Here is a 1,153,433-nt window from a genome sequence, read left to right as displayed (position 1 = left end):
ATGCTTGAGAGTGAAGCATAGAAGTCAGAGTACAGGCAGTCATCCCTGGAGACTTTGGGGCTGTTCCAGTGCTCCCTGAAGCACTGGACCTTGCTGTACCTTGGTCAAACTGGGCTGAACCTTTACCAAACCCATGGCTAACTGTCTAAACCCAGCTCAAAGAGAAAGCAATGTTGGGACTCCCAGTGTGACAATATACTACAGAATTCTTGGAAACAGTTGAAGTTCCTTTTCCTTCCATACTTTCTAGCCCTCCTTTCTTCCAGGAATTTTGCTTTCAGCTGAATAAAACCTAATGTGTAGAACCATGCCTTCACCTAGGTCAGCATATGCTCATTTTAACAGGAAGCCCAAGAAGCCTTCAAAGCTGTCAGGATTCATAAGAATTTTTTTACTCATTCAAATGTGCAGAGACACAGGCCAATCAGGGTTTGGGCCCCAACAAGTCAGGTTTTGGTGGGCTTCCTAAGGGGTATGGGTGTCCAAGAAGGAAGTAATGTTTTCTCCATTGAAGTGCTTAGGGGAACTCAAGTAAGTATAATGTTCTTGTAAAACCTAAGAATCTCTGATGGTAAAATGGGAGGCTTGTGATAGGAAAAACAGCATGAACAAGGAAGATTTTGTTAGTAATCCAAAGTGGGATGAGTTAACCTTCTTTTAATGTTATGGATTCCTTTGGCAGATGGGTGCAGCCTATAGACCCCTTCTCCAAATCATGCTTTTAAAGGCATAAATAAAGTACATAAGATTATAAAATAAACCAATTGTGTTGAAATACATATTATTAAAATAGATTTTAAAACCAAGTTCAAAGACCCCAGGTTAAGAATACCTACAGTGAAACAAAATCCCCTGGAGGTAGTGCTGTATAGTATGGAGAATACTGGGTTTTGAGTCAAAGAATATGAGTTCAAATCCTTTCTCTGCTCCTCAGTCCCCTGAGCAAGTCATTTCACTTTAAGAGTGTCAATGTCTTTTGTGTGTGGGGTGTGTGTGTGTGTGTGTGTGTGTGTGTGTGTGTGTGTGTGTGTGTGTGTGCAACTAGGTGGCACAGTAGATAGAAAGTTGGACCTGGAGTCAGAAAGACCTGAGTTCAAATCTAGCCTATATGATGTTGGGCAAATCACAACCTCTGATTGCCTCAGTTTCCCCATTTGAAAAGAGAGGATAATTATAACACCTACCTCCCAGGACTGTCATGAAGATCAATTGAAATAATATTTGTAAAGCATTTCAAATAGTGTCTGACACATAGTAGGTACCATACAAATGCTATAATTATTGCTCTCATTATTGTCATTATCTACAAAAGGAGGACATTTCACTGAATGATTTCTAAAGCCCTGTGCAACTCTAAATCTTAAGTTCCTAAGAAAGACCACCATCCTGTGTTGAAATCTTCATACTGTGATGCTTTCCCTTGGCCACTCCTAGAGACCAGGCAGCAGCTGTCAGGACCAGGTCAGAGGGAAAAGAAAAGTTTGAAAACATTACAGTCAATCCAAGACCAAGATGGAGACATTGGTAGTTGTGATTAGTGGCAAATTATGCATCTTTGTCATGTACAAAAATACTTCCAAATTCTTTTTGAAGCCATTTGAGGAGAAATGGGATTCAAATGGCTTGGCCATTCCAAACTTAAGAGTCAGGAATTCAGTCCAAGCCAAATCATCTAGCTCTAAATCTATGATCCTGTGATTGGAACTGATTAAATGAGATTGGGTGCCATTACAGGTTCAACCTTAAAGAACTGTCACAAATCTTCACCTATTTGGAACCCCTTAAGATCCTAATAAGAATGTGACACTCAAAATCAAAATTATTCAAATCCTGCCTCCAGGATTTACTAACTAAATTATTATTTGCAAATCCCTATGCCTTAGTTTCCTCATGTGCAAAGTTAGAGAGAATAATTCTGTTATGAAAGGAACACATCTCTCAATGTGTTGTGAAAATCAAATAAGATGGAGTGGGCAAAGTGTTTTGTAAATTTTAAAGTGCTACAAAAAACAACTATTATAATTAGGTTGTATGTCAAGGCAATGTTTATGGGGATCTGACAGGGTGCTTCCTGTGCCCTTCTTTAAATGAACTGGCCAAGACTTTGTCAATGAACCTCCCAAATTTGTCTCTGGGGCTCTTCAACCCCTGAGCATTCCAGGGATTACTTGAGGTGCTACAGTATTCTGGATAACTAGGGACTGTCATGAACTTTTGTGGTTGTTGTTCATTTATTGAATGAACTAAAAGTTTTATAAAGATAGAATATCAAAATTCCTGGCTCTTCTTTCGAATAGGAAAATATCTGAAAAACTCTACTGCCTGTGTTTAGTGGGATAATCCCACATGACTTTTAGCAAAGCTCATTCTCATATTATGTTTTCTTTTTTCCAAAATAAATTTTGATATCCTTTATTTTTATAGCCCTATATATTCCCCTATATCCTATACCTTTCCCCATTAATAGGGTCATCCCTGATAACAGAGTAAAAAAGATGACAAAAACCAGGGGCTTTTGTCTACTGTCACAAGGCAAAGAGTGACTTGGCCTCCAGTTGAAAAGTGCCAGTTACATGTACAGAGTATCCCCACTCTACTAATGCACAAACAATCTTGTTTTTAATGGACAGATTCGATGGAATGACATAGGGCAGGTGACCATAATAATTTATTATTAGTGTTAGATTGCTCAGGATTTATCCTTGGGAAACATGTAAGGAAAGATAAGTTTCTCACATGGTTCAGTAAGCTCTTGCTTGGCTCATATTCCCTTTCTGGAGATGATCTAATCCAACTTCTTTATTTAACTGATGGAAAAACTGAGACCAAAGAAGTAGGCTTGAGAGGGGTGAAGTGTTTGACCCAAGGTCCTGGAGTTAGGAAGTGTCCTAAACAGAAGCAGACACAGATCTTTCTCATGAATCCAAGCAATCTTTCTTCTACAGCGTCGGAGAAAAGGCAGTGTATCGGGGGCTACACTTGAAATCAGGAAAACTTCTTTCGCACTCAGCTTACTAACTTTGTGAGCATGGACTAGTCTCTGAACTTCTATTTTCCCACATGTAAAATGGGGGTAATAATACTGGTAGTACTTACCCTACAGGCCTATTGTGAGATTCACATACTATATATGTGTGTGTGTGTATGTATATATATATGTATGTATATTGCCATAAATATATGTAATAAATTTATATTTTATTATTTATCATTTAATTATATTATATATAATTTATTATACCATGTATGTGAAGTATTATGTTATTTATACCTGGCACCAACTCCTCTGAATGTCATGAGTTATTGCTGCTTCTTGTTTGGTATTTCACTGACTGCTTTGTCTCATGTGTCCTTTCAGAGTCCGCTACACAGACTAGCATACATTTGTACTATTCTTATATGAATCAGTATTCATTACATGGTGGACTCCTTGGAGATGAAGAAGTATCTATTTCCTCTTTTTGTATCCCCCAAATTTTGTACAGTGCTAAGCTCATAGTAGATGCTTAATATGTATTTATTCAATTGATTGTCTGGTAATCTGGTTTTTCCTTAAACAACAAGATCAAGTCAAGTTTTTCATTTAGATGTAGCCCATGACCTCAGAATTCTGTTCACTTCAACTAACCTTTATTTGGCACTTCTGATATACAAAGCACATACACAATAGGCGATGAAGATGCAACAAAACCAAAATAGCCCCTGCTCTCAAAGATTGTATATTTTACAGAAAAATTAATCCAGTCTCACAGTGAAATAAGGGTAAAATATATTAAAAGTTAGAAGAAATATTTTCAAGAAGGACAGAGAATTATTAACTGGAGGATTCAGGTTAAAGACTCCTGTAAAAAGTGGCCCCTGAGTATGCTTTCAAAGAAGTTATGGAACCTAAAATTTGGAGACAAAGAAGGCATGCATTTAAACCATTGGGGAGAATATTGGCTAATGCAAAGAAGCTTGAAGGAGATGGGATGCCTTTTTGTAAGGTAAACAGCTAACAGCATACCTATGGATTATGGCTATACAACTTGAACTCTGTCTCAAAAGCTCAACAGTCTCTAACCTATTAAACTGGGTGTGGGAGGAAGACATCTTAAGAAATCCCTGGCTAAAGACCAACCTAAAAGATGACAAGAATATTATTTTAGATGAGCCAATTGAAGACCTAATAAAAACGTCCTTGCAACATTACCAGAAATGGAACCATTCAAATGGAAATGTAGTTGGAAAATTGAGTAAAAAACAAGACAATGTATCTGGTGTGTGTGTGTATGTGCGTGCTTTTTCCAAAACTCTACTGGTGCTAGGCAGCACCAAGGATACTAAATTCTCACCTCGGTTAGCAAGCTAAGCAGATAGAACTTGGAAGGCATCTGGGAAATTACTCTCCAATGCTCCCGCCTGAATTGTCAGATCAGTTTTGCTGCTCATAAACACACTTCATTGTCCACAGTGGTTTCTTTGTACCAATTTGTCTATAAAGCAGTTCCATTCATAATCTGATTTTTGAAACCTCAATTTGATTTCTGTCCCCAGGTGGTTGTGTGTTAGTCACCAACACTACACAAAGAAATAACAGGCAGAAAGTAAAGGATGGAGAGATTCAATAAAGATCTGCAATAATTGCCATGGCTGAATTGAAAAATGGGCTCCAACTCTGGTACTCTTTTCTCTGGATTTTCTAAATCAATCTCTAAGGGATAGTGAATCTCCAGGTACCATATGACCTCCTGTTAGCAACTTTGCCCTTCCTACTACTGCTCTCTTCCCAGGGATCAAGATTGATTGCTCAATACAAAAGAAAGGTCACTGAAGCACTTTGGATTGCTACCTGTCAGGACCAGGTCAGGAGGGAAAAAAGTTTGAAAACATTACAATCAATCAGAGGTCCAGGTGGAGACATTGTCAGTTGTGATTAATGGCAAATTATGCATCTCTGTCACATACCTCCAAATTCTTTTTGGATCTACTTGAGCCGAAATTGGATTTAGATGGCTTGGCCATTCTGACTTTAGGAGTCAGTTCAGCCTAAGCCAAATCATTTTTTTTTCTCCCAAACACTAGAAAGTCCACAGACCTGAAGTTGTTTAAATCATTTGTTATTTGTGTTTTCCCGTAATTTCTACTTTTCCCCTGTACCCTTTAAATTTCTCTGTTACTAATGACCAGTATCCTTACAATTAGTATTCATTTCTCAGAAAGGATTAATAGGTATTCCCAGAAATTTAGAGTCAAGAAGGGACCCTAGAGACCATCCAGTCCAATTCCTTCATTTTTATAAATGAAGAAACTGAAGCCCATTAGGGAAGTATTTTGCCTTCATATTCAAAGGCACCTTAACATGGATTTCCCAGTCCTCTACTACCTGGTTCGTCCACTTTTTCAATCTCATTTCCCATCACTGCTTTTTGAATGTGCTACATTCCAATCCAAATGAACCATTAGCTTTTCTCAAATCTCATTTTGTCCCATCCTACCTCCCTGAATTCTTTATTTTTGGTAATTTTCTTTTATATTTTTAAAAATTCATTTATTTTCACAAATATCGATTTTCTCTTTCTTCTACTGCCATTTTGATTGGAAAATAAAACAGAAAAAGATAATCCACATAAAGAATATGTATAATCCAACAAAACATGCATTCTCAAATTTCATTTCCATAATAAAGGAATAAACTAGTTCATCCACTTGTTGAAATTGTTCTCTTCCTTTGAGGGTGAACTCAGATGCTGCCTATTCCAAGAACTTTTCCCTGAGCTATCCAGATGAAAATTACCTTCTTCCTCACATTCTCTTAGGCCACTGGATCAGGACGTTCTCTTTGCTTCTTTCTACCTTATATCTTACTCATGTGTGTACATACCACATTTCCCAATTAAACTGCAATCTCTTTGGATTTATATGGTAGGTAAGAGTTTCCCTCCTGAACCATCAGCAAATGAAATAATAATTTGTAAATTGTTAAGCAGGACACTGAGCACATAATTTTGACTTATATGCAAAGCCAATTGTTCAGTTGTTTAAGTTGTGTCCAATTCTTCATGACCCCATTTGAGGTTCTCTTGGCAAAGATATTGAAGTGTTTGCCATTTCTTTCTCCTCCTCATTTTACAGATCACGAAACTGAGGCATAAATATTTATTCCTTTTCCTTCCCCCACCTTTGGAGGCAAAGACTTTCATGTTTCACCCTGGAAGTTCACATATCTTACATTTGAGTAGAAAAAAATTAGTAAACACCTACTATATTTAAAGCACAATTAGGTACTAGAAATAAAAAGACAAAACGGAAATAATACCTGCTCTCAAAGGGTTTACATTCTATCAACAGATACAAGAAATATGCTGATCTCAATAATCCATGGAATTAACAAGAAATTGTAGTAAAAGGAGTATCAGATTTGGAATCAGAGGATCTAGGTTTGAATTGTAGTAGCTCTGTTATTTCCTGTCTTACGCAAGTTAGTTTATTTATCTTCAGCCTCAGTTTAATTTCTTGTAAAATTAGGCAACTCAACAAGAAGGCCTATAAGATCCTTTCCACCTTTAAACTGCTCAACGAAACAGCAGATTAGTGGAAGAATCACAATTGGAAGCCAGATCCCCTGACTCCAAGTCTATTGGTATTTCCATTGTAACAATATTTCTTCCCTAAAAAGGCTAATTATATTGGCTGGAAGGTAGCTAGGTGGCTCAGTGGATAGGGTGGATAGAGTGGATAGAGAAAGACTCATCATCCTGAGATCAAACTTAGCTGTAGACACTTAAGAGCTGTGTGACCCTGGGCAAGTCATTTAACCTTGTTTGCCTCAGTTACTCATCTGTAAAATAAGCTGGAGAAGGAAATGGCAAACCACTCCAATATATTCGCCAAGAAAACCTCAAATAGGGTCATGAAGAGTCAGACACAACTGAAACAACTAAACAACAACACAGAAACAATAATTATCTTCTCATATGATAAGTCAGAACTTTCCTCCTGAACCACCTAGAAAAGACCAGAAAGAATTAAAATCTCCCCAGAAAGAAATTGAATCTCTCTCTCTCTCTGTCTCTCTCTCTCTCTCTCTGTCTCTCTCTCTCTGTCTCTCTCTCTCTGACTCTCTCTCTCTGTCTTTCCCCCTTCCTCTCTTACTCTGTCCCTCCTTCCCTCTCTCCTTCCCTCTGTCTCTCTCTCCAAAAGCAAAGACATCAATAAGAACTTGGATTTCTTAGCTCCTGCATTTCACTGTCCTTAAACAGTAATAATAATATCTCAGCCACCAAGGGTGATGGTGAGGAAAGTACATTGTAAATTAAAAAGTGCTATATAAATATAGGTCCCTGTTGTTATTACTATTACTATTATTATCATCACCCAACATTATAATCAACAGATGATGCTGGTCCAAAACTAAGTCAGACCTGTATGTGGGATAGACAGAATCAAAGCTGAGTTAGAATAAGAGTGAGGGACAAGGACTCAACAATTCATCCATCTTTTCTTCTCTTCCTTCCCCTAATCTTTTTCCCTTTCTCCTCCTTATCCTTCTCTATCCCTCTCCCTTTCCCTTTTCACTTCCTTTTCCTCTTTTTTCTTAAATATCTTAATTATATATTCGTATTTAATAATATAATTGTAAATAATAATATCTCCCCTTGGAGGCTATAGCTTATTGAAATCCCAAAGTGGAATCAAAAGGCTCTCCATAGAGCAATTTGGAACTATGCCCAAAGGGCTACAAAAATGTGCATACCCTTTGACCCAGCAATACTGCTTCTAGGACAATATCCACAAGAGATCATAAAAATGGGAAAGGGTCCCACATGTAAAAAAATATTTATAGCAGCTCTCTTTGTGGTGGCCCAAAACTGGAAATCAAGGGGATGCCCATCAGTTGGGGAATGACTGAATAAATAGTGGTATATGAATGTAATAGAATATTATTGTGCTATAAGAAATGATGAACAGGAAGACTTCAGAGAGGCCTGGAAAGACTTATATGAACTGATACTGAGTGAGAGGAGCAGAACCAGGAGAATTTTGTACACAGCAACAACCACAGTTTGGGAGGAATTTTTCTGGTAGACATAGTACTTCACTGTATGCCTTCCACATCCAGGGAAAGAACTGTGGAATTCAATTGCAGAATGAAGTAGATCAATTTCTTTTGTATTATGTTTTGGTTTGTTTTATGATTTCTCCCATTCATTTTAATTCTTCTATGCAACAGGACTAAGGTGAAAATGTATTTAATAGGAATGTATGTGTAGAACCTATATACACTTGTATACAGTCTCAAGGAAGATAGCCAAGAAGGGGGAGGAAGGAGAGGAAAATCTAATATATATGGAAGTGATATGTGAAAACAAATAAAATAATAAAAAAAATTTTTTAAAGGCTCTCCATAGGTGACATCCATTTTAATACAGGAGATGATATATTGTCAAAGAAGCATCAAACAAATGACTTAATCTTGAGGATTTGTCTATGGAAAGTTTATGATGGCAATACAGAACCTGCTCATTACCATAAAAAGTTACAGAAGCACTTCCTTAAGCACCTGGGAGTTAGTTATTTTTGTAGATGATGGAAGAAAACAATGGAGATAATGTAGCACATTACTGAAATCTGAAAAAAAAAAAAGAACATTTACCAAGTAACTAGTAAGGCATACAAGGTGGCTGGAAGCATACGTTAGAAATGAACTATCTTTTATGGAGTGCATACCACAAAGGCAGACCTCAAAATATCCTCAAAATCTCAACCAATAAACTTCTGGAACCAGATCATTATCACAGACTGAATTATTCTCCACAATAATCAGGAGTTAACACTGTTTCATAAAAACTTAAGAACATCATTTTAAATAGATGTCAACATTCCAAATACTCATGATCTCCAAGCTAAATGGTAAGAAAAGCTTTTAAAACGTAGCTAACAAACTGCAGAGATCAAAATTTCAAGGGAAGAGAATGAGGTCCATATATTGTTTCTGCAGTTCTGCTAGAGTTGTACTGATGATGCCTCCCCTGAGTCTGCCAAGGATAAGCTTCCGTCCTAACACTTTCAGTCAACTTGAAAAGAAAGTTATTTTATCCCTTTGTCCAATGCTCCATAGGACAGTGAATATACAGGAATCAGAACACGATGGTGACTTGTCTCAGCACCATTTCTATCTGAACCACATTTAAAAAGAGAACAAAGTAATGATTTTGATAATAATAGTGAATGTAGTAGCTCTTTAAGGTTTGCAAACACTTCAGATACACTATGCTATATATTATATCTTCTTGTTTCTTCAGAAGAAGGGACTGGATAAGCCATAGGGCAGAAGCTACAATGAAAAGAAAGTCACTTGACTTCTCAGGGTCTCTCTTTCCTTATCTGTAAAATATGGGATTTGAACTAGGTGATGTCTAAGTTCCCTTCCCTCTCTAATAACCAGTAAGTCTATGAGCAAAGTCCCTAGAGTCTTTTAGAGAGATACAGATAATGTGTATGTTTCATTTCCCAGTTTCCAATGCTAGAATCTCTCCATGGAGAATGAAATTATGCAGGGAGGGTATGTGAAGGCTCTGATACCAAGGAGTTGAATGAGTTGACTGAAGCTTTACACAGCAAATATTTCTATGAGATTTTTTTTGGCAGGGAGGCCAGGGGCAGACAGGAATATGTACCATGATGAGTTTCTCAGTGTCACGGATTTATCCTAGGATCATGGATTTAGAATTGGGAGAAAAATTAAAGGCTCTTTTAACATTAAATCTAACCCCTCATGCTAAAGACTAGAAAACTGAAGTAAAAAGACTTTATTATAAAAGATTATCATAATTATATATACAATACATTATTATATGATAAATGATACATTTTATATATTTTATAATAAATTTATATTTTATAATAATATATTTTATTATTATTATAATACATTTATAATAATAATAATATATTTTATAATAATAACACATTATTATAAAAGATTAAATTATTTTGAGTCACATAGCTACTAGATATCAAAAGGGGGATCTGAATCCAGGTCTTAATGACCTTATTATACCATGTTGCTTCTCAAGACAAAGATAGTCTTCTACACTCTACATTTTCTCTCCCTCCTACTCTAGTTCTGGCTTTCATTTGTTACCCCTTCCTTTATCATTGTGACTCCCATCTCCTTCTTCTCCTTTCTACTTTTTTGTTCCCTTTGCGATATTCTGGTCATTAAAGTAGGGCTGAATGTCTGATGTTCATAAGTCAAAATGACTGAAAATGGAAGTGAAATCTAGGAAAATCAATTGGACAGAGATTTCCTACTTGAGCTCCAGTCAGTCAGGCAGTCAGTTAACAAGCATTTATTAAGTGATTACAACATGTAATAAACACTGAGGATACAAAGAAAAGAAATCATATGCCCTGTCCTCAAAGAATTTACAGTCTAATGGGGAAAACAAATATGATAATAACTGTATATGCATGATATGTGTATATATGTGTGTAGTGTGTACATTTACACATAAGTATGTGTACATGCATTGTGTGCTTGTATGTGTATATCAGAGAGGATTACCTCTCAGTAGGTGGGGTCTCCGAGGAAGGCCTCCTGTAGAAGTTGGGACTTGAGCTGAACATTGAAGGAAGCCAGGGAAACTGAGGGGTGAAGGTGAGGGGGGAAGGTATTCCAGGTAGAGGGGACAGTCTGGGCAAAAGCTCGGAGATGGGAGATGGAGAGTTGCATACAAAGAATAGCAAGTGGCTGGATTTTAAAGCACAGGAAGGGAACAAAGTGTCAGAACTAGAAAAATAAGAAGCAGCGAGACTATGAAGAGTTTGAAATACCAAAGAGAGGATTTTATATTTGATCTCGTAAGTAATGAGGAACCCCCAAAATTTATTAATATGTCAGTGTCTTGGTTAGTCCCACTTTTTAGGAAATTCATTTTGGTAGTTTAGTGGAGGATAGATTGGAGCATGGAGAGACTTGAAACCAAGACACCACTCAAATGCTATTTGAATATTCCAGGCTTGAGGTGACAAGGATCCAAACCAGGGTGGTGGATATGAGAGGAGAAAAGGGAACACATCCCTCTTTATGAATCTAAGGAATTGCCTTGAGCATCTATTTTGATGGCTATCATTTTATGATATGCTTGGAGTCATCAGAGTAATGTGTTCAAATCCTGCCCACACCTTACTGTTCTCGTCCTTCATTGCCGAAGAAGACCATGCCATCAGGGAAATGATGACATGACTTGCATTTGACTTTGTTTTGAGTGAGGGAAGGCTGTGCAGGTCACCAGCCTCATTTCTCCTCCAGAGCCATCTGAATCCAGTGACCAGATATTCATCAGGATGACTGGAGATGACCCAGGATGAGGCAGTTGGGTTTAAGTGACTTGTCCAAGGTCACATAGCTAGTGAGTGTCAAGTTTCTGAGGTGAGATTTGAACTCAGGTCCTTCTGACTCCTGCACTGATGCTCTATCCACTACACCACCTAGCTATATGACCAAGAGGAAACTAAATAAACTTTTTAGATTTCAGCCTCTTTCTTTGTAAAATGGAAATAGGAATTCCTACATCTCAAAGAATTCTTGTGAGAATCTTTTAAAATTATATATATATGTTTTGTCAGTGAGTTTCTTGAAGCACACAAGTGATCATGTTGACCCTCTACTCAGTAAACTACAGTGGTTCCCTATCATCCCTAGGATCAAATGTAAAATTCTCTATTTGGAATTCAAATCCTTATAATCTAATCCCACACATGTACCTCTCCAGACATCTTACACCTTACAACCCATCCCCCACCACCTCCAACTCTTCCATTCAGGGAAACTAGACTCTTTTCTAACCCTCCTGACTCTGGGCATTTTCGCTGGTTGTCTCCATGCCCAGAATGCTCTCCCTCTTCATCTCTACCTCCTGGCTTTCTTTAAGTCCCAGTTAAAATCTCACTTTCTACAGAAAATCTTTTTCAATTCCTCTCAATTGTAACTCCTTCCCTTTTTGATTTCCTATGTATCCCTTACATAGCCTAATTGTCATTTTGTATGCTATTTCTCCCATTAGATTTTGAGTTCCTTGAGGGGAAGGACTTTCTTTTTCCTTTCTTTGTACCTCCAGCTCTTAGCTCAATGCCTGACACATAGTAAGCATATAATAATAACTTACTGATTGACTGATATTCAATGGATGTTTCATTATTTTGAATGAAACTCGACCTGAACACAAATAGTAATTCTGGTCCCATATGCTTATCTATTACTTTAGAGATATCCAGTCCCCTAACACCAGTTCCATGGCCCAGGGAACATTATATGAAGCATTTAACTTCTCTTCAGAAAATTCCATAGTTGTTGCCTGAGCTAATATAGGGAGGAAATTACAATAACTCACCAATAGAAGAGGCTCTGGGATGCCTGGGATGAGGAAAAGTCTTCTGTGACAGTTATAGGTCCTCTTCCAAATGTGTGCATGTGTACGTGTGTGTGTGTGTGCATGATTTATATTTATGGAACAATTCTACATCTATATACATATATATATGTATTTTGAAGGTATATGTATATGCACTACATAAAATTATTGCATAGAAACTTATGTAGCATATATACAAATGTAAGTTTCAAATAACTTTAAACTGCACTAAGACTTTTGGAACACCTTGTATCTATCTCTCTGTTTCTGTCTCTATCTTTCTATCTATCTATGTATCTCTCTATTATATTCCTTAAAATATATGTCAAACATGGGGTCTGAGTGCAGCCTGAACTGGATTAAAATGTAATTGAAATATTTAACAAAATAAATCAAAATATAATAAAACATAGATAATATTACATTTTAAAACTAAGTTAATTTGTGGCCCTCAGAGATCATTATGAATGGTTTAGTAGCTTCCATTTCTATTTCAGTTTGATACCACTCTCTTTAAGCCAAACTCACAGAGCTGATACATTTTTTTTAACAAGTACATTATAGGGACAGATGGCATAATATAGTGAATAGAGAGTCAGTCTTGGAACTAGAATGATGTTGGTTCCTGTTTCACCTCTGATAGATACTGCATGTATGACCCTGGATTAGTCTCTTAACCTTGCTGACAATTCTTCAAGTTGCTAACCTATTTTTTAAAAAAAAAAGAGGTTCCTCATCAAGGATTTCCCTATATTAGGGACATTCCAGGGACATGACCTTATTCTATAAGTGATATTACATAATAAGGTTTAAAAAAAATCCATCATCTTATCTGATGCAAAGTAAAGCAAGCAGAACCCAAAAAAATAATGTATACAACAACAATGGTAAAGAAAAACATTCTTGAAAAAGACATCAGAAACCTGATGGATGCAATAACAAGCCACGACCATCCTAGAGGAGCAGCAATGAATGAATACTCGATGAATGAAAGGTGCAGAAGGAGATATACATTTTTCAGAAATATCTAACCAGTAAACTTGTTTTGCTCTGCTATTCATAGGAATACTTACTGTGTTACTATGGCCAAGTGATTAACCTCTCTGCCCCAGGCAAAGCTTTAAGATTGTAAATTATAGACAAGTTTGCAATTTGCATAAACAGAGGGGATTTTCACACCTGGCATTCTCTACATCAGTGGAATCATAGATCTGGACCATTAATTAATGTGCCAAGCACTGTCAGGATTTTTTTTTTCCTTTTTTTTTTTTCAGTTGCAAGGAGAAGTAGTAATAAGGAGTAGTGAGAAGTCACTCCCCCTCCTTCTAACACCCACATTAAAAGAAAAGAGGGTCATTAAAGAATTCTTTGAAAGGTACTGATGAGAACAAAAGGAAATAGCTTTGAAAGTTATGTGCTAAAGTTATTATATACTTTAAAAGAAAAAGCAGAGGCACAGTTTCATGGGTAATCTTTTTGCATCTTTACATATGGAAAAGTATTCATACTTTTGCTGTTAAGTTCTGAATAAATTTTTTTTTAAAAAATCCCATATTGCATGATGAATTAACATTTATTCACTATTTTCTGCTGCCATCTTCATCATCATCATCATCATCATCATCATCATCATCACAACCATCATACCATCAGGAATCATCAGAAATTGGTCAAGGAGACAAAGTAGGTAATTGTCTAGAGTTCTGCATTCAGGGCTACAGAATGGCAGACACTTTTCAATACAGGTTTTTACAAGTGCGTATATTTTAATGCCAGAAAAACCTGTTCCCTGTGGAATATAAGTACTTACTTTGTGAGAAGTCAAGCTGCACATCATTATGGGCTAATTCTAAATTTGGCTTTGTCCAAGAGGTTCAAGGTTTTTTGTTTTGGGGCTTTTTTAACAAAATAAGAATTCATAAATAACATTGAATTAAAATGAGTTAGTTAAATATAAAAACATAATTCAAAAATAAAAAGGATAAAAAATACAATACCTTCTGTAGTCACCAGATCAAGAACTAAAGAAAACAACTCATGGACAATTAAAACTCAAGAAAGGATGCTTGAAAACTATCCTGATCTCATGTTAATCCTTTTACAATTCAAGCCACAGAAGAATAAAATAAGAGGCAAGAATGATATAAAGAGTTAGGTAGAATCCACTTTGTGCCACAACATTTGCAGCATCTCCAGAAGCCTGCGTAAGTTCCTACTATATCCCATTCCCTTTTGACAATATCCCAAAATTTTCTGAGAAAACTTTCAACACCAAAGTAATCTCAAAAGAAACCTAAAACTCATGGAAGGAGCTTAAGATACATTTTTTAATAAACAAATAATCACAAAAAACAATGTACATAAACATTTTAAAACTGTGGGTAAGTGATGCCAGGTTCAATTCATAAAAATCTTCTCAGAGATACAATCATGGTGTCTGGTAGTAGCACAATTGTTGCTCATCTCCATCATAGGATCCTTTGAGTTAAAATATCTAAAAGGTCAGAGACTTATTATGTGCAAACTGCCCTTGGGCAACTCCTGCAAATCATTCCATATTCCCACCCATTCAGTGTTCCAGGTCCACCAGTCAAATCCTCCACCTCCCTAGGCTCCTCATCTAGAAATAAAGACAAATTTTGGCCCCTTTAAAGGACCTGACTGAAGGACTACTGATTTTTTTTTCAGGTATTAGATGGAGATTCCCTTTCACTTTCAGGCAGTGACAAAATCATAACAAACTGTCCAGGAATGTTATCTTCTTTTCTCCAAGTAAACTCCCAATCACCATGATTATAAAAATATAATTTTACCTCATTCATATCATTAAAAAACTAAGTCATTCCCAATAATTCTACCTCTTGGTCCAGTAAACCCTTTATGGGAAGGAACTGTCCCAACCATTCCAGAAAGAAGAAACCTGCCAATTAATAACAACAAATAATAATAACTAGTTTTACACATTTTACATAGTACCTACTATGTGCCAGGCACTGCGCTAAGCACCTTATAGCTATTATCTCATTTGATGGTCATAACAATGGTATTTTACAATTTTACAACTGATAAGACCAAGACCGAGTTTAAGTGCTCTATACTAGGTCACACAGCTAGTAAGTGTCCAGGGATAAATGTGAACTAAATGAAGGGGACTGTGCTGTGAAGCTAACATTTGTCATCCTGGCCACCTAGGTTATGGACACCCAGGGGTCAAGGGGTAAACTGCTTACCCAGGAAGCTAGTAGAGTAGAGACGACTTGAGTTAAGCCCTTCACCCCCAAACCACCAACAAGGGCTGTTGTAAGCTCAAACTAATCAATGGAACAGTCCCAAGGAAATATGAGTTAATTTTTTCTCCAGATAACTTGACCCATCTGGGGGCCCTTTGGTCAAGGAGTTTATAAGAAATACTCTCAGGCTTGAGCAAAGAGATTACTCCTACAGAACCTCTTTTCAGACTACTACTTTACTGTTGTTTTTACCTGAGGGTGATATTGAGTGCGTTTTTAGTAAAGTAATTGTTTTTCTAAACCCTCAGGCTTTGAGTGGTCCATTGTACCAGATATGGAAATCCCTCCAGGGACACATGTATTATAGTGAAGGCACAATACTGTGGGTGGACAACATACACTGGGAGCATGATTTTCAAAGACATTTCCTAACCTTGCCTGGGGCACACAATGTCTTTTCCTGACCCTGATTATTGTTGCTGCCTCTGCAATTGGGAAGCTAGCTGGCCAGAATACAAGCAGGCTGGTATGGAACTCGCCTAGGAAGCATTACTTGAGACTTTTTGCAGGGGTTCTTAAGTTAGGGAAAGTGAATTTGTAGCTGGGTAGATGATAGATAGATAGATAGATAGATAGATAGATAGATAGATAGATAGATAGATAGATAGATAGATAGATAGATGATAGATAGATAGATAGATAGATAGATAGATAGATAGATAGATAGACAGACAGACAGACAGATAGATAGATAGATAGATAGATTAATGATAGATAGACAGACAGATAACTGTATTTCAACATAATTGATTTCCTTTCCAATTCTATGTATTTTATTTTATATGTCTAAAACCCTTATTCTAAGTAGGGGTCTGTAAGCTTTACCAGATTGCCAAAGGGGAGCATAAGGCAAAAAAAGGTGAATAATTCCTTCCTTATGGTATTGTAGGTGGGGAAAAAATTCATTCCCTACTCAGGGCATCTCAGTAATAGCTGTGCATTACATTTCTCTAGCAATTTACAAAAACAAATTTACCACATATACATACGCCTTTCTTTTTTTTCCATTGTGTGAAACTCATTTTTAATTCATATGAGACAACTGAAATTCCATGGTAGGCTCCTACATGACTCCACTGATAGCATATTGGTATTAAAAAGATGGAACTTTGTTTTTGGAAGAAGTTTGGGATCGTTCGAAGACTTTTGCAGATCCTTGAAGGCAATCGGGCATGTTCTCTTCCTATTATTAAATTCTCAGCCCAACTTATTTTCTGTTTATACTTTATCAGAGATCTCTCTGTATTTCTCTCTGTCTCTGTCTCATTCGATGAATACACACACACACACACACACACATACACACACACACACACATATACACACACACATGCTTGTGACTCTGGAAAGGGTATAGTGAGAACTCTCTGACCTCACTCCCAGATCCAGGATGGCTTCATCTGCCTCTTAGGGTTACAGGACTTCCTGAGGGGTTTGGGGGTGTCTTTTCTTTTTTTGGAGGGGAAAGTGTCTTGAGCTATTGCCTTGAGCTCACAATAACTATGTCCCCACTCACTGTTAGGTTCAAGTGGTTAGTATCCATTTCCATTTACCACCATTGAGCTTCTACCAAGGGATATTTCTTCAGAGAGAACAAGAACGAGAGTGCAAATGTTTCCCCTGACGATTCGTGGATGCACATTACCCAATACCACTTTAGTCTTTAGATAGTACGCCCACTCTGCTCAGCACCTCAGGGATATATCTTTAGCTCAGTTCCTATCTAACATTGGTCCCACCAAGTTCACATCCAGATATAGTATGACTGCTAGAAGAGACCACATCTCAGCTACCCTGAATTTAATCCCAAAGGTGATTTTTTGAAGTTCAGTTCTTGCTCCTTAAGGTATTAATACTGAACTAATTGCAAAGTCTTGACTATCGAAGGCCAGGACATCTGGACATCCTCCTGATCTTTTGAAACTCATGAGAACAGATCCTCTAGCTCCTTTACCTAGAATGAAAAACAACAAATGCAGAGGCCAAGGACCATGGTATCTCCCCTAACAATATGGTCTCTAAGCTAAGGAGGTGAAGTCAAAGTGCAAAGAGAATGTGACCAAAGAGAGTGAGCAGAGGCCAACTAGGGCCTTTTTTTGAAGATGACCCTAATGCTAACTATGCAACCCATCAGAAAAGGCTTCTCCTAAGCACATGGTTAACAAACCAGCACCAGCTATAGAATGTCTATACATGCTCAACATTCTCTGTAAGGAATATCTATGCCATTTCATTGAGACTTTCCTAGAAGGAGGGTCCCTTCCTTCTCCATGTGAAGAGGTTGAATCAGCCAGGCATGTTGATGCAGTCTTTGTGTATTCCAGGCCCCAAACACACACATGCACACTCTCTCTCTCTCTCTCTCTCTCTCTCTCTCTCTCTCTCTCTCTCTCTCTCTCTCTCATGTACATTCATGTGTGTATAAATTAATACTACAAGTATGCATATGACATATACATGTATGTATCTATATTTTACTGATAGAAAAAAGGAGAATATCATTGCACTGTAGACAAAACTATGAAAACTATACTGTCTTGTCTTTCTTTTCCATTCCTGTCCTCTCGTTTACCCTAGCCTCTGTGTCCTCATCCTGCTTGCTAGCTGGTAAAAGCCTCTGCTGCACTGCCTAATATGCAATGCAACACCCTAGCAATGCCCCATCACAATCTTAAACCTTTTCTTTCTCTCTTTTTTAAACTTGACTACCCTCTCCTATATCCCATTCCTAAAAGAAATGCTCTTGATCCCAATATGAAACTCAATAATTTCTTCCCTGTCATACCTTTGTAATACTGACTACTTTGCTTCTACAATTGCATCCATCCTCTCCTCTCTATTCCTACTGTCTCCATCCTGGTGAAGGTCTCATTACGATACAAATGCCTTACAACTTAGTAACTGGTCTTCCTGCATCTACTTTCTCTTTTCCTCCACCCATCTTTCATACTCATTGCTAAAGTACCCTTCCTTATACTGTGTGTCCCTGTAATGCAGTTTTTAAAATACATTTTACTTTTAACTTATGAAATAAAATAAGCATGCCCACAACATGGTATAATAAAAAAAAGATTGCACATGAAGCTGCAAATCTATTATGTACAACTTGATGTTCCTTTTAAATATACAACAAAGTTAGCATGTAAATTTATTTTTTCTTCCCTCCCCCCCTCAGAGATGACTCCTATTAAACACAAATAAGCATACATATACAAAATTATTCTATACATACTTCTATAAGTCAGTTCTTTCTCTGGATGAAGATAGCATCTTTCTTCATATGTTCTTTGTAGTTAATTTGGGTATTTATAATAACCAAAATAACTAATTCATTCAAAACTGTTCTTACAACAATATTGTTGTTACTGTATACAATGTTCTCTTGGTTCTGCTCATTTCACTTTTCATTATTTCATGCAAACCTTTCCATGGTTTCCTAAGATCATTGAGCTCACCATTTCTTATAGCACAGTAGTATTTCAGCACAATCATATACCACAACGTTTTCAGGAATTCTTCAACTGATGGATATCCCTGCAATGTCTAGTTTTTGCCACCACAAAGAGAGCTGATATATACACTTTAGGACATATAAGTTCTTTTCCATTTTTCCTAATCATCTTTGGAAATAGACCTAGAAGTGGTATTGCTGGGTGAAAGGGAATAAAATTCAACCAAAATGGTTGTGATAGGGTGCTTGGGTACATGTGCCTGGGCTCCAATTCTAAAATCACATTTTTCTTTAAAAGTTACATTTCTCCCTAGCCTCAAAACACTATCCCAGGCAATTTCTCCCCAGCCCTAGGACACAGCCTACCCCAGCAACAACCATTATCTCCCTTCCTGATACAGCTGCCAGCTGCACCTATAGAACTTATTAATATGAACCAGCTGTATACTGGTTGAACAGGCTGTGCACTGGGTCATGACAACATTTACTACTCACTGACCAATTATATGTTTCCTAGACTTAGACATATGTATACTCCCTTACATTTATCTTGCCTAACAAGACATTGATGTGATCAACCTGGTATTTCTGGGCCAGCCCTGACCGTTGGTTGACTTAGTGACATTTCAGGCCTAAAACCACACCTCCTGGTAGCCCCTCTCTTGGGCTATTTCCCGATGAACTCTGAGTAAAATACCTGTGCAGTACATACCAAAAGTGCATGTTCCTTTAAGAACTGACCACTCCTTAACCACTCCCTAATCCCATCCCAAAACACTTAACTAGCATATTTGGTACACATCTTACTACAGAATAATCTACATAAACTTTATCTATAACTCCTTTAAATTGCAGGTTCCCTAAGAACTCTTGCCCACTGAAAAGTGTAATAAATCTTTACTTTGACCTCAGCAATGTCTGTGAATTCTTCTCCAGGCAACCTGTCCCTGGTACCCCCATCTTTGTGAGGGTCTCACCATCACCCCTTCCTGCCCTCATCAGTTGGATCAATTCACAACTCCACCAACAATGAATTAGTGTCTCAATTTATTCATATCCCTTCCAAAAATTTTTGCTTTCCCCTTCAATCATTTTAACTGATGTGACAGGTGCAAAATGATATCTCAAAGCTGTTTTAATTTGCTTTTCTCTAACCAATAATGATTTAGAGCACTGTTTCATGTGATTATAAATTGTTTTTATTTCTTCATTGGAAGAGTGCCTGTTCATATCCTTTAACCATTTTTCAATTGGGAAATGACTTGTATTCCCATAGATTTAACAAAATTTTTTATATATTTTAGATGAAAACCTTCATCTGAGAGACTGTCTATAAATTTTTCACCAATGTCTTTGCTTTCTTTCTGATCTTGACTATGTTTGTTTTATTTGTACAAAATCTTTTTTAATTTAATACAATCAAAATTATCCATTTTATACCTAAACTTGCTCTCCAGCTCTTGTTTGTTCATAAATTGTTCACATTTCCTTATAGCCAATAAACAGAGAGGTAAATCAAAGGAACAGAGTAGACACTTATTTTATAGTAGTAAATAAGCATAATAACCTTATATTTGACAAGTGTAAAGACTTAAGATTTTGGGAAAAGAATTCATTATTTGGTAAAAATACATTGGGAAAACTGGAAATCAATATGACAGAGACCAATATCTTACAGCATTTACCAGGATAAGGTCAAAAATGAATATATGATTGCCAGGCCCAGAGGCCTTAGGGCTACCCGAGTCTTCCCTTACCTCTATCAGAGGTCTTCGGTTGGCCAAACCAGTTGCTCGTATGAGAGAAAGGACGTTCCAGAGTCGAACAAGGGTTGAGCTTTATTTCAGGGTCTAGGTTACAAGCGCAGGGGAATTCTTCCTTAGGAGGGAGAGAGAAAGATCTCCCAAGGAGGCAAAGATCTTACAATAAGAGATTGGAAGTAGAAGTATAAGCGGGGAGAGAGGGGGAGGGGAGAGAGGAGAGAGGAAAAGCGGAGCCTTGTTGTCCTCACCGCTCCGCGCCCCTCCGCCCAAGAGAACTTTCAGGCTTTCCTGATCCTACCTAAACTCTCCAGCAGCATAGTTTGCATCTGAATACCGTGCTGTTAGATAACAATAGTGTGCCCAGATCCGGGACAATCTCGAGGGCGGGGAGAGCTCTCTCCCATCACGTTTCTCACGGGGAGAGGCAGAAATACACGAGATAGCTCGGTTCACCTCGATTCCCAGTCGTTTCCTGGGGGGTCTCGTGAGAACTCTAAGATTTAGAAGTTCCCACCTTTACCGGCCCGAGACTGTCCACCTGGAATTGAGCTTCCATCCCCAGCATATGATATAGATATAAAGAGAAACATTACAAGAAAATTAGAACAACATGCATGCAGTTTTAAACTTTAATAACTTAATGCGTAAAAATACAAGTTACAAAAAACATTTAAAAGCTTAATTGTTTAAATTTTTGAAAACGTTGTTTCTTATAAAATTAAAATTAACCACTGTCTTATGCCGTAGTTGATTGTTGAACTTCACAAAAACTTCCATCAGCTGCTGCCAAGTATCTGAAAGGATTGCATTTATAATCCTAGCCTTAAGATCATCCAAAGAATGAGGTTTTGATGCATATATAAGTTTAGATGTGACGCCACAAGAAAAAAATCTACTGGAGGTAGATCAGATGACATAGGGAGACTTATGTCTGAGAATATATCATCCAGAAATTGTCACCAATGTAATACAGGATTGTTAACACTATTGTTAATATTTTCTTGTTAACATTAAAATTAAATATACATTATTGAAAGTTCACAAAGCAAAATAAATGTGAAAGTAATTTAAATAATTAAGTTTTCAAATATCTTTTTGGTAAGTTTGTTGAATTTATACTTCTGAAGTAGCTAAAACTTAAAAACCCCCTAAGATTCTCATTTCTGCAGAGTAGTAGGAAGAATATGGCTGGATTTTTGGTTGGTCTGAACTCTCATATTTTATAGATGAATGAACTTGGGGAAGTTGTTTAACCTTACTAAGCTATACTTACCTCATTTAAAAGGCATTGTACAAATGTTAGCGTGATTTATTTTACTCTAGCCTACATGGACTGTTGTGCGGTGTATTAATTCTATATTTGTTTTAAAGTTCACCTATGTTTAGATTGTGCAATGAAGCACCATGAAGATAAGTTCATTTTAACTTCCCAATATTCATATTTGAGGTTTTGCTATTATTCTTTCAATAGGCAGTTATGTCATCATTAGACATATTCTCTTCCTTTTTCTGTATCACTTTAAATAAATCTTACCATATTTTGACATTTTGTCAAATTAATCATTTCTCATAGGGATTCATTTAGCCTTTCAACAATCAATATACATCTACAGACAATCCATACTATTTTTATATACTTGTAATTATTAGGACAGTTTTTCTTATACACACTTTAAATTTTCCTCTAGATTGGTATGTGGTCTAATCAGATCATAACTATCACCTTCTTTCTTAAGTATACAAGAACATTTTTTATAATGCATCCTGAGATCAAGTCTAGTTTGAGGGGAACAAATATAACAAAGGAGGAGGAGGAGGAAGGGAAGAGAAGAAAAGAAGAAGAAGAAGAAGAAGAAGAAGAAGAAGAAGAAAAGCTAGCATTTATATAGTACCTACTATGTGCCAGGTGCTAAATACTTTACAAATATCTCATTTGAGCCTCACAACAATTTTGGAAGGTAGGTGCTATCATTATCCCCATTTATAGTTGAGAAAACTGAGGCAAATAAATTTCTCCAATGTCACAGCTAGTAAGTGCCTGTGGCAGAATTTGAACTCCAGTCTCCCAGTTTTCAAGTTCTGCTCTATGCCAACTATCTTTTAGTAAAGAGAAATACATTACCAGGCCATTCCATATTTACATAACTCTAGTGTTAGGAAGTATTCTGTACAACATTCTTAAATTTGCTCTTAATTCTGCCAACTGGGAAAAATCTGAGCAAGTTTAATACTTCTTTCTCAAGATCATACTATGAATATTTGAAGAGAATTACTGTGATTTCCCAACCATTAACTTGCCTTCATCTCTTCTATTAAATTATCTCTTCTTCAGACTGAGCATAAAATCTTAGATTTAGAATCAAAATAGTGTCAAGAAGCCATCTAATTCCCAAACATTATTTTACAAATGACTTATATGAGATGACACATCGAGTTAATGGTAGAGCCAAGAGATGAAATCAAAAGCTCTGACTCCATAATACAGCACCATTTTCACCCAAGCCTCATATGGCATGATTTGGGGGTCATTTGCCATCCTGGTCACTCTCTTCCTGATGTTTCCTGCTTCTCAGTATAACCAGTGAATCCAAAATTGAATAATACTGCAGATATAGTCTGACTAGTGCATTGCATAGCAGCACCATCACCTCTCAAATTCTAAACACAATCAGTCATCCAACAAATAGTTATTAAACACATATAAGGTGGAAAACACTATGTTAAGCACTGGAGATGCAAAGGAAAAAGCAAGATCATTCTTTATGTTTGTAATAACTTTTTTTGTTTTGGTTGGTACAATACATATTAACTCAGAATTAGCTTTCAAATCACTGAAATCCTCAGATGTTTTTGTAACTGAATCCCTGTGTAGCTACATAGCTCCAGCCCTCTCTTGTCCTTGTGCAACTAATGGTTTTGAAACCAAATTGAAGACTTTAGTTTTATCCTTATTAAGTTTTACCCACTTGATTAGCTCCAAAGTTCCAGCCTCCCAAAATAGTTTTGGATCTGGATTCAATCATCCAGTGTCAGCCATTCCCACAGCTGTGTGTCATCACAGATTTCATCATCATGCTGAACTTTCATCCAAGGAACTGATAAGAAAAAAAAAGTCAAACTTTACAGGACAAAAGACAGACCTTTGGGAAACTCCACTAGAGATTTCCTTCCAAAGTGCCACAAAACCAGGAATGACTACTTATTGGATCTGCCTTTTCATATGATTCTAATTCCACTGTTCTGATCATCTAAACTAAATTCCTCCATTTTGTCCATAAGACCATGCATGATAGACTTTTTTCAGATTCTTTGTTAAAATTTAGGTAAGCTACATCTACAGCATTCCCCGATAACTCTCTGTTACTCCTTTCACAAAAGAAAATAAGGTTAGTGTGGTATGACCAATTCCTGATGTAAACAAAAAGTAAACTTTTCAAATCATCACTTCTTTTACTAGATATTAACTAATCTTTCATTTATATAAGATGATCTAGAATTTTTTTTCTACAAATTGCAAAACAAACCTCCAGAATTCTGTGACACCCTCCCCCACATATACATAAAATCCAGGTAATAGTAGGGTGACATTTAGAGAACATGTATGGCAAAGTGATAAGTAGTGGTTCCAGATGTTCCCTTTAGGCATGGTGTAGTTTCTTGGGAGAGCTCAATTTGAAGCCCTGAATATATTATCCAGTCTTTCCTTGGTTCCTAATGCAAGCATTGCTGTTAACTGATCTGGAGAATGAAGTCAGGATTGGTAAGAATATAGGAAGTCCACACTTGGAGATTTATAAAGTCTTCTACTGGTTTAAGTGGTAGAGAGAAGAGACCTACATCAAGGTTAAAGCTAAAACCTTTCCTTCCTACTCATCCTCTCCAGAATTCATCCTAAGGGGTTTTATTGTAATATTATATTTGCTTCAGATTGTCTAGTGAATGAACTATTCCTAACTCACTTGAGAATTTAGAAATGTCCCTTAGAATAAAATCAGATTTCCTCAACCTACCCTGGGCAACTTTTCTCCAGTTTCAAGGACTTTTCATATTTCATGTAAATCATATGATTGAATAACTATTTGAAACTGGAGTCTATGATTGATAGACTGATTGCTTTTACTTTGTTTAGGTACTAGAGCATCTTAATATTTGCTTTCAGTGGGATGGGATGACCTGATTAAGTCAACCTTATCCAAATAGTAAAATTTGTCTTTCTCTAAATCTTGCATAGTAGATCTTTAGTCATCAGAGTTTCAAGATATTTGAAAGATCACTTGACAATGGTTCAGCAACCACATCTACCAAATTAATTCTTTCAGTGTCGTGGATATAATTATTCTGAGCTTGATGACTTGAGCTCATCAACAGTAGCCATGCACTTTCCTTGAATTTTTACTCATCATTTGTCATGTTTTTCCTCTGTCTTTCTAGTCCAAACATCATTTTCCTTGGTAGAGAAAAACAGAAGCTCAGTAAGTTTTTAATAGCTCTCTTTCTTCTGTCATACCCTACGATCATCCCATCCAAACCAATAAGCTATTCTATCTCTCTTCTGATTCTCCTTTTTCCCCCCAATATAGATTTTTTTAAAAGTCTTCTCTGTTGTCCTTAGCTTTCCTGATCAGCCTGAGTTCATTCTAAGCTTAGCTCTCCTGACATTATTCTTCTGGGTCTGTTCTACATTTTTCTATTCATCTTGTTACTTGTTCTTGCTTCCCCTTTTTGTATACATCTTTTAAAAATCTAAGTTGATCTATGAGTTTCCTGTGTTCACATATTGAACTTAGACAATTCTTCCTTTTTCTTCACATCAGATCTATATTTCTTTGGATCTTCAGAACTTCTTTCTTCAGACTTCCCATTTCTCTTGGCTAAATTCCACTATAGAATTGTAGTTCATACAAGCCTACCTACTCTTTCTCTACACCCTTTGGAATCTGGTCTCCCCAAATCAAGATTGCTTGCCAGACTTTATTCTGCTTTGCAGTACTTCTCTATCACATTTTCTAAGGTAGAGTGGTCAGTTTCATGCATTTCCCATAACTTTTATTTCAGCAATTATTTCCTGGTCAAAGGTTCAAAATCATCTAAAATAGTCATTTCCCACTACCTTTTAAAGAATGAAGTCATCATCAATTATTTAGTTGGAAAACAGAATATGTGGCTTGAATTTTAAAGAATCCTTTTTAAAATACAGATTCCTCAAATCACTGAAACTCAGAGCTAGAAAGTGTATGAGACTATGTAAGCCAAGCCATAGTTGAAAAAGAATTCCCCATATAAAATTCCTGAAAAGTGGTCTTTTGACTTCTGCCAGAAAATCTGGGGATAGAAAATTTGTTAATGAAGAAAAAATAAGTTTATATTATGTGCCAGTCACTGCACTAAGCATCATATAGATATTATTTCATTTGATTATCCTGGGGGAATGATACTATTATTATCTCCAATTTACAGTTGAGAAAATTGAAGCCAACAGGTTAGGTGATTTAGTCAGGTTCATACAGGTAGTGTCTAAAAATATATTTTAACTCAGGTCTTTCTGACTCCAGGTTCAGTGCTTTAGCCACTGTGCCACTTACCTGCTTCTAGACAGTGATGGTCACTATATCCCGAGATAGCTTTTCTACTTTTGGACTATTCTAAACATTAGGAAGTTTAGCTAGCTGCACTAATAACCCCAAAGGCAGAGGAATGGGCACTCTGGATCCCAGACTGTTAAGGTTGAATTATCTCATCCATGTCACCAAGACAGAGTAGATCAGATGCAGATCAGATGCAATATCAGATTGTATGTATTTATGCCATCCATAAATTGCATTTATTTATATCTTTAAATAATCCCACAACCACATATCTAATATTTATATTGAGCTGAAATCTACTTCTATGCAACTTTCACTCGTTCTTTGTTCTTCTCTTTGAGGCCAAGAACAAATCTAATCCCTTTACTATATATATATGACTGTGCTTTAGATACCTGCAGAGAGCTTTCATGCCTCCCAACCCCCAATACTTCTTTTTGTCAGGTTGAACAGTTTCTTCAACTATCCTTTATAGGACTAAGTTAGTTTGCCTACCATCCTGGTTGGCTTCTTCTGGGAGCAAATGCGTCATTTTGACATTATTTGTGCCACCCTGAACTCACTAAAAGATGGAAGTGTAATAGAAAAAAAAACATTAGGAGACCTGTAAACGCAGGTGGAATGTACTATATTTTCTAGCCCATGGTTCACCCTAATTATCTAATTTCTGAACTTCCTTTGTAAGGTCTACACAGAGAAGGGAAAAGAAGAGAGAAGACAAAAGTGGAAGTAAAAGAAATGGAGGAGAAATAAAAAAAAGACGATAGAAAGAGAAAAGTAAGATAGAGAAAACAAATAAAAAAGTAAGAAAGAAAAGAAGATAAAAGAGAGGAAGAGATGCTCATGGTTTATGATAAGGAGATTAAATAATTGTCTCAAAGAGTAATCTGAGAAATTACCTGTATCTGTAATATGCAACACATAGGAGTTATGAGTCATTTTGAAAGCTAACAATATAAGACAAATGTAAAGAACTATTATCAGTAACAATAAGAATTGTTACTGGTACTATTGCCATGGCATTTTATCTACTTCCGTGTACAAACCCTATATTCCAGATCTCAGCATCACCTATACATTTGAGTTATTTTTCCCCTTGAGTTTCATTTTAATTAGTAACTTTGTAATGCTGAGTTATGATAAGAGGTAGAATGGAACTGAGACCTCATTTCTCCCGCCCAAAATCTCACTGTGCCCCATCTGGAAATGCTAAACTGCAAGCAAATTCAAGAGAGCACTAGGTCTCAGGACCTAGGCACTCTGGTACTATTGCTAACTTTCATGTGATGGTGGGCAAGTCACTCAGCTCCTACTGAGTTCTGTACTTGTGAAAAGAGGATGCCAAAAATAAGGAAGGAATGTTCATAGATGCTAGGATCTAGAGCTGACTGGAACCAAGAACAGTTAACAATTTCCTGACTTGTCTTAATAATAATTTCCTCTTTCAAAAGGTGTAGGGCAACTGTCATTCTGGACCTGATTCTGACTGATGACAAGGAAATAGTTGCTGAAATGTAAATGGAGGGAAATTTGGAAGAAACTGGACACTGGGCAGTTAATAAATGTTTGTTGAATGAAACTGAAAGAAAGGAAGGTTGTCTGTGTATAAAAGGCTACAATTTCATGTATCATTAGCAGATTTTTCTCTAGTGGGTAGGGGCTGCTGTGACAAGTGCCCGACTCTCTTCAATAAAAATGACCAGATGATATCAACTGAGTATTCATTAACACCTGTCATGTGCACCACCAAACCTCAGAGGAATTTTTGGAGGAACAACAAAGCTTTCTCTGGCTGTCAGAGACCTAACTACTCTCTCTCTTTACTTCTACCCCTTAATTGGTAGTATCACTTTTCTTGTTGGCCAGGGGAAGCAGTTTTCAAAGTGTGGTCTATGAACCCTTTCATGGGGTTTTCAAAACTAAAATGATTTTCATAATAATATTAAGATGTTATTTGCCTATTAAAATATTTCTCCCTTTTCAGTCAGTCAATCAATAAGCATTTATGAAGTATCCAGACACTGTGCTAAATGCTAGGGAGACAAAAAGCAACAAAAGGCAACCTCTGCCCTCAAGGAGTTCACAATCTAATAAGGAAGACAAGGAGTAAACAAATATGTGCAGACAAGCTATCTACAGGATAAATAAGGAATAACTAAAGGAGGGAAGGCACTAGAATGAAGAGTTATTGAGAAAGGCTTTCTCTAGAAGCTGAGATTGAAGCTAGTAGTGAAAAGAAGTCAAAGAGGACAAGTAGGAGGAGACGAAGAGGAAGAACATTCCAGGAATGGGAGACAGCCACAGAAAACACTGCAATCAAAGGATGCACTTTGGAGAGTAGATATAAGAAAAGTAGAAAGGGATGGAGGAAGAATAGATTATGAAGGACCTTGACCGCCAGAGAATTTTGCCTTTGATCTTGGAGGTGATAGGGAATCACTTCACCTTACTGAGTAGAGGATGACTTAGTAGGAAAATCTTTAGGAAAATCTCTTTAGTGACTGAATGGAGTGGAGAGAGACTTAGAGCAGACAGACGCAGACCAAATTATTGCAATAGTCCAAGTGTGAGGGGAGGAAGGCCTGCACTGAAGTGATGGAAATGTCAGAGGAGTGAAGGTGTATCAGAGAGATGTTGCAAAGGTGAAATAGATAGGCCTTGGCAATATATAAGGGGTGAGAGATGGTGAAAAGCCAAGGATGATACTTAGGTTTCAAGTCTGGGGGAGTAGGAGGATGGTACTGCCCTTCATAACAATATGTTTGGAAGTGGGAAGGATTTAGTGGAAAAGATAACAAGTTGCATTTTGGACATGTTGACTTTAAGGTATCTACTAGACATCCAATTGGAAATGTTTGAAAGGCCCTTGAAGATGGAAGATTGGATATCAGCAGAAAGTTTAGGCCATGAAAGATAGATTTAAGAATCATCCACATAGAGGTGGCTGGGAGCTGATGAAATCACTAAGTGAAGTAGTATATAGGGGAAAGGTAAGAGGGCCCAGAACAGAACCCTGTGAGATATTTACAGTTAGAGGGTCTGATCTGGATTAGGATAAAACCAAGAAGACTGAGAAGGAGGGTTCTGCTAGGTAGGAAGAGAATGAGAGAGCAGTATCCAAAAAACCTAGAGAGAAGAGAATATCCAGGAGGAGAGGCTGATCTGCAATGTCAAAGACAATGGAGAGGTCAAGGAGAATGAGAATTAAGAAAAGGTCATTGGATTTGGTAATTAAGAGATTATTGGTATCTTTAGAGATCCACAATTTTGGGGAATGAGGATGCTAAAGCTGGATTGTAGTCAAAAGAACTGAGAAGAAAAGAAAAGGATATCCCTATTATAGATGGTCTTGTCAAGGAGTTTAGTCACAAAGGGTAAAAGAGGTAGGAGGGTAGAGGGGATGAAAGTATCAAGACATCACTGTGTTTGAAGACATCAGAGAAGGAGCCAGTAAACAGAGAAAAATGGAAGATAAGTGAGACAGTGGGGATGACAAGAGGGGTCAATCTGTTCGAGGAGATGGGATGGAATAGAATGCCCTGTACAGGGAGAAGGGCAAGGAGAAGGGCCACCTCTCCAGGTGTGACAGGAGTGAAGGAAGAGATAGTAGCACAAGGCACATGACTGATATGAATTGAGGAAGAGGGGAGAAGAGAAAGCTCCTGGTAAATGGCCTCAATTTCACCAGTAAAATATGAGGCAAGATTGTCACCTGAGAGGTGTGTATTCATCCTTCATTACCAAAGAAGATCATGCCATCAGAGAAATAATGACATGACTTGCGCTTGACTTTGTTTTGGATGAGGGAGGGCTGTGCAGGTCACCAGCCTCACTCTTCCTCCAGAGCCATCTGAATCCAGAGATATTCCTCAGGATGACTGGAGATGACCCAGGATGAGTCAACTGGAGTTAAGTGACTTGCCCAAGGTCACACAGCTAGTGAGTGTCAAGTGTCTGAGATGAGATTTGAACTCAGGTCCTCCTGACTCCTGCACTGATGCTCTATCCACTGTACCACCTAGCTGCCCCTACCGGAGAAGGTGGAGAAAGGAGGAATAATGGAATGTTTGAACATTGGATAGACATCCAAGCACTGGTCCTTAAGTCAGAAAGACCTTCAAATCCAGCCTCACATACTTATCAGCTAACTTCATTACCCTAGACATGTCATTTAACCTCTATTTGCCTGTAAAATGAGGATAATAATAGCAACTACCTCCCTGAGTTATTGTGAAGATTAAATATTTGCAAAATACTTGCAGTGCTTGGCACATAGCAGGTAAGTGATAGATATTTATTTTCTTCCCCTCCCCTTATACTCTTGCCTTTTGTCATAGGAACTCTAATGCCAGTCGTCCCTGATCTACTTCTACTTCTAGCCTACCTTTTAACTCAGCTCTGTTTTGGGGGCCTGCACCTGGATTTGATTCATACCTAGTTTATCTTCATTACCCTGTCACTCTTTTATAGCTACCTCTTTACAGCCCCCCCAGCCCCTTTTTATTTTCTGAACTTTGAATGTTATCCATTTTTAATCATGTTTGATGTGATAAACTGTTCATGATATTAAAAATCTTAGCAAAAGTAAGCAGCTTGAAGGCATGAGCAGCTGACTTTTTTCACCACTTTCACTTCTCTTTCCAATTCACCTTCAGGAGTGTCTGCTTTGCTAAGTCTTGCCTTTCTCTTTCCTGCCTCCTCCTAAACCCTCAAAACAGGCAAATGAATTTGCTACATCAAGGGCACTGCTAGTGATTTTGCTCTATGAAGTCTTGTATGTACATGTTCTTGTGTGTGTGTATGTGTGTGTGTGTGTGTGTGTGTGTGTATGCGTGTGTGTGAATCCTAAACACCTCAAGCCAGGACATGCAGACAACAGTGTACCATGCTTACAAGTATGCCCCCTCCACCACTCCAGTTCTATGTCTCTTCTGTGGTTTCTGATATTGATGAAACTGTCACATGGGGATCATTTTGGAGAGAAAGATGATGAATAGTTGTCTTCTTCTGATTTCATTTGCTGCCAGGAGACCTCTGACCTTTAAATGTTTAGTAAAGATCACATCACGTCAAACATGATTAGAAATGGACAGTGCAAGAGGCCTTATACAAAGTCAGAGAAACCAGTTACCTAAGTTTTGAGATTTAATAGAAATGTGGCTGACAGCTTCCTCATTCCAACCTCTGTGACCCAAAATATTTTGGTTATAGGGCTTGCTACCCTACACTTAGCTCTCTTGGATCAGTGTAATGCATTGGTTCCTGACAGGATGAGGACAGCATTCAAAGTCCAGAAAATAAAAAGGGGCTGGGGGGCTGGAAAAAGGGAACTATTAAAGGGTGACATGGTCATGAAGATAAACTGGGACTATTTTACAGTTTTTAATAGAATTTATGTTGGTATCTTGGGTGTATCCAACCTACATTCACTAAGCACCTACCATATTCAAGACACAGGTCTTGTTCTTAGCAAGGAAAAGAAACAAAACAGGGTGGTGGCTGAAAGAAAAATGTGGGAATTGTAATCCTAGAATTTAAAGAGAAAGAAATCTGATTAAGTCATGCAGTCCATACCCTGGGGCCCTAGGAGAGAATTACTTATTTCAGACTGGATTTTGGTTCAGCTGGCATTATTTCAAACATCTTTCCACTGGGTGTGTTCTGAGAGCTTGGAAAAATGCAGGCTTATAGTAATACAATTTACAGACTGATAGGCCTTAGAACTTTAGATTTCCTTTATTCTACCCACTTCATTTTATAGACGAAAAACTGAGGGCTGGTGAATTTTCCAAGCTTACACAGTATTTTTTAATTATGTAATTTTCATTATGAAATTAATAATCAGTGATTGACAAATAGAAACATTTCAATACATAAAGAACAAGAAGAAAGAGGAATGTATATCAGAGAACCAATATATATGTATATGTATATTGATACATTATATGTGTGTGTGTATGTGTACACAGATATAGACAGAGACAGACAGAGAGTTGGTTTTTTAGGGTAAAAGTAAATTTAACAAGCTAGTAACAAACCTCTGTTTGCTTGTGTTCCTCTTTAGCACCTTTTGTTGTTCTTCTGTGCATTAAAAAAAATGTTGATGATTCTTTTTTTCCCTTTCATAAAAACTCTCATGCATAGGCAGGGTCACTTCTGACAGACCCACTTTCTTTTGAATCACAGGCCTGGAATTTGTGCTCATTTTGTATAACTACAATAAATGTTCCTTGGGCCTCACTCTTCACATACACACACATACACACACACACACACACACACACACACACACACTCAAAATTCAAGGTTATTCAAAGAGAGGTCCCTCACATCCCTTCTTCTCATGTCACTCAGACATATTTATTTCTGTCTTAGATGAAGAGGTGGCCCTTTTCCTTTCCAAGGCAAAACCTTCCATATGCACGATTGATCCCATCTCCTCCCATCCTCCCCAGCACATTGCCCCCTCATATTCTCTTTCACTGGGGAGGAGCCAAGATGGTGGAGTAGAAAGACACACATATGCTAGCTCCAAACACACAGCCCATAAATTACCTGTAAAGAAGAACTCCCAATAAATTCTGGAGCATCAGAAGTCACAGAACAACGGAGTGGAGGAGATTGCTGTTCCAGAGAGACCTGAAAGGTCCATTGCGCCCCGCACCAGGAGCAGAGCCCAGCCCTGCCTTGGCCATGCGGCACTGAGAGGAGCAGATCCAAGCAGGCTCCAGGGATGGAATCTCTACTGGCAGCTCAGGTCCCTCCATCCACAGGTGACAAAGGTCTGTGAGAGAGTCTTTTTGGGTGACCGAGAGGGGAGTGGGGTGTCCCCATGGCTCAGGCCCCCTGGGGGGAGCAGCAGCCAGAGGCCGCAGCAGACAGGGGCTCCCAAAGCAGGCAGGACCTCAGATCCATTGTTGAAGGTCTCCACACAAACCCCCTGAGGGAAATGAGCCCCAAGTGGCCATCCTGCCCCCACCTGAGCACCTAAACTTAATCTCACACTGAATAGCAGCCCCACCCCTGTAGAAAGCCCTGAGGCTGGGAAGCAGCATTTGAATCTCAGACCCTAAGCACTGGCTGGGCAGATCTGGAGGCGAGGTGGGTGTGAAGAGGAAGCTCAGAAGTCAAGTCACTGGCTGGGAAAATGCCCAGAAAAGGGAAAAAAAAATAAGACCATAGAAGGTTACTTTCTTGGTGAACAGATATCTCCTCCCTTCCTTACTGATGCGGAAGAACAAAGCTTACCAACTGGGAAAGACATAAACGTCAAAGCTTCTGTATCCCAAACAGACAAAATAAATATTCAATGGGCTCAGACCATGGAAGAGTTCAAAAAGGATTTTGAAAATCAAGTTAGAGTGGTGGAGGAAAAACTGGGAAGAGAAATGAGAGACATGCAAGAAAAGCATACTCTCTTTCACTGTCTGCCTCTCTATTTCTGTCTCTCTGTTGCTGTTTCTTTCTCTGTCTCTTCCTTTCTCTCTCTGTTTCTGTCTTTATCTCTCTCTCTTTCTCTGACTTTCTCTCTCTATCACTCTCCTGTATCTCTTTTTGCTTATCTCTCCATGTCTCTCTCTCTCATCTGTCTCTCATCTTTCATATCTCCCTATCCATTTATCCCTTTGATATTTCCCTGATGCCTACAAATATGCCCATGTCTCCCCTATTCTTAAAAAAATGTTCATTTGATCTGACCAATTCCCCTAGTTATTATCCAATGTTATAGGTTTAACTCCTTGTAGGTTTAACTCCTAGAGAAAGACATTACACTAGGTGCCTCCACTTCTTCTCCTCTCCCTTGCCTCTAAACATTCTGCAAGGTGTTCCAACCTCAACATTCAAGTGGAAATGCTCTCTGCAAAGTTTCCAATGATCTCTTAGTCTCAAATCTAACAACTTTTCAGTCTGCTGCTTTCTGGACCTTTCACATCCACTGAAACAATAACTCACCCTATTGTAGAAATTCTCTTTTCTTGGGGTTTTTATGGTTCTCTTTCTACCTGTACAATTGGTCCTTCTTGGTCTCCTTAGCTAGATCTGCCTCCAGGTTCTTCCCAAAAATTGTGGGTATCCCCCAAAATTCTGTAGCGGCTCTCTTCTCCACATATGTGTGTGTCCACGTATATGTCATCTCTACTCAGGTGATCCCCAGATCTACATACCCAAGCCTAATCTCTCTTCTGTTCTCCATTCCTGAATCACTCCTTACCTTCTTAATATCTAGAGTTAGATGTTCTATAGATATTTCTAAATCAATCCATCTAAAACAGAACTAATTATCCTCCCCCAAAACCTCATTTCTTCCCAGAATTCCTATTCTGTTGAGGTCACCACCATCTTCAATCATGCAGGCTCACAATCTCAGTGATATTCTCAGCTACTCATCTTCAACCTACATATCTAATCTGTTGTCAGGTCTTATCATTTCTAACTTCATATCTCCTGGCTGTACCTCCTTTACTACCCACACAGCCACCATCCTGCTACAGGTCCTCACCACCTCATATCTGGACTCAATAGACTTCCAGATGGTGCCCCCCCCCCCTCAAATTCATCCTCCACTCAGTTGCCAAGGTGATTTTCCTAAAGCACAAGTCTGACCATGTCACCCATCCTACTCAATATATTCTGGTAGCTGCTGATAGAAGTAATAGGATTAAATATAAAATGTTTTGTTTAGCAATTAAAGCCCTTCACAATGTGGCCCCTTCCTACTATCTCTCATTTAGATTCATTGATCTACTTGCTCTTGTTCCTTGAATATTACACTCCATCAACTAAAACCCAGAAAGCTTTTCCCACTCCTTACATTCCCATTGTCCTACCCTATGCCTTTCCTCTGAAATTACGTACCACTGTCACTATCACTGTTTATCTCTTTTTTTGTATGTAGTCATTTTGTATATAATTATATTGTATATAGTCTCTCATTAGAATAAGAGCTTCTTGAAAGTAAGGACTGTATTTTATTTTCCTTTCTTTGTAACCTCAGTACTTAGCATAGGGTCTAGCATATGGTAAGTATGTAATTAAATACTTTTCAACTGTGATTCATTTCTAGAATTTAGAACTGTAATAAATCCTTAAGATCATCCATCCCAATTCATTCATTTACACATTAGGGAAACAGTACCTCCACAGATTAAATAAATTGATGAAGGTCAACCAGTAAATAAAAGAGACTTCATTTAGCTTGTATTGAGTTACAAAGAGAAGGTCAGAAATGAAAAGTAAATTGCTCTTAGAATGGGATTCCAGTTCAGTCATTGTGGATATTTGCAACCACGCCATATGAAAATCAATGGAAGACACCTGTCTAGACTGAGAAAAGACTTACTGGAACTGCTGTCCAAAAGTGGAATGGGCTGCCTTCCTTGGGGAGTTCATTGAAATTAACTAAGATAAACATTTAAAGACTGCGAGAATACTTGCTATGGATCTTGCAGAGGGGACTCATGCTTCACTTGTGTGTGGGATCCAATAACCTCTAAGATGTCTTCCAACTCGGAATTCCATGCTTCTATAATTCTATGTGTAATTTATTTATTTATGTGTAACTCGACACAACAAATCCTTATAAAACCTAGGCTCTGGGCATACAAAGGAAACCAGCCTTATCCCGATTTCAAGGAACATGGTGACATGTTAATAGTGCTGGGCTTGGAATCAAGCCTCAGTTCAAATCCTACCTCAGACACTAAATACAGGCCATTGCTCTGTAGGTCATTAGTCTCATTTGCGAAATTTGGAGGGGAGGCTTCAGGATGAATTTCATGGTCTCTAAGGTCCCTTATGGCTATAATTCTACCAACCTATTCCTTGTGATCCTATGAGCTTACATTCTACTGAAGGTGCAAGGAGGAGTACAACATATTCGAAGCAAGTAAATACAAAATAGATACAATAAAATTCTAGTGAGAGAGAACTATCAAGTGATAAGATTAGGGAAGACTTTATTAGTCCACAGACAATTCCCTCCAAGGGTTTGCTGGCCAAGTAAACTTTTCTCCACTTCCTTTTTGGGCTCTCCCTTTGTATGTCCTCTCACTCAATAAATGATTTCATTCCACTATTTAGCTCCTCTATAAGAATGAGACCTCCTCTAGAAGACTATACTCTGGAAGATTCCAAGTTTTTTCTTGACCCCTTTCTTCTCATGAATACTTACCTGTCCTTTGTTCTGGAATAGTACAGTAGAGTAAAGAGAGCTGGATTTGGGGTCAGAGGCCCTGGTCTTCAAACTTGGCTCTGTCATTTTCTATCCATATGACTATTGGCAAGTCACATGACTTCTCTGGCTCTGTTTCTTCATTTTAAAATTTGGGAAGGCAGAGGCTGGCCTAGACTGCAGGACATAGATTAAGACCTGGAAGGAACTCAGAAGCCATCCAAAGCTCCCTTTCAACAGTTGAGAAAATGAATGTCTAGTTTAAATGAGTAACCCAAGAACTCAGAGCTAGTGTCTGAACTAGGATTTGAACCCAAATTATCTGAAGGTGACCTCCAAGGTGCCTTCTATCTATAAATCAAGAGTTATTAATCTTTCTTATGCCATAGACCCCATTGGTAATCTGGTGAAGCCTATGCCCCTTTCTCCAAATCATTTTTAAAAGCATAAAATAAAATACATAAGATTACAGGAAACCAATTATATTGAAATACAGTTATCCAAATTAAAAAAAAATACAGACCCCCAAATTAAGAAACCTTGGAAATACATAAGTTTATGGCATAGTTTACTTGATAAACTCATCTGCTTAAGTACTAATAAATTATAATGACTTATGACTTATAATGACTTAATAAATGATAATGTTCTTAGGTAACAATGCCAACAGCAAACTTCTCTTTGTAGAAACTTTTACAGGGTAGATATTATTATCCTCATTTTAAAGATGTAGAATTTGAACAGCAAGGCAATTTGCCAAAGGTCACACAACCAGTTAAGTATACAAATAGGACTGCAAAGTAGGTCTTCAATCTTGACCAGTGCTTTCTGCTACTTTAGTAAAAAGTGACTCCACACAACATATTGATATTTTTTCAGAAGTTCTCTCTAGGACTTAACCGAAAGGCATAGTTGTAACGCAGGAATTTCAGGCATCAAGGCAGTTCCTGGAAGAGCCAACTTCTTGAATGCCTCTCTAGGTATATGGATGATGACCTACTCACAAGGCCAACCTTTGAGAACACCTACTGGAATCAGGAGAGCTCTAAAGAAGTCAAATGAATGTGGAATTTGTAGTCAGGAGAATCTATTTTCAGCCCTGGTCTTATCACTCTATGACCCTGAGCAATCACTTCATCTCTTTTTGTTCCCCCAAAGCTGTCATCTAGCAAATGGGGATAATAACAATTGTATAATTAACTTCATAGGGTTGTTGTGAGGATCAAATAAGATAATATCTGTAAAGTATCTGGTAAACCATATAAACTATAAGTTGAGGGGTACCTTGGCATAATAAATAGAGAGCCAGTCTTGTAATCAGAAAAAGTTATTTTCAAGGCTTGTCTGTAACACATACAAGCTCTAGAGAAGTTATTTAATCTCACCATTTCCCAAGAAACTCAACATGACTATAAGGTGCACAAAAATTATTACCACAAGGTGCAGAAGAGCTGTTAATGAACTTTACTGGAAGATGTTTCCACATCTGAAATTCTTTACATTGAGAAAATGACAAGTCTGCCCCTCCCCATCAAAAAAAATAGAGATCTAGGCCCTAATTTATCAAAGTGATTGGCACAATTTGTTCCTTCTAATCAATAGGAAAGAATGGAGAAAGCAGTATAGTATACAGAAAGGACACTAACCTAGGATATAAGAGTTCTGGGTTCTATTCCTGGCTTTGCCATTATCAAGCTGTGTCATAATTTAGAATTCTCTTCAACTTTTGGAACCAGAATATCCTAATCTGTAAAATGAGGTATTTAGATTCCCAGACCTCTAAGGTCCTTTCTAAAATTCTTAGATTCTAATATTCCATCTTATTCTGTTTCCATCATTTTATAATTCTCATTTAATTTCAATCAGATAATCATAAAGCCTTTAGCAAAGTGCCTGCCATATAGTAGCTAGTAAATAAACACTTATTCCTTTCCCCTTCCTCATTAAGTATGGAATTTTTTTTCATGGAAGGAAAGTTGGAGGTAATTTTTTTCTCAAATCACTATGCAGTATAATTCTCCTATAGTAATAATACAATGGATCAACGTATTAAAAAAAAGTCAGTGTGATATGATAATTAATTATATCAATAAAACCTCAAAATCCAAGTAACATATCTAGATCCTAGTCTCTCTCCTGAGTTCCTGTCTTGTTACACATTTCAAACTACATGATCCATAGGCACCTCAAATTCAAAAGATTCAACAGTGCAAATTCCAAATCAGAACTGACAAACTTTCTATCCCACTCCTCTACAAGAGCTCCCAGTTTCTAAGGAACTACCATGCTTCCAACTACTCCAGTTCATAACCTCAAAGTCGTCAACTCCTCACTGGCCCTCACCCCACATATGCCATCAGTTGCAAGTACACACTTGTTGATTCTCCTTCTACATTATCCCTTACATCCACCACCTCCTCTCTATTCACAGGCTGTCACCCTAGTTGGAACCCTCCTTACTTTTTCCTTATATTATTTAGACAACCTCCTATTTGGTTTCCTTGCCTGAAATTTCTTCTTTTTGTAATCCATATACAGGTATAATTCCTGCTTAATGGTAAAGAGAAAGGGAATAAATATTTATTAAGTATCTACTATATGTCATATTCTTGGTTAAGGGCTTTGTGACTATGATCTCATTTAAACTCCATTGAACATACTGAACTCCAAAGGCTCCCCATTTCCTCTAGAATTAAATACCAGTTCTTTCCTGCTCAGTTTTTAAAAGACCTTCCTTGATAACCTGGCTCTAACCTAACTTTTTAACTTAATTATACATACGTATCATACAATATTTATTATATATACACTTCACACACTCTAGAGTCCATCCTTCTAGACTTCACTCTTGGTGTTGGCTATTCCTTGGCATGGACTCTTCACCTCCACTTTGTAGAATTCCTTGTTTCCTTGAAAGCTCAGATAAAATGACCTCCAAAAAGCCTGTGACTCTTCCCCAGCTACAAATTACATTGTATTTATTTTGCAAATATTTGGCATGAATTTATCTATAACTTCCCCCACCCCCAAGGGAATGTAATCTCCTTAAGGATGGAGACTATTTCATGTTTGTCTTTGTATTCCTATGCACTTTGAGGATTTGAGGAGGGATGAAAAGATCTGAAAGAGTTTGTGGTGAGTGAGTCAATCGTTAAGGTGTAAAAGGAATACCTTGCTGAAGGCCTAGTTGAGATTATGTTTACATAAATTTGAATTTGTACTAGATTCACTCCACCTCATTTCCTGATTTTCTCAAGCTTCATTCAGCAGCCTGTGGGTAAGGGTGAAGTCACCAGATGGGGGTAGTAATCCAGGGTTGAGCCCTGTCAGGGCAAGATCAGCAAGAGGATAAAAGGACATAGGGTTGAAGAGAAGAAAACAGTGAAGACCTGAAATGCTTTATCAAGAGGTCACAGTGGCAAAGAGGAGAGTGTAGCCAGTGCAAGAGAGATGATCTAGGAAACAGGGGCTACAAGGCAGAAGGGAAGGAAGAATAATAACAAATTGGGGTCACATAAGCTATTGTCAGGGTTAAAGATGGAAATAGATCTTTTGGTGGGTGATAGCAAGATTAAGAATGTTTGAAGAATCTTTGCGTCTAGCTGAAGTGAGTTGGAGGACTAGATTTGGGAAAGGAGCAAAATAAGGAACTAGAATGTAAGAGGTTAGGATAGTACCAATATGTATGTTGATATCCCAAGAATAAGGGAAGGAATTAAAGAGGAGAGAAAGACTGAGGCAGAGGCTGAATTCATTGAGGAAAGAAGAGTAATTTACTGATGAGTGGACAACAGCTACTAGAATTTTGACTGGGTGACAGATATGGATTGAGTGAACCTCAAAGGAGAAGAGGTGGTACCTACCTCTACCATTAGGTGGTAGGGGGAGAACCTAGAAGTATCAGTGGGGAACAAGGAGTATTCTGATTCCTCAGTCTCAATCAATCAGCGGCAATGAGTGGAAAATACAGCCAGTGCTGGAAATGGAGGTTTAGGGAGACTGCATCATTAGTAGATCTCAATGACAGCCAGAAGATGGAAAGGTGGGGAAAGAAAATTAAGCATGAAAGCATGTTTGTTACCTGTGGAGCAAACATTCCAGAGGGCACTGTGGAAGTGTGGATAGATTTAGAGAAGACATTATGTGGAGAAGGAAACGATTGGATGGGGTGGGGGGGGAAGATAATAACAATGAAACAAGCAGTGGGAGATGGAGAATAGGGTTAGTATAATGACAGCTGGTCAGGTTCAGGATCACTGGGATGCAGAAGTTTCAGGAAGTTTGTTAATCATTGCTAAATGAGTTCAGGAAGGTTATTAATATCACTATGGATTTGACCTCAAGGTCTATCCTTTCTGGGTGCTAGGCTATTCTGGAGAGGTGACCAGTAGGGAAAGCTAATGAAATAGCTTTTCTGACAGAGAGCAGTAAGGAATGACATTTCTATGTATCCTATAGGTAGGAAGAGTCTCTTGAAAGCTGTAATAGGCTAGTCCAGGGAATCAGCAGATGATATAACGGTAGTGAACAGATATGTTACTTAACACAAAGCAATAAAATATAACCTCAGCATCCCAGTCCTAAAGGGTTGTGAAAGATCATGACAGCTGTCCTGGACTATAGTCAGATGGGGCATTTATTTCATAGGCATTATCAGAAGGAAGTTTACACACTTTCCCTAATATTACATATCTGCCCTTGCCCTACCACAGTACTTAAAAATTCTACCAATAGAATCTTTCCTCTTAGGGAAGTGATTCAATCTCCAATCTTCCTTTTTTAGAATGTAAGTGTAGTTCCTTCCCCATGAAAGAAAACTATATTAAAAATATTAACCCTTTAACATGAATTACTTTTTGAGAGAATATACTCTGACAATGCTTGCTTCCTGAACATCTTCCTTTTAAGTGGAAGATCTTAAGATCTTAAGATCTTCCAACTTTCTGCCTCCAAACCAGTACTTTAGCTCTTGTCCAGCAACCTTGCATTCCTGACTGTTGCAATTTCTTTTTTCCTTCCTTTCTTCTTTCCTCCCTCCTTGTTTACTTTCTTTTTTCTTTCCTTTCTTTTTCTTTCTTTTCTTACTTTATTTTTCTTTTTTCTATTTCTCTTTTTTCTTCCTTCCTTCTTTTATTTCTTTCCCACAACTATCTTCTGCAAGGCTAGATCAGAATAAGATAATACATTTTGAAAGGAAGTAGAAGGTGGGAACTCTCTCAATCTTTACAGAGAGCAGGCTCAAATTAGCTCAGTTCTTATATAGCATTAGCCCCATCAAATTCAGGTCCTCATATCCAAAGAATGAGTCCTTGCCTCACCTACCACTAGGCTAGGATCCTCAAAGTAATCTTCAATGTTACTGGTTATTTCTTGGGGAAGATTATGCCATTCTAGCTTCAAAACTATGCTCTGGAATGCCTGAGGTGCTCACCATTCCTTTCAAACTCTCAAAGTCATAGACTCCACTCTCTTCATGGATCACTATGAGTAAAGGAGTCACCAAGCTCTACAAGAGTATTGAAACCATGAAGCAAGAGCTGAAACCCATAGACATTTCTGAATGCCTGTACAGCCAATCCAAAAGTCTCCTCTTCACCACATGACTGACCCAGTTGCAGAGTATTCTCACATGCTACAAATTCTCCTCAAGGCACTTCAATTGCATATCTTCCCAAGTATTCCAGAAACACAAAGTAGGCTCAAAAGTATGTCTCTGTGGAAAGATATTAAAGGAAGTCTGCACATGTACTGGGTTCTCATTATACAGGGAACAGCAAAGGGCACTGGGAGTCTTGCAACTGAAAACAGTAAACAAGGAAAAGAATACATAAAAGGAAAATGGAGATCATCAAAGGTCATATACAGTGTGACAAAGTTGTACTATAAATTCATTTGAAGTAAAAAGAACTGACTTCAATTGCTTCACAGTTACTACCCTTATGACTTTGGATGAGGTACTACTAATATAGCCCCACAAGTGAAGTTGTTAGACTAAGAAGGGTTCTTCAAAGTCTCAACTCTAGATCTTAAAATAAAGTAAAATGCCATTTAATATTTTATAAATGCCACTTTTATTTAAATGTAGTTTTAAAAATGCAATATAATTTTAAAATGCACTAAGTAGTAATATATCAGAAACACTAAACTTTCAGAAATCTATTACAGGGAGGTAGAACCAAGATGGCAGAAGAGAGGCAGCAATTCAGACAAACTCTCCCTATATTCCTCTCCAAACTACATTAAAATAACGTCTCAAATTGAATTCCGGAGTGGAAGAGCCAACAAAAGGCCAAGGTGAGACATTTTTTTCAGATCAAGACAAATTAGAAGGTCACAAGAGAGGTCTGTAATACCAGGGTGGGGAACAACCTAAAACACATGTGGTAGAACCATCAGCAGTAGGCCTTGAAGGCAGCTAGGTTAGTACCAACACCAATTTTAAGAATTTTCATCCCAGAGACAATAAAGAGTCATAAACTGATCAGAAAGAGGTTACAATGCCTTCTCTGGCACTGGGTACAGGATCCTGTTTCATTGCCCAGACGCAGGTCTGGCCAAGGGCCTTGAACACAATTCCAGAGCTGGAGGGAGAACTAGCACCTTCTGCTGCAGGAGAGAAAAGGCCTAGGGCCAAGATGAGAGTTAGCATTTGTGGCCATAGGGGAACAAGGTCCCTTTCTGGGTAAAGACCAGACCATAATCCAGAGGAGCAAACTACCTTGGAAGCCCCACAAATTTACAGACCCCCAGAACAACCTCTGTAAACAGTAGCACAAAAAACCCTAAGGCTTAAGTAACTGCCTCATCACATATAGAGAGAACTGAATCAAATTTATAAAAATAAAAGTCATTCCCCAACTGATAAAAGGTCATGGATAGGCAGTTTTGAGAACAAGAAATCAAAGCTAACCACAGTTACATGAAAAGGTGATCTAAATCATTATATATTTTTATTGATTACTGATTATAGCAATGCAAATGTTAAAACCTCACTCCTTTCATATTGGTTAACATAACAGAAAAAAGAAATGACAAATTTGGACATGTGAAAACACTGGGACATTAATGCACTGTTGGTAGAGTTTTGAACTGATCCAATCATTCTGGAGAATAATTTGGAACTATGCCCAAAGACTATGCATACCCTTTGATGCAGCAATACTACTACTAAGTCTGTATTCCAAAGAGATAAAAGGGAAGGGAGGAAGGACCTATATGTACAAAAATATTTATAGGCCCTTTTTTTGTTGTGGCAAAGAATTACAAATTAAGGGGATGCACCTCAGTTAGGGAATGACTGAACAAGTTGTGGTATGTGATTGTGATGAAATATTATTGTAGTATAAGAAATGACTAGCAAGATAATTTCAGAAAAACCTTGGAAGACTTATATAAACTGAAGCAAAATGAAGTGAGCAGAAGCAGGAAAACCTTTTACACAGTAACAGCAGTATTGTAACTATGATCAACTGTGAAAGACTTAGCTATTCTGATCAATACAATCATCGAAGACAATTCCAAATGACTTCTGATGAAAAATACTATCCACTTCCAGAGTGAGAACTAATGGAGTTGGAATGGAGATTTTGTAACATAATGTATTTTTGCTTTATTTTTCTTGCCATTTTTTGAAGTATGGATAATATGAAAATGTTTTGCATTATTTCACATGTGTAATTGATATCACATTTCTTGACTTCTCAATGGGAGGGAGGGAGAAAAATCTGGAACTCAATGTTGTTGGTTTTTAAATGAATGTTAAAAATAAATATTTATTAAATAAAGCCACATAAAAGAGAAAGAAAGAAAAAGGAAGGAAAGAAGGAAGGAAGGAAAGAAGGAAAGAAGAAAGGAAGGAAGGAAGGAAGGAAGGAAGGAAGGAAGGAAGGAAGGAAGGAAGGAAGGAAGGAAGGAAGGAAGGAAGGAAGGAAGACAAAGAATATGTTGTATCACTAGAAAGTTCATATGCTTAAGTTTGTGGTAGAATTATTAAGGCACCTTCTAGTACAGAAGAGAAGAAAAGGAAGGTTAAAGTGTATTGCACTGTTCTAGGGGGCTGAAGGTGAAAGAGAGAGAAGAGGGAAATACATAGGATAGTAAAATCAATTCTCTTCCCAAAAAGATAAATTGCCAGGAAAAGGTCTGATTGGAAAAAGATAGTCACAGATATTTGTGCTGCTAATGTAGAGATGCATGAGCTGACTGTTATCTCTCCTTTCTAGTCTTTTGCTTACTGAAGAAGAAAGAAAAAAAATGAGCAGACCTTCTGAGCTGATAGAAACAGTAGATGAATGAAATAAAGGGGTTATTTTAATTTACTCTATCAGTATTCTATGTCCACCTAAGACACAGTAGAATATGCATGCCCTCCTTGTGGACAAGAACTGTTTTAGCTTCTTTTTGTATCCTCAGTGTTAAACACAGTACTGGCACAAAGTGCGTGCTAAATAAATAGTGACTGACCACAGAAGAAATAATCCTACCATGGAAGAAATGAGCATTACTTTGAATTCTGGCCTTAAAAATGTGACCATGGGAATGACAACAGAAATGTCACAACAACCTACTTTTCAGTGAGCTATCCTCAAAGGCCCATTGCATTAGACAACTGTGAAATGATGGATTGATGGGCAAGTTGTCATCATGTTGCTTTAGCTATTTGCCAAATTCCCAGATGCTCCCAAGCTAAGCTCATGGAACTCTATAGACCTGGTCCAAAATGAACTTCTTGACAGGTAACAGAGAAGAACCGAAATAGATGCATTGCTGAAACTTTTAATGTCTTTTCCTGGAAGCACCAGGATTTTTGCACATGCAAAATTTAGTGCATGCTGAATGGCGTGTACCAATGAAATAATCTAGAAAGAAGCTACACCAGTCCTATATTATCCAGATTTAGAGAGCTTCTTTCCTGACATTTCTTTCGGCTGCTTCACAAATGCCATCATCTTTATGGCTGTAGCCTTTTTACTTCTCCTCACTGCTATTGCTTTCCTGCAGACTTTATAGCAGCTTTGACAGTTCCCCTCTTGATTCATTCAATTCCCTCCTTCTTCCCTTGGCTGTCTTTTTCCTCTGTCTATTTTAAGTTACAGGAGAGAGACAAGAAAATCACAGCCTAAAGGCTTTCAGAATTTAACGTTTTTACTCTATGGAATATATGAATCACCCATTTGCACATTCTGGGACTTTATTTATTTATTTACTGGGGGAGAAGAAGGGAGAAGGGAATATTTTTTTAATGGGTTTGAAAACCATGGAGCTTGGAGGCAACTCTGTGATTTCAATATTTCCTCTTTCTAAACCTCGTGTACCTTAAAATTATGTGCAATACCTAACCAATAAAGCACAGTATGGTATGGTCAACTATGGCGTGGCACTGGGTATAATTCAGTCAAGCTTTTCTCATCACTGGGCCAGAGCACACCTTGCCATTGATTGTGTAAGCACTCTATATCAGATGAGATTACAAGAAGGAAATCTCGGCAGACAAACCAAGGAGGATATCATAGATCAAGCAGTGGTAAAAACCAATTGCCCAAGGTCAAGAGGGTCAGTGATCACAGCAAGGAATGAAACTGAGTCATGTTGGGCCTTCCCAAGGCAGCAGAGTTCAAGAAAAGTCAAACAAAAGGCCAAATAAATCATATAATTCAGAGTCAACCCAATCAAAGCATCAAAAGGAACCCTAAAAAATGGCCATTGAACATAAACGATTAGTTGTGTCAATGATAATCTCCAGCTTTCAGAGTTCTTTTCTTCCTAAGCAGCCTGAACTATATTGTAAATGATTATACTCACAGAAAGTTAGAACTGGTGTCAATTTAACAATCACCTATTTCTACTCCCTCATTTTTCAGAGGGAACTGAGATCCAAGGTGAAAAGGATGTATACAAGGGGACAGTCAGGGGCATAGTGGAGTCAGGTAAAAATTACTCTAGAGGACCAATTATTAAATTTTCAATGTGAGTTTTGAATATGATTTCTGGATTTAAGAAGATGATAAAGAAAATATTATCAATTAAGATTAAACTTAAAATTATATTATGTATACTTCTCCTCCCCCTAGAAAACTGATTATTAAATATTTACCAAGACATCACTGGTCACAGATCTGCAGCTAGGTAGAGCAATGATTGGAATACCACACCTAGAATCAAGAAGACCTAAGTTCAAAATGAAATCCCAAACCCTTATTAGGGGACAAATTATTTTCAGAAACTCACTTAACTTCTATTTGCCTCAATTTTTTCAACTGTAAAATGGGGATAATAACAGCATCTACCTCACAGGGTTGTTATAAGGATGAAATAAGATAATATTTGTAAAGTGCTTCACACAGTGCCTAATATATAATGGGAGCTATATTGATGCTTACTTCCTTCCCCCTTTTCCCTTCCTCCCTCCCTGAGATCACTAAACTTAGAACCAAGGTCTGTTGATTCCTATACTCTTTCTATTCTTCCTGTTGGACCTAGGGCTATGTGGAGAAGTGAACCTCTCAAGTAGGAAGACCTGGGTTCTCATCATGCCTTTCACTTTTATTAGCTGTCTAATCAGGGGTAAATCAATTAGTTTCTCCATCTGTAAAATGTGGTCAGTATCTATGGTGTCTACCTCCCAGGGCTGTTGTGAATTTCAAATGACATCGTGTATATAAAGCCCTTTGTAAACTTCAAAGCACAAAACAAATTTCAGCTGCTATTATAAAGGGACCTTAATTCTTAATTTCATTCTTATTCTTAATGGCAAGAAATTATTTGTGTCATCCTCAAAGCAGGGACACATCCTCCAATGGACTTAAGTGAGGTCTGTGCCCTCAGAGAAATCAAATGTATCAGGTTCTAAGAGAAGGGGCTGCAGGATAGACTGAGCTACAGCAGGCATTCTTCAGCTTTTGGACATCATGGACCCCTGGGGAAGTCTTCTCAAAATAATGTTTTTAAATGCATAGAACATTTTTTAAGCACATAAAATAAAATCTATATATTACCAAAAAAATCAATTATGCTGTAATACAGTTATCAAAAACATTTTTTTTTCTATCATAGACCCTAGGTTAAGAACCTCTTATAGGCACTAAACTCCTTTTTGTCTAATTTGTTTCTTTCTGTGTTTTCCCCACTGTGGACATTTCTTAGTTGGGATCCATTAGTCTCTTGCATATGGACATCAGTATATTTCCCAGAGCTTTAGATTTTCTACCTTCCAGAGGGCATTTCTTTAACCACCAGAGAGCAGACCACTACTCACACTTAGATTTCTCATAATATGACTGAGAAACTGACATTTCTTTATATGTTTTTTCTTCTTTTTTAATCTTTTTAATTTAATTTCTTTAATATTTCATTTTTTCCAATTACATGTATTTACTTTTTATTTACCTATTTGTCTTCATGCAGTCTCCCCTAATAGACAACTGCCATGGTCTTAAACATAATATCATATGTATATAAGAAAAAGCTCCAACTAGCCTAGGGCTCGGAAGACTTACTAGCCATATACCTAAGACAAGTCATTTGAGTCTCAGTGTCCTTATCCTAAAAAGGAGATGATAAAAAATTGAGAAACCACGGGCTTAAGTATGTAAAAAAGCATCGTTATAAAGTGCCACACACAAACCTAGGGTTTTAAAGACAAATGAAACACACAGAAAACTAAGTTGGAATATTATCCCCCAAACTCATTACTCTTGATTTCTTTATTTCTTCTCATGACCAAACCAACCTCTCATTACCCAAACTGCCATCTTGGCCTCCTTCCTCTCTATAGAACATCCAGTGCTGTCATTTATTCCTCTATAATTCTTCTATGTCTATATATTTTTCAGGCTGCAGAATGACTAATAGTTAGAGGGCCAGCCTTGGAAGTAAGAAGACCTTGGTCCAAATACAACTTCTGGAACATCCTGACTGTGATGGTGGCCTAGCTCTCTGTCCCTCAGGCAATTTTCTAGGACTGTAATTTGCTAGGGAGGTACTGATCTGCACTGGTAAAGGGAGTTTCCTCAATAAGAGTTTCCAATAACACTGAAATCATGTCTGGTCCAAAAGTAAAATGTCTCTTCAAACTGTCCTTTCCTTGCCATTCTCACTGGCCCCCATCCTGTTTCTCAACTGTATTTACTATACCCTAAATCTTGGGATTTGAGAGTAGATTGAACAAGATAAGAGAGATATGATGTGGTGAATAGAATATTACACTTCAGAGTCTGGAAGACCTGTCTTTAAATACTTCCTCAGATATGCAACCATGAGAAAGCACCCAACTTCTCTGGGCCTCAGTTTCCTAATTTATAAAATGAAGGCACTGGATTAGATGGTCTCTGCAGTCCCTTTCACTTCTAAATCTCCGAATGATGGCAAGTCAGCATAGCGTAGTAGATAAGATGTTGACTATGCAGTCAAGAGGGCCTGAGTTGAAATTTTGTTCCAAATATTTATTAATTAGATGTAGAACTCTAATTAAGTGACTTAATCTTTCTTTATCTCAGTTTCCTCATCTGTAAAATGAAAACTGGGAACAATGGACTCATTGCCTCAAAGTTCCCTCCTACTTCTAAATTCATGATCCATTTCTGGAATAGTTAATTGCCTTGTAACCTGTTGGTTCAATAAAAATGTCTAGTCCAGAGCTCTATACTAAGTGGCATTTGCTTTCCCTTCTAAGTAGAAGGGAAGTAAGTAGATCATATTCCATTTTAGAACAAGTCTCTGCAAACAGAAGTTCATACAAAAGGGATAGACCCTATCTACCTAGTCAATATCTCCCAGAAATATTGTGCATTAAATAAAATACTATTTTAAAGCTAGATTTGTGAGGGCACACTGTGGTGTGATAAATCTCTTCTTCTGTGCTACATATGTATAAGAATATTTGCGTGTATGTGTAATGTAAAAACTTTGCAATCACAAAAGGTCTCTGGTTTTATCGGGTTGATTGTTCATATATCGTCTGTTTAATATAGAAGAAGTATCTGTATTCAACAATATTCTGAACTTAGCAAATAATACATCAAGCCATAATTGGTTTGTGGAAAGCAAACTATCCATCCCAAGTCTGGAGCCAATAAACTTCATTCAGTATCTCACAAGGTAAGAATTTCAGAAGGGACCTTAGAAATTATCTCAGTCTAGAAACCAGTCTAAAGAGGAGTGTCATCTGCCAGCAGCAGGTAATTTTTGAAATTGACCGCATTTTCCCATGCTTTTCTTCACTTGTTTTATTGTCATTTATGAAGATAATGATGAACTATTGTTATTGAAATAGCACATCCTCTTCCTTTCTAACCTGTTTTGGTAAAAAGAACATTGATTCTAGAATCAGAAGACTTGGGCTTAAATACTACATTTGGTGCTTATGATCTACATGATCTTGGAAAAGTCATTTTACCCTCCTTTGGCCTCAGTTTTATCTATAAAATGAGGAGTTTGACTACATGGCTGCTGACGTCCATTTCCAGGTCTATGAGCCTATGACCCCTCCACACCACTTCCTATGTCCTTTTTCTTCTCTTATTTTCTGGTAGATTCACTTAACAATAATTCTTCTGTGAGAAAGGGCTCAGCTGGTGTTTCCCCACCACCACCACTCACACACTCTTTTCCTTTCCATTGTCCATTGCTATCCATCCTATATTCTGCTTGTTACTATTAGGGTTATTTTCCTCATTTCCACTCCTGTGGGATCATGACTTTGAGAGCAAGGAACTATGTACATGTGTTTGTAAGCTTGTGCATATATGTCTATGAAGTAATGTGTTGTCATAAAAAGACTGCTGAATTAGGGGTCAGAAAATCTGAGTGAATCTTAGCTTTACCTATGTGGCCATAGGCAAAACTTTCTCTCCTCTTGCTATCATTTCCCTTATCTATAAAATTAAGGCAGTGGACAAGACATACTCTTAGATCTCTTCCAACTCAAAATCCTATGATCCTATGAGAATGTCTGTGCCTATATGTACATGCATGTGTGTCTTTCACGTGCTGGTATGCATTATGACCTAATTACCCTTGGGTCTCACCAGGTGCAATCCCAGGTTCACTACTCTAGCTGCTCTGGTTCTGTTATGTCCCTCCAATGTGCCAGATGTTTCTTACATTGCTCTCACTCAGTGGATTTAAATCAGAAGGGTTTGGGGTTTTTTGGTTGTTTTAATTTTTCCTCTTTCTTTGCAGTCTCCTACCACAACTGTTCACCGATATAACTGCCTTGGCCCCTTTGTGGTAAGTTTAGTCTCAGGTTCTAAAGTTTCACTAGCCCATACAATCGATCCTGGGAATTATTTTGTATTACATGAACCCAGACAGACCCTAACACTATATTTTTGTTAATTTTGCTTCTTTCTTATCAGGTATGTGTGTGTTTAAATATCTCTGGCTTGCTATTGCAAGTGTCTTTCTGACAAGGTTGAGTTCCAAGAGGACTTCCACTATGTCTTTATCATATTCATCTTTGTTTTCAGTAGTTTCTCTCAGGGCAGTCTACTTGTGGACCATTAACTGGAAAGTCTCAGTTGTTTCTAGAAGCCCAAGGAGTATGGCGATGTCCTATGCATTATTTCACTAGTGTCATCAATGAAGGCTTTTTTCCAGTGAGTCTAAGTGTGATGGAATGGAAAAAGTACTAGGTTAGAAGTCAGAAGACACATCCTCAAATTCTCAGCTAAGTTGGGTGACCTTGGGAAAATCAGTTACTCTGCCCTTCCAATTCCTTTTTACTAAAATTAAGAAGTTAGACTACTAAGCACTCTCTCAAGTTCATTTTAACTAAAAATTCTGATTCTACGTTCCATGTCATCCATAGCTTTTACCAGCTTCTACATGGTAAATGTTAAGAAGGCAAACATTATACCTTATATATCTTTGTATCTCCTACAATATAAAACATAGCATAGTACTGAGTGCCTTAAAATCAATCAATCAAGAGGTAGTTATTAAGGCCCTACTCTGTTCCAGGTACTGTGCTGGGCTCTGGGTATACAAACACAACACATGAAACAATTCTTAGTCTCAAGGAGTTTACTTTCTAATAAGTTAATGTGATTATTAAAAAAAATACTATAGAACAATAAAACCTTAGAAATAATCTATTCTAATCCTATGCACAAGGGACCATCTATACTTTGCTTGAAGATCTCTAGGGATGGGGCACACTCCCTATCTCCCAAAGCACCTCCTCATATGACTGAAGAGTTTTCATCGTTAGAATGTCCTCCCTTCTACAGACTTTATCTATAATTCCCTCCCACTGATCCTTCTTCTGCCCTCTAGAGCCAAACAAAACAAATCTAATCCCTCTTCCCCATGACAGCCTTTCAAACATTTGAAGACAGTAATCATGTCTATCCTCATTCTTCTCTTCTTAAGGCTAAAGATCCTCAGTTATTTCAACTGATCCTCTTATAGAACAGCTTTGTGTCCTCCTAGTCACTTCCCCTGGACACACTCTAGCTTGTCAATGTAGTTCCTAAAATGTGCCAGTAGATATTCCAAATGTGGTCTGATCAGGACAAACACAGGGGTGACGCCCTGCCTTATTCTCATTCTATCTCTTATGCAGCCTAAATTATATCAGCCTGGTGGAGATGGGGGGAGGTAGGGTATGGGGTTCACCGAAACTCAACTCTGGTGACTGTAGAGCATAAGCAAGGGGAGAATGATAGGGATCACAGAATCATAGAATGTTCCAGGGATAAAGGTATCTTGGAGATCATTTAGTCCATCCCTCTGATTTTGAACATGGGGAAATAAGCTGAGGATGGGAGTTTGTCTTCCATAAGGTCACAAAGCAAATTTGTTAGAGATCTGGATTTGGTACCCAATGTTCCTAACAAGAGGTGCTTTCTCCACTTCTGCGTCATAATTAAGAGTGATCTTTGCCTGTCCTGCCATGTATAGGACACAGGTGCCTGAACCAACTGGTACTGTCTTCTGAGGGCTAGATGCTTCCTTTTCTCCAAACCACTTGATCTGTCTGAGGTTATTATTATAGGCACTGACCTTGGGCATTGTGGTTTCAATTCACAACATTCTCACCACCAGCACTTACTCTTCTTGGGAAAAGAAAGGACTCTTGTACTAAAATATTGGCCTCAGCTCTCTCTTTCTGGCCTGCAGATAGGAAGATGCTTTTTTAGAAGGATCCAAACATGTTCAGAAGCTGAGCCTGGGAGATTCAAATGTTCAAGACACACATGGGGTTAGATTAGAAATTGGGGACTGTCCAAGTTACTTGACATCTGGCAGCCTTCAGGGAGACTCAGGCTGCTGTGGTCAAGTAATTGCTCCTTGATTTACTCAGAAGCCGTATTCAAATGTATTCGGTGCATTTTTCTCACAATTTACAGAAATGGGAGAGTTCTAGAGGAAAAGAAATCAAGGTCTTCAGAAGTCCATGAAAGGAAAAATTCCAAGAAATCCACATTACATGGTCATACTAAAAAGAAATCAAACTCAGTCCAATGGAAACTGTGTGATGTCAAACAAGTCACTTCCCACCTCTGGACCTCAATTTTGTAAAATATAGAATAAGGGGACAGAGTATTTGTTCTCCAAGCTTCCTTCTAGCTCTAACATTCTAGGAATCTAGGGAAATTAGAAATGAGTCTAAAAGACTAAGCAGGAGATGCCAGTGAGGCAAGAGGGAGAACCTTCCCTCTTGGGCTTTACCTCGCACTTTGTTTTGAAGCTCTTTAATGTATCTCTCTGCCTATTATTTATCTTTGTTTGTATACAGCACTCAATGATCTGTAAACTCCAAGAGGGCAAGGATTATTTATTGTCAGAACCAACAATGAGATTACCAGGCAGAATGTTGAGTTACACAACGTTACAACTGGACTCCTCATGGAAGTCATGCCACCTAAGCTGGAACATGAAGAAAAGAAAGAATTTTAATCATGTGAGATGAGAAAGATTCCAGTTAAAGCTAAGGGACAGAGAAAGGAGAATAATAGATCCAGCACTGGAAGAGACTTCAAAGGCCTTTAATTCCAAGCTCCTCATTTTATAGATAAAGACTGAGGTTCAGGGAGGATAACTAACTTGCCCAAGTTCACACCACCACACAAGGCAGAAGGACATGAAGACAGGTGATCTGACTTCTGAGCCAGTGTTCTTCTCACCGTACCACACTGCAGAGCAAGAAATAATGAGTCAAAGTAAATAGATCATTAAACCTAGAGGAGCCCTCAGTGACATTCAGGTAAGGAGATTGTAGGCTAGAGAAAATGCCAGCACATGTCTTCGACCCTGCAAGTTGGTTAAAAAAGATCACTGTCCCATGCATTCTACTGCACAGAATTGCAAAGGATTGTCCCCTGAAGCATTATACTCAGTTTTGCTGGGTAAGTGATTCTTGGTTTGAATCCTAGTTCCTTTGACTTCTGGAATATCCTATTCTAAACCCTTTGATCCCTTAATGTAGAAGTTGCTAGATCTTGTGTTATTCTGATTGTATTTCAACAATACTCAAATTGGTTCTTTCTAGCAGCTTGCAATATTTTCTTCTTGACCTGGGAACTCTGGAATTTGGCTACAATATTCCTAGGAGTTTCTCCTTTTGGATCTCTTTCAGAAGGTGATCGGTGAATTCCTTCAATATTTATTTTGCCCTCTGGTTCTAGAATATCAGGGCAGTTTTCCTTGATAATTTCATGAAAGATGATGTCTAGGCTCTTTTTTGGATCATGGCTTTCAGGCAGTCCTATAACTTTTAAATTATCTCTCTTGGATCTATTTTCCAGGTCAGTTGTTTTTCCAGTGAGATATTTCCCATTATCTTCCATTCTTTTGGTTTTGTTTTCTAATTTCTTGGTTTCTCATAAAGTCATTAGCTTCCATCGGTTCCACTCTAACTTTTAAAGAACCATTTTCTTCAGTGAGCTTTTGAACCTCCTTTTCCATTTGGGTAATTCTTCTTTTTAAAGCATTCTTCTCCTCATTGACTTTTTGGACCTCTTTTGCTAATTTAGTTATCCTATTTTTAAAAGTGTTATTTTCTCCAGAAGCTTTTTGGGTCTCCTTTAGCAAGCTGTTGACTCACTTTACATGATTTTCTTGCATCACTCTCATTTGTCTTCCCAATTTTTCCACCTCCTCTCTTACTTGATTTTCTAAGTCTTTTTTGAGCTCTTCCATGGCCTGGGACCATTGCATATTTATGTTGGAGGTTTTAGATGCAGAGGCCTTGACTTTTATGACTTCCCCTGAAGGTAAACATTGTTCTTTCTCATCTGAAAGGATGGGAGAGAATACCTGTTCACCAAGAAAGTAACCTTCTATAGTCTTTTTTTTCCCCTTTTATGGGCATTTTCCCAACCACTTACTTGACTTTTGGGTCCTTTGTCAAGAGTAGGGTGTACTCTGGGGACTTGTAAGTTCTCAGTTCCTCCAACGTGGCATAATCAAGGTAGAGGAGTTTACTCCCTGGCCTGGCTCATGGCTGAGATTTTGATCAGCCACTCAATTCCCCCAGGGTTTTAAGCTGAGCGCTCCAACAATGGAACAATGGATGCTGGCTGCTGCCTACCTGTTGTGGCCACCAGAAGTCACAGCTGCCTGCTTCTGCTGCCACTGCCCACTGCTGCTGCCACCATCCACTGTCACCACTGCCTGGGGTCCAGGCTAGGGAGGACCCTGCTCCCTTGTCACAGAGGTGCAAAAGCCCTCTCACAGACTTTTGGTGCCTGTGGGTTAAGGGATCTGTGAACCTCTGTTGCTGCTGCTGGCAGGGATTCTGCCCCCAAGGCCTGCTCCTGCCCTGCTCCTGAAAGGCTGGGCTGGGCTCCACTCCCATTTGGTGTCACAGACCTTTGCTATTGGCTTTCCAGGTCACCCTGGGCTGGAAATCTCCACTCTGTCATTCTGTGGCTTCTGTTGCTCTAGAATTTGTTGAGAGTCTTTATTTATAGGTATTTTATGGGATATGGGAGAAGAACTAGAGTATGTGCATCTTTCCACTCTGCCATCTTGTCTTCACTCCCCCATAAAAACAGCTTCTAACATTTATTTTTAAAAGTTTTAAAAACTTCTCTCCCTTCCTCCCTCCCCATCCACCCCCATTAAAAAGGCAAACAATTTGATGTAGGCTATACATGTTTTGTCATGCAAAACACTTATACAACAGTCATGAAACTAATTATATTTCCCTCCATCCTATCTTGCCCTTCATTTATTCTGTTCTCTCTTTTGACACTGTCCCTCCTCAAAAAGTGTTTACTCCTAATTAGTCTCTCCTCCTATTTGTGCTCCCTTCTATCATCTCCCCCACCCTCTGCTTATCCCTTTCCCCCTTATTCTCTTGTAGTGTAAGATAGGTTTTCATACCAAGTTGAGTGTTCATGTTGTTATCCCATCCTTAAGCCAAATCTGATGAGAATAAGGTTCACTTTTTCCCACTCATCTCCCCTGTCTTCCTTTCCATTGAAAAAGATTTTTCTTGCCTCTTTTGTGTGAGAATTTACCTCATTCTATTTTTCTTTTTCTCCTTCTCCTAATACATTCTTCTCTCACCCCTTAATTTTTTTAGGTATCATCCCTTCATATTCAACTCACCTGGTACCCATATCTTTATCTATATCTATATATAGATATAGATATAGATATATAGATAGATACATATATACATATACATATATATAGACATAGATATAGATATAAAATCCCTTCAACTACCCTAATATCAAGAAAAATCTCAAGAGTTACAAATATTAACTTTCCGTGTAGGAATGTAAATGCTTCAACTTTAGTAAGTCCTTTATGATTTTTCCTTCCTGTTTACCTTTTCAGGTTTCTCTTGATTCTTGTATTTGAAAGTCATTTTCTAATCAACTCTGGTCTTTTCATCAAGAATGCTTGGAAGTCCTCTATTTAACTGAATGACCAATTTTCCCCTGAAGTATAACACTCAGTTTTGCTGGGTAGGTGATTCTTGGTTTTAATTCTAGCTCCTTCAACCTCTGGAATATCATATTCCAAGCCCTTTGATCCCTTAAGTAGTAGAAGCTGTTAGATCTTGTATTATCCTAATTGTGTTTCCACAATACTCTCCTTGTTTATTTCTGGCTGCTTGCAATATTTTCTCCTTGACCTGGGAGTCTTGGAATTTGGCTACAACAATCCTAGTTTTCTTTTTGGGATCTCTCTCAGGAAGCAATCAATTGATTCTTTCAATATCAAGTTTGCACTCTGGTTCTAGAATATCAGGGCAGTTGAACTTGATAATTTCTTGAAAGATAATGTCTAAACTCTTTTTTTTAGCCTGGTTTTCAGGTAGTCCAGTAATTTTTAAATTTTCTCTCCTGGATCTGTTTTTCAGGTCAGTTGTTTTTCCAATGAGACATTTCACATTCTCTGCTATTTTTTCATTCTTATGGTTTTGCTTTATAATTTCTTGATTTTTCATTAAGTCATTAGCTTACACCATTTCCCATTCTAATTTTTAAGGAATTATTTTCTTCAGTGATCCTTTGGACCTGTTTTTCCATTTGGATAAGTCTGCTTTTCTAAGGCATTCATTGACTTGTTGGATCTCTTTTACCATTTGAGTTAGTCTATTTTCTAAGGTGTTATTTTGTTTAGCATCTTTGGGTCTTCTTTGGCAAGCAGTTGACTGGTTTTTCATGATTTTCTTGCATCACTCTCTCTTCCCAATTTTTTTTCTTCTTCTCTTACTTGATTTTCCTTCATGGCCTAAGACCAATTCATATTTTTCTTGGAGGTTTTGAATGTAAGAGCTTTGACTTAGTTTTCTCCTTCTGGTTGAATATTTTGATCTTCCATATCAGCAAAGTAAGATTCTATAGTCTGATTATTTTTTCCTGATTTTGCTCATTTCCCTAGCTGTTTGTCAAGGTAGTTCTGTGCTTCTGGTGAGGTTGAGGCATATATTGTCAGCTGCTGAATCCTCCCACAATTTGTGAGCCTAGAGCTCCAGAAACAGCTGCTGTCACTGCCTTTGCTGCTGCTGTGGCTTCCGCAGGCTCCTCCATCCCCTCTGCCACAATGGGGCTGGGACCAGACCACTCTACTCTCTCACACAGGTCCAACAGGTTTTCTCCATTGACCTTCCAATTTGTGCTTGGCATTCTGGGGTCATGAAGTCTGGAAACTAGCACAGGCACCAGAGATTCAGTCCCCCCCAAAGCCTGTTCATGTTCCATCTGTACCAGCATGGCCCGCACTGGATGGCCCTGTACTCCCAATAGATGCTTCTGGTCAATGTTATGGGCTGTCTTGGGCTAGAAATTTACTTCACTCAGTCATTATATGTATTCTGAAGCTCCAGAATTTCTTTAGAGTCATTTTTTACAGGCACTTGGCTGGACTTGGGGGGAGAACTCTAGCAAGTCCTTGCTTTTACTCTACCATCTTGGCTCTGACCCCCATGGAAATATATATATTTTTAAAATTGTTGATATCTTTTTGCTTTTCCATCATGATCATTTCAAAATATATCCCTCTTTCCCCTTCTATTCAATAAGCCATCCCATATCACAAAGAATATAAAGGTAAGAGGAAAAAATCATTTCAACATAACCAACTAACATATCTATTGAGTCTGAAAGCATATACAATATTTTACACTCATAGTTCTCCAACTCTGTGAAGAAGGAAAAGAGACACACCTATTTTCTTGGGTCAAACAGTATAATTAAGCAGTGCTCAGATTTTACTGTTATTGTAATTCTTTCTATTTATCAGAGTCATCATATATATTATTATATATATTATTTCCTAGCTTTTTTTCATATCATTCTTCCCATTATTCTATGAAATTATATTCATCCATTTGTACTGTGCAATGATATTCCATTAAATTCATGTCCCATAATTTAGGATCATAAATCTGGAGTTGAAAAGACTGTAGAGATCATTTAGTATAAGTCCTTCATTTTCCTCATTACTTAGATGAAAATTAAGATCCACAAGGTTAGGTTACTTATCTAAGGTCACACAGGTAGTAAATGGCATAGAAGGAATTTAATTCTACACTCTTTTCACTGCACCAAACTGCCTCCAATCTTTATCCATTCCCCAAATGATGGAAATTTACTTTGTTTCTAGTACTTTGTTACTAAAAACAACATGTTGCTATGAATATTTTCATGTATACGAAACATCCTTGTAGTATATGCCTAGTGGTGAGGTCTCTTGCTTAAAAGAGCCAAGGAATATACAGCCATACATTGTGCTAAATGATCATATTGAGGGATGTTTGAGGGGGAAACATACTCAGAAATATTTGCATCTGGCATATAGTAACCCCTGACTCTTAGGACTCCAAAGTCTGGGAATCACAATGGCATGGTTTTTATCAGAGCTTTTAAATTCTGTGATTTAGCTCTAAACTAGGAATACCAAGGTGCTATTTTGGACTGGTAGCTTTTGGTTTGGTAATCCAAAACATAAATAAGAGCATAGGCTGTTGAAGATTAAATCCCATGAGTCAACATACATGTATCAATCCATTCATGACATCCAGGAAAAATCCAAAAAAGATCAAGCATTATAGCCTGAACAGTCATGACAGTTGCAACATAACTAAGCACAGGAAGAGACAAACTATGATGAGGCACATAAAAGATTCAAAGTCATAAAGCAATGGAAGACTATCACAAACAGATCCTAGGGGTTCCACAACCTATACCAGGACCTCTGGACCGATACAAAAGCCCTGGAAATAATTATTAGACATATGTTAATGAAAATAACTAGAGTTGAAAGGAACATCCCCCTGGAGCCCACATATATCTAAGTAGAGCAATGGCCTCAAATGTCCCCATGTAGTCATGGCCCTACCTACTCTTAAAAAGCAGAGTTAACAATTGACAAGGTTATAGCCAATTAAAACCTAACCTAAATTAACCAGATTTATTGAATCAGGGTGGTGGAGTCAAGATGGGAGAGAGAAGCCAGGAAGTTCCCGATTTCCTCCAGTTTTACCTGAAAACAATGTTAAATCAAGCCTCTAAATGTATTTTGGAGCAACAGAACCCACAAAAAGATGGAATGAAACATTTTTTCAAGCTTAAGACAACTTAGAAAGACTTTAGGAAATGTTTGTCTCACTGGGGTAAAAGTGTAGTGTAGCCCAGTATAGACAGTGTTGGGGCAAGTCAGCAAGAGGCTCTTAACCACAGCACAGATCAGCAATTGAGACCTGGCTCTGCAAGCTAGTGGCACAGCAAGCCAGCTGTGAGGCCTGTAGCCCCAGCACAGAAGGCAAATGACCAGCCCTAGGACACAATAGATACAACTAGACTGAGCCATCCCAAAGCAATGGGCAAAACACCAGAACCTAAGGCCCTACACAGAAAGCCAGTGGCCAGGTCCCTGGACCCCAGGACAAGAATCTTGGGACAGTGCCCTGTGCCTCAGGAGCAGAGCTCATTTTTTTTTAAGTGAGCAGGAAAATAAAAGAAAGTCTTGACTATAGAAAGTTACTTTTGGGACAGAGAAGATCAAATTACAAACTAAGAACAGGACAATAATGTCAAAATGCATACATATGAAGCCTCAAAGGGGAATATGAATTGGTCTCAAAACCTAAAAGTTCTCTTGAAAGAGCTCAAAAAGGATTTTAAAAAATCAAATAAAAGTGGTGGAAGAAAAATTGGGAAAAGAAACCAGAATTACATAGGAGATATATGGGGAAAAAAGAGTCAACACATTAGAAAAGGAAGCATAAAAACTGAATGAAAAAAATAGAATTGGTCAACTGGCAAAAGAAGTACAAAAGTTCACTAAAGAAAATAATTTCTTAAAAATTAGAATAGGGCAGTGGAACCTAATGACTCTATAAAACAATGGGAATCAGTCAAACAAAATCAAAAGAATAAAAAAATAGAAGAAAATATAAAATATTTTTGGAAATTGGAAATTTCCAAATTGTAAATACAAATGATCTGGAAAGAACTTAAGAATTATTAGAGTATCTGAAAGCCATGATCAGAAAAAGAATCCGTAAAGCATCTTTCAAGAAACTGTAAAGGAAAACTGCCCTGATATTCTAGACCCAAAGGGTAAAATAGAAATTGAAAGAATCCACTGATCACCTCCTGAAAGAGATGCCAAAATGAAAATTCCAGGGAATATTATAGCCCAATTCCAGAATTTTCAGGTCAAGGAGAAAATACTACCAGCAGCCAAAAAAAAATCATATATGAAGGATCTATAGTCAGGATTACACAGGATTTAGCAGCTTCTATATTAAATGATCAGAAGGCTTGGAATACGATATTCCAGGAAACAAAGGAGCTTGGATTACAACCAAGAATCAACTACCCAGCAAAACTGAGCATAATATTTTAGGGGGAAATGAGCATTCAATGAAACAGAGGACTTTCACACTTTCTTGATGAAAAGACTAGAGCTGAACAGGAAAATTAGTCTTCAAATACAAGACCCAAGAGAAGCATGAAAAGATAAACAAGAAAGAAAAAAAAACATACTATTAAATAGAATTAAACGGTTTACATCCCTACACAGGGACATGATACTTGTAACTCCTGAGAATGTGAATGTGAATGTGAGTATATGTTGACTTTGATGTGATAATATAAAAAAATTTAAAGTGATTGTACTAGGAGAAGAGGAAAGAGGGGCAGAATAGGGTAAATTACATCCCATGAGGAGGCACAGCAGATCCATTACAATAGAGGTAAAGAAGGGGGGAGTGAACATTATTTTAATGTTGTTGTCATCAGATTTGGCTCAAAAAGAGAATGATGTACACACTACAGTGGGTATGGAAACTTATCTTACCATATGGGAATGCAGGAGGGGAAAGGAGAAGAAAAGGGAAAGGGGGAACTGACAGAAGGTAGAGCAGAAATAGGAGTGGAAAGGGGAAAGAGAGAGACTGATAGAAAGGAGAGCAGATTGTGGGAGGTGGTGGTCAGAAGCAAAAACAATGTTGAGAAGGAACAGGCTGAAAGGAGAAATAAGAGTAATAACGGGGGGAGCAGAATAGAATGGAGAGAAATGCACAGTTAGTAATCATAACTTTGAATGAGAATGAGATGAATGCTCCCATAAGATGTAAGAGGTGAGGAAAGTGGATTAAAAAACAGAATCCTACAATATATTGTTTACAAGAAACACATTTGAAACAGAGAGATACAAGCAGAGTAAAGGTAGAAGGCTGGAACAGAATATATTATTCTCAAGCTGTAGTTTTTTGTTTTTTGTTTTAGAAGCAAGAGTAGCAATCTTGATCTCAAAGCAAAAGAAAAAATCAATCCAAATCAAGGAAACTACATCTTGCTAAAAGGTACCATAGACAATGAAGTCATATCAATATTAAAACATACATGAAACAAATGATGTAGCATCTAGATTCTTAGGGAAGTTAAGTGAATTACAGGAAGAAATCAACAGCAAACTGTACTAACCTTAATCTGCCCCTCTCAGAACTAGATTAGATCTAACCACAAAATGAACAAGAAAGATGCTTAAGGAGGTGAATAGAATTTTAGAAAAGTTAGACATGATAGACCTCTGGAGAAAATTGAATGAGGATAGAAGGAACATACCTTTTTCTCAGTGATAAATGGAACCTACACAAAAATTGACTATTAAAGCATAACCTGTCACAATCCAATATAGAAAGGCAGAAATAATAAATATTATTAAGGAGCGAATAATAAAGGCAGACGTAGTTCAATATTAGGAAAAATATCAGCATAATTGATCAATGGCAAAACTAACAGAAATTATATTATTATCTCAATAGATGTAGAAAAAGATTTGGCAAAATGCACCACTCATTCTTATTAAAAACATGAGAGAGCATAGGAATCAATGGGATTTTTCTTAAAATGACAAGCAGTATCTATCAAAAACTGTCATCAAACATTATATATAGTGAAGATAAATTAAAATCATTCCCAATAAGATCAGGGGTCAACAAGGATGCCCATTATCACCACTGTAACTCAATATTGTACTAGAAATGTTAGTTTTAGCAATAAGAGAAGAAAAATAAATTGAAGGAATTAAAATAGGCAATGAAGAAATAAAACTATCACTCTTTACAGAGTATATGATGGTATACTTAGCGAATCCCAGAGAATCAACTAAAAACTATTTGAAATTATTAACAACTCTAGCAGGATACAAAGTAAACCCATATGAATCATCACCATTTCTATATATTACCAACAAAAGCCCAACAGCAAGATATAGAAAGAAACATTCCATTTAAAATAACTGTAGACAGTATAAAATATTTGGGAGTCCACCTGCAAATGCAAACAAAGGAAGTATTTGAACAGAATTACAAAATACTTTTCACACAAAGTTAGATCTAAAAAACTAAGAAAATGTCAATTCTTCATGGGCAGGCTGAGTTAATATTTTAGAAAATGATAATTCGACTTAAATTATTTTACTTATCTAAAACCACACTAACCAAACTTTTAAAAATTATTTTACAGAGCTAGAAAAAAATAACAAAATTCATCTGCAAGAACAAAAGGTCAAAATGCCAAGGGAATTAACAAAAAAAAAAAACGCAAAGGAAGGTGGCCTAGCCATACCAGATTGAAAACTATATTATAAAGCACCAATTATCAGAACTATTTGGTACTGGCTAAGAAATAGAGTGGTGGATCAGTGGGATACGTTAGGTGCAGAAGACATAGTGATAAATAACTATGGGAATTACTTTTTGATAAACCCAAAGACTCCAGCTTCCGGGATAAGAACGCACTAGTTGACAAAAACTGCTGGGAAAACTAGAAAATAGAGTGGCAGAAACTAGGCATAGACCAACATCTCACACCCTATACCTATATAAGGTCAAAATGGGTATATGATTTAAACATAAAAGATGATGCCATAAGCAAATTAGGGGAACAAGGTAGAGTTTACCTGTCAGATTTATGGAAATGGAAGAATTTATGACCAAAGGAGAGATAGAGAACATTAGGAAATGCAAAATGGATAGTTTTGATTTCATTCAATTAAAAAGATTTTGCACAAACAAAACCAATGCAGTCAAGATAAGAAGAAAAGCACAAAGCTAGAAACATTTTTACTATCAGTATTTCTGATAAAGGCCTCATCTCTAAAATATATAGACAACTGAGTCAAATCTATAAGAATACAAGTCATTCCCCAACTGATAAACAAAGGATATGGACAGATGATTTTTAGAGGAAGAAATTAAAGCTATCTATAATAATATGAAAAATGCTCTAAATCACTATTGACTAAAGAAATGCAAATTATAACAACTCTGAGATATCACCTCATACCTATCACATTGGCTAATATGACAAAAAATGAAAATAATAAATGCTGCAGAAGATGTGGAAAAATTGCATTGTTAGTTAGAATTGAGTCAACCATTCTGGAGAACAATTTGGAATTATGCTCAGAGGCTATAAAATTGTATGTCCCCTTTGTTCTAGCAATAACACTATTAGGTCTGTATCCCAAAGAGATTGTAAAAATGGGAAAAGGACCCACATGTACAAAAATATTTATAACAGCTCTTTTTTGTAGGGGCAAAGAACTGGAAATTGAGAGAATGCCCATTAATTGGGGAATGACTGAACAAGTTGTAAGTATATGAAAGTAATGGAGTACTACTGGGCTATAAGAAATATTGAGCAGGAAGATTTCAGAAAAAACCAGGAAAGACTTACCTGAACAGATGCTGAGTGAAGTGAGCAGAACCAGGAGAACATTGTACACAGCAACATTGTACACAGTAACAGCAACGTTATGCGATGATCAACTTTGATAGGCTTAACTCTTATCAGAATGCAATGATCTAAGACAATTCCAAAAGACTAATGATGGAAAATGTTATCCACATCCACAGAAAGTACTACTAAGTCTGAATGCAGATGAAAGTATACCATTTTCACTTTGTTTTTTGTTTTTGTTTTTCCTTCTTGTGGTTTTTGTTATGAGTCTTCTTCCACAACATGACTAATATGGACATATGTTTAACATGATTTTACATTATAACATACATCAGATTGCTTCTTTTCATGGAGAAGGGGGAAGGAAGGGAGAGAAACAAAAAATTTTGGAATTCAAAATTTTAACAAAAATGAATGTTGAAAACTATCTTTACATGTCATTGAGAAAAAATCAGCTATTACTGAGTTCAAGAATAATAAATTAATCTGACTTACCTTGTTCTGGATGTCTACTTTTAGGAGAAAGAAAATTAAAAGCAAACAAAGTTTGATCACTGATTTACTAAAGAAAAAGAAGGCAAACAAGATTCCAATGTGTCTCTCCACTACATCCACATGCAACCCAATCTGCATTTTTTTTAATTCTTGTACTTCTATATCAAACTCAATTAGAAATGAGGAACATTAATCCATACATAAAGGTCCTTGCAGGCCATAAACTGACTTAGGTTAAACTGATATTATCTGTTTATTTGTTTTTTAATTTATTTTGTTAAATCTTTTCCAACTACATTTTTATATTTAATTTTTTATCACATACTAACAAAAATTTTTAACATTTTTGAGTTCCATATTCTTTCTCTTTTCCTAACACTCCCCCCCCAACTTGAGAAGGAACATAATTTGATATAGATTATACATGTGTAGTCATTCAAACATTTCTATATTACCTATGTTGAAAAAGAAAATGCAGACCAAAAAAAGCTCAACCAAGAATAATAAACAAAGAAAATTATGCTTCAATATGTGTTCAGATTCTATCAGTTCTTTCTCTGGAGGTAGATAGCATTCTTCATCATAAGTGTTTAAGAATTGTCTTGGATCTTTGTATTGCTAAGAATAACTAAGACATTCACAATTGATCATCATACAATATTGTTGTTACTTTGTACAATGTTCTTCTAGTCCTGCTCATTGCACTTTGTATCAGTTCATATAAATCTCAATTTTTTTTCTGAAACCATCCACTTCATCATTTCTTCTAGTACAATAATATTCTATCACAATCATATACCACAACTTATTCAGTCACTTCCCAATAGATGGGCATCCCCTCAATTTCTAACTCTTTGTCACCACAAAAAGAGCTGCTATAAATATTTTGTACACATAGACACTTTTCCTTTTTCTTTGATTTCTTTGGGGTGCAAACCTGGTAGTGATATTGCTGGGTCAAATGTATGCACAGTTGTCTTTAGGCATAGTAACAAATTGTTCTTCAGAATGATTGGATTATTTCACAACTTCACAGTGCATTAGTATTTTTATTTTTCCACATGCCCTCCAACATTTGTCATTTTCCTTTTCTACCATATTATTCAATATGATAGGCGTGAGGTGATATCTCAGAGTTGTTTTATTTTGCATTTCTCTAATCATAGTGATTTAGAGCATTTTTTTCATATAACTATAGATAGCTTTGTTTTCTTCTTCTGAAAATTCTCTGTTCATATCCTTTACCCATTTATAGATTCTGAATTACATTTTAATCTGCTTTTGACTGCACTGCAGAGTATTGTCAGCAACGTGCACCTGTGGGCCACATGTTTGACATCGCTGATGTACATAGCCAGAATAACAAGACAGACCAGACAAAATGTGCCATTAGCAAAGATTCTGTTCCTTTCAGTAGACTAGAACTGAAGGCAGGAAAATAGATTCATAGGAATATCAACCAACAGATTATGTCATGAAAAAAGATATCCACTGACAACATAGCATGCTTTTGTTATAGGAAAATACCCCATCCTCTCTCAGATGAAGAAGATACAGCTATGGGCTTAGACACAAGCATGAGAATAATGCAACATAAAAGTTAGCATATTGCAAAAGGTAGAATACCTTTTATTTATAGAGTATTGGACTTTGTATCAGGAAGATGAGGGTTCAAATCCTACCTTAGGAACTTACTAGGTGTGTGACTCTGGGGAAGTTACTTTATACCACTGTACCTGTTTCTTCATCCACAAAATAAAATGATTGAACTCATTGATATCTAATGCTATTTCAAACTCTAATCTATGACTGATGATCAGTGTATCTTGAAGTTAAAAGAAACATCAGATGGCATCAACTTCAATGTTTAATATTGCATATACTTCAACTGATGAGTAGAGACGTATCATCCTCTTGAAGGCTTCAAGTAATGGAACATTCACTACTTCTGAAGACAGCCCTTTTCACTTTTGGACAGCCCTTGTGGTTAGAAAGTTTTTCCTTACATTCAGCAAGCTATTTACAACTTTTATCCACTGTTCTTAGATTTATGAGCCAAGAAGAATAAACCCAATTCCTTTTCCACATAATAGTCCTTCAAATACTTGAAGACAGCTGTCATGTCCCTGTTTAGCTTTCTTTGCTTCAACCTAAATATCTTTAGTTCCTTTTATTTATCCTCGTATGGCAGGATTCCAGTCCTATCATTTTTTTAGTGATACTCTTTTTGATGTCCTCCAATTTATCAATGCCCTTTCTAAAATGCTCCCTAAGAATTCAACTTAATATTCCTGCTATTGTCTGACTAGAGTAGAGTACAACAGAAAATTTTTCCTTTATTAATGTTGCTAAAATCCTGTATTACACTGCTAACTGACCACCTGACTTCAACTGCATCAGATCTTTCAATTTACTAAAACCCTAGGTTTTTTGTTTTGTTTTTTTCCATGTGATCTATTATCAGGTCATATTTTTCTTATGTAGCTGATTTTTGGAACTCAGTCGTAGAACAACTAAATGTGTGTGTGTGTACATACATACATACATACATATGTACATATATATACATATATATGTGTGTATATATATATATATATATATATATATATATATATATATATATACCTTCAACTTATTAGGTACAGTACAGTGCTGAGGCTTTACTATGTTCCTTTTGGATCATGACTCTCTTATCAAATGCATTAGCTAACCATCCTAACCTTGTGTGATCTACAAGCCTGAAAAGAATATATTTTCCTTTCATTTCCTTGTTGTTGCCTTGGTGTACTTGTCATATTGGTATCCAACTTTATGTTGATGGGAAACAAGTGGAAGGTCAAGTGCAATGACTGATTAATTTCCTCATTGAAGTCATTGATAAAAATGTGAAACAGATCAATGCCAATGATGAAACCCTAAGACATTTCCCATTAAGTTAAATTACTGATTATTCTTTGAGTCCATTTACTTTTTGAGTTATTCACTAATCATTCTTTCACTAATATGTTCTAGAATTTCTCCAGGAATTAAAGTCAAGCTCCTTAGCCTACAGTTTCAAGTCACCATCCTCTTCCTTCTTTTGGAAAGTGAGATATTTGCCTTTTGCCAGTACTGTGGCAATCTGCTGTTGTCTATGAATTTTCAAAGACCACTGATAGCAGCTCAACATTAACATCTATCTGACATAAGATTGTGTATATGAACCATTTGCATATCTTAAAGCACAATATAAATGCCTGTTGTTATTATCATTATTAGCATTTCAGGGGCCCAGGATAGCATGTACTAATTCTCTGCCTGGTGTTTTAAACAAACTGAGGGAAACTAGATATATATATACTCTGACATCTCTTCATTTATCTTGGCTCTCAATTCTCTGATAACTTTTTGTCCTATAATTTCCACTTTGGAGAATATTCGCCTTGATAGAAAATGGAGAAGCAAAATAAGAGTTGAACAGTTTTCCTTTTTCTCCTTCTGAGGACTGAGCAGCCGTCTTTTATGTTCTTTGATCATTGTCTCTAATAAATGGATGAGCGGAAGGATGGTTGGGTGGGTGGGTAGATTAATGGATGAATGGATGGATGGACAGATGAATAGACATGTGGGTGGATTGATGGATGGCTGGAGGGGGATGGATGAAAAAGCATTTGTTAAGGACTTGTTATGTGTAGACACTATGTTGAGCACTGGGTATACAAATAAAGTAAGCAATATATTTCTTGCCCTTAAGGAGTTTACATCCTAATACAGGAAGGCTTATCAGGAAGTGGGAGACCAAGGAAGGAGTATTTCTGGCAGAAAAGTTAGAGGAAATGGATATTGGAGTAACAGGGAAGTTAACCGATACATCTTTTCCAAGAATAGTAATGCTGATTTAGTTACTGGTCTCAGAACTAGATTTAGAAAACATGGTGGGGGTGGAGCCAAGATGATGGAGTAGAAGCAGGGACCTGCTAGGGCTCTGCCCACAAACCCCTCAAAAAAACCTGTAAAAAATGACTGAACAAATTTTAGAGCAGCAGAAGCCACAAAAATGACAGACTGAACTAAATTTCCAGCCCAACGCAGTTAGGAAGATTGACAGTTAGAGTCTACTGCACCAGGATGGGAGTAGAGCACAGTTCAGCATCGTCCATGCTGGCATAAACAAAGTTGGAGCAGACCCTGGGGAACTGAATCACTGGAGGCTGCTGTGGTTGTCAGACTTCTCAACCCACAAACACCAAAGACAGTTTCAAAAGACAGTGGGAATTGTCTCTTACCTGCCTGAGAAGGGAATATGGTCCAGCCACAGTCCTAGCCCCAGGGCAGTGGCAGCCACTGCTGAAGACGAGGCTGCTTCTGGAACCCTCCACTTACCAAAGAGCTCAAAAGTCAAGTAATTGCCTGGGTAAATGAGCAAATAGGGGGGCAGAGAAGAAACAGACTATAGATTCTTACTTTCTCAGTGAAGATGTATTTTCTTATGTCGTTTGTCACAAGGAATATCAAAACATAAAACCAGGGGAAGACAGCAAAGCCAAAGCTCCTGCATCCAAAGCCTCTAAGAAAAATATGAATGGTTTCAGGTCATGGAAGAGCTCAAAAAAGATTCTGAAAATCAAGTAAGAGAGTAGAGGAAAATTGGGAAGAGAAATGAGAGTAATGCAAGAAAATCATGAAAAATGAATCAACAGCTTGCTAAAGGAAACTCAAAAAAATGCTGAATAAAATGACACCTTTAAAATTAGACTAACCCAAATGGCAAAAGAAGTCCAAAACGTCAATGAGGAGAAGAATACGTCAAAAAGCAGATTGGGACAAATGGTAAAAGAGGTCCAAAAGCTCACTGAAGAAAATAAATAAGAAAATAAAAATTAGAATGGAGCAAATGAAACCTAATGATGAGAATTCAAGAAATTACAAAACAAAACCAAAAGAATGAAAAAAATAGAAGACAATGTGAAGCATCTCACTGGAAAAATAACTGACCTAGAAAATGGATCCAGGAGAGATTATTTTAAAATTCTTGGACTACCTGAAAGTCATGATAAAAAAAAGAGCCTAGACATTATCTTTCAAGAAATTTTCAGGAAAAATTCCCTGATATTCTAGAACCAGAGGGTAAAACGAAATCCACTGATCACCTCCTGAAAGAGATACCTAAAAGAAAACTTCTAGAAATATTTTAGCCAAATTCCAGAGTCCCCAGATCAAGGAGAAAATATTGTAAAAAGCCAGAAAGAAACAATTCAGGTATTGAGGAAACACAATCAGGATAACACAAGATTTAGCAGCTTCTACACTAAGGGAACAGAGGATTTGGTATATAATATTCCAGAGGACAAAGGAGCTAGAATTAAAACCAAGAATCACCTACCCAGCAAAATTGAGTATAACACTTTAGGGGGAAAAAAATGGAACTTCAATGAAATAAAAAACTTCAAGTATTCTTTCTTAAAAGAGCAGGGCTGAATAAAAATTTTGACTTTCAAACACAAGAATCAAGAGAAACATGCACACAGCAGCTGGGCTCCTCCCCCCTGAGCTGGGGAGTGGGGTGGAGGGAGGGAAGTGAGCTCACAGATGCTATTGTCAATGTTTCTGTGAATTTTCAATCTAATTCACTTAAGTGTCTTGAATGCGTTTCCCTTGAGCTCCTGATTTGAATGTACAATGGTAACCCCCCCCCCCCCCCCCAAAAAAAAGAGGCAGTCAAGACAGATCCAGTCCTATGGATGTAGTCCACAGATGGGAAACATTCTTGTTTCCATTATTTTCCCATCCTTTCTGTGACTATCATCTCTTCTGCCTTGGAGCTATTGGGGATGCTATAGTGCACAGAGCCGTGGGTCTAGAGACAGGAAAACCTGAGTTCAAATGTAGCCTCAGATATTTACTAGCCTTGTCACCCTGGCCAAATCATTTCACCTCACTCTCACTTTCCTCATCTGTAAAATGGGGAAAATAGTAGCACCTCCCTCCTGGGGCTGTTGTGAGCAAATAGTTGTAAATTATAATTGTAGAAAGGGGTGTATGGGGTATCAAGGGAAGACTAGCACCTCTGGTATGAGGGCTGCTCATCCACCTTTGGTGTCCACCTTTCACCCAGCTCTTACCTGTGGCTCCAAGAAGCTGGAGCATGGGCAGTGGCCACACTCCAGTAAACATTCTCGGTAGATGATATTTGTAACTTATGAAACCTTCTTCAGTATTAGGATAGATGGAAAGAATAGATATAGATATATGTCTATATACATCTATATGTATATATACACATACATACATACACACAATGTGTGTGTATGTATGTGTTTGTATGTGTGTATATATATATGTGTGTGTGTATATATATATATATATACATATATATATAAAGAAGAATGTACTAGAAAAAAGAGAAAGGGAGAGGTAGAATGTAGCAAATTATCTCACATAAAAGAGGCAAGAAAGAGCTTTTACAATGGAGGGAAAGAAGAAGAGGAATATGAGAGGGAATAAATGAGCCTTACTTTCATTAGATTTGACTTCATGAGGGAATAACATTTGATACTCAATTGAGTATAGAAGTTTATCTTACCCTACAGTAAAGCAGGGAGGAAGGGGATACGATAGGGGGAATAATAGAAGGGATGGCAGATTGGGAGAAGGGGTAATTGGAAGCTAACACTTTGGTAGAGGGATAGGTCAAAGAAGAGAATAGAATAAGTGGAAGACAGGACAGGATAGAGGAAAATATAGTTGGTCTTTCACAACATGACTGTTATGGAAGTGTTTTGCATGACTACACATATATAACCTTTATCAAATTGCTTGCCTTCTCAATGAGGGTAGATGGGGAGGGGGGAAGGGAGAGAATGTGGAACTCAAAGCTTTAAAGATGAATGTTAAATATTGTTTTCACATGCAACTAGGAAATAAGACTTATAGGCAATGGGGTATAGAAATCTACCTTGCCCTACAGGAAAATAGAAGGGAAGGGGATGTGGAGAGGGGATTGGTGATAGAAGAGAGGGCAATTTGGAGGAAAGAATAATCAGAATATATGCTGTCCTGGGGTGGGGGTAAGAGGGAGATGGAGAAAATTTGAAATTCAAAATTCTGTGAAGATAAATGTTGAAAACTGAAAATTAATTAATCAATTTAAAAGATAGGGTGGGATTTGAAGCAGGTACACACCTTCTTCACTCCTCTGCTTTACTTCTACCCACTACCTTGCCCTTTTATTCCTTAACTTACTCCTCTCCAAGAATCCCTCCCTTATCTTCTCCCACCTATCCTCTTGCCCTCTTATTTCTGAAATTAGAAGAGGTTTATTCATACATACATACATACACACATACATGTACATATATGTGTGTATACACATATATATAGTTCCCTCTTTTACCAATTCTCATTTATCTACACACTCTTCTTTAATTTCTCCCCTCATCCTGTTCCCTCACCCGCTAATATTTTTTGTAAATGTAGAAGACTTTTATGCCCTTCTAAATATATTTTTTGCTCTCTCTTTAACTCAGATCTGATGTAACTAGGTATCTAGCACTACCAGCCCTCTTCCCCCATCTGATTTCTCTATATCAGTCCTTCCTCTCATGCCTTATTTATATGAGATAATTACTCTTTTTACCTTTTCCTATATCTTTTTGCTTCTTAGAATCATACCATACTCAGCTCTACCCCAATCTTATTTTTGAACTACCCAATTACTAATGACAATTTTAGGCATCTGGATTACATTTCCATATATGAAAAGTAAACAAGTTGTCCTTATTGAATCCCTTGTAACTGGTCTTTGATGTGTACCTTGTATTTCTTCTCAATTTTGTATGCAAAATTTTTTATTAAGTTCTGATCTTTTTGTGACAAAATCCTGAAAGCCTGTCAATTCTTTGAATATAGATTTTTTAACTTTGGTGGGTATGATATTTTCAGCTCTAACCCCAGTTCTTTTGTTCTTTGATATACAGTGTTCCAAGACCTGCAGTCATTTACTGTACCTGCTGGTAGGTCTTGTGTGATTATAATTATGACTCCACACAACATAAATTTTGCTTTTCTTTTTTTAAATTTTAAATTTTATAAATTTTTAAAAGCAATGGCTTATAATATTTTCTCCCTAACCTGGAATTTTTGGAATATGATATTACTGTTGGTTTTCATTCTGGGATCTCTTTCAGGTTGCAATCAGTGAATTTTTTTCTATGTCTACTTTATCTTCTTATTCTAAAAATTCAGGTCAATTTTCTTTAATTATTTCTTGTATTATTGTATCAAGATTTTTTTTGATCATAGCTTTCAAGTGGTCAAGTTGTCCAATTATTCTTATGTTTTCTTTTAAGTGTTCTCCAAATCTGTTGTGGTTTTTTATTTTCATGAGATGTTTCATATTCTCTTCTTTTTAAAAAAAATTCTTTTTTATTTTGTTTCGTTATACTTTGATCTCTTACAATGTTGTTGGTGTTCCCTTGCCCAATTTTAGTTTTCCAGAAGTTATTTTCTTCCTTAAGATTCTGGATCTCCTTTCCTACTCGGTTGACTTTCTTTTCACAGTCTTCTTGGTTTTCTTAGATTATTCTTATTTTTAAAATTTTTTCCCTCATTCTCTCATTTGATTTTTAAAGGTTTTTTTTTGAGTTCTAAGAATTCTCTTTGGACAGGTGGCCATTTGACATTACTTTTTGGAGTAAGAAAGGATTTTTTTTGTTTGCTTCAGTATCCTTCTCTGAAGAAGAACCCCAGTCTTTATTATTCCTATAGTAATTGTCTATAGTTGGGTTCTTTCTCCTTTGCTTGCTACTTTTTATTCTGGTTTTTAAAAACATTTTTTAAGTTTTAGCAGCTTGTTATTATAATCATCTCTAGTCTTGGGATATGGGGGATAGTGCCTCTGACCCCAGGCCCTTCTTACTGTTATTTTCTGGACTCAACTTCTGAACTCCTTTTCTTCTCTAAGCTGCAGCTAGGGACCCCTGGCACATTATGCTGGAAATGTTCTTACTTCCTGAGAACTCTCCAGTGGCTATGACCTTCAGTTCTCACCTCTGGCCTAGAACTGAAACAAGAGCTCAACTCTCCTGTGAGTGCCCAAAAGCAAGCAGCTTCCCTGCCCCACTGCTTCTGTACTTACTGGTTGCTCCTTCTTGCCTGTCTGGAATAGTATCTTGGAAATACAGCTGGGCCTATTGTCCTTTGGCAGCAGAGGTTCAGTCAATCTTCTCCTGCTCAGATGTCTGTCCCCCAGCACTACCAGTGAGATGAGAATTCCTGTGACTGAGACTGAGGCTACCTCCCAACTGAGCTGCCCCCAGGGCTTGTTGTTTGCTGTTTCAGCAAAGATAGCCTGGAGATGTTTATACTTCACTCAGGCTGAACCTCTGTCCTGGTGTCTTTCTTTGGATCTTCTCTAGTTGTCCCAGGAGGACTACTGTTCTGCTTCAGATCTTTATTTCTGTCATTCTCACTTCACCCCGAGGCACTGTTTTGTCTTATTTGTGGAGGAAATCTGGAGAGCTTGGAATTTTCTGACCTATTCTATCATTTTCTGAGAATAGTGTTTTGCTTTATTGGAAGGCCTCACTAGGCTATGCCATGAGCTTCCTCTATCCTTCACCTCTGATTGTAACTTAAGATTCCACCTTCTAGACCATGGCCTCTGGAGCTGCTAATTGATGAGTATTCACCTTATCTTTTCCAGATCTCAAACCACCACTTCTCAGTTACTTCCATGCCAGGTTGCCACATGTGTACCTGCTTCAAATCCCACCCTGCCTCTTTAATTAATTAATTGATTTTCAGTTTTCAACACTTACTTCCACATAATTTTGAATTTCAAATTTTCTCCCCATCTTCCCCCCTTTACCCACCCCAGGATAGCATGTATTCTTCTTACTCCTCCCTCCAATCTGCCCTCTCTTCTATCACATACCCCCTTATCCTCTTCCCTTCTATTTTTATATAGGGCAAAATAGATTTCTGTACCCCAGTGCCTATATATCTTATTTCTTAATTGCATGTAAAAACAATTTTTAACATATGTTTTTAAACCTTTAAATTTCACATTCTTCTATAAACACAAAGCACCTTTCATGCAAATAAAGTTAAATCTAAATATGTGAAGCAATATTTACTGTTTATTGGTAGGTAAAGCCAAAATAATATAAAATGACAATTTTACCTAATTAATCTATTTGTGTAATGCCATAACAACTATATTACTAAAAATTATTCTACTGAATTAGAAAAAAATAAGTGTTCATTTGGAAAAGTAGGAGGTCAGGAACTTCAAGAAAACCAGAGGGAAAAGATGCGAACAAACCAGATTCAGTAGTATCAGACTTTAAGCCTGATAAGTGAGCCTATAAAGTGAGAGCATTGTAGAAGTGCAAAGTAGATAATTTTTTGTTATTTTAAATTAAATTTTTCTTGTATAACTAAAACATATGCAGCCAAGAATAGAAGGAACGCATAACATTGGGGGGAAACTTTCATAGACAAGCACTCAGGGGTGAGGAGAAGCACTGGTGGTGGAGTTGGGGGCAGTTGTGGTGAGGGAATTCCAATGCCAATTCCAATTGGACAGAAAAGTTTTTGGTTGCTCCCATACCAATGTGTAGGCCAAGAGAGGAGTAATTCCTCTCCCTTGATTGTGCCACTTGGGAGGAACTGAGAACTTACAGGTCCCCACAGTATACCCTCCTCTTAACAAAGGACTCAAAAGTCAAGTAACTGACTGAGAACATGTCAAGAAAAAGGGAGAAAAAATTAGACTTTAGAAAGTTACTTTACTGCTGAACAGGTATTTTCTTCCATCCTTTCGGATTAGAAAGAACAAAGGATAACATCAAAGGAAGTCAAGGCTTCTGCATCCAAAACCTCCAAAATAAATATGCAATTGTCTCAGGCTATGGAAGAGCTCAAAAAGGATTTTGAAAATCAAGTAAAAGAGGTGGAGGAAAAATTGGGAAGAGAAATGAGAGCAATGCAAGAAAATCATGAGAAGCAAGTCAACAGCTTGCTAAAGGAGACCCAAAACAAATGCTGAAGAAAATAACACCTTTAAAAATAGGTTAACTCAATTGGCAAAAGAGGTCCAAAAGGCCAATGAGAGAGGAATATTTTAAAAAGCAGAATTAGCCAAATGGAAAAGGAGGTTCAAAACCTCTCTGAAGAATATAGTTCTTTAAAAATTAGAATGGAACAGATGTAAGTTCATGACTATGAGAAACCAATAAATTACAAAACAAAGCCAAAAGAATGAAAAAATAGAACATAAAGTGAAATGTCTCATTGGAAAACAACTGACCTGGAAAATAAATCCAGGAGAGACAATTTAAAAATTATGGGCCTACCTGAAAGCCATGATCAAAAAAAGAGCCTAGACATCATCTTTCATGAAATTATCAAGGAAAACTGCCCTGAGATTCTAGAACCAGAGAGCAAAATAAATATTGAAAGAATTCACCAGTCACCTCCTGAAGATATCCTAGGAATATTGTAGACAAATTCCAGAGTTCCCAGATCAAGGAGAAAATATTACAAGCAGCTAGAATGAAACAATTTGAGTATTGTGGAAATACAATCAGGATAACACAGGATCTGGCAACTTCTTCATTAAGGGATTGAAGGGCTTAGAATATGATATTCCAAAAGTCAAAGAAACTAGGATTAAAACCAAGAATCACCTACCCAGCTAAACTGAGTATAATACTTTAGGGGAAAAAATGGTCATTCAATGAAACAGAGGATTTTCAAGCATTCTTGACTGGAGATGGTGCAGTGGATAGAGCACCAGCAATGGAGTCAGGAGGACCTCAGTTCAAATCTCACCTCAGACATTTGACACTCACTAGCTGTGTGACCTTGGGCAAGTCACTTAACTCCAATTGCCCCATGCTGGGTCATCTCCAGTCATCCTGATGAATATCTGGTCATTGGATTCAGATGACTTTGGAGGAGAAGTGAGGCTGGTGACCTGCACAACCTTCCCTCACTCAAAACAAAGTCAAGTGCAAATCACGTCATTATTTCTCTGATGGCATGGTCTTCTTCGACAAGGAAGGATGAACACATATGAGTACACTATTCTACTAGACCCTCAAGTTCCAACCTCAGGAATTCTTGACTCATCACTCCTCTTCACCCCTCATATTTAAAAAGTTGTCAGACTTTTCAATTCTACATCCATAAAATGTCTTCTGTTCCCCTCTTTTTCTCCACTCATTTGGCCACTACAATAGCTAAAATTCTCATTACTTATTACCTGGCCTACCACAGTAACCTCCTAATTGGTTTCTCTGTCTCAAATCTCTCCCTTTTCCAAGCCATCCACCATAAAACTTCCAAAGCAATATTGTTTGTCATTGTTTTGTTTTGTTCTTGGCTGAGAAAGCAAAAATATGATATTGCTTAACTTTTTTCATCATCTTTTTATTTTACAAGTATTTTTTCTCTCTTCCACTGCCCCAATATAATTATTTTTAAAATCCTCATAATAAATGTGCATAGCCCCCCCCCAAAATAAAACAAATTATTACATTAAACATATCCAAATATGCTTGTCTTATTCTGAATTTTGAATCCATCACCTATGGCAGGAAGCCATTTCTTAACATTAACTTTAGTCCTTTGGAATTAAGTTTTATCATTTTGTTAATGAAAATTACAAAATCTTTCAAAATTATTTTTTCTATATATCATTGTCATTGCATAAATTATCCTATTCCTATGTATTTCATACTACATCAGATCATAGCAGTCTTCTCTTTTTTATTATTTCTTATGATACAATAGCATTCCATTACATACACAGATTTTCTTTAGCCATAGATGCCTTAAGTAGGCACTCCTCTAAGTTTCCATTTTGGAGTCACTACAAAAACAGCTGCTCTTAATATTTTTGTATATACAGTTCGCCAAATGATATTCTTAAAGTATTGATCTGACCATGTCACTGACTTACTCCCTGTTATTCACATATGAAATTCTATTTCCCATTTCTGTGCCTTTGTACAGGTTCTCTGCCAGGTCTTGAATACACTCCCTCCTCACTTTCATCTGATAGAAACCCTGCTTTCTTTCAAAGCTCAGTTAGCTGTCTGCTATGAGTCCTTTCCTGATTACTCCAGCTTATAGGGCAGAAGTGCCAAATTCACTGCAACATGGTTAAAATGCAATTAGGAAATGCTTGACAACATAAATAAAAATACAAAAGAACATAAGATTAATTTGTGGTTTCTCAAACAACATGCTCTCTGCAGGATCCATTTCTATTTGTGTTTGACATCACTTTTCTAAGACCTCCCATAAATTATCTATATTCATTTGGCACATATTTTAAGTGAATATATATATGTTTTCTCCTATTTGCCCCAATACAATATAAGATCCTTAAGAACAAGAGAATAATGCATTTTGTTAGTGTTTCTCCAGCAACTGAGAATGTCTGACACATAGTAGGTTCGAATGAATACTTAATAACTAAAAAAAGTGTTGGACACAGTAATTATCAAAGAAGATAAAGGATTATTTTATTCTAAACAGCAACAAATAATTATTGATGTAAGAATACTTTTTTGATTCATTTGTACATGTACAATCAACTTGCCAGATTAAAGATGAAACCATGAGTTGACTCCAAATTATAAGAACAAAAATAAGAAGATATGACCCACCATTTAAGTATCTCAGCCTGTCCTATCAAAATAAACTATTGATGAAAAAGGGAATTTTTAAAATATTTATCATTAGAGACTATGACCATTTCTTAAAGAAATTTAACCAATGTAAATCAAACAAGAATAAAAGACTCTTAAAACTGACTTAGCCATTCAATATTTAATCTACTTGCCAACTAGAGAGATATGGTAGGCAAGAGCAATGGTGGTTTAGAATAAAAACTTATTTGTAAAATCATACAGATGAGGATAGTGGAAAATTATGAGCTGTAATAATACAGTGATAATCAGTGAAGGAAAGAAGCATAAAAAAAGTTTGACAAGATAGCTAATTAATATACTTCATTCTGTAAGCATTCGAGGATAAAAGGTGATAATAGAAAGGCCAAAAAATGAAAAAGATCTGTCAAGATTTCACCTAACAATATAAAGAAAAACAACTTTAAAAGGCTTTAGAACTCTGATCAATATAATGACCAACCACACTTCCAGAGGACCGATTATGAAAGGTATTAGTGATAGACTAACAGACAGGTCATGGATTCAAAATGGAAAATGAAATACCTTTTGGATATGGTCAATGTGGGGATTTATTTTGCTTCACTATTCATATTTTAGGGCACTTATTTTTTTTCCCTTCAAGTTAGAGGATATTGACTGAGAGAGAATGTGCCAGGGAGAGACTGTCTTGAAACCAGTCAGTTTTCTTCTTTACATGCTCTTTAAAACTTTCTGACTTCTCTGTTTCTGATTTGACACCATTCTGGATACTAGTTCCGCTATGTGAATAGTTCCACCTCAAAATGCCATGGACAGTGAATGGGAAGTGGAGAGAAAAATCATTTTCTTCCCTCCACTGAGGTAGAAGCACAGTGATCATCCTCCACAAAACTGCTTTCTATCTCAAATGTCTCTAGGGCCTGCATTAACATTTTAGGGCTCACCAAGGACATGACTAATGTTCGGCTAGCCAATGGTAAATTGCCCCACCAACTCCATCAGGGAGTCTCTTTCCTACTTCCTAAAGGGTTAATAGGGCATACATACATGTTAGCATTTCATTTAACACATTAGTGTGTTTCTAGTCTCATCTTAATTTTTTTAAATTAAATTAACTGGGCTTGGGGAAGTGTGGCAGAGAAGCACCTGACATTACCATAACTATTTACCCTTATGCCTATTTTCTCCTTTCTACAAAATCTTCTTGAGAATAATTGATGTGTGTATTGAAGCCATTCTTCACTAAGGTATGAGAAGCATAGGTATACTTTTGCTTAAAATATTCTAAATCCTCATAGTCACACAGTTGACAAAGGTAGAAAGAGTCCAAGATCCTACCATGCTTGTTGTCTAAGCATATTCTACAATCATACAATAACTAAAATTGCCACTATGGAGATAACTTTGACAACTATCATTATTATTGTTGAGTGGAAGAGGAGTGACAATCCTTTGGTTATTATTATTATTATTGAGTGAAAGAGGAGGAAGAAGAAGTTGTATTCCCATCAAAGTTATTTGCACTGTCATGGAGGATATCCTGTAAAGACACCAAATTGATGTGAGATTCTTGGTAGCTGATAACATCCTCTAGATACTCCTGATTGTGGATGACATTGGGCTGTTTACATCAAGCACTGGAACAAGCCAGTCTCCTAATGAACATCTATAACCACTCAAAAGCATTAGATCTTATTTTATACACAAGAAAAACCAAGTAGATGATGAAGATTGCCCATTTTCCCAACTACAATATGCAGTTGGATGGACAACACATAGATGTGGTCCATCAATAATATATAGACACTGGATATACAGAAAACAAAAAACAAAACAAAACAAAAAACAACTCTATTCATTACTGAAAAGGAGGATAAGAACATGTGGGAATCTTTACAAAATTGTACAGTGTTTTAATGACCCTAAGTTTTACTCTGGAACAAAGAATTTCTTTATCAATATTCCTCTAATGAGACCAGAATTCAACAAACTAATTAATTATTGATTACTTAAATTAATTATTAATTATTTGATTAATTATTAATTAATGAATTCTAGTCACCTGTATGATTGTTAGTTACATAAAACCATAGTCTTCAATAATTAAAGTTACAGATTGAAAAGTTATGGTGAGATGCATAGTGTACCTAAACAGGCTGCAGTGTATTACCAAAGAAGAATTTTGCCAGTATGATCTAAAAATAAAAGGTAACATAAAAAATAAATGTTGCCCCTATTCACACAACTGGGCAATTGCTAGAGGTAGGATTCAGATCCAGTTCTTTCATGGCTCTTGACTCCAAATCTAGAAATCTTTCCATAATATTAAAATGCTTCCAAAATTCTTTGATCCAGGAAGACAAGGATAGTTTCAGGTAAGCAGGGCTGAAATCAAGGAGTGAGGCCAGAGTTTAAGGATTCCAACAGTGGAATAGGAGAGAGGAATGGTGAAAGGGACAAAGAATCAGGACTGGATCCAGAAAGAAACATCATTCAGGAACCATTTTTAGGACCCCTATCCATCATGTCTCAGAAAATCTAAAATTATAACAGGAAGTGAGATAATAGTATGGTTATACTTTAGATTTCTCTGTGATCAAGTCACATTCTTCTTACCCTAAGTCACAAGCCAGCCACCCAATCCATCATTCAATTAACTAAAATTCTTTATGCATCTAAATAGAATCAGCACTGTTCAGAATGCTCTGAGGAGAGAAGAAATGTCTAAGAAAGCTAAAGATGGCCCTAATCAAGCAAGCTTATAAGACTTGAGATCTTCTACCTTAACTCCCTCATTTTACAGATGAGCAAATGGAGACCAAGAAAGAGGAAGCAATTTGCCTAAGGTCACACACGGAGTAGACCCTGGTTTGAAACCAAGGTACATGGCCTAGTAGTAAAAGTCAGCTCATAGCTAGATGCCACATGAGAGCTGGCTTAACTTTACTAGAGAGTATAACATCAAACCTAAGCTTATCCACCCTTGCTCTTCTCACTCTCTCATGTTTGAACAGGGAAGCTTTCCTCCCAGCACTCTAGCCTATGTCTGCTTGACAAGCCTGGCAGAGAAGGAGCAGAAAACAGGAAAGTGCCTATTACATTTTGCCCTGCATTTATCAGCCCACCCTTCAAAAAGCGGAAATAACAAAAGGCAAATGGTGGGAAGTCATTTTATCTGCTAGAAAAATATGCCCTGTGCCCCAGTCACAAAACAAGTGGTTGTGGAGTAACCACATTCTTTAGAGTTACAAGGCAAACAGGAAGAGGCAGACCAAACAAGTAAGCCCTGAGAATTTCCCACAAGTGCACCCCATCGGCTCATTTGCAGTAAGGACAGCTGTGTTGACAGGTCCCAAGGTTGCCATGAAACCAGAGAGTTCTTGGTAAGAAATTAAAGAAAAGGAAAGTGCCAATTCCTCTTTAGAAGTCTATTTTGGATGTGGTTATATATTCAAAATAATCATTATAATATATTTTTTAAATTAAACACACAAAGCTACCAAAATGAAAAATGAAAAACTACCAGCCTCATGGTCTTCACAATAAAAGAGAATGAGACTAATGTAGAGATAAAAATTTGGAAGATGTGGAAATTAGCTCCAGTATGGTACAATGGCAAAGGTACTGACTCTGGAATTAGAGGATTTGCATCCCAATCCTACCTCTGACATTTACTATATATGCAACTTTAAGTAAGTTTCTTGATGTCTCCAGGACTCAGTTCTCTCAACTGTAAAATTAAGGAGGTTAGAGTTAGATGGGCTTTGAGGTCTCTTTTAGCCCTTTATTATATCCTGTGATCTTGAGCCATTTTGATTTCCTGGGCCTCAGTTTTCTAATCTGTAATTTAAGGATATTGGACTAGGTGACCTTTGAAATACATTCCACCTGTAGATCTGTGATCCAAGGAAACAAGTCTGCCCAGAAATGGGAGCAGGCTGATCCCACCCAAATGGACTCGAATATGGGAGGATCCATGTCAATAAATTTGAGGCCAGATAGACAGTCATAAAGCCTGTGCATGAGAACTATGTTAGTTAGAAGATTTCCATTTTTGACCTTTAGTAGTCACAAATTTTTGAGGTGCTCTTCTGAAGGCATATGTGTCTAGGAAATGTTTCTGCATGCCAGCTTTCCCCGTAGAACAATTATGATGGGTGATGAAATACGCCATCAATGACAAAATCTAAGTTAGTATTTCACAAGGTATTTCACAAAGCCAGTACCAATTCATCAACAAACTGAAACTGCAGATCCCTTGTATGGAACACAGAGTGGAAAATGAACTATTTAGCTCTAGGGAACTTGCTATTTCATGAGGTAGAACGTGCTCATAAATGGAGCTATCCAACAGTAGAATTAGCTCCCCCAGGAGATAATGAGCTCCCATACTTAGAGATTTCACACACAGTCTGACCACTTTTCTGGGTGCTGTCGTTAGGAATTGTGCATCAAGCAAGAGGCTGGACTGGAGGATTAACCTTTGACATCCAAGTAAGTTCTAAGGTTCTCTCATTTAAAAAATAAAAATAAGCCTATATCCCCAGAGACAAAATGAGTTTTCAAGGCAAATGGTGTGTATAATTCAAGCCAAGGAACAGTTTTTCCTCAGAAAACAAATTTTTGTGGCCATAAGAAAAATTGCCTAACTAAGCAAAAGACTGAGATTGTATTTGTTACATTTTGTTTAATATTGCATATATGTGTATGTATATATGTGTGTGTACATATATATATATACATACATAATCTGATATTTTGTTTGATATTTTAAAACAATATTTTAGTATCTGTAAGAGATTATTTAGAAATTGTCTCAATAGTATGCTTATTTTTATTTATGTGTATGTATGTATATGTATGTGTGTATATATATGTATATATATATGTTGGGGTTGGAAGCTCAATTCCGTGTGGACAGTCTCGGGCGGGTAAAGGTGGGAACTTCTAAATCTTAGAGCTCTCACGAGACCCCCCCAGGAAACAGCTGGGAATCGAGGTGAACCGAGCTATCTCGTGTATTTCTGCCTCTTCCCGTGAGAAACGTGATGGGAGAGAGATCTCCCCGCCCTCGAGATTGTCCCGGATCTGGGCACACTATTGTTATCTAACAGCATGGTATTTAGATGCAAACTATGCGACTGGAGAGTTAAGTAGGATCAGGGAAGCCTGAAAGCTCTCTTAGCACGTGAGGAGCCAAAGAGGACACAAGGCTCTGCTTTTCCTCTTCTCCTTCTCTCCCCTCCCCCTCTCTCCCCGCTTGTACTTCTACTTCCAATCTCTTATTGTAAGATCTTTGCCTCCTTGGGAGATTCTTCTATCCCTCCTAAGGAAGAATCCCCTGCACTTGTAACTAGACCCTGAAATAAAGCTCAACCCTTGTTCGACTCTGGAACGTCCTTTCTCTCATACGAGCATCCGGTTTGGCCAACCGAAGACCTCGGGAGGTAAGGTAAGAAGACTCGGGTAGCCCACAGGCCTTTAGGCCTGGCATATATATATATATATATATATATATATATATATATATATATATATACATATATATATATATACACACACACACACATATGGATGCTGTGGAGAGCTATCAGAGTGTTCGAGCTCTGGATGTCCTACCAATTCATTTTGTGACCTTTGGTAAAGTTACTTCAATTCTTCAGACATCCATGTTCTCATCTGTAAAATAAGGGAATTAGAACTGAGAAACTTAAAGTATCTTTGAGATGGTCCATGATCATATGATTTTAAATGTAAAATAGAGAGATTGGAACAGATTTTTTTCAGGACCCTTGTAGCTGAGAGTCTGTATAGAAGACTGTGGACCTGGAGACACAGGAAAACCCCAACTCAAGTCTTATCTTAACATTTAGTAACTGGATCCTTGTAAATCTTTCTGGTCTTCCTTTTGTACTTCCTTGTTTCCCTCTTCCTCCCCTTTCTACTGTTGCTAATGACTTCCCTTTGAGATTACCTTCCAGTTTCACTGTATATATCCAGTCTGTACATAGCTATTTGCATGTTACACACACACACACACACACACACACACACACACACACACACATTAGCATGTCCTTGAGGACATGAAGTCTGTTTTTGCCTTTCTTTGTATCCCCAGCTCTTAGCAGAGAGGATTTTTTATTTCACCCTGCTGTTGTTAGACTATCAGTTGCAAAGTAGATGCCAATCTACATTTGCTAGACTTCTTCTCGTGTAATTTTCTTCACCAAAAAAATCATGACTTCTGACCCAACAGCAGCAACAAAAATGACACTATCTCAAAAGGTTATAGAGAATGAGCCTGAGAGCCCTATACAAATTATTAGTTACAAGGGGTTACAGGAGAGGTAGTATGGCACAGTAGATAGAGAGTTGGCCTTGCTATCAATGAATGGTTCAAATCTTGGCCCTGACAAATTGGCTGCACAAATGATCCTAGGCAAACATCTCAGTGTTCACATCTCAGTGTTCTAGACTAGAGCTCTCTAAGACTTTAAGTTAGAGAAGTTGCTTGCAAGCATTGACAGAAAGTGCTTTCTCACCCAGAAATCCTCCACATCAATGAAATCAGGGGCCCAGGTCCTATCCCTGCAAAGCTACATATGAGTATAGTTCATCAACCTTGACTGATGGTAATCAGTGGCACCAGGACAGAAACATAATTTTTCCTTGCAGGATACAGGAAGCTCTTTATTCTCATAGAATCTGAGGGTAACCACAGCAAGGACCTTTCCCAGCCTAGAGGAAGAAGGTTTACTCCACAGCATTTTCAGGCTCCAAGGAGCTCTCTACAAGGTAAAGAGCCAAAGATCCTCACTCTCTAGAAGCAGATTACTCAGAAAAATGTTCAATTTTGCCGACAGCAATATTAACGTATGTTTTCCCATTTCTCTGGCTCCTCTGACAAGACGTAGTGTCAGGCAGAACAAAATTAACACACTGGGAGGCTTTGTCATTAAAGAAATACAAACTCACTTTGGTTATTACTGGCAAGAGAGCGAAGTTTGAGGTACAAACAGCAATCCTATTCTCAGGACTAATATTCTTCCAGACAGCACAGCTCTGTCTCCAAGTATCCTGAATTGGTAGACAGGGGTGTAATTTGTCAAATCCAGAGAGACAAAGTGATTTCCAAGCTAGGTACTTAAAGGTATAGCCAACCATAGATTGCAATGAACATAGCTGTCAATGTTGCCATAATCATAAAAAAGAAAGGAAAAAGTGAGCAAAAAGAAGGGTGGGAGGATCACAAGAAGTGTTTTTAACATCATTGTATGAACAGGATGAATTTCCTCAAGAGGAAAAAATCAGTACGTGTTAGTAAGGAGCTTTTAACAATTGGAGTTGGGGGACCTGACTCAGAATTTTTGCCTGAAACAAATCACCAAATGGAATTGAAACATTTTATCAACAGAACCTTTAAAAATCAACTCTGTTGGTGTTTTTCCTCCTTTTGATGGGAGGATTGAGTTAAAACTGTACTTTTTCTTTTTTCTTCTGAGTATCAGTATGTGTTTTAGAAAGGACCCTGAACTAGAAGTTAGTGTCTAACCTCAGCTCTTTCATTAATTCACTATGTAACCTTGACCACATTACTTCATCCTTCTAGGCATCATTCTGTTCATCTGTAACAAGGAGGTGAAATGCTCAGAGCTTCACCTACATTCTTCCCACATATCCAGGGGCCTCATGTACCCCCACACATGAACTGTGGCTCCAGAGAGACTTTCCAGCGTGATTGAAGGAGAGGCAATGACAATGAATGAGGAGATAGATGGGGTTCAACCCTCCACTCATCCACCATCAGGTTGCTTTGGAAGGGCCTCTAACACCTTTTAGTGGCCTTTATTCCATTAGGAGAAGCCCAACAGATGTTGTTCTAAAACCAAAGGGAAAGAGAAAAATATGAGATAATAGTATATCTCTACAGAGCAGATGTCATGACACAAGAAATTTAAATGACCAAACATTTCACCTTCCAGATGGCAGGCAGCTAGGTAGCAAATGCCTAATATATCTAAGCCCTGGCCTCAGGCTTCTCACTTGGACTATTGCAGTAACTTTTTTATTGGTCTCTTTGCCTCTAGCCTCTCCCTTCTCTAATCCTTTCTTCAAACAGATGTCAAATTTATAAGTCTAAGGTTTGATCATGTTTCTTCCCTGCTGCAGAAGTTCTAGTAGCTTCCAGTTGCTTCTAGGATAAAATATTAGCCTTCCCTCACTTAAATCCAATTCACTTGCATGTCATGGCATCACCTCCCTGATGTCATGGTCCTCTTCAAGAACGAATAACCAACAACAATAAGGACAGGATAAAATATAAAAATATTCTGTTGGTATTTAAAGCCCATATCTCTAGACTTATTGGGGCAGCTAGGTGGTGCAGTGGATAGAGCACCAGTGCAGGAGTCAGGAGGACCTGAGTTCAAATCTCACCTCAGACACTTGACACTCACTAGCTGTATGACCTTGGGCAAGTCACTTAACCCCAATTGCCTCATCCTGGGTTATCTCCAATCATCCTGATGAATATCTGGTCACTGGATTCAGATGGCTCTGGAGGAGAAGTGAAGCTGGTGACCTGCACAGCCCTCTCTCCCTCAAAACAAAGTCAAGTGCAAGTCATGTCATCATTTCTCTGATGGCATGGTCTTCTTCAGGAATGAAGGACGAACATACGCTCTAGGCTTATTATACATTACCCTTTTTGTAATGTACTCTGTTCCTATTGTTCAGTCAATTCAGCAGCATCCAACTCTTTATGACTCCATTTGGTGTTTTCTTGGCAGAGACGCTGGAGTGGTTTGCCATTTTCTTCTCCATCTCATTTTATAGATGAGGGAATTCAGGCAAACAGGGTTAAATGACTTGCCTAGGTTCACACAGCTGGTAAGTGTCAGAGGCTGGATTTGAACTCAGGTCCTCCTGATTCCGGAGCACTCTATCCATGGTACCACCTAGCTGCCTTTTATGTACTCTACATTCTAGTCAAAATGGCCTACTTGCTGTCTCTTGAATACAACATTCCATCTCCCACCTCTGGGCCTTTGCATATTTCCACATGCCTGGAATTTCCTATTTCCTTCCCTCAATATCATAGAATCAAAACCTTCATTTAAAGTTTGGCTCACCTTCTATGAGAAAACTTTCCTGATGCATTCAGTTGCTAGAGATCCTTCTGTATATACTTTATATTTATTTTTCTTTGTATGTGTTCTTTTCCCTAACAGCATATAAGTTCCTTAAAGGCGGAGAATGTTTCACTTTTTATATTTGTACCTGTTGCCTCTTGTATACTAGATATTTACTAAGTACTTATTGAATGAATGAGAAATGAATGGATGTTTGGTAGGCAGTACTTAGAAGACAGGCAGCTGCTGAGAGTTATACATCATTAAATATACAGCTGAGTCTGAAAGGGGGAATTTGGGTTCACACAGATCACCAAAGGAACACATAGATGTTTGTACAAACTGCTCACACTTTCATATCACTGGGCAGGAAATCTAGGAGGGAAAACTGCCAAGAAGAATGAGTTTCTCCAGAGATGGCTGGCATTTCCAAGTCTATTAAAAATATAGCTATAGCCTTTATATTTCTCATAATTGTCATTCCTCAGGTTTTGGCCACAAACGTCGAAAACCTGAAGATTCAGGGAAGAAAACCTAGCAGGATGCAGATGTGTTGAATCTACCTCAAAAGGGTCAATTCTGATAATGCACCAAGATGAGAAGGTCATAAGGATTCATGATTGGTGAAAATGGGAAACAAACAACCAATCAACAAGCGCTTATTCTGTGCTTACTGAGTGCCAAGTATTTTGCTAAGTTCTGGGGATGCAAATTAAAAAACAAAACAAAACTTGGTTCTGACTTCAAAAAGCATGCATTCTAATGAAGGAGATAATATTTGTAAATCAGAATATATAAATTGTTATGACCATACTTACATAGCCTCTGAGATAAGCTTACCCTAGAAATGGCTTTTATCCTGGCAGGAAGAATATACATATAGGAAAAGTGGTAGAATAGAAAAACATCTGGACTTAAAAGTCAAAGAACTTCAATTGAAATTGCAATTCTACAATTTTCTCTCTGCGTGATCTTAAGCAAAACATTTAACCTTTCTGGGGCATAAGTTCCTCAACTTTAGAATAAGGAAGTTAGCCTAGTTGATTGCTTTATTTTCTCCTTCCCTAAGTCTGAGTTTATGACTTGAAAATCACTTCATTGACATCATCTGTACTACCACAAGACAAATCACTAAAGCTTGTGGAGTCTCAGTTCCACAGTATATAAATTGGGTATGATATATTATCTACCTCACAGAATTTTTTGAGGGAAACATGACATAAATGATTATTTCTATTATTCCTGCTTGAGTTGAGTTGCCTTAGTGTCCAGGTGTCTTTGTCTTTGTCTCTTGTGTTGCCTTAGTGTCCAGGTGTCTTTGTCTTTGTCTCTTGTGATTTCTGTCCTAACTGGTTTACTTAATTTCTAACATTGTGCCTTCCTTTTGTATCAGGTACATGAACATTTTCTGTCTTCTGACTCTTTATCTGGTTGTTGATAACTTTTTTGCCTTGGCAACTATTATCCATGTCCTTCCTGACTGCTGCCTGATTCTGTCTTTTGATCCCCAGGTCTATACTAACCTCTAACTTCTCTACCCTCCCTGCATCCATCTCATTTATATGCCTGGCCTCTAATTTTACATTTCACTTTCAACCTTCACTTGGTTTTGCATGTCCTAGATTTTTGTCCCATCTCCATGAGACTACCAAACCTACAGATGCAGTGTGAGTTATAAAGACAATTTTCCTTGACCACTAATCCTGGAGTCTTATAAGTGGGAATTCATTTATTTCAAAAAGCCACTCTCTCTAAAGCAGAGGACACAATCTCATTTTCTTAACTTCACGGGATTGAGAGCATACCAAGATCTTCAGCAAAATCTGGAAAGAAAATTGTTTCCTTCCCCTATGAAAAGCAATAGGGTTGAAGTGTTCTAGAACCAACATCTGGCCAAACAGAACATCTGGTTCCAAGCATGACAAGGTAAGTGTGAATGTACAGATTGATAGCCATGACTACACTCTGGTCAGTGAAAGAGATACTTCAGATGATTCAGATTATGAAGTCAATTCTTCATTAAGGTAAACTTGGGAGGGCAAGCAAGGGAATTCTTCTAGGTAGACTTTTCTGACTGAGGGACAAATGAGGAAGCCTTTTTAGGTTTCAACCATTAATGTTGAAAATCTTTTTTAAAGGATCAATCATAGAATTTTAGAATTGAAAAGGACCTAGTATAGTTTCCTATTCTGTCAATTTTTCCTCCTGTAGAATTTCTAATGCGAATTAAGTAGCTTCTGCTCAAATAGTTATGACAGAGGGCTCAATACCTTACTAGATAACCTGCACCACTAATAGATAGATCTAATGGTTAGGTAATTTTTTCTGTTGCTCACCTGAAATCTGTCTCTCTCTTCGATTCGTTAGTCTTGTTGGGACTTCTAGAGATGCATAGAAGACTTTATTTTTCAACTTGGCAGATCCTCTAATATTTCAAGTCAGATATCATGCCCCCAAACATTCCCTGTTCCTTCAATCATTCTTCATGATACCTTCACAGGCCTGGTCATTCTTCTCTGAAAAGTCTCTAGTTAGTCAATGTCCCCCTTAAAAAAATGACACCCATCCTGATGTGGCCAATACAAAATAAAATGAAATTATTAAAGGAGATTCTTATTTCCTGCAATCCAGACACAAAGCTTCTATCAATTCAGGAAAAACAAACAGGATAAAACCCACCTGTTTATTAGATGACTTGGACTGGGTTGCCAGTCTGAAGAGTTAATACAATAAAATGTATGACAAGGATAGGATCAGCAAATGAAACAATGAATTGGGCCCAAAAGGAAGAAGGAAGCGGGTTAGATTGATTTTAAGAAACTGGAGAGTGCTTCAAAAGATCTTCAACTGCCTCCAAGAACAAAGGCCCATCTATTTTTAAATATATTTACCCACCAGTGGGCACAAATAAAAAGAGAGATGGGCCTATGATTTCACAGGTATTGGAAACTCTGGGATGATCAAAAACCCTCTACCAAAGCAATTTTGTGCCTTCTCTATAATTTATCCTCTTATAGCTCTTTTCTAGAGTACTTAAGAGATTAAATGGCTTGCTGAGAGTTGCATAGTGAGGTAGGCAATAGGAGTCAGAAGGGAACATGTAATTCAGTTCATCTAATTTCAAGACGAGCTTTTTATTATAGTACTTTCAGGTCTGCAAAGCACTTTAAAAATACTACCTCATTTGATTCTTTTTTTTTTCATTTTAAATTTATTTATTTAACTTTTAACATTCATTTTCACAAAATTTGGGGTTCCAAATTTTCTCCCCATTTGTCCCTTCCCCCCACCCCAAAACACCGAGCATTCTAATTGCCCCTATCACCAATCTGCCCTCTCTTCTATCATCCCTCCCTTCCCTTGTCCCCATCTTCTCTTTTGTCCTGTAGGGCCAGATAACTTTCTATACCCCTTTACCTGTATTTCTTATTTCCTAGTAGCAAGAACAGAACTCGACAGTTGTTGCTAAAACTTTGAGTTCCAACTTCTCTTCGTCCCTCCCTCCCCACCCATTCCCTTCGGGAAGGCAAGCAATTCAGTATAGGCCATATCTGTGTAGTTATGCAAATGACTTCCATAATAGTCATGTTGTGTAAGACTAACTATATTTCCCTCCATCCTATCCTGCCTCCCATTGCTTCTATTCTCTCTTTTGATCCTGTCCCTCCCCAAGAGTGTTGACTTCAAATTGCTCCCTCCTCCCATTGCCCTCCCTTCCATCATCCCCCCCACCCTGCTTATCCCCTTCTCCCCCACGTTCCTGTATTGTAAGATAGGTTTTCATACCAAAATGAGTGCGCAATTTATTCTTTCCTTTAGTCAGATGTGATGAGAGTGAACTTCATTTTTTTCTCTCACCTCGCCTCTTTTTACCTCCATTAAAAAGTCTTTTGCTTGCCTCTTTTATGAAAGATAATTTGCCCCATCCCATTTCTCCCTTTCTCCTCCCAATATATTTCTCTCTCACTGCTTAATTTCATTTTTTAAAGATATGATCCCATCCTATTCCTTTCACTCTGTGCTCTCTGTCTGTGTGTGTGTGTGTGTGTGTGTGTAATCCCACCCACTACCCAGATACTGAAAAGTTTCAAGAGTTATAAATATTGTCTTTCCATGTAGGAATGTAAACAGTTCAACTTTAGTAAGTCCCTTAAGACTTCTCTTTGCTGTTTACCTTTTCATGCTTCTCTTCATTCTTGTGTTTGAAAGTCAAATTTTCTTTTCAGTTCTGGTCTTTTCATCAAAAATACTTGAAAGTCCTCTATTTCATTGAAAGACCATTTTTTCCCCTAAAGTATTATACTCAGTTTTGCTGGGTAGGTGATTCTTGGTTTTAGTCCTAGTTCCTTTGATTTCTGGAGTATCATATTCCATGCCCTTCAATCTCTTAATGTAGAAGCTGCTAGATCTTGTGTTATCCTGATTGTATTTCCACAGTACTTGAATTGTTTCTTTCTAGCTGCTTGCAATACTTTCTCCTTGACCAGGGAACTCTGAAATTTGGCCACAATGTTCCTAGGAGTTTCTCTTTTTGGATCTCTTTCAGGCAGTGATTGGTGGATTCTTTCAGTATTTATTTTGCCCTCTGGTTCTAGAATCTCAGGGCAGTTTTCCTTGATAATTTCATGAAAGATGATGTCTAGGCTCTTTTTTTGATCATGGCTTTCAGGTAGGCCCATAATTTTTAAATTGTCTCTCCTGAATCTATTCTCCAGGTCAGTTGTTTTTCCAGTGAGATATTTCATATTATCTTCCATTTTTTCATTCTTTTGATTTTGTTTTGTGATTTCTTGGTTTCTCATAAAGTCGTTAACCTCCATCTGTTCCATTCTAATTTTGAAAGAACTATTTTCTTCAGTGAGCTTTTGATTCCTTTTCCATTTGGCTAATTCTGCTTTTAAAAGCATTCTTCTCATTGGCTTTTTGAAGCTCTTTTGTCAGTTGAGTTAGCCTATTTTTCAAGGTGTTATTTTCTTCAGCATTTTTTTGGGTCTCCTTTAGCAAGGTGTTGACCTGCTTTTCATGCTTTTCTTGCATCTCTCTCATTTCTCTTCCCAGTTTTTCCTCCATCTCTCTAACTTGATTTTCAAAATCCTCCATGTCCTGAGCCCACTGAATATTTATTTTGGATGTTTGGGATACAGAAGCCTTGATTTCTATGTCTTTCCCTGATGGTAAGCCTTGTTCTTCCTCATCAGAAAGGAAAGGAGGAGATATCTGTTCACCAAGAAAGTAACCTTCTATGGTCTTATTTTTTTTCCCCCTTTTCTGGGCAATTTCCCAGCTGTTACTTGACTTCTGAGTGTTCTCTCCACACCCACCACGTCTCAAGATCTGCCCAGCTAGTGCTTCGGGTCTGAGATTCAAATGCTGCTCCCTAGCCTGAGGGCTTAGGTGGGGCAGGGCTGCTATTCAGTGTGAGATTAAGTTCAGCTGATCAGGTGGGGGCAAGGCAGCCACTTGGGGCTCACTTCCCTCAGGGGGTTTATGCAGAGACCTTCAACAATGGATCCAAGCTCCTGCCTGCTTTGGGAGCCCCAGTCTGCTGCTGCCTCCTGAGGGGGCCTGAGTCATGGGAACCCCACTCCTCTCTCGATGAGCTGAAAAGACCCTCCCACCCACCTTTGGCACCTGTGGGTGGAGGGACCCACCCAGTCACTGGAGATTCTATCCCTGAAGCCTGCTCAGATCTGCTCCTCTTGGTGCAGTGCAGCCAAGGCAGGGCTGGGCTCTGTTCTGAGTCCAGAGTGTGACAGACCTTTCATGTTGGTTTTTCAGGGCTCTCTGGAACAGAAATCTCCTCCACTCCATTGTTCTGTGGCTTCTGCTGCTCCAAATTTTGTTGGGAGTTCTTCTTTACAGATATTTTATGGGCTGTGGGTTCAGAGCTAATATATGTGTATCTTTCTACTCTGCCATCTTGGCTTCTCCCCTCATCTGATTCTTACAACAACCCTGGAATGTAAATTCTATTATTGTTGTCATTTTACTTATGGGGAAACTCAAGCAGACAACTATAAAGTGACTTATGAATATCTAAAACTGGATTTTAATTCAAGTCTCAAGATCTAACCACTGTACCATTTAGGTGCCTAAACTAACCAAATCTACTGTAATTGATAGGTTAAGTGACTTGCTCATGTCACAAAGTGTAGCACAAACATAATATTCACCATGCCTACAATGGCTATGAATATGCTAGCATAATTCTGAATCACAAAATTTAACAGACTCTTCTCATGGAACAGAGTCTTCTCATAGAACCAAAACATTTATTCAAATACCAGTAAACCAAATCCATTACAGCAACAAAGAAATCTATATACAATAACAGTGCAGGAGGCACTACCATCTCCAAGACTTCCTCCTGTTAGGCTTCCCACAAACCAGCTCCCTTAAATAAATCATAAACCGGTTCTCCCACTTGTGCTAGTTGCCTGCTTCCTCTGTCCCTCTCAGCTCTGACTAGTCTGACCAACTTCCTCTCAGCTCTGTTCTAGCTCCACCTCTTCCTGCTCCACCTGTTCAGCAAATTCCTCCCACCACAGGCTTCATGTGACTTAGGCTTCCAATGTAATTTAAGCAGGTCACATAAGCCTATTAGTGGAAGGGAAAGATCTCATTCCATTAAAAATACGTTAACAATACACAAAGCTATTAAGTGGTAGAATAAGGATTCTGAACTAAAATCCACTATCCTTCTCACTACACATCAAAGAGATCAAACTAACCGTTGACCTTTGCTAGGTTAAGTCAATGATTATCAGGAATTTATAAAATTCAATGGGGAAAATGGGCAGTAAGAAAAGGAATATGCCACTGTATCTAAAACTGGAAAAGTTAGCAGAAAATTCAAAAGAAGACACAACCATTTGTCTGATTCCACTTCCTTACCAAGACCTTTCTTTTGTGATGGTCAGATTGATGGTTATGCTCCTCTTCACTCTGCTCCTGCTTAGAGAGCAACTCTCACCCAAGAATATCTTACACTATGGCTATAGAGGATAATGTTGGTAGAAAGCACAGACCCATTCTGTGCTGCCTCTTATCTCATAAGCATAGAATGGGATATGGATTGGGATTGTGTTTATGATTTCATTGATAAAGGGAACTCTCAGGAGATAGGGATCCTTCCACCAATATAGGTGAGCACCTTCTCTACAATTGCTAATCTCAGAGTACTTACTGGAGCATTGTGAGGGTCAGTGACTCGACCTGGTTCCCATAGCCAGTATGTCTCAGAGGCAGGACTTCAAGCTAGTTTTTACTGACTTCAAGGATAGCCCTCTATCCACTAAACTACACTGACTCTTGCTATATATTTAATAAAATACTTGTTAAATTAAAGAGAGGATCAATAGATGTGGCTTTGGTTAAGATAGTGAATGGTCTGAAAATATTGTAGGTTTCTCTAGTTAGTGCCTACCATCATATGGGGCTGTGTTCCCTCAAGGTGGTGCCTCAGTTACTAAAATGTGGTTTTGACTAGAAATTTCTTCTCTTGTATCACATGTTCCTTCACAATATTTAACTGCTACTCCCAAGTAACAGAGAAGCCCATCTGCCACTTTAAGTATGAGAAGCAGAAAAGTATCCATAGGTCAGAGAGGAGTATATATAGCCTATGACAGGATACCTTCCACAGTGAGGTATTTTGCTTTGGTCTACACAAGAAAGTGTTTCCGTGGGTGAAGGAAGCCAATTGTAACCTAGGTCTTTGTGTTGTTACAAAGACTTTCCACTTCTAGTATCTCTGGAAAGCTTTGGGGTGTTACAGCCAGTGGGTGACAGTCAGTATTCGGTAGAAAATAGTTCTCCCAAGACATTAAGCAACCACTATAGATCTTCTGTCAATTCAGGTGTCCCCCACTACAGTCAAGCCCTGACCTCATGAGGATCCATGTGAACCTCTCCTTTGCCTGTGATATGTCCCAAAATTTCATCTCCTCATAATGGTACTTTCCCAACTTGGCAAATAAATGGCTCACATCAATCCTCATGTTGGGTGGAGCTCCAGGAGAAGGTGATAAATATAATAATTATATAGACTGTATAGAGTGGTTTAATGCTTGCAATGATGACGATGATGATGATGATGGTGATGATTATGCTGATAATGATAGCTGGCATTTATATAGCCCTTTAAGATTTACCACGAGTTATATATCTATATTATCTTATTTGATCCAGTCAATGGAAATATTATTATTTCCATTTTACTGATAAGGAGATTGAGAATCAGAGGAGGTACATAACTTACCCATGGCTCTATAGCTAGATAATACCGTCATTAAGGTAGAACACCAACTACCACCCTTAGTTCTGTAGGTTTTGAAATACTGAATTCATGAGTTTTTGAAAGCTTCAGAGCAGTGTACATTGTGTAGGGTATACCACAGAACTCATAAAAGGCCATACTTAAACTGGAAGACTATCCCACATTCTTGTCTTTCCATCTTTAAATCAGATTGTATCTCACCAATTCAGAACACAATGACTGAACATCATCACCCTTGCCAAGAGATTCTAAACAATGAGTGTTATAGACAGAAGATCCTGAACACAAATATTGATGGTGTTCAAGGTTTCAGAGTCATATTAAAGTCATAGTTCATTGCTCTTCTTAACAAATAACACTAGGGCTCTGGTAGGAACTGGACAAATACTATGTGCCATTTCTTCTTCAGAAGCTCCTTTGTAGAACCTGTCAATGACCTAATCAACCATCAGAACTGGTCAAGTGGAACTAATGTTCTTGGGACTAGGTTAATCACACAATCCTACATGGGACTCATTTCTTTTCCTCAACACCACTCAAAATATACCAACATTTCTATTATTGGAAGTGACAGGAGGTCTCTAATTTTGGCTCTGTGAAAGATCCTAGTTAGATCTGGCATGGAACTTCTCCCACCAATCCTTCCAGATGTACTAGGACCTGGATTGATCTTCTTTCTGGGATTGCAGGCTCACTCAGCACCAACCAACAGATCCCCTACAGTATTGGAAATAGTTATACTTAGGCTTAATATGATGTTTCTTCACTGGGACCATTAGAGTATTGATCTCCTGAATCATAAATATAAAATATCTATTGATGCATATGTATGATTTCAACTATCATTAGGGAGGTGTCAGATTGCAGGGGTGCACACTCATATTGGGCTAGCACTAAAATGCTCACAGATGCTCCTGAGAACAACAAAATTAGATTAAATGAAGTAATGTAAGTAAAGTGCTCTGCAAACCTTAAACCATCATTAGATGTTAGCAATACCATCATCATTATCATTATCATCATCCTCATCCTCAGTAGCACTAGTGGATGGTTTTGAATATGAAATCTAAGGAAAATCAATCAGTAAGCATTTTTAAAGCTCCACTATGGTATAGGGACTGTGTTAAGCACTATGGATTCAAAGGCAAAGTGAAATAGTCCCTGCCTTCAAGGAATTTATGTCTACTCAGATCAGGATCACATTCTATCTATAGAGCAGGATGGGAGAACCAGTCAGGCTCAGGGAAGATTGGAAGGAGAAAGTAGATGGGGGAATGTGAAAACCATACCTGCAATGGCGGGAGGTCTGATATCTGAAAAACTCCATTATTGAGAGGTGCACAGGACTTGACTGTTAAAAGTAGACCTGGTATCCTAGGAGTTGTACAAACTTCCTCCCATGATACATCCGGCAATTTGTAAGATACCTTTAGCTTGTTGAGCAGACTGCCAGGGTTGAAGATAAGTTTCAATAATGATGGTTCCATCTTTCAAAAGGGGCAATAATTAATGAAGGAAACAGCATTATGCACCCAATTCTGATGAAGAAGGAGGAACTGAATGCTGCAGTAGAAACTAGACCCAGGTCTTATTCAACTAAGGTTTTTCCTTACTCCTGATTCCAAGTCCAGCACTCTTTTCATTATAAAAAACACTTCAACTTTTTAAGGCACTCATTATAGAGGAAATAGTCTGCAATGGACCCTAAGTTCGAAGAGAATAGAACAAAGCATTGAGAGAAACATTAGGCAAGACTCAATGGCTTAAAATTCTGCAGGGGAAGTCAGTCTAAATAGGATGGGAAAGTTCTCAAGAATCAGTTCCTCATTGACATCATCTCCATTCGCTGCTTCAGAGAGGAAGAAAAGAAAGAATTATGCACAGAGATGATGTGGATGATCTGCAGATGCACATTGAAAAGACATGTACAGAGGATGAAATAAGGATGAGTAACAGAGAAAGAATGCACAGAGTAATAGGACAGTAGCAAGAAGAGTAAGGCAGAATGATCAGAAGGAAGACTAAGAAAAGGATTTTTCTTTTTTAGGGATATTAGGACAAAAAAGATTATCAAAGAAAGTACTACTTAGGGTGGGTGGGATGATGATAACTAACACAGAAAAGAAAGCCATTTTATTTAATCCCTATTTTCGTCCTGTTTTCTTCTTAAAGAAGAATGATTCTTAGAACTGAATGAGCAAAACAAGAGTTGTTAGTAGAGATGTGAAGCTCATTCTAAATAAGGAAAAGTAAATGAGCACCTAGTTATTCTTGCATTCAAGTCACAAGGTCCCAATGTACAGTAATCCAACATCATAGAAGAGATGGTGGAAGTGATTTGTATTCTTTGTGGAGGAGAATATTCAGCCAGATAATTAATATTGTTAGGTGAATTCAGAAGTGATTGAATTGCTAGATTCAAATTAGTCACTAGTGCCCATATCTTCAGCTTCTTTTCTCTACTTCAGAAGTCCTCCTTTAATCCTTTGCTGTTTAACATGTGTTTATGACTTGGCTGAAACATAAATGGCATGGCTATTAAATTTTCAGATGACTCAAAGTTAGGAAGAGTAGTTAAAAGATCTCTGGCCTATGCACAATCAGATGGTTAAATGGGGATGAATATAAAATCTGATGCTTGAGTTAAAAAAAAAATCATCTTCAAGAATACAAGATGAGTAAGATATGGCTAGATAACATTTGAACAAGATTTTGGAATTTTAATGGACTAAACACCTGATGTTGTTCAACAGTGGGAAATGTCCATGTCTCCTTCATTCTTAAAATATTTCTGTCTTACTTTATCCCCTTAAGTTACTATTTGTCTTGGAGAGGCTCCATGAGAATGACATTTACAATTGATTCCTCCTAAATGTTCTCCTCATCTTCCTCTCCTAAATGTTTTGTAATCTGCCTTCCAGCCTTATCATTCAACTGAAAATGCTCTCTCCAAAGTTATCTATAATTGCCAAAACTAATGACCTTTGTTCAGTCTTCATCTTTTGACATCTCTTCTGTTCATCATCTTCTCCCAGGTATTCCTCTCTCTAGGTTTTGCTAACATTGCCCTCTCCTAGATCTTATCCAATCTGTCTAATCTGTTTCCTTTTCTGGTACTCTATCTATACAATGCCCATTAATTATTGCTTCTTTGCAAGGCTCTCTATCAGCTCCCTTCTCTTTTTTTCTCTCTTCTCTCACTTGGGAAGCTCATCAGTTTCCATGGGTCCGATTAACATCTCTATACAGATGATTCCCACATATACATGCATACATACATACATACATACATACGTACATACATACATACACACACACATCCAGTTGTAGTCTCTCTCCTGAACTACAGTCATCCTTCACCAAATACATTTGGGGCATCTCAAACTGGCTATCCCATAGGAATATCAAACATCCTCATGACAGAATACATTGTATTTCCCAAAAAACCTCCTGTCTTCCCAAATTCCCTATTAATTTTGAAGGCAGCATTATTGTCACAGTCATCCAACCTCATAATCCCAGTGTTAGCCTCACCTCTTTATTCTCATTCAATCTCACATAACCAATCCATTGCCATATCTTCTTGTAGCCACCTTAACAATAGTTCTCATATAAGACTTTCTCTCCACTCATATGGTCACCCAATAGTACAGACCCTTAACACCTCTCAAATAGCTTTTGCATTAGCTTTCCAATTGGTCACCCTGCATCAAACTTCTCCTTACACCAGTACATCCTCCATTCAGCTGTCAAAGTGATTTTCCTAAACTACGTTTCTCCACTCACTGTAGTAGTTCCTTATTGTCATTAAGAATAAATAAATACTTCTCTATTTGACATTTAAGGATAATCACAACATGGTATTTCATTAGCTTTCTAAGTGTCTCCACTTTATTCCCTTTGACAAATTTTTTCTCTGTACCTTTGCTTTGACTGTCCCCTCTGTCTAAAATGCCCTCTTTCTTCACCTTCACCTCTCAGTTTCCCTGGCTTCTTTCAATATCCAGCACAAATTCTATCTTCTCTAGGCCCTTTCCCAATCCCTGAAACTGCTAGTGCCTTCCCTTCTTGTGACATTTTGCTGTTTAGTCATTTTTCAGTTGTATCCAACTCTTCATGATCCCATTTGGGATTTTCTTGGCAAAGATATTGCAATTTTCTTCTTCAGTTCATTTTACAAATGAGTAAACTGAGACAAATGGAATTATGTGACTTGCCCACTGTCACACAGTAAGTATCTAAGACCAGATTTGAACTCACAAAGAGAAGTCTCCCTGACTCCAGGCCCAGTACTCTCTCCACTGTACCATCTAGTTGCTTGTTACTACCTTCTAGTTAGTCTGTTTGTATCTTGTATGCACCTAATTATTTACTTGTTTTTTCCTCCATTGGAATGTGAGTTCCTTAAGGACAAAGGTGGATTTTTGCTGTTTTTTTATATTACTATCACTCAGCACATGACATAGTAAACACTTAATAAATGCTTATTGAATGATTGATTCATTAATTCTGTAAGAACAAAGATTCATTGCCCCATCAAATTTTGTTCCATAGCGATTCCTTCTAGTTAAATTCTGAAAATATGAAGAGGATCCAGAAGGTCGAGGGACTGGAGACCATGTTGCATGAGGAATGGTTGAAGACCTGTGTGATTTAGCCCAGAGAAGTAAAGATTTAAGGAGATCATTATAGCTGTCTTATCATATTTGTAGAGTGGTAAGATAGCCCCCCAGGCACTCTAGTTTTGGAGGTCCAGTGTTTCTTTGCAGTTGACTATCTGCTTTAGATATTCTGCTTTTGATATACTCCATCCACCTGCATTTTGACCAATACCCTGCCCCTTTTCTAGAACCTTCTATATCTGGATATTTCTATGCTAGAAACTTCCATGTCCCATGTATCCTCACTAATTGGCACTTATCTTATCTATGATGTTAGAGGTAGGAAGCTAATCAGATGTACCAGAATGAAACCCATTCCTCTTCATAAATTCTATTGTCCTTGTCTATATCCCCAAGATTCCCTGTTGTGTGAGATAATCTTTATGCACTTATCCTTTACTTGGAAAAATAAGGAGAGCCTGGAATACCTCAGGAGACTACCTCTTAAGGAATCATTGATCTTTGTCCTTCCCATATATTCTGAAGATCATCCACCTGGAGGTACTGATGTTTCCTATCCTGTCCCTTCTAAAAGCCTACTTGTACTATTGTCTTTCAGAAACTTATCAGGCCACATTCTTGCTTACTGCTTACTTTGCTCTTGAGTTAGGCTCATAGCTTCCCTGGTATGAAATGAGTCTTTCTTTTGAAGCTCCCCAATCTCTATAGAGATGTGAGGGTCAGGGAAGAGGAATAGGATATTGCCTATTTTCTGGGGCACTTTTCCTCCTAGGATTCATCCCCAGGTTTCAGTGGCCTTGAACAGACATGAGACAGACTGTCTAGAGTGTCCCCACCATGGCCTTGAAGGAACTTGTGAGAAGTCCTGGGAACTACCATAGAGGAGCCATCCCAAGCTGCAGGGAAGCAAAATGTTGTTGTTGTTGTTATTTGTCCTTCATTCTCGAAGAGGACTATGATATCAGGAAGGTAGTGCCATGACTTGCAAGTGAATTATATTTTAGGTGAAAGAGGGCTGTACAAAGTCAGCCTCACTTTCTTCTCTGGAGCCATCTGGATCTAGTGGCAAGATATAGATCAGGATTACTAGAGGTGGCCCCAGATACAGTAAGAGAACATGGCCTTTTTAAACTAAGGTATTTTTCAGGTCTCAGTTTAACTGAGGCAACACTCATTCAGTGATTAAGGCTAGGTAAGAAATGAGGCAAAGAATGGCCTCTTTTACCTAGTCAAAAAAACAAAACAAAACAATTTGGAAGGGGAAGACCCAAAGGGTTTCTAATTAAAACAGAAACAATTGTTCTTTAAAATCACCCTGAGTCATCAGGGCCCAAACAATAACCAAGTGAGCCTTGGGCTGAGACCTATTCTTGGCCAATCAATGAGAGCCAGAGTGATTTGTGTTTAAGGCATGGTCCTTAAGAAAGAAATCTAGCCCAAAAACCCCAAGATAGCTTGCCTTCCTGATGTCATGGTGCTCTTTGAGAATGAAAAACAAATAAAAACCTGTGAGTAGTAGAGTAGTAGCTGCCCCAATGGGGACCCAACTGGTCAGTTCCAGTTGGGCAATGCAGCTCCCTCCTTCCTAAATTCCTTCCTTCCTTCTATCCTTCCTTCTTTCCTTCCTTTTTTCCTTTTCTTCCTTCCTTCCCTCCTCCCTTCTTTCTCTCCCTCCATTCTGTCCCTCTTTTCTCTCCCTCTGTCCACATAAGGAAGCAGAATACTAGTCCAGAGAAGGAAGAGGTGTCCAAATTAGCAGGTTTTAGGACTCAGTTAACTTCTCGCTATATTTTCAAAAACAAGCCTTCCCCAGAGAGAAGTAAGAGAATTGAGAATGAGGTCTGAGGTGCTGGGTAGGGAGCAGGAAGGCTCCAAATAAGCATGTGCACCTGGTCTAGCAGTCTCTCCGTAGAAACCCAATAATGCTACTTTCACTCACAGACTCCCCCTGGTGCTTGGATCAAGATGAATGGAATAAAGGCCTATTGCTTGCTGGATTCATTGGCTAATCCACTTTCCCTAATGTCTGATCCTCTTTGGCAGAAATTCAATTGCCTCCACCCCCATCAGACAACTTCCATGATCTGGGACAGATTGTAAGGTAGAAGGGAAGTTAGACTTGTTTTTTTTGATCCCAGACTGCAGAATTCTAGTTGTAAAAGGAAATTTCAACAACGTAGAATAATGTTCAAGGTAAGGAAATATTTAATAATAATTTAAGCTACCCCAAAGTGAAATGGTTTTCCTCATTGTCAGTAGCTTCTCCCTTACTAGAATTTTCAAGAAAAGGTCAGATTGTTATAGAGAAAATTATTTTTTGTTCAGGTACATATAGATGAAATGACTTCTGAGATCCTTTCCAGCTTTGAAATGTTGTGATTCTATTTTGCACACACATTGTAAAACAAAATAAGCCAGTAGATACTTAAAATCAGGCTAATTTGTCACAGATAGGTTCTGATAACCCTTCTAAATACTTATCCATCAAGACAAAGATGCTCCATGAGAAATCCTGACTTGGGTCCTGAGGAAATGGGATTGTATTCTACTATGAACTTTTAGCTGTACTTAGATTTGTAAAACTTGAATTTAACAGTTTTAAATATGAAGGTGAAATGGAGTGCTTAAAAACCATCCCTGAACTCCTGAAAGAGCCTCTCCGCTGTTCAAAAATCTGTGGTCCTTTTCACATCCCTTAGCTTTCATATTTCTTTTCTATGAAATAGAAGATGGGTAAAAGAAAACCTATCCTGGTAGGTGGGTAAAAAACAAAGACTGCCATTGTTTTATCTGTGAGAAAACCTTGATGTTGGAGGTCCATGAACAATTTGGCTAATGCAAGGAACTTGGAACTCTCTTCTCTGTCTAGTGAAACAATTGAGATGACTCATTAAGGTTCCTGATCAACTGTTCCTACCTGCTTCTGAAGCTACATTTACATCCTGCAGAGCTATGACTGGTCCTCTAAGAGAATTGTCTTGTATAAATGTCCCACTCCAACTTACAATGTAATATTTTGTCCTTAAAAGCTATGCCAGCTAGGAGATTTTCAGTTTGGTATGACATATTAAGGGAAAAAAGTTTAAGTCAAGGGCATCAGAAAATCCTGCCACATTCCAACACTATAGAGAGCCAAGGTGATAACTGGTGTGAAAATTAGCTATGAGGGGCTAATGTTGGACATCATTCTGATTCTATTCAGGAGGCAGGATCAAAAGTTGAGTGTTAACACACTTACCCTGGCAGTAAGACCAACATTTTCCTCTAAGCAGAAACACTGAGGATCTCCAAAGTTTACTATTATTTTCAAAGAATGGACAACCTGATACTGCTCATATTCTTCCTCTCTCTGCAGGTACAAACTGACCCAACTGGAAATCAGCTCCTGAGTCCAGTCCCTGAGTAAAACACACTTCTTCCTTAATGTCAATATATTTAAGTAAGTTCTCATTACATGGCCTTAGCAAAATGGAGTCACTCTCCCAAAGAAATGGAAGCTAGGTTGGATAGTGAATAGAGTCCTAGACCAGGAAGACCTGATTTCAAATCCTGGCTCAAAAATTTACTACCTATGTGACCCCAAGCAAGGCACAATTTTTATTTGCTTCAGTTTTCTCATCTGTAAAATAACACCTACCTGCCAGGGTTTTTTGTGGGGATAAAATGATATATTTGTAAAACAATTTGCAAATTTTAAAATGCTATATAAATGCTAGCTGCTATTATTATTAATATTATTATTAGAGGTAAAAAAATATACTTAATCTCTTATATGATTTACCATTGATATAGAATCAGATAAATTAATAACAATAACAATATGTATCATCATAAAATAAGGCATAATAAAACATCTATACTTTAACTGTTACTCCTACCAGTGGTTCTCCAAGTCCATTGTAGTTCTTAAATTCCACGTAAGCTGATAGAACACTGGGGAGATCTAGGAAATGCAATTTGCATTTGTCATTTTCCTTATTCCCACTTGCCCAGTCAAACATCAAAGGAGGTGGAAAGGTTCAAAATGATCCTACTTTATATTTGACTCAAACATCCAACATAAGAGTTATCGGATGAAAATCAGAAATTCTACAAAAATTCTCAACCCAGAAATCATTCAGGAGATTGGGTTTGGGAATCCAGTGAAACCAGCTTTTAACTCTTCCTCTAGGACAGGGACACAGACTCAGGGAAAGAGAGAAACTCCCATAGTCAGCACTTTTTTAAGCCTCTCCTGGACTTCTCACATCTTCTCATGAGCTAGCATAATACCCACCGAAGAGATTGAGAGGGCCCAATGGACAGCCCTGAGAAGCAGAAATTTGACAACATCATGTCATGATAGTAGTATCCTGACCTTCACCACCACAGCTCCCTTCTTCTGACACTGTAGGAAGTCAATAGCTCTGATAAGCTTTCTCCCTGGCTTCCTCTTCCTTCAGGCCAGCTGCTTGAAGGCAGGACTGGAAGTCCTATGAAGTGATTAACGCCAATCATGAAAGCCCAAGGAAAGGTAGTGTTGTCCAGTGGGTAATGGGAGAAAGATCATACCTTTCTGATCAAGTTGAGGCAAAGTTCACCAGGAATGACAGATCCAACAAAGTAGGAGGCAAATGTAATGACATAGGGCTCTGGGAGTTAGCTGGAAGACCAGTACACTAGGAGAAAATACTACAAAACCAAGCAGTGAGGCAGTTTTTCTTATACAACTGTCCAAGGCAGAATTTAAATAACAATAATTATAATACACCCCTCTCCACTCCACTGTGTCTGCCAGACCCTGGGCTAGTGTCCTCACTATTCCCCCTGCTCCACTGTATCAACACTGTTGTGATTTCTGAAAGACACAAAGAGGAAGCATTAAGAGGATTATTCTGGCTGCTGTGGATTAGAAGGGAGACACTAGATACAGGGAACTCAACTAATGAGTCTATTGCATTAATCCAATTGGAAATTAATTTAAACTGAAGCTAAAGTGGTGATGGCCAGAATGCAAAGGAAGTTATCACTATGAAAAACAAGATAAAGGAAGAATCAACAAGATTAAATAATGATAGGAATAAGGAGATGCAAGTAAGGAAGACAGAGGAATCAAAGATGACTCCAGTACAAAGCCTGTTCACTAGGAAAATGCTTCATGGGATCAGAGATAGAGAGCTGGAAAGGGACCGTATAGACCAGAAAAAGAAGTGAGATGGTTTTATGATCAAGAGCAACAGCTAACAAATGGACAAACTAAAAACTATCTGTACAATCGCATGATAACCACTTAGTTCTTATAGACCGAAGAAGACCTCCAATGCATGAGGTGGCTCTTCTAAGTAGACCTAGAAGGTTTCCAGTGCATGAAGTAGATATACTTTGAAGGGAGGATGTGATGCAGAAGAGGAAAATGTATTTTTTGCAGGGTTCCCAGTATAGGGAAATGTTTCATCCTCCAGTTCACAAATTCACTAAGGTAGCAAAATTAGAAAGAAGAAGAATTTCAGCTTGATCCTGGAGGGCAAGACAAAGAGCAATGTCTCAGAGAGGTAGATTTAAATTAAATGTAGGGAAGAATTATCTAACAGTTAGAGATGATCAAAAGGAAAATGGGCTAAGTCACAGACAGTCGACTCCTCCAAGTTAAATGTCTTTAAACAGAGATTGCTTTACATTATGTTGTCCATCATGTTGTAGAGAAATGTCTGTTCAGGTATGGATATGGGTCTTCCATGTCTGAGATTTTGTGAATTTATGGTTATAATAACATCTTATTTTAATCAATTCAATCAATCAAAGAGATTTTATTAAGAAACTGGAGTGTATGGGAGGATTAGCATTTCTGGTGTGAGGGCTTTCTGAGCCCTTTTCAGAGCTATTCATCTACCTGTCACCCAACTCTCACCTATGGCTCCAAGAAACTGTAGCTTTCATAGCTGTCACACCCTGGTAAAGCTATCTTGGCAGATAGGTTGAACTAGGCTGAGAGTAACCAAAAGACCTCAAAACCATTTAGAAATTAGGAGATGGTTCCCTCAAGCATGCAAAGACTTCCCCTGGTAGAACAGGAAAATGAAAACAATTTGTTCCAATGGCCATGAAGGCAACTGAAGCAAGCCCTGGGGAGTGCTTTGCATTTAGTCAAACATCAAAGACATCAAGATCATCCATTTTATCCTGGACCACCACCAGTTGCTTGACTTTTGTCTTGCCACTGGACTCCAATGACTCTGAAAGAGAATGAGGCTGATGACTTTGCACAACTCTGTCTCACTTAAATTCAGTTTATGTTTGAATAAAGACATCACCCATATTATTTTACTATTTTGTCATTTTACTATTAAACTATTTTTACTATGTTATTATTTTATTATGTAATAGTTTTATTTTAAGTACCTTGACAAGTTACTTGTGATAACTAGTGAGCAATAAAGCATCAGGTACATATGCAATGGAGCTATAATCACAGCTCTGCTCTCAGGTATCCCAGAGCTTAGGGTTATCTTCTCACTGGAATACTAGAAGAGGGTGCTGTGGGGCTGAATGAAGCAGCATTGGAATCTGGCAAATCTGTGCCAGATCTGGAATCTGTGTGTTTGAGCAGCTTTTTTTGAAGGACCACCCTGTTCACCTTCTGATGTGAGGAAAGGGATAGAAAAGGTGCCCTAAAAATTGTGTGCTTCACTCAACTCTGGTTTACTTATCACCAGGCAGGGAATCACATCCTGTGGTCAAAACGCAAAAAAGGACAAAACTTTTTGTAAAGATGATTCCTCTCATTTTTGGTACATGGAATGCACACATACTTACGAACAACATGAAATGTTGAACAGCTCTTGTTATGAAAGAACTCCACAAGTACTACATCCAAATAGCAGCCCTGAGTGAAACAAAGCTGACAAATGAAGGCCAATTTTTCAAAGTCAAAGCTAGATACACATTTTTTTTTTCTGGAATAGTTGCTGTGATGAGGAACACCATGAAGTGGGTGTAGGTTCCTCAATCCGATCTAATCTAGTCAATAAGTTTGTATGCCTCCCCAAAAGAAGATGATTTGTGGGAAAATGTTATGGCACTATCATCAGCCCAAATGCTCCCACAATAACAAACCCTGATAAAGTCAAAGAAAAATTTTATGAAAACTTGGATACCCTTATCATCAATGTGCCAAAAGAAGACAAGCTTGTTATTTTTGGTGTCTTTAATGCAAGAGTAGGCACAGATATTAGACCAGACAGAAAGTCCTTGGGAGGAACGAAGCTGGAAAGAGTAATAGAAATGGTCGTTAAATACTATGGATTTGTGTGTCTCATGACTTTCTCATCACCAGCACGACCATCCATTTATCTAAATGCAACAAAACATTATAGATGCTCCCTTGAAGCAAGAACTGGAATTTAATAGGCTACATGACTACATGATTGTAAGGAGAAAAGACAAAGAGGATATGTGAGAGATGAAGGTGGGTCAACAGACTGGAGTAATCCTACTTGGGTGAAGTTTATTACTAACCTGGAGGGAAAGCTGAGTCAACACATAGTCAGCAACAGTGGATCAGAAAAGGAATGGACAGCTGAAAGAGATTTGATGTACAGCACTACATCTGGTCATCTAGACCAGAACATGGAAATACCAGGTTTTGTCTGATGAAAATTGTGGGGGAAATTCAGAAGCTACTAAATGAAAAATGAGAATTTTACATGATTTACCATCAGGAGAGTTCATCCATCTCTAAGAAAGCAGTATTTAATTCCCTCAAAAGTAAAGTGCAAGTGAAGCTTAGAGAGATGCAAAATTCTTGGTTCAGTAAGAAGGCAGATAAGATTCAGCTTTAAGCCAAAAACAACAATCCAAAGAAATTCTACATTGCTCTGAAAGCTATTTATGGCCCAAACACCTCTGGTACCTCTCAACTACTCAGTGCTGATGGAGCCACACTGATTAGTAATAAGGACATGACCCTAGAGAGATGGACTGAACACTTCCAGAGTGTTCTCAATAGATTATCATCAACCAATGCTGAAGCCACTGACCATGACCTTCAGATTGAAACTAATCCCACTCTAGCCAAACTTACAAATGAAGAAGTATTGATTGTCATTAGGATCCTCTCCCGTGACAAAATGCCTGCTTCTGATTCTATTCCAGCAGAGATGTATAAAGCACTGAGTCCACTGTTTATACAAGAACTGACTGAAATCTTCCAGGTTATATGGCAAAAGGAGCTTATACCCCAGGATTTCAAGGATGCCTCTATTGTCCATCTCTATAAAGAAAAACGAAGGAGATTTTCTATGACAATAGCATTGATCTGATTTTTTTTTTTTAGTCATTGCTGCCAAGATTCTTGCCAAAGTCCTCTTTAATAGGCTGATCTTTCATCTGCAAGATGGTTATCTACCTAAGAGCCAGTGTGGTTGAAGAAAGGCTAAAGAATGGTCAACATAGCGCTTGCTGCTCAGCAACTCCAGAAAAAATACCAGAAGCAGAATAGAGGTCTGTACACAATATTCATCAACCTGACCAAAGATTTTGATACTGTCAATCATGAGGGCATACAGAAGATCATGACAAAATTTGGTTGCATTAAGAAGTGCATCAGTATTGTATGCTAACTTCAAGATGGCATGCTTACACTGTTTCTGGATAAAGAATGATGCTTTCATGGTTTTTTAATCACCAATAAAGTGGGGCAGGGCTGTTTGTTTGCTCCTATGATTTTCATGATGTTGTCAGATGCCTTCAGTGAGGACAAAAATGGCATCAAGGTCAGCTGCCACATTGATAGTAAACTATTTAACTTGAAAAGACTACAACCCAAAACTAAAGTGGATAGAGAATCAGTGCAAGCCTTTGTGTTCACAGAGGACTGCATTCATCGCAGCCTCTGAGGTTGAGATACAACAGAGTATGGATCAGTTTTCTGCTGTCTGTGCTAATTTTGGTCTGACAATTCAGACCAAGAAAACACAACTTCTCCACCAGCCAGCACCACACTAGCCCTATTTGGAACCATTGATTGCTGCAAAATGTAAAACTTTGAATGATATGGATAAGTATAGTTACCTTGGCAGTATACTTTCCAGGGAATTCCCACATAGATGATGAAGTTCATACGCACATTGTCAGAGCTAGCTCAGTATTTGGGAGTCTCTGAAAGAAAGTGTGGGAGAGAAGAAGTATTAAGCTGTCTACCAAACCGAAGGTCTATGAAGCCATTGTGGTGACTTCGTGGTCATATACCTGTGAAATCTGAACAGTCTACCAGTGCCAGATCAGACAATTGAACAGCTTCCATTTGATTTGCCTTATGAAGATTCTGAAGATCACCTGGCACAATAAAGTAGCAGATACTGAGGTCCTTTCTCAAGCTAAACTGCCAAGCATTCAAACTCTATTGCAGAAAGTACAGCTTCAATAGGCTGGCTATATTGCTGGAACGCTATTTCATGGAGACCTCACACAAGGCAAGTGCTCACACAGAGGTCAGAAGACGGTGGTGTGCTCTATGAACAAAGCAGAATCACAATAGCATAAAGAAAATATTAGGTGCGCAAATCTAGAGACAACTCCATCCCAAATGTTCAAACAGGTTATTTGTGCCCAACCTTTGGTAAAGACTTTTGAGCTCATATGGGTCTGATCTCATTGTACTGATGTCATTTTGGTCCTCTTTGAGTATGAAGGATAGACAACAAAACAATTAAGAAACCAATTAAGTGCCAACACAAATATAAAGAATGAAACAATTTCTGCAGTCCTAGGTGCAATAATCTCGTAAGTCTGAATGTCTTGTCTTTCAAGATATACATGTGCCCCCTAAGCAAGTCACTTGGCCACCCATATGCCTCGGTTTTCTCATCTATAAAATGTAAATGATGGACTACTTGACCAGTAGCAAAATAGTATGATGCCATGTCAGTAAAGAAGAAGAATTTGAAGGTGCATGACAAAATTGAGGTTACTAGTGCAGCAAGATGTCTAAGGAAAAGGGAAAGGATATGTGCAGCCATGCAAGTGGAACAGTTATATTTGGAAAAGAAGAGGGAGGATCATTTCATTCTGAGATAAGTGAAGATACAGAAAAATATTTAGATAAATGAGAAGGAATGACCACAGAGACATTATACTTGCCTTATTGGGTGGAGAAGTGGAGAAATACAAAAAAAACAGCAGGAATCAGGCTCTGAGAGGCTTTCCAGAGACCTGTTCTGGTGTGCAACCAAAGGAAAAACAAGCCACCAAAACTACCTATCTGCTGACCCTCTGGGCCTTCCTTATTTCAGTGTACTTCTTTGCCATCACTTATATCTGCTTGGAGTCAAATTGCAAAGCTTGACAAAGGAGTAAACATTTGCCAAGCCCAGAAAATCAGTGGTCATGGTTTAACATTTGCCCCTATAGTCCAAAACCCAGGATACCTGATTTCAAAAGGGAGAGAGAGTAATCATGGACTCTGGACAGTCTTATACATCTTTACCTTCTGGGGAAAACCCCAACATATAAACTCTGTTTAAGTCCCATGTGCTTTTCCAATGTGGTTTGGAAACATTTACGCATCCCAGATAGGTATGTAAATTGGGGAATTACATCACATTACACACAGATGTAAACTTCATCAGCTCTGGGGCCGCCCTCAATTTTCCCCTTTCCACAAAGGAAATGTTGCCAAGGAACTTCTGACAAGCAGAGAGGGCCATAGGCCTTAAAGGGGGAAATGCAGCTCCCTCTCCTGCTTCCCTTTGCCAACAAATTAGACAAGAGCCATATGTAGGCACTATGTTCAGTTCCAGCCCATTTCAAATGTGAGCCTCTCAGATGCCAATGAGGTTAGCTAGCCCATTTCCCAATAGCCAGAGGCTTCTAAAATGTAAGATTCTATCAGTCAGGTACCCAACCAAATTTAAAAAGGAAGAAATTAAGGTAGCAATTATAAACATAAATAGTGATAATAGTAGAACAAATGACAGATTTGCAGATAAAGAACCTGGGTTTGAATCCTAACTTCCATTCACTAACTGTGTGATCTTGAAAAAGTCACTCATCCCCTGTGTTTCATATTTCTCACCAGAAAAAAAGGGAGTTTTACTATTTACTAGACACCTTAAAGGTCCTTTCTAAATCAAAATCTATGGTCTTATGATTTTTTTTTAATCAGTCTGTGATTTCATCAGTTTAGGAACTCTCCAGATGAAACTTCCTCTCTCAATGTAGATCAGCACCTTCTTTGCCCCTTATAATCTTACAAGGTTCCTGGAGCACTAAGAGGTTAAGTAATTTAGGGTCATACAACCAATAAATATCAGTAGCAGGGCTGGAACCTCCCATACGCTTCACTCCAACCCTAGCTGTCTACCCACCATAAACACTGCTTCACTGGAAACAATTCATCAAAGCTTTCACATCTGCTATCTCATTTGATTCTCACGATAGGCCCTCAGGCATATAGGACATTATTGTTACTCTTTGCTTACAGAGGGAGAAACTGGATCTCAAGAAAATGAATAACTAAACATTTGCCCAAAATTATACAGCAAGGTAAGGGCAGCAAGGTGGTATAGCTGCAGACCTGAAAGGGAGGCATGCAATAGGAAATTATGTGATACAACAGCAGAGATAAATGATTCAAGGTCACGAGATCAGAGAGCTTGAAGGGCAACAGGCTGTCTTTGCCAGGACATTTTTCTAAGTTCACTTCTGTGCTGAGTGATTGGTTAGTCAGAGGTCCGCGTCGAGTGACAACGAATGAACAGAAAAGCACCGACCTCAAGTAATTCTTATCATGACTGCAAGTGGTCCCAAGTCACAAGTACTTCAGTTTTCTTTGAAACACTGGCCTCACTGAATGTGTGAGTTGAACTTCAGTTGCAAATCAGGTTATGTAGTTCACACTTATTTGCTTACTTGCAGAAGAACATTTGTACAGGGCAAATTTCCAACTATCTAACACAACCAACATTTTTGCCATCTGCCCTTCTTCTGTATGCCCACTCTTACCACTTCAACTCTGGACCCCTTGATCTGGAAATTGTAATAAAAAAATACTACCGTAGCTTCTGGAAAAGATATTTTATTGACTCCCTTAATAAACCATTCCTGGGACTTTCTCGACCCAAACATCCTTTCTTTGCCACCATTAACCTATGCATGGTGAGTGCCCTCATTAGAAGGTAATCTCTCTGAGGGTAAAGACTGTCACTTTTCTATTTGTATCCCCAGTATTTAGCTGTTTCTCTTTCATACGCAAACCGATCATGCATGTCCTAGAAAGTCTATATATCATCAAGGATCTACTTTGGTCTGAGGAAAGCTATAAGAACAAAGACATGATATTTCTGTTAGATTGCATATTGCTTTACTATCTTTATTGATTCTACCTGAGAATAAAATGCTGTACATAATATCTAAGCATACTTTCCCTCTTCTTGTGGAAAGATGATTCTATTATGCCAGGATCCCATGATTAAGGTTCAATGAAATAAGTTCAGGAAAGAGGTAAAGGTTCAAGAGATGATTCTGATCAGGTAAATCCACAATAATCTATAAGGCCTGTATACTTAGTCAGTGTGGTAGTGGCAGAAAGAAGCAGAGACTGCATATCGCTTACTTTCTGGGAACCACTGACATCTTAGGATTTCTCTAGCACTTCTATCAGTGGGATAGAGATTCAGAATCCTCAGGTTAAGCATGGAAACACCCAATACCTTATCCCTCCTATGCAACAGGACTAGGAAAGTGCCTATGAATGCCTCCTTGTGGTTGGAAATTATTTGGGCTCACAACCACAGACTCAGACCACTTACAACATGAGGACTTACAGATTCTGCCAAATGGGGCTCATATCCCACATTCTATATGTCCTAAGTTATTGCATCTAAGCTAATCCCCAACAATAACCTTTTTTTAATAAGGTACCCTCTTCCTTGAACTATCTGCATAAGAAGTAAATACACTGTGGGTGTTTTTGTCATATTCCAGGTTTCCTTTTTGGCTTTTCTTCTCATTATACTTTGTGCCTTTTCCCCATCAATCTATGCACTCAAGGAATGAAATTTCCACACTTGGATATCAAAGGAATCAAAGCACAAGGAAGGAAAACATGCCTTACTTTAGGGTAAAGGGGTGGATTAAATGGGAAAAAAAATGAGAGATTCCAAAGTCAAAATTTATTTTGTATTATCTGCTTTTTTTGGCATTATATATGCCATTACTGACCTTATTCAGTGAAGATTACTGAGATTTGACTGCACTCTAGAAACTCAAGGGTCACCTCTCAGTAGTATGTGTACCTAATGATCAGTACACTTTATTTCCAGGATAAACATTAGTCAAAGACTAATATTAAATCTACTAGAGATCTTTAGTTGAAAGTGGAATGACCACTCATTAGAGACATTTTAGGATGGATTCTTGGTCAGAAAGGAAAATGGCTAGATGACCTCTTAAGTGTTTCACTGCATTGAGATTTTGTGATTCAATGAATGTTCTCTAAATAGATTAATAGCTATGGGTCAAATAAAGATCTTTACATATTAATACTCTTTTAATGAATGATATTCCCCTGTTAAAGTTTCCCTAAGTTCAGGAATATCATACACTTAATTATATCATCTGACAGTGCTCAAGATGACTTTATTTAAATTTAAATGTTCATTCCTGCTCATGGAATAATCTCATAATTTTTCAATCAATAAGTATTTATTGAGCCTCTTTGCTAAGTGATAGAGGATGGACAAGAAGGTTTACAAGAAGTATAGGCTATAGTCCCTACCTTTAAGAAGCTTACAATTCATCTGGGGATGTTGTCAACAGTAGCACTATAAATAATGAGTGTAATTAAATGCTAAGATGTATAGAGTTAATTATAAATTCAGAAAAGGAGGGATTAATGTGATTTTAATTAATTAAGGAAGGCTTCCTGGAAGAGTTGAGAATTTAGCTGCTACTTACAGCATACCAATTCACACACCCAATATTTTGTCACAATCTAATCAAGGCCTCTACTATTTTTAAAAAATGTATTTTAAAAATTCATTTTGTTAGATATTTCCCAATTACATTTGTAATTTTTAAAAAATAATTTTGTTCCAAATTCTCTCCTTCCCTCCCACACCCCTTGAGGAGGCAAGCAATATATCAATTATACATTAAGTCATGCAAAACATGGTGCAAAAGAAAATACACCAAAAAAAAGAAAAATAAAGGAAATTTTAAAAGTATTTTTCAAATTGCACTCAGATTTCATCAACTCTCTCTTGGGAGGTAGATAGCATTTTTCATCATGGATCCTTTGAAATTGTCTTGGATCATTTTCTTGATCAAAGTAGCTAAATCTTTCAGAGTTAATCATCATTACAATATTGTTGTTACTGTGCACAATGTTCCCCGGGTTCTGTTTTCCATCAATTTATGTTAGACTGCCTAGGTTTTTCTGAAATCTTGCGGGCCTTTAGTGTTAACACACACCTGCTATATATACTGTGGCTCTATGTCTAAGATTCTCTTCTTACTCTCTTATGGACATTGTCCATTTAAAGGTCAGAGGGAGCCAGTGCCCAGAGTGAATTTATTCCCTAGTGAGCATCAAGTACTGGCAAGCATAGTAGCTTTTAAAAGTAGACAGTGTGGAACTAGACTAGAACATCCAAAACTCGACTTTCCCAGTTCCCTTTCCAGCAGCAGATGTTGGATGGAAACCAACTGTGATCACATTTAGCCTAACCCAGCAGTCCAAAATGCGAGGAATAATCTTTGAGTCTTTCTATCACTCCCCTTCACATCCACAGCTATTAATATGAGAAGGGACAGAGATAAAATCATCAGAAGTCAATTCATTAGAGGACTAATGAGTCCCCATCAACGAATTTAAGTACATATATACAAACATACTCATACCTCCAAAATCTATACACTTTCATTGACAGGATCATGGATTTTAGAGTTTAAAGAGGCCTGAGAGGCTGCCTAAAACAACTTCATCATTTTAAAATGGAGAAAATGAGACCCAAGGAGATTATAGCATCTCATATTTGAAAGGATACTCGAGGTCATTTAGTCCAATCTCCCACTGTTGCATAATATAAAATGTCACATATTTAGAGTTTCTTTTTTTCCACTGAATCTATCACTCTAGCTCTAACTCATTCAATTTGTATAAATATATGTATGCATACATCTTAAGTATGTATACATTTATTTATAGTATATTGTATACACACATATGTATATACATGTGCATATATAACAGATTATTTTGCAGCCTATGGGAATCTCTACTTACTGAGCCATTAGTGTACATGAAGACTTTATGAGAATCTTTGAGGCTCCTATTTTTTGCTGTTGTTGTTAAAAGCACTTTATACAGCGGAATGTCTAACATCACCACATCCTTACTTAAATTCTCCTTTTTCTAATTAATAGGATCACAAAGTGAAAGTTGGAAGGGTCCTTGGAGATCATCTAGTTTCTAGTCCAATCCCCTCATTTTACAGATAAGAAAACTGAGTAGCTAAGAGGTTAAAACACTTTCTTAAAGACACAAAAATGTTAAATAGCTGAGCCAATATGTAAACCCAGATCCTCTGACTCTAAATCTGTCTTTTTTTTAATGACACCATTTTGAGCCACACACACACAAGCCAGGGATTGGACTAAGTGACCTCTAGGATCCCTTTAAATCTGAGCTCCAATGTTTCTATGAAGCTGGGGATAGGATTCTAAGAAATTCTATGAGTGTCTTTCAACCTTATCCCACTCCCTCCACCCTTCCTGTTGGCAGTCAATTAAAATTGAGTCAGAAGGGATGAGTGAAGGTGCCCAAATTGGAAAGGTATATAATAAATGCAAATGTGTTCCTTCTAATGTTAGCATTTCAACTATAACTAAAAACACATTGAAATCGACATGGTTCTTGTGTTCTACAATGGCAATGAATAGGGACTTGCTCAATATGTATGCCCACAACACTCTTTAGCATGCCCAAGGTGCATCAGCACACATATACTGTATAAGTACATAACACAAAATCTCTTGAAATTAATTATGTTCATGTCTCCTGCCTCCTCTTCATTACTAATGCTGTAGAGTTTATCCTGAGCACCCCTACTTGCTCCTGGAGCAAAGGAAGCAAAAAAATTCTGCCATAAGGAGCTCTCCCTGACCCCTAAGTTGGCTTTCCAACGGCTAACACAAAAGGCATGTTTCAGATCTTCAGTGCCCCAGCCTGAAGGTACCTGACTGAAGCTGGGAGCTCATCCAGTCCAGACAGAAGGAAAATATTACCCTTCCACTTAGTGCTGAAGGATTAATCATTAAATAAATAGAAACAAGCCAGGAGTTTTACGGGAGGGGCCAAGGTCCCACCCCATGTTCTTAATGTTTGCTGAGATTCAAGATGGAAAATATTACAAGGATTGTTTGGAAGGGGCTTCAAAAACAACCACCTTCCAAGTCCAGACGGAACTGTGCATGAAACCTCAGGTCTGACCCTAGCCAAGAGAGAAGTTCATTTTCATATCCCTCTGGGGAGCATAGAACAGTTTGGTCTCACAGCCAGAGCCTGGGGATAAAATTCCTGAGACTTGGATTCTATTCCTAGCTTGAGAAAGGCACTTAATGTTTCTAAGCTTTGGTTTGCTCATCTTTAAAATGGACAAATAAATGTCCTTCCTCAACTGTGTTTTAACTACATTAAGTATACATAGAACTCCTCTGATTCTTTCTTGAAGATTGGATATAATATAAAATCCTTAAAACACTTTCTTCACCACTTTGCATACAAGAGCCAACAGCCCCACTCTTGGACCAAGCACAGCAATGGAGAATCATCAGGACAAAAAAAACTTCCTGGAAGAAGTAGGACTTTAAGAGGCCAAGCTTGGCAGGCTCAGGGAAGAAGGGTATACTAGGAAGCTGCTTTTCAGAAGGCTTGAAGGCAGGTGTTAGACAAGGAGCCAAATTAGGCTTTAAGTAGTATGTCTAAGAGAAACCAAGATAGTGAACTGGAGTATAAGGCCAAAGAGGGATATTAGGTGTGGAAATTCAAAATATCTTGGGCATTTTTGACATCTCTCTCCTTCTGCAACACCTAGGTACTATTAGTCATCAAGGACTGCTATTTCTTCCTTTAAATTTTCTGCTGGAGCACCTTAAAGGGAATGTAGTATAGTGGTTGTTATAAGTGTTGAATTGGAGACTGGAAACAGGGTTCAGGTCCTAGCTGTGACACTTCCTACCTCTGGGTCCCTGAATAAATCACTTAATTATCTGTATCTATGTTTCCTCATCTATAAAGTGGGATAATGAAACTTACATTATTTATCTCATGGTGCCATTGTGAAGAAAGTTGTATATAAACATTAAGGCTGTGCATGAAGGTGAGCTATTGGTTCATGCAAAGCCCTTTCAAAGGCCTATTTTCAGTGAGAATAGTTAAGCAGAGAAGAGGGAGATGGCAGTTCTTGGGTCATATCTTCCCTCCCAGCCTATCTTATAAGGGCCACTGCCTCATCTACAAGCTACATACTACATGCTTCCTTGGCAGAGCATTTCCAGGGTATACCAGCTGGCTACAGATATTGTCCAGGTCCCATTTTTGCCTTTTCATGTTTATTGCCTGTTTGCTGAACAGGAAGTCACCAACTGATTTCTCATTCTGCCAATCTCAGAGTGTCAATGGGATTAGCCATAATTGGAGAAATTTAGCTCCTGTTCATTTCTCCTTTCTTTGTTGCCTATTCTTATGAAAGATATTAACAAAATGAGAGGGAAGGCCAAAATGACTCCACCATAGTTGAACAATGGATACATCTTTAATCTGAGCCAGGAAAACTAGGACACTTGTCTGAGACAAATGGGACACGTGCTTTCTCTCAGATACACAAATCAGACATCTCATAAATGGTATCCCTTTGGGGTTGAAATATGCCCTGTCATCATGAATATTGAAGCATTATTTTGGGAAGCCAGATTGATGATTAGGAAATTTGTCTTTCCCAGGATGTTGTATTTGGGATAGATGCCTTAATAGAGAAGATTTGAGAAAAAGAGAGAATGAATGTATTCTCATCTGTGAATGAGTGTGAACACTCATGTAAATGACTCTCTGTATAAGTTTTACCCCTAATTTATTCAACAAACAAGAACATAGTGAGTTTCTATTGCATGCCTAACATAGTACTTGTGGAGGACACAAGAGAAGTATAAGCATGATTCCTACTTTAAACAACTTCATAATCTCATAAATAAATCTCCTAGGATTGGAACTGGATGAGATTTTTGAGGTTATCTATTCCAGTCCCTTCATTTTACAGATGAAGAAACTGAGGCTGTCATAGAACTAATAATAACTCTCATGCAGAGTAGGCTAGTTTTTCCTTAACAGTTTTTATTGGTCCAGAGTCAAATCAAGTTAAATTATTAACATAGCTTCTTGGTCACCTAAGTAAAAACCAGAACAGGAAGAGTAAGTGGCTCCTCCCTCTAGCCTGACACATGTATAACACATGTACTGGTTAGCACTGAGCTTGTGGAGGAAGGGAGCTGCCCCCCATTAAACCGATGTTTGCTAAATAACATACTATAATGAACTCTTAGATGGTCTACAAATGTTTCACTTTGTTCTAAAACTGAACCTAAAAGAACAGACTAGCCTAGAGAGAGGCCCAGAGAGGTGAAGTTATTTTTCCAAGATCACACTGCTAATGCGAAGCAGAAACAGAATTCACATCTATGTCATCTGACTCCAAATTCACTCTTTTCCCCTATAGTCCACAATTTAGTTGAAAAAACAAAACTAATAAACATGAAATGCAAATCAAAATGCAAGATGGTATATGATGAAATATTAGATAAATATTATAGAAAATATGTGCTATAGGAGAATATCAAAGTGAAAGATGAATATGGACTCAAGACTCCAGAGGAGACTTTTTGAAGTACATCAGTTTTAAATTGAACTTTAAAAGATGTATGGGATTTAGAAGTGGGGTAGTGGATGGAGTGGGGTGCATTCCAAGCCAAGAGAGTAATGTGAGCAACAGCAACATCATTATTAAAGTTACTATAACTGTCTTCTCATTCTCATCTTTTTTGATAGGGTTTAGATATAAATGGCCCAACACAAGTCACTGTCTGGTTATTATTTTATATTTAGGTTCTGAGAATGGTTGTACAAGTGGATATAGTGACAGATTTTTATTATTCTTGTTATTTTATAGGGATGTGTAAGCTCATCCTGTAAAGACATAAATTTGGGAAGACCAAGGTCAACCACTGCATCCTGAGCCATCACCAACTTCTGTCTTGCCACTGGACTTTGATGACTCTGGAGGAGACAGTGAGGCTGATGACTTTGCACAATTCTGCTTCACTTAAATCCAATTCAGGTGCAAGTCAAGATATCACCCCATGATGTCACTGGAACTCTTCAAGAATGAAGAACCAATAGCAGCAACAATTCTCTGAAAGGATCTTTACAACAACACAGTGGTAGGTGAGACTACAAGAATCACATCCTCTTCCCATGTGGTTTCATGTCCTTCTCCTAAGTCTTAACATTTCAAAAGCTTTTCTTTTTTTGCAGTTTGGAGAGTATGTTCCAATTCCAGCATATTTGTATTTGCTGAATTCTCAAGGATATTAAAGAGAGTGGACTCATAGAAAAGGGATTTACGTACTAATTTATAAAGGTCCTCTCTCTTAGATCATGCCTACTCATTTTCTCCCTGACAATTTTCTAACCTTCTGTCATATGCATACACCCCATTTCCACTTCTCTCCCTCTCTCTCTCTCAAATGCAATTAAATCATGACTGTCGCACCTAGAAAATATATGGCAGTGGACTACCCTATTGTTTTATTCATCTCTGTGACTTTCCATACCAAAATTCCTTTCACTGGCCACAACTTTCATAGAGAGAGGGTCAGGGGGGTGGACAGAAAGAGACAGAGAAAGAGAGCGACAGAGAGAGAAAGAGAGAGAGACAGAGAGAGAGAGAGATTCTTTCCTCATGGCTGTAATGAGCATGTTTTAGTAATACAGAAATATTTCCAGAAAGTGAATTATTCATTTTCTGATTTATTCAGATAGTTAATAGTAAGTAAACACTTATCAGGCACCTGCTGTGTCCCAATCACCATGCTAAACTCTGGGGATACAAATATGAAAAAGTCCTTGTCCTCAAGGAGCTTACAATCTAACAGGAAGATAGCACACAAAAGAAAGCTGGAAAGGGGGTGGGATGGAGGGGAGGAAGAAATGGTGGAGAATTGTGGACAGAAGTTCACAATGAAGGTAGCTGAGTGGGAAATGAGATATTATAATCACCTCTAGTGCCAGACGTAAATGAGCACTACTCATTTCACTGATCTTGTCAAACTGATCATCACTTCCAATCTGACCTAGCGACACTGGACTCCTGGTTGTTCCACAAACAAGACATTCCATCTCTCAAATCTAGACGTTTTCTCTGGCTGTCCCGCCCCCACCTCCCACGCCCCCAGACCTGAAATGTTCTCCCTCTGCATCTCTGCCTGCTGGCCTCCCTGGCCTCTTTTAAGTCCCAACTAAAATTCTACAGGAAACCATCCCCAACCCATCTTAATTGTAGTTCCTTCCCTGTGCTAATTATTTCCCATTTATCGTGATTATAGCTTGGTTTGTATATATTTATTCACATATTGTCTCTTTCCTCATTTGATTGTGAGCTCCTTGAGAGCAGATACTGCCTTCTGTATCCCCAACACTAGGCACATTGCTAGACTTTGAAAACTACCTTTGCAGTATGAGAGAAAACAGGGTCTCCACTAAATATCACCTAAGTTGGCATTCTCCTATTTTACCATTGTTTTTCACCTTCTTCTTATGAATGAAGGGTTGGTCATTGCCGGGCGGGGGGGCAGGGGGGAGGGAAGGAAGGGCAGGGGAGGACAGGAAATGATTAGTGATTAGTAATAGTAGTCATTATATAATTGAATACTTATTGTAATACAATTGAACCAATTACAACTGTTTAATTTGACCTCATCATATTATTACATAATTGAATTATTTTATGGTAGTTGAAAATAGTTACAATTGGCCCAATTTGACCTCATTTTAAAAATTACCTTCTTTTAATCATTTTCATGTTCAGGTAGTTCAAGGGTTCAGGTAGAAGTTACTATCCTGCTATTATTCTTTTAAATTTAATTTTCCACAAATCATTGTACAGGTTGAGGAAGTAATTATTTTTAACTGAATAAAATTTCTATTAGAAAAGACTAAGAGGTATGATATGTACCTTATTGTGTTTCTACATTATTTCTTCTTCCTCTGGTAAGTCTCTCTATTTTGAAACCTTTTCATGGCATCTAGCTTGGAAATTATGAGTATTTAATATGGTAACAACTTTTAAAAGCATTTTTTTCTTAAAATTTTATGACTTAGTCATAGGTCCAGACAGTTTGGGATATCAAGTCTATCTGTGACAATGCTTCAGTTCCAATAAAGTTTGTTGAATCTTCAAGTATGTATTGAGGGTTTTTTTGTAGATCAAATATTTGTTATATATTAATTTATAAAGGATACGAAATTTCCAAGGTATAATTCTAGCTACTTGATTGTGTCTTTCTAGGTATCTGTCATCTGCTTCATTATTAAATATACTTTCTGGAATTCACATTAAGTGAAGATTTTCAGTGACCTCAGTCTCTTCTATTTTTCTCTCTTCAAATTTTAGTAGCTCTCTGATTTCATCTACTATTTCATCTAAGTATAGTGACAACAGTAGTAATAGTATCTTTTAATACATTATTATTATCTTATATTTGTGGTATCATATAATGGATGTTCATATTTCTTAGAGTTTCATGGAGTTTCTCCACTCTTACTCTCTGTGACTTCATTTATTTTCGTGATGTCAATATCACCTTTATGCAGATGACAATGAGATCTCTATCTTTAGCCCTGACTACTTTTCTGAACTCCAGACATACATTTTCAACTGCCCACAAGACCTCTTGGGCTCCCTCTCTTTCTGATATTTCACATTTGGACTGCTCATCTGAGCTCTCTCTTTCTCCAAAGAACTGTTCCTCCTTCTGCCATTACCACCTTTATAAGGCATACCACCATGCCTGATGTCCCATATTCAAATCATTTGTGGTATATTTAACTTCCTCATATCCAACTAGTTACCAAGTCCTGTCAATTCTATACCTATATTGTCTCTTCCAAATGTCTCTTTTCTATTCCTTTTGCTGCCATTCTAGACCAGACCATCATTATTACTTGCTTAACCTATTACAACCCCACCTTCCTTAAGTAGCGCAGTAAGACCTGGATTCAAATCTGACTTCAAATCTGGCTTCAAACTCTGGGCAAGTCACTTCTTTTTTTTTTTTTCTCAATTATAAAATAAAGATAATAATAGCGTCTACCTCTCAGGGATGTTGAGAACATCAAATGAGGTAATGTGTGTAAAGTGGATCAAATCAAATAATACTTATAAAACATTTTGCAGTGTCTGGCACCTGGGTGGGGTGGGGTACTTTAATAATGGTTGTTTTCTTCCCCTCCTTCTAACAACTCTAGCTCTATGAGACTACAAGCTCTTTCCACCTTACCATCTTTCCATTTCAATAAATCCTCAGCAAAGCTGGGTTATTCTTCAATATTCATAGATCTAAGTATATTACTTATCTGTTCCCAGTTCTACTATGGGTCACACTTGTCTACAAAGTTCAAACTCCTTAGTTAAGCATTCAAGGTCCTCTGCAATATTGTATCTTGCTGCTTTTTCAGTATTAATTCATAACAAAATTCATGCTATTCACCATCCTCCATACCCACCAAACACTTTCTCACCCTTCCACCTTTATTCATTCTCTTTTGCATGAAATTTCTCCTTTCTGCTTACACCTGTTGAATTCTAGCCTCCTTTAAATTCTAACTTACATGACATGAAATCAGCCCTGATTCTTACAGTCATAAATGGCTTTTCAGCCACTTTGGACCTTACATTGAATTCCTTTGGAACCTCTTTTCTGCATTTAAATACTATTTTGTGGAGTAGCTACTTGTGTATACACCATATCATTCTATTAGGCTATTAGTTTCATAAACTATGGATCATTTCATTTCTAAACAATATCTCTATGCCTAATATAGTGCTCTACATTCAGCAGGTACTTAAATATTATAAAATTATTTGTTGAAAAGGCCAAATGTAAGATCTTATAAGTTCACAGATTTAAAGCTAAAAGAGACCTTAGCTATATCCAAAACCAACCTCTGCATTTTGTAAGAGACGAACTGAGACCCAGAAAGGTTATGTGAGTTGGCAAAGGTTACACAGTTAGGAGGAAAACAGAGTTCTCCTAACTCAAATCTAGTATTTTTCCTACCATTGTATGCTGCCTCACATTTGATTCTCAAGTATGGGTAGTGTTTTCAAGGAATGGTAATGATACATGAAATAAATAGTTTATATGATGGAATAATTAGGTATAAATTAGAGGATTATATGGGTCTAGATTGTACAAGTTCCTGAAAGTTAAACTTTTTTTCTTATTTTATATTTTATTTGTCTCATTTAGATATCATTTTATCCTCCTGGTAATTCAGAACCATTGAAGGTTTTTTTAAGAAGGAAGTGGCGTGATCAGTCAAATCTGATCCCAACTGCCAGATCTTCTACTTAATAAGGTTTGCTAGAGAGTGGCATTAACATGTGCATGGGGCCCTTCCTGTCTTCACTGCTTTCAAATGACTTTGAGGGAGACAAGAAGAAAGATTGCCTTCAAGAGGAAAAGGCCCTTCCAATTTCCGCCTTTCCTGCTCTCTCCTCTTTATTGGACCTCTTCATCCAGGTGCCTTCAAGAGGAAAAGGCCCTTCCAATTTCCCCCTTTCCTGCTCTCTCCTCCTTATTGGACCTCTTCATCCAGGTGCCAAGCACCCCCATGTACTGACCTGGGTATTAGGCAAGTTTTGCCTGAATGGAGCCTCTCACTCCAAAATTATGGTCTCTATCCTCTTTCAAAACTTCAAAGCCCTAAAGGCACTGTTCTCATCTCAGTGTCAAAGAAGAGAGAAGCCCAATAGGTAAATTCATAACTAAGGTGGGAACACACACTAGGCAATAGACAAGATGGCACTGAAAGTCTAATACATGCTATAACATAGGTACAACAAATTTGTGTGCAAGTAACATCTTCTGAGAGATCACACAAATTAAACAAACATGCATGCACACACACATAAACACACATACACACATGCTCACTTCCACACCATCTCCAGGCACTTGGAAAAGAGAGAAGAAATGCACTTAGAACAAACCAGTGAATATTCAGAACCCACAAATTCTTTCCCCTTTCCTCCTGCTAGAATGCAAGGATTGCATTAGATCCCTAGAATGGGAAGTCTCTCTATTTACTGTCTCTGCCCCACCTTAACAGTGGAAGAGTGACTGACATTCTGGACAAAGTAGGAATCCAAGGACATTAGGGAGACCACTGGTCCTCATTAGAGATGAGCTTGCCTTAAAAGGGGATGCATTAGCAAGGTCTCTACTTAAATGTCTTCAGCATTCTGTAAAAAGATAATGCTAGAATTCCATCCACTTTAGACTCACTCAGACATTCATCTCCCTCATCCTAAGTGGCCTCATTCCACCTCATTCCTGACCTTGTTTCTTGGTTTATTGTTTCACCTTCCTTCACAGTAAGGTTCTCCATGAAGACTAGTAGCCACAAAAATATTGTAAAAATACAAACACAGAAGACTTCTAGTGCATTTTTGCATCCCCTGTGAAAGATTTACAGAAAAGCATAATGAAGAATCACAGTACTTGGGTTACAATCTGTACCAGTAAAGGCAATGTCCATATTGATGAGATGATAAATTCATAGAGGTATTCAAATATATAACATTTTAGTTTGAGATTCATAACCAACACTTTCTCATATTCTAAATATATTTTTCATTGTTGTTCAGTTATGTCTAACTCTTTGTGCCCCCATTTGAGGTTTCCTTGGCAAAGATACTCAAATGGTTTGTCATTGTCTTCTCCAGTTCATTTTAAAAATGAGGAATGTGAGTCAAACAGGGTTAAGTGATTTGCCTAGTGTCACACACCTAATGTCTAAGGCCAAATGTGAACTCAGCTCCTCCTGATTCCAGTCTAAGTGCTCTATCCACTGGATCACCTAGCATATATTTTAACTTCAATTTCATTTTGTTGCTGATAACATTTGCTTTTAACAAAACATGTTTTCCAACAAAATCTGCATCTGAAACATACTGGATTTGTGTCTCTGGGAAGTTCACATCCTATCTGAACACAACACAGTACCTGGCACATAATAGGCATTTAATAAAGGTCTATTGACTAGCTAAGTAACATTCTGAGACTATAAATTTGCAAAGCAGGCGCAGATATACACAAGTAGAGGACGTTTCCTCCAAAGAGGTTTCTTTTAATAGTGAATTCACAGATCCTTTCCCTTTCAGCATCTCTAGACAGTTAGGGGGTTCATTACATAGAATTCTGGAGTTGGAGTCAGGAAAAGACAAGTTCAAATCTTCCTTCAGTTACTTATTAAGTTGTTTGATCTTGGACAAATTACATAATTTCTCTCTGCCCATGTACAAAATAATGATAATAGTAGTGCTCTTCTCCTAGAATTACAAGGAAGATAAAATAAACCAAAATTTGTAAAGTGCTTTGCAAATCTTAAAGCATTATAAAAATGCCAATTGTTAGTATTATCATTACTATTATTAATTACCAGGGAAGGGATACAAGAATGAACACATTTCATTCTTGAATGAAAGGAAGGAGGCTACAGTCTATTGTGGGGATACAACATGTAGACAAATAACTAAACTGTGGAGAGAAAGATTTTGTGCTGATAAGAATACAATTCAAAAGTCAGGGCTTTTTGTTTCTTTATTTGGTGTATATAATAAAGACAGGAATCTGAACCAGGAACAGAGAGTAATCATTTTATCTTCATTTTGATTTTATCCTTATTCAATTTTTTTAAATGTCAAAGAATTCCTCCACATCAAAAGATAAAGGTCTTTGAAGGTTTTTTTGGCAGCTGGACCTCACCATAATGGCTTTGGGAGCACAGAATCACCAACAGAGGTTAAAAAGAATTTACAAGAAGTGTGCTCACCCAAATCAGATAGTTGTCTGGGACAATGGACTACCAATCAGCACCAGACATAGGATAAAAAGAAGAGGTGAGCTTAGCCTGGGGTCAGGTCATCTTCATGACCTTGGTCTGGTTGCCATTAACTGACTATGGAAGCTCTTAGCCTTCTTTAGGAACTAGAAAACTGACAGCTTGCCCTTGTCACAAGAGGCTGTGTAGTCACACGCTTCAGCAAATGGGTTTTTAGCAGAGAGCAGCTCAGCAACTAGAAAGTCCCAGCAGAAACAGCTGGATGTCCACCGCAGAGATGACATGCCTAGAAGGCACAGTTTTCCCTATGGAAATCAGAGACACAATGCCCAGCAGAGAGAAATCTAGGCTTATCACTGCCAGAAGACAGCAGCAAAGGCTCTTAATAGGTCCACAAAATTAGAGACATGAGTTGTCAGAGCCATTATTATGCTCTATGCATATAATTCCTTCATAAGACTTCCATATATATTTCCTAACCACATGTTCCCTTCATGTGTACTTTCCATATGTATTTTCTAATCACCTGTGTTCTCTATATATGTTTTCCCTGAACGGTAACAGTAACCTTTGGAAGAATGTACCCAAAGTGTTCATAGAGGGATCTTTTCTTCTCAACTTTATTTGATATGCTATTTTGAAATGTAGAATAGTGGTTCCTAATCTTTAAAAAAATTATTTTTGAAGCTATCTAGCAAATGGATTGGAGAATGTAATTCTAGAGACTGGATAACTAGACTTTTATAAAAGTCCAGTTCAGGTAAGAGATAATCAGGTTCTGAACAAGGATTTTGTCTTTGTGAATACAGAGAAAGATCATAGAATGTAGATTTCAAGCTGCAAAGAACCTCAGAAGTCCCTTAATCCAACTCCTTAATTTTACAGACTAGGAAACTGAGGTACCATCAAGGTTATATGACTTATCCAAGGTCACACAGGTAGCAGGCATGAGAGATAGGATTTTAAGCCAACTCTTTTGATTTCAAAGCCAGTCCTCTTTCCACTGTACCACACCAAGAAACAGCTAAATCACATACAATTCTCTCCATCTCACAGATCAGGAAGCTAATTTTGAAAAGGGGTGGGGGGGTAATTGACTTTCCCAAATTAGTTGCAGAGTCAAGGTCAGAATCTGGGTGTCAAAGCATCATATTCTACTTTCTGTGTTCAAGATGCCTTATACCTAGGAAAAAACAAATCTCACAAGCTCTCCTAATAAACAGAGAAGAAAATCAAGACCCTTATACATGTCTAACATATGGGAGTCTCCAAAGGCAGATCAGGCCTGGAACTAGGAATTGCTTCAGCCTTCTATCATTTCATCTTTCCAAGAGTCTCTGTTAGGGCGTATTATCTTAAAGGGACATTAAATTTTCTTTAGAATAGAAGCTGCCAAAGGACAAGAACCCATCTTATATGAGCTCTCTCATGCTGGCTCTACACTGTTTGCTGCTACCATGGGCATTCAATAAATATTTAATAATAACAAGATGATTAATCGAGAATATTACTGTTCCCATGTGCATAGATAGAGCCCTCTCTTCTCTTTAATTACTGTTGCTTTAATCATCATTAAACACCATTTCTTAGACAGTAATTTGCTTTCTTGTTAAACACAGAAGCTTCCATAACTTCTCATCCTGAAGTAAATTGTGGATGCCAAGAAATAGGAAGGTTTATGGGAATAGCTTAGCCCTTTAGTCCCACATGTTCTCCCTTGGGTATGCCAAGAAAGGAGTTATCTGTGTAGATCTCATCCATATTCCCCAGCATAAATCAGTGTTTCCCAAAATTACTTTGTAGCCAGGTGTGTATATTGGGGGTGGGGGAGGAGTTGGATGTGTGGGTGCATTTCAACCTTAATTTTTTGGCATAGGAAACGCTCATTGAGGGAACCCCCTTACTATTGCAAATCAGCTCCTTCTCTACAATTTATTGTCTTAGAGAATAACATAGGTTAAATGATGACCAGTATGTCTCACTGACAGGATTTGAACACAAGTCCTCTAACTTCAAGACTGGCTGGCTCCCCAGTTGCTTTTACATTGCCTCTCTCTCACAGATCACTCCCCCTTTCTAAAGCTTCAGAGAGCTCTTGGCTGCTGAGAGCCAGAGAGAATGAAGAAATTAGGGAAAGAAAGGAATGGAAAAAGAAGAAAGATGGTTTTCTAAGTGTGTGGATCTTAAGACAAGATATTTGATATATATTTATAGTTTGAGAATTGATCTTTTTATTTAAATTTTGTCACTGCCTTTTCTCTTTGCATGACAGTTATTTCTCTCTTCTTGTCTGCCTGTCTCTCTCTCTCTCTCTCTCATTCACACACACACACACACACACACACACACACACACACACACACACACACACACATACTGAATTCTCATTTGTAATAAATAAAAACTATTCAGCCAGAGTATTGAATACAACAACTGCCTCTAAGATATGCAGTTTCTCTCCTAGTATTCCTCCTCCTCCTCTCTGGCATATTTCATTATTTGTCCTCCAAGACTTCCTTGAGTTTCTGTCAATGATCTTTTCATTTATAATGTTGTGATTATTGAACTCTTGACTGCTTTTACATTTGCATCAGTTCATGCAAATCTCTCCATATTTCTAATAACTTCCCATACTTGTCATTTCTTACTCTATAATATTCAGCCACATTCATAAATCATAGGTTTTTCTGTTATTTCCAAATTGAAGGACACTTAATTTCCAGGTCATCACAACCACAACAGTGTTGTTATCAACATTTTGTTATATATTCACCTGTCTTTAACTTTCTCAGGGGCCATATATCCCTAGGAAAGGGATTATCGGGACAAATTGTATTGACAGTTTAGTCACCTTTCTTGTTAAATAATAATGGAGAAAAAAATATCTTGCTCTATTCTTGTTTCTATCTGGGAATACTTTTAGTGATTCTCCATTGTGAGCAGTATTAGCTCTTGGTTTTAAAGACATCCTTTAGAGTATATTACAAGTGGTCCTTCCATGCCTGTGATTTTTAACATTTCTGACATAAATGAGTTTTATGTTTTGTCAATGATTTTTTGTGTCTATTGAAAGATTCATGTGAGTTTTGTTGTCATAGTTTCCCCTCTAGGTTACTCCCCCAGTTTGCACTTCAACAGAGATCAGTTGCTCCTTCAGACTTTTACAATCAATATTATTGGTATGTTCTCCTACTGCTAGACTTCATGAATTCTCAACAGTATGCTTTCTATTAACAATCAAGTAGGACATGCAATTAGTTCTTAGCAGTGGCCCTTTCTAAGATAGCAAAGTAAGAGTTGTGGCTACAAAGCACCACCTTCCAAAAACCTGTGCCAGATTCTCCCAGAGATAATCACAGTGCCCATGAAGAAAGTGGACTCAAAATCAGAGCACAGTGGTAATGAAGCACAGTGTAGGGTACAGTTGTGCCAAAGGCAACATCCTCTTTAAGCTCCCTTTGAGCAAAGCATCTCTGCTGGGCAGATCACTGAACTTAGTACCCAGATTGACTCCTCTCCACAGCTCTTTTCTCTGCTGCCAGGAATCCTACTCTTCTAAGCCATTTCCTTCCTGGAATGACTGACTGTCTTTCCCTATCTGCCTGGAATATGTGTCTCTGCTTATTCGATTATGCCTCAAGATCTTTGGAATTGATGAACTCTTGAACTGCTGGGTGGAGTGTCTCCATCTGGGCCAGTCATTGCTAAACTACTATTGGTAAATGGGAGCGGTGTAGTAAATTTCAGTGTTCCCAAGCCAGCACTCCTTGAAATTGAACTAATAACCCTAGAACTTAGCTATTTAAAACAATTCAAAGTCATGTATCATTTTGGTTCATCCAATGAGTTTGCTTTTTAAAACTATTTCAGAAGAAAAAATGTTTACACATCATAAAGGGATCAAAGTATAGACGTGCCCTTTCAATTGCTCACCTCTTTGACATCTTGTAATTACATTCTTAGATAGGGTTCAAAGATCAACTCTTCTTCAATATCTTTGTTATTTATATGATTATGTTTTCTTAATGTTAAACCATCATCACTTGAGGTCAATGAACTTACTTTTTTTAATATTTTGATATTTGTATTTCAATATAATGCCTCCATAATCCTGTGTATTTTATTTTATGCATTTAAAAATATACTTAGAAAAGGGGCCATAAGCTTCACCTGGCTATCCAAGACATAAAATAGGTTATGAATACCAGTTACTCTAAATAAAAGGAATACCCATTTGCTTGCTCAGTTCTGCTTTCCATGGCTAGTCTTTCTATATTTCAAGTTTGTCACTAGTCTTTAACCAGGTTATTCTCAAGGATGTGTATTCTCTGGCAATGTCACTTTTCTTGTTCAACATAGGAGCTCAGAGAGGGATCTGAGTATAGAAACTTGAAACACTAGCTCCCATCATCTTCTTAACTGTGGTTGGTATCCTCTGAGGGTCAAACAGAGTCCTGATTATAGGGTCCAGGAGAGTTGTATGTAAAGTACAAAAGTATATGCCCCAATCTTTACCCTCAAGGTCTCTTATTTTCTCATTAGAATGACAGGACAAATACATATGGAATAGAGAATACTACATAGCAACATGGGAGTCAATGCTAATGAAAGTTGTAATCATTTCTATAGTTCAGAGACTCAGAGAAAGAAGATATTAACCTGGACAGGAATGATCAGAGAAGAATTCATGGAAGAGCTGTGAACTGAGAAGAAGAATGAATAGAATATGGATCTATAAAAGGGATTGGGAGGTAATCAAGATAAGAAAATTAACATGAAGGTAGAAATATATATGGCATATTCTGGGGACAGTACAAAGACCAGTATGATAAAATGGACAGGATCTCATAGGCAAGTAATATAAAACAACATTTTAGAACAAGGGAGTAGCAAGAGAAAATATTCAATATCTTGAAAATATTTATGTAGTCCTACTATGTCAAAAATGTTTTAAAACCACTTTGATGGTGATACACTGAGTTCATTGGAGGGAAACCAGTTAGGAGGCAATGTGGGCATGTTAATCAGGATGGTCATACGTAGGGTAAGAACAGATTAAAAAGACCAGGCTGAAGAGTTTGAAGCTGAGAGGCAGTATAGTTTTAGGATTAGATAATTGATCTGGCTTCAAGGATCTATTCTGCTAGTATCCATACAGCCATGGATAAATTATTTAATCTATCTGAGCTTCAGTTTTCTCTTATGTAAATGAGTATATTGATACAAGGGTAATCGGGGGTGAGGTGAACTAAGGAGCCCCTTATTAATCTGATGAATTCCCACAGATCAACTTGAAGAGATCTTAGTATGAAGAGTATTTCCTATAATGACAGACTTACACCTTGAAATCTTATGGATTGGACTCATTGCTGGGGGATTCATCTTGAAGATTGGCTAGCTAAGGTGAAGGAGGACTGACTCTTATCAGAAGAGCCACCCCATCTATGTTCAGAAAAAGAAAACTATGAAATGGCTAGTTCATTTTATCCCTTTTCTCTTTTTTTTTCTCTCTTTTGGAATTCCAGTCAGGAATGCACTTGATCAATTCCCTTTATATTTGTACTCCCTAACACACAGATTGTGAATAGGAGAGTGCTTCATAAGGCTCAAAGTGTGCTATAAATGAGAAGTATTATTATTATTATCATTGATTCAATAACCAGTAGGGAACCCTTATAGGTTCTTGTGCAGAAGAGTATCTTGCTTAATAAATACTTTCTAGGCAGAGCCAAGATGGCAGAGTAGAAAGATGCACATACACATAGCTCCGAACCCACAACCAATAGAACAACTACAAAGAAGTAACTCACGGTGAATTCTGCACCCAGAGGCCACAGAACATTGGAGCGAGGGAGATTTCTGTTCCAGAGAGACCTGAAAACCTCTCACAAAAGGTCCTTCGCACTGCAGACTGGGCGCCGGGACTGGGAGCTGAGTACAGCCCTGCCGCGGCCGCGGCACCAAGAGAAACAGATCCGAGCGGGCTTCAGGGACGGGATCTCCAGTGGCCGCACAAGTCCCTCCACCCACAGGTGACAGGGGTCAGTGAGAGAGTCTCTTTGGCGGGTCAAGGGGGGAGTGGAGTGCCCCCATGGCTCGGGCCCCCTCGGGAGACAGAAGCTGAGGGGTGGCAGCAGACCGGGGCTCCCCAAGCAGGCAGGAGCCTGGATCCATTGTTGAAGGTCTGTGCATAAACTCCCTGAGGGAACTGAGCCTGAGAGGCGGCCCTGCCCTGACCTGAGCATCTGAACTTAATGTCACACTGAATAGCAGCCCTGCCCCCGCCCAAAGCCCTGAGGCTGGAAGCAACATTTGAATCTCAGAACCCAAACGCTGGCTGGGAGGATGAGGAGGCGAGGTGGGTGTGAGGAAAATATTCAGAGGTCAAGTCACTGGCTGGGAAAATGCCCAGAAAAGGGAAAAGAAATAAGACTATAGAAGGTTACATTCTTGGTGAACAGGCATTTCCTCCCTTCCTTTCTGATGAGGAAGAACAATGCTTACCATCAGGCAAAGACACAGAAATCAAGGCTTCTGTGTCCCAGCCCACCCAATGTGCTCAGGCCATGGAAGAGCTCAAAAAGAATTTTGAAAATCAAGTTAGACAGGTGGAGGAAAAGCTGGAAAGAGAAATGAGAGACATGAAGTCAAAGCATGAACAGCAAATCAGCTCCCTGCTAAAGGAGACCCAAAAAAATGTTGAAAAAAATAACACCTTGAAAACTAGCCTAACTCAATTGGCAAAAGAGGTTCAAAAAGCCAATGAGGAGAAGAATACTTTCAAAAGCAGAATTAGCCAAATGGAAAAGGAGATTCAAAAGCTCACTGAAGAAAATAGTTCTTTCAAAATTATAATGGCACAGATGGAGGCCAAGGACTTTATGAGAAAGCAAGAAATCACAGAACAAAGCCAGAAGAATGGAAAAATGGAAGATAATGTGAAATATCTCATTGGAAAAACAACTGACCTGGAAAATAGATCTGGGAGAGATAATTTAAAAATTATGGGACTACCTGAAAGCCATGATCAAAAGAAGAGCCTAGACATCATCTTTCATGAAATTATCAAGGAAAACTGCCCTGAGATTCTAGAACCAGAGGGGAAAATAAATATTCAAGGAATCCACAGAACACCGCCTGAAAGAGATCCAAAAAGAGAAACTCCTAGGAACATTGTGGCCAAATTCCAGAGTTCCCAGGTCAAGGAGAAAATATTGCAAGCAGCTAGAAAGAAACAATTCAAGTATTGTGGAAATACAATCAGGATAACACAAGATCTAGCAGCTCCTACATTAAGGGATCGAAGGGCATGGAATAGGATATTCCAGAAGTCAAAGGAACTAGGACTAAAACCAAGAATCACCTACCCAGCAAAACTGAGCATAATACTTCAGGGGAAAAAATGGTCTTTCAAAGAAACAGAGGATTTTCAAGCATTCTTGATGAAAAGACCAGAGCTGAAAAGAAAATTTGACTTCCAAACACAAGAATGAAGAGAACCATGAAAAGGTGAACAGCAAGGAGAAGTCATAAGGGACTTACTAAAGTTGAACTGTTTACATTCCTACATGGAAAGACAATATTTGTAACTCTTGAAACATTTCAGTATCTGGGTACTGGGTGGGATTACACACACACACATGCACACACGCACACACACATAGAGACAGAGTGCACAGAGTGAATTGAAGAGGATGGGATCATATCTTAAAAAAAAATGAAATCAAGCAGTGAGAGAGAAAGATACTGGGAGGAGAAAGGGAGAAACTGAATGGGGCAAATTATCTCTCATAAAAGAGGCAAGCAAAAGACTCATTAGTGGAGGGATAAAGAGAGGAGGTGAGAGAAAAACATGAAGTCTACTCTCATCACATTCCACTAAAGGAAAGAATAAAATGCACACTCATTTTGGTATGAAAACCTATCTTATAATACAGGAAAGTGGGGGGTGAGGGGATAAGCAGGGTGGGGGGGATGATAGAAGGGAGGGCATGGGGAGGAGGGAGCAATTTGAGGTCGACACTCATGGGGAGGGATAGGATCAAAAGAGAATAGAAGTAATGGGGGACAGGATAGGAGGGAGGGAAATATAGTTAGTCCTATACAACACAACTATTATGGAAGTCATTTGCAAAACTACACAGATTTGGCCTATATTGAATTGCTTGCCTTCCAAAGGGAAGGGGTGGAGAGGGAGGGAGGTAAAGAAGTTGGAACTCAAAGTGTTAGGATCAACTGTCGAGTAATGTTCTTGCCACTAGGAAATAAGAAATACAGGTAAAGGGGTATAGAAAGCTATCTGGCCCTACAGGACAAAAGAGAAGACGGAGACAAGGGCAGAGAGGGATGATAGAAGAGAGAGCAGATTGGTCATAGGGGCAATTAGAATGCTTGGTGTTTGGGGGGGGAGGGGATAAAAAGGGAGAAAATTTGTAACCCAAAATTTTGTGAAAATGAATGTTAAAAGTTAAATAAAATAAATAAATAAATAAATGCTTTCTGGATGTTGTACAGAATGGATTCGAGAAAGAAGAGATAATCTGCAGGCAGAAAGAGCAGCTATGAGGCTTCTCTAATACTGTAGGCATAAGGTAAGACCATGGACTTCACAATGGCAGTGAGACAAAGAGTCTAATAGATCTGATAGAACTATAGATCATCTAATAGGTCTATTTGATCTAACAGACATTCTCAAGGAATTTAAAAGCACCTGAAGACCAGCTAGTTATGAGAGATAAAAAGAACATGCAAGTAATACAAAATCTTGAGGTATATGAAACATGATTTTAAAAGACTAGAAAATATAATCAGTACAATACAATGTACTGTATAGGGTTAAATGTAAAGTTATACTTAGGTTCAAAAAATCAACTTCACAAATACAATATGAGAAAATAATCATTAGATAATAGTTCATACAAAAAAAGTGCTAGTGTTTTGTTGTTCTAGAAGTTCAATACGAGAGAACAATGTGACATGGCAGCCAAAAAAAAGCCAATGTAGCTTTAGGCTAACCGAGGAGAAGCAATATTTCTAGGGCAGCAATAATCCCCATTGTATTCCTCCTGGTCAGATTACATCTGATCCATCATGGTCAATTGCAGGCCACCACCTTTAGGAAAGAGAGTATACAAAGAGAAGCAACCAGGATGACAAAGGACTTCCAGTTCAAGCCACGTGATGATTAATTAAAGAAATAAGGGATCTTTAACATGTTGAAAAGCAAGGCTAAGCAACAAATGATAACTATCTTTAAGCTTGGAAAGGGTTGCCAAACAGAAGAGGAATTCCATTCATTTTGCTTTATCCTAGAAGGCAGAACAGTATGTGTGCATTGCAAAGAAGCATATTTTGGCATAATCTAAGGTGGGGAAAACCTACCAATTAGAGCTTTCCATAAATGTAATGGACTGCTTCTGGAGGTAGTGGGCTCTCACTCATTAGTTTTTAATCAAAGATTAGATGACCATTTGCCCAATAGACTATAATGTTCTTTTCAGGATATGAATTAGAATACTTGTTCCCCGCCCCTAGTCCCTTTCCAACTTGAAAATTCCATGCTTTTATAATTAAGTAAAACATGACTCCTGAATTCTGTATTGTGGAAACAAACAAACAAAAAAAACATCCCTTATCAGAAATGGAGAAATTGGAAAAAAGAAACTGGAGATTAAAAGAGAAAATGAGGATTGGAGAGCAGAATATCTGTTAGCCCAGGGAAGAAAAACTTTCTCTTATGGCCAAGTACAAATAAATAAATATCCTAAGGCTGAGTAGTTAACGGGGTGGGGAAGAGGAGGGGCTGAGTCAAAGAGAATTTTGCAGACAGCGGTCACCCTGCCACAAGGCTCAAGCTTCTGACACTCACTGAAGGCGAGAAGTAATTCAAATTAGTCAAGTCCTTGTTTCAAACAGCATTGGCTAGGGAGAGCCAGTCTGATGCTACTATGCAAGTGTCTTTCATATAAAAAGAAACATGATAAAGGTCCTCCCACTAAACATGAAATAAGCAAATGTATACACATGCCCCAGCTGAAACACCTGGGATCCTGGAAGGATCTCCCCTCCTCTCTTCCACACTGAATGTCAGGAAGGATTTGAGGACTTTCCAACTGGAACTTGAGGGCCCAGAACTTTATCAACTATACTCTCTCCAATTTGGCTAAAAAGCATTAGAACTGGAAGCAGTCTGAGAGATCATCAGCCCACCATCCTGCCTACAGTCTTTGTTGGATCCTGCCTCAGGCCTTCCTCCATTATAGAAGACCAGTAACAATAATAATTATAATAATCACATTTATGTAGCACCTACTTTATTCTAAGCACTGTGCTAAGAGCTTTGTGGATATTATCTCATTTGATCCTAAAAGCAACCCTGGGAGGGAGATACTATTATTATCCCCATTTTATAATCAAGGAAACTGAGGCAAGATTTCAACTCGGGTCTTCATTATTCCAATTCCACTCTCTATCCATTGTGTCACCAAAATACCTCTAATCTTTCCTACTCATAAGGGCCTCGTGCATGTTAGACAAGACACCTCTATCTATAGATTGAGATTCCCATACTTTCTCCTGCTCCTGCCTTCTGTGAGGTAGGCCTTCTGAGACCTTTCAGGACATAACATTACCACCTGCCACAAAGTTTAAAATCAAGGGAACACTTCAAACAGTCTAATCATGTCTCCTTCAACAGATTTAACAATTTATACTACTTGTGTACTCACTCTTGAATAGTTAGCATATTCCCATTTCTTTATATTTACTTTATCCATCTCAGTCATGCTGACCCCCATCCCCATTACCCATTCTAGACTAGACATTCCTTTACTCCTGTTTAACTAATCCTACCTTCTATGACTTACTCCAAATCTGCCCACCTGTTCCTTCTGAAATGCCTGTTTCACAATTAACAAATTTCTTCCTTTCTCAAAAGCGATTAATAGTAATCATTATAATAGCAAGCATTTATATAGTACCTGCTATGTGCCAGGCACTATTCTAAGCATTTTATAAATATACCATTTGATCTTCACAACAACCCTGGGGGGTAGGTGCTATTACTCCTTTTTTATAGTTGAGGAAACGGAGACAGACAGATGTTAAGTGACTTGCCTGCTAAGAATTAGGAAGTTTCTGAGGCTGAATTTAAACTCATTTCTTCCTGACTCTAAATCCAGTGCTCTATCCCGTGAGGAACCTGACACATTATTGTTACTTTTAGTAGTAGTACTCATAAAATGTACTATACTTTTTTTTTAATTGACAAAGGTTGAGATATCATTTTCTTATTTTTTATTTTTTTTAATTTTATTTTATTTTTGATTTATGGAATAAAAGAAGAATTTTTATTATTGTTATTATCATTTCCTCATTTTTCATAAGTGATACCTGCCTCCTAATCCTTCAGTGGTTTTATTCATGTACAGCAAGTGGCATAATCCAAGAAGTATATTATGGGTACAGAATTATGATAATCATTTTTTCTTTATTGATATAAGACTAGGAAAAGGGCAAGACTCTGCAGACACCATTACAGGAGTTCAACCTTTGTTAACACCACTTTATTAGGTTCAACATGGTGCTCCAAGGGCAGGTAAGCAGCACAGTGGGTAGAGTAATGGGCCTGGAGTCAGAAAGACTCTTCATGAGTTGAAATCCAGCCTCAGTCACTTATGAACTGTGTCACTCTGTTTGTCTCAGTTTCTTCATCTGTAAAATGAGCTGGAGAAAGAAATGGCAAACCACTTCAGTATCTGCCAATAAAACTCCAAATGGGGTCATGAAGAGTCAGACACAACTGAAAAACGACTGAACAACAAGGTGTTCTAAAGGAGAAGAATAATGCAAGCATGACATTAGAATAATAGTCCCTTCTTGTCATAGAGTCTGTTCTCTGTTACAAAGAGGACACAACCAGTGGGTGGGAAGGGGCAGAACTTAATTGTCTTATACTGCTTACTCCATATCCCTTCAGCAGAAGTGCCAAGGATACCCTGAGAAAGAGTTTTAAGAAAGCTGTGGAGTAAAAAATCAAACCCAGGTGAGAAAAGGCCAGGCCAACCTGAGATTTTTCTTCACTGGTTCTGTACTAGATCCCAGGGCTGGACTGGCAGTCCCTTCATTCTCTATTTACCACTGTCACCTGTCAGTCTATCCATGCCTGACTTCTGGGGAGCCTGATTCCTTTCTGCCCTACATTCTCCTTGCCTCAGCATTAATTCTCTCTTTTGTTTCCTTAATTTACCCACAACAATGACTAAACTTTTCATAGGAACAGATTCAAGGCCAGAAAGGACTGCAGAAACCAGTAAGCCGAATCTACTCATTTTACAGAGAGGAAGTCACTGAGGCACAAAAAGATCACAGGACCTGCCCAGATTCACACAGTTAATTAATAGGTAACTGGAGTGGATTTTGATCCCAAGTTTTCCTGGCACTTCACAAATTTGTTGCCAATAAATGAGAAAGAGGACTAGTTGAAGGGATGTAGGATACTTAACCTAGAAGAGAGATAATTAAGTTGGACATGATGACTGTCTTCAAGAATTGGAAGGACTTTCATGTGAAAGAGGGATGAACTTGTTCGTGGTGACCTATAAGGCAGAACTAGGAGCAGTGGCTGGAAGATTCAGAGCTATATGTTTGGGCTAGATGTTAAGATAGCCTTCCTAAATATTAAAATTTTCAGTAAGAGTGCCATAAAGTGGGTTTCAGGCTTTGGACTGACTATATCTACATGTGAACAGGCTAGGAATACAGTAAGGTAGCCAAGAGATATGGTGATTTTGGTGTTATCCCGGACTATTTATTGGCAGGAGAACTTAGGTTTTGAAAACTGGGAAACTCTAGACAACATAGTTGCTTTGTAATTATCAGACAAATAACCGTTATCTGGTTTATAGTCCAGCCTCCACAATTTATGATTAGGAGGTATAGGGAATATTCTCTATAAATTGGGGTGAGATCTCCAACTGAGTAACTCAAGCACCTAGATCCGGAAGAAAAACTAAATCTGAGAGCATCACAGGGACTATGACAAGTTTCAGTCGCCGAGACTCTAGGCTACAAGACAGGAACTGAAAGAAGTGGAGGTTTCTTTGTTTGAGGGGGTATTTGTTTTACTCAATTCAGATAAGGGTTTTTTTCTAAACAGAACTATAGCAAAAAAAACCTAAGGCTTTAAATTAAGAGCACTGCAGAGGTCACTCTTCCCTCGAGTCAGTTGCAAACACTGTGCTAAGTGCTAGGGATATGGAGATAGGTAAAATATAGCTTCATCCCTTGGGGACTCACAATCTAGGAAGATACAGTCAATGATTTCAACAGAGCCAATAGTTAGAAGGGTGGTGCTCCACGTGTTGATTAGTATCCAGCAGAGATAGCGGTAACTAGCAGAACAGAATCTATCAGAGGAACACGGAGAGCAACAATGCTTTACACATCTAGCTGAGCAATGTACAACCAAGAATTATCTTTAAGAGTGACTCTACTGCCTAACTGAGAGGCAGCTAGGAGGCACAGTGGATAGAATTCCAGTCCTGGAGTCAGGAAGACCTGGGTTCAGATCCAGCCTCAGACGCATACTAGCTGTGTGACCCTGGGCAAGTAACTTATCCCTGTTTGCCTCAGTTCCCTCATCTGTAAAATGAGCTGGAGAAGGAAATGGCAAACCACTCCAGTATCTTTGCCAAGAAAACCCCAAATGGGCACACAAAGTGCTGAGCACAACTGAACAACAAAATGTTGTCTAACTCAGTAAGCAGCATTCAGTGAAGACTATTCATCTGACGAAAGAGTATCTGGTGGACACTGTTCCTCCAAATGAGCTGTGTGTAGGAGACTACAAGGCTAGCAGGAAGCAGAGGAGTAGCACGGGAGGGAATATCATGATGGCACCACTAGAAGACAATGGCCCTGCCATGTCAGGTGTGAGAAATTCTTCCAAATGTGTAAAAATGGCCACATGTTCCTTGTATGTGTTATTCCATATGTGTTCCCTTGAATGCCACCCTTTCCAATGGGGATATCCGAATTCATGGTTTAACATGGCCCAGGAATATAGGGGAAATGTTATTTTATTTCTACTTTTCTTATTATGCCCTTTCATGAACTAATTATATCCTCCAGCTAATTATAAAAGGTAAACACATTGATGGGGCCTCATGAGATACTGTTTTAGGGGATGCAAGCTCACCCAATGGGGGCCATCTCTAAGGTCAGGTTGATACTACTGACCCCTATCTTTCTTAAAGTAGAATGAACTGCAGCCAGAAAGTACTAAGTCTCCTCTCACTAGAGATCTTTAACCAAAGACTGGTATTCTCTATAGGAGATGTTTGTTCCAGTGTGGATTATACTAGATGGTTTCTGAGGTCCTTTACAACACTGTGATTCCTGAGCCACTTACTATCTCTGATAGTTTGGAAAACTCATCAGACTTTTCCAGGCCTCAGTATCTTCCTCTATAAAATGGATATAAAAGTTATATTTAGAATATGGTAGATAATCACTACAATCTAGTTATTATCACCATGTTTCCCTTCAAACTTCAGAGACTGGCAAAATATTGTCTCAGATCCTCTGATTATGGACCATTTTTGCCTTGCCCTGGGCAATTTTGCTAGCCAAATGATGTCACAAACTGTCTAGATACAGAAAACTGGAAGTGGAAATGTTGAGGCATGTATACTAAGAAAAGAAAATCTGAAACAATCATAGCATGTTAGAGCTGGATGACGTCTTGAACACCATCTGATAGCTTCATGTTAGAAATGAGGAAATTGAGTCCCAGAGAAGTTTAGTGATCTGTCTTAAGTTATGCATTTAGCTGCTACTAAAGTGGATGTCAAAACTCTTGTATCCTGACTCCCAGTCCAATAATATGCACCTTTTATAAATTTTGACCAATTTTTTCCTACTACTGCTCATTCATATGTTTCACTTTAGTGGGTACAACAACAAAACAGCTGGATTAATTCAATTCATTGGAAGAAATCAATCAAATTGGAGGGAGAAGGTGGTGTCCTATGTACCAGAACAGTGAAGGCATGCCTAAAGCTGGTAATTGGGTGTCTTATCATGCTCATTTTTCTCTATATGCGCATGAATCATTTGATTATCTAGCAAGAGATATTGAGTGTCCTCTTCTCTGGTTTCAAGCTCTGGACTTTCAAATGCCTTCCATATTTCCACAGGCAAGAGATTAGCTCCATAATCCTTAGGAAAGTTTGTGAAAAATAATCAGTTCCATCTCTAACTCCAGTGATTGTTCTTATTTCCCAGCTCGTGGGTTTTGCCAGGAAACTAAGCAAACTCTCCCTCTTTAGAAGCAGGTGCAGCAGCCTGACAGTAATCCAATAAAAAACCTATTAGCTGTGTCTCCATGACACTCCTGGTATCCATGGGACCCACAATATCTTTAATGTAGACAATAAATCCAGACCATTTCCTTCCTCAATTGCTCCCAATATGGCTCCACTCCTAGGACTATTCCCCTAACCTTTTGTTACAGCATTTTCTCATGAATGCTGAATCACTCTCTAATCTTTCCAATGAAACAAATGCTGTCCCTCTCTGTGAAGCCCATCAGACTGCTTTCCTCACCCGACTGCGATTGCATCCTGGGTCATTGCCACATCAAAAACACCAGCCCCCAACATGATGAAGCTGTAAAATACCCCTTGTGTATTTCTTTCTCCCAAGGTGGGAAGAAGGTTTGTGGATATTATGCTGAAATCCAAACAGCTTGAGTTAACTCTGGGTATGCACATCTCCAATAGCAGCATGTTTCCTGTAGTACTAGAGGATAATAATAACAGTAACAACAAAAAACAACAACAAAGAACCATAACAATAAGAGTAAAAAGAAACTGAAGATTGACTGCAATTTCTGCTTCCAGAAGAAAACCAGGTAACTCAAATGATAATTAGCCTATGAAAGACAGTGAGTATCCCCTAATTAGAGATTATTTTTCATAGATATTATAAAGGGGATAAATATTCAGCAATGGTTTAGATTAGATGACTTCTTAAATCTCTTCCAACTCTGACAATCCATGATGTACATAAATATGACTATTATAATAAAAATGGTGATGTAATAAAATGTGATAACAATAAGAATAGCAATACTTAACATTTATATGGCACTTTAAGAATTATAAAGGACTTTTTGCATACTATCCAATTTGGCCATTCCCCTTTCATAGATGTTGAAACTGGGACCTATAGTCATACTATTAAGATAAGAATTTCACATGCTTTGATTCAATCACCATCCTACACACTGCTGCTGCACTGATAATCCTAAAATACTACTTTCATTATGTTACTCTGCAGTGCCAATGTGATATTCACAGCACCTACAGCACCATGAATTTGCTGGCAAAATTCTGAATCATGAAATACAACGGACTCTCCACATGGAAGACAGAACTAAAACATTTGTTCAGAAACCAGAAATCCAAATCCATCATAGTAACAAAGAAATCTATACATAATAACAATGTAGAAGGCAACACCATCCCAAGGCTTTCCTCTATTAGACTTCCCACAAACTAACTCCCCTAAATAAAACACAAACAAGCTCCCTCACTCACACTAGCTGGCTGCCTGCTTTCATCTCTGCCTCAGTTCTGACTGCTCTGACCAAATTTCCTCTTAGCTCTGGCTCTTCCTGTTCCACCCTTCCTGTTCCAGCCATTTAACAAACTCTTCCCACTACAGGCTCCATGTGACTCAGACTTCCATGTGACCCAGGCAGGTAGCATGGACCTATTAATGAATGAGAAAGATCTTCCCATTTAAATTACCATTACACACTCTCAGCTCAAACATCTACCATGACTCTCAAATACTTTCTAGCTCATGTCTCAGACCCTCTTTCTGTGTTTTAAAACACTCAACAACCTGGCTCTATACTACCAATCTAAGTTTATTTGTTTTTTCCCTCAACTTCTCCTAAATATAGATCATATGCTCCAAAAGGTCCCTTTCTTCACTGTCCTGCCCATATATTATCTGTGTCCCTGCTTCTGGATTTACTCTGTTTGCCTTTCCTGGAATATTCATTTTCTGTTCCAGGCTGTATTTATCCTTACAGCACTTGTTCTAGTTTCCACTATAATGATAGTATTTTAGACTTAAAGGAGGCTTGGAGATTAGAGGATTTAGAATTGAAGGACACCATAGAGATGTTTTAGTCCAGCCCCAACATTTTACAGAGGAGAAAGTTGAGGCCCACAAACAGAAAGTGACTTTCTGAAGTCATTGGAGAAGTACATAGTACAGTTCAACTCAAACCCAGGTCCATTAACTTTAAATCCAGGGTTCTTGCCACTACTCAGCATGAAGCATCCAGGGAGCTTTGCTTGATTTCTGACTCCCCTTCTTGATTGATCTCTGTGGTCTCTGATTTCCTTCTGTACTTGTAATCAGCAGCCCACAGTTCCTCTGTAACTCTCATATTTGTTAGGCTTGTCTCCTCACTAGATTATAAACTCCTTCAGGGCAGGGGCCATATTCTCCTCTTGTCAATATCAGAAGATCCCCATGATTGGCTAACTCAAGACTGAGCATATAATAGGGCTTCAGTAACTACTTATTGGTTGATGAAATAATAAATTTGGTAAGAACTAGTAAAATGACAACCAGAAACCCCAAAATTGGCAGAAGATATAGATAGAACCTCAAATGACTTAAAAGGCTGTTGAGCTTCTTCCTCCTCTTCTTTACAAAATAAAGCCCAAGGCCACTTCCATCTATCTAAAAACAACAAAAGCAGCTGGCTAGCTATTAAATGTCTTTCAAGCGGCAGCAAATTAGCAGCCATCAAAATCAATACTCCTCCTGGGAGAGCTTTTACAGTTACCTGCTGAAAGTCTCATTTGCAAAACATACCCAAAAGCAATGATGGGAACCCTGAAATAGTGGAGAAAGACAAATGGGAATGGGTGAGGAAGTCTTTCCTTAGATTGCATACTGAGATTAGGGAGAGTATGCTTGAAAGATTATCCCAAAGAAAGTAAGACAGGGAGACCCAATTGTCTTTCAAACTTTAATGCCATTCCAATAACTCTATGTATTTTGGCCTTTGATGCTGCTGCTTTATCTTTAAAAATCAGTTTTAGATTTTGTGTGCGCATGTATGACACATCCTTGACAAAGGCCAAGGCAGGTATGGAAGTTTACAAGCAGTAAGTTTAATGTAAAAAATCAAATTATGGGTTGAGATTTACCCTGCTCACAATAGGAACCCACTAAAACTTTTTTGTGCTGGGGGAGATTGTGTTAAAAATGATGTTTTCTGATAATAAATCTGAAAGTGGGGAACTAGACAAGTTGTAGGGAAAAAAAAAACAAGAAAATCCAGACCAGAGCAATACTGGTTGCAATCATTCAGACAGGGATCCTAGGACTATCTCTGCCAGTGACTAGACTTGTACATGCCATTCAGTTGCTCCCCATGTCTTAGTTTCTTTGAATGTAAAGTGGGTATAATATTGAACTCAAAGTTGTTGTGAGGAACAAATAAGATCATATATATGAAAGTGCAGTAGTAACCATGAAAGTGTAAAAGTGGAAGGGAGTAAATGCTCTTTTGGGGGGACCAAAAGGGCAAAAATATAACTCTACATAAACAGACCTTGCTTTTTTGAGTGCTTTGGTAGATTTGTGTTTGGGGGCTTATCATAGGAATCATAGACATAACTGCAATATACTTTAAAGGCCATCAAATCTAACTATCTCATTTTACAAATGAGGAAACTGAGCAGCAAGGAGATTGAGTAACTTGCCTAGAGTCACAGAGCTAGCAGATGTTTGAGGCAGGCTCCAACTTGAGGACTTCCTGAATACAAATCCAGCACCCTATCCACTAGAGCACATGGCTTCTCAATATGCACACTGAAGTTCCTTGGAGCAGCCCCACCTATCAGTTCATTCATCTCCTTGAATCCCATGAGCTGAATCTTTACGTTGGTCATTCCCCCAGCTATACCATCTTCTATTTCTGTCAGGGCCTTTGCACTGATATTCCCCATTCCTGGGCTGCACCCCACCCTTATCTCTACCTCTCAGAGTCCCTCTTTTCCTTTGCAATGCAGGTCAGCCTCCATCTTCTGATCTACCCAAGTACTAGTGCTCTCCTTCCCAAACTACCTTGTACTTAGCTACTCCATATATATTTATGTTTATTGACTTTATATTGACTATATATATTGACTTTATATTAGATATATTGACTATATCTAAATGTTTATGTTTAATTCTACATCTATGAAATATATGTATTTTTATCTGTCCTTGTTGTCTCCCCTATTAGAATACAACATTTAGGGACTCTTTTTCATTTTTATCTTTCTATTTCTAAAACCTAGCTCAATGTAATGAGTATAGTGGCATTTATAGTTGTTGGACTGGATTGGATGTGGTTCTGTTACAGAAAACTATTTATGAAAACCTTACCATTCTCTTCCAATATTTTCTTCTAGCAGATCTTAGAAGCATACGTAGTTAGTTTTCAGAAAGATTTTCTGAAAATAAGCATATTGATCCATGCATTAGCAGTTAGGATTTGGGGGCAGGGAATCAATGTAATTTCATCATCTTGATGAGGAATCCAGGATACTTTTCACAAAGTACTTTTTTTCATATTTTCCCTTTAGAAATATATTGTGTATATGAGATATATGATATGAAAAAAATGTAACCTTGGGCTACATTTAAAGGCAGAGCTTTCAGGAGGAGGTGGGCATATTCCCTCTGCACTCTTCTGGGCAAGTCATACTGTCATTTACATCTCAGTATCACAATTTGAGAGAAACATTGACAAGCTGAAGAGGAAGAGAGCAGCTATGAGGACTGAAAAGTTTTGTGTCCTAAAAGGAATTTGCAATATCCCTGATAAACAGTCATCTTGAAGCCTATACTTAAAGACCTCCAAGAAGGATGAACCCACCCCCTTTCTAAACAATTCATTCTATTTCTGAACAGATTTAATTATTCAAAAGTTTTTCCCTGACATCCATCCTAAATCTGGTCTTTTTGTAAGCCACTGCTCCTGATTCAGTCCTCTAGGGCCGAGTAAAACAAGTCCACTATGAAACAGCCTTTCAAATACTTGAAAATGGCAATCATGCCCCACCCCTTCATTCTCCTGGTCACATAACCCCAGTTTCTTTGGCTGATTCTCATAGGTCACTGACTCAAGGTCCTTCATTATCCTGGTTGCCCTCTTCTGACCACTCTCAGTCTTACTGATGTCCTTCTTAAACTGTGGTATCCAGAAGTAAACACAGTCCTACAGATGCATTCTGACAATGACACAGTATAATGGACCTATTATCTCTGTATTCCTGGAAACTATGCCTCATCTTAATACCACCCAAGATCACATCAGTTTTTTTTTTCTTTTTGGCTGCCACACTCCTGGTTCACGTGTAACTTGGAGTCCACTAAAACATAAACTAAAAGTGATTAGATTTTGTTCTATTTGGCCCCTGAGAAACTAGGAGCAATGCATGGTGCTTTGGGTGCAAAGGGATAAATTTAGACTTGATGACATGAAAAACTTCAGAACAATTACAGTGATCCAAAAGTGGAATTGGCTGCCTTGAAAACTGGAATATTCCCCTTCTTTGGAGACCTTCAAACAAATTCTAGGTGACCACATGTTGAGTATGTCAAAGTACAAACTCCTTCGGGATTGGATTAGATGGTCACTTAGGTCTCTTTTAGCTATAAAATTATGTGACTGTAAAAATCTATTTCTGAAGGCCATTAATATTGTGTCATCTCCAGCACAGATTAAAAAAAATTTGATTATGTTCTTCACTTCATCCCCTTTATTGCATTTCCATTTCCTCAAATAGCACGTGAGGTACTATGGTGGTGACATTCAAATACAATGGCTCTACAAGCATTACTTATGAGAAAAGAATTCTATAGAATTACTTTCAGATGGGTTTCATTCCACCTTTGTATGCAGTATGCCTAGGAAGGCTCTCTCCACTTTTCTTCTACACTGTATTTCACACAATGCTTGAAGCCCAGAGGACAATTTTTATAAGGACAGGTTCTGAACATCACCTTGCAGAGAAGGACACACAGAAATGCACAAAATGAGGATGTCTGAACTAAAAAGGGTTTGAAAGAGAGGTGGAAAAAAGAAACTAGAAGAGGAGGAATATTATGTTTATTATGTCTATTCCCACCCAGAATTGGCATAGTTGTCAGAAGCAGTAGTGGAACATTGAAATGTGGTGTGGTGTTTGCTTCCCTCTCTAGGAGACTTTTCCTGCAGCTGCAGAAACCCCATTCCAGAGCAATGAATCCCTGGGACAGGGAGCTGGTAAGTTGCTCCCCCCCCCTTATTCTTTGCTTAGATCTATGGCTTGTTTCCTGGTATTTTTGTTTCTGAAATTCCTGCTCAAAAAATCATGCTGCTGAATGCAATGCTTTGAATCTCCAGTGCTGAGTTTCTCAAAGCATTTCAAGATCTGCATCAAAGTTTTCTCATAACTGACTGAGTTATTCCCTTATGGGGAAATGTTTTTGCTGTGTGATTTTCTGGGACCGTCAGCACATGGTGGTCATTTTCTTTATCATCTATTTTGCTACGGTCTATCATTGTCTCTTGTTTGGAACTTATATGTCTTATGTGTTAGTCTGATAATGGAAACATTGGTGGGGGTTTATGAGCTATAGTATTGATTAAGTACTAACTCAAAGCATGTCTTGAACCTTGGAGTAGCTTTTAGAAGGGGACTTGTCTATACATCTATTTGTATAGACTTTTTATTGTTGTTGATTTTTGATGATTTTCATCTGCAAATGGCTCTGGACTGATCTGGCATAAGTGAGCTTCGTGTCAAATATATTCCAGTGTTTTTTCAATATTTTACGAGGCAATATTTTATGAGGCAATATCTTCTGTCATCCTCTTTTATAATGTTTTACATATGAACTTGTACTCAAAAGCATTGCTTTCCTTGGCTGCCATGTCTACCACTTGGCAGAAAGATGAAGTATATCCCACATGAATTAGTTTCTTAGATCTTTTAGGCTCCTCATTCTAGTGACTCTTTTTTTGTCAGTTAAACTTTCTAAGAAATAGTGAGTGATAGAGTCATTATCTTTATTTTTACCCTTTTCCAACTTGTTGGTGTCAACAGTTTCTAAAAACAAGTTGAGAGGACCAGATTTCTTTCCTCCCATCTTTTTGTTATCATCTACCTCTTCTCTTCACTCTTCTGTTTTTTCTCTCTTTTCCTTTCTTCTTTTGCTTCTGTCCCTTCCCCTCAATCTCTCCTTCTCCCCCTCTCCCTTTTTGCACATTCACTTCCCTCCTTCCATCACCTTTCTCCCATTTCATCTCCTCCATCCTGCCTCTGCCATCTATCTCTCTCCACTTTTTCCCTTCTTTTCTTTTTCTCACCCACTCCTCTCTTCCTCTCATTAGATGATGCTTTGGTAGAGATGATTAAAGAGACAACTGAATCTACTGAAACTGACATCATATACAGCTTTGCTGCCTCCATGGTCAGCTTTAAGCAAAGATACAAACTTCTGAAAAATATGAGTCAGCTAAACAAGTTGAACTATCAGAAAATTAAAGATATTCCAGTAAGCATTAGTTGAAATCAGAGGCTGACAGCATTTCCACCTTACCTGGATGAGGTCACTTTAATTGAGCTAGTAGCATTTCCTGAACAGGCAGCCTAAAAGATAGAAGCATAATCAAAGAACCTTGAAGAAAAAAGATAAGCTAGAAAATAAATGAATCTGTTATTTAGCACAAAGACATTTTCATATGTAAGAAACTTAAAGAAAACTGAAGTAAGAGTAAAATGGAATTTATCAAAATTTTATTCTTTAAATCCACAAAAATAAAGCAGCACAGTTGGTCCTAAGTCCCTCACAAGCACTGAGATTTGATTGCTTCTTGGTATATTCCAAAGATTGTCTCCCTCTGAACTTCACACGCCCCTCCCTGATTTCTATCAATCTGCTTCTGTATGTGCCATGGACAAAGGCTTGGAATTTGAAGTCACCCACCATCTTTGCAGCAGATACGGATGAGGGGACCTGGCTCCTTTGGTCACATTCTAAAGTGACTGCCACACTGGTTTCTTGTCTGCTGAAACAAAGTCAAATTTCTTTTTAATGATATTGCTGAGTGCTCACCATATTCAGTGCCTTTCTATTCTCTTTTTTAAAACAATCTTCCTTGCTTTATTTGGTCTTACAGCTTAGGTTAAAGCAAAAACATGGGTCTGGGAATTTACAGGAAATTGGTACTCAGGATGCTGACACAAACAAGAGTTCTATTGTTATTTGGCACAGCAAGCAGGCAAATAAAAACAGACAGATACACATATACATACACATTATATAGTAATTTAATCAGGCAAAGGTTTGTCCCCACAAATGCAAATTCACCCAGTATAAAGTGGAGGGAGATGTGTCAGGGAGGAAACTTAACTCAGAGTTAGGATTCACGTGATGGAATTTTATACTCTCAAAATGAGCGGTTGAGAACAGGCAATTGGTGCAAGATGTAGGAGGGGATGTTCCTAATCAGACCCAGATGGGGTGGGAAAGGTCTCAGGGTCGCTTATCAGTACCAGGTTTGGATAAGGTATGAGGATGAAGGAGAATCTAAATAAATTATTTTTCACCCACCCAAAGTAGCATGAGAAAGATGACTCCAGTTTAATCAAAATCATCTAATCAAAAGCTATGAGCATTATCTGCCAGACACAGAGTTAATACAGATCAGAACATGTAAAAATACAAACTTTGTCTGTCTTTGCCTATATGCTTTATGGAAATTTGAATCATTTAATCTAAGTAGCTCCATATTGGAGTCTTATCATAACTGCAATACCAAACATAAAGTTTACAATGATCACATTCCTGGTATGTGATACAGGCATGAGACTCCTGAGAACTAACTTTCTTCATTTGTTGATCTTTACCACTTGTTTTTTTTAGTTGTGATAGTGTAGCTAACTTCACATTGTTGCTAACAAGAATGAGAATATCTGCTCTTTTAGTTTGGATGCTGTCATATTCTTCATAAAACTTCTCTATTTTGTCATCCTCTGCTACAGATATTGATATATAAATTAAAGTTATCTTCACTTGTGGTGGCATGATTATTACAAGGATTACAAAGGGTAAGATGATCAAGTGTTTCCTGAAATGACATTTCTTATTGTGTTTGGATAGAAGATTGAACTACCTCTACCAACTCCTTAAATCACCTTTTTGAGGAGAATTTGTGAATGGTCATGACATTCAGCTATAACTTCTTCATATCTTCCTGTTTCACTTATAAGGAATAGTTAAGTTGCAGAGTGAACAGACCCTGGACAAGTCACTTAACCTTTGTGATTCCATTTGCATACATACAAAATGATGATTGTGATGTCTCTTCCAACAGATTGGTCCCTCTGTCATCCCTACTCTTTCATTTATTTTCAATTTCTATCTCTCTATTGGCTCCTTTCCTACTGCCTACAAATATGACCATGTTTCCCCTATTCTGGAAAGAAAAATGACCCTTCTGTCCTGCTAACTATGGTTTTATATCTCTTCTGCCCTATGAAGCTAAAGTCTTTGAAAAGGCTATATACAAGAAGTATTTCCACTTTCTCTCCTTTCACTCTCTTCTTGACCCTTACAATCTGCCTTCTAACTATCATTCCACCAAAACTGTTCTCTCTAAAGTTACCAGTGATCTTTTAATAGCCTAAACCAATAGTCTTTTCTCAATCCTTTCTCCCTGATATCTCTGTAGGCTTTGACACCATTTATCACTCTCTCCTCCTTGATATTCTGTTCTCTCTAGGATTTTTAGGACATCAGTCTCCCTTGGTTTTCCTACCTATTTGACCTCTCTTTCTCTGCCTCCTTTACAAGATCTTCTTCCAAATCATGACCACTAACTATAGATTTCCCGCAGAATTCCAACCTGAGTTCTTATCTTTTCTCCCTCTATACTACTTCACTTGGTGATCTCATCAGCTCCTATGGATTTATTATCTCTGTGTTGTTAATTCACAGACCTACATTTCCTGTCCCAGTCTCTGTTAACCTCCAGTCACACATCTCCCATGGCCTTTTAGACATCTCAAACTGCATGTCCAGTAGAGATCTAAAACTCAATATGTCCAAAAACAAACTACTATCGTTCCCCCTAAAACCATACTCCCTCCTATCTTAACAGCATCCTCCCAGGCCCTCAGGCTTTCAATCTAGGAGTAATTCTAGATTCCTCACTAACTCTCACGCCCCCCCAATATTCAAGTTCTTGCCAAGGCCTGTTGATTTCATCTTTGCAACATCTCTTGAAGTTGCATAATGAGCACCCCTTCTCTGCTCTAACACTTTCACCACTCTAATATAGGCCTTCACCACCTCACACTGGGATTAGTGCAATAGCCTGCTACTGGGTCTGCCTATCTCATCTCTCCCCACATTCAATTCATTCTCCATCCAGACACAAAAATTTTTCCTTAAACAGAGGTCCGATCATGCCACACACACACACACACACACACACACACACACACACACACACACACACACACACACACACCCCTACTCAATGAACTCCAGTGGTTTCTTATTGCCTCCAGACACAGATACAAAATGTTCTGTTTGACCTTTCCAGTCTTCCTATACCCCATTCTACAGCACATGCTCTTTGATCCAGCAACACTGGCCTCTTGGCTATTTCAGGAACAAGACACTCAATGCCTCTGCTTCTGGCATTTTCTCTGGTTATTATATTTCTTTGCATATTGTCTCCCCCACTAGATGGTAAGGTCCCTTGAGGACAGGGATCATCTTTTATTTCTTTTTGTATCCCTAGTGCTTAGCATAGTGCCTTGGCACATAGTAGGTATTTAATAAATATGTATTGAATTGAATATACATTATATATAATTTGTATTTAATGATATATTTATGTATACTATACTAGAATATGTTGAGCTTTCCTATTCTATACTATATTTTATGACAGAGTATAAGAAAACGATATATAGCATACAGTAATATTATGGAATTATATTGTGTGATTTATTATATACAATATACAATTTACATATTTTATAATTTATTACATGTTTTTATATCTTAAAGTACAACATAAATCTTAGCTTTCATATTAACATAATAATGTAATATGTTACATATGATATATAGAAAACACTTTTTATACCTTAAAATACAATATGAATGTTAGCTGTTATTACTAATAATGTAAATTGTCATACAATTCAATTTATTGTTTGTCAGAAAAGAACTTACATTTAGAATAGCAATATAGTGTTTGTTAATGATCTTAAAAAGAAAATAAAACTGTCTACTTCTTAGCACCCTCTACCTTTTTCTGAAATTCTGCATCTTACATTGCAGAAATATAAGAGGAAGAAGTATAGAAGACAACTACACACAAAATTCAGGGCGATTTTATATTTCAATTTTTTTGTGAGTCACCATTACTCAATGGCCAACCTTCTGTGGATGAAATTCTCCATTTTTAACTCAGCTGATTTTTAAATTATTGACATATTGACATTGACCCCGGATCTTTAATCAGAGCCTTTCCAGTTTGACAAGACTTGTCAAAGCTTATACCAGGCTGGCATAGCCTTTAGAAATTCAGGATGACCTCTACACAACAATGAGATGCCTAAGTAGAAGTTTAGTGGTATCTCATCCCTTTATTCTCTAGTCTACCTTGAGATTCACTGACTAATTTCTCCAAACTTCACTTCTAACATCCCACTCGTATGATTAAGACCAAGGAAAGTGATTTTACATGTCATAACAAAATCCTGAGCTCCACTAATAAATGAAAATTAAAAATAAGACTGTTTTCTAAGCAAATATCATAACACTTCAGCAAGATATCCTGGCTGCTTCTGGAAACAAGAAGCTTGGGAGCCCAAGTTATCAAGAGATGGTCTCAACTTCCACTTGGTTTTCCTGTGGTGACCCTGACCTACTTGTAAAATTGACCTTGCATGCCCAATTACTTGCTTCCAAGGAAGTCTCAGAGAACTGTGATAACTTCTTTACCTGGCTATCTTGACAACCAGAAGTGGCTCATCAGGATCTACTTTTGGATGAACAGAGTGTAATGCTGGCCTTAGCCCTCAGATTCAAGCTTTAACCAGAGGCATAGAAATGGGAAGGTCAGGATTGGGGATTGGGAATTCTGTATTATATTTCTGTCTTTTCTTGCCTCATTTCTGAGAAATAAGAACTTTATTAGAAATATATAGAAATAGAGACATGACTCCAGTATAAATGTGCCCAAAAAGTAATTCAAAAGGATTGACAATTGTTATAAAGTCATCATCCATGCCCTGGGAACTCGAGATAGCATTACTATTAAGAAAGCACAGTGGGGTTTATCTAGACAAGGTGCTGGAGTTGCAATGTGGAATTCAGTATCTCAATATGTCCTCCAGAGGGAAAGAGGTGAAAAGCCATCTGAAGAAGTGGTCAGAGACCTAACTGTATTGATAGCTGAGAAACCTAGCAATTGGGGGATGGAGCCAAGCTATGCAAGAAGTTAGAAGCCAATGCCAAGATGCAAGCTGGGTTGAATGATGCCAGAAAAATAAATGGAATAGCTAATGCAGATGGGACAATACAAAAGAATTAGGATGGAAGCCAGCAGTCCACTTACCAGAAATTAGTTGGGAGTACATAGAGCTTAGAAATGTAAAAGGAGACAGGTTTCCTGTGTTCAGTACATGTCCCTGCTTCTTCCTTTAAATACACAGAGAGTCTGTGCCAATCACCCTTCTATCCTTTTTTTTTCTTCTCAAAGAGAATGGTTTGCCAATATTTAGGAAACAGGAATCTTCATAGCATATGAAATGGCAAGAGCCTATTTCAGAGCACTTGCATTATAGGCAAGTAGTAGGTTAAGTTCAATCAATGTGAATAGAGTCTTCTGTTTCTCCTACCTTTTAAATCTGTACCACAGGGAGATGCTTCATTATCATTAGAATAGAAATAATACTATGTTCACAGTGATATGTCCTTGGATCAACTTTTATTGGTAATGTATTTTTATTTATTGTTTATTGTTTGTTTTATTTATTGTTATTCATCATTTGTTATGATTATTTATTTAAGGGTACATGTTCTATTACCACTACCACCACCACCACCCCCATCACCCCCATCTTAGGAAGGGAGAAATATGGTTACCCTTCCCAACATCCCCATATGACCAGTTCATTTCCCAGAGGCCATGTCTCCATGGCCATGTAGACATATGCCAGATTGAAGCTATGACTAAAAGAGGCACTGTCTGATGCTTCAGTCCTCTGCCCTTTTTTATACTCCCTTCTTAGAATTATCTGGATTGCAAATTTCCTTGCTTGTGAGATGATTACTGGTGCAAAGCATAGGCAATATACATAGATAAACACATGCTATATTTAATATACATACATATGTACATACATGTGTAAATACACATATGCATATAAATATGTGTGTGTGTGTGTGTACATTTTTAAGAAAACGTCAAGTGTATTGCTAGCAAAAATTTACAGAATCAAACACATTTCTGTTTGGGGAGGAGGGAAAAGTGGGGGCGAGAGGAATCTATCAAAGTGGATTTTTGTCTTTGCAGTTCCGCCAGAAAGAGCAAAACTTTCTTAAATTGTGGGCTGAAAAGGGAATATTTATAGAAGGAAGTGCTTATAGGAATACCACCAGGAGCGGGGTGTACAAGGGAGAGGTCCGAAACAGAGGTATTCACTTGTCATTACAGATGTGCTATTCAAACCTTCTAAGACTTGGGACTGATCTATCAGTCACCATTTGGACTTTATGCAGTCATACCAACACACTCAATCCCCAAACTTGAACTACTTTTAGGGCACTCCCACTGAAAGAGCATTGGATTGTTTTTACATTCAATTGGGGGAAGATAAAATATTTTTTAAAGAGCATTTATTTCCCAAATGACTATATGTAGTTTCATATGTAGTCATGAAAAAATGCTCTAAATCATTATTGATTAGAAAAATGCAAATTAAAACAATTTTGATATATTATCTTACACCTATCAGATTGGCTAAAATGATAGATGCCCTTCAATTGCAGAATGGCTAGACAAGTTGTGGTATATGAGTGTGATGGAATACCACTGTAACATAAGAAATGATGAATTGATTGATTTTAAATAAACAGGAAAACTTGGACATATGAAGGAAGATGCTATCCACCTTCAGAGGGAAAAAAGCAACAGAAAAACAGAAATATGTATAGTATGATCTGAGAGAGAGAGTGATGATAAGTAGATATGTATGTTGTGTATATGTATATATGTGTGCATATATATATATATACATATATATTTGTGTTTAATTCTTGCCTTCTCTAAGTTGGAATGAGAAGGGGGGAAGAAGCAACATAAAAAAGTACACAGGAGAACGAAAAACTTAGAAGGAAGCATAGAAAAGCTGGGAAACTTTGAAAACAATGTATAGTATTCATTACATAGTTGGGTTTTTTTAAGTAAACACTTTGAAATGGGAATTTGTTGTTTATATTGAATCCTCTGTGTTCTGCTTTGTACATGAAAGTGTTTTTTCTTGTTTTGTATTTAACTTTAAAATTAATTTTAAAAAGTTCTAAAAAGAATATAGGGAATTTACTATCTGAATACAACTAGTTATTCAATCATGGTTAAGTTACTAATGATGCAGCAAGGAAAACCATGATAAAGAAGCATGTTTTCTACCTCTTGACACAAAGGTGATGAACCAGAGGTATAGAATAAAACCTATAATTTCACACACAATCAATGCATAGATTTGTTTTGCTTAACTGTGGGGTTTTTTTTTTCAATTGAGGGGTTCTATTTCTGAAAAGGAGAGGGAATTTGTCTGGCAGAGTATTATTGCATGTTAAAAGAAAAGAATAAAAGCATATCAAAGAAGCATTTTAAAATACACAAAAAAGAACACATGGAAGTTCAGAAGAACATAAATTCCAGCAGAATATTTTGTTACCATTGTGGTAAATTTAATGTAACTTTTAAGTATTTTAAAAGTTAAAACATTGAGGTAATAAAAGTTTATACTTTCATATTTTCTGGTCTCTATATCGTGAAATGTTCATGTTTGTTGAAGTCATAACAAAAATAATTTTAAACGAAGGAATAAATAAATCAACAACCCTAAAACAAGTACAAGTAGAGCAATCTTGAAAAACAGAGGAGAAATAAAGACACTTGAAAATAAGAAGGTAATAAAATAATAAGTTGTTCCCATCCACCTACCTGATAATGATGACTAGCTACAAAATCCTTACATAAACAGGTGATAGAGTCTATTTCAAATGATAAAACAGATCATTTCAATTTTATGAAATTAATTCACGCTTTTTCATGAACAAAATTAATGCAACTAGGAAAAGAGATGGTTGATTGGGGGACATTTTTGTATTAAATATCTCTGATAAAGATATGATATTCAAGATATACAGGAGCTAAAGCATGTATGTAAGAGCAAATGCTAGATCTCAAGTGGTCAAGAGCTATAGACAAATATTTTTCAAAAGAAGAATTACAAACTCCTGACAACAATAAAGAAGAATGTTCCAAATGACTTACCATAAGACAAATGCAAACCTTGAGTTTTCACCTCATTTTCTGACACCTGGCAAAGATTACAAAAGGTGACAACAGCCTATACTAGAGGAATTGTAGAAAGGAAGACACATCAATACATTGCAGTTCAGTTGTGAATTGGAACATCTTATCTGAATAGAAATTTATAAACATATTCACAAAGTGAAGAAAGTGTCTAATAACTTTTGACACAGAAATTCCACTGTGAGGATGTCAATGATAAAAAAGAAAGATTTCATATACACCAAAATATTTACATCAGCATATCTTTTTAGTACCAAAAAAATGGAAACAAAGTAGATGTCTATTGATTACAAAACGGCTAACCAAACTTTGGTAGACGAGTGTAATGTACTGTGCTATAAAAATGATGATGTTATGAATACAGAGAATATGAAGACTTATATAAACAGAGCAAAGCCAAATAAACAAAAGCAGAAAAACAACATACAAAAGGACTACAGTACTGAAAATGTATAGAAGAAAATAAATGGTTTTATGAACAAAATGAATTTATAATGACTAAGCTTGGTTACAAAGAAGAGCTATTAAAATATACCTCACCATTTTCTTGGTGGAGATACAAGACTATAAGTGTGGAACACTAAAAATCATACTGGGATTTTCCATTCTATTAGGTAAGTTTTGCTGAATTGTAAGGTGGAGCTTCTCTCTATTTGTTGTTGTTATAAGGGAAGTGTCTCTGACAAGAATCAAGAAGAGAAATATTTTGGAAAATGTCAACAACATAAAAACAAAAGACATAGTTAAACTATTTCTAAATAAACCATATTTTAAAATAAACAGCAAAGAGGTAAAGAAAACTAAATGCTAAGAAAAAGACAGCAGATTTAGCAGTTGAGTTGTCAACTCAGTTTAAAATGTTTTAAATTTGATTCATCTTACTTCCCAAACCAGTAACATTCTTCTGCCAAATTCCCATTTCTGTCAATTGTAGCAACATCCATCCAAGTATCCAGGTCTGAAAATTCAGAGACCTTTTGTAATCCTTACCCTCCTTCTTCCCTGTTATGTAATCAATCTCAAAAATCATTTGTCTCTTACTTTACACTGTCTCTAAGATCTGTCCCTTCTTTTCCAATCTTCCTGCTACTATCTTAGTTAAGGCCTTCATTACCTATTGCTCACATCACTGTTGGCTCTAGTCCTGCCTTTCTTCAATCCATTTTGACAGATACTAACTACCACACTAATCTCCCTAAAGTACCACTTTCATCATATCATCTCCCTGACCAAGAAGGTACAATGGTTTCTCTTTGCCTATTGGATCACATCCAAACCTTGCAGCATGACATAGAAATCCCTCCATAATCTACCTATCTGTCCTGCTTCCCCTTCAGAGCACCTCACTTGAGTCAGACTGCCCCTGGCACTCACCCAACTCATATGTATAAGCAGTTCTCATTTTTTCATCCACACTTTGACTTCTACTAATTCCATGCGTAGAATGTTCCCTCTGTTTCTCTTTGTCTCTCCAAATCCCACCTGACCCTACTTGCCCTACAACAGTCATCCTTTAAGCTCCTCCCTGGAGCCTTCTCTCACTATTCAGGTTCAGGCTGATTTCTTCCTCTCATGGATTCTCATAACTTTCTAGTTCAATGTGTTCAGCTTATCTTGCTACTAGAATTATAGCCTGCTCTGGAATAAATCCATATCTTCAATCGATGTCAGTCAACAAATATTTATTAAGCACCTATGTCCCTGTGTCAAATATAGGGGAATATAAGGAAAAATAACCTTACATTCTAATGGGCAAGACAATATATCAATATGTCTCACAAAACAATATGTGGAGCATATGGAAAATACAAGAAGGGATCAAGCACCTTGGGACAATGAGGAAATTTCTTCTGCAGGAAGTAGTATTTAAGCTAAGACTTAAAGGAAACATGGAATCTAAGAGTCAGAGACTGGAACGGAGAAATAAGGAATGGGGGACAGTAGGTACAGAGTCACAGAGATGAGAAGAATGGAGCATTGTGTATGAGGAACATTTAAAAGGTGAGCATGGCTGGACTAAAGTATGCATGGAGAGGAGAAATGTGTTAAAATATTGTAAAGGTGGGAAAGGTAAGGCTATGGAAAGTTTTAAATGCCAAATATAAGAGTTTTTATTTGAACCAAGAGGTGAAAAGGAGTCATTGAATTTCATTGGGGGAGTCAGCAACATGGTTAGATATCCTCTTTAAGAAATTTGCTTTAGCAGCCACACAGAGGAAGTATTAAGACTTCAGGCATGTACTATATTCTTATTCAGTTCAGTTGAACAAATACTTACTAAGCACCTACTATGGACTCTAGTGGGGCGGCTAGAGGCACAGTGGATGGAATGCTAGGCCTGGGGTCAAGAAGCCTCATCTTTCTGAGTTCAAGTCCAACCTCAGACACTTACTGGCTGTGTGACTGTGGGCAAGAACCCTGTCTGCCTCAGTTTTCTCATCTATAAAAAGAACTGGAGAAGGAAATTGCAAACCAGTCCAGCATCTTTGTCAAAAAAAAACCCAGCAAGGATAACAGAGATTCAGACAGGACTAAAAAATGACAAAACAAAAACAAACGGGCCAGACTTCAAGGAGACAATGACAAAAATGAAACAGCTCATGTCCTCCGCGAGTTTATATTCAATTGGAGCAACGTAACATATATACAAGCAAGTAAATTTAAAACATATGCAAAGAAATTCAAATCCATCTCAGGAGAGTAAGAGCACCAATGCCTAGGATTGGAAAAGGTCTCATGTGGAAGGAAGCACTTGAGCTTTACTTTGAAAAAATATAGGAATTTTGTGAGGGGAGTTCAAGAGTGAGTGCATTCCAGGTTGGGGGTACCACTTGGGTAAATGTAAGGATGCAGGAGATAAAATTTCATGTATGATGAACAACTATAGTTGACTGGAAGAGAAAGTTTGTGAAGGAAAGTAGTAAAAATCATATAGAAAAACATAAGTGGAAGTCTATTGTGGAGGACATTAAATGCTAGGATGATGATTTTGTATTTTATCTAGAGATATTGAAAATGTTTAGCTGCAGGTGACATGTTTAATCTATTTTAAGAAATAATCTATTTTAAGAAATCTGTTTTAAGAAATATCAAATAGAGAGCTTGGGAAGGTTGAAGGAAAAGGAAATAAGCAATCAGCAAGTATTTATTAGGTGCTTAGTATATGCCAGGTATTGTGCTAAGTACTAAGAATACAAACAAAAGTGGGGAAGGTGAGTCAAGGATAGATCAAGTGCTAAAACCTTGGTAAGTAAGAGGCTGTTATGTTCATCCTTCGAAGAAGACCATACCATCAGAAAAATGATGACATGACTTGCACTTGACTTTGTTTTGAGTGATGGGGCGCTATACAAAGTCACCAGCTTCACTATTGATACCATCAACAGAAATGGGGGAGTTTGAACAGGGATGAGGAGGCAGAGGGAATGCAATGATTTAAAAACAAGAGACTGTGTTTGAGATGCTTGCAGGATATCCAGATGGAGATGTGTAGTGAGCATTTGGTAGAATGGGCTAGAACTCAAGAGAGATTAGAGCTGCATATCTAGATTTGAAAACCATTTTCTTGGAGATAACTGAACTCATGCAAACTAATGAGATTGCCAAAGGAGAGATTAAAGAGAAAGATAAAAGAAGGAGACCCAGCATAGAGCCTTGTAGCCCACCCATATAGAGTAGGTAAGCAAAAGAATGATGATCCAGCAAAAAGAGATTAAAGAGTAACCAGGAAAAACAAGAGAAGAATCAAGAGAAAGCTGTTTCTTGGAAACAAAGGGAGAAGAAAATATCCAGGAGGAAGTATCACCAACAGTGTCAAAATGTATGGAGAGGTCACAAAAGATAGGAAACAAGAGAAGACATCAAAATAAAGAGAGAACTTTGGAGATAGTTTCAGACAAGTAACAAGGTTGAGAGCCAGGTTACAGGAGCCAAGATGGCAGAGTAGAAAGATGCTGTTTCCTCACAGCCCATAAAATACCTGTAAAAATGACTCTAAACAAAGTCTAGAGCAGCAGAAGCCACAAAACAACAGTGTGAAGGAGATTTCCAGACCAAGGTAGCCTGGAAAGCTGACAGGAAAGGTCTATCACATGGGGTATGGAGCAGAGCACAGCCCATGGAGCCCAGCTCAGCCTTGGCTGTTCAGAACCAGCAGGAACAGGACTGGAACAGGGCTCAGGGGAGGAATCCCCAGCAGCAGTGGCAGTTCTCAGATCCTTCAACCCACAAGTGCCAAAGAAAACTTCAAAGGCCAGTGAGGAAGTTTTTTCATCTGGGAAAGGGAACATGGTCTGGCCCCACTCTGCAGCAGTCACTGAAGCAGCAGTGTCCAATGCTGGAGCCCTCAGTCTAAAAAGCCCCTGGGTAAACAGAGCAGCTAATCTGAATCTCAGCCCTGAGGCAGGCCCTGAGATGAGGAGGGGGAGAGTGGAGAGGAGTAAACTCCTCTCCCTTGATTGTTCCATCTTGGAGGAACTGAGAACTTTGGGGTCGCCAGAGTATACCCTCCTCTTGACAAAGGACTCAAAAGTCAAGTAACTGGCTGGGAAAATGCCCAAAAAAGGGGAAAAAAAATAAGACTATAGAAGGTTACTTTCTTGGTAAACAGGCATTTTCTTCCATCCTTTCAGATGAGGAAGAACAATGAATACTGCCAGAGAAAGTCAAGGCTTCTGCATCCAGTACCTCCAAAATAAATATACAATAGTCTCAGGCCATGAAAGAGCTTGAAAAGTGAGTCAACAGCTTCCTGAAGGAGACCCAAAAAAGTGCTGAAGAAAATAACTCCTTTCAAAATAGGCTAACTCAATTGGCAAAAGAAGTCCAAAAAGTCAATGAAGAGAAGAATGCTTTAAAAAGCAGAATTAGCCAAATGGAAAAGGAGGTTCAAAAGCTCACTGAAGAAAACAGTTCTTTAAAAATTAGAATAGAGCAGACAGAAACTAATGACTTTATAAGAAACCAAGAAATTATAAAACAAAACCAAAAGAATGAAAAAATAGAAGATAATTTGAAATATCTCACTGGAAAAATAACTGATCTGAAAAATAGATCCAGGAGAGAGAATTTAAAAATTATGGGAGTACCTGAAAACTATGATCAAAAAAAGAGTCTAGACATCATCTTTCATGAAATTATCAAGGAAAACTGCCCTGATATCCTAGAACCAGAGGGCAAAATAAATATTGAAAAAATCCACCGATCACCTCCTAAAAGAGATTCAAAAAGAGAAACTCCTAGGAATATTGTAGCCAAATTTCAGAGTTCCCAGGTCAAGGAGAAAATATTGCAAGCAGCTAGAAAGAAGCAATTCTGTGGAAATACAATCAGGATAACACAAGATCTAACACCTTTTATCTTAAGGGATCAAAGAGCTTGGAATAGGATATTTCAGAAGTCAAATGAACTAGCGTTAAAACCAAGATTCACCTACCCAGCCAAATTGAGTATAATATTTCAAGGGGGAAAATGGTCATTCAATAAAATAGAAGACTTTCAAGAATTCTTGATGAAAAGACCAGAACTGAATAGAAAATTTGACTTTCAAACACAAGAATCAAGAGAAGTATGAAAAGGTAAACAGAAAGGAGAAATCATAAGGGACTTTCCAAAGCTGAACTGTTTACATCCCTACATGGAAAGATCATATTTGTAACTCTTGAGACTTTTCTCATTATTTGGGTAGTTGGAGGGATTATACACACACACACACACACACACACACACACACACACACACAGGGAGCCCAGGGTGAACTGAATAAGAAGGGATGATATCTAAAAAATAAAATTAAGGGGTGAGAGAGGAATGTATTGGGAGAAGAAAGGGAGAAATGGAATGGGGCAAATTATCTCTCATAGAAGAGACAAGAAAAAGCTTTTCCAATGGAGGGGAAAAGGGAAGAGGTGAGAGGGAGAAAGGGAAGCTTACTCTCTTCACATTTGGCTTAGGAGGGAATAACATACTCACTCAATTTGGTATGAATATCTATCTTATACCACCGAAAGTAGGAGAGAAGGGGACAAGTGGGGTGGGGGGTATGATAGAAAGTAGGGCAAATGGGAGGAGTGAGTAATTAGAAGTAAATACTTTTGGGGAGGGAAAAGGTCAAAGGAGAGAATAGAATAGATGGGGGGCAATAGATGGGATAAGATGGAGGGAAATAAAGTTAGTCTTACACAATAAGACTATTATGGAAGTCTTTTGCAAAACTACACATATATGGCCTATATTGAGTTGCTTGCCTTCTCAGTAGGGATGGGTTGGGAGGGAGGAAGGGAGATAAGTTAGAACTCAAAGTTTTAGGAACAAATGTTGAAAATTGTTTTCGTATACAACTGGAAAATTTGAAATACAGGTAATGCAGTACAGAAATCAATCTTGCTCTACAAGAAAAAAGGTGAGGATTAGGGCAGGGAGAGGCGTGAGAGAAGGTTGGGCATATTGAGGGAAGGGACAATCAGAATGTAAGGCATTATGGGGTAGAGGGAAGGGAGAAAATTTCGAACTTAAAATTTCGTGGAAATGAATGTAAAAACTAAAAATAAATAAATGAACAGTAAAAAAAAAAAAAAAAAAAAAAACAGAGAAAAAAAAAGAAAGCCAGGTTACAAAGAACTGATAAGTGAAAGGGAAACAAGAAAATAGAGGCAATGATTGTAGCCAGTCTTTCTTGGAACTTGGTTATAGAGAGAAGAGATATAGAATGCTATCATGAGGCAATAACAGGGTCAAGCACAAGTTTGTCTTTTTTTTTACAAGATGGAGAAGAACTGGACGTGTCTGTGGAGGATGAGAAAGAAATTGGGGCCAAGGAGATTCCAGGCAGCTTTTAGTACAGTGTTTAACATCATCAAGATGTTTATATTGGAGTAGGATAGGTGATTAGTTGGACAGGAATTCAAAACCTGTACCTCCACAGTATCTCACATATCTGTCTCCCTCAATTCCAAATCTGTTTCTAACACTCTCATATAGACTTTCATTGTCATCTACTTTGATTTTTAAAATAGCCTTCAAATAGACCTTCCCACCTCTATTTCTCTGTTCCTGATTGTCTATACAATCTTTCTCATGTGTAAATCTGGGCACATCCCTCCTCTCTGGTTCCATACCACCTATCATCCAAACTTGTTTGCCTGGTATTGAAAGCACTCCACAATCAGGTTCAACAGTCCCTTTTCATGTTTATCTTATATCATTCCCTGTTATATTCCAGCCAAACTAGATTACTTGATACACTCTAGCACACTCCACACCCTGCCTCCACTCCCTTAGTCCCTTTCCTACCTTTCTCCTGTTTATTGATACCTATCCTGTCAATCTACTTCCCCAGAAAGCCTCCCCCACCCCCTCTTAGTACTTACCCTTTATGTCTCACATAGCATTTTGTTTTGTACCATTCTAATGCACTTATCATGTAATTGTAGTTTTTGTGGTTTTATTTATATGTCTGTGTGTGTGTGTGTATCTCAATACCCTCCTATACTAAAAATTCTAAAAATACAGGAAGAGAATTTTATCTAAATTGCATATCTCCTCTAGCAGTTAACATAGGGCTTTATACAGAGTAGAGGCTTGATAAAAATGTGTTAAAGTAATTGCCAGAGATGGGCTGGGTATCCCTAGCCAGGGACAAAGCCCTGCTTTCTTTGAGATTATATCTCCAAGAGGTCTATGGCTGTTCAGGAATTTCAGACTCTTCATGACCACATTTGGGGTTTTCTTGGCAAAGATACTAGAATGATTTGAGATTTCTTCTACCATTTCATTTTACAGATGAGGAAACTGAGGCAAACAGGGTTACGTGAATCACCGAGGGTTACACAACTAGTAAGTATCTGAGGCTAGATTTTAACTCTGGTCTTCCTGACTCCAGGCCTGGAACTCTATCCACTGTTCCACCTAGGTGGTTAAAGCTCCAACAACAGCACTTTAATATGCTTGTTTTTATGTGACATCTTCAATATACTATTGCCAACTTACTGGAAAGAAAGTAAAAATGTCACATATGTTTGCATTCACATTTTTTCTTATTGTTGGTGATTTGGAGCATTCTTTCATATGGTTAATAGTTTGCGATTCTTCTTTACAAGAATGCTTTCTCAAGTCCTGTGGCTACTTCTCTATTAGGAATGGCTTCTGGCCTAATACAGGATGTCCCAGAAGTCTTAGTGTAGTTTTAAGCTTTAATAACTTCAGAAATATTAACCAAACAGGTTTCAGATAGCAGTAGGCAACAAAGCAAGATGCTTTGAATGAATGAATGAATGAGTGTATTGGGTTCAAATTATGGAGGACCTTAACAGAAGCTTGGTAACTTTCCCCCCTAAGGGAAATGGGAAGGTACTAAAGGATTTTGTGAGTAAGATTGACATGATGAAAGCAGTGTTTTAGGAAGAAATCCAGCAGCAGCAGGCAAATTATGGGAGAACAAAAGGGATTAGAGGAGTTGAGGAGATCAGCCTGGAGGCTATTTAAGTCATTTAAACATTAGATAATAAAGACCCAGGGAATAAAGAGGAAGTGACAAATACCAAAGATTATTCAAAAGTAGAAATGTCAGGATTTGTAGACTGATTAGATCGAAGAGATAAATTCCAAAATGACACCAAGGCTTCAAGTCTATTCCTGATAAAGGGCTTGAATAAAGTGTCCAAAGGCCTGAAATTTAGTCCTGGCTCTGACACTTACTTTATGAACTCAGAAAAATCACATAATTGCAATGAACCTAAGGACCCTCGTTTATGAAACAGAGTTAATGAAAGTCATATTGCCTACTTTAGAGGACTGTTGTGAGACATTTTTTTAAATATTAAAATGATATATGAATGTGAGTTATTTGGGTGCCAATTACAAAAATAGAGCAATTGAGTGGGAAAAATTTTAGAATTGGGTTTGGTAAATATAGAATTTAATAGGATATTGAACTCAACATGTTCTATTGTATGCCCAAAGTAGAATATACACACCTTGGGAGTACACAAGATGATGACTGATTTAGGTAAGCTGAAAATGTTAGAGTGTTTACATGTATTTATTTTTATTGATAGCTTCTGCTTGGGTATGGAAAAATTACAGCGATGATGAGAAGAGTCATAGAGCAATCAACAGACACGTTCTTTTCAGGGGCATGTCCTTTCTCCTTGGCAGCCAGGCAGTGCTGTGGATAGAACATGAGGTCTGGAGTCAGGAATAATTGAGTTCAAATCTGAGCTCATATACTTATCATCTATGTAACCCTGGACAAGTCACTTAATCTCTATCTGCCTCAGTTTCTTTTATCTATAAAAATGAGGATAGTAATAGTACCTGCCACCCAAGGTTGTGGCAAAGATTCAAAAAAAGAGAGAAAATATTAGTAAACACTCTTCAAATACTATGAATGTTAGCTATTATATGAATGCTAACTATTATTTATCATTATTATTCCCAAAGTAAGAGATGGAAAAGGACCATGGAGCAGAATGTGCCAGTAGTGAAGCCTGGTGGGTTTGGAGGTACGTAGCTAAGGTGAATTCTCCAATAAGGAGTATGGGGCTCAAGGGTAGGACCTACAGTGTTGACTAGAGGAGGAAGACGGTGGACTATGGCTATATGGCTACACGGCAAGAAGATGGCCAGAGTGCAATGAGACTTATATATATAGAATAGGCAAATAAAAATTCAAAACAGAATATGCTGGCATACCCAAACATGTAGTATAAGCTCTAGATGCCAGTGTTCAAGGGAAAAATAAATGAGGCTCTAAGATGGCAGAGAAGGCTGCATAGAGAAGCTGAACTCTTGCCTTGGACTTCAAAGGTTGAAAGGAGTTTCAGTATGTAGAGGGATGGGGCAGCTTGGGGGGTAGGAAGGGAGAGTATCTAGACAATCCAAGCTCACTTAATTGTTCTTATGACCACAAACACATATTTGCAAGATAGTTGACCTGAGTATAGGGCATATGGTTTAGGAATGGTAATTCTTTTTGAGAAATTGAATAGTTATTATGGGGATCAAGGTCACAACCTTGACCTCATTATACCAACTCAATTAATCCCCCCAGTTATAAAGGGTAATGCAATTGAGAACCAAGTAAGTGGTAAGCCTCACAGGGATTGGTTGTTGACAGTCATCAAATCCTAAATTATTCAGCTCTCCTTCCACCTTTAGTTTGTCGATAAAGAAACAGGCTTAGCCTAAAGTGTTTAATTGCCAGAATTATGTTTTCTGTTGCAATTCGACTTCATTTGTCCTTTTGCTCCATTCTTAGGGCAGAAAGCAGCTGTTTGCCATCCTATCCCCTACACTTGAAAAAACATTGCAACTAATGTGGACAACTTTAATTAGGATACCAGTTAGTCCAGACCCAGAAGAAAAAAAAACATGGGCTGGAAGGAAAGAGAACTGGAATGTATGGGCTAGTGATGCACCTCTTCTGGCTTAGTGTTCTTATCCTAACTCTGCTACTGTCCAGCTATGTCACCTTAGACAAGCCTCTTAAACTTCATGCTTTCCCATCTGTAATATGGAGATTATAATACCTTCCTCTTGTGCTATTGAGGATAACTATGACTGCCATGATGGTAAAGTACTAGAAGGGATTTGAAAATGATCTAAAAATATGAAACCTTCTATAGGTGTAAGGAAAATATTTACCATGAAAAATCTGGGTGACTGAATGGGCAAAGCACAGGAAATCTGGAGTACTTTGCAGGCATGTTCATTGACTTGAGAGTGAAAGGTTGTAAGGGAATGGGACAATCTTGCTTCAGTCTGCATTTGTATTGCTTGCAAACTGTATTCTTTGCTTCCATTTCTGTTTGAAAAACACAATTGATGCTATTTGTCAGCTCCTGACCTTTAAAAAATGAGATATTTATAAAATGTCACAAGATCATTTAGAAGCACATGAATTTGACAGCAAGCATTTATTGAACACCTACTGTGTGCCAATTCTATACTACAAACTCTGAAAAATAGAGAAAATTACACAATACCTCCCCTCAAGGCACATACCTTCTAGTGAAGGAAACACTAAAGCAAATACAACAATTAGATTACTTTATAGCATCAGGCTATAATTCATATAATTCAGTTATGGAATTCATAATTGTAGCAGCCCAGAAAACCAGAGGATTTTGTTTTTGTGATCATTTGCCTCTGTTCTAATGATCTAGTAATAATGTTTACCCTGTTACCTTCCTTTGCCATAACTTGAGGTCTCTGGAATCTCCTTTATCTGGAATGTGCAGGCTTTCTAGCTAAATTACTCTTTGATGTCAGAGATGGGAAACAAATCAGATGGACCTGAGCAAGACCCCTCTCCTCCTCATAAAATGTCAGATGCTGCCACATTGTAAAGTAAACTTGTTGTGTAAAACTAACCCAGGAATAACTGGACCAAACTGGGAAGGAATGTTGAGGAAAGATGAAAATTTCTCATAACCTAGGTATTTTGGTGCAGACCAGAAGTAAGCTGCTAAATGTTTAACAACTGGTTCTTTGGCCACAACACACTTTAAAATTTTAAATTTTAAATTATACATAATATATAAAATATAAATTATAAATATTTTTTCTATTTTTTTAAGTCTAGACAATCAACTAAACTGTAAATCAAGCCCTGATTGGTAGTATTTGCTGATTTCATGGTGCAAATCAAAACTTTAAAAATAGACTCACAGATCTGATATGAGTTGGATCCAGCATGCCCTGATCCTGCAAGTACTTCTAACATTATTGTCACTTTTCTTTTTCCAGCTGTGGTCTCCAGATTATCTCAACTCATCGTCTAAAATTCCCTGAAAATGCAACCTACGCCACAAGAGATGCTTTTTTTCCAGGTGATAGCAATCATGTTGGATCCATTCCTACCTTTACTCTCCCTCCTCTGCCAAGTTCTAGAGTTTACTAAATTATAAATGACTTTCCTTGTGTAGAGTAAAAATGTCCTCATGATAAATAATATTGCTCCTAGTATTATAGATTGGCTTGCTTCTTCTGTGAAAATTTCTAAAATCCTCAAAAGCAGTTTCAACAGAATATGAGAGAAATTCATAAGAATAAGAGTTGAAAGGACCATGAGATATCATCTAATCTACCCCCATTCTCTTTACAGGTAGAGAAAAGGTACCACAAACAAATTTAAACTACTTGACTAACCTCAAACAGTGTACTAAGCATCAGAGATAGGATTTGAATCCAGATCTTCTGACTACAGTCACTCTTTTTTCATGACAGAGTGATGAGTCCTATACTTGTGTTAATATTGGCAATTTGCATGGCATAGTTAATTGTTGTTTATCTTAAGTTTTGAAGAGGACCAATGATATTTTGGTGTGATATCTTGACTTGTGGGTGAATTGAATATAAAAGTGAGGCAGAGTGGCACAAAATTGTCCACCTCTTCCAAAGATGACTCTTTTCCAGAATCATCAAAATCCATTGCCCAGACAAAAGTCAAGACAACTAGGACGCAGTAGATGACCTTGGCGTCTTCAACAGCTGATCAAGCTGTAAGTCTTCCACATCATCAATTCAGTTGCCTACATGGCCATTGGAGAAGTCTTCACATGATTGAGGTAGACATCTCCTAACTTTCTGATGGGTGTGAGGCCTATTGGTTGCCTTCAATTTGGTTTAGTCCATCTGCCAAGATGGTTTTACTGAAGTGAGACCAATAAACACATTACAGCTTCTTGGAGTCACACATCAGTGTTCAGTGAAGGTGGACACTGAAAGTGGATAAATAGCCCTTAAAGGCTCCCAGAAAGCTCTCACATCAGAGGTGCTGGTCCACCTGACTACCTCCATACACCCCAGTGTAGTTAATAAGTGCTTTAGGGAGCTTGAGAAGGAAGAGATCAAAAAACCCATAGGAGTCAGGAAAGAATTCATGAGAAATTTGAGCTTGTCATGGCACAATATGTACAAATTGAACAAGAACAAAGAACAGAAGAAGGAAATCTAGATGCAAAGAACATGGCTACATCAATGGATAATGCCCATTTTTAAATCTCTTGAATGACTTTACAAACACTATTACCCTAAAAATATCTAGAGTCAGTAAGGTGGTTTAGTGAAGATAGAGGGCTGAATTTGGAGTCAGGAAGGCCTGAGTTTGAATCCTTCCTCAATCACAAACTGTGGAAGCCAAAATAAACCCCTTAACTTCTCTTTGTCTCAATTTCCTCATGTGTAAAATGAGACTAATAATAGCAAATATTTAACAGGGTTATTGTGAAGATCAAATGAGATAATAAAATTAAAAAGCACTTTTCAAACCTTTAAGCACTATAAAGATATTAGTTTTATAATTATTATTTACCCTTTCAATTAAATTAGCCTGAATAGAAAACGTATTCAGAATTATTGCAACAAATAAGGTAAAAAAAGGAAAGGGGAAGAAAAAAATTTTCTAATGATTGTCTCCATTTGATAAAATTGTTGTCAATATATATGGGTATGACTAAATCTCATTTCAATTAAATTTATGTAGTATGGTAAAGGGTTCTAGCTAGTATAATAGAAAATGCATAGCATTGGGAATCAGGAGACCTAGGTTCACATAGAACACCAAAATTGCTAATTATGACTAAAACCAAGCAAGCTATCCCCATGGGTCAGACAACAAGATATGTGCCTCAGTTCAGCTTTGTAGTTCATGGTGCTAATAGAAGTAATTAAGACAAATTCAGTTAAGTGGGAAGAATAATGGTATTATAGTATCTTAGTAAATAGTGTCTCAGAGTGGAATGGACCAAGAGATTATCTATTAAAACTAACAATATTCAGGATGCCATATTCATTCTTCTCTGCCAGAGAAGCCTCAGAGAAATCATGTCCCACAATACTGAAGGACAGACACTAGATCAAAGCCTTCACTTTGGAAGAGTCAATTTGGGCAAGAGAATTAGTCTATCAGGAAACAGGGAAAGAAAAGAAGTTTTCACAGATATCTTCAAAGAATGGAGAGAAGGGGGTAGAAAGCACACAGGCTATTTCTAATCCACTGCCCTGATTCAATTAATCAAACATGTATTTGTTGTGTTCATTATATACCAGGTACTGTGGGATACAAAGACAAAGCATAACAGTCCCTGTCCTCAAGGAGCTTACCTTCTAATGGGGGAGGCAACATGCACATCTGTAGGTATATACAAGACACATACAAAGCAGAAACAAGATGTCCTTGAAGAGGAAGGTACTACTTGAAGGGGGGACCAGGAAAGTCCTAATGTAGAAGATGGCACATGGTCTTCTCCTTGGAGGAAAACAGCAATTCCAAAAGGTAGAGATGAAGAGGGAGGATGTTAAGGACAGTTTGTTCATTTAATTGTTCAAAAACATGGAGAGTGATTGATCAAGAGTCAGGTTCGAGAAATAGCAGGTAGGCCAGGCCAGTATATTAGGATTATAAAGTGGCCCCAGGAACACACATTTCTTCATCACTCAGTCCCACGTTTGAGCTCCTGCTTTTGTCAAGTCCTTCTATTGTGCTGAAGGAATGCATGTTACATTGTTTATCCCTTTTACATTTTCCAACCTGCCAGGTACATCTCTATGTTCAAGTGCCAGCTCTTACATTTATGACCTGTGGATGCATTACTCACTTAACTCTGAGTCTCTGCTTCATCATCTGTGAAATATGGATAATAATATACTGGTTATCCCTCAGGATCATTAAGCCAAGGTCCCATAAGCCTTAGAACACTAAATAAAAGGCAACTATTTCTGTTGTCACTTAAGCTTCTCTGGGTCTCAGTTTTCTCATGTGTAAAATGGGCATGACAATATCTGCTACTTCACAGAGACAGTAAATATAAATGAGTGCTTTGATCACTCTCTGAGCGATCAAAGGACATACCCAGAACACACTCTCCACATGGACAGCTCCCCAGAAACTTTCACAATGATTAATGGAAACGTAATTATATGTACTCCCTATGGCTCCTCAATACTTCTCACCCGATTGTAAGCATTGGCTTTCCTCTATAATCACCCCCACGTGTCAATAGAAAGGGAAGAAATGCTCCCTAAGAAAGCCCACCTGTGTATCCTTTCTTCCTCTCTCAGTCCCACAGTGTCTGTCCAAAGCTCCTGACACCAAAGGATTGTTGTTATTAAAAGCATTGGAAAGGGGAATAATTGCCTCCCAAGATTATTATCATTATTATTATTATATAAAATAATAATATTTACATGGCATCTACTGTGTGCCAGATGCTGTGTTCATACTTTTATAAATATTATCTCATTTGATCCTCACAACAGTCCTAGGAGGGACATGCTATTATTATCCCCATTTTATAGCTGAGGAAAACTGAGACTGAGTGACTTGCCCAGGGGTCACACAATTAGTAAGCAGTTGAGGTCAGATATGAAGTTAGGTTTTCCCAACACCAAAATGAGCATACTAACCAATGCACCACCCAGCTGCTTTGTTCGGTCACTTTTCAGTTGTGTCTGATTCCTCATGACCCCATTTGGGGTTTTCTTGGCAAAGATACTGTAGTGGTTTGCCATTTCCTTCCCCAGATGAGAAAAGTGACTTGTTCAGGGTCTCATAGCTTACATCTGAGGCCATTTTTGAGTTTAGGAAGATGGATCTTCCTGACTCCAAGCCTGGCATTCTATTCACTGCATCACCTAGCTGCCCATACCTAGCTGCACATCCTTTTAAGAAAGACATGCTCTTAGGGTACATCTATATTCAACTTTCTTTCACCCTCTCTATATTTTAAAACCAAGGAGTTCCCAAAAGGAACAATTTGGAAACTGTCCAGACCTGAAGATTGTAGCTACTTCAGACTACAGCTGCTCTTTCTATTCCAGTGTGGATGTCAGTTTTTGCCAGCAATGTATTGGCTTACAAACTGAAAAGGATTTGATCTTTATTTCTGTAAGCATGCATGTATTTATTTATTTAGACCAGGAATAGTCGTTCTTCCAACTAGTCCATATTACTTAAAAACTGAGTCCTCTTTCTTGTGATTTAGCTCCAGTGGTTAATTAGTTTCTCTGCCTGGCTGGTCAGCGGCTGAGAATCCTACCCTATTTATAACCAATATTTCCATACATGGGTCAGAGTTATAAAGTTTGCAATGCTTCACTTGGTGAGCAGACTAAGGGAATGGCTCTTCACGCAGGAGATTCCTTTAAGCACTTTGCAGTCTTGGATTACCCACTTGGGGAGAGCCAGGATATGTCTCTACAACATTCACACAACCAAGCTATTCAGGAAGTTCATTCGAACAACCCATTGATTCAGTGGCAAATTGCAGTTGCTTGACTGAATCACATGGTGGCATGAGGGAATTGCCCAATTAATGGAGGCAAATTTCTTTAATAATTGCATGAAAACAGACTTTTCATTATATGAGGTGAAATGCAATTCTTTGCTTGAGGAAACTAAGCCTGGGTCAGGTTTGGCTTCCTTTATATATACATACATACAGATTATATAGTTTATTTAGGATCTATATATATATGTTTATAGAGGACCATGAAATGAAGAGTTAAGAAGAGGACAGTTCTATAACATGTTATGATAAAATATAGGGATACGTACATATACACACACATGTATAGACATATATACATATGTGTATATTTGCATGCATACACATGAGTAAATATATTGTATGTGTATAAGTATAAATGTACGTGTAGATTTGCATATTATTTATACATACATACATACATATACAGTAGAATAAATACAGTGGGAAAGAACCCTGGATATGATTTGGATTCAAATCTCAGTCCTAACTCCAATGAATTTTGTGACCTTGAATGAATTACTTGAATTATCTTAGCCTCAGTTTTTCCATCTGTAAAAGGATTGGGGTAAGAGATGGAGGATGATAGGGTGGAGAAATGCTTTCTAAGGAACTTCCACCTCAAACATTCTATGATTTGATGGTTTGAGATGTTAGGAATTGTCTTGAAAGTTTTTTAAAATGTCACATCAAGGTCCAGTCTACAAGGCTATGTTTCCTTGGCACCTGGGGATTACTCTAAGCCAGTTTGGGTTAGAAATACACAAAAGGTAATAACTGGACATTTTATTCAGTGACTACCTCCGAAATAACCTGAATTTTACCAGTGGGAAGAAGAGAATGCTAAGGATAGACTATGTTATGATAATATTCTGGAACTGATTCTTTTCATGAAAAATATGCAAGAAATTCCAGGCTGGGTCTAAACTTTGTGGTCACTTCATGGTGTTCTGGTTATTGGTGCCTCACATTGACTTGTCAGTTTATCTGCCTGATAAGCTGACTCACTTCACTGCACTGTGACCTCAGGCAAATGGATACTCTTTAATTTCTTTTCTTCTCATCCCTTGATTGTACTTCATTCTGACCTCTTATAACCAAGTAATCTTTGCTTATTCACAAAGACCAGCACATATGCTAAAGGAAGAGAGGATCTATAGCCTGCACTGGTACAGTAATGGATCTTCAAACATAATTTGAATCCTATATTTAGGACAAATACTTAAAGTTGAGAAAAACATAGCAATTCTACTACATTGCCCAACTAACTTTATTTTTCAAATGTCTGGAGTTGGAAAAGGTGGTTGTTTGGGGTTTTTTTGGCAGGAGTTGGTTGGAGGGAGCACATAATCTGAGAATTTGAAGATTTATTGTTTTAGAATTGTCTTGCTTGGCTTTAGATCATAAGATTATAGATATTAAAGCTAAAATGGGCCTTAATGGTCAGGAAGTCTAACTCTTCCATTTTACAGATATAGAAACTGAAGCCTATAGAGGTTAAATGATTTGACCAAGGTGCCACATCACCTGGCAGAGCCAGGATTCATACTTAAATATTGTGACACAATTTTCAAACCTCTTCCCACCATACAAAGTAGGAGTAAAGGGTTTGGAAGGGGAAGAAAGATAATTTTTGTTGTTCAACATAAGAAAAACTTTATAACCATTAAAACTATACAAAAGTGCAATAACTTCTGATATGACAGATTTTCATGAAGATACAACATGACAGCTTTACAGTGATATTGTAGAAGGCATTCCTGCTCACAAATTGAATAGATTTCCTCTGGAATTCTTTCAAATTCTAAGATTCTGGAATTCTGAGATGTCTGATGACTGATCCAATGACTAATCCAGTAGGCTAGTCTCTCACTGTCTTTTTACCGTTATGTTATCAGAGCCCAGTCTGTATGTTTCCTTGGTTTCTGACCCATGCTTGGCCTTTTCAATTTGCGTAACTGTGTGCTTGGTTATCACTTCAAAATAGCATATTAGCTTACCCTTGTCTTCTATTGTGGCTGATAAGTCGATAGATAGCTGAACAATGATGGTGATGATGATGATGATAGCTAGCATTTAGATAGTACCTTAAGTTTTGAAAAGTGCTTTACATACGTTAAGACATTTGATTAATTGATCATAGGTGAAAGATGATAGAAAGAGAAGGAGAAATAGATGATATAGTTACAGAATAAGATGTAGATATAGTTCAAGACAAATGTTTACTTCCTGTGAACTATTTCTAGTAAGGGCTTCTGGAATTTCAATAACATCTTTTGACATAATTTGCACAATTCCATCACCCCACTCTTGCTCACTGACCACCCTTTCAGGGAATTGTCACTTAAATGAAATGTCCCTCTTCACTATCTTTGCATTACTAATCTCTGCTACAACTAATCTGGGTTGATATATGAATGCCATTTAGACAGAAATAAACTTCAGTGCTTTAACACAAAGGAGTGAGAGATATAGCAATCTTGGCATCTTGGCATGCGGGAAGCTAATTTTAATATGGCATTAATTCCAGTCCTCTCATTATCTTGGTCCTCTCTCTCTGGTTCAGCTGATTAATGCTTTTCCTAACATCCAATGTCCTCTACTGGATACAATATTCCCAATTTACTTTGCCCCTGTAAAGCCATATTTTATTTATCATCTCCTTTATCATGAATACTATGATTTATTCTCAAGTAGCTTTAGAGTTTTTGTTCATCTTGTCAAATTGTTGATTCATGCTGAGCTTGCATATTTAGTTCTACTGAAACAATCAGATCATTCTCATATAAATTATTATCTAGCCATGACTTTTCAAGCCTATACTAGTTGTTTTTTAATCTGAGTATAGGACTTCATATTTATCTTCATTAATATCAACAAATCATGAACATATTGTTTTAATACCATCCACCAATTCTGTAAAGGTTTTTTTCTTAAAATTTGTTTAGTGAATATCTGTCTTACCTGATATAGAGGGTATGAAGGAGGAGTAATTCCTGGAGAGAATATCCCAGATAGAGAAGATGGAAATTCAAAGTGGGGAGAAAGTGGTAGTATCAGGCATGATGCCAATGTAGCCCTAGTTTCCTGTTGGTAGACCTTCTCAATATACTTTCAAATTCTCTGATAAATTGAAGTGGTAATAGGTCTTAGGAGAAAAAGTGAAGATATAAGAGAAGGGGTCTTAGTGAAGAATGACTTCTCATCCTGCCTGCCTAGGGAAGAATTCATTCATCTATTTCAAGCATTCTATGCAGGAGGAAAGCAGCACAGGCAGGTGGCCTCTTCAAGGTTATGAACAGTTGTGCTGCTCCCTTCAATTCCAATATGTTCTTCAGCCATCCAAATGTAACATGCTGTACATCTGTTGTGATATGCAATCTACTTTGGAGATCACTGACCTAGAACATGTTTACTGCACAGTCAGTTGGTTGGTTGTTGACTTTTGTTCTCAAAGAGGACAAAATGATATCACTATGTTGAAATCAAGGTACCTTGTGCCCAACTGTGGCTAATCATATCAATACAAGCTTGGAAAGCTCTAATACAGGTCAGGCACAAATAGGCCATATGAATATTTAGAGTGGACATTTTTCTAAATTTGTGCATGTCATGTTTCTTTTGAGCTACTGCCATTCTGCTTTGCTCAAATACCCAAAAGTGGATGCTGCCACCCTGGGATTGGGACCAGACTGCTCCCTTCTCATCCCAGTGAAAGAGCTTTCTTACTAACCTTTGAAGCTGTCTTTGGCATTTGTGGGTTGAGAACACCATATATGTATATATATGTGTGTGTGTGTGTGTGTGTGTGTGTGTGTGTGTGTGTGTGTGTGTGTGTGTGTAGGAACTGCAGCTGCTACCTATGATTCCATACCCTGAAGCCTGCTCCAGTCCTGTCCATCCTATGCAGCCAAGTCTGGGCTGCACTCCACTCTGAACCCAGTGAGATAGACCTTTCCTGACTGCCTCCCAGGCTGTCTTGGGCTGGAAATCTTTCAATCTGTCATTTTGTGGTCTCTGCTGCTCTAGAATTTGTTTAGAGTCATTTTTACAGGTATTTTATGGACCATGGTGGAAGAGCTAGAGCAGGTCTGTCCTTTTACTCCACCATCTTGGCTCCCCCCCACCATATGCCTTCTTACTGAGCCAAGAACCTTTCATCTCTCTAAGTTTCACTTGCACTTTTAGAGATGAATGTACTATCCTCCTGGTAAACACTATGGAGTTCTCATTTTTCATTTAGCAGCTTCTGAATTTCCTCACCGTTTTTGTCAAACCAATTTTGATATTTGCAAGTATTCTGGCCCAGACGAATAAATCTGGTGCTATATACCAAATCTCTAAAAGCTGCCCACTCCTTTTCTGTTCCACTATGGTCAACCAAGTTTTGACTCAACTTTTCTTCCAAGTTAACAATGAACTGTTTTACACAGGACAAAGCACTGTAATCTGCTGACATTAAGTCTTCTGGTTCTCATCATGTATTAGGGCATGATGAAATTTTTTGTTGAATATGAAACTTTAATTGGGAAGTGATAGATCTATGATTGCTCCAGCAATTTGTGCCACATATCACCTTTGTCATTCTCACATTTTGTCTGTCTCTTCTCCTTACATTGATATAGTCTATTTAATGCCAGTGTTTGCCGCGAGAGTGCATCCCTGAAGGTGTATTGCTTTTGGGTAAATGGAAAACAATGTTGGTGATGAGAAAGTCATGAGATTCACAATTCTTCAGCAGTAAGTGACCATTGCTGTTGCTATTTCTGACTCTATTCCCCACTGCTACGTCTGATAGGCTATGCCTGCTCTGGTGTTAAAATCAACCAGAATTATGATTGTCTTCTTTCAGCACATTGAAGATGAGAGTCTCCAAGTTTCCATAAATTTTTTCTTTGACTTTATCAGATTTGTTATGGTGGGATCATATGCAATAATGATGGTGCCATGGCACTTTTCAGGCAAATGACAATTGCATTGTCATGAGCCTATCATTTACTAATTTTGGTAGCTTGGTTAGACATCAAAGACACCAAAGCTTGCATTCCAGGCCATCATCAATCATCTTGACTTTGGTCTTGCCACTGGACTATGATAACTCTGGAAGAGAGAGTGAAGGCAACAATTTCATAAAACTCTGGTTCACTTAAATCCAATTTATGCATGAATCAAAAGACATCACTCATATCATCTTTCCATTTTTATCTACATCAAAGTCCATGGTGAAAGACAAGATGAAGCAGAAAGTATAACTACACTGGACACTGTAGTCCCAGTACTGCACAGAGGTGGCCCAGGCTATAGAGTCATATTCCCACTTGACTAAAGCAGCAATGACATTCAGTAGCCCCCTGGGTATCTAAGCAGTCTTATTTAAGGATCACAGTGCTCACCTCCTGGCATGAAGAAGGGGCTACAAATCATCTGCTTCACTCACCTTGGCCTGTTTGCCATGACAGGTGGGGATCCCACCCTGAGGTTAAAACACAAAACAGTACAAAAACTTTTGCAAAGATGATTCCACTCAATATTGGTACATGAAATGTACGTATGCTCATAAACAATACAAAATGCAGTAGATCTCAAAGGGGAACAGCTCTTTTGAAAGGATTCGGCAGGTAACACATTCAAGTAGCAGCTCTGAGTGAAACAAAACTAGCGAATGAAAGCCAGCTTAATGCAGTGGGAACTAGAAACACACTTTTTTCTAGAGTGACCACAGTGATGGGAAGCACTGTGAAGCTAGTGTAGGTTTTGCATTTAAAACTAATCTAGTCAACAAGCTTGTATGCCTACCAAAAGGAGTGAATTAGTGGACACCAAATGAGGAAAGCAGTTCTGGAAGGGGCTCAGCAGCCCTCACATCAGAGGCACAGTCTTTCATGAACACCTTACACTCTTACTGCACAGCAAATACTATTTAATTAACTCTCTGTTTTTTAAAAAAACAACTGAGAGTGAGTGGCTCAGTAATTATGTTGCCAATTTCAGTTTCTTGAGAAGTATTAGATCTAGGCCTGTTGACTTGAACTCATCAAGACCACCATAGTTCCATCTTAGCATCTTGTCATTTATCTAGGTTTGTAATACTCTAGTAGCTATTTTAATTTGATTTTTTAATCTAGAAATCATTACCTCAGTAGACAGAATTTTAGGGAAATAAGATTTCAGTAACTCCTCTTCACTTCATTACCCCTTAACATTGGTCCATCAATCCTGTGCATCCTTTTCGTTAGCTTAGTCTCCATCATGAGTATGGGTTTATTCTGAACTTGAGAGATTCATATTTTATTTTTAGATATCTGTACTAATTTTATTTGGGAGGGAGTTTTCTTTTTTCTTTTTTTAAAAATTTAATCAATTTGTTTTCAGTTTTCAATAATATTTTCATAAGTTTTAAATTTTCTTCCCTCCCCCCCTCCCTGAGATGGCATGCAATCTTATATGTGTTCTACATATGGTGGTGGCTGTCCTTCATTCTTGAAGAGTACCAAAAAGACATCACCATGATAAAGTCAAGTTTGAATGTGTCTGACTGTGGTTGATCAAACCAATATGAGCTCAGAATGCTCTACCACAGATAGGGCACATTTAGTCCATGTGAACATTTGGGGTAGATACTACAAATCTGTACATCCTACATTTCCTTTGTGCTATCTCAATTCTCCTTTGCTTATACAGCACAGCACCCTTTCTGATGAGGGCATGCCATGCTGAGCAATCCTGTGCCAGTGTCTCCCATGTCACACAATCAAATCCAAATTTCTTGAGAGAGACCTTGAGAGTGTCCTTGTATCATTTCTTCTTATCACCATTTGATCACCTGTCCCATGAAAGTTCTTTTTGGCTATTTTGGCAAGTGTACATCTCGGCATTCAAACAATGTGGCCAGTCCATTGAAGTTGTGCTGTCTGAAACATAGTTTGAATGCATGGCAGTTTAGTTTGAGCAAGGACCTCAGTGTCTGCTACCTTATTCCACCATGTAATCTTCAGAATCTTCCTAAGACAGTTAAGATGGAAGCAATTCAGTTTCCTGCCATGGTGCTGGTACACTGTCCATGTTTCACAGGCATACCACAATGATGTCAGCACAATGGCTCTGTAATCAGTTTATTTTTTAAATTAATTTGTTTTCAATTTCAACAATCACTTCCATAAGTCTTAAATTTTCTTCCCTTCCCTTTCCCCTCCCCTAGATGGCATGCAGTCTTATATGAATTCTACACATACATTCTTATTAAACACATTTCACATTACTCATGTTGCATAGAAGAATTAAAACAAAGGGGAGAAACCACAAAAAAAAAATAACCACAAAAACAACACAGCACAAGAGAAAATAATCTACTTCATTCTGTGTTCTGATTCCACAGTTCTTTCTCTGGATGTGGATGGCATTTTGCCACAAGAGTCCTTTGGGAATGTTTTAGGTCCTTGCACTGATGTGAAGGGCTAAATTTATTAGAAACACTCCTCACACACTGTGGCTGTTACTGTGTATAATGTTCTCCAAGTTCTGCTCATTTCATTCAGTATCAGTTCACATAAATCTTTTGAGGTTTTTCTGAAGTCCACCTTTTCATCATTTCTTATAGCACAATAATATTCCATCACATTCATATACCACAACTTGTTCAGCCATTCCCCAATTGATAGACATTCCCTTGATTTCCAGTTCTTGGCCACCACAAAAAGAGCTGCTATAAATATTTTTGTACATGTAGGACCTTTTCCCATTTTTATGATGTCTTTGGGATAGAGCCCTAGAAGCAATACTGCTGGGTCAAAAAGTATGCACATTTTTGTAACCCTTTCGGCATAGTTCAAAATTGCTCTCCAGATTGGTTGGATCAGCTCACAGCTCAACCAACAATGAATAAGTGTTCCAACTCTTCCACATCTTTTCCAACATTTATTATCTTCCTGTTTTGTCATGTTAGCCAATCTAATAGGTGTGATGTGGTACTTCAGAGTTATTTTGATTTGCATCTCTCTAGTTAATAGTGATTTAGAGCATTTTTTCCTAAAACTAAGGATAGCTTTAATTTCTTCCTCTGAAAACTGCCTGTTCATATCCTTTGACCATTTATGAATTGGGGGAGGACTTGTATTCTTGTAAATTTGACTCAGTTGTTGATATAATTTAATTTGTTTATAGTATTAGCCTTTATACCTAGATCGTAAACCCATTTGGACTTTATTCTTGTGTATGGTCTCAGGCATTGATCTATGCCCAGTTTCCACTGCACAGTTATCCAGTTTTCCCAGCAGTTTGTCTTAAACAGTGAGTTCTTATCCCAGAAGCTGGGGTCCTTGAGTTTATCAAACAGTACACTGCCGTGTTCATTGACTGCTGTGTCTTGAGTACCTAACATATTCTACTAATCTACCCCTACATTTCTTAGCCAGCACCAAGTGGTTTTGATGATTGCTTCTTTTATGATACAATTTGAGATCTGTTATGGCTAAGCCACCTCCCCTAGCATTTCTTTTCATTAATTCCCTTGATATTCTGGAACTTTTGTTCTCCAGATGAATTTAGGTATTATTTTTCTAGCTCTAGAAAATAATTTTCTGTTAGTTTTATTAGTATGGCACTGAATACGTAAATTAATTTAGGTAGAATTGCTATTTTTATAATATTGGCTCAGCCCACTCATGAACAATTAATGTTTTTTTTTTCCCAATTGCTTAGATCTGACTTTATTTGTATGAAGAGTGTTTTGTGTTTGTCTTCATATAGTTCCTGGGTTTGTTTCTGTAGGTAGACTCCCAAATATTTTATAGCATCTACCAAAATTTTAAATGGGATTTCTCTTTCTATCTCTTGCTGTTTGGTTTTGTTAGTAATATATAAAAATGCAGATGATTTATGTGAATTTATTTTGTAACCTGCAACATTGCCAAAGTTGTTTATTATTTCAAGCAGTTTTTTACTTCATTCTCTAGGATTCTCTAAGTATATCATCATATCATCTGCAAAGAGTGATAACTTAGCTTCTTCTCTGCCTATTCTAATTCCTTCCATTTCTTTTTCTTCTCTTATTGATAAAGCTAATATTTCTAATACCATATTGAATAACAATGGTGATGATGTACATCCTTGTTTCACCCCTGATCTTCTTGGAAATGCATCTAGCTTGTCCCCATTACATATAATGCTTGTTGATGGTTTTAGGTAGATACTACTTATTATTTTGAAGAAGGCTCCATTTATTCCTATGCTCTCCAGTGTTTCCAATAGGAAGGGATGTTGTATTTTGTCAAAAACTTTGAGAAAATCACATGGTTTCTGTTAGTTATGTTGTTGATATGATCAATAATGATGATAGCTTTCCAAATATTTAACCAGCCCTATATGCCAGGTATAAATTCTACCTGATTATAATGTATTATTCTCATATTGTTGCTATAATTTTTTTGTTAATATCTTATTTAAAACTTTTGCATCTATACTAATTAGGGAAATTGATCTGTAGTTTTCTTTCTCTGTTTTGGTTCTTCTCAGTTTAGATATCAAAACTATATTTGTATCATAAAAAGAATTTGGCAGGACTCCTTCTTTGCCAATTTTCCTAAATAGTCTATATGGTATTGGGATTAACTGTTCTTTAAATGTTTGATAGAATTCACTTATAAATCTATCTGGCCCTGGAGATTTTTCCCTAGGGAGTTCATTGATGGCTTGTTCGATTTCTTTTTCTGAGATAGGGTTAAGTATTTAACTTCCTCTTCTGTTAATCTGGGAAATTTGTACTTTTATTTATACTTTTTAAAATATTTATCCATTTCACTTAGATTGTCAAACTTATGGTGGTACAGTTGGGCAAAATAATTTCTAATTATTGTTTTAATCTCCTCCTCATTGAGTTTACCCTTTTCATTTTTGATATTGGAAATTTGGTTTTCTTCTTTCTTTTTTTTTAATCAAATTGGCCAAAGGTTTATTAATTTTATTGTTTTTTTTTAAAAACTAACTCATAGTTTTATTTGTTATTTCAATAGTTTTCTTAATTTCAATTTTATTAATCTTTCCTTTTGTTTTCAATATTTCTAATTTGCTATTTACTTGGGAATTTTCAATTTGTTCTTTTTCTAGCTTTTACAGCTGCATGCTCAGTTCATTGATCTTCTTTTTCTCTATTTTATTCATGTAGATATTCAATGATATAAAACTTGTGCTAAGAACTGCTTTCATAGCATCCCATAAGTTTTAGTAGTTTGTCTCATTATTGTCATTCTCTTGAATGAAGTTATTGATTGTTTCTATGATTTGTTGTTTAACCCACTCATTCTTTAGGATTAGATTATTTAGTTTCCAATTAAATTTTGATGTATCGTTCCATGACCCTTTATTACATGTAATTTTTATTGCATTATGATCTGAAAAGAATGCATTGACTATCTCTGCCTTTCTGAACTATACTGTGAGGCTTGTATGCCCAAATACAAGGTCAATTTTTGTGTACATGCAATGTACCACTGAGAAAAAGTTATAATCCTTTCTATCCCCATTCAGTTTTCTCCAGAGATCTATCATATCTACCTTATCCCGAGTTCTATTCACCTCTTTAATTTCTTTCTTGTTTATTTTGAGGCAATATCAAATTCAAAGACGGGGAGGTTGAGGTCCCCCACTAGTATAGTTTTGCTATCTATTTCTTCCTGTAACTTCCTTAACTTCTCTGAGAATCTGCATGCTATACCACTTGATGCATATATTTAGTGCTTCCTTGTCTATGGTGCCTTTTAGTAGGATATAGTTTCCTTCCTTATCTCTTTTGATTAGATCTATTTCTGCTTTTGCTTTGTCTGAGGTTAGAATTGCTATCCCTGCTTTTTTTTTTTTTACATCAGCTGAAGCATAATATATTCTGCTCTAACCTTTTATCTTTACCCTGTGTGTGTTCCCCTTTTTCAAATGTGTTTCCTGTAAACAACATCTTGTAGGATTATGGTTTTTAATCCATTCTGCTATCCACCTCCATTCACATTCACAGGTATGATTACTATCTATGTCTTTCTCTCCATCATATTTCCCCCCATGTATGTTTTTATTTATCCCTTCTCCCTTCCCCTCCAAAATAGCTTCATTTTTGACCACTGCCTCCCTCAGTCTTCCCTCCGTTCTCTCAGCCCACCTCCCTTTATTCCCTTTTTCCCTTATTATTTCTTCCCTCCCTTTTCTTTTCAGAAATACCAGACAGTAGGGGGTTTTTTATATCCTACATTGTAGTATTTAAATTCTTTTAAAATTAACTTCTGGTAGATTTTGATGTTTACATTGTCTCTGAACATCATGTCTCCAAAACCATTCACTTAGACTTAGAAAGTTATTCTTTTAGTTTTGTTACCTTTTGCTTTTTATCTGCCACATTTTCTTTATTTTTCTATTGTTAAATTACATATCTGTTCATATTTACCTTCTTTAAAATTTTTATCCTAATCTATTTTTCTTTCATTTATACACCAGTACTCTAAATTCTGGTACACAGTATACATCATGCAATTGTGTGCACTGTGTAAATACCTATATTTATTCTTAATTTCTATTTATATTCTTGTGTTTGCCAAACATTTTGCTGTAAAGTATAATTACTTTATATATTGAAACAATGCAAATATGGGTACTGAACATCTTTTGAATTATTTTTCTTCTATTTCTTTTTAAAATTATTTTTCAAAATTTTCTTAATATATCTTTTTTGTCTCATCTCCATTTTTCAATTTACTTCCTTCTATCCAGTGAAACTTCTTTATAAGAAAGAATTTTTTCAAAGGAGATAGAAAAATGCAATTCATCCAAATTAACCAAGTCATCAGCTGAGTTTCACAGTTCATGCAACATTCTACACCCATCATCACACATTTCTGCAAAGAAGAGAAGAGAAATATATTTTCTTGTCTCTTTTTGTCTCTTAAGATAGCTAGATGGCACAGTGACAAGATACAGTGGATAGAGTACTGGGTGTAGAATCAGAAAGACTGCCCTCAGGCATTAGTTGTGTGACCCTGAATAAATCACTTAAGCTTTCTTTGCTTCAGTTTCCTAAATTATAAAATGGGGATGATAATATTGTTGTAAGGATGCAAGATAATATGTGTAAAGTGTTTATGTTGCTTTGCACATAAAAAAAAGTTTAATAAGTGTTTTAATAAGAGTAAGCTCTTTTCTAAGCCCAAGTTTGGTCATTATAATTAAATAGTCTTAAGGGGTTTCGATTTGAATTGTTATAATTATGTATGTTTTCTTGGTTTTGTTTGCTTGATTGCATCAGTTTACATACTTCTCAAGATTCTTCATTATTATTCTTTACTTATTGTGAAGCAATAGTCCACTGCATTCACATACCACAGTTTAGTTAGCTAATACCTAATCAATGGGCATGTATTTTGTTTCTAGTTCTTTATTATCACTTTCTGCTTAATTCTAAATTGCTTTACAGAATGATGACACCAATTCACAACTTATCCAATAGCATATAAATATATCTCTTTCCACAGCCTTTTCAATATGCATATTTTCAACTTTTATTATCTAAGCCAATTTTCTGGTTCTTATGTGAAACCACGTTTTTTTTTTTTAATTTACATTTCTCTTATTAATTATATAGAACATCTTTTACATAGTTCTGAATAACTTTCATTTCTTTTCAGCATAGTTATGCCTTTAACTTCTTTCTTTTTTCTCATCACTAATATAATGATGAGTATGTTCTAGTATATCCTGAATTATATCAAATAATAATGGGTATAGTGATCCTTGATCTACTTGTGTATTTATTGGGAAAGCTTTTGGTGTATACCCATTGTATATGATGTTTGGTTTTTATTGTTAGAGACTTTTCTTGATATAGAAAAGTCCCTCTATACCTATACTTTGTAGGTCTTTTAGTTTAAATGAGGATTTCCTGCATCTACTGACATGATCACATAATTTTAGATTTTTTGTTGTTAATTATTTTGAATGCTTTCCCAAAGTTGAAACATTTTAGAATCCCTGGCATTAAAGCACCTTCTTCATGGAAAGTGATTTCTTGACTGAATCACTAAAATTTGTATAAAATATTGTATTAAAAATTTTAATAGATATTGGCTTATAGTTTTCCTTTTGATTCCAAGGTTAAAATATTAACTAAATTTGCCTCATGACAGAATTCCAGTAGGTACTTGTGTCTTGGTTAAGAATAATATACATAGTATTTATTGGTACTCATATTTCTTTATAAGTTTGCAAGAATTATCCTCTGATTTCATTAAAACCAGAAGATTTTTTTCTCTCTTTTATATTTGCTTTATAGCTAATTATCTTTTTCTAAGAATGGTTTAAGCTTTTTATTTCATTTTCTATTATTCTATTTCTATTTTTCTATTTTATATATTCAAAGTCTTTCTTCCACATATTCATGGGTATTCACAGTTTTGGGAGATGGACATTCAACGAAATGAGGGATTTCCAGATATTCCTTGTGAAAAGGCCAGAGCTCATTACAAAATTTCATTTTCAAATATAAGACTCAAGAGAGGCATAAAAAGAGAAATAGGAAGAGAAAATAAAAAAGAAAACTTTTTATTTAATATGGGCAAACTACTTACATCCCTATATGGGCATTACCTCCCTCTAAATGAGTACGTGAAAGGTCAAGGTCTCCCATTGCATCCTGAGCCATCTCCAGCTATCCTGATGCATTAATGAATATCTGGTCATTGGACCCAGATGGCTCAGGAGGAGAAAATGAGGTTGGTGACCTTGCACAGCCCTCCCTCCTTCAAAACAAAGTCAAAGCAAGTCATATCATCACTTCTCTGATGTCATGGCCTTCTTTGAAAATGAAGGACGAACACAGACAGACAGCATTTAACTATGCACAGTGGGTTCTAAAAATTCTTTTTTATTTCCTCAGGTTGTTGTTGTTGTAGGTTATTCATTTGTTATTTCCTGATTTGATTTTCCCTCTTTTCCTTTTAATCAGTTGACTAAAAATTTGTACATTTTATTACTCTTTTCAAAGTACCAACTTTTAGTTTTATTTATCCTTTCCAAAGAAAAGGATAAATTTGTGAGATTTCCAGTTTACCTATTTGCCTCTAACATCTAAGATCGTTTCTTTTATGCTTTTTTTAGATTTGTTTATGTGTTTGCAACTTTCTATTTTTTAATTCATATTCAGTTATTAATCCTCTTTTTCTGTTTTATAAATGTATGCCTATAGAGACATATTTTCTAATCTAAGAACTGCTTTAATTTCATCTCAGAAATTTTGGAATGTTGTTAATTATTTCACAAATGATTAATTCTTTCTGTGACTTGATCTTTGATCCATGCATTTTTAAATATTTCATCTTTAGGTCTATGCTTTTTATTGTGTTTCCTGTGCTTATTTTCTCTAACATTATGGTTTTAAAGTATTCTTTGCTATTTCTACCTTTTTACATTTGTTTGTTGTTTATCTGTGCAAACAAATCCATGGTAAACTTGAGAAATATCTATATTCTTTAGCATGTAGAAGACACTACAAATATTTTACCACTAGAGTTTCTCTAGCCATTTATTCAATTTTTTATCTTTCCTTTTGTTTATCTTCCCATTAGATTTGTATTAAAATGAGAGAGAGAGACACTGAGATCTGCTACCACTCTTAACTATCTAAGTTCTTGGTAACTAAGGCACTTTTTCCCCTATATGAACTTAGAACTTAAGGCATTTTTGTAGCATATAAGTTAAACATTGATATTTGGTTTGTTGTTTGTGATTTCTTTCAACATAATTCAAATTCCTCATTTATCTCTTTTTTTCAGTAAATTTGTTTTGTTTTTTTGGTGAATAGTATGATTGCAACTCTTTTTTTTTTTTAATTCATCTGATTCATAGTAAATTGTGTTCTATTCCCCTACTTTTATTTTATTTTTTAATGTATTCTTTGTAAGCTCCAGAGTGTGGAGTTTTGTTTTCTTGTGCAATCTATCACTCTTATTCATTTTATTGATTTGTTTAATCCCTTCACACATAAAATTATGAGAATTAGCTTTATATTTTCCTACATTCATCTTTAGTAGTGGTCTTTTTCTTAATTGAGATTTTTTTCTCTCTCCCTCTGAAAAACATTATTTGCTTTCTTCAGTTATTTTAGCTTAATTTACTTTAAGAAACTCTTCTCACATGAATTCTTTTCCTATTATGCTAATATCACCCTCTTCCCCACTCTCCCCAAAATCAATTTGTTACTCTCAAGCTTTTGAGTTTTTCTTAATTTTTTAGTTCCTTTTCCTTTCTTTTTTTTGTCTGCTTATCTGATTCTTTCATTCTTTTTTCTTCTCTCAGTTAAGTAGTCAAGTAAAATTCTCTGTACTTTCCTTCTTTTCAACTTGTTTTTAGTTTTCTATTTCATTCTCTGTACTTTTTTGTTAAAAATCTTTTCCTCATTTTTACCTTCTTTACTGTCTTTTCTAGTATTTCATTCTTTGATTTACAAAATTTATGCTTATTTTTTCCTCCATTAATAGCTGTATTCCTCATGAAATTAAAGCTACTGAAGCACCTATTTTGGTTTCCCTAATCTAAATAGATTCTATTTCATAGCCTTGTAGATCTTGCTCCCTCCCCATTCCCCCTTCTTCTGTTATGCCTCACTCTTGAAATTCCAAGTCCTTCAGGTGATAGGGAGGATAATGTTATTATCCCATGATAGGAATTTTCCTCTGCTACTGGTTGTGCAGTTCATTGCTACCATTTACCTTTTCCATTCACATTTTTATATGATCTTTTTTTTTTTTACTATTTGCTATGAAATCATCCCTTTGTGTCCATGTTTTGTTGTTGTTGATGATGATGATGATGATAATGATGATTATGATAATGATGATGTCCTTAATTACTACAAGAAAAGTGGTTAGCCTTTCATGTATTCTTTTTTCTGGTGTGTTTCAAAGGCAAATAATTCGTTCAGGTTTTGTTTTCTTTGTTGAAATGCTTGAGAAACACCTTTTTTTTGAACCCTCATCTTTTCACATTAATGGTTAGACTCAGGTTTGCAAGATAGATCACTTGGGTTGCATCTTAAGCTTTGCTCACACATCCCATGCCCTCCTGAAGTTTCTAATGGGTGAAGAACAATGTTATGTTGTATGATTTTTGTTTCCTTTATATTTGAGGATCTTTCTCCTGGCCACTTGCAGAATTTGTTGTTTGTGTTTAGAATTTTTAAATTTTACCACTATATGTCTTGCAGTTTATATTATTGGTTTGTTTGTTTTCTGGAAGTGATCTGTGTATTTACACTGGCATTTTGTTTTCTGTGTTCAGAAATTCTTGACAATTACATTATTCAGGTGTTTTCACTTACTGTCTTCTAGAAGACTTATATTCCACAAATTATCTCTATATATCCTATTTTCAAGATCAATGTGTTTTGCTTGTATGAAGTTCATGTTTTCTTTTGAAGTGTTTGTGTTTTGCTTTTTCAATACTGTCCATCATTTTGGTGTATATACATTCCCAGTTGTTCTGTCTTTTGTTTCTTTGGTGAGGTTTGCCATTTTGTATTCAAGTTTTTCTATTCTGCCACTTATATGTGCTGAGCAAGTCATAAATTCTGTATTCACAATTCTTTTGTTCTCTTTTAAACCACATGATGCTCTGGTTTTACACTTTCTTGGAATTTCACAGGGTCCTCTGCTTTAACAGGTGTTGATTCATTTTCCTTTGTCTTAAAATATTGATTCATCACTGTCTGGACTGATTTAGCTAATCTGGAGGCCATATTCCTTTCTATTATTAATACCTTCCCATGTAGCTCATCTGCTTGTGCTCATAGTCTTTAAGTGAGTTTTCTTACTGTTTAGATCTTTGGTAATTTCAGTCTTTTTACCTTATAGCCTCCTATTGATGACTCTCTGATTCCTTCCCCTTTGTGTTTTCCCCAGAAGCTGAACATCAAAACAGTACGAGCCTCTTCTAACACTGGGTAATTCACTGGCCCCGGTCTTTTCCCCACATGACAGAACTAGTCACATCTGGATGCGCTAGTCCCCTTTTTCTCAGCCTCAGTAGAATGTGCCACATGCGCACTCTGCCACAGTTTCCTTTCTTCCTTAGTTCTGTAGTTGAACTTGGATATAACATAGCACACTTCCACATTGCAGTCCCAGTTAGTGCTTTGAAATATTTTCTCCCTCAGAGACTCATAGAAGATGGTTGGGACCCTTAGTGTACCATGTTCTTGTTCACCACATCTGCTTTCATTGCTAATGGTGATCCTTGATTTTAGGTTATATGTTGTTCCCTCAGGATGGAATTGACCACTCATCAGATGAATCTGCAGTTTGGCATCTTAACAGGATGATTTTGGGTAACTTTCATAAAAGCAACTGTATAGTTCCAACTCCCTTCATCTCTTCCTCATGTGAGGCAGATACATATCAGAAATTAGATAAAGGGTCACAGATAATTCAGCTCAGAAATTGTCCCACCAGAGCATGATCAGAAGGCAAATTTTGACAACTGCTCTTTAGAGTAGCTTCTGCCCTAGTCTTCTTGTCTCTCTTTTATGTCTACAATTCAGAAAATAAAAGGCTACTCAGATAAAAGATGAGTAGCTTTAGAAGAAGTGTATATTAAAAAAAAGAATAAAAGTCACCCACATGTTTCTGACAAAGCTATATCATGAGTATGGTGAAAGATGGGCAAAGAAATTTGTGTACTAGGGGCATGGATATGTATCTAAGACAAATCTGATGAGATCTTCGAATCCAACATTTTTATCAGTATGAATAAATATAAAATTACCTGTGCTTATGAAATCTTACTTATACTGGAGGGGTGGCCCTTAAATCTATATCATCATCACCCTAGAAATAATATCAAATAAATTCTCTCTGTGACTATCAGTGTTTTAATGAGCCAGATGAAATTTCTTTAAGAAGAGCAGATACCAACCAGACCATTATACTCTAGCCACTTCTGTGTCAGGCTTACTCTTTTTAGCCATACTGGAATCTGCTCGGACCAAACTTAAACCATCAGTTTGTTTTTATGCTTGCTCTATTATAGACCTTGAAACCAAGACATGGGCTTCCTGATTATCTAATAACTAAGGCAGAAAGGAGGAAAACAAGTGAAAAAGAAGGAAATAAAATTTGACAGTGTTGAAATGCATAATCCAGCTCTTTAAGAAGAATCCAAATTGTAGGGGGGAAATGGTTACATAGAACATCTCCAGTGACCAGAGAAGGACATATTTCTCTTTGGAATGGAAGAGTTTCTTAACTAATTAGAAGGGTAAGACACAACTATGGTCCAAACCAGGTCCAGGGAAAGTTATGGAGTGGGCCTAGTTAAGATTTGGGGCCTTGTCCCTTCCTCTTTCAGTGTTCCTCTCTGTCTTATATTCTATCTCTATTTGTTTTCTACTTCAAACTCATCTTGCCCCGAGTTACGCTGTTTATCTCAGCTAGTTGTCCTAGCTAGAGTGAAGTCTTCTAAAGTGATACTAGCTAACCTCTGAACAAGCTATCATTTAAATAATTAGCATTCCCAGGAGTATTTGCAAATTGATGAAACTTTGAAGATTTCAAGATCTAAAAGAAGAGATCTCTACCATTGGAATTATAAATTTTGTGGCAGACTATGTTGGAAGAGGGGGAGCTCTGAATGGTACTTTTCAAATCATAGACCCATCTCTTAGTCTTTGGTTACTCAGCTAGGTGCCGCAGTGGCTATAGCTTGGGACCTGGAGTCAGGAAGACTTGAGTTCAAATTTGGCTTCAGACATTTAGACCTCGAGCCAGTCTCCTAATTTTTGCCTGCCTCAGTTTCTTCATCTGTAAAATTTGGATAATAATAATTATTATTGTGTTGCCGTGAGGATTAAAGGAGAAAGTTCAAGAGTTATTGTGAGGATTAAAAGAGAAAGTTTTTTTGCAAATCCTACAGAGCTATATAACATCATTTTTCTCATCTAAAGAGTTCATGTGAGAAAAAATTTCCCACATATATTCACTTAACTAGATGCAATAGAGGGTAACAGACAAAATATAAGAAGAAGAATAGTCTTTGGTAGAAATATAATAATATAATATGATAATAATAGCAGCATTTATGCAGTGCTTTATGGTTTGGAAAGCACTTAATGTTTTACATCATTTCATCCTCACAAAAACTGTATAAGATAGGAAATGCTAATATAACTATTTTATGGATGATTGAGTCTGAGAGAGATTAAGTGACTTGCCCAAGGTCATGCAACTAGTGTCTGATGCCAGATCTAAACTCTGGTTTTCCTGACTTCAAGTCTATTAAAGTGTGGGTTTTGGCTCTATCTCTGATTTAGTGTGTGACCTTTGGCATATCATAAAATCATAATAAAAGCACTATAGAACAATAAGAGACATTAGAGATCATCTGGTTCCTTTTGCTTATCTTATGGATGAGTAAACTGAGGCCCAAAGGGAAAAAGTGATTTGTCTAAGGTCTCATAACTTTTACCACTATAATGAATCATACACTGCTTTTATATTTTTAGCTATCTTTTCATTGTATATGTGTCTCCCTTACCACAAGATAAGCTTTCATGGGGGCAGAGATAGAGTTATCTTAATCTTTCTAACCTCCTCTGCACCTAACACAGAGCCTTACCAGGTATATGTGACTAGTAAATACTGGTTGGTTAATTATAGAGAGACATCTAATATCAGTAATGTAAGACACTCATTTCCACTTCTCGCAGACACCTCAGTTACTCCTCACAGACCATGAAAGTCTGGATTCCCACATGAACTATATGGGAATGAATACAAGTGTAAAACTGTTTTACACAGAAAAAAATCCCTTTGGAATGAACTGTCTTTAGCTTCAGCCAGAATCATCAACGCATGCCACGGGTCACAGGCAGAATGAGGAAGTGAGACAAGCTAGAAATCACATAATACAACTATTGAAGATATGAAAACCTACGCCAATACTAACCAGAAGCTGGTACACCAGTGCTTTATTTGTATCTAGAGGATGATGATATCTTCAGAAAAAAATGATTAACATGTAGGACATCGGAGGAAGGTCCAAACCTCTGGTTTTTTCAATATGAAGGACTCCCAATATGGAAACTTCTACCAACTTCATTGTGACTTGTTGTCAGAAAGTTCCTTGGAGCACTAAGGGGTCAAATAACTTGCCCTTATTCACATAAGCCAATATGTATTAGAAGTAAGACTTCAATACACATCTTTCTGACTACCAAGGTCAAGAAGATGTCGTCTACTATGCTATAATGCCTCCCTAATAGGTCTTTTCATATCATGCATAGCTTTCCTTTCATTTGTCCTAAAATTCTCTCTTTTAGTCTTCACAAGAGGCCCACTTGTTCTAATGAATGATTTCAACAGCCAGATTCCTCCTTATGGGGAAGGAGGGAGGAAATCACATTCTCTTGGTAGTAGTTTCTGGCTCATTCTAATACATCCTGTGTTCTATGTGTCTGGCACGTTATCTTCCCTGTCTCCCTATCCTGTCCCATTTCTAATCTTATTTTAATCTGCAGACCTAGCATAGTCCCATTGTGTATATAATTAAAATGTTGTATATTTATGGTACTTTACACTTGAAGTTCAAAAAAATACTGAAGTGTCATTCTGTTAGTTCATCAGTGCGGCTGCCGGTAACAGCCAAAGTCATTTTGATATTTTCCTCTATTTATCTCACATTGATATGCCCTGTCTCCCTTTCTTAACTGGATTTCCCTCTCTCTCTCCTTCCCTTCCATTTTTTACTCCCTTATTTAATAGAGAAAAGGAATCTCCCTGCCAAGTTGTTTATTTACCCTTTTGCCAAATGTTCTTATTTTATGTATTAATTAGATTTAAGCATTTCCCCCCAGATCACAATAATCCCAAAATTCATGGTATTATGACCTACTGCTTCCTTGGCCGCCACATTTATTTCTCAGTGGCTGATGAAGCTTTAATGGTCTGCATTTGGAAATGCCAATAATTGTAATTTTTATCCCACAGATGAAATGGAAATATCATTTTCTTTAAAATAACTAATTCTTCATCCAGTAGCTTTATAAGACAACAAACTGGCTCCCATAATACCTACTCCAGGGTTTGTACAATGCTGTCTACACTAATACCATGTCTGCAAAGGGGATAAAACTTGTTCTGAATATGGTTCAAGTACTATTTCCACTCAATGAATAAGATGTCATTGTCGTTATTGATGATGATGATGACAGTTTTGCTACAAAATTTAAAGATGTTATTTCATGTGTGTGGGTCTTCAATCAATCTAGGTCATAACTCTCCATATAGGAACAACTTTATGAGTTGATAGAGATGGAAGAATTCCAAATTTGACAGGATGGGTCTATCGGAATTTCATCTAGTTGTCCAATAATAGACAAAATTTCCATAATCAGACCTTTCCAGGTTGGTAGAATATACTGGAGCTTGTTTCTTTGGTATATCCTTCAAGAATCCAAGGTCACCTCCATGATAGAATGATATGTTGGAGGAGGGTCTAGTCCAGGAATAATAATAACATGTTTATATCAAGATTTATTTTAGATACATCTCATTTGATTTTGGCATTGATATGCACACAATTTCAGCTCATTCTTCAATTTCTCAATCCCATCAAAAAAACAGAAACCAAATCATTCACTCTCTGAGTTTAATGTATAGTAATAACAGTGCTTTAGCAATTTAACATTTGCAAAAATGTCTAAACCATTAAGGATTTTAGCTTGAACCAAATAGAATAACCAGTCCACTGCCCAAGTTCTTATGTCTTTAAAAGTTATGGGAGCAAGTTCAAGTATCTAGTGCCTCCCCAGTACCTTATATGAGGAGTTTCACTATTTTGCTTAACTAATCAGAAAGAATCTGGCAATTTTACTACTGCAATTCCTACTTTAAAAAGTGTGATAACCCATTTATTGAGGTTAAATTGCATTTAAATACTTTTTTTTTTAATCCAAGCAGGACCATGTGACCAATAGTAAATAGACAAGGAAAAGATTTCCAGCAATGCAGCATGGGAAACATCTTGGGAAAGTTCCTATTTCCCTTGAACAAGACAAGGACTACATGTATCCCTTTGCCACTCAATTAGTAAACTCCTGCTTTCCAACAGAAAGACCATACTTGGACACAGAAGATGTTACTTCAAGTTCCAGGTCTGATGTCCAAGACCCCACAAGTAGAATAAATCATTCAATTCTCTTCTCTAGACCTGGGTTTCATCATCTATAAAACAAGTCTAGATTTGTTTTGAACTAGTTAAATTCTGAAGTCCATCCATGAAGTCCAGCATGAAATTCTGATTCTTACCATGGGACTGCATCTTAACAGGAGTAGGGAAGTAACATTTCTATAACTAATGAATCCATAAAGAAAATAAAAGTTATGTTTCCTCCTTTAATTGAAAATTTGAGTGATCTTTAAATACATGCAATATTTCTGTTGGTTTAGGTTCTTTTACAGAGTGGGGTTTTGTTTGGGCTTTTGCTGGTTTAGATCCATCAAATGCACTGTTGTAATTTACCTTGTTCATCAAAATCTTATGCTTTGTATATTAAAAAATGTAAAATGTTTGTGTTTAACAATGACTGTTAAATTCACAGTAAAAGAAAATTTTAAAATAAAACTTTATAGCAGTTATCAAAATAGCTAATTTAATCATAGACAATGCTATTAAGAATATAATGTCCAGAAAAAGAAAGATGATGTTTCTACAGTTCTACTCTCCAGGTACAAATGAATTAGTGTTCAGCTCAAGTTCCCACATTATATTCTCTTATTTTTTTCAGTTTACTTTTTTCGTTAATATCATTTATCTTCTCTCCCCAGGTCTCCAAATTTTATTAAGAAAATGATCATGACAGAACTAAAACTCATGCTCTACAAAGAATTTGTGATCTTTGACCTGGAGAAGGTATTTATAAAGAACATGATAGCTATCTTTAAGTACTGGAAGGACTATCACATGAGGAAGGAATTAGATATGTTCTTGGCCCCAGAAGGCAAAACTAGGAACAATGAGTTGATACCATACAGAAAAAAAAATAGGCTTAATATGAGGAAAATATTTCCTATCAATTACAGTCATCTAAAGGTGAATTGGCCACCTCGAGAGGTGATGGATTTCCATTTGGTAAAAATCTTGAGGTAGTTGTTGGTGATTTAGTATAAGAGATTCCAGATCAGGAACAGGTTGAATGAGATATTTTCAGAAGCTCCTTCCAACACTGGAATTCTGGGATTCTACTATCCACATTAGGACATACACAATTGGAAATAATTCCATTATTAACGGAGATGAATGTGCCTCTTAAACCTCCTGTCTATTAATCCTGAAACATGGCTAGCAGCCAGCACACATGATCTGAGGCTACAAGTGGCCCACAGAATTTGGCTAAGAGCAGTGTTCTCTCTTCTTGTTCCCTCTTCTCTCTCCTTCCAACAAGATTGTTGCTCCTCCCAATCTCCTCCATTTGCTCTCAGAACTAATGTTTAAATCTAATCTAGTTTAACTTCCCAAATATCAGAGGTTGCCCTGTCTCAGAAAATAGATTCCCAACTGTGAGTAACTGATAGAATTAGGCTTTATCAGCCTGCTTGGCTTTGTGGCTTACTGCTTTGCTTTTGATTGAAACATGGACTACCAGCTCAAACCTTTTCCTTATCTTCTTTGCTCATTTTTATACTGGCCCTTGTCAACTGCTTGGCAGCTCACAGGCTAAAAAGCAAGATTATATATCTTATATGCAAATCCTAGGTTAGGTTCTAGGAAGCTGTATGTGATGAAAACACAAACACAAATGTAGTATGATGGAAAGAATAAGGAACTAAGAATGGAGATTTTTGTCATGTGACACCTTTTTTATTTAAACTCAGCTCCCTTAACTCCTAAATGGAAGCAATAGCATTCATCTATGTCTTTAGAATGATAGGATCAGATTTGCATGGAATTACAGAGCCATCTAATCAATCCCCTAATTTATAAATGGAGAAACAGAGACATGGATAGATTAAGAGGCTTCTCTATAGTAAACTAAAGTGGTGACAGAGCAAGAATTCATATTGAAATTTTTTAATGCTAGAGTCATTCAGTATTCAATAAACATTTATTAGGTATCCACTATGTTCCAGGAACTATACTAAGAATCAAAATTCCTTCCACTGCACTGTGCCGTGGGGTTATACAAAGGATCAATTTGTCCTAGAAGAATATTTAGTAGTGACAAGAACCCTTACATGAAGGGTTGTCACATGGAACTCAGGTTAAATGTGTATATATGTAGCTCCAGAGGTCACCTCTAGGACCAAGGAGCAGCAGATCTTAGTTCAAGGGAAACTGATTGGCTCAGAAAAAAAACTTCTAATTAATATTATCCAACAATGGATAACATTATTGTCTCTAGCTCTGAGATTTATGTACGTATTAAACATCTCATATATATTCTGAATATAAAGACATATACATATATCTACTTCAGGGAAACATGTACATATATATGCATATATGTGTGTATATGTGTATATATACATGCACATATACATATGCATATACACACACATACCCCTCTTTGAAGACAAAGACTTTCATTTTTGCCTTTATATTTCCATCACTTAGCACAGTGGCAAATATACCCAACAAACATCAGTCATTTCTTTCCCACATAAACTTTCACCTATCTGAAGAGCATTATGCTCCTACATATTATCTATTTAATTACTTGATTGAGGCAAAGCATTCTTGAGTTCCTCAGGAGGAAGTAAGCTCCAAATTTGTGAAACGGTTATTGAATCCTGGCTCCTTCACCTAAAGTGTTACAGTCTACCTCACCTTCATGTTGGCTTTTCCCTTTCTATGTCCCTAGTGAAGACTATAGGCCTCCAGTGGCAACTTGATGACCACTTATCAGATATGTAACAGAGGAGATTCCTTTTCTGGTCCAATTTGGACTGGATGGCCCCTGAGCTTCCTTTCCATTCTAAAATGTTCTTTTTCTCATATTATTTATTAATCTATTTTATTTTTAATATATGGAATAAAACGAGCTTCCTCGTTTTATTAAATGAGATGAAGAAAGAAAGTATTTTGAGGGAAAAGTCTAGGCCATTTTCTTCATTTCTAAAGTGAGGGGGTTGGACTAGATCAGAGGCATCAAACAGGTGGCCCCTGTCTGTTTGCAGCCCAACACTCTCAAGTGTGGCACAGCAAAATTAAAACATAATTGGGAAATACCTAACAAAATAAATAAAAATAAGATAAAATTTAGATAGGTTTGTATTTTTAAATTGCATCAATATGCAGCCCACAAGCTTTATTGGCCCTCATCACAATTTGAATTTGGCACCACCAGCATAAATGATGTCTAAATGATAGTTTTCTAAATTATTAAAACTTTTATGTGAAAAAGGAATGGCAATTAGGGGAAGGAAGCAGAGAAGGGTCAGGGACTAGGTCAGATCACATGGAATTCAATTCAATAAATATTTATTTGCTCAGCACCTAGCACACAAGTCCCTGTCGTCCTCAAGTTTTCCTGGGTCATAGTTTCCATCAAGCTTCAGCTGAAGCACTATCCTCTACATGAGGCTTCACCCCACCACCCCCAGTTGCTAGTGCCTTCTCCCCAAAATTACTTAGTATCTATTTGTAATGTGTCAAATTAGGTTGTCTACATAAGTACCTGCCTCCTTCAGCTAGATTGTAAATTCCTTAAGCGCACAGAATTGCTCTACTTTTGTCTTTATATCCTCAATACATCACAGGACCTGGCACATGGTAGGTGTTTAAAAATGTGTTCATTGATTGTGTTAAGCAGATGTGCTTAAAGTCAGCTTGAAACAAATAGTTAAGGGAAGCTTTTTTGAACCCTATTTTCTCCCAACTTGAAATCCAGTACCTTTTTGAAGATATATTTACCCGGGGAAATGTTTGCTTGGAGTGACAAAAAAACAATCAATCAATCAATAAAGTATTTCCTAGAGCTTTGGGGGTTGGAGAGAAAATGGAACCATTGACCAAGTTCAATAAGATACTACCAAAGAAGGATAGCAAGGAAATAATAGCATTTGAAGACAGGCAATCATATCTGTACCACATTGGTAGAAAAATAGGTACTCCTAAAGATTAGAGCAAAAGAACAGTACTGTCCACAGTGCTCTACGCTTCAACTTAGGGACTCCCAAATCTATCTTCACTTTCCTTTTCCAACCTTACTTCTTTACTGTCCTGCCCTCCACCTGCTCCAATCAAACTAGACTGCTCATAATCCCCTACTTGTACTTTGAACTCTCCTATGTAAATGTCTTTGTTCATATTGTTCCCTGTATCTTGGATTACCCAGACCAACCTCTTCTATCTGTTGAAATCTAACCCCTCTTTTTATGACTGTCTTAAATGTTGTTTCCTTGATTCCCCTCACCAGTAATGATCTCTCAAACCCCTCAAATCTCTCCATATATACTTTGTTAGGATCTATTATTCACTATTTTCTATTACAGTTAATTCTGTGCATCATTTTTCCCTATTCCATTCACTTTAACAGTTTTATCATGTATCCACTATATGCAAAGTACTATACCATGCATTGGTGATACAAAGACAAAATTTAAAATGATCCCTACTATTACATTCCAAAAGAGAGTAAGTTCCATGAAGGGATGGCTGGTATCTTACCTAAACTTCCCCTCTCCTCCACCTTAGGAGGGAGATCTGCTTACAATAGATGTTTTATAAAAGCTTGTTTAATTTAATGAGCTCAGGATCACCTGATATGTGTAGGGAATTTTTTTAAAAACAAGCAAGTTTTTATTAAATACATGCTCTTGAGTCAGCTACTGTACTAGAATTGGGGAATACAAACACAGAAATCAGTGAGTCAATATCCTTCCACAAGTAGCTTAATAGGAAGAGATCATTTGTCCAGCTGGTTGGACAAAATGGAAATAACAGACTCAAAATTGTTTGATCTGGTGTTTCAGTGGTCATCTTGACAAGTGCCAATATATTCAGACAGAATAAAATAACAATTGATTAGTACTACAATCAGTTTCACTGCACGCATAAGTGCTTAATAAATGCATTTTTCTTTTGAAAGTAGATTGTCTTCACAATGACAAAAAGTCTGGCACTACTTATATACGGTTTGTTATTATTTGTACAGAAGAAAGGAAAAAATTACATAGAATCACACAATGTCAGAGATGGAAGGATGCTTAGAATAATTTATCTAAAACAAAATTTTCATTTTAGAGGTGATGAAACTGAAGTCCAGAGAGAAAAACTGATTTAAAGTCATTATTATAGGGCAGCAAGGGACTTGAAAAGTCAGACTTTGATAAAGAAACCAAAGCCCAAAGTGATGCAAGATTCAGGATCTGAATGCAAGTCCTATGACTCCAGGCATAACATTACTTCTACCATACCACAATGGCTAGGCAGCCAGAAAGTAGCAGAAATGAAATTCAAACTTGGGTCCTCTGATTCCAGCACTATCCTCACTACAATTATGCAGTTCTCTGTTCCCAGTACTAGAACCTGGGTCCCCTGACAGTGAGTTCCATGGCCTTTCCTCCACACCAGACTGTCAGGTCATTGACTTTTATGATAAGACAGAATTACGAATATTATGTGCCCAACTCATACTCAGCCTTATGGAATCTATTTTTTATAATTAAAAGGGATTTCAGAGATCATCTTGCTCACAGTACAATGGAAAGAACAGTGGCCCCAGAGTCCAATGACCCACTTTCAGATCCTTACCTCATTATATAGGAGCTATGTAAACTCTGGGAAATTGCTTGATTTCTCTGGATCTCAAAGGAGGAAGTTGGAATAAACAATCTGTAAAGTTTGCTCTGGTTATAAATTTATGATTCCATAATTCAAAACCTACAAGACTCATGAATTCCTTTCTATAATATCCCTGACAGATGGTCATTCAACTTCTACTTAAAGCCTCCTGTGATGAAACTTACTACTTTCAGAGGTAACTCATTACACAGTTGTTTAGTAGTTTTCAATCATTTCCAACTCTTTGTGATCCCATTTGGGGTTTTCTTGGCAGAGATACTGGAATGTTTTGTCATTCCCTTCTCCAATTCACTTTACAGATGAGGAAACTGAAGCAACTAGGGTTAAGTGACTTTCCCAGAGTCACACAGCTAATACATGTTTGAGACCAGATTTGAACTGAGGAAGATGAATATTCTTGACTTCAGGCCCAGCACTCTATGCACTGCTCCATCTAGCCCTACCATCAAACTGTTAGGCAGCTCTAAAAGTTAAGAAGTTTGAGTGAAGAGATATAGTTCAGTGTAGAGAACACTAGCTCTGGAGTCAGGGGACCCAGGATTAATCTCACCTATGTGACTTTCGCAAGTCCTTTAAACTCCATGGAACTCAGTTTTCTCATTTGTAAAAATCAGGGGTTTAGACTGGCCCCTGAGGACTGTTCTACTTATATGATAAGTTTTTTTTGTTTTAATTTACTCTGCAAAGGGGAATGGCCTTTACAATGAAAATGACAGTAGAAAAAAATTACTAACAAGGAGTTGATACTCAAGATAAGTAAAGTGAGACTAAAAAGGCACCTAGTTGTCCTTAATAAATTTTTGTCACATGGTTCAGATGAACTAAATCCTGAAACCCTGAAAGTACTGACAGAAGGATTTATTAAACTCTTCTCAATTATATTTGAAATATTATGAAAAACAAGAGGTACCACAAGACACAAGAAGGATAAATGTCCTGATTATTTTTTAAGAGAAAACAGACTGCCAAATGTGGGCTGGTGCAATGTATTTTGATAACTGGGAAAATTCTGGAATGAATCATTAAAGAGATCATTGGTGAACACATAGAAAGAGAAGCAGAAATTATAAAGAGAAATAAACATTGGCTACATAAGATAATTCATGCCAGACTAACCACTTTTTCTTTTTTGACAGGACTATTAAACTAATAGATAATAGGAATATCATGGATATGAATAATCACTATTATAGCAAAGTTTTTATTAGGGTATTTCATGATATTCTTTTGGAGATGATGAGGATAGAGAATAATATAATTACATGGATTCAGAAATCATCAAATCACTGAACTAGTCTGTTAATGGTTCAATATCAATGTAGCAGAAGGTCTCCAGTAAAGTACTCCAGGGATCTGTGTTTGGCTCTGTGATGTTAAACATGGTTATCAGTTAGATGAAGGTATAAATGGCATGTTCATCAACTTTGCAAATAGACACAAAACTGAGAGCAACAGCTATCAAAGTGAATTAAGAAGCAATATCCAAAAAGATATTGCCAGGCCACAGCATTAGGATGAATCTAATAAGATAATAATCATTAGACATAAATGTAAAGTTTTGTGCTGTGTATAAAAAAATCATTTTACAGGTATTACATAGAAGACACATAGATAGACAAATGTGGGAGTTTTAGGGGACTGCAAGTTCAAAGTAGGAGACCGCCAAAAAGCTAATGGGATCTCGGGCTAAATTAAGAGGGCATACCTTAAATAAATGGGAAGTTAATAGTCTCTCTGTCCTCTGCCCTTATCAGAACATCATGTTCAGTTCAGGGAAGCACATATTAAGGAGGACATTGATGAGTTGAAGAATGTCCACAAGAAGGCATCCAGGATTGTGAAGGACTGTGATCCTATGACCTATGAGGAAAGGCTGAAAGAACTGAATATTTTTAGCCTGGAAAAAAAGGTTATTCAGAGGATACATGATAACTGTCTTCAAATGCATCTGGAAGGCTGTTCTGTATATGAAGCATTAGACTTGTTCCATTTGGCCCTGGCACAAAGAATCAAAGGAAATGGGTAGAAGCTACAGAGAGGTATATTTAAGTTTGATGTTAGGATAAACTTCTTACCTGTTAGAACTGGTGAAGGTAGAATGAGCTACATCTGAGAGATGGACTCCCCCTCTTTGAAGGTTTTAAAGTAGAGATGTATAATTATTCATCCAGTATTTTTTAATGGAGTTTATTTGTGTGTAGGTTGGAACAGATGGCCACTGAGGTTCCTTACAACTCTGAAATCAGGTTACTGTACGATTCTAGGATCCTGAAAACTAAAATCTGCCTTCAAGTAACGTCACCCTAATTGCTCTTACTTCTGTCCCCTGGGACAAAGTAAGGGGGCAGGGGGAAGATAACTAATTCTACTAACAAATTACAGCCCTTCAAGTATTGGAAAGCAGCTTTCTTATTCTACCTATCCCAACCTCCACCCCTAAGTCTTCAATTCTTCAGGTTAATCATATCTAGGCCTTTGGAATGATTTTGACTTTCATCATGCTCTTGGTAAACATCTTATAAATACATTTGTGCAAAATCTAGACTAGAATGTGGTGACTAGAAGAGAATATGGAGCTCTGGATGTAGCCTGAAGAAAGCATAATACAACAAAACATTAACCTCTCCCTCTCTAGGTCACATGTGTCTAGTTATGAAACTTTATGAACAACTAGACCATACTATTAACTCATTAAACTTGCAGTCTTCTGAAACCTCCAGTATTTTGTTTTCATATTACCTTTTTCTAGGCACATTTTTCCACTGGGTGACTTTTTTGAAACTGAGCTGATTTATTCCTATTAAATTTCACCTTATTTGGGTCTATTGTTCCATCATCCCAACAAAATTTTTTTTAAAAGATCTTATGGTATCTTATAAAAAGCAAAGGACCTAGAGACATAAGTACCAGCTGAGTTTGAGCCTAAACTCAGATGCTAGCTGCAAGACTATGAGCATGCCTCAGTTTCCTTATCTATAAAATAAGGATATTAATAATCTCACAGGAGGGCTTGTTGTATTGTACAAGATAATGTATATGAATACCTTTTCAAATCTTAAAGAGATGTTTAATTGTCAGTTATAATGAGTGACACCTCTGTCTAGTCTTTCAAGAGCTGAGGATTTAGTTCATCTGGGTCAAGTCACTTAAACAGATAAATAAATGTAGGTGGTATGTTTCAGGAATGGGGGAAAACTGGCACAAGTACATGGAGGGAGGAAAGGGGAGGAGGAGAACAAGGGGCAGCTAATGCTTGGATGGAACATGGAGTGAAGATGAGTAGTTTGGGAAAAGACTAGGATGGATTATAACTTGTAGGACCATAGAATTTGAAACTAGAAGAGATTTGCCAGGTCACACATTCTAATTCCCTTATTTTACAGATGAAGAAACCAAGACTTATAGATGTGCCACACAGAGAGTAAGCAGCAGATGCTCAATTGGAATTCGGGTCCTTTGACTATTTGCACTGCTCTTTTCTGCAACATGAATGAATGCCAAGATGAAAAGTTTATATTTTTTCTTGTGATGAAGAGAAGTTCCTCTGGATTTCTGAGCATGGAACTGATATAATCTGCATGTTAGAAAGCTTTTTGATCGCAATATATGCTCAATGTGTTGGATCTCCTCCTTACACCACCCCTGAAGACTAAACTAGACAGAAAATACAATTTCGGTGAAGATGGCAATGGGACATAGAAAAGTCAGCCAGTCTTTAGGACAAGGTTATTCCTTGAAATGCTCAATCCAGCACATTAAGAGCAAGAGTTCCCAGAGCAATACAAGCACAAGATGATTGACCCCAGTCAGAGGGCCTATAGTATTATGTCAGGTGCTTGCCATTTGTGATCATTTAACATCCCTCTATCCCATTTTCCTCATCTGTAAGATGAAGGGATTTGAAGGGACAAGGAGATGGCCTCTGGGATCTTTCTCTGTCTAGATCTGTAATCCTTTAAGAACCTGGTCCATTTGGCATGACAGAAAGATCAGCTCAATAATTAAGAACTCAGGGTTCTAGTTCTGGATGAGTTTGTTCATTTTTCAATTGAAGGGTCAGGCTAGGTGGTTTCTAAGTTCTCTTCCAGCTGACCAAGCTCTGTGGCAAGAGCAGAGTGACCTCAGAGACAACTCATATTACGGAATCAGAAGCCAGCTCTCTCTGCTCAGGCTAATTGTGAAACTTCACTCAAGTGAACTAAATTGGCTGTAAATTCTTTTCCCAGGCATCCATGCCCCACAGGCTTCTGGGCACTTGAACAAAAATAACTAAGTGTATAACTGATCACTACAGGGACAACTTGCCCAAACAAATCTCTGCACCAAGGCTGCAGAGAGAGGAAAAGAAATAACTTCCTATCAACACCCATAATCACTATGAGAGCCTCACTTCATAACTACTTGCCAAATGGTAGGAACAGGGTGGTGGTGAGCAGTGAGGGTGGGAAGGGTGAGTAGGAGGGTGGATGGGAATATACAAGCAATGGGGCATATCAGAATAGCATGAATTTAGTGGTGAAAAGGCCCAGGTTAAGAGGACAGAAACCTGGATCTTAGATTTGTCCCTTCTGTGAGCTGTTTGACCTTAAACAAGCCATAAGTGCTATATAATACTTTGAGATCAGTCACCCATAAATCAGTCAGCAAGCATTTATACTCATCTACGTGCTAAGCACAGTTGTAGGCACAAAGGTGAAAATTTTAAAATGAAATTGTTCCTGCCCTAAGGGAGTTTAAATTCTGTGGGGGAAAATAACAGACACATGTAAGGAAATATAAAATATATGGCAAGTCTTAGTGCAGCTTTAAGCTTTCATTGCTTAAATTAATTACAAAACAATTAGTGAAGGGGATATTTACAGCTAGGTAGGGAGGGGGCAGAATCAGAAAAAGATTCATGTAGAATGCATGATTTTAGGTGAGCCCTAAAGGGAGAAGAAATTCTATGAGGCAGAATCCAATGCTCTTAGTTTTTAAATGTGGAAACTAATAAGACTTTGAGGGGTGAATTGATTTGCTCAGGGTTATATAATGAGTTAATGGATATGCTGTATCAAATGGAATCTCATTTCATTTAGGAACGCAAGTCTGATGCTGGGGTGATACTTAAATTCCCAAATGAAATCAATTTCCACTATATCATATATTCTTTTCAGATTATTTGTTTTCTGAGAACTAACATGGCTAACTATACAGAGTCATATCACCAGTAATCTAGCTCCTTGGGGATGAAACTTTTTTTAAGTGTGACAATACAACAAAAAAATTAAAAGTCCGTTATGCTCTTCTCCTTCTTCTTCAGTGACAGTTAGAAAGTGACAGGAAAAGGGTGGGCAGTGTTAAAAATCACAGTTTGTAGCCTGTCAATAAAAATTCATTTGATTATTGGTACACAAATGTGAGATCCCTGTCTGATAATCAACAATGCATGTATTTGCTGGAAGAAGTTGATTATACTATTCTTGCCATTTGTCCTACAAACAAAACCAAAAGGAAGATGCATCTAAACTAAACTAAACTCACTGGCCCTCCTTGAGAAGGAAGAGAAGAGTCGGCAGAGTGGGTTTTACCACACACCCAAATGCAAAAGAAATCTTATTTCATAGGAGAACTGAGAGAGTTGATCATCACATGTTTCAGTTTGATTGAGAAGTACTTCCAAAAGGCCACCATGAAAATAATTATACCTTGGGCACCAACATATGTTGATGAGAAGAAAGAAATTATACAAAGATTTGAAAATATGAATCTACAAATGCCACCAATCTATAGTTGGATATTTGGTGACTTCAGTTGAAAGATGGGAAAAGGTAGAGCTAGGGTTCAGGAAAAAGGGAGGAGAGGTCGCTGACCTAGAGATTATAAGAAAACTTGTTATAAATGAGTCTTAAGGTAGGATTCTACAAAATCAAACATTTCTATATCGTAAATACTTTCTTCAAGAAAAGAGTCATGATGAACTAGTCATGATGAACATGAAATAACACCATAAGGATTGAAAATATTATCTTTTAACAGACAGGAAAAGACCTCTTATTGATGTAGGGCCCTTCCAGACCTAATATTTTACCCTCAAAATTCATGTCTTCCAAATGCATATCCAGCAGGGTTTTCACTATACTAGCCTACCTTACAGGTTACTGCCTCTGAGGCTACAATTCCTGATCTGTAAAATGGAAATGTGAATAGCTGCCCAGCCTAATACAAGCTGACGTTTATATAGCACTTTTAGGTTTGCAAAGTATTTTCCATTCATGAGCTTGTCTGAGCCTCACAACAATCCTGTGAGGTAGATACTAAAAGTATCATCTCCAATTTAGAAAGAAAGAAGCCACAGATCCTTCCTAGGAGTTCATGGGATCCCAGACTTAAAGATAAAAGGGATAATGAAAATCTCCTAGTTTAACCCCTTAATTTTATAAATGAGGAGACTGAAACCCATAGAAATTAAATGAAGTGTCCATGGATACACAGAAAGTAAGAGGTCAAGCTGGGCATTTAATTCAAGCTGTCTGACTCCAAGTACAGTCCTCTTTTTTCTGTATCATCCTGATAAAATGACTTGTTCATGGGTACACAGCTAACAAATGTCAAAGGCTTGATTTGAACCAAGATTTTATTGGCACAAAGTATGGCATATTTTCCATTATATAACTCTGCCTCTCCTTGTTATGTTGATCAAGTGAAATAATAGAACCTTGAATTTCACCAGCAGGAGTATAGGAAAATACGCTCATCTTTCCTTTGGCTATTTGCAGTTTCCATAGGCTTCAGTAACAATGAGTCAAAAGATCCCAGAAACAGAAATAGACGCATAGAAAGAAATACAACTCTTAGGGTAAACTAAAATGACAAAACTAGGAGTAATGGGACAGAATTATGGGAAATTTATATGAAGATGGAAGGAAAAAATAAAAGGGACATCTGGTAGACTGCAGTGTAATCTCCCCTAGGAAGAACTGAGAGTTCCAGCACTTGAATCATTTAAAACCAGACTAGACAGAGCACTCAGGAATGCACCAGAGGGAATGGTCCACCATTATCAAGGGGAGCATGCAAGATGACCAGATAGTCCTTTTCCATCTTTAATTTCTGAGATTGTTTGCTCATGTATCTTGCCTGCCTCTTTGCCTGGGCATAATTGTTCCCAAGAGGACTGCACATCCTAGCTAGTCAGCTGAGTTTTAAATAACTTTTTTTTACTCAATTGTTCTCATTTGCCTCACCAGCCACTCTGTGCTATTTCTGAAATGCCTGTCCATAAAATAGACCTAAATCTAACATGCTTCCTAGGTCAATGGTGCTCAGATTCTATATCCCCAAATGGACTGGGATCTTACTCCTCAGTAGTTGGATTCCTTCTTCCTTACCTCCCCCTTTGGAGGACTCTTTCTCTTAAAAGAAATAATTTCTCTACCTTGACCAGTTGGAATGACCCTGCAAGAGAATAAGTGAAAAAAATGAAGTTTTAGCTACTTTTCAGATGGGAGTTCATAAATATTTTAATAACCAAAAAACTGTCATATGGAAGATGGAATTCACATGTACCTGGTACTATTTAGAGGGCAGAATTAGGATTAATGAATGGAAAATACCATGAAAAAGAGGCATAACCATATATTGGATAAAGTACTCAATTTAGAATCAAGAGACCTAGGATTAAAAATATGACTTCTTTGCTTGCTGTCTTGAATAAGTGACTTAGCTTCTCTAGGTCTGTGTTAGTTCTTTGACTTGAAGTATTCAAGCAAAGATTGAGTAACCATGAGGACTATTAGAGAAGGCAGTATCATAATAATAGGAATAAATGATCTGTAATTTCCTTTCTACTATAAGATTTTGTGACTTTTATCATCAGAATGCCTAGGAAAGTGACGAAAAGTAAAAATACTAAAAAAAAAAAAGGCCTAACCTTATCACCACCTTATCCTACACAACTAGAAATAAGTCCATATAATAATTCCACTCAAGCCATTCATGTTAATTAATCAACTTTCCAACAAAGATTTAATCTTTGCAAACCATGCTCATTATGAATTTTCTGTTTCTGCTAATAACATCCAAATGTTATCTTTAATAATAAAAAGCAGTTGCTATGTAATCATATTCAAGGTTTACAAAACACTTTAATAGGTGGGGGTGAGTTGGGGTGGAGACATAGTCTCTCTATCTCTGCTTTCCTTTTATACTTCATGAGATTCTTCAGGAATTGGCATGAAACTCTTGATTTAGTACCAACCAATTTTGACTGAGCCATTTAAAAAAACCCAAACCTCATATCATTGTTGTTTAAACAATAATTAATTTAAAATAGTGAGCATTATGATATGAAGGAACCACATCAACACACAAACTGTCAACAGCTCAGACAGAGCAATTTATATCTTCCTAACATTTCCATCATCCTCTGCCCAGGAATGGAAGGTCTATTCAAGGCATAGAAGCATTCAATTGAGCCAGGCATGTGGGCAAGTCATTTAAGATTATAATAGCTACTACTGCAATTACCTGTTTCACTAGAAGAAAAATAATAAGCCTCTCTATGTGAGCAGACTAGGGTGAGGAAGACTCTTCTATTCCAATGACCATTATCTTCTCTTCAATTCTTGGTCCCAGAAGTCATCCAGGTCTCTCTATAAATTCCCAGCTAGAACTTCACAGCACTGAGAGATGGCTGTGCTACTGTGTTGTCAGAGTAAGATTCTATCCAACATAGTAAGTACCAGACCCTGACAGGATAGAAAATGGTTTGAGCACTCTAGGCATAGAAGCCATTATCTCTTAATCTCTCTCTGTCTTTTTTTTTATTTTAAGTTTTCAACATTCATTTCCACAAAATTTTGAGTTCCAAATTTTCAACCCATCTCTCCCCTCCCCCACCCCAAAACACCTTGCATTCTTATTGACCCTTCCATCAATATGCTCTCCCTTCTAATACCCCTCCCTTTCCTTATTGACATCTTCTCTCTTCTCCTGTAGGACAAGATAAATTTCTATACCCCATTACCTGTATTTCTTATTTTCCAGTTGTATGCAAAAACAATTCTCGACATTTGTTCCTAAAACTTTGAGTTCCAACTTCTCCTCCTTCCTCCCCACCCATCCCCACTGAGAAGGCAAGCAATTCAACATAGGCTATATATGTGTAGTTTTGTAAATGACTTCCATAATAGTCATGTTGTGTAAGACTAACTATATTTTCCTCCATCCTATTCTTCCCCCCATTTCTTCTATTTTCACTTTTGACCTTGTCTTTCCCCAAGAGTGTTTACTTCTAATTGCTCCTTCCTCTCATTTACCCTCCTTTCCATCATTGCCCCCACCCTTCTTGTCCCATTCTCCCCTACTTTCCTGTAGTGTAAGATAGATTTTCATGCCGAACTGAGTGTGTATGTTATTCCTTCCTTGAGCCAAATGTGATGAGAGTAAGTTTCACTTTTTCCCCTTTTACCTCCTCTCTTTTACCCTCCATTGGAAAACTTTTTCTTGCCTCTTCTATGAGAGATAATTTGCCCCATTCCATTTCTCCCTTTCTCCTTCTCAATATATTCCTCTCTCACCCCTTAATTTTATTTTTTTAGATATGATCCCTTCCTATTCATCTCACTCTGTACTCTCTGTCTGTCTGTCTGTCTGTCTGTCACTCTCTCTCTCTCTCTCTCTCCCCCCATGTGGGTGTGTGTGTGTGTGGGTGTGGGTGTGTAATCCCTCCAGCTACCTAGATACTGAGAAAAGTTTCAAGAGTTACAAATATTATCTTTCCATGTAGGAAAGTAAACAGTTAATCTTTAGTAAGTCCCTTGTGATTTCTCTTTCTTGTCTACCTTTTCATGCTTCTGTTGATTCCTGTGTTTGAAAGCCAAATTTTCTTTTCAGCTCTGGTCTTTTTTCATCAAGAATGCTAGAAAGTCCTCTACATCATTGAATGACAATTTTTCCCCTGAAGTACTATACTTAGTTTTGCTGGGTAGGTGACTCTTGGTTTGAATCCTAGTTCCTTTGACTTTTGGAATATCTTATTCCAAGCCTTTTGATCTCTTAATGTAGAAGCTGCTAGATCTTGTGTTATCCTGATTTTATTTCCATAATACTCAAATTGTTTCTTTCTAGCTGCTTGCAATGTTTTCTCCTTGACCTGGGAACTCTGGAATTTGGCTACAATATTGCTAGGAGTTTCTCTTTTTGCATCTCTTTCAGGAGGTGATCAGTAGATTCTTTCAATATTTATTTTATTCTCTGGTTCTAGAATATCAGGGCAGTTTTCCCTGATAATTTTGCGAAAGATGATGTCTACACTCTTCTTTTGATCATAGCTTTCAGGTAGTCCCATAATTTTTAAATTGTCTCTCCTGGATTTATTTTCCAGGTCAGTTGTTTTTCCAATGAGATATTTCACATTATCTTACATTTTTTCATTCTTTTGGTTTTGTTTTCTAATTTCTTGGTTTTTCATAAAGTCATTAGCTTCCATCTGTTCCACTCTAACTTTTAAAGAACGATTTTCTTCAGTGAGCTTTTGAACCTCCTTTTCCATTTGACTAATTCTTCTTTTTAAATCATTCTTCTCCTCATTGATTTTTTTGGACCTCTTTTGACAATTGAGTAAGCCTATTTTTAAAGGCATTATTTTCTTCAGAATTTTTTGGGTCTCCTTTCGCAAGCTGTTGATTCCCTTTTCATGATTTTCTTGCACCACTCTAATTTCTCTTTCCAATTTTTCCTCCACCTCTCTTACTTGATTTTCAAAATCCTTTTCAAGCTCTTCCATGGCCTGGGGCCATTGCATATTTATTTTGGAGGTTTTGGATGCAGAAGTCTTAACTTTTATGTCTTCCCCTGATGGTAAACATTGTTCTTCCTCATCTGAAAGGATGGGAGAGAATACCTGTTGACCAAGAAAGTAACCTTCTATAATCTTATTTTTTTCCCTCTTTTGGGCATTTTCCCAACCAGTTACTTGACTTTGGGGTCCTTTGTCAAAAGTAGGGTATACTCAGAGGACCTGTAAGCTCTCAGCTCCTCCAAGGTGGTACAATCAAGGGAGAAGAGTTTACTCCCTGGCTGGGCTTGTGGCTGTGATTCAGATCAGCTGCTCAATTCCCCCAAGGAAACTATATTATATTACATACTACCCCCTTATATGTATATTATCTCCTTTGATCCTCAAAACAAATCTATCAGTTGATTTCTTCCTTTGCTTTTCCATCCCTGTGCTTTGAAATCTACCTCCATAATCTTTTCCAATCATCCCTCTTTAACATAATGAATCCCATACCTGAATTTAGACTCCCTTCTTTTCTTTCTTCAACTGTTGCAATACTTTCAATACCCTCCTAACTGATCCCTATTCCTCCACTATTTCTCCACTCCAATTCAATTCAATCTTTATATTGAAATAGAAATCTTCTTAAAGCTTAACTCATAAGTCATTTTCTTGATCACATATCCACAGGCATTGAGCAGTCCCATGCTACCTACACAAATACCTCTCTCTCCTCCTTTAAAATTCCCTAAGTGCCAGTCAGACTGAACATATTTTTCCTCAATGCATCTCAAGTCTTTGTTTAAACTATTCTCTCATTTGCTTAGTGAAATGGCAATAGATTGAGGAATGTCTTCTAATCCCACCTGCAAGGATTGCTAGCTATGAAACTTTGGAGAAATTTCTTAACTTTTCTGAGTTTTATCAACTTTAAGTGGAGTTAATAATTCCCCAAGTACTTGTTTTACAGGGTTGTTTGTAAAAATCTAATTATGTTGTGTATGTTCATATGACTTGACTGCAAGAAGCATATTCCTATAAAGGAAATTACAAGTAAAGCTATTTCTTACCCTTACTACTAGGCAGCATGGGGATTGGGACTGGACCTGTGACACCATTTGTATAGAAAACTCCCTTTAATCATTCAGGTTGGCACTTGCTTAGCAGTGTATAGCTTTAGAGAGTTGCCGGGAACAATGAAGAGATTTATGTGATTTGTGCACAGTCACTAAATATATGTCAGAGTTGAGACCTGAACTCGTCTTCCTAGTTTTCCAGTCAGATATCTACTACACTGTATTAGTTAGAAAGCATGTACACGCTCATATAAATTGATGTGGGAATATCTTTACTTAAAATGATAAAGATCAGAACATGATAAAATATGCTATTAAGACAACTGTTTTTTAGTTATTGGCACTAAGAACTGGAAAGAGATAAAGAAAAAGATGCTGATGCCTATAACCATTTTATATAGAATATAACAATCATGATATCTAGAAAGCCAAAAGATCCCAGCAATTGCTTCAACTGACAAACAGAAAAACATAGTAATCAATCAACTAATTAACAAGCATTTTTAAGGACCTGTTAAAAGCCAAGCACTTTACTGGGCACTGATGACCATATAAATAGACAGAGTGAGTACATATTTTTTCCTAAAAATATGGAGCTTCTGGAGCTTATTGGGCAAGAGAATAATATAGTCAGATCTGTGCTTAAGAAAAACCATTGCTTTGGGAAGCTTGTGCTAATATGTATCAAGAATACAAACTCAGTAGTAAGTCTTATAAAGGAGGCTGGTGATACACTGTGAAGGTGATAACTTGACAAAACAATAAAAATCAGAGGGAAACCACAAAAAAATAAGTCTATAGCTAATGTGGTATGAGATCCAGTTAAGTCCACTCAGTCCAAGGGCATTTAAAAATGAAAGTGAAAGTAGGAAAACAAACAGATGAAAAATAGAAAAATCTGTCATGATTTCTATAATTAATTATTTTCATCATCAATAACAGTAAACCACTACATTTAACTCATGCTTTAGTCTCATCTCCTTTGTAAGAAAAAGGAAAGTATAACAAAGGTCAAGTTGGGAAAAACAGTTGGACCAGATCCAGTAGACAGAAAAAACCCATGCAGGAAGGATTGAATTTTGAAAAAATTGGCAGATTGATATTCAAGATATCAGCAAGAAGGGAAGATGTAGATGGAGTAGATGGAGTGGGAATCATAGCTAATGATGCACTAATGTGCAAAAAGAGTGATCAAAAGGACATAGAGAAGCAATATGCTATTAGCCTTGAGTTAGAGTGTCATTCCATATACTTAGTAGCTATGTGATGCTGGGCAAGTCATTTCTTTTCTCCGATTCTACAAAGATTATACCTTATGACCAAACAGAATTTATACCAGGAATGCAGGGATGGTTTAACACAAATACAACTATTAACCAAACTCTATACTACTCTATTATGTTGTGGAAATCTTTGTTTTATTTCTGAAGTTTAGAATATAAAGGGGGGGTACAACAGGGGAATGTTGGAATCAGTGGCTTATAAGGTCTCTTCTAGGTCTAAAATTTGTCAACTTGTGATAGTATGACATTAATAACAATGGAGCCATATACCTATTAACTATATGACTATTAAGGTCTCTTTTAGCTCTCAAATTCTATAAATGCCTGCATGATTATTAAGGGTATCCTTGATTTATATATGAGAAAGTAACTGGCAGATAATTGAAATAATCTTATACAGAAGACTACAACTGCACAGACCTACAATTGACTGAAATCTACAACATCCCATTTTCTAGTCATCCTGATGAATATCAGGCCACTGGACCCAGATGGCTCAGAAAAAGAAAGTGAGGTTGGTGACCTTGCACAGTCCTCCCTCACTCAAATCAAAGTCAACTGCAAGTCTGCATCATCTTGCTGTCATGGTCCTCTTTGAGAACGAAGGACAAACACAACAAGAACAACTCATTATGTTGTTTGTTACTTTAAAAAAGTTATTTAGGAGAGCAAAATAGAGCCCAAAAGTCTCTTCTTCAACAAAATTTGTCTTCTAGATACCTTAAGATCATACCAATTGCCTTTCAAATGAAACAAAAATAGCTATATTGAGCAATCATCATTAACAAAGTCAACTAAAGCAGGGAAAAGGAAGACATGTTCACCAAAGGTGTTTACCCCTGCCATGGAAAATGTCCTGCTCCTGGTTGAAATCAAAGAAGCATTCCCTATAGATGGTGAGGTACTTCAGATGTTCTTGGTTGAGGATGACATTTATATTGGTTACATCAAGCCCCTTCAGAATATTGTAGAGCACAGGTAACAAATGTCCAGCAAACTCCACAGTACAGCCCTAAGCAGATTAAAATGTAATTGGGAAATATTTAATGAAATAAATGAAAATGCAACATAGCATTACTAATTTGTGCATTTCTAAGTCAATAAGTGGTGCACAAGGATCTGCTTTTATTTGAGTTTGACACCACTGTTGTAGAGTTTCTTTAATGAGATCCACAACAATTCAAGATTTCAAACTAACATGCAAAAATGAAGTAGATCAATCAATAAACATTTGTTAAACACTTACTATATGAGAGACACGATGCAAGTTTCTCAAATTTCAAAAACAAACAGGATAGACCCTATCTTCAAGTAGCTAATATTTTTATATTAGAGGTAGACAGTCTTTAAAATGTGCAGATATTTCCTACCTGGCTTCAGTCCAAGTGATTTTATATATATGTATATATTTGTATGTATGTATATATATATATATATATATGTATATATATATATATGTATATATATATATGTGTGTGTGTGTGTATATGTATATGTATATATGTATATATGTGTGTGTATATGTATATATGCTTACACACACACGCATATATACATATATATACACACACATGCATATACATACACACAATATATGTATATGCCTGAGGAAGTTCATTTTTAGCCATTCATTTCCGAGAGGCTGGTACTGTTTAATGATAAAAAATATACTATGTATATATGTAGGTAGATATATACAATACATATATGCATATATGTACAGATACACATATGTATATATACACACACCTATGTGTTTGTATGTAGAATGTGTGTATGCATGTACATAATAAATATAAGAGGTTTGGGTAAGAAGACACTAGATGGGAGATAGCAATCAGCAGAGGCTTTAGATAGGAGGTAAAATTTGATCTGTATCTTGAAGGAAAGGGTTCTATGAGGCCAAAAGAGAGGAAGAACTACATTCCAGACATGAGGAACAGCTCATACAAAGCTGAAGAGGAAAAAAAGATGGAGACTTGTATCGAAAACATCAGGAAAGCCAGTTTGACTGGCTCATAGAGCACAGGAATGGGAATTATGTATAATAGTCTATGACCAGAGCATTAAGAGTTTTAAAAGCCAAATTGAGGAGTTGTATTTTATCCTGAAGGCAAGTGGGATCCAATGATGTTCATACATGTGGGAGTGACATGGTCAAACCTATGTTTAAGGAAAAATCACTTTGGCAATAGTGTAGAGAATGATTGGAGTTAAACAAGAAGATCAATTAGGAGAATCTTATTGTCCAGACCATGAAGTGCAATTAGATTTACTGTCCACCGAGTAAGTTATGTATCTTGAGCAGATAGTTCAGATGGCCAGTACACTGGGCTAAGTACTGAATTGAATGAAGAGAGGAGACTAACTTGCATTTATGAAACTTTGAGGTGCATTCCATTATTCCAAGCTTCTCTCTGACACAAAAACCCATCTTTTAACTCCAATTTTCTTCCAGTAATTCAATTTAGTTATTAATAATTAATTTACAAAGAATTAAAGTTGCGGATGAACAAAAAGACAATGGAAATAAAAAAAGTAAGTTCAAAGAAGTTAGATTACTCAATAAATTACATTAAAAAAGATATAATCTAGAAAATGTATAATCATAAAAGGATGTGGGCTAATGATGTATGAAAAATAAGAGAGGGATAGTAGTGGTATTTCTCTTGTACTCCTTATATGAATTAACTAGTTAATTTTTCCCTCAGGGAAATATATGGAATGCTCAAGGTGGACACTGTCCAAGAAATCTCCCTTCTTTGACTAAGAGCCTGGCTTCCTACATTGTGCTACACGAGAAATCTCCCCTCCTCTCACTAGAAGGCAGGAATTCAGGAATGTCTTTGTCCATGAATTCTCTTAGGTCATGTGGGTGAGTACATTCTTCTGTCATGAATTTTCTTGCTGGAATTCTTGATTTCCCATGCTGGCCCAGCTGCTGCCATCTATTAAGATGAGGTCTCTGGTCTCTGATCACTCCTTGGAAAGTTATGAGTAAGCATATGCAATTCTTCTGCACTTCTAACTTAAGGCAGCCATTAATGGTTTTTAGTGAAGGAGACCATTAAGAAATCCACTTACACAACAAAATTCCAAAGAGCAATCTGTTGGCTCTCTTTTATAGGCCAGTAGTGAAACTCATCCCAAGTCCTGTCCTCCTATGAGTCCCTCCTCCTGAGAGTCCTATTTAACTAAACCACTCAGGGAGAGTGTTCGTCATGGAAATTTTAATTAGTTATCTTTTGTCCTCTTAACAATCCACAGGGGTATTAGTCAGTGTCTGTCTTGAGGTTTGTCTTGCATGTAGCCTCAAGTTTAAAATTTTGTATTTCTGAGAAAGGAAAGTTGCTGAACAGAATGGCTCCTGGAGAGAGAAGAGAATTGTCTCTATGGCACCCCTTGGAACTATAAGAGCAATGACAGATTAAGTCTATGACATGGGCCAGCAGAAGTTTCAAATTTTATGTTTGCTATTATTGAGAGTTATTAGGACAATGCAGATCTGAAAAGAAATGAGCTGTATCCAGAAGCTGAGAAGAATGTTTGCCTTGCAGGGAAGTACAAAGCAGAAGTTGGCACTAAGAGTACTAGAGAGATTGTGTACTAGAGAGATCTGGGAGGAAGAAAGGAAGTCAATAAGAGTGCTGCTCCATTGGCAACACTATGTTTACTTCCCCTTTTGGGTGGGAAGGATTACGGGTTGCTTGCAAATTTTGTTTTCTGTATCTGTTTATAGATTTCTGAGTCTTTTTATGCAATCTTCATTTTTGTCTTTGCTCACATAATTCTTTCCACTTGCAATGCCCTTCACTTGATATCCATTTACATGAATGTTCATCTCCTACAGTGTCCAATGTAAGTCTTACCTTTTCCATAAACCACTCCCCAGGTCACAATAATCTTTCTCCATTGAATTCCTTTAGTTTTTATTATCTTATATAAAGAATTCAAGAAACCAAGGATCCACACGGATTTGAACTAAAATGGGAGGTTGATTTTCTTATTTTTCTCCTTCATTGTAGTGAATGTGCTATTGTCCTTTTAAGCCCTAATATTTGGGGCTTACTCTACATGATGTGAATTTTTGAATGAACTTCCACAATGGACAGCTCCTGAAAGGTGCTAGTATTTCAATATGGGAAATGGCTGAGTTTGTGTGGGGATGGACACCAAAACCTGTGAACATATGTGTGAAACAAAAGTAATCAGCTCCAGTACGATGACTAGATGTATAGATGTTTGGTAAGAAATGAGGGGAGAGGCAGGGAGGAATTTTAACCTATGGAACTAAAGTCAGTTAGTTACACAATTATTTGGTTAAGCTACTAAGTTACTTAGTTACACAATCATATATTGACTATATTACTGAAAAGTGATATAGTTTTGATCACATCAATCAACAAGTGTTTATTAAACACCTACTACGTGCTAGGCACTGGAGATAAAAGTACAAAGAATGAAACAATCTCTACTTGCAAATAGTTTATATTCTAAAAGGGGAGAGAACAAGTACATATAAGAATATGTAGCATAAATATACTGATATATAAGAAATAGTTAAATACAATGTAGTTTGATACAAAAGTTTGTCCTTGCATGGAGACCACAAATAAAGACAAATATTTGTATATATTGTAAAATCTCTGCCTACCTATCACATTCCTGAACTTTGTAAATGCCTCATTATACAAAGTCCCATCCTATAGAACTATGAAGGAATATAAGAAAAGGAGTGACATGAAGGCTTATATCACAGAATCCAAAGTTGATAGGGAAGTTAGGGACAAACTAGTCCAATATCACCCTACATAAGAATCTTCTATAACCTACCTGGTCAGTATAACCTACCTGGTCAGTGGACATCTGGCCTCTGCTTAAAGGACTCCAGCAAAGGAAAACTCATTACTATCTGAGGCAATTCATTCTAGTTTTTGCATAGCTCTGTTCAGAAGCTTTCCCTAACCTCTGAAATATCCACCTATTTCTTCTACTTATGCCATTGACAGATAATAAAACAAAGTCAATCCTTCTTATACAGAGACAGTAAGCGAACCTGTGATTTCATTGTTATAGGAAACTCCTAGGCAAGCAGACTCCCTGCCCCAACACAGACTGGTACTCAAACCATCTTTTCATGGTTATTGTTGTTCAGTCATTTCTGTCATGTCTGACTCTTCTTGACCTCTTTGGGGTTTTCTTGCCAAAGATACTAGAGTGGTTTGTCATTTCCTTCCCCAACTAATTTTACAGATGAGAAAACCAAGGTGAATAGATAAAGTGACTTGCCCAGGATCAGACCACTAATAAGTATTTGAGGCTGGATATGAACTCAGGTCTTACTGATTCCAAGTCCAGTGCTCTAACTACTGTGTCACCTAGCTGCCCCACACAAAGTATAACCTTAGAGAATTTCCTACAGAATTGAGAGATTAAGTGACCTGCTCGGGGTCACATAGCCAGTAGGTATTAGAAATGGGACTTGAATCCAAGTCTTTCTGGCTTCAATCCAGGTCTTTCTGGCTTCAAGACCAGCTTTCTATCCACTACACTATGTTTCCTGTCAGTATGATAACTCTGGAAACACTTGAAGAAAACTAGCATCCCCGCCTCTATCCAGGTTTTTTTCTCCTCCAAGTTAAACATCCCCTTTCCTCCCCTAATCTTAATAGAATTCAACAGGCTTTAACTGGTTATCCTTCTCTGGAGATTTTCCACATAATCAATGCTCTTCTTAAACTGTCATGCTCAGAAGTAAATACTATACTCCCAATAGATTCTGACCAAGACAGGGTTGAGTCCCTTCTCTGGTCTTGAACATTGCTCTCATAATGAAACCCAGATTTACTTTCACCTTTCATGGGTTTCTATATCATACTATTGACTCCAACTGAGCTTTCAGTCCACTGAAACCCCTAGAGATGAAGATCTTGTGTGTTGTATAAGATAACCTGCAAAGTTAACTTTGGGGCAGACCAATTCTCCTTTTCATTCTTTCAACCAAATAGTGTGCCCCAAGCTCACAAAAGAAAATCTTCAGCAGAGAAATGAAGAGCCCCAACTCACAAGTGGACCTCCCTCAACCAGAAAGATATAGAGACTGAGCTGGTACACATACTGTTGTACCCATGGAAGCTTTGTGTTATACACTAGTGTGTTCCAGTCTATAGAAGCTTAGCATTTGGAAAAGGCTTTATCAGCTCTTGTTGATTGATTCATTGGACAATCGCCCTGGATTTCATATCTCGGGGGGAATATGAACAAGCAGTCAACAGAGGAATGGCATAGGGGAAGACAGACATATCTCCTGCTCACCATCATCAACCTATTCTAAGAAATGCTAAACAAAAGTGAAACCAAAAACCCACAAATATGTGTGTGATGTTATGCCCATGCTGAGAGGGGTACAGTGTTTCGTTATAGTGAAGACCTTGTTACTAACACAGATCACCCACACATATTTCACAAAACTGTGCATAGAATCTTCTTTCTGCCCAGATAATACAAATTAGGGTCTCATGAACCCAAAGCAATATGTATCACACTGCCAGCTGACTGGAACGTCTTTCCTACTCTCTGCCTGCCCTAGTCATTATAGTTACCAGACACCATGATATCATGGGGTTTATAGGGTACAGGAACAGCACTCTGATCTGCACTATCTTTGTCTTAAAGGAGTAGAGCGTATCCATTATTTCTTTTCTTCTCTGATTTACCTATAACACAAGTGGTGCTCAGTAAATATTTGCTGATAGTTTGGCCCCCAGTTTGCAGATGTACCTCTTTGAAATGGAGACTTGTCTGGTACAGACTGTCTTCAGTTCAAAGACTCATAACTCAGCAGCAGGAACATATAAGAAAAGTTAATGAAAATATTCTGTCTCTTACAACTAATTCCAGGGCACTCAAAGTAGTTCAAGTAAGATCCATCAGGACACTATTTTTGGCTTCCATTGGGTTGAAGAGACTGGTTTCTGTTAGCAGTTTCTGCTTAAGGGCTGTTACGCCTGCTGTTTTATATCAGAAAGTTTTGTCTCACTCAAGAGATAACCGTAATACACTTTCCACTTCATTGCCTTTTATGTCAAACATCTATTAGACATGATAGGGCTGTATAGCATTTGTTCCCCAAAAGGGCAGGCCACATTGTCACTAAATGGATTCTCCTGGGAATGTCTTAATGTGGTTAAGTGGAATGACAAATAGGTAGAATATGATGTTGCATAGAAGAAGAAAACAGAAGACAGTAATGAACTATGATCATCTTCAGAGCATAAGCAGGCACTGTGTTGAAAAAAGTAGTGAGCACAGCTGGCATGGGTTTGGAATACCCTCAAGGAGCACTCCTTATAAGGCAAAGCACCCATCACTGAGATATGTCATGTGCTGCTTGTTCACTTAGTAGAATGGAACCCAATGTCTAGATCCTCAGGCTACTGACTTGACTTATACAAACCAGTAAAGATGACAGCCCTCTAAAGGTCTTTATAGATGGTGTTGAAAAGAAGCAGTGCCACAGTCCTTCTGTTCTACATGTCCCATGCTAAAGATGTGTCTCTATGTCTTCAATGAGTTCTTCCAAAAACTGGACATCAGTCTTCATGCAGTGACTGCCACCAGGCCTATGCAAAATTTGAAATAAGCAGTCAATGTATCATTAAAGAAATAATTTGAAAATATTTAGAAAGGGAAGTAGTAACACAAAGAGTTAACATGACTTCATCAAGATCTAGTCATGAACATTAATTCCTTTCGATTTTTTGATAGGTTTATTGGGCTTACCAATCAAGGAAAGCAATAGGCTAAAAGTCGACCTGGATTTCAGCAAGGATACTGACAAAGTTGCTCATGGATTCATGTCAACATGGAACAAGATCTCAACAAACCCCTCCTGAAAACTGTATGCACAGATAGTTCCAGACTTTTTCCACAGTGCATTAGAAATCATTTTGAAAACAGCTAGGAAAAAAATCTATCGTTTATGCCTACATATGGTATAGCTACCCCATAACCTGTAGTTATCCTATTACATCAATATATGGTGTTCCTGTGCTAGCAAAGAGAAATGCTGACTGGATTTCAAGAGCAAAAAGACAAATCAACACCTCAAAAACTGACCAATGAGCAGGTTTGAATGAGCATATCCTTGGGTTCAGAGGCCAGTCTAGAAGCAGGTTTCTAACTTTGTGCCCCCAAAGTATTTACAAATGCCTAGGATAAAAGCACCAATGTGACACATTTAATTTGTAGATGACCCAAAGTTAAGGATAACTGATATGCCAGACAGCAGTCAGGATCCAGAAAAGTACACACAAGTTGAATCCAGTAAGAAGAAATTTAGTAAAGATAAATGTGAAGTCTTACCCTTGAATTTAAAAAACTAATTTTAGAAGTTCAATATGGAAGAGATGATGATGGTTTATGAGGAAATGATTTGACTGTTTTAATGGACTATAGCTTGATGTAAGCTAACACCATGACTTGGCAGATAATTAATAATGATGATATATCGTAGCCTGTATTAATAGAAATTAATGTCTCTCTAGAATGAAGCTATAGGCTTCTGGTACTTTGTGTTTCACAGATCAAATTTGAAGTATTGTGTTCAATTCTGTAACCAGCATTTTAGAAAAGACACTGAAGAAGCAGGATTGCTTCTAGAGGAAGGAAACTGAATTATGAGAAGTCTAGGAATCATATGCATTAAAGAATTGGGGACAGCCTAAAGGATAGACAAGTTGGAAGGACACCATAACTGTCTTCAAATATTTGAAGCACTGACATATGGAAGAGTTAACAAATTTATTTCACTTGGTCCAAAAAGGACAAATCTATCTAGGGTGTAATCATTACAGTGAAATAGCTGAATATGCACACACACATATATGCATATATGTATATAACATGTATGTATATGTATGCATATATGTGTGTGTATAAATACATATGTGTGTATAATAGATATATGTAGTATATGTGTGTGTATATATGTATGTATATAGACAGTTATATCAAAAGAGTATACATGTACATATGGTTATATAAAGAGAGAATATATACATATAGCGTATATATATGTATATATATATGTATGCTCTAATAATTAGATCAAAAAGTACAATGAGCTATCTCTGGAAGTAGTGAGTTCTCTATCACTAGAGGTCTTCTGGGAAAGGTTAGGGATGCATAGACTTTGGTAACATTGCAGCAGGCATTCTGCTTAAGGATGAGTAAGACAAGACAATCTTTGAAATCTCTTCCAAAGTAAGATGTTATGAAATCAATAAAATATAGCCATTATAGGAAAAGTAGATCAATAAAATTCCAGGTGACCTGTTGTAGTTGAACTTGATCTAGGAATGCATACCTTATAAAGTTATCATAAGGTTATAGATTTAGACGTAGTAAATACCTTAGAGAGGTCAAGCAATTTGTGTAGAAGTGACACAGGTACTAAGTAGCTAAACTAGATTTAGCTACCCAGGTTCTCTGACTTCAAATCCATCTCTGTTTATATGGCACTGCATATTTCTCCTAACATTTAAGTTTTACAAACTATTTTCCTCCCAACAGCCTTTGAAGGTAGATAGCGTGGGTATTATTATTTTTATTTTACATATGAGGAAATGAGCTCAGAGATGCAGTTCCCTAGCCATGATCTTATAGATCTGCTCCTTAAACCTGAGTTGCTTTACACAGGATCACAGAATTTCAAAGTTAGAAGAGACTCCATCAATCACCTATCCTAACTCTAGACCAGAAAGAACTACTGATGAGTAGTCATCTTCTATGTTTTGTTTAAAGACCTCCAATGAAGAGGAATCTACCACCTCCCAAAGCAATACATCCCACTTCTGGACACCTCTGGTAGGAAATTTTTCTTGACATAAAACATGAATTTGCTACTTTGTACTGTCCGCTTACTACTGTATGTGGGTTTTGCCCTCTGGGGCCAAGCAGAACAAGACTTTTCCATGTGAAAACCTTTAAAATACTTGAAGACAGCTATCATGTCCTTCTGAATCTTTTCTTCTCCAGGTTAAATATCCCAAATTCCTTCAACTTATCCTCATATAACATAGGTTCAAATTCCCTCACATCCTAGTTGCCGTTTCCTGTCTTAAGTTTCATTAGTAAAATAACAGTGCTGGACTAGATGATAAATCTACAAACCCATTTGAATTGTCAGTCAAAATTCAAACTCAAGTCCTTCCACTTCAAGTCTAGGGCTCTTTTCACTAAGCTTCAATGCCTTTAAATTGAGAAATGATATATGCAAATTTTTACAAATCAACCAAAATTATACATTGCAATTATTTCTAAATAAGGCTCCATAACTAATAATTGCAATAATGAATATAATTAATTAATTGTAATAATTAATTATTTTCCAGACAGCTGACATCCCAGTAATAACTCACAGGTCACAGTATCGTGTGAAGTTCATGTGAAGTGGGGGCATAGGTCTTTTGAGGATTTTACTCTAAGCTCAATTATCTCAAGCCACATTGTATTTGCACTTCCATCTTTAGAGAGACAGACTCCCAAAAAAGTATCATCTTCCTCAGTAAAGGGAAAGAGTGGATAAGAAGGAAGACACACATGATCTCATAGTAAGCTCTTAACGAATGTTTGATGCTTGACTGACCCAACCAAAACAAATGACCAACAATATAGCTAAAATAGCATAATTAACAGATACCACGAGAAATGTGGGTGTCTGTGTCCTTGTATGTACATGTTTTTGTGTATGTTAAGGATAAATGTGCAGACCATGAAGTCTGCACCATAGAAACAATTAACTTACTTCACAATTTTGTCACCAGCACTGGGAAAAGAGCTACTTTTTTCCCTTTATTTAAGTCAGAAACCACCAATTACTAAAAAGTCAATGGCGGATTAATTCTCTTTAGTTAGACAGTCACTCTTCCCCATTTCCCCAAGCCTCAGGGTGGGGCAAGTGTGGAAACAACCCTCATGACTAGACCTAGGAAAAAAAACTAAAAAAAACTAGGAATTGTGTCTGATTAAAAACAGGCTTCCTTGGACATGGACATTTAACGGCATATTTCACAGAAACAAACTCTTTCTAATGAATAAACTAAGTTTCTGATTCACCAGTCCATTTTGACAGAATGCTTGTACCTGCTGGATGTGACCTGTCATCAAATGAACTTTGAATATACAAAACCCTGCTGCTCCCCTCCCCCAAATTAGCTGAAACACATCTCTCTGTTTTGACTGCAGTGAGATGGCTTCTCCTGTACTTGAAAAGGTTGCAGCTCACTTCCTGGCACCGTTGGACAGGTTGCAAATCATAACTGTGCTAATTAGCAAATTGGGTTTCTGGATTTTAAAGCATGCCAGGCAAGAGGGAATGGAGGAGGTGGGAAAGGGTCACCAAGGGGAGAGGAAGGAAAAGGGAGGGAGGGACCCTTGTAGAAGGAGTTTCTGCAGCTTTATTCTGTGGAGCCCAAGCAGAATTAACATCAGGGAAATGGAGGTGTTTCAGCATTTCTTCTAGTTGTTTGCTGCATAGCAATAAACGTTCCTGGGGTCCCCCACCCCCTTTTCCTTTCTTATCCCCTTCGGACTGTGGGAAATTCAGCAGGTTTTCCTTCCAAGGGGCTGAAATGAACTATCTCAGACCTTGCTATCTACTGCAGTAGAGCCAATTGCAATCCCATCCCTTCCGTAAATGAACTGAAGAAAATAGGTCTTTGTTTCCTCTGTTTTCTCTGTGCAAAGGGTCTGCAAGCTGCTGATCAGAGACAGGCTTGGCTCCCTCAGCAAGGTCTAGAAAAATGCATCTTAAATACATATGCATGCATGTGTGTAATACCCATGGGAATATATTATCTACTTGCATATATATGCATGCACATTGTGTGTGTGTGTGTGTGTGTGTATTTAAGTGGGTAACATTTTGTTCGAGTAGCAAGAACTAACTCTCTGAGGTAATTGATGTGTTCTTACAATGCTTGTAACCCTCCACAGGATAAAAGGTCTTTGTTAGAGAAAAAAGTTCCATTTCTCCCACCTTCCCCCTAGTTCCCACCCCATGACTCTTGCTGGATACCAACTCCAAAGGAAGGGGGTTAAGTTCTTGCTATCAGTAATCTTTTCTACCTCCATTGGGCCTTTAAGAAGTCTTTGGCCCATCCCTTCAGCATTGTACATTCTGAGTATTCTCCAGTGGCATATGTTTGAGATCTAATGAGACTAAGAAGATTGGGTGTTTTAAAGGTCTCCTTCTTTTGCCTTTCCCCTTCTTTTCTCCCCTTCTTCTCTTCTGTCTCCTTTAGATCACCCTGTCCTAAAGAAACTATTTGGGGGCAGCTTAAAATTAAAAGAAAAATGTTTATTTTGGAGTACAAAGATAATTGACAATTAGAAAAGAAGATGCCTCGAGCTCCCAGTCAGGGTATGGTGATCCCAGACAAAGTACTCTTTCTTTGAAACCCTACCCAGTGCTGAGTGAGTCTGACAGGAATCTGTGTCTATTTACACTTGAGACCTGCCAGAGTCAATGGCTAGAGATTTCTGAGGCAAGCTGCCTTTCCAGCTGTTCCCAGATAACATCGGTAACTCATAAAACATGTAGGCAAACATTCTGGGGTCTCTCCTGGTGAAAATTTTTAACTCTTCTTCTGTGTTACAGAGGATCTGACATAATTAAGTTCTTCTAGCAAGGTATGTTACTGGCATCAACCTTCCTGGCGAACAAGACTCAGGAAGCCTAGCTGTCCTCAAAACAACAAAGAGCTGGAAGGGACCTTAGACACTTTTAAGTCTTAATGTGGAGTCTGTAAACTTTTTGGCATAAATTATTTCCTTGGTATTCCTATTTGTTTTATATTTTACATTTAAAAGCATTATTCTGAAAAGAGGTCCATAGACTTCACCAGCCTGCCAAAAGGGGCCATGAAACACGCACAGAAAAAAAGGTTAAGAACTCTTTGGCTAGTCCATTCTCTTCATTTCATAGGCAAAGAGAGTAAACCCCTGACAAGTTAAAGGGATTGCCCAAGGTTTCACCAAGCAGGACCAGGGCTCAAATGCAGATTTTTTTGACTCCTAATTCTATGCCTTCCACTAGAAAGAACTGTCCTCTTCCCTGACATCCACCTCAGAGTTAAGATATAGCCCACCTTCTCTTCATAGCTATTTGTTGCTCTGTCATTCATTAATTTATCCTATCCTTTTGAATCAATTTTTACTACTTATAATACCCCTTGGGGTCATAACTTCTCCCTTTTAGTCTGAAAGGACGGTCCCTCGTCATGATATCCAAGATTTAATGAGCATATCTGTGTTCATTTAATCTGTCCATAATGAATTTTATAGATTTCAGTCTCAGCCTTCACCTGTCCTGACTGAATAGGCTTCATCTTTTTAGGCTTTTCTCAACCAACAGCCCCTAAAAGGAAAATAATCTTAAGAGAACTCTTATGTTTACACAACAGCTAGAGCTCCTCCCAAAAGACCATTATGGTCATATTTCATATCATCATGCGTTAGGAGCATAGAAATCCCCTCTCTGGCTTAGCCCTTGTTGTAAGGCATACATGGCACTCCTGAGATAGTTCCACTGAGAAAGTTTGAAGCCTAAAGAAAAAAATAGAGATAGCAGGGATGCAAAGAGAGCAAAAAGCTGTGTCAAAAACCAGATTTCCAAAGGCCTCTTGGGATAAGGAGATATCACCAAAAGAAAAAACAACACAAGCGTTTTTTCCCCATGGAGATCAATTGGGTCTTTTCATTCAGCCTTGACAGCAATGATATAATCACGGAGAATCAGAGAGATACAGTCTCTTTAGAAGTGGAAGAAATCTTGGACATTTCATCCAACCAAACGACCTGCACTAGTTGCAGATGGTGAAACAAAGGCCTGATGAAACAAAGAGTTGTGTGAAAAAAATCTGAAAGTTGTTCTGAGCTGCAAGTTCAGTATGAGCTAACAGGCTGATATAGTTGGTCAACTTGCATTTATTTAACACCTTCTCTGTTCCAGGTACTGTGCCAAGTGCTGGGGATAAAAGGAAGGCAAAATTAATCTCTGCTCCCAAGGAGCTCACAGTCTAGTGGGGGAGATAACATGAAAATAACTGTCTATGTGTAACCTGGGATTCTTTGGACATCCCTAGTTCTAACATGGAGACACCCTCAAGGAGCCTTTGGAACATGCCCAGTTTGCCAAACATGGAGCCCATGGCATACCCTACCATCCAAGCAGGAGTAACTTCCTTTGATTGTCTACTGATGGCCAAACTAAGTCATTCATCTTTTTTCAGCTACTCTTTCTCCCGCACTCTTTTCAGCAGCTCTTACTTGCTGTGCCCAGGGTGGAGATCATAAACTGAACTAGTGAGAGAGGAAGGATCTGACTTCCCCTGCTTTACCTCTCTTTGGCCTGGCTCTGAGAAATGGGTCTATTGGTGGTGTTTCTTGTGCTGCTTCTCCTCAGTGTCAAATGCTGAAGGTCACAGACCCAGGAGTTTGAGCCATGATGACCTTGGAGCTAATTACAGGTGGGATAGCGCAACAAGTCAGCCTGGAGTGAAAAACCTGGGACTCAATCCTGGCCAGGGAAGAGGGAGGGCACTTAGAACTGGGACTGGGGAGGAGCCCAATCCTCTTTGCCTTCCCAGAGACTGAACTGGGACAAAAGGGAGAGATGGTTGTGCCTTTCATGCATTGGGTAAATTTGTAAATTGGTATGTTTGTGATTATGCTTTCTGAAGTAAATAATCTTTTGTAAATAGTCCAGTGTTTTATATAAACAAGATACATACATGATAAAATGGAGGTCATCTCAGAGGGAAAGCACTAAGATTAAGGAAGAATGAGAAAGGCTTCTTACAGATGGTGGGAACTTTAGCTGACTGAAAGGAAACCAGGGAAGCTACAAGGCAGAGATAAGGAGGGAGAGCATTCCAAGCATGGCACTTCTCCATGTACTAACGCTTACCCATGAATTTACCTGATCTCATAACGCTTGTTTTCAGAATTCATAACCATAAACAAGGACATCCAGACTCCAGTTCTCAGCCTCTTCTGATGTTCAGACAGCTGTTTTTAGGGTGAACATCCCTGGCTCCTCCAATGGATCTTCCAGTGACACTAACCCAGGACCCTTCACCAACACAGTTGCCCTCACAACACTTTCCAGCTTATAAATGCCCTGCCTAAATGAATAGTAACTTTTGTTAAATGAATAATCTATACCAACTCTCTATGCCAATCCTTCTACAGATCATAGGATCATAGATTACAAGCTAGAAAGGACTTCAGAAATCAACTAGTTGAACTCTTCCATTTTACAGACAAGGAAGTTGAGGACAGAGCTTTGAAAAGACTTGTCCAATGTTACACTAGTAGTGGTAGAGTAGGGATCTGAACCCAGGCCATCTAACAGCATGTCTAGCACTCTTCCAACTGCATCATGTCACATGGATGAGCAAAATGAGGTCAATAAAGTTTTACTCAAGCCCATGAAGTTAACCAGTACAACAGGAAGATTAAGACATAACTCTTTCCACTTCCAATCCAGTTCTCTTTCCAGGATACCACAGTGTTTACCCATATAATCAACTGCCCTTTAATTATGGTACTTTCTTCTGTCCCCAAATATATGTAGGGGATGGGGGAATAAGCACTTACATAGCACTTACTATGTGCCAGACATTATACAGAATACTTTACAAATATCTCATTTGATCCTCACACTAACCTTGGGAGGTAGGTGCTAATAGTATCCCCATTTTACAATTGAGGAAACTGAGGCAAATTATTTAAGTGACTTGCCCATGACATCACATGGAAAAGCTCAACTGCACAATAATTTGAGGAAGGCCTGCTTCTTGGATCAAACAATTGTTTTTAGTTACCTATATACCTCCATCAGCTGACCACAACAGCTGAGACCTGAACCAATTTCAATCATCTATAACCTGATTAAGATTTGGAACAAGAAAAAGTTGCAGTGAGCAGAAAAAAACTAGTAAGTTTTAGACTGAGTATCTAAGGCTGAATATGAACTCAGATTTTTTTGGCTTCAGGTCCAGCACTCTATCCATTGTCCCACCAACCTGTCTCATACTTCTGATACTACGTCATAGACAACAGGATAGTACAGTGAAAAGAACAACAGATTGGGGGCCAAGAGATATGGACTGAAGTATTAGCTCTGGCATTTGTCAACTAAGATCATTTAGTAAGGAAGGAAGGAAGCAAACCCTCATTAAATGCTTACTCTGCAGTGCTCGGGGCAGCTAGGTGCCATAGTGGCTAGAGTACTGGGCCTCAAGTCAGAAAGACTCATATTCCTAAGCTCCAACCCAGCTTCAGACACCTACTAGCTGTGTGACCCTGGGCAAATCATTTAACCCTGTTTCTCTCAGTTTTCTCATCTATAAAATGAGCTAGAAAAGGAAATGGTAAACAACTTGAGTATCTTTGCTAGGAAAACCCCAAATGAGGTCACAAAGAGTCAGACACAGCTGAAGAACATGTAATGTTTGCTATGTGCTAGGCACTCTGCTAAGCGCTTTACAAATATTATCTCATTTGATCTTCACAACAACCCTGGAAGGTAGATGCTGTTGTTTTCTGCACATAACATTTGAAGACTTGAGACAGATAGAGATTAAGTAACTTGCCCAGGGTCACACAGCTAATAAGTGTCTAGACTGACTCCAGGCCCAGGGCTCTGTCCACTGCACCACTTAGCTATCCCTAAACTTAGGCAAATCTTTCCCCTACTCTGGGCCTCAGTTGCCTGATTTTTCTTTATTCCTCATCCCAGTAGAATCTATAAAATTAGGTGGCTGGACTAAATGCTTTCTAAGTTTCCTTCAAGTTCTGACAATATATTCTTCTATTTTCAATCCTTTTACATATTCTTTACAGAGCTAATCTCCTTCATCATTTTTGGAAATTACTTCTTTCAGTTCCAACTTCTTTGCTTGGTCCCAACTCAAGTATAAATTAACATAATAGAGGAAGGGAGTTGAGCCACCAAGCTGGTTCTGCATGTTGGGAAAGTTGGAAGCCTGCAAAGGCATTGATAACTCAGAGTCCATTAAAACTTAAAACCCTATCAACTAGGCCTGAGGCAGAACCCCGCAAGAAGAAGGGCCTCTGCAGCAGAGCTAAAAGAGGAAAAACGCAGAGTTACAAATGATTGAGGAAGTGCTTTGAGGATGTTGAGTCAGTTTAAGTAGGACCTCTTACTGAGCTCAATGAATTTTCCCTCAGTTGCTTGGTACTGGCCAGATCAAGAACTGCTAGACAGACAATTTCTAGCTCATCGATGTGCTTGAGCTGGGCAGACTGCCCTAATACTTAGAGCACTGAGCCTTCAAAGTCTACAGGTACCAAAGGGACTAGGAATTTGGGAAAGGTCATGAGAGCTATGATTCTGGGCAAAAATAAAATAAAATAAAATGGTGAAAGGGACCTTTACACAAAGGAAAGAGAGTAAATGAGAAGTTTCTATAAAAGCCCTGTTCTGGTCCCTCATATGTGTGGTTGTTCCTGGCTTGCCATCCTGGCAGCATTCCTTAGAAGCCAGAAGTAAGGCCACCAAGCAGACAGTTTACTGGACTTTGCATTGACTTCAGCATTAAGGAATCTGAGAAGATAAGAAACATAGAGAATCCATCTTGACAAGCCACCCAAGGGGGAGTGAGGAAGTAGAAAGATATTGTTGCCATGCTGAGCCTGACAAGGGCTGGGATTGACTCTAGAATTATCTAGGCAGAGAAAGCCTGCTGACAGACTTGAGAGGAGGCACCAATAATTGCAGCTGGGTGATGCAGTAGAGAGCATACAGGACCTGAAGTCAGAAGATTCACCTTCATGAGTTCAAATCTGGCCTCTGACATTTACTAGCTGTGTGACCCTGGGCAAGCTACTTTACCCTGTTTGCCTCAGTTTCCTCATCTGTAAAATGAGCTAGAGAGGGAAATGACAAAGCACTCGAGTATCTTTGCCAAAATAAAAACCCAAAGGGTCACAGAGAGTCAGATAGGACTGAACAGTAACAGCAGCAGCTAATTTATATAGCACTTTGAATTTTACAAAGCATTTCATGTGTTCTCTTCTGAACCTCACTACAACCTGTGCTATTATTATCCCCATTTTACAGATGAGGAAACTGAAACTGGCTAGACTATGAGCACTTTGAGAGCAGGAGCTGTCTTTTCCCTTTCTTTATATCCCTAGCATGTAGCTCAGTACTAGGCACACAGTAGGCATTTAATAAATGTCTGTGGACTCACTGAAGTGATTTTCCCAATGTCACACAACTAGTAAAAGCCTAAGGCAACATTTGAACTGGAATCTTTAGGTTCAACAACACTTTAACCACTGCGCTAACCAAGCTTGGAACTGGGTATTGCACCAATAGAAGCAGCATGTCATGTAGAGGACTTGGGAGTCACATAAGCAGAATTCCTAACATCTTCTTTTCCTTCCATCCCTGGCAAACAAGTAAGCTTCCATTAACTGTCCTCTAATTAATTTCTTCCTGATTATCTTCCCGTCAAGAGAAGTGAGGATTTAAGAGAGAGATAATTGTTCTCTTCCCTATCACTGACTGGGCAAGTAACTGGTACTCCAAATGAACTGTTCCCCAATTGTTTACTGTCCTTTCATTGCTTAAAAAAAGTATTCTTACTGATATAAAAGAAAAACCAATGGCCTCAGATCCTGACTGGAGTGGTTAATACTAGCACCTGGGGTGAGAATGGGGAAAAGGGAGGTTATTTTGGCCTCAGACAGAAAGGGAGAGGAGGGGAGACAGAGAGAGACAGAGATTCATAGAGTGATAGATACTCTAGTTGGCATTGTTTAATTATCATGGTTATTTGCATGGGTTCTATTGTTATGAGTGGCATGTATTGCTGTGATGTGTATGTAATATGTCCCACATGTAATTTAGGCCCATTGTCTCTGAAGCAGGCTATGCCCTGCTTTGCTCTGTGCTCTATGTATTTCATTGCATGTTTAATATATATTTGAGATGAATAGCTGGGAGAATAAAAAAAAATCACAAGCTGGTAAGCACTCTGGATTGTGGGTGTGCAAAGGGTACAAATTGAAGGTACTTTTACTTTCCATTTTTCACTGGTGGGTGCTATTTTGTACCTTTGGGTTTGAAAAGGAAGCTATATCCCCAGAAAGGGCAATGGAAGGCACTGATTGGAAAGAAAATGCCGTGGCCTTGAAGAACTTTCTTCTCCCAAGGAAGTTCAATCCACACAAAGAAAAGCGGAGTGAATTGACTGAGCATGTTTAAAGGACTGCTAGTTCATAGGATAATTGATAGCTTAACCTGCCTTGTTCACAAGTACTGAATGCTGCTTACCGTATGATTTGCTTTCCTGGGTTTTCTTACTTTATTTTGCCTCAGTTCATATAAATTTTCCCATTTTCTGAATTCCTTATATTTGTCATTTTCTACAGTCAATAATATTTCGTTACATTCACTTACCACAGTTTATTTATTCATTTCCAAACTAATAAGCGTAAACTTTGTTTCCAAAACATTGTGATCACAAAAAGTGCTGCCATCAATATCTTTAGAACACAGGAGATTTTTTCCTTCTGATTTTGACTTGCTTGGAATATAAACCTGGAGATGGAATCTCTAGGGCAAAGATTTATGGACAATTGAGTAATTTTTTCATGTAATTCCAAATTGTTTTCCAGAATGGTTAAACCAATTCACAGTTCTACCAAGAGTAGAACAGCGTGTCTGTCTTCCCACAACCCCTTCAGTGTAGTTTATTTCCATCCATTGTCACCTTTGCCAATTTTGGAGATCTGAGTTGCTCTTTTTTTGTCATATCAGTGATCTGAAGAAACCTTAGCATGCTTATTAATAGTTTGCATTTCTATTGAGAATACATATACTTTGATCACTTATCAATTAGGGAATCATTCTTGGTCTTATATAGTTGTCTTACTTTCATATATATCTGCATCTATCTATACACATATATATGTATATGCACATATACATATATATGTGTATATACACATGTGTATATATGTGTTGGACATCAAACCTATATCAGAGGTATTTGATACAGTATTTCTTTGCCTTTATATAGAAACATTTTAAGCATGTTAAACTCCTACCTAGCAAAGTCTATGACTTTTATTTGTTGATATTCCCTACCAGACAAATAATGAAGATATTACCTTACAACTACTTTTATCAAAGCACTTTCATAGAATCTTACTTCAGAGAATCATGGAGTAGAAAGAAAACTCAGATTTGGTCACCAACACCAAACTCCAATATTTGCAACATTATCCCCCACTTCTGCTTAAAAACTTCCAGAAGCAAGATGCTCACTCATAGTCCATTGCTATGGTTTTGTCATTATTTTTCAGTCATTTCTGACTCTTTGTGACCCTTTGGGGGTATATCTTGGCAAGATACTGGAGTGGTTTGCCATTTCCTTCTCCAAATCATTTCTACAGATGAGGAAACTGAGGCAGTTAAGTGATTTGCCCAGGGTCACATAGCTAGTGAGTGTCTGAGATGGGATTTGAACTCAGAAAGATGAGTGTTTCTGACTTCAAGCCCATCACTCTATCCACCAAGTCACCCAGCTGCCATGCTGGTCACTAGTAATTGTTTTGAACTTGCTCTTTATATTGAGTCAAAGTGTACTCTGTAGCTTGCGTCTACTGGTCTTAGATCTATTTTCTGGAGCCACAGAGACTATACATCTTCCTTTTTTGCTTGACTTGTCAATTGATGTATATTTAATGCAAATGTGGATGCTAGTAAATGTAAATCTATATTGAGTAAGATTTGTTTGGAGAAGATCCAGCACTAAACATGATGATAAGGGATAAAATTGCTGTCCAAGGAGGATATGAAGAAGAGAAAAGCTTGGAGAAAAGAAGGTAGCCTGGGGCAAGGGGGAAGGTGGAAGGGTAAGAAAGAGCAAGGATGGAGTAAGTGAAAACCTTTACCTTGAGAAGTAAATCTCTCTTGGTTCATCTGAGTGAGATTAGCATTTTGTTAGAAAGAGTCAAGCCTGCAAGTCATAGACTTGGATATCCTTCCTCTTACAGAATAGTGATGAGGGTAGCTAGTACATTTTTTGTTTTTGAAGATTAAAAAAACAAAATCATACACTAGCATCAACAATATTTCTGAGATCAGATGGATATAATTCTAGTTTGTACCCCTCTCAGAGGAAAAGGGAGTAGTCAGCCACATGGCCTTTTTTTCCTCTTCCTTCCCAATAAGGAATCAAAGTCCCCCTCAGAGAATGGCAGAAAATATTCTAGAGGTATCTATCAATTACTCTTTGTGAGTCACCTTTGGATAACCCATGCAAACATATCTAACCTACATGGACAATATATGCCTAACATTTCAAATATCACTGATGGTGTCTCAGTAAACACATCTGCTAGCACTTTTAGTGCCCCCCAGAAGGTAGTTTGTCTATGCCAGGTGACATAAATTCAACAAGGAGAACTCTCTTACTACCTCCTTTCATATCTTGGTGGATCAACTCTCTTAATTATTTTTGTTTTGTCATTTACCATGTTTACATTTCTTCTTGGCAGATAAAGAAGAATCAAATTAAAAATGGAGTAGCTGTGCCTTCTCTCTGTTGTTAATTATTATCATTCCATTCACCCTCAAACAATGGACATATCTCTTCTTTGGTTCTCCTCTTTCTCATAATGTAGCTTGAAAATTTTAAAACAATTTTTGCCATCCTTACCTTTCCATTTGAGCCTAAGATCATTCTGAACTTTACCATTCCTGACTGTTTTCTCACAGGATTAGACTGTACTTTTGAAATGATACTCTATCATCTTGCCTTGTTCCTGTCTTTTATTTCTATACTTTTAAAATCTAAGTTGTCTGGAGAATTCTCTATACATCAACGTTCCTTTAAAAGGGGGATGCCCACCCAGAACTGAGTACTTCAAATCAGATTGTTGTTCTTTTTCATCCTTCATTTTTGAAGAGGACCGATGACAAGCTGGGGTGATATCTTGATTCATGAATTTTATTTAAGTGAGCCAGAGATGCACAAAGTCATCAGTCTCACTCTCTCTTCCCAAGTCATTGAAGTACAGTGTCAAGACAAAAGTCAAGACAACTGTAGATGGCCTGGGATGCAGTGGATGACCTTAGCAGTTTCAATGTCTGACCAATTTCTGAGCACTCCACAGAGCCTGCTTCAGCCACTTCCATGACCCTTGGAACAAATTGTTCTCATATGCCCATTCTACTAGAACAAGTCTTATGTGCTTAGGATAGAGATCCCCTTAATTCACCAATGGATATGAGTCCCACTGGTTACCCCTAACCTGATTTAGTTCATCCGCAGAGATGGTTTTACTGGCATTTGGCCACTGTGAAATCTAAAGCTTCTTAGAGCTACAGGTAAGAGTTGAGTGACAGACACCAAAGGTGGATGAGCAACCCTAAAAAGAGTTCAGCCCTCTCATCAGAGTTGCTAGACCTCCTTTTACATCCCATATACATATACAATCAAGTCAGATTATATAAAACATGGACATCACTTTTCTCACTCCATACACTGTATTACAATCAATATAGACTAAAAAGTTAGCCTAATTAGCCTAAATATGTTGCCCTTTAAGGTTTTAAATTATTTTTAGACATAAGGAAAATGAAGCACAGAAAATGCCCAGGGTCAGACAGCTTGTAGGTAGGTGAAACGAGACTTGAAATGGCATCTCCTGACTCCAAATGTCACCTAGCTGCCTTTGCCATCCTTTAATCTTTTCTCCTGCAGAACACTAGCATCCTACTCCCGGGTTCCATGCCTTGGATCACTCAAGGTATTGCTGTTGCTGCTTTACTCTCTAGAACTTGCCTATAGTTCTTTAATTCAGTTTGTGAGAATAATACAAGTAAATGAGAAGATTTTTTATTGCTGCTCAAGGCTTTCAATCTCACCTTTTAAATTGGAAATAGCAAGTTCTTATCCCTTAGTAACTCCCACTGGGAAGTTTCTCTGAGATCTGGAGTTAACATCTAAAGTTCAGAGAAACAGCTACCCTCCTTCTATCAGGAAATAGAGTTTTCTGCTTCATGACTGTGTACTATGTGGGCCCTAACACAAACTGAGGAACACAATTCTCAAAGGGGGAATGTTAGTTCATGGGAGATGGTTACAGGACAGGAAATCTTGGATCAGTATATAATATGAACATTTTTGTTTTTAATCATATGCCTTCTTCCCTCCCTTACTAACAAGGTAAATATCTGCCTCCTTTCCATACATATGGTTCCATAGATCTTGCAGAATATTTTTGTAGAATTATCTAGCTTTTATCTACATACTAAGTTTTATTGAAATCCATAAACTTTCTCATAAGATATTTGGTAGCCACTGTATGACACTAATCACAAACATATTTTAAGGCATTTTTGAAGTTTTAAATATATTTTTACTTGGAAGTTAAAGAAAAACAAATAAAACAAACATTTCCACATGGAGTGTAGAGTAGAAAAAGAAGATAATAAACTGTAGAGTTCTATGTTTATCCTTTCTTTTTTAAGTATGTAAGCTTATCCTATGGCTTTCAAAACTAATCTTTTATCCGTACTTTTCTCATCTTCCTTCTATTTCCCTTTCTGCATTCTTAAAAAAAAAAAAAAAGATGCACAGTTCATTCTTCCCCCCGCCCCCACCTGCCTCCATCCTCATTGGAAAAATAAATGAAAACAAAAATAAAATTAATAGTATAATCAAACAAGACAGACTCTCACACTGATTCAAAAAGTATATCGTATGCTGAATTTGAAGTCAATCATTCTCTGTCCAAAGGTGGGTTGCATACCTCAACATCAGTCTTCTGGTATCATAGCTGGTCATTTCATTGATCAGAGTTCACAGATCTTTCAAAGTTGATTTTTATTTATGTTGTTGGTACTGTAAAAATTATTCTCCTTGTTCTGTTCACTGAAGTATATTCTTATAGTAGTAATGGACCAAGCCTCAGAAAAATCAAGCTACTCCTGAAGTCCTTGTAGAAATACAACTCTTTAAAATGGCAAGCTGCCAAGGGGAAATGTTTTTTTTAATATAACCACAAGTTCTTAGATTTAGAACTGAAGGAGAGTACAAAAGTCATTTAGCCCAATTCTTTTATCTTACAGATGAGGAAACTGAAACTCAAAGAGAAGTGACCTACAGTCATTACCAGAGGGCTATTTAATTATCCCTTCTATGTATTACTAGTTGTTTCTCATCGTAGATTCCAAGGCAAAAGGAAGCCTTTTCCATCTCACTCAGGATGAAAACAACCCCTCCCAGAAAGTACCATTCCAAGAGTCAGTGAATCAAAGGCACAAGAGCCAAGGTTTTGAGTAGAGAAGCTTTCTGGTTGCTAGATGGTTCCATTTGTACCATTTGATCTGCATATAGTTACCCAATGAGGTATATAGGACAGTTATTACCATTCTCTTTGTTCAGATCAATACATTCACATGAAGTATGCTGTAAAAAGAGATATTGGACTAGATGGCCTCTAAGGTCCCTACTGATTGTAGGATTCTATTACTTTATAAGATGGGGAAACCAAATCACGAAGTGGTCAGGTGACAGAGGATCACAGCATGTTAAAGCTAGTAGGGGTCTTAGGCAGGGCTAAGATTTCTTCTCTTTGTCTCTGAGAATCACAGAAATTAAGCAATTTACCCAATGTCACCCAACTTGTAGATCTAGAATTCAAACCCAGGAATTCTAATTCCAAACAGGTGATTTTTCTACTCTACCACATTAACTCTAATCAATGGCTATGAAAGGTATAACAAAAAGTTGTAGCTTATGGATCTTAAAATAATGCTTTCCATAAAAACAAGCTACAAAAATAAGTGAACCCAATTTTGTTATTGCAGGATAGCCAAGCTCTCACTGTCATACTCCCTATTAATACATAGAGTTCAAGTTCCCTGAGAGCAAGAATTATTGCTATTTTTTCTTCTCTTTGTATCCCTAGCACCTAGAACACTGCTGATCCATAATAGAAACTTTATAAAATTTTATTTAATTGAATTATCAAATTGATAAGAATTAATTAGGGACCCAACTCTGACCTCTGTAAGTTCGAAAGGGAAATACAGGCAGTCTTTGCTTTACATAAATAAAGCAATTTTTGTGTAATAGGAATTTGCCCTCAGATGTGAGGAAGGGAGGGAGAAAGGAAGGGAGCCCACGCCAGGAAGACAGATACACAAGCAGGACATGTAAGTAGGTGGGCAGAGCAGGGAAAACACTTCCTCTCTAGGCAATGGAGATCTCAGGCCAATCCACCGCTGGGTATAAATGGTAGCAGTGTCTTCCACCATCCCTTTTTTTTTAATGGGTTTGTCTTTTGGTTGTCTTTTTTTTTGGTGGCTGTGGGAAGCTACAGAGTAGAGGGGCAGGAGTGGAGAGAGCATGATACTGTTCTGTAAAGCTAACATTGGTGTTTTTGGGAAAGGGGTGGAAATGAGGAGTTTTTCAGAACTCTTTACATAAAATTGAATTTGCACAAAATAATTTATGTAAAGCAAGAATTGTCTATAAAATCAAGAAATTTACCTGAACAATATTGCTAAAAGAGCCAGAAAGTAAGTCAGACAGTTTTAATACTTTTGTCTTCTTATAGATCTGCAAGCCCAGACTCTATGGCTGCAAGCCTTTTGAGAGCAGACTGTGTCCAAAGATCTATTGTTTTCCATAAACTTAGGTATTGTCTTGTCACCTAATCTTTGTTTTAATATTAAAAATATTCCAGCTCATAAACATGGGTATAGAATCATGTTTCTGGCATTTGTTGCATGTATTCTCCTACATAACAATCTTCTGACAGTCTTGCCCTTTTGTTTCAGAAGCCCCTCCAAAGTTTTCAGGTATCACATTGGCCAATGGCATAATGGAAACACTAAGCTGAGTTCTAGTCCTAAATTTAAGATGATTACTCTTGTAGTCTTTGGTAATAACATTTTTCTTCTCTTCTCTATGTATGCTCTTTGTTACTGACCTCCTCAGTTCCCTGTAAGTTGAAGAATCATTTCTATGCAGATGACTTCAAGATCTATATATCCAGCTCCAGTTTCTTACATGAGTTCTAATCCTGAATCATTATTTTCAAATGGGTATTCCAGAGGTGTCTCAAAATCAACTTGTCCAAAGCAGAACTGATTCCCCTAAAATCCACCATTCTTTTGAACTTCCCTATTTCTAGGAAGGAAAGTACAATCCTTCCAGTATTCCACATTGCAACTTTAGAATTATCCTCAATTCCTTATTCTCTCTCCTGCCTCAGATATATTTAATTGTCAAATCTTGCTATGCCTACCTTCAAAACATTTCTTTCCTATATCTTCTCTCTACTCACATATTCACTGCCATAATTCAGGCCCTTATCACTCTCACTTGGATTATTGAAAATAGCTTCCTAACTAGTCTCCTTGTTTCAAGACTCACTCTACTCCTATCCAGCTTTTGCACAACTGCTGAAGCAATTTTCCCAAAGCATAGGTATGACTATGTCGCTCTTCTACTCAATACATGCTAGTGCCTCCCTCTAGACTCTAGGATAGAGTATAAACATCTTTGACTGGCTTTTAAAACTTTTAACAACCAGTCCAATCCATAAACATTTAAGTGCCTGTGATATACCAGTCACTGTGCTAAGCACTAGGGATACAATTAACAACAACAAAAAAGACAGTCATTACCCTCAAGATGCTTACAATCCAATAGCTGGAGACAACCCACAAAAAGAGTCAGGAAAGGAGGCAGGCATAAGGGAGTATAGGGGCAGAGGCATCACATTGTGTGGACCAGGCAGAGCAGCAGATGAAGAGTGAAATAAGCCCCAAAGTCCACTTTCTGCCATCTATAAAGGAAGGCACTGGGTAGGGTACCCTATCCTCCAGTCCTCTCTCTAATCAGAGAAAAGAGAAGGCAGTCAAAGAGGAAGGTGGTATTGATCAAGGCTTGAGTCAGAAGCATGGTGATGAGATTAATGGTGATGAGCTTAACCTGAGAAGGGCATCTTGTTCCCTGGAGTTGAAAACAAGCTGAGCAGCAGATGCAGAACAGAGTGAATCTATCTTTTCATCTTCATTTATATGTTGTTTGCCTTCCCATACTCTGCAGTATAGCCAAATTGACCTGTATTCTTCATTTGCAACATTCTATCTTCTACCCCTGTGACCCAGCTCTGGTCATCTTCCATGCCTGGAATGCACTCCCTACTCATCTCTGATTCTTAAGATCCCTTCTTTCCATTAAGACATGCCTCAAACCCCACCCCTTACATTAAATCTTTCCTGATCCTCCATCAGCTAGTGTCCTCCCTGACTACATTACTTGTATTTATTTTGAACTTATTCTGAATATATTTTATATATTGATATTATATGACATATATGATATTATATAATATATAATATATTGATTATATATTGATATATTGATAAAATGCAATTTACTTAGGAGTGGGGGTTGTCATGCTTATATTTCTAGAACCTGCCATATGCCTGATGCCTATTAGGTACTTAATAAGTACTTGTTGATTGACTGATCGATTGATTAATGGATATGTCATAACCTAGCTCCTCAATTTGAAAGAATTGAATCTAGTTGGCCTAGTTCATTTTATAAATCATAGAATCCTTGATCTCCAACTGGAAACAATCAGAGAAGTTATTTAGTCCAATGCCCTCAACTGACTAGCTAAGGAAACTAATGCAGATGGAGATTAAGAGACAAGCCCAAGGTCACATAAGTGAGTAACAGAGCCAAGATTTGAGCTCCCACCAGAGTCTGTGATTCCAAGTTCATGATCCCCCCTAATATACTATGCTGCTAGGGGGCCATTCTAACTGTTATTCTAAGAAATCTTGAAGAATTTTTCCCCACATCTGGAAAGTAGATGATAGATCTGCTTACTAAGAAACACAGTAAATCAGTCTACCTGAGAAGTTAACAGAATCATAGAATCTTAAGTTGGAAAGGGCCTTAAAGGCCATTTGGTCACATAAATCTCTGAGCAGGCACCTCCTCCTCTGCACAACTGACAAGCAGTCATAGGTTTTACTATCAGAGATTTCTTAGGAGGGGGAGCCCATATCCTCCAGAGGTAAACCATTCTACTTGTACATAGCTCTAATTCTTAACATTTTTCTCTCACATTTAGCCAAAATTTGCCACTTTGTGCCTTCCATCTTTGGCATACAGTTATACAGTTAGACCTTCTGGAGTCAAGCAAAGCAAGTAGGATCCCTTGTCAATGTGATAGCTCTTCAAGCACTTGAGGACAACTATCATGTTTCCTTCTAGTTTTTATCTTCTCCATGTTAAATATGTTTAGTTTCTTCAACTGCTTCTTTTATGGATGAATTAGAGACTTTTTTAAAATCTTGGTTGTCTTCTGAATTAATGCTCTTCAGCTTATCAATACCTTTCCTAACAAGTGGTAGGCAATTAGGTAGTGTAGTGTATAGAGAGCCAAGTCTGCAGTCACAGAGACTTATCTTCCTGAGTTCAAATATGGCCTCATATATTTACTAGCTGTGTGACCCTGGGCAAGTCACTTAACCCTGTTTGCCTCAGTTCCTCATCTGTAAAGTGAGCTGTAGAAGGAAACGGCAAACCACTCTAATATCTCTGCCAAGAAAACCCCAAATGCAGGACAGCTAGGTAGTGCAATGATAGAGCACCAGCTGTGGAGTCAGGAAGACCTGAGCTCAAATTTGACCTCAGATACTTACTAACTGTGTGATGTTGAGCAAGTCACTTAACCTCAATTGCCTCCAAAAAGGAAAAGAAAACCCCAATGAGGTCACAAAGATTTGGATGTTTCAGTCAGTATAGGATTGTGATGAAATACTGCTGTTCTATAAGAAATGATGAGCTCAATAATCTCAGAAGAACATGGAAAGACTCACATGAAATAATGAAGATGAAATGAGCAGAACCAAGAAAACACTTTACAGTAACAACAACATTGCCTAAACAATGACTTGAGCAAATAAGTTATTTTGACTGTGGTAAATACCCAAACTCTCTACAAAGGACATATGAAGAAGAAATTATCTGTATCCAGAGAAAGAACTGATAAATAGAAGAATGTACAGAATAACTTTTCATATATATATGTGTGTGTATACACACACACATACATACACACACACACATTTGTGTCTAATAGTGGCCATCTCTAGGACAGGGAGAGGGGAAGGAAGAAAAAAAATAAAAAGAATTTACATGATAACTTGGTTGTATCTTTAAAGGGAATAGCAAGTCGTAGATTTGCAGTTTCATGTGCAATCATCTTTTTTTATTACACTATATTATAGAAATGCTTGTTTTATTCCATAAATTAAAAATAAAATATACTTTTTAAAATTTGCATGAGTATTTTTGGTTGATATCTCACAATGTTGACTCATATTGACCTTGAAATCCCCTGGGGTTACAAAATCATAAAGTTGTGGGAAGGTGAGTAGTCCTATCAACTATTGATTATGGAGCACATTAATGTGTGGTTTGTCCTTTGTTCTCAGAGAGGACCACAGCATCAGGAAGATTATGACAGGATTTGCAATTGACTTTGATTTGAGTGAAGACAATTGATGATCAAGAAATGGAAAGGTTAATAAAAAACACCTAGCTGTCCTGAAAGGGTTTAAAAAAACTGAAATAGGCAAATTACATCTTAAGGATTAGAAATATTTTAGGTGTGCTTTCTGAGAGAATAGTGGCATGGAGTTGCAGAAGGATTTGGCTAGTCAAACTACTGGATTTCTAACATGTTAGATTTGATTACTAACTCGTCCTATTCACTAGCTCTGTGACCTTGGGCAATATGCTCACCATAATGGACTTCAGTTTCCTTAAGTATAAAATGCAGAGATTGGGCTCTATGATCTCTATGATATCATCCAACTCTATGATTCCATGAATACTATCTGACCTTTGAAAGCATTTTGACAAAAAGAAGAGGTGTTTCAGGAAAGGATACAGACAAACACTATTCTTATTTTCACAAAGGAGAATGTATATGCTAGTAAGCTTGATGTTGATTCCTGATAAAATTTCGAATGGGTCACTAACGCGCAGTTTCATAAACACTTACAAAGGAAGGAAGTGGTTACTAAGAAAGACCATAAGAAAAACCTCATGCAAGACCCTTATCCTTTTGGAGCTAGTTATCAGGGGAATGCCTCAGACAGACAAGCATATTTGAATTTCAGCAAGACATTTGACAAAATCTCTAATGCTTTCCTGGTGGACAAAAATAAAGATAAGTTAATAGAATGAGAATACAGCTGCATAGATGAGAAACTAGTTGATTAGCCAGAATCCAAAAAATGATCAATTGCTTAATGTAAACCCAGGGACAAGTATTTGCTAGAGGTCCACAGAGCACCGTCTGAGTCCTTATTTGGGCCAATATATCTATTTAAAAATTTAATGAGGGCACATTTGGCAGTCTTTTCAAATTTTTAAGTGACTCTAAAATATAAGATCTAATTAATACACTGGATAACAGGATCAGAATCCTCCCCCAAAAAAATCATAGATAAGTTGGCATCAAAGACTGAAGTGCAATGTTTTAGTGATGACTGTGTATATCTGCCTCCACTTCAAAAAGTTGATTGCGTACTTTTAAGATAAGAAAAACAGAAGTGATCAGTGGCTAGATCAACAGTTCATGAAAAAACATCTGGATTGGAAGCCCAATATGTGTCAACAGTGGGATGTGGGAGCAAAAAGAACTAATATGATTTTGAGGCCATGTTAACAGAAGTATAGTGTCTAGAGGAAAGAAGGTGATAGCATTGCTATAAGATCAACAGAGGTTTCATGGAAAGAACACTGACTATGGAGTCAAAAAGTCAGGGTTCAAATCCTGTCTTTGCTACTTGTATGTACAGTCTTACAGGACAGATCCATTGACCTTTCCATACCCTGATTCCCTTGTCTGTAAAATGGAGATATCTGTACTACTTACAGAAATGTTATGAGGATTAAATGAGATAATGGATGTAAGTGCTATATAAATGTCAGCTGTTATCATTATTACTGTGCCCTCCTCAGACCACATTTGAAATATTATACAACATATGAGAAAGGATATTTGCAAACTGAAGGATGACCAGGACAGAAAAGGGATTTGACATTGTTCAATAAAAGTACTGGTTAGAGGAATTGGTGATATTCCTCCTAGACGAAACTTCCTGAATGAGGGAAGGATAAGGGAATGTGGAGAGGAAGCATAGTAGTAAACTTTGAATTATTTAGGGGATTGTAATATGAAAAAGGGATTAGAATCATTTGGGGTGTGGGGTGAATATTTGAAGGGCAGAAATGGAGCCAAAGGATTCAAGCTACAAGGAAGCATATTTCATCTGAACATAAGTAATAACTTCCTAGCGATCAGAGTTGTCAAAAAAAAATAGCATGAGCTGCCTTGAAGGTTAAAAATGTCTCTATTACTAAATGTCTGCAAGTGAAGGCAGAATAACCAAGTGTTGCGGATACTGATATTAACATTCAAGATCTGGATAAGCTTTGGACTAAATGACTTCTAAGATCCCTTTCAACTCTAAGATTATGTTTCCAACCTCCCCATGGCTATAAGTTCCATGAGGGCAAGGACCATGTCTATTTAAACTTTATATTAAAGTGCCTAGAATGGTACTGTATATGTATTTAATAAATATACTTATTTTTGTTTTACACTTAAAAATAATAATAATAATCACTAATATTTATATAGTATTTTAAGGTTTGCAAAACCTACATAGAATTTTCCAAATATTATCTCATTTTTTCCTCATAATGACCCTGGGAGGTAGACGCTCATTTTCTCCATCTTCCAGTTGAGAAAACTGAAGCAGACAGAGGTGAAGTGACTTGCCCAGGGTCACACAGCTACTAAGTGTCTGAGGCTGGCTTTGATTCCAGCTGTCCTGACTCCAGGTCTAGCCATTCACTGCACTGCCCAGTTATCATATTCTAATTAGATTCAGCTGCTAATACCCCAGGAGAAGCACACTTCAAAAAAGACTGGCTGCCCCACTGATGAAGAGAAAGGAAAAGTAGTATTTTTTTCCTGAATAAAAGTAACATTTGGTTATAAGGAAGAATTCAGAAAACATGGACTCCTAAGTAGTCTCCCTACATCTACTTACTGCTGTTTCTAAGTCATTCTGTAAATTACAGCCAGACTGATCTTCGTTATATCAGTCTCTTACTCAAAAAGGCACCAATGTTATCAAATCCAAAATTCTCAGCTAGCATTCACAGTCTTACCTAATCAGGTCAGAACTTCAACAGAATCTTCTTCATCATTCTCCCCCACCTGGGCCATCTTCTTCATTGCTCTCCCCTCCCCCCTATAATGTAGCGTTCTCATTCTGGTCCCCAAATCTATGCTCATGCTATTCCTCTTAATAATATTCCTTTCCTCCTTTTTTTCTATCCAAATCCTCTTTATCCATCCTTCAAGGCCTGATTGTGGACCCAGTTTCTACATAATAACATTGTTGACAGTCCAGTCCATAAAAGTCATTCATTTCTCTAAACTCCTACAGTCTTCCCCTCTGTTTCAATTGGTTATACACTGATTTTTTTCTCTCTACATTCTTGCATATATCTATATATTCATATGTAGATATAGAATTAGATATAAACAATACAGATATCTTGTGTCCCAAAGATCACAAATTCCTTGAGGACTAGTACCATGACTCTTTTATTATTGATTCTGGGCATGTTGTAGGTACTTGCTGGTTTTGTTTAGACTAAATACTATTTTCTTCAGCCCTGCTTATGAGGGAGGCAATTGACAGGCAAAAATTATGGATAACTATGAGGGATATAGTCCAGTCACACTAGTCTAATTACTATTCTTTTCATACAACACCCCATCTTTCACTTTCATATTTTGTATTGACTGTCCCATATTCCTAGATTACTCTCCCTTCTCACACTTGTACCTTAGAATCTGTGGCTTCCTATAGGATTCAAATCTTAAAATAACACCTTCAGCACAAGACTGTATTCAATCATTAATGCTGCTACTGCCTTCCATGCTAAGATTATATCCTATGATAGATAGATGGATGGACAGATGGACGGATGGACAGACAGACAGACAGATAGATGATATAGATAGACAGACAGACAGATAGATATACCCATTTATTTGCATATTGCCTTCTCTACTATCTCATTACAAAGTAAGCTCTCTGAGGACAGGAACTGTTTTGACCTTTCTATGTATCCTCAGCACTTAGCACAATGCCTGACTGAGTTTGTTGATCAGTTAAATATCCTTATTCCTAAAATGAGAATTAAACAGATTAGGCTTTGGAGGCAAACCACATTCCCATGTGATTCCTGAGTCTAATCATGTTAGGCACAGAGAAATATGTATTCATTCATTCATTCCCCATTTGCCCCCAAGAATTCTTCCCTCTTTGTTTTTCTCATCCTCCCCCAATATGGCCAAATATGCAGAGGACAATCCACCAATCTTTCTCCCAATATATACGAGTTTCTAGAAATATTGCCCTCTTCTAAAAAAGACAAACAACAAAAAAACCTCCACTTTCACTCATATCTAAACATAAAAAATTATGTTATAGTAACTTGCATTTATATAGCACTTTAAGGTCTACATAAGGTCTTTCATTTGATCCTCAAAATAGCGTTGCAATGTACATAACTACAGGCCATTCTACAAAAATTGGATATTCATTCCCAAAAAACATTTAGATCCTATTCAAAATCTCACAATAAAAACCACAGAGTTTATAAAGAAAATCAAGTTAGAGGAACAATACTCAAAGACTATGTCAGTAATGCATTAAAAAAGAAAAGATATCAAAACCAAGATGGTGGACTGAGGCAGCCGTACGCTGAACTCTTCCAATGTTCCCCTTGAAACAGCTTGAAAATAATGCCTCAAATCATTTTGGAGTGACAGAGCCAACAAAAGGTCATGATGAGAAAATTGTCCTGCCTAATAAAACTTCAGAGGTTGGCAGAAGTGTGTGCACTAGGATGTAAGCCTGTCCAGAGCCCCTGTACTATAGTGGCAGCAACAACAGGGACAGCAGAAGCAGCAACTTTAGAAGCTCTCAGACAAGATGGTAAGAAAGTTAGACAGCTGGTCAGAAATACATGGTAAGGGACCTGTTTCTTGCACTGGGTACAGCTGGCATTGATTGACAATTGCATTGTCCATATGTGGTTCTGGATCACAGTTTCAGGACAGAGAGGAATGCTAGTGGTCAGTCATAGTGGAGCAGGGGCCCTGATCACACTACCAAAGCAAAGAGGAGCACTAATGCTTACAGCTGCAAGGGCTAAGGGTCATTCCTGGGTAAAGACCAGGAGAGCAATGACCATATATCTCCCAGGATCATGCCAGCTTAGAAGCACAAAAACTTTTAGACCCCCAAAACTAGCTTTGAAAATAGAAGTATGAAAAAGCCAAAAACTTCAGACAGTGCCTCCCCAATCCCAGATAAGCAGAGCCCAACTTTAGCATAAAGTTTAAAGTTAAAAAATAGGCTGGAAAAATGATCAAACAACAACAACCAAAAAGAATTGATCACTATCATGGTGGCAGGGAAGACCAAGACATAAATTCAGAAAAAGACAACAATATAAAATCAACTGCCAAAAATCCTTAAAGAAAAATGCTAATTGAACCAAAACCCAACAAGAATTCTTGGAAAAGTTAAAAAATGAGTGACAGAAGAAAAAGGGGGGGGGGGCGAAGAGTGAGAGTGATGCAAGAAAACTATGAAAAAAGAATTAAGAGCTTGGTAAAGGAGGCACAAAAAATACTGAAAAAAACAATACCTTGAAAAACAGAATTGGTCAAATGGTAAAAGGGGCACAAAACTCTATTAAAGGAAGGAACTCCTTAAAAAGTGGAATTGGTCAAATGGGAAAGGAGGTAAAAAACTTCACTGAACAACAACAACAATAACTCCTTAAAAAGTATATTTGGCCAAATGCAACAAGAGATACAAAAGCTCACTGAAGAAAATAATTCCTTAAAAATTAGAATTGAGCAAGTGGAAGCTAATGACTCTGAAACATCAAGAAACAATAAAACAAAATCAAAAGAATGAAAAAATAAAAGAAAATGCTAAATTTGAATATCAAATTTCTTAATAAAGGCTTCATTTTTCAAATATATACTGATTATAAAACTGCGTCAAATTTATAAAAAAAAAAGTGACTTCCCAATTAATAAGTGGTCAAAGGACATAAACAGTTTTCAGAAAAAATCAAAGTTATCTATAGTCATGAAAAAAATGCTCTATGCCATTATTAATTAGAAAAATACAAATTAAAACAATTCCAAAGTACCACTTCCTACCTATCAAAAATGATGCATGTTGGAGAGGATGTGGGGAAAATATGTACACTAATAAACTGCTAGTGAAATAATGAAATGGTCTAAACATTCTGGACAGCAATTCAGAACTATGCCCAAAGGGCTATAAAACTGTGAATACCCTTTGAGCTGTATCCCAAAGAGATGAAAGGAATAGAAAAAAGAATTTATGTACAAAAATATTTATAGCAGTTCTTTTTGTGGTGGCAAATAATTGGATATTGAGGGGATGCTCATCAATTGGTGAATGACTGAACAAGTCATGGCATATAATTGTGACGGAGTACCATTGTGCTATGACAAATGATAAAGGTAGTGGTTTCAGAAAAACATGGAAAGACCTATATAAACTGATGCAAAGTGAAGGCAGAAGAACAAGATCAGTGTGCACAGTAACAGAAACATTATCAAGTGTGATCAACCATGAAAGACATGGCTACTCTGATAAATACAATGATCCAAGATAACTCCAAAAGACGATGAAAAATGTTATCCACCTCCAAATAGAACTGATGAACTTTGAATGCAAATTGAAGTATAGTTTTCTCCATTTATTTTCCTTATCTTTTCAATATGGAAATATATTTTGCAAGATTTCACATATATAATTGACATATTACTTGCCTTCTCAGTGTGTTGGGGAGGGGCAGGAAGGAGGGAGAGAATTTGTAATTCAAAATTTAAAAGGAACAAAAATGCCAAAAAAAATAATAAATTGAAATGCTAAAAAATGACGGTGATGATGAAGAAGAAGAAGCTAAGATTATTCTGAATAGATGTTGATCCTTATTGCTCCAAGTCCCAGGGCTCAGCACAAGTGGGAGTAGTTAGGGTTGAAGACATGGACATCAGCCTAGAAAGAGGACCTGTCTTTGGGAGGGGAGTAGGTCCAGAGATCCCATAGAATATATGATCTGTGTCAATATCACATGTGAGTAATGTCTCCATTTTATATATACATATATATATATATATATATATATATGTATATATAAAATGGCTAAGAAATATATAAAGACATAAACAGTGGTCACTTCCTTGGTCTCAGGCTTCATGAATGACTGAACCTCAGAACCTCAACTGTGGCAGGAGGAGTGAATGGGAGTAAGAGCAGCCCATCTCCCCTTGCACCTCCCACTGCACCAGGAGATATATAGTTCATATGATACTTGACCTTGACAAAGACCTGAAGTTTGCTTGTAGAAGCTAAAAAACTTATTATGAAGTGGTACAGTTTTCTGTATTCTCCCTTTTTCTCACAGAAAAACATGGTACAGAAACAAATTTGAAATTCATGTTATGCTCAAAATGTTCCTTAACACATCAATCCTATAGGAACAAATTTGATTTTTTGATATGTGTGCTATAGCAGAAAGACTGCACTCTCCAATTATGGAACTCTTGAAAGCTACCTAAGGTTCAAGACACATTTTTGATCAGCATCCATTCAAAACCACAGATCACAATCACTATTTCATTCAGATAGATCAACCAAAAGACACATTAGTTCAAAGCAAAAAGCATTTACTTGAAATAAAAGCAAAGGAAACAACAAAGAGCTACATCAAGCAGAAGTATTTTTAGTGTCCAATCTCCCCCCAAAAAATAGCTACCTCCTTCCATCTTTGTCCTCAGGTATTGGGAGGGGATGGAAACATTGGTCTCTACTGCTGTTGCCAAATCACAGCACACAGAATACAACACAGGCTACAAATCACCTTTTAATCCTAACCCTGTAATCTCATGGTCCATCAGCTTTGACTCTCCTTTTTCTATCTAGTTCCTCTTCACTCCTTCTCTCTTGGCATGAAAAACATTTATTAAGTGTTTTATATGCCAGCTTCTAAATTAAGCACTTACAGTACAATTGAAAAAGAGAAACAGTCCCTGTCTTTTATGAGCTTATACACTAATAGAGAGGAATAATACATAGAACGGAGTGTTGGCTAAGGAAAGGTGTTCTGGTCTGAAAAGTCGCAGAGATGAAAAATGGACCATAGGGCAATAGATTGTTATATCCTTTCTACAAATGGTAGTGATGATTTGAGTTGCAGAACAAAAAGTGGAAAATTAGAGGTGGCAGGGTTGGTACATGGTGGCAAGGTATAAAGACAGGAAGATGGCTGAGTAAAGAATGGTCAGGAGTCTCACCAATCATGAGAGCATAGCCCTTGATCTCCACTCAATTAATATTTTTCCCCTTACCCAATTAAATGTATGTGGTGGGAATATATTATAGTCTATCCATGCCTAGAGCCAATTTATTATGCTACTGATAAATTCATAAGGTCCTTAAAGATAGCAATCATGTATAGATCTTTGTCTCTACTACTACTAGGCCTGTACTCCAAAGATATCCAAGAAAAAGGAAAGAGACTCATACATACAAAATTATAGCAAATCTTTTTTGAGGTGGTAAAGAATCAGAAACTAAGAGGGGGTCCAAAAATTGGAGAGTGGCTGAATTGTTGATATATGAATAAAATAAATACTAGTGTGCTGTACAAAATAATAAAAGAGATAGTTTCAGAGAAACATGGGAGGACAGCTATAAACGGATGCAGAATGAAGTGAGAAGCAGCAGAACAATTTATACTATAACAGCAACATTGTAAAAATGAATCATTTTGGAAATTTAAGGATAATGATCAACCATGATTTTCAGAGTAACAATTATGAAGCATGGTAATGAACTTAGGATGTAGAATGAGATGCATATTTTTTGCACATGGATAAAAAGGAGATTTGTTTTTCTTGCCTGTACTTATTTGCTACAAGAGTTCCTCAGAGGAGGTGGGAAGGTGGGAAGGAGAGAGAATAAATGTTTAATTATCTTTACATTATTTTTATATTTATATTACGTAATATATTGTATATATTATGATACATAATGACAGAATAATATGACAAAAATAATATGAAGGTAATATATAACATATATGATAAAAATTACAATTCTTTATAATATAAAAATATAAAATTAAAATAACTTTTTTAAATGTCTTCATATCCTCTAGCACCCATCTAGGAGGTAAAAAAAAAAAGTTTATTGAATAACTGAATGAGACGTTTCTGTCTTTCTGTCCTATGTTCTTATGCTTAAGAATGTCTTGACCAGAGAGAACAAATATCCTGGGGGAGGTTATATATCCAGAATTTCCTATTCATAGTGCCTGCCTAACTGAAGAGATTAATATTGGTGAAGAGAAGGTAATCATCATGAAGGTTTTTAGCAAAATGCATTTTTATCTGTATAAAGTACCTTCACTTATAATAACTGAGTTTATTAATACCATGCTATCCACTGGAATATTTTCAAGGGGATAGTGTAGATGCCCCCATTTCTTGTATGAAAAGTACTTCAATATCTGTCCCATAGATTTTAAATATAAGGGCATAATGGAGGTATGATCTTGTCCACAGGCTAACAGCACAATGAAATTCAATCCAATAATCCAATCTAATCTAATAAATATTTATTAAGTGCCAGGCACTTTATCACAGTCATTGTGGATAAAAAAATTTTTTTTAAAGACAATCTCTACCTTCAAGCAATTTCCAATCTAAAGGAAGAGACAACATATAAAAGCAGGCATGGAAAGAGTGGGGAAAGCACCAGGGGGTAACTTGTTGCATGAAGTTGAAACCAAGTGGAATAGCAGATGAAAAGTGGAATGAACTGAGTTCAGTTTCTGCCCTCTATAAGGAAGGCATTGAGAGAAGTTTGGTGCTCCACTCTCGAGCCATCCAATCAGAGGGGAGCGGAGATTGAGAGAGGTGGTGGCAATCAAGGCTTGAGTTATCAATGTGGTGGTAAATTTAGAAATGATGAGCTTATCCTGGGAGGGACATCTTGTCATGTGGAACTAAAATCAGCACAGAGCAGCAGATGAAAAGTGGATGCACCAGTGCTTAGTGCTTCTCTAAAGCTAGTTCTTGATAGCTTAGTGGGGAACTGGCCCTTTAAATAGGTGAACTATAACCTATTAAGCCCTTGACAAGGAAGCTCCCATTTCCACTAGCACCAGTAGAAAGAGAAAGCAATGCATTTCCACTCTTGGTTCCTGAGCCCCTGCTTTCTTCCATGTTTATGTCTCCATGGACCATAACTCCACATCTACAACAAGATGTGCTCGTTGTAAGCTACGTTTTTTTCATGCCTTATACATGGAAATGTAAAGCTCAGGTGTAAAAAAAATAACAATAATAATAATTATGAGACCAGCTCTACATGACAGTGGCAATAACAGCTTTCAAAACCCTTTGAGTGTAAAAGTCTTATTTGTTTTATGAGCTGGCATATGGAGCTAGTCTTAAAAATAAAAAATAAGAAAGGTTTCTTGCAGCTTAGAATTCATAAGAAAAAAATTGCATCTTTAATTAAGATTTATGGGGCTCAGTAGGACCCAGCAAGAGGGGAGAAATGGTTCGAGATTGTAAAAACTAACACTTAAAAATGGGGAAATATGATTAAGGGCCTTTAATTCCTCTTGCCTCTTTTACAGGGTTTCCAATGGCCCCAGGCAGAAATAGGCACTTATTGTCTTTAAAATCACATTATTCTTGGCATAAAATGTTTATGGATCAAGATGAAACTTGTTTTGAGAAATAATAACACCAGCCACACTTGAAAGGCCTTTGCCTTTGAAAAGAGAATGAGAGAGAGAAAGAAAAGGAGGTAGAAAAAGAGAGAGAGAAAGAGAGAAGAAGAAGAAAGGAGGGAGGGAGAGACAATCTATGTATTTATGTGCATACATGTATACACATATATTTAGCTTTATTGATATTACTTTTAATAGAGAAACAGCTTCATATGTGTCATATACTGTGTATATATGATAATATATTCTATATAATATAAATGATGTATATGAATAGATGTACATATTTCATTTATTTTCATTTAAGTTTTGCAATTTAATGATTTTTCAAGGTCTTTGATCTAAAACAACATATATTTTATTGAACTAAAGATTCAATCTGGGGAAGAAAAACTATCCTGTCTTAGACCTTTGAAAAGTGAAGATACAATGGAAAATATCTAACTCAGCATAAATAATCGTTTAAATCTTCACTAGACTCAGACCTAACCCCTCCACTCAAACTGATGCACTCCCTCAAATACACACTACAATCATTTCTATCCCTAAGCTTTTATTCATATTATACTCCTAACCAGGATTTACCTCATCCATCCAACAAGCTATCCACCTGTATGAATCTGACCCATCCTCCAATGGCTGAGAATTTCCTCCTTTTCCATTCAAGGTTACATGTCTCTTTTTTCTATGAGATCTTACATCCTGATCTTTTACACATGACATATCTCTGATACCAAGTTCTAAGTTTTTTAAAGTCAGGGACCTTGTTTTATGACACAATGGAAAAATTCAAGGACTTGGGGTCAGAGGACCTTTCCCACTTACTACCTGTGTGCTCTCAGACAACTCACTAAAACTCTCTGAGCTTTGATTTCCCCATCTACAAAGTAAGGGAGTTGAGGCTCTAGTTCCTTAGAGGGGCCTCTTGGGCCCCTTCAAACCTAAGTCTATTATCCTATCATCTTTATATCTGCATGTTTAACAGATATTGTCAAACCACTGATTTTATACACTCATTTTAATGTTTGAACATAGATGATCCTGCTTGCTTATTTAACCATTTGAAAAAATGATTTGGTTTAGATTGACAACAATATAATAAACCCTTATCTTTCCCCCAGAACCTATGATAAGACTAGTTAAATAGTTTAAAATGTCTCTTTTTTTTTTTCAGCCCCTTAGCATTTCTTATAGCATGTTGTAAGTTCCTTGAGGGCTGAAGCCTTGCCTAACTGATCTTTGTATCTTCCTAAGTGCCTTGAATAATTCATTGCTCACAGAAGGAACTCAATAATATTAATTAAATGGAAGGAAGAAACATATATACAAGTGTATATGGATTATAAAGTATAACTACATTTTATTTGTGCTAAAACTACCTTCTTCAATCATTGAAGCATTCTCCTTCCCTCTGCATTCTAGGATATAATGAACAGTCACAGGTTCACAATAGCCTTTGTGGTTGTCTAGATCTGGATACTATGTGTCTCTTCTACCTGGAATCAAGAAATTCTTTCTTCATACCTGTTAATCCTCTAAAACTACCACTTTGATCAAGTAACTACTCCTGCTTAAACACCTCCAATGGTTCCCTATTGCTTACCAAAGCATTCAAGATCATCCACAACCTACTCACTCTTGTAGCCTTCTCTAGACCTATTCCCTTATATGAAATCCATTTTCCCCCTAGATCCTCAAACATGTCTTCTCATCCAGGTTTTTTCTCATGACTTTCCCTCCTTCTGGAATTTCCTCAAGCCCTCTGTAATTTTCTCTGACTATCAAAATCAGCTGTGGCATCATGGAACTAGCCTTGGATTTAGAGTGAAAAGTCTGGTTTCAAGTTCCATTTATTGGCTCTGCTACTTTAGACAAGTTACTCCTCTAAAACTCAGCTTTCTCATCTCATCTATTAAACGGGCTTAATTTTGTAAGCACCAGATAAGATAATGAATGTGATAGCACTTTGTAAATTGTAAAATACTGTGTAAATAACAGTCATTATTTTTTTCCCAAAGCCTAGCTCAAGTCTTGGTACCTCTATGCAGCTTTTCTTGGGCAGTTCAGCTGGAAATAAGCTCTCTATCTTCACAACTATGAATAGAATTTTTTTTGTACTACTCTTGGGACAGTTATCACATTCTTACTACCTCTTATCATAGCTATTTATGTATGTATATGTCCCATGAACTCTAATAAATTACAAACTCTTTAAGGGCAAAAAGCATGCCTGACATCATTTTCCTTTTCTATCTATGCCCCGCAGAGGTGCTCAAGAAATATTTTAGAACTGAATGAAAGATTTTTACCTTGTGTTGTACTTTGATTCATTTGTAGGTCTTCTGTCTTCAAATAAGATATACATTCTTCAATACCTTTGGTCTCTAATTGCCATATATCCTTCAACTATTAATAAATATGAATTGGCTTTTTAAAACTGAATAGAATCTTTTCAAAATAATCAAGACAAACTTTCTCCAGCCCCCATGATTTTGATGGTAGCAGGGATACTTGGAAGCCACCTGGTAAGGTCCTCCAGAATTCCTCCTTGTGTCTCCTTAATGAGGTATGAGATTCTGGTGGAAAGGTTAACTCCTTGTTCTGACATTGATGAAGTCTCCTTGCTAAGGTATGAAATCACCTTGCCCTGGGTACTCTTGGCTCATTGACACCACATTAAGAATGATTGATTGATTCATGGCCAGTTTCAGAACATGTGGGCTAGGTCCTTGGACTAGACCTTTAAAGGGGAAAGCTAAAGTGAACAAGAATTGGGATTGACAGAAAGAAGCCAAGTAAATGCATATGGAATCCAGTTCCCAAAAGGGATGCCTATAAAGCCATGTCACCTCACAACCTCCACAGGGAACCATGCGTATTGGGGCCCCAGAAGAAGAAGGAACCATACAGTCCCAAAGAGAGCAATGGACAGACACAACAGTGGAGCAAGCAAGAGTTCCTGAGACAAGCCAAGAGCTTCGTTAACATGAGCTAACAAAGGTAGAGTGCTAGGGAAACAGTGATCGAGGAATGTCTGAGCAAGAGGAGGCATTCTCTAACCAAGCTGGAGCTTGCATGGAGAAAGCAATGAGGAAGAGAATTTAACATAGAAGAGTAAATCCTTTCCTGGTGCTGTGAGTCACATAGACTGCTCAGGTATAGGGAAAAGGAAGCTATTCTTAAACAACTCTCCACTCCACTTCCCTCTTGCTGGGGACTCTCAACTGCAGAAAGGGCTGGATAATAGCTAGCATATATGTAGCACTTAAAGAGTTTTATATGTGCTAATTCATGTGGTCCTCACAACAACCCTGTGAGTTAGGTGCTTTTATTATCCCCCTTTTACAGATGAGGAAACTAAGTCAGAGAGAGGTTAAATGACTCACTGAATTTGTCTTCCAGATTCCAAGTCCAGGTCTCTATCCATCGTGCCGCCTAGCTACCTGCCGCCCAAACAAGGTTCACAGGAGAGACAGAGAAACAGAAAAAGAAAGACAGATACAGAGAAACAGAGAATTGTCTTAATAATTTATGGACTGTGTTGTGAGTTCTTTGAATTTTTTGTCAAGCAAAATAAAACGTGCTATATTAGATTTTTGATACGCTGAGCATTTTCATGGAAGCTGAGGATCCTTAAGCTTCTCTGTAGCAGACATCAAATTTGGATATTTCCATGGGAAATCCTGAGCATGAACTAAGAGAGTATCTGTGACAAAAACTCCCATGATGGAATCCAGAATATGTAAATCTAGACCTTTGCTCTTGGGTCACAGGTTTCCTGATGTTGACATCATGAAACTCATTAGAAACACCTGAAACTCATTAGAATTAATTTTTAATTCATGTTATAATTTTCCAGTCTTTACACTTATGTCAAATTATCAGAATCTGGAACTAAGATGAATATCTCTACTACTTTCCTTCTGGGATTTTCAGATCAGAGACCTTTATGCATTCTGCTTTCCCTCCCTAGGTCATACATCATCTTCCCAAACCATCCATATCCATATTTCCATCATTCTTTCATTGTTCCAAGGAACTTTAAGGAGGAAGACCCCAGAAAAAATCCTCAAGCTCCCCTTATGATTCCATACTACCTTGCACAAGAATCTGCATGCTGGGTTTCATTTATTTTCTGGCATTGTGTCTTGAACAAGATCCCAGAGTTCAGAAGAAAACTGATAGAGACATTTTAGTTCTGTGCCTGGATAACTTAGCATAAGTGAATAGATTTTGGAAGTGTATGAATGTTTAACATACCAAAGGAGAAAGGTTAACAGAGGATGTGACCAAGGTCCTCAATATCATAAAGTGCTGCCTCAAAATTGATTGGTCTTTCCCTGAGAACTTGCTCATTACAGGAGGTGTGGGATAGAGAGCAAAATTAAAGGCAGTAAATTTAGGATGGAGAAGGGGAAAATATGAAGTGCATAATCAACCTGTGGAATAACCTGCCCTGGGAGTTAATCAAGATGGATGTCTGGCTTGAATGTTTAAACAGGCCCAGATAATTATTTTATGACCACTAATAACATTTGTCTCTAAGACCATGATAAGGGAAATCAGATTTCCCAGGCTCCAGGGCATGCACTAATAACTGGGGAAGCTAAAGAGGGACTCTTGTCCCCTAGGTGCCTGTGGTCCAGCAACTACCTGGCATATACTGCAGAAAGAACCCTTTTTCTTCAGCTTTCAGAAATGGAGGGGTAGGGGTGGCAGTGCTGAGTGCCCCCCACCCTAAAGGGAATCATACAAAGAACCAGTTGTCAGCTCATCCTATAGTAGTACAAGAGTCTTTCTTACCCTCCTGGAGCAGTGTTGAAGCTTATAATCACAGATAGGATCAATCTGTCAATAAGCCAAAATTCACTTCATACTTACTATATTGAGAAGCGATTCAGAGCACATAGAGAGGGAGGATATAAAGAAGTGTATTACATGGGCGCTGTCATCAAGGCACTCATAATCATGAGAGGCAGAGTTGTATAACAGATCAAGCTTTGGTTGCAGAAGTGAGAAGACCTAAGTTCTATAGGTCTGTGTGATTCCAGGCAAGTTCCTTAGACTCTCTTAACCTCAAGTTCCTCCTCTACAAAATGGAAATGACAATAGATAGATAGATAGATAGATAGATAGATAGATAGATAGATAGATAGATAGATAGATAGATAGATATAGATAGACAGATAGATAGATAGATAGATATAGATATGTAGGTATCTATATATCTATCAACATCTGATAGATATATAGATATAGATATAGATATAGGAGCATTTTACCAAATCTTAAGGCTCCACATAATTGTTATTTTTGTTGTTGTTATGAAAAGTTAGACAAGCAAGAAGAGAGAACTAACAATACAAAATGTTATTTGATTAAAAACAAAGAACCCTGGTTTGGATTTGTAAGGCCTGTATTCTGACCTCAGCAAAACCAATTAGCTGTTTCACTTGGGTAAAATCACTGTACCTCACTAAGCCTCAGTTTCCTCATATGTAGGATGAGACAATTGGATCTGGTAATTTCCAAAGCCCCTGAGACTTCTGACGTTTTGTGCAGATGTGAATCAGTAAATGAGTGATAGAACAGCTAATAAGTAGTTCAGAAAGCAGAGATCACCATGACTGGGAAGTCACCCAAAGCAAACAGAGATGACATGAAGAGCATTAAACATAATTCATGAATTATTGAATTACTCCCACCACCTTCACCTTTTTCTGACCTTCTTTCTCATTATCACTATGCTTCTCTGAGGGGAAACAACTTATATTCACTAGCCTATGGTCTTCTGAAAAGTCAGTTGGAGCCTTGAGTAGAGAGGAGAATGCCAGAGGGCCTCTGGCCAGTGGTAAAGAATGCAATGGTCAATAAGCATTTGTTCTATATTTATGGAGCATCTACTATACTAGCAGTAAAAAGAGGCACTTTGGGGATATAGAACTATATAATACGTGGCCCCTGCCCTCGTGCATCCAGCTCCTCATCTACTTAAGAGGCAATTCTAACATATATAGAATGACCCATTAGAGAAGGAAAGAAGAAAAGATAGTATCAGATGTGAATTTATACAGGACAGACTAGGACCAAATGTCATCAGAATGGAAGGAAGATATACCTCCTTCCTTGAGAGCCTGAAGAAACCTTAGAAAGCATCTAATTCAAACTTCTTAATTTATACATGGAGACCAAGCCGCAGAGAAGTGATGTAGCTCCCCAAAGGTCACACAATGAATAACAGAAAAGACTAGATTTTAGACTGGGTCATACTAGACTACTTCAGCTTCAATCTTATTCAACATCTAATCTTCCCACTTTCCTGCAGACTCTGGGGGTACTGAGTCTTCAAGAAGGGAAAGGTAGTACTCAACTAATCCACAAAGAGAGAGGGCATTTTAGTCATGAAGAACAAAGAACATGAGCAAATTCCTTGAGGTGGAGTGGAAGGGGAATCAGAGTCTAGTTGAAGTAGGGGATGCTACACATCAGGATAGTTATGGGATCATACAATTGAAGCAGAAATAAGAAGGTGCTTGGTTAAAAAAATTAAAAGATGCTGTTAAGGAACAAAGATGCTTTGTTACAAGGCAAATAATTATTGTAGCTATTCAAACATTGATCTACTGGAACTTTTCTTCATAGTATCCTAACAGATTTATTTTTTTATTTTGTTTTACTTTTACTTTTTTTATTTTTTTATTTTTTTTAATTTATTTATTTAACTTTTAACATTCATTTTCACAAAATTTGGGGTTCCAAATTTTCTCCCCATTTGTCCCCTCCTCCACCCCAAAACACCATGCATTCAGATCACCAATCTGCCCTCTCTTCTATCATCTCTCCCTTCCCTTGTCCCCATCTTCTCTTTCGTCCTGTAGGGCCAGATAACTTTCTATACCCCATTACCTGTATTTCTTATTTTCTAATAGCAAGGACGGTACTCGACATTTGTTCCTAAAACTTTGAGTTCCAACTTCTCTTCATCCCTCCTTCCCCACCCATTCCCTTTGGGAAGGCAAGCAATTCAATATAGGCCATATCTGTGTAATTTTGCAAATGACTTCCATGATAGATGTGTTGTGTAAGACTAACTATATTTCCTTCCATCCTATCCTGCCCCCCATTGCTTCTATTCTCTCTTTTGATCCTGTCCCTCCCCAAGAGTGTTGACCTCAAATTGCTCCCTCCTCCCCATGCTCTCCCTTCCATCATCCCCCCCACCCTGCTTATCCCCTTATCCCCGACTTTCCTGTATTGTAAGATAGGTTTTCATACCAAAATGAGTGTGCATTTTATTCCTTCCTTTAGTCGAATGGGATGAGAATAAACTTCATGTTTTTCTCTCACCTCCCCTCTTTTTCTCTCCACTAAAAAGTCTATTGTCTGCCTCTTTTATGAGAGATAATTTGCCCCATTCCGTTTCTCCCTTTCTTCTCCCAATATATTTCTCTCTCACTGCTTAATTTCATTTTTTTAAGATATGATCCCATCCTATTCCATTCACTCTGTGCTCTCTGTCTCTGTGTGTGTGTATGTGTGTATGTATGTAATCCTACCAACTTCCCAGATACTGAAGTTTCAAGAGTTGTAAATATTGTCTTTCCATGTAGAAATGTAAACAGTTCAACTTTAGTAAAGTCCCTTATGACTTCTCTTTGCTGTTTAGCTTTTCATGCTCCTCTTCATTCTTGTGTTTGAAAGTCAAATTTTCTTTTCAGCTCTGGTCTTTTCATCAAGAATGCTTGAAAGTCCTCTATTTCATTGAAAGACCATTTTTTCCCCTGAAGTATTATACTCAGTTTTGCTGGGTAGGTGATTCTTAGTTTTAGTCCTAGTTCCTTTGAGTTCTGGAATATCATATTCCAAGCCCTTCCATCCTTAATGTAGAAGCTGCTAGATCTTGTGTTACCCTGATTGTATTTCCACAATACTTGCATTGTTTCTTTCTAGCTGCTTGCAATATTTTCTCCTTGACCAGGGAACTCTGAAATTTGGCCACAATGCTCCTAGGAGTTTTTCTTTTCGGATCTCTTTCAAGAGGCGATCGTTGGATTCTTTCAATATTTATTTTGCCCCCTGATTCTAGAATCTCAGGGCAGTTTTCCTTGATAATTTCATGAAAGATGATGTCTAGGCTCTTTTTTAGATCAAGGCTTTCAGGTAGTCCCATAATTTTTAAATTGTCTCTCCTGGATCAGTTTTCCAGGTCAGTTGTTTTTCCAATGAGATATTTCACATTATCTTCCATTCTTTCATTCTTTGGGTTTTGTTTTGTGATTTCTTGGTTTCTTATAAAGTCATTAGCCTCTATCTGCTCCATTCTAATTTTGAACGAACTATTTCCTTCAGTGAGCTTTTGAATCTCCTTTTCCATTTGGCTAATTCTGCTTTTTAAAGCATTCTTCTCCTTATTGGCTTTTTGAACCTCTTTTGCCAAATGGTTAGCCTATTTTTCTAGGTGTTATTTTCTTCAGCATTTTTTTGGGTCTCCTTTAGCAGGGTGTTGACCTGCTTTTCATGCTTTTCTTGCATCTCTCTCATTTCTCTTCCCAGTTTTTTCTCCACCTCTCTAACTTGATTTTCAAAATCCTTTTTGAGCTCTTCCATGGCCTGAGCCCATTGAATATTTATTTTGGATGTTTGGGATACATATGTTTGACTTTTATTTCTTTCCCTGTTGATAAGCATTGTTCTTCCTCATCTGAAAGGATGGGAGGAGATATCTGTTCACCAAGAAGGTAGCCTTCTGTGGTCTTATTTTTTTCCCTTTTCTGGGCATTTTCCCTGCCAGTGACTTGACTTCTGAGTGTCTTCTCCACACCCGCCTCACCTCCAGATCTGCCCAGCTAGTACTTGGGGTCTGAGATTCAAATGCTGCTTCCCAGCCTCAGGGCTTTTGGAGGGGCGGGGTTACTATTCAGTGTGAGATTCAGTTCAGGTACTCAGGTAGGGACAGGGCTGCCACAGGGCTCAGTTCCCTCAGGGGGGTTATGCAGAGACCTTCAACAATGTATCTGAGCTCCTGCCTGCTTTGGGAGCCCTTGCCCACTGCCGCCTCTGCTGCTGCCTCCCAAGGGGGCCTGAGTCATGGGGACACCTTGCTCCCCTCTAGGTGATCCAAAAAGACTCTCTCACTGACCTTTGCGCCTGTGGGTAGAGGGACCTGCACTGCTGCTGGAGATTCTGTTCCTGAAGCCTGCTCGGATCTGCTCCTCTCAGTGCCACGCAGCCAAGGCAGGGCTGGACTCTGTTCTGAGTCTGGTGCTCGACAGACCTTTCAGGTCAGTTTTTCAGGTCTGTCTGGAACAGAAATCTCCTCCACTCCATTGTTCTGTGGCTTCTGCTGCTCCAGAATTTGTTTGAAGTTCTTTACAGTTATTTTATGGGCTGTGGGTTTGGAGCTAGCATATGTGTATCTTTCTACCCTGCCATCTATCCTAACAGATTTAAACCCTGTTCTTGGAAAGGATAAACATTTTGTAATGCTGCTCAAGTAACGCATAAGGGACTTTGTTGAAATTGCCATTCTATAAAACCTAGATTATAATCAGCTTTCCTTCCCCAAATTTTGCTGCCATTTCTAATGTACTTAGCTTATTAAAAAATACATTTCAATCAATCTACAGAAGAAAATCTGGGCATGCTATATTGCAAGCAGCCAGCTTAGCGTGTTGTCCAGTCGTTTTCAGTTATGTGCAATTCTTTGTGACCTCATTTGGGGTTTTCTTAGCAAAGATACTGGAGTGGTCTGCCATTTCCTTCTCCAGCTCATTTAACAGATGAGGAAACTATGGCAAATAGGGTTAAGTGACTTGTCTAGAGTCACACAGCTAGTAAGTGTCTGAGGCCAGAGTTGAACTCACAAAGATGAGTCTTCCTTACCCAAGACTGAGCCCTCTACTCATTGTACCACCTCGCTGTCCCCTCCAGCTTGGCTAGGTCAGGGCTTTTGAGATAGAAGACAAATTTATTTGGGGACAGTGGATCCAGATTAAGAAAGGCCTTGAATGCTAGTGTGAAGTTTTCTCCTCCTTCTTCATTGTAGCCCAGAGGTAAACACAAGCTAATAAATGCAAAAATAAATAAATATGTAGATAGATAAACACATAAAGACAAAAAAAAGGATGGCACTATGTACTTTGAACATCAAGAAAGGAAATTCTGCATCTGGTGCATTTTGTATCTGAAGACCCTGAGTTTCAGAGAGTCACCATTTTTAACCAAGGTACACCATGCTATTCTTACTTCACATTGACAATACACATACCAAATAAAAATATGTTATGGGTTTATTTTGCAATGCCTATTGTAAGGTATCTTTGGAGTGTGTCATCTCCAACTTAGTAAACTCCTTGAGGGCAGGGACTAAGTCATTTTTTTGTCTCCCACTGAGCAACACAATACCTTGCACATAGTAGGTATTAATAAATGCTGTATCAAATTGCTAGGCTCTGCTCTGTGGATTTCTAGTAGCTCTATACACCACATCAGGATTAGAGACTGAGAGACTTGGGAATCACAAGAAAGTTTCCTCAGAGGGAGGGGAGAGAAATGGGCTAATCATGCCCTAGACTCTGTTTGAAGAGAGTGAAATGGGCAAGCTCCTTCTAGAATCTCCATTTTTAAAAGCTGGCCAGTTATCTCTTTGTTTCCTATCAGGCTGCCTCCCTCTGTCTCTTTTATCATGCCTCCTCCTGGGTACCTTCCCCCACCCCTTTCAGCTTCTCCCTATTAGACTATGAACTTCTTGAGGACAACAACTTACCAAATGTTTCTTGACTGACTTATGTCTTTAAAAATATTATTCTGAGAAGTAGTCCCTCAGCTCTGTCAGACTGCCAAAGGTATCTATGATTCCAAAAAAAAGGTGAAAAATATCTGCCCTGAATTTTTAATGTTTTCAAGTTGGTTTCCTCTTCTCCCTTGATCTAAAAACTGCCTAACATTTACAAAAGCACCTTAAGCTTTACTAAGCACTTTTTCTTAGCAATAGCCCAATGACCTAATTTATGATTTATTATTCCTCCTGTTTTACAGATGAAAAGGGAAAAAAAGAGGCAGTTAGGCTCTGACATCATCATCATCTTCATCATCATTGCCATCTTTATAAACTTTAAGTTTCATGAAGCACTTATCCTATAGTAGCTACTGTCAATCGGCTTTCAGTTTTGAGCATCCCTGAGGTCCTTGCACAAGCTTTGCTGCTTGTGACAAAAAGGAAAAGAGACAGTGGATTTCAATGGATTGCCCAGGAAAGGGTCAGGATAGGGGGGGAGAAGTTGATCTAAGTGAGTTCCACAGAGATCCACAAGTTTGAGGCTTTGAGTGATTGAAATGCTTCCAAAGGCATGCTTGTGAAAGCAGAGATCATCAGGAATCCTAAAGGTGTAGGCCCAGTTTATGGATAAAGACCTTTCTCACAACATTCCAGAAAAGCTGCTCACTAAAAAAGGGATAACACAATCCAGATAATATCTGAAAAGGGCTTTCATCCTTTGTTATATGGGAACAAGGTAAAATTATTCCTTTGTTACATTCTCAGACAATGAACTTCAAAGTGTCAGTAACTAGATTCAAGTGACTTGGCTTGGAGTATGCTCTGCCCACTACATCATCACACTTCTGTTTTTGTGTAGGAACCTGGATCAGCAAACCTTTGAAGGAGAAATGTATCCCTGTTCTCCTCCATGCTTTAGTATGCTATCCTGACTGTGAAGTTGAGGAAAGGGGAACTCCCTGCCATAGCTTATTGACAGAAAGTGTCCTAGAATGCTTTTATTATCTGTACCAGGGATGGGGAACCTGCAGCCTCAAGGCCACATGTTCTCTGAGTCCTCAAGGGCAGCCGTTTGACTGAATCCAAGTTTCACAGAACAAATTCCCTTAAAAGGATTTGTTCTGCAAAACTTGGAGTCAGTCAAAAGGCTGCTCCCACGGAACTAGAGGGCCACATGTGGCCTTGGGGCTGCAATTTTCCCACACCTGATCCATACCTTAAATACCTAGAAGGAAGGTAGGACTGAAAGGGACCTCAAATATCATTTAAATCCAACTTTTTCACCATGAGGAAATAACTGAGGAAATGGCAATCAGGAAATGACCTCTAAGAAATGATCTTCAAGTATCCTTCCAAATCTAGAGTTCTCTGAAAGTCTTTTGTCACCACACAAGCTACCAGTGGCTTACAAAAATCTTGTACTCACTTGTTGGGGAATTGGGCTGAAGCATTTTTGGAAGTTCATTCTTCTCATTCAATTGTCTATTCTGTGCTAAATGCTATGGGGGATTACAAAGAAAGAAGACACAGTCTCTGCCCTCTAATAGGTGGTGAGGGGGGTAAGGAAACAAACGTTTATTAAGTACCTACCAAGGACCATGGTCACACAGCTATTGCCCCTGATTTGGTATGGTTGCATAGGAAGAACAACATGTCTGCAGCTAGATTTGGTTTCAAATCCTGGTTATACTGCTCACTGCATAATTTTGGGCAAATTATTTAACCTTTCTGGATTCTAACTTGCTTATTTATAAAATGAGGGGACTAGGTGCATTTCAGTTTCTAAGTTATGATTCCTGTGATCCCTAAGTGTCAGAGGTGCAGTTTTTACACAATCATCATGATCATCATAATCACCATCATCATCATCTCCCAGAACAAAATGTCCCAGTCGTGCTTCGTTTGTTGTCATAATCTCCAGCCATTTCCTCCACAATCTTGACAACTAACCTTGCTGCCACAAGCTATTTGTTTCTGTTGCTGTAGTTCATCCTTCATTCACAGAGAGAATCAAAATCAGGAGGGTGATGTCTGGCCTTGCAAGGGAATTGGATTTAAGTGATGCTCAAAGGCATCCGACACAATCTCTTCTCCAGAGTCATGGGAGTCCTGTGGCAACATGTAGGTCAGGACCAGTGGCAATGGCCCCAGATGCAGTGGAAGACGTTGGCCTTTTTAAACTAAGATCTTTCCCAGATCCCAGTTTATCTGAGGCAACACCTATTCAGTAGTTAAAGGCTAGATAAGAAATGAGGCAAAAGATGGTCTAGTTTGTCTTCACAAAAGAATCATTCTGAGAGAGGAGGGCCCTCAGAGTTTTTGGCCATCAAAAGTCAAACATACTATTTGCTCCACTTCCAATCTCCAGTTCTTGGACCAAGAACCATGATTATAACAGTTCTGCCATCATTCCTTTATGGACTGTGTCAAATTATTTCTCTGTGACCCCCAGATTCTAAACCTATATGCACTATACTTGCATTCTAAACCAAAATGCTCCTCCCTAGCCACCATTCTCCCACTTGTGTTATATCCTCCATAGCAGTATAAGCTCCTTGAGGGTAAGGGACTGTTTTCATCTTTTTTAAAATTTCTATCCCCAGTGCTTACTTAGCATTATGCTTAGTACATGCTAAGCATAGTGTAAGCATTTAATAAATTACTTGCCATTCATTCATTATTATATATGATAACATTTGGTACTCTTAAAGGGTTGGATAAGCTTAACTGGTTTTTGACACTCAATGCTTACTATAAATATTTTGTTGTCACTATGTGTGTATTGTTCAAGTATTCATTTTATCTGATAGGGGAATCTCACCCAAGGTTTTTCCCCTTTGATTAACTGGGGCCCAGTGCCAGGTGTTCACTTAGATGAATGGCAAGCTAATAAGAATCTACCACAAACATGACAACAACTGCACTGCCAACTGGGTAAAGAGCATCATTTAAAAGGACCAATTAGATATTGCCATGGTCTCCAGGATGATTATAAGAAATTATCTCTACAATGGCCTAATGAAGCTTTTCTGGGCTTCCAGAACTAATTTCATGGTCTGGAAAAGTGATAACTCCATGCCCTTTTCCCAACATTTGTTTGCAAATGTTCTCTAAGTGGATAGCTTTGGATTGTATATTACCACCCTACCACTAAAACATTAGATTAGAGACTAGTATATAACTTAAAATATGGGATGGGGACACTGCAGGAGGTAGGGGGAATTGTATCATATGGTAAAGCCAGTTAGGTCCCAAGTTATTGGAGAAGGATGCTGGAATATTACTGTCTCTGATGTTCTTCTCGTGTGTCTTCATAATGCCAATGAACTTGCATATCAGTGGAGAGCAGGCAATGGTGATTTTTAACAGTGGCATGATATGACTGTAGGTTGCTCTTACATGTAAAGATGAAAAGCCTTGCTTTTATTATAACATCTTATATAAAGTCTTTTCAATTGACCTTGGAAGATTGAAGAGTGTTGGTTGAATAATTTCACAGCTGAAAAGTTATCTTTGATTCTCCCCTTTCCCTTTCTCCCTTTGGATCAATTAGTAGCAAAGTTTTGTCAAATCTATCTCCACAACATCCTTCACCTCTTCTCTCCACCTAGCCACCACCCTCATTCAGGCACTCATTACTATATCCTGGACAAATCAATAGCTTCCTCATTTCTACTCTCCACATTTTGTAATCCAATCCCTACTAGCTGATTCTCCAAAAGCACAAATCTGACCATGTCACTCCCCTGCTCAATAAGCTTCAGTGGTTCCCTACTGCCTTTACAATAAAATGTAAGCTCCTATGTTTGGCACTGAAAGCCTTTCATAATTGGTTCCTAACTTATCTTCCCAGGCTTATTGCACTTTACTATCCACGATGCACTCTAAATTCCAGTCAAATTGACTTGCTTGCTATTACTTTCTGGCAATGGCAATTTCCTGCTTCCTCACATTTGTACAGGCTAGGTTCTCCCTCCTCTGCCATACCCAAAATTCATTCCCTTCTCACCTCTGCTTTTTAGAATTATTTTTCTTGAAGCACTGGATGATTTTGAAATTTTCAGATTTGAACATTACCTTTTCCTGAAATTACCTTGTATGTATTTCTCATTGGCTTATCTATGTATTTTTTGTAACCTTCCCCTCCAGTAGAAAATAAATTCCCTAAAGACACAAACTGTTTATTGTTTCTCATTGTATTCCCAACATCTTGCACTTTGTAAATACTTATTGAATGAATGAAAACTGTACGAGTGATTTCCTTAAAACTCTGGTATTTCATTTGATTTGAACTAACTACATCTCCTGACTCACTACTAAAGTAACTACACTGAACTGTGGTTTGAAGAGGATTCTTATCCACAAAGTAACATGAATCTTGGGTATATTTCTGGAGGTGCTAAACAACTTATGATTACTAAAACTCTGAAAAACAAGAATCATAGTTCAAGGGGCACTAGGGTAGTATTTTTCAGCCACTTCATGTTTCTAACAACACCTGAGAGGTCAGTGGTTTTGCAAAATCATGTGATAGCTGGGTGTTTCTAGAGCCTTTCAAACTCCTAACAAATTTGCTTTGGGAGTTCTGATAGCTAGTCTGTTCATTACGTTCACTATCTGAAACCTAAATAAAATGTAATTGACCAAGACATAAAATTCACACTGCCTTTTCACATTTAAAGCGTGTAACTTGAAACATTCTCTAACTACTATAAGAACATCCCAGAAAGTCTAGCCTACTACCCGTTACTTAAACAGGAGCAAACCCCTATATGGAGCTCTCCGTCATTCCCTCCAGCTGTCAACCCACATATGGGAGCTCCTCCATCTTCACACACAGCAGGAAGTTTAGATTGAAGGAGGCAAATAATCTTTGACCTAGGGTCAGATCCCTCTTTGGTTCAACCTATTTACTAGTAGTACCATTATTAATTCTCTTAACTTCTTGGACCCTACTCCCAGACTGAAAAGACCTAGGGATACTTCCCATGAAACTTCCTATCTTTGCTAACTCAAAGTTTTTCATAGCTGGACCTGTTTGATTTTTCTAATGCTGTCTTAATCCATGCACATCTTCTCTCAAATACCATCTCTATTTGACCCTTGAACTATTGCTCCCCTCAATGAGAGGTTTAGTATCTAACTGTTTAGCACCTCCAGAAATATATGCCAGATTCCAGTTACTTTGTGGATGATACTCCACTCCAAACCAAAGTTCATGCCCTCCCTAATGATGTGGTGAGCCAGAAGAGATAGTTCAAAGCAAATACAAATAATAAAATATCGTTAGTAGTTAGATGCCAATAAGACATTCTCTCCATAACTCTGGAGATGTCTTTGCCACACACACACACACACACACACACACACACACACTCATAAAGGGAAGAGTGGACATTCACAAGCATCATATGTGTGGAAAGTAAATTTACACCTCCAAAGCTGCAGAATTGCCAGTGTCTTCTGTTCTCTGCTGGTCTTACACCTTCTTGGGTTTTCTAAGCATATTAATCCTACTCCAGTTGGTCTTCAGGTAATTATTTTCAGAAGTAACTTATTTCCCAAGCAACTCTACTCTCTGGAAGGGAGGACTATATCTTTTCAACCACCTTTACCGTTTGCTAGCAGGTATAATGACTATAAAACCTCTCTCCTGCAAGGGACTACTGCCCCACTTTCAGTGAGTTCTTTTAGCTTCTCACTGTGTTGTATCTATAATCCATCAGTGGTAATGGTGGTGACACTATGAGATATTTCCCCTCTACTCCATTCAAACCCTCTTCCTCTCAATGTAATATCATCAGAACATTAGAAAGAATCTTAGAGGTCCCCTAGTCCTTACTACCTTTCAGAAACAAAAATCTCAAGCACTGACCCTGCTTAAATTATATTAATAAGAGAGAACTCGAATGTATATTGTGTTGTATTCTTTCTACTTTTGTGTGTATTAATATCTCCCCAATATAGGAAAATACTTACTTCATTTATAAGTGAGGTTGACTCTACTGGCTTCAGGGTAACTTAAGGTTTCCCCAAGCAGAAAATCAAAATCTCCTCAATTATCTACTCTAGTTGTTCCCACTTAAGTGCAGCATTGCCCAGTAGAGTTTGTGTGAAATGAAGAAGCCGTCCTAAATGTTATCTGAGGCAACACCCTTCCAGTAGTTAAAGGCTAGATAGGTAAAATTTTCAACCAGCCTTTCAGTTCAGTTCATGAGAAGGCTAGAGATATCAAACTTATGCTTCAAAGGAGGTTGGATTAGATGACCAATGTGATTCAATGCAATTCAATTCAACCAACATTTATTGCATTATTGTGTAGCCAGCACCAGGCACAGGAGTAAAGAAATAAGATATTAATAAGAAACATAATTAGAACTTAATTTTTAATTTTCTCTTAAAAACATAACCAGAACTTATATTTGAAATTTATCTTACTAATTAAGAAGGATTTGAATTAGATGGATAACTGGTTTTCACAAGTAGCATATCATTCTAATTTAGTAGCAGGTAGGTATCACAGTACATAGACCACTGGATACTACCTAGTGACCCTGAGCAAGTCATTTATCCTCTCTGTGCTTTCATGTCTTCACCTAGAAAACACATACAATAATAGCACCTATCTCCCATGGTTATTGTGAAGATTAAATATAATACTATTTATAAAGTACTTCGCAAACTTAAAAGTGCTATATAAAAGTGCTACTTATTCTTAGTTTAGCCTCAAAATCCTCATTGTAAAGTAGGTAGGGCAGTTCACAGAAAGGTTAAGTGATGACAGTTCACAGAGATGATCCATCACATAACCAAGACTAGAAGCCACATCTCCTGATTCTTAGTACAGTTTTTCCAATAGACCACATCTTGTGAGAATGGATGTTTCATAACATTAGAAGTGAGATCAGGTTAGGGAGTTGCTTTCTGAAAACTACTGGCTGATGCTCCTACTAACGGTGATTCAATAAATTTTCCTGGAATCAAACTGAAAGATCACATCTGTATAGTCTGGACCTGTCAGTGGGGTTTCTAGTCTTTTTTTTTCAAGAAGACACCTAACTTAAGGATGTAAATTTGACTAGGTGACTAAGAGACCCTCCCCTCTAGGGAGGAGAAGGGATTAACAGTGTTAAAGGGAAATAACAAAGTTGACCTAATTCACAAGAATGTAATTAACTAATTAGCAACTGTAAAGAGCTTAGAAAACAAAGAACTATATTAGTGCTAAGTAATATTAATACTAAAACTAATGCACTATTACTGGCCATATCAAGTTTCCCAGAGCATTAACATAAACATGCCTCACTTTGCTTGCCAACTCCTAAGATAGTGCACTTAGATAACTCAGTCTCATTACTTTTTATTCATTCCTGCCACACCTCCTCCTGAATTGGTTTCTCTTCTCCATGTCCTATTTTTACTAGCTGGCAAAATCAAGCATCAAAGAGTGTGAGATTAATTACTCTGGTTTCACTCTGGTGAAACAGAAAACAGAAAGGTCAGTTCCATTATATTTTTTTATTAAATTCCTTTCTTGTAGGTGTCCTGCTGGAGTTTATATACCATACTCCCTGTTCCTATGGACACTGAAGAAGTAGTTATCTCTATATTTTGCAGCCAAATAGTACTTTCAGTTTTTCAGAACACTTTCATTTCTTTTGTCATTAGATCCTTAAGTAAGTTTGAGGATTGTGAAGTAGGTGGTGAGGGGATTATTGTTCAATTTTACCAATGAGGAACCTGAGACACAGAGATTGGGTAGTTTGCCTGGCTAGTAATGATCAATGACAAAACAATTTCTGCACCCCAAGTTTTCTGGCTTCCAGATTTCTACTTTCTCCACTAAACCATCATGATAATAATATTATTGCCCAGACAAATGTCTCTAGTGTCTTATGTATGTGTAGTCTTAGAGATGGAACACCTCCACCACCTCACTTCCACCAGAAAAGACTCATTTTACTTCTATGGCAATAATATACAACTTCTGATCTTGAAGTCATAGATAATAGCATTTAGAGTTGGAAAAGATTGTAAATTTCTTGAGAACAGAAACTATTTGAGGGTCTGATTTCCTAGCTCTTAGCACAGTGATTTGTACATTGTAGATGCCTAATAAATTCTGTGAGTTCAATTGAAACAAACCTTAGTTATCATCCAATATAAACTCACAGAAAGTAGCAGACTCAGTAGTAAACCCTTTTTTTCACTATGCTACATTGCTTCAAATACTAAAGCAAAGATTTTATATTTGTTCCTGGAGGTGATAGAGAACAAGTGCAGTTTAAGTGAACGAGAGGTATGGTCAACGCTATGTTTTAGGAATATCACTTTGACAGCTGAGTGAAAGATTGACTAGAGTAGGGAAAGACTTGTGACTAACTAAAAGGCTATTGCAATAATCCAGTTGTAAAGTGCTCAAGTCATGTACTGGGGTGATGGTGATGTCAGGTGAGAGGAGAGGGTTTATAAAAGAGATTATGAAAGTAAAATTCACTTGGTGAAAACTTAAATACATAGAAACTGAAGAGTCAAGGATAATACCTAGATTTTGAGCCTGGGATACTGGGAGATGATGGTAACTTCAACAATAATAAGGAAGTAAGGAAGGGTTTAGAGGAAAAGATAGATAATGAATTCAATTTGAGAGTCTACAATAGACATGATAATTAAATCCATGGTAGCTGATCAGATTACCAAATGAAGTACTATATAGGGAAAATAAAAGAGGATCCAGAACAGATCTCTGTAGGATAACCAGGGTTAATAGTTATTACCTGAATGAAGATCTAGCAAAGGAGACTAAGGAATGGTTATATAGGTAGGATGAGAACCAGAAGAGAATAACCCTGAAAACATGGAGAGAGTATCAAAGGAAAAAAGTGACTGACAATGTCAAAGGTTGCAGAGAGGTCAAGAAGGATGAGGACTGAGAAAAAGACCATTAGATTTGGCAATTAAGAGATCCTGAGTAACTTTGAAGAAAGCAATTTCAGCTGAATAATGAGGTTGGGAGCCAAACTGTACAGTTGAGTGAGAAGAAAGGAATGAAAGGCATCTATTATAACTAGCCTTCTCAAGATCTTTAGCCACAAAAGTGAGGAAAGATACAGAGCAATAGCTAACAGGAATGGAAGAATAAAGTGAATGGGTTTTTTTGATTTAGTTTGGTTTGGGTTTTTTTGAGGATGGGAGAGACATGAGCATATTGTAGGCACTAGGGAAGTTGCCAATAGATAGGAGGAGACTGAAGATAAGTCATACAGCAGGGATAAAAGATGGGACAATCTTGTGGAGAATATGGGATGGAATGGGATCATTTGTGCAATTAGAAGGGTCAGCCTTGGCAAGAAGAGCCGCCTCATTACATGAAACAGATAAAGGAGGAGATAGCAGCAGATGGCATCTAGGTAATACAAGATGAGGTAAAAAGGAGGAAGAAAGAGTTTTCAGTAAATGGCTTCAATCTTTTTTTCAATAAAATGAGGCAAGATTCTCAGCTAACAGTAGAGCCACGGGAAGTTTGAGGAGGGATGAAAAGTTTTGAAAAGCTGCTGTGGTGAATGGGACAGTGAGTTAATTATGGAAGTATAAAAGGATTGTCTTACAGCAATGAGAGCCCAGTTGAGGTTATGTGGCATAAATTTGCAACAGACCCAGTCAGAACAGTTTCATGATTTTTCTCCAGCTTCATTCATCAGCATATGTGGAAGCTAGTGAGAGTGATCCAAAGCTGAGCCTTGTCAGGGAGTGATTCATGATTGGTGATATATGAAAAGAGGGCAAGAGACTCAAGAGGACAATGTAGAGTTGAACTGGTTCATCAAGTCGTCAAGATGGGAAATGAAGGAGAGAGCAATATAACTAGTGCAGCTTGAGAAAGGACTAGGGGATCAAGGTATTAGAGGTCATAGACAAGAACAGGATTTGGGATGGCTAGGCAAAGTGAGAGGTAGACTATGGATTCTGATCTGAGGAGGTAATTTCAAAATTTATGATCAAAAAAGTAGTATATTTGTCGATGATGGAAAGATCCAAGGATATTACATCTATGTGTTTGGCAGAGGTGAGGTAAAGCAGTGGATTATGTAAAATGAGTAAGTCAAGGAATTGTGAAGTTAAGGTATTTCATAGAGTGTGAATATATGGTATGATATATGATATGATGTGATGTGATTTGATGTAATATGAATATATGAGCACAAGAATTGAAGAGGAAAGTTTATGAGTCATGCACTCACTGTGTAAAGAAGGGAAGTGTTCTGGAGGTTGGTACACAGTAGCAACTAGAATTTTTATTAGGTGAATTGAGTAAACCTCAAAGGAGGATAAGTTATTGAGTGAAGGGTAGTAGTAGGTAATTGCAGCAATAGAAATAGAGAACAAAAAGTAATCTAACTCTCCCACTTCAGCCCCTGAGTTGGGAGAACAAGTGAAAACAGCCATGACTAAGAAAGTAAGCTAGGGCACTATGTCATCAGAAGAGAGCCAGGTCTCATTGAGAGTCAAAAGTGGAAAAGGAAAAGATGGAAGATGGAAGAAAGTATGTTACCTATGGAGCAGGCATTCCAGAGAGCATAGTGGAAAGACTGAGTAAGTCTAGAGTGGAACGTGGAAGGGGATTGGGAAGAGTTAATTTGAGGGGAATTAGAATAAAGGATCAAGCAGAGGGAGACAAAGAATAGGGTTTGCAAGGTGATGGTTGGCCAGGGGTTTAGAATTACTAGGCTAAGGCGAGTATGAGCAGTGAAGAATTTGTAAATCATTGAAGAAGGAGTTCAGGTCAGTTTTCATTGTACGTAGGAGGTTCAAGGTGGAATTCTACTGGGGCCTTAGGAAGTTCAGTTCAGGGGATAAATAGTAGAGCTGAAGAAATGGTGTCTCCAAGGCAAGAGAATGACTGGAGCCTTAATGGAATAGTCTTTCCCCTTTTCCCTGGAAAGGAGTCTGATGCTTGAAAGAATGGTGCTTCTCAATTAAATAAAAAATTAAATGTAAAGAAAAGATTACTTTCCAGTTATGCTTTATATGTTTTTATATGTCTTAATTGCATGTTGTTTCCCCCATTAGGAAGTAAGTTTTCCTGAAGGCAAGAATCTCTCTCCCTTTTTTGCCCTCCCTTTTTTTGTATTCCTGGTATTTAGTACAGTGCCTGGCACTGTATTAAACAAGTGCTTAATAAATGCTCATTGACTGACTAATTGAAAAAAGAATGGTATTTCCGCTCTTTCCCAGGAGGCTGTAGAATAGGTGGTAGACCCAGATGATGAAATGGTCTTTTTTCTCTTTGTCTCACACTCAAGATAATGGTATGAGGGGGAAAGAGTTGAAAGGGGCAGCATGATAATTGTCTTCAAGTACCTTTCCAACCTGCTTATACACCATTCTCTTTTCTACACTTTACAGCCTAGCCTAGGTGACCTTTTAGTTGTTCTTTATACAACTCTGCAGCTCTTGTCTCCATATTTTTGCTCTGAATGTTCTTCTTGCCTGGAATTCACTCCCTCCTCTCCGTTACCCTTTAGAATTCCTTCAAAGCTCTACTCAAACTCCACTTTCTACAAGAAACCTTTTTCCCAATCCTTGCCCAAATACTAATGGAATGTTTTGTTCCACCACCACCCCATCAAAATTATCTTATTTGCATTTTGTAAATAGTTGTATACGTGCTGTCTCTCATGCTAGAACATACAATTCCTTGAAATCAGTGACTATTTCATTTTTTGTTTTTATATCCCCAGCACCTTGAACAGTGCCTGGCACACAGGGGGCACCGAGTAAATATTTGTTCATGGATTCATTAAGGTTTGAAGGACTTTTATGTGGAGGAAGGATTCAATTCCTTTTGATTGACCCCAGAGGACAAAACTAAGAGCCATGAGCAAAAGTTGAAAAGAAGCAAATTTAAAGTATATGGAGGGAAAACACCCTGATAATTAGAGTTGTCTGAAAGTGCAATGGGCTGTCTCAGAAATGAATGGATTCCCCCTCACTGGAGGTCTTCAAGCAAAGGCTTGATGACCAAGTGGTCAGGTTTGGGATAAAGGGAATTCTTATTTAAGTCTAGGTTGAACTATATGGCCTCTGGGTTCTCTTTCAACTTTGAGATTCTGGTATTCTGTTTCTCTAGGGTACTCCAAGGGCAACATACCTCAGGCAGCATCTTTTCCATCCCAATTAAATTTTCTCTGACCTACATCTCTCTCCTAAATCTCAGTCTCTCAGATATTCTGCTTTTTTGCAACGTGTTCATGGAGGGTTCACATGCCAATCTCCCCAGTAATATCTTATATTTTAAGAGGAGATTTCACAAGATGGTATAGCAATCCAAACAACTGAATTGTAAGAATTCCTAGTGCAGTGTACTATAGTCTGGGTCAGAGAGTCATTGAGGGGTAGACAAGCTTTAGATATCTTTTAAATTAAGAGGACAGCCACCAACTTCACAGGAGCCTTGGGCTGGTCCTGCCCTCCTTGATTGGCTCATTATCAAAGGAATAAAGTGCCTGTTAAGGTTGACCTTTCTCACTCTTTCCCCAATAGCCCTATTATAAACATTAGAGGGAGGTGAGGGAGTACAGAACTTGAGGGTAGAGAGCATATGGTTGCAAATTGCCCACAGGTTGAGTATCATACCTCCAAGTGTATTCAACAAGTAGCTTCTAGCCTTCAGATAACTTTCCTCCCTTCACAGTTCCTCTGTTACTTATACTAAGTCTTGGCTCTGTTTCTACCACTTTAAAGAAGTAGTTAAGATGTCTCAGAGCATTGACCTGTGGAACAGTGATGACGGGAGTGAATTTTAGCTCCACCAAAAAAGCCATTCTCCATTCTGTAGGGAAAAAGCTTCCTGAGACAGAGGGAGATTTCTACTCAGAAATTCTTACTCTAGATTGATTCTAACATCATACCACATTGGCCCAAAGGAAAAGGGAGTTTCCTATAGAACAAAAAATACAATTTGTAAAATTCAGACTGCCCTCAATTTTTAAATTATGTATAATCAGATTCTACACATCCCTCAAGACTGAAATTAAACAAGATTTTTCTTTCTTTATTCTTTCTTCATTTCTTTCTTGATTACCCCAATTGGAAATAATGTCTCTTTCCTTTGAACTCCTTTGTATCACTTTAATATGACTTTTGACTCATTGTCTTGTTTTATGGTTATTTCATTAGAGGTCTAAGTGTTCTTAAGTGCATATGATTTATCTATATTTCTCTCTAATAAGAACTCTTCATAGGCCTCATTTAGCTCTTAATGCCCCAGGATTATTTAGTAAAAAAAAAAACCAACTCACTTTGTGGTTGATGAAACTGAGGCTGTGATAGGTAAAGTAATTCATCCAAAGTTACTTCTTGAATAGCTGGTTCATCATGACCCTAGGACTAGAACCTTGATTCCTAATCTAGAACTCCTTCCAATACACCATGTTGTCTCCATGTTTTATATCTCTATTTAGTAGGATCGTACACTTTTAGAGCCAGAAAAGGCCAAAGAAATCATCTAGAACAACTCTCTCATTTTACAGTAGAAAACTAAAGCCCAGAATGTTAACTTGTCCCAAGTGACAATAGCAGTAAAGTATTCAAGTAGCTGTCTGCTGACTCCCAATCTTGCGTTCTTTCTTCTGGGCAGGGATTGTATTTTATTGTCCATTTTTTGGCCCAAAGTGCTTAATTCAGTGTGTTGCACTGAGTGGATATTCAGCACACGTGTGCTGAGTGAACATATGAATGGATAGACTTGGAAAAGCTTAATGGAGGGAAGTAGGCAGGATTCTACTGCAGTCAGCTCCTACCTCTGACTGTTAAATCTTCAGTATGAATGTTTGCTCCCTGGAAATCAGTAAGCTACAAATCAAGGTTTGATTTATTGTTTTGCTGATTGTCTGAACTTCAGAGAGTGATGGAGAAAATGTTAATAATGCGGGTGAAACTTTAAAATGTGTTGTACCTAAAAAGTCAATTGTTAAATTGTTGACATGTTTCCAGAACCTCCCAGATTCAGGCAATTAGACAATACCAGGAATAGACCTCAGAGGCCATGTTGTGTAACCCATACTTTACAAGAATTCCCTTTGCAGCATATTAGACAAATAGCCAGTCTTTACTTGAAGAATTCATTTGCAAGAGTTCAGACTATTTTCTGAGGCAGTCTAATTGTTAGGAAGTCTTTCCTTACATTGAGTCTAACTCTGCCTCTCTGTAATTTCCACTCATTGTTCCTAGTCCTGTCCTCTGAAGACAATCAGGACAATCAGAATCCTGTTTCCACTAGGAAATCCTTCAAATACTACAAGTCAGCTATAACATATCCTTAGGAGAAGTCTTCTAGTCATCAGGTTAAATATGCTAAATTTCTTCAATTAATTCTTGTATGACATAGTCTCAAGGCATCTAATCACCTCGGTTGTCATCTTCTAGACACTCTCCAGGTTACCCATGTCCTTCCACAATGGTGGTGCCCTGTTCACTGAGCACAATAATCCAGATATAGTCTTGCCAATGGAGATTAAAGTATGACTAAGAATAAGAAAATTAAAGTAAATCTCATTCTTGATGATAGCTGTGCCTTCTTTAAATGCAAAATAATTGTATTAGCTTTTTAAAAAATATTATATTGCTATGTTGATTCATATTGAACTTGCCAAATATCCATAAAACCTTTGGATCTTTATCATAAGATTTGCCATCCAGTCACATCTCTCTTAACTTGTGCTTGTGAAGTTTGTTTCTTGAACTCATGTTTGAGACTTGACATTTGTCTTATTAACCTTACCCCAATGTTATAACATATTTTTGGATCCTGGTAATGCAATTTGTTCCGAAACCATGTAACCATTACATCCACTCTCCTGCACCTCTTCATCTTGTCCAAGTGGATAATGCAAGGGATTTTGTCAAATGATTTAGAGAAGTGTGGGTGAACTACAAGATATACTCAGCATTCCATGATAGTCTGGCAAACTTTTCAAAAATGGAAAAGTTTTATGTGACACAACCTATTCTTGATGAAGCCTTACAAATGCTCTTCTTTATTACTGCTTCATTTTCTAGATATTCATGAGCCAATCTTCCAAAATATATGCCAGAATTTTGCCAAGAATCAAAATCAAACCTATTGGACTAAGTGGACTATTGCACTGTCTTCCTTTATTAAAAGTCAAGATAAATTTGCTCCTCTCTAATCCTGTGGCATTTCTTCTACTCTACAATATTTCATAGGTCATTGGCAGTAGCTCTGCAATCAAATCTGCCAGCTCTTTCCATATCCTGGAAAAGATATGTAACTCATCTGGGTCAGATGATGTGTACTGATTATGGGCAAATAGTGCTCTCTTACTAACTCCTTACTTATCTTGGATTCAATTACACAAGCATGTATTAAGCACCTATATTTTATCAGACACTGGGCTAAGCACTGAAGGTAAGCAATGACAAGCAATCCCTACCTTCAAGGAGCTTCTCTACTGGAAAGAAACAATGTGAACAAAGATAAATAAACATACATACAAATATACAAAATATGTACAATGTAATTTTGGAAGTGTAGAACATTAATACCTAGAAGAGTCAGGAATTTTAGGTTTCAAATCCCTATTAACTTTTTTTTCTGTCTTCTTTAGTCCAAGGATCAGTTTTTGTGGCAGAGAAATAAGAAACAAAATAAGATTTCATTCTATTTTCCCTGAAAAGTTTTGATTAATTTCCACAGTCAGTGGAGCAGATGACTGCTCCAAACTCCTTCCCTCTTCTTGTATTCTACTTTCCTCCTTAAGCAATTATTCCACACTCATTGAGCAAAACTGTGAAAACATGTTGTATCTGTTGGCCAATATACATTTGCAAAACAAACAGGGTAGTGCCTTAAGACACCTCATAACTAGCACTCTAGGAAGGAACATCAATTCTAGTGCATAGAAGAAAGGAGCAAGCACAAAGATTATAAGCATGAGTAAATGTCACATATCAAATGTCATAGACAAGGTCCATGGTGCCATTCATTATGTGGGAAAATCAAACAAAACAGATTCAGACAATAGTAAAAAGGTTTGCTATTATTTAGATGTATTCAACTCTTTATGACTCTATGGATCCTAACGTCCAGGGGATTTTCTTGACAAAGATCCTGAAGTGGTTAATCATTTCTTTCTCCAGCAGATTAAAGCAAACAGAGGCTAAGTGACTTGCCCTGGGTCACACAGTTAGGCCAGATCTGAATTCAGGTCTTCCTGACTCCAGGCCCAGTGCTCTATCCACTGAGCCACCTAGCTGTCCCAAGTAATAAAAAGGAGAGTGAGAATAGTAATGCAGATGACATTGTGAATAAGGATTAATTCAAGTTGCTTTTTGTTAGTGACAAAATTAGCATTAATTCTAAGCATTAATCATTAAAGACTATTTTATAATTATCAAACACTTTCCTTCCAAAGAAGCCATGTGGTAGGTAGTGCAAATATTTCTTCTTAATACCAAGTAGAAAATCAAGAACAAGAGAAGCTTAAGAGATTTACTTGAACTTGAAAACAGATCTGATTCTTTGGCCAGCAGTCTTTTCAATGCTGCTTCATATGATAGGACATCATTTTTTTTTTATAATTTTACATATTTTTATTCAAGAAAAGTAAATTTACTATAAATACTAGTCTATCCTAGATTCAGACTAATACTGCATATTTGCATGAGACATTTCAATCCATTGTTATTGACATCACTCTAATGTGATACTCAAAAGGTCACAATATTAGTTAGACTACATCCAAAGAAAATACCTAATTCATTTCTGCTTGGATGTGGGAGGTTGGTGGGAGAGGATAGGATTGGAAAGTAAAATATTAGCTCCTGTCTTGTTGCATTTGGTGAATGCCTCTTTTTTGTTTATTTTCCCTGTTATTATCATGTTGGTATTACTAACTAACAAGCATGGATAAAAAATGAACCAAAAAAAACTCATTGTTACTATCACTCCTATTTTAATACATTGACTCAAGGTAGAAAAAGTCAACACAATCACCTCATCGTTCTCTTTTGTACTCAAAAGAAAATTAAGTAGAGGCTCTTGGAAAGGGACTTCAGGAACCCCAGAACATCAGAGTTAGATGGAATTTCAATGGCCAAGTAGTTCAATCTTTACCCAAAAAGAATTCTCTTTATAATATGGGACATAAGTGATCATCCAGACAATGCCAGACTCTATCCTGGGGGCAGCTTATTTCACTTCTAGTTAATTGTTAGCATGTTTTTCCTTAGATCTGAGCCTAAATCTGCCTCTCTGCAATTTTGACATATTGCTCCTAATTCCACCCTCAGGGGTCAAATAAAAGACATCTAATCCATCTCATGCCTACAAACCTTCAAAGACTTAAAGACAGAAATAATTTCTCCCTTCCCCCAAAACTTCTCTTCTCCAGGCTAAAAGTTCTCAGTCTTTCTACAGATTTTTAGATGGAAATATCTTGAAGTTTACTGAAGGTAATTTTCCACCTTATCAATGCTCTTTCTAAAATGAAACAGAACTGAATACAGTTCTCCAGATGTGATCTATTCAACATGGAATATAGTGTCACTATCAATCCTTGATCCAAACACTCTGTGTTTCAATGAAACTGTATGTCACATTAGTCTTTTGAGTTGCCACAACATACTAAGTCTAATGTTATGCTGGAGGATTCTTAGAAATCCAATCTTGTGGTTAAAATCTTGGGGATAAAGCAAAAGGTACTGGGGTAAGAAAAACTAAACTCTTGTCTTTTTCTAAGTAAACACATCATTGGGCATGTGGGAAACCGTGAATAATTAATAATAGAAAAGAAGACCAGAATGACCTGGAGCAGAATGTATTGGAACTAAATGGAACTGAACAGAATAGGAAGAACTGAATGGATTGGAATTAAAATGAACCCTTGGCTATGCTATTGCTTGTCAGGGTATTGGTAGGAACTTGGAAGCTCTGTTAAATGACACTTAATTTCCTCTGCAGATTCATCAAGATCACAAAGTTCATAATAACCCTTGTCTTTCCCAGTAAGCAAGGAAAATGCTCATTAAAGGATACATCCAGGGAGTCCCTGCTCCTTTGAAAAAGGTACTCTCACTTGCTTTTCAGTGAAGAGCCTTATTATTGTGGTGAATCATGGGTGAGATGGGGTTGTGGGTGGACCTCAAAGTTTCATAAGCAGCCAGGGCTGTGATACAGGGTGGAGGGCAGGGCAGAGATCCAAGACCAGAAAGTCAATGAAAGGTGCTGATGGAAGAATGAATTGGCTTAACTTATGAGAGGGTGTGGTGCCAAGTGAGCCCAGGCCACAGGGCCAAGCACATACTGAGAGTTTTTACAGGGCCAGAAAGTTGGGCCTGACATGGAAGCAAATCATAAAATTCCATCCAAGAGCTTTTGGGAAGGACTTACTTTTGTGCCAGTCCCTGTCCCAAGATAATGACCCAGACAGAGGCTAAGTACTGTGGGAACTTCACATATAGGACAAGTTACTGTTGATTTTCCTTAAAGTCTATTGTCATGCTCAAGAATAGGTCAGTTTCGAGTCCAGTTGTGTAAGACTCTATCAGCAATGAAAGATTAAGCATGTAAATGAGTCAGTATTGTATTCTTCCACAGTGTTTTTCCCTGACAGTAGAAATGGGAGAATCTCAGAGTCACATTCTCAGTCAGGACTTTAATTAGCCTCGTCAGGGTCCAGTTTTCATCTCATAGTAGCCAATTCAACCATGAACCGCTAAAAGCCAGAGCCTCAACATCCCTTCTAGTTACCTAGAGATAGTAGAGATTTGCAAAGGCTACGATGTCTCTATAGCAGGACACAATATACCATACCATCTTAGCCTTGCAACTGTGACAAGTTGACTTCTTTGACAGACTGAAACAGTATAGAATATTAGAAAGGATACTGGATACAAAGAAGAGGAGCTGGATATCTCTAGCACTAAGTGTCTGCGTACCTATAAACAAGTCACTCCCACTCCAAGTCATAGCCTCCCAGAGTTTCCTCATCTATAAAATAAGAGGGTTAGATTAGTTGGCCTCTGAGATCTATTGAAAGTCTAAGTCAATCATCCCATGATCTCATGATCCCTGCTTAGGAAGAGTAGTTCATTAACCTGCTCCCAAAACCGTGTTAGAGTCCCTGAGCATTTCTTGGATCTTTCTTAAGCACAGGTCTTATGATATCGCCATTCAATAAACTACAATGGTTCCCTAATCTTCTGTTGGTCTTTTAGAGCGTTTCATAACCTGGACCCTGCCCAAGACCAGCAAAGAGAAAGTCTTCTCCTTTCCCCAGCACATGTGACTGAGCAAACATAAATACAAAGTCTAAAGCTCTTTCTAGGATTCGAATGAAGTCAAAGCAGTGAGTCTGAAACTGAGGAAGTGAGGGGGAAAGGAAACAGTTCACTTCTCTTTGTCCCCAGACCACAGATAGCACCTGTAACTTTAGTTAGTTAGAGGTGTGCTGAAACCAACTCTAACCAACTTTGCAAATTGCTACAAATCGCAGGTTGATTTATTGTTTTGTTGATAGTTCAGATTTAAGAGTGATGTGGAAAATGTTAATGTAGATCAAACTTAAGTGTTCGTGTCCATACTTCTGCCCCCATTCCCAGAGCTGTCATTAAATTTTTATTAACATACCATTATACTGCTGTGTAAACATTGCTTGAACTCAGCAGTTGTACATAGGTAAAGGAATGAAGCCATCATGAAATTGATGGTGGGATAATAAAAAAGATAATAATATAATAGCAACAATAATGGTAATTGACATTCTTATATTACATTGAGATTTTCAAGGTGCTTTATATGCATTATGTCATTTGGACCTCAGAATACTGATTAGCTGTTTCATTTGGTCTTCTTGGAGGGACTTGGTGTAGGGTAGGACCAAGGGAAGGAATGAGGATGGTTCAACTGGAAGCAACCACATGAAATAAACCCACTAAGCATTGGAAAGATCACTGAATTAGGAGACAGAAAACCTGGCCCTAATCTAGACTCTAATCCTAACAAGATGTGAGACCTTGAACAAGTCACCTAACTTATCTTGAGCTTCAGTTTTGCATTTTATAAAAAGAAATTAGACTAGGTCATTTACAAGTCCTAGCAACCTATGAAACATTAATGGCAGACCAGAAGCCTTATCTTTGTATTCAGAGAAAATCAATGAGTAGGCATTGTCAAAATAGTACTGATAGTAGCACGTCTTGATCTTTCTATTTACTATTATTGTGTACAGATAGTTTCATACTCTGTATATGCTAGGAACAGCTAAGCAGTATTGTGATTTACTGACAGGGCAGTGATACTGTCGGACCTTGTATTAAAATTTAATTCATGTTTAGAAACTACAGTGTTTGTGAGATTAAAGAATTATATATCCATAGATTTCATGAATTGTATCTATCCATGGCTAATGATGCAGAAGCTGGTGACAGAATTTAGAAAAACAATAAACTATCTATTAGGCGTCCTTTGGTTTATACTTCTGTTGTCAAGATCTAGATGGGTTGAGGTCAAGGAAAATAGAGTGATCAATACTTTTTTTATCTATTCCCATGACTTGGAAAGAAACAGAAGTGACTCAAACCAAGAATTCTGTCAAATGAGACTTTGGCTTGGGCTACTCTGTGAAGGGCATTTCAATCTTTCCCCAAGGTACAACTTGCTTTCTGGAAGGATCTGGCTGGGCACATGTCCTTTAGCTATGAATGTTGATTATTTCTATTTGTACATGGGTCTGTATTTATGGATAATCTATTGAGGAAGGAAATATGGCTCAGGTGAGTGGGAGTGACAGGGCTGTACTTAATGGTTATGGCAAATAACCCTCTAACGGCCAAAAGAGCATCATATCTCACAGTTATGATGTCTTCAAAAGGTGATATTTCTGGCTGTGTCATCATAGCTGTGAAAAGCATTTTCTCAGCAGCTGAGAAAAATGGAAAGAACATGGTGTGATGGAGGGTACTATAGAAAGGCTAGTATTAATCACCCCACCCTCAGCTCTTCAGGTGTCACCCATGTACAACCAGGGGCTGTTTTTCTTGGGTATACCCAACAAAACACACAGGGAGAGGAGGTTAGCTCCCTGACACTTTGAATGGAGGGCTTGTAGCTGCTATGGAGCTGACCCATGGAAAAATTAAAATTCAGGCAGTTTTTTTTCTCTAATGTCTCACCTCTTTTTTAACATCTGTCTTATACCTTCTGGCACCACCCCTCTACCACACCTAGGCATCAGTGCCCTCATGTTGTACCTGTCTCCCAGATTGTCCTGGTCTATGCCATCCTGCTTAGTGCTGGTGCTAAGATGCACCCTGGAAGGGTGCACCTGAAAGATGCTTAGTGCATCTTCCAAGCTCTTTTCATTGCCTGGAAGGATAGTATTTGCTTTTTTGCTTCTACTTAGTTGGACTCTCAGTCCCATCTTTCTCAACCAGCTCTGGTCTCTTTGCTCTTGGTTCATTTCCAAATATAATATCATTCCTTACCCATTTTTCCTTCCTATCCAATAATGTAAGAAGTATAGTTGAGGGAGAATCAGTACCATCATAGGGAGTCAGGCTTTGAGGAACCAGCCAGGAAGCTCAGCAGATAGAATGCTGAGCCTGGAGTCAAGAAGACCAGAATTCAAATCTGATCTCAGATGCTTAGTAGCTGTGTGACCCTGGGTAAGTCACTTTACTACCATTTACCTCAGTTTTCCCATCTATAAAATGGGAATAAATGGGAATAACAATAGCTCCTACCTTGCAGGATTGTTATGAAGATCAAATGAGATAATAGTAAATAAAACATTTAACGTAGGTGTTAGCACATAGTAAGTGCCTATATAAATGTTAGCTATTACTATTACTTTTATTCTTGTTTCAAGTGTTAATGGAAAAAAATTCTAAGACATGTGGAAACTATAGAATCATAAAAAGTGGTGTTCAGAACTGAATCTAGTCAGGTTGGTATGACCAGGATCTATTATTTCCTTTCTTAAACCCAATAAAGGTTTCTCCTAATTAGGTGTGGTATAATAGCATTTGCTCTTTTGGCTACCATCTCATCTCACTGATATATTATAATTATAGTAAAACAGCCAGATCTGTTCCAGAAGAACTTTTTTAAACAATAATTCCTTTCCTATGCTATACTTGTAAAATTGATTTTTGATACTAATTAAAATTTTTCATTGACCTTTATTCAATGCAATCATATTCCTCTTGGCCCATTATCCTAAGTTGTTATTTTGTGGCACCTTGATTTTTTCATACAGTTTAGTTACTATCATATCATAAATGGAATTAAAAACAGTTCTATTGATGCCTTCATCCAAATTGATAAAAGAAAAAAGTTTTCAAAGTGCAAGGTCAATGACAGGTTCCTGAGGCACTCCTTTGTACACTTTACTCCAAGCTAACCTTGACTCATTCAATCAACATCATATCCCTCTAAGGGGACTATGATCTAGCCCAGGGGTTGGGAACCTGCAGCCTTGAGGCCACATGTGGTCTTCTAGGTCCTTGGGTGCAGCCTTTTGACTGAGTCAAAATTTTACAGAACAAATCCCTTTATTAAGGGAATTTGTTCTGTGAAGTTTGGGTTCAGTCAAAGGGCCTCATTTGAAGACCTAGCCTGTAGTTCTATAGCTTACTGAAAAGCACAGCATGAGAAATTTGGTCAAATGTTTTTTTCTGAAATATTAGGATACTATATCTTCTTCATTCCCATAATCTACCAGTCTTGTTACCCTGTCAAAAAAGGAATGGAAATTAGTCTGGCCTGATCTCTTCTTGATGGCACCACACTGTATTTCAGGAATCCCTTCCCTTGCTAAGTAATCAGAAATTGTTTCCTTATTAGATTTTTGTTTTACAATTTTGGCAGAAATAGAAGTCAAGCATGCTGATTGATCATTTGAAGTCATCCTTTTCCCTTTAAAAAAAAAAGAGACATTTTCTCTTCTCCAATGTTATAGATCACTTCATGTTCTTCAGTTACTTTCAAAGATTACTGAGAGTGCACATTTAGGGTTAGAATTGAGTAGCTTAACAATTACAGCTTGCACTTCATTTGGAATTCTTATAGATAGTTTATTCAGGTATGGTAATTTAAACTTAAAACTGCCTATTTCCTTATTTATTTCAGATTTCCATTGTATAGTAACCATTTTAATTCTAACCTTTCCAAATGCACAATGATCCTTGGGGGTGAGTAGGGGGAACAAGCAAGCAAAAGAGAATTGAGTGGTTCAGCCTCCCAAACTTTATCATCCTACCCATCTACTCAGAGGAATAGTCTTATCTCTTCCTTGATCTTTCTCTCCTTCCCTTTCCTTAGCATGAAAATCCTTCTTTCTTGTCCTTAGCATATATCCCCAGTCTTAGCCTATTCTGGGTTTTAGTGCTTATGCCAAAATTCTTATAAAACCATGCTATTCTTTTGTATTCATGCTCAATTACTTGCCCCTGCTTCTATCTTCTATAGATATCTATTTCAAATCTGAGTTGCTCAAAGTGTTTCTGTGCATTCACATTTTTCTCTTCAGACAGTGTCCCCTTTTCTCAGAATTCTTTTTGGTTGCATCTCTCAAGTTTCATTTGGATCACTTCCCATTCCTCTTAAGCTAACTTGCCCTGAAAAACATTAGCCCATGAAATCCTATTTGAGCTTATTCTGAATCATTCAAAATCTGCTCTCCCCAAGTTTAAACTGCATTTCAAACTACACCTAGATTCTCTCCTTCTCTATCAGACTTTATGATGGAATAATCATTTGCCCATGAGATTCCTATGGTAAATTCAGAGCTGAAAGTGAACTCAGAAGTCATCTTGTCCAGCCCCTTCATTTTACGGATGAGGATAATGAGGCCCAGGAAGGTTAAGTGACTTACTTATGGTCATGTACATTGTGAGTCAAGATTCAAACTAGTTCTTCTCAAATCCTTTCTTCCTTTCCACTTTACTGCATTGCCTTTCCTTTTCCTTGTTCAAAATCAGGTCCAGTATAGCAATCCTCCATATTCTTTCCTTTATCTTTTTGAAGGATGAAATCATCATTAAGACAAGCCACAAACATATCAGCTGCTCTGCTTTTGGCAGAAAGAGAGGGAGAGAGAGAACCAGCAGATGTCTGCTTAGTTGAAATGTCCCAGGATGACAATGCCATGGAACTGTGACAGATTTGTGATTTGTTTCCCAAACTCCTCATCTAATTCCCCCACCTTTCCAGGTGGTGTGTAGAATGTCCTTAGAAAAATATTGTTTCTCTCTTTGTTGATGCTCACCCAAATGTTCTCCATCATGTCCCTATCTCCAGTTTCAGGTTTCCTCACATGGGGATGAATTCTTAATATACAATGATATTTGAGCTTTTCTTTATATTATGCCCCTTTAAAATAAGATATCCCCTTCCAGAACCAAGTTCTAGGCCCAAGTCCCCTCCTTCCTACTCTCAATGATGTTTATGATGTCAACTTTATCTCCTTACTTACATTTCCATTTATCTATCTATACCTCATGCATATCTATTAGACATCTGAAGGCACAGGTTTTATTACTATTTCTTTTTTTTAGATACTGTATCCTGTGAATAACTGGTCCTCTCTTCTTCAACCAAGGTATATATAATGCTTTAATATTTGCAGAACATGTTATGTAAATTATCTCATTTGATCTCCATATCGGACACACGAGGGTACTAGGTACCATAGTTATTATTAAACCCAGTCAAAAAATAATAAACTGAGGCTGAGAGAAGTGATTTGCTTGTGAACACATTGTTAGAATGAGTTCTAGACAAAATTACAACTTAGGTCTCTTCTGACTCTGAGCTTAGCTCCCTTTCCACCGCTCTATATTATACCTCTATTCTCTCTGGTACCAGACTTATCAAATCTATGTGAATAGTTTCCTGCCTCCTCCCCCTTCCTTTTCATTTTAAAGCTTTCTTTATTAGATCTCCACAACTGCAGTGCTCCAAAAGTCTTAATGTACTTCTAAGCATAGCACTCAAATACCTGTTGATTTGAATTGAATTGACTTTATACATGTGTCACTCATTTTCTTGGTAACTCCTTCAAATTTATACAGAGTAGAGCCCACAGAGGACAGCTAAATACCATTCTCAGAATTCTGCAGGTAACCTTGTAGGGCTATACTTCTACACTATAGCTGGTGAGCCCCCACCAATGTACTTCCCAGGAACAATCAGACAGTAGATTTAATTAGGTTTGATCAAAGACACTTATTAAAATGATAAGGCAAGAAACAATAGTTACAAAAACATTTCCCCAAAAAGTTTTGTGTAAATTCTCATACAAACAGCATCCAGAGGTGTACTCAAACTTGGAGTACAATGGTAGTGAAGAATATATGTAGAGGACACATGTGGCAAACTCACAATTGCTTCTACAGGTATCTTTTACTCTCTTTAGTGTACTTCTTATAAAGTTCCCCTTATGAAACTCTGCTGGACTCTTAGAATCTGTGCTTTCCTAGAGTCTACAAATGGAACTTCTTTCAGCCACAGGGAAGGGATCACATTTTCTGAAGCTGCCTGTCCTCACAACTCCTGGCACTAAAACTCCTTTATCCTTTTATAGTATCCTCACACAAATCCTTTTGTGTGACTATCTCTCTGCATCTTTTTGTCCTCAGCATGTCTCTCCTTATTGTCTCCTTCTGGTCTAGTCTTTCTGATCCCAACAGGATGCATTATTTGAATCCTCTTTTATTCATGGTTCAGTCTCTCTAATGACATGGTCAATGGGATAAGGGAAGGAAAGAAAGAGTGAGGGAGGAGAAAGGGAGGGGAGAAAGAGAGAGAGAGAGAGAGAGAGAGAGAGGGAGGGAGGGAAGGAAGGAGGGAGGGAAGGAGAGAGAGAAACTGTCTCCCCTTACCCCTGCTACAATAATAACACATCTCTATCAGGGATCTGACTCCACTTTTGAAGTGTAGTCCTCATTTCCTACACTTGGAGTTTTCAGCTGTAAACTGGTCTACCTTCTAGTCTGCCTATATATATACATATACATATATATATACATATATATATATGTATATATATATGCAGAGAGAGAGAGAGAGAGAGAGAGAGAGAGAGAGAGAGAGACCCAGGGCATGGCTGATTCTCTCAACCAACTACAAGATGTTTCCTGTGTGGTATTGTGGCTTGATCCAATGGCCAAAATGCTGTAATCCTCTAATAGTGAAGATGGCCTTATTTACAAATTGTAGTGAGATCAATGAAAAATTTCTAAATATCTACTTTACAGGGTTGATTGATGAATTGATTCAATTGTGGTTTCTGTGACTTCCGGGACTGCATTAATGGTGAATGAACAAACCCCTCCTCTTATTATATTATTTATAGAGTCTTTTTATAAAATGAAAATCCTCACTTCTCACAGATACTCTATGGTGTAGGTAGGGCAATTCTTATTACCGTTATATTTTACAGATGAGCAAACTTAACCTCAGAGAGATAAAGTGACCACCAGCAGATGGCAAAGCAGAGAGTAAAATCACAGTCGTTTGACTCCTTGTCAGTACTTTCTTTGTCCACTGATTGCAAGGGGCTGGGGGAGGAAATATGGATTTCTCATCTCCACTATTGGAAAAATAACTCCAGAAACAATGTACCAGTAATCTCCTTTATAGGAAGTGGCTAACAAATAACCAACAAGTATGTATTGGCATTACATAGTTATTATTCCTGTTGCTCTTTTTTTTTTTTTTTTTTTGCTGTTAGTTTTTCCTCATTGCACACACTGACATTAATTGACACCTTTAGTTGCTCTAGGTTTTAGCCACTGTAAGTGATGTTAATGTTTGCTGAGTCAATAGAACACCTCACTGCCACCTTCTCATAAAGCACAGCTCATATATCATCTTCTTTGGGGAACCTTTATTGACTTACCTAAGCTACCTTGTATTCAGCAACTTTGTATGTAATGGTATTCATTGCCTTACTATTTCTCCTGTACATATTTATATAGATACTTCTTGTCTATCTAAATGGAAGTTCCTTGGGAGCAGAAGGTGTTTCCTTCTTTGTAAATGTATCTCCAATGCGTATCACAATGCCCAGCATGTGGCAGGTGCTTGATAATACTTCGTGGTAGATTGATTGATTCAAAAAAAGAAAATACCAAGCAAATGTGGCCATCTGCCATAGTGACCAGTTGCTGGGGTTGGCATCTGAAAGTTCCAGGCTCCAATGTGATTTCTGACTCTTAATGGTGGGATGACTAAGGTATTTAACTACTATCTGCCTCAAGCATTCCCTAGGGCTTATCTGCTCTGCCAAAAAAAATGGTAGAAATAAGCACTATTGGGTAGAGTGCTCATAGCAAGAGTTTCTAACTGTGGATGAAATCACATCTCCTCTGGGTATTTGAGGACTGGACAAAAGAAAAAGGACACATGTCATACACAACCTACATAATAACAGAAGGTGCGGACCAGAGTTTAGATTGCTCTTTGTTCGGGAAATGGGGGCAAAGTTCATGTGTCCCTCTAGCACCCAACATCCTGAATGAATGACAAAAGTCTCTGGTGTAGTAACTTCTCTCACTTATTTGCTGCTATAAACAATTGCACAAGAGGAATTTCAAACTCTGTTCTCTTGCTCCAAAGGAGGGCATCACTTTCTTAATTCAATTTTGTTTTATTTTCAGTTACAAATTCTCTTTCTCTCTTCCCTCTCTATCTCCCCCACCATTGAAAAGGCAAGAAAAATAAAACCCATTCCAAACATGGGACATGCAAAAAGGACATCACTTTCCATGTGACACAGGCTTGTCTCTAGAGTGAATTCTTCTTGACAGAGACAAAGGCAATTTGCAGCTTATAAAGGTATTTGCTCAACTCTTGGATTTAGCTCCCTTGGACAGAGGGCCAAACAAATTGTACCGACTTGATGAGAGAAAGTCTAACTGATGATATATCATGCCACACTAAGACTTTGCCAATGCATGATATATATTTAAATCTTAAATCATAAGGCCCTTAGAAAAGGAAGGTATTTTAATTCTGTATATACATCTGTGCCACCATGTGCACACAGAGATGAAATCCTATATATGGTCTAGCTCTCGTTTATTTTTGCCTAGGATTTTTCTTTATGTTCTGTCTCTCTCCTCTGCTGCTCTTGTGAGCTAAATTTGGTGTAACTTCAGTTACCTGGAATTCTCAGTTCATGACTCATTCTGGAGCGCTTAGAATTTTTTTGATAGCTGTGGGTTTATCCCTTTTAAACAGCAAAAAAATTCTTCAAATGTTAATCATTTTGGATGCAAATATTTTAATTAAGTCTGACTTTTTAGGCAAACTATTCTGAACATAATTTAGCCTTTTCTTGATGACTTAGGATCATCAATATGAACATTGATTATTGTACTGCCTATGAATATGATGATGAACTATGGGTCCATTGATCATTTGACCCCTTTACTAAGTAGCCCTACTATCATTTTATTTGCTTGCTTTTGCAGTATTTATATTTCCTGCATTACTCTTATGCAATCAACTGTCACTTCTCACTGCTGTTATTACCGTTCCTCTAGCAATCGCTCTCCTCCCACCTAATTTTCCTCTTCTGATCTGTTTCTGTGATCAGATATCAGGTAACCATACTTGTTAGAAATTTAAGTAAAATAGGAATAAACAGTTCCTGAAAACTGGCCTGAAAGGCCATTTTTCTTTGAGTAAATTGCTCAAGTTTTAGTACATAGATTTTGTGGCACCTGTTTTGGAGGCTCAGAGATCTTTTTTGGCTTCCATCCTGGTTCTCAGCTGTGTTTTCTATAGGACAGAGATAAAGCTAAATTTGTATGGGGAGTTTTTACTCTCCTTTCACTGACTAAATGTGCATAGTCTTCATTCTGCAAACTTGTCTTAGCTGAGTAGAGCCATCAAGCTACATACTGGAAAGCAACCAACGGTAGAACCCATCTTACTTGACAGTACAGCCTCATGTTCTACTTCTTCCCTTCTAGGCCAAACTTGTTCTTACTGTTCTATTTACAGAATAGGTGGTAGCAGGTTCTTGATCTTTTAAAGAACACCCACAGGCAGAAAAGAAGCCTGGAGTGTAGCAGAATAGATTTAGAGAAAGGGAGCAGACATGGTGGATAACACCTTGACTCCCATTGGTAGGAAAAAGTTATTGAATTAGAGATTCCCCTCCTCCCACAAATAGTCTAAGAATTTTTTGATGATGATGAAGATATTGATGATGATACTGAAAACAAATATTTATAAACTGCTTCCAAAATATTTTATGTACAACAATCATGTGAGGCAGGCAGTGCAAAAAAGCATTATTGTCCCCATTCTGTAGATGAAAAAACAGAGGTTTAATGGGTCAAGTCATTTTCTCAGGGTCACATAGCTTAGTAAATATTGGATCCAGGACTCCAAACCAGGTTTACCTTACTCCAAATCCAGTTATTTCCCCATTAATCTTTAATGCCTACACCCTGAATATGGATGATGAAAAAGAGCCCTGACCTGGGAATCAGGAACTAAGGTTCAAATCCCAGTTTTGTCACTACAGTCAAACAATTCCCAAACTAACATTCCTAAAGCAAAGGTCTGATCACATTACTCCTCCCCTTCCCCCTCCCCCCAACCTTACCACACACAGAAAGCCCCAGTGATTCCAAGCTCAAATATAGACTTTTTTGGTTGTCATTTAAAACTCTTTGAAATCTAGATTGAATGTCTTTCCTTTCAGGCTTTTTATATGTGATTTACTTTCATGTACTCTGTGGTACAGAAGCACTGATCTATTTGCTGTTCCTCTTGCGTAATGTCCCAAATTCTGACTCTGCAACCCTTACAAGGGCTTGTTGTCCACATCTGAAATGGACTTTCTCATCACCTCCAACTCTCAAGATCCTTAACTTCCTTCAAAGGTCATTTCAAGTGTCATCTCTTATGTAAGTGCTTTCCTGATGCCCTCATCTACTATGAATTTCCATTGCACTTACTTAGTAAATATTTTAAATCTATATATTCATGCACACATTCTTTTCCCAGAGAAAATGTCAATTACTTGAGGGTGTTTTCTGTCTTTGTTTGCCCAGCACCTAGCATAATACCTGGCACATGGTACATACTTAATGAGTGCTCATTAATTGTTGAATGATTGACACCTGACTGAATAATCTTAATTACTTACCTCTCTATGTCTCATTTATAATATTACAAGTTTTGGTGGAATAGTCTCTGAAATCACTTCTAGGCCTATAATTTTATGAGTCTAGAATAGGAGTGGGGAACCTGCAGCCTTGAGGTCACATGTGGCCCCCTAGGTTCTCAAGTATGACTCTTTGACTGAATCCAGACTTCACAGAATAAAGTTCTGAATTCATTCTGGAAGTTTGGATTCAATCAATGGGCCACACTTGAGGACCTAGAGGGCCACATGTGGCCTTGAAGCCACAGGTTCCCCATACCTGGTTTAGAATATTAGATTTGTTTGGAAATCATTTCTAATGTGAACATGTTATTATTCAATTTCTTTTTTTTCAATTACTTGCCTTATTTCTTTTATTATTCAATGGATCCCAATGCTAAAGATATATAATTGCTTCCATTGATCATTTGTTAAACTCCAATTGTGTGCTCTCCAGGTTTTAGGGGTACCCTATATGGTATTATACTGCTAATACTATAGATCACAAGTCCCCATCAGTGTTTTCCCATTGACTGTCAGCCAGTACAATTAATTAGCCTTTAGTAAATGTATTTATGAAGAGAGTATGCCAAAAACAGTTGTTACAAAAACCTTTCTCTTAAAAGTGCAAGTCACTATTCAATAAGTAAGTAAATGAATTAATTAATTACAAATAACAGAAGTAAGCAAACAAGTAATGAACGGATAGTTAAACAAATCATTAAAATAGTAATAATAATTTTTTTTTAATTCCCATCAAGGACACTATATTCTAAGGTAGATAAAACCTTTATAGATTTGGCTGTTCTGGCTAAATGAAAGATACCATATGTTCTATAAAGCAACCAGCAGTTTTCATGACTCATTCTGGATAAAATAAAATACTAATTCTAAATAAATCCTTCTTTGATGATTAAAACATATATTTCATTATTCTACACAGTCTTCAAAATGATATTTCTAAACATGACAACCTCTTATGGAACATTATAGATGTAGGTATAGGAGGCTGGACTGAGATAGCACTGAATCTAAATTTGTTTCCAAGAAGTTGTTTATTAAAAGAAATTCTCAATATGGTTTACTCAATCAGAATTTCTCATTCACAGAAATACAATGTGAGATTTGGATTGGTCACCACATAGAGTGGGTAAAGGGCTTGTTGTTCAATATTTATGGCTGTTTCAGTTCAAGGTGAATGAAATTTTATGAAATGTTTTTTTAATTGTCAGTAGGTGTACCTTTTAATGTATTTCTTTCCATATTCCTACATTTCCCCCCTGAAAATAATCAGATGAAGTTGGCAGCTCAAGCATTCTCCTCCATTAACCATTTTTTTCCTCATAAACATTGGAACTTACCTCCTGTGGACCATTCAATTTCATCCTTATTCTCCAAGAAGTCATAAAATTCTAAAGCTAAGAGAGATACATTGGAAATCATTTAATCCAACTCCTTCACCTTACAAATTATATAGTGGAAACTCAGATAGAGGACATGAGTTACCTAAGATCATGTAAATAGTTAATTATAGAGCCAAATCTTATAATACCTTACCATCTGCTTGGTCACTGTCTTACCTGCTTAGAATCACTCCATCCAAACCAGAGGCCGTGTTTCCCTCCCTGAGTATGAATTTCAACTTGGAACTCCACTTTGGACGAACTTCAATTGTCCTGTGAGTGACTGCAATTGTACCTGAAGAGTTTTATTTAGCCAGGCCCAGATTATGCTTTACATTTGTTCACATCTTAGGACAGTTTGCCACCTGCACTAATACCATATCAATATCACTCCTCTCCCAAAAATGATAAAATCAATACCACTATTTTTTTTTTGAGACAATGGACTATCCAATGGCTTACCAGTCTTTTGTACACTTCAGTACAAAACTGGAATCCTTAGCCACCACTCCCATATATGTATTGTCTCCTGCTATTAGAATGTAAAGTCCTTGAGGGAAGAGACTGTCTTACTCTTTGACTTTGTATTATGATGGGTTGGAATAGTATCTGCCATATAGTAGATATTTAATAATGCATTTTACTCCTCTCTCTCTCTTCCTTCCTTTCTTGTTTTCTTCCTTTCTTCCCCTTCCTTCCTTGTCTTTCCTTTCTCCTTCTTTCCTTCCTTGACTCTACATCCAGTACTCTATCCTTATCACCAATCTTCTTCTCTCCTAAAACAAACATTGTCATTGTTAGAAGGACCTTTAATAAGCTAGATTAAGAGGAATATACTTTTCTGATCCCATAACTCTGTCCTTACAAAAACAAGCTAATATTTTAGCAGGAAATTGATCAGTGTATATGACAGTGAATATCAAAACCTATTGGAAATTTGATTAGAAATTGTTCAACTGGAGCTCAGACTTAGGATTAGTAGCATGGTGTCTATTATTCCACATGACAAATATACCAAATATCAAGATCACTGAGTCCCACACAGCAAAAACAAAGGTCTTTCACTTTCTCTGTTGTCAATGGAGTTTAATTCAATGGAAAGGTATTACACACCTACTATATGCAAAATATGAAACATAGCTTGTCACATGAAATGGTATTTAACTTTTTTTTAACAATATTAGAAATCTGTTTAACCAAAATTTTGACAGGATCACTGCAATTTAATTCCCTAAAATTATTTCTTGTAATGCTGAATATCAAATAAAACAAAACTCATTTACAAACAACAATCATAGGAAACTTCATGATTCCTTGAAGGACAATTTTAGAAACTTTGACGTAGTAGATAAAAAGACAGTGTCAGAGTCAGGAAGGTTTGAGTCTGGGATCTGACTTATATTGGCTATGTGGCCTTGGGCAAATCATTTAACCTTGTAGGCCTTCCAGATTATTCCTAAGACTACAAGTGATAGAGTAGTTGCAGATCTGCATTTGTAGATAGAATTAACTCACTAGGATATTCCTACAGCAATGAAATCACAGATCTAGACACTCTCCTTTTTTCCCCTTGGTCCAGAATGTACAAAATATTGTGCTAAGAGCAGAGGGAATGTAAAAATGAAAATGAATAAATAGTCTCTGCCTTCCAGGATGTTACATTCTCCTGGGAGATATAACATTTAAACAAAGAAGTGAAAACAAAAATAATTGAATGAGGAAGGAATACCAACAAGGATAATGAGGAAAGGTTCCATTTGGAAGCCACATCTATTCTTAGCCTTTGAAGAAGTTTCGGATTCTTAGAGGTGAGATGAGGAAGGAGGGGATTCCACAAATGTAGACAGTCAGGGTAGAAGCACAGAGACAAGAAATGAAGTATTGTCTGTTAAGAAGAGCAAGAACACTGGTCTGGCTGGACCAAAGACCAGAGGAAAAAGAGATGGGACTCTGAGCTCAATAAAACAGAGTCTAGTTTGTTTGGAATGGGGTATCCATGAATGAGGAATAATTGGAAAATGTTTCTAGGAAGGTAGACTAGCAATGGATTAAGGAAGGTTTTAGTGTAAAACTCAGGAATTCATACTTTACCCCTGGGGCAACAGAATGCTATTGTAGCTCCTTGAGCAGGGGAATGACATAGTCAGACCTATGCATTAAGAAAATTATTTTGACAGTCACAAGAAACATGGATTAGAAAGGAAGAGACACCAAGAGCAAGGAGAACAACAACTAGCTGTGGCAATAATCCATGTTAGAGGTGATACTAAGGTAATACTAGTGAAATAGAGAGGAGAAAGATGTGGAAGATCTTGTGGAGGTTGAATCTCTGACTCTTGGCAACTGATTGGCTATGGACAGGGAAGAAGAGAGAAGAGGACAAGGATGTTTTCAAGGTTATGAACTTGAGAGCCTAGGAGAGAAATAAAAGTAAAGGAAGGCAGGTTAAGGGAATAAAGATAAGCCCATCTGTTCAACCAACATTCTCAGCAATGCAGTAGTCATTTATTGATTAGGAACAAAACAGCATGGGTATTTATATTTAATCCTCACTACAATCATACATAGGTAGGCAGGAAAGGATTATTATCTTCATTTTACAGATGAGAAACCTGAAATTTTGGGTAGGGAAGAAGGATTTGCCTTACACTATGATTGTTTATTGATAGACTTAGGATTTGAACCCAGGACTTTCTGACTCACAATCCATTTCTTTATCTCCTATTCTGTGCTTCTTCTTACCACACAAAATATCAGCATATGGTCATGAGAGAAGCTACAAGAATTTTATCGGGGGGTGGAGCCAAGATGGTGGAGTAGAAAGACGCACATATGCTACCTCCGAACCCACTGCCCATAAAATACCTGTTACAAAAAGAACCACGGGCGAATTCTGGAGCAGCAGAAGCTACAGAATGGAGCAGACGAGATTTCTGCTCCAGAGAGCCTGAAAACCTCTCCCAAAAGGTCCCTCACACCCCAGACCTGGAGCAGAGCCCAACCCTGCCCCGGTGGCACAGTGCTGAAAGGAGCAGATCCAACCAGGCTTCAGGGATGGAATCTCCAGCAGCCGCGTGGGTCCCTCCACCCACAGGTGGCAAGGGTCGGTGAGAGGGTCTCTTTGACGGGTCGAGAAGGAAGTGGGGTGGCCGCATAACTCAGGCCCCCTTGGGAGGCAGCAGCGGAGGCGGGAGCAGACCAGGGCTCCCCAAGCAGGCAGGAGCCCAGATACATTGTTGAAGGTCTCTGCATAAACTCCCTGAGGGAACGGAGCCTGTGAGGCAGCCGTGCCCTGACTTGAGCACCTGAACTTAATCTCACACTGAACAGCAGCCCTGCCCCTGCCCAAAGCACTGAGGCTGGGGAGCAGCATTTGAATCTCAGACTCCAAGTGCTGGCTGGGTGGATCTGGAGGTGAGGTGGGGGTGGAGAGGACACTCAGAAGTCAAGTCACTGGCTGGGAAAATGCCCAGAAAAGGGAAAAAAAAATAAGACTATAAAAGGTTACTTTCTTGGTGAACAGGCATTTCCTCCCTTCCTTTCTGATGAGGAAGAACAATGCTTACCATCAGGGGAAAACATAGAAGTCAAGGCTTCTGTATCCCAGCCCACTCAATGGGCTCAGGCCATGGAAGAGCTCAAAAAGGATTTTGAAAATCAAGTTAGAGAGATGAAGGAAAAACTGGGAAGAGAATTGAGTGACATGCAAGCAAAGCATGAAGAACAAGTAAACACCCTGCTAAAGGAGACCCAAAAAAATGCTGAAGAAAATAACACCTTGAAAAATAAGCTAACTCAATTGGCAAAAGAGGTTCAAAAAGCCAATGAGGAGAAGAATGCTTTCAAAAGCAGAATTAGCCAAATGGAAAAGGAGATTCAAAAGCTCACTGAAGGAAATAGTTCTTTCAAGATTAGAATGGAACAGATGGAGGCTAATGACTTTATAGGAAACCAAGAGATCACAAAACAAAACCAAAAGAATGAAAAAATGGAAGATAATGTGAAATATCTCATTGGAAAAACAACTGACCTGGAGAATAGATCCAGGAGAGACAATTTAAAAATTATGGGCCTACCTGAAAGCCATGATCCAAAAAAGAGCCTAGACATCATCTTTCATGAAATTATCAAGGAAAACTGCCCTGAGATTCTAGAACCAGAGGGCAAAATAAGCATTCAGGGAATCCACAGATCACCGCCTGAAAGAGATCCAAAAAGAGAAACTCCTAGGAACACTGTGGCCAAATTCTAGAGTTCCCAGGTCAAGGAGAAAATATTGCAAGCAGCTAGAAAGAAACAATTCAAGTATTGTGGAAATACAATCAGGATAACACAAGATCTAGCAGCTTCCACATTAAGGGATCAAAGGGCTTGGAATAGGATATTCCAGAACTCAAAGGAACTAGGACTAAAACCAAGAATCACCTACCCAGCAAAACTGAGTATAATACTTCAGGGGAAAAATTGGTCTTTCAATGAAATAGAGGACTTTCAAGCATTCTTGATGAAAAGACCAGAGCTGAAAAGAAAATTTGACTTTCAAACACAAGAATGAAGAGAAGCATGAAAAAGTAAATACCAAAGAGAAGTCATAAGGGACTTTATTAAAGTTGAACTGTTTATATTCCTACATGGAAAGACAATATTTGTAACTCTTGAAACTATTCAGTATCTGGGTACTGGGTGGGATTACACACACACACATGCACACGCACATGCACACACACACACAGAGACAGAGCACAGAGTGAATTGAAGAGGATGGGATCATATCTTAAAAAAATGAAATCAAGCAGTGAGAGAAAAATATATTGGGAGGAGAAAGGGAGAAATGGAATGGGGCAAATTGTCTCTCATAAAAGAGGCAAGCAAAAGACTTATTAGTGGAGGGATAAAGAGGGGAGGTGAGAGAAAAACATGAAGTTTACTCTGATCACCTTCCACTAAAGGAAGGAATAAAATGCACACTCATTTTGGTATGAAAACCTATCTTACAATACAGGAAAGTGGGGGATAAGGGGATAAGCAGGGTGGGGGGGATGATGGAAGGGAGAGCATGGGGAGGAGGGGGCAATTTGAGGTCAACACTCATGGAGGGACAGGATCAAAAGAGAGAACAGAAGTAATGGGGGACAAGATAGGATGGAGGGAAATATAATTAGTTCTTACACAACACTACTATTATGGAAGTCATTTGCAAAACTACACAGATTTGGCCTATATTGAATTGCTTGCCCTCCAAAGGGAAGGGGTGGGGAGGGAGGGAGGAAGGGAAGTTGGAACTCAAAGTTTTAGGAACAACTGTGGAGTACTGTTCTTGCCACTAGGAAATAAGAAATAAAGGTAAAGGGGTATAGGATGGAGACAAGGGCAGAGAGGGATGATAGAAGAGAGGGCAGACTGGCAGACAGGGGCAATTAGAATGCTCGGAGTTTTGGGGTGGGGGGAGGGGACAAAAGGGGAGAAAATTTGGAACCCAAAATTTTGTGGAAATGAATGTTAAAAGTTAAATAAATAAAAAATAAATAAAAAAAAGAATTTTATCACTGAGTTCCTAATACCCTGAACAGACGGACATATCCTCAGGTTATGACTTCTGAGCATAAAGTGGACTAGAGGCTGGTGTTCAATTATTCGAAAATACAAAGAGAAAAGGAGTAGACTCTTGAGAGGTTGTCTTAATTAAAGCAAGTCTTTTTTCTGGAGCAGGTTTTAGAGGATGGGCTCTAATTCCTACATAAGGAAGAGTTCTTAAATGGACACAGGCATCCTTGCTGATCCCTATGTCACAACTCAAAATGGCCTGATTCCTCTACACAGTAAAGCAGGCTAAGCTACGAGCTACCTCTTCTCTTCCAGGAACTGGGAATACTTGCCAGCATCTATTCCTTCAAAGACTTTCAGTGTTTCTTCAGCTTGCGTAACAGGCCATTGAGTCAATTTGCCTACCTTCTACAAGTACAATAAAATATTATGAGATGCTACATCACATCCATTGGCAAAATGCAAATATAAAAAGCAATGAAAAGTCTTTATCCACTAATTTTATAATTCTTTTGAGACAAGCTATAAAGTTTTTCTTTTGCTCCCCTGGCATTATTTCGGCTTCTTTTTACATTTGCATGATGTTTCTTATTGTATTCTTTATGTTTATCGATATTTGCTTTGCTCTATTACTTTCCTAAATCCAAGGGAAATCCCTTGCAATGTTTTGCTATTTGTTTTAGGTTTTTAGGGCTTAAACAGTGTAAAAACTTGAATATGTAGCAAATCAGGCATGAAGGTGGTCTTTAAACAAATTTACTTCAATGTGGAAATCAAAGCTCCTATGTGCTACTCTATCATTGAGAGCTAGCCTACCTCTGATGTTAAGACAAGGTAATAATAGTAAATCATAGGATCATAGCTTTAAAATTTCATTTTACAGATGAAGAAACTGAGGTCCAGCTTGATTAAGAGACTTTCCAAGGTCAAACAGGCAGTAAGCATCACAAGTAGGATTTGAACTCAGGTCCTTTGACTTTAGAACCTGTTCTCATTCTGTTGTACCACTGATTTGTTGACAGGTTTAATTCTTTAAAGTGTTGTTGCATCCATTATTTCACACGTTTATTATAGCAGCTCTGAGATGTAAGCAAGGTGGGGGCAATAACCTCCATTCTACAGATGAGGAAATGAAAGCCAAATGACATTAAGTGGCTTGTCCAAGCCAATTGGTGGCACTTAAAGAGTTAGAATGTGGCTCTACTGGCTTCATCAGACAAGCTACAGGAGCACAGCTGTACCCATTAAAAATTGTGCAGACATGACTAATGTGAAAATATGTTTAACATGAATGCATATGTAGAGCCTATATCAGATAGCATGTCATCTTGCAGAGGGGAGGGAGGAGGAGAAAATTTAAAACTCAAAAGTTTGTAGAACTGAATGTTGTAAACTAAAAATAAAAAATGATTTTTTAAAAAGAAATGAAAAAAATATGCAGTAGGAAAATTATAGCAGAAGAAAGAATTATGTCCTTGAAATAACTTTGGTTTGACTCCTTAGTTCTCTCATTTGTAAAAGGAAGGGATCACATAAGAATGATCTCTAAGGTCCCTTCTAATGCTAACATCTGAGATTCTTTGTAAAGTATGTCTTTGATGTCTAGTCTTTTATGGTCTAATCAACAGGGATCTAGCTGTAAGCAAAGTGGTGGAATGGGAAGAATTCTAGGTTTGGAGTCAAGAACAACTTTGCCATTTACAGTCTAACAGACTTTAGGCAAGCCTCCTGTTCTCTCCCTGCATTCTCTTTCAATGATTGGACTAAATGAACTCCTAGTTCTCATGGGTGATTCCTAGATTTCTAAGTCCTCACATTGCAGTATCCTAGCTGGATTTCCCTTTTTGGGGCAACCCAACCTACATATATCCTAGATCTTTCTCTTCTCCTTTTTTTTTTTTTTACCTTCAAACTTTAGCTAGTTTATGTTCATCCTCTTTGGGTCCTGCTTTTAAAATGATTTGATAAGCAAATCTTGTTGAGTAATCTATGATAGGGACAGCTAGGTGGTACAATGCATAGAGTACCAGGCCGGGTGTCAGGAAGACTCATCTTCCTGAGTTCAGATCAAACACTTACTAGCTGTGTGACCCTGGGCAAATCACTCAACCCTCTTTGCTTCAGTTACCTCATCTGTAAAATGAGCTGGAGAAGGATATGGCAGACCACTCCAGTATCTTTGCCAAGAAAACCCCAAATGGGGTCACAGTTAGATATGACTGAAATGAGTGAGCAACAATAATAAATCCATGATAGCATAATGAGGATGAAATCTATAATTTTGTTAGTAGAAAGAACTCCTTCTACCAGTGAAGGTCAATAGCTTCTTTTTAATATAGTCCTAGATAGTTGCTTAGTAGGATAAGTAGAGGACAAGTAACTGAACAGTCATATAGTCAGTATATGTCAGAGGCAGGACCTGAAAACCCAGGTCTTCATGGCTTTGAGTGCTATTCTTCATCCACTACCCCATGATGTTTGATATTCTCAATCATATTAACAATTCATAATGACTAAGCCTTAAGATTTGCAAAGTTCTTTCCACACAGCAACTCTGGAAGTAAGGAAGCACAAGTATTACTATTCCCTATCTTACAAATGAGAAAACTGAAGCCCTAAGTAGTTAAGTGGTTACATAGCAATTACTTATCAAACTAAGGTCTCTTGACTCAAGGGACAATGGTTTTTTTTTTTCACTGTGCCATGCTATCTCATATATTAATAACCTATGTACCCTCTATCACTTCCTAGGTAGTATGCACATTTTTAACAGGGAGGAACCTTCAGCAGACAATGTCATCATTCAAATGTTGGTTTCTAATGGTGAGAATTTCAACCATTAGAGTAGGTCTACAGAGAAGATACCTGGTAAAGAAAAAAGGGCTCAGCCTTGCTACAATAAATGAGTAGGCAGACACAGAATTCACCTAAACTGATGATGAGACACAGAGACACAGGGATGAGACACACCCACTCTTCTCCTGAAGGTCTAACCCTTGGACCTTGACTGTAGCCTTTCCTGCTATAATTCCTTTAACTAAACATAACCTTAAAGACCTTGGAATAAGGTCAGACTGGGTCTCAGAGTAGAAGAGCAAGTTTGGTTTTCTCTCAGGCTAAATTTACTCAACAGGAAGTGGTGACAGCTAAAAAGCAGTGTCTTGGACACATGAAGAGAGCCGTACGTTTGCTGCCCAAAGAATTAAAGGGTACTTGGTTCCTCAAGAGACCATCTATCCACTCTACCCCCTTGCTTGCCAAGTTAAAGCTGACTTGTACCCAAAGAAACTTTTACTTTCAACATAATTTCAAGTCTTGAAGATGGAAAGCAAGTATATTCCAGCTTAAGTGCAATGCTGAAGTCCTGACCTCACAGGCAATATGTATGTATTTTCCTTTCTGATTGTCTAAAGATGCTGCTGCTTAAAGAATGATAGGCCCAGCATATACTTTAAATAGTTTTCACTTCTACCACAAGTCTAGCTTTGAACATTAAAACGGACTTTAAAATGAATGAAATCAGCTCTCTGCAATGCCAATGAACCTCTACAACTCACTTGTGTACAGAAGATTAAACTGTCAAAATTCACTTTAGGTCAATATGGTAGGAGTATTAAAACAATAAACCCAATATTTACTCAGATGCTATAAATCAAAATTATATCCCATGTAGATAAAGTGACACAGCATCATTATAATTAAATAGCATTTATTAATCACTTTCACATGAATAATCTTGAATTGAGGTCTCTACAACAGAGTCCTGAGCTGAAATGGAACATGAATTTGAAGTCGACTAGAAGAAAGTTCCCTTCTTTGCATAATAGGAGCTGTAGTCTGAATCAGTGATTGATTAGAAGGGAAATGAAAACCTTTTCCCAAAACCATTTGGAATTTTTTTGACAAGGCAAGTTATTCTATGGAATACTTCACATTTACAAAGGAATTCTGGCGGTTTCTAAAATCAGGTACCCAAGATGACAAGGCAACATATTAGAAGTCTCCTACCTCTCCCACCTGCCATCTTCAACATAGGCCATGGTTAAAAACATATGTACTACTCATATCATGACCAATGTCAAGGTCATATTTATATTCTCATTGTTAATTGCAATCTTTTGTTTGAAAGAATATCCCTTTAGTCCATTCCATTTACTGGTACCTGTCAAGAAAAGATAACGTAATGTGATTTCACAAGAATGTTATTTTGGGGACTTTTTACAGTTCTTTGAGTAAGTGATTTGCTAAATGCCTGAGAAGTAGAATCTGATGGGCACCAGAAGGATCTGATTTAACCAAAGTGTCTAACCTAAAAGTCTGCCATGGCACCTAAAATCCTCAACATTAGAGTCATTTAGAGAAGTTAAGTATAGTCTCTAGAGTACAAATATGAAAATGAAAAGGGAGAAGTGGACTGATATTCTCCATTTACACACCATTACCCATGAGCACAGAAGTATAGATTAATTTACAAGATAATTAGTTAGCCTCTGGAAATCAGAGAAGAGGGTAAAGGGCACAGAATACATGGTGAACAAATTTGGATATAGAGGTGATTCTGAAAAAGTCTATAAAGTATAATGTTTTGATGGAAGACATCTGAGAAGTCTTTTGGGAGAGACTTCAAAAAGAAGAGTTGAGAAGGGGAAATGTTTCTCTCCCCTTCTCTATGTGACCTAGGTTCCTTCATCATTTGTACACAGAAAACTGTGAGCAAGGTACAGTTTCTTAAGCTAACAAATATTTATCATTTAGCTCAATATTAATTCAGCAAACATTGATTAAATCTTTCACAATAGGACTATACATAAGATTCTCACTAATTAACAAATTAGTTTTTCTTCCCCTGCAGGGCATTTTTAAATCTCATGAGTTTGTGAATGTTATGCCAAGAGGCCTCAAGCTCCGGCAGGTCCTGCCAAGGTACGAAGACTCAGATGTGGACCCATGATGGACTAGATAGCTTTTGTCTAAAACTCAGCCAAAGTTGTTTCAGAGAGGCTCACCATGAGAGATTTTTGCTACCAGATGATGTTTTTGTTTTTGCTGTTATTTTTAAAGCCACAGCAGCTCATTAAACTATAGATTATGGAGTGGAAGGGTCAAAGTTCAATGAAAGGAGTGCTTAGTTGGATGCTTAAGGTATAAAGTACAGCCAACTCTTCCAAAGTTAGGTTTATGAACTGCTAACTATAATGACCAATCTGTCATTAGAGTAGCAGAAAGTTATTCCTATTGATCTTATTAAGGTATGTGTAACAACAAGAAAGAAAGAAAGAAAGAAAGAAAGAAAGAAAGAAAGAAAGAAAGAAAGAAAGAAAGAAAGAAAGAAAGAAAGAAAGAAAGAAAGAAAGAAAGGAAGGAAGGAAGAGAAGGAAGGAAGGAAGGAAGGAAGGAAGGAAGGAAGGAAGGAAGGAAGGAAGGAAGGAAGAAAGAAAGGAAGGAAGGAAGGAAGGAAGGAAGGAAGGAAGGAAGGAAGGAAGGAAGGAAGGAAGGAAGAAAGAAAGAAAGAAAGAAAGAAAGAAAGAAAGAAAGAAAGAAAGAAAGAAAGAAAGAAAGAAAGAAAGAAAGAAAGAAAGGAAGAAAGGAAGGAAGGAAGGAAGGAAGGAAGAAAGAAAGAAAGAAAGAAAGAAAGAAAGAAAGAAAGAAAGAAAGAAAGAAAGAAAGAAAGAAAGAAAGAAAGAAAACAAAACAAACCAATGTGGTCTTAGACTCTAGTGAGAGAGGTGACTGATGAGGGAGATGGTATTCTTACTGGATACTGTCTTTGTCAGACCATATGATCAGACTGTGCTCAGTTCTAGGCACTGCTTTTTGGTAAAGACATTAAAAAATTGGAGGGTATCCAGAGGAGGCTGACCTAAGAAGATGAGTAGTCCCTAGGTTTTGCCATGAGAGGACTAGTTGAAGGCATTTAGGATACTTAGCCTTGATAAACTTAGGGAAGTCAGTTATACCTGTTTTGAGTATTTAAAGGGCTGCCATGTGGAAGAGGTATTCTACATGTTTTTCTTGGACCTATGAGACATAATTAAGATCAATGGGTAGAAGTTATAGAGAGGCAGATTTAAATTTAATGTAAAGAAAATCTTCTTAGAACTAAAACAAAGGTCTTTACCTGTTTTATGTGACATGGACCCTTCTGGCTCTCCAGTGAAACCTTTGCATCCCTTCTCAGGATAATGTGTTGAAGTGCACAAAAATACATAGGATTACAAAGGAAATCAATTTTATTGAAATGTAGTTGTCAAACTATTCATTTTAAAAAGTGCTCAAATTCCAAGTTAAGAATCCCTGAATTCGAGAATTCAGAAAGAAATCTGTAGTCTTGGTAGTCCCAAAAAGGACAGCCTCCCCATTACTGGAGGTCTTTAAGTAGATAATTGATGTCAAAGGTATTGTAGGGAACTCTCATATCCCTCCTAGCACCAACATTTGGTGATTCTGTAAGGCAACTTTCTGTCCTTTGAACTTCTTGCTCTTTCAAAATTTTATTTTCATTGTGAACTTAAAATCATCAACAAATACAAACATTGCAATAAATGAGGAATAAAAAGAGAGTAATGTGAGAGATGGAACTTCTGTTATATATGGTTCATTTTTAAAAGACATTATATATGTTATTTAACAAGATAATAAAATTCCTATTTGTGTCCCCTTCTACTCTGCATTTTGTTTTCTTCTGAGCATTTAAAAAGCATTTTATTAGTGGTCATTTGTGCACCCACCCCTCCAAACAGAAGGTTTTCTTTGTAACATGGAATATGCAAATATATATACATAGATGCATATACTTATTCACATATAGCCAAACAAAGTAAATCAGCACATTAGCTATATCTGTGAGTGCACGTCTCATTTTGCACCTCTAGTCCATCACTTCTTTTCAAAGAGGTGGGAAGCATGCTTCATCATCAGCCTTTGAAGTTATTATTGCTCACTGCTTTGATCAGGTTCTGGAGGTTTTCAAAGCTGTTTTCCTTCACATTTATTTTTGGTCATCTTGAAAATTATTCATCTGCTTTTTTTCATTCTATATTAATTCTAATAATAGTACACTTCTCTGAATTCTTCACATTCATATTTCTAATAATGCAATGATATCCCATTCATATCCCACAATATAATCATTCTCATGCCATTTATTTCTTCAAGGCATCCTTGTTAGCTCTAGTATATTATATAGACCAATGTAAATATGATACCCCCAAAAACTTGGTTCCTAAAGCTTTGGTGATTAAATTAAACATATTCCAAATCTCACTGGGGATTTGAGGAACTGTAAATTTACTTAGAGAAAAACCTGCCAAAAGGCTGGAAAATTAAAACCCAGTGTCTACCTCCTTACTTTTTAAATAATTCAAGCCAATATCTTGGGACAATGATTGGGGATCCTCTCAAATGAACACGTGCCAAATAAGTTTATTAAATGCATTTCCTGGCATGCAGAAGGGATGGATTCCAGAGCCATAGTCCAGCCATTTGTACATAAGCTGAGAGTCCCTTCCTGGGTCATTACTTTCTCCATTTTTTTTAGTACTCTGATCCTTACGAGTCCCAATGGAAAGATAAGAACTCTTATGTAAAGAAGAATGCCTTACAAAGAAGGGCAAGAATGACCTTTCCTGATTTCTTGTAGTATAATCTAGAGCTAAGTTAGTGATAATAGTGATTCCTATTTTTATATGAAATGTAATGTGGGGCAGGGGAAAGTTATGTAGATCTAAATAAGACCTGGGTTCAAATCCTGTTTTTGGCTATTACTATTCTTGTGACCTGGAAAATCAGATGATGCCTTTTCTTGGGCTCATCTGTAAAATGATGAGATTGGACTAGATGCATTGCAATTGTAAATCTATATTCTGAGGATCTAGGAACTGAAGATTTGCAAATTATTTCCTTTTCAATGACTGAATATTTGTTGAATGAATAACCCTTTAAGGTAAGCAATATAACTATTATTTAACCATTTTATGGGGATGGAAACTATAAGTATGATTTTATTGGTTTGAGGAACTCAGATATAGTAACTCCCTCTGCTGATACAGATCAGCACTTTTTCTGCAATGCGAATCTTGGGGAGTTTCCTAGAATACCGGAAGTTTAAGTGACTTGTCCAGATTCATTCAACTAATGTCAGAATTTACTGGCTCCAAGGATAACTCTTGATCCACTCTACCAAGCTGTCTCTCATCCATTTTGTAGGTAAGGGAAACAAAACTCAAGAATATAAAATGACTTGTCTAGCATTACAAATCTAGAAAGTATCAGAAATGGGCCTCAATAAAATGGACATGTAAGGAGTGAAGGTAGGAATAAAAAAAAAACTGTATTTGTGGGGAGCCTGAACTTTTACAACTGATTTTAATACTAACTCCTAACATTTGCATGCAAATCTTCATTTCTCAAAGTACTTTCCTGTTTGTTTTCTTATTCAAACTCTCAAAGACTAGCATGGCAGAAATTTATTTTTCCATTTTAGAGATGAAGAAAATCACAGATGATCATCTTATAATATTGCTAATGCTGTGCACAGTGTTCTGCTGGTTCTACTGACTTCACTTTGCATTGGTTCACATTAAGTCTTTCCAGGTTTTTCTGAGAGTATTTAGTTCATTTCTTATAGTACAATAGTGTTCCATCACAAACATATACCACAGCTTGGTCAGCCATTCCTCAATTGATGGCATCCCCTCAATTTCTGATTCTTTGCTGACTATCAAAATTCTTCAAATTTAGTGCACAAAACTGTAGTAAATCCTCTTAATAGGGTCTGATCAGGGCATGAGACAAGGGAAAATGCCTCCCATATTCTAGACACTATGCTTGTATTAGTTTAGCTCAAGATCACATTAGCTGTTTACATGATATTAGCATAGATTGTGATCTTTTGATTACATCAAACTGCTTCCATAAGAGACAACTAGATGGTACAGAGAATAGAGTGCTGGGTCTAGAATCAGGGAGACCTGGGTTCAAATCCAGCCTCAGACACTTACTAGCTATGTGACCCTGGAAAGTCATTTAACCTGTTTGCCTCAGTTTCCTCAACTGTAGTAACAGCATTTATGTTGAAGGTCAAATGAGATATTTGTACAAAAAAAAATGCTTACCACAATGCCTGGCACATGGTAGATATTATATATTTATTCCCTTCCTTCATCCTTCCCATTTCCTAGAGATCCCTAAACATTTATTCTGGATCTGACACGGAAGCTATTATGAGACTTTGGGTAGAAAAGGAATAGATGATTTTCCCTCATTTTTCTTGCTTCTCCACTATAGAGTGTAGTGAAAATGAATGGACCCCTCATACTTTGAATCCTATCTTCAATTAATTTCATAGGAATATAGATTTAAAACTGACAGGAACCTTAGGCGCGATCCCTGATTTTACTGGGAGTGCTAAACTCCTCCCAATACCTTCCTTTGTAGAGGGCAGAAATTGGACTTCATCTGCTGCTCTGTTTGTTTTCAACTCCATAGAACAAGATGCCGCCTTCATTGAGTACTCCCTAGTGTCCACCCCTCCCCTTTTTCTGACTCCTTTTGTATGATATCTCTCCCTTTAGATAGGGCAGGGACTGTCTATTTATTGTATCCCAAGCTTTAGCACAGTGCCTGGCACATAGTAAGCAATTAATAAATGTTTATTGGGTTGTACTGTATTTTAGCTGAGGAAACTGAAATACAGAGATGTCATGTGCCTTGCCAAGGGTTACAGCTAGTAAGTGACTAATGCAAAAGTTCAATTCAAGGCTTCCTGTTCTAAGTACAGTGTATCATTCACAATGCTACCTACACCTACACCTTTCATGGAATTGTTCAAACCTCAGGGCATTGTTATATCACTCATATTTATATCATATTTGAGGTGGGGATGAGCAAATATATCATGTCTACTCTATAGAAAAGGCATACGTGAAGGTCACTGGATCATAGATTTAGAGTTGAAAGAAAATTTAGAGGTCATCTAGCTGAACCCTCTCATTTTACAAATGAGGAAACTGAGGACCAGAGAGGTTATATGACTTTCCTAAGACAAAATGGCTATTCAGAGAAAGTACTGGAATTTTAAGCCAAGTTATAGCACTCCAAATCTAGCTTTTTCCACTGTACCATGTTGTCTACCTTGTGTTGTCCAACAGATTATATTGAAGTCAAGTATATTTGTTCTAATCAGGAACAAACATTTATCTGGTACCTATTACTGTGTCAGGTTCTGGGAATGCAAAAGGATACATAACACACTCCTGGTCTTCATGACACTAAGTGTAGTGTGGCATACAATTCAGTTCAATTCAACAGATTTATTAGTACCTTCTACTTTGTACATGGTAGTTGCTAGGTAATGGAACACCAGAAGAAAAGTGTGTGTGTGTGTGTGTGTGTGTGTATGTGTGAATGCAAAGGGGCTCAAATGTGTAGTTTGTCTTAGTGGACAGAGAATTGGACTCTAGTTCTGATGGCTTTTGATACTGACTTTGACCCTGGGAATCACTCAGATTCTCAGTGTTTTTAGGCAACTCTTTAAGACTACAGAGAAGGTGCTGACTTGCATTGATAAAGTTTGCCCATCAGAAGGTCCCCCTATTAATGAAATTACGGGTCCAGTTCCTATCTCCCTAATACAGATACAGACTTTGCTTTCACGAAGTTCATACTCTAATAGGCAGCTAATAGGTAAAATGGGTAATGATGGGGATGAAATTTGCGCTGGACCTCTAAAAGGACTCCAGTGCCCCTCAATCAAGTCTCTGGCATTTGCCTGAGGCACTTGGCCCATCCCAGTCAATAATCTTTTCACCTGTCCTTGTTTTGTGGCTTTGATCCTGCCCCAATCTCCAGTTCTCTGTTATCTCTAACCTAGCCTAGCCCTGTCTTTTGCCTCCTGGATCTCCCAAGGCCACTTCCCATACTTAATTCCATCTAGATCCCTTCTCTGTTACCTCTCAGTCACCCTGGACAATTTGGCCACTCCTAGATCTCATCCAGATCTTCCCACCGTCTTACTGTATAAAAGATCCAGGCAATAAGTGCCTCAGGAGCATAGGAGTTCAGACAATTTGTTAGTGAAAGTTGCAAGGAAGAGTTTAAGCAGGACTTTAATCTGACTTTAACTTGAAAGATGGGTAAAACCCATACAAGCACTGTCTGCTCTTTTATCTAGCTGCTTCTGCCTCCCCTCTTCCACCCTGGAACTCCAGATGAAGGGGCTATAAGGTGCTGCTATTTTAAATGCTTGCTATGTCACTGATATAGTTAGACAAATGTCTGAATCTGAGACACTTTAGTAAGTGGCCCACTAGGGGGAGAAGGACTCCAAAGAAATTTCAGCAATCCCAGAAGCTAGAGTTTCACTGAGATTTGAATACAAGCCCTTGTTCTGCCAGTATTTGTACATTCCTGAACAAAATGAGATTTCATTTTCCAGTGATCCTCCAGGAAAAGTTTGAAAAAAAATCCAAGGAATATGAACATATATATATATTGGATGGAAACTAAGAAATTAGGAAAAAATTAAAGGAGTACCATGAAGTAGAAAGAACATCAGAATGAATCAGCAGATATTTCTAATTCACTGTGTGAACTGAAACTAGTCACTTTGCCTCTCTCTGAACTACAGTTTCCTCATTTTAGAAATGAGGGATTTGGACTAATTACTGGTCCTAAAGCAGAAGGGGCCTTAGAGATCATCTTATCTAATGCCTTCGTTTTGAAGAAACTGAGACCCACAGTGGATAAAAGACTTGCTCATAGTCACAGAGGCAGTAAGCCGCAGAGTGAAGACTTGAACTTGAGTTGTCTGATTTCAGAACCCTTGCTTTCTTTCCCTCTCCATCATGCTCTGGCCCACTTCTACAGTTCCTTCCAACTCTCCTTCTGTGTGGTGCAATATGAATTTCCAAGAATATGTAGTCCCTCACAGTCACAGAATCTGAATTTGGAGTCCAGAGATCTGAATGCAAATGTCTGCTCTGTTACTTTCTAAATTGTGATCTTGTGTAAGTCATAACTTCTCTGGACCTCTCTTTCCTCATTTATAAGGTGTTGGCCTCCATGACCTCAAAGTTGCCTTCTGCCTCTACATCTATGATCCAAAAAGGAAGCTTAGAGACCATCTGGTCCAACCCATAACTGAAAAAAATACCCAAAAAACTTTGCATTTTATCTGATAATTACCCAGTTTAAGATTTAAATTCTCATTTTAAAATGAGATCTATTTACATTGTTTGCAGTAAAATCCCTTGTAGACTAGGTCATCTTTGAGATCTCTCCTAGCTTTGACAGATTTGGGTGCCCATCAGAGAGCCTTTCTGAGTAGAAATGTGTTTTCATGGCACAAATGACTTAATAATAAATAGTATTTTGTGCTTGATCCTGTACAATATCCTCTTGGTTTACTAGAGAGGCAGCTTGTTTCAAATACAAAGAATTTTGGTTTTAGAATCAAGGGCCCCAGGTCTGCTCCTTACTGACTGTGGGCAAACTGTGAACTTCTCATGTTTCCTTATCTATAAAATGAATACACTAATATTTGCACACACAGATTCCAGATACTAATTTTAAAAAATAATTAAGTACTTGCTTAATATTACTAAGGATATATTAGTGTGAAGACAGCCTGAAGACTTGCTGAAACAGAGGTGAGTTTGGCTGTTGTAAAAGTAAAAGAAGAAAAACAGTTTGTATGCCCTTTATTAAGACCTGTGGTTTACAGTGAGGTGAGCTCTACTCTGGGGAAGCAAGTACTACCTAGTGCCACAGCAGGAAGTGAGGGGAGAAGCATCATATGATTCAGTTCCTCTTAGCCTTTCAGGTCACTAATGTGGAATGGTAGTTTGGGAATGAAGGAAGACAGCTGGATTTGACACTAAGTAACATCTTTCCTTCAGGTAATCAGTTCTATAACAGCTCTGGAAATTTTTAAGGTACCTTCCAAACTTCTATGGCCAACCTTCTAAGAGGCTACCTTAATATAAATTGTTGCCTTCATGCAAATATATTCACAAATAAAGTTCTTCATAAATAAAATTTTGATTAGATAAGTTCACAAATAAAGAGTTGTCTTAATATTTATTATATTGTCAAATAATATTTTGGGATATTAGGTCCCCTAGAAAGGTCATCATGTTCATGCCCTGCCCCCAACCAACATCCAAAGAAGTCTGTAAGTCATGACAAACCTAAAATAGTCTATTAAAGTATATGTTCTTTCTGAGGTCATCCAGAAAAAGGACTTCTGCAAAATACAAATATTCAAATCAATTTTTAAAAATTACACCACCTTTTGAATGAACTGAGGAGATTTCAGGCTATTCATTTCCACCACCACTGAATAAAAAATTACTCATGACCATACATTTCTAATTAATATTGCAGTAGTCTAACCCCCTCCCTTCCTCCACCAACTCTACCAACAGAAGGAATTAATCGAGATCATAAATAATAAGAAATTGCAAATGAGCATCTGAATGCATCCATGTATTTTTAAAATAAATCCCTGAAAGTGAAATTTAATTACCAGGTTAAAAAAAAAAGCAACCAGTTTTATAGCCTATCATATTTTGTCTCTCCCTTTTCCCTCTCTCTCCTCTCCCCCCTCCCAACAGTGCTTCTGTTGCGTCAGGTAGTGGCAGTGTTGAGCGCAGTAACCCAGCTCTGAGCACTGCCATCCCTGGGCCTGATCATTCCCATTTTGACTACTGCAGGACTCAGAGAAAAACAGACACAGAAGAAGGGGAGGAGGTGCGGGGGGTGGGGGAGTGGTGCAGGGTGAGAGACAAGGGGGGGGGGGAGCGGGGGACGGAGGAGAACGAGAAAGGAAGACAGAGCTTCCACATCTGATTTAACAAACTGTTCTTTCTCTCCCCCTTTGAACAACAACTCCTCTTCCATCCCCCCCGTTCATCATTTTGGAAGGGGGGGAAAACCCGGGGATTTTTTCCCCCACTTAGTCTCATTTATAAAAAGGAAGATAGCTAAAGGGGAGCGGTTTGCTAAGTAGTACGCTCCAACGTTTCACTCCAAGAGCAAACCCAGGGCTTGGAACAGCACGCTTGATTTTTCTGTAGCCTCCTCTCCAATTCTCTCCCCCGCTACCTTCCCCCCGCTTCGCTCACTCTCCCCCCTCCCCCTTTTCCCTAAAGCTTCAGGACTTAGAAGAGGCTAAGGAGCAAGAGAAGGAGAGGGCGACAGGCACACACGCGCACACACAAACACACACACAGGCTGAGAGAGGGAGAGAGGAGGAGGGAGGGAAGGAGAGAGAGAGAGAGAGAGAGAGAGAGAGAGAGAGAGAGAGAGAGAGAGAGATTGGGAGAGGGAAAGAGGGAGAGGGAGAGAGAGAGAGAGAGAGAGAGAGAGAGAGAGAGAGAGAGAGAGAGAGAGAGAGAGAGAGAGAGAGAGGGAGAGAGAGATTGGGAGAGGGAGAGAGAGAGAGAGAGAGAGAGGCAAAGGGAGGTGGGGTGGGGGGAGGTGGATCGGTGAGCAATGGAGCAACAGCGGCAGCGGCAGCAGCAGCACTAGCAATCGCCGGCGAGGGAGAGAGAGCAGAGGAGGGGAGAGGAGCAGAGAAAAGCTTCGGCGCTGATTAAACTGCAGAGATCAGCAAAACCTTTTTCGCTCTCCGTGCACCGTCTTCAGCAAGCCAAAAAAAAGGGAGAACATTTTTTTTTAAAGAAAATCAAATCAATTCTACCATTAAGGGGAAAAAAAATTGCATTGATCAGAAAGACTGGAATATTATTTTTAAATGGGCTTCTGCTAAAATTAGCCCAGACTGCTGTGTGTGTGATTGTGTGAGTGTGAGTGTGCGTGTGTGTGAATTTGATTACTCCAGGACTCCTCAAGCTCCGGAGACGCCATTTTCCCCCTTGATATCTCTCTCTATAAATCTATTGAGCGGAGCTGGGCAGCGTAGGGAAGCCGCCGCGGCACTGGGCTGCGGGGCTCGGGGGCTCCGGGGGCTCCGCGCTCGCCGCCGCCGCCGCCGCCGCCGCCTCTATGCGCTTTCTGCCCCCCTCCTCCTGCGCCCCCCGTGCGTGTGCAGCCCGCCCGCGGCTCCCTGTTTGACAGATGGTTATCGCGATGGAGTTGCCGCAACAGCACCTTTGGGGGCTCGGGCAAGCGATTGAAACCGGGATCTAAAAGCCGAGAGAGAGACACACAGAGAGGAGGAAGATCGAGCCGAGGCTACGGCCCCCCTCCCGCGACGCGCCGGCCTTTTGGGATATGGGTTAGTAAATACCATCGACCTTGAAAAACAAAAAACAAAACAAAACAAAAAGCAAAATCCTCGAAGCGGGAGAGAAATCCTGAAACCATCGCCCGGGCTTTCCAGGGGGGTTCGCCTGAGGAGTGAATTGCCTGAAAAGGATATGAATGAGCAGTAGGATTATTATTTTTTTTTCCAGCATGCAAAAGTTAATGTCGCCTGGGGGGGGGGGCAGTGTTGCCGTGCATTGGGGTAGGGGCGGCGGTGGACAGCGGGATGCTGGTCTTGGCCAGGAGGGTTGGGGTGGGGGGAGCGATTCTTGCGGGATCTTGGGGGTGGGGAGCGGTGCTCGGTGGCGGTGGAAGGGTCAGGCTTGGCGGGTTGGGAGCTTTTTGAGTTTTGCATAATCTGGTTTCTCTCCCGCCCCCCTCCCTCCCCCCTCCTTTTTTCCACCCAACCTCGGCCGTGCTGCCTGCTGATGGTGGCTGGCGGGTTTGGTGTGGGTTGGAGTGAACTCAGAAGGGGGGAGGGAGCTTAGAAGGGGGTGGGAAGGAGGTAGGATTTTTTTTTTCTTTTTATCCACCCCCCCCCCCCCCTCTTTTTAACTTGCAGGTTAAGTGGAGCTAGAGAGCTACATTGTAACCTAGTTGTTTTTTTTAAGGGGGGGCGTGTGTGTGGAATGTATCAGAATCTAACATGTCGTTAATAGAAAGAACCAGGGAAGATGTGGTCCAGTTCTCTAAGGTTGGTGTGTGGTTGTGTATATGTATTAGTGTCTTTTTCTTCAAATCCCATGGAGTGGATTTACATTTGTTTCTCCCTTTTTTTCATTTCCTTTGACACTGAAAGGACAGGCATTCCCTAAAAACAGCAATTTGCTATAATAAACTGTGTTTGTGTCTACGAGGAGATAGAGGGCAAGGGAGAATGCTCCGAAATTAATGGCAGAATTATCCCTTCCGTGATTTTCAGAAGGAAGCAACTGACCAAAAGAAACCTCCCTCCCATTTAAAACATTACTTATTTATTTAGATACCTCTACTATTTGTTCAGAGTAACCTTTTAGATGCTTCCGATAGACACGAGTTGATTAAACTGGTCATGCAGATATTTTAAAGAATGATAATAATGGTGATGATGGTTTTGGGGTTGTGTCTATGATGGGGAGAAGGGTTGCTTAGAAATCCCTGCTCCATGCAATGTTGATTCTTTAAATGAAGTTACTGCTGAAATGCTGCTTTCCAAAAAACAAATAAACCCACCAAAAAACCAAACCAAAAAATTGCAACCCTCCCTCCCTACCCCCAACCCCAACTCCATAATCTGATCCGAAGTGGAAATATTTTCATTGGAGATCTGAAAGTTTGCTTGATTGGTTGTAGTGTCTTGCTTACCGTACCTTAACGTATTGCCTCCGGGGTTTTTCCTATTGCCCCCTGATGTAGCGTTTATTCTTTACATGTGTCTCTGTGTGATTCCGAGTGTGCATGATATCTGTCTAAAAAGGCAGTTGAGAGAAAGATTTCCGATTCGTTTCCGCTTCAAATAAACTCTACTGATAATCTCATGGTTGACGTCTAATGCTAAAAGGGCAATTTGTGTCTTCTTATCCCTAGAGAAACTCTCCCCAAAAGGGCAATTTCTTCTGAGGTAGATAGTAATCCCTAGCTCTCCCCCCAGCTTTCATATCTTTTCCCCCCTAAAGTTCTGGGGTGGGAAATCCAGAGTCTGTAGGAAATGTCAAAATGTTCCCCTTGTCTTGCTTTCCCCTTCTTCCCTCTTTTCTCCCTCTCATTTTTTTGTGGGTTTATGCCAAGATAGTTCTGAAAAGGAAGTTTCTAGGAAACAACTTGTCAGTTTTAGGCTCACCCATCCACATTTTTCCTCTGGCTTTCTGTCACACAGTTAAATTTGATCTGAGGAGACCCTCCTCCTCCTCTTCATTTGAAATATACAAGGGTTGGATGTGATAGAAGGTTGATGAAAAGTTATATTTGAGAAACTGGTACTCCATTATGGATGGAGAGGGGTCCACTTTGTTTGTTGGAGTTAGAGCTTTGTCATCAGATGGAGTAGGGTAACTATAGGGTGGATGAAGGGTGAGGGTGTATGGCAGAGGGGAGGGGACCTGGGTCAGTAGTACTTTAGAAATGTAGCTGGTGCTTTTATAAGTCCCTGGTCAGTTTCTCCCTTTCTGCTCCTCCTTTCCTCCATTTCTCTGACCCTTAAACTCCCAGAGAGATGAAACACATCTTTCTTCTATAGACAGCTTGGGATGCTTTGGAGGGAGGGAGAGAGAGAGAGAGAGAGAGAGAGAGAGAGAGAGAGAGAGAGAGAGAGAGAGAGAGAGAGAGACTCAGAGGCACTGAGACAGAGACACAGAGAGATAAACTGAGAGATAACCGGTATCAGATTGAAGGTCTTGTGTTTTCTTTGGACTGGCTATTGAATACCAAGGTATAGGAAATTAGAGGGAGAACCCTGTTAGCAAATTTCCAGAGAGGATGAAGAGTTCTGGTCAAAAGAGTGTGTGTGGCTCTTGTCTGAAGTTATTTCTGATTCTCACTTGGGCTGGTGTCAAGCCTAGGCTGTGGAAGATGGTAGTAGCGATGTAACTTGAGCTGAGCTCATGGAGGAGGAGGTAAAGAGCAAATGTAATAGGGATTCAGAGAAGGGAAAAACAGTGTTTCTCTTTTACAGGGGAAAATAGATGTGTCATTGGAGCAAACAAGTGGGGATAGGGGTGGGGAGAAGAGGTAGTGAGGAGGTAGATAGGGAGAAAGTATTTCCTGAGCAGTGTACTTTCTTGGGAAGATGACTTGCTAGCTTGGGAAAAAAAATATCAACTGCTATATAAGTTCATTGGTGCAATTTCTAAGATGGTTAGGGAAGTGAAGGGTTGTAATCTGATCCTTTGTATGTTAACATCAGGAGCTTATGCAGTAAAAATTGCTGGGAGTTCCCATCTTGCACTTTACCCAGCAGACACCAGTAATGGTCCATTATTGACCCAACAGTCCATTCAGCTCACATCCCTTATAGGAACATAGGAATTGTTTCCCTTCTTAGTGCCTAGTATGGTGCTTAGCACACTGTCGATAGTAAATATTGTTGACTTGCTGTCTTAAAATGGGGTGGGGGAAGACAGGGACATCTGGGACAGAAATCTTTATGATAGGCAAGTGAAAAATTACCAACTGGGAGACATAGAATTTTGCTGAAGAAGAAATAAATAGGTATGCCCTTCCCTCCAGATTTTCTATTCAATTCCTCCTGTTATCTTGGCTTTCAGTTCCATTAGGGGCCCAATCGATAGTTCCCTGGCACTAAAGCTAGAGTCAAGGAAAAGAGAGTTCTGTCAAGAGTGTCCTTTCATCTCTACTCAGAAGCTACCAGCATGTATGCAAAAGGAAAAAGGTGAGAAAGTCAGAGGGATGGGACATCCTTTCTAGGTTTCTGTGGAGCCTTGACTCTTGGATCTCCTTCAGCCTCCCAGAATGCCAATTTTCCCCTTGGAGATGTGAAGTTTTAATTGAAACCAGAAAGCTATTGAGAAGGGACCCAGCCAATAAAACTCTTTTCCCCCTCTGTAACCCAGGGATGGGAAATAAATAATTTTTTGCTGATGGTATTTTAAGTTACTTCAGCTTTGGTTCCTGAGAAAAGGAGGAGGTAAATTATTATTAACACATTAGCATTTTTAAGGAAATGTATTGTCTAAAAAAAAAGATGAAATGACATTGATTTTGCTTTATAGACCGACAGTGTTGAAGATTTTGACAGTAGAAAAGGGAATTTCTTTGGTTTTAAATTATTATGGAATAGGTATGTTCCTACTTGTAGTTTATCTCACAAATGCAAATCAGATTCAAAAAAACCTTTAGGCTTTTGTTTCTATTACCTGTCACTGTTTCTCCCTGGGCCTCAGTTTCTTCTGAGGTGGGACTATTAGTCCACCTTCATTCTGTGGAATGATATGAGCACTAGCAATGGTTATAAATTATATTGTAGCCTATAGAGCAAGGTACTCTAGCCATATAAATATTGTTATGGGTATTTGGTTTCTTTGTGGTCCTATTTCTAAGCCCCTCCTTTGATTCATAGGAGCTCTCATGAGGTCACAAATACTCAGGCTGGTCTGAACAAAAGGTTGATATGCTTAGAAAAGAAAACACTAGACACCCACCGAGCAGACTTCATGCAAAAGGAAAGAAAAGCAGCCCTAGGATGTTGTTTTGGCTCTAAGTTTTCATTTCCTTTTTTCTTCTTTCTTTTCCTTGGGCCTCTGACTAGCATCTAAACACCTCCTTAGGCTGAACCAACCTCTGGAAAAGTAACACTTTGAGACAGTTCTGACCTTGGATGACAAGATCGTGGCGAAATCACTGACTCTTAACAGGCCTTCTCCACAGGGTTCAGTGGTTCAGACCATGGCTTTCCTCTGCTGCTTGTGTTTTCCTTTAGGTAATTTCCCTTTGCCAGCACTGAGAGAAGGGGCAAAAAAAAAAAAAAATCTTTGGCTTTTGGTTTGAAGATCAGCACTTGGTGACTCCTGACCCAGATGGAAGTGAATGATACTGGTGTCTAATGAACCACATAAGCAGCCCTGAAGTCCAAAGGGTTTCTCTGGCTGGAGGAAGCAGCCCTACTCTCCTCAGGAACTGATGACTGATTATGATCAGCAGGCACAGATTAATTCCCTCAGATCCTTGTAGAATAATTACTGGCAAACAGAGTTGAGCTGACCCCCAGGATACTAAAGGTGCCTGATTCTTGTAGTACTAGGGAAGGATGAGGGGATGTGGAACAGATGAATGTTCCAGAGTTCTGTCAAATTGGAGAGGGAAAAAAAGTTCTCCTTGCCCCAACATATTTTCATGTCAGTGATAATCTCTTATATTTGTATGACACTTTGTATTTCTCCAAAATTCAGTCTTATAACTCATCACACTTGAGCTCTGGAATGTCCATAGGAGGTAGGTGAGGCAAGCATTATTTTCATTATTTGACAGATGAGTGAACAGAAGCATAGGCCTGTCAGTGGAATTTCTCAAAGTAACACTAAGATTTAGGGTTAGATCCAGACTAGCACTCAGTCAGGGTCTAGAACTGAACTGCTCCTGTCAGGTAATCTTGTGTCCCACTCAAACTCCCAGATCTTAGGAGCTTACTCTTATTGGAGCCAGCCCACTCAGTTCTGAGATCCATTACGAAGGAATAAGAAACATCTAGAGTATCTTTGGACAGTTCTAAGACAGAGCCAGGATAGAAGTAGAGAAGGCAGAGACCTCTTTTTCCAGGTCTTTATTGACCTGTGTAGTCCTCGTACCCTTGACTAGAGTGCAGATAAAGAAATAGTCTGGTCATTTACTTCTCTTGTATTGTTCACAGGGCCTCTCAAGGGGCAAGAACATTCTAATGAATACGTGTTGACTTGTGGGAGAGGAGGTGGAAAAGTAGTAAACAGAGGTGCCCATGATGGAGTAAGTGAGAATAAGAGCCCCCAGGAGGAACCCCATATAGGCTGCTCAGTGACATTTGTGGCAGAGATAACCATTTCTTACATTAGCTATATTTTATAGGTCTGAATGGGTATGAAAGAAAGAGGAGGTTAGCATGGTTGGCCTATACTTCTGGATTTTGTTTGGAGCAAAACTGGGATGGTTATTGGAACTAAGAAAACATCTTATAGTACATTGGTTCCTGGACTCTTTACCATATATATATCTACTCTTTCTCTCTCCCTCACACATGAATCAGGTTATCAGGAAAGTTGCATTTTATAGCTTATACCAGCCTCTCTGCTACTGGTCTATTCACTGTTCCCTGAATACACTATGAGCACCCTCAAATCCTTGCTTTTTCTCCTTTAGTTTCTTCCTGGGATTCTTTTACTCTTTATCACCTGTCCACATTTTACTCATCCTTCAAGACTAAGTCAAATTTCAGTCTTCATGAACTATTTCCTGATCACTCTACTCCTCACTGATCTTTCCTTTTAGAATCATAGGACCATGAATTTAGAACTTGAAGGGGCTTTTGCTGCTAACTAACTGTGTGACCTTCTACAAGTTGCTTGACCTCTCTGGGACTATTTCCTCATGTGTAAAATAAGAGGGTTAGACTGCATGACCTCTAAGGTTCCTCTCAGCTCTAAATCTATTCAAGTGACTATTCAGTGACTTGACTGAAGTTGAATAGCTATCAATCCAGATTGTCTAATAGCAGTTATTGCTAGTATCACTCATTTGACAAATGGACTGCCTTGTGACATTTCTTTTACTATTGTCTGTTATTGAACTGTTATTAAACTTTTCCTTTGTTTATATATTGTCTCATTAACTAGACTCTAAACTTCTTGAGAGCAATAGTCATGTCTTATTTTTTGTGTCCTCCATAGTACCTATTGTAGTGCTATATCCTACTGTTAAGTTATATTTTAAGTGTATCTGGGTAGAGTGCTATTTTAAGAAATCCTTTAAGAAATATGATAAATCCATTTCAAAAATGAATTACTATTTCTTATTTATAGGTTTCATGTATGGGAAGATTTTAAAAATGAGAATTCTCAAGACAATATTCTCTCAAACTAATTTTTGCTGCTATCCAATTCTAGTTAACAAGCATTTAGCATAGTCCAGAGGTAGGGAATATGCGGCCTCCAGGTTGCATGTGGCCCTCTAGTTCCTCAAGTGCAGCTCTTTGACAAAAAGACTTCATAGAGTTTGGATTCAGTGAAAGGGCCGAACTTGAGGATCTAGAGGGTCACTAGTGGCCTCAAGGCTGCACATCTCCCCCCATCCCCCCTTGGCTTAGTCCATATCTATAACTGTTTTAGTGAGTTAGCAAGAGATCTGGCCTGTTTAAAAAAAAAACAAAACCTGGTGGCCTTTTGACTTGACCTGTAGTAGTTGAATTCTCAAATCTGTCTAATGGGATTGAACCAAGACCATCTATCCAATCAGCCACAATTATGTTGAAATATGCACATATATGCAAAGTATTCTGGGAGGTGGAAAAGGTTAGGAATGGGTATTTGATGGTTTGGTGTGATATAGCCAGGTTGAATTATTCTGAGAAGGCTTTATGGAGGATGGGAATCCTGGACAAAATTTAGGAGAGGAAGGGCATGTTTGATGTGTTAGAGTGATATGCTAGGTTTGGAAGATGTTATTTGAGTTAATATGATTTCTTTGGAGAGGAAAGACAAACTTTGATCTCACTACCCTCTCACTATCTCCTCTTTGGTATAACTGGACAAGGGAGACTAGAAAGAAAGTACATTGCTGGAATTTTGGGGGGAGTACTAATCTATTTCTGTGTTCACCTTTCATCCTAAAGTCTCTCCAGTGCTAACTGTATGGAAAAGCCAGTGTTTCAAACCTATGAGAAATTAACTGACTTCCTCAGTTGATTTCTAAGTAGCTCAAAATCAGGGGCTGTCTATTTGTTGAGTTTACTTCTTGCTGCCACAGCTTCTGTCCAAGGTTTACTTGCACTTTACTTACTGGATACTATTGTATCCAATAAGTATGTCTTGCTCTAGAGGGAAGAGGGCAGCTGGTGCTTCTGCAGGACAGAGGTCTGGGAAAGTAAGGACTTGAGGCCTCTTAAAAGTTCATAGAATATTCTGACCCATTTGAGAAGTCACAGCATACTTCAGGAATAGAAGCATTCTCCAACTTATCATTGGTCATGAGGATGTGCTGGGTAGTAGAACAGGATCATGGGACTTGGAATCAGAAAACCTGGGCTTTGGCATTTTAAAAGAATTTTTAAAACATTGTTATTTTAAGGGAGCTAAATGGCACTGTTCATTATACACTAGACTTAGAAGTGAAATCTTAAGTTCATATCCAGCCTCAACAACTTACTGTATGATTCTGGGCAACTCATTTAATATCTCTTTGCTTCAGTTTCCTCATATGAAAATGGGGGAACAATACACCTATTTCCTAGTGTTGTAAGAATAAAGTGAGGTAATATTTGTTAAGTGTTTTATAAGACTTAAAACACTATATAACTGCTAATTATCATAATTACAATTTATTGTCCTATATCAGAACTGAAAGGGATCTTAGAAGTCATCTAGCATTTTCCAATGAATTCTGGTCTTTTTGTTAGTATTGTTACCAACATGGGAGCTGTCATCACTTGCCCAGGGTCACAAAGCAGTTCAGTTATCATGGTCTAGCTTCCAAACCAGGATCTAGTATTTGCCATCTAAAGTGTTTGTTCTCTAGTGCTATAAGCTACTTCACAAATCTCCCTGAGCCTCAGTTTTTTCAATCTCTGAAATAAGGATTATAATACCTGCCTTGTCTGTCACAAAGTGTTGTAGTAAGTTTCAAATTAACGAATGTATTGGGAAGTGTTTTGTAAGCTGCAAAGTATTATACAAATATGTTAATATTATTAAATCATTGAGGGTGGAAGAGATAGGAGGGTGGGGAAAGGAAAAATAAAGCAATATTGTTACTTAAATTTAATAGACATAGAGGCTTGGCCTCATTCATTCTGCTTGCCAAGGATTTGTACAAGGGGAAAGGAGCCATATGGAGCCTGGGCATAGGACAGATTGATTTGGGTTGGGTTGGATAGAACTGTCTATCCATCATAGGAGCATAGGAATTTCTATCTGAAACACTTGGGTCATGGAAGTTGTGAGTCATACAGAGTAATTAAAAGTTGGAAACAAAAACCAATAGAATCATTAGTAACAGTGTCTTTTGAGTGATTTATTATTATTTCTGCTTTGAGACCTCTGAAATGTAAAAAAAAAATGATCATTAATCAAAAATATAAAGGTAATAAGATATAAAGGCATTGGACTTATATATGATTTTTCTTTTCTTCTTCCTTCCTTCCTTCCTTTCTGTTTTCTTCCCTCCCTTCTTCTTCTTCTTCTTCTTCTTCTTCTTCTTCTTCTTCTTCTTCTTCTTCTCCTTCTCCTTCTTCTCTCTCTCTCTCTCTCTCTCTCTCTCTCCTCTAGGCTGACAGTATAGGGGCTACTCATGGGCTCAGTCCCACTACTTGTTGGCACAGGAGTTCTGATCATTTCTGTTTCTGATCAGGGTCTTTTAGTTCCTCCTTACATAATACGTAGGTCTCTGCTCTCCTGAGGCTTACTTTATTGATCCTGGACTTAGTTTGGACCCCAGATCTGCTTTAGCTGTATTTCAGTTTACAATTCCCAAGCTCAAGAAGTTAGCCATCTTAGCTTCCCCAGTATTAGGGCTTAGAGGCATGCAGTATCATACCTGACAGTGTGGTTTCTACACAGCTATTGAGTACTAGTCACAATAATGTTTGCCCAGCACTGTGCTTTGTGTAGTGAGATGTGTAAAGAAAGTGTGTTAAACACTATTAACAAGGTTACAATATATTTGGAGATAAAAGACTAACACACATGAAACAGTTAAAGAAAAGCGTTGAATAGTAGGTGATAAAAGGGTGAATTGTGTAGGTTAAGACTATGAGGTCCATTCCAGCTATAGAAGAGACTATGGAAGTTCAGAGAAATATCTGGAGTGCTCAGAAAGGGCTTATGGACAAGCTGGGACTTGATTTAGGGGGAAATGGAAAAGAGAAGGCATTATAGCTAGAGCTAAGACAGGAAAGAGCATGGACCTGAGAATCAGAAGGCCTAGATATTAGTCACAACTTTGCCATATTCTCACTGTTTAACCATGGGTAGGGCATAACTACTCAGAGCCTTATTTTCCTCACATGTAAAAAGGGCATAATTATACTTGTACTACTTACTTGAAGGGTGGTTGTGAGGAAAATGCCCTATACTCCTTAAAATGCTATAGAAGCGTGAGTGGTTCTGAAAATGCTGGGCAGGGTTTGAGAACTGTGCCTCATATATATTACCATTCTCCATAGGCTTTGAGTCTGTAACTATAGCACATGCCAACATGCCATTTAACTGTGCACAAAATATGGACCTTGGAGAGTGGAATTTTCTGACACTAAAAATATATACATTGTTAAAAAAATAAAGAAATAGTTCTTTGTCCCTTCTCCCTGCATGGGGCAATAAGTGGCACAGTGGTAGAGTGCTGGGCCTAGAGTCAGGAAGACCTGAGTTCAAAGCTGATCTTAGACGCTAGCTGTGTGATCCTAAGCAAGTTGCTTAACCTTGTTTGTCTCAATTCCTCATCTGTAAAATGAGCTAGAGAAGGAAATGGCAAACCACTCCAGTAGCTTTGCCAAGAAAACACCAAAATGAGCTCATGAAGAGTTGGACATGACTGAAATGATGCGCCAGCAACACTACCACCTCCACCAACAATTTTCCTACATTTTGTGCCTGGGAGACTGCCCATTTTTCTTGCACTCAGGGTGAATAGCATAAGCATTAGAGTAGAGAAAGCCTAAATGGATTATTCTGGGCCATTGCGATGAAACGTGACTTATTCTGACCCAGTAGAAAACTGATTATACTCTGGAATCAAGAAGACTCTCCAACAGACAGCAGAGATGTCATCATCACATTTCATTGTGCATGAGTCAGTGTGGTGTAGTAGAGAAAGCTCTAGTCATGGAATCAAAAAACTTGTGCATAAACATGCTGTTTCTGGCATGAGCAAGAAAGTAGTCAGTGTGTGTGTGTGCGCGCGTGTGTGTATGTGTGTGTGCGTGTATGTGCATGTGTGTGCACATGTGTGTGTGTTCGTGCATGTGCGTGTGTATGTGCGTGCATGTGTGTGTGTGTGGTGGGAGTCTTTCTCCAAAAAAACCTATGGGGCAGGACTCCTGGAGCTGCTCTTTAATTTTCCTTCAATATATCAGGATCAGTGCCTTTATCTATAGAGAGAGGAGAAAGGACAATGTAATGTAAGCCTGACCTGTAAGTCTTATGGTATTCAATGAGGTTTAGGTGTTTGATTCAAGAGATATGTTAATAGCAAAGAATTACTAACCTTCTTTCAGAAGGAGAATGCCTTCCCAAGCTTACTATTTGTTAGCTCTTTGGGAGATTCCCTTGTGTCTGTCCTTTGCAACCCTTTCCTTTCTTTATTACAAAGAGTATGGCCAGAACTTTAGAGCACTATTCTGACTATTCAGCGTTCCTGTTGTGGTCATTCGTTAATTAGTCAATCAGCAAAGTTATTGAAAGCTATTCCTTGCCAGATCCTGTGTAATTTTGTGAAGGATACAAGTCATCGTCCCATATTCAGGAAGGCTAAAATCCCCTTGGGGAGCCGAACTTAGCACATGAGAAACAGAAAACAATATGAGACAGAATGTAACTGTTGAGTGACATTTTCCAGATTCTAAAGTGCAGTAGGAGGTCAGAGAGGAGAGAGATCATTGGGGTTGGGGGACCCGGGATCAAAGTAACCTTTGTGGAGGGGTGGGGCTTAAAGAATGGGTTGAAATTTGGTTAGGAGAAAAGGGAAGTAGTAGAGTGGTCATTCTAGATGGGGACAATAGTATGAGCAACATGCTTGAGTACAAGGATGAAAACAGTATTTCACAAGGACAGTGAGGAGATTGATCTAGTAGAAATAATATGAGCTCAGATTTATTTAGTTCTATTAGATTTTGCAAAGCATTGCTTTCTCTCATTTCACTGATATTCTGTGAAGTAGGAATTAATCTCCAATTTAGGATTATAGCTTTAGAGGTAGACTTTGGTCCAATTCCCTCAATTTACAGATGAGAAAACTGAGACCCAGAAAGAATAATGTCTTGCTCAAGGTCACAGAGGTACTATATAATAAAAGTCATAATTTGAATTCAGATCTTTTGATCTCCAATGCAGCAATCTTTCTATTGTGCCAGAGAAAACTGAAGCTGAAAAGTTGTGTTACTCAGGTCCTATAGCTAATAAGTATCAGAAGTCAGATTGAACTTTGGTGTCCTAGACCCTGAAAGTAGGTAAGAAAAGGGTGAATTGTGTAGTATTCTGAGGTCCATTCCAGCAGTTCAGTGAAACCTGTGGCCCATTTTCAGAAGACTTTTTCTTGAAAGAGGCTTCTCTGTATAGATGGAAGCCTTCCTATGAAAATCACATTGTATCTGCCATGTCCCTAGGGAGATGAAGGTGTCTCCTTTCTTTTCTCAGCTGTCAGGTTGCTAGGTAGAAGATGGTTTGGGAAATAGGGTTTTGCTGAGTGTGTGGTCAGTCATATGGTTTCCATCAGCCTGATGTACAAGACACTGCAGACATGAGAACACTGACCAGGCTTCCTTCCCTTCCAGTCACCAACTCTTATGATCTGAAAGGTTGTGAGGAAAGATTCATCTCAGTTTTAAAGTAAATCTTAGCATCAAAACTTAGAGCTGAAATAAATCTTAAGACATCAGATAGTCAACAGATAGATATTGAGTATCTTCTCTGCTTGTGGGATTTATCTACCTGAGTCAGTGTACAAAAACGGTACTCATATGCTAGTTGGTGAGGCAGGATGTAAAGATGTAAAAAGACAAACCATGTGTTCCTGGGGTTAAAGTCTGTGAACTTACTATTCAGCACCCATTTCTTATAGTAGATGTTCTAAGATTTTCTGACTCTGAGACAAAGGACACTGATGGAGCCATCGGTGAATCCCTCTTGGTCTGTCTCTTTGAAAATAGTAAGCTTTCAGAGTCACTGATGACAATCAGTGCTAGGTTCTGGAGATACTAAGACAAAAATGTGAGTCCTTGTCCTTAAGGAGCTTATGGGTTATCAGTAAAGATAAATGTACATAGATAGTATATATTGGTTATGTATGTATAAATATTATAGGATAGGTGGGGTTTTTGTTTTTGTTTTTAGTGAGAGAGCGCTAGCATTAGGGTAATTAGGAAAGGCTTCATCTATAAGGTGTTATTTGATCTGAGTTTTAATGGGGAATAACCAGTCAAAGACATAGAGATAGGAAATGGAAATGGTTAAGTATGAGAGACATCAAGAAAACTGGTGTGGCTGGACCATATAGTATATAATAAATATCTATAGGTGGGTTAATAATAAAAGTTAAGATATTGAGTTATGAAAGTTCATAGTTTTTGTTCAACAAGTGTTCTTGAATATTTGATCATTCTGCATGTCTTCTCTATGTCCATGATCTTCAGTTTGCCGCATATATATCTTGGTTGTACATAGTTGTTTGCAAGTTATAGTCTCCCATTAGGTTGTGAGAGCAGGGTCTTTTTTCCCCTGATTGTCTTTGTAGCTCTCATGCTTAGCACAATGCTTGGTATTGTGCTAATACCTAAGTATTCATTAATAATGAATACTTATTTAGCTGATTGAACACTTACAAGGTGCTCATCTCTACCGACAATAAAGAATTGATATGACATAAAATGGGATATTTGTAAGGCAGGAAGGGACCTTCTTGATCATCTGTTCTAATTTTCTTATGTTAACTGAGGAAGACAAGACCTAACTACTAAGGTCCTTTCTGTTTCTAAATGCTGAGGTCTTGAATAACTTGCCAAGAGTCACATGGTTGGTTGAAGGCAGAATGACTAGAAAGGACTAAAATCTGAGCTCTTTCTACTCTATCAGGGCCTTCTCTTTAATAATTTAATAGCTATTTAGTACTTGGGGTCAAGAGAAGAAATTCAAGAGAATGTTAGGCTAATAAGGACTGAGGATATTAAAAATGGATTAAAATTATATTGGATAAATATGCAAGGGAAAGGTGTAATTCTGTAAAGGGCAATTGTTTAGTTCTTGGAGCTAGAAGGGTCTTCAGTTTTGGTTTAGTTCAACTGAATAGTCATTGATGAAGTGCTTATTCTGTGCAGGGCCCTATGCTAGAAGTTGGGCATACTCAGACAGCAATGATTAAGTTTCTGCCTTCTAGGAACTTGGAGTCAACTAGACCTTCATTCCCTAGTTTAATGCCTTCATTTTCTTGTTAGAGCTGGGCTTCTTAACCTGGGGTCAGTGAAATCGTTTTTAAAATATTTGGAGAATGGTATTTCAATATAATTGCTTTTTTTGGAATTCTATATATTTTATTTTATACTTCATTTTATTTTATTTTTACTTTACTTATTTTATTTTATCTATTTATTTATTTACTTTATTTTATACTTTATACTTAAAAAAATATTATTCTAAGAAGAGCTCCATGGGTTTTACCAAATGCCCAAGAGGACACTGACACGAAAATGGTTAAGAATCACTGGAACAGAGAAACTAAAATATAGAGGAATTAAGTGACTAGCCCAAAGTCCAAAGGTATGTAAAGAACCAAAGTGGGCCTATCTTCAGGGCAGATGATTTTCAATACTGTACTCTTTCAGTTATTTAGTCAACAAACACTCATTAAGCACTCACTTGGTTCCAGGTTCAGTGTAAAGTGCAGGGTATACAAAGAAAGGCAAAAACCAGCACCTTTCCTCAGGGAACATGCATTCTAATTGAGAGACCATATGTAAATATGTTGGTATGTCCAAGATCCATAGGAGGTAGATGGAGTGCCATCTGAGAGGGGCTGATGCTGTTAGCAGCTGGGAGCATCAGGGAAGGTCTCTGTCAGAAGGTGGGGTTGAACTTGAGTCTTGAGGGAAGCCAGGGAAAGTCAGAGACAGAGGTGAAGGAGCAGGGCATTACAAGCACAGGAGACAGTTATTGCAAAGGCATAGCATCAAAACAGCTTAGATCATCATAAAAATTCATGAAGGCAAAGAGAGACTTGAACTAGGTCCAAAGGATACAGTAGTAATTGGGATATACTGATGGGAAACTGGCAGAAAATGGTACTTTAGGTAAATGATATAATTGAAAGAATGGAAATATTCATGTTTGGGACCTGTGATTTCTCTGGGACAATAGGTCTAGAGTTGGAAGGGACCATATCATTGATCTGGAGCTCTCCTGGTATGGAAAATCCCTCCACAGATTCAGGTTAGCTTTGTAGCTTAGAATTTTAGAGTTGCCAGAGCACCAACAAGTTAAATGACTTGTTCATAGTCACAAAGCCAGTTAAATGCCAGAGGCAGGACTTAAATCAAGGTTTTGTTGGCTCCCAAAGCTAACAGTTCAACTGTTATTCTGACTCTGGAATACAGAAATAAGGATAATATATTCATAAGACAGTGAGAAAACAGGCCTCAATAGAACGGAAGGCACACAATTGGGAACATGATTGGGAAAAATAAGGTTTTATCAGAACAATGGCAACAGGTGATGGTAGTGCCATGATAAATCCAGTCAGACATATTTGGGTCTGATGGAATTGAAAACATGAAGCTGTTGAAGGATTTGGAGGAGTGTAACATGATGAAGGTAGAATGTTGGGAAGATTATTCCAGTGCTTTTATTCTGGGTGATTTGTTACAGTGGATTGAAGAACTGGATCTGGAGTCAGGAAAAACCAAATTCTGTCTCAGACATTTGCAAGGTATGTGATCCTTGGAAAGTCACTTAACTGTTGTCTGCCTTTGTTTCCTTGTCTGTAAAAGTAGAGATAACAATAGACCCTATCTATCTCACAGGTTTGTTGTGAAGATAAAATGAGACCATATATGCAAAGTGCTTTGTAAATGCTGTTTGTAGTTGTTCTTGTAAGACAGATTTGTTTTTTACAATGTGTTCAAAGCAGCATTTGACCCAAATCAAAATTATCTTCTGCAACTTTGGATAATTTGCCATACATGCCTAACATGACTAAGCTAATAATGAAGGGTTTAAAAGAAGGGAAAAAAGAAAAAACAAAACAAAATGTACACCTTGCCTGAAAGCAATTTAAAGAGAACTTTTAATATATTGAAGAAAATTGTATTTGAACTCTTATTTTGGTTACTTTTAATTGCATTCGATCTGACTAAATTTCTATTTCCTGGATGATTCCCTGACCAGGGGCAGGACTTAAATCATGGTTTTTCTTGATTTAAGACAGTGTAGCCAAGAAGAATCCTAATTATAACTAAAAGCAGCCTCAGAAGCCATGTAGTTCAACCTCTTCATTTTTCAGTGAGTACACTGCAGCCTTTGGAGGTTATGTAACTGAGTCAAGCAAGTGGCAAGAGGCAGAATTTGAACTCAGGTCTTCTGATTCAGTTTCTTTCCATTGTACCATAGAGCTATGATCTTATAATCCTAAGAGCCAGTTGCAACAATAACAGTAATCATACATCAGGTTTATATATCATCTTCTGGTTTTTAAAATGCTTCATGCACATTTCCTCCTTTGATTCCCACGTGGACACTGAGAGGAAGGCACGATAGGGGTCCTGCCCTGGGTGCATTACTGTCCCTATTAGAGACGATGAAGTTTCAAGAAGGCAGGTGACTTATTCAGAGAAGTGGTAAGCTGGAACCTAGGTCTTCTGACTGTAGTTTAGCTTTTACTGTGATGCCATCCTGCTTTTTCTAACCAAGACATAAAATAAGGAAGCCTTGGGTAGAGTTGCAGTTTTAGGAATGGGAAAGAAAGGATTAGTATGAGTGGAGGTGAGGATGAAGAGCTAATATAGATACCATGGACTGCTGGAATGTTCTGTTTGTCACTTGTCCCACTCCTAATTCCTCAAACTCACCACTCAATTATTCTGAAAGTATGCCTTATGAAGCCATCACCCTAAACTTCCAGGTTCCACTGAATCCCCTCCCCCAAAATGGTTAAACTTTCTTTAAATATAGGCAGGAGAAAAGCACAGTGTGCTCATTGTGTTCTCTCTCTTAGAAGTAGTAACTGACTACTGGAATGTGACAAAGAAAAATATTTTCACCTTGTGTTGATATTCCTGCATATATGTGTGTGTGTTTGTCTATACATATGTGGATGTGTTCATTCATGGGGCCATGTGTCATCACATCTGGATTTGGCAGTTCCTTCCCATTACTTGATAGGACATTGGCTAAGTGGTTGGAGTTATGAACTTGGCCCATCAGGTAAACACTGGGGAAAAGGCCAGTGGAGGAGGTACCATGCACTATTGAAGTGAACAGACAGGTTAGGTTTCTTTGTTTGGGGATTCTTTCTTTTTTTTCTTACCCAGCTAGTAGTGTGTGTGTGTGTGTGTGTGTGTGTGTGTGTGTGTGTGTGTGTGTGTTATTCAAGGGACTGGAGCATAAGACAGACTAAGCAGAGGAATGCCAGATGATTGCTCTGTGGCCACTCATTGTAGTCTGGTTTGGAGTTTTCTCAGCAGCTGGCAAGAGATAAACTAATAGTGGGTGCCTACATGGGCCTAGCAGTGTGCTCAGAGCTGTGTGCTGCAGAAATGCAAACATAGGTAGAGGACATGTTCCCTGACTGAAGGAATTTCCTGGAAACCAGCTGGAAAGCCAAGATCTATGATCTTGAAACAGTAGAAAAAGCAATGAAGGGACTAGTAGTAATCAGCTGTCAAAATGTGTTCTTTGAGAATTCAGAAATGAGAGAGACAACTTCTCCAAGAATGGGAGGGACATGAATGGAAACTTCCTTAAAGGGTGAGCAGGATGTAGCTGGGGAGAGAGGCTAAGAAAGCTGCATGAGTTCGAGCTAAGAGTTGGCAGTGAATTTATGTACTAGGGATTGTGGAAACATTTAAAATGTTTTGTGAATTATGGCTTCCCTGGTCAATTAGTGAGCTGTGAATTTTGTGTTGTTTCATTTTGGTTGATATAGATTTGTGATTTTATTGGTGTGCAGAATTCCTTGCCTGTAACTTCTAGTCTTAAAATTTCTTGCCCAGGGTTCTTAGAGGTTGTGACTTGCTCATAGTTACAATTTGTATATGGCAAAGGCAGAATTTGACCCCAAGACCTTTTTGACTCTACTATTCCATTTCTAATATGGTTTTTCTTTGGACTGGACCTGTGATTTAATTCTTAAAAGAGACTGCCAGATGAGGAACTTCCACTACTAATGATATAGGTCTGTATCTGCTTCTGCAACTTATAGTCTTAGAGAGTTATCTAGGATACCAAAATTTTAAGTGACTTGCCCAAGGTCATACAGTCTTGTATGTATGTGTAAGAGGTGACACTTAAATCCAGGTTTTCCTGGATCAGGCCCCAGGTCTCTGTCCTGTTTACTAAGGCTGTCACCGATTTGTAAATAAATGAACACTTCAGTTTATGATTGTACCACCTTGATTAAAGGCTCTTTAAAGTAAAGAATACTTCTAGAATGAGGGCAACCTTATCTGTCATCTTGCTCAGGTAATTCCAACCAGTTCATCCAACTTGGGTCTTCAAATTTCTGTTCTTTTGAGCATACTTAAAGTGGGAACTACTTGCATATGGAAGCTTGCTATAACATAGTATAGTGTGGTACATAATATCTTGAACCCTAAACCAGTTTAGTTTCCAGGAATTATTCATAGTCCCCTCTCATACATCATCATCAAGTATGACATTACAGGAAGCACTAGGAATTTAGATGCAGCTTTGAGACTGTTGTTAGATTATAGAACTCTTGGAAAACTCTACAAATGAGAAATAGTGTCTTTCAAATGATCCTGTCCATGGAATCAAATAGGAATTATAGACAAGATAGGAAAATCTCTGAAATGTGTTGCCAAATTTTGTTTTTGCTCTTACTGTTTTTTGATAAAGTACTTAGCAGAAAGAAATGGACAAGTGGAAATGGACAATAACTCATGCTCTGAATGTGTTTGGAAATTATTGATTCATACAATCCAAGAATTAGAAGAGACCTGAGCCATCATCTAGTTCAGCCTTGTAACTGGGAAGAGTCCTCTATACCAGAGATGTCCCGCCATGCACAACATTCCAAAGTAGGCCTTAACCAGATTGTATTATAACTGGGAAGTATTTAACAAAATACATAAAAATACAGTAGAATATAGATAATGTTTTCTAGGTCAATATGCGGCCGTCAGGGGTATGATTTCCTGGACTTTGAGTTTTAACCCTTCCTCTACACCTGATTGCTGATGGATTCATTCTAGTTTCAGCTTGAATAATTCCAGTGATATGAAACTCCTACCCTCTCAGGGCAGCTGCATATTAAACTTATAGATAGTTCTATTCATAGTCTTGCCCATTCTTGGTGGTAATTGATACAAAGACAATTCCTTTTTGCCAAGATGAGATATTTCCAGGAGCCAGGAAATATTTCAATGTCTCTGGGGAATCTGGGCAATGCTGAAGCCAAGGAAACTTTCCCGTCTGACATCCCTAAAAACCCCCTCAAAAGGGTGTCTGCTGAGAGTTAACTGATACCAAACCCAGGGGAAATATGAAAATCTTTCCTCAGAATTTCAGTGAATTAATGCTTTCCAGGCATAATTATGCATTTCTCTAAGTGTGAAATGTTTGCTAGTAAAGTCTTTAAGTCTAAGCCTAAGAAAACCATGGGGTAACAATGAAAGCCAAGTCTTTGCCCCTGCCTGGTAAGATGGTTTAGGTGTGGTTAGGCCCTCAGTCAAGGAGATTAACAAAATGATCTTTTGAGGTCTGTTCTAGCCCTGGGGCTCAATAAAATTTCTACCAAGTGAAGGTTTGAGCTTTTGTGGGGGGACTTCAGAATTTTGGGTAGGGAAGAAAGGGAAGAACAAGACATTGGGCTAGGGGAATATATGATTTAGCTGAATCTTTTCTGGTCCAGATGATACCCAAATGTTTTTTGTCTCTACCAGGAACAAGTGAGAGAGGAGAAATCCTGGTAACTGTCCTTTGCTCTGTGGGCAGTTTATATGTTATATGTCTTTATTTAGGGAATAAAGAGAATTAAACACAACTGCAAAGAAATTTCTTTTAAAAAATGGAATATTTTAAATGTATTCCAGCTGTTTTTTTTTTTAAATTAATCCCTATGTTATATGGACAACAGTTTCATGCTGAAGTCTTTTTCTCTCCCTTTCCCAGCCTGAAATCTAAACTTTACATTGCTTTCAAGGAGTAAAGGGAAAAGGTCAGGTAGAATGTTCTTCTTCCAAATGGAATAGCTTTTCAGAAGGGGAGGCATTGAGGTAGAGTTAAGTTAACCACTCTCTGCACAATTTCTTGAAGGTCAGGGAGTAGTGGCGGAAAGCCCAAACAAAATAAACACATATTAACCTTGTTATACACCTGAATATCACCACCTCAAACTTTTCTTCTGTTGAGGTTGGGGTTTTAGCTGTGGCAATGACAACAGCTTCAGTATTGTAAAAGAATCCTAAAACTTGGAGTATCACCTCTCCCGCCTTTCAGCTCCATCTCCTGGAAGTCAGGAAATGAGTAAAAATCAAAATTTGTATTTTCCCTCCTTGACTTCTCTTCTCTTCCCTGGGGTTGTGGAGAATTCAGCATGGCTTTCCTAAATCTATTTTCTAAGGTCTTGGTTAGGTGGGATGGGGGTAGGATCATTGTTTCTGTAGAGGTGTTGGTTTGTCATGCTTTGACTGCTTACTTTTTCTCTCTATTTCCCAGTTGTAGATCTGATCGCTTCTGAACATCTCGCTGTGTCTGGACCCCTGGGAATCTGAACACAGTAACTGGACAGTTCTGCTCCTGGGACTTTGGGTGTTTTCTCCTCTCCTCAGTCCCCTCCCCTTCCCCCTCTCCTTCCCCCTCCTGAGAACTCCTGTGGGGCTGTTGGATTATCATGGAGTCCAGAGAGATTTTAAGCAGTTCCCGCCAAAGGGGGGGTGAGAACGAGTTCCTGTCTGTCACTTCAGCCAAGCCCCCAGGCACTCCAGGCTGTTCGGGAGAATCTTTGCTCCCCCCACCAGGATCTGGGAAAGGGATCTCAGTAGGGGGAGAGCGGATGGAACCTGAGGAGGAGGATGAGCTGGGCTCTGGACGGGATGTGGATTCCAACTCTAACGCTGACAGTGAGAAGTGGGTGGCAGGGGATGGCCTGGAAGAGCAAGAATTTTCTATCAAGGAGGCTAACTTCACGGAGGGGAGCCTGAAACTTAAGATCCAGACAACTAAGAGGGCTAAAAAGCCACCCAAGAACCTGGAGAACTATATTTGCCCACCTGAGATTAAGATCACCATCAAGCAGTCTGGGGACCAGAAGCTTTCACGCGCTGGGAAAAATAGCAAAGCCTCCAAGGAAGAGGAGCGGAGTCACTCAAAAAAAAAGGTAAGGGCCCGTACAAATCTTTTGTCCATGTATTTCCCAGGGCTTTGCTGGATACTGCTCATGCTTTTCGAATGTAAACCAGTTTGGGTAGAATTAAGACCTGCTTTTAGTTAGCAAGGTCCCAAAGGGGAAGAACTGATTTCTCACTTGGTTTGACTTTTGATGTATTCCTCACCCACCTTTCTCTATGAAGAACACAAAGATCCAATAGCACCAACCCTCACGTTAGAAGGTCTAATGACAGAGTTTCTGCCCCTTGTACAGCCTTTGATGGCTGTATTAGTCTCCTGCAGTATGTCTTCGATTGCAACTAGAAGGTCTTCTTCTGAGAGAATGGTTAATATATAGAGAAAGAAACTGTGAAATTTCAATTCACCAGGACATTTAATTCATTGTGAGACTGGGGGTAAGGGAGTTCTGGTGAAATGAATTTTCTGGTTAACTGAGCTGGTTTTGATCTTTATTATTGAGAATCGCTCTTAAGATTTTCTGGGCAGCTATCTACAACATTATGCCTATGATCTTCATAGCAACTTTTTAAAACTAAAGTTAGTTTGATGCATATAATTATATATTTAATAGGTGATCTTTCAGGGTCTTGGGTTGATCCTTTTGAACATCAAGTTGATGATTTCTAGAAATGAAAATGGATATAATGAGAAGGCAGGATAGTCTCCTGACCGTCCTAATGTCCCAACTCCGGGACATAACTTGAACTTGGGTTTTAAACTAAATTCTTGATATTCATTGATCTTAAAGGTCAGCAGATGAAGGAAGCTTAGGTTGGATGGGTCTAGTTATGTTAGATTCCATTTAATAGAGTTTTCACTGTGCTGAGTGTGTTTTGTAGGTGGTACAAGGATATCTGTCAATTAGACAATAATTTGACTTTCCATTATGATGTCATAACTATCTGAGCCAAGGTTGCCATCCATTTCTTTTTAAATATATTTTTAATAATATATTTTGTTTTCATATCACCTGTTACTCCCTGTATCTTTCCTTTTCCTCTTTCCCAGGAAATCCTCTTATATAACAAATAATTTTATTTCTATCCATTCCTGACTTCTTTGTGGTGCCATTGTTTTTGAAATAAGCCCTTGTGACTTAGAGTACTATGTAGGTCAGGAGCTCACTCTGTGCCTCAATCTGTACTTGGAGTCCTCTTTCTCTGGGGATACTAGAAGAGATAAGCATCCCCACTCATCTAGGTTCTTGGGAATCTCTATTTTTATAGTCTGGGGTGCACCTATAAACAATCTTGACCTCATTGGCTCTTTGGTTTCTGGGTAGCACTTTATTATAATGACCCTACTGCCTAGTTAAGAATCACTTTGCTTTTCAGTCTGAATTTGGTAAATGCCTAAGCTTATTGCTAGATTGCTGCATTTTAAGATCAAGAGAACTAGAATAGCAGAATCTTTAAATTTTGTGAATACACAGTACCCTTGAGAATTATGACTTCATGCCCACAGCTTAAAGGTGTATCTTTTTTCTTTCATCAGGTCTTTTTGATCATTTCTGGATTTTCTTTGTATTAAAAAAAAATCCCACAACTAAAGGGTGTCTCAACCATTTTGGAAACTTTCTAGAATGATAAATGGCTCCATATTAGGTCCTTTTAAAGTACATATCTGCTTTGGATTTAGGATTTCATGATGATGGAAATGTGCAACATTGATTTTGGGGAGGAAGGCACAGCTATTTTGTAGTAACATCTATTATATTCCATACTGTTTTGGGGAAGGTAAGGATCATGTAAATAAATGCTTCTGTCTGTTTCCCTCTATTCCCACTGGAAAGGAAGGATTTGAATGGCTGCCCACAGGACAGTTTTGGATAAGGAAACCCCATTTCTATGCCCTAAAACAAACAATTAATTGTGTTTTAGTAGGGTACTTCTGCTATGTTCCTTATAACCAAAAGAAATGCCTCCCAGGTTTCCATTCTGCCTGTTGGAATGCCTCAGAGTACCACAGGCTGGCCTTTGGAATACATGCCTTGGGACTGATTCCAATGATAAGTGCCAACAAATGCTGTGTGGCATACATTTGCATTTGCGAATGCTCAGGCAAATCAGTTTCACCTATGGAGCTGGATGCCCTCCTCTAGGTACTGGTGCATCTTAATTGAATCTAAGATGAGCTCCCTTATTCTGTGGAGCATTGTGCTCATTCTGATGTGTGGCCAGACAAATGAGGGCTTCAGCAATTAGCAGGGATGGGAAGAAATGGGGAGCAGCAGGAATTTAGCGCAAAATACTGGACCTAGTCACCATCAGGGCAATGGCTTCTCACACAAGGTAGAGGGTCATTTGGGGCTTGATTCTTAGCATGTTTCTCAGTCTGGCTTTTTTTTTCTTTCTGTGCTTGAATAATTTTCTGATTCCTTGGGAAGTGAAGGACCAAAGACAGCTGATGGGATTATCTGTGGGGTTGGTGAGCTACTGGTCTAGTTTCGATAACATTGCACCAGACTATTGGAATATTACCCTTTTTCTATGAGTGCCTGCTTAGGCAATGGGCCCAGTGTTACTGTTAGATGTGTTTCATTGGTATGCTTTGAAAATATGTATTTAAAAACAAAAAAGCAAAAACAAAACTGGCAGTGAGCTGGGGCTATATGGGATCTTGAAAAAGTAAAAAACATTAACTGTTACTTGTGAATTTAAAATCTCAAATGTTCATTTTTGCATAAAATTGCAGTTAGTCATTTGTATACAGAGGAGCAGGACCTCCTTTAAACAGTCAGAAGTACTAATCCTCTCCTCCCCTCCCCTCCCCTCCCCTCCCCTCCCCTCTCCTCTCCTCTCTTCTCCTTTCTTCCCTACAACTTCTCTTTAGACCCAGACATACTGGTGTTTTTCATGGAGATTTTGTTTATACTGCATGGTGTTGGATTGACTTGTGTGGTTCAACCTTACAATTAATCAGTTCTAAAGCCAACCCCTCCCCCCGGACCATTTTTGGGCAGGATTGATTAATTAATTTAGTTAAAATGGACAATTTAATGCAATAGAATTCTGAACTTAGAGTCTTAGGATCTGAGCTTAAATTCTGGCTATGTTACTTATTACCTTGGGCAAATTGGTAACCTTCTTGGGACTCAGTTTCCTCATTTGTAAAATTAGGGGATTGAATCACATGGCTTCTAAGGTCTCTTCCAGTTCTAGTTCTATGATCCCACAATCTTTAGAAATAGTCAGAGTCACAAATGATTTGCCATTGCTTTTAATTCAGTAAGAAGAAAACTGGAACATAAATGAGAAATCCCCTAGCTGACTGAAGTGCCACTTATTTTCTCCCAATTCTGTCCTATTCCTATAGGAATAAAAGTGTGTTAAAGACTTTCACATTGCAATTCAGTCTTAAAGCATGACCTTTCAAACAGATTTAGTCTAACCTCTAAGTGAAGGAAGAAAGGGAGTGAGGGGAAGGAAGAAGGAAGTGATGATTTTATAGTCTCCAAGAAGTGCCTCTTGCCCATGAACATATCTACTTCCCACCCATACACAAACATACATACACTTGTTGGTCAGTACCAAAAATTTCTTAGCCAAAGTTTTTTATTCTAATTAGAGATGACTGGAGTTATCAGTGTTCTGGGAGAGGGGCACAGTGACTTCCATTCATTTGGGTCAGGACTGCAACAGATCTCTGATCTCATCCATTACCTTCCACAGTACTTTTGTGACCCATCCATGCCTGTTTCTCATCTTTTGTAGTTCCTGTCTTTGTTCTTCTTTAAATATTCCAAAGGAACTATGGAGTTACTGGGCTGGAGACTCTTTTGTAGGTCTTTAAAAAAAACCCAAAGACATTTCAGAGGTGTCATTGTAGCCCTTAGCTTACTTTTACTGTTATCTTTTCTCTTCTGGGAGCTACCCATCCTTTTTTTTCCCTTCAACCAATAAACATTCATTAAGTGGCTACTGGGTGTCAGGTGCTGTACTAAGTGCTAGGGGTACAAAGGAAGGCAGAAAACTCAGAGCATACAGTCTAATGGGGGAGACAATATGCAAATAACTATGTAGGATGAATTGGAAATAATCTGATAGAAAGAGACACTAGAATTAAGGAAAATCAAAAAGACTTCTTGTAGAAGGTAGATTTTATCTGAGACTTGAAGGAAATCAGATAACCACACAATTCTTTGGCTAACATTCATATCCATCTATAAATGACAATGTCAAAATATTTTGGTAAGAACTGTAAGGGATGGAAATGAGCATCTATCAATGCCTACTCTGTGCCAGGCCCTGTTCTAAGCACTTTACAGATTTGATCTCATTTGATCCTTACAACTGCCCTGTAAGGTAGGTGCTATTATTATCCCCTTTTTACAGTTAGGGAAACTGAGGCAGATAGAGATTAAGCAACTTGCCCATCGTCACACAGCTAGTGTTTAAATCTGTATTTGAACTTAGATCTTCATGACTGAAAGCTTGGAGAAGCTTCAAGGGCCAAGAACTCAAAAAAGGACTTTTTAAGAGGTCAAAACATCATAGCTCTAGAACTAGAAGGACCTTAGAAGACATGTAGTCCAACCACCAAATTTTACGAATAAGAAAACTGAAGCCCAAAGAGCTTAATTGACTTGCCCAAGGTTATATAAGGCAATATTTGAATACAGCGTGTCTCCTGACTGTAGAACCCATACCCTTTCTACTGCAGTCTGCTAGCTAGCTTCAATGGGTACTGAAAAGTTTATCTGTAGAGTGTTGAATTCTTCATTGACTTTAAATTTTTACCTCAGACTAGCCTTGTATACAGACTTGTGTTTATAAAACTCTTTTCTGAATCATTCTCCAGACAGGATACTTTTCAGTTCAACAGAGGTTGTACATAAAGTCAGTTTTAGACTTTGTCAACTTGATTACCTCCCTAGAAACTAGTTAGTGTTACAACTCCTTGTGGTTGATGATATAATACTGTGACACATGTCTAGCTACCTTTGTTTATAGAAGTCTTCCTCCCCAGCCCCCACCCCCAGCATGCTTGTCAAAGTATCAAGACAAATAACACAGGTTTTGAATAATGAAAACTTAGAAGCAACTTTACCAACAAGATTTTGATATGAAAAGCCTGGGCAGTGCCAACAAGGTCCAGAGGAGGTTTTCTAATGGGTCTTATTTACCTTGAGTGTTCTGGCTGGCAGTCATACCCTAGCTTATTCTTCTAGCTTTAGCTAGGTCAGAAGCTGCCATAGATTCTATGATAACCTATAGAAATATGGTTATACACTAGATTAAAAAGAGCGAGGGATGATTGGTTCTAGGTCTTACTCTGCTACAAACTTGTAGGAATGTGGGTAATATCTCTGGAGTCTCAATTTCCCTGTGTATAATTACTTTAAAAGAGGCTTGATTTTTTTTTTTTTTTGATGTGAGTCCTGCCTCCAACTCTGCAGATAACAATCAATAAAATAAGAAGCCTTTATTATACATCTACTACATTCCAGGTACCACGATAAGCCCTAGAGATATAAAGATGAGTAAAGCAATATGTGCCCCAGAGGAGTAGCTTATGATGTATCTGAGGATTCCCCTTTGCTTTTTAATAGGTTAACTTCATGAATTGCTGTGGCTAAAAATGTTTGTCACCCAAAGATCTCATGCCTTCTGGTCAGGGGTCTAGCTTCATTTCTCTAGGCTGGCCCTCCTGACATTCATAGCCTCTGCATCTTCCTAGGCCCAGATTCAAAACCTTTACTGCTAGAGCTTATATTTTGTTGCCACTTTGAGAATGTAGGGTTGTACCCATACTATAGTGAGTCATCAGAAGATGACTAGCACATAGAGGAATAAGACTAAGGAGTCACTGAAAATTGTTGAACAGGGTAGTGAAGTGGTCCAAGTTATGCTTGATGAGGATTCACCTGGCAGTGCTATACAGGTTAGGTTGAAAGGAAAGGCAAGAGGTATGGAGACTGAATATCTGGCTATGAGATGATGAAGACCTAGACGAGGGCCAGGACTAGTCACTGGGAATCAGAGAGACAATTTTCTCTCTTCCTCTTGGCCTCCTACAACCACACCTCCCTCTGAATTTCAGGTGTCTCCCTTCATATGTTAGTAAATGTTTGATTGACACACTTTTAAATTTTTTAATTTAATCTATATCATTAAAATATTATTTATCATTTTCTTAAATTTGGAGAGTCTATGAAACACAAAAAAATAAACAAGTCAGTCAATCACTCAAACTCTGATGTGTAGCATTTGCTGATTTCTAAGGTGTAAATTCTCATATTGAAAATTTAACAACTGAATCTCTTGAAGTGGTTTGGGCTGGTTCTGGTTGATCTCCTAGTCTATGGTACTTCTCGGCGTCCACTTCCTTTGACCTTAACTGTCCTTATATTTTTCTCTGCCACAATGGGTCAAATGTTTGTGTCCCAGTGCTTCCCTGAGAATTCCCAACCATCTTTGTTTTACCTATTCTTAGGATCATAGAGTCATAGAATACTAGAATATGAAGGGCCTCTGTGGTCATCTCTAGTTAAAGCTCCACCTGAAGTACTTCTCTTTCATGTAGCCCAAGCAGACACATACAGGGAGATACCTATATGCCCCTCCCTTGATTGGGAGCTTCTATTGACTCAAATCTTTAGGCAAGCATCACATGGATTCTTTGTATCCCTGTGAGTATAAGCTTCTTTCTCTCCAGGATCCCTCAGCTTATCCCCTATTTGGATGTATCTCACTAGCGTTTCTTTGTATGATGCTGGTTTTCTTTTTTGCTCTTCAGAGGATTTCTCTTTTTCCTCAGTTTTATATTCCTTGTACTGTATCTTCCCCTTCCTCCCACTTACAGTGACTGGAAAGTTTCACTCTTTTCATTCTCTTATTACAGGGTAGGAATGACCTTAGGATAAAAGATATTTTTGATGGGTAAGCTGTGGAACAGTTCTGGATTGGAAATCAGAAGAATTTAGGTTCTAGCCTAGACTAGGGATGGTAAGGAGATATATGGTTAAGATATTTACCCATCCTAGACCTCAGTTTTCTTGTCTGTAAGAAGGTAGGATGGGGAGGAGGTATTGAATTACTGTTATTTCTAAGGTCATCTAGTTCAAACATTTTCTGATTCTATGCATTGTGAAGGCTCATTTTATGTGAGGAAGTTATTTCTTTTCCTCATTTTGAGCTCATTGTCCCTTTTTTCCTCAGAGGGTCAGTTAGTTATTGTTAGGAAGCAAATGATAGAAGAGAAGAACCTTATGGTATTCAGACTCATTTACTCCCATTTGGACAGTCCTTGCCATCAAGTTGCTTAGGTGATGAAAGGAGATTAGAATCCAGATTTCTTCAGTATATGGCACTACAGCAAGCGCTAGATATTTTGGGATGCAAAGAGAAAAATGAAACAAGCCCTAATCTCAAGGAATTTAGATTCTATGTGGAAATTCACTGCATTGAAGTTCTTCATTCCTAACTTGGGCCTAGATATCTTCCATTTTTTGGACCCACAGACTTAAGTTGTTTTTATTGCTGTCTAGGTGACACACTCAATAGAGTACTGGGCCTATAGTTGGGAAAATTAATCCTCCAGAGTTCAAATCTGGACTCAGACCCTTACTAGCTGTGTGACTCTGGGCAAATCACTTAACCCTGTTTGCCTCAGTTTTCTCATTTGTAAAATGAACTGGAGAAGGAAATGGCAAAGCACTCCAGTATCTTTGTTAAGAAAACCCCAAATGGGGTCACAAAGAGTTGGACAAGACTGAAAACTGACTAACTGCCTGTGTGGAAGGGTTGGGAGAGATCCATGGTAGAATGGCAAGAGGAGAGAATTGTCCCAGGTGAGGCCTGACCTTCTGTGCAAATTTTTCAGAAGAGCACTTGGTTTTAGGTTTGAACCTTCTGCAACATCATTTTTGTAGAAAAGTACAAACTCTATTAATTTCTTTTTTTAATTTCCCCAGAGATATTTTTCTGTGAATGACGAACCTAAGTTGCCCTATTCCTTTCAAAGCCTTAGTTCATTTGCATAAAATTAACTCTAGGCCTTAAATAGTTCAACCCTTTGCAAAAAAAAAAAAGGTTTCCTATGCAGAAGAGGCCCTCTTTTCATGCTGTTTATGGCTATTTGAATGCCCCTTAATACTAATATTCATGCTTCAAAGTTTAGCTGAAATCCCACCTCCAACAGGAAGTCTTCATCTCTAACTCATCTTGGTGCAGGAAAACATAATTGATTTGGAATCAGAGGACCTTTATTCAAATTCTAGCCCTGCCACTTATCAGCTATATGAGTTTGAACAAGTTATAACCTCTCTGGACCTCATTTTCCTCATTAGCAAAATAAAAGACTTGGCCAAGATGCCCTGTAAACTTCCTTCAGTCTCTCCATTTGTGATCGTCTCCAGCCCCCAGTTACTTCTGCTTCCTCTTAACTCCCTCACACTTATTATCTACACTGCTTATGTTGGTGCATATTTTTAGGATCACTGGATGTAGAACTAGAAAGGACCTTAAAGATTATCTTATTTGAATCTTAGGCAGCTGAAGTGACTTGTCCAGAGTCATCAAAGGCAGGAAGAGACAGAATTACCTGGGATATGAACCTAGATCTTCTGTTGCCTAACCTTTCTTTAAAGTCAGACCTAAAGACAACCCTCCATTAAGCCTCCCCTGATCTTCCTGGGCAACCATCTTCTTCTAGTCTCCCATAGTCTTCTTTTTTGTATCTCTTGAGTGCACACAGAAAGTAATATTGTGTATCATAGTTTCCCCATGTGGCATATCAACTTATTAGCTTCCAACTCCATAAGGGCAGAAACTGTGCCCTCAAAGTGCTGTATATACAAGTAGATTTTTTTTTTCTGGGTTAGAATGAATGAATAAATCCAAATCCAGGGCTCATCCCACTCTATTCTCCCATCTCAAATTGTCATGTAACAGCATTGTATGTAGATGTCCTGTCCCTCCAAGGAGACATCTCTGTCTTTATACTTATTTTTGGTAGACAGCACTGTCTAGAGCAGTTATGGGCCCAAAGTAGTCACTCACTGATTGCCTCTTGGACTGAACTGACCCAGTCTCAGGAGTTTTGATGCATTAACCTTTCTTCCTTTTGTTTATGTACTATTTTATCTTCTCAGATCTTCCTGTTTGGGTTGTATTGGATGAGAATAGGGCAAATTACTTTTATTTTTCATTTTTTCCCCATCCCCAGTGCTTATGTCTTTCTGTACAACAAAGTTATTGCTAATTTGTATAGGGGAAAAATACTGATTGACATGTGTTATCTGTTCAGAGATTGTTCAAAGTTATCTGTGGTCATTTATCTGCCAAACCAATACTTACAAGCTGAAAACAAAGGATGACTCAAACTGAAAGTTTTAAAGTTATGTAAAAGAAACCATGTACTGCAACTGAGCTGAAAGCTGGTTCTGCCAGCTAACAGCTGTCCTTTTATTGTTTGAGTAGGATTTCCCCCCTCATTCTTTTCCAACATTTTTCATTTATTGCCTCAAAAGGTCTACTATATCAAGACTTCCTGTTGGACCTCAGTTATATTAAAAAAAATGAATAAATAAATTCCTCTGTGCTCCTAGAAGTGGAGGCACTTCTAGCCCCTTGGTGTCCTGTACCTTTAAGACAGAAGCTTTCTGTCTTCAAAACACAACAATGCAGAATGGTCCCACAAACTGCCTTACATGTTTATTAGACACAAGTGGCTTCGGCCAGGAAGTAATTGGAACCAGTTAGGGGCAGCTGGGGCAGAGAGCAAAGGAATTCAGCAGAGTAGTTCAGAGATACTGTCTTTGTGGAGCTGATTCAGCCTTCAGACTTTACTAATAGAACATGAAATTTTGCTATGAAAATCACAAGAAAAATAGGATAGGAAGCTGAAGAGAAAGGAAGGAACTTTTTTTAGTCTATCTATTTACCTGTCTATTAATTTTTGTAATTGGACAAGATGGAGGCCTTGATGAAATTTTCCCAGGTAAGAAATTATTTTTTAAAAATGTTTGTCTCCTACTGTCATTAAAAGGCAGACATACATGCAACTTGGGAAAAAAAGGATTTAAAGCAGATGAATGCAAGAAGAGCAGGTGGCCACAGATACTCAGAGAAGATAACCTAGGGCAGGAAGGCAAAAGAGAGGTACATTTGTATGAGTCAGACAGATTTTTTGGTACCCCCAGGAGATTGGTGCATCTGGGAATAAATAGCTGAACACTCATATTCTCATGGGTACCTCACGTGTGCATGCTCTCACACACACATTAAGACATACAAAACTGTACAGCATATAAAATCACTGAATGATGTGCTGAACTTGTGTGGCAGTAAACAGTAAAATTCCTGTTAATAGAAGTAATCAGCCAGAGGTTGGATAAACACCTTTCAGAGATGCTGTTGAAAGGCTTCTGCTTTGGGTGGGAGGTTAAACGAGGTAAATATGAAGTCCCTTTCCTGCTCTAAGATTCTGTAGTTCTGAGATGGCTCATATTTTTGGAAGATGACTCCCAAAACACCACTGGTTTAGTGTTTTCATGAGAGGGCCTCAGTTTTCCTTCAATCAATGCCCTCTTGGCAGCCCCTTGCCTTAAGGCCTGGGACCTCACTGGGACAAACAGTGGAGGTTTTTATTTACTTTGAAGAGTTTAAATGATCCCACTTTCCTGGTTGGTCCAGGAAGCTGTTTGATAATCATCATGAGTATCAAATGCAAGTTGCTTTGGTGTGTTTTGTAAAGCTTGTGTTTCCTCTTAGACTTTATTCTCTGACTTGCACAAAATTCCTGTGGCTTTCACAGTATGGGCTAGGACTGGTTGTGGAATTCTTTTCTTTGGGTGGAGAGATAATTGTGAAGGGCATGTCCCCAGCCATTCCTTAGCTCTTTGCAGATGGGAATGTATCCTTTTGGATAGCCCCTTTGGTAATACTTGGTGGTTTATGCCAGGCTATTTAATTTAATTGGTTATAGCATGGTGCTAATGAGGCTAAAGTCTCAGGTTCTTTACCCAGGTTGGCCAATTACCCTTTCTGCTGTAACTTCTATGGATTGGTCCTAGTTCTGCTCCTGGGAGCTAAAGAGAACAAATCTGCTTTCTTCTCCCCTTGACAGGTGTTCAGATATTTAAAGAGAGCTATAATGTCTCCCCATAGTGTTTTCATCAGAGTATTATCCCCAGTTCTATCTGTTGCAGGCCTGGTTCCCAATGCTTGACTTCATGTTGCTCTCTTCTGTCTCTCATCTACTTTGTCAACCCTCTTCCTTCGATGTGGTGCCAAGAATTGCCTATGATATCCTAGATATTGTTTGATGAATGAAGAGTATGGTCAGCTTACTGCTTCCTATGCTTAGGACAGTGTACTAATATATATCATGTGTCTAATATATATGAATCTATGTATACACACATATGTGATTATTACTATCTATTGTATACCATACATAGCTGTGTACACTATGTTATAGACATTTTATACTTGAGAGAGTATAGTATAGTCTACTAAAGTATGATATACTATAGTATCCTTAGTATTCTATAGTATAGTGTGTAGTATAGTATGCTAAATAGTACACATATACTCAAGAATATCTATTATATAGTATATATCTATATATTATATAACCACATACATTATATAGTGTATGTACTATATAATCAAATATGTATTATATAGTATATAACTACATAGTAATATATATATTATATATGTATATATGGGGAGAGAGAGAGGGAGAGAGAGAGGACCTGACCTTTTTCTTCTTAGACAGCTGTATCATAAGAGTGGCTCATATCACTTATGACCAATGAAAATCCTAGGTCACATTAACTATGGCCAAGCTGGGTCTCTGCCATTCTGGTCTTGTGCACTTGATTTTTTTGGCCCTAAATTCAGAATTGTGTATTTGTCCTTACTATACTTCTAGTCAAAATAGAACTAGCTGTGGGATGGAAGGCCAAGTCTGAGATCAGGAACCAGGAAATACACTTCTATGTTGGAGGCAGAGGTAAAACAGTCAGTGAAAGCTGAGCCAGAAGACAAGACAGTAGGTACAAGCCATCTTAGATAGAGTAAGGGAGTTTGAAATCAGGCAAATCCTGTTTCAAACTTGAAGACATGTTATATGCTCTCCTCTCCAGCAAAACATGGCCCAGCCAAGATCTGAGGGTGGGATTTGGCAAATTATATTAGGAAGATGCTGAGTAGGTTGGAGTGCAGACTGTGGGGTCAGAAATAAGAGTGTGACACCTGGAAGCAGACTTAAGTTCCCTGATTAAGGATGCAGCTGCCCCACACAGGTGAGCAGTGTGAGCTTATAAGAACTAAGGTGTCCGTAGCAGCAGAATTTAGCAGAAGAGTTTCCATATCATTCTTTATTGTGCTATAGGATACAGAAGCAAGTAAAAGATGCTTGCGTGTGTGTGTGTGTATGCATGCATGCGTGTGTGTGTGCGTGTTTGTGTGAGGGAGGGTGGCAAGGAAGTCTCAGACCAAATGTGAGGTGGGGGCAGGCAGTGAATCTTTTAAGTTAATAGGATTGTAACATTTTAGAGACTCTTTACTTTGAGGAACATATCAGTCTTGTCAGAGTAATAAGACAAAATAATTTAAGAAAGGAATGAGTATATAATCAAATGCTCAATGGAATATAATTGAGTGTCAGGATTTGTGGGACAGACATTAAAGTCAGGTACTGGAGAGATTGTGGTAGGTAAGAATTTGTAGGGAAGGAGTGCTGGAAAATATGGAACTCTAACTTGACCTTGGGAAGAGTCTTGCACATGGTAAGCATTTAAATAGCATAGCTGATAGAAAGCTGGCCTTAAAACCAGAAAGACCTGGATTTAAGACTTTCCTCAGAAATATATTGTATGTGTGACTCAGTGTAAATCACTTAACTTTTCAGTGCTCTAGAAAGTTTATAAGAGAAGATGCTGACCTGCATTGGTATAGCGAGTAGTTGTTATTTTTGATCTCCCTTTACCAGTGAAACCAATACCAACAAAATCACAGGCCTAGATCCTATCACCCTTCTTCTTCTTTTCCCCTCTGCCCCCTACAGATAGGGGAGATTAGTGTAATTAAAGAAAGCATCATGAAAGTCTTGGGGACAGTGACAGTTCCATGGCTGAAACTATGAGGTAAAACAAATTTGACTCAAACAAAGGATTTTGGAATAAGAATAAGAAGAAACAAGATTAAGTAGAGCTGTTGTAGCATGGGAATGTAGCTGTTGTAGAGCTGTTTTTGAGCATGGGAATCATAGGATGAGAACTGAGTTTTAGGAAGATGTAGTACAGCTTGCCGAGGACCTTACCTGCTTGCCCTTTTGGCATTACAGGCCACATATGCATCTGAGGATAGAAGAATCCTCCACATGCCTGGACTCTCCCTTCTGTAAAACAAGGCTAACATCTACTTTGCGATACAGATTGAGGAGACAATGATTAAGAGCTTCCTTTATCCCATGAAAGGCAGGAGCTTTGGACTTATGGGTTATGGTAGATGAGGACAAGAAAAGAACAAGACAAAGGATGAGAATATAATTTATACTTACTGAAAAGCTGATTTGTTTCTCCACTCCAATGTGTGTTTTGGTGAAAAGAAAGAGCAAAGGACAAAGAATGAGGAGACTTGGATTTGTTTCCTACTAAATCTAGGAATGATCCCCTCAACAAGTCAGTTGAGGAAATCTGTTAAATGAGAATAACACCTACTCCAGTTTCTTACCTCACAGGATTAGGGTAATAATAAAATGTGATAATAAATGGAAATAGGGCTTCAAAAATACAAAGCACTGTACTAATGTCAGGTTTTATTATTATCTTTCTCAATAGATTGCAAGCTTCACAAGAGCAGGAATTTTGTTTTTAATTTCTTTATAAAATTAGTTTCATTTGTTTCTCTCAGTGACTCCTATAGACACAAACATGCTTGTTCCTTTATGACTGGCAGAAGGATAGGAGTGTTAAAAATGAAACAGGACAAAAATAACCCATCCCAGATAAAACTTCCTCCTACAACTGTATCTATTTTGTGCCCTTTATTTTTGCACTGACTGCTGGGAACTACTTGAAATATTCCTTCCCAATCCAGTTTTCTTCTCCATCCAGGTACAATTGATTCTATTCAGGTCAACACGTCTCTTCCAGCCCTCAAGGAATTTATAGTCTTATCTTGGAGATAGAATTTATACCCAAATCACTTGAAGAACCACACCAAACAGTCTATTATTAAAGTGCCCAGATATGTTCTACAGATGAGGGGTGCCATCAGTAGTTCTTAAGCATGAATGTGTGGATAGAGAATTCCAGATTAGGTGTAGTGGTATTATTTCCTTAAGAATTCTTTCCTTTAGTTTATTTAGATCTTTTAGTCTTTTAGTTTGCTGTACCTGATAGATGTATTTCTCCTAGACACCACTAATTATGAGGGAGTGAGTTTGGGCTCTGTGGTTTTATTCTAGGGCTAGAACATTGTTAAATCCTAATAGAGTGAGGAAGAGAAGGATACCACTTTGGATTCAGGGAGTAGTATTGCTAGTATCTTCCATTTTCCCTTGAATATTTTGATTTCCATTTAATCAATAGTAAATATTTACTGAACCCCTTCCATGTGCTGAGCACATACAAAGATGATTTAAAGGCTCCTGCAATAAGCATTGAGGATAGTGAGATATGTCTTTACCTGGACTGTAGGAATAGGTCTTACAAAGAAATAGCAGTTGAACTAGATCTTGCATGATGAGTGGATGTAAGAGTAGAAGATGCTCCAGGTCCTGTTGGGAGCAGGAACACAAAAGGTTATACAGACTAATAAACAGTTTTTTTTCTGGTTGGTTGAATATGAAAAGAATGGGCTAGTGAAGATCCCACAGCCTCACTTTATGGTCGCGGATAGAGCAGGAATAAAAATGATAGTTCTCATGACAGTTAGGTGATGCTATAGTGCACCAAGCTCTGGTCCTGGAGTCAGGAAGACCTGAATTCCAATGTGGCTTCAGACACCTGGTAGCTGTATGACCCTGAGCAAGTCACTTAAGCTGGTCTCCTCATCTGTAAAATGAGAATAATAATAGCACCTAACACACAGAGTTGTTATAAAGATCAAATGAGATAATATTTGTAAGGGATGCTTCCCACATAGTTAAAAGCTATATGAATTTAGCTATCATCATTCTCATTGACATTGTCCTAGTTGGTGTCCTCACTGTCATTCATCTCTGGCAGAGTAAAGCCTGGTCCACCCACTGGTGCTTCTCACCTCCTTTCTAGCTCTCATTCTTAGAGTTGTTTAGGGAGCAAATCCTTAGCAGGTCTTCAGCAGCAGTGAGGCATGAAGCAAGACAGTCTTGTCGTAGCGCAGAGCTGAGTGTGATTTTTATCCTTAACCATAACTTAATCTGGGAGTGACATCCAAAGTGCCTTGGGAATTTCTGGATTCTAATGAGAATTTTTCTATTGAGGAAAGGGCTCACCTCAAGGTAAGAGCCTGCAAAGCAACTCATTTTGTAGGAGGCTTCCTTCTAGGGGTGATGTATATAATGCCAAGAAGCAAAACTGAATATAACACTGGAACATGTGGGTTCTAGCCCAGGCCATTCCACTAACTCTCTTAGTTGTGTTCCCTCACTCAGTTTTTTCAACTTGCAAGTGGACATGGTAATTCTTACTGAGTATACAGGGTGGTTAAGGATGATAAAGTGAGATAAAAGCTGTGAAAGCACCTTGGAAAGTTCAAAGTGTTATATAACTGTAAGGTGTAATCATTGCCATTATTAAAATTATTGTTATTGTTATTATTATGTGAGTGCAGTCTTGACAGACATGCTCTTTGGAAATGTCACCCAGTTTATTCCTAACCAGTTTCAAGTCCTCATTCAGTTTTTACAGGGGATTTATGATCTCTTTCTTTCACCTTCTTCTCTAGTTTTCTTCCTCTTTTCCCAGCCCCCAACATTTGTCTTCCCCCTTTCTCGCTTGCCTCTCTTTTAATAAAGCCTGCAGACGGAGTTGTGATGAACAACAGCTGCAGGTTGGGTGTAGTCGGCAACAGAGTCCAGATCGCCTACACATGGTTTAATTGCCCTTTGTGAAGCCGCAGGGTTAGAGGTCAGCCCACTTTGCCCATCTTTGTCACTTTTCAGTCATCTGTATCCTGGTGGCAGTTGTATTCCTCCTTGATCCCCTCCCCTCCCCCTTTTTCCCCACTCCCCCTTTTTCCTGGTATAGCCCAGGAGGGGGAAAAAAAAACCATCTGCTGAGTTGGCTTTCAGAAGAATTTTTTTTTTTAAATACCAATTTCCCTTTGTTCCAACGCAAACTCCAATCAGGACTGGTGTCTGCAGGGTTTGGAGAAGGGCTGGTATTGTGTTTCATGCTCCCTGAGGAAAGGTTGTCTACTTTCTTCTTTTCTCTTTGATTGGATTCCCTGCCATTCTGTGAGTGAGTCAGAGGTTGCAGCTGCTGCTGTCAGCTGTGGAAGGGGAGACCCCTTGTTTAAGAACCTACGTGTTAATCCTTTGTCAGGAAAAAAAAGCAAACTACCAACAACACACAGCTTTCCACCCACTCCGGATCTCCCTCTCCCCTCCCAACACAGAGTCTCAATGGTGGCTGGAAATCTTGGTCACTTCGGTTTAGGTTTTTCCCAAGTTTGGGAAATACATGAGTGGTTGGATGTACAAGCTTTGCTTGTTCCTGCCATGATTCCATAAAGTGTGTATTAGAAAGGCATGACTACCATCCCTTTCTGACAGCATTTTATGGAGAATGTAATGCCAGGTTGCCTTTGGTGCTGTGTACCACTGCTTTGCAGATTCCTGGGTAACTTTTGTGGCCAAGCTACAAGGCTGTCTATCCAAGGATCCTTTATAGCTAACCTGGCAGTAGGTCTTACCTGTTACAAGTGAGATGAATCCAGGGGCATTGAGCTGGAGACTCTAGAGATGCGAATTTGCCTCTTGGGCAAGGCATTTAACACATGCCTCCAGTCATCTGTCTGAAATATGTATAATAATATCAAAGCTGAAAAAGGGTACTGATTGGGTTAAAGCTTAAAATAGGTCTAGAAGATAGAAGGTACAATTTTAAGTCTAGCAGTAGTACTATTTTTTTTCTTTCTGTGGTATTCTATACTTTATTCTCCTTCAGTTGTGACAATTTGTCTAATGAAACACTTGTGGTATTTCAGCCAGAGTGCTTAGGCTTTTTTGTAGGTAGCATTGGTCAAGCTATGCTCTGAGCCACAGGTGGGGAAACTGTGACCTTGACACCACATGTGGCCCTCTAGGTCCTTGGGTGAAGCCTTTTGACTGAATCCAAGTTTTACAGCACATATTCTTTTATTAGGGGAATTTGTTTGGTGAAGTTTGGATTCAAAGAGTCATGCTTGAGGAACTAGAGGGCCACATGTGGACTTGAAGCCTGCAGGTTTCCTACCCCTGAGCCTTTAAGGTTGTGTGTTTGCCTCTTCATCTCTTGCCTGTAAGCTTTAAAATTTCTTGGATGTTTATAAACAAACAGATATGTTTTTGAGAGAGTAGAGAATGCCAGTGCCCTTGATTTCATCAGTACTAAGTTCATAAAGGCTTTTTCAGAACAGCGACCCAGGAAGGGAAAAGTTGTCATTCTAATATTTATAGCTGCAGATGTCTCAGAACTTGGACAATCTAAAAGTCCTGCTGGGACCCTCATAGAAAGTATGAAAAAAGCAGCCAGATGTGATCCCTGGAATGGCACATGGCCTTCCTGCTGGTTCTTTGCTGAGCATCATGCACCTTGTTGAGATAGTGTACATCCAACTCCAGGGATCCCCTCTGTTACACTTGGAAAAACATAGATGATAACATCAGCATCGGCCCCTCCATTCCTTTGAACTTGAAGACTTTAGGAAATGTGCATGTCATAACTGGTAATGGCATTCTTGAGACGCTTACTTTAGCCAGTCATTTAAAGCTGTTTTCTCTCTTCCTCTATGGGGAAGCCCCTTTAGTTGAAGCCTCACTTGATCCCTTGTTGTATGAAATGAGATGCTTGCAAATCAAATACTACTTCTCTCCTTTCCTAGATTCTAACAAAACATATTTGAGAAGATAAGACATTCAGACAGGAAGCAGTTTGAGAATAGTACAAGGAAGTAAGATAAGCATTAGGTTGTGTGGTACAGATGAAAGAAAGTTGGAAGTTTTCTGTAGCGTGCTGGGAACAATCCTGAGCCAGGAGTCAGTTTTCTGGGTTCCAGCCCCAACTCTGCTACTAACCAACCAGCAAACCTTAGACCAGGTGTTTAGTCCCTCCAGACTCCTGTTTCCCCACATTTGTAAAATAATACTTTGTCTTTGCATGGTATTTAACATTTTTTGAAGTACTTTCACTTGCATTATCTCATTTGAATGTCCCAACAGCCTTGAGAGGTAGGTGTGACTAAGATGATTAACTCTTTTCTCTATGTATTCTTAGGGCTTAGCCCATAGAAAGTGCTTTAATAAAGGCTTTTCCATTTCATTCCCTATCTCAAATAAATGAGTTAACATATGTACAAAGCTCTGTATGCCTTAAATCTCTATAGTGATGCTAGCTATTATTATAGAGATGAGAAAGCTGTTGTCCAGAGTGCTCACATAGCTTTTGAGGAGAAAGGTGGCAGGACTACAACCCAGGCCTGTTGACTCCTCATTCAGAGTTCTTTCTATTTTACTACACTAGTTTGTTTTCTGCTCAAAAGTTCGCTGCTTCTCTGTGATCAGTGTGGATTACAGTAGTTGTGTAAGGTTTCATTTGAGTCTTGCAGAATGTGTGGCTTTTTTGTCCACTTTTAAAGACATGTTGTATACCTGCCTGGCCTTTAAAGGGGAAAAGATATTTGAAGAGCATGAGGAGAGCCAGCAAGTAGTGGCTAATGCAAAGACACCCTGTTGTTAACAAAACAAAACAAAAACTGGAAACATTCAGTTATAAAGACAATAAGAGAAGAGGAAATAAGAGGCAGTTAACAGGGGGAGGGTGAGACTGTTTATACTATTTGGTAAGAACTAAGCAATAAGAAGAATGAAGGATAATCCATATAGTTGCCATGAAAAGATGATTAGATTTTTAGAGCTGTAAGGGATCTTAGGAACCATTTTTTCTAACCCATCTGTTTTACAGATTAGAAAACTGAAGTTCATAGGGGTGATCAGTGCTTCCTAGCAACTTAATAGCAGATCTGAGGTGAGTGGGATATTCAAGGAGAACACTAGTACCTCTGGTGTGAGGGCTTAATGAGCCCTTCTCAGGACTACTCAACACCTTTGGTATCTACCTAGATCTAGGCTCTCACTCATGGCTCTAGAATCTGTAGCATGCTCAGCGGCCACACCCCAATAAACTTTTTTGGTAGATGGGCTAACCAGGTTGAGGGTAACCAACAGGTCTCAAACCCATTGGTGAGTTTTAGAGGGTGTCTACCGTAAGAATGTGAAATAAGACTTCCTCTGATAGAATGGGTGGATGATGCCCATGAAGGTGGCAGAAGTAGGTGGCAGGTTTAGGGCTTGGTCAGACATTGAAGAAACCAAGATCATCCACTGCATCTTGGTTCATTGCCCGTTGTTTTGACTTTTGTCTTGCCACTGGATTTCAATGACTCAAGAAGAGATAATGAGATTGCTGACTTTGTGCAACTCTGCCTCAGTGAAATCCAATTCATGCAAGTCAAGATATCACCCTGTTATTGTCACTGATCCTCTTCAAAAACCAGCAATGGCAGATAGGGTCACTTAATTATCTAGTCAGCACCTTTATTATCATATCACATCATACTTTCTTACTTTGAGGAGGTCTGGGGAAGACTAGTATGTCACAGAAGAATGAACTGGAGAGACAAAAAGGGTACTGAACATTATGTATAGCTAGGGGATTCAGAGTTACAGCTATATCAGGGCTTCTTAAACTTTTCCCACTCAAGCCCTCTTTTTACATTTTGGCAACATTGTTGCTCTTGTGTAGCCTGAGGGCATGTGCAGTGCAAAGTGCACATGCTTTGTGTTCAGAACCAAGGCTACAATGAAGTTGCACAATGCAACATGGCAAGTGCTGCCAGAAATGTCTTGAGTTCATTACACGTTTGATTTTTAATTAATTTTTGGTCATTGCACATTCAGGAACCCTTTACTGATGCCAAATTTTTTACAGCCCTATATGGGGTTGAGACCCACAGTTTAAGAAGTGTTGATCTATATGACACATATCTGAGAGAAATCAGTGACATCTGCATGATACATAATTCTAAGGGAATCTGGTATCATTTGGCCTGAGGTGAAAAGAGTGGTTTACTTTCTAGTGTATGACTTTGGGCAAGTCTCTTAAAATTCCTGGTCTTGACTTTCCTCATCTTTAAAAGAAAGGAGTTGTATTAGGTGGCCTCTGAGGTCCCTTTTCATTCCTATGCATCACAGAAACCAGCTGGAGCTGTCTAGGAAAGGTGGGGGTGGGCAAGACTGGCACTGCAGCAATTCAAGAATCATATCTGTGCCTCAAAAGTATTTCCCTACTTGTATTGTCCTCTGATTGTTTCATCTATGTTGGTCTTATATTTACAGCTTTTAAGGTACTTGAGGATAGGGACTGTGTTAAATACTTTCTATTATGTATTGCTGTCATAGCACTGAATGCCATGCACTGTTTAGTAAACATTGTTATTTTAATTAGTTGATTGACAAGCAAAGTCAATGATGAACTAAAATGAAAACATAAAAATAAAATAAATTAAAATAAAATGAAATAAAAAGACTCCCGGAAGTTGTTTTTTTTTTTTTTTAAGAATAAGACTGGATTTGTTTCAGTTAAAGTGCAAAAGGAGTATACTCATGTGGGATGTGGTTGTTGTAAATGGTTTTCTTGAATTGTTGGTCATTGTGCTAAGGAATCCCTAGCTAATTGTGACAGCGAACATTTATGTAAGTGTTTCCAGGTTTGCAAAGAGCTTTGCAAATATTACTTCATCTGATCCTCACTACAAGTCTGGGAGGTAGATGCTAGTACTATTTGCATTTTTTAAATGAGGAATCTAGGACAAACAGAGGTCAAATTACTTGCCCAGGGTCACACAGTCAATAATGTCTAAAGCAGAATTTGAACACATGTCCTCCTGACTCCAGACCTGGCCTTCTATCCACTGTACCACCTATCTGCCTTATTATTATTTATAGATTTCTCCAATGTCCTCTTCACCAACGACTAGGGGGCCAGACATATTGTTATGGACTAGTCAGTGGACATTTGCTGAGTATGTACTATGTGACTCACAATGGGTTAGGTCCAGAGCATTGGAACTCTGCCAGGGATGTGCCATATGACCCAGGCCCATTGCTGAAGTTCTGCCCCTGAGAGGCCCACCATACAGGTGGGTAGTACCACTTACCAAGGGGTTGCCCTGACCTGGTCCACCTGCTTTCTGCCTCCAAGGAGCAAGCCAGTACTGACCTTCTGGAGGACTGAATTTCCTTTCTGCCTAACTCTTGGATGACAGGTGACCTTTGCTCCCAATTTTAGGCTTGCAAATTAACTCTTGTACCAGATTCCTCACAATCTGTGGCCTCAACCTGGGAAGCAGCAGTGGTTTCCCTCTGTTCATCTCATTTAATACAGAGAGATAATTGTTGGCCCTTGGTGGCCCTCTGCTGCTCCCTAGGGCAGCCCATCTGTGTCCTGCTGCAAGGGGAAAAGCATGGAATGTCCAATCAATAGTAGAGAAGAGCTGAATTGACAGATAGATGGAGGACAACCCTCTCAGAGATCTGTATGGAGATCAGTGCTGTTGCTATATTTCATCTAGATAACTAGTCCACATTGATTTTTGTAGATATGTAAGGCTATGTTTGTGATGTGTCATGTATTTTACAGACTGTTCCATGGGACATACTATGTAAATATGTATAAGGTATGTCTTCATTGGAAGTAGATATCCAAAAAACAAAAACAAAACCCGGGATTCTAGCTCTGACTCTGCTACTAACTTGATGTGTGATCTTCATGTTACTTTGCTTATCTCTATGATGAAGGGCTTAAGCTAGAGAGTCAAATGAGATCCCTTTCATTTCTAAAAGTCCATGGTTCTGTCACATGTTCATGTTGGTATTTTTATAGACTCTTATAAACAGGCCCATGTTTACTTGCTTCCAAGAACAATGTTGACCAACCTATCTATAAAGCAATGATGGTGCATTTTCTATTCTAAGAAGCAAAATATATACTTTTTTTAGGTAAAAAAAAAGCACATCAAGCAAATTGGTCTCATTTAAGTCAAGGTTATGCATAGAAATCAAAAACCATGACAGCAATATTTTGATTCAGTAAATGTGAATATCACTACTCAGTCTCACTTTGGCTTTGGTCAGGCTTGGAGGGATTGATGCATAAAGCAAAAATTACATAAAGTAAAAAACAAAAAAATTAGTGTCACATGGATGTATTAAGCTGTAGAAGACAGTGGCTTCCAAGGAGTTTAAAGTCTTGCTGAAGAGACCCAACATATAAATGAAAAAGAAAAAGCAACTGAAGGAAATGTTTGCCAGATGCCACATGAGGCTTTCTAGACATGGAAGTGTTAGGAGAGGAAAGGCAGGAGAGTAGGAGACAAAGTTGACAGGAGTGGAGGATTTGTCTTGGAGAAGAGTGGGAGGTCGGGTTTCAAATATTTTTAGGGGCTAGATTTTGGAAGGGCATTGAAGGCCAGGTTAAAAGTCTGAACACTATCCAGGGAGAAGGAGAGTTTGTAGAGTCTTTGGACTTTTGACTGAATCCAAACTTCACCGAACAAATCCCCTTAATAAAAGAATTTGTTCTATAAAACTTAGACTCAATCAGAAGGCCAGACCCAAGGACCTAGAAGGCACATGTGACTTTGAGGCAGCAAATTCCCCAACCCTGCTGTAGACAATCAAGTCTTTTGAATAGGAAATACCCCTTGCCAGTAACTACAGTAAGAATCTTCATCTGGCAGTTGGCTGTAGACCAGACTGGAGGGCAAAGAGACTGGATACAGGAAGATATTAGATGACTAATGGAAGAACCCAATTATGTGGTGATTATGTGCTATAGGCCACTGTTCCACTGGCGATGGAAAGAGATCCATCAGGGAGATGAAAACTTGTAGTCTCCAGCAATTATATTTCAGCAGAGTTAAAGAAGCTTCTTCATTTCTTTAAGAACCCATTAAAAAAAAAAAAGATCCTGACAGTGAAATGGGGAAAAAATCTTATGAGGTTATACCTATCTTAGAATATGGATAAAAAAATTCCAGTTCCCAACTTCTTATTCTGTATGGTTTTACAGGTTTCTTCTTCAACTGACCTTTCTGCTTCCTTGCTCTACCCTTATCTTTGTTAAGGAATTTATCAGATTTTTGCTGATTTTTTTTCCTTCCTAGCAGGGAACTACTAAGTTTACTTCCTACCTCTTAATTAGCCATAGCCAAGGAAATAAGGGCTTGGGGCATTTAGTGGGTAATTTCACTTTCTCTTTGTAATCAGTTTCACTTTGGCTCCCATGCTCTGGCTGCTGTTCACTTCTCCAGCACCGTAGGGAACCCTCTAAACCTCTCTTCTCCAGACATCTTCTTCCGCAAATAAGCTTTTAAGCAAACAAAATAAAAATATTCATCAGTCTATGTATGCTTCCACCTTTGCCCCTTGAACCCATTTTAATCAGCCCAAATAGCTCCCAACACAGCTTGGGGTGAAATATTTCCTATGTGAGAAGGAAGTAAGAAATACATATGGCCAAGACTGAGATTCTCAATCTCATTCTCTCTCCTCTCCAAGCCCTCCCCCCTCCCCCCCCTCCCCGCCCCAAGGTGAGGGAACTGGGTAATGGTGTGAAAGAATGAATTAGTTATGGCAAATCTTGTTAGTGTCCATTGTAAGCAGAGGGGCTGAGCCATCTGGGACCACTTGCAAAATTGTTCCCTGTTTGTTCAGTCTCCTCACCAAAGCAAATCTTTGTGGCTTTTGAGCATTTGCATACTGTCACTTATTTGCCAACTGAAGGATGTCTGAGTGTGGATATAGTCAAAGGAAATCTGTGTGAACCTGTATGTGTGGAGTGAATATTCTATTAAAATCAATATTTCAGGAGTTGTTTTGGCTCGGCTCTAATCTTTGATAACTGTGGGGAAAAAAGAGGAGAAGAATATGGGGAAATCTCATTTGTGGTTTGGGGGGAACATTTTCAGCCAAGATCTGGGACATGAATTCACATTAGCTTTTCTTTCTCTCCCAGTCTTTCTACCTGACTCTTGCTTTCTCTCTCTTTGCTTCTGTTTCTCCCATCTTTGTTTCTTATTTTCTAAATTATTGATCAGTGGTTTTTGTGGTCCAAGGGTAGGGTATGTTTCTCCTGGTGGTTTGAACAGTGGGTGAATGGATAAGAGAGATGTTTGTTTCTATCTAGGATAAAGTGTTTTCCCAGTTTCAAGAATGTAACTGATTTATATTCATTCATTCATTCAAAAGGTCTTCACTGAGAATTTTGCTGTGTTACTAGATGGCATAGTAGATAGAACACTGGGTCTGGAGTCAGGAAGAACAGAGTTCAAATCCTGCCTCAGACATTTAACTGTCTGTGAGATCCTGGACTGGTTAATTGAGCTGTCTGCCTTGATTTCCTTAACTGTAAGATGAGGATAATAATAACACCTCCCAGGGTTGTTGTGAGGATCAAATGAAATACTGTTTGTAAAGAGCTTTGCAAACTTTAATGCACTACAAAATATTTGCTATTATTATTATTATATGAAGTAATAATAGTTATTATTATAGTAAAAATATGTATAACACAAAGTCCCTGGACACAAGGAGCTTCAGGCATACTAAGGAAAATTTTATATATGTGTGTATGTGTGTATATATGTGTCTAAATATGCACATACACCTATATATACATGCAAAAATACACATGCATATATATACATACATGCACTTACACATGTTTGATTTTCATATACATACATATATATGTATTGTCTGTGTGTATACACATTACTAAGACACAAGGACACTGGTGATATGTGAGTGGTTATCTGCAAAGAGGAATTAGAAACCACTTCTGACTAGGTTGACCAGACTAGGTTGATCATCTGAACAATCTCTCAGACAATGTTTCTTTCCAACTTAAGATCTGGACTTGTTATAAGAGTAGGAGAAGTAAAGCGTTCTAAGTTTTAATGGCAACAAAGATTAATTCCCCATGCCTCTGTGACCTGGGTTATATCTGTGGAGATCGTATTTCTCAAAGCAAAAACATGAGGAGTGTGAACTGATAAAAGATATTAGTGAACAAAGAAGATAAAACGAAGACATGAATGCTATTAATATTATATTATACTGTTGATGTATTTTATGTTATAATTATTCTTTACATTGAAGAATAGTAAAAATTAATGAAGCTTGACAAATATATGTATATATTTATGTATGTATATATGTATGCAAGCTTCATTAATAGCATATTTTCTATTATTTAAATCTTTTTCTGGGAGGAATGATTTTGGGACCCTGGTTCTGCTTCATTAATGTGATTACCAGTCCTTGGCTAACTCTCCTGAATGCTGAACTTCAGTGGGGGGTAGTGGAAGAAAATTTGACAAAGTCTTTCAGTTTCGTTAAAGGTAGAATGGTGGGAGCCCATGCCAGGGCTCTCCATAGCTTCCTAGGAATAATTATGTGGCCTCCCTGGACCATATTATCTGCTGATCTAGATCATAGGCAAGAGATACAGATGTTTATGTAGAGAGAGATGGCAACCATAGATAAAGATCATATAGTCTAATCTTCTGCATAAGTCAATGAATCAAGACAATTAAAGCATTTTTTTGTGTGTTCCAAGTACTGTACTAAGCACTGAGGAAACAATGGGAAAATTAGTCCCTGCCCTCAAGGAGCTTAGATATACATATATATATATATGTCATATATATATATATGAATATATACATATAAGGTGCATACAGAGTAGATGAAAAGATGGGAGGTTATCTTAGAGGGAAGGCAGGAGGAACTGGAGGATGGAAAAGGCCTGTTGCAGAAAGTAATGTGTGAGCTGAATCTTAAAGAAAATGAAATGTTCCAAAAGCACAGGTGAGGAAGGATGGTATCCTGTACATGAGGGATGGGATATTGTTCATGGCTGAAATGTGGAATGGCAAAGAGGCTGGTATGATGGCTATACTGTGGAGTTAGGATGACTGGAGATGGCCCAACCTGACAATGTGGAGATCTCATTTCATTCCCCTCCTGTTAGGACAGTGGCAGTGGACCCAGATGGTTCTGGAGGAGAAAGTGAGGCTGGTGCCTTTGCACAGTCTTCCCTCATTCAAATCCAATTTCCTTGCAAGTGAATTTCCGATGCCATGGTCCTCTTCAAGACAAACCACAACAACACCACAACTGTGGAGTGTGTGTGTGTGTGTGTGTGTGTGTGTGTGTGTGTGTGTATGTGGGAGGAGTGATGTGTAAGAAGACTAGAAAGGTAGGAAGGACCTCAAAGATTAAAGAGTAAACTGAGGCCTATAGGAGAAATGACTTGCTTAGCCAAAATCCAGGTCACCTGATTCTTCTGTCTTGTGCTCTTTCTGCAAGGCCATACTTCTAGGTGCATCCCAGATACAAAGTAACCACCATGACATTGCTTTTGCCAGCATTGGTCTGCCCTACATCAAAAGGAACTGTTTTCAAACTCTGGAATCAATGAATCTCACAGTTGCAAATGTCACAGAGGACATTGAGTCCAGTATGTACCCAAGCAGGGATCCCCTCTTCAGCCTCCCTAGTGAACAGACACAGAACCTATCTTCTCTAAGAAGTTTATCCAGTCTTTATTCTTGGCCTCTCTTATTAAAGTTTGGCGCTTCTCTGTTGAACCCTACTGTACATGCCACCCGTGTACCCTGGAGAACAAGAGAAAGGAGGCTTTTATTTCCCAGCTGCTGTATGCAGCATTCACAGGGTAAGCAGAGGGAGGGAAAGAGGAATGGGGAGGGGGAGGTGGTGAAAACATTTGTCTTTCAATATGGGTCTGACATGAAAGCCTCACTGACTGGCGTTTTGAGAACCAAGCTAAGTAACGGTCTCAGCAGAGACAAAAGACAAAACTGACCCACTAGTTATGCAGTTACTTAAACATGATTTACTCTGCATAATGCTTGCTGGGACCTGGGGGTCTCGTTTCTAAGGAGCCAAGAGACAGCACAATTAATTACATGTGAAGGACAGATAACAGACAGCAAACTGTCCACTGCAGCATGCTAAAAAAAATCCCAAACAAAAAACCTTCCACTATGTATACCCTCCCCCCCAATAAAATAAAATAAAATCTCACACAGATACCAGTGCATACAATTAAAAATGGCCAAGTTCAGCCAGGGTTAGCAGTTTCTCAGCAGCATGGGATAGAGTTGGGGAGAACTGTGGGATAGAGAGAGAGATAGGACAAAGGTGGTTGGGGGAATGGTCAGCTATAATCTTTCCAAATACAGAGCCTGGGGGCTGCGGATCAGAGATGAATTGCCTGGAGATGGAGTGGAGGGTTTATGGTAGGATCCAATCAACTACTGTAACTACCATTATTTTCATCTTGTGTTAGGGACTCTGAAAGCCAGGCCCAAGCAAGTAATCTTGATCATATGCAGGAACTAGGGAGTGTGAGAATACAGGGGAGATGGGAGTGGGGATAGGGAGCAGAAGACTTGGAAAGCAGAAAGGGGGCTGGAGGCCATCATTTAGACCAGCCATGATATAGGATGCTTTCCTACCTACTTAATGTGTTAATTTTCCTAATCATCTTTTGAATATGCAAGCAAATCCCAGCAGCATGTTTATTACTCTAATTGAATTATGAGGGGGTGTCGTCATTTTTCCCTTTGGCTAAACATAGTAGTATGGAGAAGAGGCTCCTACCAGCGTGGGGCAGTCCTCTGCCACTGGCCCTGGGATGGGAAGATTAGAAAATAAAGGTCACTGGATTAGAGGATAGCAGGGTCAAAGGTTAAAGGAGAGAGGTTAGCAGTAGGCAAAGGCCTAGGATTGAAATATTTGCTGAATGCTGACAGGCAACAGAATAGAGGCAGACAAGTGGCAAATTCCTGTTTTCTCCTCTAATTGAGAAAATATTTTGAGTGGTATTCAGTCAGACTGCATAATGAGCCTGGGAGAAAGGAGAGACAGAGAGAGGGAGAGAGAGAGAGAGAGAGAGAGAGAGAGAGAGAGAGAGAGAGAGAGAGAGAGAGAGAGAGAGAGAGAGAGGTGTCACAAGGTTTAAAATATAGCATAGGCCAAAAGTCACCATATACTTCTAGGAAGTTTGGTAAGTGTTAGAGCACTTTCTTCCTTGTATTTAATTTTGGACCACTCATCTTTCAACCCTTCCACCAGGTTGCTTGGGGTGCTAAAAGCACAAAGTACATCTATGGTTTTTAATTTTTCCTTCCAAGCATAGGTTAGTAAGCATTGTAATATAATCATAGCATTATAATAAATTCTGTGAATATCTGCTCACAGTATAGTGAATTTGCCCTCTCAGCCTGTATAGGAAAACAGAGAGCAACTCTAGGGCTTGATCAGTGGTAGGTCGGTGGTGGTAGTGGTGGTGGTGATGGTGGTGTGTTCATGTGTGCATGTGTGTGTGTGTGTGTGTGTGTGTGTGTGTGTGTGTGTAAGAGAGACAAAAAGAGAGCATTCTTCAGAACTGTGTGCTCTGCCTAGTGAACTGTGTTTGGAGAACATTTGAATTCTTGTTGGGTGTTTAGAGAAAGAGAGCTGGGCTGTGTGCCCCAGAAGTATGTATGTGTTGGAGAGGGATAGAGCTGCTTGTTCAAGAATCACGCCCTCAAACAGTCAAATCTTTTAGCTCAGTCCTCCTTGCTCTTGGACACAGAAGATGAGTAAAGGTGTTTCAAAGAGGAAAATTCCATTTAGGTTTTGTCGCCACTATTCTGACTACCTGCAGCTATCATGGTTCCTGCCACACAAAACATTTTGAAATCACAGAATCTTTAAATTGTAAGGGAACATAGAAATTATCTAATCCTATCATTTTATAGATAAAAAAACTGAGATCAAGAGAAGGAAAGTGACTGGTCATAAGGTCATACACATAGAATTTTGATAGAGGTGGTATTAGAACCCAATTGTCTGACTTCCAGTATGTTTCTGTCTTACTGTGGGCTTTACTCAAAATGATTCAGATTTCTGGACAGTATGACCTCTTCTGGCCGTTCCAGCTTTGGTAATCAACCAGGCCCTCTCCTTTTCCTCTCCAAAGTTGCCAGATCTAGTAACAGTCTAAAAGTTTCCAGTATTAAGGAAATAACTTTTAACTTAGATTTGTGTGATTAGTGAAGGGGGGGAGGGGAATAGAATCAGGGAGAGAAGGGGCCAAAGGGACAGGCTTTCCTTGTCTTTTATCCCTTAACTGTTTGATGGGAAGCAGAGCTTCATTCCAGTTTACTTGAATTCCTGTCATCTCAGGCCTTAGAACCCTAAGAATATTTCCTGAAGTTGCAATATCCCATCATCAGGCCTGTAGCACAAGGACATTTGTGACAAAGCAGGGAATTTAGTGGAAAGAACAGTGGTCTTAGGGTCAGAAGACCTAGGTTAGAGCCCCAGTTTTGTCCATTACAAACTTTATGACCATGAATAATTTACTTTACCTCTCCCAGCCTTAGCTTCCTCTCCTACGCATCTCACAGGACAGTTAGAAGAATCAAATAACATGTGAAGTGCTATGGAAATGTGAATTCTTATTAAATTGTATTTTAGGTAATATTAATTACCTAATCAATAATATTGATACTTAATCTGTTAAATAATAATTAAATAAATTTAATATCAATATTAAATTTATTGATTTATTAAATAAAATAATTGAATAAATTTAATATTAATTTAATTATTAATATTCAATAGTTTGATGGTTAAACCAGACAAGGCAATATGGTCTAACGGACAGAATATTGGACTGAGAGGGAGAAGATATGAGTTCTAATTCTGATCTGCCAATGGCTAGCTTTGTGACCATGGGAAGGTTACTTTACCTCCTGGATTCCAGTTTCTTCATCTGTAAAACTATGTAAGACTGAATTGTCTTTAAAATCTTTTCAAACCTCCTCTCCCCTCCACCCCTCCAACCCCAACCAAACCACAACTATTCTAAGAAAGGGGCTTTACAAAATATATTTGCTCTTTTAAATTCAGTCACTGAGGTATGATAGGAGCAATTTATAAATGGCATTCTAGAGGCAAATTGAATTGTCATGTCACAGCTGACAGAGACTTGTTGCTTGCCAGAGGACCCAGTTCTCCTTGTCTGTAGTTGCCATCTTTCCATTGTGTTAGAGACTGAAATAAAAACTCATTGTACTCAGTTACTGTCCTAAACTAATCAATCTTCTTTTAAATGCTGCTCACAGATTGTTTCTGCCACAACTACAACCTAAACTATTTAAGTTTAAAAGTGCACTAGAATTTTATGAAAATCCTTTGTTAACAAGTACTCTTAATACTTAGAGGATCTGTGGATTTAATCGGTATGGGTACACTAGTCATTCACCAAGATTTCTGCCCAACCTACAACTTAGTAGATGGCCAGCCTGGTAGTGAGCTTCTCTGAATTCACTTAGGCTAATTATCGGACAAAAGGTACACAGTCCATGACTGGGTCTGTCCCGGAAATCTTTTCATCTTGGAAAGACTCGCCAGAGGTTCTCTTTTATTGCTATGATTTTGGATGGGGATGGAGAACCTGCAGGCTTGAGGCCACATGTGGCCTGCTAGGTCCTTGGGTGTGGCCTTTTGACTAAGTTCAGTTTTACAGAACAAATCCTTTTATTAAAGGGATTTGTTCTGTGAAGCAAAAGTCTGCACTTGAGGACCTAGAAGGCCATGTATGGCCTTGAGGCTGCAGCTTCCTCACCCCTGAAAGATCCCATGATTGATTCTAGACCCAGTGAGTCATTGCAATAGGATGGGGGTGGAAGTCATTGTTCTGAGATGAATTTAAAAAATTATCAGCAGTGTGCTATCATAAAATTCATGCTCGCAACTGAGACCCTCTCCTAGTGTCATATGGATCATGTAGTGAGAAGAATCTTGGACTAAGGGTCTAGTAGTTCTGGCCAAATCATTTATCGTGTGGAGTATCCTGGGTCTCTTTTTCCTGATTTGTCAAATAGGGATAATAATTCTTGCCTTGCTTGCCTCATAAGGGGCTTGTCAGGATCAAATGAGTTAATGAATATAACAGGATTTTGAACAATATAAAGTACTGTCTAAAAGCAATGCACTTCTTACATAAACAATATTTTTTACAGTCTAAACTTGGCCACTGCCTGAGTCTCTCTCCTTGAGGCCTGTTGCCAGGCTGTTAATTTGGGTTGCTGAAATAATCCATATCTAGTTGGTATTTGTAAAGTTTTGTTAAATCATTGAAGGAAAGGGAACATTGGACTCAAATCCTTTATTGCAGTGTATATGGTAATATTTTTTCTTAGTCACCCACACAAAAACAATTAAGAAATATTTCACTCCTCAGGGCCTGATTGCATCAACACACTGTGGAGATCATGATAAATTATATAGGTGGGGGTTAATTTCTTTCATCTGATAACATCCTAAGGCCTCCTTTCTGTGACGCCTAGATAGTCAATAAAATGGAACCTCCCTATTAAAGCCTAGCCTACTCATTTGTTTAGCCAGCCGCCTTAGCACCTTGAATGATTACTTGGTATTTAAGGTGGTAACCTTCCATACAAAAAAATCCTTGAGTCCTTACTTAAAGAGAGGTAGAAAAGAACTACCACTCCCTCCTTTTCTCCTCTCTTTCTTACCTCCCAGCCTTCATTGACAGATGGTGAAAGGGAAACCTTGAAGAATAATGTACAGATTTGGCTCTGCAGTAGCAAAAGTTGGTAACTAAATGTGTGACAGGATGCTGAAGTTATTTGTGTTTCTTTATCCCCTCGCTACACCTACCAGTGGTCATCCCCTAACAGCCTTCCGAAAGTGAATGACATCTGTCATTAAAATCACCCTTTTAGGATAAGTTATTGTTTCCTTAATGAGGGTGAGCAGAAACTATTAAAACAGCAACAAAGAGACTTGGATCTGGAAGCAGTCAATTTAAATTTGAATATTGACTCACTTCCAGCTACTTTTTGTGACATTGGGCAACTCAGTTCTGGTCTCAGGGCCTCAGTTTCCCCAAGGGTTAAAAAAAGATTTGTATTGATGACCTTTAAGATTCCTTCCAGCTTTAAGATTCTATTAAATTCAGACATAATACTTATTAAAACATTAGCACCCACTGACGGTTTGTCAGATTAGCTTCTATCAGATAGACAGTTTATCAGATTAATTTGAAGAAAGCCCTGAGGGGATAGAGATGGGGTAGGTACACTTCTATGACAGGAATGGAAAGTGGAAAGAATGCAGCAGATGGGATTCTGAGGAGAGGGAAGTAGTGTAGAAGACTGCCAGAGATGATCCTGGCCCTTGGAGGCAGAGTGAGACCACAGGGCACCCTTACAGAGGTAGTCTATAAATGGTCCCAGATTGTCCCTGGCATGTAAAGAACAAATTTCCTCCCCTGAAGGGGCTATAACTTTTTCTCACTGATACATCTAGAAGCTCTTTGCAAAGGGTAGGGAAAGTGGGAGGAATGGTGCTGTGATCCAGAGGAAGAACCCAGAGTCAGGTAGGGAATGATGACTGACTTTCATGAGGCACAGATATGAGAGGGTGGTCGGTTGAGCGCATGACCACAGAGTGAGCTGTTAGATATGATAGAGCTGGGATAGTATTGTTAGTGCAACCATTTGGATCCACTGGTATGGCTTGAATGATTCAAATATTCATTATGGAAAGCATTTATTGCAGCCTACCCACCTTCAAGGAGCTGATCATGACAGTCCTGGCCTAAAGTGAGTCATAAAGACAGTAAATGCTATAAGAGATTAGAGAAGAGATATCTTTGAGAGTAGCAGTAGTTAGGGAAGGTTTCGGGATGTTGGTGATGACACTTGAGCTGAAGCCTGAAAGATTTGGTTCAGTTCAATTAGTGCTTATATTAAGTGTCTCCTGTATGCAAGACATGGCCCTGGGTTCTTGGAATGCAAGAACAAAAAGTGAAAGATAGTCTCTGTATTCAAAGAACTCACATGTTCTCCTGGGTGATATTTAATGCTGATCTTTCAATCAACATATTCTTATTCTGTACTATCCGTAGTGAAAGATGTGTGCATACACATACAGAAGTGTGTGTGTGTGTGTGTGTGTGGTTAGGTAGGTGAGTTATCAAAATATCCACCATCTGGGAGAGTTTATAATTTAGAATGCCAAGAACCCCACAATTAAGTGCTAAGCAGGTAAAAGTGACAGAATACAGAGTAGAATTGAAGGGAAGGAGAGATCACTGTTCTGGGAGGAAGTCGGACTTACGATGTTGGTTTTCAAATATTGGGTTAGGAGGATTGGAGAGACTGTGATGGGGGGAGAGGATCAGCAAAGGTCCAAAGAGACAGGTGACTATGGAATGGGTTAGAGCCAATGAGGATAGTAGGAGGAGCTCCCATGGCTAGACTTATTTGTCAGCTTGACTGCTTGCCCCTTGCACTCATCTGCCTCTTCCCCATTTCCACTTATTCTTGTCCTATTGCCCAACCTTTCTGCCATAGACTGCCCCAACTAACTATGCTCCCATCCCTCTCTATCCAAGAGGTTCCTTGTATGTCCTAGGCATCATTGCCTTCCTGGGATGAGCCAGTCAGTCAGTTAGAAAGCATTTCATAAGTACCTACTGTGTGCCAAGCAGATATAGGAATGGCATAGCATGGTGTAGTGGATAGAGTGCTAGATCCCACTTTTCACACTTGCTAGGTGCGTAGCTCTCAGCAAGTCCCTTAATCTCTGAGTCCCAGTTTCTTCATCTGTAAAATGAGGAGTTATACTAGGTGACTTTTAAGGCTTCTTCCCTCTAAAATCTACCTATGAACTCTCATGCTTACATTGTCTCAGAAGATTTCTTCTTTCTACGCATATTACTTATTGCCCCAGAAAAGAATTTTGAGGGAGGAAATTTGAGGAAAGAGAGAAGAGGTAAGGAATAAACAGGAAGAGAAATTAGGGAGATTTGGTGATGTCTGGAGTAATTAGTGATGGGATGATGGGATGGCGCTAGAAGCCCTCATTAGGAGACACAGGAGTACTTCTCTTCTTCCATTTTGATCATATGTGAGAAAGGCACTGCTTTGTGTTTATTAGTGAGCTCATCCTCCTCTTGTAAGCTTGCCAGGAAACAAGGCAAACATAACTTTGTGAGCCTTTCACTATCAGAATTGGTAGTGGGAAGGGTCCCTGTAGTTTGTGGGTGTTGAGTCAGCGAAGCAGCATGGTGCTATGAAAAAAAACTTGGGATAAAGATGGAGGTACTTGATCTGATCTCAGGTCTCACAGTTCAGCCTGCGCAGACTTACTGTTTGAGTAAAGCATGTAACCACTGTTAGTTTCTGCTTTCTTATCTCTTATATACTACCCTACTGCAATGACTTTTGGAGCTAGCTGGCAAGAGTTAGGTGAAAGTGGTCAGACAGTGACCACGGACAGACTGGCTATTTTGAGAAGTAATGAATTTCCTCTCACTTGAAGTCTTCAGGAAATCACAGCATGATCAATTGCTGAGATTGTTGTAGAGGGGATTTGGGGTCAGTTAACTGGTTGGTATACATGGCCTCTGAGGTACATTTCCAATACAGAGATTCTGTAGTTCTGTTAAGTTGCTTATGGAACCCTGATAAAATGGAAAGGGGAAAGAGAAAGAGTGTGCTCATCTCTGTCTTTCCAATAGCCTACTCATTTCCTAAACTCCAAGGAGACTACTAACCTTATGGAGACCCCTTCCTCCTCTACCACCACCACTATGCATTATTGATATAAAATCCCAAGCTGTGGAAGCAACTTTCAAGCTCATCAATCCAACATCCTCCTTGGGAGATAAGAAAATCAAGTGTCAGGAAAGTGAGATAACTTTTCTCAAAGCTACCTAAGTAGCAAGCAATAGAGCTAGACATGAATCCAACTCTTCTGATTCCAAATGTTTGTCCCTGAGGGACTAAACTTGCCCTTTTGGACAGAAACCTGAAACTTTAGTAGGTCTAAGAGGGTTTCATTTATAATGTAGCTGGCAGGCTTGGATTAGGAAGTGGCGGGATCTGGTGGGGCAAGATCCTCTTAGGAACTCAGGATTCTATTTATGATGTCCTATATAGATAGGTAATCACTCTCCTCTTTTTACGTAATTGGCACCTGCAGGAAAATGATGATTGTAGACTCAGGGAAAGGACTTGAGTTTCAAGTTTCTATGTGAATTATATAAAATGTTTGCATGTTTATTGAATTGAATGATTATGTCTAGCACTTTACTAGCAAGACTGAATCTCTCTCTCTCTTTTTTTAAATAATGCAGAGTATAGTGCCCCATAGAGGTTCAGGATGCATCATGGTTTTAGTCATAATTGGGAGGCAGTCCCATGGAGGCGGGCTTGTGCTGGATTGGGAGTTAGGAGTCATCAACATCTCTATTACCAAGTAATTAGTAAAGTGACCCTGGACAAGTTACCAAGCTTGTGTTTCCTCATCTGTAAAATGGGCATAATTCTATTTGTTGTCAAGAAGGCACTTTGTAAACAGGAAAGCACAGCATTAATTAGAGCTATTGTTATCTCCTTGGAGAACCTACAGGTTCTGATGATCTTAAGGAGTTTGTCTTAGCATTTTATCTTGCTTGTTTAAGATCAAGAGTTGAATGTTAACAAAGTAATTTGTTCACAGAGATTATTTATTCAAACGATCCTAATAAATTCATAAATTTTATATTTATTTCCTTACGAACAAAAAGAGATCCCCTAGTATTTTGAACCTAGCCTCTTCTATATCCCTTCTCTAAGCTCCTGTTATGTTCTTTGTCTTCCTATCATATGAAAATAAGTGTGCGTTAAGGTTAGAAACCTCCTGCATAGACAACTGTGGAGTAGTAAAGGGCCATCTTAAGAGCTAGGAAAACCCCAAGTTCAAGTGCTATGTCAGAGTGACTATGAGCAAATAACTTAACCTACCTTAACCTCTTGGGGCCCCAGGCAACTGTTAGGTTCTAAATTGCAGAACAGATGCCAGTTTGCATTGATAGAGGAAGTTTCCTTACCAGGAGTTCCTCACATGTATGAAATCACAGATCTTGTCCTTGATAAAAAGGTTAAAGTTGTTATGTGGAGGGTAGGAAGAAGGAGGGAGGGAGTGTATATGTATATGAAGGATATAGGGTAAAATTTGACCTTAGTAAAAAAGACAAAACAAAACATTCTGTATCATTTCCTCCTTCTGACACTTTAGCTATTTGTAGTTTGTTTCCAAATGTGATATTCTCAGAATATCTACTGTATCCCTGTAAAGATGAACAAGGTTTTGAGATTCTGGGTTTTTTTTCCTGTTTTGTTAAACTTGCTGAAACTTAGCTCATCATCTGAGTTCCCTAGAACCCCCATGTCATCCTTATCATATATAACCATAAATTCCTAGGCTCCAAGAAGGTCCCATGCCTGAATAGGCACCAGAAGTGAGCAAAAACTCTAAACTCATGAGTTGATAAATACAGAAATGGGTACAGTTGTTTTACTAGGTGGAAATATGCAGTTATATTTCTACACTGTGCCCTACAAGGAGCCATGATACTGTACTTTGTCAACTACAGGAGGTTGATATATTCCACAAACATGGCCTCTTTAGTACTCTTAGAATACCCTTGTAACATCTCTGAAGTTGTTAATGTACCCTTCTCACCCGCCTTCAAAAGTTGTTTTAGAAAGATACTCTTGAAGTCTCTTAGAACCATAAACAGAGCAGTACAGATCTTTTTTAGGAATATGAAGCCAAGAGTCAGGCTTTGGTTTTTGTTTTTCTCTCCAGGAAGAGAAGGTACAGAAAGAAGCATTGACCTTGCTACTTTGGCTGGCTCTTAACCTACTGTATTTCTGGTGCTCACATTCTCTGAGTGTGTAACAACACCTGTCCCCTCTGTGGGCAAACAGACCTTGTCCTGACTCTGGCTCTACTCCTTCCTCCAACCATACCAGTAGCTCAACTCTTTCTCAAATACAACTTCAAACCTTGATTAACCAGAACCATCACATAACAGGATGCTTTCCTCCTTTGACTTTCTGATTTTTGAGAAAGGGCAAAGGTAAAGTTTTATTCTTTGGTTCTCAATATATTGAACCTGAGGCCCCTCCATGTGAGATCCTCAGTGATATTTAATATGAATATATAACAGTAGAAAATTGAACCAACAGGACATTTAAAAAATATTTCTCCTAGGCCATTACAAAAAGATATATGTATGTGTATATATGCATATGTGTGTATGTATGTGTGTGTGTGTATGTATTACTAACAAGAGTGGAAATGAAAGGAATTTCAGGTCATGAGAATTTGCATTCTGTGAATTTAGGTTCTAGTTTTCTGGATGATTAAGAGTTGAGCATCTTGTGAGCATTATGATAATGGTGGGCCTTGAAGAAAGCCCTTTCTATCTATTACCCTATTCAGAGAACTAGATTAGTGCTTAGTGCTCACAGGCCAAATGACATTGTGATTTCTATCCAAGCCTTGGTATAGTATTATATAATAAGTCCTCTTGCTTATACAGAAGAAAGAACCCTGGATTTGGAATCAGAGTCCAAAGTATAAATCTTAGATTTGTTACTTACTACCTTTGTGCCTATGTATAAGTTATTTACCTTCTGAGGCCTTGGTTTCCTCATTTGTAAAGTGAGGGCAGTGAATTTTATAATCTCTGAGGCCCCTTCTACCTCTGAATCTATGATCCCATGATCCCTCACTCTAATAATCCAGCTCTAGAGTTAAGGATTGAGGTGATGTTAGTTTTTTTTCTACCTCTTGATGGATAAGTTGGCTCAGGTCAAGTTAGTCTCTTTGGGTTTGGGGAGGTGAACAGACTGAAATACTAATGTAAGAAATGGCTATTTTTCTTTGGTATTAATTACTGATTATTATATGAGAACCAAAGTATTTCCCCTTTTCTATTTCCTCTTCCAGAAATATCACTTAAAGATTTACCCATCCAGAATGGCTGAGATCTAATCAAAGAGAGTAAAAGAAATTCTAAGTTTGGGTTAACAGATTCATTCCTGCTCATTTTGTTTCCTCAGACAGGTCTGGGAAAATGTGGATCCTCCCTTTCGTCAGAAATTGAAATTGATTTCTCTTTGACCCAAACTAGGATGATCCAAGTCTTGTACCCTAAGATCCTCATTGTAATACAGTCCAACTTCTTATTGTAATATCCATTTTCCTGTTAGTTGTTAATCAGTCAGAGTTGGTTGCTACCTTCGGGAATACCTACTCTTCCAAGAGCATATAAACTGTGAGACCACTACCATATGAATTGTCTTTGGTTTAAGGGAGGGATGGTCATTTGACCATCCTTTTATTAATAAACATGCTGATCTTATTAATAAAATGCTAAATTACTCAGAAACTATGTGTCTTGAACTTTTTTAATACCACACTTAGGTATGTCAAATGAGCACTGTACCAATTTAAGACTCTGCCTTGCTATTTATTGCCTTGGAGATGCAGCTACTAATAACTAATACCTGTGAATCAGGACACTTTTTAGTGGAACCTTTCCTTAATAGCCAGTGACTTACTAAGTGTTTACTATGAAAAAAATCCAAACAAGTATACCATGTGGTCACAGGCCTTAGGAGCTACTGATATTCTTAGGGAGACAAAGCATATCAGTATTCAAAGTTAAGTGACAACACAAGGCAATGAATTGTCAAATGAGTATCATGTGTAATAAATGTGATTTAAATTTGGAGGAAGGAGAGCTCACTGAGTTCATCATGATTTTGGAGTAGTGGGCCATGTTTGAATGGCTATTTGAAAATGCTAATTGCTTTTCCAAAGTGAAATGACTTAGAGAAGTGTGTGTGAGGAGCTCGCTAAAAGCTCCAGAGTTTGGATTGTAAGGAAGAAAAACAAACAAACAAAATCTCATTAGTCCTATCCCTGTCATCAATATTATTGCAATACTACATCTTTACAGAATGAGTTAGGATCGTGGTCAGACAACTCAGGATTTTCCAAGGAAGTTAAGGAGGATAAAAGGATTAGTAATCCATAAAGGGATGTTTAGTTTAAGTATCATGAACTGAAGTTTTATAGCAGGAGGTTTTGTAGGGAGAGAAATACAGTATTAAATTACAAAAAAATAGGCTATCACAAATGCTAAAGGGAACACGTTTCTCCAGAAGACTTAATCCAGTTACTTTCAGTTCAATTTAATAAGCACGTATTGAGTACCAGCTGTGTACTTAGCACTATTCTGGGGAGATTACAGGAAAAAAAAATGAGACAAGTAACTGATTACCTCCAAGAAGCTTTACATAATCATTCTGGGGAGACAAAGCTTAGGCAGATGACTCAGTGAGGGATAGCTGATACATGATCAAGTGCTTGATATGGTTTAACCAGAGGTATCAGACTGAAAGCACATAGCCTCAGCAGGCAAAACTCCCAGTGCATCTAAACTCAATTAAAATGTTTAACAAAATAAATAAAGGTATGATACAACATAAATGATGTTAATTTGTGGTTTTCTAAGTCAATATGTGGCTTACTGGAATCCTTTGTATTTGAATTTGACACCACTGGTTTAGACAGTTGGTTCCATAGGTACTCAGGAGGAGAAGGTATATATCAAGGCATCATGGAACCAAAGAGATTTTAGTTAGCAAGATTCAGATGACTGACATGAATGTACAGGTGGGGGGAACAACATGAACTAAGAAGCATGTGGGGGGGGGGCAGTGAGGAAGTCAACTGAGGTGGCGGTAAAGAGGATGTGGGGGTGGTGTGTGAGTGTGTGAGTGTGTGTGTGTTTGTGTGTGTATATGTGTTCCAGAACAAGGAAGAGACCCATTTGCTTTCAATGTTTAACAGTCCTGATTGTTCAGCGAGAGACCCAGAAAAAGGTACTTTTGCATGTTTTGATAGCTGCACCGCTGTCCCTTTTATACAGTGAGATCATTTCCAGGGGTCACATTGATATGATTTGGGGAATCTGGCCACTCTTTACTCGGTAACTGTCAGGTAGTATACATTTTAGAGACTCTGCTTTGTAATCACTTATAAATGTTGAGCTCTAAAACTCCTTCCTGAGCCTCACTACCTGAAAAGCAAATAGCACCAGGGTGGTCCAATCCTCGACACTTTCCTTCCTGCCCAGGTAAATTACAAATGATCTCCCATCACAGTTGCCATCAAAAATAGCTTAGCAGAATCTCCAGTGGCTAAATAACTAATTTGAAAGATGGGAAAAGTTAGCTGGAAAGGGATCAAATGTCAGTATGGTCCTGTTGTATCTGCTGTAAGAGAAAAATGTGCCTGCCCCTTTGGATCTCAGTGAAGCCAGATCTTCTTGTTTCTTTTGCTTAAATTGTCAAGGAAGTGGGTCTTTTTGTCTCCAGAGCTCCTTTTCCCAGAAATGGATGAATATGCTGATCAAAGGGGGAATTTTCAGCATGAATGTGTAATAGGAACATACAAGTCTATACGATTCATCAAAAGAGATGAATCTTTCTCTGTTCGGATACCACTGTGGGTATGGTTAGGGATAAGAAAGTGAATAACTCATTACATGGCTGGATTCTATCTCTTTTTGTTTGCCACAAAAACCTCAATTTCCCCTTTCGTGGAAAAAGAAAACCCTGTCTTAGTTTCCAGCTGAAGGAGCTGTGGCATTTGAATTACATGGTGCCCCAGCTGAATTTCAAAGGTTAATAGACAGTTTGCTGAAGAGCCTGGGATAGACCTTCTCTTCTATCAGTAGAATGATTTTTCGCCGTATCGATCCCTTATGACCTCATGGCCAGGCTTGTTCATAGATGAGGAAATTGATTGGATGGGAATGATTTGAGAATTCATAGCTGTATGGTTGAGAGACCCCCAGGACACAGCCCACCTCATTCTCTCTGTCAGGAGACATCCACATCTTCATCCCCTTTTAGCTCCCCTCTCACTCCACACATTGGAATCATAAAGTGTAATAGCTGAATGTTTGCTGGGTTGGGGGGTGATGGTGAATGAAAACGTCATAAATTACACATCATATATTGTCAGAGCTCGAAGGGACTATTAGAAGTCATCTGGTATAACCCTGTCATTTTAAACATGAGGAAACTGAAGACCAGAAAGTTTAAATGATTTACCTAAGGTCAAGCAATGAGTTAGTAGCAGAGCTGAGGACTAGAACCCAGGTCACGGAATGACTCTCATTCCATTCTCAATCTACTATAGCATATTGAGGTCATTTATGAGGCTTAAAAATAAATTACAAAAAAAAAGTCAAATATTTGGGAGAGTTTCATGAGATAATTCATCTTAAATCTTCTCTCATTTATCCCACATTTCCAGTCAGTTACAAAGTCCTCTCTATTATATCTGTGAAATTACTCCTATATTTTCTAGTTTTGGATTTAATGATTTTGTGATCTGTCCCCTTCTTTCCATTCCTGTTGCCACTACTCTAATTCAAGTCTTTGTTACCTCTTTGCTTATTTCAATAACCAGTCTCTAGTCTTTTTTTTTTTTTACCAGTTCCAATTCATGTTTCATACCAAAGTAATCTTTCTAAAGCCTTCCTTTGATAGTGTTACTCTTTCACTTAGAAACATCTAATGCTTTTCCATCGCCTATCAAATAAATATAGAACTCCTTATTTTGGCATTCAACACCCTCCACAATTGGGCTTTGACCCACCTTTCTATCCTTACCTTATATTATTCATTTTATTCAAGCTGGATTTTCCTTCAGCACCTAGCTTCCATGGTCCATAGCTCTTAGATTGACATTTCCTTTCTCAGTCTTCCTGCTAGAACATCTTGGATAGCACTCTGTGACTCTCACCAACACCCAGCACTCTCTAGTCAATTGGGAAACATCTTCTGGACTGAAAGTATTGCATTCAAGGATCTTCATTCCTCATATGAATACTTTGCCAAAGGCAGACTGGTTTACTGGTTTACTCATATTTGCTGAACATGCTTTATATAATTCTACCCCTCTGTTTTTGTTTACCACATTCACATCCTACCCTGAGTCCTCTTTTCTCCTTTCCACTTATCCAGAGTCTGCCCATTCTTTAAGGGATTGTTTAGGTCCTATGCCTTTTGCAGATCCTTTTCTGAGTATGTTCAGAGCAAGAGGAAGAGAAACAAATTAATTGGGAAGCAATAATAATAACTGATATGAAATATCTAATTTGCTTATCACAGGGAAGCAGGTGCTATAGATGTTATCTTTAGCATAGTGCTTGGTACATAGTAGGAGCTTAATAAATGTTTTGAATTGAATTATTTTACAGATGAGGAATCTGAGTCTTCATCTAAATAACTTTTCTATGGTTGGTCAGCTTATAAAGGTGAGATTCGAAACTCACTTTTTCCATGCTCCATTTTTAACCCTCTACTACACTGTACTATTATTGTTTAGGCCACCCCTTATCTGCCTCTTCTCTGAATTTCTTTAGCTCTTATTTCTTATATCATTTGCCAGTTGGTCGTATACTGATCTGTAACAGCTTTTCTGTTGGTGTCTTGAGATATTATTAAATCCTTTTTATCAATTAATTTTCACATTAATATCTCATCTCCCCAACTAGTTTATAAATTTCTTGAGAACAAGGATTGGGACGTACTTCTCTATATTCTCCAGAGTACTTTGTATGGTGCCTTGCACAGATGTAGATAATAAATATTTGATTCAAATGCAAAATGTATGCTTGCCAAAAGGACCGTTTTATGGAGAACTCATACAGGGCAGGTGATCACGTGGTGGTCAGAGGAAGCAAGAACCTTGGAACTGATAGTGTGACATGGGAGACACTGGCACAGGACCACTCAGCATGATGTGTCCACATGAGAGAAGGGGCTGTGCCCTATGAGCAAAGCAGAATTGAAACAGCTCAAAGGAAATGCAGTATGTTCAAATTTAGAGTATCCACCTCAAATATTCACATGGACTCTCTGTGCCCAACCTGTGAGAGAGCATTCCGAGCTAGTATTGGTCTGATCAGCCAGTCAGACACACTGAAACTTGACTTTAGCACAGTGATATCATTTTGATCTGCTTCAACAATGAAGGACAGCAACAACAATGACAATTTAATTTAACTAGACTTATGTGGTGGAATGTACTGAGTTTACAGGATCATACATCTTGGCTGGAAAAGACCTCCAAGGCCATCTAATCTAACCCCTCCATGTTACAGAGGAAATAAGAAAAAAGCCCAGAGAGGTCCTTTGTCACTCAAGTAAAGCAGTGGAGTCTGAAATGAAGAATTCCTCTTGACTCCAGAGTCAGTGCTTATTCTCCCATACTACACTTTACATTAGACACCTGGTCATAAGAAACTTTAGTCTCATGGAGAGAAGGAGGAAAGGGACATGGGAGAGCAATGAAAAGACTGCCCCAAGAAAAACCTACAAGTTCTTCACCAAGAGTGCTTGCTAACTTAGGGGATCATTAAGGAGGCTAGACTATTTGGAAGGTGTGTGGGTGGATTGCTTAGTATTAAACCAGGAAGGCTGCCTGAAGAAGGCAGATTTGGTGTAGGGACAAGGGAAAGAAGATTTTAGATTCCATTGGCAATATACTCAAAAGATCATCCAATGGAAGACCTGAGCAGTGGTGAAATTTTCAAGCAGTCTTTGGCCTGATGAGATATGTGGGGGTGTCGAGTTTGACAGTGCCCTTCTTGCACGCTGTCATGTTCCTCTCTCAGAGTGAAAGATGATAGCTGCTGCTTGCTTCTTTGTAAAAGATGAATAATTTAATTGATTGTCTGGTTTTTAAACACACTCCATTCACTAGAATATCTCCCATTGTTGGAAGAGAAAATGTTGAGATCCAGCAACTTGACCTGACAGGTGACAACTGTCAGGCATACAGATGTTCAAATGAAAGAGAATGTGGTTGGAGCAATTAAAGAGAAGAGAATGGCCCAGCTCCCACAAGCTTGAAGGAGAGCTCTATGCAAAGGGCACTTTGGATGGGGACTCTGAGCTATGAATAGGGAGTCAGAATAGCCAGAAATGTGAATGGAATTCCTTGGTGGTTTCAGGTTTTCTGGGCAGGACACAAAAGATAGGCATTTATATTGTGGGAAAGTGTGAGGGCTTTGGAATTTAGAGTGGCTGGACTTGGATATAAGCACTAGCTCTACTACTTGCTACCTTTAGCTTAGGCAAGTAACTGCGACATTCTGGGCCTAGATTTCCTTATCTATAAAATGAAGGGGTTGTATTAGATGGCCTCTAAGTCTCCATTAGCTATAGATCTTTGATCATCTGGAATGGATTAATGGGAGTATTGTCTGAGGGGTAAGAAGATGAACTAAGCCTTTTGTTTTATTTTATTTTTTTACAGAAGGGTAGGTTTGATTGACTTGAAAAACGAGCTGAACTGAGAATTGAATAAGAGGAGATGAAAGCAGGTTGGGGGTTCATTTGGGGAATCATTTCAGTACTCTCAGTGAACCCAAACTGCTCCCTACTACAAAAGAACCCCCATATATTACACCAATATTTTCTACAGGTAATGCTACCTATGTCTGCTAATCATGAAAAGATGTCTGGTCTCAGAAGACTTCTAACTTCCGGTGACTGGAAGTCACCCTGTCAGGTCAAAGTTGAGATTCCACCCCAGATTTCTTGATAACAAGCTCAGTGATTGGTTCACTGTACTGTATTTAAAATCACATCTTTGATTTGAATCCTGCCTAGGCCACTTACTGGTTTTGTGACCTAGGGTAGAAGTGAATATTCACTTACACTTAAACTAAATAGTTCTTAACCTGATTAAGCTTCGGTTTCAACACTTTTTAAATGAGGACAATAATACTTGCTAGATTAATCCTTGTATTGTTGTGAAGAAAATGCCTTGTACACTTTAAACCTTTATAAAACTGTAGAAATATGTCACTTACTATTGAAAAGCTGAAACCCTACGTTCTGATCTCTCACCTGCTATTTAGTAACTGTGTAGTCTTATTTATGTCACTTAATTGTCTTTTGTCTCATCCGTAAAGTGGGGGAAATAATACTTTCCTTTTTTTTAGGGACAGGATCTCTCCAGGTCTCTTTTAGGTCAGATCTTCGATTTGAAGAAACATAAATGTTTTTATGCCTTTTAGCATTATAAAAGTCATTATACACTGTTCTGGAGGGGGCAGATGTGTGTCTTGTTTACTTAAATCATTTTCCAAATGTTCCCTTTCACTTTGAATATGGGCAGTTATCAATACTGTTCTTCCTGAATCAACAGGATTCAATTCAGTTCAATTCCACAAACATTTATTAAGATCCTACTATGTGCAAGATGCTGCTTGAGGGAGGAATACAAAGGTGAAAAGTGGCAGAGCTCCTGGCCCTAAGGAATCACTAGCATAATACAAAGTTGAATGGTCAAAGGCGAGAATCAGACAGTGTACTTAGTATCTAGTGGTAATTCAGTTGGTAAGTGTTAAGCGCCTGCCATGTGCCAGGTTCTATCCTAAGAGAGATACAAAGATGCTAGAGATACAAAGAAAGGCGGGGGGAAGGTCCCTGCTGTCATTGAGGTCACAGTCTTATGGGGAAGAGAAGATGAAAACAACTGTGTGTAAAAGAGTAAGGGGACTAGAATGACAACTAGGTTTGAAGCCTAGGTGACTGGGAAGATGATGGAATAAGGCAACTTGGAAGGGAGGATGGTTTGAAGAAAAAGAGAATGAGTTTAGTGTTTGATGTGTTGGCCTTCAGATGTCTGAGGGGCATACGGTTTGCAACTTTCAATAGCTAGTTGGAAATGCAAATTTGAAAGTCTGGAGAGAGGTTAGGGCTGGATAAATTGATTTGAGAATCATCAGAATAGAGATAATCAAATCCAAGGGACCTCATGAGATTACCAATTGAAATAGTGTAGAGGGAGAAGAGACGAGAGCCCAGGATGGAGCTTGGTGGGCACCCACCTTTATAGTTCATTGCCTAAATAAAGATCCAGTAAAGGAAACTGAAAAAGAACAGCCATATAGGTAGTTAGTTGGAGAACTAGGGGAGAGAACTGTAACAAAAACCTAGAGAGAAGAGTACCAAGAAGGAAAGGGTAATCAACAGTGTCAAAGGGCTGCAGGGAGGTCAAGAAAAATGAAGATTGACAGCAGGTCATTAGATTTGGCAATAAACAGATCTTTGGTAACTTCAGAAAGAGTGGTTTGGATTGAATGATAGTTTTGAAAACCAGACTGTAGAGAATTAAGTGATCTAGAGTAAAGGAAGTAGAGATATCAATTGTAGTTGGTTTTCTCAAGGAAGTTAGCCACAAAAGGGAGAAAAGATAGGGGACAGAGAGATGGATGAATCAAATAAGGGATTTTTTGAAGAGAGGGAGACATGGGCTTGTTTGTAGGCAGTAGAGAAGGAGCTAGTACACAGGGAGAGATTCAAGATAAGTAGAGAAAGTAGAAGGGTAATGTTCTGGAGAAGAGGAGATGTTTCAGAATCACTTGTGCATATGGAAGAATTAGCCTTGGCACAGAGAAGGGTCATCTCTCCATGTGTGACAGTGTTAAAGGAGGAGATAGGAGTGTGGGATGAGGAGGCGTATAGAAACTCCCTCTTCTTCATAACCTACAGATTGTGCAGTACCCTTCATTACCTTCTTTAAACTTCTTGCACTTGACCCCTAGACTGTTTGAATTGCCATGCCCTCTAGCCCTTCTTCGGGTTAATCAAACAGTCCTGCAACCAACCACATTAGCTTAACCTTTCTGGTTACCATCTAGGATCTGGCATAGCACAACCAGATACTGTTCAAACAGAACACAGAAAACATTCTTGAGCAGAATATCTGCATTTGAAATCACCTGCCCTCTGTGAAAATAATTATCATGCCATATTTTTTAACTCCTTTAGGGTTTGTTAGGATTCTTTGGGAAATCTTCCTCCAAGTTTTTGGGGTTTCCTGCAGTGATAGCCCTTAAAACTCCCAAATTAGTCCCTTGAGTAGAATTTGTGGAGATCTGGTCTTTTCTTGAGGTTGTTTATGTATTCAAACGATTTGTTGGCTCACCCACTGTTTAGTAGCCCGTGGGCACATTCACAAGTGGTATAGAAGAAAAGACAAGCCTTGTCAAGGCATTCGGTCTAACAGATGACAGAAAAGGCAGAAGAACATACACATATTACTCACGAACATACCAACCAAAGCATTGAAATTGTTATCAGTAATGGCAGTATACTTGGCTCACAGAGCAGGACTGGTAGTCCAACTTCTTAGAGGTCACTCTTGGATCCCATCCTCTTTTAGCCAGTGGTGCCATGCTTTGATGCCTGATTGTGCCTATCTACAAAAACAATTAGTGATCATTCTGTTCCTTGGGTCTTCTTCAGAAAGACTTACCTTTGATCCCATCTCAAAGAACTGGAGAGGGATGAGCTATAATATTCCATTTTATTTATAGAGGTTCTGTGGCAGAGAGAGGTTGAGAAATTTGCTCAAAGTCACATGGCAAATAAGTGACCAGAAGGGGACAAGAACCCCTGTCTCTTAGTTTTCAGTTAGTTCAGTGGGTCAGTGTGGCCTCAGCATGATTGACAAGAGCTTAGTCTGATGATCCATTCATTATGTGTGGCCTCTACCAGATGCTCAAGCCAGGTGTTTAAAAAAAAATGGGACATTCAAACCTCCATTTAAGGAGAGAACTCAACTCAGGCATCTCCTCATTTCTCACCTGACTGCACCACTTTGGGATTTATCTGACTGACTTCTTCACCATGATCCCCAGTCTGGTACCTTCTGTCCCCAACACCCAACTTCTTTTGTGTGAGTTATCTTCTGCCATTAGAATGTAAGCTCCTTGAGGAAAATGACTGTTTTTTGATAATAGTATTTGTATCCCCATTTGTAGTACAATGCCAGGCTCATAGTAGGCACTTAATAAATGTTAATTGACTGTTATTGGCATTCATTCAAAAAGAGCAAAAGAATATGTGGGAGCTCTTTGGTATTGGTGCTGTGGAAGAACAAGATTTTTCACCTCAGTGAATGTATAGTTTCATGGGGATTAATGCAAAGTCTTTGCTAAACATAAAGAAAACCCAATTCCATTAAAGTGCCATCTTTTCTGGAGCATCATCTGTTATGATACCAACCAGTGATGATATTTCCCTTGTTGTATTATATAATATCATTTTGTTTATTGACTGTCTGTGTTAGTCTGGTATCAGAACTATGAGTTCCTGAAGTCATATCTTCTCTTATACCCCTCATAGCACTCATCATAGAGGTTTCAAAAAAAAATTCTTGGTGATTGCTGGATTGGTTAATTGCTTGGTATAATTGTCCTGGATATCATGTTCCTGGGAAAGAAACCCTCATTGCCATTTCTGAATTTTGTTGGACCTTGAGTGGACCTCAGGCAGCTCAGACTATTCACCTTAAGAGGAATGAAGCAGAGATCTCTGAGACTTCGGGTGTGAGCCTGGCAGCTCCTCAAAGGTTCATGCCTATCGCCAAGCCTGCCCGGCTGTTCCTCACCAGGGGTCTGTCTGGGCCAGACTTTTTGGGAAACCACCCTTATTTGACATAGCAGATAGCAGCTTTCACTCCAGCAAGTGGCTCAGCCTTCTTGGCTTCCTGCCTAGGCAAGCAGCATGCTAGGTTTCAGCTATGTGATTGGATTGTGGGGTGGGATTAGGGGAAGACCAGTCTGTATGTTTGGAGACAGTAAGCTCTTAGGAATCAACCAAGGAATAAGGGAACTAGCATCTTCTCAGTCATTTGACTGTCAGAAAAGAAATGATTTTGATTTGACTTTGAAATGTATTATATGATTCTCCTCTCCTCTCTTTTCCTCCCTCTCCTCCCCTTCCCCTTTCTTCTTCCTTTCCCCTTCTCCCCTCCTCTCCTCCCTTTCCTTCTCCTTTCTGTTCCCCTCCCCTCCTCCCTTCTTTCCCCCTCTTCTCCCTTTCCCCTCCTGTCTCTGTTCCTCTTCTCCTTTGCTCCCCTACCCCCATCTTCTCCTCTCTTCACCTCTCCTCTCCCTCTTTTTTGGTAGTTGTGGGGATTAATTTACCATATAAAACAGCAGAAACAGCATTAGACTAGAGTCTAGGTGATCTGGTTTCTAGTCCCAGTTCTGCCATTAGCTGGATATGGGACTTAGGAAAAGAGACTTTACTTCTCTAGGTCTCAGTTTTCTCCTCTTCAAGAAGCAGACTCGATTGTGAAGATCCTTTCCACCTCTAGTGTTCTACTTGTCTTCAAATTATTTTTGACCCAGGCTAATGATGAAATCAATTCCTCTATGTATGTGTGTGTGTGTATGTGTGTGTGCGCGTGTGTGTGCTTCAGACTGGTGTCAGGATAGAGTTAGCTCAGGATGAGATAGAGAGGAAAACATTGTTTATCCTTGAATAATTGAGAATTGAGTAGAATATTATACTATTTCCTGTACTTTACACATATTCTCTCCTCCTCTCCTTTTCTCTCCCACCTTCCCCACTTCTGTCTCTGTCTCTCTGTCTCTCTTCCTCTCCTTCTCCCTCCCTTTCCTTTTCCCTTTTCCCATCTCTCTCCCTTTTTTCCTTTGCCCTCGACCTCCTCCCCATCTCTTCATCTCTTTTGAAAACACTGCACCTGTGGGCTTTTTTTCACTTGGTTGCTTAATGTATTGTTGAAGGCAGAAACCAAGGGCATCTCCATCCCTAGCTGTCTTCCACAGCAGGAGTCCTAGCTACCAAGGTCTCCTACAACACTTAAAGGTCTAATTGCCATTGTTTGGTGAGTGACATCAACCCTGCAGTCAAATGTGCCTTGTTTTGACATCTCTCTCCACTCTTTCAGAATACAGTCTGGGTGTCTTTGCTGCTAGAGATCTCTATTAACATTAAAACTCTGCAGAAACCTCACAGACCAGGGAAGTGAATGATACCATCATCTGTATTGTACTATATTTCAGGATCCTAAAACCAATGCAGATTTTGAAAATTCTTTAAATTTAAATGACAGATCCAGAGAAGATCTATGCAGATACGTAATATACATACAAAGTTGTCAATAATGATAGGAATTTAAATGATGGGACATTAAATGTTCATTTTCTTTTCTTAGTAAGCCCAGATCGTTTTTTTTTAAAGATTTCTGTTTTGATTCCTGTAATTTGTGATTTCTATAATACCTACTTCATAGGGTTAGAAAAGACTACATGCATTTACTTTCAAGGAAGCTTGGCATAATAATTCAAGTCAAGTCTACAAACATTCATTAGGCTCTTCCTAAGTGTTAGACTCTTTGCAAGATTCAAGGACAAACAAACATATAGCATTGCATACCCTCTTGGGGAGGGAGGGGAGAGGAAGGGGGAGAAAATTTAAGACTTATGGAAGTGATTGTTGAAAATTGAAAACAAATAAATTAATTAAATTAAAAAAAAAAAAGATTCAAGGGCAAAAAAACCCAAAACAAGCAAACCCAAAAACAAATGGTTCCTGCTCTCCAGAAGACTAGATTCTTTTACGGGAGGCATGGAGGTAGGATCTGTACACTAGAATAGTAACATTGAATACAAAATAATGCAAAAGTTAATACCAGAATTGGTATTTGAAGGAAAGGAAATGCAAAGAATTAAAAAAAATCTTAACCAATTATTTTCATTCCTCTGGAAATCTATTTTTCACTTTGGTATTTGAATTTTAGGTTAGAAGCTCAATATTTAGAAGGGATTTTTAAAGGAAAATCTAATGATTACTTTCATTAAGTCAATCTTTAAAATATAGAAGAAATTGAAAATATATTTGTAAATGCTCATAAAACTGGTTATAGGCAGGTAAGTACACAACATGTTTTAGCAGGTGAAAAAAAATCCGCCAGGGAGCTTGTCTAGTGATTGGGTAAATACTTGACATCCATGGAAGTCAGAAGCCTTCATGTTCAAGAGTACAATTGACCTATGGAATTTTATAAATATGTGTTTTTTGGCTTAGCTGATTAGAAAGACCTCCCAAAACTTGTTTGGCATGTCAAGGAATTAGATATTTCTGCTTATGTGCATATAATTATTTTAAAAAGACACAGTACCCTGTATCTCATGGATCCTCTCTCCCTGGCACAAAACCATCTCACTAAAGGACATTTAGAGGGGAAGCTTACATATTCATTAGGGTGCAGGAGTGAATGGCTGTCTTCAAGTTCATTTTTTTTTTTAAAGAAAGAGTAGTAGATGCATCAAGAAGGAGTAGATGACATATCTCTTGACTATAGTCTCTTTTAGGCATTTAAGAGAATGATCGGAAAGTCTCCCATGCTGTGATGAAGGTTTGACGTTTTCCTTCTCCCATTGCCCTCAATAATGTAGAGAGTAAAAACAAAGCTGTTCTTATTTTCTGTAAAATTGGTTAATATCTATAACATCTACCTTATAGATTAAGAAAGTACTTTTTAAACCATTTAGCCTTATGTATGTGTGAGGAGATATTAATTTTATTAATATTAAATAATAATCATGCTAACAGTAACTTGATGTTCGTGGGGTTTTGATTGGACTTCAATTAATGTCAGCCTTGTCTCCCAAATGCATAGCCTCATCTATGATCCACTCTATGATCCAGTCAGATTGGGCTACTCTTTTCTATCAAGCTTCCTGTTCATACTATTTCCTCTGACTAGAATTCTATCCTCCTTTACCCCAGTACCAATTATACAATACACATATCCTTCATGACTCAGCTCAAATAGCACCTCTCTCATCCCCCAGTCAGATGTGATTCCTCCTACTGCAAAGTCCCATTGTACTTTCTTTGTACATCTCTTTAAAGTACTTATCATGTTCTGCCTTCTATTGTAGTTACTTGTATAACTTATTTAATCTTCCTTTATGAATTATGTTCCTTAAAGTCAGGAAGTCTATCTTATTCCTCTTTCTCTCCTAACATAATACCTTAAATGTAATACGTGCTGGATATCCTTCTGAGGAGGGCAGAGAGGAAGGAAAGAAGGAAGGAAGGAAGGAAGGAAGGAAGGAAGGAAGGAAGGAAGGAAGGAAGGAAGGAAGGAAGGAAGGAAGGAAGGAAGGAAGGAAAGGAGGGAGGGAGGGAAAAAGGAAAAGAAGGGAGGTGGGGGAGGAAGGGACCTAATTCTTAGGCCGTTCTTTGAATTCTGAAGCTATCTACCCTTTGAATAGAAAGCCAAAGACTTTTAAACAGCAGTGGAAACTGAATCCTTGATCCAGTGCTTCCTGTTTGAAGACAGTTCCTTTTTATCAGCTTTTAAGAAATGTCTTTTAAACACCATACATTTCTTCTGATTTGGGCTTACCAAGTATTATAGCCCACAGAGGTCCTTTGCTCCATGAAACTCCTGTGGTATTTCATTTTCTGTAGTTCACATACTGGCATTTAATGTCTTGAATTATTATTTGAGTGTTTCCTTTGTGCATCTATGGTTCCCCTTCGCTTTGCCCTGCCCCCTTCTTGCAAATCAATGTATCTGGAGGGCAGGAACTGAGTCTTCTTTTGTATTCCTCAGAACCTAGGTAAATGGCATGATTAAAGTGCCACAACATTTTACTTCTCCCAAACACTCCAGAGATTATAATCTTTAGGATTATCCTTAAAGAAGCAAGATTTCAGCCTTAAAGAGAACAAACTCTGCAGAGAGCTGCGTTCGCCAGTGTATCGCTTCAGGTGGGCTTAGCCTCCATAAACATGTACATGTTATCTCATTTAGTATTCACAACTAAATGTGAGAGAGCTGCTATTATTAACCCCATTTTACATATGACAAAACTGAGTCTGGGTAAGGGTAAGTGACTTACTCAGGATCACACAGTCATCTTAACTCCAAGTCCAGCACTGCATCACCTGACTGCCCCTGGATATCTTTTGATTCCAATTTTTGGTTATCTTAGATCTTAGAAAAATGGAATATATTTTAACTTGAACCTTATTCGGGTAAGTTATAGAGCCATAGTTTTAGTAATGGAAAGGACCTTGCAAATAAGGTACTTTAGAGGAGGTTTTCCACAATTGAGACAAGAAAGAATTGGTTATTCACTCACCATAACTATCTGCCTATATCTTTCTTTAGATGACAAAAAAATGACCTGATTCTTTGAGACCATGTCTCTCTTTATCTTATACAAATCCCTATTTTCAGATCGATACTAACCCCCAATTCTGAATTCCCAAGATTGGTTTTTATCGTCAGTTTTGATTGTTATTATTGATGATCATTGTTTTAACTGCTCTAAGGAGATAATTGCCTTGGTTGCTAAGGCAACCCAACATATTGGGTATGAGAGCAGCCAGCAGACAGGGTTTGCCAAATTGTAGGGCTGGGTGGGAGGTGTAGGGTGGGAGAGCAAGGGAGCTCAGCTGTAGGAGCTTGAAAATCACCATGTTCAAATTATCTCTGTGCTTCTTCCAGCAAGGAGCATGAAGCCATTTGGAGCCTTATCCCAGCTCTTCACCCATTCCAAATGCCATGTTTCTCCAATCATGAGAAGCCAATCCCACCACGATACCCTTTTCATTTACCCCTATGTACTCAGCCAAAACACTTTTGGGTGCCAGCTCCCCAAATCACAGCTCATATCTGTTGCGTCTATGCAGTCCTAAGAATGTTCTCTCTTTTGAGTCATAATGTTCCAGGAATTTAATTTGTGTGTGTGTGTGTGTATGCGTATTTTCTTGTTTTTTCATTCTTTGTGGGCAATGACATTTCCTAAAACTATGGGACACAAAACTCACTACTCACCTCAAAAGGCATAGATTCCTAGAAAGCCCTCCTTCTGGACCGACCCTCCACCCCCAACACACAGTAAAATCATTTGTGTGTTACAGATATATTTTTAAGATCTGTATATCATTTTTATCTTTTCAGCATGCTTTTTCAGATATTGTGTCATTTAAATCCTCACAAATGTCTCTCATTTAACTGATGCCCATAGAAAATAGTGGTAGAAATGGTCTTCTGACCACCCTAACCATGTCCGTTTCCTACTTTGCTGAATATCATTTTGATCAGCAGTGCTCCTTTGGAATGCTTTACTGTGTAAGCTCCTTCAATGCAGGACTTGTTTTTGCCTTTGTATCTAAGGCATTAGCCTGGCACATAGTAAGGGCTTAATAAATAGCTGTTAATTAACTGATTGCTCTTGGCTTAATGAGGGTCCCAGCCTTCATACTCATTTGGGATTTGCACCCTTAGTACTTGCATATTACAGCCTACCTGTCTCTGATTTCTGGCCTGACACCCTTCTGAGTGAATGTAAGGGGAAGATATTGGATGACAAGGATAACTCATTGATTGTTTGTGTTTTGGAAACTATCAGTGCAGAAGCAGCCTGTGCCAGGAGGCAGGAGGAAGGTAAATGAGGAAGATGAGGACCAGAATTTTTCATTTTCTAGAACTCTTGAGTGGGTTTTAATCACTAGTCTTCAGGAAATGGGAATTTCCTTCCCTCCATGCCCCCTCATATAATAATTTATTTTCTCTCTTTCCCTGATTGCTTAAAGTGGTACCTCCTTTCTTCTCTCCTGCTGCCTCTTCTAGTTGCTCCTCAAGCATGTCCCAGGACTCCTCTGCTAGAGAGCAGCCTCCAAGGCGATCTATCTGAACAGGTTAAATAAACAGGTCTGTGTTTGGGTTAATTATCATTGGTTCTGTTGCTCTCCATTACTGCTGTATCCGGGACTGTGGCCAAGGAGCAGATGGGAGAGACAGCGTCATCACCCCCTGCCTCATTGTGTCTAGCTCTCCCTTCTTTTTCATTCTCTCTCTCTCTCTCTCTCTCTCTCTCTCTCTCTCTCTCTCTCTCTCTCTCTCTCTCTCTCTCTCTCTGGCTGAGCAAATAGGCCAGATGGTAGCAAGGGGAACAGACAACAAGTGAGGCATGGCATATGGGAGCTTGTTTAATTTCAGTTCCTGATGGGAAGTGGGTTGGAGGAGGTGAGCTACAAAAGCAGAAAATGGAGAGGGGAAAAGGCGGGGGGAGAGGCAAACAACTGACCTTTCCTTGGGGGAAATCAGGTTCAATTTACTATTGTTAGCCAGCAGAATCTCTTGGGTAGGAAGTGAATCCAAACCAGAAAGTTATACTTCTAAGCAGCCTACTTTCATCCGGCCCATTCTGTTCCTTTTCCTCAGTCCTTATCTCCCACCTGCACTAAATATTGTTGAGGGGTTTCACCCTGAGTTGTTGATTGGGGATGAGTGGTGGGGATGGGACCAGCAAATTTTGGCCTTGTTTCTTTCAAAATAAATCTTGTTTTTCCATTACTTTCAGGAAGAAATATGGTTAATTATTTAGGGAGAATATAGAATTGTTTGTCCTAAAATGAGCGATGTCAGAGGTAATAGGAGAAAGACTTCATTTTTTGTTCCAGTTTTGTACCTATCCCTACTTCTTCCATTTTCTTGAACTCAAGATACCCTCCTGGTTTGATTCACTTCTGCTCTTTGTGAAGGCAGCTAATGGGGATCTGGCATTTGGTGTTTCCATAGAGTATGTTTGTTCTGAGATGCTCATGCCCATTTGCTTCAGTTCCACAAATTTTTATTAAGTTCCTACTTTGTGTCTGGTACTGTCTGAGATGCTAGGAATACAAACATGATGTAGTCCCTGCCCCTAAGGATCTTACTTTCTGCTATGAGATACAACATGTGCACAGGAAATTAAATATAAAACAATTTGAGGAGGGAGACACCAGCAGTGATAAGTGTTTTGGGGGTTTTTTTGGTGTGTGTGTGTGTGTGTGTGTGTGTGTGTGTGTGAGAGAGAGAGAGAGAGAGAGAGAGAGAGACTTCCTACAGAAAATGGAATGTGAATTGAGCCTTAGATGAAATTGGTATTCTAAGCATTAGTTATTTAAACAGAGAGAGAGACTCAGAGTTGAAAAAACTGGATTAAAATCCTGTGTCTTGTACTTACTAGCTTTGTGACCTGGAGCAAGTCTTTTCTTCTCTCAGAGATGTAATTTCCATATCTGTGAAATAATGCAGGTAATGACACCTCTTGTACCTATATCACAAGATTGTTGTGAGGATCAAATGATAAAATGTATGGAAAGCATTTTGCAAAGCTTCATGTGTTACATAAATAAATTCCAGCTATTATTATGAGTAAGAGGGAGTGTATATGAGAGAGAAGGAGACAGATTCAGAAAATAAAACGAGAAAGACAGATGTTTTTAAATAAAGACCTGAAATACAAATCTGAGCATATCTTGATTTTTTCTTTTAAACCTAGGAAAAATGGTATAAAATAATTAGTCAGTAACTTTGTTTTGAGTGAGGGAGGGCTGTGCAGGTCACCAGCCTCACTTCTCCTCTAGAGCCATCTGAATCCAGTGACCAGATATTCATCAGGATGACTGGAGATGAGGCAGTTGGGGTTAAGTGACTTGCCCAAGGTCACACAGCTAGTGAGTGTCAAGTGTCTGAGGTGAGATTTGAACTTAGGTCTTCCTGACTCCTGTACTGGTGCTCTATCCACTGCACCACCTAACTTATCAATGGGGAGAAACTACTGCTGTTTTGGCAGGATTTGTGAAGGGTAAATTTGTCAGCTAGTCAGTTGACTCCTTTTTTTGTATTATATATACAGTAGGTGTTCAATTAATATTTCTTTTTCATTATATCATGTGGCTTGAACTGGGAGAAGTGAAAATTGAACTCTCTAAAGAGATAAATGAACTCACATTAATTAGTAACAGAAAAGTCTTTTAATTCTTTTGAGGGGGAGCTCACACTAAGTGGAGGCTGGATGGTCACTTCTTGAGATGTTGTAGACTTGGTCTTTGTCTATTCTTGCTTTGAGAACCTGAGATTCTCTGAGATCTGGCTGTTTGCCCATCTATTTGCCAATGCTGCTTTGGGACTCTTAATTTTTTCTCCCAAAATGGATGTTCCCCATTAGTGATTTTTGATGTATAAAATATTTTGGGTTGTATAAGTCAAGGAGCCAACTATTATTTGTTGAGCCCTTCTGTGGGTACAGTGCTAGTCTATGGAAGCTTTCTTCTTTTTGTTACTTTGTGATAAAGATGGATGGAAAATCAGAGTCACAGAATTTCTGAATCTCAGAGTTAGATGAGATCTGAGAGGTTGTCTAGTCCAACTTGTACCTCATTAGGAGTCCTTTTTACAATATACTTGATAAGTGATCATCCATCTTTTCCCTGAAGACCTAGAGTGACTATGGATCTAGCTCTTGTCCTAAAGCAGCACTTTACTGTTTGGCAACATTAATTATTAGGAAGACTTTCTTTATATGTAACTTTAATATGCTTTTCTGCCACCTCTGAACTATTCCTAAAGCTCCTTTAGACACAACCAGGATAAACCTAATCTCTCTACTATATAATAACATTTAAATACTTTAAAATAACTATTAAATCTTCCCTAACTCTTTTCTTCTTCAGGATAAACACTCTTAATTTCTTCAACTGATCTATATATGGCATGGTTTTAAGTCTCCTAACCATCATAGTTATCCTTTCTGTGGACATAATTTAATTCATCAATGTCCTTCTGAAAATGTTATACTAGAGAAGAAGGATGTGAACTGATTGGGGTAGAATATAGTGGGAATATCATGTCCCTCATTCTGGATGTTATGTCTCTATTAATTTAGTTGGGCATCTAGGTGACCTGGTGGATAGACTGCTGGGTCTGGGGTTAGGAAGACTATCTTCCTAAGTTCAAATATGTCCTCAGACACTTAATAGCTATATGACTCTGGGGAAGTCATTTAGCCCTGTTTGCCTCAGTTTCCTCTGTAAAATGAGCTGAGGAAGGAAATATTAAACCAGGCCAGTATATTTGCCAAGAAAATGCCAAATGGGATCATGAAAAGTCAAACATGACTGAAACAACTGAATGTTAACTTAAGTCTAAGATTATGTTAACTTTTTTGGCTGCCATATTATACTATTGACCAATCTTGAGCTGACAATTCAAAAGTTAGTAGTGGTAGTGACCACAGTGAAGAAAGGGAGGAGAGAAACTATGCCTATGTTTGATGAGTGTGTATGTGTATGTATATGTGTGTGTGTGTGTGTGTGTTTGAAAATGGGGACTGTGGATGAAAAGATGGCTAGATTGGAGTAGGGAAAGGGTATACGTAGCCTATTCTGTGGTCTTTCCTGGCAAGTCCATAAAGACCATTGCAGAGAAAGAAAGTTTGGGAAAACACAATTGCAATAGATTTGACATCCATTAAAGCATCTTGGTGGAAAGTATTTAAGTTCTTTTTTACTTTTTTGACTGGGGAAGGATAATCCACTCTGCCTACAATTTACAGAGAAACCAAAGAACAAGCAAGATCTGGAGTCCTGCAGAATTGATTGGGTGCACAGTTGGGTCCAGACTCCCACCATCCCGCAGTGGCCCTGGGGCAGAACTGGTAGGATGTTGGGCCTGGAGTCAGAAAGAGTTGGATTCAGAGCCTTCCTTTGATAATTTTTAGCTTACCATAGGCAAATTGTTTAATTGTTACAAGCCTCAGTTTCCTTATTTCTAAAATGGGAGTAATAATACTTGTAGCAACTCATTTTCAAAGTTGCTAATCTGGAACGAGATCAGGGATGCAAAGTCCTTTGCAAACTTTAAAGCGCTACGTAAATGCAATTGTTATTATTATTTTTATCAGCTTTCGTACCTCTCTGACAAATTCTAGACATCACCCCTCACCCCTACCCCAATTTTAATTTTTTTTCCCGTTATTGTTTAATAGCCCCTTGTTTCAATTTCTTCTGTTTCTTTTTCTTTTAAGAAATGACTGACTATACAGGATTAGGATTATGGAAGAGAGGGACACTAGGCTGTGGATGTCTGGGCCTATGCCATGAGCCCTGTGGCTTCACTGGAAGGTTATTTAACCATGTTGGGAGCTGCCAATAATTTTAGGGTTGTGTTATCCAGGACTTTTCAGGAAGCCCTGGCAACGGTGTTTCTCCTGACCTGTGGCTTGTCAGTTTTCTCTGAGCTTGCCCCACAGGAAAGCCAGGATCAAATTTATTCTATTCTTCAACAGCTCAGAGCTTGGCATCCCTGCCTTAGCAGCTGGCCCACTGTCCTGGGCAGGTGACAGGCTTCCTAGGGTGTGGGTTGGGGTCAATGACCCATGAGTTCTCTTGGCTCTCAAATGCTGGGGGCCCCTGGGATTGGGGGGGGGTGCCGAAAAGCTGTAACAATAACCTTAGAAGAGGATGGGAGGGGAGAGAGTGTGTAATCTCCACCTTCCTTTCTGTTTACCCCCTTACACACACACACACACACACACACACACACACACAGCTCTCAATAAAGCTCACATAACTGAACCAAGCAACTGAGTCTGCAGCTGATAACAGGATTAAGCAGTTCAGAATGGTGCAGATAATTACCCTGAGGGCCCAGCTTGGGGAAAAGTGCCCCCATCTGTGTAGTGTGAGAGACACAGGCAAAAAGGTTTTGACTCTTAACACCCTAAGCTGTTGGTGGAATTTGCATGTGTGTGCTTGTGTTTGGGTAAGTAATGTACTGTACAGCAACTGATGATCCAGTGGGAAAGAGCCGTTTGGAAGGTTCACACGGGGCATTTCTGAATAAGACAGAGATGCTAAGTAGGAAGATGAGCCCTACTAGAGATATTGGCACACACATACATTTGCACACTGGTTTGTAATTTGCTTGAAAACCAGTAAAATACAACCTTTTAATGAATGTAGCCAATGGTATGTGAGCCAGACCACAACCACTACTGTTAATAAACAGGAACATTCTTTATTCCTCCCTCTCCTTCCCCCCCCCCCCATTCTTTTTTTCTCTTTGGCCTCCCTTTCAATGTCAGGCCGGCAGTTTGATCTCTCCTGAATGCTGTCCCCTCGTTTGAGACTTCGATTCTGAGAAGATTTGGGGCATTGTCTGGGGTGGCGGGATGTCGGATTGATTTCGAAGCTTTTGTATTGACTTGGGGGCTCCTGAATGAAGCTGTTATGTGTGTCTGTGGCTGGCTAGCGGGCTGTCCGGCTGCAAGCTGGGCCTCCCTTTGTTGTTTAGGCCTCATTGAGTCCACGGAAGAGGCTCATTTCAGGGTGATTTACTACCACCCAAACACCAGCTGTCTGTTAGGCTTCTGCTGCTGCTTTTGCCTTCTCCTCTTCTTCTTCCTCCTCTTATAGCTTGGGTTGACTATACAACCATCCCAACCCCCCCAAAAAAATACTTTCCTTCACCTTAAATCAAGCTCTTGTTCATGGCTGTGTGTGTATATTTTGTGTGTGTATGTGTGTAGGTGTGTGTATATATATATATATATATATATATATATATATGTATATATATATATATATATATATATATACACATATGTATAGATATATAAGATCATTATATGTTATGTACAATTCTTTTTTCAGAATAAAGAATAATACATAAATACATGTGATGCATATACACATATACAAATGTGTGTGTACATACAAAAACATGTGTCTGTCTATATGTGTATACATACACATATATGTGTACATATTTTATTTATATATACATGTGTGTATATATGTAGTTAAAGAAAGAGAGGGCTAGTTTTAAAGGGTTGTCTGGAGCACTGAAAGCCTGCTGATCCAGACATCAAGAGATTTAGATTCCAGCCCCATCTCCAATACCAACCTGATGTGTGAACTTGAGCACATCATTACACAGCTCTACAATTGTAGAGCTCGGCCTAAATGACCTCTCAGTTCCCAATTAGCTAATTCTGTGATTCTTGGAGTTTAGATTGGTAAGTACTTTAGGGACAGTCATGTATGTCCATCTCAGCTTGATGGCAGGAAAACCTTACTAAATGAGAGCTAATTGAACAACCTTCGTGGAGGTGAGGGGGATTGATAGACTTGATTCTTCCTTGGTTAGACATCTTTAGGTGAAGGCTGGATGACTACTTATTGGAGATGTTGGAGAAAGGGATTCTTCTTCAAGTATGGCTTAGACTAGATGGTTTCTGAGGTCCTCTTCCATTTCTGAAATTTACTGAATCTGACAGGAGTATCTCTGTAGTAATTACAGAGAGGATTCCAGGGCAAATAGTAAGAGTCCAATACTTTGGCAGAACTATGATATCTTTGGAGTAGATCCATCCAAACCTGAAGCAGATCATTCCCCCTCTTTACCTTGTCATCATTAGTAATTCTTGTTCACACTTTCCTATAAATCATCCAAAGATCATCCAATGGGCTGGAGATTTTCTTATTTATCATTACTGACAACACTATTAGATCATAAGATTTAGAGCTGGAATAGACCTTAGCGAGCCTCCAGGCATGCCCCTCATTTTACAGATGAGGAAACTTATGCCCAGAGATATTAAGTGGCATCCAATAAAAAGACCCAAGATGGGATTCAAAATAAAATAGTCCATGAAAGAAAAAGGAGTAAACCCATGTGCTCTGAAAGATTTAGTTCTCATTTCTCTGACATGCCTTCCACCCCTCCACCAGTTAGCTAGTAAGAGACAGTAGAGTATAGTGGTTCTAGTTCATGAGTCTATGATCTTTTGAACTATAAGAGAGAAGAAGAGGCTCTTCTTCTGTAGCTCAAGGGCTAACAATAGTATATGGACATGTCACACTGTTATTCCATCTATTAGAATAAAAGAAGGGCCCAGAACAAGAGTGAGAACAGAAATGCTCTTGGTGACTCCCCAGGAGTATGGTGCTTTTTGAAGAGCACTGGTTTGGAAATTATAGGCCACTTGTCAGCTGTGTGACAGTAGGACAATGGCTCAATCTTTCTAAGCCTCAGTTTCCTTCTTTGTAAAATGAGGATGTTGGATTTGATATTCTATAAGGTTTTTTTTCACTGACCATTCTGCTGAGTTCCATATGCAGCAGTCTTCTCAACAAAGGCTTTTAAGCACCTATTCCCTCTAAGGGCTTTGTCTAATATTCAGGTGAACACTTGCAACATATTTGATTGCTTTTGACTTTAAGTTTAGTTGGGGTTCTAGCTGGCACTCCAAAGATATCAATCAGGGGTTGGCAAAAGCTGACCCATTGACCAGATATCTAACTTGCTGCCTATTTTTTTGTATGAACCACAAACCAAGAGTGGTTTTTAAAAATTCTAGAGATGGCAGCAGGCTATGGAAGAAGAGTGGGGAGAATTCTGCATCTTTGCCTCACTAGGAATTTTCTGTTAAAACTGAGACATTTAGAATCTGTGAGGGAAGGGTCCTTGGACCTTTGAAGGAGAAGAATAATTTTTGGCTTTAAAATGTGCACATCTGTCTGATTTGGATGGGAGGAGGGTATGAGGTTTCTGTGTGCTAATGTACACATGTGTGCAGAAAGCAGGAATAGTCCAAGCTGATGTAGAAGATTCAAAGAGCATGTTTATTTTTTGGGAGGGAATGAAGAAGGAACTAATCAGAATAGCCCCTGACAGTTACAATGACCCTGCCGTCATGTTGACATCTTCTGCTTTAAAAATAAATGTTCATGGCTATTTTTCTCTTTACATCACCCATATTTCCCTCATAGCCTCTTCATTCCCATATAGTAAGTTTTTTTAAGGAAAAGAAAAAATAAAGAGGAAAAAGAGAATTAAACAATCTAGAAAAAATCTATCAACATATTGAAAAATGTCTAAAAAATATATTCAATATTCCACACCTATGGACCTCCTATCCCTGCAAAATGATGGGAGGGGGAAGGGCTGATACCATTTGAAAAAGAAAAATATGAATTGTCTACAGTTCCAGCCAAGTTACAAGTGGCACACATGCTTTTGAGAAAGGGCTTCTTTTCTTCATGTGTTTCAAGTGTAACTCTGCTCAGCCATGTCCCTGAGAATAAACATCCTAAAAAATTCATTGTGGAGCTCATGGTAGCCCTGTGAGAGGACAGAGTGTAAACTCTGTGAATGTGTGTCCCTGGGTACCTGTAGATGTGGGCATGTGGTGCGTTGTGCGCAAATGTGTGTCTTCTTTCACAAGAACTGTTGAGGTGTAGTGAATTGTGTCTAGATCTAATTTACCTTCCACGCTAAGTGATTTGGTATTCTTTGACCTGTGGGCCCACATGTTAAGAGCAAACTCTGATAAGCTGCTGTTGCTGGCTCAAACTGAGTCTGTTATTTATTTGGAATGCTGCATTGAGGCCAGTGTATCGAACACACACACACACATACACACACACACACACACACACACACACAGTGGAATGAAGGAAAACTTTGACATTCAACTTTTGACAGCATTCCCATAAGTCACCCTCTCATCTGTTCCACCAAACATCCCCTTTGTCTCCACCGTCCTCATTGGCCCATTCTCCCTCCTTAGACACATCGCAGGAGCCTTTCTTGATGTGTACCCAGAGAGAGTATTAGTTATTCTAGAGGGAGGAGTGTCCAAATAGGTGTGGGGCATAGTAATGCCCTCTATTTATAGAGCTATTAACCTAAGATCACAAAGAACTCTCTTGCTTTAGATCCTTATGCATTGCAACACATCCATGGAGCAGGTGTGTTAACCCTCCACAGCCTCCTCATTCATCTGTTGAACTACTTATCCATTTATATCTCCCCAGGGGCCTAAACATCATTGGTCCCATTTTATAGAAGAGGAAGCTGAGGCACAGACTAAGTGACACTATCTAGGCTGGAGAATCCTGTTGAAAATATACCTGACCATAGAATTCCAATAAAGGTGGGGGAGAGAGAACAGGTTAATACAGATTAAATTCTCAGATATTTAAACACCCACTTTCGAGGGCTGCCATTCTTCAAACAGAGGATACACAATTAGAAAACCCTAATGATAGGAAGGCCAGGTTCTTGAATCCAAAGGGAACAAGGACCCTGAACTCAGGGAGGGATGTGTAAGAAAAGTTAACAACACAAAATTAAGCAATAATACAAGAGATGTCACAAAGCTTCATCTGGTTATAAGTCAAATAAATGAGTGAAAGAGAGGGAGGGAGAGGAGAGAGACAGACAGACACAGAGAGAGACAGAGAGAGACTAGGTGCTTTGAATTTAGATTTATGAGAGCTCACTACAGGCTGGGAGGGCCAGGGTAGGCTTCTTGGAGGACGTGGGACTTAACAACCTATAAGGATAAACAGGATTTAGAAAGCTAAAGAGGAGACATTTCTGTTGGAAGGAACGATGTAAGTAAAGGTGCAGTAATGGGAGTAAGCATGGCATATTTGAGAAACAGGGAATAGACCAGCTTGACTAATGTAATTCTGCACAGTGTCTCATCTCAGTTGAAGGGAGATCCCTAATAAATTCAAGGAACTGAATTCAGAATCCATATGGACCAGGAGATGGCTTTACTCCATAAGGAGATATTATAGCCACACTTTTATCAACCATTTTGCTGATGCATGGTGGAGAAGGGATGAGAGACTATGGATGGATCTGTGCACTCTCTCCCACACAACTACTAGAACACAGTTAAACATACCCTATACACAGTGAAGCAATCTTTATGTATTCAGAATGGGTGGCTAGAGGGATTTTTTTCGTCTAATAACCCTTATTTAGTCACTTAGTCGCCTGAATGGAGACAAAAAAGAAAGTAATATCCTTTGGAAGCAGGGTTCACTGGAGATTGGACAAGACCATTAGGATCTTCTACTCCATCCCCTAATTTTATGATTGAGGAAACTGAGACTCAGAGAAGGAATGTGACGTGTTCAAGATATCGTGAGTTAGAACCAGAACCCTGTCTTCTGTCTGTCTTCTTTTCTTTCTTGGAGCTCTTTTGGTTACATTGTGGAGATAGTTTAAGTAATCACTTTCACTTTTGGATTATTTCCTAAATCTTGCTGAGGAGGATGAGCTGTTAAGAAGAGATTAGGGATTGTTGGGAAACCTTATCCAGTCAGGTTATATTGAGGGGGTGTCCTAAGTGAAGACTGCAGAGGTTTTCTGCTGGGTCTGAGAATTTACCTATGTGATGTCAGATCTCTTCAATACTTCTCTTATGCCTGTCTCTTCTCTAGCAAATATTTTTCAGTAAATTGTGTCGATGGGAGGAGAGGATTAAGTACCCAGGATTGGCAACCACATACTTTTGGGGGGTGGAAATTCACATCGGGTTCCTGCTGCCAGAATGGAGGAGATGGACAATAGACTTTTGAGAAGAACTAGAATCTTGACCCAGATTCTAGTTCCAGCTCTGAGCCTGTAACCTGAGACTACAACATATTGGATTTGAAGGGTACCTTAAGAGATTGTTTAGCTTTCCTAATGTACAAAATTCATGCAGGAATCTACTCTTGAGTCTAGAATAGGTGGTCATCCAACCTTTGTTTGAATTCTTTGAGTTGAAAGGCAATTAATATTTTGGGAGTTAGCCGTTGGCTTTGTTGGACAAATCTAACTGGGGGAAGGTTCTTCCTGTATCTTTTTGACTTCATCTTCTCGGTCCTAGTTTCTCCCCCTGAAGGACTCCAGCACAAGGGTCCTCCCAGTCCCACTTAACAGCAATGAAAACATTTGAATCAGTGATTATGGCCTTTGTAAGTCTTTTTTTCCTGAAATTAAACATCCCCAGTTCCTTTAAATTTTCATCATGGAGTGTGATTTCTGTGTTCTTTACCTTCCCAGTTCTGACCACCTAGATAGGCTTCCAATGTGTTAGTGTGATGTGGGGATGCTAAACAAGAATGAGACAAACGTGATCAAATGTAAGCTATCTCAAGGCTGGTTCTGTTTCATTTTTGTCACAGTGCCTGGCACATAGTGAGTGCTGTTCAGTTGTTTCTTAGTTGTGTCTGGCTCTTCATGACCCCATTTGGGGTTTTCTTGGCAGATATACTGGAATGGTTTGCCATTTCCTTTTCCAGATCATATTTCAGATGAGGAAACTGAGGCCAATAGGGTTAAGTGACTTGGCCAGTCACACAGCTAGTAAGTGTCTGAGGCCTGATTTGAACTCAGAAAGATGAGTCTTCCTGACTCTAGGCTAGGCATTTTATTCACAGAGCCACCCAGCTACCTATAGTGGGTGCATAGTAAATGTTTATTGATTGGCTAGTATGCCACTTGAAATGGGGGATACCAATCCATTTTCAGTGCTCTGATGGTATGATTATTTCAGTCAGTTAATGGACAGAAAGTACTTTATGCAGGAAGAAAAATAGCAAGAGATACTGCTCTTTCCTTGCTGAAATCAACATCTATTATTTTTGTAGTATTACCCTGACAATAATAGCAATTTCTATGTGATCCTCAGTGAATTGCTTCATTTCTCTGGAGCCTCAGTTTCCTCATCTGTAAAAAGGTACTGAACAATCACTACAGTTCCTTTCTGATCTAGAGCCTGATGAATCTACTTAGAGCCCTAAGGGTTCAAGGCCATATGTGAACTGGGTTGCCTGTGGCTAGCAACTAAGGTTGACTCCAGAAGCTCACCAGGAGACCTGGAGTTTATCCTTCTGTTGGCAATTATCACCACCAGGAGGCTGCCTGGAGACCATGCCTGACATTGAAGAATAGATGCAATTCCCTTTAATTGTCTCTCTCTCCTCCACTCCTTTCCCCCATCCCTCCCCTCCCTATCATTCAGGGCATCTGCCTTACTAAGCTCATTAACCTCTTTAATGATGCAATATCCTTTTTCCATATAAAACCACACAGCTCTGAAAATTTGCCATTCTTTAGAGTGTCTCACTTTTGCTGGCTGGGGTGCTCTGTGAACTGTAACATACTCCCCTCTCCATGGGGAAGTGTCTGGCACATTGTCTCTGGAGTGGAAGTAGGGTTGTGTTCATAAATGAGATGGGAATGGAGGTAAAGGGGACAGCTGTGTGTGCTCCTAGGGAGGAGAACTTCTTGCTATTTTCTTCCTGAATCTTCACAAGTATTTCCTAGACTCCAGTGAGATGCTCTCTACCTCAGGTTGGAAAATCTAGAGCCAAATTAGGCAGGAGGACCAAGTCATTCAGCTGTCTTGTCTGACTTCTGAATAGGACTGGGATACGGGCAACACTAACACTAAAACATAATTCTCTGTCATTGTCCATAAGGACCACCTAATGTAGTATGGAACAGGGTAAGCAACTATTTCTTAGTTTCCTCTTTTGATACCTATGACTCCATGCTCCTTTTTTTAATCCTGACTTTCTAATTCTCTACACCTCACTAGAAGAATAATATGTATTATGTTTTACATGTGAATGCAATTACACTTCTTTAAAATCTCAAATTATAGACATCCAATGAGATGCTAAATTTTAAAACTTCTTTGGTACTCTTCATTTCAGAGGCTGCTCATTTTAACCCTGTATGGTAAGTTGGGGCAGATTTTACTCTCCCTGTTTTATAGATAAAGAAACTGAGGTATCCAGACATTAACTGATATTCCTGAGGTTACACAACTAGAGAGACAGGCTACTTGGTCTTTCCGCCCTTGGTCCTTCCACAGTATCACAGACTATAATATATACTGGTTCCTATGACCCAGGCTCTTATAACTTTTACTTTCTTGTTGCCTCCTTCCTGAATTCCTCTGTGAAACTGCCCTCTGTGTCAGAAAGGTCTTTGTTATTTCCAACCTATATCCCTCATACTGTGAGGGTTGAAGACTGTGAGATCCTTGAGGGCAAGGACTGTTTTGTCAACTTACTTTGTATCCTCAGTCCTTGCACCGTGTCTGACACATGCTAGACCTTTTCTAAATGCTTATGATTTGACTAAAGACACACATCCTCTTCCTTCATATACTGAGAATACTATCCTTCCTAATGTACCTAGACTGACCAATAAACATTGATGGTTTCCTTCCCATTTTGTTTTGTGTGATCATTTTTTAAGTCTAGCTATACTAGGTCTACTAGGTATTCACACCCCTGCAAGAAATGCTATATCTGCCTAGCAATTCCGCTTTCTGGAATAGGAGACAGCTTTCAAAATGGAGGACATAACCCCCATTCAAACCTTAAATTATTCAAATGACAATGTTTCCATGGTCTAATTGGCTTTTCATAATAAGGTGGTTTGTTTTTATTTTCTTCGTTTCTTTTCTTTCAAACAGTGACCAAAGTTTAATCAGTTTCGTTCCTATTTAAAGTTAGTTTCCCTTCTCAGTTCCTTTCTACCAGAGTAACACTGTGGGTTTCAGTTCCAGTAGGAAAATATTTAAATCCACAATAAAAGATTTTTTTTTCATTTGCATGTGAAAAAAAGAGAAAATATAGGAAGTAAAACAATGAGATACTACCCTTTTTGATGTAAAGCCTAAGTCATTCTCTGCCTTTTATAATTGTGGACAAGTCATTCAACAACTCTGGACTGACATTTTCTTAGTGGTAAACTCTTTGAATTGGATAGGATGTTCTCTTAAGTTTTAGATAGTTGAGGCAGCCTTTGTCATAGCACAGTACATTTAGCCATGGAGATACTTCTAGTATCACCAGTAAAATTTTCTGTTCAGTCAATTTATTCATATGTTCATTGAGTTCATATGTGAAAAGTACTTCGTGGGATATGATGATGAATAGGGCATGAGTCCTATGCCTTAGGAAGTTAACCCCCCATTTCTGAAATTCTGTCCTTTTTATAAGGTGGTCTTTCTAGGTAGTTCCATTTCAGCCTTGTCATTGATTCTGGATTCTGAAGGGACTGAAAGTCAGAGCAAGTAGTGATTTTCAATTTGAAGAACATTCGCCAAACCCCAGGTAGACATTATTGAACTTCTTGGAGGTGGTAATTTTTGACTTAGACTTTGGAAGAAAAGAAATGTGTGAAGATTGACTAAAGGGAAGCAAATTTGGGTTGATTAGAAAGTGAAAACATTTGTGGCAATAATAAATAGAATCGCTTGATTTGGAGCAGAGAATTCATAAAGGGGAAGATAAGATTGGAGGGCATGATAGCTACTATGAAATATTTGAAGACTTATCTTATGGAAGAAGAATTAATATTCTTTTATTTAACCCTTGATAGAAGAACCAGCAACACCTGGCATAAGTTATAGAGGGCAGATTTTGACTCATTTAAGGAAAACATTCAACAATTAGAACTATAGAGAGGTGTAATATAATGACCTTGGAGTTCATGGATTCTGTATCTATGGAGATCTGTCAATGGAAATTGGATGTTTATTTCTACAGGTTGTCTTAGAGAGGATTCCTGCTTCAGGCAAGGGTTACTCTTCATGGTCTTGGAGTTGTTTTCTAGCTAAGACTGTGATTCTGTGGTTTTATGAATGATGGAAGATAATATTAGAAAAATAAGCTGGGGTTTTGGTCAATAGTAGAGGATACTTGGTGTGTTCAGATAGGAAGTTATTCCATGAAGGTTGGCTGCATAACATATATGTATATCTCCACATGTGGAAACTCAGCCCAGCTTTTATATTCTTTATGCAGGGAATTAGGTAGAAGGACTGCTTCTTCTAGTATAATCCAGTCTTTCAAACTGTCATTTGCCAGTAAAAGCCAAATTTTCACCTAGTTGAAGTGACCTAATTTGAAACCCTGCTGATTTCATTAGCTTTAAAGTGAAATAACCAATCTGGGATTTTCTTTTTACTGCCTTCTTATATAACTCTCTCTCTCTCCAGTGCCCTTCCAACAAAATGACAGATTCACTTCTGATCCAAATCAAAGGCATCACAATGCTATTGTTTGACTCATTTGTTTGTTTCATAATTAATAGATTTGACCATAATTTCATTTCAAGACAGTATTTATATCAGGGTATTGGGATAATTGTAAATGTTTTCCAGGCCCATCATTATTTATGCCTTGCTGGCTCTGATAGAAAGCTCCTAGGGAGAGAAGAAGAAGAATGCCTTAATGGCTAAAGAAAAAGTCCAGGTGCCAGAATGTCCTTAATAAGGTCCTAATCTTGCTGAAAGGTCCTGGGCAGACTTTGCTACTTTTTGGTTGTCAAGTTAGTCATTTACTCATTCATCAGTTCCTTCAAAGATATAAATAGTCTCTTTTTTAAGGACCTATCAGTTTATTAGTGAAGATAGGATATACACAAATAGATGTGATACAGTATTTGACAAATACCCTTTGAGGGACCTAGACAGTGAATTGGTATTAGAGGAGCTCCAAGGAAATGGCATTTGAGCTGGGCTTTAAAAGGTGGATAGAATTTCAGGACATAGTGAATTGTATGAAGATGAGGGCGTGAGAAAAAGTGTATGGGTGGCACAAACAAAGATGCAATAGTATGAAACTGCAAGGTATGTTTTAGAATGGCAAGCAGAGTAATATTGTAGCAAAGTCTTCAAATAAGGATATGATGGAACATAAGTCTGGAAATATAGCTTGGTGGCAGATTATGAAGGGATTGAAATGCCAAACTCAGGATGATGATCTAGAACTAGAAGGCACCTCAGAGGCCCTTTATCCAACCCCCTCTTATCACAGATGAGGAAATTCTGGTCATGCAGGTCCCAAGTGATAGAGGGAAGATTGCAATCCAGAGTCAGACTCCAGTAAGTGTTTTTTTCCTATGTACTTCTTTGTACTTTCCTTGTCAGTCAGTTGGGAATAACTGAATGTAAACAGGGGATGACACAGCCTAAGTGATGAAGTATTTCTTAAGTACGTACTTATGTGCCTAACCAGGTGCTTTAGGGTTTTCTTGTCTAAACTGGGGGTGAAGGAACTGATCCTTCCCATTTAGGTATATGGTAAGAAGTCAAGGCACAAGCAGAAGGTTTTGTCATCAGAACCAAGCATGGGGTAATAAATACTGTTTTTCCTGACATAAAAGACTGACTTGGGCCATTTGGGAAGTTCTTAGGAAGCAAAACCCCTTCCTTACACAAGTGGCAATCCAGAACTGAGGGACCATCCTCCTGAACTATTCCATTTGGAAATGATACTTTGAGTATGTTTTTAGAGCATTCCTAAACTTTTAAAGCTCTTTCTGTGATTGGCTACCAGAACCTCCTAGAGGTACCCTTGGTCCCCATATCAGAGAAGTACTGGGGCTGGTTGGTGTGGGCTTTAGTCTGATTCAGGATGTCCTTTTCCATAGGAGAGTCAGAAATCATACTCAGGAGGTAACATTGTATAAGGGAAAACATCCCAGATCAAGAGCCATTGGAGGCTAGTTTCTAGGCCTAGCTGTGACCCAGAGTTGCTCTATGACCCAAATTCTTCACCTGCTTTCAACCCTAGCCCAGTGGGATTAATATGCCTACATTCTTTCACCTATCCATTGTGAACATCTGAAAATTCAATAGTCTTGTAATGGCATCCTCTAAGCAGTACTGATTCACAAAGTATTGTTTTGATTACTGTTATATTATTATTTAATTTACTTCCTTCAAAGGACCTCAAGCTCTCAAGTCACAGGCAAATACTTCAAAGATAGTATAAACTAAACTATACAAGGCTTATGTCAGTATGTCAGACTGTATTCATCCTTTTTTTGTCTTTTGAAAGGAAGAGAAGACCCTTTCTTGTTTCCCTGTACATAGGAGTGTGTGAACATGTATGTCTGTCACAGTTTGCATGAGACTAGCATATATTTATCCTTACTCCTATTTCTGAACTCATTATTAGTTGAATTGAATATGGGTCTTTTAAGTGAAAGTTCCTTCACTTATACCTTTTCTCCATCTAGGTAGGTTCCTGTTCTGTTTGTTTTTCTCATCTGATAAATGGTTAGTACTGGGGACCTTGAGTAGTCAGGATGCTGGCCTAGAGTAATTATTTAGTGAATGTTGGTGAAGATCAGATTAACCATTATTAATCGTGCTATCTCTGACAGTAGCCTCATCCCTTCTCCCAAATGCTGCTCTTTATTAAGAAGTAATAGCCATTAGGAATAGTTGGGCCCCAGCTCTGGTTACATTGTTGTGGTAGGAGGGAGACCAACACACATCCACATGAAAAATAAATGCCTGTGAAACATGGTCCACTGCTGAAAGGCTAGAAGTTGGTTGTTTATTATTTCCTTCCCCTCATGGATATCTTTAGTATTTGATGTGCTTTCCTCTGAAATAATAAAGTAGCCTGAGAATTTGACTTCCTTGAAAAGAAACAGATTACATGAAGTACCAATAGTAATTTTAAGAATACTTAGCAAGGTAACTGCTGAACACCTCTGATCACAAGACTAGAAACCTGAGGTCCTGATTCTTATTGAAAGACATTTTGGAATAGAGTGCTAGACTTGTGGATGGTTGACTTGGGTTCAGGTCTTTCCTCAGATACTTATTAGCTGAGATACTCTGGTCAGTGGAATTACTGGAGGGTCTCTCAGGAGCAGGTGATGGGGAAGGCCTCCACTTTTACTGTTGTTGAGTTGTTTTTTCACTCTCCATGACCCCATTTGGGGTTTTCTTGACAAAGATACTGGAGTGGTTTCTCCAGTTCATTTTATAAATAAGGAAACTGAAGCAAGGAGAGTTAAGTGAGTTGCCCAGGGTCACACAGCTAGTAAGTGTCTGAGGCCAGATTTGAACTCACAAAAAGAGGACTTCATGACTCCAAACCAGGCACTCTATCTAGTGTCACCTAGATGCCCTACTAGGCATCTACCATCTCCCCCCAACAAATACATACTGACTTACAGCTCAGAACAAACTAAGGGCCTTAAATTTGCCCCCTGTGGCCACTAATACCCCTAGAATTAGCAGCAAGTGACCATCTATATATAATTCTTCCATCAGGCCTTATTTTTACTTTCCATCATTTACTCTATACTCTCTGTTGGCATCAAAACCTGATCTGCAAATGAATTCTAAAGCCTGGCCTTTGCTATCTGTCCCATTGATGTCCACTAAGCACCACTGGGCTTTTCCTTCTGTCTCAAAGAAGACCCTTCTTTTACTTGGTTTTCCTTGTCAGAGGGTAAGCTCCAGGACAGTAGGGACTGCTCTTTTTTTTCTATTTTATCTCTAGTGCTTTGCTTGGTGCATGAAATATAGTAAGCATGTTTTAAAAAGCAGGTGGTACAGTGAATAACGCGCCTTCCCCCTCCTGCTGCTGCCCCCAGCCTAGAATCAGTAAAACCTGCCTGAGTTCAAATACAGGCTCAGAGGTTTACTGGCTGTGTGGCCCAGAGTAAGTCATTTAACCTCTGCTTGTCTCAGTTTTCAACTGTAAAATGGAGATACTTAACAACACCTATCATCCAGGATTGTTTGTGAGGATAAAATGAGAGAATATTTGTAAAGCTCTTAGCCCAGCACCTAGAACATCATAAATTCTTAAAAAACTTTTTCTCTTTTCCTTGCTCCCTTGTTAATATTTAAAAATAAATTTTATGATATCTTTTGTTTTTCCACAGCCTAAATTTCTTACCTGTATCCCTTTCCTCTCAAGAGAGCTATCTTTTAAAACAAAGATGAAAAAAAAGGGAAAAAGTAGAAAAGAAAAAAAAACTATTATGTCTTTAAAAAATTGACGTTCTAGACAATAGTCTACACATATGCTGCTTTCTTTGCAAAGCAATGTAGGGGAAGTGTCTTATATTTCTTCTTTGGGTCCAAACTTATTCTTTGTAATTTTACAACTCCCATTTTTATTGTTTTGTCATCATTATTCTTTCACATATAAATTGTTGTAGTCATTGTTCATACTGTTTTCTTGGCTCTGCTTACTTCACTTTGCATCAGTTCATATAAAGTTTTCCCTACTTTTCTCTAGATCATCTTGTTTTTTGTTTTTTCTGTCATACACTAGGCTTTCATTAATTTGTGCGCCACAGTTTGTTTAGCCATTTCTAAATCTGTGGGTATCTACTTTTTTCCCCAATTCCTTTGTGCCTACAAAAAGGGCTTTTATGCATATTTCTCTCTCTCTCTCTCTCTCTCTCTCTCTCTCTCTCTCTCTCTCTCTCTCTCTTTTTTTGTCAGATTGCCATGGGGCATATATGCCTAGGGTATCAACATTTAGCAACTTTATTTGCATGATTCCAAATTGTTTTCCAAAGTGATTGTACAACCAACAATAACACACTAGTATACTTGTCTTTTGATAATCCCTGCAGCATTTAAATAAGGCTTATTAAATTCAGAGATGACAAAGCCATGATGAATAAACCAAGGGAAACAAGCATGTTTTGGAGGTTGGGGCATACCATTAATTATCAAAGTTGATGTCAAGGAAGTTTTGCTCTATAATCCAAATTTTGATGCATCTGACAGAATCAGACATGTGATCTGAATAGACTATGGATCTGATCCAACATCAGTATGGGATTAACTATCTGGCTTTATTGGTTTAGGTAAATTGAGTTTCATTTGGTACTATGAACCCAGTAAGCAACATACATACATTTATGTATATATGCATATATATGTATGTGTGTATATTTGTATATACACACATGTGTACATACATGTATATGTGTGCACATGTGTGTTTATGTGTGTGTCTATGTGTATGTATATATGCATACATATATGTGTGTATATTATATATATGTACACACACACACACATATATATATATATATATATATGAACTGGAATCATTCAAATTCCTGAATTCTTTTTCAGTATCAATAGATGCCATTTACATCGCTCTTTAAAGTTTTCAATGCACTTCATTTCATTTGGTCCTCACAAGAGGCCTTGCAGGTAGCTATTATTATTATCTCCATTTCACAGACGAAAAGACTAAGGCCAAGAGAAGTTAAGCGTTGGATTACCCAACAAGTGTTTGAAATGGGATTCATATCCAGTTCAACTGTAACTACAAGTTATATAGGCACATACTTTCCCCTTCTCCCCTTCTCCTTCAATTAAAAAAAAGTTACTCGAGGTCTTAATACATGCTAGGTATGGATAGGGGCTGTGGTTGCAAAAACAATAAAGCTATCTCTGCCCTCAGGAAGCTTATATTCTTCTGAGCTTCCATTTTTAGTTTCTCTCCTACCTTCTCTTTATCCCTTTCTCCTCATCTCTCTCACTGCTCTTCCTTCCGCTTGCTCTCCTCTCACTCAATCTCTTTCTCTCATTTTTGATGAGAAAGAATATTTTTAAAATTCTGAAAACAGGATTAATTTCTCACCAACCTGTTCTCCAGCTCAGCGGTCTTGGGTTGTAGGTTACTATGGTTACACTACCAATTACCCCATTAGGGATCTGTTGAGACCAGCTAAAGATTTAGTTCATATTTACTGATTATTTTCAGTGATTACAGGATGTTTTGTTCTTTTTCTTATAAAGAGGTTTAACTCTGCCATTAACGGATTTATTGTGATCATTGCTTAACCTCATCAAACAATGACTGTACACAGAAACTACCTTTCCTGAAATGTAGCAAACCCTATTCAAACACATTGATGTGTTTCAAAAATACCCTTCAATTACTTTGACAATCACGATTGGTTGCTCTTGAAAATCCTATGGAAACCCTTAGGGATGAGCACCCAAATCCTTCTTGCCCTGCTTTTCCTCATTTTCCATACCCACAGGGGAGTGACAGGAGTGGGGAACAAACCTTGCATAATCTTTTGATCTCTAGAAAGAACCCGTGGGAAGAGTTGGGCAAAGCCACAGGGAAGTAAAATCCACCTGCTGCATGCCTTTTCCCTTTAAGCTGAAGCTAAGGCAAGAGAAAAGGTGATTTAGCCAGGGAAGGAAAGAGCTAACATGACTTTTAAAATAGCTAGCCTGCTATATTCAGCTGAATCGGTAGCATCCCAGCAGAGAAGGCATGAGGTTACTTAGACTGGGATTCAGTGAGGTTGTTTTGGCTTCTCTCCATCTTCTCCAGTTGCATTCTTCTGCTCATCTGAAAAGGAAGCCTCAATGCACAGAGAGTTCAAGAGAGCACAAAATTGGAATCCAACTTGAAAACCTAGTCACAACCTTGACATGTTCTTCCTTTTTATGCCTTTGGATAAACAGTTGGAAAGTCATAAATAGGAAGAGAGTGAGGAAGGTGGCTCATAGTCCTTTACCAACTGATTGCCCCTTCCTGGCCCCACTATCAGAGACCCCTTTACCAAAAAGACACTGGACTTCGCTGTTACAGGCAGACACCAGATTGTGAGGTCCTGTGCCTCATAGTCTGTCTCCAGAAATTTCAGGTTCTGTGGAACATAAGAAGGGAGGTATGTTTTCCTAGGACAAAGTTTTCAGATGTTCTCTTTGTCTTCTCAGCTTTTAGGTAGTGATTTTCTTAAAAATGACTGAGCCAGAAGAAACTCACCCAGTTCATCAGTCATGGCCAAAGTCACGTTTCCCTGGAAGGACTAGTCTTTTAGTTATTTCCTTTTCCTTCTACACCAGGAATTAATTTGTTTGAAGCAGAGGAGGAAGTAGATTTCAGATATGATTCCTTCTTCATATCACTTAGGAGAAAACCTAGAGGAAAACTCCACTTTCCCCTTCCATAGTACTGTTCTTTTCTGTGTGATGTGGAAAGGACATATTGTTGATGACATATTGGTTCTTCTAACCATACTTACAGGTGATAGGGGTCATCTTTGAGAACACAAGACTAGGATTCTTACATGCCTATTCAGGCTAAGTGTGTCATATGCCATGTAAACTCAAGTAAACCAAAGTGTTCATAAAAGCACCTAAGGAAGGGCCACAGATGATCTGTAAAACATGTATAACAAAGGAACACAAAATAACTGTTCCCCCTTCTGATCCATATAACAGGATAGTCAATTTGTTTCCTAATGAGGCATGAAGTTTAATATGTAGCCCATGTAGGGAGAACAAACTTAGCCTTACATTCATCCCGGGGTATAAATGACTAATACAGTATCTTTCCTCAAAACAAGGTTTGATAAGGATTTGATCATGTAAACTGGTTTCCTGAAGTTTGAGGAAAGGAGAAATACCACAAATGTGTGCAAAGGAGTATAGGAATGGGGTTTGAGAACATGAACCCTAAATTTTATCTTGCCAAAAGCTGACCTAGACTAAAGGAAAATTGATGTAGAATTAGAAGAGATCTCAGATATCATCTGGTCTGACCGTCCAATTTATGGATAAGAAAACTGAGGCTGTGGGATGCTAGCTCATTTGCTCAAAGTCACAGAAGTAGAAAGTAGCTGAGATGGGAATCAAGTCCAAGGTCCAAGTCCAAGCCTCCGAAGCTAGAGCCCTTTCCATAGCACTCTGCAGAAATAATTCCTAGAATTTCCAGAAGCCCTAGAACAATAAAGCTAGGGAAAAAATCAATAAGGAACCACTAACTAAGGGTCTGCTTTATCTCAGGCATTATGCTAGGTATGGTGATACAAAAATAATGAATGAAATAATTCTCACAAGGAATTTACATTCCATTGGGGACTACAAGTATATACATCAGTGTATACAAAATAAATATAAAGTGAATAAATAAATAAATACAAGATAGTAAAGGAAGATCCTTCATAGTTGGGGTGATCAAAAAGGCTTCATATAGAAGGTGGTTGTTGAGCTATGTTTTGAAGGATATGATGTATTCTATAAGAGGGAATGCATCCCAGGCATGGGGAAATGGTGAGTACAAAGGGAAGGAGACAGAGGATGTAGTGGCCTTTGTGAGGAACAGAGAAAAGACATCATTTACTTTAACCCCTTCATTTTATAGATGGAAACACAGGCCTAGATAACCACATGGCAGAGTCATGATTTGCACCCAGGTTTTCCGATTACATGATGTCTCAGCAGCATCCTCAAGGGTAACTAGTATATGATTCTTTCTACTCTTATAAAAAGTTGATCTGGTTCCTTCTTGGTTCCAGGCAGTTTTAAAGTGAAGTCAAGTCAAGTCAACACTCATTGTGAAGAACCTACTACATGCCAGGCAGTCTCTGTCCTAACAGGAGAGGAATGAAATGAGATCTTCATATTATCCCTTAGTAATAAGTCCTGAAATTTTTTCCCTCTCCAAGGGATAAATATTGTTCTCCATAGATTATATGGTAGAACACATCTCCTATATGTGTGATTCCAGGTAAAGAGTTAATAAAGCCTCTTGATACTTTGCCTCCTTGCCAACATTTATTTGTTTAGCTGTGAAGCTACACACTGTTCATACAGTACTAGTGTTAGGTTGACATTTGTTCTGACCTTTAAACTTTCTGCTTCCTGCTCCCCTGGTCTCTCTTCCATGCCTCAGACTCCCCCCCTACACCCACACCTCCTGTTGTTCCTGGGTATGTGAGTTTGATCTTCTTTGACCTGGGCTTTTCCAAAAGCAGCTCCTCCTTGGCTGGGACTGGGTGGGGAACATAAGCTTTTCCTCCTTACTTTGCACAGGGTTCATTGTGTGACTGAAAAATTATTATCTGGCAGAGGTTTGAGTGGTATTTCACATGTGGGGAGGGCAATGGGCTTTGTTTTTTCTTTAAATAAGAGAAGGAAAAGAAAATACCTCTGCAGCTCACATCTGCTGGAGAAGAGGTCTTGTTGAGGCCTCAGGATACAGGAATGGTGTAGTGGTGGCATTTTGGCAAGGAGGTTGAATACTGTTTCTTTGGGGTCCAGTCTACCCTGAGGGCCCAATGGGGAGCCAAGGGAGCTGGAAATGCTATTGATTGTCAGAAAAAAAAACATTCATGATTTTTGAGCCTGCCAAGATCATGGGGGTATTTTCATATGGGTGTTGTCCCAGTGAGGAAGAAAAATTCCATTCTTGGGCAGTACATTTTTCTGCCTACCCAAATTTCTTCTACCTCTCCTGACAAGAAACTCTTTTGGTCTCACTGGGCATCTCAGGAATCATTAGAGACAGCTTGGTGGTGTGAAATGTGACCCTTCTGAATTCATTCAAGCAAACAGGCATGTTGATAAATGACAAACTTCTTGACACTTACTTCTTATTCCATAGTCTTAGTTCTTCCTTTACTTTCTTGCAGTTGATTGAATTAAGAGGCATAGTTAGTTTTCTTTATGTATTCCTCCCACTCAAATTAATAGGTCCAGAAAATTTGGATTATTCACATGTCCATCCATTCTTGTGCTTCAGAATCATTCCGTAGTTGGTGATGGTGATAGTGACTTGCACATTACAGGAACTACGAGATTTTTTAAAAGGATTTAAAAGGTTCCCCCATCCTGCTTTTCGAAAAAGGATTCGCAAAATCTCATTTTCAGATTCCTACCTGTGACTTATTTCCCTCCTTTCAGCAGAAAGATGTTATGCTGTAAGTGTGGATGAGGCACATGTTTTCAGAGATGGACAGTTATCATTATTATTTATTGCTTAATTGTATTTCTTTGTTATAGGGAAGGCTTGTATTGAGGATGGTATGGGGCAGGTGGGTAGAGACAATGGTGTAAAACAAAGAAGAGAGGAACATCAGTAAAGCTTTAAAATAATATGGCATTTATATAGTGCTTTAAGGTTTGCAAAATCCTTCAAAAATATTATTGCACTGTTTTTATCCCCATTTTGCAGATGGGGAAACTGAGGCAGACAGTGGTTAAGTGATGTGCCCAAAGTCACACAGTTAGTAAGTATTTGAGGCTGCATTTGAACTCAGGTCTTCCCAGACTCCAGGTCCAGTTGATATCTGTATTGAGAACCTGTACTGGAATCTTCTTTTACTATTATCTACTACAAAGTAGAATCTTAATCCCAAAGCACTTAGTAAGTATATACTTATATGCAAGGTATGGGGACAGGGTAACAAAGACAAAACCAAAACTTGGTCTGGCCCTTGGTGGCTTGAATTCTACTGAAGACATACAAGGTGTAAAAAGATAAATAACAGCTACGTGATTATTGAAGGATTCGGAGAACATTAACAACTGAACCTTCTGGATGCGAGATGAATCTTGAAGGAAGCTTGTTATTCTAGGAGATTGGCAGAGAGAAAGAAAGAGAGCAGGGGTATGGGGGAATGGCATCAAATTGGACAGGTCCAACCAATGGATGGATGTGTAAGTTACTAGAAGGGCTTAAATGACTTTATGACCAGGCACAGTGTTCAAGCACATACACTGAAGCTGTATGCCATGCCATGCATTCTTTTTCTTTTTCTTTTCCACCTCTTGCTATGGAAATAATAATCAAATCACTACTACCTTCTGGAAAGAGTGTGTTAATTGACTGTCCCATTGGCTCTATTCTCTACCACTTTGACTTCCCAAACCTGATATATGTTGTTTTTTCCATTTGAACACAGGCTTCTTAAGGGCTGGAACTTTTTAAAATTTGTCTCATCATTCCCTAGCACATTGCCTGGCATGTAGTGAGCTTAAACAGTGTTTTCGTTCATTCGTTCATTCATTCATTCATTCATTCATTCATTCAAGAAGGGATTCCTTAGCCAATCACCCCATCAGTCAATTTCCATTGGCCATCGGGTGTTTGTTTTGTCTGAGCACTTAGTTTCCAGGCCAACTGCAGCAAAGCTCTCCTTGTTCTGTTTTACTACTCCTCGCTAGGATGGTTGTTAGGATGTTTGAAATTTTGAAATACTTATTTGTACTTGACATATGCCAAAAGAAAAGAAAAAAAAAATAGTCACTAGGATGGTGCCTGATGCCTCAGGAAGCCAAAGATGCTTCAGTTTTAAAATCAGTTTCATGTTTCAAATTCCAAGTTAGGATTAATCACTCTTTTCTGTATGTAGGCTTGCGTGCATATGTATGTGCTACTTCACTGATATCTCAGCAGAGAGAGAGTGACAGAATTTAAGGCAAAAAACATAGGTCCTGGGTGGCTTGAGCATATCTCCTCTCCTGACTGTTTATAAGTGTCAGGAGAGAGCAGACTCACTGAATCAGATTGACATCCAAAATTTGAACTTTGGTCTGTTTACTTAAGTGCCTCAATAAGCACAGGAGTAGAAAGGAGAACCTGGGTTTATGTAGGTTTCAGAATGCTTACCACTAATAGAAGGAACCATGGTTGACAATGAGTGCCTGGGTGCTAAGGTTGTGAGGCATTTTGAATTGAATCCTGGACTCACAAGAGTGGAAAGAATTTCTGGAGTAAGTCACTTCAGCCCGATAAATTGTTGTAAACTTGTCTTAAAAACAATTAGGCACAAGTTGCCACAACCTTTTTATTGGTCTGTCCTCTTTGGATTGTGGTACCTACCTACTAGTAAAGTCCATTATCTTTTACTACTCCATAGGAAGCAAAGAGAACATAAGCATATGTTTCTAGAAATACAGGCAGAGTTTCCCCCAGGCAAATTCCCATGAAAACCAAATGTGTAAGAATGGCTTAGGATATTATTAAAAATAAACATCTATTAACCAAACCTCAATGAATAAGGGCAACCAACTAGGTGGATTTCTTTACCATTTTGTTTTTTTGAAAGGGATTAAAACTTGTTATTGATGTCTTTTGTTTTTACATAACTTTATTTTCATGTATCTCTATATCTGTGTCCAGATCTAGATATATATCCCTCTCCCTGCCTTATCTAGAGATCCATTGTACAAATCACTTTGTAAAAAAAATAGAAAAAAGTAGTTGATAAAAACTAACCACCACACCAGTCAAGTCCTGCAGTGTTTGTAGTGCTCCCCATCCTTAGGCACCCACCTCTGAAACAATGGGAAGTACATTTGCATAGCTCTCCTTTGGGGCTTAGTTCATACAGCATTCATCTTCTATTTTAGTTTTTTGTTGTTGTTTACATTTATCATGCTATAGTCATTGTTTATATTGTTTTCCTGGTTCTTCTTGCTTTACTTTTTATCAGTTGTTATAAGTCCTGCCCTTTACTTTTAATAAAGAGAATGTGGGAAAAGGAAAAATGAATGTATGTCACTACAAATTCTGCCACAAATATTCATATATTTATATATCTTTCTCACATTAATGCATAGCCACAGTATATACCTCTTTGTTTTGTATAACATATAGCCATATAATAATATAATGCTAGAGGTGAAAAGAGTCTTAGAAATCTAGTCAGACCTTCATATTACAGATGGAGAAACTGAGACTCAGAGAAATTAAGTGATTCACTTAAAGTGACACAGTTTGTTAGATGGGATTCCAGGTCTCTCAGTTTTCAGTCTAGGATGCTTTCTATCTTGTATGGTAGAGTTTTGAATCTCAGTATTAGAAGGGACCTAGTCCAATCTGTAATTGGGTAAAAATTCCTCTGTTCAATATCTGTGACAAATGGTCCTCTAGCCTCTGCTTAAAGACCTCCAGTATTGAAGAAATCACTACCTCATGAGGCAGTTGACTCAATTTTTGGACAAGGCTCATGGTTAGGAAGTTTTCTTTTTTCATGATATCAAACTGAAATCTGCCTTTCTGTAACTTCTACCCACCGCTCCTAGTTCTGCTCCCTGAGGCCAAACAAAACAAATCTAATCTCTTTTCCACCCGCCAGCCCATTCAGGACCTGAAGGCAGCTATCATTTTCCTTCAAGTTGTCCCCTTTCCAGGCTAAACAGTCCAGTTCCTTTAAACATCACTTCATATGGCATTGTTTCTCCTCCCTGCTTACCCACTTCTGGATAGACTCCAGCTTGTTAAAGTCCTTCCTTAAAGATGGTACTCCAGAAATGAACAAACTGCTGTCTAATACTTTGATTCTCATAATGATGAGCCAAATCACTGAAATACTCTCAAGTCATCAGAGAAATACTTACAATTTGCAGAAATTCAGAGAAAGAAGTTACCAACAAATATTGAACCAAAGAGATTTTCTTTTTTTGCTTTCAATTATCAAAGAAATAAATATCTGATTTTTTTGTACTTTAATGTTTATAAAATATTATACCTAGATTGTCTCATGCTCTGAAAGTATTACTATTTCCATTTTTATAAATTAAGAAACTGAGAGCAAGGGAGGTTAATTGACTTGCTCAGGGTCTCATAGAAAGTAAGTTTCAAAAGTAGTCTTTTTGTGACTCTGGTTCCATCATGCCCTCTTTTAATATTCTAGTTAATTGATAAATATATATTCCTTTTATAATCATTACCTTATTTCTCTTAGCATCATTCTGATTTCTTCTGCTCCCACAACATTTGGGTGTGTGCCTATTTTCATGTCTGACCTATCCAATGTTCTTTCATCCAGGGTGGCTTACACACAAGCTATTTTAAACAAACTGTCAATCATCTTGTTAAAAGATTCCCAGGGAAGAATATCAGGAACTTCCCATAAGAACATGGATGAGGTCCCTCTAAAGGAAGGCCAATCATTGCCTTTTTTTTAAATAGCAACACTGTATAGTTTAATAGTACCACTCTATAGACTAAAGCAGATACGTGAAATTTGGAAGCAAAGAAAAAGGTAGAACTCTGCAGGTGTGCCCCAGAAATGTCATGAGGTCCTGTAATCTCCTCTCTCAATGCCTAGAGTTCTCTGGAATTTTAGTTTGTCAGTTTCAGCCTCGGGATACTATAATGCTTTGTTGGTGAGTCAAGTGGTCATTATCAGGTGACACTGTAAGATATGGTAACTGACAAAATGATGATGTAAACCCTGGTAGATGAGACCCCCCACTTTAATTCAGTTAGTTCTTCTGAAAGGGTCTCCCCATTATTTCCTGTATAAATAAGGTTAGGAAGTTGTCTGGTGAAGTTAGTTTAGACCTTGTGGAGTAATCTTATTTGGGATTTTCACATCTTTCTTATGTAGAAGCTTCTCTTGGCTATACGTGGTGAGCCAGTTTTACCTCCCCCCCCCCCATTTATCCTTATATACTTGTAGTGAGTCACCCATTGATTCTAGAAAAATGTAGCTTTTCTTTCTTCCCTCTGTTCTTTAATTTTCTTGCCATGAAAACAATAATATCTAGCCACCTACTTATATATTTCCATCCTTATTGTTTCACCGCCAATATTTTGCCATGTCAGCCAACATTGAACTTGACTCTTGAGATTGGGTTGGGCTTTAGATTCCCTCAGCATGGGAAACACCACCTTAGATAATGTACTTTACTGGCCCAACCCTAGGCTGAAAGAAAGAAACATATGGTTTAGCCTTGGAATCACAAAATCATAGAATTTAGAGCTGAGAGAGAGTTTAGATATCAGGTATTTCAGTCTTCTCATTTTATAGACCAGGGAATTGAGGGGGAGAGGAGGAAAGGGGCTTATTTAGAGTCACACAGTGTGTTAGATATTCCCAAGACTTCTAAACTTTATCCTGGGGGAGAAAAGACCAAGGTCTCCCTCCCACTGCATCTTGGGCCATCTCCAGTCATCCTGATCTATATCTTGTCACTGGACCCAGATGGCTCTGGAGGGGAAAGTGAAGCTGGTGACTTTTCACAGCCCTGCCTTGATTAAATCCAATTCACTTACAAATCATGATGTCTTGGTCCTGTTCAAGGAAGAAAGACAAAAAAACAAGATTTATCCCAAACCCAGTGACCTTTCAGCTATGCTTTGCCTTCTTTTCAGGGGGTAGGAGGATTGGACCTCTTTTTATATTGGTCTAGGGAACTCCAAATACAGATGGGAAGTTGCTCTCAACTTAAATCTTAGAGACCAAGTACTTAGAGCAATTGGAGACTGAGTGATTTATCTAGCATCATAGCCGGTATGTATCATCAAAAGGAAGGCTTGAACCCAGGTCTTCCTGGCACCTCATCCACCCCTGGATCCACTAAATTGTGGCTGCTCCAGTCTCCCATGTAAGCTATTCCTAATGTATTGGCCTCATCTAGCAATCTTTGTTACAGTGTACCCACATAAGCTTGTTTCACTCTGGTATTCTCTCAACATCCATGTACATGACCATGTCTACTGTAAAATCTACTTGCATATAATTATTACCTGCTTGAATATCTACTTTTTAAAGTATTCTTACATATGCATTTATTTCAGGTCTTGTAGACTCTCAGGTCTTCTAGAGAAGTGACTGTCTACTCTTGGTGTGTGTCACTGCCTAAAACTTTATTTAGTATCACTCACTGCTACCTCCCAATTCTCCAGACACTCTAACCCCCCTAATCTTTGCACACCTCCTCTCTGGCTCTTGTTTCTGTGAGTTTGTCAGTCTACCTAGTACTCCATCCTCCCTAGCCTCCTGAGTCATAGATGCTTAAACTAAATTTAACTTTCATCTTTAACTCAGGCTGGTCAGATGGCTTTAAGTGCATGAGTCAGGTGGGAGGAATTCTTCTCTTCTCACACCTCTCACCCCCTACCCCCTTCCTTGTCTTGCTGTTCTGTTCTCCCAAGGAATGTGACCATGCAGGGATGAAAAGGCAGGAACATCACATACTTTCCCTCAGATTGCTTCCTGGGCTTTGGTCCTTTCCAGGCAGACCAGTTTTCTTTTGAACTGGTAGAAAAGTATCTCTGAAGGGGAAAGAACACTGTCAAATTTAATTGATGGTAGGATAAAAGGAAGGGGCAATTAGGAAGCCCGTGGAGAGAGTACTTGCCTTGGAATCAGGAAGACTTATCTTTGTGAGTTCAAATCCAGCCTCACACGCTTACTAGCTATGTGACCTTGTGCAAGTCACTTAAACCCATTTGCCTCAGTTCTTCATCTGTAAAAATCAGTTGGAGAAGCAGATGGCAAATCTGTCAGGATGTTTGCCAAGAAATCCCAAATGGAGTTATGAAGAGTAGAATACAATTGAACAACAACATTGTAAGAGAGAGGAACAATTTGATAAGATGGAAGAAACAAACTTAATTAAAATGTTCTAAGGAAAAAAATTCAGAATAATATTAGAAGAACTGTATTCAAATCCAGGCTTAATTACTTGCTGCCTTATGACATTGGGCAAGGTACTTAACCTCTCTTGGTCTTAATTCCGTAATGTAAACTTAGAGATTTAGATGAAATGATCTCAAAGGTTTCTTCCACCTCGAAATCTGTGATCTTATAAATAAAGAGGAGAAAATTTTTCCCAGATCCATTGTATGACATTTGTTATTCCCTTATTAGTTACTTCACTACCTTTATAGAGGTCATAAGATCATGCATTTAGAGCCAGAAGGGACTTCAGACTGATATAATCCAAAACCCTCATTTTGTAGATGAGGAACTAGAGGCTGAGAGAGTCTAAATGGCTTTACCAAGGTTATGCAGGCAATGAGGGTCACAGATAGGATTTGAACCAACATCTTCTGAGCAAATAATCAAAACAAGTTTTCCTTGCCCTGTTTGAGTAGCTAAACAAGCTACAGGAATACTTTTGAAAGCTTTACCTGGAAAAATGCAGAGGTTCAGATTCCCAGCATGAGAAGGGATTACAACTACAGAGGGATGGCCCTTCCTATTCTTTATTCAAGGACTTCCCTCAAAGCAGCCCCCTCCAGCCTTCTTGATTATCTTAGTGTGATTGAGTGGCTCCCCCTTCCCAAAAGGATAGGGAACTCCTCATATTCCCTGAGAGAGAAGAAAATATAATGGACTAGCTCGTAGTCACATGGCATGTCCCAATACAAGACCTGACTTAACAGGTGGGCGGGACAAAATAGATCTTACCACCCCAGTTGTGGGAAGTCATTGAAGCTACAAGGCAAGTAGCTCTGGGTGCATGGGTCTGTCAGATTTTTCCACCTTCTGTACACATTAACCTCTTTAAGCACTGCTCACTAAGCATTTGTACATTATATTTTAGGTGCTCAATTCAACAGATCAATTTCTTGTTTGTTCTAAAATTTTTTTGTGTCTCTGTACTCTATAAGTTATACTTTAGATCCTAATGATAATTCAGCCAAAGTTTGTGCAGAATATCAGAGACAGGGAATAAGGAGAGAGAGAGAGAGAGAGAAAGAGAGAGAGAGAGAGAGAGAAAGAGAGAGAGACAGAGAGAGAGAGAGAGAGACAGAGAGAGAGAGAGAGAGACAGAGACAGAGACAGAGAGACAGAGAGAGAGAGAGACAGAGAGAGACAGAGACAGAGAGAGAGAAAGAGACAGAGAGAGAATATCATATTAGTTCTTTAAAAATCACTTTCTACTCAGGTTTCCTCGGGGTCACTCTAAGCTGAGACTGTCAGGATAAGAGGCTATATCTATTGAGCTAGAGTCTTCCAGAAGTCAAGGGACAGAAAATTTTATAGTAAATATTTAAGCTTCTGAGCCACAGAGCAATTGGAAAGACTTTTTTTTTTTTAAGAAGCTTTACTCTTCCTCTTTAATTCCCTGTATTCATCACTTAAGCCCCACCATTTGAACTTATCCTTTGTACCCTGCAGTGATACCCAAAGAAGTCCATCCATTTAATCCCAGAGCCAGAAAAAAATAAATAAATAAAAGGAGTCACAAAAGCAGTGTTCTGGGGAAGATAATGCCCCTGAAGAAGTTTATAGCTGAAATGTGCCAATCCATCTCGATATGTATTTATTCATATGATACCATTCCTGTGGTTAGAAAGCATGGTGTAATGAAAAAGGACTAAATATCTAATCAAGAAATCTGGTTTATCTTTACTCTTGGCTTCACCATAGACTCTGGGAAAGATGTTGGCCATGGGCATGTTATCGCTCTGGGGCTTCAGGTTTTTTTCCATTGTAAAATGAGGTTGGACAAGAAGCCCTTTCTTATCCTAACTACATCTTTGAGGCCACAAGACAATATCCCTTGTGGTAGGTGCAACCAAAGTTTATGTAAGATTTTTCAAGTGTTCAAACTGATGAATGGCAGATTTCTGAATATAACTTGGTAAAGAAGAAAAAGAGGGATTGTACACCATCTTTCTCCTATCAGTCCACACTTTGTCTTATCCTAATAGGCTGATAATCAGGTGAATAGAGAAAATTCAAATACAGTATGGAGCCCATATGTTTTTGATGTTCAGGATTCTTTAAACTTACTAAGCTGGATGAACCCACCTTTGGGGAGAGTATGTCTGATTTTTCAAGCACTCTTAATTGTTAGTCTGTGAGTCAGAATAATAATAACCATAATCTTTCAATTTCCTTCTTTTGTCTAGAGAGAGTAATCATGGTATGTGTTAGTTTGTGCATTTTAATTTTGTATCAGCCCTCCTCTGCAGACTGCAAGAATTTTCCTCCCAGATTCCTTGGGGGAATCAGTCAATTTATTAAAAGCCAGCTATGTGCCAGTCAGTTACTGGGGACACAAAGATGGAAAAGAAGTGGAAGACTCACTGCCTTCAAGGAACTTACACTCCATCAGAAGAGACAAAATGCATGTATGCAAGTATATATATATATATATATATATATATATATATATATATATATATATATATATATATATATATATATATATATATATATATATATAATACTAGCTAGTTTTGAGAGAAAGGATGGTAGAATCTGGGAGAATCAGAAGAGGCTTCATGTAGTAAATGAAGCTTGAATGAAGGAAGGAAGATAAGATGAGATGGAAGATAGAGTTTGTTCCAAGCCTCAAGTATGTCCACCTCAAAAGTACAGAGATGGAAAATTGGATTATTGGTGGAAAGTAAAGTAAAAGATTTACTTTTGTACGGAATGTAAACTCCTTGTGTCTGGGTGGACTGGAGAGCTTGTTGGCCAATCACCTTTGCTAAAGCCTTCTTTAACTGCTCCTGTACCTATAAAGAGAACAAATGGTTTTAAGACTTCTTGTCTTAATTTGTCCTGAGCGTGGAGGATGCTAAAGCAACATTTTCCTGAAATTCATTGGTGGATGCTCTTCAGGATTCTTGAGTATGCCTTGTCTTCTAGAGATCTTGAATATGCCTTGTCTTCTAGAGATCTTGAATATGCCTTGTCTCTTAGGAATGAATCTTCTTTGTTGGGTTCTTAATTTCCAAATGAATATGAATGATGTTTAGTTGATATAAAGAATGATGTTTAGTTGATATATGGGTCCCCTGGACCCATAATTATTTGCCATGCAGCAGGCTTTATTGAGAGCAGGACAAACATACCCGACCATACCCTTCCACCCAGATCTTTACTTTTAGACATTTTGGAAGCTCTTGCATAGCATTTGGAAGTTAATCAGAAGACTTGGTAATAAGGATTTTCATTTGCTTGACATGCCTTTGATTAAACTGGAATGCCTTCTGTCCCTCAGCTACAAAATAGTTCTCTAATGATCTGAAATTAGGACTCTATATCAGAACAAATATGGACTAGAGGAATGTAGCTGGAGGAATAGTAACAAAATAAGTAACAGATTTGAGATTTTGATAGTTTGAAATGTTAGACTGAAGCTAATAAGATAAAAATTGGTTGAGGAAAGATGTAAAGCTCAACTCTTGGGATCAAAAATGTATATTAAAATAATAAGATTTATGTGGGAAATTCATATAAATCTAAGACCTAGAAGTCACAGTGAACTTTATGTTTAGTGAGGGTTAGCAGTTCAATATGGAAACCAAAGGAGCTAATACCATCTTAAGCTGCATTAATAGAAGCATAGTGTTCAAAAGAAGGGATATGACATTCCCACCATTCTCTACCCTGGTCGGACCACATCTAAAGTACTTTGTTGAGTTCTGGCCACAACATTTTAGAAGGGACATTGACAAACTAGAATGCATCCAAGATGGTGAGAGGAATGGGGTCTACACCATGCAAGAAGAATATAGAGTATTTAACATGAAGTTAAGACAGATGGGGAGATGTCATATAGTACAATAGCCATGTTCAAATATTTCATCATGTGTATACATGTAAAAGATCATGCTAACTCCATTCTACTTGACCTCTGGGCTGAAGTTGTGATTGAAATGAGGGGTAGGGGCAAGAATAGTATCAGTAATGGAAGTTAACAGTAGATTGATTTCAGCGTGACATAAACAACAAAATGAAACAAAAACCAAAACCAACCTTGTTGACAATTAGAACAATTTGATCCAAAAATGGAACAGACTTCCCTTGGTAGGTGAATGTGGAAGAGGGAGAGAGAGAGAGAGAGAGAGAAAGAAAGAGAGAGAGAGAGAGAGAGAGAGAGAGAGACAGAGACAGAGACAGAGACAGAGAGACAGAGAGAGACAAAGAGAGTGAGCGCATGGAAAAGTAGAAAGAAAAGTGGACTGAGAAAACAGACTTGAGTACTAACTCTGATATTCGCTAATTGTCTAAGTCCTTTATACTCTCTGAGCCTTGAATTTTTCATCTGTAAAATGGGAGTGATAATCCCTATAGTATTTAAGGAGCTTACATCCTAATAGAAGATAACAACATAAAATAGGTCTGGAGTTGGAAGGTGGACAGGGTAATTGGTGTGCTGGGCTGGTTCTGGGCAAGATAAATATTCATCTGCTAGAGCTTAGGGGCATTTGACTGATTTACAATCATAACATTTAAAATGACAGCAATGCATTTAAAATCCCAAACCCCCAAACAATATCCTTGGCTTGTTTATTTTTTTCTTTTTTCCAGCGCACAGATGATATAAGAACAAAGGTACCAACCCAGGTTCTGATTGGAACCTGCATGCTTGCCCTTTATTTTCCTTTATATTCTAAAGTTTCCCATTATGCCCCTTGACTTTTCTGTTTCTTAGCTATTCCTTGTTCTCTTTACAACCAACACCGAAGTAGGAGTAGAGAAGATCTATACAGGCTGTCAGTGGGTCTCAAAATTTGGTTTGTGGCTTCCAGAGCAGACAAAGTCCTTAGAACAAGACCTTATGCTTCCTCAGTGGAAACGTCCGGAAGGAGCTGTCCGTCAGTCTGTTTACATAACCTCAGAGTATTTCATCCAGTCAGGGATGATGTCATCAGATCAGAACCATGCAAGCTGGGCAGCTGAGTGCAAGGCTTTGGGGGAACTTGGCTTGTGAGCCCCCAAGATATTTGGGTGGCCACCGAATGGCAGTAGAGAGCAGGCCTGCCAGCCCCCAAGTGATGTGTTGATTTTGCAATGAGATCATTCTCTTTTCAAGGTTGGTATATGCAGCTTAATCTTCCTTAAGATCAGCTGGACAATGTAGCTTTTGTGACTTCTACAAGTTGCTAGACAGGTTAGAGGAGGCAGGGTTTGGGGAGTTTTATGAGAGGAAAATAGCATCGCTATTGAAGGGACAGAGAATATGTGATGCCTCTGCCCTCCTGCGTGTCTTTGCTATATTTCATTAGCATTTGTGTGTGTGTGTGTATGTGTGTGTGTGTCTGCGTGTGTGTGTGTGTGTGTGTGTGTGTGAACTGTTTCTTTTGGGATTAGTTCTGTAGAGGTTAAGATTTATGGTGTCCCCAGTAAGGTCCAGGTGGTGCTCAGGGCTGTGGATAACTTATGCAAAAGCCCAGTCACTCAGGTGTTATCACACAAAAGCTATCTAAACTCATCATTTTTGAAGTTTTCTTTCTTTTTCAAAACTTTTAATGGCTTTGAAATGTCTGTTTTAGGAATGTCTGGTATCTGATTGATACTAGAGGAGTATGAAAAAATAAGCTAACTCATCCAATATCACTAGTTTGGTTTGAGGTGAGATATGAGAAAGAAGTAAAAATATGGAAGGTTTTTTACAATCTTTGGTTAGAGGCAGCTCAGTGGATAGACTGCTGGGTCTGAATTCAGGAAGACCTGAGTTAAAATCTCAAACACTTACTAGGTGTGTGATCCTGGGCAAGTCCCTTAACTTCTGTTTGCCTTAATCCACTGGAAAAGGAAGTAACAAACCACTCTAGTATCTTTGCTAAGAAAACTCCATGGACAGCAGTAGTGTGCTGTGGTCAGTGGGGTCAGGAGAAGTTGGACAGGACTGAACAACAACAAGAACAACAACAAATTTTTTGTTTGACACGTTATCTGTTTTGCAACTCTCTTCACCTTTTATCTTTTACAGTTCCTTACCCTCTGTCTCATGCTCACCTTTTTAATCTTTTTTTCATGGAACATCTACCCATCTCTGCTAGGCTATATGAAAAAAGAGACTGAAATTCTTGACTTTGCTTCATGTGGCCATGTTTCTTCCTTTTATATAAAGAGAAAGCACTATTACTCTGAAATTGATACAGTCAAGAGAAACTTTTGTCCCAAAACTCTTTATCTCTTGAATATCCGAATTGAAACAACTCCTTTTCTGCCTATAAATAGGGAAATCTGGAGCTAAATGACTGATTGGCTTTGGGCTTTTCTACCTAATACCTGGAAAGTTGTCAGTAGCAGTCACCTCCTGATTAGCAACATGGGAGCACCATCAGTGAATGCCATATTGACTTAGAACACAGAGTCCATCCAGCCCAGTGACACTGATCCTTGACAGGTTGTGGGAGGGTAGGTCTGCCCTCTGTGACAAAAAATCCTCAAGATATTACAGAAAAAGTCATACCATTCCCTTGCTTTTCTTAGTTATGCTTTCCTGAATTTACTTAAATCTTTTAGAAAATGATTAATATTTTCAGCCTGTACCACTGCTCAGAATTTGAGGTCCATATGGGCATTATCTCTTGTGTGAAGTAGAATTTGGTTTAATTTGTCCCCCATTATAACTTTCATACTCTTGTTCCAGTATGGTAGTGGTTAGTGAATATGTCCAAACTATACATTCCTTTCATAATGTTTTAGGTTTCATTCACATGTGGATGTCTTAAAGAACAGTGTAACTGACTACTTGTTGGGGATGTTTCAGGGGGATTCTTATTCAAATTATTTTTTTAAAATGAATCTTTATTTTTGTTTTTACATCACCTAGATTCCCCCTATGTCCTCCTCCCATCCCATCCCAGAGATCTATGTCTTATAGAAAAAGAATTCTTTAAGAAAAGAAAGAGGAAATTTTGAAAAAAAATCGTAACATCAGCATATTGAAAAAAAATCTGACATGCAATATCCCACACCTGTAAATCAATAAAACTTTATTAAGTACCTACTGTATGCCAGATACAGTGCTAAATATTGGGGATGTCAGACCTGTTTTTAAAGACCTCCCAGTCTAATTGGAGGAAAATAACTCATAAAAGCTGAAAAGGAGGTGGAGCTGGAAGGGGAGGGGAGGGTATCTGGTTGTGGGGAAGGATGGATGAAGAAGTCATGAGGGCACACCTGCTTCTCTGGATACTCCCATAAATGAAGGATCTGAAAGGAGTTCTCCCTACCTTTCATCCTCTCCAGTCAGAGGGAACAACAGAGGGGTAGATCATACTGAGAAGGTGTGAATTTGATCTTGTGAGATGATGACAATGAGGGCATGATGAAAATCTCAAAGAGTTCAGCTAGGTGAGATAAATGTATTTCTATTTCTGCAAAGGAGACGTTGGATCAGGATGGGAGAGATATCTTCCCATAGTTCTTCTTTAGAACCAAACTTAATCTTTTAATTTTGCCACTAAGTTCACTTCTGTGCTAGAATGCTGCCATATCTATTTATCATGTGATTATCAGTGTCCACATTTATTGTACCTATGGTGTATTCACTTAACATAATCTTTTAGAAAGCACAGATCATGTTTTTAAATGGGCTTGTGTCAAAGCAAATCAAAACACTCCTCCAACTTCCTATCTTTGAATGTAGGCCAGAGGGGAATCTGAGAAGTCACTGTTGATGGTAGATTAATTGTAGGAATATCATATGTTAATATCCCAGTGACCCAACTAGTCCCAAATTTCTTTATGGTTCAGTGACCATTATTTATGTCATATCTTTCAAAAGAATTCAAAATAGATGAGATATTTAACAGACCTTAATTCAGTTCTAGCCTTTACTCTTGGCAGGGGGACATCAATAAACTGAGAATATCTATAGTTCACCAAGGCTTCAACACCATACTATATAAAGTTCAGTTGAGGGAACTGGTGATATTTATCCTGGAAGGACAGTCATGTGGAAAAGAGATTACACTGGCTCTATTTGCCCAGAGGGGAGAATGAGGAAAAGTGGGTGGAAGCTTCAAAGATACATTTTTAGAGTTGATGTCAGGAAAGATTTTCTGAATATTAGAGCTATTCAAAGTATTATAGGCTCCCTTTAGAGGTAGAGGTAGGGGATGGTTTGCCCTCATTGGAGGTCTTCAGAAAGATGGAATGTCTTTTTGTCATATATGTTGCAGTGGGTATTATTTTTTGAATATGGGTGGGACTAAACAGTTAGTGAGGGCCCTGCTAATCTGAATTTTATTGCTTTGCAACTCTTTCCCTGATATCACTTTACTAAATACTTGAAGTAAACTATATGAACTTAGCTATGTGATAAGAAGACATTCATTTTTATAATTAATTCTTTAGTAAGCTTTTCAACACCAAAGGAGATGATAGAATTCTACAATTTATTTATTTTTTTGATTTAAATTTATTTTTAATTTTCAGAATCCTACAATCAAAAAAAACCTAGAAGGTTTCTAAAAGGTCCTTTATTCCAACCATTTTATAGGTGAGAAAACTTTAACCCAGAAAGTTTACATCACTCATTCTAAAACAGATAACTATTTGTTGGCAAAGAATATGGGAGCTCTGCTGACCCTCAAAAAAACTGATGAAAGAAGGAAGTTTTGAGGCTAGAATATTATAGCTTACCTTTATTCAGAGCTGGGAACACAGAATAGGGTTATGTTACCTTAAGCATTATTCTCTGGAAGGAAACCAGTGGGGGACAAAGAGATGTCTCTGCTAAGTGCCACAGAAAACCAGAGAATTTCATACATAGTTGTCTTGTAAACTCTGCTGGACTGACATCCTTCAACTGACTTTTGTATTAACTGTGCAAGTGACATTTAGGTAGGCAGTTAGCCTGTTCAAACCTCAGTTTCCTTATTTCTGTAAAATGAGAGACTGGGAATAAATGTTCTCTAAAGCCTCCTGTACCCCTAAAATTCAATGAGGAAACAATTACTATTAATACGGTGATAATAAAATGCAAAGTAGTTTCAGTGATGTCAGTTGGACACTCTTCTAAATATGTTTTAAAGATGCACTTGTAGGATGATTGAAAACCAAACCCAGTCTATCTGTATATTTACTTGTATTACCTACAATATATACAGTTTTGTAAGGAAACAAAGTATAATAATAATCAACAGTTTATAGCACCCATGAAAATGTAGAGAGAGAGTATATTCTGTAGAGAAAACTAATAGTGGATAGAAAGTGAGGATGGCATTAAGCTAGTGTTTGGCACAGTTCCTGGCACACAGTAGGTGCTAAATGCTTATTGATTGACTAGATTATGAATAGAGATATTTCCCCCTCCTTTCTTTTTTGGGGTGGAGAGGAGAAAAGAGAAGAAAACTAGGACCTGAGCTTTCACATCCTGATAAGTGTTTCCTGGTGTTTTTAAAATTTAAAAGATAAAAGTTTTTCAAATGAAAAGAATATGGGTTAGTTGGTTAACCTTACCCTTTTGGGTGATGGGGGTGGGGTGGTTGGGAATGAAAACAAAACAACTGGAAAAAAAGAAAACCTTCCAGCATTTTGATTATAGTAGCTGCAGTTCAGGGAGAAACAAAGAACACCAGACTTTATTTATTTCTAAAATATTTGTCTAACCCAAAGAGGAAAGAAAGACAAATAAGGAGAACAAAAAGAAAGGAAACTGGGTCAAAAGTCTTACATTAAATACCTTTGCCAGGAACTGTGGGCTCATGACTGTATGGAAGTTGTCTTACTTAGTTATGTGTTGTTTTTGTCATGAGATTTCAGAAGACACCCATCTTTTCAATGCCAAGAGTTTGAAGGCAGGGGAATGGTCTAGGTTATTTTGTAAAATAAAAAACCATCAAGAAATATTTTTTGTTGTCTTTGACATGACCAGAACTGTTTTAAACTATACAGGAAATACAGAAGAGAAGAAGATGAGATCCTTGTTCATAAAGTCTTGATGGTATAGCTGGCCCAACAAAGCTATCTGTTCCTAAAAGAATCTAAATAACCACCCAATGCAGTATGTGTATATAATTAAATATAGGATTTTATGGCCAGAGCTAGAAATGCTAGGTAATGTTCTGAGAAGATCAGAGGGGACTGGATTAGAAAAGTAGATTGAATAAATCAAAAAGTATTGACTGAGCTTATGTCATGTAGCTTTTCTAATCCTGTGAAAAGGGAACCTAACTTGTCCTGGAGAGAATTCTAAAATGCTCTCTCTCTTTCCTAATAGGAAAGACAAAGTTCTGCTTACAGAACAAGGGCGGGCAGCAAGGTTAACGTTGGCAGTAACTGCTATTTTACCCCCAACACCCCCTTCCTTCCCCTTAACTCACCTTATACTCATTGCATAGAGAGGTGTATGAATTACTTGGGAAGAAGCAACAATTTCATTTATTATTTCATTTTTAATTAATTAATGAAGTTTAATTCATTAAATAATCAATAGTTCATTTATCTGCAATTTCATTTTTTTTTGATCAAAGCAATGGTCATCTGGGTGTGTACTTTACTGACATTTGACTTGGAACTTTTGACTATGATCATATGAAACTAGATTAAGTGAGCTGTTTTCCCACATTAGTTAATTTTCTATCAGTTAAGTAGAGTACTTTATGCCATATATGTGTGTGTGTGTGTGTGTGTGTGTTTGTGCTACATTTCAATCTTTTGCTTAGTTTTAAGTCTGTAGTTTTTAATAATAGATATTGCTCCAAAAATATGCAAAAGTCATATCTCTTTTTTTGTCATATCTCTTCAAGAGCATTTCAATGACCTAGAGATACTGCAGGGACTGTTGGTATGAGGAAACCAAGCATCTCAAAGATCATTCAAGTCTACGGGAAAACAGAATCAGTTGAACAGAAGTTGAAAAGAAACTGTGGCTGAAAACAAAGCAAAAAAAACAACAACAAAACAAAACAAAAAGACCCAAACTGGTCTTCTCTCTGTTCTTCTTGTTTCAATAAGCCTATACCACACTGTAGGTTAAACAGGAAAAATCTTTCTAGCTTCCAGGTCCTTCTGAAATCATTTGTTTGTTTGTTTGTTTTTATAAAGATTAATTAGGTTATTCTGTAGCAACCATTGGTCAGTTTTTTTTTTCCTATAGGAAGTTCAATGCAGAATAAGTCAAAAAAGAGAGAGACTTTTGCAGATAGAAATGATGCAAATAGGCCAGGCACAAAGAATTCCACAACATAGGTCTAGAGACAGAACAGAGCAGTGAGCTGAGTAAATCTCAGTAAATAATCTGATTTGACTTCCAAGTCGAGTATGTGAAGGGGAGTGACATAATAAGGACTTTATGTTTTATTGGCTAAGCAATAGGAGCTAGGGTTTTCTGAGTAGAGAAATTTTGTGTTCATGTGCTTGATTTAGGTTTCAATGTTTAAGGATAGACTAGAAAAAATAGAGACTGGAGGCTTTTACAATAGTTCATGTATCTGTGTTGGGCTTCCAGGTGGTTTCCAATGGAAATGGAAAGATCAGTTCAAGAGGTATTGTAGCAGTGGAATTGGAAAGATTTGGTATTCAGTTGGATGTGCGGGATGAAAAAGGAACTGCCAAAGAGAATGCTGAGGTGATGAGTTTAGGTGATAGATAGGATGATAGTTCCATCAACACAAAAAGAAAATATAGGATAAAGACAATGTTTGGAGTACAAGATAGAGAATTTGCTTTTAGGTTTATTGACTGCTGGACATATTTATAAAGCAGTTGAAAATGTAGTTAAAGGTTAGGAATGGAGCTAATAATTAAGGGGTAATATGCATAGAATTGATAATTAAAGACATAAAAATTGATATTACTAAGGAAGAGGTGATAGAAAGAAGAGTAAAGCCATAAAGATCATCTGTGTGTGTGTGTGTGTGTGTGTGTGTGTGTGTGTGTGTGAGGAAGATGTCGAATTAGTAGACATTGAGAAGAAATAGCATAAGACAAAAGGAGAACTAGGAGACACTGGTGTCATGTAGATGAAAGGGGGAAGGAAGCATCAAAGAAGCTACAATCAACAGTGTCATCTTGTGGAGAGAGCAAGATGGATAAGAACTTTTTTTAAAAAAAGCCTTTGGACTGGGTGATTTGGACATTATCAGTGAGCAACTTTTGAGAGAATAATAGAATACTAGAGATGGGAGCCTGGTTACAATGAATTGAGGAGTAGATGGTGTGTAAGTAGAAGCAGTTGCTGTAAATTACTCTAGTTCTAGAAAAAGAGCATTTTTACTCCTACAGCTACAAGACAGTTTTCTTTAGTTTTATTTTTAAATCTTGAAGCTACTTCTCCATCTCTTATAAAACATCCCTACCAATGTCTTGGTGATTCCACTTTCTTCTCCTTCTCTTACTCCTCCTCCTTATTCTTTTCTCTTCCTCTTCCTCCTCTAAAGAAGCCCCACATGTAGAACACAATATCACTGGTGTGGATAATGCCATTTTCTTACTCTCCTTGTTTGCATTTGTATTTTCCCTCTCAAGTAACATATGCATATGAGATCAAATCTGGTTAATGTAGAGATTTGCTAAAATTTGGAATGGAGCTATAACACACACGGATGCACACACCTAATATTAGTTTTCTTTGATTTTTTTTTTTTTTTATGTTGCAACTTAATACTATTACGACCTGCTTATAATGTCAGTGCTTGTTCATTTGCTGCTGTGCTGTCACAAACAGAAGTCCATTGGCTGGAAAACAAGAGGCAGATGAGCCACTTGTGCACTTCAGTCACTTTGTTTTTGAACAAATGGACCTCTGTGGCAAAGAACACTGGAAAGAAAACAACGGCATAAAGCCCACACAAGGGACCTAAGGGGAGGAGAGTGTGTTTGAAGCTCTACCTAAGAAAACAGTAGCTCCATTTGGCAATGAACAGATGTTGTTGGCAATGAGAAAACCTTTGGCCAGCCTCAGCTGAGTAGCTACTGGAAGAAGGCATCTGTGGTGGAAAGTACACTGAGTCATACTATTCATGGCTGAATCTCAACTCTGCTACTTAGCTATCTGTGGAATCTGAGGCAAAGGACTTTTAAACTCTCTCTGCCTCAGTTTTCTGATTTGTAAAATGAGGGCGCATTCAATTAGCTCTTTCTTAAGTTGCTTCTGATTCTATACTCGATGAAAGCATGAATCTCAACTATCTCCTTTTCAATAACTAGTTCCCTGTCCAGGGTTGCAAGAACAGGGCAGATCCTAGGGAGGGGGTGGTAGTATTGACTTTCATCGGATTTACTGAGGCAATTGAGTTTGTTGGTGAAATAGAATCAGTTCAGTCGACTGTCATTCTAAGACATTCTTGTCACCTTGTCAATAGCTTTAAGTTTTCTATCCTCCTTCAGATGTGCTTCCTGCTACAACATCAAATAAAAAGATGTACTGGGTAGCAGGCAGAGTTAGGACTTGGAACAACTACCTAAGAATCAGTTTACAGACTTCAAAGCCCTGTCAATTTAATTCTGATTGTGTATAGTAATGTACAAAGGATAATATTGCTCTTGAAGGTAATTTAGATTTCTCTCTTTAAGAATGATTTTATTTATGAGGAGATGAATATGAATAGAGGTGGGATAAAGAAGGCGGCTGATGTACAGCCTGGCTTGTTTCCTTAGTTATGGGGATAGAGTTTAATTCAGTATAGTACAGTTGCAGTAATTGGAAGGATATTTCATTTATAGAGCACCTGTCAACCTGAAGTGCTTTCAGATTTTACAAATCCTGGGGTTGCTTTACCTGCCTCTGAAATGAAGCCATTTGTAAGAGGGAACACGACAAAGCCACAACAAAGCAAAAGACTGTAAGAGTTGTTGTGGTCGAGAACCTTAGGAAAGTTGTCCCTTGCATTGTGTGATGGATGTGTTCCCAGAGAGTTATAGGGTTTCATGATGTTTACAGATCAAATTTCATTTTAAATGCTTTTAGTGAGCTTGTTGTTCATAGGAATTGTGCAGGGAATTCTTCTGCAAAGTAAATCAGCCTTTTGTAATTTGGGTAAGTCTCTCAATGCAGCCTTTCCTAAAATGTTAGCCACAGAACATTTTGGTAGACTTAAAATGTACTGAGAGTACCTAAGAAGGATGGTTTGGGAGTAGAAGGATATAATCTGAAAGTATGGAATACTATCCAGGTAAAGGAGAATTAGGAAAACTTTGGAACAAAATGAAAGAAAATCTTCAGTTTCCATACCGAAAAGTTGGTACACTATAGGAATTATACTAGATACTTATATAATTTTGTATTTAATATTTTAGAGGGAAAATATTGCTAGCATCGGAGCTTTTTCTTAACTGTTTTATTTGTCTTGCACAGATCACCAAGGTTTCACAGAACTTAGTAGAACATAGTAGAATGAAATGTCCTTATGGAAGGAGACTGGGGCTAGATAGCTTGTTTCAAAACCAGGAAGACCTAGTTTCAATCCCATCTTTGACACATACTTATTTGTGTAACCCTGGACAATTCACTTAGCTTCTCAGTACTATACACTCAGGGGTCCTTAACAATTTTTGTGTCATAGACCCTTTTGACCATCTAGTGAAGCTTATGGACACTTTCTCAAAATAATATTTTAACTGCATAAAATGAAATAAAGCATATAGGATTACAAAGGAAACCCAGCATATTGAAATAAAGTTATCAAAATATTTTTATTAACAAGTTCATGGACCCCAGCTTAAGAACCCTTGGTCTAGTGGGCTGACTGGCCTTTGGTAGAAAGAGCTCTTTAATCTTTATATCAGTGAAATTACATGTCCAATCCCTAATTCCTTGTACTAGATGACTCTTAATAAATGATTGTTTAAAACAAAATAAGACAAAACATGGCTTGGGAACACTGCCCTATTGTTATCTATGCTGCACTTTCTCCCCCTCACCCCCTGCCCCAAACATGGTTCTTTTTAAGTCAGGCATAGATAGCCTCCATTTTTAAGAGGAGAGAGAGACCAAATACTTTAACATCTATAAGGTTTTAAGAAAGGAGAATCTAATTCTTCAATGGATGTTTTGACAGAGGGATAGCATCCCTTGTGAGGATGGACATAGTATCCTTCAGACACAGACAGTGTGATCCCATGATCGTGGAACCTGAATGACACAGAAAAGATGTTGATGGTCCAGATAGGGGGTCTTACTTCCCTTTTGCAGAACTACTCCAGAGTTAATTTATCAGGTAAAACATTTCCTATACCTGGTGAACTTCGATGGTGAGCTTTGTGGTCCTTGTGATCTGTGAGATCCTTGGAAGGATTCTGGCATAGTCTCTACTATCCAATTTATTCACCATTCAGTGTAGTTCCAACCTATCTTCTTTATATGAGTTCGTTTCTTTCTCATACTGTAAGCCCTGACAAATTCCTAGCTTGCTTACTTGGGATGTCATGAGCTTCATGTAAGAAAGGTGGGAAGTACTGCTGGTATTCAGTCATACTCTTCTGAGAAGGTGTCAGGAAGTTCATTTTTTACTGAGATTCTATGACCTCTCTTATGTACCTTTGGGAGAATCATAGCTCCCTTTCCTCTATTTTTAACCTTCAAAATACTTACAGCAGAAGAAACAAACTTATTTATGAGAAAGAAAAAAGTGTTAATCCAGTTAGCAAAAATATTACTTATAAAAGTGATCATTTAAGAATAATCTAACTATAAAACTCTCCTGACCTGTAAGTAGGATGAGGTTACATGACTTGAGTTCTGCCCCAGATTACTGCAATTTAGAGGGAGGTGATTACTTCCCTAATTATGACTGATATGTTGCTAAATTTTTAAGTTCTGTAAACTTATTTTGCTGGAATAATATATACTCAGATTTAGGTAGCACTTTACATAGAATGATCCACAGAAGCTCTGTTATCACTGACTCTGGATTCAGAAGACCTGGGTGGCAAATCTACTTCTGGCGGTTTCCATCTCTATGACCTTGAAAAAAGTCACTTAAATTTCCCTAGACCTTGGTTTCCTCATATTTATAATGCAGGTATTGGACTAGATTGTTTCTGAAGTCCCTTCCAGCTCTAGATTTAAAATCCTATGATTTGGATAGAAACTAAAAGTATTTTATACCCATTTTTCAGAAGAGATAATCAAGACTCAAAAAGATATATTATTTAATAATAACAACAATAGTTAGCATTTAATAGTGCCTCAGGCACTATGCTAAGTGCTTTACTGATCTCATTTGACTCTCACAACAACCCTGGAAAGGTAGGTACTGTTATTGTCTTCATTTTACAGCTGAGGAAACTGAGGCAGTCAGAACTTAAGTGTCTTGCCCTAGGTCACATGGATGAAAAGTTCCTGAGGCCAGGTTTGAACTTGTCCATGATCTGTAGCTAGTAATTGGCAGAGGAGGGATCCAAATCCAGACCTCCTGAGTATGGGTCTAGGGCTCTTTCCATTCTACCAAGCTGCCGCTGGGGGTGGAGGAGGGAGTTTGATTGGTCATCGCCTGACGAAACAGGATTATTCACAAAGAACTGATCTGGCTAAGTCAGATTCACTTGAATATCACTCAGGTTTTGGTGATGAGAATTCATTTTCTTTCCTCCCCTTCAAAGTCATTACTTTTAGAAATTCACTGGAAATTGAGGTAGCTCTTGAATGTCTCTGACTTTATTTTCAGGGGCTCCCCATGTTCATTAAAAAGCTAGGTGTGAGACAGAATTGACACTGATCTTTAACTAGACTAAGTCTGTCCCAGCCTGCAAGTAGAATAAACCAGCTCCTCCCCACATTCCTGACATTTAGTTGGACCAACCACAACATGCCTGGCCCAGGTTGCTTTTATTTCAGAAAGTATTTTTCCACACGAATTCCTACTGATAAGAGTCTAATCTAAGCATTGGTTTTCCTGTTTCAGAAGTGTGAGAAGTCCTAGAACAACAAGTAAGATGAGCCAGTAGACTGGACAAAAACTAAGAATGATGTCATCTACCGAGGTCTTTTCCCTGAAACAAATCCTCTCTGTGACATTTTCTCAGGCTTTGTTGGCATCTTGGTACTGTATGCTAAAGTTACAGTCCTATGCTTTTAGTGGTGATGGGCTAGGAAGGGAGAGACTTGGAGCCCTTTATCATGCTGGTAGGAAGATGGTTATATTCACTGCAGAGTCACTGATTCACAGGTATCAGAGCTGGAAGAAGCCCTAGATAGCATCTTGTCTGACCCCTTCATTTTATAGATGAGACCTAGTGAGGTCAAGTAACTGACTTGTTCAAGGTCAAGTAGCTCAGCAGTCTTTTCCTTGATCTCTTTTGCTCAGGACAGGATGGGTTGGGTCCTTTTTTTTTTTTTTTTTTTTTTTTTTTTTTTTTTTTGGTCTCTTCTCACTTTAATTGACAGGGCTTTCCTAGGAACTCTGAGTGTTCATTTTAAGACTATAAGATATATTACCTGCTCATTGGTTGGGGAAGTGATACTTGCATTTATTTAAGAATTAGAAGATAATAAGAGACAGGCTGTAACCTAGCACGGTAATTCTTAATCTTTTCATGCACATAAAATATTATTGTTTGCTCTTAGGAATCATGGTATACCACAGAAGAGTGGAGACACTTGAAAATGTGATTTTAAGTTCCATTCAGTTGGGTCACATCTGGCAGAAACTGGGATACTGCACAAAATTCCTTGAGGACAGCCTACCTAGGATAATTTGTGTCATACATACTATGAATGCTATAGGAATTCAGAAAAGGTCATTGTGTGCTTGAGTAGTCTGGCAAGGTTTCAGGGAGTGGGTAGGGCTTGAACTGGGCCTCAAAGCATGAATGGAATTTAAATAAAGAGATGGAGTTGAGGAGAGGGTATTCTGAGTAGGTATTCTGAGTGGTATATGGGAACAGTGGGCAAGAAATCAGAGGAGGTAATAATCAGGCTTTCAGTTTACCTCTAGTCATTCTCATAATTCATAAATTCCTAGGCCAGAGCTATGTCATCCTAATCAGTTAGAACTGCATGAGCATCGAATATGAACTTTGGCTCATAGGTTGCTTCAGAGTGAATTCTAGGCACATACCTACAGGTGACCTTTTCCCTGATTAGCAATGTGTGGTGCCAGGGTTAAACAGTTCAGTATTGGGACTTGCTTAGAGGTGAGGCTTACCGGTACAGATAAGTTTTCTGGGACTATACCTCTCTTTTCCCTACTATTGCAAAAATGGGTGTTTTTTTTTTTAATTAAAGTAATGAAAGCTCTGATCTTTAGACACTACTCCTTGAATGAAGTTTGTACTCCTCAAATGAGAAGTTTGGTCAATCCTATAAGGATCCCCAAGACAAGAAGTATTCAGAATTTCCCCAAACTACCATCTTTCCCAGGATTTGCCACATTCCCACATTAGGGGAATCCCTTGAACCTGAGAATTTTAATTTACTTCAGATAACTGAGCCTGGTTGGTCATGGACATAGGGGTAAGTGGAGGGGAAAACCCCAAAACATTCCAGTGGGGTAGGAGAAAGAGAAAATAATCGTATTCACCAAAAGTTCAGAACTTCTGAACTTGGCAGATTAGGGGCTAGAATAATAATCATGATAATAAAAATAGCTCACATACATGTATTGCTTTAAGGGTTTCAAAGTACTTTCTTCACAACAGCCCTGAGCAATAGGGAGAACAAGCATTAGAATTCTCATCCTGAGATAAGAAACTGTAATAACATAGAAATGAAGCCCAAGGTGATGGAATTAGGAATAGCAATGAAAGATTTTTACTCAAGGGAAAGGAAGGCAAATTCTTGTGTTACTGAGTTATAAGACCAAGTTTCTAGGGAAGTAGTTCATTGCCTCTTCCCACTTGGAAAAGTCTAAGTTCCCTCACAGGCCAATGAGGAAAAATCTCCAAATACAATTAGAGGACCCTCTCCACCCACTACCCAGGGGTTCTTTGGTTTGCCTTGAAACCTAGGTTTTTTATCCAGGTTTTGCCATTAATTGAGCAAATCATTTCATTCTCTGAACCTCAGTTTCCTTATCTGTAAAATGATGTAATTGTCTGCAAGGTCCATTCTGAAAACTCTTTAGGGAATAAGAGAATGCTTTAGCTTGTCATAAAGTAAACTTAGTTGGGGAAGAGGTAGGAGGTGTAAGGGATGTGTGTATGTGTGTGTGTGTGTGTGTGTGTGTGTGTGTGTGTGTGTGTGATAGACAAACTAAGGAGAGAGGGAGGGAGGGAGGGAGGGAGAGAGAACATTAACAATGTTTGGGCATAGATCTATGCATTTGCTAGAAGCTTTTATAAAGTTACTTCAAAGTTATTCCTCCTGCTGGGAAAAGCAGCAGGATCTAGAGGCTGGGGTTAAAAGTTTCTGTTCTTTGGATTAGAAATGGAATCAGGGCTGTAACTGAGAAGCCCCATGGGTAGTGCTCTGCCCCACTGCACTGCTTTTCACAGGATTTCTTTCTACCATCAGGGTCAATATAGGTACAGCTGGTTCGGTACACATTGCCTATTGTCAGTGCATACTGGGACATGTAGTTTTCCCTGTGGTCCTCTGTGTCTTCTAGTAGTTTAATCCCATTCTGTTTTATCTCTTCTTTCCCTTCTCACGTTCATAGTGACAGAATATTCTCATTGTCTTCTGTCTAAACTCTCCTGGATCACTCCATATCTATCTCCCCTCTTTCCACACACATATACACCATACTTTCACACAACACATATATTCTTTAAAAAAAATTTTAAACATATATATTCTTTTTGATGTTTCTTGGTGTTAGAAGAGCGATTGTCCTCCCACTTTTTCTTTTCAAATGGTGTTCAGAGCACCACCTGACTACCACACACAGTGCTACTCCTGACTTTGAAGAATTTCTCCCCTCAGGCTGGAGTTGCCAGTTAGCAGCACAACGTTCTGGGGCAAAAAATAATAACAACAAACGGTTATCCTAGGGAGTCACACCAGCCAAGAGTTACTCATAGCATTGGACTGCCTAATATATTGAGCAATTATTTCGAGAAGAGCTGAGGGGAGAGAAGGTAGAAGGGGGCATTGAGAACTTTCCAAGAATATGTGACTGTGTTTCAGTAGACTTTGCTTACCTGGGAGTGACCAAGTAGTTTTATCTGTGTTATTTTTTGCTATTCCATTCTTTCCCTAGGTCACCAGATCCTCAGTTATTCGGGATTTTAACACTGTTTTGTCTTTTATATGATTTTGGGGGTGGGGGTCGGAGGAGGTTCATGGGTGTAAGCCGGGGGACAGAAAGAAAATAAATCTAGGAATTAAAATGAAGACTGGAATATGAATCTTAGGCAGCGCGGTCATGGCGACGGTTGCTCTGGCCGCTGCCTCTGAAGGACCAGGCGGCCGGTCGTCCCGGCCTCAGCTGCCACCGGCGCTGCTGCTGCTGCCGCTAACGCTTCTGGTCTCTATCGCGTCGGTGTCTGCGGAACAGCAAGTACCGCTGGTGCTCTGGTCTAGCTCTGGTGATTTATGGGCCCCACTTGAGAATACCCACGAAGGTCACATCACTACGGATATCCAGCTCGCCTCCTACCTGGACCGAGTGGTGGAGAAGGGACCCCGAAACGTACTGCTTTTCCTGCAGGAAAAACTAAGTGTCGAGGATTTCACCGCATATGGTGGTGCGTTTGGCGACAAACAAGATAGTGCTTTCTCTAACCTGGAGAGTGCTCTGGAATTGGCGCCCTCTTCCTTGATCCTGCCTTCAGTGAACTGGTATGCAGCCAGTACTTTGATCTCTTACCTGAGGGAGAAGTTGGGAGCCAGCCCCCTCCAAGTAGAACAGGCCACTCTGACAGAGCTGAAGCTCAACGACACCCTTCCTGCTCTACTCCTTCTGAGATTGCCATATACCACCCGTTCTGGCTTGATGACTCCCAAAGAAGTACTCGCAGACAATGATCAGATTATTGGGCAGGTGATGAGCACATTCAAGTCAGAAGGTGTACCCTATACAGCCATATTGACTGCTGTTAGGCCTCCTTCTCGGGTGGTTCGGGACTTGTCCCCGATGTCTGGGAGTCCGGGATGGTCTCTTCTTCGGGACAATGAGGATTTGCAGCCTCCACCACCCTCACTGTCTACTCTGCGGCCAGTGAGCTACAGTGACATAGAGCCTCGAATCCTCTTCTGGTCCCAGCTCTTCATAGTGACCTATAAGAGTAAATCAAATGACCTGACTCAACTCACTTTTGGAACCCCAACACTCAACCTGACTGGCTCCACCTGGAACAACTCCATTGCCCAGCTTGTGCTGACGTATGACAACGTCTCTGGGTCATTCCTGAGGATCAAATTTATTCTGAGTAATCATTTCTACCCTGTTTCAGCCCAAAGCTGGTTCACCATGGATAGTTTAGAGATCAGTACCAAAGAATCACTGGTTGTCTTCTATTTCTCACATGTCACAGCACCTAGCATCTATTCCTTCCACTGCCCGTATGTTAGCACTGATCGTTCAAAGGAAGGAATTCTAATGTCTTCGCTGTCTCACTCTGACTGGCATGTGACTTTGCAGAATTTTCAGATTCAGGCCTTTAACTGCACTGGTGTAAAATTCTCCTATGCAAGTGACTGCACAGGCTTCTTCTCCCCTGCCATCTGGATGGGGCTGATTTCTTTTCTCCTCATCCTTTCCACTTTCATGTATGGCCTGCATATGATCCTCAATCTCAAGACCATGGATTGCTTTTATGACCCAAAGGCGGGCACTCTCTCTGTGCCCCTGACCGAGTGACCCCCTCAGTCACATGGGGGAAGGAGGCAGAAGGGTTGGAGGTGGAGTGATGTGTTGACTTTGCCTTCTCTCCTTGGAAGGGCTGCCAGGCTACTACTCTTTTGTGTTTCCTCAGTAGCTAGTTCTCCCTATACTTATTTCCTCTTGCTCCCACCCCCAGTTGTCCCAGAACCTGTTGTTTCCCTTCCCTACCCTGTCCATGGTAACAGAAAGCAGTGTCTGTCTCTGACAGATACCCCCAGTGAAAACCAGGAGGTTAAAGTTTAGCTCTGTCTCTGAGATAACTTGAGACAGTGCATTCAGGAGGCTCCTTTCTATGGTGCTGGAGGGGACTATAGAGAGGCAGCAACTACCCCTTGTCTCCCTGATCCAACAAAGTGTATACATTCACTCAATAGATAGATAGATAGATAGATAGATAGATAGATAGATAGATAGATAGATAGATAGATAGATAGATAGGTAGATAGGTAGATAGGTAGATAGATAGACAGACAGATGAATAGGTAAAGTAGATAGATGAATAGGTAGGTAGATGAACAGGTAAATAAGTAGATAGATAGATAGATAGATAAACAGATGAATAGGTAAAGTAGATAGATGAATAGGTAGATAGATGAACAGGTAAATAAGTAGATAGATAGATAGATAGATAGATAGATAGATAGATAGATAGATAGATGATAGATATATATAGAGAGAGATGTATATATAAACTACTTATTTCCAAGAGACATTAAGTATCTGTGGCCACTTTCTTTCCTTTCTTCTGACTGCCTACCCTTTTTTATTCTCCTAAATCCCTGCCCTCAGGTCTAGCTGCTTTGTGTTTCTAAATGCATTCTTAGGCTTAGTCAAAATGTAGTCTTGAGGTTGGAAGGGAATTGTAGGTGGAGAGGGGGTGGGTGGACTTGAAACCTGGTTATTTGTCTTGTTTGCTTATTGTTTTTTAGTTTTTTGGTGATGCTAAAGTCGAATATGATAAGAAATTGAAATAAAATTTTAACAAAGCCTCCAAAAAAAGGAGAAAATAATTCATAGAACATTTGATCTGGAAGGGACCTTACAAATAAATGACTTCTTTGTAATTTCCTCATTTATTAGATGCTGAACTGAGGCCCAATAACTGTAAATGACTGTAAAGGTGACACATCTAGGTGGTGAGAGACATGGCTCTAGAATCTGTCTTCAGAGTCTATCCAGTATGTCATCTCCTTCACTACTAGAAAGATGTTTTAGAACCTAGAGAGCAAGTCATTTTCCTCCCTCTTTCCTCTGCTGAATGAATTTCGCTTCTCTAAACCTAGAATTGTGGAGAAAGTGGTATATTTAGCCAGTGGTGTACCTGCAGTGCATGGAATTTAATTGGCAAAGAGAAATTATTATTCAATTCCTAGGCATGTCAGAAGGGGTGAGTCAGAGGCACTTTAGAGCTCGTTAGCCATTTCCTAGGCTTCTATTGCTGCTGTTGCTAAGAAGAGACTTTGCTAGGGTTGTTAGTCTGATGAGTTTATTGGCTAATGACCAAGTAGAGCTAAATGTGGAGAGGTGATTCACAACCTAGATAGAGTAGGGAATTGAAAGGCATTCATCTCTTTGGAATACCCAGAAGTTCTTTAGGCTATACTTAAAGCACTTAAAGGAATGCAATGATTACCTCATGTTTAGTAGTAATGCCTACTTGGTTTGTAATTTTTAAATATACCTTGCTTTTCATTATTCCAAAAATGAAAAAACAAAACAAAACAAAATACAATGCTCTTAAACAGAGATTGGGATTCAGGAGGAAAAAACAACCAGAATAATCCTGTATTTCTCTCCTTCCCTGATAAATTTTTTTCATGTCCTTTCCCATCAAGCCAAGGCTATAGGATTTTATAAAGAGGAAAAGTATAATTGTAGACTCACGTTGAGTACTGGAGTCAGAAGGTACCTAGATTATTCATTTATTTAGTAAATATTAAGTGCCTACTATGTTCAAGGTACTGTAAATATTGAGGTCAAGAAAAGGCTCTGTGTGTAATTCATTCATTCAAGCACTTATTAATCTCTTACTTATTAATCTCTTACTCTGTTCTAGGTATTGTGCTAAATCTCAAAGCAGAACAGCTGTCATAAGGAAGTACATATTCTCTCAGGGATGGGAAGGGGATAGAACGTACAGAATACACAATGTATAAATAAGAATTTCAAGGAACTAAAGAGATCAGGCTAGGCCTTCTTCCTGCAAGAGGAATTGAGAAAGGATGAAACTAAGGAATGCCCAAAGAATTTGAGTCACCTAAAATATGAATTAACAGTAGACGCAGGGCTAGAGAAGCCTGGAGTAGGTGACACAGTGGATGTAGCACTGGACCTGGAGTCAGGAAGACCTGAGTTCAAATCCCACCGAAATAGACACATGACCTTGTGCAAGTCAATTAACTGCTCTCTGCCTCAGTTTCCTCATCTGTAAATGGGGATAATAATAGTACCTACCTGCTTGGTGAGGATAAAATGAGGTAATATCTATAGAGTGCTTTGCAAAACAAAACACTATCTAAATACTAATTCTTATTAATAATCATTATTATTATTCATCTTCTGAGACTCAGTCAAGGCTTTTTCCAATGCACAGGAGGAGATGAGAGAAAAAATAAAAAAGCAAAGGGACCACTATGGAATGGTTTATACCTGCTTAGAATTAGGATGGTGGTGCGTAGATTTTCAAACCACAAAATTAATAACTAAACACCATTTTCTTCCAGCCCACCTCAAACAGCTGCTCTTAGGAAAGCAGAAACATGAGGCTTCTTGACAGGACTGGGTTGAGTAAGAAAAGATTGCAGATTAATTAGTAAAGGTTGGAGGTGGGAGTTGTGGGGATGTGGAGAATTTTGGAGCCTGAAGGTAGCTAGAGGAAGTATATTTAAGTCTACTTTTCAGAATATTAAGGAACTGAGGAAAAGATTGCTTAGGTCATGTCTACAATGCATCCTCATCTCATTTCTTCCTTCTCTGCTCTGCCCCCCAGGGGACGGAGGAGACCCTTCCTTCCCCTGTCCTGTCTTCTCCTTCTTGGATTTTGAACTGACCCCTCTTGTAACAGAAAGGCAAGCTGATAAGTACTGAATTAAATACAATAGCCTTGGTGTATAGATGTCGTGTCTTATAAGGAGGCATTACTGCTAATAACTTGGCACTGTTGTGCATGGCATCTAATGAATTGTTCTTGGATGGTCTAATGATTTCATAGCTGTTTTCCTATTTGCCATTTTTGGGGTACTCGTGCTTACTAAAGTGCTGCAAATCATGGAGAATGTGACTAGGATATCAGATGTGTCTCATTAGTTGTTCAGTGCTCTTACCTTTTTTCCCTTCACTCTCTCTCTGCTCCTTATGAAATGACCGACTCTCAATTTTCCAATCTGCATGCACTTAGTATATACATATATACATATATACATATATACATATATATATATATACATATACACATATATGTATATATATGTGTATATATATATATATATATATATATGCACACCAGACACAGCAGTGAGCCTCCCCCGTGGACCCAGCATATTCAGTTTAGTACAAAGATTCACAGCTTGATTTCATTTGACTGGCTGTGGAGTTGAGTGGAAGTGAAGTGGGAAGTAACTTAGCTCCCTCCACTAAAGATTTCCTTTTATTAACATCCCGGCACACTGACTATACCATGGGTAGCATGGGAACTAGTTTTGCCTCTCCAGTTCTCAGTCCGCTGTAAATTCTGCAGCATCTGATGCTAATTATTGGGCATCTTCACTATTTTCATCTCATGGTAAGAGCTGGCTGGTAAAAGCCTGGGGAGTTATTTTCTGGTGGGAAATCATGACTGGTTTATCCCTCAACTGTAAATACAGCAATGTTCCATTTATTTGGCAACATTATTGGAGTGTGTGACTTAAAAGTGAATTTCACAGAAAATTGAAGCTTATCCCTTTAAGTGACAAAAAAGATTTTTACCTCCTAGAAAATTTTTTAAAAATAAGATACACTTCTCTTTTTTTAAATAGAACCGTAAGAGTCTGATAACAATTTCAGTGGTGGAAAATATCATAGAGATAATCAAGTTCAATCTCTGCCAATTCATTAACCCCATTAGCAGTATTCGTTCAATGTTTCATTTTTTCATCAAACATTGATTAAGTGCCTACTGTATAGAGAATATGACTAGATGCAAGGAGCTTTCACAGTTTGATTCCTTTCATCTTCAAGCTTATAAATAAGGATACATTTGTAAAATGTTTCATGAAATAGATAGTGCAGGTATTAGTCTCATTGCATAGCTGAGGAAACTGACCGGGCAGTGAGTCCAGGTCTCAAGTACTTTGCCCTACCTAGAATCCAAGGTTCTGCTTTAACACCTTTTCTGGGTGATTCATAGGTAGCCTGATCAATTCCATTTATTTTATTGTCCAAGGATACTATAGAAACAGCATGGCAGAATTGATAGTGTTGGGCTTGGATTCAATACCTTAGTTCAAAGCATACCTCTCTGCCTACTAGTTGTGTAACTCTGGGCAATCTCATTTAACTTCTCTGTGTCTCGACACCCCTGGTCTAGGTCAGTGCCCTTTCCACGAATTTTGTGTGCAGACTGAGAAAATCCCCTATCCTTTCTTCATCGTAGGATTATTTATCTACCTTGCTACATATAGGGGATAGTGAGGTTCGTAGGGTACTTTCTCTTACCATACTAAATAGTTCCCGGGTACTTAACCTTTATTTTCTTTAATTTGTTCCCATTTTCTCCTTCTATTTCATCAGTTACTTTATCTGCTTCCTTTTCTAAATTAGAGCTTCTCATCTTTGTTTTCAAAAAACTAGGTGACCACATTTTGTTCTGAAGTCAGAGTAAATAATCTCTAAATGAGGGCCTACACAAATTGCCAAAGCGTAAAAATACATGAGCTTTACTTGCCTATATGAATTGTCATTACATCTCAACTCCTAGCACTCTGTCAGTCAGCACCCCACTCTCATCATCTAAAACCATTTTGGATAACCAAAGATCTCTTAATTATTAAATTCAATGACTTTATTTTTTTTGTCCTCATCTTTCTTGATTTCCCTGTAACATTTGACAATATTTACCATCCGCTCCCCCAAATACTTCCTTAATACTCTTTCTCCTTTGGTTTTCATAAAATGTCTTTTCTTTGGTTATCCTTTTATGTCTGACTATCCATTCTAAGTCTTTTTTGCTTCTAATCATCCTTGTTCTGACCTGTAACCTTGGATGTCTTATAAGATAGTGCCCTATGATTCTCTCTCTGCCTCTGTCTCTCTCTGTCTCTGTATCTCTCTCTCTTCTTTCTCTGTCCATCTGTGTATTTGTGTGTATGTGTATGTGTGTGTATTTGTATCTCTTCTTTCTGACCTCTGTCTCTAGTCCCTAGTGTCTTTAAGTTCCCTAGTGCCTTTAAGCCCCAGCTTAATCAAGCATCATTTGTTAGTGCTTCCTTTCCTGTTGAAATGCCTTTGGACTTAACTTAAAAAATATTTTGTTGTTTACTTATCAGTGTATGTATGTGTGTGTGTGTGTGTGTGTGTGTGTGTGTGTGTGTGTGTGTGTGTTGTTTTCCTCCAGTAAGATGCAGGCTCCTGGAGGTTGGGGATTGTTTCATTTTATTGTTTTTTTAATTCCTCTTGACTAGAACAGTTCTTACCATATAGTAGCAGGTGCTTGTGGAATTGAATTAAATTAAATTTTGTGAAATTTAGTCTGAATACTTGGGCATGTTCAAGATCTTTTAAGTTTCCCGATAAGTGACCTTTGGGCACATGAGGTAGAAATGAACTGCTTCAATTCCACAGAAATTTCTTAAGAAGACACTGTGTGTAGTGCATTGGTCTAGGTGTTGGTGATACACAGACAGAACAGCTCCTGCCCTCAATGAGGTTAGCCTTTTGGTATTCGAGTAAGAATTTATGCAGCCATTATGATAATATGAATTGTAAGAAAGTTTTCTTTTCCTGTTATCATCTAGGAAAACCAGAGGCCTGGCTTCAAAGAAACCATATAAACTGTTGAAACCTGACTTAGCTAAGTTAGTCTTGCATATTAATTATTCATTTCTTTCCCCTTTGACTTTCTCTCAAGGCTTTTTTGTGATGCCTCAACTTGTTCTCTTCTAAGAATTTCAGCTCTTGAATGGATTAATGTGAGTTCACATTTGCTAACAGTACACTCACATTTTATTTACTGAATTGCTTCCCACATGCTGAGAAACTCTGCCCAAGAATGAAGAAGATAGAGTGAAATGGAGCCATCGATTTTAGGACTGCAATGGGCACATTATATCCACAAGGAAACTGAGGCCCAGAGTAGTTAAGTGATTTGATCTCACAGCTCTTTAGTGGCAGAGCTAGGAGAAAATCTCAGGTCTCTTAATTCCTTCTAAATGCATAGAAGTGTCTTATTACATAATTACAAGTGTTTTGACACTTTAAGTCATGGAGACAAACAAGGGGTAATAGGTGAAGGACATTAGATAAAGATAGGATATGAAAGAAAATTATGTTGACAAAGGACTTTCATTGGCTCTGGAAAATTAATTAATTCTGGGTCCAGTACTGTGCTGAAGGGATAAGAAAGGACAGTTGTTATTTCTGTAGCCCTGAAAGCTTAATATGGCAAGAACTTATTAAGCACCTACTGTATGCCAGGCACTGTGTTAGGGACTAGGGATGCAGATACAGAAGTGAGACAGCTGTGGTCCTCAAGGAACTTAATTTCTTCATAAGCCTGTGAAGTAGGTAATAGAATTAATATTCCCATTTTACAGATTAAGAAGCTAAAGCACAGATGGAATCAAACAATTCTTCCAGAGTTACAGAGGTAATAGGTAGAAGCACAGGAATTAGGATTCAGGTCCCCCAAATTTAGTATCAGTTCTTTTTTCACTCTGTATTCCATATTGTTCATGCTAAGTCATTGTCTCTACTCTCAAGCAGTTTGTACCTGTGGAATAGTTAGAGGACAATTAAGTGTTAAACACTGTCACACTAAATATAAGTCCAACAGGAGTTCAGAGCAAGGTCAAATTATTTCTTCCTGGGTTTAGAGTTGAGAGAGATCTCAGAGATCTAATCTACCATTATTTTAGGGATGAGGAAGCTTTGGTTTGGTGACTTCCCTAGACACAGAAGTAGTTATGAAGCAGAGCTGGGATTTGAACTATGACATTTATTGTAGATTCTGTGATCACTGCAGGCAAGAATGGGCTTCTTGGAGGAAGTGGGGCTTGAGCTAGCACTTTAAAAATAGCTAAGATATATATATATACATATAGTGGAAAAGAAATTCCAGGTGGGGAAAAAAGTCATAGCATAGCATTAGAAGTGAGCATGATGGTTGCCTGAGAGGAACAAGGAGAACTACTTTCATGGTTCTGGAGTTCTAGTGTTTGGGAAGTTTCTGTCGTCTTAGTTCATGGAGCAGGGAGCAGACTGAGAGAATTTCATTTATTTATTTTTGGAGATTGGTGTTGTTTTCCTACACGAACTGGCTTTCCACCTGGCCAGCACACCTGGTTTTAAATATTTGTCTGTCTCAATTAACCGGAGGATGGTGCCCTTCTAACCCCACAGGGCATGGGGTTTGTGGAAGCAAGCTTGCTTTCTTTAGTTTCTTGGTCAAGAAGGTTTCCAAAGAACACTGTACATTGAGACTGTACTGCTGAACCAGCACGTGTGGCAGGACTTTGGGCTGCTCTTTGGTGAAAGTCCTTCCCAAATCCTTCCCCCCCCCCTTTTGGTAAGTGTTGCCAGCAGATGGCTGGGCTGTGCCCCCTTCTGATTTTGATGGATAATCTTGTGCTCATTTTCCGCTGCTGGGATAATGGAAAAAATTCACCTCAGGGTCAATGTTATTGGAATATTGCTGTTATTATTCTATGAAAAATTCAATTTCTCTTCTAACTTCTTTTCATTCCTCACAAAAATCTATCCTATCTCTTTTTAAATAATTTAATTGATGAAATCACTAATTTTCAAAAGATTCTGTTTTATTTAGACATTTCAGATGTATAAATAGATCCTTTTTAATATTAATCCCAAATCTGCATTACAGTGGACCAAATCTGTTTTCTCTTTCTACAGGACAGTTCTTCAACTATTTAAAGACAGAAATCACTGCCCTGGCCTCCCCTCACTGTAGATTAGACATTCTCAGTTTCATTCCAATCCTGACTTTTTCCCTTTTCCCATCTCTTTTTTTACCTTTCTGTACCCCCAAAAAGGTTCAATAGGCCCCTGAAATTCCTTTTCTCATTTTTTGTCTCCTGACTTGATCTACCAGTGATATATTAAATAGTCAAAGCACTGCACCTTAACGAACAGGTTCCTAGCAGATCCTGTTGTGGGTTAATGCTTAACCAGAGAAGCTCAGGAGTGGTCATTTTCCTTGTCTAGATGTAAGGAGAGTAACCTACATCATTCTTTGTAACTTATAGTTTAATGTAGCTGTTTAACTGTGTCCATGCTAACTTAGGTATGTGCTCTCTCTGTACACACACACACACACACACACATCATGTATCATGTTATCATTTACTTTATTATATTACAAAGGAAATGTAAGCTGCACAGATTTGGAGTAGCCACCCTAAATATTCACACGGACTATCTGTGCCCAATCTGTGGTAGAGCATTCCAAGCTTGTATTGGTCTGGTCAGCCACAGTCGGTCACACTGAAATGTCACTTTATCATGGTGATGTCATTTTGGTCCTCTTTGAGAATGAAGAACAACAACCAACCAACCATGCTTTTTGCCCTGTATGATTTGTTTATGTATTTCAACTTATATGAGTTAACTCATATCCTATGACTTCATGTAATCATAAAATGTTAGATGTGTAAGCTTCTTTAATGATCCCAATGACTTTCAGGCCCTCATTTTGTATGAGGGACACTGAGGTTAAGGGATTACCATGAATTTAGAGTAGGAAAGGACCTTAGAGGTCACTTAATCTAACCCTTCCACTCTTCTCCCCACCTCCCCAGCCCTTTTTGGGTAGATAAGAAAATTCAGATCTAGGTTAAGTCATTTCCCCAAGTTCGCATAGGTAAATTCAGTCCTCTCTAAATCCAGGGCTATTTTTTTTCTTTATAAAAGGTAGAAGATTCAGGACTAAAATCCAGGTCTTCTGATTCCCATCTTATAGTTTTTTTCTGTATCACTCTGTCTCTTACTAAACAGTTTTCAAACATCCTCAAAAAAAAGTGAACATAATGATATCCATTTTACAGTAAATTCAAAGCAAATACTTAGACTCCAGGTGTCTTCCCATGGCTGTCTTACTGAAATTGGTACCTGTTATAACTTGCTCCTTTCCTTTGAAGGAAAAGTTCTATCACACCCCCATGCTTGCTTACCGTAGTTAATAATCTTGAGCCTTCCAGTAAACTTGAGTAACAACATCTGGACCAGGATTTATTCTGGGGGACTCAGAATGTCACCACAAACCTTTGTCTGATTTGGAGTCCTAATTAAAAAAAAACAGAACATTCTCCTTCCCCCAAACAAAACGAAACAAAATGAGGCTTGGCTTTGCCCTTAGACTGATGGAAATTATCATGGCTGCAAAGGGGATGTGGTCCCCGAAGTATGCAGGATAGTTAGGGAATTAATCCTCAGTGAAACTAGGAACATATTTAATTGAGAATGAACCATGTACTCACTCCACATTTTCCCCTTACACCGAATGTTATTGTAAAAATACTGTTCCCCTGTAATTACCCTAGAATATCCTTGCCCTCATTCACCTACTCAAATCCTATCCATTTTTCAAGGCTCATTTTCAGGGTTCTTTTAAGGCTGACTAACCCCATGAAGCTTTATCTGGCTACTCTTCCCTACCAACATCTCTCCTGGATTCAGAGGAAATTTTTACATTTTGTCACAATTTCTCTTATGATGTCTCTGGAATAATAAGAATTCACAGTTATATATAGCCCCTTAAAATGTTCAAAGCCCATTCTTCACAATTAGTCTATGAGGTAAAGAGTATGAGTTCTATTATCCCCATTTTTACAAGAATTGGAAATGGATGCCAGAGAGGTTAAATGTCTTGTCGATAAAATGTCACTAAAAAGATAACATTCTTCATGTAGTTAGTAAAGATCTCCTGACCCTAACGTTCAGCACATCCTCCATGATGCCATATTGCCCTCAGTTTTTGGTTTTTGAACTTGTATCGGTTAGTCAACTGCAGTGGCTCCCTCTTGGCCCCAGAATCAAATATAAAATCTTCTGTTTGTCATTCAGAATCCTGCAAAATCTAGCCCCTTCCCTCCCATCCCACCTTTCCAGTTTTCTTACACTTTATTCACATCCTACTTGATCCTGTGACTGCCAGCTTCCTTGCTCTTCTACTAACTAGATACTCCACCTTTTGGCTCTCCGGTATTTTCTCTGGCTTTTACTCCTCATCTCAGTCTCAAGGTTTCCTGGCTTTCTTCAAGTTCCCACTAAAAATCCCCTTTTCTACAGGAAGCCTTTCTCAACTCCTCTAAATCCACTAGTGCCTTCCCTCTTAATTAATTCCTACTTTTCTGGTATGTGGCCTCTTTGTACTTATGTTTATTGTCTCCCCTGTTAGGTTATGAACTCTTTGAGGGCAGGGACTTGTCTTTTGCCTTTTTTTGTATTCCCAGTGCTTAGCACCATGTCTGACACATAGTAGGCACTTAATAAATGTTGATTGACTGGATGACTGGATCTATATCCTTCTACTAATACCTATAAAATGCTTTTCTAAAAAAATCTGTAGGAAGGTCTTTAGCACTTTGAGTAGATTCTCCTGAAGTGTCTGTGAGAAAACAAAGACAAGGACTTTTTGGATGACATGAGTGTGTGTTGCTACCTGTAAGGATAGAAGACATACATCTATTGATAAGATCTTAGATCCAATGAAGGTGAGAGTATGATTCTCTTAGTTGTTGCTTGCCCCAATTGATTTCAAGAGTCATTTAATTCAAAGACTAGTGGTATACATCTTTGAATTTCCATTGTGAGAAACTTCAAACCCTGAGCTTGTAGTGTGGGCCTGTAGAAGTCTATGTATGTATGTGTACACATATACATATATAATATATGTTAATTTAGTAAATTAATGCGTACTGATTAGAATTATAAAGCATTAGAATTGAAAAAAGAATTTTAGAGATCCTGTAGTCTAACCTTCTCATTTTACAAATGAGGAAATTGAGGGTAGAGAGGGCAAGTGACTTGCCATAAGCCATATGCTCTCTCCCTTCTCCCTATATTTCCAGTTTTCTTACACTTTATTCAAATCCTATTTGATCCAGTGACCTCCAGCTTCCTTGCTGTTGTACTAACTAGAATCTTCATCTTTTGGCATAGAAAAAGGAGTAGACCCGTCACTAGAATCAACTCTCTTGACTCCTAGTCCACTGATATTTCTGCTACGCCTTCAATAATATGAAAGTTTTCTCAGGTTTCTTTATTGGTTTCTAAAGTATAGTATCCTAACCAGGAATATCAACATACTTTTAGGGGGCATTTAGGGAGAAAAAGAAAACCTTCCTAATAAAATGCTACTTCTTTAAGAAAAAAGGAAGAAGTCTTTCTATTCATGCAGATGCCTTCAAGTTCTAGAGAGGACTGTTTATAAAGTAGTTCATATTGTTAGGGCCCAAGAGGATCTCTTGCAAGAAGGCCAAATATTGCCTATCATGTGAGTTTTAACTGCTGATATCCATGAATATAAGGAGTACTTGCCATGCTTGAGAGGTCATAGCTCTGATGCTGTTTCCTCTTCTGAGCATTCTAAGTCCCTCTCCTAAAGTTAAAATGAATCCTTATCTGCTGTCTCAGGGCTCTAAGACCTTTAGAAACATGACTTGAAGATAAGTGTCACTTGTCCAAGGTCATACTAAAGTTAGCTGGAAGCTAATTTCCAAGTTACTTTTGGGTCTGTATCCTATGATACAACCTTTTTCTACACCTTCATTGGATTTAGCAAAGTGTTCTGCACATAGTAGGTGCTCAGTAAAAGTTTGTTGAATTGAATGGAGTTATTACTTGCCTTTTAGGGAGAATGTTAATCCTAGATGATAGGATTATAGGTCTAGATCTGAAAGGGACCTAAGGAAAGAACTAACTCCTTAGGCTTGACACTGATCCACAGGGTCAGTGTCATTTCCATTAATCTATATATTCCCATTTCATTCCCTTTAATTTCTGAGACTCCTTGTGCATGGTTTAGCTAAGAATTCATAAACACTAGGGACCTTACATTCAGCATCCCGTCACTGGATACCATGCAGCTATTTTAGGGGAATCTCAGTGGTCCCATTTTGTATATTTGCAGAATTCAGGTCCTAAATTTCATTGAATTATAATCCTCACTGTTGCATCACAGTAAAGTTATGCTGTGAAAATTATTTCCTTTTGATGTTTGACAGATTTTCATGGGTTGCCATGCCACGCTCTAGGACACACAGCATGGGTGGATGAGTTGGGATTAGAGCTGAACAAGAAGAGGAGAGAGGGCTGGATTGCCTTTACAAAATGGTAAAGCTCCTTTAATGACCCTAAGCTTCTAGGAAATCCATCCTTAAGAAAAAAAAAAAATTCCAGCTTTTCATTGGTCTTGCTATATGCCAGTGAAATGTGATATAATGTAGTATAGTGAAAAAAAGTAGAAATGAATATCACCCAAAAGGGAGCAGAAAGTCTAATAAGTGTAAGTAGACTTCAACATCAGAGACGACTGAGGAACCAATGCCGAGAGAGTAAAGGCAGAAAAAGTGCTTCACTGGGACTCTTTTCTATGTTAAGAGAAAACTGAAAAGGTCTTCAGCACATTGAGTAGACCTACCGTGGTGAATTTATAGGAGGGTAAGGGCAAGAGACACAGAGTAGGCACTGACGATGCATTTGAATATTTGAGTTTCAGCAATAGTTGTTGTTGTGAGTTCATTGGAGTTTATCTTACCAGTATTGTGAGTTGCTAAAAAAAAATGGCATTGAAAATAATACTTTTAAAGTCAATTTTGCATTTCTTTTCTCACTTAAACCCTTAATCACCCAAACTGAAGGCAGAGCAGATATTATTATACCTGTTTGGCAGATGAGGAACCTGGGGCAAAGAGAGATTAAAATGCTTGCCCAGGGTCACATAGCAAGTTAATGTAGACATAGAGTGACTAGAACCACTAGAGTATCTGAACCCTGGATTTTTTCTGTTGCATCTCTGAAAAGTATACTTGAAGATCCTATACCCCTTTTTACATATTCACAAAACACACACAAATACACATACACACAACTGTTGTGCATACTGATCCATCACCAACATGACACTCCTAAAATACACATGATCTTTCTATTATTACTCAGAAATACTGGGTTGTGAATTTAATGGAATGCTGGTACTGGAGTCAGGAAGGACTGGGGTTAGAATCCTGCCTCTGACACTGAATATTGATGTGACTATAGACAAGTCATGTCACTTCCCTGAGCCTCACTTTCCTCATATATCAAATTAGAATCATAATTTGTATAGTACTTAGGTCGCATGATGGTGTGGGTCAAAATGAGACAATAGTGTGCTAAATAAATACCAGCTATTATTGTAACTCCCAATGAATGGAGGTGAGTATTAGGTCTTCTAACTGAGAGTAGCTTAAATCATTTCAGGAGTCCCTAGAGTCAGAGATAGGATTCTCAATGCACAGTTATATTCCTTCCTCCTCTCACCTAACATACCCTCCTGGGTCAAGATCACTACAGTGTTATATATGTGACTATCTCCACTTGAGTGTTTCTTGATGCTGAGATATCTTAATTTCTTAAAGTTTTTATCAGGTTCTCTTAGTTGTTCAATTTAATCAGCATTTACTAAGTACCTACTAAATGCAAGGTACTGTTTGAAGCTCATACAGTGATGATTAAAACCCAGATCCTGCCTCAGAGGAGTTTATGGGGTGGTAGTGTTGGGGAGAGGGGTAGGCAGCGCATAGCACATGCATAAATATTCTACAGATATATTTCATCAATATTATCTTTTTTCAAGCTTAATATTGGCCTTCTTATTGACCCTGTGACTCATAAAGGAAGAGGTGATGATATTGGGGGTGGGGAGAGAATCTAATTTAACAGATGATCTGCTACACAACCTTTAAAAGAGCCATTTTCCACGCCATAGCTGCTAACCGTTAACCTTTCCAGTCCTACATGTCTATAAAGTCATTAATGTAGTGTATACAGGGGACACCATCTGTCCACTGGAAATGATCTGTTTTATATGGGGCATGTGCTCTTTCCTATTCACCTCTTGGTTTCTTCCTGGTGAAATAAAGTAGACAATTCATAGATGCTCCAGGCTGAGGTAAAATCAGCAAGTTTTGTACCCCAGAAATAACCTGATTACACTGTGCTTACTACTTTAACTAGTTGCAGACCTTTCTTTGCTCTTGACTGTCCATGGTCTAGGCAACTGGGTCTCTGCATACTGTAAGACCTTTATGTCCAAAATTATAACTCTGAAGAGTCTCTCCAGCATTGTTTTCTTTTAGGGAGTAATGTCTCTGTGTCAATTTCCTTAATTACTTTTACCTAGTGATGATTAATAAAACAGAACCACTACTTTGTGGGGAGCCTAACTTCTTTTGTTTTCCTTCATACTCATCTAGAATTATAGGCTTGCCAGAGAATCATTTAGAATTTGTTCACAGGGTGCTGGGTGAGGAGGCCAGTTCCCTTCAAGAGGCTTTGTCCTGGTGACTTTTGTACTTTTGAGAATTGTTACATGTTTGCCAAATGGAAGTCCTAGCAATACAAGTTTTACAAAATGTTCAGTCACCTTCTCTAAGCAGAAAAAAGATTTGTACTGTTGAAGGGAATCCTTCCAGGAATTTTCCCTGTGCACTACTATGGGATCTAAACTTACCTCAGTCTTCCCAAGGGGAATGACTTCTCCTCCTCATCTCAGGTACTGCAAGCCATAGGGCTCTTCCTTTTTTTGAATTCACATAGTACTTATCAGATGTAACACTCATCATCTGTCAGCCAGCAATGATATAATGAACAGAACCCTTGATTTGCATCTAGAAATCTTAAGATCACTTCCCAGTTGGTACTGGTGTAACTTTGGAAAAGCCACTTCATCTCTTTGGATGTCAATTTTCCCATATGTAAAATGAGGAGGCTGGAAGGTGTGGAGAACCTGCAGCCTCGAAGTCACATGTAACCCACTTGGTCCTCAAGTGCAGCCCTTTTTACTGAATTCAAACTTCAGAGAAAAAATCCCCTTAATAAAAGGATCTGTTCTATAAAACTTGGACTCAGTCAAAAGGCTGTACCTGAGGACCTAGAAGGCCACATGTGACCTTGAGACCAAAGGTCCCCTACCCCTGGGATGATCTCTAAGGCTTTATGAGCATCCCCTTCTCTTACACCTCAGAAGTCATCAGGGAGCATCTGGCTGTGACTGCAATCAGGGGAAGAGGAGGCCCCAGTGTTAGGGGCACAGTCCAATCTTCCATTCTCCCATGATATGCCAGAATGTTCTTTGGAGTCGATTTGAAGAACAAGAGATAAAGCAAGTTTTAAGGAGAGAACATACCATACACGGTAAGGGGCAATATTTGCTTGCGTTGAGACTTACACCCTCAGGAGTTAGGACAGAGGGGCCTGATCTTTTGAATATGCCGCTAGGTTATATACAGCAGGCCATTAAAGTATGTTAACAATTGTATCAGCTCTGTTCAAAACTCAGCTCTTTTGTATATAAACATGGTGAAGTTCTGTAAGCCGTGAGTGTCCAGGCTCTTGACATGGCTGAAAGGGGAGGGTGTATAGCAGTTCAAAACTTTGCAGCAGCAGCACCTCCCCTAATGGATTTCTATTGACTTTAGTTACATCAGGAGCTAAATATAACCCTTCAGCAACAGACTCAGGATTGCATCTAATAGCCAGGACGGAATGTGCTCTTCAGATGGGCAGATTTCTTAGGTTGTTTCTCCACAGATGCCCCTTCAACATTAATGCCTCCTCTTGTCCTTTTTCTCCCTCCTTTTCTCTCTGCCTCCCTGTTTTCCTTGCTTTCCTTCTTCTCTCACTCCCAGATGTGTTTTTTTTTCACCTCCCTCCCCATTTCTCGATCTGTTTCCTCATCTGAACAGTGAAAAGGATCCGACTTCTTGAATGATTGTCCTTTTTTCTTTTTCTTTATCTGCTCTTAGCTTTCTTTCCCTGTTTTTTCTCTACCTTCTTTCCCCTCCTTTTTAATTCTTCTTCCCCTCCTTTTCAAAGTGTCCTTTACTGCTAATTACCAGATAGTTTGAATTTTCAGAAAAAAAGTTTCTTTGAATTTGAGGCTTGCCTCCCCACATAAAAGTAGGAGAGTCTTTTAGCAGGGATGGATGTTAATTTCTAAATTGGTTGGGTAACGGTAAGGGAGAGAGTTGAGAAATCATATTATGACAGCAAATAATTTTTTTTTAAACCTTGTCTTTTTTCCTCTTCTAAATCAATGATACTGACAAAAAAGAGAGAGAGAATGGATCTGCAATCTGCTTTAGCAATGTGTAGACTGGGAAATAAAATGCTTGCAATCATCATTGCCATCTTTATAAATCTACCCAGTTGCCCAGAGTGTGAGATTATAAGGAGACAAGTCATTACCAAGAATGCTGATACACCTGAATCAAATTAAAAAGAAGAGCTAGTGTAGACACTTTGGGACCAACTATTCCTTTTAGAGTGAATGTCACTGTGCAAATGTTTGTTTATGTGTGCATAAAGATGATAGTCTCATTCAGGGAATATATTAAGCAAAAGAACAAAGCTGGTTAGTACCATTGAAGCCCACATGGCAGAGTTTTTTAATATACTGGTTTAAGTTCATATGTACTTCACTTTATGAAATAATTGTGGATTGTTTTTTTTGGGGTGGGGACAGTGTAGGGCAGGAGGAAAGGAGCCCAGATCTATGTGAAGGCAACTCTGAGTAGAGAAACTCTGTCTGCTGATACACATGGGAAAAGATGTGGGTGGGGGAAGGAACAAACACTGTATTAAGGACCAGCTTATGTGTCAGGCACAGTACTTTACAAATGTTATCTCACTTGATCCTAACAAAAAACCTGGGAACTAGGTACTATTATTATCATCTCCATTTTATAGTTGAGGAAATGTGTAAGCTGAGACATACCTACCCAAAGTCACACAGCTAGTAAGTATCTGAAACTGGATTTGAACTCAGATCTTCCTGACTCGAAGCCTCTTCCATATTCACTATGCCATCTCAATGCTCCTTGTTCTGTGTTTACTATATCACACTCCCTCTCAAGATAAAGCTGTTGTAAAAGCAAAGATGTATAAAATCAATTTTAATAATGTTCACATGTTGAAAACAATAGGAATACTATTTAATGGAAAATTTTGACATATCCTTTTATGAAACAAGTAACAGACTTATAATTTAACTGTTTGGATGAGTTAGAGTTCCCATATAACAAATTTTCATAAAATTGAAATCCCTATTCCATTGCTGGAGCTCAAAGCATTTTAGTCATTCATTCTGTTACCCCATGAGGGGAGTTGCTGAAGGGAAGAAGAAATCTGAAACCCAGTAACATTGATCATCTAGCAAAAAGTTCACAGGAGACAACATGTTAGAGTTGGAAATGTGGAGATCATCTTGTTCAGTGTGCTGCTCATTTTAAAGATGAGGAAATTGAGGCCCAGAGAGGCCATAGAATCATACATTTAGAGCAGAAAGGGACTTCTCCCTTCTCTGAACTCCTGATTTCTTTCTAGTCTACTCCACGTAACTTAGCACCAGATTGTATACTTAATTGTATCAGCAATATATGCCTTATATCCCAAGCTAATTAGTAAGCTTATTGAAGGCAGGAACTGCATCAGAGCTTTGAAATCTTTCCCAGCTCCACAACTATGTATTTGTTCCCCCTAGGGTTTAGGAAAGTTGAACTCTGTTCATACATCATACATTATAGCCTCATAGATCTAGAAGAGACCTAAGAGGCTTACTTAGTTGAGCTACTTTATTTGACAGATGAGTAAACTGAGGACCACAGAGTCAAAGTCCAGTAGGAGTTGTCTAAGCTCACTTAGGAAATTGGTGGCAAAGGTAGGACAATAGTACAGGTCATGAGAAGAAAAGTTTGATGCTCTTTTTGCCATCATGTTGCTTTGATTCACCAAGTATTTATCATCTAACTACAAGATAGTGATAATTTTCAGAGAAATTGGATTTATATCTTAGAATGTAGCTCTGTTAATATGGTTAATACAAGGAAAAGAGAAGACACATTCCTGTCCACAAACTTACACTGTAATGAAGAAGAGACACCATGTGGAAGTTAAAGAAATGATATAAGGTAGGTTATGATTAAGATATGCATTCATACATGGGTGTTTATGCATATATGTGCATACGTGTGTATTCATATGATTGGTAGAAGAAGCAACGTGATAGGGTAGACAGAATACTCTAAAATTGTCTGTGTGTTTGTGAGAACATTTGTATATCTATGGTTCCATAAGAGACAATATGGAATTGTTGACAGAGGATCAATCTTAGAGTCAGAAAGTTCCGTGTTCAAGCACTACCTTTGACACATATCAGGGTTGTCACTCTGGACAGTCACTTAATGTCTGAGGGGTTGCAGAAAAGTCTCTAAGACTGAATTACTGAGTAGTGACCTGATTTGCTGTAGTGGAAAGAGTTACTAGCAGTGATAAAACCACAGTCTCCCCCACCCCAAAAAGAAAAGGAGTAAGGGGGGAGGGGAAGAGAGAAAGAGTATATAAACAAACACATGCTTACAAAATACAGTTATATGAAAATGCAGCATACATATACATGCACACACGTCTGAACGTTGAAAAAAATGTGGGCATATACATTAGGGCAAACAAACACTCCTATCCTCATATAGTAGGAATTATTCTGACCTGTTACTCTCATTCTCTAAGAGCAAACTGAAGTTTCTGAAACTTCCCAGCAGTACTGAGGTGGTAGCATGGTCAGCTGTGTGGCTCAATAGATAGAGTGCTGGTCCTGCAGTGAGGAAGACCCATCTTTATGAGTTCAAATCTGGCCTCAGAAGCTTACTAGCTGTATGACCCTAGGCAAATCACTTAACTCAGTTTCCTCATCTGCAAAATGAGTTGGAGAAGAACATATCCAACCACTCTGTTATTTGTGCCAAGAAAACCCCAAATGGGGTCATGACTAAACAATAAAGTACTGAAATAGAACTCCACCCTCTGTTCCAGTTCAAGCTGAGATCCTGAGAGAAGTTGGTGGCATGAACACCTGAGATGATTGTGTCTTGGTTCTCGTCTTGACATTGTCTGGGAAAAGTACCTCGAAAACTGTGTCCAGACCTCTACTTCCTTCTCAGCCTTCCCTTTGTATTTTTTTTCTTTTGCTAAATTAAGATGTGAAAATATAAGCTTGTTTTAAAATAAGAAGATACTTTTTTGTGGTGGAGGAAAATAGTAATCCCTGACTAAATAAAAGAAGTGTGAGTGAAGGGGAGGGGAGGGATCTCGGTGGAGAGGGGTGAACCTTTTTTTTGAGAGTGATCCAGTAAGAGTATGGATAGAATCATCTGCTGTCCAGCATTATTTTTTGTTGAACCCTCTGATTCTTCCTTCTGCTTTGGGGTGAGCATTCCTGCCTCATTCTTCCTTGCTGTGAAGGATAATTAGTTTACTTTTAGGAATGATTACAAAAATCTCTTTTCCCCTGGTCTCATATTTATATCCTCTGTCTGAGTAACACTCGTTTGATTTGCCTTGCTTATTGAAGTGTTGCTCTAAGAGTGTATGTGTGTTTGTGTTTCAGAAATAACACTGAGAAAAAGCCCACATATATCTATCTATAGTTTTGGGGATCTTTGGATTTCCTTACCTTTGTGAATAATAGTAGCACTTCAGTTCAACATCGACAGGAATACTTGTATGGTTTCTTTTACCCAGGTGGTGCTGTGCCCAATATGGATAACTTCTCTTTCTGCTGGAGTATTTGCAGTTGTGAAACATTGAATCATTGGATGTTTGAGCTGGAAAAGACACTCTTAGGGCTCATCTAATCCAACACTTTTATGGGAGAGGAAACTGAGACCCAGAAAGAGAATGTGTTTGCTCAGGGCCATTCAGCTAGTTACTGGAGTAAAGGGTGTTTCTTTCTGCCTCATCAAATGCTACACATCAGTCAATCAACAAGCATGTATTAATTGCCTTCTATGTGGCAGGCACTGTGCTAAACTCTGGGATACAGATCCAAAAAAGTGAAATAATCCTTGTCCTCTAGAAGGCTCAAGTTCCCCAAACAGTCTTCTCTGCTAGTCTGTGCTGCTCTCCAGTACCAGGCATGGCTAGCACTTAATTTCTCTTTTTTCACAAATAGTTTGGCTTATTTCCCCCTATTCTCCAAGGAATTCAAGGAAAGAAGTAATGCCTTCTAGTACCCTTATCTCCCACAGTACTTAGCATAGAGCTACTTCTTAACATACACATAAGAAGGCTGTATTGTACACCTTAAAGCCAGTTCACGTTAGCCCTGATGCCTTTATTGGTGGGAATATCTCTTTGATTGAGTTACAATATCAACCACCCAACCAAGTGTAAAGTAAGTGTGAACAAATCCTTAATGAAGTTTGGAGGAGGGAAGTACTATCAACCATCAGATGCAATACATAGTATATGCATTGAGATCAGTGAAAGAATTATCAGAGAAGAACTAATAGCATCAAGGCAGTCAAGCATTGAGAGTGTCTTGAGGTGGTAGACCGCTTGCACCTGTATCAGAAGGCATCAAAGGGTAAGGGATGAGGCAAGAGGGATCTCATATACTCTCCCCCTCCCTGCACTCTCTCAACTTTTTCCATATTATTGAATGACTAGCAACAAAAAATTCATCAAGCCAAAAAAAAAAGATGGAGAAGAAAAACCAGGAACATAGAGGAAAAACATCTTCAGGGAGCATGCCTGCTTCAGTGAAGGAAGAAATACAGTTATGACCATTGTATAGCCCTGAGCCTCCAGATCCTAACAGAGAGCTGCATTTAAGGGGAACTTCACTAGGACTCCACTGAAGGAGAAAAGGACCTCCATCAAACAGGAGCTGTGAGCTATTATGTGTACTCTAAACTTTAACTCACTGTCCCTTCGATTCTGCATATACTTGTGGTAGGGGGTATTCTTGATTTGGAGCTTTGAACCCAACTGTTCTTATAACACCTTAGTAAAAACTCCTATCCAGAAGCTTATTAAGTATGACTGAGTAATTGATAATCAGTGTAGAGAACACAAGGAGGTACTCGTGAGTGACAGTAGTAGAATACCACCCATAACCTTTCAGGGTTTACTCCTATAACCTGAAGGGGAACAAAAGTTACTTGTCTTGAGCAAGTGCTAGCGGACATTGGGAGAATGAGCTAAGAGGAGCTGCTGCCCACACGTACTGATTGAGAATTAGTACAGCACATACTAGATAGAAAAGAAATGTTTAATGAGCCTTCCCACCCCGAACTTTTGCTTTCTTTTATAACGTATTTGTATTTTTCATATTTAAAGTATGTTTCCTTTTCCTTCCTAAGCCTCTTCCCTGTGAAGATAATTTTTAGGATCTAAAGCACTGAGAAATGTGTTAAGTGTATTTTACTTTTTTTAGATCTACTGTTTTAAAATAACCACCCACCCAAATCGAGGCATTTCCCTTCATTCCAGTGTGTGTTGGCTTTGTTTTGCTTTTCTAAGTTTCAGGCCAAGAGTACTGATGTTTTCATTTTGATAGCCAAACTAAACCACTAATGTTAATGTTATATATTCTCTGGGACCCAGTCAACATCTTATCATTTTCTATTTATTTACTCCAGGCATCATGCCTCCTTACTTAAATTATCAGTCATTCCTGATGTCTAAGAAGGGGTGGGGGAGGAGGGACATTCAAGTTGAGGGGCCCTCTTAGAATTCCACAACTGTTGCAATTAAGAGTGGTTGTGTTGCTCCTGCAGCCTAGCACTCATCTGACCTTGGGGACCCTGCATCAGGAGCTGTCACAAGGATAGATGGGAGCTTGTTCCTGAGTATTAGGAAAGATCACACTTTTCTCTCCAAGTGATCACAGATTCATTTGGTTGCTCTCAATTTAGTAGTGAATTGGAGAAAGTGGCCCATTTAGTCAACTATAGTAGTAGCTATGGTAGCAACACCATTTCTGGATAACCTTGATCAATGTAGTGGAAGAGCGAAGAGATCAGAAGAGATCAGAGGAACTGGGTTTAAATCCTAACTTAGCTATCAAGTCTAGCTAACTTAGCTGTCATCTTTGTGACTTTGTCAAGTCATTTCCCTCCTCTAGGCCTCACTATCCTCAGGTGTAAAATGTGAGAATTGAACTAACTGAAATCAAACCCCTATGGACCATTCCAACTGAAATAAATCAGTGAAATTCTAGTGATACACTTGTGCTTCATTCAGATTAGTTAAATTCATTAAACATTTATTAAATACCTACTGTATGCCATGCACTGTGCGATGTATTGGGGAAAAAATGACAAAAATCAAGGTTATCTTCTATGGGAAATGTCCTATAGAAATCAATTTTGTATATTTCCTAAGGGCATGACTCTTTCTTGTTGGTTATTCTTTGGTGTTCATGCTCAGCACCAAAAATGCTTGTCAAAACTCAGGGCCAGTTCATTTTAAATTAGTTATGCTTTTTGAAGGATAATAGTGGCACCACTAATACAAAAGAAGTGGAAACCTCCAAGTTGTTTGAAACTTTGGTGTGGCCTCTGAACAAGTCCATGACTATGGTTATGGTACTATGTCAGCGAGAAAACAATGTGGGCTGAGATAGTTAGTGAAAGTTGCCTGATGTCATGAGGAAATGGAGGATCCATCAAACAAAGGCAAAGATTTTGTTTTAAGACTCAGTTCATGTGGGATCTTCACTGGGAAGTATTGGTTTCTTCTCCTCTCCCTCATTTTAGTGGGCATTTAATAAGTTCTTGTAAGCTGAAATGAATTCAGAAAAAAGTCAAAACCAAGGGAATCTTCCTGGAAGAGAATGCACTTTTCATTGGACCATGAGAGATTAGTATAATATCAATAGATGGAAGTAATAGGGAGATTATTCTAATAGCTTCAAGAACCATTTATTAAGCACTTTTTATGCAAGGTACCATGCATTCTAGGTCTAAGGAATAATATGAACAATGGACCAAAGTCCAATTTTGGCAGATTATGAAGGACTTGAGGGAGAATAGATAGTATGAGATAAGATTTGAAAATCAGATTGAAGACAGGCTGAGGCCATCAACTGCTATAGATGCTCTATGGAACATATTCCCTTAGTCATTTTGCTTTATTGGAAATCACTATAATGAACTATATGATTCCTCATATGACAAAAGAATTCTTAGATGAAGGAAAAACTCTACCTCTTCATTTCTCTAAATTATGAGTTTCCTATATCCTTCCTGTCACAGATAGGATAAGGAAGGGGCTGGGGTGAAGGCAGAGAAACTGAAAAATGAAGTACTAGGTGCCATCTCCCATTGAAGGTCAGTTGAAAATGAACACAAAGCATCTCTGAAGTGATGTAAGTCAGTGGGAAAATAGGGTTCTTTCTATAAAAATGAAAATGCATGAAATTGTCTAGGAACACACCTGCTCCATTGTTGGCATGGCTGTCTCCTTATAGTACTGAGTGAATCTTCTTTTCCACTGGAAAAAATCTCATTGACCTTGTCCATTCCAGTTGGCCTTAATCTTCTTCCCTTCACCCCCTCCATGTCCCCAGCACCCATATCTTTCCCTTTTCCCCTCCTCTTTTTCCCCTCTACCTTACCCCTTTCTCCTCTGTTTTCCTCTCCCTGCCCCCTTTTCCCTTTTTCTCCTCTCTCTTTTTCTTTCACTTCCTTTCTTTTCCTGTTTGAGACTTAGGAAATTAACATAAAGTGTGATGTCATTGAAGAATGGAGACTTGTGTTCTAGTTGTATCTCTGTCACAAACTGTGTAACTTTGGGCAAATTACTTCCTCTCTTGTAATTTAATCATTCTTTGAGCCATACACCTATTGATTCATTAGGTAATATGCTAGACTTCATTTAGGAAACGAGTTCAGATCATATTTCAGACATTTTATAACTTATTACTATGAACAAATCCACTTGACTCCATCTTGTTATCTGTAAAATGAAGACAACAGTACTAGCATTATTGACTCATCAGGTTGGTCTGTTACTATATGAAGAAAGCACTGGGAGCTTCTAGATTATAATAAACTCTATAAAAAGGAAGAATTGTCTTAATTATATTTGTATCTCCTCCAGTGTCTTTATACATTTTAAAGCACTTAAACTATTTTGTGTTTCTTATACCCTTTTGGACCAGACCCATTCTTAGAATAATATTTTTAAATATATAAAACACATCAGATTACAAAGAAAGTCAATGATAGTGAAATACAATTATCAAAAATAGTTGGTTTTTTTTTTATGACATTGCAGATCCCAGGTTAAGAACTCCTGATTTAATAGATGCATATGGAGTGGATGAATGAATGGAACAAAGATGAATAAAACATGGTCTTGTGAAATCAGGTCTTTGGGTTAGCTGATAGCTGGATATCCTTTCCAGCGCTAGTTTTCTCTGATTCTACAAACAGAATGCACAGTGGAGCTCTTCCTGATGCTAGTGAGAAGGGACAGAGCTAACATGTTTGTGATAATCTGTGTTCTCTTTAATATGTTTGGGGGGAGCATGACTTAGCCTATGTAAGATCTGCTTTTATTTTATTAGTTTCAGTGGATAACTGGAATAGAATAAAATAGCTAATATTCATGTAGCATTTTGTGGTTACACAGCTTATTGCATATATTAATTTTCATTTGATCTTCATAAGAACATGATGGGGATAGGTAGGATAATTATTATGACTACTTTGCAGATGAGTAAACTGAAGGCCACAGAGATTAAATGAATTGCCTAAGGCTACATATCTACTAAATGGTGGGCCCAGAAATCTTGGGTTTAAATCTTGCCTCTGCTATTTAATATCTTGTGTGGTTTGGGGCAAATTATTTACCATCCCTGGACTTCAGTTCCTCTGTATTCCTCTGCAGAATAAAGCAATAGGAAAGAATGAATGTGAAAGTCCCTTTCCATCTCTAAATCCTATGAGGCTTTTGTTTTCTAGAATGACACAGTCCAGTGGCATCGTAGTGATCCCCTCTAATCAGAAGGCTGTGAAATTTGGGATTAGAATTTAGAAATGGTAGTAGTGTGTGTGTGTGTGTGTGTGTGTGTGTGTGTGTGTGTGTGTGTATGTGTGTGTTTTACAAATTTCACTTGATTTGTATGGAATCAAGTTAGCCTTGACAGCATCCAGTCCCCCTTCCCCAGACGGAATTATGAAGAATGCCGACATGGATGATTGTAGAGAATGCCAGTTGGTGTCTATTATTGTCCTCTTTTTTCTATTTACCAATTCAGTTCAACTGATATCCCTTAAGCACCTACTAAGTGCAAGTAGTTCCAGGAGAAGATGTTGACTATTTAAATATTTGTGGGCTAGCCAGTTGTTTGTGTTGGTTTACAAAGTTGGCTTAAGATTTCTTTGAAGTGCAAAATTATTTTCCCTCCTTCCACCCTGTTTGAGTGCTTCTCTCAAGTGCTTCTTCCCTAAAGGCTGTGGAGTAGAGTCTACTTTATCAAGCAGAGCAGGTGTTTAGGGAATAAAATGCTCAACATGTCTGCTGAATACATTGTGAAGTGATAGACCCTATGGAATAATGGAGCTGGAAAGCTACTCTTACAAAAAAAAGATTTCTGCCAGAGTTGCAAATAAAACCTTTGCACTGACATGGTATGTCAGCCTCTGGACCCTAAGTATATTTCTAGGCATTTTGTTTTTTTTCTTCCCTACTAACATGAACAAAATTAAAGCAAGTAGGTGGCTTGTGTCCCCACACAGCTTGAAAATCATCCTCTGCTCCCTCCGTGTTTCTCAGAAAGGCCTCCAGTCACAATTTGTCAGCTTGCTGTTCCTGATAGAGATGTGCATTCTTGGGATGGCAGGCCCAAGTACCAGCAGGAAGAGCAAACTGGTCTGCTTTTCATGCTCTACAGCCCTGGCATGGCAGCTTCCTCTGAGCTCGACATCTGGGCGGCTCACCAAAAAACAACAACTTGATCTTCCACCATTTCAGAAATGGGCTCAGGATTATGGGAATTATTACTTCTGAGCACTGAATGAATATTGTTCCTATCCACAATTCAACAGATAGTTATTAAATACTTATTGTATGCTGAGCCTAGTGTTGATTGGGGGAAAAGCAAGAGCATCTGTGATATAGATAGATAGCAATAGTCTTGGAATCAGAAGGCTTGGGTTCAAATCCAATTGTTACTCTCTAGCTTTGTTGACGTGGGACAAACTCTTGTTTCTCTGAATCTTTTTTTTCTTCTTTTTAAAATGAGAAGGTTGCATTTGATCTCTTAGGCTCTTTCTAGTTCTAATTGTCTGCAGTTCTAAATATAGTAAGTTGCTCCTTTCATTCAAGGCATTTATGATTGTTTTTGCATACAAAACTCTTAAAAACATAGCTATTCTAGAACTGGGATGCACCTAAGAGAAGAATCCAGCCCATTAATTTCATGGTTCTTGGTTGGTGTGATGCACTTTTATATGAGATTCCAGTGATCGAGTTGTCTAGATTCTTCAGACCCCTCAACCCATCTGGCAAGGTAGTCCAAAGTCAGTCAGTTCTAAATCAGTTTAGCTATTCATTTCAATGCTGTATTATTCTGTACTGTGCTTTTCTTGATTACCTAATGTGTGTCAGTAAACACTGTGGGGAACATATATATAAAAGACAGTTCTTATTAAATAGGATTTTATAGTGTAATGAGAGACAAGACTAACATGTGAATCATAGGATCAAAAGCTGCAAGAAACCTCAACGTGTCTCTAATCTAATTCTCTCATATTGCAGATAAGGAAAATGAGGTTCAGAGAAGTTGTTCATGGCCTAAAAGAACCATTAGAAATAAATATTATCGATAACTTTACATATATCATATAATATATATTCTGATCAGTTTCCAAATCTATGTATATAACTTCCATGTTTGTCCTACATGTGTGTGTGTGTGTGTGTGTGTGTGTGTGTGTGTGTGTGTGTGTGTGTGTATATATATATATATATATATATATATATATATGAAATGCCTAAAACATAATACGAGAGAGGAAGCATGGCATAATGGCCAGAAAGATCTTGGCTCAACTACTACTTCTGACACTTACTGGCTGTGTGGCCCTTGTGAAGTTGCTGAAACTTACAGGGTCCTAGGGAGCTTCCTAAATTATAAGAAGTTTGACAGAGGGTGCCATCCTTTATATATTGAGGGAGTCACCTCAGCTGAAAGTTCTTCATATCAATGAAATCACAGGTCTAGGGTCTATACTAAAAGAATATTATATTTATATTATGTATTATTATGTATATGTCTGTAATAATACTTATTATATATATGTAATATATATAAGTAATATTACCTAAGAAAGAACACTATTACCATTAACCTAATATTTTGTGAGAAGTGTCAACAGTAACAACTCCTTTCCCATATTCCATCTAGATTGCTCTCTGTCCCATATTGATTTTACGTTTAGTTTTAACAACTGATATTAGCTGAAGAAAGGAACAATCATAGGTCACAATTTACCTCAGACTCAGTCAAAAGGTATTTATCAAGCACCTACTGTGTGCCAGGTACTGTGGCTGACTGCTTCTCCCTCTGTAAGGTGGAGCAATTGGAGAACTACATACTTCTGTCTGTTTACAAAATAGCCTTACTCTTGAAAAAACAGTATAAAACCCCAATTTTTAAAAATACAATACGGTTGTCTTACCATACTGTAACTTTTCAATTGGGCCATGAAACTTCATTTCTGATGGATCTCCCCATTGGTACTTAAGATGTGGTCTGTGTCCTTTAGCCTTTTTAGCAAGTAGTTATAGGCCAGTAGATAAATGCTGAAATAAGCTAGAGGTGTTGGCATTTAAAGGAAACTTGCAGGGAATTCTTTGAGGAAGTAAAGATAATTTATGTAATGTGATTAATCCCTTCCTTATTTTGCAAGACTAGATTGTCCTGTATCAGCTTTGCTTAATGTAGAATGTATGCTTCTTCAGGGGATCAGAGCAATATTCTAAATGTCTGGAGCATCCTTATCCTTTGGGCTTTCCTTATTTGGAGTTTAACTTGCTCCCTGAAGGGAACCTTCTCTTCTGAGTCTTCAGTGGCAACATTACTGTTGAATTGTCAGTTGATTACGTCAAAGTGTAAAGTTCTGTATTAAGAGAAACTGGGCTCATATCTCATTCTGGATCTTACTTCCTGTGTGACCTTAGAAAAATCATTTAACCATCTTCTGTAAAATGAGGGTGTTGGATTAGACGACCTGAAATCCCTTCTAGCTTTTACGAGATATTACACTGCTTCTCTACAACTCTTTGACAATCTGTTCTCTCTAGGTGTGGCTTATATCTTAAGGTGTGACCTTATTATCTTTTGATATATCTTTTGATGACCTTATCATAAGATGTAACCTTATTATCTTTTATATGATTTAAGCATGAAAATGATGACTTGTCATATAGCCTTTCCCTTGAATTTTGTTCTTTAGAGAGATAGCCAGGATGATACTAGCTATCTCAGGACCTTCTCCTATTTGTTTAAAGATTGTTTTTTTCTTTATCCTCCCCAACTGGGAATGTTTCCAAATCCCTTTCTTATTTTGGATTCCTAATGGGTGACTACAGAAGCTATCTTCAGGCCTTGCTAAGTGACTTAATCAACCTGAGCATCAACTGTCTACAAAATACAGATAAACAGGGAGACAGCCAAGAGAGGGAGGTATTTAAGTCAGTTATTCAAAGAAACAGCTAAACTTAGTTTCTTAGTATGGCTGCCTACTTTTCTATGAGTGAGAGGTGCAAATTCATTCATTCCCTGTGTTTCTGTACAGGAAAATCCAGTTTACCTCAAACAACCTATTTAGTGATGGAAAGGCTTCAGAATAGCTAAAGGTCTCCTCTACCCTTAGTCGTCGTGTGTGTGTATACATATACGCACACTCATATATACATACATATGTATATATAGATGTATATACATGTACATATATTTCTGCATAGGATCTTCAAACTGACATTTACCTTCTGTAATAACAACAATAATAACTAATGTATATAGCTCTTACCATGTACCAGGCGTTGTTCTAAATATTTAACAATTATTATCTTAATTGACCCTCACAGCAACCCTGGGAGGCAGTGCTATTATTATGTACATTTTTATAGATGGGAAAACTGAGGCAAACAGATGTTAAGTGACTTGCCCAAGGTAACAGATTTAGTAAGTGTCTTAAGTTCAGATTTGAACTCGTCTTTCTGACTCCAAGACAGTCCAAGCCAAAAAATTATTCAATCTTTCGTGGTGATAAAATTAGTGCATTCTTGTTTGTATATGTTTACTTCTGCCATCCTGTGTATTCCTTCTTGCCCTACTTCCCTCTTCACACACAAAAAGGCTTCTGGAAATCATACTCATCTTTCCAAGTCTACTTTTTTAAGAAGCCTTCACCAACCAGCCAGACTTTCTGATAAGGCAGCCCACAAACCAGTGATCATCATTTTCTCTTAATCCCTCGCTGTCAGCCCCATCCTTTTGGGACATAGGTTGTTATTTAAGGTAGGCAGAGCTTAGGATGTTTAGCCTGCTGCTCTGTGAGAGATATAAGGTTGACAGGAAATCAAAGAACAGAAAGATCTTTAGTATTAGATCTTTTCACCCATTCCATGGCCAGGTTAAATGGTTTAACTTTTTCTAGTTTGGATTAACACAGAGACAGAGAGACAGCTGGAGGCGGGGGCGGGTTTGGAGGGGGAGCTGGAAGTGGGACATTTTTCTTTGATAAGCAGAGCAGCCAACAGTAATCAATAGCACCCTGGACAATACATGCTGGACCCTGCCTTGGGGGGTGGGGGGGGCGGTGTTTCAAGAACTATTCACTAAATACTTGTTGAATTGAATTGTCTTTATGCTCCTGAATAGCCTTTAGTGGCTTTGAAATTCCCTGGCTTTGAAACTGACGAAAGGGCTTCTCAGGAGACAGATCTCTGCAAAACAGACACCTTCTGTGGGGTGGCAGACAGACTCAGAGTCTGGGCTTTCTTTCTATTTGACTTTCCCAGGAGGAATCATTTTGTATTAAAGAGGGAGAGTTGGGGTAAGGGGAGGTTAGGAAGCCAAAGAGCCCACTTCCTCAGCTGTCCTACATTGCCATGGCCCTTGAAGACCCTTGGTGTTCCCCGCTTGTCACTACAACCTTGTTATACCATGAACAAGTCATTTTATTTGGAGGGGCTGGGGGGCACCTGTTTTTATACCCATGAATTGAAGAGGTTGGATCTTTAAGGACTGGGAAGGTCTAAAGTTCTCTGATTCCAGAGATCTTAGGAAAATGCATTCATGGCTTGGTACGGTGACACATACCTGTAACCTCTGCTTCCAGGGAGGCTGAGGCTAGTGGATTGCTTGAACTGGGGATATCTGAGCTGCATTAAAGTTAGAGCTGATTGAGTGCCCACAGTATATCTGGCATCAACATGGTAAGTGTCCTGGAACAGAGGGCCACCACATAACCAAAAGAGAGGCAAACTGGCCCACATCAGAAATGGAGCAAATTAAAGTTAGTGTGATGATCAGTGTTGGATTGGACCTATGAGTGGCCACTGGGCTTCAAGCCTGAGTGAGACAGGAGATTCAGTCTCAAAACCAAAACAAAACATAAAAAACAAGGCATCCAAATGATCCTACTTCAAGGGAAGAGAGAACACAGTTAGATGTTAGGTAGAGTTGGGGTAGTGGTCCAGCTTACCTGAGTTCATTCCTCAGTAATGCTTGCAAAGTACTTATTTAGCAGAGTGCCTGGCACACAGTAGGTGCTTAATAAATGCTTGTTCCCTTCCCTTCTCTTCCCTAAACTATTTAACCAGGACTGACCTCTGCATAAGAAGGTATATATTACCTTCTCTGAGCATAAAAAGGTTGAAACACTTTCTATACACCAGCAGCATAAAGATGCCAGAGAATTCCAGAATATTTATCAGAGTGAGGCTTTTTGCATGGCCCTGTAGCATTTCTCTCTTAACCAATCTCTGATTATCAGGTCACAGATAGGAACAAGAGGCTAAGATGATCAATACTACTTAGGGGATAGCTGAAGTCTGATTTGAAAAGAGGGATGATGTCTACAATCTGACAAAAATTCAATTGAACTCATTTTGTTAAGCATTAATGGAGTGCCTCCTATGTGCCAGGTATAGTGCTACATGCTTGTTGATAGCAAAGTAAAAAGCAAAAGCAATCCTTGAAGAGGTGACATTCTTTCGGAGGCTAATTACACAGATATAAAAAACCTAATACAAGATATATACAAAGCAATTTACAAAGAAAGGATACAAGCAACTAGGGTATTGGTCAGTTTACTACTGTGTGACTAGTCTTGTGCTAGAAAGTGAGTAGAGATAGCCTCCCTACCTCTAGGTTGGTCTATTGCAATAGTCTCCTAATTGGATTCCCTCAAGTCCCTCCATTTCCCCATTCATTCTTCACATAGCTGCCAAAGTGATACTATTAAATCAGCATGTCTAAAAAGACTTTCCAACTTTTAAAAAAAATACCCCCAAACCAAAAACCAATAACAAAACAAAATAAAAAAATGTCAGTTAATTTTGCTTCCTAATGATTCTAGGATAAAATACAGATTCTTCCATTTGGGATTTAAACTTCTTCATGATTGAGATTCAGCCTACTTTTCCAGGCTTCTTATATACCTTTCTCCTCTTTATAAACTCTAGGTTCCTGCCAAACTGGTCTTATTGTTCTCTCCATATGACACTTACATGTCACTTACATTACACTTACAGGAGCTTACAGACTTGGACTATAAGTCCCCACCCACCTAGCACAGAGTAGATTTAAATACTATATAGTAATTGTTTCTCCTTTAGTCAGGAACCGGCGGGCCTTCTCCTCCCAGTTTGATTTTTTCTTTTTTTTAATTAAAAGGATCAGGACCATCCCTAGAACAACTTCTTAAAGAAGCCTATTTATTGAATGGACGTGTCTCATTCAAATTGAGAGTGCTGTGGGACCTTAGCCTGAAAGGGCCAGGGTCTCACATTGCATCCTGGGCCATCTCAAGCCATCCTGATGAATATCAGGCCACTGGACCCAGATGGCTCAGGAGGAGAAAGTAAGGTTGGTGACCTTGCACGGACCTCCCTCACTCAAATCCAAGTCAACTGCAAGTCATGTCATCATCTTGATGTCATAGTCTTCTTCAAGAACAAAGGAAAACACAGCAACAACACAACGATCCCCCTAGAATGCTCTCCTACTTCACTTCTACCTAGTAGAAGTATATCCTCTTATAGGAGATGTTGCCTGTTTGTATTTGGTCAAGGATTCTTACTCTGGAGGCTGAGCTTGTTTTTTTTTCTTAATATTTTGATAAGTATTTCAAAGATAATTGATTTTCCTTGCAGCTTTATATATTTTATTTTATGCATTATTTTGAGAAGGGATCTGTCCATACCAGACTGCCTACACAGAAAAGATTAAGAACTCTAGCTACTGTTACCTCCACAGATTACTTTGTATGTAGTTGGTATATCTGTTGTATATTCATACTAGATGTTTATTCTGAAAAGTTGTAAGCACTTTGAGGGCAGGGGCTATTTGATTTTTGTCTTTATATCTCCACCCCTTGGCACATAGGAGTCTCTCCATCAATGTTTTTGATTGACTGACTGAGTAAAGAAAGTACAGAAAATGATCTGATGCAGTTGTTGCTTTAAGCAGATTATACTCACTTGGAGAGACAAGGCATATGTACCTGGAAATTAGATCTCAACAAGTGCTAAAATGGATGATACAGCCAGGAAATACTCTGGGTGGTCAGGAAGAGAAGGGGAGTGAGGTCTTTTGTCTCTGGAGCTATGGATAAGGTGGAAGTACTGATGCCTCTCCATATGGATAAGGGATGATAGGGAGAACAGGAATTAAAAAAGCAAGATTCATGGGGTGGGTTGAAGGTTTACTGTCTCTCCTCTGTAACCATGGCTCTCCTACATCTTTGAAATTGCCCCCTAGCTGGATTCCTTTCTCTTATACCTTACTTACCTACTCTTCCTCTCCCTCCCCCCTACCCCCACATTACTTCTTTCTCTCTAGTCTCTTCAGTTGCAGACTTGTAATCAAATACTTTGTGTGTGGCTAGAGTTTGGCTCAAAAGGAAGTGGCCTGGCATTGTGTGGTCTTAAGATGTGGGTCTGTTTATCAGACCAGATGATAAATCAGGCCTTTAGCCTCCTGCTAGAGGCAAGGAAGCAAGGAAAAGATGAAGAGTGAGGAAAGTGGAGCAGCAATGGTGAAATTCGTCTTTCTCAGAAAGTCAGTAGAGGCTTGTGTTCTGGTATAGAAAGGACAGGTCATAAATTTAGTGGGAGACTGGATAGTGCTTGAGTCAGTTCCACTGGTTGCAGACATAGGAGAGCTGCATTTGGGCCCTCTCTGGAAGGCAAGCTGCCTGCTCACCCCCTGAAACGACTCCAGACTTCAGGTGAGCATGAAATGGCAGCTTTCAGAGGAGTTTAGACACTGAGTCTCTATACTGAGTTAAAAAATGTTGTCTAGACAATTAAGTGCTAGAGTTGTCTAGACTAGCAGTGAAAGCAGAATATAGGCTAGGTGAGTTGGAGACACTTGATGAAAGATGTTAGGATGTGTAAGAAAAATGATGTGGGGATGCATTCCAGTTGCCTGGAACTCAAAGGTCCCCACAATTTGTTGCCAATCTGCTTTTCTGACTTTATATTATTATATTTATAGCTTTTGCTATTTTCCTTACATGTATCATATGTTCCAGATAAACTGGGCTGCTCATCATTTTTTGTACATTCATAATCCATGCTTTCCTAACCCTGTTCTATTGCTTACAACTTTTCCTAGAATATCCTAACATCAGTAAATCAGCAAGCATTTATTAAGCACCTACAATATGTCAGGCATTGTTTTGTGCTGGAGATCCATGTGCTGCAAATGAAATGACCCTTCTTCAGAAGCTTACATTCTAATACTATAAAACATAATGATCAGGATGGTTTCTGAAAAACCTGGAAAGATTTACAGGAATTGATGCAAAGTGAAGTAAGCAGAACCAGGAGAACATTGTACACAAGAATGCATGGCCAGATCCCCAGGACAAAGTCCTGAGAACTGTGGATCTTTAATTTGTCCCAAAGAATTTTCTTAGCAAAAATACCCTTTGCCTACTGAATAAAGCATAAATTCCTGGTTCAGACATTTGTAAAGACCTACACAATCTGTCTCCAGTCCACATTTCAGCCTTCTCATACTGCTGTCCTTCATGTACTCAATTTCTCCTCCAGTTTTCCATCCCTAAAAGCTGTTTTTTTTTTCCTCTGGGTTTACTGGCTACATTTCTTGCTCAAAGATCAAGCCTCAAACCCAATTCTCTCTGGAGCTCATAGTCTAGACAACAAGTTCCCACCCACCTAGCACAGAGTGGATTTAAATAGTAAATAGTAATTGTTTCTCTTTTACCCAAGAACCCTGAGGGTCTTCTCTTCCCAGTTTGATTTTTTTTTTTTTTGATTAAAGGGACCAACCCTTCAGCAACTATTTAAAGATGCATTCAGCTGGCTGGATGCTAGCTGGGTACCTCAGCTCTTCATCTCCTTTCTGCCTCCCCCTCCCCTCCCTCCCCTTCCCTCCCCTCCCCTTCCCTCCCCTCCCCTTCCCTTCCCTTCCCTCCCGTCCCCTTCCCTTCCCTCCCCTCCCCTTCCCTCCCCTCCCCTTCCCTTCCCTTCCCTCCCCTCCCCTTCCCTTCCCTCCCCTTCCCTTCCCTCCCCTCCCCTTCCCTTCCCTTCCCTCCCGTCCCCTTCCCTTCCCTCCCGTCCCCTTCCCTTCCCTCCCCTTCCCTTCCCTCCCCTCCCCTCCCCTTCCCTCCCCTCCCCTTCCCTTCCCTCCCCTTCCCTTCCCTTCCCTTCCCTTCCCTTCCCTTCCCTTCCCTTCCCTTCCTTTTCTTTTTCCTGTGTCCTGCCCTAAAACCTTAAACCTACTGCACTCTGAAATGGGGACTCCAATGGGCCCCTGCCAAGGGTTCCTGGATCCTCTTACCTTTACACTGATTATCAATACTAACTGTTGCTGTTTCCCACCCAGACTGATATCTTTGTTTTTCTTGACCTCATTAAATGGGCCATGCCCTGGCTACTTCTTAAACGGGCCTATTCAATGAATGGCCTTTGCCTCACCTCCTTGGCCTAAAGGGCCCAAGGTCTCCCACTTCATCCTGGGCCATCTCCAGTCATCCCAAGGAGTATCAGGTCACTGGATTCAGATGGCTCTGGAGGAGAAGTGAGGCTGGTGACCTGCACAGCCCTCCCTCACTCAAATCAAAGTCAACTCCAAGTCATGTTGTCATCTTGATGTCATGGTCTTGCTTGGAGAAAAAGGACAAACACCACAACAACACTCTAATGGGAGGAAACACAAGTACATATAAGTATATACAGAGAATAAGTAGAAAGTAATTAAATACTAGGGCAGCTAGGCTGTACAGTGCTTATAGTGCTAGCTCTGGAGTCGTGAATACATTTTCCTGAGTTCAAATCTGGCCTCAGTCACTTATGAGCTGTGTGACCCTGGGCAAGTCACTTAACCTTGTTGGCCTCAGTTTCCTCATCTGTAAAATGAGCTGGAGAAGGAAATGGTAAATTACTCCACTATCTCTGCCAAGAAAACCCCAAATGGGGTCAACAAAGAATTGGACATGACTGAAAAATGATTGAACCAAAAAGTTAAATACAAAATAGTTTGGGAGAGAGAGCATTAGCAACTGGGAAGATCAGGAATAAGTTCACCTCTTGCTGTTCAATATCTACCCATTCTTTAAAGGCTAACTCAAATGCTTCCTCCTAAAGACATCTCCTAAATACTCCATTTCATATCATACTTTTTAATGCATTTATCATAGATTGTTTTGTATTGTGGTTCTTTGTGTCATATTTCCCTGCCATCCTGTAAACTCTGTGAAGGGAGGGGATGTGTCTTATCCAAATTTGGCCTCTCTCCCAGTACCTAACAGTGAATCTTCTACAGGCAGTGCACACTTTAGTGCTTATTGAACTATGTTGCTTCAACTTCAAGCGCCAACAACAGCCCAAGTACAGACCCAGGTGTTGAGCTGAGTATGGTATGTGTGGGATCCAGGATCTTTTCCTCTTCTGTGAATATCCTCATACCACTGGAGCCATTTGATGCTTTGCAATTTAAGACCTCCACCCTTTCCTCCTTCCCTCTTCACCTGTGGAAAATCTAATAACTACTCTAAGCCTCAGTTTCTCCTCTTCAAAAAAGGAATTGGATTGCATTGAACATCAGACTGGGTGATATCTCGTTAAGCTGTGTTGAAATACTCCCATGACTAACTTTCACCCCCACAAATATACTTTCTGTTTTTATTCTTTGTTAGAGAGAATGTCTCATAAAGAGGGGGAATATATTTGGAAATGAAAGTAGTATAAAGACAAAAGATATCAATAGCATCTTAAAAAATAAGTAAAATGGTAAGTTGGATAAGATGATCCCTAACGTCCTGTCTAATGCTCTTATTCTTGAAGTTCAAAAGAAGGGAGAAGGCTTGAAGTTTTGGAGAGGGAAGATCATGGCTTCTCAATCTGTTCTCTGAACACACTACAAAATAGTGGGGAGATATGCATTCACATGAGATGGAAAGTATAAGTTCCTTTCAATCCATGGCCAAACCTCCTGGCATCCCAGAAGGCTCTGGCACAGACTTTAAGATACCACTGGGCAAGAAAAAACTTTTCCTGACACACAAAGGTTGTGGTAAGGAAATGGGGTAGGATGTAGAAATTAGTGTTGTTAGGTATGAAGTACATTAATTAGTTTTCATTTGTCCCTGTTTGGTTTTTCTCTGGTGCTTTCGTGTGGGCATGTAGATCCCAGATGCCCAAGCCTCTACATACAGAGCCACTCAGACTATCCTTCCTACTTGTTTCTTTGTTAACTCTTGAACTGACAAGTATGAGCAGACTTTAAAGAGTTTCTTAAGAGTTAAAACAAACAAAAGTGTTTCTGTTGTTGGAAATGAATCTATGACTAGCAAAGATTTGAGTTTTCACCCAGGTCTCGCCTCCTCAGTAAAACCTTTTCCAGTATACCTCAGGCTCATCTTGACCCTTCCACTAAGGCCCTTGTGGCATTTGATACTATAAGTCCCTTGTCTGGTACTTCATCAGGTACTATTTGAATTGTAATTAAACTGTGTTGTATATGAAGGGGGGTTTTACCCAGGGCTTTGTGACCTTTTTGATACCTGTATTTCAATCTAATTGTTTTCCTTTGTAATCCTATTTTATGGATTTTAAAACATTATTCTTGAGAAGAATTCACCAGACTGCCAAAGGGTCCATGATGCAAAAAAGGTTAAGAACCCAGATGGTAAGGACTTTGAGGACAGGGAACATTTTTCCTGTCTCACAAGTCTCTTTTCTAATTATATGACCCTAGGCATGTTTTCTAATCTCTCTCAGCCCTAGGTTTCTGTATCTGTAATTGAAGATTAGACTCAATGTACCTACCTCACAGGATGGTTATAAGGGAAATACTCTATAAGCCTTCAAGAACAATAGGAAGGAGCTTTTTTTTTTATTACTATGTCTATTAAGATGTTATAAATGGGAATTAAAAATTAGTAGAGAGTTATTTCTATTGATGCCCTACCCTGGTGCTTCATCATGGCCTCACAGGTGACCCCAGGTTCTCCAAGGGGATCCTAGCAGGATGAAAGTGCTCGAAAAGCCTCTAAAAACCAGACAGGTTTTAAGAATGAACCTTGCAATGAATTGTGTGCCTGTTATCCCTGAATCAGCCTAGCTAAGTTTAGAGATGCTTATCACCAGAGGGTCAGTCACTAAGTGATGAATATTTTTCGCCCATAGTAACTTGGGAAATAGGCTCCAAAGGCATGGAGAGACTGTAATTTGTGCTGCCACTGATGAAATCATGGGTTCATGAAGTAATGATGGATCATCATCCTCACCATTTTTTCTAGTTCACCTGTGTCTTTCATAGTATGTTGCATGGAATTGAGCCTGAAGAAGGCCCACACTAAATATTCAAATTCACAGGCACATAGAGTTTGAAGTCACATTGTATATTGTTTAGTCTGACTTCCATATACTTCATAGAACTGAGTGGAATACAACTCAGAAGTCTTTTTAGGACATTTCATAGATAAGGAAAGTTTCCTTAAGTGTGTTTTATCTGTTCATTTGTTTTTAACTGATGAAGAAACAGCTACAAAGAGGAGATATGACTTGCTAAAAGTCTATGCCTAACTAAAGGCAGATATAAGACTGGAACCCAGATCTCCTAATTCTTGGTGCAGTACATTGCAAGGGTACCACACTATTTTCTCTTGTTAAATTGAAAACCCATCAGGGAAGCTGTCTAGAAAGTATGGGACACCAGGCTTTAGGCTGATCAGACAGTAAGGTTTTAGAGGGTCAGGTTTGGCACTGGGGATGAGAGGGAGGGAGGTATAGGGGGAGGAGCAGCAGATAAAAGCCAACCAGTCTGCTGAAAGAATGGCAGCCTTAGAAGAAGCCACCCTAGAGTGGCTTCCCCTGCCTCTCATTCAGCAGCATCTGCCTCAGAACCTGGACAAGCTGTTAATAGGAGTTAAGGAGGATTCATTGGGATGGGATAAGGGGGAGGGGCCACTTTTAGAGCAGGTGCATGAAAAGTCTAGGATGCATTGTTGCTGTGAAGGACAGAAGGGGCTTAGCTTAAGGGGTCGGGGTGTGGGGGCTTTGTAAGCAAGATGCTAGTCTCTGCAGCTGACTGGAGGAGAAGAACTGGGGAGGGAGAAGAACAGAGCAGGTGAAAAGAAGAGATTCTGAGTGAACCAGCTATCAGGACTTCTCAGTTGTTAGAAAGGAATCCTCTTGGATATATGTGGTACCCGCTAAACCAGGCTGTATGAGAGACTGAAATACCTTTTAATGTCTAATTATCACAGGGGCCTCTTCTGTGAAAAATACAGGCATTAGTGTCAGAACATCTTCTGTGCAAAAATGCAGGAATCTGTAACACAAGATGTTCTAGCAGGACTTTCCATAAATGTCTCTTCAGTGTCCAAGGGTAATGAATGGTGTTTTTATAACCTTTCAGGGGCCTATGTTTGGATACACAATGAAAACGATACTGTAGCCACATCAGCCTCCAGGTTGTAAAGATCTCCTCCTCTTAATTTTTATTTTTCTGGACGCTACTTTAACTCTAAAGCACTTTCCTATTTACTTTTAATAGCTGTTCAGATTTGTCTGTCATTATAAGTGACTGGCTCTTCCTCCTCCTCCTCCACCTTTTTCTCCTTCTCTCTCTGTCTCTCACTGTTTCTCTGTCTCTCTCTCCCTCCCTCCCTCAGTCTATCTGTCTGTTTCTCCCTCTTCTTCCTCTGGTCCTTCCCCCCTTACTCTGACCCAGAGTACTGTATGTCTTGCTCAGGATTGACAAGAATGCATTAAATATGTATTCCTTGCACCAATTTAGGGAAATTGATGATCTTATGGGACTTCTTCTGCCCTGGGTCACATTATAATGTTGCCCCCTTGGTTAAATTCAAACAACAGGTAGAGATCTCAGAGCTCACTCATACTGAGCATTTCTTCAGATGGCAGGAAGTGGACCTGGTTGTTATAGATGGAGAGACAGAGGTATATCTGCTTCAGTGAGGGCAAATCAATATGGTAGAAGTCTTAAATGACAGTGAAACATTAGAACAAGAAAAAAATTTTCTGAGATTTATGGGTTTACCATAGAATCATAGAGTAGGATCAGACCATCTTAAAGATATGGAAACAGACCCAGAGGGAGGAAATTGTATTCTCAGGATCATACAGTTAGTGGCATAGTCAGGATCAAAACCCACGCAACAAAACAAGGGAAGGAAGGGAGAGGAAGAAGTCATAGTATCACAGCATCTCAGCATTGGCAGGGAGCTCAGGGGCTCTATAGGGCTGCCAGTACATGGATGAGAATCTCTCTAAAACCTGTCCGGTTATCATCCAAAGATCACCAGAAAGGGGGTCCTCACTACCTCCTAAGATAACCCATTCTGTTGTCAGAAAACTTTTGTTGATTTGGAAGATTTTTTTTTTCCTTATCTCAAGCCTACCTCTTCCCAACTTCTGCCCATTTCTCTCATTTCTTCTTACTGTGAGCAGAAAAAAAGGCATATCCCTTTTGTACTTAGTGGTCTTTTAAATGCTTGAAGACAATCATCATTCCCTCCTTCTTCTAGCCTCCTTACCCCCCATTTTTTTCCAGTCTAAACATCGCTAGTTCCTTCAACCATACCCATCTGGTATGGTCTTAAGTCCCTTCATAATCTTGTTCTGTCTTTAAAAATAGGATAGATCCTCATTAGTTTGGATTGGTATAAGTACTGTCCGTCGCAATGTACTTTTTACCTCTCATTTATACCAACCTTCTGTCATTAGAGCAACATGTCAGACTTCTTGGGGGGACTGATGCTACAATGATTATAGCTCAAAATCAGTACTACTGCACGGGCCATAGTTACTGTTGTACTATTTCATTTTAAGCGTATTTTCACTAATGGGATTTTATAGATTCACCTGGAATGTTAGAACTGGAGAGACCATAGGGATCATTTAGTCCCACCATCTGATTTTGTCAGAAAGAACACTGAGTCCCAGAGAGGAGAAATGACTTACTCCAAGTCACATAGCTGCTTTATGATAGAACTGAGACAAGAACCCTGGTTTCCTAATGATTAGTACAGTATACTTTCCACTATACCACATTATCTCCCCAGATTTAGGATCATGAACATAGTCTATGGAGTTGCTGCTAAGGACTTCACTAGCAGAGATTCCCTGGCATAGCTGTGGTTATCCTCTAACCTCCAACTTCTTTTAAAGAATTTGTGATTATACTCATCTTGTCCTTGACCAGGCTGAAATTATGCCTGTGGATTATTCTGAAATTTAAGATGTACAGGGGTGTGTGTGTGTGTGTGTGTGTGTGTGTGTGTGTGTGTGTGTGTGTGTGTGTGTGTGTGTGTGTGTGTGTATGTTTAAAATATACTGGAAAAAAGGAGCAATGATGGTGTTGATATATTAGGCCTTTTGGTGAGTGTAGCATTTTGATTCTGTGGGACTAGGAATTATGTTAGTATCATGATGCTGTAAAAAAGCATTGATCCAATCATTTGGCTCCTTAGCCACATCCTGGCCAGCCTGGGGAGATTCCTGGGCTCTGAAGCAACACTCTTCTTAGTCTTAGTGGTATAATTAAACCAAGAGTTTACTGGTTTGGAAAGCACAGGGACACATCTATTGCTGGACTTTATATTATATCGTGAAACTACATCCCAAATTTCAGATCAGGACAGGGGATCAGTAATCAGAATCATCTCCTGAGCACAAAAGATCTCTCAGTCCTCTGCTAAGGCCTGTAAAAAGTGTGGAGAAATAGACAAACAATTCCTTCCTTGGATATTTTTAAAGTATAACTAGGGAGACAAGCTGTGTGCACATAAAGCAGTTTGGCAGCTTTAGAGTTGATATTCCAAGGTGGGTTATGATGAAGTGTCCAAAGAATGGAAAAGATCTTGCAAATAATAGAGTTCTTTTAAACATTTGTTCATTTAATTTAGTTTTATTATTACTAAGTGCTGTGAGTTCAGAGAAGGGAAAAATGATTGTGAATGGGATTGGTTTAGGAAAGTTTAATGTGGTGAGTTTTAAACTCAGTTCTTAATCATAGGTAGGAGTTTTTGTTTATAAAATAATTTATTATGCCCTTAACTTTGAACTGAATTAAACCAAATGAATGTTCTTTTGCAACTATTTGCTCTTAATGAATTTCTACATACAATATGTCTATATAACTACATTGGTTATTATCTCTGAATCTGTATCTATTCTCTGTTTCCTTGTCTCTGTATTTGGAAATAGTATTTCCTTTTGAATAATCTTAATCATTATGTAGATCACTCAGTTGGTGCTGCTTTCTCTACTCTGCATTACTTCATTTGACTGCAGATTTCTTTATATTACTCCTTGTTAACAGAGAGGCAGAATGGTATGTAGTACATGGGGACTTGGCCTTGGAGTCAGAAAGACTTGGGTTCAGATAATTCTGGAGATAATAGGGAGCCACTGAAGTTTACTGATAAGGGGATGGCAGTCAGACTTACATTTTAGGAAAATCACTGGTGTATTTATGGAGGATGGATCTTTGTAGGGAGAGACTTGAAGCAGGGAGACTGAAAAACTTCGAATCATCTCTATGAGAGGTGATAAGGACATAAAGTAAGATAGTGATTATAGTAAGTGTAGGAAAGAGAATGTATACAAGACTTTATCTCCTATAAGATACAAAAAAAATCTCTATCTATCTAACAAATGTATTAGGAGTATCCAGTGAGATAATAAACAGAAGAGGACTTTACCAAGGAGAAAGTGCTGTATAAATCTGAATTGTGATTCATTTGCTTAGTTCTGGTTCTGTGCCCTGTGAGAAGTGGTGGAAGAGATTAGGGATGCTTAGACTGGGAGGGAAGACTTATGAGGAAAAGAGATTGGTGCCTTTAGTTACTTGAAAGACTGTCACATAAAAGAGAAAGTATCTGCAATTCTCTACATGGAGGAGCCAAGATTAGTGGGCAAAGGTTGGGGGAAAGCAGATTTTTGTCTCAGCATAAATAACACTGTACTACTAATTAGAACCATCCACTAATTAGAACCAACCAATTAGAACCATTAGATTTCCATTAAAACAGCTAGAGAATGGATTTCCTTGCAAAATAGGGGTGTCCCTGTGACAGGATGGGGTTCAAGAAGAGAAAGCAACTGGGTAACTATGGCAGATATTGTGTTGTAGAAGGAATTCTGGTGAGACACTGTGCTAGAGGACCTCTAAGCTTCCTTCGAAGTCTTTGATTCCATCTTTCTGTGGCCTACTGCTGATGAAAAAAGCCAGCGGCGGCAACAACCCTCCTTCATAAGGCATGAAGCAGGTCCATAGTGGCAAAAGATAGGATGGCCAGTATGTCCTGCTTCAGGTCATGGTCAAAAACAAAATTACCCCTCTTTCTATTCTGAATATTTAGATCTTCAATGATACTTGGAGATGTTAGGCAATCTGGTAATATTTGCTAGTTGATGAATAGATTCACTGATTCAACCTCTTTCCAGTTCATTTGTACCGTGTAGAATGAAATTGTCTTCTAGTAGGAGAATGAATGTACAGAGTGGCTTATGTTGAATGGGGAGTTTTATAGCTCCATTCAGTCTCCTTAGGTTTGTTTTATCATCCCCACCCTTTCCTTAGGAAGAGAGGAGTTACTTAGTTTTTGTGTTATCTGCCCTAGATCCATACTCTGAGAATTAGGAAGAATATGTCCCTTGGAGACCTTTGAGAGTTGAGACCTGGGTCTCAGGACTAGCTAAGAGATAACAGTGAGTCCTTTCAGGGCCTCAAGATATTTGGTGGTAGTGGAACTGAGAAGGAGCGGTAGGCCCCTAAGCTTCAACTTCTTTTACAATTCATCTCTTTTCACTCACTTCATTCACTAATGTATATGTGGTGTGTCATACACAGAGGAGGAAGATTACAGCAAAAGAAAAAACAAAAACATGCTCCTGCTCTCCTAGAATGCAGTTGGGGAGGCAAGGTATGGTTGTCTAAAAGAAGAGGACAAAATGAGAGATGCAGACAGTAAGTACTATGGTTTTGCTTTTCAACTCATTAGAGTTCAGAGAAAGAGGAGATCACCATGTGCTGGGGTGGCCAAGTAGATCTTCAGAATGTGGTTCTCAGCACTTAGAAAGGAAAAGAGAAGGGATTGGGCATTCTAGGATGTGAACATCTTGAGAAAGTAAAAAAAAAAAAAGTCTAGCTGAATAATGTGTTGGTAAGACATCATTAAAGATATTGGTCATATGAGATAGAATGTTGATTCCAGAGAAGTGTGAGAGTTAAGATGGCAAAGTAAGATAATAGACCATTTCTTATCTTCCCAAGAGGATTGACTTTCATTTGAGTGAAGCCAAATTGTTTTTTGGATGATTCTGTTTGGAAAACAAAGCATCATATTTCCCCAAGAACATGTAGAATTTTGTGTGGGTAGTTTATGGCAATAGCTGGCTTGCCATAAAGGGAGCATGGCACACTCTATTTGGAGTTAGAGGACCACTTCTGTTGCACTGTCAGAGGGACAATGTTACCTGTGTGACATTGGGCAAGACCTGAACCCCTATGGGCCTCAGTTTCCTGATTTATAAAATTGAGGGGGCTGGACTAGATGATCTCCAAGGTCCCTTCCAGATCTAAATCAATGATAACTATTAACTTTCACAAATGAATCAAATCATATTCATATTATGCCAAAATCTTTAATATAGTAAATGCTTGTAGTTTGGGCATATAAATAAAAAATGATTTACCACCCTTAGGATGCGTATGAGTTATTCATTAGAGTAGATTGCTACCTACACAAAACATCAGTATGCTTTCTACCCTAGAGTGGGAGATTAGTTACTCAGAAACAGTTAGTATTTAACAAGCTAACAAAGAGGAAATATCCCTGAATTTTTTTTGCAGGTAATATTAATGAATGTGTCATTTTTCATTCCATTCCATCTGGGGGGAGGGGTGCCTAACATAATAGTAACAGGTTTTTTCCCCTATGTTTTCTAGCAATGCTAGATTTAGCAATACATAATGCACAAGTAAATAAATACAGGTACACCTTTGTTTTTAACATGACCAGATGATATTTGTCTTACTCCACAACCCCATGATATGTTACAGGAGACAATTCTATTTTGGCAAAGACTTACATTTTGTAATTAACCTGATTCCATGTGATGGTTCTGTCCCTGTGTGTGAGCTAGGATTTCCTGTGGTCCAGGGTAGGGAGGCATCCCAAGTCCTTTCCCAGTAATCTGTTTATAGGTGGGGAGTCTCTCAGGGGGCTGAGGGTGCCCGTAGAGTTATCTTGCTGCTTTATTGTCCAGTGGAATTTGTTCCCACAAAGAAAGAAGAATTCTTTACCTTGTAGAAGAGAAGATGAAATAAGGAAGAAAGTTGTCATAGAAGTGATTTTACAGGCTAGTAGAATACTTGAGGTGAAAGGAACCTCCTATATTCTCTAGCCCAGATATGTCAAAGTTAGAGCAAAGTGGATTGCTTTCATAGCACTCCCCAGTGCTGTCTGAGCCACATTAAAATATAATGGGGAAATGTTGAACAAAATAAATTAAAATATGATACAGCATAGATTATATTAATATGTAGTTTTCTAAATCAGCATGTATCCTTTAAGGATACATTGCTATTTGAGTTTGACTCCACTGCTCTGCCCTACCTCTTCCTGTCCTTTTACTGCTGGATTTCTGAAACCCAGAGAAGATAAATTACATGTCCAAAGTCACATAAGTGGTAAATATGAGTTTAGAACCTGGGTCTCCTGTCTGGTGACTGGTCTTTCCAAACTATCATGCTGCTGACATGTTTCTAAGATAGCTAGACATTGTACACTTATGTACAGATTTATTTTTACTTGGTATAAAATGTAGATTAGTGGTGATTATTTACCAGTGAGTTTTTAATAACAATTGTGGCTGTAATAAACAACCATTTAGTTTCCATTACAGTCCAATTCAAATATCTCAGCTTGCTTTGAAGATAGGTAGCCTTGAATTGTTGAAGGTTATGCCGGTGAAGTAAAAGCCCTGACAAGTTTTACCAAGCCAGCATGTGGGAAGCACAAGGACCTACAACAGATTATTTACCTATTGGTCCAGGATGCATCCAGATAAATTCCAAGGGACTCATCATAACAAGGATGGATGCCAAGTGACTTTTTTTGACCAGAGCAACTCATGAAATGGATACCATAAACAAAGATGTGGCAATGTTGGAGGTGGATAGGTGGAGGGTTCACCTATCCAGATGAAATCACAAGATTTTTTTTTTAAGAACTGAATTATGTGAACAGCCAAGTTTATTTTATTTAAGCCTCTTCTCTCCCTTCCCCACCCCATAACCCTTGGAACTCTTGTCTCTGAGATCTTGTTCATATGCTTGCATCATAACAGCCCTTGTAAGACAAGAGTATGGAGCATTCTTCCCTGTCCTTTCTCTCCTTTCCTCTCTTTCTTCTTTCCTTTCATTTCCCCTCCCCTTACTCCTCTCCCTTTTTCCTTGTCCAATTCTACTCACTCTTCAAAGTTCAGCCTAAACCCCACTTCATCTATGAAGTCTTCGCTAACAACCTACCCCACTTGAAATACTACCCCCCACTCCCCATCTTTCCATCCTGGAGCCTGACTGCTTTAATAGGTGAGTGAATGTGTTTAAACTCAACTCTGTACTATACGTAGGCACAAAGCACCTGACCAGACCATCAGACAATGCTTCATATTCTGTCCAGCCATTTATACTGGTTATCTTGCTATCCACCAAGGGCATATGTCTCTTTCAAATCCCTTTCTGCTTTTAGCTCTGTGCTCAGTAATAACATCAGTACCAACACACACCCGCCTTTCAATGGCTACCAATCCCATGTGTGTATTGTTTCATTTGGATATTTGTACCACCAGATCCTAGCATAGGGCCTAGCATATAATAAGTACTAAAGAAATATTGGTTGGTTCTCTCTTGTCCCCACCCCCTCCTTAACTCAACCTTTACTCACATTGATCTCACCCCAAACGCCTCTATATTTGTTCCTTTTACACTACTCATAGCATTTTAGTTTATTTTTATTAGTTTTTATTGTTTAACTTCTCCTGTCCATACCATTGCTGTGGTATAGCAGATAGAGAGCTGGCCTTGGAGCCAAGAAGATCACAGTCTAGTCAGGGGAGAGGCTGTGTATACAGATAAGAATAAGGTAAGTTGGAATATGGTTAGATGTTGAAACATAGAGACAAAATGGTGTGAGAGATTCAATGGAGGGAATCATTAGTAGCTGAGGGTGTCTATACTAGGACTTGAAGATGTAGAAAAAAACCTGTTCCAGGAATGGGGGACAGCCTACAAGAATATATGAAGGCTAGAGAGGGCAAGATGAAATCAGGAAAGAGCCAGTAGTATAGCTGGGTTGGGTCTTAGATTATGAAAGAGAACAGTGTGAAATATGGCTAGAAAGTAGGTCACAGCCACATTGAAAAGGGCCTTGAATAACATGCTAAGGAGTTTAGGAAATGGAGAGCCATTGAAAGCTTTTGAGTAGGGAAGTGAAGTAATGTGATCTGCATATACATTAAGAGGCTTATTTTGGCAGCAGAAGAGGGTAGATTAGAATGGGGAAAGACTGGAGGCAGGAAGACCAGTCAGGGCATTTGCTCAATCTAGAGATGTAATGTGGGCTTAAGGTAGAGTGGCTGGAATTTAAATAGAGAAGAGGGGACATGTATGGCAGATATGATGAAAGGACTTAGTCATTTGACAGTGTAAATGATGAAGGGGTATGTGGTTAGAAGAGTTAAAGGGAGTGCTAGGACAGTGGGGAAAGCTGTGAGAGAAGAAGAGGGTTACAAAAGTAGAGAGAATCAAGAGGTCTTTGGGGCAAGTACGTCTGCTAAAGAGACAGGAATCCTCAATGAATGTTTCAGAGAGAGAAAGGAATGAGGGAATAAACATTAAGTGCCCCTATGTGCCAGGTAGAGCACTGGGCCTGGAATCAAGAAGACCTGATCGAGTGCAGTCTCAGACTCTTACTAGCTGTGTGACCCTAGGCAAGTCACTTAACCTCAGCCTTAATACACTGGAGAAGGAAATGGGGAACTGCTCCAGTATCTTTGCCAAGAAAACCCAGTGAACAATATGGCCCTTGGCACCACGAAGGGTTAGACAGGAGTGATCAACAACATAGTGCTAGGTACTGTGCTAAGCACTTTACACATGTTTCATTATTATTATTTCTGTTGAATTGAGGAGACTGTGTTGGGTTGAGGTTAAATGATTTGCTGAGGATCACATAGGTAGTCAATGAGTGAGGATGGATTTGAACTCAGTGTGTCACCTAGCTGCTTCTATAATGGGACTGCCCTTATCTAGCATGTTGTTGAATTATATGTGACCCTTTGTGACCGCACTTGGTTTTGGCTTTTTTTTTGATACAGATACTGGAGTGGTTCATCATTTCCTTCTCCATCTCCTTTTATAGATGAGGAAATCAAGGCAAACAGGGTGAAATGACGATCACAGTCACAGAGCTAGAAAGTATCTGAGACCAGATTAAACTCAGGAAGATGAGTGTTCTTGACACCAGGCTTAGCATTCTATCTACTGTAATACATAGCTGCTCCTATCCAGCATAAAACAGGCTTTCCTTGATCCTCCTCAAAGAGAGATCCCTGACCAAACAACCTTTCTTTGCCCAATCTTGCTCATGGGCCTTCTGTGGTTAGGGTCACTTATCAAGCCACTTGTCAGGAATAGGTTTTTATATTTTCCCCTTTAAGAAAATGCTCCATCTTAACACACCTTCTTTACATTTGGAGAAGCTGAGGTTCTAGAAGGATATATAACTGGCCCCAAGTCAGGCAGCAGGGTCTGCAGCCAGATCTATTTACAGTATTCAGATTGATACCTCAGTCACTTAAAAAAGAATCTGTGGCAGCTTGCAAAGTTAAAATGTAATGCAAACTAGGACAATTAGGCCTAAAACAACAGTGGCAGGCTAAAGGAAGCAGAAGGAGGAGAAACTCCAAGGTACCTGAAATGAGTTGATAATTACATTTGGCTCGAAGTTTCCTGGCAGCTAAGAGAAAAAAAAAAAGAAACATGTTCTGTTACATAGTTTACATTTTTTAACAAAGGAGAGCCAAGTTAGTCATGTGCAAAGACAAACTTTTTTCTGTCACTAAATGTAAGCAGGGGATGTATTGTGCGGGTTCTTTTACATGGGCCGTTGGGTAGGAGAATAGAGGAGGTCTTCACCTACACTTTAGAAAAGACACACTAACACAGTTCAAATAAATGTTTCTTCTATTGACCTTCTGCCTTGGGAGATAATGGGCTCCCCGTGGTAACTGGAGGGTATTCTAGAGATAGCCTGGCTAATTGATCTCCCTGCCTCCCGTCTCTTCCTTCTCCAATTCATTCTCTATCTCGTTTCTAAGATGATATTCTTGGACCTGTACAAGCCTGACTATGTCACTCCCTACCCAGAAAATGCTCCAGTGACTCCCTTTTGCATTTATGGGAAAATGCAAACTCTTTTGTTTGACTCTTTTCAATCTGGTGCCTTCCTTTCCTGGATCCATTATACCTTTTCCTATACCCTAATTTCAGGCCCAAAAGACCTACTTCCTGTTTTTCATCCTGGACATTGTATCTCCAATCTCATTGTCTGCCCCCTGTGTTTTTCCTTCTCACCTCTTCCACCACCTTCCCCCCACCTTGGAATACCTAGCTTTATTCAAAGCTTATCTCTAGGGCTACCTGTTAGATGAAGAGAAATCTTTTATTAAAAGCCTACGATGTTCCAGGCACTATGCTAACTGCTTTACAAATATTATCCCAAATACTGCTTGATAGTTTGATCAGATTATGATCTTTGATCCTCACAACAATCCCAGAAAGTACTTGCTGTTATTATCTTCATTTTCATTTGAGGAAACTGAGGCAAATAGAGGTTAAATAACTTACCCCTTTAAGGGGCACACTTTCTTTATATGACTTAAGGATCACACAGTTACTGTGTTTGAGACTGGATTTATACTCAGGTCTTCCCGACTCTAGGCCCTGCATTACTAGCTTTTTCCTAGATGAGGCATTTCCCAATTCCTCAAGCTTCTGGTACACCTCTCTAAATTAATTCATATTTACCTTAGATATATTTTGTATCTAATTATCTGTGTGTATCTTGTTTCTCTGGTAGAATATTCTTTGAGGTCAGAGACAATTTTGTTTTTGTCTCTATCTCTAACATACAGCATGGCATTTGAAATATAGGAAGTGCTCCCCCAAACATTGATTGAAAGGTGGATGGCCACTTCTTGAGGATGTTATAGAGAGGTTTTCTCTTTAATGATTTGGCAGAATAGAAGGCTTTGGGGATTCCTTCCCAAGATTCTGTGAACCCTCTTGAATGAGAAAGGGCATGCTTATATTATGTTTAACTCCATTAAGGCATTACTGCAGAAAGCAGAACTAACTCTGGTTTAGCTACTTGGGGGCAGATGGAAATGTGCCAATATCTAGTTCTAAAGGTTGTCCTTTAGCTCAGCTTAATCAGGAGCTAAGAAAATCAGGGCAACACTTTATAGTAGAAAGACCATTGGGTTTGACATCAAGAGAAATCAGGTTCAAATCCTAACTCTGTTACTTCTTAGTTTTGTGGCCTTGAGGAAGTCACCTAATCTTTTGGAGTCTCAGTTCCCATATTTGTAAAATGGGGGTGATGGTATTTGCACTTTGGGGTTGTTATGAAGATAGTGCTTTATTCACCTTGGTTGTGGTTGTTCAAACTTTTCAGTTGTGTCTGACTTTCTGTGACCGCATTTGGAGTTATCTTGACAGAGATATTGGATGATTTGCCATTTCCTGCTCCAGCTCATTTTATTGAAGAGAAAACTGGGGCCAAAAGGGTTAAGTGACTTGCCCAGAGTCACACAGCTAGTAACTGTCTGAGGACAGATATGCACACAGAAGATGAGTCTTCCTAACTCCAGGCCTGGGCATTCTAACCACTGCTACACCTAGCTGCCCTTTGTTAATCTTTAAATGGATAAAACTGTTAGGATTTCTTTGGAAGTCACTGTCATTAAAAGCACTTTGGGGGAAAACTACACCATTATCAGGATTATATAATGCATAATAATAGTTCCCATGTCTATAGCACTTTAGAACTTATAAAGTATATACATTATCTCATCTGAGTCCCATAAACAACCAAAAATCGGTAGGTATTGGAGGCAGAGTCAGCGTGACAGCGGAAAGGGGACTGGATTTGGTTTTGGAGGACTTGGGTTCAGATAACTTCTCTGCAAGCTACTCTGCGGGAGACCTTCTGTGAGTCATTTAACCTCTCTAGGCCTTAGATTGTTCATCTGGAAAAATCACTAGATGATCTTTGCGGTCCCCTCCAGCTCTGAATATGTGATTCTGTGTGATTATATCATTTTTTTTTTTTATACTTTAGGAAACTCAGTCTTAGAAAAGGCTTAATAGGTAACTACCTAAGGTCACACAGTTAGTAAATACGAGTCATGGGATTTGAAGTCAGGTCCTTTTGACTTTAAAAACCAATTCTCAACCCTGTTATAATCAGACTATCTCTCCAGCTACCTATCTATTCATGTCTTCATTCAGCAAGCCTTTATTGAGCATTTATTATGTGAAAGGAATTTTTCTGGTTACTTTGGAGAATATAAAAAGGTGGGAAATATGGATGGTCCTTGGTCTCAAGAAGGATCATAAAGTGGATGGAGAGACAAATGACATATGTTCATCTGTCATTTTTCTAGCTTTTTTTCTTGAATCCTGAATCCTTCTGGGCTCTCACTGCAATGCCTTGCTGATTGGGGAGGGATGGAGAGTAACAGGGCATCAGTGAGATAATTCTTAGATGTCCTTTCCCCCTTCTCTGTAAGGGGGCATTTTATGTAGTGTCCTAGCTTTGACATGAGAGGGGGGAGGAGGCGTAGTGCTCACCAAGGGTGATTGTCATTCCGCTGCCTGTTTGCTTTGTACCTGTTGGGCCTGTCCTAACCTCAGCCCTTTCTCTGGCTCTTTCTTATTTTTCTCTGAAAAGAACCAAAGGGGGTCCCAGGGCCTAGTGGTTGGGCTTCCAGTTTGCCCCACAGAGGGCATTCTGTTGCCCAATAGAAAGGCATTGAATGCGCCAGAGTGAAAGAACAGGGACATTATCAATCATTCAGTGTTAAAAGATGAGTTGGGGAGGGAAAGGCAGGGGAGAGAGGGAGAGAGAGAGAGAGGGAGAGGGAGAGGGAGAAAGAGAGAAAGAGAGAACACTCAAATGAAGTGCATGATTTTTAAAAAAACTTTTTCTGTTGTTGTTATTGAAGAGAGGGAGCATTCTTGGACATCTGCCCAGACACATGCCGAGGTAAAGAAACTGGACAGATTCTCTAAGAATGAATTGGGGGAGGGGAGAGGGCAAAGCAAGGGAGTGGAGTGGGGAGGGGAGAAGGACATGTGAAAGAGAATCAAGGACTACAGGCAGTTACTGCAAACCCCAGACAAAGGAAGCATGCAAAGAGAGCAGGATGGCTTCTTCTGTGGCTCAAATGGTGGTTTGTTTGGTGTATAATCCAGCAGCACCCAAATATCCAAACTGCTGCTTTGGTCCCCACAAAGGGGCCATGGAGAAAGCCTGCAATTTCTTTATCCTTATTGTCTTATACTGGGCTAGGGAATGGGAATTCCCTCTCTTTATTGGCACCAAAGATCTCAGGCAATAAATTTCATTACCAAATCACAATGATAATTCTAACAAGATATAGCTACTACTGATACATAAATAAAGAGCTAGATCAGTTGTTGGTGATGGTGATGTTGATGATGATAAATTAAAGATAACAAAGACATAAGTATCAGCAAGGTAAGTACTTTCTGGTAGGATTCCTTTTCCAGATGAAAGAGCTTGTAGAAAGTTGTTTAAGGCTTTCTGTTGAGATGTCAGGAACCAGATAGTTCGAGAATGATCAACCTTTTTTCATTGTACTCTTAGGGACTGGCTGTAGATCACCTTACTGTTATATATACCCTGTCCATCCAAAAAAAAAACCCCAAGAAACAAAAAAAAAAAAACAACTGCCCACAAGAATATTGGCTCCTTCCTCAATGGAAATGTCTTAAAGGGGTCGATCGCCATTTAGGGACAGTCACATTCACTTTTTGGGGACCCTTGTTATTATTCAGTCATTCATTCAGTTAATATTTATTGACACCTACTACCTATTGTTTTAGTGTCATTCTAGTTAGTATAATGGAGCTATGATGCTTATGCAGAGTGCCTCAAATTGTTAAGTCATTATATAGAAGAGGCTAGGGAGCCTGCTTATGGGAGAGTCATGATCACCTGGAATGGAAGTACTTTGGATAGCTTGAAGAACATGTGTAGATATTTTGTAATTGGTTCCAGTCAGTTAAATATGTAGTTTGGAGGAGGCTTTTTAGATTGGCTGCATAGCCAGAACTGATCTCCAAAAAGGGCTAATATTGTGTTAGCCATTCTCTCCTCATTTTATTCAGAAACTTATTTGCACATAGCTTCTGGTGAGACACCCGTGGAGAGATGTTCTTCCCTTGAAGGCCTGGTGGCCCTGAGAAGCAGACCTTGGTCCTTGGCCTCTATGTTTGTTCTTTTCTATTTTAGGGAAAGGGAATAGAGCCTCTGATCTTAGGTGTGTGAAAGGTCAGGAAGACCGTCTGGTGTACTAATGTTGCAGGATTTGGGTTCCAGAGCCAGCATGTCCTGAGGATCATGGAGCTTTCTTTAGGGATAACTTTCTAAACCCACATTAATGGGAGCTGAGAAGAGGATTCATCTGGTAGTCATGCCTCCTTGGGACATAAACCAGATGAGACGAAGCTGAGCCTCTTCTGCCCAGAGACCAAGATGGTATAGGGAAAAATATGCCTTTCAGGTTCTGGTGGAAATGTTTGTACTTTGTTCTTGCTATATTTTCAAAATAAGTATTGCTTTTGTAAAAGCTACTCCAAAAATCTCATTTTAAACTCAACTTCACTTTTCAATTGGCCAAACAGGACAGGGGACATAATAAGTGACCTTAATAGTGAGGGGGATGCACGATGGGGACTTTAGCCAATGTCAGTTGTTGTTGTGTTTGTCCTATATTTTTGAAGAAGACCATGCCATCAGAGAAATGATGATATGACTTGCACTTGACTTTATTTTGAGTGAGGGAGGGCTGTGTGGGTCACCAGCCTCACTTCTCCTCCAGAGCCATCTGAATCCAGTGACTAGATATTCATCAGGATGACTGGAGATGACTCAGGAAGGGGCAATTGGGGTTAAGTGACTTGCCCAAGGTCACACAGCTAGTGAGTGTCAAGTGTCTGAGGTGAGATTTGAACTCAGGTCCTCCTGACTCATGCACTGGTGCACCATGTTGTAAAAGCACTGGTTCTAAGATTTTAGGAAAGGAAGGAAGGAAGAGAAGGAAGAAAGAAAGAAAGAAATCTAGTCTAGCAGGGTCCCCTTTCAGGCAGCTCGGTCTACTCACAGGTTGTGTTCTTCCTTTGTTTTCAAAGAGGACCATGACATCAGAGAAATGATGACATGACTTGCACTTGACTTTGTTTTGAGTGAGGGAGGGCTGTGCAAGGTGACCAGACTCATTTTCTCCTCCTGAGCCATCTGGATCCATTCATCAGAATGACTGGAGATGGCCCAGATGCAATGGAAGACCCTGACCTTTTAGGCTAAGGCTTTTTCAGGTACTCACTTAAAGTGATGTAATATAATGTAATGTAATGCCCATTCAGTGAAAGACCTCTTTAAAAAGTAGTCAGGGGGTGGCCCCTTTAAATAGAAATGAAAAATAAACAAACAAATCAAGCTGGGAGGGGCAGGAGCCAATCTCAGTAGAGAAAAGAGAAATATACTTGAATTCTTCAGGATGTGCTAGAATTCTTGTCTCTGGGTAAAAGGACTCACAGGATACACTAGGAACTACAGAAGTTTGAAAGAGGTATTAAATAGTGCCAAATTAATGCAGATGACTTTGTGTGTTGCTACTCTCTGCAATTAATATTAACAGAATGTTCTCTCGTTGGGTTAATTAAAATGTATCAAATGAACTAAGTCCTCATTTCAGAGGTATGGTCACTACACATTCCACAATTATTCACCATTTGTAAAAAAGAAAGAAGATGAAAGTAACTAATGGCATTTCCAAAGGGTTAGGTTGAAGCCAAGGCAGCTCCCTGCTGGTTTCCTTATTGTTAACTATTGGAGTTGGGCAAATATTACAGCATAGAGGAATCCACTCTGGTTGGGGAAACATTAAAATAGAGACTGGCTTTCAGAGTTCCTAAACTCTGACTTTCACCCATAAACCAAACTTGAGCTTTGAGACCTTCAGCTGACAAATGTTTAGAAGGAGGAGAAGTGATGTTCTCCGGGGAATGATTCATTATAATTTACTTAGATGTAGGAATTCTTACTTAATATGCATTTGTGAACTTGTTTTTTTTAAACAAAACAAAATAACATTTTGATAACTGTATTTCAATGTAACTGGTTTTCTTTGAAATCCTATGCATTTTATTTTACACATTTAAAAATGCTATCCTGAGAAGGAGTTCATAGGCTTCTCCTGACTGCCAGAGGGATCCATGACATACACAAAAAAATGTAGAAATCTTCGACTTGGAGTGTCCCAGAGGGCTTTGCCAAGTCTTTATCATCATCATCATGCTAATAAGTAATATTTATAGTATGTGATACTTTGAGAAGCACCAAATGATTAATTTGTTGTTTTTTCATGTTCATGATAGGTTGTGCAGACATTAGTTTATAAATGAGGAAATTAAGGTTCAAAGAGGTCAGGTGATTTGTTAGAGGTCACCTGGCTAATAAGTGCCCATCACGCCCTGCTGTCTCTTTGTATCAGAAGCTGAACTTTATCAGACTAAGAATAGTGGAGTGGACATGTGATCTCAACACCATTTCATTTGAAGTTGAGGTGGTAGGAGCTAAAAGAAACATATCTAGCTCTTTAGGCTTCTTGGTGAGAAGACAAGTATACTTTGGATCTTGCAGCAGTGAAGCTTGGGATCTTCCTACTATGTAATTCTAAAAAGAGAATGGGCCTAAGAATCAACATTGGCACTAGGATTGAGAAGGCAGGTGATGAGACAGATACATATATTGCATTTAATCCCTATGTATTGTGGGGCTTGAATTTAAGGATCCTTTCTTTTGATTTATAAGGTCAGGGTGAAGTCTAAGATTCATGTACTTGTGTTAGAATAAATAGCTAAATAATCGAACTTAATTCACTAAGCAAATACAGTAGTCTTTCTCACTGGAAAAAAAATAGTTTGTACTTATAGTACTTAAAGATTCACAAATTACTTTCCCTACAACACTTTCCTAGATGAAAAGATTGAGGTTTGGATTGCTGTCATACTGGTTTAGAAGATAAATAAGTAATTGATTCTCAAAGATAAGACCAACTTGACTGAAAAATTATGAGACTGAGAAAACACGCCTTCACATATAAATCCAGTGGAGTGGTTTGTGTGTTTGTTTTCTCTCAAGAGGCCCTTTGAGAGTTTATACTTATTCCAGTGAAGCTGCCCATAGTATACAGGCGTATGAAGCTTATCTTCAGGAACTGCCCCAGAATCATTTTTTGAGACCCACAACTTCAAAATCCCAGATGCTGGGAAGCAGACATGTTGCTCTCCCTTCATCTGAAACAAAAGGATAAACACTAAGGGAGGCAAAGAATCTGAGTTTGTGTATAGAGGGCCATGGTAGGGAGGTCCAAATACCTCTCTCCCCTTATAACATCAAATCCACCATTAGTGCAGCCAAAGAGAAAATGCAACCAGGCTCCTTATTTACCAGACTTGGTTCCAAATAACCTTTGATTGTTTCCTCAAAACAAACCCATCTTGCAAATGGTAGTAATTTGCCACTTCTGCAGACATTTAAAATAATATGCCACAGCTCAGAAAAAATTCTTAAAGCAATATTCCAAACAAGACATGGTACACTGCAGAGAATGTTGGATTTAGACACAGATAACCTGAGTTCAAATCTCAGCTTTGCCATTTGCTAATTATATGACCTTGGGAAAGTCATATTACTTCATTTCTGTTTTCTCTTCTTTAAAAACAAGGGCATTGTACTAGTTGTCTTATAAATCCCTTTCCATCTCCAGATCTGAATTTGGATAGTTGTAGGGTTGACAAAATAATATCGTACGGCCTTTCTTAAGGTGATTCATTGGAAGCCAGTAGTACTCATGTTGATATATAGCTTCTGTTTTGTATTTGTTTAAAAACTGGTCACATGGCTGATAGCTATACCTGATATAAACTGGATACTTTTGTCAAGATAGGAAAACATCTGCAGAGGGCTGTTTAAAATAGGACTGGAAAAGCAGTGCTCTTGCCTCATTGCTGAATTCACACTCTGAGAATGTGTGGTTCCCATCCACAATTCTGTTGCCAGTGATAAAATCCTGAAATGAAAGCCCCTAAAATGCTGCAAATGAGTGGCGGTGGAGGGGCAGGCACTTTGCCCTCAGTGGGGGTGAGGGGCTTATCGATGTTCACTCTTCTTTTCTTTCTTCCCTAAAGTAGAATTCAATCCTGTTCTATCACCACTATCCCTCTACCCCCACCGCTGCTGCACACATGCATTTGGTGAATGTAGGGAAACCACACAGTTTTAAAAAATACCAAGCAGGAAGACTGAAGGTTACAGTGTAAGATTAGGACTTAGAAGGGGGAAGAAAAGAGAAGAAACTCTATACATTGAGAACTTGAATTGAATCCAAAGTCTGGATTCACAGAAGAGTACATTGTGTTTCCTCCAGTGTGATTTGTTTCCTTGGTGGCACTGTTTCCTTGTTGGGGGAGGAGTAAGGGGAAGAAAGAGAGGGAGGCAACCTTCTACAAAGATTGGTCAGGGTAGAAAGGGTGAGGAATGTGTTTTGTTGTGAAAAACTGAAATTCAGTTACCTGCCCAGAGTATTTATTACGTGGGGCCTTGCAACACAGTTAAATCTTTTCTTTCTTTCCTCCTTTTTTTCTTTCTTCCTCTTTTAAAAAAAAATATGTTGGCCCCATTATACATTTTATGAATTCAGTGGAGGACTTTTACAACTTGTCGACCCTAAGCAGTTTTTCATACTGGGCTTACATGATTGAGTATAATGGGTGGAGAGAGATAATTCACAAGCAAGTCAAGACATCACCCTTGTGATGTCACTGGTCCTCTTTGAGAACAAAGGATGGACAACAACTCTAGATTATTTTAGGCATAACTCAGGGGTTCCTCATGTTTTTCTACCACCTGTTCCATACCTAGTAAACATAGGAGGTTAATGAAAACAATTTAAAGAATTTTTTAGTTACCTCAAATCTCATTCTATCTAGCTTTTCCTGTGCTGTGAACTACATTGACCTATCTTTGGATTTACTGTCTATACTATACATTTCCAACACTCAATAGTAGTCTGTTTTACATACACTTCTTACTTTTCATGCACCTTATTTTTGTGTCTCCAACAGGAACATAAGTTCCTTGGAGGAGAGGCAGAAGAGGGTGCAATATAAATGATTAATAAGTGCCTATTCATTCATTCATTCATTCATTCTCTTGAATCCTTTCAGATGCCAGCATAGTTCTGGGCATGAATTTGTCCAATATTTGGAAAAGTTGGGCAACAGAAAATAATCTTTTTTTTTTATCAGTGCACATGTGCAATTAAGCCTAAGTATCTTTCAAGGTAGTTATACATTTTTTGTATACATTTTTATTGTTTGTACTGCTCTTTTGGGCCTTATGTTGGCTTTTTAAAGTCAGTTAATGTTTTATATATTTAATGTAATCTCCCAACTAGATTGTAAGTTCTTTATGGATAGGGAGTAGGTAGTATTCATACCATGGCATCCAATACAGTGCCTCACACATATCTGACATCTGGTGTGGTCATGGTAAGAGACATACAATAATGAGTAGTTGATTTTAAAGTTCTCTGTTGCATTGCCCTGGGATGTGCAGAAGGAAAATCTCCTCTGCTTCCCAGTCACCCCTCCTATCTTCTTTATCTAGGTTCATACCAGCATGGTCAAGCTTTAAGACTTTCCCAGTGTAAATGGTGTAGTGTTTAAAGAGCAAGAGCCTGGATATCTGGGTATTCCCATCCCCTCTGGATCCCATCTCAATGTAGGCAGCCTGCCTTTGGGGCCATATAAGAGTAAAGAGACACGTTGATGCATTCTTTCTGTATTTATGTGAGTGGGGCAAGGGTGGGGGTGGGGTTGTTAAATTTTACCGGTAAAATCAACGAATACACAAATAACAAGTGGAGCTGAATCTGGCCCTAACAATTGAGCACAATGATTTACATGGACAGGAAAACATATCAGTGTGTGATTTTCTTCTAGTAACTGTTATCCAAATGCACTCAGGTTACAAGAATGCCAGAAACAGGCAGAAAGGGGGAAAATCTCTAAAGAGCAGCCTGCATCTGCAAGGCGTACATGTGGAAGAGGGTTTGGGACTGAGATCAGTGTGGACAATGTGGAATACTAGGATAAATCTTGGACTTGAAATCAGGGAAACCAGATATTAAATTCTATGCCTCATACTTACTAGCTATGTGACCGGACATAAGTTACTTAACTTATAAACTTCTGGGCCTCTGTTTCCTCATCCATTAAAAAAAGAATGATAACAATATTTATAGTAATTACCTTATGAAGTTGCTGTGGTGCTCAGATTATATACTGCATGCAAAATACTATGTACACGGAAGTTTGCTTTTATTCATTACATGTGGGCCACAGGTGTTTTTCAGTTTGAATTAGGAAAGTTACTTCTTTCTCTCTTTTGGCTGAAGAGGTTGGGAGAGGGAGGGCAGAGCCAGAGCCAGGGGTCATCTTTCTAGGGATGGCTTTAGCTCTTCCCTTCCCCCTGTGTATTGGAATCTTGTGGAAAATGGAAAAATTTCCATTTTGCAATCCAGACCATCTAGATCCTTTGCAAAATCAACTCACTTTGAAGAAAGAAAAACAAGTTCATTGCTGTCCTTTTATCCTTTTAGTCTTCCTCCTCATACTTGTTACCCTTTTCCCTGTTTCCCATTTCTTTCTCTGACTGAAATGGATTGCTAATGTTTTGGCAGTAGTGAACCCCAAACAATCCCATCAACTTTGCATTAATGTGGCATGCAACTTATTCAGTGGTGTTTTGTGTTTTTTTTTGATAGGGAAGAAATCCACCAGAATTTCAAATTGTTGTTTAATTGAGATAGAGATATATTTCTTCCTCTTGCCAGCTGTGCATCTGGGTACTTGTTGACCTGACAGAAGTCCTCATGCCTCACTGGGCACCCCTGGTGTTCTTCAAGAGTCAGCCAGGAAAGGGTTGACAACATCCTGACCTGAGTTCTTGTTATATTGCTGCTGGAAGAACCATAGTTGTGCTTGGCTTCTGATTTGCTGGGCCACAGCAGCCGTTGAAATGAAAAACATCTGGCTGGCTCCCCACACTCTCTTTAGGCTGGTTACACAAAATGCATGATATTATGCAAGCCAGACCCCCAGCTCTCCCATTTTTCTAAAGCATTTCATATTTGGTTTTTAATCACAGCAGACAGGCTGCTGGCAGGATGCCAGGTGTTGTTTCTAGAGTGCTAGGCCTTGCTCCTGACCTCCCACTGCTGGGTTAGCTTGCCACCAGTTCATTGTTCAGTTGCATATATGTGTGTTTGGGGGAAGGGAAGGGAGAAGGGTCGAGTGCCTCATGTAACTTAGAGGCTGATGGAACTGAACAGTCAGTTTAAGTGAATGTCAGAAGGCCAATGGTATGAGCTAACAAGGTCATTCCAGAAGTGAGAAAAGTGACCTAGACAGGTGTTTCAACTAAGCCACACTTTAGTCTGTACTGGAGGGGGGAAACACAAAAACCCCACAAATTTGCCATGGAAGGAGAAACCCATGAATGTTTCTGATGAATCTCTTGAGAGAAAGAAGAGTCACATGATACTGGCGTCGCAAAAATATACTGGGATGCTTAGGAGACTCCCAGGTGAAGGACTTGGCTGCTTCCTGAAAGAAAGGAAGGTGTAGATTAAAAATGATCTGATGTGCTGAGCAGAATGTAACTTGAGGCTAAACTATAAAAAGTGGGTGAAGATTTGGGAAACTAAAGACTGTCATGGTACTGTAAGATCATTGAGGTTATATAATTCAATCTCAATTGGCTGAAAAAGTGGTAATAAGAATTCTCCCATTCAAATCAGTCACTTATCCTGTCAACAAGTAGTCCCTTAAGCACTATATTAGTAGCAGTGGAGGAAGTTAAAAAAAAATCCAAACAAAATGGTTCCTTCTTTCAAGTATCTAATAGTTTAGTTAGTAAGATATAATAGAAGCTAAGAATTTGAATCACAGAGTGACAATTCAGAACATAAGAGAACAACAGGATAGTACAAAAGAAGTCAAAAGGTGATATGGGAATACTTGCTAAAGGAAAGACAGAGGTCAGCAGCTACAAAATATCAGTATGAACTGGCATAGTGCAGGCTTGTAGGGACTCAGGGTTTAGCTAGGTCTTGAAGGACAAATGTGATTGGGATGGTGGGAAAAGGAAAACATCATCACATATGGTACATGAGGGGAGAGTTATGTAGTAAGCTATGGTAAGTATGTATCTTCTAAAATGACCCCAAGTTGATGAGAACCATTGGAAAGATAGCTGACAGGAGACCATTTCTCACAGACAAGAGAATATCCCATGCTGGCAAAACTGTTCCAAGTGTTTGGACTCAGTTGTTCTTTGAGGTCCATAGTTTAGAAATGCATCTAGACTAGCTATTGATGGTACAATAAAAGAGGATATTTGCCTTAGTGTATTTCTGTCCCCTTTCAACACTCTTCTCATACCAGATATCCACAGTTCTCACATTGCCCTTGGTCTTTTTCTGTTTCCTTTTTCCCCCATAAAGATCAAAATAGATTGGATAAGCACTTTTAGGAAGAAGCAGTTTTTTGCCATCTATTTCCTCTCTAAGAATAAGACCAAAAGCATTTCCATAAACAGTTTTCAATGAATAGGATAAACCTAATTTTTTATTAATTTCTCTTCTTTTTTTCCTCTTAAAAAAACTTATTTAGTGTCTTGATCTTCTATGCAGTTCCTCTTCTGACTGTCTCCTGACCTTATATGCTATAAGGTTTCTGCTGCTCAGGGAGTATTCATGTCCAAGGTTATAGTTGGAAAGAGATGTTAGGTTAAGACCTTCTATCCTTGCTTTCTGAATGGACAAATTAGGGCCCAGAAAAGCTGAGATACTATCAGGTCTCCTGACTCCCAAACAAGTCAGTGCTTATGAACACAAATGCTTCTTTAATCCTCTTCTCCTTTTCTTCTCCCCCTAAACACCCTTATTTCCTTTCCAGGAAGACCCATCAGATCTTTCTTTGTAGCCACAACTTGCCCACTCTTTCTCGACACAAGAAATTTATTAGATACCTGTTGCATGCTGAGCATGTTGCTGGGCATTGGTGAGATAATGTTTTAATAAGACTTGAAACTTAGTGGAACCTTTCATAAACTTGGAGGCTGAAGGACCTGGGTTTGAATCCTGGTTCTGTGACATTGTCTGTGTGAATAAAGCTTAAACTGTTGGGTTGAGTAATTTAGCATCTCTAAATCTCATTTCCTCCCCTGTAGAAGAAAAAATTTGGACTAGCTTTTATGGGATGATCTTTGAGTTCCTTTGCCTCTTTGACCTTCTCTGATTTTATGATAACAGCCCTCTACCTTCTAATGCTGTAACATTATTCTTAATTATGTCTTTCTATAAATCCTTTGTAATGAAACCTCCATATGGCACTTAAGACCTTCCCCTGACACTTCAAATATCTCAAAGGTCCCAGTGTAGCTCTCAAGAAGTTCATCAGTTGGCTCACATTCTCTCTAGCAGCCATTTCAACTTCTTTTCTAGTCATGCATATCATTGCTAATGAGCATTCTAAGATAGTTTTAGCAATCAACAAACATTTATTAAATGATTACTGTGTACTTGTCACCATGCTGGGTTTAGGAAATACAAAGAAAAAGGGAAATAATGTAAAGTTGGAAAGGTTGGTTGGAGCCAGTGTTTAAAGGAATTTAATTGACATGTAAAAGAGTTTATATGTGTTCCTAGAGGTAATAGAGGGCATTTGAGTTAATTGAGTAGGGAATGAACTTTTGCTTTATGAAAATCACTTTGGCAGCTACATGGAACATGAACTGAGATGGGAAAAATCTGGAGGAAGAGAGGCCAATTAGGAAGCTAAAAGGAAAAGTGATTAGAACCTGAAGGAGAGTGAGTAGTGGTTTTTTGTAAAGACGAGAGGATATAAAAGATATTGTGGAAGTAAAATAAGATTTGGTAATTGATTAGAAATGTGGAATGAGGGAGTGTAAGAAGTAGAGAACATCACTTAAGGGGCTGTGAATGTGGCTGACTAGAAAATGGCCATAAAATAAATAGGAGAGTTTGGAAGAAGAGTGCGCTTTCAGAACAAGGAATATCTTGAATTCCCTTATGAGTATGTTGAGTTTGAGATACCTTTGGTTCATTCAGTTTGAAATCTCCTGTATGCAGTTGGAGATGCATGAGTGACTTTCAGGAGTAAGATTAGTGCTGCAAATATGTAGATCTAGGAGACATATGAATAGATAGAACAATTAACCCTATGAGAGTTGATGAGATCATCAAGAAAAAGCTCAAAAGCTGCATAGAGGTTTGTTTTTGTTTTTTTTTTAAGGATGGATTGAGAAAAGACTTCAAATATAGGGAATGACAGTAAGTTTAGGTGTTCTTTTATACCTTGGGCTTCATGATAAAGGCATGGGTTTTGTTATGAACCTAATTGCTACAACAGTTGTATCATCTGCATGATTTCACAGTAAACTTCTTGGCAATACCATTTATTTTCACCCTGTGGAGGAGGGAGTTGTGCTTCTCTCCCCTGCAGAGCCTGGGGAGCGCTTTGTAAAAGTACCTTTGCAAAATGCAAATAGGAATGTAAGACCCATGAATTACTCAAACTCTAAGTGTTATTGTTGTCTCTCTGATAGAGAGAAAAAGGTGTCATGCAAACCTCTTTACTGAAGGTTATTGTGGCATCCAGGAGAAACAGAGACAAATGTGATGAAGATGAACTGATCCCATTTTTAAGAGGATGAAATAAGCTCCTTAAAAATAATAATTGGGATCTCCCTCACACTGATATGCACTCAACTGTCGGTTTGAAGGATGAGACCCTGATGTGGCTTCTCAGCAATGAATGACTTTCTTAATATCTTAAACGTACACATGCATGTGCACACATGCACTTGTTTCATTTCAAATAATTAAGTATTACAGAGCAGAAAGATTAGGAGCCAGAGAGAAGGTATTTTAGGGGAGCTTGAGATTCTCATTTGGAAGGATATTATACAGACTGAACTTGTGAATGAAAAGTCAAAAATGCTCTCATCACAAATGCATTCCACTGGGTAGGTAAAATGGGAAATAGAGAAATAGGGAAAAGTGCCAGTATGCAGTTATAAATGATGGGTCCAGATACTACTTACTATATTTAGCTTCCTTATCAAGTTATTTAAAAAAAAAGGCAAGTTATAAAAAGGTCATTACTAAGAAATGAATGATATTTTCCTTCTAATATGAAAAAGTATTCCCTCAGCAATTTGATTAGCATTGCATTGTGTTGAGGGTAGTAGTAATAGTAGTAGTAGTAGTAGTAGTAGTTAGTAGTAGTAGTAGTAGCAGTAGTAGCAATGAGTGCTGCAAACATCTTTGTCATATTTTTAAGGTTTGCAAAGCACTTTGCACAATGCTATATTACTATGTTATTATATATTAATATAGTTAATATGTTACTATATATTACTATTTTACTCCATTTAACAGATATAGTACTCCATTTAACAGATGAGAAAGTAGGATCAGAGAGATTTAAGCTACTTACTTAGGCATATAGTAAGTACTTTAGGCAGGATTTGAACTCTGGTCTTCCTAACTCTAAATCCAGTTTTCTATTATTCCACTTAGCTGCCTCAGCTGTTGTTATTTTATTATATTGGCATGGCCCAACCATATATAGTGACTATCTTCCCAGTTGAATGCCCCTCTTTATTTCTATAAAGTATTCACTCTTCAGTCTTTTCCTGTCTACTGCCTGCTTCCCTGCTGCCTACAAACCCACCCATATCTCTCCCCAGTTTTAAAATACTTGATCCCACCAACACTGCTAGCTACCATCCTATATCTTTTCTCCATTTCATGGCTAAAATCCTTGAGAAGGTCTAGGTGCCTTCACTTCTCTTTTAAATTCTCTACAATTTTATCTTATTATTTTGTTCTCTCCAAAGTCACCAACAGTCTCTTAACTGGCAGATGAAATGGCCATTTCTCAGTCATTTTTCTTCTTAACCTTTGACACTCTGGATCAGAGATATCAAGCATTCAGCCTTCTGTTATATTTGCCCTACAGCATTCTCAGTACAGTTAAAACTAGATTAAAATGTAATTGGGAAATATTTAACAAAACACATAAAAATACAACAAGATATAGATAATATTAACATGTGGTTTTGTAGGTCAATATGTGGCCCATAGGCATCCTTTTATATGATTTAGTGGCCTCTTTTCCTATTTGAGTTTGACACTACTGTTCTAGATAACCCTCTTCTAGATGCTCCTCCTTTCAAATTGTTATTATTATCGTTTTTGTTGACATTATTCTCTCCTGATCTCCTCCTACTTGTCTGATGATAGCCCACTCTCCTTTGCTTGATATTTCTTCAGGTCACACTCACTAACCATATTTGTCTCTCAAGGGTCTGTCTTGGACCCTCTTTTCTTTTCCCTCTATACTATATCATTTGGTGATCTTATCTTCTATCATGGGTTTAATTATCACCTCTATTCAGATGATTCTGAGATCTGTTTATTGGACTCTAACCTCGCTTCTGACCTTCATTCTCACATCACCAACTGCCTGTTGAATATTTCACATTGGATGTTCTGTAAACATCTCAAATTCAACATGTCTAAAACAGAGCTCATTATCTTATCTCCAGCCTCCCGCCTCCAGACTGCCCTCTTATTGTCAAGGGCACCACCACCCTCACAGTTGCCCAATCTCCTCAACACTAGTGTTGAACTTAGGAACTTGCTCATGCTCACCTCTCATGTCTAGACCATTGACCAAGTATTGTCATTTCTACTTTCACAGCATCTATCATAAGCATTCCATTTTTTCCCTTAGTCACACAGCTGCCACCCTGACAGGCCCCACTAACCTTAGCCTTTAGCTATTGTAAGGAACCTGCTGATTTTTCTCCCTGCCTTAAGTTTCTCCCCACTCAGTTCATCCTTCAATCAGCTACCAAAGTGATCTTCCAAAAGTGCAGGTCTGACCATGTCAATTCCTGCCCCCCTACTTTAGAAATCTCACTGGCTCTCTGTTACCTCAAGGATCAAATTCTCTGGTATCTTCATAACCTGTTGCCTTTCTCCCTTGCATCTATTCTGAGCCAGTGACATTGACTTTCTTGCAGGTTCTTGTACATGATTCTCTACCTTCCAAGTCAGTGCCTTTTCAGTGGCTGTCCCTCATTCCTAGAATGCCCTCCCTCCTTGTCTTCACTTCTTGGCTTTCCTATTTTCCTTTGCAAGAGGCCTTTGTTAATTTTTCCCATCCCTCTGTCACCTCCCCATCCTCAGTGTCTTATTCTCTAGAATTACTTTCCCTTTATTCTGTTTGTGTCTTGTTTGTATGAGTTGTTTGCATGTTGTCCCCCTGATCAGATGGCGAGTAAGCTCCTTGATGGCAGTGACTGTGCTTTTACCTTATTTTGTGTGCTCCCTGCTTAGCCCAGTGTCTGGAACATATTAAGAGCTTAATAAATGCTTGCTTACTGACTGGTTGATGAACACCATATTTGCCTTGATAAGTTCTCTCCTAGATAATGTATGCTGTTTGTAGTCATTTTGAAAACATTTTCTCTTACTAGTATTTCTTCCTGAGTTTTGTTGGTCTTGCATTTACATTTTGATTTTTTAATGGGTTTATTTTTATATTGCTACCTTTCTGCATAGACCAATCTTTTTGATTAGTTTCTTCACTGATTCTTTGGGATTTTCTAGCTATGTTATCATGTCATCTGCAAATATTGATAGTTTTGTTTATTAATCCCGATTTTGTTCTCTTATGCTATAGCTAATTTTTCTAGATGTAGCAATAAGTGGAGAGGAGAAAAATCCTTCCTTTACCTATTTGTAATAAAGGAAATTTCTAGTGTTTCTGCATTGTAACAGTGTGTTAATAATGTGCTTCCTCTTAGAAGTTAAAAATAAATATTTTTATAATATCGAATCAGGATCCTTCATATTTATGCTTTTTAGAATTTTCATATCAACATTCATTAGTGAGATTAGATAGGAGTTTTGTTTCTTTGGTTTGTTTCTCTTTTGTGGGGAGTATCAGGAGTATATTTGTCTTACCAAAAGCCTTTTGGATTGTGTTTTCTTTCTCTATTTCTGAGGATTATTTTTGTTTCGTAGGTACTAATTACTTGTTAAATGTTTACTATAATTCTTTGGCAAATTTGTGTTGGCCAAGGGTTTTTCATTTAGCATTTCATCTATGGCATACAATTTCTTTCTGATATTGGACTGTTAAGTTCTCTATTTTTCTCTTTGTTACCTTGGGCATTTATATTATTATAGATTCTCATTATTGTTGATATTAGCTTTCAGATTTATACATTTTTCCACTGAGGATTGCTTTGCTATCACAAAAGTTCTGGCATGTTGTTTCAGTGTTATCACTCTCTTTTTGGAATGATTATTGTTTCTAGAATTTGTGCTTTTATGCAATTATTATGTGGGTTGTGTTTATTTATGCTCAATTTATGTCTGTATCATTTTCATAAATTTCCTTCATTTGCTACTAATTTTATCATACTGTAGTTTGTAAAGGAACTTTATCATATTAGTTTTCCCTCATTCTTTAGCGAATGATCAATTTATATAAAAGTACTCTGCCATGAGAAGAAATTATTTCATTCAGAACCCAGCATTTCATTCAAAACTAATTTTTCCAAAAATATGCCTAACTCTGTATTTTCATTCTTATCTTTCTGTTGAATTAATCCATTTCTAAAAGAGTAATATTAAAGTCTCCTATTATTTTGTTTCTATTACTGCCTTTTTAGTAATTTACCAAACTTTTCTTAAAAAAAAAAATGCAACTTAGCTGCTGTGCCTTTTCTTGCGTTTATCTTCCTTTTTTCATTTTCTGCATAGTGTTTTTTATTATAATGCATTTTTCTTATTCACATCTCTTGACTTTACCAAGTTTTATTATTTACTTTTTTATATTGGTTTTTGTTGATGAATTATGTAATTGATTTCTTTTTAGAGGTATAACTGTTAAGTTTATGTTTTCTCCCATTGAGTATTTATACATATATTTGTATGTGTAAATATGTACACACATTTATGTATTTCTATCTGTGTATGTATACATATGCAAGGTTTCCTAAAAGTCTTAATCTGCTTTGAAGCTTTAATAAACTTTAAAAAGCTTAAAACTGCTCTAAGACTCTTCGATCACCCTATATATATACTCTCCCCCTGCCTTCCACCAAACCCATATACATATGGTATTCACATACAGTTTATTTTGCTACCTTCCCAAGGGTGCTTTGACTAATTTTCCTTTTTTTGTGAAATATTTATCTAAGATTTTTTTTTGCTTTGAATTCTTCTTCATTTCAGATCCATAATCACTCCATTTAAATTTCTATGATGTCTTTGTTAAAAATATATTTAACTGTTAGTCTTTTCCACCAGAAGCTCCAGTGTTCTTGTCCCTCCCTAACTCAATTCCTTGCTTCTACATATATCTTCTTCTCCAGTTTAAACTTAGCCTCCTTACTGAAGTCATTTTCTTCATCTTCTCAGAATCTCATCCTTCTTGACACTTTTTGAAAATGATTCTTCCAAATCTAGGCTTTACATTAGACTATACTAGACTTTCTCTTCCTTTATCCATCATGAAACTTCACATAGTTTAGTCACTTCCTTCCAAAGTTCCTATCATTTTACTTCAGCAACCAGTTCCTCCTTATTGGTACAAATGAGGTCCAGGAAAACAGTCCTCCTACCACCAGTCATTTTCTCTGTTTTAAAGAATGTTAGTATCATCAAAGCAAATCAGAAATTTAATAGTTGTTTTGTTTTTAGCACAGAGACAGAGATAGGGACAAAGTAGCAGCTATTGCAGATATCTGGATACATGAAGTCTTTTATCATTATTGCTTCCTGCTGCTTTGACAGCTTAAGGGTCTCATCATTTCTTTCTGACTTCTGACTGGGTATATTAAGTTGACCCGTGGAAGCTAGGTGGCACAGGAAAACCTGAGTTCAAATACCACCTCAAACACTTCTAGTTGTGTGACCCTGAGCAAGGTACTTAATCTCTGTCTGCCTAGTTTTCTCAACTGTAAAATAAAGGTAATATAATAGCATCTACCTGTCATGGTTGTTATGAGGATCAAATTAGGTAATATTTGTAAAACACTTAACACAGTGATTGGTATGTAGTAGGTGATTAATAAATGCTTGTCTTTTGCCTTCCCTTCTTCCCCAAGTAATGTATAGGAATTGAGAAATAGAAGCAAGCCAAGCTAATAGGATGCATATAGATCATATCAAACTATATTTGATGTTATCACTATCGACACTGATTGCTCTCAGAGGCATATATGATAGTAAAACAACCAAGCCACGAGTCCTCACTAAGACAAATATCTTATACAAAGGATAACAATAGCTCAGGGAAAGGAGACCCAAGACAGTTCAGTGACCCTACCATCGTCCTTCCCAGACTTAGCACTCCCTCAACCTTTTGATGCCAAATAAAACAGTGCTAACAATAATTATTAGGTCTCCTACCACACCCTAATCTTGCAGGAGTCTTAGCCTCATTTGTTCCCCTGATATAAGCCAGGAATCTGCCTAATTCCCAGAACTTTTAAAACATCCCCCTGGAACTGTATTTCCTTACTTCCCCATCTATTCTTCTAGTGCTAAGAGCTCTGGATGGAACTTTCCCTTACTATAAATAGCCCAATATGCCCACCTTTCCTGCCCCTAATACTATCACATCATAATCTCCTAACAAGGTAGTCCTGACTATAGTTCTATCACAGTATTGCTTCTGTTTGTCTTTTCCCAAATGCTTTGTACCATGGATAAATAATAGAAGAAAATGAAATGAGAGGTGGCATCAGGTAGTTTAAACTCTGCCACAAATAAGTGGTACTACTATAATTAGTAGTAAGTTCTGTAAGTAGGGAATGGTCAGGGAAGGTTTTATAATGGGGATGCATTAAAAATGTCATGACTGGACCATATACAGTCCTCATGACTTAGAAAAGAGCAGAGTACCAGAATGAGGACCAGAATGATATAGAAATGGAGAAAAACCAAAGTTAGCCATATACTGATAACTGACTCCAGTTTCAAGTGATATGTTGGAAAATGTTTAACAACCAGCTTTCTGGGAGATGGGGGAGGTGAAGTATGCTCAATATACTGAGAGGTAATTCTTTCCATAGCTAGTCATGCCTAGGGTGGTAAGCTTGGAACCTTCATAAAGCATGAGTCTGGAAGGAAGAAAAGTATTGGCGTTGTCAGGGTCCTAGAAAGGCTCAAGGTGTTGTGTCTCTTCTTTATTTCACAGGTTAAGTCATCCATCCACAAATGTTTATTAAACATTTCCTGTGTGCTGAGATGGAGGCTAGTCATACAAACTCACATTCTAATAGGCCCATGTGTCAGAATGTATAGGAGAAAGGCAGCTGAATACATATAAAATAAATACGAGATAGGGAATGAGAGCATTAGTGTTGGGTGGATCAGAGGAGATTTCAGCTGGAAGGCAGTGCTTGAGTTGTGTCTTTCAAGAAGTTATGGATCTGATGAGGTGGGAGTGAGGAGGGAGTGCATTCTGTGCTCTGAAGATGGTCAGTGCACAGGCACAGAGATGAAAGACAGAGCAGTGTGTTTGAAGAATAGAAAGAAATCCAGTTTGGCTAGACCATAAGGGGAAGGAGGGAGAGTAATGTGTAATGAGGCTGGAAATACATGGCTGGGGTTAAAGGGTGTAATAAAACAAACATAGGAACTGGTATTTTATCTCAGAGATAGTAAGGAACTTGAATAGAAATCACTGGATAAACAACATGATGCCCAGGTAACAGAATTTAGCTGCAATTTGGTCTCTGTCCTGACAGGGAAAATGTTTGTCTTTCTTTAAGTTTTCCACAAAACTGTTTAACAGTCACCATTAATTGATAGATTATAGGTGATCATGTGAGAAGTGTAAATATTGGTGGCGTGTTATATTTGGGAAATATATACAGGGAATCCAAAGCTGTGCCATTCTTTATCTTCTTGTACGTAGCATTGTTTGTCCCCTGGGTATGTGGGGGGGGGGGGGGGGGGGGGACGGCACATCCCTGGAGCTAGACCTCTTCTTTTCACGTATATCAATGGATCCAGGGTTACGTGGTGCTGGAAGGGACCCAGCTCCAGGCTGAAGACATGGCCATTTTAACTTTATGGTACTTTAAGGTTTACAACAACCCACTTCGTATAAATGATCTCATTTCACCTTTATAGATAATGTAACTATTATTATACCCATTTTACAGAGAGTAAGCTGAAGCTCAGAAAAGTTAAAGGATGTGACCTACACCTTACAACTAATAACCAGTAAAAATGGGACAAAAACCCATCTTTCTCACCCCATACTGTTTTCATCATGTCACACTAACAATTCAGTAATATGAGGGAAAGACACCACATTGAGGAGACTGATCCAGCTGTTATATTAAGGGTTCTTAATGTCTTCCCTCTTTCCAGGGTCTTGTCTTTCCTATAGTGGTTTCTTTCATCCTGGAGGGGAATTTTTTTTTTTTTGTCATAAACCAGATTTTCAGCAGCTGCTAGTGAAGGAATTATCTTTAACTTGCTTGGAAGATGTCCAAGCATCTCAGAGGAAAATGGAGGAAGATCATCAAGATTAGAAATATCCCAGTTTACATCTTCATGGTTCCTGTACCTTCTAATGATCACATGAAATTGCATTTTTAATCCATTTTCTTGCCCCAACTTTTTACTGATGAGGAGACTGAGGCTCAGAGAGGAGAAATGACTTGTCTAAAGTTCTAGTTAGGGACAAACTGGGACGAGCTCCCATCTTCTTGACTCCAAGCCTAACCCTGTCCATGGTACCTCACCACCTCCTTTGATTGATTATTAATGAGGGAAAAATCTATGTGGGATTCAAGAACTTGTCTATTTTTTTTCTCTCTGTGACCAAACTGATTTCTCAGTGTTGAGCCACCAGAGAAGACTCCGTGGTTTATTAATCATTTGAACTACAGTCCTATGTTCACATGAGCCTGCACATAGATATGTGGACACAAATGCATGCACATGGCTTGATTCACTATTTCTCTCTTCCTCTTTTCACCCGTTAGTGTCCTTTGAAAGATCGGATTACCTTGCCAGTGGAAATATATGAGCTCCCTGTGTGATATACCATAACTGCAACAGCAGATCATATAATTTTCCCCGAAGGCTTGTTGCAGTCTCTGTCGAGTCATTTGTATTTATGACAGCTCTGAGGTGATTTAGTGCGACCTCACTTTGATAAAAGCCATTTAAAGCTCATAAATATGGGTGACATGCTGCCTTACTGGCTCGAGTTTTAAGCAGAGAGGTAGATTTGCATTGCCATTCAACTTTTATTGTTCAGGAAAGAGAAAAGGAAAGAAAGGACCCAAAAGAGGGAGGGGTAGGGAGGGAGATGGGGGGGGGGGGGAAGAGAGAGAATGAGAAGAAAGAAAGGAAAGAAGAAGAGGAGGAAGAGAAATAGAAGCAGATATTTTTGTTGTTTCTTTCTTTTTTTTTTTTAACTGGAAGAGCCCAGGAAAACTCTCCTAAGCCTTCAGAAAGGCTCATTTCTGGCATTTACCCTGCCAGAATTGGAATAAGTGGACCCTTCTGGAGGGCAACAGCTTTGAGGACCTGATGAAGCACACAGGAATGAATAGGTTGCTAGACTTTATGAGGCACTTGCTTCCTCTTTTAAAAGCATTGTTAAATCACAGTCAAATTACAGCAAATTGTCGATTTTTATTGGAACGGGAAAGTCTTATAGCTTCTCTTTTTTCTTTCCCCACCCCCAATTTCTTCCCTGGCTTTATAGGGAGGAAGAGTGGGCAGCTGCTTACGTGGTATAATTTGAGAGGTACTGGGCTTGGCCCTTTCCCAATAATGTCTCCCAAGCTCCCTATCATTACACTGAAATTCTATTATTAGAGATTCATTCCTTTGACTTTACACCACTATTCAAGAACCTCCAGGGAAAGACAATGTCATAAGCCAGTATTTCCCAAACTAATTTGTTTATGGTGCGTTTTTGTATTTCATATGTTTTAACATGACCTATAAATGCTATTAGGGAAGAGGAGGGATTGGCTTGGAAGTATGAAATGCCACCATGATAAATGGAGATCAAGAAAATTTTTTAGTTCATATTGAAGAAATTAAGGCAGTTTTCATACTGAAAAGTTCATACTTCTAATAATATGCATTTTTGATTCATACATATTCATATTTAGCATTTTAGAATGAAAAATATCACTGACACTAATTTTTTAAACTAATTCCCTACATAGATTATATAGAACATCAGGGTGCTGAAGGATGGAATTTCAAAACACCCTCTTAAATTGATCAGCAAATATTTTTGAGGGATATTCATAGAGAAAAGGGTACAAGGATAGAGAAGGATCAAAGAGACGGTGGGATAGGTCCTGAGTGCTTCTGGGAGACTAGGAGAAACAAGAATGGAGGATTTGGAAGATAAATTCTCCAACTTTAAAGTTTTGATGAGTACTGAACCTGTGCTTCTTCCCCCTTCTCACTTTCCAGTAGTAGACTTTCTCAGAAGCATATTCTGGCTCTCTCTGTTGAGATCTGTTGGGCATCTCCAGGCTCAAATAGAAACCACTTAAAGAGTTGAATCCCCAGTAGAGTTACTTGAAAATGAATCTAGGCAGTGTCTTCACAGAATATTAGGGATCACTTAGTCCAATTCTTTCAATTAATAAATGAAGTGAATAAGACCTAGAGAGATTAAATAATTTGCCCAGGTTCACCTAGGGATGTGGTTATTAAGTTGAGACTAGACTCTAGATCTCTTGGTATTCATGGACTTTAGAGAGAAATCTTAGAAGTTATCTAGTCCAACTCTTTCATATCCTAAATAAGGAAATTGATTCTCCAAGAGGTGATTTGCTCAAAATCACTAAGGTCGAAAATAAGGCTCTGGAAACAGTTCTTTTCACCTCAGATTCAGTATTCCTTCCATTATATAATGCTCTCTTTATTAGTATATGTCCCTGATGAGGGTTGTAATTTCAAATCCTGCTACAGAAAATTTCTAGCTGTGTGACCCTGAGCAGGTCTCTTAAATCTCTCTGTTTCATCATCTGTAAAATGGGTATAATAATAGCATCTGCCTCACAGGGTTATTGTGAGTTTCAAATGAGATAATATACATAGTACTTTGTAAACTTTAAAGCACTGTTTAAATGCTGCTACCATCATCATCATCATCATCATCATCATCATCATCATCATCATCCATCCACAGTGAGAGGCAGATAGTAACCAATGTAACAGTCGTCTGGACTCAGGGCATACTATCTGTAACAGATAATGTGGTGGACTTGAAGTTAGGAAAACTTGATTTTGAATCCTGCCTCACTTAGCAGCTGTGTAAACATGGGCAGACCATTAAACCTTTCTGAACAATAGTTTCTTCATCTGTAAAATGGGGCTAATAGCACCTCCCTCACAGGTTTATGAGGATCAAATGAGATACTATATGTAAAATACTCTGTAAACCTTAAAACGCTGTATAAATGTGAGTAATTATTTTGACATGTGAATTCACTTTGTGAATACCTCCCTTGGTGAACAGTGAGCTCACATTTCCATAAGTGTTCAAGCAGTAACTGGATAAGCATTGAGGATGTATTGTAGAGGCATTTCTAGCCAGGATAAGGGTAGAATTAGATGACCTCTAAGCTCTATTTGAACTTTCAGGTTTGTGATTCTAAAGTACTATCACAATATAATAAAGAAATGGATGAGCACAGGCAGATGGGACAGGGACTGGGTATTTATGGTCAGTGGAAATGATGACCTGCAGAGAATCCAAAGCACTATTCCTTTAGGCAGTCGATGAATACCAAGGGTGGCTAGGTGGTGCAGTGGATAGAGCACCAGTGCAGGAGTCAGGAGGATCTGAGTTCAAATCTCACCTCAGACACTTGACACTCACTATCTGTGTGACATTGGGCAAATCACTTAACCCCAATTGCCTCATCCTGGGTCATCTCCAGTAATCCTGATGAATATATCTGGTCACTGGATTCAGATGGCTCTGGAGAAGAAGGGAAGCTGGTGACCTGCACAGCCTTCCCTCACTCAAAAAAACAAAGTCAAGTGCAAGTCATGTCATCATTTCTCTGATGGCATGGTCTTTGGCAATGAAGGATGAACACACACACACAATGAATAGATACTGAGTATATGCTGTCTGCTTAGCCCTGTATTAGGGATGGAGAGGGATACAATATGAGCTCTCTCTCCAAGGAGCTTATGAACTTGCTGAAGGAGTGAAGATTTAAAAGAGAAAAAAAAGATACAATATCTGAAACGTTAGAGGTGCTTTAACAAATACTATTTCAATGAATAAAAATAGTCTAAGTAAGGACTCTATTGTATGGTACTGATATAAGTACTGTGGAAGTTAGGATTAGGAATATATCAGTTTGACCTAAAGTATTTAGGGGGAGGCTTTAGATGGAGGACAGTGGAGTTTGAATTAAGCCTTGTAGGATGGCTAATAGAGGACTAGGGAAAAGCATTCTAGGTTTTGGAACCATTGAGAGCATTTACATTTACAGGATCACTTTAAACAGTGAGATCTAACTGTTCTTTAATGAATACTATGCTGCCAGAGATAGGATGAGGTGGGAGAGTGGGAAGAAGAGGCAACTTTTACCTTAGCATGTCATATGAAATTAAATTTGACAGTTCTTAAGGTCCTCTGGTGACATTGGAATATATCGCTGGTAGTCCCTCCTTCATGGTCCAACTTAAACTGAAGCCTTCCTTGATGAATGTTCTCCTGCTGCACACACAAACCACCCCTCCCCCTAAACCCCACCACACACACCTATCAACTTGTGCCTTTGAAATTCCATAAAACTTATGGTCTATCCCACTTGGCAATTAATTGTTGATGTGCATATATAGTATATGGTTTGCTATCACGCAGCATGCTGGGGTACAAAGAACACTGGATTTAGAGTTCAAATCCAGCTTCACAAATTAATAGTTACATGACTTCGGGTAAGTTTCCTGACCTCTATAATTCTCTTTCCCCAGTGGTAAAATAAGAGGTTTGGACTAGAGGAGCTCTAAGATCTCTTTTTAGTTCTAAATCTGTGATCCTGTCATCACTTTATGTGTATAAATCTCATCTACCCCTCTACCCCCAAAAAATAACTATTCCTGTTGCTTTGAGGTTTACAAAAGGGCTTCCTCCCACTCTTTCAGGTAGGTACTGAAAGCACCATTCTTTCTGTTTTACTCATAAGAAAACTGAGGTTCAATAAGATTGTGATTTGTCTAGGGTCACAGAGTCACTAACTGCCAGATCTGTGTCACCTGACTCTAACTCCTATATCTTTCGTATTCTACTTGATTTCCTAGAGAATAGAATGTTCTGGAAGGTAGCAGAACTCAGACCTTAAACTTCTTGAAGTCCTCCATGGTATTGAATAAATGGCCTGTGCCCAGAAACTAGGAGCTACCTCACATTTTTGCTTTTCACAAGCAGCTCAATAAAAAGGGGTTCCAAAGGCAGACAGATTTGTTGGAGGCTGTTTTCCCACAAAAGAGTCATCAGTTGGGCCCTAATGACCTCCCAAGCCAACAGCCTCTTCTCAGATACTTTGATCCATTTTCTACTTATCTTTTCTCCAAAGACTCAATTTCCACTCCTGTCATGCTTTCAGAGGGGGAAAAAAGAAAACAGATGAGTCCCTGACTTATAATACAATTATTTAGTGCAAGGGAATTTTCTTCCTTTTCTGAATAAATTATTTGTTAATTAAGGCTTTTTGATGTAGTGGCACAAGGAACTATATTTGATACCAACAGCTGTATGCTGTTTGATTTATAGTTGGTTTGAGTGTTGTCAGGAAAAGCACCCTCCCCCCCAAAATCCTCCCTTTCTTTGCTAGGTTTATTTCCTCCTCCCCTCCTTCCCCCCATTCATTCACACTTCAAAGAATGTTAAGCTACTGCTGTGATTTCAATTAGAGGGAGATTCTTTCTCATTTTCACTTTTCTGTGCTGGGTAGTGCAAAGACCCAGTCTTCAGATGACTGGAGAACAGAGATGTATTGGGCAGCAGAATTTGGGTTGGATGAGAGGGATATGGTGCTCCCTTGATTTTCCATGGCCTCCAAACAATTGCTTTGCTAATGATTTGAGATGGAAGATCTGTCATGGAACAAGAACTTAGATAAGTAAATTGAAGTAGAGATACTGCCTTGAAATTTACTCAGGTTACTCTCTCCTTGGGATCCATTAGTTTCAGACTGAAATCTGATAAAAATTAAATTCCAAATATATTACCTGAACTACTGCTTGGATCTCTACCCTGTTTTGTGTGCTAAGAAAGATACACGGTAGGTAGAATACATGTTGCATAATTCTGGGAGCCCAAATGAGTTTATTCTATAGGAGTTTGTTGTGGCTGGGATTGGTCTGAGAAGGCATTAGGAGGTGGATGAAATTTGACCTTATAGCATTAGTAGACACAGAAGACAACTGATCAGCTTGAGTAGAAGTTAACTCTTAGAAATGAGCATTCAGGGAACCATGAAGATACTAACAAACTGGAGTTTGGGGAACAGGACAAAATGAAGTTGGATAGTTTGGTTGTTGTTGGGCTGGAATCATCTCTTCTTGTACACATAGAATTGTCATTAATGGTTTTTCCATTTTTGTTAAAAAAAAAAATGTTACTAGATGAAAGAAAATCACAGTGGGATTTCCTTGAACCTCAGAATAGAGTGGATTTGAGTTTGGATAATGACTTGTGTTGAATGTTTCCTGTAGTCTAGGCTGGCTTCTCCTGCCACCTTAAATATTATCCTTAAATACTGTTCAAGGGAGGGGAGGAGCCACGATGGCAGAGTAGAAAGATACACATATGCTAACTCCTAACCCACAGCCCATAAAATACCTTTAAAGAAGAACTTGCAACAAATTCTGGAGCAGCAGAAGCCACAGAACAACAGAGTGGAAGAGATTTCTGTTCCAAAGAGACCTGAAAAACCTACACGAAAGGTCCATTGAGCACCAGACCCGGAGCAGAGCCCAGCCCTCCCTTGGCCGCACAGCACTGAGGGGAGCAGATCTGAGCAGGCTTCAGGGACAGAATCTCTAGTGGCAGCACAGGTCCCTCCACTCACAGGTGCCAAAGGTCAGTGAGAGGGTCTTTTTGGCTGGCCAAGAGGGGAGCAGGGTGTCTCCATAACCCAGGCCCCCTCGGGAGGCAGCAGTGGAGGCAGCAGCAGACAAGGGCTCCCAAAGCAGGCAGGAGCTTGGATCAATGGTTGAAGGTCTCTGCATAAACCCCCTGAAGGAACTGAGCCCCATGTGGCAGCCCTGCCCCCACCCAAGCACCTGAACTTAATCTCACACTGAATATCAACCCCACCCTGCCAAAGCTCTAAGGCTGGGAAGCAGCATTTGAATGTCAGACCCCAAGCGCTGGCTGGGTGGATCTGGAGGTGAGATGGGTGTAGGGAGGAAACTCAGAAGTCAAGTAACTGGCTGAGAAAATGCCCAGAAAAGGGGGAAAAAAATAAGACCATAGAAGGTTACTTCTTGGTGAACAGATATTTTCTCCCATCCTTTTGGATGAGGAAGAACAATGCTTACCATCAGGGAAAAACATAGAAGTCAAGGCTTCTGTATCCCAAATATCCAAAATATTCAATGGGCTCAGGCCATGGAAGAGCTCAAAAAGGATTTTGAAAATCAAGTTAGAGAGGTGGAGGAAAAACTGGGAAGAGAAATGAGAGAGATGCAAGAAAAGCATGAAAAGCAGGTCAACACCCTCCTAAAGGAGACCCAAAAAAATGCTGAAGAAATTAACACCTTGAAATATAGGCCAACTCAATTGGCAAAAGAGGTTCAAAAAGCCAATGAGGAGAAGAATGCTTTAAAAAGCAGAATTAGCCAAATGGAAAAGGAGGTTCAAAAGCTCACTGAAGGAAATAGTTCTTTCAAAATTAGAATGGCACAGATGGAGGCTAATGACTTTGTGAGAAACCAAGAAATCACAAAACAAAACCAAAAGAATGAAAAAATGGAAGACAATATGAAATATCTCATTGGAAAAACAACTGACCTGGAAAATAGATCCAGGAGAGACAATTTAAAAATTATGGGGCTATCCGAAAGCCATGATCAAAAAAAGAGCCTAGACATCATCTTTCATGAAATTATCAAGGAAAACTGCCTTGATATTCTAGAACCAGAGGGCAAAATGAGTATTCAAGGAATCCACTGATTGTCACCTGAAAGAGATCCAAAAAGAGAAACTCCTAGGAACATTGTGGCCAAATTCCAGAGTTCCCTGGTCAAGGAGAAAATATTGCAAGCAGCTAGAAAGAAACAATTCAAGTACTGTGGAAATACAATCAGGATAACACAAGATCTAGCAGCTTCTACATTAAAGGATTGAAGGGTGTGGAATATGATATTCCAGAAGTCAAAGGAATGAGGACTAAAACCAAGAATCACCTACCCAGCAAAACTGAGTATAATACTTCAGGGGAAAAAATGGTCTTTCAATGAAATAGAGGACTTTCAAGCATTCTTGATGAAAAGACCAGAGCTGAAAAGAAAATTTGACTTTCAACCACAAGAATGAAGAGAAGCATGAAAAGGCAAACAGCAAAGAGAAGTCATAAGGGACTTACTAAAGTTGAACTGTTTGGAAAGACAGTATTTGTAACTCTTGAAACTTTTCAGTATCTGGGTAGTGGGTGGGATTACAGACACACACACACATACACACACACACAGACAGAGAGCACAGAGTGAACTGAATAGGATGGGATCATATCTTAAAAAAATGAAATTATGGGGTGAGAGAGAAATATTTTGGGAGGAGAAAGGGAGAAATGGAACGGGGCAAATTATCTCTCATAAAAGAGGCTAGCAAAAGACTTTTTAGTGGAGGGAAAAAGAGGGGAGGTGAGAGAAAAACATGGTTTACTCTCATCACATTTGACTAAAGGAAGGAATAAAATGCACACTCATTTTGTTATGAAAACCTATCTTACAATACAGGAAAGTGGGGGAGAAGGGGATAAGCAGGGTGGGGGGGATGATGGAAGGGAGGGCAATGGGAATAGGGAGCAATTTGAAGTCAGCACTCTTGGGGAGGGACAGGATCAAAAGAGGTAATAGAAGCAATGGGGGGCAGGATAGGATGGAGGGAAATATAGTTAGTCTTACACAACACGACTATTATGGAAGTCATTTGCAAAACTACACAGATGTGGCCTGTATTGAATTGCTTGCCTTCCCAAAGGGAATGGGTGGGGAAGGAGGGATGAAGAGAAGTTGGAACTCAAAGTTTTAGAACAACTGTTGAGTACTGTTCTTGCTACTGGGAAATAAGAAATACAGGTAATGAGGTATAGAAAGTTATCTGGACAGAACAAAAGAGAAAATGGGGACAAGGGAAGAGAGGGATGATAGAAGAGAGGGTAGATTGGTGATAGGGGCAATTAGAATGCTTGGTGTTTTGGGGTGGTGGGAGGGGACAAATGGGAAGAAAATTTGGAACCCAAAATTTTGTGAAAATGAATGTTAAAAGTTAAATAAATAAATTTAAAAAAATATTGTTCAAGGGATCTGGTTCCTCTAAGCACAGTAACCCAGTGGTCCTACTTCTAGTAATTCATCAATAGTTTGTTAGTACACCAAGGTATCTTAGAGGTTCTTTTTTTCACCTTCTCATGGCCAGAGTGACTTGTCCTTAGCCATTTAAAGATACAGGGAATAAGATGGACTTCATTTCTTTGTGGAGTTTACTTCAAGTCTTAATATTGAAGGTTTATAGAGAACTTGATTCTTGTACGTGGTACAAGGCATTTGATGTTCTTCTCTAGCTGGTCCCTTTTTGGCCACTGGAAGATTTTTCTGATGGGATTTGCCATCCTGATGAATTGAGGTTTCTGGGAGTAGATGAAGTGACACAGCAAGAGAGCTGGTAGATCTGAGAATGTCTCTTTTTGATCTGTTGCTCAGGAGAGTTCAACCATTTTAGCTGAAGATGGCTAGATATTCCTAATTCTGGAGTTACCCTTGGCGTTGCTTCTCATCCGTGTAGCTTTAGAAGCCCATACCCAGAGTCTACTGGCTTACTTCTTTCACCAAAAAGTCATTCTAGGCAAGGCTAGCCTAGTGCTGCTGTTTTCTCATTTATTTGAATCCACCAGGGAACCTGACTCTAATTAATTACTGTCTACTCAAGGCTCAGGAGGAAAACCTGTTTTGGGGGGAAAATAGATATATAAATGAAATCAAGATCTGCAGGTTGTAAGCCCTGTTGCTGGCAGCAGGCCTCCTTCCTGAAGTAAATGAGAACAGGGATCCCAGCTCTGAAGAGCTATGTCAGATTTTGGATTTCCTTGGCTCCCCCAGGTGCTCCATTGAATGAGAGCCCAGAGGCACCTGAGAATTTGAGCCTCCCTGAGCCTCCACATAGGAAACAAGGGTCTCATCAGGTTCAGGATCTGGAGAAACCACATTCTCACTTGCAAAGCTTGGTTTAACTCTTTATCCATCATATTCTCTTTTTTCTGTTGTTGCTCAGTCATTTTTCAGTCATGTCCAACTCTTCATGACCCCATTTGGGGCTTTCTTGGCAAAGATGCTAGAGTGATTTGCTGTTTCCTTCTTCAGCTCATTTGATAGATGAGAAAACTGAGGCAAACAGGGTGAAGTGATTTGTCTGGGGTCACACACCTAGTAAGTGTCTGAGGCTGAATTTAAACCCAGAAAGATGTGACTTTTTGACTCCAGGCCTAGTACTCTATCCACTGCATTTCATACTTGCCTTTCTCTCCTTTTTAGAGATCCCCCCTCCCAGAGAGAAATTATTTCAGATATTAAAGATCATGAGGCATTATGAAATACTTAAAAAGAAGTACTGGGTTTAGTGTTGAAAGACCTAGGTTTAAAAGTCCTGTGTCTGCTACCCACTACCTATTTGATCTTTGGCAGTTTACTCATTTTGATTAACTGGGGCTTTAGTTTCTTTTTTAGTGTAAAATAAAGATGTTGCAAAGCCTTGTGAGGTCCCTTCTGTCTCTTGATCTTGTAAATTCCCTTCTGTCTTTTCATCCTATGAAACTTATATCAAAAATAATTTATCTTTCCTCCCTATTTTTAGGTTCTCTTCTCTTCTCTTCTCTCTCTCTCTCTCTCTCTCTCTCTCTCTCTCTCTCTCTCTCTCTCTCTCTCTCTCTCCTCATTTAAGAATTATAGTTGAATAAATAAAATAGATTATTATTGGAAAAGAATGGGAAAGGTACTTGTGAGGTATAATTAGGGTGTCAAAAGTGCATCGGGATTGGGATTAACTGGTATTGGGTATTGGGTAGAGACAAATAGGAGAAACGTTTGACCTCGTCTGAAGGTGGACGTTATAGCAGTTCAAAGTCTGTGGTAGGGAGTGACAACAGACTTAATTCAGGCTTCCCCAGATTTTTTAATTAGTCTTTTACTGTGTGACATATTCACATTTACTGTCAGAATTATTCCAATAGTTCTGAAAATGGGAGTAGATATGGGAGTACAAAACCTTTGGCTTTGCTCTTTGTATGTTCTACCATAATAGGAATGAGGTGGTAAAGTGTTACTTCAGAGATATAGCCCAAGGGGAGGGAATAGAGTAAAGACTGCTTCAGGACCTTTCCAGTTGATGACTTCTGCTTTCAGATTACTGTCTATGTAAGATTTATTTCAGATTGCTGTCTGTATAAGAATTATACTCTGTATAAATCTTAAATGTACTTAGTTATATTCATGTTGTCTCCTCATTTAGACTGTGGTCTCCTTGAGGGAAGGGAGTAGTTATCTTCATTGTCATTGTCTTCATCTTCGTCTTCTTTTTCTTCCTTCTCCTCTCCTCCTCCTCTTTCTCCTCCTTCTTCCTTTTCTTTGTATCCCCACTATCTACCACTGGGCCTGACACATAAGTGAGTGCTTAGTAAATGCTTGTGGATTGATTTAAAAAGGTTTTGAGTAGTGTGTACATGTGTGTATCTTTATATCTATCTATCTATCTGTCTATATATCTATCTATATATCAGTCTACATCTGTATATGTATATAATCAGTCCATAATTCCTACTTCCCTAATTATATTCTGAACATTTTAGGATTTTCTTTCCCCATGATAGTTATTTTAATCTGATTTTACTTAGCTCTACAAGTTAGGGGAGAAGAGGTATACATAGGGGTATTTGGATGACCCTGGGCTCTAAACCCAGTTTAGTATGGCCTTGAGCACAATCATTCAAGTTGATACAGAAAGTACCCTCTGCTCACACATAGCTTCAGGTCCAGCTCATGGGGGTCTATGCTATGGAGATTCTTTGCAGAAAGCCACAAGGACTAGAGCATTCTGTAGCAACTATGGTAACAAACACAGTCATTGAAAGGGCTTTAATTGAAATGACTGGACTGGGCTCTCTTGAGTGCTCCACCACTAAGGCTCTGCTAATGTTAAACAGTGGGAACGAAACATGAGCCCATAAACTGTTTCAACAGATGTTACAATTGGGGGCATCAAGGGGAGGTGGATTAAGAGCAGGCATAACAATTTGATATATTAGAAGTGTATATCTTTGTGTTTTCGGGATATTTGTTTGTAGCTTAGTTCAGCCTGGCTTCCCTACCTCTTTGGGGCTGCCTTTATAACCATTTCTCGTATGCCAAGTTAGTCTGTTCTTGGTGTCTGACAACTCTCCATAGTTCTGTCATATTAGCTACTATGAAAATATATTTTGGTATTCTTTACACTGTGTTTACTAGGTATCATAGAATAATTGCCCCAACTCTTGATGCTTTGAATATTTTCTCAACATACATACACTTTCAAGGGTTAGAGCAAGGTAAAATTCAGCAGAGATCTTTGTCCAGACACTACCACCCCAAGTCCTTGCCAGCCTTTATACAAATGCATGCTCAAAGTCAGAAGGCTGATTGGGTGGGAATGTGGATGGATCAGCACAAGCACAACTTCTGTATGGTATAATCAAAAGACCACTGGTCTTGAATACAGAAGATAGGAGCTTAAGTCTTGACTCCCCTGTTTAATGAATTTATGACCTTGGGCAATTAATGCTTCTAGAGACTCAGAATTTGATAAAGTGGTGATTATATTGTCTCTCCTGACTCACTCACAGTGTTATTGAGAAACAGACATGATATCATATATTTGAAAATGCTTTGTAAATATAAAATTATATATGTGTATAAGCTATTATTATGATTATTGAAGTGACAACTCAAAGCTTAGCCTAGGGGTCCAGTGGATCAATATCATCATTATAATATCTATGGGATACTGCTACATTTTAAGCAGACTGACAACTCTAAGACTCTTGAGGGAATTCCCATACCCACGAAATCCCATGTTCCTATATATAATGATGTATTTTTCAGGAAAATTATTTGATAATAACTCCTATATATGCTTTTTATTAATAAAATTTATGTAGTAGATTCTTGTGTCCATATGTGTCATACACATTTAACTCATATTTGATTAAAGGTGTAGAGGAAGCATCTTTGACTCCATATACATTAGAGGTCAAAAAAAAGAGAGAGAGCCCTTAAGTTTTACCTCATCTTAGGTTTTTTTATCTTTGTCTTTTAGAGACAAAAAATGTGTTTTTTATTTCTGTGTTCATATATGTGGTAATCTAGTCTTATTTCCTCCTAAAGAGATGGCTGGTTGTTTATTTTTGAAGAAAGAAGAGTTGTAGATTATATTTCTGACAACGCCTAATTTCTTTGCTTGTTTGAGCATCTGTCATTAGGAAACCATACCATTATTGCAGCAGCCTCTGTTTCCAATTCCCAATGGACAGAAACAGGCATGAAGAGAATTACATTTTTCCCAGGATGGGGCAAAAGGTCGTTCCATGCAGTGGACAGCTGGGTCTAGTCAAATCAAAGTAAGATTGCCTCAAGTGCTACCAACAGAGTAGCAGATAACCCTATTGTCAGTTTGTTTACACTTGCATTCTGTTACAAATTAAGCTGAAATCCTTGATCTCCAGAGGAGCAAAGAGAAGTAGGGTTGCTTTCCTTTCTCTCTATCACATGACACTTTCCGGTACTGCCAGTTTGTACAGGCAATGGGGACGCCACATTGTTAGTGTTGAATGCATACCTGAGACAGCCACCCAGATCAGCTGCCAAAGGAGATCTGTCATGATGCCAGTGTCTGGAAGCATAGCTTTAAAATGCCTCTAGGCTTAAAGGTAGTTCCTCATTCTTGCTACCCTGGCAATAGGAAGAGAGACTGATCCATTGTCTCTGCCAGCAAGTGGCAGAGGTGAACTCCCTTCGTGCCTATTTAGGCAGTGATATATGAGACCCTGGTCAGGGTCTGAGAATAGGTCAGACACCAAAAACAAGGCTTACTGTCTCATGGACCCTTTGGAAGAAGGATAGGTTGGGGTTGGCTAGACCTTCCTTGGCCATTGCATCCTGGACTAACTTTTTCTCTAATCTGGCTCAGCTCTGACCTCTTCGGATGAATCTAGACCTTTTCCCAACCATAGTATAAGACCCAAGGCAAACACTATCTTTTCCACAAAGCCTTCCTTGCCTCCTCCAAATATCAGTGATTTCATTACTTTTCATATACCTATAGAAAGAACTTTTAGCCTATATCCAACACTCTATCTAGTACCCTCATTTTGTGCCCTCCTGCACTTTTGTGTTCTGTGTGTGTATCTTGTTTGCTCAGTTTCAGCGTGAGCTACCACAAGACCAGAACTATAGCTTATATATCCACATGTAACAAGAGTTCAATGAATACTCATTCAAAAATGAATAGAATGATAACCCATTTTGAGGAGATGTGGAAGGATTTGGAGTGGGAAACCTGGCTTCTACATCTGACTTTGCTACTTAAGTAGCACCTGTGTGCTAAGCAACTGACCTCTGTGGCACTCAGTTTCTTCATCTGTAAAATGGGGATTTGAACTAAATGATGTCTAAGTTTCTTTTAGGCCACAAATTTAAGATCCTTAGTATCAGTGATTGGGTAGAAAAGTACCAGGCAAATGTCTTTTTGCCTCAGTGTATGATGTTCTGTGAAAACCTATGGAAAGAAATCAGATGATTTGAACCTTCTCTCTTTCATCTACTATTCAGTGGCCATTGCTTTCTTTTATTAACAATCTGCTCTAGGCCCAGCACTTTTCATGATGTTTTGGTAGAGGGCTAAGACATGGACATCCCTGACCCTGATGTGATTATTTTTAATTTGGGAAGGCAAGTAATATCTATAGATCCATTCCTCTCACAGCCCAGTGGGGATGAGGAGTCAGGGCCTTTATTTGATTCCAATATCATTCATTCCTTGATAAGCCTTTCCCTAAAGGCCATGGTTCACAACCTGAGGTATGTGAACATTTTGTGGAGGGGGGGGATTTGGATAATTATATTTTAGTATAATTAGCTTTCTTTGTAATCCTATGCATTTTATTTTACATATTAAAAGACATTATTCTGAGAAGGGTTCCATACACAGGTTTCTGCAAACTGCCAAAGTTGGGGAGGATTGTAAGGATTAACCAGAAAAAGATTCAGAACTTGTGCGTTAAACCAAAACTAAAGACAAAAACAAAAACCGTTGTCTCTTTTTTGCATCAGATAAGGGGCTCAGTTCTCCCTGGAGTATAATCTCAGTCTTGGATATGCATTAGGCACTGGCAGAAGCCACTTGCTCATTGAAGCTAACTGCATGCTACTAAGCCTACTGGCATGTCATTTACTAACTGGCAAGCTGGTGACCAGAGGTGATGAACTTTTTAGAGGGTTCCCTTTTACAGTTGGAGAGTTAATCAACATGACAGCATTGCAAGACACAGAATCAGGAACCCTGGCCTTTCTTTCCCAAAAGATCTACCCTGGCCTAGAGGCAGCTGATGGCCTAGTGGACAGAGTGCCAATCCTAGAGTCAGGAAGACTTGTGTTCAAGTCAGATACTTCCTAGCTGTGTGGCTGTGGGTGTCTTTTAACCTGTGTCTTCTTCAGGTTCCTCAGTTGTAAAATGGGGGTCATAATAACATCTACTTTACAGGGTTGTTATGATGATCAAATGAGATAATATTTATAAAAAAGGTCTGAGTACAGTTCCTGAAATATAGTAGATACATTATAAATGCTTATTGCCTTGCTCCCTGTTACCTGGTGGAAAGCTATAATGAATGGGAAAATGAATGAAGTGTCAAAAATTCCTTGGCATAGCAAAGACATCTTTATGGTGTGAAAGTCTCACTTTCTCTCTTTTCCTCTTACCCTAAATATCCCCAGTGGGAACAGACTTTATTCCTTTTCTTTTTTTAATCATAAATGGCAACAACATTGAGATGTGTTGTAGTAGAAAGAGCACTGGCTTGGATGTTAAGAGAGTTGCTACCTAGTTCAAGTTATTCCACTAACTCTCCCCATGACCTTGAATAAGTAGCTCTTCTGCTTTGTAGAAATTTCTCATTTATAAAGTGAGTCCTATGTGCCAAAGGGATTTCTAAGTTCCTTTCTGGCTTTAACATTTTAGAAACCCATGAATTACCTCCTTGGCAGTAATTCAGTCAAGCTGTTAGATGTATGACTCAGTTCAATAAGTATTTGCTGAGCTTCTTCTATCAATGTGCTAGGTTCCATGGAGTACGTGGAGATCATGATTTCTTCCCACCATCAGCTTGTGGTGCAGTGTAAGTTTAAACCCAACTTTCTTGCTTCTCATGTAAAATCTGGTCACAATGAACACTGAGGAGGAAAGGACCTCACAAAAACTCAATATTGAGCAATATGGTAGTGGAAACAGGTAATTGAAACAAATTATGGGCTTATTGAGAATTAAACAATATGAAAATTAAATGAAACTATGTAGCAGTATAAGACATTAAAATGGAGATTGCCACAAGATAGTAAATAACATTCTATTGATCATATGCCAAATAAGTGGTATAGACGGCAGATGATTTTTTTTTAAAAAAAGGTTTTTTATATTAATATCCATTTTTTCTATCTTTATCATTTCCCTGTGACTTACCCACCCCTAATTGAATTCTTGATCATCACACTTAGGTAGAATCAAGGAAGGAAAATCTTACACATTGGCCAGGTCTGGGAAGAGAGAGAGAGAGAGAGAGAGAGAGAAAGAGAGAGAGAGAGAGAGAGATTTTTTCTCTTTCTGTACCTGTAATCCAACTCTGTCTTGTGCTTCCTTATCAGTCCTTCTGAAGTCAAGAGAAGTCACTGCACTAATCAGAACTCTTGACAGTTTTCAATATTGTTTTCCTATACATTATTATGGTTATTGTACAAATTGTTCTCCTGTTTGTGCTTACATTGTTCTGTGTCAGTTCATGCAAATCTTGCAAAGTTTCTCTGAATTCCTCATATTCTTTGTTTCTTATCTTGCAATTATATTCTGTTATTTTTATATATTATAATTAGTTCAATCATTTCCAGTTGATGGACATCCACTTTCCTTCCAATTTCTGCAACTAAAACTTAAAAAAAATGTTACCATCAGATAATTACATGACTTGGGAAGATTTTAGATATGGAGAAGATAAATCTGCTGGCAGTTATAATCAAGGAAGACTTCATGGAGGAAGTGAGACTTGAATTGAGCCTTGAAGGATGGGTAAAAGTTGATTAAGGAAAGGCAATACAAGAATTATTTATTGATGGGGCCTCCTTGACTAAGGAGAAGAGATATAAGGCATTACTGTTCTAGTTGGTTTGATGAGCTATATGTCTTGTAACTTGGTCTAGAAAAGAGACATAGGCTTGCATTTTATATAAAGCTTTAAAGGTTTAGGATATTTTGATCCTTGCCCAGATCATCTCTATGTCTCTACTTTTTTCCATTTTCTCTTTCTTAGATCTTTCATCCAGTTGAATCTCTAGACTCAGATCTGCCTATGCTTGATTATATGACTTTGAGATAGTCATTCTACCTTAGCTTTTTTCCTTTGTAAAATGAGCAGGTTAAACTAGATGATCTCTAAACTGCCTTCCCTAACTTAATGTTCTAAGATTCTCCCTCACCATGCCCCACCTGTCTCTGTCAGATAGGCCCTATCCCTCTCTCTACCATGGGGGTGCTCAGGAGCCTTCCTCAAGATTGACTGGACAGAGAGCCATAAGCAAGGGCAGAGACCTTGGCCTTTCCCTTCAGCCCTGGCTGCCAGCACATGATGGCCCAGCCCTAGCCCTCCTTCTCACTTTCCCCCTTCCAGTATCCATGTGGGTCTGGGAAGCTAGGCCAGAATCTTTAGCTTTGATCTCACATGCAGTAACCCCAGCATTCAGACATCTGTGCTAATTACTTTTGATTATGAGTGGATTAAATGGGACACCAGCTGCACAGGGACACTTTGATTCCAGCCCTTGCTCAATAATGAGATGCACAGGCACAGGCAGTAGGCAACAATATAATTTTCTGTCCCACTCCCATCCCATTGCCTTAGGAAAAGCACCACTAACCTAACTTCTGTCTGAAGAGTGAGGGGAGGGGGGAGTGGGGTTGGATCGATTCTATTAAAGGTATAATGCTATGCTGCAGCAGTACCCTTGTAGCCTCCAAGCTAGTGCCTAGACTCTCACCCCTCCTAGTTGAGTGAACTTTATCCATCTTTCATGCTGGAAAGTCAAGAAGACCTAAGTGCAAGTTCTCTCTCAGAAACCTCCATCACAATAAGATGAGATGTTATACGTAAAGTGTTTCACAAAACTTAAAACAGTACATAAATAATGTAGTTGTTGTTGTCTGGAGGTTGTATTTGTAAGTTTGTAGTTGATGTGGTCTTCTCAGATTTCCCTTAAGAGAAGTTATAAAATTCAGACTGTTGAAAGTTTAAGGAATGGTATTTGGAAGAAGTCTAATCTTCATCTGTCTGCTCCAAGTTAAAAACCTACCTATAATGTGACCCACTGTCTGCCTCTCCAAATTCTCTTTTTTTTTTTCCCGAGCTCAGCTCTAGTAATGCCTCCTTTTTTGCATGAAATAATAATAGCAGCACACATTTACATAGTGCACTTATGTAGGTGGTACTTAATACATGTACATTAAATTGAATTACCCCCACATAGTTGCCCTGAAAATTGGGTAATATAAGCATAATCATCCCTGTTTTTCAGGTGAGGAAACTGAGATTAGGAGGTTTTTTATTAATTGGCCCTACATTTTGCAGCTAACAAGTTTCAGACTTAAGATCCTTTGAAAGCTTCTTAGAGCTGTCTCCCTTGTAAAATAAGAGAATGTTAAGAAGGAAAAGAAACTTGGAATTCACAATAAATACATTTGTGTAGTACCTTGCAATTGACAAAGTGCCAGTACCTCATTGGATCCTCACAAAAACCCTTTGAGTAATGGAGGAATAGGTGTAATATCCCCTGTGATTTCCATGAAGAGCAAACTGAGACCCATGTGGATTAAATTCTTATCCAAATTCATAGTCAGGGAGAGACCAGATCTAGAACTAGAAGCAGATCTGTTACCTTATTCAGGCTCCTTCCACTAGACTCTGAACCTTGTTATTGGCTCACAAATCATGTACATTTTTCTTCTTCAGTGTTAGTAAAAATAACAACCCACATTTTTCCAGTCCTTCATTATTTACAAAGGGTTGCAATAAAATTGTGAGGTAGGTAGTACAGATAGTGTTTTGTAGACAAGGAAACGGAAAGCTGGGAGAGTTTAAATGATTTGTCCATTGGAGTCTGGAGTTGGGACATAAAACTTTCATGCTGCATGTCTTTGTATTTTCTCTGGAAGACTGGAACATCTATGAGGACAAGGGACCATATGCTAATCTTATATGTATCTCCTGCCTTTCTGTCATGATGATGGCATTGCATACGTAGATGCTTCAATGTCATCTTTAATCTTCAGGACTAGTAGGGAGCATGTGCATAGTGCACTGGTTGATTTCACTTTGGATCTAAGAGGCCCCTGGCTGGATTCACTTCTTTGGCCTGTTGATGTCTTTTGATCTTGAGGTCCTTTGTATTCTGGCCAGCTGCATTTTTCCACAATGGAAAATATTATGTTGGAGACGTAACTACCCTGCATGAACAGTGTAATACACCCTTCTCCCCCTCTTCTATTCCCAGCCCCTGAATCTGATCATAAAAAAGCCCATTGATTGAGGAAGGCATTGGGTATATTAGGCTATTCCTTAGATGCCCCATCAGGAATAACAATTCACATTTATATGGTGCTTTAAAGTTTTTAAATTTTGTCAAAACAAAAGCAAAATTATTCTGATTTTACAAATGAGGGAAACTGAAGTTCTGTGAGGTTGTGACTTTTCCATATTCACACAGTAATTATCTAAGATAGAATTTGAAATCAGATCTTCCAGTTTGTTCAAAGTTCAGCCTTCTATATACATTGTCATACTGACTTTCACACATCTGAATTGGGGAAAATGCTTCTTAAGCAGTCCCTTAGTACTTCCTCCCCTTACACCCTGAGTGTTTTAGAAAGTGGTGATGAGAGCTGTGTGTGTGTGTGTGTGTGTGTGTGTGTGTGTGTGTGTGTGTGTGTGTGTATGTGTGTTTTGGGGGCAGGAGGGTCAGGCATATATGTAATGTTTTGTAATAACAATCTCTTACTTTTGTCTAGTGTTTTATCCTCATCAAAGTGCTGTCACCTACATGTTCGTTTTCGAATGAGGTAGAGAGAGCAGTTATCATTTCCCCAATTTTTTAGGTAAAGAATTTTGAGGGCAAAAGAAAAGTTAAATGATTTATCCAGGATCACATAGCAAGTCATCTGTGGAGACAAGTTGAGAACTCAGCATCCAAATACACTGACTATCTGAACAACAGAAGCTTTAAACAACTGTCAGTGACTCTCAGTGTTGAGACTCAGTCTTTTGTGATACAGGTGTTCATTCTGTTCAAGAATGAAACTGGGAGCAAAGTTGTTCTGTGTTGATCTGTGGAATAGAACCAGGGATTGGGTTATAAAAAGATACAGATTCCAAATCAATACTAGAAAGAGATTCTTACCAGCGTAAGCTGTCTAATAAAGGAGGAGGCTGCCTCACAGAGTGAAGAGCTTCCTCTCACTACGTGTTCATGCAGAAGTTGAATGGTATCTGTCAGAGATTTTGATAGATACCTGCATTGTGTGGGAAGTTGCATGAGGTGACCTCTGAGGTCCCTTCCAATATCAATAAGGTGACTTTGGGCAAAGCATTAAGTGTTTTTGGGATTAGTTTCCTTCTTTGGAGGAATAGAAATAATATTCCTACCTTTTTTTGTGTTACCATTATAATACATACTGATAATTCTCAGCCTTTCAGAATAACTCAAAACTGTATATGTGTGTGTGTGAGAGAGAGAGAGACAGAGACAGAGGAAACACAAGAGAGTATTGGGCACCTGAAGAAGAACTATTTGGGGACATCCTAGAAGTGTGAAAAAAACATAGAAAGTGAAACTGTGGTTCCCTGAATTCTTTGCCAAGTTCAAAATATTGGTGAAAATTGATTTGGATTTGCCTGAATTATTTTCTTTACTGCTCACTCCTCTATACCTTAAGATATTTTCCCACTTTCCTTCCCTTCCTCATCTGTCTCTAGTATACCCTAGTTAATATCCATGCAGAAGCTGCACTTCAGGTAATGGCTATTAATGTCCCTACTGATGAGAGCAAGTTTTCCATTTATCTCACAGCTGAGCAGGACCCTACAGATCATTGGGGGAATATTTTTTTTTAAATCTCAGAGTTGGAAGGAGCCTCAAAGGTCATCCATCCAGCCTATGCTTGAAGCAGGGATTTTCTGTACAGCTCATCCTATCCATCCTATCCATCTTCATTCCTTACTCTTCCAATACACTTGACCCTGGCCATCCATCTATGATAGATCTGCAGTGATGGGGAGCTCCCTTTATCCTAAGGCTGTCAATTCTACTTTTTGACATCTCTAATTGTTAGGAAGTTTTTCTTTACATCAATCAGCCTCTCTGTAACTTCTGCCCTCTGGGGCCAAGCAGAAAAAAAGTCTGATCTGTCAACCATATGATAACTTTTCAGATGTTTGAAGGCTAAACTCATGTTCCCCCCCTTAAGTCTTTTCTTTTCCAGACCAAACATCCCCAGCTCCTTTAACAGGACTGTCTCTAGTCCTCTTACCATACTGGTTGATTTCTGCTGGAGATACTATAGCTTGTCAGTGACCTTCCTAAAATATGGTACCTAGAATTTAGCACAATATTGCAAATATATCTCAAGCAGCAAAAAAGAAAGAAAGAAAGAAAGAAAGAAAGAAAGAAAGAGAGAGAGAGAGAGAGAGAGAGAGAGAGAGAGGAGAGAGAGAGAGAGAGAAAGAAAGAAAGAAAGAAAGAAAGAAAGAAAGAAAGAAAGAAAGAAAGAAAGAAAGAAAGAAAGAAAGAAAAGAGAAGGAAGGAAGGAAGGAAGGAAGGAAGGAAGGAAGGAAGGAAGGAAGGAAGGAAGGAAGGGAGGGAGAAAGGAAGGAAGGAAGGAAGGAAGGAAGGAAGGAAGGAAGGAAGGAAGGAAGGAAGAAAGAAAGGAAGAAGAAAGGGAAAGTCACCTTTCTTTTTCTGGACATGAAACTTTTATTTGTTTTTTGTTGTTGTTAAGTTATTTCTGTCCTATCCTACTCTTTGTGACCCCTTTGGGGGTTTTCTTGACAAAAATCCTGGAGTGGTTTGCCATTTTCTTCTCCAGCTCATTTTACAGACAAAGAAACTAAGGCAAACAGGGTTAAGTGACTTGCCCATGGTCACACAGCTAGTAAGTGTGTAAGGCCTGATTTGAATTTAGGAAGATGATGAGTTTTCCTGACTCCAGACTTGGTGCTCTATACACTACACCTAATTTTTACTAATGGATCACAAGATCACATTTTCATAATGCTGTAGAAATTATGTGTTTTGAGGTACATGAAAGCTTAGAAATCATCTCCCTCCCATTTCAGAGATGAAGAAGTTGAAGCCCATAGCACTTAAAGTAACTTGCAGAAGATCACGTAAGTAGTATCAGAAGCAATATTTGCACTCAGGTCCTCTGATTGAAGAGGCAGTAGTCTTTCTGCTGCATGATGATGTTTTGAGAGATGCAAAGCTATTTATCGTCAGACCATAGAACAGGAAACAAACAAAAATCTTCTCTAATTGTGGTGGTGGGTCTTCATTTGTAATATAAATTAAAAATACATAGACATATGATTCCTGAATCAGTTGCAGGCTGAGATGTCATGTACTTTCCATCCTATTGATAGAGTATCTGGGTAGCCCATTCATTTTCAATGGACTCAGTAAGGCATGACTAGACAAACTCTATCCTAGCCAAGAATTCCAGCTAGATTTCTTATAGTACAGATTAGGCCACTAGTCACATGTGTCTTTAAAGCAAGAGACATTAGACATGGCAGGTGAAGGGAAACAGATGAAAAGAGATGAAGTGCAAACTGAATTGGGCTGTAGAGGCAGGGCATGTCTCTTGAGTTCTTCAAGTTCAGTCTCTCTACTATGGAGTGAATGAAACCACAGACATGACTTTTAGTTAATTCTCACTTGTGGTATGTATGTGTATGTGTATATGAAGACATATATCCATACATCCACACACATCCACACCCTTGTACCCTCAAATGAAAAGCTTATTACAAAGTAGATGATTTCAGAGTTCTGGTAGAAATACAAGATGTGACTATCAAGGAATGTTGTCTATTCTCATCCCCACACTTTTTATAAAAAAAAGCAAAACATGTATATGCCTGTGTGTGTGGATGGTTGGGTGTCATTCACAGTTCTCCCCTAAAAAAGGGCTGTGATTTTATTGGCATTATTCTCTGTGAAGAAACTTCCTCCACTATTGTTGGTCTTAGGCAATTGGCTGAGCAATGACAGGTTAAGTGACTGAGTCATCCTTAGTCACATGGCCAAGGTGTTTCAGAGGCAGACTTGAGCTCATATTTACTTGATTCCCAGGCCATCCCTGTCTGTATGATATCAGATTTCTCTTGCCTTTGTGAGTAGGTACTTCACAAGGATTTGTTGAATTGAACTATTGTTCTCAACTATATTGATGGCATGAGCCTGAGGAAGAGGAAGAGGCAATGGTGACTACAGGTGCTTCTTAGGCTGACCATTGACAACCTTGACCAAAACATTAGATACCAAGAACCTGGTAATTTTGGTGTGGATATGACTACCTAAGATAGAGCTAGGTGCAGCCTTCTCCTCACTAAGGGGATCATCCTAAGTAAGTGGGACTGCTCTTGCACTGGCCTGAAGTGGTAGATGGTGGTAGGAAGGTAATTACAGCACAGAGGTAAAAATAGCCTGCTCTGGGACCCTTAATAAAAAGATTTGTTCTGTGAAGTCTGGATATTGTCAAAGGATCTCACTTGAGGACCTAGAGGGCCACATGTGGCCTCAAGGCCACAGGTTCTACACCCCTGATTCAGGTGAAGCTGTGAGAGAATCTATATCCTAAAATACATTCCTGTCCATTCTGTGTTATTTCCTCCTTTGGTAATGAAGTTTCTTTCTGGTGTCAAGAACATCAACGGAATACATCATCCTTATTAATAAAATAGTGATATAAAATGTCATAGGAATAGAGGATGTTGAGATCATTGTTAGGAATGGCATTATGGACAAGGTGAAGGGACTTTACCTATCATTCCATTTCACATCTAGCTTAAAACAGAACTGTAGCTTAAGAGATATGTACAATCTAGAGGTCTGTCTTTTCAACTATCTTTGCTGACTTTACACATTTTAAATTCTAAATTCAATCCACAATTAATTATTGTATATTTAGTCTGTGTAACTCAGATTCCCCAACAGATTAGATCATCGAATGATCAATTTAGAGTTGGAAGGGAGCTTGGAGGTCATTTTGTCTAATCCCCTCATTTTATAGATGAGGAAACAGAGAAATTACATGACTTGTCCAAGGTGACCCAAAAGTAAGAAAACCAATATTTGAACACAGGGCCTCTGACTCCAAATTTAGCACTCTTTTCATTACATCATATCGGTGTCAAGACAGAAATTTATCCTTAGCATTTAGATGATCTCTTTTATATCAGTTAGTTTCCAGCTTTCTAGTTCTTTTTTGCTGAACTTGAGTACTCTATCAGGTTTGATATTAAGGAGGAAAAGAATATTAATAACTAGAGCTGCCCTAAAATGAAATGTACTACCTTGAGAGATTGAGAGTTCTGATTCACTGAAAGTTTTTAAACCAAGGTTAGATGACTACTTGTCATTTATGTTGTGAAGGGATGAATCCTGGGTTTCCTTTCAACTCTGAAATTCTACAATGTTTGTGAAAATGTGAATTAATTTCTTGAGATTTGTCATAGGGGTGATTACTAATCTTTGATCAGAGATAGGAGATTCTCTAGTCAGGTTGCATAATAATCTGGAAACAGAAGAAAAATGAGTTCAGAGCATTTTCCCTCAATTAAAATCCCATCATATCTTGACTCCATAATGGGAATGTCACTTCCCAATTATTGACTTTTTGGGGACATTAGGGAAATTGCACAGAAGCCTGAAGTATTCTTTCTTGCCTTTGCTCTGTGAAGGGATAAACAACTTGGGTGTCTCTGAGAAGAAATTTTATATGTGTGTGTGTATGTATGTATATGTATATGTACATATAGTTTTCTTCTCCTCATGCTGGCATATTCATCCAAACTTTATTAAGCATCTAATATAATACACTTGAATGTAGGCATCTGAGGTATTCAAATGCAAGAACATATGTGAGAAAAGGAGAAATGGCATTTCTCTGGGAAATAACTCATGACACATCTCTTGAAGACTATATTCTCACAATTATCCTTGATTTCAAGTCAGGAATAGTCAGGAATAACAAGTTTTGCAATTTTGGAAAGATGACCTGTTTGGTCCTTACCCTCTAAAAGAAAAGTATATATAATCACTATTGGCATATCTTAGCTTCCCATCCAGATCTTTTGTCCTACAGGACTCATACTGTAGGTTCAGTTTTCAAGTATTTGAAAAATTATTCTGTCCCTTCCACTACCTACCAGTTAAACAAATTAAAAATAGATAAATAAAATGCTTAATACTGTGTTTCACAGTCCAGCAAAATAAATTCCCACGTTAGCCTTCTCTGAATGGGCATATTTATTTTTGCATTCTAATTTCATCACCTCTCTGTCAGGATATGAGTGATCTGTTTCATCTTCATTCTTTTGGACTCATGATTTTTTCATTGTATTGATCAGAGTTTTAAAGTCTTTTAAGGTTACCTTTCTCTATAATACAGTTCCTATATAAATTATTCTCCTACTTCTGCTCACCTTTCTCTGCATCAGTTCATAAATGTCTTCCTGGTTTCCTACAAAATTTTCTATTTCATCATTTGTTATGGCACAGTAATATTCTATTCCATTTGCACTCCATAAATTAATCTGTTAACAAGAATTTATCAAGGATTTATTATATTCAAGGCACGGTGCTACACACTGATGATAGAAATAGAAGCAAAAAGACAGTCTCTGTCCTCAAAGAGTTTCCATTCCAATTAGGGAATAGCTAAAGGGAAGCCAATAAACTGGGGGAAGGGGACACTACCCATGTGGAAGCATGGTGGTGGAGTCCAGAGAATCAGAAATAGAACTGTAAAAGAAAAGAAGGATGGTTGATCTGGTTGCATTCCCAAAATGAAAATTCTAGGAGGAATTCACCAGTAGGAGAAGGGGGCTTGCAGAGTTGGGAGCCGTGTTGCTGTTGCAGGGTGAAAAAATGACAGGGGCTGAATGGCCTCCCAGAGCAAGAAGACAGCTGAGGCATGGTGACAAAAGTCTGGAGAGTCAGAAACAGAGCCAAGAAAGGAGAAAGGAAGACATTAACTTCCAATTTTTGGATTAGAATTAGAAATGATTCTAATCTCCAAGTGTATTATAATATTTACTACAAAGCTACAAGATTGCAAGTAGACTACATTTTACTTTGGAGTTTCAGGTTCCTTAAGTTAAAATATCATTAAGCTGTGGCCCAGTCTACGATATAGTCCAACAATTTTTTGAGCCCAGGAAGTTAGATCCTTAATTTCTTCTAGTATCTTTTAGACCTTCTCTGGGAGTGGGGGGTGGGGGAACTCTAGTAAGTAAGGGAAGGGCCAGTTTGGAGTAGAGCTGTATTAATAATAAAGTTTTGACCTCTCACCCAGAACAGCATTTAAAGGCTTAAGTTATATGTTGAATGTGATGGTCAAAACCTTGGGAGTGGTCTCTAGGAGTATGTGTTACAAGGCTTCTGTAAGTATTAGGCTCTCTTTCTTATAGACAAACTAAATTTTGAGCATCTACTCTATTGGTAGTTTTTTTTTTCTCAAAGTTAGTACTAGCTATCAGAAAAGGTAATCCTTTTTTTGAAAGGATTCCTATTTTAAATGCAGCCAGGGCTAGATCCTTTCTGACTTTAGTATTCTATGATCTGTTGATTTTGAAGAGGAGAGTCCTGCTTCTGACAAGGGATTTAGACAGGTGACCTTTGAGAGCCTTTCCAATTCAGGGCTATGATGCCTCAATGACCATATATAGATGGGATTCTACTCTAGGTAAGAAGTTTAATTAACTCACCTCCAAGGTCCCTTCCAGCTCTGAGATTTTGTGATTCTCTGGCAGCCATCTTCTTTGCTCTTCCAGGAGTAATCATCCCTAGAGCTGAGATTGGCACTGTCAGTCGCTTCAGATTTAACCTTTAAAACTCCACCAGGCTGAAGGGATTTAGCTGAAGGACAAACAGCACAGCTAGGATGGCAGCTTAGAATGTGTAACTTGCTTATGTGCCCTGGCTTAGCTTGGTCAGAAACTGTCTACTTGACATCTGTACTGAGCACCCCAAATGCTTTGGCAGTTAGAATCAATGCCTTTTGAATTGGAAGGCTGTTTACTTTCAGCTCAAATGTGGATTTGCCTTCAGCCTCATTGGGAAAGCTGACTGAAGCTGCAATGTGAGCAGCCATCTGTCCAAAAGGGTAGCATTCCTGTTTGGGAGGGGAAAAATAAAAAAACAAAAACAAAACAAGTAACAACCAATAATGGGCACCAGCAGGGAAGCTCTCTTTTCCTCTCCACCATATATGAAATCAGTGGTAATTTTTAGGAAACACTTTAGGTTTGGGGAGAGCCAACTGTGTGCTCCCCTTATCCCTATTCTTGGAACACAGAAACTGACACAGTGAACATTAATTAGATTAGGTAAGATAAAGCATTTATTAAGTTTCTGTACTAACTGCTGGAAGTACAAACACATGTAAAAAACAAGAGAGCCCCTGTCTTCAAGGAGCTTACATGAATGAGACCAAGTTCTTCTAGGTACTCTAGCAATAGTTTCTCTGACTACTGCCTCCATAGTATTGGCAGTGATGAGACAGAATTCAAGAAAGTGAAGGCAGACTCTTATTTGATAACTAGGGACTCAGGGACTTATTGAAATGGAAAGTACCATAGAGATCATATGAATTTATTCCTCCTTTTACAGATGAAATAGTGGCACAGAGAGGAAACATGAGATGCTTGACAGCACAAAATCAGATGGTGGTCTCCTGAATCTTCTCTTCTATCCCAGATTTTGAGTTTTCAATGCAAAAATTTCAGAGGGATTTCATTGTATCATTACCCTTTGATAATTGCAAAATAACTAGAACCCTGCACCACCTCCTCCCTCCAATTCTGTACTGCTTTTGCAAAGTTCATTGAGGAGTGGCCACATTTATGAGCTTAGTCTCTCCTTGAAAGGAGAAACCAAGTGAAGATTGTTAGAAAATTGGTATTATGTTCCTGAAAGGCTGTGCTTTCCAGTTAGTGACAGGAAAAAGATTCAAAATTTTTGATGAATTAAATCAACTAGAAATATAGCTTACCAGGAAATGATCCTTCTGACCTGGTTCCACATTGTTCAGAGTCCTTGTTGATCCCCTGCAAATTAGTGCTCAGGGGTTCTTCCTCCTCCAAATTCTAGCCATCCCTTATCTCTTCCAGAAAGCTATCTCTTTAAATCCCTTCAGGTTCCTAAGTCAGAAGGAACCTGAGGTGACCTGTTAACTTTGCATCTTATCCAAATGACTCCTTATTCCATTGGCTGGCTTATGACAGTATAGAACGACTAATTTCAAAGTCTTCTGAGTATTGGGCATGGGTAGACTTATATCATTTAAATTGAAATATAATTCTCTTCCTGGCAATTATAATGGGAACCCTTGAAAAATTCAAAGGATAACCCAGAGTGTTTTACCAAAGGATTTTCTGCTTAGCCAGTTATCATCCATGATGGCTTATATATCCAAGGTTAGAACTCTTTTTACTGTTGATATCTGCTGTCAGATGAGGATTCTTCACTTTTTCCATCTCTCACTCCCCCCTCTTCTCTTCCACCCCCAACAATGAAAGGGAAGATCCCTATTTTGTGTTTACAGAGATTGATAACAGGGGATCATAGGGAAATGTAGTTTCATAATGGTGTGGTAGTGAGGAGAATGATGAGAGTTGATGTGGAGTGGGCTGTGCTCTTTGTTCCATGATTCTATATCAGTATTGATTACTACAGCCTTTGTTTTCCTTCTGACTGCCAGGTTGTGTGTCTTTTGCAAAGATGTCACTGCAGAAGCCACATTGTGCTTTAGTGGGCTATCTTTTTACCTTCACTCTTCTCAAGAGCATGCAGGCTAATTGGCATTATATGCTTTAGGGTTTCTAACAAGGCTGGTCATGTTGATTCCCAGGGACATAGAGGACAGATCAGTAGATGCATTGGGAATCAGAAAACACAGGTATTCCTGGACAATCTAGAATAATAGTTTTCTCCTAGATTAGTTTCAGTTGATTTTAACAAACATTTAACTGCTACTATGTGCAGGACTCTCTGTTAGAGGTTGGGAATATGATGACAGAAGTACATAGTTTGCCCTCAAGGATCATACTTTCTTCTGGGGGAATAAAGACACACAGGGACATGATGGCTTAAGAACTACTGCTACCCAAGTTCAAATGCAAAATAAAAAAGATTCTCTACATCCTTGCTTTCTCCTTTGCCTTTTAAATGTAATTCTCTTCAGGTTAATTCCTCCCATATCTCCTTATCCCTTTGTCATATGGAGATATTTATTGATTCTGGGAAAGAGGTTGTATCCTTTTCATTAATGGCCAACTCATATTCAAGGCGACCCAGTTGGATTGAATTTTCCTCTCTTCCTTCTTTTGCTGTCCTTCTGGCTTGCTGCACCTTCAGAGAAGAAGCAGGTTTCTAATGGTCATCTCTGAATTGGGGAATGGGGTTGAGATTGAGGAGGCGATGAGGAAGGTAGTGGTGGTTGGTTTTAATAGAGTTGCTTTTTTACACTCTGTACTTGTCTCTCCCAGTCTCCTTGTTCTTTCAGAAAATGGATTTAGAATTCAGGGTGGGGAACCCGAAGTCAGGGGCATGTGTATCCCTTCTAGTTTCTCAAGTGCAGCCCTTTGATGGAATCCAGTAAATCCGTGAAGCTTAGATTTCATCAGAGGGCCACACCTGAGTTCCCAACTTCTGGTTTAGATGTTGTGCCCATGTTGTAATTATTGGTAATGCCTGACACTCAGAAAGGAGGTTGACATATCAGGATTTTTTTTTCTGCTATAGCCGACAAGTGTGTCTGAATGGCAGGGTTTTAAAGGAAGGAAATGGGACAAATAAGGAAAAGTGGGTTTGGGAAACAGTATATGGGTATCTCTCTCTGGTGTGAAAAAAATTTTTTTTTAAAAAAAAAAGTTCATGAGCTTAAAGTTAACAAGTAATGTAGGTATAAAAGGTAGATGTGATGAGGTTCCAAATTCTCTCCTTAACATGATGCATAACCCAAGAGAAGGAAAACAGCAACAATAACAAATTTTGCAGAGCCTCATTCTTCTCATCGGTAAAATGGAGGATTTGAACCAGGTGATCCCTAAGCTGTAAAACTTAATTATATAATTTTTTAAAATTTTATTTCCTTTCTTTCCTTAATATCTTATTCTTCCTCAGTGGGGAACAGGTAGGAAAATGCCCTAAACACTTTAGTTTTCTACAACTTGACCCTCTACATGATATATTCCTGGCACATAGTAGGTGCTTAATGAATGCTGGTTGACTTGACTGTTAGCTGATCTCCTCCTTCACTGTCCTCAAGTGCCTGTCTTTACTCGGTTGCAGATTACATGGTTATTTGGATAATGATTCGTTGTGGACAAAATGGTGTTTCCTTAATGCACTGTCCCTGATCTTTCTGCCCTAAGGATGGTGGGAGGTGTGGTGGGACAGGTTAGAGAGACTCATTGGGTAGTTAATCCGTGTTGCCCTGCTTTGAAGGGGGTTCTCCATAAAGTACCCTATGGCTACTTTTTTGTATTTGGGATGATTCCTTGAAAATCTGGCTGGGGTGTGCAGTTCACTTGAGAGTGAAAGTGATTGCCTTCTACATACAATCCTCACAGTTTCTCTGAGAAGAACAGAAGGAAGCATTTTATCAAATCAACTAAGGACTAAACTGTAGGGATGTGATTCCTAGAAATAGCTTGGTACCTCTGAGATCAGAGAGACCTACAGAGTATATCAGATTGATTGATTTCCCTGATCTTATATGGGACCTAAATGGTTTTGAACATATGATTTATTTGCCTTTTCTCTATTTGAATATTTTGAGCCTAATCCTGTCTCTTTTCTTAAGGTTCATTAACCCTAGCTCTTTTAGCCCTCTTCTCTAAATCCTCTGCACATTGTCCTCTTTCTCAAGTTGATAATCAGAAATTTTATATTGAGCACCTAGTTTGTGTATAGGAAAGTACTGTGCCCAGTTATCCCTTCCTTTCTCCTTGAATCCCCTTCCTATTCAGAAGTATAAGGCTCCATCCCTGCCCTCAAAGAACTCCAGCTTCACTGAGGAAGGTGTGAACAATACTTAAGTATAAGGCTTGCTTCTTGCCCCAGAAGAGCCACCCTAAATCTAGTTGAAAAACAAAGGAAGCTAACATAAGATAGAAAATAAGTGTTACGTTTTGGTCTTCAGACTGAAAGTTCTATATATATTCAGAGGTGATAAATGAGGGCTGGGTTTAGTTAAGAAAGATTCTGTGTGGAAGGTGAAAATAACCCCAGTCATAAAGCTGGGAGAAAAAAAAAAAACCAAAATGATAAACATGTCACATCTTCATCACTCACCTCTTGTTTACCAAATAGATTTGGCTATTCCTCAGTCACAGAGCTGCTAACATAAGAAAACAACACATTTTTAAAGTGACTTTGAAAATTGTTGCTGCTATTCTCAATTAGGAAATCAGTGGCATAATGAGCTAGAGCTCTAGTCTTTTGAACTCCATCAACCCAGGATTCTTTCTTCAAGGGTCAAAGAAATGGCCTTTCTTTCATGGCTCCCAATTGTGACTAGAGAATTTGGAACTGATCCCCAGATGGTAAAATGGTATCTGGCCTATTTTTCTTTCCTGCTTTGCTCCTCCCAATCCAGCTCCCCTCTTTCCCACTATAGCTCTGCAATTCTGTCAAGAACTCAAGCTAGCATCCAGAGTAGTGCTGATAAAGTCAAGTAATAGGTCTGAATGAGCTATATCAAATAAATGAATATATTAAAAGAGCAATTGGCTGTGATACTGTCATAGAGAAATTAATCAAGGGAGAGGATTGTAAAACTTTTGTCCATAGAGGCATGGACAGGAATGTAGGACAGCATATGACTTACAGAGTAGGCCTACTTAAATGTTGTAAAGGACTTTTGAGTGATTGATCAAGGGTTCTATAAACAACATTATTAATCTACCTGTATTATTGCTCTCAACATGATTAAGGCCAAATCCCTCTTTCTATCAAGGCTTTTAGTAATCTGGTGCTAGTCAACTTTAGCAATCAGATTTCATTATATTGTTATCAATATGGTTTTCTGAAACACTGATAAATTCACTATGGCCCACTCCCATAATGTATCTTGCTTATTATTGCCTACACAGTTTATTTGGTATGTAGCCTGTTACCTTGCTCTGTTATTCATCTCTTATGTGTATCTGTTGTTTCTTCAATTAGACAGGGAAGAAGTTAAGGTGTAATGGAAAGAGAATAAAATTTAGAGTCAACAGACCTGGGTTTGAGACTAGAATCTTTCACTACCTTGGAAAAGTTATTTGGTCTCTCTGGACACCAGTTTCCTCATCTTTAAAATAATGGAATAGAATTAGATGAGCTCTTAAACATCTTTTAGTCCTACTGATTTCTGATTATAAAATCCATGAGGCAAGGGAAGTGTTTTCTCTTTAAGGTCCACAACTTCTTTAAGGATTCATCATCCATATCTTCCTCCCTCCCCATCCCTACCTCCATTCCTCTACTCTCAAAGTGGGTAAACTCCAAGATTCTGTCCTTAGGCTGCTCCTTTTATACTCTTTTTCTTTGATCTCATCATTTTCTGTGTATTCTCTGTGCAAATGAATCTCAAATCTAAATGGATAGCCCATAAGCATCTCAAAACTCAACATGTCAAAATCAGAACTCATTATCTTTACCCTCTAAATCTACCCCTCCTTCTAATTTCACTATTGAAGTCCAGGAGACCACCGTTTTTCTAGTTATCTAACTTCCCAACTGAGAAATCATCCTTAATTTTTCACACTTGACTAATTCATCTCTTATGTCTACTTAGTTGCCAAATCTTATCAATTCTATATCTGCACCATCACACTCACAATTTGCCCTGGAAAGAGAAGACTTATTGGGAACATGACTTTCGTCTCCATATCATTGAGGGGCTTTCTATGACCTCTTTTCTGTTACACTATGATGTGTGAAAGTCTATGACTTCAAATAAGAGAGGTGAGGAAGACAGAGCTTGGTAACAGACTGAGATTTCCAGTTGCAGAATAGGTTTCTTTGTGAAGTGCTAAGTCCTGGTATTCAACAGGAGCCTAAGTAGCAAATTTTTCAGTTCCCGCTTGCCTTTTTAGCCTTATTTTATACTTTACAAACTCTCTTTCCCTTCCAGACTGTTTCTTGAGTTGAATGTACCATTTTTTACTTCTGTTAATTCGTGCAAGCCTTTCTCCAAGCTTGGAATCTATTCTCGCTTCATTTCCCATTCTTAGCACCTTTGTCTTATTTCAAGTCTTATTCAGGTACCGTCTTCTCCTAATTCACCACCACTCCCTCCTTCCCTTGCCTTCCCACTTGTTACAACTCTTTCTCCTTAATTTCCCTTCTTGTATTTCTTGTTGTGGTGGTGGTGTTGGAGGCTAGATGTTTTTTAAGCCAAACTATTTCACAACAGCTGTCTCACTTTTAGCCTAGGGGTAAAATAATGGCCATGGTCTCTTTCTCTGGGGCTTTAAGGAGTTTATATCCAAGTAAGTTATTCATACATTTGCAATAGCTTAGAGCTCCCAGTTAGAAAAAATTCCTAGCATTCAGAGAGAACTTTGGCTTTCTGTTGTAATTTAAATTTTGTATAGCTTTATCTAACCCCTGATCTCTGTTTGACACAAAAGCAAGATACAGGAAATGTTGAAGTTAAAGAAGTAAGCATAGTATATTACAGTTTCTGTTACTGGACTGGAATGGAAAAAGAGAAGTTGGAGAAATAGTATATGAGAAGGGGGACAGGGAGGACTTCCCTCTGTCCTTGAAAAACTGAGTATTATCAATAGCTTCAGTCTAATTCCTGTTTGAAGATGCTTGAAGTGCTCAGTGGTCTCTCCTTTCTCTGCCAAAGCTATCTTCTTTTTAATTTCTCCTTTGGGTTTCTCCTTTTTGAATTATACTTGCAGTTGTTGCTTTAATGCTGCTGATTCTTTTTGTGTTGGCCTGTTAAGTTCTCAGTGGCGCTGGGGAGTCCACAACACCCCCCACCCCCACCCTCACCATTGCTCTGCTCTTACAGGACACACTTCTTAGCCTGTCTTTTGAAGGCTGTGTATCCCCCCTTTAATAACTTCTGGACTCCACGGATATCTGTCTTTTGACTGAAAGGTCTCAATAGTACTGGATTACTTTCAGGCTTACATTCTAGTTGGAGGAAATGGTGAAAGATTTAGACACAAAATAATCTATCAAGGATATAAAAAAATTATCTATCAAGGATAGCCTGTCTTTGTAGTATGTCAAAGATGACACTGACATCTTTTCCTGTCAGAGATTCTGGGGTCCCAGGACTCAGTGATACATTGTTAGTACCACTAAATATTAATATACTGCCTCATTATGTTTTACTTGAACTTTTCTCACTAAATAGATTATAATCTACTGGAGGTAGGTATATGTCTTGCATATAATAGGTCTTCCTTCCTTCCTTCCTTCCTTACTTCCTTCTTTTCTCTCCCTCCCTCCTCCCTCCCTCTTTCCCTCTCTCTGTGTCTCTCTCTGTCTCTGTCTCCCTCTCTCTCTTTCCCCCTTCCCCTTTCCTTTCTCTCTTACCTTTAACTTTAAACTCTAGGACACATTGTTAAGAGGTGGGGTGGGGCCTTTGCATTCTTTATAAAATTTTAAAAGGAGATAATATTTGTAGAACACTTAGTACAGTGCCTGGCAGATAGTAGGTATTACATAAATGTTTATTCCCTTTCCTTCCTCTTCCCTTCCTTTGTCTCCTGCTTGAAGTTCTTTCCCAGCTTTAACACCATTTAAGCCTCATCGTCGATGTCTTTTTTTGGGGAAGCTGCAAAGCCCAGTTGAGCTTTTGAAATGGCTGTAGGCACTGATGCCCAGCATGAATCCCTCTCCTTCTTGAACCAAACAAAATATTGTTACAGCAAACATGAAATCTTCCCTATTTTTCACAGATTCTCTCCAGGCTTAACAAAGCTAACAGTCACACTCCTGGAATCAAAATAAGCATCTGTCCCTTTTTTTTCCTCCTAGTCTTTTTTTTTTTCCTTTTCCTTTATTTTAAAAGTTATACACTCAGGTATTTTATCAAGAAATCAATAAACATCCAATTAACTAATATATTGCCTACTATGTATGAATTATTATGTTGTATGCAGACATATTTTTCTTTCTGTCTCTCTCTATGAGATATCTGTAAAGTACTTAGCACATCGACTGCAACATAGTAGGTACATAATAATCGTTCCTTCAGTCCATTCCTTCACCCTTCCATCCATCCATCCATCTGTCCATCCATCTGTCTATCCATCTATCATTCTATCTCTATCTATCTGTCTATCTATCTATCTATCTATCTATCTATCTATCTATCTATCTATCTATCTCTGTATCTATCTATCCATCCATCCATCCATCCATCCATGTATCTATCTATCTGTCTATCTATCTATCTATCTATCTATCTATCTATCTATCTATCTATCATCTATCTATCTATCATCTATCTATCTATCTATCTATCTATCTATCTATCTATCTATCTATCTTTTATCTATCTGTCTGTCTATCTATCTAATTGAGAATAAGTCTCCAGGGATTAACATTCTACTTTGGAGGGGCATAAAATTTCTTGCAAGACTCTGTGATAGCAAAAGATAATATGTCAGTATAGGTGGCACAGTAGGTAGACCATAGGACTTAGGATCAGGACAACTTGAGTTCCAATCTGACCTCATATATTTACCAGCTGTGTGACCCTGGACAAATCACTTTACCTCTGTCTCCTTCAGTTCCTAATTTGTGAAATGTGTATGATACTAGCACCTAACTTTTAGCATTTGTGTGAGAAAAAGATGAGATAATTTTTGCAATGTACTCTGCAAAACTTAAAATGCTTTATTAATGCTGTCATTATTATGCGATTAGTATGAAATGAATAGTACAAATAATACATAATATTAAAATTCAGAAGAAAGAGAGATCACTGGGGCTTGGGGTGGTTGGGAAAAGCTTCTTGGAGAGATGGTTGTTATTCGAATTCGGCTTTTGAAAAATGAGTAGGATTGAGGTAGAGAGGTTCAGGAGAAAGAAGGCATAGGGAGGGTGGCATGACTAAAGGTGAGGTAATTAGTGTGGCCATTATGGTCCACTGGAAAAATTCCTACATTTTGGCTCAGAGGAATTGAATCCAAATTCTCTCTGCCTCTAATTACTTTGACTTTCAGAAAGTCACTGAAACTTCTCTGAGCCTCAGTTTCCTTCTCTGTCAAATAAGGTCTCAGTAACCTGAAAGATCCCCTCCAGCTGTAAGTCTCACTCCTTCAGTAGATTTTAGGGACATAGAACATGGCTTAAGACAGCATATGTCTTTGGCGTTTCGGCCCTTGCCTTGAAGCCTACAGTATCATGAGAATGATGTGAGGATCAGATATCTTGAAGAGGCTATGCACAAAATTTTTACTATGTCATTTAAATAGAATTCTTTTGTCTTTCCACAGCTTCTTGCAGCCAATGACCTCGCAGCCAGTGACCTCAAAGGATTTCAGCCACAGGTAAGTTCCATTGACTTGGTTGTATGTTTTGGGAAAAGAGAACATCAAACAATTTGGCTATATCCCCAGTATGGATTTGGAAGCAGAAACTCCAGTGTAAATCCTGTCTGTTGACCCAAGACACTAACCATTAGATGGCATTCCCTGGTGTGCTTGTGTGTATGTATATATGTATGTATGTGTGTCTTTTACTCTCATTTTTAATCATTAGTAGAACAGTCTTTTCATTCTCCCTCTTAACAATATGTAATGAGAAAAACTGGGCATGTGGGGCTATCAGGTGGTGACCAAGCTCTATGAACGGTTAACCCCAAAGAGCCTGGGGGCCTTTTCCTTCATTTTTTTTTTCCTGTCCCCTCCTCTTTGAATGGTAGACTAAAATTTCTGTAATCTAAATGTGCAAATGCCTTGCAGTCATGGTCCAGTGGCTGGGTTAATCTCAGACCCCTGCAATGGCAGATGGTTGATTTGCTGCTGATTCTAGTTAGGGAAATGGGCCACCTATTATCTCTGGCCAGGCGGCTGTTTGAAAGGATGCCTTGGGCAAACTGAGGGAAGAGGAAGGGGTGAGCAAATATACTAGGTGAGGTTCCTTTTGTACAAGTAAAAATGTAAAAATATATTTCCTTCCCCTTTTTTGGTAAGAGAATTGTTCATATGGCCTCACATAGATATTTACACATGCAAATAGACACATACACACATATATATATAGTCTGTATTTTCAAACTCAGACCAGCATATATCCACACATAGAATCCTATATTCTTACATGAGATAATTTTTGAAAAGTGATTGTTGCTTTTTTTAATGCATTTTTTTGCGTAAACTCAGTAGATATCAATCCCTAACATCTGCCACCACCACTTCCACCACCCCTTCCCCTTCCCCCCACACAAAGTGCTTACTTTCTCTTACTTGAGGAAATATGTCATATCCCATGGCAACTGCAAGGGGATGAGCAAATTATAAAACTTTTATATGTATATACTATGAAACAGTTATTGCCTTCCTTATGTACTTGCACTTAAATTATCTCAGCCACTTCTTCAAACACCATCATTAGATTGGTAAGCCAAAGGTTATTATTCTTATATAATGGGGAAACCGAGGCCAAGAAAAGTTAAGTAATTTGTCATGCATTTAATTAAGGTCATGGCTAGGACTTAAACCACTTCATTTCCAAGTGTTTTGATGTCCAAAAATATCCCAAACTTTCATCTGTCCTATTATTCTACTGTTCATTTTGTCAAATACTGCCAAAAAAAGTGGATATTAGGTTAACCTTTCACCTCAATGTAGCTCTCAAATTTTCTGTGATTTTTTGATGAGATCTGACTTTTATGCCTTTTTGGGAAATAAATAGCTTACTGCTTCAACTTTTTCTTCCCTTTGGATAATGTCTGTTTTTTTAAATGTTTGGGTTTTTTTTATGGAAAGATTGATATTGTTTAACAATAAGACCAACTAAAATTGCTCAGGACTTATTTATTTAAATTAATTTCAGTGCATAAAGTATTCTAGAGAATTGAAACAAAATAGGCATAATCATCCATTATTAGAAACACTCAATCAATTGACAAGCATTTGGTAAGGACTGCTGTATGCTACGTTATTTTTTAAATTTATCTTATTCTAAACTTCAGAAATAAAACAAGCATTTCCATAACATAGTAGAATAGAAAAAAAAGGATTGCCCATGAAACTGCAAATCCATTATGTATAACTTGCTATTCTTTTTTTCTCTCTGCTCACCTCTCCCTACCCCCACCCCCTGCCCTCGGTATGGCTATCATTAGACACAAATGTGTGTGTGTGCGTGTGTGTGTGCGTGTGTGTGTGTGTGTGTGTGTGTGTGTGTGTGTGTGTGTAAAATCATTCTATACATACTTCTATTTATCAGTTATTTCTCTGGATTTAGATAAGTTCTGAGTATACAGGTATAAGACAGACAATCTCTGCCCTCAAGGAGTTTATGTTCTCTTGAGGGTATGTTTATCATATAGTCACCAATAATTAAGTACAGGACACTTAAATTTTTCTTAAACGTGATGGGATGGGTCATTAACAACTGAGGAGACCCGAAGAGGCCTTGAACTGATACTTTAAGGAAGCTAAGGATACAAGAGTTGGAGGTGAAGAGGGAGAGAATTCTAGGCATGGGAACAAGTCCATACCAAGGAGCAGAACCAAGAAAGAGAATGCTATGTCCAGGGAACACCAGATAGTCCAGTTTGACTGGGACATAGAGTATATGTATTTATGGGGAGCTGGGGTTAATGTTTAATTGACCTGAAAAAAATAGGCTAGAGCCAAAATATTAAAGTTTCAAAAGCCAAACAGAAGAATTTTTATTTAATTGTTAGAGTACTAGGGAGCCATTAATACTTCTAGAGCAAGGGACTGATCAGACAGGTTCTTTAGGTGGAGCTATCACTTTCGGAGCTGCATGGGGGATGGATTAGAGAGGGGAGAGAGGGGAGGAGAAGAGAACAATTAGGGAACTATTGAAATAATCCAAAGAAGAGATGATGAAGGCCTCCATGTGAATGGAGAAAAGAGGATAGTGGTGAGAGTTGTTGTGGAGGTAGAATCAACAATACTTGACAACTGATTGAATATAGGGTAATGACTGAGAATGAAGAGATGAAGATAACTCCTAGATTGAGATATTAAGTGACTGAAGTGTTGTTGCCCTGAATAGAAAAAGAGTGGATGGGGAAAGAAATAGGGGAAAAGATAATTGAGCCTATTTTGGACATAGTGAACTGTGGGAATTTCAGATGAAGATACTCAGAAGACAGGTAAAGGTGCAGGACTGGAGAAATAAGGACTGGACATGGGAATGATGCTGAAGTGATCTGAAAGATGAGATCAAGAAGTGAAAGTTTAAGATGGGTGACCTGGATTTTTTTTTCTCGGTTAAATATGAAACAAAGTCTAACTGAGAGGGATTAAATAAATTTGTAGCAATTACAAGGTTCTGTGAGCACCATAGTTGTATGACTTCTCTAGTGATGTTCTACAGCCCAAGAACAGAAGCAGAAAAGGCGGATAGCAGAAGGATTAGGATTAGGATGTAAGGACTGAGTAGTGAAAGGACAAAGGGAGGAGGAGTTCAAGGGTAGAGGACAGTGTAAATTTGAACTAGTTAAGTAAAGTGGTGGGATTTTTCTAAGAATTAAAAGGGGTTGAGTGCCTGGGAAAGCAAGACATGGCAGATTGATCAAGGTAAGGATTGGGAATAGATTTCAGAGGGGTAAGACACAAAGAGAGAAGGAAAGACAAGAGGTTATGATTAGATAAAGAAATTTCCCACTTTTGGATTGTGGAGTTAGACCCCTTGAGATTAGTGAATAGTGTAAGAGTAAAACCATACATGTGTTTGACTGAGGTGTGTGAAGGTATAGATCATAGGAGTTGAAGAGGTTAATGAAACTAAGAAGAAACAGCATCTGAAAGGGGTATTAGCATGTAATTTGAACCCTTCAATTATCAGGGCAGGAATTGGAATGGAGAGAGGAAGATTGTGAAGGGGATTGTGTATTAAGCACCTTGAGAAAGGAAGGAGAATGACCTGGGTACCAAGAGTCAACAGCTGCCATGATATGGAGAAGGAGATATGGAAGTAAAATACCTCATAAGAGACATTCTTGAGCTACTTTAATAAGAGAGGGTTTGCAAGTGATAGTGAAGAATTTTTTTTTAAATGTCTACTCTTTCTAGTCTAGTGTATTGTGAGGTATGAGAGGAAGGCACGTCCTGTGCTGTAGAGAATGGCCAGGGATGCAAAGTTTAATGGAGGGACACATCAAGGAGATGGAGAGGTAAGGGATGGAGTTGTAAGATGAAGGATAGTTTGATAAGAAGATATAATAACTACTGCCCCTAACATTTTGAAGTTTTTGAAGGAATGTATATTAGAATGAGAAAAGGAGAGAGAGAGAGAGAGACTAAGAGAATTTTGTGATCATTGAATGAATTTGGGATAGATCTGAGTCAAGTCATTATGGGAAGTCTGGGTTATTTAGGGTATTCCCTAACCACTTTGAGGTCATGAAAAGGAAATTAGGGATGTTACTGGTATTTTGAGGCTATAAAAGGGATGTGGGAGATGCTTACTGTGTTCTGGCCGGCTTGGTCACTGGTGTAACTCAGTTGTATATTTCTTATGCCATTATGTCATTGCTACAAGGCAATAAATAACTAATTATTCCCCTTCCAGGCTTATGTTACAAAGATGAAAAAAGCCCTGGGAATATTGTGTTGAGGATGGAATGCCCAGATCAGATGTTTCTGTAGAGTGATTCTCAGATCAGAAAAACCCAGATGTGTCTCAAGTCAACACTGTGTTATTTTGGATACCTCTCCAAACAACAAAACCCCCACCCCAACCTTGTGCTTCATCTTGACCTCCCCCACCCCAGCACCTGCCTCAGTCTTTACCCCCAAAATATTGGCTGCTGTATTTTCTTTTTCTCTCTTTGGGCTCCAGATGAACCTGAGCTTCACATATCCTGGTGTCTGTAATAATTCACCAACATGCTCCCTTCCAGGAACTGCCACTGCCTTCCAGGAGGGAGTTGACCATGGACCTCTCACCATAATAACTATAATCGAGCCTGTCAGCCTTCACACAGTCCACACTTCTCACTTGCATTTAAGGGGATTTTTTTCTAGAAGCCTGTTATGGCCTCTTAAGGAAAATAGTCATGATTGCCTCACTAATCTTTGATGACTCTCAGTTTTGAAAGTGTAGAGAGCCATAAATTTATTGCCAACTGAGTTTCAATGCACTGTCGCTGCGTTTACATTCACATCTTCAGACTGGGCCAAGAGACAATGAGAATATAAGGTATGACTTTTTCAGATCTGTTTATTTCCAGTATAGAACAGTTAGTAGCTCAAAATAAGCATGTAACTTGCAAACAAAGAGCAGCTAAACATCCTCTGCTTTTGGAGGGAGGAAATTCCCCTAGAGAGCAAGGTCTGGTCCATTCATTGCTTAGCAATGCAAACCAGTACTGTGAAATCCAACCCAAAGTGCAAGCAGTGACATTCTGGTCCATTTTTAAAGGCATAAAAATTTGTCTATTTCAAATACAAAACAACTCTCCTTGCCTTTTCTCCCGATTATTCCTCAGTGGATGGAGTTCTCATTCACTATTCACCCCAGAGCGTTATGTGCTCTAGTATTTCAGAAAACTTCATTGAATCCTTCTTTGGATAGCTGTAAAGGAGGAAAGGTCAGTCCTGCTTCTCACACCTCCACCATTATGCTTCCCTCAACAAAAAAAAAAGAAGTAGATTATGGATTATCATTCTGTCTGAAAAAAAAAACAGGTATTTCCTCTTTTCTTTTTAAAAATGATATTGCAATAGAAGGCATTAAAGTTTAATTGGTTTGGTGATTTTATATGTCTTAGGACTTGGTCTGGAAAAGGGAGATAGACTTGCATTTTATATAAAGCATTAAAGATTTAGGATGTCTTAATCCTTGCCCAGATCACCTTTATGTCTTTGCTTTTTCCCATCTTCCCTTTTTTATATCTTTCATGCAGATGAGTCTCTAGACTCAGGTCTGCCTATGCCTGATTACATGACTTTGGGCTAGTCATTCTACCTTAGCTCTTTTCCTTTATAAAGTGAGCTGGTTAGACTAGATGAGCTCTAAATTGCTTTCCCTCTCTTAATGTTCTAAGATCCTCCCTCACCATGCCCCACCTGGCTCTGCCAGATAGACCCTATCCCTCTCTGTACCATTGGGTTGTCCAGGAGCCTTCCTCAAGATTGACTGGGCAGAGAGCCATAAACAAGGGTAGAGACCTTGGTCTTCCCATATAGCTCTGGTTGCCAGGACATGAAGGCATGACCCTTTGCTCCAGCCCTAGCCCTCCCTCTCACTTTGCCCCTTCCAGTATCCTGGTAGGTCTGAGAAGCTAGACCAGAACCTTTGGCTTTGATCTTTGACCACTTTTCTTTTTAAAAGTGGTGCTGACTGTCAGGTATCTATAGGAGTAATCTAAGACAAATACCAGGGGTTATGTTTATCTATAATCCAAATAAATTCGAACTTTTTGCACCTACCATTGCTACTTTTCATATAAATATGGAAATGTGTGTATAGCTACATACATATATGTGTATATGTGCATATGTATATGTGTGTATACACATACACACACAAACAGACAAAATGTATGTAGACCTACAGAGGAGCCAGTTTGAATCCTGAGATGTGATTGTTAAATTTTCACTGTGAGTATTTACACCTCAGAAATCAGTAAAGACTACAAATCAGGCCTTAATTTATTGTTTTGCTGGCTACCTAGATTTAATAAAGAGAAACTGGCGAAAATACTGTTAATTCAGCTGAAACTTTAAAGTTTGTCGTGTATATTTTTCAGAGAGGCATTTGTTTAGCATTTACCAGCAACTATTGTGATGAGTTTGTATCCATATCCCTCTAATCTCAAGTCTAAAACCGTTTTGAGTGATATTTCTTATAGTCTATATACCCTAAACTTCCTGTGGGGAAACAAGACAAAATGAAATTATCAGGATAAATAATAATGAGGAATCATATGACTGATCTAATTTTTCTAGGTTCCTTTTTGTGTCCCCTTTATGCTAGAAAAATCTGTTGTTTTTAGTAAGACCTGCTACTTACCTGAGTGTTGTCTGTTTAAATATCTGTAAATTATGCAATTGAGAGAGTTTTGTCTGCAGCAGTACTTGCTTTCAGGGTAGATACTAGAGGGGACAAAAATACGCTGAGTTTTCATGACCTTTCCTCCTTTTAAGAATGCGGAACATCTGTTGCTCTAAATCTCCACATTTCTCATTCAAGAGGTGACTCTCTGTGGTCCATTTACAGAGAGCTCTGAGATAACTAAATAGAAATGTACCTGTCATTGAAAACTGCCATGCGTACAGTAGGTTCTCAATAAATGATTGTGGGATGAATCAGTGGTTTTGTGCATGAAAGCTTATAAAATCACGCTTATCTCAGAATTTTTTTGAAATAAATGTGGGCCGTCTACTCCTAATGGTGGAAGGATCTATAGTGGGCATTCTTGAATAGAGATTATAGTATTCATCTCAACTCTATAATGTTAGGTATTAAAAATATTCAACAAATATTGTGGTTTCATCTGTCTAGTTGTTTCATGAAGCTCTCCTACTAATGTGTACAACGATCTCAAAACATAGTCCACAGTCTAATATTTTCTAGGGGGGGAAAACAAAACCAATAACTCTAATATTATTTGTAGGAGAAAAACTACCAAACCATTTCGAAGTCTCTTAAAAAGACCTATTTTCTCAGTTGCACAGATAGAATCTCTGCTTATATAAAACAACTTTTTTGACATCTGTTGCCAACTAAAGATAGAAATGTTTTTGCTTTCTTCTATTATAACTTTTTAGCTATTCCATTTCCTAGTGACTGCTGTGATAGGTCAGGACCCATTTCTTGGCCTTGGGGAACAGGATATATATGATTGTCTAGTTTGCTCACATTTTCTAGGTCCTACTATGCCCATCAATGTAGATGCTTCTCCCAAAAATATTAAGATTCTAAACTTGGAGTCCAGAGGCTCTTTGAGGATAGATAATGATATAGGTTTTCTCTCTCTGGGGCCGAGGGGAATAAATGTAATCCTTATTGTACATGATAGCCCCTCAGGTACTTTCCTGTGGTGATTATGCTCCCCCTCTTCCAATGGTTCCTGCTCTTCAGACTAAATAACCCCACTTTCTTCTCCACTTATTCTTATAGCTTGATCTTAAAGGCTGCTTGCCATTCTAGTCACCTTCCAACTTTCTGTTGGAAGTATCCATTCCGTATGGATTCAGAGGTATTCCTGGTAGAAAATCACTTCTCTCATCCTAGATACTATACTCCTCTTAATGCTGTGTGAAATCACTTGGTTTTGTTTTGCCATATTGTACTGTTGACTCATGTTGACTTTACTGTCAACATGAAAATCTCCATCATTAGGAGATTTCAGAAGGCAACCTCTTTACTTATAACAAAAGATAACCTGAGCCTTACCAGGTTACCAGAGAAAGTGTTGTATGCGTATTTGTTTTCTTAAACATCCAACAACAGTAACAGCCACATGATCCAGGAGATTTCTGAGGAGTATTTGTGATGCTCACTATCCTGACAAAGGGACTATCTGGCAATTTAAAAAAAAAAATGATTGCTATCTTTTGTCTTTATATTATGTACATTTTCCGCTTTCCTTCCCACCTCCAAGAAGTGATTGCTTATAACAAAGAAGACCTAAGGGGGAGGGGGGGGGATGCAAAGACAATTCAACAAACTTAATACATCACAAAAGCTTGATGCTATCTGAAGTTTTTCATAGCCATAGGATCTCACCTCTGCCAAGAAGTGTGGATGTGTTGGGGGATGGGGAAGTGCCCTCTCATATCTTTTCTTTAGGTATAAATTTGGTCATTGTAATTTCACAGCATTCAGTTTTGATAATCTTGTTCATATTGTTCTTCATGTTTATATTATTGTAGTCATGGTATGTTATAGTATATACAATTTTATTATTAATGTCATTGTGTATACTGTATCCCTGGTTTTGCCTATTTTACTTTCCATTAGTTTATATAAGTATTTTCATGCTTCTCTCTTTTCACTATAATTCTCATTTCTAACTTTTGGGCTGTTTTTGTTTATATTTCTTCTGCAGACCTCAAGTACAGAGGTAGGATTGTGTACTTTCTTTAGAAGCTAAAAATCAATGATGGCACAGAAAAGTGAAGAGTGAGAAGGGTTTAGGTCATTGACCCAAGGCCATTCAGCAGATGATAAATCCATGGTAGTCAGTCACTTATTAAGCATTTATTAAGTGCCTGCTTTGTGCTAGGCACTGTGTTAAATACTGGGAATACAAATAAAGGCAAAAGACAGTACCCGCCCTGCAGGAGTTCACCATGTAAGGGAAAGACAACAAGCAAATCAACGTGTCTGGACAGTTGTATTCATTTGGAGATCATCAGCAGAGGGAAGTTGCCAGAATTAAGGAACATCCGGAAAAGCTTCTTGTAAATGGTGGAATTCTAGCTGGAATTTGAAGTAAGCTAGGGAAGTCAGGAGACAGAAATGAAGAGGGAGGGAGTTCCAGGCATGGGCAATTCAAAAATGCCCAGGATCTAGTTAGCAAGTTTTTGAATGAATAGTTATCAGAGTCCTTTAAAAGATGTCATTCTTTAACCTTATTTAGCTGCCCAGATTTACATTTAAGCATTTACCCTCTACATTGCTCTTTCAGCAGTGACCCTATCTTGTTCTGCCTGGAATGTATAGTGGCTGCTCAAAGATTCAGTTTCACAGCTGATTAACATAGAAGCTTTGATCTGCCACATTTCTGATCTGGACTGGTTCACCCTTCTGTAGACAGCCTAGTACTCCCCTGCTTCTAGAGGCTCCCCATTATGGTGCTGGATTTAATGTAGATACCCAATCAGCTCTTAACTCTACTCTACCATGGGACTGTGGCACTTAAGTAATTCAGCAGCATCAGCCTTCCCAGTAGAAAGGGATTACAGGATCCTGCTACCATGCTTCACCTAAACCTTCTCATTTTATGTAAGAGAAAAATGGCAATCCATTCTACAGAAGAGGAAATAAAAGAGAAATAAATTGCTTATGGTCACTTAGATGACTCCTGACTGAATTTGGAGTAGTTTTTCTATGATGCCATGGTGGTTAATCATTGTATGACACGTTAGAAATGTGTCCTAAATTACTTGAAATTTACTACCTTCTTCAAGAAAGAGAAAGTTTGATCTTCTGGCTTATTTCCTGAATCAGTAAAGACTAATGTTTCTCACTGACTAAACTGATTATCTCAAGATTGTCTAGTAGTTGGCTAATCCTGGAATATTCACTTAGCTTATCTGGCCAGTCTTCTTGCTTCTAGAAGGAACTTCTCCCAAACCTTAGAATGTTTATAAAAGATTACTACTATTCATCTTTTCCTTCATTTTCTGAGCTCCCTTTTAACTTTATATCTATACTATCTATAATCCTATGATCTGTGAACCTTTGTTCCAGTTTTTGGTCTTTATTTTTTTAATGCTGGTCTCATTTGTGTCAGTGATATTTGTTTAGTACTGACTGGTTGATGTGTTGTGTTCCTTTGTAGGTTATCTCTCTCTCTCTCTCCAAGCTTGCTGTAGTGATAGTGTTTTCATTACATCTTCCCACATATCATAGATTCTATTTTTCTTTCTTCCAAACTGGTATAGCAGATATGCAGGACATTCTCTCTTTCAGTTTGCACAGGGATCAGTGAGCTCTGAAATCAAATGATAAGGCTTTTATATAAACAAAAAGACAGTGGGGTGAGCTGCATTTGAGGAATGAAATGAAGTGGAATATAGTGCTGATGATGAAGATTCAAAATTAGAACAAATCAGACCCCATCACCAGTACTATCAGTAGTAGCAGTGGAGAAATTGGTTAATGTTAATATGATCATTTTTTTCGAATTAAATTTATTTTCAGTTTCGAACATTCACTTTGATAAAATTTTGAATTCAGATTTTCTCACCAACTCAGGACAGCATATATTCTGGTCATCCTTTCCTCCAGTCTACCCTCCTTTCTATCCCCACTCCCCCATCCCCTTCCCTTCTATTTTCCTATAGGGCAAGTTAGATTTCTATACCCCATTGCGTATACATAGTATTTCATAGTTGCATGTAAAAATAATTTTTAATGTTCATTTTTAAAGCTTTGAGCTCAAAATTCTCTCTCTTCCCCCCTCACCCACCCTCATTGAGAAGGCAAGCAATTCTATATTGTTTATACATGTGTAGTCATGCAAAACATTTTCATAACATTCATGCTGTGAAAGAGTAACTATATGTCCTTTTATCCTGCCCCACCCTCCATTTATCTATTCTCTTCTTTGACCTGCCCCTCTACTAAAGTGTTTGCTTACAGTTACCCCTTCCTTATAGGTAGACCTATATATATATACACACACACATACATATACATATATACATATATGTACATACACATATATACATATATACATACATATATACATATATAGCTATACATACACACTTAAACATACATAGACACACATATACACACACATTCCCTCCAATTACCCTAATACTGAGAAAAGTCTCATGAGTTACAAATATCATCTTTCCATGGTGGAATGTAAACAGTTCAACTTTAGTAAGTCCCTTATAGTTTCTTTTTCCTGTTTACCTTTTCATGCTTTGCTTGATTCTTGTATTTGAAAGTCAAATTTTCTATTCAGCACTAGTCTTTTTAGCAAGAATGCTTGAAAGTCTTTTATTTCATTGAAATTCCATGTTTTTCCCCTGAAGTACTGGGTAGGTGATTCTTGGTTTTAATTCTAGCTCTTTTGACCTCTGGAATATCATATTCTAAATCCTCAATCCTATAGTGCAGAAGCTGCTAAATTTTCTGTTATCCTGATTGTGTTTCCACAGTACTTGAATTGTTTCTTTTTGTCTGCTTGTAATATTTTCTCCTTGACCTGGAATCTCTGGAATTTGGCTACCATGTTCCTAGGAGTTTTCCTTTTGTGATCTTTTTCAGGAGGTGATCAGTGGATTCTTTCCATTTCTATTTTACCCTCTGGTTCTAGAATATTAAGGCAGTTTTCCTTGACAATTTCTTGAAAGATGATGTGTAGGCTCTTTTTAAAATCATGGTTTTCAGGTAGACCAATAATTTTTTAATTATTTCTCTTGGGTCCATTTTCTAGGTCAGTTGTTTTCCCAATGGGATATTTTACATTGTCTTCTATTTTTTCATTTTTTTGGTTTTGCTTTGATTTCTCATAAAATCATTAGCTTCCATTTGCTCCATTCTAATTTTGAAGAAATTATTTTCTTCAGTGAGCTTTTGGACCTCTTTTTCCATTTGGCCCATTCTGCTTTTTAAGGCATTCTTCTTCTCATTGGCTTTTGCCATTTGAGTGAATCTAATTTTAAAGGTGTTATTTTCTTCAGCATTTTTTTGGGTCTCCTTTGGCAAGCTGTTGAGTTGTTTTTCATGATTTTCTTGTATTACTCTCATTTCTCTTCAAAATTTTTCCTCTACTCCTCTTACTTGATTTTCAAAATCCTTTTAAAGCTCTTCCATGGTCTGAGACAAATTCATATTTTTCTTAGAGGCTTTGAATGTAGGAGCTTTGTTTGGGTTTGTTATGTTCTTCTGGTCTCATCCCTTGATCTTCTTTATCATCAATGATGTAAGAAAATACCTTTTCAGCAAGAAAGTTAGAATCTGTAGTCTATTTTTTCTCTGCTGTTCATCTTCCCAGCCAATCACTTGACCTTTGAGCTCTTTGTTAAGTGAAGGGCTCCAGAAGCAGCTGCAGCTTAGGCAGTGACTGCCACTGCCCTGAGGCTGAGTTCAGGGTGCACTGGGACTGGAGCTGAGTCTGGAGCCAGACCAAGCTCTCCTCTCAGCCAGATGAAAGACCCTTCCCACTAACCTTCTAAACTATCTTTGGCGTTTGTGGGTATATTAGATACATGTGGGTTTCGAAACTACCACAGCTGCCAGTGATTCAGTCCCACAAGGCCTCTTCCAGCTCTTCCCATGCCAGCATGGCCCATGCCAAACTGCTGTCTGTTCCCAGCCCATTGCAATAGACCTTTCCTGTTGACCTTCCAGAATGTTTTGGGCTGGAAATTTGCTTCAATCTGTCATTTTGTGGCTTCTGCTGCTCAAGAATTTGGTTAGAGTGATTTTTTACAGGTTTTTTGAGGGGCTTCGGGGAAGAGCTCACACGGGTCCCTGTTGCTACTCCACCATTTTGGCTGCGCCCTCCTCAAAATGATCATTTCAGGAAGGAAAGCCTATTCACAAGTCTAAATTCTGCGCCAGCCCCCATAATAACTTCAATTACCAAAACTGGGCCATCAAGAAATTGCTACAGATGTGTGTGGGGGTGGGGGTGGGGGGGTGGGGTGTACATACATGTATGTGTCCCATAACAAGGAACTTTTTTTCATAAGGAATTCTGTAAATTTTGACATGTTCATTGGCATTTAGATGCTAGAATAATGGAGCCAGTCAACCAAAATATAAACATTGTGTGCCTCTTATACACAATATTGTGCAATAAGTCACTTCCTACTTGAAACATGAATTCAACATATAGGAGAGAGAATGGGAAACAAAAACAAAATAAGGTGGCAGAGAGTGTCCATAATTGTAATGACACACAATGTCATGGCTATTTTGTCAAAGCTACAAGGGATGTCACATAAGAATATGTTGAGTAGTCACCAGGTGAGAATGCTGACAAGTAAAAGACTGCCAACAGCTTCAGTGGTTCATTGACTGATGCCATCCTACAAGTCAACTGCTGCTACTTCAGCTCATAGTTAGGACTGATTTTTCTGTCTTGCCATAAATGTTGCTCCTAGATATGTCTCTTTTGTGAGTCCATGGGAAGATGTGTAGTGCATGTAACATTTTTCCTCTGAAGTGATTCCAACTTTGTGGTGAATTTCTTAAGGAATGCTTGGGAGTCTCCTATTCTCCTCTATCTTTCTGTCTCCTAGGGCCTTCATGTCATTTGTTTTCTTTACCATGGAGGAGCATCTAAAACTCTTAAAAACTCAATTGCCATCACGTAATTCCATATTTTCATGTATTTGCACACTTTGTCCTTCACCTTGGCACCAACCTGCTTACCTATTTTTTGGGTGGTCAGTGCACCATGGATATTTAAACCACAAGTGTGATTTTCTTGCAGTTGAATTATAATTAACACCTTTCTCTTAAAGAACCCATGTTTTCACTGGGAAGTAATGTGATCATTTAGTACCCACCTTGGCAGTATTTTTATTAGATACATTTTATTAGTGCTGGCATTTACTCATGGAAAGAGAAATTCTGCAGGTGTTTCCCAGAGAGTTTGGCACTTGAATGGAGTATTCTCGATCATAATAAGTTCTCCTGGGATTAAAGAACATCTTGAGAGACTACTGTGGAGGTATTTCCATCTCCCAAGGTGCACTAACCATCCAATTAACTTCTTATTGTAGATGTGAATATAACACACAACCCTGGCCCTACAGAAATAGGTAGTCTTCTCAAGGATACAAAATATAAATATGTAAAACATTGTAACAATACTTTGATACAGTTTCTCAAGAGGCCCACAGCTAGCTGTCTCTGTCAACGTCAGAGTTTGACTGAAAGGCACTACCAACAATGGAACTACTTTTACCATAATGTCAATCTTAACCCCACACCAGTTATTTTAGTATACTACTAAAAATGGTTGGGAGATTGAAGAATTTAGCCCCAAGGCACCATGTAGCCTTTGAAGGTTCTTGAGCAGGGAAGTAATGTTTTCCTTCATATTCTATCATGTTAAATGTTGATCTGTTGTACATCTTTGTCCATCAGATTTAGCTGAAGACAGCGAAGAGAAATACCTTGCATGTGCATTAATACCATGTCCCTCCACCCCTCAAACCCCACAGCTGTGAAAGTGCAACCAATTTCTCATCTAAAGATCAGCCCTTCCTTAACTCACACTTCCACTCCAACATCCACTTGATCCTTTTATTACATTTCATTTCATACTTTAATCAAGCAGGAAGCCCTCATGGAAGCTTCTCACTGCTAATAGTCAGGAGCTTTCCTGAGCTTTCTGCCTCTATGACCATTGGGTGACCCACTGCAAGACTCCATTCTTTGATACTGTGATGTTCCAGCCTTCTACTCTACCAGAGTCTTTTTGAGTCTTGGAACCTATCTGCATATTTGCATTGTAGGAAAAGGGACAGCAAACTGTGAGTCAAAAGACTCATGTATTCTTGTTTCAGCTTTGTCAGGGACTTTCTATGTGATCTTGGGCAAGTAACCACCACAGTTTTCTCACATGTAAGTTTATGGATTGTGTTAGTATAGTGATATCAAACTCAAATAGAAATGACACTGTTTCATAAGAAAACCACATATCCGCATTATCTATCTTGTATTGTATTTTCAGTTTATTTTGTAAAATATTTACCAGTTCCATCTTACTCTTGTTTAAGTGTACTTGGGAATATTGTGGGGTGCATACAGCCTCCAAGACAGGTTTAGAGCTGGCAGGAACCTCAGAGACTATCTAGTCCAATCCTTTCATTTTACAGATGAGAAAATTGAAATCCAGGGGCATTAAATGCTTTGCCTAAGGTCTCATAAAGTGGAGAAGTGTAGAACCAGGTTTTGAACCAAGGTCCTCTTGTTCCAAATATATCATCCAGATCACTCTGAGTTTCCTTTCTGCTCTAAAATTCTGTGACCTTTTAATTCCACAAGTCATCTTCTAAACCTTGTTAATTGTTCTTATTTCTATACCAAAATTTGACCCCTATATAAGTTTATACATCTCTCACTTTTGTCACTAAATCACAAAGACACTCGCAAGTTTTTTATATTATATTTTATATTGTGCTATTTTCTGCTTTCTAGACTTTTAGAAGAGTCAGTCTTCATCAAGAAGAAACATGAGGATGGATTACAGCAAATTTGAAATGCTATGGGGAAAGATTTGTACCAAATAGTGTAGCTATATTTCAGAGTCTCCCATTAATAATGTCAGAGACCTTACCCTGAGAAACCACATGGCCAGATTATCTCTAGGGTCCTAGGGAACATGTCCTCTTCCCTTTCTCTTTGGTCAGAGGTATCCCATCTTCATGTTGAAAGAGCCTCATCCCACAAATGAGCAAACCCATTCACTTTGGGACCCTTTCCATGTGCCCTCTCATGCCATCTGCCTGCTTGCAGAAAGGAATCTCACACTTATCTTTCTAATCTTATTTAACATGATTCTACCTGTCAGCCATACTGTTGCCTTCCAACTTTGTGCATTCATACAAGCCATGTTCTTCCATGTCTAGAAGATTACAACATCTTGCCTGAAATTTTAACTGTCTTCAAGGTTCAACTCAAATGCCACTTTTATACTTATCTGTATATGTGTTGTGCTTCTCTCTCTAGTGGATTGTAAACTCAGATCAGGGGCAGTTTGGTTGCGCATTTTTGTTTTGTTGTTTAGTCATTCAGTTGCATCTGACTCTTCATGACCCTATTTGGGGTTTTCTTGGCAAAGATACTAGAATGATTTGTCATTTCCTTCTCCAACTCATTTTACAGATAAGGAAACTGAGGCAAATGATTAACTGACCCAGGGTCACACAACTAGTAAGTATCTCAGGTGGGATTTTGAACTCATGAAGATGAGTCTTCCTGCTGTGCCACCTGGTTACACATAGGAAATACTTAATAAAGGTTTCTTCACTTGATTTCCATTGATTTGAATCAATAAGTATCAGGAGGTCCCTACAATGAGTCCAATTAAGTCCAAGCTTAACAGCTTGCCAGGCCTAGAAAAAATTCCTTCTAGCCATCTGCTTCCTTGGGCTTGCAGACTGTGTTGCTTTGAAAAGTCTGCAAACACCCTCCAACCACAAATTTTCTGATGCTTCCCTGATAATGGGAAGTGTTTTAGTTTGTGTGGGTGCATGTGTGCGTGTGCATGTAAGTATGTGTGTATGTATGTGTGTGTGTGTATTAACCCTTAGACATAGTTTTCCCTTTATACCTCCCACAAACCCCCAAAATGTACCAAAACCTGTAGTATAGCCAAATTCTCAGTCAGAGCCCAAGGCTATGTGGGATCAGAATAACATTTTAATATACTTATTTTTACCCTGATAGAAAACTTTTAAAAGTCCCATAGCCTTTCATAGCCCAGGTCTACTTTGGAAAAAGCAACACCTGCCGTTACTCATAGCTAGTCATATAATAAAAACTAAAGAAGGCCTAATGAAGTCAGGGTAGAACGCAGGCTTCCTGCCAGCCTCCCAAGACAATGTGGCAAAATCATGGCACTTCCCAAGAAAGTAAAATAATTTTCTTCTTTCTCCTAGAATATTTTGTTAGTGTTGTTGTTTGGGATCAAGGGATCTTAGAGTGAGAAGGATACTTAAAGGCCATTTCAGGGAAATTCCTAATTTTATAGATGAATAAACTGAAGCCCCAAATGGTTAAGTAAAGTGCCCAAAGTCAACCAAATAGTTAGTGGGTTAACTGGGATTCAAACTCTTATCATCTGACTTTTAATCCAGTGATCTAATTTTCACTACACCATAAGTAATGGTATTGGAGGGAAACTCACAGTGGCCATATCTTCCATATGCTATTAATTCTAGATTGTTTAATATAATGGAGATTTAAACTCCTGGGGAAGGCAAAATTGGGGTTTGCTTAGCCCTGAGAAGAGAAAACTGAGGGATCATTCTGATGCTGTATTGATATCTTTTGTTGCAAGGTATTGTTTCTCCATTTTGACACTTAATTCACATATAAATCATGGTTATGAGATTATGGGACTGATTTTTGATAAATGTCTCAAAATTCATGCCACCAACTGGACAATTTACTATAAGGGCTTTGATGCTCAAAACTAGTTTTAAATTACTCCTTAGAAATTGCCTTTCAAAATATTTGATGAGCTGGGGGGAAAGTTTTGGGACTTAATAGTTACTTCATATTTTGACCTAAAATATCACCACCTACCCCCTACCTAATTCCCTAGATTAGGCTCCAAATAGTTAGCATTATTGTTATATTAAGATCATACCTACTATCCAAAAGCAATGTAATTCAATCCTATCAGAAACACTACTATGTTCAAGACACAAGAGATACAGTGATAGAAAGGAAAGACAGAAACTCAGAGTTGGAAGAGACTTTGGAGACCTTTTAGTTCAATCTGTACCTGAATAGATATCTTCTCTACAACTTCAATAGAAACTGGTCATTCATCTTCTTGGAGACCCCAGTGAGATGGAAACCATTGTCTCCAAAGGCAGCACAGTTCATTTTGAACTGCTCTGATTTTAGGGAGATTTTCCTTGTGTCAAGTCAAAAATCTGCCTCTCTGCAAACTGGGCTAACCATTGTTCCTAGTTCTGACCTTTGGGGCAAAGCAGGAACAAAATGGATCCCTCTTCCCTTTGACAGTCCTTTATATGCATATAGTTATCATGTCCCCACAATATCTTCGATTTCTTCAACTGCTCTTCTTATATAATCTTTGGTCTCCTGAGTGCTTGCCTCTGGATATATCCGTTTGTCAATGACATAGGTGTCCTGAATTGAGTACAGGTGCTCTAGATGTGGTCTGCCTCGGGCAGAGTACAAGGAAATAATTCACTTCTTCCTTCTATAAACTTTCTTCTGCTAATGTTCCTTAACAATTCATTTGATTTCTTGGTTTCCACTTCACACTATTGACTCCTGAGGTTTCAAGCCCACAAAAACCCCAATGATTTTCTTACTTGAAATGTTTTCTAGCCTTGTAGAAATTTTTTAAGACTCAAGCATAGAACTTTATATTTTTTCCTATTTAATATCATTTTTGTAGATGAGAGGCAGCATGGCACAGTGGATAGAAAGCTGGCTTCAGAGCCAGCAAGAGCTAGATTTAAATCCTATCCTTGATACTACTACCTGTGTGATCCTAGCCAAGTAATTTAACCTCCTAGTGCTTTTCAATATTTTGAGATTATCATTTGCAGTCAATGTGCTACCCTGCTTTTGGGAAGAGAAATCCTTCATCTGGGAGTTCCATATATCTTGAAATCATAGGTTCAGTTTATCACCTGTATTAGATGTAGTCATTAACATTTTTTAGGATACTATTTCTGTTACCCATTGTTGTAACTATTTCACATAGTTCCATGTCATCCAGAAATTGGATGAGCCATTCATACCTTAATCTAAGTTAATGTGCTCTAAAGGCAACACCTTTAATCTCTACTTGATAAAGTCTCTTCTTTCCACACCCATCTTGCCTTTACTGACTGACCCTTTTGTTTTCATTCTCTTTTTCCCCTCCCCCACCAAATGAAAGTAAAGTTTCCATTCTCAAATTTTTGACCCTATTGATCATTTTTTGTTATAGGTTTCTCCTTTGAATTTATCTCACTAACCCTTATATCACAGTTATTTATGTACATGTCTTTTCCTTCATGAGCTTGCAGGGTCCTTGATAACAGGTTTCATGTTTTATACTCCTCTTATATCTGCCATAGGATTTAGTCCATAGAATTTCCTCCATAAATAGCTGGTTTATTGAAATAAATTAAAAATGTTTGTGAAGATGCTATCACCTATTTCTTAGAAACACACGAAATAGTTTACTTGTATATGCCTAAGACTTGTATAGTTTTTTATTTGTTTTTGAGAAACCTCAAAAGGACAGTTAGGTCACTCAGGAGATGGACTACTGAACTTGCTATCAGAAAGACCTGAGTTCTAATTCTGCCTCCAACATTTACTAGTTGCACGACCTTAGGCAAGTCACTTCCTAGCCTCAAGTTCTTCATCCATCAAATGAGGATAATAGTATCATTGGTTGTGACTATTAAGTGAGATCATAGATGTAAAGCACTTTGTAAACCTTCAATTGCTATACAAGTTATTATCATCATTATTATAGAAAGCATGCTTAAAGTGATGCTTTGATGCCTAACTTTCCATTTCTTAGTGTTAAATCCCTAAACAGATAGATTTAGTACCTGAATTCCCCACCTCTCTCTTATACTTAAAAAAAATTCTGGCCTCTGAAGTGTCTGGGCTTCTTCCTTCTCATTGGCTGCATCAATCAATCAGTCAGTCAACATGTGCTTTTTTTTTTTTAACATCTCCTATGTCTTAGGCAGTGTGCTAGGTACAGGAATACAAATCCAAGAAATGAAACTCCTATCCCTAGGAGACTAGCTTGAATATTCATAAGGGAAAAGCACAAGTCCAGTGATTTTTCAGTTAGGAAATCAATAGGAAAATTAGATTTGTATTGTAAAGAAGTGGAAGTCCTCCTGAGTAGTGAGACTGGCTTATAGTTTTTGAGAGAGTTTTTTTTTTCCTTTCCTCTGAGATTTTATACAACATCCTTTTTCATATCCATAAACTCAGGGGCTCCTGTTTGTTCCCATTGTCAACTCTCTGAAAGTGACGGGAGAGCTGAGGTTGGGGGTATCTTGGGTCCAGTTTTGATGTGACTTAAAAGTCAGGGTAACATCCATAGGTACAAAAACAGTGTCAGTTCTTATGAAGCCTAATTCCAGTAGCTAGTGGATAATTGCCATGTGGATGAGAATAGCTGTTGGATGAAGAGGAAGAAAAAGTCCCTTTCTAAATTTCATAAACATAAACATGGTAAGTTTCCTGTTTTGGGATAGGAATAAGAATCCTGAAGTGGGCTGCAAATGCCTGGTGATGCAAGACTAGAAATTTCCAGAAAGTTTCTGGGGCAAATTTTAACCCTCAATAAATATTGGTTGATCAAATGCAATGGAATCAATCATAGACATGTGTTTGTTTCAGGGATCAATCCTGTCAATTCTCCCTTCTTCCTACATATAGCCACATACATATATAGCCACAACAAAATGCTACTATGTCAACACCACTATGGGGCTTATTCTTGGTCCTCACTAGTTTCCCTAGCCTTTGCCAAAGTATCAGCATCATTCTGGGTTTGAATGTCACTCATTTCTCAGTTATAAAGAGGAGCATGAACCCTTTTCCTCCAGTTGAACTTGAGAAATACAGAGTTTTGAGTGACATCCGAATACCAGTCATCCACAATTATTACATCATGAAGCCCAATAAATCCCTGCTGCTATCTTGAAACTCTGGCAGGAGGAGGGGAAGGGGTGGAAGGGAGGGAGCTTTAAAAAAAATGGATATAAAATCTTAACCCACAGAGACAATCCGTTTCATTCCTGATAAACTCCAGAAGAAAAGAGCAATCAGCCCGATGAGAACTGAACAAATTAAATGGCTGAGTATTATTTCAAAAGGGGAGCACACAGACAGCATCAGAAATTTCCCATCAGCTGTAATAACGCCAATTACTTTGCCAATTGCAGATTCCATCGTGATGTTTTTAGCCCAATCAGGCTTCGGACCCTTGCCGGGGCCTGATGGGCTTTGTTTACTCAGGATGTTCATTTGCAGCGAGTCTCTTGCACCGAAAGGTTTCAAGCTGCAAGTGTTCTCTCTTCCCTGTGCTCATTTGCAGCCATTGGGAGATTATCAATGGAGGGTTGGGGAGGAGGGGGAAGTAAGTCTGCTAGGACTAAATTCTCCATCCTATTGCAGTTCCCCTGGTGATTTTAAATGGCAAGGTACACAGCTTAATGGTTCTCAGTGAGCAACCTCTCCATAGATTAACCAGCCATCAATAAATACATATTTCTGATGACCAACAAGGATTCTTGGCATGTGTGTGAATTGGACAGCTCACCATTAAATAGCAATCATGAACATTTAGCTCTGGGAAGGCAGAGCCCAGCCAAGAGTTCATTAAGCCTTAAATACCGACAAATGGGGGAGGGATTAGGGTGAGGTAGGGGTAGATGAAATGGATTTCTACTTCGGGTTGAATGTCAAGCAACTGGTGCATTTCAAAAATGTTACATGATGGTAAGAGGGGGAGAGGGAGATTCAACTCCCCCCAACCCTGTCCCCAATGCATACATTTTGGCAGATGAAAGTAAATACATAAAATATAATCTTTCTTGGAAATTTTGCAAGAGCATCATTTGCTGTTTATATTCGGTGCCATAGAAATTGATGGGTGTGTTGCTCTATCCACTTTGGGAAAGAGCTGTGATTTATCTTTCTCTAATTGAGGAAGGGAGCTAATCATGAACATTTAAGAGCTGGCCTCTCCTTGACTGACAGCTTGGGTGTAAGCTGTATCTATGACTACTTCAGGCTGGAAGAAGAAGAACCTGAGTGATGATTTGAGAAAAGACATGGTCACGTTCTTTGCCTTCCTCATCACCTCCCCACATGTCCCAGAGTTTTAGTGCTTATTTGTTTCTCTTGCCTCTTGCCTTTTTGCCACTTCTCCCTTCAGTGCTGGGTGTCCTGTGCCAGTGGTTTCTGATCTTGCTACAGAAAAATCACTTGGTCTCCACAGCTCCCCAGGCTTTGTGGCTCCTGCTGAATCCCAACTCCACCAGCCCGGACTTCTGTGTCCTATTCTGGGTTCCCTTGCCTCTAAGATCTGGGCTCTCTGCCAGGGCATTGATACATGCTGAGTTGCACCTCACACCTGGGTATGACCTGCTTTTCATCTGACAATTTGTAGGGTAGAAACAGGTCCTGTTTAGAGAGAGGCAGATGGGGACTGGCAGGAAGGCATGGAAGGGAATATCAGATTATTAATGACAGGGTTCAAACTGTGGCAGGACTTGGTGTATAGAAGCTCTGATAAACTCCAGATAATTCCTGCTGGGATCTATTTTCCTTGTCCCTCTCTCTCACCTTGAAAAGAGATACTTGAGGCCATTTTGTTTTGATACTGTCCCTTCTTCCACTGGCAGCTGTTCAGATAATATGTTGGACTCTTAGATAAATGTGTGGAGGAGACTGTCACCTATAGACCCTCAGAGTCCAGGAATGACCCTGCGGAATCCCAAAAGAACATAAAATACCAAATTGAGTTGAGGGTATCAGATCATAGTGCTATTGCCTCAGTATCACTTGCTCTGTGGCAGACAGCTAGTTGTCCCAGCCTTGACTCTTCTCGTTACTGTGAATTGGTAAAGTTTTATTTACTGGGCAGACTGACAGGTTAGACTTCTTCCATTTGAAAATGATTGCAAAGGTGAAGGTTGGTTAGCCTAACTTATATTAGTGTGAAATTCTCTAGTGGGTCAGAGTCTTCTCAGCAGGGTTTGGGTATTCTGAGGTGGAACTTTAAAAAAGAAGTTTTTAGGAAGGCTGATGTTCTCCACCCTGTGAGGTATTATTTTTAAGGCCATGAATTATCAATGACCTTGCAAATAAATTTGGGCCAGTACTTCTCCCTAAAAAACAACGACCACAGCAAGCAAAAGCCTGTCATATCCCATGCAGGCCTCTTCCCCCAAATGCTTGTATAGACATATCAGAACTGGAAGAAGCATATGACCAATAATAAGAGATAGTGTTGTGTAGGAACTAAAGAACCAGCCTCAGAGTAAGGGAGACTTAGGTTAAAGTCCTGATTCTGGCACTTAATGACTGTGTGCCCCCAATCAAATCAGTACCAAACAACTCTATATAGCAGTTATTTGCAAAGCCAATGGGCTTTGTTAGAGGGAGTTTCTTCATAAAACTTCTGAAATTATAGGACTGGCTCTCCCCATTCCCTCTCCCCCAAAACAAATTAAAAAAGGAAGATCCATAGGCAGCTAAGTGGCATAGTGAATAGAGTACTGGACTTGTAATCAGGAAGTCTTGAATTCAAATCCTGCCTCAGCTAGATAAGTCACTTAACCATTCTCATCTTTAGTTTCCTGATCTGTAAAATAAGAATAAAAATAGTACCCATATGCCAGTGCTTCCAGACCATAAAATGCTATATAAATGCATGCTATTCTTCTTAGTGGTCATGACTATAGTGAACTTTTCCCAAATTCAGTCTTGTATCATGATTTCAGTCCACGATAATAGGTCAGTTAAGAGCAGTGATTAAGATCCTGGTAGGCATGGAGGCTGCTACAAGCTTCAGGAAGAGATATTAGATGTTGTTTTACAAGAATGCAGTACCTGCCTTGAGACAACTTACAATCAAATAAATGAAGGAAATAGAGCAAAGCAAGGAAAAGGTGGTGAGGTCTATTTGGGAAAAAGATACGTAGGCAAAGGTAAACCTTCTGTGAGATTTATGTTTGTTTATTTGTATTTGTAGGAGGTTATCTGAGGGTCTGGTGGGGTAGAGGGTGTGAAGTGGGGAGAGATGCATGGATCACAAATTTCTGAACCCCTTTGTCAGGCTAACTCAGAATAAGTAACAATGGGGAGAAGTTACAGGAAGATGGATTTCATTAAATCATGAAAAATTATCTTAACCATCAGAGGTGTCCAGAATGGGAATGGGGTTCTGTCATAATTACTGAGCTTCCTTGCATTGGAAGTTCTGGAAGAGAGGATAGTTAACCACCTGTCTGGGATGCTTTAGAGATTTGTGGGATGAGGTGACCTGTAATGTACCTTCAAGCTCTAAGATTCTTTGAATTGGTGATTGAAATCTATATGGCAAGTGAATCTATGTCTATGTCTATGAGAAAAGTGTGGTCTGTCCTAAGTCATCATGAAGTCTGAAGGGAAGGTCTGAATTCCTTTAGGCTGGGTGTCCCAGTCCAGTGCCTGGAGATTTTACCAACAGCTACCTCTTGCTCAGTTTAGGTGAATAGAGGTCATGGCCTAAATGAAAGTACAGTCCCTGAGCAATTCTAAAAGGTCTAACATTTTGGACAGCAAGAGTGATAGTTTCTCAACTTTTTACATGTTAAATGTAGAATATGCTAATAAAGACAGGTTCCAAATGTCAAACTTCTATAAGAAGAAAGCATTGCATTTCTTAAAATATGCCTCAAGGAATGAATGATAGAGAGGATCCTTATGAATGTATAACAGCTTCAACACCTAAGTAAATAGTGATCATAGAACACTGGGAAAAAAAGAGAGTAGGAAAAAAAAGAGAGAGCTCTACTCTAAAGATACACAGAAATGAATTTGTTGAATTTAAGGAGTTGAACTAAAAGTCAAGTAGCATTGATTTTAACCCCAGCTTAGCCTCTAATTACATTTATAACACTAGGTAAGTCACTTTAATTCTCTGGACCTCAATTTTCATATCTTTAAAATGATGGGTTGGTACCAAATGATCTCTAAAATCCTTTACCTTTGTGTGTGCATTAATGTCATAGCTGATTCCAAGGGCCATGAACATATCAAAATGGGAAAGCTAAGGCTGTAGATTTTGCCAGCTGGGAAAAGTATGTGTATTTTTTAAGTTGGGTTGTGCATTGTTACCAAATATTTGGAATCTTGACTTTAGAACCTAATCATGTTATACCTCATATTTAAGGTCAAAGACAAGCTCAATATGGTTGAGCCAGAAGGAATTGGCCGAGCTCCATGTATTGGGTCAAGAATTGGGTGTCCTCAGAGAAAATGTCCATCCTGCAAGAAGAGTTCGGTAAGTTGCTTTACAAGAATTACCCTATCATTTTGATTCCTTGAAGAACTCTAATTTTATGCTTTCGTTTGATTCCTTCTACTTGATTTCAAACTCTATGAAAGGGGTTATAAGTCTTAATTCATTTTTATGTTTTCCTCAACACCTCATAGAATACATTGCCTATATAATAGGTCTTTTATTCATATTTGTTAAATTCACTGAGAGTCTAGGAAGACCCACCTGTGTGTTTATCAATTACCTCTTGATGCACAAAGTAGTGTATTCTTATTTTCTCCAATGAATTATGGTTCCCTATCACTATGACATCTATCAGTTTATCTCTATTCATTTTTTTTTCAAGAAAAAGAACCAATGCTTCCACCAAATGGTAGAAGTCTTGGGTTGGTGTTCTTTCCTCAAGAAATTGTATCCTGTGTGTCAAGGGGCTTACAAATATCATGTTTAAGCACTGAGTAGGCATAGGTCAATTATTCTGGGCTCATGTACATTATGTGTCCAGGATACCACCTCCATTGATGGATATCTGAAATATATTGTTAGTAACACGATCCTTGATAAGTTTTTGTTTTCTTTTTATTTTCTTTTGTTTGCTAGCGTAGATCAGGGTCCCTTTGCCAGCTCACCACTACAACATGCACCAGGTTAGAACTGATTATTTCACATGGTTAGAATGTATTATTAAGATGATCAGTATCACATGTTCTATCCCCTGGGATGCAGGTTAGGTGTACTCTGTCTTGGAGCCACAGGTAGTTTAGGCTCATCAAATCTGAAATGTAAACCATTTTGTGGGTACTTTCTGAAATTTTGGTTCAGTTGAGTGGTCAGAAGTCTTTATATGGAACTCTTAGAGATAATTTTTCTAGGCTGGGACTGTTTCCATTATGATTTAACTGAAGATTTGCCTTCCAGCAAATCTTATAAATTCATTCCATTGAATTTATGCCAAAAAGAATAGGTTTCTTACTTGGAACAAACTAAAAATTTGTATAAGACATAAGGAGGCTTTGTGTCTTTTTAAAAATTGTGACAATATGTTTATTTCCCCAGACTTGGCTTATCTACTCAAGTTCTAAGATTATTAAGATCTATTATTTTTATCCATTTTTGGTAGGAGAGGGGTAGGGAGGAAGGGAAAGAGAGGACTTCTATGAGTGGTAACTGTCATTGACATGATCCCTGAAGATTAACAATGTTGGTAGCACTGACAGTTTCCCTCAGTGGCTCAAAGCATGGTAACTGATTGAGAGAAAACTAGAGAGAAGCCCAAGGAAAGGGGGCTAAGAAAGACAGCCAGGGGGGAATTGACAGCTAGCCCCCTCAAGGGTGTCAAATCAGCTGATGATATTGGTTTGAAGTCATTCTTGTTTAAAGTCAGATGGACATCTTGATTTATCAGCCTTTCTGAACTCATGAACACCTGTTCATTCCTTACCAGTTGGCAAGACATGGTGTGAGGTCTTTTCTTTGACATTCGTTGAGAATCTGCAGTTTCTACACAAAATGCTTGACATTTTCCCCATGTATTTAATTTCTCAATTCTAAAGGAAGCCTGAGAGGTGAGTTAATTTATTTTGACTTCAGGCTCTGACATTGACTATGTCCACCTCCATCCTGCCTTCTAACCCTTTGCATTGATCCTAAAAAACTGGGCCTCTTTCCTGACCAACTGTGTTGGTCTTTTCCCTGAGCATAATAGTCTTCATTTTTCCTTCAACTCTTGAAAATGGAATTGAATGTCTTTGATGTGTTTAGGGTCTATTTTTGTCTGAATTTTGCTCCAATAACATCAAATAGGTCACCACAGATTTAAGAAAATTAAAATTTCCTGCCAAACTATTTGGGAAAGAATCTGATGAGGGGGTTGAATGATATAAAGTCCATTCCAATTCTAAAATTCTATGGTCTGTATTTTATGATCTAAATCTGAATTTATTGCCTCTCTTCAAACCTCAAGCCCCAAGCAGACAAAACAAAAAGACAAACTATTTAACCTCACAGCTATGAATTTGTGAATTTGCAGTTAGAAATCCAGAAGACTCTCTCTGTTATTATTAATTCTGAAAAGCTGGGCTCTGATTATTTGAGAAAGTCCATCTGTACTACAACTTATATCAACTGCAGTTGCTCAGGCGAACTTCAAGGGTAGCAGCCCCATCAGCAGAGCAAGATAGGTGGCAATAATGCCATGATGTTTGGAGAACCTCCCAAGTATAAACTTAACCATTCTTTCCCCCTAGAAGAAACTTTCCTAACTGATCTATTGAGGCTTAACCTTTAATGTACAATTAAGACAAAAGCACTTTGGGATGTGCGTGGATGTGTGTGTGTGTGTGTGTGTGTGTGTGTGTGTGTGTAACAGGAAATAAAAGGAAGGCACTAATGAAGTTGATCCATGGCAGTTTATTGGCACTTCCAGATTGAAAACAGACACACACACACACACACACACTGCTCAGCTCTTCTTAAACTTTTGCCTACAGAATCCCATCCAAGGATTCTACCCCTCCTTCAGTAAGTGACCTTTACATTTGACAGTTGGTTTCCTGAAACTGATAAGGGATGTTTTTTCATTTTCTATCTCTTATCATACTAGCAGATTTTCATTTGAGAAATAAGAGAGAGAAATAGGTAAAACAGGTTCCATTCTTGATGTCATTGCTGTGACACCATACTTATCCACATGCCCTTCAGTTTAGATAATGTCCTATTTCCTTGTACTTCTATAAGAACATTGTTCAAGAATGATGTCCAGTGCCCTCGAAAGACTGTGACATTTATTTCCTTGGAAGTGATATGTTCTTGAGAGTTTGAAGATGGAGCATTCAAGTATGTTTTGAAGACCTTGGTAAATCTGTCAGTTCATCAAAATGGTTATTTGTTTCTCATTTTTATTTCAAGGAATCCCGTGAGCATCCTTTGTAACTAGAGAAAGTTATAACAGAAAGTAAGCACTTCAAGGCTACTCATTACCCAGTATCCCTTATATGTCTATAGTGCTGTATAGTTACAAAGCTCTTTCACACACATGGCCTCATTTGATCCCTGTGAGGTAGAGAAAGTGGAAGTATTCCCAATTTGAAGATGAGGAAACCAAGACTCAGAAAGGAGAAGTGACTTCCCCAAGAAAGTGATAAAATAGAAATTAAAACTCCTGACTGCTGATCTGCTGTTCTTTCCATTTGTACCACACCAAGATAAATGTTAAAGATATAGAGATAATTCAGAAGCACTTGCTTTAAAGCCCACTGATAGTCATCTGAAGTATTACAGTATCACAGATAATTTACCTATTTGGTAGAATTGAAGAAGAAAACTGGACTGAGGAGAAAGATATCTTTTATTCTGTGTTTTAATAAAAAATTAAACCTGAGAATAAAAATCTATATACCACAATTGTTTTTTTTTGTAGAATAGTACTTATAACTTGTATGATTACAAATAAAATTGGTACAAAAATGGCAGATTATAAAATAAAAACCAAACTGAAAGACTTAAAAAAAGTAGTTGTAAGCATATCTTTGCTGATAAAATGTAGAAACTAGCAGTAGCCCTTCCTCCTTTGAACTTTAGGTAATCAATTTCATGGAGACATTTGGTGGGGGGAGGAGATCTTGAGTCAGAGTAACTTGAGTTTGATGAACACTTCTGACACTTAACTACCTTTCTAACCCTGAGCATTTGACTTGATCTCCCAGGACCTCAGTTTTCTCAACTGTAAAATAAGGGATTGGTTGAGATGATTTCTGAACAAGTTTATTAAGCACCTACCATTTGCTAAGCACTCTGTTATATATTTTACAAATATTATTTCATTTGATCCAAATTGGGTCAAATTTGGGCAAAATAAAGAGGATCTGATCTATCAACATTGATTGAATGCCTCTTAGGTGCAAAGCACTTTTTGTGGCATGGTGGGATATATAAAGATTTATAAAACTCTATCCCTTTCCTCAATGAAACTTGATTTTAAGCAGGAGAAATTAAATAAAAATAAATAATAAAGACAGTAAAGGATAATGATAGAAAGGATTTTTTTTTAACAATTGCCAAAAGAACTGTACTTGGAGTTGGAAGATCAGGGTTTAAGTCACTGCCCTTTACCTGCCTCTGGGCTTTCACTGATCTGATCCTCAGTTTTCTCACCTATTAAACAGAGCATACTGTAGCACTTCCCTAAGACCATTGTTGTAAGGATCATAGGAAATAATGGATGTGAAAAGTACTTTGTGACTATAAAATTTTATACAGATATAAGGGAGTAGAAGTAGTGATGGTAGATTCATTGATGTGTGAGTTGTATGGACTAGAGTCCAAAGGATGGAGGAAATATAAGAGTGTAGTGATTAAAAAAGACTTTGCAGAAGAGTTTGAAAATTGAGTTGTATCTTACAAGGTGGGCATGATTTGGACAGAGAAAACATTCTAGTTGGTAGACTGGTGTAAAGACACAGAGGCTAGAATGTTCAAGACATTTGGGGACAATGTAAGTCATTATATTACAGTTTAGAGGAGATTTGGTCAAACCAGAATGGTAAAGTCCCAGATCTTGAGTCAGAGTAACTTGAGTTTGATGAACACTTCTGACACTTAACTACCTTTCTAACTTTGGACATGTGACTTGATCTCCCAGGGCCTCAGTTTCTTCAATTGTAAAATAAGGGATTGGTTGAGATGATTTCTGAAGTCTTTTCCTAGCTATAGATCTATGATATTGTAGATCCCTTGATTGACATATTTGCTAACTGAAGTCCAGGAAGTAGTGTGACTTACCCAAGTTTATTTGACCTTGGGAAAGTCATTAACCAACTTGGTCCTCAATTTCTTTAGCCATAAAATGAAGTTGGAATATATAGTCTTGGAAAATCCTTCCAAACCTAGACCTATAATCTTGTGACTCTGTAATCCTCCCTCATCCTGTGTATCATTGTGAAAGTGGCATATAGGGTGCATCCTGTCATCATTAAATATGTAGTATATCAAGGAACTGTGTAAATGGAATTTTCTAATGCCATTTGAAGGGAGTGTTTTTGTAGAGACAAAATTAAAGTTGTTCAGGGACAGAAAAAACAAAGTGAGTAGGAAGGTAACTGAGTGGTTAGTTCAGGCAGAAAAGAAAAACTGATTTGTTACTGAGCAAAAAAGAAGGCTTTGGGATTTGAATGATCTTAATTGACTTTAGACAGAGATCAGAGGCCATAAACTATTATTCAGTTCTACTATTTACTTCTTTGGCCCATCTAGACATATGCAAGTACACTTTTATTTCCTAATTACTCAGTGATAAGCTTTGGACAAGATCGTGTTTTTTCATCTTTAAGCCTTATCTCATTTCACAATTGTGTTATGATTTTAGGTTTTAGGGATAGGAACTATACATAAAATATGATTTTTTTCACCACTTGAATGTTGTTGGAGGTTTTCTTCCTCCCACCTTTAAGCCCCACCCCCCCTCCACCAATGCCAAAGTAGTTGAAATGGCATAGTGTGTAGGACACTGGACTTAGATTCCAAAAGAGGTAAGTTTAAAGTTTTCCTCTGAAACTTCTTAGCTTTATGACCTTGAGCAGGTCACTTAGCCTTTCTGAGCCTCAGTGTCCTAATGTGTAAAAAGTAAGAGTTGAACTAAATGACCTCTAAGGTCTCTTCCAACTATATATTTATGATCTTATTGTAGGTACATTTGTCAAAATTCACCTCAGATATTAAAAACTGAGGTTTAATGCTTAGTTGAGAAAGAGCCCCAAGTGCTCTGGAGTGAGGAGAAACATCTGAAAATAAGCCCAAATGTCTCATGAAATGAATCCCAGATAATCCTTTTACATTCAAACATTTTGACAGTTTTTAGGAGTTCAAGATTGAGTGTGTACTTTATACGGAAACGGAATTATCTCCAAATTATTCGTTTGCCATTTAAAGGGCTAAAAGAAAAGGGAAAAAATAACAGCAAGAACAAAAAATAAAACCTCCGAGGCTGTCCATGGTAGATAAGAGGATGCTCCATTGTTAGGTCCAGCCAGAATTACTTTTTACTGCATGATTCATGATGGTGGATCCGTCAGTGGAAAGAGGGAATTTAGGAGATGGGGTAAGTTTTGGAGGGAGAATGAAAAGTTCAATTTTGAACATGTTGAATTTGAAATCCTCCTAGGACAATCAGATAGATATATTTGTTGTGTTTGTCCTTTGTTTTTGAAGAAGACCATGACATCAGAGAAATGATGACATGACTTGCACTCGACTTTGTTTTGAATGAGGGAGGGCTGTGCAAGGTCAGCAGCCTCACTTCTTCAGAGCCATCTGAATCGAGGATGACTGAAAATGGCCCAGGATGCAATGGGAGACCTTGGCCTCCTTAGGCTGGCCTTTTCGGGTACTCACTTAGAGGGAGGTAACGCCCATTGAGGGAATAGGCCTCTTTAAGAAGTAGTCAAGGAATGGCCATTTTAATGAACAAAAGAAAAAAATAACTAAATCAACCTGGGAGGGGACAAAAACTGTTACTATTGATAATCACTCTAAAGCAGTCATTAAGTGGAGTTTGGTCAGGAGACCTACTGTTGTCCAGTCTATGGACTTCAAAGTGCACTAGGTTTAAAGTTTTGGGAATGATGAAGGATGGAAGGAAGGAAGGAAAGAAGGAAGGAAGGACATCTAGCCAGTAAACCCCAAAGGAAAGGGGGGAGGAGAAAAACGGGAGAACATTAGCTGGATTACCCAGCTCAGGCAAACTCGGTCTACTCACTTTGTTTTCAAAGAAGACCATGACATCAGAGAAATGATGACATGACTTACACTTGACTTTGTTTTGCGTGAGCGAGGGTTGTGCAAGGTCACCAACCTCACTTTCTTCTCCTGAGCCATCTGGATCCAGTGACCAGATAATCATCAGGATGACTGGAGATGGCCCAGGATTCAATGGGAGACCTTGGTCTTCTTAGGCTGGCCTTTTCAGGTACTCACTTAGAGGGAAGTAACACCCATTGAGGGAAGAGGCCTCCTTAAGAAGGGGCCATTCCCCTGACTACTTCTTAAAGATATATTTACTAGGTAATTGAAAAGAGGAAACTGTAGTTAAGGGGAGAGATTGCAGTTTTATATTATGTGAAGGCCATCTGTATAAAAGCAATATAGTTGAATCCTTAGGATGAGCTTACCAGTGGACAGAGACACTGTCAAATGGTTCAGTGGATATGGTTTAATGAATAAAATAACGCTACAGAAAATACATTACCATTTGCTTTCCAGCTGAATCCTGAAGACCACTGAGCTCTTCCATCTGACCTGTGTCTGAAAGATACTTTCATGTTGACTCTTGCTATTAGAATATGAGCACCTTGAGTTCAGGGACTGCCTCCTTTTGTAATCTTAGTGATTTGCACATAGTAAGTGCTTAATAACCGAATTTTCATTCATGAATATCTAAATTTTGTTCCTCCCTAGCTGCCCTAGTTAGGCATGAGGGAGAGAATTGTAAGAATTAAAATGAGAACTGAAACACCTTAGGTAAACTATTTATTCAAACATTTCTAGTCAGAAGGATAGTAAACAAGGTAGAGTTGAAATAGAACAGCAGCTTTATGAGAATGACAGTTTATATTTTTCAAAATATTTTTATAGATATGGTCTTAAAGCTTCAGAATTGACAAGAGTTTCTGGGGTCATCTAGTTTAACCTCCCATCCCACATAAGAATGTCCACTGTCCCTGAAAGATACATGGTAATACAGCCTCTCCTTTGAAACAATGGGAACTCACTAATTTTCCAGGAAGGCCATTGTAGTTTTGAATAATTTTAATGATTAGAAAGTACTTCTTTATATTAATCCAAAAACCTACTTCTCTTTAACTTCCCCTCCCTTGTCCATCCCCATCCCTAGTTCTACTCCCTGGAGTTGCATAAAGTAAGTCTGAGCCTTTTTCCAAATTATAGCCCTCCAAATACTAAATGACATTAGATTCCCCTCCCCCCCCAAAAGAACCCCAAGCAAGCTAAGCCCTCTCTTATTCAGCCTACACAAACACAGTAAAGTCCTTACGTGACATGTTTTTCTGTCATCTGAATTCTTTGTAGTTTGGTAATTTCCCTCTCAAATATACTATTCCAACCTAAATACCACATTCCAGATATGTTCTGATAAGGATGGATTCCAGCAGAACTTTTGCCTTCTTTTATTTGGACTCTACTCTGAAAAACCGGACAATTCTCTAATAAGATTTCGTTGCTTCTTCAGCAATCACTATTTCTTGGTTGATGTTGAGTCAACAAAAGTCCCCTAGGTATTTTTTGTGTGCACTAATGTGAGTTTACATTGGTGAATTTATATTTTTTTCCTGTTAATTTTATTTTTTTTTTATTTTGGGCTCACTCTTCCAGCCTTTTGACATATTTTTGTTATATCATCCAGTATTAACTATCCTTTCAACTTTATGCATCATGGTTTCATGCTAAAAATACTGAAAGAGAGATCAAAAGAACCGGTTCACAATTCTGCCATCAGCTCAACATTATTACCTCTCTGATCTTCGGTTTCCTCATTTATAATATGGGGCTTATATATGCATTATTTACCTCAAGGGATATTTGTGAAGTTCTTTTTTCAGTTTACTCATCTTTAAAATGGAAATATTCACATTATCTACATCTTGGGATATTTGAGAAGTTCAAGATCTTGTACTTTGGATAATGCTACATAAATGAGAGCTGTAGCATCATTAGCTGTACATTTGTCAAGCATGACTTATGATTTGATTGAAGTCATTCATACAAGTGTTGAAAAGGACAGACCTCTCTCTATGTCTCTGCTGTATTCTACTAGAGACCTTTAGGTGGACATCATTTTATTAATAAGCAGTCTTTGGGTATACTGGTTTAACCAGACAGAAATTTATCCAACCATACTGTCATTCTGTTTATATTTACCTGCCCACAAGAATATTATGAAAGATCTTCCATTTGATCCCTGCATGTGGCTTCTTAGGGACCATCAATAATATACGAGAGATAGAGTATATTCCTAGAATGAGATCTCATTTATAGGAGATAGATAAGAGATAGAGAGTCATATTTGTGAGTATACACCAAAAAACAACATTATTTATGGTCCCACTCAGGATTTATGCCAGATTTGAAGAGAGAGGGGGAAAAAATGTGGCATATAGTTTATACCAATGTGATATTATCTCCATTTCCTGAATAAAAGTCACTGAGAATGAAAGTGACTTATGTAGGATCACACAGGTACTTCAGAATATAATCCAAACTAGAACTCAGAGCTCCTGACCTTTAATCCTCTTGCCACTATGTCATACTTTCTTCCTATCAGAGAAGTATTCACAATGACTCTCAAGCCTCCAGAATGAACATATGCCTTCCCCAAATTCCTTTGTATCTATTTGTAAGCAGGCTATTCCAGTTACACAGTTACTACTGGAAGCGCCTAGAACTTTAAGGGCTTTGCTTTTGATCTATATTGACCATGGAGATACTAGACAAAAAAGTTTGGAGCAAATAACCTAGAGAGTAGAAGGATGATTAAGTAATGGAATTAAAATTAAGAACTTTCTTCAAACGTGGTAACACTGTCATCTGATGTCTTTTATAAATTCAAATAATACCAAGCTAGCCAACTATTTAAATTTACCTGTGTCAGATACGAAACTCTGGCATTCAGTTTTCCTGTTTTTTCCCCTGAGAGGTTTGGCAAAGTGATTCATTACAGTTGGCCACATTTCCATGTGATGAGAATGATGTGATTCTGTTTGCTAGATTTCCTTTGGCTTTTAAAGACTCTCTCGCTGGGGGGGTGGGAGGGGGTAACATTACCCTGGCCTCAACCGAGAATTGAAACTGAGAAATGAGTACACTTGGATTTCTAGTGACCTTGTTTAGATTCAAGAATCACAGGCTCTCCATACTGGAGGGAATGTCTGAGGTCATGTAGTCCTGACCATATGTGAATAAGATCCTTTCTGTCATCATATCATCATAATCATCATCATCATCTTCATCATCATCATCATCATCATCATCATCATCATCATCATCATCATCACTAACATTTCTGTTGCTTATTATGTGCCAGGCACTGTGCTAAGCACTTTACTATTATGCTTCTCATTTGACCATACATCATACTCAACAAGCAGTCATCTATCCTTTCTTGAAGATCTGTGCTGATCAGAAGCTCGAATTTAGAGAATTTTTTTTCTAATCCTCTATTCAACAAGGTTACCAAATATGAATCCAGCTGGACTATCATGAAATTTAATTTGTGTTTACCAAAACTGTCTCTCAATCTCAAGTTAAAAAATAATCTGTAAAGGGAAAAAAAACAAGCAGATGCAAACTTGCATTGGTAGAGAGTTCTTCAGCAGGAGCTCCCTGTGTGAAACTAGTCAATGAGATTCTATGCATATATTAAAAGGATAGCAAAAAGAGATAGTGAAACAGACAGACTGACAGACTTAAGAGTCAAGAATTCCCATCCTGTCTATGACTTAACACTTGTGTGACCATTGTTAAATCACCTAATCTTTCAGTGCCCCCAGGCAACTGGCTAAGAGTGCATGTTTCCTAGAGTTACTGATCTATCAGCATCCTCTTTGGTGGTGGTTGTTATTTTTTCTTTTCTTTTCTTTTTGTCCCTGAATGACAAAAAGATCAGATACAATTCAGTCTTTCTGTATACTACATACTTCTCTTGTCTGTTGACAGTTTCCCTACACAGATAAAATCACAGATCCAGACCCAAAAGGAGAAGAAAGAGGGAAGCATACTTGCTATCCTTTTAATATGTGCATAGAATCTCATTGAATGGTTTCATAAAATCTTACATAGATGATAGGTAAAATGGCAGATATTAATCCTTGGTTATTCCTCTAGTAACCTAGTTATTGTCAAGTCTTTTCCTCGGTTTTATTTCTTAAGTCATATAAATTTTAGGTTCACCTAAAAATATATCCCCAAGATAATAGCATTTGTAAACCATAATACATTATAGAAATATATTATTATTTTGCCTACCATTTCTGTTGTAGTTCTGAAAGCATTTTTATTCCCAGGTTTTTAAATGAAGAAACTGAGGGCCTATAATAGATTTAGAGCTAGAAAGGGTGTTAGAAGCCATCAAGTCCTACCCTTCCATTTTATAACGAGGAAACTGAGGCCCAGAATTGTTAAGTGACACCTAATAAGTATCTGAGGTGGAATTTGAACTTAGATCTTTCTGACTCTTAAGTCCTGTGCCCTATCCATCATCCCATGCTGCCTCTCTTAAGTTCATGAAACTAGCAAATATCAGAACTGGTATTTGAAGCCTGATTGTCTGACTCCTAATTCAGTGCTTTTTCTATACCACAGCTATCCCTTTGGGGACATTATTAATGGATATCATCCATTTAGAACAGAAGATAGTTTTGGACACTTCATTGGTGAAAATTTGATTGGAAATACCATAGTTCTAATGTATGTTATGTGGAAGAAAACCTGTTAACCAAGTTCTTGAGAGTCTTGAAAAATCTAAGACCAGAATATACCAAACACTAGCTCATTTTGAACAAATGGTCTGAAGCATAACTAATCCATCCAGGATGGTGACTCCATTCCTTTCCCTCTAAGCTATAAGCACTTGCCTACAAACACATTTTGTGATCCCTGCTGATCACACCACACTGCTGTTTGGACTCAGAGGTGACCTGCTGTTCCTGCTGTTTTACAGTTGTTATCCTCATTCTCAGTCTCATTTTTAAAATACCTGCTTTATACTTTTCATGACATTTTCTCATACATTTTATATGTTTTTCATTCTTTGTTTCTCTAGTTAACAGGCATTTATTTTCTCTCCCTTCTACCTTACTTCCATCTGAAAAAAAATAGAAGAAAATCATGCCTTGTAACAAATATAGATAAGCAACAAGCATAGTGAAGCAAAATAAATTTCCACATAGTCTATGTCCAAAAAAATGTATGTCTCACTCTGTAACTGGAGGCTACCACCTCTGTGTCAGGAGGTGGGCAGCATGCTTCATCATATATTCTCTGGAATCCTCCTTGATCATTGTATTGATCAGAGTTCTTAAGTCTTTTAAGCTGTTTGTTTTGTTACTGTATACAGTGTGTTCCTAGTTGTTTACTTTACTTTCAATCCATACAAGTGTGCCTTGGTTTCTCATATGTTATTCCATTTGATCTCCATGACAATTACTATGTTGTTGTACTAGGTTACATGCTATTACCCTGAATTATCTGATTGGGTAAATTGAGGTACAGAGAATCTAAGTGACTTGACTAAGGTCACAGGAAGTTAGTGGCTGAAATCATTTCCTTCATAATGCATTAGTCTCTTAATTACAGTGCATCCCCTTTCAATGAGAGGGGGACTATTCTGGCTAAAGGTAACTTTAATCACTTAGAGGCAGCTAGATGGCCTAGTAGATACAGTGTTGGGTCGCAAGTCAGAAAAACCTGAGTTCAAATCCAGCTTCAGATATTTACTTGCTGTGTGAGTTACCTTTGACAAGTCACTTAACTTCTATCTGTCTATTTCCTCAGCTGGGTATAATAATAAAAATAATAATAGAATAATAAAAAATAATAATAGAAATGGGTATAATAATAGCACCTGTCTCACAGTGGGTTTTATGAAGATCAAATAAGATAATATTTGTAAAGTGCTTGGCACATAGTAGGGCACTTAATAAATGCTTTTCTCCTTCTCAGTTATCATAATTTGGTAAATAGGGATCTTCCAGTTTAACTTAGATGAGCTTTAAGATGCTGAGAAATAATCCAGTAAAGTAAGAAACAGAATGCCTTTTAAAAACTCTTTAGGACCAGATATTTCTTAAGGAGAAATACTATATTAATTAAGACTTGCTTTAACCAAGGAGAAAAACAAGAAATACCACTCCCATTCCTTTCTGTGTATTATGAAATATTTTGATACATTGTATGGGTCATGTAGTCAGAGCAGTTTCCTTAGTGGAAACTGTATCTCAGGCTACAAAGAGATTTTTTCAGGTATGAACACCAACATTTTATTTGGTATTTCACAGTCTGACCCTAAAGCATTCCAAGAGACCAGTCCAGCATCTTGCTGGAGGTTAAGAAGAGTAATTGATATGTAACTGACCATAATGGTAGAAGGAAAGGAAAAAGAACCTTTTTCCATAGCTTTTCTTTCCACTGCCCACCTACAGAGGTTATTATTACTCTTAACAAGTGAAGCATAATAAAAATCTTATACTTTTATACTGGAGATTCAAGGACTTTGACAAATCCAAATTCAGGTTTGTCTGTTTCTAATGCCTTTCAGTTTGTTATTTTCATTTATTGGAGTATCACTTTTTGGGCAAAACTTAAAACTTCTTGGCCCAGAATTATAGAATCTTACCCAGAGTTGGAAGATATGTTAGAGGGTATTTAGTTCAGCTTTCTACCTTGTGAAGGAATTCCTTTTACAAATCCATGATAGCTGGCCATCTTGCCTCTGCTTGAGGCTACAAATAAGACACTACTCTTCAGGGACCATTTTCCATTGTTAAGTAGTTCTAAGTTCATCCTTACTGTATATTGTATGATATAGCATGGATTTATTATATATTGTTCTTATTTCCAATTTTGCCATTGGTATTTGTCCTGTAAGATCCATTGAACACCAAGATTAGTGATCTCATTCTCCTACTTCTATCCTTGCCCAAATAACCAATCCATTGACTCATCTGATTGAGTCCTTTGCCTCCCTCTCAGTCATTTCTTGTCCCATGGAATCCAGCATGTTAGTGAGTCATACAGTCTATGGTCCGTCATCCTTGCTGTTATCTACTCGATGCCCTTTCACATGATAGACTATCTCTAGTTCATCCATTCTTTTTTGACTTTCAGGAGAGCTCTTCATTTGTCATATAGCCTCACCAAGGGGTTTTGCTCATTATACTTTGCATTCCACCTACCCGCTCATGTTTCATTTTGAACCAGTGTTGTGTTGATACACAGAAGATTGCAGGCAGAACCTTGAAGTTAAATATCTCTTCTCCAATCTTTGTTGTCATCATCTCATTGTTCAGTATTCAATAGATGCAGTGAAATGAAATATATCTCCTTGTATATCCTCCATCCAGCCTGTCATCTGGTAAGAACTGATCACTAAGCTACATATATTCCAGTAACTCCTCAAACCATAAGCCATTAATATAGATTTTTGTCTTGCTTGTAATGTTCATTTAACATCTACTTTGTTGTTGTTATTGTTTTTTATCAAATTGTGTCTCTAAGCTCTTGATTCCCAGGGTCCTTTGCAGCTTTTGAAATTTTTCTTGGAGCTGAGGGATGGCATTTACAAAAAAATAAATAAATAAATGGAGTAAAAAGAAACAACTGGTTTCTAAGATTAAGAGTATAAGATGTTACTGTCAATTATGTTTCCATTTTTCTAGGAAAGATTCTGGAACAGAACCTCTAGAATAGCCATGAATAATTTGGGAGAGATGACAGGATCATAGGAGTATAGCCCTAGAGCTGGAAGGGGACCTCAGAGGCTAATGAATCCAACCCCCTCATATATATGAGGAAACTGAGGTCCAAGGAGGTTAAGTGACTTGCCCAAGATTACGAAAGTCCTAAGTATCAGAGGCAGGATTTGATTTTTATCCTTTGTCAGACTCTTTTGACTTGGTGTAATTCTAGAAATTACTTGACTTAGCTTTGTGGCTGATAGGAACATCCAGCATTTTTGGATTCATTTTACTGTAATGTAATGAATTCAGTGCTGACATTATTTCTACTCTGACATTGTTTCTACTTAGTCAAACACCTTTTTGTGGTCCTCGTACCTGGAAGCTTGGCAATCTCTGCATTTTTCTTACTTTTCCTGGAGGTACCATGAGTACTGCTTTCTCTAACAAACCCAGTGCAGAAACTTGCCTTCTAACGACTCAGAAAATTCTCTAAGCCAGTATTTTCCTACCCAAACAGTACTGATAACCAGTAGAAATGCCAAAGTACTCAGGGTGCTCAAATTACATCAATATAATATATGAGAGTGTGGTAGAATGGTTAGAGACCTGGTATTGTGGTCAGGAAGATATGGGTTCAAACCCTGCTTCTGACATACATGGGCTTTTGATCCTGGGAAAGTCATTTAACTGCTTCATTGTAAAACAGTTGCTGCTCTTCATTTGGTGGAGGGAGTTCATTTCCTTTTTTTTTTTTTTTTTTTTTTTGGATAGTCAAGGTTAAGCCACTCACTCAGGGCCATACAACTAGTAGGTGTATGAGGCTGGATTTGAACTCAGGACCTCCTGACTCCAAGGCTAGTGCTTTGTCCACTGTGCCACCTAGCTGTCTTAGGGAGTTTTTTCTACCATTAAAGTAAGAAACAATGAAGTAGTAATAGTAATAATAATGATACTTATTTTCTTTAAAAAGCAACAGCAGCAGCAGCAGTCATTTCACTGCTGTGGGCACTCCATCCACTTATGCTCATTGTAGTAAATCGTTGTATGACTGTAGTAAATCATTTTTGATCATTGCTGTGACGGTAATAATGCCAACAACCAAGAAACTTGTTTTCTGGTGATTAGCCTCTCCAAACTTTGCTGACTTGGCCTCCAAATGACAAATATGGAATTTTTCCCTGGGCTTGTGTTTGAAGCCTTTGCGTCTTGGAAGGTGGTACTCTGGATAGAGTGCTGGATGTGGAGCCAAGAACACTTGAGTTCATATCCTATCTCAGGTCACTAATTATGCAGCTTTGAGCAAATCAGTTCACCTCTTTTAACATCAGTTTTCCTGTCTATAAAACAACAGCAGTTAGACTTGATGCTTTCTAATGTCCCTTCTGGACAGTCCTGATTGTTTAAGAAATAACCTTAGGAAGACATCTGGGTTCAAGTCTCAATGTTGACAAGGTTTTTTGACCTTGGTCACGTAACTTCTTAGTGCTTTAGGCGGAGGAAGTGCTGTCCTGCACTGGTAGTGGGAGTTTCTTCCTTTAGAAGTTCCCTGTGAATAAAATCAAGAACTGTTCCTATCCCTTGCCATTTTGCTGGCAGAACCTCTGAGAACCCACTTCCATGATAAAACAAGGCTTTGGAGTTAGATTATAGTGGCAATAATGTTATATTTAATATTGAGATATATATGAAATTACAGTTTCTGACCAAGATATACACTCAGAAGCAGAATATTTTTAAATTAAAATTTTATTTGTTTTTAATCCCTGAAAAAATACAAAACTGCATCAAGAAATTATATGTAAAGATATATATATATAATACATATAATGGTTTAAAAACATATAAATTAAAGATAATCATGATTTTTATCACCATGATTTCTATACTTGGAATTTCATATTGACTATTAGAGTTAGAAGAGATCCATACACCATACAATTTCTTACTTTAGATTTTTGTTATTACCAAAATGGTTTCTTTCTGATAACTATTTGAAAAGAAATTAAATGTAAAATGTTTATAAGTGAGTTTTTTCAACCAATAAACATTTTAAAATAACTCATTTGGCAGTTCATTTCAAGACATTTCTCTTCCAAAAATTAACTGGTTTATGTTCTGATTGTGACTGTTTTGCCTTCAAACATCCAGAAAGCTTTATGGGTTTTATTTTGACAAACTATCTCAACAAACAGCATCCTGTGGCCTTGGTAAACTTTCCTCTGATCCAGACTAAGAAATGAAATAATCAGTATTCTTCCTTGGGAGAAAACCTACTTTTTTTTTCCATTACAGATGGACAGTTAAGTTCCACTTCATTTTTATTAGGACTTTTACAAATGAGCAGACCTAACAGTTACAGATTCGCACCCAGGTATCTGCTTAGAGTCTGATCACAGTGATTCTCTTAGTTTTGGGTTCTAAGACTTTGGATAACAAAAGACTTTTTTTTGAACCAGTAAAAGTTTGCTATGTATGGTTCACTGAGAAGTCTGTCCTTTATGGGAAAATAAGATGCAAATGAAGAGCTCATAGATTTGGGAATAAGATTGTAGGGAAAATCCAAGAGTTTTTGTTTGTTTGTTTTGAATTACCTTTGTCCAGAAGAATATTTCATGTTGTTTTCTATTTATGAGGGTTCTGGCCATTTGTCTTTCTAAACATATTGTACAATGTATGTCTCTTGTCTTTGAGATGTTGAGAATGAATTCTGCCAGTTTGGGGCTTTTTCTATTTTGTATTCACATAATTTCATCCATCATTTCATCTCATATCCCATGTGGAATATCTTCTTGATTTGGCATGTAGAGCTAGTTGTGGTAAAAGTGGTTTAGAGATGAAGGTAATACTTTTCATAGATACCATTCATTTGGTTCCTTCTAGTGATACAAAATCTGCCTTTCTCTAAATTAGATCCATTGGTTCTAGTTCTAACCTTTGAAACTACGTTTAATAGATTAAATCTTTCTTTTACATGACAGCCTTTCAGGTGTTTGAAGGTGTCTCTCCTTTCTCCTTTCTTAATAGTTCCTCATAGGACATAGTTTCCCTCACCTTTCTGGTCACCATACTATGGATGTGCTTTTTAAATTTGCCGTTGTTCTTATTAATTAATAAACATTCTACAATGTTTACCCAACCACAAACCAACCTAACTTACATTAGGATCACAACATCATAGAATTAGAGCTAGACAGAGATCATCCAGTTCAACCCCTTTATTTTACAGATAAGAAAATTGAGGCCAAAGGAGAGCAAGAAATTTGATCAAGATTATACCAGGAATAGAGAAAAGATTTGAACCCAGATGCCCCAAAGCCAAATCCAGTACTCTTTCTTATCACATATGCACACAAATGCATGTACACACAGATGGTTCTATCATAACTATAAGACTCTATCTAAAATGTTTACACAGCCGTCATCCAGACCAAATTGGCTGACTGCCACGCAGGCTTTGCATGATTTCTGGCTGGGCGGCAGCTGTGCCTTCTTTACTTTTGATGTGTCTGCCTTAGCTAGGGAGAAGTAGGTTTCAGATGAAGATCTCTTTGGGAGCCTGGAACACAAAGTTTTTACCTTTACTCCCAAGCTTATCTTTGCCATTTTAGACAAGGGCATTTTAAACGTAGAAGGTAGACGCATGCTTGAATCGTAGAAGATAGACATAATATGACGAAGTTGACAAGGGTGAGGAATCACATTGCTAACAAAGTGAGGATTTAGCAAGAAGGGAATCAAAGAGTCTGAGTTCTAGTTCTGAATTCTCTGAGGTAGATGGCCAGTACTGAGTTATCTAATCTTTATGTGACTCATTTTGCTCCTTTGTAAAGATAAAACGGAGCAGTGGAATTAACCCTGGATATATTGTCTAAAGCCGAGGCAAGTCATTTCATTTTTCAGTACTTTGGTTCATGTCTATGTTAAATGAGGATTTTAGACAGGGTGATCTCCTAGGTGATTTTCAGATCTAAATCAATGATCTGTGATCTTCGGAGGATTCCCAAGCCTCCGTCAGTCCACAGCATTCTATCTCTTCCCTCAGACTATAGTGGCTTCTCCCTTACTGGAGGGCTTCAAGCAAAGAAATGATCAATCACTTGTTGAGTGTGATGTAGAATATTCTTATTCTAGTATAAGTTAGACCAGATGGCTTCTGAGGTCCCTTAACACGCTGAGATTCTACGGTTTTGCTTGAGATTGGCTCTGCTTATTAGGCATATACCATGTAGAGTATGAGCTGAGTGTACCCAGTTGAGTTCTATGCATGTCTTTCATCTTCATGCTCCATGCTAGTGCACTGGACATTCATATATAATATGTATGAGACCTACATGCATGATAGGCATGAGATGGACCCACAGGTTTTATCTGTGGCTCACTTTTCCACCAGGTAGTTACTTGAAGCATCTGGAGCCAGATCCCATCCCCTTTCTATTTATACCCTCTCTCCACCCCCACCTCATCTGAGAACAGAAGGATCTAAGATTTTCTGTCTTTTCCCATAGGCTCTGTTGAATGATCTCTAGGATATACAGTACTGGGCTTTCCCACCCCAACGGTTTGGAAGAGAACAAATTCCTTTAAGGATTATAGGATTAAGACCCTGAAAGATGATTCAAATTCTTCCTTAAGTAGAAAGAGGAATCTATATATGAGGGGAAAAGCTAAAGCATATGTATCACTCCTGTGTGTTTCCCCTGCAATTAAAGAAAATGACTGAAAAATATCTGAGCAGATTAAATGCTCAGGGTACATAATGATCAAATTAAATAAGAAGCCACATTCCTTAAATAATCAATTACATTGGTTTGCATGTGGAGATTAAAAGTTAACAGTACCATTTTTATTACTATAAAGATGCAATACCCAAAAGGTCACCAAGTCTGGAACTCACATCTGAAATAGGGGCAGTGAGATTTATAAAGAACACTGGATAGAAATTCAGGGATCTTGGATTCTCTCCTAATTAGTTGCTCAGGCATAAATTGTGTGGCTCCCTTTCTTCCGCCTCTTAAACACAGAAAAAATGTTTTTGTTCTATTGAAAAAGATGAGGAATGGAAAAAGGACAAAGCACTATCTATACATGAGGTTGTTTTTACCTTTGTTAATTCACTGCTAACTAACGTCATAAAAATTGTAGATTTTTTAAGATACTATAACATTCCCATTATGACAAAGGAAATCATACCTTCCTTTCCTGGAAAATTTGTGTCAAGGGAAGTAAGGAAGAGGGTCCGCAGGAAGGATCAGAAAGAATGGGGAAATTCCTTCTAACGTCCTTACCCTACCCTTTGCCTTTTTCCAATACCACTGGAGAATTGTACCAAACCAGTACTTGGTGATGGGATTGTGGTATTTGCCACAAAGAGAGACAGTGTCTCTCTAAAAGAGAGACCGCAGTCTCCCTTATGTACTTATATAATTGTTTTTGCCTTTTTCTGAACTTCTAGAATGTACTTTTTATACCACTCATTTTGACAGTCTCATTTTTCTTGACACTCTCTCAGATATTTTCGAATTATTCCATGACTTATCTTGGACCTTGCCCATAAATTCTAAGAACAGTCCCTCAACAACACTGTAATTTTCAAAAAAAGTAAAGACTTTATTATCATCTCTTTTTCTTGTATCCCCAACCAACCTCAGTCAGATTTGGACACGTAATGGATACTTGATGAATAATAATATATGCATGAAAAATAAAATTTCTGTATATTTCAACATAGAATCCTGTACCACTATTTTTCACTGAATCATCAGGTGATCCTTTTTTTGTTTGTTTAGTTTTGTTTGTCCAACAAGATCCCTGGCTATATAGAGAGCTTTCTGGGAATGACCCTAGTCTAAACTCCAGTTATATTAATCCCTTTGGATTGGGATGAAAGCCATGCCTGTCCTTTACTTACAGATGCAAAATCATTCCCTTCCATTGACAGTGAATGATTGGGTATTATTATTAAACATGATATCTAACATTTATATAATACTAAGTGCATTATTTATTAGTTTGTTATTATAAGCATTATTTCATTTGAACCTTACAACACCCCTGAGAGGTGGGTACTGTCATTATTCCCGTTTTACAAACGAGCAAACAGGTAAGCAGCTAGCTATTAAATGGCCTGCCCAGGATCACATAGCTAGTAAACATCTGAGACCAGATTTGATCTTATATCTTTCTGACCCCAGGCCTAGTGTTCTGCCCGCTGCACCACCTAGATGCCTTTATGCAAGTCAAATTTGGTGTTTACTAATCCTAAATGCACTGTACCCATAAAGAAGAGTGAAATGTACTTCTGTGAAAGAGAGAACTTCACACCTTGGGAGCCTTGAGCTGAAGATTTATTTGCATGATGTCATGGATTCTACTTCTGCTTCTGTCCAGTATCTGGGTGATTTTGAAGAATTTGTTCAGTCTCTCCTCAGGTCTCAGTTGTCTCTGTAAAATGAAGGGGTTCAAACTAGATTGTCCTGTAGGTCTTTCCAGAGTTCAATTTCTATCATTCTTTGTCAAACCAAGAGAACAAGACTGGTTCAAAAGAACAGTTTCCACTTATGCTCCTACTCTGTAGCATTAGCAGTATTTTGATGAGTTGGATATTTTTGCATAATCTTGTTTTGATTACAAAACATTTTTGGCTACAAAAATGAGAGGACCATTACTTTGTTTGTTTCTCTATCCTCTCTCCCTTCTTCTTCTTCTTCTTTTTTTTGTTCCACAAACAGCCTTAAATAAACATTCTTGTGGGTCCCACAAATAGATGTTGGGGTTATTGGATTAGGGCCTTTCAGTTTGGAGAATCTCATGGAGACACACTTGCGCGGGGTTTGTCAGTAAGCAAATATTTGCTCTGCTGCTTTTTTCCCCCTTTTATATCTCTGAGTATATGACAGACCTCATTGGAGGTTGTTGAATGTTGTGAGAGTCAACAGAGCACTGGTTAGAAAGGTAATTAGCTTGGAGCTGTCAGAACTTCATATACCAGTTTGGAGAGTCTGTGTTGGAGGGCCCCTGCTGTGAAAGAGCATGAAGTGCACCCCCACAAGCTACACACACTGTCTGTGGAACTGCCTTTCCAACAACCCAGTGAGACACAGAGAGGAAAGCAGCAGGAGCTGAGGAAAGACAGGATAAAGAATGACTTGGGAGCAGCAGCTCATTCATTCATACAGTCAGCAAGCTTTCATTGGAGGCCTGTCTTCCTGTTAAGTTCAAGGTACTGTGCTAGATACCGTGGGAGATACAAAGAATAAAGCCATGATCTTCACCCTCCCCCCTACAGAAATTCAGGCTTCATAGGAGTATCCATATGCATCAAAAAACAGGGCAGGAATGGCACTAAGGTTGGAAGTGGAGAGCTACAGCAATATAAGGTATAGCTCCGAGGAATGGGACAAGAAGGGACAATGCACATATTGAATCAATGCACACATACATTACTAACAGCAGAAAATTCAACTTGCCAGGACGCATAAATATTTATTTTGTCATGTCAAATATCTCAGTGTGATAATGAATGCTTAAGGTCTCCAACAGACAGCAATGCACAGTGGGTACCGTTTTCAGATAATGCCAAGGGTGCACAAATATCTTGTCTTCTCTCTAGGACAAGTAATATAATGTAATAGTGTAATAGAAGAACTTTAATGTGCTATGATGATTCAGAGAAGAGAGCGCTCACTTCCATTGGGGATCAGAGGGAGATCAAGGAGAGTTTTCAGAAAGAGATGGCCTTTGAATTGAAGGACAGGGAAATACTGGACAGGAAGAGTCATCAAGCTGAAGATGCCAGGCAGAAGGAACAATCCAATGAAAGAGATTCTTCTTTCTCTGTGTCTCCCCCTGCCCCCATCTCTGTCTGCCTCTCTCTCTCTGTCTCTGTCCCTCTCTCTCTCTGTCTCTCTCTGTGTCTCTCTCTGTCTCTCTCTCCCTCCCTCCCTCCCTCCCTCTTCCTCTCACTGTCGCTCTCCTTTTCCTAACCTCACCAGATTAAGGAGACTAGCAGTAACACTTTTTTTAAAGCAAGTGGAAATGAGTAGAGACTTTCTTAAGGAATGAACATAAGTAATTTTGAGTGAAGAAGGACATTGAGAGCCTCCTCGTGTCTTCATTAGACATGCTTATATCTCTTTCCTCTAAATTCTTTTAAGTAGAAACTCCTACACTTCCATAGGCTACTGTCATATGGTATAGAATGCAGTGGGAATAAGATATTGCCTAATCCATCCAGCAGTTCCTAGTCAAGACCATATATGAACCACTCAAATCCAATAAGAGCCTAGTTTCCTAGGTCCTAAAGATAAGATATAGCTGAAGTTGCAGCTATTTATGTGATCTCTTCAGCGCCATGGAGAAAAGAATTAAAGTCCCAGTTGTGTAGGGGATAATTGACTGTCTACATTTTCCTGCCTGAATTTTCCACTTGTCCTTCAGGTTCTGATTTTTCATCAGTTCGTTAGTACAACCCTCAAAAAAGAATGCAGGATAGGGAACAAATTGAAGGCTAAGCTCAACCTTTTATGTTTGTTAGGAACTTTGATCCTTGCACCTTCCATGGGCTACGGCAACTTGGGACGATGTGTGGCCCTCAGTTATCCCATTCTACCCCATCCTGATTCCTGAAGACGATATCTATTAAATAAGTCTAGTACAGATTGATTCATTACAAGGGTAATGTGACCAGTAGATAAAAGATATGAAAATGGTTTTCTAATTCATTCATTTAGCAAAAATATATTGTGACTGTTATGCACATTATTCTGGTAGACATTGAGGGGGGATGTAAGAATCTAAAGTACTCCCTATCTTCAAGATGTTTGTAATCTAGGTATTATAATAATAAATTTGAAAGAAAGTCAAAATCTTTGAAACATTACAATCAGTCTTATAGTTTCAAATACTCTGGGTTCTTCTATTATTGACTAAAATGGTTTTATAATGGTGCTGAACTCCTCTGCTCTGCTTCTCTGGTGTAGCTTTTAAAGGATTTTTATTTTTAACGTATAAACATAGACAAGTGCCAATGATGATAAATGATAACCCCTAACTCTTCTAGACTTGGCCCCATTGGTCACTTAGAGAAAAATGCATCATGATACTCCAAAGAATAGCCCATATTTCTACAATGCTTTATTATTCACAAAGTACTTTTTCTATAACTGCCCAGCTTCATTATCTTTTTTTTTTTTTTGGTGATTTACTCTAGTTTTCTAGCTGGTTAATACTCTGCTCACTGTTCTTTCTACTATATCAGACTGCCTTTAATCAAAGGTATGATACCAGAATACTCTTCTGTCAATCCATTACCCTGTTTTGACTGAGTCCATGTCATGGCTAATGTCCATCAAAGAACCAATGCCTGTCAGCATTCAACAAATTAGTCAGCTCTGGTGACCCTTTTCTTTTTAATTCAAAGATCTGATTATTTGAAAGATTGTAGTGTCTGTTAGAAATATCAAAAAAAGTATTTACACTATTGAGCCTGGAAAAGGTGATAAGTCAGTTCTTACTCCGTTTGATCATTTGTTTTCAAAATCAATCATGAGTTTGTGAATGTTTTATTAAAGACTTTCCCCAGTGATGCTGTATGACTATGTCGTGTAATACTAGTCTGCAAAGGATTAAAGTTGTGGGTCACCCAAAGGGCAGCAGAGAGGTGCAGAGTTGGCGTGTGAGCTCTGAAGCAAATACTAGAATAAACATTTGTGCAGGAGAAATGTTGCAAATGACATCATAACAGAGATATACTACTTGAAAAAGAAGTGAGTGGGTCATTGTGTTCGTCCTTCGTTGCCTAAGAAGACCAAGGAATCAGAGAAATGATGACATGACTTGCACTTGTCTTTGTTTTGAGTGAGGGAGAGCTGTGCAGGTCACCAGCATCACTTCTCCTCCAAAGTCATCTGAATCCAGAGACCTGATATTCCTCAGGATGACTGGAGATGGCCCAGAATGAACTGGGAGACCTTGGGCCCTTTAGGCCAAAGTTTTTGCAGGTACTCAAATGTAGTATGGGCAAAAGCCCCATTCACTGAATAGGCCTGTTTAAGAAGTAGCCAGGACGTGGCCCTTTTAATGAGGTGAAGGAAAAGAAAGACATCAGGCTGGGTGGGAAACAGCAGCAGTTACTACTGAGATCACTTTGGTAGCTGATTGAAGAATGAACTGAAGTGGGGAGAAACTTGAGGCAAGGAGAAAAAATAGGCAGTCTCGTTATAATAACCAAAGGGTAAGGTTAGTAGAGCCTGTATCAGGGTGGCAGCTGTGTGAGTGGGTTATATAGCAAGAGTAAAGACTAATTGATGGATGTCTGTGGGCTGATGATGTCCACAGGGTCTTCTAGTCTGAAGAAGGTCATCGCAGAACATTTGGTGGAACCCCTGTGGAGGATTGATGGAAAGACATGAACACAATAAAAAGGTGTGATTAGGTTGTAATTTTCATTAATGGAGGGTGTACCCCCATCAATGATATCATAGATTTACCCATTGAAGATGAACCCTTCAAAAGGAGAATTTAAGAAAAAATAAACACTAGATCTAGGTCAGTAGTTTGTATCCAGGAATAAACTACTTATTTGTTGATCTTTAAAGGATGTCAAGGGTATCACGATCTTTATAGTACCAAAGTAATGATATCTGGCTGTGGAAGCCAGTCTGGTATTTTTTAACCTTTGAATGGGAGTGTGAATTAATGGTGATAATGTTTCCAGATAAACTCTTTTTTAAAACTATTTTACTTTTGGACCAAGACAGGTGTGTGCTGCCACTCAAAAACAGATATGTCAGATAACTTCATGTAGAATAGGGGAAGGGAAAGGCAGGATAGAAAAAAAGTGACTACGTACAAGAAAGAATGTCATAGACTAATGGGAATTGGGAAATATTTAACATTCCCTGCAGCTGAGAAATGTAGGGGAATCAAAGTATGATAGACAGTTAGTCTACTGTTCTTTCTAATCAGAGAGCCAAGTTTAGCAGCAACTACGCTAATGAATGGTAAGCGGTAAATAAACAGAATGTTCCCAATTTTTTTTCCATTTTAGCTCAGTTTCATGAAAGTCTTTTCACATGAACTTTGTATTCTCAATCATTTATTTAAAACTGTTACATCTGACACCTTAATATCAGTTTGGCTTCCTCACTTAGGCTAATGAATTTTGAATTACGTTTGTTCTGTTTCCATTCAGGTGGCATTCTTTGTGTCTCACCTTACGCTTGTACGTTTCCTTCACCTCTCTGCTTCCCCTCCCTTTCCTACCATTTCCCTAATTAATTTCTATTTGTTCTCATACGTATAGCAGAAACCCTGTGGTTTGTAGCTTTTTCTTCTGGGATGATTCAGACTTTCTTTAGTATAAACACAAACAATAAAATCCAGGTAAAAAGAAAGTTCACTTGCATATGAACTTTGAAACATTTCTGGTTTCTAATGGTAAGCAGTTTCTTTTTATTTATCTATCTATCTATCTATCTATCTATCTATCTATCTATTTATTTATTTATTTGACATTCATTTCAACAAAATTTTGGGTTACAAATTTTTTTCCCCTTTTATCCTCTCCCCCCCCCCCCAAACACCAAGCATTCTAATTGCCCCTATGCCCAATCTGCTCTCTCTTCTATCATCCCTCTCTGCCCTTGTCTCCATCTTCTCTTTTGTCCTGTAGGGCCAGATAACTTTCTATACCCCTTTACCTGTATTTCTTATTTCCTAGTGGCAAGAACATTACTCGACAGTTGTTCCTAACAGTTTAAGTTCCAACTTCTTTACCTCCCTCCCTCCCCACCCCTTCCCTTTGGAAGGCAAGCAATTCAATATAGGCCATATCTGTGTAGTTTTGCAAATGACTTCCATAATAGTTGTGTTGTATAAGACTAACTATATTTCCCTCCATCCTATCCTGTCCCCCATTACTTCTATTCTCTTTTGATCCTGTCCCTCCCCATGAGTGCTGACCTCAACTTGCTCCCTCCTCCCCATGCCCTCCCTTCCATCATCCCCCCCACCCTGCTTATCCCCTTATCCCCCACTTTCTTGTATTGTAAGATAGGTTTTCATACCAAAATGAGTGTGCATTTTATTCTTTCCTTTAGTGGAATGTGATGAGAGTAAACTTCATGTTTTTCTCTCACCTCCCCTCTTTATCCCTCCACTAATAAGTCTTTTGCTTGCCTCTTTTATGAAAAATAATTTGCCCCATTCCATTTCTCCCTTTCTCCTCCCAGTATATTTCTCTCTCACTTCTTGATTTCATTTCTTTAAGATATGATCCCATCCTCTTCAACTCACTCTGTGCACTCTGTCTCTATGTGTGTGTGCGTGTGTGCATGTGAGTGTGTGTAATCCCACCCAGTACCCAGATACTGAAAAGTTTCAAGAGTTACAAATATTGTCTTTCCATGTAGGAATGTAAACAGTTCAACTTTAGTAAGTCCCTTATGACTTCTCTTTGCTGTTCACTTTTTCGTGCTTCTCTTCATTCTTGTGTTTGAAAGTCAAATTTTCTTTTCAGCTCTGGTCTTTTCATCAAGAATGCTTCAAAGTCCTCTATTTCATTGAAAGACCAATTTTTCCCCTGAAGTATTATACTCAGTTTTGCTGGGTAGGTGATTCTTGGTTTTAGTCCTAGTTCCTTTGACTTCTGGAATATCCTATTCCATGCCCTTCAATCCCTTAATGTAGAAGCTGCTAGATCTTGTGTTATCCTGATTGTATTTCCACAATACTTGAATTGTTTCTTTCTAGCTGCTTGCAATATTTTCTCCTTGACCTGGGAACTCTGGAATTTGGCCACAATGTTCCTAGGAGTTTCTCTTTTTGGATCTCTTTCAGGCAGTGATCTGTGGATTCCTTGAATACTTATTTTGCCCTCTGGTTCTAGAATCTCAGGGCAGTTTTCCTTGATAATTTCATGAAAGATGATGTGTAGGCTCTTTTTTTGATCATGGCTTTCAGGTAGTCCCATAATTTTTAAATTGTCTCTCTTGGATCTATTTCCCGATCAATTGTTTTTCCCATTAGGTATTTCACATCATCTTCCATTTTTTCATTCTTTTGGTTTTGTTTTGTGATTTCTTGGTTTCTCATAAAGTCATTAGCCTCCATCTGTTCCATTCTAATTTGGAAAGAACTATTTTCTTCAATGAGCTTTTGAACCTCCTTTTCCATTTGGCTAATTCTGCTTTTGAGAGCATTCTTCTCCTCATTGGCTTTTTGAACCTCTTTTGCCAATTGAGTTAGGCTAGTTTTCAAGGTGTTATTTTCTTCAGCATTTTTTTGGGTCTCCTTTAGCAGGGTGTTGACCTGCTGTTTATGCTTTGACTGCATGTCTCTCATTTCTCTTCCCAGTTTTTCCTCCACCTCTCTAACTTGATTTTCAAAATTCTTTTTGAGCTCTTCCATGGCCTGAGCCCATCGAGTGGGCTGGGATACAGGGGCCTTGACTTCTGTGTCTTTGCCTGATGGTAAGCCTTGTTCTTCCTCATCAGAAAGGAAGGGAGGAAATGCCTGTTCTCCAAGAAAGTAGCCTTCAATAGTCTTATTTCTTTTCCCTTTTCTGGGCATTTTCCCAGCCAGTAACTTGACCTCTGAATATTCTCCTCACACCCACTTCGCCTCCTGATCCTCCCAGCCAGCACTTGGGGTCTGAGATTCAAATCCTGCTTCCCAGACTCAGGGCTTTGGGCCCGGGCAGGGCTGCTATTCAGTGTGAGATTAAGTTCAGGTGCTCAGGTAGGGGCAAGGCCGCCTCTCAGGCTCAGTTCCCTCAGGGGGTTTATGCAGAGACCTTCAACAATGGATCCAGGCTCCTGACTGCTTGGGGAGCCCTGGTCTGCTGCTGCCTCAGCTGCTGCCTCCCGAGGGGGCCTGAGTCATGGGGGCACGCCACTCCCCTCTCGACCCGCCAAAGAGACCCTCTCACCGACCCCCTGTGGGTGGAGGGACCCGCGTGGCCACTGGAGATCCCATCCCTGAAGCCTGCTCGGATCTGCTCCTCTTGGTGCCTCGTGCACAGCAGGGCTGTGCTTGGCTCCCAGTCCTGGCGCCCAGTCCGCGGTGCGAAGGACCTTTTGCGAGAAGTTTGCAGGTCCCTCTGGAGCAGAAATCTCCTTTGCTCCACTGTTCTGTGGCCTCTACTGCTCCAGAATTCGCTGCAAGTTCCTTTTTACAGATGTTCTGTGGGTTGTGGGTTCGGAGCTATATGTATGTGCATCTTTCTACTCCACCATCTTGGCTCCCAAGCAGTTTCCATTAATGTATTTGGGTTCTGTCCATTTAGAAAAGACCAAGATGCCATTTCATAGGGCCACAAACTGCTTTCTTGTAGTAAGGTGAGCCTTGCCATGATTCCTGGGGCAGCTCAGCTCTCCCTGTGATCCCCCCATAACTACAACCCAACCAAACACTTTGATGAGATGGAGGGGACCTAGATGTGTCTGGATCATATAGTTCACATACTAGGCCTGGAGAAATCATTTTCTACTTACTTTAACTCTCTTCCCCGCCCTCCACCCCATATACATTTCATCTTCTTTACCTATTCCTATTTTTTTAAATTAATTTATTTATTTTTAGTTTTCAACATTCATTACCACAAGATTTGAGTTCCATCTCTCCCCTACCCCCACCCCAAGACACTATTCGTTGTGACTATCCCTTCCCCCAATCTGCCCTCCCTTCTCTCACGCCCCTCACTTCCCTTATCCCCATCTTCTCTCTTTTCTTGTAGGGTGAGATAGATTTCTATACCCCATTGCCTGTATTTCTTATTTCCAGGTTGCATGCAAAACAATTCTCACCCTTTGTTTCTAAAACTTTGAGTTTCAACTTCTCTCCCTTCCTCCCTTTTATTTTGGGATCTCTTTCAGCAGGCGATTGGTGAATTCTTTCAATATTTATTTTACCTCCTGGCTCTAGAATATCAGGGCAGTTTTCCGTGGTATTTCATGAAAGATGGTTCTAGGCTCCTTTTTTGATCATGACTTTCAGGTAGTCCCATAATTTTTAAATTGTCTCTTCTGGATTTATTTTCCAAGTCAGTTGTTTTTCTAATGAGATATTTCACATTGTCTTCAATTTTTTTATGTTTTATTCTTTTGGGTTTTTTTGTACTTTCTTGGTTTCTCATAAAGTCATTAGCTTCCAACTGCTCCATTCTAATTTTTAAAGAACTGTTTTCTTCAGTGAGCTTTTGAACCTCCTTTTCCATTTGACTATTCTGCTTTTTAAAGCATTCTTCTCCTCATTGACTTTTTAGACCTCTTTTGCCATTTGGGTTAATCTGTTTTTGAAGGTGTTATTTTCTTTAGCATTTTTGGGGTCTTCTTTAGCAAGCTGTTGACTTGCTTTTCATGATTTTCTTGCATCACTCTCATTTCTCTTCTCAGGTTTTCCTCCACCTCTCTTACTTGATTTTCAAAATCCTTTTTGAGCTCTTCCATAACCTGAGGCCATTGTATATTTATTTTGGATGTTTTGGATGCAGAAGCCTTGACTTTGATGTCTTCCTCTGATGGTATGCCTTGTTCTTCCTCATTTGAAATGATGGAGGAAAATTCCTGTTTACCAAGAAAGTAACCTTCTATCACCTTATGTTTTCCCTGTTTTGGGCATTTTCCCAGCCTGTTATTTGACTTATGAGTCCTTTGTCAAGTGGAGGGTATACTTTAGGGACCTGTAAGTTCTCAGTTTCTCCAAGGTGGCACAATCAAGGGAGAAAAGTTCACTTCTCTCCTGGCCTGCACTCTGGTCTGGGAGGAACCACAAGTTTTTCTCCCTAGGATCTGTAAGTAGAATTCCCTCTCTAGAGCTTCCACCAGCTCCTCCACACCAGTGTTCTTCCTCACTCCACACCACTTAGGACTGAGACCCAGATCAATTGCTCGATTCCCCCAGGGTCTTTAAGCAGAGGGCTCCAAAAATGGATGCTGTGCTGCAGTGACTTCTGCCACCCTAGGGCGGAGCTAGGGCCAGACCCTGCTCCCTTCTCACTTAGGTGAAAGAGCTTTCTTACTGACCTTTGAAGCTGTCTTTAGCATTTGTGGGTTGAGAAATCTGGGAACTGTAGCTGCTGCCCATGATTTTGCACTCTGAAGCCTGCTCCAGTCCTCTCGCTGCCATGCTGCATAGTCAAGACTATGCTGCACTCTGCTCCAAGCCTGGTGCAGTGGACCTTTCCTATCGGCCTTCCAGACTACCTTGGGCTGGAAATCTGTTTCACTCCTTCATTTTATGGCTTCTGATGCTCTAGAATTTGTTTAGAGTCATTTTTCACAGGTATTTTATGGGCTATGGAGGGAGAGCTACAGCAGGTCCATCCTTCTTCTCTGCCATCTTGGCTCCACACTCCTTTACCTAATCTTATAATCAATACACTTTTTCTTAAATTTTTTTATTCTGAATTTAACAAACTCCAAATAGAATAACCACTTCTATATACATAGTAGAATAAATTTTTTAAAGAGTTGCATGAAACTGTGAGTCTCTTATGTACAACTTTGTTTTCTTTTTAATTAGATCATAAATTCAACATGTAACTTTGAAAGCTGTCCTCCTTGATTGAAATTCTGTCTAGCCTTCCTTAATTCTCTTATGTGTACTTAAAAAATGTACTCCAATAGCCTTCCACATATTCAGCCTTTTGGGGGTAGAGGGCTTCATCTCTAGCCTCATTTTTTTTTCCAATTGGGAAAAGGAAAGAAAGAAACAAAAACTACATTCCCACATTGTATTTTGAGTCCATTGCCTTGCTGTCAGGAGATATATACATATGCCATATGCTGTATATTGAATTATAGATTGGGAAGGAACTTTAGAAACCATCTTATCCAACCCACTTATTTTACAAATGGTAAAACTAAGGTCTAGAAGGATAAAGTGGATTAATTAAGGTCAAGCAGCTAATGACAGAGCTAGGATAAGGAAACCATGTTTCTGAACTCCTAATTCATTATTCTTTAGAGTGCGTGTGCATGCACACACACACACACACACACACACACACACATATATTCTGATGATTGACAGTATGTATCTCTGACCAGAATAGCTGACATCCTTACATCATCATTCAAAGCATTCTGCTGACATTATTTGTTCCATTTTATAAATATTAATAATCTGTATATAATAACAGCTAGCATATATATGTACATATATGTATATGTATATATATATACACATATATATATAGCATTGTAAGTTTTATAGAGGGTTTTATTGATGTTCTCTCATTTAATATATGATATGAAGATCATAGCTCTAGAGAAGAAACAGACCTCAGTGTTCCAGTAACCCAAATCCTTTATTTTACAGTTGAGGAAACTGAGATCCTGGGAAGATAAGCGACAAGAAGAGTGAGGAGGTCACAAGCTGAAATATTGTTGGATCATGGCAACCCATATTTCATCCTGTGACAGTCTCCTATCACTTCTTTTCTCTCTATTTTCGAGGATTCCCATAGCTCCTTTCACTACTGCCACCCCAAAAGCACACAAATGAACTGTTTACTTATCCAAGGAGAGAGGACCAAATAGGTTTTTAAAAACTATGACACCTATCGCATGGAATGTTGTGAGGATGAAATGAAATCTTTCAAAGTGTTTTATAAATGTTAGTAATTATGATTATTCCTACTTTAAACATGAGGAAACTAATCATCAGAAAGATTAATTATCTTGCAGGAAGTTGCATAGTTAAAGAGTAATAGAAGCAGGACTTCAATCTAGGTCTTCTGACTTCATATCCAGTATTTTCTCTGTTGGAGTAGACTTCTTGGTTTTTTTATGATCATAAAACATTAGAGCTGGCAGGGACCTGAGAAACCATCTAATTCCCACATTTTATAGGCAAGGAAAAAGGTCAGAGAGTTAAAAAAAAAAAAAAAAGCCAAGATTGCTCAGTAGGAAATGATAGGACCAGGAATTCAGTTGAGTTGCCCTGACAACATATAGATAATCCACCCTTTCTTTGTGCATACTTATTGAGTCCATGAATGCATCAATGGAGTTATTGTCATTCTTAAGAATGATAGAGCTACCCATATAGAAATGAATTGACTTAACTTCTCTTCCCATTGACAGATGACAGAATCATCATGTCACAGGCCTAAAAGAAAAATCTCCCTTTCATTTAATGGGGTTTCAAGGAATAGTTCATGGAAGAAATAGCACCTTGAAGGAAGGGAGGGACTTCGGAATATAGAGATTCAGGGGAATCTAGGCATGTCTACCATGCTTTGAGCAAGGACTTGGAGGTAGCAAACACCAGCCCAGAAAGGAGTCAGAGTTGGATAGTAGAACATCTTGGCCAAAATGTAGACAACATTAGGGGGAAATAATATAAGATATGGGTTACAGCCATATTATTGAAGACCTTGTATACCAGGATCACTAGTTTGTTATAAGAGTCAATGGGGCCACTGAAGTTTTTGTTTCTGGATGAAGGAGTGACATGATCAGAGAGGATAGCAATATGGAGCATATTTTGGAGGAGCTCAACAGGAGGCAGTAACACCATTAGGAAGTTACTCTGGTGCTTTGGGCAAAAAAAAGACACTAGGACCTGAACAAATGTGATTGCTGTGGGAAAAGAAGGAGGGTACTGATATGAGAGATGTCGCTGAGGTAAAATAGACTTGACAACTGTTTTGGACATGTCAGGTAAAAGAGAGTGTGAATCAGAAAGAACAGTGACTGTAGAGACAGAGAACCTGGATTAAAATTCAACCTTCGATTCTTTCAGGTTAGGGCGTATTGCTCTGAGACTGGGACACAACATGGCCTAGACAGTCATCACCCTACTACTGTTCTCCTACAAAAGGATTCCAGAGCATTTTGTTATTTCTCAGATGCACTGAGATATCAAATAGCAGTGACAGAAATAGATCACAGTCTTGACAGCAAGATCTCATTCACTCACTAGCCATCAGAATGAAAAAGTAGCACCCATTGAACAATGCCCAGCTTCCTGGTGAGATAGCTTTAGTACAGGATATGGGCTGCATAATGGAGTTACAATTCAAAGGGACTGATGTTGTGAGGACCAAAAAAGCATTGCTCCATCACCCCTGCTTCCAAAATATATTAAGCATCTGTTTTTCACCCAATTTTATGTAGAGCTTCTGATGAGACGAAGGAGAGCAAAAAGGAGAGATACCCTATTTTTCTATTCAATGAGATAGTATGTATGACATAAAGATGAGAGAGAATGGACAGGGACAATATATATGAAAGAAATTTAGAAGTATTTACAAAGCAACTATATAAACAAATGCAAATTAACATATTTGGAGGCAAGCACATTTTTGGTGACTGGTTAATTCTTGCAGAATTGAATTAGTTAATTTCCTTCCTATGCAATTCTATTATGCTCACTGTCACTTATAGCTTAGTCCTTCCTAGTGTTTCATAGATTTATTTAACCCTTGTGCTGTTAAATATCTTCTCATAAGATCACAGCATATTATAGCTTCAAGGGCCCTCATGGTTCCTCCCTTTCACTTTACAGATCAGGAAGCTAAGGCTTATAGAGGTGATATGACACACAGTATAAGTCACCAGCTGAGCCACGCTTTCAAAGTAGACCTTCTCCTCATTCTAAAGTCTTCTCTCTCTCTCTCTCTTTCTCTCTCTCTCTCTCTCTCTCTCTCCCCATACACACATAGACATGTGTGTATAGATATGTAGATATACGCATATACATATATATTACATATGTATACATACATGCACACATGTATACACCACACACAGGTCAGGGGGCCATGTCCCTAATTAGATTCATACACCAGAGAACATGATAAATATAGAATAAAATTTGTCATATGATTTAAAGAAGAAAAGAATTCAACAATGTGAACAAGAAAGTTAATCATGGTCTCAGACCTGAATGGACCCAATGGTCTCAGAACCACTCTTCTGAAAAAGTGTGACAGCAAATGAACGAATTCTTCATTTACTGCCCTTTGCTTATATCTGTTGTATTGGCTTTATGCTTGTCTGCCAACCCACATCTCTCTTCTCCTCCAACAAGATGCAAAGTTCTGCATTTCAGTTAAAAACAATCACTTGCATAAGTACACGATTGGGATGTCTGACAACAATAATTCTTATGGCAGAGATCTAGACCTTTTAGTTGCCTGCAAAACTCAGTGTGAGCCAACAGTCTGACTCATCTGCCAAAATGTTAATGCACCACAGCTGTGTAGATGGAAGAAATAGGGAGGTCTTGTAGTTCCCCCCTGTACTCTGTGCTGGTCAGATGAGATCTGAACATACTGTGTTAAGATCTGAGAACACAGGTTTTAAAAGGGACAGTAACAAATGGAGTATGTCCAAGAGAGGGGACCCAGGATGGTGAAAGATTTGAAAACATCATTTGAGGAATATTTGAAGGGCTTGGGGATATGTAATTCCCCATGTAGACTTACTTATTTAGAAGGATCATTATGTGACTGAAGCTGTAGCTCCTGAGGATCAAACTAGGACCAGTGGAATAAAGTTAACTTTTGGCGCCATGTAAGAAGAGCTTTCTGGGCAGTTAGACAATTGAAATTTTCTGTATTGTGATGCAATGAATACTATGTCATCAGACCTTTGGGACACAGAGAATGGATGACTACTTATCAAGTACTTTGTGGAAACAATTCATGAAGTCAGAGAGGTTGGATTGGATGACCTCCAAGGGCCTTTTGACTGAGATCCTAAAATGGTTTTATATAATCCCAAATTTCATGGAGGAGTAGGTAATTATACAGCACAGATTGCACCCAGTAGCATCAGCAGGAATCTAATTAAATTAATCTGGTTACCTGTTATGCAGAGAGGGAGATTCTTTCAGACTTTGAATCAGTCTTTAGGAAAACCATCTCACCCACTGAGTATTCCCTGACAGTGCTACAGATTTTGGACTTTGGCCTTTTCAAGAGGGTTTTACTGCTCCTTTATAGCTCTTCTATATACAGGGGACTCATCATTACTGAGAATATCCTGTTCTTCTTGTCTTTACATGGCAACCCCTCCCCACCTTCCCACACTCCCAGAAATGACCTTTCCAAGCAGAAAATTAAGTGATTGTTGGATAATATCAGCCCTCAAGCCAGGATTTCTGAATCCAACTTAACAAGAAAACAGTGTGGCTTGAATACAGTTTATTGGTCTTTTCTGCTAGTTTAGGGGCTCCAGATTCCCCATCTCCATGCCTTGCACTAAGTCCTGACTTCAAAGATGCTATGTCTCTGGGTATACAAATTTACCTAAAAATAGGTCATGATACTGGGGAGGATCTTTGAGCCTGGTTTACCTTTCAGATCTAGAATCTCAACTCCCCTAGAATCTCCCCTCCACTGACTCTGGGGAAACGACTGGATTGAACACTGCCAGTAAGAATGGTATCCTTGGCATTCAGGATTCACAGTATCATTTCCAATTGCTTTACTTCTCTCTCCCCCCAATGTATTTGTTTTCCTTATTTATATTGTGGATGTATCAGGAAGAAAAAACAATGTCAAAGTGATGGCTGCACAAAAAATCGTTCTCTATCTTTTTTCCTGAGACACAGTTTTTCCTTTCTGATCCTCTCCTCTGAAAAGGATGGAACATGGTATGATGGAAAGAACTTATAACTGAGAGCAAGGAGATTTGAGTCTAGTCTTTTTTTTTTTTTTCACTAGCTAGCTGTGTAACTACAAACAAATCACCTACCTTCTCAGATAATTCCCAGTAGAATGTGAACTTCTCAAGAAGCAAAGATTGTTTTATTTGTCTATTTTATCCCCATTGGTTAGCAGAGTACTTTGCACGTAATAAGTGCTTAATAAATTCTCCATTCATTTATTCATTCATTTAGTACCTTTTTTTCTAAAACTTTTTGACCTGCCTACAGATACATAGCCATTATCTAGAATCAGGTTTTTGGAACCTGTGGCCTGGACATCTGATCTACTTGCATAGCCCTACTGCAGCTCAGAACTTCTGAACTCAAGTGATCCATCAAACTTATACCACAGGAATGGGGATCCTATTCCCTGGAGGTCACATGTGGCCTTCTAGGTCCTTGGGTCAAGTTTTACAGAACAAATCCTGTTAGTAAGGGGATTTGTTCTGTGAAATTTGGATTCCGTCAAAAGGCCACACTTGGACCATGTGTGACCTTGAGGCCACAGATTTCCCACCTGTGGTTCTAGATAAATAGGATAATGGATGTGATGGATTCTGTTTTGAAGAGTTAAAGGTTCCAGCTGGAATTAAAGTTTCCATACTAACAAAAATATGTTCCCCCCAACAAGTCTTTTCAAATATTTCTTTGTGTGTGTCATAAGCATGTGTACTTCCTTCTGTATTATGAAAATACAAAAATCTCATCTTGCATCTCAGCATAAAAAAGAGCTTCCATTTTGACTAATCCTTTAGGATCATGGAATATAAAAATTTCAAATGACCTTAGAGATTATCTATGCCACTTGGCAATGTGATACAGTAAAAGGAAGCATCTCTGGGCTTAGAATCCAAAGGCCTGAGATATATTGCTTACTCTTTGTTTGATCCTGGTCAAATGGCTTAACCTCTTTGTCTTAATTCTTCCATCTGTAAAATGGGGACAGTAAGGTTGTTGTAAGGAAAATGCTTTATAACTCACTGTGTCAATGTAAGCTTTATTATTATGATTATGACCATGACTAAGTTATTATTTTACTATACCATCTTGCCATGTTGCCTTCCTTGCTTTCTTCCTTTCTTTCTTATTTCCTTTCTTCCATTTCTTCTTCTCTTGAGAAGTTTCTCTGAAAAATCATAGTTTGTGCTTCTCCCTGAAGAGATGCAGTAGTGTTGTTCAAAGCCCAAAGAATATCATCGATGAAATTTACAAGCCTGACCCAGGGGCGTAGGTAGAAAATAAAGGGAGCAGCTGACTGTTTTTCATTTGTGTCTTTGCATTCCTGGCGCCTGGCACAATAGCTTACACATAATAGGTTCTTAATCAATACTTGCTGACTTGATTTATAATTAAAGGTCGTAAAAATATAGACATTTGTGAGAACACACCTGTGCTGGAGCAGCCCATTTTTTCCATAGGGCATTTTAGTTAGGGTTGTTGTGTTAGTGTTATTAGTTGACCATCAGGATTACTTTGAAAAGCAAGCAATTATTCTGCCGCATGTTGGATAGCTCCTACTATATTCTCTCTAAGTGCTTCAAGAGTCCTAATGATTGTTCCTCTCTTTGAGCTAAGTTGCTGTGTTTTAGGATCTTTATGGGCACTGCCTTTGAACAAGAGGTAGGCAAGGAGAAGCAAGTCTTCCAAGTATGCGGAAAAGAAGGAGAGTGAAATTAAGAGTAGAAAGAGAATTTATTCTCTCTCTTTGCCTCAGTTTCCTCATATATTAAATAAATAGTGGTGGTAAACTAGATGGCTTTTGAAATCCCTTCCAGCTCTGAGTCTCTAATTCTTTGATCCTACAATTCTCTCTCAGAAAGGCTATACAAGATCTTAAGATTGTCCTAGTGACTACTCATTTGGGAGGCATTACTGTCTGTAATTGGGCTCAGTCACAACTGTCCATGACTGTTGTAATCATATGTTACAAATATATGCCATATTCACTGAAAATTGGCACTGGAAAATCTGAACTTTTGAATTACCCGCTGAGTAATGGGGATGGAGTACTGTGGGGAGGGAAAGAAAAAAGGGGGATGAAAAGAAGAGAGGACAGAAATGCAGTCAAGAAGAAATGATGATACTTCCTGAATTATTAGTATATGAAGAATATGGCATGAGCCTAGTTTGGCCTGTTAGCCATCCCAGTATCTGATAGAGGAGGCAGTGGTGAGAACAAGACCCCATTCCATTCTCACTATCCCACTGTATTATTGACTGCCAATCCCATGCCAATTCCAGTTGGAAACCAGTCATTTGGATAAGTTTGCATATATTAAGAACTCCCTTTCTTGTCTCCAGCCCATAGTCCCCCAGACTCCTTTTGGCTGGTTCTTATCCTGCTGGCGAGCTCTACACTTAACTTGGGATGGTCAGGAGGGAGGCTTTCTGGGTTAAGGTCCAAGGCTGCAGAGTTGCCTAATGAAAGATGTCTTTCTGAGCTTGCAAAGAGATAGATCAACTGCTCTTTTTATCTCTCCCAAGTGACTTATATGCCTTCACTCTTGGTGTGGACCCAAAGCAGCCTGAGGCTGAGAGTAGCACAGGGGATCCTTCTTCCCATTTTGTTTCCTTTTGACTTTGGCTGAGTGGTAACTTGTCAAAGTTTTGAAGAACTGGATATTTTGAAGAATTTTTGATGTTATTGGATGAACTTTAAAGAGCTAGAAACAACAATTCCCAACTTTATTTTTGCTTTATTTTTCACAGAGTCTTTCATATACATATTCTCATCTGATCCTCACACCCCAACAAGCTCAATATTTCAGTCATTATTAACTCCACTTTACAAATGAGTAAAGTGAGGTGCAGGCCATTTAAGGGACATATGTTCACAAAGCAGATATGCCAGGAATCCTCATCTTCTCAGTTTGTAGACTCTTAAGTCTCATGGCCTTTCTTTTACACCAAGAGACCACTGTCCTCACTTCATTTTTCTTTCTTCTTGTGCTCTTTCATCCCATCATTTGTAAAGGTCTTTAGAGGTTACCATTATATTAAATAGTGAACTCTTAATTTCATTTATTTGATCTACCCCAAATATATTGCCTTTTTTATCCACGTTATCAAGTGCTTATTATGAGCAAGACATGCTAGGCACTGGGAATACAAATAAACAAACAAACAAAAGCCAGTCTTTTTCACCACTCTTCTCCTGGGCAATGCTGGGTGTAAACAGATGAGATACAGATTACAAAGTAATCTGAGGACAGCATTCCTAACCAGTAAGAATGCCTATGGAGTGACTAGTACAGCACAATTCAGCCCTCTATTATCTGATCTTTTCATGAATTTGTTCATAATATCCACTGAACACCTTTATTCCACCTAAGCCTGTTGAAATTGTTCTCTTCCCTCAAGGCCTACCTGTTTCATGAAGGCTTCCCTGATCTTCCAAGACTTCTTGTAGTGCTCTGAGCCTTTCCTAGTGCTTATCACGCCCTCTTTTGTTTTATAGCATTTATATATCTATTTAATTTCAGTTACTATACTCTGAGCTCTTTGAGGTCAGGGCCCATGTCTCATCTATCTATGCTTCCTTCAGTCCCTGGTGCAATGTCTCACACATATTAGGTACTTAATAAATGTTTGCTGAATTGAATTAAATGTGTGAGTTTTGTTTCACCAGCAAGCCAGTTAGCTGCTCCAGGGCAGAGGCTGTGACTTCTTTTTTTTTATTTCTCTCCACAAGGGACTATACAAGACTATAAATATATTGTGTACTCAGTATAGCCCTCTTGACTTGATACTAAGGTCTTCTGGACAAAGAGGCCTAGGGGCAGGAAATGAAAGTATGAGTTTGTGTTAATATTTCGCAGTAGTTCAAAGATAGACTAGAGAAAGGGAATTTCACTGGATAAATTTTAGGGATCTATGAACATGGAGAGAGAAAAAAATACATTTATATTTTTAGTCACTTCTCACTGAAATTTAGTACCTCCTTCAATTATGAATGTAGGCAATGGTATCTTTGACTTTGTCACAGATATTTTCTTATCACATTACAAAATTGTTGTAAATATCTTAAAATATCATTTCTGCTCATTACTACTTAGAAATTCCTGTAGTTATATGTGATCATAGTCTACAGACTGTATTTTAGTATAATTGATTTCCCTGGTAATCCTATGTATTTTAAATGCATTTAAAACTTTTATTCTAAAAAGGGTTCCATAGGTTTCACCAAACTACCCCAGGGATCCATAATTCAAAAAAAATGTGAAGAGACCCTGGGCTAGAAAGAGAGGTGATCCTGTTGAAGCTTTAGAATGTAACCTCCTTAAGAACTGGGTATATTTCATTCTTTGTCTTCCTATGTCTAACACCTAGTGTAATATCTGGCTTTTAGAAGGCACTTAATAAATGTTTGTTGCTTAGTTGATTCTAGGGTAGGTTATATCTTTACACACAACTGTATAATTTTTTTTCATATATTCTTAGCCTCAATGATCCAACTCAAATGAGATTATTGTTTCTGACTATTTCCCTTTATCAGGCAACCATTGTGGGGACCAGTCATTCCAGAAGAGTAGATAGAGACTGTTGCTTGACAATGTACATTTATGTTAACAATGTAGAGATTGTTTTTGTATTTAACATACATTGAATTGAATTGATTCCACTCATATACTTGCTAAAGAAAAAGCTGAACCACTCCTGATACTAATGTGTTTTTACTCTGTCTGTTTATTAGACTGTTGGTTAGCAATCTCCATCGGGGCCACATTCTTTCCTACACTTTTAGAGAAAGCTAATAAAGCTTCCATTCACAGTGAAAAATGCAAGTCTTACTTACAGCCATTGTAGGAGAGCTTTAGGAACAGGTAGCTCATAACCATATAGACCGTCCTACCTTAACCATCTCTCTTGGTCTTTTAAGTAAAAGATTCCTTCCTTCAAATACGTTGAAAGCTTTGCATGATTTTTGTCATTGTTGTTTAAATCTTGCTGAAAAGTAGATTGTCAGTTACTCATTCCTCAAACTAGAAAGTCAAAATTGTAAGCATTCATCAATACTACAGGAGCTCAGCCTATAGTCCAATGGAAGGAAAGTCACAAAGCCCCAGGGATCCAATGAGTAATAAGTTTAGAATCATGACACCTATCAAACTATCCTTTACTATTAATTATAGTCACCCTTTGAAACTTTAGGGGATCCTTGATGGTGATAGGTGTTAGGGCTTAGAGTTGTTAAGCTCTAAGCCCTAGATTTCCTAAAGAATGATTTCACACACACACAATAACACACATACACACACACATTTGTGTCTAATGGTAGCCATCACTAAGGTAGAGTGGGGGGAAGGAAAAAAAAAGAGGAAGAAAAGTAATTTACACGATAACTTTATTGTGTGTTTAAAAGGAATAGCAAATTGTATATAACAGATTTGCAATTTCATGTATAATCATGTTTTTTATTATTCTGGGTTACAGAAATGCTTGTTTTATTCCATATAATAAATGTAAAATAAATTTTAAAAATAAAATGAAATATAAGATAAAAAGATGCATTCAGCATTCTTTTAAGTTAATTCATATCCATAGATATTTATTTTTTTGATGTAGGTCAAGAGGCTAAAGGACTTGTAGAATGTAGAGACAAGAAAGCCAAACTCTGAATTTCAGCTAGTTTCAGGAAGCATTTATTATATTCCAGAAAAAAACATTTAGCTGGGACACTCTCCTGCTCTCATGGACCCTAGGAGAAAGTTAAGACCTGTCAGAATTTTAGAATTGGAAGGGGCATTAGAGCAGATATAGCTCAATCTCCTATAGAAGAAACTAAGACCCAGAGTTAGTGACTCAATTATCCAGCTAGTTGATATCAGAGCTAGGTGTTAAGCATAGGCTTCGATGTTCCAAATCCAATCAATGCTCCTTCCACAATACCTTGCTGCTTCCTATGCAAAGATAAATTATGCATTAATACATGATAAGAGAGGTGACGAAGAGTCCTGAGTGTCACATGAATAAGGTAAGGACTTTATTGATGAAGGGGACCAGAAAAATATCATATAGAGAGTAGCATTTTAAGTTTTGCTTTGAAGGATGGTTAAGTATAGAAGAGACAATCTTCTTAATGTTTTGAGCAAAGAAATGGAGGCAATAGCAGATTGTGTTTTCTAAGAGACAGATTAGTCCAGTAAGACTAGAGATTACATGGAGAGGAATAATAGGAGATAAATCTAAAAGACATGAGTTAGTAGTTGTTTTATTGTGGCACATTGAAAAGAGTGCTAGATGTGAAGCAATGGGATCCCAACTATAGAACTGTAAGGGACCTCAAGAGCAACCTAATCCAACTCCTTAATTTGGCATTTGAAGAAACTGAGGCCAATGGAAGTTAAATGACTTGGCCTGTTGTCACACAAGGTATTAATTAGAGATAGGACTTGAATCCGCATCTTTGATTCTAGAGTTATTACTCTTTGCAGATATACCTAGCTGTGTCCCAAGACAGGGATCAGGAGACCTGGGATCAAAACTTGGCTCTGACACTTGCTGACAATTCAGGTCAAGGCATCTTATCTCTCAGAATCTCAATTTGTACATCTGCAAAATGCAGATAATCACAGGGATGTTGAGGGAAGCAAAGTGATTTGTAAACTTTGGAGTTCTATATATAGCTGTGAGCAGTTTTGAGTGGCATGGAACTTAATTCAATTGAATTGATTCTTTGAGGGTAACTTCTGAAATATTGTCACTGGTGCCATGCTCTTTGTCTTCTTTCTTCCAGAAGCCCACATTCTATAATAAAACACACTAAGCATGTAATTATCATTCCAAAGGCATGATATCAGACCCATGGGGAAATGTATTTGGGTGAGTGTTTCCAGCTTTCTGTGATACCCTTTCCAATATAACTTCTTGTTTCCCATTCCTCACACCCTCCTTTTGACCTTCTTCAGCCTTTATAGGTGAGTTTCCTTTTTCTCTCTGTGTTTGGAGAATTCTTTACCTCTCTAGGCCTCTCTAAGCTGACTGTTGAGGATTAGTAACTGGTAGAAAGCCTCTGAAGGAGCTGTGGAAATAATTTGAGTCTCTCTGTTTCCATGTAAACAGCAAATAAATGGACAGGCTCTGGGTTTCTGTCTATTAGTCACTGGAGTTCAAAAACCAAGAAAATGATTAGGTCAAACCTTTCACTGTCACAATCCTTTCTGCACCAAATTTAGTGGTGTTATTCTATTGGTACTTAGCTGGGTTACATAAGTCACAAAAAGACTACCTTCTCCAGTTGTAACTTAATGGAATCTTGGACCTGAAGAACTCATATCATGGAATGCATCCTAGGTTTTCATTGGAAAGCCAGAGGTCAATGTGGCCATCCTTTGCTTCTTACATAGATTCACCTGAGTGTTTTCAACTAAAAATTTCCCATGCTCGGCATAGGAGTGGATAAATCACTGCACAGAGAGAGTTAAACAGTATTTCAAAGCTCACCTAGCTTGTGTCAATAGCTGAACCCAGTCCAGAAATTGAAGTTGTATTTTGTTCGTAAATAGTATTAGATAATTAGTAGAGAAGATTATCAAAGTTTATGTTTATATCTCTACAAACCAGGGATTCCTAACTTTTTTCTGTGTACGTGTGACAGTCTGGTAAAACCTTTGGATCTTTTCCCCAAATAATGTTTTTAAATTTATAAGGTAAAATACATAGCATTACACAGGAAACCAAATTCTACTGAAATACCATTATCAAAATGTATATGAAAAAGAAATTCATGGGCCCTAATGAATCTCTCCTGTTAAGAATTTCTCCTGTAAAATCTTCTTGTATTGTCACATTTCATCACTACACATATGTATGATTCTATTTAACTACTCATGAATGTTTATATTGAACATTACCCATCAGCAAACGCCTCCCTGAAGTTAAGTAAGAAGGTGGGGAGTGGAGATGGAGGATGGCAAATAGGCATTAGGAGCTTCTCCCAGAAAGGCTTATGTAATCTTTTGTTTGGGCATGAAATTTGCCTTCTTTTCAGGTGGAGAAAGGAAAAGTTAGCATAGAAGCAAATCTTTAGTTGTTGAGTTAGGGTTCCCAGCTTAACATATTAAAATGAATATTATCAGGTATTTTAACATTATTTCCTTTCTAAAAACTTGGGTAAAGAACTAAAATTTCCTTAAACTCAGCCTCTTGTCCTGGGTTCAAGTCCCATCTCTAACAGATACTAGCAGTATGAGCTAGGCAAATCATTTAACCTCTCAATGTTCTAGGCAACTCTCTTACAACTAAATGATGGATAAAAGGTGTTGACCTGTCTTGATGGGAAGGTGAAGGGAGTTTCTGATACCAATAAAATCACAGATCAAGTCCCTATCCCTAATCGTGAGCCACTTGAGGAAGAATCCAAGACACATTTCCATGCATCATGAGATAGATCAAGCATTTTGTATTTGTACCAACTTCCCTGTTTCGATTGTTGACATTATCTTCCCAGAAATGGACTGGTTGCCTAGAAAGATAGAGACTAGTCCCAGCTCTCCTCATTAGCCATGTGACCTTGGGCAGGTCTCTTACCTTTTCTACTAGATAATCTCTAGCATTCTCAAATTCTGTGAATTCAGTTTCTTCCCACAAGTAGCTAATCTAGTAGTGATGCAAAAATTGACATATGAAGTGATAGAATAATGATGTAAGAGTGAAAATCAGGTCCCAAATTGTATGTTTCAAACTCTTAAGTGCTTTGGAAGTTCAGGGAAGAAAGAGATCAGCATGGAGTATTCAATATGGGCTTCACAAAGGAGGCAGTCCTTGAGCTGGGATTTGCCATATAGTTGAAATTGTAGAGAAGGAGAAGGCATTCTGGGGAAGGGAATGGTCTGAGCAAAGACCATTATCAGGATGGAATTTGCAGCCATCACACGTTTCCTCCCCCAGTCTCTTGTTGAGACTTTACCAAGAATGGCCTTAGGACTATAGCCAACATCTCTGTTAATGTATAGAGGAGCATTGAAGCAGATTATCCTTCTGATGTAGGCAATTCTGAAGTGTACCTTCTGCTGGTTAGTCTGGAAGCTCTACAAGGAAGCACTGATAGCTGCAGTTGAGATTCCTATTGTTACCATTCTCCTAAATGTCATGCTGACTAGCTTCTGTCACACACGAGGCTTTGTTTTCTGGGGTGTGTGTGTGTGTGTGTGTGTGTGTGTGTGTGTGTGTGTGTGTGTGTCCTCTTGTCTTTAGCATTCCCTACCTCTTGGGACATATCCACAATAAGTGGGGCCAGAGTCAGGGTGGAGTAGATTTCGCTTCTAGCAAATTCATCTTTGAATAGCAAAGGTTCACCTCATAGAGTTGCCAGACCAATAAGTTTTGTAAAGTGCTTGGGGAACCTTAAAGAACTAAGGTTTGCAAATAGAGTTATAATTATCCTTATAGTTTTGTTCCCATCTATCTCTGTCCTATTGAGTTGGTATGGTATTTGTGTGAGCACCAGAAAATGAGAATTTAGAAGTGTATGGTTAGCTGGCACCCAGAATCCTGGAGCTGAGACTTTCTACATAGATTTGTTTCCATTCTCAGACTGTGCGCAGACAGGCTGGGCTTATGTTTGTGATGGCTGAGGCTGGTCTCCCCTCACAGAGAGAGAAGAAGGCCATGCTATTTCTGCCTCCCTGAGCACTCCTTTCCTTAATTTTCATGAGTTTCCTTCTGTCATTTGTACAATCTTCTTCCAAGCGTCCCCTCAGAACAAATTGCAGTGTCATGCCTGACCTGGTCTGGAAATTGCCATCATTAATATTATCATTACCATCCTAATATTTGTGAGAATGCTTCAGCCAGGCACAAAACTTCACTATTCTAGACACAGCCTTTGTCCCACAGGAAAGTACCTACAGCCAGTTCACATGACACAAGTAAAGATGTGCCCAGCACATAACACTGACCAGACTGGAAACTAATTGAGGATAAGAGATTGTGCCTTTATATGCTCCTTGGTGCCCAACCCAGTTCCTTGCACAGAATAGAAAATCAGTGATTATTGAATTTGAAAGGTACCATTATAGGCCTATTTTCACATGTATACTTGTTTAATTGCTAGGGAGGGTATAGTTATGACTATGAAGAAAGTGAGAGAAAAGAGAGAAATGATGCCTGTCTTTGAGGTATAGGAAAGAGGTGGAAGAGTAATTAGAAAAGGTGAGAGAGGATCAGAAAATTGGCAGAGATAGATGGGAATGAAACTCTAATTGTATTGCTAATAGCAAACCTTAGCCCTTTAAAGTTTCCAGAGCACTTTACAAAACTCATTGACCTAGTGATATCATGAAGTAAGTTTTATTATCCCCATTTTACAGATGAGTAAAATGAGCCTCAGAGAGTTTAAGCGTTAGACTTTCGCTATTAAAAGATAGAATTTATTAGAAAGGAAATATCCTCCACCCTGACTCTGGCCCCATTTATTATGGATATGGGTCAGGTGCCAGGGAAGGCTAAGGACATGTTCTGTTAAAATACTGATGGACTATCAAAATTATCAAACCAAACTGGCTCATTTTACAGAGTAAGAAGCATAATACAGTGGAAACAACACCAAACTGGAGCCAGGATATCCAGATTATGTCTCTGGCCCTGCCAGTGACTTGGTGTGTAACCTTTGAAAAATAACAAATTGTTTGAGCCACTTTTTCCTCACCTGTAAAACTGAGGGCATGGGATTAGATGGTCACTCTGGTTCTTTCCAGTTCCATATCTGTGGTTCTGTGACTTTTTCTAGTTGTTGTTCAATCATTTTTCAGTCATGCCCTTCTTTTCATGAACTCATTTGGGGTTTTCTTGGAAGATATTAGAGTGGTTTGCCATTTCCTTCTCCTGCTCATTTTATAGATGAGGAAACTGAGGTGAACAGGGTTAAGTGACTTGCCCAGGATCACACAACTAGTAAATGTCAGACCAGATTTGAACTCAGGAAGATGGGTCTTTCTGACTTCAGGCCTGACCTTCTATCCATTGTGCCCAGTGATTTCTAAAATACCCCTTAGTTCTATAATTTTGTGATTCTGTGCTATTGAGAGACTCAGAGAGACAAAGGAATCAGAGCTCATTTCTCTTGGTGTATGATTTATTCCCATTCAATATTTTATGTGCTTCTTAGGGGTTTTTTGTAGTTGTTTCTTTTTTTAGTAGTGATATCATGGGATTATAAGGCATAGAGTCATAGCTCTAGAGCTGGAAGAAAAATTGGAAGCCATTAAGTTTAGTCTGCCTCCTCCCCCGCCCCCATATTTTATAGATGAAGAAAGTGAGCCCCAGAGAAGTAACTTGTCCATATTCACACTGCTAATAAATAGCAGTCCCAAGATTTGAACTCAGATGCTGTGACTTCTACTTCAGCTGATTCATATTGGGGTTGTGATCAGATGACCCCTTAACACATTTTTACATCAGGTTATATCTATCCAGTTCTCCCCATCTCATTTTTGTGTAGTTGATGTTAACCTATATTTAATGCTTTTGTTTTTACATTTATTCCCATTAGATGCAAAGAACAGTAGATTGCATATAGATGCTGTCTAAATGTTCATTAAAATAAATCTCACCTTTGGATTTGGGAAATCAGCCTGGTAGGTGAATGTGTAGAATCACTATATATAGGAAGATCCCAGTAGCATCCCGGTTGACTTGTCTAGGACTTCTTTCCTTAAGCCAGAATTACACACACACACACACACACACACATACACACACACATACACACACACACTCGTACTCACATGCATCACTCATGTTTCTCTCCCCCATTATTGTTTTCTGATATCCTAAATTCTCTTGTTGCTTCACAAGGAGAACCTTTTTCAGGTCTTTTAGTTTCTGATTGTCTAAAGTGCTAGAGCTGGGGTCAAGGAGACCTGGACTAGTCACTTACCACTGTAAACCTCACTTTTGTCATCTCTAAAATGGAGATAATAACACCTAGCATCTATATCAGTTGGGAAGGTCAAATGAGTGCTTCACAAATTTAGAGTCCTCTTATGATGTTAGATGTCAGTTATTATCAGTTGTGTTTTTCTTACATTATTTTTATTGTTACAATGTGAGTGCCTCCTACCAACAATCCTATTAATCTTTTCAAGTCATGTGAAAGTAGGAAGTAATGAGGAGCTACAATAATTGGAAGACAGAAACTGTTATATAAGTGGGGCTGGCTTTAAGGTTGAAGTGTGGCTACTTCCTGTTGAGTTTAAGGAGTCTCCTCCTCTGAAAGCCTATTCAAGCAAACCTTCTCATTAGCACATTCTGAGAAAAGAAACCTCAGGGCATGCCTTCTATAGAGTCAGCCCTGATTTCCTAAATTGGGCTCTATTTTTTCTTCTTCAGGGAGTCAGATCACAGACAAACAATGGGAGGCCATTAGGGAAATAATAAAAGATTACTAGAAAAAGGGAGGTCAGAATTTTAAAGGTGTGAATACTATATGAATACTACATATATATGTACAATTAATGTAAATATAGATTGATCATTTCCAGAGAAGATGTCTACCTCCATACTGGGAAGGCAAATGAGTTGGAAAGTAAAGTGGAATGACTCACATTGGTATTAAGGGGAAATGTCTATAGAGATTTCAAGACTATCAATTGGCCAACCCATCATATTACTTTTTCCTCTTCTCCCTTGCACTCAATGATTGACAGGCTTCCAAACAGTACTTCTAATCTAGATGGTATGCTCATTGACAAAGTCTCCAGGGATTTATGGAGTATAAATTTGTGACTCCTGGATGATTGTCTTGAATACATTGATGGCTATTGGAGAGCCCAAGGGCTTACCTCGTCAGTCAACCAGTAGGTGTATATTAAGCACTTCTTATGTTCCAAGTCCTGTGCTAGGGGCACTAAGAAATGCAAAAAAAGTGTAATCATCAACTGATCGATTTATTCATTCTCAGTCCTGTGCTAGTGACCCTGAAGAACACAGCCAAAGCATAACACAAGGTGCCTTTCCTTAAGAATCTTGCTAATTATGGAGGCCAGGTACACACAATGAACAAATAGAAGGTAAGGAATAAAGTGAGTAGCATTGACTTTATGTACTATAAAGAGTACCTGGAAGGGAGAAATCAGTTTACACTGTAGTAAAAGAAAGTATAATAGAGAACAACAATCTTGAACTGAGTCTTGGTGGATGAATAGAATTCAGACTGAGAAGGAAATGTTTATAGTAGATTTAGTTTCAAAACTTGGTTTTACTAATTATTACCTCACTGTATCCCACTGGGTCATGGTTTTCTCATATGTAAAATGAAAGAACTGGAATAGATGGGAACTGGACTAGTTGGTTTTCATGGTCTCTTCCAGTTAGTGTCTTCTTATCCTATGAAGGAAAGACATTCTAGGCAAAGCAACAGCTTAAACTTAACAAAGACTTAGGGACAAGCTTGGTGTGTGCTTTTTGACATTGAGAAGACTGGCTTGAATGGATTGCTGACGTGGGAAGATATTATGAAAGATCTTGCTAAGTGGAAGAATTTGGTATTGTTGTAGCAATCTTCATTCTTTCTTGAACTAGGGAATGACTGTCTCAAAGCATTTTAGATGTGAAGAAGACTTTAGAAATTTATTTATTTGAACTTCACTTAATGTATGAGGAGACTAAGGCCTACAAAGGTGAATATGTTGTACAGTGGCAAAAGTAGTGATGTATATTTCTGTGTTGCATGATATGGTTCAAATTCTGATTGTATTACATATATAACCTTGGACAAGTCAAGCAATCATCCTGGGCTTCAGCTTCTTTATCTGTAAATTAAGGAGGTTAATAGATAGTCTCTGAGTCACCTTCCAATTCTAAAATTATATTCCAAAATTCATATAACTGCTAAGTTATATGGCTTAGTTTCCAAACTCCCAATCCAGTGATCTTAAAAATTGCATTTTAATATTACCATTCTGATGGTGATATGCAAGGTTGATTGAAACAGAGAACCAGGTGTCTGTGATGATCAACTAAGAGCCATTTCATTTATTTAGGCTTTAAGTTTATAAGGATTTGGACTGCAATGAGGGCAGTGTGAACAGCACAGAAGGAAAATTAAAGGCTGAAGTAAAGAGTTTATGATATTATCAGATCATTCCATTGCTCAAAGTGCCCCTAGGCAATATTTTAGCTTAGATGTAGAAAATGTGAATGCTAATCTGGTTATAGCTCCTATAGAGCAAACTTGTGGAACTATTTCCTGTTGCATCAGACATCTCCTTATCAGTGTTGGGTAAGTGAGCCATTGTCCACATCTGCCTGACCACACACAATTGTCCCTTCTTCTTTCCCTCCTGCTTTACTTTCTAGTCAGGATGGGAACTTGAAAGCTGAAGCTTGACTTTTCTTTATATCCCACATGAGCATTTTATTTTTAAGACAGCAAAAGAGCTTGAGGATGCCTTTGGCTCAAGACTGCTCTTTCTGCTTGGGTCTACTCTGATGCCTTGCCCATTCTCATGTTCATTGCCCAATATCCCAGGCCCAGACTCTGGATCTTTTTGTGACTGTTGTCTCATAATTAGACTGTAGCTTTGTCTTTTTGCTTGCCTCACCCTGTGAGTGGTCTGTGTTCCTGTGTGGGAGAGCTACAGTTTGGTTTCTTTCTTCTAGTTTTACTCTACCATATATCCCGAGATTTATGAATCTTATAAGGCATAATGCTGCATAAGCAGCCAGTGCAGGAGATAGAAATGCCAGATTGCTAGTTCTAACTCTTCCAGCAACTAGCTTTGTGACCATAGGTACTTCTGCATATATCTCCTCTGTATATATCTAGTTTATGCCTAGCTATTTACATATTGTCTCCTACTCTAAAATGTACAGTCCTTGAGAATGAGGGATGTTTCTGCCTTTATTTGCATCTCTATCACTTAGCACATAGTCAACACTTAATAAATGTTTGTTGATTGAGATGATATTTTCTAATCTGCAAAAAGGGAACAAGAGCAGTTTAAATTGCTTTTCATAGAATCTTAGAAGTACCAGGAACCTTAAAAATCATCTAGTCTAACACTTTCAATATGATGGATGAGGAGCCTAAAACCCAGAAAAGGGAATTGACTTGCTCAATATATACTGTGCTTCAAGGTGACTCAGAGACTTTATTCAACCTCCTTATTTTACAGATGAAGAAACTGAGACTCCCATCCCCTAATTCAGTCACCTTTTACCTTTCTAGTGTCATAGTCTCAGGAGGCCTCCCTCTCCTTATAGCTCATTGAACTCATGATGAAGGGCCCTGGTGCAGGCACAACTTGTCAAACATTACCTGACCCTCTAATATTTTTTTTCATTCATGATTTCTTTCTTTCATTCATTCATTGAACAAATATTTATTGAGTTCCTTAGGAACACTCTTGTTTCTAAAACACACCTTGTTAAATATTGACAAAAGCAAAAGGCACACTGGCTGGGGCTACCACCTTCACTACTGCTACCAACGTCTCACCCTCATGGGGCGGGTGAGAGGTGAGCCAGGAACAGTTACTGCTTTCTCTGTTTTTCATAAAGCTAAGAACATAGAAAAATATCTCGGGATAGCCAGGTCTTAGAGGACATATTTTTGAAACCTGAAGTGTGGTACAATAGAAAGAATATTAGATGAGGAATCAGTCTGAGACTGGGTCCTAATTCAAATTTTCTTAATAACTTAAATAACTAGCTTTGCGTTCCAAGGCAAGTGACTTGAACTCTGGGCCTCATTTTCCTTATTTTTTAGATAACTGACAGTAGAGTTCAGGCATAATTATGGGGGCTAAGTAGAAAAAAGATAGGAAAGCTTTTTAATTAGAAAAGTCTTGTGTGGAAATGTAAAGAATTAAAACAGAAGTGTTTGATGTAGTTATCTTAACCATTTCATGAGAGACCCTAACCATATTCACTTTATTCTCATTCTCCAGTCTGAGCCACCTCCTCACCAGTCATTTTGCCCCTATGTGGGTACCCTCCTCTCTTCCCACGCTTCCAGATCCCTTTAATATTTTTTCTTCCCCTACTAGGAAGTAAATTCCTTGAAGATAGGGACCACCTTGTTTTATTGCATTTTTATCTCCACTTTTTAAGCTACTTCTTAGCACATTAGAAGTACTTAATAAATGGATTGTTCTATCATCTCTCTCTCTCTCTATCTCTTTATATCTCTCTCTCTATCTATTTATCTATCATCTATCTACCTGTATTATCTGTCTGTCTATATGTCTATCCAGTCAATCAACAGGTAGCCATTTTAGCTGCTGTGTGTTCAGCATTGTGGTAGGTGTATAATGAATTCTGTGTCCTTAAAGAGAGTACAAAATCAAGATGGAGAAATAAGACTTAGAACCTGAAATAACCAAAAACTAATATATTGTGTTCCAAAAGTCTTAGTGCAAACTTAAAGTTATACTAAGATTTTCCTATATGGTATAATATTAGAGAGATAGATATATATACATATATGTATGTGTGTATATATATATTTATATGTCTATGTATATATACATATACACATGCATATATGTGTTATATATTTATATGGGACATACACATTCATATATATATGTATATATATACATAATAAATATTGAATGGATATCCGTAAATACATACTGATATGATAGATATGTGTATTTTTATATACATATGTATATATGTGTATATGTGTGTGTATACATGCCCACACACGCAGACACGTATACATACTCACCCCCATTTTACAAAGGAGTTTATAAAACTTGCCCATTATCTCCTAGCTAGCAAGTGGTGCATGTAGGATTTGAACCCACTTCTCTCCAAGTGGATCGTATTTTTCAGTATACCAGCTCATGACATTAAAAAGAAAGGGTAAAGAACAATGTGAGTCATCTCCCCTTTACTCTCACAGCTCGTACCCTAGTTCAGGTCCTCATAGTCTCTCTTCTGGACTATTGCAATGGCATTTTAATTGGTCTTCCTGACTGATATTTCTTCCCATTCCAATCTATCCTCTACTCAGCTGGTAATTTTCCTAAAGCTCAGGTGTGACCATGTCACACTTGCTCAGCAAACTCCATTGGCTTCCTGTTACCTATAGGTTTAAAGTCTTTGTTTGCTTTAAAGTCCTTCATAGCTTGACTCCTTCCTGCCTTTCCAGTCTTTATTTACACTCCACACTTCTCCATGCACTTCAGCCTTCATGCACACTGGCCTCCTTACTGATACTCACACATGACACACTGCTCTCCAGTCCCTCACTCCTGGAGTGCTTTCCTTCCTCACCTCTGCCCCCTTGCTTCCTTGAAAACTCAACTCTGATTTCACCCTCTGCAGGAAGCCTTTTCCATTTCCCTCTTACCCCTCTGAGTGTACTTTCATTTCTGCTTCTGTATCTTGTATGTACGTAGTTAGTTGTGTGTTGTCTCCTTGTTGACTCCTTGTGATCAGGGTCTATATATTTGCTTTCCTTTGTTTCCTCAGTATTTTGCACAGTGTTTGACACATGCCAAACACCTAAGAAATGATTATAGTCTGGCCAGTTGGTTGTGTTGGTGTCATGGGAGCTCAGACAAGGATGGGGAGAGGAATTTGATTATGAGGAGGTTGCTTCCTTGATAGGTGAGATTTGAACTGGACTTTGGAGTACAGACCTAAAATGCTTGCAGGAACTGGGAGACTCCCTGTTAGAAAGAAGAGCAACACAGTTAATCCCTCTTTGCAAATGGGGCTTTTGCATACAAGTGTGTATCCAAGGCTCTTCACCTGTTTATTGGGTTTAAGCAGCAGAACTGTGAATGTTTCCATGGCGTACTCAAATAGACCCCACTAGCCTCTTCATGTTGATAGATATTATCTGGGTCTGACTAATTTTCAACGGCAGTTGCTGGGAACATAGCTCTTCCAAATATCTTATGAAACTAAGTAAATGGTAACTATTACTTTTGTTCAGGAAAAGGACTGAAGTGGGAGTCAAAATATGAGTCCTAGTTCAATGTCTGCTATAACTGTATGAGTTAAATGAGTGAGTTTGCTTCGTTTGACCTTAGTTTCCTAATTTATAAAATTAAGGGGTTGTACTATATTATGTTTAGTGTCCTTTCTACTGTAACATCCAGTGCTTTTACGAATGCATTTGTTATTCTCATTATCTGTAGCGCAGCCACTGTCGTACTGCCCTCTCCATCTCTCCCTGTCATATTTTTGCATCTTGTTGCCCTCTGTTAGTCAGAATATGCTCAGTTTTGCCAGGGGTAGCTACGTCTCTGGTCTCTAAGTTAAGGATTTGTGGGTATGCCTCCACACTCCACTTTCCCTGAAGCCACAAACCTACTTACAAAAAAAAAAAAAGTGATAATGTGGATGATAATGATTGGCAGTCATGATATGACCAGGGCTAATGCATACAATAGCTTTGGGACTCTGCATTCATCACTGCATGTCAAAGCTAGAACAGTGACACTTATCCAGCCCCCTGGTTTTAGATGAAGAATCAGAAATCCAGTGAGATTAAGTGTCTTACCCAAGGTCATTTGAGTTAATGGTAGATAAGAAACTATGATCCAGGCTTTTGAGTTAGAGTTAACTGCTCATTATATTAGGGCAGGGGTGGGGAAACTTTGACCTCAAGTCCACACATGACCCTCTAGGTCCTCAGGTGGGGCCCTTTGACTGAATCCAGTCTTTGCAGAACAAATCTCCTTAATAAAAATGATTTGTTCTGTAAAACTTGGATTTAGTCAAAAGACGCACCCAAGGACCTAGAAGGACATGTGACCTCCAGGTTGTAGGTTGCCCACCCTTGTATTAGAGTCTGTTGCTCTTTCTTCTAAACTTTACTGCTTCCCAGGAAGTGTTTCTACAGGACATTTTAGCTTTCAGGAACAGAGGCACTAAGGGCAAGATAAAATGCACAGAGAGGGAGATGTTAGCCCCTTTGGGGAATGACTCTTGCATATCCCAGGCATCTCCTTAGGCCACTCTTTCCCATAAATGGATCCATACCAGGAGTGTCTGACCCTTTGTGGGAGAGCATGTTTTTGGACAAGAAACCAGAATTAGATATTTGGAAGCTGAATGTTTATTCCAGCAGAAATCCATGCTAGAGCTGCTGACCCATCAGCACCTTCACTCAATAAACAGCTGTCAGGGATTTGATTAAATGAGTTGCCTCTTCACTTTCCCCTCCCTTTTTTGTTATTTGTTTTATTATTCTTTCCTTGGATGGCTTATAGCTCTAGTAAGCTCATGTTTACATTAGAATTAGAATGTAGTGTTCTAGTTATGAACCCTATATCAGGGTCCATTCCAAGGCAATGATCCTTTTAACCAGCTCAGCACTACTGGAAGAAACAGTGCTGGGCTAAATTAGAGAGCAGGGATAGAGTAGGGATTCTTAACCTGGAGTTCATGGATTTATTTTGTTTAAAAAAAAAAAATGTTCTTTTTTAGTCGTGTCCAACTCTTTCTAACCCCACTTGGGGTTTTCTTAGCAAAGATATTGGAGTATTTTGCCCTTTCCTTCTCCAGCTCATTTTATGGATGAGGAAATAGAGGCAAATAGGGTTAAATGATTTGCCCAAGGTTATGCATCTAGTAAGTGTCTGAGGCCAGATTTGAGTTCAGGAAGATGAGTCTTCCTGACCATGACACTTTATCCTTTGCTCCACCTAGCTACCCTGGTATTGGTTTCCTTTGTCATTCATTTTGTTATGCATTTAAAAACATTACTTTGACAAGGGATCCATAGGCTTCTCCAAATGGCCTAAGGAGTCCATCCATCTCTCTCTCTCTCTTTGTCTTTCTCTCACACACACACACACACACACACACACACACACACACACACACACACATATATGCACAGAGTTAAGAACCTCTTAGGATACCAGAAGCAGTTGGCTTCCAAAAGAGTAAAACTACACAGAGTTCAGGGATCTACCCTACTATAGCCCAAATAATCGAAATAATTGGATGGTTCTATGGATCCATCAGATGACAATTCTAATTTTGTTTACTTGAAGTGTGACCATGATATAGCAGAAAGAATTCTAGATTTGTGAAAGATCTGGGTTCACATCCTCACACTGCCACTTATCTTTGTGACCTCAGACAAGTTATTTATCCTCTCTAGGATTTATATTCCTCATCTACAAAATGAGGACTTTGGATTAGATGACCTTCCAGCTCTCAATCTATGATTTCAAGAAACTTAAATCTCCCAGAGCCTCAGTTTTCTCTTCTGTTAAATGAGTATCATTATCTTTGATCTATCTGTTTCTTCAGGTGGAATTTACACTAAATGAGATAAAGGGTATAAAAATACTTTGAAAAAAATGTGTCATGCAAATGGGAAGATTGTTGTCATATTAGTTATAATAACTGAGTATTTATAAAGCACTTACTATGTGTCAGTCATGGTGTTAAGTGTGCTTTGGAAGTATTATCTCATTTGATCCTTTAAACAACCCTGGGATATAGGTATTGCTATGATCTCCACTGTATAATTAAGGAAAGGAAAGCAAACAGAGGTTAAGTGATTTGCCCAGGGTCATGCAGGTGGTATCTGAAGCAGGATTTGAACACAGGTCTTCCTGACTCTAGTGTTTTATCCACTGTATCACCTACCTGTCACATCAGCGTTATCATTAATCTGAGATGAGGATCATGGAAGGCTTTGTGAATTGGCTAGATTGGAGGAATCCCCAAGTTTCCTTAAATAAGAGTCCCCCTAGAACATTTTAATGTTTGTTTACTGAACAGAAACTACCTGTCCTCAAGGCAGTGAAAAAGGCACCACAGAGATATCATGTTAAATCAACAGGAAAACAGATTTTGATTCTCTAAATTGAATTTACTGACACCTTTCTGGGGAACTGAAGCAGGTCAACATGTGGTTTACTTCTTAGGGATACGCTGTCTGAAAGTCTGGCTGTGTAATGTCTTTGATTGGGGTGTGGCAGAATTTGGCAAAGGCAGAAACATATTTTGGCCACATGGGTGGCTGCTAGAGTTTGTCAAAACCAGGAATGAATGGGTCTGCTACCCCATTCCTATTTGTTTTAGGATATAGTATATCTTTTATTTCCTCTTGGGCATCTCTCTACTTGAAAAATACTACTCTATTCCATTTCACTTCGGGATTCAAGCCCATTTTCTGGGATGAGAAAATCTAGGGCAGAAGTGAAAGGAGGTTTGTTCTGTTTCTCATGAGCTGTTGCTTCCAAAAGCAATGAGAGCATGTTGCAGATAGGTCTGTGGAAAGTGGGGGTAGATTCCATTTAATACTCTTAAGTGAACAGTTATGCAAAGTCAGATCCTTTCATCCCATGGGTTTTCCAAATCTCTCACGGCCAAACTCAATACCTTCTCCAGGAAACCAGCCCTAAGTTCTCCAAAACCTATTAATCTCCCATCTTTTTTGTCCACAGTAAATATTGTATATATTTCATGAAACTTAGTTATATTGAATTTCCCTCATTATTTTTGTTCATTCATTCACTCATAAGTAGGTATATCAACTCTGTTCCCAATTGGTCCTGTGATACATAAATGAATACTACTGTTCCTCTGCTCAGGAAGTTTACAATTTAAGAGGGAGATAAGGCAGGTACTCAGATACCCAGCTGTTTAGAGCAAGGGTCATAAGAAAATACCAAGTACTCTGTTTTGTTTTTCCACATCTAAAGATTTTATGTTATAATAAACCTTTTCCCCTTCCAAATACCGTCACTTATTTGGGGACAATCTAAAGTGTTTAGCATACTGTCTGGCACATAGTAGGCATTTAATAAATGCTTATTTCCCTCCCTTTTCCCTTCCTCAATATTCCCTTTCCCTTCCCTCTTTTGTATTCCCTATAAAACTTAGCAGAGGTGTAGTCACATAGCAATTGCTCATACACACACACACACACGCACATATGTACACACACACCCCTTAAGTCACATGAAAATTAAGTATTTTTCTTTTTTTAAATGTCTCTATCTCAGGTAGAAACTTCCTGAGAGTTTTTCAGGCTCTGTATGGGTCAGCTATGGCTCATTCAGTCATTTTGTCAATTAATGAATAATATTTATAAGCACCTAAGATAGTAATAACATACTTATATACTGCTTGATAATATGCCTTCCTCCCTATAACTCCATGAGGCAGCTACTACCATATTCAATTGGATGTGTGATTTCATTGATGCAGGTACTCCCAGATACAATGCCTATCATAACTCACCTATGTATTCCCATGCTTGATGAGTTTTATCCATAACGTCTCCTAAATCTGCCAGGAGAGGAAGGGCACCCAGCATGCTAGGAACCTTCCTACCAGTTATCAGTCGCTTGAACTGACTGCTTCACTGGTCCATATTTTTTACATACATTTCTAATAAAAGGTATCTATTACATCACTTCTCCTAGTATAATTCCTAGTTTGTGATAGCTTACAACCTCTTCATAACTACATTTGAGTATTGCTTTGCAAGATTGATTTTCCCCATTCTGCAGATAAGGAAACTGAGGTTCAAGAAGCACAAAGTTCATATATATATATATATATATATATATATATACACACACATATATATATGTACACACACACACACACATATAGCTACTAAGTGGCAGAACCCAAGTCTTTGGACTCCATATCCATGGTTTTTTCTAATGAATCATGCTTTGTCTCATAAAAGAATCTCTAAATTTGTTCAGTATTTGAATATTTGTGTAGTAAATTAACACTATCTATCAGCTTAACCATTCTCCATCTCTTAAACTAAGAATATATTAATACAACCATATAAGGTCTTTATTCCTTCTCTCCAGGACCTTATACACTAATTTATGAGATAGAACATACTCATTTTATCACTCAGTTGGCATATACCCTGTCCTTGCATGATTCTTTCACAATTCACATGTGTGGGTATTAGATGGATCCAGACGAAGGAGTGATCACTGGGCTAGTGAGTTGTCAGTAAAGAACTTTATGGAGAAGTAAAGACTTGAGCTAGATCCTAAAGAATGGGTAGAATGTGGCTAGGTGGAGAGGGGATAGGGCATCCTATAGAAAAGGAAAATGCAAAGTTGCAGAGGTGAGTGGGAATGAACCCCAGTATTCTTCTCTGTAAAATGGGGATAATTACTAGGACTACCTATATCACAGTGAAGAAATTGTGATGTCACATTTCAGGTGTTTTAGTAATGAGAGCTACTGACATTTCTAGTTCAAAGGAAAGGGAGAGAGCTCAATGTAGTCTTCAGTGGTCCAGATATTCAGCTACATTTAACAAAGCCTTGTAAAGGGTCTTCTTTGTGCCAGGCATCTCTGCTAGGCTGTGCCTTAAATCTCTGCCCTCAGAGACCTTAGAGTCATTACATTCCCCTAGATAGCAAGCCCCTTGAGGGCAGAACTACTTCATTTTTATCTTTGTATCCCCAGTGTACAGCCTTGCACTTGTCATGCAACAAAGTGTTTAATTAAGATTTTTTGATTGATTGTTAACTGACAGTTTGCCCAAAGGTCTTCATGACCTTCGATGAGTCATTTAATCATCATGGCCCCATCTTTTGTAGAATGAAGGTGTTGAACTAGGTACCCTTAGTGATTTTATGATGATAGGAAGGATGGATAATTTTTTTTATAATTAATGTGTTTTCAGTTTTCAACAATCACTTCCATAAGTTTTAAACTTTCTCCCTCTTCCTTCCTCCCTCCTCCCTTTTCAAGATGGTGTTCAACCTTGTATGAGTTCTCCACGTACATTCTTATTAAAGACATTTTCACATTAATCATGTTATATAGAAGAATTAAAATGAATGGGAGAAATCATGAGAAAAATCCAAACAAAATAAAATATAACAAAAGAGAAAATAGTCTGCTGCATTGTGACCCCATAGTTCTTTCTCTGGATGTGGATGGCATTTTGCATCATGAGTCCTTTGGACATGTTTTAAGTCCTTGCATTGCTGTGAAGGGCTAAGTCTTTCAGAAACAGTCCTTGCGCATTGTGGCTGTTACTGTGTATAATGTTCTCCTGGTTCTGCTCACTTCACTCAGCATCAGTTCATGTAAATGTTTCCAGGTTTTTCTGAAGTCCTCCTGTTCATCATTTCTTATAGCATAATAGTATTCCATTACATTCGTATACTACAACTTGTTCAGCTGTTCCTCAATTGATGGGCATCCCATCGATTTCTGGCTTTTGGCCACCACAAAAAGAGCTGCTATAAGTATTTTTGTACCTGTGGATCCTTTGCCCATTTTTATGATCTCTTTGGGATACAACCCTTAAAGCAATAATACTGGGTCAAAGGGTATGCACATTTTATAGTTCTTTGGGCATAGTTTTAAATTGCTCTCCAGAATAGTTGGATCAGCTCATAGCTCCACCATCAATGAATTAGTGTTCCAACTCTCCCAAATCTTCTCCAACATTTATCATCTTCCTGTTTTGTCATGTTAGCCAATCTGATAGGTGTGATGTGATACCTCAGAGTTGTTTTGATTTGCCTTTCTCTAATCAATAGTGATTTAGAGCATTTTTTCACTTTATTATAGATAGCTTAAATTTCTTCCTCTGAAAACTGCCTGTTCATATCCTTTGACCATTTATCAATTGAGGAATGACTTGTATTTTTGTAAATTTGCCTCAATTCTCTATATATTTTAGAAATGAGGCCTTTATCACAGACACTAGTTGTAAAGATTCTTTCCCAGCTTTCTGCTTCCCTCCTAATCTTGGTTGCCTTGGCTTTGTTTGTGCAAAAGCTTTTTAATTTAATGTAATCAAAATTATCTATTTTGCACTTTACAGTATTCCTTCTCTCTTGTTTGGTCATAAATTCTTCTATAGGAGGTAGGATTTGAACTGAACATTGGGAGATAAAGGGAATTTAATAACATAGCCTAGATAGAAGGAAGGAAGGTACTTCAGGCAGGAAACATTAAAAAATGCAACATAGCAGAAGTCTAGGGATTAAAAAACAAATGAAGAAACATACCATCTCAATTCTTATTTATCATCATATGGATAGTTTTTATTTGTCAGCAGTTATCCTTTGTGGTTTATGGCATTTTCCAGTATTTGCTACAATGATGAGTCTCCCTGATTTACACCAAGGCCCTGGGGAAAAAGAGGAGTTTGCAGGAAGCTGATGGAAAGATTCTCCATATGTTATAATTTATAAGAAAATCCAGATCCTAGCAGCCTTTTGTCTCAAAGAATAGTAACTTCGTCAGCATCAGCAGAGTTGAGGGATCAGTGCAAAATTAGATCCAGGCTGGGAAGCAGAGTATTTTGAGTTTTTTTTTTCAGCCCTCTCCTAGATTTCCCATGTTCCTGCTTCATCCTTCTTCAGTTTCTGGCAGTTTTGTGTCATACACCTTCATAATCACAGTAATTATTGTCATTCTTATTCAGATCATCTTCAACTTTCCAATAAATTGTGTTCTGAACATCAATTTCTAAGCCATTTCTTGGGAACTCAGAATGAATTGCCCAGTAGGGCAATCAGTTGATTGTATACATCAATCAGTTAAATCAACAAGTCCTTATTTATTCAGCTCTTACCGTGTGCCAGTCCCAGTGCTAGCTGTGGGAATCCAAGCACAAAGAATGAAACAACCACTTCTCTCAAAGAGCTGATATTCTTGTAGGAGGTATGACATGGACATATGAAGTATCTATACAATAAATGCAAGGTAGTTGGGGAGGGAGGGCATGAGCCAGTCAGTGCGCGAGGAGAGGCTGAGTAGAAGGTGGTAGGTGAGCTTCAAGGAAGAAAGGGATTCTGTGAGATAGGTAAGAGGGGAGCTTCTTCTCAGCACTGATGTAGGGAGGAGGGGAATGGGGCGGGGCAGGGTGGAGATTGTCCTGTACAGAGGTTTGGCCATAGAGCTGGAGTACTTCAAAGATTGAGAAGGACTTTAAAAGAGAAATAAAATAGTTTATATTTTATCATAAAAACAAAAATGGGAGTTTCAAGAATAAGGGAGAGAGATGATCAGTTACATAGTGGTAAAGTGCCCAAGCCAGTCTTCAGAAAGCTTCTTTAATTTGGAATGTGACCAAACCATACAATTAACTATAGCTCAGATGATACCCCTCCCCCCAAAGAAATTCCCCAAGGAATTAGCACCCCTAAATGCAAGGGCTCAGGTGGGGGGCAGGGGGGGAGACAGGGAATATGAGCTCAAAGTCCACTAATATACTAGTAGCATTTACATAGTGCTTCAAGATTTGCAAAGTGCTTTGCAAATATCTCATTTGATTTCACAACAACCCCGGGAAGTAGGTGCTATTATTATCCCCATTTTATAGGTGAAGAGACTGAACTGATCATGTTTAAGTGACTTTTTCAGGCTCACACTGATAGGAAGAATCCAAAATGAGATTCAAACTCAGGTCTTCCTGACTGCTCTATCCACCATGCCATCTAGCTATCTAAATTGCCAAGTGCATTATTTAGTGAAAGCATGAGACCTAAGGGGCCTGAAATGTAATTCCAGCTTTTTAGTTAGTTCACTGGCTGACCTTGGGATTGGCGTGTTGTCCCTTTGGGCCTCAGAGTTTTCTGTTTGTTCATTTTACTAGCACTGTCAAATAAAGGTTAAAAAAGATCATCTTTATCACCACTTCCATCTCTGACATTTTGTGGTTCTCTCTTAGCTATAATACTAGGGCTAGGGGTTGAGATATAGCAGCAGCAGGGCATGCAGAAAACATTGACCAATTAATTGACACATCCTTTCCAGGAATGATCTGATCTGATTATCTGTTTCAGAGTTAGAGCTTCCAGAGCTAGAGGGAGAAAGTGAATTGGAGTGGTACGCATGACTGGAAAATGGTCAAAGAGCATCTCCTTTGGGTCCAGATATAGTGAGCTCTCAGAGGCCAGATTCTACTTTGGCTCCCAGGGCAGAAGGTGGAGGACCCTGTTAGGAGCTGAGTTAGCCATTTTCCATTGAATTCCCATTATATTATAAGATCCTTGAGGGCAGTTGTACTTTCCTTTGCCTCTTTTTGTATTCCCAGGAGCTGGCACATAGTAGGCACTTAATAAATGTTTATTCATTTAATACTTAACAACAGTCCTATAAATTAAATTAAGGTACATAGTTTTCATCATTTCATTTTATAGAACAGGAAAGCCAAGACCCATAGAGGTAAAGGAACTTGCCACATAACCACATAACCAGTTACTGACTGGTCCAGAACTTGAACTTGAACTCAGATCTTTTGACTCCCAAGCCAGTGTTTTTTCCACTTAGACCAGCTCTTTCGATGAAAGAATGGTGCTTTGTGCTGCATCAAGTACCATCAATGTGAAATACAACCATTGTTGGACTACACAGTATGGACAGTTGCAAATTATCTTTATGAAGAGTGGAGGGAAAATCACTTTTCCCCCCTTTCCCAATGACAGGGGTTAGAATCTTATCTTTGTGTTTATTCGTTAAAAAACTCTCTTTTCTCTAGTTCTGTGGAGCAGCTGTTGAAAGTACAAAGGATTCATTTTAATTACAGTGCTTTCCCTGCCTAGCTAAAGTGAAACCCTAGTGAGCAGTCAGACAGCCTTGCGACACTGAAGCTCTCGTCCCCTGTCTGAAGTGTCTCTCTCTTTTCAAGCTGAAGGAGTGCAGCCGCCGGTAAGGCAAGGAAATCTAATTATATGGCACGCGTTCTAATTTAAGATGCTGTAGGTTGCTAAAAGTTGGAGAAGCTCCACATTAGGGCAGACACTCACCAAAGACCATTGTGTCCTTTGAACCGATAAGAAATGGACGTGGCAGAACCCTCCCACTTTCCCCTCCCAACCACCCCCATCCCCCCACCTTGAGCTAATTGACCCAAGACTGAAGGGTTTGGCATTCTGAGCTTTGAAGCCGGGGATTCACTCAGCCTTGGAAAAAGTCACTTGGTTATGTTCCATAGACAAGTAGCTATGTTGTCCAGTGAAGTGACAAAGAAAAGCAAGGTCATAGGCTGCAAGATCTGTAATAAAATGTTAGATTTCTGAAGGACCTCAGGGATCATCTGCTTCAGATGTGGAAATAGAAACTCAGCAAGGTAAAGTGATTGACTCTGAATCACAAATCTTTCAAGTTGGGGAGTGAGGATTCCAGCCTCCTGCCTCCTGCTAATTCATTGCTTTTCACTCCTCCAAGAGGTTTCCCAACTGAGCTTGCTAGGGAAGAAGCTTGGCAAGCTCCATGTTCCTTATGGAGAAGAACCCAGATATTAATAGAAATCATTGACTCCAGAAACACTGCTGCACACAGCTGTGTTTCTCTGATAATTTGGGGAGCAATTCTCTCCCATAGTGTATACTGCCTAGTCCCTTGGGGTGAAGGGACTCAGCCAAGGTTCCTCATTTAGCAAATTACCACATCCATTGAAATAAATGTTTTCTCACGTGATAGCAAAGAATTCCTTTCTGGGGAGGGTGAAACTGAGAAAGACCCAGGACTTTGTTGTAGAGAGGAGCATAAAAGAATTGGAAACCCTCAGACTGTCCTAGCCAACCTGTTTTCTTTTTCTACCCTGCATAAGTCTTTGATTTAATCAGAATGACCTAGACTTTCCATAGCATATTTAATGGCTGTGAAAGTTGTTATACTCCCACTTGGACTTTTTTTTTATTTGCCACAGTGACAGAGTGCTCTGGTATGTAGCCATGAGGCAATAACCAGAAAATAGAGGGACAATTAAATCTTGGTTTTATCCCTCAAAACATATACTTTTTTGGCTACAAATTCACATGTAATAAAATGTGGGGGAAAAAAAATCACCTTTTATTTTACTTCATAAATACCTGGAGGTGAAGGAGAGGGAGCAGTCATGAAGAAGGAAAAGATGGGTTACAGACCATAACAGAGACCCACTCCACAAGAAAGTCACTGAAGCAAAATGATGCAGTGCAGTCGGGCTCCTTTTATGATCAGAGAAATGACTGTTTTTATAGCACAGTAAATAAAACCTGCTTTTGGAGCTCTAGGTTTATTGCCAAAAGGGGGAGGGGAGAGAGTTTTGTTTTTCCTTTTTCTCTCCTTCTGCCCTTTTAAACTAAGAATTAGAAAGGTGGGTAAAAAAGCTGAGGAGGATAGGGGGTGAATTAATCAAGAGAAATGCCATGATGGATGGATGAATAGATAGATAGATAGACAGATGGATGGTTTGGTCTGGACCTGTGATTTCCTTAATGTAGGGAACTACCAGGGAGGTGACCACCTTTAAAAATGCTGAATTACAGAATTGTCTGGATCACTGGGAAGTTAAGTGATTTGCCCAGGATTGGTTACACAGACAGCATGTGTAAGAGGTGAGATTTAAAAGTAGGTTCTCCTGAGACTAAGAAACTGTTTGCCATGCCACATGGTATGTAGTGTGAGTAAACACATATATGTATGTGCATAAATTGTATCATACAGATTATATCATATGTACATATATGCATATACATACTATCCCAACACATCTCTGTATCACATGAAGATTCTGCAAGGAATTGATAATAATACCGATAATGGTATTAATGATAATCATTTATGTAGGGATTCCTTTGATTAAAAGCCTCCTCTCAATTCTCAAAGACTATGCCAATGGATTAAAAGTTCTTGTAGGGAGGTCCAACCAAACCAGAATAGCAAGTAAGAGAATAGTGATTATGTGTCTGTCTGTTTAGCTCTTTGTCTGTCTTTTCGTTCATTTATTTATTTAGCCACAGCATCTCAAAGACCATTTGTCCATTAAGATGTGGTGGGATTTTATTGGCAAAGAGATTGATTACATCAAGAAAATTATGGATCCCTACAATACTGGGGTTTAGAACAGTTTACAGTATTTGAACCAGCTTCACCACTGAAATTATCTTGGATTATAATTTTTATATGATTACAATAACCCAATGAGGTAGACAGGGCACTCTGCTATTTTCATTTTAGAAGTTAGGTAAAGGAGACTCCAAAAAATTAAGATATTGGGACATTTCACATAGATATTTTTTAAGTGAAGGCATCAGAACCCTAGGTGTCCATTACCTAAGGAATTCTGGTTAAGGATGCAGCATAGCCAGTGGAGAGGCTCAGGAATAGGAATAAGTTCTCATTTTACACAGAAGACTTAACCTCATGCTTCTAGATCAGCTGTCATGGCTGCTACAGAGACAAATATTTGGTTCCTGTTGACCTGATAGTAGTAGATGAGTCATTTCTTTACCTTCAGTCTGAAAGCTTTGTGAAGACAAGAATCAGGAAGTCAGAATTATCACAGAGATCTCTAGAAGATGGTGTGTCCCTCAAGAACTGTTTCTAGATTGTTAACTCCATTGCATGGTGATGTTTTTAGTGAATGTTGATTTTGTTGTATTTTACTATCAAATGTAACCTTTGCATCTTCCAGACACCCATGTAAATTTGGATAAGACCCCAGCCCCTTTTTGAGTCTCAAGTTTTCTTACATGTAAACTGAGGGGATTGCATTATGACGTTTGAGGTCCCATCTAATCTAACCATTGCCTGCATTCTGTAAGACTTTAACTAACATAGATAGATGGGGTAAGATGAGTCAGGATGGAGTCTAGTCCTGTGAATTCCTCTCTGCCATTGAATTCTACACTCTTCTGCTAGGGAAGACTGCAGTTCTAGGTCTAGTTCAACTGTCGTCAAAAATAATCAGTATATTCAGTTCACGTAGTTTTATGACATGTAGTACATCCCCACTGTCAATATGCAGTATGAACTGTCTAAAATGTATTTCATTCTGCATTTTAACATGAGGAACAGCTAAAACACATTCCTAAGTCTAAATCATATTTGAGATAATAGGACTAGAAAGATTATCCAAAGACAAAGAGAGCACTTGTGTCTCATCTCAATGAGGAACTCCCCCTGCCAACGAACATTAGCGTAGTCTGAGCAGCTTATTTATAGTGTTGAAGAAATCTCCAGGGGCACCAAGAGGTGACTTATACAGGGTCACACTTGTCATGTGCAAGATTTGAAGTATGTCTTCCTGATCCCAATGCCAGTTCTCTATCTATTCCTCCAGGCTGCTTTTCATGCAAGGAAATACCAGCTTTAAATAAGATATATTCCTATCACTCTGTCCCAAAATCTGGACAATCAGTCATCTAGCCTTGACTGAAGACCTCCAGAGATGGGAAACTTGCTACTTAACAGGGCAGCCAATTCTACTTTCAAATGGCTCTAATTAGTAAGAAGTTTTCCCTTACATTCAGTCCAACTCTGCCTCTGCAACTTCTGCCCATTGCTCCTCATTATGATTTCTTGAGGCCAAGTAAAACATCTAATCCCACTTTTAGATGACATCCTTTTAAGTACTTGAAAACATCCATGCTGGAGAAGACAAACTCTAAGGTCCTTTACAGTTCTCAGATTCTAGGATTCTGTCATTCTCATGAAGCTGCTTGGCTCCAATTTCTAGTTCACTGATGTTTTATAAATATTTTTAAGCATGTAGTAGTCAGAAAAAAGTCCAATTTTGTCAAAAAGACAAAACTAAAATATTTTGGCCAAGAGTGGCAGATTGTACAGGTCCATAAGTAGAATTAATGGATGTCCCATAGACATCTCAGATTCATCATGTACAAAATAGAACTCGTTTTTTCCCCCGAAACTTTACTTTTGAACTTCCCATTTTCTTTTTTTAAATTAATTTATTGTATTTGTTTTCAGTGTGCTACAATGACTTCCATATATCTTAGATTTTTTTCCCCTCCCTCGCCCTCTTTCCTCCCTCCCTCCCCACTCCTTCCCTGAGATGACGTACAATCTTATATAGTCTCTACATATACATTCCTATTAAATACATTTTCACCTTAGTCATGTTACATAGAAGAATTAAAATGAATGGGATAAATCATAAAACAAAACAAAACATAATACAAAAGAACATGGTCTGCTTCATTCTACGATCTAATTCCATAGTTCTTTCTCTGGATATGAAAGGCATTTTGCCTCAAGAGTCCATTGGAAATTTTTTAAGTCCTTGCATTACAATGAAGTACTAAGTCTACGAGAAAAATTCCTCACACATACTTCTTGTTGCTGTGTACAGAGTTCTCCTGATTCTGTTCCTTTCACTCAGCATCAGTTCACATAAGTCCTTCCAGGCCTCTCTGAAGTCTTCTTGTTCATCATTTCTTATAGCACAATAGTATTCCATTACATTCATATAACACAATTTGTTCAGCCATTTCCCAATTGATGGGCATCCCCTTGATTTCCAATTCCCATTTACTTTTAAAGGCACTGACATACTTCTAATCAACCAACTTCATGACCTCAGTATTATCTTTCACTCCTGACTCTCACTATCATTATCTATTTAATTACTTGCCAAACTATGACATTTCTATCTCAACAATTTCTCTTGCCCACATTCCCTTCTCCTCATTCACACAGCTTATTACCCTAGTTGAGGTCTACATCATCTCTTGCCAGGACTATGATAATAGCTTAATTGATCACCCAGTCTCTGGTCTGTCTCCATTCAAATTCATTCTTCACGCAGAAACCAAAGTGATTTTTCTAAAACATAGGTCTGACCATGTCACCTCTTCCTCCAATCATGAAACTCCCCTGGCTGGCTCCTGTTTTCCCTGGGATCAAATATTAACTCTTTTGTTTAGCATTTAAATGTCCTAACAATTGTACCTACCTTATAGTTCAGCCGTATTAGCCCTCTTTTTGTTCATCAAAATGAGATAATGATATAATATTTCTAGTGTACTTGGCAAACCCTGAAGCATTATACAAATTCTAGCAAGGATGAGGATAATGATGATGATGATGAGGAGGAGGAGGATGGTTCTAACACCACTTCATGTCCTTTCTTTATATCCTTATACTGAATGGCCCCCATGCCTAGAATGTCCTCTCACTTTGCTCCTGTTCTTAGAATCCTTGGTCTTCTTCAATACTCAGCTTAAGCACTACCTATGTACTCTATCCTCTGCCATCACCTCCCAGCTCCTGGTATTTCTGTCCTAAGGTTATCTTTTATCTTTTTCGCACATAGCTATATATACCATATATCTAGATGATATTTGTAAGTTCCCCTGTTAAAACTTAAATCCTTCCTCTGATACATACTGGCTGCATGATGCTAGGCAAATCACTTAACCACTTGGTACTGTAGACAATTTTCCTGTAATATCATTTGCAAAGAAGGTGACCTCTTGTGTTGGTAGAAGAACTCCTCTCACTTAAGAGTTCTCTGTACCAATGGAATCATGTATCTAATCCTTATGCTATCCTCAGTGCATAAGATAGTGCCTGGTAACATAGGAGGTATCTAATAGATGCTCATTCACTGGTTTAATTGATCAAAGTTCTAGATCAATTCTGTGACTAAGGACCCTGCTGCAGAGAGCTATTTCAAAAAGGCATGGCATCAATCACAAAGGGGAAGAGACCAAGAGCGTTGGTGCCTCAGTACAACCTGACACCCATTCCAAGTGATGCTCAGTAGCATTTGTGTTTAGGAAGGAAGCCTGACAAATCATGGCAGATCTGGAGCATTCATTGTATTCACCACAAAAGTCTCTTAAAGTCAGTTCAGATGTTAGGATTAAACAAAAAGGATTGTGAGACATTGTTCAAAGGCATCTTATAAGTGCTCAGTTTGTAAGAAGAGTTATCTGGACAAGAGTCCTGCATAACTGTCAAATCAGAAACGGCTGGCTGCTCCCCAGGACATGTACATTACTTAACCCTTTGCTCCATGCCTGCTGAGACAGCGTCCGTACGCCACCAATTCCCTCGTGTTTAGTTATCCTATTGTTCCCCAGACACACCCCAAGCACATGCTGCCTGAAACTGATTTTGTGGTGCTTGGACTTGCTTGCAATAAGGCTCATACTCAGGGAATGGGGCAATAAGGGTCTGCAGTTCACTGTGTTTATGGCTGTTCCAAAAGCAGGGTTTTCAGGTGAATTCAGTATCTTCTTAACATTTCAGACTCAGTTTATAATCAATGGTTGTTTTAGCATCAGTGACAAAAAGTCCTAGTGTTGAAGGGAAAAAAGGCATTTAGAGAGAAGAGGAGAACAAGCAGGGGGAGGAACCCTCTAAGTGAGAGGAAAGGATACCCTTTTTTTTCTTTTTCTGCAGTTATAAGCAAATGACAAAGGGGATCATGGGACTTCATTAGTTCTTTCCAATTTCTGGTGAAAGTAGAAGACCATGGGGTTGTTTCAGAGAAAAAGTGCATTGTTTAAGACTATAGAGGCCCAGTCTTCTCTCCTGGTCCCCTCTTGTGCTTATTCAAAGACTCAGAGATGTAGGACTTTTCTTCTATTACTTTTTCCATAGAGGGAGGAGGGGTGAGGCGTGTCCATAAAAGTACATGCAGCTTTGCAGATGTCCATATGAGTTCTGTCTCCCAGATCTTCCCAAACAGGGAAAGATCAACTCACCAGGCTCCTAGTTTGACCCCACAATGTTTACCAAATTTATTCCATGCGTATGTAATCTTTGGATTTTTAATGAGGCATGGTGGTACTGGTTAGGATGCTGAGCCTTTACCTGGGTTTGAATTCTGCCTCAGAGTTGTATAACTACAGGTGAGGCCTTACCTCTCTAAGAATCAGTTTTCTCATCTACAGAATGAAGCAACTGATACTTGTATTACCTGCCTCACAGAATGAGGTCATGGAGCTCCGATAATGTGATAAAGGGCATTTGAAAACTCTTAATGTGGTTTGAAGCTGTTTAAGATGTTAAAGCCTTAAACTGCATTTAAGACTTTTGAGATACTATGTATTCAAAATGATCTGTAACTCATAAACATCTGTTATTATTGCTGAACTCTGATTTTTGACATGCAGTAGATTTTTTAAATTCTACACTTTAGTCAAGCTGTTCCCCATACATATTTCCTATCTGTGCCATGCCCACTTGTGCCTCTGTATCTTTGCATTTCCTGCCCTTAGAATATCCTCCTTTGCCCATGAATGCAGGCTTGTGTCAGTCATATTCGTCCCTTCAAGACCCCACTTGCCTCATCATCTGAGAAGCTCACCTCTCCTATATCAGCCTCCACTGATCTCTCACTTCTCTGGAATTTTTTGCCCCTGAAGCCTTTGATGTAATATAGTCACTTGGTTTGTCCTGCTCTGTTCTCTCACCAGGGTTATTACAAGGTGCAATAGAAAGAGTGCTGAACTGGAAGTGCAAAATCCTGGGTTTGAGTTCCAAGTGTATACTTTATTAACTGTGTAATCTTGGACCAAACTCTTGACCTTCTGGGACCTCAGTATTGTTGTTGTTGTTTGTACTTCATTTTCAAAGAGAATCATGACATCAGGGAAGTGATGCCATGACTTGCAAGTGAATTGAATTTAAGTGAGGCAGAGCTGTGCAAAGTCACCAGCCTCACTTTGTCCTCTGGAAACATCCAGGCCCAGTGGCAAGATGTAGATCAGGAAAACTAGAGATGGTCTGGATGGAGTTGGAGACCTTGGCCTTTTTAAGGTTAAGGTTTTTCCCTGTTCTGTTTGAATGAGGCAACACCCATTCAGTAATTAAGGCTAGGTGAGAAATGATGCAAAAAATGGCCTCTTCTACATAGTCCAAAACAAAAATAAAATTAATTTGGGAACAGAAGACCCTCAGAATTTCTGGCCAAAATAGAAACAATTGCTCTTTACCTTTACTCTGAGCTATCAGGGTCCAAACAATGACAGCCTCAGTGAATAGTAAACTGAAGGTTTGGGGCTAAGTGCCTCTAAGGTCCCTTTCATCCTCAACATTTTGTAATTTTATGATTGTTCAGTGTATGTTGGTGTTATTTTTCCCATTAGATTATAAGCTTCTGACAGACTGAAGCATTTCATAAATGTCAGCTTGACTGAAACACTCCCCATGGCTCGTCTCTCCTAAGAGGATTCCCAGTGAGGGATGACTTAGATGCTCTAATGGACACAGTCTAGTGACAGCCTCCATTTTCTAATGCCATGGTGTGACCATGTATCTACGTGGGCCGTTGCAAAATGGCTGTTATTGGAAAAAGAGAAGGGAAGTCAAATGGACCAAGGGAACTTTTTTGTGAGTTCTAGTGAGCAGAACACATTTTGAAAGCCATTTGACTTTGATGTCAGCAACTACATTCCTATGGAAATAAATCCGTTTGGTAGAAGCTCAGTTCTAGAGAGTGTGTTGATTTGGGGCAGAACTATGGCTGCAGGGCTAGGGGAATCCTCTAGACTGAAGACTGTTACATTAAGCAGATGCAAGAATGACGGGAGAAACTGTATAGCATGTATTGCTCATAGTGCTTGACCTAGTGTTTTCTGTTCCCTTCCTGTTTAGGGTTTTACAGATTTCCTCCACATTGGAGTACAAGTTCATTGAGGACAGGGATAAATGTCACAGTAACTTCTGTTTCTTTTGTCTCTCCTAACATAACTAGTACAATGCTAAACCACATTATAGGGTTTTGCTTATGGTTTGATGAATGAATGAATGTAGTGAGTGAATGAATTAACAGATTAATTTAACATCTTTTCAGCTAAGTTGGCATATTAAAACTTATAATGTCTTGTTAATTTGACTCTAGTCAGTAAAAAATATACTTTCTAATTAAGCTGCCTTTTATTTGCATATTTTATTTTCAATATTTATTTATAGATTTTTTTCTGTAGTTTTGATCCTCCATGAAAAGCAAAGAGCAACTTTTTAAAAAGTCAAAAAGTAAAATATTTCCCTACTTTTGGCAAAGGTCTGTTTGGTGGATCTTTTTTTGATATTTAAGCTGTAGGTGTTTTATCTTTTAGTTCTTTCTAATAAGCATACACAAATCCCAAAGGTAAAAAACTAAATTTTTAATTTTTCTGGGCATATAGCCTAATTTGATTTACTTTAAAATGTCAGAGTGTCCTAGATTTTAAACAAATATTTCTTGGGCATCACATGTTCCCACTCAAACCCAGTATAAGAAACTGTCTCTGCTCTCAAGGAGTTTACCATTAACTTGAAGAGTTAAGAGTAACATACGCAGCCTACATGGGACATTTAGGACAATATTAAACAGTGTTAAGTGGCCAGATTACTAGAATCTGAGTTCAAGACTTCAGCATCAAATTAATATTAAGGAATGGCCAACTTTTACCAAAAGAGATAACATCACAAATTTCTAGAACACTTTAGGTTTATAAAGAGTGGTTCCCACAGTTGGGAAGTCACCATTCACTTCCTAATTATCAAATCTAACATTGTTCTCTTCTTTATGCATTTGTCTCTTCTGACCTCACTTTCTTGATATTCCCTTGTTCCATGGCTTTTGAGACCTTGAACTCTCTGTCATTGCTTCTTTGACCTTCTTATTGGCTCTTCAGTTTACATTTAGAGAATATGAATTCTCATGACCACTCTATTAATTCTAGAACAATATTTCCCGCTTGTAGCTGGAAATCTCTAGCTGGGTGGTCTTCTGGCACATCAAACTGAATATATCTTGAACCAAACTCATTTTATTCCACCCCAAACTATTTCTCCTGCCTTCCCTTTATCTATATATAGCATATTCATTCTTCTCTTCAAAACCTCAGAATTAGCTTTGCCGTCTCTCTATCCCCCGACTGCTACCCAAATTCTATAAATTGTACCTCTGTACTACCTTGTACCTCATTCTCATTCCTGGTATCAGAGGATCATAGATTCAGAGCCGAAAGGACTATCCTATGTCATTTAGTGAAACTTTTTTACTTTATAAATGAGAATGATTAGTTAAATGACATGTTCAAGGTCACAGAAGTATTTAGTGTCAGAGGTAAGATTTGAACCCAGGTTCATGCATGCTTTCTGCTGCAATTCATCTCCATCATTCTGTCTTACCTACAATAACATTCTATTAAACAGAGACCCATAGCACATGGCATGGAGCTGGGAGCATGAGATTTTCAGAAATACTTGTTCAATATCACACACACACACACACACACACACATATACACACAAAATAAAGTGAATGGAACAAAATACTGCTCATGTGACTTGGCAGAGAAAGGCCAGAGTATACCGGAGACTGCTTTCTCCTTCTCCTTTTCATCAGTTGCTGGTACAGCAGGTTCTCAGAAACTGAATAGTGCAATTAGAAAGCATAGTGTTTTAACATCATGAATGGATGCAGGTGATGCCACACTCTAATTAGCCCACTCTAAACCAATATTGTGGCAGCCTCTTAAGTGGTCACCCTGCGGCTCCATGCTAATCTCTCTCTCTCTCTCTCTCTCTCTCTCTCTCTCTCTCTCTCTCTCTCTCTCTCTCTCTCTCTCTCTCTCTGCCCCCCTTCTTTCTCTCTCCCTTTCTAACATCCCCACACCCTTTCTGTGTTTCCTAAACCCGCTTCTACCTTATCTCTTGAAAACCTGAGTTTGTTTATATGTCACATAACAGAATGTCTAGGTTTCTTTCCCTCCCTTTTCTTTTTCTCAACAATATACTACATTTCCTAATGAGGACAAGTGAGGGAGAGATGGATTGGCCAACAGAGCGTTATCTTCATATATCTATCTCATCATATTGAGAGGGCACAGAAGAGACAAAGTTCTTCAACAAAGGGAGCTTTCCATTCCCTAGAAGTAAGAATGTCCCAACAGCTGGAATTGCCCAAATTGTAATGGATTATCCTGGGTACATTGTGAGCTTCCTATCAATAGATGTATTGGAACAAATACCAGTTCACCATCTTTCAGAGATTTTGTACAGGGATTGTTGTACTGGATAAAATTCTGACTAGATGATCTTTGAAGTCTCTTTGATCTCTGATTTTAAGTAGGTCCTTCTCAAATTTCTCAAAGTACTTAATTTAGACATCTTTCCATTTATTATATTTTCTTTTGTATCCTGTTTATGTGGTTCCCCTTGCCAAATCTTTGTTTTGAAGTTCTTTGAGAAACAGGGTCTGTGTCATATCTGTATCTCGGCAGGGTTTAGCACAGTACCTAAGTCTGAGTTTAGATTCTTTGCCCACCAGATTGGGCTTTTCTGATAGGATGGTTGTTCCCAGAGATGTGTCTTACACTCCTTGAAAAGGTGGGATGGAGAGAGGAAGAAGAGAGAGAGAGACAGAGACAGACAGAGAGAGAGAGAGAGAGAGAGAGAGAGAGAGAGAGAGAGAGAATGAGAATGAGAATAAGAATGAACGAATCCTGAACTTGTCTTGAGAGAAGGCATTGGTGTTGCCATCTGTGAAATAAGCTTTTGATCTGCTGCTCCAGAGGAACCTGCGAATCCATTCTGTAGAAGCAAGGATGGTTTAATTCTTCTTTTGGTGGTTTGTGAGGAGGTTCAGGTTAGAGGACAACCAAGAAATTTTTAGAAATTGAATTTCTTCCAGTCTTTGAAGAATTTGTCTCCTCTACATTCCCCCTACCCACTGCAACACAAAGTTCTTGGAAAAGATGGTCTTATATTGCTTTGAAGTGAGAAAGGTCTTGGGGCTGGACTTGATGGTGTCAGTGGCCATTTCTTTCCCAGCTGAGAGAGAAAAATTACAAACATATGTTACAGAATGATATCTTTTTCTTCTCCCACATTTACCTCCCACTCCCCCCTCTCTGCATCTTTTCCTCCTACTCGGTGGTATTTTGCTCTTCCACTGAATATAACAAAGGACAGCTTATCCCTCGAGGAGAGTCCCAATGTCACTGTACATGTCAGTCCCTCCAGCCGCTACCGATGTTATTAATTTTTAAAACAAACTTCCTGATTGAGGTTCTGACTGCCTCTAAATTGTCTCTACAAGGAGACTGTGTACTAATTAACCCATAGAAACAATCAGCGATGTACCTTTTTCAAGTTTCAGGATGATTAGAATATGAAAATGAAGAGCACAATGGTGCAGATGTTTTAAAATCACAGCAGACAGCAATTAGTGACACGGAAACCAGCTGCTTATCTCTCCAGATAAAGCCTCTTAATAGGGAATTACACTGGAGGAGTCATTACACAGATGGATCCGCAAATGATTTAAAGAGGAGGCGTTGCAGTATTAACTTTGATTGGTGAGCCAGGTTCTCGTCAGTCGCTCTGTTACCTCTGCAAGAAGGTGGGTTTGTAGCTGGGCCAGGGGGTTTACTGAGATTGTCACAGTTCTACTTGTCTGCTGGGTCTCAGTATATATACTGTCTTAGAATAGCCTAATGGGGCGGGGGGGGGGAGGACGAAGGTGGGGGAAAGAGAGAGAGAGAAGGCAACCCTGACCCACTGGTCAACAGGGGCACCTGCACTTTGGGAAATGGCCTTCATTGTTTGTGGATCAAGACAGTCAGCTGTTCCTGTACAGAGGAGAGAGGATTTGGGGTGTTGAAAGGGAAATAATTAGGTGGTTGATTGGCTGTGTTAGGTGTTCTACTAGAAATGAAAAGGCTCATTGTATTTGGCCAAGTGATTCTTGGGGCCAATGGGTGTGTATGTGTGTGTTGGATGGGGGAGGCTCATCTCGGTAATCATTTTTAATTATGGAGAATTATCCTGTACTTGAAGAAGCATATAGTAGGAGCCTTTGTTTAGGGGGTTCACAGTTACTACTACCAGCAATGAGAACAACTTCATCATCCACAGGGATTGTGAGGAAGGGGAATGCCACAGGTAAGAGATGGACCACATAGACCTGCCCTTAGCCAAGAAGGACCCAGAAAGAAGAAAAGGATAAAATGACTCAAAAGGTTTACTGGCCACTCTTGGATTAGCTATGAAAAAGCTTTTTTTTTTTTTCTTCTGTATGTCCTAGGGAAATTCAGACATGGACCTCCCCCTCCCAAAATTTCAGAAACAAAGTCACTAATATTTAGGTAGTATGGTGGAAAGAGCATCTGGTTCTATGAGCAAAAGATGTGAATTTTGCCTTGGCATTACTGTTACCTCATTGTGTCCACCTTTGTAATTAAGCATCACTAGGTGGTACACATCATTTGTTCAGTACTGTTCTGTGTACCAGGCCCTGTGCTGAGAGCTCTTCATACAAAGGCAAGAGTTAAACAATTCCTGCTCTTAACCTCCTAATAAAGTATGGGTAGCATGCTAGGCTATATAAGATTCAAAATATTGGGGCTGGCAAAAGCTAGAATGGATATTCTACATACATACAATATCCCTATTATCTCTCTGTACAAAGTCAGGAAATACCCTGATATGGGTAGCATTTCTCTGGATCATTAATTGGGTGCCTGTCTTAAATCTCCTTGTATGAACTAAATCAGGGTTGGGGAACCTGTGACCTTGAGGTCATATTCCTCTAGGTCCTCAAGTGTAGCCCTTTGACGGAATTCAAATTTCACAAGGGCCTTACTTGAGGACTGGAGGGCCACACGTGACCTTGAAGTCACAGATTCCCCACCCCTGGACTAAATAAAGGTGTTGTCTCTCTTTGGTTTCCATGGATCTGCTCCCTCTACCTGCTATGGGCACTTATTTGAAATAACCCTGGATCCCACCTAAGCTCTGATGTCCATTTGATAAGGAGACAGAGATCCTCTGCTTGGGTATCTCTGCATGATCTCTCTGGACTGTCCCAGGCATGCACCCAGCTGCCTACATTGGGCCTTCTCAATTCATTCTCACCTGCTTTGTATTCCTGGTTTTAGAACCAGGCTGAACTGGGAAATTATCCTGCCCAGCATCTCGAATTCTCTAGAAGGAACTCTTGTAGAACATTAGGGAAGCCTGAGTATTTAGGACTCACTTTCTTGGGAGTCAGACTGTGTGATCTCTGAGATCCCTTGTAGCAATAACTCAACTTAGCAACATCTACCAAATATCAGTAAATGGCAGAGTTTGAGTATTCTGTAAGTGAATCATATGACATGTGGTCTGAGACACAACCCGGGAGCCAAGGCTTCTTCTGGTCCTAGATCTGCTAATTGGCTGTTTGACTTGTGCCAGTCATTTGCCTTATCTCAGCTCCAGTTTCTTCTTCCATGTGTCAAATGAGGGTTTGGATTAGGTAATATCTAAGGTCTTCTCTGTCTCTAAGATTTTCTGATTCTAAGAAAACCCTAAGGGTTAGACAGTATTAAATATAATTCAGTGGAAAGAGCACCGGATTTGGAGTCAGGGTTTGAATATGAATCCCAACTCTGCTAATGTCACCTGTGTGGCCATGGTCAAGTCACTTCCCTTAGACTCTCAGGAGGTTAAACTAGAAGACCTCTAAATTTTTTGGTAATTTTTATAACCCCATAGGAAGTGACACAAATATCATGGCAGTCATTTAGGACCTTGGGAGACTCTTTTGTTGTAACATTGGTGTTAAGTTTGTAGATGAGTGAGTTTCAGAATAAGAAATAGTTTATACTTATTTTTCTTTCTTCTCTATTATGAGTAATGAATCTCTGGAAAGAAAAGGGAGACAAATTGGGAGATAAAGATGATGCAAAAACAAACGATTTAAGTAATATTTTTTAAAAAGGAAATGGTCTACCTATAGGCAACTGAGTAACACAGTGGATAGATCCCTGGGCCTGCAGAATCAAGAAAATTTGAGTTCAAAGCTGGCCTCAGATACTTATTAGCTGTGTGACCCTGGGAAAGTCACTTACCTCTGTCTGTCTCAGTTTCCTCAACAATAAATGGGTATAATAATAGCACCTTCCTCCCAGGGTTGTTGTGAGGATCAAATGAAACTGGTATTTATATTAGCACAGTGCCTGTATATAGTTGTCCCTGAATAAATGTTTATTCCCTCCTCCTTTCCCTTCTGTTTCCACCTTTTCATGTTCACACATATTTTGCTTCCCCTACAAAACCTATTACATACAATTAGATGAAGTTTTCTTTGGCACTGGTAAAGATAATTTAAAAAAATTTCCCTTGGAAAATATCATTTCTGACATGCATTAGATTTTTTTTCTCCATCAAGTAAAACTCTAGTTATAATTTCTTTAGTCTGTCTTTCCTTTAGGAGAACCTGTATCCAATGGATACATTGGAACAAAAGTTATGCCTTTTCAATAAAATAATCAACAAACATTTGTGGTATCAGCTATTATGAGCTAGGCATTATACTAGATATAAAGATGAAGATATATTTTATATATTTATTATATATATTATATATTTATATAATATATTTTTATATATTTATATATATAATTTTATACAAATATATATTGGATATATTTGTTATATCTTTTTATTATATATTTATGTATATTAAATATATTTATATATAAAAATGAAACAGTCCTTACTCTCAAGGGGCATACATTCTGTTAGGAGAAATAGCATGCTTTTACGAATGTCTGTGTGTATATGTATATGTAAATACAAATATGTATGTATATATACATATACATGCACATTTCTACATATTATTGCATGAACAGATATGTGAAGTAGATGCAGAGTAAATGCATGATGATTTGGGGGGTAGATAAGGCACTAATATCCTGGGGCTCAGGCAAGAAAGGATTCATGTAGAGAGTGGGAATGTGGAGATTGAACTGACGCTTGAAGGAGCCTGGAGATCATAAGGGGCAGAAGAGAGAAGGGAAGGCATTCTGGGAGTGGGAGATGGTCAGTACACCAGTGGGAAGAGGGGGGATTTACCACAGGCATCCTGGAAATAGTAAATTTCCCTAGTGTTTTTAAAATAGTATTCCATGAGCCAAAATTTGTTTTACTCTCTGGGCATAAAGGGCATATTTATTTCCTTAAAAGTACAGCTGAATTAAAACATGTACTCTGAGCACACAGAAACTGTTAAGGAGTGGCTAAAGAAGCATACGGGGGGCCCATTTATAATTTAAAATTTATCATGGTTAACATAGAGTATGGAAAATAATGAAAAATCTAGCGTATAATCATTTTACAGACTATGTTTAAGGATTCGTTGTGATAAGATGTTAAAATGTATAGGTTCTGTCCTCAAGGAGCTCATAAATTAAATGCAAAAAAAAAAAAGAAATTTTATATATATATATATATATATATATATATATATATATATATGTAAAAGTTACCAAAAATCACAAAATAAAAATCCAAAAGGATGAGGATAATGTTTCTCTTCTTACTGTTCTTCTTACCCCCACCCACACTCCAGCCTGACCCCACATCCCACTGCTCTTTTTCACACTCTTCTACTTCGTCTCTCTCCATGGAGCAAGCACTTAGTTTTCAAGGCAGGAGATATCGGAACTGACAGCCTTGCACCATGTACATAATACGTCCTAGTTGACAGATAAAGAAATGGGATTTTGTGAAGTACAACTAGATACAGCCATCAGCCAGGACTTGTGAGGAACCATTGAAAGCCACTCTTCTCCTTTCTTTCTCTTTCCCTCTTCTCTTCCCATCTGACTGGAGGGTTTAAAGGTCCATTTCTCCACTATTACTCCTGGTCGTTTGTTGTGCTTCTCTTTTGTCCACTCTGCCCTTTGATTGTAGTGCTCTCTCAGCAGGGCAAATTGAAGCAGAGGCGTTAGGAACAATGGGATCAGGCACTGATCCAGATGGATACACTGAGAACCAAATACACTTAACTGCATTACTTTCCGCTGATCTGCTAGTTCTTTTAAGTAATCAGGCCCACCTATCAAATGCAGGCAGTGAAATCGAACCTGCTTACAATCACATAGTCTTTGGCAAATTTGAAAGAATTAACGGGCAAGTGAAATAATTAGAAGGTGGGGAAGAGCCAATATTGCATTGGAAGAAAAAATTTCTTACAAGAGTAATAGGTCATTAAATGCCTAGCAAGCTTTTTTTACCCAAAGTCCAACCATTTTAAGCACTGTGTATTGTTATAAATCCTCAGTTGAATGCCAGTATTCCCAATCTTGGTGATTTATCATTGTTATCATTCACCCATTCATTCTGCATGAGTTATAGAGTTCCCCTTGTATCATGCTACAGCTCTTTAAGTGATAGAAAAAAATGCCACTTTCATACTCAGATTAAAACCAGGTCAAAACTCAATATTCTGGTCCACCACTTTGACAGATAGAATGTAAATATGTCCTCAGTATCTAAAAGAGTAGGTAATCAATAAATGCTTGTTAATTGAATGATAGACAGGTGCACTGACAACCATTGAGCTCCATGGAGCAATGGTGTTGTGACATCAAAGCCCTCAGAAAGCCTGAAAAACTTCTAGGTGTGGCCTGAACCAGATTTAAATGTAACTGAGAAGTGCATAACAAAATAAATAAAAATACCGTACAACGTGGGTAATATTAATTTGGAGTTTCTTAAGCCCCCATTCCAGGCATCTGTTTCTGTTTGAGTTTGACAGCACTGATCTAGGCCAATCTCCGTTCAGTGTATGGGTCACAGGTATAATGTTACAAATAAGAGGTCTTCTAACAACTTTTTGAAGACCTACGATGAAAGGTAATGAATTACCTCTCAAAACTTAAACATTCTGTAGTTGGACAGCTCTCATTCTTAGGAAGCTCTTTTTTGTCTAGTATTTATTATCTACTTCTTTGTAAGCTTTATTTATTGTTCTTATCTGTGTCCTCTAAGACCAAGAAGAAGTCTAATCTTGCTTTTTCATAGTAACCAGTACTGTTATTGTTCAGTCATGTCTGACTCTTCATGACCCTAGGGACCATGCTGTCCATGGGTTTTCTTGGCAAAGATTCCAGAGTGGTTTGCCATTTTCTTTTCCAGTGGATTAAGGCAATCAGAGCTTAAGTGCCTTGTTCAGGTCATATAGCTTTATAGTAAGTGTCTGAGGCTGGATTTGAACTCAAGCGTTCAAACTCTAGACCCAGTGCTCAATCCACTGAGCCATCTAGCTGGGAAATGCACCCTCAATTCCTTTCTCGGTATGTATCCTTTCCATCCTGGTCATCCTTCTTAGTATACACTCCAGTTCATTAATGTCAATATATTCTTCCAATATATTCTTCCAAAAACACCAGCAAATGAATTGATATCATACTGCTTGCCTTGTCAGTAGATGGGGGAGGGCAGAAGGGAGAGAGAGACTCAAAAGTTTAAAAAAATGAATGTTGAAAACAATTATAAATAATCATTGAAAAAAACTTGTTTACCATTTGAATTATCTTCCCTTGCTCTGTTTGCTTTATAAATTTTCTTTAAATATTGTATGTATATATTTTTTCTCCTCATTTTGTAAGTTAGGCAAGGACAAGGGACTTGAGATGCATATATTATAAACCAGCCCAATGTCTAACTCCACCCATACTCAGTGAAAAGTACAACACTGCACGTACAGTAGAATGTGAATGTGTATTTGTTGATTTATTCACAGTGACTGGCTTAGATACTGGAAAAAAACTGTCTCATTATTATGTTATGTGCAGGTGCCAAGCATACTGAATCAGCCCCAATAAAATATCCTTTGGATCCAAACTGTGATTAGAGTGCCCTCAGATATGATCAATGACTTCCTAAGCATTAAATCTGATGGCCTTTTTTTCCCAGTCTTCATTCTCCTCGATCACTTCATGGCATTTAAAACTACTTAAAATTTACTTGTACTGGATATTTTCTCCTCCCCTTGTGTCAAATATATCTTAGTCTTTTGGTTCTTCAGCTACCTTTCTAACTGCTCTTTCTCAGTCTACTTCACTGATTTCTGCTATTTATCAAGGTTTCCTCCTTGGCCATATTCTCTTCTCTCTCCATTCTCTCATAGAAATGTCATGGCTTCAACTACCATTTTTACTGAAGATGTCTCCTACATTTCTGTCTCTAGGCTTACCTCTTTCTCTAATCTAATTCATATCTCCAGTTGTCTACAGGAATTTCTTCTCCTCATGTCCTCCAACTCAGCACGTTCCAATCCAAACTTGTCTTTATCTTTTAACGTGTTCTTTTTATGCCTTCATTTTGTTAATGTCACTTTCATTCAACAAAATCTCCTATATTTTAAACCTTCAAGTTATCCATAACCATCCCTATCCTTTACCTCCTGCATTCAATTAGATGTTAATTTCTGTCCATTTTACCTCTGCAGCGTCTCCTGCATCTTTTTTCTAGTCTTATTGCTACCACTCTGTGTCATCTAGATTATTGTAATACCCTCCTTACAAAATTTCTTTCTTTTACTCTCTCTCCTCTGCACCATCCTTCATACTACTGCTAGAATATTCTTCCTTAAATATAAATCTGGTCACTAATCAAACAAAAAATCTTCATTAAACACAACCATGCCACATATATACTTGTCCTTCCAAATTCTGCAGTACATCATTGCCCACTCTCTCTCTAATATCTAATCTTTCACTTTATTAAAACAACTCTTTGGTACAGTAGAGTACTTAATAGGGAGTTCAAATCCTCTTTCAGACACTGAATAGCTATGTGACTTTGAGCAAGTCAGTTTCTTTTTTTTCAGCTATAAAAAAGAGATAATAGTAGCATATTATAGGGTTCTTGAAAGGATCAAAGGATAATGATATATGTAAAATGATTTGCAAATAATAAAGCACTAAACAATAAAGATAGATAATAAAAGCTAGTTATCATTACTGATTTCTTTCTGGCTTCCTACAAAGAAACCCATGCCTTCCCATCCTTAAAAAAATCCTCACTATAGCTTACTCTCCTTAGCTATATCCTAACCATTGTCCTATATCTCAAATGTCCCTTTCTCAGCCAAATTCCTTGAAAAAGTGGTCTACATTGACTGTCTCCACTTCTTCTCCTTTCACTGTTTTCTAAATCCTCTAACATCTGGCTTCTGACCTTATCACTCAGCCAAAACTGTTCTCTCCAAGGTTCCCATGATCTCTTAATTGCCAAATCTAATGACCTTTTCTTGACCTCTCTGCATCATTTGGAATGGTAGCCCCTCTCTCCTCCTGAATATCCCCTCCTTTTGAGGTTTCAGTGACTCTTCTCTGTTAGTTTTCCTGTTTTCTGTCTGATCACACCCTTGTTGGATCCTCCTTGTCTCCTGCTTCAACTGTAGATGTGGCCCAAGGCCTTGTCTCAAGCTTCTCTTCTCTACAATCTCTTTTTTTGGTGATTTCATTAGTTCCCATTGGTTTAATTATCATCTCTATGCAAATGACTCCCAGATATCTACAGCCTACCCTAGTCTGTCTCCTGAGCTAAGTAATATATCCCAGTAGCCTATTTTAGACACTTCAAAATCATTGATTTCTAGAGTTTTCAAGTTCAACATATTCAAAACAGAAATCATTCTATTTTTTTCTAAACCCACCCATATTCCTAAGGTTCCTATTTCTGTCAAAAACACCCCAAGCCTTTTTTTGGCACTCATCCAAAAAGTCAGCCTCATCGATTCCTCACTCCCCATTGACTCTACATATCCAATCAGTTGTCAGTTCTACCTCCACAGCATACCCCACACTTCTGCCTTTCCACTCACATGGCCACCATGTTATTTCATTCTCTCATCACCTCTTGTATGGATCATTACAAGTAGCCTTCTAACTGGTTTCCATGCCAAAAGTTTCATATTTCAAAATCATCCTCTGCAAAGCTGCTGAAGTGATATCAATAAAGCACAGGTTTAGCCAAGTCATTTTGGTGCTCAGTCACCTCTGTGTAACCTTCCTTTTGTCACCAGGATCAAAAAACAGATTCCTCTATTTGCCATTTAAATACCTTCACATTCTGACTGCAGCTTACCTTACAAGCTAATTACACATTACTCTCTTTCATGCTTTCTGTAGTCCATCCAAACTGGATTCCTTAGTTTTGTTCTCACCACACTACACTTTGCCTTTATGTCTTTGTACTGGCTGTTTCTGATGCCTAGAATCTACTGCTTCCTCCCCTCTGCCTCTTAAAACATTCAACTTCCTTCAGAGCACAGCTCAGCTTCCATTCATTTCCTTTTATTGTTGTTCAGTCGTGTCCAACTCTTTCTGATCCCATTTGGAGTTTTCTTGGCAAAGATACTGGAGTGTTTTGCCATTTCCTTCTCCAACTCACTTTACAAATGAGTAAAATGAGGCAAAGAGGGTTAAGTGACTTGACCAAGGTCACACAGCTGATAAATGTCTGAGGCCAAATTTGAACTCATGAAGATGACTCTTCCTGACTACAGACCTGGCACTGTATCCACTGTACCACCATTTATCATGAGACCTTTCCTGATATCTCCTGCTACTATTGCTCCCACATACTCCCCCATCAGAAAAAATCAACTTGTATTTACTTTGTATGTATTTTTATTTTCCTACATATGTATTTGTTGTTTATGGTGACAGAATGTTTGCTCCTTAAGTCAGTGATAGTTTTGTTTTTGGGTATCCCCAGCGCTTCACATAATGCCTGCACAGAGTAGAGACTTTTTAAATCCTTCTGGACTGATTGATTGTACCACTATAAACACCCAGATATGGAAGCATATTATTCAGGGATTTCAAGAAAAAGTTACCGCATAATGCAGAAAATGCAAGCCCCCAAAACTGTTACTCTGGGTCTTCCCATTGGGAAACAGAGGGCATTGCAAAAGTTTAAGTAAAATTTGAAGCTTTGATAGCTTAACATATATAACATCAACCTCAAAAGGTTAAAAAGCTCAAATACCCCTAACGTCTTTTAATTTTCCAATGTGATTAACCATAATTTGACTGAAACATTCTCGCCAAGATTTTTGCTCCAATAGGTAGTTTTGGTTTCTTCTTGGAAAACCTTCAAAAAATTGTAATCTTCAGAGTTGTCTCCCATTAGGGCTTCTTTCTCCTGCCCTGACATGTTTTTTTTTTTCCTCTTCAGTTCTGTCCTTTCTAGCCAAGAGGTACTTCTCTGATCTTAGCATAGTTTTCCTTACCTGCAAAATGAAGGAATTGTAGTAGGAAAGCATTCAAGTACTTACCAGCACCTTAAATCTTTGATCCTATGATCATTTCTTAGTTGATTAATTTCTTAATTTAATTCTTAAATCTTTAATCCTTTGATCATTTCTTGAGCCTATTTATATTTTTCAGTCCCCCACTTTGGGGAACATACATTCTTTAAATTTTCTACCAGCAATCTAAAATCTAGTTCTGTTATTATTTTTTTAAGTGTGTGTGTGTATCTTTAAAAGTTGCCCCCTGTTTCTAGTGTTCATGAACCTGATGAATAAGAGTGCATTCACTCACTCTATCATATTGATTCTGTTTTTCCCACCCTTGAATGCTCAGCTGACCTCCATCCTTTCCAGCAAAAGAATTCCATTGGAGCTTCTGAAGTCCCAAAGTAATTCCGTCAGGAGTTGGCTTGGAATGAAGATGAGTTGGCAAAATTCCAAGGCACTATCCCAAGAGGGATATTGATTTTCCTAGAACAGTCCATTCCCAGGGTGTGCCTTAGAATATGAAGAATCCCCTATGGTACTATAAGAAATTGTCTTAAGAGGTTAAAGGATCCCCGTTAGAAGTGAATCACAGTAATTATTTTTCTTAGACAAAAATGTAATTATTAATGTTAATAGCTTATAGAGAGCATTACCATTTATAGCACCCTGTGGGGTGGGGTATAGAACCTAAAATAAAAGCAAATGCTAGAATGATGGGTGATTGAAACTCTCATTCTCTCTCCTCTTTCCATTTCTTTTCTGTCCTCTAATGGTCCCCCCTATTCCATGAGTGGCAGACCCTTGTTGTGTTTCTAGCCTTCACATCTTAGAATGTCTTTTTTGTTCTCCCATAGTGTTTACTTAATGAGTAGTGATACCAGAACTTTGGTGAGATGTGCACAATGTAATCTACAAAATATCACAGAAAAATTGAAGAGGGGAAAGAAGTAAAATTTTAGTAGGGTGTTGGGGAGGGAGTAGGAAGGCATCATGGTAGAGTGGAAAGAATCATAAGTTAGGAATCAGAAAACCAGGCTCTCTAGTCCCTGCTTTGCTGTTAACAAACTGTGTGACCTTGGGCAGAGCCTCTTTTCACCTGGGCTTCCTCATCTGTAAAATGAAGTAGTTTGTGCTAAATGGCTTCTAATGTCCATTTCAGCCCTTACATTCTATGATACTAATTTTAAACTTAAACTAGTTAGATGATGATTCTATTTTATTTGAAAGCAGGGCTTTGAGATTAGACCCCATTTAAGGTTCATTTGAGAACAATGTTAATATAGTTTTATCACTGCAGTTTAAGGAACCCTTATAAAATGGCTTGGAGTTAGAAGTTGTTAAAGTAGTCATTTGCCTCTAAGTTTCAGATAATTAAGAGCCTCAACATTAACTTTGTTAATGGCACCAATGTACTCATACCCCTCCTCCTTCTCTTTCGCTCAGGTTTATGAGAGGCCACAGAAACATTCAACCTTCCACTATGATCCCAGCCTCCAACAAGACTTCACAGAAGACACCTTAAAACCAAAGCACCAGCAAAAAAGCAGCAGCCAGAGCCACGTAGATTGGTCTGCCAGCTCGGACAATGGTCCCACCACTCAGAATTGCTTTATTGGGACAGAGTCTAGTCGAGAAACTCCAGGCACCACCAAGATTCCAACCCTTGAGCCCGTGGCTTCCTTTGCCAAGTCCCAAGGGAAGAAAGGTAGTGTGAGCAGCACATGGAGTCAGTTGTCTAGCAGTAGCAAAGATCTGCTTTTGGGTAATGTGATCCCACCCCCAAGCAACATCAGTTCACCAGCCCAGACCACCAGCTTAGCTGAGTGCAATGGGCTCCCACCCTTAGTAGACCAAGATGGAGGAGGATCAATGGAGCCCCCAGATCCCCCTACGGGAAACAGCAAGAAGAAGTCAAGTAAAAAAGACTTAATAAATCAAACCATACAAAATTCAGAACTGGACTGGGTCAAGAATGCCCAAAAAGCATTTGAGACCAAAACTCATGATAACGTGGAAGGGAAAAAGGAAGGCTACTCCACAGAGAGCATCCAAGAGGTATCACCAGCCAAGCAGAATACGAGTTCCATCAGTAATCCTGAAAATGATATGAGTCACGTCCGGATCACTATTCCCATCAAGACTCCAACCCTAGACCCACCTAGCCATAAAAGGAAGAAAAGGCAGTCTGTGAAAACAATGGTAGAAAAAATCATACCAGACAAAGCCTTGACTTCTGGAATTCCCATGAGCAGTGAAGTAGCTAGCAGGATGCTCTCTCACCCTGAAGGGAGTAAGAAAGATCCTCGCACTACCAAACTTGCTAAAATTGTGGAGAATGAGCCCTCTTTGGTTGTGCTGGAAGGTGTTGTAAGTGCTGAAAAGGTTCTCTCAAGTAATGCAGCCAGACTGCGAAAAACTCCCCTGGTCATGACTCCTCCACCATGCATAGATCCACCCCTCTCAAGCAAGCTGCCAGAAATTCAGCACCCTAAATTTGCCGCAAAAAGGAGGTGGACCTGCAGCAAGCCAAAACCCACCAGTATGCTGCGGGAGTCAGCCATGACCACTTCTGAAAAACTCATGGTGGAGCCACCTTCTGCATATCCTATCACCCCATCTAGTCCTCTGTACACAAACACAGACAGTCTCACTGTGATTACGCCAGTTAAAAAGAAGAGAGGACGACCAAAGAAACAACCTCTACTCACTGTTGAGACAATTCATGAGGGAACTTCCACCAGCCCAGTCAGCCCAATCAGCCGGGAATTTCCTGGCACTAAGAAGAGGAAGAGAAGACGCAATTTGGCCAAACTGGCCCAGTTAGTGCCAGGAGAAGAGAAATCCATGAGCGAGATGAAATTCCACAAAAAAGTTGGAAAGCTTGGTGTACTGGACAAGAAAACCATTAAGACCATCAACAAGATGAAGACCCTGAAGAGGAAAAACATCTTGAATCAGATCTTGTCCTGCTCCAGCAATATTGCCCTGAAGGCAAAAGTACCACCCCAGACCAATCCTGGGGGAGCAGCCATTGACAGCAGACTGGGTAAGCAGATCAATGTCAGCAAGAGAGGGACCATCTACATTGGCAAAAAGAGGGGCAGAAAACCTAGGGCAGAGCTGCAGCCCCCATCTGAAGAACCTAAGACAGCCATCAAGCACCCAAGGCCTGTTTCTAGCCAGCCGGATATTCCAGCCGTGCCTTCCAACTTTCAGTCACTTGTGGCATCTTCACCAGCAGCTATGCACCCACTTTCCACGCAGTTAGTCGGGTCTAATGGCAACCTGAGCCCCGCCAGCACTGAAATCAATTTTTCAGAGTTAAAAACTATGCCAAATCTTCAGCCCATCGGTGCTCTTCCTACCAAAACCCAGAAAGGATTACACAGTGGAACCTGGAAGCTGTCACCTCCCAGGTTGATGGCCAACTCACCTTCACACCTGTGTGAGATTGGGTCCCTGAAGGAAATCACACTGTCACCTGTGAGTGAGTCACACAGTGAGGAGACAATCCCTAGTGACAGTGGTATTGGGACAGACAACAACAGCACATCTGATCAAGCTGAGAAGAGTTCAGAATCCCGCCGGCGGTACTCTTTTGACTTCTGCTCTTTGGACAATCCAGAGGCCATTCCATCTGACACCAGCACAAAGAACCGACATGGCCACCGGCAGAAGCATCTCATCGTGGACAATTTCCTTGCCCACGAAAGCATCAAGAAGCCAAAGCACAAGCGGAAAAGAAAAAGCCTGCAGAACCGTGACAACCTCCAGTTCCTTGCAGACTTAGAAGAGCTTATCAACAAGTTCCAGATGTTCAGGATCTCCCACCGGAGTTACACATTCTATCATGAGAACCCCTATCCCAGTATTTTTAGAATCAACTTTGATCACTATTACCCGGTGCCATATATACAGTATGACCCCTTGCTCTATCTTCGAAGGACCTCAGACATGAAGTCCAAGAAGAAGCGTGGTAGGCCTGCCAAAACCAATGACACCATGACAAAGGTGCCTTTTTTACAGGGATTCAGCTACCCTATCCCCAGTGGAAGTTACTATGCACCCTATGGAATGCCTTACACATCAATGCCTATGATGAACCTTGGTTATTACGGTCAGTACCCAGCTCCTTTGTACCTATCTCACACTCTTGGCACAGCTTCGCCATTCATGAGGCCAACAGTGCCGCCACCACAGTTCCATGCAAGCTCTCATGTGAAGATGTCCAGCACTGCCAGGCACAAAGCAAAGCATGGGGTGCATCTGCAGACACCTATTGGCATGGGCCTTGGAGACATACAGCCCTCCCTCAATCCCCCAAAGGTGGGTAGTGCTGGGTTGTCCAGTGGTCGCCTCCATAAAAGGAAACACAAACACAAACACAAGCACAAGGAGGACCGAATCCTCGGGACCCATGATGACCTGAGCGGTCTCTTTGCAGGCAAGTCCACGGGCTTCTCCAGCCATGTCTTGAGTGAGCGGCTGAGCAGCGCTGACAAAGACCTCCCCATGGTGGGTGAGAAGAGTAGGCATAAGGAGAAACAGAAACACCAACACAGTGAGGTCAGCCACAAAGCTTCCAAGAGCAACTTTGAGGTTGACACCCTGTCAACCCTGTCTCTCTCTGATGCCCAACAGTGGACGCAGGTGAAGGAGAAAGGAGACACTAGCGGAGACCCTGCTGACTCCTGTACAAAGAAGTTCTCCAGTGGCAGTAGTGGAGAAAGCAGCAGCACAAGGTCAGAGACCTTGGATGTGTTTGGCAGCATGAACCCGTTGAATGACAAGTGGGACAGTGAAGTGAGTGGGAGTAAAAGAAGGAGCTTTGAAGGTTTTGGAACATACAGGGAAAAGGACATCCAAGCCTTCAGGATGAACCGAAAGGAAAGAAGCCCCTATGACTCCTCCATGTCTCCAGGTAAGTCCATGACTTAGGACTGACTATTCTAAATGAAGGAGATATTGCCCACCACAGACATCTTATTTAAAGTTTAAGTCATTTCCTTACTTCCCTGGCTTTGGATGTTAGAATTTCATCATCTTCACCTTTTTTTATGTTCACTATTCAAAGTGTTGGATCAAATGAAAGCCATTTTCCCCTTACAGTTGGTTTAGTGACTACATAGCATTGCTGTCCATGGTTCATTAAGCTTCCATGTACTCCCCTGTATATTCTGTTTGTTTCCTTAGGAAATTATTGGAAATCCATAAGCCTTCAGTAGCTCTCAAATTCTTAATTGAAAAAATCATTGGCGTCTTTGCTTTCTTATCAAAGGTGAAAGAAAGATGTGGGAGATGTGACCGGGAGGCATGCATTGTCATTGGTGGGGGGCAGAAAGAGAACTCCTCAAGAAAAACCTGTAAGTTTCTCTATGAGATCCTCTAAATATCAGGGCTCCTATTATCCTAGCAAAGAGCGTAGAGTTAACCTGAGATGTCTCTTTCCACAGCTGGGACCTCCCAGGGATTCTCAGCTAGTTAATTCTTATCAGCTGGCAAGTCACAGACCTCAACCTAATAAGATCAAGCCTTTAGCTCCTAAACACAGAGCTTTTTGCTTACCTCCCAGGTATTGAAAATGGTGGTAAGGCTCAAGGAAGATGGGGAAATGAGACTAACAACATCCTCTGTGGAGCCTGTCTGCATTTAAAATGCTGCCTTAGGAGAGCAATAGCAAAGAGATGAGGCTCACTTGCTTCTCTAATATTTTTAGGCTGTGGGGAAAGAGTGTGATTGGGGGAGGGTGTGTGTGTGTGTGTGTGTGTGTGTGTGTGTGTGTGTGTGTGTGTGTGTGATGGCGCTATAACTCCTTTCGACATGGTACGGTGGAAATAGTACTGACTTTGGAGTCGCAGGACCTAGGGTTCAAATCCTATCTCTTGTCACATACACTCTGAGTAACCTCACTTAACCTTTCTTGCCATTGGTTACATCATCTGTAAAATTAAGGAACTGGTCTAACTGATCTTCATGTTCCTTTCCAGCACTAAACCTATGATTAGGTGAACCTTCCTTTATCCCGAGGGTATATCCATTAGAAAGGGTTCAAAACTGCTGAAGCTGATAGCAACACATCCTCTTCCTGCTACCTGTGGCTTCCTAGAAGTAGAAAAGATTGTTCCATCATTAGCCCTTCCCCAACATTTGATCACCAAACTCTCTCTCTCTCTCTCTCTCTCTCTCTCTCTCTCTCTCTCTCTCTCTCTCTCTCTCTCTCTCTCATGCACACACACACACACACACACACACACACATACACACACACACACACCCCAAGTCTCCCACTTCCCTGCCAGTATCCCTCACAAATCACTGAATGGGATATAAGACTTCCAAAGCAACCCAGTAAGTAGCTCCTTAACACATAAAAAGTATGGGATCCCTGCCTTAAGTGTCAAGAGTTATAAAACCACAGTAATATGCAACTCTTTACCCCAAAGCTTAGAATTAAAGGGCCTTCCTCCCATGACTGAAATGCCAAAGGATTGGAGGAGGATACTAATCCCTTAGGCCTGCAAGGGCTTTCTTATCCATTCCGTCCTCATATTGCTCCTCAGGAATGAATAATTATAGGAGGTGGGAGCTGTCCATTAATGAATAATTAGATACATTTTCCAGGCTAGATTTCAGAGAGAAATACAGTTATCAGTTAAGAATCATCATTTAAGGAAGATTCATATTTCCCCTTCAAACTAGCATGGGATTTGTTATGGTGATGGTCTCTTGGGTTAATGAAGTCTGATTATCTTTCCTGTCCTTTTTGGATATGTTATGGGAGATAAATGATCCAAACTTGGTCCCCCAACCCCAAGTCAATTGGCAAGTCTGTCTTTCATTTTCACTGTGGATCCTCAGTGTATATAGTGCAGAGTCTGAGTGGTGAAGCCCACCCTGAGAAGGGAGTTAAATCAACCCTAAGCCCAAGGTATGTTCACGATTTCCCTTACTAGCCAAGGGCAGAGTTGGTTCTCATTTCTGCATTTGCTGAGCTTTTATTAGATGGAAAACATTGTCACAGTTTCACTCAGAAGAATCAACAAACATGAAGCCCAACTTGTCAGAAAATAAGAGAGATATTTCAGGGCAGCCAAGGGGCGGCCTGTCACTATGACCACACATTAAGGAAACAATCTGATTAATATTTTCTTAAACCAGACTGTATTATTCTGGAATTGTTTGAGCTTCAATAAATTGCCCAGTTGCAGACTTGGTTCCTGTCATTTTCAGGGGCTCACAGTTGGCTTCCAATCTTGCCATTACACTTTCCATGTATTTTCATTTGTATGGCTCTGGTGACGTTTTTGTCCAAAGTGCTTTCACATCTTTTCTCTCCCTTGATCCTGCACACCTGCCAGTGAGACAGAAATGTAGTGTCGATAGTGGAAAGATCATGAGACCTGGGTTCTAGTTTCTGCTCTTAAATTATTATTTTAATTAAATTTTTTAAAATAAATTATTAATTGTTAAATTATCAATAGACATCATGGTGTAGTGGCTACAGCTCTGCAGTTGCCATAAGAAAGGCCTGGGTTTCAGTCTCACCTGCAGTGTTCACTAGCTGGTAGAACCTGAGCAAATTGCTTAAATTCTCTGAGTCACATTTTCCTCCTCTGTAATAATGTCACCTGCCCCACGGATTATTGTCAGGCTCAAATGAGATGACATATCTAAAGTACTTCTCAAACCTAAAGATGTTATTTAAATGCCAGCAAGATAATTGTGATTATCTGTGTGACCTTGGCAAAGGCTCTTTCTTACTTTTCTAGGACTCAGATTCTTGCTCTGTAAAATGAGAGGTTGGGACTAAGTGACTCACAGAGTTCCGTTCTTACTCTTAAGCTCTATGATTTTTTTTTATCTTTGTTTTACCCTATAAGGCAACTGAGACCTAAATAGGTGATGTGATTTGACTAATGTCAAAAAAACCAGTAACAAAGTCAGCACCAGAAGGAATCACGGTCTTCTGACTCCCAAGCCAGTGTTCTTCCTTGCAAAAACATATTCAACCATCAAATTACTAGTCTTCCCCTAAGGTAGCTGAATGGTGATTATACAACTGATCAAGAGAAGTAGAGTAATTAAGAAGACATTCTGTTCCTTAATTTAAAACCAATGCAGAATCTTTCCTGATAGCCTAATCTTCTCTAAATGTCAACCCTTTAATGTCTCTAATGATGGGTCTTCTATCCTTTTCCTTGCTGAGATTCAGTTTGCAAAGTATTTGTGAAATATTTAACTATGTATAAAACACTGGATTAAGTGAGTATATTGCCCATGTTTTAGTAGAAGTTGTTGACAGCCTCTTGAGAATCGAGTTATTTTTTTCTTTCCTCGGTTATCTCATTGGAACGAAGAGACTCGATTCATTGATGTCCTCAACCCACTTCTTGCCTTCATGTTTGGTTGCTCCTAAACATTCTTTTACATGCAGACCACCAGAGAATGGCCTTTAATGCATCCTGGAACCAGATGTCAGCCACAGAAGTGACTACCCTGGTAACTTAATAATCCTTGGAGAGAGTTCACCTTAAATGTGATCTCTTCCAATGAATGCCATCATTTGATATAGTTGTGAAGCAGTTAAGATTAGATTTTGGTCACATAAAGCCATTAGGATCCCTAGATGATTTTATCTGAGTTGAAATTTTTGCCTTGACCAAAGTATGTCATAAGTGAAGATTTCAGATGTAAACTGCTTCCCCCTCTTTATCTCCCCCTATTACAGGAAGATAATGGAGATATGCTCCTCCTCCTCTGTCCTCATCCTTCTGTATCTGAGTATTTCCTCTCCCAACAGGTAGTTTCACATTAAAACCATTGTGAAATTCTACCCTATGGAAGCCTAACTTTTTAAATGAACCAAGAGATGCATCTGGTTATACCTCTGAGACACTTCTTTGGGACTGGGCTCGGGAAAGATACTGTATAAATGTAAGTCATTATCATTATGGAGAGAGGAATTAGAGACCCCATTTAGCAAAAGCAGCAGTTGCACACTTCATTTCCCCTTCAGCAGTCAGAAAATCATTTATTTCCCATCCCTCTGTCCCACCAGATGGCAAAGTTATCTTTCTACCCATCTCTTATCATATCTACAATTCATATCCATTTCCACATACCAACTCTTCATTTTCCTTCTTTGCTTTCTCCTTGCTTCTTCCTCTTCCCCCTCTTCTTTCTCTTACCTATTTCAAAAGTGCTGGCTATTAAGTTTTGTTTGTGTAGTGTGAGCCTACTACTATGTAGCTGTAGCTATTTATAGAATCAGACTGGGACCAATGAATGAGTAGAGGAGAAAAGAACCACAGAATTTTAGAGTTGGACTTCAGAGGTCAACTACTTCAACTTTTATTTAAGCCACTACAGGAGTCCCCTCTAAAGAATCTCAGAGATACTGTTGTTCATTTAGCTCATAGCAGTGAACTTTCTATCACCTGATCAAAATGTGAGTATGGGCAGCTTAGAGAAAGCCCTCATGAGGATGTAGAAAAGGTTTATTTCAGTCACAATCTTCCTTTTTTCAAATACTCAGAGTCCCCAAGTATCTTAACCAATAATGATGCAAGTTTTCCCATAAACATCAGACATGCTGCCTTCTTCAGGCTAGTAGAAAGAGAACAAACACCTGTCAGATAAGGGAGAAGCAGTGAGCATGATAAATGTACACATGTATTAGTCACATGTGGTTCTTAAGCAAGATTATCATCACAATATGAAAAAAGTTCAAATATTTCTTCAGATAAAATAATACTGAGCTCACCTGGGAGATTATCAGGAGTTTGTCAGCTGGGCCTTGCCTCTGCCTGTTGCCAGATCTCCTGTGTTTGGGAGGTGGGAAGGGGGACATCTAAGCAACCATCCCAAAGAGAGATTTATCTAGGGTGACAAAAGTCTTGAGAAAGATGAAAATGATTTACCCATGACGAGATAATGACTAAAAATGGATGAGAAAGGAGAATAGGAGTCATTCCCCAAAGTGGAGATTAATAAAACTAAAGAACAAAGAGAGGAGGAGGAGTACTGATTAAATCTAGCGTTTTCCATTTTTTATCCACCTTGAAAGTTGGGATTTCTAACTCTAACATAGAGTTGGGGTTCTAATCCATGCTCTGAAATTTAAGAGCTATGATTTATAACTGGTCAAGTCAGCTATCTTGTCTCAATTACCTCCTCTTTAAAAAGGGTTTGGAGTAGATAATCTAATCATGTGAGTTTGGTGTACGGAAAAGAAGCTTCCTGCCAGTCTGAAGAATCCACAGGTGGAATGGGTGACCTCAGGAGGGGGTGGTATCTTCAGTCCTGAAAGTTTTTAGTCAGAGGCTGGGCGACTTCTTCTTGGCTATATTTTATCTATGATGCTTATTTAGGTTCAGGTTGATCTCAATGGTGTCTTATGACCATTGCAAGCCACATCACCTCAATTTCCTTACTTATAAAATAAGGTTTCATGATCTCTGAGGTCCTTTTCAGCTCTAACATTCTCTCTTTGGATACAACATAGAAGTGTGTGTCTGTATGTGTGTATAAAAGGAAAATTGGAAAGATGACTGGAATGAGAGATATTAAACTATACAGTCTTTTTTTTTTTAAACTGTAAGTTATTGTGAAAAAAGTCTCTCTGCTAATAGTTTGGTTCCCAAAATACCACTTGGAACTAATATATAAAAATGAAGACTATTTTTTTTGTGTATGTGGACTTCTGAAGAATTCTTTTTCCTCCATCCTGTCTTAACTATTGCACATACTTATTTTATTGAACTTCCTAGGATTCTGCACAAAACCCTTTTGGAAACCTAGCATTTATCAAATTAAATGTTGTGACCCATAACATTTTGGGAATTTGAAAAAATTGCATTGTCTTGGCCATGCTGAAGCCAGTGATCAAGAAATTCCACCTTCAGAACATGGAGTCCCCAGGCCATTTATCTTTCCTAGTTTGGCACAGATTGTTAAGTTCTGCTGGAAGTTTTTATTTAGACCTCTACAGGATTGGGGAAGTATGCACATTCTGGATTGGCCTTGCAGAAAGTGTGGTTTTGACAGACTTGGCCTGGATATGCTGCTGAGCCATTCTTGGCTAAGGAAAGTAGCAATGCTCAGCTTCCCAAGAGTGGCCAGTCATGGAGCAGAGATAAGCAAAAAATGACTGTGTGGAAGGAAGTCTGGGCACCCCATTCCTTCTTTCCAGAAATTGACTTTTGGGAGATGCTGTGGAAAAGGCTTGGAAAAAAGAATCTTCCTCAGGATGAAGCTACCTGTGGTGATTTCACCCTGCTGGATACCGTTGGCAAACATTATGCTTTTCCCCAAACAGCACTTATTGCCAATTGACCGAAATTAGTGTGTGGAGAAGAATAAAGAAACCAGAAAATCTCACAGACTCTCCCAGCTAGAAAAGACTTCAGAGGTCATTTAAATCCAACTTATATATGAACAGGAGCACCTTCTAAAACATCCCCAACAACCAGACATCAAACATCCATTTGAATTCCCCTCATTGATGAGGAACTCATTACTTTAAAGATACACCTTTTTGCTTTTGGACAGTTGAAATTGTTAGGAACTTTCCTCTTATTTAAAGCCCAAATCCACTTACAGGCTGTTTTGTACTTCTTTTGTTGTACTTTTTTCTCAGTAAATATCTCTATGTAAAAGCTTCCTCTTCTGTTGGAGCAGAAATCAAGTGTGCCCTCGCATAATGAAATATAGGCTTCCCAAGAGCTCTGGAGAAGAATGTTATGTTCCAACATGATCAGTACCTGAAGCTGGTTCAAACCAAGCTATAGCCCAATATTTGTGAAGCAGGAACTCCTTTGCTCACTTACAAAGGGATACATCTTATTTTTTTACCTTTATGTGGACCCCATGTTGGCCCATGCAGAAGTGCATAATGAAAGATGTTTAAAGAAACATTGAGGGTGTGGCTGTGTTTATTTGCATTTGGTACAGGGGAGGGTATTCTACATCTACCCCCTTTTTCCTTCTCTAATCTATGGATGTGATGCAGTTCATTTACAAAGTTTTCTAACGAATAGTCTACTCTGCCTATGTAAAAGAACTCACCCTCATAGTCTTTAGGGACTGTGGCTGCTGAGGAAGCAGGGTCAGGTAGCAGAACTTAGAGAAACAGTTACCAGGTCCCATCTCCACAACACTTGTTGTCCTGGACAAGGGCTATGGTACTGAGATGGTAGCAGGGCTGCTGGTTCCAAGGGTGCGCTGGATAGAGGGGAGAGGATCACTTCTCTTTCTTTTCCTCAGGGATTTTGGACCTACCTCCCTATCAATGGCAGTTGGTCAGCTGTTGTTGATGGTGGGTTCAATGGATCACATATCCATAAGTTTTTCTCCCCTCAGTGACTATGGGGGCTGTGCTGGGTTCCTTAATAGAAGGAGACTGTTTAGTTGAAAAAGAAGGGGAAAGCATTGAGCCTTAAAGGACAGAGACTAGTATATAAACTGATATATAAACAAACAAGAAGTATCAAGGCTTTTTTTAAGGAAATGAAAAAATAACCTAATTAAGAAGACAGGTCCTATATACTGAAAGACTAATGAAAGAGCAGTGCAAGAAGTTTGTATGTTTTCAAAGAGATAAATGACCATCATCTTGTGGAGTAAAGCTTGTATCTGACGAGTAGATTGTGCAACTATAGAAGAAAGGCAAAAAATGGGGAAAACTTCGAACATAAGGATTCAGTGAGTCCTGACAGGATGTTGGAGTAGGAAAGAGAGGTATGTTGGTTTGAGAAATGTTCATGGCTGGCTGTCTCCAAACATACCTTTTTCATCTGATCTCATCAGTTCTTGTCTAGCACGATCCCCCTTTGGAGGTATTTGAAGTGCACTGTTTGTGTTAGTAGTTCTGCTCTTTAAAACCTTGCATTGAGTTAACTTGGTTTAGGCCACTTTCCAAATGGTCTTCCAGTTTCACAGCCCTTTACTTCTTGTGCTTTGTAAACGTTCCAGCTCAGTAACTCTCACAATCCCCAGTGACAAGACAAGAGGGTGGGAAGGTGGAAGTGACAAAACATTGTACCTCTGCGGCAGGTAGACAGTCAAATGCCTTAGGGAGAGGAGAAGTGACACCCCTTACTTGGCACAGGAATTTTGTACTTTTCCAAGTGCTTTTGAAAAAAGGTAGCTTGTCTCATTTGATCTCTATAATGACCCTGTGAGGCAAGTGGACCAGTATTTTTCTCAGATGAGAAAACTGACACACAGGTCAAAAGATACATAAGTAGATAGTGATGGAGTTGTCCCTATAATATAGGTTTTTCTCTATTCTTTAACCAGCATTATTTCCTTTAAAAAGCGTTTTATTGGTGCTTTTTGTTTTTAATGCCATCTCTTTCCTATATTTGCCCCCCTCCAAAAACCAAAACAAACCAAAACACAAACTTTGTAACAACAGCAAATAAGGAAAACACTCATATTAACCTCACTTGGTAGCATATGCACAATTCTGCACCTGTGGTCCATATCTCTCTACAGAAAGAAGGAAAGTAAATATGTTTTATCATCCCAATTTTTGAATCAAAATTAGTCTTTGCATTTAATTCCACTGTTCTTTCTAGAAAGAGCGATACCACTTCTTATCTAAACTGCCTCACAAGTCAGATATGCCCACAAGCAAAGTTTGGTCTCTCAACTCTTCTTCCAGAATTTTCACCAGTATATTAGTTGAATATACTTTATTTAGAATTTTTAAAAAGCATTTTCTACCAAGTGAAGAGTTATTTCCAGGTGTTCAGTGCTCCCCAAAGTGAAGTTGTTTTGTCCTTAATGCTAACCAGAGAGGCAAAGGTCAAAAAAAGATGAAATTGAAGTCAACAGAATCATGAAGGGGACTTCAGGGGAGATATGAGATAGGCTTACTTACTGATCCTGTAATACTAGAACCATAGAAATCCCATGGCTAAATGGCATAGGACTATAGAGTGCCATAGGAGTTCAAATCTGACCTCATACACTTCATAGTTGTGTGACTCTAGGCAAATCTCTTAACATCTATTTACCTTGACTTCTTTAGCTATAAAATGGGGATAATAATATCATCTAATTCTCAAGGTTGTTGTCAGGAGAGAATATTATAAAATGCTTAGCACAGTACGTGATACATACTAGGTTCTATATAAATGCTATTCCCTCCCTCCCTTGCAACTAGAAAAAGATAATTTTAGGACAGATCTTGCCATAGGAGTAAATGTGTGGAAGTCTTTATGCTGAAAGAGTAATATTTGACAAGTATTGCACCTCAAAGTTTACAAAAAAACTTAATAGACATCATCTGTACACCAATCCTATGAAAAAATTATTGTTTTTACTATAAGTGAGATTTATATGACACTTTAAAGATTGCTCAATACTTTAAAAATGTATACTTTTATCCTCATAGCAGCACTACGAGGGACACACTCTAATGATCTCTATTGTTGGTAGGCAGCACCTGGACCAAGAACTAACAAAGAAGGTGTGATCAGATGGATAGGATGATAACCAGGAGAGAGCAGTGCCACTAAAACCAGTTGGGCAGAGCACTTTCAAGAGATGATCAACAATAGCTAATGCTGCAGAGAGGTCAAAAAGTATCAAAATTTTTTAAAAGGTCATTAGACTTGGAAGAGATTTGGTAACTTTGGAGACATAGAATTGGAAGCTAGAATGCAGAGGGTGGAGAAGAGAATGAGAGGAAAGGAAATAGAGTCAGGTAGTGTAACCTCATATACTTACTAGCTGTAGGACCCTGGGCAAGTCACTTAATCTCTGCTTGCCTCAGGTTTCCTCATCTCATATGATCCCTGCTTCCCGGTTTGTTGTGATGCTGAAATGAGATGTTTATAAATCACTTAGCACAATACCTAACATACAGTAGGTGTTTAATACATGGTAGGTATTTAATACATAGTAGGTGTTTAATAAGTGTGTATTAACTAGTATATTTAGTGTATTTAAACACAAAGAATAAGTAAGATGTAAGACATCAACTAGTGTGGATGATAGGATTAGGTTAAGACTTTTTAAAGGTGAAGGAGAGATGAGTATGAGATGAGTATGTTTGACATACTAAACACACAGAGGCGAACTCATACATGCATATGTTTGTAGACAGCAAGGAAACCATCACCAGATAGAAAGAGAATGAAGAAAAGAGAAAATTATTTTCCTGATACATGAAACTTCTACCAATGCAGACCAGTCCTTTCTCTTTAATATATATTCAAATTGTTGCCTAGAGGACTGAAAGATCACGTGATTTCCCCAGGGTCACATAGCCCTTATATGACAGAAGAAGGACTTGAACTCAGCTCTTCCTCTTCTACAGCTTCTTCTATGTCCACTATTCCTTGAAGTCTCAGTGTCTCTTTGCATCAACCATCACACCTAATATAATACCAGCATGTAGTCATACCTCATGTTTTATCCATGTGATATTGCTTTCTCCAATGCAGATTGCAGAAGTCTACCATGCCTTACTCAATAGTACACACACACACACGCACACGCACACACACACGCACACACACATGCACACATCTGGTGGCCAAAACTCTGCTGATAAGCCATTTAGCCAGGCGTGTTCTCCAACCACAGAAGTACAACTCCAAACCAGGTCTGTAGCTCACAGCTTTTTTAGATAAGAAGGATCTCCCAAAACTTCTGGCTCATTGAGATAGCATTCAAGATATAGAATTCATCCTTATCCTGCCATGAGGAGACACTGGAGAAGAATATTATTAGCAAAATAAATATTATTACAAATATTACGATATATTTATCATTATGTATTCTATATTAAATATATAATAAGCATGAAATATTCATGCCACTATTTATATTGTTTTTTTATATATTTATTTATATACAATATATTATTATATTATATGTGTTTCATATTATTTATATATTTGTATTTTATATTGTATGTAATATGTAGATATTATTAAAATATTATAAATATATTAAAAATTGGTTTCCTAAATCAATATGCAGCCCCTAGGGGTCCTTATTCCTACTGGTTACTGGCCCATTTCTATTTGACACCACTGTTTTAGTGGATAGGCAGCCTGTTTTAACTCCCAGATCACTTATTACCATGGGATCCTACATGAGTCACTTAATCGCCAAGAGCCTCAATTCTGTTATGTGTAAAATAGGGCTAATGATGTTTCTAATATCTACTTGATCTTCATAGGATATTAAGAAGAAGCACTATAAATGTCAAACTTACTATCATGAGATGCAGAAAGAGCATTTAATTTGAACGCTGTGGACCTGGATTTGAATTTCTTGATTTTTTAAGCAAATTACTTCAAATCTCTGCACCTCAGTTTCTTCATTTAGGAGAATGGATGGGATAACCATGGAGATCTCTTTCAGCTCTATTGAAATAATCCCTCACATAATTTTGATCAGTCACAGTCATCCTGTGAACTAGGATAGAGTATGTATTATTATTCCTTTTTCATATGTGAGTAAACTGAGTCTCTTAAAGAATAAATAATTTGCCTGAGGTTGGACAGCAAGGAAATGGCAGAGCTATAACTAAACCAGATCTTCTGACTTCATCCTCATAGGATGTGAAGAGGTAGCTAGATGGCCTGATAGTTAGAACTCTCAGCCTGTAGTCAGAAAGAACTGAGTTCAGTTCCAGTCTAAGACATTTATTAGCTGTGTGACCCTGGGCAAATCACTTAACTCTGTTTGCCTTAATACACTAAAAGGGAAATGGCAAACCACTCCAGTATCTTTGGCAAGAAAATGTAAAGAATCAGACACAACTGAACAACAGCATCTAGAAGGGACCAGATAGACTTAGTCCATTTATTTTACACATTAGGAAACTGAGGCCCAGAAAGGGTTAAATGACATAACTGGGGACACACAGATAGTAAATGTCCAAGGCAGAATTTGATCTCAAGGATTCCTGACTCCATATCCAGAACTTTCCACTGCATTCCCTGGTTGAGAACACTTTTCACTCTCAAGTCTACCTTCTCTTTACTTTGGTGAGTTCTCCTTCCCTTTCCTCTTTCACTATCACACGTTTGTTACTTTGGACCTTTCACCTCTTTTCCCTAAGGAAATAGTTGCCTGTGACTTCTCTAGTTTATGCCACCACCCAAACAATGATAAATGTAAAAACAAACCTGGGACCAATTGGACATGGAAATTTTCCTGATTTCCAGTCTGTTCTACTTAAGTAAACCTCAGAAACCACTCTCTACAAGCCTTACAACCTCAAGGCACTGACCAGAAAATGGGCAGAACCTCTGACCAGTTGAGAGGCTGCAAGGAATGTGTTCAAAAGGCAGCAGAATATGTCTTTGTGGGGTGGCCCCCACCAATGGAAGAGGCTATGAGCAATCTGGAGGAGCAGAACCACAACTCCACCCCCAGAGCTTAAAATACAACCAGCCACTTCTTCCCCTGAAGCAAACCGAGTGACATCATCCTCTTGGGGACCTAGCTGTAATCCTGTTGATGAACCATAGGAGAAAACAGGAACCAAAAGTTAGAATAGCATTCTTGTTTGGAATTGGTTTTCAATGCAGGTAGTTTCAGAGGCACTGTGGAGGGGGGCATCTTTTCATTTGTACCCTGGAAAATGCTACCCAGATCTACCATCCATGCAATCTCTGCTCCCCATTCTGCTCCTCTGTGAAATATTGGATTAGTATTTAGAACTTTAGAGCAGGGGGCGAGCTATTATACCAAAGGAACAAAGAAAAGAATAAGAACCCTTGTGCTCCAAGGAAAGTGATCAGACTAGACTGGGAGTCCGAAACTCAGTCAGTATGTTAGAGCTGGAAGGAATGTCAGAGATCATACCCCATGCTTTATACCTAAGGAAATAAAGTACCAGAGGAGTTAGATGACTACCCAAGACCACGCAATGGATAAGTACAAGAGGATGATCTGAACCCTGTTCTCTTTACTGTGGGCCCAAAACTGTTTCAGTGACACCATGCTGTCCTTTGACATTCTGGTTTCTTCACACACTGAGATCAACATATATTTATCGAGTATTCACTGTATGCAAGGCTCTGTTTCTAAGGCAGGACCTCTTGTATCCCTTTGACAGACCAGTCAAATTAATGCTTTTTAATGCATAAGATCAAGACTCATTTTCCTGAGTCCAGTGTCAGACACTTACTATCTGTGTGACCCTGGGTAAGTTGCTTAACCCTCTTTGCCTTAATTTCCTTATCTGTAAAATGACCTGGAGAAGGAAATAGCAAGCCACTCTAATATCATTGCTGAGTAAACCCCACATGGGGTCACAAAGAGTTGGACATGACTGAACAACAGCAATCATTAACAAAATATGGGAAGAAAATAAAACTTCCTAGAATCCAGGTTAAGAATCCCATTTCCTAGATAGCACCAAGGCAGCTGGGTGACACAGTGGGTAGAGCACTGGGGGTGGACTCAGGAAGACTCGAGTTCAAATCTAACCTTATATACTTCATAACCATGTCCACCTGGGCGAGTCACTTTAACCTCTGTTTGACTCAGTTTTCTTATCTCTAAAATGGTGGTAATGATAACCCCTGCCTCCTGAGTTTGTTGTGAGGATTTAATGAGATTAAATTGTAAAGCACGTAGCACAGTGCTTGCCACATAGTAAGCACTATAGAAATGTTAGCTGATATCAGTAGTAATTATTGTTGTTTGTTGTTATCATCATCATCATTATTATGAGACAAAAAAATATGGAGAAGTACATATCAAGGATATGTAGTATATGAGTATATGTAGTATATGAGTACATACACTCAAGGATCTTAGAGTTTACAGTTTAGCTCAAGAAACAAGTTCAATAGAACTCAGGAATTAATGAGACTTAGTTTTGGAAGGGACCTTAAAGATCATCTAAAATCTCAGCTCCTACACTTTACAGATGGTGAAACTGAGGCCCTGAGAGGGTCATTGATTTGCCTGTGTTCACTTAGTAATTCCATGGCAAAAGTGAGTTTAGTAAAAATTCTGTGTCATTTTTACTGCAGTATTCAACAGCAGAGCAAGACAGTATTAGGATAAATATCTTTCAATAATACAAGAAATGACTTTGTAACATAGGCTTTATCAATTGTACATTCCTCTGTGTTTGATTTTAAATAAGGGATTAAAAAACAACCTCTGCTGTCTGGTTGGAGCTAAAGATAAGCCACTATGAACGGATTCCATTTTTAGGGAAGATACCCCAGAAAGTCAAGAAATTGATAGCACCTCTTCTCTAGGTGGTCACCTAATGGATAGTAGTAATGGGGAGGCAGATTTCAACTCAATATAAGGAAAAACCTGAGAATGATGAGAATTTCTCCCAAATGGAACAGACTGCATCAAATAGTAATGAATTTCCATTCGCTAGAAGGGTATTGAAAATGTGAGCCATGCTTTGAGGAAGAGCTGAACAAATTCATGAAGATTATATGGTTGGGGTTGGGAGTAGTTCTGGGGTTGGGGTTATTGGAAGGTGGAAGGAAGACTGATTGCTGCCAAGGGCTAGGAACCACATAGCAGCTTTCAGATGATCTGTTACAGTTTCAGGTGTTGAAATGTGTCTCCATTTTCCTTGCACCTAAAGCTAAATGTTCCTCTTGATGTTGGCTTCTGGGCAGATCTTGATTACTCTGTATCCTGAGGACCAAAGTTTACTTTCTTCTAAAAGCACATGTCCAAAGGACTCCCTACCTCATCAAAATAGAAGTGAAAGGAGTTAGAATGGAAGCAATGAAATAAAATGAAATTTAGATGGAATGGAATACAATCTAACAGAATAATAATGGCAGAATGAATCCTAGATGAATAGTTGGAAGGGAATGTGGAAGTCATTACTTCTGTTTATACTCTTTATATTACAGAGAAGAAAACTAAAGTCTAGAAGAGATTAAGTGACTTGTCCAAGGTCACAGAGGCAGCAAGTTCTAAAGTTAGAATTTGAACCCAGGTCTTCTGCCTCCATAAACTGGGAGTTTATAGAAGAATGACAAAATAGACTCATTTGAGTCTATGGGCAGGGAATAGAATGGAGCAAAGTAGTCCCAGTACCTAGGAGGGGGTACCTAGGAGATGATCTGGTACAACTGTCTTCATTTTATAAATGAGGAAACCAAGTCTCAGAGATGATGTGACCTTGCCTGAATTCACACAGCTACTCAGCTGCAGAGCCAGAACAGAAATGGAATGAGAAGGAATGGAATTTTACAGATATGTGACTAACAACAGAAATTGAATTCTTGAATTGCTTGTTCCCCCATTTATTTTTGGTAAAATAGGTTCAGTGAGTTAGCAGAGATCTTGGTCAAAGTCACTTATTTCTTTATTGGTTATATTTCTCACCTGTCTAGAGATTTGTGAATGTTCTGTGCCACATTAATTGGTCATCGTTACTATTTTTCAGCTTGAGTATACTTGAATAGAAAGGGCTAGACTAGAATCTGTTTTCTGGTGATTATCCCTGGATGTACTTACACACTATAAATTCTCAATTTCTACATATATATGGATATTCTTGGTCTTTCTTTGGATATAAGGCCATCTCTTAAAATTTTCAAGAGCAACCATTCCTTCTTTTTTACATTGTGTATGTAGAAACTTCATCTCCTTGTTTGTCTAGAGTTGGATTTGTGTTCAGGATTCATAGCTGGATAGAAGAGGTAGCTCTTTTCTAGAAGACTTCCCAAATCCTTCTTGAAAGTGCCATGCATCACAGACGGTTTTCTCAAATAGCTGGAATCTCTCTTCTCCTTGGCTTTTTCTACCATTTCTCTAGTTCCGGTTGATGCTAATTATAGTAGAAAAAACATCCATCTTAAGACATCTAAGAGAAAAGGATCCCATTTCTGTATGCTTTTCACTGAAGTTGGCATAGGTTTCAAATACTGAGTCACTAGAGGAAGTACCCCACCATACTGGAATAGCTCATCGGGCTACCAGTTCTTTGGCTTTATTTTCATTAAGGAAACTTCAGTTTAGGGTGCTGTCAACCTGCTCAGCCATAATTTAGCCTTCTCTCTTTTGGTGATTTGCCAAGTTCTTCTCATTTCAGAGACCCTTTTGGTTAATAACCCCGTGGAAAACTGGCCTCATCCATTTTCCTTTGCCACTCCAAAAAAGAAAAAAAAATGCTTGCCAGAGTGGAAGAATGTTGTTGCTTCATGGCAGAAATAGAGAAAGTCTGTGTTTCTGCTGCATCAGATTTAAATTGCACTGACTATTCTCCAAGGTCCTCCATGATCTGGCTTACCATACTGTTATCCATCCAGCCTTACTTTTGACATTTTCAGCCTAAACACTCTTTTCCCACAAGTTGCTTCATAAGTCTGCTATAGTTTTTCTCACATTTGTGCGTTTGCTAACATTGTTCCCTGTATCTGAAATACCTTTTCACATCATTTCTCCCATTCCAAAGTCTGCCATATTGCCTTTCCCATAAAGTTTACCAGCCCCAACTCATCTTCCACTGTTCTAAAATGGTATCATAGCCACACAATTGAACTTTGAATAATGGAATTTTTAAAAATATTGTTTACTGTTGTTTCCCCTCCTAGATCATACCTTGAGGGAATAAGCCAGATTTTATTCCAAGTTTGTACCACAATGATGGTGTCATAATAAATACATGTTGATCAACTACATAGCTTATTATATGGGGAAAGGAATAAGCATTTTAAGCTAAACACTTCTTACAAGTATTGTCACATCTGTCCCTCACAACAATTCTGAAAGACAGATGCTATTATTATCATAATTTTACAGTTGAGTAAACTGAGACAAACAGGGATTAAGTGATTTGCCTAGGATCACACATCTAGTAAGTATTTGAGGCTGGATTTGAATTCAGATTTTCCAGACTGCAGGCCTAACACTCTACTCATGGTACCACCAACTGTCTTATACGCACCAAATCACAAGTCATGATCAGTAGTGGCCCTGACATACACTTTTGGAACCACTAGTCTAGGAAAATGAAGGCAATAATCCACCATCTATTTCCTCATAGAAGAGAAAGGATTCTGGTAAATCAAAACCGTGGAGAGCCCAGTGGGTCTTTGGATTTAGAATGTCTCTTTTTAAGCAAAAAATTCTCTTTGAAATTATGTTTTACTTGGGATAAAGTTCTATTTCCATGTACATTCATTCTCTGAGCATTGAAACAAACTGATATTCAGAAAGTCCAGAAGTTTGATGAGGTAAAGGGAGAACAGAGGCAAGGTGGCTTAGATTAATATATTTGCTGTAAACAATCCATCTGTATGTAATTGAAACTTGTCCTCAAAAGCATCTATCTATAGGGCATAAGGGGATTCTTTAAGGAAAGGAGGCAATGGCACTGTATCTATTCATCTCAATCCTCTGACACAATACAATAAATGCATTTCTAAGTACACCCATCAATAGTTTTGAACACTAACCAGTGGTAGCTATATCATTGACCAATTTATCTCTTAACCCCATAAACGGAGAGGTCAGTAATGCACAAAATATGTTGTGGCTGTTACTAGTTCAATAGTCCCCTTTACTAGCCAGTTTTTGCCAAGGACAATTTTATCTGATTCAAGAAATATGGTTCTGAAGTATATGAAGATAAATCCCCAATGAGGGTTATGTTTTCAGGGAAACTCTAGTGTTCTGCTAAGCAAGATTTTTGAGTGGAAACTGTGGGGGCCCTCCATTCTTCATTAGCAATAAGCACTTCCTGCTGAAGAATCATTTCCTGAGCATATTTTGTGTGCATAGCATTGGGCTATCCATCACTCTGCTTTCTGAAGTACCCATACCAAAATCACATTAAAGGTCCCCAAACAGCCTTCTGCTTAGATTAGATGCATTTTATCAGTGAAGAGATGTTTTATTTCAATTTCAAGGAGGATAGATTTCCTCCAATTGGTATCTGCCATTATTTTAGTGTATGCTGGTTTTGAGTTTGCGTATTTTTCTTGAGTACAATTTTGTCATTTGATGGGTAAAAAGTAGTATTAAAATTCATATGAGTAGGTTAAGGGTTAAGCTACTCCTTGGAATAAGTTATGCTTCTTTGGAAGAGTGCAATAGCTTGCTCAGTAAGCCAACCAGTCAACCAACAAGTATTTACTGAACTCCAACAGAGGTGCCTGGCGCTAAAATAGGGTACCATTGTGTCAGCACAGGAGCAAATAAGGGAGTAGTTAATAGGTATGTATGGATATGAATGTGAGTTTCTTAATGTGGAAATCTGCTCTGCCCTATAAAACTTTCCAACTGATGTATTCTGCCATTTTGATGGGAGGTATGAGACCCTGGTTTGATAACTGGTTTGTTGTAGGCTGCAACCTGTTATATTGCTTTGGAGGATACCCTTTCAAACTCCTTATCAACAAATGGTGTGAATTTTTTTTAAATTTATTTATTTATTTAACTTGTAACATTCATTTTCACAAAATTTTGGGTTCCAAATTTTCTCCCCTTATGTCCCCTCCCCCCACCCCAAAACTCCGAGCGTTCTAATTGCCCCTGTGTGCCAATCTGCCCTTCCTCCCTCCCCACCCCTTCCCTTTGGAAGGCAAGCAATTCAATATAGGCCAAATCTGTGTAGTTTTGCAAATGACTTCCATAATAGTAGTGTTGTGTAAGAACTAATTATATTTCCCTCCATCCTATCCTGTCCCCCATTACTTCTGTTCTCTCTTTTGATCCTATCCCTCCCCATGAGTGTTGACTTCAAATTGCTCCCTCCTCCCCCTGCCCTCCCTTCCATCATCCCCCCCCACCCTGCTTATCCCCTTCTCCCCCACTTTCCTGTATTGTAAGATAGGTTTTCATACCAAAATGAGTGTGCATTTTATTCTTTCCTTTAGCAGAAGGTGATGAGAGTAAACTTCATGTTTTTCTCTCACCTCCCCTCTTTATCCCTCCACTAATAAGTCCTTTGCTTGCCTCTTTTATGAGAGATAATTTGCCCCATTCCATTTCTCCCTTTCTCCTCCCAATATATTTCTCTCACTGCTTGATTTCATTTTTTTAAGATATAATCCCATCCTCTTCAATTCACTCTGTGCACTCTGTCTCTATGTGTGTGTGCATGTGCGTGTGCATGTGTGTGTGTGTAATCCCACCCAGTACCCAGATACTGAAAAGTTTCAAGAGTTACAAATATTGTCTTTCCATGTAGGAATGTAAACAGTTCAACTTTAGTAAAGTCCCTTATGACTTCTCTTTGCTATTTACTTTTTCATGCTTCTCTTCATTCTTGTGTTTGAAAGTCAAATTTTCTTTTCAGCTCTGGTCTTTTCATCAAGAATGCTTGAAAGTCCTCTATTTCATTGAAAGACCAATTTTTCCCCTGAAGTATTATGCTCAGTTTTGCTGGGTAGGTGATTCTTGGTTTTAGTCCTAGTTCCTTTGACTTCTGGAATATCCTATTCCATGCCCTTCGATCGCTTAATGTGGAAGCTGCTAGATCTTGTGATATCCTGATTGTATTTCCAGAATACTTGAATTGTTTCTTTCTAGCTGCTTGCAATATTTTCTCCTTGACCTGGGAACTCTGGAATTTGGCCACAATGTTCCTAGGAGTTTCTCTTTTTGGATCTCTTTCAGGCAGTGATCTGTGGATTCCTTGAATACTTATTTTGCCCTCTGGTTCTAGAATCTCAGGGCAGTTTTCCTTGATAATTTCATGAAAGATGATGTGTAGGCTCTTTTTTGGATCATGGCTTTCAGGTAGGCCCATAATTTTTAAATTGTCTCTCCTGGATCTATTCTCCAGGTCAGTTGTTTTTCCAATGAGATATTTCACATTATCTTCCATTTTTTCATTCTTTTGGTTTTGTTCTGTGATTTCTTGGTTTCTCATAAAGTCATTAGCCTCCATCTGTTCCATTCTAATTTGGAAAGAACTATTTTCTTCAGTGAGCTTTTGAATCTCCTTTTCCATTTGGCTAATTCTGCTTTTGAAAGCATTCTTCTCCTCATTGGCTTTTTGAACCTCTTTTGCCAATTGAGTTAGCCTGTTTTTCAAGGTGTTATTTTCTTCAGCATTTTTTTGGGTCTCCTTTAGCAGGGTGTTTACTTGTTCTTCATGCTTTGCTTGCATGTCACTCAGTTCTCTTCCCAGTTTTTCCTTCACCTCTCTAACTTGATTTTCAAAATCCTTTTTGAGCTCTTCCATGGCATGAGCCCATTGGGTGGGCTGGGATACAGAAGCCTTGACTTCTGCGTTTTTTCCTGATGGTAAGTATTGTTCTTCCTCATCAGAAAGGAAGGGAGGAAATGCCTGTTCACCAAGAAAGTAACCTTCTATAGTCTTATTTTTTTTCCCTTTTCTGGGCATTTTCCCAGCCAGTGACTTGACTTCTGAGTGTCCTCTCCACCCCCACCTCGCCTCCAGATCCACCCAGCCAGCACTTGGGGTCTGAGATTCAAATGCTGCTTCCCAGCCTCAGGGCTTTGGGCAGGGGCAGGGCTGCTGTTCAGTGTGAGATTAAGTTCAGGTGCTCAAGTCAGGGCAGGGCTGCCTCACGGGCTCCATTCCCTCAGGGGGTTTATGCAGAGACTTTCAACAATGTATCTGGGCTCCTGCCTGCTTGGGGAGCCCTGGTCTGCTCCCGCCTCTGCTGCTGCCTCCCGAGGGGGCCTGAGTTATGGGGGCACCCCACTCCCCTCTTGACCCGCCAAAGAGACCTTCTCACTGACCCTTGTCACCTGTGGGTGGAGGGACCCGCGCGGCTGCTGGAGATTCTGTCCCTGAAGCCTGCTCGGATCTGCTCCTTTCGGTGCTGCGCCGCCGAGGCAGGGTTGGGCTCTGCTCCAGGTCCGGGGTGCGAGGGACCTTTTGCGAGAGGTTTTCAGGCTCTCTGGAGCAGAAATCTCGTCCACTCTGTTCTGTGGCTTCTCCTGCTCCAGAATTCGCCGGTGGTTCTTTTTTTTTTTACAGGTATTTTATGGGCAGTGGGTTCGGAGGTAGCATATGTGCATCTTTCTACTCCGCCATCTTGGCTCCGCCCCCCAAATGGTGTGAATTTAACAAATTGGTGGTTGTATGAAAGAGGAGAGTTGACATTTGGGGGGGGAGGGTAAAACAATGTGAAACACTTTGAGAATGCACTAAAACTGAATTGTCTGAATCATTTGGGTGTGAGGTCAGCTAGAACTAGTGAAGAATCTAATTTGTAGAATATTAGTAGAGAAATAAAATTTGATTGCTTTCAACAATGTTCTTGATGATAGTAACTATTATTTAAAGACAGCAAAGTACTTTTTATATATAATCTCATTGGATCCTCAAAAGAATCCCAGGAGTTAAATATGATAGGTATTATTGACAGTGTCTTAAAGACATAAAAGAGATTACATGATTTCCTCAGGGTCACCCAGGTAGTAAGGTCTGGAGTAGGATTTTGTTGAGATTTTGTTAAAATTGTTAAAAAATTGTCTGTAATGAGTTATTTGTAATTAACACCTTCATTGTTTATATTTGAGTGGATGCTTCTAAAAAGTTTTGAAGTTATCCATTCAAGTCAACAAGCACTTATTAAATATTGTTATGTGTCAGGCACTGGGCTAAATACTGAACATACAAAGAAAGGCCAAAAGTATGCTCTCTGCCCTAAAGAAGCTCAACAGAAATCTAATTGGAGAGAGGATATGCAAACAACTGTGTACAAACAGACTGTATATAGGATAAACTGGAGATAATTTCAGATAGAACTGGGAAAAGTGTCTTGCAAATGGTGGGATTTTAGCTGAGACTTCAGGGAAGAAAGCAGTGGTGATGTTGAGGGAGAGAATTTCATTGTTGTCCTTGCCTGAGACTGTGCCACAAGCTTGCAATCAGTCTAGTGTTAGGGATGGGGGAAGAGGAAACAAATGGAGAATGAGACACAATCTGGTCATATTCAGCTAAACTTATTCACAAATAAGATAAATCAGCAAGGGTGGAACTATTCTGGAAGGCATCCCAAAGGAGCTGGGATTTGAACTGTGATTGAAGGATGACTGATATTTGGCCAAATGGAAAGGGAAGGGAGGTAGTTCAGGGAAAGCATGGAGAGCATTGTTTTGGACCAGTGAGGAAGGAGTACATAGTTAAATGACTTCTCTGGATGCTCAGGAGTAAAACTGGAGAGAGGGGTGTGTGTGTGTGTGTGTGTGTGTGAGTGTGTGTGTGTGTGTATGTGTATGTGTGTGTATGTATTATTGTAGAAGACCTGGGTTCAAATGCTCAGGAGTAAAACTGGAGAGAGGTGTGTGTGTGTGTGTGTGTGTGTGTGTGTGTGTGTATGTGTGTGTGTGTGTGTGTGTGTGTGTGTGTATGTATTACTGTAGAAGACCTGGGTTCAAATCTCTGCTCTGTCTCTCATTAATGACATGAACTTGGTCAAGTTATAGCAGTTCTATGAACTCTGATTTCTTTGTCTGTATAATGAGGAGGTGAACTAAATGAAGAGTTTTATTCAGGGAGCTATTGAATGTTCTTGAGGAAAGTAACAATGAAAATGGTGCTGTGAGAAGATTAGTGTAAGTTGTGAGAAAGGGGCCATAAGTCTTTTTGTTCCTTTAGTAGTTTAAAACCTACTCTATAATCTTATTATGCAAATTATGCCCATCATATGCAGGAGGTGGTAAATTTCAACACAATATGTACCTGAATTGTCAACAATTTCACATTAAGAAGAGTGAAATCATTGAGATTATATGAACATGTTCTAAGTGCCCTGAAAGTTAAGTTAGCAACCAAAAGCATGCAACTTAAAAGTGAATCAGAACCCACAGACTGGAAGAATCTGAATTTTAATATTTATAGACAGTCTAAGAACTAAATGCCCCACTTTCTAATGCAGCAACACTGTTAACCTGGAAGACACCTACCTTCAGACATCTTGCATCTGTTCCCTGGGTTGTCATGGCCAAGACATTGATACCTGCCATGTTCAGCTGCCTGGTTCTTAGCATGCTTGTCCTTGCTTAGTGAGTTGATTGTTCAAACAATAGACAGAGTCTGTCACCACCAATACCACTTCATTCAAAGCCTTGTCAGCTAAGTAGGACCTAAGAGCAAATGCTCCCTGCTAGTCTGGCCTTTGAAAGCCCAAGGTCCGCTTGATTCCATGATGAGGTATCAAAGGAGGGCTTTTTGTAAGGAAGCTTGCATTGCTTTTAAGCTGAAACATTTTCTGATTTAACTGTTCCTCACAATTCACACTCTGAACCTCATTCCTTATTAGTTAATAATATTAACTCTTTCTTATTTTGTTTTGCCATTCTTCCATGGGTGGGGAGAGGGAGAGTGGCAAAAGGGGGAGGGGAGAGAGTCTTCTGTGTCCAGAAATTCTTAAAGCTTTTTAATAAATCTATTAAAACATGTAATTTGTGTTAAATACCCAAAATGCCCTTTCTTGTCTATCTGTCCCCACAAAATTTCTTTCCTCTCCTTCCCTTACCTTCTGTTCCCTCTCTCTGTCTCTGCTTGTCTGTCTGCCTCTCTCTTTCTCCTCTCCTTATGAAGCAGAATTGAAGCTAAACTCAGCATCCTAAACATTCTCTGGAGTCTAAGAAAAAATTAATTGATCTGGGCCTTCACTTTTCCTTATTTTATTGCAGTTTACCATTGCCACCAGAGGAAAGAAAAAATGTACCCCTCAAAAAACAGTCAGATGGGCTGGAGAACCTTGATATGAGGAGAATATTTGTATTTCCTTGCCATCCACCCCTCAAAAAAATCTGTCATGTCTAATGTTTAGGAATGCCATATCTCATCCAACCCACAAACCGCTGGCAAAATAATAACTCTACACAGAATGTTCTTTTAAACGTTTTTGCCTACCATCCCTTCCTGTGAAGTTATAAATCAGAGCATTTAGGGTTTTGAATCTTTTTTTCAAATTAAAGTCTCGCCTTAAGTTTGGGTCTCCTGGCATCTTTTTTCTAGGCCACATGTTACAGATGTGATTCCAAGAATGGTGGTCATTTAGCTGATCACTACCTTGCTTTGGCCTCATTCAAAAACCTCAGTAAGTCACCTTGCAGAGAACCCCAAAGTACCTATTTTATGAAGCTATGCTTTAGCTTCCCAAGGATAAGGGGAACCCATCCCGTTTGAAGCTAGAAGGGATCTGTGTTGTTGTTCTTCATTTCATTTATGTCTGACTCTCCATGACCCCATTTGGGGTTTTCTTGGCAAACATACTAGAGTGCTTTGCCATTTTCTCCAGCTCATTTTGAGGCAAACAGGATTAAGTAACTTGCCCAAAGTTACACCTCTAGTTAGTGTCTGAGGTCAGATTTGAACTCAGGTCTTTCTAACTCTAGGACCTACCTCTACCCACTGCCCCACTTAGAGATCTACTTGTCCAACTCCTTTATTTTAGATGAAAAGAAGACCCAGAGAAATAAAACGACTTGCTTAGGGTGACACATCAGCAAATGGCATAGTTGAGATTTGAACCCAAATTGTCCAATTCTAAATATTGTTTTCTTGCCACTATGCTATGCTTCCTTGGGCACTAAAGTTTCTGTTATCTTTTATGGCATCTCCTACTCCCCTGGTTGGAACTGGAAGCCACCCTTCCAGTTCAGGTATCATCTTCTCTGACTCTGCTGCTACCTTCAGATTGATCTGGGTCAGTGATCAAACATTTGTGAGGCTCATAGGCTCAGAGATTTAGATTAGGAAAGGATCTTAAAAGTTAACTGGTCTGATCCCATCAATGTACAGGAGAGGAAACGTTACAGGCCTAGAGAGATAAGCTAAGTGGCCCAAGGTCACACAGGTAGTGAGTGGTAAAATCAGAAAATCCCTGGACACACTGAGTTTACCTTCTACTAGATTTTTATTGTTGTTGTTAATGTAGATTTGGAGTGTGGTGGGAAAAATATCAGTCCCCTAAGGAGCTGCTCTTGATACCAGTTCAAAGTTTAGAATCCATTCTTTCTAAGCCTAAGCATAAGTTCAAAATGGTGAACTAGTGTTTTAAAATATATTACCAGGAGTGCTGATTCTCTTCAAGTTGCATAGTGGAGCAAACTAAAGTTAGCAACTCAACTTCCCTTTGGTTGTTTTTGTTGAGAGAAGTGGGAAAATTTTTCAATTAGATGTGAGTGGCAGTGTACACATCATGCAGACAGATCGATGAGGGGGACCAAGAACAGAGAAATGACCATTCTTGATATTCTGTATTCTGAAGGCCCACAGTTATAAGGATTATGCCAGCAAGCTTTTTTTTTTTTTAAATAGAATTATAGGATTTGGAAGAATTTGTATAAATTGACTTGGTTTCCAAATGGAGTTACTCTCCGTGGGCTTAAAAGTTTAGAGTCAAAGTCTTAAAATTTTGAGAAACATTTTGCAAGAGAGATGGTTAGGTGTCCTGGCCTCTAGTTATCAGCTGTGGTTGATACTAGAAGGAAGACCCAGGGCCAGTGTATCTGTAGTGGCAGAGGGCAGCACCCATTATACTTTGCTATTCACAGTGACTGAGAACAAAGTGGGCAGCATGCCAAATACTCCTTAAGTAAAAGTACCAAAGCTGGTTACAAAGATGGACTTCAGCCACTTGTCAGTGATCATGAAATGTAAAGCCCCCTTTGCCAGGGATACCACAGAGGATACATTGAAGTCACTTGTCACAGCCTTGTGACTCTCATTTCTATCCTGGTTGCTGTTAAATGTGTCTTCCACATTGCCCATGTTTGTCCAGATGCAGAGATAATGAATGGATGGAGTCCAGACAGCTGTCCTTCTCTAGTCTCTGAGGCAGTGCCAAAATGCCTACTTAACATCACCTAAAATATTCTCCAAATGTAACATATGAGAGAAGAGTGACGAGGAGAAAACAGCTGTGTAGCCAGCCTCCAGCATCATTTCTTTTCAAGACTCCAAGTGGCTTTGTTCTGTCTGATTTAGGGGACTTAGCCATTGTAAATGGGACCCAGTGCAAAGGGACCATCAATAATTTTAAAAAATTATTTTCCCCCAGTAATTTGCAACCCATTTAGACATATGAACTCTATCAATGTGTAAATGATTATACTACATATAAAATGTTCAAAATAGTCTTGAAACAATTTCTTATTACTGCATGGCTCTAATACTCACATCTGTTAGAAAAGGTAGAGGTTTCAGGGTAAGTCCTGGGGGTCCAGATCAGGTGATTTTTAGCCTTTTTTGTGTCATGGACACTTTTGGCAGTTGGGCGAAGCTTGGGGATCATTTTCTCAGAATCATGTTTTTAAATGCATAAAAGAAAATACATTACATTACAAAAGAAACCAATTATATTGAAATACAGTTATCAAAATATTTTTTAAAATTTCATAGACACTGGGTTAAGTGCTCTGTTAGAAGGTCTCTAAATTTCTCCCCATTATTCTTCCTTCACTTCTGATAGCTGCCACCACCTGATTAGTAATGCCTCATTACAATAGTACAGGCAGAGCAGTTAGATTTACTTCAGGCATGGAAAGCTGGGAAAAAACAGAGACACCGTACTTAACAAACTCATGGCTTCATAAAATAAAATATTATTTACTTGAAAAATAACTTGTAACCATAAAACTTGACTCTTTTGCTAATAAATCATAAGTCTATATCAAGCAAAAATGAATTTTTTAAAAAAATCTAAGCAGAACCAGTATACCATGATAATAACTTAATTGTGATCAGTATCCTCTTTTAAATTCTGGTTTATCATTTTTCTCCTACTATAGTATATCCCAGTAGCTATTTTCCCTGCTTTTTCTGTCTGTACATCTGACTTAATCTCTCCTTCTACATTTTCTTTATTTTAATATATATTGTTTATTTATTTTTAACATATATTTTTAAAAATTTGAGTTCCACATTCTCTCCCTCCCTCCCACTCCACCCCTACCCATTAAGAAGGCAAAGAATGTGATATCAATTATACATGTGAAATCAACCAAAACGTATTTCCATGTTAGTCATGTTCCAAAAAAAAAGCAAGAAAAATACAGAAAGTGAAAAAATTATTGCTTCAATCTGCATTCAGCCTTCATTGGTTCTTTCTCCGGAGATGGACAACATTTTTCAATGTAAGTCTTTGAAACAGTCTAGGATCATTGTATTGATCAGAATAGTGAAGTCATTCACAGTTGATCATCGTACAACATTGCTGTTACTGTGTGCATCATTCTCCTGTTTACATTTATTTTCAATTCTCCTGTCAACTTTTCCTTTTAGTGGCCCTCTCTTCACTTTTTCTTACAGACTCTCCTTATTCCTCTCTCTTTCACCTTATTTTCCCATCCCCTTTTCAAGTATAAATATAGTCATTTGGGGGGGATTGGGGAGAGAATTTCACCATATCCATTGAGATAACTGCCCTCACCCCGGGGTTTCTCAGAAGCTTGAGAATTAATGTTTGGCACTAATGACTGCAAATGGTTTTCCATTCTGACCCCCTGCCTTCCTAACCTATAAGAGCTAACCCGGTTATAATCCCCTCACCCCTGGAGCCCATGGTATTACTTGTCTAATGACTAAATTTCATCCTTTACTACAAAGCTAACCAATCAGATAAAATTTCAAGGGAGCTAAAAATAAGGTTGCAAGAAAATTAAGAGTTCTGCATTGAGGAAGGGAAAATCATTAGAGTAGAAGTTAGAACACCTAGTTATATGACTATGGGTACATAAATCACTTTTCTTCTCATGCCTCAGTTTCCTCATAAATGAATGGTGGTGGTTTGATTTGCTCAGCCCATGCTACCTCTTGTGCACTCTTCTTCCTCAAAGGGCCTTGCTGTAAAAGGAGAGAGTTGGACTAGGTAAACTCAAAATCCTTTCCAGTTCTGAAAAATCTCTTCTGTATTTCTAGCATGGACTAATGGTCCAAAATAAAAATCTAAAAAAAAAATTAGTTAGAATACCTTATTGTATTGACCAAATGGAGTGGAGTTGGAAAGTGTACAGATTTTGCAGTATCTGGAGGACGGTGGGAGCCAGAATGATGCAATGATCAGGTCAGAGCAACCAAGGAGCAACCAGAGGTAAATAGTAGCCTACTTATTGCCCATCTTGTTATTATTCAGTGGTGTCCAAGTCTTCGTGATCCCTTTTGGGATTTTCTTGGCAAAGAGACTGGAGTGGTTTGCCATTCATGTCCTTCTCCAGATCATTTTACAGATAAGGAAACTGAGGCAAACAGGGGTCAGTGATATGTCCAGGGTCACACAACTAGTAAGTGGGAGGCCAGGTTTGAAGTTAAAAACTTCAGTCTTTCTCACTACAGGTCCCATGTTCGACCCACTGTGCCACTGTGCCACCTGGCTGTCCACTTATTGCCCTTACATTTTGATATTCCAGAATTTAAGGTTATCCCTTATTAGGGTAGACCCTCCCTACACAGAGCCTGGATAATGGGATATATAAGGTTCTAAAAGGCCTCCTGGCACCCACATCCATCCCACTGACTGTGGCACCTGAAATTCCTACTGAGTCATTCCTGGGTTGTTAAAATACAACTCAGACCAGAAGGGAGTAATATATTAACCTGCAGGCACTTACACATTAGCCTGGATTCATTTACCAGATTCTGTTGTCCTTAGAAAGTGGATCAGGAAATTGGAAACAAAAATTAAGTTTTTAATAGGGATTTCCCCAGGCAGTTTTCACGGCTTAATTCTAAGCTTCATCCAAGATAAGTCCAGCTCTTTGCCATGTGGTATTTCAAAAACAAGAACTATCCTTTTGGCCAGTCACAAAGTTATTGATGTTAGAAGGCAGTGTGGGACATGAGCCAAGGGTACCTGAACTCAGATCCTGGACAAAAAATGACGCTTAGATTGTCTGCCTGCATATCTGTGAGCAAGCCACTCTTTATAAGCCACAGATCCCTCATCTATAATTTGGAGAGGTAATACTTGCAATAATACCTACCTCCCAAAATTGTTGTGAAGAAAGTATTTGTAAACCTTAAAATTCTGTAAACATGTTTGTTGTTGTTCAGTCATTTCAGTTGTGTCTGACTCTTGTGATCCCATTTGGGTTTTTGGTTTTGTTTTTTTTTTTTTGGCAAGAATGCTGGAGTGGTTTACTATTTCCTTCTCCAGCTCATTTTATGCATTAAGAAACTGAGGCAACCAGGATTAAGTCACTTGCCCAAGGTCACACAGCTAGTAAATATCTGAGGTGAGATTTGAACTCGTAAAGATGAGTGTTCCTGACTCCAAGCTCAGCACTCTATCTACTGTGCCACCCTAACTGTATTATTGTTTTTGTTGTTATCCCAGCACTGTCACTAATTAGCTGTATGTTCTTGAAAACTGCCTCTCAAATCATGGTGCCTCAGTTTTCTCACTTGTAAATGAGGGTGTTTGAGGGTCTTTAAAGTCCTACTACCCTTAAAAGTCCATTATTCTTGTTTCCTTCAGGAAACTTCAAAGCAGGTGAAGAATCGTCATGAAAGCTTTTTGTAAACTTGAGGGTCAAGTAGTAGAAGGGTCCTTTCATACCAATTTTTCAAATTCTTGGTCAAATATGGGATCTTCATAAAATCTTTGTATAATTTTTAAAGCCTCTTAAGCTTTAATCATTTCAGTTGTGTGCATAGAGAAAGAAACCTCAGCCTTTCTGGTAAAGTGGTAAATTGTCTTTTCACAGCTGATCACGGACTTAATTTCTGCTAGCCATAGGTCCCTTATCTACAGAAGCTATTTTAATTGGTCATAGGATCTAAACTAAAATTCTATTAAAATTCCATAGTTGCATGACACAATTTTCCTAAACTGTGATCAATCTTTAAAAATCTCCTACAATGTCTGTTTCTTTCATATCAGTGACCTTAGTTAAGTTTTAAAACAGCGTAAAGAAAATGAACAAGCTGCATCTTCCTGATCTCTCCCTTGCCTGGAGCTAAACTTTGGCCCTCCTATATTGGGGAAGGCTAGCAAAATTCTAGAACCAGAAGTGAACTTAAAGACAGTCTTATCTAATCCTTTCCTTTTGCATTTCTGTGGGCATGCTGAGACCCAGAAAACAAGTGAAAGGTCCAAAATCAAGAAGCAAGTTTATGGCAGATCCATGATTAAAACTCACTGTTTCCTGACTCAGTCTTTTTGCTTTCTTTTACACCATTGCTACAAGCAATAAGGAATTTCATTCCCAAAGGTCCTGTCTCATCCCCAGATGGTAGAATTTGGCCATGAGGCCTTGTAGCTAGGCAAAGATGAAAAGTGAGAGGAGAGTAAAGAGATGTTTAGCTCTACCCCAAGGGAGTTAGGACTCCCTTTCACAAAGACCAAGAAAATAGCCCCAAGGGAATTAGGACTCCCTTTCATAAAGACCAAGAAAGCATTGTTGGAAGCAGGTGTGAGGGAAAAAGCAGACACAGCCAAAATGAGTTTTGGAGACACCATTGTTTGCAGTCTATATTAACCTGGAGCAGTTGCAGTGGCAAAAGCTTGTCTCATATTTGAAACTGGGAGCTTTGACATTCAGGAAGTTCCAAAGCAAATAAACCTGAGCCTATAAGTAATTAAATCATGCATGTATACAGAGCCCTGCATTTAAAAAAAAAAGTTTAAAGTCTTAAGGCCGCAACATCAATTCATTCAGAATTAACCTGGTCTTTATTCCCCCTCTTGTGCCCAGCTCAGTTACCGTATTAGAAGTTATTCAGGAGACATAGGGACAGAATGCCTTGTACTTTCTCAAAACAAGATGCCAAAACATGAGGGGCAGTTTTTCAAGGGTACTAAGAGGATATTTAATGCAGTACAGGTCAAAACAGGGGCCACAGAACTGATCTCTCTGTCTCTGTCTCTGTCTCTGTCTCTCTCTCCCTCCCTCTCTCTCTTCCTAGTCAGCTTATGTAGCTAGGGGGTCATATTTCATTTATATAGAAATAGACCTAGGGCTAAGTTCAAAAGATCTATTTTCCGCTGTGTATTTCTATGGCAGCCAGTGCGCTGTTTGGGGAATTAGCTTGGTACAGCAAAAAGGCTGTAAGGCAAAGGGCCTCAACACAAATCCTACCTCTCTACATTGCTTTGCGACCTTTGGGGAGCTATCTAATTTCCCTGAGCCTCAGTTTTCCTATTGTGAAATAAAGGGGTTGGACTAGATGACCCCAGAGGTCCCTTCCAGATCTGAGGTTATAAAGTTAGCCCCCTTTGATAGATTTTCAGCTTTTGTTTTGTTTTTTTTTTTTTTTTTTTGGTTGTTGAGATGCTGCTATATGTACTCATCCTTGTGATAGACACTGTGAGGGATCAGAATGAGTATAACTATGCATTCTATGGTCATTAGCTTGTCCAGGACAGATCCAATTTCACAAAAAAGAAAAGAATGTTCAAGCAAATTATTTTTATCAAGGCTTTTCTAAAGGAACATCCTTTTTTTCAGAACATGTGTTCCACATTCAAGTTCAAGAAGTGTGATCACCTTAAGTATATACAGAAGTAATTCTTACCTTCAAAGAGCTTGACTTTGAATCCTGGCAAAATTATGACTATTATTAAATATTATTAAATTAAAATTAGTGTTCTTGTCTATTACTAAAGAGACAGTGAACATATAGAAAAGGAAGCAACAATCACAAAGAGGGCTCATTAAAATCAACACAGATTAATCCCATTTCCTTTTTATTGACAGGATTGCTAGCCTGTCAGAAGAATTCTATAAATATACTGTGCCTGAATTTTGACCAAACATTCAACAAAGTTCATCTCACTGACCTTTGGAAAGGAGTGTAAGGTTAGTTTGGTAATGTAGGCTCTAAGCTGGTCAGTGTGGGCTTCATCTACAGCCATATTTAGATGAGCTAGAAGAAGCAACTGGACTCAACTTAGGGCTTTTAACATTCAATTTAGCCTTTTTTCTCCCACACAGTATTGTCTGTAGGCATTGTGAAAGCATTTTTAACAATACAAAGTGCTGTACAAATTTAGTAAAGAATCATAAACAGTAGTTCAGAGTAAGAGATGATTAATAATAATAGATAATGAAGGATAGTAGTACTTAGGTTTCCAGTGAAGTGCCCCAAGCTTCTCTTTGACCTTGTGCTTCATATCAGTGACTTAACTAAAAAGTGCTTTAAGAAATTTGCCATGCACACAAGGCTAGAATGGATAACAAACTTGTTGGTGACAGAATCATAATCTGAAGTCATTCAGGCAACTCTATGTAATGTTTATGTTTGTTTCAAATCATACTACAAGATCATGACTATCTTGACCCATCTTTTAGTCTGGAGTATAGGTTGCCATTCTGCTAGAAGAAATAATAGTTTGTTGATTGGCTCTTTGGTCTCACCATTTCAGAGCTTGCTTCTCAGAAAACAAATTTGGTTGAGGTCTTCCAAGTCTAGTATCTCTATTCTCATGCTAATTCAATTAACTTTTTATTAAATACCCATTATTTGTCATGTACATCCCAAATGCTAGGGATTTAAGCATGCAAACATAACAAATTTTCTACCCTTAAGGAGCATTTAATGTAATAAGAAAATGAGACATGTATACAAATACATATGACTCAGAATGTAATAAGGAAACATAAAAAATGATTTGTAAGGGAGAAATCATCTGGATCCAGGGAGTAGGGAAGGTGGTCTAGAGACAGGATCCAGAAAGACCTTCTTGGAGACTTTAGAAACAAAATATCTCAGTAGATGAATATATGGAGAGAGCACATTTCAGGTTTGGGGACAACTTATAGAAGTGCCCAGAGGTGAGAGAGAACCTTATTAAGAAATCCTGTTACAGTCTAGTGTGACTAGAACATAAGGTGTGTTAGGGGGAGTGACTGAGAATAAAGAGGGAAAGGTAGAAAGTTTACCAGTCTTTTATCTGAAGATCAGATTTTCTAATACCTAAATGATAAACTAAGAAGTTTATATTATGTTCTTTAACCAGTGGGAAGCCACTGTATTGAGGATCTACTTAAAGGCAATTTCTACTCTATAACCTTTGATATTTCTGTTACTATATAATTTTGTCAACCGAAAGTTCTTTAGTAGGTTGTCATTTCCAGGTACATGTCAGAACAGATCTTTCTCTGTCATCCATTGATGGTATCAGATATTAAGGGGTCAGGGAAGGCTGAACTTGTATTTGTTTAAAAAAAATTGAAGAAATAAAATCCTCCAGAGCTAATGAGAGTTTTGAGAGGCAGCATGGTGCAATGGAAAATATGCTAGATTTGGAGTCAGAGGATATGGGTTTGAATCTTGGCCCTGCCATATATGCCTCCTGTGTGATATTGGGCACCTAATTTAAGCCCTTTGAGTCTCATTTGCATTATTTGTAAAATGAGAAGGCTATGTGTGATGACCATTAATGTCCCCTCTATCTCTAAATCTTTGATTCTATCAGTCTTCATGATTTGCCTTTTTTCTTTAATCTCATCCTTCTAGACTCACCTCCATGAAGCCTTCTCTAACCATTCAAGTTCATGTTGACGGCTACCTCATCTCAGCTTAGTCCATCTAATCAGTACTTGTTGAGTCTCTCACTGCAGTAATTTACTGAAACTCCCAACCCCCACCCCCAGGTAGAGTGTACATCCTTGAAGGAAAGACTTCTGTTTCTTTGACCCTTATATCACACGCAATGCCAAGTACAGGGCTAGTATAGGTAGGTATTCAGTGAATACTAATTTATTTATTAAGCCACCAAAGTTGTCTGAAGGATAATGAAAACGGCATCAATCAGAGAAGAGTTCAGATTCAACCACTACAATTTATACCTTTAAGTAGCCACATTTCTCTCTGTAGGCCTTAATTTCTTCATTTAGTCCTGTGATCCTATGACAACCCTGCAGTGTTTACTTATAAAATGTAAAATAACTGTATAATTAAGGGGCATTGAATCTGATTCCCTCTAGGGCCCTTCTAACCCCGATGTTTTGCAGTTCTAACATTCTGTACTCATCATAAGGGCTACTCATCTTACCATTTTGACACTTTAGTAAATGTATGTTGCCCACAATTATCCCCCTCCTCCCACTCCTTCCCCTCCCTCAACTAAGCCTTAATCTAGAATAAGGCTTTTTCACCTTTTTTTGTGATATGGGCCCCTTTGGAAGTCTGATGAAGCCTCTGTGCTCCTTCTCAAAATAATGCATAAAACAACATGCATAGGATTCCAAAGGAAACAATGGTTAGTGAAAATAAAGATGTATTTTTCCCCCTTCCAAGTTTAAAGATTGTCTGAAATCTATCCAAGGACTCCTTTAGGGATCCAAATTAAGAATCTCTGATCTAGAAACTGAACAAATGGCTTTCTTTGGTGGGGATAATGTGGTTGCATATGATCCCAAGTAGAAAATGTGCCTGAAAATGTGTATTTGGACATTTATTGGGTCCATGGGGGCTGGGGAAGGAAGAGCAGAGGAAATGTGTGGACTTTTAAGATAGGGGGATGAGGGGTTGAGAAGTGGGGAGGGGGTATGATTAAAATAAAAGCTTGCTTTGAGTTTGGTCCTCAACACAAGCAAAAGTTGAGACAATGAACAGTCTCTATCCAGGAACACTGAACACATTGGTGCACGTGTCCCTAATAAGCAAAATAAATGGAGAGAATAGAAGTAGGGGAAATGTTGCTTGATAGATGGATTGGTTTCTAAATAAAATGTTGCCTTCAAGGCACAAGCCTTTGAATTACCCTGAGATGTTGATTTAATTCAGATCCTTGATGTTTTTCTGAACATTGAATTTTGTCCTCTAATTGCCTTCTGATTTATTAGTGGGCCATCTTGCCTCTTATGTTTCCCTGATAGAAGTTAAAACCTCACCTCCCAGAACAGCCTCACTCACTCGCGGCTTTAAACCATTTTCACAGAGAGGGATGCAGTCTGAAAATGGTGACCTCCAACAGCCTCCCAGAAGGAACTGAAAGGCTGAAGGGAAACTGTCCAGTAGGGCAGAGGGGTTAAGAAAACCTGATCCTTTTCAACAATTTCCTTTTGTAACAGTGGGGTGAGTGTTAAAAGTTCCTACAGCCTCCTCTCCAGATCCTCCCCGCCCCCACTGCCCCTTCATGCTTAGGAGAGAATGCTTACCTGAGAGATATGCATTGCCAGTGTATCTTTATAAAATTCTCCTGGTGACTTCTCCATGAATTACACTATGAATATCAAACGACCCCACTGGTATTATGCATTTCTTATGGGTAGGGGGCATTGTACCTTTAAAAAATATCAAGGTAGCTAAGAAGAATTAAGAGAATGCTTCTCCCCCCCTTCATTGTAGAGGTGGGGACAATGGGTGTGGAATATTATATATAATGTCAGATATGATTGATGATTTGGTTGGTTTTGCCAAACTGCTTCTTATTATCTCGTTTTCTGGTTTAATCTTTATTTTAAAGGGATGGCTTTTGGTGTAAGGGAGCAGGGAGTTACATATTTAGGAAAAAATGTGTTTTTAAAAAGGCATCAATAAAATTTCTACGTGTGTATAATCACATACACATTAGTATACATGCAAATATGTAGGCATACATTTATGTTTACATATGTGTTATATTTGCTTACATTTACATGTATATTTAGACCTATTGTCTATTGGCATGTGTATATGTAAATACATGTATTTACATAGATTATATATGTATATATTCAAGGTAAGCAATGCTCCCCTGAACCAAAGGGTTGAGCAAAAGATTAACAGTATACCATCATCAAAAAACCCTCCTCTTCGAAGAAACAGAGCTGTCTTCCCCCTTTAGCAAAGCTGCTTTCCAGCCTGTGCGCCAGCTTCAGTAGGAGAAGGATGGAGAAACAACAGTCCTGTTATTCTTCATCCTGCAAAGAAAGCTGGCAGGTACAATCGATAACATAAAACATTAAGACAGGCTCATATTTTAAGGGCTTCAATTCAAACATCACCTTCAGAGACCATGATCTTTGAAGTGTGTTGTACTGCATTTGGTGGAAAGGTTACTTTTCTTTCATGTTCTCAGCAAAGATTGAAAAAAAACAGAGAAGGCCAAAATGTATTAATAGGATTGTAGAGTCATGAAATGTGAGGACTGGAAGCAATTTGGGATGTCATCTAGTCTAGTCCGATCATTTTCCAGATGAGAAAAGTAAGATCTAGATGATAAGGTCATTGGATCATAGATTAATAACTTGAAGAGACCTTGGTGGTCATTTGATTCAAGAGTTCTTAATCTGGGTCCTTAACTTGTGTTTTGTTTTGTTGTAATAGTTTGATAACGATGTCTTATTGTATGGTATTAATCTTCTATAATCCTATGGATTTTGTTTTATAAACTTAAAAACATTAGTATAAAAACTTAAAAAACATTATTCACCAAACTGCTAAAAGAATCCGTAACACATAAAAAATTAAGGATTTCTGATGTAATGCAATCTTCTCTTTTTGAGAATAAAGAAACTGTGACCCAGATAAGCTAAGTGCTTTGTACTTGGTCACATAGGTAGTAAGTTGTAGAGTTGGGATCTGAACCCAAGACCTCTGACTCCAAATTCAACAACTTTTTAAAAAATTCCATTACACTGCTACCTCCTGTATATACATTGGAATTAATTTTTTGTACTTTTTGTACCTTTTACAAGAATGACAATGGAATGTATTTAGTCTAATGTCATAGTATTTAAAAACTGAAAAGGACCTGTAAATTATCCATTCCAGTTCCTTCATTTTGTAGTTGAGGGATCCAATGCCAAAGGTAAGCACCTTTATCAAAATTAAACTTCAAAAATTCCGAAGATCTATGATTCCAAAGCCCCCATACATTTTGCTAGTTGGTTCTTGTGAGTTGCTGAAGTCAAAATATCTTCATCTCCTTCCAGTCAAGTTCCTCTCTGCACTTGACCTAGCTAGATCACTAGAGAAGTAGTTTGATGATGATGAAAATGATAGTGTTCACCACCACCCACCACCACCATCCTCATCCTCAAAATACCTAGCATTTTGTAGAGCTTTATATTTTGCAAAGCATTTTTATACTTTTTATCACATTTGATCCTTAAGGCAGCCTATTGAGCTAGCAAGGGTAAGCACCATATGAACATTATGATACTTATTTGCCAGTTGAGGAAAATGAGACCCAAAGATGTAGTCAGTTCAGTCAAAGAGAAGGAACATCATTATAGGGTTGTCTTAGGCTTATATGTTTAGAACTGAAAGATATCTTAGAGGTGATCCAGTCCAGTTTCCTCAATTTATCAATAAAGATACTGAGGCCCAGTGACTTGCCCAAGGTCACTCTGGTTTCAAGGAGCACAGTGAGACTGACATAAAGTTCAACACTCTGCCATTAGATTGTTAATCATATTTCACCCAATCTCCAGAGACAAAAAATAATGGGAAATGATGACACTTTAAGGACAGAAACCCTTTTTCCTGTTATTTTATAGCTTCCCCATGGTTCCTCATATATGGTGCATATTCAATCAATGCTCTTAGCTAAGATGTTTTTTAAAAAGCTGGAAAAAGAAATGCCAATAGGAAAAATATAGTTAGATAATGTCCGTAAGGCACCATTGTGAAAATGATGAAAGACTAACTACCTGTAATAGGAGCTGATGAAAGCACCTTTAACATAAGTTGTTATAAGATGACTACTGAAGAAGCCATCTTTTAATATCATTATCTCAACACCTTACCACCTTGTCTTTTTCAGGAGGGTAAAAGAGAAAGCTGTTGAAGATTTCTTTAACTCCTTGTAGACTGGTTCTAGGTCAGTGAATGAAAGAGAGATTGCTCAGATTTCAAAATCAGATTTTTTTTTAACCATATGGTGATTTAATGATTCTTAAAATTTTTCCGTAGCCTTCTAGTGTCATAGAATAGTAAAATGTTGGAGCATAGCGATTATGTTCACGTTCCTTGTTTTACAGATTAGCAATCTGAGTTCTAGAGATGTGAAAATGGCCTGCCCAGATTCACACAAATAATTAGTGACTATGCCATGACAAAAACCTAGTTTTTTCTTTTTACCTCTCAAAATGAATTAAATATTTTTGCTAGATAGCCCTTCTGTTCACCCTAAAGGTGTTTTGAAAATGTTATAAGTCAAGAGGGCGTCATCTCTTATGGACACAGCAAGGTTTCTGTAAGATCCTTCAGGGCAGGGAATGAGTTTTGTTTTGTTTTTATATCTGCACAATCTAGAACGGTGCCTGGCACATGGTAGGCACCTAAGTTGAAATTAATTGAATCCAAATGAACTTTCCTTGAATACCATGTGTACTCAACAGAGGAAGAGAAAGGGTGTCATTCTCACCCTAAACAAACTCAAGTCATTTATTCACACATGAAATGGTAACTGTCAAGAAAGAATATAAGGCCATCTATTTTAAAAACTTGTGTGAGAAGCACAGAGATAGTGCTAAAGGAGATCAGAAAAGGAAGAGCTCCATATGCATGCTGTTGTAGTTAGGGTAGGCCTTACTGAGGAGATAGGGCTTGAGTTGAACCTTGATGAATGGCCAGGATTTGGGTAGGTGGAAATGTGGAGTACTTCATTCCCAGATGTGTGTGTTCATCCTTCGTTGCCGAAGACCATGCCATCAGAGAAATAATGACATGACTTACACTTGACTCTGTTTTGAGTGAGGGAGGGTTGTGCAGGTCACCAGCCTCACTTGTCCTCCCGAGCTGTCTGAATCCAGTGACCAGGTACTCATCAGGATGACTGGAGATGACCCAGGATGAGGCAATTGGGGTTAAGTGACTTGCCCAAGGTCACACAGCTAGTGAGTGTCAGGTGTCTGAGGTGCGATAGTAGGGAGGCAAAGTGAGACTTCTCTGAAGGATCCATGAGGCTTTTGGAAATTCATCAAGGGCATTGGACCAGTAGAAGCTACAGTGAATGGATATTCACTTCAATGTTCTGAAAGTTGATTTTACCATTTCTTCCAGGCCTATCTATGAGAAAAGGGTAGCTTAAATGAAAGGTGTTTGGAGGAAGTCCCATCTAGGACCAATGGAAGGTGATTTAGGTAAATACTTGGAGATATGAGATTTATTTGAATGAAGCTTCTGCTGCTTCTTTTCAACATGTATAGCTGGGAAATTAATCTCTAGCATGCTTCGTTCTTGGAATCTTTTCTATCTAATACAGACAACTATGAAGAGTTTTCAAGGGATCCACGAACTTGAATTGGAAAAGAAATTTAACATTTCCTTCTGTTTTGAAAGAAAGACAACAGACGATCGTAATATTAGCAGCACCTGTGACTGTCATGAGAAAAAATCAGATATCTTCATATCATGTTATCATTGTTGCAACGTATCACAATTTCATTTATACTCATCCCTACTTTGAAGTTTCTAGAGTTATTAGATCCATTGCTAAATCTCATGTGATCACAGTATTTTTGTGTACAAACTGTATCACAGTACAATTTGTTTCCTTCCTTTGTAATCCTATATATTTTATTTTGTATATTTTAAAAACATTATTCTGAGGAGTCCATAGGCTTCACCAGACTTCCAAATGGGTCCATGACACCAAAAATGTTAAGAACTCCTGGTCTGAGGTGAACCCAGAGTCTACATAACCGTTCTATTTTGTCATATATAGACTTCTAAGATCTTTGAAATTTCTATCCTTTAATCTATTTAGCAGATCATTGAGCTTAAAGATCACCTAGAAGTTGTTTGTAGTGTTAGGCACACAGTAGGTACTTTAATTAGTACCTGCTCAATTGAATTCAAAGCTTCAGCTACTACAGAGCACATCTACTCAGATAAAGACATAAATTAATGAGATTCTTTTGCAGAGTGACTACTTCTAGATTGACTCTCAATAGATAGAAAATCTGCTTCAGTTGACCTTCTTTAGAGGTCCTATGGTTCTCTTTCAAGGAGTTGACTGATATAATAAAACATGTCATATAAATAAAGGTGTCCATCTCAAGATAGATTTTAAATTCAACTCGTGGCTTCATCTGACATCTTGAAGTAAAATGATGCTCAACTAAAGTTTTCAAATTACACCTTCTTTGATTTTAAACATAGTACTTATTCTGTGGGCAGATGTTAGATGACTGGGACTCAGTTGAGCAATAAACACAGTTGACAGAATTACTGGTGAGATTTTTCAAGTCTTAAAGGAGCCAGAACTATTAGTCACTGTTTTTTAAATTTGCCACAACTCTGTCTACCAAATAATGAGATTACTCATAGACTATGGTGGTTTGGGCAAGAAAGTTCTCCCAACTGCCAGTATACCATTGAATATGCCATGTCAATTGGAATAATAATCCACATTTATGTGACCATTTTCTATTTTACAAAGTGTGGTTCTCACAACAATCCTGTAAGGAAGGTAATCTAACTACTATTCCCATTTTGTGGACCATAGAATCTCAAAGTTTGAAGGGTCCTCAGGGGCCATCTAGTCTAACCTGTACCTGACTAGGACCCCCTTGAACCATTCCCACTAAGTGACAACCCAACCTTCATTTGAGGTTCACTAAAGAGACCTCTGAGACAGCTTGTTTCATTTCTCCATAGTTCCTATAAGAAAACATAGACTCAGAATCATTAGTTTAGGTACCATAGCTTGTGAGTGGCAAAACTGGGACTTCCAGGTCTTTTGAACCCAAATCTATGACACACTAAAATGATGGTCACTATGTAGGCAGTACTGGTTGTGAGGGACCAAGACCATGGGCTGAACAGTGAATGTAGACTAGCATTAGGTTCACTTTTTTGAGTCCTTATTGGCCAGTGTCCATGATAGGGTATCAAGGTATGTAGTTCAGTCATTTTTGGCCCAGTTTGACTCATTATCACCCACTTGGGGGTTGACTTGGCAAAGATGCTGTAGTATTTAACATTTCCTGCTCCAGCTCATTTTACAGATGAGGTAACTGAGGCAAACAGGGTTAAGTGACTTGCCTAGGGTCACACAGGTCCAAGGACAGCTTTGATAGGCTTTCTTTCAACTACACTACCTAGTTGCTTCCTATAAGGGTGTGCAATTGAACTCCTTCTAATGTTACATAATTAATAACCTTATAAATACTGTGAAACCTCATTGATTTGAATGGAATAGAGAGGAAATCCATCTGAGTCAAAATCTGAATTATAGGATACCTTTAAAGGAGCACTTGTATAGCTTTCAAGGCCACAGTGTAACATATTACAATTGTCGCCCAAAGGAGGTCCTGCCAGTCCTGCTTTCATAAGTAGATAAAGATCATATATAATTAGCATTTTGATGGTTAAAATGCAAATGAATATTGATAGCATACTTAAAAACTGTTTGTTGCTTAAACAAATTAATGGGTTCCCCAGAAATCTAGTTTTCCCTACTTATTTGTAAAATTTTTCCTTAACCTTTGTAAAGGGAAAGTTCATGCCCTATGAGGATCAACTGAAGGAACTGGGAGTGTTTAGTGTAGAGAAGAAAAGACTCAGGGCAGAAAATAATAACTGCCCTTAAGTGGGTAGATGAGCAATTAAAGCTTTTTCTGTTGGATCCCAGGAACAATGTGTAGAAGTTGCAAAGACACTATATTTAGGCTTAAGGGATAGCTAGGTGGTGAAGTGGATAAGAGCACCAGTGCAGGAATCAGGAGGACCTGAGTTCAAATCTCACCTCAGACACTTGATACTCACTAGCTGTGTGACCTTGGGCAAGTCATTTAACCCCAATTGCTTCATCCTGAGTCATCTCCAGTCATCCTGATGAATATCTGGTCACTGGATTCAGATGGCTCTGGAGGAGAAGTGAGGTTGGCGACTTGCATAGCCCTCCCTCACTCAAAACAAAGTCAAGTGCAAGTCATGTCATTATTTCTCTGATGGTATGGTCTTCTTCAGCAACGAAGGGTGAACACATAATATTTAGGCTTACTCTCAAGAGAAAAAGCAAGAGCAACAACACTGTAACAGACTTGTCTAAAAGCAGAAATATGTGGGTCTGTGAACAAAGGACTAAGTCTGGAGTCAAAAAAACCTGAGTTCAAATCCTGCCTCAGACACTTGTTATTTGTGTGAAACTTTGCAAATCACATAATTTCTGTTTGCCTTAGATTCCTCAACTGTGCAATGGCGATAATATCAGTATGTACTTCAGAGAGTTGTAGAAATGATAAAGAGTGCTATATAAATGGCTTGTTCTTGCCCCCATCCCAATGGATTACTTTTCACTGATGATCTTCAAACAAAGACTAGGCGACTATTTGGGTATGTTATAGAGCAGATCTTCTGTTTAGGTATGGATTGGATCAAAGGGCCACTGATGATGGCTTTTCTGACCCTGATTCTGCAATTTTATCATTCTAGGTAGCTAGGTAGTTCAGCCAATGCTAGGAACATCATAGCTCACATATTAATAAAGTCCAAATGAATAAGAGTTTATTATTTAGAAGAACCAAATTCTAGGTATAGTGGAAGTATAGCTATAGTATTTCTGTAGGAGGTATTGGAAGTGTGCCAGCTAAATAATATTGCATAATATATGGTGCTAAAATCAGCAAAGGTGAAAACCTAACTAAGACTGAGAACTTTGTCTCCACTCCTATGGGCAGCCTCTTAACCCTTTAGGATTATACGTTGCCATCATTGTGAGGCTGAGGACTTTGCGCAGCTCTGCCTCACTTAAAATCCACTTCATTCTTCCTTTTATCATTGGTCCTCTTTGAAAACAAAGGAAGGACAAATTATTCCAGAGCCATTTTATAGCCTTGAGTCATTCCAGAGACCTTTGTGGCTCACAGTTATCTGTTCTTTTAAAGAATCAGTGCATATTGTCACCTCATATCTAAAGTAATTGAATAAAACTGGGAGCTTGGACAAACCTGCTTATTAATCCCAAGATAGGAAAAGTGCCTTTCCATAAATCTGCGGTACTGGACACATTTGTCAATAACATCTTCAGATTGTGCAGGAGAGTTGTTTTAGAATTCATCTTTCTGATGGTTAAGTAAGGTCTTTCAAGCCAGAAACTTCTAGAGGTTTTTGTATCTGGGTCCACATTTACATCTTTGCCTGCATAAAGAATTTGTATCAGCAAAAAGAAAAATAGACATAACCCCAAGGTTGCTTCTCCACCCTACTTTTCCCCATGAAAGCCAAGGAAATTTTTTTTCTTTCTTCGAGAAAAGAAACTCTTAGATTTAATAGCTTATTAGCCCACAATAAGGTCGAGCTTGTGTTTTCTTTCTAATTAGCAATTAAACCACTAGAGTGTTAGGTTGGCAGTTGCTTCATCGTATGCATCTTTCGAAGATTTTCAATTCACACTGATAGAAAGTGCCGTGTGCATTGGAAATGTCTGTTTATATTCAAAGCTGTCTTATTTTAGGAAGTAAGTTTGGAAGCACTTAGCTAAAAAACACCTATAAAGTGTAATCACTCTGTAGAAATGTGGGGAAATGGGGGAAAAATAAGGAAAAGGAAAAGCCCTTCAATTGTTTCAGTGTGTAAATTACAATCACAGGTAGAGTGAATTCCCCTGCCCTGCTACAGCTCTCTAGAATAAAAGTGGCTGACTGCAAACATTCCTGTACAAGTGTAAAATAGACACATTGGGTGAGGAAAATGGTGGGATCTTTGAAATACACACTGGTAGAAAGTCTTAAAGACAGATGACAGGAACAGGAATATGCTTGCCTAGGACCTCAGGCTGGGAGATTCCCACACCTTGTCTTTCTCAACTGTTCTCCCCTGGATACTGGGGGAATCCACCATCTTTCCCTCTCGAATTTGAATAAGCCTTTTTTATATCATTTAGGTTATTCCTGAGCCTTGGCCACCTTGTTCTCCCTTATTTCTGTTTGTTTTGATGCATCTATTGTTTAGACTTCTGGGTTTTCCATCAGTTCATTAAGGGAACATAGTTCACCATGGAAAAAGGAATCACTGGTTTGTGGACTCAACTAAAATGATGGAAGGAGATGAGTATAGTGGTCCTACGTTTCCTCATCTATAAAATTAGATTGTTAGACTATTTGACCTCTAAGGTCTATTCCAGCTCTAAATAAATGATTTTGTGAATTATTCAAATAAAAATCAGCTGGATAGTTTTATGAAATATAGCCAAAATTAAATAAAGTTAATTCATTTGAAAAGACTATAGATATAAACAGAAAGAAGGGTTAGAACTTCCACACTTATCAACTCTTACCTACACTTTTGATCTCTACCTACACTTTCATTCTCTTCTAGCTGTCACACTATATTTTAGGAGTCATTTTGCTCCTCTGCCTTCTGCTTGGGCAGGCTATAAAGTGTATTAGAAAGAGTCTTAGACTAAGTCATGAGATCTAATACCATCCCTGCTTTTTGTTGTTGTTTTTCAAATTTTGTTTTTATATGGGAAAAATTCAAATATACACACTTAACACAGTGTGGTTGCAAGTTCCTTAACTTTTGCCTTTTCCAATTTGGCAATACAAGTCACTGATTTTGGACCCAAATCACTGTCACCCCAGTGATGCCCTGGAATCAGAAGACCTAAGTTCAAATCCCACTTTCGACATAATTGCTGTATGACAGTGACTTCCCTGGGCCTCAGTTTTGCTCATCCATTAAAGAAGGAGTTTATACTCCATGGCCTCAGAGATACAATTATGCTCTGAATCTATGATCATCTTATTTTCTATGAATTTGGAGTTGCACTCAAGGTCAAATTTCCTTGTATTTCCTTTTAATGGTCTACCCTCAATAGGCTGTTTAAATGCTGTTTGTTTATTTTTAAGGACTAGTTGTTTGATCTCTGAATTTGACAGCAATTAGTTGACAATTCCTAACTTAGCATCTACTTTTAATCAATTTTTAGGGCTGTGACTTTTCCATTGTTCATTTTCATTCATCAGCCATTTACCGGTTCCATTTTTACAAGTATTCTAATTGCCTCTACTTGCCATAATAGTCAAATATACAAAGGCCAAGGAGATCCAACATGAAAGGCTGATATACAGTAAGATTTTCTGTTTACAACAACAACTTTATGAATGATAATGGAAGCGTAATGGAACTCCATTAGGATATTTATGTTAAGAGATCAGAAATAAGGATACCTACTTTATAGAATTTTCATAGTATAATGGAGAGAAATAAGTTGAATATGCCACAATTAACCAAGTGTGGCGATAAAATTGTGGAACATTGTTGGGTTGTTTGTTTTTTTTTTAACACATGGGCTAGAATTTATATATTCATATGAATGTTTTACTTCCAAGGATTTCCCCTGAGAGATTGTGCAGGATTCCATTAATGGCAATGTTACTCAACATATGTGTGGGACTTCTCTTTGAATACTGCCTTCAGAGCTCATTTGCAAACCAGACAAAGAAATTTAACATTTAACTTTTTAAATTTTTAGAAATTTAACATTTAACATGATTTGGACCAAAAATGAGATTCCCTCGGCTTATATACGATATCTGTTTCCAATAATCAAATCTACCCCTTTCCCCCAAACCCTGGAAGAATTAAGGTTTACATCCATTAAGAGTATTAAATAAAATGTGCTTCAGGCATTAAAGGTTATTCTCAAACAAGAACTCCTCAGATGTTGTAAACTGCGGTGCCATTATTGAAATAAGTGTGTGAACTTGCAAGGTGACTACTTTGAAAAAATCAAAGTCTGTTAAGATAGATACATTCTAGCATGTCGAAAAATATGCCATCTCATGTTATGTTCACACATTACATATGTAACTTGATCATTTAATTTTCCATTCAGTTTCCTTCCAGAAGTTTCCCTGTCACCTTTTCAGCTATGCTTTCCATTTTACTCCTTACTGTTGGATTTTCCCAACATTGTTCTCTCCTGAATTTTATCCCATTTCCCAGAACTCATCTTCCCTGTTTCCTTTGTATCTATATTCTTCTTCCTATCCATGGATATCAATATCCATTTTCTCTATCCTAGGCTCTTTTTCTTGGTGATCTCTTCAGTTCCGAGGGGTTCAATTATCACCTCCATGTAGGCAGCTAGATGGTACAACCAAAAGAGTAGAGAGCACAGTGCCTGGCACATAGTACACATAGCAAACATTATATAAATGTTAGATGTTATTAATATGCAGATGACTTCCACGTCTGTCATGTCTAGCCTAAGTCTCTTTCATGAGCTCCAATCCTACCTTGTCTGTTTGCATGACCATAAGAGAACTCTTTATTTTCCCCTCTAAATCTCTTTCGTACTTCCCAGTTATTATTAAGGGCACCCACACTCTTCCAGTCATCCAAACATGAGACCCCTGGGCCATCTCTTACTCTTCCTTCTCCATTCCCACCATGTCCAATCAGTAGCCAAGTCCTGCTGATTTTCCTGTCATATCTATTTCCTCTGTTCTCCACTTGCACAGCCACCACTCTTGTTCAGGCCCTCATTATCTCCCACTTAGATTATTGCAACCACCTTCTAATGAAACAGTAGGCTTTCAGCCTCTTCCATCTCCGATTCAGCCTCTATTTGTCTTGTAAAGCACAAGTCTGATCATGTTACTTAATTGCCCAGAAACCCTTCAGTATCTCCCCATTGCCCATGGCTAAAATATAAATTCTTCAGGTTGGCATTTAAAATCTTTCACAATCTTTCTCCAGCCTACATTTCTCCTTCATGAATTCTGTATTCTAATCAAGCTTGTCTGTTTTCTCTTCCTCATACTCAGCTTCCTACCTTGTACCTTTGCACAGACTATCCTCTGTGCCTAGAATGCACTTTTCCCTGCACCACTCCTTAAAACCCCTAGCTTCCTTCCAGCTCAACTCATGTGATACCTCTGGGGAAGTCTTTGCCTATTCACCCCTTCTCTTCAAATGACTATTTATGTATTTGCATCTTTACATCTCATATCCCTTCACTTCTTCCTCCCCCCCAACCCCTTGGGGGTATGTAAGAAGGAACTGATGTTTGATTTTACTTTGTCCATTGAGGGTACTCAGTGCCTGCTGGCACAGCATACCTAGCACACTGCAATGGTCATAATAAACTCTGAATAGAGGTGTATGTACTTGGATTGGATTGAAATCATTTGTTATGATCATATTGCTGTAACATTTGTTAAGAAAGGTAATTTTAACTCTAGGGAAAAAAATTGGAGGGCCTGGCATAATAGGGAGAGCACCGAATTTGGAGTCAGAAAACTTGGAGTCAGTTCTGAGATCTTTTGCTTTAATTTATTAATCAACAAGCATTTATTAAGTACTCACTATGGGTCAGGACTGGGTTTACAGACTGGCTCTGATATCATTGGTATAAGGAAGTCCCTGAGGAGGAAACTCCTCGAAATTCATTTGCCTAGAACACTTGGAGTTAAGTGACTTGCCCAGGGTCATGTAGTCATTAATTATTGGAGGTGAGTCTTGAACCCAAGTCTTCCTGTCTTTGAAGCTCCCCCTCTACCCACTCTACCAATCTGGCACTGGAGTTACAAAGACAAAGTAGAAAAATAAAGCATCTATACTTTCGAAGATAATTTTGGTAGCTGTGTGGTGACAGGTAAGAGAGGGAACCATGTCTCACCTGCCTTCTGCCTTCACCCCTTCAGCCTCCTTCTCCCACTGGTGTTTTCTTCCTGGAACCTCCGTTTGGGGAAAGGACCCAGACTAACCATCCTTCATTCTCCGGACATCATGCTCCCATATGGGTATCTTTACCTTCCTACCTCTTCCAACTCCCTTTTATATATTGTCCTCCCCCTATTAGAATGTAAGCTCATCTTTTTGCTTATATTTGTATCCCCGGAGCTTAGCAAAGTACCTGGCACATGGTAAGCACTTAATAAATGCTTGCTGACTTGACCTGAAAGACTGAAGTCCAATTATAGTTGATAAGGACCTCAATGAAAATTGCAGCCATATGAGTGAAAAGAATATGACCTTGGGCAATTTATTTCACTATTCTGAAATTTCCTCATCTATAAAGTGAAATTGGTTAAGTTAGATGATAGCTAAGACCCTTCCAGTTCTGAATCCCATGATGTGAGTTCCATTTAAATCATTTCCTTTCCAGTTCCTATCAGGTGGTCAAGAAATCTCAAATACTCACTCTTTTAGTGGTTTGATGTTTAAAAAGGGGAAGGAAAGATTTCTACAAACCCAACTGAATCAGAGCTAATAATAGCATGTTGTATTCATGTTAATCCCAGTGACCTTTCTCTGGAGAGCATTTAGATTCCCAGTCAACAAAATGGGTACCATTTGTTCCAAATCAGGACTAACCATACCATTATCAGTTCCAAATATCATGTTTGTTTGTCTGTTAAAAAAAAAAAGATGAATACATATTGCTGTGTGTTGGTCTTCTCTGAAGAATCCATTTAGCCTTCTTTATACATTTGACATATAAAACATGAAGCATATTATCCATTTTATGAAGTCTATACTTAGCTGAGTTAGAAATTGCCTGGAAAATTAAAAGACCTCTGTGTATGTGTGTATAGAGGGTGGGAGTAGGAATAGAAGTTAAAACATTCCAAAGCAGTCACTAATCAGTACTTCCCTTTTTAGGAAAGCATAGACATTCTGCAGTCTTTTTCTTTCACATGTATACTGAGTAACTTCTAAGGCAAGAAAGAGTGGACTACAAGCTTCCCTTATTCAGTAGTGAATCTATCTTCTAAAAAAGGGGGGGAAGGGTACCTCATTACTGAGCATAATTATATGAATTGATCTTTGTCCGGAAAATGCCATTTGCCCACAGTAAGAAACTGAGTAAAAATTTTGTGGGCCTAGAGTAAAAATCTTGAATGAAACCTTCCCCAGAGAGCTGAGACAGTTTGTGTTATGTGGAAACATCAAGTGTCTACTGTCTTGTTTTCTCTCACTAAAAATATAAAATACTTATGAGGCCACAGAAAATGGCATCTTTAAATACATCATAGTGGCCAAAGACAATGTTTGTCTAGGAAGATGAAAAGTCTTCTGAAAATAATCTGTCAGAGGATCACGGAAACTAAAGACCTAGTCGTCTTGGCCAGACCTCTGTCAATAAGGTTAACAGCGTATAAAATGTGCTGAGAACTCAAGAGACATTGGGACATCAGTGTCAGATTTGGGACTGGGGAAATCATGAGAGTCAGAACTTAAATGCTCTTCTTGGCCTTACAAGATAACTTTTTTTGAGGAAAGAAATCACTCAGGTTTTATTGATGTGACAGTTAAAAAATAAAAGCTGTCACTTGGTTGTCTGTCTTTTTTCACAGAACTTGCTAAAATGATAAAATCATAAATCCAGATAAATTTAGAGCTTAAAGTGATCTCTTTTTTGGGGGGGAGGGGAAGGTGGTGGTCCAACCCTTACATTTTGTAGAGGAAGAAATAAGACCCAGACACATGAAATGATTTGCCCAACGTCACATTGCAAATGGCAGAGCCAGAATTCAAACTCAGGTCCTCTGACTCCAAAGGTAACCCTTTTCCTCCTATGGCGCACTCAGATGGTTGATTTTCTTGTGAGCAAAATAATATATTGCATATATTATATTTATATACATTTTCTCATTTGAGGCTCTGAAGGGCCCTCTGTGGTAGAATGAACCAAATGCTACTTTCATACCTATTTTGCAGATGAAAAAAATGAGGCTTAGACAAGATTAGTGACTTGAAGGTATGTAGGTAGTCATCACTTATTACCTGACATCATGCTGCTGCAGTACCCACTGGGGCCACTTACAAATCCAAAGGACAGGATAGACAAAAATAAAAAATAGAACAGAAAAAATAGAACTGAAATACTTTACAACAAAAAAAAATTACATTTTATGCTGGTACAGTGGATAGAATGACAAATTTGAAATCAGGAAAACTTGAATTGAAATATGGTCTCAGACCTTAACTAGCTATGTGCCCCTGGTAAAATCATTTAACCTCTGTCTACCTCAGTCTCCCCAACTGTTCAAAGGGGATAATGGTAGCACCTAACTCACAGGGTTATCATGATGATCAAATGACAAAGTATTTGTAAAGCACTTAGAATAGTGCCTGGTATATAGTAGGCACTTAATAAATCCTTCCTTCCTTCTTCCTTCCTTCTTCCTTCCTTCCCTCCTCCCTTTCTTCCATTCTTCTTTCCTTCCTAATTGACAAGAAAGGAGATGAGGGAAATAGAGAAGATAAGAAGTGAGACAAAAACAAGAAAAATGTGTGTGTGAAGGAGAAGGGAAGAAGATTATTTCCAGAAGAGTATTGGACCACGGACAAATGTGCCCTACTATTCTATTACATAGTATTTGAAATCAGATAAATGACCAAAGACTGACTCAAAGTGGGTTTTAGTGATCAGAGTACAAGCTTCAATTCAGACCAACATCCATCTATTAATCATCAACTTTATGCAAAATTCCTTATGCAAAATACTACAGACACTTAGACAAATAACTAATGCCCACCCTCAGGGAGTTTACATTCTTTGTCCAGAGGAGAAAGATTCAGAAAAGAAACAGATAAGCGAATTCAAGATAATTTGAGGAGGAAGAGAACACTGATGTCGAAGGGAGTTCATTAAAATAATGGCATTAACAGCTAGCATTCAGTTGGTATTTTAAGCTTTGCAAAGCTCTGTATATGTGTTATCTAAGTTGATCCTTACAGTAATCCTGTTACATAGGTACTAATATATTAAAGTGTGTTCTATATTTTAATATATATTATAAAATATATATATATATAAGGTGAAACATGTTATGTGTAGTATATTATATAGTAATTATGTGTTATTAATGATAATAAACATGTATGGCATTATTATGGTACTATACCATCTAGCAATGTTATATATTACTATGTAATATGTACTATACAGTATTGCATACTATATAGTATATCATATAATGTCATATACATTTATTATCATTATCAATTACTATAAAATCCCTTTGAAAGTAAATAGTCGTGTTCAAATACAATGTTATAATACTGATTGTAATCTGGTTCTGGGCTTAGACAGATAAATGTCTTGATGGAACCACACAGAAAGCTCTCTTGAAACTAGACTTTCAAGGACTGTCTATTTCCCCGGGAAATAGAGCAGAGACATCTTCAGGATTTTCCTGGACCTTACTTTATAAAGAATTTCACAAACCATCCCAAAAGTTTGGGCTTCATCTGTTTTCCAGTTGACATACAACAGTGATCCATGTGGTCCTCAGTGACTTTCCTTTCACCAAGTTTTAGCCAAAACCTGGCAAGATCCAAGTCAGGGAACCTACTCTCCTTATATCATGGTCACTGCATGACAGTAATTCTTGGCACCTAAACACTGGATTTTTTTTGTTGGGGGGAAAAGGAAGGGAAGTGAAGTAGGGCAGAGGAACTAATGATCTGATCTCCATTGCCTTCTTGTAAATTGGAAATGGATACCATATCTTTAATGCTAATTAGGCATTGCATTACTTAGTCTTCCCATCCTCATGTAAATAACAATTAGCAATAATTTAGCAGTTGTACATGCTGGCATCTTCTAAGCCATACCATTGTATACCATTCCAAATTCCTTTGCATTAATTAGGATCATAAGCCAATCAGTACTAATTAAGAAGAAATAAGTATAATAATAAATGAAACAAAGCTAGTGATTTGTATCTGTTCAGTAGTTCTCTCTCCCTCAGCAGTTCATCAAATAGTCGTAATGCTTAGGAACTTCTCGTAATTGAAACTAATTATGAGGTTTCCCCTGCTACTTTGAGCCTCATGTTCAAATCCCACGAAGCTCATTAAATAAGTAACAAAACCAGAATCTTTAGCACATATTGTAACTTGGTTCACGTTAATTAGCACCACACGCAAAAGGCGGCATGAGGCCATTCAGCAGCCTAGCTCTAGCCAAAGGAAAGAGACTGGGATCTTTATAATTCTTTGGGGCACCAGAGGAACCCTAGTCAGGTATTTAGGGGAATCATCGTGGATGGACAAGACTGAATGGTTTCATCACTATGCCCAGGAACCTGCATGGTAATGGAAATTCTAAATCCAACCTGAACCCTCAAAACATCCTTGCCTCTAATTGAATACCATTTTTTGTCCCATTTGTTTTATGTGGAAATGCATATGGAATAGGCTGTGAAACCAAATGCAATAATTATATTATGAGAGATTCCATATATAAGCTCTGAGACATAGCATGGCATAGCAGAAAAGCCTTGGATTTGAAATCTGAAGACTTGGATTTGAAATCTAAAGACCTGGATTTGAATTCACTTCTCTGCTGCTCGTAAACCATGTGACCCTAGGCAAATCTGTTCATCTCTTTTAGCCACAGTTTCTTCATATGTAAAAATAAGGGATGGGGGAGAGGAAGCAAGGAGAATGTCTCTAAAGTCCCGTCCTACTTTAAATCCTGTAATCCCATAACTTGCCACCCAGGAAATGGCTTTATGATGGCAATGATTTCACTCATGTTATGGCTTAGCTGTATTTACTTTTCTTTTCAAGGGTGACTGGTGAATACTTGAGACCCCAGAAAATCCTTGCCCCCAAAGAGACTGAAATTATATCCACATAAATGCTTGTGTCTGTTTCAGTCAACCATATGTACCCTTCAGCAGACATATTGACTGTATTCACAGCTTCCAGCTTTTATCTTAAACTACTGCCATTTCTTCTATATCTATGGTTAGATATGTAGAGAACTGTTTGAGTCAGAATGTAAGGAGGCTATAGAAATACACACACACACACACACACACACACACACACACACGTGTCTGTTGCATCCTCCTTCAGTGCTCTTGAGCAATTTAGCATCTAGCACTGGGGAGAATGGTGCACAAGATTGTACGCAGAGAAAGAAATCCACAGGGATGTTGGTTTATGGTGTATCCAAATATAGTACTAGGGCTCCATAAACAATATTATTTACTGCTGTTTTATGAGAAGTAGTTCTAAAATAACCTTAACAGGAAACACTTGTTACCCTGCTACTACTTGTGAGGTTTGCTGGATTGACATGGGGAGGGGAAAAAAGCCAAGGATTGACTTTTAGAAACTGAACTGAATCAGAGGTAGTAAAGTGGTAAATGTGAATCCTGATAGCCTTTCTGGGAAGGTTCTCCTGATTCCTAGTTACTAAATGAGTATTAATCCTATCCATTATTCAAGACTCAGCTCACGTGCCATTTCCTTTGTGTAGCTTATATAGACCACTGATGGTTTCTTTCCCTGAATTATCCCACTCACAGCCAGAAAGTCGAGAACTTAAATCCTTGTAGTCTTACCACCACTCATTGCGTTGAGTATGCTGGTCTTTCCTTCTCAATAATACCATAAGCTATTTCTACTTCTTGTATTGTCCTACGGTACCTGGCACAGGCCTGGGCAAATTTTTGTTTCTGCCAAGATCTATGATTACCCCCCTTGTTGGAAACTTCCAGTAAAGAACTTCCTCCCCAAAGCATATCGACAACTCTTTTGCAGCTTATTATCTTAGAGAGTTGCCTGTTAACGCTAAGGAGTTGGGTCACTTGTTGGGTCACACAGCCAGTATGAGTCAAAAGCAGGATTTAAACCCTGCTATTGCTGACTCTGACTATCCATTACTCTACTTGCCTCTCAGCACATACATTAAGTGCTGAGTAAGTATTTCTTAATGTTAAGTCGCTGGACAGGCCTTAGAATATGATGGTACTCTCTAAATACGTAATCAGTGTAGTAGCACCAAGGGCATCAAAAGGCTTAGGTTCTGGGACCAGTTTCATCACTTCATATTTTCATAGCTTCATAGCTTCTTAAGCAATTTGAGCTTTTTGAAATTCTTTTTCTTCCTCTGTAAAAGAGGAATTACTTCCCCTACCTACTTGACTCACTTTGACAACCATGAGGAACTTCAGTGGTGAAATGACTAAAGAAAGTATAGTATGTTAATGTAATGTATACTATACTACAATAAATTATGAATGTAGAGAATCCAGAGAAGCAAAGGAAGACTTAGGTGAGCTGATGCAATATAAACTATCGCTACAACAATATAAATAGAAAGACCAAGGAACAAAACTAAGTGCTGTGTAATTATTATGATCAATCTGGCAGCTAGAGAACAGTTGATATAATGTAATGACCACTCGTTTGGGTGGTGAAATTCTATAGTATATTGAATATATTGTTTATTTTTGTTTGAGGGTTTGGGGTATTAATTGAATTTGTTGAACTACTTTTTTCTCTTCTCTCTAATCTTTTCCATTAGGAATGATTTGTTGGTGAGGTCAGAAAAGAAATTCATTTGAAAATGAAGATAATGTAAGAAAAAATATATCAATAAAAATAAGATTTTTAAAAAACAAGGCACAATAGATATATAATATATTGTTAAAGGTGATATTTTTGTATTGTTCTATATTTACGTTATACTAATAATTGTGTAGAAACACAAGGGAAAAATAAAATTGTATTCATAATGCTTTCTATTAAATGGTACCTGAAAATAACTGAGAAATAAACCCTTTGCTTTTTCTTACCCCCCTAGAGAATCTCCTGTAACAAATGGTAGACTTTAACATATCTACACGGGACAAATGAAAAAGATCTCAGGAAGATAGGTGGGAAATTGATGCTAACCTCTACCCTTCAATCTGCTCCCACTCTATAGGGAAGAACTAACATTTAGAAGGTCTGTGTTACCAAGATCAGCTCACTCTATTGATCTCACTGACATCCTTCCATCATCATAGAAAAAAGGACTCATGAAGGACAAAATTGGGCCTGGCACAGGGATTGCTAGTGTTCAAAGACAACCTCCTATCTGTGGCTCCTAAAAGGAATAGTTTATGATCTAGGATAGACCAACAAATGAAATGCATTTGGGGGATTAAAAACTTTAAGAGAAAGCATATATGTCAAAACTAAATGCAGAATTTGAACTGTTGTTATGAGGTTGATTTTACCAAATTAATTCATCTGTGGTTTATGGATACTTTTTTTTTTGTCATCAATGCCTATTCCTTTGTTGAGATTGCCTTAGTTTATTACAGTCCTTATTGCAATGCAGTCAGAGGCAATGCACTTGAATTTCACAGGTGTATGGAAATTACACCTTGCTGAGCATTTCTTTTTTTTTAGTGGTGGACCCAGCCTCAGTCAATGTGTTAATGTTTTATTTAGAACATCAATTTTCAATGAGGCAGAGAATAACTTAAGCTAAAAAGTGATTTTTTTTTCAAAATAGAACTACAAATTAAACTCTGCTCATCTCTTTGGCCTGTGTATAGACATTAGCCCTAACTTGATGTCCAGCAGTAAATCAAAGGATGGATAAGGGTAGTTGCAACACAAAGTTAAAATTATTGGGAAGGATACCCTTGATAATTCGTAGACTGAGAAGATTCATCCTTTCTCTGTTAAATCCAGGAATGCCTCTTGATAGAAGAAGGATATATCCTGTTGTTTAAAAGGGTTAGGATTATGAGTTATAAGTCAGTGATATGATGAAAGCCTAGATAGCATACTAGTCAGATTTGCGGATGACAGGAAACCAGGAGGGATAGCTAACATACTAAATGACAGACACAAGATCCAATAAGGTCTTAACAGGCCTGAGCTATATGTCATAGCTAAGAAGATGGTATTTAATAGATGTAAATATAAAACTTTATACTTAGAATACCAAAAAAAAAAAATCAACTTCATAATACAGAATCAGGAAGCATGACTAGAAAATAGTCTATAGCCATCTATAACCCCTAATGCTGGGGAAGCTGAGGCTGGTGGATCACTTGAGCTTGGGGAGTTCCAAGTCATTCAAATGTTTGTGCTAAGTATAGCTTCAATATTATGAGCCTCTGGGGACCACCAATTTATCTAAAGTGGAGTAAACTGGTCCATACTGAAATGAGACAGGCCAAATCTCCTTTGTCTATCAGTGATGAGATCAATCCCATGAGGAACTCCCTTGTACTTGCAGTCAGGGTGAGATGGGGAAAAAAAATCCTAAGATGTTTATGGCTTGCAATCTCAGTGAGTACGAAGTGTTATATCCAACCAAAAGACTGAATTTTTTTGTTTTTGTTTGTTTGTTTTTGCATTGAGAAGCACAGTATCCGAAAAGAAAGAGGAAAGAATTCTAGTGTATTCATATCTGAATGGTGTTCTGCTCTGAGCACAGTTTCAGAAGGACATAGACAGGCTAGGCAGCCAGGCTGGTAAAAAAGACCAGGGGTCATGAAATGAGCATCGGTTGGTGGAACTGGAGATGGATAACGAAAGTCCTAGGGAACATAAGAGCAGTCTTCATGAATATGAAGGATTGTCATATGGAAGAGAGATTATAGTTAATGCTTCTTTGACTGTACTTACAGGACCTTATTCCTTTTTGTTCATCCACAATTACTTGCCAATACTTCCATCTTCTTTATGTATTTTTTAAAAATTCAATTTGATCACCCACATTGGTATTTTTCAGTAGCTTGTCTTTTCTTTTATTAATCAGAATTTTGCATAGTCTTTTGTCATCAAGATTTCATTTTTGAGAATATTGTGTCTCTTAAGCCAACTGTAGATTTTATTTTTAATCATAGTATCCTACCCATGCTTTTTTCCTGAACTCTTTGAAACATGATAGCTGCCGTCAAATACGTGAAGGCTTGTCATGAGGAAGATGAATTATTCTTGTTTTGTTTGGCCCCAGAGGGCAGAATTACAAGGATTGGGTTGATGTTGCAGGGAGAGATTTTTGTCTCAATACAAGGAAATACTTCCTAGGATTTCTAGCTGTTCAAAAGTGAAACAAGTTGATTTACTATCTTGTGACATCACTGGATATCTTCAGGAGGAAACTAGATGACTGATTAAAGATGTTATAGGCAGGATTTCTACTTTCCTGATAAAGTATGCATTGGATAAATGACTTCTGAGGTCCTTTCCAACCTCAAAATTGTAGGAGTTTCCTATTCTGGTAGGAGCCAATTCTAAGTGACTCTTGTCTGGAACTTTGCTCATTTCGATGAAAATAATAATAGCTTACATTTATATAAAGCTCTAAGATTTAGAAAAATTGCTCCTTTCTAATAGTTCTTTGAGGTAAGTGGTATAAGCATTCTTGTGCCCATTTTATAAATGAGGACACTGAATCTCAGAGAGGTTGAATGACTTTCACAGATCACAAAGTCAGTAAGTGTTAGAGGTGGGATCTGAATACAGGCTCCCCCATCCAAGGCCAATAGTTTTTCTACTATACAAGCTACAAAAAGTAAGATAGTTATTGAATGAATGTGCTGGATACAGACATAATTCTTTCATAATGGCACTTGTTCCACATAAAGAAATATTAAATAAAGACTTTGGACTTATCTTATGATAAAATGAGGACTTTTAAATAAGGGGGTAGGAGAATTAAATTATTAAGGTGATAAATGGTAAAGTCACTTGGGTAACCATGTGAAAACTAATGATTTTAAAGTGGAGGAAGGAATTCATTCATTCATTCAAAAAGTTTGAAGTGTTTGCTTCACAAGGTATTGTGCTAGATTCTTTTGGGGATGACAAGATGAGTAATAATTCTTGCTTTCGAGGAATTTGTCTAACTTTTCCTATTTGAATCCCCAGTGCTTAGCACAGTACCTGGAGTGTAATAAGCATTTAATAAATGCTATTTCATTTATTCACCTGTTCAGAGTTAAAGTAGAGAAGAACTTGTACACAAATAGGAATATATAGAAGGAAAGATAAAAGGGTAGAAAAGAAATCTGACCAAGACCTAGACTCACTTCCATACATAGCATTCACCCAGTATTTCCAAGCAGATAACTACACCAAATCTCATAGTTGGATTCTGTGTTTCCATTCAGAATTTTAGCTAGGTCATTGAAAAAGTGAAGGGCCTCCAGAGGCTGGCAACCTGGATAGTTAGGGGTCCGTACTATCAGAGACTGCATGTGTTAAGCCTGAAGGAGAGACAATTAAGAGGAAGTTCAATAGTGATCTAGAAATATTTGGAGGGTTGCCATGTAAAGAGGACCCGTTCTGTTTTGTGTTTCTTGATAGGGCAAAATGGAAACCAGTACAGAGTGTTATCTTGGCTTAATGTATAAAAAAGCTTTCTTACTCAGTAGTGTAAGAAGAACAGGCTATCTTGGAAAGCACTGAGCTGCTCATCATTGGATATGTTCAAGCCAAAAAAGTGAATGACCATTTCTCTGGGCCATGGTGGAGTGGATAATTACACAAGTTGGGCAGTTGGATTTTATGATATGAGGTCCTTTCTAGTACTCAGATTTTCTCATTCTATGATTCTTTCAACCTAGACGTGTTTATCACAAGTCTGGTAGATCACAGAGAGGTCTTAAGACATAGAATGAGAAAATCATGTCTGTAGGTCTCTCCCCAGCCAGTGTACTAGGTACCCTCTTGACACATTCAGAAAGTTAAAAAAAATAAAAACCTGTCAAGGAAGAGTGTATTGTTGGGCAAGGGAGCAAGTGAGGAAGAAAGGGGAGAAGGGGCATGGAGCTGTGTGAAAATATCTAAGGCCTAAAGCAATTTGTCAGGAAATTTAAAAAAGTCTTTCCTACTGTCTATTCTTTTTTTCGAAAGAATAGTGCAGTTTTCTCCATGGTTCAGCTCTCTGGCACTATGCCCCTTCCACCCATACCTGCTGATTCCTCAAACCCCCACCCCCACCATCTCCCTAGCTCTCTTGATGAAAGACAGGCAGAGACTGAGCATTCCAAGTATTCACAGAGAATCCCATCTTTCAGGTCTGAGGGTGAGGGTGGAGGAGATTGGGAGGGGGGAAAGCCTCTTTTTTTTTTTTTTTTTAAGAGGAACAGATTACATTCTTGAGTCCTTTGCCATGTTGTAAATACAACTGAGCACACAACATTCCTTTACATGCATATATCCTTGTTTCCAAAACACAGGTCTGGTCCCTTGGAATTTAGTGTTTGTCTCAACGCAGCTCTTTTCTTCATCTGGGATTTAGTTTAATACTCCAGTATTAATGACAGGGAGGTATGAAACAGTTCTTTCATTCACTTTACTTTTCTTCTTCACCCTTTCCCCGCCCCATATCTTTTATAATTATGTTTTTAAGCCTGTAAATGTTTCCGAGGGCAGTGCCCAAATCTAAGTGCTGCTTATTATTACAATGTGTGGGTGGTTTCACCCTACTTCTTCATGGCCTCCAGCTTGTATCTGTCTTTTCCTTGTTACTCCTCCAAAATGTTCCCCACCCAGGAAAAGAAGCTCAACTGGTGGGGAGAAGCTATTTGTCTTCCTCGGATATCATCCCGTTGTTTTTGGTGGTGGTGTAACTGTGTTCAACTTTTCAGCCTTTTGTTGTATTGCACCTTGTTGGGTTTGTCAGATATGTGAAGGAGAGTGAGAGGTGGGGGAGCAGTAGAAGCTGCACATGCAAACCTGGGGTCCCTAATCTCTTCCTAGGTGTTCTTGTAGGCAGATGAGGGTAATGGAAAGGAATAAGTGACCAGGATATAATTTAGTTCAATTCAACAAGTATTTGTAAATATCCTATTGAGTTCTGTATTAGGTGCTAGGGAAACAAGAAAAGCAGATTAGTCCCAGCTCTCCAACAAGTTTCATGTGTTCTTCCTTCCTTCTCTCTTCGCTAAACAGACTTTTTTGTTCAACTACCAAGGGAATTCCTAGTAATTTTCTAGTTTTGCTTAATCCACTGTTCCAGTGGTAGTATGTACAGTAGAAATTTATACAAAACGATTAAAGGGAGCATGGAGGAAGTTCTGAAAAAAAAATTTTTTTAAATAACTTTTATTGTCATTGCATAGAGGAGGTGGGGGAGAATTATGCATTTGTTATTCAATCCTGTCTAACTCTTCATGTTTTCATGGATCATACTCTCTATGAGGTTTTCTTGGTAAAGATACTAGAGTGGTTTGTCATTTCCTTCTCCATTGGATTAAGGTGAACAGAGGTTGAGTGACTTACCAAAAGTCACACAGCAAGTAACTCCAGTCTTCCTGACTCTAGGCCTAGCATGCTACACCACCTACCTGCCTCCTAGGCAAACAAACCTAGGGGTTAAGTGAACAAACCTAGGGGTTAAGTGATTTGTCCAAGGTCACACAGTAAGTGTCTGAGGTCACATTTGAATTTAGGTCTTCCCAACTCCAGGCCCTGTGCTCTGTGCACTGAGCCATCAAGCTGTACCCAATCATGCCTAACTTGAATTACACTCAAAGGCAAGTCAAAGTCCATGGTAAGGCTGGGTTTTAACACCATTGTTCAATCTTAAAGGGAATCTTTTGCAGACCAGGTAAGGACACGTATGCACTTTAAAATGTGAGGGATTTTTAGTTAGTTGACTATGATCTACATATATTTAATATTTTATGAAATAGAAATAAATTCATTTGATATAAAGGACATGCTATAAGTAAATTGCATTGAAAAGTAGGAACCTAACATTATTTAATAATGACCAGCATTATTATAACACTTAAGTGCTTTCCTTATGACAACTCTATGAGCTAGATACTAGATAATATATTTTTGTCCTATGAAATTGATTTTGAAATGAGCACACCAAAACTTACATATCCAAATGTGTGACATCCTCTTCAATGTAGTCAAAGTGGAAATGGGAGTCACCAGTTCCATTCAAAAATACTCAAATGGATTTAGTATCTCGTTGCTGTGATTATGTCCCTCCAATTACATAGATCTCAACCCAGTCAAGTCTGTCCATTGTGTTAGACTCTTGTCCAAGTCCTCTTACAGATTTGGGAATCCACCAATAGTGTGCTGGACCTTACCTTGCTCTCTCTTGACATCACAAGAAGATCAATAGATAGATACAGACTACCCAGCTTTCCTTCATTCTTATCACATGACAAGCCTGGCTCCTTTGCTTGTATATGTTTTGTATGGCATTTTTGCACTGGTTCTCATTCATAAGTCCTTCTTTGAAATGTAGACTAGTCTGATCACATCTGCCATATGCCTCTCCATTACCCTCTGGGTGATATTCATTTCCACTTCTTAAGAGGATTATGGTATTCCAGGACTCACAACCATATGACAACACTGGCAGAATATTCATATTAAAAAGATGTTGCTTTGTATCAGAGGTAAGTGTGAGGTTATTAAAAAAATTGCATTTTGCAAAAAGCAATCCACCTCCTTTTTGGCCTGTTTCATTTGGGGCCCAATCCATGAACTTTGCTATTATGCTTTCTTTTTTAATCTTGATTTATGATTATATTATTAGTGTAGGGAGTCCCATAATATAGAAACTTTTTCTACAGAAGAAATGTATTTACATCTTATAATATGAGAGTTGCCTAGGGCACTAAGAGGTTAATTGACTTGTTCACAGTCACAAGGCTAATGTGTGACAGAAGAAGTTCTTCATAACTCCAAGACTAGCCCTCTAATCAACTGTATCATGCTGTATCTTACACTTGCTGTTGCTACTCAAAACACCTTTAGAACTCCTTTGGGTAAGTACCTGCAGAACCATGTCAGTAATTCTAATATTTTCAGTGGGGAAGTTATTTAATAGTGGATGTGATTTGGGGAAACAGCCATGAGAACTTAAGGGACAGTAGTGCAAAGGAGGTAGCTCATCACAGCTATGTTTTACCCCTTCACCTCACAACTTTATGTATGATTATTCATTCATTCATTTATTCAACAATCATTATTGAGTGCCTGTGGTTGAATGGCCCTGCGACTTCAGGCAAAGGCTGCATAAGCATTTATCACATATAGTTATAGGAGGCATCCTTACTGAGATACAGGCTAGACTAAATGGCCTCTGAAGTCCCTTCCTACTTAGAGCCCATGATTCTAATTCCAACTAACTGTGGCAGATAACATAGGAAATAAAGATGGAGGATTCTTCGGGGAGTAAAAAAGGAGACATAAACATAAAGTAATGGACTTAATTGTTCTGAATAATTCTTTCATTATATCTGAAGGCTTTCCTTTCCAGGAGAGATGTTTTATAAATATTATGACAATGGACAGCATCATGGGAATAAGTCTGTAACTTCTCAAGGGGATTAATTTGGAGGCTAACACTCACAATTCCAAAAGTCAGATTGATGGGTACCTGAGAAGTTGTCAATTAAATGCATATGATATGATATCTTAAAAAAAAAAACCTCACACTTAGTAGTCACCTTGTATATAGGGCCTTTACTGACATGTTTAAAGGTACATGAGTTGATCAAGTCTATATGCCAACCAATGCTTTAACAAATCATAATATGGCATGAGAGAAGAGTTTAACCACACTGTACTAGCAAATATACCATTTATTCAGTTTTTTCCCTTTCAAAAAAAGGACAGTTGACTTGGTGACAGAAAGACATGAGTTCTCAAGGAGTTATTATCTTCAGTAATATTTTCAACTTATTTTTCCAATTGGTTAACTTTCTTTTTATAATTTTATTAGATTGCTTTTAATTTTTCCCTAATTTTCCTTTACCTTTCTTATTTGGTTTTGGGATTCCTACCTCAGATACCTACTAATTATATGACCCATGTACAAGTTGCTTATTTTGTCAACCACAGTTTCTTCATCTCTAAAATGGGGATAATAGTACCCACCTCAAGGACTTTCAGAATTTCATCTGAGATAAGATATAGTGTTTTGCAAATCTTAAAGTATTACCTAAGTGTTACTTATTATTATTATTCAAACACTTTCTTCTTAAAAAGAATGCAAATGTTATTATCACCATAATGAGGTAGTTCTGTGTAAACAAAAACCTTGATAATTCATTTTCCTCTGAATATGGATAAAGAGGGTAACGACATTTACTCATGGAAGATTCCTTTTAAAAGACTCTTTTCCCAAACATTTTAGAAGCATGAAAACTTTCTCAGATATCCAACTAGCCAATACTAGTGGAAATTTGATCTAGTAGCTCTCTCCTACAAATTGAATGTGGTGTTTTTGTGAAGTTACATCATTCCTTCAGCCAATAAAACAAGTCCTGTCCTGCTGACATCAAAGCAGAAAGCAGCTTACAAGTAGAAATAGCTTTGGGATGAATTGGCTACGTACCCTAAGAATAACGAAATTTCACCAAAGATTATTTAGAGTGAATAGTAACTGTAATTCCATTAAATATGCCCTATTCTGTGTATTTTATAAACAGAGGTGTTTTTCAGACTCCAAAAGCAAGAACATACTGTTTCTTAAGTTTATATTAACCAAGATAATATAGGTGTTTTGAATGGTTTTCCTCTGTCACTATGAGGGAATGGACATTGAGATTGCTTTGACCTCTGGATTTTTGTACAGAAATTCCACATTCTTTTATCCAACAACTATTTTTTTTAAATGTCTGTTATGAATTAAGCACCACATAAGGTGTTGGGGGAGACACAAAGGCAAGTAAGCCATACCCTGCCCTCATGGAACTTCCAATCTAATTGGGGGTTTGGGCATGCGTACAGATATGTAATCAGACATAACAAATTGAGCTGTACTATAGATTAAGTTATCTGAGCATGAGTAGTATTAAGTTCTTTCTGACTTAGGGATCAAGGAATGCCTCATGAAGAAGGAGCTAGCATGTTAGCTGTGTCTGAAATTATTTCTGAATATAGACAACAGAGAGGGCATTCCCAGATGTAGGGGAAAAGGAGGAACAGCATGGCATGGAGAAAGGAAAGGGATGGTCTGGTCACAAACAGGGAATAGTGAGTTCAGTTTAGCTGGAGTACAAAACATGGACAGTGGAGACAGAGCTTGTAAACTACGGAGGTGCAGGTTGTGGAAAGTCTTAAATGCCATTTCAGGAGTTGAACCTTATTCAGCAGGTAACAGGCAGTCATTGAAAAATTTTGAACAGAGGAGTGACAGTTCAAATAAAATTTATAAAGCAACTAGTATATACCAGACTTTGTGCTAGGGCTGAGTATGGAAAAACAAAAAGGAAAGACAATTGTAGCCCTCAAGGAGCTGTCTTTTTAATAGAGGGGAAAAAATGCACAAATACAAGAAAATGCCAGTCAAGATCAAATCTATACATAAAGATTAGTCTGACAGTGGCATTTGAGGATGCATTGGAAAGAGAAAACAGGAATAAGAGAACCCCCCTAGAAAGGCAGTATAGTACTCTGGGTAGATGAGAATATTTTTCTGAGTAGGAGACATGTCAATAGCCATGTGGTGATTGTAGACATTCATCTTTATCATCAAAATCAGAGTTTCTTATGTTTTAATTGATCATCAGATTTTAGAGTGTTAGAGCTAAAACATATGTTAGAGAAAATCTTTCATTTGTTGCCAATGCTCCAATCCTCCCTTTCATTTTTAAATGAGAACAGCCCACAGAACTGAAAAGACTTATAAAAGTTCACATGGTGACTTAGTCACAAAGTTCTAGGACCATGGGTATTAGAACCCGACTATTAACCCCTTCTATGCCCAATGCTTTTTCTACCACACACCATGCCACTGAAGTATGGTGAACCAGAAACCCCAGAAAATATGCAACAAAGATTTCCCATGCTCAGCCCTTATACCCTTACGTTTCCCTCAACTATAAGTGCAACTCAATGGTAGCTATCTCCAATTGTTCCATGCAACTTATCAAGAACCTATGAAAAGAAACTCATTGAGTCTCTTCCTTTTTTAAAAAATTTCTTTTAAAATTTTCTTTCCTTTCTATATTCATTGATATCTTTTATTTTGTTTATAAAGAAAAATAGCCTTTGCTTCCAAATATATCACTCCACTCTCTACTACCAAAGAACTGCTTTTGGTAACTGAGTATAAAATAGAGAACAAAAAAGAGGGATGCTTTATTTCTTTAGTCTCAATCTAGATTTCACTAAAAGTAAATGACTCCCAGTCAACTTTCCACCCATTTTCATTCAGGGAACTTAATATATTACTAGAAAAGAATGGAAAAGTTATGACAAGAAAAAGTTAAGCCATGACTGTAATACAGTGTTTTCTAACTCATGTAGTAATAATCTGTTTTAACAGTACTGTATTATTATTATATTTAGCACCTTAAAGTTTAAATAGCACTTTTCTTGAGAATTTTGAGTTTTCATAATAAAGACAAGGCAGTGAATCTATGGTAGTTCCAGTTTGCCACAATATCTTGAGGGGACATACCTAATATTGTGACAAGACAGATACTTCCCACCAAGGATAATTTCACAGGCGGCATGTATGCCTTCACTAACCCAGTTAATCATATTTTCTTGTTTTAGAATTCATAAATATAAAGGAAGTCTTGGCTGGCTCATCATTTCTTTCAGGGAAATCTGAGAGGCTTTCCAAAAGAATCTTGGACAATACACTGTGTGATGTTACACTCGTTTTCTTCATGGAAAAGTGGAACCAAAAATAAGCCCAATATGAAAAGGGCCCACCTAGCTTCAGGTGAGGCTGACCCTTCAAATAATGACTGGTCCACATACCCACTGAGGTCACATAGGAGCCAAAGAAATGCCTTCATGAAAGAGACTTTTGTTGAAGAATTAGAACTATATAGTTCAAGAAGACAGGACAAAAACATAAGAACTAGTGATTTAGGACCCTCATCATAGACATAAAATGGACCTTAGAGAGTTCATTTAGCTCAACATCCTTATTTTATACATGAGGAGACAGAGGCTCCTAAAAGGTTGAGTGACTTGCCCAACGTCACATCGGTAGTAAGTGGTAGCCAGCATTCAAACGTAGGTCTTCTTTCCACTGCAAACAAATTCCTAAAAAAGTATTAAGAAGCCTACACATCCTTCAGAGACCAGCTTCAGAATACCCTCTTCTGTTAAGCCTCCTTCAGCTACTCCAGTCCACACTCATCTCTCCCTTTCAAATTGTAGAAGTGGTGGTTGGCTACTTGGATATCTGCAAAGGGTTTCATGCTTACAAATATTTGGGAAGAGATACTTTTTAAAATATTCAGGATCATAGAATTTCAGAGCTAGAAGCAACTTTGGAGATGATCTAATGCCAACCCCTCACATGAGGAAACTGGGTCCCAGAAAAGGGTGCTTAATAAAGCTTGTTGAACTCAATTGAATTAGAGCTAAAGCCTACCTTTCCTGATTTCTGATTCCCTCCTTCCTTACTAAAACTATGCTTCCTCATCTTGAACCACTTTATTTTTAGCCTGTACTTTTTTGGTCATGTTTGTTCAAAGATCCATAGCTTAATCACAGTGATTTCTACCCCAAATCATAAGAATCTGTTATAGCATGGTTATATTAATAACAATACTAGTACTCAGATATCTGTTTGGTGCAGGTTTACAAAGCACTTTGCTTTTTAATGTCCTTATAAACTGAATAATACAAATTTTATTATCACCATTTTATAGCAGAAGTGTCAGAGGCTCCAAGATGTTTAAACAAACAACTAGCAAGTATCATAATAGAGAATGAAACCCAGATTTCTTGCCTATAAGTCTAATGTATTATGTATTATGTTTTGCATTACTCTGATCTGAGCCTCATCTTTTTCTCCCTTTTCGGTTGGTTCTCATGGGAAGCTATCTCTGAGTATGGAGAAATGTACACCATTGGCTATGCACACCACAGGGCTTTGCTTTGACTCGAAGTATGTTGAGATGAAAATGTTCATTCACTCCTTCACTCTTAAAACTCCAACTATTTGGTCTGTGACTCAAGATCCTCTAAAAGAGAGGTGCTCCAAGCCGTCTGAGTGCAGCCAGAACCAGATTAAAATGTATTGGGAACATGTTTGACAAATTAAGTAAAAATACAATACAAACTAGATAATATTAATTTGTGGTTTTCTAAATCTATTAGCTACCTATAAGGTTCCATTTCTTTTTGAGTTTGATTCTGCTGCTCTAAAATCCAACTCCATTATATCTTTCTGTCCTCTCTCCAAGAAATATGTGAACCCTCTACTCCAAATAGACAAATGGGTAACCCAAATATTCCCTGATCTTTCCTGTGTTTTAATATTTTTGCTGCCTAGAAAGTCCTTCCTCTCTCACCCTGTCCTATCTAAATCTTCTGTTTCAAGGACCAATTTAGGTTTCACCTGTTTATTAGATCCTTCCCTAACTGCCCCAATCTTATTCCCATAGCACGTTTTATCTGTTGGATGTATGCTTAAATCTGCCTCGTGTTATCAGTTATCTTTTCAGTCATATAAGTGATGCATTGGAAATGGCATCTGGGGAAGATGAGCTAAAATCACGAATTATAGGATGGTATAACTAGAAGGGACCCTAGAGACCCAATCACCTCATTCCACAATGCTGTCACTTTAACTAGACTTTAAGGTTCCTGTGGGCAGGGATTGTGTCATCCTTAAGACATGTGCATCTAGGACAATACAGAATCTTTAGTAGACCCCTAAAACCTGTCCATAAAGCTGATTCACAACATTTAGATCAGAGACTTTAACACTGAGAAGCAGACAGAAAGACATCATCAAAGGGTCATGGATCTGGAATGAAAAGGAATTTCAGAGGCCATGTAGTCCAGCCTCCTCATTTTATAGATGAGAAAAATAAGGCTCAAGGATCTTTGCTAAGTGATTAGTACCCAGACAGACAGATAGTAAGCATCCAACCTGGGATTTGAACTCAGGTTGGCTGATCCCAAAGCCAGGGCTCTTCTGCTGTACCATTCTACTTCCTCTCTGCCTCTTCAGTGTTAGTCTCCTGGAGATGATTCTCCTAAGTGAAGAATAAATATCACCTTAAGGGTAGGTTTCTGGATGGACCGAATAAGCTATTACCAGGATTCAGAAGGCAGCCTTGACAAACCAGAAAGAATCAGGATTTAAATCAGTGCAGTCTTGGAAATTTAGAGGATGGGAACCCTAGGAAGTAGCAATTTGTAGTTTTGAATCTGCTGAAGACCCTCAGGGATTGTACCATCATTAATCACCCCCGAAATCCCTATGGTGTCTTAGGGGCTCTGTTAGTGCCCTCTGCTCCTCAAAAATAAGAACACCAGAAGGAGAAAACTTCACATTTTCCCAGTTGCAGAGAATAACATTAGCTATTGCTTAGCAGCTAGTCATTGAAGATTCCCATGAGTTAGTTCTTGATGAGAAATCCTTGACCCACTCCTTTTCTTCCTTCTCAACTTGCATAAATGAGAAAAGAGGACAGTGAAAGCTCAAAATAGATCTCTGAACGTCCTTAATTTGATTTTTCTTTTTCCTTACATCTCAAACAGAGAATTCAAGCAGTAATTGCTATTGTATAAACTTCTATTAACCCTGTAGATACTAAATGAATTCATTTTAAAGTAACTGGAAAAATTAAGTTCTTCTGCAAATGGAAGGGAGAGAACTTGAATTCTAAGCATCCATAGAGCTCTTATTCTTTGGTTCCATGTGTAGTTCCAATATCCCATTACAATATCAGAATCCAGGTTTGCACTCATTCTATTTTTCCCTTACTGGGTTTGGTTCTGGGATACCATAGGGGAAGGTCAGACAGTGACCCACTATTTTTCTCCATGGGAAAAGTGATGATGATGATGATGACAACAATGACACACAAGAAGTACCTCTCACCTCATTCCCAAAGGCTTTGAAAGAAGTTGGGTTTGGGACAATAGGAAAAGAGGTTAAGACTTATGTTGCCCAAGTTGCCACTGGAGAAGTACTCTGAAGCAAAGTCATCTCATATTGCCATGCATGTGTTTGTGGGGAAGAGAAGTTTCAAGCTTTCCTTGGAAACTGACACAATCAAACTTCCAGTAAGAAACATTAAGAATAGGATTTGGAAAAATGGCAAAAATAGAATAAGCATCTACCTGGGATATCATCTGTAGGGAAATCTTGTGCTTCTAATTTCCTGGACTCAGAAATAGGTCCATCATTGAATACAATTTGAATGATCATAATGAGGCAAATCCCAGAAGAATGAGAGTCAGGATTAAGAATTATATTAATAATAATGGTAATAACTCACATCTACATGGAACTTTAGCGTTTGCCAAGCTCTTTACATATATTATCCCCTTGGTTGGAAACTGCAGGAATCCTTACACTGTCACCATAGGGAACCACTTAATATAATTAGGAAACTGAGTGGACCAGTGAAGGACAGGCTCGGCTGCCTCAAACTGTCAGATTCGAGTCTTGGAAAATTCAGTTACCTGAATCCAAGAATCATTTCTCAAGGGAAAAAACAGCGTTGTCCTTAGTTTCCACTGGTCTCCAGAGGAGACTCAGAGTTTTCCTTCCACTAGTTTGGAACTGGAATAGCTTGATCTGACACATTTTTCTTTTTTATCAGCAGTTCTTCTTGTTTTTCAAGAGCTAAATATGGACACCCAAGGCCTACCAGCACATATGTAAAATTCATGCACCAGTGCTTCCCCCGCCCCTCCCCCAAACCTACAATCACAAACCAGGTAGAAGGCTTCATGTGGGCAATGGAAATAGAAGCATGGCACACCAGATCCTCTATTTTGTTCCCTCCAGTATGCTTCTTTTCAGAAAGGGCTCTCTGTTGTTGCTGTAGGGTATCAGGTCACCAAGTGCTGAACTGATGCCTCATTGTTTGGGAAACTGTTGGGGAAAAAAAAAACTCAGTCCAAGGAGGCCAAGGGGGTACTGTAGAATGTATTATGAGGAATCAATACTGGTTTTGTTGTGGTGTCAAATTGTAGCCCAGGATTACAATAAGCCAGTGCATCCCTTGAAGGAAAACAAACTTAGTTCATATTTAGCAGCTATTAACCTGTTTGACCCCCATAGGTTTCCCCTGTTCCTATTCCCCGGAGCCCTTTCATAAGGCTAAGAATCTACTCCCAAGGATGGTGTAGACAAAACAGTGTGGGAAGGCTAAAATGCCCCAGTCTCTGGAAATAGTCTTAGCCAGATTGAAATAAATAATAAAAATATATTGCTTTTACATCACAGCTTAGACTTTTCAGATAGTGTACACGTTTAGCATTTCATGTGATTCTCAGAAAACTACCATGACATAGATTAGATAGGTATTATTATGACGTCATCTCTCATTTACATAGACAGGTTATACCTCATTTTCTTCATCTGTCAAATAGGGGTAATAATGTTTCCAATATCTACTGCTGAACATTCTAAAGAATATAGTTTATGAACCTTAAAAGGCTAAATGAATGATTTATTTTTTGTTATCATTAATTTATTTTCCAGGGACAATCTCCTTGGTTAATGTCAGAAAAGAGAGTAGAAGCCAGCAGCTATTGACTGCTCATTCTGTAAATGTCTGCATTCTGATAAATCAGGCTCCCCCAAATTAAAATTTACCATCCAGTTTCTGTCTTGTATGTTTAGAAAATGATATACTATTATTTTTCTAGCTTAGTTGACTGAACTTTGGACTAAGAGTAAAGAGGTGATTTCAAAGCTCAGGGGTCCCACAAATTTACTATGCAAGCAAAGAAAGTTGCTCAAACATCTTTATGAAATGAAGTGCATTTTTGTGCTTTCATAAATATTCTCCCTAAATTCTCTTTTCATTGCATATTTTTTCACTTTTTCTCCATACACAGACTACAAATTACTCTGCAAAAACTAGAATTTTCTCACATTACACCAGTTCTCTCCTCTTGGGAATTCCTCCTGCCATGCCTTAGAACACTAGCAGGATATCTCTCCATACTTCCTAAATGGCCTAGGGGATAAATGACAGCTGTGAGCTGCTACATTCCCCATAGCCTCTTGTGTACAGCTGTTCATCCTAACAGCATCCCTTGGGTCTGTTAGTTCAGAGGTCATGGCTAGTTCATTTTTACTGTGTCTGTCATGATGCATTGGAAAGGAGAATATTCATTTGAGCTGCAAAGGGAAAGAAGGAATATTCTGAAATCACTGGCAGATATTAAGTATATCATATCTTGTCCATCCCTGTACTAAAGAACTATAAGAAAAGAAAACATGTTCTCTGGTCTTGGGAGATTCAACACATATGCATACATACAAGAAATTCTTAATCATGTGGTGTAGACTACAAACATTGGAGGATTTCAGAGGAAACACAAATCCATATAGATTCTTATGTCCAGTGATGGTAGAAGTGATCATATAAACCTACATGGAGGAGATGGAAAAGAGAGATTGGGCAATCAGAACCTGTGGGCATTCCAGGTGAGGAAAGTGACGGATGAAGGTACTGAGGCTGAAAATGGCAGGATGCATAAAGGGGGACAGTGAGGTAACTGGAACAGATGTTACATATTAAGAAGTAGGAAATAGGATTGGATGATTCAATTGAGAGGAAAACTGAAAGGGCTTTACAAGTTTTGCAGAGGAATTTACATTTGAATTAATTAAAAGACAAAGAGCCTGGAGTCAAGAAGATCAAGGAGGATGTTGTTGAAGTTATCTAGACATGAGGTAATGAGTATATAATAGAGTGAAAAGGACCCTGGATTTTAGATATGAGAACCAATGTTTGAACCCAAGCCATGTTATTTACTACCAGCATGACCTAAGAAGCCACTTCATTACTCTGAGCATTGGTTTTTCTTGATAAAATGGTAATTTCATTGGTGAAATGAAAGACTTACAAGGGCTCCCTATTGGACAAAATCTGTTGGGAAACTTGGAAAGAAGTTTGCCAGAAATCAGATTAAGATCAGCTGCTTATACACCATACTATAATAATACCATATGGATACATGACCTAGATATAAAAAGACATACCATTCTCAAAAAAAAAGATAATGGAAGCAGATACCTTGTACAACTATGGCTTGCTTATCCAATCTTACTTCTCCTCCACATAGTTTCTCAACTAGTCCTGTCAGTTTTCTTACTGTCCCCAGCTCACACTAATTTCTACCTTTAAGCTTTTATTCATATCATTCTTCTTACCTGGAATGCCTGTACCTTTTGACTTCTTTGCCTGTCCTTCAACACCTAGCTCAAGTCTCACTTCCTTAACCAATCAAGGAATAGGTGCTATAATAAAAGGTAAAATAGGCACTGTAATGATACAAAAAATTTTTAAGATTCTAGTACAATCAACACAACTAGAATAAAAAAGAAGCTGTTGATTAGAAAAAACATCTTCACAGCAAATTTCAATAAAAAGCTGTTATAAAGACTATGTAAGGAATTGATACAAATATATAACAAGAGCTATTCCCAAAATGATGTGAGACCAAAGGACATGATCATGTAGTTTACAAAAGAAGTGCAGATTATCAACAACTATGAGAAAGAATGCTACAAATCATGAACAAAAGAAATAGAAATTAAAACAACACTGAGATTTCATGTCATACACATAAGACTGACAAAAGACAGAAATCTTAAATGTTGGATATATTATAGAAATATGGGTACATTAATGCATATGTTGGTGAGGCTGTGAACTTATCCAAAAGGACTGGCAAACAATTTGGAATTACCCTACAAAATATTTAACTATAAACTCAGAAATGCTCCTACAAGGCCAGGAATGGGAAGGGATTGGGGGCAGAAAATATCAGACTGAAATGTAAGGTTAACTTTTGAAAGCAGTGAATAATGCAGTTTACCTGAAACATAGAGTGCTTAGAGGAAATTAATATAAAATAGATCAAGAAAGGTAGGTTGGAGTCAGATTTTGATGGATATAGAGATAGGGATAGATAGATTTGTGGTAAATAAACTTCCTCTACTAACTCAGTTTAGGGCAGCTAAACTAGGTGGTAAGGATAGAGTGCTGGTGCTGGAGACAGGAAATACTGAATTCAAATCTGGCCTCAGACATTTACGAGTTATTCAACACTGGGAAAGTCATTTAACCCTTCTTGCCTCAGTTTCCTCACCTGTAAAATGAGCTGGAAAAGGAAAAGGCAAACCACTGCAGTGTCTTTGCCAAGAAAACCCCAAATGGGATCATGAAGAGTCAGACATGATTGAAATGACTAAACAACAATGCAGATTAGCTCCTTCTCTTCAACTTATAGTCATAGAAAGTTACCTAGAGCAGATCTTCTTAAACTTTTCCCCACCATTTTGTTGGTGTTACATGGTCTGAGAGCATACTCAGTGCAAAGCTTGCATGCTTTGCGTTCAGAAACAAGGCTACAGTGAAGTTTAATGCAACACAGATAAATGCTGCCATAAACACCCCAGATTCATTATGCATTTGAGTTTTAATTAATTTTGGGGCATTACATACTCAGAAACCTTTTATTATTACCAGATTTTTCACAACCCCATATTGGGTCATGACCCATAATTAAGGAAGCACTCGTCTAGAGCAGAGGCTTCAAACACACTGCCCTATAGCATTATAGCCACAATATTCCTGAGTATAGTCCAAACCAGATTAAAATGTAATTGGGAAATATTCTACAAAAGAAATAAAAATGCAATAAAATGTAGATAACATTACATTTTAAAAACGTAGCTACTGTTTGGGTGTGTGTATGGGGAGGAAGGAAAAGTTAAGAGTCCAGGATGACTCAACAGAAATAACAAAGTTTGAAGGAGGGGTAGGTTTAAAGGAAAAGATAATGGGTTTGTGTTTTTAAACATGTTGAGTTTGAGATACCTAGGGAACAACCAAGTAGAGCTGGCCAGTTGGCGGTTGGAAATGCAGGGATAAATGTCAGGAGAGGGATCAGGACTGGATGTAGAGATTTGGGAATCATCTGCTTAGAGAAGATAATTGCACCCACAGGATCTGATAAGATCCTTGAGTACAAACATAAGGAAAGTAGAGAAGGGGGAGAGTTACATAGCTTTGAAAGGTCACTTATGGCTAGAGAGCAGTATGGAGAGAAAGAGACAAGTGTGAGAGGAATTTTGAGTGAAACACTGATAGGATTTGGTGCCTGGATAGGAAGAGTAGATAATGATTCCAAGGATTCCCTTTCTATACCATTCCAGACAGTTCTGGCAGTTGCAGAGGATGGCCTCCTGGGAGAATGCCAGACATATACCAGCACCTGGACTATAAGTGACAATTCATTGCTCTATTACACAGGCCAAATAAGAAGGGAGGCAGGTCTATCTCTTTTTCTTTCTGCCCAGGCTGGGGTTATAACAGTTCTGAACAGCAGGGTATTAAGAGATGAGAGACCCAGACTACAAGCATTCCCTTCCCATTGAATGCTACTTTATGACTTGGGTTGTATATCTTATCTCCTAGACATGTTTCCATGAACAAGGAAAGCTGAATAGACTGTTGGGGGCAATTGTCCCATTGTTCAGCAGTGCCATTGCCTTTGTTGGGGAGACCCCTTGGCTGCTGCTCTCCCAGGGTAGCATGCTGGCAAAGCTGCATTCCCACCCAGCCAGCAGCCTTATCTAGGTGGAAAGCATTGTTTTCCTCACTGTGCTGGACATAGTGGCTGACTTTGCAAAGCACTTTTCAGGGGGGTTTTGTTCAGGGATTTTTGTTTGTTTGCTTGTTTGTTTTTGCCAATAGGGAGTTCACTGCTACAGCAGCTTGTCTGGCAGTCAGGTTCCCTGTGGAAACCTAGGTGATTGCCCTGTTAACAGTTCCACCTCAGAGGAAAAGGCCTCTGTTTTGGTTTCATGTAGCCTCACGTGATATAATGGAACAGAGAAACTTCAAATAGACTGGGATCCAGGAGATAACTAAGTGGCTTAGTGAATAGAGTGCTGGGCCTGGAGTCAGGAAGACCTGAGTTCAAATCTGGCCTCAGACACTCACTAGCTATGTGACTCTGGACAAGTCACTTAGCCTCTGTTTGCCTTAAATGACTGAAGAAGGAAATGGCAAACCACTCCAATATCTCAGCTTACCCCATATGGGATCACAAAGAATTGGACACAATTGAATGACTGAACAAGAACCAATAGTCACTTTGGCTTCCTTCTTTGTCTTTCTATCCTCAGCACCTAGGACAGTACCCAGTACATAGTAGAGGCTTGAAAAATAGGTTGGTTATTGTTGTCCAGAGACTATCATACCTGAAAGTTCTTTCTTTCTACAGATGAGGAAACTGAGGCTCAGAGATATTGGTGAGAAAGATAAGAATCAGGAACATCTCCTTTTGTTCCCACATTAATGTTCTTTCTACAACACCATTCTACCTTCCCTGATGGGTCTCTTATGGACAAAAAAACCACTTAGTGTGACTAAAAGTCACACAACTGGTGTCACTACTCAGTTTCAAATTTTCTTTGACTTTTGAGGACTCTATGACAACATCCTTTCCAGCTCTTTCTTAATAGTGATACCTTGTATTGGTGCAGCATTTGATGCCTTTCAAAGTGATTTCTGATTCAAGGCTTAGGGAAACCCTGTGGCATGAGAAGACAGGCTCTAATGAGAGTCTTTAAAAGACCAGGAAAATAATACCCAGAGAGGGTCACACAGAAAGCCATCATCAGAGGTAGGAATACAGCCCTGATCTCTAGTCTCCTAGTCTAATATTCTTTCTACTACAGCATGCTGAAAATGCTTAAAATTTCCACCCCATCCCCTTTAACCCAGGACAAATTGCTTAATCACAAGTTTTTTTCCTTCTATCAGTTGTGGCCTTCCCTTTGGTGCATAGATCAATCCCTCTTAACCACAGAACACTATCTCAAAGGATCTGTTATTGACCAGCTATCTGAAGAGGGGAAGGATGGAAACCTGAGTTCTCTCACCAGTGCCCCTCATCCTTCTTCCTCTCTGTACAGCCCATGCTATTCCAGCCTTCTCTATCATCATCTGCCTCCACCTAACTCAACCCCAGGAGCCTGCTAGGGGAGAATTGACTTATTGCCCCACAGCCCTTGTCCGTTGACTTGGAGTCTGAGCCTGTTTTTGCTTCCCAGAAGGCATTAGCTACAAGTGAGAGAAAAGGGGGTTAGTGACTGATCAGATAGTGTTTTGGTCATGGGATCATTAATAATATCATGACCTACTCTTCAGTGTAGTACTTTAGAAGACAAGTGTGGTCTAGAGCTACATTAATAGAGCAGAATGTTCAGATGTAGGAAATTGATTTTTTTTTTTACCACATTCCACCATATCCTTACCCTGTAGGTAGTACTGTGCCCTCCCCATGGGCTTTAAAAATCTGGAGCACAACCAGAGGAGAGAGACTAGAGGGTAACAACTCTTAAATTAGAATGTATGCCTGGCCAAAAATCCATTCCAATGGGAGATGTAGTGCTAAAGTAATATAGTATAAAATAGTATAATGTAATGCCCAGCACATGAAGCTATAGGACCAAGGTAAGTACAGGTCAGCATTTGTCTACTTTCTGTTGAGGAAGCATGGTGTGGTAGAGAAAATCCAGGATTTGGAGGGAGGGTAGTGGGGTAGCAGGGAGGAACTTGGAAGCATCCAAAGACAGGGGGCCTCATCAAAGGCGAGAGGAAGAAAGCAGGTGTTATATAGCTACAGAGAGGTGTGTAGAACCAAACTCAGCAACCATAAGAAAGAATAAATATGCCCATGAGAGCAGATTTTATGGATGAGATTACAACCAGTGACACTAACACTAGGATTCAGGCTATTGACTGCATTTTCTTACACTTCCTATTAAAGGAAGACAGTTCCAAGCTTATGGATGTTATTTGAGTCAATGAAAAGATCCTAGCCATATAAATTTTGGCATATCAAACCTTCTCTTTGAGTAGGAGCCACATTCCAAAGGCAGATTGTTATAATAGGTAGAATTCTGACCTTGGAGTCTAGACTTGGATTCAGATCCCACTCCAAAAGCTAGCTATGTGACCCCATCAAGTCATTTGATTTCTTTCTGGTTCAATTTCCTCATCTGTAAAAAAGGGAACAATAATGACATCTACATCACAGGATTATTTTGAGGATCATATGAGATCCCTACAATGTACTCTTCAGTTTTGAAAGCACAGCAAGCAATATCTCTTAGGATAAACCTATTATTTAAGAAAACAATCACCACAACAATAAAATTTTAAAGGCCTGAGTTCAAGTCCTAGATATTCTACCTAATAATAATTCTACTTAAGCAAATCACTTCCCTTCCCAGTAGTTCAGTTGCTTCATCTGCACAATGAGGAGGTTGGACAAGGTAATTTCTAAAGAAATTCCATTTCTATAGTTCTGTCTGAATGATCAACAGACCCTGGTCCCTACTGCCCCCTCATTGTTTGCAGAAGAGAGTGCAGGCCCAGGAGGTCAACAAGCCATCAGTGTAAGCCCTTATCACCACTACCATGCATCCTTCAGCTAGGGACAACATGTCCTCAGAGTGTTGAGGCTACAGGAGTAGCTACTTGCCTCGGGTCGACAAGGATTAGTTGTGACAGAATGGCTCCCAAAGGCGGAAATCACTTGAACCAAGAGTCTGTTGGAAACTGGAGACCCTGGAAATCAATAGCTGATTATTTTCTAGCAGAAACCTCTTAGTGGTATTGCAGTTGAGGGTCAATCACCATCACCATTAACACTAAGCATGTCTGCAGAACAGCTATTTTAGTCAACAAAGAAACTTGCACCTGAACACGTATTTTCTTCCTTTTTTGTAATAAAATGCATATGATGCTCAAGGTCCTCAGATATATAAAAATGTTCTTTCTTTCTTATTTCCCTCCCTCCTTCCTCCCTTTTTCTTCTCTCTCTCTCTTTCTCCCTCTCTCTCTCTCCTTCTCTTCCTCTCTCCCTCCCTCCTTTAGTGTTTATGAAGTGCTTACAAGGTACTATTGAAGATCTGGAAAGAGATCTACACATAGTTCCCATCTTCAAGGATTTTCAGGGTGAAATTTACCCTGGAATCCAGGTCACTCAGTGGAAAAGAATAACTGAGCTAAGGAGCTTCACTTGCCCAGAACCACAATAGGTGGGAAAATCAGTGTATTTGGTTCTTTTGCCATGCAGAATTCCTTGAACACATTGGGCAATCAATAGATACTTGTTGGTTTGAATTTTTGTGAGCACAGGCAGTAAAGTGAAAGAGTCAATGCTGAGAAATTAAAGTATTTTAACCCATTTGTTGTCAGGAAGTGGCTAGAGCACAGTGTGAATGAGACCAGAAACCTGGGTTTGATCTTATGTGGGACAGTTAGATTTGTTCAGTTCTGTATCTGTAAACATCTTACATGGACTCAGCCAGTCTCATAACACAGAAGGAACCAAGAAAGAGAATGTGAATGACTCCATGCACGTACATCCCCACAGACAGAAAAATAATTCAAAGCAAGTGTTTCACTGATGATAGGTTAATATCATTATATTCACATATGAAAGATAGCCCATTTTATTTTAAATAAATGTGTCTGGAGAGAGGATTAATATCATGACACAAAGCTGACTCCTTGTCATATAACTAAGTAGTACAAAGTGATAAAGCTGGGTTTGAACCTTTAAGACTATTTCTTTTGAAGCATATTTCTTTTGTTAGCATATCAAGAGGACTTGTTTATAGCTTTTGCTACTATTTATAAAAGAAAGGGTATTTTTTAAAAATGAATTTGTTCCCAGGGGATTTACAAGTATTAACCTCCTGATACCTATTGGAAATGAGTATTAAGTAAAATAATACTTCCTGCTTACATGAAAAGAAAACTAGTTCTGGAAAGTGAGAGGACCTGCATTTAAATCCTGCCTGCCTCTGATGTTTACTCTTTTCATGACCTTGGGCAAGGCAGTACAACACTGCAAGGTCTTAGTTTTCTCATCTGTAAAATTAGGAGGGTTGGGCTAAGATGGTCTCTGAGGTTCCTTCTAGCTAGTGTTACCTGTGATCCAGTGGCATCTTCAAAACAAAGACTTCTAAAAAGGAATTAATTCAGAAGCTCTCCTGTGGAATCATTAGTGAGCAGAGCTTCTCTCTTAGAGAGAAGACTAAAAAGCTACACCTAATTCAATTAATTAAAATCATATATTTGTAAAGCACTTATCACAGTGCCTGGAACATAGTAGTAGAGGTGTAAATGCTTATTCCCCACCCTACCACCTAATGCAATGTCCTATGCCCTTTTTAGGGTTGAAGCCCAGTGGCCAACAAACACTCCTTTATTGGCTAACCTATTCGCATCTGTTCTCCTGACTGCATGTTAAATCCCCTTCTGGGGAATCAGAAGGGAAGAGCTGTATAAGTCAGGTCAGTTCAGGACAGAGTTCAATGTCTGGAAACTTAGTCATGACCAACTCATGAGGCTGGATCTAGAAAACAAGACAAAACAGTGTACAGGCTGAGGTCAGGAGGTAGGCCTCAGGCAAGACCAGATGTATCAGTGGATGACCTCTCTGGGGTTTCTGCCTCCCTCTCCCACATAGCCTGGCTAATCCCAAACCAAAGGACTGAGTCTGAGTTGAAATGGGTTGTTGTTCTTATTCAGTAGTTTCATTTGTGTCCAACTCTTCGTGTTGGATTTTCTTGGCAAAGATGCAGGAGTGATTTGTCATTTCTTTCTCCAGCTCATTTTACAGATGAGGAAACTGGGATAAAGAGGGTTAAGTAACTTGCCCTGGCTCACTCAGTTAGTAAGTGTCTGAGGTAAGATTTGAACTCAGGAACATGTCTTTCTGACTCCAAGTCAAGCACTCTGTGCACTATGGCGCCACCTAGTGCACAGGCAACCACAACCAAAACAAGGCAGAATAGGGGCAAAATGCACCTGCGGAAAGGAAAAGTCTGATCACATCCTAGGTGTGTGATGGAGTTCATTAAGGAGACCAAGAGCACCTTTGGAGCCACCTTTAGAGGAACAACTATCATTTACTCAATACAATTAACTTCTTAATTAAATATTGTCCTATAATAGTAGCTGCTATTTTCTCTGTATTAGTTTTGTCTTCTCAGTGAGATTAAAAGCAAGGCAATATAACTTATTATCCCTGTTTTTCAGATGAGGAACTGAGGTGAAGAAAGATTAAGTAAAATGTCCAAAGTCACACAGTTCCCAAGTCATAGATCACGAATTTGATCAAGAATCCTACTGCATCTCCAAATGGAGTTCCTGGGACCATGATATTCAGAGCTAAAAAGGGTCTTTAGAGATCATGTAGGCTAATCCTAGCATTTTTATTATGAAGAAACTAAGGCCTAGAGAGTTAGGTGACTTACCCACAGGGAGTATAGAATGAAGTGGATAAAACAAATACAGGCATTTTAACTCCAGATGCAAATAATTAAGGGCAAACATTCAGATAGTGTTTTAAGGTTTTTAAAGTGCTTTACATATATGATCCCATTTAATTTTAATCTCCCAGTAGGTGCTATTGCTGTCTCCAGATGAGGGGATGAGGAACTGAGACTGAGAAATGTTATGTGATGTGTCTGTAATTGTAGCTACTAAGTGTCTGAGATGGATTCAGTGTTAGGTTTTCCTGATTCCAAGTCCAGGACTTGACCCACTCTACCACTTAGCTGCTGAGGTGGAATTTCTCTTATGTCCCAGTAACTAAGCAGGTCATAGCAGTAATCCACTCTGGGCTTCCCTTTGACAAAATCTCCTTTGAGGTTTAACACACCACAAGCATCAGTGGGAACTGACAAAGCCTGGAACAAAGGCAACCTAAGTTAGGTGACTAGCTTCCTTTTCCCCAGATGCTGAATTCATTTCGGTCCAGCTCTAACAATCAACCCTTGGAAAATATGTTCTTAAATCCTAGGTCATCCCTAGTTCTAAATACCCCTAGGGACCTGGGTTTATTCCTAATGCAGTAGATCTAGGCCAACTCTAAGACATTTAGAACCAAGTGAATATTCAGATAGACATCATGGATTCACCTACCTTGATGCATTTTTATGAGCACTGAATAAGATAATATTTATAAAAGTGCTTAGCCAAGTGACTGGCACATAGTAAGTGCTATATAAATGCTTATTCCCTTCTTTCTCCCCATGCTCCCTGCCTCAGAATCAGCCTAGCTTCTTGGAGCTTGGGTAAATGCCACTGTGATCCAGAACAGAGCTTTCAGAATATTTCTCTCATACCCTTGAGAATGCTAGAAAAAAGGTCGTCCTGTGTGAAGTAGGGAGTCAAGTTAAACAAGGCATTTGTCTTATGGGGTTTTCCACTCTACTTATGTCAGAGTCATGTCATCACCCCATTACCACTACCCTCATCACTATCAAATTTTTACTTAAACTCCTGCCCTTATATCCTAACCTTGTAGATGACTCCTGCTTTCCTCACAATTTTAAGGAACATATAAGTGATTCTACCCCTCCCCCCATCTCTACCCCATCCTATACACAGCCCAAAGCAGACACACTTATACAGACCAAGGACATTAGACAAGAGAACACAAACATGACTCAAACATCAGACAGGCTCAAACTTAGTAAACATTTATTTTATTTTACAAAGGTACTTGATTGATTTGGGCTCTAGTAGAGAATTTCATGGGAAAAGGATAAAGAGACTGAAGCAGAGAGTACACCACTATCTCCTGATATACTGTTTTAAGAAACCAAGCCAATTCTCTCCTAGTTAGAGCAACATTGAATCTTAATTTCTGCTGTTGCTTGCTATTATAAAGAGGGATCACGTCAGCATCAGCATCTGGGAAAGAATGGAGAGCAAGAGAGCAGCATCCTGTTAAGCCAGGGTGCTTCTGAGAACAAGAGGGAGAGGAGAAGGGAACCAAGAGACAGAATGGAATTGGGATTGGATAGGATTCCAAAGCCAGGATCCAGGTGATGGAGAAAATGGTGGCAGAGTTTAGCTACCATATGACCTCAGCCTTTAACAAGCATCTTACAGAGTCCTTTAAAGGCAGAACCTTCTGTATCTTTGTTCTCCCTCAGTCTCGGCTTGTAAGTATTAGCCTGATGTTGTTTACTTCTTCTCCCAATCTCTCCAAGGAATATGATTCACACATTTTCAGATTTATTTGAGCAAAATGCAATAAATATGCTGCTTCAATTTTAACTGCTGGACTGTAGCCAGGGTTTTTAATGAATCTGGCCTGTGCTACTGAAGTGTTCCAGGATCTCCAAAGCTCTGGGCACTGTTAGATTACACACACCCATGCGCACGCGCGTGCGCACACACACACACACACACACACACACGCACACACACGCACACACACACACACTCTGAATTTTCCCCTTTTCCTCCCTCCCATTCTCTACCTTCTATTCCCTTGGGGTCCTGTGACTCACTGCAGGTTTTTCAGAGTAGGCTCTGGTTAAAATTAGCAAATGCCTTTATTATTCAAGGAAAGGAAAGGATTCCTCTGTCTCCTTTCATAGCTGCTTAGAAATGCTAGCTTTGTTCCTATCCAAATTATTGGACACCCCATAACCTGCCCTCCCTACCAGCTGTCTTGTCTCTCCTCAAGTATTAGGGCTAGAGTGGTCCTCAGTTTATTTTTTGTTTTATATTTCTTTGTATTCTATACTTTATTAAATTTTATAATAATTAATTTATACTAATTCTATATTTCTTATTTGTAGGTTATTTACTTATTTCCCCCAATAGATTATAAGCTACTTGAGGACAAAAGCTATTTTTGCTTTCTCTGTATAGGATGGTGTAAGATTTCCAATGCTTGGTACGTAATAGGTACGGAATAAATGTTTCTTGAGTTGACTTGTTGAGTTGAAAAGACTGGTCAGTTTGTCACCTTTCTTCTCCTTCTCGGTTTAGTAATAAAGTGGTTATTACTCTGAGCAGCCCTGGCTTCCAGTTACAAAAAAAAGGAAAACAAAACAAAACAAAAAACCCCAAGGAGCACATGTTCTTAAGACTAGCTATGGAAATGAAAGGAGCCTGAAGAGTTCCCAGTTCCAGCCACACATCCATAACCTATTCATTACTTGAACCTTCATACTAGTGCCTTGGAAAACTGAGAAAATGAAGGAGGAAAGGGGACAGGAGAAATGCCTATCCCAGCAAGAGTGATGGCCCCAAAACAGAGGAATAAACATCATAGGATTTGGTCAGTCAACCAGTCAGCAAGCATTTATTAAATGTTAATACATTCCTAGCACTGGGTAAATTTTTTTTTTTTATTTAACTTTTAACATTTATTTTCACAAAATTTTGGGTTACAAATTTTCTCCCCTTTTATCCCCTCCCCCCCCCCCAAACCCAAGCATTCTAGTTGCCCCTGTGACCAATCTGCTCTCTCCTCTATCATCTCTCCCTGTCCATGTCTCCGTCTTCTCTTTAGTCCTGTAGGGCCAGATAGCTTTCTTGACCCCTTAACCTGTATTTCTTGTTACCCAGTGGTAAAAACATTACATTTGGTCCTAACACTTTGAGTTCCAACTTCTTTAGCTCCCTCCCTCTCCACCCCTTCCCCTTGGAAGACAGGCAATTCAATATAGGCCAAATCTGTTTAGTTTTGCAAAAGATTTCCATACTAGTTGTGTTGTATAGGACTAACTATATTTCCCTCCATCCTATCCTGTCCCCCATTACTTCTATTCTCTTATGATCCTTTCCCTCCCCATGAGTGTCGACCTCAGATTGCATTCTCCTCCCCATGCCCTCCTCTCCATCCTCCCCGCCACCCTGCTTGTGTCCCTGTCCCCCACTCTCCTGTATTATGAGATAGGTTTTCCTATCAAAATGAGTATGCATTATATTCTTTCCTTTAGTGGAATGTGATGAGAGTAGACCTCATGTTTTTCTCTTGCCTCCCCTCTTTATCCCACTACTAATAAGTCTTTTGCTTGCCTCTTTTATGAGAGATAATTTGCCCCATATAACTTCTCCCTTTCTCCTCCCAATATTTCTCTCTCACTGCTTGATTTCATTTTTTTTTTTTAAGATATGATCCCATCCTCTTCAATTCACTCTGTGCACTCTGTCTCTATGTATGTGTGCGTGTGTACATGTGTGTGTGTGTGTACTCCCACCCAGTATCCAGATACTGAAATGTTTCAAGAGTTACAAATATTGTCTTTCCATGTAGGAATGTAAACAGTTCAACTTTAGTAAGTCCCTTATGACTTCTCTTTGCTGTTCACCTTTTCATGGTTCTCTTCATTCTTGTGTTAGAAAGTCAAATTTTCTTTCTAGCTCTGGTCTTTTCATCAGGAAAATTTGAAAATCCTCTATTTCATTGAAAGACCATTTTTTCTCCTGAAGTATTATACTCAGTTTTGCTGGGTAGGTGATTCTTGGTTTTAGTTCTAGTTCCTTTGACTTCTGGAATATCCTATTCCATGCCCTTCGATCCCTTAATGTAGAGGCTGCTAGATCTTGTGTTATCCTGATTGTATTTCCACAATACTTGAATTGTTTCTTTCTAGCTGCTTGCAATATTTTCTCTTTCACCTGGGAATTCTGGAATTTGGCCACAATGCTCCTAGGAGTTTCTCTTTTTGGATCTCTTTCATGCGGTGTTCTGCAGATTCCTTGAATATTTATTTTGCCCTCTGGTTCTAGAATCTCAGGGCAGTTTTCCTTGATAATTTCATGGAAGATGATGTCTAAGCTCTTCTTTTGATCATGGTTTTCAGGTAGTCCCAGAATTTTTACATTGTCTCTCCTGATTCTATTTTCCAGGTCAGTTGTTTTTCCAATAAGATATTTCACATTATCTTCCATTTTTCGAATCTGCACGCTATGTTCTGAGATATCTGTCTTTCTCATAAAGTCCTTAACGTCCATCTGTACCATTCCAGTTTTGAAAGATCTATTTTCTTCAGTGAGCTTTTGAATCTCCTTTTCTATTTGGTTAATTCTGCTTTTGAAAGCATGTTTCTCCTCATTGGCCCCTTGCACCTCCCTTGCCAACTGAGTTAGGCTAGTTCTCAAGGTGCCAATTTCTTCAAGATTTTTTTGGTTCTCCTTTAGCAGGGAGCTGATCTGCTTTTCATGCTTCTCCCTCATCCCTCTCATTTCTCTTCCCAGTCTTTCCTCCACCTCTCTAACTTGATTTTCAAAATTCCTCTTGAGCTCTTCCATGGCCCGAGCCCATTGGGTGGGCTGAGACACAGAATCCTCGATTTCTGTGTCTTTGCCTGATGGCAAGCATTGTTCCTCCCCATCAGAAAGGAAGGGAGGAAGTGTCTTTTCTCCGAGAAAGTACCCTTCAATAGTTTTATTTCTTTTCCCTTTTCTTGGCATTCTCCCCAGCCAGTGGCTTGACCTTTGAATATTCTCCTCACACCCACCTCGCCTCCTGGTCCTCCCAGCCAGCGTTTGGGAACTGAGATTCAAATGCTGCTTCCCGCCTTAGGATTTTTGGCGGGGGCAGGGCTGCTATTTAGTGTGAGAATTAAGTTCAGGTGGTCAGGGGCAGGGCCGCCTCTCTGGCTCAGTTCCCTCTGGGGGTTTATGCACAGACCTTCCACAATGGATCCAGGCTCCCGCCCATTTGGGGAGCCCCTGTCTGCAGCCGCCTCTCAGCTTCTATCTCCTGGGGGGGCCCGAGCCATGGGGGCACCCCACTCCCCTCTCGACCCGCCAAAGACACTCTCTCACCTACCCCCGTCAGTCACCTGTTGGTGGGAGGGCTTGTGCCGCCGCTGGAGATCCCATCTCTAGAGCCTTCTCGGATCTGTACCTCTCGGAGCCGCGGCCGCCGCCCCCGCCACAGGTCCAGGCTGGGCTCCGCGTCTGCAGCGTGACGGACCTTTTGTGAGAGGTTTGCAGGTCCCTCTGTGGGTGGAGGGACCCGCGTGGCCGCTGGAGATCCCGTCCCCGTAGCCCGCTCGGATCTTTTCCTCATGGTGTTGCTGCCGCGGCAGGGCTGCCCTCTGCTCCCCGTCCCAGCGCCCAGTCCACGGCGCAAAGGACCCCCCGCGAGAGGTTTGGAGGTCTCTCTGGAACAGAAATCTCCCTCGCTCCAATATTCCATGGTCTCTGGGTGCAGAATTCGCCCTGGGTTGGTCCCTCTAGCCGTTCTGTGGTTTGTGGGTTCGGAGCTGTGTGTATGTGCGTCTTTCTACTTCGCCATCTTGGCTCCGCCCCCCGCACTGGGTAAATTTTGGAGATACAAATGAAGAGAATTTTTTTTTAAACAGGTCCTGCCCTCAGAGAGCAAACATCATTCAAATGAGGGAGACAAGGTATGCAAGATATATATGGGGTAAATGAAGATAATCTGAAAGGAGGAAGGAATAGAGCAAATATTTATTAATCATCTGCTATGTGTCAGGCACTCTCCTAAGCACTTTATAAATATTATCTTATTTGATCTGAAACTATTAAGGATTATTAGCATCTAGGAGGATTTAGAGCCAGAGGAACATTAATGATTCTTTGGACTAATGTTCATTTTCAAGATGAAAAAATAGAAGTCCAGATAAATCAAGGTACTTGCACAAATGTGTAGTAAGCTCAGATTTGCTCTGTCTTCTGACTTCACATCCTGTGCTTCTTGCCTCTCCAATGTAGCTATTGAACACAGAATTAGAGCTTCTCTGCTCTTCATTCCCCTATGTGGCACGTGGACCATGGACCTTTCACATGAGTGGTCAGGGCGAGCATGTGACAATATGGGAAGTTGACCGAGTTGGTGTTCGTTCTGAGTGCCCCCTCTTCAAATCTCCAGTCCTTCTTTCTCTTTCCCTTTCCCCATGTCAGAGCTTGTTCTTAGGAAAGTCTTTTGTATCAGTCATTTTCACTTTTGTGTAAATTTGCTACATTTTTTTTGTCCAAGTAGGAGCTGTATTATAAGCTTAATCTCTAATGGTGGAATAACAGTTTGGACTTTCATTTTTAATCCCCTGATAAAGAAATTTGTGGCTTTAGGGAGTAGATGGTGAGGTAATGAGGTGCCCCTGCAATCACAAATGAAGAAAGAAAACCCTTTATGTGCAGATAAGTGAAGTTCCAGTGGCTTGTACTCACCCAGTGGTTTTGCAGTGTACAACACACCTGACAAAATGAGAATAATTTTCTCCATTGGGATCAGACAAATACAAGCTGGCCATTCTGCTAGCACTAAATACTATTATCTCCATGTTTATAGATGAAGAATGTAAGGCTCAGAGTGACTTGCCCAAGAGCACGTAGGATCATTGTGGAGTTAGAAGGGACATTAAAAGCCATTTAATCTAAACCAGTCATTTCTACAGATTAGGCAACTGAAACTCAGAGAGGGTAAATGATCTTTGACTAGGTTCACATAGCTTACTAATAGTCCAAAACAGAGTTTGGACCAAAAGTCTTCATGACTTCAAAATCAGCCATATCTCCACTCTGCGCCATTGCTAGTTAGTGCTGAGAAATTATCCCAGGTGATCTGACTCTGAATCAAATGATCCCTTCACCATAAAGTGCTATATATCTGTATATATTCATTTTCCAAAAATATATAGCACACCTATTTAATTATAATAAATATGTGGGTATCTGTAACAATATTTGGGGTTATTACTGGGTTATAATTAATATTCCATTTCCCATGGAAGTGATGATCTTTCTACCATACAAAAGAATGATACTAAAATATGAATCATCAGAATAATAAATTCAGAGTCAGAAAAGATCTTAGTGATGATTTAATCTACCCTTCGCTGCCTGTCTTTTTTAAAACAGATAAAAAACAGAGACCTGGAGGCAGCAAAGTGGAAAAGTAGATCAGGAAAACCTGAATTCTACTCTGGCCTTACTAGCTGTGTGACCCTGAAAAAGTCACTAAATCTCTGTCTGCCTCAGTTTCCTCATCTATAAAATGGGAATGATAACAGTACCTACCTCCCATGCTGTTCACAGTGAAAAAACGAGATATTTCTGAACCTTAAAGTGCTATGTAAATGCAAGCTGTGATGATGGTGGTGGTGATGATGATGGTGATGATGTTGATGATGTTGTAAATGTAGTAATTTGTCAGGGGTCATGTATGAATAAGTAACAAAGCCTGAATTTGAACTGAGGTCCTCTGATTCTGAATCATTCTTTTCATTGTGCCAAGTTGTCTCTTACATATTATAAGGCCAGGTATAATGATGCAAAAGAATGTAAGTGGGCTATGAGTTCCAAGGTTTCCAACCTGAAGTCATAGAGCTACATAGCTAAAGGTGACCTCAGAGATCAAATTTATAATCTAATCACTAATTACATGGACCACATAACTGAGGACCAAGGGAATGAAGGGTATATTCCTTGCAGCAGTATCGTTGAAATGGGCAGGTATAGAACTTGTAGCCTGATCTTCTTATGAGCAAAGATTTGTTTGCCCAGGACCATCACCGTAGAGTGAGTGGGAGACTAGACTTTTAGAGAAATGGATTATTTACTATGTTTTCCTTGCAGAATCTTCTGCAAGAGATGAGGAGAAACAGAGAGGAGATAAGTGGGGAGGAAGAAATTAGTAATGAGAGGAGAGGAGAGCAAAGGTAAGAAACAAATGGGAGTGGGAAGATTAGAAGAGAAAGGTAGAAAGGAAGCAAGCAGTCTAAGAATGAGAGAGAAGAGGGGAAGAACCTGGAAATAGTGTTAGTTGATCTTCTAAAGGAGATTTCATCTGAGAATAATATAGGTCTGTATTCATTTGTTCATTCATTCAATAAATATTTATCTATTACCTGCTGTATACTAGGTGTTGCACTTGATATTGGGATACAAAGATGTGTGAGACATTATTCTTCATTCAAAGAGCTTGCAAGCTAGTTGGGAAGATAGAACGTATATGCAAAGACCTTCGGTACAGAAAGTGCCAGACATAATTGGTTCTATGGCATGCTATACAGAGGAAGGAGATCTAGCTGAGCTCATCAGGGAAAGCGTTATGGAAGAAGAAGCAGTTGAGCTAAATCTCAAAGATGTCTAGAATTTCCACAGCAGAGATAGAGAGGGCATTCTAAGCATGAGGAATTACATGAGCTGATGATTAGAGACTAGAAAGAAGTGTAAGGGTATATTCAGAGAAGATTATTTTGGGAAACATGGTTTCTGTAGGTTAATAAATGTGAGAGATAAGAATGAAAAGTCACATACATTTCTGCAGTTGCTTAAAGACTAAGCTAAGGAATTTGTATGAGTATGTATATAAAGAACTTGTGTATATGTATATTAGGATATGTGTATAAGGAATTTCTTATGTTATATGTATTGATACAGTTGTACCAAGGAGAAAGGATATTTTATACTGTGGCTATTTCTAGTTCAAAAATGAATAAATAAGTTCTAAAAGTACTTTTAAAATGCTCACTGTGGCCATATGATCACATAACTACTGAGGATCAGAGGCAGAATTTAGATAAAGTCTTCATGAAGGGAGTTGTAGACTGGGAGTCAGAATACATGAGTTCTCATTTTAGATCTTCCACTTACTTAGCTACAGGCCTCAGTTTCCTTGTCCATAAAATGTAGAGTCTGAGCTAGATAATATCTAGGCTCTGTTTTACCTTTAAAGGTTTTATGACTTGTAACCATGTGAGGTTATTTTGGAATTTGGCCCAGAAACTCTTTAGGGAAAATAACATCATTTTCAGAGTCAGATATTTAAGACCTGATGGACTGGTTTCCCACTGATGACAAGGACAAAGAGTAGCCTCCAAAGAACCCACCTATCAATATGGATATTATTTCATTCCTGGTACTAATGAATGCTGCCACCTATTTTTCTTCTTTTTGAGAACAAACTAAACTTTGATAGTCCCCATTATTGCCAAGGATTTTTATTAATGACAGTTCTTATTTGTTTCTCAGCCCTTGTGGTTGCTATCCTAGGAGAAAAATATGCTTGTTCTGAAAGAGTTTTGTTCCCTTGCTGGGGCCTTCTGCTGTTGCCAGTAAGGAGTGAAGCAAATGGAAAGGCAAGGGAATGCCAGAGAAGACAGATAATATAATTCCTACTTCACTCATTTACGTATCTTCAACATGGCTCATCTGACTGGTGCTAGAAAGAGGGTTGGCTGGGGAATCAAACAACTCAGTTCTCTACCACTGACTGGCTGTCATTTCACTTCTCTGAGGTAATAGGGAGCAAGATTATTTTGGCAGAGGCAATAGGTTTTAGTGAAAAGACAATTGGGGGGGCAGAGCCAAGATGGCAGAGTAGAAACAGAGACTTGCTGGAGTTCTCCCCCCAATCCCAGCCAAATACCTAAAAAAAATGACTCTAAACAAATTCTGGTGCTACAAAACCCACAGAATGATAGATTGAAGCAATTCTGCTGCCCAAAACAGCCTAGAAGGTCAATGGGGAACATCTATTGTGCTGTACTGGGAGCAGAGCACAGTCCAGTGTGGCCCACATCAGCACAGGTGAGACTTGAGCAGACCTTGGGAGACTGAATCTCTGGCACCTGTGACAGTTTCAAGACATTACAACTCCAAAATACTGAAGACAAATTGGAAGGTCAGTGGAAAGTAGAGTGGTCCTGCCTGAGTTCGAGGTAATGGAAGGGGTGGAGGAACCCACAGCAGGAGGAGCAGTGGAGGCAGGGGGCAGTGACTGTTTCTGAAGCTCTAGGCCCACAGATTATGGGGAGATCAAGCTGCTGACAGTACACTCCACCCACCCCACTCCCCACCCCCATGGAAGCAGAGAACTACCTTGGCAAAGAGCTCAAAAGTCAAGTAAATAGCTGGAGAAATGAACAAAACCCAGAAAAAGAATCAGACTATAGTCTTATTTTGGTAACAAGGAAGATCAAAGTATACAAACAAAAGAAGACAACAAACCTCCAAAAAAAATTTGAATTGGTTTCAGGCCATGGAAGAGCTCAAAAAGAATTTTGAAAATCAAGTAAGAGGAGTAGAAAAAAATTGGGAAGATAAATGAGAGTGATGCAAGAAAATCATGAAAAACAAGTCAACTGCTTGCTAAAGGGGACCCAAAAATGCTGAAGAAAATAACACCTTAAAAATAGACTAACCCAAATGGCAAAAGAGATCCAAAAAGCCAATGAGGAGAAGAATGCCTTTAAAAGCAGAATTGACCAGATGGAAAAGGAAGTCCAAAAGATCAAAAATAATTCCTTAAAGATCAGAATGGAACAGATGGAAGCTAATGACTTTATGAAAAATCAAGAAATTACAAAACAAAACCAAAGAAATTAAAAATAGCAGACATTGTGAAATATCTTATTGGAAAAACAACAGACCCAGAAAATAGATCCAGGAGAGACAATTTAAAAATTATTGGACTACCTGAAAGCCACGATCAAAAAAGAACCTAGATGTCATCTTTCAAGAAATTATCAAGAAAAACTGCCCTGATATTCTAGAACCAAAGGGGAAAATAGAAATGGAAAGAATCCACCAATCACCTCCTGAAAGGGAACCCGAAAGGAAAACTCTTAGGAATATTGCAGCCAAATTCCAGAGCTCCCAGGTCACAGAGCCAGAAAGAAACAATTAAATTATTGTGGAAGTACAATTAGGATAACACAAGATCTAGCAACTTCTACATTAAGGGATTAGAGGTCTTGGAATATGATACTTCAGAGGTCAAAAGATCTAGGATTAAAACCAGGAATCACCTACCCAGCAAAACTGTATATAATACTTCATGGGAAGAAAATGGTCATTCAGTGAAATAGAGGATTTTCAAGCATTCTAGATGAAAAAACCAGAGCTGAATAGAAAATTTGACTTTCAAGCACAAGAATCAAGAGCAGCATGAAAAAGTAAACAGGAAAGAAAAATCATAAGGGACTAACAAAAATTGAATTGTCTACATTCCTACATGGAAAGATTATATTTGTAACTCTTCAGACTTTTCTCAGTATTAGGAGGGATTATATACATATAGACAGAGTACACAGGGTCAGTTGAATATGAAGAGATGATATCTAAAAAAATATCTTTTGGAAGTGAATGTTGAAAGCTAGAAATAAATTAATTTAAAAAAGAAAGGGATGAGAGGAATATATTTTGGGAGAAAGAGAAAGGGAGAAATAGAATGGGGTAAATTATCTCTCACATAAAAAAAGCAAGAAAAAGTTTTTTCAATGGAGGAGAAGAGGGGGAGGTGAAAGGGAAAGAATGAACCTTACTCTCATTGGATTTGGTTTAAGGAGGGAATAACATGCACACTCAATTTGGTATGACAATCTATATTACACTATAGGAAAGTATGGGGGAAGGGGATAGCAGGGGGTGGGGGAATAATTGAAAGGAGGGCAAATGGGAGGAGGTGGTAATTACAAGTAAATACTTCTGAGGAGGGACAGGATCAAAAAAGACAATAGAATAAATGGAGGACAGGATAGGATGTAGGGAAATATAGATAGTCTTTCGTATCATGATTGTTATGGAATGACTACACATGTATATAACCTATATTGAATTGTGTGCCTTCTCAGTGGGGATGGGGGCAGGACAGAGGAAGGAAGATAGAGAAGTTGGAATTCAAAGTTTTAAAAACAAATGTTAAAAAATTGTTTTTACATGCAGCTGGGTAATAAGACATACAGGCAATGGGGTATAAAAATCTGTCTTGCCCTATAAGAAAATAGAGGGGAAGGGGATGAGAGATGGGAGAGGTGTGATAGAAGGGAGGGCAGATTGGGGGAAGGGGTAATCAGAATGCACACTATCTTAGGGTGGGCAGAGGGGGGAGAGATGGGGAGAAAATTTGGAACTCTAAATCTTGTGGAAGTGAATGTTGAAGACTAAAAATAAATTAATTTAAAAAAAGAAAACACAATCAGTGATCACTACGCTAAAAGAAGACTCCCTGGATATGAAAAAGGAGGAAGATAGAGGGAGGATGTTATCTGGGAGTAGATCTGTGATATGAAAACAAAAGGCATTAATAAAACTTGATTTTTTATCTGTCATTAAAATTTAGTTTGAAAATCTGTCACTCAACTTGTATGGTCTCGGGACAAATTGTTTCCCTTCTCTTGGCCTCAGTTTCTTCTCTATAATAAGGGGGTTGGGTCCATTGATCTCTTAAGTTCTTACCAAGTATAAGATTCAGTGCCTGAAGCCAGAGGTGTCTGTGGGTCCATGCAACACCAAAATCCCAAATGCTGCCCAAACCAGATTAAGATATAATTGGAAAATTTTTAACAAAATAAATAAAAATACAGCTGTAGTTCAGTCATATCCAGCTCTTTATGATCTCCTTTTGGGTTTTCTTGGCAGAGGGACTGGAGTGGTTTGCCATTTCCTTCTCCAGCTCATTTTACAGATGAAGAAACTGAGTCAAACTGGGATAAGTGATTTGTCCAGGGTCACACATCTAGTTAAGTATCTGAGACCAGATTTGGACTTAGGAGGAAGAATCTTCCTGACTCCAGGCCTAGCGCTCTTTCCGTTCTACCACTTAGCTTCAGTAAAAATACAATACAACATAGATAATACTAATTTGAGGTTTTCTAAGTCAATATGCAGCCCAAAGAGATCAGTTTCTATTTGAGTTTGATACCACTGGTTTAATCCCAGGATATAGTTTCCTATGAGTAAGCATTAGCACACAGACCTTATCTCTTCCATGCTTGCTCTTACTAAGAGCTGAAGATAACTTGCGATTATATGCCTCTCTACATCTCAGCCTTCCTGAAATGGACTAAAAAAAAGCACTTGCTTCTGCCATGACTCTCTAAACCTTAGAATTCTTACTATCTTGATTACTGTATTCATTGAATGGTGAAAGATTTATGCTAAGAACTGAAAAAATATATATAATCTTGTTTCTTTTTCAAATGTTTAGAGTTTCTCTTTGTTCTTTTTTTAAATTTTTGCAGCATTTTTAGCCAAAGAGCCTTATGAATAAATATTAATGTAGCCCAAAAAGTATTGCTTAGGTGCCTTCTCTAACTCTAGTTCTTTGCTTTTTGTTATGTGTGGACAATTTGAAAGAAATATATAATGCACATTTTACCCTTGAGGAGCTTAGAGTCACATGTGGCACATACAACTAACATATATGTTATAAGTAGGGATTTGGGAAGCTAGGGCAAATTCAGTGCAATGTGTCTGTGGTAGTTATGCATATATGTGGATGTTTGGGGGTAGGGGAAAATGTTTTCTGACCCTTCTGGTATGTGGTTGAGTCAGTCAATCTCAAGTATTCATGAAGTGCTTGCTGTGGGCCAGGCATAGTGCTAAGTGCAGAGGATACAAAGGGAGACCAAAACAATCCCTACCCTCCAAGAATTCACAATTGTTTGGGGGAAAATACTATTAAATAACTAGGTGCTTGCAAGGTTGGAAGGCAATCAAACAGGAAGGCACTAGCAGCTTGGAGAAAACAAAGGTATTGAGGTAAACTGGGCTATGCTGGAAAGAACTTCTACCAGCCCATCAGCTGTTAAATTTTCATTGTGAGTATTTTCAAGTTGGCAGTACAAATCAAAATATGATATGTTGTTTTGCCAATTGTCTGGACTTAGTAAAGTGATGAAGAAACAACAATAATTCAGATTAAATTTTAAAGTGTGTCAGAATTCCCGTTGAAACATTTCCCAGTATACCATTGAGTAGACTGGAGACAGGTCATGAGAGTTGAGGAGGTTCATCAGAATATTCAGAGAAGTTTGGGGTATAGAAGATGATGAACCAAGTGATGAAATTATTGGGGATGTGGGAGAGGGAGCTTGTGATCTGTAGGTAACAGTAATAAGAATCTGAACAATGGAGCAAATGTTAAAGAAGAGGTAATTTCTTACTGATAATGGCTAAATGCGTAAAATAGAATACACATGATTACAAGGGAAACCATTTTTCAAAAAATTCATGTATCCAGGTAAAGAACTCCAGATATAGGAAAATACCAGAGGCTATGGTGGATAAGGAGAGCACAAGCCGATAGTGGCTGAGGAGGAAGAGAGCTGAAGTTACTACGGAGGGGGAGGGGAAAGGAACTGGCTGGGTTTGCTTTTGGTTCTGGGATAATATATAACATAGATCCTCAGAATGTCAATGCCTGGAACAGAACCACAGTCACTCATTGTTCTAGTTTTGGCTCTGGCAAATTCAGAAAGAACACCATCTTTGAAATCAGAAGACCTGGTTTCAAATCCCACATTTTATACTTGGGGTTTTTGTTTTTGTTGCTGTTTTGTGTGCGTGTGTGTGTGTGTGTGTGTGTGTGTGTGTGTGTGTGTGTGTGTGAAAGAGAGAGAGGGAGAGAGAGAGAGAGAGAGAGAGAGAGAGAGAGAGAGAGAGAGAGAGAGAGAGAGAGAGAGAGAGAGAGAGAGAGAGAGAGAGAGAGAGAGAGAGAGAGAGAGAGAGAGAGAGAGAGAGAGAGAGAGAGAGAGAGACCTTGGGCAAGTGACTTGTCTTTCCTGACCCTCACTTTCCTTATTTGTAAAACATGAGGATTTGAGCAGATGGCATCCAAGCACCCTTCTACCTATAAATCAATAATACTCTATCATCATGGGCTAAGTGGAATATAATCAGGTCCTCTAAATCTGTGGCATGCATAATACATGGTTTAGGTAACCAGGAAAAGAATATAAAGGAAATGCCTTAAACTGGGGCTCAAAGCAATAAGAATAAGATGGCAAGGCAGGAGGAGGCCATTCCATTTGCTTACATCATATAAGCTAAGGCATCTTTAGAAAGATGCTGAAAGACCTGCTAATGTGCATCCTTTAATGAAAAGAAATCCTTTGAAGAACTAATCCCATGAGGATAGGGACTGTATCTTAATTATTTTTGTACCTACCCCTAGCCCCCATCAAGCATAGTACCTGGCACACAGAAGATGCTTAATGCATGATTGTTAAATGAATGAATGTCTATTAGACCAGATAATATAATAGTTCTAGATGTTAGGGATCCTCCAAAAAAACCTGTCACCTACAGAAGGCTTTGTTGCGATAGCAGACTCTTATTTTAAAAAATTAAGTGTTGACAAGAGGTTTACTTATAATCTCTCATTTGATCCTCACAACATATCCTTTCTTCTTATATTTTTTGTAGTCTCAGCAACTAGTACAATGTCTTGCACACATGAGGTAGATACATTATAAATGTACTTGTTGAACTGAATTGAATGGACATTTTTTTAAAATGCCCACCACATTTTATCTCTTTCACTTTCATCAGTTTGGAGTGGGAAAATAACATAGCTAGTTTCAGAATCTGGAAATCTTCAGAGTTCTCCAGTCCATTGGAGATGCTGCCAGGGATGGCTCATAAAATAAAAAAAAAAAACTACATTGTCTGTCCAGCATCTTTTTAAAAGTCCTTTGTATGCTTCAGTGATACCCCTTGGTCATTCATTTGCTGCCTGTACCATGGTGTTATTTTCCCTTTCTCTCTTCGGGCAGATTATAGTTCAGACTCACATGCAACCCTGGAAGTTATTTCTTAGCTCTGTGCATTTATGGGGATTTTCCACAGTTTTGTTGCCTAATCAAGAATTCAATCAGAATTAGTAATTCTGCTGGTTCTGCCACTTCTTAATCCTGCATTAGGCTATTATGTGCTTGTACCCAAAGCTAATGAAACGGAATTAAGAGACAAGCTAGTGGCTGACAAAGAAGCTATCTGGGAAAGATTCTTTTACTCTATCTGTGAAAGATTCTTTTACTCCATCTCCTTTGTCTAAGGGAAAGGCATAGGAATCTTCTTGTTCCCCTCCCTCCCCACTTCTCTCTTTTCCCCTCTCACCTCCCAGTGGCATGTGGCATGGCCTGTAACAGTGGGAAAGACTGTGGTTTAAATGAGAAATCCATAGCAGCTCCTCAGGAAAATGAAAAGAACAGGATTTAGAAAAAATATTTCTATCCCCATCTTCCTCAGCAAATGCTTTTTGAAACATTCTAGGTGCATAATGACCAACTTACCTCTATGGGACTTTAGGAAGGACATGCTATAGTCTCTTGATTTAGAAAAAAATTCATTGAAATCTCATTCTAGTTGAACATAATTCAGCCTAACTTAGTTTAGCCTTGGAGCTGGAACAAGGACATGAGAGGTTGGTACTGAAGTGACCAAAAGTGACCAGTAGAACTTTACCTCTAAGATAGCTCCATGGCCCAGATCTCCCAAAGAAAACACTGTAACAAAACTCGCACACATATGTCTGCAAGTGTAATATTACAAATGCACATATAATGCTTACATATATTATATACATTTGGGTGCATGTGTATATATATAGATATATATATTATACATGTGTGTGTACATAAGTAGAGGTACATATATTGTCTGTATGTATGTATTCGCACACATCCACACATGCTTCTATGAGTGATATATCTTGTAATTCGTGGTGTGGTGTAACAACATGAACTTTGAAATAAGTCAGGAAAGCAGGATTTTAACCTCAAGTTCTGACAACTACTAGCTATGTGATCTTGGGCAATTCATTTTTCTCTTTGGGCTTTATTTTCCTCATCTGTGGTATGGGATTTTCTAGATAATTTCTAAGTTCCCTTCCAGAATTGATAATCTGCAAGTATGTAGGCCAAGGAGCTGACAGGATGGAGAGGGATATATATTTTTCCACTTCTGTCCATGACCAAGAAGTTTTACTTTACTTGATTTTATAGAAATAAATTATAATTAGCTTATACAGGCCTGTAAAGTTTTGCTTCTCAAATTTTACAGATGAAACAATTGAGACTCAAAGAGGATATGACTTGCCCAAGGTAGCATAGTGAGGAGGTTTCAGAGACAGGGTTTGATCCCAGGTGTTTCTTATTCCATTCTAGTTCTCTTATCTACTAGGGTCAGGGGTGGGGAAGCTGGGGCTTCAAGGCCACATATGGCTCCCTGCATCCTTAAGGGAACTGGACTCAATCAAAGGGCCATGCTTGAGGACCTAGAGGGCCACATGCGGCCTTGAGGCCTCAGGTTCCCCACCACTGTAACTAAGCCATTGTTGCCTTTTGTTTATTTCCCATGTTGGATTATAAATAATTTCTGCTTAAGCAAAGCATTCCATTCAATGTATATCATTTATTGTGTTTGTTGCCTGTTGCCTCTTACTCCTGGCATACATATGCATATCTCCTTCCTCATTCTTATATTTTCTTAAATATTTAGAACTACAGAGTTTTAGAGCTAGACAAGATATGAGGTTATTTGGTGAGGTAACTGATTTTCATAGAGATTAAGTTAGAGATGTGCTAGAACCAGTTCTAATTGGAGAGAATTTATACCTCAGAAATAATTGCCACATATTAAGACTTGATTTATTGTTTTGTTGATTGTCTAAAATTAAGAAAATTTTAATAATTCAGACTAAATTTAAAAGTGTGAATTTATATTCCCACGCCTCCAGAGTCCAGTTGCTAAACATTTACCAGCATACCCCTATATTTCTCTATAGAGATAGCTTCAGCTCAGGAAGAATGTAGTAGAAGGCCCCAGACAGGAAGATTATAAACTTAAATGACAACAACGACAATAACAAAACTTGCATTTATATAGAACTTTTAAGATTTGAGATTTTATAGAAAACATTCATTATCTCATGTGAGCCTCAAACCCCCACCTAGATGAAGTGATTTGCCCAAGATTACACAACTAATAGTAGGAATAGGGAGCTGGGGCTAGAGTCAGGTCTCCTGAGTCCAAATCAGAGGTTATTTCCATTGTACCATACTGTTTTCCTCCATGCCATTAACCCAAAGGAAATTGTGTCTTACCTTGAGATATTTCTGACACTGGAGGTTTGTAAAAGCATTCTTTGTGAGGCTCTTCCTCACTATCTAAATGCTTAAGTGAATCACAAGAAGGACCTTAGAGATCGTCTAGTTTTGCCCCCTCATTTGACAGATAAAAAATGAAGGCCCACAGAGAGGAAATGACTTGCCCAAGGTGACACAGCTGGTTAGCAGCAGCAATCAGTCCTTCTCTTTATGTTCACTCCAGTCATTCTTCCATTATACTCCTTATTGTTGAGTCATTTTTCAGTGCTGTACTTCTCTTTGTGACCTCATTTGGGAGTTTCTTGGCAAGAATACTGGAGTGCTTTGCCATTTTCTTCTCCAGCTCATTTTACAGATGAGAAGAGTGAGGCAAACATGGTTAAGTGACTTGCCCAGGATCACGCAACCATTTACAAATCTCTGAAGCCAAAATTGAACTCAAGTCTTCTGAATCTAAGTCCAGACACCACATGTCTTCTAGCTCTTCACTATACTGCCCTGGTTCTTAAGTGCTCTACCAGAATTTTGCTTTTCCTAGGAAATGTCCATGCCAACTTTCTGATTTATTGTGATTTAGTTAAACCATTGCTGCTTTCTCAACCAGACTAACTGCCCCTCTCAGTTCAGAACACTCTTGTCAGGCCCTTTACACAACCAAGATTTAGTCATGGCAATTTGTCTAGCACTTTATTTTCTCTGTTTATTCTGAATTTCTGCCAGGGTCAATGTTAGCCTAATAATCTGTCACAGGGCATCCACTATTCCTCCCTTTCCCCCCCAAAAAAATTCACATGCATTTTTTAAAATCCAAATCCTATAGTATACACAAATTAGCACTGGATTTGGAATAAGGCTTGAATTCAAATTCTTCCCCTTCCCTTTTGAAGCAGGGTAGCACAATGGAAAGACTTTGAGTCAAAAGACTTGAGTCCAAATCCTATCCCCACCATTTAAATACCTCTGTGACCCTGAGGAAGAACTATAAACCCTTTTACTCTCATAGTCCTCATCTTTAAAATGAGGGAGCTGGACTATATGACCTTTAAATTTCCTCCAGCTCTTAATCCATAATCTGTGCTATTTGATCTTAGACAGATCACTTCCCTTCCCAAAAATCTCACTATCCTCCATCTGTAAAATGAAAGAATAGTGCTTGATTTCCATAGAGTCCATAGAGCCTGGGTAGATATACCAGTACAGCTTGCCCTAGGTTCAGTGTAGGTCTGTGATAACTTCTAAGACCCTTTTAAACTCTTAAAGCCTAGCATTCTTAGTTGGAGGTGACTATGACAGAACAGAGAACATTAATTAATCACACTGCAAAAGAATGTGTTCATTTTATTAAAAAAATCCTTCATAGGCTTCCTTTAAGTACTAAATGCCTCTGATTTATTTAAAATAGGATTTAATTTTTAATGTTAATTTTCATGTAACTCTAAGCATCTTGAGGAGAGTGACCATATTAAAGGCATCTTTGAATAAGTGAGTGTTCTGCACATGCTCAACTATTATTTGTTTGTGACATAAGAAGCCAGCTCTTTTAGAAATTGAATGTACAGCACTCATACTTGGTGTTCATTTTTATATTCTAAAGATACTGGCATTACACCTCAGATATCAAAAGAGTCTTCTCTACTTCTCATGACTGTATCAATGCCCAACACCTCCAAGAATAATGTGCCCATTACTTGTCTTCTAAGCAGTAAAGGTTGGCAGACAGGCACCCTCTTCTCATAGACTAGGGGTCTCTTTATCTCTGACCAGATGACTGGCTGAGGAAGAGTTAGAAAAAAAGCAACTTACTTTATTATACTGAACTGTAAACCTTCCATTCTGCTTAATTTACAATGAGAAGTAATTTGAAAACAATGTCAATAACGTGATTTCATGCCAATTACCTGGATATTCATTTCTTATTTCCTGTCTTGGGATTCCTGGAGAATCATCTCCTGTACCCCTAACTATCTTAGGCTGCAAGAAGGGAAAGAGGAAAGACTGGTGAAAGAATAAGAATAGGGTCCATAGATAAAAGAGGAAATGGATCAAGGTAATGCAAGTGGTTTTGGTTTATGGAGGTTAAAGATGACATAAATTTAAATTAAATTTAAATAAATCTATATCTATGGAATCTATGATTCCCAGATCCTTTTCTCTCTTACTTTCTTGTATCTCTTTTCATTATATCATTTCCCCATCAGACATTGTAGCCTACATCAACTTATTAAGCATTAACTACTACAATAACTTTTATCATTATTTCAGCCCAGAATTTTGCTATTTTCCCAGTGAAGCTTGTTACTGAAATTGGAGAGTAAATGGAAAATAGAATGTGATCATAAAATTAACTTTTAAGTTTAGAACAGAACAACTAAATGTAAATGTATGTAAAAACAGGTAAAAATAAATGTAAAAACAGGTCAATTTTTAGGTTAGTGCTTATAAAAGAAAACATCATACCAATGCATATTATTTTAATAAATTAAAAAGTGTAAGTCCTAGTTTCTAAGACCATTACTGCCAATAAAGGAACTTAATGAGTCATGTTATCTGTCCATATCAAACGCTATGCAGCTTATTTTTCCTGATATAGTTTCTAGAATGAATGAGTTAAAATTACTCCAATTTAAATTGCATGGAAGATGGAAGTAAGTTCAGATAATTGAGGATGAATATCTAAGTGTTGTACAGTCCTGTATAAAACTGTCCAAAATGCTAACCTGAGCCTGGAGTGGGAAGTTTAGGGTCCTCTTTTAAAAACAAGGAATGAGAAAGATCAAAAAAGGGATAGGACCATGAAAGAAACAAAGCTGTCCAGTTTTTATTTTCCCCACCAAGAACTGTCTTTGTACTTTGTACTAGAAATGACAAAATCAGAAGCTAATAACCAAGATGAGCAAGTAAGGACATCCTAGATTTCCTTTGGGAATTGATGATTTCAAAGAAGGAAGGAGACAAGCATGTATTAAGTACCTACTATGCATCAGGCATTATGTTAAGCGCTTTGCAAATATTGTCTCATTTAATCATTTCAACCACCTTAGGGTAGAGATGCTATTTTCATCCCCCTTTTGCAGATGAGGAAAATGAGGCAGAAAGACTTGTCCAAGGTCACAAATCTAGTAAGTGTCTGAGGTCAGATTTGAAGTCAGGATTTCCTGTCTCCAGGCCCACTGTTCTATCCACTGCTCCATCTTAGCTGCCTCTAAATTCAAGTGACTCAAATAAATTACATCCTCAGGTTCTGAAAGCATTGGTGTACGTGATTTTTTTTTTTAATCACTCTGTTGTAGTTGAAAAATTTCAGCAAACAGGATAGGTATCACACCTCTGGAAAGGAGCAGATGCCCTGACTTTCAAAAAAAAGGGAAGAGATTAGAGTCTAAACTAGAAGTTAGTGAACTTGACTGATTTCTGACAAAATTCTAAAATTGATCTTTGAAAATTATTAACAAACATCTAGAAAGGAAAGTGGTGGTTCTGAAAAGCCGACAACTTCAAAAAGAAGTTATGCTAGCCTAATCTTATTTCCTTTATTGACAAGGTTATTAAAACAATAGTTCAGAAGAATGTGATAGATATATTTTGCCTACATTTTAGCAAAGCTTTTGATAAAGTATCTTGTACTATTCTTGTAGAGAAGATGGAAAGATATGGACTCTTGATAATACAATTAGGTGGTTTTGAAACTGATTAAATGCCAACTAAAAGAGTAGTTGTTAATGGGTCAGTGTCAATTTGGCAGGAGGTCCCCATAAAAGTTCCCTGGGGATCTATGTTTAACCATGGTCTGTTTAACATTTAGATTAACAACTTAAATTAAAGACGTAGATGGCATGCTTATCAAATTTTGCAGATGACAGAAAGTTAGGAAGAATAGGATGCCTAATATTCTGGATAACCGAGATTCAGAAAGGTTTTGACAGGCTAGCTAGAATATAATAAGATGAAATTCAATAAGGATAAATTTGAAGTCATGCTCTTGATTATGAAAAAATCAGCTTCACAATTATAGGATAGAGAGGCAGAGCTAGAGAGTAGTTTGCCAGAAAAAGATGTGGGACTCTAAGCCCAGCACAAGCAGCACTGTGATGAGGTAGTCTATGTTGCCTAAAGAAAAATATTGGCCAGGAATGAGGAGGTAATAGGCCCTCTGGACCCTGCCTTGGTCAGTCCACATCTGGAGTACTGGGTTCAGTTCTCAGTATCACAAATTTTAAAAAACGCATTGTTAAGTAGGAGAAGATAGCCACTGAAATGGTGAAAGGTTTTGGTCATGTCATATGAGTATAGTTTGAAGGAACTGGGGAGATTGAGCACAAGAGGAGCCTTGGGAGGAACAGGATAGTTGTCTTCAAATATTTGAAGAACTGTCTTAAGGAAGGGCAGGGAAAGAGGGCCATGTGCTAGATTTCTTTTGTTTGGCCCCAGAGGAACAGAGCCAGGATCAATGGGTAGAAGTCACAATGAGGCAAATTTAGCTTGTTTTCAGGCAAATCTTCATAACATTTAGAGCTGTCCAAAAGTCAGATGGCCTGTCTTTAGAGATAGTGAGCTCCCCTCCTTTGAAGGTCATCAGAAAGAGGCACAATGGCTACTTTTCAGGTATGTTCATAGTGGGACTTCCTTTTCAGGTAGGAGTAGGTCTTTTCTAACTCAATTTTTTTTTTATCATCTTGATTTTGGCCCTTTTTGCCACTAACTTCTTCCCAGGTAAAATGTCTTCTTACTTTTTTCCCTGAAAGCCCTTTTCTCTACTCAAAGCCTGATTTCTTCTGTTGGACTAAAATTCACCAGAGAAGTTTTACAATTTTATTTTTAACTTTCTTTTTACCATCACCTATCTGGCACCAGAGTCTATCATGCTTTAAGTCTACCTCTCGCAAAATACTTATTTATATTTTAATAGCATCTTGCCTTGGCTATTTTTAGCTGCCTTTTCTTAGCCTTCCAAATGAAATTAGTGGGGCATGGAAGTCTACAGCATAATTATTTACTCCTCCTGTGAGGCTATAGCCCCAGTCATACTGTTGGTTTCATATGAATCTTCAACTGGAGTTTAAAAATTGCCTTCCTAATTTCCAAAGTTCTCTGCTGAATAAATTTCCTTCTCTGACCGAAGAGTAACAGTACCTAATAAAAATTCTTTAAAGTCTGCAAAGTGCTTTCTTTACAACAGCTAATAAAGTAGATGCTACAAGTATTAGAAACCCAGTCTTCCAGATAATGAAACTAAGCCTCAGGCAAGTTAAGGGACTTGCCCAGGGTCACACAGCCTATATTTGTTATATCCCAAATTTGAACCAGGGCCTCCTGATTTGTAAGAATACACTTAGATCCTACTGTTATATCACAATGACTCCTATCCATTCAGCATAACTACAACCAAAAGTATATTCCTCCAATCATTTTTCCCCCTTTCCTACCTCTCTACAATGTCCAGAAGCCACCATTGCTCCATCTTGCTGTAGTCACTCTTCACACCTTTTAGCCAGGGAGAAATTTCTTTTTGCTTTTAAATCAAACTGGAAAATCAGTTTCCTTTAACTAGGTTTCATGTGCTAGATGCCTTTCAGCTACTTTATAAACTAGCTATGAACTCCATCCTTACATTTATTGTGTCTATTTAGTTGGAACTAATGCAGCTCCCATAAAGCCCAGGCTTTATCTCAGGTCACTCTGTTGTCTGTCAATACTGAAATTATCTTAGAAGAACTATTGTCAAATATACAAATGGTATATACATGTACACACACACACACATACACACACACGTGTGTGTAGGTATGTGTGTATATGTGTATGCTACCTCACATTTCTTGATGTAGACTTACTGAACCAACCAAGTTAAAAGGAATAGTAAGATACACTTAACCTTATTAGTTTCAGTAGGACTGACTCTCTCCAATCCATCAGTGTAGAGAATCATTGGAGAAACTCAAGCTATTTCCATATCTCATTTACATAATGGATGAGATGTGAAATGAGTCCAATGCATGAGGAACCACCCGGAGGTACCAAAGTTTATCACAATATGTAAGAGTTCTTTTAGATCACTGCATTAAATTTCCACTAACAAGATAAATTAATTGCATTACCATACTAGCCTCAAGATGATCAACTGTAAGCCTTCAGTAGAGGGAATGAAGCTATTGGCCAGGCCTGGGGTCTAGTAGCCCAGGGACATCCTCTGCTCCAGATCCTGCTGCCCCTTTAAGAAATTCTGGGCTCCTTTGTAATCTGATGGTGGACTTTGGCTTTATTAGTGAGGTAACTGAGGATGAGTAAATCAACTGTATCAGACAAGCCTCAGGACATCTAGAAATTGATCATTCTGCCGAAATAAGCACTCTGTGTTTATTAGCTGGGAGTTCATCACTATCGCTTCCCTTCCTCCAATTCCTAAGAGATTTCAGAGCTATCATCATGGTATTAGCTCTTCTGACTGAAGTACTAGACATAAAGATTGGGAGATCTATCTAATGATGGGTCTAGGTTTCTGTGATTTTTTTTCCCCTTTTATTCTTTGGTCTGGGCCTTCCCAGTACATAGACAGACTCTGTGTGTATGTGTGTGTGTGTGTGTGTGTGTGTGTGTGTGTGTGTGTGTGTGTGTGTGTGTGTGTGTGTGTGTGTGAGAGAGAGAGAGACAGAGAGAGAGAGAGAGAGAGGTAGACAGACAGACAGACAGATAGAGAGACAGAGAGAGAGACTATTTCTTTTTAGATGAATTAAAATGGGTGGTGTAAAGAAAACCCATTGATGACAATGTTAAAGCAATGGAACTTTTCTATACATTAAAGAGATAACCATTTAACAAGGATAATGTATGCTAAATTAATGTCTCTAGCCAGATAGTGGCTGATATTGCATTAAGAAGAATAATTAGTTTCCATAACCACATTTATCATGATATAGCCTTAGCATCCCCATATGAGCAGGCTTCTGCCAATTTGTCCACAAGAGAAGAGCAAGTTTTGACTGATTTTCTCAAATCAGTAAATAGGCATTTATCTATTTATATGTGTATATGCACATACATGCACATACACACATGCACAAGCTGGTGAGATCACTGCCCCCACCCAATGCATCCTCTAAATAAGCAGTAATCAAAATGCAAATAATGTGACCCAGTTAGCAGGGAGATCTACATTACCCTGCAGATGAAGCGTGTGACTAAATACATACACAGGATATAGATGGAAGAGATTGCGTGAGAATCTTGCATTAGCTTGTATTGAGATCTGTGCATTGGGGGACAATATAAGAAAAGAATCTTTTTATAGAGGAGACCAGGGACCTCAGGTCTGCAGCATTTGGCTCATCTTTGCACTGGTTTCCAAGCTATTCAGTGACAATAGAATTATAAATATGTAGCTGCATAGCAAGGACCAGTACTCTGATATATTAAAATTTAACCCCAGGAACATAAAACCTACACACTTGTCTGGTATTTCATTATTAAGTACCTGCTAAGTGTTAGCTTTCATGCTAGTTTGGGCATAAAAAGACAAAAATGAAAACAATTCCTGTCCTCAAGGAGCTTTACAGTCTGTTAAAACATCTTCATGGGCAGAACCTCACTTGTGATTTCCACAATTGGGACATAACTTTTTAAAAGTGAAGACATACAATGGGTTATCCCTTTTCAAAAATCTGAAACTCTCCTTTTCACAATATCCTGTTGGGAAATTCCACGAAGATCACATTGTTCCCTCTGATCCACCAGTGGGGCCTCTATTGTTACTCAATGAAAAGAATTGTTACTGACTAAGACCATCTGACTTATCAGGTATAAGGCTATGTCACTGCAACTCTCAAGGGAGAGCAAAGGTTGAACTTGCCATTGTTGGCCCAAGGAATACAAAGGTCAAGGTTCAAAAAACTACTAAAGTCCTTCATTCCACTGAAATGTATGGAGTCAGACAAGGAAGCTTTTATAAACACCTATTTTTCTGTGGAAGTTTCCAAGTGAAAGTTTCCCAGTTATATGATCATTTTAGGCCATTTCTGCCCACATTTCAGAAGTATTAAGGTGCAAAATGAAAAAACAAAAAGGTATGAGAATTATAATTGAATAATTACTTGGAAGTTTGAATGGATGAATGGATAAATGAATGGATGGAGTATTTATTAAGCACTAATTATGTGACTAACCAGCATAGAATGAATAAATTTTATAGTTGTGAGAACTCAGAAACTGTCTAGTCCAACCTGTTCATTTTTGGTATGGAAAAACGGAGACAATAGAAAAACAAAAAAAATAAATTAATGCCTCACTAGGAAAAGAACCTCTGCTACCAGGTATCCTGAGTCCCATTCCAATATGCTACATACTAAAAAGGTTCTACTTGTCATTTTTGGTCAGTGAACAAGCATTCACTGAGCAGCTCCTGAGTACCCACACTCATGCCTGATGCAGTGGGAGTCTTGAGAAGAAAGTTCAAGATGCTTTCGTTTTTGGATAGGTATATGGAATAATTCAAGGGTTCACTCCATGTGTTATAAACATAAGAACAGATTATAAATCGTAGCTTCTCCTTAAGTTTGATCAAAAAGATTAGTGAAAGATAGAAGTAAGACTTGGATTGAGTCATGACATATTTAATTCCCCTCTGTCTACAAAGAGGAGACAGAAAGACCTGAATTCAGTCCCCACCTCTGATACCTACTGGCTGCAGGTGCCTGGACAAGTCACTTAAACTAACCTCCCAATGCTTAGAATAACTGAAACTGTAAGAAGCTGCTGACCTGCTGGGATAGAGGGAGTCTCCTCCTCCAGAGGTTTCTTCCAATAATGAAAACACAGGACCTATCTCTGTCCCTCTATAAAGTCTAAAAATATCTTCATCATGAGGCATCTCTAGTCAGAGATTAAGCAAGGAGCATTACAGAAAACAGGTTATAGCCAGCGGATACTGAATGCGTGCCTTTGTTTTTTTCCAGAGGTAAATTAGCATTAGAATAGGTTTACCTGATAATTTATTGAAATTGCTGCCCACGGGCTTAGCCATTGGCAGAAATTATCATCAAAATGAGACTGATTCTCAAAAAGACTCTTACTGCCTCCATCTTAGAGTGAAAAATGTGTGTGTACATGTGTATGTATGTGTGTGTGTATATACACATATATATACACACATGTTCAAGTGTGTGTTGGTACGTACATAGCTCCTTATCTCCGTTCACATGGCCACCACCCTAATGTAGGCCATCATTACATCTCTCCCACTCCAATCTGTCCTCTACTCAGCTTCCAAAGTGAATTTCCTAAAAAGCAGGTATGACCAAGTCACCCTCCATTCCCCACTCAGTGAACTCCCCTATTTCTAGTCTTACACTTTACTCACCTCCAAAACTCTATGACCTAGCTGCCCTATTTTTCACACTTGACATACCTCCCAGTTGTGTATATTTGCACTGGCTGTACCCTCTACCTGGAATGATCTCCCTCCTCACCTCTGCCTCTTCAGCCCTCTCAAGGTATGGCATACATACATACATACATACATACATACATATATACATACATATATACATACATATATACATATAACTTGTACATACATAGTTATTTACATGTTGACTCTCCTTCTAAAAGGTGAGCTCCTTGAAGGCAAAGACTGGGTTTTTGCTTTTCTTCATATCCCCAGAATTTAGCACAGTTAATTATTTTACATTATAAGTGCTTAATAAATGTTTGTTGATTGACTGTGATCCTGTGAATTCTCATTGTACTTAAAAGGCACATGTAAGATTCTAAGAATTAGATTCAACTCCATGTTATCTAAAATTATTAAGAAATGGAATGGCAATACTGTAAAACACAAACACTTTTGAAAGCTGTAAGTACTCGGATCCATGCAATGATGATTCATGATTCCAGAAAAATGATGATAAAAACAATATTCATTAGAGAGAGATGATGGATTAGGGTATAGAATGAGACATATATGTTTTGTATACAGCCATTGAAGGAGTTTATTTTTCTTGACTATGCATATTTGTTACAAGAAAATTGTTTTGTTCTTTTTCCAATTGACTTGGGGACATAAGGGAGAAAAAATAGATTTTTGCTATTTTTTGTATTAGAGAGGGTAGTGCTACAGATATAAAATATTTCATGCATTTTAGATCAAGTCACTGTATCATTAGTTTCCCTTAACTGTTTTACCTTGTTAGAGGAAACCTCTTACAAAGTAGAAATAATCTCTAAATGTTATAATATTAAAAACAGAACACAAGAATAAAACTTAAATAAAAAATACCTGAAAAGGAAAAAGAAATTGTCATATCTTACTCAAAAACTGTTCATGTCTTTCCACTGGATACAGAATAAAATTCAGATGTCTTAACCTGGCATTCAAACATCTCCACAAATGTATTTTTCTAATCCTTAATCATGCCGATATACCACATGAAACCTCTCATCCATCCATAAAGGCCTACTTGTGCCCAAACTCACCTCACACGCACTGCCTCTATTCATGCTGATCTATGAGTTGTATGACCTTGAGCAAGTTACTTCTTTGACCCAAAGTTCCCACACATGTCAAATGGGGATATATTATCAGCCCAACTTAATTACCTAATAGAGTTCTGAGTCCAAAATGAGATTTTAAACATAAAATTTCAAGTGCTATCTTAAGGCTAAAATGATGCTGGTATCCTCCGCCTCCCACCCCTTCATTCTGCTAGTTAATGATACCTTGGGCAAGTCACTTAACTTTGGGAGTGAATTCTCCTCAGTGATCTTTGTGACTTGAGTAAATCTGGAGAAAAGGTAATTGAGCAGCAGCTACTACTTGGGAAGAAACAGAACAAAAATATTGAAGATATTGACTCACCTTCAAGGCAGTAAACAGTACTTTGGTCTTTGACCTTTATGCATCCTGGGGTAGTCAATAACCTGGCTGTTAGAAGCTGTGCCTGCCACTGATTTTGATTTGGGAGTAGTTTAACCTTGAACTGAGATCCAAGTAACCACGGCAACAGGAAGTAGGCCTCCCTAGCACGAGAGGAGGAATCCATAAATCATGGTCCCTAATGCAAACACTGTGTGCAGGTAGAGATTTGAGGGGATAAGTGGTTTGTGAGAGATTACCTTTGAAAAATGAATGACTGTCCCTTGATATGTTAGAGGATAGTTTCACAGAGACTTAAAAAAAATTATCAATAGAGGTCACTAGGTTAGAGCAGTATGTTTTCATATAGGTTTCTTTTCCCTTCTCCAATCCAGCCCCACTCTAATTATGAGCAGATGTTGGACCTGCAGTATTATTAGCATTATTATCTCCACTTTTTAAAAACAATTCTTATTTCAATTCAACAGACATTTACCAAAACCCTGCTACGTGCAGGGCATTTAGCTAAGAATACAACTATACATACAGTACAATAATACTTAACTAGAAATACAACTCCCCACTCCCACTCCCCACCTCCCAAAAAAACCCAGTCCTTTCCCTCAGCATGCTTACCTTCTCCTGGGGATTATGGCATATAAACAGATACTCTAAGATAATTTGAGGATAAAGAAAACATTAACAACTGGGGGAATAAGAAAAGACTTTCTGTTTGAGGTAGCTCTTGAAGTAAGCCTTGAAAGAAGCTAAATAAGGACTTACAAGCTTCCATGCTTTTTCTCTTAGGTCAGGCTATTCAGATGTTCTGATATTATATGACATGTTTACATTTGCCCTGGTCTGTTCTGATAGGGCCTTTGCTCATGGGATTCTCTTCAACCTAGGTGCCACTCCTTCTCCCATCTCAGTCAGTCCTCCTTCCATGATTCATCCTTCTTTGGATTTTTCAGAGCACTTACCTAGGGGACTTGCCTATCCTATACACTGTTCCATGCATTGTAATTATTTGTGTATGTCTGTTTCCCCCTCTCAGCTCTTTAGATTTGGAACTCCTAGAGAACAGTGTCTTGTGTTATCTCTACCTTTGCCCCTCCCACGTCTAGCATGCCTTTTTGCATTTAAATACCCTTTGAAGTGATGTGTCTTCAATTCATTGCTCAGAATTTAAAGCAGAAATTAGTCCCTGAATCAAAGGCCACCTTTCCCTTTTCTAGCATCTCAGTTTTAGTAACTAGGCTGTCCAACTGCATGTCAAGCATTGTGATAAGTAGAATGCTATTTCTGAGATAGTGGGATAGTGGTCCTCTTCAGGACATTTCCCATTTCAGGAAGTATCTACTCCCATTACACACTAAACTGAATATCCCTCCAGAATATTGCCCAACCATCCTGCCTCTTACTGAATGCTAGTGCTGGGCTTTGAAGCTGCTCCACATTCCTCAGAGTCTTTTACAACCTTTCTTTCATCAAAATACCTCTACCCCAATTGCTTCCCAGTAGCCACCTGGAATGAAATGGAAACTGAGAATTTATGTGACCTTTCCAGTTGTCTCAGTAGTTAATGTCACTGAATTCCTGCCTCCCTTTCTGAGCTTTGCTCTTAAGCCAGTTAGGTGCCATACACGTGGTCTTGCATTAGGTTCTGTGTGCAGCCACATGTGATATTCTTACACAGGCATTTTACTTTTGAGCTGTTATTTCATTCCCTGCATGTAAGTAAGAAGTCAAAAAAGAAAGGTCAAAAATTGTAGAGATCCAGGGTCTCTCTTGGCCTCCCTTTTAGAGCTTGCTTTCAGAAACTTTGGATGATTATTAGCAACAATAGTTCCACAAAACTTAGACTAAATCAGAGGAAGAGGGTCAGTGTAAATTATTGAAAAGCCTGACAGAGATTTTTCCCAAAAGTACATACAGTAACTTAAACTAATAGGTGTAACAGAGCATGCCTGGTAGAGGCGGTGCTTTTGTGAGTAGATAAAGATTGTAAGAGTTTAGAGCTGCTAAGGACCTTAAGAATCACATAGTCTAAACCCTTTTTTTTTTTTTTAGAGATGGGGAAGTTTTGGTCCAAAGACCAATGTAAAGCAACTTGACCCAAAGGTATATATACACTAGAGCAGTGACTACCGAAGCTTTCAAAACCCATTTGTTCTGTTACATAATCTAAATATTCTATTTCTGGAATGGGTTCTACTTTAATTGCATCACAAATCATAATGAGAATAAAGATAAATTCAATTCTATATCAAACCTATGTCCACAAAGCCACGAACCACATCAGTGAGATTTAAAAATGGCAGTCTCTTTACACAACCTTAACAACCAATGGAGGGGAAAAAAAAGTACATTCTAGGAGAAAATATACCCGCTTCCATTTAAAATAAATGTTACTGATGTTCTAAAGATCACTAAAGCAATGGACCTTAATCATTTGACTCATATTCTCTCTATTATCAGAGTTAAGAGCCATCAGTCACAGCCATCTATATATCTAATGCCTTTATTGTCCATTGAGGCTTTGCATGATCTTCCATATTTCCTCACCTTTGTCATTCAGGACTTTATTCTTTTTCCTTTGTCTTATTATCTTTTTAGGGTGATTTAATGAAATTTTATTTTTCCTCTCCCCTTCAAAATGTAATAAAGTCTAAATTTAAAAATGTAATTTTTTAAAGTTATACACTGTACCTATAAGCTTAACATCCTTAAATGTGCTCCCTAAAATGGAGTCTTCTCCCTTGGTTAGAATTCGGAAGCCACCTTCCCCAATTGTATCATTGGTAGCTGCTGCATATTCCTACTAGGATTGCTAGTTATGGGACATCTTTTTAGCATTTATAGAAAGGTATTGTTTTAGATACCAATCTGCCCTGGAGCAGGGACTGTGGGTTGAGTCAGTTTGGTAGAATGGTACAGATGAGTCAAGTGTGGCCTTAAGAGGGTTTAAGTATGGTCTCTGACCACACATGGAGGAAAACCAGGTTCTCTAACTCCTGAGCAAAATTTTTTTTCCACCTCATTATCCAAAACATGTGGCAGATAATCAGGTACCTACTTTAAAGCACAAAGTACCTACATTTGATGATATGGATAATGTCAATGACTATTTGAGTGGATGCTCACTTGGTAGGCCTTCCAAAAATATTTGATAACACGTGTGAGCAAGGTTGGGTAACAGGTTCAGAAGAAAAAAGAGGAACTAACAGGTAGGGAAGGTCAGTGACTCTATACATACAGCTCTGAAACATTTGGTAGAAAATTTAAAAATCCAGCGAATCATCCAAATTATTTCTAACTGTACAACATTAGAGTTTCCCCAAATTGAGCTCCATCAGCATTTTATACACAGTGCTTAGGGCGGCTAGGTGGTGCAGTGGATAGAATACTAGGCCTAGGGTCAGGAAGTTGTTGTTCAGTTGTGTCTGTCCAGTAGTATCTGACTCTTCATGATCCTATGGATATTGGAGTGATTTGCCGTTTCCTTCTCCAGTGGATTAAGGCAAACACTTGCCCAGGGTCATATAACAATGAAGTGGTTGAGGTCCAACTCACTCATTTGATCCTCATAATGGTCCTGTGAAGCAGGTACTGTTATGATCCCCATTTTATAGTTGAGAAAACTGAGGCAAACAGAAGTTAAGTGACTTTCCCAGTGTCACACAACTAGTAAATGTCTGAGATCAGATTTGAACTCAGGTCTTCCTGACCCTGGAGGCAGGTAGGTGGCTCATTAAATTGGAGCACAGACTTGAACCCATATCTTCTTGACCCCAAGGACAGCATTCTATCTACTGTGACACTCTGGAAGTCTTTGTTTTATTGATGCATTTTGTCTTTATATCACTTACTTTCTAGAAAAAGCCCCTTCCCCACACCAACCTCAGTCATCTCTTATAACAAAGAAAACCGAGCAAAAATACTTTATTTATGACCACATCTGACTCTTTTCTAGTTCCTACTAATTAACTGAGCACTTGTGGTGATATCATTCTCTAGGAATTGCAAGTCCCCATTTAAAAGCAGACCAGACTTCGGTGAATAGTAAAAATGAGGGTCCAGCCTCTGCCATGATAACCAGGAGGAAGCCAACATCGGTTGAAAGTATTGCAATAGCCCCAACGCCAGTATTATCTCTCCTTGCTTCAACATCAGCAGTACCTGAAGCAGGTGAGTCCTGTGGAACTCTGGTGAGTCCATGTCGTCTATGGTGGGGGCTGCGGGGAGCAAACAAGGAGTGTTCAAGCATGGCACTTTTATCCCTACCTCCTAGTACAATTACCTGGCACATGGTAGGTGCTTAATAAATGCTTGTTGATGAGATGATTCTTGCATGTCAGAGTTAGAATTAGGAAGCCACCTTCCCCAATTGTATCTTGATAGCTGGCTGTGTATTCCTATTAAGACTGCCAGTTATGAGACATCATTGAGGCATGTATAGGTAGGTATTTTATTTTATAGATAGCATAACTATTAGATTATAAACTCTTAGATTTATCTTGATTAAACTTTGTGTCTTCTCTGGAGGCTAGCACAGGTCAGATACAGTCCTTAACAAATCTTGGTGAATTTGAAATCCAGTCCCCTCTTCTTTGAAATCTCTCTAACACACTGATCTCTTCTTTATCTGAACTCATGAAATTTATTTTCTGTATCATTTATTTTCCATTTAATCACATACTGCCTTGAAATGTTTCTTGTATCATTGTCTTATATTGCATTGCCATTTAAGTTTTATGCTTGTGTCTATTCCTCTGCAATTCTATTATGAGCTCTTGGAGGGCAGAGCCAATCTTAAGTTATGTGTTTTTGTTGTTGTTTGGTACCCTCTAAAGCACTCAATTTCCGGATGTGACTATAATAGGCTTAGCAGGAGATCCATAAATAGGTACTGAATGATTGAATGAACAAATGAATGATTGATTTCTGGCCATAGTAAGAATTATTGCCATTAAATTTTAGGAACCGAGAAGGGGGTTGTCATTCTGGGATTCACTTCAACTGCAGCCTCTAATTGATTGATTCATTTTGTCAGGTAAATCAGCCTGTCTGTACCTCTCTACTCTAGACCAATCAGTTCTAAAGAGGTAGTCACAGCTACAGGAGTCATTGGCATCACCCAAAGGAGGCCATGGCTTGACCTCCAAGGAGTTTGTGATTAGCCAGAGGGTGAGAAATAGGTCACATCCCATTCTCCTCAAGATCGAAAGGCATGGAGATTGTCTCCAACCTTCATCCATTACATCCTAGTAATCCTCAACTTCACCCTTTCTCACCACTGTACAGGCTGCCATTCTGAATCGCCTGTGAAATACAGGCATTTGATATCACCCACCACATGGACTAAATAAATTGTACTATCAGGGATTCATTTCTTCTGAAGGAGGGAAATGAAATCTGGCCTTTCTGGTCTTCTTGCTCATCTATATCTGTCCTTTATTCAGGGGAACATTACTTTGCTTGCTCTCTCTTTTTTTCTGTCTTTCTGTTTTGTTTTGTTTTTCTCTCTTGTACTGTTACCTAGGCTTCTCTATTCCTAAGGTCAGGATGTCTAAAAATAGCCCTAAGGCCATTGAACTGTTAAAACATCCTCTAGGAGAATTTTAGGTTCCTCAGGGCAGTTATAGCCTAATTCCACCACAGCAACTGCCACTGGGAAAATCTATCTCCCTCTCTCTTTCTCTCCCTATCTCTCTATCTCTCCCTCCCTCTCTTTTCCTACTTCCCTCCTCTCTTTTTTTGTTATTTTTTTCACTAATAGGGGTGCATAATCAATATAGCTTTAGAGGCCACTGTTCTGGAAAGCCATATCAGTTTGCAGCAAAGAGCTAGTTGGGAAAAAAGAAGACCTGAGGCCAAAATCCCTGCCAAATTTACAGAAATCAATGTCATCATATCCCCTGAAAACAAGGATTTGCATTCTACCTCTACCAAAATATTGAGTTTTTGGCACACTATAGGTGTTCAACAAATATACATTTATTAACTGACTGACTTCCATAGAGGCTGAGATCAATGAATAGTTTTGAGGTGAGCATTAGAAAAAGTAGCTCCTATTTTTTCCCCCATAAACATTTTTAAGGATAGTAGTGAGGTGAATGTCCCAAACCCACATGATAGTTCTCATGGCTTTCTGATGTTATTCATTCACACTTGACAGGGTCTTTTGAGATCCTTGCATAAAGCATCCTATCAAAATGCTAGCTTACAGAGTTCTTCTGTAATAACTGCCTGCCTAGATAATTGCTTGTAACTATATCTACTATTTTGTAGATATAGGGTCTACATGTACAACATGAAGGGGAGCAAATTCTTGTCTGGTGAGTCTGGGTTGTTTGGGTGGGTAGCCAGCAGCAGTGGCAAACAAAATTTAAAGCATGATTGGAAATACAGGTGATATAAGAGAAATAAAACATAGTCCCTTAACCCAAGGTCTTACAATCTAGTTTATGAGACAAGATACAGAAATACATCAAAGTAATTACAGGCAGGTGGCATTGTAAGGTTCATTCAGAAGACAAAAATTATTTTTATGTAAACTTCATATTTATTGAATATTTATTTATTCACCATTTTCTCTTAGTGGAGACATGGCTTCCATTTTCTAAATAAGTGGTCCATAACTTTCTGCATATCTATCATGTCTATATTAGTACTGATTCAGAAGATTCCCTTTGAGTAACACAATGGGACATATCCATACTTGGCTTGCTGACATACATAAAGCTAGAGAGAAGTGAACAGCTTCAATTTGGCCCTAAACAGTTATATCCACTTTCATGTAATACCTACCCCTTCCAACCCCTAGGCATTTTTGCAACTGAGGGATATAAAGACCAGTTTCAAGAGTCTACTGTACATGGAGTGGGATTTATGTGAATTCCAAAGAACCTTCTCCTTCTTGGAAGGATTGGGGTGGGAATGATGGAGAAGCCAGTGGTGGTAGGATATGGTGTTGTGGTTTACATGAGATTTCTTGTTGAAGTATCAAATGCAAAGGAAACTGGCTTCACCCACTATTTTGACATTCTTGGAGGTACAAGAGAAACAAGATATAGTCCCTGATCCCAAAAACCTTTCAATCTAGTTGGTGAGACCAGACATGGAAATAAATTGGAATAGTTATAGGCAGGTGGCATGTTGCAGAAGTTCCAAGAGCAAAGTAAGCATTAAGGACTGGGACAGTCAAGAAAGGATTCTTGGAGTAGGTAGGGTTCACACTAGGTCTAGAAAGAAGGGTAAATTTTATACAATCAGAGAAAGATGAGATCAGAAGGCACACAATTTGCTTGGCAGTACAAAAACCAAACTCCTCATAAGGATGTCACAGATTCAGCCAGAGGTGAATTTGCTTTCGTTTCTGGATGGCAGGGGCACTGAGCAGAATATTGGAGGGAGAAGATGGCAGAAAGGGTTGTTCAACCCACAGCCTCTGAAGGTGAGCCTCTTCATGAAACATTTCATGAAGAGGTAATAGCTAACAAAAGACCAACAGTGTTGAGAACCTTGTAGACACTTAATAACTACTTGTTTAATGAAAACAAATGAAATAGAATGGAATTGAAAAGGGCACTTTCCAGTGGTCATAAAGAACTTGATTGGTCAGCATACTCAATCCCAGTTTACTTCTTTTCCTTTCTTCTGATCTTATGTTTGCTTCTTTGTGTTTTCCATCAGACAAGCAGGAACTTTTCAGTTATTTCCAGCTAAGTTAGGCCCTATGGAGAAAGGGACCCAGAATCATATCGTCTTGGTATTGTAAAGGACCTTAGTTTTCAATCACCCCAACCTATGCATGAACAGAAAACCACTCTGTCACATCCTTAACAGGTGGTCAAGTCATTGAACTCCACTTGAAAACCCCCTTTGGGGGTTTCTTAGCAAAGTTATTGGAGTGGTTTTCCATTTCCTCCTTCAGCTCATTTTATAGATGAGGAAACTGAGGCAAACAAGGTGAAGTGACTTGCCCAGGGTTGAACATGTAGTAAATGTCTAAGGTCACATTCGAACTCAGTTCTTCCTGACTCTGGGCCTACTACTCTATCCATTGCACTACTCTATCACCTATAGGAGCCCATTATACTTTTGAACACCTCAGATTATTAGGAATCTTTTCTTTACACCAAGATAAAATCAATGTCAGCACCTTTTACCCAGTGCTCTTCATTGTGTCTTCTAGATCCAACTAGAACTTACTTCTGGTAAGCAGATAAATCTGGGGGGAACAAACACACCACTTTTGTACATGCTAAGCTAGAAGGGAAAAAGGAGAATTGATTTTGGGATAAGAAAGCAATAAGCTTAATTTATAAGTTGCTTTCATCGATTTAAAAGAAGTTAATTACATTTTCATTTTTAAGTTGATTGGGTTTCAGTTTTTAAAATTTGTTTCATAATTTTTAATTCACTATTAAATTCATGAGTTGATTCACGACTTAAATTCTATTAATTAAATAAAGATAAGTGCTCTACTCTAGTGGAAAAAAGCAATAGACAGACACAAAAAGAAATCTGGGATCACACCTTGACACTATGACACTCTCTGTGCTGTTCTTATAGGAAGGAAGGAAACAAGCATTTATTGGCTTTTATTTATTAGTAATATAGGAAAGCAAACTATAGTTTTTACATATTATAGGTGTTTGTAGTTCAGTGTACTTTACACTATATCACTTTCTCATTTTAAAATATATTTTATTCATATAACAAGGAGAAGGTAGTAAGAATTTATTAAATACATATATATGCCAGGCACACTGAAAAGTGCTTTATGTAAATATTATCTTATTTGGTCCTTACAACAACCTTGCAGGTTTGGTGCTATTATTATCCCCAATATACAGTTGAGGAAACTGAGGTAGACAGAGGTTAAAGGACTTGCTCAGAACAAAGGAGGTAATAAGTGTCCTGAGGTCAAATTTGAACTCAAGTCTTCACTCCAGGTCCAGTGCATCATCTGCCTACCTCTAGGGCAGGATGTAAAGAAATAAGCTAGATGATAATGTAGTTATATGAATCAATAACTCATTGAATGGCTGGATCCTAAGAGTATCCATTATTTCACTATGACCTTCAAAAATATCCTCTTGAATGCTGCAAGTATCTGTGCTTGCTTCTGGGCTATATAGAACTTTTTTCAGTGATCAACACTGCATGAAAGTATAGATCATATGCTTATCCAGTCTGCAAAGTCAACCAAGTCAAAATAGATCTCTGACTCAGTAGATGAGATTCAAAAAGATCTCAGAAGGCTAAGACATTTGGCCAAATCAAGTAAGACAAAATTAAAAAATAATGATTGTACAGTCTTACTCAAAAGTGTACTTTCCAAGTACAAAATGGGAAAGGCATGGCCAGTGAGGGTTCTGAAAAAGACCTGGGGAACTTAGTAGAGAGCAGGATCAGTGATTTAGTATCAGTTATTGGTCAAAAGAAACCAGTGCTCTCTTGGGCTGTGGTGAAGGACAGGGTATACAGAATTAGAAGGTATGGTCCCCACTATACTCTCCTTTCCTCAGACCACATTTGCAGATTGTACTTACTTCTGGGGATCGTATTTTCATGAAGTATATTAATAGGCAGAGCATTTAGAAAAGGGAACCACAATGGTGTAAAAACTTCTAGATCATGGCATGTAGTGATCATATGATGGGTATGGAGGATGTTTAGTTTGAAGAAGGAAAGGTTTATTAGGGAGGTGAAAGCTATCATCATGGGTTTGAGGGACTGTTATGTGGAAAAATGGCTAGACTCGTTCCACTTGGCACCAAAAAGCAAAACTATCAGCAGTGGGTAGATGTTACAGAGAGGCGAGTTTAAATTTGTCCTAAGAACAAATTTCCTATCTGAACTATCTCCAAGTAAGATGGCCTATATCAGAAGGAAATGGGATCACCTTCACTAGAAAAGGCCTGCAAGGATAGCTTGGGTGACCACTTTTCAGGTATATTATTAGAGGGAATTATATTCAGGTATGGTTTGTACTTAATTGCTGCTGAGGTCCCTTCCAGTGCTCTGTCATACCTATGTGACCTTAATTTGCCCATTATTGGGTTTACTTCTTTGGGAAAAAAAAAGAGAGAATATCTCCTTGGGGCTATTCTAACTTAAATACTTTTGATTATCACCTTAGAGTTGTAGGGATGGGGTTGAGGTAGAAGGAAATTTAGTATTATATAGTCATAGGGTTTAGATCCAGAAAGGACCTTGGATGTCATCTCATCCAATTTCAGTGTTTTGCAGATAAGGAAACTGAGGTAAGTGATTTGTCCAAAGTCACACAGGCAATAAATATCAGAGCCAGGATATAAACTGTGTTGTGTTTTATATATATATTTAAGTTACAGGTTCTGTTTTTCAGTGTCCTGATTGGATTGACCAAGGCTTCAAAACAAAACAAAACTGAATGAGATCAGATATGGAAACTGGGCTCAGAAGACCTGGATACTAGCTCTGATTATGCCACTAACTGGCTTTAGGACTCTGGGCAAGTCACTTTAATCTCATTTTTCCTGTTATAAAAAAGAGTTGAACTAGGTGAACTCACAAGTTCTTTCTAGCTCTGAAATCCTATGATTCTGAGTCCTAAATCAAATTTAACTTTCCACTTGGGCAAATCATACCTGATCAAGTTATTTATGTACATTGTCTTTAGATGACCATATTTTGATAATGATCATCAAAATCACCTATATCCTGTTAAAGTCTTCCTATTAAAATCTTATTCTGCTTCTACAAAATGCCAAAAAATATAGATAGAAATTAGAAAAATGCATTCATTCATCCAAGTGTTTCCAAATACACACGCATTTGAAAAGGGTAGACAAAACATCTGGATGACTGACTGAGTTTTTCACTTTCCATCTGAATGCTTGTAGACTCAGTCATAGTGAGATTTTGGAATAGGATCTTGATGGATTGTCAGTCAATGCACGAATATCTACTGAGTCCTACTTGAAGCAAAATCATGGAGTAGATGCTAGAATTGAAAACAATGAAAGTATATTCTTTTATTGGGAATGATGTGTCTGTGCCTATCTGTGCATGTGTGTATATATATATGTACACATAATTATTTGGAGTCCCACTTTAAAAAAGTCTATTTAAACACAGGGTGTCTAAATGGCTACACTGATTAAAAGACACCAAAGTGCTCAACAAATATTCGTCATTTATGTAACTGATTGATACCTGCCTTGTTGGAGTTTTTTCTAGACAGTATTTTCTGGTTGATTGTCAACAAGGTAGATTCATATCCCAATTTATTTTATATTCAATGTGAAGTATGGAAATATTTTTCAAGTCAATGGATCAGAAATGTTAATTAGGGAGTGAGGTGGGGTACACACATGTGTGTACATACGCATGTGTTTATGCATGCACATATGTGTTTAGGAAGGGAGCTCCCCAACTTCTAAAAGGGGCTATTATTTAGTTCCTCAAAGCACTGACAACATATAGGAGACAAAGTAACACAATGGATGTATGTGAATGGTGATGCCCCTGAGTAGAGTTAGGGAGTGCCTAAGAGCAAATTCATTCACATTTTAGCTGAGGAATATTGCATGGCTATAAGCTGCCACCATCTTCCCCTCCCCTGGCTCATGGCTATTTCAGGTAGTGACTCCCAAGGAAAGCAATAGCATCTGTCACCTTGTAATGAAATGGGTTAGACTTCCTGTTCAACTGGCCAATCACATTTCACAAGGTGGAGACCACTGGTATAGGGGAGACATGTGATTCAGGAGAACATTAGCATATTGCTTCTGCATTCGTCTATCAAGGGCAATCATCTTCAGGCTGAAAAAGAGAGGCAAAAGAATGTACAACAAAATTCAAATTACAGATAAAATTGCTAAGTGCCCTCAATGAATTAGTCATCTTGTTCTGATGAACTACATGCTAAATGAACTTGAAGGAGTCGTTACTAAAGCCCTGTGCATTACATTTTAAGAATCATGGAAAATAGAAAAGGTTTCAAAGAACTGAAGATAAGCAATTTCTTAGTTTGGGAATAGGAAAGAAGGGGAATTGCACAAGATGTAGGCCAGTGAGTTTGAGTCTGAGGCATGGTTATCAAATGTGTTATTAAATAAACAGTCTGTGAGCACTTAAATGGAAAGCAATGATCTCTGTGAGCAAGCATAGGTTCATTAAGAACAAATCATCTCAAAATCACTTCATTTCCTTTTCTCAGTAGTGTTACCAGAGTGGTAGATTAGGGATAGACTATGGGCAGAGGATACCTGGATTTCAGCAAAATATTATGCTCAATTTCTCACTGTATCCTTGTGAACAAATCTGAATGATAATGAAATTGAGTAAATCCAACAATTGTTGGATTTGACAATTAACAACTCAATCCAAAGAGAAAGTCCTGTCAACTTGGAACAAAGTCTCTAGAATTATGTCACAGGACTCTGTCATTGGCTCCCTTCCATTTAACCTTTTGGTCAATTTCTTGGAGAAAGGCATGGATTGCATACATATCATTCACAAGTGACACCAAATGAGGAGGGATAACTAATACAGTAGATGACAAAATGCAGATCCAAAAATATTCCAACAGGTGGAATTCATAGATTGACTCATAACATGAAATTAAAAGGTATGAATGTAAAGTTCTGCACTTAGGGGAAAAGTACTACTGTATAAGTTCAGAATAAGAGAAATATAGGTCTAAAAAGCAATGGGAAAAGATTTGAGGATTTTACTGGTCTGCAGGCTCAGGATGAATCAACAATATGATGTGTTAGACAAAAACTCTGATATTTTAGTCTGTAATGATAGAAGGAGCAGTTTCTAAAATAAGGGATATTATAGTTCTGCTGGACATCTGTAGTTTTTTGTTGATTTCTGGGTACCACATTTTTGGAGGGACAGTCACAATCCGCAGTTTATACAAAACAGGATAACCAGGATGATGAGGTCATTCAAAATAGAATACCAGTTAAAGGAACTATGGATATTTGCCCTGGAGAAAAGAAAACTAAGGAGATCATATTTCCTGCCTTTAAATATTTGAAATGCTAATACATAGAAGAAGAATTAGACTTACTCTGTCTAGGGTCATAACAAAGATGAATAAGCAGAAATTATAGAAAAAAAAATCAGAATAATTTAAGGAAGACCTTCCTAACCCTTGGGCTGCCCAGAACGTGGAATATGTTGCCCCATAAGATAGTATGTTCCTTATTACTACAGAAACTCAGAAAAGATGACTTCTATCAGATATTGTAGAGAGGTTTTATGATGTCAGTTAGATGATCTTTCACATCCCTTCTAACTTGGAGACCTCTAAGATTCTCTGCTCTAAAAGCATAAGATTTTCATGGAAAATGAAAAATTTTGTAAAACAAAAAACAATTCAGTGCTAAAAGTAAACTATAGGAATTCACTAATTTCAGAATGGTTCAGCATTAATTACCATTCTGCTCTTTATTTGAACATAGCCATACACAACTAGATCTAGCAAATCTGCCCTCCACTCTAGCCTGAAAGCCTTATGTTCCCCAAAGAAAAAGAGCAAATCAAGGGCCTTTTGGTACCAGTAAGGCCTCTTAGTTCCTAGCTGATAGGCATGTAGCTGGAAGGCATCTTGAAACTCAATAATACATTTCTAAAAGTCTAAACTCTTCAGTTAAGCACAGTAGCAAACCATCATATTCATTTGAAAAGTAAACCTTTATTTTACAAATAAGCTTTTAATTTCTTTTTGAAGATCTATCTCTGAGCACATTCTAAAGCATTGCAAAGGCACTAGAAACATTTTGAAGTTCATTTCGGGAGTGTTGGTTTGGATTTGAAAAGACTACTATATCAGCTCATCCATAGCTCAATCCACTGATGGGATCTGAAGCAGCTTTACCAATATTAAAACACACACCAGAATTTGTTGCAGAATTTTTCTTCTTTTTTTTTTTTGATTTTATGCAGAGATATAATTGAAACCTAATTTGAGGAAACAGTTTATTCTTAAACTCAAAAGATCAACCTATATATTATAGTATACACACACACACACATATATACATACATACATGTACATGGGGTCACCCAGGTGGTGCAGTTGAAATCTGACACTAACTATGTGACCCTGAGCAAGTCACTTAATCCTGTTTGCCTGTTTCCTCACCTGTTAAATAAAGAGGAGAAGGAAATGGCAAGACACTTCAATATCCTTGCTAAGAAAACCTCAAATGAGGTAACAAGAATCAGACAGAACTGAAAATGACTGAATAAAATACAGGTAGATATAAGTATGTGTGCAAATGCCAATATAAAAACATTTATGTTTATGATACATAGTGAACACTTAATAAATGCTTGTTGCCTGCCTGCATGTATGTGACTCTTTTAGGAATCACAGTCAAAATGATAGTTTAACAGTTCCATCCAGCTTTGTTTTGCTTTCTTATGGTTTTATGTGTTAGTCTTTCCCCAAAAGCTCTACTTTGAAGTAAAAACCCCATCTTATGGAGACAAGGGCAGAGAGGGATGATAGAAGAGAGGGCAGATTGGTGATAGGGGCAATTAGAATGCTCGGTGTTTTGGGGGGGGGAGGGGACAAATGGGAGAAAATTTGGAACCCAAAATTTTGTAAAAATGAGTGTTAAAAGTTAAATAAATAAATAATAACAAACAAACAAAAAACAAAAAAAACCCATCTTATTTATCTGTTTAATTAATTCAACAGGGCAGCGCTCAGTACATGCTCTATACCTAGCTCTTGGAGCAGTGCCATGGGGGATAGAAACAAAATATGTAGAAGATTCCATTGTTTCCCACAAAAAACTTATAGTTTTGCATAGACCTGGAAACAGAAAAGGCTTAATTTGACCAAGTGTAGTTGACCAACAACAGCACCAGATTTGGGAAGGACTTGAGTGGTCATTTAGTCTTTAAAAAAATTTTTTTCAAATTTATTTATTTGTTTTTAGTTTTCAACATTCACTTTCACAAGATTTTGAATCCCAAATTTTCTCCCCATCTCTCCCCTCCCACATCTCTCCTCCCCCCACCCCAAGATGGCCTATAATTTTGATATAGGCACTATATGTATTAAATCTATTTCACATTAGTAAAGTTGTAAAGAAGAATTAGAACCAGTAGGAGAAACCACAAGAAAGAAGAAACAAGGAAATGAGAGAGAGAGACAGACAGACAGACAGACAGACAGACAGAGAAAACAGATAATATGCTTTGATCTGCATTCAGACTCTGTAATTCTTTCTCCGGATGCGGATAGCATTTTCCATCGTGAACCTTTTGGAGCTGTCTTGAACCTTGCATTGCTGAGAAGAGCCAAGTCTATCAAAGTTAGTTATCTCACAATGTGGCTGTTTTTCTCATCTTCTGGTTCTGCTCACTTCACTTAGCATCAATTCATATAAGTCTTTCCAGGTTTTTCTGAAGTGGACCTGCTGATCATTTCTTATAGCACAGTAGCATTCCATTACATTAATACCCCTAACTTGTTCAGCCATTCTCCAACTAATGGGCATCCCCTCAATTTCCAATTCTTTGCCACCACAAAAAGAGCTGCTATAAGTATTTTTGTACATGTGGGTCCTTTCCCCATTTTTATGATCTCTTTGGCATATAGTCCTAGAAGTGATATTGCTGGGTCAAAGAGTATGCACATTTTTGTAGCCCTTTGGGCATAGTTCCAAATTGCTCGCAGAATGATTAGATCAGCTCACAACTCCACCAACAATGTATTAGTGTTCCAATTTTCCCACATCTTCTCCAGCATTATCATTTTCCTGTTGCTTTTTTTCATGTTAGTCTGATAAGTGTGATGTTTTGATTGATTTAAAGCATTTTTATATGACTATCAATAGCTTTAATTTCTTTATCTGAAAACTGCCTATTCATATCCTTTGATCTCCTGACATTTGGGGAATGGCTTGTATTCTTGCAAATTTAACTCAGTTCTCTATATATTTTAGAAATGAGGCCTTTATCAGAGACACTGGTTGTAAAAATTCTTTCCCAGTTTTCTGCTTTCCTCCTAATCTTGGTTGCATTGGCTTTGTTTGTGGAAAAACTTCTCAATTTAACATAATTAAAAGTATCCATTTTGCATTTCATAATGTTTTCTATCTCTTGTTTGGCCATAAATTCTTCTGTTCTCCATTAATCTGACAGATAAATTATTCATTCCTCTCCCAGTTTGTTTATAGTATCTACCTTTATATCTAAATCTTGTACCCCTTTTGATTTTATTTTGGTATACACAGGGGCCATTTAGTCTTAAAGTCAGAGTGATGGAGTTGGAAAGAACTTTTAGGAACCATCCCATCCCACTCCTTTATTTTAGAGAAAAAGAACCTGGGCCCAGAGGGTTGAGGTGGTTTGGTTGAGATCACAAAGGTCCTTCCCCAGCTATGACTCCAGTGTAGGTATCATAATGCCTGATCCAGTTTGCCATACTCCCTTCCATATTTGGGGAGGTAGGAAGGTTTAACAGTTTTTAATAGAATTCCCCTGTAGGAGTTTTTGAAGAGAAATTCTCTTCTCTATATGCCATGTTTCAGTCATGTGGGAAAACTCTTTGAGCCTCAGTTAGATCCTCTTTAAAATGAAGTAATGATCAAAATAAATTTTGTCTGCTTCTTTATGATATGATCATTCATAACTATTGAAGCCACTCAGCAAGGGGTTTGGGTGGAAGACATCATATAGTGGGATCATCAGGTGTTGTTATTGAAATGAGGACTCCACACAGGAGATTCTGTGCATGAAGTGATTTCTATTAAGATACTTATTTTACATCAAATATTCAGGGCTCCCTTTATAAAGAGGAGAGAATGAAAGAAGTCTTCCAAGGGCAAACTTTCCTGCAGCTGAAAAGGAAAGGGCACAAATATTTTATGATCAGTTTTGAGATGAAAGGGTTTGCTTGACTTACTTGCTCTTTCTATTTCCAGAAGTCTAATTAAATTGTTGGCTTAATGATGGTGAGATAATTTAGTGGCCACCAAAAGCAACTGTGTTAATGGGAAAGGGGGACAATGGTATGGGTTTCCTGTAATTAATGATGAGGTCTTTGAAAAACTTTTTGATTCCAATGAAGTTGGCAAACTGAACCCAGCTGTTGGGGGGGAGGGGGTCTTTCTTGCTCACTGCTACAGGAATTGGCCTCAAGTAACTCAGAAAGGCTCTGTAATGACTGTCATTAAGAGTGATCTTTAGTGGTAAAGACAAGCTGTGGCTGCTCTGAAAAAAGGAGAGGGTTAGAGGAAAGGAGGAGGGGAAGGGAGACACAATACTCTTCTTAGCTACAACTTGCCTTCTTATCATTGCTTCCTTAGCATTGATTTCAGCTGATGTCATTGGAGACATCAGGAATGAAGATTTCTTAAAGTGGACCTCCTGTAAAATAAGGTTAGAGGGTGATTTTAGAATAATATGTCACAGCTAAGAACATGGCAATTGCCACAGTATATAGAGGGCTGCCCTGGAGTAAGGGAGGCTTGCTTCAGGTTCTGCCTCTGGTACTGTGAGTTCTGCCAAACCAGTGAATATCTCTACTCCTTCCACACCACCACCACCCTGCAATATAGAACCAAACTACTGCAAACTAGTCCAGCTCCCATATTTGGGGAAGGAGGAAGCTGAGCTGCAGAGATGGAAAGTGACTTGCCCATGCCCACATAGCTAATAGGCTATAAGGGTGGGGTCTGGAATCCCACTGAAGAGGTCATAGGATCTCAAGCTGAAGGGGGGCCATTAGAAATCCTTTTATAGCTGAGGAAGTTGAGTCCCAGAAAGTTCTATGATTTGCCTGTGGTCACAGGCAAGGAAATAAGAGAGTCAGATTTTGAATTAATTTCTTCCAAATCCAGTAGCACATACTAAATTTTGGGCAGCTACATGATACAAGGCATAGAGCACTAGGCCTAGAGTCAAAATGACTCTTTTTCCTGAGTTCAAATCTGGTCTCAGACACTAGCTGTGATCCTGGGCAAGTCACTTCACATTGTTTGCCTCAGTTTCCCCATCTGTAAAATGAACTGGAGAAGGAAATGGCAAACCACTCCAGGATCTTTGCCAAGAAAACCCCAAATGGGGTCATGGAGAGTCTAAACGAGAGCAACCTTTTGACTTCAAGACTAATATTCTTTCCCCTTAGCATCTTCTGTCAGTAGCTTATTTTGTCAGAGGCCATAAGACAAAGACTTCTTCAGCAGGGTCACTCCTCCCTCTCCTCCATTCACATGTCCTTCAACCCCTAGCTCAACTCTGAGTAATCCATCCCATGTCAACCTCTCCCATCTCTGACCAGCTGCTACACTAGAAATCAGCAAATATTTGTTAAATGATGCCTAGGGTCTGACACTCTGCCAGGCACTATGAGGGCACAAAATATAAGACAAAGATAGGGTTCCTGCTCTCTAGGACTTTATAACCTACTTAAGGATTTAGGCCTAAAGAATTTTTTTTTATTTTTTTCCCAAATATATTAATTTATTTGTTTTCAGATTTCAACATTCACTTCCATAAGTTTTAAATTTTCTCCCCCACCCTCCCCAAGATGACATGCAATCTTATATGAGGTCTACACATACATTCACGTCAAACACATTTTCACATTATTCATGTTTCATAGAAGAATTATAGTGAATGGGAGAAACCATGAGAATAACAAAATAAAACATAACAGAAGAGAAAATAGTCTGTTTCATTCTTTGTTCTGACTCCATAGTTCTTTCTCTGAGTGTGGATGGCATTTTGCATCATGAGTCCTCCTAAAGAAATTTTTTAAAATTAAATATAGTTTATACTGTTGTCTCAGATTGTTATTTAATGTCTTAAGATGTCACAAGGCAGTACATGTTTTATTGGCAAATGAATTGTACAGTTAGTAATTATGGTCAGAACTCAGAGATGGGAGAAATCGCTTTAGGCTGGAATGTATTCCCAAGTGTCAGTGAATCAATAAAATCTTTATTAAATATCTACTATGAGCCAGGAACTACAGATACATAGACACATGGACAATAGTCCCTGCCTTCAGGGAGCTCATATTTTATCAGAGGACACACTACATATGTATTCAAGTCTAATAATAATATTAATAATAATAGCTTTTACTAAGACTTTAAAATTTGCAAAGTGCTTTACAAATGTTATTTCATTTTATCCCCATAATAACCCTGAGATGGAAGCACTATTATTATCTCCAATTTACAGATGAGGAAACTGAAACAGAGATTAAGTGACTTGGCCAGAGTCACTCAGCTAGTAAGATTTGAAACTTGGGTCTTCCTGACTCCAAGTCTTTGTCCACTATACCACCTAAATGCCTCCGTAAAATATATCTTTAAAAATATGTTAATACAAGATAATTTGGAGGGTGTGGCACTAGCAACAGCTGGGAAGATCAGGAAAGGCCTTGTATAGAAGTGAAGTTCAAAGAAAATTGAGGATTCTAAGATTCAGAAGGGAGAAGGAAATACATAACAGGGATAGGAAATAGTCTATACAAAGTTATATATACAATATATGTATATATGTGTATGTGTGCATGTGTGTATACATATATATGTGCATATATACATGCATACATATATATAATATGTATGTATATATACACATACATAAATATACATATATGTATTTCCTCTATACAAGACAGAAACTCGAGTGTCATATGTGAGGAAGGGCAAATAGGCCAGCCTGACCAGATTGTAGACTAAATAAAGGGGAGTAAGGTAAAATAATACTAGAAACCAGGACTGGAGCTACATGAGAAAGACGTTACCAGAGGCATTTTATTTGACCCTAGAAGTAATAGGGAGCCCCTGGTCTTTACTGAGAACTAGAGTGATATAATTTTACCTGTTTTCTCAGAAAATCACTTTGACAACTGTGTGGGATGGAATAAAGAGGAGAAGGACTTGAGACAAGGAGACCAATTAGGAAGCCATTTCAATAATCCTGGTGAAAGGTGATGGGGGTCACGTGGCTGAGCTCTGGCAGAAGTTGCTTGACCCTTCCCTTTCGCCCTCTTTGTCACAGTGCTCCATGATCTTAAATTGCTCTTGACATGCTTAATGTGTATTACTCTTCTCCTAGTGGCTATACTTTAAGCTCCTTCTAGGCAATCACCTCACCTTCCTCTTCCCCCTTATGCACATTTTCCACATAAATGAATTCATGATTGATTCAATCAATCAATTTCTCTCCTACAATAGCTTCCTCCTTCTTATCAAGCAGAAAACAAATCCTACCTGTTTCTTTCTGATCTTTCTAAAATGGGAAATCCTTTTTTAAAAAGTCTTTTTAAATGTATCTCAGGATTCTATTCTATTGGTTCGTCTTCTGAAAAAAAACTCCAGCAGAAAAGGCTGTAGTCTTTTCCCTCATTTCCCCAGTATATCCACACTCTGGCTAAGTTTTCTTTTCCTCTTTCATTTCCTTCCCATGTTCCCACCTTGGGAAATATTCAGTTGCTGTGCCATTAATTGTCAAGATGGCTGCATTTTGCTTTGCAGTATGGACACTGCAAGTGACACCTTTTGGCTACAAACTTGACTTAAGATAGAGGGGAGACATCCTTGAGAGCCAGAGAAGCATATCTGAGTACAATCCTTTCTTAAGGTTTCAGTCCATACTGCCCATAGTTTAACCACTTCAGTAACTGTGTGGAGGATGGATTGGACAAGGAGGAGACTTGAATGGGGACAAATTAGGAAGCTCCTATGGGGCAGCTAGGTGGCGCCATAGTGTATAGAGTGCCAGGCCTGAACTTAGGAAGACTCGTCTTCCTAAGGTCAAATCTAGCCTCAGACACTTACCAGCCATGTGACCCTAAGCAAATTACTCAGCTCCTTCTGCCTGCGTTTCCCCATCTATAAAATGATCTGGAAAACGAAGTGACAAAACCACTCCAGTATCTTTGCCATGAAAAATGGGGTCACAGTCAAATACAACTGACTAAATGACTAAACAAAATAAAAACTGCTGTACTGTGGGATAAAGGGATTGGGGTGGGGGTTTTACATAGCTAGTCACTAGCAGAACTAGAGTTTGATACAGGAAGAGACTAAATGTGTGTTGGTGCATGATAATGCCAACTTTGAAAGGTTCCCATGTATATAGTCTCTATTGTGAGGGCCAAAGACCTGACCATAAAACATGGCAGAACCCAAACTGATTTGCTCATCATCCACAAACACAGCAGGGCCTCCAGTCCAGCCATGCAAGATGTGTTGAAGGGTCTGTTCATGCATGCTGTTTGGAGGCACTGAATTTGGAGCAGCATGTCAGTGTTGGGCTCTCTAGTATCAGAAGGCATTTTGGTAGCCTTTGAGCTTCTCTAGATTTTCCAGGTTGGCTTTGTTTGGTACCCAAGCACTTGAATTCCTGGCTTTTGTTTTCTAGAAGTCACCAAAGTGAAGTGATTTGGGGCTTACATATGGAAAATGCATTTTGTTGTGTAATTAATGGGAAGCAGACTTTGGAAAACTGGCGATCCAGGCCCTTATTTATATGAGCACATATGTCTGTGTTTTGTTTATGACTCACTCTCTTACTCCTTGCATTGTAACCGGTTTGTTTATTCTAACTTTTCACAGAATCCAAGCCACATGGTGCTATATGAGCCAATAATTTATAGTCTCTAAAAGGAAAAGATGATGAATGAGCTTTTTCCTCTTAAATTGTCAAATTTCAGATTGAGGAAGGAGAGTTTGTTGCCTTGGGGCTGTCCAAACTTTATGTTTGAATGATGTTAAAGCAGTAACCTTTTCCCCCACTACTGCTTATGTGTTTGGAACTTAAATATGTAATGGCCAAGAACTTACCCTGCCCTCTCACCCCCCCAATAAACTTTACTATAAATCCCAACTGCCTTTGTGGCTGTTTTTTTTGTTTGTTTTGGGGCGCTTTTTTCTTCTGTCCAGACATTTGATGATGATGATGATAAAAAAAATTAAGTATGTTCCATTTTTAAAGAAATCTATTATGGTCTGTCTGGTACCTGATTAATTCTTAAATAATTCTTAAATTTTCAGATCAAAATATTTTTCAAAACAAGAAATATAGGATAAACTTGTCTCTTTCCTCCACTCAGTTGTTTTCTAGTAGCTTGAGGTGGGGACATGACATAGGGAATCAGTAGTCTAACTCACTGTGTGACCTTGGGCAAGTATCTCACCTTTAGGTACCTAATTTTCTTCATTCATATATGGAGGGGGTTAAGATTGGGGCCAATGCCCCCCTTCATTTCTAATGCCCAATTTTTGATCTCTCCTACAAAAATAAGATAAACTAGTAGGAATCATTAGTGTTATTTTTCAGGAGAGGAAACTGAGGTTTGTGGTGCTCTCTTAAGTGCCTCTTAATACGTCTAGGTTCTAATGTCAAACTTCATAAGATTTTCACCAGACCTTAGACCCTCTGCTAGAGTACATCAAGCTGCACTCCACAAGCAGAAGCACAGTTTAGCAAGTTATTGCTTAATTAATGGGTAGTAGTCAAGTGAGCCCAAAAGGGTTAGCTCAGAAAAGATAGCAGATGATCAAAAATAGTACTTGGCAGTTTTACAAAGTATTATCCCCATAACTGCCCTTTGAGATAAGTAGTAAAAGTATTCTTATCTGCATTTTATGGATCAGAAAACTAGAAACATGGAAGTAAAATTACTTAACTAAGGTCACATGGCTAGCAAGAGGTAGATCCCCAACTCAAATGTAAGTCTTCTCAGAGTCTTTTCCACCACACCACATTACCTAAGCTTAGGCTCTGTACAAATCCATTTTGGACCTGATTAATTTTGAATTGGAGAACTTTGTATAAATTCTCACATGTCTGGAGCACTTGTGGAAAAGCTGAAAAGATAACTGGGGACTGATTGAGGTGAAGTCCTACTCATTTGGATGGAAAGATATGAGTCCTTCCTCAAAAACTATAGAAAGCACATTCAGACTTTGCTACCAAGGGAGAACTGTTTCTGGATTAAAGGAAAATGCCATTTATATTTCTAGTCACATAATAGAAGCAGCATCTACTCTGTCACTCATAGAAAGAACCCTGCTTTGCACTAGCATGTAAATTGATAATAAAAAGAAAATTCTAAATCTAGTAGTACATCCATCTCCTTTCTAGACAGAAATAAAATGTTTGTCATTTTTTTAAAAGTATTTTCCTTCCCATATCCTGTCATGTCAATACCTCACTGGTTTTACTGGCCTTTTTTAAAAATAGAAAGTATCTTTAGCATCCAGAGGAATGATCATATGCATTTGATGATTTGGATCTGGTCCCAAAAGGGAATTAAAGGAACAGTGATTAGCTGGTACAAACAGAATAAAATATAACTCTTTGGGAACTGCCTACAGATTTGAATACTTTTTTTTTGCTAGTGACACAGTCAAGATTGAAAATTATCATCATGAATATGAGCTCAGGGTCAGACACCAAAAGGCTAAATGAAAGAGGGATGAAAGTAAAATCCTACATTTAGATTTGAAAAGTTCAGTTGCCTAAGTACAATATAGGTAAAATGCTTCATGTGAAAAAAAAAAAGGCCTGAGGGTTTTGGTTGACCCTGAGCTTCATGTGAGTCAGCGATGTAGTATAGCTTAAAAAAAAAAAAAGCTAACTAAATTTTAGCCTATATTAATGTCATGTCCAGCACAAGAACAGTAATAGGTCCACTTGACTTTGTGCTAATTAGACATCTGTAGTGCAATGTTCAATTATGGTTACTTTGTTTTAAGAGGAACATCAATAATCTAGTTAGCATCCAAAGGACAATGGCGAGCATGTGGAAATCATGTCCTGTGAAGGAATGGTTGAAAGAACTGGGGATATTTAGCCTAAAACAAGAATAGTAAATGGAAACAACATCTGTCACTAACAAAGAAAAATGTTCAGATTTGTAGGTGTTTTCCTAAAGAGTCACAGGGTCCTGGAATATTATAGCTAAAGTCACCTTAGAAAAAATCAATTATAGGAGATCTCATGCTGGAGGACATGACTTAGGGCTGCTTGAAACACTCACAAGCCACATTATGTAGTTCTTTTTTACTTTATTCAGATGAACATATGAACAAGTTTTGTGAAGGAAAAGAAGTTTAGATAGTAAAACGGAAGATTTTGAGAGCAGGGACTTGTTTTTGTTTGTTTCTTATTTGTTTGAGTGTCTTTGATTCCCCAACACTTAACATAATGCCTAGAATCTAGGAAACTCTGGATAAATAATTATTGAATTGTGTTGACTCGTAGTAATACAAATGCACTCGTCCTACAGATCAAAAGCATCAATGTCATTGGAATTTGAATCCAAAATCTCCTTTTATAGAGGAAGAAATTGAGGCATATAGAGATGAAGTTACTTGTGCAAAATTAGTAACAGCCAGACCTAAAACCCAGTTAGTTCCCAATTTATCGCAGCTTTGACATTATATTTTGTCTTCAAATGTGTGTAGGTCTGCCAAAAATTTTATAGGGGCAAGAATAAATATTTTTCTCTGTTCCTCCAGACCACAGAACTAAGACCAGAGTAGAAATTCTAGGGAGGCAGATCTCAGTTCATAAGGAACAACTTTCTTGCATTTCAAGGTGTTCAGACAGGGATGACAGAGAAGGGATGTTTGCATTGGGCTCTAAAGTTCCCAGTGACTAAAGGACCTCTAATATTCCTCTTAATACCAAGCTTATAAAGCTCTACATCTTGGCTGCTGGGTGTTCAGGCTGCCTTCCGGTCTTTTTCTTCTTACCAAATCTTGCAAAATATAGTAAAAAACTGTTTACAAGAAAGCTTCTCTGAAGTTTTTCCTTAAATTAAGATGACGCTAGTCATCACTATATTCAACAAACATTTTTGATTCTTCTAAGTGCTTTATGTAGATCATAGAGCTAGCAGGACTCTTACAGATCATTTGATACAATCTCATTTATAGATGAGGACATGCAAGTGTTTCTCTTTATTTTCACAATTACCCTGTGAAAATAAGACAGGGTAGAAATCATTAGTTTTATTTTACAAATGAGGAAACTGAGTTCTGTGACACTCCCATAAATAACTTCTTCCTCATAATGGCAACATAACTTGAATATACACCTACAGTTGCCTGCTTCAGTGTTCTTTCCCCTCTTAACGTGAGGGCAAGGAGGAGTCTTGTTCCAAACTTATATACTTGAATGAGTTATGAAGGAGTTAAACATAAGTGACAAAAACCAGCAAGGAGAACAAATGTGGAGATCATACAATGTCATATCCTAAGTCCTGGCATTGACAGTGGGAATGTTTTTGTACTGTTTTCATTGAAGCCTAAATCAAGATAATTAGGAAAGCTCTTCATTAGCCAACAATAGTCAGAGATCATCTAATTATTTAAGGAACAATATTTGTGGTTCATGGAGAAGCTCTGTTACACTTTGGGTGGCACGGAGGGGAAAAAAAGTTGAAACAATGGGTTGAGTCTATCAAAATGACATTTATTTGGGATACGTATAACATTTTATGTCTGTATGCAAAATAACCACAGCTCAAATATAGGATGAAAGAGATATCTAGGTAACCAACAGTCCAGATAAAGATATAAGTTTTAGTAGGTGGCAGACTTGAGACAAGTCAATATAATAATGTGCCTGGAGGAAAAGAGGATGCAGTTTTAGGGAGATATCAGTCCTGTGCTGTAGTTCATATTGAACCTGGCTTGTTATATTCAGTTTCACTAATGAATATTGATACAAAAAATTTTTTAAAAATCTTAACAAAGTGACCTTAACAGTATATCCAAAAAATTATTCATTATGACCAAGTTGGATTTATCCCAGGGATATAAGGATCATACAAAATTAGGAAACAGTAACAGAAATAATAAAAAAAAACTACATTAATTATGTCAACAGATACAAAAAGAGCCTTGAAAAAATGCATCATTCACTTCTGTTAAAATTCTTAAGTATAGGATCAAAATGACCCGTCTTTAATATGATAAAAGGTACATCTCTAAAATGAGAAGCTACCATTATTTGAAATGGAGAAAAACCAGAAGTATTTGTTGTTGCTTGTTTTTGTTGCTCTTTGCTGGTCCCTTCAAAGTCTTTAAGTATTTTTCTCCTTGTATTATATTACAGCCATAATATAAATTGTATTTCTGCTCTGCTCACTCTCAGTTCATATGAGTCTTTCTAATTTTCTATGAATCTTTCATTTTTGAAATATAAAACTTTTTAAATAAAAAATTAATAAACCATGGATATTGTCACTATCCAGAACTAATTGGTATATTTCTAGAAATACTAACTATAGAAAGAGAGGTAAACGGAAAGTATGGACATCAACAAAGATGAAACAATCTTGACATTTTGATTTACTTAGAAAACCCTGAAGAATCAGTGATGAAATCATTTGAAGCCATTCATGATTTTAGTAATTATCCTTATTATTATTATAACTAACACTTATAAAGCATTTTTATGTTTGCTTTACATATGTTACCTCGTTTGATCCTCCTAAAAACCCTGTGAGGTAGATGCTATTATTCACCCTATTTTACAGATGAGAAAACTCAGGCTGGGAGAATTTAAATGACTCTCTCAGGTAAGAGTAAGAGCCTGAGGTGGGATTTCAACTCAGGTCTTCCTGATTCCATGTAAGTAACAATAAATTCACAAAATTATGAACATTTCTATGCAGAGTAGCAAGAAGCAATTGAAAATACTATAAATATTCAGTTCAGAATGTCACATTGAGTTTAGGGCTGCACATTTTCAGAATGACACCTGCAGTCAGGAAAGAGACCACAATGATAAAGAGTGAAGATGGTAAAAAAAAGATGGTAAAGAGGACTCCAAACCATGCCATGTGTGGAAGCAGTTAAGATAACTTGTGTTGTTTAGCTCAGAGGGGGGACATAAGAAATATCTTCAAGTACTTACTGGACTTCTCTAGGATAAGCAGGGTAGAGTTGAAAGTAAATTTATTACATGTAGTTCCAGATACCAGACCAGCACCAAAGACCAGAGTTTGATTCAGTGTAAGAGAGAGTTTTCTTATGAGAGTTGCTCATGCATGGAATGGACTGTCTCATAAGGGTACTAAAGTCTGAAAATCTGTAAGCCAAGGTTGAAATACACTTTGTTATCTGTGCTGTAGCAAAAGTTAACGCATTGAAATGGAGGTCTGAACATGATGACCTCATAAAAGGCATTTATTTGGGAGATAACACAAAGGAGGGCTCTCCAAAGTTTTCTTCTTTGTGACACAACTGTGAATTATGAACATTTACCAATATATTTTCCCCTCTTCCCCCTTCCCCAGCTATACCAGATCAATTCTTCTGTTTCTTTTCTTCATCATGGTCATAAACACCTCCAAGTTCTCCTAACAGTGGCCAGAAATTAACAAGACAGGATGAGGAAGACAGGGAACACAATATTGAGGATATTTTTACAACACAGTTCACATACATTTTAAAACATGGAAGCAGTTGGCCTTGACTTTGCTGATCTTGATACCTTGATTAGGAAAGAGTAGCTTAGTGATATATTCAGAGAATTTTTAAATAATTACAGGATAAATCAAGATTTTTCTTAAAAATCCAAATTTACATTTTCAAAATATTGCATTAACTACACCAAGGATAATATTAAGAACAGAAAAGAAATATAACCACAAAGGGGAGAGTGAAGGTAAGGGGGAAGGAGTGGAAAACAACACAGACTCCAGAACATGGTAACCTTTGATCAGACAGAGCTATTTTAGAATGTGAGAGCATTTGACCTTGGCCTTGTTGATCTTGAGAACTCAGATCCCAGGAAGGAAGAATGAACATTCTAAGCAGAAGCACATAACAGAATTAAGCAGCCTAAAAACTGTAGAAACATATGAGAAAAGTTTAAAATTCTTAATTAAGTCTGGCCTTCAGAAGAAGTCATGCCTCAAGTAGATCATTTGTGTTTTCCTTTTCAAAAAGGACATTTGATAGATGAAACGTTGGCTCTAACTGTTTTACTCATCTACCCAAAGGGGAAAAAATAAGACAGGACATGTATGAAGAAGAGATTTTCAACAATCTAAGCATTTCAAGGAGTACTGATTGAGGGCACACTCTGCTCTGAGTGTTTGGGGCATAGTAAGTACAATTACAAGTACAAATACAACATCAAACCTAGATATGGAGATGGACCACAAAAGCCAGAGGACCATAGAAGATATAAGTAAATTCAGTATGCATTGAGTCAACTTTTGTTTTTGTTGTTCAGTTGTTTTTCGGTCCCGTCTGACTCTTTGTGACCCCTTTTGGGGTTGTCTTGGCAAAGACACAGGAGTGTTTTTCCATTTCCTTCTTCAGCTCATTTTACAGATGAGGAAATTGAAGCAAATAGGGTTGAGTGAAGATGAGTCTTCCTGATTCCAGGCCCAGTGCTCTAGCCACTGTGCCACCTAGCTGCCCCTAGTCAGCTCTGTCCTACAATCTACAAGAGAATGTTGAAGCTATGAAGAGGCTAGCTAGAAACCCACACCTGCTCTGTAATTCACAAGGAAATTTAAAGTACAGGCAGTGTCTAGAAGATTGTATGAATTGTAGGATTGTCTAGGAACAGGTTCACAGTTTGCCTCACGCTCTCATAATTATTCTTGAAAACTAACAAAGAACAGGCTATATATCAGAAGATTAGAGAGGAGAGAAAGTAAATATGGAATCAATCTCCCAGCCAGAGCCTAGAAATTACTATCCAGTAAAGGAATGATTTGAGGAGAGAAAATCTGCAAGCATTTAGAGGACAGTGAAACCCTGAGCAATGAGGAGAATGATTTGTAAAGAATAAATCCTGCCAAACCAATGGGTGCCCCTTTGCACTTGAATTTCCTTCCAAAGCGTTATCTGGAGTAAATGCTTCATAGAATACTGCACCAAGTGATTAGACATAATAGTATTTGTGTTGATTTGCAGAAAACACTCAAAAGTGAGAGTGTACATGGGAAAAGTGTTATTCTAGGCTATAAAGGATTCTAAAGACTATCCAGTCCCAAGAAGAGGAAGTAACTTACCCAAGATTACAAACCTAGTCATTGACAAAGCCAGGATTAGAAAATGGGTCCCCTGACTACCAGATCAGGACTCTTTCCATTATTCCATACTGTTAGGCCTCTTTGTGCCCCTGAATGCCTTTGACTAGAGACAGGAAACAAGAAGCAGGCTCAGTTGATGGAATACAAACAGGCATGACTCAGCTGCATCTGATCCCATCCCTGATCATCTTTTGATTCCCCAGTTGCATGGGGGTGCTGGAACAGCACTCACTATGAACTCAAGAGAGACAGAGACAACCCCCTCCTAAACCCCACAGTGACAAGGGGAGGAGGGGAATATGACCTAAGACCAGAGCTGCAAGGGTATTCATACCATACCTCCCAGTCCCTATCAATTTTCCCCCTATGATGATTCCTTCAATTTTTACCAAAGCAATCACTTACCCTTTTGAAACACTCTCTGATTTCTATGTTCTTTTACGAAAGGTGATGGAGTGTTGGGCCTGTGTTCAGGAAGACCTGAGTTCAAATCTAGCCTCGGATGCAAGCTGTGTGACCCTGGCCTAGCTTCTGTCTGCCTTAGTTTCTTCAGATGTAAAATGGAGACAACAATAGCACCTCCCTCCCAGGGTTGTTGTGACCATCAAATGTGTTAGTATTTGTAAAGAACTTAGAACAATGCCTGGCACATGATAAACCTGTTTCCTTCCTCCTCCCTTATTTTCTTTCATCCTTCCTTCCTTTCCCCCTTTCTCTCTACTTCAATCCCTCCCATCTTCTCTTCCCTCCACTCGCCTTCTTCTCCTTTCTCCTTTCCTTCCTTCCTTCCTTCCTTCCTTTCTTCCTTCCCTCCCTCCCTCCCATCATGACTGGTTTTTGCTACTACAAAACTATTCTTACTACAGCAGTCACCTTCCTACCCCAGGTATTTCTAAATATTTCAGCAAAAATGAATCTCCTCTACTCTGTTCAAGCAATTCAACCATCATAGCTGCCAGAGGTTTGTGGGAAATGTCAGTCAGCCCAGGAGAATTTGTCTTGACTTCCTTCTCCCACCTTCCCAGTACCTAATGGACTCAAATAAATTAACATTTACATGGAGAAAAGAATAGGAAAGATAAGTTTGGCAAAGCCTAAAGACAAAGTTAAATTCAAGATTAAAAAAAACTCTGAAAATGGTAAAAATGAAGATGAGTTCAAGGGGCTAATGGATCAGCTGATGACATCGGAGAAGTTCAGTCACCTAAACATGCTTAAAATCTGGTCAAGTGACAGGAAAAGGAATATAGTCACCTGGAGGCTTCTTATTCAACTGCCACATGAATAAATCAAGTCAATTGTAACCCATATACCTGTAATATTTACAAGGTACTTTCCTATTTTCATTTAATAGATGAGTAAACTGGAGTTCAGAGAAGGGATGTGTCCATGGTTAAAATCAGACATGGTGTCTGAATCAGTTTCTCCCAACTTCTAAGTCCATACTGCCTTAAGTGAATTTATAATAAAATTTGGTAGAGGAAATTACAGAATTATTTCACAGAAAACCTTAATTTTTTTAATATACTCTTTCATCTTCTAGAATGGTACAATAAACTTTCAAATAAGGAAATGGGTTGTATGATCTTTCAAGGTCAGAACCACCCAACTTAGCTGTCAGGGAGAAAGTTATCCTAGATAAGAATTTATTAATCTGGGGTACACAGAGCTCCTAAACATGATAGATTTCAAGGCGTCTGTGCACTTGGATGAGGAAAAACATATACCTCTGACCTTTGGTTTTCTTTGGGTCTTATTATTTTATGACTTTTAAAACATTCTTCTGAGAAGGAGTCCACTAGGTTTACCAAACTGCCAAAGGGTCTGTGATACACAAAAACATGTGAAGAACATCTGTTCTAGACTAAGGCTGAGAGTGCAAAGGAAGAAAAATATTAGATAAAGAATTTTTACTCTACCTAATCTTGAGATTGATTGCTTTCCATTTCAGTGACCATTTTTGAACTATCTAGCTGGTAAGAGAGAGGCAGCAAGGCATAGTGAGTAAATCCCAGGTCTTGGAGTCAGGAAAACCAGGGGTCAGGTCTAGTTTCTGAAACATATTAGAAGACTGGCAAGTCAATTAACCTCTTAGTGCCCGCAGGCAATTTTCCAAGACTAGTAGAATGGCATTAGTAGAAGGGCTTGCTATACTGGGAGTTCCAGTATATACTCATGAAATCACAGATCTGCACAAACACACATGTGCTCACACACAAATGCACATACAAATAGATAAAATTGGAAAGTGACTCAAAGTCACAATTTAATCCCCCCCCCCCCACACACAGAATTGCCCAATGTGTTTATGGGCTGTTTAGGTATAAGCTCCCTACCTGGTATGTGTGACAATCTACCTTTGAATGAAAATTGCTGAAGGGAATGAGGCTAGGGAAGTTAGGGTGAATAATACTACCAAATAAATTCATTATACTTGAAGTTGGCATATTTGTTGGTTTTAAAGTCACTATTTGTACTGGCTGTTTAAAAACTTGATCTCAGGCTACACTGGACACTATTTTTAAAGAAATTGGGTGTTACACTGGTGTGATGCCACCTCTATTAAAAAATTAACTCTGAAATGTTACCATTTTTATATCCAAAAACTCACTCTAGTTTTATTCAGTTTGCATCTTTGTAACTGACATTAAAGATCCTACTGTATCACACACTACCCCTGTAAGACTTGCCAATGGTAATAAAATCTGACCTGACCAATGGAACCTGGAGCCAGCAGCCACACAAAAGTTTACTGTTCCCCAGGCTTTAAAAAGGAGCCCTGCACAGACAGCTGTGCTTGGCACGGAAGGAGTGAGGTGAGTGAGGTGAGGGGTTACTCAACTCTTCTTGCCTGAGTTTACCCAGATGGAGTGAGGCTAGATTGTAGAGATCCAGCATCCTAGCCCCTGTTGTAAATTCTACCCCTCTTCCAAATCTCTTTGTTCAGATAGTTGTTGTACTTTCTCACTATTGTGTGAAACAAGAAAAGAGTCAACAAACCACAATTCTAAAACAAAACACATTTGTTTCTCTCCTGTGAGGTTTAAAAGTACCATGCAGCTATATTAGACCATGTTAGGGGTTACCCCATTTGGGGAAATAGCTACCTATAGTGAGGACAAGTTGACGACTGAATCCTATCTCCAAGGAATGGGCGTTGTGAAAATGGGACTCCTGAGACTGAGTGTGTTGCGTGTTTGGGTGCATACGGTGTTAAGGAGACGATACACTGGCATGCAAAAGGGATATGGAGTGTCTCTTCTGCTATATCTCGAAGCTATTCCCACTTTATGGTTTCCGTACTTCAAAACAAAACAGTTCTAATGGGCATTTAGTGGCTGGAACAGAGGACTTCCTGAGTCAGACAATCTTGGCTCATAAAATGGAGACGCATCTGGTCACTGGGACATGAAAAGAGCCCTTTCCAGAGAGCAGCCTAGTGGCTTGAGTGTAAATGAATCAGAAACACCTGGCTGATATTTCCCTTGAAGTCCACAGAGGATGAGCTGCTTAAGGAGGACGTGGTTAACGTGGACATTTTCTGAGGTTTGAGTGGCCCAGAACATTTGAAGAACATTGAAAGTCACACGTATGCTCACTAAAAAATCCAGTACTCTGTGATCAGCCTTCACTTGAGTCATTGAAAAAATGAAGGGAATATGTGTTCTGTTAACAGACAGGATCAGTATGCATCAGCTTCCCACTGTAGGTGTGGGATTGAGATATAAAGTGGATTGTTAGCTTATGTGGAACTGCTGCGAAAGTTAGTTTATGTGAAAGCCCACGAGCGTTGTTTTAATTTAATGAGTATTTACTGACCATCTACTATGTACTGGGGTGATGCAAGATGGTAATTATACCCTAAATTTATTGTGTTATAGTTTTAGTAGTACCTTCAGCTCCACTGTCTCTTTTTGATCTTGACAACCAACCACCTTGTGAGATAAATAGGGCAAGTATAATTCCTTACTGGGGAGAGGTGGCTCAGTGGAGAGAGGACTGGGCTTGAAATTAGGAAGATTCATCTTCCTCAGTTCAACTGGAGTCAGATACTTAGTAGCAATATGAGCCAGGGCAAGTCACTGAAGTCTGTTTGCCTCAATTCCTCATCTGTAAAATGAGCTCTGGAGAAGGAAATAGCAAAGCATTCCAGCATTTTTGCCAAGAAAAAAGCAAAAAAAAAAAAAAAGGATCATGAAGAGTCAGACACAACTGAAAAACAGATTATCCCCATTGTTCAGATGAAAAAACTGAAATTTAGGTAATTTGGATAACTTTCCCAGGGTTATATAGATAGTAACTGACAAAACCAAGATTCCAATCTACATTTTCTGACTCTCGTGTTCCGTGTCTCAGTGTTCTAACTAAGTGTACCCTGATAAGTTATGATCTATATACTCTTTGGTATTTTATATATCTTGAAGCTAAGCAGGAAAGATGTACATAGGAATTACACCAATATAGGGCATATTCCAAAAGTTCTAGTGCATTTTTAAGTTTTTAAAACTACAGAAATTTAAATGTAACAAATTTAGCCCCCCAAAATTTGAAAGGTTAATTATTTAAATCTTAAAATATTGATGTTTCTTATTAAAATTCAACATTACCGCTCTTATGCTATACAATTTTTGAACTTTGTAGAAACTTTCATCAACCGCTGCTCAGTGACTAAAGAGATTGCATCTACAATCCTAACCTTAAGATCAACTAAAGAATGTTCTCATGCATATACAGAAGTTTTGACGTGACCCCATAAGAAAAAGTGTGATGGAGATAGATCACATGACCAAGGAGACCAGGAAAGAGAACATCCTGTACTAACCCACTGGTCTGAGAAAGTGTCATCCAAAAATCCTCACACATACAATGATTAATCACAGAATACCCCATCTTGTTAAAATTAAAATTAAATGCGTTTTCAGGATTCACAAAAAAACAAGTATAAAACAAACTAAAACAATCCAACTGTCAATGCTTTTGTAATTTTATAACATATTTCCAAAATTATTAAAGTTAAAAGTGCACTAAGACTTTGGGAACACCTGTATGATCAGGTGTTAAGCAGAATATGACTGAGTGCTGAAATAGATGAAAACACAGTGAGGAAAGGGGAGAGATGAATTCTTAAATAACTATATTCATTCTAAGTAAATGTGCCAGGAGAGTCCTGTCAAAGGAAAATGAAACTAGTTCAGATTTGGGAATGGGGAGAGCACAGAATGAGAGAATATTTTTAAGAAAACAAATAATTAAAAACAACATAACCAAGCCTGCTTTTTGTAGCCCCTTAGGGAGACTTTTTTAATGAATAGGTAAGAATGACACTCATCCCCATAGCAGTCATCTGTGCCATGCTTAGGGCAACTTTGTGGTACACTGGATTTGGAAGTGATTGACTTGGGTTCAGATCTTGGATCCATCTGCATATAAACTGTGTCACCTTAAGTAAATCATTTTACTTCTCTGGACCTCAGTTTCCTTGGATGTAAAATGCAGGGGTAGAAGGGCCCTCTTCCTCACCCATCATATTCAATCACCTGATGATGAAAGTTGCCTGGAGCTCTAAATTAATGTTCTTCTGTGTATAAAAATACTTCATTCTTTTAGTCACTTTAAGTATCCCTTGCTGCTATCATTAATTTGCCCAAGAATTTCATTCTTAAGAGACAGTGCAACTGTAGGATTCAGTCAGATTCTTGTCTCTATTACAAATTCATAATGAAAGGAAGCTTTATTAGTGAGGTTGTATGGAACCCCCAGGTGTTTCTATGAGATCTTCTAAAGTGCCTCTTTCTTGGCATAAGTTGTCAAAAAGCAAAGATCCACTCTCAAGAACATGCAGATATTGTGGAATTAGAAAGCTCAGAGATATCGTTTTCTATTTTCAATGCCTTCGTCTCCTCCCCACTGGCTCACTTTCTCTACCCCTTAAAGGCTTCTCATCCCACTGTTCTGTTCAAATTATTGCCTACTTACCTATTGATGGATTGCTTTATCCAGTGACATTTTCCTCAATCTTCATCCTTCCTGATTGCTCTCTTGCTTTTGATTCTATTAACCACCCTCTCCTCTTAGATACTCTCTCTTTGCTTCTTACACCGTTCTCTCCAGGTTCTCCTCCTACCTCAGTGGGCACTCATTTTCAGTCTTTTGTGTGTGTGGAGAAGGGTTCATCCTCTGTCTTTTGTAACTAACTGTGTAGAGGTCTCCCAAGGCTTTGACCTAAGCCATCTGCTCTTTTCTCTTTACAATCTTTCCCTCAGTGAGTTCTGGGTGTGATTATCATTACTGGGTAGAAGACTCCTCAGCCTGTAACCAGAGTCCTAAACTTGAATTCGGACCCATATCTCCAGTCACTGGCTATCTCCACAGGAATATCCCATAGGCACCTTAAGCTCCACATTTCCAAATGGACTTCATAATCTCCAACCCTCCTCCAAACAACTCTACTTCTAAAGAAGGCATCCAAATTTGGTACCTTCTGTTTATCCTTGATTTTGCCCTCTTCCTCACCCATCATATTCAATCAGTTCCCAATCTCATCATTTCTGCTTCTACAACAACTCTTAATTCCATCTCTTTTTCTCTAAATAAGGCCTATGTTAGGCCCTTTCTCAAGGGCTCTTTTAGTCATTTCTTAAATTGATCTATGCCCTTTCCAAACTATCTTCCCCAAAATTGCCCCAATAATCTTCGTAAAAACACAAATCTGAAAATGTGTCACTCCTGTGTTAAGAAACTCTCAGTAGCTCTGTGTTGCCTTGGGGTGCAGGGTGGGGAGACTTTTTACCTAGGCATTCAAAGCCTTTACTGTCTCAACAATCTCACCTTTAAGATTGTTCACCATCACGCATGCTAGACAGAACAGCTGGTTGTTTTCCTAAATCTGGCAGTCTTTCTCCTCATTCCATTCCCTCATACAAACTGTCTTCCCTGCCTGCCATGAACTGCCTTCTCACTGCTACCTCTCAGGATCTTTTTCTTCCTTCAAAGTTAAAGTCAATTATCACCTCATTCATGAAGACATCTTTGACATCCTTCCCCAACTGTTAATACCCTCACCTATTTCAAATTACTTCATGTTTACTTTTCTGTATATAGGTTCTATCTAGCTCCTCTTCCGCAGAAAGAACAAAGGTTCCTTATGAGCAGGGTTTATTTCATTATTTGTATTCTCAGTGCCTAGGTTACAGTGCCTGGCACATAGGAAGCACTTAATAAATACTTGTCACATTAATATATGTAATGTATAAGTCACAAGAGTACTTGTGCTTTGTGCTAGGTTACACACATTGATTTTTAATTTTTTTTTTAAATGAACAAGCTCTTATCTTCTCTCTCCCACCTCCCTGTTGAGAAAGAAAAAAAGAACCTTTATAACAAGTATGTGCAGTTAGTACAACAAATTCCCACATTAGCCATATCCAAAAAAATGTGTGTCATATTCTATATACTGAGTCCATCAGCTCTCTGCCAGGTAGTGGGAAACATCCTTCATCATTGTACCTCTGGAATCATGGTTGGTCAATTTATTGACCATATTTCTTGAGTCTTTTAAGGTTGTTTTTCTCAATGTTGCTGTTGTATAAATTGTTTAGGTTCTGCTCCCTTTTTAACTCCATCTGCCAAATTTTCTAATCAATCTAAAAGGCACAGAAAATGTATATTAATCAAAAATTTTCAGGCGAATTTTGGTTGCTTTCTTATAATCAAAATGTGAGGAGAAAATGTGTTTTAGTAGAAAGAGCCCATGGGAGTCAGAAGGCTTAGCTGAACTGCAGTCCCAGCACCTCTGAAACCTTAAGGAGGTCATGTAACAACTCTTGGCCTCATTTTCCCCATCGGTATGGTGGTGAGACTGGAATAGATCATAAATCTATGACTGTAACTTGAACACCCTAAAATCTCAGCTGGCGTTTTCTCTCTTTCCCACAGCCAGCTCATCCCTGAAGAAACGCTTTAAGAGGCGAGAGATTGAAGCGATCCAGTGCGAGGTGCGTAAGATGTGCAACTATACCAAGATCCTGTCCACGAAGAAGAACCTGGACCACGTCAACAAGATCCTCAAGGCCAAGCGGCTGCAGAGACAATCAAAGACAGGCAATAACTTCGTCAAGAAAAGGAGAGGGCGACCCCGCAAGCAGCCCCTCTCATTCGATGAGGACTCCAGGGACCAAATGCCAGTGCTCGAAAAATGCATCGACCTCCCCAGCAAGAGAGGTCAGAAACCCACCCCAAACCCTTCAGCGTTAGAACCAGCGGCCAGTCAAGACACCATCATGGCGACCATCGAGGCTGTCATCCACATGGCCCGGGAGACCCCTCCTCTACCGCCGCCCCCCCCTCCTCCTCCTCCCCCTCCTCCCCCTCCCCCTCCCCCTCCTCCTCCTCCCCCTCCTCCCCCTCCTCCTCCCCCTCCTCCTCCTCTGCCCCGCACACCCAGAGGCGGGAAGAGGAAACACAAACAGCCACAGCCGCAGCAGCAACAGCAGCTGCAGCCCGAGGAGGAGGTGAAGGCCAAGAGACACAGAAAGTCAAGAGGGAACGAAAGTGAAGCCCTGCCCTAGCGCCGGGAGAGCCAATGGGAACGCGGGGCAAGGGTAAACTGAGGCATCGGGCATGCAGAAGCAAAGCAGTGGTGCGGGTTTGGAAGGGGAGGGCGCAGGGAGGGGCTCCGGCCAGCTCACAGACTTGCTTTTCCCTCCAGGCGTCTCATTTATTAGCTGGGGGGAACAGGGGAGGGAGGCACCTGGGAGCTTGCCCGGCAGTTTGCATTGCAGAGTTTCCCGGCCAGTCAGCATCGCTGGGTGGCTGTACCTTGGAATCAGCCCAGCAGAAGAGAGGAAGCAGATGGCCCTCTCAGGCACCCAAGCAGGGAGAGAATCCAAGGCAGACAGGCATGGCCCATTTGCTGGCCTGTCCAATCGCAGAAGCAGAACCGTGCTTGAGTAGAAGAGCTCTAAGGGGACAGGGAGGGCTAGGATGGGGGCGGGGGGGGGGCGATCTCTATAAATCCCTCAGCTGTCTTGGCTGTACTCCCTTTGATTAGCTTTTATTTTGCGTTATTATATCAGTTTAAAAACCCTACTAGGCTTTGAGGTGACATCATCTTCAAGTGGCTTAAATCTTTCTAGGACAATAAACTTTCTCAGTTATTCCTGGATGATAAGGTTGAGCTTCAGCTATAGGCACACACCTACCTACACACACGGACACATAACCAAGATCCTGGCTTTCTTTCTCACACTCGGATTCTAAACTTTTTCATTACACCGTCTCTCACATCCAGGTATCCACACAAATATGTCACATCACTCCATCATTCTTTTCCTTTCCCTTCTCACCACCTAGCCATAAGTTTCATTAATTCACTCACCCTCATCTCTGTAGATAGACATCTGAATCAAGCAGCCCATCATGAGTGCACACCCAATCACACATATACACATAACCCTGCACCCCTCCCTCACTCAGAATTATGCCTCTGTTCCTGTCCCTAGCAATGGTGGTGTAGTGTCATGTTTAAAATATTACACAGATATTCAGTTATAATAGAGCCATCTTATTAAGCAACGTGGAATATCCGGGGATAGGTTGACTTACTTGTCAACCATATTATTTTCATGCTTAATACACATCAGGCAAGAACAGCTGGAAACTTCTTTTTAAAACCCCACTGCAGATGAACATGAAGACTTCACCAAAAAAAAAATCAAAACCAAAACACGTGTATATCAATGCCTTGGTATGTGGTTTTCTTTGCAAATAGCTATTGAAAATTTTTAAAAGATAAACCCAAACACACCCATACATACAAAAAATATTTATACCTGAAGAAATCCATTATCTGTTAGCAGTTATTTCCTAAAAGAAAAAAAAGGAGTAAGTGTTCTTATCTGAAAAAAAAATAATGCTCCAAGGGTATCACCACTGCAGTTGCATCAAGCCACCTTGGGCAAGTTATCCAGGTTGTGGTTGCCTTAATAAACTAATATGATTTTTTGTACATAATGTAATTATAAAGCTATCAGTCTGCATGAATGCAAACTGTGTGTGACAAATCGTCTTTAAATGGTCAGTTTCAAATGTACATTTCTCATTGGAGTGGTACTTTAGCCATTGACTTAGCTTGGACAGATAGCTCAGCTCCAGTATTCATTTCTGCAGCCCAAGTTAAAACTGTTAACAAGACTCAGGCTGAACATGAAACTATTCCATTGCCGTAAATGTTTTCTAACAGTCAGATGTGAACATTTCAGACAGATATTGTCAGCTTCCTCCTCCTACACCACATCCTTCTGTATCACTTCTCCCCACCCCCCAGAATACCTATTTCTAGGTATGGGAAAAAAAAATCATAAAATAAGGAACACACAGAGAGAATTTATATTCCTTAGTGGGAAGGGAAAATTCAGTCAACTGCCAAATGGTATTTCACAACTGGGAAAGGTCAGCAGCAATTGAGGCACAGTGAGATTTTCATTCTCACTTCAGAACAAAACCTTTAAATTGCCCAAATGAAGTTGAGGGTAAGTTTTGAAATATTGCAATGTCAAAGATTATGCAAAATTTTGAATTTACCCCAAATCAATCTTTTCTATGTTACTATACATACAAGTGCCAGCTGTTGGTGGGGACATTTCATCCAGGCCAGCCCAGGTGATATTATCTTGGCACCATTGGACATTCCAGTGTTTCAGTACATCTTCAGTCCCTGCCACGACTATGATCAGCCTGGGGAATTTAGGGATATTGCCCCATTTGAGGAGGTCCAGACTCCAGATGGAACTTCTCATTCCCCACCATCCAATTATTTTGTCTTGTCTTTGTGCCCTATACCTCTTTCTGGGGCCCACTAGTACAAAATTCACTCACACATGTCCTGGTTCTGGTGACATTAAAGATTCAAGGACTATATTTCCCCATACTTTAAGGCTTTTGATGTGGAGATACCATATCTGCCCTTTTTTTGATCTCCATGTTGAACAGCAAAATCAAAATAGCCAATTTAAAAGTATCTTCCCCAAGTCAAATCTGATAGGTGCTGAAAACAGGTGCAGAAAACTTAGATCCCCTCACCCTTTCCCACACACTCACACTTATCTAGCCACCACATATCAAAAATCAGCCATTCTCCTTTCCTTTTCTTTCTTTCCTGTATTTTGAACCTAATTTCCTTTATTGTCCAAGGTCATTCAGTTAGAGGCAGAACCAGAACTAGAGTTCAGGTCTCTGGATGTTCCTCTCCAATTTATTGGTCTGTGAACCACACTTTCCCTCTCCACATTTCTTTACTCTGTTTTGGTTTTTAATAGGGGAGCAGTTCAAGAAACCAAGTGAGGTAGAGTCTATAGTGGGATGAGGAGAGTATCATTAATAACTGTGTCATCTAAAGCAGGTCAGAAACGTCTGTTCAAGTTGACTTTTAACTTAAGGAGATTTAATGGAAGAAAGAGCTACATGATAAGACTTTGGTGTAAGAGCCAACACCTCCTACCCCCAACCTTTGTGGGCCTACTTGGAATATATGTTCTCTTTCCTAATTGGCAAGTTCTTTTGCATTGTTAAGGATGATTGCAGAAATTGTAGAAATGAGATTGGAGTTCCTCTGTCTCCTCTTAGAGAAGGATTGGGATTTGAATAACTCCCAACCCCAGTACTATGATGAGAGCCCATGAGCAAGGACTAAGTTTCAGGCCCTGGGAATTGGGTTGACAGAGCTCTGGTTAAAGAGCAATGACCCAATGACAACTTGGTGGTGGTAACTGGGGCTTGCAGAGGATTAGCATGTTAACTTAGCTGCAAGCAGCAGGGGAGATGGGTGCTAGGCAGCAGTCAGAACTGGTGTTCTGAATATTGCTGGGTCTATAAATATGATAAGCATGTACTGACAGAGTAATAGTATAAAGGTGATGTACTACATGCAGATCATATAGGATTTGGTTTTAGGGCTTAAGTGGAAAATCCCACTCCTACAGCTTATTACCCAACAATATTCTGATAATGAGCTTTTAGAGTCTCTTTTTTCCTCTACTAAGATTTACCTGGGAACTGTCTAAATTCTATACGTATATTTTCAAGGACTTAAAAATGCCATCTGTAGCATGGGAGGAGATGAGGCAGTGGAAGCAAATGCGTCTGAAAAGCCATTTCAGAATTAACGTTACTGGATTCTGTTCCTCTCATTTCATAGCAGAAAATTGCAGACATCATTTCCCCCACCTCAGCCCTCTCTAGTCTACCATCTCACAGTGATCCAGGACAGCATAGTTAACAACAAATAGCATCACAGTGCCTAAGGACAGGAACTCTCAAACCTGGTCAAGTTGTCTTTGCCTTTGCATTTCTTTGTATGTTCTTTACACAAAACAAAGCTCCCCACCCCTGCCTCTTGTTTCCCAGAAAGTTGTCCCTTGGTCCTTCCCAGTTAGTCCAGAGTGAGGGGCTTGGTCCCTTGGGGACAGTTCTTAGAGAAGCACATTTCAACCAAGGAAGGAACTTCCTGGATCTCCAGAGCCTGCCTGCCCACCTGCCCAGGTTGTAGCAAACACTAAAAAAAAAAAAAAAAAAAAAAAAAAAAAAAAAAAAGAAAGAAAGAAAGAAAAGAAAAAATAAACATAAAAAATAGTGAAGCTAGGGAAAGAGCTGTCACTTGGTCAACATGGGAGGGCAGCTCCACCCTATGTTGGTTTCTTTTCTTTACTTTTTTTTAAAGCTATTTCTTAAATAATAATAAATGCACATGATGTGTTAAATATGTATATATTTCAAAAGAAAAAGAATGGGGCACAAGATTGTTTTACAAGTCGTGCTGGCTAATTTTTAGTTTGTATTCATAAGTGGTTTTTAAAAACCTTTTTTAAAGTGTAATTTGCATGTTCTACTTTGATTGTATGTAAACATATTTTAGAACAAAAAATGTATTTGTATTTTATTGAATATAGAGGCAAGAAACTTGTACATTGTTTGAAATGTTCTTTTTGTAACAGTTTTTATTCATAAAGCATTTTTGTACATTTCAAAATGGATATGGACTTGCTGTTCTTTGAGGCGTAGATACATCTGGCATGCTTTAATGTCATGCTCCTCCATGATCTTAGATGTTGATTTTTAAACATTTTTTTCTAAAAGAAAGCTCAGTCTTTTCGCTACCAGACCAGGTTAGCACCGTATAGAGCACTTAACTACAAAAAAGAAAAAAAAAGGGAAAAAAAGAAAAAAAAAGTTAATCCTATTCATATGTTATTCATTGTGTGAAATTAAAGGCATTCAATTCAGTCTAACATGAGTTGTGAATTCTTTTGTCTTATTTTCCATCTGGTTCACATCACTAAGAAGTTTAATAGCTTTTTTTTTTTGGAGGGGGTCCTTACTCACACCAGCTTGGTATAGACTCATTGAGAAAATCTTACCCAAAAGTGGCCCCTTTGTAGGGCTCTGGAAAGTCCAGCATGATGTCAAAATGAGTAGAAAAGTAGAATCCTAGGTGCTTAGAGCAGAAAGGAATCTTAAAGATGATCTAGTGACTAGTCAGATGAGGAAACTGAGGCCCAGAAAAGTTTTGTGACTTATGGGCAGATCTGGCATGAATATTCAGAGAATCAGACAAGCATTGAAGAAGACCTCATCTCTTTTTCCTTTGTTTCTTCATCTCATCTTTTAATCCCCTTCTTTCCTCCTTTCCATATGCCAAAGGGATGGAAAGAGTCCAGTGTGAGGTAGAATGATAAGAGAAGGCTTCATGGAGCATGACTCTTGAGCCAGGCTTTGAAGGATGGATAATAGTTACATGGGAGGAAAGAAAAGGACAGGGTATTTTAGGTGGAGGGAATAATGTTGTAGCCACTGTGCTTCTTTGCATGACATTTAGAGCAAAGGAAATGTATAGCAGGAATACAGAAAGCATGCTTCGATGACGTAAATAGAACAATTCATTGGGGCAGAAGATATTGCTCAAAGTAGTGAGAGTGTATGGTAGTTTGGTGGTGCCAGAGCATAAAGCCAACTAAGGAGTGTGGAATTTACCCCACAGACATTGAAGGTTTTTGAGAAAGGGAGAGGCATGAGGAAAATAGGGGTTTATAGAGGAAAACTAATCTGAGTGTTGTACAAAACACATTGGAAGGAAATAGTCTGGAGGCAATAAGATCAGTTAGGAAGTTATTGCAATAACCTTGAAAAGGGTGATAAGGTCCTGGACTAGGTTTGTGGACTTGGTAATCAAAGGGAAGGGATATATAAAATATCATTGCAGTGGAAGAATCAACAAAATTTAGTGACTCATTCAATGTTCTTTTGGTTACTCTGTCTACATTTTTCTTTGGCCCCTCCAAATTACTCTGGATTTTCCTAGATGTTTTCCCCTTCTACACTCTTATCTCTCAATTTTATCAGGTTTTCTTCCCCTTATGTCCTTTTTACTCTCCTTATGACAAACTTCCAGCAGCAATACAGTTTAGGTTGGGAGACCTGTTCAGGTTGGAAAGATCATGGTCAGCATCAAGAAATGACTATAACGTATTTTTCTCCCCCATCCAACCTGGCATGTACTTTCTGGTGCCTTTATGGTCACATGAGTACTTTTCTGGGAAGATTCCACTAGAGTATTTGGTTTGAAAGCTCTTGGGATTGGGAGATAAGACACAAGGCATCTAAAGGTAGGTAGGGCATGAGTCATTACCATTTCCAAGATGACAAAAACAGACATCAAGTAGCTTATTCCAAATGTCACATAAAGTTTGTGTGAAGATTAAATAAGTCTAACTGATGTGAATAAAATTTTTGAAAAGTATAAACCCCTAGAGTTCAATATTTCAAAGATTTGTTGTTACATCTCTGTTGCATACTTCTTCTACCAATAGGGATTCCATCCTGGTTACAGTTTTGATGAGGGGTTCTTAACCTGTAAGTCTGTGAATTTGGATGGAGAAAAGAGTATGTGAGCATGTATGTATGTGTATATATAGAATATATGTGTAGAACACGTATATATTTGTATGTGTATCACATATCATATATTTGTATGTGTATATATACATATATACACTAACCTCTATTAAATTTTGTATTTCCTCCAATTATGAATGTAGATGACAAACATTTTAAAAAAGCTCACTAGGCTCCACCAGAAGATACCCTGCTTCATGATTTGCTATTGTGGAATAAATTTTTTTTTACCTGGTAGCTAGGAGCTGGGCTACTGATCTGGTGGTGTTTCTCTCTCTCTCTCTCTCTCTCTCTCTCTCTCTCTCTCTCTCTCTCTCTCTCTCTCTCTCTCTCTCTTTTTCTCTCCCTCCCCCCCCAGGGGTTAAGCAGGGTCATAAAACTAGTAAGTGTCAAGTGTCTAAGGCCACATGTATATACATATATATATACATATACACATACATATATATACACACATATATATGTATATATATACAGACACATATATGCATATATGTGTGTGTATATATATACATATATGTATATATATACAGACACTTATATGCATATATGTGTGTATATATATATATATATATATACATATATGTATATACATATGCTGAGATGAGGTTTTACTGCAGGGCTTAGCTTTTGGAAGAAAGTTAGTGTGGCAGATGAGACTCTAGGCAGCCATTTGAAGAATTCCCACTCCCATCCCCCTTGAAACCCCAGATGTTGCTGCTTCTCTCTCTGGCCATGATGTATGTATTGCCTGTGGTCAGATAGTTGGAAGCCCTATCTTTTGGTCCTACTCATATTTTCTCTGTTGGTATATGAGTTGATTAAAGTGATTGTTGACCCCTCAAAAGTTGCTTTCCTTTTAGAAAAGCAAATCTAAGAGCCTGTACAGCAGACCCTCCTGTGTATATCTGGGTGTTTACTGCTACATGCCACCCTTAGCAAGTCAATTAATCTTGCTACACCTCACTTAGGTTATATGTAAAATGGGTATAATCACATCCCCTCTCTTAGTGTTGTTGTGAGCATCAACTGAGGCCATTTGTATAAAATCCTTTGTTTTTTTAAATTCTTTCTTTCTAATTTTTTCAATTAACAAGAACTTCCATCCCTATCTCCCTTCCTCTTCCCCTCTCCCCATTGAAAAAAAGGAAAACAAAGCCCTTGGATCAAATGTGCATAGTAAAAGAAAGCCATTTCCCACATTGTCCAAATCCAAAAATACATTTCATTTTGGATCTTGAACCTCTTTATCAGGAAGGGAGTAGCCTGTATCCCTAGACTCAGGGCTGGTCATTACCTAGACCATTCTTAAGTCCTTCAAAGTTGTTTGTCTTTATAATGTTGTTATTGTACAAATAGTTCTCAGAGCTTTTGCTCACTTCATTCTGCCTCAGTTCGCACAAATCTAACTAGAGTGCTTTATAAATGCAAAGTGCTATATAATACTATTATATTCAGATTTCCATTTGCCACAACCCCAGGACCATTCAGCACATTTTACTCATTAGTCTTGGTTTGTTTATTTGTATTTTTTCTGGGTTACATTTAGAAGAGAATTGGCATTCAAAATATCTCTCGCTTCTTACTGGAAAATATACTTCAAATGAGGGAAGAAAAGCATTTGAAATGAGAGAAATACATGTGAGAAACTGAAACCCATGAGAAATCAAAACTACACCTATTTTCTAGATTTAAAAAAATGGAGTATAAGGTTTATGTCTGTCCTCTTTTTCTTTTCTACAAGACTTAACAGAAAATGGAAAATTCCTGCTTAGTTTGCTGCATAGTATGTTCAGTTCTTAGCGCTTTAATATGAAAGGCCTCCACAGTCAGGACACACCCTCCTCCTTTTCTAGGCTTATTTCCCAGAGCTCATCTGAAAGAAACCCCAGCTCCAGAAAGCGTCACAGAAATAGACCTAGAGGGACCACAGAGGCCCTCTGGTCTAATCCTCACCTAAGTAGGATTTCGGTTTCCTGAGAAGCAATAGTCTCATTTCTATTTAATGTCTTTTAGGGATCAGAACACCTCCTGAGGCTGCCCATTGCACCCTTATTTCTAATTGCTGGGGAGCTTTAAATAATTTGCACCTATTGTTCTGGTCTGTTAATGCCTTTTATACACCTTTTTCAGGCTGTCCTTACCAGGAACTGGCCTGAGGACCCAAATTCCCCTCTCTCTCTTCCCCCACACCTTATCATCATCATTTTTAAGAGACTACTCAAGTGCCATCCTCCCCACGAAAACTTCCTGACTACCCTCATTTCTTTCTCCTCAAGTTCAGAGGAGCAGAAAAGTAGGGTATAAACAGCAGGTTTATAGTAAGAAACACCTAGGTTTCAATTTTCCTTCAGACCCTTACAACTTGTATAACCCTGAGCAATCCATTTACAATCTCTCTAAACTTCAGTTTTCTCAATGGATCAAGCACACAAGCAGGCAGTTTCCAAAGCAAGAAATCAAAGCTATATATTTTTTTAAATGCTCTAAATCACTAATAACTTTAAAAATGCAAATTAGAGCAACTTTGAAATTCTACCTTATACCCATCAGATTGGCAAAGTTGACAGAAAAAAAGAAAAAGTGACAAATATTGAAGGGGCTATGGGAAAAGAGGTGCACTAATGCACAGCTGATGAAACTGTGAATTAGTCCAGTCACTTTGGAAAACAAGTTGGAATTATGTTAAAAAATCATTTATATATATATATATATGCGTGTGTGCATATGTATATATGTATACGTGTGTGTATACACACACCCACCTTTAACCAGCAATACTCCTATGGACAGCAAATAAACCTTTATTAAGTACCTACAATACACCAGGCAGCAGGCTAAGCACTCAGTATATAGAAAATGACAAAAGATAGTCCTTGCTGTTGAGAAGCTCAAGAAGGGCAGTAAGCAAACAGGTATGTACAAACTATATATATATATACATATATGTACAGAATAAATGGGAAATGATTAAAAGGGGAAAAGCACTAGAATTTAGAGAGATTGGGAAAGACAAGATGAAAGATGGGATTTTAAGTGGAAGGTATAGGAAGTCAAGGAGACCAGCAGGTAGAGATGAGAAAGAACATTCTAGGTAAGATGGAGCATCTTGTTGCAGAACAGTAAGGAGGCTGGAACAGAGAAAGTGGGGATGGAGGGATAGGAGAAAAAGAGGATTAAAGTCTAAGAAGCCTGAAAAGGTTGGAGAGGGCTAGGTTCTTTTGGCTTTGAATGCCAAGCAGGATTTAGTACTTGATGGGGCAGATGGTAGGGAGCTACTGGAGTTTATTGAGTATGGGGGTGATATGATCAGACCTGTGCTTGAGGAAAATCACTTGGGTGGGTGAATGGAAGATAGAATAAAGAGGGGAGAGACTTGAGGCAAGAAGACCAATCAGTAGGCTATTGCAATAGGTGTGAGATAATAAGGGCATGAATAAGAGTGTTGGAAGTGTCAGAAAAGAGAAGGGGGCATATTCTGGAGATTTTGCAAAGGTACAATTGACAAACCTTGGCAATAGAAATCAAAGAAACTGAGAAAGGATCCTTAGGTACAAGATTATTTATAGAAAATCTTTTTTGTAAAAGTGAAAAACTACAAACCAAGAGAGTGTTAGTCAGTTGGGAATGGACATTGTGCCATAAGAAATTATTTTTTTAATTACTTTAAAAACTATTAAAAATTAAAAAAAAAAGGTTTCAGAGAGAGCTGGAAAGACGTACAAAATGATGGAAAGTGAAGTGAGCAAAATGATTTATACAATAACAGTAACACTGTTTTTAAAAAAATCTGGACAACATTGAATAGCTCTCTCTGATTAGCATAATACTAGATGAGTGGTAAAACATATCACCCACCCTTTTACAGAGAGGTATGAATTTGGGGTGTAGAATATGTAATTATTTTTACTTGTCCAATATTAGAATCTGATTTGTTTGATTATACATATGTTGCAATATTTTTCTTTTTCTTTTTTCCTATGGGAGGATGGAAGAGAGAAAATCGATTTCTGTTCATTGAAAAAAATTTTAATTTAAAAACTGACAACACATATCACAGGAATATGGTGAGAATCAAATGAAATAATATATTAGAAGTGTTTTGCAAACTTTAAAGTGCTAAATAAACGTTACCTATCACTATTTGTTGTAGATCCTTCATAATCTACCTATTGTCTATACTACCTGTTAGGCACCTTTCCTGCAATTCTTTACGTAGCTGCTTATATACCAGTCTTGTCTTCCTAAGGAAATTAGAATCTCCTTTCGGGCAGCAATGACCTTTTCTCTCCACCCAATCCACCCCCCAGCATGAGGCTTTGCTTACAGATCAGTAAACTCAAGGTGATTGATATAAAGAAAAGTATATCATTCAGTCTGGGGAATTCCTACAGAAATGGATTTTCCCCCCAAGGTGATCAGCCTATCTCAAGGCGAAAAGAGAGTAAGAAGTGCACTGAGACTTACCAGAAAAAAGATGTTAGCGAAAGATGTTACATAAAAATGTAAACTCTATGCTGTGTATACTCCTTGAAAGCAAACCCTGCCTGGGTTTTGTTTTGTTTTTCCATCTTCATATTCCTAGTAGTTACCACTAGGCCTTGCACATAAAAGGAAATCACTTAGTGTGTGTTGAATTATTGAATTGAATTGAAGAGGTTAAAAATCTGCCCTGATCTGTGGAAATTAAAGTTAGTCTTAAGCAAAATGATGAAGTGAATAAATTTTTCTTCATCACCTGGCTTCCTAACCGTTCTTTTGTCTCCCAGATGTGAAACTCTGGGCTGCCCCCCCACTTTATTGTAATGATAACTTATATTTTCTAGAATTTTAAGGTTTATGAAATATTTTGCCTCATAATAACTTCATGAGGTAAATAGTGCAGGCATTATTATTAATCCTCATTTTGCCAATGGGGAAACTGAGGTTTAAAAGGGGGAAGTAACTTGCCCATAGCTATACTGGTAGTAAGGATCAGAGTTGGGATTCAGACCTAGGTCTATGAATTCTAAACCAAACCCTCTACTCACACTACCATGTTGCTCTAGGCTCTCTATTCTGAATCCTCAAATGAAAAAAGTGTCCCTAAGTGCTCAAGGTCCTATCTGAGGGGAGGAAGGATGGTAATAGGGTAAAATATATAAATAAACCTTTGATTATATTGGGTTAGTTATCTACTCACTTCCCAAGTAAAATAATGGCCTGGGATTCAGGAAGCCTGTGTTCTAGTCTTAGTTCTAGTCTTCTAGTTCTTCTGCCCAAATTTTGAATAACCTTAGACAGGTGCCACCACCACCACCACCACCATCATCATCATCATCACAGTTAGCATTTACATAGCACTTCAAGATTTACAAAACACTTTGCAAATATTATATCATTTTGTCTTCATAGAAACCCTTGGAGGCAAATGCTATTATTATCATCGTGCTACAGATAAGGAAAGTGAGGCAGACAGAGTGACTTTTCCAGGGTGACATAGCTAGTAAGGCAGAATTTGAACTTAAATCTTCCCAACTCCAGGTTCAACAACCTCTCCACTATTTGATGAGCTTCTCCTCTGGGTGTCTGCTTCCTCCTCTGTGAAATGAAGAAGGGAGATGTCATGGTCTCCAAAGTCTCTTCCAGCTCTAAGATTTGGTGATGAAGTTATTCTATGAGGTTGGTAAGTGGATGAAACAGTGTGGCAAAATGGTTAGGTGGTTAGAGTTAGGTAAAACCTCGATTTAAGTCACCTCACACACTATGTGATCTTGGGCAAGTCATTTTTCAAATTCTGTTTTCTCATCTATGAAATAAGAGAATTTGGCTCTAAGGTCCCATTCAATCCCAATTCAATATGAAAATGAGATAACCAGCAACAGTGGTTGAGTAATTAAATGTAGAAGGAACTTTGAATAGAGAAGGTGAGAGGAAGAAAAAAATACCATTAAGAAAAATTCTACAAGAAGCCTCTCTGGTGGGCACAAGAGATGATCTCCCTCAGTGGCTGCCTACTCCAGAATGAGGGTCCTCAGGGCAATCACCCCAATTTGCTCTGCTCTAAGGACAGCTCTGATTACATACACATCTAAAAACATGCTCCCCTCTCGAGTGCCATCCTGGTTATGGAGTCTTTCCCCGGGACTGCCACCTGCAATGGTCTTGCTGTCCTCTGACTTTCTTTAGCACAGATTGTCTGCATCAGCCCATTTGGCCGTCACTACAAATTGCCTTGTATTGTGAGAGTGTGAGTCACATTCCAGTGCAAGAATAAAGGTGACATCAATGAGAAAAGGCGGCAGCAGCAGCAGCAGCTTATGTGTTGTGATTTTTATCATTGTGCCCCAGGGCAGGATTGTTATTTATCCTCTTGCAACGGCCAGACTGGCCTTAATGGGAGGCTGTTTGATGCCATTAGTTCTCTGCTGTCTTGACTGAACACATACACACACACACACACACACACTCACATACACACACACACATACACACACATGTATATATAAGTAATATTTTTTTCTTTGAAAAAATGGGATCCTCTTGAATTCAGCAGTTCATGAAGAACATTTTTCTTTGTCCCTTGGTCCAAGCTGTTGTGCGCTAGAGGGACAAATCCAGGAATAGTTGGTTCAGTTCAGCTGCCAGAGCCCAGGAAATTGACTCCAGAAAGTGTGACTTCCTGGGACCAGAGCTTCCTGTGTCTCTCATTCAACGGTTTTCATTAATTTTGACATGGGCAGTAATGCGATGACTAAGATGCCTTGCATGAAATTCTTCAATAATCCAAGAATCTCTCATTTTGTCCATGTGAGTTGACCCTTCACTGAAGCAGATCCCGGTCCCTCTTTAACTTAACAATGATCTTTAAGAGTTGCTGTGGAGAAGGGTGAACCTCCCTGAACCTAGTTAATCTGGTCCTTGTATAGCAGGCATGCAGCCTATTGGTGAACCAGAATTTAAATCCATTCCATCTCAACAAGATCTGCTGGCAAAGCCTTCTAGAAATTAAAGTCACTTCCAAGCTATGACAACTCATTGCTGAAGTCAGTCAGTTAGTCAATAAACATTTATTAAGTACTTCCTATATGCCAGACACTAAGCTAAGCACTGGGGATACAAAAGGAAAGATGTCTCTGTCCTTACAGTCTAATTGGAACTTAGATGGATTCCTTAGATGGAGGTTTGAGGAAGAGCTCTCTACTCCACTTTCCAGTTAGAAGTACATAATATAATGACAGTAACAAAAATGACAAAAATCATCATCATTTCCATCATCCACTGTTAGTATTTAATGGTCCCTTGTCCATACTGTGAATGGAAGGGGGGAGAGCAAAAGAGGGGTACTTTGTATGCCCTGAAGTCATTGTGGTATCTGTGAAAGTCTGACACAAACTCTGAAATTCAGGCAAATTGAACTCTGGTGATACTGGTGATAATTGGGTTAGCACCATGGTCAATATGGTATAACTGCTCCCAGGAGTCAAAGAAATGGATGACAGGAATGCAGGATGACCCTACTTAAAACCATTGTGATGATCAGTTCAGCATGGAGAACAGTTAGTTAAGCAAGTGACAATCCTTCATTTTCTGGATTCAAAAGAAGGCAAAATAGACTAGAACATATCAGAAATACCAATATCTGACCTGCTAGAAATCTAGGTCAGATGGTGCTGACCACTAAAATCACTAAACCATGAATACACATGAAATGGATGAAAGCCATGAATGGCTTCATTCTGCTCCAGTTCATAAAAAACTGGAAACATATATCATCATCTATAGGCAAGGGATTCATACTTACTTTTGTTCATAACACCCTCAGCTCCTCAGGTCACATGACCAACAAGATGGAGAACTAGGCATTTTCTCCAGTCCTCATGACCTCTTAAAACCTTTCCAAAACAGAAGTTACATGCAAAAAGTAAAGCAATGTCAACTGTCTCCACAATGTAGAACACCAAGAGCCCAAACAAGGGAAAAAACTTGATGAACTAACAATAGAGAAGGCTAACCCCCAATTCTTAATGTGCTCACTTAACACACACTCTCCTACTACCCACTATACTCATGGCAACAGAGAAGTACAAACCAACCCACAGGCTTCCCCTCACCTCCCTCCCAGTGTGACAGAGATGCAAAGTACAGAATTTTGCTCAGGCTGTGATAATGTGACAACTGGTCAGAGAACAGAAGAACATTCCACTAAGCCTCCAGCTAGGGAGTTCTTTTCTCAGTAGTCTCTTGGGGCAGATATTGAGCCTAGAAAACTGTGAATTAATTGTCCAGTGTAGAAGGAGGCTGAGACTATCACTGAAACTATCATAAAAGGGAAGGGAATCAGAAAATGAGCAATAAGGAAAAAAAATGAGGGGGGAGAGGGACTAAAATTTTCAGAGATGACAGAAGGAAGAAAACTCAATCGAAGATCTTGAGCATAAGTAGATAAACCAATAGGAAAGATTAATAACAAAATTGAAAATGATCTTCAGATCAGGGAAAAGTTCAGGCATCTATGAATATTCATTGCAAAGCAAAGGAAAATGAATCAATACCTAATGAAGAAGAAGACCCTTCAGATTCCAAAGAAAGCATAGTATCATACCAGAATGTTCCTGAATAGTTTAAAAGAGAAATAAATGTGAACTCTATCGCAAAGTCCTTGGTAGAGATAAATGCCTTGCCCTGTGTTAAAGGTGGGATGGAATTGGAGAGAATGAAAGAGCTTAACTTTTCATGTAGCCTTTGAGTTGCTTCTGATGCTTCTGACTTCTGGCTTCCAGATTCAAGAAGAAAGATGGAAAAAGCCAACCCCACTTTGCTGAAGGAAAAGACTGGAAAGATGTGAGAGGAGCCAGCACTCTCTACCATATCCCTATCCCTAGCTTGCTACACTGGAGTCTTTGGGGAATTTCCCTTAGGGTGATTTTTAAAAGTCTCTTGGTTGAGCTGAATATCCCACTCTCAATGGGAAATCTTTTTTCACTCTGTATTGTCTGGTATGTATTCTTCTATGTATACCTTTTCTGATTTTTGTTTTGCTATGATGTGGATAAATTAATTTATTTGCCATTTTCTACGTGTGTTCATTGTGGTACTGGTATTTGGTGGGAAATAGATAAAATCTTGGATAGAAAACTTAATCCCCCTTCCCCTCCTCTCCAATAATAACACAGCTATCAGAAGATTGTATGAAATCCCCTAGACCAGCAATATTTAAGGGAGTCGATAGACATAATTTTAGCCTACTACCCCATCTCTGTGAGGTGAGCAGAGTAGCTTCTACCCCCAACTTCCTGCTTCCCCATCATGGCAAGAATTAAAATCTCCTTTGGAGAAGGGTAAGGGAAGAAGATGCTAGAAATGTCTATTCTGCCTCCTTTTGAGTCACACAGCAATACCTCATGCTACATGTGGGGGAACAGCCTTTTGCTTTATGTGAACCTTGTGCCACACAAGGAGCCCCTCCATGTAAAAATTGTGAAAACAAAATTTATGTCTTGAAGAACAGAAATAATTAGCAGAATAGAAAATCTCAATCCATGGTGGCGTCTCACCAAAGAAACAAAAGAAAGGATAATTGAATGAGAAAGTAAATATATGGAAATGAAGGACAGTCTGAAAGAAGAGAAACAAAATGACATTAAAGAATAATGTATGTAAGCAAAACATATTGATCTCAAAAACAGGATGCAAAGAGACAGCTTAAGGAAAATATGCAAGTCAAAAACAAACACACAACATGATGCAAGAAATAATACAAGAAAGTGTGTGGAACTTCTGAACCCAGAAGATAGTGTCAGCTGAAGACGTGTCAATTGAAAGAATTTATATTGCCTGTCTAAATGATACTAACTTCAAGACATATAATAACTAAAATATATATGTGTGTGTGTTTGTCCTTTGTTGTCGAAGAAGATCATGCCATGAGAGAAATAATGACATGACTTGCACTTGACTTTGTTTTGAGTGAGGGAGGGCTGCACTAAAATGAACAATTCTGTGACAAACAGTCAAATTCTATGCAGGCAAGCAGGAGAAAGAGCTTCAAATATAAGGGAAAAGAAATTGAAATGACACAAGACTATTCTGCACCCATCAGAACCTACATGAGGGGATGGAATGTGTTTTGAAGAGCAAAGAAGCTCAAGATAATGCCCAAAATGGCACAATCTGTAAAGCTGAGCCTCACCATTAATGAAAAAAAGATAGATTTTCTTTTTTTAAATTATTATTTTTTATTTATTTATTTTTGGTTTTCAACATTCAGTTCCATAAGATTTTTTTAGTTTTATTCATTTATTTTTAGATTTCGACATTCATTTCCACAAAATTTTGAGTTCCAATTTTTCTTCCCATCTCTCCCCTCCCCCCACCTCATAACACTTTGCATTCTAATTACCCCTTTCTTCAAGGAGCCCTCCATTCTATCACACCCCACCCTTCCCTTATCCTTATCTTCTCTCTTTTCTTGTAGGGTAAGATAGATTTCTATACCCCATTGCCTGTATTTTTTCTTTCTCACTAATATATAATAACAATGTTCAACATTCATTTCTACTACTTTGAATTCCAACTTCTCTCCCTTCCCCCTCCCCACCCATCCCCACTGAGAAGGCAAGCAATTCAATACAGGTTATATATGTGTCCTTTTGCAAAAGACTTCCATAACAGTCATGTTGTATAAGACTAACTATATATCCCTTATATATATATATTATATATATATAATCCCAGGCACATTCTACCCTGTCCCCTATTTTTTCTATTCTCTCATTTGACCTTGTCCCTTCCCAAAAGTGTTTACTTCTAACTACTCCCTTCTCCTATTTGCCCTCCCTTCTATGATTCCCCTCATGCCACTTTTCCCCTTCTCCCCTACTTTCCTGTAGTGTAAGCTAGATTTTTATACCAAATTGAGTGAGCATGTTATTTCCTTCTTATGTGGAGAGAGAAAGCTTCACTTTTCCCCTCTCACCTCCTCCCTTTTCTCCTCCATTGAAGAAGATTTTTCTTATCTCTTTTATGAGTGATGATTTGCCCCATTTCATTTCTCCCTTTCTCTTCCCAATATATTCCTCTCTCACACCTTAATTTTATTTTTTATAGATATCATCCCTTCTTATTCAACTCAACCTGTGATCTTTATCTATATATGTGTGTGTGTGTGTGTGTGTGTGTGTGTGTGTGTGTGTGTATAATCTCTCCACCTACCGAAATACTGAGAAAAGTCTCAAGAGTTACAAATCTTATCTTTCCATGCAGGAATGTAAACAGTTCAGCTTTATGATTTTATGATTTCTCTTTCCTGTTTACCTTCCCATGCTTCTCTTGATTCTTGTGTTTGAAAGCCAAATTTTCTTTTCAGCTCTGGTCTCTTCATCAAGAATGCTTGAAAGTCCTCTGTATCACTGAATGACCATTTTTTCGAGTATTCTACTCAGTTTTGCTGGGTAGGTGATTCTTGGTTTTAGTCCTATTTCCTTTGACTTCTGGAATATCCTATTCTAAGCTCTTCAATCCCTTATTGTAGAAACTGCAAGATCCTGTGTTATCCTGTGTTATCCTTTAGTATTTCCACAATACTAAAATTGTTTCTTTCTAGCTGCTTGCAATATTTTCTCCTTGACCTGGGAATTCTGGAATTTGGCCACAATATTCCTAGGAGTTTCTCTTTTTGGATCTTTTTCAGGTGGTGATCGGTGGATTCTTTCAATATTTATTTTGCCCTCTGGTTCTAGAATATCAGAGCAGTTTTCCTTGATAATTTCATGAAAGATGATGTGTAGGCTCTTTTTTGGATCATGGCTTTCAGGTAGGCCCATAATTTTTAAATTGTCTCTCCTGGATCTATTTTCCAGGTCAGTTGTTTTTTCCAATGAGATATTTCACATTGTCTTCCATTTTTTCATTCTTTTGGTTTTGTTTTGTGATTTCTTGGTTTCTCATAAAGTCATTAGCCTCCATCTGTTCCATTCTAATTTTGAAAGAACTATTTTCTTCAGTGAGCTTTTGAATCTCCTTTTCCATTTGGCTAATTCTGCTTTTGAAAGCATTCTTCTCCTCCTTGGCTTCTTGAACCTCTTTTGCCAATTGAGTTAGCCTATTTTTCAGGGTGTTATTTTCTTCAGCATTTTTTTGGGTCTCCTTTAGCAGGGTGCTGATCTGCTGTTCATACTTTGCTTGCAAGTCTTTTATTACTCTTCCCAGTTTTTCCTCCACCTCTCTAACATAATTTTCAAAATTTTCTGAGCTCTTTTTGAGCTTTTCCCAGGTCTGATCCCATTGAGTGGGCTGGGATACAGAAGTCCTGACTTCCATGTCTTTCCCTGATGGTGAGCACCACTCTTGCTCATCAGAAAAGAGGGGAGGAGAAACCTGCTCACCAAGAAAGTAACCCTCTATAGTCTTGGTTTTTTCCCTTTTCTGGGCATTTTCCCAGCCAGTGACTTGACCTCTGAATATTCTCCTCACACCCACCTCACTTCCAGATCCTCCCAGCCAGCACTCGGGGTCTGAGACTCAAATGCTGCTTCCCAGCCTCAGGGCTTTGGGCGGGGTCAGGGCTGCTATTCAGTGTGAGATCAAGTTCAGGTGCTCAGGTCGGGGCAGGGCCACCTCTCAGGCTCATTTCCCTCAGGGGGTTTATGCAGAGACCTTCAACAATGGATCCAAGCTCCTGCCTGCTTGGGGAGCCCCGGTCTGCTCCCACCTCCGCTGGTGCCTCCCAAGGGGGCCTGAGTCATGGGGGTTCCCCACTCCCCTCTTGACCCGCCAAAGAGACCCTCTCACTGACCCTTGTCACCTGTGGGTGGAGGGACCGGCATGGCTGCTAGAGATTCTGTCCCTGAAGCCTGCTTGGATCTGCTCCCCTCTCGGATCTGCTCCTCTCGGCAACGGGTGGCTGCGGCAGGGCTGTGCTTGGCTCCCAGTCCGCAGCGCGAAGAACCTTTTGCGAGAGGTTTTCAGGCTCTCTGGAACAGAAATCTTGTCCGCTCTGCTGTTATGTGGCTTCTCCTGCTCCCGAATTTATTGGCAGCTCTTTTCTACAGATATTTCATGGGCTGTGGGCTCGGAGCTAGTGTATTTGTGTGTTTCTACTCCGCCATCTTGGCTCCGCCCCCCTGAATCATTTTTCAAGAGGAGGGTCCTAGTGCTCCTCCTCCCACCAGGATGGTGCTCAGGACTGAGATATAGATAAGCTGCTCAGTTCCCCCAGGAGCTTTAGGCCTAGTACTTCACAAATGGACATGCTCTGCTGCCATCACCCCTGCTGCTGGCACCTCTACTGCCACCACTGCCTGAAGCCAGTGCTGGGGGGGACCCTGGTCCCCTCTCACTCAGTTGGGAAAGTCCTCTTACTGACTTTTGAAGCTTTCTTTGGCACTTGTGGGTTGAGGGATCTGAGAGTCTCCCTGCTGAGAATTCTGCCCCTGGGACCTGTTCCAGTCCTGTTCATCCTGGTGCTGTGCAGCCAGCGCTGGGCTCCGCCCTGCTCAGGGTCCAATGGGAGAAACCTTTCCTGTTGGCCTTCCAGGTTACCTTTGGCTGGAAATCTCTTTCACTCTGCTGTTCTGTGGCTTCTGCAGCTCTAGAATTTGTTGAGAGTCATTTTTTGCAGGTATTTTACGGGCTGTGGGAGAAGAGCTAGCATATGCGAGTCTTTCTACTCCACCATCTTGGCTCCACCCCCTCTTCCATAAGGTTTTGAGTTCTGAATTTCTCCCCCTCCCTCCACTCCTGTCTTTCCAAGATGGCACACAATCTGATATGGGCTATTGTAACACCAACGCAATACCTATAGCAGCTATTTGAATATACATGTGTATTTCCAGGGTAAATTTGTAAAATATAATAAACTCTCTTCCTCAAAGACAAAACCAAATATTTATTTGGGACATTGTTACAATGAGGGAGGTAAGGAGGTAAGATTTAACAGGGTACTAATCACTAAGCAAGGGAACACTGATATCTTAAACTTTCTTTATGTCAGGCCTCCCCCCAAAAGCAAATTCCCCTAAACAAATTCCTCCCTCCTCCCACTCACAACTTGCTTCTCTTCCTTTCCTCCATAGGCAAGATCCTCCCAGTCTGAGCTCCAGGTGAGACAGGCTCCATGTGATCACAGGCTCCATGTGTTAGGCCTATTAATGGACAGGGAAGATCTTCCTATTTTATTAGCATTACAGCTATACATAATACATTCATATTAAACATATTTTCCTCTTTGTCATGTTGTAAAGAAGAATTAGAACCAATGGGAGAAACCATGAAAAAGAAGAAATAAAAGAAGAAAGAGAGCAAATAGTATGCTTCAATGTGCATTCAGACTCTACAGCTCTTTTTCTGGATGTGGAAAGAACATTGTAGTTGTCTTAGATCTTTGCATTGCTGTGAAGAGCTAAGTCTATCAAAGTTAGTCATCATACAATGTTGCTACTGTGTGCAATGTTCTCCTGGTTCTGCTCACTTCACTCAGCATCAGGTCATTTAAGTATTTCCAAGTTTTTCTGAAGTCTGTCTGCTTATGCAATAGTATGCCATTAGATTCATATACTACAGCTTGTTCAGCTATTCTCCAATTCATGGACCTAGAAGTGGTATTGCTAGGTCAAAGGGTATGCAAAATAAGATGGATTTTCAATAAAAGAAGCAATTTAATCATTCCTAGAAAGAAAAGTAGACTTGAAGAAATTATCTGCGTTTCTCAATTATTGCTTACCCAAGAAAACAGATACAAAATGGCTAAGCAAATACATCATCAAGAACAAAGGACAAGAACAACAATAAAACAGCAATATGTGTGTGTAATATATATATATATCACTAAATTCCCAAATGAGAAGGTATGTAAAAGTGGTGCAAGAAAGAATATAGAGACAAATACACTCTAATCAAGTCAACAAGTAACAGTGAAGGAAAAATGACTTCCATAGTTTCTCAAGAAAAAGGAAACCTATAGGAAAGGGAGAAAGGAAGGAAAAGAGGGAAATTTTGTTTCAGTGTTGGGAGAAGGTTCTATACTGTTATGGATGAAGAGAAATTTTCTATAAAAGGAGATGGGAATTTTATAGTGGGAATTATCTTCAAGGATTTAATACTTAGAGAGGGGAATTAAAACTCCTGGGGTCAAATGACACCCAAAAAAGTAGGAGAATTTTGACCCAGGGAAGAGATTTTTGAGGCAAATGGGAGGAAACGAACAAAAGAAGGCAAAAATCATTAATGAACCGCACAGAGACTGAAGAAGATTCTTATCATAGGGCAACACCCTCTTTATCACATATAGGAATTGCTATTTCTACAAGTGAGGCACAGCAAAAAAAAGAAAAAGCCAAGGAGCAAAATTTACAAGGGAATAACAGAAATTATGTTGAAGAGGGAACCCAAAATTAGTTCCATAAAAGTGGTAATGAAGAGGAATAATGGGAATAAAGAAAGTCTAAAGAAGGGGAAGCTAGATGTTGCAGTGGCTGGAGCACTAGAGCTGGAGTCAGGAAGACTGATCTTTCTGAGTTCAAATATAGTCTCAAACACTTACTAGTGGTGTGACCTTGGGTAAGTAACTTAACCCAGTTTGCCTCAATTTCTTCATCAGTAAAGTGAGATGAAGAAGGAAATGGAAGACCACTCTAGTATCTTTGCTAGAAAAATCTCCAATGTGTCACAAAGAAAAAAATGATTGAGTAAAACTAAGGAAGAGTAGTGAACCAAGGAATAAAATTTCAGAATCAACAAAAATGGAATACAAATAATGAAGAAATGAGAGGGAAAACCCCTCTATGGAAAAAAAAAGATGCAGAAAATAAATCTTCAAAGCTAAAAATCACTAGTAGTTACAGAAACACAAACTAAAACAACTGTGGTATCACCTCATACCCATCAGATGACAAGAATGACAGAAAAGGGAAATGACAAATGCTAAATGGGATGTGGGAAAATAGGCCTATTAATGCACTGTTGGTGAAACTGTACTAGTCCAAATAGTTTGGAACATGGCCAAAAAGCTATTAAACTGTACATATCCTTTGACCCAGCAATATTGCCAATAGCTCTATACTCCAAAGAGATCAAAGAAGAAGGAAACAAGCTCAATATTTACAAAAATATTTCTAATAGTTCTTTTTGTAGGGTCAGAGAATTGGAAACTGAGGGGATTCTCATCAATTGGAGAATAGCTATACAAGTTAGATATGTCCATGTGTACTGTACTATAAGAAATTATGAAGGAGATGGGTTCCGAAAAACATTGGAACACTTACATGCAGTGATGTAAAAAAGTAAGCAGAAACTTAAAAACTATTTATACAATAACAGCACTATTAGTAATTCTGATCAACATAATGATCTACCACAGCTCCAAAGTACTCATGTTGAAAAATGTATTCCATGTCCAGTTAAAGAACTGTTGGACTTGGAATACAGATTGAAAGGTACTTTTTTTCTTTTTCTCTTCTTTCTTTATTTTTTTGAAACATGGCTAAAGTAAACTTCACAGTTGTAATGGATGTTTATTTATTTGTTTGTTTGTTTGTTCGTTTATTTATTTTGCCTTCTCAATGGATATGCAAGGGGTTAAAGAGAAGGAGAGAATCTAGAACTGAAAAGAAAAGAAAATTGAATGAAAAAATCTAACAAGCACAAAAAGAATGAAGGAGAGGAGAAGAAGAGGGATTCTACTTAACTGAGAGTGAAAAAGAGGGAGAATTAAATAACTACGTAATTCTAGAATAAAAAAGAAATAAGCTAAACTGGAGAACTAAGGAAAAGCATAACAAAAAGGAGTAGGAGGGTTGAGGGTTGTGGGTCAAGGAAAAGGAGCCAGTGTGAAGAAGACTGACTTAAAATAGCTAAGCTAAAAAAAACTGGCAAGAAATAGTATTGTACTTACAAAGAAGGAAGTATCCCAATATGGAAAAAAGTCAATATTAAAGACCAATGGAGAAAAATACAAGCCTGTCACAATTTCAGATGTAAATGGATTAAAGTATATGATAAAATGAAAAAGAGTGACAAATTGGATAAGGAAAAAAAAACACCTCACAATATTTTGCTCACAAGAAACACACACACACATATATTTATCTTTGTCTTTAAAAATACTATTTGCTATGTGTTATATAACATACATTGTATGTTCTAATCTTTCCTCTAGGAGATGAAATGAGAGAAATCTGAGAGAAATTATGGCGATGTAAAAAACGAAAGCCATAAAAATTCAAATTTTTATGACAGCAAAGAATTGGAAACAAAGTAGATACTCATTATGTGGGAAATGACTAAACACATTTTGGCATGTAAATATAAAAGAAGATTGCTATTGTGTTATAAGAAATAGTGTTTTTGATGAATACAGAGCATGAAAAATCAACATGAACTGATACAGAATGAAGTAAGCAAAGCCAAGAAAATAATATATACAATAACTGCAACGATGTAAATGGGAAGAACAACTGTACACATCAGTGCAATACATACACAACAAAAGTGAACATCGCAAAATTACACAAAAGAAGAGATATGAAAACACTCCCAACCCATCCCTTTGTAGATGTGGTAGGTCCAAAAGCATTGCCCATCACTTATATTTTCTGACTTTTTAAACATATTGATCAGTTATATTGATTTTTTGCTTTTCTGGGGTTTTTTTGTCTTTAAATATACTACTAGCTATATGCAATATAACATGTGTTATATGTTATATCTTTCCTCTAAGAGAGAGAGGGGAAGAGATATTGGGAAAATTTACAGTTACAAAAAAAAGACATCAATAACAACTTAGTTTTAAAAAAAAACAGCAGTATCCTCAGCTCCAGATCAGACAACAAAATATTACCAAAAAAAGTACAAGGCAATCATAAAAGATAAAAATGTCCATAATCCTAGATTAGATGAAATAAGATATGAAACCAAGAAGGTACTAAAATCTGGAGATGGAAAAATTAAAGGACTTTTAAGGTCACTGGAAATCTTTACTCATTACAAACTCAAGAAAGTATGCTAAATATAACAGCAAAACATACGACAAAAACAACATCTCAAAAGATTTTGAAAAGGAGAAGAGAGTACTTAGGAATTCCAAAAGATCCTTTTTTCCAGTTTCTTGGCATAAACAAAATTATTCAATCAATTAAACCAAAATAGAATAATTTTTGAAAGACACTGGTATCTATTATAACCATCATGAATAAGTACCTACTCTTGTATTTGACAAAAAAATATAAGACCTATATACAGTAGTGTATGTGGCAAGCACTGCTGTGGTAAGAACCATAGGAGAATGGAAAGAGTATTCTCAAGGATATGTGTCAAACACCATCTTCTTAGAAACAACTTCAGAGACCTATTCATGTTCTGCTGAATGACTCTGGATATTTATATCAATATGTAGTCGGTATAAAGTGGAAACCTTAGATATGATATTGCCAAGTTAATGTAAATTGAAAAAAATGGCAAAAAATCTAGAAAATGAAAGCCTGATCAAATTCTAGATACCTTTTATTAAATGGAAGAAAGTAAAATGGCAAAAGTTTTAGGCAAAGGCACAAAAAGAATATAAAAATCGTCTAGAGAATCTTTATTATAGAAGTATGAGATCTTTTTTTTTTTTAAATTGGGAGCAAAAGAAAATCCCTGAAGAAGGTAGATGTGGAAAATTTTTCTAATCATCTACATAACTGCAAGAAGAAGAATAATTTCACACAATGAAAAAAGTGGATCAAATGAAAAACATAAAACTGTACACAAGTAATATAATAAACTATGGATTTTGTGAGTGAATCTCTATCCTCTTTGTAAAACTCACAAGTGGTTAAGAACAAGATCCATAATTAGTAGCTTAAATGCCTCACAGTGATGCATCATTTACTATCAGGGCATTTTTACCAGATTCCTATCCAACATAAATTGTTTTCTACATTTCTTAACAGGAAATAATGTATGCATATAACCAAGAATATAGATGATAACACCAGGGACTCCTCCAAATGCAGGTGGAGTGAATGTATACTTTATACAAGGCATTCTTAGCTCATTTTACTAAAAATAAAACTACAAATACAAGAAAATTATATTTCTCTTGGGGAGCAAAATGGGTGTGCCAAAAAGTCCCAGGGACATAAATGACAACTTGTTATCAATTTGGTAATCGTTGAATGAATTACCTCAAAGTGTTCTATCATATGTACTTCCTTTTTTGATGATCACATAGAGTCTTTGGCTCACTTCTCCACTCGTTGCTTGTCCACACTCTGAAAATATGTAAAATAGATGGAAGTATGCTAAAAACATTACAGTATTTGAGATCCATATAGAAAACTTAATTTAAAGCATACCATAAACACAGTAAACATTAGCATTTCTCAGGGAGATATTTAATCCCATTATTATCTGAGGTAGCCTTTGTTCTCCTAAAGAGAACTAATGGAGTAGTTAGGTGATACAGTGGTGATACAGTGGTTAGAGGTCCTGAGTTCAAACCAAGCCTCAGACATTAACTAGCCATGTGACCCTCAGCAAATCATTTAGCCCTGTCTGCCTGAGAGAGAGAACTAAGTATTGCTTTGAAATGAAAGCAGTTGAAGCAAAATTATTGAACCCCTGCTGAATATAGATGACATCAAACTATATGACTCCATAAAAAATTAAACAGTTCTTTCATCTTGTGAAATCTATTGATATCAACATATTTTTTGTACTTGATGAATGTAAATTTTCTAAATCTTGAAAAAGGAAAGAGTGTTTGGAAGCTTTGAGCTTGAATCTGGAGGATCATTGAACCAATGAATGAAAGTAACACCTTGTTTTCTTCTAGGTAAAGTTCTTGGATGTAACAATATGAAAGAGAGGTCTACAGTACTGAGACTTGCTGACATCTTGAAACTAAATCTGAATGGAAAGAATATGTTTAAAGCAACAAGCACCAATGCAGTATCAGTCTTAATATACATTATAATATATATTATAATATGGACCAGTCTGAAAATGACTGATAAAATGGATCATAAAAGAGTTGGAAAGCATCTTAATAAAAATGCATATAATATTTTAAAATATAACAAATTAATTAATATGGTATTTTTAATCTTTAAGTTTTTATATTATTTTTATTATTATTTTATTATCTTATTTACACTTAAGCAATGTTTGTACATTTATACATATGTAAATAAATATGTATTTATACTAGGCAATGAATGCAGTGGAAAGAATGCCAGGTCTGGAGACAGGAAGACTCACCTTTCTGACTTCAAATCTGGTCTCTAGCGGTGTGTGATTCAGGGCAAGTCACTTAACCCTTTTTGTCTCAGTTTCCTCATCTGTAAAATGAAGGAAATGGCAAACTACTTCAATATTTTGTTATGAAAATTCCAAATGGAGTATGAAGAGTTAGATATGAGTGAAAATGACTAAACAATGTTCTTATTTACATTTATTTATATATTTTATTTTACATTATATTAACAAAACTATTCTAACAATATTAATAAAAATCAATGAAATGTAAGTCTTATCACCCTAAGGCAATAAAAAGATTAGATAAAAAGATGATCAATTCCACAAAAAGGCATTATTAGAGCAAATTATAAATAGCCCAAAAATTTATAGTAATACTTTTGAAATAAGAAGCTATTATGTTACTGAACAATAATTCAAGACTAACTTCAGGTATGTGACATTATATTTATTAAGTGTAACTGGTAATAACTTACCTACAGATAAAGTCTGTGAAATGACTGAGATACTAGAGCAAAATCAAAAGAGAAAGGCTCAAGAGGCTACATATACATGAACTCAGTCAAAAATATGTTGACATAAATGTGTTAACTAAATGGTTTCCATGTGGATTTGTTTGTTGCGATGGAGTATATGAAGCATAAGATCTGATTGTAGAATCCAAAGGTCCTCAATGAATGACATCCACATGAACTCAACCGGTAATATTTCAACAAAGAAGCTTCAAACAAACGACTGAAACATATCTATTTGTTTAGGAAATAGGGGGGTTAATGATGGCAGTGCCGTAGGATGGATCAGGTTACCACTACTAGAGATTATAGAAGCACTCTCCTTAAAAGCCCTAGCTTTTTGATCATTACGGATTATGGAAGCAAAGTAGAAATTCTAGAATCTGTCATGGTAGAGCACAGAAATTTAGCAACTAATAAGAAAACACGGTGGCTAGAATTTTATATCAAAAGTTTGCTTGTTTTCATAAGCTAAGGAAATATACTCCTGATCACCAAATAAAAAGATAGTTGCTTGTCCCAAATTATTTGTCGACATATTGATACGATTTTTAAATTAAATTTTTTTGCTGTATTTTAAGTTTTAAGCTGTCTCTCTTCCCATCCCCTCTCTGCCTAGAGAAAGCCACCAATGGGTGCGTGCATACACATCCATATACAAACACATGTATATGTACGTATATATATAAATATATATACAAACAGCATAGTATATATACATATACACGCATATACATGTGTTTGTGCGTATTTTATATATGCATTATATATATGTTGTATATAATATATACATATATATGGAGAGAGAGACACACACACATATCTTTCCTACTATTCTGCCAAGTTGTTTTAATCTGGATAACAGCTTTACCCAGACTTTTAATAATTTCAGTCACACTAAAGTTCACTTTGAAGTATTATTTTAAATTATTTGTTGGGGAATCTGGGAGAGTCAGGTAATTTTCTGCCTTATTCCTCCATCTTCAGAATTCTCTCCACACATAGTGATATGTTGAGTTTAAGAGGCTGTCATCCATGGAGTACCTTCGGCTCTTAACTTTATCCCAATCTCTTTCTAGGGGAAAAAACAATGTTCAAGTCTATTCAACAAATCTAGTATTACATCCCTGTGCCTTTGCTATGAGATCTATTTGTTTCAAAAGTATAACTGTAATTTTTTTTTGCTTATTTATCATGTACTACAGTTCAATTTATCAAGGATCTTCCTCCTTTTTTGACTAGCATATGAATTTTTTCATAAATGCATTGGGTTAATGAGTTATGTTTCATTAACATTGCATTGGTTTTTCATTTGAACATGTTGTAGATATGATAATAACAACTCTAATATTCAAGACCAGTATTTGCACACTTGATGTTAATATGGTTACTATTATTGATTACCATCTATATATCACTTTAAAGTTTTCACGGAGCTTTACAAATATTATCTCATTTTATCCTTACAGCAACCCTGGGAGATAGATAATTGCTGTTATTATAATACCCATTTTGTAGATCAGAAAATTAAGATATAGGAGTTTAATTTTTTCCCAGAATGACATAGCTTGTAACTGTCTGAGATAGGATTAGAACTCAGATCTTCCTGACTAGAAGTTTAACACTCTATCCGTTGTACCACCTAGCTGCCAATAGTGATGATGATGATGATGATAAAAATTATGATTATGCTTGATGATAATGAAAAGTATACTAACAAGTTGCAATATTTGTCTTTATTTAACAGTGGATCTAGAAGATATATAAACAAAAACCAGTGGATGTTTATGAAACATGGCTTGTCAATCCATGTTATCTAAAGAAAGATTCGAATGCTTATCAAAAAGGAGGAAGAGAATTAGGGTTCTCTGTGATAGATAAGTAGGGTGGCATAGTAGACAGAGTATTGGGCTTGGAGTCATGAAAGCTTGAGTTCAAATCCTACCTGCGGTACTTACTAACTGTGTGACCCTGGGCGAGTTGTTTAAGCTCAGGTCTTTCCAACTAAAATCTCACTGTCTGTAGCAGGGCTTGACACCTTTTTCCCTTTCAGCAGCTTTTCTGGGTGTTTTGTGGCCTGAGGGTAGACGCAATGCAAAGTGAAAGTGCTTTGTATTCAGAATCAAGGTTTTAGTGATATTGTGTGATTTAATATGGGCAAGTGCTGCCAGAAGCACCTTGGATTCATTACGTTTGATTTTTAATTAACTTTTGGTAGTTGAGTGCTCAGAATCTTTTTACCATTGCTAAATTTTTCATGACCCCCACCTGAGGTTGTGACCCACAGTTTATGACATGCTGTTCTATAGGTAGCATTATCTATTCCCTCTTCATTCCAGAACTTTCCCTCTTTTAATTGTTTCCTATTTATGCTATAGGGGTATATGGGGTATTCAAAGAAGGCTACCCTCTGATGTCAGGGCTGCCAAGCCCTTTTTAGGGCTGCTCCTCCACTTTTGGTGTCCACCTGTTACCTTACTCTCACCTGTGGCTCCAAGAAGAAGTAGCATGTACAATGGTAACACTGTCAGACAAGCTAAATCAAATTGAGGGTAACCAACAAGCCTCAGATCCATCAATGAGTTAGAGAAATGCCTACCCCAATCCCCTTCCTCACAAGCAGAATATGGAGATAAGAATAATTTGTTCAAGGGCCATAAAGACACCTGAATCAGACACTATGGAGCACTTATTGTGTTCTTCCTTTGTTGTTGAAGAAGACCATGCCATCAGAGAAATGATGACAAGACTTGCACGTGACTTTGCTTTGAGTGAGGGAGGGCTGGGGAAGGTCACCCACCTCACTTCTCCTCCAGAGCCATCTGAATCCAGTGACCAGATATTCATCAGAATGGCTGGAGAGGATACAAGATGCACTGGGAAACCTTGGCCCCTTTAGGCCCAGGTCTATTCGGGTACTCACTTAGGGTGAGGTAATGCCCATACATTGAATAGTCCTGTTTAAGAAGTAGCCAGAGCATGGCCCCTTTAATGAGGCAAAGAAAAATAAAGACATATGGAGCCCTTAGAGCCTGGTCAGACATCCAGTACACCAAAGTTATCTATCTATTGCTTCCCAGACCATCACCAGTCTCTTGACTTCTGTCCTGCTGGTGGACTTTGATGGATTCTGGAAGGGAGAGTGAGGCTGACAACTGTGTACAACTCTGCCTCACTTAAATCCAATTTATGGGCAAGTCAAGACATCGCCCATGATGTAATCGGTCCTCTTCAAAAACAAGGACAAGCAACAATGCTTATACTACCTATAGTTTATTTGTGTATATTTCTTTGCATTCTGTCTCTCTTGTTAGATTATAAACTCCTTGAGGACAGGGAATTTCTTTTGTCTTTTTTAATCCTCAGTATTTAACACAATGTACATAACTGGCACTTAATAAGTATTTATGGAATGAATGGAAAGTCCCCTCAACTATAAAATGGGGATAACAGTAGCACCTAGTTCCCAGGGTTGTTGTGAAAATCAAATGTTACTGTTTTTGTAAAGAGCTTAGCAGACCTTACAACACTATGTAAATATTAGCAAACAGTAGTAGTAGCCGTAGTTTTTGTCCTAATTATAGCAGCAGTAGCAGTAATAGTGGTAGTAACTATAGTAGCAGTAGCCACAGCTAGTAGTAGTAGTAGTAGTAGTAGTAGTAGTAACAGTGGTAATAATGATAGTGGTAGTAGTGATGGTGGTGGTTGTGGTAGAGTAGTAACAGTAGTAGTAGTATATGGCATAATGGAAGGAAGGTTCTGGGTAAGAGTAGGAAGACCTGAGCATTTTTGTATGCAAAGGACAAGGAGCATGAACATGCATGTTAGCAGTAAGTATGAATGCATTGAGGTCTTGGAGAAGACAGGAGGGTATGGAATTAAGTTCAAAGGAGGTGGAATTGTTCTTGGTAAGGCAGGGCCACATCTCTTTCTCTTTTTATTATAGAATCATAGAGTTGGAAGTAATCCTTGAGATTGTGCAAACCTTTCCTATCAAAGATATGGACATTAAGACCTGGAGAGGTTAAATGGCCACACCGGTAGTAATCAGAAGAATTGGAATTGTTTTATTCTCAACAAATATATCCCCACTAGACTATCAGCAACCTGAGAATGGGGAAACTACACTTTATTCATCCTTGAATTCTTGTGTCCTCACAGTGTTGACCATATCTCTGAGCACATAAGGGGTGCTCAGTAAATGCTTTTAGATTTGGTTTGATTTTGCATTTATTGAGATAGTTCTAGGGTTTGAGAGATGGATTATTTCCATGTATGAATTAGCCCCCAGGTTGAACATAGCATGGTATATTCACCATTGTTGCTCTGTATGTCCAGCTGCTAAAGCTTCATAAACACAGATATGTTTTGAAAGGTTGAGAGGAATTTCATGGAATAGGGGTTTTTATGTCTTCTCCTGGCTCCTAAGAGGTGCCTTGGGAGCCCTCTTTACCCTATACTTTGAGGCAGTGCTTTCCATTGAAAACACTTTATAGTCTATTAACTCTTCATGTTATTCCTTTAGTAAATGCTAGTGTAGAATCATTCCTCCCCTCAACTTACAGACTTACACTGCCAGAATTACCACACTTTCCCAAATCTTCTTTCAAAGGGAGTTAAAATAACAGCACTTTATAGTTTCTAAGATGCTTTTTCACATAACATTTCTTGGAGGATGGCAGTATGAGTAAAACAATCTCTATTTTAAAAATGAGGAGCTTGAGGAAATATGCCATAGTAGATTGAGGTCTAGGCTTAGAATCAGGAAGACTTGAGATCCAATTTGATTTCTCATCATGCATGGTGGAGCATGCCTATAGTTCCCTGCTACTTAACAAGGGTGGGGAACCTGCAGCCTTGAGGCCACAAGTGACCCTCTAGGTCCTCAAGTGTAGCCCTTTGACTGAATTCAAACTTCACAGAATAAATCCCTTTAATAAAAGGATTTGTTCTCTAAAACTTGAACTCAGTCAAAAGGCTGTACTCAAGGACCCAAAAGGCCACATGTGGCCTCCAGGGTATAGATTCCCCACCCTTGTGAGATAAGGTTGGTGGACTACTTGAGTTCACAAGTTCTGAGCTGAAATAGGGCTAAAGTATATCAGATATCCTCACTAAGTGTAGCACTCATATGCTAGGGGGACTATCAGACTTCCTAATGAGGGGTGAATTGTTTCTGGTCAGAAATGGAGCAGGCCAAAGTTTCCATGTCTTTAGCAATAGGATTAGCCCCAGTGTCAACTGCATTTCTATCCTGAACAAGATAGGGATATCTAGTCTCAACCTCACTCCCCACCCAGCTCCCCCTGAGTCTCTTTCTAAACTGTGTGACTCTAAGCAGTCACTTAAACTCTGTGGTTGCACAGCTAAAAATCAGAACAGGAATACAAAGCCAGAACAACCCAATGCTTCTTCTCTATAGATCTCTTTAGAAAACTAAAGTTTTATTATTGACTACATTACACAGGGAGAGAGTTGGAGATCAGACTGGACAAGTCATAAAGCAGGTCTCTGAACTACTTTTGTAAGAAGAACCAGGACAAGGCATGACTTTGCCTTAGGCAAGGATAAAAAATTGGAGCAATTCCCTATGGATCAAGGAACATGGTTTGAAAAATTCACAGCAATCCCTTGTCCAGGTAAGAATCAAGAGATAAATCAGAGTTGTGCCTCTTTGAGCCCCTAAGACCTCTTAACTACGAGATTCTAAGTTTCTTGAGGTTAAGGACTACACCATTTTTATGGTGTAACAGTGATTTTTAAACTGGAAAGTGATTAATAATATTTGTTTAATTAAGCTGTTTTTCAGTAACAGGCTGGTTACAATACTCACAATTCAATCATTTGATCAGTGAACATTTATTAAGGGCCTACTATGTGCCAGAAACAGTTCTAAGTGCTGGGGACACAAAAAGAGGCGAAAGATAATCCCTGTCCTCAAAGAGCTTATGGTCTAAGGAGGGGGGGAGGAGAACACTTGAAAATATATGTGTGTATGCCCGGTAAATAGGAAATAATTAAAAGAGAAAGCACTGGAATGAAGAGAGTTGGGGAAGGCTTCCTGTAGAAAGTGGTGTTTTAGTTGGTACTGAAAGGAAACCAGGGAGGCCAGTAGTGAGAGTGGAGGAGGGAGAATACCCCAGGCATCAGGACAGGCACCTGAAGCTAAGAGACAAGTGTTTTATTCATGGAACAGTCAGGAGGCCAGTCACTGGATGGAAGAGTATGTATGAATGAGTAAGGTATAAGAATACTGAAAAAGTAGGAGGGCGCTAAGTCATGTAGGGCTTTGAATGCCAGAAAGAGTATTTTGCATTTGCTCCTGACGGCAATAGAAAGGCATGAGAATTTACTGAGTAATGAGATGACATGATTGGACCTGTATTTTAGAGAAATCACTTTAATGGCTGAATGGAGAATGTACTGGAGTGTCCACACTTGTGGCAAATGAACTTATCAGTATGTTATTATTATTACAGTAATAAAGGTAAGAGGTAATAAGTGTGGCAATAGTGGCAGTATTAGAGAAGAAAAGGGGGTGTGTTTGAGAAATGTTAAAAAGCTGAAGGCCTTAGATATTGGAGGAAGGTTAGGGGGGCAGTAGAAGAGGGTGAGATATTGTGACGAATCTAGAATGACTCTTACGTTGTGAGTCTGAGGAACTGGCAAGATGGTAAGAATGTCCTCTATAGTAATAGGAGGGAAGGAGGGGGGAAAAATTTAGGGGGAAAATAGTGACTTCTCTTTTGGACATGTTGAATCTAGGATATCTACTGAACATCTGGCTTAAGATGTATAAAAAGGAAGTTGGAGATTTGAGATTGGAGGTCAGCAGAAAGATTGGGGCAGAAAAGGTTGATTTGAAAATTATCACCATAGTGATGACAATTAAATCCATGAGAGCTGATAAGATGACCAAGTGGAATAGTATAAAGAGAGAAGAGCAGATGGGCCAAGACAGAACCCTTTGGGACACCTATGATTAGAGGGAGTGATCTGGAGAATCCAACAAAGGAGACAGAGGGAAAGAGCAGACAGGTAGAAGAATGAGGACAGAGTGGTGTTCCAAAAAAACTAGAGAGAAGAGAGTATCAAGGAGGAGAAAGTGATCAACAATGTTAAAATCTGTAGAAAGAGAGGTCAAAGAGAATGAGGACTGCGAAAAGGCCAACAGACTTGACAACTAATGATGTTTAGTAGTTTTGGAGAGAACAGTTTCAGTGGAATGATAAGGTCAGATGCCAAATTGTAAGTAGTTAAGAGAGTGAGAAGAGAGAAAGTGGAGGCATTTATTGTAGATGACTTTTTTGAGGAGTTTAACTACAAAGGTCAGAAAAGATATAGAATGATAGTTTTGAAAGAAGGATCAAATGAGGATTTTTTCCCCCAGGATAGGGGAGACATAGGCATGTTTGTAGGCAATAGAGGATGAATCAGTAGACAGAGACAGAAAATAAATGATAGACTGGTGATGACGGAGGGGGCAGTTTGTTGGAGAAGACATAATAGAATGGAATTTTCTAAGCAGGGCGTTAGCCTTAATAAGGATTAAGGCCACTTAATTATGTAAAACAGGGTTGAAGGAGGAGAAAGTGGCAAAAGACATCTGATTGACAGGGGATGAGGAACTGGGGAGAAGAATGAACTCACAGTGAAAGCTTTCAATTTTTTTCTATAAAATATAAGGCCAAGTTCTCAGGTGATAGGATGGAGGGGAGGTATAGCCATGGGAAGTTTGAGAAGGGATGAAAAGATTTGACAGATGACTGTGGAGAATGGGATAGCGAGTTGATAAGAGAGGTATAGTAGGATTGCTTAGCATCAGTGAGAGCACAGTTGAGGTTATATAATGTAAATTTGTAGCGTATTCAGTCAGAACAGTTACATAGTTTTCTCCATTTTCATTCAGCAGCCCATGCATAGGTGTGAAGGCAATGAATAGCCGGAGTTATCCAAGGCTGAGGCTTGGCCGGGCATAATCACTGATATGATAAGGGGGCTAAGGATTCAAGAGAGGAGGACAGTGTAGGGTTGAATTGGTTCATCATGGAGTCAAAATGGAGAGAAGAGGAGAGAGCGCAGGGGGAACTGGAGGTCATGATGTGGATGTAGGGTTATGGAAGGCAGAGAAGAAAGATGAAAAGTCAATAGATTATAGTCAGATAAGGGGAATTCAGAACTCTTAATTATGGAGGTGGTACATTAGTGGGTAATAGTAAAATCAAGATTATGAAAATCTTTGTCAGTTGATTGGTTGGGTTGAGGTTTTTGAAAAAGGCTCCTAGTTGTAGAAGCCCCATGACCTAGCAGTAGCAACTAAATCAGGAGGAAACATGGCAGACTCTTCATATGACCACAGCAGCATCATTGGGGGCAGGAAATAGAAGCAATTTTGATTAAATAGAACAAGGATTTAGGGAATGAACTTGTCATGCAAAGAGTTGACTCCCCAGAACTCCCAGTATTTTGGCTTCCTAGACCTTAGTCTCTACTTCACCAATTCACCTTCTTTCTCATTTTGTCACATTGAATTTCAGATACAAAACTGGTACTGAATTGGATGGTTGTTTCCTTTTTTTAATTTATAATTTCTTTCCTTCCTGCTTAGATTCCAGCTTATGCTCTGTCTTTTATTCACCCCACCACCCCACCTTGTGGATTTAACTAATCATTAACTTATATGCCTTTCCATGACTGAAACATGACCCTGCTTAGAGATTGAAAAGCTGTAATAGATCTATGCCAGATTTTCCCAGGCCTAATTAGAGTTACAAACCACTTTCCCAGGACCATGGCCAGAAGTAAAGGATGAGAGAACAGGCAGTCAAAAGTGGAACAGCCCACAACAGGCCTTAATGTTGAGATAATCAATCCATTCTTTGGTCTGCCTAGTAAGCCAGACTTAAATTAATCAATTCCATTTCTAGCATCTTACTGATTCAACTCATCCAGATGTGATCCCAGCAATTCAAACATCTAGTGAATGAAATAAATTTTTCTTCAAAAAAAATTTTTTCCCATTAAGAAGGAATCATTTTCTTTCTCTATCTCCCCATTCCCTTAGGGGGAAAAGCTAAAATGCTCACAGCAAATATGCATAGTCAAGCAAAATAAATTCCCACATTAGAGTATCCAAAAAATGTGAGCCATTCTGTATTTGAAATATCAACTCTGTCAGGTAATGGGTAGCATTCCTCACCATCAGTTCTCTGCAAATGGGAGATCATTGCATTAATCAGAATTCTTAGGTCTTTTAAAAAATAGCTTATTTAGTATTTTAATTTTCCCCAGTTACATGTAGAAACAATTTTTAACATTCATTTTTAAAACTTTGAGTTCCAGATTCTCTTCCTTCTTCCCTTGCCCCATCATTGAGAAAGCAAGCAGTTCAATAGAGGTTAAACATTTGTAGTCATATAAAACATATCCACAGTAGTCATGTTGTGAAAGAAAACATAGATAAAAAAACCTCGAGAAAAATAAAGTTTTAAAAAAAGTATGCTTCAATCTGCATTCAGACACCATTGGTTCTTTCTCTGGGGATGGAGAGCATTTTTCATCATAGGTTCTTCAGAGTTGTCTTGGATCATTTTATTGCTGTGTATAACTTAAGTCATTCACAACTGATGATCTTACATTATTGCTCTTACTTTGTACACAATACATTTCACTTTGCATCACCCTATGCAGGTCTTTCCAGGTTTTTCTGAGAGCATCCTGCTCATCGTGTCTTAAGTACAAAAGTTTTCTCTCATTATCACATACCACAGCTTGTTCAGCCCTTTGCCAACTGATGGACATCAACTCAATTTCTAACCCAGAAAAGAGCTGCTATAAAAATTTTTGTAAGATTTCCAGTTGCAAGAGCCAAGATGGTGCAGTGATCGGTAATTATTATCTCCCTCCCATTGTTGATCTCGATCTACCAGAGAAAAATGCTGGAACAACGGGAGCAGCAGGAGGAGGCTAGAAAGATCACTAAGGAGGCTTCCTCTTGCTGTGGCCAAAGACGACCAGTGTAGGAACAGAGATTTCCCAGACATCCTCACCTCAACAAACTGGGAGAAGATCCTGAACCCAAGGGGGATGAAACCAGCAACTGCCAACACCAGGACACCAGGTGCGCCAGTGGAATCGGGAAGACACTAGCACAGAAAACTGAGCTTGCCTGTGCTCTAGCTAAGCAGAGGAGCCTCCAATGTCCAGACCACCCCTCCCACACACTTAACTAGCTAGCTCCAGGGCAACTATGGGGAAATCCAAAAAGGCCTAACCAGCCTCTGCTTTCAAACACCAGCCAGCTCAGCGCCAGGCAAGCTGCAGCATTTAATTTCTCACTGAAAGAACCAGAGGCTATAACACACAAAGCCTCAAGTTTTAGGCACAAGAACTATAGAACAAAGCTCCCTGTGGCACAGACACAGAGATCTACCTTAACAGTCAGGAAAAGGGTTATTATCATAAGTAAGAAGCAAAGCAGGAAAGAAAAGACCATAGAATCTTTCTATGGGAACAAGAACCAAAACACAAATACCACAGAGGTCAGCATTGAGACTATGTTCCTATCTGAAACTTCAGAAGGAAATATGAACTGGTCAGAAGCACAAAGAGCCTTCTTGAAAGAGCTCTGGAAGGATTATAAAACCCAAATTAGAAAAAAGAAGAAAAACTGGCCAATAATTTTAAAAATATGAAAAAAAATTCACTGAAGAAAACAGCTCCTTAGGAAGGAAAATTGGACAAATGGAAAAGGAAGTACAAAACCTAACTGGTGAAAATAACTCCTTAAAAGGAACAATTGGACAAATGGAAAAAGGAGATGCAAAAGTTAAATGAAGAAAACAATTTGACAAAAAATAAAATCAGGCAAGTAGAAGCTAATGAATCTATGAGATGTCAGGAAGCAGTCAAACAGAATCTAAAGAATGAGAAGATAGAAGAAAATGTAAAATATCCAACTGGAAAAATGACTGACCTGAAAAACAGATCCAGGAAAGAAAATCTAAGGATTATTGGTCTATAAGAAAGCCATGATGAAAAAAAGAGCCAGGACAATATCATCCAAGAAATCATCGAGGAAAATTGCCCAGAAGTCCTAGACCCAGATAGCAAAATAATCATTGAAAGAATCCACCGTTCACCTCCTGAAAGGGACCCCAAACTAGAAACACAAAGGAATATCGTTGTCAAATTCCAGAACATCAAGTGAAGGAGAAAATACTGCAGGCACCCATAAAGAAACAATTCAAATATTGAGGAGCTACAGTCAGGATCACACAGGACTTTGCAGCTTCTACATTAAAAGGTCGAAGGGATTGGAATACAATATTCCATAAGGCAAATGAGCTGGGACTACAACCAAGGATTAATTATCCAGCAAAGTTCTGCATAATATTTCAGGCAAGGAGATAGACATTCAATGAAATAAGAGATTTCCAGACCTTCCTGATGAAAAGGCCAGAACTCAATAGAAAATTTGATCTTCAAATGTAGGTCTCAAGAGAGGCATTAAAAGGTACACAGAGGGAAAAAAACCTTGTTACACAATATGGGCAAACTCTTTACATCCCTGTAAGAGAACTGTTAATCATGAGAATTGTATATTTATTATGAAATGTAAAAGGGATATACATAGATAGAGTAAGGGTGTATAAATTAAATGATGTGATGATAACAAATGTGATTTAAGGGCATGAAGGGATTGTAATGGGAGACATGAAAAGGAGGAGGGAGAGAAAAAATAAATTCCATCACAGGAAGAGGCACAAAAATATATTATAGTAGAGGGAAAGAGGGAGGGAGGGAGATGAGCATTGTTTGAGAGGTACTCTCATCTGATTGTATTCAAGAAGAGTACAACAAACTCAGTTAAGTATAGAAATACAACTAGATCTATGGGCAATAGGAAGGGAAGGGGGAAAGAAAAGGGAGGAGAGGCTAAAAGGCAGGGAAAAAGTAGTAAGGGAAAAGGGAATTAAAAGGGAAGGGGTTGAAAGAAGGGAGGGAAGACTGAGGGAGGCAGTGGTTAAAAATTACAACTCTGTTGGGGAGGGAAAGGAAAAGGGAGAACTAAAACCATAAATAAGGGGAAAGGGGATGGAGGGAAAGACACAAATAGCAATCATAACTGTGAATGTGAATGGGATGAACTCTCTCATAAAATGGAGACAGATATCAGAATGGATTAAAAACCATAATCCAACAATATGTTGTTTACAAGAAACACATTTGAAACAGGGTATGAAACACATAGGGTAAAGATGAAAAGTTGGAGCAGAATTTATTACGATTCAGTTGATGCAAAAAAAGCAGGGGTAGCAATCCTAATCTCAGACAAAGCAAAAGCAGAAATAGATCTAATCAAAAGAGATAAGGAAGGAAACTATATCCTGCTAAAAGGTACCACAGACAACGAAGCAATTTCATTACTAAACATATATGCTCCAAGTGGCATAGCATCCAGATTCTTAGAGGAGAAGTTAAGGAAACTATAGGAATAAATAGACAGCAAAGCTATACTAGTGGGGGATCTCAACCACCCCCTCTCTGAACTTGATAAATTTAACCTCAAAAATAAATAAAGAAGTTAAGAAGGTAAATAGAACTCTGGATAAGGCAGCTATTGTAGATCTCTGGAGAAAATTGAATGGAGGTAGAAAGGAATACAAATTTTTCTCAGTGGTACATGGCACATATACAAAAATTGATTATGTACTAGGCCATTAAAACCTCACAATACAGTGCAGAAAGGCATAGATAGTCAATGCATCCTTCTCAGATGATAATAAAGTAAAACTTATATGTAATCAAAGGCCATGGAAATATAAACCAAAAACTAATTGGAAACAAAACAATCTTATTCTAAAGAATGTGTGAGTTAAACAACAAATTATAGAAACAATCAACAACTTCATTCAAAAGAATGACAATAACGAGACAAACTTTTATGGGATACTGCAAAAGCAGTTCTTAGGGGAAGTTTTATATCTTTAAGTGCCTACATGAATATAATGAAGAGATTAATAAATTGGGCATGCAGCTGAAAAATCTCAAAACAGAACAAATTGAAAATCCCCAAGTAAATATCAAATTAGAAATACTGAAAACCAAAGGTTAGATTAATAAAATTGAAATTAGGGGGCGGAGCCAAGATGGCTGAGTAGGAAGACAAACATACCCTACCTCTGAACCCACTGCCCATAAAATATCTGTACAAAAAAAACCAACAGCAAATTCTGGAGCATCAGAAGCCACAGAACAATGGAGCTGAGGAGATTTCTGCTCCAGAGAGCCTGAAAACCTCTCGCAAAAGGTCCCTCGCGCCCCGGACCCGGAGCAGAGCCCAACCCTGCCTCAGCAGCCTGGCAAAGGAGTGGATGCAAGCAGGCTTCAGGGACAGAATCTCCAGCGGCCACGCGGGTCCCCCACTTACAGGTGACAAGGGTTGGTGAGAGGGTCTCTTTGGGGGGTCAAGAAGGGTGTGGGGTGCCCCCATAACTCAGGCCCCCTCGGGAGGCACCAGCGGAGGTGGGAGCAGACCAGGGCTCCCCAAGCAGGCAGGAGCAGGGATCCATTGTTGAAGGTTTCTGCATAAACCCCCTGAGGGAACTGAGCCTGTGAGATGGCCCTGCCCTGCCCTGAGCACCTGAACTTAATCTCACACTGAATAGCAGCCCTGCCCCCGCCAAAAGCCCTGAGGCTGGGAAGCAGCATTTGAATCTCAGACCCCAACTTTTAGGACTCAAAGTTTTAGGAACAACTGTCGAGTACTGTCCTTGCCACTAGGAAATAAGAAAATACAGGTAAAGGGGTATAGGATGGAGATAAGGGCAGAGAGGGATGATAGAAGAGAGGGCAGAATGGCAGACAGGGGCAATTAGAACACTCGATGTTTTGGGGTGGTGGGAGGGGACAAAGGGGGAGAAAATTTGGAACCCAAAATTTTGTGAAAATGAATGTTAAAAGTTAAATAAATAAATAAATGAATAAAGAAGGAAAAATAAAATAAAATAAAATAAAATTGAAATTAAGAAAACTATTGAACTAGTAAATAAAACTAGGAATTGGTTTTATGAAAAAATCAATAAAATTGATAAATGTTTGGTCAATTTCATTAAAAAATAAAAAAGAAAACCAAATTACCAATATCAAAAATTAAAAGGGTGAACTCACCTCCAAGGAGGAGGAAATTAAAAGAATAATTAGAAATTACTTTGCCCAACTGTATGCCCATAAATTCAGCAATCTAAATGAGACAGATGATTATTTTAAAAGATACAAATTGCCCATACTAACAGAAGAGGAAGCTGAATACTTAAACAACCCCATCTCAGAAAAAGAAAGTGAACAAAATCTTCAGGGCCAGATGGATTCACAAGTGAATTCTATCAAACATTTAAAGAACAGTTAATTTCAATACTATATAGATTATTTGGGAAAATTAGGGAAGAAGGAATCCTCCTAAATTCTTTTTATGATACAAATATGCTTTTTTTAAAATCTTTTTTATTAATTTAATTATTTAAGTTTTCAACATTCATTTCCACAAAATTTTGAGTTCCAAATTTTCTCCCCATATCTCCCCTCCCCCCACCCCAAAACGTTAAGCATTCTAATTACCTCTATCACCAATCTGCCCTCCCTTCTATCATCCCCCCCACCCTGCTTATCCCCTTATCCCCCACTTTCCTGTATTGTAAGATAGGTTTTCATACCAAAATGAGTGTGCATTTTATTCCTTCCTTTAGTGGAATGTAATGAGAGTAAACTTCATGTTTTTCTCTCACCTCCCCTCTTTATCCCTCCACTAGTAAGTCTTTTGCTTGCCTCTTTTATGAGAAATAATTTGCCCCATTCCATTTCTCCCTTTCTCTTCCCAATATATTTCTCTCTCACTGCTTGATTTCATTTTTTTTTTAAGATATGATTCCCTCCTCTTCAGTTCACTCTGTGCACTCTGTCTCTATGTGTGTGTGCATGTGTGTGTGTGTAATCCCAACCTGTACCCAGATGCTGAATAGTTTCAAGAGTTACAAATATTGTCGTTCCATGCAGGAATGTAAACAGTTCAACTTTAGTAAAGTCCCTTATGACTTCTTTTTGCTATTTACTTTTTCATGCTTCTCTTCATTCTTGTGTTTGAAAGTCAAATTTTCTTTTCAGCTCTGGTCTTTTCATCAAGAATGCTTGAAAGTCCTCTACTTCACTGAAAGACCAATTTTTCCCCTGAAGTATTATACTCAGTATTGCTGGGTAGGTGATTCTTGGTTTTAGTCCTAGTTCCTTTGACTTCTGGAATATCCTATTCCATGCCCTTCGATTGCTTAATGTGGAAGCTGCTAGATCTTGTGTTATCCTGATTGTATTTCCACAATACTTGAATTGTTTCTTTCTAGCTGCTTGCAATATTTTCTCCTTGACCAGGGAACTCTGGAATTTGACCACAATGTTCCTAGGAGTTTCTCTTTTTGTATCTCTTTCAGGTGGTGATCTGTGGATTCCTTGAATACTTATTTTGCCCTCTGGTTCTAGAATCTCAGGGCAGTTTTCCTTGATAATTTCATGAAAGAGGATGTCTAGGCTCTTTTCTTGATCATGGCTTTCAGGTAGGCCCATAATTTTTAAATTGTCTCTCCTGGATCTATTCTCCAGGTCAGTTGTTTTTCCAATGAGATATTTCACATTATCTTCCATTTTTTCATTCTTTTGGTTTTGTTTTGTGATTTCTTGGTTTCTCATAAAGTCATTAGCCTCCAGCTGTTCCATTCTAATTTTTAAAGAATTATTTTCTTCAGTGAGCTTTTGAATCTCCTTTTCCATTTGGCTAATTCTGCTTTTGAAAGCATTCTTCTCCTCATTGGCTTTTTGAACCTCTTTTGCCAATTGAGTTAGCCTATTTTTCAAGGTGTTATTTTCTTCAGCATTTTTTTGGGTCTCCTTTAGCAGGGAGCTGATCTGCTGTTCATGCTTTGACTGCATGTCTCTCATTTCTCTTTCCAGCTTTTCTTCCACCTCTCTAACTTGATTTTCTATGAGCTTTTCTATGGCCTGAGCCCATTGAGTGGGCTGGGATATAGAGGCCTTGACTTCTGTGTCTTTGCCTGATGGTAAGCATTGTTCTTCCTCATCAGAAAGGAAGGGAGGAAATGCCTGTTCTCCAAGAAAGTAACCTTCTATAGTCTTATTTCTTTTCCCTTTTCTGGGCATTTTCCCAGCCAGTGATTTGACTTCTGAATATTCTCTTCACACCCACTTCACCTCCGGATCCTCCCAGCCAGCTCTTGGGGTTTGAGGTTCAAATGCTGCTTGCCAGCCTCAGGGCTTTTGGCGGGGGCAGGGCTGCTATTCAGTGTGAGATTAAGTTCAGGTGCTCAGGTCGGGGCAGGGCCACCTCACGGGCTCAGTTCCCTCAGGGGGTTTATGCAGAGACCTTCAACAATGTATCTGGGCTCCTGCCTGCTTGGGAAGCCCTGGTCTGCTCCCATCTCTGCTGTTGCCTCCCGAGGGGGCCTGAGTTATGGGGGCACCCCACTCCCCTCTCGACCCACCAAAGAGACCCTCTCACCAACCCCTGTCACCTATGGGTGGAGGGACCCGCATGGCCGCTGGAGATTCCGTCCCTGGAGCCCGCTCAGATCTTTTCCTCTCGGTGCCACGGCCATGGCAGGGCTGTATTCAGCTCCCAGTCCCAGCGCCCAGTCCGTGGCGTGAAGGACCTTTTGTGAGAGGTTTGCAGGTCTCTCTGGAACAGAAATCTCCCTGGCTCCAATGTTCTGTGGCCTCTGGGTACAGAATTCTCCGTGAGTTACTTTTTTGTAGATGTTCTATGGGTTGTGGGTTCGGAGCTATGTGTATGTGCGTCTTTCTACTCCGCCATCTTGGCTCCACCCCCAGCCTCATTTCTAAATATGTAGAGAACTGAGTCAAATGTACAAGAATACAAGTCATTCCCCAATTGATAAGTGGTCAATGGATATAAACAGGCAGTTTTCAGAGGAAGAAATCAAAACTATCTATAGTCATATAAAAAAATGCTCTAAATCATTATTGATTGGAGAGATGCAGATCAAAACAACTGTGAGATACCACATCACACCTATCAGATTGGCTAACATGACAAAACAGGATGATGATAAATGTTGGAGAGGATGTGGGAGAGTTGGAACTCTAATTCATTGTTGGTGAAGCTGCGAGCTGATCCAATGATTCTGGCAAGCAATTTGCAACTATGGCCAAAGGGTTACAAAAATGTGCATACCCTTTGTCCCAGCAATACCGCTTCTAGGACTATATCCCCACGAGATCATAAAAATATGAAACGGTCCCACATGTACAAAAATATTTATAGCAGCACTCTTTGCTGCTGTAAAAACTGGAAATCAAGGGGATGCTCATCAGTTGGGGAATGTCTGAATGAATTGTGGCATATGAATGTAATGGAATACTATTGTGCTATGATGAACAGGAAGGCTTCAGAGAGAACTGAAAAGACATATGAACTGATACTGAGTGAAAGGAGCAGAACCAGGAGAACTTTATACACAGCAACCACTAGTGTATGAGGAGTTTTTCTAGTAGACTTAGCCCTTCACAGCAACGCAACGACTTAAAAAATTCCCAATGGTCTCTTAAGGCAAAATGCCTTCCACATCCGGAGAAAGAACAATGGAATTCAATTGCAGAATGTAGCAAATCATTTTCTTTTGTATTCCTTTTTGGTTTGTTTTATGATTTATCCCATTCATTTTAATTCTTCTATATAACATGACTAAGGTGAAAATGTATTTAATAGGAATGTATGTGTGGAACCTTGTTAAGTTCCCAAAGATCTCATGGCTGCATGGGATCTTTCTTCCAGGCACGAATGAATGAGGCGGGAGCAAAGATGGTACACACTCCGTTTATTCTCAGCTAGATCAGAGTATATATAGGCATTCTACTTCCATTCTACTTCCATTCAAGCAAGGAGTTTGTAAATACTGTCTGCTATGCTTACATACTTGGCTGTTGTTATTCTTGCTCACAATAATTGTGAAGGTTCGTAATTGCGTAGGGGTGGTCTATCATGTAAATCATGCAAGAACATGGCATCTCAAGCAGATTTCTCCTGAGGGCATCATGACCCTGATAATCTGAGAGTTCCAGACCCCTTACAGAACCTCCATAAAATTGTATGCCATCTCAGGGAAGGAGAGGGGATGTGGGTGGAAAAGGGATGGGGGGAGGGAAGGGGGAAGGAGAAAGAGGGAGAGGGAAAATCTAAGTCATATGGAATTGACTGTAGAACACTGAAAACAAATATAATAATCTATAAAAATTTTTGTACCTCTGGGTCCTTTGTCTCTTTGTTTTTCATCTCTTTGGTGATATAGACCTAGAAATGGTATTGCTAGGTCAAAGGGCATACATGGTTTTATAGCCCTTTGGGCATAGTTCTAAATTACTCTATAGAATGGTTGAATTAGTTCACAATTCAACCAACAGTTCATTAATGCTTCATTTTCCTCACATCCTCTCCAACAATTGTCATTTACCATTTTTGTCCTGTTAGCCAATCTAATAGGTATGAGGTAGTACCTCAAAATTGTTTTAATTTGCATTCCTCCTCTCAGTAGTGCGTTAGGGAATTTTTTCATGTGACTATAGATAACTTTGATCACTTCATCTGAAAACTGATCATATCTTTCGATCATTTATCATTTAGGGAATGGCTATTTTTTTTAAAAAAAAATTTGACTCAGTTCTCTATATGTTCAAAAAAATGAGGCCTTTATCAGAAAAACTTCCTTCAAAATTTTTTCACAGTTATTATTCCTAACTGTATTTTCCTCAATCCTATTCTCCCTCATTTATTCTAGTCTCTCCTTTCTCCCTATTCCTCCTCAAAAGTGTTTTTATTCTGACAATCCCTCCCCCAATCTACCCTCCCTTCTATCACTTCACCCCCTTACTCCCTTCTCCTTCTACTTTCCTGTAGGGTAAGATAGATTTCTCTACCTAATTGAATGTGTATGTTATTCCCTCTTTGAGTCAATTTTGATGAAAGGAAAGTTAACTAACTCTTCCTCATTTTCCTCCTCTTTCCCTTCATTGTAAAAGCTTTTATTGCCTCTTTTATGTGAGATAATTTACCCCATTTGACCTCTCCCTTTCTCTGTCTTCCAGTACATTCCTCTCTCATTGCTTAACTTTGTTTTTTAGATATCATCCCTTCATATTCAACTCAAACCTGTGCCCTCTGTGTATTAACTATCTAACTACCCTAATAATGAGAAATGTTTTATGTCTTACAAATATCATCTTCCCGTGTAAGAATATAAACAATTTGACCTAATTAAGTGCCTGATGATTTCCCTTTCCTTCTTACGTTTTCATGCTTCTCTTGAATCTCATGTTTGAAAGTCAGATTTCCTATTCAGCTCAGGTCTTTTCATCAAGAATGTTTGAAAGTCCTCTGTCTCACTGAATGTCCATTTTCCCCCAAAAGATTATGCCCAATTTTGCTGGGTAAGGTGATTCTTGGTTGTAATCCTAACTCCTTTATCCTCTAGAATATCATATTCCAAGCCCTCTTATCCTTTAATGAAGAAGCTGCTAAATCTTGTGTTATCTTGACTGTTGCTCCACCATGCTTGAATTATTTTGTTTCGGCTTCTTGCAATATTTTCTCCTTGACCTAGGAACTCTGGAATTTGGCTATAATATTCCTGGCAGTTTTCATTTTCTGATCTCCTTCAGGAGATGATTGATAAATCCTTTCAACTTCTATTTTATTCTCAGGTCCTGTTCAGTTTTCCCTGATAATTTCTTGAAAGACAATATCGAGGCTCTTTTCTTTACTCATGGCTTTTAGGTAGTCCAATCATTTTTAAAGTATCTCTACTGGATCTATTTTCCAGGTCAGTTGTTTTTCCAATGAGATATTTCACGTTGTCTTCTATTTTCATTCTTTTGGTTTTGTTTTATTGGTTCTTGATTTCCCACAAAATCATTAGCTCCACTCTAATTTTTAAAAGAATTATTTTCTTCAATAAGCTTTTGGACCTCCTTTTCCACTTGACCAATTCTGCTTTTTAAGGCACTCTATTCCTCATTAGCTTTTTGCATCTCATGAGTTGGCCAACTCTGTTTTTTAAGATGTTATTTTCTTCAGTATTCTTTTTTTTGTGTCTCCTTTACCAAGCTGTTGACTTGTTTTTCATGATTTTCTTGCACCACTCTCATTTCTCTTCCTAATTTTTCCTCTACCCCTCTTACTTGATTTTCAAAATCTTTTCTGAGCTCTTTTATGGACTGAGATCAATTCATATTTTCCTTGGAGTCTTTGGATGTAGGAGTTTTGACTTTGTTTTCTTTTTCTGAGTGCGTGTTTTGATATTCCTTATCACTGTAGTAGCTTTCTATAGTTTTTTCTGTTGCTTGTTCATTTTCCCAGCCTATTACTAGACTTTTAAAATCTTTCTTAAAATAGGGTTCTGCTTCCAGGGAGGATGCCTGTCCCAGGGGTTTTGTGCAGCTGTTCTCAGAGATATTTCTAGGAACCTGTAAGTTTTCGGTTCTTCCAAGATGATATGATCCAAGGAGAGGTGTTTGTGCTCTCCTGTCCTGTGTTCTTCTCTGTGAGTGACCACAAGCTCTCTTTTGTGCCCTGGAACTGTGAGGAATGTCTCCACTCCACTGCAGCTGCAAGCTCTGCTATGCTAGTGCTCCTCCTCAGCCTGGGACTGCCACCCAAGACTGCAACCTGGAACTGAATATGGGCAACGAAAAAGAGTCCTGCCTCATTGCTAGCAAAATCCCTCTAATCTCCTTTTTTTTTTAAATTTTATTTATTTAACTTTTAACATTCATTTTCACAAAATTTTGGGTTCCAAATTTTCTCCTCATTTGTCCCTTCCCCCCACCTCAAAACACTGAGCATTCTAATTGCCCCTATTACCAATCTGCCCTCTCTTCTATCATCCCTCCCTTCCCTTGTCCCCATCTTCTCTTTTGTCCTGTAGGGCCAGATAATTTTCTATATCCCATTACCTATATTTCTTATTTCCTAGTGGCAAGAACATTACTTGACAGTTGTTCCTAAAATTTTGAGTTCCAACTTCTCTTCATCCCTCCCTCCCCACCCATTCCCTTTGGGAAGGCAAGCAATTCAATATAGGCCATATCTGTGTAGTTTTGCAAATGATTTCCATAATAGTCGTGTTGCATAAGACTAACTATATTTCCCTCCATTCTATCCTGCCCCCCATTGCTTCTATTCTCTCTTTTGATCCTGTCCCTCCCCAAGAGCGTTGACTTCAAATTGCTCCCTATTCCCATTGTCCTCCCTTCCATCATCCCCCCCCACCCTGCTTATCCCCTTATCCCCCACTTTCCTGTATTGTAAGATAGGTTTCCATACCAAAATGAGTGTGCATTTTATTCCTTCCTTTAGTTGAATGTGATGAGAGTAAACTTCATGTTTTTCTCTCACCTCCCCTCTTTTTCCCTCCACTAAAAAGTCTTTTGCTTGCCTCTTTTATGAGAGATAATTTGCTGCATACCATTTCTCCCCTTCTCCTCCCAATATATTTCTCTCTCACCGCTTAATTTCATTTTTTTAAGATATGATCCCATCCTATTCAATTCACTCTGTGCTGTGTGTGTGTGTGTGTGTGTGTGTGTGTGTGTATGTGTAATCCCACCAACTACCCAGATACTGAAAAGTTTCAAGAGTTACAAATATTGTCTTTCCATATAGGAATGTAAACAGTTCAACTTATGACTTCTCTTTGCTGTTTACCTTTTCATGCTTCTCTTCATTCTTGTGTTTGAAAGTCAAATTTTCTTTTTAGCTCTGGTCTTCTCATCAAGAATGCTTGAAAGTCCTCTATTTCATTGAAAGACCATTTTTTCCCCTGAAGTATTATACTCAGTTTTGCTGGGTAGGTGATTCTTGGTTTTAGTCCTAGTTCCTTTGACTTCTGGAATATCATATTCTACGCCCTTCAATCCCTTAATGTAGAAGCTGCTAGATCTTGTGTTATCCTGATTGTATTTCCGCAATACTTTCATTGTTTCTTTCTAGCTGCTTGCAATATTTTCTCCTTGACCAGGGAACTCTGGAATTTGACCACAATGTTCCTAGGAGTTTCTCTTTTTGGATCTCTTTCAGGTGGTGATCAGTGGATTCCTTGAATACTTATTTTGCCCTCTGGTTCTAGAATCTCAGGGCAGTTTTCCTTGATAATTTCATGAAAGAGGATGTCTAGGCTCTTTTTTGGATCATGGCTTTCAGGTAGGCCCATAATTTTTAAATTGTCTCTCCTGGATCTATTTTTCAGGTGAATTGTTTTTCCGGTGAGATATTTCACATTATCTTCCATTTTTTCATTCTTTTGGTTTTGTTTTGTGATTTCTTGGTTTCTCATAAAGTCATTAGCCTCCAGCTGTTCCATTCTAATTTTTAAAGAACTGTTTTCTTCAGTGAGCTTTTGAACCTCCCTTTCCATTTGGCTAATTCTGCTTTTTTAAAGCATTCTTCTCCTCATTGGCTTTTTGAACCTCTTTTGCCAATTGAGTTAGCCTATTTTTCAAGGTGTTATTTTCTTCAGCATTTTTTTGGGTGTCCTTTAGGAGGGTGTTGACCTGTTTTTCATGTTTTTCTTGCATCTCTCTCATTTCTCTTCCCAATTTTTCCTCTACCTCTCTAACTTGATTTTCAAAATCCTTTTTGAGCTCTTCCACGGCCTGAGACCACTGGATATTTATTTTGGATGTTTGGGATACACAAGCCTTGACTTCTATGTCTTTCCCTGATGGTAAGCATTGTTCTTTCTCATCTGAAAGGATGGGAAGAGATATCTGTTCCCCAAGAAAATAACCTTCTGTGGTCTTATTTTTTTTCCTTTTTCTGGGCATTTTCCCAGCCAGTTACTTAACTTCTGAGTTTCCTCTCCACACCTACCTCACCTCCTGATCTGCCCAGCTAGTGCTTAGGGGCTGAGATTCAAATGCTGCTTCCCAGCCTTAGGGCTTTGGCAGGGCGGGGCTGCTATTCAGTGTGAGATTAAGTTCAGGTGCTCAGGTGGGGGCAGGGCCACCACATGGGGCTCAGTTCCCTCAGGGGGTTTATGTGGAGACCTTCAACCATGGACACAAGCTCTTGCCTGCTTTGGGAGCCCCTGTTTGCTGCTGCCTCCACTGTTGCCTCCCAAGGGGGCCTGGGTTATGGGGACACCCTGCTCTCCTCTCAGCGAGTGAAAAGACCCTCCACTGACCTTTGGAGCCTGTGGGTAGAGGGACCTGTGCTGCTGTTGGAGATTCCATCCCTGAAGCCTGCTCGGATCTGCTCCCCTTGGTGCTGTGTGGCCAAAGCAGGGCTAGGTTCTGCTCTGGGTCTGGTGCACGACGTACCTTTGGTGTTGGCTTTTCAGGTCTCTCTGGAACAGAAATCTCCTCTGCTCCATTGTTCTGTGGCTTCTGTTGCTCCAGAATTTGTTGGGAGTTCGAGTTCTTCTTTACAGGTATTTTATGGGCTGTGGGTTAGGGGCTAGCATATGTGTATCTTTCCACTCCACCATCTTGGCTCCTCCCTCTAATCTCCTTCTGACCAATTGTTTGACCCCCTTACCGTCTGTGGCCTGAGAGCTCCAGAAGCAGCCCCTGCAGTTACAGCTGCCATTGCTGATGCAGTGGCTCCCAAGGCCTGCTCATGGTTTACTGGCGATGGATCTTTGCTGAGGCAGCCTGTGCTGGACTGTGCTCCACTCTCATCCAGGTGTGACTGACCTTTCCTCCTCATCTTCCAAGTTGTCTTTGGCATCTGTGGGCTGAAAGGTCTGGCAATAGCCACTGTTGCCAATGATTTAGTAGTCTTACTTAAGAGGAGACTTAGCCTGCTCTGGATTTGCTGGGACCCAGTCTGGCTGGTGCAGCATGTATAACTCACCCTGGTACAATAGACCTTTCTTGCTGACTTTCCAAGTTGTTTTGCACTGGAAATTTGTTTCACTCTGTCTTTTTGTGCATTCTGCTGCTCTAGTATTTGTTTAGAGTCTTTTAAAAAACTATTTGGTAGGGTTTGGGGGAGAGCTCAGACAAGTCCTTGCCTTTACACCACCATCTTGGCTCTGTCCCCTTAAGTCTTTTAAAGATGTTTATTATTTTTACCCTGTTGTTGTTATAGGACAAATTGTTCTCTTGGTTTCACTCACTTCAGCCTATGTTGGTTTATACAGGTCTTCCCAAATTTCTCTGGAATGGTTCCTTTTATTGTTTCTTATGGCATAATAATATTCTATTATATTCATAAACCACAAATTATTTAGCCATTCCCTAATTGGTGGGCACTTAATGTCCCACTTCGTTGGCACTGCGAAACTGCAACAGCCAAAAAGGGAGAGGTAACTATGATAGTCTTAGATAAGGCAATAGCAAAAATAGATGATTAAAAGAAATAACCAGGGATACTACATTATGCCGAAAAGTATCACAGGCAATGAATTAACATTGATACTTAGCATATATGTACCAAATAGCATAGCATTTAAATACTTAAAGAAAAAACAAACAAGTTACAAGGGAAAGAAGCAGAAAAACTATAATAGCAAGGGATCTCAATGAAGTCTTTGCAGAGCTAGATAAATGTAAGCAAAAATAAACAAAACAAGAAGTTAAGGACTAAAATAGGATTTTAGAAAAGTTAGATATGTAATAGACCTCCAGTGATTATTAAAATGAAGATAGAAAAAAGTAAGTATAGTTTTCAATTCTATATGGCACCTTTACAAAATTTAGCCATGTATTAGAACATTAAAGACCTCACAAACAAATGTAGAAAAATAGAAATATTAAGTACATCCTTTATTTGCCACAACACAATATAATTTTCTTCAATAAATGGCCATTGAAAATGTATTTAATGTTCTTGGAGACTAAGTTACTTCATTCTAAAAAGAATGGTGAGTTGAAGAACAAATCATTGAAATGATAAATAATTTCATTGACCATATTGACAACAATGAAACATCATATCAGATTTTAGGGGGTACAACCTATTTAAATATTTGGGAAAAACAAATATCTAAGTACTTTCATCAACAAAAAATGAAAAAGAATAGATCAATGAATTAGATATGCAACTAAAAATAACCCTAGAGAAGCAAGAAATTAAAAATCCATAAATACTAAAATATTCTGAAAACTCAAATATATTTGTAAAAGTCATAATTCCTTTACTTGATTAGCTTCATCCAAATTTTTCAATCATGTAGACTTGACTTCAGCACCTGCAGGGTAGGGATATGGGCAGTCAAAGAGCCCAAAGACCACACCTTGAGTTGGGACTTCCACATGCTTCATACTGGCCTTGTAGAAATACACCTGTGCAAGGGAGGTGAAGGTGAAGGACATCTGACTGAGGGTGGTGGCCAGGGCAGCCTCAATACAGGGATGGTCTGAAGGGGCCCCAGGGGCTGAAACCCGGGCTTGGTGCAGCAGGTAGAGGCCCTAGTGGAGCAGGAGGGTGGTGGGTAGCATGGCAGTGGCAGTGGCAGTGGCAACAGACAGGTCTGGTAGCAGGACCAGGGGAACCTGTGCGAAGTATTTTTAATCAATGTTATCTCATTTGATCCTCACAACAACCTTGCAAAGTAAGTGCTATTATTATCCCTATTTTACAATTGAGGAAACTGATAGGAATAATTTAATGATAAACCAAATTCAGAATTGTCCAAAAGCTGAATGGTTGTATATTGTGAGATAGTGGGTTCTACTTTACTGGATGTTTTCAAGAAAGGGCAGGATGATCACCTTGGGGGGTATGTTATAGAAAAATTCTTAATCAAGTGTAAGTGGCCCTAAGCGATTTTTGAGAGCCCTTCCAACTATGAGGGTCTATGACTCTTGTTACTATAAAATGAGAATATTAATTACTAGGGGCTTGAAATATAGGAAGTAGATTAGCCTAAATAGAGTGAGTCTGCCTGAAGCATGTAGCACAGCATTGCATAGCTTCCTTCCTATGACTTTCCAAAACAGCAAACTCTCTTCCATCCATGCAGGCCCCTTCCTCTTGCAAGCATCTCTGGGCTTTGCTCAGGGTGTTTCTCACCTTGAATTCTACCTCTGTCGTCTCAGATTATTCTATACTTGACTGAAATTTTACTTCCTTTATGAAGGCTTCCCTGACCACCCCAACCAACATTTATCCTTTCAGTGTTTTTCTACCACATTCCTTGTCTCTACCTCATGACCTAATGTCCTTGCCCTGGTTACTTCACCAATGGGCCCACAGGAAGTTGTTAGATTTCTAGGTGTTTTGTGGATCAAAAGCCTTTCCAAACCATAACTCAAGATTCCCTCCTCTATGTGCTTCCCTTTACTAGCCATCCAGATGGCATTGTCTTCAAAACAAGTTTTTAGTGAAATAACATAGTATAATAACAAACGTAACAGAAGAACATTCTCTCCCCGTCCCCCCAAAATGAAGTTCACTTTCCCACAAAAGCTCAGATCCTCAGTGGGAAATATGAACAACCATGGGTATCAGAAATGGATAAGAATTAGAGCTAAGGCCCCTCCACTTGCAGGGTTGGGGGAGGCTGTAGCTCATGACTGAAGAGCTGCACATACCTTCTGGTAATATTGTTGTGCCACTCTCTGCAACAGGAAGATGGATTGGAGAAGGAAAAGGCTGGAACCAAAGAAACCAGTTAGGAGACTAAGCACTAGTTCAAGGAGAGGGGATGAGGGACTGAACTGACTTTGAGGTTTATGTGAGTAGAGAGCCCCTACTTCCTCTGAGAATCATTTTCTATTATTTCCTTTTGGCAATCATCTATCTGCTTTGCTGCTCTGTGAACAATGCCTTTCTGAACAAATTATGGCAAATAAATGCTTCATCTGTTCTTCAATTGTCCAGCTACCATCATGGCTGCATAATAATCTATCCTCCATCTATGAGGGATTCTGTGGCTGTGAGTCTCAGCTACAGGTTTTGGCTATAGTGCACCTTTAGGGCCACCTACTCCCTTGGCCACTGGTGGAGAAAACCAACAGGGGAGTGGGGAATGGTAATAATTCTTTCATCCAGCTTTTTCAGTCCATGTTTAGAAGAAGTTTGCCCTTAGCTAGTCCACGTGAGGTTAAGATCATGTCTGAATTTTGAGTTCTCCTCTGACCCCTTCGGTTCAACTCTCATTTGATTTTTCAGCAGGAGTTCATTTTAGCTTTTATTTCTGTGTTATATCCTTTTCTCTAGCTGTGACAAGTGTTTTCAGGCCTCTTCTTGTTTAAACTGGAAAAGATGTTGAGTAAAAGTACAGTGAGGAAACTGCTATCAGCCTCCCCCCATTGTGCTCCTCTGTTCTATACAAACTGCAAGTGCTGGGCTAGTTTGAGAAGACTGAAAAGGCCATTAACCATTAACCATTGTCCTACTTTTTTCCAGCAACAAATCAAAGCCTGGCGTATTTCTATGGTCTCTTGACACTGGCAATTAATTATCAACTGTCTTGCTATACCGGCATGGACAGTTAACTAGCCATCGAATCATAGGTATCAGTTAATGTCTGTGACTTTCAGTGTCCTAATTTATAAATTGGCGATAATAATTCTTCTATTATCTACTTTACAAAGGTACTGTAAGGAAACATTCTGTAAACATTAAAGTTCTGAAAAAATATTAGAAATTTTCATTCCCTAGTTTTTCCATCAGTTACACCTTTACTGAATCATCTTGCCCCTAAGTCTATGGGCTCCCCATATGCACTCAAGACTTCTTCTCTTTTCTCTTTTCTTCTCAATACTCAGTTGGTGGTCTCATCAGCTTCTATGGGTTTAATTAGTGAGGGAGCTATGAAACTTAGTGAATAGAGCACTAAACCTGAAGTCAGAAACCTCTCTTTGCTTCAGTTTCCTCATCTGTAAAATGGGGGTAATAATACTACCTACCTTGCATGGTTGTTGTGATTATCAAATGAGCTGATGTTTGTAAAACACTTTACACAGTGCCTAACACATAGTATGTACTATATAAAAATTGACTATTTTTATTTTACTGTTGTTATTTTGATTATCTTTATCTTATACAGATACTCTTAGATCCACGTATTCACCTTGAGTCTCTCCTGAACTCTGGTGCTGTATCAACAACTGTCTATTAGATATATCCAAATTCTCTAGGCTTATGGAATATAACAAACATTCCCTCTTCTTAGCTTCCCTTTTTCTCTTAAGAGCACCACTATTCTTCCAGTCACCCAAGTTTACAACCTTGGGGTCACTTTTTCCTCTCCTCACCACAATATCCAGTCAGTACCTGATTAGCTTGGTCTTCCACAGCACATCTTGTTTCTGTCCCTTTCCTCTCTATTCCCACAGTCACAATCCCAGGTCAAGCTCATCACCTCTCACTTGGATTATTGCAATAACCTTTTTTTGGGTCTCCCTGCATCCAGGCATTCCTTTTTCCAGTCCATTCTTCTTGCAACTGCTAAATTGTTACTCCTGAAATCCAAGGCTGTCCTCATCATTCCCCTGAGAAAGAAGTTCCTTTTACACTTGGCTCTAGTATAAACTACATTCTTCTGGCTTTCAAAGTCTGGCTCTAGCCTAACTTACTATGCTTATTATTATTATTATTAATAGTAATAAATTGGCTAGTATTTCTACAGCATTTCAACTTATCTGATCCTAATGACAATCCCACGAGACAGGCGCACTCATTATTCCCACTTTGCAAATGAGGAAACTGAAGCATTGAGAAGTTCAGTGACTTGCCCTGGATTACAGAACTAGTAAATGTCCATGGTAGGACTTGAATTCAGGTCTTCCTGACTCTAAGTCCTGAGCTCTATCCACTGTACCATCTAGCTATTCTGGCATATTAATGCATAATCCTCTCATACTTGCCATTCTCCCTCCATTCTACACCATCTCCTTTCTACATGCATTCCCTGGCCATCCCACATGCCTCTTCTCATGCACTCATCTCTGCCTCATGCGTTCTCTGGCTTCCTTCAAGGCTCACTTTAAGCCCTGCTTCCTACAACAAGCCAGTCTCAATCTCATTAGTCATTTGCTTACTATTCCTAGATATGACACAATATTATATATATATATATATATACACATATATATATGTATATATATATATATCTTCTATTTAATTTTCTGCATACATATTGTTTCCCCCTCTGGAGGGCAGGGACTATTTTGTTGTTGATTTTCTTTCTATCCTCCTAGGGTCTGGCAGAGGGCTTGGTAAACAGTAAGTGATTAATAAATTCTTGTTGAATTAATGAAACTTCTGACTACCATAATCCAGAGATCTGAAGCTTGAAGGGACCTAATAGGCCATCCAGTCTAGGCTCCTATGTCTACATTGGAATAAATTGAGGTTTAAGGAGATTAAATGACTTGCCCAAGGTTGAATCAGGGCCCTCTGACTCCAGACCCTGTTAATGTTAAAGGTCCTGGAAATCAGAAATTATGTTTACACCTCCCCATCATAAATCCCCAATAGTATGTAGCATAGTAGCTTCTTAGCTTTGATTTCAAGGGTGTGAGGTATCCTTTCTACAATAATCAAAACCCCTTTCCAATCTTTATGGATTGCTGCCACCATGAAATTCATCCCAGGTTGCCTAGCCTTTGGGTGATCAGCCTCTCTGAACTTGACCAGGCCAAGACCAATAATCAAAGCCTATTTTTCTGCTTCCAGAAGAGAAGACTTAGAAGAGACGTGACAGTTGCTTTCAAGCATTTAAAGAGCTATCCCACAGAAGGGGGATCAGAAGGATTTTATTTGTCCCCAGGTCACAGAAGTAACAGAAAAGAGTGGGAGGTAGGTTTTGGATTTATGGAAGAGAAAGTTACTCTTCAGACGCAGAATGGGCTATGTCCATAGGTAATGGATCCTCACCTCCCCAAAGGCTGTGTGACAGTCCACTTGTTGGGTCTATTGAGAGGGGAGTGGAATTCTTGTTTAGGTAGGAATTAGGACTGGGTATACTGGAGATGCCTTCTGATTCTGAGATGTTCAGATTTTGATTCTATGATTCAGCTTGGTGAGACCTGCTGAAACGTGTCCTTAACTGGCAGGAGCTTGGAGAAACCAGAACCACCTGTGATGGCTCTACTTTTTGGAGGTAGGACTTAGGTAGAGGTGTATACTGTCCTTTCTAACAGTTATTTAGTAAACAGAGAAGTCACTCAAGATATATTTGTTGCTTGTTTGAGCAAATGATCAGCAGAGGTAGTTAATTGCGGGAGGGCTTGACACTGAAGGGGAACTGAGCAAGAACATTTTCTTGGTGGATAGTTTCCCCACAAAGAATCACTTGGCTGTATGTTCTTCCTCCTCAGTGCCTCCTGGATTCCTGTTTCTTTCTAGCATTTATAGAGAGAATTGGTGCAACTGAACCTGGTCAGTGTCCTCTAACTGCCATCAATTTACAGTCTGGGAAAAAAAAAAAAACATTTCCCAAACATCCTGGGTCTAAGATCCTGATGTGGTGACAGAATATCCCTTTTTCCCCTCATTATTTGAGCCAGGGCTGGAAAGTTTCAGCAGCCCTGTAAATCCTGAGGGTCTTTCCCAGCCTCATCAAACTAGCCCTCTGCCTCTGCCATGGTTCCAGGAAATGGGAGCTTTGAATTACCCTCTCAAAAGAGTACATTGTGTTTCCTGCACATCCTGCTCTATAGAAGTTAATGTCTGCTGAGCAGGCTAGCGGGCCAAGGTGCCAATTAAGATGAAAACATTTTAAATTCTTGGCTATAGTCTTGCAGGCTTTGCTCAGAAAATGTTGAATAAATAACATTTGCCCAGCACTGTTCAATAATATGAGTGAATGTCTGAAATGAGAATGCATTTGTCAGGGCTTACGAGTGTCATATCTCTTTACTAGAATGTAAACTTCATAAAGACAGAGATCATCTTAACTAAATTTTATATCCCCTCTCCAATTCCATTCAATAAACATTTATTAATTGCCTGTAAGGCTACGAACGTGTTTAGCAACTACTATATGCCCCAGCATTGTTAGCTACTGAGCGTACAAAGACAAAACAAAAACAATTCTTGCCTTCAATGGGCTTATATTCTACTAGGGGGAAATAAGACATACACAGGTAAATAAGAACAAAATAAATGCAAAGTAATTTCAGTCTGGGCCCAGCAGCATTAACAATGCTGCAAGGTCTCATGTGGAACTGGAGATGGTGCTTGCCCTTTAATATCAGTCTTGAAGGGAGCTACAAGTTCTCTGGCAGAGGTTAGGATGAAGATATACATTCTCTGTGTATTGTAGTACACAGAAATAGCCACTCAGGTGGCTCATGATGTCAAGGACACCTGTGTGTCCCACTCTTATACCCAACCCTGTAATCCTATACCAAGTTCAAAGATGTAAGGAGCCTGACCTTCCCTTAGGGACCTGAGGATCCTTATTCTCAAATTAATTGGCTGATCACTCTCACCCCAGCTTCCAAAGAAAAGTTCTTAAGTATTTATGGAAGTATATTATATTTATGGCTCATAAGTCTAAGGGATCCCCGAAAGGAGAGAAGTTGAAAAGAGACAAATATTCGATGCATAATATAAATCAGATAGGGAACAAGACATTTATTTTTATTCAGGAAAAAAAGAGGTGCAGAGATAGAAATATCATGATGTGCATTAATAGAACAATTTGAACAGAATTCAGAAACAATTTATCACGACAGATACAGTTGCTGGGAAATACATAGTTTAGCTTCATCAGAATGTAAAGTAGTTTTTGCAAGGATGCTTACTGGGTATTCTGAATCTCACCTCTGCACTGGCCATTGTCTAATCAAAGAGCCAGTCCTGATCTTTCCAAATTTTTTTTTCAGGTATGTTGCTTTTATTGCTATTTCATTCTTGTGCTACTTCCAATGTCACAGTATACATCGCTCCCATCTCTGCACCTTTCATCTTCATAAGGTCATCTAAGAAAGGAATCACAAAAGAGACAGAAGCTTCCAGAGTTAGTCACCTAATTTTGGCCCTCAGACCCAGCTGCTATGTGAGTAGGATTGCCATGATACAGAAATGGTGAAAAGATCTTTTCCTTCCCTGACTCCCACTAGAATAGCACCTTGTCCCTTTGAAATCTGAAACCAAGAAAACACAGGTCAAAAATTGTTGCTTCTTTTCAAAGTCCTTTTTAGTCTTTAGCTCTTCCAACTCTGAAATCAGAAAACTCTTAGTGATAAGGCATACTCAGCAGCTGGCCCCTAAAGATGCCTCATGGCCAACTGGAATCTGCATATGTTTCAGGATAGGGAACAGGCCCATAGCACATGCAAATGCAGAGATGAGGAAAATGGAATGTTGGGATTAAGGAATAACAAGTGGACTACTTGGACTGGAACATGGTAGACTCCAGGAGGAGGAATACAGGTAACAGTCCCTGAAAGGTAAACTGGGACCAATTTGCTAAGCCCTCAATGTTTGTTGATTTTTGAGTGTTAATCAAGTATAACAGCAAACACTCTAGCATGCCCAGAATGACCTGCTAGCACAGGTTCTTGGATCTGCTTTTCTTAAAGGAAAGCAACTTTATTTTTTATTAAATTATTTTATTTGTTTTGAGTGTTCTACAATCACTTCCATATATCTTAGATGTTTTCCCTCCCTCTTCCTCTTTCCCCCCTCCCTCCTTGCTCCCTCCCTGAGACAGCGTACAATCTTATATAGATTCAACATATACATTCCTATTAAATACATTTTCACTTTAGTCGTGTTGCATAGAAGAATTAAAGTGAATAAAACAAAACATAAAACAAAACAAAACATAATATAAAAGAAAATGATCTGCTACATTCTGTGATCCAATTCCATAGTTCTTTCTCTGAATGTGGAAGGCATTTTGCCTCAAGAGTCCATTGGGAATTTTTTAAGTTCTTGCATTGCAATGAAGTACTAAGTCTACGAAAAATTCCTCACACACTGTGGTTGTTGCTGTGTACAAAGTTCTTCTGGTTCTGCTCCTTTCACTCAGCATCAGTTCATTTAAGTCCTTCCAAGCTCTCTGGAATCTTCCTGTTCATCATTTCTTATAGCCCAATAGTATTCTCTTACATTCACATCCCACAATTTGTTCAGCCATTCCCCAATTGATGGGCATCCCCTTGATTTCCAGTTTTTGGCCACCACAAAGAGAGCTGCTCTAAATATTTTTGTACATGTAGGACCCGTCCCCATTTCTATGATCTCTTTGGGATACAGTCCCAGAAGTGATATAGCTGGGTTAAAAGGTAAGCACATTTTTGTAGCCCTTTGGGCATAGGTCCAAATTGCTTTCCAGAATGGTTACATCAGCTCACAGCAAGGAAAGCAATGTTTAAGGGGTCAACAATCTTCTTTAATTACATTCATTAGTTCAAGGGAAATACAAGAAGACAAAATATAAGCAGAGAAATAAAGACCAACAGACAGGGCTCTACTACCTGAATCAAATCAATATTGCTATACCCTTTAGATGCACCCCTGGATCCAGAGAGCCTTTACAGCTGAGCATTTGGGAATCTGAACATACGGCTACTCAGAGTCTCCACTAGGGAATCACAAGGTTCTTCTCATAAGTGAGCCCCCAAAGCAAAATACCAACTCAGAGTATGTATACTGTTCTGTGAGTGAGAAGGAATCACAACCCTCATGAATCAGTGCCTAATTAGAAATTAGCAAAAGGTTTGAGTCATCCTACAAGGAAGCTGTCTCTTAAGGCAAGTCCCTCTCACAATGGGATCCACATGAGGCCTACTAATGGGCAGGGAAGATCTTAAATCCCATTAACATTATAGCAAGTAACTTGTTGCCTGTTGAATTTCTACCTATCCTTTAATATCCAAACCAGATGATATATCCTATCTCCTGGCAACAAATTGGCCCAGTATCTAATGTACTGGGCATGGAGTAAGGAAACCTTGAGTTCAAATCCTGTCTCAGATACTTATTACCTGTGTGACCTTGAGCAAATCACTTGACCTCTGTTTGCCTCAATTTCCTCATTTGTAAAATGGGGGTAATAATAGCAGCTACCTTCCAAGGTTCTTGTTGGGCGAAAATGGGATGATAGTTGTAAAGGTTTTTTTTTTTTTTTTTTTTTACAAAACTTTAAACTGCAATATAATATAGCTATTATTATCTCCTTCATGACACCTCACCTAATAATCTGATTTCTGAGTACTTTTTTGAGACCTTTCACAGCCCTTTGATTTCTAATTCTCTAATTCATTTAACATGGTTATAGCCATTGATGTTGGTTTTCTAATCCTTTTAGTAGAATTGTAAAACTCTATAGGGCAGGCCTTTTCTCAGCTTTGTTCTCCCAGCACCTCGAAGACTTCTCTATATACAGCAAGAGTGTAATACAAGTAAATAAGACATATTGTGGAGATTAATACCAACAAAAAGACTCCAAAAGCCCTAAACTCCCTATAACCTAAAGGTCCAAACCAAAAGATCTTGATCTCTCTAAGTATATATTATGTGTAAGTACATGTATGTATGTATGTGTGTATGTTTGTATATATCTTTGTGTGTATTTATGTATATATGCATGGTTGTATATGTGTGTATATATGTGTATGTATATATGTTTGCATGTGCAAAGAAGTATATGTGTTTTGTGTATGTATATGTGTATTACATACATGCATGCATTCATACACTTAATTGTCTTTTGAGGAGAAGGGGAGAAAGAAAGGGGGAAAAAGAACAAAGTAGAAAGTGCACAGCAGAGAACAAAAGAAAACATACAAGGAAGCAAAGAAAAGATAGCTCTGAATACAATGTATAGTATATTATATAGGCTTTCTTGAAATGGAAATTTATTGTTTTATATTTTGAATCCTCTCTTTCTGCTGTATACATGGCAATGCTTTTTTTCTTTTCTTATTTTGTATCTAAGTTTATAATATGTTTCTTTTTCTTTTCTTATTGTGTATTTAAGCTTAAAATTAAAAAAAAACGAAAAAAAAGATCTTGATCACTCCAATGGTCTTCATTTTAGAATCCGACCACACTTTTCCTTCCAAAGATGATCCAGCTGTCAATCTTACAGTATCAGCATGTAAGTGATGAGGAACAAGAATGAATGCCTCTACCCTTTCCAACCCAACAAGGGGTTCTTTCTCTTGTTACTTTTTTCCTGTCTCAGATGAGGATATTGAATACTGATGGCATTTCTGTAATAACTTCTTATACCCTTCTCCTATTCTTGATGTTTCCCAGAACTCCCTGAGGAGATTTGGGTAAGGTTGGATATGGAGCCCATGTTTCACTCTCTCCTTTCTTCCCTCCATAAATACCCTCTGACAAGACCCTATCTTGCCCTTTCGGGAAATTTATTACTTCTCATTTTACCCATCAAGGTTTCTCTCAGTCTTTATTTTTACTTGTGCATTGTGCTGGTCAAACTACATTGGAAGCATGTGCTCATTTTGCATGTTACTGCATTTTGAAAAACATAATGAGAAGTTGGTGTTTGTCTGAGTACTCTGATAGGGGTAGGATAAACCATACTCTTTGAAGTTTAGGTGAAGGAATTGATGATATTTAATCTGGAGAAGAGAAGAATTGGGGTGGGACCATGATAACTAGCTTACCATATTTGAAGGGTTAACATATCAAGATATATAAGAATTATTCTGTTTGGCTGGGGCCAAATTGAGGGGGAGGTGGGAAGGTGGGAACTAGGATCTTTGTCTGGAAGGTATTGGGAGGGAGATTTCTGCTTAATATAAGAAAGAATCTCTAACAATTAGGGCTGCCCAATATTGAAGGGAGTGCCTCAAGTGACAGTAAGCTTTCTCATCCTTGGAAGAATTTAAATACAGCATTGGATACATAAGGCATGGGGATAGGGGAGTGGCTGTGGTATGGGGCCTTTAATGAGAGAAAAATAACAGAAGGAAGTAGATAGCTCTGAAGACAATCTTAGCCATTTTCAGAACTTTTCCTGGGGCTGGCCCAAGAGCAAAGCTATAATTACATTGATTCCAAAAATGTGGTTGGCAAGACACAGAGCTGGAGAGTAAGCTGCTGGGTGGGCACCTTTGATTGTAGAAATATTATTTTAAAAGGAGGAAGGCCTGATGGGTAGGATAAAGGAAGCTGGGTGTTTTCCCCTGTTTTCTTTAAAATTTATTTAATTATTTATAACGTTCATTTTTTAAAAAACCATTTTGAATTCCAAATTCTCTCCCTCCCTCCAGCCCCTAACCCACTCATTGAAAAGACAAGCAATATGCTATCAATTATACATGTGAAGTCATGCAAAACATATTTCTATATTAGCCATGTTTCAAAAGAAGAAAAAAGAGAGAAAAAGCAAGAAACAAAGAAAGTGAAAAAAATATGCTTCAATTTGCACTCAGAGCTCATTGGATCTTTCTCAGGAGATGGATAGCTTTTCTCATCTTAGGTCCTTTAGATTGTCTTGGGTCATTGTATTTCTGAGAACAAATTAAGTCCTTCACGACTGATCATCATACAATATTACTGTTACTATGTACAGTGTTCACTTGATTCTGGTCACTTTACTCTGCATCATTTCATACAAGTTTTTTCAGGTCTTTCTGAAACCATCCTACTCATCATATCTTATAACATTATAGCATACTGTCCCAGGTCCCTTTTCCTTTTCTTTTATCTCTTTGGGATGCATACCTAGTAGTGGTATTGCTAGTCAAAGGGTATGCACAGTTTGTTTGCCCTTGGGGCATAGTTCCAAATTGTTCTCCTCAATGTTGGATCCATTCACAACTCCACCAAAATTACATTAGAGTCTCTATTTTTCCACTTTCCCTCTAGCAGTTGTCATTTTCCTTTTCTGTTAATCAATATGATAAGTGGGAAGTGGTATCACAGACTTGTTTTAATCTACATTTCTCTAAACACTAGTGATTTTGAGCATTTTTTCATGTAACTAGAATAGCTTTTATTTCTTCTTCTGAAAACTGCCTGTTCACATCTTTTAACAGTTTATCAATTAGGGAATGATTTGTATTCTCATAAATTTAACTCAGTTCTCTATATATTTGACAAATGAGGCCTTTAACAAAGAAACTTCCTGTAAATTCTGTCCCCTCCCAGTTTTTTACTTTCCTTCTAATTTGGGAAGTATTAGTTTTGTTTATGCAAAACTTTTAACATTTGATGTAATCAAAATTATTCATTTTACTTCCCATGTTCCTCTCTATCTCCAGTTTAGCCATAAACTCTTCTTTATCCATAGATCTGGCAGGTACTTACTCTCCTAATTTCCCTGTGATAACACTATATATAAATTATTTATCTATTTTGACTTTATTTTGGTATAAGATGTGAGGTTGATGCCTCCTTTCTGACAAACCTCTCTCTCTGACAAACAGTTTTCCCAGAAATTTTTGTCAAATGATTACTTCTTGCCCCCAAAGTTTGGATCTTTGGGTTTCTCCAACAGTAGGTTAGTATGGTCATTACTACTGTGCCTTGTGCTCCTAATCTGAGCCACTACTTTATTTCTTAGTCAATACCAGATTGTTTTCATGATTATTGCTTTGTAATATAATTTGAAATCTGGTACTTCTAGGCTATAAAGGAAAGCATTTCCTTTAAATTTTTCCATCAGTTCCCTTTTGTTCTTCCAGATGAATTTTGTTATTACTTTTTCTAGTTCGATAAAATAACTATTTGGTAGTTTGATTAGTATGACACTGAATAAGTAAATTTAGATAAAATTGTCATTTTCATCATAATGGCTCAGCCTACACTTGAATATTTCTCCAATTATTTGGATCTGTCTTTATTTGCATGAAGGATGTTTTGTAATTGTCTACATATAGTCCCTGGGGTTGTCTTAGCAAGTAGACTCCCAAATACTTTATAGTATTTATAGTAATTCTAAAGGCAATTTCTCTTTCTATCTCCTTCTTCTGCATTTTGTTGGTAATATATCAAAAAGTTGATGATTTAAGTGAGTTTATTTTATGTCCTGCAAATTTGCTAAAATTGTTAATTGTTTCAGATAGTTTTTTGGCTGATTCTTCAGGATTTTTGAAGAGTATATAATATTCTCTATAAAAGTGATAGCTTTTTTCCCTCATTGCTTATTTTTATTACTTCAGTTTCTTTTTTTTTGTTATTGCTACAGCTAGCATTTTAAATAAGTTATTGAATAATAATGGTGATAATTGAAATCCTTGATTCACCTCTGATTTTATTGGAAAGGATTCTAGGTTTTCCTCTTTACAGATAGTGCTTGCTCTAATTTTTAGATAGATACTACTTATTGCAAAAAAGGTTGCATTTATTCCTATGTTTTCCAGTGTTTTTAATAGGAATAGGAGTTGTGTTTTGTCAAAAGCTTTTTCTGTATGTATTGAGATAATCATATAGTTTTTGTTATTGATATGGTCCATTATGCTTATAGCTATCCTAATATTAAACCAGCCCTGTATTCCTGGTATAAATCCTACCTGGTCATAGTGTATGATCTTTGTGATCTATTGTAATCTCCTTGCTAGTATTTTGTTTAGATTTTTTGCACCAATATTTGTTATTGGAAATTAGGCTATAGTTTTCCTTTTTTCTTTTTGTTCTTACTGGTTTAGGTATCAAAACCATACTTGTATCATAAAAGCAATTTGGTAGGACTCCTTTACCTATTTTATTTTTCAGATTGATTATATAGCATTAGGATTAATTGTTTCTTAAATGTTTGGTAGAATTCACTTGTAAATTCATCTGCTCCTGGAGATGTTTTTCTTAGGAAACTCATTCATGGCTCGTTCAATTTCATTTTCTAACAGAGGGTTTTTTAAGTATTCTATTTCTTCTTCTGTTTATCTGTGCAATTTATTATTTTGTAAATATTTCACTTAGATTGTCAATTTTACTGACATTTCATTGGGCAACATAACTCCTGATAATTGCTTTAATTTCATCTTCATTGGCGGTGCATTCATCTTTTTTCACTTTGAAACTGGCAATTTGGTTTTCTTCTTTCTTTTTAGAATCAAATTAATCAAGAGTTTATCTATTTTATTGTTTTTTTATAAAACCAGATCTTAAAATTTTGTTTCCCCCCTAGTTTTTGTAGCTGCACGTTCAATTAATTTCTCTGTTGTTTCTCTCTTTATTGATATATGTGTTTCAGAGATACAAATTTTTCTCTAAGTCTGCTTTGACAATATTGCATAAATTTTGGCATGTTGTCTCATTGTTATCATTGCCTTTAATGAAGTAATTTATTGTTTCTATGATTTGTTCTTTGACCCACTCATTCTTTAGAATGAGATTATTTAGTTTTCAATCAATTTTTAATTTATACTTCAATACCCCTTTATTGGATATGATTGTTATCGCATTATGGTCTAAAAAGGATGCACTTAGTATTTCTCCTTTTCTGTATTGGTTTCTGAGGTTTTTATGTCCTGATGCCTAGTCAGTTTTTGTGAAAGTGCTACGTACAGCTGAGAAAGAGCTGTACTCCTTTCTATACCCATTCAATTTTCTCCAGTGGTCTAATATATATATATATGTATATACATATGATTCTATTCATCCCTTTCATTTCCTTCTTATTCATGTTATGGTGAGATTTATCTATCTCTGAGAGGGGAAAGTTGAAGCTCCTCACTAGTATAGTTTTACTATCTGTTTCTTCCTGTAAGTCATTTAACTTTTTCTTTAAGAAGTTGCACACTATACCATTTGGTGAGTATATGTTTAGTATTGATATTACTTCATTTTGTATAGTATCATTTAGCAAGATGTAGTCTTCCTATTCATCTCTTTTAATTAGGTCTATTTTTGCTTTTACTTTGTCTGAGATCACAATCATTACTCCTACTTTTTAAAAAAAATTTCATCTGAAGCAAAATAAATTCTCCCCCCAGCCCTTTATTTTAAATCAATACCTTTCTGTTTCAAGAGTGTCTTTTATAAACAAGATATTGTTGGATTCTCATTTCTAATCCATTCTGTTATCTGCTTCCATTTTGCTGGTAAGTTCATCCCATTCACATTCATAGTTGTGGTAACTAATTGTGCATCTTCCCTCATCTTATTTTCATCTGTTTATCATTTTCCTCTGCCTTTCCTCAAAAGTCTGTTTTGCCTCTGATCCCTGTCTCCCTTAATTTGTCCTCTTCCCCTCTCTCCCTTTTCTTATCCTCATCTTCTCCTATTTCCCATTTGAATAAGATAGATTTCTACCCCAATTAAGTGTGCAAATATATTCTTCCCTTTTTGAACCAGTTCCTATAAGAGTGAATGCCATTTTCTCATACACTGTAAAAATGTTTCCTTGCATGCCTCTTTTTTGTGAGATAATTTTCCCCATTCTTCCTTTATCTTCTCCCTTCTTCCTGTGCATCCCTCTTTCTTACCCATCTTATTTTTGTAGATCAGTCCAACAGTCTTGTTTCCTCTGTTTATGTAGAGTTCCTCTAACTGCCTTAACAATGATAAAATTCTTAGGAGTTACATCTATCATCTCATCTAGGAATGTAAACAGTTTAATGTTATTGAGTTCCTTATGATTTCTCTTTCTTATTTACCTTTTGTTAGCTCTGCTGCTCCAGAATTTGATTTGAGGTGTTATTTTAAAGTTGTTTGGAGGAAAATGTTGAGACAGTTCAGCTACTTCCTCTATTTAACCATTTGGATCTGCTGCTGGAAGAAGAAAAAGGCAGTTGTGATATAAAAATAGAATGATATGGGAAAGATATGGAAACATTTTTTCATTTACACATTTATTCATTGTGTGACCTAATGCAGAGCTCTGGAATGCTCTGAATTTACCAACATGGTGCTAAGTCTCTTTGAGCTAGGAAGTTTCACTAGGGATAGAATAGGGGTTCTTATCCTGGGGTACATGTATTCTCCAAGGGGAGCAAGAATAAATTCCTGAGCGATCATGAACTTGGATAGGAAAAAGAATCACATCTTTATTCTTTTTACTACTAACTGAAATTTAGTATCACATATTTATGTACATACACACACTGCATATTATATATATAATGTGTACATATACATATAAATATATGTATATACAATATGAATATATGTGTATATTTTGTTTTTGTTTAGTTGTTCAGCCTTGTCTAACTCAATGGGAGCTCATAGATTTCTTCCATGTGATTTTCATGGCAAAGATATTGGAATGGTTTGCCATTTCCTTCTCTAGTGTATCCCCATTTTACAGATGAGGAACTGAGGCAAATAGAAGTTAAGTGACTTGCCCAGGGTCACATAGCTAGTAAGTGTCTGAGGCCAGATTTTTAACTCATATGTTCCTGACTCCTGATGTAGTGCACCATCCATTGAGCCACCTAGTTGCCATACACACACACACATATACACACACACACACACATTTTAAATATGGGTGTATATACATATATACCCATATATTTAGTTTTTAAATTATAAGAATGTTTCCATTTTTTAAAAAGTTTAAATTAAAATTAAAAATTTAAATATTTTTAAATTTTACATTTAAAATTTTTTAAATCATTATTTTGAGAAGTGGTTCATAAACTTCAATAGAATGCTAAAAAAGTTTATAAAACAAAAAGCTTAAGAAGCCCTGCTTGAAGAAGGCAGTGGCAAACTGGCTTTGGGCTATTGATATGCTCACTAGTTATGCTAGATATGGAAGATAAACGGCAAGGATAGGTAATTGTATAGGACTTGGAATAAAAATTCCAGCTCTTCCAATTACTCCTTATGTGATCTTAGGCCACAATTTTCTCCCAGTGCTCCATTTCTCACCTTCATATCTTTACAGTGGTTATCCTCCAGGCTTGAAATACACACTCTGCAGTTCTCTATCTTTTAAATCCCTAATCTCCTTCCAGACTTAGCTTCAGTGACACCTTCTTTATGAGGTCTTTCCTCATATCAACTCCAGTTGATAGTGTGCTCTCCCCATCACCATGTATCTATTTTATGTATACTTATAGACAAAATATATTTTGCCTTCTCCAAAAGAATATATATTTCTTGAAGATAGAGACTCTTTAAGACAGATAGATAAATGATAGATAGATAGATAAAATAATTTATTAAATGCTTACTCTATGCCAGGTATTGTGCTAAGCAATCAGAATAGAAATAGAAGCAAAAAGAAAGATAGTCCCTCCCTCTCCCATTCTAATGTGAGGAGACAACACATAAAAGTGAGCTAATAATTGAGGAGATGGTACCCAAAGGTCTGAGGGACTAAGCTGGATGAGAAATGAATATGGCTGGCTGGAATAAATATTTCCTATAATGGAGGTTCCAGGAAAGAACTCACCACTCTGAGGAGAAAGCCTTGGGCTGGAGGTAGAATAGTAGTATTTCATTTCTATCTGAGTATCTTTGGCACTTAGCACTGATCCAGGCACATAGGAAGTAATTAATTAGTGTTCATTGACTGGTTGATCTCAAAAAGGAAGGAATTCAACTAATGTCTCTTCAGGCTCTAACATTTTGTGGTTCTGTAATTGAGTCCAGCAAAAGAGAGGAGTAAGGATGCATGCCAAGGATCAAATTTCAGTGTCAAGGGACAACACAGGTAGTCTGAGAGTCAAGAAAGTCTAAAGGAAGGAAGTGGGATTGCTAAATGAAGAACAGGTTGACATCAGAGAGATGGGAGCCCTGCTAAGTTCAGATGGGTAGCTGGGTCACAATGGTGATAATAAATTAGATAGACATCACCAGCTTTCTGGTAGCCTTGCGACCATGCCTTTTTCCTTTCTGAAAGGTGCCAGTTCTATCTGTGCTGTTATAGCTGCCTGACTTCAAGTCCCCAGTGCCCAGGGGAGAAGGAAGACAGAAGAGAAAGGAAGAGAATCTCAGCTATTGTCATATAAGCACCCTTCCTAGTTTAGGGTTGAATACTTTATATGCCAGGAAATATGAAACCTAGATTCTTGTTCTGTCTCTGTTGGGGAGTGTGACCTTAGATCAGCACATCCTTCATTCCTCTGTATGAGGGAAAAGAAGGAAGTTCTCTGACATGGCAAAGTTGCCAAGATAAGACTTGAGGCTTATCATGCCAGAGAACTTACACAAGCTTAGGAGCTGGGAACTATAGATTCAAATTCTGACAATTTGCCCAGTTTTCCTGTTCTCTAATATCTCCATATGTTAAATGGAAATAAATATATTGGTCATGCCTACCATTAAGCATTCCATTACATTCAGTTCTACAGATATTTATTAGGTACTCACTGCATGAAATGTCATGTGGTTCCTCTAGACAGTGGAGATACAAAGGTGAAATCAGATGCTGTGTCTTAGGAAACTTACAATCTGACAGGACAGGTAAGACAAGAAGGTGTGCACAAAAAAATCATGGTACAAATTAGGACATGACAAAGACAATGGATAGATTCATAGTACTGTAAGAAATCCAGATAACAGAACACCAAAAACAATGTAGGAAGAAGAATAGAAGGAGAAACACAGAGAAGTTTATAAAAGAACAGATCAAAATAAGTAATCAGTAACAAAGCCCATGGCCTCAGATGTCTGCATAAATGCACATAAATTATGGATGACAAATCAAGGTCCAAACTCAAACAGGAAAGAGTAATCTAACAGGTATTGTGGACACTTAATGAGAAGTCAATGACCGGAATAAGGCTCTAGAAGGCTTTACCTGTTTCTAAAGGATCAAGATAGGAGGAAATCATGGTAGAGAAATGTTGTATGTATATCAAAAAGAGGTTTCTCATGAACTGTCCCTAGGGATCTGTTCCTGTACTTGTGCTGCTTGAAATTTTTATCAGTGACTTAGATGGGGACATCAAATTTGCAGATAACACAAATCTGAGAGAGAGAGTTAACATTAGATGACAGATTCTGCATTCAAAGTGAGATTGGCTAGATCTCCAAATCAAATAAAATTAAATCTAACAGTATAAATGTAAAAATTTTACTCCAGGGTTCCAAAACTTAACTTCCAAGACCAAGACAGGGATAAGTATGTCCAGAGAGTACTTTGTCTGAAAAGAAATTGAAGGTTTAATGGACTACAAATGTAATGTAAGTTAAAAAAAATTTGGCATGGAAGCCAAAGAAGCTGAAGTGATCTTGAGCTGCATTAAGAAAGGCAGAGTGTCTGGAACTAGGAGAGCTTCACTGTATTCTTTCTGCTTTAATTTGATGATATATTGAATATTTTATATAATCTCATGTGCCATATTTTAGGAAGGGGATTGATACATGGGAAGGCATCCATAATATGACAATCAGTCTCTTGAGATGATGTCCTAGTCACAGGGGTAGGGAACCTGAGGCCTCAAGGTCACATGTGGCCCTTTAGGCCCATAAGTCCCTAACCCCTTAATGAAGGGATTTGTGCTGTGAAGTTTGGATTCAGACAAAGGGCCATACTTGAGGACCTAGAGGGCCACATGTGGCCTTGATGTTGTGGGTTCCCCATCCCTGGGATTTGAAGGATCTGGGAATATTTAATCTGGAGAAAAGAAGACTTCATGGTGCCTTTATCTCTGTCTTTAAGTTTCTGAAGGGCTCTCATGTGTTAGAGCGACTATATTTATTTGGTTTGGCCCCAGAGAGCAGAACCAGGAGCAATGATTAGAAGTTCCAAAGAAGTTGATATAGGCTGGACATAAAGATTCCCAATAATCAGAGCTGTTTGAAAGTATAGTGGGCTGACCAGGTGAGAGTGAGTTATACTTTTCTAGAGGTCTTCAAGCCAAAAGTTGATGGCCACTAATAAGGTTATGTTGTAGAAGGAATTCTTGGTCAGGTATGAGTTAGAACAGATGGACTCTAAGGTCCCTTACAACTCTGAGATATGGGGGCAGGTAGGTGGCACAATGGACAGAGCACTGGTCCTGGAGTCAGGAGGGCCTGAGTTCAAATCTGATCTTAGATACTAACTGGATGACCCTGGGAAAGTCACTTAACTCCAACTGCCTCCAAAAAAATAAACAAAACAAACAAACAAAAAAACCCCTTAGATACTGAGATTCTATTATCTGCTTAGGGTAAATTTCTTAGAGCAAGTGGCCTATAAACTAAGCTTTGAAAGAAGGAAAAGATTTCCACAGATGGAAATTGGAGGCATTCATTTGAGATACTGGGGATAATACCAACATCAGTGATTAGAATTAAAAATTCTATGTACAAACATGAGGGCTTATTCCTATTATTAATCTCAAAGCAATATTACTGAGAGTAGCACATCGCTAAAACCTCAGGTCAATATATCATAATTGGTTTTCAGGACAGACTAGGATGTATTTATTTCCCCAGGACTCTCTATAGTTTTCAGATTGCCCATTCTTAGGTGCCACATGTTTTAGTCAAAATGCTCTGCCTAGATATAGAGATAAGCTATGTTTATGTCCATGGAAATCTCAGTTATGAGTAGGCAATGAGGGAGAGGATCATCACATATTTCCAAGATCTGATCAAAGCTGGACTATTTTTGCTAGGGAAGCAAGAAGATGGACCACATTCTGAAAATTTCCAGATGCAATTTTAGTATTGATTCAAGGGCAAGAGGTGAAAAGAGGGGGTATGATAGGATGAAGCATGATCGCCAATGGATCCTGCTACTTCCTCTATGTTGTATTAGCCCATTTTAACAAGGCTCAGGTTTGAATCATTCTTTGTTAAGGGGACTGATATCTGAGCATCCTGCTAGTGGATAGGGAGCAAAAGAGGGGCCTGGTATAATTCCCATATATTCTCCTTTTCTTGGAGCTAACCTACCTGGAATGGACCACTTCTTGGTTTCAGGATAGTCTGGCTTTCACCTTTAGTAAAAAGAGCACTTCCTTCTCTTACCTTCCATGTCAGCACTCTTGTTGGGGTTGGCACTGCAGAGTAACCTAGTCATCCCAGACTCTGTTTTCACAGGGAGGTTGGTTCAGTCAACCATGAAGATGAATAGAAGGTAATTCTGCGGAAAATTGCTGGGAATTGGCCCATTTGGGTGCCATGTTGTGGAGATCTCCTGCACATTGGGTGAATTGATTTTCGATAAAAAACATCACCTTGCTCTGTCCTTTTTTGCTGACAGTACATAAGGAATGCTGAGCCCAGGAAAATCAGAGAGAAAGTTTAGAAAATGCAAGGGAGCTTTCTGCAAAGATGTGGCCTTTTCCCACAGGCCAAGAATGTTTTAGGCCCTAAAATATTCAGAGTATGAACTAGGCTGTCTTGAATGGGATAAATTCAAATGATCATTCCTATTTACGAAGCACTTCAAGCTTCACAAGAACCTCTTCTCACACGCATGATTCAAATTATGTTTGTCATCTCTCATTTACAGAAGAGAAATCAGTAGGGACTGGACCTGTTATTGCAATGACATAGGGAACACCCAGAAGAGGAAATTCCCTTTCCCAGTGATGGTCAACATATTCTTTGCAACTTAAATGGCTATCTAGAACATTGAGAGAGTAACTTAAGAAAGATCACATAATCAACATATGTCAAAGGTAGAATTTGAATCCAGGTCATCCGAGTTCAGAGGCTAGCTCTCTATGTGTCTTGCCATGGTACCTCATTAATACAAGGCCAAGATCTGAATATGGGTCTCTGTTCTCCATGGGTAGTCTTCTCCCTACAACCCAGTACTGGATATGCTACAAGAGTTAAACACAGGACCAGAAATGGGCAAAACTGAAAATGGGGAAATTTGTCTTGAAGCTCTCTCCTATCCCTTTCCATTACCTTTCCCATTCCTCCACTCTCCTTCAGGCTGCCAGTTTTTTTCTGGTTATATTTCCCTTATGAGACTGGGCTCTGAGTAGTATCAGCCATCAATGCCTAAACATAAATATGTCAACTAGTTCCTTTCCTCAGGAGGGAGAGGAAGGAAAATTCATTTTCAAGTTTCTTTCTTATCAAGGAAGGAAGAGGGGTTTTATGTGGGAGAAAGGAATCCCTAATAATAAATCCATATCTTGTTTTTCCTAAGAATGGGCAAATATGGGAAGATAGCCTGGCACAGATAATGGTCTCTTGGACATGTGGTCAGGAAGAGGTAGATTAGAATCTCAGCTCAGACACTTATTAAATATGTGACCATGCACAAATCACATAACTGCTCTGAACTTTCAGTTTTACTCATCTGTAAAATGGGAAAAATAATATTTTTATGATGCTTGTTTCAGAGCATTATTGTGAGGCACAAATAATAAAATGTTTATAAAATGTTTTGCAAATATCAAAGTATAGGGTGTCCCAGAAGTTTTAAGCTATTAAAGTTTTAATAATAAATATAATAATAAATTTAATAAAATTTAAGCTATTAAAATTTTAAACTTTGCTAAGGTCTTTGGAATACCCCATATATAAATGTCACCCATCATCATTTTCTTTCAGAAAATTAATTGCAAGATTGAAGAGCTTGAACGGGAAGGAGACCTCAAAGGTCATTTAGTATATAATCTTTTTTTTTTTTTTTTTTTTTTACTTTAGAGATGAGGAAGTTGAACTTCATTTGTAAACCTGTAAATATATATTGGGATCCTATATGTCCAGCAATTGACTTTGGCTACATAACATTCTGAATGCTAATTGGAAAATGCTTAAAGCATCCTTGCAAGCCATTTCTTCTCTAAAATGGTGGCTTTGCCAACAAAGCTTCAAAATTGTAAGGCCATTAGTTTGTCTTTTGGCTTTGACTGTAAAGAAATTAATCCTATAACCTCAGAACTGAAAGGATCTTTAGATTCTCCTATCACAGGAAATGGAGGCTCAGAGAAGTACATCACCCAACTAGGTAGAAGCAGAACACAGACTGGAAGATAGGTAACGTTACCTTTCCAGGCAAAGTTTAAGTATCTGAGCCTATGACAGAGCTTAGGCCCATGATTAACCAAAAAGTGGTCCGAGAGCCAGTTTACTTTCCTGGCTAATAGGATAAAAAGAGTGTAAAAATTATAGATGAAGTTACATTACACTAATCACTTGTCTCTCCTATGTCTACCATTTCCACGTGTGTTTTCTTTGCCTCAATGGGTCTACAGGTGTCCACTACAAACTCCTTTCCTGCTTTCTGTGGAGGTCTTCAAATATGGTTACCCCATGAACCATGGCTCAAATCAGCATAAAATTCTGTTTGCTGCCACTTTGACCATATGCTTTTCCCCTACAGAGGATTCTTTCCCTCAGGCCCCACTACTCATTATCATCTGCCCCCATCACCCCATAGGAAGTCAAATACCTAAGGATGTGCTGGTCAATGTTTAACAGATGGCTCTACCAAGAAAAAGTATACACATGATATACTTTTAAGTTTAATCTGCAATATTAACATTTTCTCTATCATTTTTAAAATCCTAATCAACAAAACAATAAATCAAACCATGATTTGTAGCATTTGCCAATTGCTAAAGTGTAAATGATCACACTGAAAATTTAACAGTGACAACATGACTGTCATGGAAATGTTTTGCCTGACTACACATGTATAGTCTATTTGAATTGTTTGATTTCTCAGTGAGAGTAAGGGAGAGAATTTGGAACTCAAAAGTTTTAAAAACAAATGTTAAAAATTATTTTTACATACAACTGGAGGAAAATTAAAAACTAAATAAACTGTTGAAAAAAAAGAAAAGACAATTTAACAGTGACTCTCTCAAGGTGGTTTGAGCTGGTTCTAACATACCTCTTCAGAGACATCACAATAAGAAGGTTCTAGAAAAGCTTTGATTGGATTTAAATAAATGTCATTCTGCAGTTCAAGGGCTATGTTATTATTAACCACTATTTCTGTGTTTTTGCATATTATTATCTTCCTTCTCTGGGACCACCCATTTTCACCCTTATTCGAGCCTTGGCATTCCTGCTGGCTTTGTTCTATCCTCCACATCAAATCACCAGGAATCACCCTTGGGAGGAGATAAGCCACTACTGGACATTGCATCTTCTTCTGGAATTATGAATCCTCATCTTCACCCAGGATATTTCTGCTTCGCAAAAAGTCACTACCTTCTTTCCCCTCCTCCTCTCTATTCAACTCCCAAACCTTTCCTGCCTCTTTCTCTAAAAACTATAATCAAATGACCACTACCATTGTCTCTGGAAGGGATGTGTTAATAAATGGCTCTCTTATCCCACTCACCATCTTTGTGACTTCCCAGACCATAAGTCTTTGTTGTCCACCATTCTCCTACATGTATGTTCTCCCTCATTAGAATGTTAACTCCTTGAGGGCAAGAATTACCTAGCTTTTACATTTGTATGTTTGTGTCCCCAGAACTTAGCACTGTGGCTGGCACATGATAAATTCTTAAATGCATTATTATTCATTCTTTCGTCCCTCAGAAGCCTTAGGATGTTATTTTCTGAGTAAAGATACCTACAGGAGATGTTTGAGCTCCCCATGTCAAATGAATGGTCTCTGTCCTGGAGATTGTAATGAATTTTCCTGTTATTTCCTGAAATGTTATTTTGACATCTGAGCCATATATTAATTTTATGGAGTTCTGTGACATGCAGTGACAATGCACTGGCTGATATATCATAATTCATCTTGAGGTAACTTAGAAATTCACTGCTATGTATCAGACTGGATTAAGAAAAAGAAATATTTTGGAATTCAGATTTGCCCAAATGAAAAAAATATTACCCTGATTGTCTACTTTAGGGATAGGAAGACATCTCTGAGAGTCAGAGTTCAACTTTAGTAAGCAGAGATTTAGTAAGCACAGTTCAATATAGAAATCAGAAGCATAGATCTTAGGGCAAGAATGGAGATGATTAGAGATCAACTGACTTAGTCTCCTGTTTCTACCGGACTATTGATCCGTGGGGTCAAGGGGACAGTGGCTGTCCACAACAATCCTGATGAGAAAACAAGCTTCTCTCTCCCTCTGAAGTTGTTGATAGCCTTTATAAAGGTAGAGATAGACAAGACTACTGGACAACATTTCTTTATTTTTAAAAATAATATCTTTTGTTTTCACATCATCTTCAGTTTCAAATGTGTCCTTTCTTTCCTCCCATGCAGTGATTCATTCTTTGTTTAAATAAATAAATAAATAAAAAGATGAGGAGGGAGGAAAGCAGCTCAATAACATAACTAGAATATCAATAGTTTAATAGTACATGCAGTGCTCCATACCCACAATCTCCCTCCTCTGCCAAGAAGGCAGGTGGATCTTCCCATCTCTTCTTTAGAATCCAACTTAGACACTATAATTACACTGTAGTCTGTTTTGGGTTTTTTGGGGGATGAAAGTGGGGTGGGAGGTTGTTAAGATTTATAATATTGTAGCCATTGTTATATTGCTGGTTCTGCATGCTTTACTCTTCTTCAGTTCTTATAAACTTTCTTATTCTTCTCTAAACTCTCCAAATTCATTGTTTCTTATAGTACAGTAATATTCCATTATAGTACATTCATGAGTGCTAAGTTGTTTAGTATCATTTAATTTATACACATCTCTTTGTTTTCAGCTCTTTGGTATATTAAAAAAAATTGTTCTGAATATTTTGGATATGTTGTACCTTCCTAACTTTGACATCTTTAAGGTATATGCTGCCACTGATCGGAAATTAAGCCCCCCCTTATATGGTGCAGGTGACTGTTAAAAGTGAACTGGTTAAAGCCTATGCTTTGCATAATAGGCAGACTCCAGGATTATTTTCTGAATATATGTGAGTTTTTTCTTTATGTCCCCCTAGATTGTATCTGGGAGAATATAAGGCAGTAGGTTGAATTTCAAGTTCCTGGAGGTATTAAAACACATCATATATACACTTAATGAATGGGAAATGATAAATCTGTGTCACAAGCTTAGAGCCCCATCCTCAATGACATCTTTTGAGCCCTCTTCTCCATTCTTGTGCGTGCTTCTGCCAGAGACTGGAAGACTCTAACATTTTTCTTTTGGTAATTAATTCCATTTTTACAGATGGCACATTCATCAACCAAAGTTTCTATGGAATTCTCAAGGTCTATTTGAGCAAAACATATACCCTCTTAGTTGTTACCAAGCTGGAAAAGTTTGGCATATGGTTTCAGAAATGGATTGTATATAGGTGGCAGTCTGGCTAAGTGTGGAAAAATGTAGCACCAGAAGACTGACCATGAAGTGACATATTGATAGGTCTAGACTTAGGGCTGGGGAACCTGTGGCTTAGAGATCACATGTGTCCCTTCAGGTCCTTAAGCGCAACCCTTTGACTGAGCCCAAATGTCACAGAAAAAATCCCTTTAATAATAGGATTTGTTCTATAAAACTTGGACTCAATCAAAAGGACTAGAAGCCACATGTGTATGTAGATATATGTGTATGTATATCTATCTATCTATCTATCTAATCTATCTATCTATCTATCTATCTATCTATCTATCTATCTATCTATCTATCTATCACCAGCAAGCCATGACAAACATCTTCTAAGGTACAGATGAAGCAGGTTCTATGCCAATGGAGGGAGTACTCATATTAATGAAATCTCTTATCTTTTGAAGTATCCAAGTATCTGGGGGATTTGTTGTTGTTTTGTTTTGTTACAATTTAGGCCCTTGAAGCCTAAAGAAATTGTCACAATCAAATCATACTATCCAAAAATGAGAAAGTTGGGTGATTTTTTAATTCTCTTTTGGCTCTGAAATTCTGTAGCACTGATGCATAGTTAGGGGACAGTTGGATCTAGGACCCCTTCAGTTGTACTGTGCTGCCTTTAAACTTGAAAATTAAGAAATGGGATTCTGGGAACATTAATATCTACTGTGCCCTTAGCTTAAAAAAATCAGTTAGTCACATTACCATTATTATAATAATAGAAATTTCAGTAGGCCTTATGTATGAGTTGAACCCCCATATCTTGTATCATGTGTATGTATGTAATTATTTGCATGTGAGCTCCTTGTTTTTGCTTTTTTTGTATCTCTAGAGCTTAGCACACTGCCTGGCAGATGTTAAGCACTTCATAAATGTTGGTTGACTGACTAATTGACAAGGCATTATAAAAGTAAAAAAGGGAAGAAAAATGGTGGAAACTTCAAGGATGGCAGATCAGGGACACTTACAGTGAACAGGTTCCATATGTCTCCTTCTTTAGCTAGAGTTATAAACAGTTCACATATTTAAGAAAGAGGAGCTGGTTTTAGAGCTTTTAGTCATCAGGTAGCTCCACAATTTCTTCCATGACTTCCATAAATGGAATGATCATTTATAATGATCAGTTACTTGGGAGGAAGGCAAGGATCTGGAAAGATTCTCCAATTATGATGCAGTAAGGTTAGGGTGATCTGGAAAGGGGCCTGGAACTTTTCATTGTGAATCTATTTATGTCCTGCCCATAGAGGAAAAACTCTAGTCAAACATGTACTGTGTTCCTCCAATATGCCATCCCCAATAATTCCTGTGTGCCTTAATCCTGCCAGTCAAGCAGTGCAGGCCTTCCTCCAGAGAGTGCCTCACCAAAGAGAGTAAGTTGCAATGAATCTAAGTCACCAGGTAAGCAAAAGCCACATCCCTGATACCATCTTCTAAGCCACTGAATCCATGATAATAATGCCAGCATAGAAGAAAGGTTCCCAAACATACTGGAAAGATTAGTTCCAGAATTGGGGAAACAGCTATTCAAGAAATTCAAGAGATCCCATCCCAGCTTGGGGCAAGGAAGAAGAAACCCATCATACCATGAAGTGGTATTGCTTCAAGCCAAGCCCATCACCATTCTGCCCAGATTCCTTGGACAGCAAGAGTAGGTGCTTTCACAGAGTCATAGGTTCATAGATGATGCAGATGTCAGAAGTCATCTAGTTTACTTATCTTATTTTGCAAAAAAGGAAATTGAGGCCTGGAGAGATTTAGTTACTTGCACAAGGTCACAATAAGCAGCAGGGGCAGTTTTAGAAACAAAAGGTTGTAGATTTATAGTTTCCAGGGACTTTAAAGGCCATCTATTCCAAACCCTTCATTTTATATGTGAGACATTGGGGACCAGAGAGTTAAAATGTCTCACCTGAGGTCACGCAAATAGTAAAGGCAAAAGTATAATATGAACCTAGGTTGTCTCACTTTACATCTAACATTCTTTCCACTGTAGCAAGCTATTCTTTCTGAATGACAAATGTGTGTTTAAAACCCAGTCCCATACCATTGTGGGAACATCCAAAGTTGTATAACCTGTATTGTTGGGAAATAGAAAAAGTTAGAGACAGAAATTGCGTGCCAGAGATTTGGCTGTTTTAGTTATAGGAGCGAACCCTCTATTGCCAAATTATCAACTAGTCTAGACAGAATTTCTAGCCATCCTTGAAAACCCTCATTGTAGACATGGCAGTGCCATGGATGTACACTAAGTATGCAAGAGTGGAATATTATACTCTACTTACTCCAGTGGAATGTTGTAATGAACTCCATCTGCTTAAAGACATTGTGGGTTAGGAGGCGGTAATGTTAAAGGAAATCATTAAAGGAGATTTAAATGAGAAATTGAATCATAGAATTACTGAAGGTGAGAGGTAGAAGGGAACTTGGAATGTCATCTGGTTAGCTGGGTGGTATAGAGCATAGTGTTGGACTTTGAGTCAGAAAGACCTGAGTTCAAATCCTGCCTTAGACACTAGCTGTGTAACTCCGGAGAACTTATTTAACCTCTCTCAGCTTCAGTTTCTTTTTATGTAAAATGAGGGTTAACAACAGTATCTACCTCACAGAGTTGTGTGGATCAAAGGGATTAACACATGTAAGATGAAACTTATCTATAGTGATAAGTAATTTGTAATTATATTATATTGTATTAATATATATATCATACAAGTATATCATAAGCATATCATATCTAAATAATTTGTAATTATATTATAATTACATTATATCAATTATATTAATTATAATTATATTATTATATATTACTAATAGTATGACATATTATATAACATCAGTATAATATATTATTTTATTACATCATTTGCATCATTCAAAAGGTGAGAAAATGAATGCCCAAATCAAGGAATAACTTTTTTTTGTAACTGGAAGAGTAAGAGTTTGGACCCAGCTTTTCTGACTTCAATATCAATATTTTTTCTACTACATTATTCTGATAGAACATTATTTCCTTTTTTAAAATAATATTTATTAATGGTAGGAAAACCTTTCTGCTCTCACTAAAAATAATATTATTAGTAAATACTATTTTAGTGAGAGCAATGTGATTGAATATGTTTAATATTTAAAATCTTGGTTTAACACTTTGTAATGCAGTGATTCAAAGATTTGACTCAGTTCAGAAACACCATTTCAAATGACTGAGGTTTTGGTAATGACAATTATAACTGCAGAACTGCTCATAATATAGGAAAAGGGTCAGAAAAAGTGGAGGTAGGGGCCACTAATCTTTCAGGAAAGTTCTAAGATTATGTAGCTAAGGATATTTGAAGGCCTCTACTTGTCAGGGTATGGCAATCCCAAGTAGACTCTGGTCTTTACTGAGGTAGGGTACAGAACACTTGACCATGTAGTCTATCAATATAGACAACAATAACCTAGCCAAGGACAAAGCCTGCCAGAGAATGGGGGAACTGTAAAAACCAGGGATAAAGCAGCCTTGTGTTTTCACTTATGCAAGCATTTATTTGAGGCCAAAATCAAAAGCAAGCTGGCCAGGTCCAAATCTTGATCAGTTTGGTCACCTTAGAGAAATGTTACCCATGATTTCTATACGAGATGGGAATAGAAGACCGTTCTAGTGCAGAATCATTATAATAGAGTGATGACCAACCACTAGACCAAGAGTTAGTGCCCAGAAACCATCCAATAGACCTGGAAAGGAGGAGAGGGCTAAAGCTATCCCTAAGGCCAGATGGTCTTGCAATATGATATGGAAGGTGTAAAAGCTGGTGCAATCTTAGGCTGCATTGTGAGACACAGTATTCAGAATAACACAGTTTTAGAGTTGGAAGGAACCTCAGATATAATTTAGTCCAACCCAGACTGAAAAGGAATCTCTACTGTATTACAACCAAGTATATTGCTTATATCATTATATTGTATACAATTATATTATCATATATAATTATATAGTTACATATTATACACACATCTTTATATATGTGTGACAACCAATATATGTATCTTTGTGTATATGTACAGATATATGCACACACCCAAAGTGTATATGGTGGCCTTTGAGGTCCCTTCTGACTCTGAGAGTCTATTATTCTACTGGGAAAGTGCCACCAGCAATTCAAGAGCCGACACAGCATAGTTACTAGCTACATTGGAGTTCAGGTTCACCTATCTTGTGGCCATGATGCTTTCCCTACCCTTCTTCCACTTTCCAGTTCTGGAGCCATAATCAAATCAACGCTGTCATTGCTCATAGAAGGAATATATCAATCTATCATTCCACTTAATATCCCCATAACTTTCCAAATCAAAATATCCCTCTCTGACCATGATTCCCCTTTGGGTGTTTTCTCTGCCTCTCCTAGAAGAGACAGACTGTCTTTGCTTTCATGTATTCCCAGAATTTAGCACAGTGCTTGGCACATAAGTCTTTAATAAATGCATTTTTACTCATTCATTCATTCATATATCTTCCTAAACAAGGTCAGGTCAGTTAGCCCCACCAGGATTCCCTAGAGTTAGAGCTGCCTTTCTCCAGGAGGAGAGGAGGTTCTGTTGTAGAGTTCTTCGATTTCTACACATTTTTTTGAACAAGGCTATATGCAGGGTTTTCTAAAAGTCTTATTGTAGATTTAAGCTTTGAGAACCTAAAATTATGTATGTATATGTGTATATGTATGTATGCATATATGTGTGGATACATGTACATGACACATATACTTGTGGGTATATATGTGTGTGTGAATGTATAGTTCCTGGTGTGTATACATGCGTATATGCATGTGTAAATACACATGTGCCTACATATGTTGTGTATATGTATATACTAAATATACACAAATGTGTATGTATATATGTGTTTATACACGCAGATCTCTTGAATACATGTATAGTATATGTATGTATACATATACACATACATACATATATATATACATATATATACAGAGAGAGGATAATACAGGTTCCTGATTATTGCACATACACATACATGCATTTACATTACACTCATGAATACCCAGGGATCTGTGTTAAAATACTTATTTCTGTGTAGTACCCCCAAAAATTCTAGGAGCTGGTAGAGAACCTACATGGTTACGGGTTTAAGTGCTGGAGAGAGAGGAGCAGTTATTGAAGTGGTCCCAGATTTTACTGGACATATGGAATGAAGTAGAGAAATAGAAGCTGAAGAACATGGAGCTCTGCTCCAGAAGGACTGATTCAGAGTTGCTGACAAGTGCATCATTCAACTATGGTGAGAAAACAACGTGGGGTAAAAGCAATCCAGAATTGTGTGGTTTATAGTCAGGGACCAAGCTAATGGAACAGAGCATATAGAATTCAGTTTAGGGTGCTCTAGTTAGTCCCTTCCCCTGAGGAAATGATTCCTTAAGAATGATTATCTCAGGGGAAAGGGAAAGGGAAAGTAACAATCATGGGGAAAGGGCCAATCATAGTACCCCAAGGGTTTGCTAGCACACCTATGCTTTCTTATTGCACACCTATGGTGCAATCAACAAAAGACTGTTTTGCCCAGTCTTCAAACACAGTTGCAGATGGAGGGTAGAGCAGCCTTATAGGCATAGACACTAATAGGGACTATCTGTGCCTCTTCATTTACTAGGTGTTGTTTCTTCTTCACTTTAGAAGAGGACAGGATGATGTCTTGACTTGAGAATTAGATTCTAGTGAGGCAGAGCTGCACAAAGTCATCAGTCTCACTTTTTCTTCCTGAGTCATACAAGTCTAGGGGCAAAACAAAAGTCAGGATCACTGGTGATGGCTGAGGATGCAGTGGATGACCTTGCACTATTCCATGTCTGACAACCTCTAAATGCTCCACAGGGCCTGCTTCAGTCATCTTCAAGGCCATTGGAACAAATTGTTCTCATCTGCCCATTTCCCTGGGGGAAGTCTTCATATGCTTGGGGTAGACACCCCCCCCCCCCCCTCAACTCACCAATGGGTGTGAGTCCTGCCAGTTACCTTCAAACTGGTTAAGCCTATCTGTCAAATCAGTCTTACTGGGGTGTAGCCTCTGTGCATGTTCCCAAGGAATGTTCAGGATTTAGGCCAGAATTTGGGGAGAGTGGGCTTTAGAAAGGGGACTGCAGCAGTAGGGAAGCCAGACAGGAGCAAGAATGCAGCCAGTGAGAAGCTCTAAGGTGCTCCCATTTTAGCTGTGGACCGCTTTCATCTGTAAACTTAAGCGAGTCATTTGTTCTTCAAGCTGGTCCTCAATTTTGCTGGAAAAGGTTTGCAGAGTCTGTTTGGGAGAAGCATCTGAGAAAGCTTGTTTACATGTTTGTGTCCAACTGGTCAGTTCCCTGGGTGAGAATTCAAGGGCAAAATTTAGATCAGGAAGCACCTCAGAAACCTTCTAGTCCAGGTTTTCTAGTATGCCTAGTTAAGAGTTGTATGTCTGTCAGTTTTCATATCTCACAGGAAGCACAAGACCTGTGATTTTATTTGTATAGGGAAATCCCAGGTGAGAATTTATACTCCACTAATGCAGGTTGGCAGCTCCTCTGGAACTTAAATTCTTATCTAGAACCACAGTGTCAAACTTAAACAGAAATGGATCCCTTTGAACTCCATATTAATTGGAAAACTACAAATTAACATTATGTGTCTTTTTACAATATTTTTTTTTTGTTAAATCAGCTCCAGAGGTCAAGAGAATTACCCAGTGTTACATAGCCATGATGGGCCTGAAGTAGACCTTGAACTTAGATTTTGCTGCATTTTAAGGCAGATTGTTTATTCAGTGACTCCAGGATGCCCACACTATGAGTCTTGGGCCTGAAGAATATCCAAAAGTGTATTCTGTGATGGAGCTGTGCTTCCAGAGCCACAAAAACTTCTGGGATGATAAGAATTTATGAGATATAGCCGGCATGCCTGAGAAAGATATCAGGTCCCTCCAGTACTAGGGAAAGCTTTTAGCTTCTCTGAACTGCTTCTTCCACCTAAGATAAGAAATTCCTTTATTACCACAAAAAGCTTTTCCTTCCTCCATTAAAGATGTCTTAAAATGCAAATCCCTGTGGGAAAGGAACACAGCAAGCTCCATTCACAATAGTGATACATAAAGGATATCCAGTCTTTCCTGGGGGCAGGGGATTGATGGGGGAGAGAGGAAAAGTCTGAGGTTACTAGGGATATGAATGACCAGGGGAGGGGCCTCATCCAGTGAGAGAAAAGGAGCATTGTAGGAAAACTAATAGTACTAAAATGGAGTGTTGCCTCCTTGATGATTTATCTGGGACAAGTCATGTAGATAATGCACAGGGCTGGCAGTGAGGCTGCCTTTGCTCTTACCTGTTTCTAGTATTTATTCTCTATGTGACCCTTGGATCTCAGTTTTCCTGTTGACTGACCAACTAAGGGAGACCCTGCCTTACCTGCACTGAAAACAAATTGATTTATGTAGATTTTTGTGTGTACTTTCATATGTGCATTTTGTTTCCTTCATAGAATATAGTGTTGAGAAATTCCTCAACCCAAACTTCCTAAGATCCTATTGAAGAGAAATTCCTCCCACATTGGTCTGTTTGATCGGAGGTCAATAAACCAAAAGGCAAAGCTAGAAGACAAAAAGTTTAATTAACATCAACTGATGGGGTATTGTCTCATATGTGTGTTTGTCCTTTGTTGCTGAAGAAGACCATGCCATCAGAGAAATAATGACATGATTTGCACTTGACTTTGTTTTGAATGAGGGAGGGCTGTGCAGGTCACCAGCCTCACTTCTCCTCCAGAGCCATCTGAATCCAGTGACCAGATATTCATCAGGATGACTGGAGATGACCCAGGATGAGGCAATTGGGCTTGAATGACTTGCCCAAGGTCACACAGCTGGTGAGTTTCAAGTGTGTAGGGAACAAAAGGAGATACACACATATCTGGGGTTTCAGACAATATTATGGTGCCTTTACTGATTGCAAAAGAGAAGTCTATCACATGAGATTGCTCAGCCTTTTTCCATTTGGGGGAAGTTGAATAATAAGAGACAGGATGTCAAATAATTTCAGGGAAGATGTGTCAGCCTTGGAGTTAGAACCTTTTAGGCTTGAATTTGATCTCAGGAGACTAGGCTTCTTGTGGTGAGAGAATGTATTTCTCTCAAGTTAGTCTTATCAGAATATTCTATCTCAGCCCCAAATCTCTAAGACATTGGAGACCACCTTCAAGATAGAAATCAGTAAGGCTCATCCTGTCTTTGCTAGCATTAGGGTCTCTATACAATCTAATAGTTCTGTTTCTTTGACTTCTAGGGTTTTTTTTTCTTGGAAGATGTTTTCCCCAGATTCACAATACGTAGATTTTTATTCACTTTCTCCACAATTATAAGCTCCTTGAGGAGAGGTATTATTTCACTTGTTCTCTTTCTAACTGTAGTACTTGAGGTGCCTGGAGCACCTTAGGCCTTAATAAATAGTTGTTGAAAAATGATATCCACTTCCAGAGAGAAAACTGATGAAGTTTGAGTTCAGATTGAAGCATAATTTTTTCTCTGTCTTTATTTTTCTTGCTTTTCTTCTTCCAACATTGCTAATATGGAAATATATTTTGCATGATTTCATGTGTTAATTGATTTCACATTGTCTTCTCAATGGGTAAGGGAGAGAATTCAGAACTCAAAGTTTTTTTTCAAAAATGAATGTTAAAAATAAATAATAATTTTTTAAAAAAATAATTGTTTAATTATAATAGCTAATGGTACTTACTGTATGCCTGGCACTGTGTGAAGTGCTTTGCAATTATTATCTCACTTGATCTTCACAATAACCTTAGAGGAAAGTTTTATTTTTAACCTAATTTTACAGATGAAAAAACTGAGACAGATAGAGGTAAAGTGACTTCCCCAGGGTCACACAGCTAGTAAATGTCTAAGGTCACATTTGGACTACAGTCTTCCTAATTCCAATCTCAGGGCTCTATCTACTCTGTTGGTTCTACCTACTCTACTACCTTACTATGCATAGGGTATGAAGGTTCTTTCTAGGTAAATAGATGAATAGCTAAATAAATTAATACCAGAGTATCCAGGTGCTTAGCACAGTACCAGGACAGTGAACCTTTTAAAGAAAGATTTAAAAAGAAATAGTGTGTGGCAAGGAAGGAGTTAATATAAGTAGATCTGCTAAACCACTCAACATTAAGACTCTGTCTGACTGTATTATCTGTTTTCTATACCTACAGTCCCCGCTTCTACAGTAATGAGAGGGTGGCACATTCCCTCAGCTGTTTTCTGGGTCCCAGCTTGGTCATTATTCAGAGTTGGTGATTGTTCTTTCTGTTTACATCGTTGTAATTATTGTATATATTCTCCTGGTTCTGCTTATTTTACTCTGCATTAGTTTACATAAATCTCAAGTTTCTCTAAATTTTTTACACTCAGTGTTCTTGAAGTAGTCTAATATTTCATTAAATTCATGCACCCAAATTTGTTTAGTTATTCACCAATCCATGGGCATCTATTTTTGTTTCTAGGTCTTTGCAATCACAGAAAGAACTGCTGTGACAATTTCAAGTATATGAGACCTTTCTGTCTTTGAGTTCTTTGGGAGTATGTGCCTAATAGTAGGATCTCTGGGAGCCTGGGCTTGGGGAGCAGAGCAGAAGTTTTGTCAGGTTCTTCCAAACTGAAAAGCTTTTGCATCTAGGCCTGGTGATGACCTAAATGTATAGGGATTGTATGAGTGTCATTCAATAAATTTAGCAGAGCTCATCATCAGGTTGGTTGCAGGGAGATGAATTTTTCAGACATGGAAACTCTCAAAGACTTTCAACTAAGTAAAATGTTGCTGTGTTCTCCAATAGTTGGATGTATACCCAAATCACTGAGATAGGAGCTCAGAAGGAGTGAGGGATCTCTGGGGCATATCAGGGAAATATTCCAAGAAAAGGGAGCATTTAAGTTGGACCATGGCAGAAGAGTAGAATTTTGATAGGGTGCAAGTAAGTGGAGTAAAATGGATCATGTATTTGGGAACAGTGGGAAAAGTTCTATTGGAAAGCTAGATTGAGATCAGGTTATAGAAGGCTAAGAATGCTAGCCTAAGGAGTTGGGATTATTCAGTAGTTAATGGTGGAGCTACTGAAGGTTTGTTTGGTAAGAGTTGTGACATTATCCAAACTGTGCTTTTGGATGTCTGATCTAAGCCAAGCCTTCTTAACTTGGAGTCCAAAGGGTTTCTGGAAAGATTTCAAAGGAATCTGTGAACTTGGATGGCAAGAAAATGACATTTTTATTTTCATTAACCTCTAACTGAAATTTAGCATTCACTTTAATAGTTTAAAAACATTGCTCTGAGAAGAGGCCTATAGGGTTCTATTGGATTCTATGATGTACAAGCAAAACGTTAAGTAAGAACTTGATCTAAGAGGTGAGGAGCCCAATTTTCAGAGAGGAGATACTAGAAGCAGAGAGACCTATTAGGGACCTGTTGCACTAATCCAAGCTAAAGGTGTTGGTGGTGTTGCTGGCATTCAAAATGATAGCAATATAAATCATCAGCATCTATGATATATAAGCTACCTGTGGGCAGGTAACATAAAGCTGAACTAGAATCAATTTTAAAAGGTCCATCTTCCACTTCAGTGTTATGGTTGTTTTCTTATTTTTTGGAGGGGGGGAAGCAGTTGCTCCCATCTTCTTAAACAAATCATAAATATCCCAAGTATCAATAGGAAATAAGGGCTGCAGCCTGGATGTTTATTTAGATTTTATGGCCCATTTATTGTCTCATATTCTCCCAGTCAAAGATAATTATTTCTTAATTAATCATACATAAACAGTCCATATCCTTTGCAGAACTGGCTATTTAAAAAAGCATCTATCACAGCAATTGGCCCCATATATTGAACTGCAAATCACCTACCCTTGTTTGGCTTAGTTTGGATAACTTCATCTTCATTTTTATTGCCCGAAATGATAGAAAGGGGAGGAAGAGATGGTATTTTCTATCTGCTGATATTCACAGGAACTTGAATTGTCTCAGAAAACGCTTTCTCCTATGCTGTCTTCTCTATTACAGGCCACTCTCTCTCTGATGCTCTCTGCACATGGTACATAAGGGTGTGGCAGAAATCAGCCATCTGTTTTTATCATCATGTCCAGATTCCTATTGTACCCTTAGGGTCACTCTTCTTTCTTCATTAAGGAGGTAGGCATCTCACTTACCATTTGTTCTCTACATTCTCAGACATATACTGGCTGTGTGACTGAGAAAATCACGTATTCTTTCTAACCTGTTTCCCTATCTGTAAAATGAGGATAATAATAGCATCTACATAATAGAGTTGTGACTATAAAATGACAGAAAAAAAAATACACACACACATATCTATATGTGTGTGTCTGTGTGTGTATAGGTCTTTGAGAATCTAAAAACACTATGTAAATGTCAGTTGTTATTGTTACTATTATCACCACCTCAAATTCTGATTTCGTTTTTGGAGACTTTGCATTAATATCCCTTTGAACATATTGGTCCTCCAGTTCTAAGAGCTCTATCTCCATTCTCCCTCATCCTCAAACAGGGAAGGTGACTCCATGAAACTCAACATCCCTACTTTCATAATTTTGAACTCGAAAATTCTCTTACATAATAATATACTATCTTTTCATCTCTCTCAGAGCTTCATTCACCCTAGCTCATGAATATGTTTTCTCCATTCCTTCCCATCCTCCTAATCCCTGCTCTGGTCTCATTTTTTCCCTTTTAAATGAACCAGTTTCAACTATGCAGTGATTTTTTCTCTTGAATCTCTTGCCTCCTTATCAGTACCCTGAGTGACCCATCCATCATCCACCATTTCTTTTCCTACCCCCAAGCTACTCAGTGCTGCTGGAAGAATTCTCATAGTTCTAACTATGGCCATTACAACTCATGCTCTCTAATTTTAAATGCCCCCATTACTTTATCACTTCTCATTTCTTCTTTTGCTCTAGTCTCAGGGGAGTAAGTGACTCTTCTTGCAAAGGCTAACTTGCCTGAAATCATTTACTCTCATCTTCAATTTTTATCTACTAACTTCTTTCCCAAATGCCTATAAACATGCTTATCTCTACCATCCTTAAAAAATTACTTTGCCTTGCCATCCCCTTAAGCTGTCATCCTATATCCCCTTCTCTTTTTTTAAACATCTATGGGATATTTTCATTTTTTTCATTTTATGGCCTCGTTCTGATGTTCTGACCACATCCTCAAGTTTCAATCCTTTGCAATTTGAATTATTATGCTATTTCTAAAATGAAATTGTCCTTTCCAAGGTTATTGATGATCTTTAATTGATAAATACAATATCTTTTTATTAGTCTTTGCCCCCTTTAATCTCTCTGTAGCTTCTGCTACTGTCTAATTCTTCTTTCTTGGATATTGTTTCTTCCGTTGATTACTATGTTATTTATTTCTCTCAGCTTTCTTTCTACTTATCAACCCTCTTTTTCATTATCCATTGTTGGTACATCATCCACCTCCCTCCCCCAATAGTAATAACACATGATGTCTCAATGGCTGAAAACTACACTAAGAATTTCTGGATATCCTGTGCATGTGTGCACACATACACACCATTTACATATGTACATGTGTATGTACATAAATGTGTGGCATATAAATGCTACTTTCCATTCTGGAAAGTACTTTCCCTATAAGGATCCCATGAAATATATAGCACAAATATTACAATAATCATTTCATAGATGGATAAACTGAGGCTGTGAGAGATTAAGTGATTGAGTTCTAGTTATACAGCTAGTAAGTATCCATTATCATGTTATTAACTAGTTGTAGATTAGAGAATGGATTGCTCATAAAATATAATGTAAAGTAAGTCTAATTTTCCTTTTACTCATGAGGGTTGCAGGTAAAATAGCTGCTCATTTAAGTTCAATTTTAGCACAAATTTTCATTCTCTTCATTTTAAAATTCCAACTTATTCTTTTACCTCTCTAGGCTCAAGGTAATGAAGGCAGTGAAAACATTGTTTATGGATCAAGACTGTATCCTTAACCTCAGGCAGTAATCTCATGCCTGTTAGTCACCACGGACTAGGGTTTGTTGAGACCTGCCTTTATGAATAGGTGAAGAGTGTGTGTGTGTGTGTGTGTGTGTGTGTGTGTGTGTGTGTGTGTGTGTGTGTATGTGATGGAAGGTATCATAGAAGCCAAGTAATTTAGCCCTCCCCCCAACAAATGAAGAAACTGAGACTTGGGGAGGTTCAGTAACATGCACAAAGTCACCCAGGTAAGCATTATCACCAGCAGGATTTGAACCTGTGTCCTTTGAATCCATCTTGTCCCAAGTAGCACAGCTATTTTGTGAGAGCCAACTTTGTGAGAGCCAAGACTAGCATTTAGGTATCACATAAAGAGTTACAGAATTTAGAGTTGGAAGGGATCTCAGTTATCATCTAACCTAGGTCATATGTGAAAAAGAGACTCCACTTACAACATGTCTGGAAAACAGACATCTAGTCTCTGTTCTAAAGACCTCCAGTGAGGGGGAACTCACTACCTCTAGAAACAGCTCATCTTATTTTTGCATAACTCTAATTAGAAATTGTTTCTAGTTCTGCTTTCTTGGTCAACTAGAGCAAGCGTAATTCCATGTGAGAGCTCTTCATAATACTTAAAAACACCTAATGTGTACTTCTCCCACCTCCACTCCACCAAATTCTCTTCTCCAGGGTGGAACATCCATGGTTCCTTCTGTATAATATAAATTCAAGGCCTTTCACCATCCTGGTTCCTCTCCTCTGGATGACAAGCTCTTTGGATGACAAATGTCATTTGATCTAAGCAGTACAGTGTTCCTTGGACTATACTTTACTCTCTCTAGTTTTTCTGTGAAATGCCCTCTACACTCTTCCTTGTCTATGGGCAATAGATTACCAATTTCTAGATTTCTGTCTATGTGCTTATGAGCCTGGTGCTGGGCTCTTGACTGCCATTCCATGGTCATCTCCACATCATGCCATCTGTGCATCACCTTCCCCCCTTTTAGCTCTCCTTTCCATGTTACCTTCTCCCATTGGGATATAAGATCCTTGAGGGAGAGGACTGCCTTGTTTGCTTCTGTTTCTATACCCACAAAACATCAGTCTTTAACAAGTGTTCTATCTATCCATCCAGCCATTTACATTCTCTAGACCTATCCATTTTCAAATCCCTTATCTAGTCCTACCTTTAAATGTTCCTCAAACACTTTGCCCCAGTAGGATTTCTAGCTCCTCCTGCATTACCTATTCTATTGTTATTTTGAGTTTACATTTACACCTTATACTGTTTTGAAAATATCCATGTCTTGATCTGTAATCTAAGCAACAGCTTTTAAATCCTTTGAGTTTCAAAGCCTTTTCAAAATATTGTTTTGTATCTCCTACAGTGCCTAACTGACCCTTAACAGGTATTTTATAATTATTCTTTATCCCTTTGATTTTTATACTTATACAGTCATTTTCCTCACTCCCTAGCACCTAGCATAGAGCTAGTCATGTAATAACCATTTAGTCAACAAACATTTATTAAGCTCTTACTATGTGCTAGTCATTGTGCTAAAAGTTTAAGGGTACAGTGAAAGACAAAAACAGATTCCCTGCCTTGAAGGAGCTCACATTCGGATAAGGGAGACAGCCTGCAAATAACTATATACACTGGAAAGTAACCTTAGAAGGAAGGCACTAGCAGTTGAATCTAACAAAGGCCTCCTAAAGAAGGTGTGATTTGAGTTGAGCCTTGAAGGAAGCTAGGAAAGTAGAGGTGAAGAGAAAGAACATTCCATGAATGTCAATCCAAACAGAACTGAATGAATACTACAATCTATTTTCCCCATTATCTTCATTTAGGCCTTCAAGATTCATTTACTGTCCCAAAACTTTAGTGGACCAATTCATAGAGGCTCATTTCATTAAAAACAGGAAAATACAAAGAGCTATCTTTCCCCCATGGAAAAAACACTGAAGATAATAAGATGTTGAAAGAAAAACAGTCAACTGCTATTCCAGGAGTTCAGTGAGACACTGGGCTATTAAACGTAGAGCCTGCTGTGTGGAAAACAGGTTGAAGTCAGGAAACTGCTTGGATTCAATCACCTGGTGTGCTTGATCTCCCTCAACATACGGCATTGGTGTGTTACCTTAGGAAATACTGGCTTAGCTGCCTAAAGTATGCATACCCTACTGAGTGTATCGAACCAAACTATATGGTATTGGTTTTTTTTGTCAACATTGTTGTTTCAGTTAAAAGGCACTCCTTGTCATTTGACCATCTCTTCATCTTTTCCTAGTTGACACATGAAAAGGCAGGAGCTGATAGCTTTCATTCAACCTAGAATCATTTTAAAAACTCACAAAGGAAGTGCAGGAAGGAATCTGGGAGATCATCTAGTAGAACACTCCACATTGTGTGTTGCCCAAGAACACACAGTGAAACCAGTGGTAGAGCTGGAGGCTGGAATAAGAAATTTCTTAGGAGCCCTCCCTGGTGCTGTGATGATATTGAATCAATCTAGTTTTGTCTGATTGATCCCATCTAATTCCTTACTGTGAGACCAGGTTTACTAGATCTAGACCATTATATCCTGAAAACTTGTCCCATCAATTAAACTTATTGTTTCCCTGAATGAAAAAAATTGGGAAATTTGTTTTTACTCATACTGTCTTATAATCCCTATATTCTAATGACACACTTTATGTAAATCTTCATCTTACAGTCCTTCAAGCACAAAGATTATGTCTAATTTGGTTCTAGAATTGGCTTCTAATGCATGGTGCTTGATCATGCTCTACGTTAAAAGTACCTATTGTCAGAAAAAACATATAGTCTGGACCGGTGGTGTCAAATTGAAGTAGAAATGGCTCCCTGCTGGCCTCCTATTGATTTAAAAAATACAAATGAACATTTTCTCTATTGTTTTGTATTTATATTTTGTTAAAAAAATTTTCTCAGTTACATTTTAATCTGTTTTAGGCTTTACTCAGCAGTTTTGAGCCCTGCAAAGGTAGCTAGAGTTTGATATCTCTGGACTTTGAACAGTGTCTATATCTCAGCTGTGCCAAAGTTCCCTGCTTTTTCTAAACCCAATAAATGTTTCAGTCTGGAATACTAGGAGCCAAAAGACTAGGGTTTTAGTTTGGAGTCTGCTGTGTTACTTTGAGACTCTCTGAGCATCATCTCCTAATTTGTAATGTCAAGATGTTTCTGTCTTAGGATACCTATGTCATAGGATTATTGTGAGGTTCAAGTGAGATAGAATACATGAAAATTTCTTGAAAACTGGAAAATGCTAGACAACTGTAGCATATTAGTATTTAGTACTAATCTGAACACATCATCCCTCCATCTCCCACCATATACACACAAACCATATAAACTTTCTCCCTTGAATTCTCTATTTTGGTTCATGGCACCACCATCCTACAAGTCATCTGACCTTGAAACCTCAGAATTACCCTTCTCTTTCCCTGCACCTTTCTATATTCATTCAGTTTCTAAGTCTTACCAATTCTACCCCACCACTATCTCCCATTGGTTTCTTGCCTTCATTCCCACTATACCAACTCTGTTCAGGCCCTCTTCTCAGAGTGCTCATTGTAATATCCTCCTAAATGACTTGCCTACATGGAATCACGTAATCTTAGAGCTGGAAAAGACCTCAGAAGCCATTTAATACAACCTTGCCTGACCTGGAATTCCCCTGCACCATTGTTGATGAGTTTCTAGACCCCTAGTGAAGGAGAACCTACTCTCTCCTTAGGTGGTCTATTCCATTTCTGGACAGCACTAATGGTCAGAAAGTTGTTTTTTGTTTTCTTTTTACATCAAGATAAAATCTGCTTTTCTGCAGCTTTCACCTGTCTCTGCCCTCTGAGACCAACAGAACAAATCTAACCCCTCTTCCCTCTTCCACATGCCATATCTTCAATTGCTCGAGGATGACAATTAGATTCGCTCCTGAGTGTTCTCTCTTCCAAACTAAAGATCCTCATTTCCTTTGAGCAATCACATGACATGCTCACTCATTTTACTATCCTGGTTGATCTTTTCTAGATTTACTTCAACTTTACTGAGACTTTCCTAAATTGTAAAGTCAAATGCTGAAACAATATTCCAGTTGTGTTCTGATCAATGCAGAATACTACCACCTCCCTTGTTCTGGATCCTATACCTGTTTTCATGCAATCTGGAATTATTACATTAGCTTTTTTTCGATGCTATGTCATACTATTGATTCATATTGAGTTTATACTTTCTCTCCTCTCAAGTATATTCATTGTTTTACTGCCCAAATCATCTTCATAGCACTCTGCTCTGAATACATCAATCCTTTGCTCAAAAATTGTCGAAGGATCCTGTCTATTGAACAAAAAAGTATATGTTTCTGGTCCTGGCATTTAAGGTTCTCCCCAGTCTGGTTTTGGCTTACTTTTCCAGCTTTATTTCATATAGTCTCTTTCATGTACAATAAATTCTAGTTAAAGTAGATGATTTTGGTATCCTCAATTTTTATTCCGCTCTGTCCTATCTTCTTTATTTGTTCAATCTTTCTGCCCCACTTATGAAATGGACTACAATATCTGTTAAAGTTATTTCCTTTATTCAAGACCTAAACTGTTGCCACTGCCTAGTATCCTAACCCACCTCCCAGCAAGCCAGGTAAAAGAAATATCACCTTTGTCAAATTTCCTATTTATCTACAACTCTCCTTTATCATAAATCATTCTCATATTATAATCCGTCATGTAGATGCTATTTTCCCCTACTAGGCTGTGAATTCCTCAAGAGCAGGGCCCACATTGTTTCTACTTTTAGAACCCCAGTAACTACACATGGTAGGCACTGCAGTTTTGATAAATTAAATTGAATGAATTTGTCACTGTGGTCTAATATATAAAGTCAGTGCCTCTCTTTTTTTCAGTTATGTTATATGTAACTACATTGGTATTACATACCTCCTGAAGAATATAAGCTCCTTAAGGGTAGGAACTATTTTTCATTCTATTTTTTTATTCCTAGTACCTAACACAGATCATCGCACTTAGTAAATTTTCACTGAATTGAATTACAAGATGGATAGTCATAGTAAAATACTAGAAAAACTGAGACAACAGGTAAGGACTACAACATGAAATATATGTTGAAAAGGTACTTCACACATAACAGGGTCATGGAAGGTGAAAATTAGAATGAAGCAATAGGTTAATGTAGGCCAACTGCCTGGAACAGGAATGAATACAAAGGTCAGAGGTCAAGATACTAGAACTCATCAGCCCCAGAAAAGTAGATACAACAACTGAAATAGACATAATTATCATAGAAATTGGGCAATGAGAAATCTGAACTTTCCAGTTTCAGCCTGGCTTTTATAGTTTTGTGGTGGCAGGGATCCCATGACTAGGCTTACTTCCTAGCCTGTGGTCAACAACTCAGTTGTTGACTGATTTCTCTGACTTCTTTTTCCATGTTTTAGGAAATATATCTTTTTGGTTTTGGCCTTCTTTAGACCGTTTTCACGGATTCATTGTCAACCTGCCCAACCAAAACTGTCTAAAAGTGCTAGAATAGCAAAGATGTATCCTAATAACTTGGAAAAAGAGGTCAATGACCCAGTCAACAACTGTACTGCAGACCTTAGCCTAGGAAGTTTGTCGTGAGATTCCTACTACTGAAAGACTATTAATGACCAGTGCAGCTGTCCAAGATCTCCTGCTTCTCTAGATTATTGGATTATTTTGCTATCAGCTGGTTTGGGGCTTGTGATGCTGAATACTTTATCCAGCATCCTGAAGGTGTCCAGCAGACTCTCTTTCCAGGCATGGACCCCCAGGTAGGGTATGATGAAGCAACTTACCATATCTCCCAGCACCTGATATATTCTGATCAAGTCCTTTTTGCATCCTTGACCCCATGATGCTAAACAACTTATATCTATTATTTAACTGAATTATCTAGACAGTTGTATTATATAATTAAGCACAATTTTTCAAAAGCTCCCTCATTCAAATACTTGTCCTAGGATTTCAGGTACAGTTTGAGTTTGGGAACTAAAGCTAGAGGCCAAAGATTTGCCTTTAAATTTGTTTTTTTATTTCAATATATTCACTTAAGTATATATTTTCAATATGTAAAATTTCAATATAATTGTTTTCCTTGGTAATCCTTGGTAATTATTTTATGCATATAAAAACATAATTCTGAGAAGGACTTCCCAGGCTTCACTAGACTGTTACCACGACACTAAAAAAAGGTTAAAGGTCGCTGGACTAGAGGATCTCCAAGGTCACTCTAGAATTCATACCTTGGAAATATGGTGGCTTTTCTCTCTGATTGGCTGGTTTCTAACAGAAGCTCCATGGTAAGGAGGAAATCCACTCCAGTTATGTCTTTACTCCTGACTTCCTTAGACTTTCCCTCTCATGTATCTATATCAGTTACCTTCATCTCTAACCTCTCCTCACCCATATTCAGCTTCCTATTATGTATTATCTTTTCCTATTAGAATTTTTAAAAATTTTCTTTTTAGGGTCAGATTCAATCCAGCTCAGACTCTGACTAGCTGGGATTCTATCTGGCCTGCTTGTGAATACAAACATCACAAATGCTTAGGTTCCTTAAGAGGCAACCCAAAATGGCGAATCTTTAATAAACTTTGTTTTCTTTGGCTTTAAGAAGGCTTGAGTTGAATTCATTCGAGCACGACCCAGACTGTCAGTATTTTGGGGTCCCCATCACCCCTCAACCTCATCATTTATGGTTCCCTGCCCGGGAAAAACTGCTAATCTCAAGTTCTTCTGCTAAAACTAGAAGAAACTCTGGAATATACCTATGAACCCTTGGAGGATCTCAAGCTACTGTTTAGCAAGGTCCTGCCCTCCTCCAGCTAACAGGTGGATAAAGAAAAGTGAATCTGTACTTGTCCTTTTCATCTTCACTTTAATCCGCCCCAGGGAAATTATTTTCCCTCTATTTCTCTCTCTTGTGAAACTGTTTCCTTTTAAACTGACATGATAGTGTTAATCCTTTTCCTTCTGCTCCCCAATGCTTCAAATATACTTGGCCTCCGGAAATGGGAAGATAACTCTTCGGTCAAACTGTGAAATTCATTAGGTAGAGGGGGAGTTGAAGATTGTTGGGTGTGTCACACCCACAAGGCAACACTCACCTCCCACCACGGGCTGTTTTTGTGAAAGTTCCCCTCCCCAATACGACTTCTTCAGAGGTCTAGGCCACCCCTTTTATGTTGGCTGCCCCACTATGGGCTACCCTTTCCATCTCAACACCTTGCTTCTTCACAGGGGAATATTCCCATATGAGTTCCATGGCCACTGAACAAGTTAAGACTCCTGTTAAGAGAGGGTTTGTAGAAGTCTCAGGTGGTCATTTAACCTGCACCACCTGCATAGATACAAAAAGTGATAAATGTCTCCGGAACTTTACATCTGTTAGTGGTACCAATTGCTCCCAAGGGAGCATTTCCTACTTGCACCTATGATCGTATTCCCCCCTCTACTCTTGTAGTAGGTCACCCCTTTCTAAGTCTCACCCCTAAATTAAGCCACAGTGCCACAGCTCCTTCTAGCTACAAAACCTTATAGATCTCTTAAAGACACACCTCAACTGGGGGTTTAATGTGCAACCATTCTGATCTCTGGGGCATCCAAACTCAGAACCTTTTAAAGACTCACCCCATCTGTGCCCCCAAAGGTTATACCTTCCTTTGTGGGGTCAGGGAACCAAGGAAAAAAGTTCTGGGGAAGAGGTCAAATGGAGCACCACCATCCTCACCATTCAATGCTTAACTCCTTACAAGGATTTTGGGACATGTATCCTTGGATTTTTAGCACCCCTCTTCTCCATTTTCAATGCCACACAACCCAAAGTCTCTAAGTTAAAAAGAACAAAGTGCAGATTCTGGGGAAACAGTCACCTGGTTCCTTAAAAAGGGGACAGAATATCTCATGCCCTGGTATAGTCACCCGCAGCATGACCTCATTCTCTCTAACCTTACAGAGACCATTCACCAGTTGGCAAACAAGACAGCTTATGGTCTCCTGGAAATCCAGCAATCTTTGGACTCCCTAGCAAAGTGGTTTTGGATAATAGAATAGCCTTAGACTACCTGCTTGCCTCCAGTGGAGGTGTGTGTGCTGTAGCAAACACATCTTGTTGTATGTACGTCAATAATTCAGGACAAGTAGAGGTCCGTACTGAATGTATCTTGGAAAAGGCAAAATGGATGCAAGAAACCCATGATAACTTCAGTGCCCACAAGTCATCCTCTTCATGGGAATCCTGACTTCTATCCTTACTTCCTCCTATTCTTATTCCTCTACTGGCTATAATCCTTTAGTGCGTACTTGGTCCTACTTGTCTGCTTAACATGTTGGCCAGATTTGTCTCCTCCAGGGTCAGAGCCATCAACTTCCAGATAACAGCCCAGGCTATATACCAACCTCCATCTGAATCCAAGGTCTCCAGCCTACTGGACCTGGCACCACCCAGGTTCTGAAGTCTGACCCCTTGAACAGGACCCATCAAAGTAGGGACAGCTCTACATCCCTTGCCAGTAGGAAGAAGTTTCAAAAGCTGAGACCTTCACCCTGTACCCCAAAATAATTTGGGTTCAATTTGTTTGAGGGGGGAATGATGGGGTTCAGACTCTGGGAACTTCCTTGAGCTCCCCTGGAATCTTCTCACTTAACCTGGCTTTTCATACTCAAATCTGTGGCCGTCTGTTACTTCTTGATTGCCCCACCTGCTTCCCACGTAGGCGCCCCCTAGTCTTATGTCTCTTGATTGCCTCCAGCTGTTTCCAGCCTTTGATTCTCCTGGGATTTCCTTTTAGAACTTCTTCTCAGGACCCTCCCTAGACCCCTTCTCCCATTACTCTAGACTACCAGACTCCCCACCTCCTATCCCTCTTATAGTCTTTTCTGTATTTAAGTTCCATCTTGCCTCCATGAAGGCTCTCAGATTAAATCCAGCTCAGACTCTATCTAGCTGGGATTCTATCTGGCCCGCTTGTGAATACAAGCATCACAAATGCTTAGGTTCCTTAAGAGGTAACCCAAGATGGCGAATCTTTAATAAACTTTGTTTTCTTTGGTTTTAAAAAATTTTTTTTCTTTTTAATTTATGGAATAAAACAAGAATTTCCATAAAATAACGCAACAAAAAGATGATTATACATGAAACTACAAATCTACTACACACAACTTGTTATGCCTTTCAAATATACAACGAAATAATAATATACATTTTTTTCTTCCCTCTCTTCTATCCGCACTCTAGAGATGGCAACCATTAGACCCAAATACACATGCAAATACGCATACATATACATACATATATATATATATATGTACATACACATATTTAAACACATGTATGTAAAATTATTCCATACATACTTCTATTTATCAGTTCTTTCTTTGGATGCAGATAGCATCATATGCCCTTTATAGTTAATTCGGGTATTTATAATAGACAAAGTAATTTATTTGCTCAGTCACTCTTCAAATATTACTGCTGTTACTGCATACAGTGTTCTCTTGGTTTTGCTCATTTTTGTTCTTCATTATTTCATGTAAGTGTTTCCATGTTTTACTGAGATCATTGAGTTCATCATTTCTTAAACATGGTCGTATTCCATTACAATCCTATATGACAACTTGTTTAGCCATTCCCCAATTGATGGATATCCCTGCAATTTCCAGTTATTTGCACCACTCCCCTTTAGAGTTTAATCTTCTATCTTTCTTTCTGTTTGTACTTGTCCTCCTTGCATTTAGCATAGTGTCTGCCACATAATAGTTGCTTAATAAATATGTGTTGACTTGGCTTGACTTATTGGAGGAACAGCAATTAAGAAGGTAGTCAGAAGAGAAGAGATGGGAATCTTATGTATGAGGAACATCAGGAAGTTTGGTTTGGCTTGACCCCAGTGTGGCAGAGGAGGAGCCAAGATGGTGGAGTAGAAGGAGAGACCTGCTAGAGCTCTCCCCCCCAAACCCCTAAAAAGAACTTGTAAAAATGATTTAAACAAATTCTATTCAAGCAAAAGTTACAAAAGGATGGACTGAAGCAAATTTCTAGACCAAGACAATCTAGAAGGTTAATAGGAAGGCTCTCCTGCACTGGGCTTACAGTGGAGCACAATTTGGTGTGGGCCATGCCAGAGAGGACAGAGCTGGAGTAGGCTATAGGGGACTGAATTGCTGATGGTTGCTGCAGTTTCCAGACTTCTCAACCCACAAATGCCAAAGACAGCTTCAAAGGTCAGTGGGAAGAGTCTCTCACCTGGCTGAGAGGGGAGTGTAGTCTGGCCCCAGTCCCAGCCCCAGCCCCAGTTCTAGCCCCAGCCCCAGCCTAGGCCCAGGCCCCAGCCCTGGCCCCAGTTCCAGGGAAGTTGCAGCCACTGCTGAAGTGGAGGCTGTTTCTGGAACCCTCTACTTAACAATAAGCTCAAAAATCAAGTAATAGGCTGGGAAAATGAGCAAATGGGGAAAAAGAAACAGACTATAGATGCCTTCTTCCTCAGTGAAGAGATATTTTCTTATGTCATTGGTGATGGGGAAGATCAAGACATAAAACCAGAAGAAGACAACAAAGCCAAAACTTCTACATCCAAAGCCTGAAGAAAAATATGAATTGGTCTCAGGTCATGGAAGAGCTCAAAAAGAATTTTGAAAATCAAAGAAGAGAAGTAGAGTAAAAATTAGGAAGAGAAATGAGAGTGATGCAAGAAAATCATGAAAAATGCTTCAATGACTTGCTAAAGAAAATCCCCCAAAAATGTTGAAGAAAATAAAAGTTTTAACATTAGACTAACCCAAATGGCAAAAAAGGTTCAAAAAACTAATTTGATTCTTCTAAATTCTAATTTGACTTAAAAAGCAGAATGGGTCAAATGGAAAAAGAGGTCCAAAAACTCACTGAAGAAAATAACTCCTTCAAAATTAGAATGGAATAAATAGAAGCTAATGACTTTATGAGAAATCAAAAAATTATAAAAACAAAACCAAAGTATGAAAAGATAGAAAACATTATGAAGTATCTCATTGGAAAAAGAACCGACCTAGAAAATGGATCCATGAGAGATCATTTAAAAATTATTGGACTACCTGAAAGTCATGATCAAAAAAAGAGCCTAGATATCATCTTTCAAGAAATTATCAAGGAAAACTGCCCAGATATTCTAGAACCAGAGGGCAAAATAGAAATGAAAAAAGGTCACCAATCACCTCCTGAAAGAGATCCCAAAAGGAAAACTCCTAGGAATATTGTAGCCAAATTCTAGAGTTCCCAGGTCAAGGAGAAAATATTACAAGTAGCCAGAAAGAAACAATTCAAGTATTGTAGAAATATAATCAGCATAACACAAGATTTAGCAGCTTCTACACTAAAGGACTGAAGGGTTTGGAATATCATATTTAAGAGGTCAAAGGAGATAGGATTAAAACCAACTATCACCTACACAGAAAAACTGAGTATAATACTTTGGGGGGAAAAATGGTCATTCAATGAAATAGAGGACTTCCAAATATTCCTGTTGAAAAGAGAAGAGCTGAATAGAAAATTTGACTTTCAAATACAAGAATCAAGAGAAGCATGAAAAAGGTAAACAGGAAAGAGAAACTATAAGGGGACTCATTAAAGTTGAACAATTTACATTCCTGCATGGAAAGATGATATTGGTAACTCATGAGGCCTTTCTCAGTATTAGGATAGTTGGAGGGAACATATATACATATATATAATTTTATATATATATATGTATATACACACATATATATGCATATATATGTATGAATATGTATATGTATGTATCTGTGTATATACATACACACAGATACATACATATACAGAAAGAGAGGGGGGGCCACAGAGTGAGCTGAATATGAAGGGATGATATCTAAAAAAAAATTAAATCTTGAAAGGAATGTACTAGGAGGAAGAGAAAGAGAGTGGTAAAATGCAGTAAATCATCTCACATAAAAGAAGCAAGAAAAAGCTTTTACAATGGAGGGAAAGAAGAGGAAGAAGAGAGGGAATAAGTGAGCCTTCCTTTCATCAGATTTGGCTTCAGGAGGGAATCACATATACACTCAATTGAGTATGGAAATTTATCTTACCCTACAGGAAATCAGGGGGGAAGAGGATATGAGAGGGGGGATAATAGAAGGGATGGCAGATTATGGGAAGGGATAATCAAAAGCAAGTACTTTGGTAAAGGAACAGGTCAAAGGAGAGAATAGAATAAATGGAGGGCAGGTCAGGATAGAAGGAAATAGAGTCTTTCACAACTTGACTGTTATGGAAGCGTTCTGCATAACTACACATGTGTAACCTATATCTAATTGCTTGTCTTCTCAATGATGATGGATGAGGAGGAGGGAAGGGAGAAAATGTGGAACTCAAAACTTTAAAAATGAATGTTAAAAATTGTTTTTACATGAAACTAGAAAATAAGATTTATAGACAATGGGATATACAAATCTATCTTGTCTTATAGGAAAATAGAAGGGAAGGAGATAAGAGAAGGATTGGTGGTGATATAAGGGAGAGCAGATTGGAGGAAAGCGTACTCAAAATATATGCTGTCCTGGGGTGGGGGGAGATGGAGAGAAAATTTGAAGTTCAAAATTTTGTGGAAGTGAATGCCGAAAACTCAAAATAAATAAATTTATAAAAGAGAGTGGTAAAGGAGTGTTGTGTAATAGGTTGAAGGTTTTTCAGGTTGTAAAAGACTTTTGAACCTTAATATAGGAACTTATTTGTTCCTTCAGGTGATAGGGAAGCTTTGGAGCTTATTGAATATGGCTAGACCTTCACTTTAGGAAAAAGATTTGGGCAACTGGGTGGAAGGGAAACACAATCACACACACCCATGCACACCAAATGCTCACCACATGTACATACACACTGGAGAGGTGAGATTTTTGAGGCAGAGACATCAATTAGACAACTATTTCAGCATTCCATGAGAGAGATGACATGGGCAAAAACTAGAATGGTTGTCATATGACTAGAAGGAAGGGGATGGATGAGAAACATTACAGAGACAGAAATGGCAAGATCTGGTAAGTTATTTGTTATGTAGGGTCAGTGAGATGGAAGTGTCAAGGATAATGCCAAGATTGTGGTCCTGGATAACTAGAAGGAGGGTGGTGTCTTCAACTGAAATAGAGTTCAAAATATAAGTGGGTATGTGGGAAACTACAATCAGTTCTGTGCTAAAAATATTGAGTTTGATATGCCTATATTTCAGCTTGAAATGTTCAATAAATTGACCATTTAAGACCTTGAACTGGTACTTGGAAGAAAGATAGGACTAGAAATATACACTTGAGAGTTACTTATATAGTGATGGTAATTAAGTCCACTGTCACTAAGAGGGAAAATGTGGAAAGAGCAAAAAATGAGCCTAGGACAGAGTCTCAAATACAGTCACAAGGAAATCATTAAGTCAAGATTCATTAAAAGTTTTTGTGGTTTTTTTTTTTACCAGCAGTCCTTTGTTGCTGTTGTTTACAAAGTACTGAGGTAGCATTTTGTCACTGGTCACCTTTGTAAGAGATGATACTTGAAAGTGGCAGCTAAGATATTTGGGCAATTTTAGCTTGGCTCCAGAATATGGATTTGTATCCAGCCTGATCATTTGGTCAGAAATTGGTGAAATAAAGGAAACAAATCTACAGATACACTCATCAAAGTATGATTCTCAAAAAACACTAGTCAATCAGTCAATAAGACAGTGTCTTAGTAAGTAAACATTTATTAAGCCCCTACTATGTGTTAGGTATAGTGCTAAGGCCTGGTAATGTGTGTGTGTGTGTGTGTGTGTGTGTGTGTGTGTGTGTGTGTGTGTGTGTTTGTCCTTCGTTGCTGAAGAAGACCATGCCATCAGAGAAAATAATGACATGACTTACACTTGACTTTGTTTTTCAGTGAGGGAGGGCTGTGCAGGTCACCAGTTTCACTTCTCCTCCAGAGCCATGTGAATCCAGTGACCAGATATTCATCAGGATGACTGGACATGACCCAGGATGAGGCAAATGGGGTTAAGTGACTTGCCCAAGGTCACACAGCTAGTGAGTATCACAATATAAAGAAAAGCAAAAGGCAGTTTCTGCTCTTAAGAAGCTAAAAATCTAATGGGGGAGACAACATTCAAACAACTATGTACAAACGAAATATACAGGGTAAGTTGGAGACAACCTATTAGGAAAAGCTTCTCCTAGAAGGTAGAAATTTAGCTGGGACTTGAAGGAAGCCAGGAGGCAGAGATGAAGGAAGACATCCCAGGCATGGAAAACAGCTAGTGAAAATGCCCAGGGTCTTGTTCAAGGAACAGCAAGGTGGTCAGTATCACTGGATTAAAGGGTGCACAGAGGGGAATAAAATACAAAAACCAAAACAAAACAGGAAAGGTAGGAGAGGGACAGATTGCAAAAGATTTTGAATGCCTGGTGAATGGGAGGAAGAAAACATGTCATTTTGCTTACTTTAGATGTGCTTCTATCTAATTAGAGTACTACTGGACAAACACGCAGCTTTAAAAAAATCAGGGCATAGTTACACTGTACGTTTTGGATAAAATAGTGATTAGAAATCTGATAGATCTCTGGCAGGAGCTTGTAAAAAACAATAAAAACTGAGCGAAACATTTAAAAAAGACAAATTGAGTTGAAATAACAATAGGTTGCATTATTATAGTGCTTTACAATTCACAGAATACTTTCCTCACAACCCTATGAGGTCAGAGGAGTAAAATATCACAATTTTACTGATATAACAACCCCTCTGGATTACCCTCCAACTTACACTCACAGCTTAGCTTCTCTTCAGCCTGGGGAATTGGGAACCTTCTTCCTGAAAGAATGTGTGTCCACATTCCAAAAACCATGTTTCATGAGCTCCTACTGGTATATTTACCTTTAATAACCAATAGACACAATGAGATTAAAGCAATGTATTTACTGAAATAACAGGGTAGAAGCCATAGTAACACAATGTTCCCTTTGTAAATATAGGATGCCCTCTTCCATCACTACCTATAGTGTTAGTGAAAAGAGATGAATACACTTAGAGTACACTAATAAAGAGACACACACTTAGAGAACACAGGCAGCCAAGGCAACTCATACCACCAACATTCCAGGGCCCCTATGACTTTTACTTTCTTGTAGCATCCTTGTGTTGCTCCACTTGGGTTTAGTATCTCTTCTGAGCAGGACAGTTAATGGATCTTCCAGAGCCTATTACTCTCTGAAGTTATTATTCCAAATCTTCACATCACTCCTCAAGGTTACCATGGCATTCCTCCTCCCCATCCTCTATCCTGAGGACATTGTCTCATACTTGACCAAAAATTTGAGAGGATTCATTGAGATCTCCCCTCCTCATTTCACATCTTTCAGAAATATTTCTTTACTATGGGCTCCTTCACTTTGGTTGAAGATGAAGACATGACCATTCTTGCCCAAGTCAACCCCTCCACATACATCCTTGATCCCATTCCCACTTTACTTCTTCAGAAAATTGACCTTATCATAAGTCTCTTTCTGTGTTTCTCTGTCTATCTGTCTGTTTCTCTACCTCTCTTATTTTCAGTCTCTCTTTATCTGCTGACTCTTTTCTTGATATTTTTAAATAAGTTCATGTCTTTTCCATTCTTAAAACACTTTCATTTCATATTGCTATCTCTGCTAGTTATCATCTTATATCTCTCTCCTTTTCTTCATGGCTAAATTCTTTGAGAAAGAAGTCTACATTAGGTACCTTTACTTCCTCTTCTCCATCTGTCTTCTAAACCCTCTGCAACCTAGCTTCCTATCTATCACTAAACTTAAACTGTCCTTCCCAAAGTTACCAATGATCTGTTAATTACCATATCTTTTATTAGTTCTGATGCATTTCAATCTCTCTGAAATATTTGGCACTAATGATCACTTTCTTGGTTACTCTCCACTCTTTGTTTTCATAATACTTCTTTCTCCTGACTCTGCTCCTAATTGTCCTCTGACTCTCCTTTGTTGGCTCTTCCTCCCTCTCATATCCTCTAACCATGACTCTGTCCTCCAGTACTCTGTTGTGAAGCCTCTTCTCTTTTTGCCTTTTTTGATCTCATTTGATGACCTGATCAGTTGCCATGGATTAAATTATTATCTCTCTTCACATGATTCACATATCCATATATTCAGTAAAGACCTTCTTCCTGAGCTACAGCTACATACTACCAGGAACCTTCTGGTGATCTTGAACTGAATTTCCTACAGGCATCTCAAACTCAATATGTTCAAAACAACTCATTGTCTTTCCCCTTCAATTTTCCATCTCCTCAACTTCATTACTGCTGTTGAGGATACCAACAAGTTATAGGGACTATGTAAATGGGTACTGGTAGGATGTTTAGTCCAGTGCCTGGTGCATTCATGGAAGGGGAGAGTGTGTGATCAGTTGATCAGAAGTGTTCTGATCGACTTTGCTCCCTTAGTATGTACGCTATACTGATTTTGTTATGGTTCAGTCATTTCAATTGTATCTGACTCTTTGTGACCTCATTTCGGATTTTCTTGGAAGAAATACTGAAGTGGTTTGCATTTCCTTCTCTAATTAATTTTATAGATGAGGAAACTGAGGCAAAAAGGACTAAGTGGCTTGTCCAGGGTCACATAGCTAGTAAGGCTGAGACCAGGTTTGAACTAAGGTCTCCAGGCCCAATCTCTAACCATTGTGTCACCTCACCACTCACACTACACTGAGAAGGGAGGCAACTAGGTGATGCAGTGGATAGAGCACTAGTGCAGGAGTCAGGAGGATTCCTGACTCAGATACTTGACACTCACTAGTTGTATGACCTTGGGCAAGGCACTTAACCCCAACTGTCTCATCCTGGGTCATGTCCAGTCATCCTGATGAATATCTGGTTACTGGATTCAGATGGCTCTGGAGGAGAAATGAGACTGGTGACCTGCACAGCCCTCCCTCACTCAAAACATAGTCAAGTGCAAGTCATGTCATCATTTCTCTGAAGGCATGGTCTTCTTTGACAACAAAGGAGGAACACACACACACACACACACACACACACACACACACACACACACACAGAAGGAAATTGAAAAACCAAATCTCAAAAACTTTCCTAGAGTCATGTATATAAATGATAATATTAGGGTTTAAGTCTTGTGGTTCTAAGTTCAGGGGCTTTTCCATTAAACTTTAGTGACTCTTGGACATTTTACAAATCTTTGCCATATCTCAGTGGGTCATATAGCACTCTCTCAGGAATATTAGAAATCTTTGATCCAATTCTTCCCTCCTCATTTCCAGCTTCTTCAGACTACCCACCGCCCCACTCCCTTTTTGTCACATTTTAAAATCCCATCATTTTTGGGAGAACGCTATACTAGACACTTGGAATACAAAGTTAGAGATGAATCTGACCTCATGTAATTTATAATCTATCAGATTGAAATTACATTTGCCTAAAGAACTATAATACATGGTTTCACATGATGATGAGTAGGGTTCAGAATAGGAGATTTCATTAGTACAAGAAACTTCCAGGTGAGGAATCTTCACTTTGTCAATGCAGGTTGCCATTTTCCCTTCAACTGTGCTCATTTGCTTCTATATATTGTACACCTAATCCATTCCAGCAATAAACAACTCTATTTCTTATGCAGTATCAAATTGTTTTGATGATTACTGTTTTGTAATATATTTTGAAATTTTTTACTACTTAGTCCTCTTCCTTCACATTTTTCATTGATTCCCTTGATATTCTCAACTTTTTGTTTCTCCAGATAAATATTGTTATTGTTATTATTTTATTTAGTTTTGTAATGTAACTTTTTTGGTACTTTCATTGTTATGGAACTGAATAAGTAAATTAATTAAAGCAGAATTGTCATTTTCTTATATTGAGTCATCTTACCCAAAAGCAATTAATATCTACCCAATTCTATAAATCTGCCTTTATTTAATGAAGAATGTCTTGTAATTGTGTTCATGTAGTTCCTGTGTAGGTAGGCTAGTAGACACCCAAGTATTTTATACTGTTCCCAATTATTTTAAATTGAATTTCTCTTTCACTGCCAGATAGCTTTTGCTGGTAATATATAGAAAACCTGATGGTTGGTGAGGGTTTATTTTATATACTTCAATTTGATAAAGTTGTTACTTGTTTCATCTAGATTTTTAGTGGACTTTAGGGCTCTCTAAGCATACCATTATATCATCTGTAAAAAGTGATGATTTTGTTTCCTTGTTGCCTATATTTACTCCTTTAATTTTCTTCTCTTGTCTGTTTGCTGTAGTTAGTATTTCTACTACAATACTGAATAATAATGGTGATAATGGACATCCTTACTTCATCTCTGATTGCATTTTTTTTACAGATTATTTTTGTTCTTGGTTTAGATAGATATACTTATTTTAAGACAAGTTACATTTTTCCTATGCTTTCTAATGTTTTTTTTTAATAGTAGTAGATAATTTATTTTGTGAAAAGTTTTTTCTGCCTCTATTGATAATAATCATATGGTTTTTATTGTTTTCTTACTGATGTCAATTATGCGTACAGTTTTCCTAATATGAACCAGCCCTATAAAAATCCCATCTAGTCATAGGGCATGATTTTTGTGATATATTACTATAGTCTCCTTGTTAGCATTTTATTTGATTTTTTTGCACCAATATTCATTAGGGAAATTAGTCTGCAGTTTTCTTTGGTTTTGCTCTTCCTGGTTTGGGTATCAAAACCATATCTGTGTCATAAAAGGAATTTATCTTTTTAAAAGCAATTTCTATAGTATTAGAATTAATTATTCTTTAAATGTTTGATAGAATTCACTTGTAAATTCATCTGGTACTGGGATATTTTCTTAGGGTGTTCATTTATGGCTTATCCAATTTCTTTTTCTAAGAAAAGATTATTTATTATGATTCTTCTGTTAATCTGGGCAATGCATATTTTTGGTAAATATTCATCCATTTCATTTAGATTGGGGTTTTTTTGTTGTTGTTATAAAGCTGGGTAAACTAGCTCCTATTACTTGCTTTAGTTTCATCTTCATTGTTATGTATTCACCCATTTCATTTTTGATATTGGTAATTTGGCTTTCTTTTAAAAAAATCAAATTAACTAATAGTTTATTTTATTATTTTTCTCATAAAATTAGCTTCTACTTTTCTTTATTAGTTCAATGGTTTTTCATCTTCAGTTTTATTAATCTTTGTTTTGATTTTCAAGATTTTTACTTTGATGTTTAATTGGGGATTATTAATACTTTTTTTCTAATTTCATGCCCAATTCATTGATCTTCTCTCTCTCTCTTTTATTAATATACGTACATAGAGATATAAATTTACCTCTAAGTACTATTTTTTCTGCATCCCGCAAATTTTGGCATGTTATTTTATCATGGTCATTGTCTTTAATGACGTTATCTATCATTTCTATTATTGTTCTTTGATCTACTTACTCTTTAGGATGGATTATTTTAGATGATTGTTTATTAGAATTAGATCATTTAGAGTAAATTATTTTCCAATTAGTTTTTAATATATGTTTCCAAAGCCTTTTATTTAATTTAATTTTTTATTACATTAGGGTCTGAAAAAGACACATTTAACATTACTGTTTTTCTGTATTTGTTTCTGAGGGTTTTGTATGCCTTTATACATGGTCAATTTTTATAAAAGTGCTATGCACAACTGAGGAAAAAGTATAATTTCTATTCCCATTTATAATGTTTCCTAAAAATATTTTCAAAATATTCTTTTCCAAAATTCTATTCATCTCCTTAACTTTTTTATAATTTATTTTATGGTTAGATTTATCTAGGTTTGAGAGAAGTAAATCAAGGTCTCCTTGATAGTATAGTTTTATTATAGTATAGTTTAATATAGTTTTATTATTTCCTCCAGTAACTCATTTAACTTTTCCTTTAAGAATTAGGATAGAACTTCCACTACCAAGATGGCAGAGTAAGAAAGAAACTCCCTGGAGTCTTCCAAAATTCTCTTGCAAACAAACTTGCAAAATGGCTCAGAACCAATTTAGGAATGGGGAAGAAACTTACCAGCACAGCAGGAAAGGTCTGTCTCTTTGAGGTGGGAGGGAAACCCAGTAAACAAGCAATAGCAGCACACTCCACCTCAGGGGGCCTTAATCAAGATTCTGAGCCCCATGAGCTCTACCCTCATGGAAGTTAAGTTAGCAGCCCTAGAGGCAAGGCACCAGTCTAAGACTAGCAGCACAGTAAGGCCTTATCCTCAATACAGGCCACTGATGAGGCCATGCTCCTATTTCTGACCAATAGTGAGACCCCACCCTAGGGACAGAATGCAGCAAGATCCCACTTTCATAGTAAGTCAGCAGCAATATCCTGCCATTGGGCAGACCAGCAATGAGATCCCAAGCCCAATGGAGGCTAACAGGGAGGTTCTTCCCCCAGCCAGCAGGAAGGGTCCCCACCTTAGCCCAAGCCAGTAGCTAGGCCCTGAGACCTAGTAAAAGCCAGCAATAGGGCCAAAGTTCTGGTACAAGATGCTTGAAACAGTTCAGGAGCTGAGCCCAACTCTTGCATAAAAGTACAGTCACAAAATAGGCAGAAAAAAAATGAACAAAACAAACAAAAAAAAGAACTTGAATATAAAAAGTTACTTTTGTGACAGGGAGGATTATTTCCATTCCATAAACTTATAAGGATAACAGTGTCAAAATGGCTATTGGAGAAGCCTCAAAGAAAAACGAAAACTGATCTCAGGACCCCAAAAAGAACTACTTGAAGAGCTTAAAAAGATTTTCAAAAAGAAAAAAAGATAAGTAGAAGAAAAAATGGAAAAAGAAATTACTTTTGTATAGAATGTATAGAAGTCTATTTCACTGAAACTCCATTTTTCTCCCTGAAGTATTATACTAAGTTTTACTGGTTAGGTGATTCTTTGTTTTAATCCTATCTCCTTTGACCTCTGGAAAATCATATTCCAAGCCCTTTGATCCCATAGTGTAGAAGCTGCTAAATCCTGTGTTATTCTGATTGTATTTCCACAGTACTTGAATTCTTTATTTCTGGCTGCTTGCAATATTTTCTCCTTGACCTGGGAAAAATACAAAAATCATGAAAAAAGTCAAAAGCTTGGTAAAAGAAGCCCCCAAATTGGAAAAGGATATTAAAAAGTTCACTGATGAAAATAGCTCCTTAAAAACAGAATTGCTCAAATGAAAAGAGAGGTGCAAAAGTTCACTGAAGAAAATAACTCCTTAAAAATTAGAATTAGGCAAGTGGAAGCTAATGACCTCATGAGATATTAAGAAATGCTAAAATGAAATCAAAAGAATTTGAAAAAAACAAAAAAGTGTGAAATTTCTCATTGGAAAAACAACTGACCTGGAAAATAGATTGAGGAAAGAGAGTTTAAGAATTACTGGACTACCTGAAAGAAAATCATCAAGAAAATCTGCCCTAATATCTGAGAAGCGGAGGGCAAAATAGAAATTGAAATAGAAAATCACCTAAATGGAATCCCCAAATGAAAACTCCCAAGAACATCATAACTCAGAGGTTAAAGAGAATATAGTGCAAGCAGCTAGAATGAAACAATTTAAATATTATGGAGCCATAGTCAGGATTGCACAGGATTTAGACACATCTACATTAAAGAATAAGAGTACTTGGAAAATGATATTCTGGAAGGCAAAGGAATTAGGATTACAACCAAGAATCACATACCTGGCAAAACTGATTATAATCCAATGTGGGGAGGGGGGATGGACATTTAATGAAATAAGAGAACTTTTAAGCATTGCTAATTAAAAGACCAGAGCTGAATTTTAGAAAAATTGATATTCAAGTACAAGACTCAAGAGAAACATAAAAAGATAAAAAGGAAACAAGAAAAAAGAAAGAGATTCAACAAGATTAAATATAACAAGATTATATTCCTACATGGCAAGATGATATTTGTAACTCTTTTTTTCCCATTTTTTTTAAAAAAAATAATTTATTTATTTTTCATTTCTTAACATTCACTTCCACCAGAATATGAATTCAAAATTTTCTCCCCATCTCTCCCCAACACCCACCCCAGGACAGCATGCACCCCATCCACCCCTTCCTCCAGTCTGTCCTTCCTTTTATTACCCACCCTTCCTCCATCCCCTTTCCCCTCAATCTTCCTCTAGGGTAAAACAGATTTCTATACTCCATTGCCTATATAGCTTAATTTCCAGTTGCATGTTAAAACAATTTTTAACATTCATTCTTAAAGTTCCATATTCTCCCCCTCCCTCCCCAATCACCCTCATTGAGAAAACAAGCAATTCAATACAGAAAATACATGTGTAACAATGCAAAGCACTTCCATAATATTTAAGTTGTAAAAGACAAACCACATTTCTCTCTGTCCTGTCCTGCCCTTCATTTATTTCATTATCTCCCTTGATCTGTCCTCCCACAATTATGTTTGCTTCTGATTGTCCCTTTCCCCAATTTGCTGTCCTTTCTATTACCTACCCTCTCCTATCCCCTTCTCTCTTGCCTTCCTGCAGGGTAAAATAGATTTACATATCCAAATGAGTGTGTGTTATTCCCTCCTTAAGCCAAATCCCATGAGAGTAAGCACAATTATTTCCTTTCATCTCCCCCCTCTTCCCCTCCATTGTAGAAGCTCTCTCTTCCCTCTCGTATGGGAGATGATTTGCTACATTCCACCTCTCCCTTTCTCTTACTCTTAGTACATTCCATTCAATAGTAATTTTTTTTTAGGTGTTCTCCCTTCATATTCAGCTCCCTTTGTGTCCTCTGTTCAACTTTAATGAGGTCCTTAAGGTTTCTCTTTTCTGCTTACCTTTTCATGTTTCTCTTGATTTTAGTATTTGAAAGTTAAATTTTCTATTCAGCTTTGGTCTTTTCAACAAGAATGTATAGAAGTCTATTTCACTGAAACTCCATTTTTCTCCCTGAAGTATTATACTAAGTTTTACTGGTTAGGTGATTCTTTGTTTTAATCCTATCTCCTTTGACCTCTGGAATATCATATTCCGAGCCGTTTGATCCCATAGTGTAGAAGCTGCTAAATCCTGTGTTATTCTGATTGTATTTCCACAGTACTTGAATTCTTTATTTCTGGCTGCTTGCAATATTTTCTCCTTGACCTGGGAACTCTCAAGTTTGACTACAATATTCCTCAGAGTTTTCTTTTTGAGATTTATTTCAGGAGGTGACTGGTGAATTCTTTGCATTTTTATTTTATCCTCTTGTTCTAGAATATCAGGACAGTTTTCCTTGATAATTTCTTCGAAGATGATGTCTAGGCTCTTTTTTTGATCATGGCTTTCAGGTAGACCAATAATTTTTAAATTATCTCTCCTGGATCTATTTTCCAGGTCAGTTGTTTTTCCAATGAGATATTTCACATTATCTTCCATTTTTTCATTCTTTGGGTTTTGTTTTATAATTTCTTGGTTTCTCATAAAGTCATTAGCTTCCATCTGTTCGATTCTAATTTTTAAAGAATTATTTTCTTCAGTGAGCTTTTGAACCTCCTTTTCCATTTGGCTAATTCTGCTTTTTTAAAGCATCCTTTTTGGTGTTTGACATTTGGGATAGTCTATTTTTAAATGCGTTATTTTCTTCAGCATTTTTTGGGTCTTCTTTAGCAAGCTGTTGACTCACTTTTCTAGTTTTCTTACATTACTCTCATTTCTCTTCCCAATTTTTCCTCCACCTCTCTTATTTGATTTTCAAAATCCTTTTTGAGCTCTTCCATGGCCTGAGACCATTGCATATTTTTTGGAGGTTTTGGATGTAGAAGCCTTGACTTTTGTGTCTTCCTCTGATGGTATGATTTGTTCTTCCTTATCTGAAAGGATGGAAGAAAATGCCTTTTCACCAAGAAAGTAACCTTCTTTAGTCTTCTTTTTTCCCTCTTTTTTGGGCATTTTTCTCAGTCAATTACTTGATGTTTGAGTCCTTTGTCAAGTGAAGGGTACTTTAGGGACCTGTAAGTTCTCAGTTCATCCTAGGTGGCACAATCAAGGGAAAGAAGTTTATTCCTCTGGGGGCGGAGCCAAGATGGCGGAGTAGAAAGACGCACATACATATAGCTCCAAAGCCACAACCCATAGAACATCTGTATAAAGTAACTCACGGCGAATTCTGGAGCAGTGAGGCCACAGAACAGTGGAGCGAAGGAGATTTCTGTTCCCGAGGGACCTGCAAACCTCTCACAAAAGGTCCGTCATGCTGCAGACGCGGAGCCCAGCCTAGACCTGCCGCGGCTGCGGCACTGAGAGGAACAGATCCGAGCAGGCTTCAGGGACGGGATCTCCAGTGGCCGCGCAGGTCCCTCCACCCACAGGTGACAAGGGTCGGTGAGAGGGTGTCTTTGGCGGGTTGAGAGGGGAGTGGGGTGCCCCCATAACTCAGGCCCCCTTGGGAGGCAGAAGCTGAGAGGCAGCGGCAGACCAGGGCTCCCCAAGCAGGCAGGAGCCTGGATCCATTGTTGAAGGTCTGTGCATAAACCCCCTGAGGGACCTGAGCCTGAGAGGCAGCCCTGCCCCCACCTGAGCACCTGAACTTAATCTCATACCGAATAGCAGCCCTGCCCCTGCCAAAGCCCCGAGGCTGGGGAGCAGCATTTGAATCTCAGACCCCAAATGCTGGCTGGGAGGATCAGGAGGCAAGGTGGGTGTGAGGAGAAGATTCAGAGGTCAAGTCACTGGCTGGGAAAATGCCCAGAAAAGGGAAAAGAAATAAGACTGTAGAAGGTTACTTTCTTGGTGAATAGGCATTTCCTCCCTTCCTTTCTGATGAGGAAGAACAATGCTTACCATCAGGGAAAGACACAGAAGTCAAGGCTTCTGTGTCCCAGACCACCCAATGGGCTCAGGCCATGGAAGAGCTCAAAAAGAATTTTGAAAATCAAGTTAGAGAGGTGGAGGAAAAGCTGGGAAGAGAAATGAGAGACATGAAGTCAAAGCATGAACAGCAGGTCAGCACCCGGCTAAAGGAGACCCAAAAAAATGCTGAAGAAAATAACACCTTGAAAACTAGGCTAACTCAATTGGCAAAAGAGGTTCAAAAAGCCAATGAGGAGAGCAGAATTAGCCAAATGGAAAAGGAGATTCAAAAGCTCACTGAAGAAAATAGTTCTTTCAAAATGAGAATGGAACAGATGGAGGCTAATGACTTTATGAGAAACCAAGAAATCACAAAACAAAACCAAAAGAATGAAAAAATGGAAGATAATGTGAAATATCTTATTGGAAAAACAACTGACCTGGAAAATAGATCCAGGAGAGACAATTTAAAAATTATGGGACTACCTGAAAGCCATGATCAAAAAAAGAGCCTAGACATCATCTTTCATGAAATTATCAGGGAAAACTGCCCTGAGATTCTAGAACCAGAGGGCAAAATAAATATTCAAGGAATCCACAGAACACTGCCTGAAAGAGATCCAAAAAGAGAAACTCCTAGGAACATTGTGGTCAAATTCCAGAGTTCTCAGGTCAAGGAGAAAATATTGCAAGCAGCTAGAAAGAAACAATTCAAGTATTGTGGAAATACAATCAGGATAACACAAGATCTAGCAGCTTCCACATTAAGGGATCGAAGGGCATGGAATAGGATATTCCAGAAGTCAAAGGAACTAGGACTAAAACCAAGAATCACCTACCCAGCAAAACTGAGTATAATAATTCAGGGGAAAAATTGGTCTTTCAATGAAATAGAGGATTTTCAAGCATTCTTGATGAAAAGACCAGAGCTGAAAAGAAAATTTGACTTTCAAACACAAGAATGAAGAGAAGCATGAAAAGGTGAACAGCAAAGAGAAGTCATAAGGGACTTACTAAAGTTGAACTCTTTACATTCCTACATGGAAAGACAATATTTGTAACTCTTGAAACTTTTCAGTATCTGGGTACTGGGTGGGATTACACACACACACATGCACACACGCACACACACATAGAGACAGAGTGCACAGAGTGAATTGAAGAGGATGGGATCATATCTTAAAAAAATGAAATCAAGCAGTGAGAGAGAAATATATTGGGAGGAGAAAGGGAGAAATGGAATGGGGCAAATTATCTCTCGTAAAAGAGGCAAGTAAAAGACTTTTCAGTGGAGGGAAAGAGGGGAGGTGAGAGAAAAACATGAAGTTTACTCTCATCACATTCCACTAAAGGAAGGAATAAAATGGACACTCATTTTGGTATGAAAACCTATCTTACAATACAGGAAAGTGGGGGATAAGGGGATAAGCAGGGTGGGGGGGATGATGGAAGGGAGGGCATGGGGAGGAGGGAGCAATTTGAGGTCGACACTCATGGGGAGGGATAGGATCAAAAGAGAATAGAAGTAATGGGGGACAGGATAGGATGGAGGGAAATATAGTTAGTCTTATACAACACAACTATTATGGAAGTCATTTGCAAAACTACACAGATATGGCCTATATTGAATTGCTTGCCTTCCAAAGGGAAGGGGTGGGGAGGGAGGGAGGTAAAGAAGTTGGAACTCAAAGTGTTAGGAACAACTGTCGAGTAATGTTCTTGCCACTAGGAAATAAGAAATACAGGTAAAGGGGTATAGAAAGTTATCTGGCCCTACAGGACAAAAGAGAAGACAGAGACAAGGGCAGAGAGGGAGGATAGAAGAGAGAGCAGATTGGTCATAGGGGCAATTAGAATGCTTGGTGTTTGGGGGGGAGGGGATAAAAGGGGAGAAAATTTGTAACCCAAAATTTTGTTAGAATGAATGTTAAAGTTAAATAAATAAATTAAAAAAAAATAAAAAAAAAATAAGAAGTTTATTCCTCTCCTGGCCTGTGCTCTTGGAGTAACCACAAACACTCTTTTCTATCCAGGATCTATGATTCCTTCTCTAGAGCCTCCACCAGCTCTACCATGCCAGTGCTCCTCCTCACCCTAGGACCGCTACTCATGACTGAGACCCAGATCGGCGGTTTGATTTCTCCAGGGTCTTTAGACCAAGGGTTCCAAAAGTGGACTCTGTTGCCACAGTGGTTTCTGCCACCTTGGGGCTGTGGCTAGACTGCACATCCCTCTCATCCAGGTGAAAAAGCTTTCTCACTGAACTTTGAATCTGTGTTTGGCATTTGTGGGTTGAGAAATCTGGGAACTGTAGCTGCTACCTGTGATTCTGTACTCTGAAGCCTGCTCCAGTCCTGCTCTTGCCACATGGCTCAGTCTGGGCTGCACTCTCCTCCTAGCCCAGTGGGATAGACCTTTCCTATTTGCCTTCATGGCTGTCTTGGGCTGGAAATCTCTTTCATTCTGACGTTTTATGGCTTTTGCTGCTCTATAGCTTGTTTAGAGTCATTTTTTACAGGTATTTTATGGATTATGGGGGGAGAGCTAGAACAGGTCCATCTTTCTACTCCACCATCTTGGCTCTGCCCCCTGATATTTGTAACTGTTAAGAATTTTATCATTATAAGGGCAATTAGGAGGAATATACATAGATACAAGGTACAGGTATGAAATGACTATGATGGGATGATATTCAAAAAAATCAACAACAAAATTAAGAGGTGAGAAAGAATATTGTACTGGGAGAACAGAGGAGGGGGTTATAGAATAGAGTAAATTATTTCACATAAAAGAGGTATGAAACAGCTTTTATAATAGAAGGGAAGATGGGGAGGTAGTGGACAATGTTTGAACCTTACTCTCATCAGAATTGGCTTCAAGAGAAAGTAAAATACACACTAAGTTGGATAAAGAAATATATCTTACCCTATACCCTGTATGTAAAAAAAGAGTGGGGGATAGGTGAAGTGGACGAGGGATGGGGAAGTGATAAAAGGGAGGGTGGATTGGGGGAGGTGGTGATAAGAAATACGTAAAACACTTAGGAGGAGGGACAGGGAAGACAGAGGGAAGGATAAATAAAGGAAAAAGCGGATTGAGAGAAAAATAAAGTTATTATAACTGTAAATGTGAATGGGATGAACTCACCCATAAAACAAAAGTATTTTAGCCTAATGGATTAAAAACCAGAATCCTACAGTATGTTATTTATAAGAAACATCTTTGAAACACAGAGACACACACAGAATAAAGGTAAGGGGCTGGAGCAAAATCTGTTACTCTTCAGCTGAAGTAAAAAAAAAAAAAATGCCCAAGTAGCAATTGTGATCTCAGACAAAGTAAAAGCAAATAGAACTAATTAAAAGAGATAAGGAAGGAAACTATATCTTCCTAAAAGGTCCCTTAGACAATGAAGTAATATCAGTACTAAAGATATATGTATCAAGTGATATAGCATTCAAATTCTTAAAGGAGAAGTTATGTGAGTAACAGGATAAAATAGGAAACAAAACTATAATAGTGGGGCACCTCACCTTTCTCCTCTCAGAACTAGATAAATCTAACCAAAAATTAAAACAAGAAAGAAGTTGAGGAGGTTAAGAATAGTATTCCAGAAAAATTAGATATAATAGATCTCTGGAGAAAATTGAATGGAAATAAAAAGAACATACCTTTTTCTCAGCAGTACATGGCACCTACTCAAAAACTGATCATGCATTAGAGCACAAAAACTTCACAATCAAATGAAGAAGAGCAGAAATGTTAAATGAATCCCTTTCAGATCATAATGCAATACAAATTACATTTGATAAAGGACAATGGAAAGATAGATTAAAAACTAATTGGAAATTAATCTTATCCTAAAGAATAAGTGGGTCAAAGAACAACCAATAATTTCATTAACGAGAATGACAACAATAAGACAACATAACCAAAATTTATGGGATGCTGCCACAGTGGTACTTAGGGGAAAATTTATATCTCTAAACACTTACACCGAGAAAAGAGGGAAAGAACAGATCAATGAATTGGACATGCAACCAAAAAAAAAAATAGAAAAAGAACAAATTAAAAATCTCCTAACACCAAATTAGAAATTCTGAAAATTAAAGGAGAGATTAATAAAAGTGAAGGTAATAAAATCACTGAACTAATAAATAAAACTTTATAGCATAGGAATAAATGGATCTTATTTTGAAATGTAAGTAAGAATCATTGAACTAATAAATAAAACTTGAGAGCATAGGAATAAATGGAGCTTACTTTAAAATGTAAGCAATATTTATCAAAAACCATCAGCAAGCATTATCTATAATGGGAATAAGCTAGAAGCATTTCAAATAAAATCAGGGTTAACCTAGAATGTCTATTATCAACACTATTATTCAATATTGTACTAGAAATGCTACATATGGCAACAAGAAAAGAAAACAAAATTAAAAGAATTAGAGTAGGCAATGAGGGAAAAACTATCATGGCAGATGATATGATGTTATAATTAGAAAAAAACCTGGAGAATCAACTACAAAGCTACTTGAAATTATTAGCAACTTTAGCAAAGTTGCAGGTGAAGAAAACCATGAAGAAGACTCTGAGTTCTTGAAATTCTGACAATTTACTTCACATGATGAATCTATGAGTCTTTGACTATGTCATATTATGATGGCATATTCTACTAATCCTCCCTTTCCCCCAACAAGTGAAAGCCAAGTTTTCCTTTACATTCCTCCATAGCTGAAAGCAATGCATATAGTGGGTATGACACAATTTCCTACATTTCTTTGCCTTTCTAAATATTCTCCTTTCCCTGGGATTTGCTGTGCTTTCTTATGGTTTTATAAAGCATATGCATTTATTTTTAGGGGAAAAAAACAGGTTTCTCAAAATTAGGTCAGTACTTTTTTAATATAAAAATTGAGTACAATTATTTTTTCAGTGTATACTTATGTTTGTTTTTCCTTTCAAACCTCATTGGGTAAAAGGTGGTTGACTTACATTAAAACCACTATGGTATGCATTCACTCATTCAATAATAATTCAATTATTTACTAGCACTTCATCGATGCCCATATCCCATAAACATTCAATTCTCAGAAGGGGGTTTCAGTGAATAAAGTCTTTTTGGTTAAACAAAACAAAACAGAAAAACAAACTCAGCCTCTGTACTGTGCCACCCCACGGTTTTAACATCCCTGAACTAAGGCAGTCTTTCCTTCGGTGGAGTATTGAGTTCATCCAAACATTTCAAATGGTCATAGTCAGTGCACTCTTAGAATAAGCATCTGGAATCTCACTCTTTTATTAGAGTTGTTTTGAGGCAACTTCTTACCATAGTATGCTGTGGGATCTTGATTTAGGAGGAGCCTGGAGAGATCATCTAGATTCCAGACTATGTCTCTACTTCAAGTATTTAATTTCTCCTGGCGAGAAAAGAATCTGTTATTTTGAGTTTTCCCCTCACCCCCAGAAATGGAGGTCACTCAGTCTTCCATTTTGTCTCTTCTCAAAGCAAACTGCTGTCCTCTTTGGATCTAGTCTCTTCAAAATTAAAAAATGGAAAGTATAATAGTTTATTAAATTTTATGACCTTCATGTTTTATTAAATCTCATAAAGGCATTCCTTTCAAAAGAGGGTCAGACTTCAAATTAATGCTCTACAACAAATATTTAAACTCAGATTTAATAAGACAGTTATTGTGTATTCATGTAATTGCAATTGGTCATAGAAAACTGAGATACTGAAATCTTCAAAGGGTAATAGATATCATACATAGGTAATGATGCTTAACGGGATCCTGGATTTGGTATTTACCAACTTTACCAACTTTTTACCAACTTTACATACATTTTGCAAATTTATGTAACAGTTGCCACTACTCTGGAGATAAAAGATCCTTACACATAACAAGTGCTTGATGAATATTTGTTGAATGAATTTGTTGAAAGTAAGTTGGTCTTATGCTTTCTACATATGCATGTATGTTATAGTGTATTAAGGTCTTCAAATTAACTTCTCAAATATTTAGTAATTCAGTCTTTTAAAGTATTTACCAAGTGTGTACTGCATACCTAGTGCTGGTATCCACAAAGGTGGACAAATGAGAAGTATAAGCAATAGCCCCACTTTCAACTCAATTCAGGAAATATTTAAGTGCCCAGTATATACATTACACTTTGTTAGGTTCTGGTTATCAAAACATGAAAGAGAAACAGCCCCTGCTCTCAAACACTGGACATTCTATGAGAGGGATAAAATAAATATGCACACAAGTAAACACATGATTAGGCAAGGTCATATAATCCAAAACAATTGCAAGAGGGAGAGATGGCTAACAACTAACTGTAAATGGGAGGGCTGTAGGGAGGATCAGGAAAGGCCTAATGTAGGGGGTAGCAGCTGAGCTGTTTTAAACTAAGCTAGAGATTCTACCAGATAGCTGGGGAAGGAGTATATTCCACAGATGTGGGACCACTTCTGCTAAGGAATAGAGGAGGGAGATGTAATTCTGATTGAGAGCTTTTGAGAATAGGCCAGTTTGACTGGACCAGGGAGTAAGTGTGGGGATGGAAGTTATAAGAAACAAGTTTGGATTGTGGACACAAGTTTGGATTTTGGAGGGCTTTATTAGTTTGACTAAAGATTTTCTGTTTTATCCTACAGGTTACCACGATACAGTGTGCTACAATGTCCCTTATTTTAAATCAGAAAATATAGATTTGAATTCATTGCCTCCTAATTACTATTTGTGTGGTCTCTAATGTCCTTTACAGCTCTAAATCTATGATATTATGATCCACTAGGAAGTCATGGAATATTTTGGTGACTATGTCAGAGATTGACAGTATTAATTTGGTGATTTTATGGAAGATAGTCCAATTATATGAGAGATTGGAGTCAGAGTGTATAATGTAATTGAGGAACACCTAACACTGAGTGCTTACTGAGTGTAAGTTACTTAAACTTTGAGACTCAGTTTTCCTAATCTATGGAATGGGGAAAATAATACTTGTACTTCCTGACTCACAGAAACTCCATTAAGAATACTCTTTTTAAACTTAAAAGAGCTGTGTGTTATTATTGATAAATACTTGTTTAATGAATGAAAGTGAAGCTACAGGAAGCATTATAAAATAGTATACAGTCAAGTGGTCCATTGTTTGTTATAGGCAATGTGTTATAGAAGATCAAAGAAGAAAAAAATCATTGTAGTTTAGTGAGAAAAGGGTTCCTGGAGGAGGTGGGACTGAAGTTGGAGCTTACCAGCCATAAAGGCATAAGGCTTTTGTGTAAAGATGAAAGGATTTAAAAATTAATAGAGTTACTCAAGTTGACTCAAGAGAACAACAGTTATAAATCAATTCATCCTATTCTATGGTTCAGGATTTTAATGTGAAAATACACATTGAATTCTTTTAAAATACCGTATTGATACCCTATATCTTTATATCAAATTCTGCCCTGTCCCTTGTGACAAAAAACAATTAAGCAAAAGTATCTTTTAAAATGAATACATATTACAATGTAGACTATCTGGATCCAAGATCACTTCTTTCTTTCTAGACACTCTATTTTCCAGAACTAAGGCCCAGCAAGCAGGCTGTGCTCTGAGCTTGGCATAACAATAATCCTTTGTGCTGTGGAGGAACTTTGCTGTAACTAAATCATAGAACTGGTGGTCCTTGAGATCAGGCAAGCACCAATAGACCCAGACATCAGGCCCTGCTATGAATGGACTTTTTGTCACTAGACAACCTTACCTCATAGTTGCTGTTGTATCTCACTTCACTATTTGATTCTTTATGTAGTCATGAAAATATAAATCAGGGTTCAGCCCTAATGCCTTGGATCTCCTAGTAGAAGAGACTCCAAGGTCTCTAATTTCTTCACCCTAATGAAATAAAGAAAGCTTTTTACTTATAACTTTTGTAAGCTCTTTGAGTTGGTTTTTTTTTTTTTTTGGAATTAACAATGGTTATAAATCCTCTTTTACTCTTTGGTTATTTGTTACCACAGTTGACAAGAGCATGTTCTGTCCTATGACTCCCTCACCTCTCTGCCAGAAGAGCGCAATGTTTCATTATCAGTTCTCCAGGAAATACACTGATTTTAACAATTACTTAGTTAAATTTAGGATCATAGTGATGTAGCTATCAAACTAGAATGGAAATTGGTGGCCATTTAATCCAACTCTATCATTTACAGGTGAAAACACTGAAATATAGCAGTATTCAAAGTAAATAGACAATAATTTGTCACATGTAGAAGAAACACATCATCAGCCATCTTTTCATTTACATTGTTGTCGTCATTTTGTATGCTGGGTGGTTCCTTTTTTTGTTCTGTATATTTCATTCTACATCACTTCAGACAAATCTGATGTTTCTTTGAGTTTCTCATTTCATATAAGATCTATTTTTTTCAGTCATTATTTAATTAACAAGTACCAGCTTTGTTTCTAGTTCTTTGTTACTATAATGAGTATAGATATGAATATTTTGCTGTCTTGGAACTTTGGTTCCATCTTGATTTCCCTGGGCTACAAGCTTAGTAGTGGGATCATTGAAGGAAAGAATACAGACAATTTAGTGGGGCCTTGTATCCTTGATGAGTTGGTGAGAGTTCTCCATAGCTAGCTGGACCCAGATGCACCCCACTGACTGCTGCTGTCATTATACCATGTGTGAGAAATTGATGTTTCCCTCTTATATTTAATAATTAACGATTATATTCAGACCAAAGTTTTCCTCTTTTCTATGAACTACTCATCCAGAAATCAGTGTGGGAAATCTCTCTTAAGGATTTATCATGGCCAAATTCTAAGTTTTAGGGTAATGGGTGTATTTTTATTCATTGTGCTTTCTCTGACAGGTCTTGGGAAAATCTTGATTCTCCTTATTATCAAGACAGATGACATGGAAATTGATATCTCATTGATCAAGATTTGAGTGACCTAAGTCACTTATCCCAAGATAGCCCATTTCCCACTGGATTAACCAAACAGAGACGATTAGACATCCTTCAGGAACACCTTTCTTTGAAAGGCATACAAATTGTGACCCCACCACCATTAGGGGTCTTTGGTCTGACCAAATGGTCAGACTTAGGGCCAAGTGACCATACTTTTACTAATAGACTGCTGGCCTAATTAATTAAATGATGTAATTACCTAGAAACTATATATCTGGGACCTTTCGAATTCACACCAGTCACCACAGGCCCAGATCTTCCTCTACTACCCGCTTCTAACTCTAGCTATATAAATGGTAACCAGATTAACACTTAAGTTCCTGAAAAGGATAGGTCAATTATTTGCCCTATGGCCACTACTCCCCTAAGTACACTGTCTTCCTCTATTAGAATATAAGTTTTTTGAGGGTAGGAACTATCTTTTTATATGTTTATCACCAAGGATTAGCAACACAAAGTTCTGTACTTTTACTTGTTGTTCAGTAGTTCAGTCTGTTCTACTCTTCTTGACGCCTTGGACTTGTTCCTGAGGTTTTCTTGGCAAAGATACCAGTGTGTCCCCATTTTACAGATGAGGAACTGAGGCAAATGGAGTTAAATGACTTGCCCAAGGCCACACAGCTAGTAAGTGTCTAAGACCAGATTTGAACTCAGATCTCCCTGACTCCAGGCCTGGAGCTCTATCCATTGAACTGCCTAGCTGCCCCTCTATACCCAGTAATTGCTTAATAAATGACTTTTCATTGATTCAGTCATTTTTCTTGTATAATTCCCAATTGATATTCAGAATGGCTGGACCAGTTCATAGCTTCACTAACAGAATATTACTGTGTCTTGTCTTCCCACAGCTCCTTCAGTTTCAACTATTCCCAGTTCTTGTTATTTGTGCCAATTTGCATGGTGTTATGTAAAACTTCAAAGTTGTTTTAATTTGCATTTTTCTTAACCTCTAGTGATTTGATCATGTTTTTCATATGGTTATTTCTAGTTTGTAAATCATCATTTGAAAACTGGCCATACCCTTTTGACCACTGGAGAATGGCTCTTGGTTTTATATGTTTGTGTCAGTTGGCTAAATATCTGAGATATCAGATTTTATTAGTGATATATGGTATAATTTTTCTACTCTGCTATTTCTTTCCTTATACTAGTTTTATTGATTTTATTATTGTAAAAGCTTAAATTTTAAAAAAAATTGTTTAAATCTCCTTTATCTTTTATGATCTTCCTTATTCTTCTTTTGCTAAGGTTTTTTTTTTTAACCATAGATGTAGTTGTAAAGTCTTTTGACCTAATTTCTTTTAATTGCTTTATGGGGTAACCTTTTATATTTGGGTCATATAAATTTTGTTTCTCTTGTAGAATATTGTATAAATTATTGGTCTAAATCCCATTTCTGCCAAACTGTTTTCTAGTTTTCCCACTAGTTTTGCCAAAAAGAACATCTTCTACTAATAACTTTCATATTTGGATTTCCGTAACAATAGGTTACTATTTTTTTCTTTATTTCTTCTCTTAGTTATCTAATCAGTTCTACTGGTTAACTTTTTTGTTTGTTTTTTTAACAAGCATCAAATAGTTTTCATTACTAAACCTATGGATATAGATATATTTTTTTGTGTGTGATTTTGTTCAGTAGTTTCAGTCATGTTCTACTCTTTGTGACCGCATTTTGGGATTTCTTGGCAGAGATACTAGAATAGTTTGCCGTTTATTTTTCCAGGTTATTTGACTTGTAAAGAATTGAGGCAAACAGGGTTAAGTGACTTGCCTTAGGGTCTCACAGCTAGTAGGTGTCTGAGGCCAGATTTGAACTCAGAAAGATGAGTCTTCCTGATTCCAAACCCATTCTATCCACTGCAACACCTTGCTGCACCAATCCTATATGACGTAGTTCAAAGTCTGATAATGTTTTGTTTCCTTCATTTGTATTTGTTATTTTGCTTTGTATTATCGACTTTTGTTCTTCCAGATGAATTTTGTCATTATTTTAATTTACTACTGGCCTACACATACTTCATCTAACTATGTTGCCCGATTATAAAAAGAATTTGTGACTGATATGTAAATGAACTCATGTAGTATTATTACTTTAATTACATTGATATGATCCAAACATGAACAGTGACTATTCCAATTATCAGTATTTCTATCAAAAGTGTTTTGTAGTTATACTTATGTAAATCTTGCAGTTCTTCTTGGATAAATCTCAGATATTTTATGCATTTTAGTGGAATTTCTCTTTTTATAATTTCTTCTTGAGTTTTGTTAATTGAAATGCTGATTTTTGTCAGTGTATTCATTTCCTACTAATTTGTTGAGTTTATTAATCATTTCAACTAGTTTCTTTGATGAGGTTTTATATATCAAGTAATAGTGGAGGGATTTCATACTTGCTTTATCCATTTGTCCAACCTAGATAAATACACAGTAGTAAGATACTTGTGCTCTGCTTTGTCTGTTTCTGATTTAGTTATCAGGACCATATTTATCCCATAGTTTGTAGAGTGACTTCTTTTTGGGGGTATGATTTTTGTAGCAGAGATATTAATTATATTATAAGCCTTTGATAGAATTCATTTATATACCTGTCTGGCATAAGTCCCTGTCTCTTAATCCCCACCTCAGAAGTTCCTTCATAATTTGTTTGATTTCTTTTTATGGTAAAATTGAGTTGTTTAAACACTTTATTATTTTGTTAGTTTATATATGTTTTGTAGGTACCCGTCAGTTAAAATAATTGCCAGTTTTGTTGATATAAAATTCTTTTTTGGTATATTCTGATAATTCTTTTCTGTTTGTTATGAATTCACTATGTCCAGTTTTTACTTTGGTAATTTTTTCCCCTCTATTTTTCTCCTGATCAGTTTAGACAATGGTGAATTGATCATGTTAGTCTTTTAAAAGCAGCTCTTAGTTTATCAGTTATATTGTTATTTTGTTTTCAAATTTCTTTATTTTTCTCTAGTTTTCAAGATTACTTCTTTTGACAGTTTATTTTTTAGTCTTTTTAGTTGCATGTTAAGTTTATTGATCTATACTTTTTCTATTTGGTTCATGTAAGTCCATATTAGTTTACCTCTAAGGATTCCTGTAGCTCTGTCCTATTAGTAGTTTCATCGTTACAACTGTATTTAACGTAATTATTTGTTTCTATGACTTTTATTTGATTGATTCATTATTCAGTGTCATTAGTTTTCATTTAGATATGTATTTTATCTCACTTTTATTCCTGACTATTTTTATTTTACTATCTATAAAGAATAAGCAAGTGGTAGATGAAAGGTTGGCAAGCAAGAGAGGTCATGTTGTCACTCATCCCCTGAGCCAGAGAACCCATTGCTCAGACTTGGACAGGAAATATGGTTCCTTCTCCATTCCTATGGCCAGAACTTCCCTAGTAAGTCATTTTCTCAGGGGTATGACTTTCTGCTATTAAGCTGCAAGTTTCCACATTCTTTATTGGAACTGTGACTTTCCTTCAGACCTTCCCCACGTCCAACACCCTGAAAAATATGGAGCTGCCAAGGCCAAAGGGTAGCAAAAATTATTGCATTTTGTCCCAGTCATTGCTCAGGGTACTTACCAACTCTTCTTCATTTGGGGTATATTAATTCCAAATTCATTGCTAGGCTTGAATCAGTTTACTACTGGCCTCCCTATTATTTAAAACAATCATCACTGTCTCTCTTATCAATTATAAAATATCAGCATTTTATCTTAGAAGGAATTTTGTGGGCATTCATCCTATTTTTGCAAACAGTTTATGGAATATTTGAATTAATTGCTCATTGAATATTTGATAAAAATTCACTTGCAAATCTATCTGGTCCTGGAAATTTATTTATGACTGTACTTCTACTTTAAATTCTCTATTTCTTGTGGTGTTTACCAAGATGTATATTCTTAAAAACATTCTTCCTTTTCATTTAAGTTATCAGTGTTGTTGGTATATATTTGGTCAAAACAGTTTCTGATAGTTTACTTAATTTGTTGTGAATCCCCCCTTTTCATTTTGGATATTGACAATTTGGTTTTCTCTCTCTCTCTCTCTTTTTTCAATCCACTCAACTGTTCCAAATTACTGCCAAGCCTCCAGTTGCATTTTCTTTCTTTTTTTTTTTTATTTAACTTTTAACATTTATTTTCACAAAATTTTGGGTTACAAATTTTCTCCCCTTTTATCCCCTCCCCCCCCCAAACCCAAGCATTCTAATTGCCCCTGTGACCAATCTGCTCTCTCTTCTATCATCCCTCTCTGCCCTTGTCTCCGTCTTCTCTTTTGTCCTGTAGGGCCAGATAGCTTTCTATACCCCTTTACCTGTATTTCTTATTTTCTAGTGGCAAGAACATTACTCCACAGTTGATCCTAACACTTTCAGTTCCAACTTCTTTAGCTCCCTCCCTCTCCACCCCTTCCCTTTGGAGGACAAGCTATTCAATATAGGCCAAATCTGTGTAGTTTTGCAAATGGTTTCCATACTAGTTGTGTTGTATAGGACTAACTATATTTCCCTCCATCCTATCCTGTCCCCCATTACTTCTATTCTCTTATGATCCTTTCCCTCCCCATGAGTGTCGACCTCGGATTGCAATCTCCTCCCCATGCCCTCCCCTCTATCCTCCCACCCACCCTGCTTGTGCCCTTGTCCCCCACTCTCCTATATTGTGAGATAGGTTTTCCTATCAAAATGAGTGTGCATTTTGTTCTTTCCTTTAGTGGAATGTGATGAGAGTAGACCTCATGTTTTTCTCTTGCCTCCCCTCTTTATCCCTCCACTAATAAGTCTTTTGCTTGCCTCTTTTATGAGAGATAATTTGCCCCATTCAATTTCTCCCTTTCTCCTCCCAATATTTCTCTCTCACTGCTTGATTTCATTTTTTTTTTTAAGATATGATCCCATCCTCTTCAATTCACTCTGTGCACTCTGTCTCTATGTGGGTGTGCGTGCATGTGTGTGTGTGTAATCCCACTCAGTACCCAGATACTGAAATGTTTCAAGAGTTACAAATATTGTCTTTCCATGTAGGAATGTAAACAGTTCAACTTTAGTAAGTCCCTTATGACTTCTCTTTGCTGTTCACCTTTTCATGCTTCTCTTCATTCTTGTGTTAGAAAGTCAAATTTTCTTTCCAGCTCTGGTCTTTTCATCAAGAAAACCTGAAAATCCTCCATTTCATTGAAAGACCATTTTTTCTCCTGAAGTATTATACTCAGTTTTGCTGGGTAGGTGGTTCTTGGTTTTAGTTCTAGTTCCTTTGACTTCTGGAATATCCTATTCCATTCCCTTCTATCCTTCAATGTAGAGGGTGCCAGATCTTGTGCTATCCTGATTGTATTTCCACAATACTTGAATTGTTTCTTTCTAGCTGCTTGCAATATTTTCTCTTTCACCTGGGAATTCTGGAATTTGGCCACAATGTTCCTAGGAGTTTCTCTTTTTGGATCTCTTTCATGCGGTGTTCTGTGGATTCCTTGAATATTTATTTTGCCCTCTGGTTCTAGAATCTCAGGGCAGTTTTCCTTGATAATTTCATGGAAGATGATGTCTAGGCTCTTCTTTTGATCATGGTTTTCAGGTAGTCCCAGAATTTTTACATTGTCTCTCCTGAATCTATTTTCCAGGTCAGTTGTTTTTCCAATAAGATATTTCACATTATCTTCCATTTTTCCAATCTTCTCACTATGTTCTGTGATATCTGTCTTTCTCATAAAGTCCTTAGCGTCCATCTGTGCCATTCCAGTTTTGAAAGAACTATTTTCTTCAGTGAGCTTTTGAATCTCCTTTTCCATTTGGCTAATTCTGCTTTTGAAAGCATTCTTCTCCTCATTGGCTTTTTGAACCTCTTTTGCCAATTGAGTTAGGCTAGTTTTCAAGGTGTTAATTTCTTCAACATTTTTTTGGTTCTCCTTTAGCAGGGAGCTGATCTGCTTTTCATGCTTCTCTTTCATCCCTCTCATTTCTCTTCCCAGCTTTTCCTCCACCTCTCTGACTTGATTTTCAAAATTCTTTTTGAGCTCTTCCATGGCCTGAGCCCCTTGGGTGGGCTGGGACACAGAAGCCTTGATTTCTGTGTCTTTGTCTGATGGTAAGCATTGTTCTTCCTCATCAGAAAGGAAGGGAGGAAATGTCTGTTCTCCAAGAAAGTAGCCATCAATAGTTTTATTTCTTTTCCCTTTTCTGGGCATTCTCCCCAGGCATTGACTTGACCTCTCAATATTCTCCTCACACCCACCTCGCCTCCTGGTCCTCCCAGCCAGCGTTTGAAGACTGGGATTCAAATGCTGCTTCCCGCCTTAGGGCTTTTGGCGGGGGCAGGGCTGCTATTCAGTGTGAGAATTAAGTTCAGGTGGTCAGGTCAGGGGCAGGGCCGCCTCTCAGGCTCAGTTCCCTCAGGGGGTTTATGTACAGACCTTCCACAATAGATCCAGGCTCCCGCCCGCTTGGGGAGCCCCTGTCTGCAACCGCCTCTCAGCTTCTATCTCCTGGGGGGGCCCAAGCCATGGGGGCACCCCACTCCCCTCTCAACCCGCCAAAGAGACTCTCTCACCGACCCCCGTCACCTGTGGGTGGAGGGGCTTGTGCCGTCGCTGGAGATCCCGTCTCTGAAGCCTGCTCGGACCTGTACCTCTCGGAGCCGCAGCCGCTGCAGGTCTGGGCTGGGCTCCGCGTCTGCAGCGCGACGGACCTTTTGCGAGAGGTTTGCAGGTCCCTCTGTGGGTGGAGGGACCCGCGTGGCCTCTGGAGATCCCGTCCCCGTAGCCCACTCGGATCTTTTCCTCACGGTGTTGTGGCCGCTGCAGGGCTGCACTCAGCTCCCAGTCCTGGTGCCCAGTCTGCAGCGCGAAGGACCCCCCGCGAGAGGTTTGCAGGTCTCTCCAGAACAGAAATCTCCCTCGCTCCAATATTCTGTGGTCTCTGGGTGCAGAATTCACCGTGAGTTGGTCCCCTCTAGCCGTTCTGTGGGTTGTAGGTTCGGAGCTATGTGTATGTGTGTCTTTCTACTCCGCCATCTTGGCTCCGCCCCCTCCAGATGCATTTTCAACCAAATATTACATCTCTCTGAAACAAGGAATGCTCTCTTATCATCTCTACATCTGTAAACATTGAATACAATAAACAACAGCTTATAGTACATAAATAAAATCTCAATTGAACATATCGTATAAAGGACAAACAAGTTTACACAGTATGCTAACAAGAAATTGACAAGCAGATGGAAGGAGTTAATGGATCAGTCTCTTCTCTCATCAGGCTCTGACTGCTCTAAGCCCCGGGTCCTCATTGCTAGTCCTTATTGCTTGTGCTCAATAGCAGCCCAAGGATCAGTCAGAGCTTCACAGCTTTTGTCTCAATGCCAGTTGCCAGTTATGGTTTGTGAGTATATTTTTTGCTTTCATGATCTTCATTCTGTTCTACATCCCCCTTCTGTCTACTCACTTGGTTTCTGTCTACTATCTATAAGCTCCCTTACCCCAAGGTCAGGGTCAAAAGCTTTCTGGGTAGCCTGCTCCTAGGTTATATCTGAAACCTCTTCAAAGTTTAGGAAATTCTGGGATGAGAAATTGTCTGCTAAAAGTTAACCCCCAAATCCATTTGTTTAATATCCAAACCTTCTGGAAGCACTCTCAAAGGTATATTACAAATGCATTTATTATATTTGCCTTTATATGCTGTGGTTTATGATTATGTACTAGTGCATGGTTAGTTTTTAAAGGTAACACAGCTGCTGAGAAATATGTATTTTACCAATATACTTTTAATAATTGAGAAGTTGTCATGTTAGTCAAAATTAGTTTAACAATTCATTCTGCTCTACATGTTTCTTCTTGTTTATCTTTCCAGATTTATCTAATGAGGAGAGTCTTATTAGACTCTACTAGTTTTATATTACTGTCAATATCTTCTTGAAGCTTTTCTTTTGTTGTTTTAAACTATATATGATGTATTGTAGTAAAGAAGATTGAGAGCTGGTCTTTGAGTCAATAAGACGCAAATTTAAATCATGCATCCATAATGAATATATTATATGAACTGAATAAGTCACTTAAGTACTATAGGCAAGGGAATGTTAGATGGCACAATGCATAGAGTACTGGGCCTCTAGTCAGAAAGATTCATCTTCCTGAGTTCAAATTATGTCTAGGATACTTCTTAGCTGTGTGACCCTGGGCAAGTCACTTAACCTTGTTTGCCTCACTTTCCTCATCTGTAAAATAAGCTGGAGAAGGAAATGGCAAACCACTTCAATACCTTTGCCAAGAAAACTCTAAATAGCATCACAAAGAGTTGGACATGACTGAAACAACTGAATAAAAGCACAACCAAAAGATAACAATCACCTAAACTAGGAACGCACTCCTTCCTCACCTCCACCATACAGATTTCTTAAGTTTCTTTGAAACTCAAAACAAGGGACATAATTTCCTTTTGGAAGTTTATCTTGATTCCATCCCTTTCTTCCTGAGGTTTCATCCCAGAAATTATTTTGTATATATTTCACATTTAATTTTCTATGTACATTTCTTTCTACCACCCCATGAACATGTAAACTCTAAGCTCCTTGAAGGCAGGAATAGTTTCTTTCTGTCTTTGTACCCCAGCACTTAGCATAATAATGCCTGAAACATAGTGGGTACTAAATAAATGCTGGACCGAACGAAAGAGGAGAACTAGGACTTGACATCAGGTCTCTCGTTTGCCAGTCAATACTGTTCTCTTTCCATTCCCCTTTATTGCCTCCATACTTCCTCCTATTGTCTGAAATTCTTCACTTTTTCATACCTGAATTTTCTCCAATTAGAGATTCATTTAGACTAATAAGTATAAATTTTTTTTTTAATGGGGGAAAGGCCCTGGGAAGGGTACACAATCAGTAATTAATTTAATAAGTGTTTTTGGAATTAACCCCTATAAAAGAGGGTAGGAGAATAAAGGGAGAGGGAAGTGGGAAGCCTTGAAATCTGAAGAAAGGGCATAAAGGTGGGTGAGGCATTGCCCTGGGCTTCCTTGAGCTCCCCACTTGAATGCCTGACCCAGATTTACTTTTCCACATGTAGTGAGAAGTGTCATTCTGTGGATGGAGTAAGTGTTAGTAAAAAGAGCACAGGACTGGGAACCAGAAGAGCCAAAACCCAAGAGGCAGAAGAAGGGCACAGAAGGAAATGTGGAAGGCTCCGTTAAAAAGTAGGCAACGTAAAGATTATCAAGCTGGGCTGAAGAAGGAAAAGAGTGAGGGAGAAAAGCAAGGAAGAAGAGAGAGTGGAATGGAAGAAGACAAAGGGGAAGGAAAGGAGAAGAGGGAGGAAAGGAGGGAAGGGAAAGAGGGAGGAGAGAGAGGAACAAGAGGAAGGGGAGAAGGGGGGGGAAGAGGAAGGAGAGAAGGGAGAGAGGGAGAAAAGGAGAAAGGAAGGGAAGGAAAGAAGGAAGAAGGGAAGAAAGATAAAAACATTTATTAAATGCTCAGTATGTGCTAGGCACTGTACTGAGCCATGAGAATATAAACACACACACACACACACACACACACACACACACACACACTCCACCATCACCAGTTCTTGCTTTTAAGGAGCTCATATTCTAATACCGACAGACAAACTACAAAAGGAATCTGAAGGGGGTGGAGGGGAAGAGGTTACCTGGTGTAGGGGAATGGTTTTGAAATTTTGAGAAAGTCTGGAATAGGTCCAAGGGAGAATGCAGACAGATGGCCTCCCTTCATAAAATAGGGGCTCCAGAAGGAACTCATCAATAGAAAGATGGGAAGTTTGCTTAGGAGAATATTACTTGGTGACTGAATCATGGGGGTGGTAGGTTGTGAAGGAGGAGACCTAAGTGTGCACATTGACTGTCACTTACTCAGTAATGGAACCACAGTTGAGTTGTTAACTTCTTCTAAGCCTGGCTTTCATCACATGTGCAACCAGGATGATAATTATCCTTGAAGTCCCTACCTTACTGAGTTGTTGTGAGGAAAGCGTTTTGAAACCTTGAAGGCTAGAGAAATAGAAGTCATCATTTGGCTGATGGCAAGTCATTTGGACAGGTATAAAGTGATACATCTGGGATGGATCCAGAAGATCTTTAGTAGTAACTGTTCAGGAGACTGTGTGTGTTAATGAGTCTGAGAGCTGTTCCCCACAGGCACGCAGGACAGCTGTTTGGACATTGGGAGAAACTGAACAGGTGGGAACAAATAAGGGCAGCCACCTGTGAACAATCAGCAGGGAAGTGAAGGTGGCAGCAGCCCCTTCCAGAAGGAGCAAAAAGGAAAAGCCAAGCTATTATTGGCTAAGAGGAAGCTGGAATTCGCAGTAGTCGGGGTTTTACTGAGATGTTAAATACCATAGAATCTGAAAGCTGGAAAGGACCTCAGGCTCCATCTAGTCCATCCCACAGCTAAAGGGCAATTCTTTTTACAATGTCCTAAACAAATGGTCATCTAGCTTCTGTTTAAAAATCCCCAGTAATGAGTAATTCACCAAGACAGACTATGGTACTTTGGGATAGCTGGAATTGTCAGGAAAGAGTTCCTTATATCAAGCTGAGATTTTTTTTTTCTGTTTTTCCACCTACCCTCTGCCCTCAGCAAAACTGTGAAGCCAGAATGTTGGGATATTGGCTCTTTCCCCTTTCATCCCTTGTGAGTGCCCTTCCTATCTCCAGATCCTCCAAACCTCTGATTATTTTCTCTTTACCTTCCAACTGCACCCCTACTTCCAGATTCTTAATTCATACTTTATGGAAGGGAGAGAAAAGATGATGTCACGGTTATGACTGTCTTTCTGAGATGTGTTTCAAATTGTTCAGTTGTTTTTAGTTGTATTTCTTTGTCAGTTCATTTGAGGTTTTCTTGGTATAGATATTGGAGAGGTTTGCTATTTCCTTCACCAGATCATTTTACAGATGAAGAAACTGAGGCAAACAGGGTTAAGTGACATGCCCAGAGTCAGACTGCTAGTAAGTATCTGAGGCTGGATTTGAGTTCAGGAAGAAGAGTCATCTTGATGTCAGGCCTGGCACTCTATCCACTGCTCCACCTAGCTGCCCCTGTATTCTGAATTTATGAAGTGCCTATTATATACCAGGATCTGTGATAGACATTGATGATTATAATACAAAAATGAGACAAATAAATACATAGTGTTGGGGTAGGGTGGTACTCATAATTCAAGGACTGAGGAAAGAGGTGGCATTTGAACCAAATTAAATTGAATTAGGGATTCTAAGAGATAGAGGTGGTGACAGAGCATTCCGGGCACTGAGGACAGTGTGCAAAGCAGGAGAATGTTCTTTACAGGGAATAGCAATAGGCCAGCTTGTCTGGAGAATAGTGTGTGTGAGTTGGGAGTAACATGTAATTACTCTGTAAGGACAGACTGGAGTCAGTCTTCTGCAAGGGGCTCTAAATGCCAATGGAAGAATTAGTCTTTTATCCTAAAGGCAATGGGGAGCTATAATGGCAAGCAAAGTAGGAACTTTGCTATTTTTGTTTTAGTATAATCAAGTGCCTCTGATTGAATCTTGCTTTTATCAACCAGGAGGTTTTACTAGGAGTAAAGTACAGAAACAAGAGTTTCTTTAACTAGAAACAGTATATGTATTTGTGTTGTTAATTATTTTAATTTGATTAAAGAAGATCTTCCCCATCCATTAATGCGTCTGGGAAGATTTGTAGGAAGGTTCACATATAGGTATAATATAGGACGGAGTGGCTTCCTTTTAAGGAGGCAAGAAGACGGTTATCTGGGATTGATTGGTTAGGAGTACTAGGGCATGAACTGGTTATTGGCATCTGGTTGTTGCTTGAGGCATAAAAACCCATTCTATGGGATGCTTTTGTTAATGAGTCACTGGTTCTTAAGGGTTGTGATGCCCTCTGGCTCTAAAAAGTGTATAAAGATTCTGAGATGAGGTTTTACTTTGGACCTTAGTTTTTGGAAGAAGCTTTATGTGCCAGGTAAGACTCTGGAAAGCCTCTAAGTAGTCCCCAGCTTTGAAAACCCAGATGTTGGTGCTTTCCTCTCTGGTAATATATGGTTAGGTAGTTGCATCTGTCTGTTGCTTTATGACATATGTATTGCTTACTGTCAGTTTGGAAGCCCTGTTGATTTAGATTTCTCTGTATTTTCTCTGAAGTTCAAGGTGCTGACTTTTCCACTGGAACTAAGTAAATGATATATGTGCTTGATTAAAGTGATAGTTGACCCCTCAAAAGTTGCTTTAAAAGAAAAGCATTCTAAAAGAAGAAATGTAGATCTGTGATAGCCGGACTCTCATGTATGTCTGGGTGCTTACTGTTTGTTACAGGAGCCACTGAATTTTCTTAAGCAGAAGAGTGACATAGATCTACACTTTGGAATATCAGTTTGCCTGTAGTGTGGAAGAGGCCTGGAGAGGGGAAAGGCTAGAGGCCACAAGGACTGAACTAATATGATTTGGTTGTGAGTAGAAAGAGGGGACAGAGGAAAATTAAGTTGAGGAGGAACTGCTAACTGATTTGACATGGGAGATGAGTAGACGGGTGGGAAAAGCTCTAGATTGTGAATTGTGTAACTAGAAGAATTGTGGTACCCTCAAGAGAAACAGAGATTAGGATGGGTAGAATTAGGGAGAAAGAGAGCGAGTTGGGATTTGAACTGGTGGGTTTGACATCTCTTTGGGCTAGTCAGATGAAGATTTCAAACAGGCAATTGGAGATGCATATTAAGAGAGACGTGAAAGCTAAGTATATAGTTTTGGAAGTAATCTATCTAGAGTTGCTAATTAAATCCATGTAAGCCACCAGGAAGATAGAGCATGTAGAGTGTAAAGAGAGAAGAGAAGGTCTAGGACAGAATCTTCTCTCACACAGGGGAATGGATTTTGATATCAAATTTGCAGAGATGAGAGAAAAATCATCCTGATAACCATAATGACATAGCCATGCCAGAGAAGTGTCACAAAATTCCAGAGAAGAGAGAATAACCAGAAGGAAGGGGTGATTAATATTACTAAATACTGCAGAGAGGTCAAGAAGGAGGACTGTGAAAAGGCCATTGTGCAAGTAAAATGCATAGGAAAAGAAGGGGTTAGTCTAAAAAAATCTATTTATAAGACCTAGAAAATGCCCTATTTTTGATACGGCTTGAAATAATTCCATTCATAGAATAAAAGAATTTAGCATTGGGTGGTGGTTCATCAAATTTAATTCCCCTCTTTAATACAGGAACTCTAGTATACTGGACCCTGGACCTCTGATGCAATACTTCCAATATTTGAGGCTCAGTACTGAACAAAACACCCCTTTCCATTACTGGATTTCCACTTGTGTTTGATAGTTTTTTCGCTGCATTTTGTACATGTAATACTTACTGCATGCAAAAATATCTGTGTGCTGTTTGACTTATAACGAGGGAATTAGTATAATATGGGACAGAGTGGCTTCCTTTTAAGGAGGCAAGAAGACCATTATCTGGGATTGATTGCTTAGGAGTACTAGGGCATGAACTGGTCATTGGCATCTGGTTGTTGCTTGAGGCATAAAAACCCATTCTATGGGAAGCTGCTTCAGAGGAAGTTTGGTGGAATTCTTACTAGAGGAAGGCTTTCTGATCCAGTATTTTGAGAGGAGCAGCAACTATTTAAATTAATAGACCAAACAAGAAAGAGAGAACATTATGAAATGCAAAATGGATGGTTTTGATTACATTAAATTAAAAAGGTTTTTGCATAAATAAAGCTAATGCAATCAAGATTAGAAGGAAAGCAGAAAGCTGGGAAACAATTTTACAGCCAGTGTTTCTGATAAAGGCCTCATTTCTAAAATATATAGAGAACGGAGTCAAATATATAAGAACACAAGTCATTCCCCAATTGATACCTGGTCAAAGGACATGAACAGGCAGTTTTCAGATAAAGAAATTAAAGTGGTGGGTTATGGCCCTCATCCCGGACTCCAGCAGGTGGGGGCTGAGGTTAAAAATGGTTAATGGGAAAACAGCCATGCCCCGCAGGAGTGGGCAGGGAATGGGAAATCTGACTGTACATATGTATTAACATGGGGTGGAAATTTGTTTTTCTTTTAACTTTTGACTGGATTAGGAATAACTTGGCTCTTTCTCCAGACCTGGATCTACCTACTTATCCTTTTTAGGGCATATTATGAAATTCCTTGACCAAGAGTTCCCCTCCCTCCTCCCAGACCCTCATCCTCCTCCCCCAACAGGGCAAGTGAGGTCTTAGGCTCCTCCCCTCTCCCAGCATCCCGTTCATCGCACAGGTAAGATTTACGTACTGCCCTGTGCCCCTCCATCCCAAGAACAGGTATGACCGAAGGTGAAGAATGGCTAGCACCCACCAGGACTGAGGAACGGAGACTGCGATGCAGAGCCCCACGCACACAGAGACCTAGCACAAGGAGACACAGTGCAAGGAGACCCAACTCACTGAGACCGAAACCGAGCCCACGGAGACCAAGTGCCCGATCAGCAGACTCTTCTGTGACTATAGCGGCTCTAACTGGGCACAAAGAAGAGGATATTTGTTGACTGAAAGGTAAATCATCCTTACACCATGATTTGGAACAAAGGTGGTCCTAGCACCAAGAAGGGATTTGGGTTTGGTGGATTTACCATTGCTGCTGCGGGAAAAAAGGAAGGACCGAAGCTCCCACAACGGTCCCATAGTGCCTTTGAGGCAACCGGCTCTTCAGCAGAGTTTGGGAGGTCAGCTCCACCACAGCTCCCCTCTTTCCATAACATTGGATCTAAGCGAGCAAAGTTTGAAGAAAATGCTTATTTTGAAGATGATGAAGAAGACTCTAGCATTGTCGGTTTGACTTACACTGCTGATGAAAATTCACCTACCTGCCTGCAATTCCATTCCAAGTCAGCAGACTCTGATGGTGATGATCCCCTGGAAGAGTTCATGGCTAAAGTAGAGGATCAAGCAGCTCAGACATTAAGAGACTTGAAGAAAAAGATAGGGAAAGAAAAAATGTGAAGGGTATTTGAGATTACATTGAAGAGGAAGATGACCAAGAAGCTTATTTTTGATACATGGCAGAAAACCCTACTGCTGGTGTGATTCAGGAAGAGGAAGAAGATTACTTGGAGTATGACAGTGATGGAAATCCCATTGCACCCTCCAAAAAAGTCATTGATCCGCTTCCTCCTATTGATCATTCAGAGACTGACTATCCACCATTGGAAAAAAATTTCTACAATGAACATGAAGAAATAACAATAGATTTCTGACATAAGCTCAATCTCCGGGTCTCTGGTGCTGCTCCACCCAGACCTGGAAGTAGTTTTGCTCACTTTGGTTTTGATGAGCAACTTATGCATCAGATTCAGAAATCTGAGTATACACAGCCTGCTCCCATCCAGTGTCAGGGTGTTCCAGTAGCACTTAGTGGGAGAGACATGATTGGCATTGCCAAAACAGGAAGTAGGAAAACTGCAGCCTTCATCTGGCCCATGTTGATTCACATCATGGATCAAAAGGAATTAGATCCAGGGGATGGACCCATTGCAGTGATTGTGTGCCCTACCAGGGAGCTGTGTCAACAGATCCATGTAGAATGTAAGCGGTTTGGGAAAGCATACAATCTTCGATATATGGTGGTGTATGGAGGAGGAAGCATGTGAGAACAAGGAGCTGAGATTGTCATCTGTACCCCAGGTCGGCTAATTGATCATGTGAAGAAGAAAGCTACGAATCTCCAAAGAGTCTCTTACCTTATGTTTGATGAAGCTGATAGAGTGTTTGACATGGGTTTTGAGTATCAGGTGCTATCCATAGCCAGTCATGTCCATCCTGATAGGCTCTTTTATTCAGTGCCACTTTCCAGAAAAAGGTTGAAAAACTAGCCCAAGATATTTTGATTGATCCTATCCGAGTGGTGCAGGGAAACACTGGAGAGGAGAATGAAGATGTGACTCACATGTGGAAATTCTTCACTCTGGACCCAGTAAATGGAACTGGCTCACTCAGAATCTGGTGGAATTCACGGCTTCAGGAAGGGTGCTCTTGTTTGTAACTAAGAAAGCCAATGCTGATGAACTAGCTAACAACCTAAGGCAGGAAGTTCACAATCTGGGGCTGCTCCATGGGGACATAGATCAAAGTGAAAGGAACACGGTCATTTCAGATTTTAAGAGAAAGGGCATCCTAGTTCTTGTGGCTACAGATGTTGCAGCCCGTGGTTTGGACATTCCTTTGATTAAGACTGTCATCAACTATGGCATGGCTTGGGACATTGACATCCATACACACAGAATTGGCTGGATAGGCTGAGCAGGCAAGAAGGATATGGCGTATACTCTCTTGACTTCCAAGGACAGTAGTTTTTCCGGATGAACTTGTCAGGAACATGGAAGGGGCCAATCAACATGTTACCAAGGAACTTCTGGACCTAGCAATGCAGAATGCCTGGTTGCAGAAATCTCGATTCAAAGGAGGGAAGGGAAAAAAACTGAACATTGTTTGTGGAGGCCTTGGCTACAGAGAATGACCTGGTCTAGGCTCTGAGAACACAGACTGAGGAAACAACAGCAACATGATGAGTAACTATGAAGCCTATAAGCCCTCCAGAAGAGCAATGGGAAACCACCTGACTGCAATGAAAGCAGCTTTGCAGTCACAGTACAAGAGCCATTTTGTTGCTGCCAGTTTAAGCAACCAGAAAGCTGGGAGCTTTGCTGCTGGAGTAAGTGGGTAGACCAGTGCAAGGAGCTTGAATTCTGTCCCAAGTAATTTAGCCCAACAGGGCCATACCAATTCTGACAGCTCGATTGCCACAACTACCAAGAGCATCATGGGTTTTGCAATTGCTGGGAACCTTAGCAGTGTTCCAGGAGTGTACTTACCTACTGAAACCCAGGGTCTCAACAACTCATCCTCTGGGAGCAACAGCCAAGAAGGAATTGGTAGTGGCAGTGGTAATGGGAAGAGAGAATGATACCCAGAGAACCGAGGTAGTAGTCGTCATAGCCATGGAGACAGTGGTAATTGCCACGGTGATGGTCCACATCATGGAGGGGGCCAGTATGGTGATGGATACCGCCATCCAGAAAGCAGTGCCTGGCATGGAGGTGGTTACCAGCACAGAGAGAACAGACATTCCAGTGGTAGTCTCCATGGGGAAAACTGGGTTGGGAGTGATGGTCAGAATGGAAAGAGCAGGAAAGAGGTTTGTGCCCATGAGAGTAAGACAGATGGCAGGACAGACAAGAGGATGGACAGCTGGATGGACAACAAGATGGTCAGCAAGGTGGACTTGAAGACAGACAAGACAGCTCAGGCTTTGTTGTGCCTGAGCCACCCAAAAGCAAGAAGAGTTGATGGGACAGTTAGAGGTTATGTGCAAAAGTATGGAATGGATGGGTGGAGTGTATTTTTTTTAAGGATTTCTTTTTCATAAATGACTGTGTCCTGGGGGATAAGTTGGGGCCCATAAATCTGAAATGTAAAGCTCCCCAGCTCCTAATAAGGGACATCAATAGCCAGGACCTAGAAATAAAATCCCCCCTTCTTTAGAATCATTTTTCATAAGCTTCCTTTGAAGCTGTTTTGGTCCTCATTTTTGTGTTGAACCCTCATGTTTCAAGCCACAGGGAGAGCTAGAGCTGTGGCTAGGATGGAGCTTCTGGTATGTTCTGAGAGACTTAAGAGCTGTATCTGCTCCTGAAATCCTATTTTGGTGTTGAGGGGGGCCAGTTCAGGTTGACCTGAAAGCTAACTGTGGAGTACAGATCTGTGCTCTGTAGTTTTTGTCTTTGTTCCAACTCCTAACAGATTTTCTTCTCTTTTCTGGTGGGCAGGCCCTCTGAACTTTGAGTTTTGGATTCCACAAATGGCAGCAGGCAAGCACAACCTCAGAAGTTTTTGACATGGTTACAGATGTGCCAGGTCATTTGAGAAACTTCAGATACATGGGAGAGTGGGAAGCTGTTCCTGACAAGCTGTGCCCAGAGCCACTGTGATTAGGAAAGTAAATTGTTCCCTATACCGAAGATGCTTTTTAATTAAAAATAAACCTCAGCAGTTTTTAAAATCTGATTTTGTTGTATATTATCTTTTTTTTAACTTTTGCTACAATAACCTTTTTGCTGAAATGATTTGTTTCATTTTGTTTATAAAAGTATCCAGAACTTCCAGATTTTGTGACACTTGTGAAGGTTTCTTTCAGATATACATTCCTTTTTGCTTGCTCTAATAAATGTTTATTACTGGGAGAAGAAAAGAAATTAAAGCTATTTATAGTCATATAAAAATGCTCAATCGCTATTGATTAGAGAAATACAAACCAAAACAACTCTGAGGTACTACCTCACATCTATCAAATTGACTAATATGGCAGAAAAGGGAAATGATAAGTGTTGGAGAAGATGTGGGAGAATTGGAACATTAATGGATTGTTGGTGGAGTTATGAACTGATCCAGCCATTCTGGAAAGTAATTTAGAATTATGCCCAAAGGGACTATAAAACTGTGCATACCATTTGATCTAGCAATACCACTACTAGGTCTGTATCCCAAAGAGGGAAAAGGACTCATATGTAAATATTTATAGCAGTTCTTTTAGTAGTGACCAAAAAAAAAAAAAAATTGGAAATTGAGGGGATAGTCATCAATTGGGAATGGCTGAACAAGTAATGGTATATGAATGTAATGCAATACTATTGTGCTATAAGAAATGATGAGCAGGCAGATTTCAGAAAAACCTGGAAAGACTTAAATAAACTGATGCTGAGTGAAGTGGGAGGAACTAGGAGAACATTATACATATAACAACAACATTGTGTGATGATCAACTTTGATAGACTTGGCTCTTCATAACGATACAGTGATCTAAGACAGTTCCAAAAGGCTCATGATGGAAATGCTATCCAACATCCAAAGAAAGAACTATGGAGTAGGAATGCAGATTAAAACATACTATTTTCTCTTTTCCTCTCTTTTTTTTTCTTTCTTGTGGTTTTTCCCTTTGTTTTTGACTCTTCTTTTGCAACATGATTAGTGGGGAAATCTATTTAATATGATTGTACATGTATAGCCTCTATCAGATTGCTTGCAGTCTTAGGGAGGGGGAAGGGAAGGGAGAGAGGGAGAAAAAATGTGAAACTAAAAATCTCATACAAGTGAATATTGAAAACTAAAATAAATAAGCTTATATAAAAAAGAAAAATATTTAAATTAATAGTTATTTCTTTTTTATTCTTATGGTAACTAAATGTATAGCCTACCAATGTTTCATTGCATTCCAATCCAGAATCACTAGATTGACCTGAGTTAGGCCTAGCTTAGAACATAAGTAGAAAAAACTGATCTCAGCTAAAGACAAACACTCATGTTTTACTACCAAGAAGCAAGTATTCCTTAATCCATTACCTTACTCATATATTTTCAACTTTCTCTTCTCTCCCAAACTGGAAAACTCAAATTCCCAAACCATTAGGTCCTTTTGTTTGTGGGATTGTTCCATAAATTGCAAATAAAATAAATTTGTTATACCAAAAAAGAGAGAAAGAAAAAGATCCCTGAACTGCATATTGACTTGGAAAACTACAAATTGACATCATCTATAGTTGTGTGTCAGCTAGGTGGCACAGTGAATAGAGTGCTAGCCTTGCAGTCAGGAAGACTCTCCTGAGTTTAAATCTAGTCTTAAATACTTACTAGCTGTGTGACCCTGGGAAAGTCACTTAACTCTATTTGCCTCAGTTTCTTCATGTGAGGAAGAGAAGGAAACCAAAAAAATTCCTAATATAAGGAATGAGCCAGAGAAGGAAATGGCAAACCACTCCAGTATCTTTGCCAAGAAAATCCTGAAATGGGGTCATGGAGAGTTGGACACAACTGAAACTATTGAGTAACAAAATGTATAGCACCTTTTTCTCAAATTATATTGAACTTAATAAACTTTAGAAAAATGCTTTATAAACCATACAACACTATTTTCATGTGAGTTGCTTTTAAATTCTTCACTCAGGAGACTATGGCAGCAGGAAATAAGTAGAGAACCAGAGATGCAAAATGTTGGCATTGTCAGTAGCTGGTGAGTGGAACAGAGAATCACAATAGTGAGGTGAATGCTGGCCCAAGAGCTGTGGTTCAGGACAAGACTAATCCTCAAGGGAAAAAAAAACCTGATAAGAATAAAACAGAACCTCGGTCCTGTAGCTTTAGTACATGAAGAGAAGGGCTTGGAATTCAATGATCAAGAAAGGGTTATAAGATGGACACTGGGTGCCATTGGCCAAGGTCAGAACTCACTTGCTAAAGCCAGGTCTCAAGGTTAGATTTGGAGTAGTTGTAAGAGGAATTTGATGCTAAACACCTGAGCTATGGGTCTCCCTGTCTTGGGGTCAATTAATCCCAAGGTTTGATGTAAGCCTAAGCCTACAGGTAGGGGTAAAGAGACTCCAACCAAAGAGACTCTGGATATGGATGGACCCTGATCATTACTAACTTTAACCCTATATATAAAAAGCATGAGAGTTCACTATGCCCCTTACCTAGAGAATTCCAGCTAACTGAGGTTACACTTGGATGTCTGGCAGCAAGTGCTGCTAGTATTCTGTTTGAGGGAACATCTGCAGCACTCCATTTTGAATATTTTTCACACCCTTTGCCCCTCCTCAGCTGGGCAGAGCTCACTAATCACCTGGAAGCTCAGAATAAGCTACTAGGAGAGAAGCTGCAGTTCTAGAGGAAGGTAGATGTGTCAGCTAAAAGTGTTGCCACCCACAAATACCTAACCTAAAGAAATCATGAGTAAAGGACGATTCAAAATTATGCTCTTACAACAATTTTGGAAGGTGAAGAGATCCCATAAGTAGCAAAACAAGCCTTAGACTGTTCAAGCAACGTTCTATAAATATTTGAAGTATTTAACTTGCAAGGAAGGAGAGGAATTATTCAGTGCAATACAAGGAGATGCTCTGAGATGTAGTGAGATGACATTAACAAAGAATTCTTCAATAGGGAGAATGAAAAATGATTCAGTTTCAGTACGTTCAAAACAAGTTGGCACCTGGTTGGCTGGAAGACCTACTGGATATGTTTTCTTGTTTGAGTATTCCACATCTGTAGAACACAGAATTGCCTTAAAAAGGAGGAATATCTGAATGTTGCTTTGAAAACTGTTCATAGGATCATAGATTTAGAGGTGTCAGGGACCTTGGAGGCCATCTAGTAAAACTTCCTCATTTTACAGTTGAAGAAACTGGGGCCCAAGGAAGGTGTGAGTTGCTCAGAATCAAGCAGATGTGGAATTTGATCCTGGGTCCTCTGATTCTAAATCCAGTATTTCTATAATGCCAATTGTTTTGGGGAGCTGGTGGGGAAAAAAGTCCAAATTAGTGAAAATGTTTACAGACAAGCCTTGAATTCTAGAACATCATGCTTTGCTATTCTAGTTATTGTTGTTGTATATTGCTTGGTCATTCAGTTGCATCTGACTCATGGTGACCCTATTGGAGGTTTTCTCAGCAAAGATAATGGGGTGGTTTGCCATTTTCTTCTCTAGTGTGTCTCAATTTTACAGATAAGGAACTGAGGCAAACAGGGTTAAGTGACTTGCCCAACATCACAAAGCTATGTAAGTGTCTGAGGCAGGATTTGAACTCAGGTCTTCTTGACTCCAGGCCCAGTGAGCTATCCATGGCACCACCTAGCTTCCTATATTTATTCTTCAGGTCATCCTTGTGTGATATTCCTTTTCCATCATGGCTGTCCTTAATGATATCGGGTAATTACAGCAGATAAGATATATAAGAGGACCAGACCTGAGAAAACCCTACATTTCCTCTCCTCACTGGTAAAGTCCTTAGCAAGGCCTTCTAAGAGTTTGATGCTACAGTGCTTGTTTTAGAAAGAAATGATCTCAATGTTCAGCATAGCCCTAAGGTCAGTGGAATGACTTGAATGTCTCTGATTACTACAGGGAAATTTATTAAGAGAAATACAATTCATTAGTTTAGACTTTCTTGGGTAGCTTTTAAAGAAATTTGGGTCATCTAAATCTCATAACTGCCCTTCTAAAAATCTGAAAAAGGAAGACAAAATTTTTGTTGATCCAATGCTTATTAAAAGGTAATATATTAGCCACATATGGCCAAGTTTATAATAAAATCAATTTGCATTTCCTATGTGTTATGAAAGTAGCTTATAATTAGGTTCTATTGTATAATAGTAATTTTAATAATAGCTCATATTTAAGCAGCACTTTGAGAATGACGAAACAGTTTTCTCTCATCAAGTACATGGTATAGGAAATACAAATATTATTAGCCTTATTTTACAAATAAGGAAACCAGAGCTCAGAAAGGTTAAATAATTTAGCAAAGGTCACCTAGTTAGTAAGCACAATGGCCAGAATCAATGTAAATTCTAGCCTTGTATCCATTTTTATAGAATTCTGAGCACAATTTTATTATTCAAATAATTCTAGCAGGATATTTATTTATCTGCTTTTATGACACATTGTCAGTCATAGTTGTGATTTTTATGATCCAAGTCCTTGATTAGAAATGAAAACCATTATAACACTGAATGTATTGGGGGAAAGGGGAAATCAGATTGCTTTTTGATATGCTAATTCACAGTGGTACATCTTACTTTATGTTTTCCAGAAACATTGTGAGGGTAAAAGTATACATTCTATAGCCTTTATAAAATGTTTTAAAAAGAATTACATCTGTACTACATTCAAATACAAATAGTGATGGCTAACCAAGTTGGGCAAAGTGGGGAGCCTGCCAGATATGTTTGAATGAGCAGCTATCAATCATTTGTAATTTGCACCTTGTTTATAAATGTGTACAACTTAAATGCCTGCAAATAGTTTAGTCTCTGGAGTAGAAGTGGCTCTCCTTATAACCTTGTTTATACTGTTAATTTGCTTAGCAGATTCCCCTTTTTTTCCATAGATGGTAAACTTTACCCCAACACGAGTGCAAATTTTCCCACATGCTAGCTCACAGCTCACAGAGTTCAGGAAAAACGATGATACCTCACCATATTTCATCATTCATAGTGTCAGCTGTCAGTGCCAAAGACAAGCATATAGATAAGTGACCAGAGAACCATCTTAAAGGGGCGGGAGAGTTGGTACCAAGTCATTCTTGTTGAGGTAGATAGATAGCACAGTGGATGGTACTGGACTTGGAAGCTGGAAGACTTAACTTCAGATCCTTATTCTTATACTTACTAGGTGTATAACCCTGGAAAACTGATTTGACTTCATTAAGCCTAAGAGTCCTCAACTGTAAAGATGGATAATAACAGCATCTACCTTCCATAGTTGTTGTGAGGAAAAAATGAGATTGTATACTGTATGTATGTATATATGTATGTACATGCCTACACACACACACACACATATACACACAGAGAGAAAGAGATAAAGAGTTATCCTTTCCACATTGTGGAGTTAGGGGCTAGGTGTCCCAGTGATCTGGAAAATCCATGTAAAATTTTTTGGCCCTCCCTTTGTACTAGAGAAGAAATCTGAATTTTTATTCTTGTTTTACAGGGCATTTAGAGTATTTAATATAAAATGTGAACTGATATTATGCAATACTATACATATATTTTATGCATTTCTGAATTTCTAAATTTTTTTCTGTGTTGTCTGCTGGTCTTCATGTGTCACCTGCAGCTTCCGCAAAATTCCCCCCAAATTCCCTTTTAATTTCTTTTACCGCCTGTGATACATCAAAACAAGTGATGGGGAAAGTTGTGATGTGGAAGGGATACCTGTAAAATGCTTTGTAAACCTAAAAACACCATACAAAAGATTCTTAATCTGAAATCTATGGATTGGAACCTTGTGAACTTGGATAAGCTGATGATGATGCTGATGATAAGTATGAATTTATATCTTGGGATTTCTTGACACTGAACTCAAAATAGAAACACATTCAGCCACTGTGAGAGTTTCCATGCTTAAGCTCCTATCTAGCTAGCCCTTTCTTACTGTGAAGTTAAGATTTCTTCTGAATGAATAGAAAAAACAAAAATGAATAGAAAGACTTCATTTCTTAGGCAATATTCCCCAATAAAGGCCTAGGTGGAGAAGAAGAAGATCTGGACTCTGGCTTGAGCTCTGTCTTCAATTCCCATTATGATCTTGGTGAATTGTTGGAAATGCTTACCAGGCAAAAGCAGATAATAACATGTATGTTAGATATGTACAAAAAGTATTTTGAAGCTTAAATAAGAGAATGGATGGAAAAGGTATTTTGAAGCTAGAAATAGGTAACATTTATATAGTGATTTTATTATTTTAAAGAGATGGCATGATAGTACATCTCCCCCTGGAAATACTAAATTCTCTGGAGGAAGCTATTCATTTGGACTTAATAAAAGAGAATGTTATAGATGGAGTGCGCCTTCTTGGTATAGCAAAGAGAAAGGAATTTATGTCTTCCATTGTTGGAATAATTAGCAAACAGGTTAATATAATGTGATATGCACTGGCTTCTGGAGAATGAGGAATGAACTGCAGTAGTTGAAAAAGACTTTCTTGGAGAAGAGACTCTGGAGTCAGAGACCTGGGTTCAGCTCCTTTATCTGAGGTACTGTTTTCTATTAACTTCCCTTGATCTTACTTTCCTTACTTGTAAAATGAGAAAGGTGAACTAGATGGGTTTCGGGGTCACTTCCAGCTGTGGATTTTTAGTCCTATACCTTGAGTTGGGTTCTGAAAGTTAAACTGTAGCCTATAGACCAGTATCCCACCCCTGGGAATACACAGGCTGGGTTCAGTTTTGGGGTCAGCTTCTCATCATTCTTGTGTTGACTGGTTCAGCTCCCACCCAGAGTTCCTTTTAGGAAATCTCAAAATATAATTTGGATATAGCTCATATTTAAGTCTTCACAGCTGCTGGTAAATGGGTCCCTAGCTCCCATACAAGCACTCAAGGTAGCAGTACATATCTGGTACTAGAGTGCCTTTATTTCACCCAACAGACAGAATGTAGAAAACACAAAGGAATCACATGGTCTCTTCAACAATGCAAGAAAAAAACACATACAAGCCTCCCAGTAGCCCATAAGACATCCATACAGTTCTCCCTCTATGGTGAATCCCACATTCTTTCAGAACCCTATACAGAGCCCCAGACTCATAGTGCCTCCCTGTGGTTTAAATTCCTCTCAGAAGGGAAAGAAGTTGGAATGACTAGAAAAGCAAAACCTTGACATTGCAAGTTCTACCCTAACCCTAGGGATGCATATAGGCATCTGGACTTATAGTACTACCAAAAAATCTTGAACACCTCTCAGAAGGAAAATAAACTTGAGGATACTACAGAAGCAACTTCCTTCCAGATGAATCTACACTGAACAAACCATGGTAATAGGGGAGGATAAGATGCAATTTCCTCTCCATATCACACAAGAAGTTCCCTCACTCAAGAAGTTTCTTTACCATATTTCTAGATTTTTTCTCCTAAAAACTGAACATGAAAGTCCACAAATTTTGCCAACTCTGTCAGATCCTTCTGTATTTCTTGGAAGAGATGTAAAAAAAAGATTCAGTACCTGGTGCCAGTCAGAATGGAATGGTACTTCTGCCAATTCCATTTTTACCCCTTCTCTTCCTAGAAGGTTGGATCCCAGAACTCTCCCGACCATTGACAACATTCAGGAAATCCTCTCTGCTCTACCCAGGAGGTTGGGGTTTAAAAGTATTCAATTTTGTCTCTCTACAACTCTATGGGTGAAAATAAATGTTCATTTGCAATGTTTCAATGACCTGTGGCCCAAGTTAGTTTTGAAGGACTCCCAGGGGAGGAATGTGTATGTGTGTGTGTGTATATATATATGTATATATATACACACACATATGTATATATATATATATATATATATATATATGTATGTATGTGTATATATACTGTCTATATTATATAATATAATATATTATATAATATATATATTAACTGTCTAATAATCATCCTCAATCTATGAGCTACAAAGTCCTATACAAAGGCTCATCAGCCTGTTAACTCATCAAGTTGAGGACCTTCTAGCTCTATATCTAAGAACTTATTTCCAGAGGAATCCCCTGATCAATCCCCTCAATATAATTAACATTTGTGTAAAACCTCTCAATCTGTTAAAAAAATTCATACACATCTTAAAATTCTTTTAACAACTTTATGAAGTAAACTAGTATTGAACTGAATTGGATGGGGAGTTGAGAGATAGGTCCTAGCCCTGGTGTTGCCACTAACTGATTGTATTATCTTAGACAGGTTGTTTTTCTTGTGTGGGCCTCAGTTTCTTCATCTATAAAATCAAAGGTTAATTCCTAGACCAATCAATCAAAAAACATTTATTAACATTCTAATATACGTGCCAGGCACTGTTCTAAGCCCTAAGGTTCCTCCGAGCTCTGATATTCTTTGCCTCTATTAGAAAAATGATAACCTATATATAAGTTTAAAAAGAATGTTGAATAAAGAGTTAGTCAATAAAGAGGTCAGGTGATGGTAGGCTTTGAGGAGAAAGTGAATCCCTATGAGTCTTTCTTTGCCTCTAGAGCAAAGATCTCAAGCCCAAGAGCCCCCACAGAGATATATCTTATGCAATTTTTTGTCTTTGCAAGGAGAAGCAACAATGCAGGTAGTAGTGATATAAATGATGAGTTTCTCTTATAAACATGATAGAAACAAGCATTTTACTGGCCTAGGAGACATAGTAAGAAATAGTCATGATCCACACATAGCCCGCACCTGGTATGCAGCTGCAGACCATTTGGATGTTCAATAAAACCCTGTTGAGTGACTATTGTGTGCCTCCCGCTTACTCTCTATGTAATGAAACTTGACATCTCAGTATTCACGCAGAAGCCCCTTAATAGACCAAGTTGTCACTTCCAGCCCTGCAGCTGAAAGACAAGATGGTTGACAGTCATGGCCTAGATGGATTTTGTCAGGCACACTTCAGAGTGTGAAACTCAGGAAAGGTAGCCCAGTCAGCTGTGACTGAGGACCACCAGAAGGCCCAGACGCTTCTGTCTTTTTTCTTTTCATTACTGGAAAGTTCACTAGTCCAATCTGCTCATTTTACAGAATAGGAAATCAAGGGGAGGTTGAATCTCTAGTACCTAATACAATGACTTCAATCAATATTATTATTGTATTATTAATTATTAGTTACTCACTATGAGTAGATGTTATCCTCGGTGTAGGAGATATAAAGACAAAAATGGTCCCTGTCTTCAAAAAGCCTGTGGTTGATCATGCCTCACATATTTTAAATTCTCAGTGAATGCTTGTGAAATTGAATTGAAATGAATTGAGAAGACCTTAGGTCATACTGTACATAAGCCAAAATTAAAATCCAGTGCTTCCTAACCTGCAGTTCTGTATTCTCACTGAGTGCCTCTGGTAGGAGTAGAACTGTCTTAGATACCAAGAAGGGAACGCACAAAAGAAAAGTAACAAGGGTAGTTTCATGCCTTTTAAGAGTTTACTTAAAATGATCTCTTTGCTCTTAAGATTAGTCTGCCACTACATTGAAGCAGTGCTCAGACCAGTTTACCTGTCAGGTGGGGTCTCAGTTAACCTTAGTCTCGATGTTGTGATTTCAGAGTAAATAGAAGGGCTCTTGAGAAAATGGTTAACCTTGTTCAGTGATGACAAAAATCTCTTTATCAAACATTTATTTCTTTATTTAAAGGAGAAAAATTGTTAAGTAAGGGAAAATTTTTGCATTAAATATCTCTAATAGAAGTCTAGTATCAAAGTTCTGTAAGGAACTGATATGCGCATATAAGACCAAGAGCCATTCTCCAATGGATACGCAGTTCAAAGACATTGACAAACACTTTACAGGAGAAGAAATGAAAACGATCAATAGCCTTATGAAACATTGCTGCAAACTAAAAATGGAAATGCAAATTAAAGCAAATACTCATCCAGTCAGAAAAGATAATTCCCAAATGGGGCCGTATTGGAGGGGCTATAGAAAGATATACACACTAAATAAATTCATGGTGGAACAATGAATTGGTGAGGCCATTCTGAAAATCAGTTTGAATTTATGTGAGAAAAGTTATGAAATTCTTCATACCCTTTCACCCAGAAACCCCACTACTAAGCATAGACACCAAAGAAGTCAGACAGAAAGGTTTTATATATGTATATATGTGTATATGTATACACATGTAACATGTATATGTAATAGGCATGTTTATGTACACATTACATGTTGCATGAAATAAAACACCATATATTGCACACATATGCACGTATGCGTACATTAATGCATGCAAATATTTATAGCATTCCATCCATGCCTGGAAACAAAATGAATGCCTATCTAATGGGAAATGGCTAAATTTTCATAAATGAAAGTGTATGTCTTTTTATGAATATAATGAGATGTGCCATAAGGAAGGATAAATAAAAGGAATTAAGGGAAACACCTGAAGACTTGTGTGAATTGATGTGGTGAAGAAAGTAGATCCCAGAGAGCAAAATACACAATAGCAGCAATCATAACAATAGCATTAATATGTAGCCAAACTCTGATCAATTATATTGATATACCACAATTGTATTGATATATTGATATAATTGATCAATTATATTGATATACCACAATCCTGAAGAACAGATAAGGAAACACATCTTCCTCCTCTTGATAGACAGATGTGGAATATAAATATGGGGTGTGGTATATACATACATGCTTTATTCCAAGGAAAAGTTCAATGGAGGAATGGGGCAGGGTTAAAGAGAAATAACTATGGTGTGAAAACAAAAAGTCACAAAATTTTTTTAAAAATTAGACATAAAACTTCATATTGTCCAATCAATTATAGATGGGGAAACTGAGACCAGGAGAGTGTAACTGATTTGTAACTGGCAGTATTGGGACTTGAACCCAGGTTCTCTTATACCAAATCCAGTGTTGTTTGTAGTTTTGACTGCGTTAGATTATATCTTTCAAGGAACAAATGACTAGATTTTATATCTTTAGCAAAATCCATAGCTTTCTGCACGTAAGAAGTCCTCACTCAAGTGACAGAAGATGAAGATAAAAGCAGACTTGAACATCCTAGAAATATTTCAGATGTAAGAGTTGGGGGAAAAAAAGTTTGCTAATTTTAATAAAATCAGCCTACAACTTTCAATTTCTTGAGTGATTTTTGATGGCTAACTATGTGCCTAATTCCAGATATTTCCTCCATATGGTTTCCACTTCCTATGAGAAAAAAACACCACAGTTTTCCAGCGCAGGCCAAGGTGTTTCTTCCTATTTCTGGTTTCCTCAGGCTCCACAATACCAGAGCCAGGTGAGGGCCAGGTGAGGAGCTGTAGCAGCTCATCCATGTCACCCTGCTAGAGGTCTCACTCTCTTCATCTTCTTTGCCTCTGACCTGCTGCCCGTGTCCCTGGTGTCTCAGCTGTTCTCCACAGCACATTAAAGACTTGCTGTCTCTATTAGCCACCAATAATACACTAATACATTCTTCCTTCTATTACCTTGGACACTAATTTGGTGGAATTGGATAGTGACAGTACATTGATGTTGTCGAGGTTAATGACCCAGCAATTTACAAGATAAGTCACATTAGTAGTCAAATTGATTGTAATCATTGTTTCACTGAACAGCGTCAACATTAAATACAGTATGTGGCGCCTGGGCCTTTCTTTCTTCACTACCCCATTAGTGGGGAAACCATTGGAATCCTTGCCCTTCCTAGCTACTCTCAGGTTGCCAAGAAGAGTGTTTGGGACTGCAATACATGCATCCTCCACTGGAGGAGGATCCAAGTGTGAGGCACAAAGGCAGTTGCATCATATTTGACACATAGTTCAAGCAACTCCCTTGAAAATGGTGTTTGTTCAATCTTCTTTCAGCCACGATTAATGGATTACCTCCTGGGATGCAGCATACATGGTACAATAGAAAGAGCGATGAGCTTCAGCATGGGACGTAAGTTCAAATCCCAGCTCTGCTACTTATGTGACTTGTGTGACTTTGGGCAAGTCAGTTCTGACTTGTATTTCCTCTTCTGAAAAAATGAAATGTTGGGATGAGTGTATCTTCTAGCTTTTGACCTGTTTGCCAGGCACTGGGTTAATTGATACACTAGGTGCAATTATATATAACCCATGATCTCTTGCCCTCACAGTGCAAACAATCTGGTTGGGGAGGTAAGCCATGCATAAGAGAGGAATTTTCAAGATGCTTCCAATGGAGTGGCACGAGAAATTCAGTCTATAGGAATTCAGAGGGAGGAGAGTTCATAATAGGCTAGTGGTCAGTAGAGGCTTTTTGGAGGATAGATATTATGATCATAGCCTTAGCCACATAGTGACTACCAACTACAGTCATCTTACAATGGTACATATGAGGGAGAGAAAGCCTAGAAAAATTAAAGTAATTTGTACAAGGTTGTAAAGGCAGTAAGGGGAAAGCCAGAATTCTAACTTAGTTCTTCTGATACCAAAGCTGATACTCTTTCCACGAGAACTTGTTGTCTTTCATAAATGGGACTTGAATTGAACATTCAAGTATGGATTTTCATTTGAGGGGGTATGGTGAGAGAGAAAAGAGATAAATAAAGCCGTAATTAGAGTGAAATACTAATTTTAAGTCATAAGATTTAGAACTAGAAGGGGCTTAGATTACATATCTCTCATTTTACAGAGGAGGAAACTGAGTCTGAGACAGGAGGAATTACTTGCCCAAGGTCACACAGCTAATATATGGCAGGATCAGAATGCAGTGCTCTTCCCACTTCACAATGCTGTTTTCCCTATAGGGCATCCTAGGATTTGGAACTGAAAGGAACCCTAGAGACCATCCATTGTAAGTTGGTCATTTTATAAATGAGAAAGCTGAGGCTTAGTTATCTTCACAGGTTTTTCCAAAGACACATGAGTAATAAGTGGCAGGCTAGGAATTCAGTATCTATGTGAGTGCATGTATGTGTGTGCTGTGCTTGTTTTCATATCATCCTGTTGCACAAATAAATATTCACATTGTCAGATAAAGAAAGGTCCCAAAATTCTCTTCTTCCTGCTTTTTTAAAAAATATTTTTGATCAGAGAATAGGCGGAGGTGGTTGGGTGGAGAAAGGAGGAATATCCTTATATATTGCACACTATATATAATAAAATGCATGTAGAAAAAACTATGTCAGCACTTATAGCCTTACACTTAAGCATAAGCATTTACCTGCCCCTACCTGGTGGCTCAGATTTCCTTACACCCTGAGAACAGTTCAGTAGATAAGGTATGACTATCAAGTAATGTGACTAATCAAGTGACTAATCAAGTTCTTAGAGTCAGGATGCTTGTTGGACTGGAAGGCATCTTAGGGATCAGTTGAATATAAACCCCCCAGGAGAATGACAAGAGGCATCAAGCTCATCTGCTTTACTACTACAACTTAATGTAAGATGATGTGCAGCTGAGACTTTCCACAGGTGGTGTGTCTCCCATTAGAATGGTGTGTCTCTCCTTGAGATCAGGGTCAGTCTCTACTTTTTTTTTCATCGCTAGTATTTGGCACAGTGCTTTGTATATAGTTGGCTCTCACTTGTTCATTTGCTTTAGGAGTCATTGAGACTCACTTGTCACACAAGTCCTGCCATCTTGTATTGTTAATGAGGAAGCCATGTCCCAAAGAAATGAAAAGGCTTGTCAGACAATAATGTCATGAACTCTATATTAACTGAGGTGGGCCTACAACCTGGGCTGACTTCTAGTCAAACATTTTGTTTCTCTATAAGTGTTCTGGAGCTGTTTCATTCCAATGACTTCTATTCTCTTCATAGTATCACAGAAGCACTGAATTTCCAAGTTGGAAAAATCCTCTCCAAAACATATCCCCAAAGTGGTCATCTAGACTTTGCTTGGGGACCTTAAGCAAAGGGAAAACTACTGCCTTCCAGGACAACCTATTCCATCAATTGCTCCTAATTTCATCCTCTGACTTGATTTTTCTTACTTAAAATAACCCTTCAAATACTTAAAGAAAACTCTCATTCTGTCTCATGCCCCTGCCCTGAATCTTTTCTCCTATGGGCTGAATGCTCCCAATTCCCTCAGCTTATTCTTATATAGCATGTGCCCAAGGCCTTTCACCACTCTGGCTACCCTCCTCTGACTTCTATCCAGCTTATAACTATTGTGTTTATTGTTGCACTATTGTGTTTTGGTGGCTCATCAGGAGTGTAAATAGCAATTGTTTCTGTTCTGGTCAGAAACTCTGAGGGTCTTCCCCGACCCCTCCCCCCTTTGGGAAGACATCTTTGGCTTCCATTCTTACCTAGCTGTAATGGAGTTAAACGTCTTCCCTGCCCATTGATAGGCCTCAGTTGGGGCTATTGAGGTAGATTTGATTAGGGGAGGTTTGTTTCCTACGAAGCTTGTATTTTCTCTGTTGGTATATATGTTTGACTAAAGTGATTGTTGATCCCTCAAAAGTTGCTTTCCTTTTAGAAAAGCAGATCTAAGAGCCTGTGCAGTAGGCCGTCCTGTGTATGTCGGGGTGCTTATTGCTACATTCTTTTTAGCCTTTAATTACTGAATGGGAGTTGCCTCAGATAAACTGAAACCTGAGAAAGATCTAGTTTAAAAAGGTCAGTGTCTCCCACTGGACTCTGATGACTCTGGAGGACGGAGTGAGGCTCATGACTTTACACAGCTCTGCTTTACTCAAATCCAATTTACTTGCTAGTAAAGACATCCTCCTCCTGAGGTCATTGGTCCTCTTTGAGGATGAAGGATAAACACTACCACCCCCAACAAACAGTAGCAGTCTTCCTTAAGGTGTGTGGTTCAAGAAAACCCAATACTCTAAATGTGGTGTGCAGGATGGAGTACTGTGAGATTGTCACTTCTTTATTCATGGATGCTATTCCTCTCTTAACGAAGTCTAAGGTCACACTAGAATTTCTTTTGGCTGCATGTAGTACTACCTAGGCAGCTAGGTTTGGTTTTGTTTTTTTGCTTTGTATCCTCAACATTTATTTCTGCTTACTATCTTCCAGGTACTATGCTAAAAGTCGAGGACATAAAACAAAAAACAAAAAAAGGTCCATGATCCTTGACTTCAAAGTGCTTGAATTCTAATGAGAGACCTCACATAGATAAATCAGTATATACAATATGTGTGTGTGTGTGTGTGTGTGTATAGTAAAAGGAAGGTGGCAGAGTTTGTTAACTCTCTCTTCTAAGTTTTATAACATCTGCAAATTTGATAAGGATGTCATTTTTGCATTTTATCTAAGTGACTGATAAAAATATAACCAACATAGAGTAAGCCCTCCACTGGAGACTTCTTAATGGACATTGAAAATTGATGACTATACTTAGGGTCTAACTATTCAAACAGTTTTAAATCCATCTAGCTGTATCATTGTGTAGCTTACATCTCTCTATCTTATTCACAAGTATGGCATGCAAGACTTTATCAATTGCTTTGCTAAAATCTACATAAGCTATATTTATGGCACACAAAATTGCAAAACCCCCAAGCAGTTCTATATTTCAATGTTAAAATATAGGAGGAAGTAATAGAAAGGGATTCTATTTAAATCCTACATAAATAACTACATATTATAATCTGGGAGTCAATATAAAACGCACACTTAAGACATACAAATAAAATTTTAGAACGTTTTGAAAAGTAATGACTTAAATAATCAAAGAGATATTAATGACTAGGACTTACCAGTATGTGAAAAATGATGACACTGCCTAAATTAGTTTATAGATTAATGCTATCCCAATCAAATTACCAAGGATGGTACTTTATAGATCTAGACAAAATAATTTTTAAAAAAAAGACATTTGTAGGACCAAAAAGTCTAGCATCTCAAGAAAGAAATGGGAAAAAAAAAGTAGTAATAAGGAGGGATAAATAATTTCAGGCTGCACATAACATGATAAGGCAGTGATCAACAAAATTAACTGGTACTGATTAAAAAAATAGAAAAGTGGATGTGTACAACCAACTTGACAAGTAAATATCAGAATTTAATCAAACTAAATAACCTAGTATCTAATAAACCCTTAAAAAAAACCTGCTTGAAGGACAGATGCCCCTCTTGGACAGAAATTTACGAAACTAAAAAACAGTTTATCAGAAATTAAGTTTGAACCAAGATCTTTTACTGTATACCACAATAAGCCCAAAATGAATACATGAATCAAATGTAAGAAGTCACAAAATTTTTAAAAAGAGAGAATAGCATCCTGTATCTTTCAGAGTTAAGGCTAACTTGAGAATTCTTAATCAGGCAAGGGATAGAGGAGATTATCAAAAAACAAAACAAACAAAAAGCAAACAAACAAAAAACCCTGCATAAAATTAAAGATATTTTACATGAAGAAAATCAGTGCAGAGACTATATTTTTATCTCTCAGAGTCTCAATTTTTCTCATCTGTAGAATGAAGGGGTTGAACTGGATGACCTCTAATGTCCCTTTTAAATATAAATCTATGAGCTTATGATTCTAAATAAGTGGAGAATTGAAGGTGGGAGGGTACATGGACTTATAACTGAATTATATCAAACAGTTAAAGAACATACTACCTTTTGCTATTAATTTCCAAAGATAGCAAAATATGTACCCTATCATATTCTTTTTACAAGACAAATATCACCCTGACAAACAGACCAAAGATGAAAAAATGTAAAGAATGAGAACACTAGGTGAATATCACTAAGGAATACTGATGCAAAATATAAAATAAGATCCTTAGCAAGACGATTACAATAGAATATCCATGAAAAAATTCACTACGATCAAAATGAATTCAAAGATGGTCCACCACTAGGAAAGTTATTATCATAATTAATTATATAAAATCAACTAAAGCCCCATCATTGTATCAATAGAAACAAAATCTTCAATACAATATAACACACATGAGTGTATATATCCACAAATGTACATATATGTACATATACACACATATATGTATACATATGTATAATTTCCCAAAGCCTAGACACAAAAGGAACCTTCTTGAATATGGTAAGAAAAATTTACATCTAAAGCCAACAGCTTGCATTTTACATTGGAGAAACTCTGGAAACTTTACCACTAACGAGAAGGCCCCCACCCTCACAACCTTTACCACACCATTATTTGACCTAGTTCTAGAAATGTGATTTATAACAATTAGGCAAAAGAAAGAAATGAAAAGAATATACATCATCAAAGTGGAGACAAAAATAATCACTATTCACAGAAAACATGATAGTTTATTTATAAAACCCCTGAGAATTAATTAAAAAGCTAAATGAAATGATTTATAGGTTGTTGTAAGATGGTAGGATATATAATAAACCAATTAACAGGCATTTATTAACTTCCTACTATATTCTTAGAGGGTCAGGTGAGTGAAACAGTGGATGGAACACAGGGTCTAGAGTTAGGCAGGCCAGAGTTCAAATTTGACCACGAATACTTGCTTGCTGCATAACCCTAGAGAAGTCACTTAAATCCTACCTGCATAAAACTGGAGGAGAAAATGGCAAACCACCAGTATCTTTGCCAAGAAAACTCTATAGACAGTTTGTCCACAAAGTCTCGAAGAGTCAGACGTGATTGAATGACTTAGCAACAACAGTACTCCCAGAACTATGCTAGGCACTAGGGATACCAATACAAAAGTGAAACCCTTGTCTTAAAGGGCTTATATAGTCTCAGGGGGCTATAACATGTATTCATAACAGTAATCATTATTTCTATATTCTACTAACAAAAGTTAAGAGAAAATTATAAAAGAAAGTCTATTTAAAATAACCAAGAAACGTATCAAATATTTGGATATTAACCTATCAAGTCATGGATAAGACTTAGAAAAATACAACGACAAGACATTCCTAACAAAAGTGACTTGAAAGATACTCAGTGCTCATGTTTGGGTGGTTCCAATATATTCAAAATAATAAAGCTAACAAAATAAATGTACATTTAATGCTACACCATGTGATCAAGGGTATACTTCATAGAACTGGGCAAAATAATAAAATAGAAATAGGACATATATGTGCCTACTATATGCTGTAAGGGCATCTAGGTTGCAAAGTGGATAGAATGCTGAGTCTGAAGTCAGGAAGACTCATCTTCATGAGTTCAAATTTGACCTCGCCACTTAGTGATGCTGGTCAAGTAATTTAACCCTGTTTACCTCAGTTTCCTCATCTGTAAAATGAACTGGAGGAGAAAATGGCAAACTACTCCAGTGTCTTTGCCAAGAAAACCCTAAATGAGGTCATGAAGAGTTGGACATGACTGAAAATGACTGAACAATAGAAGTATGGGAAATAATCATACGAACTTACAGTACAAATAGAACAAGATACACAATAATTAAAATAATGTAAAGGAAAAGGACAATGACCAAAATGCATAAGCAAAGGATCATATACCTATAGAACATGTATGGCCAAGGAACATCCATGAAGGAGTACATGTGTAGGGAACATGTATGACTAGTAAACACATATGAAGGAAAACTCATCACTATGATGCTAAAAGACCACTGATATCTTCTGGTGATACCTTCACTTTGTTCCTGCTTTCTCTGGACTTTGAATAGGTAAGTCATTTCTTTTAGATGTGCAGGGATGGAACATGGTTTTTACGAAGCACCTCTCTATCTGGATCTCACATTGTTGCTCCTGTGTATGGTACCACACCAGTTTTTGATAGCTGTTAAAATGTCCAGTGTAACTCCACTGAGCACAAGATGGTGGAGCTTGTCTTTGCTTCCAGCTTCTGGCTTCCATTGGAGTCTTTAGCTGAGGTGCTACCAGAGTCAAATAAAATAAGGAGTAAGGGGCTTAATCTAAAGATTTTTTAGAAAGGCAAATTCCTCATATACTCAGTCATTAGACCAGGGAAAAATCCCTGGGTGGTTTTACTCTAGAGTATATCAGTCATTTGTCTTGGCTTAGGTTTTTCCCCTCCAAAAGGAAAGTCCTTGTCCAAGGTGCCAAATTCTTGAATCATAGTATAGAAATATGTCTATGTGGTGTTCTCAGGCTTTAAATCTATTTTAAATTTCAACTTCCATACAAAAAGGGTAGTGTCACTATCTCAAACCACTACCTGACTTAAGGTTAGAAAGTCTTTATAACTCCCACTAAGTGTTTGATTAATTGCCTTATCATTAATAAGTTTAGGGGTTTGTCCTTCAGACAAACCACCAAGATTGTCTAGATATGATCCTCCTTACCTGTTTTCTCAACCCCTGCATGCTTTTTGGTTTCCTATGTATATGAATCATTAGGGGAATCTGGTGCATGGAGTTTATTCAATACATGGCTCTCCATCTCAATTCTTTTGTTTAAATTTCTTTATAATAAATATATATCCAGAACCAGCTTTCCTGGTTCTAAGTCACACCAATCTTCCCTTGCAGTTAAATATGCTTCCTCATATTAAGTATTCTAGTTCATTCTTGGTGCCCATATCTTGTTCATTTTTGTATAGACATTTGAGATCATGGGTTTTACTATTTGCCTCTTTCTTATATCTTCTATGAACTTTCAGAGTCTCAATTACTATTCCTTTTTCCTATATTGTAACTGGCCTCTGATAGATATAACTTACATATGTTAGCAACAATCATTTCTAATCATCTGAGACCCCCTAGAAAGTCTAATTTATCTATTGTTCATTAAATGATGTTGAACATAGAAATGGATCCCTGAGGACCACATATTGACTTAGAAAATGACAAATTGACATCATCTATATTGTATAGTAATTATTTTGTTAAACATTTCCCAATCATATTTTGCTCTGGTTGGGCCATATTTGGGAGTTTTGCACCTTGTTTGTCACCTGAGAGTAGTGAATTTGACACCTCTGGAAAACATATTTCTTGGGATCTGTCTGCTGGTTGTGGCTGCTTATTCTTTTAAATATCTTCTATGAGGGAAAATCTTCAAGATTAGATCTGGTTTTGGAAAAGAGCCAAAAATCATTAAGATCCAAGTCTGGTGAATATGGTGGAAAATCAAAGTTTATTAATCCCATTTTTTAGGCCACTATGGCTATTAGGATAGTAGCCTATAAACAGGCTTCGAAGACAATTCTGAAAGAATTGCACTAACACTTCTTTGTGCAATGCAATACTTTAGCCTTGGCTTTTGCCCTCCTCACCTGGTGCCAGAAAGCAGAGCCAACCAGCCTCTAAGAGTGCTCCTTCTCAGTGCTCCAGACTGGTCCCTCCTCAGATCCTACTGGTATCTTCCCTTCCCAACAGTTGTAAATCTGCCCATGCCTTTGGAGATGACATGCTCAAACCACTTCATTATCTATGGGATCATCAATTGCTATCCTTCCAATAGAGGTGGACGACCATTAGGCTTCATTGTTTGCCACATTACTACACCTAAGGATTCCTAGATCTCATAATCTGCCCTGTTTCTATGCCCTCTGGAACCCTGAGTATTGACATTTTACCTCCTTTGTCAGCCTAAGGGCCTCTGAACTTTGCCCTCCACCTCACTTTTGAAATCCTAAGGACCATTAGACCTTTATATATACTCCCACAGATGACCCCTATGTCTCCCTCAAAGAAAATTAAAGCTCAGGGAGGGCAGGGATTATCTTTGTTTTTCTATTTGTATGCCCAGTACTCAGCAACACTTTGTACATAGTAAGTACTTAATAACTACTTTTTTCATTAATTCATTTATTCATTGCATTTAGGTTCCCAGGATGATGACTTTGAAGAGTATACTCTTATTAGATAATTAGTTTGATTATTAGATGATCTTTATCAATTTAGAAAAATTATAATTCTACCTGACATATATGAATTGCTAAGCTGAACTCAAAACCTATGACAAGGGGTCAGGCTCTTCAATGATGCCTTCCATGTATATTTCTGTCTGTCTGCCTGTCGGGGATTCTTGACTAATGGTCTGTCCTTGATTCTGGTAAATCCATGCTCCTCAATCCACTGCCTGCTGATCTAACCTATTTCTCTCCTTGACCTGCTGTGGCCCTGTGTCTACTTACTGACTCTTTAGATTCTGTCCTCTACCCCTTTCCAGTGAATGTCTGGCCACAATGCATTCTTATGCTTTTATATATGTAACAAACAATATTTGATGTCTCTTCATTTGAACTCCTCATTTTTTTAATTGTCCTGAAGAGTGTAGGGGCCTGGGGAAAGCCTGACTCGTGGCTAGACTTGTTGTCTGCTTCACAAACCTAAGGACATTTCAATTATAGCCAATAGGAAACTTTAAAGCAAGGGTCACAAGAAACAATGACAACAGAAATAATGCAAAAACAAATCAGCTCACTGAGATCCAGGGGAAGCCAGAGGGACGGGGTATATCAAGGGCTAGTAATGTGATGGATTGTGGAAATGCAACCACCCACCCTCTAACGACAGCACACAATAATTATAAATATGAAACATGCTTTGCTGTCTGCCCCATGGTAGATTTTTCCATCATGCTGCCCCATTATCTCATTGTAATTAAGAAGAGGCAGCACTCCTATGCGTCCCCTTGTTTGCTTGTCTTTGGCCTTCCCTGGGTTCAGGCTTCCTTTGTTCCTATCAGGTGTCATATTCAGGGCCAGGACTGAGGGTCACCAGGCCAGGTCCTCCTGGCAGGGGGCACAGAGTGAAGCCTATAGGTCATGGCTGGGGAGCACTGGGTCAGTTTGTATAGAAATTGTAGGGAAACAATGGGGCATGCAGGTTTTGTGAATATAAAATATAACATCGAAATAAGGTCGTTGGCTGTCAGGACAAATCAAGAGAAAGGATGTGATACCCAATATGAACCTTTTCTTCATCGGACCTGGGGATTTCTTTACTGTAGGGAGATCAGAGTCAGAGACTTGCTTTAACAATACAGAGGAGCACCTTCTCTGCATACATAGTCTCAGAGAGTTTCTTATGGCCCTGAGTGGTTAAGTGACAAGGTCACATGCTAATTATGTATCTCAGGCAGGACCTGAACCAAGAGCTTCCTGCTCCTGACATTGTCTCTCTATCTAGTAAGCTGGGTTTCTTCTTGTGGATTATATCCACGAATTTTATAAGAAATCACATGGAGTGCCTCAGTGACTATGAGGTAACTCTGGGCCCGTTTTTATTTTATTTTATCTTCACATTAAAATTTTATTGAAGATCTTTTGTTTTTAAATCAGCTACATTTCCCAATATATCCCTTTCCCTGCCCTCTCCCAGAGAGCCATCCCTTATATTAAAGAATAAAAAGAGAAAAAAAGCCAGTGTGATTAAGTAACATAAAAAAAGTCCGACAGTATATGCACTGTTCCAAATCCATAATCCCCAAGCTCTGAAAAGAAAAGAGAAAGATCACACCATATTTTTAAAAGAGGTACTATAGTCTAGCATCTGGGACAAACACCATAAAAGACACATATTAAAATTTTAAGACAAAGTCAGTTTGGGATCAGAAATCTTAGAAATCTAGACACAATCCTCCCCTTTGGGGAGATAGAACCCAGTACACTATTCTAAGGTAGGGAGGCAGACTCTGGAATAGCACTGGGGAGGCCATCTCTGATGAGGTTGCTGCTGGGGGATGGAGCCGGAAGAACGGGGTTGGGTTGGGGAGGACTTTCTCATTTGCAAGGGAACAGGAGGAGGAGGTGGAGAGGATGCTTGGCTAAATCCTAGCTACCCCACTCTAACTGAGGCTCTGGAAGATGGACAACTCTCTAGAAGAGGGCTTCTTAACTTTCTTGTGTAATAGACCCCTATGGCAATCTGATAAAAACCCATGGAACCCTTCTCAGAATAATGTTTCATTGCCTACATTAATAATTGAAAGATACTAAATTTCCACTAGGGATTAGTGAAAACAAAAATTTTTTTCTTTTCTTTTTATAATTTTTTTTCCATTCAAGTTGCCCCCACCAAAAAACAAGGAACTGTGGATCCTAGGTTAAGAATCCTTGAACTAGGACAATATTCCCACAGAATGGCTAGTTGGCTATCAGTGTTGCTGTGAGACCCTGGGATACAATAAATGCTTTTCCTCAGGGGCCACTTCTGGCCCCATGGTGTGGAAAATGAAATCATTTCAGGCCTGGAATGATTGGATACAAAGCATTTTCATGTATCTGGCAGACAGTACATACAAGGCCTCCCTATAGCCCTTGTCCTCTGACCTTAATGTTATCATGCTCAAAAAAAATTTCTGTTGTTTCTGTCCTTTTCAAAGCACTTGTAGTTACATCATTTCACTGGATCCTGACAATGATTTTTGAGTTAGACAGGGAGGGTTTTTTAACTTCCCTTTTTCAGGTGGGGAAACAGAGACTTAGAGAGGAGAAGTTACTTGCCCAAGGGAACACCAGAGCTAGGTCTAGCACCCAGCTCTCCTTTCTAGCCCCGTGTCTTCCCCGCTATACCAGGCTAGAAGAACAATCCAGGGATAGGTAAAGAGGCACAAAGAGTGTATTTCTAGTCTATTAATAACCCTGACTGAGAGCCCACTGTGTGCTGAGTGCTCTGCTAGGTGCTGTGGGGGATACAAAAGAAATTGAAAGCTTTATCCCCATAGCTTACTCTCTAGCAGGAGACAGAGCACACATATGTGAAATGACTCGAGCATATCCAAAGCTAAGCACAAATTAATGCAAATTAATTTCATACTGAGGGGATGCAGAATAAAGCAGCAATCAAAGTGGGGAGATGCTTAATCAAGGAAGGTTTCCTGCAGGAGATGAGATGGAAGCCAGGTTTGAAAGAAAGTGAAGGCTAGTGTTGGCAGACACCTCAGGAGCAGGTGGTCCCTGAGCAGGCCCCTTGGTTCCCCAATATTTCTTCAACAACCTATCATGAGGCTGAGAATTCTGCAATTAGAGATTGACTCTCACCTTTGAATGACTTTTGTATTCTTTTCAAAGGGAGATACTGCCCTTATAATGAAACTGATGTAATATCATGCCTGTGTCACTGGTTGATATTAGGAAAATGGTTCCTTCTTTGGACCATATTTTCTTCATGTACAAAATAAAAGTATTTGACTTGCATTGCAGATCTAGAAATGGCAGATAGCTTAGAAATCATCTAATTTAAGGGTTCTTATCTTGGAGTTCATTAACTTAAAAAATAATAGCCATTACAATATAATAGGTTTCTCTTGAAATCTTACATAAATTATTTTATACATTTAAAAACATTATTCTGTGAAGGTGTCCATAGACTTTACCAGTCAATCTACAAAGGGGTTCATGACACCAAAATTATCAAGATCCCCTGATGTAGTCCAGTCCTCTCCTTTTATAGATAAGAAAACTGATATTTAGAGAAATAAAGTTACTCAAACAGGGAATAAATGGCAGAGGTTAGATCTGAACTCTGTAACTGATTCCAAATTCAATATTATTTCCAGTGTACCCACTACTTCCCATCATATACTCTGTGTTTCTTGCCAGCTGAATCACTCTGGGCTTCTGGGCTTATTTATTGCCTGGAGGCAAACTTCTTAATTTGTCCAGGGCTGATCCTGCCTTACATATAAATCAATCAATCAAACATAAATAAGTATTGATCATCCACACAGCTCCTACATGGTGGACAAGGGGACAGAGAGAGAGACAGAAGACAGAGAAGACAGAAAAAAAGAAAACTGTGAAATACTTAGTTCTATTATGTTTAACAAAAGGTAAAGGGAGATTTTGTGAAAACTGTTTTGGGGGTTTGGAAGTCACCTATTCTACTTGTTTTGTTCCTTAAGATTGTATTTCCTTTCTAGTCATACCAGGGAAGATTTAACATTGCCTTTAGATTTACCCCAATCTAAACTCTCCAGATTCTACCTCCTTTGACTCCTCAGCTCAAATCTCACTCCCACTTAGGAATCTAACACTGAAATACATGTAGTGACTTTGGCACCCTCCTTTCTCTAGAGGACCCCAAGACAAGCTGCCCCAAATTTACTATATTCTGTGAAGTCCTCCGTCTATCAAGTATTATACAAGATGTTAGGAATACAAAAGCAAAATGGAAATGGTTCCTACATTTCCTTCTACTGGGAAAACCAGCAAATATGCACATATTAAATTTAAAATATATATGACATACATGCAAAGTGATATTGGAAGGGTACATTAACAATTGGAAAGCTCAGTATAAAGATCTTGCAAAAGAGCCTCAGATGAGCTAGGGCTTCTAAGATATGAAGGTGAGGGGGAAGAGTATTCCAGACCTTTTCATGAGGTGGAATTGGGATATAATACTGGTGTGTGCTCATCCTTCGTTGCCAAAGAAGACCATGCCATCAGAGAAATAATGACATGACTTGCACTTGACTTTGTTTTTTGAGTAAGGGAGGGCTGTGCAGGTCACCAGCCTCTCTTTTCCTCCAGAGCCATCTGAATCTAGTGACCAGACATTCATTAGGATGACTGGTGATAATGTTTAATATAAAATTTTGGAATAATCTCTTTGTTCTCTCTGAGGCGAACTCGGAGAATGCCTCTTCCTGTGTCGGCAGAGGCCAGCCAGGGCTGACTCTGCATTCCTTGGAGACCTTTAACCTATGACATATTTTGAATAATGGGTCTTTCCTTTGTATCTCATTATCTATAGACACATACTATGTTATGGCATATTAATGGTAAAGAAAAAATAGGCATCCTGGGTTTCTATTGAACATTGTTTGCCCTTTCCTGTGTCAGTTACCTGTTTGGGGCAGGAAGCCTGTCACTTACTAGTGGTGGGATTTCCTTACCACCTGGGACATATGTTTACCCAGCTTGGAATCTCAAGACCTGACCAACATTATTTTGTTAATTGTCTTGTCTTACTAAATTTATGATTTGTTCAACTAGGAGAGTTCCTTTCTCACGGCAAAATGTATATAAGCCAGAAGATTTCTGCACTGGGTAGCCAGAACATTTCTGGCTCCATAATGCATTATGTTACCGTTGTCTTTAATAGGGAATTGATCAATTAATTAATTAAATCATAAAATGTATGCATTAGCCTGTTGCCTTTTCTTAACAAAGTTTTCAGGTCAACACTGGAGATGACCCAGGATGAGGCAAGTGGGGTTAAGTGACTTGTCCAAGGTTATACAACTAGTGAGTGTCAAGTGTCTGAGGTGAGATTTGAACTCAGGTTCTCCTGACTGCTGCACTCGTGCTCTATCCACTGCATCACCTAGCTGCCCCTATAATACTGGTGGTTTAGTAGGAGAAGGCATGTTCTATCACTCAAGAGCTGTAGATTCAGGTGGACTTGAGTTCAATCCCAAAGGATCCTGAGAGAGGAGGATCAAGTTTTTTCTCATACTCTATGGCTCATTAAAGCCCCTGAATAGGGCTCTGGGGAAGATCAATGGCCCATTGATAAGTTCCATTCTGGAAAGATACTCAATGTACAAAGTAGATCAAATATAGGACAGCTGTTTATTTCCTCTACCTAAAAAAGAAAAGCTTGGGGCGGAGCCAAGATGGCGAAGTAGAAAGACGCACATACACATAGCTCTGAACCCACAAATCACAGAACGGCTAGAGGGGACCAACCCAGGGCAAATTCTGCACCCAGAGACCACAGAATATTGGAGCGAGGGAGATTTCTGTTCTGGAGAGACCTGCAAACCTCTCGCGGGGGTCCTTCGCGCCACCCGCCGTGGACTGGGCGCCGTGACGGGGAGCAGAGGGCAGCCCTGCCGCGGCCACGACACCGTGAGGAAAAGATCCGAAAGGGCTACGGGACGGGATCTCCAGCGGCCACGCGGGTCCCCCCACCCACAGAGGGACCTGCAAACCTCTCGCAAAAGGTCCGTCGCACTGCAGACGCGGAGCCCAGCCCGGACCTGCGGTGGCCGCGGCTCCGAGAGGCACGGATCTGAGAAGGCTCCAGAGACGGGATCTCCAGCGGCAGCACAAGCCCCCCCACCAACAGGTGACTGACGGGGGTAGGTGAGAGAGTCTCTTTGGCGGGTTGAGAGGGGAGTGGGGTGCCCCCATGGCTCGGGCCCCCCCAGGAGATAGAAGCTGAAAGGCGGCTACAGACAGGGGTCCCCAAATGGGCGGGAGCCTGGATCCATTGTGGAAGGTCTGTGCATAAACCCCCTGAGGGAACTGAGCCAGAGAGGCAGGCGGCCCTGCCCCTGACCACCTGAACTTAATTCTCACACTGATTAGCAGCCCTGCCCCCGCCAAAAACCCTAAGGCGGGAAGCAGCATTTGAATCTCAGTCCCCAAACGCTGGCTGGGAGGACCAGGAGGTGAGGTGGGTGTGAGGAGAACATTCAGAGGTCAGGTCACTGATTGGGAAGAATGCCCAGAAAAGGCAAAAGAAATAAAACTATTGAAGGGTATTTTCTCGGAGAAAAGACACTTCCTCCCTTCCTTTCTGATGGGGAGGAACAATGCTTGCCATCAGGCAAAGACACAGAAATCGAGGATTCTGTGTCCCAGCCCACCCAATGGGCTCAGGCCATGGAAGAGCTCAAGAGGAATTTTGAAAATCAAGTTAGAGAGGTGGAGGAAAGACTGGGAAGGGAAATGAGAGGGATGAGGGAGAAGCATGAAAAGCAGATCAGCTCCCTGCTAAAGGAGAACCAAAAAAATCTTGAAGAAATTGGCACCTTGAGAACTAGCCTAACTCAGTTGGCAAGGGAGGTGCAAGGGGCCAATGAGGAGAAGAATGCTTTCAAAAGCAGAATTAACCAAATGGAAAAGGAGATCCAAAAGCTCACTGAAGAAAATAGATCTTTCAAAACTGGAATGGTACAGATGGACGCTAAGGACTTTATGAGAAAGACAGATATCTCAGAACATACCGCGCAGATTCGAAAATTGGAAGATAATGTGAAATATCTTATTGGAAAAACAACTGACCTAGAAAATAGAATCAGGAGAGACAATGTAAAAATTCTGGGACTACCTGAAAACCATGATCAAAAGAAGAGCCTAGACATCATCTTCCATGAAATTATCAAGGAAAACTGCCCTGAGATTCTAGAACCAGAAGGCAAAATACATATTCAAGGAATACGCAGAACACCGCATGAAAGAGATCCAAAAAGAGAAACTCCTAGGAGCATTGTGGCCAAATTCCAGAATTCCCAGGTGAAAGAGAAAATATTGCAAGCAGCTAGAAAGAAACAATTCAAGTATTGTGGAAATACAATCAGGATAGCACAAGATCTGGCACCCTCTACATTGAAGGATAGAAGGGAATGGAATAGGATATTCCAGAAGTCAAAGGAACTAGGTCTGAAGCCAAGAATCACCTACCCAGCAAAACTGAGTATAATACTTCAGGAGAAAAAATGGTCTTTTAATGAAATAGAGGACTTTCAAATTTTCCTGATGAAAAGACCAGAGCTAGAAAGAAAATTTGACTTTCTGACACAAGAATGAAGAGAACCATGAAAAGGTGAACAGCAAAGAGAAGTCATAAGGGACTTACTAAAGTTGAACTGTTTACATTCCTACATGGAAAGACAATATTTGTAACTCTTGAAACATTTCAGTATCTGGGTACTGGGTGGGAGTACACACACATACACATGCACACACGCACACACACATAGAGACAGAGTGCACAGAGTGAATTGAAGAGGATGGGATCATATCTTAAAAAAAAAATGAAATCAAGCAGTGAGAGAGAAATATTGGGAGGAGAAAGGGAGAAGTTATATGGGGCAAATTATCTCTCATAAAAGAGGCAAGCAAAAGACTTATTAGTGGTTGGATAAAGAGGGGAGGCAAGAGAAAAACATGAGGTCTACTCTCATCACATTCCACTAAAGGAAAGAATATAATGCACACTCATTTTGATAGGAAAACCTATCTCATAATACAGGAGAGTGTGGGACAGGGGCACAAGCAGGGTGGAGGGGAGGATAGAGGGGAGGGCATGGGGAGGAGAATGTAATACTAGGTCGACACTCATGGGGAGGGAAAGGACCATAAGAAAACAGAAGTAATGGGGGACAGGATAGGATGGAGGGAAATATAGTTAGTCCTATACAACACAACTAGTATGGAAATCGTTTGCAAAACTAAACAGATATGGCCTATATTGAATTGCTTGTCTTCCAAGGGGAACGGGTGGAGAGGGAGGGAGCTAAAGAAGTTGGAACTCAAAGTATTAAGACCAAGTGTAATGTTCCTACCACTGGGTAACAAGAAATACAGGTTAAGGGGTCAAGAAAGCTATCTGGCCCTATAGGACAAAAGAGAAGACGGAGACAAGGGCAGGGAGGGAGGATAGAGGAGAGAGCAGATAGGTCACAGGGGCAATTAGAATGCTTGGGTCTGGGGGGGGGAGGGGATGAAAGGGGAGGAAATTTGTAACCCAAAATTGTGTGAAAATAAATGTTAAAAGTTAAATAAAAAAAAAAAAGAAAAGAAAAGCTTAAAACACAAATAGCTATAACACACATTGACCAATCCTTACAACATACAATAATTCCTTCTCCTATTATATTCCCCTAGGAATCTGATACTTGAAATATGAAACATTTTATGAAACTTCTGAGCAGGTATTTCACCTTCACTTTGAAATTACACTATTTGAGCAACTGATGCAAAGTTCAACCCTTCTTGTAAGTCAAGTGTTACAGCTTTTGCTTTCTTAATATTTTCATCTGTTGTGTCTTCTTGGAAATGGTTGTATTCTCTTCTGAAAAGCACTATAATAGTCACCTCCCCCTTGACCAAGCAGTACCTACATGCAGGAGCTCCACATCCAAAACTCATATGATTGCTTCTAAGGCTAAGAACCTCTGTCTCAGCCTCAATTTTCTGTCACCTGTGCTCAGGGAAAGAAAGACAAAGTAGAAGTATTAGCTAGGGACTTGAGATCCAGTCTTGGACTTACCTTGACAAAGGGAGGAGAGAAAGGGAAGAGAAATCTCTTTCCCTCTTTACTGGTAAAATGGGAAAGAACAAAGAGAGTCTTAATACACTGCCAACAGATGGAAATACAACAAAAGTTTTCTCTGCTTCTAAAGATAGTACCTCTTCCTATTCAGTGAATATTTGGAATACTCCCCCTCACAGAGAATAAGGAACCCTTCTTCCAAAGGCCAGGACTCACATGCCATCAGAAGTCACCTGATTATGGAGCACATGCTCAGCTTCATTGTAAATAACCCAGTTGGAGTGTATGGGGAAGAGACTTCCCTGATTACCTTCATGATAGGGAGAAGAAATATTGTATAATCAACTTGGGAAGGTTGGCTGGAGCCAGACTGAGGAGGGCCAAACAGAGAAGTTACTATTTTATCCTAGAGGTAATAGAGTACCACTATACATCCATAGGATCATAGAATTAGGTCTGGAAGTTATTTTATAAGTCATTTAGTCCAACTCTCCCATCTCACATATGAGGAAACTGAGGACCAAAGAATTTAAATGATTTGTTTAAATTCACATAGGATGTTCATAGAAGGGCCAGGATCTTGAGTGAGGGACCGTCATACTCAACTCTGTGCATTCAGAATATTAATTTAGCAGCTGTGAGGAATATGGATTGGAGAGGAGACAATCTAGAAGCAGAGAGGCTAATTAGGTGGGCTGTTACAAGTAAGATTTAATGAGGGCCTGAACCAGAGTGGTTGTGGTATGAATAGAGGAAAGGGGAAGTATGTAGGAGATATTTTAGAAGGAGAAATCATAAAACCTGGCAACTGACTGGAGATGGGGGTGAGAGAGAGGGAAAAATCAAGTTTGAGAACCTGGGTGACAAAAGAACATGAGTGTCTAGAATTAGTTCAGAGTACAGTTTTAGAGACCAGGATAGAGTTGGTATTTCTGTTTGGTTTGAGGCTTAGAGATTCAGGACTATGTGGTAGAGGCCAGGCTGACTTAGTGACTATAATGCAGGCATCATCCCACAGAGAAGGATACTTTGACCTTGACATTTGCCCTTTGTCCCTAAGGGCCCCTTAATACCCTGGTAACTACTGGGCATGATAATATTGTTCATGTGCCCTCTTGTTCCTATCCTGCCTAATCTTCATAGAGTTCAAGGAGAAAAGACAAATAGTAATATTAAACGTTTTACTTGGAAACCTATAAAGCAGCTTTCCCAAAAGCAAGAATAAGAGTGGAAAATTAATAATTCTTGAGATGAAGATCATGATCTAGGCAAGCAGAAACCAGAGGCAAAGCATTCTTTTCCTAAGATTCACTTGAAGGACTCATGCATTGCTCCTCCTATTCTTAATCACTTTAGGAATCTTTGAAATTCTTACTTGGGTTTTGATTATTCAATTTTATTCAAGAAATATTTATTAAAGTGTCTACTATATGTAAGGCATTGTTGTGTTGAGGATACAATGATTAGCGTGCCTCAGGGGCCTTGCAGTCTAATGGAAAGAAGGACATCGCCACAAATACCCATTTTACAGGGGAGATTGTGATAAGTGCTATAACCCAGAATGTAATAGGCCCTACCACACCCAAAGGCATTGCCATGGTAACTGAGGACTCAGGAAATTCCTTCTCATGAGCTGTTTCTACGGAAATGGCTGTGGGTATGGCAAAGTGGATTAGCTTTAAAAAAAAAGAATGATCTATACAGTCTAAATGTTAAGAGAAACTTGAAGGGGGATAGGTAACTTCAGTCTGAGAAGATTTAGTGTAGGGGCGAACATCTGAATTAAACCTTATGGGAAAGGAGGGATTTTCATATAAATGGAAGGGGGTGGGATGAGTGTTTTGAAGGTTTGGGATGACTGGAGAAAAGGTCTAGACATTCAAAAGGTCAAGACAAGCATATAGTAATGAAAGTAATCTGGTTTGGAAAGACTATAGACTGTGTGAAGGGAAGAATGATGGTGTCATGGAAAGTGCACTGGTGTCCGGATTTAAGAGAATTGGATTCAGAAGGTCCTGAATGTGCCATATATTTCACAGTGTGACCATAGGCAAATCACTTTACCTTTCAGAGTGTCAATTTCTTTATCTATAAAGTGAGGGTTGGACTAGATGAACCTCAAGGTCTGTTCCAGCTTTAAGATTCTGTGGAAGTATCATGTACTAATTATGGAAAGTAAGTTGGAGCCAGAGAGCATGGTGGTCTTGCAATGTCAGGATATGGAGTTTATATTTTATTTACTAGGCAGTGAAGGGCTAGTGACAGTTTTTCATCACAGAAGTGACATGATCCTTGTGCTCTACTGGATATACAAGTAGGTCTCAATTAGTGCAAATAATGAATTCCCTCAAGTGGTTGTGTTATTTGAATTTGTACTGCATATTTCCATTGGGCTGGAACCAATTACCATATTTTACATAATTATCATTTTAAATAGTGCACATTGAAAAACATGGGGCCACTTCAGGGGATTTGTTATTTATACTACTGGGGACATAACTTTATATTCCTGGGTAATAGGATGAAGGGTGGATGGGAAATTAAATTTTTTTTATGGTCATGGAATCAAACTAAAGATGTTTGATACTGATTTATATCCTCTCCCCTAAGAAGGGCCACCAATAATGCAACACCTACTCAATCAAATAGATGAATATTGAAGACCTAATATAATAAGAACAAGAATAACTATTTTCTCAGTCTTGTGAAAAATGGTACAGGGACACCAAAAAAGCATTACCTTTATTTGATTCAGCAAGTATTGTATTCAGCAAGTGCCTCTTTAGAAGATAATGTGAGGAGGAAGAGAATACTAACAGGGGCAGGGCTCATTTGCCTTTCTTGTATCAGGGACTTCTTTGGCAATCTTGTAAAGCCTATGAACCTCTTCTTCAAATAGTGTTTCTAAATGAATAAAATAAAATGCAGTAGATTACAAAGGAAACTAACTATATTGAATAATTATGAGTATTTTCTAAAAAAAGTAGTTTGTAGAATTCACTGTTTCCAGGTTAAGATTCCTTTAATTAAGGAGATTTGATATGACTTTACAGGTGAACTAACATCTAAACTAAGTCTTGAAGGAAGATAAGGATTTTTAGGAGCAAAGATGAAGAGAGAGCACATTTCAGATGCAGGAGATGGTTTCCCACAATCCAGAAAGACACTAGATGGAATACTGAATGAAGCCATGTGCCATTTGGGCCCTAGCATCTCTGATACCTTGAACTCCATGCACCTCTTTGACAAAAATATATTTTGGCTCATTTGGACCCAATTTACAGTCTCCTCGAAGACTGTACATTGCCTTATGCTACCACCTAAAGTTTTCATAACTTCAGAATTTAGCATATATCCCTTTAAGAATGCTCAGCTATCTTGAAAGTACTCAGGTTAATAATACATTGAATATGAGAGATTTCATTTTTATCACTAACACATACACAAAATAGAGTTTCTCAGTAGCCAGAAAATCTTTCCTTGCTTTTCTGGAGGGCACCAAGCAACCCATCCCCAAAGTGGGTACTACTTTTCTTTTGGACCTATGTAGTCTTTGTGATTCATGGCTCTGGGGAAGGAACTGGTTGAGAATGCTTCTTGGTACATGTGATTTCCTACTGGGTGGCTCCTTCACCTAGAGTCTATAATATGAAAATGCTACTGCTAATAAACCTCTCTCTGGGTCAAATGAGTCTGGCTGTCTCTTTCTCCTTCTCTGCTTTATCTCACTGAGTGTTTCAGTTTCTTCTTTCCCTCTCCCTTCTTCCTTGTCTGTCCAGGACTATCTTCTCTGTTCTTGGTTCTCCATGAATTCTGCAGATCTCTTTTGCTATATTCCTCATCCTGAAATTTTCTTTGCTTACATTACATTGTCTGGCACCTCTGTGTCTATGTCTGTCTTTGTGTCTGCTCTTGATGTTTGGCGTGTATGTCTGTGCAGCGTATATAGGGGGAATAAGATGAGAAAAGGTGGGAAAGGCAGTTTGGAATAAATTGTGGATAATCTTAAAGGTTATTATGAAGAATTTGTATAGTCAGTTATGCTATAATGCATGTTTTGAAAACTCAAATTTGTTCCAGTACAATTGATATATTAGAGAGTAGTTTAAACATAATGAATGATTCCTCTTTGAAGAAAACCAGACCATAGTGGTGGGGTGAACATTGGGGGTGACCTTGAGTGACTGGTTTTGTGGCTCACTGCCGATATAAAGTACAGCCTGTGGAAAGAGATGTCTGGCTCTGATTGGGGGAAAGTCCTGTCAGAGTCATCTTTCTCTAACCAGGATATAGTGAGAGCTACTGGAGTTTTGAAGGGCTATAACTTTTGGGAGAATGAAAGGTAGGGACCTAGAGAGGCTGGTGTAGAAAGGAAAGGAAGGCAGAATAACCCATAACAGAAACCCCTCCCTCCAGACCTTAGAACTGATGCCAAAATGACACGATCATTTTGATTCCTATTAACCCTAAGCCACTTTACCCAGGGCAAAGTCTGGCTAGAGATGGTTCAGGAAAGGGTCAATCTCCATTTGGGGGTGGTCCCCTGGGGCACTTAACTGAGGAGGCCTGGTCAGTGGACTGGAGTTTTAGGTCAAAGGATGATTCCATTTATTCCCCTAAAAGGCAGAAAGTGGCATTGTCAGTGACCTGGATCCCATGATGAAGGTTCTATGTGGTAGGTTCAGGATTGAGCTTGGACACTCATTTCCAACTTCAGGTGTCTTTCAAAGTAAATTACCATATTTATTATATATCTCCTGGAACAGTAGGATTGTTGTTGTGTTCCTCCTTCCTTGCCAAAGAAGACCATGCCATCACAGAAATGATGATGTGACTTGCACTTGACTTTGTTTTGAGTGAGGGAGGGCGGTGCAAGGTCACCAGCCTCACTTCTCTCTCCTCCCAAGCCATCTGAATCCACTGGAGATGACCTAGGATGCACTGGGAGACCTTGACCCCTTTAGGCCAAGGTCTTTTCAGGTACTCACTTATGAGGTAATGCCCATTCATTGAATAGGACTGTTTAAGAAGTAGCCAGGGCATGGCCACTTGAGGGAAATAGCAACAGTAACTACTGAAGCCAGAAGAGTCCAGAAGAGTCCTTAGGCAGAGGCCCATTGCCATGTGAACTTCAGAGTGCAGTAGGTTTAAGGTTTTGGGAAAGGACAGGACAGGGAAGGGAAGGGAAGGGAAGGGAAGGGAAGGGAAGGGAAGGGAAGGGAAGGGAAGGGAAGGAAAGGAAAGGAAAGGAAAGGAAAGGAAAGGAAAGGAAAGGAAAGGAAAGGAAAGGAAAGGAAAGGAAAGGAAAGGAAAGGAAAGGAAAGGAAAGGAAAGGAAACTAGCTAGTAAAACCCAAGTCAACTGAGCATCTTTGGCCATCCAAATTTATCTTCCTTTGGAGAGGAGAAGGAAGTGGAGGGGGAAGCAGACAGGTGAGGAGGAGCTGAGTTACCCAGCTAGCTACCTCATTCAGCCAGCTACATAGGAGCTGGAGGGCTGATTTGAACATATATGTTCTACCCCCTTCATTAATCTGGAGGCTATTAAAGTAGCCCATGGAGAGACCATGAGGGCCTGAATTAGGGTGGTGGATATATAAGTAGAGAGAAGAAAATAGATATAAGGTGTTCTGGAGGTAGAATCAATCAGAGTTTGGATATTAAGGGTCAGGGAGAAATAAGAAACAAGGGTAATCTGGAGGTACCAAACTAGGTGTTGTGTTCATCCTTCATTTTCGAAGAGGACTATGACATCAGAGAAATGATGACATGACTTGAACTTGACTGTTTTTGAGTGAAGAAAGATTGTGCAAGGTCACCAGCCTCACTTTCTCCTCCTGAGCCATCTGGGTCCAGTGATCAGATATTCATCGAGATGACTGGAGACAGCCCAGGATGCAATGGGAGACCTTGGTTAGCCAAGGTGACTGGAAAAATGGTATACCCAACACAAGCAAGGAAATTCAGAAGCATGTTTTCCCTCCAGCCAAACTGGACTACATCTCTTTTGGCAAACACCCCCCCCTCAGTACTTTCCTCCCCTTTGTACCTTTTCCTTACATTTAAAGTCTTCATCAGCCTCTGCCTTGAAATCCCATTCATTCTTCATATCCATTCACCAAGGATCTGTAGGAATCTCCTGGTGTGGGAATAAGAACTGCCTTCCCACTTCTATGTCTTATTGGACATCGTTATTCTCTCTCTCCCTAATTCTCCAGCCAGTCCAGTCAAGCTGACCTTCTCTCTGTTCCTCCTCAATATTCCTTCTCTTTGTGTCATTGTCCTAGAAAAGCCCCATGCTTAGAATGTATTCCCTTACCTCATAGAATTACTCTCTCTCTCTTTTTTTTTTTTTTGGCAAGGTAATTGGGGTTAAGTGATTTTCTCAGGATCACAGAGATAGGTACAAAGCCTTTACTGATCCCCTTAAGTGCTAGTGCTTTTCTCCCAAACTACCCAGTATTTAACTGTCTGTGTATATATAACATACATATATGTATGTATTAACTTTATATTTCTATACTTTAATATGTACTTGTCTCAGAATTGCAAGATTGAAATAAGTTTATATTCTAATAGAATTACTTGATTGTTTATTTTGTATCCTCAGCACTTACCACTGTACCTGACAGTAGTAGGTTCTTAACCAATACTTATTGATAGATTGTTTTCCATCCTAGAAAATTTCCTGTGGTTAAATGACTTTTCCTTATCACCCAGACCCTATGCTTTTTTGCCTAGCACTCTTATCTAGTGCTCTCTGAATTTTATATTCTACATAAAACTCTTATAGTTTGTTCCTCTCTGTGATGCTTGCCATGCTTTATTTTGTACTGTAGCTATTTGTGTTATGTTTCACCAATAAGAGGCAGCTTGGTATAGTGGAGGGAGGGCCTTCCTTATAGTCAGGTAGAGTGGGGTTCATGTTTTGTCAGTGACATCTACTAAAGTGAATGATCCTGGGAAAATTAAATTAGTCTTTCAGGACCTCAGGAAATGGAGTTCATAATTGCAGAGCAGAGCAGAGAAGTTGCTAATCTAAATAGATTAGATAGTTAGATAGATCAGAAGCTTATTATACCAATAAATGATAGGTCAAGATCAAGAAAAAAAATCCCCCTAACATATTTTAAACTCTTTGAAAGTAGGGATGAAGTCTTACTCAATCTACGTCTTCCTCAGGCCGAACTCAATGCTTTGTACATAAGGATAATGACTGTACTTAGGGATAGGGACTGGACTCATTATTATCTTGATATGAAGAATTCTGAATGAGGAAGCTCCTTCTGTTATAGCAGGTAAATGCCTTCTCAGCAATATATATTCTGAAAGATTTGCCTGAATAGTTACATGACTTACTCAGAATTACAGAGCATGTGTCAGAGCTGGGGCTTGACAATATTCGTAGCCTCTAGCTCAGTTCTCTATCTACTCTGCTTTGTATGCAGTAGGTGCACAATTAATGTTTGTGACTCAGTAGCCTGAGGATAAGGAGAACAGACAGAAAGCAGTTGTAAGAATCCTGGCAAGAGATGATGAAGACCAGCAAAACAGGGGATTAAGATAATTATCCAGACTAATAAATCTCAAACCTAAAAGCTCTGTCTGATTTCCAGATAATTTCTTCTTTTCCTAGATCTTCCTTTCCTAATGGAGTCTTGGCCTTTGTCTTCATTAACCTCTAAGATCTAGACTCTAGAGCAACTGATTTTTCTCTGTTCTGTAAGATGGGGTTGGTGACTCTCATTCCTACAGCATTATATGTGGAATGCACAGCAGATGACAGCGCACCTTCTAATCATTGTTTTGTGGAAGTAAACTCCCTTTTCAATTAATCACCTTTCAAAACAATCAATGCACCTTGAGTAAATAAATCTACCACATTCAGATACCTGGGGTTGATTTGAAATGCAGTAGAGCAACTAGACCAGAAGAACTTGGTTCTCCTCCCAATTCTGTCCATAACTCACTGAGTGACCATGAGCAAGCCACTCAATCTCTCCTCCCTTCCCTTTCAAGTAAGAATAGAAAAATCTGTCCCATCTACCTCACCACTGTTGCAAGCATACATTGAGATAATGTTTTAAAGAGTGCAAGTGGTCTACACAGGCAATTCTTATGATCATAATAAATAGTTACAGTTTTTTGTTCATTTAAGTGTCTTATGACTTTCCATCCTTAGACAAAATGGGACATGGTTTATTCAAACCACATGGTTATTGGGGGCAGAAACCCTGAGTTTCTGAGTTATTCTGTATGTGTCTGTGTGGGAGGACATACATGTGGGAGGACAGACCAGGACAGGGTGTTTTGGGGGCAGAGGAAGGTATTGGTGAATGTAAAAAAAGGTGGAGAGGAGGTGGCAGAAGAAGAGGAGGAGAAGGAGTTGTGATCCTTAAGTTTTGCGTGTTTTCAGAGGAGTCAAATGAGGCTGATCATCTTGCAAGAGTTGACTGGATTCTAACCTGTCTGCCAGAGAGGACTGTGTCAACAGTGGCAGCTGACTAATGTCTAATTTTAATCCAAGTGGATCAGACATCTATTTTGGGAGGACAGGGTCCTTTTGAGAGTGGCTGTAGGCGCTTGTGTGCTGGGGAAAGCTGGCTTTCTTGCTCATTTCTTTGGTGCATGTGGATGGTTTCTGCAGCATAGTTTGTCATGTGGGAATAGTTACTGTAGTAGTAGAAAGAGCTAGGACTTTGAAGGCAGAGAACCGGGATTTAAATCTCAGTTTAATTGCTTAGTACTTATGTATCCTTGGACATGTCATTTCCCTTCTCTGGGACTCAGTATCCTCAATATATAAAATGAGGAGTTGGGTGAGGCGATTTCTAGAGGCAGTTAGGAGGTGTAGTAGACAGAGATCTGGGCCTGAAATCAGGAAGACTTTTCTTGATGAGAAAAATGGGGATAATAATAGCACTTATGTCCTACAGTTTTTGTGAAGATCAACTGAGATAATATTTGTAAACTGCCCAGCACAGTACCTGTTATAGTACAGACATCTAATGAATTCTTCTTTCCTTCCTTCCTAAAAGTCCCTTCTAGCTCTTAATTCTATGAAAATACTAAATTGCTCTGCAACTTTAGTGTTTTCTCTTCTGATAGTTTAACACCCGCAAGTACTGTGTGGCTGAATGAAAAAAATCACTGATTCTGAAGGAAGGAAGATCTGTGTTTGGATCCCACCTCTCACATTCATTTCTTGTATGACCTTGGGGAGTCATCTTACTTCCTTGGGCCATGGCTCCCTTAAGTCTAAAACGATAGAGGTACCCAAGGGGCTATAGAACTGTGCATACCATTTGATCCAGAAATACCACTACTAGGTCTCTATCCCAAAGAGATCATAAAAAAGGGAAAAGGACATACATGTACAAAAATTTTTGTGATGGCCAAGAAGTGGAAATTGAGAGGATGCCCATCAATTTGGGAATGACTGCACAAATTATGGTATATGAATGTAATGGAATAGTATTTTTCTGTAAGAAATGGTAAGCAGATGGATTTCAGAAAATCTTGGAAAGACTTGAACTAACTGATGCTGAGTGAAATGAGCAGAACCAAGAGAACATTATATGCAATAACAGCCACATTGTGCTATGACAGACTTTGGTAGACTTAGCTGTTCTGAGCAATGTAATGATTTAAGACAATCCCAAAAGACTCATGATGGAAAATGCTGTCCACATGCATAGGAAGAGCTATGGAGTTTGAATAAAGACTGAAGCATATTATTTTTGCTTTTTTTGTTGATGTTTTTGTTTTTTTTTCTTTCTCATGATTTTTCCCTTTTGTTATGCTTCTTCTTTTACAGCATGACTAATGTGGAAATATGTTTAATATGAGCATGTATATATATATATATAAAACCTATATCAAGTTGCATGCCATCTTGGGGAGGGGGAAAATTAGAACTCAAAATCTTATAAAAGTGAATGTTGACAACAAGTTATTTTTTTGAAAAGATGGAGTTGGAAACTAGATAAGAGAGGATAGAAGATATCTTGGTCTCTTCCAGTTTTCAATTCTATAAAACATACTAAATTCCATTTCAGCTGTGGTGTTACCACCTTCTCTAACTTCTTAAGGCCCTTTTAGGGATTTCATTTGTAACATCTCGGTGATTCTTTTACCTATTCAATATCATTGAATCATTATCTATCCATAATCTCCTCTCATTCAATCTAGAAATATGGTAGCAGTATAGACCAAGGACTGATCTTCAATAGTTCTTTGAAGGTAGAAGGTCTTGACTTCTGATACATATCCATACCTTCTCTGATTCCCTTTAACCATGTCATTCAGTCTCCTGGAGAATAGTGTGTGTAGAAGAAAGTACCCTGGTTTGAAAGTTAGGAAACTTAGGTTCTAGTTCCAGCTCTTCTACCCACTGGTCCTTTGTTTCCTAATCTGTAAAATGATGATATTTAGATGAGATCTTTAAGGTCACACTCAGCTCTGAATTTCTATTCTAAAAAAAAGAGAAGTGTAGGGTCTCATTCCATAGATCAGATTAAAAGATGTTTTGGTTATTTTGATAGTGCAACAGTCTTGTAGAACAGTTGCTGGTCTGCATTAATAAACTGAATTTTCTCACTGGGCATTCATTATAGCTCAGGTTCAATGTGGGGTGTGAGGGGCATTGTTATTAATCTGTGCCTTTCTTCTCAACTTTCTCTCTCTGTCTCTCTGTGCATCTCTCTGTTTCTCTTTGTCTGTCTGTCACTCTCCAACTGAGATATTGCATACATAGTGCTTGCAAACATAAAAGCACTGTAACATATCAATTATTTTTAATAATAGCACATCTAATATTTTTCGTGTTTTTGATGTGGTTTAGACAAGCATAGAACAAGGACAAGTTCCTAGGCCACTATTATTCTTCTATGTTTAATGTTCTACAGACTATATATTGCATAGGTCAATAAAATGACCACTTTTTGTAGCTAAATAAGGGTAACAGAACATGAGCTCATCTTTTGTACTTGAATAAAAATATTGGAATGTAAGATTAATTCCTGTGAAAGATCTTGGGGACAATTCCAGGTTAATGGAGATGGCATATGCCTTGTCCTGTTTCCACATGGTTTTGATTTCTTCCACTAGATCCCTCTACCATGAAACCTTTTCCCTCTATGTATCCTGGAGATTATGAGTGTCTGGTATGGCAGGATTTATTAAAAACATCACCCTTAACTCTTTATAGATACAGTGTTATATCCAGGTGGTGTTGTCTGTCTGTGATATTGCCCAGTACTAGTAGAGTATATTTGGTGAATACTCATAATGTTTGGGTGCTAGTATTGGTTATGTGGAGAATTTGTCTTCTGTTCATTTATAAAAGATGCTAAACTTCTAGTATATACTTCTAGCTACATGATCATGTCTTTCTAGGCATTAGGTAGATGCTAAATTTTTACAGAATGTTCTGATGTGTTACACAATTCACACCATGATATTCCATGATCTGCATTTATTCTGTTTTTTAAAAAAGTGTATTGTTGATTGAGTTTATGTAGCTATCACCTATGAAAGGTCTTTTATTTACACTTTTGGTTGTTAACCATCTCATAGACTCCATTCAGAGAGCAGCTGTTTTTGCTTTTGGTTAGTTTAAGAACTATTATACTAACTATAAAATAACTATAGTTATTAAGCTAACCAGGGGTAAATATCTTTTGTCAGATATTATCCTGTTCTTATTTTTTAAAAACTGAATTTAGATAGAAATGGTCCAAGTTGTTATATAAGTATTTCAGGGTTTTTTTAACCTCTTTAGATATATATATATATATATATATATATATATATATATATATATATATATATATATATATATATATATATATATATATATATATTCAAAGGATGACTAGCAGTTCTCCCCCTTTTTGGTGAGAAAATAGCCTTGTTTTTTTGTTAACATTGTTTGGGGTTTTTGTTAGGATATGTTTCAAATATCTTATGATTCGTTTTACAATTCCAAAAATTTTCTTGATATTGGTATTGTGTAGGTTTCAGTTGCTTTCAATTTTTTCTTCCCATTAACATAAGTTAGTGTACTCAGCAATGATGTTTTCCTTGATATATTTGTATTCCATATACCTTCCCTAGAGGAGACCAATGTATTCATAAATATTACCTTCATATATTAGTTTTATTTTTGACTCAAGTCCACCTGAGAATCTTCGGATTCTCTCTTTCTTTTGTGCATGTCCAGCCTGGAACATGCTTCTGAAATGCTGGCCCCCTTCTCCCATTGTTGAATTCTTCTTGATGACTCCATTTTGGAGAAAGACCCAGGCTGTCCAAACTTCATTTCCTGCCAGGCTATGCATCTGACTTTCTAGATTTCAATATGATGCACCCCCTTTCCCAATTTTTGGATGCTTCCCTTAAACTTTCAGCTCTGTTTTATGTATTATGATAGAATGTAAGATTCCTGAGGGCAAGGGCCATTTTTCTTTTTGTTTGTATTTGTATTTCCAGCACTTAACACTGCTTAGAACCTAATAAAAGCTCAATGATCAGTCAATAGTCCATCAATGAACATTTATTAAATGCCTATTATGTGCCAGACACTTTACTAAATGCTAAGTATGCAAAGAAAAGCAAAAGATTTGTTTCCTTACCAGGCTTCCTTACACTTCTTCCCTATGCTATGAATACAGAACTGAGTCAAAGGCTCTGCAAGAATGAAATAGTATAAATGACAGTATTGGGCTTTCTTGTTCAATATTTATCAAACCAACAATATATTGTTCTTAAGAGCTTTCTCTACATCCTACCATTCCTGCTATCTGTCACCCAAGTCCCTCTTCTTTTTCTCTGATAAGTTCTTCAAAAAAGCCATCTATGCTAGATATCTTTACTTCCTCTCCTTTCACTCTCTCACAAACCCTCTGCAGTTTGACTTTTGACCTTATCCGTCAACTAAAATTATTCTTCCTGAAGTTACTGTTACTCTCTTGGTGCAAAGTCTAATTACTTCTTCTCAAGCCTTATTTTTTTGTTCTTTCTACAGCATTTGACATTGTTGACCATTCTGTCTTGCTTCTCTTTTTAAAATTTTTATAGGTCTCTTTGCTGTAGTTTCTTTACATCAGGCCCATTAACGATGGTTGTCTCCCAAAGATTCTTTCTTGGACCCTCTTTTCTCTATATTCTTACACAGTTAGTGGCCTCATCAACTCCTATAGTTCTATTATCTTTGTGAAATCTATATAGTCAGCTTTTCTCTCTCCTGTGCTTCAGTCACACACTGTCAGTTGCCTGTTGGATATTTCAGGCTGTAAGTCCTGTTGGAATCTCAAGATCAATATGTTCAAAACAAAATTCATTATCTTTTATCATTATGTCTTGTTGGTTGTTGTCCTTCATTCTTGAAAAGGACCCAAATAATATCACCATGAGAAAGTGGAATTTCAGTGTGTCCGACTGTGGCTGATCAGACCAGTATGAGCTCGGAATGTTCTACCATAGGTTGGGCACAGATGGTCCAGGTGAATATTTGGGGTGGCTACTCCAAATTTGCACTTCCTATGTTTACTTTGTTCTGACTCAATTCTGCTCTGCTCATAGAAAACAGCACCCTTTCCAATGTGGTCACACCATGCTGAGTGGTCCTGTGCCAGTGTCTCCTATGTTACACAGTCTAATCCAAAGTTCTTGAGAGAGACCTTGAGACTGTCCTTGTATCGCTTCTTCTGACCACCATGTGATTGCCTGCTCCATGTGAATTCTCCATTGCCAAAAGGCAAGTGTACATTTTGCATTTGAACAACATGGTCAGCCCATAGGAGTTGCACTCTCTGAAGCATAGTTTGAATGCTTGGCAGTTCAGCTCAAGCAAGGACTTCACTGTCTGGTACCTTATCCTGCTAGGTGATCCTCAAGATCTTCAGAAGACAGTTCAAGTGGAAGTGATTCAGCTTCCTGATATGGCACTGGTAAACTCTCCATGTTTCACAGGCATACAATGAGGTCAGCCAATGGCTCTGTAGAACTTCTGTTTGGTAGTCAATCTAATACCTCTTCTCTCCCAAACTTTTCTTCAGAGCCTCCCAAACACTGAGCCAGCTCTGACAATGGGTGCATCAACTTCATTGTCAATGTGTACATCCCTGGAAAGTATATTAACAAGGTAAGTGAACTTATCCACGGCATCCAAAATTTCTCCATTTGTTGTAACTGATGGTAACATATGGATGGTGTGGTGGTGGCTGATGGAGCACCTGTGTTTTCTTGGTGTTAATTATTAGACTAAAATTAGCACAGACAGCAGAGAATTGATCCATATTTTATTGCATCTCAGCTTCAGAGGCTGCATTGAGTGCACAATCATCTGCAAACAGAAAATCATGCCCCAACATTCCCTCAACCTTGGTCAAAATTTGGTTGCCTGGAGAAGTTCATCAATATTGTACATCAATTTCATGATGGCATGTTTGCCTGGGTTCTGCATAGTGGACAATGCTCTTGTGCCTTCCCAGTCACCAATGGAGTGAAACAGGACTGTGTGCTTGCTCCCATGCTTTTTAGCATGATGTTTTCAGTCATCTTGTCAAATGCTTTCAATGAGGATGAACATGGCATCAAGGTCAACTACCGTATTAATGGTAAGTTCTTCAATTTGAAAAGGTTACAAGCCAACATTACTATGTCTACTACTTGTCTGAACTGTCTATTAGCATCAAAGATACCAACGTCATTGTAGTCACCTAGGTTCAGAAACTGGTGTCACTTTGACTCTGTTTTCTCATATAACAAATATCTAATCAATAGCCAAATAATGTCATTTTAATCTGCACGACATTTCTCATATATTTCCCCTTCTCTTTACGCTCAGAGCTGCCACCTTAGCTTAGATGTCTCATTGCCATTCTCCTAGGCTATTACAATAGCCTGCTAATTGGTTTCCTTGCCTCAAGCCTCTTTCCAATCCAATCCATTCTCATCAGTCACCAAAATAATTTTCTCTTAAGGTACAAGTCTGAACATGGCACCTTTCTACTCAGTAAACTCCAAATGGCTCCCTATCAACAGCTAGGATCAAATAGAAGCTCTGTTTGGCATATATGACACTTCACAATGCAATAAAAATTACTTTCCATAAAGGGACTTTGAAGTGTAGATTAAAAATTCATTGGAGATCCAACCATTTTGGAGACCAATTTAGAACTATGTCCAAAGGGGCATAAAAATATGCATACCCTTTGACTCTGCAATACCACTTCTAGGACTGTATCCCAAAGAGATCATACAAATGGGAAAAGAACCCACATATACAAAAATATTTATAGCATCTCTTTTTGTGGTGGCAAAGAACTGGAAATTGAGGGCATGTCCATCAACTGCAGAATGGCTAAACAAGCTATGGTAAATGAAGGTAATGGAATACTATTGTGCCATAAAAAATCATGAGCAAGTGAACTTCAAAGAAACCTGGAAAGACCTATATGAGCTGATGCTGAGTGAACAAAGCAGAGCCAGGAGAACAAGGTACACAGTAATAGCCACATTGTATAGACTTGGCCCTTCACAGCAATGCAAGGTTCTAATACAATTCCAAAAGGCTTATGATGGAAAATGCTACCTACATCAAGAGAAAGTATTACAGAGTCTGAATGCAGATCGAAGCAGACTATTTGCTCTCTCTTTGTTTCTTCTTTGTCGTGGTTATAATTCTTCTTTGAAACATAACTAATGTGAAAAATGTGTTTCATGTGAATGGATACATAAAGCCTGTATTAGATTGTATGCCATCATGGGGAAGGGGGAGAGGAAGAGGGGGAGAAAATTTGGAACTCAAAAGCTTGGGGAACTGAAAAGTTCAATGGAACTAAATAATCTGATCCTAAAGAATGAGTGTGGCAAAGAACAAATCATAGAAATAAATAGATACTTTCTTTAAAGTAATGACAATGATGAGACAACAAACCAAAAATTGTGTAATGTAGCCAAAGCAGAACTTAGCAGAAAATTTGTATCTCTAAACAAATGTATCAATAAAAGAGAGAAATAGCAGATAAATGAATTAGGCATGCAACTACAAAAGCTAAGAAAAAAACTCCAATTCAACATCAAAATAGAAACCCTAAAAATCAAGAAAAAGATTTATAAAATTCAAAGAAAAAAATTGAATGACCAAAATTGAGATAATTTTATTTTAAAAAATAAAATAGATAAATCATTGGTTAATTTGATTTAAAAAAGAAAGACAAAAACAAATTACCAAAGTCAAAATGAAAAGGGTGAATGAACCTTCAATAAAGATGGAATGACAGCATTTGTGAGGAGTTATTTTGCCCAATTATATGCCAATAAAACTAACAATATAAGTGAAATAGATGAATATTTGCAAAAACATAAGCTGTCTAGATAAACATAAGAAAAAATACTTAAGTGGCCCCATTTTAGGAAAAGAAAGTCAACAAGTCATAAATGAGCTCCCTAAGAGAAAAACCCCAGGAGCATTTTACAAGTGTATTTACAAGTGAATTCTACTAAACATTTAAGTAAAAATTAATCCCAATTCTATATAAACTATTTGAAAAATAGGTTTAAAAGGAGTCTTGCCAATTTTATCTTATGACACAAATATAGTTTTTCATGCTAAACCAGGAAAAACAAAAACAGAGAAAGAAAATCATGGACCAATTTCCTTAATGGATGACAATGTAGAAACTTTTAATAAAATAATAGCAAAGATTATATTCAATGACTAGGTGAGATTCATGTTAGGATTGCAAGACTCTTTCCATCTTAGGAGAACTATCAGTGTAATTGACCATATCAATGACAAAATCAAAATCATAAAACACTAGAAAGCATAGAATTCAATGGAGCCTTTCTTAAAATAAGTAGTGTCTATCTAAAACCAAGAGCAAGCATTATCTGTAATGGAGATAAGCTAGAAGCCTTTCCAGTAAGATCAGTAGTGAACCAAGGATGTCCATTATCACCACTATTATTCAATATTGTATTAGAAATGCTATGTATAGCAACAAGACAAGAAAACAGAATTGAAGGAATAAAAACAGGCATTGAGGAAATGAATCTATCACTCTTTGTTGGAGATATGAGGGTATGCTTAGAGAATTAACTAAAAAGCTAGTTGAAATAATTAGCAACTTTAGTAATGTTGCAGGATATAAAATAAACACACAAATTATCAGCATTTCTTTATACTACCAACATAACTCAACAGGAAGAGATAGAAAGAGAAATGTCATTTAAAATAGGAGCAAGCATTATAAAATACTTGGTATTCTACCTGCCACGACAACCCCAGGGACTCTAGGAACACAATTTAAAAACACTTTTTATACAAATAAAGACAGATCTAAACAACTGAAGAAACATTCATTGCTCATGGGTAGGCTGAGCTAATATAACAAAGATGACAATTCTACCTTACTTATTCAGTAACATATGAATTAAATTATCCAAAAATTATTTTATAGAGCTAGAAAAGTAATAACAAAATTCATACGGAAGAACAAAAGATCAAGAATATCAAGAGGGTCAATAAAAAAATATGAAAGTAGCCTAGCAGTACCAAATCTCAAACTACATTACAAAGCAGTAATCATCAAATTATTCTGGTACTGACTGCATTAGAGTAGCACATCAGTGGGATAGACTAGGCACACAATACATAGTATTAAATGATCACAGTAATCTAGTGTTTGATAAACTCAAAGATCTAAGCTTTGATGTCAAGAACTTATTGTTTGACAAAAATTGTTGGGAAAGCCAGAGAAAAGTTTGGCAGGAACAAGGCATAGACCAACATCTCACACCATATTCTAAAATAAGGTCAAAATGGACAAATTATTTAGACATAAAGGGTAATATAAGTGAATTACGGGAATATGTTCCTCTCATTCTTTGGATAAAAGAAAAGTTTATGACCAAACAGAAGAAGGATAGAGAGGATCACAGGAAATAAAAGAGATAATTTTAACTACATGAAATTAGAAAGGTTTTATGTAAATGAAAATTAATACTTCCAAAAATTAGAAGGAAATAGGAAACTGGGGAAAAATGTTTTTACAGCAAATTTCTCTGATAAAGGACTCATTTCTTCAATATATGGGAAATTGAGCCAAATTTACAAAAATAAGAGTCATTCCCCAAATTGGTAAATGGACAAAGGATATGTATGAACTGGCAGTTTTCAGAAGAAAAAATAAAAGTTATCAAAAGTCAAATTAAAATGCTCTAAATCACTATTGATTAGAAAAATTTAAATTAAAACAGCTCTGAGATGCTACCTCCACCTATCAGATTAGATAACATGACAGAAAAGGAAAATAACGTGCTACGGGGGATATGGAAAAATTGGGATATTAATACACTGCTCGTGAAATTGTGAACTGATCCAACCATTATGGAAAACAATTTGGAACCGTGGACAAAGGGCTATAAAACTGTGCATACCCTTTGACCCAGCAATAATACTGCTAGGTCTCTATCCCCAAGAGATCAAAGAAGAGGGAAAGGGCCAAAAACATTTATAGTAGCTATTTTTGTGGGCACAAAGAATTGGAAATTGAGGGGATGTTCATCAATTAGGGAATGACTGAACAAGTTTTGGTATATAATTGTGACAGAATATTATTGTGCTAAAAGAAATGATGAGTAGGATGGTTGCAGAAAACCTGGGAAGATTCGGATGAACTGATATAAAGTAAAGTAAGCAGAACTAGGAGTGCATTGGACACAGTTACAGCAATAGGATGAAAAACTATGAAACACTTAGCTACTCTGATCAAAACAGTGATCCAAAGTAATTCCTAAGGATGCATGGTGAAAAATGCTATGTACCTCCAGAGAGAGAACTGATGAACTCTGATTGCAGAGTGAAGCTTACTTTCTTTCTTTCTGTGTATATGTATGTGGGTGTGTGTGCATGTGTACAGTTGTTGTTCAATTATGTCCAACTCTTTGAGACCTCATTTAGGGTTCTCTTGGCAAAGAAACTGGAGTGACTTGCCATTTTCTTCTCCAGCTCATTCTACAGATGAGAAAACTGAGGCAAATGGGTAAGAGACTTGCTCAAGATCACATAAGTATTAAGTGTCTGAGGTTGGACTTGAACTCAGGAAGATGAGTCCTCCTGACTTTGGGCTTGGCTGTTTCCATTGCACCACCTAGTTGCCCTGTTTATGTTTGCAGCAAGGCTAATATTGAAATGTTTTGTGTGAGTTCACATATTATACATATAATTGACATCATATTGCTTGGCTTTTCAAGGAACAGGGGATGAGTGGGCAGGAGGGAGAGAACTTGCAACTCAAAATTTTTTTAAAAAAAGAATGTTAATTATTTTACATATAATTTTACATATTTTTATATTTACTATTTTACACATTTTACATATAATTTACATATAATTTTAATATATAATTGGGAAATATTTAATTAAATAAAATACAAATATAATACAAAAAGAATTATTCCTTGATAGCTCTACTGTTATTCTTCTGGTTCTTAAAACAGCAATAGGTGCTTATATATGTTACATGAAAATCCTAAAGTGTTTTCTTGCTTTTATCAAATATCATAGGAGAATGTGTTTGTGATGGTTATAGCAAATGTCAGCTTTTTAAGTGACTGTACATTAGTATTTTTTTCTGCTAGTTAGGTTCATTAAATTACCGTGTCTTAACATGTTTTTCTAGTAGTTATGCCATCAAAATCAAAAAGGGCTTTTCAAACTTCCAATCTGAATTGACTACTTATCTATATCAGTTGACACACTGGTGGGTTTTTAGGCATCCATATTATTTTAGTTAGAATTTTCAGCATGCAGATTTAAGATTTAATGAAGATTGTTAAGCAAAGATTTTCAGTGGCCATCACTTCAATTTTTTCTTGTTTAAATTTTAGTAATTTCTCAATTTTATCTTTTATTTTATCCAAACTAGACTGAGTGATGTGGTTTTCCTTTATGTTTACCTTTAACTAGTCAGCAATACTTTATTGTGTGACTTTGATATGAAGGTAATATTGATAAAAAGAGTACAGTAGCCTTGTCTGTATCTGTTCAGATCTGTTTCCAATTTTGTTATGCCATCTACAGTATTACACATAGTGCAAGAATTGTTAATGTTATTATCATTTTTTCATCTTTTTCAGTGAGGTTCAGATAGAACCAGTCCTGGGACAAGTTACTATCCTGCTTTTATTCCCATATATTTAACGTCCTGTAGACAGTTGTGCAGGTGAATAAAATGATATCTTTGTTTTCTTGACTTCATTAAAGGGGCCAGGTCCTGGCTATTTCTTAAACAGGCCTATTCAATGAATGGGCATTGTCTCACCCTAAGTGGCCTAAAGGGCCCAAGGTCTCCCAATGCATCCTGGGTCATCTCCAGTCATCCTGAGGAATATCTGGTCACTGAATTCAGATGGCTCTGGAGGAGAAGTGAGGCTGGTGACCTGCACAGCCCTCCCTCACTCAAAACGAAGTCAAGTGCAAGTCATGTAATTATTTTTCTGATGGTGTGGTCTTCTTCGGCAACGAAGGATGAACACAACAATCATCCCTCTACTCAGTAAACTCCAATTGGCTCCCTATTGCCTCCAGATCAAATATTAGATGTCCTTTTTGGCTTTCAAAGTCCTTCATAACATAGCCATCTTTTACTTTTCCAATCTTCTGCATCATCAAGGACCTTGACATACACAGGAAGGCCTACTGTACAGGTTCTTAGATCTGCTTTTCTAAAAGGAAAGCAACTTTTGAGGGGTCAGCAATTATTTTAATCAAATACATATATCATTCACTTAGTTCAGGGGGAAAAGTCAGCACCCTGAACTTCAGAGAAAATACAAACAGAGAAATAAAGACCAAATAAAGACAGGGTTTCCAACTGTCTGACCATAAGCAATACGTACATCACAGATCAACACACAGATCCAACTGTCTGACCATTACATACATACACAGTTACCAGAGAGAGAAACACCAACATCTGGGTTTTCAAAGCCGAGGTTCTCCTTAGTGACTACCCAGAGTCTCCTTTGGTCAAACAAACACTTGCATCAAGTAAGCCCCAAAGTAAAATCTTACCTCAGACTATTTATACACTTTTCAGAGCTGGAGGGCAGGACTCTCTGACCCAGTGCCTCAATAGAAATTAACAAAAGGTATTGAGGTCTATTAATGGGCAGGGAAGATCTTTAATTCTTCCCCCCTGATCCCCACTGACCTTGCATTAACATTACATCTTCTTACACCTTATTCCCCAACATGTATTCTTTGATTCAGTGATATTGGCTTCTTGGCTGTTTCAGGAATAAGACACTCCATCTCTCAGTTCTAGGCATTTTCTATGGCTTTCCACCATGCCTGGAACACATTCCTTCCTCATCTCTGCCTGCTGACCTCTCTGGCTTCTTTTAAGTCCCAACTAAAATCCTGCCTTCTACAGGAAGCCTTCCCTAACCCCTATTAATTCTACTGCTTTCCTTCTGTTAATTATTTTCTATTTATCCTGTATATAGTTTGCTTTGTATATATTTGTCTTCTTGTCTCCCCCATTAAACTGTAAACTCCTTGAGAGAAAAAACTATCTCTTGTCTCTTTTTTCATCCCTAGCAATTAACATAGTGCTTGACACTTAGTAAACATTGATTGATTGTGTTATTATTTTTTTTGGCAGGGTGAGGGAGTACAAGGAGGTCCAGACTTGTGATTCATTGGCATAAGGAGCTTCCTAATGAGGATGCAATTGAATTGTTTTTCAAATTATAATCTTCAAGAGTTGTTGGGTTCACTAAAAAGTTATGCCTACTGTCAAACTGACAAAGTCTCAGAGATGACACTTCAACCTAGGTAAGCCCGACTCCTATGTCAGTTCCCTATCAGCTAATGTAGTTTGGAACAATTAGAAATAGTAAAAAAAAAAAAAGTCAAATATATGCAACAAAATTCCTAACTGAATAAATTCAGGTGTCCAAATGTTTGATATACACCATCAAAGAAAGGAAGAGGCCCATGTTGGCTCATTTGAACTCTTGATGAAGGGTCCATGGTCCTCTGATGGATCTAATCATTAATACTCTTTGAACACTAAGAAGTCTGTAGGATTGTGGGAACTCTTCAGTAGCGTAGTTCTGCTCTTGAGTGAACCCACTAGGAAAAATCACAAACACACATTTATGTGCATATCTATACATATACATGTGTGTATATATCTATGCATATAAATATAGCATATGTTTGAATAAGTTTAAGTAATATTTAATATGTGTATATATAAAGTATGAACTATATCTTTTGTATGTTTAGAATATATCATCTATTTGTACACTTACAAATGTATAAAATATAATATGTATATACATATGCATATGTGTATAATATCTCTTTTATTACATATACATAATTGTGTATATATATGTTTTTGACAGGGTCCATGATTTTATTATTATATGGAACTCTCAGTGATGAAATTTCTTCCAATAGATAGACAGCTCTGCAATGTATAGCCTTAGAGAGTTGCCTGGGGCACTGAAAAGTTGCCACTTGTAATCTGAATGACTACTTTCCTAGGGTTACACAGTCAGAATGTGTTCTACCTCCTCAGTACCCACTGTTCCTGAGGCTCCTTCCTTCTTCTAAAGGAGGATAGAAAGTATAGTCTGAGAGGCAGGACTTGGGAATACAATTCAGATACAGTGTTATACATATATAATTCAGTTTGATTGAGTACACATTTATTAGGTGCCTACTCCCTATTAAATATTTTGCTACACACTGGGGATATGAAGATAAATTACAAAGAATTCATGGTGTAATAGTGAGATGGGAGGTGAGGGAGGAACATAAATAACCAGTCCAAGGGGGAATATAATCAGACCCAAAGAGATGTTCAGGCAAAGTTACGTGAGAAAATGTGAGAAAGGAAAGAAGATTTTACTCACACAGGAGTGAATGTCAGAGTAGACTGGAAAGGAAGAAGGAAACTACGAAAAGTAGAGATGGGGGTGGGAACAGGCAGGAAATGGCATGGAAAACAGAATGAACAAAGATATAGTGGAGAGTGCAAAATACAACCAAGTAAGAGCTTCTGAGAGGGATGACGTCTGAGATGTAAGAGAGGAAAGAAAGATTTCCAACTTGTGAGATCAAAGAATCGTTGTAGTAGAAAGATAGGATTTCCAAAGATGGATGGGGAAGTCAGTGAGATAATCGCATCCCAGAAATATAGAACACTATGAGCAAAGTAGGGAAGCTCTGGATAGTCAGTAGTTCTTTTTGCTGACAAATGGCACACATAGAATAATGAGATGTAAGGTAGATAAAGTAGAGAAGAAAGACTCTAGAGCATCAAGGATCCTTGAATATCAGGCGAAAGAGTTTTTTACTTTATTTGGCAGGCAGAAGGGAATCATTGTAAGGTTTTAAGCAGAGGAGTGAGATGCTTAGATCTGTGCATATGGAAGATGAATCTCACAGCAACATCAAGAATAGCTAGAGGGGGAAGAGAGTAGACAGAAGAAGACCAGTTAAGAGGCAATTGTTGTAGTCTAAATTGGCAGGAGTGAGAAATAGAGAAGTAGCAATGAGACTAGAGAGAAAGGGGCAGATTCTAGGAAAAATCTGAAATTCATATATAGATGTACAATTGTTTGTTCGTCCTCCATTGCCGAAGAAGACTGTGCCATCAGAGAAATAATGACATGACTTGCACTTTGTTTTGAATGATGGAGGGCTATGCAGGTCACCAGCATCATTTCTCCTCCAGAGCCATCTGAATCCTGTGACCAGATATTCATCAGGATGACTGGAGATGACCCAGAATGAGACAATTGGGGTTAAGTGACTTGTCCAAGGTCACACAGCTAGTGAGTGTCAAGTGTCTGAGGTGAGATTTGAACTCAGGTCCTCCTGACTTCTATCCACTGTACCACCTAGCTACTCTGATATAGAATATATATATATATATATGTATATGTATATATACATATATATATTAGTAGACTAGAATTAGGGGATGTAGACTTTAAAGTCATTGGTCATAAGAGATGAGAGGGAAAGTAAAAGACAATACTAAAGACTGGATCAGGGGAGATTGGAGTCAAGGGTGATTCCATTGAGTCACTTGGAAGATCACATGCATAATTAGAGAGAATGAAGTCAGTATATTGCATCTGAATTAAGAAATCCAGATAGAACTCATAGGATCACAGACTTTGAGCTGGGAAAAGGATCTTATAGGCCACTCAGGTCAACCTCCTCATTTTAAAAATAAGAAAACTGAGTCCTGGAGAGGTTAAAAGACTTGCCCAAAATCAGAGAAGGAGTAGCAGAGGTGAGATTTAAGCAAAGTTTGTCTGACTCCAAAGCCGTGGTATATGTGGAGGAGTGATCTTTTTATGGTTCCTTGATGTGTCGCTATTATTTGAGGATGCTGGTCATAGAATCATAAAATCTCAAAGTTTGAGGTGACCTTAGATTCTCTTTAGTTTAAAATTTATTTGAAGAAGGGCTGAACCTCAGAAGATATATCCCAGCTGAAGAAGTTTATCTGTACAGAGCAGTCAGTTCAAGCAACTGGAAGAAAAGGGATTGCTAGGGGAGAGAATATGGAGAAAGAAGAGAAGAGTGGCCAGGACAGAACCCTGGGGTTAAGCCCCCATTAGGGAATTGAAAGATGTGAAGCCATCTAAGGAGACTAACAAGTAAGACGACAGAAAAGAAACTAGACTGATCAAAGGAAAATCAGCAAAGTGTGGTGCCTCTGACACCAAGGGAGAATATGCACTAGAAGTGGGGGGGTTGGATGGTGGGTCAATTGTGTTAAATACTACAGAGAAATTAAAGAGCATAAGGCAATGACATTTACCAGTGATCTGTGAGAGAGTGGGGTCTACACAGTAGTGGAGATTAGATGTCTTACAAGTGCACATCACCCACAAATGTCCCTACTAAAAACCAAACTATGAGCACTTGTAAATTTCTGGTGAACTTGGCTCCCTATTTTAATAACTATTTCAAATCCACAAGACTAATGTTTGTATAAATGCAAAATATGTATTCACTTATCTTTTTTTCTACTTAGCCATTCTAAAAAGTTAAAAGAAACTGAAACTTTAAAAATGTAGTCTAGATGGGACAGTTTCAAGTGTTGTTGGGTATATTACTTTTTCTGAGCAAAAACTCCTTTTTTCCTTCATGTTTTTTACATATATTCATGTACACATTTATATACATTTAGGTACATTTTATGTATGTGTATATCAATATTCCTATCAATATATATACATATATACTATAGACACATATATACACATTATAAATAGATATCTAGATATCTATACATAACATGTATATATAGATATATAGAGAGATATATGCTATATATATACACATACATACATACATACATTCATTCACATATATACTATGCCTATATACTATGTCCATAATCATATTTTTATCTATCTTCTTGAACCATGATGAATTACTTCAGTGACTAATATTGAGAGCTGAGAAAAAGCCACCAGGCATATTTACCCTTGGGTGTGTATTCTTCCAAATGCTTTGTTATCCAAAGGATAGCTTTTGAGTTCCTTACATCTCTCTGGACCCCAATTAGAATTGTTGCCATTTTTCACCCCCTAAAATCTCACTTGATCTCTCCTTCCATCTACTCTATTAAGAAGCAACTTTGGGTAATTGAAAGAACAAAGGAATTGAAGCCAGGAGATCTCACTTGACATTCCATCTCTGTCATTTACATATCTTGGGCAAGTTTCTGGGCCTCAGTCCCCTCATGTCTAAAAGGAGTATAATAGTATTTGCACTACCAGTTTTTTAGGGTGGTTTAAGAAAAACACATTTCCCAAATATTTCAGTACTATAAATTTGCAGACTCATTTTGGCATTAAAATCTTTCAAAACAGCTAAAACTATCCAAATGTAAGGTCAGAGTATGGTCAAACCTCAATTCGCCAAAATCTTTAAGGGGATGAAATAGTTCAGTTGAATTTAATTTTCTGGTGACCTGAATATTAAGCAGTGAACTGTTTTGATTTTGATTCTTCTTAAAAATCATGCTTGTCTAAGTATGGGAAAATCTATCTAAAACGTATGAATCCACATCCTGTTTTTGTTCATGAAATTAACAGAATCTTTCTTTCCCAGATACTCTCTGACAGGGTCAGCCTTCTAAGAATGAATTTTTATTATCACATACTTGAGATGGAGTAAATAGAAGAAATAAGACTGAAGTTGTTCTGAGTCCAGGATACTCTTGGAAGGAGTTTTTGTTTTAATTTTTATTAGGAAAAAAATTTGCTGCTCTCATCATGAGAGATATCATGTTGTAGTGGATAGGGCATTGTATCTGAATTAGACACACTTTGATTTGAGTCTTGGCCTTAGACACTTCCTAGCTATGTGATTCTGGGTGAGTCACCTAATTACCTTGTGCCTCAGTATTCTCATCAATATAAAGAGGAAGTTGAACTTATTGGCCTTTGGGGTTTGTTTGAGCTCTAAATCTATGATCCTGACTTCTGCTTCTTTCTGACAAATAACATGCAGGAAAATTCTAGTTAATTATAGGTGTTGGATTTCAGTTACTCAAGGCTTTACATTAATAAGACTAACAAAGGAGACTTCCTATCTTCCAAAAAAATATGGCATGTTTTTAGTCTTGAAGGAACATATATTTGATTGGGTATGTAATTTTCAGAGGGAGAAATAAAATAATAATAATATTCATTATTATTATTATTATTATCCTCAACCAACATTTACATATTGATTTAAGGTTTACAAAGCGTTTTGCACAAGTTATCTAATTTGATCCCCACAACAACCCTGTGAAGTGAGCACTATTATCACCTCCATTTTGCAAATAGAGAAACTGAGGCTGAGAGGGGTTAAGTGACTGCCTAGGGTCACAAAACTAATAAATGTCTGAGTCAGGATTTGTTATTTTTTTCTCCAATCAATGGTCTCTTCACCATGCAACTTACGATGCCCAGGAGAAGTACTCATGAAGATTTCTTCCTAGTGAAATTGTTGGGTTTTCTGGCAGCATCTTTGGGAAATCCCAAGGGCTGAAAGGCTTACTGTTGATAATGATAAATGTCACTCTTTTATTACCAATTTACCTAAAGAACTGAGAATAGAGTTGGATTCCAGTAACAGGTGCCATATTCTGTGACTTTGGTCATGTCTTTGTTTCTATATATTAACAATGAAAACAAACCAAGCAAGGAATTAGACCTGGTCTTAGAAATCATCTCATCCATCTTGTCATCCAGTTCAAGGAATGGATGTCTAACTGATAATGATCTAGTTCCTATTTGACATGTCACATGACAGGGAACTCATTACTTCCCTGGGCTAGCCTATACCACTGTTAGGTAGCTCTAGTTATTAAAAAGTTCTTCCTTATGCTGAGCCAAAATTTGCCTCTATATAATTTTCACCCATTGAAGTAATTGCAACATTTCTCATTTGCTTGTCTTGAAACATTCTGTAAGCAACCTTTATGTAATGAAAAGGGAACATACTCATTGATTTAATGACAGTATCCAGCATGTTCTATTGGCAGGGGTTTTAAAACTCTGTTCTGAGAACTGTCTCCGCAGTTAAATGTTACCCGTTGTGAATTGAGTCATTAAAGGTATGTGGGTGAGGGGGTGATGCCAGCCTCATAGAGAGTTGGCTGAATGATTAATGGTCTTTGCTTCTGATTTTGGAGGTCCCCATTAATTATAAGGAATTTAGTCTTTTCCATGAGACTCTGGGCTTCAGCTTCTCCTGCCTCTCTCTTCCTCTTCAAGTCAGAAAGATGAACATTTGTCATATCGGTGGGAGGAAGCCATATCTTTCGTTGGCCTTTTGGAATCTACTTCGTTAGCTTATCCTCTATGTGACTATCTGGCCACTGGACCTGGATAGTTCAGGAGGAGAAAGTGAGGCTGGTGACCTTGCACAGCCCCCCATTTCTCAAATCAAAGTCAACTTCAAGTTATGTCATCATCTGCCTGATGTCATGGTCCTCTTTGAGAATGAAAGACAAAGAAGCACAATTTCACAGTCCTCTAACGTTGGAAAGAGAAGCAACATGGTATGGTGGAAGGAACATTGTCCCTGCAGTCAGAGGATCTGGGTTCAGATTATCTTCTTATTACTATTTCTGTGAACTTGGACAGCTCAACCTCCAGTTTCTTCATCTATAAAATAAGAGAGTTGTACTTCTAGAAGCACTCTGAGATCCCTTCTCACTATATACTCATGATTTGTGGATCCAAGAAGACTAGAATTTAATTTCCATTTCTGAAACATTAGCTGTGTGATTGTGATCAAGTCACATCAATTCTCAGTTCCCCATCAACTCTCTAAGTTGATCAAGTTGCTGATCTATTTTGGTAGAGGGAATTTCCACATCAGGCATTCTTTATATGAGTGAAATGTCTGGACTATATGCTTTTCTGGAGCCATGGCCTGACAAAAGTCTACTGTTGTTACAAGGAATTTTATCTGAGGGTTAAAAAAAATGCAGCAAAGTTTTGAGGCCTTAAGAAGAAAAGTCATTGCAGAATCTATCAAGTTGTTTGATATTGAGGGGTCTTGTATCATCTGCAGTTCCTGATAAGTGAGCGTTCTGTAGCCCCTTGAGGATTCTTTGAGGTAGAGTTTTGGAAAGAACACTGACCTGGCAGTCAGGAGAACTTGGGTTCCAGACCTATCTCTGACACTAACCCATTGTGTGATGGAGCAAGTCTCAACTTTTTAAGGCATCATTTCTGTTTGTTGACAGAATGCAGGGATGATGATTCTCAGAAGAGTCAGAGAAGATTCCTGTTTAGAGAAATTTTATGGAATCTCTTCTGGCTCTAAGATTGGTTAGATATGGTCCTGCAGAATAGAAGAAGTTGTATACCAAGTGTGACCTGCTTGATTGAGATGGTCTTTGCTCCCCATACTAGCACCACCCCAGTATGCAAAATGGTTATTTCCTCTAAATATCCTTTCAGATTCAGCATCAGATGTCATTCTGACACATTTAGATAGTATTGTCCTCTAGCTTCTCCTGCCTACTTCTTTTCCTTCAAGTCAGAAAGATGAATATTTGTCAGATGGGAGGGAAGAAGTCATATTTTCACTGTCTCTTTGGAATCATCTACAAAAAGTCTGGGCTTAATAATTCCATTCTCCAAGACTAAGGCTTCAGGACATAGGCAATCCTTATGTGGTTTGAGCATTAATGTGCTTATTTTATAGATTTGGAAACTGAGGTTTAGAGAGGCCAAGTGGTCACACAACCATTAAAAGGATTCCAATTAATCATTAGATTCCAAAATCTAATCCTCCAGACAACCAATTTTGGTGCTCTTTTTTCTATAGCACATAGGATCTCACCTTAGGTGACAAAAAGTGAGGAAAAATCATCATATTTCAGACCAGCTAATATGGAATGGGCAGCAGGCAAGAGTAAAGATGGGGAAATAAACCTAGTTCCTCCAGTTGTGGCACGCGTCAGGGCTTCAATGAGAGGCATACCACCTTCCTTTCTCCGTAAATCCTAATTCTTAGGCAGTGTGGAAACTGAGAGGATGCTGTAGAAGCTGAGTTCAGGGTACTTTTTAAGCTTTGAAATTCTACAAAATGTTGGGCTTTTAAATGCTCCATGCCATAAGCAAGCTATTAAGCACATGAACTACTTTGATGGCGAATGTATTAGCAATTTTGTTTGGACGAGGTAATTCACACAACACAGTATAGCTTTTCAAAGTTTGTTTACTTACAGAGATCACTTGTCCTTAAAGTAAAGCATTTCTGAAGCCTTTTCCAAGGGATATTTTGACGAGTCTGTTAAAAGGTACCCAAATAAGCACTGTTCATATCAAAACAGGATGTTGAGGGGGTCTGTGTATTTTTCCCACAGAAGCTGATCAAATGGAGTTATTGAGACCCATTCTATCAAAACTACCACCTCAGGGCCCACGTGATCATATTGCCCTTTTTTATTAAGAAGGTGCTACTTCATTTCCACCACTCATTCCTCCTCCCCTTCAAATTCTAGAATATCACTGAAACTGGAAGACTAAGGACTAAAAGAAGCCTGGCCTAGAAGTAGCTTAAGAATCATTTATAGAATTTGTATATGTTTATGAAGCACTTTACAAATATTATCTTATTTGACCTTTACAACAATCCAAGGAGATGAGTGCTTTTGTTATCCTCCTTTTACAGATGAGGAAACTAAGACAAACAGAGGTTAAGTGACTTATCCAGAGTCACATAGCTAGTAAGTATCTGAGACAGGATTTGAGCTCAGGTCTTCCTGATTCCAAATCCATTATTCTTTCTACTACAGTTTATTGGGGATTGCACAAATAAGACTTTTAAGTTTTGTAGCCTCCATTTCCTCCACATTTAAAATAACTATGATGAACTTTTTTCCTCCCCCCACTCCCTACCACTATTCTAATATAATGGTGAAGATTAAGTGAGATCATAGGTATAAAAGTGCCATGTAAATAAAAAGTATTGTTATTATAGCTAATAACAATAATAATAATGCACTAGGGCCTCTCCATAATAGCTGTCCTTGGGCTCCAAGCCATGGGCTCTATGCCATGGCACTACCTTCAAATGGGGTGCTTCCCCAGCCAAACAGCCTTGAGTGAAGTCAATGTTGGATGAGATTCATAGAACTATCAAATGTTTGAGCTGGAAGGGGCCTAGAATAAATTCCCCAGAGTCATTGAAGTCCATGATTTTCCTTTTCTGGTTCTTACATATGGTCCAGCCAAACTGGCGTACCTGATGCTCTCTGTGCATTCCATTCTACCTTTTGCCTCTAATGCTTCCTCTTCTCTCTTCAGCCTTCAACAACGCCAAGCTTCCTTCAAGGACCAGTCCAGGAGCCATTGCCTATGTGATGTTCTTTGTAGTATATTTTATACTGACTTCTCTTGGTCCATTTGGTTTCTCCCCAGCAGAAAGTGGTATCCCTAACAGGCTGAAGATGTTTTATTTTGCTATTGTTATCCTTTGTATCTAACATATACACATAACACATAGGTGCTTACTAAATGATTGTTCAATGGAATTGGACATTCATTTTGCAGATGAGGAAACTTGGAGGCAATATTACATACTGAAAATCACCAAACTTGGAGATAGAATGACCTGGATTCAACTCCTATTTCAAGCACATTGGCTGTGTGACATTGGTTAAATCACTTAATCTCTCTGAGCCTCAATTTTCTCAGCTGTAAAATGGGGATAAAAATAGCATCCACCGCAAGGGGATTATTAGGAGATCAACTGAAAGAATATGTATAGAATGTTTTTTAAACATTAGAGAGCCATATAAATGTTAGGTATTATAGAGGATGAGAAATGACTTGACCAATGTCATATAGAAAACTAGCGAAAAAGTTGGAACCAGGATCCAGGTCTCTTGATTTCCAATCCAGAATAATTTCCATTATTTATATAATATTCTTTCATACAATGTACATATCTTCAGTTATGCCCCAGTATAGCAGCTATTAATAATAACAAAACACTAAATATATTTGACATGAGACATATATGAGAAACTGAATTGGATGATCTATTACAGAGATTCCCAAATTTATTTGGCCTCCTACCCCATTTAAAAAAAATTACTCAGCACCTGCCCAGAAATCTACTTTGTTTAACTCTTTGATAGGTTTTTTTTTTTAAATTTGTGTCATTTCAAAAAAAACCCATTTTTTAAAAAGAAGACATCTTAAATTTAATAATTTATTATGAATTTGTGGGGTTTTTCCTGCATTGAAATTTTGATGATGCAATATTGTATCATGTTACCATATAGTATCATATTGTAAGCAAGTCATTGCATACACATATTCTTGCTGATGCGTGCTGGACTTCTGGACAATGCTCATGCATGTCATCATGCTTGCCTCCCAATACTTGCTTGTTAAGACCTGTTGGTGGACTTGACCACTGATCAGTTTTAACTTGTATTTTGTGTGTTTGGAAGATAATGTAATCACTACAGCTTTCACTCTGTTTCACAACAAATGAAACATGTATGAATGGTTTTTCAAAATTCTCTTCTCTTCTTTCCTTATACTTCCACCACCCCCTTATTTTTATTCAATGTTCCTCAATTGCACCCAAGGCTACTACTGTCCCCCATTTCCCTCCCCCCATCACTCCAGTGCCCCCAGGGGGTGGTATCACCCATTTGGGGAACTTAGGAATTAGATATCTAATAGTAGCAGATAACTAATTAAACCTGTTAGACCTATGGGGAATATAGAAGAAGTATAAAGCATAGTCCCTGACCTTGAGGAGTTCTCAGTTTACTTGGGGAGAAAAATCAAAGACACAGGGAAATCATAGTGAATAATCAAGACAGGGTCAAAATCAAATCAAATTGAACTTTCACTTAAATTCTTCCTGTGTATCTACAAAGCCTTGTGTACCATCAGGGTCTGAGGTATGTGGTAGAGACAGGAGAAAACAGTTCAAAGAGGGCTAAGAGAGTCATAGAAGACTTCCTAAAGGAGGAAGGGAGGATTAGAACAGGGTTAGAGGCAAGAAGGCATAGTGGAAATATTGATTGGATATGTGGGCTGAGTGAGAATGAAGAATTAATGAGGAATTAAGTATAATGCCATGACTTCAAACTTAAATGACTTGAAGGATGGTGGCACCCTTGGTAGAAATAGAGAAGTTAGGAATAGGGGTGGGTTATAGAGAAAAGATAATGGGTTCTATTTTGGATATAGAGTTTGAGATGGCTATGGGACATTTTTTTAAATGTCCAATAAAAGTAACTAGTACATAGGGGAAAGACTGGGTCTTGACATAAAGATGTGTGAATCATATATAGAGAGAAAATAATTAAATCAATGCTGTCTCATAAGTTCACAAAGAGATGGAGTAAAGAATGAAAGGATGTCCCAGCATAGAATCATGGGGATATAAAGACATTTAATGGGGATCATAGGATGAATGCATGAAAGAGGTTGAGAAATGGATGTCAGACAGGCAAGATAACCAGGGAAAAAGTTTCATGAAAACCCAGAGAGGACAGAATACCCAGGAGGAAGAGTATGGTCCATAGTGTCAAACAAAACTGTGAGTCTTGAAGGGCAAGTATGATTCTCTCCATTTGTCAAAAGTGGAAACAGATAGAGGGGAAGTAATTTGCCCTCAGTCACAGAGTGAGTTATTAGCAAGGGATCAGGATGGGCTCACAAGTCCCCTGAGTCTTAGCTCTATACTGTCCCTCCACTACATTAGGTAGCCTCAAAGAGAGAGGGCTGATTTGGTTTTCTCCTTCAAACACAGCACCTTCTTGACTGGGAAATGTACTTATTCATTGGTACTTATGTGTGGACTTTCACAAAGTTATTCATTCTCTCACACAAATGAGTGCATATCAAAGAGTCCTATTAAGGAACATGTCTGTCCCTTGATAGCACAGGAGATAAGGAGGCCTGACATTAATTTATTTGCTTAAAGAATGACACGATAGAGTCTTGGCAAGATAAGTACACCACTTACACCCAAGGTCTTTCATTCACATTCTGCTTCTTCAAATGGACATCCTTGTAGAAACCAATTGAATCTTGCTAGGATAATGAACAGTGACAGTACACTTCAGAGATGAAAGAGAAACACCAAAATGAAGTGGCAGCAGAAGGCATAAGGAAGGATTGTTCAGTGTAGCTGAATATCCTGAATAAGAGAGGTCTGGTCTGGTTTCCCTGTCTTCCTTGGTACTGTGTCCCCCTTCCCAATCACTGTGTTAGTAATGAAAATGGGTCACTTTTCTTCTACCAATCTGTAGATTGAGACTTCTGAGAAGCTCCCTTTTGGTTTTTTAACTGTTTCTTGGCTTTCATAACAAGGTGCAAGGCTTCCTATTTGGTAATCAGTCAAGTACCTCCACTTTTTTAAGGATGAAGTTTGGAACTTTGGACCTGGAATGCCAGGGCTCTGGCAGCCATGGGAAAAGGGAGGCCACAAGAGCTCAGGGGAAGAAGCATTCTTAAAAATGAGGTCTGTAGCTAACGTTGGAACTATCTAGGTGGAAAATGAGTGGTAGCCACAGGGTCAATTAATAAAGGGAAGAACACATGATTAATAAAGATCTCTGGCAGTGATGGTGGCAGTGGTGAGGGGAGCTGAGTCCAGAGCCTAGAAGACTTAGTACGCAGAGAGAAAAAAGTATATACTATGGGACCAGATAGGTAAGCAGAATCCAAACTCCCCCAAACCAAGATGGACAAAAGGGAAAAACTGACTAAATACAAATGCACAGCAAACAAGCTTTGTCCTTTGATTCTGGAATAGGGATTATTTATTCTCTGCCCTGATTTATCTTTCCTTGAATCTGCTCTGCTAATATACCCTCCAGACCACTGGGATTTGAAATCTTCCCTGATGCTGCACCCTCTGAAACCACTGGGTCTTTCTATGTAATCTGACAGTGTACTCTAAGGACCTCTAGGCCTTGCCATCTTTAGCTAAATTCTCTTTTGTGTATCATCTCTTTCATTAAAGTGTAAACTTCTGAAAGGTAGATTTCTCTCTCTCTCTCTCTCTCTCTCTCTCTCTCTCTCTCTCAGCTCAGCACAGTGCCTGGAATTTTACTGTCATAAAATCACAAAATTTGAAAGTTGGATGGAATCTCAGTGGACATATAGCCCAAACCAAACATGAAACAAGTCTATACAGTATTGTACCTGACAAATTGTCATCTAGCTTCTGTTTGGAAACCTCCAAGGAGAGAGAACTTACTGACTCTCAAAGCAGTCCATTCCAGTTTTGAACGGATCTAATTGTTAGGAAGTTTTTCCTCACTTTTTCCTAATTTGCCTTCTTGCACCTTACCTTTTTGCTTATACATCATATATACTTAATTAGATTGTAAGCTACTTGAGAGCAGGGACTATTCTTTTCTCACCTTTGTATCTCCATCCCCTAGCACAGTATCATGCATTTAGCAAGTTTTAATAATTCCCTAACTGAATTGCAAATTCTTGTTTTGTGTTGAACTTCTTTAGTGAGTAATGTGGAAGGCCTAGATCAGGTAGCCAGGGGGATTTCTCCAAGGTGTATATTCTTGAAGTCATTCTGTGATGAATAGTTACTGTCTAAGGGTCGTAATGAGGGTCAACTGGAAAAGTGCTTTTAACGGTAAAAAGAAAATTTGATGATAAATGTCTAAGAATTATCTAAACATCTTGCTGAGTGTCTTAGAAAATATCATATCAGCCTAACTCCTCTGCTTGGGGAAAATATGTGGAAGAGGTTCCCTGGAGGGCTTACTTGTGAATATCATAATACAAGTTAATATAATACAAAAAGTTTTGTCATAATAGCTCTGGTTTAACCCCTTAATAGGCCCAGCCAAGTTTTGCCAGCATTAAAATACAGTAAATATATACTATATCCTCTATATACTGCTGGTGTCAGAGGGCAAAGCTATCAGTTGTATTATCGGTTTCCAGATTTGTGTCAGTACCATGGCCAGTGGTAGTAACCAAGCTGGACTCAGGGAGCTGAGTCAGCACTATAGGAAGGGAAAACGTGGAGCTGCTTCCAGATCAGTTATTGGACTGCCATTAAGGAAGCACAGGGATGATGAGTGGAATAATTTAAAGGGGAAAAGTGTGGATGACATGATCATAGTATAGCTCTAAAGTTTGAAGAAACCTCAGAGGCCATCTAGGGCAAGGTTATACAGATGCTAAGTGTCAGAGGTAAGATTTTAACCCACATTCTATATTCCAGAGATAATGCTTTTTATACTACACACTACTGATTGTTCACAGACTGACCACAATTTTGAAGTTTTGTGGCAGATTTGGTTCATCTTAGAGAATGACTAGGATCTGAGAATTAAGATCTAGAAAGGACCTTAAAGATAATTTTATTCTTATCCCTTCGAGAATGTTTAATACTATAACTTGGAGAAAGACTAACATTAAGAAAGTGTTTTGTAACTTGGGAGACATGTGAGATGTTAGAAGAAATGGAAAAATTTGTATTATAGTGGGAAAAACACTGGCTAGATTTGCATGGAGTTAAAGGATCTGAATTCAGATATTGTGCCCACTACTTATTACCTCATTACCTGGTAGCCTTTTACCTCGTCACTTACCTTCTTGAATCCTCTGTTTTTTCATCTATAAATGAAGAGGTTGGGCTAGGTGATCTCTGTGATCTATTTTCGCTCCAGAGCCTAGGAAATCAATCAGTCAGTAAGTAGTCATTGAGCATGGACTGGGCACGAGGAATGAGGATACAAAATACATAATGCACAACTACTGTTGTTACTTTCAAAGAGCCTATAATTTAGTTTCATAGATGAACATGAAGAAAATTAAATCATACTGTATGGCTCTATAACAATAAATACCATGGGCAATGTTTCAGGATTTCAGAAGAAGAACAGATCATTGTGGGACTGGAATAGTTAGGGAAAATTTTTAGCAGAAACAAAATTTTATTTATTTACTTACTTTGGTTGGGAGAGAGGTACTTGGCTAGAGTGAAGAGCACACATTGTGAAAGGTAAATTTGGAAGAGAAAATTCATACCTTTAATTATATGAAAATTTCTCATCCATCCCAATTTAAAGTAAGAATAAGACCATAGTTCTACTTTTAGCTCTTTCATTAACTAGCTATGCAACTAATTGAACTTTTTAAGAACTTAAATTTTCTTCTTAAAATAAAATACATAGGATTACAAAGGAGGCCAATTATTTTAAAATTCAGTTGTCAAAATATTAAAATAAAAGAAGCTTATAGACCTAAGGTTATGGAATTCCTCATATATTTTAACCCTCTCATTTTGCAGATTATTATACTGAGGCCCAGAGATGTTTAGTAATTAGCCCAAGGTCACACAGATAAAAGTGGCCAAGCCAGGACTGAATTTAGTCCAAAGTATTCTTTCCACCTTATCACATTTATATAGCATTTCACAATTTATTATGCACTTCTTATAACAACCATCTGCAGTAGAGGGTCTAAGTATGGTCATATCCTTGTGACAGGGAAGTTAAATGATTTGCCCATAGTCATATGATTAGTAAGTGACAGAGCTGAGGTTCGAACCCAGGTCTTCCAATTCTAAATTTTGAGTTCTCTTTTATCTCTAAAAGTCTGCAAGTATATGACTTTCTTTAATGCCTCAGGCTCAACTTCTTACTGAGGAACTGGTAATCCTTACAGACTCTTCTTAATTTCAACAGTCTCATTTGATGACTTGTTCTCCTTGATGCCTTGAGGGCATAAGTGAAAGAATGAATAAAATTTACAGGAACACTCATTTTTGCTTGATGTGGAGAAAAATCTTCCTAGTGGAGGAATCAAGTGGGCTGCCTGTCAGAGTAGTGAATTTTCCATTGCTGAAGGTCTTCAACAGTGGCCAGATGACCATTTATCATGGGGGTATTTTAAAGGGAATTATCTGTCAGGTATGAGTTAGATTAGAAAGCCTTTGAGGATTTTTCAATGTTGTTATCCTATGATTCTGTCATCTGAAGATGCTGAAAGTAAACAGATGAAGAAGGTAAGCAAATAAAACATTTCTATTATTATTATTTGTGTATTATACATATTAATCAATACTTATTAAACATTTGGTTTGTGTAAGGTGTTATGCTAGGTACTCTGAGGAATACAAACATAATGAAAGGACAGTCCATTCCTCAAGGAGCCTGCTGTCATGGGCAATTAAACCTGCACATAAATAAGCAGAAAACAAGCAAATCTGGACCTAATTAGTTGTGTGATCTTGAGAAAGTTACTTCATTTTTCAAGATCCCATTTTCCTTGCTTGTAAGAAGAGGAAGTTGGGATCTGTGGTTTCCAAGGTCCCTTGTAGGTCTATACTTCTTATGATCAATCTTCTCCACAGACCATAGGAGAGATGTGAGCAAAGTACGGCAGGAATTCAAAGAAGAGGAAAACGCTTCTTTGTGGGAACAACCAGAAAGGCTTCCTGAAAGAAGTGTGTTTGAGCTGATCTTTGAATGATGAATATTTTACGCACACTGTATGGACAACATTGAAATCATGGGAGGATGTGGCTGGAAGGAACCTTACAGATTATCTCGTCCAACCCTCAAACTCTGCAGAAGAAGGAACTGAAGCCTTGTGAAGCTATTCAAGGTCACAGAGTTAACGAGCCAGCCCAGTGTTCTTTACACCATATCATGCTAACCACTGCTATTTTTCAAATACCTCTAGAAACCTGGAACTAGAGCAATATTCCTTTGGCAAAGAAGGAGAGATAAGAAGGTGACAATAAGAAGTGGGGACTGAACTTCTATTCCTATTTCCACCCCAAATCACTTTGTGTCATTGGATACATTATGAACCCTTCCTCAGTTCTTTAAATATTCTGAGGTCCTGATCCATTCCCTTGTGGGAAAGATGTGAGGTTACTTAAGAACATCTTGATCACCCCTCCTTGTTTTTTTCCACAGACAAATACATTCTCTTTATACAGATTTGTGCCAGAAATATTAGTTTTCCATAGGTATCCATGTTGCAAGAAGGGGTTGGCATGGGTTAAGCACATAAACAGGATGTAGCTTTGCTCAAAATAATGCCCTGAATTTTTTTTTTTACTTCCTTCCACTTTACAGTGTCAATGCAGAGCTTCCCTTCAAAAAAATTTTGAAGTCATCAAAGTGCTTTGGTTCAAATTCCCTCTCTCCTGATCATTTACTGTATGGCCTTGGGTAAACCATTCTATCTTTCCAGGCCTTAATTTTCTCATTAGCAAACAGGGCATAGAACAGGGGGTTTGAAGCTGGGGTACATGGACCCCCAAGGAATCAATAGATAGATTTCAGGGGGTCTGTGACCTTGGTTGGGAAAAATTAAATCTTTATTTTTTACTAAATTCTAAGTAAAATGTATAATTTTCTTCCTATTTATGATTTTAAAAATCCCAACACATTTGGAGAACAGGTCCATAGGCTTTACCAGATTGCTAAAGCAGTCCATGGTTAAAAACCTCTAGACTAGAGGATCTTTTAAGCTCCCTTTCAAATAAGAAAAGCTATTATCCTATGATCTTAAAGAAGTCTTTGAAAGGTAAAATGGTGAAGAGGAAAGAACATTGGCCATGGAGTCAGAATAACTGAATTCAAATCCTGCCTCTGACACTGCTTACATGACCATGAACAAATCACTTAAACTCTCTGGGCTGCAACTTCTTCATCTTTAAATCTGGAGGTGGGATGTGTAGAAAAAGTGAAGGGAAGGTTGGACTGTGTGACCTCTGAAGTATTTTCTAGCTTTAAATCTGTGGTGCTTTGTTCTTTTCCCTTTGCATCAAAATGAAAAAAATCCAAATAAACAAAAATCATAAGATGATGTTAATAAGAAGCAATAAACTTTAGAGATCAGATACTAGCCCAGTCAGTCAAGTATTAACTAGAGTAGCACTACTAGCAGTGGGGAACCTGTGGTCTCAAGGTCACCTGTGGCCTCAAGGTCACCTGTGGCCATCTAGGTCCTTGGATGCAGCATTTTGACCGAGTCCAAGTTCTATAGAACAAATCCTTTTAGTAATGAGATTTATTCTGAAAAGTTTCAGTTCAGTCAAAGGGCCACAGGTTCCCCACCCCAGCCACTAGACCCTCTCTTTTGGATACCTGATGTCTCCATTCTCTATCCCTCATCTAACCTATAGCAAAAAACTTTATGCTTCTGTGCTGAGATCACCTTTGAGTTTGTCCCTCTCCCAAGATGTGTATTTTTACAGGGATCTTCAACTTAATTGATAATGATATGAAAAATTATTATATCAGTAGGCAGTTGGAGAGAGTCTTGTGTTTTTCCCCCAGGGTTATGAGAACCCCTTGGAACTCTGAAACTATAACAAAACAACCACACACTCTGCCTATGGAGAAGTCTGGTCATAGGAAGTAGAGTGCTAGAAGGGACCTTTGAAACCTCTGATACCAACTTCTTCCACTTACAAATAAGGAAAATGAGTGTCAGAAAAATAAAGTGATTTGGACAAGATCATATAGTTAGTAGGAGACTTTGGACTCTGGATTTCCTTACTTTTAGTCTAATGATTCTTTCACCTGCTCACCTAAATTGTAATTTGTATTATGCAGGCCCTGATTAAAAACACTAGTAGAGTTAAAAATAAGTGGGATGACACTGGAGACATAATTTGTGACTAACAAATGCTACAAGTGGTATTTTCCACTATTATTCTTAAAGAAGCAGTAAATCACCAGTGTTATCATAAGTTTTCCTTTCTTTCAGTATTGTCAGGCTTTCTACAACTTTCAGATGAGCAAAAGCAAAAGTTACATGAATCCACTATAGTCTTCCTCAGCCTTTCAGGAAGGAAGACTCAGAAGTCCAAATTTACTATGGATAAAACTTCACCTCAGACACAGCCCTTTCTCTAGTCTACCCCAGGAAAGAAGGAGATAACATATCAAATTACAAAATATTTTTCATCTGCTTCAGGAAGCACTGCAGGGAAATACACACCTGTGACTCAAATCTGGAAAGGCAGCTATTATGCAATTCACGGATTATTATTAATTATCCAAAACATGGAAACCTCCTGGATTCAGAGAGTGGAACAACCATCTGTTAATATTTATGGATACTCATACTGCAGTGATCCTGAAGATTCATAAGACATAATCACAAGCATTGAAACCCTTAAGAAAACTGATATTTAAAAATTTTCTAATAGAAGTAGGGACAGTATGGTACAGTAGAAAGAACTAGCTTTGGAATTGGAGAATCTGAGTTCAAATCCCACACTCACCCGTATAGCATTGAATGGATCATTTAATCTCCTTGGACTCGGTCTGAGTGGCCTCTAAGATTTCTTTCAGCTCTAGATCCAAGATCCTATGACATTAATATGACTCTGGATCTACCAATATGACCTTGGACAAGTTGCTTAATCTCCTTTGCTTCAGTTTTCTCATCTATAAAATAAGGGGTTGGACCAAATGTCTTCTGTGTTCCTTTCCAGTTCTAGATCTATGATCTCATGATACTGCATTTGTAGCATTTCCTCCTAGAAATCTTTCTACTTCTTTCTGAATTGTTGTTCTTCACAGACCTGGAGAAGTTGCCAAATATAAACCAAGTATGAAGCTCATGGTTAGTATATTAACCATTTGTCTTGGAAAAAAATATTCCCAAAGAACTGAAAGGGACATTGACAAAAGTAGGCTATGAAAGTGAAACAAAATGGTGAATATATTTGAAGGATTAAGATACTGCTTCCCAAGTCCAGTTATATATTGTGGAATTCTGCAAGAAAACGTTGATCTGCTCAAGGACAGACAGATACTTAAGCATTCTCATCCTATCTATTACATTTACTCCCATAAATGGAATGACATCATAGTCACATGACTCTATTTTGTCTAGGATGAAACAGGAACTCCTCTGGCATTTAAAGCCCTTTACAATCTGTTCCTAAGCTATCTCCACCCACCCACCCCTAGCACATTCTACTTCCCAGACAAACACTATCTACACTCTCTTCAAGACTTTAATAACTCCCATGAGTTCAAGAATTTCTCAATTCATATAACTCTTAAATCTAGTCCTAATCTCTTGAAATTAACTTCTGTTAACTTCTTGCTGGATATCTGCTCCTGAATGTATCCTAGGCATTTCCAATTCTTTATAGTATGAAAAAGGACTCATCACCCTCCTTCCAGTATTATGGGTTCATAACCTTGGTGTTACCCTTGACTTTTCCCTTTCCTGTTTCCCACATACCTAATCAGCTGCTAAATCTTATAGATTTTACCTCAAAAATCATAGATTTTTACCTCAAAAATCTTTCTCATATCCATACCCTTCTGTCTATTCACATAGCCTCCATCCCAATTCGAGCTCTAATTACTTCTTTCTCAAATTACTGTATTAGTCTCCTAATTTTTTTGGAGGGGGGGAGGGAGTTTACAGTTTTTGTCTTCTTTAATCTGTACTCTACATCTTGGTCCAATTTTTTTTCCCTAAAGAACAGGTATGACCATGCGTCCCCTGTTCAAAATCCTCCAGTGACTTCCCATTCCTCTAGGATAAAATACAAGCTTCTTAGTTTGGTGCTTAAAGTTCCCCATAATCTAAACTCCCACTTATCTTTCCAACCTACTTCTCTTCATGAACTCTATATTCAAGACCAGCCAGATGACTCACTGTTCCATGAATTCAATGTTCTGTTTTCCACGTCTCTGCAGTTGTATAAACTTCTGAATCCCATAATTCCATTTCTAGAATGCACTCCGTTATCATTTCTGCTTTTTTGAGTAATTGTTTTCTCACATATCTGGCTCCTGGCACATAGAAGCACTAGGTAAATGTCTTTTGAATTACATTTTTGAATGTATGATCTTCATGTCTCATTGGGGTGCTATGAGAATTATATCATGCAATGGTTGTAGAAATGCTTTGAAATATATAAAGCATGGAACAAGCTGATATTATCTTAGTTAGAAAAACAGTGGGCCAAATAAGTTCAAGATTTTGAATTTGATCTCTTCTCTGTTACTTGTATTCATTATACCCTGGACCTTAGTCTTCCATTTCATAAGTGGATGCAGATGATTACAAGAGGGGCCAGGCTAGGAAAAATTGATAATTAGATAACTTCTTCCTTCTCCTGTATGTTACCAGCTCTATTTTGGACATAACAAGGCAAACAAACAAAAACAAAACAAAACAAAAAGTGAGAGAAGTTTGGGAATTGTGAGAAGAACCTGAACACTTTGCTCCTTTATTCCATAAACTCCAATGACTATCTTATTCCTTCAAGTCTGATGTCTATTAAAAGTCCTTTACAAGCTGATCTCAACCTAATTTCCTAGTCTTATTACATACCGTTTCTCTTCTTGTATATTACTCCATTCTACTCCACAGATCATCTTCCTACTCCACATATGTAACAGTCCATCCCCCTACCTGCACTTTTGCATTGTCCATCTCCTACACCTGAAATGCATTGTCTCCTTACCTCTTCCTCTTAGAATCCAAAGTTTCCTTTAAAGCTCAACTCAAATTCCGCCTTCTGTATGAAGATTTTCCTTTTAGGTATTGTTGCCATCCCCAACAAATTTTCTGTGTGTCTATTTTGTCTATATCTGTGTCTGTTCTCTGACACATACAGGCTATGTTACCCTGGGCAACCACAGAGAAGGTTCCTACTTTCATTGTTGGAGGGAGTTTCCTCACCTAAGGAGTTTACTTTTGTCAATGAAATCACAAGTAAATCCATGTAAATCAACCAACATTTTCTAAGCACCTTCTACCTGCTAGACACTGTGATATGTACTGAAGACACAAATCCAAAAGTGAGATAATCTCTACTCGCAATGAGATTCCATTTTACTATGAGGGTACAACATGTTCACAGACAAATACAGAAAATATACAAGACAAAATTCAGTGGGTGGAGAATGGCATTGGAAATCAGGGCAACATGGAAGAAAGGCCTTTAGAAGGAAGTGACATTTAAGCTGAGCCTTGAAAGTCGATAGGGATAAAGATTTGAAGAAGCAGAGGAGAGGAGGGAGAGCACTCCAGGCACAGGGCACATAACATTAAGAAGAAAATCATTTTAAAGCATTAAAAAATCTGAACTTGAATTTCTCCTTTCTGGCATGTAATTACCTTTTTCTCTCCCCCTCCCCCCTACTCCAGAGAAGTCGTAGACTTTATAATCAGAATAGCCATTTTTATTTTTACTTTTTATGGAGTGGATCAGATATGCACACCCAGTGAGTGATATTTCTTCGTAGCAGATAACGTGTCACAGTAGATCTCCTTCACCAAGTTGGCATCTCTATTAAGGATGACACTTATTCTACCTTTCCCCTAGCAATGACAGAGTGCTAGCCGTTTATTCTCAGTGTCAATAGATATCTGAGCAACTGCCTGGCCATTGTGAGGCTAATTCTCCCATTGTCTGTTTCCTGAGCTCCATCCTCTTCTGATCATTTTCCTCACTGTGTATGAGGCATAATTGTGGTTCTAAGAAGACTACTTTGGCAAAGTTGTTAGCCACATTTTCTACTTTGCACTTTTCCCCCCCTTAAGGTTGGGAAGAAGTAAAATCCTGTTACAGTTGGAAAGAATCTGCTGGGATTGCTGTTTTTAAAAATGGTTTTTCTTCCTATTTTTTTCCACCCTTCAGCTCCCAACTATGTGTGTGGGGGGGGATGGTGGGAGGGGGATGATACCATCTCTGTTTTTGGTATTTGAAAGAATATCACATGGGTAGAAGGATTAAATTTAATTTGCTTGAGCTGAACTAGTAGCAATGGGTGGAATGAAGTTGGAGAGAGAGTCAGATTTAGGCTTCCCGTAAAGAAAGACCTAACAATTAGAGTGTTTCCAAAGTGGAATAGGCTTCCTTGGGGGCAAGTGTGGTTCCAAGTTCTTTCTGGAGGGATCGAAGCAAAGGACTAGATGACCTCTTGATGCTGGCACAGCAGAGATGCTTCTTTGGGTGTGGATAATATTAAATAACTTCTGCTGTGCCTTTGACCTCAGAGGTGTTCAGATTGTTAGAGATATGGAGTTTCTCCAAAGTCACAAAATTAGTCAGAAACAAAAACAGAAGCAACACTTTAGTTCAGGCTTGCTGCCTCCTGGTGCTCTGTACTAATCAAGAAAAATATTAATTCAACAAATATTTATTGAATACCTAGTGTACCCAGGGCAGCAGCTACGTGGCACAATGGCCAGGATTGGAGTCAGAAAGACCTAAGTTCAAATCTAGTCTCAGATGCTTGCTAGCTATGTGACCCTGGGCAAGTCATTTAACCTCTACTTTAAATTCCTTTTCTACTTTGCAAACTACAAAAAAAAAAAAAAAAAAAAAATCCTTTTCTATAAAATAGTGATAATAAAAGCATTTATCTCCCAAGGTTTATGTGAGGATCAAATGAGATAGTAATTATAAAGTGCTTAGTACAGTGCTTGGCACATAGTAGATATTAATGTTAGTTGTGATGACGATGATGATGTTAACGACGGTGATGGTGATGGTGATAGTGATGGTAATGGTAATGGTAGTGGTGATGGTGGTGCTAGGATGTTACACGTTCCTGCTGAGTACATGGAGGCAAGGAATAATAGGAAAGTGCTAAATAGATGGTCTTGTGTGGAATAGAGTTGTACAGATTATCTCATGCCTGATGAAGAAGATCAATGTGGCATCATTATATGGGAAAGAATGGAGAGGGAAGAGCCTGAGGTTGGAAAATCTGATTCTTCCCTACTCAGCCTACCCTACCCTTACCCATCATTCTCCTTCTCTTCCTCATTATCTTACCTGGACTATTGAAATAGGATCTTAATTGTTCTCCCTGCCTCAGATCTCTTCCCACTCAACAAAGTTGTCAGTGATATTCTTAAAGGTGGGTCTGATCCTGCCCCTCCCTGGATCGATAAACTTCAAGGAATCCCTATTGAGTATTTAAAGGCCTTCACAACCTGACTCCACCCTTTCTTTCTAGTTTCTTTTTTACACTTGGTTTCTGTAAATGCTCTATACAATTCAACCAAAGTGGCTTTCTTGCTGTTTCACACACGATACTTTATATTCCATCATCACACCTTTGCAAAGACATTTAACCATGCTTGGAATGCTTTCCCTCCTTCCTTCTACCTCTAAGAATTCCTAGCTGCTTCTAAAACTCAGCTCAAGCCCCACCTCCCTGACCCTATGAGCTGCTAATGTCTCCCCTCACTCCTAAGATTACCTTGTACTGTGTTACTTTGTAAATACTTGTTGTGAGCACATGTTGTCTTCCCCTGCAGAATGGAAACTCTCTGAAGTCAGGAGCTTGCATTTTTTTCCCCTTTGTATGGCCTGCACTGGGCATGGTACCTGACACATAGTAAAACTTAATAAATGCTTAATTAATAGAGAGGAAGCTATTGCAATAATCCAGGACTGAAGTGATGAGAGAGTGACCTCCATGCTATTGTGGATTGAATGGAATGGAGAGAATGAACTGAAGTTTTTGAAACCTTGAGCAAGGGAAAGAACACATAGAGACTAAAGATCTGATTTCAAGTAAGAGATCCTGCCATTTAAAGGTTGTACTTACAACCTTACCCAAGTTGTTTTCTTTAGGCCTCAGTTTCCTGTAAAATGCACATATTAGTACTTGTACTTCCACACTCACAGTATTATGATGAGGACCAAATAATATGATGTGAAAGTTTTTTGTCACTGTTTGATATTTATAAGGTATTTATTAATATGTTTAATTTCCTTTGGGGATTTACTGAGCTTTTGCCTAATCTTTTGTGTTTGAGGGCATGGGAAAAGTAATTGACCTTCTCCTTAATATCTATGTTGTTTTATTATTTGAGTATGCATGCTTTGGGTAAAAATTTAACAATTGGCTATCTCCAGCTGATTTGAGCTGATTCCAGCATACCCCTGGAAACAACAAATACAAGGTAGCCACTGACCTGAGAGGGATGTTCTGATTTGAAAAGTCACGGGGATGGTGAGTACAGTCATAAGGGTTGAGCCTGAAAAATGTTTTCCAGGAGCAGTGTTAGTATCGAATTAATTATTGTTCCACAGCAGGAAGAGTACATTTATGTCTACAAGTAAGAAGAGGGTCACCATGTAAAGTAAAGCATGGCTAGGGACATCTAAATAAAACAGGTCAAGCAAAATATTCAACCATCAGAACCACTAAGGCCTCAGGGAAGGAGTCCCAGAACACCAATTGCTAGTTCCGCCAAGGGCATGACCTAGAGGATGAATAGAAGGGCAGCAATCAAGAAGGGGATGGAGGGGTCTAAAACTTAAGTGAAAATATTTTGAAAATAAAGTGGCCTATGAAATGTAAAGTTTGGATATTACAAATAATAATGTCATCAGAGATAAGTATGGGAGGCCCTATGGTAAAATGGAAAGAACGATGAATTTGACTTCAAATCCCAGCTTTATCACTGAGTACCTGGGTAACCCTGAGCAGGTCACCTTTGAGCCTCAGCTTTCTCATCTTTAAGATGAAGGGGATACACTGGATGATCTTTAATATCCCTTACATCTCTAAAACTATGCTCCTTTGTATGACCAGAAAAACAAATGGGTCAGGTATGCATCAAGAGCAAAGGATAACCAGTGGGTAGACTCTGTGTTCCATTCATGTCCATGAATGTCAGAAATCATGGAGGAAGGCTCCTAGCATGTTGTCTCCCCATGGACTAAAATCAAACAGTTTAGAAATCCTAGATGGGTTGTGATCTATACTTGAGCATACATATCAATGAGATTACAGATCCATTAATCAAACAAGCATTGATTAAGCCTTTTCTATGTACTAAGCACTGTGATAAGTTTGGGATTTACAGAAACAAAAGTGAAGAAGTCCCTGCTCACAGGATGTTTACATTTTACTGGGGAAGATAGCTTGTGCATGTAAAGGAATATACAAAATATAGTCAATCGATCACCTTGGAATGGAAAGCTCTAAGATGCTTCCAAGAGAAGGTAGTACATTCTTAAATTGAGTCTTGAAAAATGTCAGGGATTTTTAGAGATGGAGGTGAAGAGAAGGCAGGCATGTGGGATTGCCATTGAAAAGGTACTGTGATAGAAGATGGAACTTCATGTATGCAGAAAGAGAAGAGTAATATGTAAGTTTTAAATACCAGAGGAAATTATGTTTGGTCCTAGGGGTTACAGGGAGCCTCTGGAGTTTAGTAGTGAGTATTACTGGATGAGACATTAGAAAAATCACTTTTGGAACTAAGTGGAGGATGAATTAAAATAAGGGGAGACCTGAGGTGGGTACACCAAAGTGAACAAGTAATAATACTTTAATATCTTAAATATCTGTGATTTCATTGGTGTTTTCATTCCATTATCCCTCAAATCCTCCATTAGTGCAAATGAAAATCACTTGTAAAGGTTTCCAAACTAGCTGTCTGGGTCTCCTGCTTGGAGTGTGGAGGGAGAGGAAGAGAGCAGGAAAGGAAGAGGGTGAGGTAAGGTGGAGAAGGAGAGAGGGAAACAGGGGAAAAGAGGTGGGGGAGAGAGAGGGAGGAGAGACCAATCAAGCACCTATCCAACCACACCTCCCCCCACCCGCATTACTCCCTCATTGTCAAATCTTCCTCCTTGGTGCAACTCCTGTAACACTCTTCTGATCCAGCCTATGGGACAGCTAAACTGGTGCCACTGAGAAAATTCAGATGACTGTCCTCTGATGAGTGCCCTCTGGGGCAATGACTGGTAAGACTCTGGCCTCCACCAACACACACTTTTTTTTTTAATTGGGCAAAGTGAGTCCTAGTAGTCTAGGTTTATAATTAATAATTAAATTAAAATAGACACATATGTGGTTACATAATCAAACTTGTAACTGATCAAAAAACCTAGATCATAAATCATAGACTTTCTTCTAATGGCCCTTTCTTCTCTTGGGCATTTGTGAATTCAGTCAAGCTGGTCCTCAGCAGACTTAGAGTCTGTTATTACCAGGCTTTTTCAGCCTAGTAAGACTTGGCAAAATCTGCTGGTAACAGGTCTAGCCTTTAACACCCTAGGGTCACCAACCCCCCTTCTCCACCATGATGAGGCCCTGGAATAGGAGCTAGTACAGAAATAATAATAATGATGACAATACCCCACATGGCAAGGCCTCTTTAATTATACCAACATTGGAAGGGAGTAGTGAGCATCAGTCTCACTGATTAAAAAGTCTGAATTGAAAACATTTTTTAAAAATGCCACTTTGTGATTACTTTCAAGAGTGTATACACGTAGGTTCACGAGGTGAGGGAGGTTTTTCAGGGCTTAGGGAGGGTAGAATTCTATTCCCTTCCCTATCAAAGCCTTCCCTCCCCAGGTGAAATCAGGTTAAAATGAGTATCTGAGCATCAAGGGCAGTCTTAGTAGAGGTGGGGAAAGAAGTCAGAAAAGGGTCATTTGCATCCTGAGGAGGTGGGGGTGGGGAGCTGCATTTCTGGTTGATGCGCTGCTTCTATAAGTCTTTTAAAGCACCTGCCACTCCTCTTGGGGGCTGACTCCCTGTGCCACTACTCAGCAAAAGAAACGGCAGGGGGTCCCCAAGTTCTAGGTCTGGTACAGTCACCCTCCTTCTCCTCCCTACTTCCTATAGCCTAGGGCTGTCTCTGGGGGCTGGAGTAAAGGGAGCTGGGCTATAATATGTGTTTTGGAGAATCTTGTAAGTGCTCTAGTGGAGAGAAAAGAATAATTTGTAATTAGCACACTCACTGTTTAGCAGCACTATTTGCATACAAAGTGGTTTTATAATTGCTTGGAAACAGTTTGTTGGCCTTCCTTCTTAAGTAGGCTAAACATTTTCCTTGTTTGGGCAATTAATTTGCTTAGCAAACTCTTCTTTCCATAGATAGCACGAAGGGAAACTGCCGACCAGAACGTGCCAAATGATAACAAATTCCTTGGGAGTTGGGGGTCCAAATGAACTGAGGTTTGATTCTGTGGGGCTAGACAGCTGGAGCTACTGTTCACCTGATATCTGGCTTTGGCTTGGGGCTTTTTGAGATCGTCTGTCCCCTTCATTTTCTAACTAAGGAAACTGAGGCCAAAAAGGGGGAAATCACTTGCTTCCATTGTGCAACTAGTTCTCTGAAAAACTGTTTGATTTCAGTGTTTATTCCCCATTACCTTTCTCTCTGTGGAGCTTTGCTTTTATTTTTTTAAATGCTTGTTGATTGATTAATTTGTTCTTATCCTATCTTTTGGAATTTTGGAAATAATTTCAGACTCCGATGCTTTTTTCTCTGTTGTTTTCTCTGATGTTTTCTCTGGCTGTATACTTCGATGGCTATCCCATTACCCACAAGAACTAACTCATACCTACCTATTCTTAACCCAGGAGAAACAAAGAAAAATTGCCTTAGGTTTCCCTCCTACATTGCCTGCTCATCCCGCCTCACCTTATCACCTCTCCCCAATTTGTGCTACGTGTTCTGCCCAGTAGAAAAAACAGGAGGAGAGGCAGCTCCGTGGATGAGCTGACAGTTTAATATTATTTTCTCATTCTGAGTCTTGTCTCTCTAATCAGGCAGTATCTGAAGTAGTGATCAAATTCAGACTAGAAAAGCTGAAGGAGGTCAGAGAAGGGAGTGTTCCCTGTAAGCAGGCTTCATGGAGCAAGGAACACTTGGGCTACAAGGGGACTGATGGGTAGGATTTTGATGAGTAGCAGGAGGGCATTTCCTTATGCTGGGAACAACTCATTGAAAAGTGTTTGTGTGCCGAGGAAGGACAGACAGCATGGGTTTGGATCTTCGTGAGATGGGCTGGAGTCTATTGATTTTTTACCTCCTCTGTGAAGAGTATTGTGAGAACTGAGAGTAGAAAGTTTAGGTAAGACAAAACCTCTGTAATATATACTTACAGACCTGTTGTGCTATACGAAGTCAGAAGGAGAGATCATTAATGATAAGAAAGGGCAGAAAAGGCATGGAGGAGGTAGCATTTGAGTCTGGCTTTAAAGGATGGATCAGAATCTAACAGGAAAGGAAGCATAGGGTGTAAGTAAAGGTAAGGACTCGATGTACAGGGCATTTGTGCAAACAGTAATACATTTAGGTTGAAACAGAGTACGTAGAAAAAAATATGAGATAAGACTGGAGAGGTGAGGTGAAAATACATTGTGGAAGTCTTTGAATGGAAGGCAAAATAATTTTTTTGATAGGTGATAGGGAGGCACTGCAGAGTTTTGACCAAGTCTAAATGTAGTTATTATTCTGGCAGTGCTAGATAGAGAGTTGACACTGGAGTCAGGAAGAACCTTGGATTCTGGTCCCGCCTCGGTCACAGATTGCCTGAATGATGCTCAGCAAATTATTTAATCTCTTGGTACTATTTAACCATAGACACTAAAACTGAATAAAGTTGCAAAGAAGGTTCCTATCTGCATTGGTACAGAAATGAAATCCCAGGCCCAGTCCCTAGATGATGGGGACAAGGGAAGAAACTGGAGGCAGGATAACCTCAGATGTAAAATGAATAGGAAGTTTAAAGTCCATTTCAGCTCTAAATCCTGGAAAATAATGAATTTCCTGTCACTGCTATTAAAGTAGAAGCTGGATCATCCTCTTTGGGTATATTGGAAAGAAGATTCTGAAATCTGTAAATCTATGAAGTAGTACATATGGAAGTTGGAAAGCTTGTTGGTTGTGGAAGTAATCCTTCGTATGTGGTCATTAAGCTGCCTTATGATAAGATACAGTGAGTTTGTTTCCAAAAACAGGCATCTTTTTGGCTTTGGAAAGATAATGGAGAAACACATTAAATTGCAGTCACCAATTAGGGGAACTTTGAGAAGGACTCAAAGAGAACCCTTTAACTCCCCAGGGCACCAAGGCACCTCTTAACTCTTTATGAACGTGACAAATCTGTAGCCTAAAGGTCTTGAAGCATCCAGCCTCTCCTGGTACAGTAGAATCTTAATGTAGCTGTACTCATTGTTAAGGAATCATTCTTTAAGTAGTTAATAAGCTACTAAGTGCCTAAGGCTGTGCTGAGCTGAGGGTTGAGATGCAGTGGGTATTGTTTGTTCTTCAGTCTGACTCTTCAGGATCCCATTTGGAGTTTTCTTGGCAAAGATACAGGAGTGGTTTGCCATTCCCTTCTCCAGTTCATTTTACATATGAGGAAACTGAGGCAAACAAGGTTAAATAACTTGCCCAGGGTCACACAGCTAGCAAGTGCTTGAGGCCAGATTTGAACTCTGGTCTTCCTAACTCCAGGCCTGATGCTCTATCCACCGTGCCATCTAGCTGCCTTGTAGTGGGTGGGGAGGAGAAATATCCAAGAATCAAAGTGTATAGAGCCTGCCCTCCCATTTCCTTCAGGAGTTTACTCTCTCACTGTGGAGACAGAAATAAATGATGATTAGAACTGGGTAGAAGGCAGTAGATTATTAGGAATAAATCAGGTGGTCTGGACTCTCCATAAAAAAATCAGATAAGAGAGAGATCAATGAAAGGAGTAGCCAGGGAAGACTTTACCTGTGTACAAAACTTAAAGGGCTGGACAAATTTAGACAGGCCACAGAGAAAAGAGCAGAACTGCATCATCTTTAAGATGGTAGCAGGATGAGAGAGGAAGAACAATGAGCTGGGAGCCAGAAGACCTGAATTTGAGTTAAAGCTGCCACTTATCTCTCTGGGCCTCAATTTCCTCATTTGTAAAATTTTCATTAAGGAATAATATTTAATGGTGGGAACTCATCCAGTATCTGAATTTTTGAATATACTTCCCTTCCCTCAGGAATTTTGTAGAGTGGTTTCCTATACAGATATGAGTTGAACAGGTTAACCTCTGGTGTCCATCCTAATTCAGTGAATCTGTGAAGCCTCCTCTCTCTGCTAATAGCCTAGCACCTGATTTAGGTGATAGGCATTAATCCAAATCCCCTGCCCCAGTATATTGCCAAGTTTCTATCAGATTTCAGTGCAGGGGTATGGGTGCTCACAGATAACATTCTATACCTCATTTAGCCAAGATTGCTTGTAAGAACGTTTTATGAGGCAATGAATGGGGGCAGGAAGATATAACAAAAATAGAAGACAGCCTGTGCTTTTTGATAAGTTCATTGTCTAGTTGGAGAGGCAAAGAAGATAAGTGAAGAAATAACTAGAGAACAGTTAGTAATAAATAACCTCTCCTTGGTATTCAGTCACGTCCAACTCTTTGTGATCCCATTTGGGGTTTTCTTGGCAAAGATATTGAAGTGGTTTGCCATTTCCTTCTTCAGCTCATTTTACAGATGAGGAAACTGAGGCAAACAAGGTTAAGTGACTTTCCGGGTCACATATCTAATAAGTGTCTGAGGTCAGATTTGAACTCAGAAACATGGGTCTTCCTGACTCCGGGCTTGGCACTGTATTCATTGCAACACCTTGCTGTCCAAATAACCTCTCAGCAGGTGAAAAATTATTAGCATGTAAATCAAATGTCTAAATACAGAGGGACCCTAGTGAGGAGTAAAGAAGGGAAGGCATGAATTTAGGCTTAGGAAGACTTCCTGGAAGAGGAGATTTTTATGGGTGTGTCTCTGTTTCAAAATTTTAAGGTAAATTAGCCTAACTGTTCTCAGTCATGATTCAGAGTATTGATTTCAGGGTCAGTTACCGAGTACTTATCAAACCACTGATGGGTTTATAATGAAAATGCTGACGCGTTGCTGAGCTGCACCGGGACTATTGAACAGTACTACCGAACTGAGTGCGTCATTTCCCTCTGAACAATCCATCTCATTCATTGCTTGGAATTTGACCATTCATGTTGAAAATGAAATTCTACAGAGTGAGCTGCTTGGGGAAATTATGCAGAGCTGACTACTTGAAGATCTGTTTTTTTGGTGCTCAATTAAGCCTCACAAGGACCTCTCCAGTATAAATTAATGTCAGTCTGGGGATGGAGAAAATGAGAGAATTTCAGGGCTAGAAGGAATTCTAAAGTATCACCAGAAGACCTTAGCAATCCATCCAGTCAGGACTATAACCAAAACATTCAGGAAGATGGATGTGGTGCAGAGGGTACTGAGCACTAAATCCTGTGAAATAATGAACTGCAGAGTTCTAACCCCAGCTCAGTTCCTACCTAGGGCAGATGCCTTGGAGACAGTCTATCTCAGGGCATCTTAACCTTTTTGTTGTATGGAAGCCTCTGGTGAAACCTAGGGACCCTTTCTCAAAATACCATTTTTAAATGCATGAAGTAAAATGTAGTGTTAGAAAACCAATTATATTGAAAGGTAGTTATAAAATAGGTTTCTAAAAAAGTTCACAGACCCCAGATAAGAACCCCTGGAGCCTAATCCCATTTTCTCATTTTACATGTGAAGAAATAGATCAAGAGAGATGAAGGGATTTGTCAAAATTTACCTGCTTCTAGTTTGGAGCAAAACCAGGACTTGATCAAAGGTCTCCTAACTCCTCATTTCCCACTTGATGATGTTATTTCTCTGTGTCCAAAGTTACTCATTTTTAACATGGCAATAGTCATACGTTCTGTATAGTTTGCAGAGTTAATGTAAGGATAAAAAGACAATGTACTAAAGAAAAAGTACAAAGAGCTATACTGGTATAATCCATTGGCAATAATTATAGTGATGATGATGATGATGATAATCATAGGGATTTCCACTGATGAATATTATGAAGTCTTTAACATTAGCAGTGTTGGTGCCAAAGAAAGGTAGCATGGCACCTAGAGAGAGTGGACCAGATTAAGAGATTGAGCATATGGGTGTGAATCCTAGCTCTATCGTGTACCACCTGGGTGACATCAGACAAATTAATGCAATCTCTTTGTTCCTTAGTTTCCTTATTTGTACAAATAAGAGGTAGAATTAAGTGACTTCCAAGGTTCTTTCTAGTTCTACATATATGATCATAGGATCTCCAACTTTATTCTCTCCTGCTACAATATATTTTTTTATATACACCCCTCTCTCCCCTGGGGTCTTCTTAGGTATATGTGTGTACATGTACATAGACACATACATATACACAATGCAATATACACACATACCACATGTGTGTTTGTATATATGTACATATATAGTATGTGTGTGCATACATAGGTACACATATACATTTATGTATATAAACATATATTTATAAATATTCACCAAGAATATTCCAAGGTAGAGAGGTCTAAGGTGTCTATATATATATATATCTGTATATATACATATATCTGCATATATGTATATATACACATATATATATATATATATATATACACACATATATGTTATACCCTCCTAGGATAGGAGGAGAACCCAGAGAACTTTATCTCAAGAGTGGGAGGAAACTTGATTAAGAGTGTATGGCTATTATTTACTCTGCAGTAGCTTGAGAGTAGTTTTCCTAGCTCTGCCTCAAATCTTAGTCGATTGGGTGAATTCCTTTGTTGACCATCAGTTTCCCCAAGTGAAATGGATGGCACTGTACAAGGTATCCCAGAAGTCTTAGTACATTTTAAACTATGTTAACTGTAAAGTTGTATGGGTTTGATTGTATCTCATAAAGATGCCAAGAGGGAGAGAGCTAGCTTCTTGAAATGGAGCTCTTGAGATGGGAAGAAACATTCTATTTCTTATCATTAGGTCATAAAACAAATTCTAAAGAGCACTGAACAAAGAAATCACAGGATTTCACCTTTAATTGCCTGTTCTGGGCACAAATTCTGCTCTCAATATAGGTCTCATGTTGAATTCTCAAGTGGAAACTTTCTTTTGATAAAAGTGCAAATTAAGTTGGAAATATACTGAACCTCAGAATTTGAACTAGCATGAGGCTAGTTCCAGGTGCCAACCTCTTCAAGGCGTGTCTCTCCACCCCCCTTCCTGTGTTGTGTCAGATGCCTAGTCTGCCTGCTTTCTGATTTGAGCCCAGGATAGTACCCATCAGGGTCCCTTGGTCCTTTGGCCCTTCTTACATGCCTCTCTTCTCACTGGGGTACATTGATCTTGATATTCTGTCATGCCAGGAATGGCATGGTCCACCAGACCAAATGGAATATCCCTCTTCCACAGTAATTCCTGTGCCTAGGTCACAACCTTCTTAACTCTAGCCTCTGTTACTTAGAACAAATTGATCTCCAAGTTTCTCAAAACTCCTCAATTCTGTGACTTCTTTTTGCTGTCTGCATCTTAGCACACAACTGGTCATGACTTAGACAGCCCTCAGCCCTCCCCTTCTCCTAGATCACTTGTATTTGTGACAGGCACCAGAATCCCTAGTTACAACTCTGTTGATCCTAAAGAAAACATCTTTCCCCCCTCCCATCAGAACCCAGGTTACTATTTGAATAGTGATGGATAAGATACCCTTGCTGTCAGCTCATTAAGGGCAAAGACCATTTCTTATTGAAATGTATAGGCTATCCCTCATGCCTGAAATGCCCTCCCTCCAACTTCTCACTTCTAGGTATCCTTGACTTCAAGTACCACCCTCTGAAGAAGACCTTTCCTGACTCTCTCAGCTACCAGTGCCTTTCCATATAAGGTAATCTTGTGTCTGCTTTGTGTCTGTGTGTGTATACACATACATACATAATACATATTATATATGTATATTTAATATGAGTATCTCTATGTACTATATAGATATATGTATGTGTATACATATAGATATGTGTGTATGCATATATACACATACACACATATACATACATACACACACACATACACACACACACACATATCCTTGGATAGAGTGTAAGCAGGGACACTTTCATCTTTGCCTTGGCCTCCTCAGCACAGTGTCTGTTGCAGAGATACTAGGTTCTCAAAAAATGCTTATTGAATGATTGAATTTCCCCCATTATTTATCATAGTACCCTGTACACAGCAGGTGCTTAGCATGATTGTTGAATTGAACTGAATTGTAAGGGAAACAAAGACACACATTGCCAACTTTTTACAAAATTGTACTGTTTCCTAGCAGAGGAATTGCTATAAATGTAGTGAAAGCCCAAAGGGCCTTACCCTGAGCCTTTGGGTGAACAGCTCCATATCCAAAGTAAAGGAAAGGATCTTGAGTCTTTTAAAAAACTGATCCTTAGAATAAAGTCATAGCAAATGTAAGGTTTTGAGAATAAAATATAAGATTTCAGGGAAATCTAGGGACCAATTATGCGATGTTCAAAGGAAACAGTAAATACACAAGCAGCGATAGTGTTCACCATATGCTCCAGGCAAATTCACATGAGTCATTTTTTTAAATGTCAAGGGGGAAAAGTATATATTTTTTCTTTTTGTTTCTCTCCCCTTTTTTATTATTACTTGAAAAGAAAGAAAACCTAACACAATGAAAACCCCTGAAAAGAAAGCCTTAGTGGTCTATGCTACTGGGTTCAAGATAGCCCACTGTTGAAATTGCTTCAGCCCTCAGAGGCCAAATGAACTCTTTCTCTGTTTAGTCCTCTATCAAAGGGAATGTGATCAGATAGGGCATGGAAGATGTGCCTTGACCTTTTCTTTGAACTTGCCTTTATGTGCACTAAGTTATAATATATGCCCGAATACCAACATTGGAGACAGGCAATTAGTTTCTCAAATGGAGTTTTCCACCCTGGGAAGGCCAGGTGTACAAACCCCTCTTATCTTCCATCAGCTCAAACCATCACAAAATGTTTTATGAATATAAATTTTGTAAAAATTTAACCTCTTGTAATGGAGAAAGGAGAAAAAAAGGAGGAAACAGGAAGGGAGAAGAGAGATCATGCAGAACCAGAGTCACCGTAGCAAGAATGATCTTCATGACAATCCTGGCTGAGGTCCATGACCAGCGACAGAATGACTGGTTGTTGGGCTTTTGAATGGGAGGCCAAGGTTTCCAACCCAATACGAGAACAACCTGGACTGAGCATTTCTGCTGACCATTCAAGGAGAATGAGATGCAAATGAGAGCAATCCAAAAAAAAGGCAGTTCAAAAACAGATCTCCAGAGGATGACAGATCCATTCCTGTGCTTGGTGGCAATGAGGGAGGGAGAATCTGGAAGGAGCATGGGTTACTAAATACCAAAAATCTTCCACACTGGGCATATCTCCACTCTGACCACTCTAGATGGTCTCCAAACATTGACTTCTCTCCCCAACTTTCCATATTCTCTGACACTGGTCTCTGTCCATCATCTTTGAGGAAAGATCTCATCTTCATGGTTTAAAGCTTTGGATGGAAAGCAGGGTAAGTTACGTACTTTTCTTTCTTATTTCCTTCTCTCTTGAGAATGCTTGGAAGTTCTTGTCTCTCTAATTGGACTTGTAATTCTTGCTTTTCATAATTTTGTTTCTTCAAAAAAATAAAAGTGCCATTTTAAAAAGGAATAAAAATATCTCATTCCTATTATTCAAACACTTAGGAGACTTTTGTTAGTTACTGAAATGGATAATTCAAAGCTCTAGAGAAGGGTGTCTCCTTTTGTTGCTATGGAAAGATATTGCTAGTAAGTTAGAAAGAGCATCTCTGTTCTGCTAAATACTTTACATTCCCCATCACTCGCCTCCTTCTCTATCCACCCCTCCCCCCCAGCCCAATTTAGATTATGAGTTAAAAAGATCATCATAAAATGTGGCCTGGTTGGTACAAGGAGATGATCTAATTATTCAGCTTAGCTGGATCAGCCTAATAAATTATGCATTTTTGCACGCAGCTTTTCACCTGAGAGAATGAGTGTGTCAAACAATATAGCGCATGAATTTTCTAGCCAGCATGCAGAGGTGCCAGAACTCCAAGTATTTAGTACCATGTTCTCAGAGTGGGTTTTATAGGGCTTGAAGAGTGAGCTTTAATAATTCATCATTTTTTTTCAATAGGGAAATGAAAATGCTCACCATCCTTGAGGGGCCCTGTGCATGTGGCATATATTGTGTCTGTTAATTGTTTGATGCTCAATAATGCTCTTCTCAGCCAAAGGTTGAGAACATTTGCCCTTGGTGAGTGGTGAGCCAGAGTGGTCAAGTAGCTTTGGTTCTTGTTTCTTACCTTTAAAAAGGAGTTTTTGGTGATGGGGCTAGAGATATAGGGAGGGGAAAGTATGCATTTCCCATCTTCCTATGAGTGCATTTGATAGAGAAATGCCAAGGCTCTACTAAATCAGCATTTCCTGCAGATGCTGTCGTAGATGAAAGAAGGAAATGTGTTGCTTGATCAATGCCATGAACAGTAAAACCATATGGATTTATATTCCACTAATTCAGAATTTTTTACAGGACACAGGCTAGACTACCAATTAGTTTGTTAATTCATAAGACTATAGAGTTCTGGATGGGACTTAAGAGGCAGAGGAATTCAATTCCCTCTTTTTATAGATGAAGAAAAAGAAGTAAAGACAGGTTAAATGAATTGTACAAGATCACAGGTAACAAGTATCTGAGGAGGGATTTGAATACAAGTCTTCCTGACAGCTGGGGCAGTTAGGTGGCACAGTGAATAGAGTACTAGGCCTGGAGTCAGGAAGACTCATGTTCCTGAGTTCAAATCTGGCCTCAGAAACTAGCTGTGTGACCCTGGGCAAATCACTTAACCCTATTTGCCTCAGCTTCCTTATCTGGAGAAGGAAATGGCAAACCATTCCAGTATCTTTGCCAAGAAAACCTCAGATGGGACCATGAAGAGTCAGATACAACTGAAACGACTGAACAACTTCCTGACTGCAAGTCCGGTGCCCTATCTACTATATGATGCTACATCTCAATTTAATAAATATAAACATAATTTAATAGAAAGTACAGGGACTGCAATATTCATTACATAGTATCCCTAGTGCCAAAGCGGTAGTACTTAACGCACAGTGGGAGTGTAATAAGTGCTTGTTCTTTGACTGATTAAAAGAATACATTGTTTCCTGTCCCTTTCACTATACCCCTTTGCTAGTAAGCAGCTTCTGTGCTTGTTACAAATCACTCGCCCATTCTTAAAACACTTCCTTTAAAGGCTTGTACTGGGTGATTTTTTTCCTACCCCTCCCCTGTCAGGAAGTAATACTTGTGTTTTATGTGAAGACATTTTGTATTCAGATTCTTTTCTAATTTAAGTTGGCCTTCCCATCATCTAATCCAAATGAAGGCTCTGACTCGTAAACTCTGAAAGGCAGTGTGTTACAGTAGAAAGACGTGGCTCTGGAATCACAATCTGGACTCAAATCCCACTTCTTATGCTTACTATATGTGTGTGACTTTGGGCCAGTCACTTATCTTCCATACTTGTAAAATGAGGGAGTTGGGCTAGATAGCTTCTGAAGTCTCTCCCAGTTCTTGACCTGTGATACCTACGTGGGAGTGAGCTGAGACTCAAACTCAATCTGCTGACTCTTAAATCCACCACTCTTTCCATCATTCCACACCAATCTGACCCTAATTCTGCTGGCTAAACCTTTCAAAATCTAGAACATGAATTAAGGTAAAGACACTGCCATCAGCAGAGGCCACGAGAAGCTTTTCTTCCATTTCACCCCAGCTGTGAAGTTAGACATCATATTAGGGGAATAGATCCCAAGGCAGAATACACAGCCTGTGATGGACTAGGGAAAGGGATTTTATTAGTTTATGAAAGCCAATTAAAAGCCAGTCACTCATCTGTAACTGAAGCAGTAGGGAGTGGATCTGACTGGGAAGAACTGGTCTGGATGAGTCAGGATAGGGATTCTTGTAAGCTGACACAGGGCTTCGAGAAGGCAGACTGGACAAGATCAAGCAGTAGTATAGATAGGTCCAGGAAGGTCAAAAGCCAAATCCAGGAGAAGGAGGATGAAATTGGAAGGACCATTTTATAGATAAGGTCCAGAATCTAGAAAGTCAGTTAGCAAGAGTAGAACTGGTGAATGAGAGACACAAAAGGAGAGTTCTCAACTTCTCTAGATCCTCTTATCTTCTGCCCTCTAACCTGTTCCCTACTGGAGAGCCCACCAGGGTATGTTTGTAGCCAGAGGGAGAACAGAGGCTCACAGCTGGTTTATTTCTGATTAAAAACTGGCCTTCTGGGAATTTCTTGTAATCAACTTCTATGATCCAGAGTATTGTGAATGAAAGTCACAAACCTAATTTAGTTATAAAACCCCAATGCCAGACTTGCAAGAGAATTCTGGGCATAGTAACCATTCAACCAATGAATTACCCCAATACTTTGCTAGGTGAAAAGTGTGACATATGAAAAATCTCAAGAAACTCAGTTTGACCAAATGTCACAAAGCTGACACACATGAACCAATTGGAGAACAGTGACCTTAAACCATGTGGTACCTTGGGCAAGTCACTCAACCTCAGTTTCCCCAACATTCCTGTGGAGATAATTTAGTCCAATGTTCTTATTTTACTCATGAGGAAACTGAGGTTGAGTGACTTGCCCAAGGTCATTAGGTACTAAATAGTGAAATAAGGCTCTGAACACAAGTTCTCTGACTTTTGATCTATCAAAACTTCTGGTGTTGATGTTGTCTGGTCATTTTTCAGTCATATCCGACTTTTCATGACTCCATTTGGGGTTTTTGTAGTAAAGATACTGGAGTGGTTTCCCATTTCCTTCTCCAGCTCATTTTATAGGAATAGAGGAAACTGAGGAAAATAGAATTAAATGACACAACTAATAAGTGTCTGAGAATTCAGGGAGATGAGTCTTCCTGACTTTGAGCCTGGCACTCTATCCACTATACCATACCTTCTAGTACTCCAGTCTGAAGACATGATCTGAAGTCCTAGCTGTACCATATACTAGGCAACTTCTAAACTTCACAAAGCCTCAGTTTTCCCATCAGTAAAATACAGATAATACTATTTGTACTACCTAATCTTTATTATTTATTAGTGGTTTATTAATCTGATAATCCTGTAGAAATGTGAGTTATTATTGTTAACAGTAGCCCAGAGGTGAGGGAGATCAGTGTAGGCTGGAGTAGTCAGAGAAAGTTTCAGGGAGCAGGTGCTGCTTAACCTGGAACCTTGAAAAATGAGTATGGCACAGGTGATGGAAGAGGGAATACAACATAAACAAGAACCTAGAAGTAGGTATCAGTCTGAGTGAAAGGCAGTGGGTAGACCTCATAGCAATAACTGGGAAGTCTAGGGCACTGGGATCCTTAACAAATCTGAATAAAAGCAAAACATTCTTAATATAATTAGTATGAATTACATTGCTAAGGGAAACCAGAGATTTGAATATTTTGAAGTTTTATTCCTTTTTGAGGTAGGAAAACAGTGCTTAGAGAAATGATAGAGAGAAAGAATCATTGGGGGCAAGGAAGAGTGTGTCAGTAGATAGATCGCTGGTCCTAGGAGCCCTGAATTTGAGTGTCATCTTATCTGTCACTGCATTACTTTGGTCAAGTCACTTCTCATTGTTAGGCCTCAATTTTTCCTCTCTAAAATGGAGGGATTAGACTAGGAGATCTCCAAGGATTCTTACAGCTCTAACCCTCTGTTGGATCGGGTAATGCAGTATACATAGCACACTTTGGTCTTAAAATATTTGACAAAGTCTCTCACACTTTCCTTGTGAATAAAATGGAGACATGTGTGTTAAATAATAGAACAGGCAATTGGATTCAGAACTGGCTGAAAAACCAGAGCCAAAGAGTAGTCCTTAATAGAATGATACTCACTTGGAAAGGAGGTTTCTAATAGAGGGCCTTATGGATTTATCTCTGGTCCCCTCTTCAATGGCTTTAAAAAAGCTGTAGAAATCATGCTTGCCAAATCTGCAAACTAAAATCACATACCACATTCAATGACAGGACCCAAAAAGATGTCAGGAAACAATTATGGACTAAATCTAAGATAAAATATAAGAGAAATACAGGTTAGTTATACATAAGGACAATAAATTCTTCAGCATGGGATATAAAAGTCCTAGCCAAATAATAGATTCTATGAAAAAGATTAGTGGGTTTTAGCAGAAACTAAGTTTAGTATAAACAAAAATGGGACATGACAGTAGCAAATGCTATGTTAGGAAAGTAGAGTTTCAGCACCAAAGGAGATAAGTTCCACCATACTCTGCCCTGGACAGGCCTTACTCATGTTCAGTTCTAGGTACTTCATTTTAGGAAGAACACAGATAGACAAAAGCACAACCAGAAAAGGGCAATTGAGATGGCAAAAGAACCAGGGAATAAATCACTGGAGAATCATTTGAAGGAAATAGGGATGTTGGATCTGAAGAAATCATGGCAGGAGGGAACACTGTCTTCAATATTTGAGACTGTCAGTGAGGAAAAGGGATTAGAGCTGCTGTACTTAGCTCTACAGGAAATTTTCAAATTTGAGCTTGAAAGGAAATGTTTCGGGGAGTGGAGCCAAGATGGCAGAGTAGAAGGATAGACATGTAGAAGCTCCCCTCCATAGCCCGTGAAATACCTGTAAAATGACTCTAAACAAATTCTAGAGCAGCAGAAGCCACAAAACAACAGAGTGAAAGAGATTTCCAGCCCAAGACAGCCTGGAAGGCTGACAGGAAAGGTCTACCACACTGGGCATGGAGTGGAGTACAGCCCAGCCTTGGCTTCAGGGACCAGAACAGGCTTCAGGGGGCAGAATGCCTGGTAGCAGCAGCAGTTCCCAGATTGTTCAACCCACAAATGCCAAAGACATCTTCAAAGGTCAGTGAGAAAGCTCTTTCACCTGGGGGAGAAGGGAGCAGGTCTAGCCAGCTGGCAGCAGCAACTGCAACTGCAGCATCCATTTTTGGAGCCCTGTGTCTAAAGCCCTTGGGGATATTGAGCAGCTGATCTGAATCTTAGCCCTGAGTGTCTCTCCTAGGTTGGGGAAGAGTTCTGATGTGTGGTGGAGCTGGAGGCAGTTGTGGAAAGGGAATTGCACTCACAGATCCTGGGAAGAACAGAGAGCTTATGGTTGCTCACAGATCAGAGTGCAGGCCAGGAGAGAAGTAAACTCCTCTCCCTTGTTCCACTTTGGAGGAGCTGAGAACTTACAGGTCACCAGAGTATACCCTTCTCTCAACAAAGGACTCAAAAGTCAAGTAACTGGCTGGGAAAATACCCCAAAAAGAGGAAAAAAATAAGACTATAGAAGGCTACTTTCTTGGTGAACAGGTATTTTCTTACATCCTTTTAGATGAGGAAGAACAATGCATATCATCAGAGGAAGACCTAAAAGTCAAGGCTTCTACATCCAAAACCTCCAAAATAAATATGCAATGGACTCAGGACATGGAAGAGCTCAAAAAGGATTTTTATAATCAAGTAAGAAAGATGGAGAAAAAATTGGGAAGAGAAATGAGAATGATGCAAGAAAATCATGAAAAGCCAGTCAACAGCTTACTAAACGAGACCCCCCAAAATACTAAAGAAAATAGCACCTTTAAAAACAGACTAACTCAATTGGCAAAAGAGGTCCAAAAAGCCAGTAAGGAGAAGAATGCTTTAAAAAGCAGAATAAGCCAAATGTAAAAGAGATTCAAAAGCTCACTGAAGAAAATAGTTCTTTAAAAATTAGAATGGAGCAGGTGGAAGCTAATGACTTTATGAGAAACCAAGACATTACAAAACAAAACCAAAAAAAATGAAAAAATTGAAGACTGTGAAATATCTCATTGGAAAAACAACTGATCTGAAAAATAGATCCAGGAGAGAAAATTTAAAAATTATGGTTCTACCTGAAAGTCATGATCAAAAACAGAGCCTAGATGTCATCGTTCATGAAATTATCAAGGAAAACTGCCCTGATATTCTTTTTTTTCCCCATAATCCAAGATTTTTTGTTTTTTTGTTTTTTTTTTAATTTATGCCACGAATTCATAGGGAATTGGTTCCAACAGTTCAGGTTCCTTGCCATTGGTTCTCACAAAGTGTGCTTCTCTAGGTGGAGCAGGGTGGTGTTTCAGTTGAACCCAAGTGCCTTTTTCTTTGCCTTCCTTCTTCTTCTGATCATTTTCCTTTACCTGCTTCAGGAAGCTATCTCTGCTCTTAGAATGCTTAATATGCTCAATATGCACATTAATTCTCTTGGCTAGAATCTTGCCCTTAACCTGCTTTTTTACAACAATGCCTACAGCATGTTGAGTAACGTTGTAGACTCGTCCAGTCTTGCCATGGTAACATTTGTGGGGCATTCCTTGCTGAACTGTGCTCATACCTTGATATCTACAATATCACCTTTGTTGTATGTTGCCAAAGGGACAACACCATGTTTTTGAAAGGGCCTAGAAAACATGTATCGTGTTCCTCTCCTTTTTCCTTTTGTGTTCATCATTTTGGCAACTCACTAGAATATGGCAGAGCTGGTGGTAAGGCTGCCCTGATATTCTAGAACCAGAAGGTAAAATAAATACTGAAAGAATCCACTGATCACCTCCTGAAAGAGATCCGAAAAGAAAAACTCCTAGGAATATTGTGGCCAAATTCCAAAGTTCCCAGGTCAAAGAGAAAATATTGCAAGCAGCTAGAAAGAAAGAATTCGAGTATTGTGGAAATGCAATCAGAATAACACAAGACCTAGCAACTTCTATATTAAGGGATTGAAGGGCTTGGAATATGATATTCCAGAAGTTAAAGGAACTAGGATAAAAACCAAGAATCACCTACCCAGCAAAACTGAGTATAATACTTCAGGGGGAAAATGATCATTCAGTGAAATAGAGGACTTTCAAACATTCTTGATGAAAAGACCAGAGGTGAATAGAATATTTGTCTTTAAAACACAAAAATAAAGAGAAGCATGAAAGGGTAAACAGGAAAGAAAAATCACAAGGGACTTACTAAAGTTTAACTGTTTACATTCCTACATGGAAAGATAATATTTGTAACTCTTGAAACTTTTCTCAGTATTTGGGTAGTTGGAGGGATTACACACACACACACACACACACACACACACACACACACACACACACACAGAACACAGAGTGAGTTGAATAGGAAGAGATGATATCTAAAAAATAAAATCAAGGGGTGAGAGAGGAATATATTGGGGAGAGAGAAGCAAGAGAAAGTTTTTTCAATAGAGGAAGAAAGGGGAGAATTGAGAGGGAAAAAGTGAAGCTTACTCTCATCATATTTGGTTTAAGAACCGAATAACATGCATACTCAGCTTGCTATGAAAATCTATCTTACACTACAGGAAAGTAGGCAAGAAGACAAGAAGCAGGGTGGGGTGGATGATAGAAGGGAGGGCAAATGGGAGGAGGGAGTAATTAGAAGTAAACACTTTTGGGAAGGGACAAGGTCAAAAGAGAGAATAGAATAAATGGGGGGCAGGATAGCATGGAGGGAAATATAGTTAGTCTTACACAACATGACTATTATGGAAGTCTTTTGCAAAACTACACATATATAGCCTATATTGAATTGCTTGCCTTCTCAGTGGGGATGGGTAGGGAGGGAAGAAGGGAGACAAGTTAGAACTCAAAGTTTTAGGAAGGAAGGTTGAGAATTGTTTTTGCATGCAACCTGGAAATAAGAAATACAGCAATGGGGTATAGAAATCTATCTTGTCCTACAATAAAAGAGAGAAGATGAGGATAAGGAAGGGAGGGGTGAGATATAAGGGAAGACAGACTGGGGGAAGGGATAATCAGAATGCATGGTATTTTGGGGTGAGAGAAGGGGAGAGATGGGGAAAAAACTTGGAACTCATGATTTTGTGGAAATGAATGTTGAAAACTAAAAATAAATAAACACAAATAATAACAATAATAATAAAAGAAAGGAAATGTTTCTTAACATTAGAGTTATCCTAAAAGTGGAATGGGTTGAGTCCTACTGACTGAAAGTCTTCAGGAAGAGGATGAGTGGTCACTGATTAGGGATTTTTTGAAAGGAGTGTTGATTCAGCTCTGAGGTCACTTCCAACTGAAAATCTGTCCTGCTGTCAGGTCATGGCTCCATAGCAATCCCAGCATGGATTCAGATGCTTACTGGCATATTTTGGCACTTTGGCAGATCCATGATTTCCTTGGAGTGGCTCCCCTCTACACCAATATAGCCACAACTCTCTATGCCATTTCACCCTGTGTGATTCTTGGGCATGTCTTCCTATAAATCCCTCAAAGATCATCTACCTCATGAAGGGAAGACCTTCCTCTTACTCTTTGCTATGACTACAAAATGCACAAGCTCACATATTTAAAGGGGGAGGGAATGACACACTGCCTCTAGGCCAGAGTTCCATTTTACAGTTGAGGAAACTGATGGCTAGAGAAGTTAAGTGACTAGCTCTAATTAATAATTAGAACAGAGATTTAAACCTAGGTATTCTAACTTTAAATCCAGTGCCCTTTACTCTACTAGAATAAATCACCCTGTGACATCAGAACACTAGTTGGGAATGGAGTCAGAGTTCAAAGAAGTTGCTTTGGGACAGATTACCATAACCCCCTCAGGGTTCCTTCCAGTAAAAAGAGAATGCATATTTATGACTATGTGTAAAAAGGCACATGTGGCAGCAGAACAGTTTGGAATTATGTTCCCAGTGTCCTGCTCAATGAAAGATTATTGCTTGATTGAAAAAGATGGTACCTTCCAATATGATTGATTATATTCTCTATCTTTACTGTAGTATGAGTGAAGGTAAACATCCTAAGACCCTGCCAGATTTCTGCTTGGTGTTCTGTTTGATTTTTACCAAATATTCTGAGTTCAACAGTTCTCATAATTGCTATTCTGCTGTTCTTGTAGGTATAAACTGAGTGTGAGTTTATAAGTAAATATCAATCTATATCTATAATAATAATCTCAAATATTACATTAATAATAATGTGATGGAATACTACTGTGCTGTAAGAAATGATGAGCAGATTGATTTTAGAAAACATGGAAAGACTTGCATGAAATAGTGAAGAGCGACATGAGCCAAAAAGAACATTGTATATCATACCAGAAATATTATTTGAAGAAAGACTGTGAATGATGGAGTATTATAAATTCTCAAATCAACTACATAGTATGTATGAAGGGAGATATTATCCCCCTCCAGAGAAAAAAAGTAATAGAAGTATAGAAGTGTGCATGTTATGGCTTTTCATATATATATATATATGTATATATATATATATATATATATATATACATATATATATATATATACACACACACACACATGTATATATATGTATGTATGTATGTATGTATATATATGTGCACATACAGTATTCATTATACATATGTATGCACACATAATATGTATACATATACACATATGTATGTGTATTTACACACATGCACACACACATGCATACACACGCAGCTGTGCCAAATGGTGACTTTCTCTAGTGTGAGGTGGGGAAGGAGAGAGACAGATTGGAACTTAAAATATAGCAAAAAATTTAAAATAATAATGATAATCACTACTAATTGTGAGGAATGGAGGGAGAGATAAAAACTATTGGATCAGAAGTCAAAAAACATAAGTACAAAGCCCAGCACTGCTGTATGCTACCTGTATGACCTTTGACAAATTAATTAGCCTCTCTCAGCCTTAGTCTCTACATCAGTCAAACGGAAAGTTTGATTTAGAAGAGCTTTAAAGTCACTCCTACTCTTCAATCAATATATCCATCTAGGGTTCACAAAGTGTTTTACATACCTTATGTAATCTGATGTTGAAAAAATCCCTGTGAGATAAAAACTAAGACTCAGAAAAATGAAATAATTTATACCCAGCAATGAAGTGGCAGAATTTGGATTTGAACTCCAGTCCTCCGAGTTCAAGTCCATTGCTCTTTTCTTCTGTGTATTTTGGCAACAAAGGGGGAAAAAATTCTGAGTTCATGGATTGCTCTTCCAGTAAACTTTCTGTTGTTGAGTTTCATGGTTTCTTTAAACAAAGGTTTCTATCTTATATAAGTACTGATTTCCCAACTAGGGAGCTAGGATCAAGATTTTAAAGCTCAAGGACTAAAACAGAAACTACTGGAAATGCTTGTTTTATTTATTAAGTTTAGAATAAAATTAAGTAAATAAGTAGTCTTCTGATAGAAGTCTAAAGGGCATCATGAGCTTCTTGATTCAGAATCATAGTATTTACAGCTAGACATGATCTTTGAAATCATCTGGCCCATCTCCCTCATCTTATCGAAGAGGAAACTGGGGCTTTGAAAAGTTATTTGCCAAAGATCACTTGGGTAGTCAATAGTTTATTCAAGATTTGAACCCAAGGCCTCTAATTCTTACTTTTCTATTCTTTCTATTGTTCCATGCTGCTTTTATTTGACAAATTTATTCTTAATAGTTGGAGTTTTAAGAGAAATATTTAAAAAGTATATCTACAATTATTCACTTATTTCCTAGGATTTTTCTTTTGAGCAGGCAAAAGTTCTGCATTTTTAGAGAGAAAAGGGACCTGAGAGCTGCCACAGGCTACTGAGCAGCTGCTGTACACCTGCGTATTTTTGGTATTCCCTAACATGGAACCCCTCAGGGGATTTTGTATGTGTTCAGAGCTCAGGGTACTGGAGAGGCAATAGGATTGCTTCATTATCAGGTCAGTAATCTATAAACCCTGAATAGGTAGGAAACCTAAGTCTGCTGGATTTCAATCCACTTTGGAGAAAAGTGGACCTCTTTGAGGTCTTTAAAAGTTGTTCTGATCCAATGAGTAAATAATTCCATCATACCACAAAATATACATTTCCCCTTATAGACCATGGAGATGTTAGGGAAGAGGGCTTTCCTTAAAGTAATCAAGAAATGTGAACTAACTTCACAGGCTGTTCTGAGATCTAATTGGTAAGCAATGACACAGCTAGGTGTATTTTACTTATTTTAGCCTAGCTGTATGAATTAGAGCTGAGGATTATTGAGATACCTCTCTAACTGAAAGAAACATCTTGAGTAAGGAAAGGAAAGGGATAGGGGAGGAAAGTGGATATAGTCACTTTGTAAAAATATTTATGTAGCATTTTCTGCAAAGAAATATTTCTAGTCTCTTTTTTGCACTCCAAAAATTCCAGCAACAAAACAAAAACATAAGCAAAAAATTGAATAGGAAAAGAAAAAATATATAGTTATTTTTTTAACAGCAGAAAGTTCAATACTAGAATAATCATGGAAAAGGAAAAATTCAGTGACTTTCTTGATTTGGGTCACTGCTGTCAACTGCGGTGGCAAGGTCTTGGGCCTGAAAGAGGGGAAATTGTTGCCAAAAACTAAGGAGGATTTACTGTGAACTGGAATAAAACCCAAATGAGCACTAGCACTAGAAATTGAAGCAATTATATGGAATTAAGGGAATCCTGGCTATTCTGAGAGGTGGTGGACCTTGGAATCAAGAAGACATGGATTCAATTCCTGCCTCTGACATTTTGGCTACATGACCATGGGCCTGTCACTTTCAATTGCCTTTTAGTTCTTAAGCGAAATTCCTAAGTGATAGAGAAAGTTTCCACATTGAGAATTCCCATCACTGATGAAATTGCAACTCTGCCCACACACACACACCCCTGCCAGGAAAAAAAAGATGGAAGAAATCCTATGTTACAGAGTGGGTAAGATTGAAGGACAAATAGAAAACCTTATAAACTTGCTAATGCTCATGAGATGCTCAGTTTCACATTTATCATTCAATGAATATTTGTCAAACATTTATATGAGGTAGCTAAGTGACACAGTAGATACAGCATTGGGCTTGGAGTCAAGAAGACCTGAGTTCACATCCACCTCAGGTACTTGCTATTTATGTAATCCTGAGCAAGTTGCTTAACTTCTGTTTCCCTCAGTTTCTTCAGCCATATAATGAAAATAATAACAGTACTTACCTCACAGGGCTGTTGTGAAGATCAAATGAGATAATATTTTCAAAGCACCTGGCACAGTGCCTCTCATATAGTAGGTTCTATACAAATGCTTGTCTCCTTCCCTTCTATAGTAAGAAAAAGCTATGCAAATGTAGAAATGAAGTGGGATGTGAGTGATGGTGGTAACAATGAAGTAAAATCTATGGTGATGAAAGAAGAACCTCCCTAACAAATAGAACTGTGCTCAAGAGGACTGGCATGCAATGGGGGCAATCACTTCCATCACTTAAGGTCTTCAAATAGATGGCTACACCAAGGCTCCTTATGGAAACTGATCTATAGGACCCCTGAGATCCCTTTCAGTCTGAGAGTCTCCATTTCTCCTTCAGGAGTTTATATTCCTGCTAAAGAGAGAAGACATATAACCTGGAGATTATAGTAAAAGACATCATGTGATAAGCAACAAAATAGTGATACAGACCATAAACAACAGAGGAGTTTCCTCATTCACTAAATGAGGGATTTGGACTGGAACTAGGATTCTCTGTGTGTATGTGTGTGTGTGTGTGAGAGTAAGTAATAGAGCCCCTTGAGCATCTGATGGCCTCCTCATCTCTAGCCTCCTCATAATGTTTTTATATGCATAAAACAAAATGCATAAATTACAAAGGAAACCAATTATATTGAAATACAGTTTTCAGAATTTAAAAACAAAACATAAACTCTTGGTAAAGAATCCCTGGTCTATGTGATCCCATCTAGGTCTCACATTCAAAAATTCCTGAGTCACTTCAGAGGAGAAACTACTTGATCAGGGAATGATATTCTCTAGCTTCTAGAGTAGATTGTTATTTTTCTATTAATATTTTTGTTATATTTAGAATGTGAATGAATGAATCAAAAAAATTAGGTGCTTAATAAGTACCACGCACTATGCTTAGTAACTGTGATAAAAATACAAAAATATGAGACAGATTTGCCTACAAGGAGCTTAAAGTATTGAAGTCTGCAAAGTGTCAGGGATGTGGGGTGGAATCATAGGGAAGTCTATGATATTCCCTAATCAAAGGTGATGATACTAATGATGATTTAATTACTGTTGCTATGAAGGAGGGGGATGGTTTATGAGGTTTACAGCATGACAGATGTCAGGAAGATGACTGAGGTAAAACATAGTCAGATCTGTGGATGGCTAGTTATCTCACTCTCAGGACAGCACAGAAATTCTAAAGCTGAGTGACTTAGCTCTGACTAGGAATCATCTTTGCAGGTTCATCTTACAGAGGACACATTAGTGGGCAGGGCAGAGGATGTTCAGAGTAACAGTAAGAAGATTCTGGAAAACACACATATACACAATAGAAAGACATGGCACTTTCTTTTTCCTGATATGACATCTCTGTTCTGCTGAGAACTGGAGGTATCTCTCAGACAAAAACCAGAAAGGGAAGTTACCCTCTTATAAACAAGAAGAAACAGAACACATGTTTTGACTGTTAGAAGAAATTAGAAGACCAGTTCAAAAGTTGTACTGTGCCTGAGCTTGGGGCTGGCACCGGGATTGCCAGCATCATCACAGCAATGGTTGCTAAGACTGTTTACTGCACAGATGTGGGTGAAGATCTCCTTACTATGTGCGAACGGAATGTTGTCCTAAACAGGAACCTGACTACAACAGAATGAGGCACAATTAAAGTTAAAGAACTGGATTGGCTGAAAGATGGCTTATGCACTGATCCTCAAGTTCCTTTCAGTTGGTCTGAAGAAGAAATTTCTGACTTATATGCTCATACTACCATCATAATGGCAGCTGATGTTTTTTATGATGATGACATCACAGATGCTTTATTTAAAACACTCTACAGAATTACTCACAGTTTGAAAAATGCTTGTATAATCTACTTGTCAATAGAGAAAACACTAAACTTCACACTTAGACATTTGGACATTACATGTGAAGCTTACAATCATTTTCGATTTTCCGTAAATGATCTAGAGAAACTCAGAGATGGCAAAATGAAGTTTATTGTAGAGCCAGTTGAAGCTACGTTCCCCCAGTTCCTTGTTTATGAATGTATAGAGCAATTGGAACTCTGGAAAATTGTTGCTGCACCAATAAGTTGATCTGTCATGTGAACCGGCTGAAAATATTCCTCTAAGGGGGAGGAGCCAAGATGGTGGAGTAGAAAGACACACATATGCTAGCTCCGAACCCACAGCCCATAAAATATCTGTAAAGAACTCCCAACAAATTCTGGAGCAGCAGAAGCCACAGAACAACGGAGCAGATGAGATTTCTGTTCCACAGAGACCTGAAAACCTGATGCGAAAGGTCCATCGCGCACTGAACCCAGAGCAGAGACCAGCCCTGCCTTGGCTTCGAGGCACCGAGAGGAGCAGATCTCAGCTGGCTTCAGGGACAGAATCTCCAGAGGCCACGCAGGTCCCTCCACCCACAGGTGACAAAGGCCAGTGAGAGAGCCTTTTTGGGTGGCTGAGAGGGGAGTGGGGTGTCCCCTTGGTTTGGGCCCCCTTGGGAGGCAGCAGTGGGGACGGCAGCAGACAGGGGCTCCCCAAGCAGGCAGGAGCTCAGATCCATTGTTGAAGGTCTCCACATAAACCCCTGAGGGAGCTGAGACCCGTGTGGTGGCCCTGCCCCCACCTGAGCACCTGAACTTAATCTCACACTGAATAGCAGCCCCGCCCCCACCTAAAGCCCTGAGGCTGAGAAGCAGCATTTGAATCTCAGACCCCAAGCTCTGGCTGGGCACATCTGGAGGCATGGTGGGGGTGGAAAGAAAACTCAGAAGTCAAGTCACTGGCTGGGAAAATGCTCAGAAAAGGGAAAAAAAATAAGACTATAGAAGGTTACTTTCTTGGTGAACAGATAATTCCTCCCTTCCTTTCCAATGAGGAAGAACAATGCTTACCATCAGGCAAAGACACAGAAGTCAAGGCTTCTGTATCCCACACATACAAAATAATATACCATGGGCTCAGGCCATGGAAGAGCTCAAAAAGAATTTTGAAAATCAAGTAAGAGAGGTAGAGGAAAAACTGGGAAGAGAAATGAGAGACATGAAGTCAAAGCATGAACAGCAGGTCAGCACCCTGCTAAAGGAGACCCAAAAAAATGCTGAAGAAAATAACACCTTGAAAAATAGGCTAACTCAATTGGCAAAAGAGGTTCAAAAAGCCAATGCGGAGAAGAATGCTTTCAAAAGCAGAATTAACCAAATGGAAAAGGAGGTTCAAAAGCTCACTGAAGAAAATAGTTCTTTCAAAATTAGAATGGAACAGATGGAGGCTAATGACTTTATGAGAAACCAAGAAATCACAAAACAAAACCAAAAGAATGAAAAAAATGGAAGATAATGTGAAATATCTCATTGGAAAAACTTAACTGACCTAGAAAATAGATCCAGGAGAGATAATTTAAAAATCATGGGACTACCTGAAAGCCATGATCAAAAAAAGAGCCTAGACATCATCTTTCATGAAATTATCAAGGAAAACTGCCCTGAGATTCTAGAACCAGAGGGCAAAATAAATATTCAAGGAATCCACCAATCATCACCTGAAAGAGATCCAAAAAGAGAAACTCCTGGGAACATTGTGGCCAAATTCCAGAGTTCCCTGGTCAAGGAGAAAATATTGCAAGCAGCTAGAAAGAAACAATGCAAGTATTGTGGAAATACAATCAGGATAACACAAGATCTAGCAGCTTCTACATTAAGGGATCGAAGGGCATGGAATAGGATGTTCCAGAAGTCAAAGGAACTAGGACTAAAACCAAAAGTCATCTACCCAGCAAAACTGAGTATAGTACTTCAGGGGAAAAAATGGTCTTTCAATGAAATAGAGGATTTTCAAGCATTCTTGATGAAAAGACCAGAGCTGAAAAGAAAATTTGACTTTCAAACACAAGAATGAAGAGAAGCATGAAAAGGTAAACAGCAAAGAGGAGTCATAAGGGACTTTACTAAAGTTGAACTGTTTACATTCCTACATGGAAAGACAATATTTGTAACTCTTGAAATTATTCAGTATCTGGGTAATGGGTGGGATCACACACACGCACACACACACAGAGACAGAGAGCACAGAGTGAATTGAATACGATGGAATCATATCTTAAAAAAAGAAATTAAGCGGTGAGAGAGAAATATATTGGGAGGAGAAAGGGAGAAATGGAATGGGGCAAATTATCTCTCATAAAAGAGGCAAGCAAAAGACTTTTTAGTGGAGGGAAAAAGAAGGGAGGTGAGAGAAAAACATGAAGTTTACTCTCATCACATTCAACTAAAGGAAGGAATAAAATGCACACTCATTGTGGTATGAAAACCTATCTTACAATACAGGAAAATGGGGGAGAAGGGATAAGCAAGGTGGCGGGGAGGATGGAAGGGAGGGCAATGGGAAGAGGGAGCAATTTGAAGTCAACACTCTTGGGGAGGGCCAGGATCAAAAGAGAGAATAGAAGCAATGGGGGGCAGGATAGGATGGAGGGAAATATAGTTAGTCTTACACAACATGACTATTATGGAAGTCATTTGCAAAACTACACAGATATGGCCTATATTGAATTGCTTGCCTTCCAAAGGGAATGGGTAGGGAGGGAGGGATGAAGAGAAGTTGGAACTCAAAATTTTAGGAACAACTGTTGAGTACTGTTCTTGCTACTAGGAAATAACAAATACAGGCAAAGGGGTATGGAAAGTTATTTGGCCCTACAGGACAAAAGAGAAGATTGGGACAAGGGAAGGGAGGGATGATAGAAGAGAGGGCAGATTGGTGATAGGGGCAATTAGAATGCTCGGTATTTTGGGGTGGGACAAATGGGGAGAAAATTTGGAACCCAAAATTTTGTGAAAATGAATGTTAAAAGTTAAATTAATTTTTAAAAAAGATAATATTCCTCTAAGTTGGTTTATACAGTTCTTTCTAAACTGTATCTTCAATAAAATCAAAAGCTACCAAACTCTTTTGCTTTAGTTTTTATAATTAAAAATGGTTATCGTGAAAAAAAAAAAAGATTAAAATAACCTTGGGTTCATGCTATGTCCCTCAGATGCAGAGGAGGACCTCAATTTGTAAGTTTAAATTCTCCTGTTCTGTCTCTCTCCCTCCAATTTCTGTGATCTCAAGGAAATCCCTTTTGGCCAGGTGAAAAAAAAAATCATCCAGCAGATGCTGAGGAAAGTGACATCTGATAAAGCTAATTAAAGATTGGCTAAGTGCAGAATGTAATGGACATATGGGTGTGAACTTCTGTTTAGGTGTTCTTTCAGTGGTGGCAATCCAAAGAGAGATGGCCTACACTAAGGCACTAATAAGGAAGCAATTTTAATGGAAGTTCTACTAAGTGTCACAATGATAATGTCCATTGTAGCAATTGCTGAATGCTTAATATATGTGTGTGTGTACATATATTTTTTGAGTGTATGTGTGTGTGAATATATATATACACACACACATGTTTACACATATGCATGAGCACATATGTTTGCACCTGACTTGTGGTTTCTTTGGTGTGGAAAACTCCTATTGAGTAAACAATCTCTACCACTGTAGATCAACAATTGTTCTGCAGTTGTATAATCCCAGGACACTAAGAAGTGGCTTATACAGAATCACAGGTCAGTGTGGATCAGATGCAGGAGCACATGATCATAGGATCTTAGATTTAGGACTGAAAGGGACCCTAGAGATTATCTGGTCCAACTCTCTCATTCTTCATTCAGGTGAGGCCCAGAGAGGTCAAATGACTTCACAAAAGTCACACAGATAGTAAGTGTCTGAGGTGGAATTTGGAAGCAGGGCTTCTGATTCCAAATCCATTGTTGACTCCTCCTAACATTTTGTCTTGTTCTTAAAACACATGGACTTTTAAAATTCATTTGTTTTTCTTTTGCTGCAATAGTGTTTTATGTACAGTATTATTTTGGTTTATCTAAATAATGAAATGTATTCATGTCCAGCTTTATGGGTTGGGACTATTATACAAGCCTCTGTTAGCTTATGGTGACTTGAACATTTTTTGCTTGGCTTGAATCCAATATAAATCAAAGTTGTGCATATATAATTATTATACTTTAATGTTTCAGGGAAAAGATCGTGATTTTGTCAGTTTGAGCTTTCCCTCCATCCATACCCATCTCTACCTCTTAGCAAACAGTTTAATGAATTGCTGTGTCCCCAAAAGTCATTTAGTAGCCAGCATTTGGGGGATAAACCTCTCCAAATCAAGACAACAGATATTCAGTTCATTGCTGGATCCACACTGGAAGCCTTTTCAGGCTTTTTGCTAGTTTTTAGGTTCTGCTGGAATAATCATAGAAGGAAGACTATGGTGTTTCCTAATGCCTTATAAAAATAAATATGTGAATTTGTTCAGTCGTTTCAGTAGTATCTGCCTTTTCATGACCACCATTTGGGGTTTTCTCAGCAAAGATACTAGAGTGGTTTGCCATTTCCTTCTCCAGCTCATTTTCCAGATGAGGAAACTGAGGCAAATAGGGTTAATTGACTTCTCCAGGGTCGCACTGCCAATAAGTATCTGAGGCCAGATTGGAACTCAGAAAGATGAGTCTAACTCCAGGCCCAGTGCTCTATCCACTATACTACATAGCTGCCTTCATTTAATTAATAATATGGTTTTCAGATATATCATTGCCCAATAATATTCACTTGCATTTGTATAGAACTGTGCCTTTTAAAAAGCACTTGCCCCACAATGATCTTGTGAGGTTGGTAGTGCATTATTAGTCCTATTTTTGCAGGTGAGGAAACTGAGGCCCAGAGAGCCTTTGTGCCTTCCCTTTTACATTATTAGTAAGTTGGAGCAGGACTCTAATTAAAGGCATATAACGCTATGTCCATTTCTAGTCTCATAACCTTATTCAATTGAATTGAATTCAATGCATTTCAAAGGTAAATTATATATGCATGAGTATTTTAAATGCAAAAATGTCATAATGTATACTCTTCCCACATATAAGAAGCTCTCTGGGGAGGCCAGGCAGTCTGGAAAGTTACAGTAATTACATATTTGATGTGCATATGATATCAGCATTTGCCCTTTCTCCCCAACTACGTGTACATGTGTATATACATATATGTCTCTCTATATATGTTGTATACACACATATGTCCCTACACACTGGAACTTTGGGAGTAACACCTGGGATGTGTCATAATGTATTTTTCCAAGCAAAAACAGATTAAAATGAATATCAAGGGTGATTGTACAGATGGAAGGGCACAATCCTGTCTCTTTCCTTAGTAATCATTGTAAAGTTCATGGACTTATTGTACATTTCCAAAGCACTTTCCTCATAACAATATTGAGTTGTAGGTAGTTCAAATATTATTTCCTTTTACTACATGAATGAAGAAAGTGATATTCTCAAAAATGAAGTGATTCACCCAAATTCATACGGTTGTTAATAAGTCAGAGAAGTATGACTTAAACCTAGGTCTACTCCCTTTAGATCAGGGACCCTCTTTACCCCTAATCATTTATAGTACCAACTGCCCCAGGAACTGACTCCCTGAGGCAATTTCCTTCCCCACCTCAAACCCACAGTTGCCCAAAGGGCAGAGCTTGGAGCAATTGTCCTCACACCTTCCATCCTAAGAAGGAATCCTGCCCTCAAGTTCCTGTTGGAGAGGTGTCTATTCTCAACAAATGCTCTTCACTTTGTTTCCATTCAGACCTGAGCATTCTGTGGTTACACTACAACGAAGGATTCCCACCTCTGCCCTGGAAAAAAGGAATAGAAGTTCTGACCCTCCATAGTGGGAAAACCTGCACAACTGTGAGTAGGAAAAAAAACAACCTAACATTTCTATGTCATTACCATATGGCTCTGCCTGTTCTTACAAATAGCAATGTCTGTGTACATCCCGTATCCTGGAGGCATGATGTCTCCACAAGTTCTACAAACAGGGGGTTAAAGGCCAAATGTCTCAGAATGATGAGGCCAAGTCTGTTTTTACTTTGACAGGGAAGGAAGCTGAGTCAGTTACAGAAGCTAGTCAGTAAGCTGCACCAATTAGTAGCTGTCTTTGTGTAACCAGTGGATTATGATCATTGAAAGGGTCAATTAGAAATGGAAAACAAATTTTAAGATGCTCTTTCTATAGACAATAGATTCTACTATTTTCAATCCAGTTTAATAAATATTTATTAGGGTCAAATTGTGAGTCAGAACTGAGAAGATTGACCAGTTAAGTCAAACAAAGTGGTAAATCCCCTCTCCATAAAAAAACCAATCAAATATTTAATCCTTCACCTCTGCAAAGAAGGGTTGCATTCAAGTCCTTATTATAAAGTTACACTGATTTGACTAATTGAGGTGATTGGTCAGACCAGGATGTGTCTACATTTCTAGACTTCGAGATCGAAATTGAACCTCCACATTGGACAAAACATCAAAATAGTTATTTTTAAGTGATGTCATATATAATTTTGAAGCTACTAATCTTAATTTTTGATTTTTAAATTTAACGTGAGTTTAATTTAAAGTGAGTTTAATTTAATTTAACTTAAAATTTAAGTTGCCATCAGTGAAAAATGAAAAATTCCATCAAATAACTTTTTCATTTTTTGCTACGCTTCCCCTCAAACTTCATAGTATTTTGTACTTCTCTCAAAAACTTATTATATATATTTAGTTTCTGTGTTGATGACTTGTCCTCTTACTAAATTGTAAACTCATTGAGGGTCCTGTTCTTTATGCCTCTCATAATACTTAGTACTTTCTTTGAGCATGGTAGATGCTTAATAAGTGGTGGTTGTGTTGTATTGTATTTTTACGCACGATTGAAACTGATTTGATTTATCTCCACACTTCCATGCCCGAGGATTAACTAAATCAGTATCCTACAGCCTCAGAATTTCACTCTTTAGGTATATGGAACTTACCTGTCCATATATTCAAAATAATGGACTCAATTTTGTGTGTAGACTTTGCCTTAATTGTCATACAAGGGAAAAGTAAATATGTAACTAGGGAGAGATCCCAGTGTAAGAGTGACGAAGGAAGATGGGATTCATTCTAGAAATGATTTGATTCAAATCTGTCAACATGACATTAAATTGGGCCTTGTAGAAGAGCAGGTGGATTAGGACCACTGGGTAAGTAGATCCTTTCCCTTCTTTGATCAGATGAAGAGAGATTCATAAATCCATCCACTTGGGAATTCTCAAGGGAAAAAATGGGGAAAAAACACACAGAAAGTTTTAGAGAAAGTATACCCATGTCTAATGACTCACATAAGAGAGTTAGTTTTCCAAGTGTTTGCCTGCCCAGGTTTGCATTCCTACATTATCGTTAGGGACATGAATGACATACATTGGACATATCTTGTTGAAAATCAGCATCTTGAAGTCAGGGTTTGATAGATACAAAAGAGGGAAATGAATGTACCCCTCCTTTAACTTCAAATTACTGATTTCCCAGAGCAGTGGGAGCTCTTTCCGTCTCAGTTGCATGTATCTATTTCTCTTACTAAGTTCTATCAATTCTGTTGTACAGTTGCATTTTGAATCCAATATTTCTTCTGCTGTTTAGACATCACTGTGATTGTGTTGGTCTTTACTGGTAATTTTATGTGGCATAATCCATCACCATGTTGAAATGCTGAAGTGTGGATAACCGTCTTACTTTGTTTTTAACTTCATGCTCAGACTGCTCATTCATATTGATTTCTTGGTATGTATGTTTGTTAAATGATGATTTGCATTTTTGCTGCATTGTGTTTACCAAGATTTAGTTTTAGAGGCATCTACAGTATGTTATCACCAATAAACATAGACTGAACACCTACTGTGTGTAGCACTTCATGCTACCAAATGGATAAAAAGAAATGCTAAACACTACCCCTACACTAGAGGATTCTACATATTTGGGGAGATAGGAGGCATTCACGGAAAGAATGAACAGTATAAGGTAGTGCATGCTAGTTGCCAAAATGAATGGTACTCTTTAAGTGTTGTAGAAGTCAGAGGATGGTGGAATTCAATTTGACAAACATTTATTATGTAGGAGGATAGTGAATATACACAGAAACTGGAACCTCAGAAAGTAACACTTGAGCTGGGACTTGAATGACAAGTAAGACATTTCTCAGCAACCCTTTCTCAAGTCTTTTACCCGATTAGCTCAATATATCAAAGATCCACAATTTCATCCAGATTCTTACTGCCAGTGTAGTTTCAGTCTCCCCTACCTTAGTGGACTGTCTTCATAAATTTCTTTGGCCAAAACAAACAAACAAAAACCCCCACAAAAGCAAGCAAATGAACAAAAAATACTATCATCACCAGGTGGTCAGTTTTCTGCTTAAGAGCTTTTCAGAAATTAATAATAACAGGTGCACAGTGCTCCCGCTTGGAAAGATTTATTAATCCCCACTGAGTTACTGCTTTTCCATCTCCATAGAACCTGACAGAGTTTTACCTTTACTATTCTAGATTTTGAGATCAAAATTGAACCTCCACATTGGACAAAACATCAGAATAGTTATTTTTTTAAGTGATGTCACATATAATTGTGAAACTACTAATCTTAATTTTTGATTTTTAAATTAAATTTTCTTTTATGAATTTAATAATCAGTAATAAACATAAACATTTAAATATACAAAGAATAATAGACCTATATAAGAAATTTTATTAGATACATTATTTTAGGTATATATTGCATATAAAATTTAACAAGGCAGTAACAGAAGTTCTCTATAGCATGCTTCCCTCTTCTGTACTTTTCCCATTTCTTTTCTGTGCTTTGGAAAAAAATGCTTTTTGGATACTTTTTTTATCTTATCATTTTCCTCTAATCCATCATTCTTCTCTTCCTCACATCCCAATACTAGGGCTACCCTTGATCCCTGCCCCCCAACAGATATATAGAGGGTTTTCCAAAAGTCAGTTTTTAATGCAGTTTTAGGCTTAAAACAATAGTTCGGTAAAACAAATTCTCACTTTGGCCTTGTCTGAAAATGTATCCCTCTTTCCTCCTCAGTGATCTGAAATAGCTATTGTTCAGTGCTTTGAAAAGACTTAGTTCTGAGGTCTTTCAAAATTTTTTTCCTTTATCTATTATTGTTGTTATACAAACTGTTCTCCTGGTTCTACTCTTTTCATTCTGCATTGGTTTAAATGAGTCTTCACATGTTTCTGTGAATATATCATATTTGTTATTTTATGGTGAAGTAATATTCAATTATATTTAAATACCATTTGTTGTCATTTCCCAAGTAACAGGCACCTCTTTAGTTTCCAGTTCTTTGATGACTACAAAATATGCTACTGTAAATATTCTTATATAGACATAAATATACATATAATATACAGATATGTTTGCATATATAATATATATGATATACACATGCACATACATACAAATATTCTTATACTTATCCTTGCACTCTGACCTTGATTGCCTTTGGATATATGAATAGTAATAGTATTATTTCATTGATATTTTGAGTATTTAGAACTGAGGATCAATATTCATCTGCCTTCGTTAATGCTGAGGACAGCCTCATCATTATCAAATATATTCTTCTTCTCCTGAGGTATGGAAAAGACCATGATCTAACTCCAGGTCAATGTCTCTAGTTTTATTGGTTATGGAGAAGATCAATTTTTTTAAAAAATTACTATTTCATTGTCTTTTAAAACCATATTTTTGTTTGGTTTTGTTTTCCCACTTTGTTTTTTCCTTGGTGCAAAATCATCTCTCCATTCCTGTTCAATGCCTTCATCCTCACATGGACCTGTCAAAAAGGAAAGGCAGAAACGGATGGGAAGTACACTTGTGAATCCTGCTTCAGCATATCTTATAGTGAGCTAGAGATTGATTCTGGAGAAGATATTAGTTCCCCAGGGGAAATATCCATTTGTGAGGATTTCTAGCTTCTTTCTACCTAAAAAGAAGATTTTCAAATGTTGTAGAACATTTGGGTTATTACCTTTGTGGAGATTTGACTGTTTCAGAGAGATGCTAGCCTGAGCTTACTGATATGTCAGCACAACCATAGCCTGTTTGTGGCTCTCATTGTGGAAAGGTTAATCCCTAAATAATAAACACCACAAGTTTAAAGAAAGAAATATCTTTTCTTTTAGAATTCTCTTTCAGGGAACTGGTGTCATGCTGTGCCTTTCCCTCCTCATTTCGTTTGGCTGTGGTCAAATGTGATCTCAGGAGGAAGTCGAGTTGGCTTTTTTTCTTCATGGATCATATATTGAATGTGCTCCCGCTTAAATGTTCAACATTGGGCTAGGCATTATGTGAGACATAAGAGAAAGTGAGGACATAGTCTTTGTCTCCCTCTTAGTAAACAACTCCATTTCCTGCACATCTTATGCCTTTTTATCCCTGGGCTTTTGTTTTATCCTGTTTCCCATGATTAATATGTCCTCCTTCTCATACTTCACCTATTCTTCCTTTAAAGTCCAATAAACCTTTCCTGGTTCCCCTCTGCCTTCACACTCTCAGACAAACCTCATAGTGATACTGTGAATTGAGAATTTCTTAGCATATCAACTCCCAGAGGCAGGGGTGGTTTTCTTTTTGTCTTTTTATCCTCAGTAGTGCTTGGCCCATGGTAATTGCAGAGTCATGGTTTGAACTCAAATTTGTGACTCCAAGTTTAGCCCTCTTTCCACTGTGCCACACTTATCTGTAAAAGGCACCATGGTATTAAATAGAAAACTCACTGTCAAGTCAGGAACACCAGAGTTCAAAACCCTCTTCTTACATATGTATCCTGGCAAGTCAGTTAATACCTGAATGTAGCAGACAACTTTTTAAAATTTTAAATTATGTACTAGCTGCCCTTTAGCCTTGGTAAAGAGAGTTTCCTATGCCAGTGAAAGGGCATTTAGGTAACACAGTGGATAAAGTGCCAGGCCTGGAGTCAGGAAGACTCACCTTCCTGAGTTCAAATCCTGAGTTCCTAAGTTCAGATACTTAATGTGAGCCTGGGCAAGTCACTTAACCCTGTTTGCCTCAGTTTCTTCATCTATAAAATGAGTTGGAGAAGGAAATGGCAAACCACTCTAGTACCTTTGCCAAGAAAACCTCAAATGGGGTCATGAAGAATCATACATGACTGAAACAAACGAATAAACAAATGCCAGTGAAATCAATGAACCAAAAATGTGATCTATTTTTATCTCTTATTACATTATAAGCTGAATGGGGACAGGGATAAGGTCCTAGCTAGATTTTGTACATATTCTCACTGGATTTGGTGCTAAAAAAAAAACCAGGTTTCAAAACTCAGCTTTGTAACTTTCTACTTCTATGACCTTGGACAATTCAATTCAATTTAACAAAATTTATTTTTTTAATTGCCCACTTTGACAAGGCTCAGTACCAGGTGCTAGAGATTGAAAGGGTAAAATGAAACTATTCTTCCTGCAGTTTCTACATCTGCTATATAAAAGGATTAAATTGGATGATCTTTAAAGTGCCTTCTACCTCTAAATTTAATGTTCATTGAATAGTGCTCTTTACATAGTATATACCAAACAAATGTTTGTGGAATATGAATTTATTGGATCTAGTTGGAGAGACAGAAATAGATAAAACAGGTAAGTGACAATAGAAGGTATAGACCTAAGTGCTGAAGACAGTAGTACATTTAATATGTGCTACAGATTGGCGGGGGTGGGGAGGTAATAAAGCTCAATCAGTCAACAAGCATTTATTAAGCAATTACTGTGCACCTAGCACTGTGCTAGGCACTGGGGATAAAAAGACAAAGAATGAAACAAACCTTACTCTCAAAGACAATGTGGGGTAGAGGAGCCAAGGAAGGCTTCATGGAGGAAATCGGACTTCAGCTGGGTCTTGGAGAATAGGCAGAATTTTGCTAGGTAAAAGGCACAGAGTGGTGGACTGTTTTCTTCTTTTCTCTATGGCATATCTTCTAAAACCTGCTACATTTCTTTGCCTTCTGCATTTACCATTAAACTGCCTCAAAAGAGAAATCTTTGGACAAGAGGAAACAGCTTTATATTAAGCAGATTCTCAAATTCCTCTCAAACTCTTTGTCTGGATCTCTTCTCCCATGTCCTTTTTCCCTTGTAGCTTACTTATTGGTGCGACTTTTTCTTAGTAGACCATAAGATCCCCAAGTGTAGAGACATGGTCATTTTCCATCTTGGTATCCCCACCACCTACATCAGTGCCTTGAGTCCATTTAAGAGGTAGGCTGGATGAATTCTTGTTGTATAACTATCACACTTATTCTCTCCTTTGTCCTCGTTGTCCCCTCCTATTTAATCAGGTCACTCCTCCCTAGTGGGATGAGGCAAAACTTGCACAAAGGGATTGGATCTTAAGTTTAAAGTAAGGAGGATCTTTGTTGTTCAGTTGCTTTTCATTTGTGTCCAACTCGTTATGACTCCTTTTATGATGTTTTCTTGGCAAAGACACTGGAGTGGTTTGCCATTTCCTTTTCTAGTTCATTTTACAGATGAGGAAACTGAAGCAAATAGGGTAAGTGACTTGTCCAGGGTCTCATAGCTAGTAAGTGTCTGAGGTCACATTTGAACTCAAGTCTTCCTGACTCCAGACCCAGCATTTTATGCACTATTGCACCACATAGCTGCCCAAGAGGAGCTTTAGTGATCATATTCTAGTTCAATACCCTTCATGAGGAAGTTGAGGCCCAGAGAGGGAAAGGAACTTTCCCAAGGTCACAAGGCAACGCAAAGATCTGAAACGAGGTCATTTGATTCCAAACTCAGTGCTCCTTCCACTGAAGCATGTATTGAATCCCCCCTTTTCTTACATTCTTCTTTCTTGCTTCCAGTTACATTCTTCTTTCCCAGGTTTCCTCCTATCTCTCTGAATCCTCTTTGTAAATCTCTTTTCCTACATTATCATCCCTATCTCAGCCTTTTATCATCAGATACTTCAAGGATCTGTCATATCATCTATCTTCTCGTTCCATCCTTCCTTGTTGATCTTATCAGTTCTCAAGTTAATTATCTTCTCTATTCAAATGACTTCTAATCTACCTATTGAGCCATAATATCTTTTCTGACCTCCAGTTATGGAGCAGTCATGAACTGCTATTCATCCTTCAATAGAAAACTATAAATCCCTCAAACTTCTTTGAGGGGGGGGTGGCTCAGCATTCTTCACATAAAAAGCTTCTTCATTTCTTCTTCTGGAGCAACTAGCCCTTTACCAGAGGGTAAAACCCTCGCTTACTGCTTCTGAACAGCTTCTCATAGTCCTAGTAACCAAATAGAAAAAATGAGGAGTTTGGTTTTTAAAGGAAACATGAAAAACAAAACATTTAATTTTTATTTATTTGATATACATCACACCTAGGGCTGCAAGAATTCTCATTCCACAGATTGAAACACAAAGGAGGGTCAAACATGGAAGAATAAATTAGTTTGACAGACCCCCAAGGGATGCAGAGGGAACAGGTACAGTGGGGAGATACTCATGCACTGCATTTGCCTCTAAGTTTCTTGGAAGCCTAGGTCAAGGAAAAAAATGCTTTTGGTTATTTAGTTTCAATTTACAACAAGAATAAGTGACAGATTTACCTACAGGGACAAACTTTTTTTTTTTAAACTGAACTCAAAGAAGTATTTTTCTTGAGTGTTCTCAAGGGAAAGTCATTGGGGAAAAAACAATAGAGGAATACCCTAAGGATTGATCTTCCTTTAGCCCTGTATTGTTAAACAGTTTTATCTATGACTTGGCATAGAGAGCTAATTTTTTGATGATACAAAACTGGGAGGAATCACTAACACTTTAGATAAGAATTAAGATTCAGAATATTCTTAAGAGACTCAGTGACTAGATCAGATCTAATAAAGATGTGATGGAATTGGAGTAAATGTAAAGTCCTAAATTTAGGCACAAAAAAATCAATCACTTTACTGGGTAATTTCCTATGGGTAAAAGTCTAAGGACACTAAAATAGACCTAAATGGTGCAGTACATAAGAGTACCAGGCCTGGAGTCTGAAAGACCTGAGTTCAAATGTGGCTTTGGACACTTACTAGCCATATGACCCTGGACAAATCACTTAGCCTTGTTTGCCTCAGTTTCCTCATCAGTAAAATGACCTGGAGAAGGAAATGGCAAATAACCCCAATATCTTTACCAAGAAAACCCTGGTGGGGTCATGAAGAGTCAGACATGACTAAAATGACTTAACTATTAAATTAAATTAAAACTAAAAATCAACCTGAGTTAACTGTGTGATATGGCCATCAAACCAACTAATCTGATTTTGGACTGAATGAGAGAGATACAGTGACTCTAAAGTAAGGGAGACATGGTCTCCTTAGCTCTTTCCCTGATCAGACCACATAAGGAATGTCATGTTCACTTTTGCTACCACATTTTCAGAAGGGCATTCAGAGGAGAGAGAGAAGGATGTTGAGAAGACTCAAGATCATGACAAATGTTTAAAGCACTTGGTGATTTTCACCTTGGTAAAGAGAAGTCATGTGAATTCTTATTCTGTTAATTCCAGAGGGCACAAATAGACCCCGTAAGCAGAAGTCGCAGGGAGAAACAAACATAGAGACACAGAGAGTGACAGAGACTGAGAGATAAGAGATGAGATAGAGAGAATGAGAGTCAGAGGCAGAAAGTTAGCACAGAAAAAGAACAAAAATGTTTTGGTTTGTTGTTAGAAAAAGATACCCCCAAATTAGAGCTATCCCAAAGAGCTTAGGAATACTATTTGACTTGCTTAGGAAATAATGCATTCTTTTCATTGGAGGTCTTTTAGCAGAGGTCAGATGACTACTTACGTGAACTCAACAGCTTCTGTGGATTTAATTATCATCTCTCTGGAGATGATTTGCAAATCTATTTACCTCCTATATCCCTTACTTCTAGACTCAGCATAAGCAAAACCTTTCCTGATCCTTCAAAGGCTTTTTATTCATTTTTATCTTTGTTTTGAATATATTTATATATGTATGGGTTGTCTCCCTCAGCACACTATGTGCTTCTAGGGAGCAGAAATTGTTTCATATTTGTCATTTTATCTTCAATACCTAGCACAATGACTGGCTCATTGTAGACTCTTAATGAACACATATTGATTATTTGATTGAAGTTCTAGAGGGGAATCTGGTTTAAGTATAGGTTGCAATGCATAATCTCTGAGATTTCTTTCAACTCTAGATTCTCTGATTTAGGGAGACAGTATGGTATAATGGGTAGAAAATCAATCTCAGGGTCTACAAGTCCTGGGTTTAATTCCCACCTCTGATTGGTATTGGTATAGGAAGGAGACTGGTGTCCTTTTGGTTGGATACAGAGATTGGCTGTTATTTACAAGTCAAACAAGCATTAATGAACCACCCATTCATGCTGGGAATGTTCCTTAACCTGGGTGTCATCACCTAGGAGATCCTTACTCACTTTCACAAATGACATTTAGGTCAGCAGATCCCTCCCTCTCTTCTTTGCCCTGTCTCCTTCCCCTACATGTTTCCCAGGACTTGACCTGGCTGCACCACTGATAAGCTAGCATTGCTCATATACTTATCTTCTGGTAGGTAAGACCCTAGACTAGTCACTTAGCCTGCTTCCTAGTCAACTCTCTAAGACTATAAATTACAAAAAAATAAAAAAATTACCCACCTGAGTAAATGAAGGGAATTTCCTGAATAGGAATTCCCTATGCCAATAATATCATATAAACTGCCCAAACAAAATAAAAGACAAAATAAAAAACAAAGAAGCAAAATAAGTTGTAGCTCAGTGGAGGAACTTCTCTAGGGGGCCTCCATTAATGTAGGGCTTGGAAGGAATTTCTACAGGGGGCCTCAATTAATGTAGGGCTTGGAGATCAATGACAAAAGAACTCAGGAAGCCGCCAGAACTGGTGACACTGAACCAAAAAGAGGAAATATTTCACTTTATCATCAAGTGAGAAATTGAGGATTAGGCCTAGAGAAATATCCTGAGACAGGATCACCATCTAGTCCTCATTAAAGGAAGTGATCTGAGCTTCGCTGGATCACAGCACTGACTTGCATGCATCTAGGAGTTTTTGCCTGAGGTAAAGGCCACTTAAAATGAAATGCTAAGTCATCTGGCAAACACAATTATCCAGTCGATTATTCTGTCCAGACTGAAGGTCACTGTAGTCGATGCTCAGTCGATGCTCAGTCGTAGGTGTTCGGCTTCACACAAAGGATAGAGAGGCACTTAGCCACAGAAACCTTGCAGACAAAAGTCCCACACTTCAGACTGAAGCCCAGAGTCTGAGCCTACTTCCCTGAGGTTTGACAGGAGCGAAGCCTGCCTACAAAGGAAGAGGTGCACTTGTCTGGTTCTCCCCTATTATCACATGTCTGGGACCCCAGGGCAGACTGTAGGCCAGGAAGTTTGTGGTAGGTTTGCTTGTACATCTTGCCAGTGACAGACCCCAGCCTGCAGGAGAAGTCACAGTGAGTTCTCTCACATCATTAAAATGCCTTCATTCTGGGCAAAGCCTAGTGGAACAAGTCATTAATCAGAGGGCCCACAGAGGACTCAAGATGAGGCCACCTTTTCAAATGCTTGATGGATTGCTAACAAAACTCAATTCCCATTAAGATATACACATGAAGGGGAAAAGTTGGCTAAGGTCTAGAAAGAAGGGGCCATTGCCAGGAGGAGGAAGAAAGAGCTGGAGAGAGTTTTCTTTCTTGACTTCAGTCCTCTTCTGATGCTTAACGTTCCCTGAGGATAGTGGGAAGAAGGAAAGAGAACTTCCCTGGGGCAGTGAAAAGGGCAGTGAATGGAAAATCTTGGAGACCCAAGTTCTCATTTTGAATTTGTGACTTTAGGAAAATCACTTCCTCTTTGTGGGTCATCTGTAAGATGGATTGGAAAAGGTGTTCTCTAAGATTACATGAAGGATGTACTCCCTCCCCCACCCAAATGATTCAGCTCTTCACTAATCGTATATATTTTTTAAATTGTTGAATAGTCTACTAGGTTTAAACTGCTTCGAAGGGTGTTTGTGTTTGTGTGAACAATGTATATTTTTGTAATCATTTTTGTAATAGGGTTGGAGGATATTGAAGTCCTCATCCTTTCATGAAATTTTCCTGGCCTACCTGCTCTTAGTAATCTCTCCTTCTTCTGAACTTTTATAGGGAACATAGTGTGGTAGATGGATTTCTTTACCCAGAGTCAGGAAGACCATAGATCAGATTATAATTTTGGTACTTACTAGTTGTGTGACCATGGGAAAGTCATTTAACCTCTCTGAATCTCAGTTTTCTCAACTGTAAGAGGGGAATAATAGTAATACCTGTACTGTACCTACCTCTCTGCATCATAATCCTCAAATTAGAGGTTATAACTTAACAACTACATTGTAAGTTCCTTGGGGATAGGAACCCTGTGACATACATCTGTTTCTCCACAGCACCTAGTATAGGGGTTGGAACAAAGAAGATGCTCATTAGACATTTGTTACTTGTTTGGTGGGGGGAGGGAAGGGAAGGAGAAACAAATATTTATTGAATACCTACTATATTCCAGGCACTGTACTGAGCTCTTCGTGAACTGATAGCTGAACTTGTGGATGGTTAGAGATTAGGGTAGGGTTGGGGGACATAACCCTTCCCCCTCAAGATTCTTCCTCTGCCTTAGTATGTCTCAGAAAGTTTACAAGCATGAGGCAGACCCTAAAAGGTTGGAAAGATTAATCTACCCTAAAAAGTGATATCATAGCTCCAAATGGAGAAACTGCATTAAGATCTGTGGTGTAGGATGGCACTCCAGGAGAGAGGATCCAGCATTGGCTACTTGTTCAGCACACCATTCTCTAGAGACAGGAAACAATGAGCAAGCTCAGAAGGTGCAATTTAGATAGGGAGTGGGAGGCTGGATCTAACCCCACCTCTCCATCCTTACTGACTTCTCCATATCACAGAAGTGGACTGACATCAGTCCCTGTGAGAACCTTGCATATGCAGCACAGTGATGACACAGAGAGGGGACTGTGGTCCTCTTAGGCTATCCCCAGCAAACATTCCTTGAACATACCTCATGAGCCGCTCACGCCAATAATTCATGGCTGTGTTCACTGCACATAAATACTCCACATTCCACATCTGTACATTTATACAGGCTGCCCTCATGCCTGGAATGCTCTCTCTCCTCGCCTCTGCTTCTTAGCATCCCAGGTTTCCCTCAAGGATCAGTTTTGGGTCACCTTTTACTTGAGACCTTTTCTGAACTTTCTGCCACTAGAGTCTCTCTCCCTTACATTTCTCTTGTATAAATTTCTATATGTCTATTTTATTTATCCCAATAGAATGTAAATTTGAAGGTCTAGACCATTTCATTTTTGTATCCTCAGCTCCTAGCACAGTGCTTAATTAACTTAATTTAATTAAATAAATTAATTAAAAGCACATAGTAGGTGGTTCATTAATGCTTGTTTGACTTGTAAATAACAGCCAATCTCTGTATCCAACCAAAAGGACACCAGTCTCCTTCCTATTATTTGGGTCCCCAGGAGTATAGTAGAAATGAGGGCACAATCAACCTCTGTAATTTGATTCCACTGGGGGAGAATGAATAGGGGAACCTGCCCCACCAGCGAAAAGGACAATATCTGTGTTCTCAGTTGCCTTTCAGTCTAATCTCTCAGGCTTTCTCCAATCTCTTGGCAGCCATATGTCCCACGTTTCCTATTCATGCTGGGAATGTTCCTTAACCTGGGTTTCATCACCTAGGAGATCCTTACTCACTTTCACAAATGACATTTAGGTCAGCAGATCCCTCCCTCTCTTCTTTGCCCTGTCTCCTTCCCCTACATGTTTCCCAGGACTTGACCTGGCTGCACCACTGATAAGCTAGCATTGCTCATATACTTATCTTCTGTACTCGCACCCTGAGAGGAGGTCTTTGGAACCCACCATGCCCCTGGGGTGAGAGTTTGAGGCTGGGGTACCCTTTGCCCTTCTGTGTTGGCCTTAACGTGGCCACCCAAAGAACTTTGTGTTACTATTTGTAAATCTCTTTTGATGAGATGCGTTATATAAATACAAATTAACAAATGTCAGCCTCTGAGGAGCCACTTCAATACATTTAGCCACCTTTGATTTTTGTTCTCCCTTGGCTCCTCCCTTCCCCCCTTAAAATTAATAAGAGCATGTTTTCATCTGGCCTCAAGGGAGTAATTTATTTATTTAATGCAATAATAAAGTTCCAGCCTAATCCCTAGTTCCCAGGGGGAGAGAATCTCATTGAGCAATTTATTTTTCCCATCCCCTGAACTCAAGTGAGATGGAACCAGCTTTTGTATCAGCATGTGCTACTCGGGTGCTATGGTAACAGCATCATCCCCTCTCTAGCAACGGGGGCCCACATCGTGGGGTCAGAGAGAGATGGAAGATAAACTCAAGTGACTTTTCCTTCATTCTATCCTGCTTTCTGTTTCACTTGGTGCCAGGGATGCTGCAAGGCTCCCTTTGACAATCCCAAAGACACCTTTTCAGTAAATCAAAGGGCATATAAGAGGATTCGTTCAAGTCAGGTTTGCTACCTGATAGAATTCATAGAATTCAGTATGGTTTGAGTGACTTCAGGTTCCAGGAAACACTGGCCAGACTGGTGTGATGAACATCTCATTTCTGTGCCTCCTTTACCTAATAGGCCCTGGTCAACCCACATAAGCACAAGGTATGGAATTTGGGTGACTTGGGAGCAAAGTGGTATACACTAATAGAACTGGACAAGAAACCACAAAATCTGGGTCCTAGATCTGCCTCTGCTCGTGTGTGAGTCATTTCTATTTCATCCATCTAGGCTTCAGTTTCCTTATATATAACTAGATCTCTAATATCCTTTCAGGTTCAAACATTCTATTCATCTAATTGTCCTCTGCTGTTCCATGAGACAGAGTATGACACAATTATGTAAGATTTGTAGACATAAAGAGTTGAATTTATGGTTTAGCTAAATATAAGACAGAAACCTAAAAACTGCCTATGTGGCAAGTAGTTTAAGTTTCTATTCAAACTCATTTTACACATTTTAAAATTTTATTTATTTATTTTTAGTTTTCAGCATTCATTTCCACAAGATTTTGAGTTCCAAATTTTCTTCCCATCTCTCCCCTCTACCCACCCTAAGACAGTGTGCATTTTGATTACCCCTTCCCCCAGTCACATTCCCCCTTCTATCACATTCCTACCTCTCTTTTCCCCATAACCTCTATTGTTTTGTAGAGTAAGATAGACTTATATACACCATTGCCTGTATATCTTATTTCCCAGTTGCACATAAAAACAATTTTTAACATTCCTTTTTAAAACTTTGAGTTCCAATTTCTCTCTTTTCCTCCCTCCCCATCCATCCCCACTGAGAAAGCAAGCAATTCAAAATATGTTATACATGTGTAGTTATGCAAAAGACTTCCATAAAAGTCATGTTGTGAAAGACTAGCTATATTTCCCTCCCTCCTACCTGGCCCCCCATTTATTCTATTCTCTCTTTTGACCTTATCCCTCCTCAAAAATGTTTACTTCTAATTACCCCCTCCTCTCATTTGCCCTCCTTTCTATCATCCTCATCACACTCCTGTTTTCCTCTTCTTTCCTGTAGTGTGATAGATTTTCATAGCAAATTGAGTGTGTGTGTTATTCCCTCTTTAAGTCAAATATGATAAGAGTAAGGTTCACGTTTTTCCTTCTCACCTCCCTCCTCTTCCTTTCCATTGAAAAAGTTTTTTCTTGCCTCTTTTACATGAGAGATAATTTGCCCCATTCTGTTTCTCCCTTTCTCCTCCTCTCTTTCCTCTCTCATGCCTAATTTTATTTTTTTAGATATTATCCCTTCCTATTCAACTTACCTTGTGCCCTCTGTCCATATGGATACAATCCCTCCAACTACCCATACTGAGAAAAGTGTCAAGTGTTACAAATATTATCTTTCCATGTAGGAATGTAGACAGTTCAACTTTAGTAAGTCCCTTATGATTTTTCTTTCCTGTTTACTTTTTCATGCTTCTCTTGATTCTTGTGTTGAAAGTCAAATTTTCTATTCAGCTCTGGTCTTTTCATCAAGAATGATTGAAAGTACTCTATTTCATTTAATGGCCATTTCCCCCCTGAAGTGTTATATTCAGTTTTGCTGGATAAGTGATTTGTGGTTTTAATCCTAGTTCCTTTGACCTCTGGAATATCATATTCCAAGCCCTGTGATCCCTTAATATAGGAGCTGTTGGATCTTGTGTTATCCTGATTGTATTTCCACAATACTGGAATTATTTCTTTCTGACTGTTTGCAATATTTTCTCCTTGACCTGGAAGCTCTGGACTTTGGCTATAATATTCCTAAGAGTTTTCCTTTCAAGATCTCTTTTAGGAGGCAATCGGTGGATTCTTTCAGTATTTATTTTACCCTCTAGTTCTAGAATATCAGGGCAGTTTTCCTTGATAATTTCTTAGAAGATGATGTCTAGGCTTTTTTTGAACATAGTTTTCAGGTAGACCAATAATTTTTAAATTATTTCTCCTGCATCTATTTTCCAGGTCAGTTGTTTTTCCAATGTTTTTCCATTGTCTTCTATTTTTTCATTCTTTTGGTTTTGATTTATAATTTCTTGGTTTCTCATAAAGTCATTAGCTTCTATCTGCTCCATTCTAATCTTTAAGGAATTATGTTCTTCAGTGAGTTTTTGGACCTCCTTTTCCATCTTGCCAATTCTGCTTTTTAGGGCATTCCTTTCTTCATTGGCTTTTTGGATCTCTTTTGTCATTTGGGTTAGTCTATTTTTACAGTACCATTTTCTTCAGCATTTTTTTGGATCTCCTTTAAGCAAGCAGTTAACTTGTTTTTTATAATTTTCTTACATCATTCTTGTTTTTCTTCCCAATTTTTGCTCTTCTTTGCTTACTTAATTTTCAAAATCCTTTTTGAGTTCTTCCATGGCCTGAGACCAATTCATATTTTTCTTGGAGGATTTGGATGGAAGAGCCTTGACTTTGTTGTCTTCTGTTTGCATGTTTTAGTCTTCCTTGTCATCAAAGTAAGATTCTATAGTTTGATTCTTTTTCTGGTTTTGGCTCATTTCCCCAGGCATTTACTTGACTTTTGAGCTCTTTTTCAAGGTAGATCTCTGATCTACTGACAGTAGAGTGTACTGTCATTCACTCAATCTCCCCACAATCTATGGGTCTAGAGTTCCACAAACAGTTGCTGCATTTTCCCCTGCTGCTGCTGTGGCTGATGCAGGTTCCTCCACCCCTTTCCCCCTCTGCTGCCCTGGAGCTGGGGTTGGACCACTCCATTCTCCCACACTAGTCCAACAAGTTTTTTCCACTGACCTTCCAATTTGTCCTCAGTGTTTTGGGGTCTTGAATTCTGGAAACCACCACAGGTGCCTGAGATTCAGTCCCCCCAAGGCCTGCTCAGGTCCTGCCTATGCCAGTACAGCCCAAAGTGTGCCCTGCCCCCAGCATAGTGATACAAACTTCCTTAAGACCTTCCAGGCTCTCTTGGGCTAAAGATTTGCTTCACTCTGTCATTCTGTGGGTTCTGTAGCTCCAGAATTTGTGTAGAGTAATTTTTTTTACAGGTATTTGGCTGGGCTTAGGGGGATGCTCTAGAAAGTCTGTCTATACTCTGACTTTGCCATCTTGACTCCTCCCCCTCCCCCATTTTACACATTTGACAATTGAAACTGTTTTGATTCAGTAGAAAGAGCCACAAATTTGGAGTCAGAGGACCTGGCTTCAACTTCTGGCTGTGTGGTTAATTACCTGTATGACTTTGAATCCTACCTAAGAGACTCAGAGAATCTGAGATTTGACTAATGGCACACAGCTAATAAATTCTGGAGTTGGGATTTGAACCTTGATCCCAAGTCCAGAGTTCTTTCTGCCATACCATTCAGCTAGGTTAGAAGCCAGGTTGATTCTGATAGTCTAGCTAAATATTCCCAGAAAAATGAGTAGCCTCTGTGAATTTGAAGAAAGAGGTAATCAGATAATCCATAGTTGACAAAGTTGTGGGCTTTGCTGGTTACCTGGTGCTTCAGAGTTCTACTATGACCTTATACCTTTGATGATGGCATAGGGAGTTCTTCGGGGTGTAAAGTAGTCAGAGGTTGCCAACTCCCAGGCATCAGTACACTTACTTCCTAGGCTGTAGAGGAAAATTCCACATTATTCCTGCTAGTGAACATTTATTAAGCACCTACTGGTTACATAGGACTTTAGGAATTACATTATGCTCTCATATGCATGGAGGCAGCTAGATCTTTCAGTAAATAGAGTGCCAGATTTGAAGTCAGGAAGGCTAATCTTTCTGAGTTCAAATTGACCTCAGACACTTAGTAGCAATATGACCTTGGGCAAGTCACTTAACCCTGTTTGCCTCACTGTAAAATGAGATGGAGAAAGAAATGGTACCTGTGCCAAGAAAACCCCAAATGGGTTTACAAAGAGTTGGACATAATTGAAGAACAAAACAAAATAATCAAACAAAAAAAATGAACAGCAAAACTTATGTGTACCTTCCATTCCTTGGTTTTTATACCTTCGTATTTACTTATCTTTGTAAATATCATCCTGTAAGTGCTTAATTAGTGCATGTTGAATTTAATTGAATTCCTGCTAATTTGACATACTGATTGACTTTCAACCCCTTCCCATCAGCCACCTTCCATGCTACTCCCCACCTCTAAGAGGAATGACTTTAGCAATTAAATAGGATTTGTGGCCTTTTGGGGAGCACAGAAGGTTGTCTAAGCCACATGCACATAAGAGATATTCAATCCTCTTGGTGGAATGCCTACCTAGGCTGACGGGGCCTTCATCTCAGGTTCTTTCAAAGTGTTTTGTCCACTTTGGAGATTATTTGTGGTAAATTTTGTCTCTGATTGACTTTCCCTTGTCAATCACCTACTTTGCTCTCCCATCTCCTATTTTGGGAGTGGGGTATTGAGAGGGCCAGACTTGGAGTCCAGCAGAGAGTTGAGTAGACTAGGGGGGGGATCTGGGTTAAAATTTACCTCCCTCCCTCACTGGTTAAATGGCTAAGAGGAAGCAATTATACCTTTGTAAATCTCCTTTTCTTCATTTATAAAATAAAGCTTATCATACCTGTAATATTTATTTCATGGAGTTATTAGAAGGTCCAAATGAAATAATGTATGTGAAGCACTTTGCAAACCTTTAGGCATTATATAAATGTCAGCTACCATTACTCAGTGGAAGTAATTAGGTCACTGAGCTACCAAAATAATCACATAATGCCTTTCAAAGCCCCAACTCAGTGGCTTTTGGATTAGCTATTGTCTTGAATAACCATGTCATTAATACAAAAAAGATGTCGCCTATAATTTGTCTATGCCTTCATAGATTAAGCAGTTTAATTAGAGAATTATTTTTATATCTCCTCACCAACATCCTTCTCACTCTGAAAATACCTCTGTTCTAGTAGCCCCCTCCTCTGACTGGTGAGAGCCTGCCCTAGACTACCATTTTAGGAAGTCCCCAGGTCATCTGTGTTCACTTTTCCCTTGGCTCCAGTCTCTCCAGACTTATTATTATTATGTTACCATGTACCAGTACAGCACTACCTTTCCTCTGCCTTCTTCTGACAATCTCCGTGTAATTCCAAATCTCTTTTATGTGTTGTCTTCCCCTGTTTGAGCATAAGAACTGCCTTTTTTGTGTGTTTTTCATTGTCTAGTCTTTAACAGAATTCCTGGCATGCAGTGTTTTTATCTCTTTCTCTCTGTCTCTGTCTCTGTCTCTGTCTCTGTCTCTCTCTCTCTCTCTCTCTGTCTCTCTCTCTCTGTCTCTCTCCATCCATCCATCCATCCATCCATCCATCCATCCATCCATCCATCCATCCATCCATCCATCCTGTTCATCTTTTGATCATTCGATCTATCTACCTACTATCCTGTTGTTTCTTGATATTTTCCATCTTTTCTTAGTTCCCTCTTACCCACTGACTCACTTGTCATAAACCACTAACCTAGTGTGGAAAAGGGATGTGTAGGGTCTTGTACATCTAGACCAGGCCCCAGATTGAAATGAGTTCTGTCTTCTTGCCCTGAGATTTATGTTCACTAGAATCAGGGATGGCTTTTGTTATAATGTAAAACTACTAGAAAGATCTCTTGCCCCCTCAATCCCTGAATAATAGTAATAATAATAATAATAAACATAAACTTATCAATCCCACAGTTCTTCCCTTATGTCATGTCTTTGGCTTAAGGCAGAATCACTCTTACAACACAAATTCTCTTGGGAGTCTTTGTAACACACAAAGACTCATGAGTCCCTTCTAATTCAATGTGAAAGTAGGTAGTAGATCATTTTGTATATAGTGTATAGAATAGGAATAGTGAAATAAGAGATTCAAAAGGTAGGCCAGATTGTAAATAGCCTTGAATGTCAAACTAAGAAATTTGAATTGATTCTGCAGTTACACACTTTTCATTTTTCCCGTTCCCTCTGGTTCCTTACTTTAGCTTTGGCAGGAAAAATTCTAGGGCCAGATATAGCCATAAGTCCCTGAATTTCAATGGTCCTGATTATCTGATCCCTAGATGGTACCCCACCTTCAAATCACAAGGACAAGTGAGCATTTGTTTTACAGCCTATTTAGAAAATTTACCTTTTTTTTATCCTTTGGAGGGAGGGGATACCAGGCCATGAGGAGGGAGAGGGAAGAAACATGGGTTCTCTGCCATATCTGATAACTCCTTCCCTGCAAATTGTCATCCTGAGAAACCTATGTTGACTACGAGGCATAACTGTAACCTTTTTTTCAGGGACTCCTTCTAGCTGGCATAATTCTATGTTTTGGGGGAAAATATTTTTGTCTATTTTTTAATAAATAAAAAGTTCTACAAAATGCATAATTCTTCAAGTATGACACCAACTATATTCATTTCTTACAGCTAATAAAAGGATTTTTTTCTCATATTCTCATTGGCCTGGGAAGCTTTCTCTCTTTATGTGTAGAGATGCTGAAATATGGAGGAAAAAAGAAGGAAATTTTTTATTGGAGAGACAGAAATAACTGAGACAAAGACCTAAGTAAAGCACAACCATACTGTTATGACCAGAGGTTCCTGTAACATACTTCACCGTTAGACATTTTGTTTTAAGAGGTAGAAATATATAGAACAGGAGGCAGAGGGAGTCTTTGAGAATATGGCTTTACCCCCTAGTATAACTGGATGGAGTCTTCCCTTTCTTTCTTCCTCCTTAGGCACAACAGGTTGTGGGGACCAAGAATCCTTTGTCAATGCGTGCACTTACTCCTATCACTCTGGAAATGATAGTCTCCTGCCAAGTGATATGGAAGCTACACATGATAGGGGTCTTGGTTTTGTCTCATTCAACTCTCTGGTGACTGCTTGAAATGAGCCCTAGGCATGCTGCCTTTGACTCATTTAAGCCCAAAACCTGCTTTGTTTGTGAGAGCTAGACTATGATCTAATAAGAAGTAGAATATAATTTATAATCTAAGTCTCAACCTCTGTCCCTTCCTCTTCCTTTCTTCTCCCTCCTCTCTGTTTCATTGACCTAGCATTTAGAAGATGAGGCCACTCCATAATCTTCTCCATTTTCAGACTCTCTGTGCTTCAGGGAACTTTGTTCCCTATGACTTTGCTTGCTTGCTCAGCTGTACATGGTGTAGTAGAAAGAGCACTAGACTTGGATCCAGAAAAGGGTTTGAGTTGTGGCTATGCCACTTTTCTCTCTCTAGGAAACCTAGAGAAAACACTTAGTTTCCTTTTCTATTAAATGAAGAGAATGGATTAGATAATCCTCTAAGTCTCCTTCCATTTAGGTTTGGTGATTCTTGTGACTACTTTAGATTTTTAAAGATTGCATCCTCTGTACATCAAATGAGGAATGTCTGAATAAGTTGTGGTATATGAATATAATACTATTTTCCATAAGAAACAATGAGCAGCCAGATTTCAGAAAAACCTGGAAAGACTTGCATGAACTGATGCTGAGTGAAGTGAGCAGAACCAGGAGAACATTGTACACAGTATCAGCAACATTGTGTAATGACAAACTTTGTTAGATTTAGCTTTTCTGAGCAATTCAGTGATCTAGGACAATTCCAAAGGATTCATGATGGAAAATGCTATCCAGATCCAGACAAAGAACTATAGAGTCTGAATGCAGAGTGAAGCATGCTATTTTCTTTCTTTTGTTGTTTTTTTTTCTGTTTTGCTTCTCATGGTTTTCCCCTTTTGTTCTTATTTTTCTTTAACAGCATAACTAATGTGGAAAAAAAACAGATTGCATCTTCACCATGCAAAAAATAAAAACTACCAACACAGGCACCTCTCAGATACATTTCTCCTCAGGAAAGTTGAAGACAAAAGTCATTCAAAGATTGAAATTTGGAAAAACAGAAGCCAGGTCTCCTGACAATCAAACCAGTGCTTTTACCATTCCTTTCTCTTCCTCCATGCTCTTGAAAATTTGCCTTGTCCAGGGAGTTTTCCCAGAACAGTCAGATGAGTGTCAGTGTCTTCCCTGCTCCCAACTGGGTGGAAGCTGTACCCAACTTGTCCTCATCCACAAGTCTGTGCTGGCTGCTTGAGTAGGTCAGGAAGAACTCCAGCTCTTTAATCAGTTTAGGACTGAGTCAAGGTGAGAGGGAAGGCTAAAAGAAGGATCACTTCTTGTTTGATATTACTGAAGACACCATGTTAATATTGGTTGTATAAATGCATAAAATGATTACAGTTGATAATGTATCTCATTATGCTCTGCATCCTTTTATTTGGGTTATTTTATTGTGTTTTGCTTTTTTTTTTTTTTTGGCATGGTAGAGGTACAAGTGACAGTAATAACAAAGAGAAACACAGAAATTTATACATTTATAACATGAATTTCTTACAATCACTGTACATGCCTTTAGTAAATACTAGTGACACAGAGCAGTCTGATTGCCAGTATGAAAAGCTGATACACAGAATGGTTAAGCAACTTTCCCAATATCACAAAGCATTTCTAAGACCTAGAATAATTGAACTCAGGTTTCTTGATACTTGAGTCAGTATTTTCGCCTTAAATGGCAATCTTGAAAATCTGGGAGTTCCCTTGAATGATCTTCACTAACCCTGCCTTGTCAAATGAGAACTCCTATGGCTACCCCTCACTCCTGTCTGCTACTCTTCTCAGTAACCCAAATGGGCACAAGTTCTTGCCCTCATGGCTCCTTTCTGCCTGGTATACATACACATACATACATACATACATACATACATACATACTTGCACATATGCAGTTGCTCTTATACTCTCTCATTTTAATGGGTCTGCTACATCGATGTTGCCCCTTATCTAGCTGTGTGTGTCAGTGCAGTCTGTGTGAGCAAGTGTTTTTATTTGTCTTTTGTTCTCAAAGAGGACCGTGATATCAAGAAGGTGATACCAGAAGCTCTGACGAAGCAAAGACTAATTGTTTCTATAGAATCTCTATTTTCTCGCCTAGCAGTTCTGTATATTAATTTAACAAATATGTTTTTGAGCATTTTCTATGTGCTGGTCATTGTGAGGCATATAAAAATGAGCCAGATATGGGCTTGTTGACTCAGGATAGCATTCTGTCATCCTAATCTGCAACTTTGGGGTTACCTTTGACTCTCATTTCTTCACTCCTCCCATCAACAGTCAAGCCCTCAAAATTAAGCCTCTGCCTTCTCTCTCTCATATGTGCTCTCCTGTGTATTCTAGGACAGATCTTCATTATGGCTTGCCTAGGCTGTTGCAATAGCCTATTAGGGATGGTATCTTCCTGCCTCCACTTTCTCCCATTGCATCCTGGGCCATCTCCAGTTGTTCTGATGAATATCTGGTCACTGGACCCAGATAGCTCTGAAGGAAAAATTGAGGCTGGTGGACTTTTCACAGCCCTCCCTCACTTAAATCAAAGTCAACTGCAAGTCATGTCATCATCTCCCTAATGTCAGAGTCCTCTTTGAGAACGAAGGACAGACACAACCCTGCTCTGATCAGTCCTTCATACTGATACCAGAAGAGCCTTCCCCATATGAAGGTCTGGTCAAGAAGACTCCTTGTCCTGAAGTATTATTCCAACTCTTTTGCTTGACATTTGAGGTCCTCTATCATATGACACCATCCTAGCTCAGATTTTAGCCTTACCTCATATTGTCTCCTTCTGCATATCCTATGACTCAGTAAAACTGGACAGCTTTCTGTGTCTGGGAATATACTATATGCCCCCTTAACTTGTTGCCTTTCCTCATGCTGTTCCCTAAGCCCACAATGTCCTTTTTTGTCTTTGCCTATTGAATGACTTTAATATCCACCTCAAGTCTTTTCCTTCATGAAGGCTTCCTTAATTGTCCCCAGTCAGTAATAACTTTTCCCCATCTTAAATCTAGTAGCACTTCATTTTTGCAGTGTTCTAGTGAACTCATTGTGCAATGGGTGTATAATGCCTGAATTTCTGTCTTAACTTCCTAATAGACTTTAAGTTCCATAAGGACAGAGATTCTGTCTTACACTAGTATCTTCCCCAATATTCCCACATAGTAGGAACTTAGTGTTTGTTGAATATAGCTAAATGATGTGTTAAATTACTGAACTAGAGTAGTCATTGTGGAATTGTAAAGGAAAAGGTAGGTGAAGATGGTGACATTACCACTCACATTCCTTTAGACTTATGCTTGTTGATGATTGAAGAGACTTGTTGGCAAGCTATTATATCACTCTAGTGGGTGAAGCCACTAGAATGGCCACTTAATGAAGGCTTATAGTAGACTGGTGAAAGGGGAAATAAAGAGGAAAGGATGTATATGAAAGATGTTCCCTAGGTAAAATGGAAACACTTGGTAACCAAGTGGATATGAAAGGTTAAGGGACAAGGAAGAATGAAAGATGGCACCATGGTTTCAAACATGAATGTTGGTACTACTGAAAAAAGTAATCAACTCCAAGATAGGAGCAGGTTTCTGCAGAAGGCCTGGTTTGGAACATATTGAAATCAAACAGTCATTTGAAACATCCAGGTAGACTATTTCCTGAAGACAACTGATGATGCAGGTCATTAGAAATTGGGAAACCAGTCAGGGTTGAAAATACAGAAGACTTAGGAGTCATCTGCCTGGAAGTTAGGTATAGTTGAAGCTTGGGGAAAGAGGGAGATAGTCAAAAAAAGGAATATTTAGCGAGAAGAAAAAATGTGTAAGGCTGGAACCTTGGGCAGCAGCTGTCTTAGGAAATAATAATAGGGAAAAAAAATCATGAAAGATGAATGAGAAGAAGGTGGTGGTAGAGAGATAGAGGAGAAACAGAACAGTAGTTTCTCTGAAACTAAGGGAGGAGAGAGTGATAAGGAAGATAAGGATGGAGGAATAAAAGGTCTTTGGATTAGGAGAACAGGTCATTGTCAATCTTTATGAATGCAATTTACAGAGTGGTGAGGGCAGAAACCAGAATGCAAAGGATTGAGAATAGAGGAGCCAATGAGAAAGTAGAGGCATTGACTATAAAATACTTTTTCAAGAGGTTTGACCATGAAAGGAATGGTGCCAGGATGAAGTACAAAGGTCAGATATTCACAGGTGGAAAGGACCTTTAGATGTCACCTGGTCCAACACTTTAATTGAATATATGAGGAAACTCAGGACCTTGATTATACAGGTAGTAAATAATAGAGATGGGTCAAAGAACCCAGCTATCATGATTCCAAATTCGATGTTGTTTTTACTATACAACTTCAAGGAAGATATAAGAAAAAAGAGGGGGGGCAGAGCCAAGATGGCGGAATAGAAAGACACAAATACACAAAGCTCTGAACCCACAACCCATACAACATCTATATAAAGTAACTCACGGCGAATTCTGGAGCAGTGAGGCCACAGAACAGTGGAGCGAACGAGATTTCTGTTCCCGAGGGACCTGCAAACCTCTCGCAAAAGGTCCGTCGCGCTGCAGACACAGAGCCCAGCCCAGACCTGCCATGGCCACGGCACTGAGAGGAACAGATCTGAGCAGGCTTCAGGGATGGGATCTCCAGCGGCCGCGCGGGTCCCTCCACCCACAGATGACAAGGGTCGGTGAGAGGGTCTCTTTGGCGGGTCGAGAGGGGAGTGGGGTGCCCCCATAACTCAGGCCCCCTCGGGAGGCAGAAGCTGAGAGGCAGCGGCAGACCAGGGCTCCCCAAGCAGGCAGGAGCCTGGATCCATTGTTGAAGGTCTGTGCATAAACCCCCTGAGGGAACTGAGCCTGAGAGGCAGCCCTGCCCCCACCTGAGCACCTGAACTTAATCTCACACTGAATAGCAGCCCTGCCCCTGCCAAAGCCCCGCGGCTGGGGAGCAGCATTTGAATCTCAGACCCCAAACGCTGTCTGGGAGGATCAGGAGGCAAGGTGGGTGTGAGGAGAAGATTCAGAGGTCAAGTCACTGGCTGGGAAAATGCCCAGAAAAGGGAAAAGAAATAAGACTGTAGAAGGTTACTTTCTTGGTGAATAGGCATTTCCTCCCTTCCTTTCTGATGAGGAAGAACAATGCTTACCATCAGGCAAAGACACAGAAGTCAAGGCTTCTGTGTCCCAGCTCACCCAATGGGCTCAGGCCATGGAAGAGCTCAAAAAGAATTTTGAAAATCAAGTTAGAGAGGTGGAGGAAAAGCTGGGAAGAGAAATGAGAGACATGAAGTCAAAGCATGAACAGCAGGTCAGCACCCTGCTAAAGGAGACCCAAAAAAATGCTGAAGAAAATAACACCTTGAAAACTAGCCTAACTCAATTGGCAAAAGAGGTTCAAAAAGCCAATGAGGAGAAGAATGCTTTCAAAAGCAGAATTAACCAAATGGAAAAGGAGATTCAAAAGCTCACTGAAGAAAATAGTTCTTTCAAAATTAGAATGGAACAGATGGAGGCTAATGACTTTATGAGAAACCAAGAAATCACAAAACAAAACCAAAAGAATGACAAAATGGAAGATAATGTGAAATATCTCATTGGAAAAACAACTGACCTGGAAAATAGATCCAGGAGAGACAATTTAAAAATTACGGGACTACCTGAAAGCCATGATCAAAAAAAGAGCCTAGACATCATCTTTCATGAAATTATCAAGGAAAACTGCCCTGAGATTCTAGAACCAGAGGGCAAAATAAATATTCAAGGAATCCACAGATCACCACCTGAAAGAGATCCAAAAAGAGAAACTCCTAGGAGCATTGTGGCCAAATTCCAGAGTTCCCAGGTCAAGGAGAAAATATTGCAAGGAGCTAGAAAGAAACAATTCAAGTATTCTGGAAATACAATCAGGATAACACAAGATCTAGCAGCTTCTACATTAAAGGATCGAAGGGCATGGAATAGGATATTCCAGAAGTCAAAGGAACTAGGACTAAAACCAAGAATCACCTACCCAGCAAAACTGAGTATAATACTTCAGGGGAAAAATTGGTCTTTCAATGAAATAGAGGATTTTCAAGCATTCTTGATGAAAAGACCAGAGCTGAAAAGAAAATTTGACTTTCAAACACAAGAATGAAGAGAAGCATGAAAAGGTGAACAGCAAAGAGAAGTCATAAGGGACTTACTAAAGTTGAACTGTTTACATTCCTACATGGAAAGACAATATTTGTAACTCTTGAAACTTTTCAGTATCTGGGTACTGGATGGGATTACACACACACACACATGCACACACGCACACACACATAGAGACAGAGTGCACAGAGTGAATTGAAGAGGATGGGATCATATCTTTAAAAAAATGAAATCAAGCAGTGAGAGAGAAATATTGGGAGGAGAAAGGGAGAAATGGAATGGGGCAAATTATCTCATAAAAGAGGCAAGCAAAAGACTCATTAGTGGAGGGATAAAGAGGGGAGGTGAGAGAAAAACATGAAGTCTACTCTCATCACATTCCACTAAAGGAAAGAATAAAATGCACACTCATTTTGGAAGGAAAACCTATCTTACAATACAGGAAAGTGGGGGATAAGGGGATAAGCAGGGTGGGGGGGATGATGGAAGGGAGGGCATGGGGAGGAGGGAGCAATTTGAGGTCGACACTCATGGGGAGGGATAGGATCAAAAGAGAATAGAAGTAATGGGGGACAGGATAGGATGGAGGGAAATATAGTTAGTCTTATACTACACAACTATTATGGAAGTCATTTGCAAAACTACACAGATTGGGCTTATATTGAATTGCTTGCCTTCCAAAGGGAAGGGGTGGAGAGGGAGCGAGATAAAGAAGTTGGAACTCAAAGTGTTAGGATCAACTGTCGAGTACTGTTCTTGCCACTAGGAAATCAGAAATACAGGTAAAGGGGTATAGAAAGCTATCTGGCCCTACAGGACAAAAGAGAAGAGGGAGACAAGGGCAGAGAGTAATGATAGAAGAGAGAGCAGATTGGTCATAGGGGCAATTAGAATGCTTGGTGTTTGGGGAGGGGGAGGGGATAAAAAGGGAGAAAATTTGTAACCCAAAATTTTGTGAAAATGAATGTTAAAAGTTAAAAAAATAAATTTAATTAAAAAAAAAGAAAAAAGAATTGGGGAGTTATTTTTAGGCATATGTGAAGGAATGAGAAAAGAAGGAAATTGAGAGTTAAAATGAATGATTATTAGAACAAGCTTCTGGATATTTTGGGATGGAATCATGGGTAAGGTGGAGAGGGGAACATGATTAGATTACAGGCAGACTTCTGGCTCAAGAAAGACTAGACCAGAAAAATTGGGAGGTTTATCTAGACTAAAAACTGGATGTAAGAAAGGTTTGGAACATTTGTGGTGAGGAAGTTATTAAATGTAGAATAGGAAGCTTAATGAGAAACAGTGAGAGACCAGTTAAGATGGAACAAAAGAAATGTCACTGATTTAGTGACTGCATTACTTAATAACACTTAGAAGCAGCTAGGTGGCTCAGTGGATAGCACACAGGACTCAGAATCTGGAAGACCTGAGATAAAATCCTGCTTCAGATACTTAGTATCTATGTGCCCTTGAGCAAGTCACTTGACCTCTGTTTCCCTCAGTTTCCTAATCTGTAAAATGGAGAAAATAACAGCAGGGTTGTTGTGAGGATAAAAATGAAATAATATTTGTAAAGTACTTTGCAAACCTTAAAACAATTTATAAATGTTTATAAATAAATTTATAAATTAATAGCTAGCTATTAATAACCTAGGAATTGTAACAGAGAAAACGATAGTAGAGAATTCGGAATTATCACATCATTTGTAATGGGAAGTAGTGAATTCTAGTGATTCTGAATTTATGAATCATTCAGATGGTGAGGAGTGGAGACCAAGCTGTATGTGGAAGAAGAGAAGCAAGGAGGGGAGATGTTATGCGAGTAAGGAGGAATTAAGGAAAAACAGATTTATCTCCATTGAGGTCACAGGAAGAGGTGGAAGGACAAGAGGTTTTGGTGGGAGACTGGAATTTTGAAGTGTCAGATGTTGGCAGTTTCACATATCTGGAACACTCTTCTCACCTCCATCTCTTAATATCACTAGTGTCCTTTAAGACAGCACAAATGCAGAGAGAGAACTGATAAATAGGAAGATACACAGAATGATTTTATGTATATGTGTATATATATGTATGTGTGTATATGTATATATATATTTGTATATCTATGTATATATACATACATATACACATTCGTATCTGATGGTAGCCATCTCTAGGGCAGGTGGTGGGAAAGAAAAAAATAAATTTACATGATAACTTTATTATATATTTAAAAGGAATAGCGTGTTATACAAAATAGATCTGCAGTTCCATGTGCAATCATTTTTATTATACTATTATGGAAATGCTTGTTTTATTCCATAAATTAAAAACAAAATAAATATTTTTTAAAAACCCACAAATATACACTCTACAAACCTTTCCTGGTCCCCTCAGCTGCTTGTGGCTTTTTCTTAAGGTTACATTCTATCTACTCTGTATGTACATTGTTTATATGTATTCATATTCATATTGCGCCTGTCTTTAGAATGGAATCTCTGTGAGGACAAAGGATTGGTTTAATTTTTCTTTGTATCTTCAATGCTTAGCACAAGAGCTTGGCATTTAAATGCTTCCTATTAATTGATTGGGATGGTGAGAGCTAAAATGTCCTCATACTGGATGGCTTGCTGCCCAGGGGAGTGGGCAGGAATACATTTAGAAAGAAATGTGATGTAAAACCAAAATATATTAATAAAATAAGGCAAAATTAAAAAAATATATCATCACCTTCATTTCATAGAAGAGGAAGAGGAAACTCATTCTACCCAATAAGGGTCAACATGAAGACCCTCTATAATTTTCCTGACTCCAAGTCTTTTGCTTCTTTAACTATGCATATTCTCTTCTCAACTGAGGAATGTCCAAATGGGGAGTAGCATCCCATAAATTTCCCTCTGTTGGACAGCTAAACTCTACATATCAGGCTTTTTCAGATGTGGCGGCATCCTGTTTAAATCTATTGAAAACAGGTGAGGGATTCTGACTGACAGAAAGAAAAAAAAGCAGTCGGTCACTCTTGGAGGTCTTGGAGTCAGTAGGGATTACATCCTCTATTTTTCATCTGCCCAGCCTCTGGCAACTGAGTCAGAGTTAATATGTAAAGAGACAATGATGTGATAGGTCAGCTTTTTCTCTGGAGTCAAGAAGAAATATTTGTGTGCATAGGCTCATCATATGGCTAGAAACATCCTTTGGGTGGGGGGAAAGGGAAAAAGAATATTAAATGATTTAGATGGTAATGCTACTGTCCTTGGGTGTGGTCAAAGAGAATGATGTATGATCAGCAGCCTTCCCTGTATTGTATATGTGAAAGATGATAGCTCTGTGTGTGTGTGTGTGTGTGTGTGTGTGTGTGTGTGTGTGTGTGTGTGTGTGTGTGTGTGTGTGTGTGTGTGGCCTACCTAGGGATTGGGGGAGGGACCAGTAAAGAGGAGGTCCCTAGGGGCAACTTCACTTAGAGCCTGAGTAGACTTCTCCGAATATGGTATGAACTGTAGGGTGCTCCAGAATGTGTTCTCTTCACTATGCCTGAAATTCCTATGATGGAATAGTCATTCTTTTGGGTTAAGTGCTTCCCTCTACTCCTTGAAAATGCAGATAATATATAGTCACTAAGCTTTCTCCTGAATTTCTCTATGACATAAAGGAAGGGCAGAATCTGTACACAAGGAGGGTGGGACTCGTGAGTAAGCTTTACCTAAATCCTAGGATTTAGAGCTGGTAGAACTCTCAAAGAGCAGGTATAAAAGCTTCTTTGCATGCAGTAGGAAACTGAGATCAAGAAAGAAGTAACTTGATTAATATCACAGAATTAGAGGCAAAGTAAGAGTTAGAACCTAGATCTTCTGACTCCTAACACAAAGGTCTTCTCACTAAATCAAATGCTGCTACTCCACAGATGTACATAGGTCTGGCCTTGAATGTCACAGAAATCTTCTTTCTCAAATGGTTATCCATCCAACTCACAAAAAAATGGGAAAGTAAGTTATAATTTGCTCCACACTTGACATGACTTCTTAATTTAAGATTTTCTTTGGTCTGGTAGTTGGGTTTCATAACTACTTTGGAGCTGGAAAAAGTTGAACTCATGTTGCCTTTCATGGTTGATCCTGGTTTCTCTTTCCTCAAGTTCGTTTCATTTTAAAACAACAAACTTTTCTAAGGAAATGTCTGTTTATGACAGCATGTTGTTTTCTATTTCCATGCATGCATTATGATATTTCTTTTGGACTGACACAAAATAAAAGGCTCTTTTAAACTCTGCTAAGAAAAAGGGTAAAAGCTGGTTATGAAAGATTTAGATTTAATTTGAAAAAAATGACAGAACATCTTTGCTAATCATTCATTCATTCATTCATTGCTATTTATTGTTTAGATCATTTCCTTGCAGCGGTTATTTCTTAGAGCTGGCCTTTCTAGTTCAGGTTAATTATTGTCCTCATCTGAGAAATTAGGAAAATGTAGATACAAATTGGTTAAGTGACTGAATCTGTTTAAGACTTCTAGGTTATAACAATTGAATTCAACAAACATTTTATTGAGTGTATACTTTGTGCTAGGTATTGAAGGACATAGGTTAAATAAAATCCTACACTTGTGTCTCTTGACTCATTCACGAATGAGACTTCAATTCTAGTCCCAACTCTACCACTTTAAACTATTTGACCTCAAATCCTTTCCCTAGGTTTAATAACAATAAGAAGAGTAGCTTCCTTATAGAGGTTACTGTGTACCAGACTTTGTGCTAAGTGTTTTACAAATACTATCTCATTTGATCTTCACAGCAACCCTGTTTTATTTATTTATATTTTTTATTATTTTTGCATTATTAATTGTCAATAATGCAAATCATTTTATTTATTTATTTATTATTATTCTCATTTTGCAGATGAGGAAGATGAGGCAAACATAGGCTAAGCAACTTGGCCAGGGTCACACAGCTAGTAAGTACCTACTGGCCGATTTGAACTCAGGTTTCCCTGACTCCAGGCCAGACACTCTATTCACTGTGTGCAAAATGAGGTGGGTTGGCCTAGATAATCTCTAAAATTCTTTGCAGCTCTCACATTCTATTGGACTCTGTAGTTCACCTGACTTGTATCTATCTTATTTACTTATCCTGTATTGTTCTTCCTCATAGCTATTTCTTTATGTGCCAGATACTGAACTAAACTTGTGGGAGAAGGATTCATCATCTCTGAATTCACTGAATGGAAGAGAAATTGGAGTATCCATAGGCCCAATGACCTCCTGAATGTCCTAAGACAGATGCTTAAACTGGTACCACACATAGATGCTACATAGTCTATTAATTCATTCATTGGTTTTCTGTTTTGTTAAGCATCTTTTTTTTAACCATGTCCTGCTTGTTTTTGCCATTGTCACTGTTGTCTGCTTTCTGTCAGGACAGGCAGCATGCCTTAGCTAATTTTTATATCTCCCCAATTCCCACCATGGTGCTCTAAACACAGTAGGCATTTAGTAACTGCTTGATGCATTGATGCTGTGATTTTGAGATCAAAGGCTACTAAAAAAAATTCACAAGCTAGGTCTTTCATGAGTGTGCTTTATCTAGTAAAAAGAAGAAAGGAAAATATTCTACTCAAAAGTGTCAAAGGCTCTGGTTAATTTTTTGGAAGGGTGGGGAGTGGTGATGTAGGGATGCCTACTTTTTAGGTCATTTGTATAAATTCACAGAATTAGACCTGAAAGGAATTTTAGAAATCAGCAATTCCATTTCCCTTGCCTTATAGACATGTAAACAGAGGAGGACCAGAGAATTGAAGGACTTTGCCATGGTCTTGAGGACAAGATCTATTTTTTTGTTTTGTTTTCTCTTTGAAACAACAATGAATGGATGAAACATTTACTAAGTGCTTACTATATACAAACCTTGGTGTTAAGCCTTGGGGATACAGATAGAGAAGTAAGAGTTCCTGTTCTCAAAAGCTCACATTCCACAGAGGTTGCCAGACTTATTTGGCCTACTGTCCCCTTTAAAAAAAATTACTGAGCACCTCCTTCTCTGGAAATCTACTTTCTTTAACCCTTTAACAGTTTTTTTTTGAAATTTACATTATTTCAAAAAATAAAAGATTTTTAAAAAATTGATGCATGTTAAATTTAATAATTTATTGTAAATTTGTTGGGTTTTTCCTGCATTGAAATTTTGATGATGCAATATTGCATCATATAACTATATAGTATCATATTGCAAACAAATCATTGCACACACGTATTCCTAACAATGCATACTGGATTTCCTGCCAGTGTGCAACATGCTCACCTGACAACACTTGCTTGTTAAGACCTATCAGTGGACTTGCCCACTGATCGGTTATAACTTGCATTTTGTGTGTTTCTTTGAAAAATAATGTAATTATTATGACTTTAACTCTATTACACAACACATGAACTAACAGTTCTTTCAAAATTTTCTTTTTTTCTTTCCTTATCCTTCTACCTCCCCCTTATTTTTATTCAATGACTCACAATTGCACCCAAGGCTACTACCACCCCCTTGGGTCATTCCAGTGGCCCCCAGGGAGCAGTATCACCCACTTTGAGAACCTGATGTAAAGGATAATTCAGCAACTATAATTCAGCACATTGGAAAGGTTTCAGCTATAATTCAGATAGAAGGGTCCCATGGTCCTTAGGGTGTAGCAGCAAAGCAGATAGTATCATTTTCTTTTCATGTCATTCCCATTGTTACAATCATATCAGCTTCTGATGTTGAATCTTTTGATAGTACCATGGACTTTATTGGTAAGAACTGTTGTTTCTTGGTCTTCATAGCTTGCAGCTATGGCTGCAGCATCCATTGAGGGGTTTCATTTCAACAAAGGCTGATTCCCAGGACAATGACTAAGGTCACTGGATTGGAAGCCATGCTGTTCCCAAGGCTCTAGGGTTCTGAATTTTGGACCCTCTCCATTAGAGTCTGAGGTCAAGTTGGTGGTGGTGGAATCTTGACTCCCCTGCTATGTGCTGCCTTCCTCTCTCCTCTTCAGAGTACCTTGCTATTTCATTTAGGTTGGCTTGCCTGCCCTTTGTGTGGTAGTTGGTGGGGCCTGGTATAGTATCTTGCAAAACAGGTGCACATTAGATTAGATTGGATTGAAGTGAGCAGTCATCAGAAAATGAATGATAGAGGCAGACCTAGAACCCAGGTCTCCTAACTGACCCTTGCAGACTGACTACTTAGCATGCTAAATTCACTCAGAGTACCTCTTAGTTAACAAATCTCCACATTGCTCATGCTAGTGATTGGAAATGTGACCTTATGGAAGCGGGAAAGCATAAATTGTCTAAGCCATTTGCCTTAGTTTGAATGTTGGCTTTGTTTCACAGTTAATTTTTCATAATACCTCAAGAGTAACACAAGTAGTTCTTGGAACCCATTAAATGCATCATCTGAATGACCTAAGGAGGGATCCTGAAGGGCTGAGGGTCTTACTGCCTGGGTGACTCTCACTTTTCAACACTTTACTTGTAAAAATTTAGAGCCAAGGCCTGATCTCTTCTCTCTCCTGGAAGTTTGCCACTGGGAGATTGGGGAGAAGACATAGGGAGAGATATATAAACATATAAGTTTAGAGAGGGGCTGAAAGAACCCAGGAAGGCCCATAGCACTGGTTCCTGAAGGCATCTGTTTCCATTATTAGTATTCATGTTAATGGGATATCAGTCCTCCTCCAAAGCAGCTTTTACATTTGTCCTTGATTGGCACAGTTTTATGCATAGCAACGGCACTTTCTATTTACTCAACATGATAAAGCATTTTGAAAGACTATATTCTACCCATAGTTTCCTGGAAGATGAATGAATTGTCACTGAATTCACTAGATGGGTGAGCAACTAGAACACCTGGACATTATGAAAGAGATCTTTAAACTGCTTGGGAGGTAGTTGACTATGCTGTTGGTTCAATGTATCTTCTTATTTGGCTTTCAGCATATCATCTTTATTTGGGTCCAGATGACTGTTGTCTCCCATTTATCTCTGCTTTCATTGTCTTGGTAGGAAGGCAGCATGAATTAGATAAATTTAAATTTATTGGAGATAAATGGAATTTTCTAGTTGGGTTCAAAAAATCAACTTCACAAGTATAGGCTGGGGGAAGCCTCTCTGAGTGGACAGAATATAGGACCAGGAGACCATGGAGAACTGGATCTTCTGGGTCAGTCACTTCTTAGCTACCTTAGACAGTGTCTAACTTCTTTAGACCTCAATTTCACCATTTATAAAATGACAGGGTTGGAGTTAATTATCTCAAAGACTCTTTCCAGCTCTGAAATTCTGTGTCAGTATTTATTGAGGACCTGCTATGTGCTGAATGATGCAGAGGTGTGAGTGAAAGGGGTCAGGATCACAGAAAATTTATAGGTCATTCATGTTCTCTGACATCAAGAAGTTTCTAAAGAGTTAGGGTGGCAAGATGTACACACATGAAACAGTGGAGAACAAGACTGAGAAGGCTGCAATTAGATGCTAAATTGTCTGCAATGGTCTTTTTCATCACCTTAGGTTTGGCTTGTAACCAGGGAAGGATTCACAGTTGAGACTTGATCTGAACCTTTTGTGTTTAAGATTTTAATGGGGAAAAAAAGGAGTGGAGAAATTTCTCCAAGAAAGGGACTTGTAATACACTATAAAAATCCCTCCTTATAGTTCCACTTAAGTAAATGCACAATATAGCCAGTCCCTCTCCGCATCCCCAATAACAGATAGCATGACTCTTACCTTCCCTCCTATACAAGTTCTGATCTTAGAGAAAGAAGCTTTCTGATTTACTAAGTATTTGAGATTAAAATAAGTCAAGTACAGAGCAGGTACATTTATAATTTTCTGCCCCTGTAAATCGAGGCCATTAGAGCTGGATACCCTATTTATGGCTTGCTTTTGTCCTGCAATGTGCCCATGCTACATTTTTCATGTAACTTATGCACCTTGGATGTTGTAAAAATTGCCGTAAAAGTCAATACAAATGCAATAATGTCACGTCACTCAAAGGCAGTGGAGCAGAGTCCTTCTGAGCAAACAATTGGGAAACTGGAGGGAAAACTCAATTGCACTGTGTTGCAAATTGATTAAAGATATGAATCAGAAAATTAAAAGGCTTTTGGAGTTTAGGTTATTACTAACTGCTTTGCTTTATGGAGCAATTACTTTGATCCTATCTAGAGTCCAGTAAAGTGACTGCCAGCATATGGAAAGATAGCGTCTTGTGTCTTTCTTATTAATGTGGATTACGCAAGAGATCAAGCTAAGGGAATACGTGCATCTCAGCAAACTGAGTTCCTTTCCTAATAAGCCTATTTAGAACAACAAGAAATAATATTTACCTAAAGGTCATATCTCTATTAGCCCAAACCCATTCATGCTAATCCTTGGCAGGGAATACTCTGACTTCTTGAGCTATGCACATTTTTGATTAGATGGGGCATGGTGTAGCAGAAAGAGTGCTGGATTTAGAGCCAGGAAGACCCGAGTTCTAATCTTGACTCTGATGTATAATAAATGTCCCCTGAGCACTTAGCTTTCTCATCTGTAAAATGAAAGGCATTTGCAAATAAAGCATGTTTTTCAAAGACTTTCTGAATATGTTATCTGTGGAGACACAGCAACAAGAGACAATTATTGTATGAAATATCTACCATGTGCTAGACCCTGTGCTAGGTAGTGGGTAGACAAAGATAAAAACAGTTCCGGTCCTCAGGGACCAACCTGAGAGAAAATCATGCTTACACTGATAAGGAGCACCTAGGTGGCATAGTCGCTAGAGTGCTGGGCCCTTGGAGTCACGAACACTAGTGTTCAAATCTGGCCTCAGACATTTAGTAACTATGTGAACATGAGCAAATCACTTAACTTCATTTTCCCTCAGTTTCCTTACCTGTGAAATGGGGATAATAATACCTCCAAGGGTTGTTGTGAGAATCAAATGAGGCACCATTTGTAAAGCACTGACGAAGGCAGCACTGGTGTTATTCATCACCCAGTACTGTCCATGGGGTTTTCTTTGCAAAGATACTAGAGTGGTTTGCCATTTTCTTCTCTAGTGAATTAAAGCAAACCAAGTGACTTTCCCAGGGTCACACAGTTAATAAGAGTCTGAAGCTGGCACTTAATCCTGTTTATCTCGGTTCCTCATCTGTAAAAATGAGCTGGAGAAGGAAATGGCAAACCACTTCTGTGTTTTTGCCAAGAAAACCCCAAATGGGTTCATAAAAAGTCAGACGTGACTGAAACAACTGAAGCACAACTTTCTGACTCCAGGCACAGCTCTGAGCCACCTAGCTGCCCCTGTAGCAGGTAGGCACTATATATTGCTTATTCCATTTCCTTTCCTTTCCCCTTAAGTAAATGCAAAATATAGCCAGTCCCAAAAAAAGTCTTAGTGCAGTTTTGAACTATTAGAGTACAGCTTAAAACTGCACCAAGATTTTTAGAATATGCAAAATATATGCAAAATAAATAGAAAATAATATGGGGAGATAACCCTAACAACTGAAGAGCTCAGGAAATGCCTCCTGTAGGAGAGAAAGTGCTTGAATATAGACTTGAAGTTGCAGAAGAAGGAATAGGGAGACATTCTGTGCAAAGACAAAGAGATGAGAACTGGAATGTCCCATACAGAGTAACATACAATAAGCCTAGAAAGGCAAACCAAAGCCATATTCTGTCAACAGAGGAATTTGTATTTTATCTTGGAGGCCAGAGGTAGTCACTGATCTAGACTGACATCATAGACTCCTGGCCTTGGAAGGGATACAAGTCATCTAGTTCCTTGCCTGCCTGATTAGAGAAATCCTTTTAATTTAAGGTTCCTCATTCTTCCTCAGAATGGTTCATTGCCCTTGGAGAAGCATATAAATGTGGGAGCAGGAAGAAAAAAACAATAATAACAGCAATAAAAGAGTTTTTGAGGAACTACCCTGGAAACTCACAAGAACAAAATCCTAAAGACACAAATAGAAATAATTCTTATGCATAGAAAGAAAGCAGAAATAGATGTGGATACCCAGGGAATTCTCTTTCCCCCTCAGATTTTTTCAAGGCCTATGTAGGAGATGAAAGCCAAGGTAATTGTATGTCAAAGATCGGCAGTGTAGGAAGACTTGTGTCAGGATCTCTAAAGCACTGAAAGAGTCGATGCTGGCCTAAAGAAAAGAAAAATGATTTTTAAAAGCTATGTTGGGGGCAATGTGAGACAGTAGATAAAGACCCAATTTTGGATTCAGGAAGAACTAAGATGTGAGTCTGCAATTCCTATTAGGCTAACTCAACCTTATAAAATGTGAGTTTTGGCTCTTTTTTTTCTGAATCCATTAAAATTTCTCCTCAGATCTAAGGGGCATGTTAGACTGCTTGGCTTTCTTCTTCCCTACTAACATTAACTACAATACAACAGTCTCTTTTCCTGGAATAGAGTAGACACTTAATAAATGCTTATTGATGGGCTAATAGATTCAACTTTGTAAAAACATAATTAAAACACTAAAAAAATCTATGCTTGTTGAAAGTATTTTCAGTACATATTACGTAGTATATTATTGGCTTAAGGTCCTTATAGCTATCAGTTATTACACTATAATATTTTACAGGTATGCACTGAGGTGCCATTCAATCAAGTAGTAAGCAATTAAGGGCATATTATATGACAGGTACCATGCTAGCTATTAAAGATACAAAAACAAAGATGAAATAATCCTCAGTAAGTTTATATTCTACTGGGGCCAAAAATGTACATGACAGTAATTATGAAATCTGTACAAAGCAAATACAGGTAATTTCTGGGGAGAGACACTTTAGCAGCTGGGTGGGGGTGGGAATCAAGAAAGAGCTCTTATAGGAACTGGCATTTGAAATGAGCTTTGAAGAAAGCAAGAGAGTTTTCAGACATGGGCAGGGCAGATGGAATGTCACATGTGAGGAATAGTAAAAAAAAACAATTTACCTGGAGGGAAAGGTGTCTGAGGGGAAGCAATGTGTAATAATTCTGGAAAGAAGGCTTGGAACCAAGTTGTGGAGAGACTGAAATACCCAGAGAGTTTGTATGTGATCTTAGGAACAAGGTGGAGTTACTGGAGTTTACTGAACAGAAAAGTACTGTGGTAAAATAGGGATATCACTTTGAATTTTATAAGTTTTGAGGGGGAGGGAACCTGGAGCCAGGGAGACCAATTATGAGGCTATTGAGATGATTAGTCCCTGAACCATGATGGTCATGATAGGAGTGGGGAGCAAGGGACAGACCCAAAGAAAGTATGGAGGGAGAATTGATGAAATATGGCAACTCAATGGATTTATAGGGTAAGAGAGAGGGAGGACACAAGGGTGACTAAGAGGTTGTGAATCTAGGTGCCTGGATGACTAGTGATGCCCTAACAAGAAACAGGAAGCAGGATGGATCTAGGGGGAAACACCACGAGTTCAGTTTTGGAGCTTTTAAGTTTAAGATGCCCATTTTGTTATCCAGGTGGGAATGTTTAATTGGTGAGTGGCAAGTGGGGTTCAGCAAAGAGAATAGGGCTAGCTACATAGATCTGGCAGTCATCTGCACAGAAATGGTTATTGAACCCTGGAAGCTGATAGCATCACCACAAAGAAAAGCATAGGGAGTGAAAAGGACTCAGACCAGAACCATGGGAGATCTGAGCCATAGTTGGGGAGCATAGGGCTCTTTACCCCTACATTGATCCTAGCTTGCTGTGACTTTGAATTCTTTTGTCTGGTTGTTAGAGATTTTTGGTTTCCTCTCTCATGGTCATGATGCCTCTTAATGATAGCTAGCATTTTAGTAATAATGTAATAACAACAAATCTTTACAAATATTTACAAATATTATCTCATTTGATCTTCACAGTAGATCTGGGAGTTTTATGCTATTATTATCCCAATTTTATAGTTGAGGAAACTGAGGTAGGTAGAGATTAGGTGACTAGCCCAGGCTTACACAGTTGTCTGAAGCTGGACTTGAACTCAGGTCTTCCTGACTCCAGGTCCAACGTTTCCTCCACTGTACCACTGTTTGCTCTTGTATCATCTGGTTCCTATTGCTATGGCTAAGTTGCCTATATTTTGAGGGTTAATTTGATTATGTAGTCAAGTAATAATTGCCCATCTTGTTTATTACTTGTGCACCTAGAACTAACCTAATGTAAATAGTAAAGAATGAGTAATTTGTATATGGTATCTCTCCAGTATTCTCCTTTTAGGTATCTTGTGCCTTCCTATCTCTCTTATTCATCTTCAAACCCCCTTTTCAAACCTGCTGTCAGAAATAGATCAATCTTTTATGTAGTTTCCAGCCTAATCTTCCTTATGAAAAGAGTTGGTCATATCACGCATCTGGTTAAAAAAAGAAAAAGAAAGAAAGAAATCGATAGCTCCCTACTGAGCCAAACTATTGACTTCTCAGGCAAACTCCTTTACTTACCATTCAGAACTCTCAGACTCTGGCAGCTTCCTACAGTTCTACTTCTTTCTTAAGCTACATTCTACATACTTTGCCCTTCAACCAAAGTTTTCTGAAATACAAAATCTCAAAGTTGGAAGGTACCTCAGAGGTCTCTGTGCTTTGAACAAGTATCTTCTCCATGCCATACCAGCAAGTGATCACCTAATATTGACCTGAAGACCCCCAGTGATGGGGAACCTGCTCTCTCCATGGGAGTTCATCCTATTTTGAGATAGCTCTGTCAAGGAAGTCTTTCTTTGTATTGAATCTCATGTTTTCCCTTTTCAGCTTCAACCCTTTATTCCACTTATTTTCTCTGAATCCAAAAGCTGAATTTCTCTTCTAGTGAATAGGTCTTCATATATTTGAAAACAGCTATTATTCCCTGTTAATTAGGGATGTACTGGTAAATGTTTAATAACTAGCTCTCTAGGAAAAAAATAACATTTTCTCCATTATTTTCTTAAGGCTAGACAATAAAACAATAAATCAAATTATGATCTGTAGCCTTTGCAGGTTTCTGAGATATAAATGCTTACACTGAAAATTTAACAACCAGCCCCTGAGCTCACGGGAGCATGCTCCAACACATCCCTGTTTTCTTTTCTCCAGACTAAAAAGCAGCAGTTCGTTAAACTGATCTCTCTGTGATATAATTTGGCCTTTCTTGATGCTGTGCCTTCATTTACACTTTTCTTTTTGTCAGGAATATATACCCTTCCCTTTATTGCCTTTAGAATTTCCTATCCATTCTTTAAAGATCCAAATTAAATACCACTTTCTCCACAAAGCCATCCCTGACATCCCTGGAAAGTCTTTTCCATCTTGGACCTCACGTGGGCTTTTTTTCTTTTCCTTTTTTTCTTTTACTCTTCTCTAATGAACTTAACATGCAGTATTTGGTATTGCAGTTACTAGGGCATGTATGATATGCCAATACTAAAATGTGAGATCCAGTATAATGCAGGTTAACAAGCATTGACTAAGAGCAGGTAGGTGGTGCAGTGGATAGGGTGCAGGGCTTACAGTCAGGAAGACTCATCTTATTGAGTTCAAATCTATCCTCAGGCACTTACTAGCTGTACGACCTTGGGCAAGTCACTTAATCCCTTTTGTCTCAGTTTCTTCATCAGTAAAATGATCTGGAGAAGGAAATGGCAAACCATTCCAGTAAATCTAAGAAAACCCTAAAATGAGCTCACAAAGAACTGGACGTGACTGAAAATGACTGAACAACAATAAAATACCAGCTCTGTGATACAAGTATATGGACAAAGACAGAATTTTTCCTGCTCTGAAGATTATATTATACTTGAGACATCTAACATAATCATAAGTAAAGTATATGGTAAGTAACAGAGAAGGAGAGAAAGGGTAGGAAAGAGAGAGAGAGGGAGGGAGGGACAGAGGGAAAGAGACAGAGACAGACAGAGCAAGTGCACACACTAATAACTGGATGGAAGGAACTAGAGATCAGGAAAGGTCTCATCTGGAATATGGCAATACCCAAATTGGAACATGAGCAAAACTGTTGCAGAAGAAAGGGATGAGAACAAGTATTATAGGCAAGGGTACAATTTGTGCAAAGCAGAAAAGGAGGTGGTTGAAGTTTGAATATTCAGAAGAGTTAGCAGTCTTTTTTTCCCACTAGCATGAAGTACAGGAACAGAAAAGGGGGTAATATGAGATGGGTAGGTGGCAGCCAAATGATGAAAGGCTGGGCTGGACATTTTGCTTCTTCTCCTGGAAGCAATAAGAAGATAATAAAGATTTTTGAATAGGGGAGTGACACACTTAGATCTGTATTTTAGGAATGTCAATTTAGTGGGAGATGGTTTGGAGATGGGGAAAGATCAGAAGGAGGGAGACCAATTAGGATGCTATAGTACAATAGCCCAGGTGGGAGTAGGAAGGGAAGTGTGATGAACTAGGGTAGTTGCTGTGTGAGAGGACAGAAGAGTGGAAGAGTAGGACAGGAATGGAGTTTTTCAGGGACTGGGAAAGAAGGATAATGGACAAGAAAGAATTGATTAGGACTCCAAGGTTTGAAATTTGGCTGACTTTTCTGAATTTTGTTTCTTCCCCATATTTGAACACTTAAGTGCTTAAAAAATGTTTGTTGAGTTAAATGGAGGTTAATTATAAGTTGTTTATACCTGAGCATGCCAAGAAGTTACTGTTCCCTTCCCTTGATAGCATTTTAAGCTTTAACTCTGAAAGGTAAAATGAAAGTGTGTGAGGATTCCATTGAAGAATTTGTGGGAGAGATTTTTTCATTGAGGAGGACAGTGCCTGGCATTGCCATATAGGTGAATATTTACTCTGTGGAAGGATAAGAACTTTTCCGGACATTATTTCCCAAATTCCAAGTTTTCTTTCCTCATGTACACAGTCTATATAATTGGTAGAGTCCCCCTCAGTGTCATTTGACATGGTCCCATCATGGGTAGGAAGGCCGATTAATGGTAGCTAAAGCAAAACATAACTAGGCAAATAAATCTTGTCCTCCACATCCCCTCCCCCAGTATATATTACATTCTGAGGACAATTATAAAAGAGTTTTTAATATTATTGTTATGATCAGGTGTTTGGAATTAGTTATGCCTCCATGGTACAAAGGAAAGAACATTTTAGGAATTGAGAGATCAAGGTTCTAACTCTTAATCTACCGCTGTCATTGTGATCTTGGACAAGACAGTAATGTTCTTGAATCCTCAGTTTCCATATCTGCAAAAAGAAAGAATTATGTGATATGGCATAAAGTGCCATGCCTGAAGTCAGGGAAACTCATCTTCTTGAGTCCAAATCCAGTTCTCAGACACTTATAAACTGTGTGACTCTAGGCAAATCACTTAAACTTGTTTGCCTCAGTTTCCTTATCTGTAAAATGAGCTGGAGAAGGAAAAGGCAAACCACTCCAATATCTTTGCCAAGAAAACCCCAAATGGGTCAGAGAGGGTCAGACAAGACTGAAAGGACCAAATAACAAAAAAGCACACAAATTCAAATCTGTACAGTACTTTCTATTTTTCAAAACACTTTCACATCTATTAGCTCTTTTGAAACTTGTAAATCAATTAACAAACATTTATACCAACAACAATGATGCCAGTATGATGATTTTTTTGTCCTGTTCTTACTGCTAATCCACAGGGGGTTTTGTTTTGTTTTGTTTTGTTTTGGTAGGGGAATAGGAGTGGGGAGAGGGTTCAGATGGATGATTTTATTGATATGGTCTCTTCCAGCTCTGAATCTGAGCTATTCCATTAGCTCATATCATTGAGAATGGACATCCTGTGTATGTTCATAAAATGACCTACCAACCTTATACTCCCCAAACAGGAGAATCATGGGGGCACTTAATAACTTGGATACTACTTCAATATCCTCTGCAAAAGAACAATTCTAAATAGAATATGTATGATCCCCTCCTTTGACCACAGTGAGAACGTTAGTTAAGGCTGGGTCCCCACTGTGAATTCCAAGACCTGAAATTTAAACAGACTTGTGGAAATTTTAACACATTATCATTCACTAACAAACACTAATGAATTTAATGAACAGATTCCCTGATAAGCTTACTTCCAGCCAGCTAGTGATTAGATTTGACAATAAGTAAACAGGACCCAAATTATTCATCCCTTGCTCTGGACATGAGCTTTTTAACTTTTATATTTTATGCATATACACACGTGCATGAAAACATACAGTTGAGAACGTGAAAACAGGCTTTAATCGATGGCTTAAGTCTCTTTTTTATCCATGTTTACATTTAAAATGTTTGCCTATTCCATCCAAATTTGCAACGATTGTTCCTTCTCTCTTTTTCAACTTCTATTCTTTTCCCCCCTTTTATCTTCATTTGCCTTTTTTCTTAGCTTCTTCCTTCCTTCTCTATCTCTTCCTTCTATATTTATTCTTCCTTTCTTTTCTATATACTATTTTCTTTTACCCTTTCTCTTTCATTCTCTTCCTCTCTTATTTTGCCTCCTCTTCAAACCTCCAGTTCAGAAGTTCCTAACATTTCTTTTTTGTGTGAGTCATGGAGCTCTGTTTCAGTCTGGTGAAACAAATGGACCCCTCATCAGAATAACCTTTTTAAATGCATAAACTCAAATACATTGGATAACAAAAGAAACAAATTACAGTGAAATACTGTTGTCAAATTAAAAACACACACAAACAAACAAGTTTACAAACCTCAGATCAAGAATCCCTGATCTAAATGTTTGATGAAGGAGAAGATCTGACTCAAAAGGGAAAAGAACAATCATCGAGACTGGGGATGGGGGTGGGGTAGCGTATTTATAAGCAGAGGCTGGTGCATTAGCCAGAAAGGCTCACTTCTGATCCTGTCCCTATAGTAGAGCGGACATCACTGTAGTTAGGAATAACGATGTGAGAATCATATTGCTTTCACTTAGTGGCCTATCTGCTATTTTGCCTCTTCAACTAAGGTTTGGTGTTTTCTTGTAGTAGTAGTTGCTTGAGTTTTATTTATTTTTGGTGGGGTCAGAGACTCATTGGCTTTGAGACTTGTTAGAGTGATTGAAAAGCTTCTCCCGCCTTATAGGCCTAAAAGCCAATTTCAAACGTTACCCACAAATTTCTAGGTGAGTTGCCTGAGGCAAACATGGCTCACCCAGTTTGTACAATCTGTAGAAAATATCGACATCTTTCTTGGACTAGCACAGTAAAGCTGAAGAAGCTGAGAATGATTCAGTAATGCTGACCCTGAAGTTTAACAGAAGCAGGTTGACAAGCTTTCAGGAGCCTACTGTCATCCTTCCAGGGCCCAACTCTCCTCCTGTCCCTTTAAATACAGTGGCATCCTGAGACAGTGAGGAATCTTCTGTGTCTCAGACACACCCTCAAACCCCTCATCCTTAAAGCACTAGCTTGAACTTGAACTTCCTCTTGGTCCCTCTAGGTTGGGCCCATGGGTGAAATAGCTAGGGGAATAAATTTTTTTTCCTCACTGCACTGTTATATAATCAAGCATTAAAACAGACTAAGGAACAGGCTCTGATGGCTAACTGTTTTACAGCATCAATTCACAATTATAGAGATGGAGATGGAGTAATTAAAGGAAATGGCCTGTACTTTACTCAACCATAAAGCTAAATGTCACCCTAGATCTGTCCCCCTCCTATTGGCACATAGATGGTACACTGTCATTGGAGCTTGGTTCTGAAGCTCCCATGCTCAGGTAAGTAGGGTTTAATTCACTGGTTCTAGGAGGGATGCAAAGATGGATAATAGTAACCACTGACATTTATACAGTGTTTACAGATTGTAAAGCTCTTATCGGAGGACGACCCTGTAAAGGTAAGTGGTACAAATATTATTATTCACATATTGCTAAGAAGTAAAGTTAGGTTTAGGGGAATGGAATGGCTCATCCAAGGTCACACAGTCAGGACATGGAAGATCCTGGACACAGAACTAGGTTTTCTGACTCTGAATCCCTTGCTTCTGCCATGTTGCGGCAATAGCCATAATTTATTTATATCATGGTTTAAAGGTTACAAAGCATCTCATACCATATTTCTTGGGATTTTTCTCAAGAGGTCTATAGAATAACAACAATAATAACACTTCTATAGTGTTGTAAACTTTAAAAGGACAAAGCACTCTTCTAGTAAGAACAATGTGAAGTCCATAATGCAATTATTATTATTATCAGACAGTGAATAAGCATATATTTCGTACTTGCTGGTTGTCAGGCCCTGTACTATAACCTGGAGATACAAAGAAAAACAAAAACCTCCTGCCTCCTGGAGCAACATGCAAATAACTTTGTAAGTACAAGGTACACACAGTGTAAATGGAAGAGAAACTCATTGGAAAGGAATGCTGGCTCCTAATGGAGGGCAATTAGTGGGGGGTGAAAGGCCTCCTGAAGAAGATGGGATCTGAGTTGAGTGTGGAAGGAAGCCAAAGAAGGTAGAGGTGGGTCAGGAGAGCATTCCAGTCATGGGGAACAGCTGGTGAAAAGTCAAGTAGATGGAGTATCCTGTGTAAGAAATAGCTATGTGACCCTGGGTAAGTTTCTTACACCTGTTTGCCTCAATTTTCTCACCTATGAAACGAGCTGGAGAATGAAACGGCAGACCACTCTAGTATCTGCCAAGAAAATCCCAAATGGGGTCATGAAGAGTCAGACCTGACTGAAACAACTGAACAACAGGAAGGCCAGTGTAGATGGATCATGGGAGTGATGGTGGAAGGGGTGGGGTGGGGAGTAAGGGAATAAAGAATAAGAAGATTGGAAAAGGTATAAAGAAGTCAGGTTGTGAAGGGATTTAAATACCAAATAAAGGAAGGACTTTATATTTGATCCTGGAGGAAGCAGAGAGGCACTGGAATTTATTTGGGTGGGTAGATCTGTCCTTTAGGAGAATTACTTTGGCAGCTCAGTGGAGAATGGATTGAATAGGAAAAGAATCAAGTGGTGAGGAGATCATTAGGAGTCTACTGTAGTAGTCCAACTGAGAAATGATGAGGAAATGAGTTGGGGTCCTGCCTATTTAAGAAGTGAGAAAAAGAGATATTCAAGAGGTGTTTAAATATGACAAGGCAGTCTAACAGGTTGTTTTCATGAAGCAAATGAGTAAGAAGCTGAAGATGAGACTGAGACGGTGAGCCTGAGTGACATGGGAGAGGGCAGAGGAGGAGGGGATAGTGGTGCTCTCAATAGCAAAACACAATTTGGGAAGAGAGGATGATTATACTCATTTTATAGATGAGGGAATTCAAGCTTTCAGAGAGAATGTGTCTTGTCCAATCAGTCAATAGGATTTTATTAAATACCTGCTGGGTACTAAGCACCAGAAATAAAAAGGCAAAAAGAGAAAAAAACCATTCCTGCCACAAAGACTTTACATTCAGCAATCAGCCCAATATTGCATAGTTAATAAATATTATGAACTTGAATATTTTGACTGTAGGTCCAATGCTTTTTCTTATTCTCAAGGAGCTTATGATCTAGTGGGGCAGATGAAATATATTCATAAATCACTAAAATCTATTGGTATGTGAAAATAATATGTAGTACTGAGAATAAATGCTGTTGACATTGAGGAGAATGATTGTTTCCCACAAAGGAGATGGTCAGGTAAACTTCATGCCTAAGGTAACATTTGCACATAGTCTTGAAGGATGTCAAATGGAAAAATGGGAATATCATGGATAGATATTTGGGAATAGAAGGAAAAGAGGCCATAAAAAAACAGAATAACTCTCTCCCACAAATGTACTATTTACATCATCAGTTTCATCTTCATCTGAAAGTATCTATTGGGGTCAGGTTGTGATTAAAAGAAGAATATTTCATATTTTTATTTTGTTTTCAAAGTAGGGGATCAAAAGCTAGTAAATAGTTTGAATGAAATTGGGAAGACTAACTTTGGAATTTCTGAGTCCATAGGAGAAAGGAAGGAATGAGATAGTGATAAAGGACTGACCTTGAAGTGGATGAAGACCATGGACAAATCACTTAAACCTCTCAGTCACTCAAACAATTCTCTAAAACTAGAAGTTACAGAAGAACTGTTAATCTGCATTGGTGGAAGAAATTTCCACACTGGGGTTTCCCCAACATCAATGAAATCATCCATCTGAACCCTCTTCCCTACCCCACCCTGCCAAGAAAACCCCAAACTCTCCATGGAATTAGCAGTAAGAACCTTCTCTGACCAGTTCAGGACAAAATATCGTCACACTGGCATTGTTGTTATTGGTATAAATGTTTGTTAAGTGATTTACAAGTTTCAAAAGAGTTAATAGATGTGAGAGTATTTTGAAAAATAGAAAATGCTGTACAGATTTGAATTTGTGTGTTCTTCGGTCGTTTCACTCATGTATGACTCTTTGTGGCTCCATTTGGAGTTTTCTTGGCAAAGATACTGGAGTAGTTTGCTATTTCCTTGTCCAGCTCACTGGAAACCGAGGCCAACAGGGTTAAATGACTTGGCCAGGGTCACACAGCTAGTATGTGTCTGAGGCCAGATTTGAACTCATGAAGATGAGTCTTCCTGACTCCAGGCCTGGCACTTATTTACTGTACCATCTCACTGCCCTGCTGTATAATTATGAGGAGAAAAAAATAGCAAGATGTCTATGGTCTCTTGAGTCTATTTAAAAAAGGATGCTACCTCCTCTCTAATGTAAGTGGGATGTTGGCATTTCGTAACATCAGATGTTCCTGTCTCTCTGAAAGGATGACATGAACTGGGGTCTGTAGTGAGGCTGATTCTTAAAAATACAGAGAACTGTGGAAGAAAGGCAGGATGCTTTCTGATAACAGCTGAGAAAAGCATACCAGTCATTAACAGCACTGTTGTTGGAGACAACAGACTTAGAAGATGGTGCTATTTTTTCTGTTTTTTTTTTCCAAAGTAAGCTGTCACTGGTGGTAAATATTACCACCAGTATGGATGTTAATTATTTTTATATCTTTTAAGGGAATACATTCTATCTGATGGTATATGTTTGCATCTTTGCCTCTAGTTTCCTTTGGCTATCATTTCATAAATTCCTAAGTAATTCTTTATTACTCAATAACCATATCTTATACTTAATGATATTGATTCCTAGAATTCTCACCAGGAATTCTTTAGCCTGTGGCAATAATAGCACTTGAAGGGGATGTAGTGGGAGAAAAGAATAAAGACAGCAAAGGATGAAAAATAGGACTGGAAGCACATGAGTGATGATAGAGAGAGTGGTCCACAGAGCCCAGTCTGTGCCTCAGTGGGAGAAAGAAACCCCTGGGAAATGGGCTTCACAGTGATAAGATCTTGGAAGGGGCAGCCAAGGATCTGCTGAGGGAGCAGGCCTTTGCTAAATAGCCTAGTCCTGATAAATATCTGGCCACTGGACCCAGATGTTTCTGGAGGAGAAAGTGAGGCTGGTGACCTTGCAGAGACCTCCCTCACTCAAATCAAAGTCAACTGTAAGTCATGCCATCATCTCCCTGATGTCATGGTCTTCTTCAAGAACAAAGGACAAACACAAGGTCAGAGGAAGGCAGTGAGGAGCAAGGCAGGAGAACTGAAGTCTCTGAAACTGTGCAGGGAGGAAGTTACTCTTTTCTTAGAAGGAAACGTTCTTAAGTCTGGGAATTATGCCCATGGATGTCATTGCTCAGAGACAAAACTCAGATTGCCCTGTCTTGGTTATAGCTTTGCTATTTCCAAGGACTTTTCCTTCCTTTCATTGGGAATGTATACTTCTTTTTCAAATTAATGGAAAAAACAAATGAATACACCTCCTTAGATACATTTTCCTTATCTTTCGTCATCCTATGATAAGAATTCAACACTAGTTAAAAATTATAAGGGTATTACTGCTATTTTACTTTCAATTTTCCCCCAAAGAGGAGAAACCAATTGCAGAAAAGCTGTATTGGACTGAGGCATAACATTGGTTATGAAGGACTGGTTAGAAGACAGTAGTATTGTGGAAGCTATTAATGAAATCATGATTGGCAAATCAATCAGATGCTAGAGACGGTTGGTTTTTGTGTCATTCTGTGATTTTGTCATCCATTACATCATACTGCCTCAATTTCAAGAAAATAGGTTTTGTGAAAACTTTGCTCCCATGAAACTTCATATCAGAACACACCCTCAGGACATGGAAAGTATGTCTACCCAAGTCTTTTGCTCCTCCTTTAGCTAAACTTCCCTGGACATGTTCCAAAGTCTTATCCTGAATTCCACACTGTAATGGACAGGATTATCAGGCACTCATCAAAGATATCTTTCCAACATACACTGAAATTAACTTTATCTTATCCTCAATGCTATTTCCCTCAGAAAGATCCAGAAAGAGTTGGAAGGGTCCTTGGTGGACACCTCAAAGTTTAACACATACTGTAAAAGCAGAGATTAGCAAACTATAGACACTGGGCTGGGGAACCCATTTCTCCCCACAGATGAGAATGGTTTTTACATTTTTAATAAAGTTTTACTGTATTTAAAATTGTAAAAGATATTCTTAGCTCTCAGACCTTTAAAAAAAAAGGCTAACTTATAATTTGACCCTTAGACTGCATAGTATGCCGATCTTTACTTTGAATGAAATGCTACTATAAAATATATCTGACAAATGGTCATCTTTTGCTTGAAGGAAAGCTGATTAGTACAAAGAAAAAGAATTTGGTGCTAGAGAAACTGGGTTCAAATTTTGCCTCTGCCATTTACTTCCTACTCAACTTTGGACAAACCATGTAACTAAGCCATGTAACCCTCTCTGGGTCTCAGTTTCTTCTACAAAATGAGAGGGTTAGGTTAAACATCCTTGAAAGCTCCTTTCCCCTCCAAATTTAGGATCCTGTTGTCCTGTGGTCCACTAACAAGGGGGAAGCCACCCCTTCTTGAGGAACCCCATTCTATTATTAGGAAGTCTTTTCCTGCTATCAAGCCTAACATTTACATATATTCATCTACCTATAGTTACCCTCTGGGATCATATGGAATCTAGTCCCTCTTCCATATGACAGCTTTTAAAACACTAAATCACAGTTATTGAGTTCTTCCTGAGTCTTCTGTTTTCTAGGTTAAAAATCCCTCTTTCCACCCCAGTCCCATACTGGAAACTTGGGTTTCAAAGTGCCATCTTGGTCTCCTAACTACTGGCAAATAATTTTTTTTACTCTCTAAGCCTTAGTTTTTCCATCTGGAAAATGAAGAAGTTGGGTCAGATAATCTCTGAGGTCCATTCAAGTTCTAGCAATCTCTCAGTGTATATAGTAGCCTTACAGTGTGTGAACATGAGTTTACCTGCTATGAAACTATGTTGGGAATATGCTTTGTTCGGTCTAGCAATTCTGATCATGAAGGTCAACTCCTGTTAATAGTTGAAGTGAGGCATTGCACAGAAAAAGCCCCAGAACTCTATTCTCTGCTACTGCAGAATCTCTCCCCTGAAGTATGAATTCTGATGACATCCTAATTTAAAAGATGTCAAGTGATTAGGATATTATAGCAAATCATGGCCTCCAGATAACAGCGATAATTAAGCCCAAAGACTGCTATCTGAGCCTGGAGTTTCGACAAGGGGACTATATTAAGTTGTAGATCATTTAAAAATGTGGTGAGGGGAAATGGATATGTTTGGTATCCTTTGTTTAAAGCAACAACTTGGCTTGAAAGATTCAGCTACCGATAAGAGCTATTTCTGCATTAGGGAAAGCTGTTCATCTTCTTTTTTATTGTTAACAGCAATGAATATTGCATGCCAGGAATGCACAAAGCCCCATGTGGAGCATAGGATTGGACATGGCCTTGCCCTCTAGGCATCTTATCATAGAATCATAGAGTTTTATTATGTGCATAAAAGAGCCCAGGGATCTATTCCACCATATATGGAGAAAAATCTGAGGAAGGCATGAAATCTATTTTCATCTAAGTCTTAGGTTGGGAGTAGCATGGGATGGGGAGGTGGGGCAGACAGAGAAGAGTCATAGAAAGTAAGAAAGATCTGCAAGGGACATTCATTTGACAGATGAAAAAAGTGAGACCTCTGGAAATTGAAATATCTTGCCCAAGATCACTCAGCTGCTAAGTGGAAGACCTACAACCAGAACCTAGATGTCTTGATTTTCCCTCTAGGGTTCCCTTTAAAATTGTCTGCTATGTATATTTGGCAGATAGTCTGCTTTAAGCATCTCTATTACCAAGCCTCTTAGAGCTAAAGTCCATGTGGGAATCAAAGAATAAGGGCCCCCGCACATATTTGGTGACCAGTGTGAGCTGGTCTTGGAGCTCTCTGTAACGGGCATTTTCCTCCTTTACAGTGATTAACACAAGGCTCAACAAATACTATTGATTGTATGGGCGTACCCCTTAGCATTTAAGGACTTCTCGACAGTCACCAAACAGTCATTCCTACGAACCATTGCTAATGGTCCCTGACGTTCGTATGCTAGTTTAAGATTGCAAAGCACTTTATATACAGTACGTTATACACATGTTATTTATAGTACATTATTTCTCTATTTCTATATAGCACTTTATATACAGTGTGTTATTTCTCTTGATCCTCCTACCAACTCTGTTATTCCCATTTTGCAGATGGGGAAACTGAGACTCAGTGGCATCAGGTGACTTGCCCCAGGTCACACAGTTATGAAATGTGGGCATTCAATCCAATTCTCTTCTGACTCCAAGGGCACTTCTCTTTCCTTGATACCATGTTGCCTCTTGGTTTTCTATTTCAATCACTAGTTGCTGGTTCATTGTGATCTTTCTAAGACTTGGGAGCAAGAGAAGGCCAGACACCTTGATGGGGTGTCCTGCTTAACTAGGTGGGATATATACATGACTGAGGATAGAGAAAATCTGCCATCTCTAGCATTGCCTATCCCCTTCTGCTGAATAAACATTGGATGAGGATGTCTTTCAGAATCATGGGATATCTAAACTGAAAGGGAATTGAGAGGTCGCTGAATCCAGCCCTCTCCTTTTATAAATGAGGAAATTCAAACCACTGCCTTCCACCTAGGGAGAAACTCAGAGTATGAAAGGTGAGATAAATCTTAAATCTTACTGCCAAAGGACTGGAATGAGGGGATGGGGTCTGTGTGGAGGTTAGAAATAGATCTTAGTAGGATCATAGCTTCAGAGATAGAAGGGATTAATTACAACTATTTTATTTTTATAAATGGGGAAACTGAGGTTCAGAGAGTGAAATAATTTGCCCAATTAGAGGCAGATGGTAGCACAATGGATAGAGCATTGGGCTTGAGGTCAGGAAGACCTGAGTTCAAATCCAGTCCTAGACACTCACTAGCTGTGTAGTCACTTAACCTGAGACAAATGTCTCAGTTCCCTTAACTGTAAAATAGTGATGATAATCATACCTACCTTACAGGGTTTTTGAGAAAAACAAATGAGAAAATAATTGTAAAGTGATTATCCCAGTTTATGGCACATAGTAGATGCTATATTAATCCTTATTTACTTCTCTTCCTCAAGGTTACATGGTTAGGGTGTGGTTAGCTGCAATGAAAAGTAACTGAAGAAAAGAGAAGAATTGAATCTTCTGTTTCAGTCTCTAAACTCATTCTTGTTTTCCTGTCCCTGAGAACTTAAGTAAATAAGACCATGTGAGTAGTTAACTAGTCCTTCAATCATAGAAAGCTAGGGAGATGGGGAGTGGGGAAGAAAGGGAAAGAATAGATCCAAGAGTCAAACAATGGAGAAGGCACTTCTTTAAATCAGCTAGGAATCTAAGAGGCAGATAACCAAGTGTGGGAAAAGCCTACACAATCTGAAGAAGGAGCCACTCATTTATTTTATAAATTACGGAGGCATTCGCTATCTGTGGATGATCCAGGATAGATAATCATCATAACTGGCAAAGGGAAATGATTGCACAAAAGTCATAATCTGAAGGCAGAGAACCCAGGAACTCTCAGATTTGGGAAATATGTTTGATTTTCTATCAGCAGCTGTTCACAGGGTAATTACGAATGAAATGAGCATGACATTATCATTTGCAGATAAGCTCAGGTCTGCCCCCGCCCTGGAATGGAATCAAACTTTTAGCTCAGTCTTACCTTTGGAGAACAAGTCAATTTATTTTATATGGGAAATAAATACATTTGTATAATTAAAGGAATGCATTAGTATTGAATGTCTGTCACTTTGATCACATTACTCATTTATATTTTAAGGGTCAACAAGAAAGCTGGGAAAGGAATTAAATCTTTTCACTTCTATAGCATGGGAGATGTAGGCTTGGAGGTAGTAGGAATCATAGAATTTAAGAGGTGGGAGAGACCTGAGAGATCAGTTAATTCGATTCCTTCATTTTACAGATAAGGAAACTAAAACTGGGGAGGAAATGACATTGCTCATGACCACGTAACTAAAGTGGAAGCAGGACTCTTAACTACTAGCCTAGTGGTCTGCACACTAAATTCATAGTGCTCCTTCAAGGACGAATGGAAAGCTCACTCTAAAAATTCAGTAGTCCATCAGGTCACCAGAAGTTCTGACCCTGCCACTAACTATGTGATTCAGGCACATTATTTTACTTCTCAGGTTCTTCATCTCTAATAACAATGAAGTTTGTTGTTGTTGTTGAGTAGTTTTAGTCATGTCTGATTCTTCATTTGGGGTTTTCTTGGCAAAGATACTGGAGTGGTTTGCCGTTTCCTTCCCCAGCTCATTTTACAGATGAGGAAACTGAGGCAAACAGAGTTAAGTGACTTGCCCAGGGTCCCACAGCTAGTAAGTATCTGAAGCCAGATTTGAACTCAAGAAGATGAGTCTTCTTGACTCCAGGACCTTCATTTTCTCCACTGTCCCACTGACTTTCCCTAGCAGAGATCCTATCAGCTCACCTTTACATAATATTTTATGGTTCTGAAACCCCTTAAACACATCATTTAGTCTACCTTCTCAGACTCAACTAGTTCAGTTTTTGCTACTGAACATTGCATCATGTGGCAAAAAGAGGACCTTGGACTAGTCTCTTTCAGTGTCCATGATTCTAAGTAGATCCAGGGAGCCGCAGGAGTCCATGAGACTTGTTGAGTAGACAGTCCTAATAGTGACATTCTGCTGCCTGTGCCATCAAGATGTCTGAAGGAAAGTGTTCTGTGAATCGTGGGGCTGTCAAACACTAATGTAAACCCTTGTAATTAGGACAGGTCAGCCATCTACAAAAAGGCTCACATAAACCCCCTGTCTGTTTTCCATCAGGCCTGGCTTTGCTGCTCTTACTGCTGTCTTTGAAAGACTGCATGCTATTTATTTATTTTTCCTGTTGGCAGCTAATAAGTGATGAGATTGTCTGCTCCAGGACCTCCACAGGTAGACAACATCAGCCTACAGCCTGAGGAACTCTGGGAAGTACCACTAGCAAACCACATGAAGGGTCCTGAAAAAAGAATCATCTGTAGAGAAGCAGGCTGCTGTGGGAGTGTATTAGGCAGCCATCTAGGGGCTACATTTTCTCATTCATTTATTCAACAAAGGTTTTGTTAAATGATCACTGTGTCAGGTACTAGGTTAGCTGTTGAGGTTACAAAGCATCCCCTCATGGAGCCTATATTCTATTTGGAGGAAATAGATACAAAAAAATACACAATATGATAGCAACTGGATGAGTGAATTTTAAAGGAACCTCTCCACCCTGATAATCCCTAAAATAATGATGATCTTTCAAAGTACTTGAAATTCTACTCCTGGAATGTCATGCCATTCTGGAAGTAACCTTAAAGATCATCTAAAGTAATCCTTTTAGGAGATAGCTCAGTGAAACAGAGAGGGAGTGCTATGTGTGAAATCAGAAGGTCTTAGTTTGAATCCCCAGTTTGGTCACTAACTCTGTGTTATCTTGGGTAGCTTTTGGTTCCTATTTGAGGACAAGGGGAGTACTGGGTTATATAATCTCTAAGATCTCTTCATAAATTTTCATAAAGAAAACTAATTCCTAGCAAGGTAAAGGGATTGAGTTAATGTCACATAGCAAATTAGGGTCAGAGCCAAGGTTCACCCCAGGTACATGGACTCCAAATCTATTCTTCCTTTCCAATAAATCACTTTGCACTGTGTCTTACAGAGGAAAGAACCAAGATTTACAGTCTGAAGATCTACCACTTATTAGCTGTATGATCTTGAATAGGTCAGTTAACCTCACTCAGCCACAATTTCCTCATTTGAAAAATGAGGATAATAAAACAGCCTTCCTGGACCACAGTTTCTTCCCCTATAAAATGAGATGTTTGGACTAGCTGACCTCAAAGGTGGTTCCAGTTCTAAATCTATGATCCATTAGCTCTGTCTCCCCAATTAGAATTTAAGCACCATGAGGACAGGGACTGTTTTTACTTTAAAAAAAAAATACTCAGTATTTAGCATAGTGCTGAGCACATAACAAAAGTTTGAGAAATGCTTACTGATTGATCATTTGAGTACATGATGTGGAAGGCTCTTTGATATTATAAATCCTTTGAATTAATTTATCAAATGCTTTCTCTTTTCCAGGAGGGATAGAGACATAGGATGAGGCTTTGGAGACACTGATGGAATTGTCAAAGCCTTTCAGAAGGGGTCTAGGGTATGGAGGGCTGCCCAAGACATACTCACTTCCATCAAAATGTTCTTTCTCTCTGGAGCCCCAAACAGCTGACTTCAGCTTTTGAGAGGCCTGAGGGCTATCTGGCTTTCCTGCTTGGGCTGGGAAAGAACAGGCCTCTGCTTTCCCGGGTTACTAGGCTCTCCTAATTCAATAACAGGAGCTCTGAAGCTGGGAGAGAAGCTGGAGCCCCATCTCTCCAAAGGAAAACAATCAGAGTTCAGCAACCTGCTTTGGGCTCAGCCTGGCAAGAAGATGGGAATGAAATGGTGATGTGTTCTCCTCCCTCTGGCTGGCTCCCCGGCTGGAAGGGAAGATGGTGGGGCGGTAAGGCCCCTGACCAAGTGCTGCCAAGCCAGAGGGCAGGGCTTCCCGCTGCCTTCCCCCGGGGGCTGGCAGCTGCCCTTATTCCCTGAGATTAATTCCAGCTGTTGAGTGCCATGCTAGCAGAGACGTTAGTAATGGAGCAGTGGGGCTCCCAGACAGCAGAGTTTTTGCTTGACTTTTTTATTCTTCCTCCCTTTATAATCTGACCCCTGACCTTTTCCTAATTTTTTCTCCCCTCCCTTCAACTCCGTTCTTTATATATGTGTGTGTTTGTGTGTGTGTGTGTGTATTTCTATTCTGAATTTACCAAACAATAAAAGAGCATTTCCATAATCTCCACGTATAGAACAGAAAAAGAAAATTGTGTCTCCATATCTTTTTGTCTTTCTTGGCTCCTTGTTCTTTCTTCTGTTTCAACCCTCTTTTCTTCTGTCCCTGTCTCTCCTTTCCTTTTGTCCTCTCCACATCTCTATTACTGGGTCTCCCTGTGTTTGTCTTTAATTGGCTCTCTGTGTCGGTAGTCTGGCTCTTCTTTTTTCCCCCCCCCCCACTCTGTCCCTAGCTCCATCCTCTCTGCCCCTCCTGTCATCCAGCCTTCAAGGCTTAGATGACTCCCTAAACATCACACCAGAGTTCACATTCAATCCCTCTTCCTCTTAAATGAGGAGATTTCACTCAGCACAGCTGCAAACAGAATTGAGCAACACAGCACTTAACAGCCAGCCCCACCTCCTTCCAAAGCCAAGAAGGAAGAGAAGGTTTCTGTGTATATACATGTGTGTATGAGACTTCATTGTCCAGCATTCAACAGGGGATGCTTAATTTGCCAGTGAATCACTGCCCAATCGTCAATTCACTTTAAAAGACTTGATTTAAGCTTTCTGAGAGCTAGTCCTCTAGACGCTGGTTTGGAAAGTGATTGCCTGTCATCCCAAAATGTTAAAGTAAACAGCCTATCTGTTCAGCATCACATGTCTATTTTCCTTAGTGGTTATTTGCTTGGTCACGTGGTGGTCATTTACTTTCCACAACTGACATTCCACAGGTCTGAGCTTTCATTCCTCTGGGAGCATTTCAAATGCTTGTGGTTTTAACCAGGATTGAAAAAAAACTCGTCTATTTTAAAAGGGAAGCACATATACATATGCCCCATCATCCCCTACAGACTGAATACCTGGTGAAGCTCCATGGGAAGTCTCACTTTCCTTCAGTTATCCAGCCACAACTAGACAGAGGGGGTTCTGAGAGGGCAGGAGAGCCCAGCCCAGAAGGTTGGGTATCTAGAGCTGTTTATAGACCATGTCCTTCAAGTTGATTCCATTCATTGACACCTTGGCCAGGGCTTCATTTACCATTTTGACCCATACTACCAGGGCAAATCTTCAAGATTGAAATGGGAAGACTTGGGTCTGGCTGTGGTTCCAGGTCCTCTCTTTTCTGTGAGACCTAGAACAGTTCAAAGCCCCTCTCAGAGTTCTTCTTTTAGTTTTATTCAGAAAGTTGGGCCAGTGTGATTTTTAACAGGTCTAATTAGTGATTAGCCAGTAACCAGTAGGGGAAAGTACACTTTGAACAACCTGAATCTCCTATCCTGAGTGATGAAGTGATGAAGTTAAAAATCTAAGGATCAAGCTAAAATAAGAGGAACAGCTACAACATAGGAAGAGGGTCTTGAGAACAGAGATGCATGGGGAGTAAGCCACATTTGTATTAGTCACACCTCTAACACCTTTTCTAGATACCTTTCTTAAGTTCATTGATTTAAACCTGGAAGAAACCCTTAAATACAACCCCCTCATTTTATAGGTGAGGAGAATGAAGCACAGAAAATTCAAGTGATTTACTCAACACCATACAGGTAGTTTTTTAGACAGAATTTGAACTCAGACCCTGAGTTAATATTCCTTCCAATATACCACCCTGCTTCCATATCACCTCCTTTCCATGTTACATTCTGAAGTATATAGTTCTTTCCTGCTGCCTCAGAGATGTTCAAGGCTACCCAATATGGTACCCACTAGGTCAGATAGTAATATATTCCTGTTCCTTTCTTACTCATCATAATATATCCATCCTATGGTTCCTTCTCTTAGGGGGAGATTGGAAGTGGGGAGGCAGATTTTGAGTAGCTCCACTCATTGCATTTTTTAGACATCTTGTGTCTAAACACTCACTCACAGGCTACACTGGGTATTAAGTTGTCAAAATATCTCAAGTTACCATATATCCCTCTCTGGGAAGGGATGTTCCAAGGTGGCCTAATTAATACCAGGGAAACCTGTAGCAGAATCCTTGACCTGGGGCAAAATATACTGTGGTCTAACACCCTCTCCTGGCCACAACATTTTATACAGGTGACTTCTAGTTTAGTGTCCATTTTCCCTAAAGAACCCATTGCTAAGTTTTCATGTTCAAAGACAGACTGCTTACTCTCTACCTAGTAGCAGAAAGGAGACTATTATAAATCAGAAAGGGCTACAGCAGGAGGTGGAATGTTTCTCAACCCTTACTCCCTAACAACTGGGATCTGGCCAGACCTAGTACAACTGGGAGGTAGGGAGCTTGAAAGCAGCATGTGTAGATGGAGAAGAGCTAGACTAGAATTTAGGATACTTGAATTATGGTCTCAGTACTACATCTAACAATTGTACAATCACATCACTTAATCTCCCTGGACCTTCATGTCTTCATCTGTAATATGAGGGGTTTGGACTAAAGCTCTAATATCCTTTGATTCTTTGTGTGGTCAATAAATTCCTCACAGTCCAGTGTAGTGGTTGATTTATATAGAACGTTAAGGTTAGCAAAATGCTTTGCTCTTAAATAACAACCTTATGAGGTTGTTTCAATTATGACCAACTCTTTGTGACCTCATATGGGGTTTTCTTGGCAAAGGTAACGGAGTGGTTTGCCATTTCCTTCTCTAGCTCATTTTATAGATGAGGAAGCTAAGGTCAACAGGGATAAGTGACTTGCTCAGGGTCACACAGCTAGTAAGTGTCTGAGGCTGAATTTGAGCTTGGGAAGATATGTCTTCCTAACTTCAGGCCTGGCACTCTAACCACTGAGTAACCTTCCTGCCCCACCTTATGAAGTAGGAGGAATTAGTATTGTTAATTATCTTTTACAGATGGGAAGACTTTGACTCTTAGAAGTTAAATTATTTGTGACAGTCACAGAGCAAGTCACTCTCAGAGCTGGCATTCAAATTCAAACAATTCTCAATTCAAGGTTCAAGTTCTTGTGATGCCACACTTCCTCTTAGGTTCTGAGTTAAGTTCAATTTGATTAGATTTAATTTAACAGACACTTCTCAAGGACTTACAAGGTATTATGAATAGCCTTGAAGTTACAAAGAAAAAAAAAAGAAACAATTCCTGTCCTAAGGAGCTTACATTCTACAATATGTAAATCCACACAGTACAATAAAAGCAAAATAATTTAGTAATTAAATTGTATAATATATAGTAATAATGTAATATAATAAATATAATATAATTTAATAATAAAATAATAATAAAACCCCCCTAGCAGAAGTGGCATCAAAGCCTTGAAGGAAATTAGGGAGTCAAAGAAATGGCAGTAAAGAGACCAGAAAAGAGACCTGGGGATAGTTGTAGCCTTTGAAGACTTTGATGAAACTGAATATCAGAATTCCTATGTTGTAAAATAAAACAAACCAACCCAGACAAATGCTGGGCATAATCAAGAAGGAAATTAGAAACCCAACCCCAAACCTGGGGTACAATTGTTCTTAAAGAATAAACAGTTTTAGTCCTTGTATCTTAAGACATGATGATATTCTAGAAAATCAAGACGTGTGAGAATGCTTCTAGAGAAGTGAAGTGACTGGTGCAGGATCACATAGCTAGGAAAGGTCTCTGGTAAGATTTGAATTCAGGTTTTCCTTATTGCAGGCCCAATACCCTATCTCCTGTTCCACTTCACTCCCTCAGCTAGGATAGAAAAGTTATAATAAATCTCTCTCACAGGCTTTCCTTTCTACTCCTGTTGCTATCATCACTCTAGCTTAGCCCCTTATTTCCTATTTCTTAGACTATTGTAAAAAAAAAACTTTATAAGACTCTTTGCTTTCAGTTTTTTCCCCTTCAAACCTACCCTTCACATAGTTGTCAGAATAATCTTCATAATTTATAGGCCAGACCATCTTTGCCCTGTTTTAAAAAAAAGAAGTCCAGTGGTTTCCTATTGTCTGTGGGATAAAAATGTAAACTCTTAAGACTGTTTTTAAAGGCCTCTACCATATGAATATCATCTCATTCTAAATATGTACTATTTGCCCTTCATACACTTTATATTCCAGTCAAACTGGGCTACTGGCTGATCCCCAATCTCATCTTACTTTTTCTTACTTCTGCTCTAGTGTGGGCTGTGACTTTGATAACATTCTCAACCATAAAATTATTGGCTCGGAGAGTTTGGTTATTTTTATGACTTTTAATATTTAGAGACCAGATTGATCTCTAGAAAGAGTCTACAGATTTGCAATTCTGTCAGCAATAAGTAATGACTTATATAGTTCTTAAAGTTCGCAAATGTTATTTCCTTAAATCCTCACAATAACCTGGAGGTAGTGCTATGATTAGCACTAATTTTGCAGATGAGAAAGCTGAGGCACAGGGAGATTGCATGGCTATCCCAAGGTCAGACAACTAGTAAATGTTTAGGCTGGATTTGAACTCAGGCCTTCAAGATTCTAAATCCAATCCTAACTGTGCGGACACTTGGCTTCCTAGAAATAAAACTGCACTAGCTTCTCTCCAACTTTTCTAGTTTCATTGCCTTTAAACTTGTTGTGGTCAGTTTGATGGGTATAAGACAATAGGTCAAAGTTATTTTAATTTTTATGTCTGATTATGTAAAGAAGTTGAGAATTTTAAAGTGATTTTACTGGCATTTTGTGTGGCTTTTCTTGAAATCTGTTCCAATCTTTTGACCTGTTATCCAGTGAGGAATTGGAAGTTACCTTTGTAAGTTTTTAATGGGTCCTTTTTGGTTAGTTAATCACAGGCATTTATTAAAAACTAAACCCTGGGGATAGGAGCAAAGACAAAACAAGTCTCTGTCCTCAAGGAAGACAAAGACAATATGTAGATAACTAAATACTAATGGAAGAGGCAATATGTAGGTACTGAAAAATATATATTTTGGATATAATCTGTAATATTTACCATAAGTAATTTTTGCACACAGTTTTCTCTTTTTCTTTTGATTTTGTTCTTATTTAATGGATATTTGAAAATAATAAAGAACAAAATCTAACATCTATGTAGTGCTTACTATGTGCCAGTGCTAAGCACTTTACAAAATTCTTATCTCATCTGATCTTCATAACAACCCTGGGAATTATCTCCATTGCACAAATGAGAAAACCGAGACACAGATGTTAAAGTGACTTGCTCAGGTTCATACTAGTAAGTGCCTGAAGTCAGCTTTGAACTGAGATCTTCTTGACTTCAGGCCCAGTGCTGTGTCCACTGTACCACCTGGCTAGTCTAATTAAGGGTTTCTATCTTGATCATCTTCCTCTGAGACAGAAGAGAAAGGAGAAAGACCGAGTGATTCTCCCCCTCTGGAGGAGGGGAATTTCAGGAGTTGCTGTAATTGTGTCATTGGCTCCATAGTCTACTCAATGAGGCAGGAAGCTATTAAGTTTGTTTTTGTGGGATGGCAACTGGGTAGGGAGACAAGGGGATAGATATTTGGGACAACAAAAAGGAAGAAGTTTGAATGGTCTCTTTGAAATCTGGTAATGATCAAAGGAAAGAAATTCTTAGTTTTGGGTCTTTGAAAGTGGTACATGCAATCCTTTGAGATAAGGAGTTCTCAAGTGCTGGTACACAACTGAAGTGGATAAAAAAAGACATGATTGGAATTGAGAAGGTTGAAGAATTATCTGATGTAAGGTCTAGAGGAGTCATCAAAATGAATATTTAAGTATCAGACTCAAGGTACTTATTATATCCTCCATCACACCAAGACAACCAAACAATTAATTACTGAACATCATTTTTGTAAGATTTTAACAAGTGTTTAGACTAGAGGTCTATTTTTAATCCATCATAAATGATTTCATGAACCTGCTATCTCCTTTCAATTATATGCTCTTGGGTTTTTTTGTTTGTTTTGTTTTTCCAAGTGCTTCTGACTTGTCCAGTACGAACATGTTCATTTTTGATGAAAGAGTAAGAAGATGGCCATAAGAATGATATGAACAGAATGTACATTATTTACAAATGCCGAAGTTGCAGAGGACAAAGGAAAGGGACATTGTAGAGAGGAAATCAAGAGCTAGGTACTTGTCTGCAGGACAAGCACTTCAATTCTCATTTTCTTTTAGATGGGCCCCAACAACTGGCCTACTGGAACAGGTGAGTCTATCTGTTTGGCCTCATGAAGACAGAATAACAGCTTTTCTAATACTTGTTTAATGACAGTTCTCTATTTTTAGTCAGTTGTCTTGGTGTTTTGTGATCATAGGAGGCACTGGCTTGAGCCTGGATCATTCATGAGTAGTTGTGCATCACTATTACCTTCCCTATAAAAGGGGCAATAACCCCTTAAAAATAGGCAAAATTAAGCAGTTTTCATTAACATGTCAATAAGTCAGCAGTATAACACTTTAACTTATACTGCTTCCCATCAGCAAAATACTCTAAGGGATAAGCATCTCATTTTAACTACTAGGAAAATCTCAACTGCTTATTCACAGTGAGAACATTTAAGTTTCAATAAGCATATAACCATACCACCACTTTTTTTATTTGCCATTATCAATTCCTTTTGTATATCAAAGGAAATATGCATGTGTGTACATGTGTGAATGTTAAATAAAATGTAATTGTGACATTTCTTCTCTGTCATATTCCATAGTTGTATCTATGTAGCTATCATCTCTCTATTTATCTCTATTTCTACACCTTCATCATCTTTGCCTCTCTCTCTATCTTCCCCTCCCTGCCTCTTTCAGATAGTTTTCTGTATTGGAGGCATTCAGAAAGAAGTTCAGTGACCATAAGCCACGAATGTTGGAGTGAGGTCTGCTCGATCTTTAAAGTTCTAAAGGTTCTTCAGTCTTCAATGAAACAGAGCTGTCACCAACACGGAGCTTCCATCCTGTGGTGCAAATCAGAGCCCATAGGTGCCTCCTCAATCTTTGTGATTCTTATCATGTCTGTCTGATTCTTATATTTTATATCATATTTCCATAGAGGATCCATTCAGTGTGCTGAAGGGTTTCCTTTATGTCTCTATGATTCTCTGAACAGAAATTCAAATATTTTCACCTGGTACTATAAGATTACAAGTTGTTGGTGGAGTTGTGAACAGATTCAGCCATTCTGTAGAACAATTTGAAACTATGCCCGAAGGTATATGAAATCATACATACCCTTTGAAACCAAGCAATACTACTATTAAGTCTACATCCCATAAAACAAAAAAGGAAAAATTCTAAAGAATTAGAAGTCAAGAGGACACCCATCAATTGAGGAATGGCTGTATGAGTTGTAGTTTGTGATTATGATAGAATAATATTATACTATAACAAATGATGAGCAAGTGCTCTCAGAGAAACCTGGAAAGACTTGCAGGGTCTGATGCAAAGTGAAATGTGCTGTGTACAAAGTAACAGCAACATTGTAGGATGATCAACTGTGGATGACTTAGCTATTCGCAATAACCCAACAATCTAAGACAACTTTGAAGAAATTATGCTGAAAAATGCCATCCATCCCCAGAGAAAGAACTGATGATGTGTGAATACAGATTGAAGCATAGTTTTTTTTTTACTTTTTTAATTTTTCTTGAGTTTTTTTCTTGTTTATGTTCTCTTTCACATGCCTATTATGGATATGTTTTGAATGACTACACAGATATAACCTATAATGTCTTCTCAATGGGGAGGGGAGAGGAAAGAAGACAATTTGGGACTCAATTTTAAAAAGAAATATTAAAAATAGTTTTACAAGAAACTGGGGAAAAATAAAATACTAACTAAATACTAACTAAAATTTTTAAAAAGGAAATAGAATACTATCGTGCCTTCAAAAATGACAAATAAAACACCTTTAGAGAAACCTGGGGGGAAGAAACGATGACAAGTCTCATGACCACTTATGGCTACTGTCAGTTGCTTTTCACTGAGTGTCCTGTGTGCCTCACTTCAAGTTTCTCATTCATCCTAGTTCATTTTCCTTCCACTATGACACAACAACAAAAGAAATATACCAGAATTAGTCCAAATAAATTGTCATGTAGCAGTATTTTTATTCTGGCTAGAAAGATGAGAACCCTCATTTTTTCTACTGCCAGTCACTTCAAATTAAAGAGTAATAAAACCTCAGAAAAATAGTACCTAGGAAATATTATTATTACTATTTTTATGATTACTGAGATTCTAAACTCTTATAACATATAAAACCTATGCTGTACAATTTAGAGTTCATAAACACTCTCTTGTATTTTCTCTATTTTGTATATTATATTATGTATTTCTGTGGCATGCCTTGTCTCCTCAACTAGAATGTAATCTTGAAGACAGGTACTTTGTTTTCTATTTCTTATATATCCCTGTGGCTAATACTATGAGGCATATGGTGTATTGGAAAGAGAAATTATCTGGAATTAGGAGACTTGAGTTAGAATTCAGTCTAGCTCTGTTACTTTCTAAACCATGTTATTTTTTAGTTATGTGACCTTGGGTAAATCAGTTAAATTTTCCGAATTCCTCATCAGTAAATTGAAGAATATAATAATTTCAATATCTTTTCCACAGTTATTATGAGAATTGAATGATACATAGAAAATCCTCTTTAAATGACAAAGCTTTATATACATAGCAGCTTTTATTGTGGAAATAAGTACAACCTTTGTTATCATTAACGAAAGAAGGACCAGATTCAGTCTTGGAGACATCAATGATAATATGAAAGTTTGGAAAAATCATTTTTAGATTAATTTTAGCTCTCCATTGGGGACCTAATCTCTTCTCCTGCAAATAAACTGAGGCTTCTAATTGGCCTTTAAGTCTAGTATACTTACTCAGAATAATAGTGAGTATGGAAAGGACTAGTATACCGTTTCCAAAGAAATAGGAATCTATTTCATTGCCAAGTGACTGCCACGTAATCCTTACCATCAAGAGTGGCTTGGTCTTCAGTCCTCAGAAGCTCATATTACAAACAGAGGAAATTTAAGGCAAGTTCCAGAAGAATGAATGAACTACAGTTACTAGTTCTATGGCAGATATTGTTTTTATCTCCATCTGCCAGTTACTTCACCTATTTTCTGCTGCCATTGCTACCTTCTGTACATTCTGCTCCTTGTAACTCCCACCTCAAGGCTTAAGAGCCCCTACTGATCTTCTGGAGATAGCCTTTGTCTGTACCTGTCAATTTCATCAAATTTCTTGGCTTTCCCATGGTTCTTCCACCCAGTCCTCTCTGCCTTGTCCTTTTTTGACCCTTCACACTTCATAATTCTATGAAAAGGATTGTTTTCTTTTTGGTTCTGTATCTGCTTTAGGGTATTCTATATGTACCTTTCTACTCCCTCTCTTTTTTTACTCCCTACAAAGGAGTAGGCAAAAGAGCCGAATAAGGAAAATTTAACCCATAATCTATCAGCTCAGATAGATGCTTGCTGAATTGATACTGCATAAATATTTGCTTATTGATTTTTGTGATGTTACACAAAGAAAACTTTGCTTATTTATTGTTAATCAACAATCTTGAACGTTTCCGGTATCTTATCATAGTAGGGCATGACCCTGGTTCTCATAGTTCTTTCCCAATGCAACATGAGCTCCCATAGATCTTTACCAAGCTGGAAAGTCAGTAAGTATGAGCTCCAAGACCTGTCTGTTTTTTCAGGACCAGCCTAACTCAGTCTCAAGGAGTTCATTACTAGACTAGGTGCAAGGTGATGTACTTTTCAACCACGGCAACTCTCAGAGATCATCTACCATGTTGTACAGGTTTTACAATCTGTGTTGGTGATGAGGGATGTACCCATATCAACAAATCAACCTTCCTTGAATGATTGAAGCGTTACAATGAAAGAGGTATCTCCTGAGATCATGATGGCAATAATAACAGAGAAAAAGAAGTAGAAAATAAAATCAATTAATCATTTAAAAATAAGCAGAATAGTGTAGAAGGAAGTTCATAAGGGGACACAACAAGAAGGACGGTGTTGAACTATAATGTTAACTTTGAAATATACAAAAAAAAAGAAAGAAAAAAACCCACCCCAAAACTAAAAATAAGCTGCAATGGAGAGGAGATTCACAGGTTCACAAGGAGACTTCTTTTTGTATTCTAATTTGTATAGGGAAATATTTGCTTTTTGTTAATGTTTATCCAGTTCATAATAATAATAAAAAAGAAAGTTCTAAAAGGAGAAATAACTCTTTGAATTTAAGCAAAGAAGCTGAACAGATATGGAAAGGACTATTTTGTTCTCAAGCTGTTCTTTTGGCTCCTATAATCTTACTGTCCAATCAAACTGTAATAAGACACAGTAACTTCCCCAGGTGGCCTTTTTAAGGGCAGGAGTTAGGCTGGGAAGAAAATGGGCATTTGGGATCCATCATAGCCACTTTCACTCTGTATTTAGTGATACAAAACTAGTTAGTTGAACCCCAACATTGTATATATGAAGAAATTCAGGTCTGGAATGCTTAAGTGAGTCACACAGGGTCAGAAGTTGAATTTGAGCCTACTTTCTCTCATTCTGGAGCCAGTACTCTTTGCATGGTATCACACAGCTTCTACTTACGTCCAAAGGTCCAAAAAGGTCCCCAAGGTGGGGTGGAAAGTGTTGGACCAGAAGAACAAAGCCAAAAAGTAACCAAGACTCCCAAAATGCTTCGTTTCTTCAGTCAAACAGGCAAAATGGAAAGAAATAATGTCTTGGACAGAGAAGACAAGCCAAGGGGGGGAGGATGTAGTTTGGTAATTCTCTAGGGTACGATAGCTGCTGTCAATGGAAGTGAAAGGAGTTTGCAGTTGGCCCCAAATCTGTGGGACTTCATTTCATACAAAAGGCACAGAAGGTTTTGATAATAAAGATAGTGGTAGACCCAGGGTTCCATCTTAGCTGCTGCCTGTTTGGCCAGAAATAATTTAGAAGTGTGTAAGTGAGAGAAACACAAAGAGAAGTAAAGGTGAAGAGTAAAGATAAGAGTGATTCATAAATTGAAAGATGATATTTTTTTCTTCTGTGGAATAATACATACAGTAAAGAAGCAAGTGCATCTTCAAGGGCACTGAAGGAGTGCCGCACTTTAGATACTGAAAATAGAAGAGCCAAGAAGAATGCAGCCGAAATGCTTGAAGATGAGGGTAATATTTTATTTCTTTAGTAATTGCCATGCGCTGAAGCTCCAGTTGACTCTGAAGATATATTCTTGGAATCGGGAACAAAAGAATAAATAGAGGTAATCTGTGGAAATGGGATGGCAGGAAATTTTTGTTCTTCTTTTCAGAATATTAAAAAAGGTTGGGGGGGAGGGTAGTGAGAAAGGACAAGGTCCATTCAAGGCTTCGGTGCATGACTGGCTTGCTGTTCTTCTCTCTGTCTTCTCAGAGTAAGCACAGACAGGGTTAGGATGAGAGGGGTGAGGAAGGGGAGATGGAGGGGCAAAGATCTAATAACTTTTTTCCCATCCTAATCAGCAGGTCAATAGACTCCAATTCAATACTCTTTACAAAAGACCAATCTAGTTCAAATCTGGCCTCAGATGCTAGCTATGTGACTGCAAACAAGTCATTTAACTTTGTTTGCCTCAGTTTCCTCATGTGTAAAGTGAGCTGGAGAAGGAAATAACAAACCCCTCCAGCATCTCTACTAAGAAAACCCCAAATAGAATCTGATGCAACTGACAAATGACTGAGGGCTGATCCAAGTTGGAATAGATTCTACTTTTCAAGTTTGCTTAATAAGCACAGATGAAAGAGAAAGCCTGAGGCAATATTGTGAAGTGGTTGAAGTTTGTCTTTAGGACTCTATCAATCAATCAATCATTCAGTCAATCAACAGATATTCATTGACGGCTGCCTATAATACTAACATTGTGTTAGAGTACACAGTGGGGAACACAGGGGTGTGTGAAGACATGTATCTATGACTTGGGTAAAAATTTAGGTAACTATAGATGGGTCAAACTATTATAAAGGGACTGTCACAAGGCAGTTCTGTAGATTAATGATAGAAAGCAGTAATATAGTCAATGCATGTGGCAGGAATTCAGAGGAGGGAGATAATACTGTGGGCAAGGTGTGATAAAGGAAGGATTCATGGAGGAGATGAGACCTGAATTAGACCTTCATGGAAAGGTTGCCTGGATATGTGAAGGGAGTAGAGGTAGAGGTAGAAGGAGGCAACAGTATGGTAGAGTAAGAGCCTTAGAGTCAGAAAACCTGAGTTCAAGTCCCAGATCTACCACTTACCAAATCTTTTATCTTGGTCAAGTCATTAAACTGTTCAAGCTCAATTTCTTCCTTAGTAAGATGGGGATGATGACTTCTACCCTACCAGTGTTACAGGGTTGTCATGAAAAAGTGGCTATGAAAGCAGCAAAGCTCTATAGAGGTTTAAATTGTGACAAGTGACTCTAGATTCTAGGAAAGGTATCAGCAGGGAGAATGTCAAATAAGTTTGGAGAGCACCCTCTTCTTCCTTATTAATATTTTCCCATTTGTTCTCTTCTCTCTTCCCTCAGCCTCCATCATTAGGCCAGGTAGATTTATATACTCTCCAGGTTATGTTGTCTAGCTCCCTGAAATGAATATGTACTTGACCTATCTCATCTTAAAGAGCATCCTTTGCTTTCTAAGATGATTATTAGCTAATCTGGTAAACCAGTAAGCCTGAATTTGAGGCAATGCCCATGTCCTTCCTTCACCTTCCAAGGTATTTGCTTAATGGTCTCTGCACTGAAAAACCCAGAAAGGGCCCTCTTAAAACATGCCATACTAAGAACTTAAAGATGGTACACAACAGAAATCCAAAATCCACAAAATTCAACAAAAACTCCTGGGAATGCATTATTCAACAAAAACTTCTGGGAAAACTAGAAAGTAATCTGGCAGAAACTAGGCATATGTCAATATCTCACCAAGATAAAGTCAAAATGAGTACATGATTTAAACATAAAAAAGATGAGATAGAGATATAAGTGGATTAGATATAGTTTGATTTCGATTTGATACGGTTTCAAAATAGTTTGATAGACTAGATCCAGAGTATTAATAGATTTTTGTTAAAATAGAGGAAGATCTGCAATGGAAACTGAGACCCAGAGATGTCATGTGTTCAATATCATACTGCTAGTAAGTAGCAGAGATGGGATTTGAAGTCTTACTCCAAATCCATTGTTCCTTTCATTGTACTTACCATGCAGCCTCTCTATACAGCAAGTTCAACATGAGGCAAAAGAATGGCATGACATCCAAGAAAACTAGTAAGATCTTTGTTAATGTCATTCATGTAAGACCCAGAATGAGGACAATGATAGTTCCTATACAATTTGCTCTGAGCATAACAATTGTAGAGTATTTTGTTCAGTTTGGGGTACCACAATTTTTAGGAAGAAAATTGATGATTTGGAGTGTATTCATCAAATAACTAAGGGAGCTAGAAACCATACCATAGGAAAATCAGAGGAACCAGGGATTTTTAGCTTTGAGAGGATTTTTAGCTTTGTCTCTCTCTTAATTTCTTTCTCTTAATTTCTCCCCCTAACATCCCCATCTCTCTCTCTCCCCTTCCCTCTTTCTCTCCTCCTCTCTCCTTCCCTCCCCATCTCTCTTTCCATCTTTTTCTTTTTCTATTTATTGTTTTTGCTAGGGCTGACCATACTCTTAGCCTTTTCCTATTTTTTTCCTGCCCTAGGCATCATAGGGGATGAGAGGTGCACCTTTCAGCAGGATCATCCCTTTCATTTTAAACTTCACCCACCATTGACTGGAAAGTTCGATGCACTATGAATTTAAAGTACCTTATAACAAAGAAAGAAATAAAGAAAAATTATGCTTTTACTAAACACTCATAATTAAGTCCTGGAAGTAGACAGTGTCTCAGAAAATCTCCAAAATCAGAAACTCAGTGTTTGTGTCCTAACACTGTCACTGAGTAGCTGTGTGACATTGGCCAGACCATTTCACACTTGTGACTCAGAATTTCCTTATCTTTCAAATGGAGGTAATAATACTGATTCTATTTACCTCAAAGGGTTGTGTAGTGAAGAAAGTGCTATGCAAACTCCAAAGTTCTAAATTGCTGCTCTTATTATAACTTTATCAGAGAATTCCAGCAATTCAGAGGGGCAAAGGGCCCCATCTATTCCTATCCTTACACAAGAAATGTTCCCCACTGCAACACATCAGACCAACCCAGGGCCATTCCCATATGAACATTTGGTGGTTCTGTTTTGAGGTAGCATTTAAAGGATTGAAACCAAAAGGGGATTGTGACAAAGTGCTTGGGATTGGTGAAGAAATGCATGAACTGATTTGTATAATTCATACTCAGGAGACAGGTACTAAGTTACAAAGAGAGTCAGTTGACCTGAGGAATTATGTTGTTGAAGGGATAGAGGAGTTTTGAGCTAGAGAAATGAGACTGAATTCTGGGAAAAAACTTTCTGAGGTAGAGAACTGTTCAGTTCCAAGAGGGTTTCCAAAGACTGATGGAAACTGGATCACTTAAGGCATTCAAAAGTAGACTAAACAGAATTTGAGGAGATAAATTTTAGGAAATAGGCCAGCATTGATGAAACGACAGAACAATTATGTATTCTTCCATCCCACATCCATAAAGATAAGTCATTTTAGTCAATTATTCGAACTCCTATAATATGTATAGTCTGAATGACATGACCCAATATGTGTTAATATAACACTTTCTTACTCTTTTCAATCTATGTGTTAGTCTTGCATCCCCATACCTGAAGGTAGAGACAGTCTTACATTTTCTCTCTCTATTGCCATCTCCCCATCTCCATCAAAATACTATGTTCTTCAGTGGTACCAACTCAGTGATTTTAAGTTGGTAATATGCTAACCAAATACATATTGAGAGGCTCAATGGATTTTGAGTCAGGAAGAGCTGAGTTCAAATTTGGCCTTAAACACTTACTATGACCCTAGGAAAGTCACTTAACCTCTGTTTACCTCAACTTCTTCATCTCTAAAACAGGATAATGGATCAAATGAAATAATATTTATGAGGCACTTGAAATACATTAAAATGATATGTGTGTCTCTTCCTATTATTGTTTTAGAGTATTGTGCTTGGTGCTTTGGAAGATATAAAGATATATAAGACATAGTATCTGTCCTTAAGCAGCTTAAAATCCACATCTGCTAGGGAATATGGGTAATAACTACATGAAAGTTTAAATAATAACTTTACCAGCTAAATAACAATAGGGATAACAGTACAATGGGTATTACAAGCACACAAGAGTATGCTTGAACACATGGTACATTAAAAAAAATTCTCCCGCTGAGGATTAGGATCAAATGGGAATATTTGTATGGGGTGTTCCAGTACACCTGGCACATGTATCTCATGTTCTATGTATGCTTATGGCTGTGAGTTCAGAGTTTCTAATGCAATTAAACTCAGAACAACTGGCCTGATTTTCTCTATCTCTCCTGAAGAGCCAGGGGGAAGAAACAAGTATTATTAAGCACCTACTATGTTCCACATACTGTGCTAAGTGCTTTAAAAATACTGTCTCGTTTGCCAGTCTACTTTCGTCCTTATTTCCAGTTCCTTTTTCATTCTTCTTCCCTTTTCAAGCTAGTAGTGGTTGCACTGTCCAAATCTATGAGAAGAATTGCATATGAAGGCACAGATATGTCAATATATGAAGTATATTCTATCTTAAAGAGCAGATCCCCAGAACTGTAGTATTTACAGGATACTGGGCTATAGGAGGCAATAACCCAAGAGTTGTCAGGCTTGAGAGTTCACCTAATAAGGAAGGTCATGTAAAATATTATAAATCAGGGAGACCATAGGCCTAGTTACAGAGGAACAGAGCAGGTTTGGAAAGACCAGGCAGGTATCATAGGTTCAGAGTCAGAGGCCCTTATTTCAAATCTTACTGCTGATGCACCACTATGATGACAATAGGCAAGGAATAACCACCTTGGTTAGAAAAATGAGGGCAAAAAAATGAGGGCATTATACAATTATACAAGACTCAGTTATTATGTCAATTATATAATTATATCAATTATACAAGACTCAGAGATCCCTTCTGCCTCTAAATCTGATCCTATGAATATGAAAGTTCAGCCCTGAAAGTATCTGCTAAAGTTCTAAGACAGGACAGACTGGGTTCTCTACATAGAGTCTTGAGCCCTGGAAGTCAGACACTAAGGAGAAGTTATAGAATGGAAATCTGATACCTTGGGCTGATGGTTCTCTCTGATCTGTTTCATTTTGCTGGCTGGGCTGAGGGGGTCTTATGCTCATAGGTGTTAATTATAATCAAAAGGAGGTCAAAAGCCTTCAAGTGGATCGGGGTAGAGATGCCAAGGATACTTCACTCTTAAAGCTCCAAGTTCAGATAGAACCTTAATTAGTGCCTCCGAGAAAGTCTATCCAACTGCATATAATACCTAGAATTTGAATCCCACTCTGTTCCCCTACTAGGGACCACATTACCTGCAGGTAGATTGATATGTCCTGAGACCTTTCTGCCCTTCCACTGTTCCTTAGGTGATACCTGAATTCCCACCATGGGAGAATCCCTCCTTTGGAACAAAGTATCATAGGTCGAGCTGGTAGGAACCTTATAAGTTGTGTAGCCCAACTTCCCCATTTTGCAGAGGAGGAAACTGAGGTCTAGAGAATACAAATGACTTTTCCAAAGTCACTGGGGGAAAACGTGGCAGAGTTGGGACTCAGACTGGGGGGCCAGTGACTATAAGTTCAGTGTTTGTTTCTTGCTCTCTCCTGTGCATTCATTTATCAGATGATTTCTACAATAACAGCTAAATGGAAATGGGTTTTGCCAAGAGGAAGGATGGAGAAGGGAAGAAGCTTTTAAGTGACCATTATATGCCACGCACTGTGCTAAAAAGACACTTTAATACTACTGCTTCCTCTACTACTACTACTACTGCTACTATGACTACTATCATCACCACTACTACAACCAACATTCATATAGCTCTTACTATGTGCCAGGAATTGTGATAAATGCTTTACAATTAATGAAGATGATGATAATATTTAGAAAGTGCTTACTATATGCCAAGCACTGAACTAAATGTTTTGCCACTACTGTTGTTATTACTACTACTACCACCACTACTACCAGCCACCACTGCCACTACTATACCTAACCAATATTTATATAGCACTTACTATATGCCAGACACTTCTAAATGCTTTGCAAATATTATCTCACTTGATCCTGACAAGAATGCTGGGAGATAAAGTGCCATTATTATCATCTACATTTTTACTGCTGCTGAGGTAGCAGATAGATATTAAGTGACTTGCCTAGGGTCACATAGCCAGGAATTATCTGAGGCTATAGTTGAACTTGAGCCTTCTGACTCCAGGCCCAGCGCTCTACCCATTTTACTGCCTCACTGTCTCTGAGAGATCACCACAATACTGAGCCCCTAAAGGAGGAGAAAGAAGAAAGCAAGCTATGGGCTGACCGATGTGGGTCTCTTCCCTGCTCGACTGAGGGCCCTCTCTGCTATTATCATTGTTTGGGTGAGGCACATGGACTTGGAAAATCCTATAGCTGTAGAATGTCTGAGCTGGAAGGACCCTAGAGACAATCTTGTCTAACTCTTTCATTTTACAGATGAGGAAACCAGGGTAACAACAAATTAACTTCTGTTCTGTCCTTGATGTCTAGTTTGCTTTCTAGTGTGTTTTGGAAGAAGCTAATCAAGGTAACTCCAGGAAGATTACTGCCTTCTTTTCCCACTCTTCTACGCACCTTTCCTTCCCTGTAAGTCTTCCCCTCTCTTCTTCTCTTCCTTCCTTTTTCCCTTCCTTATTTCCTATCTCCTTCCTTCCCTCTCCATGCCCCTTTCCTTCACTCTTTCTCCCCACCTCTCTTCTTCCTTCCCTTCCTCCTTCCCTCCCTTTTTCCTTCCTTCCATCCCTCCTTCTTTCTTACCTCCCTCCTTCCACCTTCCTTTCCTTCCTGCCTCCTTTCCTTCCTTCCTTCCACACTTCCTTCTTTCCTACCTCTCTCCTTCCCTCTCCCATACCCCTTTTTCTTCCCTCTCTCTCCCCTCTTCTCTTCTCTCCCTCCCTTCCTTTTTCCCTTTCTCCCCTGTCTTAAGTGTTCCCTCTCAAGGAATTAAAGGAGTTAATGGAGATAAAAGTGTTTGGGAGAGTTAGGGAGAACAGATGTGGGAGGCATGTATTTGCAGAGCTCAGCTTCAAGCAGGGACATTTACTAATGAATTACACTGAAGGCCAATTTCTTCGTTTCCTTTGTTTTATAAATATAAATGAAATGATTCCGTGTTCAGCTCCTTATTTTTACTCTGACAGTTTGTCGCACTTCCAAGCCCTGCCTCCGTTCGATTCTGCAGTAATACCTCCCCAGTCAAACAGAGTCACAGAGGCAAGAGAAGTGCTTGTTAGGTCAAGAAATGCTTCCCCAAGGGAAGTACCCTTCTCAGCAGGCAAGCCTCAATCGCGGCCCGAACAGGCTCGTTTTAAACATCTCGAGTAATGGTTGTTTCTCCCTCTTCCCTGGGGAAGTGATTGTACAGGCTAATAGATAAACCCTTGTCTATATCCTAGAAAAGCCAAGAAATTCAGTTTAGACAGAAATTCGGGCTGACATTTGGGCCATAGCTTCATGCTATTATGCAAAAGGAAGCAGGAGTTAGAAAGTGGCTTTAAAGGTGTGATTTCAAGCCAGGTAGTGACATCTCGGACTTCCAGTACCACAGGTGGATCCTCACTCTAGCAGCCTAGCCCTCAGTCCCTTTTTGTACGGGGTGGGAAGGCCTGCCACTAACTATAACAATTTGTGAAGCAGCTGATTCCCTCAGCGGTGTCTGATCTTACAGGAAAGCAGCAGCACAGATCAAGGATTTGGGAGAAAATTGAGGAAAAAGATCAGCAGTAGATTGGCTGAAGTTAGCTTGTTGGCATTGACTTCGGTTTGGGCCCAAGACAATACTTTTTTTCTCCTTTGGAAATAAGTGAAAACTCACTGCAGCCCAGCCAGGGCTGTCCTCTGGCTTTCTCTCAGTTGCAGTTCTCTCTTATTAAGCATCATTTTCTCAAGGAACACATCCAAGGAGAATCAACAAATCCACAGACTCAATTGTACCAATGTTTATTAAATGTAGGATACTGTGCAAGTTTCTGGGGAGAACTGGATGAAAAAACACATCTGTTCCCTTCAGAAGCTGCTCGGGGAGAGGATTACTTCACTGTAATTGTGAATTTGTGAGACTGAGAAGGGTTATTTCAAAATCCTGAAAGGCCTTCTGAATTGTCAGAGAAATGGAAGTAATCGTAGATAGGTGTGGTAGAAAGCAACCCCCCTGGGAGACAGAAGACCTATGGTTCTAGTCTCCTCCCTTCTACCAGCTAGATACCTGTGAGCTCCAATTTATCAATCAACAAACATTTATTAGGCACCTACTATGTACCATACATTTTGTTAGGCACAATTCTAGGTTCACAGAGACAAAACTGAAATAGTAGTTATCCTCAGGGAGCTTATGTTCTCTTGGGGAAGGATATTTTCTACTGTATGTCTCAATGTCTCATAGCATCTAGACAAGGTTTCAAATCTTATCACACAGCTCCATTGATCCCTCCCCTCTTCCTCTTTCTTCCTCTCTTCCTTCCTTCTTCCCTTTCTTCATTGTGTTTTGTGCTTACCTGACTGTTTTGTAATTGAATAGAAAAATTCTCCCATCCCAGCCTCTTATGTTTTCCCACATTTATACTAGGACTTTGGGTTATTTTGGTTGGACTTTCCAAGTGCTTTGATTACTTCCAGTTGCAAATGAGCCCCTTGGCAAAGTGGTCTTAGCATTTCAGGGATCAATGTTCTCACTACATCAGTTATGTCAGGCTGGTACCTTTTTGACTGCTCTAGTAAACATGTTTTCCCTAAGGTTTAAGAATTTCCCTCCCCCCACTCCCCAACCCCATTGTAGTTTACAATCAGGAGTACTCTGTGTTCCAGGAGTTCTGTACAAATTTCTTGATAAATTGACTAATTTGTTCCCTTCAATATGATTTTGCTTTTCTCTCAACTTACTCCAATATCCTTTGAGTCCCTCTTTCTGGATATGAAGTTTGAGGGGCCTCATACAGTCCTTCCAAGTACAATCCCTCTTCAATTTGTCTGATGCACTTACTTGAAGAAGCTCTTCAGATAAGAAGCCAAAAAATTCCATTAGCTAATTCTTCTTTGTCAAACTCCATTCTTAACCAAGATTTGGCTTTCTTACCTTTCAGGATCATATTTTCTGCAAGTACTTCATTTGAAACAAGAATATCCCTTTCAAATAGAAAAGTTTTAGGGGAAAGTGCCTTTCAACTTTTGTAAGCAGGTAGGGTGTTTGGTTCCCATCCTGGCATTGATTTCATTGTCGAGTAATAGGGAAACTGTATGAGAAGAAAATGTATATAAATAAGGATCATCCTTCTCATTACATTTCCTAATTTCCCTGTAGTTTTCCTGTTTTTAAAACAAACAAGCCAGCTTCTACACAGCTGCGAAAATAATCTTCATAAAGTACAGGTCTGACGTCGCTCCTCAATTCAAAACCTTTCAAGGACTCCCTTTTCAACAAATGCTTATTGTCTTGTACGTTGCCTGGAGGATCAAATATAAATGCCTTAGCTTGGCATTCAAGGCCTGCTACCAACCAACCTCTGTATGATGCAATAGCCGTATTCCACACTAATTTTCTTCACATGTTGTTGAACAAGCTATTCACACTGTACAACTAGCTATTGCCCAGTCCCGTCTTATATTTTCTCCTTCTACATTTCTACTTGTTCATCTTTGCCATCTTTCTTTTATTTCAAGGTCCAAATCAGGTGTCACCTTCTCTCTGTAACCTTCCCCAGGTCCCTTAGCTGAAAGTGATTCCACCATATTGTAATTTTTTTGATGCCCTTTGTCTGACTTTCTCCTTTGTTGTTGTATCTCAATGCATACATATGTGTATTTTTAGTTGTTAAGTCATTTTTCAGTCATGTCCAGTTGGCCATGACCTCATTTGGGATTTTCTTGATAGAGGAGTGGTTTTCTCCAGCTCATTTGACAAATGAGGAAACAGAGGTAGACAGGGTTAATGTTGCCCAGGGTCACAGAACTAGTACATGTTCTAGTAGGCCAGATTTGAAATCAAGAGATAAATCTTTCTGACTCCAGACTTGGCACTCTATCCACTGTACCACTTAGATGCCCCAATATGTTCTAAATTTAAAGTTCCATAATTCAGTATGACTGAAACTGTATTGTTTTTCTTTTCTTTTTCTTATTTGCAGTACATTGAACTATTAGGCACTTAATTTTTTTTTGTTGAACTGAATTAAAATCATATGTGTCTCATTTGCTTAAAAAATGTCAAGTGTGACTTTTGAGGGCAGGAATCATGTCTTATACTTCTTTTTCCCCACTGTGACACTTAACACAATTTCTTACACAAAAATCTTTGGTAAATGTTTTTTTTTAATGAATTGTTGAATGAATTACTGCAGTTTAAATGTGCAAGACAGCGTCCTGTACAATAATTACTTCTTTTTGATAATCTGTGCCTGCAATTCTACTTGCTATCACCAGATGGTGATGGTATTATTTTGGTAGTATAAACCCAATGGAACTACTTACTCTAAATGCAAATGACTAATGCAATTGTTAAGTTAATTATTGCTTTTTAAAATAAAAATATAACCTCTGAAAAACAACTACATAAATCTTGATCAACACTAATTACATTAAAAGAAAATATTATTTGAAGTAAGATTTTAAAAAATAGATTACTAAGGTACTCCTCTCCAACACAAACTATAATTAGCCATTTAGTTAACGTTGAGCTACAAACTTACTTGAGTCTCTTCTTAAGAAGTCTTCCTGTCCGTGATGCTTCCTCCTCCATTCCTCAGCCTTTAGGAGTATAGAGGAAGGGTAATGTGAAAACTTACCCTGAAGAAGAGAAAATTCTAAGGTGACTGAATAGCTATGTTCATGTATTTGAAATTCTATCGTGTGGAAGGAAGAGTAGGCTTGTTCTGTTTGGAGCTAGAGGACAGAACCAGGAGTGATGAGGGAAATGTTAGGACAAACTTTCTCACAAGTAGAGCTACCTGGACTGGGCTAATTGGAGGTATCAGGTTCTCCCTCAGTGAAAGTTTTTAAGAAGGAGTTGGATAACCATTTGTCAGATATCTTAAAGTAAGGATTCGTTGCCCAGGGTCAAGCACTTAGTGAGTGTCAAGCTAGAGTTGAAGTCGTGTCTTCCCGATTCCCAGCCTAGCACCCCTTCCAGTGCACCTCCTTGCTGCCTTTAGCAAAAAAATTTCACTTGACTTCACTTGACATAGTTTCACTTCTTACATGTTTTCATGAAATTAAAACAGAGTTATCTTCCCTGCTGGAGAAATATCATTCACAGTGTAAACCTTAGCAACCAAGTAAGAAAAACACTATTGGAGAAAGGGTTTCTGCAAGACAAAACTTGTGTGTGTGTGTGTGTGTGTGTGTGTGTGTGTATGTGTGTGTGTGTGTGTGTGTGTGTATGTTGGTCACCTAAATCAATGCCCTTCCAAACTGCAGTTTCCTATTAAGCTTCTATATCCAAATCTCAACTATGGCACTCCCAATCCCATTGAAAACTATTTCAGAAACCCTGTGGCAATTAGAACAAAAATAAAACCATTGACAATTATAAAAAAGTAGGGATTTCTTGAGGGCAGTGGTATCCAACCCAAATAGAAACAGAGGCCTCTAAACTGTACATAAGGTTCCCTACAGGCTGCATAGTGACTCAGTTTTAAAGTGTAATATCTGTTTTATTGCATTTTCATTTATTTGTTCAATATTTCTTGATTGCATTTGAATCTTGGCAGGCACACTCAGGAATATTGGGGGCCATATGTTGCCTGAGGGATTTGTCTATGATACCTCTGCTTTGGGGTGTAGGTTGACCTCATAGAGGACCACTAAGATTCCTTCTAACTCTCAAACTGTCATTGTCTGGGTGATTACATTTATGGCTGTTACGCTTTCTGCAAGCTTTTTTGTGTGTCATGGACACTTTCTCAGAATAGTGTTTTTAAATGCATAGAATAAAATGCCTAGGATTGTAAAGAAAATTAAGTATATTGGAGTACAGTGATCACAATATTAAAAGTTCTAAGTTCATGGACCTCCCTGAAATCTATCCACAAACTCTTTAGGGATCCACAGACCCCAAGTTAAGTGCCTCAGTTCTACAAAACTATATTGCTAGCGGTTACATCGACACGGCCTATGTTTTCTTGCTTGTGTAACATTGATCACAATGGTCTATATGCCTGTAATTCCTTCTCCTATTCTCATACACTCAATCCCCATATTTTGAAGTCCTCCCTCTCCTTTGTTGTTGTTCAGTTGTATCCAGCTTTTCTGTGATCCTGCAGACCATAGCATGCCAATGTTCTCCAGGTAGTTTTCTTGGCAAAGATACTAAAGTGGTTTGCCATTTTCTTCTCCAGTGAATTAAGGCAAACAAGTTAAGTGATTTGCCCAGGGTCATACAGCTAGTAAGTGTCTGAGACTGATTTGAATTCAGGTCTTCCTGACTCTAAGCCCAACCTTGTATCCACTGAGCCACCTAGCTGCCTCCTAAACTTTTACTTGTTTTTGTTGTTATTCAGTCATTTTCAGTCATGTCTGGTTCTTTGTGACCCCCTTTTGGGAAGTTTTCTTGGCAAAGATACTGGAGTCGTTTCTTATTTCCTTCACCAAATCATTTTACAGATGAGGAAGCTGAAGCAGACAAGGTTAAGTGACTTGCTCAGAGTCACACAGCTAGTAAGCATCTGAGGTCACATTTGAACTCAGGTCTTCCTGATTCCAGGCCTGGTGCTCTGTCCATCGTACCACTGAAGACACAGCTAAACTGCTCCCTCTTCCTGATCTTATCCCCTAAATCAGAAACAATATTTTCCTTTTCAACCCCATCCAAGCAGGCTGTACCTCTTTAGTGTGCTTATCACGTTGTATTTCATTATTCCTGCTATTTAGGCACATGTTTTATCTCACATTCTAAGTTGTAAGTTCCCTGAGGGCAGGAACCAGGTCTTATTTATTCTTGTGTTGCTCTTAACAAATAGCACAAAATGTTTCACATATGGTAAAGGTCCAACAAATGTATTTTGAATGAATAAACAAATCACTGACAATATATCAATGAATGAATGGATGGATGGATGGAGCTCTAAGATTTTATACTTGTACAGTAATCTTTCTTTTTTATTGATAAGGCAAACAGTGGGCTTGAATGCAATTTCTCACTCTGTGGGATTTCACTGATTATAGCATACACTGTTAACCTTTGTACTTGTGTTCACATTGTGAACAGATGAGGCCTAGCAGCTAAAGAAAAAAAATTCCCTCTTCTTGTCAATATAGTCAAGGTCTTCCCATTCCCAGTCTTAATTAACAAACATTCTTTGACCACTTTCTGCTGGGGGGCATACAAAGAATTATAAAATGCAGACCCTGACCTCAAGTAGTTTACTAGAGAGTAGGAGAAATAAGACCTATAAATATAACTAGCTAGGAAAACTGTCCATACTATATACCAAGTTTTCAGTATAAACAGCAAATCCTATAAGAGGAATTCTGTGGAGAAAAAAAAGATGGGTGTGGGCTGGGATGATCTGAGAGGGCTTCATGAAGAAGCAGTTATTTGAGTTATAGCTACCTAAAAAGTCAGAGGAATCAGGAGAGAAGAATGAATTCACTAAAGGGTCATGAAATGGGGTGACTAAAGGCACAGAGATGGAAATATAAAAGGAATGTTTTCTTGTAGGGGAGATGAGGGCGATGGGAGAGATGGGGAAGGAGTAGCAGGGAGAAGATCAGTCTGGCTGGAGCAGAAGGTTTGTGCCATAGAGAAATGGGAGATAATGTTAGAGAGGTAGTCAGTCAACTAGCGTTTACTAAGGGTCTGTGATGTGCCAGGCACTATTATACTAAGTGCTTTGAGGTAGCTGATAGTACGTTGGACACAGTGCTGGGCCTGGAGTCAGGAACACCTAAGTTCAAATGCAGCCTCATATGTGACTCTGGACAAGTCTATTAACCTCTGTTTACGTCAGTTTCCTCAGCTGTAAAATAAGGATAATAATTGTACCTACTTCTCAGAGTTGTTATGAGGATCTAATGAGATAACATTTGTAAAAGGTACTTAGCATGTAGTAGATACCAAATATATGCTTATTCCTTCCCCTTCCCCTAGGGATACAAAGAAGGGTGAAAACAAGCAAACAGTCCCTACCCTCAAGAGGCTTACAACCTAATGGAGGAACAACATGCAAACAACAAACAAGCTAGTCATGGGCAAAAATATCAGAAGGAAGGCATTAAGATTAAGGAGGATTGGGAAAGGCTTCTTGAATAAGTACGGCCTGTAATTGATGCTTTAAGGAAGTCAGGCAAGCTAGAAAGTAGAGATGAGAAAGGAATCCTTCTAGGCAGGGGGATAGCAGGGAAAAATACCCAATTAGGATGGAGTGATGTGTTTGAGGAATACTAAGGAGATCAATGCCATGGCCTTGTGGAGTGTATGGACAGGAATAAAGCATAAGAACACTAGAAAGGTAGGAAGGGGCCAGGTTGGGAAAGGTATTAAAAAGTAAATATGGGGTATTGAATGTGGGGGCAGGAGTAATATAATTTATAGTCAGATCTATGCATTAGCTATGACAGCTAAGTTTAGGGTGTCCTGGGGGAGAGACTTGAGGCTGGCAGATATACCAGCAGACTACTGAAGTGGTCTAGATGGGAGATGATGACTGTGGTGTTGGAGGAGAGATGTGGGTGCATTTGAGAGATACTATGAAGGTAGAAACTACATGGCCATCAGATGGTGGAGGGCTTGGTGTTAATGTGATCTTTGCTGCCTTGGACTTTCTCATTCTCCAGGCCACTGCTAATGTTTTATTTGTTACCTCTCTTGGTTCTAGTTTTACTCCCAGGTGGCTTGCCCAGAGCTCCTGGCATCTGGGATGCTTAGTCTCTGTGGAGCTGAAATCACATTTGTCATTAGTTCTTCCTTCCCAAAGTGAGTAAACAAGCTTCACTTCTCACAGTGTGAAGATAAATCAAACCCAAGCAAGTCATATTTATTCCTCAATGACTTGAATTTTGGCCCCTATCTTTTCTTCCTTGGTAATCCCCAAAGAGATAGTCTGTGAATAAAACTCCATCCTCTCTCACAACTCCTGGAACCAGCTTCCAGGTTTTCTCTTTCATTTTTTTTATAATACTTTTCTTTCTTTCCCCTTCTCCTCTTTCCACCTTTATCCCTCCTTACTTTGCCTGTCCACCTTCCCTTTCCCCTCCCCTCTCCACAATTCTGGCTCAGCCCTGTCAAATTGTTGTGGAGGTCGAGAGCTTCCCCACAGCCATCACCTCCCCGGCTTTTCCCTGAACATCAGTCTAAACAGTCATTCTGTGTCTGTCAAAATAGTGACAGCCCTTTTCCCTGCACAGAGAGGCTCATATCCCATCTGTATTGCCAACCCTCTTCCAGGTTTATTTTGCCTATCGCGTCTGTACACTTGCTATTTAAATTCTAAGTCATTTCTGGGGTTAACTGTGTCCCTGCTCTGCCAGGAGCCTGCTCGCTGCACCTCTGATTCACCCATCCTATTAGGCATGTTCCCAGCATCACATATGTGTGTATGTGTCCCTTTCAAGTTCTGTGCCTCCTGCGTGCCACCAGTGCCAGATGTAGCTTGCAATTTCCATTCCATTGGGCTGCATGTTACACAAGGCATAACAGGACTGAAATCATTTCTGGATAGAGAGATGAGTGATTTGAACAACAAAACCCCCCCAAAAATATGGCATGTCTTCAGCATTTTTTTGTTTCACTTAGTCTTTTTTCTAGTCAAAATATCATCTTGTGAATCTGTGTCATTTGGAATATGTTGAGAATGCTTAGTGACATCTTCTCCTCCATTCTTTTACATGATAAGAGAGATTTTGTATGAGTTTATGGAAGAACAAAGCACCAATCACATTCCATAATTTTCCTTAGAAATAAGATGCCTTGGAGCAGCTAGGTGGCATAGTACATAGAGCACTGGCCCTGGAGTCAGGAGGATTTGAGTTCAAATTTGGCCACAGACATTTACTAGCTATGTGACTCTGGCCAAGTTACTTAATCCCCACTGAGGGAGGAAGGAAGGAAGGAAGAGGGACATGCCTCATTTGAGATAGCCTGCCTTACCTGGGGAAAGATTCACCTGCCATCATATGACCTTCTGAATGTGGTCAATACCTATGGGCCCAGGGCCACTCATCCCCAGCAGGGACTGTGTGACAGGGCAGAGAATAAGCATCATACTCGAAGTTCCACCCTACTCAGTGATACCTCTGACTGTGTCCCCTTGATTTCCTAGATTATGGATCTTGGCTTCCTAAATAGAATTACTCTTCCTTATTTTAGCCAGCTTGTCTGACTTGGCCCTTCAATAGGCCAGACTCTTGTTTGTCAGTCAACCTCTGATGAAGCTGAGCCCTCCTGGTTAGCCCTACCTTGTTGTCACCAGTGACCAGGTATGATAGATTCATGGCATGGAAGGTAACATGTGGTTTAAGTAAATACTACAGATTTGGGATTGAGGAAAGTCACTTTTTTTCCTAAGCCTAGACCTAGATATGAGGATTGGCTAGAAGTGATAGTTCCAGGAAAAAAACTGAATTAATTGTGCTTTTCTTATCTGTGGCTTCATTTTAAAGTTATTTGAAATTATTATTTGAGAGGTCACATAAGGAAGTCTTTTATTATGAGGTAGATATAGTCTAGCAGTAGAAAAACCACTGATGCTGATAGTGGTGATGAGGATAATTTGTTTATGGAAATGGAGAGGTTTATGATGGCAATTCAGGATCAGATTATCATCACCAGAAATTACAGAAAGGTTATCCTTAAGGAGGTCAGACTGCTTGATCAATGCAGACTATTCAAGGAAATGGTTGAAGCTATACAAAATTTTACTGTGGGCTGCAAAGATGCAGCATCTGCCAAATACCTAGTAAGACATGACTTGGTGGCCAGAAATACACATCAGAGGTTTAC

The 1,153,433-nt window shown here is 38.5% G+C and overlaps 3 protein-coding genes, 1 long non-coding RNA gene and 3 pseudogenes across 18 annotated transcripts in view; 5 read left to right on the top strand and 2 right to left on the bottom strand.

The window, feature by feature from the left end:
- The first annotated feature begins 316,370 nt into the window (after positions 1-316,370).
- Positions 316,371-822,283, top strand: SETBP1 (SET binding protein 1). Of its 5 annotated transcripts, none has more exons than XM_072605253.1 (7): positions 316,372-317,769; positions 338,072-338,732; positions 555,018-555,071; positions 580,046-580,156; positions 667,412-670,889; positions 783,962-784,132; positions 816,936-822,283. In XM_072605253.1, the coding sequence occupies exons 2-7, from the start codon at positions 338,247-338,249 to the stop codon at positions 817,565-817,567; spliced, it is 4,932 nt and encodes a 1,643-aa protein (XP_072461354.1). In that variant the 5' UTR covers positions 316,372-317,769; positions 338,072-338,246; the 3' UTR covers positions 817,568-822,283. The 5 variants fall into 5 exon arrangements, with proteins under 5 accessions (XP_072461358.1, XP_072461354.1, XP_072461355.1 ...); XM_072605254.1 differs by lacking the exon at positions 316,372-317,769 and adding an exon at positions 317,776-317,922; XM_072605256.1 differs by lacking the exon at positions 316,372-317,769 and adding an exon at positions 318,167-321,165.
- On the top strand, positions 443,595-473,395 carry LOC140501506 (V-type proton ATPase subunit S1 pseudogene; annotated as a pseudogene).
- On the bottom strand, positions 565,130-615,142 carry LOC140501508 (uncharacterized). Its single transcript, XR_011966210.1, has 3 exons — positions 615,050-615,142; positions 600,937-601,056; positions 565,130-565,393 (listed from the first exon to the last, which is right to left on the bottom strand). It is a non-coding gene; the product is annotated as an uncharacterized lncRNA (long non-coding RNA).
- Positions 822,284-957,135: 134,852 nt separating the features above from the next.
- On the top strand, positions 957,136-959,919 carry LOC140498461 (ATP-dependent RNA helicase DDX42 pseudogene; annotated as a pseudogene).
- A 78,453-nt stretch (positions 959,920-1,038,372) lies between these two features.
- Positions 1,038,373-1,153,433, top strand: part of SLC14A2 (solute carrier family 14 member 2) — a 691,185-nt gene continuing 576,124 nt past the window's right edge. For 3 of the 11 annotated variants that reach the window (XM_072605239.1, XM_072605238.1, XM_072605234.1), the window contains exons 1-2: positions 1,047,739-1,048,175; positions 1,068,387-1,068,490. The gene's annotated coding sequence lies outside the window, so the exon portion shown is untranslated. Of the gene's footprint in view, positions 1,038,460-1,038,574; positions 1,038,707-1,039,418; positions 1,039,662-1,046,412; positions 1,046,491-1,047,737; positions 1,048,176-1,068,386; positions 1,068,491-1,153,433 lie in introns of those variants that run through there. The other 8 variants (XM_072605241.1, XM_072605240.1, XM_072605236.1 and 5 more) reach the window with 7 other exon arrangements.
- LOC140501505 (large ribosomal subunit protein eL21-like) lies at positions 1,054,693-1,055,210 on the bottom strand (annotated as a pseudogene).
- LOC140502545 (methyltransferase-like protein 22) lies at positions 1,061,809-1,064,989 on the top strand. The gene is given in 2 exon segments (XM_072606623.1): positions 1,061,809-1,061,835; positions 1,062,171-1,064,989. Coding segments are annotated over 2 exon segments (651 nt in total). The 3' UTR covers positions 1,062,795-1,064,989.

This window comes from Notamacropus eugenii, chromosome 4 (assembly GCF_028372415.1).
Source record: "Notamacropus eugenii isolate mMacEug1 chromosome 4, mMacEug1.pri_v2, whole genome shotgun sequence".
NCBI lineage: Eukaryota > Metazoa > Chordata > Mammalia > Diprotodontia > Macropodidae > Notamacropus > Notamacropus eugenii.
This window is presented reverse-complemented; position numbering and strand designations above follow the sequence as displayed.

Excerpts from the sequence above, each read along its gene's own strand:
- SETBP1 (XM_072605253.1), top strand. The coding sequence starts at position 338,247 with ATGGAGTCCAGAGAGATTTTAAGCAGTTCCCGCCAAAGGGGGGGTGAG. Across the intron at positions 555,072-580,045 it reads TCAAAGGATTTCAGCCACAG|GTCAAAGACAAGCTCAATAT; the intron begins GTAAGTTCCATT and ends CTCATATTTAAG. Across the intron at positions 784,133-816,935 it reads ATCAGCAGTACCTGAAGCAG|CCAGCTCATCCCTGAAGAAA; the intron begins GTGAGTCCTGTG and ends TCTTTCCCACAG.